Genomic DNA, 1153433 nt, shown 5'->3' with positions numbered 1-1153433 from the left:
CCATTTTGTTTGAAACAAATGCAAGTGTTGTCAGAGGTGGAACCTGATTGGTCAATAGGAGGGACATGGAAGGGACATAGCTCATGATGGCCACTGGTGTCGCTACGATCGAACCAAGAACTTTCGGCCTAGTTCGGCAAGGGTGGAAACCGGTCTTTTATAATCAGTTAACCCCTTGCCTCGGGAAGATGTACTTTTGATATTTCCTGAATATTCCCACAAAAGAATGAAAACAAGTACATATTTTTCTTTCTCAAACATATTCATTAGCCTCTCAAATATAGGTTTCGAGCGAATGTTCGAATCTCCAGAAATGATAAAACATTGTTTTATCGTGAAATAAACCATACCTCGTTCTTCATTGTTATTTGCGACTTATCGCGTAGCTTCGGAATTGTAGTAGAGGGCAATGACATAGGTACAAGATATAGACGTCTGCATAACAAGACACTAAGATAACAAAACTCTTTGTTTGAATGCCAAGTCTTATTGCTATCTAAGTTTGATGAACAGTTCAAGTGTATCTTAAGTTCTTGCTGTGTGGGCCTTCAACTTTTGTTCGACGGGCTACATGCAGTATCGAGGTGTGTCACATCTCAGACCCAACTGCTGTGTCTGTGTCCTTAACATACGTGACCAGCATATCTTACATGCAGGAACTGGTGCCAAGAAGGTGCCCCACCCTGTCATCTGGACACCAATGGCTGTAAAATATCGGTAGAGCAGCTGGGAGTGATCGTGCCAGCACACGGGGCTTTACCGCTTCGTCTGCAAAATTCAAAAATTCAAAATATAGAAACAGTTCCAAACTAATAAATTTGATTTTCATTATTTAATCCATGGCCATTTAAAGACGAAATATTAATGTCAGCGGAAAAGGGCGTCATATAGAAAGTCAGACTCATCAATCAATGAATTCGAACAATTTATCAAACCCAAGTTATTTTGAAATTACAATAATGACACCTGAAATTTACTATCATGATATATGATAACAAATGAACATTTGCTGTTTTATGAAATGCTTGCTTGTAATATTAACTTTATTTCCTTTTTCTTTTCAACACTTTACTTTCTCCTTACGACTCATCAATAAAACAGTCTCCTCTAATCGATGAGCGCGCTGTTTGCAGGTCTTTAAAGTATTAGGAAAACATATTTACGGCTCGTGTGACAGAAGAGTAGCTTTTAACATAGCTTTGTCGGCTCTGTTCCACTCCCTCATGGAACCACAATATGGTTATTCAATGGCGTGGGAAGAACACTTGGAACATTCCGTCTCTACATGACGTTTTCTCACTATTTATTTTCATTATTTTGCAATCACTATCCCGATGTGCTGAAAAATGTCCCAGGTTGAAAACGGTTTGATAAACTACACCTCAGTCTATTAACTGATGTGCACCGATCTTGCTTTTAAAATAGTGCAACGTTTCAAACATATCGTTCATCGTGAGACGCTGATCTACCCCTTGGCTCGTGGCACAATTGCTTACATCTATTAAAACTCATGTAATTTGGGATTAATTTGCGAGGGAGCTAATGATCATAACATGAGATATTTCCAATTTCCCTTTCTCGTACTTTCAAAGGATTCAGCATCCGTTTCTTTGTATTAAAACTGAAGATAACACAAAAATCATTGTGATACTTGTGGTGCAATCCGCTGCCAGACAAATGAAGATAAATGATAAGGCTTAGTGGAATGTCTTGACTGAGCAACAGCATGTGTTCAGTGTCCTTTATTATGTTCCGCACCATTTCGACGAACAGGATCGGTTGTATTTAATCAGACAGGAATTAAGACTCCATCCGTGACGCATCATAACAGTAGAATCAAAGGAACAAGTACCGTCTATTTGTTCATTATCGGGCATCAGTTCCGATTATAGCACACCAAGCTTCTTTTGGAGTGTTTTCCTCACACCTATTAACCAGCAGGCATTGGTGCAGGCATATGTCCCGTTGGAGCGGCGCTAGACTGACCTTCAGAACGTTATTATATTGCTCAATCAATTTCTCTGGTTAACCCCCTCGATGCCGAGTTATTTTTCTGACGCACATTTTCACATTAGTGCGAGAATAGCGCTCGCGCGGCACTTTATCTACCTCCGATTATAAACTTACGCCGAGATGTCGTATATTAAATTGCCTAGCTGATTGAGTAAATTTGCCTGCAAGTATTACACCAGTTTGAAAAAAAAACAAACACTGCTAAGTATTGTCCAATATTTTGTTATACGTTTAAAACAGCAAAATACGCAACTTCCTTTCGTACACATTTAAATGTAGTGTGTGACGATTTTTTTTATTTAACAACTTTACGGAAACTGTGCGCGAACACGATCTTGCCTGACATCTCAACGACATAAACATATAGCAAAGGGATTTGTGTTCATACTTTATACATTCGATAAGAAAGATAGCTTGCTTAAATGAAGAAAACCGCATTCACCTGTTTGTGAAAGTGTAATGTGTCTAATGTTTCACCATTATTAATCGAGTACAAACCTTATCATTAAATGTAATGAATTACTGAAATAAAGACATGTTCGTTTAATGTCATGGCTTTTTCTTCTGGCTTTGGCGATGTCGGAGGACGACAACATTCGTTTGTCTCGTTTCAGAATTGCACAATAAAAGATGCAGCAAAATTCCTTTTGAATGGAATTAAAATGTATCAGGATAATGGTGTAAGGTACCAACAACGAGATACATGGCACAGTTTTGTTATATATATGCGATTGTTTTGAAGTAAACACGAGGAGTAATTCGTAAATCGTTTGTGGCTTATGCGCACCTGCTGATCGTGCGACATCAACGTCCTATCAATCAACGACCTGACACATTTCTATGACCTAGACAATTCCTTCTACAAATAAATGTGTTTGTTAGATTAAATAGAAATATGATCCATTTCATGATAGTAATATTTCAGTTATAATTGTATAATAAAATGAAATAGTTATTCATTATATGAAATTACAATATTAAAGTTTTACAATCCAAAAGAAATACGGTAAATTTTGCAGTTATTTCATTTTCAAACATTTGTCTGAAAGGTAGTCAATATGGTATACGACTTTAAACATGTCAAGTTCGATTGTAAAATGTCTGTAAAGAAACAACGAAACAGAAAATGATTAATGGTTCATAAATTTGTAGCCGTGATCCACATGTACGTATGATATTATATTAAACATTATAACGGTAATGAAAATCTGTACCAGCCGGTGATGCTGTTAGAATGACACCCATTGTCTTCAGGTGGCAACCACAACGTTCACCACAAACAGATTGGCGTTGGAGGAGATTTCAGAAGTCCAGTCGGAATAACACTTAATCCTGCATTTCAAAGATTTCCACATCACGAGACCTTCAGGGAATAGGACATATAATTATTTAGGACATTCACCACACCACACTTTCCATCCCAAGCTACACCTCCTTCAGGTATCACATTAACTCATCAAGGCAAATGTTTCCTATGTTGAACAACAAGGAATGATTGATGTCAAACGTCTCCCTTGCGTGACACTAGTGGCAGTAGCATCGGTATTTAAACAAGAGTTAAATAATTATGCCCCTTGTCTAAAAGTATTGACCTAAAGGCCTGTCACCGAAACTCTGGTCCTCATTCGTCAGATATGTGCAATGTGTGATTACTATCTCTGACCACACGTTCACTGAAGGGAAGGCGTATGAGCTGATACATGCTTGTGTAGTATTAACTGATCAGAGAGTTGGTGTCACTTGTTTGTGAGTTTATGTCACTATAGATAGCAATAACAAGTTGGGTTAAACGTCCTCATCAATATTTCAGTTACATCCCTGCGTGAATGCCTCATGCGGAAGGACTCGAACTTATCCAGGTCTACGCGTGCTTCACTTTGTCGCAAACTACGAGCATGGGTATCATGCTGACAAACCAATAATAATATACAACCCGATCAGGGATTCGAACCAAAGATCGTATTGTACTTGGCCAAGGGACTTAACTATGCAGCTATGAGTTCCATGGCGGCACAAAATGAGTGTCCACTTGACAGTCCACATGTGTGTATATAGTCCAGTTAACAAGATTATTTGTCATCTGGATATTTGTGGCTCGGATATCATGACAAAGTTTTTAGAATCTGTATTTTGTTACTTCTTTTCAAGCTGCGGAGTTTTCTGCCAGGCCCTGTCGTCCGAGGTGCCGCAATTCCCTGTCCAGAGTTGTGTCCCTTCGGCGTGCCAGAATCCTATGATTCGAATACCAGATTCTCCCTGATTATAATACTTGTCAGGTGTCATACCTGTACATGTGCTGTACATGTGCAAACGCCTTCGTTGCGTTGACATGCCTCCCATGTCAATGAAAAACTGTTGAGGTATCATTCCAACCTTGAAATCTCATTTATCCACGAGGTAGATTTCAACCAAATATTCGTCATGATATAACTGAAACGCTGTACAAATCAGCGTTAACCCAAACTCATTTACTCACTCACTCCCGCGGGCAGGCTGAATGAACATCGCAATGCCTAACGGCTTACAAAACAAACCGGAAATACAGGTCAAATTTATCCATCAATTTGAATTTCTAAATGATTGCAATATTTACCTGTTGTTATTATACTACGTGCAACTAACCAGAGATAAACTTACAGTGTTTTCAATCGAAGGTCGAAACCTCCATGATGAAAACAGTCGGTTCATCTCCATTGGGCCATACCGCAATGACGAAACAAAAGCGAATTCTTAAGTTACAGCGGAACTGAGTAGTGATTAGGCATCGGGAGATACCCCAAACGAAAATAAAGCGACGTATGTAATGTTTCGTTATAGAAATAACACCACTATTATAAAGCCATGATCATGTTGTTCTGCAGATGGGAAGTCTGTGTTGATGTCACTGAATGTTACAATACACTCGCTAAGTAACTGATATATATATATATGTCACAATAGCTGTAAATAACGTATTAACCACAACGCGCTATTTAGCAGCGGTAATTAAGCGAGTGAGTGAGTGACTTGGGTGCTACGCCGCTTTGAACAGTATTCCAGTTATATCTCGGCGTGTCAGCTTAATGTGGGGGGGAAAGCCAAAGTTGTGCAGGTCTCACACGTTTACCACTTTGATGAAACTCACGAACACGGGAATGGTGCTGACAAACCAAGAAACACAATAGGGACAAAGTGGGATTCGAACACACGATCATAGATTTCTGGCTTACCTAAGGGATGCAACTCAGGACAGCGAATTCAGTCGCTTTAGTCGACTGGGCCACCGTGTCCCAATAATTCAGTATTCGAAATTGCCAAGAGAGCATGCAGGTTTGCGTAGGAACATTAAATACTTTCTCTAATACGATCATGAACAAAATCATGATCGAACGTGGATTCCATACCGCTGACGGACACATTAAGTACCAAAAGTAATTGTCAAGTATAATTTATTTTCAACATATTCTAAAGCTGTGTTTGGGAAGTATTCAGCCATTTTCAAAGTGTCACATACGTGTGTCGTCTGTTGTGGCGCAGCAGGATATATTTAGCACGAGTATTAGTGCTTAACTGAAGACATTCTTCTTTCTTAATCTTCGACAATTGGGCAATAATCCAGCTCAATCGTTCTAACCTACACTCCATCTAATGTACAATACAGACTGATGCCTCTCCTTAAGTCCAGTCCAATGTGGCTCCTTCGGGTTTATTAGAACACAGTCAATTACTTCTGGATATTGCCAAAAGTAACACAAAGGCCTCAATTTGTGTCAGTGTTCTCTCTCGTCCGTTCCTGCAAATCTCACTAAATCCAACTCTGAATTCCGCTTCGACTGTATTTCGTCTGTGTGTGCGACGGTGCATATACCATCACACGCATGGACGCTGCAGAGAGCCAGTGATTGTCCAACTCGAGTGACCTAGGTAAAGACTTCATCTGGATCCGTCTGGATTCTGTGATGGTCTGAGTGTGATTGCTTGAAGCCAGCACAGTTGCTTCATCTTATCTGTCTCCTGTACAAGACATGGTAATCCCTACAGATGGACACTTACTATGGCCAGCACGGATAAAGGGTTTGTTCCCACACTGTATCTGATTCATATTTATGTAACTGGATGAAGACATATGTTATAACTTCAATTTTTAATCAATTTCGGCATTAAAACTGTTCTTGTTGGTCGACATCAGAATGGATGAGATCCAGAAGGGGACAAGGAAATAAAGAAATACGATTTCTGAATGATTCGTTTTTCATTAATTTCATAATTGACCCTTTTAGTCCAAGAGTACTAGGTATTACATTTTAAAGCGAACAATTGAAAGGCAATTAAGTTTTGCCAATTAAGTGGTCACTAAATTGTTTTTAGGTTTCTAAAACCGCAGCATATTTATGTCAAACTTTTACTAGGTCTAAACTATTGCTCCCTGTGGTTAGTTAGTGCCTGGGGCTGTTGTCCCACCTCTAAGCTGTGCAGAGTTGCGTCCCTTGGGCACGCCAGAAACCTATGATTGTGGGTTCGAATCCCGGTTCACCCCGATTATGTTTCTAGATTTGTCAGCACCATACCCGTGCTCGTGGGTTTCACCGAAGTGGTAAACGTCTGAGACCTGCATCACTTCGGGCTTTCCTCCCACATTAAGCTGACACGCCGTGATATAACTGGAATAATTTTAAAAGCGGCGTTAAACCCAACTCACTCACTCACTCCACCTCTAAGGGGCCGAGCATTTGTTATACTGAAGGGATGGATTTGTTGTGTTTAAAAATCTCTATTCCTCACAATACTAGTACTGAAACGAAATGTTTGATTCTGGTTTAACATGCTGGATGTTCCGCATATGATGAGAACAAATAGCTACTTTTATCATATAATGGGTAGGTTTCTCGGCACGATAGAGCCAACGGATAAAACGATATCCGTTGAGGTCATATGCGGATAGAGATGCAAATATCAAAGGTCAAGTAGGGACTACTTTCAGTGTTTATAAACAAACATGGCGTCGCCCTTGTCATACGGCAATCGACATCAGAATTAACCATCGGGAATCTAGATGAATTACAGAGATGATTGCTATCATTATCAAAAGAACAGTCTTATAAACTTAAAATCAGTGTTTAACTGTGACGTCACTACGGCATTTTATAAGTTTTAGCAACTTTGGAGATATAAATTTCGAAACAATTTTGCGAGGGCACCAGGCCTAGACAAGCGGGATCAGTAGCCATATCTGTGCTTGTAGACATCTGCGGCTTGAAACCTTTTCCGAAAATTAAAATAGTTGGATGTTTTCGAAATATGTTTGAACTGTTACCTTGTTTCGTTTTGTCGCTGTGTGTACATCTGATTGCACTTCTTAACGCTATGACAGGATAGGCCGAGTGTCAACAACGTCTGAACGTGGCCGTGACGTCTCATAGACTAGGGTTAGAGTAGCTTCCCTTCGACAAAGGGCAGTTACTCAAGCAGACAGACCGATGGATTGCCACGAAATGCAAGTAAAAACAATTGTTGTTTTGCGTATATGTTGCTTCGCCACTGTATAAAAAACAGATTTCAGTTGGAACTATATTGGCTACTGTCACTTTCCGACTGACACATCACTTACCCTGTGACGTAATAAATATTAATGCGCGCATTCAAGGAAAACTCGCAATGTTTAGGCAATGTTTAGGCAATGTTTGTTTGTGAGAGAGGGTAAGCGATTTTGAAACACAGAATTAAAGAATGACATTATATGATAAAGAGGTTATCACGCTTGTGTGTTTGGGGATGGTAAATATCCTGTATTAGGAATAAACACTATGTATTTAGCTCGCCAAGGCTCACTAAATACAATGTTTATTCCTAATGCAGGATATTTACCATCCCAAAACACACTCGCATGATAACCTCTATGAATCAGAGAAACAATTGTAGTTCTTGACGCAGTGACCGAACATAATCATTAATTACTAGGTGCAGTCAAGGCACACCGGAGACCAACTGTTCTTGGTGCATACATACTGAGATTTACATTCCAGCATTTAACCAATATTTCACATTAGAAATTTTGGCGAATCATGCACCTCAATATCGTGTTTTATATGATATTGGCCGTTTATATATATAGAGTCTGGTATTGATACAGGAGCATTATTACAAACGCGCTTTGTGTTAAGTGAGATGCCAAGATTAGTTGTTAAGTAAGTTGAAGATTGATGAACGGTTTAAAGATTTTTTTCTGCTTGAGCTTTCTCGTTTTCTTGATGTTTTTTTAACAAACCACGTACACTATCGAGGTTTACATTGGCACTTCAGAGGCCAAACTGCTGTGTCTATATCCGTCAGATATGTGACCGGCCTATCTTACATGCAGGAACTGTTGCCAAGAAGGTGAACTCCCATGTCCTCTGAAAACTAATGACTGTGAAATATCGGTAGAGCAGCTGGGATTGGTGCCAACACATACGCATCATATTTATCTAACTGGCGACATTGTTGCTGCGTCTGCAAATTTTAAATTCCAAAACGTATAAAGACTTCATTACATTTTCCTTATTCCTTCCAATGAAAGACTTACTGTTTAATTAGCACGGGTATGGTGCTGACAAACCTAGAAACATAATCGGGGCGAACCGGGATTCGAACCCACAACCATAGGTTTCTGGCGTGCCCAAGGGACGAAACTCTGCACAGCGAATCGCGGCGCCTTAGACGACTGGGGCACTCGTGCCCCCGGCTTTATTAGAACACAGCAACTTACATCTGGACCGAAGCAACACAGGCCTCATGATCAATTTGCCCCAGTAGTCTCTCGTCCAATCCTACAAATCTCACAAACCCCTGCGCTAGATCCCGCTTTGAGTGCATTTATGCCTGACCTAGGTAAAGGCTCGCTCTGGATCCGTCTGGATTCTATGATGGCCTGAGTGTGATTGCGTGAAGCCAGCACACTTGCTTCGCCGTATATCAAGCTGCCATCATGTCTGTTGTACATTCCAAGATATGAAGGGTCTCTACAGTTGATGCCAAAACAATGATCTAGCTTGTTCCCTTACTGTATCAATATAATTTGGTATAAATCTGTTATATATATAGTGCCTACATCGTACTCTAGGACTAAAGGATCGATATATGAAAACACACTTAGCAATGTAAATCACAATCAACCCAGGTTCCATTTGTTTCTAATTTCCCACCAAGCAACTGACCGGATGTTTTTGAATTATAGTTAAATTGCAAAAATGGACAATAATATATACAATTATATATGTATACATATTCATGAATTGATACTTTAGTCCTGGAGTACAATGTACATGTGGATACCATAGTTTTAAGGTAAACCATGTTATATGAAAGTATTCAGTTGCTATAATTTCAAATTCGAAGCATGTTTATGCTTAATGATTACCTACTGTTACAAATACATGTACGCAGTATGGCTACTTAATGAGTACATACACATGTACATGTATTACATTATGGAGGGTGTGTGTGTAATTGTTCCACTTCTGAGAGAACGACCGTTATTTGGGCGTGTGATTTGTTTAAACGTCTGTCTGACAGTGACTGCCAAGTAAGCCATAGATTAATTATTTGTTAGAGCCAAAGGCCCACGGGGCCAACTGGTGTAGCTTCATTCTTACATGTACACAGTTTTATAAATTGAAGATATTTCCAATTAAAATTTGTGTGCAATCACGCATTCGTGATGTTTGTATGTAAAAGATAATCGACGAAGGGAGTTGTTTATCGTACAATAAAACACCGCAGGGGGCTTAACTACGAGGGGCGCAGCGGAGTGGTATATTCTCCCTGCTGTGTTTTATTGTTTGATAAACAACGACAAACAGTCGAATGTTTCTTATATTTTTAATGAGATACCCTCATTGTGTACAGACTCATAAAGGACGTTAATAAGATTTACAAGATGTAAACTTATTTACCCGTATTTAGATAAACAGTCCCTGAAAACAATCCGATCTCGACAATGCCAAACAACTTCCTTTCACGAACAGTGGTCTTACTTTTGGCATCTTACCGAGGCAAGGGAGTTTACTGACTGTAACAAGTCCAGTTCCCACCCTCGCCGAACTGGGCTGCAATTATGGAGTTTTGTTTTGACTGGACTAACGAGTCTATGCACAGTCCAATCAAAATCGCGTAACGAAATCAACATCCGTTACGTAAACTGACGTGCAAATGTCGGTCGACTTCAGGATTTCCAAAGCATGCGTACCGTCAACTTAGTGTCAACAGACAGTTTCCAAATCTGTTCATGTTTTTATTCAAGGCGCTCACGTGATTTGATATAAAGCTTGATTATCACTGGGCGCTGCCATTTTGTTATAAACAAAAGCAAGTGACGTCAGAGATGGAATCTGATTGGTCAATAGGGGGACATGGAAGGGACATAGCTCACAACGGCTACAGGCGGCGCTACGATCGAACCCAGAAATACCGGCCTAGTTCGGTCAGGGTGGAAACCGGTCTTTTATAGACAGTTAACCCCCTTGCCTTGGAAAAATGTACTTTTGATATTTCCTGAATATTCTCACAAAAGAATGAAAACAAGTATTACGAAGTCATCCGGTTTCGAGCGTATGTTCGAATCTCTAGAAATGATAAAACATTGTTTTATCGTGAAATAAACCATACCTAGTTCTTCATTGTTATTTGCGACTTATCGCGTAGCTTCGGAATTATAGTAGAGGGCAATGGCATAGGTACAAGATATAGACGTCTGCATAACAAGACACTAAGATAACAAAACTCTTTGTTTGAATGCCAAGTCTTTTTGCTATCTAAGTTTGATGAACAGTTCAAGTGTATCTTAAGTTCTTGCTGTGTGGGCCTTCAACTTTTGTTCGACGGGCTACATGCAGTATCGAGGTGTGTCACATCACAGACCGAACTGCTGTGTCTGTGTCCTTAACGTACGTGACCAGCATATCTTACATGCAGGAACTGGTGCCAAGGAGGTGCCCCACCCTGTCATCTGGACACAAATGGTTGTAAAATATCGGTATAGCAGCTGGGAGTGATCGCGCCACCGCACGGGACATCACTGCTTCGTCTGCAATATTTAAAAATTTAAAAATATAGAAACAGTTCCAAAATTATAAATTTGATTTTCATTATATTATTTAATCCATGGCCAGTTGAAGACAAAATATTAATGTTAGCGGAAAAGGGCGTCATATATAAAGTCAGACTCATCAATCAATGAATTCGAACAATTTATCAAACCCAAGTTATTTTAAAATTACAATAATGACACCTGAAATTTACTATCATGATATATGATAACAAATGAACATTTGCTGTTTTATGAAATGCTTGCTTGTAATATTAACTTTATTTCCTTTTTCTTTTCAACACTTTACTTTCTCCTTACGACTCATCAATAAAACAGTCTCCTCTAATCGATGAGCGCGCTGTTTGCAGGTCTTTAAAGTATTAGGAAAACATATTTACGGCTCGTGTGACAGAAGAGTAGCTTTTAACATAGCTTTGTCGGCTCTGTTCCACTCCCTCATGGAACCACAATATGGTTATTCAATGGCGTGGGAAGAACACTTGGAACATTCCGTCTCTACATGACGTTTTCTCACTATTTATTTTCATTATTTTGCAATCACCATCCCGATGTGCTGAAAAATGTCCCAGGTTGAAAACGGTTTGATAAACTACACCTCAGTCTATTAACTGATGTGCACCGATCTTGCTTTTAAAATAGTGCAACGTTTCAAACATATCGTTCATCGTGAGACGCTGATCTACCCCTTGGCTCGTGGCACAGATGCTTACATCTATTAAAACTCATGTAATTTGGGATTAATTTGCGAGGGAGCTAATGATCATAACATGAGATATTTCCAATTTCCCTTTCTCGTACTTTCAAAGAATTCAGCATCCGTTTCTTTGTATTAAAACTGAAGATAACACAAAAATCATTGTGATACTTGTGGTGCAATCCGCTGCCAGACAAATGAAGATAAATGATAAGGCTTAGTGGAATGTCTTGTCCGAGCAACAGCATGTGTTCAGTGTCCTTTATTATGTTCCGCACCATTTCGACGAATAGGATCGGTCGTATTTAATCAGACAGAAATTAAGACTCCATCCGTGACGCATCATAACAGTAGAATCAAAGGAACAAGAACCGTCTATTTGTTCATTATCGGGCATCAGTTCCGATTATAGCACACCAAGCTTCTTTTGGAGTGTTTTCCTCACACCTATTAACCAGCAGGCATTGGTGCAGGCATATGTCCCGTTGGAGCGGCGCTAGACTGACCTTCAGAACGTTATTATATTGCTCAATCAATTTCTCTGGTTAACCCCCTCGATGCCGAGTTATTTTTCTGACGCACATTTTCACATTAGTGCGAGAATAGCGCTCGCGCGGCACTTTATCTACCTCCGATTATAAACCTACGCCGAGAGGTCGTATTTTAAATTTCCTAGCTGATTGAGTAAATTTGCCTGCAAGTATTACACCAGTTTGAAAAAAACCCAAACACTGCTAAGTATTGTCCAATATTTTGTTATACGTTTAAAACAGCAAAATACGCAACTTCCTTTCGTACACATTTAAATGTAGTGTGTGACGATATTTTTATTTAACAACTTTACGGAAACTGTGCGCGAACACGATCCTGCCCTCACATCTCAACGACATAAACATATAGCAAAGGGATTTGTGTTCATACTTTATACATTCGATAAGAAAGATAGCTTGCTTAAATGAAGAAAAACGCACTCATCTGTTTGTGAAAGTTTAATGTGTCTAATGTTTCACCATTATTAATCGAGTACAAACCTTATCATCAAATGTAATGAATTACTGAAATAAAGACATGTTCGTTTAATGTCATGGCTTTTTCTTCTGGCTTTGGCGATGTCGGAGGACGACAACATTCGTATATCTCGTTTCAGAATTGTACAATAAAAGATCCATTTCATGATAATGATATTTCAGTTATAGTTGTATCATAAAATGAAATAGTTATTCATTATATTAAATTACAATATTAAAGTTTTACAATCCAGTTATTTCATTTTCAAACATTTGTCTGAAAGGTAGTCAATATGGTATACGACTTTAAACATGTCAAGTTCGATTGTAAAATGCCTGTAAAGAAACAACGAAACAGAAAATGATTAATGGTTCATAAATTTGTATCCGTGATCCACATGTACGTATGATATTATATTAAACATTATAACGGTAATGAAAATCTGTTAGAATGACACCCATTGTCTTCAGGTGGCAACCACAACGTTCTCCACAAACAGATTGGCGTTGGAGGACATTTCAGAAGTCCAGACGGAATAACTCTTAATCCTGCATTTCAAAGATTTCCACATAACGAGACCTTCAGGGAATAGGATACATAATTATTTAGGACATTCACCACACCACACTTTCCATCCCAAGCTACACCTCCTTCAGGTATCACATTAACTCATCAAGGCAAATGTTTCCTATGTTGAACAACAAGGAATGATTGATGTCAAACATCTCCCTTGCGTGACACTAGTGGCAGTAGCGTCGGTATTTAAACAAGAGTTAAATAATTATGTCCGTTGTCTTAAAGTATTGACCTAAAAGCCTGTCACCGAAACTCTGGTCCTCATTCGTCAGATATGTGCACACGCTGAAGTGAAGGTGTATGAGCTCATACCTGCTTGTGTAGTATTAACTGATCAGAGAGTTTGTGTCACTTGTTTGTGCTATAGATATATGCTTTAGATAGCAATAATAAGTTGGGTTAAACGTCCTCTTTATCAATATTTCAGTTACACCACTACGTGGATGCCTCATGCGGAAGGACTCGAACTTATCCAGGTCTACACGTGCCCTGAACAGAACCCAAGATCGTATTGTACTTGGCCAAGGGACTTAACTATGCAGCTATGTGTTCCCGGGCGGCACAAAATGAGTGTTCACTTGACAGTCCACATGTGTGTATATAGTTCAGTTAACAAGATTATTTGTCATCTTGATATTTGTGGCTCGGATATCATGACAATGTTTCTAGAATCAGTATTTTGTCACTTCTATTGAAGGTGCGGAGTTTTCTGCCAGGCCCTGTCGTCCGAGGTGCCGCAATTCTCTGTCCAGAGTTGTGTCCCTTCGGCGTGCCAGAATCCTATGATTCGAATACCAGATTTTCCCTGATTATAATACTTGTCGGGTGTCAAACCTGTACATGTGCAAACGCCTTCGTTAAGTTGTCATGCCTCCCATGTCAATGAAAAACTGTTGAGGTATCATTCCAACCTTGAAATCTCATTTATCCACGAGGTAGATATTAACCAAAAAATCATCATGATATAAATGAAATGCTGAAATCAGCGTTTACCCAAACTCATTTACTCACTCACTCCCGCGGGCAGGCTGAATGAACATCGCAATGCCAAACGGCTTACAAAACAAACCGGAAATACAGGTCAAATTTATCCATCAATTTGAATTTCTAAATGATTGCAATATTAACCTGTTGTTATTATACTACGTGCAACTAACCAGAGATAAACTAACTGTGTTTTCAATCGAAAGTCGAAACCTCCATGATTAAAACAGTTGGTTCATCTCCATTGGACCATACCGCAATGACAAAACAAACACGAATTTTTAAGTTACAGAGGAACTGAGTAGTGATTAGGCATCGGGAGATACCCCAAACGAAAATAAAGCGACGCATGTAATGTGTCGTTATAGGAATTACACCACTATTATGAAGCCATGATCATGTTGTTCTGCAGATGGGAAGTCTGTGTTGATGTCACTGGATGTTACAATACACTCTCTAAGTAACTGATATATATATTGTCACAATAGCTGTAAATAATGTATTAACCACAACGCGCTATTCAGCAGCGGTAATTAAGCGAGTGAGTGAGTGACTAGGGTGTTACGTCGCTTTGAACAGTATCCCAGTTATATCTCGGCGTGTCAGCTTAATCCGGAAGGAAAGCCAAAGTGGTGCAGGTTTCAGACGTTTACCACTTTGATGAAACTCACGAACACGGGAATGGTGCTGACAAACCAAGATACACAATAGGGACAAAGTGGGATTCGAACACACGATCATAGATTCCTGGCGTACCAAAGAGACGCAACTCTGAACAGCGAATTCAGTCGCCTTAGATCAGACGACTGGGCCGCCGTGTCCCAATAATTAAGTAAGATCAGAATTCGAAATTGCCAAAAGAGCAGGTTTGCGAAGGAACATTAAATAATGTCTCTGATGTAATAGATTCCATACCGCTGACGGACACATTAAGTACCTAAAGTAATTGTCAAGTATAATTTATTTTCAACATATTCTAAAGCTGTGTTTGGGAAGTATTCAGCCATTTTCAAAGTGTCACATACGTGTGTCGTCTGTTGTGGCGCAGCAGGATATATTTAGCATGAGTATTAGTGCTTAACTGAAGACATTCTTTTTTCTTAATCTTCGACAATTGGGCAATAATCCAGCTCAATCGTTCTAACCTACACTCCATCTAATGTACAATACAGACTGATGCCTCTCCTTAAGTCCAGTCCAACGTGGCTCCTTCGGGTTTATTAGAACACAGTAAATTACTTCTGGATATTTCCAAAAGTAACACAAAGGCCTCAATTTGTGTCAGTGTTCTCTCTCGTCCGTTCCTGCAAATCTCACTAAATCCAACTCTGAATTCCGCTTCGACTGTATTTCGTCTGTGTGTGCGACGGTGCATATACCATCACACGCATGGACGCTGCAGAGAGCCAGTGATTGTCCAAATCGAGTGACCTAGGTAAAGACTTCATCTGGATCCGTCTGGATACCGTGATGGTCTGAGTGTGATTGCTTGAAGCCAGCACAGTTGCTTCATCTTATCTGTCTCCTGTACAAGACATGGTAATCCCTACAGTTGGAAACTTACTATGGCCAGCACGGATAAAGGGTTTGTTCCCACACTGTATCTGATTCATATTTATGTAACTGGATGAAGACATATGTTATAACTTCAATTTTTAATCAATTTCGGCATTAAAACTATTCTTGTGGGTGGACCTCAGAATGGATGGATCCAGACGGTACAAGGAAATAGGAAATAAGATTTCTGAATGATTCGTTTTTCATGAATTTCATATTTGACCCTTTTAGTCCAAGATTACTAGGTATTACATTTTTAAGCAAACAATGGAAAGGCAATTAAGTGGTCACTAAATTGTTTTTAGTTTTCTAAAACCGCAGCATATTTATGTCAAACTTTTACTAGGTCTAAACTGTTTATCCCTGTGGTAACTTAGTGCCTGGGGCTGTTGTTTCACCTCTAAGCTGTGCAGAGTTGCGTCCCTTTGGGCACGCTAGAAACCTATGAGTGTGGGTTCGAATCCCGGTTCACCCCGATTATGTTTCTAGGTTTGTCAGCACCATACCCGTGCTCGTGGGTTTCACCGAAGTGGTTAACGTCTGAGACCTGCATCACTTCGGGCTTTCCTCCCACATTAAGCTGACACGCCGTAATATAACTGGAATAATGTTAAAAGCGGCGTTAAACCCAACTCACTCACTCACTCCACCTCTAAGGGGCCGAGCATTTGTTATACTGAATACTAGTACTGAAACGAAATGGTAGATTCTTGTTTAACCACATTAAAATGTTTCTTGCACATGCTGGATGTTCTCCATATGATGAGAACAAATAGCTACTTTTATCATATAATGGGTAGGTTTCTCGGCAGGATAGAGCCAACGGATAAAAACGATATCCGTTGAGGTCATATGCGGATAGAGATGCAAATATCAAAGGTCAAGTAGGGACTACTTTCAGTGTTTATAAACAAACATGGCGTCGCCCTTGTCATACGGCAATCGACGTCAGAATTAACCATCGTGAATCTGGATAAACTACAGAGATGATTGCTATCATTATCAAAAGAACAGTCTTATAAACTTAAAATCAGTGTTTAACTGTGACGCCGCTAAGGCATTTTATAAGTTTTAGCAACTTTGGAGATATAAATTTCGAAACAATTTTGCGAGGGCACCAGGCCTAGACAAGCGGGATCAGTAGCCATATCTGTGCTTGTTGACATCTGCGGCTTGAAACCTTTTCCACAAATTAAAATAGTTGGATTTTTCCGAATTATGTTTGAACTGTTACCTTGTTTCGTTTTGTCGCTGTGTGTACATCTGATTGCACTTCTTAACGTTATGACAGGATAAGACGAGTGTCAACAACGTCTGAACGTGGCCGTGACGTCTCATAGACTAGGGTTAGAGTAGCTTCCCTTTGACAAAGGGCAGTTACTCAAACGGACAGACCGATGGATTGCCACGAAATGCAAGTAAAAACAATTGTTGTTTTGCGTATATGTTGCTTCGCCACTGTATAAAAAACAGATTTCAGTTGGAACTATATTGGCTACTGTCACTGTCCGACTGACACATCACTTACCCTGTGACGTAATAAATATTAATGCGCGCATTCAAGGAAAACTTGCAATGTTTAGGTAATGTTTGTGAGAGAGGGAAAGCGATTTTGAAACACAGAATTAAAGAATGACATTATATGATAAAGAGGTTATCACGCTTGTGAGTTTTGGGATGGTAAATATCCTGTATTAGGAATAAACACTATGTATTTAGCTCGCCAAGGCTCGCTAAATACAATGTTTATTCCTAATGCAGGATATTTACCATCCCCAAACACACTCGCATGATAACCTCTATGAATCAGAGAAACAATTGTAGTTCTTGACGCAGTGACCGAACATAATCATTAATTACTAGGTGCAGCCAAGGCACACCGGGGACCAACTGTTCTTGGTGCATACATACTGAGATTTACATTCCAGCATTTAACCAATAATTTACATTAGAAATTTTGGTGCAATCATGCACCTCAATATCGTGTTTTATATGATATTGGCCGTTTATATATATAGAGTCTGGTATTGATACAGGAGCATTATTACAAACGCGCTTTGTGTTAAGTGAGATGCCAAGATTCGTTGTTAAGTAAGTTAAAGATTGATGAACGGTTTAAAGATTTTTTTCTACTTGAGCTTTCTCGTTTTCTTGATGTTTTTTTAACAAACCACGTACACTATCGAGGTTTACATTGGCACTTCAGAGGCCCAACTGCTGTGTCTATATCCGTCAGATATGTGACCGGCCTATCTTACATGCAGGAACTGTTGCCAAGAAGGTGAACTCCCATGTCCTCTGAAAACTTATGACTGTGAAATATCGGTAGAGCAGCTGGGATTGGTGCCAACACATACGCATCATATTTATCTAACTGGCGACATTGTTGCTGCGTCTGCAAATTTTAAATTTCAAAACGTATAATTATAAAGACTTAATTTCATTTTCCTTATTCCTTCCAACGAAAGACTTACTGTTTAATTAAGGTTTAATAAATTAGAGCTTCGTGGTTGTCTGTCGAAAAATGTAACTCTTATAAAATCAATAAGTTTTAAAATTGATAAAACTCTCAAATCATTTTAACTTTTAAACATAACACCGAGCGTGCTCGAAACTGATGAACATTACCTGTCTGATATGATGGCTACAAGATACATAATATGCATGAAATATGATGCTGAAGGGGCAGATGATGCGTCTTGCACATTTTAGGCGTCAAATATAACGTGTAAACGTTTCCACCATTACGTCAACATCATGGACAAAAATCTCGTGAAAAGGCATTTAGTTAATTCAAATCGTATTTCAGGGTTATGTATTCTTCAGTCACGTGTTCATGACATTTGAGTTGCAAAAGACAAAACGTTAACGGAAAACATAGATCATTATTTCGGTTGAGTCAAAAAGCTTCGGTCTTTCCTTGTTTCATCACCTTACATTCTCCTTACTTCTCGTCAATTAAATAACAGTCTGCTCTTATTGACAAGCGCGCTGTTTGCAGGTCTTTAAAGTATTAGGAAAACATATTTACGGCTCTTGTGTCAGAAGAGTAGCTATTAACATGGCTTCTTTGGTTTGCTCCACTCCCTCATGGAACCACAATATGGTTATTCAATGGCGTCGGGAGAACACCTCGCACATTTTGTCTCTACACAACTTCGATTATTATCACTATACATTTTCATGATTTTACAATCACAGTCGCGACATGCTCATAAAAATGTCCCAGGTCACATACGATTTGATTAACGACACCTCAGTGCACAACATGATAAGCACTGGCATAATGATTGTATAGTGTTTCAAATATATCGTTTACCGATTTAATTTTGAAGGGAGCTGGTGGTTTATAATTAATAATTCTTTTTCAGAATACATTTTACCATGATGACCAATCATAACATCAGATATTTCCAATTGTTGACAAATGAAGAGAAATAACAAGTCATGGAGGACTATCACGACCTTGTTTAATGTTCTGTATTATGGTCGAATTCCCAACCATTTCGACCATTATTATCGGTCATATGTAATCAGACAGACTACATCCGTGACGCATTATCACAGTGAAATCAAAGCGCAGGTAAGTATATCTTTTCAACTCTCCGCAAATGCCGCATGTTTGTTCACTATTTAGAAACAAGTAGCAGTATGGCATACCGCACTCTCATATGAGAGTTTCGCGCACACCTATTAACCAGCAGGCATTGGTGCAGGCTGACTTTCAGCACATATGTCCTGCTGGATCTACACTAGACAAACATTCTGCACATAACTCCCCCTTGAGGTACGTTTGACTTACATTCAGCACACAACTCCCGCAAGAGGTACGTTATTTACATTCAGCACACAACTCCCCTAGAGGTACGTTTGAATTACATTCAGCACACAACTCCCCCTAGAGGTACGCTTGACTAACATTCCGCACACAACTCCCCCTAGAGGTACGTTTGACTAACATTCAGCACACAACTCCTGCTAGAGGTACGTTTGACTTACATGCAGCACACAACTCCCCCTAGAGGTACGCTTGACTAACATTCCGCACACAACTCCCCCTAGAGGTACGTTTGACTTACATGCAGCACACAACTCCCGCTAGAGGTACGTTTGACTAACATTCAGCACACAACTCCCGCTAGAGGTACGTTTAACTAACATTCAGCACACAACTCCCGCTAGAGGTACGTTTAACTAACATTCAGCACACAACTCCCGCTAGAGGTACGTTTGACTAACATTCAGCACACAACTCCCGCTAGAGGTACGTTTGACTAACATTCAGCACACAACTCCCGCTAGAGGTACGTTTAACTAACATTCAGCACACAACTCCCGCTGGAGGTACGTTTAACTAACATTTAGCACACAACTCCCGCTAGAGGTACGTTTAACTAACATTCAGCACACAACTGCCGCTAGAGGTACGTTTGACTAACATTCAGCATACAAATCCCGCTAGAGGTACGTTTGACTAACAATTAGCACAGATGTCCCACTGGATCTTCGCTTTACTAACATTCACCACATATTTCCCGTCGGATTTACTCTTGACTAACTTTCAGCAGATATGTCCCGATTGACCACGCGAGGCTCACATTCCGCATATATTTCCCGCTGGACCAACGCTGGACGAACATTCAGCACATATGTCCCGATGGATCCACGCGAATATAACAGCCAGCGCATATGTCCCGATCGATCTATGCTTGACTGACATCCAGTACATATGACCCGCTGGATCTGCATTAGAGTGAGTGAGTTAATGCTTTACGTCACATCGGCAATATTTCAGCCATATCGTGATCTGCATTAGAACTAACTTTTGGTAATCTCTGTATACCTGTAGGTACTTCCGTACTAGTGGGTTGTGTTGATATCACGCTGTTAAAATGACATCCATTATCTTGTTTATTACAAACACGTTGGCGCTGAATACCATTTGAGAAGTCTAGACGAAAGTATACTTAATCATATATTTCAAAATATTGGTCTTCAGGGAATAGGATATATAAGTATTTAACAGCGTACTTTACCACAAATTCCTTTATGGATCCCATCAAAACTCCCTTTCACACGTGAAAGCATTCACGTAGGGTGTGAATGAGTGTTTCCGTCCTGCTTATTACATTAAGCACTGCAACCATCACTCACGCGTTAGACGTATGCTGATATAACCTACATCAACATATTAGCTAAGGTCCCAAGGCACGTGCCAGGCATGAGGCACAACAACCATCCTGAGAGACCTTTATAAATACATCACAGATTTTAACCATCAGGTTTGGAATCATCTTCTCCCATAAAGATTAGTAAAATGACTCCACAAGAGAGTACAAAGTATTATTATGATTGCTACGTTGGAATGACTCCCTTGTGAACTAGTGAGTGCCCATCTCGATACATCAGTGAATATACATATAAAGGTTATGTATTTGCAAATGGGACGTGATAATACTGACCAATATCAACTCCAGTGTTGCATTGCTGTGCAGTGGTTGATTGTTTTCTATGTTGTTTTCATCACCCTCACTTGACACTAGTGTCAATGATATCAGTATGTAACAATGATGTTTAAAAACTGGTGTCCGTTGTCTCGAAGTATTGACCCGAAGGTCTGTCACTGAAACGCTGACAGCCCTCATTCATCAGATATTTGCAATGTGTGATTACTATTTCTGACCATAAGTCTATAGTGAATTGGTGTAAGCTCATATATCAGCTGTAAGCAATACTTTGAGAATGTCGATGTCATTTATTTCAGTTGCCATGTGGTGTGGACTAAGTGAAAGCAAATCATATTTCAGTTATAAGTCTGCCTGATGTGAGATGAAACCCGGAATTGTGCAGGGGTTCCACGAGCAGCCCGTTTTTTAAAACTTGGCACGGGTGGGTGCTGAAAAAAGAATGATCGTATTCTGGGCAAATCTGAGATTCGAACCCACGACCATATGATCTTTGGATTCCCAAGTGACGGACACGTAAACAATGAATTCAAGCTCCAGGTGACTGTCCGTGTATTTACCGAGCCAGGAACAGACACTGTGATGTTTCCAGATGTAGCACATGGTCCACATCAAAGGTGATTGCTGGTCGTCTGAGGTATTACTACCTCTTCTGACAAGACAAGCAACCATAGACCTATTGTCATCGACATGTTGCCATATTACTACGTGCTCTATCACTAAAACCCTAGACTAACATATAGTCTCTGAAATGAACATATCGTACAGAAAAAAACAGTTGTTCAGTTATCTTAATAAAAATCTAATAAAAAAGGAGCCCAGTGATTCTCTTCATCCTGATACTGCAGTAATCTGGACTTGCCAAACATTATAGACTTGCATGGGCTGTAGTTGATATAAATGTATCAGGGTCTGTAAGACAGACTACTAAAACCCACTCATGATCACTTTGTCCCAATACAGAAAAAAACCCTTAATAGCTTCGTTATGATATACACGCAACTCCTGGAACAGTATGAATGTGTATACATTTATTATCTAACTAGATATGAACACAAAAGGGGTACGACATAACGTTTCAACAGGGTACGATGGATCCCAAAGATTATTACCTTATTCTGCTTCGTTACGGTAGAAATTCACTTGGTGAGGTGTGTGTATTTGTGTACAAGTGAGCCAGGACTGCTTCGTTGTGCGTGCTTCAGATTTGCGCAAAAACTGATGTTCTGATTGGAGAGAGAGAGAGAGAGGGAATCATTGTCAATGTTATACAAATAATTGTGCTTATATTTCCTACCATGGTATAAACTCGGACAGATATTTTATACAACAAGGTGTTGGCCAAAGCCCAATGGTCTCAAGATCCATGATTATGATCTTATTACGGCCCTAAAGACAAGCACTATGTGTCTTCCTTCCTGACGATACTGTCAGGGCTCGCTAATTGTAATGGCTATTGCCATCCCTCAAAACTCTCGCAGTGATAACCTATGTAGGTAACAGTCACAGTGGAAGTTAAAACAGTTAGTATTGATCTATAAAGTAGCCCTTACATAACGCTTTTGTTGTCATGAAGCACATGCCCTGTGTGAACGGGCAAATGTAACTAATTCTAACCGCTTCAGGGTCTAGGCTGGTTCCGTTCTGGGATCGATGCATTTACCGAAAGGGGCGATTATATCGTTCTCTTATTCATTATGTGGACGTGATGAGACTTAGAAATCCCTATTAACCAGCCAACTAGTTCCTGGTGTAGTTAAGCATCTGGAAGAGAAAGTGGATAAACTGACCCAATTGAACATAGAATTGGAATGACTGTGTCACACCAACGGCAAGCACGAGTAAATTGAATGAAGATGTGACACGGATATTGGAATTGTGTCAAAGATAGGATGATAATTGATGTCAGATACTTGCGAGTGTCGAGTTAGAACAGCTTGTTAGCGACCGACTGATATGTTTGTAATGGAATCGGAAGCAGTTTGTATAGACATATATTATAGGAGTTCTTGGTAGGATTAGCCCAAAGTGTATTGTACAGGAAAAGTAGATTTGGAATCAGTAGCAACGAATGTGGCATCCTGCATTTTGCCCATCTTCTATCATCCAGTGTATTATATCTCCATTCTATCATTATCATTAGAGTGGACCGATTCACAATCACAGCATCGTGTGGGCAGTGATGCATCCATCTCATTCTCTCGCTGTACCTGGCAAAGATGTTTTCCTGAGGACTTAGATGCCCCCAGACGTTTCAAGTTGATTTTCAGACGGTACGTAACAAGGCAAGTCGAGTGATGATGCCGCTGTTCTATCGCAGCTTGTTTCAATCATTGGTGAACAGTGTGGTTTAATTTGGTTATTTTGAGAGCCTTGTCCTTTAACCAGGACTCAAAAGGAAGTTATCGTGGCAAATGGCACCCACCATGATATGATGATACATAGGGGTATATTTTTATACACAATACACCACAATTGAGGATGGGTTTTGCGCTGCCCCGAACAGTATTTCATTTGTGTTAAACCGAATGATGTCAACTTAACGTTGGGACGCTTGACAGCGTAGTCTCATACTCTGGTTAAACACACAAACAGGAATGGACGAATCCGGGAATCGAAGCCATGATCAGCGTATCGTCATCCATCTATGATACGCAACTCTGGATAAATATGGATTAGGTTTCCTGGTCAGTACACAGAACAGAATTAGATATGATACCAAGTATGAGTGAGCAGCCACCAACGGCGTCAGGGTACAATCATAGAATCATCCAGATTAAACATTGTGACCATTCGATCCTCAGGAGGCATCCCTTACCACAAGCAAAGGGAACTGGGGAATCGTCGTCCCAAGATACACCATGAGGAATATAAGATACATTGAGATTAAGCAATTATCACATACGGGGAATCATTGATTTCCGGAAAGAAAACTTTATGCAGAATGAATTTATGCAGCAAATGTCGTGATTGGACTGGAACGTTGAGAAGCACGGGAGGGTCATGCCTGATTTACTTTCAGTCGTTCCGACCGTTCCTTGAATAACTTGTTGTTGGATGTCCACTCATTTCGTAAAGCCAATAGTTCGTGATAATGTTGGTTGCGGAAGACAAATATTGCACTGTGACATAACAGATGTGACGTTACAGGGTTAATTTTAGTAATGCTGTGTCGACGCAAAACCAGCACGTCCGTTTCTCTCAGGAAAGTGAGTGAGTGAGTGAGTGAGTGAGTGAGTGAGTGAGTGAGTGAGTGAGTGAGAGTAATGTATCGCACCCTTAGGGCCACAACACTGCCACACAGTTTCCCTACCTATTTGAAAACAACAAATCAAGATATATGCAGCTGTCACACTGTATACCAGCTTGTGACTTGCCCTCGCGCCATGGAGAGGTGTTCATGCTATCACTCACTGATTTGCCTAGTCCAGATTCAATCATTTACATGTCTCCGAAAATGAGTTTGCAAATAACCAACTGCGGCATTAAATAAAGCGGAAAAAAATCCAAATTCCACTTATTCACACACAATATCCCTATCAACGAGTTTATGCTGTTCATGATGCAATGTTCATCAACTTTCAGTTCGGTTGGCAACCAATGTTTCCTATTATTGTGTTAACAGTAATTTGTAATGCAGCGCTAACTGATGGTTCCCGGATTTTTTAGTGACGTAAGCAACGCACGTATCATACTTTTCATCTGTGAGATGTTATATTAAGAAAGACACTTTGACATGTAACATTCTATTTTTGTTGTTCAGCTATTATTGTGATTACATGGTTTATGGGTTTTCCAAATGTCATAAATAGTAATCGGTGATGCTGCTAGGATGTGGCGATAGGTGGCCTTGAAGAATGGATATTGATACACCTGGCTGTGTGGCAAATAATGTTTCCTTAACAACATGCGGGGAAAATACAGAAATTCCGAGACGAGATTTGAAAACCTAGTTCATACAAACATATATGTAAATGTTGTTTTTATTGTTTACATGTGTATATAATAAGATTGAAGCTGTATTGTAAAACTGCATTGTCAACACAGAATATCGTATCTAATAACCTGTTCGGGTCATAATTCGGGTTTAGACCTACGACTGTCTATGTTCAAATATGGTATTTATCGTTACGGGAGTCGTGGCACTAAGACTGTTTTGTCGGAACGGGCCCTGAATTAACAGTCTTTAGACAACGTCAGCAAAGATACACTGTGACTTGAAAACCATTAAGTCACTATTCGACTTTGCATTACATTGAAAATGCCGCATTATATTTAAATGACTGTATATATTTCGAATTCGTAACTATTTCTCTCAGGAAATATAGCACCTGAGGATCATTTTTCAATAAAACATCCATATATTTAAAATAAACTTAGTTCATATTTGGTCGACCGCCTCTGTGGCCCAGTTGATAGAGCGTCTGTCCGGAGAGCAGAAGGTCGTTGGGAAGACCGGAAAGCTTTAAGGTCGGTGGTTAGGCTCGCCATTAAACCCCATTTCACCTTAACATCCTGGTAGTATATTAGATAACAAGAAACTGTTTCTCTACTTGACCTTTTACATCTGAATAAGCTTTTACTGTAAGGAATAGGAAATGACAATAGTCTTGTAAATAAGTATGAAACTCGTTGTGAATGTGTCTCCGGTATGCAATGCTTGTTGAAGAGTCGAAATCAGAGAGCTGGGTATTTAGGCTGCATTACATAGCTGATAATGTTGCACCTGTGTGATAGATCCTGGCGTTTACAGACCGACGCATCTTTATTTAATTTTGCTGATTGTGGCCTTAACAATCATTCACTCACCCATTTTTAAGATATAACTATTTTATTGAATTGCCTCCATACAAATGTGTAGAGTGCTGGAATCTTTAAAGAAACATTTTATTAATAAACACGTACATTAACTTATAGTTGTGTTTTATATGAGACTGTTCATTCATCAGTCACAATGATAGTTTTACCTTTATGATGATGTTAATGTAATAAGATGTTTTAGATGATGTTAATGTAATGGTTTAAAGTGCTAAACACTCAGATGCCATACCAAAATGTAACATGGATACCTCTCTCAGACAACGTATATATAGACTCTGAACCGACCAGTCCTAGTTTTATTCCCTTAATGCCGAGTGCCAGGCAGGGTAAGAACAAGTACCATCATTTGGTACTGACCCCAGACATTCCGTTCTCCAGGCAGAGGCCATATCCACTTGACCACAGATGCGGTCTTGCAGTATGAAGTAAGACATGGATTATACCTTATATGTTTTTTTCAGTACGACGTTTCGGTACATATGCTAACTCCCCTGAAAGGTTGCATTGTAAGAATAAAGACGTTAAACCAGTGCGTCCCTACTGGAATGTTGTTTTGGGAACTGACTCATGATCAGACTGATAGCTCTATTGGTTATGGCATCTGGAACAAAGCGGAACTACGAGTGTACGAAAGGTCGGAAGCTGTTACTCGAGAATATGATGCTGACACAAAGATAACATTGTCAGTGCAAGGAACTCAATCATTGTCAGAAACATATTGTTTGGGCATAACGTCAATTCAGCTGAACAGAGAAGTTGAAAAATGGGTCACCGACAAATATATTACAGTTCGCATCTACTGGGAGGTCCACTCTCTGTAGACTCGAAACTAAGCCTACTCCGTTATCACAACATAGCCCTATCAGGTGTAATGTTGGTATTGGCAGGGACGGGTCTTTACTGGCGTTTGCTTTCTTGTAACCCATCTCACGCATACTGGTACCTGTTCCTCTAAGGCGATACAGTCGGCTCTTGTATATGTACAATCGCTGCCAAATCGTTGCTTTGGACTACTCCCTTTTACTATTCGCTGATCGTTGATATATTGCTACGATTCACGCCTTCATAACGTCGTAAAGTCTTATGCCGATTGTATACCGACCTTCACATGCTGGTTCAGAGAGAGCATCACAGAATATTGCGACAATTTATGTACCGATTGTTCCCAAACCAATCACAACCAAACAGCCAAACCACACCTATGGAAATGTTTATAATCTGACAACACAAATAAATCGTGTTCGTTCTTTCTCGGCCGCTGTCACTATTTTAGACACCCATGGCATCTGTGAAGACAGGTGCAAAATCAGCATTAGACTACAAAGCAGAAGATTATGAAGGCATGGATCATAGCTTTGTATCAGCGACCAGTGGATGTTGGCTAGTAAAAGCTGAACAATACAAAGCTACGACTTGGCAGCTCGAATGTCTGTTCAGACACTCGTCGTATGTTTATGCGTATACGAGGGATGACTGCGTTAACAGAGTTGGTTGCTAACTGGTTTTCAACATAATACCCTCCAAGGTTCACACATGCTGTCAACGATACTTGAGTGCCTGGATTCCACAGAAGTAGAAGCCTTCCTCCTGGTGTTCTACAAAGCCCACACGGCAAAAATGATCTTATAATCATTTGCGTTATGCTTGCCAGACAACAGTTCGACCATCAAGAGATGGAACTTTTGCGAGTCCACATCACAATGCGTTCAAAGACAAATTCAGGCACTGCAACCATGGCTGCATCAGACTTGTGCACAGGTACATTGTCCTGGCTGAATAACGCACCTGCAGTGAGTTTTCCGCGAGGTTTTAGCCTTGATATTCACGCGCGGAAGCATATAAACAGGTTAGTTTAATATTGGCAATTAATGGTATGACGTTTCGTGAGGTAGTCTAGGGGTAGGATTCCTTGGGGCATCCCAGAAAACGGAAGCCATTACCTTGTCAGCTGATGAACAGACTTTGCCGTCATCTGAGGGGATGTTAGATGCTTCCACTGCTGTGGCCAAGCGTGAGAACACAATGTGCTGAAACCCTTGTCATGCCTAGTTGATTCCTTGTCATGTTCTCTACTCTCTCGTGACAAATGCCTATTGTATTGGTTATGTAACGATTCGTCGATCATCCATAATCATATCATGAATTTTAGGCTCTCTATATTCGACTTGATCTCCGCTGCTCACCTCTTCACAATGGCAAAGGAAGGAGCATCTTCCCTTGAAGGTGACACCTTGTCCACGTTAACACTTTCAGTTGATGATACTTAATGACAGCGCAGTAGCCAAGGTAGCCATTTCAAACAGAAAGTACCCAGCAGATATATACTCCCAGGATGTATATTTGGTTTGATCGTACTGAGATACTGTAAACAACTGTACTTCATACCCTTCGTAGTTAGGCCAAGAACGTTTCTTCTACACGACAGACGTGCAGGTTGCATTTATGATCCAGTCCGGTGAGGTGAAATGGGGTTTAACGTCGCGTCGAAGATTATTGCACTTATATAGCGACCTGCATGTACGTGTGTGTGTTTGTGTGGCTGCTTGTACTAGTCCGGACTGATACCGATTTATAGTGCTAGTTCAATTAGATAACATACCTCAGTTTAACATGAATACCCCACTCAGACACAGTATACGGACTCCGAGGCGACCAGTCCTTGTTTTAGCCCCTTAATGCCGAGCGCCAGTCAGGGTATCAACAAGTACCATCTTTTAACTCCTTTTGGTATGACGCGGCCGGAGAATCATTCAGTCCGGGGTGTCGCTTGTGAAGCCGTTCCTCACATATTAAACACCGCGATAATATATGTACAGCGAGTCTACTTTACATTATGCATGACGACAGTTGTTAAATTAGACTGTCAACATCAATGAGTTAGTGTTTTACGCGAATGTGTGCACTATAAATGATCAATTCATATAGTTTGCACGTTGCCCCTCTCGAGAACCGAGCCGGGTATTGGACAGAATAAGCCAACGTTTTAACCACTACCTCACGTGATTATCATCTTTTATCAGTATGTATCAAGTTGAGAGAGTACTACTCAAAAGAAATTAGAGAATACCCGATCTGGCCGTGACATATTAATTATAGTCATATAAATGATCGGGTGTTCTTTGACCTTTTTTGAGTCGTATGTATATATCCTCATATCAGGCTCGCTCTGTAAAAAGCAAAATTTAAGTTACAAATAATTTCAGTTGTTGACGTAAGACACTAAATAGGTGATTTACTATGTGGTTCTGTCGTCGTCCTTTCTTGTTCAGACCGAGGTGACGTTATCTGTAAAACTGAGATATTGTCGCTGTGTAATTAGGGCAATAGTTAATTTCCTAATTGATACATCATACATTTTGAGATAAAGTAATTAGGAATTATCTGTCCTGATTGGGTGAATGCATGGTGTTAATCCCCAGTCTTCGGCGAGGGACTTGCAGCATTATTTCACGAGGGACACATAATTCGTTTTTTCGAGGAGTTTAATCTTTTGAAAAAAGCATATATCACGTATTGAAATTCAAAAGACAAAAGAAATACCTACACTGAAGATACCCTATCGTTCAGAGGACCTAGTAAAAAAGACAAATTCATAAGAAATCATCAGTTTGTGACGTCGCGCACAATGGATGAAGCCATATCGTATTTTCTCACTAATGAAGCATTTGACGTCATGTGGCTTCAATACTTGAGAAGAGCTATAATGTGCAAATATTGGTCAGTTATTTCACACGATCATACTACCTTTATGGGTACTATTTGGGGTGAAGAGATTTAGAATGGCGTGAAGTGAATAAAACGTGCTGAAACTGGTGCATACTCCCATATGCAAGGGGAATGCAAGACAGACAGAGTGATTAATGTCGTGACGTCTTATTTGATCACAGTGCAGCTTTACCTTATTACATAGGGATGTTTGCGATGAAGGACAATATTCAGTCTAGACAGTTTAGGCATAGCATTTCATATTACTGAACGAATATTGAATGTTGTTGACCCTTGTCAAACAGCTCACTCCCACACGAACCATCACGTTTCGCGTGGAATTTGATTTTTTGTACAATTGTGTGAACAAATCCAAGAAGAAGAAAACCCGTTAAATGCCAAGGGTACTGCGTAGCTTTAAAACTATATGTAGCTTTAATACTCTTCTCTGAGACGTAACAGTTTATTTACAGGTCGCCATCATATTGCAATACAACTAACGAGTGTGACGTTTGAGCAAGAAACAAAGCAACACAGAGCCTCATTTCCGTTTACTATTGCAGATTCGCAGCCAAATGGCCCACCTGCATGCGTAGCATTCGTCACCACTCGCCCCTTTCCGTAACCTGCAAGAAAACTCGTCCCGTTATCACTGAATGTTATGTGCGAAAATATGACAAACCAATCAGAATGCGCGTATGATTTCAAGTTCTTCGTCAAAGAATTCCTCAGAAATAATTTTTGATTTTTCATATGTCTTGCATCTAAAAATATACCAACGACACAGTTAAATGTGTTCAATCATACCGTATAATTTCGCATGTCCAGATGTGCTTTAAATTGCATCTGAAATATATATACTATATGGGGAAATATACGCGAACCATTACGCAACGAGTTGACAATTGTTTTAGGTATGCCTGTTTGCGCTTAGACGGAACGTGGTCGCAAAAATGGCCATGAGAGGAGCACGACTCGCTATTCGGCTTGTCCCGGAATAACACGAGTTGGTCCCGAATGCATGCGTATGTCCTCAGCTTATACGGTTTCATGCCGCAGTTAGCAATGTTCAGGCTCTGTCACGGCAGTATGTAAATAACCGACTCTGAGTCAAACGGGTCTTCTGTCTTGCTGTAATCCCATCCCATACCATAACGATGCCGCCCCCGAACCGATCTTCTTCCATGACACAATGATTGACGTAATGTTCACCTCGACGTCGGTACACTCGAATCCGTCCATCGCTGTGGCTGAGGTGAAAACGAGACTCGTCAGTGAATAGAACTTGTCCCCACTGCATGGCCGTCCAGCGTAGACTCTGTCTGCACCACTGTAGACGTGCTTGACGGTGGTTTCCTGTCAAAATGGGACGTCTGGCGGGTCTTCTGGCGACAATCCCTGCACATCTGAGGCGACGACGTACGGTTTGTGAAGATATTCGTCGAAGGCCAGGGATGCTTCTTGCAGTAACTGTTGCTGGCTGGAATCTATTTCGCAGGTGTGTTGTTCGAGGATGGTCTCTGACTGCATTCGTCTGTTGGTAACGTTGCCATAAACACCAAATGGTGTTTCTGTGGACGTTAAATTGTCTTGCAACATCATTTTGACTCGATCCTGCTTCAAGCATACCAATAGCTCGCAGACGCTCATTTTCGGACAGGCGTGGCATTTCGTAATGTTGAATAATTGTGTAATTTTGTTGTTTTTCTGAGTGGTTGTTGTCCCGTTAACGCACATGTTTTTATACCCATGCATGGGTAATAAAATGCATGGGGCTTGCATAAAAGTCAACTTTTGCATGGAATGCATGCTTTTCTGTAGCAGTTGCGTTTTTGTGACTTCATTCCATACATGTGCTAGAATATCGAAAACCAAACTTTACTTGTTTGAAAAATACATTAAAATATTGGTTTCACAGGAAATTTGCTGTTGAGAATAGATCTAAATATGAAACGGATTAGGCGGTCTCCTTAGTTCATAGTTCAGGAGCAGAAATTACAATACATATAGATAAAAAAACAGATGCGCAAGATGGGGAGCACAATTGGTGCCCATGGGGATGCCAACTTCTTGCCTAAATGTCTTACCCCCAAATTCTACATTGATGTTATCAAAAGAGGAAGTCCATCATTTTACATAGAGTTTCCTCACTTAACTCCAGATAGCATTTGCTTCCATTTTTGACAAATTCTCATGAAACTGGGGAGACAGATATGTAGCAACATCTATGGTCACCACGTTTGGTAATACATGTCCATGGAAAGAAGTGTTCTTTTGGAATAGTGGTGAACAAAGCTGAAAAATCGAAAGTGTAGACAGAATTGAACTTGGTACATTTCGGAGATAGCACAACTTAAAGCAAGTCCATTGAGAGTTTTAGGATCCGAAAGGTACGAATTCCATTTATCATACCTCCATGTCAGAATGATGAGATCTGATTGGTCCACATGACCTTGATAAAATTCTGTGTAACCCGCTTTGGATGGGAATAAATTTCTCAGTGGGAAAATAAATCTCTTATACCCCACCACGAGCAAATCTGGCTGTGCGTTGATTACCGAAAGACAGAATAAATCCCTTATACTCCGCTTCAAAGTGAAAAGCCGCACGCTTTTTCCAAGTCAGTGGAAGTCACCTTACTTAGCCCAAGCTAACCTCAGCTCAATCGAACAGCTGTTTTTTCTATCAATCTTGAATTTGTTTGAATTCTTTTACAATGTCATATTAAAACATGGCGGTAAAATAAAATCGTTGTAGCAGGATCACTCTTGATAAATGGGGTTTTATGCGGCTCTCGTTAGGTTTTATACAACTCGCCTCTGGTACATGTTATAAAACCTAACGCAGGACGTTTAAAACCCCATGTTCCCCTCGTAATCCTGCTACAACTTATATTGTATCAAAGTCAAAGTCAAGAGAAACAAATGCAGAACGAAGGTCGTTCAAACAATATATATTTTTCAAACCAGCTGACGCATATTCCCCTCGTGTTGATTGATCGTCTGTTTGTCATGTACGTTCACCGCGCCTTCTGAACTCATATTTATAACCGTCCTTATCGGTTGACTTCAAAAGGGCTGTATGAAGGATTATGGTAAAACTTTGAGACAGGAATTTGGTGGTACATTTGCTGGACGCAGCAAAATATCACTCTTTGTACAACTGTTTTTATGGAACTTTGGAATCCAGTATCAAAGAGGAATGGACATGTCTTCAGGTTTAAAAGTCAAGTCAAAAGCTGAGAGTACTGAAGGTTTTCAAAGATTTCGTCCTCAGTTAACAAACTAGCTAAATTATTTGATATGTCCCTTATACCAAGTTCTTTGAACAAAGAGACAAACAATTAATGTAGTGACGCTTACATATAATAGTTATGGTTATCTGAAACATTGTCAGTGGGAACAACTACAAACATAATATTTAGGGCTTAGTCTTTAGATGACAGCTAAATTAATCATACTATTTGCACATCGTCAGCTCTGGGACCTTGTCCCCTCAACACACACCCCGTACAGCGAATGCGATTTCTCACAGGAAGCGCTGCCTAGTCGAACGAACAAAGAACTTTGATGCGTCTGAAAATGTATTCGGGCCTGTTCCAAATATTGTTATACTTACATGTATTCTTTTCCATTACGATCTATTTATATTCTTGGTCGTTCCACGGAATGACTTCTGAGTCAAAACCACAAGCATGGCGAAGACGTAAATACCTTCCACGAAATGATCAATTATAATCATTATTATTATTATTATTATTATTATTATTATTATTATTATTATTATCATCATTGCTATTAAACATTCACTCTGTTCTAACAATACCATTTTCATATGTATTTGAATGACACCACAAATTGTATCATCATCATTGTAACTGGTATGTACTTGTTGCAATTATCTTTCTTCAAAGTCATGAGAAACAAATACAGAACGAAGGTCGTTCAAACAATATATATTTTTCAAACCAGCTGACGCATATTCCCCTCGTGTTGATTGATCGTCTGTTTGTCCTGTACGTTCACCGCGCCTTCTGAACTCATATTTATAACCGTCCTTATCGGTTGACTTCAAAAGTGGAAATGATGCGAAAACCGGAACCTGCAAGAGGAAACAGCTCGAAACGAAAACAAAGGCTCAGGGCAGTGTTGCATCGCCTCCACTTAGAGCACACACTCATTGCAAAAAAACGTATTAACATCTTAGCAAGGTCCACAGCATAGGAAATGGTGCATTACAGTATCTTTAAAGACGGTTAGGTTGTTAGCGTTGATGATTTAGTTGCAGTAGGTAAACATGATTTGTTTTCGTCATGTGTGCTGCTGAAAGAAAGGTGAGAGTCCAGGCGTCAGAATGGTACCGAGTCCCATTATTGGGTTCTGTAGAAAGGGATATTTTCGTTACATGTTCAAGATGTTTACCTTGTTAAACAACGGTAATGGCTCAAATTAGAAGCCTAACGAGTTTCACTGATGTTAATGTACTGTTGTGTAAAGAAATACACCACTGGTGAGGCTACTCACGCCCCTCAATATCAACGTAATAACCTTTAGCAAACAATGATCCACGAACGACACAATATCTACCTTACTTAACGTGTGGCCATAGCCTCGTTCATAAACTGGGCTACACAAAGTATGTTCAGGTGTAGTTTGTGCAGAGGAATGTGTAGCTCGTTGGAAGCAAGAAAACGTGATGGATAGCTTGCTTGTGCCCAATAGAAATAAATTACGTTCTCCAATCTTACTGAGGGCGGTCTGGTAGTCTCGTGGTTAAAGCGTCCGCTCGTCACGCCGAAGACATGAGTACAATGTGTGGAGCCGATTTCTGTTGTCCCAGGTCGTGATATTGCTTGAATATTGCAAAACGCGGCGTAAAACCATACTCACTCAGTCACTCCAATTTTACTGACATATGTTGTTTAAAACGTTTTAACGTCATTAACGTTCATGAAATGTAAAGGAGGCTATGCTGTTGTTCTCAACTTTTCAGATATGGAAATTAAAGATATTTCATTATAATATCAAAATAATAATGATTGTTAATCCGGTATGATTAGATAAAAAAAAAAGACTAGGTGCCCAGTAAATTCCAAATGACAGAGAATAATCAGTGCCAATTATCTGCCGATAGCCAAAATATTGATGAAACCACAAGTACTTGTCAAAGGGGATCATCTGAGGTGAATGGGGTGGTAACAGTGTCTTAACCTGGCTGATAATTCATTTGTTACATCATTTAAAGTTGTAGATCAATCCTTATACCATAGAACACTGGTTTGCTCGGATCAAACTTGATTATTGCAGACATCAATGACTGCAGTATTACTCGCTGCGATTTACAACAGTCACTCACTCATTCTCCCGTTTCCCTGAAATTGTTGTTAGATTATAAATACAAATCAATACGTGTTTCCTTGACTGAATTGTTTAGAATAGTTCTTAAAATCGAACATGGTTCATAATCAATATGCATTTAGAAACAAAACATGTTCAGAATATCTAGTCTCACAATTCGAATCTTGTCAGATTGGTATTATTGTTCTCAGAAGGACTAGGGGGCAAATAGCAATATAAATACAATGAAACCAAATGCTTCTCAACTAAAACATCAACGAAGTACTTCTCCTTAACCCTTTTCATAATCATAAGATATAGCTGCTAAAAGCAGTTTGCTGTATGATTTCGATTTTATAATAATGTGTGTTTAATGTGTGAAGTGATTTGAAATAGTGATAAAACCAAATGTTCGCGAAAAGGGAATGTATCCTTCCGAGGGCACCTGTCACAAACACAGGCAAAGTCAAGTCAATTGTTCACTAATGCGGCTAATTTGGAAATGTCCTTCAGAAACCTTCCATAAAATGTAATTTTAAGCTTTACAATGGCCTTGACTGTTGTAACCATTATCAAACAACTTTTGAGAAAGAGTCGCATGGTGGTGTTTGAAGTTTTCGTAGAAAGCTCCATTGTACTTCAAAGGTTGTTAAAAATAGACTGAGCTACGCGTACGGTTCACAGCTGCGGTAAACGAACTTACTCACAACCTTGTATCTGAGCACTAACAATATACATATGCTTGACTATTAATGATCCCCTTCAACCCGTTACCATCAACGAGAACTATTTGAATGCAATTTGCTCTTTTAGTGAAGTGATTGTGCAGTCAACCATCCTCCTAAGCTACCACCCTAAAGCCAAAACACGCATCAAAGTACCAATCAAAATATCAAGTGGCTGGACCGATGACGATATAAATGACAAAATTCCGTGTATCTTTATTATCAAGAAATACATCCTAAAAGCTTCGTAAACTAGAAGCCTTCATGCCAATTTCATGGGGGAATCATACGGTGAAATATAAATAACTTTTCCTATCTTTTGGTTCTCAGGTGTCTTATAATAATATTTCTTTGAAGCTTCATGTTACAAATAGAAATAGACGCATTACCTATGAGCGAAATAAGAGAAAAGCGGCGTTTGCCCTTATAATATGCCTGGTATCTTTAGTTATTTGAGTTGGGGGATTTGTATTTTAGTTCGTGAAACGTAGATGTGTTGGTGGATCATTATTTACTTCACTGCATATTGCTTTCAAAACACAATCATAATCATGATATATGTGTTGCAGCGATGTCTTGCAAACCGTTCGAGAAGTAGAATATTTCGCTCCAATAACTGATCTCATATTCGACATTATAAGAGTGCAAATATTGTGTGTCATAATTTACCGGAAATGTCTCAAATTAAATTGCTGCTTTTAACAAAAATATTAAAGTGAAATAAAATTGTTAAAAGTAAATTATTTAACAATTTTATTACAATTCAGACATTTTAAAACTATTCATGAAGGTATTTGTTATATTGATTATTCATTGAATGTTAAAATTCTTATATCATCATGTCGGAAAATATTTCTTCTCGACTTCTTAATTAGGAGACATAAATATGATTTTCGCATGCGTTACATAGTGATATAAGCAAATAACAATGAGGCATCCTATAGTATTAACGTAGAACACCTGATGCTCATCTCTGATAAAATGTTTTGTTGATGTGCCTGTCAATCGTGATTTGCATTATCATCTTCACTGTTCATAAAGTGAGTGAGTGGTGATTTTTTATGCCGCATTGAACATTATTGCATATATACCACGGCGTGTTAGCTTAATGTTTGGGGTCTAAGATGTTAAACCAATGGTACAATCATGATCATTATCAGATTTATGCCATCCACATGACCACTCCAATATATCGCCGAGCATCTGTACTTGTTTGGCGATTAGTTGTGATCTTGTCAGATGAATCGCTTATTTTGTTACTTCTTCAGTCACTGCATCCGCCATACGACCAGAGTGAGTGAGTTACGTTTTACGCCGCTCTTAGCAATACCCCAATGCTATCACAAAGAAACAGCTTCACACATGGTAACAGTGGGAGAATCATACCGGTTATTGAAATGATGATGACCATTGCATTCCGAAGTTTTACCTATGTTTCCAGCGCGGATAATGATTATGATGAGGAGGAGGAAGAAGAGGAGGAGGGAGGAGGAGGAGGAAGAGGAGGAGGGAGGAGGAGGAAGAGGAGGGAGGAGGAGGAAGAGTAGGGGGAGGGAGGAGGAGGAGGGAGGGAAGGAGGAAGAGGAGGAGGAAGAGTAGGGGAGGGAGGAGGAGGAAGAGGAGGAGGAGGGAGGGAGGAGGAGGATTATAGATGTCTAGTTGCAGATGTGACGTTACACTGATCGTAGTTCAAACCCTGACCCATTCACCAGGGAGTATATGCATCAGTAGATATGAAATCGAAACTATATCAACAGTATTCATCTCAATTAAATCAATAATAACGACAGGGTGGTTCTTCCCACACATGACATGAATTACCAGACGTTTGCACATGACACAAACGGGGAGGATCTGAGAGTCATTTACATGTGGAAAACGCTCACAACGTTGAATCACTGAGTAACGAATAGTATCTGTTTCTCCTACCATCAGTTTTTTAGTCTGAGATCGTCATACGTTTGGAATGAATGAAGACCTGTACTTAAACACTGTATGAATGGGCAATTTAGACATGTAAACTTCTTTTACTTCTAAAATTCAAAGAACGAGTGGACGCCATAATGACAATTCACGTTGAAAAAGGACAGTAATGTGTGATTTCTTGGGTACAATCAGGAACACAAGGCAGATGTTTTAGAATGAACAATTGACTTGCTTTAAAATGTATTTGTGACGCGTGCAACTGGTTGAGCAGGAAACGCTCACTTTTACCCCCGGTGTCATCACTATTTGATAGTGATTCATATACATGTCCCCATGATGTAGTCTAAATAGTACAATCGACTCTGTTGCAGTACATATTTCTAATGAATATATAAAGAGTTTTGTCGCCTTTATTGAACATGTATATGAGTTGTTAAAGTAGAGTTAAAAAGCACACACATATTTCACAAATTTGTTAGTCGTTAACGCTCCGGGACAAGTAAAAAAGAAAATGGGAAAATAATCTGGCTTGTGTGTTATTTTGAGCTTAACAGAGGCCAATAAAGACTTAGAACTGTGATTCCAAAGTGATTGAGACGTTGACCTATCCTCAATGTGATGTCAGAAGATGGCTTTCTTTTGAGAAAAAACCCCGATTTCTTGTCAAAACTAAATCGAGGGAAATCGCTTCTGCTGCCATGTAGCTACACCAGCTCAAAAACACAGTGTGATAGACGATGTAGTTTCATTATAAAGCTTGAATAAAACTTGAATCACATTTTCCGCTCGGCTACCTTGCCTGTGGACCCTCAGAAAGATCTTGGCAGTTAGAGTTGCAGTGGAGCTTTTGCACAGAGTGCGCGTAAAGGAGATTTATTTGCAGCAATGAGCTATCAGAGAGCTTGGAAAACTGACGAACAATTTATGGAGTCACGTCATGGTTAGTTGGGCATTAATTTGGAAATGCGTTTGGTGGGATATAGTAGTGTATTTCTGTCAATTATGGTTACGAGTTGGGCCTTATTTCTACAAAATTACAAACCTTTCTCAACACCAATAACTATTTTTGTTTGCACGATGAGCGCTGGGGATGTTTTTATGAGATTGTGATCAAGGGAATCACTTGAATCACGTGGATGTCACTCATTTGAGCCCCTGAAACTCTTAAAATTGGCCATGCAGACTCACAGAGACACTAAATTGAGTCCTTTTTTTAAAGAAAGGGGTAAGGGCGTTATGCTTTCGTATCTTTTATTACAATTTGCTAATCTTTGCGGGACTTTGTCATCCACGTTCGATTATTCCTGCATTAGTAAAAAACTTGGAAAAGGCATGAGTAGAATGGCTACAATAGAGTAGAGATTCTTGATGAATACGCCTACACCTGGTGAAGATGACAATAATAAAACATTGTGGCATTTTTATACATAATATCTGTAGATATGGGCATGGTGGTATATTGGTGTATATTTTCTGTAGATAGGCATGGTGGCATACTTGTATACAGTATCTGTAGATTTAGCCATGGTGGCATATTTATACATAATATCTGTTGATATGGGCATGGTGGTATATTTGTTTATATTATCTGTAGATTTAGCCATGGTGGCATATATATATATTTATATTTGGTTTCTGTATACAGAGCCATGTGGTGAGGTGAGGTGAAATGGGGTTTAACGTCGCGTCCAGGATTTTTTTCACTTATATAGCGACGTGTATAGAGTCATGGTTGCATATTTATACATATATGTAAGCATGGTGGCATATGTTTTTATAATTATAGCATCTGTACCTATAGCCATGGTGGCATATTTATATAATATTATAGTAACTGTGGACAATGCTGCCTATTCATACATGGTACCTGTATATGTAGGTATTGTGGCATATTTCAAAAGTTGCATCTTCATATAGGTATATGGGATATTTGTACAAAACATCACTCCGTGACTCACAGAAGATGATCACAGATAGGGATGTTATTTTAAGTTCCGTCTCCAGGTCGACGGTTTGGCGTTGCCGACCACAAATAACACTGTTTACCACCGTAGGGAACTGACCCTTAAGACAAAGGAAAGGAGCGTAGCTAAAATATGTACGCCCGTTTCACAAATTGCCCCGATCAGTGTGACTGTGATGGTCTTTCAGGCGTAGTGTTGGTCATTTGTCAACTGATTCTATGTTTGTGCTACAGGAGTTAAATGCAAATTAAAACGGAAAGCTATCTATTTCATTTTTTGTTCGACTGCACTTAAAACTCTTTCGGTACAATTTGTAGACGGGTAAATGAAGCTCCGTTGTCCCAAATGGCTTATTACGGGGCTTATTAGGATTGATGATCACAACGGCTTAGCTACGTCGTTCAGTTGACTCGAGTGAGTCAGTTTCACATCACAGTCAGCCATATCAAAGCTATAATCAGGCCAGCCGTTTTTAGAACTTGGTTAACGAATCTGCAAACTCCAAACAAATATAAACGTGAATAGTTTTTTAGTAAGAGAAAAGCGAACTTTTAAATTCTACCAATTTAGATACAAATTGGTATTCTTTATTGTTATTGTATATTTTCCAACCTACATAAAATATTGAGAAACATAGGTTATCTAAATTTTATTTTCGTACTACAGATCTTAATATTGAGCCAAATATCTCTTAAACAAAAAAGAAAAGAGTGGTCTCGCGGCTGTCAAGTCATCAAGTCTGGATTACGCAACAAGAGGTTGACAGCATGGACAGAGATATACGCCGTAGGGATGCTATGACACTGAATCGTATAGTGTCCACGTTATTTCCATTTGAATCAGTTTTACGACATGCATAGGGTACTTGGGATCTGTTCTGCCCTTCGGAGTTCAAAGATTTTTAAGGCTGCCCTGAACGGTGAACTCTTATACATCATCACCCCTTGAGTGAGCAGAGAGAGTGTCGCAGATAGCTTTAAAGTGTGGAGATTCTGAACGAATGCTTACCAGCAGGATTGTCCTCAGATAGTAGACGTCCCTTCAACTATGATAAGGCTTCACTACCCGTGTTCCAAGCTTTTCGACGGATCTAAATGCGATTTATCAAACTGTGGAACTTTTTTGTGATTTGCATCTTTTCAAACATCTGGTCTCAAAATATACAACGACCTTCAACTAGTTTAAACTAGCATGAACCTATTTTATGTAGTTTCCATCATTTTTATTCTTATACGACGACATTGCACTTGTTTAGAGAGGTAAAACATAATGCTCAAATTGAGTAAGGTTTTTTTGTATTTTGAATCTTGTTCAAATACACATGGTCAAATTAAATTTTACTTGCTTCGATCGGAAAAATAAGAAGAATATAAAAACGTTAATATTCGCTTTTACAGAAGTTTTACCATTAAAAACAAGGGATACGTATTGTTAGGTATTTGGTCGTTATTCCTCACCTCTTCAGTTTCGAATTGTATTTTGGGGTGGGGGTTGAGGAATTGGGTGCGGGCGGGTTTTCAACCATCACTTTTGGTTTGGTCTCCAGAAGCATCATGATGGTACACAATGAACGGGCCTCAAATAGTGCAAGTGAGACTTAACCACCAACGGTGTGGCGAGTGACCACTTTATCCTTGTAGTACCTGTCACCCACTATGCTATGATTGTGTTTGGTTATAAGTGGCGCTGAACAATATTACGGTTATATCACGTGATGACAGCTTTAGGTGGATGGAAGCCTGAAGTGATGTAGATGAAACACACAATCACAGGTTGGTGCTGCAAACATTATTAAAACGAATCGGGGATTCGACACAGACCAAGGTCAGAAACATCCATTAGTGACCTCTATTTTCATACATGACCATAGTGCCGATAGTTGCATTGAACTGAACGTTTAATGCCATATGTCATCGGACTCTGCTGCCATGATCAACAGAGAAACTATGACAAGTTTCACTACTTGCAGTAACTCTTAATATTTTGGTATTTTTTTATGTATTTAATATAATGTTTATTAAAGTTCAAATCAAAATTAACCCGCAGGCACAATATTAATTCAACGCAAATGTCATCATATCTTTTTTACTCATTACCAAACGACCACTCGTTATGAAAGTTATTAGGAGAACCAACTATTGACTACATGTGTCAATCTGACATCTGATTAATCTCATCACAATGATAATAGGATCGATGTTCGAGAGCTGCTGCTGTAGGCTGCTTGATGCTCAAAGTGTCAAGGTTATGTATGTCCAGAGCTGCAATAGTTCTTGTACAGACAAACCGGACAAATATCCGCCAACAGGGCCGACGACGGAACACTTGGTAGCTTAGCTTCCGACATGGACTCCGGTCATTATGTTAAAGCCACTCTGGAAATCGCAGGTGTCTGTCAACTTACACTAGACAGTTCCTGTCTTGAATAGAGTGCAGGAAACGTGAATCGTGGGATATGCTATATTACAGTAACTTATTAAAACATAAGTAATATCATTGTGATAAACTCACAGATGAAAGGCAATTCTCGCTGATCGTGTTCCTATACAGCCAACGGATGCAGAAAAAACCCATCATGTATATCAACTGGTCAAATGGCATTTATTATAGAAATGAGTTTTTGAATTTCATTTTGAATTGTTTTCTGTTGTAAATGGACTTTAAATTTAGTAAACACTTATACACACATTTGTATAATTTCCTTTTAGGATCAAATAATATCATCATTATAATTAGACGAAAGGGGTCTGCTAAGAACTAAACAGTATGTCAGTCACAATGACAGCGCGTCGTAATACATTTACATCAAGGACAAGAAGTCAAAATGGCACACACGCTAAACGTGACGGCAAGGATTTCCGAAGTTGTTGATGAACCTATGGCGATTACAAGTGTTAGTCATCATTGATCAAAAGGCCAAATAGTAAAGGTAAATTCATAAATTCCTGTAGACTGTTTCTGTCTATTTAGACACGCACCGGACCGGTACTACGATAGCTTTGATGTGCATTTCTTAGATTTGTTCATTAGCATTGGTCATAGGGATCACGTAGTCAAACTTTTTTCAATGTATACTAAAGCGCTGATTTCAAGATTAAAGAGTCTAAATAATCATGCACTTATGAACTTCAATTTCTCTGTAATGTGAAAATGGAAAAGCCGTATATCGTTTAAACTTCGCATTCAAATATTATATGTACATATATATTAAGATATACTCTCACACTGACAGCGAGTCATTGTCTGTATATAGTGAATCTGTTTAATAAAGGCATGTTCTCGAGTGGTTCACTCTCTCGACTCGTTAGGTTATTAAACCGTCTAAAACATGATCCTTAGGGAAATCACATCCTTATAGTTTCACGAAGGGCTCGTACACCGTTGTATCATAATACAGTAACCAATTCAAAAGAAAGGGAACATTCAAACATGCAAAGTGGAAAACATCGTGTCCATGTATCATCATGTCAAGGTTAGGATGAACAATTACTGCTAGTTTACATGACAGGCATCTCAGTTACATTCAAGAGGGGATAAGTAGGCTTGCTTGTGGTTAAAGACTTCGCGTGTCAAGACGAAAGTCATTTTCGCTTTCCGACATGGGGACACTGTATGGCGTAGACCTCTCTCCCTCCTCCCTTACTCATGATACCTCTCCAAACAAAGAAGGCAATTCATCGAAACATATTACAAATGACATTGTAATGAGCACTCTAACCGAGCATACTCTCATCAGACTGGTAAAAAGTCATCCCAGTACCATCTTCCCGAGGCAAGAGAGTAAACTGACTTTAAAAGTGGAAACTGGACTTTTTTAGTCAGTTAACTTTTTTGCCTCAGGTAGATGTCCCAGTACACGGTGTTCGTATAAATGTCCCTATATGCTTTGAAGACTAATTTTCTGTCCTTTATTGGTATGTTGATATTTGCTTCCCGTCTGCAATTTTGTCATAAGTTTTATCATAGTTACCACTTAGAATAATATATAAAAGCGACCATAAGCTTCATCTCGTTACATGAAAGGAACAGGCTTTCTTTGAGAAGCGGGCACCATGGAAACATCCCGTATGCTTTTATTACGTCGAATACTTCACATAAAACAACTGACAAACCTAAGGGAGGCAGCCCGTTATTATGCTCGGGTTGATATGTTGCATCTGATCACAATGCATACTATAAAAATTAAAGCGACAAGAAAACTAAGAATCTCTGGTGGAAAATAATGTTCTTGAACGAAATAGCACATTTTAATAGAAGGATGTTGAGCCAGTATTGATATTTTGCACAAAAGAGGTGTGCAACTCTGCATGCAACAGACTAATGACGCGCTTTGGGGATGTCTGATGGTGTGAGTTTGTGTTCAGTGCACAACTCCAACAGTCGTGTATCGAGAGTTCTTTCACATCAATCTATTGCTAAAAGTCAAAAGTCAAATCGTGAAAAATTGGCGTTATATATTGAACATAACGTGATAGTCATTTTCATTTTACGTCATGTCGCGTACTGCTTTCCGCACAAGTGAATAAGACTAGCGCCGAAACGTTCTTTGAAACAATGACATCACCGTAGTGTAAGTTCGTTTTGTGAGTTCATAACACTATCATTGATATGTAAAAATAAAAAAGAGTATTATGTTTTCTCATAGCTGAACATTCGATCTTTGTTGTGGTTGAAATATTAAGCACTGAGAAAAATTGAATAATATGTATTTTTCTTTTATAAAAATATTGTGAAGATGGCGAATGATTTCCCTGTGGGCCCCTACACTACAAAGGTGCGCGCTTGTTAATAAATGCACCTTGCTCCATAGAATGCAGACGAACTTCTTTCATTTTTCCATTAAAAAGTTACAAGATAACGTCATCTGGAGTTTTAAATATCTGTCTTAGGAAAAGATAAAAAATATTAATACAGATCAGTGGCTATCCTTTAACAGTAAGATATATTTGTAGCTAACCAAAGGTCTTACATTCCACATAAACACGTTTTTAATACCTTCAACAGAAAATAAATAACTTCAAATGTTAACTCCGGCGCAATGACCGAGGTGAAAACACCGTTAGTGATAGATAGTGATATGGAATAGGGCATATCTAGTTTGTCGTGAAATAAATAGTATTATAAATATAAATTGTATATTAATATTCAGAAAGCTGTTTCAACAACAAAAGTCAGATAAATCAAAACGCCTTACATAACAGTTGACAGCATAACAACTGTAAAAGATAAAAATTTAAATTGCATGACTGTCCTAATTGCTTGAAGAGGAAACTGGTTGTGTTTCAAACAACCTTAAGTGAGGCAACAAAAAAAGGCCAAAGATATTTTCCGGGTTTAACTTTGGTCAGATCGATTCAGTGTGGCACAATCATTCCCTGGCGTCCTTCCCCATCGACCCGTTGACTCCCTCTTCTACTTTAAGATAAAATCGAGATAGGTGAGCCAATGAAATATGCGATAAATTACTGAAAAAATCCCATTAGGGAAGAAATTGCCGCAATCATAAAACGACAATAAAACCACGGACATACTCTGACCATGTGGCCTGTTTCCTGCAGCGCTAAGCCGACAGGACACGTTCTGCTTTTCGGTGCTCATAAGAGAACATTTGCGATATCTAAAATATGTCGTTATGAGGGTTAAGAACTGGGGGAGAGAAATATTATATCACATCCTGGTTTCAGGAAGGACGCGTTCCTTCCTATCGGTATTAGCAACAGAAATGGGTCAGTGGGTCAGCGGCCCGGTCTGCTCATAAAACTAGTTATCAATTTACGATTGTTTATCTTGTAGTTTGTTTTATTACATTGGCGGGCATCATATATACTGTTTCGCAATCTTGTCATGTAAATCTTTCGTTTGAAAGAAGATTATAATTTTCATGCAATGTTCCATTTTTTGTCTTTAATCGTGGGTTCCAAACTGTTCCTGATTATGCTCCTTGTTCATGGTTTTTAACCAACATGACACTTACATGTTTTCTACTCGCGTCATGTTTGGCTTTATTCCAACATAAAGCTGGCACCCTGTGATATAACTGAAATACTGTTCAAAGCGACGTTACACCAAGTTACACCAAATTTCGCTCTGCTTACATTTACGTTTCTGGATTTGTCTGACAGGTAAACGTGTATAATATCTTCATCACTTGTCATTAGACAAGCATGTACTAGTACATAATAGTGATTATAGAAATACCAGACACATGGATATTCTGACGCTGATATTAACTACAGGGTGATTACCTGTTGGTAGTTACATTCGTATGAGGTTAGGCAGAACACCATTTGATACCAAAACAGTTTGCAACAGGCTGCGCTGTATACACGCAGGTATTTTGCATGTATTTCGGACCCATGACACATTACCTAGGTAATGCAAGCACACACACACACACACACACACACCTACACACACACACACACACACACACACACACACACACACACACACACACACACACACACACACGTCTACTATTGTTCTCTCGGATTCCATATCAATCAGACAAGCCGGGGCATATTTTACTTTTTTTCAACTTAGTCACTTATTATATGACAGAAGCCCTTCTATTTAACACACTTAAATAAATATTGTTCCCATACCTTCTTCATCAAAACTTTAACGATTTAACAGTTTGGGAGGATATGTTTCCTGGCAATATTTTCCGTGGGTATTTCGGGTAAGAAAAGGTAAACAGCTGCCAAATGGATCAGGTGGTCCTGTTCTCTGAGCCCGTCAACTGGTATGCAATGACAGACAGACAAACAGATAGACAGTTTATTTATGTGTTACACATTACATAAGCTGTGGAGAGAGCGAGAGAGAGAGGAGGAGAGAGACAGAGAGAGACAGGGACAGACACAAAGAAGGAGTTTATTTATGTGTCACACGCTATATAAGCTGTGTGTATATAATTTATAATTATAATATGGCGACAAAACCCTTTGCCATATCCAATAGATATATCTGCACAATTCCAAATATATCATGAGCATGTCTTTATGAATCACTAGCATATAGTGATGATACCAGGTGTTCGCGAAAAGGTGAGCGTATCCTGCCCCACCGGTGGCTTCCGTCACAAACACATGCAAAGGCAAGTCAATTGTTCACCTGAAAAAATACGTCACGGGAACATAAGGTACAAGTCAAAATTAGGAATTGCACTGGACATCATTGTTGACGTCAAATTTGGAAATATCCTTCACATGTCTACCATAAAAAGCCTTACAGGGGCCTTGAGTAACCTGGATCAAACAATTTCTGAGCAAGATTCGTATGACGCTCTTTGAAATCTTGGTAGAAAGAACATGCCTGATTGTATCATAAGTAACGCCGTGCCATAAGGTTAATAAGACACAAAATAGGCATATACGTAAAACTACTGTTCATATCCTGTACAAACCCATAGTGTTTAATGTTGATGAATTAAATAATTGTTTTCGTATATACATTATATAAAGCGTGCTTGCTATTAAGACTACTATTTACTTAATACATATTTGTATAAATCCGAGTTGTAAAGGTAATAACATGATAAAATATTTAAAAAGTGCATAAAAAAATGGATAATAATTCTGCTATTAAACTGTTTAAAACATTATGGACAACTCCTATCTAAAAGATAGGTAGATGATTTTGTTAAAAGTCCAGTTTCTTTTGGCAAGGGGTGAAGCTCTACATCTGACCACAGCCAAAAACCGACTGTTGTTTTGGACAAAAAACACAATAACATGACTCTGTGTTGCACATGTTATGAAAATAAAACAAATATGCAGAGTTTTTCTCTCAAATAAAAAAAAATCATTTGAATTGTGAAATATGTATAAGGTTTTACTCTGTTCAAAACGGCCGGGAATTTGGCACTTTGGTAGAACATGTAACACTTTAATTGGAGGGTGACAAAATCGAAACAAAATCGATTATATAAAACATTTACACCTGTCACAAGTTACAGAAACTGTACCGTTCCTTTGTAAAGAAAACATGAAAGAAACAATTTTGTAAAGTTATTGACACGAACCATTATGTTATGAATGCAATACACTTAAGGTAGGGTTTGATAAGATTTCAGATATTTGCCAACATTTTAGCATGGTTGACAACCTAGCCCTTATCGCTAATGCTCGAAGCATGGCCACACTTTCAATTTCCATAAACCCTGATATTACCTGGCAATCGCCAAGATCTAACATTCTCACGTCAACAGTCTCCGCTCGTGCCATCTTTATGTGCCTCCATTCTGAAATTGGATTTCGCATGGACCTGTTGTTATCTTTGTTGATATCGCAAAGCTTTAATCATTATTCCAGAGGAGATATATACCGTTTCTGAAATGCATTCCATGTTTCATGAGATTATCTGCGTTACCTGGGATTAAGTTGCCACTACGGAGATGCTGTCTGCAGAATTCGTTGTACAGTGCATATTTTCACATTAATTCTCGCAAAGATACCATCTGTGAGTCTCAGTGTTGTTGAAGTCAACTGGAGCGTACATGTAGCTTTTGTTAGGGATAAAGTGCACGTGTAAAATTAATGTTCATTTCAAAACATTGCAACAGACCAATGGTGTTGTATTACATTGCATCCCGTTATGGACATATTTACCCAATGGGGTTGAGCCAAATAGGTTTTACAGGTTATAGCTGTACGGAAAGATCAATTTACATTGAAGATGAAAAGCCTGTTTTTCTGACGGTTTAGGATCAGGGTTGAAGCAATGCAATCAATTTTGCGTCAATAGTGATTGTATTAATACTATCAACTGATTGAGTTAAAGGTTTTAAGGAGTGTGTGGCTACTAAGTGATGTATCCTTTGACAGCAGAGGTGTTCTCCATGGGTTGTGCTATATACGTTGGGCAGAAAGATGTATACACTTGAAAGCCAGATTTGACCAAAATGTCAAATGTTATCAGAGCTTTACAAGGCGGAAATCAGTCTCTGTAACACTGCACACCTAAGGCCCGAAACAACCACGGTGCCCGTATCACACTGGCCAACGAATAACCATTTCCTGTTCGTTCCATTTTAGCCACCATAAAACATGGGTGTTTACTTTTTTCGTCCGGACGTCTAGGTACTCCGAACGTGTCCATAGGACAGATGACATACTTCCCTGATTATATGAGTACTTACACATTGCGACCGCCTCCGTTGTCTAGTGGTAGAGTGTCCGCGGAAGGTCCGGGGTTCGATCCCCGGCCGCGTCATCCCGAAAGCCATTAAAAGATGGGACTTGTTGCTACCCTGTTTTTGGCTCTTGGCATTAAGGGGCTAAAACAACGACTGGTCGGCTCGGAGTCAGTGTACTGTGTCTGAGTGGGGCATTCATGTCAAACTGCGACATTGTATCCATGTGGGCAAGCACTTTAAAATCGGCATTAGTCCGGACTAGCTATAGTACAAGCACACACACACACACACGCACGCACGCACGCACACACACACATACACACACACACACCAAGCGCGCGCCACTATATAAATGCAATAATCTCGGACGGGACGTTAAACCCCATTGGACCTCACCTCACTTCACTTTCACCTTTTAAGTGTAACACCGATTGTTTTCTCGGGCTCCCATAACAGGTTGAAACGTCGTGATATTTCTGACATACTGTTACAAGCGGCGTTAAACCCCACTCACTCACTCACACACTCAATTAAGGCATCTAGGCATTACCAGCTGTTACAAGTAAATAAACTTTGAACGAAAAATAAACACAGCGAATATGCGAAAAACGCATGATTACTCTCTGTGTGTGAGTGTATATGTGTGTGTGTGAGTGTATATGTGTGTGTGTGAGTGTATATGTGTGTGTATGTATATATGTGTGTGTGTACTTTGTTTTAAAGGAAATTTACGATTCGTGTGCATAGTTCACAACAAGGTAATTTAATAATACTATGACTTCTACCGTGTGTGGCCTTTAACGTTCAATATAAAATCTCCTGGTCTCAACCTTACTCAGATAGATGCTACTTTTCTTTGCGGAAATATGGAATATGATACTGACTATCGGAATAATGTCAGTTATTTAGACAGACAGACATACAGGTTTATTTGCATTAAAGGCCTCGTGACCTAAAGTACAAAAGTTTTTACATCATAATTTGAGTTTCCCCATCAAGATATACAGACTCAAATTAACACAATTACTTATTAAGAGGAACCCGTTCATAAAAGATTTTCTAAGAACTTGGTAAATGGCAACATTACATTAATTTCTGACGAAGTACATAGGCTTAAGTGAATAATACTGCTTATTTGACAATTTAGGTAATAACAGTTTACGCTCATCTTCATAATGTTTACATACATATACAACATGAATTTCATCATCAATTGCGCGCGTTGCAATGTTCACACAGGACATTATCATCGGTCATTTGGTAGATAGGTTTTCATAATCTGTAGTCGTATAATAAATAGTACATGCAAGTCGTATAGTACGATATCTATAACGTATCTAAGGGAACATACGTTCATCGTTTGAGATACATAACGTTCACAACCTTACTCAGATAGATGCTGCTTTTTTTAGGATATATAGAATTTGAACTGACTATCGGAATAATGGCAGTAATTTAGAAGAGGTTTTGATATCCAGTAGTCGTATAGTACATTCTTTATAACTTATTGAAGTTCATCTTTTGAGATACACAACTGATTATATGAATCAATATCACGGTAAATTATTGAGACTGTGAAAAGATGCATATGGTTGTGAGAGACTTAAATGAGAGACAGCTATATTCAAGACGCAGTTTGGATGCTGATCCATCCTGGAGAATCCCCTTGAACGAAGGAATGTTTAACTTGCGATCAGCAACGATACGATGGGAATTGTCAAAGGTTACGTTGTATTTTTTATGTAGACTTTGCTTTAAGCACTCACTCACTCACTCACTCACTCAGCTATAGTCGACTTCGCATCAAAGCTAACTCTAACCTATTCCAATATAACTGAAAACATTATTACATAGAAACCTGATACGAGCTTCAGTTTCGACATTCAATCATTTAATCGAATGAACAATGTATCTAAATGTAGCAGACAGTGAAATGTTATACACTGCCTCATTGCTCTGAATGAGTGATGTCTGGCACATAGACACGGTGCCTGACCAGTAAGAAGTGTCCGGAGCTTAGTTGACAGCGAGCGCTTGAAACGTACTCTCTATTATTTCTAACAGGACAGAGAGGTGTCCAATGGAGAGTGAGGTGTACTGTAACTGTTTGATGTCACGGGAGAAAAGTGTGGTGAACCACACACCAGCTAGTATTATTTCATTTATTTGCAGAGACACTTGAAACTAGCCGTTGCTAATGACATCACTGTAATTAATAATAGATGTGATATTTAGAGAGAACCGTCTGTTCTACACGTACATGGCCAAAAATATACAGCAAAATGCACTCTTCTTGAGGATTCCGAAAGTGTTGGTGTAAATGTGTGTTTTTTCTCTCTCCTCAACCTATGGCACCGCGTAACTTATAAATTATGTTCCAATTGTATACATACATAGTTTATGTAACGAGTGACACATAAATAAACTCTCTCACTGACTCTGCCTCTGTTTGTGTCTCTCTGTGTCTCTCCACAGCTTATGTAACGTGTGACACAAAAATAAACTCTCTCACTGTCTCTGCCTCTGTTTGTGTCTCTCTGTGTCTCTCCACAGCTTATGTAACGAGTGACACATAAATAAACTCTCTCACTGACTCTGCCTCTGTATGTGTCTCTCTGTGTCTCTCCACAGCTTATGTAACGAGTGACACATAAATAAACTCTCTCACTGTCTCTGTATGTGTCTCTCCATAGCTTATGTAACGTGTGACACAAAAATAAACTCTCTGCCTGCCTGTCTTTTTCTCTCCTCTCTCTCTGTCTGTCTGTCTCTCTCTCTATCTTTCTCTCTATCTATCTATCTCTCTCCCTCTCTCTCCCTCTGTCTGTCTCTCTCTATCTATCTATCTCTCTCCCTCTCTCTCTCTCGCGCGCGCGCAACAACAGTAATACCCTGGTCGGATGATCAGTGTTCAGTCGAATGGGTTTCACTGCTCCCTCGGGAGTATATAAGCCAGGATGAATCTGTTCTGTGACTGCATCAGAGGAGTCAGGGGGAAGTTCAAAACAATTGATAAAATCTATTATGCTTTTCTTTTCGTAGAAAGTTTAAGTACTTGTTTAAGGAAGACACGCAAGAGGAGAGATTCAAGGCATTGCTAAATTGTGGTGTGCTTTTTTCTGTTTTATCCTCGAAGAGGCATACAAATCAACATTTACACAGACACGTCTGTAGCTAATGGCATCCTTTCTTGACATCAAACATCCCCTTGGCAGTTCCAGGGAGCCCCGGAGAGAGATGCATGCACTAACTGCCATACTTTGGTCATTACCTTGGTAAGGATACGAATGTCTAGTAGTAATAGATTTGACTCATTACCCTAGAAAGTGCCCATACCACATGGAAGTTAGCCTTTTGGCAGATATACGGTACATAGGGGGATTTTGTAGCCTACTTTATCAAGTCAATCAACCCCCGTAGTTCGTAACCCGCTTTGAAGTGAAAGTCGTAAATATTCCAAATAATGTTGATGGACGTATGGCTTTTTTAGAAGCGGAGCATTGAGTTGAACTGAGGTCAAGTCCCATAGTTTTGGATATGTGTTGTTTTAAGTGATAACTTTCTTATATCGAGGAATCACAGATTATCGGAATATTTTTGACATTAAGTATTAATTCCCAAAATACATATCAGAATGTCATAAGGGTTTATTAATTATACACCTTACTTCAAATGGTATAAGACCAATGTTTTGTAAGAACATTCACATTTATAGGAAATTTAACTGAAAAAGTCCTAAACCATTAATTTGAATTTCCTGTGCGTGACACCGGAACATAATACCATATGTCTACTTTGAAAATTGATCCGGAAGTGACTTTGCGACCCCGTAATGTTGGGGTGCCTTTCTGGTAAATGACGTGATACAAGACATCGCCAGGACGAGAGCCAGGATCAGAAGCATTCGTTTCATAAATGCTACAACGGTGAACGTTTCAATCTACACAACCCCACGACTCTTGCTAAAACAGTGACACAATGGTAGTTATGCTATGTTGTTATCTTTCACGCCATTTCCAAAGTCGAAATGTAATAATCCATAGCTTTAATTTGTATTTATCACATTATCAAGACACATGTGATTATGGCTCGATACATGTAACTCTCTATGGAGACACTAACTTCGTGGTCTAGAGGATGGAGCGTCTGCCCGGAGAGCGGAGGGTCAGTGGTTCTATTCAAGGTCTTGTCATACCAAAAGGGGGCGGTCGGGTAGCCTAGTGGTTGAAGCGTTCGATCGTCGCGCCGAAGACAAGAGTTCGATTCCCGACATGGGTACAATGTGTGAAGCCCATTTCTGGTGTCCCCCGCCGTGATATTGCTGGAATATTGCTGAAAGCGGCGTTAAGCCATACTCACTCACACCAAAAGAATTCATACCCAGTTCAGTCACAATGTACTAGAGACGACTGGTTTGATGCGTGCCTCTAGTCCATGGTAATTACCATGGTTGAAATACAAGCATTTAACACATTCATTCCTCATATCACTTAATACACATAATTTCATCAAAGAAATTCCACCTGACTCTCGATCAAACCTTAATCCCTAAAACAAATTCAATAAAAAGGTAACTTCCCGACTGAACATTAACGAGTATTAAGAACAAGGACTCCTGATCACAAACTGTTATATTTGAATCGCCTTGCGAAAGTCCAGTAGGGAAGACCCACATTACGCCGACCAACAATACCTCGCAAAGGCTTTGGCAAATGCAATTTTGTTTTGAAGTAGACGTCATCATTTCATCGTTGATCATAAACAATATGTGTAATCAGCTGGAAAAATCAATCATGATTTTCTCGAGATGAAAGGAGGAGGCATAATAATTCCTTTCACGATGTTATTTGGCTAATTCTATTTCTGATGGTATTCTGTCTTGAACAGATAACTTGACAGACCACGATTGTGTTAGAAACTTGCAGCTGTGAAATTAAGTGTTTATCAGTCTGCCATGAGTGATATATCCTGCATTTTCACACTGCTGTGTGTATGCTTTTATATCTTACAAAAACAGATAAATCTGAATCTTTGGATTGAAAACAAAGATTGTGTATATTCTGTTGGATTGATAAGATGCAGGTACATGATTTCTACATTTAAACATGTAACGCAAGGTCTACATGCTGTCTAAGGTAACCGGTAAGCGCCACTTGTAAATCCATGTTTCGTAATCACCCGTCAGTGGAGTTGTAATTACATGGACGAGATTTGACTGTAATGTTGTTGTAATGAGATGGCTCAAGAGTACTTATGTGTTAGCTGAGTCGTAATAAAGGTATGGCTATGTCGTAATTTCGAGATGGTTCAAGCCTAACAATGAGATTGCAAAGTCGTAATTACGAGATGACGTTATCGGAAAATATTGATTTTGTTTCACTAAACAGTTATACTTACATATCGACACAAATAGGAGGAACGATATAAAAGATAATATCTTTAAGGTGAATGAGTATGGTTTCAGGCCACATTTAGCAATATTCCAACAATATCACGGCGGTACACAAGAAATGGGCTTCACACATTGTACCCAATTCGGGGTTCAAACCCGCGTCTTCAGCGTGACGGGCGATCGCTTCAACCTCAAGGCACAAGGCTACTCCACATATTATTATGATTAATTTATATTAAAATACTTTCGCGTTCAAATGCTTTTTCTTTATGAAATAATTGTTATAAATAGATACAAATGAGGGCTGCTGACTTTTTCATTCACACGGATATTAGTGTGGAGCAACTGTTTTGGGAAATCATAACAACAACATCAACAATTTACACAAAACATAAATGTTAGAATCACTGTACTCGGGGATAAACAAAATTATAAATTTATAACCTTATCAAAGTGCTTCTGTCTTAAAAGGCATATCACAAAGTAGGGTTGCGTCCCTTATATTCGTATCTGAATCTGCTGGTCGTGTTTCTAAATTCGCCCTGGAAAATATATTTGGTCTGTCAGTATAAAACCCGCACGCAGATTCATTAGAATCTTCAAACTTCATTGACAACAACGCGCAATATTTTTTTAAAGTATAAAGTTTACATGATATACGCCTTTCCGTTTGGACGAGAGGTCGGTAACAAGATGAAACGGGGGGCACGGGTGGCCCAGTCGTTTACGTCGCCGCGATTCGTTGTGCAGAGTTGCATCACTTGGGCACGCCAGAATTCTAAAATTGTGGGTTCGAATCCCATTTAGCCCCGATTATGTTTCTAGGTTTTTCAGCACCATACCCGTGCTCGTAGGTTTCACAAAGTGGTAAACGTCTAAGACCTGCATCACTTCGGGCTTTCCTCCCACATTAAGCTGACACGCCGCGATATAACTGGAATACTGTTAAAAACGGCGTTAAACCCAACTCACTCACTCACAAGACGAAACTAACGTTCATGTGCGTATGACCGACATATTTTGACAGTTTTGTATGAGACGATACTGGAAACGAGGGAAATCTATGTGGTTCTCCATCACGAATAAAAACAGGAGCATTGTTTTCTGATCAGTGAGTCCATTTAATCTTGAACTCAAAGCGTTTTAGCATACTTCGGGATACGTCAGAAAGTTTGAATGCTTGTTCGTTCACGAATATCATTCCAGTAAACTAACGAAGAAATGCACATCCAAACTATCAAGACTGATAGTGTAATCTATGGCTTTCCTACAGTATCTATTTGAGAAATCTTATAAAAATTACAAAGTGTTTGTTTTAACCTGGATTCAAAATTGAATGGTATTTTTCGATAACTGCAGAAAAGACTTGCGATCCGGTACTACTTTCTCAAAGGGGATTCCTCGTGACCTCGCACCAGTCCACCACCTTGCAACATTTCAAACAATATCCCGAAATACTACCAGGACAGCCAAACGATTATGTCCGTCAGTTTCGTTTACCTTCGTTTCCATTTTCTTTTGTCACGGACTTACATTACGGTATTATTTATTTCCAAATACATTCGCCTTTGATGTTATAATTAACTAACGTTAAAGAAGGCACCTGAAACAGTACGAACGTTAAATATATCGTTACTGTGGAATGCAGACCAACGTTTACTGTGTTTACAAACAAAGTTGAACATTACCCCCCCGCTGATCCTCCGACTGGCTTCGTTTACAGGATATCGGATGTTAAGTGATTGTAATGTGGAACTCCTAGTTGATTTTTTTCAAAGTCATGGTTGTTCCAGACACCATTCCAACGTTGCTCTTTCTTCTTTGACACGTGAATCGTGAACGTACAAACTACACGATGAACTGAATGTTGATGGATCATAGCAAGCTCCTCTTAGCGATATATGAACTGATACTAACGTCTAACCAAAGTAATATGCGCTGAAGTGAGCTTAGCAGAGTAATTGACAAGGTCAAGATTCTTCAGCTGGGTCAACAGTTCACATTTTAAAATCTTTCTTAATTGTCTAGCTCTTTCCAAATGTATTTTGAAGCTAAGTAATTATAGTTAAATACGATCAATTGATTATTAATACGAACTGAATGTCATAAATTCCCGTGACATTTCAGTGAAAGGTATATCTGTATGAGGCGAAGTGAAACATATGTGTGACAGAGCGTAGACTTACAGTGGACATGTACATGTACAGTATATATTATTGCGCCTCCCATGTTCCTTACCCCAACACGCATTTGTTTACACTTTCAAAAGGACGACTAACTTGCAATTATTGGGATTATTTTCCATTTTGTGTGCATTTATCGATTGCGAACAGTCACAGTTTTATATAATTTTTTTCCGCTACGGTACACAGTGTTATACAATTTGAGGCTGTTATCTTTCGAAAAAAACACAAAAAAATGAAACATAATTCTTGAAGAATCACCTTTCAATTGGTCGATGATGACTTACAGCTGTAATCGCCACATGGTCTTAACAACTTCGGAAATCGCTCCCGTCACGTTTATCGTGACGTCCTGTACTTGATGTAAATGTATTCTTATTTGCTGTCACTGGGAGCGACTTACTGTGGTCGTTCTAACAGAACGTCCTCATCTAATGATGATATAATGTGAATCTATTTGTTGTAAACAGACACAAATTATGTTATTGTAGAGCAATTTGTGCTCGTCACCAATCATTATCAGAAACTATTTCGTTCCGCGATGCAGTTGGTTGTTGTGTTGCTGTCAGAAAGAACGTGAAGTGACAGGAACTAATTGAAATTGTGTATCTACATCCTTCGGAGTATAGGATAGTGATATAAAAAGTAAGAACTTTCATGGAGTAAGGACCAAACATTGCATGTCGCAAAATCCAACGTTGGCACAACATGGAAGCAAATTATTAACTGACCTGCACCTTCCTGGCCTTTCCTCTTTCACCAACCTGACATTTCCGGACATAGCAGACAAACAGCGTCCATTCATTCGCAGCACCTAATCCCTTTCTGGAACGTCGTGCGAAGTTTTCCAAAATCAGTCATGTAGGTGTCTTGCTTATTCCGGATTAAGAGCGGTGTAATTTTGCAAAGCAAAGAGTAAATAATTTAGGGTTCACCGAATTAGACGTGTTAGGCATAGGTGAGGTGAGGTGAGGTGAAATTGGGTTTAACGTCGCGTCCAAGGTTATTGCAATTTTATAGCGATGTGCATGCACGTGTGTGTGTGTGTGGCTGCTTGTACTAGTCCGGACTGATGCCAATATATAGTGCTAGCCCACTGAGATATGCCGGGCGGACGCTCTACCACTAGACCACGGAGGCGGTCCGTTAGTGCATAGCCTAAATGAGCAATGTACATGACAGTTCATTTTCTTTCTTTTTTTACAACATCCATACAAAAATATACTCTCACACTGGCAAGATGTATACATTTTGAATGTTGTAACCTTGATTAAACAACTGAGCAAGAATCGTTTGACGCTCTTTGAAATCTTCGTATGAAGCTCATGCTCGACTGAACCTCAAACTGAGATGTGAAATGTTGACACCAAAGGCTGGGGCTGCAGTAATATTGCTCCGCATAAAGGGAAGATTGACTACTGGAAAGGTGAAGTCATCCCTCTTGTCACAGACCTGTGGAGAGATTTTTAGGCATGCAACAAAATTGAGGGGCAGTTCGCATAGGACGAACCTTTTCACATGTAACCGAGAAGACATCACTGTCATATATAAATCGTAATTTAAAATCATGTTACTGCTACCTTATGAAACGGAATGTATTCCGAGCTGATTTGTGTTCCAGTCATTTCGTGCCCTACGCCCTGCGATGTCACCGGTATTGTTTGTATTGACAAACGAGAGCATATCGAATTTCTTGTGAATTTGCACTCTTTGAAATGTGGCATGTTTACAGCCTTACATATGTTATTACCATTCAAAAGTGGATAATAGCGGATAAACGCGAAACTTTGATTTATTTATTTCACAGGTTTTGTTCTTTCGGAATATATTTGAATATGACCAAAAACCTTCTGAATGTCACGAGTACCGACTGCCCTTTCCTGTTTTTTCATTGATATTGCGTATAACCATACAGACGTGACATGTTTACTCCATATATACAGTAGTGGAATTGATAGTTGAAACATAATCCTTGAATAGTCAACTTTCAATAAATGGCCAATTGTTCAATAGGTACATAATAATAATATTCCACCGATATAATAGGTGGAATCTGATTGGCCAATAGGAGAGACATAGAAGGGACATAACTCGTAAACACAACAATCAACCATTAATTAACCATCAATCAACCAATAATTAACCAACAATCAACCAACAATTATCCAACAAATCAATCAACCAATGATCAACCAAAAATCTGCTAATAATAAAACCCTAATCAAATTACACGATTCGGAGCAGGGGGCGCAGAAACCGAAGTTTCTTTAGAACGTATGGTTCGAGTCCCGACACTGGAACAGGTTTTAGGGACATGAAAGCTGAATATTACTGACTAAAACCAATGGGTGAAAAGGAAGTCCATAATTTATATCTTTAAAATAAATTATGTTAGTCAAATAATAAGACAATGGGTACTAAAATAAATACCTTCAATTTTGTTATCCCCACTTGTGTTTGTTGAATACTTTGAGGATATATTTTTGGGTTGGGTTTGTTTGTATTACTCTATAGGCACCAACATCGCAGCATCACCACAGCGTCCGATAATCAAACGACTCTGCGTCATGTACACCAAGGGTTGATATCATGATGAGCGATACATGCCGTCGGGTGAAGATGACAATAAATTAATCAGGTCACAGTGACACCTCACCTTTCAGTTGGCTCTTACGACTAGGATAAGCTGCAGGTGAACACTTATGGCCCGGGTTGCCATCACGGAGACTATTTACAAAGAGTGTTTGTTTGTTTGTTGTCTTACGCCGCACTCAGCAATTTTCCAGCTATATAACGGCGGTCTGTACAATCCAGTGATTGACATCATCAGCATCGATCCACGCAATTGGGACCGATGACATGCATTAACCAAGTCAGCGAACCTGACCACCCGATCCCGTTAGTCCCCCTTACGGCAAGCATGGGTTGCTGAAGACCTATTCTACCCCGGATCTTCACGGGTCTTACAAAGAGTGTAATGGGTTTCTATATAACACACGTATGGTCATGATCATGATCATGAACTAAGATTAAAGAAAATATCCTGTGATCAGTAATATTTCCAGTTTGCAGAGGTAGTGTGCACTGTCGTAAATGTATCGAATATTTCCAAATGAATTGATCATTAAAAAAACAATGCATCTGTACAATGCATCGTCAATCATTTTTATTCAGTCTTGACGAATCACCCTTGTAAAGGGTTGGATGGTGATTTTTCGAGGGGAGTAGTCCCGTAGAAGTGCTACTTGTCACGTTTTGGCAATTTGCAGAACGAATTATTCGTCCATTGGATGAGCATACGTGTGTTGCTTGACACGGTTCTTTCTAAGGCTCAACGTCTTTTTCCTTTTTCAGTTGTTATTTGCCAGTGAGCTGAATGTGTTTACAGAAATAAAGAACTCTTCTTGTCAAGTCAAATGTGTGATGTTGATTGCGAGGTTTTCCCTTTTCACCCAATCATGCCCTGGGTCGCATGTGGATTAATTCAAAGAGAACGGGAAGGATGTTATTTAGTGCGGCAATGTATCTCTCACGGCGTAGCTACTTCTCCGAACAGACGTAACGTTGTCCCAAGTCAGCAATCATTGAACTGACCATAAATTACTTTCACTGCTGGAGCTGTAAGCGCTAACCCTCTAATTAAGGGTCACCCTACTCGCGTGTTGTGAGAGCAGGGTCCCTGAACAGGGCAATAAGGGCGAGTAAATCATATTTATGTTCGTTTTAGGGGCTTGCGAATATGATTGTGACGCGAATATCTATTTTTTTATGACTTGGAGTCCGAGTATGTGACGATTTATTGTTGAAGTATTGCGTGCATATCTGTCGCTTCTTTGGCGCATCGTTCATACTGTTGGTATATATTTCCCTGATTTGATTCATAAATAATGTTTAATTGAATGAAAATCAATATAAATACCAAGTGATGTTGAGTTAAATGGTGAGAATACTATTTTTTTTCTTGAAATGTGGATGTAATTAGATGAGTTTTTTGGGTGTAAACACTGCACAATGTTTAAAGTTTCTTCAGGTTCAATCATTTGATCTATATCAACTTGATTTACAGATACTGTCGATCATTTCAGTCTATAAGAAACGTAGCCATTGTGCAACCTGTATGAAATACTCATAAATAAACATTTAATCGAAATCGTTTTTTCCCTTCTCAAGACTAGCAGATAAGCTCATGCAGTCCCAAAATATGATTATTAGGTACCTTTTAATACTCCCTCAAAACCGCATACTGATTTTGTAGCAGCAGCCTTAAAAAAGTGACCTATGTGCCCATAGAACAATCACAATAATCTATATGTCATATTGCAATATGCATGTTATAACAAAATATAGTTATTTAATGTGAAGTTTACAGGATATACAGCTTTTCCGTGGACGAGATGTCGGTTGACATGACCACGAAACAGACGTTCACAAGTGTATTTAATTACGTTCATATGTTTTCCAAGAGATTGTAATCTTGAAATAACGTAAACACAGAAGGACTACTTCCACTTACTGGGAAATCCCCTGGAAATTCCTGTCACATTTCCAAAGCAAAACTAAGGATATTCAGAATATCTTATTACAAATGAAAAAGAAAAACCCTTTAGGCTGATTATATTTATTACAGTTTGCAATATTTCACATAAGGTTAAATGGCATTACAATACAAATACAACAGATCAAATGGTATTGTGAGTACTTCATTGTTTCACAAGGTCAAGCAGTACACTGAGTACAGCCACTTGTCCTACAGGGTCAGATATCAGTGAACATAACATCGTTCCACACAAAAGTTGAAATCCTTCAGAATAGCATGCAGATGTCCTTTTGTATACATATTCCCCAATGCATGTTCAGAGAGGTGTCCCAACGAAAACCTGTGAGTTAGGAATCGCAAATAGGAAGGCAAAGCCCCGCCACACACCCCCTCCCCATCTACATGTAGGTTTTACAACAGTGAAGCTCATTCGTGTCTAAAAACCGTTATGGTATGGCTTTATATAATAAAGGCAGAGACAAAATGAATACTTTTCATATGTCAAAATGGCGTTCACGTATTAAGGATGACATCTAGCCCTTACAAAAATACATCCATAAAACATAATAAAAGAGCTCATGATGTGACAATTCCTCAGTATGAATAAATACAGAAACGTCGTTTCTGATCATTTAGACGCTTTACGCTTGAACTCAGCGTTTTAACATATATTGGGATATGTTAGAGACCATAACTGCATGTCCGTTCAAGAATATCCACGCTACGACCTATCCAAATGAACAAAACGAAGAAACACACATCGAAACCGTGTCAATTGACAAGTGACAATCTACAGCAAACTATAAATTCACCCTGGAATCTATTTGACATATCCTTCTAATCACATTTCAATGATCGGCCATTTGATTTCCAAAGACTTTACTGATGCACATGCATCGAAACTGTAACCTTTTAAAAGATGAGAATTTCAATACTGGATTAACGAAAATCAGTCATTGACACTCTGAATAAAACAGTGTATTTGTTACTGGAATAGTAATGCTAATTATGCAAAAGCAATGTTCAATTATGTTTCGTTTTAATGATTCAAGTTTATAATGATGTCAATTTGTTTCTCATTATTCTGCGTCCGTGGATTTGTAAATATTGCGTAATGCGCACTTTACATATTTGAATTTCATCACATGCTTCTCAGCAGAAAACGCTCTGTCCAATTACAATAAATTTTCTTCCATAACGAAGTCGTAAATTATTTAACTGAAACGAGGTCAGCCTCTTCTCATGAATATCAAATTTCGGATGAAATGAATTCATTTGGTATATCGAGCGTTGACTACTGAAATAGAATAATGAAACCTCGCTTGTGCGGACTCTATATACATGTAAGTCCGGGAACCTCGCCGGGAATCAGACCGATACCGTCCGGATTATTGAGGTTTCAATGTAGCTATTTCATAATCGCTGACTGTTATGTAGGATCACCATTCACCAAGAAACGTAAACGTGACAGAGGTTCCCAGTGCCCCATATGTTTACGAGCTGATGTAAATGTGTAACTTGGTGGAATATTGCTCGTGTCCATGCATAACATATAACATATGTAGCTTGATTGTTATTTGTAGACTTAAAGGCTATTTGTGATCATTTCCGCTCCCTGCAAGATAGAACTGTCCAGAATATACTGTTCAGAAAACAATTTGAAAAAACTAACAGCTTCTTGTCTTGCAAATGTCAATTCTGCAATAAAATTTCAAGATGCTTGTGATAGGTGTACTCTTTGAGACTCGCTGCACTGAGATAAACTGTGCAGAAAAATAAAGTATCGAGAATTGTGTTCAATGCATTAATTATTCGGAAAGTAACCGCCTTTTTGTCTTCTTATTAAGCATGGATTAATACCAGATCAATGTTGCTATTGTTATTACGTGACTACTCATGGCCCTGTTCCAATATTTACTTTGTACGAAAGGCTACATAGGATGCAGTCAATTGTGTGATCAAACACATGTCCTTGTCATTGATGAAGGACGTCTTGTAACAAACGCATCCAGATGAAATCCATAACCAATAGGTCATGGAAGGAAGCAGAATATGCTCGGTACGTTTTTATAGATACAAAAAATATAATCAACACAATCAGAAATAATAAAGCTATGAATTATTCAGGCATTGCATCCATAAAGTTGTACGTTTACTTTTATCCCAAATATCTTGTATGTTTAATCGTTGGCAAGAAAGGTTCTTTCCAGTATATAGACATTTCCATTGGTGATTGGTGTCTAATCAATGAGCGCAAGGCTTCTTATATTAACAAGGGTGTGTGTATCCTGACATTGATCAGAGAGGCGTCCGGACATGCCATTTAGAGGGCTGATCTTGGATAGATAATTTATAAGAGTAGTTGCAGGTTGACAACGTTCACTCTGACTTCCTTGTAATTGGATACCGTTGAAGCGCCGTGGAGGACATTTTGTTGTACCGTTGCTTGTCAGGGGTATATGTTTCTTCCTTTAATGACACTTTAGCTCTGTCATTTTTGTGCTTATACGCATTAACTGTCGGTTTGTTGGAATAAGTTCACAACCATTTGTCATTTTCCTAGAGCTACGCAGCATCGTATTTGTTTTGCATTTTGTACATGTTTACACGTATTATTAGGTTAAAAAAAGGTGTATGGTGGATTTGGAAGTTTATTGGATCTTATGCACCCGTGTCTGGTGTATCATCATAAATACTATACTGGCATTATAAGTATATATATATTTGAACCCATATACCCATTGAAAAATATATATACCGATATTTTAAACTTCCAAATAAAATATATTTAGCTTCCAGATCGGTAAACTTGGTCTGTGTGAAAGTATGGATGTTACAACTGTTAGAGTGTTTTGAGATATTCAGACTATGGGTTCCGACTGTGGTTTTAACCATAGACCTCAGGTCCTTGTGCATTTTGGAGACAACAAATACGGACCATATGTATCTTCCGATACACCTGTATATCCTGACGTACCCTTTTTTCGAACAGTTAAGATGGTTTGCTGATATTTCGAGGGATGAGGGAATCAAAACTTAAATTCTGCTTGACACCAGTTGGTGAAATCTTCAACAGAATTCAGCTCCATTCCGAAAGAAAAACAATCCTCGATAAACGGCGTGACCTCTTTTGCATGGTCTGTAAATTTCCGCTGCACTCAACTATTCTCGAAAACCTGATTGGTTTGGTACTTGAGCGGGGTTTCCATGAATGAACAGACGTGTTTTGGCCCAACATGTTTCTTGCAGGTTGGCATTCAAACTCAAACAGTAATTGAAAGTTTGAAACCTAGTCACAAAATATGAATACTTGTCAAACGATGATGTTCACACTATTCCACTCTTCCTTTTCATCATGGCAAGGACACCAAAAGTCTGAATGACGACGGACTGTTCTGACAGGTGTACACTACTTCACATGAACCCAATGTTGACAGCCCGAACGTGTGCACTCTCAAGATGACAGCCTTGTTAACCTTCCACATCTCGTTATAACGCCACAAAATCACTCTCTTTTAATATGGCTGTTCGAAATTAGGTGTCGTTCGAAAATAGGGCACTCGACGATATATATGCATGTGATTGTGGAGGATGCCACCGATTTGGCAGGATATGCTCACCTTTCCGCGAACACCTTCTTATCATCCTTATTTGATGGTGATTCCTAAACACTTTCTGCTGGTACGAGGGCTGGTTAAAACGTTCTAAGCCTAACTTCCAACTATGGACCATAACAAAGTGAACTAGTCAATGAAGTACATTGTTTGAGTAGTTCATTGTAAATGTATTTGGTCTGTTGAGACCTTGTGTATCTTCCGATACACCTGTATATATGTGCATAATAAGAATTACCTTATGGGAAACAAATCCATTTAAGTTTTGAAATCTGTGTCGCCTGAGACCGCTAGTGAATAAATGACTTCGAAATGTGGTCATGTTTGCATAATCAACCTCAAGTAAAGTACATGGTCCACTGGGGGCATTTTCTTATGAGAACCTTTTCCGTGCCTCCCTGAAAAACAACAGCTTCATAGTGCATTGAGAATTTTGTCTGTCTGGAACACGTACCGTAGCCTGTCAGATACCAAGTTGATGAATGATATGCAAACACTGGACATAGCTTGTCTGGGGAGCTACTTGGGAAATCCCACTCACGGAGAGATTGAATTTACTATACGACGTCCACGAAGGAATTTGTGTTCTGTTTTGCCCACACGGAGAGCAAACGAACTGCTCAACTGGGGGAGAAGCTAAATAATTTGATTTCGGCTTTTTAGCCTTAGGTATTTGGGTGTCTGATACCTGCGTTAAACCCAACTCGTACACAAACACTGTCTAATGCATAATTGATTATGTTGGTTTATTGTTGATGTTTCCAATTATGGAAGCAAATCAAACAGTGGAAATACCATGCAAACTCACGACAACAGAAGCAGTGTCAGCAGAATGTTGTGGCGGAAGTAGCGTTAGAATAGTTCTGTCCACGTTGAAACAGAAGTCTTTGAGGTGGCAGTAGAGGAAGTAATGGTAATGGTGCCTCACATTTACACATGAAATGCAATGCTTGCTGTGTCACAACCCTTTAAAATAAAAGTGACAAAACCTTATCCATGATCATGAGAAATCTCTACTGTGAGCATGGTCCATTACACTAATCCCACTATATCGTTTAGCATGTGTTTATGAATCACTATCAAATAGTGGTGATGCCAGGTGTTCCCAAAAATACCAAACTACCGTTCAAATAGCTGAAATAGTGTTCAAACCGGAGTTTTGAGACACATGTCTCACTCATTCATTTAACACTGCCTCATTGAATTGCATTTAATAACTATCAGGTGCCATGTCACTTTCGTCCGTTTGAAACCTGTAAATTGAAATTCATTCAGTTAACACTATAACTGAGTAGGATACGCTTCAATTGCAAGATCGCCGTTTTTTGTCACTTTGAATTTACAGCATGATGATATTGATCGTTAATGAACGGCACGTCAGGACACTGTCCCCTCAATAATCATTCTTTAAAGACATGGTTGAACCGCCATTTATCAACGGAGACACCTTCGAACCACCTTAAATGAAGCCTGTTATATTCTGCTGCCGGCAGACTCATTTTCCCATTAAGAATTATAACATATGAGATGTTTCAGCCGGGATGACACTCGTATAATTGTTTATAATGGCATACCTGATTTTTCAAATATTTTGGAGAGGTCTCATTCGAAAATCGCCCACTCATTAGGCCGAAGGGAAGGAGAAGGAATAATATGCTTTGGACCAGAAAACCTGAGCAATTAGGAAAGTGGAATCTGTTAAAGACAAAGCTTAATAGTATGAGATAGAGTTACTGCTGTGTTCCTGCGAACTGTTAAAGTATGGGTTTGAACGAGTATCCTTTCGTTCAGAAAGAGATAAAAAAAGTTTCGAATTTCATAATGTAAAATAAAATTGAAATTTTATAAATTTAAGTTCTAAAATTAAGAGTTTCTTGCCCCCATGGATACACAGAGCAAAGAGCATTATTATGTATTATTTCAGAGCCTCACATAAAGCAGCAGAAAGCCTTGCTCACTCATTCAAGCAAAACCTTTGTGATGGGATGAAATCATTTTTGTCATTGGTAGACTACAGGTAGCTGTTCACTTTTCCTCTAATTCTAAAGGGAGTCACACAAGTATGCATACATATATCTGTTCTGTATAATTATATTGATCCACACTGCAGCACTGAAAAGTTATTGCCATCATCTTTTCATCATCAGCTCTCATTATGAACGTTATTTTTTTACAACATTCCAGGAAACCCTACATGATTAAATATATAAGGGATATTTGACATTAAAAAACGCCAACGTCATACATAAAGTTTCGATTGTCTGCCGAAACAGACTCTATTGGGCGTAAAAGCCCAAATCGAGGTGAAAACTATGTGAACAACCCCTGATTATCTGTGATGACCTCAGTTGTTCTCGAAAAGGTAGGCAGCAGCCGCAACTCATGCATGTTTTCATAAAAAGTAAGTGTTTGTTACCGGAAGCCGCACAGTACTAATTTTGCCATGCGACGGTGTCCTGTAAGACACTTTGATTCATTTATTCACCCTCACAATCTTACGCCTTCATCAAATAATACTCCTACTAGGCTGCAACACATGACCACTAGATACGAAGTACACGAGACAAACAAAACACAACTTGAAGAAGCTTAAATACTCATCCTTCCCTACCAAAAGGATTGATCTTACAATTACGTATTTTATATCGAACATGGCCTCATGCAAGTCTCGACAAAAACAATCCCTCTTCTGAAGTCGTTAGATAATACCTACAGTCCGGTATCAATAGGCTATAGCAAGCTGACGTTGCTCACGAATCTGATAATGTGTCCGATGCATCGCTTGACTTTGTTCTTCCCCTCTATGAAGATTTACTGCAACAGCAATGTGCAGAGTGAACATGACACGAAACAGTCGGCTCCCGGAGAAACCTTTGTTCAGACATACGACTGTACAGAACACTGAGACTCTCACAGTTGAGCATAATGGAGAACTTTGGTAGTTTTTAAATATCGTTGTCCAAGTTATGGAATATTTCCCACAGCCTTCTATAACCTATTTATCAATCGGCAAATGAATATTTCCGCACAGTTGGGGTCAGTTTGACCCTCGAATTCAGTCAGTCTGTGTACGTCAACACTGTTTGCATCTAACGTTTTAGACAAGCAATCTGATGCATGTTCATCTTAACAGCATGGTTTCACAAGGTAACTGTTTCTTAACATGTTTTGGAATTACGAAAATGCTCCCTTCCACTGATTTACGAATCTGAACTGGAAATACGAGGTACAATCAAACACATTTTTACAGCAAACATTTCCAAGGGCGTCATGTGACTCTTCTTCAAAAGTTATTTAATCAGGTTGACAACATCCAATGCCTTAGAAAAGCTTTCAAAGGGTTTTACTGTAGACATGTGGAGGATAATTCCAAATGTGACTAATCAGTCATAAACTTATATTAGTATCCGATGTGGTTACTTGTTTTAATGTGCCTCACATTCCCGTGTTCCTTCATCACTTCCGTGTTCCTTCATTCGTTGATAGCATAAACAGTAATATCAACTCGTTTCATCATTTTTGTCTTACACAATTGTTTTCAAATTTATCCATTTGTGCAAGCTTTACTACTAAGTGCGAAATACTGGTAAGTTTTCTGAAATCGGTTCAGCTTTAACTTATATCACTTATTAAGTTTGTGTCATATTTTAATGCTCGTAGTGGTTTATTGAATAAAATGGTGTGTTTTTGGATGACATTTTGTTTTTGGAGTACCTGTTATCATCCTTATTTTATGGTTTTTCATAAGCACATGCTTATGTCGTGGACTTGACTCATGCTTTTGGTGAGACTTTCTGATTGTGGAAAGGGTTTTGTCGCTTTTATTCCAAATTATTTATAGAATTAGAACATTAACTATTTTTGGTTAAATGCTATAGAACCTTAATATTTTTTTTCCGTATCAGTGCATCATTATTTTAATATAAAAGTTTATGCCTTTTGCAATTTCTGGCGCGAATCACAAAAAAGAGTTCAAAATCAGTCAAAACTTCAGACCTGCATTACTAATAACTACATTTGTATCTACTTTTTATCATGTTCATAATAAGAACTCCAGGCAATGTCGTCATTTCTGAACTTCTGATAACATTATACATGTTATAATTTTATACTCGTCCCTCAGAAATATTCTACTCACAAGATTTTAAGGGCCACACGATTGTTTCATATTACTATAGTTAATCATGCCAGATATACTATAGTAATATGAAAGAATAGGGTGGTCCTGAACTTCGTTTGTGTAAAATGAACTTGGTATCTTTTCACATAATAACACAATATGTTTCAAATTCTTGCCAACTTTCGTAAAGTGAAAGTTTTGTTTACACACAAACCCCTTTAAGGAAGACTCATTAACAGAGGTCTCAACTATTTCGAAACAACAGACAACCAGGAACGATAGATTCAGCACTTAGTCATGCACTTATATGAAGGTAACCTCTGTAGGTGACGACATAATATCACCGTGATATGTTTATGTCATTGTGTAAGTTGTGATCTGTATGTACAGATTTAGAAATGTATAAATCAAATAAATGTAACGTAGCACTATACATGTAGTTTATGTAGAACTAGTTTTGTGAAACGGCTAAAATGTTCCTCCCAATGACAATACAAACCCTCCTAGACCATATGCCTGTCGACCACTACCCTATGCCTGTCGACACACTCGTATGGCGGCATGGATACTTGTTCCGGTACTCAACTATTGGTTTGACTTGCCCAGATTAAATTGATTAAAGATTATTGCACTCATATGCATGCATATGTGTGTTTGTGTATGTGTGGAAGCTTGTACTAGACCGGACTAATGCCGATTTATAGTGCCAGATACCATGCCGCAGTTTAACATGAATACCCCACTCCAGACAGGGTAACAACAAGTACGTCTTTTATTTGATGTCTTTTGCTATGACGCGGCCGGAGATTGAACCCCGGACCTTCCGCTCTCATCGGTTTTAGAAGCTCAAATAATGTCAACTGTTCCGTGAAACAACACTTCCGAACTCCTCCAAAACCATACAATTAATTGATTTAATATCCCTAGACATTCAACACTAATGTTCTTCAAAAAACAATTCAGACAAATGTACATTGTTCCTCTATTCATTTCTTAACGATGGAGTCATAGATTCAGATAAATGTTAAGTTTACTGAAATCGTAGACTGGTCATAATTGACATAAACTTTGCAATGCAATGTAAGAAAACAATAAGTTTGACTTATACATTAATAATTGGATAAAGCTATTTGAAACAGAAGCCACATTTGTGTCTTCATATTATGCACGGATTTATACCAGATCAATGTTGCTTTTGTTATTATGTGATCACTCATGGCCCTGTTCCAATATTTACGTTGTACGAAAGGCTACATAGGATGCAGTCAATTGTGTGATCAAACATATGTCCTTGTCATTGATGAAGGACGTCTTGTAACAAACGCATTCTTAATGAAACTGATACTACCTGGGTATTGAAAATCAGTTGGTGTTCATGGTAATTGGTTTCATTGATACGGAACTTCAAGTCAAACGAAATCATAAATTCATAATTAGCATAAGCGGTTCAGATATTTCAAATATGATGTATTCTTCATTTTTGGCAACTGAAGAGAAGAGACATTTATATTGAGGGCCTTTTTATTGGCGATATCACCTTATGTTCCTGTTCCTTCATTACAAGGGTGTGTTTATCTGGATGTTTAAAAGAATTGGTTATGTACCCAGGAACGTATTGGGATAAGCGCGCCCTCGAATAATGACCGATACAACGTATTGCTCATTAACGCACTCCATTGACATCTATCAATGTGACATTGTTTAAGCAATATTACATTTGATCTTCATGTTTTCAATTCTCTACTAATCGGTGGACAATGCATAATTGGGTAGCCAATAGTTAGTGGTTAAAGAATTCGCTCACAATACTTGGCTAAACAGGGGTAAAGTCCATTCCTGGACGGAAATGTGCTTAAACCTATCACACCTTGTTCTATTCATATATGTGTTTCTCGTCTCTGAACAGTTCTATATTTCCTGTTGTTGTATTTCACTTTCCGCTGACACCAACCCGACCCTACCCATACTGTTTGAGGTTTGGATTTGTTTTGTATGTGATGTGTGTTTCTGTGTGTGAGGGATGGACATATGTTTCAAATCGTAAGGAATGCTGGTCGACATTGAACCTTTGAACTGCAAAATAGGCATGCTTCAGATTGGCACAAATCAGCGTATCACAGTCTATACGCTTCCGTTACACATTTTGATCAGCAGAATGAGTTGACAGTGGACCCGATCAGGTCGCCCTATACCCAAAACACACGTCGAGAGCAACCTTCTCAGGACACCTCAAACGAGCCAATCAAATCGCCAAATTCCTACACACGCCAAATTCCTACACTCATCATACAACTTCTGAGCAGGCCATTTTAAATCGACTTCATGCAGCTTATGTGCGTGTTTGACGACAAGATGCAATCCCACGTTTGACTGACCGCTTATATGTAGCCCGAAGCCATAGGAACAGACAACGCAGACACTAGTTGACGATAGTCATATGCAATGTTCACAGACTTCTTTTACATGCATGGTCGTGTTTGATAACGTGCCAATAACGTAACGTCGCGGTCAGTGTTCGCAAGCATCACGAGTACCGCTATAATCTGGGATTGTATCATCATGAGGGCAGTTACACTTTGTCACATGAGCGCACTACAAGGACAGGAAACTGGCGCATATCGTACTCCCATTTGCACCACACCGTTTTGTCTTTCAAGATCACAATGCACATGTCCACCGAAGTCGCGTGAGTGAGTGACTTTACCGCCGCTTTCAACAATATTCAAGTCATATCACGGTCGAACTGTCAGCTACGTACCTTCAGCAGCAGGATATCGCCACGTTGCCATGGCCACCACTGGTACCACATCTTTTCCACGTATAAGCACGTTTGGGACATTTCACACATTGTAGCCACTGGATCCCCAGTATTAGGGTGTTCCGACACAAGAAGCTTCCCAAGAAACCACACAGGGGACCTGTGTTCGAGACGATATGGTTCATTGGACAATGATGCTATTTTTCGTAATGTCACACAATCAGGCAGGTCACACAAAGATGCTATCAGCTCAACTGGCTATTTTGTGGAATAATCTTACTCCTTCGCCAAGTGAGGAAAGAGAGTATTGGACAATGATGCTATTTTTCGTAATGTCACACGATTTGGCAGGTCACACAAAGATGCTATCAGTTCAAGTGGCTATTTTGTGGAATACTATTACTCCTTCGCCAAGTGAGGAAAGAGAGTATTGGACAATGATGCTTTTATTCGTAATGTCACACAATCAGGCAGGTCACACAAAGATGCTATCAGTTCAACTGGCTATTTTGTGGAATAATCTTACTCCTTCACCAAGTGAGGAAAGGGAGTATTGAACAATGATGCCATTTTTCGTAATGTCACACGGTCAGGCAGGTCACACAAAGATGATATCAGTTCAACTGGCTATTTTGTGGAATAATCTTACTCCTTCACCAAGTGAGGAAAGGGAGTATTGGACAATGATGCTATTTTTCGTAATGTCACACAATCAGGCAGGTCACACAAAGATGCTATCAGTTCAAATGGCTATTTTGTGGAATAATCTTACTCTTTCACCAAGTGAGGAAAGAGAGTATTACTATAATTAATCTTCGAAACATAATGAAAGTGTTTGACGTCTAAATCTGCTATCAAGTGCAGAGAGTCAGAAACACAGAATGTAAAAGCATCTTCATTTGCAATGTACTGTTAATATTGACCATCAGCAATTTGACAATTACTCATAGATAGTCAGCGCAGCCTCACGATAACAAAAGTTGATCGCCTAAGCACACTGCTTTTGCTACATGGTGTGAGAAACAATACAAACAAGACTGTATAAACTACGCTATTTCAGTCCGACGTCTCTACGCGCTGCTCTCTAACCCGATAATGTGTCTGATGCTTAGTTTGACTTTATTCCCCTCTGTGAAGTTTGATTAAAGATTTATTGCGAATCCGAGACCTATACTGTGCAGCGTGAACATATTATGAAGTAGTCGTCCCCCGGAGTGACATTTGTTCAGATATACGGCTTTACAGAACACCGAGGCTCTCATCTAAGAACATAGTTGAGGTAATCGATGGTTTTATAAAACATTGTCAAATTGTGGAATATATCTCATAGCCTCCTATAGCGTGTTTCCATCTATCATTTGGCAATCTTCTCTATAATGCTTAGATTGGGTCAATTTGACTCTTCAATTCAATCAGTATGTGTATGTCAACAATGTCTGAATGTCACATTTTAGACAAGTAATGAAAAGTAATTTACAATGAATGATCAAAGACTTCAAACTGTTAAAAGTTCTTAACGAGGAAAACTTGAAACGTCAGTTAATGTTAACAGTAGGGTTCCTCAAAGCAACTAATTTCAGTTTTTGGAAGGGGAACAATAAAAAAAAAAAAAATTTCCCATTTATATAACATGATTATCTCTTATTATTACTATAGCAAATATACGTAACTGATATCATAGGGAATATTTGTTAAACCAAAGGACACAATGTTGGAAATGAGTACAGTCGTTTTAACGTTCCTCAAATATTGACCATACGATAAATTGGTTTTTAGAAATTCTAAAACGATATTCTAGCAATCGAGCCAGTTTCATCGGCCAGATGCTTCAAGTTTTCCCCGATACAAGGTCATCCGAAACACTTGTATTTTTTTGTATTGTGTCCTAATCTGAAGACCTTGATATTGCTGGAATATTGCTAAAAGCGGCGTAAAACCATACTCACTCACTCACCTAATCTGAAGACAAGCAAATCATTGTTTTATTCGCAAATTGATTTATGACAAGTATAGTTCAATTCAGTACGAAAGACATCTATGAATAATTCGTCAAAAGATTATGGGCCTTCATATTCGGACATTTATCTACATTTCATAACAGGAACGAAATTAAATGCAAAGCAAACCAAAACATCAAGTACATAGAAATATGCACACACAAATTATTTCTAACTTGATGACACAGGACCATGCGGGTAACATCCATTGTGTGGAAGTTGAATACACCTGTACAGTCGAGATACCTAGCCTTATATATTGTGTTCGGTTTTAAGGATTGATCGACCTATTTGCGACACTGCGTTGTTTCTGATATATTTGTCCTTTGTGTAGTATTTCAATTATATTATGGTTAATTATCATAGGGCCCAAGTTACGCTGGTCGCATTAGGTAAGGTCAAACAGAAGATGACGCATAGAAACGTGACTTTGGATCAGAACCGTGATGTGGTTAAAAGTGTATTCTATGCAGTGAATTGTTAGATCTAAGACCTATGGATCACAAACATTGTTAAATATTTTCAAATTTGTCATTTGGAATTTTATTGTAGAGTGTTAATTTGACATTTTGGTTAATTGCAAGTACCATGTTGTTAATTTAGTATGCCACAGAGAAGGAAATGATATATACAATGAGGAACAAGAAACTTGACAAGCTGTCTTAACAGCGTTAGAGATTAAACATGTCTGACGTTGAAGTCACGATTAAAAAGTGTATCTTCTGTACAAATAAATACATTCTCAAGATTCAAAAATCACATTGTGACTTATTCAGTTAGATGTGTGCTTTGTAAATAAACATAGCTTTGATCGTGTCTTCATCAGCTGAACAACAAACATGATTATTAATTTCACGCACACATGTATTAAATACGAATCAATGTGTGCTGAAAGGAAATGTATACGCCGGCGTAAATGACTGCATGAAGGCACGTGCCATGAGATGTACGTGTGGGACGTCAGAAATAATCACTGCTGAAATATTTGTTCACATCCATAAAGTCACCTAGTCATAGAAAGGAGCTCAGATACGCAATGCTGAGACTGAGTCTCGTACATATAATTTATCCCTGGATTAATCAACAGCCTCGTGGAGGAGGAGTTTGATATCTCATCAAAACCTAAACTTCAAAATCCAGATGATTTGTCTTGCTCCTCTTCTGTCTGGTTTTCCAGGTTGAACAAAATCAGTATTTTGCTCATGCAATCTTCGTTGTTCATTTGCAAACATCCGTACCGACAACTTCTATCTACAAGATTAAGAGCAAGTGTGGTATATTGGAAATATGATAAATGCTTTCTGTTTGAGGCGATACCGTTAATAGTTTGCTTTTCGTGTCTGATTTCCCATTACTTTATGAAGGTCGGCAGGTGCCCCAGTCATTTTTCAAAGAAAACGATAGGCTAGTTCTTCACTGTGGACATTGAAGTGTGGCAACAATAAAATATCACTACAATATCATGATGTTCCATTTTAAACCAAAATTAGCCAGGCCATTTAAGGATTGTTATAATGAATGTCATATGCAATGGACAAACATTCAGTCATATAACCGTCTGGACATTGTCAATCAAAATCGAAGAATTCTTAGTGGATTGCATTGTATGTACTTAAACTCGAATATAAATGTTCAAAGCACCTCGACAGCCTCATTATATACATTGTGTATACACGTACTCATTTAGGGATACAGGGGAATAAACATGTCTACATTTAGAAATATTATCGATGATCAGGTATACCAAATCAGTAACAATACCATGACAAACGTATGATGTGAAAACAAATCCCAAATCGTAAAATGCATTCCTCCTAAAACCGAGGATTTGATTTGTCGTGGTCATGTCCCCTTTTAGTGCCTGGAGGCCGAAGCATATTAAATTGTGTGCTTTTCGGAGCGGGTCTTTGAGTTTTGTATTATGGTTTAGTGAACAGACTCGGTGAAATGTATTCTTCTGCATGTATAATTAAATATCCGTCAGGAACTATCAGATATTGAGGAAGGTCAAGTTTTATACTTCAGTATATAGATCAGAACACTATACAGTAATCTTGACCCTCCATGTAATATAGAACCCTTTCGGTCGATTTATGCACCAGATTGCTGTCATACATTGATGACTGTACTTTCGAAATAAGTCCCCATGATCGCAAAGTCAAACATGAAAAAATAGCAGTAAAGATATTTTGAAGCATATGTATGTTATTTCTGTCACGATGTAACTATTCATCTTGTACAATTATTCAACAGGGTACATTTAATGTGATATCTAAAGATCATTATCTGCAATTGAATGTGTAAGGTTCAGTTACAACGAGTCAGTCGACAATGTGTTATGCTACTCAGGGCCATGGAAATCATTGCGCAAATGAACGGCAACTGGAGGTTATGTAACACGCGGATGTAAATTACAGTTCTAGAGTTGTCACCGCAGCGTATATGCTTGCAAGTGAACATTTGCAGTGACCTAAAAATACCTAACATATGCCTTGGAGGAGAACACGTAAGAATCATTGTAATTTAGGAAAGTATATTGGAAACAGGGATCTCAGTTTGACGTCGTATTTAGAGAAACAAATGTCGTGGTTACATTGTCAGACAACACAAAAGGTCATCATGTCTCCAAGAAGCGGAGTGTCTTCATCGCCAAATAAGACAAACACGACCTTGAAAAGGAAACACTTGATTTAGGAGATAACATTATATTTGGAACTTATGTGATTGGTCTGAAGTTAAAACTTCTATTCAATGTCCGTGCGTATAATACTAAATAACAACCGCACATCTAAGAAGAATTGTCAAAATTAACAATGTATTACGCATGCTCAAACAGTCTGGAAAACTATAGTGTCACTAAACAATGGATGACGTCATATTCGCCCATGACAACTGAATCTGTCTTAATCTCAAGTAAATGTGTGTTGTTTTTTCTTATGAGTATCACTATCAAATAGTGATGATAGCATACCGACAAGGTGAGCGTATCCTGTTCCACGAGCAATACCAAGCAACTGTACTTGCACATAACAGCATCCACTCTTTTTGTGTACAGTTTGGTTGGTGTTGCAATCAACTCCTATTCAGACGCCTATTCCATGCAATTACATTCTTGCTGACATTCGGCCAGTATATGAGTTTTGAAATAAATATTAACGTCAATATCCGTGGCCCAGGTCTGAGATGAAGTACAGGTGTTGGAGAAGACAAAAATGGAAAATAATCATTATTGTCCTTCTGTAATCTTGTATATATACAAAAAAGACAGTTGCTAATGGCGAACAGATCCATTTAAGTTGCTAAATCAGTGAGTCAGAAAAATATTGACTTAATGAATCCGAAATGTTTTCTATAGTAGACTGTTTAGAATAAACAACTGAAAAAAATCAACCACAAGCAAAGTACAGGGTCCGCTGGGATATTTTTCTTACAGTAAATAAACTAGCCCGTGCCTCCCTTTAATACAACAGCTTTGAAAGTGCATCGGTAATGTCGACAATCTAGAACACGCTGTGTAGGCTGTGAAAAAACGAGTTGATGAACGAAAACACTGGAAATAGCTTCTCTGCTGAGGTACCGGAGAGATCCCCACTCAAGGATATAGTTAAATTACTATACAACGTTATAGGAGGAATTTGTGTACTGTTCTGCCCGCCAAGAGAGTAAAATACATATTCAGCTTCCCAAAGCTTAATGATGTGGTCTTCAGTAATTTTTATTCAAGAAATATTCGGAAGATCTTATCCGTTTTTTAGCCACTTTGTACACAAACCACGTCTGATGAATAATGGATTTTGTCGGTTTAAATTTAATATTTCTCTGATGCAAGAAAACCTTACCTTTTTATATAGAGCAGTAGCACAACAATAGTAACATATTCTGGAAGCTTAATATGTAGATGTTGGCGTAGCAATATACACACAGCCACGGTCGCTGTACGTTTACTTTGTAACAGTGCCACTAAACACTACACAAATGTTGATTGTGCCCTCATTTATATTTACTGGGATTAGAACGCAGATTGTTGGTTAAACTGGAGTTCGATAATAACTTTAAGGACGCACATCATAATTTCAGTTGAAAGGCCATTGTTCTCAGTGTCACAACGTCTTACATGTATGACTGTACTTCTGTTCTAACCACATTTAACCGCCTCACTCACTTAATTAACACTGCACCATTGGTTGGCAACTGGAAACCTGTAAATGAAAACTTTCATTTAACTCTATAACCGAGGGGGATGAATTTCAGTTGCTAGTTCCATGTTGTTTTGTCCAAATGAATTTACAGCGAGAGTCTATTGATCGCTCATGAACAGAACGTCAGGACACTGTCCCCTCAGTAATCATTCTTCAAAGACGTGGATTAACCTCCATTCATCATCGTATCACCTCCAAAATCCTTATATTAAACAGGCTTAAATTGGTTGCTGATGAACTCTTTTTGCCATAACGAATTGCAACATATTAGATCTTTTGGCGGCAATGACACTTGATTATTCTGTTATTTTGTTTTTGTTGTCTCACTCAAAGTTCTAATTTTCGAAAATTTTATTAAACCAGAGAAGAAGAGAAGGATTGATGTGCTACAGACCAGGTGAGCTGGCAATTAGCAAATTTGCATCTGTTCCAAAAATGGTTCAACCGAGTTAGATAGAGCTACTCCTGTGTTCGTGTGACCTCTTACAGGGGGTATTCAGCATTTGAAACCTTTATTTCGAAGTGAATAATTCAGTCATTGTGTTCAATATGACCGAACTATATCAATCAAACAGATATCTGACATACAGAAGGGGTCATGACTTGGTGTCCAATTACCAATGCACCGTCAACAACATGGACATGTTGCATGGAAAACTCTTTTGTACTGGGGACTTTCCAAATTCAAAAGAGAGTCTTGTGAGTTTTTTAATAGTTCAATGCACTATGTATAGCATATATAATTGTCACATTTGTATGTACTGGAACAGGTTCACAATTGCTTGTTTGTTTTCTGGCGTTGTTGTTAATGCATCAAATCCTCTGCTCTACTACGGTATTTACGTAATGACGCTGTTTCTATGCATTTTTCTTCTGAAAATCTCGTTAAGCATGTCATCTTTTTCACACATATTACTTTTGAGAGGTTAAGGGGTGTGTACGATGTACAATGTATGTAAATCGGAAAGGGGGCATTCTAAACTTAAGGAATTATCCAATGAGGTTTGTTTCTTTTACATTAAACTTTTGAACTGAAATAGGCATGCTTTAGATTTGTAGAAATCATGGTATCGTAGCCTATACAGTGTGTAACAGTCTGTATTTTGCAGATCTTTTAAGATATTCCACCCAACACGTTGACTTTCGATGTATATCTATAACTCAGGTTCTGTGGAATCGAGGACGAACAATCGCTTACAACCACCTACACAGTTTTACTGATGTCAGAGTTTCGTAAACATAATTCGAAATCAAATCCATGGAGCTCATATATGTGTTAGATGCCACATTGTGACTTATCATCCGAATGCAGGCCAAAGGAAATAGTGCCAACAACGAAGGCAGGGTGTATAAAGGGTCACTATGACGAACTGGACACGATCACAGTCACAGTCACATCTTCCTCTCCGTGATGGGACATCATCAACAAAATATCTACGTCAAGGTCAACAGTCCCTGCAAGGTATTTGTACTAGACCTCATGTGGCAAAATAGCATACACCGAAATGATCATTGTTTTTGCGAGTGAAGTAGCTACAGTGAATGCAGGAATATTGCTAAAAGCGGCGTAAAACCATACTCACTCTGGTGGTTGTAAGTGGCAGCAACTAAAATGAGGCGCTGTTTTCTGTTGGCCTATTGTGATATTTCCAGGGCAGCTCGTGGCATAGAGTGACCTCCCTTAGCATTTACAGTCCGAATTATGTATAAAGAACTCCGCTGTGCATTTGAATTGTTTACAGTTTTCAACTTCCTGTACAAACCACATTGTTTGAGAGGTTTAAGGCATCATGTTCTACTTATCTAATCTGCTTGCCTTAAGCTTGTTCAGACGTGATACATGTACCTGTTGGAAGGCACCTACTTCTATACCTGTTTCAAAGCACGTCCCTCATTCAATCAGATGAAGTCTGGACATTCGTGAGTGCACTGACTTTCGAAATATGCTACCACATATTTCTACCTATTGTATTGCCTATTATGAATGTAAACCTAATCCTATACATTTCAATATAATGTGTTAATTATTCACTGATCCTGTTTGGTAATTCACTGATTTTAACAGTATAGTTACGTACGAACCAATGTCTGGGTAAACCCCTTGTGTTTTAATTTGATCATTTACACGTAATAATATTGACCATCAGCGATTTGTCAATTAATTACTCCTAGATGTCTGGCGTTGCCTCGTGATAACAAAATCATGCTGTCCTTCAAACAAGGTTGACGACACAAAGAAGACTTTGTACATTACATTATTCAGTCCGACTTCTCTTATGGTTATCCTTAACCCGATAATGTGTCTGATGCATCGCTTGTTATTACTTCTGTGAAATTTTGATTAAAGATATCAAATCATGTCCAATTCAAAACTTACATTGTGCTACCCAGAGAGACACTTGTTCAGACATACGGCTTTAAAGAACGCCTCAGAACATAGTTGACAGGATTGATGGTTTAATGAAACATTATTAAGTTGTGGATCATAGCCTCCTACAACTTGGTTCCATCTATCGCTTGACAAAGTTCTCTGTATCCGCAGAGGTTGGGTCAGTTTGATAATCAGTATGTCCACATCCAATAACCAAAAGGAATCCAAACAAATCAAACAACAATACGTAAAACTCTGCAAATTAATGATCTACTGGTTGTACTCATGGAGGTAAGAAAAGCATTGAAAAGAACGACTTATATTACAAAGAATTAAGCAAACATTCTTTATTTAATATCATATCGAACATCAGTTAATAAAAAAGACGCGATATTTTGGACATGAGAAATACTGTTTATTTATTACATATTGTGCACCATGGCAAGTATCAGAATGTTTGTGATTTCTGTTCTCATTTGTCATGTAGTAGTTCATATAATCACAACATGTTTTAACACACTCGTCTTAAAAAAAGTTTGTTTATACAGGAACCCATTTAAGAAGTAGCAACAGCTTTACTCCTAAACAAACAGTCGTTCCTTTAAATCTGCTGAGTGAATCTAAATACCTGTCAATGCCTCCTGGGAACACCCTTGACATACCGTTCCTTCTACAATCACTATATCTTGAAGAAATAAACATAATATCCATGGCTTATGTCAGAGTAACAACTGATTTGATCTGCAGAATGACACAATCAGTATGTTCCTGTATTCTGAATGCAGTTTTTCACACAGTGCAATGACTTTTTCGTAAACCTTTATCTGTCAGCAACATCTGATTTGGCAAAATGTCTGAGTTTCTTATAACCGCCTCCGTGGTCTAGTGGTAGAGCGTCCGCCCGGAGAGCGGAAGGTCCGGGGTTCGATCCCCGGCCGCGTCATACCAAAAGACGTTAAAAGACGGTATTTGGACTAGTCGGCTCGGAGTCAGTATATTGTGTCTGAGTGGGGTATTCATGTTAAACTGCGGCATGGTATCTGAGTGAGTTAGCACTATAAATCGGGATCAGTCCGGCCTAGTACAAGCAGCCACACACACGTGCATGCACGTCGCTATATAAGTGCAATAATCTTGGACGTGACGTTAAACCCAATTTCACCTCACCTGAGTTCCTTATAAAAAAAGAAGTGCAGGTTAGGATTGTTGCAGTGAACACACTGCTCTTTAGTGAGTTATGTAAGTGTCCAGTTGATAGAAATATTAACATTAGCATTATTCCTAATAATTATGTATGATATATTAAATCAAATGCAATAATGATTCAAGGATATAGCGCCGAAATTTCATATAAACATGATCCAGTAGATTTGATAACTCGCGGATAACAGAGTAAAAAACATCTCAACCAGTCCACTGCATGTACAGACGACTAATACGTTTTGACACGTTGTGCATTGAAGAGACATGGCCGCTCTGTCCAACACCAACCTAACCTGAGAACCTGGGGAACAAGACCAATTGTATTTGAATAAAGGCGTGGTATTTAGGTTATGTTTTGTTTTGAGGCAGAATACTGTTTCAGTCGGTAACTGGTTCAGGCCATCCACAATATATCTCTCAGAGGAGGAGCCAAGAAGGACAACATACATTTTCAGGACCATTCCATCTTATAGGTAGAATCATAGGCCACATTATCTTTTTCAAGGAATTTCTGAACAAACTATACTTTAAAATCACACACACCCCAACACATCCTCCTGCACACCCATCCAGAACCCACTTATCTTCACTCCTTTCAAAGATAATGATTTGGTTTTCGAATGTGTGTCTGACTAGACACACACCACAACGGGTTTATCACTAAGGTTTCTGCAAACCTCTTTCTACAATATGGGTTCTCGTGCCATTAGTTCTATGTAATAGTTTTGATGATTTACACAATCGTCCTGATTGATATTCCCCTTCATGGGATTGTAGTGTACCTGAACACAGAAGAAGTCTTAATCTAGACCGCTCGTACCAATTCAACAACATAGTTTAAAAATATCTACAATCTTTCGCGAACAATCGACGTCATTGACTAAAGTGTACAGAATCAAATCTGACACTTCCTGGATCGATTGACAGACCATTTAATTTGGTTGATGTACGTAAACACAAAAGTGATTGTAATCTCATCGATTGTCGATAATTCACATTCATGTATCTTCTAACTTAGTACAACAAATGCGTTGTTAAGACACTCAAGAGTAATCGTTTTAGGTATCAGAATCTCAAATTTCCACCAACTGTAAATATATAAAAGGAAACACAAATTTCACAACCTCAGAACATCAAACCTCCTGGGAATTATTCCAAAGTCGAAACTGTTTGTGGAATATGACACGGAAGTATGTTTCAACTCGAATCTACGTATAAACCATTTTGTACATAACGTTCTAGTAGCTGCAAACGTTCATTTTCATATCTATAATTTGATTTGAAACTGTCTTTTGATGTGTCTGTTGTCATAAATCTTATTTAGTTTTCAATTTATGTTAATAATTGTTCCAAGTAAGAAAAGCTAATCGACGTATTTGTCCCGGCGTTTGAAGTTTAACGTGTTTTTTTTGTTACCTGTTATTATATGTTTGTCAGTTTTGAAAATATGTTACGGTTACAAGACAAAAATGTGTAGCATTTCTCCGGTGTTCTATAAGAGAAGTACTTTTGCTCGTTTCTTGTGCTAGAAGACTTGCTCTGGTGAATGTGAAAGATCTCAATTAACTGAAAATCGCAAAACTCTTTTAATAAACTTATAAATTCACAAACATACTTTGTGAAAATGCTCTTTGTTGACCTTTTGCGTACATATATAATATCATGGTGTTATCACATTTAATGTAGCAACTGTTCCAGTCGGGCTGGAGCACGGCCCCTGAATAGTGGATGAAACATTCGCTCTGCACCGAAGGACTGGGTTCAAATCACAGATGGATACAATTTGTGGAGCCGAAACCTTATCTGAAACTTGCTAAAAGCGGCACAAAGCAATATTATGAAGTACCCAAGTGGCTGAAATGTCCACATGAAACGCCGAAGACGTTTGATTATCCAATGGCTACAATGTATAAAGTCAGGTCTTGGTGTTTCCCCTATGTTTACGACTGGGATATTTGCCAGTAAAGAGCAGAAACTGTCCCTGTACAAGATCCTGGAACACACAAGTCAAACTAACAGTACCACATGGTGATGCGTGAAGGAGGTTTATAATAAAAGCGACAAAACCCTGTCTATATTCATAAGAAATATCTGCTAAATGTAAAGTCGTATATATGATTCCGACTATATCATGAGCATCAGTTTATGAATCACTGTCAAATAGTGATGGTACCAGGCGTTAGCGAAAAGAAGAACGTATCTTGCCCAACCGGTGGCACCCGTCAGATACAAAGTAACCCGGTGTTTTTGCAATGAGGCTTGAATATGCAAGATGGCTGTTGCAATCTCAAGCATTAGTTTTTGTAATGAAACAAAGTATGCGCAGACTGTTTCAATCGTGCCTTAAATGATTGGCATACACGTTGTCCGTGGCGACAGCCAAAAGTATCACTCCAGATGAATAGACCATATGACATAAAATGATCGCTGGAAAATGTTCCTCTATTGATTCTGGCAATAAATAAATGAGAGTAAGCAAACTATTTAACCGACCAATTTTCTAATGAATAAACCTTGTGTTTGTCTCTTTGGATTAGTGCATTAAGTAATCACCGCGTTTAAAACAATCATTTATACCAAAGTGAATGAAACACTAACCTTCTGGGACATTGCAAAACTGCTTATCTAGATGAAGCAGTAGGACGCTAATCCTTCGTCGACGTTGAAAGGATTGCTATTGCAGCACGAAGCCATTGTTACAACATTTCAAAGCATTTGAACCTTTTGACGCTTATTCAACCTTCACACAGCTGATTGACATTCTCACTGTATAGCGTTGACCATACGGTCATACGTTGACCAGCTCAATATCCTCAATCCATACCATTACAAAGAGAATTGTCTTTTTTTTTAAAAAAGGGTCTTCCACTTTAATCAATTAATTTCAAAAGTTTCTGATTTTCCGATTTTTGACAGGGATACGCTGTTCGGTGGAAATGACAGTTATGAAGAGAGAGGGAAGTTGGGGTAGCCTAGTTGGTCGTCACTCCAAAGGCACAGGTTCGATTCCCTATATTGGTGCAATGCGTGAATCCCATTTCTGATGTCCCCCGCAGTGATATTGCTGGAATATTGCTAAACGTGACATAATTCTCAACTCAATCGCCCTGTTAGTCAGAAGATGGTTCCATTATTTTGAATGGAAATGGCTTCCACAGAACCTTAAAATACCTTCACCTGCATTAATTAGTTGTAAGGATATGCACCGTCCTGGATGAGTAGGGCTGATTCGTGAATATCACCATCATTTATTGTTGGCTTTCACTCTTTTCTTTGATCATGGCGTGTTGTAGTAATTTGTTTGTAGTATCAATTTAGTTTAAGGTGAAACTACCCACGCAGTCGCTACCAAGAGGCATTTGATTCAAGTGAGTGAGTGAGGGAAGTGTTTTAATCGAATGAGTCTCTTCATTTTACGCTTAAGCCCTTGCTAAACATCTCAACACACAAAGTTCTCGACACATAAAGTTGTGTAGGCGTTGACGCAACGTGCTAATGCCTCCGCCGCATTGGGACAACACAGGGATGGGACTCACTGCACATATTACCAGGTTGAGCTTAGATGAGTATGGAAGCGGCATTGGAATGGTTAATCAATAAGTCAGTTGGAAAAATAAGCTTGTATATCACTATATACCGTAGCCTTTTCAATCACAAGGGATTCACATGATCAAAGTGTAAATCTACAAGATCTCTTTTCCCGTGTCAGCGGGCATCTCATCATAAAATACTTGAAAGAAATTGGTCTGTATAATAAATTTTAAATATGTATGTGAATAATTAAATGCTTGTTTTTAACTTTGGTGTGATGCTACTGTTAACAGGCATTATTGAAGGCTCCGTCCAGGAGGTTAAAGTACCGTAAAAACATTGCCCCCCCCCCCCCCCTGCGTGACACGTAATCCTATAATAATCAATGTAACTATCATCAACCAGTGTTTTTAAGCCAACTTATTGATGAGTATATTTTAATATTGACTAGCATTGTGCACAACCACCAGTGGCTAAAGTGATGACGTAAATCCTGCTGGGGTACCATGCAGGAAGCAGAGGTACTGTAGGTCCCAATGATCCCCAGCGAGGTTGCCTAGCTTTGGTTACTGGTGGCCTATAGCCCGTGTTTTAAAACTGTATGCATAATATTGTTATGCTCAAATATGTTTCATGAATTGTTTCTAAATAGTGTATGCTCAAATATGTTTTACAACTTGTTTTTAAACAAAACTTTGCATCAAAGACTAAATTGTAAATACATTAACTTGGTCTCGTCGCTATATGGTTCAGATAATGCCGATGCGACGTTAAATTTTAACTCACTCACTCACTCACTATATACCGTAACAGTTTTTCTTGATGTGTGAGCTAGTGTCGGTAATGATGAGATATACTGTTTTTACATTTAATTAAGTTAAACTTTACGACTGACTTTACTGATGAGTTATTCATAAAGGCGACTAATGGGTTATTGCTGAAATTTAAAATAAAACGCTTTTTTGGAAATTGCATGCAAACATTTTATGTAATTATTTTGTATCTTCATGTATTTCTATAGATAAGTTAGATTTTTAGAACTAGTTTGGATTTCTCAAAGAATAATTAATTTCACAGCATGTATCAAAGGATAACCCATACAAAGAGAGACAAATTGCTGGTTCCAGCAAATGTACTACCATTTTCTTGCCTCACAATATAATCCTTGATATAATCAAGGAAGGAATGTCTTTATATTTATATAAAGGATTTTAGTTGGATTGAATCTAAGAAAGGAACCAATTTCAAGCAGGTCAAAACATTCAGTTTGTCAACTTACGTCATCATATATTTGTCACTTGACATGGTAACCTAAAACATATTTACATTTTTATCTTCAAAGGTTTAGGTCTTTTTGTTAAAGATAAAAGCTAACCTGAGGTTTTACTGAGAAAACAAAGAAATGGCAAACTTCTTCACATATTTTGTCTCTATGCATATGGTCAGGATTCAGTTTACTAAAATAAAAAAATGAGACACTTGCCAAAGAATTGTAACAATCAGCTTCCGACATAACGACGATCAGATATGTTTCAATAAAGATCAAATCGCCAATTCTCTTTCACTGATTTGCCCGTCTCAACTATAGATAAATAAGACCAATAACGTCATCTGCTTCATATTTAGATATATTAATAAATATTCAGACTGACAACAAAAAACTAACCACAGGACCGTAAGACTAGAGGAATTCTCCTAAACAGCAGAGGGGCACAGGTGACCCAGACGTCTAAGGCGCCGTAATTCATGTGCAGATTGTGGGTTCGAATCGGTTCGCTAGCAACATAAACGTCTGAAACACGCCGTGATATAACTGGAATACTGTTCAAAGGGGTGTTAAGCCTCACGCACTCACTTACTGTACACAGCAGACGTAATTCAAAATTAACACTTCGTTTTTAGTTTCAACAAAATTAGGGAAAAACTGACTGACACGCAAAAAAAGCCCTAACAAATATTTTTGTTAAGGACAGGATGTCTTCATGCCTATTACAACTGATGTGGCTTTGGTTTCTAGACGATACGAGTTACCTCCCTTACCCGTTTCATTTTTCCTTATCTCGCCGTTTGATTGGTCGGTAAATGTTAATGAAATCAAGGACAGGTAGTTTAAGGTGATTTGAAATGGGGTTTAACGTACAATATTATTGCACTTATATGGCGACGTCCATGTACGTGTGTGTGTGTGTGTGTGTGTGTGTGTGTGTGTGTGTGTGTGTGTGTCTGCTTGTACTAGTCCGGACTGATGCCGATTTATAGTGCTAGCACACTGAGATACCATGCCGCAGTTTAACATGAATATCCCACTCAGACACAGTAAACTGACTCCGAGCCGACCAGTCCTTATTTTAGCCGCTTAATGCCGAGCGCCAGACAGGGTAACAACAAGTCCCATCTTTAAACGTCTTTTGGTATGAGGCGGCCGGGGATCGAACCCCGGACCTTCCGCTCTCCGGACGGACGCTCTACCACTGGACCACGAAGGCGGTCGACAGGTAATTTAAGATCGCGAAAACCTCCCAAATGGATCATGGGGTTAGTGTAGGGTTTCCAAAATGCGAGCCCTGGAGATATAGAGGATGGATTATCTGGTCAAGACTCGATTGTTTGTGGGCCGCCTTCGTGATACAGTCGTGCCGTTGTGCGGCGACAGGCCGCAAACACTTACTTTTCTATGCCCATTGTGTGATTTGGGAGCTTCCATGCTTGTCCTTTTCGCGAACACCTGGCGTGATCATGATTTTCAGCGATTCATTCATATAGTTTTCATTCCTATTTTGCCTTTTACGCTCAATGGAATCTGTTACGTCAGAAAATTGAGACTGATTATTCTCTAGCGTTGACGTTTAATATTTATCTTGATGTTTGTTCCGGTGGGTTAATGTGTCATTTTTGTTTGAAAACAAATACCATGTTGTTTACATATGAAGTCACAGCGATAGAAATTATACATACAACCAGGAACCAGAAACATGAGTAGCTGCAATAACAGCGTTACAGATTAAACATATCTAACCCTGAAGCCACGACTGGAAAGATTATCTTCCAGACAAATAAATACCTTCTCTAGAATCAATAATCAGATTGGCACATATTCCATTAGATGTGTGTTTTGTAAATAAACATTGGGTTCATCGTGTCTACATTGGGTAAACAACATATATATCCCTATGATGATAACTCATACATGTATTATACTACGATTCCATTTAGTGCAATGCATGCTGAAGGGCACGGGTCAGGAGAAGGTGCAGTGGAGATTATAATTATGAACCATCAGTGTTGAAATATATCCGGTGACATCACCTAGTCAAAGAAGGCGATAAGATACCTATTTTAGGTCATGCTGTGAATGAATTAAGTGCATATAATTTGTCGCTGGACTTATCTAGAGCCTTGTGTAGAAGGTGTTTGGCATATGATCTAAAATCTCGACTTTCAATATCATCGATGACTTGTCTCTCTGCTTGTCTATGTCGTTGAACAAGTTGGCAGGTTCAATGCAATCAATATATTGTCCGTGCAATCTTCGGTGTTTATTTGCAAACATTTGTACCGACAACGTCTATCTACGTACATGTAAATTACAAAAGCAAAAACAAGTGTATAATGTTTGTAATATCATAAGCGCCTTCTGTTTGAGGCGATAGCGTAAATAGTGTGCTGTTTGTGTTTGTTTTCTCATTAATGTATGAAGATCAGTAGGTGCCCCGGTCATAGGTACTTGAAAAAAACAGCTCTTCGCTGTGGAAATTGTAGTGTTCTGACTATGCAAGATGGTCTCAATGATAAAATATCAATACAAAGTCATGATCCACCATTTCCAACCAAATTAGCCTGACTAGATATGGATTGCTACAATGAATGTCATTTGCAGTGGAAAAAAGTTCAATCAATACTATCGGGTGGTCTTATCAATCAAACTCTAAATATTAACCTTTGCTCGTATTCAAATAGTCGAAGTATATCGAGAGCCTTTCTATATACACCAATTGGGGGATTGTGGATAGGGGACTTCATTTCACCGAAAGTGGGCTCGTATTTAAATAGTCATAGGGCATCGACTGCCTTATCATATATACATGTACCCACCGACGGATGCAGGCGTATAAAATCCTTTATCAAAAAGCTGTAACCGTGCTCTTTATTAATACGACATATTGCTCTGATATACACGAATACATACAATGAACGTACTATTTCTAATTAAAGAAAGGTTATGAATACTGATTTGTCGTGGTCATGTCTTCCTCCAGTGTCTGATGGCCGACGCATATACATTGTGTGCTATTCGAAGCGGTCTTTGACTCCACATAATGATTTAGTCAACGGAGACGGGACATTTTATTCTTCTGCGTGTATGATTAAAGGTTCGTCAGTACACTGAAAGGAACTATCAGACAGTGAGGAAGGGCAAGTTATATTGCAGACTGACAATATTATGACAACTTATCACAGATAGATATTGCAATAAATATAAAAGGAGCGAGAATCAGAACGAAGTAAAAGTTGTTGAGTTTACAGTTTCTATTTGGCGTATTCCACTGCAACATCTTAGGTAATAAACAACTATAGTCAATTCAAAACCATGACCCAAACCTATAATTAATAGAGGATAAAGCAGAACTGATTTCAGAAACCAATATTGGTATCAATATTCCGCACTATTGGTAAAGCTAGGGGAGGGGACTGTACTATTGGAATGAAACAAGTTGAGGTCACTGACTATGGTTCATCATTAAACATATGTTGAACCTGAACATTAATGGCTTGAACTGTGTTTAACGACACATATTAGTTTGTGATGAAATCGCACATTTAGAATATTACTCACGAGCATGGTTTACGTGATGTTTGGACAAGACCTTAATTATTTTTCATTGATGGTCATTGATGTCTCTATTCAATACTTTGTTCGTTTGCTTAACGCCGCGCTCAGCAATATTTCAGCTATATGACGGCGGTCTGTAAATAATCGAGTCTGGACCAGACAATCCAGTGATTGACAACATGACCATCGATCCACGAAATTTGGATACGATGACATGCATCAACCAAGTCAGCAAGCCTGACCACCCGATACCCGTTAGTGACTGCTTACGAAAAGCATGTGTTGCTTCAACAGTTTTACACTATTTTGTTTTGGTTTCATTTTGCATACGGGATAATGGGCCCACAAGACTAAAGCACCACAATTCGTTGGTCGTGGATTCAAATACCAGATTTGCCTCGATAAAGTTACCACTTTTTCAGAAATAGCTAATGGCTGAAACTCTCTGTGAAAAACGTCTTGACGATTATTCGACGTTGAGTACTTTGACATTGTGTGTGACATTTCCTCTATATAAACGAAAAACCTGTAATGTATATCAGGTGAGTAGGTTAATGAATTTGTTATAACGTCACTTTGGACATTATTTTACTTATATCGCATCGTGTCAGCTTCGTGTGTGAAGAAAGCTGAAGCAAGGTAGGTCTTAAATGCTTACAGCATTCAATTTGGTATACAGCTAGCGCTGACAAAACAGGAAACATTATCAGAACAAATGTGGGCTTCGAGTCCACTATCATGCGTGCCTTCATATATAAAGAGGCAAACATATAAAATATAAAATCTTTGAATTGGATTTAGAAGTGATATACATAAGGAAGATAATTTATGGATGTCAGCGTCTTTACTCCTTAGGAACACAACGTTTTGAAAACATATTACTAAGATATTGACATCCCTAAATTCTCTTCCTTATAATTTATGTTTTATAGATGAGAACGCAATGCAGTAAACGTGACCTTCATGTAATGTATAACTGTCTCTTTCGATTTATACCCCAGCATTGCTATCATACATCGATGACTCTACACATGTACTTTCAATAATGTGTAATATGTCAGTGGGAATATATTTTGGAGCAGATTCATGACATTTGCTTCACAATGTAACCATACTTCTTATAAATTCCACAATAGGCTTAAGTAAATGTAGGAATAAAAATAATTTTCTGAAATTACTGAAGGTCATCATGTCTCTATAATGCTGAGTGTGGTTATCGCAAAAGACACACATGACCTTGAAAAGAGAACACGGGAATTAGGAGATAACATTTTATTTAGAATTGGGATCTGCCTGATGTTTCAAGTTACACAATTTCCGAGCTTTGAATACTTAATAACACACGCACATCTAAAACAAAAAACAAAGTATATTGACAATGTTGTACTCAAACAGTCTGGAATACTATGGTATCATACACTTGATGACGTCATATACTCCCATGACAACTGAATCCGCCTTGTTTGCAGAAAGCAAAGAGAAATCAGCTAAATCGATTTTTTTTTTCTTATGAGTATTAATCACACATTGTATTGGAAAAAGGTATTCTTGTTTGCCACGTTGTGCAAATGATGCTTATCAAGAACAATTGTCGTGTTCATTGAATATGCTAGAAGATTTTGTGTTTTGGATCTTCGGGCTTCACAAATCCATTACAGAACGCTTTTAATCAATTAGATTTATAGCACACGCCGTCACAAATTTTACGATTTGTCTTATTAGTTTTAAAACTTCCACGTTAATTTGAAGCGACCAAGGCTTAAAATATCAATAGTTTTGACAAACATAAAAGCGACAAAACCCTTTTCATATTCATAAGAAATATCTGTTAAAGGCAGAATCAATTTGACGATTCCAACAACATCAGGAGCATGAGTATGCACCACTATCAAATTAGTGGTGATACCAGATGTTCGTGAAAAGGTGACCGTAATCTGCCACTCCGGTGGAGGTGCAGAGGCAAGTCAGTTGCTCATCTGACCAACCATATTAACGTATGGTACAAGTCAATACAGGGAATGTTGTGCCCTGATCAAACAAAAGCTAAAGTAGAATGACGCTCTTTGAAATCTCAATAGAGCATGATCGATTGTACCTCCAAACCTCTGAAATGTAGACACTAAAGGCTGGAGCTGCTGGAATCTTGCATGACATTAACGGAAACTTGATCATTATATAGTTGTACTCATTACTATTATGATAAAGAGTTCATGGATAGCTTTCACTGGTCACTTTTATTTCAAACTCAGGTTGATAAAGCACTGACGGGAATTGGCTATATGGACAAATAGTCATAATTAAACGATATCAGGTCATCGATATACATGATGCTTAAGTTAAACTACATGGCAAGTGAACCATTGTTTCACTTTGCTAGTTCGATTCGAAAGTATAAAGAGACAGATCGGCAAGGAGAGGAATACAATTGGTGCCCGTGGGGATGCCTATTTCATGGATAAATGTCCTATCCCCAAATTTCACATTGATGTTATCTACGATTAAGTCCAGCATTCAACATCTTATAGCATTTCATTCATGCAAGACTTCAGTTAAATACGATATAATCAACAAACAACAATCGATCATTTGTAATCACTGCACACATTTATAGGAACTAATGGAAAAAAGTAACTTTGCTTCATATAAAGTTCAATAAAAGTATATTTATTTTGAAATTGAATAATGCATCCTTCAATACATATTCATGAAGACATCTGTTTGAGTTTAATTCACAGTTTGCACTTGCATGTTAATGTTTAAACAAAACAGCACACAATAATTGTTTTAAATTAGCTATCAGGTGCTCATAACACTCTTATTGTTTAACCCTAAATACCGCTTACACAAGGTCACGACTTGCTGACAATCAAACATCTACGGGCCGTGAGTAGGCTGCAAACAGGAGTGGCACAACACGAAGTTGCCAGACATTTTAATGTTCATCGAAACACAATATTATTTGGGGACGTTATCTTCACTAAGGCAACACTCATAACTTGCCACAGAGCGGCTATCTATCCACTGCGTCGCGTTTTCAAGACAACCATATTCGGTTGGTGCATCTAACGAATCGATACCAAAATGCCACAATAACAGCTCGGACAATTCCTGGGTTGAATCAAGTTCGTGGCAGAACCGTACGCAACCGGTTGAAGGGGCACACCATCCGGCGATACGCCCAAATGTGCCTTTACGTCATGCTGTGCTGCCATGACCGGATATTTCCGCCTACGACATATCCCGAACCAGCCGGTAAGGCTAGCTTGGTTCGCTTGTATCAACGCAAATGGTTGTCACACCCGATATTGACATTAATACACCACCCCTCTTTTGGGGAGTGAAGCTGGTGTATGATAAAACTTTGATCAGATGAATGATCACGACATATTATGTTGTTATTGTCATTAATATTACATTTACACCGCAAACTGTCACCTTTTTCTGTTGATATACATAACATTAATATGTGACCGCACTGTAACACACTGTAGATGTATTTTCAGCTGGTAGGTGAGACGAATCTCAGTCGTAAGGCATGTAATATGAGTCCTTCGCTCAAAGCTTTATGATATCAAAACTTCCTCCAACAGATTGAGATTGAAATATCCCAGTTCACAATGACTGGGTAACCCCTATAGTACCCCAGTTTCATCATTAACGGACAGAGGCATGCAGGCATGGACACGATGTGTACGAGGTGCTTGAAAACATGTCTCAGGATGATGAATCGTGACAGAATAGCTGCACATCATTTATGAAAGAGCACAACAGCATTTGCGCCAAAAGATTGCAACATCTAAACGACGTATGCCCCGTCAGCGTCACAGAGACGTCACAGAAGTCGTCGGACGCCTGAATAATTAGGCAGATGCACAGATATGTTTGAAACGAGGTCGACACGTCACGTTGCAAACGTCTTTGGTGTCAGCAAAAGTGAGCACAGCTTGGCATGGATTCGATACCAGACGTTCGGATAAGCTTCCCAACGACAAACAGGTGGTCGAAAGCAAGAAGACGTCATCACCTCGTGACTGCCACCACACTCGGAAATGACCTTTTAAACTCCAGAGGCGTTAACGTTTCTACTCAGTGCTTACTCGTCTCCGTGAGGTGACCAAAGAGCATGCATTCGCATCACACTGACCCGCAGGCAGGCGCGTTTGGATTTGGCTGCCTATCAATCACGTCAATTGGACCGACCAGGACTTTTCACTGATGAATCGAGATAGTGTCTAGACTTCACAGATCGTCGTGATTTCAGGATACCAACGTAACCGAACGTGACCGCTATGAAGGGGGCTCAATCATGATTTTGGGTGGAATCAGTAGAATTGGAAGAACCGATTTCCATGTCCTCAGCCGGGACACGATGGCAAATGTGCGTTTCAGGAAAGACATTTTTTTATGTGAATGTGAGATGCACATAATCTGAGGTATTACCTTTAAAAGTCGGACCGGACTTCATCCTCATGGACGATAATACTGATGCCTATATCATTGTCCGCATGGTGTTGCCAGCCCGGTCGCGAGACCTCAACCCTATCGAACACCCTCTCACGACGCCCTGTCCTTCAGGCAACTCAACATGAACTAGGCAATACTCTTACTGAAGTGTGGGAAGATCTTCCCTTGGCAACCACCCAGACACTTATTGGGAGCATGAGGCGATGGTGTCAGGCTGTAACCTTTTGACGTTTCAGTTTTGGTCAGATACTCTCATTTTGACCGGTGATCTGACTGATTATTGATCACCTGTTGCTTGTTGGCATTGTGTGCATTGTACGGCATAAAACATGTTTTTACGCAATATTGTCTTTGGCTATTCCAAGAGATGCACACAATTTGAGGTATTACCTTTAAAAGTGTTGATCTTCAGCAAACCTCGAGAAGCCGAATTTAATGTTATAGTAACAAATACTGACTTCTTTAAAAAATCGTTTTTCTTAGGAAATTTAAGTCTTTCTTCATAGCCATATACAGTTCTGTAATTCTCCACATGTCTACACAAAATAGCCCTTCTGATAAATAGGAACCCCATAATACTATCTATGTTTTTATCATTACTAGTAAAATTGGATTTTTATACAGATGGGAATACGACAGATCGTGCTTGACAATATCTTAAATGAACATTATCACATGATTTTTGTGCAATTCTCACCAGAATATGTGACGGTCAGACGACAGACAATTGATGATAAAACATAATGAGGGGATAGCGGCAGATATGATATATTTGAAAAACGTTGTCGCTGAGTTAGTGACAAGATGCCTGTGAGTGAGAGGTGAAATATCCACATCCCTTCAGCGAAATTAAATGTCACGACACGTCATCTTATACCTTCGAAAATCTGAACATGTGAAGATTGAATATTCTCCAAGGAGATCCCATTCTTCCTTGTTATCATAGCCCATCATGTTCGATTACCCACCTTATTTCATGAATCATATCATCATTTCTTATGATTAATTCAATAGAACCGTCATCCTAACGGGTTCCCGGCTATGTTTAAATATGTATATTTTTATAAGTAATTCGTATGTAGAACTTCCGGGATTGTGTGCAGTTTATCAATTGTCGCTTCACACTAAGATACGCATCTTTCACGACTTTTCTCTTCTCTGTTTCAATTCTCCTTGTAACTCCATGTCTTCAATCATTTGAAGGATAAAACCGAACGAACGAATTTCCTATTTCTTTGTACAAACCTCATGCGTTTTTCTTGATGATACTTTGAGCTTTGGATCTGAAGACAAAGCAAGGGTCGCCAACATTCATGGTAAAGTGATTTTAGTGCCGGGGGCACCACGAAGCTAAGATGACGTTCTTGGTAGTGCTCAACGAACGTTGGGATCATGGAAGTAACTACATCTTACTGGTATATTAACGTGTTTGAGACCATTGCAGAATGGTGGCTTAGGACAGTAGGTGTTTAATATAACCAAAAGTTGTAAATGCGCAACATGTTATTGGCTTGATACAACTTGCCACTTGTGAGCTCGTCCATAATAATGTTGTGTGGGTTAGGATAAAGGGTTAGAGTATTTAAACAGGACTTACAACATATTGATGTCGCTTTGCCTTTTACAACCTTAACATTTCTCCGTTAGAAAAGTGTAAAGAGTCTTCACCGACATCCTTGGAGACGTCATGTGTCAGTCATCACATCACTTTATCAAGCATTCATAACCAATAGCTTGCATTTAATCTGTATTCTGCCATGATGTTTAGGATCCTGCGTTCTGATTGGTACGCCAGCTGGTTCCATGATTACGCTGATGACAGCATATTTTTCAAAAGCACTTCTTCCGTAAATCCGCCCGTTTGACAATTTCAACTGATCGTACATCATTAACGTTGTTTAAAGAATATTGTGGTTCGTACATTGGTTACAGTAAGTGTGGCAACATATTTCAGAAAAAAATATATGACACACAAATACTTAGTGCATTGTAAAATTCAGTTACATCAACAGAGCATTACTTTTAACGCTACTCTGGCATGTACTGTCACGCCATGTCTACCATGTTACAATGATGCAACTCCATCTATACAACTTATCGCATCATAATAATGGTGGGTATTTCAGAACCATTACAAAGGTCGCTTTATGGTGTCTAGTTTGTATAATGCTTACACAATATGTGCCTACGTGATTGTATTGTGATTTATTGGCGTGGTACATAGAGTAAACATATAAACGCATTTAAACCGAATTTCACTGATCCCAAAATTGCCCTGTCAAACTACTGAAACAGTAGACTGAACCGATGCCACGTCAGTATCTCCGGTAAGATAAGTTCGCCTTTGCTTTGTCATTGAGTCATCAGAGTATAATGGATTGAAACAAACTGGTTTCAATTTAGAGGTGTCAAACCGTAATTTGATACGTGTAATGTTTTCACATTCGAAATCTAACACTATCGGTTTTGGTTTCGAATGTCGAATCTTCGTTCGAAACCTGTACAATGAAAACACTATATTTATATCCTAATTACATTGAAACATTACTATTGCCGCGTGTCGATAGCTAAGGTTATAAAACAACTGTATATTTAGGAGTGAGTGAGTTGGGTTTAACGCCGCTTTTAACAGTTATATCATGGCTTGTCAGCTTAATGTGGGAGGAAAGCCACTTCGGTGAAACCAACGAACATGGGTATGGTGCTGACAAACCTAGAAACATAATCGGGGCGAACCGGGATTCGAATCAATAATCATACGTTTCTGGCGTGCCCAAGGGACGCAACTCTGCCCAGCGAATCGCGGCGCCTTAGACGACATGGCCACCCGTGCCCCGTATATATTCGGGAAGTGTACAGTGACATCATGTCTTCAAAGCATGCTAGAAACGGAAATCTGTCTTAGATTTCTTTTCCGTTCAGAATTACAATTAGTGACTTCAACTACAGTACGATTCCGGATTTTGGGATTGTCGTTCACTAACATTTACCTAAACTTAAACAGCTCGAGTATTAAGACATGTATGGATGTGAGCTCTGAAAAAGAAAACCAAATGTATTAAATCATGTCTGGGCATCTTATGACTGTAATAATAGGAGCAGTCTTCTGCATGATTGTCAATTGTCAATAATATATCACTGGTTCAACGCCCCTCCTCTATTACATTGACCTTATGTTTGAAGCAAATGTTAATGAAATATGTTGACAGTTTAGCTGTAATGAGATCAGAATCTTAACGTAATAGGTCTTAGTACAAACCCTAACTCTAACTACCAATATGCTATTTTATTGCAAAACACCACTGCAGCAACGTACTTTAAAATAATCGAGTTTTCAAATTCTGTACTATTGAAGATGATTTGTGATTTGGATAGCCAATAGTTGGTGGATAAGCATTCTCTCGTCAGGATGCATATATACAAGGCATATGACAAACAGACATAACCTATCTCTACTTAGTGTGCATGTTTTTTTTAATAGTTTTTGGAGTAGGATATGTTAGCCTCTTCTTCTACATTATTAAAGCTTAATATAAAGACCTTATGTATCCGTGTCTTGTTCATCATAACCTCTTAGCCTAATAACAGGCATAGGAATTATGAAACATTGACAACAAAACTCCATGTAGAAAAAGAATCATTTGTCTGACAGACAGAAGTATTTACATGTACGTATAGCTAATTTGATATGAGGACCACTTAAACGAACCAACTGCACTACACAACAGTTTGCGCATTTTTTCAAATACAATTTGGTTGGTTTTTTTTGCAATCAACCAGTATTCAGACGCGTAATGCATGCAAAGAAAGCGTGGATGGGACACGACCAGTATTTCGAGTGTCGACAAAGATATCAACGTCCAAATCCGATCTGAGATGAAGTACAGGTGTTGGAGAAGACAAAAAACCGAAAAGGATTGTCCTTCTTTAAACTTGTATATATACATAAAAAAGACAGTTCCTAATGCCAAACAGATCCATTTAAGTTGCTAAAGCGGTGAGTCACCCAAGAAACGTATTGAATAAATGAATCCGAAATGTTTTCTTAACTAGGATTTTTTTTACAAGCAACTGAAGATGATCAACCACAAGTAAAATACAGGTTCCGCTGGGGACATTTTCGAAACAGAAAATATCCCCTGCCTCACTTTAATACAACATATTTGAAAGTGCATCGGTAATGTCGCCCATCTAGAACACTTAACGTTGGCTGTAAAAAGCAAGAATTGATGAATGACATGAAAACACGGGAAATAGCATGTCTGCTAGGGTACTTGAGACATACCACTCATGGAGAGATTGAATTTACTGTACCACGCTCCGGAAGAATTTGGGTACTGTTCTGCCAGCAAAGAGTGAAAAAACAATGAAACTTTAATTGATTTGGTTTTGGTTATTTTTATCAAGGAGTAGTTCAGTGCCTTACCTGCTTGACCAGTTCGTACACAAACAGTGCTTGCTGCATCAATGATTGTGTGGGTTTACATTCAAGCGAGTTCGTGAGATGACAGGGGTAGAGGTGCTAAGGTCTGTGTCAGGGATTTCGGCCAAAATTCACATAACGGTAGCTGGTGTTGCCATGTGCCAACATGTGCAATATCTCGAATGTCCTCCCATCCTTGGCGAGGAAAATGGAAAACGATGATTATTCATGGCAAAATTGCCCGAATTCACTCTTTCGTGAACACGGATTTTGGTATGGGCTCATTACCTCATTTGAAATAGGATATCAACCAAACTTCACAGAACAGGTTTCACGCCTATCGAGGTACGTCTACACCGCAAACAGACCTCTCAGATATGGAACTGCCAAAACTCGCTGTGACGACGACTGATATTCAGGACCTTGTACCAAGTTCTTCCTGGGCGTTCATTAAGAAAAACATCCTCCATACTCCAGATAGGAAACATAAAATTAATTGGAATCCATTCAGAAGGACTTAGAAGAGTTCAATGAAAAACGACTTGTGATACAGAAAATACTCCATGTTAAATCATGAATATTGACATACGAGGCCATCAGATTCTGTATTCGGTATTGTTTTAATCAGTTTCACGCTGCTCAGTGTTTACAATTATCAGGAGTGGTTTCATGCATAGTTTGAGAAATTGGGTACGAAATTCGGTTCAGTAATTAGGTGAAACACATTCATGAAACACATTCATTGCACTGTGCACCCGTGAAGATTCCGGGGTAGAATAGGTCATCAGCAACCCATGCTTGCCGTAAAAGGTGACTATGTTTGTCGTAAAAGGCGACTGACGGGATCGGATTGGTCAGGCTCGCTGACTTGGTTGATGCATGTCATCGATCCCTATTGCGTGGATCGATGCTCATGATATTAATCACTGGATTGTCTGGTCCAGACTCGATTATTTACAGACCGCCGTCATATAGCTGGCATATTGCTGAGTGCGGCGTTAAACAACAAACCAACCAACCAACCCTTGCACTGTGTCGTAATGAGAATCATGGATTCAGAAGCATCTTGGAGGGAGTTTAAAGCGGCAGGATCTCGAGTTCACAGTTCTTACTGTACGAGGCCAACCGAGAAAGATAACGACGCATCGAAACAAAGATGCAAAAGATCCATCACAAGCGAGACAGTTCGACATCACTTTTGAATATACTCGTAATAAATTCCGTGTTCACCATCTAGTATATTGTTCATTCATCAATTGCTGATATAACTTTTCGTCTGAGATTACGGCGATGAAGTACATTTGCCACCATGTCACTTTTTTCCTCATCGTCCATTTCAGCACTTGGGATCGTTGTTCCCAGATTCAAACGGCCACATTTCTTCAGTGCATTGGTTCTGGTAATCCAGAATGGGTCCCCACAAACTGGCTTTGCAATAATGGATTGTGTCCTACTTTGGCATTCTCCAACCCATTCCACTCACTACGGTGGCGACGATATTTATGTATAATATTATGATCTGGACAAATCAGATTTAAGTCAACATTCTCATGCAAATGACCTGAAACATTGGTTGGAGGTTAATCAGGTCAGTTTGTTGATGATTATCATTAAATGACAGGGGACATTCTGCCATTTTCCTGTCAAACAATTGCGATTGGACCCCCAACTAATGAATCAGGGTTTGTCGTTATATTTTCACTCATGTCTGATTTTGCCAGATGATGCATGTATGTGATAATCAAAAGTCATCATTGTACAGTCATGATATACTTGATTTTGAAAACAAATATACTAAGCTAAAAGCCCTCAATACTCGAAGCAATCTGCCCAGGCCAATATCATTTTTTTCTTTTACGAGCATCAAATTCGCCGACCAATTTCATAAACGCATCAAACATAAAATGAATACTTCCAGAATAATTACCTAAGCCAACTGGTACCAGCTTATCCCATTCATTTCTGAATATTGTCATATTATCCATAGGTACCTCGTTCATGTTGAATTTCTCTGCCCTCAAAAGAACCAGCTGATTTTCTTCCAAAATGCTGCATTTTGAGAGATGAACACGCCGTAAATGAGACTAAATGTCCTTCTTACAGGACACCAGCGGCACTGTGGTACATTCCTTCTTATATGCTGGTTCCGTTCCACATTCTATCTTGTTATGAAACTCAAATGAGCATTTTGTAGACATTATTTTTGTGGGCGATTTTATTGCGAGAATCTCTCCCCTGATCTCATTTAAGGCTGGATACCAGGCAAATTTCTTCGTATGTTTAGTCGTAAAGGTACTGATGTTACAAGTCAACACGGAGCCGCTTGACGTAGCTTCGTCAAATGATCACAACTCTCAGAAATGGTGCAGATGTTCTTTAGATCGCCAACAACGAGTCGAGAAAAAAAGGATTTCGTCCCATTTTCGATCATCATCTGTCTGCAACGTGGTTGCGTTCCAGAAACGTTTGTTTATTAATCAGTAACTTTGGACATCGGACTGCAGAATTCTATCATGGAAGTCATCCATGTCCCTAAGAAGAAGGAGCTATAGCGAGTTAAATTTACCTATGCCATGAACCAGTCACTGCAGTATCATGATTAAATTCGTTGTGACTCACAGACTCTTATGCTTTCTCGACGGAGCTCAAATCTGGGTGAAAGGTCAGTTGCCATAGAACCTCATAGCCCATCAATTATTCTCCAATATATCTCTCATGGCCAGAAATAAAACGCTGAAATCGGAATAAAATATTCAGAAAACGGTCAAATTTTGGCCCCAAAATGCGGCACGCAGTTCCCCCACTTGCAGCAGCACCAGAGGGGAACCACTTTGTCATGTAAACCTCGACGACATGGGGAGACCATAGCACCAATCGCGTTGGAAAACTCTAATCATCCACCTGATGACTTTCCGGAAATTTGCCTGGTCTTCTCGCGGACGCACTCTTAATGTGTCTCTGATTGAAGAAAAGCAAACAGTTGTTATACAGCGCCATAGAGTGACTATAATACCACGATGTGGAAGAACAAAATGTAATTGTGGTCGTAGCACTTTGGCTATAAACACACCTGCCAGCCACGAGCATGATATTATACATATGACTGTGCCTCTTACCACTGCTAATATTTTGGCCGGGCTACATAATAATATTTAAATGGATCAGAACGAGATCTCCATATGTGTACCAACGTGTAGGTCACACAGGAGTTCGATGAACACTTTCATGATGCAAATGATAATTCGAATTGTAGCGTCTTAGATCGCCGTGTCTTGACGTAACATGAATTAACTTCCGTGAAAAGCAGCATTTAATCGCCTCACTCACTGAATTGTTTTTGTTTGTTTGTTTATTGTTTAACGCCGCACTCAGCAATATTCCAGCTTTATTACGGCGGTCTGTAAATAATCTATACATACAAAAAACTCAGTGTGAAACCCACAAATAACAAAGAAATGGTATACACTTAACTATTGTTATTGTATGAATGAACTACGTTTAAAAACCAATACAAACTACAGCAAAGTGGGTATAATTGCAGAACACAATAGAGTGAGGTTCAAAATTCAATGACAGTATAAAATATAAAAACAGTTGTAAAAGCAAAAAAGACAGGGATAATAATATTCACTTTGTGATAAAGCGTCCAAAATAGGCCAGGTCTGGATACTAGTATTCAGGATCTTCACATCAAAGCTGGTCTTAATGTAATAAGAGATGTAATGTGGGATGAGATATGGACGCTTGACCCACTTTTATTGTCAAAGTATCTTCCAGAAGTTTATACAGTGCTTTTTCGGAAGTTTCTGGATCACACTAGCATCGAAAAGCAACTTCCACACCACTGCTTACATTACATAGTAATACACTCCTGACAACTAACCATCGTCATAAAACAATGTCATGAAGTTCTGAATTTCAACAGTACCAATGTCATGCACATGAATAAAGCCCTCATCAGAGACATGCTTTTGGCAGATGACCCGGCTCTGGAAACCCACTCAGCAAAGACAAAACGAGACCAGATGGACGAAGGCGTCGAACATCCTACAGTGATCTCCATCGACTTGGATGGTGAGATCAACAAGTGGATGAGCAGACCGTCCACTGACTTCGACAGACTGACGAAGAGAGATTGGAAAACAGCAAGCTGTCAACCCACAGCAAGGATGCTGTCCACAGAGCCTTCGTCTCAAGCGCCTTTGCACGGCAGCGGCGGTTCTAGGACCCTCTCCTCTAGACAACAAAAGACCCTCATCGCCTTCCACATGCGCAGCCTGGGCCACATCCTCGGAATTAGCTGGAGTGACTGAGTCACAGAAACGCTGAAGTTTTTTCCCACGCCAATTCCCCGCCACTCTTTTTTCCCTGCTCCAAACATCATCGACTTCATTGGTTTTGCAACGTGACTAGCATGGAGGACGAGACACCCCAGAAGTACTTCCTGTGTGACGAGCTCCCCTCCAGCAAAAGCGTACCTTCAATATGTCGAGGTCACTGGACGTTGAGAGGAGAGATAAGCTGGTCGAAGAAAAGAAATTATATGAGTTTCTTAAGAATACAGTTTCATTTATTTTTCTTTATGTAAAAAAGAAATAGGTGAGCACATGTTTATGTGTAATCGTTTTTGTTGACCTTCCATTAACGTTACATCCCCGTTATCATGACAGATACCATGATTGTATTATGGATCACTATGACGAACAGAACGCAATGGCACACAGTCGCATGTCAGTACAAACAAGACAAGATACTATCACTTGTGTGCACTTCTGTACGCTGGTCGACGATGCATGATTTTGGGACATGATGTAGCACAATGCCCGTGGTCACACATTGTAGCCACTCGTTTCCAATTGTATGTGTCTTCAAAACACAACGCGAGTCCCCATAAATCTGTATATGTGCAAAAGAAGCAATGGTTTATTGACACAGAGAATTATTTTTTAAACTCACGGTTTTCAGGAATAATCATGTGATGAAAGAGAATAAATTATACTTCTGAGCCCCGACATATAGACACATAGTTTGGAGTGTTACACGCGTGGTTATAGAATGCTAAACTCACAACTGCAACAACGGCATGACCTGTGTAATATCTATAAAATACTGATGATGTTTACCATCAGTGACTTTGCAAGGGAGACACTTGTTTAGAAAAGTGGCATTATGTTGAGGATGATATGGTTTTCTTAGGTGAACAATTGACTTGCCTTTGCATGTGTATGTGACGGGTGCCACCGGTGGGGCAGGATACCTGGCATCATGACTATTTGACAGGTGATTCATAAACACTTGCTTATGATATAGTTTGAATCGTATAATCGACTCTGTTTTTAGCAGAGTTTTTTTAAGACTATGGAAAGGGGTTTGGCGCTTTCATTATAGAACACAGAGACGCTCAGATCAGAATTATAGTTGAGAGGATTGATGGTTTTACAAAACATTATAAAGTTGTGGAATATGTCTTATAGCTTCATATATCACTTTGCAAATTGAATGTTCTCTTTATCCCCAGAGGTTGGATCTATTTTACTCCCAAATACAATCAGTATGGGTAGTTCTAACACTTTAATCTCATATTTTAGAAAGAAAACTAATTACAGAAAACTAATTAACAATGATGATCAAAGACCTCAAACTGCTTACAGTTCTTGACAAGCAAAACTTGAAACATCGGTAAATGTTGGGTTCCTCAAAGCAACTAGTTTTAAATGTTGGAAGGGGAACCATAAGAAAAGGCATTGTCCATTTATAAGGGGAACATGAATAATCTCAAAACAACTAAACAAATGTAGATTAATGGTGCTATGTAGAGAATGCAAGTTTGATTAAACATCACTCTGCGTTTCAAATGAGTACAATTGTTTAAACTTTAAGCATTTTGGGTAAATTGGTTTTAGAAATTCCCAAGCGATATCACGGCAACCGAGCCAGGGTCGTCGGCGTGATGCTTCAAAGCTGTCAGCCACAATTTGCAAAAGTCATGCACGTGTCTATTGTGTAGTTTTGTATTGTGTCTAAAACTTAAGACAAGAACACAAGCTCTTTGTTTGCAAATTGCTTCACCGCATGGATATTTCGATTCAGTGCCAGTGGACAGTAAAACCGACAATGGCCTCTATAAACAAACAAGGAGCTCTGTCCGATAACCGAAACGAATCCAAACAAAACAAAACAACAAATACATAGAACTCTGCACCCAGGTTCATACTCTATATGTAGCACCCAGCGTTCACGGGCGAGATATTACGCTTCATGCGACAATGGGCATTGCTCAAGGATTTACCTATATTTGATGAAGCTTTGTTGCTGATATTATAATACTTGTCTTTTCGACAACTGTTTGTGGATTGAGAAACATACATATTAAAAGAACGAGTTAGGAAGAATTTATCAAGTATTTATTATACATCCATGTACGTGTGTAGAAATAAAGCCGCGATATTTTCGAAATGGAAAATTTTGTTTGATGATTACATATTCCGTACCATATCATATAGCAGCTTGATGGAGGTTTTTCCTCCATGGAAAAATTGGTATTTATGTAATTTCTATTCGTGTTCATGTACTTCTTCATATAATTACAACATGTTTTCACCATTTGTCGACACACGAACCCATTAAAGAAGCAGTAACAGATTGACACCTAAAACAAACAACCATTCCTTCAAATCTGTTGAGTTAATCTAAATGCCTGTCACTGCCTCGTGCGAACAACCGTGACATAACGCTCCATGTAAAATGATTGTATCTTGAAGAAATAAACATAATATTCGTGCTCTAGAATGATACAATCAGTATATGTCAGTATTCAGATTTGCACTTTTTCACATATCGCATGATTTTTGTAAAGTGTTGTCTTGAAAACAACATTTAACTTGGCAAATGTCTGATTTGCTTATAAATACAATGTGAAGGTTGGGAATGTTGAATTGTGCACATTGCTCTTTTGTAAGTTAAATACGTGTTCAGTTAGTGGAATGTATTATTAATAGTAACATTTATCATTATGATCGTGACCTGATAAAACCTTGAAAATATAGTCAAGACCACATACATACTGCATGTACAGGCGACTAACACGTTTCGACACATTTTGGGTTTAAGAGACGACAACATGGCCACTGTACGTAATAATAACTTAATACCAAAGCGTCCCGCGGAAAAAGAACTAAGGCAATGAGACCAGTAGGGCACCTGGCAACTTCATGCTCCAAATGTAGACGTTTCATTTGAAACACGTGCCTTTTGTTTAAAGACAGAATACTGTTTCGGTGACAGCCTCGGGACATACACAATATGTCTCTGGGCCCGCGGACAATTTTTTTTTGGAGACGGAAGGATTTTCTGAACAAACTATTTTTAGAAAACTTCCCGCAAGAAGAAAGAACCCTCCTCTGAACACAAGATGATTCTGTTTTCGATATACTGTGATTTGGCAAAAGAAGCAATTTTCCCACATAGGTTATTGCAATCCTTCTTATTTCTCCAATAATTGATGTTATCTGAACATTGATGTTAGGAATTTGTACTATTGTCTTATAACTGACAAATTGTCATGGGATTTCAGATTGTGGCATGATTTACACTTTGTTTGCGAAGAAGTGAGCGTACCATGACCAAACGGTGGCACACGTCACAAACACATGCAAAGTCAAGTCAACTGTTTACCTGAAAAACATGGAACATATGGCACATATACATGGGAACATGTACATAATTAACCGATGTGTTGCTATGAGTTTGAAATATCAGCACAACAGACGGCACAGAAAAGGCAATGATTTGTACTTTTTTGAAACAATGTATGCCCACACTGAGTCAGTCTTACCTCAATGCATATGCTGGACACACGTTCTTGATATTAACAGACACACGTATGACTGCAAATTGGCAGATCATATGCAAAACATGGTTACAGGAAAACGTTTCCATGGTTCCTCTAAACATGACGTGCTACAGTAATTCGTTTGTAATATCACTTCAGTCTGAATTTCCCATGTAATCGCAATATGACAGGAGTTAATGCAATGACGAAGGGATCTAAGGGATCTGCTTTATTGGAAAGTACTTTTGCAATTCTTCATTTTACGCAGATATTCCGTCTGAACACTTGGTACACACCGTTGAATAGGCGTTGAAGCAACGTTTTAACGTTCTTGCCACGTTGTAACAAAACAGGCTTTTGGAGTAATAGGATCAGTAATGGAGTGGTAAATCGTTGACCATGGAACCAGTAGGGACATCAAGAGGCCACCTAGAAAGGGTGGATACATAATTCATTTATTTAACTTTTACTTGTGACTCTGTCTTCATGCTATTTAAAACATTATACTTCAAACAGTTTATATAATAATCCACTATATCATTAAGCTCTGAAACATTCTGTAAGCGAATGTCAGTAATAATAAGCTGTTTTTGTTCACTAGTTTGAGGTCAACGGCAACTCTGACTATATTGAAGAGGGATTCACTTAGGCAACTAATGCATCATTCGTGTAAATTAGAATGAAAAGCTCTTTTTTCCATTGTACACTAAAAATATATTATAGATGATTATATTCTGTAGTTATTTGTATTCCCCAGGAATAACTTACACCAATTGCGGACGAGTTTAAAAATGATAGAAAAAGCTATACATGTACTTTTTGAAAATATATTTGTTACACACTGGTGGAGTGGAATACTTCACCTATGTCTATATTGATGAGCAACGTGCAAGTTATGGGTTAATAGTGTAAACAGTGTTGTCACACACACAAAGTATAGTAGTATGAATTGTTGAACCATTTGTATAATACACATGAGATCAAAAGGTCATAGGTCAGATGAACACAAAACGCCAAGGTCAGAGAACAACCAGCCTCGATTATCAGCCGAAACACGTTCCGTTGGCCGTAAAAGGCAAACAGCGGTGAAAAACACAGAATTGACCACCGAAAACAAAGGGACACCAGGCATGACCCGCCCTACCGGCAGTACCCGCACAACCCGCACTGAAAAGCAAGTGGTTGCCGCGGTACGCTGCACAGCAGGACTCCCGCCGGATACAAAGGTTATGATACAAAACGTATAACAGTATTTGAGCTCATTAAATGTCATAACCGTGAAGTATGGTTAAACTCTGGTTCGTTACCATATAAGTTAATTCAAACGCCTTACAGTATTACCTTGAAAATTAAAAGAATAAGGCAGGCATTTTTTATATTAATTTATGCCGAAACATATTGTATGGAGCAGACATATGGGGGTTGCAAAATATTTCATGAACCATACTTCGAAACTAAACAGATGTGGGAGATTGGGCGAAATTCGTCGCTGGATTTGTTAACGGTTAAGTTTAGAAGGAGTTCAATATTATTATCTAAATTCTCAATTTACAGCATTGCCGGAAGTTCATCTTCCTTCTACTCCGATGGTGGACCATATTTGCAAGGATCGAAATGATCAATATGTTGTCGATGTAGTGTTCGTTCCTTTAACTTTACAGTATCCGATACGACAACTTCATGTCCACGTGAGCAACAAGATCAAAAGAAATGTGTTGTGTTCGAAATATCTGAATGTATTTTGCGTTAGGGATAGCTTAAAGAGTATGCAGTTCGTGTTCCTTTTCTCAGTAGTCCAAGTATCCCTGCCATGTTTTTTTTAATAAAAAACAGGCGAGTTCCTTACATTGTAGAGTACTGATCCAGTAAGGGAGCAGTCCACGATAAAAGAATCATATCAAAACATATCTACATGTTCCTACCAAATTATCCAAGCTAGCTTTGGAGCTTTATGAGGGTTTCGTTTGCAATGGACAAATGCTTAATAGCCAGTACAGCAGTGTAGACTTCTTCAATCACATTTTAAATCTTACGAATAGAGGATTGCATTTCACAGTTGTATATACAAACTGTATATTCATAGCACCTCCACATCGTTACTATGTATATGTGTTGCTAGTTGGGGGAGCATTTATACAATATCATTCAGACTAAATGGATACTGATCATGCAGTTGTGGTCATGTTCAGGATCATTGTCTGAGGGTCGAGACACATACATTGTTTGCTTTTAGTTAGGGTCTTTGAACGCTACATAATGATTTAAGGAACAAAGACAGTGGTCTTTATTCTTCTGCGTGTATGGTTAAAGGTTCGCCAGTGCAGTGAAAGGAAATATCAGACAGTGAGGAAGTGTAAATAATACCACAGTCTGACAATATTATGACAGCCTATCATAGATAAGGAACAGTACTAAGAGGAACAAGCGTGAGAACAAAGTGAAGTGTTTGAAGGAGCCACTGTCTATGTTTGGAGAACACAGTTATGATCTAATATGACGGCTATCGGCAAAACCTACATTTGTTTAGTCAATAAATCACTATGAAAAATTACTTTAATCTCAATATTTATGCGTTGAGGCAGAATTGATTTAAGAATTTACCAGTATTCTGCACTATAAACAGTGCTAACACAAACGGAGAATTTGGAAAAGGTTTTATTCAGCACAATGATTCAGTTTAATAAAAGCGACAAATCCCTTTCCTTTTATAACTGTAACCTAGTGTTTATCCATGTCCTTGGCAGCTTATGACGGAAGCCATTCGGGAGAAATGTCTGACCACTTGTACACTTCACCCTGTGAGTATGGAAAGGGATGTGTCGCTTTTATTCAACCTACGAAAATGCCTTTTCGTGTCTTTGTAACTGATATCATGACTGGGGCAGGATACGCTCGAGTTTCCGCGTTCACCTGGTATTATCACTATTTGATAACTATTCATTAAGACATGATATAGTCGGAACGTACAATGAACGTACAACTGGAGCGTTCTTATTACTATGAAAGTATGAAGTTGCGTTTATTGTCGTGTAAACCGCATTCCACATTGTGAGACAATAGGGTTTAAAACCATCACCAAGATCTTGAGCACACGATCGTTCAAATGTTGAATACAATTCAGGAATACTTTAACATTTCGAAAAGAAAAATACAATGCAAAATGAAAAGTATTTAATGGTAAATGTTGTAACGAGATTGTGCAGAAACGCATAAATAATAAAGTCAACATAAAATAGTTGAACACGTTGAACGTGAAAGAGGCACACTAATCTAAAGTGCCACAATAGGCTGCTCTCGGGTACAAATATCAGAGTCGCCAAATTATGATCACTGGTTTGTCGGAAATTTTTGATGACTATAACTCAAAGCCAAAAACGCGGAGTTCTTTGATTGCGCAGTTTTAATGAAACTCACATTCTGAAATGTGATGCAATTGAATACATGGTAGCATATTTGGCGAAAGGAATACTGTGAGGGCCATTCTCGACATCTCGCATTCTCGCGATCTCGACCTTTGGAAACGAGCTAAATATGCCCAAAACACGAGAATGCGAGATCTCGCATTCTCGTGTTTTTGGTACATAGCACGTTTTGTCAAAAGTCGACAACGCGAGAATGCGACATTTGGACATGATGAAAAATCCCGCAGTCTCGCAATCTCGACTTGTCAAATAAGGCCACAAAAACACGAAATCGCGAAAACGCGGGATTGCGACATTTCATTTTCTCGCGATCTCGCGTTCTCGCGTTTTAGATGCTGTCCGTGCGCATGCGTAATATTTTAAGGTCAAGGCGCATGCGCACATTAGTAGTCCTTTGGTCATGCTTCTTTCATGCTCTTCATTTTCCAAGTAGTATTTAGCAAAATTATGACTTGAGCTTGAAAATGTTGTGTAATTTACAAACACAAAGTCCTATGTGGAGTAGAGTAGAGTCCTCTCTCCCGTTGTGAAAGTTTCCTATGTACTTTATATTAAAACCCTCAACATGCTCAATATAATTTAACAAAAGACATTGTGTAAAATGAATGTCCAATGATAGTGAAAACATAAATGTGTCCGAAAGCTGGAAACAAAACTATCACCGTATCCACCCTAGCCCACATTTCAATGGAACAACGACCGTCCCTGGATACAAAGCAACAAACCTGCGACCTACAGGACACTCACCGCGGATGTAATGTAAACTGCCACGATGGCAACGACAGTTACAACAATGAAAAATAAAAGTGTTCTAAATGCTAAATATGATAGCAGTGAAAATGTGATTAATCTCACCATAAATGTTTGTGGACTACGCAATAAACTCCTATGCACACAGTTCACAGAACTGATAAACAGTGGGGACATAAAATGTTTTCAAAAAATGAAGACTGATGATTTAGTTGATATTATCAATCGAGAACTGCAAGGTTTATTTCAAAAATAGAAAATGCTCTGGAAAGGTTTCCGGTAAACTCAATATTATGGTTAAGGAAAATTATGCTGACTTTGTATCTATTGCCCTCTCTGATAGTGATATCGTTATTTAGGCTAAGCTAGACACGTCTTTATGTCAGGCAGATAAAGACCTCCTCTTTGGATTTGTATGTTTTCCTCCAGACCATACAAAGTATGCCAGTGATGATCACTTTTACCAACTACATTATTAAATTTTACTCCCCAACAAACACTGTGATATTGATGGTAGACTGTAAGGCCCGTATTGCCACAGCAGACGACGTGTCGGAAATTGATCTCGTGACGAGGCCGCCATATTGGTTTACAAGAATCTGACCAGGTATTGACTCCAATATAATATTGCAGCATAGCATGTCTCGCTACAGGTCCTCCATGGACTTAACACGCCCTACTGAATATGGCCACCTCCATTAGATATGTGTAAGGGTACATCAATGTTCATACTTAACGCATAACAGGTAGTGACAGGGATATTCGAGATGCAAGTGTTGATGACTTTGCGCTGGCAAGTGTTAACGCTGCCTGTATTATATCATAACTTTATAACTTCATATCCATGATTTTAACGCTATGTGTAGTGATGTACTTTCACCTTTAATGCTTCAACTAAACTCACCAGGAACATGTATTCCGTTTGTTAATAATCCCTATATCCCAAACACAATTTGTGAAGAAGCCCGCTGCTAACGTGGTGTGACGTGTTCGTGTTAAATGTCAACCCAGACTTGTCAATGGTATCCGTGCAGCTGGTGTAGGTCACAGCGACCCATCAACGACCGTCGATAACTCAGTTTCGGAAATCAGTGACTCCTTCCACAACGTCTGCGTGTTGGCGTTTGTGTAAAATCTAGAGCAACAAAAAAAGAAACCCTATAGCCAGGCAATTATGTATAAATACATGTATGTATCCATGTACCACGGTGAGTGTTTTTTTAATAATCTTTGATTGATTAACTTCACAAAAAGAAAACTCTCGGAAGCCAAAGAAATCCGCCATCACTAACCTTTGGGTAATGGAGGTCAAGGGTATTATATTCTGTCCCGTCTCTCTGTAAAATTCCTCAACAGGCGATATTAAATGAAATAACAATGAAGATGCTCAATTGGAAATGATTGTGTAAAATTCAGTTACATCGAATCAGTAGACTTAGTTATATATTTTAATGTAGTATACGTTTTCTTGTGAAACTTTTGCGCGAATCACAGCATCGTCAAATTGAGGATATGCAACACTTGAGATGTGCAGTTAGAGTTGTCACCAGAGGTATATCCATTCATGTGTACATTTACTCTCGCCGGCAAGTAATCAGCAAATGCCTAGAAGGAGAAAACGAGAGAATGATTGTAATTTAGGAAGATACAGTGGAAACTAAGGTCTCTTTTGAATGTTATTAGGAGTAAATACAAGCGTAAAAACACTCCATTACGTTTTGTAATTTCACAGCATCATGAAACATATCATGTTGAAATGAAATTGTGCTAAAATTAAACTAAAAGTATAACAATCATGAGAAACTTCTGCTGAAACCACACTCCGCTGTACGATTAAAACTGTAACATCAGCATGTGTGTTTGGATCACTATCACATAGTGATGATATCAAGTGTTCGCGAAAAGGTGAGCGTATCATGCCCCACCGGTGGCACCCGTTACAAACACATGTACAGGCAAGGCAGCTGTTCAACACGGGAACACATGATACAAATCAAAAAAGGGAATTACATCGGACATCATTGCCGTCACTGATGGAAATTTGGAAATGGTCTCTACATGTCTACCATGTCTCTACATGTTTTGAAAGTTTTAATGAGGACTTGAATGTTGTTATCAACTTTTGAGCAAGAGTCGTTTTGCGCTTTTTGAAATCTTTGTAAGTAGAGCTTGCTCGATTCTACCTCACAAGTTCGAAAATGTAGCTACCAGAGGCTGCTGCTGCTGCTGCTGCTGACATATGACTCGACATAAAGAGAGAAGTTGACCATTGGAAGGTTGAAGTCATTCCACTTGTCATACAGTCTTGTGGATAGTTATTAGTCACTCTGAATCTTTATGCATAGATCTACATTGTACACATGAGACGGACATGGTGGTTTAACTGGACTCACTTCACTTCTCACTTCAAGCTCAGGTTGGCAAATCAGTTGATGGGAAGTGGCTTTTGGACCATTGTTGAACGATATTAGAACATCGATATACCTCAAGCTGAAGTTAAACTTCTTGGCCAGATATCATTGTTTTGATTTTACTTGTACGAGTAGACATTCTGATTCGCATGCATACGGAAACAGATCAGCAGAAAGAGGAGCACAATTCCGCCTGCTTCTTGACTAAATGACCTATCCCAAATATATATGTTTTAGTTTAGAAAGTCTAGCCTATCACATATCGTGTACGCAGTAAACTTCAGAGGACATTTGCTTTTTTTGTTTTTAAATTGTTCTGTACATATGTCCTATTTCAGCAGACATTGGTCATCATAGTCTATCTTAGTGATAGCCCATTTCTGGTGTCCATAACCCTCCCTCCCCCCCCCCCCCCCCCCCTGCTTCCCTCCGTGATATTGCTAGAATACTACTACAACATTACTACCGTGTTTAACATACAAACAACTTTATCGCCGTTAAGGCAAACACGACCTTAATATTCCAGGGGAATACCAGAACATCTTTTCAATCAGATTGTCATTCGTTTCATTACTTTTCCAACATCTACAATCAATGTGAAGCGACCATGGCTCACTATTAATTTTGACAAAACATTCCATGCATTTCATTTCATCACATTGTTCGATTCTCATCGTATATTGTAAAATTATGACAATTGCATTCTGAATAATTATATTCATTTGTATTACACAAATACCTAATGTTTTTATAAATTACATGAAACATACTGTCGTGTACTGTTTGCGATATGAATCCATGTGAACGATTACATAAGTAATGTGCATGTACCTTCGGTCATAATGCTATGGTGACAAGTTATCTTATCCGTACATGTTCACATGACATGACGTTTCAAGAATGAAATACATTCATGTACAATGGAAAAAAATACTGGTCAATAAAAGTAAAACAAACCCTGGAATATTATACAATAACAGAAAATGAATCATAAGTGCGGAGAACTGGACATCTGGATAAACTACTAATATTATATAGGGATGCATATTCAGAGACCTAAGGGAACTGGCTAACAATACACTAGCTAGTCTACATACTATCATGAGAACAGTTTAATGCTTGTGACCGCCCTTACACTTGCATTAATGGTATGTGATTTAGAATTTGTTGCCAAATGAAACATACGATGGCTTTCATCTTAGCTTTCAACTATTCTACATATTTTTATTTTGGTGGTTTTTTTCTTCAAAGATCGTCATTCTGATAAATAGGAACGCCACTCTACTGGATATACACATTATTGACAATCAAATATTTTCTCAAATAAAGACTGTGATTAAAATATGATTATAAATAATGAGAACGATGCCATATCGCGTCAAAATAAATACACATTATTACTATCAGCAAAACGTATCAATGTTACAGTAACTTTGATATTACATAAATACATATATGAAAATATATGGCATCATCTTGAAAGAACATGATCACATGTATTGTAATTCTCAAAGGAGTTGTACGGAAAGAAAACAGACTGATAAAAAACAATCAGCTTCATCAGAAAAAGTATTAACCTTTCGGGAAGTGTTCAAAGATAAAATGTGATGATAGCTTTCAGTCAAGACTAAATAATATGCTTGTTTTGTGCACTGGGTCCGCGGGGATAACAGCAAATATGATATAATTGTCACATTGTTATTGATGTGTCTGCGAGTGAGAGATGAAATGTGCACATCCACTTTGTTCTATTCTTACGTATATTTTATTCCATTCAAGGCCCGAGTAATATAAGGAGGAGGGCATTTCCAAATCGTTTTTGAAGAACAGTGGAACGCGCCTTTCATTTCATGGAAGACAGAGCATCAGAAGAAAGAAGTTTTCAAATAACCTTCTATTCCTTCAATGCGTCCGAGATTAAATGTCCATGAACATCATTTTATGGGGTCGACATGAACTTGTAAAGATTTTCCTCTTATGGGAGCTCCCATTCTTCCTTTTGACATGTAATAGTCCATCATGTTCAACTACCCACCGTATTTCCTGAATCATATAATCATTTAATGCATTTTACATCTAACCATTTAAGAGAACAATAGAATAACAATATTCGTGAACGTCCCTTAACGCCTTCAGTATGATAATGTTTAACTGTCATTTCTTCAGTAAATATATTTTCCACCAAAACAGATTTTGGGCATGAAAGGCTAAAAAGTGGTGAAAATTACATGAAATCAATGATAACACCAGGTGTCGGCATGGGTAAGCATGTACTGCCCTACTAGTAACATCCGCCAAACGTTCTTTGTTTGATGTAATTAAATTTATTGCGTTTCGGGAAATATAATTTCTTTCGCTTGAGGGACGAATTAGAACGAAATTATTTTCTCCTAACGTCGGGAAAGCACAACAAAGGGAGGTAATTTGTTCTTGTAACGGTATATAAGTAAAGGCTCGAAAACAAGCTTCATGAATCTTTACTTTTTATGTGCTTAGAAGCTGCAGCTATTCATATGAGTCCCAGGATGGTATGCGTTGTTTGCATGTTGTGCTGTCGAACCTTTCATATAGGTTGTGATATGGATCGGTATCCATAATTAAAATATTGAACACTCCATCTGTGAAAGTATGGTTTTGGGATATACTCTGATGAGTATGCGCTGACGAGCCATTAGAATATTTGATTAGGCGCCGATGCCTGTTTATATAAACGTTGCAAATGTGAATCAAGTAGTTTATGGTCATTTTAATGACGCTGTGTTGTTGATGGTCATGATGCTGCTGATGTTGGTGATACTGGCGATGATGATGTGGATGCATGTTCATTAATAAACTGCGGTCTGTCAGTACACCGTACAGTGTAACCCGGGTATGGTGTACATGTAGCTGTGTATTTGATTGTTTAGGGGAAAGGGGAGAACGATGATTGAATGTGTACGGGTTATCAAGTGTCGCTTCACACTAAGATGCACACCCATTACGACTTGTCTTCTCTACTTCACTTCACCATGTAACTATAGACTTCGGGGGAATGTTTTCTGTCAATATATCATGTACTTAGTTTTGATTTACTGGTGGTGAGAAGATACGTAGACTGAACCACAGACTGTATCATGACGTGTCTTCAATCATTTGAAAGATAAAACCAAACTAGCCTTGTTTCTAATTTCTTTATATAAACCATCATGCGTTTATATTGATGACGTCTTATCCTTTTGTTCTGAAGACAAAGCAATGTTCGCATGCATACATAGTAAATAAAACTGATTGCAGTGTCGATATGAATATGAAGTTGAGATAAAGATGCTGGTAGTGGCCCACGAACGTTGACAGTACTGGGACTACGTGTACCTTACTGGAATATTAATGTGCATTTAGACCATTACATGAGGTTGGCTGTGATGGCTCCCTGGTCTTGAGACGATGTGTATTTCACCGTAAGTAATGATAATACATTATATGACTGAATGCATATTGCATGTACTGCTCGCCTAAATATAGGATGCATAGGTCAAATAATTGGGTAAGAGTGTTTTAATATAACAATTACAGGTGTACACATATTGATGTTGCTCTGCATTCACGAACTCAGCATCTTTCACCGGCATCGAGAGGATCAGGTGGCATTCATAGCATCAAATTTTAATAAACAGCTTGCATCAATCTATGTTTACAGCAAACGTTTTTATTTAAATGTATCGATAGCTAAGTTTATATTATTATTTAAGTTTTTTATAACATCTTTAAGTTTAGGACATTGCATTGCTACGAACAATCATACAACAAAACTAGAAATGTTTGTTTTTATCCATTCCAATTGCAAGTTCAAGAACACGTAGCAGCTACTTCTTTGAATGATTCCGGATAGCATTCCACAATAATGGTTCCATTTCTTTGAAGATTCACGTTCATGAATACATATAAACGGGCAGCGTATTAAGCTTTGAAAGAAAAAAATAAATGGATGAAGCTATTTTTGAAAATATCAATAAATGCCTCAATAAAAGGAGTCATCTTTTCAATTTCAAATGTCAAGAATGTCTCTGGTTCAGTTCCCTTTGTCCATTTACGGAGAAGAGGGGAGGTGGGGTTGCATACAATGGTTTGCTTATTAGGCAAGATTAGTACCAAACAATAGTTACTGAAACATCAATTAAGGCTTTTGAGATGTTCTATTCATATATCTACTACACGACAAACAAGGAAACAGGAACGAGGAAACAAAGAATGAAGAACCTATAATTATCAATTCCTGTATAAGTTTCATTGATGACACAAGACAATATGGTCACAGTTGTTGCATCTTGTTTATATCCATATGTTTATATCTCACAACTAAACCTTGGTTGAATGAATAGCAGCGTGGGGGGATAGTTCGGAAGATGATTCCCGCATTGGTCACCAAACACCATTACCAGTGATGTCGTCCACAACCTTGTACTGTTGTGGACTTGAGTTAGATGGTATCACAGGCGTCTTTTGTTGGTCAGTAGAAACAATCCTTCATGAACATCTACATATGTCAAAAATGTGTGCAAGATAGTTTCCTAGAACGTTATAGGATGAAATTAAGGCTATGCGAGTCACCACATCTAATGCCTTGTTCACCAGATATAATCGCAATTAACCCATTTTATTTTTATCGTAGTCTTGTGACGGGTGATGAGCCCTTGATACACTGTACAAATGTTCATGCATTTTCCTGTACCTAAAAACTCTCCGAATGTTTACCATATTTTACTTAAACTATACTACTCAAAAGAAGTTAAGGATCACCTGATTCTTTCATGTTACTATAGTTAATCTCTCATGTCATGACAGATTAACTTACCATTATAAAATAATCGGGTGATCCTTAACTTAATTTGAGTAGTATAGTTTGAACTTTTTATTTCAAATGAGCCTCCCTCGGACCTAGCGGACAGACGTAAAAATACGTTAATTATCCACCTGGTCATTTCATCTACGGCCATTTTCTCACGTATATCCTTAACTATTCCGATACAACTTATCGCAAGCAATGTAACATGATCCAGGGGTATCTCAGGCAGCGATAAGCAATAAGGATAGGGACGCGATTTAAACACAGTCCCTCGTAAATATGCACAGAAATGGCTTCAGTAAAGAGCAAGGGAGATAAGCCACTCTGCTATGTATCGGTTGAACGCTAGTGAGGGATAACAGACCTCATCCATTTAGAATCCGGAGGATCTGGCGTTTGTTATAGCTATCACAAGTACTGCAAACCTTTTTCAGCATGACAGTGTATATTGAGTGGAGTTAATGGGATTCTAAATATGTTTTCCTGTAAAATCTATTAAAGGATTTATTTCATTTTGAAAGATTTACAGCGTTTTAGCCATCTATTTAGATGACACCTTTTCGAAAAATTCAATGTTTTTCTAAGAAATGAATGATGGATCGGCATATGCACTTGGTTACTTGTGCCACTGTATAATAATTTGATTTGCATTATCTAAAGTACATTAACTCACTTTGTAGTTGTCAAAACTTTAGTGTTCAGCCTTATTGTATCTCAGTTGGGTTGCATTACAAAAAAACGACATAACCCTGGACTATAACAAGGATCCACCCAAAGAAAGTAATTGAGCGAGTGAGTGAGTGAGGAGAGTTTAGCAATATTCAAACCTATCACGGTGGACCTTCACACATTGTAATCGATGAATGAAGCATCAGATATTTGGTATTTAGACTATGGAAGGAATCCCAACGCACATTTCATCATCTAGAAATTTCGAATTGTTAAGAAACAGTATGTTATATTCGAATTGTATATGAATTATTTTAACTTTATACATGTGGAGTAAGAATCGAGGAAAGAACCTATCTGCGTTACAACTGAGGTAGGATTAATTACAGAGTGGTGGAAGCACTGACCTTTCTTGAACAGTTTTGAAGGAATTCTTCTTCACTGTTTCACTCAGTACATTTTTCGGTGACAGTCTCACTGCCTGGCCGATTCATTAAAGTAGAGTAAAGAGATGTAAAAACGTCCTGTTAAGTTCAATGTGTTGGATAGTATCATGTTGACAAGCAACGAGTCATTAATACAATGCATTTACTGTATAACTGTGAGTCCACTTTTAGTGAACTTTTATGTTCTGTATACTAAAACTATCAACGCATACATACGGCAAAATAAAACGTAAACGCCAGTCTCGATAATCGACCGAAACAGATGACACCAGGTGTTCGCGGAAAAGGTAAATATGTCCTGACCCACAGGAAGCACCCGCCACTCCTTTTTTAAAATTTAAATTTAAATGTTTCTTTGTTGCCTGAAGCTACACAGCCAAACTCCTGCCAAGCTATGCGGCATGTAAACAAACCAGACAATGAAGTGAAGGACCCAATCCTGAAGTGACAGCTCATTTACGGATTGTGTTGAAATACGTCCTGTGTGTATCACCCTACTGTGAACCTCACAAATCTGAAAGCATATTCATGCATATAAATGGTAAAATAAAACAACAGTACAAGTCGTTGAGGATAATCATCCGCCAAAACAGCTTCCATTTGGCCTAAAGGGCAGAGAGCTGTGAAAAAAATGTGAATGGACCACTGAAATCAGACACCAGGTGACATCTATTACTTGCAGGAACACGAATCCCTTGGTCCGTAGTAGAATACCATTGCCATCGGTATTCCTATCATGTAAATTCTCCCTTCCAATACGTGACGACCACTGTTCATCATTCCACAATAATAATGCAAGAGAAGAAAGATGCTTCTTTTTCAGAAGACTTTGTTTTTTAAAAAGATAAACGCAAGGAAACAATTCACAGTAATGTAACAAAAAAACATTTGTTCTCCATGGAACGCGTACCGGTAAGACTACAGACAATTATCTGAAATAATCAGTTACAGGAGAACACGTAGGAGGCATTTAGGAAATGGCGAAGATATAATCGGAAAAGAGTTGTCGATAGGAGACAAAAACAACTTTCTTTCTGTTTTGCTTCTGGTCCACTGGGAAACAAGCAAACATTGTTCACATGATTCATTGTCATTTACTGGGCTGGTTAGGGGAGATCCACACTGAATGAATCTAACTGGATGAGGGGCGTTGGGATAGCCGATCGTCACGGGTTCGTTTCCGTACATCTGAAATCTATGCGAAGCCCATTTATTGATCTGGTATCCCCCTTCGTGATATTGCTTGCATATTGCTAAAAGAGGCGTAAAACCGTACTCGCTCACTAACTGGATTATTCTATATCATAAGCAGTATTCGGACACGAATCTGGAATATTTGAGAACATTAAAGTGCACACATACTGCTATTTTGTATGGAATACATTCCAGTATAAGAACATCCTTCAGAAGCCATTTTGTTTAGTTTTAAATGTCACTGGCTGTTGACTGGCTTGACGTTCCTAGCTTGAAGGTCACAGTTGATAAGTTACTTATGCTGTAATAAACGTCAATTCTGTTGTCTACTGATCATCTCACAAAGAAAGAATAAAATGACTACTCCGGGATACTTCTAATACGAACAATATGTCAAATATATCACATCGTGTCAACTTCATGTAGGGTAAAGGACAAATTGATGTAGATCTTAGATATTTACGATGTTGGTGAAACCTATAAGCACATGTAAGATATGAAATCTAGAGTTATAATCAGGGCGAATATGGGATAGGTTCCTGGTACACCTACAGAAGGAATCTATGCTCAGCGAAATATGGCACCGTAGACGACTGTGCCACTAAGGTCAATACCTGAAGATAAGAGGTTACGGCACAGTTAAGGGAAACAAGGAATCAGTAATCGGTTGGGCTACTCGTTTTGTGGGTAAATGCGTTCTCCGAAATTATTCTTTTACATTTTCAAACCTAAAACTAGTAACACACTCTCTCAAAACCTTTCTTTTAAAAGTTAGTCACATATTACATACTAACATCAGATGATTTTTAAAAAGGTGAGCATATGCAGCTATCTACATTTAAATGTACATGAGAATGTACTCCGAACCTGGTTTTATCCCTTCCACTCAAATATTCAAAGTTTTCTAGACATGGATGATAATGTCGGTATATAACAATATGTGGGAATATGTACCTTTTCCAATATATTCACATAACACCCGAAACACTATTGTTTTAATCAAAAGGATTGGTTCGACCGAAGTTGAATCCAACGGCTTGAGTTAAAGATATAATAATGCGGAAACTCACACATGTACCTCAAACATATTGTCTCGTGCATAATTAACTATAAGTTTCAAGTGATTCCATCATGGCACTTGGCCAACCAAACAAATTGTTTGTGTTTCCATGAACCGAAAATGCCAGGCCAGGCCATGCACACCATTAACTACTATATCCTGATTGGAGGAGCTTGTGTTGCATTGTTGCGGTAGATGGCATCATGATCACTTTGTGACGTATCCTTATCTACAGTTGTTTTCATTATGTTAATGATTAAATAAGCAGTCTGTGAAGTTGACGTATTTATTTATAAGAACTGAGGTCAATACGTTATAAACGTAAAAACCGATGTGTACGTCGATATGTGAAAAGTGTGCACATCGACTTCCCCCCTAATAACCCCACAATGGCAAATAATATTTAACTCAGTTCTTAAGTAAATAAGTAACAGCAAACGCAACACCTGGCTTTACGTGAATATTTGTGGGGAATAACCAGTCGTAATCCAGTGGTTGATATTATGGACAACAGTCCACGCTGACACAATCAATCAAGACACCGACCAGCCATACAGATACATTAAGTCTTACAGGCATAGTTTGCGAGGGAGTGTATGTCTCGATGACTGTCTTTTACCACGTGTTTATTAATTATAATAAACAACGATAACACCACACACGGACAACACAGGAACTATTTTCAGATCTCAACTGTGCTGCAGATGTATAACATTATTGACAACAATACAGATAAAGTTCAACATATGCCAGGTCGATACACTATTTTACGTATGGACAATAAACACGCACACCAAACTATCATGCATGTAAATGACTCGCATGATATTATATGAATGATCATTCAAACACTTAATTTTTGAGTCTTTTGTAGTTAAAGCTTAAGGTTTTGATCGTGCGGTCTACTTCATTGTGTGTTTCTAGCTAATATATAAAGTCATATAAAGTAGGTCATACTATTTTCTTTGTAATTGACGTGACTGACGTCTTTCTGTTGTAATGCTTAAGTGAAACAAAGTAGTATTCAATTGTTGTTTTCAGAATGTGATCAGGCAAGCAAATTAATTGGCGTCCAGCTCAAGCGGTTGATTGGTTTAAAGGACATTGAAATCGATATCTGGGTTATTCTTTACAGATGAGTTGTTTTTATTGATGATGCCCTTTTTAATTGAATTTAATCAAGAACGGTAAGCCTGAAGATAGGATATTCATTTTACAATTCAATGTGGTTTGGCTCAGATGATTTAGGAAACAACCAAAGAAATTGCAATCAGCTATAGCTATAATGATGTAGATCATTTTTTTCAAAATATTGTAAAGCCTGCATTGCGTTCTGTCTATCGCTATCTCACTCACGTCACTCAACGATGTTGCCACTACTTCATTCAAGGAAGCGTTAATTGTAATGTATTTTATCATATTAGAATTCAAAAAATGACAGTTGCAACTTTAGTATACGCTTTTAAAACGCCAGGTCGCACACTTCATACCTCACCCACTGGTTTCGAACTTACATACTTAACAAGTTCGGACTAGCACAAGCAGCCACGCACGCATGCACGCACACACACAGAGTATTGAACAAACTAGTACCATCTCGACAATGAGCCTTTTCAACTTGTCGCGTAGAAGAGTAGATTATTAGATGGCCTCGTCGAGAGTCAGTGGGCAATTTGTTGCAGACTATGCACCAACCAATGTGTCATCAACATAAGGTAGTTCAACAAAGGACACAAAAATGTGTCATCAACATAAGGTAGTTCAACAAAGGACACAAAATGTATCTGTACCGTCACACTTATAGGTACTTAACATTCAACAGATGCGTAAGATTGATTGTAATTTGACAGGTTGACGATGAAGAAACCCTTGTTAAACAACGATTTGGGAAAAGAATCTGGCTTGGTGATACATAAGAATTATAGTCACCTTGTTCGTCACGGTCATTCATGACCTTAAAATGTTGACTGTTTTACTAGAACCACATGGGTTGACAATTAGTGTTATATTTGCTCAAGCAAGGAAACACGTTTATCATTACGGGGACATATACGCTCTAGAAGTAAGTATGAACACATGTCATTTCCCTTTATCTCGTGAAATTAATAGGCTGGAAATCTGGACGTCCGGTGTGACAATCTGAAACATAATTAATATCTTTTACTTATATATCTACTGCAATTCTGTAGGTGTAATATCGAATGTTCTTTATTCTTTAGCCGATTATGTCAGACATATTCGTTTTAAGTTTGGTGTATGCATACTAATTGTTTTTAATCAACTTATATATGTTTACTGTACATTTGTTAATTATTACCTGTACATTTATTATTTTTTATCCAAACTAGGTTTCCCATTCGTTGATACCAGGTATTATATCAACACTTTTTAATCAAATGAACAACATTTTACTTGTACTTGTTTACTTGTTTGTATCTTCTGTTGCACACTAACATAATGTAAATATATACATTAATCTTAAAATACAAAATCAGAATATATGATCACAAAAATGTTCAACTATGTCTTGTAACAAGTCATTCTATATTAGTGTTTACCTATAACCATTACTATATACCAAACAGCTATGTATTTATTGCTTGAACATGCTACAGCTTCTACATAATATATGTCATGATGAATACAGTGAATAAATACTCCTGTTTTATTGAGCATGTTGTTTTTTAATATCATCAAACTGTGATCGTTATGAGCTATACATTGACTTTTTTCCCCCATTCTTATAAAGAAACCTCACTCAACTGAAAAGACAAATACACTATTTTATAAAGATTTAGTATTTTACATTTGCACACTCAGCAATATTCCAGCTGTATAAATAATCAAATCTGACCCAAACAATCCAGTGATTGACAGCATGAGCATCGATCCAGGCAATTTGGATGCGATGGCATGCATCAACCACCCGAACTCGTTAGTCGCCTCTTACGACAAGCATAGGTTGCTGAAGACCAATTCTAACCCGGAGCACAAATGATTGGTCCCGGCAAGAAACAAGTTAATTATTCCTTTTAGACAGATTCCCCCTTCAAAGAATGCGAAGAGCATTGTCCATCACTCCTCAATTATAATGCAAGTGGAAAAAATCTAATGTTCTTTGCAGAAGTCGTCAATTTGACTTTGATCTTTAAGATAAACGCAAGGAAACAATTCATTTTAGCTCAACCAACAAACATTTGTTCTCGATGGAATGCGTGCCGATGAAACTACAGACAAATATCTGAAATAATCAGTCACATGAGAACACAGAGGAGGGATGTAGGAAATTGGCAAAGATAAAATCGGATAAGAGTTGTCAATAGAAAACAAAAATAACTTCTTTCGTGCATTGCATTAGGTCCACCGGGAAACTAACAAACGTAGTTTAATTGTATCATTGTCATCTATGTGTCTAAAAGCGAGAGATGAAAAATGGACATGTTCCATATAAATGGATGTGATTCTGTCATGGATTGACTTTAGGCTGACATTTTTACAAGCATTTCGTTGATGTCAGGACATTAGAAAGCTTCCATCCTTCTGTACTTTCAGACTTTCGGTTAACGGTCCCAAAGAACTAAAGTATCAAGAAAAGAATAACAAGTTGGTTTCACATTTTTGCCATTGTGATCATCCTTACTTGCGTTAATTATGTATATGTATTCATAAACATTTTATACGTCACTCTTACCCATTTCGGAGAGGGCATCTCAAGGCCAAGTGTCCTCTTTTATTTGATTGTCAGTGATTTTCTACAGTACCTGTACACAACGTAACCTTTGCCGTGGACTGTCTTCATCCATTTGCGTGGCTGTCACGCTATCTTGAGATCCGGGGCTTTGTCGTGATCATAGTATCGTGTTTTCGTGCATGGAAAATTCTTCACATTTTTTGTAAGGACGAGAGACACTGCTTGTATTGCTGGTGGATTTGTTTCACCGAGGAATACATGGACTGAACGCCGCTGGGCCAGATACACAGGACGTAGGATACGATGAACACACCACAAAACCCATTTTCATAATCATATGAAGTCTCTAGTGAAAGCAGAGTCGGTTGTATGATTCCGACTTTTTCCTATGCATGTGTTTGTGAATCAGTTGGTGAGGATACAAGGTATTCGCGAAAATGTGAGAGTATCCTGCCCCAGGATGGCACCCGTCACCAACACATGCAAAGGCAAGTCAAGTTGTCACCTGAACCCAACACACCACAACAATCGAATGAATTTCGTTGAACGTCATATCATTTTATCAATTGTTACTCGTCTTTCGTGACGGGCAGCCAGTGGTGAAATACAGATGGACAAATAAAATGAAGTCTACCCTACCCTATCAAGACAATGTTCCATGTCCTCTCCATTAATTATTGGTACATAGTATTGCAACCTCTTGATTATCATGCGCGATCACTATAGATATACTAGTGGTGGCTGAAATGTTCCGAGCCTAACTACGTTGGACTGTGTTGATGGAGGTGGCTGCTAAATACAAGAGGCCGGTCATGTGATCGCGAAATTAACCTTCCTGAGCACGACACATTCTGACGTTCATACGTTTTTCACCCTTGAAATGACATAATCACTGACGGAATACATCAATAACTCTGTGGGAAACCCTGGGAATTTACTTATACGTATAAATACAGATGTGTTGTTTCTGATAATGTAGACCCGGTCATCATCAAATCACCGTATTAGCTTGCGTTGGGAAAAGTGAGAAGATTTGTGAGTGTGCAAGCATGCCTGTGCACGTACATCCTCGCTACGACCCACCCTGGTGAACAAGACGAAGAAATAGGATTGCGTATACATCCTTTGAGGTATAAACTTGTTATATCAAAGTATAAAACTTAACAAGCTCCTATATTATTTTTCACATAAACCCCTTCGAGGTCCACACACTTTTGCCAACGAGACAGGGGTGCCTGGAATCCACTGGTGAACAAGGTTTCGTCCTGGTGATGCAAAACGTCTTTCACAGCAGAATTGACTTCCTAATAATTTGCATAATGCTGACCAAACTGGTTTTTTCAAGTTTTGGAAAAGATGGGAATCTGGCGGTGGCAAATCCGGTGAATAAGAAGATGTTCAGTTAGCTCAAAGCCACGGCAATGTATTGCATGAGCATGGCAGACCTGTGCACGAGGCCTTGTGTAACGACACACTTATAGTGAGTTACCCCCGACGTGTAGCCTTGATGTTCTCAATCAGTTGCCTGAGCATAACGTTGGCCATTAAGGTCTATCTGATCTTTCTAGGGTAGTCCACAGTAGAATTCCTTTAAATTTGGAATCTCCGACAGCTGAACCTTTCACCTTGCCAGCTGATGGGACAGTGATTTCACTGTCTTTCACTCGTTTGTCTCTAATGGAGAAGCCATTGGTGCCTATCAATCAACAAAATCAGCTTTGTCTGTTTCACAACGACGTACATTATCACGAGAGATGAACCTGAAGCGTTTCCGATCAGGAGTCAGAAGACCTAGAAGCCAGCGTGCTGAAATCTTTGTCATGCCTAGTTCATTCCTCAGAATGTTCTCAAGTGCCTCATGAAATAGGCCTTCTCTATTGACTATGTGGTCTGTAGTGGGCCGGCGATTATCCATAATCATACCATCATTTTATCACCATTTTCGTTAACGGTGGCAGTTGAAGATCTTCCTGACAATGGCAAAAGGAAAAAGCGGCTTCACATTATGTTGATACCATGTCCGCGTGAATGGCTGTTGGAATAGCTCAGCAGCCAATTTTGACCAATTTCATCAACAGAGAATTATGCCTGCAGAAATATGCTACCTGGTTTTGTATTTGGTTTAAATTCAACCTCCTTTAAGGAAAGTACTTCACACAATACATGCAAACTGATAAGCCACCCCTCGACCACATGTTCTCTTAGTCACAATTGAAGATAATTGTTTGCTAGGGCAAACCACGAGCCTTTATCAAGTGAACTAAAAATCTTGAATCAGATTGAATTTCAAAAGAGAATTCGATCTCTTCGAAGCTAGAAATGATATCTGAGGCATCAATATTTGAGCTATCATGATTATTAAATATAAACTCGACACATTTATGAAAGGGTCATCCATCTGAAGAGGTGATATTTTATTGCAAATTCCAAAGAGATAGGAGATGGCCATGAATAGTTCACATAAATTAATGGTTTGCAACTGCGTTTGCGCTAACGTCGCTTTGAACAGAATTTCGGTAATGGCACAAGATGTCAGATTGATATGTGAGGAAACTTCGAATTGATGATGGTCTGAGAAGTTAACCACATTGATGAAACACATGTATAAAATCTACATTACTCCGGACTAATAGAAGCAGTCACAGACGTTATAGACGTCAAACCCCATTTCACCTGAGCTCGATAGCCAGGATGAGTAAATTTAGCTACTCAGATCAGTGTGACACAGGATTAAATAGTTGCGGTGTTTTCATGTTAAGTACACATAAACGTATGGACATTCATTTTTTATACATTATCACGGGGGGGGGGGGGGGGGGGGGGGTGGCCCGGTCGTCTAAGGCGCCGCGATTCGCTGGGCAGAGTTGCGTCCCTTGGGCACGCCAGAAACCTATGATTGTGGGTTCGATTCCCGGTACGCACCGATTATGTTTCTAGGTTTGTCAGCACCATACCCGTGCTCGTGGGTTTCACCGAAGTGGTAAACGTCTGAGACCTGCATCACTTCGGGTTTTCCTCCCATATTACGCCGCGATATAACTGGAATAATGTTAAAAGCGGCGTTAAGCCCAACTCACTCACTCACTTATACATAATTACAGAAAACTTTGTACACATGATTTATGATGACATCTTCATCTGTCCATCTTGATATATGATCTATTTCCATTACTACTAACTAAACTGTAGAATCTCGCTCACTCCCACACTATCCCTTTGAGACCCAAACCCAAGGGGAGTTTAGATAAGAAGGTCGGCCCCCAGCAACCTGTGCTGGATCTGGAGAGCAACTAAATGAATCGGGGGTTCGGTTCGGTAACATGGTTAATTACATGTCATCGTATCTCAATTGCGAGGATTGATGCTCATGATATCAACCACCATATTGTCTGGTCCATCAACATTTACAGACCGCCGTCGCATGGCTGTGACATTGCTAAGTCCATGTACGACCAAGCAGCTATGTTCTGGTAATCAAAGATAAAATGTGAATAATTCGCCAGTTTTCCTTATGAATGTGAGCATGTTGAGATGAGATTACCAGCCGTGTTCGTTCCCGAAAGTACAATCTGATTTTTACCCAGTTAGGCTGACATCACACTTATAATTAGTGACTCAAAGAAAATATTTCTCCAAGGAGTACTTTACTTGTCTTTGATCTCAATCAGAAATGTATGGAGACTATTTGCAGTATCTTGGAAGGACATTATTACATGTATCCAATATTCTCACCGGAATGTGCACCGGTAGGAAGACAGACAATTATCAAAAACAGTCAGCCATACGAAGACAAATAGGAACTTGGAAAGATACGATATTTAACGCTGTTTAATTCACTTTGTAAAAGTGCACTAGGATTTACTTGTCGGTCAGTTTGGAGTTGTTTGTCAGTCGTATTCGTATACTGGTGTTGCTTCACGTTATACAGTGTCACATTTATGACACTTAACATAATGGGATGAATTTGATATTTTTTTAAAATGGTAATCTGTTCACATAGGTCATATATATCGATCAATCATTCCAACAATATATGTACGTGTGATTCAAAGCTCCGCCTCCGTGGTCTAGTGGTAGAGCGTCCGTCCGGAGAGCGGAAGGGCGAGGGTTCGATCATCGGCCGCGTCATACCAAAAGACATCAAAAGACGGTACGTGTTGTTACCCTGCCTGGTGCTCGGCATTAAGGGGCTAAAACAGAAACTTGTCGGCTCCGAGTCTACTAGTATACTGTGTCTGAGCGGGGTATTCATGTTAAACTGCGACATGGTATCTCAGTGGGCGAGCACTATAAATCGGCATTAGTCCGGACTAGAACAAGCAACTACACACACACGTCGCATGAACGTCGCTATATAATTATTAGTGCAATAATCTTGAACGCGACGTTAAACCCCATTTCACCCCATCTCATTTCACATCTAAATACGCCTCCCACGCCAACGGACTACTTTCATCGCTTCTGTTGCATTATAGCGCCGAACGATATCATTGATATCGAACTGTTGTCTACATTTGTCTGTGTTTTAATGTCCAAATAATCAATCTGTGAAGTTATCTAATAGAACTTGAAGCAGACTGTTAGGGACGCATAAGCCATCAGAGACACTGCTCTGTACTACCAGATCCGGTTAGGCTTTTCAAACCATTTGCTTTGCAGAGTTGCGTCTTGATGCGTGGCGGGACCCCCGCTGATGCTGATTCTTGGTTTCGTAGTCCCATATAACTTACATGTTTTTAGGTTTAAACAAATCGAACTGCATCCTTCAACATTAAGCTGACACGCCTTAGGATTATTGAAATGATTATTATGTCAAAATAGCGATAGACCCAACACGCTCACTCTAAATCTACCTTTTCCTTTCTGGTTCTTCTTTTGCCAACGCTGAATAAGTGTTTCGTTAACAAGAAGAAAAAGAAGAAGTATGTGGTCTCAGACATATTTCACATCTATCCAATACAAGCCATGTTGGCTTGATGGTGATGAAGAGAAACACTCTGGATACCACATTTATTATCTGAAGGAAAACTCTTACAAATGCAATTTCCTCTGCTAAAAAGGATGAAGTTATAGATTCTCAAGGGATAAAAACGTAATCGACTTTAACATTCGACAATCGCCAGGAGTACCCTTCCAAAACCGATTTCTCTCTTTGATTTAATACATTTCCAGTAGATGGAATTTGTTTCCGGTTGTCTACAGTAAGCATTCCTTATGGTTATTTACTTCATACATGTATAGAAAGGGTGTTGAACTTTAAACTGATATTTGGACTCTAAAAGGGATGGAGCTTTTTATCGATAACATGCCCAGACATAACATGATCCAGTTGGTGTTTTTCTTTCAAAGTTCACGTACATGCATGTATGTTTTATATTCATCCGTTTCAGTAAGGGCATATGTGAATGTGAATAAGAAAACATAACCATCTTTGCACAGGACTGTCCGTGCACGTTTGAAACAAATTAATGCTAGTACTCGTAATTTGAAATTTGGTAAAAAAAACAAGCAATTTCATTTGAAGAAGTGATGTCAATGTACTTTTCGTAAGCCTACAGCTCACATTTCATGCATTTCTTTCGCTCGTCCATTTCTAGTTAGGCTACATGTTCTTGAAGGTTAATAACAAGGGATCAAGATGAATGATGATTGTTCGTATTCATCTAGATGAATAGTTACTATTTGTAAACTCGAGATGGAACAACAAACCACTAATTTTATGTAAGTAAATATCTTAAATAAAGTCCACTGATCTCTATAATTTTGAGTTGAGGTGAAGATTATTTCACTTATAATGCGACGTGCATATATATGTGTCTTTACCGGCGTGAAGCAATCTGCTCTTGTACCGGTTTTATAGTGACAAACCACCGAGTTACCATGCAGCGGTTTAAATGAAAACCCACTGTGAAACAATATACTAGCTCCGAGCCGGCCGCTTCCTGTTTTGTCTTGGTATTGCCAAACGCCCGGAAGGGCAGGAATATACAGCTTAACGTACATGTACGGTGATATTACACGGCTGCTGGATTGAGCCACCGACCTTCCCCTCTGCAAGCAGACGAGCTATCCACTGGACCACAGAGGCGGTTCCTATGTCATGGCCTGTTAGTCCGGCGCCCGTCGTTTCGTAAAATTCAGAAGCCACTGGACCAGTGTAGATGAGACAATGAAAGACACCCCAATTTGTTCAAGAGACCTGAATTCGATAATCAATATGACACTCATGTGTCACTGCATGAAATGACGGGGCGATTGAATAACTAACATTTGCATCCCGTAAAGTGAAAAATAAACTTGAAATATTGGTGTTGAATAGAAATTTAGTAAATAGAAATGTTGTTTAATTTGTTATAATCTGTTAAAATATATCGTATTCTGAGATTGTGTGAATATGCAGAAGCATGAACAAGATGGACAAATCTGAGATCTAATATTGCTATTTTTTGGTCAAATAAACATCTTTATCTCTAAAAGCTTTCAAAAGTATAGGGACGGATGTATTAGTCACATATCCCAATTATTACATTGTCATTGTGTGAGCGCATTTTTCTACGGCGATAAAATATACCTAGTTGTCTGGTAAACTAAATGAACTCCCTGACATCAAACGGGCAAACTTAATCTGATCCATGCATAATAACGCCTTTCAATGTTGCCAATCTCGTTTCGGCCGCACCAGTAAACCGCAGTTAGAACGCAAGCTCCCCAAATTACGCTCCTTTTAGCGCTTTCTCATTTCAAGTAAACACTACTCATTTTTAAGTGACACGAGTTGACAGATTTGTTTTTGAGCTGTAATTTCAATCGGGGTGTTGAAGTACTTAAATTTGACGATAACTTGATTGGATCTAAGTATTCCGAACATCCCATGAAAATGTACCATTGAGTTCTAAATTAAGTCTCATACTCCAGTCAAGATTATGATATTTATTACTGCATTTACCATCGCCAGTAAACAAACGTTTTTAAAAGAAATTTATTCCATCAAAAAGGAAATGACATAAATCAGAGAGTGCCAAGTGCCTCTCATGTGAAATGTTTTATGTAGGGTCACTTAATATTATTTTTACAAATGTACCAACATCTCTCTCTAAGAATTGATTTTAATACAACATGGACCACTTCTTGTAGCATCTCTGCCAAGGCTTAGACTCAGATTAGTGTACTTATATATAACTTTGGCGTTATCAATTGGAAAGCTCTTACTTTGTTCAAATGTTTGAAGGTGTAGGCTTGTTTACAAATGATTATTTCATTCCTACAAACTGATCAGGTGCCAAATCAATGTTTGTCTGTAAATTGACATAAGAGATTAAATGTAAAGTGAACTAGACACAGACTCTTACGAATGCAGCAGGATTCATTAAGAACTCTTCTCTGTTAAGGAAGCTTTCAGTTCATTTTGTCCGTGTAAAGTCTGCGTCCTTTTCTGACCCGTCGGTCGACAATGCTGATAATGTGTATGTTTGATAAGAGCCGACAAATTCCATAGGAAACAGTGTTTTCCGACAATTTCCAAGCGATCGGGTTCTCTTGCTTATTCTTCTAAGAATACCTCCGGCAGAAATGGAGTAGTGATATTGTATGAATTCCAAGTAAACCGACTGAGGCCAGTTCCCGCCGCATACATCTCGTATAACACTACGTCCGTGTGTGTAGACAGATTATCATGTGATAAGCAGACATTAGGCACGAACCGAGTGACACGAGTGAACCGATTGACACGAACCAAGTGAAATTCTAATTATACCAACATGTACCAATACGAGTCACTATGTCTTTAACAACCGTCATATATCTGGAACACTGCTGACTGAGGCATTAAACAACACACACACACACACACACACACACACACACACACACACACACACACACACACACACACACACACACACATCATTGCTAGTCACGTTTGATGAAAACATATTTTGTTTAAATAAACACTGGTTTAAACTTGAATATGTAAGGATTATTTTCATTTGTGTATAGCAAAGAAAAGCCCACAGACTTAAACATTCAACAAATCTATTCATTCTTCTGTCTATAACACCAGAAATTGTAATCCAAATACAACGGTTTAATTCGGATTGTACAGAGATAAATAATCTTCATGTTCTGCAACAGAACATAGCTTTATATTCCAACTTCACGCACGTCTTTCACTGAAAAATATATTATACAAGGTACAGTGCGGGTGAACTTTTATGATTAACAATTTGCAAAAGATCATAAAATTACTGGTATCAACATTGAAAATCTCCTCCGTGAAACAGTACCTCTTGGAACACCATTCACGTTTCCATGATAAGTTATAAATATACCATATATAAGGCAGAATCCTATTCGAAGCAAGTGTTGCCATGTTGAATTCGAAATAAATCAATGTATTTCACGGTGTTTTGAAATGATTAATGCATCTGAGATATTGTTTTCACATTTGGACTTGTGTTGTATTGCAAGATGAATATCCGATTATATTTGAGGAAAACCGTGATTATTCCAAGTTGTTTAGGCGAATCTGATACATCCTCAAACAAAAATACTTAACTGCAACTGTGATGGCTTTTTTAATCGACGGGAAATCAATCATCTCCACAGATTGTTCATCAGACGTAAAATAAAGTATTGCTTTTCCTTTGCTTAAAGTTAGTTTTGAGAGTGGTTCAAAATTTACACCTTCTAACGCGTTGAAGAAGAGAGTTCTCTTTGTCTCTTATAGCATGAAAACTATTATTAATTATAAAATTTAATTGCTGGTTATGGCCAGGATAATATGATCTTCTATCATGTTACTGGTATTTTCCATTGTTTAAACTAATGTACAGCTGACTGGTTTGCATGTAATTCAGATGACTACATGACCTTTAGGGATGTTAAACGTGCATGTAGTAGAGTTACAGGTCGGTGACTGATACTGGTGGTCAACTTGAAGTATCACTGGTCGTCGTATCCCACGTGTTTTGTGTCCGTTTCTCGGGTGTCCTTTTGCCTGACAAATAATTATCCGTAGTAAGCTGGCAACACTACCAATTCCGACGTGATATGTACATGGAATTGTAAGGTAAACGTGACGCACAAAGGGTTACCGGGTGTGATTGCAAATGTTGTCGTGTATTGCCGTTCTATGTACCCCATATACATACACAATACTCAGTTTCTTTGTGCTAAGTGTAGCAATCTTTGATTTGGAGTAATATTAAGTTTAAGAACGTTATTCAAAGAAAAGTCTGAATGATAAGTAGCTCATTTATAACGTTCAAATACATTTGCATATATCTACATGGATTTGTACCAAATATCATTGATTTTGCGCATTTCCCAGCTGGGGCACATGACACAGGCGCAGAACAAATGGATTATCCAGGGAGTTAGATTTGGTAAAGCACATGCTAAGATTAGCGCATCATTTGCTCGTACATGTCAGGAATTATATCATTAAAAGCGAAAAAACTATTTCCAGAATCACAAGATACCTTCCAGTGAATCCGACAAAACCCTGTCCATGTTCATAAGACATACATGTATCTGCCAAAAACGTCGATTGTACGATTCCGACTGCATCATAAGCATGTGTTCAAGAATCACCAACAAATAGTGACGACACCAGGTGTTCGCGTATCCTGCCCCACCAGTTGCATTCGTCACAAACACATGCAAAGACAAGTCAATTGCTCACCTGAAAAAAAACACAGGAACATATGGTACAAGTCAAAATAGGGAATTGCATCGGACATCATTTTTATCACGGACGAGTGAAATTTGGAAATGTCCTCCACGTGTTTACCGAAACTCTTTGAAAGCTTCACTGAGGCCTTGAATGCCGTAACCTTGATCAAACAACCTGTGACCAAGAGCTGTATGACGCTCTTTGAAGACAAGAACCATGTGGATTTCTTCTTCTTTATTCTTTCCGTGCGAATATTCCTTACAAGTGTCCTTACCCTGTCTGTTTGATACAGCAGCGTCTACACATAAATGCCACTGAAAAACACTGTTGTCTCTGGCTCACGTCACTGTGTACATTTCCCTACTGTAATCTAACATGTCTGCCGTGACACTGTCCTCAGTTGCATTAAACACACATCACTCGACACTGCCATCCTGGGTCGGGTGTAGTGTCTGAAACTCAGCAGAGTAAACTGAGAGCCTTAAGGACCAGCACATTTAAAACACTGTAGGCCCAGAGGGAAACTGAAGGCCCAAACATTTTAGCTGAAGCAGGGAGACATACTCTTGGAATATATATAATTAATTACAAACCACAACCAGAAGTTTTTAATGCTGTCACATCACCACCAAAAGACTCGGTGGTGATAAATGAATCCTACGTTTATTAGGAAATTATCAGCTTGTAAAACATCTTTATGACTACATGTTACACACCATTTGAAAGGTCATAAACATAAAAGTTATGTTTATCCGATTACTTAAATAATGCTAAATACACAATTACTTAAATAAACTGCAGGCCGTAAAGGCCTACTGAAAATTATAACTATCAGCTCTAGAAGAAGTCTGTCGACAGGCAGATGTCTATTTCGAAATAAATAGGTTTATATTTTATAATTAATTAAAAGTAAATAAAAGCGGCAGAACCCTAATCATAATCCTTAGAAATCCCTCAGAGTCCCTTGTACAATTCTGACTCGGTTTATGAATCACTATCAAAAGTGAGTGAGTGAGTATGGTTTTACGTTGCTTATAGCAATATTCCAGCAATATCACGACGGGGGACTCCGGAAATGGGCTTCACACATTGAACCCATCGCGGGAATCGAACCCAGGTATTCAGTGTGACGAGCCAACGCTTTAACCACTAGGCTACCCGACCGCCCCCACCATCAAAAGGTTTCTTGCATAACCATTATCATTGAATAACTTCAAAAACTCAATTTCATGTTACGCTAAGTATGTGTTATATCTTAAATGTCACTTTCAATGACATGCACAATCAATACCGATAGATCCTTGCTCGCCGCTGCTGTCAGATAAGACTGTTACATCAGTTGTGACCTGCCAATTACGTATCCTGTTGGCGTACTATACATACTCGGTAATGTACGGTTCAGCATACATGTTCGTAGGTTGGTTGGTTGTTGTATTTAACGCCACACTCATCAATATACCAGCATTATGACGGCGGTCTGTACATAATCGTCTGGACCAGACACTCCACTGATTGACATCATGAGTATCGATCCTAGCATTTGGGATCGATGACATGCATCAACCAAGTCACCAAGCCTGATCACCACCCGATTCATCATGGAACAGCCAGAAGCAGAATGTGCACTTTAATTATTTTTGTGCATGTATATAAACGCATATATCATGATCACAGTGAGAAAAATAATGACGACAATATGTCCGGTTTCTGTGTCAATAGTCATATATTCTTCGGATAATGATACAAATAAATGAATTAACGATCCGTAACACTTGAATAGCATGTCATTAAGTCACAATGTGAGACGGGTCTATACCTCATCTCTCGCTCTCAGACACGTTAGTCACAAAGATGCAATTAAATTGTGTTTGTCTCCAGTGAAAAGCACAAAAGATATTGTTTTCCAGAGATCGTGACTTTTATACCATTCTATCTTTACCAATTTCCTGAAATATTCCTCTGTTCATTTCGTCTGTCTTTATCTTCCGGTATATGACCTGTATGGCAGAACTCTGGATAATTAATGTTATTGGCGGATCTTTCTGTCATTAACAAAAAGTTTCCTGACGTTTATTCTCAGCATGAAGGAAAATTAACAACTTCTGTAAATTCGACTGTGGTATTACTTTCTGAGTTATCTACAATGCTCATCACACACTTTGAAGGGAGAATCCTTGAAGAGGAAATCGTGACTTATATTTGTCTAGGATTTGTGTTCCTATGAGTATGGCATATAATGCTATATCAACATTTTTAAATAGTTATTAAGTCTGGTCAGTTTCCCGTACGTCTCGAGGTGTAAACCTTAAGGGATTTGAGCTTTAAGGCCTAATAAACTGTGCGCGCTGATTAGACTAAACGGGATGCTGAAACAAAACTGGAAATATATCCACATAAACTATGATAAAATATATACTGTAAAAATAATGCATTTGTCTACACATAATTCATTTGTTAATTAGAGAATGTCGCACTTTACCGTTTTCACGGAATGTTTCATGAGTTAATGAAATTAAAGCATGACATTGAAGTATGTAACATGGCAGGTGTTCTTTATCAATCAATCAATCAATCAGTTTATTCTCAGAAACCACAAAAGGTGGTACAAGAGCATATTGCAATATATAATTATGCATCTGTACACAAAGCAGACAAGATGGCAATTAATAACAACATGGATATGTGGTTACCTAGCATTTTTAATACTAATGGACAGTTTTACAATAAATCTCGATAACTTTTTTAGATCCTGTGTGTTTTTTGTTGATAAGAGTTTTACAAATTTTATAATATTTGGCCATTCAGTATAATATGATGAGAGAAATGTTCCTCTCTCTTTTAAAATAATTACATCTGAATAAGAAGTGAAATTCATCAGCAATAGATGGGGAATTACATAATTTACAAGTTCTATTTTCCTTTGGAATATTTTTCCATCGGCCAGCTTCATCAGTTTATAGTAATGATCTACTTTTAACCAAGGCTCTGAAGCAAGGAAACACCAGATATTGGTAGACGGCGATAGCTTCAAAAATGTCAAAACGTAAACGCCTGAGAGTACTTATGCTGTTACTTATTGCATACCAGGCTGTGATCTTACCCTTAAAATAGAAGGGAGAAGTCCGTGAGTCAGTGATCAGTCAAAGAGATGATCCAGTATTTATTATGAGGTCCAGTGTGCTGTACAAAAATAAACACACAATTATCTATAATACACATCATATAAGGTAGGGGTTCAGCATTTCAACCTCACTCAACTGAAAAGACAAATACATTATTTTAGAAAGATTTAGTATTTTACATTTGCACACTCAGCAATATTCCAGCTGTATAAATAATCAGATCTGACCCAAACAATCCAGTGATTGACAGCATGAGCATCGATCCAGGCAATTTGGATGCGATGGCATGCATCAACCAAGTCAGCGAGCCTGACCACCCGAACTCGTTAGTCGCCTCTTACGACAAGCATAGGTTGCTGAAGACCAATTCTAACCCGGAGCACAAATGATTGGTCCTGGCAAGAAACAAGTTAATTATTCCTTTTAGACAGATTCCCCCTTCAAAGAATGCGAAGAGCATTGTCCATCACTCCTCAATTATAATGCAAGTGGAAAAAATCTAATGTTCTTTGCAGAAGTCGTCAATTTGACTTTGATCTTTAAGATAAACGCAAGGAAACAATTCATTTTAGCTCAACCAACAAACATTTGTTCTCGATGGAATGCGTGCCGATGAAACTACAGACAAATATCTGAAATAATCAGTCACATGAGAACACAGAGGAGGGATGTAGGAAATTGGCAAAGATAAAATCGGATAAGAGTTGTCAATAGAAAACAAAAATAACTTCTTTCGTGCATTGCATTAGGTCCACCGGGAAACTAACAAACGTAGTTTAATTGTATCATTGTCATCTATGTGTCTAAATGCGAGAGATGAAAAATGGACATGTTCCATATAAATGGATGTGATTCTGTCATGGATTGACTTTAGGCTGACATTTGTACAAGCATTTCGTTGATGTCAGGACATTAGAAAGCTTCCATCCTTCTGTACTTTCAGACTTTCGGTTAACGGTCCCAAAGAACCAAAGTATCAAGAAAAGAATAACAAGTTAGTTTCACATTTTTGCAATTTTGATCATCCTTACTTGCGTTAAATATGTATATGTATTCATAAACATTTTATACGTCACTCTTACCCATTTCGGAGAGGGCATCTCAAGGCCAAATGTCCTCTTTTATTTGATTGTCAGTGATTTTCTAAAGTACCTGTACACAACGTAACCTTTGCCGTGGACTGTCTTCATCCATTTGCGTGGCTGTCACGCTATCTTGAGATCCGGGGCTTTGTCGTGATCATAGTTATAACTATCGTGTTTTCGTGCATGGAAAATTCTTCACATTTTTTGTAAGGACGAGAGACACTGCTTGTATTGCTGGTGGATTTGTTTCACCGAGGAATACATGGACTGAACGCCGCTGGGCCAGATACACAGGACGTAGGATACGATGAACACACCACAAAACCCATTTTCATAATCATATGAAGTCTCTACAGAGTCGGTTGTATGATTCCGACTTTTTCATTTGCATGTGTTTGTGAATCAATTGGTGAGGATACAAGGTATTCGCGAAAATGTGAGAGTATCCTGCCCCAGGATGGCAACACATGCAAAGGCAAGTCATGTTGTCAACTGAACCCAACACACCACAACAATCGAATGAATTTCGTTGAACGTCATATCAATCTATCAATTGTTACTCGTCTATCGTGACGGGCAGCCAGTGGAGATATACAGATGGACAAATAAAATGAAGTCTACCCTACCCTATCAATACAATGTTCCATGTCCTCTCCATTAATCATAGGTACATAGTATTGCAACCTCTTGATTATCATGCGCGATCACTATAGATATACTAGTGGTGGCTGAAATGTTCCGAGCCTAACTATGTTGGACTGTGTTGATGGAGTTGGCTGCTTAATACAAGAGGCCGATCGCAAAATCAACCTTCCTGAGCACGACACATTCTGACGTTCATACGTTTTTCACCCTTAAAATGACGTAATCACTGACGGAAATTTACTTATACGTATAAATACAGATGTTTTGTTTCTGATAATGTAGACCCGGTCATCATCAAATCACCGTATTAGCTTGCGTTGGGAAAAGTGAGAAGATTTGTGAGTGTGCAAGCATGCCTGTGCACGTACATCCTCGCTACGACCCACCCTGGTGAACAAGACGAAGAAATAGGATTGCGTATACATCCTTTGAGGTATAAACTTGTTATATCAAAGTATAAAACTTAACAAGCTCCTATATTATTTTTCACATAAACCCCTTCGAGGTCCACACACTTTTGCCAACGAGACAGGGGTGCCTGGAATCCACTGGTGGACAAGGTTTCGTCCTGGTGATGCAAAACGTCTTTCACAGCAGAATTGACTTCCTTATAATTTGCATAATGCTGACCAAACTGGTTTTTTTCAAGTTTGGGAAAAGATGGAAATCTGGCGGTGGCAAATCCGGTGAATAAGAGGATGTTCAGTTAGCTCAAAGCCACGGCAATGTATTGCATGAGCATGGCAGACCTGTGCACGAGGCCTTGTGTAACGACACACTTATAGTGAGTTACCCCCGACGTGTAGCCTTGATATTCTCACTCAGTTGCCTGAGCATTACGTTGGCCATTAAAGTCTATCTGATTTTTCTAGGGTAGTCCACAGTAGAATTCCTTTAAATTTGGAATCTCCGACAGCTGAACCTTTCACCTTGCCAGCTGATGGAACAGTGATTTCACTGTCTTTCACTCTTTTGTCTCTAATGGAGAAGCCATTGGTGCCTATCAATCAACAAAATCAGCTTTGTCTGTTTCACAACGACGTACATTATCACGAGAGATGAACCTGAAGCGTTTCCGATCAGGAGTCAGAAGACCTAGAAGCCAGCGTGCTGAAATCTTTGTCATGCCTAGTTCATTCCTCAGAATGTTCTCAAGTGCCTCATGAAATAGGCCTTCTCTATTGACTATGTGGTCTGTAGTGGGCCGGCGATTATCCATAATCATACCATCATTTTATCACCATTTTCGTTAACGGTGGCAGTTAGAGATCTTCCTGACAATGGCAAAAGGAAAAAGCGGCTTCACATTATGTTGATACCATGTCCGCGTGAATGGCTGTTGGAATAGCTCAGCAGCCAATTTTGACCAATTTCATCAACAGAGAATTATGCCTGCAGAAATATGCTACCTGGTTTTGTATTTGGTTTAAATTCAACCTCCTTTAAGGAAAGTACTTCACACAATACATGCAAACTGATAAGCCACCCCTCGACCACATGTTCTCTTAGTCACAATTGAAGATAATTGTTTGCTAGGGCAAATCACGAGCCTTTATCAAGTGAACTAAAAATCTTGAATCAGATTGAATTTCAAAAGAGAATTCGATCTCTTCGAAGCTAGAAATGATATCTGAGGCATCAATATTTGAGCTATCATGATTATTAAATATAAACTCGACACATTTATGAAAGGGTCATCCATCTGAAGAGGTGATATTTTATTGCAAATTCCAAAGAGATAGGAGATGGCCATGAATAGTTCACATAAATTAATGGATTGCAGTTGCGTTTGCGCTAACGTCGCTTTGAACAGAATTTCGGTAATGGCACAAGATGTCAGATTGATATGTGAGGAAACTTCGAATTGATGATGGTCTGAGAAGTTAACCACATTGATGAAACACATGTATAAAATCTACATTACTCCGGACTAATAGAAGCAGTCACAGACGTTATAGACGTCAAACCCCATTCCACCTGAGCTCGATAGCCAGGATGAGTAAATTTAGCTACTCAGATCAGTGTGACACAGGATTAAGTAGTTGCGGTGTTTTCATGTTAAGTACACATAAACGTATGGACATTCAGTTTTCCTTTATACATTATCACGGGGGGGGGGGGGGGGGGGGGGGGATGGCCCGGTCGTCTAAGGCGCCGCGATTCGCTGGGCAGAGTTGCGTCCCTTGGGCACGCCAGAAACCTATGATTGTGGGTTCGATTCCCGGTACGCACCGATTATGTTTCTAGGTTTGTCAGCACCATACCCGTGCTCGTGGGTTTCACCGAAGTGGTAAACGTCTGAGACCTGCATCACTTCGGGTTTTCCTCCCATATTACGCCGCGATATAACTGGAATAATGTTAAAAGCGGCGTTAAGCCCAACTCACTCACTCACTTATACATAATTACAGAAAACTTTGTACACATGATTTATGATGACATCTTCATCTGTCCTTCTTGATATATGATCTATTTCCATTACTACTAACTAAACTGTAGAATCTCGCTCACTCCCACACTATCCCTTTGAGACCCAAACCCAAGGGGAGTTAGGTAAGAAGGTCGGCCCCCAGCAACCTGTGCTGGATCTGGAGAGCAACTAAATGAATCGGGGGTTCGGTTCGGTAACATGGTTAATTACATGTCATCGTATCTCAATTGCGAGGATTGATGCTCATGATATCAACCACCATATTGTCTGGTCCATCAACATTTACAGACCGCCGTCGCATGGCTGTGACATTGCTAAGTCCATGTACGACCAAGCAGCTATGTTCTGGTAATCAAAGATAAAATGTGAATAATTCGCCAGTTTTCCTTATGAATGTGAGCATGTTGAGATGAGATTACCAGCCGTGTTCGTTCCCGAAAGTACAATCTGATTTTTACCCAGTTAGGCTGACATCACACTTATAATTAGTGACTCAAAGAAAATATTTCTCCAAGGAGTACTTTACTTGTCTTTGATCTCAATCAGAAATGTATGGAGACTATTTGCAGTATCTTGGAAGGACATTATTACATGTATCCAATATTCGCACCGGAATGTGCACCGGTAGGAAGACAGACAATTATCAAAAACAGTCAGCCATACGAAGACAAATAGGAACTTGGAAAGATACGATATTTAACGCTGTTTAATTCACTTTGTAAAAGTGCACTAGGATTTACTTGTCGGTCAGTTTGGAGTTGTTTGTCAGTCGTATTCGTATACTGGTGTTGCTTCAGTCCTTGCTTTAACCCCTTAATGCCGAGCGCCAGACAGGGTAACAACAAGTACCATCTTTTAACGTCTTTTGGTATGACGCGGCCGGGGATCGAACCACGGACCTTCCGCTCCGGTCAGTTTGAAGTTGTTTGTCAGTCGTATTCGTATACTGGTGTTGCTTCACGTTATACATTGTCACATTTATGACACTTAACATAATGGGATGAATTTGATATTTTTTTAAAATGGTAATCTGTTCACATAGGTCATATATATCGTTCATCGATCATTCATTCCACCAATATATGTACGTGTGATTCAAAGCTCCGCCTCCGTGGTCTAGTGGTAGAGCGTCCGTCCGGAGAGCGGAAGGGCGAGGGTTCGATCATCGGCCGCGTCATACCAAAAGACATCAAAAGACGGTACGTGTTGTTACCCTGCCTGGTGCTCGGCATTAAGGGGCTAAAACAGAAACTTGTCGGCTCCGAGTCTACTAGTATACTGTGTCTGAGCGGGTTATTCATGTTAAACTGCGACATGGTATCTCAGTGGGCGAGCACTATAAATCGGCATTAGTCCGGACTATAACAAGCAACTACACACACACGTCGCATGAACGTCGCTATATAATTATTAGTGCAATAATCTTGAACGCGACGTTAAACCCCATTTCACCCCATCTCATTTCACATCTAAATACGCCTCCCACGCCAACGGACTACTTTCATCGCTTCTGTTGCATTATAGCGCCGAACGATATCATTGATATCGAACTGTTGTCTACATTTGTCTGTGTTTTAATGTCCAAATAATCAATCTGTGAAGTTATCTAATAGAACTTGAAGCAGACTGTTAGGGACGCATAAGCCATCAGAGACACTGCTCTGTACTACCAGATCCGGTTAGGCTTTTCAAACCATTTGCTTTGCAGAGTTGCGTCTTGATGCGTGGCGGGACCCCCGCTGATGCTGATTCTTGGTTTCGTAGTCCCATATAACTTACATGTTTTTAGGTTTAAACAAATCGAACTGCATCCTTCAACATTAAGCTGACACGCCTTAGGATTATTGAAATGATTATTATGTCAAAATAGCGATAGACCCAACACGCTCACTCTAAATCTACCTTTTCCTTTCTGGTTCTTCTTTTGCCAACGCTGAATAAGTGTTTCGTTAACAAGAAGAAAAAGAAGAAGTATGTGGTCTCAGACATATTTCACATCTATCCAATACAAGCCATGTTGGCTTGATGGTGATGAAGAGAAACACTCTGGATACCACATTTATTATCTGAAGGAAAACTCTTACAAATGCAATTTCCTCTGCTAAAAAGGATGAAGTTATAGATTCTCAAGGGATAAAAACGTAATCGACTTTAACATTCGACAATCGCCAGGAGTACCCTTTCAAAACCGATTTCTCTCTTTGATTTAATACATTTCCAGTAGATGGAATTTGTTTCCGGTTGTCTGCAGTAAGCATTCCTTATGGTTATTTACTTCATACATGTATAGAAAGGGTGTTGAACTTTAAACTGATATTTGGACTCTAAAAGGGATGGAGCTTTTTATCGATAACATGCCCAGACATAACATGATCCAGTTGGTGTTTTTCTTTCAAAGTTCACGTACATGCATGTATGTTTTATATTCATCCGTTTCAGTAAGGGCATATGTGAATGTGAATAAGAAAACATAACCATCTTTGCACAGGACTGTCCGTGCACGTTTGAAACAAATTAATGCTAGTACTCGTAATTTGAAATTTGGTAAAAAAACCAAGCAATTTCATTTGAAGAAGTGATGTCAATGTACTTTTCGTAAGCCTACAGCTCACATTTCATGCATTTCTTTCGCTCGTCCATTTCTAGTTAGGCTACATGTTCTTGAAGGTTAATAACAAGGGATCAAGATGAATGATGATTGTTCGTATTCATCTAGATGAATAGTTACTATTTGTAAACTCGAGATGGAACAACAAACCACTAATTTTATGTAAGTAAATATCTTAAATAAAGTCCACTGATCTCTATAATTTTGAGTTGAGGTGAAGATTATTTCACTTATAATGCGACGTGCATATATATGTGTCTTTAGCGGCGTGAAGCAATCTGCTCTTGTACCGGTTTTATAGTGACAAACCACCGAGTTACCATGCAGCGGTTTACATGAAAACCCACTGTGAAACAATATACTAGCTCCGAGCCGGCCGCTTCCTGTTTTGTCTTGGTATTGCCAAACGCCCGGAAGGGCAGGAATATACAGCTTAACGTACATGTACGGTGATATTACACGGCTGCTGGATTGAGCCACCGACCTTCCCCTCTGCAAGCAGACGAGCTATCCACTGGACCACAGAGGCGGTTCCTATGTCATGGCCTGTTAGTCCGGCGCCCGTCGTTTCGTACAATTCAGAAGCCACTGGACCAGTGTAGATGAGACAATGAAAGACACCCCAATTTGTTCAAGAGACCTGAATTCGATAATCAATATGACACTCATGTGTCACTGCATGAAATGACGGGGCGATTGAATAACTAACATTTGCATCTCGTAAAGTGAAAAATAAACTTGAAATATTGGTGTTGAATAGAAATTTAGTAAATAGAAATGTTGTTTAATTTGTTATAATCTGTTAAAATATATCGTATTCTGAGATTGTGTGAATATGCAGAAGCATGAACAAGATGGACAAATCTGAGATCTAATATTGCTATTGTTTGGTCAAATAAACATCTTTATCTATAAAAGCTTTCAAAAGTATAGGGACGGATGTATTAGTCACATATCCCAATTATTACATTGTCATTGTGTGAGCGCATTTTTCTACGGCGATAAAATATACCTAGTTGTCTGGTAAACTAAATGAACTCCCTGACATCAAACGGGCAAACTTAATCTGATCCATGCATAATAACGCCTTTCAATGTTGCCAATCTCGTTTCGGCCGCACCAGTAAACCGCAGTTAGAACGCAAGCTCCCCAAATTACGCTCCTTTTAGCGCTTTCTCATTTCAAGTAAACACTACTCATTTTTAAGTGACACGAGTTGACAGATTTGTTTTTGAGCTGTAATTTCAATCGGGGTGTTGAAGTACTTAAATTTGACGATAACTTGATTGGATCTAAGTATTCCGAACATCCCATGAAAATGTACCATTGAGTTCTAAATTAAGTCTCATACTCCAGTCAAGATTATGATATTTATTACTGCATTTACCATCGCCAGTAAACAAACGTTTTTAAAAGAAATTTATTCCATCAAAAAGGAAATGACATAAATCAGAGAGTGCCAAGTGCCTCTCATGTGAAATGTTTTATGTAGGGTCACTTAATATTATTTTTACAAATGTACCAACATCTCTCTCTAAGAATTGATTTTAATACAACATGGACCACTTCTTGTAGCATCTCTGCCAAGGCTTAGACTCAGATTAGTGTACTTATATATAACTTTGGCGATATCAATTGGAAAGCTCTTACTTTGTTCAAATGTTTGAAGGTGTAGGCTTGTTTACAAATGATTATTTCATTCCTACAAACTGATCAGGTGCCAAATCAATGTTTGTCTGTAAATTGACATAGGAGATTAAATGTAAAGTGAACTAGACACAGACTCTTACGAATGCAGCAGGATTCATTAAGAACTCTTCTCTGTTAAGGAAGCTTTCAGTTCATTTTGTCCGTGTAAAGTCTGCGTCCTTTTCTGACCCGTCGGTCGACAATGCTGATAATGTGTATGTTTGATAAGAGCCGACAAATTCCATAGGAAACAGTGTTTTCCGACAATTTCCAAGCGATCGGGTTCTCTTGCTTATTCTTCTAAGAATACCTCCGGCAGAAATGGAGTAGTGATATTGTATGAATTCCAAGTAAACCGACTGAGGCCAGTTCCCGCCGCATACATCTCGTATAACACTACGTCCGTGTGTGTAGACAGATTATCATGTGATAAGCAGACATTAGGCACGAACCGAGTGACACGAGTGAAGCGATTGACACGAACCAAGTGAAATTCTAATTATACCAATATGTACCAATACGAGTCACTATGTCTTTAACAACCGTCATATATCTAGAACACTGCTGAGTGAAATTCTAATACCAACATGTACCAATACGAGTCACTATGTCTTTAACAACCGTCATATATCTGGAACACTACTGAGTGAAATTCTAATACCAACATGTACCAATACGAGTCACTATGTCTTTAACAACCGTCATATATCTGGAACACTACTGAGTGAAATTTTAATACCAACATGTACCAATACGAGTCACTATGTCTTTAACAACCGTCATATATCTGGAACACTACTGAGTGAAATTTTAATACCAAAATGTACCAATACGAGTCACTATGTCTTTAACAACCGTCATATATCTGGAACACTGCTGAGTGAAATTCTGATACAAACATGTACCAATACGAGTCACTATGTCTTTAACAACCGTCATATATCTGGAACAGAGCTGACTGAGGCATTAAACAACACACACACACACACACACACACACACACACGCACGCACGCACGCACGCACGCACGCACGCACGCACACACACACTCATCATTGCTAGTCACGTTTGATGAAAACATATTTTGTTTAAATAAACACTGGTTTAAACTTGAATATGTAAGGATTATTTTCATTTGTGTATAGCAAAGAAAAGCCCACAGACTTAAACATTCAACAAATCTATTCATTCTTCTGTCTATAACACCAGAAATTGTAATCCAAATACAACGGTTTAATTCGGATTGTACAGAGATAAATAATCTTCATGTTCTGCAACAGAACATAGCTTTATATTCCAACTTCACGCACGTCTTTCACTGAAAAATATATTATACAAGGTACAGTGCGGGTGAATTTTTATGATTAACAATTTGCAAAAGATCATAAAATTACTGGTATCAACATTGAAAATCTCCTCCGTGAAACAGTACCTCTTGGAACACCATTCACGTTTCCATGATAAGTTATCAATATACAATATATAAGGCAGAATCCTATTCGAAGCAAGTGTTGCCATGTTGAATTCGAAATAAATCAATGTATTTCACGGTGTTTTGAAATGATTAATGCATCTGAGATATTGTTTTCACATTTGGACTTGTGTTGTATTGCAAGATGAATATCCGATTATATTTTAGGAAAACCGTGATTATTCCAAGTTTTTTAGTCGAATCTGATATACATCCTCAAACAAAAATACTTAACTGCAACTGTGATGGCTTTTTTAATCGACTGTTGTATTGCAAGATGAATATCCGATTATATTTTAGGAAAACCGTGATTATTCCAAGTTTTTTAGTCGAATCTGATATACATCCTCAAACAAAAATACTTAACTGCAACTGTGATGGCTTTTTTAATCGACGGGAAATCAATCATCTCCACAGATTGTTCATCAGACGTAAAATAAAGTATTGCTTTTCATTTGCTTAAAGTTTGTTTTGAGAGTGATTCAAAATTTACACCTTCTAACGCGTTGAAGAAGAGAGTTCTCTTTGTCTCTTATAGCATGAAAACTATTATTAATTATAGAATTTAATTGCTGGTTATGGCCAGGATAATATGATCTTCTATCATGTTACTGGTATTTTCCATTGTTTAAACTAATGTACAGCTGACTGGTTTGCATGTAATTCAGATGACTACATGACCTTTAGGGATGTTAAACGTGCATGTAGTAGAGTTACAGGTCGGTGACTGATACTGGTGGTCAACTTGAAGTATCACTGGTCGTCGTATCCCACGTGTTTTGTGTCCGTTTCTCGGGTGTCCTTTTGCCTGACAAATAATTATCCGTAGTAAGCTGGCACCACTACCAATTCCGACGTGATATGTACATGGAATTGTAAGGTAAACGTGACGCACAAAGGGTTACCGGGTGTGATTGCAAATGTTGTCGTGTATTGCCGTTGTATGTACCCCATATACATACACAATACTCAGTTTCTTTGTGCTAAGTGTAGCAATCTTTGATTTGGAGTTATATTAAGTTTAAGAACGTTATTCAAAGAAAAGTCTGAATGATAAGTAGCTCATTTATAACGTTCAAATACATTTGCATATATCTACATGGATTTGTACCAAATATCATTGATTTTGCGCATTACCCAGCTGGGGCACATGCCACAGGCGCAGAACAAATGGATTATCCAGGGAGTTAGATTTGGTAAAGCACATGCTAAGACTAGCGCATCATTTGCTCGTACATGTCAGGAATTATATCATTAAAAGCGAAAAAACTATTTCCAGAATCATAAGATACCTTCCAGTGAATCCGACAAAACTCTGTCCATGTTCATAAGACATATCTGCCAAAAACGTCGATTGTACGATTCCGACTGCATCATAAGCATGTGTTCAAGAATCACCAACAAATAGTGACGACACCAGGTGTTCGCGTCATCTGCCCCACCAGTTGCATTCGTCACAAACACATGCAAAGACAAGTCAATTGCTCACCTGAAAAAAAACACGGGAACATATGGTACAAGTCAAAATAGGGAATTGCATCGGACATAATTTTTATCTCGGACGTGTGAAATTTGGAAATGTCCTCCACGTGTTTACCAAAACTCTTTGAAAGCTTCACTGAGGCCTTGAATGCCGTAACCTTGATCAAACAACCTGTGACCAAGAGCTGTATGACGCTCTTTGAAGACAAGAACCATGTTGATTTCTTCTTCTTTATTTTTTCCGTGCGAATATTCGTAACAAGTGCCCTTACCCTGTCTGTTTGATACAGCAGCGTCTACACATAAATGCCACTGAAAAACACTGTTCTCTCTGGCTCACGTCACTGTGTACATTTCCCTACTGTAATCTAACATGTCTGCCTTTACACTGTCCTCAGTTGCATTAAACACACATCACTCGACACTGCCATCCTGGGGCGGGGGTAGTGTCTGAAACTCAGCAGGGTAAACTGAGAGCCTTAAGGGCCAGCACATTTAAAACACTGTAGGCCCAGAGGGAAACTGAAGGCCCAAACATTTTAGCTGAAGCAGGGAGACATACTCTTGGAATATATATTACAAACCAAAACCAGACAGCCAGAAGTTTTCAATGCTGTCTGGTTTTGTCTGTCTGTGTCACATCACCACCAAAAGACCGGTGATAAAAAGACCATGTACCGGTGATAAATGAGGCCTACATTTATTAGGAAAGTATCAGCTTGTAAAATATCTTTATGACTACATGTTACACACCATTTGAAAGGTCATAAACATAAAAGTTATGTTTATCAGATTGCTTAAATAATGCTAAATACACAATTACTTAAATAAACTGCAGGCCGTAAAGGCCTACTGAAAATTATAACTATCAGCCCTAGAAGAAATCTGTCGACAGGCAGATGTCTATTTCGAAATAAATAGGTTTATATTTTATAATTAATTAAAAGTAAATAAAAGCGCCAGAACCCTAATCATAATCCTTAGAAATCCCTCAGAGTCCATTGTACAATTCTGACTAGGTTTATGAATCACTATCAAAAGTGAGTGAGTGAGTGAGTATGGTTTTACGTTGCTTATAGCAATATTCCCGCATTATCAAGACAGGGGACATCGGAAATGGGCTTCACACATTGTACCCATCGCGGGAATCGAACCTGGGTATTCAGTGTGACGAGCCAACGCTTTAACCACTAGGCTACCCGACCGCCCCCACCATCAAAAGGTTTCTTGCATAACCAGTATCATTGAATAACTTCAAAAACTCAATTTCATACTACGTTAAGTATGTGTTATATCTTAAATGTCACTTTCAATGACATGCACAATCAATACCGATAGATCCTTGCTCGCCGCTGCTGTCAGATAAGACTGTTACATCAGTTGTGACCTGCCAATTACGTATCGTGTTGGCGTACTATACATACTCGGTAATGTACGGTTCAGCATACATGTTCGTAGGTTGGTTGGTTGTTGTTTAACGCCACACTCATCAATATACCAGCATTATGACGGCGGTCTAAACATAATCGTCTGGACCAGACACTCCACTGATTGACATCATGAGTATCGATCCTAGCATTTGGGACATGCATCAACCAAGTCACCAAGCCTGATCACCACCCGATTCATCATGGAACAGCCAGAAGCAGAATGTGCACTTTAATTATTTTTGTGCATGTATATAAACGCATATATCATGATCAGAGTGAGAAAAATAATGACGACAATATGTCCGGTTTCTGTGTCAATAGTCATATATTCTTCGGATAATGATACAAATAAATGAATTAACGATCCGTAACACTTGAATAGCATGTCATTAAGTCGCAATGTGAGACGGGTCTATACCTCATCTCTCGCTCTCAGACACGTTAGTCACAAAGATGCAATTAAATTGTGTTTGTCTCCGGTGAAAAGCACAAAAGATATTGTTTTCCAGAGATCGTGACTTTTATACCATTCTATCTTTACCAATTTCCTGAAATATTCCTCTGTTCATTTCGTCTGTCTTTATCTTCCGGTATATGACCTGTATGGCAGAACTCTGGATAATTAATGTTATTGGCGGATCTTTCTGTCATTAACAAAAAGTTTCCTGACGTTTATTCTCAGCATGAAGGAAAATTAACAACTTCTGTAAATTCGACTGTGGTATTACTTTCTGAGTTATCTACAATGCTCATCACACACTTTGAAGGGAGAATCCTTGAAGAGGAAATCGTGACTTATATTTGTCTAGGATTTGTGTTCCTATGAGTATGGCATATAATGCTATATCAACATTTTTAAATAGTTATTAAGTCTGGTCAGTTTCCCGTACGTCTCGAGGTGTAAACCTTAAGGGATTTGAGCTTTAAGGCCTAATAAACTGTGCGCGCTGATTAGACTAAACGGGATGCTGAAACAAAACTGGAAATATATCCACATAAACTATGATAAAATATATACTGTAAAAATAATGCATTTGTCTACACAATTCATTTGTTAATTAGAGAATGTTGCACTTTACCGTTTTCACGGAATGTTTCATGAGTTAATGAAATTAAAGCATGACATTGAAGTATGTAACATGGCAGGTGTTCTTTATCAATCAATCAATCAATCAGTTTATTCTCAGAAACCACAAAAGGTGGTACAAGAGCATATTACAATATATAATTATGCATCTGTACACAAAGCAGACAAGATGGCAATTAATAACAACATGGATATGTGGTTACCTAGCATTTTAATACTAATGGACAGTTTTACAATAAATCTCGATAACTTTTTTAGATCCTGTGTGTTTTTTGTTGATAAGAGTTTTACAAATTTTATAATATTTGGCCATTCAGTATAATATGATGAGAGAAATGTTCGTCTCTCTTTTAAAATAATTACATCTGAATAAGTAGTGAAATTCATCAGCAATAGATGGGGAATTACATAATTTACAAGTTCTATTTTCCTTTGGAATATTTTTTCATCGGCCAGCTTAATCAGTTAATAGTAATGATCTACTTTTAACCAAGGCTCTGAAGCAAGGAAACACCAGATATTGGTAGACGGACATGGCTTCAAAAATGTCAAAACGTAAACGCCTGAGAGTACTTATGCTGTTACTTATTGCATACCAGGCTGTGATCTTACCCTTAAAATAGAAGGGAGAAGTCCGTGAGTCAGTGATCAGTCAAAGAGATGTTCCAGTATTTATTATGAGGTCCAGTGTGCCGTAAAATAATAAACACACAGTAATCTATAATACACATTACATTAGGTTGGGGTTCAGCATTTCAACTGGAGCTTGTATACATAATAACAATTATAATATTTCATTCTTTCAACACAACATTTTGCATAATAATCATACAAATCATATAATTACTGAAATCACAATTATACCTCGAAGGTCTTCATATAAATCATCCATAAATGATGTTTGCCGTTGAACCATATGTTTGTATTAGTTCTTTATTATCATATACATGATGTGTAATATATTTCATGTGCTCATATACATGGGTGCAATAAATGCAAACTATTCATGACAATACATCTTATTCACATACATATTCAACAATGACGGATAGATTAAACATGACAATATCCATCTGATATTTTCCCTTAAATCAGAATAGACTAGTCCTGTCGTCAACAACTGTCTGACAACTAGTACAAAAGAAAAGAAAATTTATTCAAATCAGTATATATTCTTGATTTATTATTGGTTTATACTTTGGAATATATTGCTCGGTTAAAGGAGTTTTACAATATACATGTATACATGCTGTAAAACACATAACATATATATATATATATATATATATATATATATATATATATATATATATATATATATATATATTTATAACATATAATGATCATTAATCACAATGAATATAGTAATATTTACTTCCACATCAGTGTCAGAGGGGGTACGGGTGGCCCAGTTGTGTAAGGCGCCGCGATTCGCTGTGCAGAGTTGCGTCCCTTGGGCACGCCAGAAACCTATGATTGTGGGTTCGAATCCCGGTTCGCCCCAATTATGTTTCTAGGTTTGTCAGCACCATACCCGTGCTCGTTGGTTTCACTGTTCAAGAGGTAAACGTCTGAGACCTGCATCACTTCGGGCTTTCCTCCCACATTAAGCTCACACGCCGTGATATAACTGGGATACTGTCAAAAGCGGCGTTAAACCCAACTCACTCACTCACTCACTTGCAGTTGTTCCTTCAGGCAAAGGAGGCTCCACTCTCATTCAGTGCCGGTTCTCTAGATTCTTGGAGGTGCTGAACCGAAGTCAATCTGGATAAGCCTGGCTCTGTCTGCTTCTTCAATATTCTTCATGACTTCAATCAGAAGATAGATGTTGGGGTCTCGAGGAGGTAAAAGACTTGTTCAGCCGATAGTGGAACTCTTCCAGATTATTGTTGGTCCTGGGGCCTTCAGTTTCACGCAATGATGGTAATTGCGTTACTTACATAGCTTGGATATCTAAACAAAGGCCATTAAGTAACTTACAGGTAAGGAATAGATTGGATTTTAAGTGGACACTTCCAAAACATATGGTTGATGTTAATGCCTTTGCTAGGTTATCTTCAGCTTGGCCTTGACATGATTGATAATTAAAGAGACATTTCAATATTGTAAATGTATTTGGTGTCACGTGATTGTAAACGATGCTTATTGTGTTGATGACACCGTCTGGATGTCTGTAAATGGTCATTAAGTAATTTACAGGTAAAGAAAACTATACCGGTAGATTGGATTTAAGTGAACAATTGCGATAGCATATGGTTGATGTTAATTAGCTTTGGTGAGTGTGCTATGTCTGCTTGGTCTTGGCATGATGCCATTGGGTAATTTAAGTGATTTTGCAATGTTGTAAATGTATAGAATGAATTTACATTAAATATATGGCTAGTGATAATTAGCTTTCCTAAGTGAGCTACGTCTGCTTGGCCTTTGGCATGAAGGATAACTAAAGCGACATGTCAATACTAGTAACTGTTTAAAATGCATTGCATGATATATATGGCAAATGTATACACAATATATACATACAAATTAATATAGGTGTGAATTAATCATAAATTGTGCACTGTCACAGAACAATAGTCTTAAATATCTCACAACACAGATTACCTAGATCGTTGACGGCAAATCATTGATGCAAACTATGTGACTAGATCACTGATCATCAATCATGACACCTGCTCTACTCGTAGCATCGCCACTCAAGGAGCTGTGATAGTTCCATGCGAAGGTCGACCATTATTGGTACTTATAATAGTGTTTAATCGAAATTTTTAACTGTTCCTTAGATCTCGTTTTTTTCACAGACAGGTTTTAATTTATTTTTTTGTAAGCGGATTGCATTGCTAGACGCGTGAATTATTGTTCTTATCTCAGGCGATAAGCACCATTGTAATAAGTAGGGCAGAATTTTGATTGTCCAAATACATGCATGTCTACATTACGCGGTATACAATACTGTTATCATCATGAAACCATGCAATTTTGTTTGTTTGTTGTACTACACATTAATCAAGCGTTTTTCCCGGCTGCCTGTAAATACTTGAGTCTCAAACAAACAAAGTAGTGGTTGATGTGAAGAACAACCCATCCCTTCGGGGTACGTTGACATATTATCAAACAAGTCACCAAACTTGACCACACGATCCATTTTGACGCTCGTACGCCAAACATAGGTTGCCCATTTTAGCCCGTTATACCCACAAATAACGTGGTTACAACAAATTACAACTTTCTTACGCTTCTGCTCTCAAGTACAATTTACACATTTCTTGTGCAATAGTTACTATCCCCACGCTGGCAGAATCGTTGTGACGAGCTGTTATTTGTTCCTTGGTGTTGAATTACCGACATGTGATGATACACTGATTGGAACCAAGTATCCAGAAGCCCGCTTATAGACTCGAGAAAATGCCCTAATGACTCTCGGTAACTGAATGTCATACATCCAAGTCCATATAATCATCTTCACAACTACTTGCAATGTCGACTTCACGACACTTTGAGAAGAAGAATAGGCCCACTGAGAAGAAAATGACATCAGTTAGCTCCTTAATATCTTTTTACTGTGAGTAGTTTTGTGTTTGTGTTCACGTGGCCAATTGGACCTCCTTAATTTTCTCTTCCTTAACCGAAGTAGGTTAATGATTGGATGTCACACTGGGTTGGCTTCATGTGCTACGTCCCTGTTTTGTGATAGGTCAAACAATTTATCTTCCATAACATTGTAGGTTTTTAAAGGGAACACGCACTTTATCAAGTCAAAGCAGAGCTACAAACTTGGTTGTGCATGTACAGGTTTTAAATTGTTTGCGTTATTATAGAGTTTTGTCAGAGTGTGTGTGTAATGTCTGAACGATTATTAAATTAACATAATCGCACCTGACGTGTTTGCAAAACATATATCGTCACTAAACACCTTTGCATGTTATATTGTGTTACCATAATCTACAATGAAATGACAATTTAAGTCAGTTAGTAAGTGTTCAAAGTCGTTCAGGTTAAATTCTCAGTAATATCATAGCATGTCAGCTTTAAGTTGGATATTAATCAAAAGTGATGCTGGGCTGACATTTTTGCCTCTTTTGTAGCACCCAAGAACAAAGGCCAACACAATTGGGATACGATGACATGCATCGACCAAGTCAACGCGCCTGACCACCCGATCCCGTTAGTCGCCTCTAACGACAAGCATGGGCTCCTAAAGTCCTATTCTAACTTTTCACGTGTCTGCACGCCTAATGGATTTATGTGTCCACATGATATATCAGTTATTTTTTATTTATAAAACAAGTAGTTGTCAAGTTCAATGATATTTATCAAATGTACAGGTACATGTAATTTCTAAACGTTTTGCTACCTTCTTCATCAGAAGTACCGATAAAATAATACCTGTCCTGCGTAATCATTACACGATGTGAAATGCTAAGTCACGCAGCTCAGGCAAATCTGTAAATTTAAGGAGTGGCTAGACTGAGGATACATTTGCAGTGCTACCAAGTTTCAATAAAGTCATTTAAACAACACTTTGGCCGTCTGTATGCTCTCCGTTCATGATCTAGAGAAGTCTAGCATCGGCTGGTCATCCTAATTACATAGTGTGAATGTCTCAATTTCACACTAAAATACAGTGTCTAGACAAAGAAAGGAAGTTAGCACCAGGCCTCCTTACATCCTTGAATATCTTAATTAAGAAAAGGCATGTCGAAATTGCTTGCCATACAGAAACGCTATTTTCTCAAGAAAATTAAAGTAAAATGCAACGTATTTTCGTACCAGCCATAAATGTTCCAAATGTCAGTAGCGCAGCATAATGAGAATACATGGCAATTGTTTTGTGATCAGAAAGGATATACTAGTTAGTATCTGAATTTGTACTGGACTTAATAAAAAACACTAATGCTTACAAATGCTAATGTTAAGAAAAATGAAGGAGTTAAGACCTTACATCACACAGATCATCATTTGTTGTGACACAGGTAAGACAAGCGTATGAATATAAACGTCAGCACATTGCAAATGCTTCATTTTGGAAATCGAATTAAAATTTTCATACACACATATGTACAAATAGGAAATATATATGAATGGCATGCCCATGTAAAGGCTCCTATAATCTGCAGTCATGGTTGTGATCATGAAGTACATGTACACATCGCCAGAGAAACATGGTAACATGTAGGGAGTAATCTGTTCTATGATACCATGTATACTGAAGAACACAAGTTAAGCAAGTTCATATCTTTTTCGAATCCTCCCAATATTATTCATTTAATATTTAGGTTAAATAGAATGTCACTTAGTATGAATGATCAAGTGATTACTTTTAAATTTGGCTCTGCCAACTGAAGTCATCGGGTATTTTCCTTTGCTTGGCAGTGTAATGAAACAAGTGTAATTGGAGCTGTACAGCAGGGGTCTGTGTTATAAATACTACTGACACCGACAAGTCAGGAGCCATTAGTGATAACGAAGGAAATACATAACCAAGAGTACGTAAACATGACCAAAGGTCTGATGTATACCTGCCACTGGCTACGATATAGTCATCTGATCAACTAAATATGTCCTCCATTATTCAGTGTCTTATAACTTCCTACTATGATCTACGATACAACCCCTGGATTTCTTCCTTACCTTACCTTCGTCTTTGTCTCGATTAGAAAATAGCGAATTAAATAGCGAGATATATCCTCTGCTCAGTTCATGGACATGGAGATAGGGGTGAGATGGTGGCGTGACTTTCGCGAATACATGGTGCCATCACTAATTTTCAGTGATCAATTCCTATAGTTTTCACCGCTATTTTGCCTTTTACGCCCAATGGCATATGGTATTATAGGCAGATAATTGAGACTGAATATTCTCTGGCATTGGCGTTATATATTTACATGTTATGCTTGCACATTGCATGTCAACAGGGGCATACGTTACATGTAATTTTTCACATAGCACGTCAACAGGAACATTTATACTGATCCTGGGACGTTTGCAATGCGTGTGGAGAGATGGGAGACACCGGAGGCGTCCATTGGATGATTACATTTCCTGTGAGTAATAACCTAATTTGAATCTTCTACCAAACAAATTGTCTGTCTAGAAAACCTTTATTTATAGGATAGAATTCTTCTGAGAAAATCTAATTGCATAGGTATAATGAGAAACACAATTTCCTTCCAGCGGCTTTTTCTCCAAATTAATGTATTATCCTTTTTTGTGTAATAGGCAGTTACACGTACCTTGAATATAATATCAGTACTAATTTCTTCGTTGACGTATGTCTACATGTAACAAACGAAACTGGAGATAAAAAATATACCGATAAACGTTGATGCATTTATTGGTTACGTCGTTTCTCGTCCTCTATCAGATCGTGACTTGAAATATTGTTTTTATAGATTTCAGCAATTGAAATTGTAGACTTCAACCAAACTTATATCAAACTAAGCACTGTGTATATAGAGCGAGTAAATGCGTGAGTTTGGTTGCATTATTGTAGTGGTATATAAATCCGGTCCTTCGGTGCACGGGCGAACGCTTTAACCATAGTCTACCTCACTGCTACTTTATACATAGATACTGTCACTGTAACAGGCACGGATTTCTTAAATTAAAAATGAAGAGTAAGAGAATGTTGTTTAACTTCACAGTCAGAAGTACAAATACGCTTCATCACTGTGGCTTGTAAATCATCGAGTCTGGGCTAGCCAAACAAGTGATTGATATTATGATTAACGTTTCACGTCGTCGGGACATCGTGACAAACATGATGAGTGATGTGCTGCAGCAGATTTTTCTATGTTCATTCCTCATATATCTTCATGAAAACGTACTCCTATTCAACCCATTTGAAGGACAATAGTGTTCCTAACGTTATGACACGGCTTACCTTAACCATTATACATGACGTGTTAACTGTATTTGAGAAGGACAATCTAATTATAAACGCAACAGCATCATTTCTATGTTAATTTTGTCCTGAACTTTAAACCTCCACTAATTAATATGAAGGACCAGGTATGTGATTTAGCGTGAGTTAAAAGATGCTCGCTCAAACTATCCAAGAAACAGATGACTACATTTACAGAATCAATTTAGACTGTGGTATTCATACGATACTTATTACTACCAAGCATGTCATTCGTTCATAAGAAAGACATCATATTGCCCGGGAGTCATTCCCGAAATGCCACACAGAGGTGCAATCCGCTTGACATTAAGAGTAGAATTGTTTTACTTCTACCATGGTGTTGATATATCATTGAATTGATTCATACATATTAGCACTCTGTAAAATGACCTTCAAGACGGCAATACCATTTATGTAAGTGAAACCAAAGTACATAAATAGTTCATATGGCACATATGACTCATGTTACTGATCATTAGGCCATTTGATGAATGCTAACAGACATTGTCAGAGAACTATTAAACAATACGTAGAAGAAACAATAACAACAATAATAACAATATCATTTTGCCCTCAAAACAAGCATAGCGTGCACATGAAGTAGAATCATATTTATAAATTGCTGTTCATCCAATGTAGTGATTATGTTTAGTTGCTTCAGTGTCTTCGTCATGACAATACATTGCAACATTACTGTCCAGATCTTTTCAGAATAATTAATAAAATAAATAATCCTTCACATGATCATAAGAAATATCTGCTCAAAGTCTATTGTAAACACCATTTTAATTCTGGAAACCGATTTGTCCAGAAACTATCCATGCTGTGGCCAGTTTCGGTCAAAGGTATTTCCAAAACTCAACATGCTCTTTTTATGGGTACTAAGAAAGAAAGAAATGAAAATAAATGTTTCAAAATCTCAAAACTTAAACTATGTCGCCCATGAACCTGCATGAGCACGGGCAGGCCCATGGGCGAGAATTTTTTCTTTTGCTCAAAACTCATGTTTTTTGTTTGGGAAATTTCATAAAGGTGTTTCTGCGAAAAAGTATGGCCCTGTAGAAACACCTTTATATATGTCCAAAACAAAAACATGAGTTTCGAGCAAATGAAAATATTCTCGCTCATGGGCCAAATATTTTAATAACGCCATAAATTAGTTGAATTAAGTTCAAATGAATTGAATTATGTGTCATGATACTTGTAGAAACACCTTCATATATTTCCAAAACAAAAATGTGAGTTTTGAGCAAAGGAAAATAGTCTCGCCCGTGGGCAGGTCCGTAGGCGACATAGTTTAAATTTTGAGATTTCGAAACATTTTTTTTCATATTTTGTCCATAGTATGTACCCATGGAAACAGCATGTTGAATTTTGGAAATACCTTTGACCGAGACTGGCCACAGCATGGAGAGTTTCTTAACAATGGGTTTCGAGAATTGAAACGCGACGTGTTTGACTGATTCCTTCTGAATCAAAGCCATGCAGGAGCATTAATGTTTTAAACATATTTCCTCAAATAAACAAATAAATTTAAAACTGTATTGGCATACAAGCCGTAGCCTTTGTGAATGCCTCTCCGGAAAACATTATGAAATGATCAATAACGACATGGTGATTCGTGTGTGTAGAACAAAAAATATGGTCTCTTATCAACATTTTCTTCAGAAATCTAACCAATATCACCCATCATTGCGAGTCAAATGTTTAAACATTTAAACTAAACAATAGATTCAACAATACAGTTATTCGCGGATTTCCTTTTGCAGACTCTTAGAGTATTTTAGAGTATAAGTTATACCCCTTAACGAAATGCTAATTAGTGTTCTTTACCTAACCATAATTGGGACGTATAAGGGCATAGTGTGTGGTACCCTCATTAGGCACGAACGTAAGGCATCTTCTGAAATAAATTTATTCTTATTATGCGAGTTCAGGTCGCTACAACTTAACCTAATACGAGAATGCATAATTTGACCAAACCTACTCCCAAAATGGACATCTAATCCTAACGTATTTCCTAATTTTGGAGAGATGCGTTTTTCAAATTTAACTAATCACATTCGAAGATAAGTCTAATTTCTTCACATAATGCATACCACAAATTAGAGGAATCTAGAAAAAATGATCTTGGATAGAATGATGTTCTTTATTTTAATGACATTAATTCATTTGAATTTTGTGAATTATAAGATATACGGGAAGAGATATTGTCAGAAGCAAGGTTGTATGGATACTCATGTGTTTTTTCCATGTACCATTTTGAAAAACACTTTTAATTTTTGAAATGCCTTCTATCTTCAAGAGGTATAATATTCGTTTCACTGTCTACCTTTCTATGATTAGTGAGTGAGTGAGTGAGTGAGTATGGTTTTACGCCGCTTTTAGCAATATTCCAGCAATATCACGGCGGGGGACACCAGAAATGGGCTTCACACATTGTACCCATGTCGGGAATCGAACCCGGGTCTTCGGCGTGACGAGCGAACGCTTTAACCACTAGGCTACCCGTCCGCCCCTTCTATGATTAGTACCTCTTGGTGCACCACATATTGTCCGTAAGGCATCTATATAGCTAGCTGCAAATTTTCAAGTACAGTTTTCTTCTGATTAGTACAGTTGTCCCACACATGACTACAATAATCAATAAAGGGTAAAATGAAAGATTTGTTCGGCGTAACTTTGTCAGCAATTGTTTCTTTTTCAGTTGTCTAGCCAGCATCTTTTTGTAAAGTTAATCCTAAATGTTTATGAGTATCTACTTCAGTAAACAGAGTGCCTTGCATATATAATATAAGTGCCAGAAGGTTTCTTGAGAACTGCATACACATGGTTTTTCGGGATTAAGCTTTACTTGCCATTTTTCCGCAATTTTGATATTCATTCAAGATCTTTATTTATTTGAGCCGCTATTGTAAAGGGATCGTCAATAATAACGAACAAGGGTGTATCGTCTGCAAATAATCTAATATCGCAATCAATATCATCAACTAGATCATTTATATAGACTCAGAAAGTAATGGCCCTAAAATTGATGAGTGGAACGCCAGTCCACAGAGATCCTAGTTCAGACATAGTCTGGTACTTCCGTGTGTTACAAAATGCTACATAGAAAAACATCTGAATATCTATACAACCTTGTTCCTGACGAGATCTCTTGCGGTATATCTTATTTTCTGACGCCGCACATCCGTCACAAACCAGACAATCAAGTGATCGATGGACCAGAAAATCAAGTGACACGAAAGTGCATTTATTGAATTAAAATGATATGTTAAGCTTGAAGTGCGTCTGCTATGTAAAAGTGCGGAGGTTCTGATGCTGCTTACAAGTAAAGAAAAACGGTTATAAAATATATATTATCCGTTTTGCAACACAGTGCAGGTCAGTTATAATGTCCAGGCACAAACATTTATTTGGTAGATGATTAAGCATAGACAAATTCTACAGAGCTTATGATGAAACTCGAGAACTTCGGAAACGCAGTGACTGTTCAAGGTGGCGTTATCCCAAACCTTCTCACTTTATTACAAATGCTCTAGATTCATTAAAATATGATGGAGGTACTGATACGCGGGAGAGCCCCCGTGTTCTGTGAAAGGTAGCGTTCTATAAACAAACTGTGATCCGTAAAATTAATTTAAATCTCTTCAGGATATAGAGATATCATCTTGATGAAATCTTCTTTTATGACAATGCGAGAGTTGTGCATGTAGGCACAGCTGCTCCAGTCGTCAGATCAGTTGCATCTCGAATTGCATTCTGATTGTGATTTTTTGTTTGTAAGAACAGTCTCCGTGCTGGTGAGTTTAATTAAAGCAATAAACGTCCTGCATTTCGGGCTTCATACCATATTGTGAACATCAGTCGCCGTGTAGTGACTGACCACTCACTCACTTCAAGTCATTAGTGATTGTTTTTACCGTACTGATAATAAACATGTATGTTACCGGGTGAACTGGGCTATGAGACAATGTTCACATGATCGCTGTCTACTGTAACTGTTTTGTGGACATTTGATTTATGTCATGTTAGTTTCCACAGGTCAAAGCGTGGCTAGTAAATACATTTACCTGGATATAACGATTTGTTCTGACAAGCACTTATTTTGTGAAAACCATCATCGTTCATTACCGAAGATTTTCAAAGTAAATTTGTTAATATCCATGCGTTTACCAAACGTGAAAAAATATACACAATTTATGAAAGCACAAGTCGTTTCTACCTGTGGAAAAAAGATTGGTTATTTCATGACGCCCCGTTGGGATTCTAGGTAAGAATTTGTCCCCAGCAACGATTGTTGGCCGTATAGGAAGTGAGACGCAACTGAATACATATGCCGGTCAGGCTCGATGATTACCTGCATATAATCGTACCCCGACGACGTGGATCGACTTTCAGAATGTCAGTCTCTGGATTGTTAGGTTTAGATTCAATTATTGATACATCAACGTATAGACACTACGCAGTGTCCTACACTATACACCATACACCGTGTTACATCAACGTACAGACACTACGCAGTGTCCTACACTATACACCGTGATACATCAACGTATAGACACTACGCAGTGTCCGACAGTATACACCGTGATACATCAACGTACAGACACTACGCAGTGTCCTACACTTTACACCGTGATACATCAACGTATAGACACTACGCAGTGTCCGACAGTATACACCGTGATACATCAACGTACAGACACTACGCAGTGTCCTACACTTTACACCTTACACTGTGATACATCAACGTACAGACACTACGCAGTATCCTACACTATACACCGTGATACATCAACGTACAGACACTACGCAGTGTTCTACACTGTACACTATACACCGTGATACATCAACGTATAGACACTACGCAGTGTCCGACAGTATACACTGTGATACATCAACGTACAGACACTACGCAGTGTCCTACACTATACACTATATATATTATATATTCCTGGAAAGTGCCGCTTTAAACATCTAACAAACTAATGAAGCCTTTCCATTCTTGTATATACATGTACACGTATTCCAATATCGTGGAAACAAACTCGGCAATAAAGACTTAATTGAAGGCACTCATCAAATTGTTTTACTCATACTCAGTATATGTAAAATCATTATTATTATTTCAACCAAGGTCATTTATTGCACTATGAAATTATTGGCATACATTTCCCGTAGAGACATCGACGCAGGTGAAACTTTATAACACCTCACTGAGCATTAAAAGTTTGCTTCATGCTGACAGGCTAATTCACGCCAGTGCCTACGTTCTGTTCATTATTTGTGAAGTAAATAGCAACGTGGTGTGACATCAACGCATTGTCGTAAATACTTTAATTAAATAATCAATTTTTCATTGACGTCACATACGCTTTTAGTGATTTCGTTTCACAAAAGATTGACACAGCTGATGTTCCCACAGTTTTCTGGCCATTATCTGTAGAAGACATTTGATGACTTCGGATTATCTGGCCCTCTTGAAAGTTGACCTTCGTCGCGGCTCGGGAATTAAAACATTTCTTCATTGGGACAGATAACGTGTTATTCCTCGTAGCTTAAAGGTTAATCTCCAGGTGACAATTATCAGGCTGGTAATATCAATAATCCATTTTCAGTACGTTGTTGTTAACTATCCCCAAATGGATACTATGTGTGAAACCCATTTCAGGACAGACCTTCCCCCTATATACAGTTTGTTTGTTTGTTTGTTTGTTTAACGCCGCACTCAGCAATATTCCAGGTATATGGCGGCGGTCTGTAAATAATCGAGTCTGGACCAGACAGTCCAGTGATTGACATCATGAGCATTGATCCGCGTTGGGATACGATGACATGCATCAACCAAGTCAGCGAGCCTGACCACCGATCCCGTTAGTCGCATCTTACGACAATCATAGTCGCCATGTACGGCAAGCATGGGTTGCTGAAGACATAATCTACCCCGAATCTTCATGGGTCCCCCAAAATACAGACGCACTCACTTCAATATTAAGGCTGTGTGATAATAATCTGCTTGGCAACATCAATATTAAACGGCTACGTTAGAACTGTTTGTTTCTCTGTTGTTTAACGCCGCACTCAGCAATATTCTAGGTATATGACGACGGTCTGCACATAATCGAGTCTAGACCAGACAGCCCAGTGACTGACATCATGAGCATCGATCCACGCAAATGGGATACAATGACAAACATCAACCAAGTCAGCGAGCCTGACCACCCGATCCCGTTACTCGACCAGCTCAGTCGCCTTGTACAGCGAGATGATATACTTTTCTTCAGCTGCAATCGATTCGTGACCATCTGAAATTCACGGTTCACAGTGTAATAATGATTATAGAAGGTCTTTATCTTTATAGGCCATTGGATATACGAAATCATTCCACAATGTTCCCTTTGATGTGACAGAGTATTAATCGTATCTCCCATTCGTGTAGCTATCACCATGTTTCTAGTTACACTGTCACATTTATATTTAGTTCTAATCTTGTTCAATTTCACTGTATTTCTGAAGTATTAAATACTGTGGACAAAGAACTGAACGATATTTCAAGTTACTTTGTGAATTCATAATAGGCTGGTGAACACCATGCATAATTGCCCTTGAGCATGTACAAAGACGTGTTATTTGACAATAAACCTCGTGTGTTTCTTAAAGGCAAGGAGTATCAAATTAGCAGAACAATTTATAAACTAAGGTTCTTGATGTGCGACAGTAGCAACTCGTGAACAGCTGGATAATAAGATAATAACATGGTAGTAAGTACTCTCGTCAGCTTTTATAGAAATTCTAGACAACAATGATATTCAGATTCAACTTCATGGATAAGAAGTGTTGGTTCAAAGTTTCAAGAATTTATTGTCCAGAGCACATGGTAACAGAATGTTATAGAGACTGCCATCTTGTTTTCTACCAAAACTTGAACTTGTGAAAATTGGAAATGGTATGCGGAAAGTGAAAACTAAAAGCGGAATGGACATAATATTGTTATAGCAATGAATGCAAGGCAATCGACTTTTCTGGGCTGAGCATCGACGCAGTCATAAAGAAAAGTGATGTGTTTTAACATGAACACAAGCCAAATACTCCTCGAAATAGTTGTTATGTATTTTATATGTGTACAAATTAAACTTTGCTAATCAAGTCATGTTTGATTGTTGATGTCAATATAGCTTTGCTGAAATACTTGAGCAACATTCCATTTATCAGTTTTGTCCTGGTTTTAAATTTCTCAAAAAACATAGAAGTATACGAACTGGTTGATACTCAAAACCAGCCAAACATTCTGGTTATGCAAGATTACATATATATGTAATGCAAGATTACAAATGTATAGGCATGTTAAAATCATTTTTGCTGTTGAGTTATATCTAACTACACATCGATCAACATTATGAAGATGATACCGAAACTCTCCTACGGCAACACTAGTACTGAAACTGTTCTTCTCAACTTAAGATGTATTGTAAATACCATTTCTAGATAGGTTTGATTTCTGGGTTTGAATGCGAGTTTCGGCCAGTATATTTTCACAAATTGGCTGCCTATTATCGTGAATCGTGAAACAGTGATGTTGTAATCAAAAGAACAACAGAAGAGAACTGTTCCATTTCAATAACAACGTACCCGTGAAGATCCGGATTAGAAGAGGTCTTCAGCAACCAATGCTTGCTGTAAAAGGCGACTGACGGGATCGGGTGGTCAGGTTCGCTGACTTGGTTGATGTATGTCATCGTATCCCAGTTGCGTGGATCGATGCTCATGATGTCAATCACTGGACTGTCTGATCCAGACTGGATTATTTTCAGACCGTCGCCATGTAGCTGGAATATTGCTGAGTAGGGCGTTAAACAACAAACAAATAAACAGTATCAACGTGGACGTTTAATATTGATGGTGCCAAGAAGATTATTATCAGCAGCCATAATAATGAATTGAGTGCGTCTGTATGTTTGGGGAAGGTCTATCCTGAAGTGGGTTTCACACATTGTATCCATTTGGGGATGGTTAACAATAACTCACTGAAAGTGTATTATTGATATTACGAGACTGATAATTGTCACCTGGAGATTAACCTTTGAGCAACGAGGAGTTACACGTTATCTGTCCAAGTGAATTAATGTTTTAAATCCCGAGCCGTGACGAAGGTCAACACTATTTCACGAGGGACAGATAACCCGTGCAGGTGCATTCTACAGATAATGGTCAGAAAACTGTGGGCTTTCCGTTGACAAGTACACATATCAGCAGAGGCAAACTTTTGTGAAACGAAGTCACTTTAAGCGTATGTGACGTCATTGAACAATAGATGATTTAATTAAATTGTTAACGACAATGCGTTGATGTCACACCACGTTGCTATTTACAATAACACAAACTTTCTTATTAGAATTACCAATCTTATTAAATGACATGACGCCAGGAACGTGAAATGGTCGTGATATGAAACACATCAACATCTGTTTACCCTGGGGCGGTGGGGTAGCCTTGTGCTTAAAGCGTTCGCCCGTCACGCTGAAGGTCTGGGTTCGATTCCCAAAATCGGTACAATGTGCGAAGCCCATTTCTGGCGTTCTCTCGCCGTGATATTGCTGGAATATTGCTAAAAGCGGCGTAAAACCACACTCACTCACTCTGTTTACTCTAATCAATAAATGATATCCTGAAGAAATTGGTAGGTGGTACATGTACAAAATAAGAGCTGTTATTATTGCCAGCACCTAAGGTCATTTTGTAAATCGTGGTCGTTTGTCAATTACTACCGTTTAAGCAACTGGCACTCAGCAGATATACTTATCTGGAGCGCTACTGATCCACTGTGCTGAGTTACGAGAGTCTTACTGAGTCGTGGCTCTTTGCTCTCCTGGTTATCGCGCAGTGAGATATAGCTGGATCATGTTATATTGCCTCCGACAGGCTGTATAGGTTTCAATGTCTTCATTCCCAAAGATAAGGCTACATAAAGGCAAGACCGGTGAATGTGTGATGTTGTTTGATATAACTGAAGTAACATGTAACTTATATCTGCCACTCAAAGATCTAACTGCTGACGTACTAATTTGGGCTGTTTTTTTTTTAATTTGGACTTGGTCACACATGACTGTATACTCACCGCCAAAAGAAACGCGAACCATAGAAACACATTGAGATGTATGTACGTTAAGAAGAGCTTTTTCCAATGTGAACCAATTAATGATAAAACTAAAAGTCAGTCAAGTGTTACCACAGAGTGTTTTTATTTTTATCACGATACGATGCACATGATTTCCAAACTTCACACGCTAATCCTTTACGAGACAAATGGTGCATGCGAGTAATTGATCTATGACGTCACATGTGATGCCTTCATGTGCGTCAGTTCACACAGTATACCAGTATGTTCTTGTGTGCATAATACCATTCTCATAATTCTCTAATATAAGTAATTCTTCACATGGTAACCAACAAAATACAGTTTTCGCGTTTCCATTTTCGGTGAGTATATGTTTGTTCTTCAAACAGCCATATTCCAGCTATCTGGGGATCCCCGTATAATTATTGAGTCTGCGTGAGATAAAAACGTTGCTTCATATTATGTGCAACGTCCAACGTAGGAGTGGTTCGACCACACCCAATCAACCGACTGCATTTAATTGCCTCTTACGACCATTCTATGTTGCTTGGGAACCCCAACATTTGAAGACCGATTCTCGCTATTCTCGAGTGTTACATTATAGAGCCTTACAAGATTATTTGATTTCCTCCGTGGTCCAGTGGATGGAACATCTGCCCGGAGGGCGGAAAGTCGGTGGTTCGATCCAAGGCCGGGTCATATCGAAAGACCCCACTTCTTGTTGGCTTGACCTGGCGCTCGACATGAAGGGGAAGCAGGGACTGGTCGGATATGAGTGCCTGAGTGTGGTATCCATGTTAGATAGCTTCAAAGTTTCTTATGCTCAGAATTTCCATCTTTTCATTATTAGTTCTGAATATCACTCAAGGACGGGGTGCATTATTTTATTTTGATCTGTTTTTGTTGAAAAATGTATATTCCTGAAATAATCCTAAAGTACAGAGTTTTGAAATTTTGTCCACATGGACCCGCTGAGCGTGGGTTGGAATGCCCGATTCTATCAGTGCCATACCTGTTTTCTAAGACAGCCTCCGTGGTCTTGTGGATAGAGACTTCAAGAAGACATTAATTATAGATATATTTCTTGTCTTGGCATTAATGGGACTGGTCGGCATTGGGTCAGTATAACTGTGCCTGTGTAGGGTATCCAAGTTTAGCTGCGGTATTGTATCTCAGTGGGTCAGCACTACAAACTAGGTTTTGTTTGGACAAGTAATAGCAGCCACGCACACACCCACACGCGCGCGTATACATCGCTCTGTAATTGCAGTACTCTAAAATGCGACGTTAAAAATTGCCACTCAGACACAGTATACACCAGTTCTTATTTTATTCCCTGAATGCGGAGCACCAGGCAAGTCAGCAACAAGTACCGTTTTTAACGTTTGTTGGTATAACACAGTCGAGGGTGTAGTAGTCTTTGCTTATACGTAAAAGTTAATCAAGTTATCGATCATTGTTAATTTAACCATATTCACTGTCGGTATTTAATATGATCAGAAAGTAGTTATTGTAACTTGCTTGGTGTTTATAACATGTATCTCATTACATGTATGTGTCTGCACAAGTATGCTGTCGTTGGAGGTTAAAAAAGGAGTATGTGTCTGTTACCGTGAACATGTTTGAAAGAAAATAGATTGAATCATAACCAAGCTCTCCTTCGGTCCATTTCAATAGGTGTAAATATACAACCTCGTCAGCACACCCGAGGTATATCGATCTACCTGATAATCTTGGATCTATGAGGAACAACTACCTCGACAGGCGGCGCAAAAGCCTCGTTGGCAGTGCGATCATATTGTGTTTTGGAGAACGTATATTATCATTGTCATCCCCCAAAGGAACTTAAAGCAGATATTATTATAAAGTCATACTTATACAGTTTTCATTTGTTTGCAATGCGCAGTTGACAATAACGTTGCAACCTTGATTAATAACTTTTGAGTCGTATGACCCTCTTTGAAATCGTCTAAGAAAAAGCATGCTCGATTGTACCTCAAAAGTTGTAAAATGGCGACACGAAACACTGGAGCTGCATGTATATTGCTCGACATAAAGGGAAATTTGACGATTGGAAAGTTGATCATGAAGTCTTCCCTCTTGTTATACAGTCTTGTGGAGAGGCATTTTGGTCACTCTGCATGTCCAGATGAGATGGCGTCACCGGTCTCTTTTATTTCCAGTCCAAGTGGGAAAATCAGTGCAATGGTCTTGGCTAGTTGACCGTTATTGAACAATAGCATATCATCGATATGCATGTACCTGACACTTCAGTTAAACCTCTTGTCAAAATTCCCATGTATTGATTTGCCAATCTCAACAGAATGTTCGGTTTATTAGTATGAGAAACACATCAGGAAGAAATAGTGTACAATTACCCTCTGATATGATACGAGGCCGATGACAGTTGTACATGTTTTAGTTTATACAAGAACATCGATCTAAAGCATTTGGACGAATATGTGCTCTGCCCAAGCATCTAATATCTTAACAATTTTTACATAATTAAAAGTAAATTAAGGTGATGCTTTATTCAACAAAGATAGCACTGTTCCAGTTTTAAGGTTAAACAAACTGTTACTGACTTGACTACCTATACACCTGTATGTTTAATCTCCTGACATAACACACTTTGAAAATGTCATCGCTCGCCATGACGATCGATCAAACAACCACTTCTACTACCAACTCTATTGTGACGTACTGCTCCTCACACCCATGCATAATGAGACACTGGTATCGGCCGGTGTCCCGGTATAAACTCTCCCCCGTACAAATTCTCCCCCCGGAGATTTTATACCGGTACAGATTATCCCCCGGAGAATCTGTTCTGAAATAAAATCTCGCCCGGGCGGATATATTTCGCGCCCCCCCTCAGTATAAAGTCTCCCCCCTGATTATTCGGTTTGTTGCAATGTCTTAAAGTACAATAACAGTAACTATATTCTTTAAATAGTTATCTTTAATGTAAGGAGGGTTACTTTAAAAAATAGATAATGAAATATGGTCATAATGAATTGATATTTCAGCATATTTTATTTGGTAACTGTACCGTCCATCCTAAAATAGTTATAAGACATATAATTATCATACCAAACAAATTTGAATGAAATGACACTATTACTTTACATCGTTTCGATGGTGTGCTTCTTGAATGTGTATGTTCGGTTTTGTTTGTTCTCATGTTACTCATTTCTATTTTGATAGGAACGTGACCATCCGTTAGGTTTTGACGTGCTCACTGCAATCCTGGAGAGTGACCAGTGTGGATGTGAAGGGTTCATAGACAACTGGCCAGCTCCATCCCTGGTTAGATTAGCACAGGGTAAATAATGCAGCAGAGCAATATGTATATTCCGACCTTTCATTTTCTGAACATATACTTATACAAATACAAAACTCCCGACAACGGAGAACTAGCGTACAGTTTGTCTTCTTTGAGAGGCATTTAGATGTTGGTACATAACAGGCTTCTCAACTCCAGTATAACTACATATGAGATCTACTGTACTATAAAAACATTGACTCCTACCGGTATATATACTTGTCAACCATACTCAGTATACCACTTGCTTGATAACGGTGTTAGAACGTACACCGAAACGTCGCTTTTAATTGTAATAAAGAAGCTGTTCATCCATAAATCCTATCCTTCCTTACACTTTGTCTGTTGAGACAGTACCGTATCCCTGTATATGTCATGTAACTAATTATGTACATGAATTACTGTTCTAGACATTGCCGAACATACATGGTGGTGCAAGCGATGCAGACATCTAATCACCTTGAGACGTATTAATTCTTTACAATATAAACAACAAAGCAGTACCCCATCATTCCGGAAACAATTTGCCTGATTAAACCAGTTCCTATCTCGTCTAATTCTCGTGGATGAAGATACCATAACGAATTAATTGCAAATAGAAAATATATCTTTACCACCGTGAAGCGAACATTACCCCCTTGGGATCCTACACACATGTTTACCAGACGGGGCAGTTTGAAGTTACGCCTCGGAGGATACTGAAAGTTTTGCTAGGGACCTTTGCAGCATACAGTCATGTTTAAGATAGTATTTCAAAGCATGTCATACTCTGATTGTTGTTTGAATTTTTTCACAAATATCTCTGAATATCACTCAATAGGTAGTTACTTGTTTTCATCTGTATCTGTAGTTGCTGTAAAAAAATAATTTACTTTGTCCTTACGCTTGAACCTGATCTGACATTCAGCTACCATCAATTCAAGGATACATTCCTGACAAAAGTGGCCAAGAATACCAACCTAAAGTTGATCAATAAACCTACTGTACACAGTTAGGTACCTTTGTCCGTATGGATTCATGGGTTTGAATTCAGGATTCGCACTGAGTATGGTATAATGTCTATCAGTACCATATCTGTTTTCCTGAGACCGCCTCCGTGGCCTTTTTGACAGTGCATCTGCGGGGAGTTCAGTATACTGTGTCTGAGTGGGGCATCAATGTTAAAGTGCGGCATGGTACCTCATTGGACTAGCACTATAAAAAAGGCATGAGTCCGGGCTAGTACAACCACACCACACACACACACACACACACACACACACACACGCACGCACGCACGCACGCACGCACGCACGCACGCACAGGCACGCACACACACACACACGCACACACACACACCATTTCACCTCTTCTGTTTTCTATAAATGGATTTTGCCCTCGATTATACTGCAACGTGCGCTGCAAGTTCTACTAGTGATAAGTCAAAACACCTGTCCTACAAACATTGACCTCTGAACGTTGAATTCTATCCTTGCAAATAGACGACATTAAACCATCATCAATACCTTGTCTGTCAGTGCATTTAATTACAAGATTAAACTAACTGAGCTGGAGACGGTTAACCTTCGCTAAGAACACAGCTCCGAATAGAGAGATCTTGACCAGTTTCTGAGTTCTTTTTTTTTGTCCATCTTACAGATGCTTTCTTCTCTGGGCCATTATATCAGATGACTTTTCATCCGCATATTTCGATGTTTTACAATAGAAATGGTAGCGCTTTTAAAATGCTTTGTTAGTTATAAAAGCGCCCCCAATAATCGATTGAAACGAATTACTACTAAATCTATGTCTGACTGTATATTTGCGTAACAATGGTAACCGGATTCTAGTTGAACTATTAGCAGACCGTTTCTGGTGGAGCTGACTTCGTTGGAAACCCTTCCTTACAAAGGTGATCCAGTCAGGATTTCCAGTTCATTTTGTCTGTCAGATCCACTTTCCTCCCTGATCCGACCGTGGCTTGCGCTGATGAAGTGTTTCTTTGATAAAAGCCCAGATACTCTAAAACGGCAGTGCTCTCAGACAAATTCCATCCTGCACCAAGGTCACTTAGTCTTTATTGCTGTTAAGCAATTCACATTGGTCAAACAAATTATTATCTTAAGATAACCTCGGCGAATACAAATTCCTCTGTAAAAGTCGTTTAGGTTGTAGATTTAGGTAAGATAAAGATGTAATAGACTTCACAAACGATAGCAAATCTCATTCGGATCTGCTTTCACCATTTTATTCAGCGTCTGTCCACGGGTTAAATTTGTTTCCTGATTATCAATGAGTGATAAAGCTAAAGGAGTTTGTTTAAGATGTGTACTGACACATTCTGCTTTTGTCATATAGGTGAGTTTTCACAGCTTCTGTATATGTGTATCAGTTTGGGATTTGAAATACAAAGTGGTCTTTGTTCATGATCAGTACTTGATCAAAACGGAACTATTGAGAAATGCATTGAACCAAAGTATTAATTGTTTCAAATGACACAATTTGCACCAAATATGTCTGTATAAAGTTGATTCCTATAACTACCTTGGTGGTATCTTTAAAACAATTCGAAATTCACTTTAACAAAGAAAAAGCTAATAGAACAAGCAACGAAAGCTATGTTCTATGTTTTATGCCAAGGACAGAAGTCAATTTGTCACTTAAATGTCAACTGCGGCTTTTAGACAGTATGGTTGTACCAGTTCTTCTCTACGGATGCGAAGTATGGGGATTTGAAAACACCTCAGCTCTAGAAAGTTTACGTTTGCATTTCCTAAAATATCTTTTATCATTAAGAAAATGAACTCCAAATTTCATGGTACATGGGGAACTTGGAAAACTTCATCTATCAAACATCGTCAAAATGATAATGATAAGTTTTGGGGCAAAATTACTCTCCGGGAAATCATCTAAATTATCCTTTCTTGTACACAAGTTGTTATTTAATGATGACCTATTTGGAAAATGTAAACATAAATGGATTACATATATCAAACGAACTTTAGATGAACTTGGACTTAGCTACATTAGGTCTTCACAATGTTTCAAAAATCCCTCATACCTAAAACATCTAGTCCATGAAAAAATAAATGACCATAGCCTACAGTGTTGGACCAGTGCACGGGATAAGTCTTCAAAAGGCACAATGTACAGTATCATCAAAAATGATTGCCTAAATTTTGAATATTATTTAAAAGAACCGTAGGAAAACGCGTGGCGAGTCTTACTCAAGTTTAGAACTTGTAATCATGATCTACCTATTGAAACTGGAAGATGGAGAAAAATACCTTTAACCAAATGGAGATGCCCACTTTGCAAATTATCTGACATAGGTGATGAATTTAATTTTTGTTTATTTGTCCATCTTTAGAAAACGAAAGAAAACATTTTTTTACACAGATTCTACTAGATTAAACCCAATATGCAAAAAATGAATTTACTTTTCAATAATTCACGACTAGGAACATTGAGAAAACTGTCCAAATTCTGTAAAATCATCATTGTTTAAACCGATCAAGTAACTCTCCCTCTTTTTGAATTGCACATATATTGCTACCATAGTAAATCTATATAAATATGCATGCATGCTCGGCCAAGATGTTTTGTATATATTCTATATTTATATGTATATGTATTATGTTGTTGAAATAATTTTGTACCTCTGATCATCATGCCGCTGATAGCGGACAGAGCGTAAATAAAGTTCAGTTCAGTTCAGTCGGGAACGTTCGAAAACAAAATACTCCAACAGGGAAATCTATCAAAGATCAAGAGAGTTGTGAGCATGGTGCATATATGACGTCAACGCCAGAGATTAACCAGTCGTTAACGCAACATATTGTTTTAATGTGAAGTATTCAGGGTATATGGCACTTCCATTGGACGAGAGGCCGGTCTCATAATCACGAAACTGACGTTCATAAGTGTATGAACGATACATGTTGACGTTCATATCTTTTTTACAAGACTGTATCTTTGAAATGACGTAACCACTGACGGACTATTTCCAGATTCCTAGGGAAACCGCTGGGAATTCCCTGCACAAATAAATACAGTAGCGGTGTTCTTGATCATTTAGACGCTTTAATCTTGAACTTGGCGTTTTAGCATACATTGGGATAAGACAGAGAGTTTGAATGCATGCCGGTTCAAGAATATCCTCGCTACGACCCATCCCAGAGAACGAACCGAAGAAACGCATATCCAACCTATGGACTCGATCCGTGTCTAGACTGACATGTGACGGTCTACAGCAATCTATAAATTAACCTTAGTTTCTATTTTGCACATCTCTATAATCACCTTTCAATGATCGGCCAAATGATCAATGATGACTAACACTTCTAATCGCCACAGGTTCATGAACAGCTGCGGAAATCTCTCTCGTCACTTTCTTCGTCTCGGCCATTTTGACATCCCGTATTTGATGAAAATGTATTACGACGCGCTGTCACTGTGACTGACTGACGTAAGAGAACTTTGTAATCAAAGGACTATATTTGGATCTATTTGTTGTAACCAAACTACACAAAATGTTCCCGAAGAGCAAGTTGACATATGTATGCTCATGTAACCTTTCCTTTTAATGAACTATTCTATTCCGGATATCATAAACGTGCGTATCGTAACTCACACAGTGACATTGTCTTGTACAGTTGCCACCTTAGTTGGAAAATGCTTAAACAATCAATTATGTTAAATAAAGGGATTATTATTACTGTTATATATTATTTCAATGTTTGAGAGCATGTCGGCTGTGTTTTTTAGATACTGAGATCATTTCAAATTTTCAAACTGCTAAACAAAATACAAAATAAGTTCATTTAACAAAAATGCAGTATTATAGTTCTTCATATGTAACTGGCGAGTATTAGTTTGATATACTATTTATAGTTTGAGTGTTTCTCACTCATTCAGATTCACGCTTCCCCTCTTTAACCTAATTTCCGTATTTGAAAAATTATGAGTATCATCAGATTCGGGTAATTTCTCCGACTGAAACCATGTTATGGTTAATACATAATTTCGGTAAAATCTTGCATAATGATCTATAGTTGCGTCAGTTACACCTGCACAAAATGCTTGTTCAGAATGACCAGTGAATTCCTGGCTCAGAATCAACTGCAACATCAATACCATGCTGTCATCATGATAGTTTAATTTCAAAAGAAATAATTACTCCTCTAACGAAGAATTTGAAGAATTTTAAAACTTAATCGATTTTATAGTTTGGAGAACGTTTTGTAGTCTCCTCTATTTGTAACGGTTCTAAGAGGGAGCGGCGTGCGTCATTCTCCTCATGTTTAGGTTCGCGGATGTTAACCTCAACAAATATAATGGTTTTGACTGATTGGAGCCTTTAACATTACTTCTTAAATGGAAGGCGAAATTAGAAAATCCACCAATCAGAAAATTTTGAGTGGGTCAAAAATCACGTGACAAGTCTAGACTTGACCTGGTGCTAGTTTCTGATCAGTAGCCTCGACACATGTAAATAAAGAGATACTTTATTTAATGTTTAGATAATACCCCAATAAATACATGTCAAGGTTGAAAGTGAAACAATTCGGTCATAATACATAAAGCTAGAGCTCACCTAATAGTATCTATGAGGTCAGGAATATTTCGATTAACCCTAAAGGTAAAGGTCACCTGGTCTCTTCTCTAAAGGGGGAAGTGAGGATATACACTGAGGGTAACAGCCCTCTGGTCTCTTCTCTAAAGGGGGAAGTGAGGATATACACTGAGGGTAACAGCCCTCTGGTCTCTTCTCTAAAGGGGGAAGTGAGGATGTACAGCCCTCTGGTCTCTTCTCTATTGTGAGCAAGTGAGATTACACACCAAGGGTTGGAGTCATCTGTTCTCAACTCTGTTGTCAGTGAACAAGATTATATACTAAGTATACCAGTCATCTGTTGTATACCCTAACGTTAGTGAGTGCGTGTTCCTGAGGGTAACAGTCATCTGTTTTGTCGACTCCATTGTGAGTGAGATTACACACTAACAGCCCCTTGTTCTCTACTCAGTGAATCAGTTTACACACTAAGGGTAAGTCATCCATTCTCTCCTCCACTGTGAGTGAGATTACACACTAAGGGTAACAGCCCCCTGTTCTCTACTCTATTATGAATCAGTTTACACACTAAGGGTAAGTCATCTGTTCTCTACTCTATTGTGAATCAGTTTACAAACTAAGGGTAAGTCATCTCTCCTCTACTCTATTGTGAATGTGATTACACACTAAGGATAACAGTCATCTATTATCTACTTTATTGTGAGATTACACACTAAGGGTAAGTCATCTGTTCTCTACTCTATTGTGAGTGTTATTACACACTAAGGGTAAGTCATCTGTTCTCTACTCTATTATGAGATTACACACAAAGGGTAAGTCATCTGTTATCTACTCCATTGTGAGATTACACACTTAGGGTAAGTCATCTGTTCTCTACTCTATTATGAGTGTGATTACACACTAAGGATAACAGTCATCTATTCTCTACTCTATTGTGAGATTACACACGAAGGGTAAGTCATCTGTTCGCCACTCTATTGCGAGTGAGATCACACACGAAGTGTAACAGCCCCCTGTTCCCTTCTCTATTGTGAATGAGATTACGCACTAAGGATAACAGTCATCTATTATCTACTCTTTTGTGAGCTTACACACTAAGGGTAAGTCATCTGTTCTCTACTCTATAGTGGGTGGATAGGATTACACACTTAGGATACCAGTCATCTGTCTTCTACCCTAACGTTAGTGAGTGAGTGAGAATATACACTCAGGGTAACAGTCCCCTGTTCTCTCTACTCCATGCGTGTGAGTGAGCTTAAACACCGAGGATAGCAGCCCGCTGCTACTGCTACATTGTGAGTGAGTGAGCGTGAGATTAAACACTGAGGATAACAATTAGTGATTTTTTTGTTTTCATCCATTTCACCATGTCAGTGAGTTAATGACCGGTTAAGAACTGCAAAAATGCATTATTAGTTAGGAATCTTTCATTCAGTCTCATAAGCATTTTAAGACAATTGATGTGAAACTTAAAAGTGGTGTAAAATATTAGACGGTTCTATATTTATCTACGAATAAAAACGGCGTATACGGCCACAGATTTGATGTGGAAAAAACAGATACCAAATATTTTTTACATCTCTTTATCACAGTTTAGCACCACCTTAAACAATGACACAATGGCATGCTCTTTGATAGAATTTGATGTTGAATGCTACAATACTTGTGTGTCGTCTGGTAAAGTTAGACAAGGATTCATTCACTCAGCGGAAGGAACATCTGTTTCCTATTACCTCAAGATAATGCAGATGTATGTCGACAACCTAGGGAAGAACGTGATGTCGAGTCTGTAACAGAAACATATTGATAACATGCATTGAGTTGCTACAAAATAAGGGTTAAGGTAAGGTAAAATGGGTTTTAAGCGTCGCGTTCAAGATTGTTTCACTTACCTAGCGACGTCCTTGTGTACGTGCGTGCGTGCGTGCGTGCGTCCGTGCGTTCGTGCATGCGTGCGTGCGTGCGTGTGCGTGTGTGGCTGCTTGTACTTTGCCCGGTTTGATAGTTCTAACCCACTGAGATACCTTGACACAGTTGGATATGGCTACCCGGATCAGACAGGAGATGCTGTCCTCATGAATACACACAACCAAATGTTTTACCATAGACTTCTATAGTAACGTTATATATATTTTTTTAAATAACTAAGCATTCAACAGCTATTTATATATTACCTGTACGTGTGTGCACAGTTTGGCCTTAGAGCAGCAATAAAAACATAAAAAATGAGTACAGGAAGCTAAACACACCACCCCGAGTTTCGCACCAAATGTCACCTACTTGAAAATAGCTGTGGTCACATTCAGCATAAGTCATCATGTTGAAAAAGACAGAACTAAATATAGAAAAACATGTTCAGTTTTAAAAACTGGATGGATGTACATTTAAATGACATAAAAATCTTACAGAATATCCTCCAATACAGCCTGCAGATATCTCTCGATCTGCACTGAAGGCTCCCTACGAAAACCGCACTGTTCCAACTGGTTCTGATTTGGTGTAGTAGAACCTCAGCCGACCAGTCCCTGTCTACCGCTTACATGCCGAACGGCAGGTAGAATAACATGTACAAGTACCATCAGGAAGAGAATGCCTTTCAAAGACCTGATACAAGTACCGTATTTTGATTTATTACCCACGTGGTGAAGATACAGGTGGTAAGATACTAAATCCGCACGTCACACGTATGTCGTACAAGGTTTACCTCGTTTTATACGTTTTGATTGGATAACCGTGACCTCTGTCACACCGGGACAACGTTTTTCATTCATAAAAAGTCGCGAGACGTCATTCGTTTTGCAACTACAAGGCAGAACTGAAGCAATCTCATGAGAGCGGGAGATATTTACAAACACTTTATTAAACCAAACAAGATAGTCACACGCATCAAATTCGGTTTGCACTCTATACAGGTTGTGCATAGAACTTCTACAGACGTTATATAATCGAGCTAGATTCTATATCCATTTACAATGTACGACTACCGATCAATAGATCGAGGGCCCCCATGAGCGTAACGCAACCGACCCCTTTCGCAACTTTAATTTGATTTAAGGTAAAAGGATAAGCGTGGTAAAATGAAGTCAGTTTAAACTATCTGGAAATATATCTAGACTTACTTGAGATGATCCGGTTGTGCCATCAGCGTCTCCTTCGAAGCGTATATTGTGGCACTGTTTCGGGAGTTGTTTGTTCACGACTGCACTACCGGATCACCCAAAGTGAACATGTCCGATACTAATCATTCGAAAACTCCGTAGAAGTGTGTCTGATTTCTGACTATGTGGTCCAAATAAGGGCCCGAATGTGAACATAAGTCAATAACATTCCCTATCTCTAGCGTAAAACGCTGTGAGTAGATCACGGTTGTCTTTTCTTATTCCGTTAACCTTGCCCTTCGTTCGACGCTGTCACTGACATGCAAACAGACTTGAGTTTGTTGATTTCCACGTCTTCAGTATAGGGTGGTACAGTTAACATGAATGTCTTTGGCGAACACTCTAATTTCCCTCTTCAGAAAATGGTACGGACATGATATTAATTCAGCTGATAGATCGAGGAAACCGAACCATTTTGATTGCACAGCCGGGACACCAGCAGTGCGAGTGACCGACTGTTGGTCCGATATTCAAAGCGCTAATGTGACTTTCCAAATTGTCTTATTGGCGTCCTGCGTACTGACAACATGGCGCTTGACTTACCATAAGTTGAAGAAATTCTTCCAAAAGGATCTTGAGCGTCGGTGCTGTTATGTTTGCAAACACAACTGCAGGCGCATGTCATTGATGCGTATGCATAGAAATGTCAACAATGCCCATATTTGGGCAGAAATCAATATTCATGCGCAACCAGATTTTGCAACCGGTTTCAGTTTGGTCTGTCAACGAACGAAAGTTGTTATGTATTTACACTTAAATATATATTTAACATGGGTAATAAATAAACTACCACACTCATTCTCAGATACCATTTTTACGAAACTCGTGAACTTTCTGTCTGTCAGATACTATAGAAGGTCCACTCGTTTCGTAAAAATGGTATCTAACGAGAATGAGTGTAGTATGCTCTGTGTCTTTTGTTATGACAAGGTCTTGGAATCGAATAATAGACCTTGCTCTATCCGAAAGACGCCCTATGCACCACGGAGACGGTTAATAATAGAAGAAAAGAATATTTATGACATGTTGGACATCGTACACTAGTATCTGTTCAAAGCGCTGCAGTCATCACATCAGTCAACGGATTGGTGGACGATGACTTTGATTTTACATTTTGGGAAGTACATAACCGAAGCCAGATATTTTCGATAGAGCGTTCTGCGTTGGCATTTGAAGCCCATCCTGTAGCTGCATGGTACCGGTTCACTGCTTGGTGAACAGAGGCACATGTTGAAATAATAACGGAGTCACTCTTGTTTCATAACCTATTTTCACCTATCAACGTGTCACGTGTCATTATGGAAACAAGTCACGTTAAATGACACTAACAAAAATGTATGTAACATATCCCGGCAATACGTTAATAGATGCTACCAGCCCATCAATTAGCTGTCTAGACATGTATATCGCGAAAGCAATGTTGCAAAGACATTTTGAATTACCATACATTTACCTACCACGGATCTGGTACCAATAATGTATAATCGAATGCTAGCGAACGTTTTCCTCTCTGTATGGCATGAAACACAAGAAAGTTCACATTATCTAGTGTACATGCACTTCGAGTGAGTGAGTGAGTTGGGTTTTACGCCGCTTTTAACAGTATTCCAGTTATATCACGGCGTGTCAGCTTAATGTGGGAGGAAAGCCCGAAGTGATGCAGGTCTCAGACGTTTGCCACTTCGGTGAAACCCACGAGCACGGGCATGCTGCTGACAAACAAACAAATATAATGGGGGCGAACCGGGATCCGAACCCACAATCATAGGTTTCTGGCGTGCCCGAGGGACGCAACACAGCCAGCGAATCGCGACGCTTTAGACGACTGGGCCACTCGTGCCCCCACATGCACTTCGATTATTACGCTCCAATTACTATGTGTAAGTAATGTGTGATAGTGTTAGTGTTAGTGTTAGTGTGTTAGTGTGTTAGTGTTAGTGTTAGTGTTGATGTTAGTGTGTGTTAGTGTGTGTGTGTGCGTGCGTGCGTGCGTGCTCGCGTGCGTGCGTGCGTGTGTGTGTGTGTGTGTTTGAGCGTGTGTGTGTGCGTGCGTGCGTGCGTGTGTGTGTGTGTGTGCGTGTGTGTGTGTGTGCGTGCGTGCGTGTGTGTGTGCGTGTGTTTGAGCGTGCGTGTGTGTCTGTGTTTGAGCGCGTGTGTGTGTGTTTGTGCGTGTGTTTGAGCGTGTGTGTGTGTGTGCGCGTGTGTGTGTGCGTGTGTGTGTGTGTGTGTGTGCGTGTGTGTGAGCGTGTGTGTGTGTGTGTGTGTGTGTGTGTGTGTGTGTGTGTGTGTGTGTGTGCGTGTGTGTGTGAGCGTGTGTGTGTGTGTGTGTGTGTGTTTGCGTGTGTGTGAGCGTGTGTGTGTGGGGGAGCTAGTGGTAGTCGGGGCTGGTGCAGGTCTTAGACGTTTATCACTTTCTTAAAATCCACAGATTTTGGCATGGTGGTGCTAACCTAGAAACATAATCATTGCGAACCGGGATTCAATTTCTCGATCATAGGTCTGCCACGCACAAGGGGCGCAACTCTGCAAGGCGAATTGAGTCAACTTATTAACGGTATTAATGTTTCATGTGGTCTGAACGTATATGATTCGACAGAATAATTTGTTTGAAAAGAAAATATCCCTGCTGTGAAGATTTCGCGATCAAATTCAAGTTGACTAACTACATTGCGATATCGTATCTGAATAACGTATTTCGGGCAACTCATTTCACGTACCTGTCTCAACCGGGGCCTCAAAGTCTAGCCTAGTAATACTACTCGGGCTAAATGATGTTCATTCAAGTTGATGTACATGTGCGTCTGTAATGAATTGTGTCTTGGGGTGACTCAACATACAGGGAAAGGACGCTTTCCGCTTAAATGTTACATATGTATTTGCGTACACCTGAGTACGTCTAGACTAGGGCGTTAATGTTTCTGACATTCCGCACACTGACGGTATTTAAGAAGTATTGCAAACAAGCAGACTGGGGGATTGAGGTAGTGTCATACACAGCCTATTAAATGTTGTTCACTTGTATATACGATATTAAATGTGTGCTTGAGAGTCATGCCCTCTTTAGTATAATGTGCATCATTATTTAGTATGAATGTGAGTGAGTGAGTGAGTTGGGTTTAACGCCGCTTTTAACAGTATTCCAGTTATATCGCGGCGTTTCAGCTTAATGTGGGAGGAAAGCCCGAAGTGATGCAGGTCTTAGACGTTTACCACTTCGGTGAAACCCACGAACACGGGTATGGTGCTGACAAACCTAGAAACATAATCGGGGCGAACCTGGATTCGAACCCACAATCACAGGTTTCTGGCGTGCCCAAGGGACGCAACTCTGCACAGCGAATCGCGGCGCCTTAGTCGACTGGGCCACCCATGCCCCCAGTATGAATGTGAAAGGAAGTCGGTGCTTTAGTAGTGCATGAAGTAACCTGTACAGTGGGGTGCCCAATACCCGTCTCGGACATCGTTACTTACATGAAATAATATCAACAAATACATATTTAATATACACATGTTCTTGTAATGAAACACATTCTACAGTGACACTGGGGTGGATAAAAGACTAAGGGTTATGTCATACACAGTAGCTTAGTATTAACAACAAACAGTTTGTTTTCTTATTGTTAATGTTTTTCACAAAGAATCACGCAGGTGCTCGTTTGTGTAATAACTGAACAAAAGGTAGGCCTGTCGTGGGTCGAGATATCAGGGATAAGCGCGTATGCAGTTTTGTGGAAAGGGAGGGGTACAATTTGTATATTTTTCTGCTATGCTACACTACACATCATCACGTGAAAACTCCACACAATCACATGGTTGCGGCACTTCGTTACTTCATTATCCAAAGGTCTTCAAATCACAATGACATAGCAGATGCCACATTTAAAACCATAACTCATACCCGCTTTATCCAGTGTACATACGAGTACATATTACTGAGCCTAACTAAGAATAGTATATACATGTACTTAACAGTTTGCATGTATTATAATTAAGCCCAATACGTTCCATGCTTTAAGACTGCGTGTGAACCAAATACTCAAGGGGCGAAATATGTATCCACGCATGAAAGTTACTAGGCATTCTCTGTTGATGTAAATGGACAAAATTGGCTACTATCCTGTCATGGGTATGGGTTTAGGGTATGAAGGGTATGGTTAACGGGTTAACGGTGATTTCCCAAGGACAGGATGACCTTCAACTGTCACCAATAAGATAAATGTTGACAAAATACATGTTATGATTATGGTGAGGTGAGGTGAAATTGGGTTTAACGTCGCGTCCAAGATTATTAAACTTATTGTGTTTGTGTTTGTGTGGCTGCTTGTACTAGTCCGGACTGATGCCGATTTATAGTGCTAGCTCACTGAGATACCATGCCGCAGTTTAACATGAATACCCCACTCAGACACAGTATACTGACTCCGAGCCGACCAGTCCTTGTTTTAGCCCCTTAATGCCGAGCGCCAGACAGGGTTACAACAAGTACCATCTTTTAACGTGTTTTGGTATGACGCGGCCGGGGATCGAACCCCGGACCTTCCGCTCTCCGTCACAAGGCCAATACATCAGGCAATGACAGGCATCTCTTGCACGCACGAGAGAACATTGTGAGGATTGTGTTGAACAAAACTAATGTTTCACCACGTTTGGTTTCAAGAAACGCCCCATCTCGTGAGAATTTACGCCATTTTGAAGAAGCCCCACCTGATTTTGTCGAGTGATTTATAACCATGGAGGAGCTTTGGGTTCACCACTATCAGCCAGAGACTAAACAACAGTCAGATAAGTGGAAACATCTAAATTAAATGTATTTTACTCCGAAGAATGCAAAGTTTGTTACATCAGCTGGCAAAACGATGACTTCGGTTTTCGGGGATTACAAAGGAGTCCTACTGGTGGACTATCCCCCAATAGGCGAGACCTTTAATGGCCGATATTTTGCTTATCTGCTCAGACAAGTGCGTGAAAATATCGAGACTAAACATCGTGATTAACACACAAAATGTGTGTTCTTCCTTAAGGACAAATGCTTCTGCACCAGAAGTTTGTAGATCTTGGAGGCGATTACGTTGAAAATAACTGGTTACTAACTCCTTCAATGCAGTCCATCTTCACCGATCTCGAATTTACGCATGTCACGGTCTAGTGACAGCTCTGCTCCTCGGCTTTATTTCCGGCACCGTTCGGCAAAGTCCGGCGGTAGTCGTTATACAGTGGCATCACATTCTGTGTTCGGGAATTAGTGGCCCGAATATTTCATTCTCTTGTGATCTAGTGGCACTCTAAAACCATGACCATGACCTGATGTGGTAACCTCTTATAGGTTCCCTACCGTACTCGTGTAGTGAAAATGTTTTTGTAACTGTGAATTTCAAAATAAAGGGAATTTATATGTACACTCAGATATTTCACATGCATTTATGATCATTTTGCCTTAACAATAATTGTACATCGCTTGTTGTAAATCGTTAATGATACCGTTGGATAGCTTATGTTCAGCGCTTCATTCTGATACTTACATCGTCCGTATGGATATAGTTGTTAGTTTGCTATTCGTGTTTTCCCCGTGTTCAGAAACACAGTTTGGCAAAGTGCCCCAGTCTGTGATATTCCTCGGCTGTCCAGGAGAGATTGTCCAACCTGAAGTCCGCGCTGTATATTTAGACTTCTGTCAGATCTGGTGTCTTTACCAGCCAGGATTCGTCAGGCCGTTTGGGTCGGTGTGCTAAGGGGTGGAATCGTTCGAAACTCAGGTTTCGTTAGTAAGTGATTTCAGGACACTGTTCGATCTGAGTTCTGACTTAGTCTGGTTGTGCTAGTACTGTACTAAACTTCGTGGCTAGAGTTTGCAATAATCAGTTTTTCTAGTAAACCCTCGATAACTAACCTTCCGTGATTGTCTAGCTATTTGGGATTTTTTTTGCATTTCATTGTTCAGTCAAAGTGACAGAATCTTTAGTCGATCACACTTGTTTGATTTTCAGACGTACTCGTTTATTTTTTAGACAAAGCGACTTATTTTAGGGATAGGCCCACTGTGTTTATTCGCGTTATTTAACCCAGCCGAGGTTATATAGCTCATTGGAGTGTTGAGTTTATTCACTCATATGTTAATTGGTCGCACCCGTTGCTGTCTATGCATCTGGTCGGATCTTGTCAAAGTGTTGTTGTTTTTCTCATTTTTATTACAACTGTAATAAAGTTGCTTAGCTAAGCCGCTTGTATATTTGCTCTAATGTAGTTAATCAGTGATCTTTGTCAGCGCATTGGGTTTATGTTATCTTTATTGTCATCAATATTGATAAACCTATGAACCAGTTACCACGTTTTCACTGTAACTTTATTCTTGTTTAATGACACCTCTGATCATTGGAGCACAGCTCCGTGACAGTAGTAAGGCTCAGTACTTTCCAGTCACCCCTCGCACCATGTACCATCTTGTATGACAGAAATAAATTATATCAAATGAGGTTATGATGGAAATTATTGATTCTTTAAAAATACACAGGTTGTGTATGCAACTATTGGCGCCAGTAAGTTGTCTCATTACTATTGTCTAGTGACCCTTCCTTGGACACTCTCCAGTGGTGTTCTTGCAGTCATAGTGATCCCGCCAAAGATCATTACAGATCCACCCCTAAATCTGTCATGAACGAATGATGTTTATTCTCGTAAATCACGGCAGTGATACAGAGATGTAATTGGATACAGGAATTAGATACAATAGGAGAAAACATGTCAGTGGAACATTTCCATACATGATCTTATATAACTCGCCAGTTTTAATAGAATTGGCTTATAAGTAATGGACATCAAATGAGATAATTTTATAGCAGGATACATACAGTAGTATTGAGGCAAAAACTTGTTTCTAATTTCTGAAAGTTTTGGACATTCTTATAAAAAGTGCATTTCATCACATATCAAATTTTTACACAATGTACATTTTCTGTTCAATGGGTAATCTATGATTTGCTGTTCTAAAACGAGCAAGAGAGATGCGTAAGGTGATTGGTAGTTCTAGTAAATAAGGTTCTAGGGATGGTAACTCTTTAAACATGTTATAATAGTAACCTTTAGATGAATTTTTCTTTGATTCTCGCAATCTTTGCAGGAAATTATCAATGAGACATGTTTCACATTTTGTTTCAACCAAGCGACACTAATAAAGGTTTGAGACAACCAAATGTAATTAAAGCCTATATTTTGAAGAATACATTTTACTTCTTTTAATAGTGGGAAATGGTAATTTGGATTTGCAATGGACATTTGAAACATAAGTTTATATACTATACTAGAAAGTCTAGTTTGTGATGATGTTAGCTTGCACCAATATGAAATCATTCATATCTTGATGAAAATGCTGAGAGGATACCTCCCCAGTTCACCATATACCATGTAATCGGGTGTTGACTGTTTTAACTTGAGAATATAGTTACAAAATTTAAGATGTACACGTTCAACAGCATTTTCAAAACCCCACACCTCAGATCCATATAACAATACTGGCTATACAAGTTGATCAAATAATTTCAATTGACAGTCAATAGGAATTTCTAAATATTCTAATTTTACGAAATACAGCATACATTGCTCTAGATGCCTGATCTGTCAGTCTCTTTTTTGCCTTACGTTGACATTCGCATGACGTTCGTTATTGCGCCTCCCGACACATCCACGCCAATCAAGAAAGTCCAGATTGAATTTGAAATAATCTATAAACATTAAACGAGACCATCAGCGGTACAACACGTGGTCGCCGAGCATGCAGGTCGCTGCATGCAGTCTATTTCCGGTGGCCTGGCGCAAGTGAACTTTTGGGATCGATCTCTTAAAGCCCGGTTTCTGATTAATCGACCCAGGACTTATGTTGTTGACCAAGGGCGATCTGGGCTGGACCGATCATAATATTATGCAGCTGCAGAAACCTGTTCCTATGTCTTCAGAGGCCTCTCTGCAGTTTTACCAGTTGGAAGCATGACAATAGCCATTAGGACTGTGTCACGATGTATACGATGTTTCGCAATCTGGCTAAAATACTGCATCCCAGCAAGTGTAGAGAGCTAACTGTGGATAATGAGAATCAACAATACTAATGACTTAAGTTTGACGCCATTTCACTGACGTGTCAAAAACACGAATGACCCTCCACGGAGGAGTGAGTGAGTATGGTTTTAAACCACTTTTAGCAATATTCCAGCAATATCACGGCGGGGGACACCAGAAATGGGCTTCACACATTGTACCCATGTCGGGAATCGAACCCAGGTCTTCGGCGTGACGAGCGAACGCTTTAACCACCAGGCTACTTGACCGCCCCCCACGGAGGAATTGTACAGTGCACGTAAACTGTTTCGGCTGTATTGGGGAGTTATGTCTTGGTTCTGTCTTTTCCAAAGCCTTTGTTTCTTCTGACAATGTTTTTTTTTTACAATAGGAATGACTTGGTGACAGATTAGTTTAACGCCTTAATAGTTATATCAAATAACAAACTGTCATTTGATAAGGGAGGAAGCTCCAAGGTGATGCAAGTGTTTGAATTTTACCACTTTGTTGACACAAACGAGCACGTGTCAGGTGCCGGCACGAAGTCATTGCATGATCAATGTTTCTGGTGTGTTGAGCGTTAGGGTTTTAGTTTCAAAATTGTTTTCAAAGCTCCGCTTACTTCTGACGAGAGATCATAACATATTTATTTCATGATACCTTACTTTTTTGGAGAGTAGATATATATGGCAGACCTAATGATTTTATATAATTAAATTACTTTTGAATTTCTTTATGTTCACACTGCATATTGTTGATCTATCTGTATTATAACTTTAAATATAAAATATCAATTCAAGAGGATAACTAGTCCAGATTATCCAAGAGTTTTAAAATTTGTGAAATCACATACAAATTACGATTGGCATATACTCACTGACAATTGTATTAATGTACTGAAAGGAAGCAGAATTTGTACATGTATCATCTTGAAGTTGAGTTAGTTCAAATTTTACTCGTTGTTGGTGTCATACAAAGTTATACGTGTTTGATAACATACTTTGTAAGGGGAATTTTTTTTCAGTTACTTGGTTTATGGAATCATTGCTGAAAAAAGGTAGGCGAATTTAATTAAAAAATAGAATGTAAGGACAAGTTTTTGATGATTTCTTTGAGACATACTGCTTTTTAAAATTAAGACACAGTTTGTAGAAACTTTCTTTTTGAATAACATATCAAAGGGTTACGATTTATTCTAGCAATAACCCTTTTTATTCCCTTTCTTTACACAAATGAAACAGAGCGGGCAGAAATCTTTTGAAATGTTGTGTTTAGCTTTCTAATTTTATTCAATATTTGTGAACATTTGGGTCGTCGGAACTGTTTGTAAAAAGAATCTTGCCATGAAAACATGCTAATTTTTTAAACCAAATAAGTACTATTTCCAGTTGCTTATAAAATATTTATGTACGTTTCATTTATAAAAGTTTGCATTTTATTTTCTCACACATTATGAAGAAACGATTCGCTTTGTGTTAATAAGTTGAAGAACTTGAATGTTGAATGTTATTTATAGATGCACTTGAAAGGTGTACATGTACCCAGTACAAGTAAACAAGAAATGTGTGACAGTCCATTGACTTCTCCGTAGTTCAACAAATGATTGATTAAACTAATATGGGAGAGGTGTATCAAATAACCAATGTCATTTGCAAGACAATTTGGTTTGCAATGAAATCCAGTAAAACGATGCTAATTGCATATCGTGTTAAATATTCAATAGGTGTATATCGACGATTAATCATGAATGTGATCATGATACCTCAGAAACAGAATAAACATATTAAGAAAACAGTGTATCCATTACAGGACTTAATGACACCATCATGTATCATGTCATTTATAAGCATTCCGTTCAATCATTACAATTGTTACAAGTAAAAGCTATTTGGAAACGTCATCCACATGTCTGCCATAAAACCTTTTGGAAACTTTTCTAAGACCTTGAAGGTTGTAGTGTATGACGCAAACGATGCGAAATTTCCGAAGATGCTATTACTGATATGGAAAGTGTTTAGTTAATTATAATCCTATCTTAACTCGTGACCCTGGATCGCTCCTCATGCTGCCAGCCACTGGTTTACCTGCCCCAGACTTCGTACAAATTCTAGAGTGTTGTTGACTATCAGGGGTCATCTGAGAGAGAGAGAGAGAGAGAGAGAGAGAGAGGGAGAGAGAGAGAGAGAGAGAGAGAGAGAGAGAGAGAGAGAGAGAGAGAGAGAGAAAGAAAGAGAGAGAGAGATGAGAGAGGGATGTAAAGAGAGATATTTTGGTTTTGTATGAGTGAATATTTTCGGCACAATCTATACTGAACCGCAAAAGAAACGTCACCATGGATAGATATATGTGAAACCTTATTTGTTCAAACACTGTAAACATCCTTTGAGACATATTCAAAAGATGAAATTTGGCAAAACTGATCATCAAGGTTGAAATTAAAGTGTCAAATGTTCATAAAGTGAAACACAACACTAGTCTCTGAAACAATTGCATGACAAGCCAGTATCTCGTGTGTCCACCATATGCATTGATGACTACCGTGCAACGTCGATACATGGAATGTATGCGGCGATTGATGAAGGCCATAGGCACACACGCTGAGGAACGTCTGAAGCAGTTCAACTGCAGTTGTCGCCTTTGGTAGGACGTCATTCGGCCGTCTTTGAATCTCGTCCCACGGGTGCTCAATGGGATTTAAATCGAGACTGAGTGCAGGCCACTGCATGGTTCTGATGCCATTCTGCTGGCGGAACTCTCTTGTTGCTCTATCAGTGTGGGCACGGGTGTTATCATGCTGAAACTCGTGGTTGTGGCGACGTGTCAAATGAGGTATGGCGTGTGGTCTCAAGACTTGATCAATGTACCGAGCTGCTGAGACACCATTGCCTCTTCCTGGACCGATGTTCTGGAAGACCACACAAGACACCTCTCAACCACACAAGCACCCGAAGAACGTTTCCCACGGCGTCGCCAGACTCTCTCTCTCTCTCTCTCTCTGCTATCTGCTGTTGAGATACAGTAACGGCTCTCGTCTGAGAAGAGGACTCTTCTCTTTTGTCCAGCTTGCAATCGTCCGAGGGCTTGGTGTCGCAGATTTCTTGTCAATTTTGGCATGTGGTAGCAATTCAATAACGAATGAATGTCATCCGACCTGGGTGGATTTTATAGGGCACGAAATGGGGGAACGCATGTGCATTTCAATTTGCACGGAACTCACGTGCATCGGATTACGACGGCCGTAGACGTGATGCGTTTGGGCGATCGGTTTTATTGTCATCTGCTTTGTTTTTTATCATCAAATTTCATTTTTCTGGACAAGGTAATGTTAAATTTTAGAAACTTTGACAAAAATTATCCAGATATTTAAATAACAATTTTCCATGCAGTGTTACTTGGGGTGGCGTTTCATTTGCGGTTCAGTATACATTATGCACTTATGCCTTTTTTTATAATGTCATATGCAATTCCCTAGTTTGTTTCATGATATCCCCGCGTTTACTGTTGGATTCCAATTGTGATATAGTCGGAATCCTGCAATGGGCTTGTAGCAGAGAATTTCTGTGATTATGGAAAGGATTGTGTCGCTTTTAAGTATTTAATTAAATATATGGATGTTTTCTAAAAGCGTTTCATAATATTTACACAATAGTGATTACGAAGCATCTCATGTCAGTCCTAGAGCTACTCGCTTTTGCTGCGTATATGATTGTGCAAGTCAAATGTTTTGCAGACCCCCCGACCACCTGGCATCTTCAGAGTAGATGATAAAAGAAGGTGTCTTCATTGATTTGTGATGGGCCGATGTATACCATTAGCGGTTATGACGAGTTATTATGGAGTAACTGCGGAGAAACAGTAAGCCGGTACTTCGTCATTATTATCGTTGAGTGCTTTCCCAGACATAAAAGTACAGTTAGATTTGCGTGTGACGATTATTTGGAGGGCAAGAGTTAGCGGGTGTCTAAGGTGTACCGGGACATGGGTTTTAAGTTCTATTCAGCCTTACATCAATTTACTTGACATATGTCATCTTGAGCTGTATGTTGAATGTATATCAATGGCCATATGTGGATGACATGTTCGGGGTGTTCAGTGGTCTATTCAATTGATCTTTCGTTTCCGAACTTTTGTCCCCTTTTCGGCTATGTTACTATTTCAATCTAAGAAACTAAGTTCACGTTAATGGGATTTGTCAAAATTTCAAAAGAATCCCCGAAGGGAAAATAGCCGACCAGATGTTGTCAATTTGACTGACTTCCTTTCACGGACAACACAATGTCCTTCACGAAATGTCGACCTGAAATATTACGAAAATGATTTAATTCTAAGATTAATTCAATATATGTAATTTGTTTATGACCACGGAAATGTTGTATTTATCGACTAACTGCCACGCCATTGGTAATTTTAAAGCGGCAATGATTAATACAGGATTGGTTTCTTTAATAGGATCTTTTATCAGTCACAGATCAATACATATAATTTGCTTCGTGATTGACGTAACGTGATCTGCATATTGTAATTATTAAATATCACTTCCCCTGATTGATTGCAGAGGATGCAGATTTGTATGGAGGGGGACTAAACTAGCTGGATGCTCTGTAACATAATGTGTTGTGAGTCAGAACAAATCTCTGCCTCCTCTGTACAGAAGAAATTTTGTGTTTTGAAATGCTGACCGAAATACTATTCTGGTATCGTATACAAAGCAGTTAATGAAGAGTGGAACTATGGTGTTCGTCATGGTGTGTCATTTTCGTGCACAATAAGCGAGAGACCAAGCGCATTATGTGGTTCAGAACAAATCGTCAATCACCCACACACAATTCCATATGTTTCCTATAAGCACGGGGGCGGTCGGGTAGCCTAGTGGTTAAAGCGTTCGCTCGTCACGCCGAAGACCCGGGTTCGATTCCCGACATGGGTACAATGTGTGGAGCCCATTTCTGGTGTCCCCCGCCGTGATATTTCTGGAATATTGCTAAAAGCTGCGTAAAACCATACTCACTCACTCACTCACTCCTATAAGTACGAATGCAATCAACTTGTAAAGTACTCACGAATTTATTAATAGCACATTCAATTCGGAAGGTGCCTAAGCTACAGTGAGTGAGTGAGTGAGTTGGGTTTAACGACGCTTTTAACAGTATTCCAGTTATATCGTGGCGTGTCAGCTTAATGTGGGAGGAAAGCCCGAAGTGATGCAGGTCTCAGACGTTTACCACTTCGGTGGACCCACGAACACGGGTATGGTGCTGACAAACCTAGAAACATAATCGGGGCGAACCGGGATTCGAACCCACAATCATAGGTTTCTGGCGTGCCCAAGGGACGCAACTCTGCACAGCGAATCGCGGCGCCTTAGACGACTGGGTCACCCGTGCCCCCGCCTAAGCTACAGACATGTAAGGCAAAATATGACTGTGTCAGCAGACCCATCATTATGCCTGTATCGCATCTGTTGCCAAACCCTGTAGTTAAAATCACGAAAACGTTTACAGGACATACGTGTGAAATTAGTAAACACGCATTTGGCTTTGACAGTCACCTCATTACGATCAGTCGTGCGCACGGTTGTACAATTTCACATATGTCATATGAATACGGGAATGGTTTTGTCGCTTTTATTGACACCGCCTTTAGCAAGATGAAGGAGAGGACACGAGAAGTGGAGATGACATATTTTGTCCATGTGGCGAACCTTTGAAGTGACTGGCTGAGATGGATTACTAGAATTCCCAAGAGATACTTACATCTGGCTTCATATCTTACATTGCCACTCAACTGTTTCAAAATACATAATACTTTTCCTCCAAAGTACAAGACTAGGTGAAGGGGGGGGGGGGGGGGGGGGGGGGGGGTTACGTCGCTGTTATCATTTAATCAGTCATAACTTTATGAATATAATCTGGGCACCTTGCTGAAAAATCCTTGTTAAATACCAAGACACGACAAAGGGCATTTTATCCATTCATATTGCATCCAACAAATTGAATGATAGAAAATGAATGTTATTTCTTAACTTAATGGAACTTTTACGGTGACTTGCGTTTTAATCTTTACAAAGCCGCATTGCTACAGAATCCTTTTGTTTATCATTTTAAGGATGAAGATAAGTTTATTTTTCTCATGAAAGATGTTAAGCTTTAAAATTTTTGAGTTTCAAAACTGTTAAGATGTTTAAAAGACGGCAAACAATGTCATAACATATTTCATATTAACGCCGTAATGTTACTATTTTAGTGCGTCTTATATGTGTACGAATATTAGTGTCTCATAAGGCAATTAATGGCTGGAAGTACTGTATACCATATTTTATATGTACAAGTGCGTGTGACAACATTCTACTACTACTACTACTACTACTACTTCTACTACTACTACTACTATTACTACTACTACTGCGCTTTGTTTTGTTTGTTGTTTAACGCCACACTCAGCAATGTTCCATCTACATGACAGCGGCCTGTAAATAACCGAGTCTGGACAAGCAAATCAAGTGATTGATATTTGGACCAACACTCCACGCTATCGAGGTACCATATCACATATGTAAAGTCACCGAACATGGCCAACGATTCATTTGGTCATCCTTTACGTACACCATATGCACAGTTTGCCAGGGAACTATTCTGACCCGGAATCGCCATGAGAACATATGCCATTTATACGTTAATATCAAATACATCACAAGGATTGTAACTATATATCTGGAGTAACCGCTTCCTACCATCAATATATCACTTATTGAAGAATCATGTTTGATTCAAAATGAAATATCTTCTACTCATTCTTGTCCATAACATTCTTTCGCAACCCATGCTTGCCGTAAAAGGCGAATATGCTTGTCGCAAGAGACGACTGACGGGATCGGGTGGTCAGGCTCGCTGACTTGGTTGATGCATGTCATCGTATCTCAGTTGCGTGGATCGATGCTGATGATCATGATGTCAATCACTGGATTGTCTGGTCCTGACGAGATTATTTACAGACCGCCGTTATATAGCTGGAATATTGCTGAGTGTGGCGTTAAACAACAAACAAACAAACAAACAAACAAACAAAATCATATGTACCGATACCTATTTTACAACACCATACCTTTATTACGCAAGTTGTATCTAGACTTTCCTCTGCGTGTGGTATAGGCAAGGTATATCTATTGCCAACACAATTCTATCAATATCAAGGCAGAGAACACCAGGAATAGGCAATCCTCAATGTACCCATTTCCGGAATCGAACCCGGGCTTTCGGCGTGACGATCACAACCACAAGGCTAGTCGTCCGTCCAGAAATATGATAGGTGAGTGAGTGAGTGAGTATGGTTTTCGCCGCTTTTAGCAATATTCCAGCAATATCACGGCGGGGGACACCAGAAATGGGCTTCACACATTGTACCCATGTCGGGTATCGAACCTGGGTCTTCGGCGTGACGATCGAACGCTTTAACCACCGGGCTACCCGACCGCCCCAGAAATATGATAGGTATGTCAGTGAGGCGGTAGGTTCAAGAATGTTTGGTATATTGACCAGATCAATTAATCCATCATGGCTGGTGATTAAATCATTTCCTTCTTTGAGACTGGTACAAACAGACACTGATTTCATTTAAATTAAAGTCAAAGCAGAACGTTTCGGGGTTGATTGAATGATCTGAAAAACACGGAAAGGCATAGCCTTGGATCCACGTAGCTTTTCCCGCAATTTTGAGGTATTGTGAACAAATTGTGAAAACAAACACACACGCACGCACGCACGCACGCACGCACGCACGCACGCACGCACGCACAGTATGTGATCGAGAAAAGATGAACGTACCCTGCCCCTCTATATGTATAACATATATAGGAGGGGTCGATAGAATGATATAAAAACTGCATTGAAATAAGCGTGTGCTAGGAGTCAAAGAGTTACTTCCCTTCCGATCGGTGCCACTCTGTGTTTTTCACTGAAATATGTTCACAAACTCGACCATTCCTGTTTTGATTTAGATGTATTTAAATTTTTGTAAATAATGTGTTGGTAGATACATAAAATCAAATAAGTATTGTATTCTAATTTAAATTACCTCAATTCAAATATATGTGCCTCCTACATCATGATAAATAGGTTGGTTGGTTGGTTTGATGTTTAACGCCGCACTCATTAATATTCCAGCTATATGACGGCGGTCTGTAAATAATCGAATCTGGACCAGACAATCCAGTGATTAATATCATGAGCATCGATCCACGCAATTGGGATCGATGACATGCATCAACCAAGTCAGCGAGCCTGACCACCCGATCCCGTTATTCGCCTTTTACGACAAGCAGAGTCACCTTCTACGGTAAGCATGGGTTGCTGAAGACCTATTCTAACCCGGCAACACGATATTCAGTGTGAAAATAACATCATGTGACTCTCTGTACAATTATGAACCAGTATTATGATGAATACGGTAGGCCGAGTTGTTATGACAATGCAATGCGCATAGTTATTGTTAATATGATTATGAACGTTTTCGTTAAGGTTGATAAGCAAGGTGTATTGATTTTTGAAATTTGTAGAACATGTCAGTTTTGAAATTGTGAAAACTTATTTTAATGCTCGGCAATTGACATTTATGAAATTTATTACAAGATTTCATGTTGTCATTTTTAAAAAAGACAGGGGGCTTTTCAAATGATGTACAATCATGTAGTTGTTTTTAGATGAAATATTTTTTGGAGGCAGAAGAGTTCTGAGTTGCTGTATTTTCCTCACTTTTGTACTTTTTTAAACCCTTTACGAATATAGAAATGCGTGTGGGTAATGGGGGTGACATAGGGATGTTGTTTCATGTAAGCACAGAGGCTGGTTGATCTAGGTCTGGGTATTGGGTGTGACATAGGGATGTTGTTTCATGTAAGCACAGAGGCTGGTTGATCTAGGTCTGGGTATTGGGGGTGACATAGGGATGTTGTTTCATGTAAGCACAGAGGCTGGTTGATCTAGGTCTGGGTATTGGGGGTGACATAGGGATGTTGTTTCATGTAAGCACAGAGGCTGGTTGATCTAGGTCTGGGTATTGGGTGTGACATAGGGATGTTGTTTCATGTAAGCACAGAGGCTGGTTGATCTAGGTCTGGGTATTGGGTGTGACATAGGGATGTTGTTTCATGTAAGCACAGAGGCTGGTTGATCTAGTTCTGGGTATTGAGTGTGACATAGGGATGTTGTTTCATGTAAGCACAGAGGCTGGTTGATCTAGGTCTGGGTATTGGGTGGGACATAGGGATGTTGTTTCATGTAAGCACAGAGGCTGGTTGATCTAGGTCTGGGTATTGGGGGTGACATAGGGATGTTGTTTCATGTAAGCACAGAGGCTGGTTGATCTAGGTCTGGGTATTGGGGGTGACATAGGGATGTTGTTTCATGTAAGCACAGAGGCTGGTTGATCTAGAAAATTAGACTTAAGAGCCAGATAGTGAAATTGGCGCCAATCGATTTCCTTGTCCACGTCACCGTTTGAATAGGACGAGCTTTATACACACCAAAAGTAAACTCAACCGAATTGATATTTATTCGATGAGGGTTGCTGAGGGCTTCGGAATAAGCCGTTAAACGGATTTGATAACTGCTTGAAATAAACTTTGATTGCTTTCAAGGGGACCATCAAAGGGATGCACGTGTTTCTTCGTATGTTTGTTGATGAAATACATTGCGTCCTACAGAGAAATTGTGATGTAAGTTTGATCGATGAGACTGTCTCGGAACAAATTACGAGATGGAATGGACACAAAATATTTTGGCTGTCAAAGAGGGTCGGCCAGAGTTCCCCGGTCGACGGTTCATTGTTATCTTGTAATTTATTTCATGCATTATTGTCATGAATATTTTGGGGTCAACATACCAGTTCCTCTTTTCTGTATGGAATGTAAAGTACACGATTTCTATTTTGATGTGAAAAGGATTTTAGATCAAGTGGAAAAATTAATGTCATCAATATACACATAGATTATATGGGACACACTGCACTGCAGTGATCAATGACCTTGAGCGACCCTGGGTTGGTTCACTCACGTCAGCACCTCGTGTGTTCTTACACCAGCACCAGTTCTCGTGCTTCCGTTAGGGCAGGACAATGTGGTGTTTACATTACCGCGAACACCTTGTGTATTCACTGATTTTCATTTATCCATTCATATAACTTTCATATATTGCCTTTCACAATCAATGGAATCGGTTTCGGCGGATTATCGAGACTGGTTGTTAGCTGGTGTTCACGTTTTATATTTACATCTGCTCTCACGCCAGCACATAATGTCTCACAAGTACTTACACCACTACCGATTCTCCAACTCTTCGAGTGAATGGATAGACCAGTCGTCCACGTCACCCCTGTTTGCTGTTAAAACTTCTATCCCTCAGGCGTTAGGGGGCACGGGGGACCCAGTCGTCTGAGGCCCCGCGATTCGCTGTGCAGAGTTGCGTCCCTTGGGCAAGCCAGAACCCTATGATTGTGGGTTCGAATCCCGGTTCTCCCCGATTAGGTTTGCCAGCACCATACCCGTGCTCGTGGGTTCCACCGAAGTGGTAAACGTCTGAGACCTGTATGACTTCGGGCTTTCCTCCCACATTAAGCTGACGCGCCGTGATAAAACTTGAATACTGTTAAAAGACTTAAGCGTCGTTAAACCCAACTCACTCACTCACTCACTCACTCACTTAGGCGTTACAGAAACCTGTGATCGTTGGTTCCAGATCTGCTCTTGGTCCACTTGCACAAATTGACATTATAAATTTACCGCAACGATAATTTTGGCTCCTATGTTTTAATTAAGAAATAAACGACGTGTGAGAGTTGCTCATTGTACAATAAAACACTGCAGGGAGAATAAACTATGATGGCGTGGCAGTGTTTTATTGTACGATAAACAACGAGTCGATTGTTTCTTTTATGAGAGATCAATATTATGTACAACTTCTTTAAGACCCGTGAAGATCCGGGGTAGAATAGGTCTTCAGCAACCCATGCTTGCTTGGCGACTAACGGGATCGGATGGTCAGGCTCGCTGACTTAGTTGATGCATGTCGTGGATTCCAATTATGTGGATCGATGCTCATGCTATTAATCACTGGATTGTCTGGTCCAGAATCGATTATTTACAGACCACCGTCATATAGCTGGAATATTGCTGAGTGCGGCGTAAAACAACCAACCAAGTAACCAACAACCTCTTTGAGGATGTCAGTAAAATGTACGAACTTTAAAGATATATACCCGTATTTAAAAAAATGATGACTCCCAGAATAGAATCCGACCTCGGCAATGTTGGACAAGTCCAGTTTACGAACAGGAGGGTTATGTTTGGTATTTCCCTCATATTCTCACAATCCTCACGTCGATTATCTGTCCCTTTTTCTCCTTATACCTATTGTCATATCTCTCCCACTTTTGGATGCCATCGTTCGGCCATTGCGTTTATCTACGTTGCCCAGCTTCATTAAAGGGGAACAACTCACTAGAAACTTCCCTCTGAACAATAAGGACGTTCAATTTACGACGTCATCATGTTCGAATATTCAGGAATGACGTCATGATAGAACAATGTATTATCGTGAAACAAACAACGCTTCGTTCTTCATTGTTCTTTGTGATTTATCGCTTAGTTCTCTTATATCATACCATACGACTAACGATAGTTGTAGTGCCATAACTGCTTGTGCAAGAGGGCCCTGATTGTGTTCATGGGTTTTTCAGCACCCAGTCTTTTATGGGTTTCACCAAAGCGATAACATTTGTTTCAGTTCGGATTTTACTCCAGACGGACGCGCTCTGATATAATTGAAATGCTCACTCACTCACTCACTCACTCACTCACTCACTCACTCACTCACTCACTCACTCACTCACTCACTCACTCACTCACTCACTCACTCACTCACTCACTCACTCACTCATGACATTCCTTTACAACTAGTTCCCCATGCACATCAGCACCTTTCCTTTGGCATTTTCTGAAGACTGATACCTTAGAGTTAGAGTTCTTACACCCGAACTCATCTACAGGTCATTTTTTTAACATCCTCTGACACAACACCCATTCTCATGACGGTACTCATACCAGAATCCAATAATTAATTTAAACTCGTCCTGGCCGATTGTCGAGTATTTGCTTGCTAAACCAATTGCTTGCCTCATACCTCTTTTCTCACCAGGACCTGCTTAATAATATGTCACGTGTGTCAATACCTCCCCCCTTACTTAAATAGATTCATAACGTGTGGTGCACTTAATTGGCAGATCTTGAACTGAACTGATAATTGTTATATTTTCACTCAATTTTCCTTTTTGTCAAGCAACATTCAAGCAGCTCCAACATTGGGTGTCTACATTGTTTACGAATAATCGAGCATGCTCTTTCTAGAAGATTTCGAAGGGCGTCATGGGGTTCTTGCTTAAAAGTTGTTTGATCAAGGATTAACATCGCAATACCTGTACGGTAGACAGGACATTTCCATATTACAGCGTGTTTGCGTGCTTTTGCTAAGAGGTTGTTTGATCAAGGTTAGAACATTCAATGCCTCAGTAAAGCTTTCAAAAAGTTTTATGGTAGACATGTGGAGGACATTTCAAAATTTGACGCTTCAGTGACAAAAATGATGTCCGATGCAATCCCCTATTCTGACTTGTACCACATGTTCCCATGTTTTTGCAGATGAACAATTGACTGGCCTTTTCGTGTGTTTGTGACTGGTGCCGCCGGTTGGGAAGGATACGCTCACTTATATACGATATCCTGGTATCATCACCATTTGATAGTGATTCATTAACACATGCTGATGGCATAGTCGGAATCGTACAATCGACTCTGCTTTTTGCAGAGATGTCCTGTGGCTATGAAACTGGGTTTATTATCATGATTATGTTTAGATGTTTCAGTCAATGTAATCAATGTTTCAGAATGGAATGTTATAAACAAACAAGGGAGATAATAAGCTTCGACCAATCTTCCGACCAATCACATGGCCTGACAGTTGATGAACTGGAGAGATTCAATAGACAAGTCATACTAAATACTGCTTCAAAAAAGTGGTTCTGTAAGATTCAAACGAATAACCAAAAATGATGCATCTGAAGGAAAGTCGAAACGACGCGAGATGGAAATGATTATTCCCTTTTCTTCAAAGAAAGGAGATTTCATAAAATGTTCAAATATATTTAGCAAAGAAATCTGCATATAAGACAACGTGTAACACATGATTAGGATGGGGACACAGGTGGACTTTAACAAACAGGAACGATAAAATGAAATTGTGAAGTTGGCAATATATCTTGTTTCAAGTGAATAACGTGAATATGTTGGTAATGTCTCGTATATGTGAGTTGGCAAGTGTGAGTGTGTCAACACTTGGTACTTTGTATTTGCAAGTTGTCTGTCATAGCTAGTGTCTTACAGCTAGTTTAGTATTTCCATCTTTCTCACCAAGTAAGAGACATTTGTGACATTTGAATGGCAGGAGGAACAGAAGCGATTCTAATCAATTCAATTCAATTCAGACATTTTAAACCCAATGGGCATGACTTGTAAACCCTCGGGGTCAGAAACTACTCCTCTTTCAATGCAGCAAAGAGTTCGTCAAGATTACGAGGTCGTTGACGCACACGAATGTTCAAGGGCCCAGTGCAGTCATCCTTGGTGATGATAATGTTATAATTACCCGACAGTGTTCATGGTCAGCCTTCCACATCACTGATACCTTTTCCTTGAAATCCTGCCAAATGATTACTCTGATCATAAGAGTCAAGATTACGAGGCGCTACAGCTCGTTGACGCACACGAATGTTCCAGGGCCTAGTGCAGTCATCCTTGGTGATGATAATGTTATGATTACCTGACAGTGTTCATGGTCAGCCTTCCACATCACTGATACCTTTTCCTTGAAATCCTGCCAAATGATTACTCTGATGATAAGAGTCACGATTACGAGGCGCTACAGCTCGTTGACGCACACGAATGTTCCAGGGCCCAGTGCAGTCATCCTTGGTGATGATAATGTTATAATTACCCGTCAGTGTTCATGGTCTGCCTTCCACATCACTGATACCTTTTCCTTGAAATCCTGCCAAAGGATTACTCTGATCATAAGAGTCACGATTACAAGGCGCTACAGCTCGTTGACGCACACGAATGTTCCAGGGCCCAGTGCAGTCATCCTTGGTGATGATAATGTTATGATTACCTGACAGTGTTCATGGTCTGCCTTCCACATCACTGATACCTTTTCCTTGAAATCCTGCCAAAGGATTACTCTGATCATAAGAGTCAAGATTACGAGGCGCTACAGCTCGTTGACGCACACGAATGTTCCAGGGCCCAGTGCAGTCATCCTTGGTGATAATAATGTTATGATTACCTGACAGTGTTCATGGTCTGCCTTCCACATCACTGATACCATTTCCTTGAAATCAGGCCAAATGATTACTCTGATCATAAGAGTCGGACGCATGTCATAGTTGGTACCTCTGCCTGTTCGTGCTTAACCTTTTTTGTAGGCGACAAAATGTATCTGCATGCAAATTCCGAGAATAAATGGCATCTGGGTACATTCTTCCGGGATTAATTCCTTGTACCTGTGGGGCAGGACATGCTTACCCATCTAGCGAACACCTGGTGTCATCAGTAGTGATTTTCAGTAATCCAATCACTTTATTTTCATCTATTTTGCGTTTCACGTCCAATAGAAGGTTTCAGCAGATAATCGACACGCATTGTCCTCTGGCATTGATATTTTATAGCTGCGGGTATCACTGATTGAGACCACGATATAAACTGTTTCTAATCGATCTACAATGCCATCCCTTGTTTACCGTTTGGTACCATCGTGATACGTATCAACACTTAATACTGGAATATTGCTGAGTGTGGCGTTAAACAACAAACAAACAACAAAACAAATTCCTGTTATAATATATACTAAGTAACTCTTTACAAATAGACCAAAGGGCAATATTAATCATATATTAGATCGCCGTATTCAGTCGTCCGTCAATGGTATTGGTCAATAAGAAGACACCACAAATGCCAATAATAGCCTGTGCCAATTGCATTACGATGCCACTATTACCTTCGCCCCTTGCGCCTGACTGCAACAACACCACGATAGTAATCACCAATACAATCAGCTTTGTATAATTGTATCATTGGGGTTTCACTCTAGGTACTAAAGACCCGTGAAGATTCCGGAGAAGAATAGGTCTTCAGCAACCCATGCTTGCCGTAAAAGGTGACTATGCTTGTCGTAAAAGGCGACTAACGGGTTCGGCTCGCTGACTTGGTTGAAGCATGCCATCGATCCCAATTGCGTGGATCGATGCTCATGATATCAATCACTGGATTGTCTGGTCCAAACTCGATTATTTACAGACCGCCGTCATATAGCTGGATTATTGCTGAGTGCGGCGTTAAACAACAAACCAACCAGCCAAGGTGTTAAAGGCCTACAGCCTTCGTTATTCACCAATAAGCTTATACAGTGTGTTATACGGATATGGCGTTCGAACGAGCATTTAACTATCACCAATTGTGAGATATTAGCGAATATTTAAGGATTGTTATAATGAAGTAAATGAAATGATTATTATAAAAACAATCATACAACAGATCAGTCGGAATCTGTGTATCTCTTCCTGTCGTATCATAGGAATAAGATACATGTCAAACGGGTTGCATGTGAAAGAATTATGATCGATTATACAATTTTATATAAACCATGTTAAATGCTTATAATTTAAGACAGCTTGGCAACAGTTCATTGCAACAACTACACCTTATCCCAGTATCACCATATGAGATGCGGTTATGGTATGTAATATCACAACAGTTGAACAACAATCCAGTGTGTGTGACATTATGGGTGAAAAATCACATTTTGACTTCTTGTTATATTTCAAAAATACAGTAACATATGATCACAAAAAATGCAATTTATAACCTTCAATTCATATATATTACAGAGACACATGGCATCAAACATTTGGACTCATCTTCTGCAAAGTCTCATTTTCAGACTTATGACAGTTTATGTAATAATTGCAGTTTTTGGATAGTATTATAATGTATGAATAATTGAAAGTGGATACGTACACGGAAGTAAGTTGAGGTCAAACGTCTTTCTTTATGACGTCACAGCACAATTGTATCCTTGCACCCATAAGGTCCCTTTTCTCCTGGCGGTTCACAAATATTGTTTTGATCATATTGATCCCTAGATCATATTTGTCGATCTTTACTTGCGGACATTTTATGGTCATTTAGTCACGTCCATTACACCCTGACGGAGACACTTACTTAATCTAGAATACATTATTCACTGGAACATGCAGGCAACAGAAACATACAGAAGCCAAGCTACGAGCCCGTGCCATGGTAACGGATGGTGTTGTTTTATAGTAAATATGTTTATGTACTCTATTTTGACATTTTCATTAAACCTGTAGGTATCACCTGAATGTGTTGCGAAATATATTTCATATATAATAGTAATTGTTTTGTCATTTTGTCAGACAGCACGCATAACGCATTGCGATGATAAAGCGTCTTTATTAGATAAGTTGAGGGGGCGATTTATACCATTAGCGTTTATGACGAGTGTTTATTGAGTAACTGCGGAGAATCAATAAGCCAATACTTAGTGAGATTATTTTCACCGAGTGCTTTCCCAGATATAAAGGTCTAGTCAGATTTGCCTGTTACGAATATTAGGAGGGCAAGCGTTCTTGCACTAGGACAAGTGAGTTGATTTCGAAACAGCGTCATGTTCTGGAGTTTATTCCGCTTTGGATGCAGACCGATGACCATCTGTCTGTCTGTGGATGACATGTGGGGATCTGTAGAAGGCTTGTCCCATTGATCGTTCATTTCCCTCTCAGACGAGTGTTTATGAACCTTTTTTACCCTGTTTCTACTTTAATCGGAAAATGCAATTCCACGGAGAAGGGATTTGTCAAAACGGTCAAAAGAATCCCCGACTGATATTGTCACATTGACTGACTTCTTTTAGAGACGACACAATGTCATTCATACAATTTCTACCTAAAATATCACCAGAATGACTTTATATTTGATATAAAGTCTGATTCCATATATGTCTATATATGACCAATAACATGTATTTATCGACTACATGCCCCATCAATGTTACAGGATAAGTGTGTTGTCAATCACGAATGGCATCTTTAATCACTCACAGATCACAGCATTTCATTTGCTTCCTGACTGACATACCATATGGACAGAGTGTAATGGGAATCAATGCAAATGGTTTTGCTTTGTTACAATAATGTCATCCTCATAAAAACTCAAATATATTTCCAGATTTATGAGGTGAGGTGAAATGGGGTTTAATGTCGCGTCCAAGATTTTTGCACTTATATAGCGACGTGCATGTGTGTGTGTGGCTGCTTGTACTAGTCCGGACTGATGCCGATTTATATTGCTAGCTCACTGAGATACCATGCCGCAGTTTAACCTGAATACCTCACTCAGACACAGTATACTGACTCCGAGCCGAACAGTCCTTGTTTTAGCCCCTTAAACAGACAGGGTAACAGACTGGGTAACAACAAGTACCATCTTTTAACGTCTTTTGGTATGACGCGGCCGGGGATCGAACCCCGAACCTTCCGCTCTCCGGGCGGACGCTCTACCACTAGACCACGGATGAGGTCTTCCAGATTTATGACTCTGTTAACCATAGAATCAGTCTCGAATAGCTGCCGAAACATATTCCATTGGACGCAAAATAGAGGTGACAATAATTATTATGTGAATTAAGCATTTAATTAATCGCCAAACACTTCGTAGTATTTTCATCATAACCAGGCGAGTGAGTGAGTTCAGTTTGACGCCGCTTTGATCAGTATTTAAATTATAACATAGCAGCAGCATCGACTGTATTGGATATACATACCAAAAGGTCCATATATGGTCAAGTCTAAGTATATGTGTAGGTGATTGCATGGGTACGTAGCCTTGAGTAACTCATCTCTTGAAGACTCCTGAAATAATAAAACTAAAGTGATGTAAAATTATATAAAGAAATACATTTAAATTAGACGAAATTTCATTATATTTTTACTCGGTATTGGATAATGACCATTGTTAGCTGAATTGTAATACCATTTGCATTAATATGTATGTATTTCTGTTGATCGTCACGTTATTGGAGGGAGTACGATCATATGCAGCATGCAGATCGTTTAGCAGAGGTGTTAAGCGCTTCTTTTGATTAGCATGCGGAAACTATTAGGTACGTGGTCACAGTTCCAGGTGTTCGGCAGTTTGTGTTTCGATCGTAATTGAAAGTATTTAAAGTGAGAAGACATGGTATTGCGACTGTGGTCAATGGTGTTACAGTTTGTGAGCAACCAAATAAGTTAATTAACTTCGCAACTTTCGCAGCGTATTCAAGCATATTGTGTTGGAAATAATCAGTTTCAAATTGATAAGTGGTGACAGTTTATGATTTATTCATTTAATGATGAATATTGTTTCGTGTTACCTCCAAGCAAAAATTATGTTATTTATTTGCACATGCAGAAAGTCAGAAAGTGTTTATGACTTATCAGAAAAGTGGCAAAGACATTCACGAGTTTTCTTAAGTATATCTGAATGATTATTTAAAACCGACTAAAACCCTTTCCATAATCTTATTAAAGAATTTATTTTACAAATCTGGGGACAAACGAATCGCAGCATATTCTAATAAATAATAAAGACAAACCCTTTCCATATCCAATAGAAATCTCTGCATAAAGCAGAGTCGATTGTACAATTCGCATTTCGCATATTGTTTTCACAGTAAACTTCAGATGGCATTTGCTTTATTGCTCACAAATTGTCCTGAACCTCTGAATATAGATACGTAACTGTGTCTGTGTTCACCATATTTTGTACCAAACGCCCCATGGATCAAGGAATTATGTTTTTCCTTAAGTTTGTCATGTTGGATAGCTGATGAATCAAATGTTTTGACAGAATGGGACTTGGTTCTGTTCTGAGATGGCAAACAGTCATTTGAGTTTTTGAGCATCCACATGGTATTAATTCCACTTGTCTCAAATATGTTCTGTGAATATAAAGAACGTCCTTCCTTGATTGTATTAAGGATTATCGTTGAGACAGGGATTTGGTGGTACGTTTGCTGGACCAATCATGGGGTTTTGTGGAGCTTTGGAATCCAGTACAAAAGAGGAATGGACATGACTTCAGGTTTTTGAGTCAAGTCAAAAGTTGAAAAATACTGATTTATGGTTTGGGCAGTTTTCTTCCTCAGTTAACACACTGGCCTTATATGTGGCATTATTTGATATGTCATATGTACTAAGTCCTTCGATCAAACAATTATTTTTAGTGATGCTTACATATAATTGTGATGTTATTTGAGGCTTTGTCAGTGGGAACAACTACAAACTTTTCGTGTAGGGCAGCCAGACAAAATAGGTTTATTCAAATTCCGTTTCTTCTTGTGATTTGAGTTTTTAGGACAAAGTATTTTTACTTTTTAGTCATTGTTGGTGTTTTGACAAAGTGTTTTAAATTCTTAGTCATTGTTGGTGTTTCAATAGGATAGGATTAAGGTGAAACAAAGCTAAATGTGAATTACCTTGGTGATCATTGTTTCACAAGGAATAAGAAGTTTTACTCATAGATTAGTGTATTTTGTCGATCGGACATTAACAGTATAGCGCAATAAGCCTTTGCCAGTTGATGCCTTTTCGTGTGGTGATAATTTGAACTTTGCGACATTGAACTGGCAGGAGAATTAATCCGGTGAAATAACTAACTCACAACAGTAGTTTGATATAATGCTGTTTTTATTTATCAAATTATTCATTTGATGCATATTATTTATTTGATAGTAATTCATAAACACATGATTATATGATATTGTCGGAAACACACAATCGACTGTGCTTAATTTGAATGTAAAGCCCAAAGTGATGCAGGGCTTTAGGTTTACCACTTCACAAAGAACCCACGAGCACGGGTATGGTGATGCCAAAGAAAGGAACATGATCCAGGGGAATCGGGATTCGAACCCACAATAAAAGATTTCTGGCGTGACCAAGGGGCGCAACATTGCACATCGTATTGCGGCGCCTAATATAAGATGATAGGGCCATCTCTGACTCCATCCACATTTTTTATGTATTGGCCGGCGAATCAATAAAATGTACCTTACAACAAGTGTGCTTGCTTGGAAGTAAAGAAGAAAAAGTCTGCCCTTAGAAACTATAGTGATTCATGTTGTCATATATGATTCAGTTCCATATTTCAGACTGTGATTGTGGACAATCTAGGATAACCTGCTCCAAGTCCACTGTAGAGTTCCACGGCCAAATGTTGTGAGTAACATCCACAATTAGCATATTCTCTCTGTGATTGTCATTGGTGGTATCTTTGTTTTACTCTAAAATATGTAAGATTTGCTCTGACGTACAGTGTACGATGGACGCTTAACTGTCGACAAAAGAAGCTATAGATGAACAGAATGACGTCACAAATAACTATAATATGTGACATCTCTGATTCACGAACATCGAGTCTGATACACGCATGTAGACCGTTGCATTTTTAAGATCATTTAAATGCATATTTGTAAGTGACACTTTGTACTTTTCAGTAAGATTCTACGCCTTTTCACAGATCAATACGTACAGTTGTTGTTGAAGTATATATATAATCATAATTCTGATTTGAAGGGTTTTTTATTTTAAAATGATAAGGAAAGATATAATTAGTGAACTAAATAAAAACAAAACCTTTCTATATTAATACAAAATTTTAATCAACTACAGAAAACGCACAAATTGTTCGCGTAGAACCATCTAATTAACATTTATCAACTCAATTAACACATATTGAATACCTTTGTACACGATACCATTAATACTAGAAAACAGAAAAAAACGGTTTGTCAATTAGATAAAAAGGGACAAACGCATTCAATATTCATAAGAAATCTGTCCATTGTACGTTTCTGACTACATGTATATCATGAACATGTGTCATGAATTACTATCAAATAGGGATAATACAGTACCTGGTGTTAAAGAAAACCGGTGGCACCTGTCACAAACACACGCAAAGGCAAGTCAATTGTTCACCTAAAAAAACACGGGAACACACCTCACATAATTTTGGTCAATGATGCGTCAAATTGGAAAATTCCTTCCCATGTCTACCATTAAACGTTTTCAAAGCTTTACAGAGGCCTTTGGAAGTTTTAACCGTGATCAAACAACTTTTGAGCACGAGTCGTATAACGTTCTTTGAAATGTTGGTATTGCAAAGGTAATGCTCGATTGTGCCTCCAAAGTTGTGAAATGTAGACACCAAAGGCTGGAGCTGATGAAATATTACTCGGCATGAAGGGAAATTTGACTGTTCATCATCCCTCATGTCATACCGTCTTATGGCGAGTTATGTAGTCATTCTTTTGTGCATAGATCTAATTAAGCATATGAGGCGGTCTTACTAGCCTCGTGTATTTCTGGTTAAGGACCTTAAATCAGTGGAAGGGAAGTGGCTATTTGAGGGTTATTGAACGATATCCTGAGTAAATTTACGTTAAACTTCTTGGCCAAATTATGTATACCATGTTTTGACTTTGCCAATCCGACTAGAAAGTCCGATTCACATGCATAAAGAAACAGATCCGCAAGAAGAGGAGGGAAATTGGTGCCAGTTGGGATGCATACTTCTTGCCAAAATGTCTTACCCCCAAATGTTATACTGTATATGTTATCAATTGGGAAGGCCAACATTTCACATCCTGAACATCTGAAGATAAATAAGTTACTATATCTATGGTCACCATGTTTAGACAAATGCCCCTCGGATCAAGGAAATTGCTTCTGTTCCGAGATTGCAAAAATTCAAACAAATCTTTGGAGTATTTGAAAATCCACATGGTGTTAATTCCTCTTGTCTCAAATACTCTCTGTTAATATTACATAACAATATATACGACTTTCCTTGATAATATCAAGGGTTATTGTTAGTATATTTGTCACACTGATTTAGTGGTACATTTGTTGGACCAAGCAGTATTAGTTTTCTTTGTGCGGATTTTATGGAGCTTTGGAGTCCAGTATAAAACGGACACGTACACGTTTTCAGGATTTACAGTCAAGTCACATGTTGATAGCACTGATGCACGGTTTCGGCAGATTTTTTCTCTGTTTACATGAACATGTACAGACTGGTCTTATACGTGGCATTACCTTTTATGTTACTTATACCAACGTAGTTATGCTTACATATAATGTTTAACCGCCTCCGTGGTCTAGAGGTAGAGCGTCCGCCCGGAGAGCGGAAGGTCCGGGGTTCGATCCCCGACCGCGTCATACAAAAAGACGTTAAAAGGTGGTACTTGTTGTTACCCTGTCTGGCGCTCGGTATAGGGGCTAAAACAAGGACTGGTCGCCTCGGAGTCAGTATACTGTGTCTGAGTGAGGTATACATGTTAAACTGCGGCATGGTATCTCAGTGTGCTAGCACTATAAATCGGCATCAGACCGGACTAGTACAAGCAGACACACACACACACGTGCATGTACGTCGCTATATAAGTGCAATAATCTTGGACGCGACGTTAAACCCAATTTCACCTCACCTCACAAATAATATTTGTTATTTGACGTCTTGTCAATGGGAACAGTCAGCTAGTTGTATTCCAATTCTGTTTCCCCTTTTTTCAGTACGTGCATTCTATCAGTATCCATTCAGTAATGTTCATATTTATTTTAGTAAATTTTATGGTTACCTTATTTGCAACTAATCTTTGCAACTGAATTGTGAACAACGACAAAATAATAATGCACAAAAGGCCGGTCATTATGAGCTCTTTTCAATGCACACATTGCGTTAGTTTGAGTTACCCGTGAAGATCGATGTCCGGGGTAGAATAGGTCTTCAGCAACCTATACTTGCCGTAAAAAACGACTATGTTTGTCGTAAGAGGCGCCTAACGGGATCGGGTGGTCAGGCTCGCTGACTAGGTTGATGCATGTCATCGTATCCCAATTGCGTGTATTGATGCTCATGATGTCAATCACTGGATTGTCTGGTCCAGACTCGATTATTTACAGACCGTCGTCATTAAGCTGGAATGTTGCTGAGTGCGGCGTTAAACAACAGCCAAACAAACAAACGTTTGAGTGAAAACAAAATTCATATATACTTCCTTGTTATACATTTGTGGTTCTGTCAGTCAGGAACGTATACGTATGTTGAAAGAGGTATTTTATATTTATACGAACGACATTCATTTTGTTTATTTCATCTCGATCATTTATTAAAATCTGTTGCCTTTCAAGTAAGATGTTGCTGTGAGACGAAATGTTTCCAAGAAACGAGAAAGTGCCCAGCTTTGTATTTTCCTTAATATTGTCCTTTTTTAACTGCCGAGATTCGTCTGGATATTGGGTGTAGCATAGGGATTTTCTTTTAATGTGAGCACAGAGGTTTGTTTGATGTGGGAAAAAAGACATAAGAGCCAGATAGTGAAATGGACGCCAATCGATTTCCTTGTCCACGACACCTTTTGAAAAGGACGAGCATTTATACACACCAAAAGCAAACTCAACCGAAATTGATATTTATTCGATGAGAGAGATGTTAAGGGCTTCGGATTAATCGGTTAAGTGGATTTGACAACTGCTTGAAATAAACTTTGATTGCTTTCAAGGGTACCACCAAAAGGATGCACGTGTTTCTCCGTATGTTTGTCGATGAAATACTTCTCGTCCGACGATGTAATTTTGATCGATGAGACTGTCTCAGAACAAATTACAAGCTGGAATGGACACAAAATATGTTGGCTATCAAAGAGGGTCGGCTACTGTTGCCTGGTCGACAGCTCTTGTAATTTACTTCACGCATTGTTGTCTTAATTTTTTTGGGCAAAATACCAATTCCTCGTGTCTGTAGAGGAATACAATGTACAGGATTTCGATTTCGATTTGAAAAAGATTAGATCCAGCGGAAAGTTAACGTCATTAAAACCATCCAAATGAGATGTAAATACTTTTCTCTAAGTGACTTTCTTTGAAATGTATTTTAACGGCATATAATGAAAAAGTATTTCACTTTAGACTGTACATTATCACTGGAGAGCGTCGCCTGATCTGTGTACTCTATTCAACCAGAGACCAGTGTCCGACAGTATCTCACATCTATATATCAGAATATATCTCCCGCACCCGTATGGACCTGGGCCCACTTGCACAAAGTGATCTTAGCGCTAAGACTATCGTAAGCCTATGTTAAAGTATGGGAGTTAAGATCATCTTAGCGCTAAGATTGCTTTGTGCAAGTGGGCCCTGGTGATCAGGCTTGGTGACCTAGTTGGTGTATTGTCGTTTAATCCCAACAAATTTGGAAGGTGCTCATAATATTAAACACTGATTTGCCCTTCGCTTAGATCTCCTCTCCTCTCATATCAGTACCAATTTCCACATTGCGACCCGTTTTGTCATTTCGTTTCATGCCTGTATCTGTGCTTAAGCCTAGATCCTGGCTAGAATTGATCTTCAGCAACCAATGCTTGTCGTAAGAGGTGACTGCATATCATTGTATACCAATAGCGTAGATCGATGCTCACGATGTCAATCACTTGATTTCCTGGTCCATACTGCAGACCCCCGTCGTATAGCTGGAAAGAACTGAGTGCAGCGTTAAAGAACAAACAAGACATGTTCTGAAGGAACGATGCGTTTTCGATCAACCGTACACAAATATCTACCAGCACTAATGCAACCACACCAGATTTCCCCTGCTCCAACACTCAGGCAATGACCTACCCCGACCAATATGCTGACACTAGCGTTTGTTGTAGCAACTACATAGATACCAGTACAATCCTCAAAACACAACTCTTAAAGAAGTGACCTCACGAGCACTTTAACCTTTCTTATTCAACCTCAGCATTATTATAGCTTATGGACACACACTTCTTCTCAAACATATGGGATATAAGAATATCCACGGCGAGCACATTTAGAGGGTATGTGATTGTCAATTTGCATCTTTTTCACCCTAAACGTACACCTCCATATATAATAGATTTACGCTTGAATTGTTTTGCAATACAAATTACTTTGATGTCATTCATTAACACCATGTGCCGTAATTATGTTATGCAGAGTTGTGCCCCTTATGCATGTCAGAAACCCATCACGTTGGATACGGATCACAGGATCGCCCAGATAATGTATAAAGGTTTGTAAGCATCCTGTTCATGGGCGTTAAAAACGTCTAAGACCTGCCTTATTTCGGGCGTTTCTCCCACATCGAGCTGACACACCGTGATATGATTGAAACATTGTTCAAAGTGGCCTTTAATCATACTCATTTTTAGGCAGTGTTCCTCTATGTGAGCACATTGTTAAGTGAAGAATAAAATTATAAAATGTTGATATTGATATCGGATAATGTGACGATTAATGCATTTCGTGTTTGCCATATGATGGGCTTGAGAAAAATGTTGAAATAATTGTCTAGTACTAAAACAATTAATCTAGATTAATGTTTTACCTACTTCTGGGCTTATTCTGTATGCTAAAATATCCCATACATCTTCCTAAAAGTCGTCGAATCCAGCCATATTTCATTCTGTATACCCAATACCTCGCCCAAACATACTCCCAACGCCTTTATCATAAAAAACCCTTAAACTCTCCTAATGTCTGCTGATGACAAAAATGTCTTATTTAAATACTTCTTCCAAACCAACTCAGCGCTTTATAGAAGTTTGCCCAACTTTCATGCAAAAACACAAACAAATTACTCCCTAAGTTCGATGTCTCCACACTGTAGGCAGTTCAAATTGATCATATGTAGGTAACTTATTTTGAAAAATTCTGTGTGGCATGTCCAAGCAGAATAGAAACTGTTATCACACTATGTTCGTAAAAGAGCCCTTGCCAACTGATGATGAGGACATGAAATCAAGATACGCAGTAATTGGGCTTGTCGATGGGCACCGTGATGACAGCTGGCAGAAGCGCCTAGTTTAAATTGGCCAATATAAACTGCATTAAACAACCATGTTGTCCATCGTTTGAGAGATCAGATGCTCACAATTCCCTTTTTAAAGGGATTTCTTCTGTAACCACAGCCTTTTCCATACTAAAGATAATAGTTGTCTTGAAACAAGTCAATATGTTTCAATGTGTCATGGCTTAAGTGTCAATGGTATTGTGGTCCTTTTATGAGAGAACGATGTCTAACGAGGTGTTAATAGTCTCTTCATTCTCACACCTTGTTGTAAGATGTCCATGTACATTGAGTATGCTGTGAATTTATGAAAATAGCGTGAGATTGAACTGGGTTAATGAACATCAGTTGAAGGTAAAATATGCATCCGCTTGTGGCAATATTAATGCTGGATCCCCGTCAAGGGATAATCTACCTTCCAGACAAATCTGAACACAATGCACATCACTCTCAAACTGTGCGTCCTATAAGCTTGCATTTGCCCCATGTAGTTTATGTCAAATTTACATGTATGTTCAACAATACGATCTTTACACATCGTGGGTGTTCAAGAACAATGCCAAAAGTGAAACAAACATTGTTTGACTAATTTCAAATTTAACCCTGGCTAGCGCTCGACAAAATAAAGACGCATGCATGATTTTCGGAAAATGACTGTAGTCGCGTACATGTGCCATTTTCTGTTTCAAACAAGTAGTCTTGTAATTCCATGATGACATCTGCGTCCATTTTATATAGTTTGTGAACTGTTTTTTGTTTGTTGTCATAAAACTTAATGTACTTAAAGTATAAACCTGTTTTAACCAATGCACAGGACACCGTTTGGTAAAACAATATTAAAGTCGAGGCGCTACTGTCGTTTTAGATCTCAGTAGTAATTAATACGAATATGACAGCTATGACCTGTGTCTAGTGGAGCTGTTTCTGCAGATAATCGAGATTGCTTAATATCTGATGTTGATGCGTTACATTATATAATAAAAGGCTAAGTGAGTGGGTTTAAGTCACGGCTTGTCAGCTTAATGTGGGAGGAAAGCCCGAAGTCATGCAGGTCCCAGACGTTTACCACTTCGGTGAAACCCACGAGCACGGGTATGGTGCTGACAAACCTAGAAGCATAATCGGGACGAACCGGGATTCGAACCCACAATCATAGGTTTCTGGCTTGCCCAAGGGACACAACTCTGCACAGCGAATCGCGGCCCCTTAGACGACTTGGCAACTCGTAGCCCCCTATTATAAAAGGGACAATCATGGGTACAACACTTCACTTGCATGTAACGTCTGTAACTTGTAGTTTACTGTCGATTTGAGGGATTTGAGGAAGTCAGGGTCAGTGTACATATCTCCACGTCATCGTTTTGTCAAAACTTTTGACATCAATTTCACAGATATAATCCATTTAGGTTTCCATCCTTGTATCAGATCGACAAGTGTATCAGTGAACGAAATCAGGATAACTCTTATCTCTTCCCAATACATTATAACCTGATCCCCCCTATCCGAAATGAAATATGATCAAATAATTAAAACCACCACTAAAGCAGTGACCTCAATGTTAGCATATGGCTAATCTAATAACCATTGATAAAATCAATAAAGCAAATGACTTTTGAAATAGGTACTTGACATGTAGATAGACAGATGGCGAGTACAGATAAACAACACAATGTCTATTCCATCGGCCCAGTGAGACAGATTGTGATAGTTCACTGAAAGACTTTTCTAATATTCACATTAACACAAGTATTTCCTGTAAGATCCAATGTAATTCAAATTATTTGGATAACGATGCAGATAGTACCTCTTGATGTTGTTGATTAACCAGTTTTGACCGCAAGCTATTTTCATTAAAATAATAATCATCTCCTCTAAATCTGTATCTGAAGAATGAGGAAACTCGTTAAACCCTCGTGAGACACCGCCTTGAACGAAACAGGCTCAGTACATCTAATACTTAGTTTAAGCATGCAAAACGATGTTTCAATGAAAAAAGCATTTACTCCTCTTAAACGATGGTACCTCAGGAATATGATGCCATATGTTTTGGTCCATTACAGCATCTGCCTGCTATCATAGAACCAATCTAAACTAGTGCACATGTCCTGTCATCATTTCATGTCCTGTGTCGGCAATAGTTTCACTAGGAAAAAGAGACTGATAAAAGTTCCCCGTCTTCGTGAACATGTCACACGGTATTGCAGGAAAGACACTTTTTAAGGTAATGTTAAAACATGTACACAGTTTCGAACGTTGAACACTTGTTTGAAACACACGTTCCAATACCGACCTTGTCGATTACATTGTTTGCCCAATAGGTAAAGTTAAGCTTCGATTATTTAACATTTTGTCATAATTGACATAATCACGAATGATATTGTTTTATCGTTGAACTTGGCTTTTCAGATTGATGGTCACATGTCCATATACCCGACTATATGCCTGGTGTCTAAACACCACGATACCATCCCATCAGTAACGTCACCCATGACCGCACCAGTGGTTTACCATACCTGTGTATATAAAATAAATATTTATTTTTTGCAACTCATACGAAAGGTCGAGTATAAACTTAATTAATCGATATGTGCTGAGCTCGATTAGGTGCATTCCTCACAATAATTGTCAGCCTGGGAGGCTTCGTGTAACTACCAATGTTAAGACCGTCGTGTAATACCTAAATAACGTTTAAACATCACAACTCATGCAGAAAGTGATTCAGTTTGGTCCGTTAGATTATTGCCAACAACAATGTATTAAGTCGACTGCAAAAAAATTAATTTTAGCCCTGATTTCGAATTCCGTGTCATATTTCAACCTATGTTACTCGAAGCATTTACGTGTGTGTGTCACATATTGGTGTAAGTGAGTTGAAGTTTGCGTACGTTTTAGTGTTATTCAAGACATATCGTGTCGTTGCACACTGAAAGTCAATTTTCATGTGTGTGGAGAATGAAACTCATGAGAAGTATGAATAACAAAGTGATATGTGTTGTCATATACGATCTCATGTAAGTCCTGGCTGATGCGTTCATTCTTGTCTTCATTATTGTATCATATTTCATTTCTCAACCTAGGTCTGAACCATCTGATGCTTAAACTTAGGTTACCGCCTTATGTGTCGAAAATATTGTGATTCTGATAACCCAATCTTAAATGTCGACTACTAATACACTGTGATGGATATGTGATTGAGGTTTTATGATGTCTGAAAAAATGCCGAAATGTTTTCCATACGCTGAAGGGTAAATTAATTCATTAACCTACAGAAATATGACCTACAGCTTCTTAAATGAGTTATACGTATATCAGTGGGGAATTTGATTACATATATTTATGGTCTTGGCGATGTAAGATGGACTATTCTTGGCGTATTTCTGAAATACTGACACCTTGCTGTCTCTTTAGCTCTTGTGGGGAATGAAGGACGACATCGGCATCACTGTCCTTGAACATCTGATGCGCAACTAATAAACAATAACACAACAATATACTACGCGCGGAATACCTGCTTGACATCACAAGTACAATGTTGAGTATCTAGCTCTGACATATACGTGGTGAGGGGAGCTCCAGCTCAACATTCGAGCGGTTCCTCCTAAGGATAATCTGATATCGTTCACTAACGGTCAAATAGCCAAATCCATCCACCGATGTACCCACCTGAACTAGAATTAAAAGAGACTAGTGAAACTGTCTCATTTGTTTCATAAATATGTCTTTGCATAACGATGCCGAGTGAAAAGCGGGAAAACTTCAACTTTCCATTATTCAACTTTATCTTTACGTTGAGCAATAGTCAGGCAGCTCCACTCTTCAGTGACTTCGTTTACTTTTGAGGTAAATCTACCATGCACTTCCTTCGAAGATTTCAAAGAGCGCCACATGACTCGTGTTAAAAAGATTTTTGATCAAGGTTAAAATATTCAAGGACTCAGCAAAGATTTTAAACAAGGTTTATGGTAGACGTGTGGAGGACATGTTTCCAAATTTCCACATTTGATTAGTGACAAAAGGTATGTGTTTAACAATTCCTTATTTTGACTTGTACTGGAGAATGCGTTGCGACGGGATTGAAGGTAAATGAACAGGTAATGTTGGAAACTTCAGGTGCGAGGACATGTACAATGTTTCAGCACAGGTTAGACACTAGGCCTGTGAGTACAGGTGAGAGAAAAGGTAATGTGGGTAACTTCAGGTGCGAGGACATGTACAATGTTTCAGCACAGGTAAGAGACTAGGCCAGGGAGTACAAGTGAGAGAACAGGTAATGTGGATAACTTCAGGTGCTAGGACATGTACAATGTTTCAGCACAGGTTAGAGACTAGGCCAGGGAGTACAGGTGAGAGAACAGGTAATGTGGGTAACTTCAGGTGCGAGGACATGTACAATGTTTCAGCACAGGTTAGAGACTAGGCCAGGGAGTACAGGTGAGAGAACAGGTAATGTGGGTAACTTCAGGTGCGAGGACATGGACTTTGTTTAAGCACAGGTAAGAGACTAGGCCAGGGAGTACAGGTGAGAGAAAAGGTAATGTGGGTAACTTCAGGTGCGAGGACATGTACAATGTTTCAGCACAGGTAAGAGACTAGGCCAGGGAGTACAGGTGAGAGAACAGGTAATGTGGATAACTTCAGGTGCGAGGACATGTACAATGTTTCAGCACAGGTTAGAGACTAGGCCAGGGAGTACAGGTGAGAGAACAGGTAATGTGGGTAACTTCAGGTGCGAGGACATGGACAATGTTTCAGCACAGGTTAGAGACTAGGCCTGTGAGTACAGGTGAGAGAAAAGGTAATGTGGGTAACTTCAGGTGCGAGGACATGTACTATGTTTCAGCACAGGTAAGAGACTAGGCCAGGGAGTACAGGTGAGAGAAAAAGGTAATGTGGGTAACTTCAGGTGCTAGGACATGTACAATGTTTCAGCACAGGTTAGAGACTAGGCCAGGGAGTACAGGTGAGAGAAAAGGTATTGTGGGTAACTACAGGTGCGAGGACATGTACAATGTTTCAGCACAGGTTAGAGACTAGGCCTGTGAGTACAGGTGAGAGTTAAAGTAATTTGGGTAACTTCAGGTGCGAGGACATGTACTATGTTTCAGCACAGGTTAGAGACTAGGCCAGGGAGTACAGGTGAGAGAAAAGGTAATGTGGGTAACTTCAGGTGCGAGGACATGTACAATGTTTCAGCACAGGTTAGAGACTAGGCCAGGGAGTACAGGTGAGAGAAAAGGTAATGTGGGTAACTTCAGGTGCGAGGACATGTACTATGTTTCAGCACAGGTTAGAGACTAGGCCTGTGAGTACAGGTGAGAGTTAAGGTAATTTGGGTAACTTCAGGTGCGAGGACATGTACTATGTTTCAGCACAGGTTAGAGACTAGGCCTGTGAGTACAGGTGAGAGAAAAGGTAATGTGGGTAACTTCAGGTGCGAGGACATGTACTATGTTTCAGCACAGGTTAGATAGAGACTAGGCTGCGTGTACGGGCGTGAGAATATGTATTTATGTGAGCGAAGAAGACAGATAGGACCATGTGTGTAACCTCATCTGAACATTAAGGGATATTTAATTGACTGGGACTCAAAGACGACAAAGATCATTATTTTACCTTTAGCGTCCTATTGAATATGTTACATATAAGAGACTGATTATTCTCTTGCGTTGACATTTTGAATTGTAATGAAAAGACAAATCACGTACGGAATCTTCGCTAAAGGAAAGTTAAATAGGAATACTACCATAGATTTGGAAAATACTCGAGATTCTGATGGGTCACGGCGAGCGGTGTCACGTCATAATAACGATGTACGGTTTAGAACTGAACCTTACAAGACATGCTCCGTTTCCTTTAAGGGAGCCAGCTTTATGGTAGCTTTCGATACAGGAATGTTACCCAATGTTAAATGCCTGAAATATATGCGAGTAATATATAATGACCTTAATATGGTCACAGTGAACATAATATGATCACGGTGCTCATTTCTATATGTGCCTTTGGGTTTTGTTCAAGGTGCTACAGTGTGAACATACATTTTATGTAAAAAAAGGGTACGCTTAATCTGTACATGTGAGGGGAACTCGACAACATCTGCTACGGGAGTAATCCAGAGAAATTAGAAGTGTTTGAAGTTCGAAAGTGTATGTGTCCACAATGTCAGTGTCTTTTAAGCTGCTGAGGACATCATTCAACAAGACGGTATCTGTATTGGAGAATGGTCGTTGGCCAAAGGACTTCAGTTAATAAAGTGGCATAAGCAACAAGGAACCATACTTTGTTAATCGTCGGTGTTTTCTTATTTTATAACCAACATTGCAATGCTATCTAAACAAAGAGTTTGCTGAGTAAAACTGCTTCGGCATATGGTTGTGTGTTGTTTTGACATAAATGTTTACAGTGCATGTAACAGTTGATAAAGTATTATATTCTTTCTTTCTTCTAAGAGTATCATTATAATGGACAACCATGCGATGTTGATACTTTTCTTGTGGAGAGGTTGGATTTGTCAAGCAAGGCAATTGACGCCTGATGAATACATACGAAATGCAGACATTAAATAAACGCTCATGATGCAAGGCAGAGATATATGATACAATATGTTGCCATCCGTGCGCAACAGTTGTCCTGTGATGTTTGTAGATGGGTGTGACGTATACTGGACATCAGATTATCAGATTTAGTGTACTTTCCTTGAACAAAGATATGTTAATCCCACAATACGAATCATTGCTCATTGGTCTCATATACTATTTCACTCGTGCTTCTGTTTTCTACTACCTGTCCTCTGTTTACATTTTAAACGTTCATATTCCAAAAATAAATCTGCTTTCGGTACGTTTTGGAAGGAGCATTTTTTCGTCCCTTCCTCCAAATGCTTTTATTTTGCATTAGTTTCGTATGCAGCTTTTGTTGTCACAGATAAATAATTCTTTAAATCAATTTTGCATTGCAAATTCTTTTGATCTCCCATGAGATGAAGGGAATCACAGTTCCCATCCTGCGTTGTTCCGACCAGCATCCCTAGCTTTCATGCTTGAGATGCAGGTTTTTATTCGTTTTAATCTTACAGTCCCCGTTTTAGTATTCGTTTATGGACGACTTCTGTGAAACAGTGTTTAGTATGGGCAGTGAATCTCTCTAATCCATCAACATGGAAGAAGCACTGTCGGTGATTGGTGGAGTCAAGATCCTAGCTTATCATTGTGTGTCTCTGAAACTGTGGAACATGTCTCACATGGATTGAAATGGTACAGTACAATCGTTCAAGAACATGAACCAGAAACTGCACTCAAATATAATTGTTTAGTCTTGCGTAACCAGAACTATGATACAGTGTTAAAGCTTTTATGGGCAATATCTTATGCTCACATGCTTAGTTTGCTCCTGTCATCGTGCATGTTAATGTGGGTTTTGTTCGATAATATATAAGACTTTGTTGAATGCACTTGTGAAATTCTGCATCTGGAGCTTTCACACTTTTATAAAACCACCATACAATCGATGCTAGCGATGAGAAGGCCCATCACTATCACCTCTTAAATCGCACATAATATACAGTAAAAAGTAGAAATCAACATCACAGATACTTTATCAAAGACGTTATGAAACAGTTCGTACTTGTTTTAATACCTATCTTATTAAAGAATGAACAACGAAATGTGATTAAGGCAGAAATCAATTTTAAAGATATTTGCAAGTGTTTGTCCACTCAAGCTGTTTAATTCAGCGTTTAATGGCCAATTTAATCAAAACACTTTTGTACTGCCCCACTGCGGCCCATCCACAAGCAAATATTCTTGTCCTCGGGCGGTGGGAGTTCTTTAAACAATGTTATTATAGTTACTCTTCTTTAACATGTCACACTAAACTTTGGCTATGATGGACCTTTGGTTTTGCTTCCTCAGAGACACACAATCTACTTATGGAGGAGACAGGTCTTCAGCAGCCCATGCTTGCCGTAACAGGCGACTTTCGGGATCGGATGGTCAGGCTCGCTGACTAGGTTGATGCATGTCATCGTATCCAAATAGTGTTGATCGATGCTCATAATGTCAATCCCTGGATTGTCTGGTCCAGATTCGATTATTTACAGAACGCCGCCATATGGCTGGAATATTCCTGAGTGCGGTGCAATTGTTGTCATGACATTTTTTGTTTTTGTAATTTTTGTGTTTGTTGTGAGTTTTGGGTGGTTTTTATTAGGGATGGGAATTATGTGTATTGGATATACATATTATTGATATGTTTAAGTCATCAGCATCTTGCATGCTGATAAGTGTAAAAAACATCCATGCTCCACCAATGAGTGTCGCGGATAATGTAATAATTGAGGTATGCGATCTATTCCAGGTCAAACATATCTGAACACGTACTTTAACCTACAGTTTAAGTAGATGGCAAAGAAATGACTGAAATACTAAGGCAAGGATATATTCTTCTGTTTCAGGTGCTTGCTTTGACAGATATATGTTGGTAAGTCTAACATATCGGATTATATTTATCCAAGCCTTGGAGATTAAATAGATACACAGACATGAGTTGGAATGACACTGAACAGAATTATAGCTAAGTAAAAGCGACAAAACAGATTTTCATAACAAAAATATGCTAAAACAAGAGTCCATTCTAGACTTCCGATCGCATCATAAGCACATGTCGTACGCATTGTGTTGTAATATACGATATTGTATAGTGATAATACCATGGTCAGGCGTTCACGAAAATGTGAGTGTGGCTCACCTACCGTCACAAACACTCGCAAAGCCAAGTCAACTGTTCGCCTCAAGCTACTGTGGTGAAGTGGGGTTTAACGTCGCGTTCAAGATTGTGTGTGTGTGTGTGTGTGTGTGTGTATGTGTGTGTGTGTGTGTGTATGTGTTTGTGTTTGTGTGAGTGTGTGGTTGTCATTCCTTGTTTTAGCCCCCTAGTGCCGAGCGCCTGTCAGGGTAACGATTAATACTATCTTTTAACGTCCGAAGGTGGTAATACGCGACCGGGGATCGCACCATCCGCTCTCCGGGCAGACGCTCTACCACTAGACGCGGACTTGTTCATCTGACAATTACACGGTAATAAATACTATCACAAGTTAACACACTTCATCAGAAAAGTATTTGTAATCGTATTATTTTAATATTATATACACAAGTGGCCAGTGTGAGCGGGGGACTGTGACATGTCAATGTGTTGAAAATCTGATTGAAGACATTGAACAGTGACCTGAATCTGTGGCAATGAATTCTTGTTTATTGTATCTGTGTCATTTGACCCAGATGTTCAGGACTCAATTGGGACCATTCCAAAGTATCTAAGTATCCTTATGCTTCGTCTTAAAGAGAGAAGTCTGCAATTAATAGATGAGGCTACAGATGTCATAAACATGTAGGGTTGAAGTGTGATACTAGCAGGCCTGGATCAAACACTATCTTGTTTTGCCTCACATGTAAGAGTATGCTGCCGCACAATTGAATATAATGTATCATGAAATGAAGAAATTAAATGTATTTCTGGAATCTGTATACTCTTTTGGGGATTGGGATGGGGGTGCAGTCCATTGGTTAAAGTTTAGGTTCATCACGCAAGAAATCCGGGTTTGATTCCCCATTTGGGTACAATGAAAGCAATACCAAGCCAGTGTTCCGCAGGCGTGAAATAGATGGAATACTTCTTAAATCATCGTAAAACTATACTCACTCAGCCGAGTGCCCTTTACGACAATGTTTCGGCGTAATGTTTCATGCTGAAGCAAACACAGTGTCACTCTGAGTCTTTTTTGGATTGAGTCAGTAAACGTGCGTATCATTACTTTGTCCAAGTAACATCAGACTTCTGCGAAAGAATTCGAAAATGCTAAATCAATTAGCTACCAACATGTACGACAGACTACCAGTTCTGGTACTGAGGAGACGGTTGCGTTCTACTGATCATGAGTAAACTGAATGTTTGCACATTACTGGTCAGTCAAATAAATATGGGAAAGTATGTGATGGAGTAAGACAATACTGTTGTTGTTGTTGTTGGTTTGTTGTTTAACGCCGCACTCAGCAATATTCCAGCTATATGACGGCGGTCTGTACATAATCGAGTCTGGACCAGACCATCCAGTGATTAATATCATGAGCATCGATCCACGCAATTGGGATCGATGACATGCATCAACCAAGTCAGTGAGCCTGACCACCCGATCCCGTTAGTCGCCTTTTACGACAAGCATAGTCACCTTTTACGGCAAGCATGGGTTGCTGAAGACCTATTCTACCCCGGAATCTTCACGGGCCAATGACAATTCTGTACCAAACTAAGACACTTTGCATCAGTACAATTTCAGTCTGGGTCAGTCAGGAAGCACATGGTCATGACATGTAGTGTGCGTCATTCAAGATCTCATAAAAGTAACCAATCCTGTATTCATCATTGTCGCCCTGATATTAACACTGATTTAGCATGTAGTTAATAGAAACGAATAATATCTATTGAAATGTCTAATATTACATTATTCTGGTGATTGGAATTTGCAGATGGCCTTTGTGTCAACCGAGACAGGAAGCCAGTCAAACTGGCTCTTGTTTGTAAGAGCAGTTCGTCCATCCTTGGTTCCTTGGAAGGTTGTGGTAAATCTCATTTCTTTGAATTTACTTTTTCAGATTGAAGTAGCAACTTAACGGGATAAAGGAATAAAGGTTCGGAAAGGGGGAAATGAAAGATCAATAAACCGTGGAACCCCCAAATATGTCATTCACAGACAGCCATTGGGATACATTCAACATACAGTTCAAAATGACATATGTCCAGTATAGTAACATGAGGCTGATCAGAACTCAAATCACATGTCCCGGTCCATCTAAGGCACCTACTAACGCTTGTCCCACTGAGCACAGTCACACGCCAATCTGACTGGATATTTTGCCTGGGAAAGCTCTGATCCATAATAATCTCACCAAGTACTGGCGTACTGATTCTCTGCAGTTACTCAATAACACTCATAAACGCTAATGGTATATATCGGCCCAACAAAGATCATATAAAAACTCTTATTTATCATCTGCGCTTTATGTTGCCAGGGTTTAGAAGATGCCATATCGGCGTACAGTCTGCCAGAAAGTTGACTTACACATTGCGTTTCCGCTGCAGATTTAGATGTCTGATTTTCAGACGTTGAAATATGAAATATGTTGTGCTTAGATGCATTATCAGAGGAGTTACAGTACAAGAAACGTCGAGGTACATTATAAGCCCTGTGTAAATCTGTAGAACCACTTCGATCACTCAGTAAACTGCTGCAACTATATTTCCAAACAAACAGCTTGATACTTCCGACCAGAGAAACTATGCTCTTGTATAACAAATTTAGGTTTCAGATCATTAAAGCAGTCATGATTAAGGAGTATCGACTTTCAATACCAATACAAGCAAGTCTCCTTTATGATGCCAAGAACTGCTGCAATTCTACAATTTAATATCTTCACCAGAAGCATGCTCGTTGACAAGAATCACGAAATGTAAGTGCCTTTGTAAACATCGGCTGCATATTTCTTGTTAATATTAATAGATCAATACGGGTGGATCCACTTGGGACTCGGTACTGTCGTCCTTACTGATTAACTCACGTGAAGAGACTTGCTACTTAAGAGTTTTTCGATAAACGTGTCGGTGGCAATGACGCAGATGAATCAGATGCGTGATAAGCTATCCGTGAGTGAATGAGTGCTTATCGCCGCATTCAACAACAGTCCTGCTATATTACGAAAGCCTGTACTTAATCGAATCCGGACCAGGCAATCCAGTGACTAGCTGTAGCCGCGTGAACACCATTCTGGGTCTTGCATACCATGTCACACAATATGCAAAGTCACAGAGCTCGCTCATATGAGCTCAGTGGACAAGGATGTGGTTAGGTGGATTTATTACGACCTGGTATCTACACAGGGAGCAAAGGGGCGAGTTTCAATTCACGTCAAGGCAGCAATAAAGCTAAGCCCATCTGTTGCAGGTCACTTGTGAGATGACTGCTGACATTCCTTTAAGACTAAGTTGCATTAAAACGTTAGCAACTGGGATCAGTTGCAATTCTTGTAATGAGCTACTGCCTACCAGACTGATACATGTACATGTATGTACATGTAGTTGTGTAAAACGATAACTAAAGCAACGATACGTTTCGATCTTCAACAGTGTTATGTTTAATTATAACATGTATGTCAATTGCAATGAAAAAGAACATAATTGGGAGGAAAACAGGTTTTGTAGACTAACATTTAGTCTCTGAAATCTTATATTACACAATATCCTTCTTGACTCTTAAAATAAAAACAATTCCCTATGCTGATCTAGCTTGAGCTGGCTAGACTTGCTTTTGTATGCATTTCTAGATTATTATTTTTTCATAAAATAAATATATTCCACGGTCATGGTGCAGGACTACAGGTTTTGGTTTTGTTGGTGTTGTTTTTAATGCAGGTCGTTGATGTTGAATTATTTCTGACATGATTTGATGTGTGAGTTTTGTTTGAGTTGTTTGCTACGCAATTAGAAACTTGTGACCAATTAACGAATATATGGTAACTTCATTAACTATGTGGACGTGTGGCGTTGTCAGTCACCGATGTAATAATTCAAATCGCACGAGTGTAGGCTTCTCTGACGTCCTCTTTGTGCTTTTATATGGAGCTTTACATCCAACCACTGTATAAAATATTGAACACGATACTCAATTAGGACCCCTGTACTGGAATTGATTTCATCCTCAGTCTCCTATAAATGACATAGTTGTATTTAATACAGATTTCTTCATCAGCTGAAGATAATTGTGAACTTTTGTTGTATCCAAGGGCTCCGGATCACATACAAGAAATGATATACTTCATTTGAGGTCAACGAATCAAAAGTTTTTTCCCGCAATATTAGACAACGAAATTATGCATGGAATGTTTATAATTATGTTGAATAAGTGAATTATCGGACTGTAATTATCTCTCAAAACAGTACCCATGGTAAGTGTACAATAAATAACAGGAATGAATTTTACCTCACATAATTTACACACAAGTAGAATACAATATTCATCTTTACGGATACAAGGCTACACGCTGGTATTGTCGTCCATCTGTCCGACCACATGAGATTAGGGGTAACTTAATACGCCTATTGATCGGAAACACTGAACGAGTCTCTGAACTTGGATGCCCAGGAACCAACTGTGAACATTGAAACAGAGCTACATCTGTGTGTAACTGCAATCCTTCTATGTGTCTTTGTCAAGAGCAGGGGTCTGCAACTGAATCTGCAGAATTGTCTATTTCAGTCGGTCGTGGGAATTTTTGACAAAACAATGCCACAAGCCTCGTGGGTTTCACCAAAGTGGAACTATCTGCATCATATCTGTTGCTGCCACAAAAAGTAGCTCCATGTGTACGCATGGAACACCATGTTGCGTTTACCCTTTACACTCGCTTTTTAATATTGCTGTTGGGTTCTATATACACGTATCGCTAAAGCAGTCCCGTGATGCCACTAGTTTTATAGTTTGCAAAATAATATGTTACTGAATGTGGGTTGTCCAGGGATTTGTGATAATCGGTTTAACGTATTTCACAACCGCTGGAATTGGCTTTCAAGTGCAAATCTAAGAAAACTTTGAGAGCAAAATAACAGAAAAAGACAGACTTTATATGTGGCTATTACAGGGGGCCCTTGTCTGTTGTCTGGTAGACAGGCATTTTTAGACAGGTTTTCAAGAGGGTAGTGTAGTGTTGAAAATATTTATTTCGACTACATATTATATCCAGATCTTGTTAAACAATATTGTCTTTCATTGACTGGTGGCACTCGTGAAGAGAAACCTCCCCATGGTGAGTGCTGGGTAACGCTAATAGCTCTTCCCTCGTGTGGACCCGGGGTAGAATGTGTCCACGGCACCCCATTGCTTGTCGTAAGAGGCGACAAAATTGGGAAACCTGTTTGCCGTGGGTTGCACCCCTGTGTCGAAGGAGGAAGGTGGTCTGGTGGTTGAGGGTTCCAGGAATAGCGTTCCTTTGCTCAATACACCACTTCGACCCAAACCCAGACGGGTGGTAGAATGGGCCCGGTTCTATCAATCGGCTGGTCACGCCAAGCCCTGTGCATTAACATCGTATTGCACAAATTTGGAAAAAGTTTAAAATATGTAAACAGTTGCTATAAATCTCTTTTTATCTTTGACAAAATCATTGAATTTGAAATGTTTCATTTACAATGTAAAGGCTGTTTGTTTTGGACAAAGATGTTATATTCAATATTTTATATTTTGTATATTTTTGGGTCTTGGTCACTGAGTTACAGTATTGTCAGAGACAGGGAACGTTGTCTGTGTGATATGACAGAAACTGAAATTGAAGATTAGTTACATGAGCAAGGAGTTTTTAAATTTTCCAAAGCTAAGACCAATAGTATACATTTCTGTAGGAAATACAAGCATCATAAAGAGCCAGAGCTATTTTTACATGGCACTACTCCCAGAAGAGGCCAAGTTCCTGGGTCTCATTTTCGATCACCATTTGACTTTTAAACCACATATTAATTATCTTAAAACTACATGCCTGAAGGCTCTAGATTTGTTGAAAGTTGTTGCTAATACAAAGTGGGGAGGTGATCAGACAACCCTTCTCCACTTGTAAAGGTTTCTGATCCGCTCTATTCCAGTTATATCACGGCGTGTCAGCTTAATGTGGGAGGAAAGCCCGAAGTGAAACAGGTCTCAGACGTTTACCACTTCGGTGAAACCCACGAGCCAGGGTATGGTGCTGACAAACCTAGAAACATAATCGGGGCGAACCGGGATTCGAACCCACAATCATAGGTTCCTGGCGTGCCCAAGGGACGCAACTCTGCACGGCGAATCGCAGCGCCTTAGACGACTGGGCCACCCCTGCCCCCAGGTGCTAAACTGATGAATGAGCTTAAACATTACCACAGGTATGTGAGCGTGAGCATGGTTTTATGCCGCTTCAGCAATATTTCAGCAACATCACGGCTGGGTAGAACGAGAACTTGACTTCAAAAAGGGCTCACTTGTGGGGAATTAAACCAGAGCCTTCGGTGTGAAGAACGAACGCATTAAGCACCAGGGATACCGCAGCACCACTACAAATATGACAAAAAGCACCAAGAGTATCCTTTTATATTTAATCAAACCATTGATCTTAAAAGTAAGTAGTCAAATGGCCTACTGCTATCCATATAAATCATTTAAGAAGTTTTTAGGCCTTCGTACTAATGAAATCGTATTCACCAGATCAATCGTTTAATACTTCGACATCAATGTCCGGTTTAAATCAAATCGTTTTTCATCATCGACCAGTGTGAAAAGGAGCATAAAAAACTAGGTCATCAGAATCAAGCATTATTTGGCACAGTGAAAGAAAGCCTTATCTAAGACACTCGGTTTTATGTTCTCAAAGTATGAAATCTAACATGATTAAGAAGGCAATGAGAGAACTACTTTATCACGTAATATCATAATGACATAAAACACTAAATGGCCTTATTAGACTTGTAGAGAGGCAATATAAGTTCGAAATGTATTAAACGAGATAGGTAACATTTCAATCAATACCATACATCATCTCTCTTACTCTATGGAACAAAGAAATGTAATATATGGCGTAGGATGTGAGAGCAGATATATATAATTATAGAGATTAAGTGTTCATACATACAGAAGGCTACTTTATATTTTAAGTTTCATCGTTTCACGTGGTTGGTTTAATAATTCACTGACAGGAAGAGGCATTTTGTTTGCACAACATAAAAGAGATTTAAACGCAAGCTTCTTTTCACATCCATTACTTCTGTAAAGCGTCAGCGTTGACGTTTGCACATTTGACACAAAGCCCCTACACTGAATACAGCAAACACAACAGCAATTTTTTCTTCACCGCAGGGGATATTGTTATTCATAACAGACTTGCACCGCTGCCGTTGTTTATTTCATCATGACTTATTTGCTGCCTATTTATTGTGAAGTTTTGTATAGACATTACGCAAGTTCTTTAATTGAATCTTACTGTTAATGCATGTTCAAATTAGAGTAGAATTGCCTAAAAGTCAGATATGTGTCGAAACGACGCCTTCGGTATAATATATTTCTAATTTTGAAGGTTTGGATTTCAAAGGCAAAAATTGGAGCTCAACTAGTTTAAACCTTCACGTATTAAGAACAGGGCTAAATTACATTTAAACGTGAGTAGGTTTTGATTCAAGGGTATAGCTCTCAAAACATGTTCAACTGCCTTTGGAAGATTTGTACAATTAGTTGAGATTTTCAAGCTTACTTGCTTGTATGATTTGAATACATGTATGCATATTTGTGAATATGGACGCTTTGAAAATTTGTGCTTGAGCCAAACTTATAGTAGGTACATTATGTATCAAAAAAAGTTTTGGTTTTACTTATCTACTTTACCCCTTACAACTAGATGAAGAGGCATTTTCTTTTCATTCTCCCAAACCAACTGCTTTTTACATGTACCTGTTTTCATATTAACACGTGTATTAGAAAACAGGTCTCTTTTATTTGAATCAATTTAAATTTGAATTTTTTGTTTTATAATCATGAATCCAATTTCGTGCACATTTACACATATATCAACCCTAATCTATACATTACAAGAGTTAGGATGAAACTCTATCCCACAGTCAGAGTGATAACGTTTTTTATGACAACTAGAAATGACGGTGTGGCGGAAACTTAAATGCACGTTCTGATCTTTGGCACGCACGGCGGTTCTAAACATGCGTGTGTATTAACAATACTCCAGACTCGAAGGGATAGTATTAAGGATTCAGACCAACGACTGACCTTTCTATAAGCTGTTTCCCGTGTAACTAGATTAGTCTGTGGATTTGAACAAAAAGAGGAAAGTTCCGTTCAGATTTGTGTATGCTAATGAAATCACTGTCTGTCTGGACTGAGATATCTCAGACAAAAAATCTCTAAATGTTAACATTATAGAAGTTTGAAACATTTGATGTGTCTATTTTATCACTTAAAACAGAATCTACTTTGGTGAGTGCAGTGCATCAAGATACCCAATTGAACAACCTTACATGATTTACCACGGGACAGATCCGTAAAACATATTTCTTCAAAGTGAACAAAACACTGTGGTTTAAACGTTAACCTGATGCAACAGGCGTCTGATAAGTCACAAGAGCATGCGTGCCCCAACTGATTTACGGTTACATAATGAAAGGTGAGGGGATAATGCTATAATTAAAGTATGCGATCTTTTCAAGGTCAAACATACCTGTGCACTGTCATTTACCTACGGGGCGGTCGGGTAGCCGAGTGGTTAAAGCGTTCGCTCGTCACGCCGAAGACCCGGGTTCGATTCTCGACATGCATATGGGTACAATGTGTGAAGCCAATTTCTGGTATCCCCCACTGTGAAATTGCTGTTATTTGCTAAAAGCGGCGTAAAACCATACTCACCCACTCACTCATTAACCTACACCTACAGGGTTTAACGTCGCGTTCACTATTGCACTTATATAGCGACGTGCATGCACGTGTATGTATGGGTGTGGCTGCTTGTACTAGCACGGACTGATGCCGATTTATAGTGCTAGCTCACTGAGATACCATGCCGCAGTTTAACATGAATACCCCACTCAGACACAGTGTACTCACTCTGAGCCGACCAGCCCTTGTTTTAGCCCCTTAATGCCGAGCGCCAGACAGGGTAACAACAAGTGCCATCGTTTAACGTCTTTTGGTATGACGCGGTCGGGGATCGAACCCCGGACCTTCCGCTCCCCGGGCGGACGCTCTACCATTAGACCACGGAGGCGGTCCCTACACCTACAGTACACATGCTGACATACAAAGGCAAAAAGATATTCTTCTGTCTCAGGTACTTGTTCTAAATAGATATAGGTTGGTCAGTCAAACATCGCGCCAATTTGCAGTTCTAGGGACCAAACAAACATAACAACTTATCAAAGATTATATTTATCCAAACCTGGAGGATCAAATCGTGTCATGCTATTCACAGCTGCAAGAGTCGGTATAAACTAAACAAAAATAAGATAATGTGCAAAAACCGGAGTACACTGTATAATTCCAAACGTTTATTTTTACACAATATCGGATAGTGTTGATACAAGGTGTTTGCGAAAAGGCGAGCGAATCCTGCCTAAAAAAATGCTCTGCCTAAACACATGCAAAGGCAACTCAACTGTCTACCCGAAAAAAAGGAAAATGGGAATAAATACATTCACATGCTAACAAACTTCATAAAAAAGTATTCATAACTTGTGTTCAAATGTATTAAACTGCAACAAGTAGCAGTATGATCAGGAGACTGTCACATGCTAATGTATTGAAAATCTTATTCATTCCTATTTATTGTATCTGTGTCAATTGACCCAGAGGGGTGCGACCCAGATATTGAGGTCTCAGTCGGAACCATTCCAACGTATTTAAGTATCCTTGGGTTTCAACGAGCTACATGAGAGAGTTGTCTGCATATAGTTTGTTGAGACCAAATGTGTTTACAGATGTGATAAATATGTAGGGTCGAAGTGTGATAATGGTTCTCCTGGAACATACACTATTTTGTTTTGCCTCACATGTAAGAGTATGTAGCCGAACAATTGAATAAGATGTAGACATTTGAAATCATATTTAAAAAATTGAAATAAATTCATTGAATCAATTTGTTCTTTTTGGGATGGAGGTGCAGTCCAGTGAATCACGGGTGGGTTCATCACGCAAGAAACTTGGGCTTTGATTCCCCATATGGGTACAATGTCTAGCTGCAGTCACGTTGGCATGGACTGGTTGGAAGATTGCTGAAAGCATCGCAAAACCATATTCACTCTCTCTCAGTATTTTGGGGTTGAGTGTTCAGTTTTAATGAGCAAGTACACATGCGTATCATATCTTTTTCCCAGTAACATCGGAATTTCTCTAGATCTCGAATCACATAAATGAGTTACTTACATTATGACAGAGTACGCGTTCTGAACGCTAGTTCAATGCTAATTCAGACAGTCTAAATAACATCGGGTTTGTGTGATGAAGAATGACATTACTGCACCAAGCGAAGACACTTTGCATCTGTGCCATTTCATTCCACCCATCATGGCGTCAGTTTGGAAGCAGATGATCATGACATGTAGTGTTGAGTGCGCGATTTCAGACCTCGTTAAACAACCATGTATTTATGATTGTTGCTCGAGATTAACATTGATTCAACATGTGCGTAATAGTTCGTGAGCCATAAACAATTCATCTATGGACTTTGACTTAATATTTATAATTATTCTGGTGATATTTAAGGCAGGAATTTGCAGATGTTCTTTGTGTCAACAGAGACCAGAGACAAGAAGCCAGTCAAACTGACATTGTAAAACGCGATTTGTCTATCCTAGGTCCTTTTGAAAGTAGTGGCACATCTCATTTCTGTCAATTTACTTTTTTCCGATTGAAATAGCACCTAAACGGAAAAGAGGTCAAACTTTTAGAAAGGGGGAGGTGAAACTCAATGGAATAAACCGCGGAACACCCATGTATGTCATCCACAGACAGACATACGAGGGTATGGTCATTGGTATATATTCAACATACAGCTCCAGATGACATATGTCCAGTATGGTAACGTCAGGCTGATTAGAAATCAAAACACGCGTCCGTGTACATCTAAGACACCTACTAACGCTTGCCCTACAAAGAACCGTCACACGCAAATCTGGCTGGACTTTTATGTCTGGGAAAACTCACAATCTAAGAACTGGCTTACTGTTTTTTCGCAGTTACTCAATAAACACTCGTTAAAACGCTAAAGGTATTTATCGGCCCACCAAAAATGTAATAAAAAGACTTCCTTATCATCCTCGCTGTCTTCTCGGGGGTTTAGAAGATGCCAGGCTGGTGTTCAGTCTGCTAGAAAGTTGACTTACCTATATACGCCGTGAAAGCGAAATGTGTGTCTGATTTTCAGACGAGGAAATAAATCAAATGCCTTTGTGCTCAGATTGCTATTGATCAGATGAGTTACAGCACAAGAAACGTCGAGGTATATTGTAAGCCTGATGCTTGGAAGTATGTAGATCCACTATGACCACTCAGTAAAACTGCTGCAACACATTAATTATTACCACGGATATGCTTCTGTGAAGCAAAAGCTCTTGTAAAACAAATGTAGGTGGCAAGCGGAGTATCAACTTTCAATACCAATCAGACAAGCCCCCATCAAGATGTCAAAAACAACAGGAATTCTATTATGAAATAACTGCTTCAGATCAAGGACGTTAATAAGAATCACGAAACATAAGTGCATTTGTAAACATTGGCAACGTACTTGTTCATTTTTATAAGATTCCGGGTTAGAATAGGTCTTCAGCAACCCATGCTTGCGACTATCCTTGTCGTACGAAGCGACTAACGGGATCGGGTGGTCAGGCTCGCTGACTATATGCTAATGCATGTCGTCGATCCCAATTGTTAGTCAACAACATTCCCGCTGTACCAGCCTTTACATCATCGAGTCCGGAAAGGGCACACCAGTGACACGACGTAAACAACGATCCGCGCCCTGGATACCTAGTACCCTAACAGGCAAAGTCTCCGAGCCTGCTCATATGAGCTCAATCGACAAGGGTGAGGTTTGGTTGATTTATTCCGTATCGGTATCTCCTCAGGGAGATAACAGGCAGAGCAAAGGAGTAAGACTCAGTGACAGGAAAGAGCATGTGAGACATTCCGATTTTTTTGAGTGCCAGTTGCTGGACGGGTGTGTCTAGACATTCCTTCAAGACAAAGTTGAATGAGAACGTTGAACTCCTGGAATCGGTTGGAGCTCTTTGTGATGGACTGCTGCCGACCGATCTGAAAGGTGTACGTGTATGTTCCTGTCGATCTTCAACAGCGTGATGTCTGACATGTAACTTAATTGACATGGAAAGAGGATATTAAAGAGAGATGCGGTTTTTGTTTTGTTGGTTTTGTTTATATTCATTACAGCAAATCTTTTCATGTTTGATTATTTCTAACAATGATTTGACTGAGTGCAAATTTGCAAATTTTTGACAATTTTATTAATATATAATGGTAATTTAAGTAACTACGTGGCACGTATGGCTTTGACAATCACTCCAGTAGTTATTTAAATCCCACGAATATAAGATACTATGTCATCCTTGTGTTTAATACAGTGCTTCCCATCCCATCACTGTCTAACATGTTGAACACGATACACAGTAACTATAATTCCTTTCATTGAATACATTTTATCCTTATCAATTCAAGATAAATGTGATCAAGATCATTTTTTGCGCCCAAGGCCTCGAGTCCATACATAAGAAATGATGTACAAATATTATCAATTTGCGGTCAACCAAAGGTTTTCCCTCAATAGTAGATAAGGACAAATTGAACTTGGTGACTTTGTATTTATTTTGCGACAATAGTAATCTCACAAAACTGTACCTTTGGTTAGTGTAGAACAACTAACAGGGATGTATCTTTTCGCCAATAAGTATAGAAAGCAGAAATGAGAATACGATATTCATCTTAACAGATACACGGTCGCACCCTTGTGTTATTATACATCTGTCAGTCCACATAACATTTTGGGTAAAGGTATTACTCCTATTGATCATAAACCCTAAACGAATCCTTCCGTAACAAATATCTCTGACACCAACTGTGAACTTTGAAACATAACTACTACTGTGTGTAATTGCATCCATTCTGTATATTGGTGTCAAGGCCAGGAGTGTAAGATGCTGCAACTGAATCTGAAGTTGGTTGTGGGAGTTTATTTATAACCAAAACTGCAACATGCCGAAAGCAGTCACATGATTAAACCTTGATAGGTTTCAAGAGCACATCACATGAAATACAGAGTGCAAAATAACAGAAAAAAGGAGGTAATACATATATGGCTAATTGAGAAGGCCGTTTAGCCTCATCTATTTCATATTTGGATCGATGCATAAAGATTCAGAGTGACAAACGACTCTCCGCAAGACTGTATGACAGGAGGGATGACAACTTTCAAACAGTCAACTTTCCCTTTTATATCGGACAATAATCCCTGCATCCCCAGCCCTTGGTGTCTACATTTCACAACGTTTGAGGTACAATGAAGCACGTCTTTCTACGAAGATTTCTAAGAGCGTCATACGACTCTTGTTTTAACAAGGTTCCAGGATTCGAGGCCACAGTAAAGCTTTCCAAACTTTTTATGGTACACATGTGGAGGATATTTCCAAATTTGGCGCATCGGTGACAATTATGATGTTGGATGCAATTCCCTGTTTTGACTTGTACCATATGGCCCCGTGTTTTTTTCAGGTGATCATTTAACTTGCATTTGCATGTGTTTGTGACGGGTGCCACTGGGGACTTATGAACCCATTCTCGTGATATAGTCGGAATCGTACAACCGAATCTGCTTTTGGCAGAGATGGTTTTTTTATGAATATAGAAAGGGTTTTGTCGCTTTTATTCTTATGTCTGGTTGACAGGCAATTTTTCAACAGACGTCCAATTCTTTTCTAGCTCTCAAGAGTGTTATGTAATAATGAAAATGTTATTTCGCAGAAAATATCATAAATTATACAGAACGGGCAAAACATTATTGTCTCGTATGGACTGAATTACACTGTTTTACACAAGCAACTGTTGTCGAAAGAAAACGCCAATAACTGTTCTCTAACTACCACTCAAAACATATCTATTCTCCAACCTGCGTTGAAGACAGCCTTTATTCACCAAGCAACACTCAAACCATTGTCTACGCTCTAGCCTGCATTCTACCTGGTATCTATTCTCCAAGCTGCACGAAAACCAGTTTATTTTCTCAAACCTGCACTCAAAACTCTTATATGTTCTTTAACCTGCACTCAAATCAGCATCTCTTTTCCAAGCTGTATTCAAGCAAGTATTTTTTCTCCAAACTTCATTCTACCTTGAAGCTGTTCCAACACATGTGTAAGTACACGTTTACACATTGCTGAGACTGTAAATGTTATTGAATGGTTTATTGCATTGATTAGCCGGGATGACTGAGGGTAACAATTACCACAAGTATTAGTGACTGAGCATGGTTTTATGGCCGCTTTAGCAATATTTCAGCTGGGGAGAACGAAAAATTGCATTCTGATTGCTTAAGGAAAGTCCCGCCGAGTTGATGTGACGGTATAACAGCTTTGTTTGTTTTGTTTGTTGTTGAACACCGCACTCAGCAATATTCCACCTATATGACGGCGGTCTGTAAATAATCGAGTCTGGAACAGACAATCCAGTGATTGACATCATGCGCATCGATCTACACAATTGGGATACGATGACATGGGTCAACCAAGTTAACGAGCCTGACCACCCGATCCCGTTAGACGCCTCTTACGACAAGCATGGATTGCTGAAGACAAAATCCAAGCCCGAAAACTAACTCGCCAGCAGTACACGAGAACGGTGTCTTACGAGGCGCAGGGCAGTAACGGGAATCCTGGTGTTTGAATGAAACTTATGGCATAATATGAACAATGCTGTTGATTACATGGGTCTATATTTAACCTCACCCCGATTTCATTAATGTTCAACAAGCAATGAGGACTTCGTTATTTGAGTTGTAACCAAACAAACAGCAAATAATATCCCGTTAGCCTTTGTTAGATACAGTTTGAAACCACTGCAGAATTGAGTATAATGTGTGTGGTTATCGCCTTGGAATGCAAACGATAAACACCTGTTATTTGTCTCGGCTAACCAGGCAGTGTTGAAAACTTACGAAATATTAGGTTACAATGACCTCGCAGTATGTATGTGATGTTACTACCTGTAGTTAACATTGTTCTCATTTGTAGTTTCATCATGATTGCAGAAGGATGAAAGGCGTATTTGTCAAGTAAGGTTGTTCTATGGGAACGAATTGAGCACAATGTGTAAACAAGGCCAGACCGTGTATACCCTAACCACTCTTTCATGGACCTAACTTATTTATTTAGATATAACACGATGGAGAAGCTCCCAGTATCTCAATGATTAAGTTAAGCACATGCCTGTCATATTGTTAATTTAAGCCTGTTGATCACATATAGCGCGTGGAAAACGTTCTCAAGATAAGAAAGAGAGATGGTCACAAAGAAGTATTTATGAAATGGATGGGGTACCCTAAGAAACTTATACTTTATTCAATCTTCTTCAAACTAGTATAAATAGTGTGGCCAAGACAGCTGGCATTCAGTTTATATCCAACCACTGATGTGTCAACATGGATATTTGCTCCAAATGGGAGCCTCTTGAGCTCCTTTCCACGATGGGATCTTAAAAGGTCGATTTGAGGAGAAAGCAAGGACTTCAAAAGGTGAAAAAGGATTCAGACCACGCATGGAATTTTGAAAAAGCAAGAAAGGAGAAGGGTATTACTCAGTGCGTTAGACTGGATGATCATCCAATTTTGTTTGCGGGGCGGAAGAAGGTCAAGTGCGAAGATTCATTGAACATTGCTTGTCAGTATGGATAACTATGTGGTTTAAAAAACTCAGATTTAAACTCTGTTTAAAAAACACACTCTACTGCTTCCGTGTCAAGTTGTCACATCGTCTATTATTCGAATGTGTGTGGATGCTAAATTTAGGTTTGGTGAACCGGGTCTGACAAATATTAATAACCCTCATGTAGACATGTTGTGCAGTCTGTGTGGCAATATATGCTTTGGAGAAGAGTTTAAACCCTCACGAAAACGTGTCGCTTTAAGAGACGGATCCCATGACCAGTTTGAACGTTCGTGATTTATACCAGTAATATTAAAAGATACGTCTGAGGCTGAAATATACATAATCTGTACACATGATACGACGCATTCATTTCTCAACGACGACGTGAACGTGTCACTTCTCTTACGACAATATCGTTTTGTGCCAAGAGTGCGGAGCGTCGTCTGTATGTATTGATGTGTCTTTATCTCATATTTTGTGGTGCTATGTGAATTTTTAATGTGACTTAAAATAAAACTTTTAAATGACTTCAGCTTGTTTGTTGATTATATGAATGGTTTGAATGTTTGGTTAAGATATCTCGCATGGTTTTTTAGTTCTGTTCCGGAAACGAAACGCGACGGACGAACAGCACTCATTCCTGTATCCCCCTTCCACTTCGTGGCGGAGGATAATAAAGCAAGTATTATATAAAACAACGGCTTTTACTTTGCTCCACTAATGATATGATAATCTGTGTTTGGATCCATAGATCTCACTTTATCAAGAACATGTTTGAAGTGGGGACCATAGCAAAAATAGTTTACATAACTAAAAACTGGTACTAGCCTTGTAGCTGATTCATGCAATGGCTCTTATTCAATATGACACCAATATTGTTGAGTGTTATCAATCCATTCAAGAGTATGTTGTACACCAACACGGTCTTGCCACAACCACAGGGTCCGCTGAGATGTCATTGGAAGTGAAACTTAGTTTGAAATGCTACATAGCATGGTATATGTCGGTGGCCGCTCCTGGTGGGACATAGCTGCTGATCCTGCAATGGTGGAAGATGGCAGTTTACTTGCTGCTGCTGTGGTGGTGGAAGGTAGCGCTTTACTTGCTGCTGCTGAGGTGGTGGAAGGTAGCGCTTTACTTGCCGTGGCTGTGTCAGATAGCTGTTGGCTAGATGCTGCTGCTGCTGAGGTGGTGGAAGGTAGCGCGTTACTTGCTGTGGCTGTGTCAGATAGCTGTTGGCTAGGTGCTGCTGCTGCTGAGGTGGTGGAAGGTAGCGCTTTACTTGCTGTGGCTGTGTCAGATAGCTGTTGGTTACGGGCTGCTGCTGCTGTGGTGGTAGAAGATAGCGCTTTACTTGCTGTGGCTGTGTCAGATAGCTGTTGGTTACGTGCTGCTGCTGTTATGGTGGAAGATAGCGCTTTACTTGCTGTGGCTGTGTCAGATAGCTGTTGGTTACGTGCTGCTGCTGTTGTGGTGGTGGAAGGTAGCGCTTTACTTGCTGCTGTGGTAGATAGCTGTTGGTTACGTGCTGCTGCTGCTGCCGTTGTGGTAGACAATTGCTGGTTACTTGATTCAAACATGGGTTATTGAGAAAATGCTATTAATCTCACCAATGATCTTGAAAGAATGTAATCAAACTGCCTACTGTTATGCATATAATTGTTTGTGGGTCTTCAGTCCGATGAAATTATTTTCCAACATCAATTGTTTAAATGTATTAAACATCAATGTGTCCGGTTTTAAATCAAATCGCTTATCCTCATGGACCCTTGTGACAAGGAACATCAACAACTGGGTCATCAGAATCAAATATCATTTGGCACGGTAAAAGAAAGCCTGATCCCAGACACTCGGGTTCATGTTCTCAATATGATAAAATAATTAGGACTGCAATGAGAGAACTAGTTTATCACATAGCCCACATGAAACCATAATGACAAACAGAAAAAACTACATGACCTTATTCGCCTTATTATACTTGCAGCGAGGAAATGTGTTATAAGAGACAAGTAACATTTCAGTCAATACCATACATATGTTCCCCTCAATATAGAACAAAGACATATGATATATGGCGTAGAACTTGAGGGGAGATAAATGATAATAAAGGTTAGGTTTTATAAGCAAGCTTCTTCTTCACATATTTTACTTCTGAAAAGCAAAAGCATGAAGTCTTAAAACTGAGGGACATTAAACCTGTACACAGAATAAGTAAACATATAATAAATATAATATGATCATCAATTTTTTGTTCCATGCTTGAGATATTACCATTCATAACAAACATATCTCATCATGTTTTATTGGCTGCCTTTATATTGTTAAGCTTGCATACATATTACAAAAGTCCCGAAAGTGCACCTTTTGCTATATTTTTGTAACTGGTAGCGCTGGCATGTACGTTTAAGACGACGGACACATGAGCAAATAATTGAGGGTTATTTCCGGAGCATAGCCCTTAAGGTGTCCAGTGTATCTGTGAAATTGTGCATATAAATGAGATATGTGTTAAACCGGTTCATTTGGTATGGATGTTATTAATTTTGAAATTTTCCGTTTCGAGGACAAAAGTTGTAGCTCATGATCAGTTCGTTTATACCTTCACATTTTGAGACCTCGACTTACCTCAATACGTTATTGGTTTTGTTTAGGCGGTCTCTCATGAGGGTCGAGTAATAAACCTACTGAAGAGTGTAATTCAAATGGAAGGAAATTTTAGATATATTACCGTGTTCCAAACATGATTATACAGATGTTGCTAGCTCTGAAAGCTCTGCGTCACCATTTTCATGAATTTTAGTGATTTTTTAATATGATGGTATTGTTTGATGATATATTGTTAATATTGCCAGATTTAAAACTTCTTGCAGATGGCTTTCCTGCGACAAATGTCATACAGAAGTGGGATAATTGGGAACTAAAGAAGACGGTTATGCTGGAATGATCATATTACTTTTATGCATGTATGTTATGTCATGTTGGTATGCCAAACCCCATGCCATGAAGACCGCCTCCGTGGTCTTGTGGTAGAGCGTCCGCCCGGAGAGCGGAAGGTCCAGGGTTCGATCCCGGGCCGCGTCATACAAAAAGACGTTAAAAGATTGTACTTGTTGCTACCCTGTCTGGCGCTCGGCATTAAGGGGCTAAAACAAGGACTGGTCGGCTCGGAGTCAGTATACTGTGTCTGAGTGGGGTATTCATGTTAAACTGCGGCATGGTATCTCAGTGAGCTAGCACTATAAATCGGCATCAGTCCGGACTAGTACAAGCAGCCACACACACACATACACGTGCATGCACGTCGCTATATAAGTGCAATAATCCTGGACGCGACGTTAAACCCAATTTCACCTCACCCATGCCATGAATCAGCGAGGAGTGAGTGAGTGAGTTGCGTTAAACGCCACTTTGAACAGTATTCTAGTTATACCACGGCGTGTCAACTTAGTATGAGATACAGCGGGGCTTTTACCACTTTTGTGAAACCCAGGATCACGGGTATGGTGCGAACCGGGATCGAACCAACCATAATTCGGACACGAATAGGGGACCTGACTAAAAGAAAAGCATATGTTCGTTGATATCCGTTTCATACGCACAACAATACGTGAACAATAAAATAAACCAGGAGTCTATGTATTATGTCATTCCGTTCAGACTATCCATGTGTATCCCAGTAGCGACCCCATCACCTACCCATTCACCTTCAACATTGAGCCCTCCATCAGTGACAACCACATCTACATATTACGTTCTGAAAGCATACATCAACACCTGCACTTGCACAGTCCACACCCAACTCACACATAAACCACACCCACGCCAACGCCTAAACCTACCCAACTCGTCTAAACCCCGTGCCCACACTCACACCGAAACCCATCCCAATGTCAACAACCACACAAAACCCACATCTTTATCTACACCCACGGCCACAGTCGCACCCACACAGCCAAATCACACCCACACCCACACACCCGCAGACGCCTAAACCTCCATCCACACCCACACCAATACCAACGCCTACGACCACAGAAAACCCACATCTAAACCCACACCTACACCCACACCCACACCCACACCCACACCCACACCAACACCCACACCAACACCCACGCCTACGTCCACGGCAAAACCACACCTACACCAAAACCAACGCCCACACTAAACCAACACCTAAACCCACGTCCACACCGCATCGACTCCCATCCGCCCCCTACACACACACCACGTTCATGCCTACACATAAACCAACATCTAAACCCACACCCACAAACCTACAGCCATGCCTACACCCGCGCTCACACCCGCGCCCACACCTAAACCATCACGTTAACCAACACTTACACCCACACCCACACCAACACCCACACCAACAACCACACCAACACCCACACCCACGCCCAACTCCACGACTAGACCCTCACCAACCCCTAACTCAAGCCCACGGTCAGATACACAGCCTCACCAGCATCCTGAACCCAATCCAGATGTAGTTTCCAATATAAAAGTGACACGACCATCCCTGACCATAATTTCATTACCCTGTGTACATATCCCATTTGCCATCTTCTTATCCATATATCTCTTTGATAAACTTAGGTTTATCACAAATATAGTCCTGGGACAATCAAGACCACATCACAGAAGTCCAACTTTATGAAATGCCGATATATACAAAAACACCAATGTATTACTCCCTCATTTGATTATGGGTCCCCAGACGGCAGACAACTGAATCAAACCCAGAGTCATTTCATTACAAGGACTACCGTGTGGCATGTTCAAAGCGAAGAGTAACTTTTATTTCACTTTGTTCGTGAAAAACCCTTGCAAAGTGAGCAACGGAATTCAAAGGACAAAATAGAGGGACAACTTGATGAGGTGCGCAGGTGCGCCTCGTGTAAACAGGCCAATAAACAGTGAAAACCTCACTATATTGCTTCGTGGACCGAGTCTTATAAAAAAGTCCCACTAAAAAATATAAAAAATGGATTTATCATATACTTCAGTGTGAAAGACTGAGTTTTCTGAAGTTGAGAAAAGAGATATTTTCATTGCAGTGAACAAAACACTTGATATGTCACTGCAGTGAACATAACACTTTGACGGAACTATTTTCAAAGCAACCTCACCTGTTTGTGGGTTCGAATCCCGGTTCGCCTCGATTGTGTTTTTAGGTTTGTCAGTACCATACCCGTGCTCGTGGGTTTCACCGAAGTGGTAAACGTCTGAGACCTGCATGACCTCGGGCTTTCCTCCCACATTAAGCTGACACGCCGTGATATAACTAGAATACTGTTAAAAGCGGCGTTAAACCCAACTGACTCACTTACTCCTCTATCTATTTGGCGGTTGTCTCGCGCTGAACAAACCCTCCCCCGTCATTCTTTAAGACAGATTTTAAAAATAGATCATGATTTCAACTGTTTTAAAATTTATTGCAGTCATGTGGAGGTATTTCCAAATTTGACGTATCAATGACAACATCCTAATTTGACTTCGACCATAATGTTTCCGTGATTTTTTCAGGTGAACAATAGGCATTTGCATGTGCAGCCTTCAGCAGAGATGTCTTGTGATTTTGGGAATGGTTTTGTCACTTTCATTTACATCAACGTTCAACCGAATTGGGATAATGAAGTGATGTAAGCTTGAAATATCATATTCAATTTACCATTTATAGATTCAGCGCCGTCGCATGGAAGAGTCTGTCTGGACTGAGATATCTCAAATACAAAATCTCTAAATGTAAACATTATGGAAGTTTAAGTTTTGAAACTTTTGATGTTTAAATTTTATCTACAAAACATATTCTGCCTTGTTGAGTGCATGCAGTGCATCACAAATCAGGTTTGATAACCTGACACGATCCAGCACTTACAGAGTCTTCACGAGACGGATCCAGACAGGAGATTACTTCAACGTGATTTGAAATCAAACCCCATGGTTCGAACGTTAACCTGATGCAATTGGCGTCTGGTAAGTCTAAAGAGCATGCGTGCTCCACCAGAAACTGATTTACTGTTACATAATGAAAGCGAGAGTGGCTGATAATGTAATAGCTGAGGTATGCGATCTATTCAAGGTCAAACATATCTGTACACGCTCGTTGACCTTCAGTGTCAGTACACGAGACTCAATACTTCCTGGTATACTCGGGCAAAATGATATTCTTCAGGTACTTGTTCACCTAGCACATTAGCATTTCGAGGGGCCAAACAAAGTACCAACTTATCAAAGTTAATACTTATCCAACACGGGAAGATCAGATCTCGTCATGCTTTGATAGATACACAGGCGTGGGTCGGAATGAAACTGAACAGAAACCAAGGTGTTAGCGACCAGATGCTTACTTGTTCTGTCCCATCGGTGGCTCAGCCATAAACACGTACAAAGGCAAGTCAACAGTTCACCTGAAAAAAGACACCGGAATAAGAACATTCAGATGCTAAGAAACTACATAAAAAACTTCGAGGAACTTATTTTTAAATGTATTATTATTATATACAGCAAACAAGCAGCCAGTGTGAGCGGGAACTGTCACATGTCAATGTGTTAAAAATCTGATTGAAGTATTTGAATAGCGATTTGCATGCACGACAACGAATTCCTGTTATTATTATGGTATCTATGTCAACTGACCCTGGGCGACCCAGAAATTAAGGACTCGTTCAGGACCATTCCAACTCATCGGAGTATGACATTTAGTCAAGAAGTAGGCAACCCCATGGGCACCAAGTGCACTCCCCTTCTTGTGGATCTGTTTATTTATGCATATGAATTTCTGTTTATTTATGCATAGGAATTTCTGTTCGGATTGGCAAAGTCAAAAAAGGTAATTTGGCCAAGAAGTTTAACTTAAGCTTCAGGTATATCGAAGATCTGGTATCGTTCAATATAACAATCATATAGCCATTTCCCTTCCACTGATTTACCCACCTGAACTAGAAATAAAGTACCATTCTATATTCAGGTGAACAACTGACTTGCATTTGCATGTGTTTGTTACGGGTGCCAGCGGTAGGACAGTATAAGCTCACCTTTTTGCGAACACCTGGTATTTGGTAGTGATTCATAAACACATGCTTGTGTTATAGTCGGAATTGTAAAATCGACTCTGCTTTATGCAGAGATTTCTATTGGACATGGAAAGGGTTTTGTCGCCAGATGTTTTACAGATGTGATACATATGTCGGGTCGAAGTGTGATAATGGTCCTCCTGGAACAAACAATATCTTGTTTTGCCTCTAAACGTCTGTAGCCGCAAAATTGAATATAGTGTAGTCATGTAAACTGTAGCATCTAACAAACAAATGAAATGTTATAATGGAATGTGTGTGCTCTTAAGGGGGTGGGGGAAGGGTGCAGTCCAATGGTTAATGTGTTGGCTCATCGCGCAAGAAACCAGGTTTTGATTCCCGATATGGATAAAATGAAAGCAATTCAGGTGGTGATATCCCTGACCTTCGGTTCTCCGGGCGAACGCTTTACCACTGGACCACGGAGGCGGTCTGTGTCCAACAGGCGTGACATGGATGATCTACTGCTGAAAGCATCGTAAAACATTACTCACTCACTCACTCGAGTGGTGGCGTTCAAACACGAAAGGTTTGACAAAGCCATATAATTCTAGTTGGGGTACTGCAGGTTGAGCGAGACAATACTGAGGCCACAATAATTCAGCTTCGATCAGAGAGTCAACCAAGAAAAAGTATCGAAACCTAGGTCATTCCCTTGACCAGCTGCTGGACCTGTAGGATGTCACCGTTTATGATATACAAACAGGATATAAGTCATAAAAAGCTCTTTGCAGATTTAATTGTTATTTTAATTATTCACAATGTCAAGGTCAAAAGCCGTTTCACACGCTCAGCAAATGTAGGAGTAACAGAAAAAGCAACACTTTTAGATTGACCGGATCCTGACGTAGCCGTATCAGTGCGGAGCATCACAAGTGGAAATATCAGCCAATAACAAAATTTGCCAAGCACCGTAGCACACGCCGACAAAAAAAATTGTTTGGGAATCTGATTACGGAGTGTATGATTTCAGCACATTCAATTTGACAATAAAATACTTTGCAACAAAATCGAAATTTTATTTTTGACGTTACTTGCCCATTAATGTAAGGCTGATTGGAATTCAAAACACATGCCCCGGTACATCTTAGACGCCAACGAACGCTTGCCCTACAAAGAACCGTCACACGCAAATCTGACTGGACTGTTATGTCTGGGAAAGCACTCAACGATGATAACTGCACTAAGTACTGGCTTACTGATTCTCCGCAGTTACCCACTCCTCATCAACGCTAATGATATATATCAAATCAAAGATCTAATAAAGACACCTTCTTTATCATCTGTTCTGTCGTCTCAAGGGTTCAGAAAATGTCAGGTTGGTGCTCTGTCTGCCAGAGAGTTGACTTACTTAAATACGCAGCGGAAGAGAAATGTATCTGATTTTCAGATGCTGAAATAGATCAAATGCCGTTTGTGGTGTCTTCCCAATGTGCCTACAGTCCCATTGTGCCTACAGTAAAATCATAAAATGATACGGCCTGATGCTCAGAAAGTGATCCATGAGTGAACATGACTGTTACCTGTTTCACTTGTGATATGCAATAAACTTGTCCATACTGAGACAACTGTGTAGGCTCGATGGGAAACACCTGTGAAATATAATAAAACCGTAAGACATTATGAAACTCTGGTAAGGGTGATATTGTTTAACAGTGTGAAGGGCCGCACATAGGTTGCTCGTGTCCGGTTAGGCACCAGTGCAGAGACAACTGGGTACATCTTAGCATTCACCATACAGTGAAGCATATAACTGATTTTATTGATCAGAGGAGTTACAGTACATGAAACGTCGAGGTATATAAAACGCCTGATGCTTGTAACTGTGGACATCCACTATGATCACTCAGTAAAACGGCTGCAATACATTTAATCATTACCATAGACATGCCATAATAAACGTACTAGAGAGATCGCCTCCGTGGTCTAGTGGTAGTCCGTCCGTCCGGAGAGCGGAAGGTCCGGGGTTCGATCCCCGGACGCGTCATACCAAAAGACGTTAAAAGGTGGTACTTGTTGTTACCCTGTCTGGCGCTCGGCTATAACAAGGACTGGTCGGCTCGGAGTCAGTAAACTGTGTCTGAGTGGGGTATTCATGTTAAACTGCGGCATGGTATCTCAATGAGCTAGCACTATAAACCGGCATCAGTTCGGACTAGTACAAACAGCCACACACACACACACGAACGTGCATGCACGTTGCTGTATAAGTGAAAACCTAATTTCACCTCACCTCACCTCACCTCACCTACAGCAAGACTCCTTCAAAACGTCAAGAACTGCTATAATTTTACAATTAAATATCTGCATCAGGTCATAGATGATGATAAGAAACATGAAATATAAGTGCCTTTGCAAACATCGGCTACACATTGCTTGTAAACATTATTAGATCAGCACACATGGTTCCACTTTTTACCCGGCAGCATCGCCCACACAGTTCCTCACGTATGGACACTTGAGATTTTTTTCTGATAAATTCAACGGTCGCTATAATGCGTGACCCAGGTGTAGCTGATGCTTGATAAGCTATCTGTGAATGAATGATTGTAAGACAAACGCCCTCGTGGACATAATCCCCTTAGGGACAAAAGCTCATATTTGACAAATGGGTAAAAAAAACCTTCTTGAGCTATCAACTTTTATTTTGCCATTTATACAAGTACATGTCTTGCTAACAACATTAAATATGGTTGTGAAAACACCCACATGTTTAACCGACTTGTAAAATCAACCATTCAACAACATTCCAGCTATGTTATAAAAGCTGGACCAGGCACACCATGACACAGCGTGAGCAACGGTTCACGCCACACCATGGAACATAAAATGTAACAGAGCTTGCTCCCATGAGCTCAGTCGCCAAGGATAAGGTTCGGTGGATTTATTCTGTATCAGTATCTCCACAGAGAGCAAAGGGGCGAGATTTAGTGATAGTAAAGACAGCAAGTTAGATAAGTTAATTGGTTGAGTGCCAGTTGCTGGACGGATTTGTGATGACTGCTGACATTACTGCAAGACCAAGTTGCATGAGAACGTTGGACTTTTGATGTCAGTTATGGTTGTAATGCACTGCTGCCAACGAGCCTGATAGGTGTACATGTACAGTAACCCAACAGTACCAGGAAACCAACGATTTTGGTAATTCTTGTTCAGATGCTGTTGAAGATGAAAACCATTTCCTACTTATTTCTTATAATGATATCCGCCGTAGTGAACTCCCGACCTTTTCCAGTGATTGCTCTGCCACTAAATTGAACATATTGCTTAACGCTTACACCCTAGTCCCTACATTAGGTACAATGTGCTATAAAATGTTCACCCGCTGAAAAATATAATCTATCATTCCATTTTTTTTTTATATTTTATTTTTGAGTTGATTTCATTTTTTATGCATTTATTTATTTTATGTATTTTATTTCTTTACTTCCTCCTTCTCTATGGTGTTTACAACGCTAAGTTATGTATGTATACTGACATATTCTATACCTTATGTGTATGTTGTTTATTGTTTTTATCAAGAATTAGTCTTGATTTTACTGTCTCATGACCCGTTTTGGTGGCGTTTGTACATGTGTTGTAATGTATTATGCTCAGCTGACTTTTATCTTCTTGTACAAATGGTGAGACAAAAATTTAAAATATTTAAATGAACCACTTTTATATATACCTGGAGTTTTATGAAACCACAAAGCAGCGATACGTGTCTATCATCAACAGTGTTATATCAAACATGTATCATGTCAGTTGACATGACAAAGAGGATAATTGGGAGGAAATCCGGTTTTGATTTTGTTGGTATAATTGTTTTTATGAATGTCTTTAATGTTTTATTATTTCTAACGATGATTTGACTGCGTGAGTTATGTTTGCTACGTAATTAGTTACTTGTGACATTTTAATGAATATATGGTGATTCCATGAACGAAACTGCACAAGTGAAATTATCAATCACCCCGTTAATGATTCAATTAACAAGAATGGAGGATATTCTGACTTCCTCGTTGTTATGTTTAACATGGTGCTTCCCATCCCATCATTGTCTAAAATATTAAACACAATACCTAATTAGTATCCCTTTACTGGAATTCATTTCATTCTTTGTGTCCAATAAATGGTGGTTAATAAAGATTTCCTTGAAGATGAAGATTTCTGTGATCATATGTTGTATCCAAGAGCTCCATCCATATATAAGAAATGATATGCGTCACCCATTTTGCAAATATTTGCCCATTTGAGGTCAACAGGTTTTTCCCTATATAAGAAAGAAATTATCCATAGAAAGTTTATGTTGGATAAGTGAATTATCTGACCATAATAATCTTACAAAACAGTACCTATGGTAAGTGTATAACAAATAACAGGGATGTACTTTTCCTCACATAATTCACACGCGACTGGAATACAATATTCATCTTTACGGATAAAAAGGCTACACGTTGGATTGCTCCTAAAAAAAGTAATCCCATGTGACACACATGTAACACAGAGCAGCGTTTAACCCTTTAACTCTCTTTTCATAACAATGCCTTTGGTTGCAATATACACATATGTCATGAAAACAGTCCCATCGTGCTGTAAGAATATCTTATTAGTTAAACGTTTGAATTAAAGAGTGATTTCTTTCAAGAGCACATCGAAGGAGACATAGAGTGCAAAATAACAGAAAAAGACAGACAAAACATATGGCTATTAGAGGGGGCTGTTGTCCGTTGTAGACAGGCTTTCTTTAGACAAAATACCAATTCCTTATCAAGTTTTTAAGAGCGTAATGTAGTGTTGAAATTTGTTATTCCGAATCAATATTACATCCACATTTAGCGAAACAGTATTGTCTTCCATTGACTAAATTAACTGGTTGGGTTTTATACAAGCAACTGTCGAAGGAAAACAGCAATAACAGGTCTCACGTATGTAAAGCAGCATCTATTCTCCCACCACCACTAGAACCAGTAACTGTTCTCAAGTCTGCTCCCAGATAGTAAGTTCTCAAACCCGCACCCAAACACGTATTTGTTCTCCATCCTGCACATAAACTTGTATGTGTTATCTCACCTGCACTCAAATCGGTATGTTTTCCACGCTGTACTAAAACGAGTATTTGTTCTCCTCCAAACTTCTTTCTACCTGGAATCTGTTCTCACACATGCACTCACAGGTGCAGGTTTACACATTGCCGAGACTAATATTGTTGAATGGTTCATTGCATTGATTACTCGGGAGGTAGCCCCGAGAACTCGGGAACATCTGCTTCTTCGATGGCAGGTGCAAAACAGATTAATGAAGGTACGCGTTATAACAGGTTTGGGTGAATGAGGTTTTACGCCGCCTAAGCAATATTCTGGCAACAGAACTACGGTGGAAAAAACGTGGCTTCGCAACTTTAACCTTCGGCGTGACAAATGAACGCATTAACCAATCGGTTACACCAGCGCCACCACAAATACGACCCAAAGCACGAAAGGGTATCCCCTTCTTATTATTTGCAGCAATGGTCTTGAAAGTAAATAAACGCGACAAAACCCTTTCCCTATTCATATTCATATCAAACCTCTGCCAAAAGCAGATTCGGGTGCACGATTCCGATTACTTTCCCGAGTATGTGTTTATGAATCACTATCAAATAGTGATAATACCGCAATCAAATTACGTACAGTTATCCATATAAATCGTTTAAGAAGTGTGAGGTCGTTTCGCAAACAAAACTATTTCCAACATCATTTGGATATATATTTCGACATCAATGTGTCATGTTTAAATCAAACAGCTTTTCTTCACCGTCCAGTGCGAAATGGAAAAAACATTAACGATTGGGTCTTTACTCTTTACTTGACAGAGTAAAAGGAAGCCCCATCTAAAACAGTTTTATGTTATCGATATATGAAATGATAAATTGATTAAAGAACTGCTTTATCACATGGCCCACATGATATGACACTACATCAACAAACTGCACAAATTTCTTCACAAGTCTGTATGCTAGAGGGGTGACTTCAACTTTCCAATAGTCAACTTTCCCTGTATGTCGAGCAGTATTCCAGTAGGTCCTTTGATGTTCACACTTCACAAAGTTTGAGGTACAATGAAGCACGTGGCTTCAGTAATGTTTTATAGTAAGCTCCCTTGTTTTTTAGGTAAAAAATGAACTTCAGTTTGCATGTGTTTTGACATTCTCGCCAACACGTAATAACATTACTATTTGATAGTGATTCATTGTCATATGCTGCTGCTATCGTACAAAGGACTATGTTTGTAGTGGAGATTTTTTTTTCTACATGACCTCATTAGACTTGTGGTGAGGTAATCATATTTTAAGTTAGAAATGTGTTGAAGGAGATAACATTTCAATCAATACGACATATACCCCCTCCACACTAGGGAACACACAGATGTGAAACATGGCGTAGAATGTGAGTGTAGATTAAGGTTTAACAAAGATTAAGTCTCTACATGTGTATTAGTTCCACTTTATATTATAATCCAGGAAGAGGCATTTTGCATAACATAAAACATTCAACAGTTTTAAACGCAAGCTTCTGTTTCACATCTGTTACTTCTGTAAAGCTGAGCTTTTGATACTTCGAAAAATATGGGACACAAAACCTGGACACAAAATAAAGTAAACATGAAATAAATTTAATATGATCATCACCTTTTTCTTCCTTACTGGAAATATTAATTACCATTCCAAACCGACCATCTTCCCGAGGCAGGGAGTTAACTGACTTTAAAAGTGGCTATTGCGAGTTATGTCCTTTCTATGCCTCTCCTACTGACCAATCAGATTCAACCTCTCGTATCACTTGCATTTGCTTCAAACAAAACGGTGGCGCCCAGTCAAGACGATCTGATCGATAATCAAGATCTATATTGTGATAAAACGAGTCTTACACCGCGAAGTGCATCAAATCACGTGAGCACCTTGATTAAAAACATGAAAGATTTAGAAAATATTTGTTGACAACGAGTTAGCAGTGCACATGCTTTGCAAATGCTGCAGTCGCCCGAAATCTGCATGACACTTTACGAACCGGATTTCGATTTCGGTGCGCGATTTTGATTGGACTATGCATAGACTCGTTAGTCCAGCCAAAATGTAACTCAATAATACCAGCCTAGTTCGGCAAGGGTGGAAACTGGACTTTTAAAGTCAGTTAACTCTCTTGCCTCGGGAAGATTCAAACCGACATGCACTGTTGCCGTTGTTTAAATCATCATGTCTTATTTGCTGCCTGTTTAATGGGAAATTTTGTATTGACATTACGCATGTCCTGAAATTGCACGATTTGCTATATTTTTGTAACTGTTAATGTTGTGTTTAACGTCGAACACATGATCAAATAGCAGTAGGGACATTTAAGGAACTCAGCCCATAAGCTGTAGAGTATTACTGTGAAATTTTGATTAAACATTAGATATGTGTTGAACCAATGTCTTTGATATTCATATTTTAAATTTTGCAATTTTGTGTTTCCAAGACAAATATTAGAACGCAGTAAGTTAATACATTGACATTTTGATAACATGGCTTACGTTTAAACGCGAGTATGTTTTGTTTCAGTGGTACACATGTAGCTCTCTAATCAATGTTACTGCGTTAGGAGGATTTGTACAATTAGTTTTTACCTTCACATTTTGTAAACCGGGCTTAAGATTGAACCTGAGTAGGTTTCGGTTCAAGGTTATAGCTCTCATGTTTTGTGCAAATATCAAGCTCGGGGTTTCCTGATGATATGAAGGTTGATTTATAAACTTACTGAAGAAAAGAGTGTAATTCAAGAGGAAGGAAATCTTTTGATATTATTTTTTCCCTGTTCCTAGCATTATTATACTGATGCTGAAAGATCTGGATGTCCTGCATTACTGTTTTAAAGGGTTTTAATATAGTCGGAATATCTCGGTTTTGTTTGGTGAAATATTGTTAGAATTACCAGTTTAAAAACGTGATGACATTACTGACACTTACATAAAATGTGTTCGACAAAATTGGGACAATGAAGTGATGTAGACAGATGTTGATATACCAAAACCCATGTCATGAATCAGTGAGTGAGTGAATGATTGAATGAGTTGGGATTAACGCTGCTTTGAACAGTATTCCTGTTATGTCACGCAGTTAATAATGAATCTGTGTATTATGTGATTTTGTTCACATTATTAATGTTTTTGAAAGTCACTCCCCATCACCTACCCATTCAACTTCATTATTCAGTCCTCCATCAATGACACATCTACGTTCTGAAAGCATACCTGCACTTGAACGGGCACCTGCACCCACACCAAAATCTCACACATAACCCACACCCACACCCACACCCACACCCACGCCCACGCCCACACCCACAAACCTACACCCATGCCTACACGCACACCCACGAACCTACACCCACACCCACAAGCCTATACCCATGCCTACACCCAAACCCACACCCTCGCCTAAGCCCACTCCCTCGCCCACACCTAAACAAACACGTAAACTCTTACACCCACACCAACACCTACATTTACCCCCACATCCACATCGACCCCCACGCCCACGCCCACGCCCACGCCCACGCCAATCTCCAAGACCACACGCTCATCAACATCACACAATCACAGTCAAAAAGGTTAATCTTGAAAGGCCATTAGAACCAAATGAGTTTTCTTTAGACTTTAGACTTAATCAGACTTAAAGAGTGAAAAGCTTGGAGACTGTGTCAATTGCAGAGGGAGATTATTCCACTCTCTGGCGGCGACGAAAGGGAAAGACAGATGGCCACAGTAAACAGCTTTTGTTGACGGAAGAGTCAAAAAGAGTTTCAGATCTGAGAAATCTTTTTGGAGTGTATCTGATAAGCAGGTCGCACAAACATACATAGATACTGCATGAGAATATCCTAGCGGCTGTGTTTTGAACACTTTGAAGCTTCTTAGTAAATTTGGCGCACCAGTCAGAAGGCTGTTGCAATAATCTGTCATGGATATGACAAGAAAGAGAACAAGAATGATAGTAGATTCCAAGGTGATATATTTCCTGATATTTCCTATATTCCATAATTGGAAGGAATACACTTTTGCAATGTGTTGCTCATGTCTGTCCATCGGGAGCTCAGTGTCCAACCCACCCCTAAAACCTTTACAGAAGAAGATCAGAACCTAATCTGATCACAGTCCTATTACCCTGCGTACATATCCCATCTACTTCTCCAAAACTGTTTTTGATAAGCTTAAGTTTATCAACATATCTGGTCCTAAGCCAGTCAAGAGCACATCAGAGAGTCTAACTTCATGAAATACCGGTGAGTACAAAGCCACCAATATATTACTCCCTAATTTGATTTTAAGTTCCCAGACTGCACAACTGAATCAAAGCCAGTGTCATTTCATTACCAGGTCTTCTGAGTGACATGTTCAAAGCGAATAGTTACTTATATGTAACTTTGCCCGTGAAAGAACTCTTACAAACCGAGGAAGGGAATTCAAAGGACAAAGTATTTCGGCCTGTGGATGGAGAACTTGTTGACAACTGGCAGGTGCGCCTAGAGTAAATTGGCCAATAAACAGTGAAAGCCTCAGTATATTACTTAGTGAGACAGACACTTATAACTCCCCCAATAAATAAATTGATTTATTTGGCGAAAGCCTCACTCTAAACAAACTCTTTAGCATCATTATTTAAGAGACTTTAGAAATAGGTCCAGATTTTTCAAGGCCCCAGTAATGCTTTTAGAACGTTTTATGGATGGCATGTGGGGTCATTTTAAAATTTGAAACATAAGTGACAACTCCTTATTTTGACTTCTACCATATGTTTCTGTGTTTCCGGTGTTTTCAGGTGAACACTTGCCTTGCATATGCTTGTGACGGCTGCCATCGGTGGGGTGGGATACGCTCACAGTTTCGCGAACGCTATTTGACAGTGATTCAAAGCAGATGCTCATGATATAGTCGGAATCGTACCATCGAACATGCTTCTGGCAGAGATCTGTTGTGTGACTATGTTCATGACGGTTTTGTTGTTTTTATGTACTGATGATTTAATCCATATATTCAGTGCCTGCTGACACAACTTCACAAATTTCATTAAAAAAACAATACTAGGCTAGGACGGAGATATCACTTTGTGTGACAATGCTTCCTTCCTCCCACGAGTGGGCCAGTCGTCTAAGGCGCCGCGATTCGCTGGGCAGAGTTGCGTCCCTTAGGCACGCCAGAAACCTATGATTGTGGGTTCGAATCCCGGTTCGCCCCGATTATGTTTCTAGGTTTATCAGCACCATACCCGTGCTAGTGGGTTTCACCGAAGTGGTAAACGTCTGAGACCTGCATCACTTCGGGCTTTCCTCCCACATTAAGCTGACACGCCATGATATAACTGGAATACTGTTAAAAGCGGCGTTAAACCCAACTCACCCACTCACACACTTCCTCCCACGGGATACATGTTCACGGATTAGTGATATTCATTGCCCATACTAAACATAAACGAGTACTAAACCTAGGACTGTAAGATTAAAACGGTGGACAAAAACCTGCTTTGAAGTGTGCCGACTTAAGAGACAGTTCGGAACAACAATTATCATTCTTTTCTAGGAGTCACATCAAAAGACATTTGTCAGCATTTGCAGTGCATAAATAGTATATTGAGAACTATATAAGAAGTGACACAATGAATCGTTTCGTACTCGAACATTGTCAGTTGTGAGATTGAAAGTAGCTTTGTTAAAAGGTGATGTGAAATTGGGTTTAACGACGCGTCCAATATTATTACACTCGTATAGCGACGTGTATGCACGTGTGTGTGTGGTTGCTTGTACTAGTTCAGACTGATGCCGATTTTATAATGCCAGCCCACTGAAATACCATGCCGCAGTTTAACATGAACATCCCACAGTACACTGACTCCGAGCCGACCAGTCCTTGTTTTAGCCTCTTAGTGCCGAGAGCCAGACAGGTCACTTACTTGTCTCTTTAGATGCACTCACACAATTGGACCGCCTCCGTGGTCTAGTGGTAGTGCGTCCGCCCGGGGAGCGGAAGGTCCGGGGTTCGATCCCCGGACGCATCATACCAAAAGACGTTAAAATATGGTATTTGTTGTTACCCTGTCTGGCGCTTGACATTAAGGGGCTAAAACAAGGACTGGTCGGCTCGGAGTCAGTATACTGTGTCTGAGTGGGGTATTCATGTTAAACTGCGGCATGGTATCTCAGTGTTCCAGCACTATAAATCGGCATCAGTCCGGACTAGTACAAGCAGCGACACACACACACACACACACACACACACACACGTGCATGCACGTTGCTATATAAGGGCAATAATTTTGGACGCGACGTAAATCCCAGTTTCAGCTCACCCCACCACTCACAAAAGTACCATTCATCTAAGCTTACACAAGTACCCTTTGCCCTACCTGCACTTATATCAATAGCCATGCCCGCCCACCAGCAGCACAGAACTGTAAAGATGTACTACCTTATCTGTTGCAGAGAGTTACTCAATAGGCTGTCTCCTTGATCAAGCAAGATTTGTACTGAGAATACTGCTTGTACACACTGAACCCAAGTCCTCACTGATATACTCATCAATCTGTAGAAGGCATTTTGGGTCACGTTTGTGTTGTCAGGTTAATGAAATCAGATTCATGTCATCATTTGGTCAAACATGTCGACATCCATTTGGCAGATATAATTAAATCTCTAGGTTTTCATCATAGTATGCAATCAACCAGTTTATCAGTGATCGACATCTAAGATTGGGTCATCAAAATCTTGTTACTCTTGGCGCATGAGGAAGGAACATGATCTTGGACATCCGGGTTTCATTCGCGCGTTGAAGAAATATATATTTTATGATGAAATTTATATGATTTTGTTAGTCACCTTTTTCTCCATTGTCAGCAATGTTCAAGTTGTATCGAAATTATAGTAATCGGGTCACTAATAGTATAGTGCCTGATATTTTGAGTATCGACCCACGCCATCGGGGTATGATGTCACGCAATCAACCAAGTCGCCCCGGGCCTGAGCACTGATAATTTTACTGCCAAAAAGGTTAAAGACCACCAGATTTTTTCATACTGCTATAGTTAATCTGTCATGACATGATAGAAGCTGTACTGAGAGTGCAATATTATCCTATTTAACGCATAATGTCTATATTCGTATGAATAACATTTTGATAAAATTATTCACATGCTTGGCGTTGGAATCAAGGCAAAACGTTGTATTATGGCTATGATGTATCATTGTCAGGTTTTGATTTTAGGTAATAAAAGTGAGTGAGTATGGTTGTACGCCGCTTTTAGCAATATTCCAGCAATGTCACGGCGGGGGACACCATAAATGGGCTTCACCCATTGTACCCATGTCGGGAATCGAACCGAGTTCTTCGGCGTGACGAGCGAACACTTTAACCACTAGGCTCCCCGACCGCCCTGAGGTAATAAGACGACGTAAGAATTCAAATTCACATCTATGGTTTATTTCACGAAGCATCATGCCTTACTCTCTGCTTCAGCTGTTATGTTTCAATATTGTCTGAGCGTTTAGGGACCCGTGGAGATACGGGGTAAAATAGGTCTTCAGCAACCCATGCTTGCCGTAAAAGGCGACAATGCTTGTCGTAAGAGGCGACTAACGGGATCGGGTGATCAGGCTCGCTGACTTGGTTTGATGCATGTCATCGATCCCAATTGCGTGGATCGATGCTCATGATATCAATCACTGGATTGTCTGGTCCAGACTCGATTATTTACAGACCGCCGTCATATATCTGGAATATTGCTGAGTGCGGCGTTAAACAACAAACCAACAAACCAACCAACTGAGCGTTTTGGTAATGTCTTCAAATAGCTATAACGAAAACCCTGGCACCTTGGCAATAATACCGACACAACATCACATCGAGATCGCCATACGTTTTATAATGGAGTGGAGTACAATTTTCTGCTTGAATTGTAGTAAGACTCGTGAACAATCAATTATCATTTCAAATATGCCGTGATGGCCAACATACAAAGACGCATCTCATGAAATGGTTGTTTAAGGCAACGTTACTCGCGGAATAGCATCGATATCTAAAACAGCTTGTTCATCCTCACATGGCCGAGGAAACAATCTTTCATGCCATGTTCGTTACATTTGTTATATGACCGGAACGTGTGAGATTACACAGTGTTATTAATTGAATCCGTACAATATTTCAAGTAATTTTTTCTCAAAGACGTAACTTGATGAAAATGTAATATTAGATCCTAGCGACTTTGAAGCTGATGTTTTAGAGAATCATAATGTCCACGCCATATTAACTTACCCGGCATTATATGCCAGTAGATTGTCCATCTGAATACTTGTTTTACACCAAGGCAGAGGACATGACAATAATTCAGACAAAATTGTGTCCAACTTGATAACACGTGAGTGAGTATTGTTTTGCGGCGCGTTTATCAATATTCGAGCAATATCACGACGAGTGTCACCAGAAATAGGCTTCACACATTGTACCCATAGAACCCGGGACCACGGCGTGACAAGCGAACACTTTGACCCCTAGACTACCCCACCACCCCCTTAATAAAACGACGTTGCGCAGAGGTTACAATTGCGTCTACCGTAAACTACGTCTATAACGAACACGCTTATAACGAACTGACCGATATAACGAAATTATTTTTTAGTCCCGGCCATTTGTTGTATATATACTGTATATATGCTTATAACGAACTACGGTTATTACAAACTAAAATGAGTGGTCCCTTTGAGTTCGTTATAACCGTAGTTTATTGTAACTTGATCAATAACCCGTTTCATACCATGTCTCAATTATGTCGAACTTGACGAAAACCAAAGTCATATACCAAACACAATCCAATTGTTCAATAAATAAGGGTTTGATGTAAAGCTCTGGGCCTAACAACGAGGAATGTATAGCAAACGCTTAACAGTTTATACAATACTTGCTATGCTAACAGACTGCATTTGAACTTAATACATGAGCAGGCAGCAATTGTCCCTAGGCTTCCAGGTCACTATGTATTCTCTGTTGATTAAAAGAAAAAACTGACAACCTCGCTCCTTCGTTTGCTCCTGTTAAGAAGTTTACAGCGAAGTTCAAGTTGGGAGGGGATAGCCTCGTAGATGATCGGATGGCTTTCTTTCTGGGATTCCAAAGGAATCCAACGATGGACTACTTCCCGACAGGTCAGATTGTCCAATTGGACAATTCTGTTGTCAATATGGCCGCAATGCATGGCTGTGGCTTTGAACTCATTGAACGTCCTCCGTGTTCAACAGATGAGGCGCCGTTTCCACCTCTTCCCAGACTTCCCAGAAAGAACTGTCTGGCGAGCATTACGCAAATGATGAGGACGTCATTTCTGCTGTGGTTAACTGTGTACACAAAAAACAGGACGCCCTCTACACCAGTGAAGCCAAGCACTCCAACGTCTTTGGCCTCAGTGTGCGGGCTTCGAAGGTAATTAGGTTACAGTAGAAACAACAACCAACTCCAAAAACGCAGTCCGTCATAGGTAGGCTCAGAACTTTGCAGCCACTCCTCGTATTTTATGTCTAAGGATTGCAGACAGTATTTCTGAAACAAGGCAAAACCATATTTGCCTTGTGACAAGTTCAAGGGGAAGAGTAATGTTCATTACCTTGCAGAAGTTGTACCACATGACATTACGAATTTGTGAGTGCTGATTGGCAATATTATGTCAAATGACATGTGCGTCTCCTGTAATAAGACAAATACATATAAAATGAAAAACGAATGTGACTATGAGTCTGATGAATTTAAAAACGTTGTTAAATGGGACGCAAATTCCGGAATTGTATGGACTATTCAACTCGCATGAATTGATGTCATTAATTCTAAAATGACGTCATTTCATTACAGAGTGACATCATGTCTGTCTCAAAACATTCGTTCACGAAGAGTGCAAGTGCTTCAGAAAATGACTAATACTCTTGCATTTTACAATGTCGAAATATAAAGTGTCGGTTCCAAGTGAGGTGTCCGGGCATCGAGTACCTAATAAACCCTGCAAGTGTGAATACACATAATGTTTTTCTCCTCAATCATACACGTAAGACCTTCATATTTTGAGAATGGGCAAACGTCCCCAAATTGAATTGATTTAATTGGCCCTTTGCTGAAGCCATACACTTTCCTCCCTCCTTTGTTAAGAGAGATCTTGAAAAACAAGTCATAATTAATTCATTTGCCTTGGCTCAAATATAATTGATGTGGGTGTTTTCTCGCCACGGGAGGTCGATGTTCAACGAGGGTTTAATAATAGTCCCTTTGCTCTTGACGTGAATACATAGAGATAAGATGTACATTGTGCGGGGTGTTGTCTGTTTGTTGGGAATTGAACTGTCGAAAATAGCACGAGGTCAAAGTGGGTTAATCAATATCAACTGCTGTAATTTTTGCTTCCGTTTTGACTTTGACGAATGCAGGGTTTGTGTCACAACAACCGGATTGGATCAAACATGAAAGATCTGTGTGATGGTAAAGGCATATCTCCGTCCCTGTAATGCTTCGCGTCATGAACGGGCACGTGTTGTCCAGTTGTCTGGGGGCGATGAACTTCGCTGTTTACACATTTATTAACATGTTTATTCAAATATCCTAAGCCTGTCCCAGTGAATCACATTGCAAGCGTGATATATCTCCTTATAACTTTGTTACATTTTACAGAGGTTTCAGTGTTTGGAGGGATAAAAAATCTATAGAGGTTATCACGCGAGTGTGTTTGGGGATGGTAAATATCCTGTATTAGGAATAAACATTGTATTTAGCGAGCCTTGGCTAAATACAATGTTTATTCCTAATACAGGATATTTACCATCCCCAAACACACAAGCGTGATAACCTCTTTATCATATAATGTCATTCTTTAATTTTGTGTTTGAAAATCGCTTTCCCTCCCTCACAAACATTACCTAAACATTGCGAGTTCTCCTGGAATGCGCGCATTAATATTTATTACGTCACAGGGTAAGTGATGTGTCAGTCGGACAGTGACAGTAGCCAATATAGTTCCAACTGAAATCTGTTTACAGTGGCGAAGCAAAATATACGCATAACCAAAAAAAAATTTACTTGCATTTTGCGGCAATCCATCGGTCTGTCCGCTAGAGTAACTGCCCTTTGTCAAAGGGAAGCTACTTTAACCCTAGTCTATGAGACGTCATCGCCACGATCAGACGTTGTTGACGGTCGGCCTGTCCTGTCAACACGTTAGAAGTGCAATCAGATGTACACACAGCGACAAAACGAAAGAAGGTAACAATTCAAATATATTTCGGCCAAATCCAACTAAAGTATTTTAATTTGCTGAAAAGGTTTCAAGCCGCAGAGGTCTACACGCACAGATATGGCTACTGATCCCGCTTGGCAAGGGCTAGTGCCCTCGCAAAATTGTTTCGAAATTTATATGTCCAAAGTTGCCAAAACTTATAAAATGCCTTAGCGACGTCACAGTTAGACACTGATATTAAGTATATTAGACTGTTTTTTTGCTTATGATAGCAATCTCTGTAGTTTATCCAGATTCCCGATGGGTAATTCTGACTCGATTGCCATGTTTGTTTATAAACACAAAAAGTAGTCCCTACTTGACCTTTGATATTTGCATCTCTATCCGCATATGACCCCAACGGATATCGTTTTTATCCGTTGGCTTTATCCTGCCGAGAAACCTACCCATTATATGATAAAATTTAGTATGCGTTGTCAGCTCAACTAGCTCAACACTATGCCGAGTGTATTATGATTGTCAAGCAACATTTATTTTTTAAAATTGCAGTAAACATAAAATGTTAATCGCGGACATTTTTATTGTTATGGTTTATGTCACTGTATGGCTGACATAATGAGAAAGCGATGTTAAAGTGTAACTCACGGGATCATTTATAGTTTAAACTTGGCGGAATGTAAATGAAACATCTACACATGACTAAGTGTGTATTTACAAGTCAGCATCGTGACAAGGGCTGTTATTATTATTATGAGATTGACAATGCAAATAAAAGTTTCCCTCTCGCATTCTCAACATTAAATGTCTGTATAAACTGTAGGAAATGCATAAATACTCCATCGCAAAAATAAAACCACGAACGTTATTTAAAAATCATAAACATGGAATTCTGCAGTGCGCTCTGTCACACCATACAACCGTGTTAAAAAGACTCACACTGCTGCTACAGACAATTGATATAATGTTATTTTCTGGAAACATTAAGTTTCAAATTCGTGATGTACAGAAATGCGTTTCCATAATTGCTCTGAATTCGAAGTAGCCTGGCTGGTTGGTTGGTTGGTTTGTTGGTTGTTTAACGCCGCACTCAGCAATATTCCAACTATATGACGGCGGTCTTTAAATAATCGAGTCTGCACCAGACAATCCAGTGATTAATATCATGAGCATCGATCCACGCAATTGGGACCGATGACATGTATAAACCAAGTCAGCGAGCCTGACCACCCGATCCCGTTATTCGCCTTTTACGACAAGCATAGTCGCCTTTTACGGCAAGTATGGGTTGCTGAAGACCTATTCTACCCCGAAATCTTCACGGGTCCAAGAAATTTCTGCTTAGAGCAGAGTTCATTGTATGATTCTGACTATATCATGGGCATGTCTTTATGATTCATTATCAAATATTGATGCTACCAGCTGTTCGCGAAAAGTGAGCAGGTGGCACCCGTCACAAACACATGCAAAGACATGAGTCAAATCAAATGTGCACCAGAATAAAATCACGGCAACACGTGGTTCAAGTCAAAACAGGGAATTGCGTCAGACATCATTTTTGTCAGATTTGTTAATCACCTCCACATGTCGACCATTAAACTTTTGGAAGCTTGGCTGAAGCTTTGCGTGTTGTAAACTTTATCAAACAACTTTTCAACAATAGTCGTATGACGTTATTTGACACGAATAGATTCTCGACATTGTATTCTCAACAATGTTGTATTTTTATCAAATCCCTCACCGATGCAGAGAAACATATGGACAGTTAGTGTGAGATGAGATTGTATCTCTTGAGCACATAGGCTTGTTTGATGTAGGAAATTAGACTTAAGAGTCAGTGAAATGAAAGCGATCAATGCCCTTGTCATCGAAACCTTTTTGAAACAGACAAGCATTTATACAACCCAAAAGCAAACTCGTCTGAAATTGATATATTATTCGATGAGGGTTATTGAGGGCCTTGGATTAATCGCTTAAGCGGATGCTACAGAACCCTGAAATAAGCTTCGGCTGCTTTCAAGTGCACCATCAAAGGAAGGCATGTGTTTCTGCGTGTGGTTATTGATGGAATGTTTTGAAACCGACAGAGAAATGAGTGACGTAATTTACTTCATGCGTTGTTAGCTTACGTTTGTTTGGCAAACTATCAATTTCTCTTTTGTCTTCTGCAGCGGAATGCAATGTTCACAATTTCTATTTCGTCCAAACTAAATATCTAGATCTTGTGGAAAATGAATGTAATTCATACCAACCTGGTGGATTGGAAACATGCTTTAACTATGGCCAGACCACCTATTTAATATTACGGGGTAGCGTGGAGGCGGCTGGAATATTTGTTAGAGTGGATATGCAACAGGTGCGGTGAGGTTTTGTTGTCCTGGAACAAATTGGTTCGAGTTTCATAACCAAAAATAATCTTACTGAACACTTGGAATTCCATTGGCATTGGTGCTGTTGTGTTACAATCGCAGAGCAACAATGTTGGGTACAGCTATGTTGAAAACTGACAAACAATACAAACATAATGACATAAACATATACCACGATCTGCATTCTCACTAGTACCTATTCTCGCACCTTGACCCACATCAGCATCTGTTCTCGCATTTAGACCAACAACAGTATCTGTTCTCTCATCTAGACCCACATCAGCATCTGTTCTCTCATCTAGACCCACACAAGTAACCTGTTCTGTCATCTAGACCCACACCAGTATCTGTTCTCACATCTAGACCCACATCAACATCTGTTCTCTCATCTAGACCCACACCAGTATCTGTCCTCTCATCTAGACCCACATCAGCATCTGTTCTCTCATCTAGACCTACATCAGCATCTGTCTTCTCATCTAGGCCCACATCAGAATCTGTCCTCGCACCTAGACCCACATCAGCATCTCTTCTCTCAACTAGACCCACATCAATATCTGTTCTCTCATCTAGACCCACATCAATATCCGTTCTCTCATCTAGACCCACATCAGAATCTGTTCTCGCACCTAGACCTACATCAGCATCTGTTCTCTCATTTAGACCCACATCAGTAACCTGTTCTCTCATCTAGACCCACATCAGAATCTGTTCTCTCATCTAAACCCACATCAGAATCTGTTCTCTCATCTAGACCCACACAAGTATCTGTTCTCTTATCTAGACCCACATCAGAATCTGTTCTCTCATCTAGACCCATATCAGCATCTGTTCTCTCATCTAGACCTACATCAGCATCTGTTCTCTCATCTAGACCCACATCAGCATCGGTTCTCTCATCTAGACCTACATCAGCATCGGTTCTCTCATCTAGACCCACATCAGAATCTGTTCTCTCATCTAGACCCACACAAGTATCTGTTCTCTTATCTAGACCCACATCAGAATCTGTTCTCTCATCTAGACCCATATCAGCATCTGTTCTCTCATCTAGACCTACATCAGCATCTGTTATCTCATCTAGACCCACATCAGCATCTGTTCTCTCATCTAGACCCACATCAGCATCGGTTCTCTCATCTAGACCCACATCAGCATCTCTTCTCTCATCTAGACCCACATCAGAATCTGTTCTCGCATCTAGACCAACACAAGTATCTGTTCTCTCATCTAGACCCACATCAGCATCTCTTCTCTCATCTAGACCCACATCAGTATCTGTTCTCCCATCTAGACCCACATCAGTAACCTGTTCTCTCATCTAGACCCACATCAGAATCTGTTCTCTCATCTAGACCCACATCAGAATCTGTTCTCTCATCTAGACCCACACAAGTATCTGTTCTCTCATCTAGACCCACATCAGCATCTGTTCTCTCATCTAGACCCACATCAGCATCTGTTCTCTCATCTAAACCCACACCGGTATCTGTTCTCTCATCTAGACCCACGCCGGTATCTCTTCTCTCATCTAGACCCACATCATTAACCTGTTCTCTCATCTAGACCCATATCAGAATCTGTTCTCTCATCTAGACCCACTGAAGTATCTGTTCTCTCATCTAAACCCACATCAGCATCTGTTCTCTCATCTAAACCAACACCGGTATCTGTTCTCTAATCTAGACCCACATCAGCATCCGTTCACTCATCTAGACCCACATCAGCATCTGTTCTCTCATCTAGACCCACACCGGCATCTGTTCTCTCATCTGGACCCACATCAGCATCTGTTCTCTTATCTAGACCCACATCAGAATCTGTTCTCTCATCTAGACCCACATTAGCATCTCTCCTCTCATCTAGACCCACATCAGAATCTCTCCTCTCATCTAGACCCACATGAGTAACCTGTTCTCTCATCTAGACCCACATCAGAATCTGTTCTCTCATCTAGACCCACATCAGTATCTCTCCTCTCATCTAGACCCACATGAGTAACCTGTTCTCTCATCTAGACCCACATCAGAATCTGTTCTCTCATCTAGACCCACATCAGTAACCTGTTCTCTCATCTAGACCCACATCAGAATCTGTTCTCTCATCTAGACCCACACAAGTATCTGTTCTCTCATCTAGACCCACACAAGTATCTGTTCTCTCATCTAGACCCACATCAGCATTTGTTCTCGCATCTAGACCCACACCTGTATCTGTTCTCTCATCTAGACCCACATCAGTATCTGTTCTCTCATCTAGACCCACATCAGCATCTGTTCTCTCATCTAGACCCACATCAGCATCTGTTCTCGCATCTAGACCCACACCGGTATCTGTTCTCTCATCTAGACCCACATCAGTAACCTGTTCTCGCATCTAGACCCAAATTAGTTTCTGTTCTGGCATTTGGATCAACATCCGTATTCTTATGATAAGTGAATGATTTGTGGGCATTCAATTACTCCCGAGACAGACATGACAGTACGTAAGCCAATCAATCACCTACTGATATTCTTATGAATCAAAGAAGACATATGTGGGTCAACTTTGATTTGTAAGAATGGTCATTTTCATCGCTTATCAAATATTTCAAAATGAACATGTCCGATGTTATTACATCTTTCGGTTTCAGTCACAGTATGAGATGGAGCAATGTATCAAGGAACGGAATATATATAGACTGTATCCTTGTTTAAAGAACCCGAGTTTTATGTAGCGAAATATGAAATTTTATAAAATAATTAGGATTGCAATGGGCTAAACACAGGTCTGCATGATACAATAAGAACATAGAGATGCAGTTTCAGTTTGGAATATGAGATATAATAAATGTAGTGCTTGCTGGGTACACCTATAAGCATGTATTAATTACCAGTTTTTATATTGATGTATAGCTTTATTCCAGGAAGGTCAGAGACACATTGCAAGGATGTGTCGCAAAACCCTTAAAATACTGATGCATTTTAGAAGTTTTATAAGAGCAATCTTAAACATATCATTTATCATAACTCACACTTATATTGTGAAATGCGTTTCCGACTTACGAGCCAGTTGTGATATTGGCTTTTCACTTTAGCACACATTGAAACACTGTAATCAATATTCCGCGTGTTCATATATATGCTGTGTTGTTAATATACGCTGGTCCTGATGAGTACAACACCGGTAGGGGCTTACTGGTGAAGATGTTTTACAGCCGATGTATCTTACAGCTTGTCAACACTAACATCAATCTTGGACGCCGTATTTCATTTCATGTGCGAAATTGGATATACGATCGAAAAGTTCAAAGCTTACTCAAAACTCAAAACTGTTATTAATGGACCTATTTATGACATAATCTCGTTTTTCAGGCGGTACAAGTTTGACAAATGCTGAATTGATTTTCTATAAACTGTTAATCTGAACGTATGACATCATTAAACAAAGAGTAACATGGTGATCTGCCTTTTCCTCCTGCCCCCCCCCCCCCCCCCCCCCCACACACACACACACACTCACTCACTCACTCACACTCTCTCTCTCTCTCTCTCTCACACACACACACACACACACACACACACACACACACACACACACACACACACACACACACACACACACACAACGTCCACGCCAACACTAACTTCCATCACCATCCCTAACGCCGACAACCCACCAACACCTAAAAACTCACTTCCATCCCCATCAACGGCCCCACTTCCATGCCCGAGCACACCATCAACACCACCACTTCTACCACCATCCCACCGACATCAACACTCACACCTACGCTAACATCGACTTCCATCCTCATCACCGGCCCCACTTCCATGCCCGAGCACACCATCAACACCACCACTACTACCACCACCCCACCGACATTAACACCCATACCTACGCGAACATCCACGTCCATCCCCCAAACCACCATCAACACCACTGCCAACACATACCGACGCCCACAGCCACAGCCACAGCCACAGCCACACCAACACTCACTTCCATTCCTACCCCTTCCAACTCACCCACCCTACAACAACCACCACCCACACCGAACTAAATCAGGATCTAATATACCATTATGCCATGCACAGCCTGACTTCAACAACATAGGAAACCACACAGAAGTTTGCCTAAAGTAATGAAACAACGGTGAATATTGACTCAAGACAGTACACATAAATCAATGTACATTCCCCACACTTCCGTGTGGCACTCTTACTCCAGAGAGTCCTTTCTATTTTACACGTTGATCTTGAAGGAACACTTAGCACCGACACACCAAGTCAAATGAAATTCGTCTCGTAGATGGGCGGTTTGAAGACACCTGGCAGGTGCAACTGTGCAAATTGGCCAGTAAAGACCGGAATAAAAAGCTAATCTCCTATCTTTCGAGGAGGGCAGACATTAATGGTTTCTTTTTAAATTCACAGTTTAGCTCCTACCAAACTATCTTCCGCACAAAAAGGGAGAGAAAACAAGATATAATTGTATTTGTTTTAGTATATTTACCGGCGGTTCTTTTCAAGGGTTGTCATGTCTGAGCATGTGATAAGCCCTGCAGCCATACCAAAAGATTGTACGTACTGAGGCTCAGCATTAAAGGGATAAAAGAAAGACAGGTGGGCTCGGAGTCAGAGTGCGTCTGTGTGGGTATCAATATAAAACTGCGACTTGGTATCTCAGTGGGCTTGTGCTACAAAACAGGCACGCACGCACGCACGCACGCACGCACGCACGCACACACAAAGATAAAGATACACAGACACGCACACACGAAAACGTCGCTGTATAAGTGCAATAATCTTGAAGGTGACGTTTAACCTCATTTCACCTCACCTCACATAACCTACATATATAGCCTTCAGTAAGATGTAGCTTGTGTGTGTGGCAGGGGGTGGGTGGGGAGGTGGGTCTGTAATCAAAATGATGAAAACTGCTTGAGGTTAAAGGAGGTAAATGCTTGAGATAAACATCAGCAGCTGAAAGTAATATCAGTAACGTTTCACCAGTATAAGGATCTCCAGTCCAGATGGTGCCCATTAGGTACATAATATATATATATATCAAAATGATATATGATTTCTTTCAGAAGAATATAATATGATATATATTAAACGCCCTGTATATACAAACATTCAGGTTTTAGCATTATTCCAGCACTATGATGGCGGGGGACACCAGAAATGAACTTCACACAGTGTGGGAAATCGAACCCGGGCCTTATGTGTGACGAGCGAACTCATTAACCACTAGGCTACCCCACCGCTCTGTTTACAGAACTTATAGGCACTACACTTGTCTTCTGAAACAATGTTTATGGTGTTATTCCAGCAAGTGATATCACCTTCAGGATGAGGAGTTCAATACTGGAGCTCCAAAGGGCTCACGGGGTTTGGCATACTACTCAACTTTCTCCGTTTACGAGGATGAATTCGTGAGGAATATAAACAATTCAAATGTACCAGACCTTATCCTTGTTTTGTGGGTACAAATAGTGAAGGCGTTATGTTGATTATCTGGTTAATTTCTACACACATACAATAACCTGCCGTAACAACAGGTTTGATCGGGAAGTAATGTGGAGTAATTGATTTGGGGAGAGTTATCGGCCCTAACTACAAATAGTTTCGGTCATACAATCCTAAGTTCCTATTAGATAAAACAAATAAGAGAAATGTAATGCGAGCTCTCCAGAAGGCAGCGCAAGTGATCCACGTGCATTTAAATTTATCTAAGCCGTCATACAATTCGTCACACAATTTGGTACGTGACTTCAGGTATGACTTCCAATGACATCCCCAGTGCATGGCGCCACTGTAACCTCTCTTCCAACACCAATCAATACACAGACATAGATGAGACAATTCCCAGTGTTAGTTGCCCATTTGCCGTATAGATATGTCCCATGGTGCACAATAACAGGGAATTAATATAGGGAATGATAGAAGTCATCGCAAGATCAAATGGCTCCTATGTGATTGATGAGGGGGCACGGGTGGCCCAGTCGTCTAAGGCGCTGCGATTCGCTGTGCTGAGTTGCGTCCCTTGGGCACGCCAGAAACCTATGATTGTGGGTTCGAATCCCGGTTCGCCCCGATTATGTTTCTAGGTTTGTCAGCACCATACCCGTGACCACCATACCCGTGCTCGTGGGTTTCACCGAAGTGGTAAACGTCTGAGACCTGCATCACTTTGGGCTTTCCTCCCACATTAAGCTGACACGCCGCGATATAACTGGAATACTGTTAAAAGCGGCGTTAAACCCAACTCACTCACTCACTTATGTGATTGATGAAGCACGTACGTGCTTTTCTAGAGTTAGTAATTTCTGCATCAATGGGATAAAACGTTGGAGCGATAGCTGAGGGAAAATGTCATGAACAAATCTGCATCATGAAAACACTTCAGAAATGTGAATATCTATCACGTTACAACAATTCGTAAGGCAACAAGAATAAAGCATAGTTAATGTGTATATCATGCGTGCTAACACAGGCTACACGCTCTGGTCGAGAATGCACAGGTGAAGACACATCTGTCACTAAGACTGTGCGGGAAGAAGGCTGTCGACCGTCGTTTCTTCTCGAAGGTTTGCAATCCAAAGTATTACTGATGAGGAGTGTAATATATAGCACAAGTAGGACAGGGCATGCACACCCGTTTCACTAACACCTGGTGTTATCACTGATATTCAGTGATCCATTCATATATAGCATGTTGTTATAATAACAAATGTGTGTATATTTGGCACAGGAATCGTCCTTCTTGCCACCAATGCACGATTTCTGCTCTGGTCTTTTGTACTTATCAGTAAATGCTTGAGTTGTTTGTTCTCCCCCTCCCACAAGCGACCCTTATAAACAATGCGGCGACAATTTTTGTCATTTATATTCAACCAGTTGTGATTGCGTCGTTTTCATCATTTTGCATAATATACAAAAATTACATATTATAAATATTAATAGGTTTATAGGCAGTTTATAGGCACAGATAAAATTGAGAAACTCGCAACATCAATAGTAGAGACTAGGTATATATCACTTTGACCAAAAATTCATCTTTCATGTGAAGTTCATGCTCTTATAGCTTATGAACACCTAGTGTCACCTGGAGGGTCGACAATGTGATATTCGCGAGGTGTGGGGGTGGTTGGGGTGGGGTGGGTATGATGGTGAATAGCGCTCGGTTTTCTGTCCCTGCTTGAATACATACAATGTTTCTCTGCAAGTTGGAGTCGACCAATCGTGTGTTTTGCCAGGATATAAACTGACGTCCAAAAGAAACTTTACCACCTGAAAATATAAATTTCAGACAAAGTATAAAAATTTTGTCGATGCAGTCTATCTAAAACACATAACCTAAATACAACAATAGTGTATGCAGAAAATGTTAATCGTCTGTTACATGTTTGCGAGATAACACGCGAAAAAGTGAAAAACACGTGCACCACGGACAACTGCAAATGCACGTGCGGGTAAGGGTATAAAACGATTGAAACGGCAAGTCAGACATCCACAGTGATAAAAAAACACAAAAGAAATGCCACGACTCACAGTCGAACAACGTGAACGAGCCTTGGGTATGGTACAGATGGGAGCCACCCACGCCCATATTGCACGAACCTTCGGTTGCTCCCGTGTTGCCGTTACCAACTTGATGCAACGTTACAGACAGACAGGGCGGACCGCTGACAGGCCAAGAACAGGCAGACCCAGGGTGACTACGCCCCATGATGACCGGTACTTGCGTACCTTGCACCTCCGAAATCGCTTCCTGACAGTGACGTCATCGGCGACAAATGCCTCAGCTCACAGGGTTAGTCGACAGACAGTGGCCAGGAGACTCAGGGCTCATGGAATCAGGGTTTTTAGACCATACAGAGGACAGCTATTGACAGCGAAACATTGTCGTCTGCGATTGAGATGGGCCCGGACTGTATGACGTTGGCAACGACGTGACTGGCAGAGGGTTGTCTTCACTGACGAAAGTCGATTCTGTATGTTTAGGGCTGATGGAAGACAACGTGTTTACCGCCGAAGGGGTGAACGAACGGCGGCGTGTTGCGTGCAGGAGGTCGTACCATATGGTGTCATGGTGTGTGGAGGGATCTGTGGGCAGGAGAGGACACCGCTGGTCATCGTTGACGGAAACTTTACAGCTCAGCGTTACATGGATAACATTCTTCGTCCAGTTGTCCTATCATGTCTCCAACAGCAGCCACGTGGTGTCATTTATCAGCATGACAAAGCTAGGGCCCATACAGCCAGAATTGTCACTTACTTCCTCGCAGCCAACAACGTCAACGTGTTGCCGTGGCCTGCACGCTCACCCAACATGTCCCCCATAGAACACCTCTGGGACTTGATGGATCGTCGTGTTCGACAACGACCACACTCTCCAGCCAACCGGCAAGAACTGATCTTGGCCCTCCAAGAAGAATGGCGTCAAATCCCACGTGACCCCATCAGACGACTGACTTTTTCTGTGCGTCGAAGAGTTTTTGGGTGTACTGAGGCATTTGGTGGTCACACACGCTACTAATGACTTGTTATTGAACGTGAGCGATCGTTTATGTACTCTGCCTATTGTCCATGATTCTGAAAGCTCGAGTTTTGTACCACACCCAACTTTGGGGGGCTCTGACGTCATTCTCGGTCGCGGTATGATTGTCATTTTCAGTGTTGATTATGTTGATATATTGATCTTCTCAATACACTTTACTTCATGCATGTATGTTTTGTTGTTTTTGAGCAAGAGTGATTTCAAACTCTGGTAAAGTTTCTTTTGGACGTCAGTTTATATTCTGCATTTAAGCATGTCAAGCGAACAATATATTTCTTGGTAAGCCATTACCTGAGGTTATGTTATTTTTCCAGTGTTTTCTGGAACATGTTTTCTTTTCAAAAACCTCCAGGGGAAGTGTACTAATATTTCCACACAAAAAAAAATCTTATTTTTGGTTAATGTACATTGTTTTGCCTTAAATGTTCTAGAGTCAATCAAATTTGTAAAGTTCCTAAGACACACATTGCCGGTCGTGTCAGATACTAATGAAATATCCAGCTTTGTGGTTTCGTTATAATTAATTTTGTACTTTCTAGAATCCCTTTCTGCTGCGAAAAGAGGGTAGGGATATTGCGTGTGCCAGTGGGATTTTATGTCATCTGATCAGAGGCTTGTTTGATGATGGAAGACATAAAAGCGTATCGATTTGCTTGTCATCGACACCTTTTGAAATGGACAAGCATTTATACACACCAAAAGCAAACTTAAATTGATAGTTATTCGATGAGGGTTGTTCAAGAATTTCAATTAATTGGTTCAAGGGATTTGACAATTTCTTGATATTAACGTTGACTGTTTTAAGGGCCACCATCAAAACAACGCACGTGTGTCTGCAAATGTTTGTCGGGGAATGTTTTGCAACAGAAGAGTAATTTCATTGTGATTGAGTTGGCTGAAACAAATATATACAGATACGATGCACACACATGGTTTCGACCATCCAAGAGGATTGGCCGTCTGCTGCACCTAGTCGATGGAGCCATGTTTTCTTGTAGTTTCAGCATGTGCAGTGTTGTCTTTTTAACAGTTTTCTCCAGCAATATGTAATCTAGACGATTCCTATTTCGATCACAGAAGATTAATATTTGCCAGGAAACGAATGTCATTGACACATGCGTGGGTGAGTGAAATAATTTTTTTCTTTGAGGTAAAGCATATTTAATAAACCCACAATTCCACAAAGTATTGAACAACTCAAACTTGACATTTTGTGGTTAAATACTGCACACCAGACGAACAAGATCAGTGGGAGTTGAAAGTTCAGTTATCCAGATTTTTACTGCAATTCATTCAAACAAGAAAAGTGGTCACAGGCACAAAGTTTGTCACTTTAATACCGAATGTGGCAACTCCGTGCCTCCATACATGCAAAGACTCTGCGTCGGACGGAAAACTTCAAAAGTCTGATGAGGTCACGTGGCAAGCGTTTCCATTCATCTTATAGAGCTTGTGTAAACTTATTTGTCTGTTGGCGGGAGGGTGTGGTCTGACTCTAACTCGCCTGTACAAGACGTCCCAGAGGTGTTCTATGGGTGATAAGTCAGGAGAAAATGCCGGCCACGGTAAGACGTTGACGTTGTTATTGGCAAGGAAGCCCACTACGATACGAGCTGTGTGGGGCCTGGCGTTGTCGTGTTAGTACAGAACACCAAAAAGCCACCTCCACCGTAAGGAACGAATTCTTGAACGCAGCAAGCAGCTGCCCGTTCACCTCTGCGACGGTAAACACGCTGTCTGCCATCAACTGTAAACAAACAGAACCTGCTTTCGTCCCTAAAGACCACGCGTTGCCAACCCCGACGCTGCCACCGTCACACTGTATTGGCCCATCGTGTTCGTATGCGTCGATGTTCAGCGGCAAACATCTGTCCTCTGAGCGATCGGTAGGCCCTGATACCTTCTGCCCGAAATCTTCTGGTCACTGTGTATGTTCTCACCTGCCGACCCAAAGCATTCACTGCCGATGGCGTCACTGTGAGGAAGCGATTGCGGAGGTGCAACGTTCGCAGATACTGGTCTTCCTGTGGCGTAGTGACCCTTGGTCTCCCGGTCCTGGGCCTGTCCAATGTCCTTCCAGTCTGACTAAAACTCTGAAATAAGTTTCCAACGGCAACACGGGAAAAGCCAAAGGTTCTTGCAACGTTGGTGTGTGTGGTCCAAATCTGGACCACCCCGATTGCTCGCTCACGTTGTTCTGATGTTAGTCATGGCATTTCAAATGTGTTCTTTTTTTACAATGTTGATGTTTGACATAGCTACTGTGCTTTTTATACCCCTGTGGCACGAGCATTTCTACCAGCAATGGCATGACGTGATTTTACATTTTTTCGCATTTTCTCAAAAACACGAGCGCATTGCCGGTAAAAATTACAGGTACAATAACGATGCTGTATGGGTTTGAACCAGTGCAACTTATTTAAAATCGCATTATTTTCAAATGTGCAAAGTTACTGTTGCAGTTCAATTTAGTTTGTTTAAAAACGAAGACAAAGAAGATATATTTCTTGAACCATTTGATATTTTCCAACACATGTATGTTACACCCCTGCAACTAGCACATGGTGTCAAGTACACGAATGAAATAGACAAGTCATTGATAGAGTATCCGGTACATATGTGGCACAAACACACCTTGTACTCCCGCCATGGTAATGGATATAAGTAAGGTAATTTCGTATTGACATTCTGATAAATCATAGAAGACGTGTATAGGTCAGGATAGAGTTGCAAGGCTAATAAAATCATTTTCACAACATCGCATGGTCAAATATTTCGACATCAATTTGTCAAACATAACTAAATCTCCATGTTTCATCATCGCATGAGATCGATCAATGCATCAGTGAACGGCAGTCAAGAATGGGTTATCAGAGTTGGAATATACTTGGCATATGAAACACAACCATCATGATGACTTGTCGATCCGAGGTTGTGTGCAATATGAAATATGATAAAATAATTAAGACCTCAAGGTGAGGTGAGGTGAAATTGGGTTTAACGTCGCGTCCAAGATTATTGCACATATATAGCGACGTGCATGCACGTGTATGTGTGTGTGTGGCTGCTTGTACTAGTCCGGACTGATGCCGAGTTATAGTGCTAGCACACTGAGATACCATGCCGCAGTTTAACATGAATACCCCACTCAGACACAGTATACTGACTCCGAGCCGACCAGTCCTTGTTTTAGCCCCTTAATGCCGAGCGCCAGACAGGGTAACAAAAAGTACCATCTTTTAACGTCTTTTAGTATGACGCGTCCGGGGATCGAACCCCGGACCTTCCGCTCTCCGGGCGGACGCTCTACCACTAGACCACGGAGGCGGTCTCCGGGTTTAAAGGAGTAACTTTCTTTACGACGACAGACAGGCAGACCTTACAAGAATATTTACATTGATACATTACTTACAAGCGAGCCACCCGTTATAATATTTCACAGTATACACAACATAATATTAGTGTAAAAGGTGTATATAATATATGTTTTTCTTCGTTTGAGAACAAAAAGCAGGTTTTGGTAAAATATACCTATAAAAAGCAAAATAAGTATGTTACTCTAGGAAGCTGAGACAGCTAAAACTGGCCTTTTCGTATATTACACTTTCACGCAAATCATCTTCACAGGGGCAATCAAGCCATACACAACGTTCATCCTCAATACTTTCATAACACTGAAAACATTTCTTTCCTTCACGTTCATTATCGTATATTTGCCTGTTTCCAACTACAGAGGAGAAGTACCTGATCTTGATTTGGATCTTGATTTGGATCTTGATTTGGATCTTGATTTGATCTTGATTTGGATCTTGATTTGGATCTTGATTTGGATCTTGATTTGGATCTTGATTTGATCTTGATTTGGATCTTGATATGGATCTTAATTTGGCAATAGGGACACAACGACGACACAACGATGATGACAAGTGACAGCTGCGCTAATGAATCAATCGTTTGACAGCCTGGGTAGAACCATATATTAACTTATTGAACAGCAAACAGGCGTTAATGTATACATAAAAGAGCACCTGAAAGTCGTGATTGTTTTATATACTCGAATAGTGTATATACATGTATATGGTACAGTGGGTGTTCATTTTGCAGGCGATGGATGTTTAACGTAAGTTTACCAGACATTCATTCTTAACGAACATACCGTGAAGTAAGATGTACGTCATGTTGGGGTAGACCGTTTGTTGTGAAATAGCCAACGGCCAAACTAGAATAATCAACCTCTTTTATTGTTTGCATTCACAATTACTTGAATTGTATTAATTATAAAATCAATATATGATGAAAGGGTTATAGCATTCTATGAGATAAATATGAGTCTATGTCTTAGAATATTAGGTGCTGTCAGCTTGTAGTTTTTTAAGTAATTTGACCGCCGCCTTGGTGACCGATTCACGCATCTGCTGCTTCCACAAAAGATCTCAATGAAGCTTTAGCTTGTCAATATTATTACTGATGTTTTTATTACCAAAGTTTGTTGTTTGCAGTCTATTGTATGGAGACCTATACAAAATAAGATATTGTTTTATTTTAAACTATTGTCCTAAATATGTTTTTCTCATTGACAAAAACCTTATAACAACAATGTCATCTGTAGGCAGACAATTTATTCATTTTCAACTGTAAGAATTATAATTTTTTAAGCATTTCCGGGAACAATATACTTTTTTCGAAAAGTTACCAGGCCCACCAGAATATCAAATGGTCGGACCCTTAAGAACAGTGTTGCAGTATTATCAGTTGTGCAGCTTAATGTGGGTGCTAGGACGAAACTGATGAAGTTCATAGACTCTTTCCAAAATCAACGAGCACTGATATGGTGCTGACAAACCACGTATCACGATTGGTGCAAATCTGGAAATCTATCCACAATAAATTGATCCTTTGATAAAAGGACGCATCTCTGCACCGCGAATTGGGGCACCTGGAAACACTGTGCAATCTGTACTTCCACTTTTGATACATACGACGACGAATAAAAAACTCCTTATGATACTAATTACCCAAATGCGAAAATGCAAGACTTGTTCTTTTGTAAATATACTTTTGATGGTTGTGATATGTTGGTGGCTACGGTTGTAGAGCAAAAGCCATTTTCAGGAATGGTGAAACGAAACTACAGTCATTCCAGGCTTTCCCTGAAACAAAGCATAAATAGATGCCCATCGGGATGTGTCGAGTAAATGTTCCTTCTCTTCCTTGAATACATACATACATACATACATACATACATACATACATACAAACATACATACATACATACATACATACATACATACATTCATACATCCATACATACATACATACTACATACATACATACATACATACATACATACATACATACATACATACATACATACATACATACATACATTCATACATACATACATTCATTCATTCATTCATTCATACATACATACATACATTCATTCATTCATTCATTCATTCATTCATTCATACATACATACATACATACATGTACATACATACATACATACATACATACATACATACATACATACATACATTCATACATTCATACATACATTCATTCATTCATTCATTCATTCATTCATTCATACATACATACATACATACATACATACATGTACATACATACATGTACATACATACATACAAACATACATACATACATACATACATACATACATACATACATACATACATACATACATGTACATACATACATACAAACATACATACATACATACATACATACATACATACATATTGTGTGGATTTGCATCAACATATAGACTTGCAAGTACAGGCATGTGGTGGAATTAAACACTAACAGAAGATTGTGCGCAAGTCACAAACCTTACATTGAAGTCTCTATGTGAATCTATTAGTCACCGTCATTGTTATCATCTCAGGGACTTGTGCTATTAATCTAAATTTGATACTATTTCCTTGTTAAACATATATCAGACGTGGGGCAGCAGAAACTCTCATTATGTAACCAAGCTGAGTATGTGACTTGTATAACGACATTTCCTCACGAAGGATTACACATGGCACGAATCCACTGCTTCCGGTTTCTACGGAATGAATGAACATTCTGTGCGGAGTAACCGGAAGTAAGCCCACGCGGTTCGAGGCGTTCAGCTTCTTGGAAAGCCATGGCGTTTTGATGTCTCAATCAATGTAATCTATGGTCCACAATGTCCGTTGCTACATCTTGTTAAACAAACACAAACTATGGCCGAGTTTCCACCCACATTGCGTGACAGTGTTTCCTCCCGCGGGACACATGTGGACGGATAAAAGATATTCATTACCTATACTAAGCACTGGCTGACATCGACCGTCCCATAAACGAATACTAAAACTTGGACTGTATGATTAAAACGAATAAAAGCCTGAATCTGAAGCATGAAGACAAGAGAGGCGGGTAAGAAGAGCGCGGGATGGGAATGGTGATTCCATCCTCCTATGAGAGACCAAAAGAATTTGCTATGAAAGAATTGTCTGTGACAATCAAAGCTGCAAGTAATATTCAAAAGAACGACATAGGACGACTGGTATAAGTGCTCCGTTTGACGTGTTGAAAAAGCCGATTTCGTATTTAGATATACGGTAATGCTATATTTCAAACCAACGTCAGATCACTCCAACTCGACATAAATATAAGAAGCAAAACAAACATTTTTTCACGTTTTGTAACTTGCCAGGTAGGTTTATATTTTGTTCAAAAGAACAAAGGAATGGGTATAGGGGTTACATTCTGGCATCCGTCCCATTACCTAGTGTACATTACTTCTCAGAATCAGCACTCTTTACAGAATAGGAAGCAGTTTTGAAAAAAATTGCCCTCAACTACAACCTCGCTGTTTCTGCTTGTCATCGATGTCATGCAGCATTCTCATTCTAAAAAAGTGGTTGAAGCGTTGGCTTCAAGTTGAAGACCTGGGTTCAATTCCCTGTGTGTGCAAAATGTCTTAAGCCAATTTACGGCGTCCGCTGCCATGGTGATGCTTGCAGATCATCAATACAAGCTGTGCAAAAGGAAGTTCTCTTTCTCGAGTGTCTGTGACATACAAGCTGGTATCTACAGAGACAAAATGAGCTGCCTCACATTTCATCAACCTTGAGTGAGTCAGAGTAGAAGCTTAGCCTTAAGTAGAAGCTTACAATTGATAATAATGATTGGTAATGAATGAGTGAGAGAGTTAGGTTTTCGCCACGTTTAGTACGTATCAAACATTGTTAATGCGGACAGTGAGTGAGTGAGTGAGTTGGGTTTAACGCCGCTTTTAACAGTATTACAGTTATATCGCGGCGTGTCAACTTAATGTGGGAGGAAAGCCCGGAGTGATGCAGGTCTCAGACGTTTACCACTTCGGTCAAACCCACAAGCACGGGTGACAAACCTAGAAACATAATCGAGGCCAACCGGGGTTCGAACCCACAATCATAGGTTTCTGGCGTGCCCAAGGGACGCAACTCTGCACAGCGAATCGCGACGCCTAAGACGACTGGGCCACCCGTGCCCCCTAATGCGGACAGCAGAAATGGGCTTCACACATTGAACCCACAACATTCCGTAACTGTAAAGTGTCATGTTTACGTATGCCATCCATTCCCGAAATTATTTCTTATAATAAAATATATAATATTTTATATTTGGTATTTCTTTTCTAACTACCTTGGGTTTTGAATTATAGCAAATTCGTAGGAAGTATCCTTTTTGTTTATCAGAAGTGATCTACTGTTCGTTCTAAATGAATAGTAATGCATGAATTTAAAGGACTATTACCAAAAAAATTCTGAATCTATTTGTGACCCATCTGTTTGTGGCCCTTTTAAACCTACATTGTACATGTACTAGGTCCCTGCAGCTGAGGTCCCTTGGGCACGCCAGAAACCCCTCTCTCTCTTTCTCTCTCTCTCTCTGAGTCATATGTATTTGAGGTGTCAAACGTCAACGCTGGATGTCAGTTTACATCAGACGGGAACGACAAACACGTCTTCTAAGAATTCCGATTTTCCAACTTATCAACACATGATTTCATGATATAATGGATTTCGTGACAGCCGAGTACCCTGCTCATGTTGTAGTGTGTTTCAAATATTAAGTGTCTTAAGTGATATTAAGTTTGTATGATCGTCTTAATGGAAACAGTCAGTGCCGGGACATGGGTAGCTGTTTATACATGTGTCCCTTAGCAGTGCCAAAATACGATTATCGTCGGTTCAAATTCACCCTGATTGTTATCCTGGACTTGTCAGCAGCATGCCAACGTTACCAGTTCCTGTGTGTTTCATCTGACTGGCTAATGTGCAAGATATGCGCCGTTTTGTCTTTTGCTCCCAAGTTAATGTGACAAGCTGTGATATCACTGACACACTGTTCAAAGCGGTATTTAAAAAACACACTCAATATTTTCACTGAAACAATCAACAGAATATTGATTTAATGCCACTTTATCGTCAAAATTAATTTCGAAATTCGGTAAAATTGAAAACCTGTTATGCAATTCATTTTATCAAAATTGATCATTTGTCACCAAGTCAAATTCTAGCCTTACATTGAAAACAACATACAAAACTGAAGTGTCCGTTGATTGCATGACTGCATAATAAATAATGCTGTTATAGTTTTGCTCGTGTGTATTAATAAGACATTCCAAAAGGTGAGAAAGCAGTCCACCGTGTTTTTTGACGTTAAAGGTTAAGTCGAGTAGCATAGTGGTTAAAGTGTTTGTCCAATCCAGAGTTCAATTAAAAAAACGGCTACAACGTGTTAAGGCCACTTCTACTGTCCCCGGCCGTCCTTGAGTATTGTTTAGGGCGAGGTTGAATGGGGTTTAACGCCGACTTCAAGATTATTACACTTATCTAGCGACGTGCATGCACGTGTGAGGGTGTACGTGTGTGTGTTTGGTTGCTTGTACGAGTCCGGACTAATGGCTATCGTATAGTGCTAGCTTACTGAGATACCACGCGGCAGTTTAACCTGAATACCCAACTCAGACACAGTATACTGACACCTAGTCGACCAGTCCTTGTTTTAGCCCCATAATACCGAGCGCCAGATAGGGTAAGAACGAGTACAATCTTTTAACGTCTTTTCGTATGACGCGACTGGGGATCGAGTTCGCGACCTTCCGTTCTCCTGCAAACGCTCTCTCCACTTGACAACGGAATCGGTCGAGTATTGTTTAAAACCTTACTCGATCATGTATACAATAACCTGACACAGGTTATAAAAAACAAGCTCAAATTAAACGCCGAGAAAACTGAAGCTAACTTATTGCTTCTGACAAAGAAAAACAGGCGACGTGACTGTATGAAACTAATAATTCATAAAATACGTCATGTATATTATATCTATCTGTGATAACAACAGGCACTCGCTGATACCCAGTAAAGACACCAACTCAAAAAAATTCACACTTTTAGAGATCGTATTATCCTATTATGGCTGTTCAAAGTTGTTTTAATTATTTGAAAATGGCAAAAGCTCTTTCCATCATTTTGCTATTATTTGCTCTTTAGCGAAATCAAATGGGGTGGGTTGATTGGAATTGAAGGAGAACATCGTTGGGATATTATCAAGCCGTATCCTAATATAGCTTCTAAAGCCATGAAAAAGCTACTTGGGCGAGGGACCTGCAAATGAGTGGACTCCAAACGTCTAATTGCCAGCCGCAATTGAACTACCATATTTATTTTATTGTCAATATGATCTCGTTAGGAAAGCGGCCACCGGGCATTTAGCGAAATACGGCGCACCAGTTTAACGCCTGCTTTCTGTAAACAGGTCACTGATTTAATTAGAAACGTTAATGCCTGAAGAGTATTGGTATTTTTTCAAAAGAGAAAGAAACTGTCCAAAGAAAATGCGTCATGTGTTTGAGTGTGTTAATGTTACTGTTTGGTTTGGGTGAGTGAGTGAGTTTGGGTTGGCACCGCTTTGAACGAATCATTGGTTTAATGATTCTAAAGTATTAATGTACTGGGCCCACTTGCAGAAAGCGATCTTAGCGCTAAGACTATTGTAAGCCTTTGTTAAAGTGTAGGAGTTACGATCGCTTTGTGCAAGTGGAAGAGGAGAAGAGGGTGCTGAAATTAGACAATAGTACAGATAAGGTTCGGGACAATACAATTATTCGTCTTAAACGATATAGTGAGATAATGAAGTTCGAGTTGAGGAGATATCACTCGTGAACAACACTGTCTTTTGAATACAGACTCTTTTTTCACGTCCCTTAGGGATCTCGACTTAGAATACGACCGCAGGGTCTAGATGCACAAAACATCTTCACGCAACGAATAGCGCGAATAGATTCTTTTTTTAACGTTGAAACCCATAGTGCAACAATCACTGTGTGTGACGGGGCCCAGTACTTCGCTCTTGTCGCAACAGTCATCTCATATAGTGAGTGAGTATGGTTTTACGCCGCTTTTAGCAATATTCCAGCAATATCACGGCGGGGGACACCAGAAATGGGCTTCACACATTGTACCCATGTCGGGAATCGAACCCGGGTCTTCGGCGTGACGAGCGAACGCTTTAACCACTAGGCTACCCGACCGCCCCCATCTCATATAGGGATCGGGTGGTCAGGATCCGTGAACCAGTTGAGTTTGTGTCATTGTACCTAGATGGTGTTGGGCGTTGCTCATACCATCAACGAGGTGTTTTCCTGACTTAAAGGGGGGCACGGGAGGCCCAGTCGTCTAAGGCGATTCGCTGTGCAGGGTTGCGTCCCTTGGGCACGCCAGAAACCTATGATTGTGGGTTCGAATCCCGGTTCGCCCCGATCATGATTCTAGGTTTGTCAGTACCATACCTGTGCTCGTGGGTTTCACCGAAGTGGTAAACGTCTAAGACCTGCATCACGTCGGTCTATTCTCCCACATTAGGCTGCCACGCCGTGATATAACTTGAATACTGTTAAAAGCGGCGTTTAACCCAACTCACTCACTCACTCTGACCTTAAGTCGATTAGTCCAGCACGGGAGGTCATAACACTAAAAGTATGGGAATAGGCCCTACGGACGAGTTGAAGCTTGGAGAAGAAGTTGCTCTCGAGGTCAGGGCTGTACCTTTAGCGGCGATCACACTGGCTTCAGATTATGAGTCAATCTTGCATACATAATCCATTCGATTAATACTCACACTATTGTCCACTGGCTTGCCTGATCCAAACCCAATTATTCTGACACGGTTTTAAATAGGTATTATGCTGCAGGAAAGCATCTTCTTGAGGCAAGGGAGTTATCTGACTTTAATTTAGGCTGGAATTTCTAACTCATATTTTGGCTGGACTAATGGGTCTATGCATAGTCCAATCAAAATCCCCGCAAAGAAATCGACATCCGGTTGATAAATTACATGGCAACTGCCGTGCCAAATATGTTCGATAGTACCGTCAACCAGGCGTCGACAGATATTTTCCCAATCAAGGTGTTCAAATGATGTGACGCACTGCGAGAGGTAAACCCCGTTTAATTACAATAAAGATCTTCATTGTCGATGAGCACGTCTTGACTGGGCGCCGCCATTTTGTCTGAAGCAATGCAAGTGATACGAGATCTGGAATATGACTGTCAGTAGTGGGGACATAAAATAGACATAAATGGTAATAGCCATTGGTGGCGCTAAGATCGAGCTCAGAAATTCCAGCCTATTTCGGCAAGGGTGGACACTGGACTTTTAAAGTCAGTTTACTCTCTTGCCTCGGAAAGATGGCGGGGCTGTTAATCCCAATATTAATCTTTCATACTACGTGTCTAAAGGAATTGTTCTCACTTGTTAAATATAGACTTGTCAGAGGGGTACACAAAGTACGGATCTAGACTAACAGTTGTCGGACTTTCATTTTTGTGGAAGCCTCGGTGGCTGAGTGGGTAAGGTCGCTGACTTTGCTGGCGATTAGATGCCTAGCACTGGCAGTGTGGGTTCGAATCTCTGATGGGACTCAACCCCCAAAAGCACGAGAATCTGTACTTTACTAAGAACGTGTTATCCCAAATATAACATTTGTTACATTATCTGACAGGTGTGTACTTTATATTATGCAAATAAAACAATCAGATAGAAACACTTCCAACATTAACATCATGATATATCACGTGACAGTCATGTGACGGGAACTATTTTCAATATGATTTCTCACCGAGATAAATGTCTGGACTGATTATAAAGAGTGCCAAAAATACTTTTCTTCTATTTAACAAAACAATGGCGTCAAGGTGAGCGTTGATCATGTGTCATAAGTTCCATAATGAAATGAAATGATTAAAAACTTGTCTTCAACCGATTCAACAAAGCTTAATAAACAAGAGAAATAGCAATGCTATCTGCTCTGCTTAATGAGGAAACCAAAGATTTCAACCATCAACCTACAGCACCAATGGTGGCATTGCTGGTACGAAAAACAGGCGAGGTCTTGACGGCTGCCTTGGGTCTCAACTCTCTTCTTGTCCACAGCACATAGGCTGGCCACGTGGAGGATTGTTCCGGTTTCAAAGGTTTCTTGCAGGCAATATTTAAACACGGCACCAAATCGTATTTGTCCATGAATGCAAGCAGCTTGGGCGTTTCCAGTGAACCGGATATGTGTGTCCATTCCATTAGAACATACAGTACGTTTCCGAATTCAAAAAATTCATCCGCATTTAGAACAGCTGGGATGTCTTCTGGGGTCATGTCGATTCGCACAACAACAGATTCCACACTGAATCTGTCCAGCAATGCGTTCAACTCTACCGATGACACTGTACTAAACACATGACCCGACATGTCACCTCCAACCTTTGACCTTTGGCTCAAATGTTCTAGTTTAATTGGTGCCGACTGGTGTGCATGGGAGATGAAGTTATTCACTATAAATGCCTTATGTTGAAAATTACCAGCAATTATACCCCGGCAGAGTCTCTCGGCGAAGGAATACCTGTATTCGATAGCAGCCACCTTTCTGCCCAATTTCACTATAGGCAGCGAGTATAAACCAACGCCAGCATATATATCAAAGAAGTAGGCGTCATTGTGGTTCTCCATGATCTCTGACAACGTGTTCAGGTTCCTCCGCTCCCAAGTCCCGTTCTTGTTCATGTACCGCATGGTGGATCGGCGTTCCTTCTCGTCATGGAAGAACACGCTTACCTCCCCTGCCAGTGACTTGATTATTCCGGATGGGAAGACGATACCGTTAGAACAGACATCGGTGGCGGATGCCCAGTTGTGGTTGTCGATACGGAGTGCAATTCCTGCCAGTTTGTACATTGATTTGACTCTGCTTGCGTTGAGGTCAAACTGACTGGGTCTGTTTTGAGGTTCGCCAAGAAGGATGCTTTTCCATTGTGTCAATGTGGCGTGGTTGGTGTAAACAAAGTAACAGACGAGGGACGTCAGAGTAAGGCCACAGCAACATAGCCACATACACGTCTTGAATGCCCGTTGTTTCATCGTACACTGAAAAAGAGAATCTACTTTATTCAAAAATGTCTAATAATGCAGTCGGATTCGTACAATAGACTTTTTGTGATTTTGGAAGTTTTCTTGTTCTTGTTAACGGAAACTTTAAATAGATGAACTGACTGTTCAAAAAGCGTGTGAGAGCAGCGGCTGGGCTTATTGACGATTTGAATAATTATCCATTTATATCACAACGGCGTTCCACACAGATGATTTGATGATTTTTTGTTAAGGCCGCACTCCGCAATATACAAGCTATATGACGGCGGCCTGGAAATAATCGAGTCTGGACGAGACAATCTAGTGATTGATATTACGAGCGTCGATCCACTCCGTGGGGTACAATGTGGCACAATCAACCAGGCCTGACCACCCGACCGATTAAGTCGCCTTGTATCACCAGCACAGGATGCTCGGGACATAATCTAACCCTGAACCCACAGTGGTCGGTAGAGGGGAGGGTTGAGCGTTGTACACTGCTTTAAACAGCATTTCAATCGCACCTCTGGTTACACTGAAACCCCGTTAAACCGGACAATGCCGTTCCAAACGAAATCGTCCGGATTATCACATTTCTGGATTAACGAGTCCCGTTTACGTAGAAATCTCCCTTTAATAGTGCATAAGCGTTACTAGCAGGGTCCGGATTGCGGGGTGTAAAGTGTAACGGGTCCGGATTAACGAGGTTGCACTGTAGATCTATGTAAAACTAATTCTACTATTATTACTATTACAACTACTTCTAGACCGACTCCGCCTCTTCTGCCCGTTATACCAAACGACCTTAAAAGATGGTACTTGTTGTTACCCTGCCTGGCGCTGGGCATTAATGGCTTTAAAAAGACTGGTCGACTCTGAGTAGATTGTCTGCAGTGTGTCTGGCTGAGGTATTCGTAGTTTCTCAGGGGGCTAGCACTATAAATCGCCATTAGTCCGGACTAGTACAAGCAGCCATACAAACACAGACACACACGTGCATGCACGCCGCTTTATAAGTGCAATAATCTTGAACGCGACGTTAAACCATATTTCAACTCTACTACTAACACCACCACCACTACCACCATCACAACAACCACAAACAACAACTACCACCACCACCACCACACCTACTACTACCACTACTATTTCTACAACTAGCACCACCACACCTACTACTACCACCAACAACAACAACAACTACCAACACCACCACACCTACTACTACCACTACTATTACTACAACTACCACCACCACAACACCCACTACTACCACCACCAACAACAACTACCACCACCACCACCACACCTACTACTACCACCACTATTACTACAACTACCACCACCACACCTACTACTACCACCACCAACACCTACTACTACCACTACTATTACTACTACTACCACCACCAACAACAACTACTACCACCACCACTTAACCTACTACTACCACTACTATTACTACAACTACCACCACCACACCTACTACTACAACCACCACCAACAACAACAACTACTACCAACACCACCACACCTACTACTACCACTACTATTACTACAACTACCACCACCACAACACCCACTACTACCACCACCAACAACAACTACCACCACCACCACCACACCTACTACTACCACTACTATTACTACTACTACCACCACCAACAACAACTACTACCACCACCACTTAACCTACTACTACCACTACTATTACTACAACTACCACCACCACACCTACTACTACAACCACCACCAACAACAACTACTACCACCACCACCACACCTACTACTACCACTACTATAACTACTACTACCACCACCACCACACCTCCTACTACCACTACTATTACTACTACTACTACCACCACCAACACATCTACTACTACCACCACCAATAACAACTACTACCAACACCACCACCACACCTCCTACTACCACTATTATTACTACTACTACCACCACCAACAACAATTACTACCACCACCACAACACCTACTACTACCACTACTATTACTACTACTACCACCACCACCACACCTCCTACTACCACTACTATTACTACTACTACTACTACCACCACCAAAACATCTACTACTACCACCAACAACAACAACTACCAACACCACCACCACCACCACACCTCCTACTACCACTACTATTACTACTACTACCACCACCAACAACAACTACTACCACCACCACAACACCTACTACTACCACTACTATTACTACTACTACCACCACCACCACACCTACTACTACTATTACTACTTCCACCACCAACAACTACTACCACCGCCACCACACCTACTACTACCACTACTATTACTACTACTACCACCACCACCACACCTACTACTACTATTACTACTTCCACCACCAACAACTACTACCACCGCCACCACACCTACTACTACCACTACTATTACTACTACCACCAACAATCAATATAGACCCGTGAATATCCGGGGTAGAACCCAGGCTTGCTGTGAAAGGCGACTATGCTTGTCGTTAGAGGCGAATAACGGGATCGGGTGGTCAGGCTCGCTGACTTGGTTGATGCATGTCATCGATCCCAATTGCGTGGATCGATGCTCATGATATTAATCACTGAATTGCCTGGTCCGGACTCGATTATTTACAGATCCCTGCCATATAGCTGTAACATTGCTGAGTGCGGCGTTAAACAACAAACCGACCAACCAACCACATCAGTATAAATACGAAGTATATGAGGCTCAAATTAGACGATTACTTTAAACTACCAACACACATTTAAAGTTTTATCCTGTGCAGTTTAGAATTATCAGTTAAATTATACATACCGAGATTTGACTATCGCCAGTGTAGTAAACGGTCGTGTACTGTAGATCGTCAAACGTGCTGTGTATACATGTATGCAAGGTGAGCGTGGTGTACCCACGGCATTGTGTTTATACGTCTCTTCGTAGATCAGACCCCTCATTCGTATGATATTGTTGTTTGAGTATGAAACGAACTGTGACAGTTATTTGAAAAGGGACACAAAATGACTCTAAATGTCTCCAGCAAAGCCGATTCAGAAGTATCAATAGAACGTCGGAACGACCAGTCTAGGCCGTTATGTGTGTCGGTTAAGAAAAGCCGCTCTCTTTATACTGTGTGATCACTCAGCAAAGTGGGTGAGCTGTGGTGGGGTTTGACATCGCGTTCAATATTATTTCTCTTGTATACCGGCCTGAACGTGTGTGTGTGTGTGTGTGTGTGTGTGTGTGTGTGTGTGTGTGTGCGTGCGTGCGTGCGTGTGCGTGTGTGTGATAGTGGGGGGGGGGGGGGGGGGGGGGGGGGGGGGGGGCTGCATGTCTGCGGACTAACATCGGTTCATAGTTAACATGTTCAGACACTGTATACAGATTCCGAGCCGACCAGTCCTTCTTTTAGCCCCTTATACCAAGCGCCTAGCAGGGTAACAACAAGTGCCGTCTTTTAACGTCTTTGATATGTCGCGACCAGGGATCGAAATAACGACCATTGCTCTATCGGGGCAGACACTCTATCCTTTACACCACCAAGGTGGTTCCATCGCAAAACGGGCTGTTAACAGACATCAAGATATTCATGATATGTGGCAAATAGTGAGATTGCATTCGTTACAAGCATTGACACGACGGTTGTGTAGATACATTAACATGACGGTTATATAGATATATTGACATGACGGTTATATAGATACATTAACATGACGGTTATATAGATATATTGACGGTTTTATAGATACATTAACATGACGGTTATAAAGAAACATTAACATGACGGTTATATAGATACATTAACATGACGGTTATATAGATATATTGACGGTTATATAGATACATTAACATGACGGTTATAAAGATACATTAAAATGACGGTTATATAAATATATTGACATGACGGTTACATAGATACATTGACGGTTTTATAGATACATTAACATGACGGTTATATAGATACATTAACATGACGGTTATATAGATACATTAGCATGACGGTTATATAAATATATTGACATGACGGTTACATAGATACATTGACGGTTTTATAGATACATTAACATGACGGTTGTATAGATACATTAACATGACGGTTATATAGATACATTAACATGACGGTTGTATAGATACATTAACATGACGGTTATATAGATACATTAACATGACGGTTATATAGATATATTGACGGTTATATAGATACATTAACATGACGGTTATATACATACATTAACATGACGGTTATATAGATATATTAACATGATGGTTATATAGATATATTGACATGACGGTTATATAGATACATTAACATGACGGTTATATAGATACATTGACGGTTTTATAGATACATTAACATGACGGTTATAAAGATACATTAACATGACGGTTATATAGATATATTGACATGACGGTTATATAGATGCATTGACATGACGGTTATATAGATCATTAACATGACGGTTATATAGATACATTAGCATGACGGTTATATAAATATATTGACATGACGGTTACATAGATACATTGACGGTTTTATAGATACATTAACATGACGGTTATATAGATATATTAACGTGACGGTTATATAGATACATTAACATGACGGTTATTTACATACATTAACATGACGGTTATATAGATACATTAACGTGACGGTTATATAGATACATTAACGTGACGGTTATATAGATACATTAACGTGACGGTTATATAGATACATTAACATGACGGTTATAAAGATACATTTAACGTGACGGTTATATAGATATATTGGCATGCGAAAGTCATAGAATCCCTCTCACTGGACGATTTCGTTTCCTGGGAAACTGTTCGGATAATAAAATTTAATCCGGATTAACGTTTTAATGTTACGGTGTGTTATAACTCTATTTACAGGATAACAATCTTTCGTATATAGATAGACGTTCCAAGAGAACTTAGTCTGAACTAGAGCGGGTTGTTCGGATAAAAGGGAGTATATTAATTCGGTTAACCACCAACTACCGGATCTGGTGTGTTCTACGGCTGTAAAAATACTTTCTCGGGCACAATTATTCTCAAATTTGAGGAGGAAGGTAAGACTCTTTCGTTTGTGTTTTGAAAACAAAAGTGATGAACGAGGTAGGCCTTTCATTTTTTCCCACAACGAAGAACAACAACTCGGCTCTTATTAAATTTTATGCCAGTTGCCAAGCTTCATATGGCCGTGGAAATTTTAATAATAGTTTCGTATTGGCAATAAAAATGTCTGACTCGAAGGACTCCAAAGTGACGCGTGGATGCCCTTGAAACGTTTCCTTTTTTTATCCTAAGGGAAATCAGTATCTCATGTACAAGTTACAGTAAGTCTCATTAAAAATGCCAGACACCCAGGTTTCCTCCACCACATGTGTACAGTGTTCTAAACTATTGTCAGTATCCCTCTGGGGCCACATGGCTAACTCCGTGACCTACATTATGCAGCAGCTCTGGAGTGGTGATATGGAGGATGTTACTGTAGGCCACAAAACCACAAAACCATCTTCATGTTCTTCACAGTTGCATAGCTGTCTATAAATACAGAGGTACGCAAACGAATCATCACGATCTCCAATAATGAAACGAAAATATAGTCACAGATGCAACCGTAACTTCACTTTCTGTCTTTTAATGTTGCAGACTTCGCACAGTGTGCGCACAAAATGTTTACGTTTATAACTCCATAAACGCAAAAACATATCAAAGTCAATTCTCATAAACAAAGACCGCCTCCGTGGACTTATGCTAGAGCCTCCGTCAAAAGAGCGGAAGGTCCGGGGTTCGATCAACGGCCGCGTCATACTAAAAGATTGTAAAAGATGGTACTTGTTGTTACCCTGCCTGGCGTAAGCATTAAGGGGCTAAAACAAGGACTGGTCGGCTCGGAGTCAGTATCCTGTGTCTGAGTGGGGTATTCATGTTAAACTGCGGCATGGTATCTCAGTGGGCTTGCACTATAAAACCGGCATTAGTCCGGACTAGTACAAGCTGACACATACACGAGCAGCCACGTCGTTATACAAGTGCAACAATCTTCAACGCGACGTTATATTAAACCCCATTTCACCTCACCTCTTATAAATTTTGTTTGTTAGTTGTTAAGCGCCGCACTCAGCAATATTCCAGCTATATGACGGCGGTCTGTAAATAATTGAGTCTGGACAAGACAATACAGTGATTGACAACATGAGCATCGATCCACGCAATTGGGATCGATGACATGCACCAACCAAGTCAGCGAGCCTGACCACCCGATCCCGTTATTCGCCTTTTACGACAAGCATAGTCGCCTTTTACGGCAAGCATGGGTTGCTGGAGACCTATTCTACCCCGGATCTTCACGGGCTCTTATAAATAAATACGCCAACAATAATACCTTGCGAGACTGCTTAATTAATCATTAAAAGAACTGTAGACAAGACGAAATAAGTGACAGCGTTCAGAGCAAGAATGCAATCAGCCAATCAGAAAACGGTCGTCCTTTAAGGAAACATAAACGCTAAAGAAAGTGCTTGGTTCATCACGGAATCATTGCAATGTATTTATTCTTATATATAGTTATTTCTTAATGATGCTATTCAAAAGTCTTAACATATAAAAAAGATAAATAATGTTCGGTGTATATATGCGTTTTCCACAACCTATAAGAAATGTATTTGTTTGATACAATAAAGGATTGAATCCAATGTTGTAAATATACATCTTTCAGTCTTTGTATTAGTGAAATGATACATACAGTGAGAGAGTATGGTTTTACGCCGCTTAAGCAATATTGCACCAATATCACGGCGGGGGACACCAGAAATGGGCTCCACACATTGTACCCATGTCGGGAATCGCACCCGGGTCTTCGGCGTGACGAGGGCCCGCTTTTACAACTTGGCTACCCCAACGCCCTGATACATACAGAGTGGGATTAATGATGTACACAGTCTGATACACTTAACTGACATCCAGTGTTCAGACTCATCAGTCTTCAACCCACCCCTGACGATCCGGGTAAGAATAGGTCTTCAGCAACACATGCTTGTCGTAAGAGGCGACCAACGGGATCTGGTGGTCAGGCTCGCTTGCCTTGGTTGATGCATGTCTTCGTATCCCAGGTGCGTAGATCGATGATCATGATGTTAATCACAGGATTGTCTGGTCCAGACTTGATTATTTACAGACCACCGCCATTTTTCTGGAGTGTTACAGGGCGCGGCGTTCAATATAATCTCCTTTCACTTCATAACAATACAACGTTTGTTCAGCTCAATAGACTTCGGTCCCTCAAAAAGGCGTCACCTCACCGTTTCCGGTAAAAGCTCCAACAGACAGGTGTGATCTGAGAGCTGGGTAAAGATAAGACTCATTATCGGAGGGTACTAGTTCACATGACACAAACCAATACCAATGACGCGACGAATATTTGAGATAATTGCAGTCTGCGCGGTACATCTTAAATACCTGGCTGGAAACGCTACGCTTCCTCATGACCATAATGTACTAGATCTGGTATATCGTGTCTTAAACCGTAAATATCTGCATTAATACTTCATTTTTTACACATGGCATGAACATATAAAGAACAGTCAGGCTGCATGCAGTTCAAGCGATATTAATAAACAAAGAACTTGAATTTATAAACGTTTTTCACAATTATCATAATCAAAATTATTTCTGAACAAAACACATTTCTTCTGAAGCTGCCTTATAATTAGCCCCCTTGTAAGGCCCAGAATGAAGGAAAAGGCGTGTTTGCGCCCTCTAGTAATCTAATTCGTGGGCTGATTGTCAAACCCTCGCATCTACATCAATCACACCCTATCAACACACTGGTTCATACAGCATAACGATCCATTTTGTAAAAATTGTGTTTTAATTGATAATAGGCATTATGAGATATCGGGACATCTGTGAAGGAGGTCATGGCTACTGTATAATGGGATAGTCAATGAACTGGAGTATCTAGTGAATCCAGTTCTGCTGTGGCTTCCTCCCCTTGTTGGGGATTTGGATGCGCCGAGTAAGTTGATAATGTGCCGTATATTGCCGCGTTACTGATGCTTCACATAGCGGTATAAACCTCACTTGTTCTTGTGAGTGAGTTGGGTTTAACGCCGCTTTTAACAGCATTCCAGTTATATCACGGCGTTTCAGCTTAATGTGGAAGGAAATCCCGAGTGTTGCAGGTCGCAGACGTTTACCACTTCGGTGAAACCCACGAACACGGGTATGGGGCTGACAAACCTAGAAACATAATCGGGGCGAACCGGGATTCGAACCCACAATCATACGTTTCTAGCGTGCCCAAGGGACGCAACTCTGCACAGCGAATAAAGGCGCCTTAGACGACTGGGCCACACGTGCCCCCTCACGTGTTCTAAGTTCAGTATGATGGCTAACCTTAGTAATGTTATACCATGTAAGATGTAGCACAAATGTTACTCCACAGGACCTGAGTACTGCCAAACAAACTTCAGAACCATCACAGTCTGTCTCTTGTGCATCTGTATAGTCCGTACAGGTGATACCAATAGCAGGGGTGGAAGGTTTGCTCATTGGCACACTGCCTTATACACGCAGAGCATGAACTCCACTTCAGTCCCCTGCTCAAAGAAAATGGATTCTTCCGCTGCACGCAGACATCCTACTGTCGCAAAACGCTTTGTTCACGCCGTATTACTGAATTTAACATTAGTAATGTCGTAATACCGAATACCTGCAAATTATGAAATACATAATTCAGCAATGAACAAGTGTGCAACCACATTGTCGAGTTGAAACTTACGATGCGACGATTGTTTCGGGAAATTCAAAATCAACTTATTATGTCTCTCAGGGAAATGTGATCGGAAAAAGTGGCTCGTGGAAATATAATGGACGTGTATGATCTTTAATTAACAAATGGCAAATGAAGTACGAATATTTGCATGAATGTAAAAATATACATATGACAGTGGTTAGAGCTTTGTATTTACCTCAACATGTCCCCGAAACATCAAACGCTGCGTCAAATAATACAAATCATAAAATTACTCCAGTAAATTAGCAGTTTCTGTTTTTATTGAGTAAATGTCATATCAAATAATTGTCCCTGTTCCTGATTTAGGGAGTCGTAAAATGAAAATAAAATACAAATGTCATTTCAGTTAAGTCTATTGATAATGTGGTTGCAATAAACAAACATGTACTAGAAATTTATTAACTGGTTATTAACGACACGTGTGGTGTTATTGGTATCCAATACATTTACATGTTTTCTCGGAGTTTTAATATGACTTCTATCATCAAGCAAGTATAACGTTATGAGGTAACAATTAAATTTAACAAAAGGCTGAAATTGTTAATGCGCTTCTTCAAACATGAAGTACAACTGATATTATATAATCGAACTTCTTGCCATAACACCCCGCGTACTTCAAACGAAAATATGTTTGTTTCTTCCGATACAATTATAGATCACAACAAAACATGTTAAACCAATTACAACTTTATTGATTTATTACACTTTATTAACGACCCAATCATTGGCTTATACGCTCTTGGCCATTAGGAATTAGTGATTAATTACGATTATGGGCGAAACAAAAACATCAAAGAGAACCGCCGCCCGCGAGGAATCCTATAATGTTTGATACGCGATAGCTAACATTGTGTTGATTACTGCAGTTGCACGATAGAGTAAACATACTTGGCGACAGATATCCACTCAATCGTTTATCTTAGATTATAATGTTCAAGTCGACCGACCGATTTACAGGAAACGATAATACACCATGATTTATGACCTGAGTATTCTGTTAATGTCATGAAATAATACTGAAACTTCTTAATACGATTTTATATAACTTATGTGTAATCTTGTGTGAGGTGAGGTGAAATTGGGTTTGACGTCGCGTCGCGTCCAAAATTATTGCACTTATATGTGTGTACTTGTGCTTGTACTAGACTAATGACGATTATTATTGCTAGCTCACTGAGATACCATGCCGCAGTTTAACATGAATACCCCACCCAGACACAGTATACTGACTCCGAGCCGACCAGTTCTTGTGTTAGCCCCTTCATGCCGAGCGCTAGACAGTGCCATCTTTAAACGTCTGTTGGTATGTCGCGGCCGGGGATCGAACCCCGGACCTTCCGCTCTCCGGACGCTCTACCACTAGACCACGGAGGCGGTCGTAATCTTGTGTGAGACAAACTACTGAAAATACAGACTGAATCGTTGTAAGCCAGTGGAATCACTGGTTCATATGTTCTAGAGACTGGAACCTGCTCATGTGTTCTCCAACGCTGCAATAAAACTGGCGCGTGGTTAAAGATTAAGTTAAGAATTTTTGTGAACAACATTTGAATCAAATTAAAATTCCCCATTCTCAATCTGCCTGGCAATGGTTGTGTGCCCATTATTATTTTGGTTATGTTTCTGCCTTTTCTTATATTACAGTAACAAGGTACAGCAGTTTGAAGAAGAAGAACGCAATCTCATTCTGGCGACTATGCTTGTCGTAAGAGGCGGCTAACGGGATCGGGTGATCAGGCTCGCTGACTTCGTTGATGTATGTCATCGTATCCCAGTTGCGATTATTTGCAGACCGCCGTCATATAGCTAGAATATTGCTGAGTGCGGCGTTAAACAACAAACAAACAAACAAACACGTCAGTTCTTTTACAACGTGACGATCTGGCAAAGCCTCTATAGCGCGTCTGGTTGAATTTCTAATCAGCCAATTGGCTTCTGCGTTTACTACACGAGCGGAAAAGCATTCGGAGCAGTATAACTGATTTCTGCATCTCAGAACGGACATAATTACACGGGCAGTTAGGCTTGTAAATAATAAAGACCGCGCTGGTATATCGTTGATATTATATACACCCTGAGTACCATCGAAGGAATATTTGTGTTCTGTGGCGGTTTTCGTTTGTTAAAGGCAGACATTTCCCAATCGAGATGGCAGAGAAATGAAGCTTGATCCTTTGAGAAACCTGCCATCTGATCAGATCAAGAACCCATGCATCCTTCATTTAGACTGGGCGATCAAAGCTCGATTGTGTTCTTTTGACGCAACCTCCTATATGGAGATTGCGCCAGATGTTTATTCAGAGATGTATCGTGTTGGATTGTTTTAATAAGATTTGATGAGATTTCGAAAGAATGTGACTCCAAGGAACCCAAGTCTTTCCTTTCCAAATTGTACTGTTGTGCACACAATTGAAGGGTCCAGCTATTCCATATGATACTATGTACATGGAGCCACAAGACTCTGTAGCTGAACTGAATTATGAAGAAAGAATGTCGGCTGTGTTAAAGCCAGATAATATTATTCCGCATACCACATTCTTGCTGCATTTTCATATAATGATGCATTCTCAAATGCCCCGGTATTTAGAAAAATCATATTTTCAATATGGCCGTTTTTAAAGTCAGATCGGAATTCTGTGATCAAGTATTATAGAGCCATCGGTGGGAAAATTTATAGAAAGTTTTATTGTCATAGGCCGTGTAATTGGTTGGTTGGTTTGTTGTTTAACGCCGCACTCAGCATTATTCCAGATATATGACGGCGGTCTCTTAATAATCGAGTCTGGACCAGACAATCCAGTGATTGATTTCATGAGCATCGATCCACGCAATTGGGATCTATATATGACATGCGTCAACCAAGTCAGCGAGCTTGACCACCCGACCCCGTTAGTCGCCTTTTACAACAAGCATAGTCACCTTTTACGGCAAGCATGGGTTGTTCAAGACCTATTCTACCCCGGATCTTCAGGCCGTGTAGTTTCGGGGCAGATGACGAACATGTAGTAACACCAGAAACATAGCGGTACATCAAGGTCGTAGCTTGATCAAAATTCAAAACATGCCGTAAAAGGTATTACATTTTACATTGCATTCCACATAGTTGCTGCATATCAAATTGCATAATGCATCAATGCTTGAGACGAGGGCAAAAGTTACATTGTCAATATGGTCGTCTTGGCAGCCATGTTTAAAGTCTGATCTGAAATCGGTGAGCACTGCTTAGAGACTCCACAGCTGAGATCAACCATTCAAAGTTTCAACTTCTTAGGCCTTGTAGTTAGAAGGAGATGTCGACATGTAAAAGTGAACGACGGACGGACTACCGGGCGGGGGACAACGCGCCACGTCTGAAGCTATCCTGACTTTCAATCAGGTGAGCTAATTACTTATTAGTCTTTATTCTTCATATATTGGCACATCCATTATCCAGTGTATGGTATTTCCATGCTTCAATAAGGCGAGGAACTTTATTTTTAATTTTCCTCCTTGGCTCTGAACAATTTGAGAGCAAATAGCAGCATTGTCAGGTGAGCTAATTACTTATTAGTCTTTAATTATTCTTTATGTATTGGCACATCCATTATCCAGTGTATGGTATTTCCATGCTTCAATAAGCGAGGAACTTTATTTTTAAATTTCCTCCAAGGCCCTGAACAATTTGAGAGCAAATAGCAGTATTGTCATTTTTCCTGACTTCCAAATTGTAACAATGAGTTAACTCAGATATGTATACGCCAAAGTATCCAGTTTGAAACAAACAAATAACAAACAAATGTTATACCATTAACAATTGTGTAATGAAATTAACTGGGTTTACAAAATCAATACAAATTACTGCACAATAATTATAATGGCAGTAGAGTGGAGGTACAAAATTCAAAATTCAAATATAATAGCACTATTGATAGCAAAGAAGGGAAATAAGTGTGGTCTGAGGCCAGATGAGAGCCCTGGGTTGACGTCACTTCCGATAGGAAGCTATAGTGGTATTTATCATAGATAATTTATAATATAATCGAAACATAAGACACTGGATAACCGAGGATGGTATTGGCAAAACAATCAAAGAATTTCCTTTTTCTTAATAAAGTTATTTACATCTTCGAGAGAAAGAAACATACTTCATAAAAAATGAAATGAACTTTACGCCACCGTAAACCACGTCAGCGTCGTGATAGATTGCTACAAAAAGATGTGGAAACGTAATTGTGTTCCCATTTTATTTTAAAAATGCCAATATATTTTTCAGTGGTCCGACTGTTCAATGTGGTAAACAGTTCTGCCGCAACATATTCTTTTTCCCTTGGTTTAACTTTTGAAACAAAAGGATTGACAATGCTGCTATTTGCTGTCGAATATTTCATTGCCAAGAAGGTAAAAAATCAAGTTTCGCGCGTTAATTCAATCGACAGAGCAGCTGTTCATTACCTGTAACACGCCAGTTTGTGAAAAAAAATGTTTTACAGGAATATCATTCCGCTGTTGACGTTTTGCCGGACAGACTCGTGTTATTTTTACGTTGAAATAATTGCTATGTAAGATTCTTTGATCATGCTAATTTGATTTGTTGAGATAATTACGCAAAGAAAAAAACCCGTATTGCTCTGATTTTGGATACTACGTTGTCACTGTGGACTATGTTGCGTTGACTGACGTCGGCTGCTCTAATTGTACAATGTCGGAAATAGTTTAAACGAGGGGAAGTCCAAGGAGTCACTTCACGGCTGGTAAGTTGTTTAATAATTAGGCTTACGCCACCTGTCAATCAAACCGCATGGCTGACCATTCCGCCATTTAATCCGATAACTTCAACACGTGAAACTTTTATGCGAGCGGTTGATGGCATTCCGGTCAACTTTCCAGACAATGTGTTTTTTAATGATCTATTTTCTTTGCAAGGCACTTGCCATCAGCAAAGTCAAAACATTTCGAGCAATTCTTTTTCGGCGAACGGGCCCAATGTATCGATCATATAAGAATGGAGATCACTATACTGGATAATCGAGGATATATATATATATATATATATATATATATATATATATATATATATATATATATATATATTCCGTAAATATCAGTACGGAACCAGATCACTCCAGATACGTCGCCTTCTGGACGATTCTGTTCATATCAGTGTCGCCTTCATATCAAATCTTGTTCACATACGACTAGGAGGTAGGAAACTGGACTTTTAAAGTTAGTTAACCCCCTTGCCTCAGGGAGATGAACTACGGAATGGTCCACAGTGTTTTCCTTAAGGATACCCGATTCGGAACATATCACACTAACAACCCTGCCATAATGTAAATGAATCGTAATCCCACGAAAAGTTCACACGGTTCGCTTCCAAAAACACTTGCCTTAAAATAGGTTCACTTATATTTTTTATCATGCAACTTTCTATGTACTTTTCAGGATGGAATTATCGAGAGACTACGGATTTTGGGCCGCCATAACAGAGCGCAGTGGCTGATAAAGTGTCTTAGGAAGTGAATCATTTGTCGTTAAATCACGACGACTGCACTTTGCCGAAGCATATAAAGTGAGATGCAGATTTGGATCGGGGACGTATTAGGAAAACATTGAAAGGGCAACACGTAACTCTGTGTAGCTACTAAGTCAAAATTAAAATCGTTAATAGGGAGCTGCACGGGGATATCGTTGCCGCAGCTGCTTCTGTTCTATCAGTACATTCGCACAGAACTTCTCTCGCTCGTGAGTGTAATTTGAATGGACGGCTATTTTTAGCATCGCGTATATATCGAATCAGACTAAAAGGTGAGGTGAAATGGGGTTTAACGTCGCGTCCAAGATTATTGCACTTATATAGCGACGTGCATGTACGTGTGTGTGTTTGTGTGGCTGTTTGCACTAGTCCGGACTGATGCCGATTTATAGTGCTAGCTCACTGAGATACCATGCCGCAGTTTAACATGAATACCCCACTCAGACACAGTATACTGACTTCGAGCCGACCAGTCCTTGTTTTAGCCCCTAAATGCCGAGCGCCAGACAGGGTAACAACAAGTACCATCTTTAAACGTCTTTTGGTATGACGCGCCCGGGGATCGAACCGCGGACCTTCCGCTCTCCGGGCGGACGCTCTACCACTAGACCACGGAGGCGGTCTGGAATCAGACTGAAAACGATGGTCTGTGGTGAATAGGTCTTTGGTGATATATATGAAGATTATATAATGAAGATTATAAAATATTTTTTATTTCGCGAAGCCACAAGTCATTGCCCTTCCGTGGTTCCGTATCTTGACACAGTCATAACACAGTCACGAGAACAGGAAGAAAAAACACGTTTGAGCGAATATAGGAGGAATGTTGGAGTCTTAACCTGTCCGCTATAGGCAGCGGGATTGTTTGAGATTACGTTACATTTCTTTAACGGTTTTAATCAATCTCCAGCATCGCTTTTCAGAACGTCATAAGATTGTGAGCATCGCCTTTCAGCCTCTCCCCTACCTCCTGCGGCAAACCTCATCACTGATGCTAACAAACAGTTGTAAAACTGAAACTTCACTTCCATACCAAAAACACTTCACGTTTTTATCATTAACTTTGCAGATCATGCATGCTGGATAGTTCCTGCAACAAACGAACGTTTGCGTCAGGTGGCCTGTTTATTGCAAAGGTTATGTCTGCAAAGTGCATTCTACACTGTATGTTGGTGTACTGTTTCCTCTCCATTTAGAGAAACGTCCACAATAAACTCAACATGAGTCAATATTTTGAATTAAAATGGGGAAGATTTTGTGAAAGTGTACTTTCCTTGAGAACATGTACATATACACATCAGATGCACGAATTTTTTTTAAAACTTTGAGGTTTGTGTTTCTCTTTACACATTGGGGGAAGGGCTATCTGACGTCTTTAGACTTTTTTCGAAACTTGATATACCATCGACACAGAGACTCAAACTTCTTCTGTGTAGCTTATGAAGCAATATCATAAATTTAAACATTCTTTCTTTCATCAAGCACTCACACATACACCCCCCCCCCCAAAAAAAAAAACAACTTTTTTTTTTAAATTAAAAAAATAAATAAATAGTAAAAATAATAATTAAAAAATAAATAAACGCTATTAACAATATTCTTTATTATGAATATGACTGTATTCTAAAGTCGTGTATGAATCTAAAACCATCAATGAACGAAGCGAATGAATGATCAATAACTAGGTTTACAGTGATGCCTCGCGTCCACTATTTGCAACCTTTATTAGCAAGTTAATAATAGAAAATATTGAATTCTCATCCTAACGAACGAATTCTTGTCGTCAGTGTCATTAAAGATAATCTTTCAGATGTTACTACTCGTATTTCATTTGAATAATTGTTTTAAGGGGTAAAAAAAATGTAATGATGCTTATTTTTTATAATAAATACATGTATGTATGCGAGAATCTGAGATGCGATTATGTGATATCTAAGTGTCCATTTCGCTGTATGAAACGGGAGACTATAATATGAATACTTCACATTATAACTAATCACTGAATGCATGTCTGCCAATAAACATATCCTCATTGAAATGGGGGGAATAACATTATGAGAGGTCGTTCATCAATAGGCCGTCAAACAGAAGCTAGCGCGGACAAAGGCATTTGCCGATTCCAAACAGTGGTAAGATATAAATCAAAATGGTTGATCGTAGAAGTTGACACACAGCACGTGATACTGTTGTATGAACATGTAAATGACTTCCTGTAAGTTAATTCGATGTATATTTCACGTAAAGACGTAGTGATTTTGAGTTCTTTAGTTGTCAGGGAAGCACTCAATCAATTCCTGGTATCCAGTTCAATGAAATGACCCTGCAAGTTAAAGACAGTTACTCGTTCTGAGGATTTCATTTCTTAGTGGGTTTAGATTTGGTTCCATGGCAAGGAAGCAGGCACCTTTGTGGTGAAGAAATGGTGATCACTTCAGTACAACCAGGGAAACTAGTTGGTTGGTAGGTTTGTTGTTTAGCGCCGCACTCAGCAATATTCCAGCTATATGACGGCGGTCTGTAAATAATCGAATCTGGACCAGACAATCCGGTGATTGATATCATGAGCATCGCCCCACGCAATTGGGATCGATGACATTACAAACCAAGTCAGCGAGCCTGACCACCCGATCCCGTCAGTCGCCTTTCACGACAAGCATAGTCACTTTTTACGGCAAGCATGGGTTGCTGAAGACCTATTCTACCCCGGAATCTTCACAGGTCTCCAGGGAAACTAAGCCAAAGACGGCGGCATTGGTGAGTGAATTTGGTTTGACGCCCAGTCGGCAACATTCAGGCTATATCAGGGCAGCCTATAAATGACTGTGCCACTCGTCGGGGTGCACTGTTTGTTTGTTTGTTTAACGCCAACAATTTTTATTCCATCACATTAAGTTCTCCTGTATTGATTGTGAATGTAGGAGAACGCACGCCATGAAAAACAGTTGAAATAGTCATCCATACGATCTGCTGTTGATGGTTAATTAACGCTGGTTTTATTGTTTTTGTTTTTTTTAACGCCGCACTCAGCAATATTCCAGCTATGCGACTGCGGCCTGCAAACAATAAAGACTGGACAAGGACATCCAGTGATTGACATTATGAGCATCGATCAGCGCAATTGGGATCAGAAGGCATATGTCAACCAAGTCAGCGAACATGACCACCCGATCCCGTTAGTCGCCTCTTACCACAAGCATGGGTTGCTGAAGACCAATTCTAGCGCGGATCATCACGGGAGTGGAGGTACACGACGCCAGCCTGACAGTAATGTGTTGTTATCTGATCCCCGTCTATTGGCTCTCAGGACCTATCCTGACCCGGAACAATTAAGGGACCTTCTGTAAGCAACTAAATTGATCAAAAAATTTCAACTATATTAAGAATTTCCGTGCAACCGCCATGATTGTGCATCATCATACCCAAACATGCTTCGTTGTTAATGCTATCAACCACTGGTTTATCTGGCCAGTGAGTGAGTATGGTTTTACGCCGCTTTTAGCAATATTCCAGAATATCACAGCGGGGGAACCAGAAATGGACTTCACACACTGAGCCCCTGTGGGGAATCGAACCCGGGCCTTGAGCGTGACGAGCGAACGCTTTAACCACTAGGCTGCCCCACCGCCCCTTATCTGGCCAAGATACCGTTATTTACAAGACGTCGTGATGTTGCACACGGTGATGCAGTAGTGCCGTTTCTGGCTGCAGACATAAAACACAATCAGTGGTTCACACAAAAAATACAAGCAACGTAAATTATTCAGTCACATCACTCAACGACTCAGCTGAGTCGATGGGACATTCAAGTGTTTAGAAGCCCTTCAAATAAAATATCAACCGTTTTGTAAATGATATTAATTCAATACAATACCCGAGTGCTCATTCATACGACTAGTTGTTTGATGCTGGCTGGTTGAAACTTGGCATGATAGAGGAAGCTTCAGGGAACGTGATTGATTGAATGTGTTATCTTATCTTGTCGGTCAGGTCCGGAAAACTCCTCGGTGAGCCCCGTCAGTCAGTGTCGTCTTTGAGAGCGCCATGAGTGCCGCACATCACTCAGAGGCCATGGAATATATTACCACGCTTGACTAGCACTGCCAACTTGAGAACCATCCATATCGGTCAGCATTGATGACAATACACAGCACTGCAATATTGACACGGGTTGGTTATTCTAATGAAATGCCAAGGAAATGGCGCCTGGAATGAACATGTTCCTAGCTTTTTAGGATTAAAATTGCTTAGAATTTATAGTCTCTATAATTTCAACTTCAAGAGCATGCATTCTGTGTTCTTTAATATCCTGGAAATATTTGGTTTGGGAATTGCAGCATGATTATTTCCACGTAAAAACTGGTTTGACGAGTCTGACTTGACAACTGAGTTTTAATCTGCGATGTGTGACAACTGTAACTTATGAAATAGTTTCTGATATCAATATATCCGTTTAATCTGTTCCAAATGTCTTGTGCAACTTCGGTCGCCATAGGCAACTGATAATTTGACTTTTAGGGGTTCTTAAACTCGTGGTTCCACTCCCTGAAGAACGCGTGGGTGTCCCAGACGCTGTGTTTGTTGTAATGTTTTAGATCTCTTAAGAAATTCCACCTTTGTGGTACTGAGTACTGAGAGAACATCTCTTGTACCGTCACCTCATTCTGGTCACAGTGCCAGGAGGACAGTAGCATTGTCACCTCATTCTGGTCACAGTGCCAGGAGGACAGTAGTACCGTCACCTCATTCTGGTCACAGTGCGAGGAGGACAGTAGCGTTGTCACCTCATTCTGGTCACAGTGCCAGGAAGACAGTAGCATTGTCACCTCATTCTGGTCACAGTGCCAGGAGGACAGTAGTACCGTCACCTCATTCTGGTCACAGTGCCAGGAGGACAGTAACATTGTCACCTCATTCTGGTCACAGTGCCAGGAAGACAGTAGCATTGTCACCTCATTCTGGTCACAGTGCCAGGAGGACAGTAGTACCGTCACCTCATTCTGGTCACAGTGCCAGGACAGTAGTACCGTCACCTCATTCTGGTCACAGTGCCAGGAGGACAGTAGCATTGTCACCTCATTCTGGTCACAGTGCCAGGAAGACAGTAGCATTGTCACCTCATTCTGGTCACAGTGCCAGGACAGTAGTACCGTCACCTCATTCTGGTCACAGTGCAAGGAGGACAGTAGCATTGTCACCTCATTCTGGTCACAGTGCCAGGAGGACAGTAGCATTGTCACCTCATTCTGGTCACAGTGCCAGGAGGACAGTAGCATTGTCACCTCATTCTGGTCACAGTGCCAGGAGGACAGTAGTACCGTCACCTCATTCTGGTCACAGTGCCAGGAAGACAGTAGCATTGTCACCTCATTCTGGTCACAGTGCCAGGAGGACAGTAGCATTGTCACCTCATTCTGGTCACAGTGCCAGGAGGACAGTAGCATTGTCACCTCATTCTGGTCACAGTGCCAGGAGGACAGTAGCATTGTCACCTCATTCTTGTCACAGTGCCAGGAGAACAGTAGTATTGTCACCTCATTCTGGTCACAGTGCCAGGACAGTAGTACCGTCACCTCATTCTGGTCACAGTGCCAGGACAGTAGCATTGTCACCTCATTCTGGTCACAGTGCCAGGAGAACAGTAGTATTGTCACCTCATTCTGGTCACAGTGCCAGGAGGACAGTAGCATTGTCACCTCATTCTGGTCACAGTGCCAGGACAGTAGCATTGTCACCTCATTCTGGTCACAGTGCCAGGACAGTAGCATTGTCACCTCATTCTGGTCACAGTGCCAGGAGGACAGTAGCATTGTCACCTCATTCTGGTCATAGTGCCAGGAGGACAGTAGCATTGTCACCTCATTCTGGTCACAGTGCCAGGTGGACAGTAGCATTGTCACCTCATTCTGGTCACAGTGCCAGGAAAAACAGTAGCATTGTCACCTCATTCTGGTCACAGTGCCAGGACAGTAGTACCGTCACCTCATTCTGGTCACAGTGCCAGGAGGACAGTAGCATTGTCACCTCATTCTGGTCACAGTGCCAGGAGGACAGTAGCATTGTCACCTCATTCTGGTCACAGTGCTAGGAGAACAGTAGCATTGTCTGAATATAACAGTTTGGACAACTTTTTTATTACTGCAGAGAAACAGGGTTGGTATAAAAATATGTATATTTTGCCTTTTGTGTAGTGATGACATTGGTGTACCCATAATTCAGACAGTGGAGTTAGTGAGTGAGTTTTTGAGTGAGAGAGAGAGAGATACAGTTATCTCATTAAAATCAGATCTTAGTTTTCGCTACCGCTGAACAAAGATCTGAGGACATCCCATTACGGGTCACGTCTAAGGATGAGGTAAGATTAGAGTCATGTTGGTCCACTCAGAATGTCAAATATGACAGTTCCTGGAAACGTGACTTAAAGTTGTTAGACATGCTCGAAATTTATTCTGTTTTCTTTCATCCACTTTACCTGAAAATATTACAAGCAAGATGTTCTTTACCAAATACAAGCATTGAAATGAATTTGTTTTTGAGACATGAGATAACTTTCAAATGGATTTCTAAGAGTTTTGTCAATTTCAGAAGTTTCTTTTGACACAATGGCACAAAAAAGACCTTTACCACACCCCTTCCTATCAGCGTAAACATAGGACTCCATAAAGAGCCATTCATAAGGACGAACATATTTTGTTCCACTTGTGTGAAAAAAGACAAGGAACCATACAAGGAATTCAGAGGAGTGAGTGAGTGAGCATGGTTTTATGCTGCTTTTAGAAATATTCCAGCAATATCATGGCAGGGGACACCAGAAATCACACATTATACCCATGTGGGCAATCCAACCCTGGCCTTTGGCATGACGAGCGAAATCGAACAACTTGGCTTCCTGAAATCAGAGCAAGTCCCGTACAACAGCATACTTGTGTGCAAGAAAACAAGAAAAATGTACACATAATTCAGTTTATTCAATCAAAATGTTCACTATTCTGTGACATTTTGACATTATTCTGTAATGACTATACAAATACAAATATCAATTGCAACAATAAATATATAAATAGTATTCTTGTATTGAAACGTATATATTTATCATTAACAAATCTTCACCAGACCATAATAGGTTCTCAGCATGGTACTACCCAACCAGACAATTGCACAGATGTAAAGCGCATATTCAAACATTGGGTTTTTATGGTGTACTTTAATCAATGCACATTACAAAACAACCAAGGTTCTCACACCACAGCATACTGCGCATCACTTTATACAATACTTCATATCATATTCCTCATCCCTATTAGAAACTGTATCCTGTTGTTAATAGAACAACCCTAAACATTATTTGATAGGGTTTTCAAATAGCTGTGCTGTGTTAGCTGGTGCTTTTGCCGAAATCAATCAAAAAGTTTAGCAGGTGAGATGAGGTCAAATGGGATATATCCTCTGGTTCAAGATGATTTCACTCATAAAGGGATGTGCATGCACATGTTTGTGTGGCTGCTTGTACTAGTTCGGACTAATGCCAGTTTTAAAGTGCTAGCCCACTGAGATACCGACCAGTTTTTGTTTTTTCCCTGTAATGCTGAACGCCTGACAGGGTAACAGGAAGCCCTGTCTTTCAGATTGACGTCCATGAGTTTGACGTCTGCTCTCCAAGCAGATGTTCTATCCTCTGGACCACAGAGGCAGTCCAAAGTCTAGCACAGATACCAAACCCAAATGGAGGAAATAAGGAACAACTTGAATATTTGGGGTTTAAAATTAGTAATTTACCCCAAAAATGATTTGCAATCATAATTAGCAAGGACTATGGTGATCGTGAAAACAAATTATCATTTACATTGTATTTTATCCCCAAACTCCTCAATCTGCAAAACTATGTACCGACTGAGACAATCACGTATTAATTGGTAATTGGTTGTATTGACAATGCCTGTAACTAGGTCAATAATTAGCTTAATAAAAGGATGGTTGTTGGATAAAATCTGTAAAGTTTTACTTTTTCACATTGGCTGAATTTTGTAAGATATTGTATTGATTCTGCCCAAACTTTAATTTTGGCCATCTCTGGTTACGGCAAACACACTCCTATTCCAAAGGTTGTCAGCTTCTTGTGTAAATGTCTCAAAGTATGTGTAAAAATTAGGTCCTATACTCTAGAAATATTTTTATGAAGGAGTATATTTTTCTTAGAAATTTCAACATTTACTTCCTGTATTTATGTTCAACCAGTTCAGGATTTCAAACTCTGAATAAGCGGTTATGAAATTGTTATAAAAAATATCAGATGTGTTCATATGATGGAGTACTAGTCTTTGCTTATTTCATCAATAAATGCATAGGTGTTAAAAGACTAATTTAAGGGATTTTCAGGAAACGCTTATTTTATAACATTTGAACATTTTAGCCGTGTATTTTATCCCGTCAGAGGTCCAAAACTTGCAAGTGTCAGAAAGGAGAAAGACTGGTTGTCAGCTATGTGAACTCTCCTGATAATGTTTATAGCAATACTTTAAAATTTGACAATTCCAGTGGTTCCCAAAAGACCCTTATCCTAACCAGTCCTTTGTGATTTTCATTTCATACTGACAATATTAATGCCAAAGCAAGCATAACTAAAGTCGAAGTCATTGGTCAAATCACTTGACATTCAAAATTAAAAACAAGAAAAGAGTCCAGAATTGGATCCCTTTCCATCCATCACCTTTACTATGAAGGAATAACCTAATTACCTTTTTCACTTTTGACATATTTCTTACATATATGATTACACACTGACTTAAGTTTCATCCATCCATCCTCCCATCCATCCATCCATTCAAATCCGAGTCTCAAAATGTCTCAATCTTTCACACTCCCTCCAGCACTGGCAGTAGTAGCAGCAGGTGAGTACACTGACTTTCTCTACATCTTTTCTATGATGGAAACAAATTACATCACTGTGGACACACTTGTCCCACGGGCATGTCCTTCACAAACTGGTCACATTATCATATAGAACACCTTGAGGTGGAAAGGAGTGTGAACCTTTCTCATATCTGCACATGTGCAGCTTAATCTCACTGTTAATTGGTCATGTGAAGCCATGCGATGTCACACTGCTCTGTTGTTCATGCCATCACAAATTACATCACCAGAACAAACTTAATATTGGGTTGACATTTCATCTGAATTTGTCCATTTTCTTTCTTAGAAACGGCAATGAAACTCAATGATTCACGGACTATCTGTTGTGAATGAATGCCATGACACCCTCACAAAAGTCTCGAGAGTTACATCATTTATTCATTGGGACAGATAGTGAGTGAGTTGGGTTTAACGCCGCTTTTAACATTATTCCAGTTATATCACGGCATGTCAGCTTAATGTGGGAGGAAAGCCCGAAGTGCATTTGGACAGATAATCTGTGACAGTATCTTGTAACTTGGGAGTCATCTGTAAAACTTCCCACTGCGATAAGGCTATCTTGTGTTGAGACAAATCTGTCGTTTGTCTTTTCCTAAAGGTGGGAGGGAGCAAGGCTGGGTCTGTCTGGTGATCACTGCGAGAACAGGCTGAGCTGGATGAGAGGCACAGCCTGTAACGTCGTCAGATCTGCCAGCACCGCCTGAAATATAGACAAATATAGAAGAAATACTATATATCATTTACCATATCATTGTCTGCACAAGTCTGGCACCAACTCTGACCACCAAGCGAGGACTTGTTATTGATGAGGAGCTTTGAAGAAGAAGTTTGAAGTGGCTTATACTAAAGTTCCTAATGCTGTGTATCTTTTGATCAGATATATGAGATGGCCTTTGTAATTCTATTTTCAAACAACCCTAAACCTTGTCACATTTCACGATCAGCCTGCTCACAAATACCGTCCAAATCCTTCCTCTCTTCTCTACACAAATAAAACCTTGTAGCTCACCTGACACAACATCCATAGATTTTCAACACAGATTTGAGACTAATGAGGGCTGTAAGTGAGTGAGTAAATACTGCTTCAAGCAGCAATGACAATCTCATTAGGGTTGTCAGGTGGTGATAAGATACACAATACAATATGTACAAAACTGGCATTTGTCAAATTAAGGAATACATTAAGGGAATGAAAAGAGGCAGCTGTTAGCTCATCTGAACCAACAACCCTATTTTATACAATATTCTTTACACAGATTGGGAGATCAATCATGAAGGGTGTTTATGTCTGAGACCATACCCTTGTACAATGAGTATCTCCATAGTAGAGCCTTCACACACTCAGTATGATACTGACTTGATACTTGTGATGAGCATAGCATAGCATAGCACCTCCTCCCGAGGCAAGGGAGTTAACTGACTATAAAAGTCCAGTTTCGACCCTTGCCGAACTAGGTTACATTTTGGCTGGACTAACGAGTCTATGCATAGTCCAATCAAAATCGCGCACCGAAATCCAAATCCGGTTCGTAAACTGTCATGCAGATTTCGGTCGACTGCAGGATTTGCAAAGCATGTGCGCCGCTAACACGTTGCCACAGATATTTTCTAAATCTTTTCATGTTCTTAATCAAGGTGCTCACGTGATTAGATGTACTTCGCGATGTAAGACTCGTCTTGACTGGGCGCTGCTGTTTTGTTTGAAGCAAATGCAAATGATACGCGAGATGGAATCTGATTGGTCCATAGGAGAGGCATAGAAGCGACATAACTCGTAATAGCCACTGGTGGCGCTACGATGGAGCCCAGGAATTCCAGCCTAGTTCGTCAAGGGTGGAAACTGGACTTTTAAAGTCAGTTAACTCTCTTGCCTCGGGAAGATGAGCATAGCATAGCATAGCATAGCATAGCATAGCATAGCATAGCATAGCATAGCATAGCATAGCATAGCATAGCATAGCATAGCATAGCATAGCATAGCATAGCATAGCAGTTCATTAATACTGGACCCGTGGAGATCCGGGTTAGAATAGGTCTTCAGCAACCCATGCTTGCTGTAAAAGGTGACTGTGCTTGTCGTAAGAGCTGTAAAAGGCTTGTTGTAAGAGGCGACTAATGGGATCAGGTGGTCAGGCTGGCTGACTTTGATGATGCATGTCATCGTATCCCAGTTGCGTGGATCGATGCTCATGATGTCAATCACTGGATTGTCTGGTCCAGACTCGATTATTTACAGACTGCCATCACATAGCTGGAATATTGCTGAGTGCGGCGTTAAACAACAAACAAACAAACAAACAAACAAAAAATCCATTCAGTGGCCTGCAGTGAAGGAGAAAGTTCTTTGTCCATTACCAGAGAGTAGCAGTACACAGTTTCTGTAGTGTCGTGGTGAAGTATATAGGAGGAGCAAGCAGTCTCACAATATGTGTGTGCAGGCACCACCAACATTTCCAAAACATTGTCTCCCGTAACAGCGAAAATCTTCCTGTTTGCACATCATCGCAGCCAACAATTTCTCATTTGTTAATGTCTTCCTGCTATACAACTCATAAAATTCTTGTGGCTATACATTGTAATAAGTATCACAATACAGACCTCAGTATTTCATAATACTGCAATACAAGATTCCTTGGCATATACAACCTATAGTAGTGTTGGCAAGGTGAGCTAAACACCTCAACCATTCCCCATCTCAATCACTGTTGACAGAAGATCTACCAGACAGACATTCACACCTCAACAGGGCCTAAAACAAAATGTCGCAAGACTTACTTGGTAAATGGAAACGTCAGTGTCTAACACTGACAAAGGTCAAAGCAGATATCTTCAAGCGACACCTACCTCAGCAGCATTAAATGTCTGCACCTTCATCAGGTTCGTCTTACGGAATGAGAAGATGGCCACGGATAACACTGAAACACGCAAAGATGACCACTGGTCAGTGACTAGGTGCAAGGTCACTGGTCATCATCAGCAGACAGTATGAAAAGCTATTTTTATTCCATCACATTAAGTTCTCCCTGTATTGATTGTGAATGTAATGGAACGCACGCCATGAAAAAATTTAAATAGTCATCGATACAATCTACTGTTGATGGTTAATTAACGCTGGTTTGATTGTTATTTTGTTTAAAACTGTACTCAGCAATATTCCAGCTATATGATGGTATCCTGTAAATAAACAAATCTGAACCAAATAATCCAGTGATTCATATTGTGAACAATGATCCATGCTATTGTGGTATGATGACAGGTATGCCATCAACGGCGTCTGACCACCCAATCCATTTGGTCACCTCTTATGACCAGCATAGCCTTGTCGTGACTAATTCTAACCCAGAATCCCCACATGGATCAATTGTAACCCAGAATTCCCACAGGGATCAATTCTAACCAAGACTTCACAAAGGGATCACTTCTAACTCTGAATTCCCACATGGGTCAGTTCTAACCTAGAATTCCCATAGGCATCAATTCTAACCCAGAATTCTCACACGGATCAATTTTAATCCAGAATTCCCAAAGGGATCAGTTCTAACCTAGAATTCCCACAGGGATCAGTTCTAACCCAGAGTTCCCACAGCATTCGATTCTAACCAAGAATTCCCACAGGGATCAATTCTAACCCAGAATTCTCATACGGATCAGTTCTAACCTAGATTTCCCACAGAGATTAATTCTAACCTAGAATTCCCACAGGGACCAATTCTAAACTGGAATCCCCACAGGGATCAGTTGTAACCCAGAATTCCTGAGGGGATTAATTCTCACCTAGAGTCCCGAACAGGATCAATTCTAACCCAGAATCCCCAATGGGATCAATTCTCACCCAGAATCCCGAACAGGATCAATTCTAACCCAGAATCCCCAAGGGGAATTAACTGTAGTACAGAATAAAAAGTGATGAGCTGTGACAGTTGTGTGAATCAGGTCAGATTGAAAGATATACGCTGTGAAATTTATATTTATGTTGCTGGATCACTGGGCAAAAGTATATGTTCGGTGCAAATATTTGGATGATTTACGACTTTCCTTTGAATTTATTCTTTCCATGCCAATCATTCATTAAAAATATATTCATATGACTTTGACTAAAAGAATCTGATGTTTTGATTAAAGAAATGAAACGTGCCTTTTTTAACTTACAAAAACCTCCCTCTATATGAAATACTCACCAGGAATGATATAAACTCCTATCTATTGTGTTGTATTGCAACAATCAGTGCAATCAGCAGTTGGAGGTACAGCCTCAGGAAGAGTTTATTTTGCAGGCATAACTTTCAATCTACTCCATGTCATTTTACAGTAAATTCCTTCATGATACTCAAACATGTTTTGTTATATCCAACAATCCATGTGGAGACTACATAAATCATACAAACAACTCAAAAATCGAACCAATACAACCCAAATCTAACATATCACATAGTAAATTACTACATTTCATTACAGAACCACAGCTGACACAAAGCTGGAGCAGTTGTCTCCCTTGATACCAGTAAATTTTTACCACATTTGCTTCAAGACAACATGAGTGAGTGAGTTGAGTTAAACGCCACTTTTAACATTATTCCAGTTATATCGCGGCGTGTCAGCTTAATGTGGGAGGAAAGCCCGAAGTGATGCAGGTCTCAGACCTTTACCACGTCGGTGAAACCCACGAGCACGGGTATGGTGCTTACAAACCTAGAAACATAATCGTGGCGAACCAGTATTTGAACCCACAATCATAGGTTTGTGGCGTGCCCAAGGAAGTCAACTCGGCACAAATCCCAGCGCCTTAGACGACTGGGCCACCCGTGCCCCCTACAACATGAATGAACAATGAATGAGCGAGCAAAGGAGCAAACAGAAATATACTAAATGAAAGAAAGAAAGGATGAAAGAAAGAAAGACAAAATGTATTCCTTTGTATAAATGTGAGTCCCCTTTACCAGGCAGTATTTCCAGGGACCGGTATGCCAGGATCCTGTCCCACAACAGCAGCACCTGCTCACTGGCCAGGAAACCAGAGAAGGCTCTCATCATCCACTTGAATGATATTTTCAGTCTGAAAGTAGAACGCATTTATGAGCATTTTCTTATGCGTAAGTACTAGGGATGGGACGAGTACAAATTTACTACCCGAGTACCCTCCCCGCTATTACCCGACCCTACCTGGGTACCTGTGGAAGTCTAAAGATTAGGTACAAAATGTCCGATTGGGAATAGTTTGACGGTAGCCCTGGCAAAATGTATTTAGAAACATGTATAAAACGATCTGGTCATGTGTACACTGATGTTGACTGAAGATCTTTATTCAAACCTATAAAGGTCAGAAGGAATGCGTGCATAGTCAGGAAGAAATGGAAACATTGGTGACTTGTAGTGTAACCACAGAGCTCCAGATAATTTTTGTCATTAAACAAAATGTCACGTGACCAACGACGGGTCCTCCTCAGAACCCACCCGACCCAAATACCCGAGTTACCCGTCGCAGCCCTAGTATGTACAGTTGTTGGAGACATACATTGTATGTCCTGGTTTCCCCCGCTATACAATACAGACATGTCACAGAAGAAAAGATACAGATAACTGACTTGAATATTGTCCGAATATCTGAGAAAGACCAAATTTACCCCCCCTGTTCATAAAGTGGACTTTTCGAACATTGAGTACCGGACAAGATAGAGATCAGATAATGAAAGATATTGCATTGTGGTCCTGAAACATGTTTTGACACCTCCTTTCCGAGATATAAATTCTGTGTCTTAATTAAGAAATAAACGATGAATGGGAGTTGTTTAATCGTAGAATATAACACTGCAGGGAGAATAAACCACAAGAGTTTTATTGTACAATAAACAACTCCCACACAGAATTTATATCTCGGAAAGGAGGAGTCAAAACATGTTTCAGGTCCACAATGCAATATCTTCCATTGTCTCTATCTTGTCCAATACACAATTTTTTGTGTGTAAAAAACCTGACTGCAGATTATTGTTGCCAGCATTTTAAGCAACAGGATTTTGGCCACCATTATTTTCAGGCAGCCAAGAGACGAGTGGACAACGATGGCAGCTGTAGTGAACTCTGTGAAGTGCCTGTGTAGGTAACAGCATTCAACACGTTCTCCTAGCTGACACACTGACCTCTCTATATCCCCAACATCATGCCAGTCAGTTACTACAAGAATAGCATCCTTGCCACTTGGAGAATCTCTGCAAACAAGGCTGAAGAAGTTACCTCCCTTGATTGTGATGCACCAGTTCCTTCAGGCCGACATGTTAATACTGAGTGAGTTTATGATGTTCATGCCAAGTCTGCAATATTCCAGCTGTATCGAGTGGCCACTCTCCTACCCAGAGTTCCATGCGGCCGGCAGCCAGCTAGCATAGTACCTCTGCCACAGGCCAGCGCCATGTGACGATTCGTCACATCTTTCACAGTCCATTTAAGATATTGCATATGCTTTTCATCCGTTTCATGTTTGACAAGTCTACACATTTTCATAAACAAATGTCAAAGAATGGTTAACTTTCATTGAGAATGTATGCAAATACGTAAAAATCTACTTGTTTTTGTGTAGTTATCCTATGTTTACATTGGTTGTACGGCTCCACGTGCTGTCATCGAAGCCCAACGGAGAGCTAGCGACACGGTCACTTTGATGCATAAATATATATTGTCATGCAACTCACTGTCGCAGTTGTAGTAGCATATCTATATAGTTATGCAAAACAATATGTAAAGCGCCCCCAAATACTTGCATTAGTCCGTTCTATACTGATTTTTGAAAAAGCGAGTTTGTTTACAAACCAGTGAAAACTCCGGTCACGTGATATGCAAATTAGCCTGTGGCAGTGGTGTTATGCTGAGTCACCACTGCTACGGAGTGTATCGAGTGGCCTGATATCAGCGTGGCCATGAAACACTAACCACGACACAGTACAGCTGAACACCACAGCCAAGTCACAGAAGTGAGCACCATCAATTGTTGGCTGTGAGGACAGTCATGAGATGCAGGAGACATATTCTGCCCTGAATCCTCACTGGGTATCATGGAGAGAGACACTGATACACTTCAATGCGTCAGTGTAGGCAAGAAATAAAGCTGAAAACGGCTCTGTAGCTCAACTGAATTATGAACTACTTTTATGGCACTTCAATCTTATTTGCCTTCAATTTTTCATACTGAGTTAAAGAAAATTTGGTACAAATGTGTCGGTGTTGGGAAATGAAAGTGGGCAAATCAGTTCCTGAAGGATTCCCCAAGTCCATGAGAGGGTGAACCTAAAGAACTCTCAGGTATCCACTGATCGATTACCCTGGCAGAAATACTGCAGAATTTGCTCTTTTTGTGCAACCAATACAAGAACTTCCATTGAATGGTGATGAATGGTGATGTAATGCGCCAAAAGGAATCCAAACAATTGCACTGCAAAACAGGAATAATCTGCAGTCATGCTTGCTGTAACTACTGAATATTAGTGTATTCTTGTTAATGCAGTTCAGATATTTTGTAGCTTTTTGGATGGGAATTCACTGTGCAATTCACAAGCCTACTTTTGGAAATAAATGATGGATTTTGTAAAGTAATCAGCCACGGAATTTGAACAACACAGTGACAACAGGGACTGATGAAAGTCAGCTTCCACGTGGCTGTTCAGGTCCTGCCCCACACTGAAGCACACGTAGCACATGTGATGGATGTCTCCGTGGGCAAGTGACTCACCAAGCAGTTAAAAATGGGTACCCGGTAGGATGAAATGGTAATGTGATGGTAAAGCTTGGACTGAAAACTCCCCAGGGAGTCGAGAATGAAAATCGAGTGCACACTGATCAATTGACAGGGGTAATAATGGCAGCACTTTGTGTATGGAGGCTAGTGCAATATAAGTACACACGTAACATTAATGGGAGTTGTGCACTTTACCGGGCGCACTTTTTCAGATCCAATTAGCACTTAGGGGGCTCGAACATGCCTCGTCAGTTCATCGGCTAGGCTCATCACATGTAATCAGTGCTCGTTTAATGGGTCATTAGCAACCCCTTAACGTGCATGCGTAAGTATGTAAAGAATGAATTGCGCATGTGTGAGACGTCACTGTCCGCCCTCCCATTCATCTTTTCTTAAAGCCACACCCGCCATTGTTTATATCAACATGACGAACCAGTCGAGCAACGCTATGGTGTATGATGATGTGTTTCGTATCACGTTCGATGTGATCACTCTCGTGATTACTCTAATCGGATTACCAGGATTAACGCTTTGAAAAGGTAAGAATTTATGGCTAACCCTTGCCCTAAGCAGGCTAACCCAAGGGATTGAAAAGGGGTTTGGGATCATAAAGGCGTGTCAGTTTTCCTAAGACTGAAATTTGGTGTTGGATCGTAAAGGCGTGTCAGTTTCCCTAAGACTGAAAAGGGGTGTTGGATCATAAAGTGAGAACCACGGGAGCCACAGTATCGGTATAGCAAGACAGCTGTTGTGCTACAGCGCGGTAAATGAGCGGATGGTAGCGCTTGGGCTGCGCCCGGTTATTGCCTTATTAACATGCAATCTGAATACAACAACTGGTCATGAACATGCATCAGTATACACCAGGTTTGTACTCACGGCTGACACCCGACAGACTTGAGGTGGTAGAAGAGTTGAGGTTCCTGTTCCTGAAGCAGCTTCTCAAACAGCTGACTCAGCCCAACGATACCCTGTGGACAAAGTCACCTCCAGTTTTGTTGCTGTTGTTTTATGCCATTGTCAGTAATATTCCAGTTAAATCATCTGGGTATGATGACTCACAATCAATCTGGTAACCTAGACTGATCACTCAATCCTATTCAGCTTACTCTCGTGACAATAAATATTGTGCCAGTGACCAAAGCCCAGGTCACCACAGTGTTATAGACCTCTGTTTACAACAACATGTGTGTACACACTGAAATGAAATATGATAAATAGTACCTATTTCTTTTGTACAAAAGAGTAAATGCATTGTTGTTCTACATTGGGACTCATAATGCAAAGTCAGCGATGCTTAGGAAATTGGTGATGAGATATAAAGCTGAATTACATTGATTATTATGGTTAGATAACAAAGATAATATAGCCAAAAAATAGCAAAATATCCAGCCGGTCTTACCTCTGGATGAGAGGAGACGCTGTGCAGGCGGAAGAAGTACTGCATGTAGAGCTCCCGGTAGACATAATACAACTTGACTGGCTCCTTGTACAGGAAGCACAGAGGAGACACTGAAACACATGGAACAAGCTGAAACATCGGGAGGCACTGAAACAGATGAGATGCTGAAACACAGAGGAGATGCTGAAACAGAGGAGATGCTGAAACACAGGAGATGCTGAAACACAGGAGACACTGAAAGGCAAGGAAGTTGACAGAGGAGATGTTAACACAGAGGAGATACTGAAACAGAGGAGGCACTGAAACAGAGGAGATGCTGAAACACAGGAGATGCTGAAACACAGGAGATGCTGAAACACAGGAGACACTGAAAGGCAGAGAAGTTGACAGAGGAGATGTTGACACAGAGGAGATACTGAAACAGAGGAGGCACTGAAACAGAGGAGATGCTGAAACACAGAGGAGATGCTGACACAGAGGAGATACTGAAACACAGGAGACACTGAAAGGCAGAGAAGTTGACAGAGGAGATGTTGACACAGAGGAGATACTGAAACAGAGGAGGCACTGAAACAGAGGAGGCACTGAAACAGAGAAGGCACTGAAAGGCAGAGAAGTTGACAGAGGAGATGTTGACGCAGAGGACACACTGAAACACAGAGGAGATGCTGACAGAGGAGACACTGAAGCAGATGAGACACTGAAACAGAGGAGATACTGAAACAGAGGAGATGCTGAAACACAGGAGACAGGACCAAATGAAGTTTGAAGAGACAATGAAACATAGAAGAAAATCCAAGCATATCTGAAAAATATTCCTGACAAACAGCTTACCATACATGGCGAAGCCGTGGAAGGGGATGACCCCATTAGGAGGGTAGAAGACAGCAAATTCCTCAATCCCTAGCTTTCCCCTGATATACGACTTGGGGGGTGTGGCGCTGCTCTGCTGAAAGTGCTTCAGGATATGGGTATCTCGGGAAAATGGCAACAGCACCTGCAGGAAGAAAGTAGCAGCACCTGAGAGAGGAGAATCTTATAAGAACACATGGCAACAATTATTAAATAGAAGGCTTGTGAGTGAGTGAGTGAGTGAGTGAGTTGTGTTTAACGCTGCTTTGAACAGTATTCCAGTCATATCACGGCTTGTCGGCTTAATGTGGGAGGAAAGCCCAAAGTGATGCAGCTTTTAGACATTTACCACTTTGGTGATACCCACAAGCATGGGTATGGTGTTCACAAACCTAGAAACATAATCAGGGTCAAAAGAGAATCGAAAATATGATCATAGGTTCGTGGCGTGCCCAGGGGAGGCAACTCTGCACATCAGGTTGCAGCGCCTTAGGCGACCGGACCACCAATGCCCCCACCCCCAAACAATCAGTAAACCTTATGAAGAACTTCTCATAGTCACTGTTTCTTAAACCTACCTGAAACTTCTTGATAGACCTCCCTTATGAAATGAACCTTTATACTACCAACCTACCTCAAATGGTTCTCTGCTCATAATATGTTGTTGCAACAATCAAAAATAATGGAAACTAAACTTTGAGAAGCATTGATCTTCAAGTCTGTAGTTCTTCTTAAGAATCCATAACAGAGTGTTTATTTGTGGGGGGGGGGGGGGGGGGGGTATGACTGTGTTGAGTGTCGATTTTGTTTAGTGTGTAGCCTTTGACACTATGCATGTCAACATCAATGACAGAACAATACTGAAGTATACAGTCAAAGCAATGATTAACGGAATAAGCTTTTCGCTTCAAAAGTGTGAGTCGCTCCATGGCTGAAATAATGCTGATGTGACGCTAAATTTTAACACACTCACTCAAAAGTGTGCAATGTTTTAAAGTAACTTTGTTCTACATGCCTGGTACAGGAAATCCTCAAAAACAAAATACTGGTCATCATTTGTAGCTGTTAGTTTCACATCCTGAAACACAGAATGTGATATATCAGTACACAGTCAGATGATCACACACTGAAACACAGAATGTGATATATCAGTAAAGAGTCAGATGATCATGATGATCACACACTGAAACATTGAATGTGATATATCAGTACACAGTCAGATGATCACACACTGAAACACAGAATGTAATATATCAGTACAGAGTCAGATGAACACACACTGAAGATGGGTGGGTGAGTTGGGTTTAACACCGCTTTTTAACAGTATTCTAGTTATATCATGGCGTGTCAGCTTAATGTGGGAGGAAAGCCCGAAGTGATGCAGGTCTCAGAATGTTTATCATTTCAGTGAAACCCACGAGCACGGGTATGGTGCTGACAAACATAGCAACATAATCAGAGCGAACCGGGATTCGAACCCACAATCATAGGTTTCTGGTGTGCCCAAGGGACGCAATTCTGCACAGCGAATCGCGGCACCTTAGACGACTGGGCTACCCATGCCCCCCACACACTGAAGAACTTAGAGTACCTACAAAACTTGTAAAAATAGTAATGCCCAAAGGGTGAGGCAGAAAAAGTGCCCTTTCTCACCAGCTGTAAATTTCAAATCTTAACATTTTCAGAAAACTCAAATATGGGTCTCGAAATTATCAGGCATGTTCAAATGGCTGACAACTTACCTTATATAACAAGTTGTCCACCAACAGGTCATGCTGTAGTACGTTGGCCTTCAGTTGGTCGTAGTACAGCACATCCTACAAGGGGAACATGAAAACACAAACCACATGTGCACATCTCTTACATTTCTTTAATTGCTAATTAGTGCCCATTTCCTCTTTGAATAGTCTCCCTGGTATCACGTACATAAATATATATACCGTATTCGACGTAATAAGCGCCCCGCTCTAAAAAGAGCCCACGGCGATATTTGATGATATATTGGCTAGTGAATAAGCCCAGTTAGCATCCCTTCTGATTGATCAATGTAGGACTTATTTATTCGGGATAATACGCACTCGTGTGTTATATGCGTCCTTATTTATGGGCAATTAAATTCTGGAAAAATATATCCGTTGTACATAAACATTTCAGGCTGTCAGCATAAACCACGAAATTTATCATTCAACTATGGCTTTTTTCACCAAAATAATATTCTAATAAGAGCCCCATATTTCTAATTTTGAGAGTGCCCTGGGCGCTTATTACATCGAATACAGTACTCAAAACAAAAAGTAAACCACCTCCTGCATGTTTAATGATGGAACACGACTGGAGATGTCTTCCCAGAGATGTAACCAAAACAAAATGCCACGTGACAACGTCTCAGGCTCCGGATCAAACATGGAATAGTAAGCTGCCACATTTGATCTAAAGCAGCATCCAGTTCTGCCACAGTCTGGACTGGGGATCTCTACATCAGATTTGCCATGCAAGAATGTCCCACAGGTGCCTCATGGGATATAAGATCCAGGCTACAAGCAGGCCACGGCCGAATTGTAATGGCTTCCTGGCATAGAATCTCTATCACAGCTCGTGACCTGTGTGACCGGGCATCATCTTCCATGTACACAGGCCTCATCCACTATGGGTGGTTGTCATAATGAGGACCATGGCTGGATTCAGGACTTGATTCTCATACCTTCATCCATTTAGGGTACCATGCACAGTGACCAGATCTAATTTGCAGTCTATGAAATGGCAACCCACATTATAACAGATTCACCACTGAATGGATTTGTTTGTTTGCTGTTTAGCACCACACTCAGCAATATTCCAGCTATGTGACCGGGTCTGTAAATAAGAGTCCGGACCAGACAATCCAGATATGGACATCATGCACATCGATCAACGCAATTGGGATACGATGACCTGCATCAACCAAGTCAGCAAGCCTGACCACCTGATCCCGTTAGTCGCCTCTTACAACGAGCATAGTTGTCTTTTACGGCAAGCATGGGTTGCTCAAGACCTATTCTACCCCGGATCTTCACGGGTGACCACCGACCACCGAATGGAATTGTGTTTATAATGTTTGTGCCAGGAAGCCGGATTCCAGTGTCTCCATATCCCTGCTATTGACCAATCAGATTCCACCCTACATATTACATGTACTTGCATTTGCTTTAAACAAAATGGTGGCGACCAGTCAAGACAACCTGATAGATAATCTCAAATCTATATTGTCTTATTTCACAAAGTGCATCAAATCATGTAAGCACCTTGATTAAAAACATGAAAATATCTGTTGACGCCGAATGGACGGTACACATGCTTTGCAAATTCTGCAGTTGACCGAAACCTTTACAGCAGTTTACAAACCAGAAGTTGATTTCTATTATCTTGATTGGATTATGCATAGACTCGTTAGTCCAGCCAAAATATAACTCCATAATTCCAGCCTAGTTTGGCAAGGGTGGAAACTGGACTTTTACAGTCAGTTAACTCTCTTGCATCGGGAAGATGCACTCACCTTGACATTTAAGAACAGAAGATGCACAATTTTCCTTGCACTGTGTTTTACAATTGTTAACATTACAGTTGAGCAGTTGATAAGTAATAACTCACCACATCATCGACCTCCACCACCAACATCTGACACCAAAGATCGCCCCGCAAACTGACTGGGCAGCCTTTCTTTGCATACTCCTGTGCTAGAGGTCCGTGGTTGGCTTTGATAACTGTACACAGACATTCACATTATCATTCACTCAGTAACACAAAATCTGAATACCAAGCAAACTGTTTTCAGTTATTTATGCTAAAGGTAAGGTAAGAAAATAAGCCACTGAAAGAAGTGCCATAATGGGTTGGTGGGTGGGTGTTTGAATGAGTTAGTTTTTGAGTTAGTTTTTGAGTGAGTTTTTGAGTGAGTGAGTTTTTGAGTGAGTGAGATTTTGAGTGAGTGAGTGAGTGAGTGAGCGAATAGTGAGTGAGTTTTAGAGTGAGTGAATAGTGAGTGAATGAGTGAGTGAGTGAGTGAGTGAGTGAGTGAGTGAGTGAGTGAGTGAGTGAGTGAGTGAGAGAGGGGTTTAACTAGTAATATTTCCAGTTACATCATGGAATGTGGGCTTCATGTCGGAGGAAAAACCTAAGTGTCTGAAATTAACTACTTCACTGAAACCTACGAATACAGACATGGTGCCAACAAACCTAGAAATCTATTCGGGGTGAACCAGGATTCAAATACACAAACATATCTTTCTGGTATGCCCAAAGGAGCAACTCTGCACAGCGAATTCCAGCACCTTAAACGACAGGGTCACCTGTGCCCCAGACTTTCTAAAAGGACTAGTGACAATTCCTTGTGGATTATCACTTCACCAGAAGGGTACTGCAACTCGAACAGATCACTTCTTGCAGACAAGTGAAACCAAAATTAATTTCTAACCCTGAACGCTCGAATTCTAACCCAAAGTCAGCAGATACTGGCACATATAAGGGATACAACTCAAATTGCAATAATAGTAAAAATGTTCACAACAGTAACTCAAAATGGCACACAATCAGTTAGGTCATGCCACAACCACCAGTTCAGCTTAACACATAGATTGCTTACCATTTTTGCCCAATTTGACTCTGTCCAGTTCGAACAGTTCGGCGGGGATGTCGGTGTAGTCGTCCACTCCGGTCTGGCACTGGTTGATGGACATGTCGCTGTACTGCAGTCTCTGACAGAGGAAACAGTGAGTGGTGAGCCAAATATCAGCAGTAGAAATGTGGATAAATGTTCAAGACAAAAAAAGTATTCAGTTGCCAAATTCCCCCGCAAATCCGAAATGAAGTTTGGCTACTTATACCCCAATTTAGCTTCATTGCCATTGGATACTTTCAGTTCAGAGAAGAAAAAAATAATGCTGTTCAGAATTTTTCAATTTTCAATTTCTTCAATTTCTGGGCCTGATTGTAGCGCCACCAGTGGCGATTACGAGTTATGTCCCTTCTGTGTCTCTCTTATTGACTAATCAGATTCCACCTCTCATATCACTTGCATAGGCTTCAAACAAAATGGTGGCACCCAGTCAAGTCGATCTGATTGATAATGAAGATCCATACTGTGATAAAACTGATCCTACATCAGGACGTGCATCAAATCACCTTAGCACCTTGACAAAAAACATGAAAAGATTTGGAAAATATCAGCTGACGCCGAATCAGCAGTACACTTACTTCACAAATCCTCAATCGCCCCAATCTGCACAACAGTTAACGAACCGGATGTCGATTTCATTACGTATTTTGATGGGACTATGCATAGACTTGTTAGTTCAGCCAATATGTAACTCCGGAATTCCAGCCTAGTTCCGCAAGGGTGGAAACTGGACTTTTACAGTCAGTTAACTGCCTTGCCTCAGGAAGATGCACTCACTATTTCATTCAATGTTCAGGCAATGTGTTTTCCCAGTTTATTTAACAAAATAGGCATGGCATGATGGTCATATACCAGAAACAGTGAACTTGTATGACGTGTATCACATAATGTACTCTGGAATCAAGCAAAATGGAGTTTTTCATCCCCAAGATTAATGCCATGATCAGCAATATTACAGTGACATCAGTGGAAACTGTTAATCCTTCCTTTGCCTAAAACCACAGGTTCTATGGTTGAAAACTCAGAATGTAATATAAGCCGAAATATTCTGCAAGCTAAATGACTGAAGAAAGGCCTGAAGGTATTGACCCTGGATGAGCATCCACACAATGGATGCAGCCTTGTGGTGTGGTGATGTACAGTGACAAAAGTCACAACTAATACCGATATAATAAGTCTTTCTTCCTTGGAAACCTAGTGAGAGTTATTCAAGAAGTGATCTGTATTTAACATAGAAACAATTAGGGCTTTGTCAAACCTTCACTCACCAATTCATTTATTTCCTTGACTTTTAATGGAATTTGAATGATGCCCCAAAAGTTGTAGAAACTGAAACAAGAGAGAAACAGTGATAATTTAATTATTCTAGTATCAATGCATCCGATTGCTTTAATCTAAAGGAAAAATAATTGCAACAAAATATTTTTTTGATTGTCTAAGATAATATAAACTAAAGATGTTGTCAACATTGTTTGCAATATGCAAGACCCATATCTCTATTCAGTGGCCAGTTGTCTACTGGTTATTTTCTTTGCAAAAATGATGTGGTACAAGGGATGATATACCATATATGTCCGCAGATAAGCCGAATTTTGAGGACCAGAAAAAAGATTCTGTAGAAAGAGGTCGGTTTATCCACGGGATACACTTTCATGAAAGTATTTTTCAGATCGTGATCGGTCAGAAACATCGCCTGAATGACGGTCAGATAGATTACAACTTGTATTGCTACAGTTCAGTCATCCATCATACTTTGACACTTTGTTATTTCGCTCTTAAGCATCAGTTTTTCTTTAAGGGGTTAGGGTTGTATGTTTTTTGTTTAGTGCTGCAGAGCAATATTCCAGCTATATGACAGACGTATGTAAATAATCAAGCCTGGACCTGACAAACCAGTGATTGACAGTTTGAGCGACGATCCATGCTGTCAGAGTTCGATGATATGCCAACCATGACATGGACATGGGCGGATCCAGAGGGAGTTCAGGGGGTCACGACCTCCCCCCGTTTTGAAAACTAAATGTAGTATGTTGTAGGCATTAAAAGTGACAGGGAGGATTTTCATATTTTGGTCTCCTCCCTTGGGACAAGCATGGGTACCTGGGGCCCTACTCCAACCTGGACTCCCCAGGGCTTTAGTGCTTAGGAATATGATGTGTCCAAAATCTTCCTTCCTCATCATTCATTACATTTGTGACCCGTGAAGATCCGGGGTAGAATAGGTCTTCAGCAACCTATGCTTGCCATAAAAGGCAACTATGCTTGTTGTAAGAGGCGACTAAGGGGATCGGGTGGTCAGGCTCACTGACTTGGTTGATGATGCATGTCATAGCATCCCAATTGTGTGCGTCGATGCGCATGATGTCAATCACTGGATTGTCTGGTCCAAACTCGATTATTTACAGACCCCCATCATATAGCTGGAATATTGCTGAGTGCGGCATTAAACAACAAACAACGCACAACATAACATTTGTGGACAAGGGTTTCACAGAAACCAGGAGTCCTGCACATTTGACACCACTTTCATTCAAAATACTCTGAATATTTCAGATGAGTCATTACTGAGATACTTTTTATGAGTGAATGGAAATACACCAAGAGACTATGGCAAAAATGCAGGGTGTTCATTATGTGTAGATGCTATCCAAACCCTGCATGCATATAAAGAATGTGCATGTTGAAGTGAACTTATTTCTGCATATTATATCTCAGTCTGTTTCAGACAAGATTGTGCAATCCTGTAGGAAATGAATGACAGTGGATGTGGTCACAGTCAGACTTCCTTGGTGAAGATGCAGAAGCAAAACATCTGAAATGTCATCATCGCTGATGTGATGTGATGTGATCATCGTAATAGCTGAAATGCAGCAAAAAAATGTTCAACCAAACACCGCATATTAGGCCCCATATTTTTTATTAGTTGGTTTTCAAAACTATTGGCCTAAACTTCAATGTATGTGATCGAAAATATTTAAACATGGCAAGATACCCAAAAATACTGATTGGGTTTTTATTGCTTGAATAAAGATTTCTATTGTATTATTCACTATTTCTTGAGAACAGCGGCCATGAAATCTCCTGTATTTTTATTAATTTCACCTTATTGTAAACAGACTTTTGTAAAAAATCAATGTAGTTTTTCTTTTTCTATTTTCAAGGGTGTTTCAGTCAGTCGGTCTTGTAAACCAACTGAAAATATACATTGCCCCAGGTCGTGTTTTCCTTACATTTGCAATAACAAAAGCAGTCAAAAACGAAATTTGGTCTCGACTAAAGATCTTTACTGAAATTTCCTCTCTTTCTACTTTGTACAGTGAGGTCCTGTTACCTTGGCGCCGGAGTAGTCTGATAGTTGGTGTTCTGGAGACCGATGACCACCTCCAAGAAGTCTTTGGGTGCGTACACTGGACGGATCTGGCTGAGATCTGTGCAATGTCAAGCGGATCCTTAAACATCACAAATCTACAAAACACATTGTGACAAGTTTGTTAGGAACAAAACTAAGCTTTAGGGCTTACAATATTGACAAAAAGTAATTGGAGGAATGACTGTAATGCTCGATTAAATGCCCAGATGCATTTGACGCAATAAAGTAAAAGTAAGCATTGAAACCATGATCTGAACCAGTTCTTATTCACTGTCCTGTTAACACTGAAATACATGTCACCTATGCAAAGACTCACATTAGTCAGAACTACGACTTGGGAATATTTGAATTCCAATTTAGGAATTTGGACTGACGCTTTCTGCAGATTTAGGGCCGAATATCAGCTTCTGAGCAGGTCAAGATAAATAGATCCCTTTGTAATGTATTCAATTTGCACTCAAGACTGTCAAACACTCATAAAAAAAGTTTGACATTAGCTTGGGTCATGGCTGACAAAATGTCAGAGGTTGAAAATATCTTGGAGGTACACTGCAAATCTGTGATGAAATAGAATGGTGCAATTTTCAACAATTTGGTGCATGTCAGGGAATATCATTAACTTCCTTGCATTCAAATCATATCAGTGTACTTTGGTCACATATTTTAGAAGGAATTACTTCTAAGGCTAAAAAAAATAATAGTCTTGGTTCTCTAGCACTGCCCGCATCATCATAAAGTCTGCCGCACGTTTGGTTTTTATTTCAATTTAAAAAAAAATACTTAAAAACAATGAGATCCAATATAGCACACATTTCCTCCCCTTTACATGCGCACTGCTTTACTGCGCATCTTGTGTTACGGTCATGGCGGCAATAGGAGTTTGTATGCTTGTTTATGTAGGGAGGCCCTTTCCCAGGTTGATAGTACACAGCTGTTTATTTGGTTACATACTAGTTTGAACAAGCCAAAAAAATAGCCCACACTTTATTTTCAAAGGTCATTGCCTGAGAACCAATTCTTTTATTTTTTTAAGCCTAAACAAACGAAGACAAATCAGCATGGAAAACGCATTTTGAGACTGAATGGAAGAAACCATTTTGAAGAACAGGGTACTGAAGTGGAGCGTGACACAGTGCACATGGAGTTCACAGTCTACCTGTAAATGGCAGAGCACCCTCACGCAAACCCTCCACCCCTGCTGTTGATATGGACTGCACGGATTATGCAGATGCACAGAATGCTGTCAGGATGTGATGTTTCTCCAGTTTGTACCGCAGTATGTGCACAATTCAATCAAATCCACAGTGAATAAAACAAAGTGCACTACATCAAAAGACAGTTACACAACGAGTCCTGGCTCAGCATCTGCCCACTGTCCATAGCTTGACCACAGCAGTAGTTCTAGAACTGTCATGTGGTCACTGTACACGTAATGAGATTAGCTCAGTGGATGATCTGTCCCCAGTGAATCCAACAGAGCATTACAGATACTACAAAAATAAAACTTGTGCGTATCATCAAAATATTGTGAAGTAACCCTACGTATTCGATTAGCAAATGAGCAACTTATTTTGAAATTATAAGTTGGCATTCCATCAAGCTTGCCAAACTCCACGATGACAGTCAGATCATGATCATTTGCCATCACACTTTCTTGTGGAAGTATCGTGGTATTTTTGAGTCCTATAAAGCCCTCGAACCCACACGAAACCAGTTTGCAGGGACTAGATGAATAGTGTTTTTAAATATTTAACTTAAATACCCACATGTGTAAAAACCAGTGGGTAACAGAAATTTGAATACGCAGATAGAATTAATGATACCCAATGATTTTAAAATGCATGGGTAAAATACCCACAACACCAAAAGCTTATCTGGAGCTCTGATCCAATTTTATCAAATCAGATATTTTACTCTGATGCGATTCCTCTGTGCCTGAGATGTGAGGACAGCTTTATAAGGGGTCATGTGAACCCTGACGGAACACTGACTGTCCAGTTTAACAAAAGATGGGTGCATTCTTGGGCCAATCACATGCCAGCTATTTGGCTTCATTTCTTCACCATTCCAATTCTGATAATTCCAATTGAAGCAAAAGACAGGCACCACATAACACAAAGATGACCCCAGTAGTGAACCCTTTTGGGTGTAGATGCTATGGTGGTCAGAAACAACAGGATGTGTCATAGCGCAGAATATCATTTTGGTTTCGAAACTCCCCAGTCATATGAATGTTTGAGATACAGAAATCAGATATGCTTCTCTGAATGCTTTTCTCACTTGTATCAGGAATTAAGAATCCTCAACGCTGATTAGGAAGTTTATCTGATGTGACCTCCTTTGGAGGTGTTGTCAGATCTTCACTCCGAGCAGTATCCTATCAGAGTATAATATCTGATTGGAGTTAAACCAGAGACTGTAGCTACACTGCCCTTGGTCTAGACTTGCTTCACTATTAGCTACATTAAGAGCTACATCAACCATGCTCCAGTTGACTGTCTATCTGTAGCAACACTGTCCTAGCTCTACACTTGTTTCACATTTAGCTACATCAAGAGCTACATCAACCAAACTCTAGTTGACTGTCTATCTGTAGCTACACTGTCCTAGATCTAGACTTGCTTCATAACTAGCTACATCAACCAAACTCTAGTTGACTGTCTATCTGTAGCTACACTGTCCTAGATCTAGACTTGCTTCATAACTAGCTACATCAAGAGCTGCATCAACCAAACTCTAGTTGACTGTCTATCTGTAGCTACACTGTCCTAGGTCTACACTTGCTTCATAACTATAGCTACATCAAGGGCTACACCACCGAGCTCTAGTTCACTGTCTATCTGGAGCTACACTGCCCCAGGTCTACACTTGCTTCATAACTAGCTACATCAAGAGCTGCATCAACCAAACTCTAGTTGACTGTCTATCTGTAGCTACACTGTCCTAGGTCTACACTTGCTTTTTAACTATAGCTACATCAAGGGCTACACCACCGAGCTCTAGTTCACTGTCTATCTGGAGCTACACTGCCCCAGGTCTACACTTGCTTCACCGCAACCGGAGGCACACAGTCACTGCAACCAGCATGCTGAGAACCAAGATGTCTACTCACAATAATTACCTGGACCGTCAGTGCCCAGTTCGGTCCAGCGGGATGACATCTCACGCTGCTCTCGCTCTGGGCGCTGCCAAAATATACACACATCGACAGTCCAAGTTACAACTCTTCAAGTGATTCGTTAGACAAATTCATGATTTAATATTTGGTATCAGTTCATTTACAGCACCTACGCATCTAAGTTAAAAATACACACACACATACACACAGATTATTTTCAACAAATTCTCAAAACTATGTTTGGTGGATTGAAATTTGCCATTCTCTATCATTCAGTGGGTTATACTATTAACATCAGATGTTAGTGCTCACCCCCATGACACAAAGATCTGAGGACATCCCATTATATACCGCTATTCAGACCAACCAGAACATCGCTTAGGATGACAAAAGTGAAAGTCCAAATGTGTTTTCTAAAATGCAAACTCAAAAAGATTAACAAGTGGCATTCCAAAAGACAGTTACAGTTTGTAACAACTCAAAATCATCGTTTATCTCTCACTTCAATAGTATAAACATTTGACATGGAAGAAACTTTCCATAGCCAGTGGGAAGTACTGCCATACATTCTTCTACATCTATTAGAGGTGAGGTGAAATGGGGTTTAACGTCGCGTCCAAGATTATTGCACTTATATAGCGACTTGCATGCACGTGTATGTGTGTGTGTGGCTGTTTGTACTAGTCCGGACTGATGCCGATTTATAGTGCTAGTACACTGAGATACCATGCCGCAGTTTAACATGAATACCCCACTCAGACATAGTATACTGACTCCGAGCCGACCAGTCCTTGTTTTAACCCCTTAATGCCGAGCGCCAGACAGGGTAACAACAAGTACCATCTTTTAACGTCTTTTGGTATGACGCGGCCGGGGATCGAACTCCAGCCCTTCCGCTCTCCGGGCGGATGCTCTACCACTAAACCACGGAGGCGGTCTTCCATCTATTAGATATTTCAAAACTTTCTTTTGTTCAGTTGACAAATTTTGAATTGCGAACATCTGGACTGGAAGTCCAGTGCAGTATAGCTCGCGGAAGCTGCTTTCCGATTCATCATTTTGTCTTTTTTTGTTTGTTTGTTGTTTAACGCTGCACTCAGCAATATTCCAGCTATAGGACGACGATCTGTAAATAATAGAATCTGGACCAGACAATCCAGTGATTGACATCATGAGCATCGATCCACGCAATTAGGATACCATGACATGTATCAACCAAGTCAACAAACCTGACAAGCATAGTCGCCTTTTACGTCAAGCATGGGTTCCTGAAGATCTATTTTATCTCGGATCATCACGGTTTGCTTTCTGATTGGCTAATACCAACTTCCTGTTAGTCATTTCATTGGTCGGTCAAAGTTCACAACGGTCCCTCTGGGGCGACCAGGAATGGGATATCCTGATAACGGTTTCTAGTGGTAGGGAGCACAAAGACCTGATTTTAATGAGATTGGAGGGATATGTATCCAGTTTACTTTGAGAAATACCCTGACCCCTTCACCACCAATACACACAAATGTAGAGGGAGAGTGCATGGGCGCACATACCCCTTTTTGAAGCTTTTGAAGCATGCCACCAATATTGACATCTACAAAATAAATCATTGTTGATGTGGGGTTTTTTTAAAAAAGAGACCACTTAAACGACTTTTTGTTTGCTAACAAATGTAAATTGCTTCCCAAATTATGTTCCAAATTATTACGACTTCAAACTCCTGACTCTGACAGATCAATGCATTCACGGCACAGCTCCCCCTTATCTCCAAGATTTGATCTCAAGCAATAGCTGTCCGTGCACTTCTATGAAATGATCAACTCCTGCTCAACAACCAATCTTACAAAATGAAGTCTTTGGGTTCTTGAGCATTCAAATATGCCACTCCTACTCTGTCATCTTTAAAGTCAAGACTAAATACACAGCTCTTTCAATGTTGTAACTACTCATTCAAGTATTTTGTATATATTTTGTTTTTTTTATATCTTCTGAATGTGCCTTGAGCATGCCTCTTCGTGGTGTGGAGGTATGGCGCCATATAAATATCCTTATGATTATGATTATTATTATTATCATACTATACAGCAGCTATCCTCACCCTTCTAGCTAGTGGAATGTTCAGCTCTGTGCACATGCTGTTGAGGCTCTTCAGGATTTTCTTCTCCCATGCTTGCTGTCATGAAAACAATGACCACAATAATCTCTCTCCAATTATGACTACATTATCATACATTAGTACGGGTCAATATTTTGAGTATAAAATCAAAAACGTGCAGCCTCAGAGCAAAACATCGCTACAATACTCTTATAACATGCAATACATCATACTTGACTTGAAAATGATATTTTAATGCTTACTCTCTGGTGATACACTACCTGAAAGTAAAGATAGTAACACAAAATATGTTGATCAAATCCTTGTGAAGTCATAACAGTTTATTTTACTTTAGTAGAACATGATACAAATGTACAAGATTACCTGTGCCTTCCTGAGATGTGCCAGTGGTTCCTTGTTCTGTTCTGGTGGGGCGTGAGGCTGGGAGGTCTTGGGGTGGGTCTGCATGTACTTACACACAGCATTCCGAAGTCGCCGGTCCCAGCCTGTGAGAAATAAAAGCAACACAATAACTCAGATTATTTCTTCCCAACCTGAAAGTGATTGAAACATTGTTCGGAACTAAATGGAAATATGTTACATGTATCTTGAGGGGGAAGGGGTGGGTAGGCGTAGGGGGTGGGTGTGTGTTTGAGGGGCATATAAATATGTTACATGAAATGGAGGGGGGACAGCAAGATAGGATACAGTCTTAAGACTGATCTCACTTGCCCTTAAAATAAATGACCAGTCCCTAAAATTAATTAATGTCTCCAAATGACGGTGCTTCCAATGTGATATCACCAGATTTATTAGGTTAGCCAACATGGTCAATGTTCAAATACAATGTAAACATGGGAAATAGTGCTGGGACTGGTCGGGTGGGGCCTGAGTGGGACCCGGGTACCCACAGGACTACACGGACCTGTGGTTAGTCACATTATATATTGCTAAATTACAATAACAATACATGTCACTTCTTTCTGACTATGCACTTATTCTTTCTTGCTCTTATACGTTTGAGTAAAGATAAGACTTCAGTCAACTTAAGTGTATGCATGATCAGATTGTTTTATATATGTATCTAAATAGTTTTTGCCAGGGCTGAGGTAAAATAAGTCCCAATCGGACATCTTGTACGAAACTCTTGAGACCTACAGTGGGTACCCGGTTAGGCTCGGGAAATTGGGGGTCGCGTACACGGGTAGTACATTTGGGCTTGTCCCAGCTCTAATGTGAAGTCCTGACATGCATAAAGTGAGATTGGCTTCAATATTGCATCGAATCATTTGTTAATAGGGACAGCATGACAAATCAGTAGTCCCAGCAAGTTTGACTCAAGTTGTTCAAGGGCTTCACAAGTCTGTTAGCTCAGATTTGTATCCCCTAGCAGTTGCTTACTAGCCTAATGACCGAGAGACAATGGTCCCGATTGATTGGTCCAGTGGTTACGTGGGATGTGTCTAACTGTGGTGAGGTGAATGGGTTTAATATCACATTCAAGATTATTTCACTTATAATGAGCTATATAGTGACGTGCATGCATGTGTGTGTGTATACACAATATACTAACTCCAACTACGACAATCTTTGTCTATTCCCTCAATGCCGAGCGCCAGGCAGGGTAACAACAAGTTCCAACTTTTAACAGCTCTAGGTGTGTCACGATCAGGGAATCTAACTACAGACCTTTGTTGTCTGGGCAAACCGCTATCCACTACACCACCAAGGCAGTTCACGTCAAAATTCGAAAAGTATGGTCTTACCACACCAAACAGAACCCAACGACACACATAATCCCCCATGCAGTACAAGTCCGAGAGCCATCAGGTACAGAGTTGAGTACAACACTTCAAGTACAACACTTCAAGTACAACACTTCAAGTACAACACTTCAAGCACAACACTTCAAGTACAACACATCAAGTACCTGACTGTACAAGTCCAGCTTGTACACCCTTCTTCAAGTCCGAGATTCGTAGACTTGCCTTGGCTGCTTCAGTCTAAAAAAAAAAGAAACCCAAAGTTTTGAAATGAAAGGAAGCTTAGAATTGATGCTAAATAAAAGCAATATGTATCGAGACAATTTCAGCAAATGTAAATAAAATTTGCAAATTGGAATTAAAATATTTATCCCTTCAGGTTATCACATTTGTAAATATAATTAACGTGAGTGACTGAGTGATGATGGCATGTCAGCCTAATGTGGGAGGAAAGCCCGAAGTGAAGCAGGTCTCAGACATTTACCACTTTGGGGAAACTCAAGAGCATGGGTATGGCGCTGACAAATCTAGAAACATAATTGGGTCAAACCCATGTTGAAAGGATTACGGCACGCCCAAGGGACACAACCCTGCACAACAAATAGCGAAACCAAGACGACTGGGTCACCTGTGCCCACCTAATAACGTTAACACGTTGCAAGGGTGACATGTATTTTCCTGCCAACGGGGTTCGGCTAAAAAAAACAGTCTTGGTTCTCAGGCACCACCCGCATCATCATAAAATCTGCCCCGCGTTTCGCTTATAATTCCATTTTTAAAAAAACAACCACCTAATTCTTAAAAACAAAGCAATCCAATATAGCATGCAGTTACTTCCCTGTGTACTACTTAAACTGTGCGTCTCATGTTATGGTAACGGCGGCAATAGGAGTTTGTATGCTTGTTTATGAAGGGAGGCCCTTTCCCAGGTTGATAGTACACAACTGTTTATCTGGTTACATACTAGTTTGAACAAGCAAATAAAAAAAACACACCACTCGCCCGCACTATATTTTCAAAAGTTACTGCCTGAGAACCAATTCTTTTTTTTTAAGCCTCAATGAAAATAGGAAAATGCTCTTCTACATTTTGATAACAAAATGCCAATTTTGAACTGAATAAAGTTTTTATCCCAGTGTGTATACCACGGTCACTTTAGTTTGGATTCCCTCCTGCAAGAGGAATCAAAATGTGCTGAATCCAAACATTTCTGTTGGTGTAATTTGTGGACGTCTCTGTTAGGCCCACAGCAGAACCCAGGAAACTTTTGAATGACACTGTAGATCAGACTATTTGATCAGACAACATTCACAAGTATTAAGTGAGTGAGTGTGTATGGTTTTCCAGGCTTCAGCAATATTCCAGGAATATCACGGCGGGGGACACCAGACATGTGTTTCACACATTGTACCCATGTGGGGAATCTTCAGCCTAGTAAGCCTTTACCCACTAGGTCGCCGAGAGCCCGCGATGGGGTCCTACAATCAAGACATGACCCTACATCATATGCATTTGTCGACAGAGAAGTACAGTATTATATATCGAATATACAAATAAAGTTAAAATGCATCCTTCGTGCAAGCGTGTGAAACATGTTTTCCCCAAGCAGAGAACAGCTTGTAGAAAACCCATACAGAAACAGATTATAGAAATTCAGCGCATGCACACACCATGTCAACATGTCAGTTCGCTACTGTAAAAAAACATGAAGTGAACGGGTTACCGGTCTGTTATTACCTCGAGTTGTGGTAATAAAATATGACAAGTACGTGTATTGATAGGGAAAGTATCTGGGAGTACAGCGATATTAACTTATCAGTCACAACCCTCGCGTTAAATTTTAATTTTTTTTCTTATAAAAATATGAGTGTAATCGGCCACCTCTGTCTGAATAGGTTTTAGAAAGGTGGTGTTCTTGGACGTGATGTAGGGTCATGTCTTGGCCGTTGGCTCGGATCTCGGCTAACCACTGAGGCTACCCCACCGCCCCTACACAATCAGTCAATATTTTACAGCTATTGTTGACACAGTTAAGCATGCAAACCTGCGCTGCATTGTGGAGATCTGTGTAGAGTTTGGACGTCCTCAAGTCCTGAAGGAGATCCAGGACATATTGCTCTTGATACTGTTCGACCATGATGTGACTGTTGTGTCACGGCATTCTGCACACAGTCGCACAGGCACACACTGCCAGAAACAAAACAAGTCATATTTTTAAAAACAGAGCTAGGTCGTCATGATTCTTATTGTCCTGATTTTGCATTACAACATTCCTAACAACTTGAACCATCATAATTATATCCCTCTCGGGTAGGCCCCCTAAATATATCCCATTTTTCTCTTGTGAAATATCGTGTTTTGAGGCAGGGTCATAACTGGAGGTGTCATCGTATTCAAACTATTAATGCATCCACATTTTGGAATAAAACAAACAAATTGGCTCTATTAGCTAAATAAAACATCAAGCCATCCTACCGATGTACCGAGTCAAAAATGACAAGAAGATGCGTAGCTTGTGTACAATCTCCCTGGCAATGGATTACTTCCGGTAAGTGCGAGGGAGCATTCTCTCTCCACTCGCAGCAACTACCCATTCACTACAGAACTGTTAAATCAATACTTGTGCACATCACTGCATTTATATTTTAAAATAAATTTTAATGTCTGCATTGTTTTACTGATTTAATTCAAAGATGGAACTGTACGTACTAAAAAAAATAACATAATGACCGCTCCCTGAGAAACGCAGCACTTCGTCCAAATCAATTTGTTTCCGAGCAGTACGTCCGCTTTCAACAATGTTTTTGGCTTGGAACCGTTTTGGCACAGGACAGTTTTATCCCATTACCTATTTTAGAGACAGTCCTGAAAATAACATCTCATTTTAAAATTGAGACATATTCTAATTAAAAAAAATAACGAATCTAGAAACATATATGTTGATATCTATGAGCTTTACCTTTCCCTTGGGGACTGGTCATATCTTATAGGCGTTGGGACTGGTCTCAGGACTACCTGCCCCAAACAATTTATGTAACATTTGTTCATGCCCTGCCAAATACATGCAACACTTTTTCCATGAACACCCAACACTCTCCGAAAAATCGATGACCAATATGCTTAAATTCATAACTTTTATATTTAAAAAAATATAGATCTAACGATTATTTGTTTTCAAGCAGCAAACACACAAAATAATAATAATAATAATAATAATAATAATAATAATAATAATAATAATAATATCTATACTTTATTACACTACACGAGGGGGTAGAGCAAACTTGATTACTTTTCCAAAATACCGAATTTAAGATTTGTGGGTTTGTCTGTTGTTTTACGCCGCACTCAGTAAATAACCGAGTCTGGAGCAGACAATCCAGTGACTGACATCATGAGCATCGATCTACGCAATTGGGACATACATGACAGGCATCAACTAAGTCAGCGAGCCTGACCACCCGATCCCATTAGTCGCCTCTTACGACAATCATGGGTTGCTGAAGACCCCGAATTTAAGACTAACTTAATTTAAGACTATTGCAGATGGGTTTAAAGTCAGTCCATGGCCAGATAGCTAGTCGAAAACATTAGCTTATATTTGATTTATGATGAAACAAAATATAATTATGTATATTAAATAAGTCATGATCAAATCAACTGAAACATGTTGAAATTTGCATTTGATTTTAAATGTAAACACACAAAAACACACACTCCACCCAGTTGTAAGTAGTTTTCTCCTTTAAGTGTCCTTTTCATAATATAATCATGACGTATTCTTGCCAACCGGAAGCATCCGCGACAAAACCTCATTATTGTAAGGCTGACATTCATTTGCGGTGAAGGTAAAATCTACAGTTTCGACCATATTTCTTTGTCGCTGGCTTTGAGACAAGTACAAGCACGTCAACCGTTTCGATATAGTGAGTGAGTTAGTTTTAACGCCGCTTTTAACACTCTTCCAGTTATATCAAGGCATGTCAGCTTAATGTGGGAGGAAAGCCCGAAGTGATGCAGGTCTTAGACGTTTACCACTTCGGTGAAACCCGGCCCACTAGCACGGGTATGGTGCTGACAAACCTAGAAACATAATCGGGGCGAACCGGGATTCGAACCCATCGATATAGTGAGGTGAGGTGGAATAGGGTCTGACGTCGCGTTCAAGGTTATTTCTCTTGTAAAGAGACCTGCAAGCTTGTGTCTGTGTGTTGCTGCTTCTACTAGTTATGATTAATATAGCCGGGTTTATTTTTGGACTGGTGTATAGTGTGCGTGCGTGCGTGCGTGCGTGCGTGCGTGCATGCATGCTAATCCAAACATATGCCGGTTTTAGAGTGCTAGTCCACTGAGGTATGTCTTTAGGCTGCAGTTTAATATCATGGATACCCCACTCAGACACGCTATTCTGATTCCTAGCCGATGAGTCATTTAAATTTTGTCCATAATGCCGAGAGCCAGATAGGGTCAGAATAGGTACCTTCTTTTAACGTCGTTTGGTATGACGCGGTTGGGAGTCGAACCACTGGCCTTCCGCTTTCCGGGCGGGAGCTTTGTCAACTAGACCACGGGGGCGTATTATTTATACTACATTTCTACCTGTATTAACGTCATAGACAAATGTAATTTCATCTTAAACATTGCTCAGATTTTAGTATTCCAAGATATATTATGTCTTCAGCTTTTTTTTTAAATAAAGAATTAACAAATGTTTTAAATTGTGAATGAAAACAGGAACATTGTCTTGCCTGTACTATCCTAACCTCTGGGCATGACATTCTTAACCCTTGGGCCTCAGGTCATTACCGTCTTAGTACTAAGACATGCTTACCTTTACTTCGTTATTTTATGGATGAGGCTGTTGATACTGATAAACGAAAGGAAACCTATTAAAATTCTTAAAAAATGCGCCTGTTGGAGTCTTTAAAAAGATTTTGCCAAGTGGGTTTTGTGATACTGTGTTCTGATTTCCGTCATCCTCACTCAAAACATTTTAATTCACTTATGTTACCTAAAATGGTTGATCACAAAGGTTTTTACTGCCCGGTTTGTATATATGATTCTTGTGCTTGTGCCTAATTTACTGAATTCCTTTAATGTTAGTCATATCTTTGGGGAAGTTACGAGTGAATGAATTTGTCGCAATTTCACTTAAAACCCTTCACACTGCGCGGCAGTTTGATGTGGGAGGAAAGTGATCACAAACCAAGAAAGATAATCAATCAAATAGCCAATACCCTTCCACTGATTTACCCACCTGAACCAGAAATAAAGGAGACCAGTGACACCGAATCGCCTGTTTTATATTTATATTTATGCAGGGTGACAAAACAAGTTCCACAAGGCTGTATGACAAGTGGGATGACTTCCACTTACCAATTGTCAACTTTCCCTTCATGTCGAGCAATATCCCAGCAGCTCCAGTCTTTGGTTTCTACATTTCACAATTATTTAGGCATAATCGAGCATGGCCTTTGTATGTAGATTTCAAGGAGCGTCATATGACTCTTGCTCAAAAGTTGTTTGATCAAGGTTACATTTTAAGCCTCAGTAAAACGTTCAAAAAGTTTCATGGTCGGCACGAAGAGAACATATCCAACCTTGACGCATCAGTGACAAACATTATGTCCGCTTTAGACCTGCAGTATAATTATTTCCTGTGGGATTGTTTTCAGGTTAACAATTTACTATCCTCTGCATGTGTTTGTGACTGTCGTCACCGTGGGATCAGGGTACGCTCACCTTTTTGAGAACACCTGGCATCATCACTACCTGATACTGATTCATAAACACATGGTTACAATGCAGTCAGAATCTACTGTTGACGTTCATTTCTTTTGGCTATGGAGAGTTTTTTTGTCCATTTAACCCAATATGAAATTAAACGTACCTTACATAAAAAAACATCTTTGTTTCACCAACACACTAGTACTGCTGTAATATAACAGTTGGAGATGTTGTGGGAACTCGTGTATTCGTTTGGCGTTTTTTTGCCTCTGTGCATCATTGTCAATGTGCTTCCAACTGACTGCCTTTTGTAACCAATTATTAATACACAACGTTTAGAATTAGAAACATTTTAAATATTTTGGATAAAAATGCAGGAAAGTTTCTTAAAGAAGTGTTTCTAAATGCTGAATTTCCTTATTCTTATTCCACATGATGTATAGTAGTCAAGTCATGAAACAATCGTTGCAACATGTCTCTATCCAATCATTAATCTCATCACGTAGGTGACAAAAGCAGAAAACGGAGTTTCTGTGAATGTGTCAGTGCCGACCATCTTCACGCTTACTGAAGTAAAAGCCAAGACGACATTGAGGCATTGAGTACGTAATTTACAGACCACACTCATGTAGTGAGCAATACACGCATGACTTCAAGCATTTCTGAAAGGGATACATGACTTGGAATTATTAGTTAGTACTTGTCATCATCACCTGGTATATGTTGAGAAACAGTTCTAACTTGGAATATTCAATGCAGATTTATCTGTACAATATATTCAAAAACAGTAAAAGAGTTTTATATTTTATAAAGAGTACAAACTGAAGTGACTTGGAATTATTAGTTAGTACTTGTCATCATCACCTGGTATATGTTGAGAAACAGTTCTAACTTGGAATATTGAATGCAGATTTATCTGTACAATATGTACAAAAACAGTAAACGAGTTTTATATAATTAATATTTTATAAAGAGTACAAACTGAAGTGACTTGGAATTATTAGTTAGTACTTGTCATCATCACCTGGTATATGTAGAGAAACAGTTCTAACTTGGAATATTGAATGCAGATTTATCTGTACAATATATTCAAAAACAGTAAAAGAGTTTTATATTTTATAAAGAGTACAAACTGAAGTGACTTGGAATTATTAGTTAGTACGCTTCATCATCACCTGGTATATGTTGAGAAACAGTTCTAACTTGGAATATTCAATGCAGATTTATCTGTACAATATGTACAAAAACAGTAAACGAGTTTATATTTTATAAAGAGTACAAACTGAAGTGACTTGGAATTATACCCAGCTAAACTGGACAGTTTTCTACTCGTACAGATCAAGCGTGATTTGAAATAAAGTATGAATGAAATATATGGAAATAGCTACATTTGTAAATTAAGAATTTCATGTATGTTTGAAAAAATAAATAAATACTGAAACTTTTTCATTCTTGCATATTTTCTTAATAAAACACTAAAATTATTACAAAGTAACGCATAGCTGATATTAATATACAAGTCCCATTTCTCTATCTACCTTGATAATAACATTACAAGCATTTCGATTTAATAACATCAATTCCGGTTTGGAAAGCACATGACCAATGCGGAACTTTTAATGAGAAAGTCCTTTGCAGTGAGTTATCTTTAATAATGCCGTTATAAGTGCTTCCGGTTTACTAACGTCAGTTTGGGAAAATACATGCCAAATGCTGTGCAATTTGGAAACAGAAAGGCCCAAGCATCTTGCTCATTTACTCACAGTCGAAGAAGAAATACATCTTCAGTCTGCACAGTCTCAATACATAATTTCACTTTCACTATATATATATTTAGTATATCTGCATGCACTAGATGGAACGAATATTCCCGGAACCATATTTGCAATATCCCAGCTATTATTGGTGGTGGCCTGAGTCTTTGCCTGGAAACAGTGATTGATATTATGAGCAATGTTCCAAGCCGTTGAGGTACAACACTCGGAATATTGTTGCTTGGGCCACTTTTCAGATCAATATGACAACAGAAGGAAGTAACTGACAATTGATTTTCATGGTAATACATTCCTGTTGAGAGGATTCATGTTCAGTATCATACCAATGTATTGTGTCGAGCAAAATCATCTGATCGGACACTTTTGTCTGGTATCAGTGATAATATTTAGTTTGAGACGAAGCTGTTTTCAAATTATACGAATTGGAGCAATTGAATATTTCATTATTATATCAGATTCAGTGTTTCATTAGGTATGAATTAAGAAGTTGTACATCTTTAACAACATTTAATGTTATATTTCAGTGTGCACGGAGAAGTTCAAGGTGTGGAACTATAATTTTCCGTTTGGCATGAGCATAGTCTTAAGGCATTATTAGAACACAATACGCATAAGTGTGTACTTGTACTTAAATATTGCAGGTCTAACTTCACACAATTAGACTATTGCCTGCTTGGCATCTTATGAATATTCCAATTGTGTATGTCCATGCAATTGTCATCCGATGCCATTCCAGTAACTCAAGGCCAATAAAATGTTCTAGTTGATCATTGTACTATAACTGAATCATATGATTCTTTCATTAGACACTCATCCCGTCCATAACACGTAGGCCTTGGGTGTGATCTCATGTTACCTTAAACATGAGTACGGTACAGAGGTTTGTCATATCTACCTTACATGGCGTGATGCTCATTTTCGGCTGAATAGGTTTAATAATTCGATCTTAACACTGCGTCAGATATCGGTTACGTATAATAAATGACTAAACCTCAATGTCAACAGCTTGAATGTCGCAGATGATTAGTAACTGTTGATCATGACTGCCCATGCCAATCGCATGAGAGTATTGATTATTAAACAGCAATAGACATATTGATCATTCATCCAAGTGTCTTTGTCTTGTATGCTACAATATCTAAAATGTTGCCTCCCTCTTATACCGTGGGCATAAAATGAACAAAGCAAAATCAATGTTCATATTATTTAATCCTACCATCATGAGTCAAATGGAACCGATAGTTATCATCACAATGATGAAAGACATGACGATGGACCAAAAAAACAACTAACAAAGGGAGTTATGGTTAACAATCAATTTGTTGTGCATACCCAAGTAACATGATGTGTTAGACTTTTAAGGTGGTATATTGACCAGGGTGAAAATCGGTTGTTGTAATTCATATTCGAACAGTAACAGGTGATGGAAAAGTTGAATATGATTTGTCTGAAGATGGACCAGGATCCGTTAGGTTAGTTTAGCATAGTCTCCCTACTTGACTGTATGGACCCAAAATACCGACACACTTATGCATGTTGGGATAGATTAATTTTGCATATTCCTGCGAGGGATCCGTGTACATTGCTATATACATTGTGACACACTCAGTTTGGTACAGCTTCGATAATATACTTTTTTATTGTATCTAGGTAGATACAGGTACAGATTAGACATACTGGTGTTAATGCTCTGGGTGCCGTTCCACAAAGCGATCTTAGCGCTACGTACGCTGTCATAAGTCTACATTAAGGTATGGGAGTAACGATCATCTTATCGCTAAGATAGCTTTGTGGAACGGGACCCTGGAGCGCCATGCCTAACCCAAGCTGGGCTATAGGTGAGACCTTACACTCGTTTCGTCTCTGAGCCAGGGCTTCATTGGAAAAGAGGAAACAGACATATAAACATGTTCTGTCCAAGCCCGCTGTCATTCAAAGTCTGGCTGCCCTAAATGAAATGTTTGCAGTTGTCCTGAAAAGGCATCAGATAACATACTCCGTACATGTAAGCATCCGACGTGATATTGCTGAAATATTGCTAAAAGCAAGACTGGTTTGCGTTTCTTGTGGGATCCTGACGTTGCTAAGAAGTTGTTTAACTATTTACGTTTCTCGTCCCCTGACCGCATACAGTTACATATGTGTTTTATACTTCACTCAGTAGTGAGCGAGCATGGTTTTACGCCGCTTTTAGCAATATTCCAGCAATATCACGGCGGGGGACACCAGAAATGGGCTTCACACATTGTACCCATGTCGGGAATCGAACCCGGGTCTTCGGCGTGACGAGCAAACGCTTTAACCACTAGGCTATCCGACCGCCCCTACAACATTCAAGACCTCAGTAGAGCTTTCAAAACGTTTTGTGGCTGGCATATTTTCAACGTTGACATATCAGTGACAAACATGATTTCCGATGCAATCTCCTTATTTGACTTGTGTTACATATGGTCCCGGGGGGCACGGGTGGCCCAGTCGTCTAAGGCGCCGCGATTCGCCTTGCAGAGTTGCGTCCCTGGACACGCCAGAAACCTATGATTGTGGGTTCGAATCCCGGTTCGCCCCGATTATGTTTCTAGGTTTGTCAGCACCATACCCGTGCTCATGGGTTTCACCGAAGTGGTAAACGTCTGAGACCTGCATCACTTCGGGCTTTCCTCCCACATTAAGCTGACACGTCGCGATATAACTGGAATACTGTTAAAAGCGGCGTTAAACCCAACTCACTCACTCACTCACATATGGTCCCGTGCTATTACATGTGTCTTTGAATATGTTTCTGGCTGGTGTCACCGGTGTGGCAGGATACACCACACGGACACCTGGTATCACCAGATAGGTTCATAAACACATGCCCATTCAGTCGGAATCAATGGGGTCTGCTTTTGACTGAGATTCCTTATGAATATGGAAAGGTTTCTTTGAGAGGCATTTAGAAGTTGAGTGAGTGAGTGAGTTGGGTTTAACGCCCGCTTTTAACAGTATTCCAGTTATATTGCGGCGTGTCAGCTTAATGGGGAGGAAAGCCCGAAATAATGCAGGTCTCTGACGTTTACCACTTCGGTGAAACCCACGAGCACGGGTATGGTGCTGACAAACCTAGAAACATAATCGGGGATGAACCGGGATTCGAACCCACAATCATAGGTTTCTGGCGTGCCCAAGGGACGCAGCGAATAGCGGCGCCTTAGACGACTGGGCCACCCGTGCCCCCTTAGAAGTTGAAGTACTAAGTAAGTATAAGATATACCTACACCGAAACGTCGCTCCTAATTGTAATAAAGAAGTTCTTCATCCATATATCTTATCCTTATTTAATATGGAAAGGGTGTTGTCGCTTTTATTTACTTAATTGTTTTTTTTTCGGAAAACTGTTGTGATCATTTGCTCACGCAGGTACCGGTGAGTGCCAGTTACATCTTATACTATTCCGATATCGAACGTATACTGATCCAATGGGTCCTGGTTATCGGGAGAAATTAATAGATGAATCGATATTTAGCTTAATCATAGATCGATTCATATGAGGTATCAAATGGAATTAGATTTTTACAAATCAGGATCAACCATTCGTTTGTGTCATGATATAATTGTTTGTTTTATCATTATTATTACGTTTTCATATTATTGTAATGTACGTATTGCCCGTGTATAAAGTACTGCCATATGATTCATCTATCAAGTTTGTTATATATGTGCGGCCTCACATACACCATTGTCACAGTTTAGGCAGTGTTATATTAATATCGTATTAAATTTATATCGAATTTGTGGATTAATATATTGTATGACAGAGGTACGTTTGTCAACTCGAGAATATGGTCCTTAGTTCAGCTACACCAAGACAGATACTACGGCCGCCGGTCAAATATAAAACATATCATTACACAGCAACGCATTTTTCTATCGTATGCTGAAGAAAAATAAATAATAACCCGCATAAATATTCAGTATATAATCCGCTTATGAATTTCGAATAATTCGCGGGTATATAGTCAAAGGCAAAATGAATATTCTTAAATTAAACATTTAGTCAAAAGCTACATGTGGTAAGACCCGTGAAGATTCCGGGGTAGAATAAGTCTTCAGCAACCCAACCCAGCAAGCTTGCCGTAAAAGGTGACTACGCTTGTTGTAAAAGGCGACTAACGGGATCGGGTGGTCAGGCTCGCTGACTTGGTTGATGCACGTGTTCGATCCCAATTGCGTGGATCGATGCTCATCATATCGATCACTGGATTGTCTGGTCAAGACTCGAATGTTTACAGACCGCCGTCATATAGCTGGAATATTGCTGAGTGCGGCGTTAAACAACAAACCATCAACAAACAACAACATGTAGTAAGGCACATACTGCGCCACAAGATCACAACATTTCACTCTCTTAAACCAACTTGGCTGTCTCAATGAGCACGAATCACCAGGGACATATTTTGCCCTGCAAGACTCACATTGTCTAGGAGGAAATACTACCAAAGCCTGTAACATTTGAAAGTGTACTGAAGTTAAGCGTCCACCATTATTGTTGGAAATCTGCAGCTCAATGTCATATGTTGAATCCGGCCTCCTAAATGTCAATCAGGTTGTGTGAAATTCGCAAATCGTCCTGTGGTACGTCAGTCATGATACAGAATAGGACAAGAGGCGTTGAAATGACGGTTGTTGGATATGTATTGTATGTTGATTAGTCAATATCGCCCACCTGATTATAATGAGCCAACGGGACATATATATTACATTTGATTCTAACACGTTTTCAGTCTGCCAGATATGGGAAATACGCTCTAGTGCTGCATCGATTGGTACTCCCCAACGAGGCATTCTCATAGCCAAGAGTGGTGTGAAGTATAGTCAAGGCGTAACTCGCTCAGCTGTCCGTCACATGGCTTCTGTCAAGGTAAGGAGATATCTTATCATTGTGGGAACACATGGCGAATTCCTTCACATTGTGCAGTAGGTAATAGATTACTTGTTTGGAAATGTCAATAGGCACAGCGTTTTATTAAATGCTTGATTGAGAAATGTGACTTTTGTCTTTGACTAAATGTTTGATTGAAGAACATGAATTTTGTATTTGATAAAATGTTTAGATTGAAGAATATGAGGTTTGTCTTTGACTATATGTTTAGTTGAAGAATATGCATTTTGGCCGTGTCGCCTTTAAGATCTGTGTGAGCTTGTATCTGTAAACTCTATTAGAACACGGAATATTTTATTAATTTGTGTAATATTCTTCATGATATGTAAATAACTGAACAAAGTAGAATATCTTTACAAGTAACAATTCACGAAATTGTTTACTTTGAATAACGTTATTACGTCAGATTACCATTGTGTGTAACGTCCGTCTGTGATAATAATCAACATATTCTAATAATTAAGGCAAAAATCAAATTACTCCAAGACCCGATTCGTTTTGTGATTGATGTAAACCTTTATAGAATATTTTGACTGCATTTCTTAACACACATTATCCTATTCTCATTGTTAAATCCATCACCATGTTTGGGTCAAAACTAAATTTACGTACCGAGGATAATTGGCAGGGAATACGTTTGCTTCCATACTTGCGATACATTACGAATTTGTTTCCTCTGAAAATGTATCTAAAAAAGGAACAAAACATGCTTTTAAATATTTTTACAAGTCCGAACGTCGCCCATTTATATATATATGACACTGACCAGACGGCTGCATCCAGGGTATGACCAACTGAAGGGCTTAACAATTTCACAATTAATATGATCTTTTTGACTTGCATAAGACTCTGTGAAAGTATGTGACGTAGACCAGTTGCTACAAATGATAATAATATGTTGAACCAAACTCTGGTTAGGGCAAGAAACCTACGAATATAAATATCTCCCCTCCTCAATGTGAAATTAGACAAAGAATTCATCATCAATTTTTCATCTTTCAGATGAGGTCACTCTTGTTGGTTCTCCTGCTATGTGCAGGTAAGTTATTGTTTCCTTTTCTGATAAATGGACAGCACATATATCAGATCCTTATACATAGAGATTATTGTACGTGCATGTGTGTCAAACTGATTTTACAAAATCCCTGTCAGAATTCTCGTATTTCCCGATTGAGAGCGAAAGTAATACATGAATTCTTACACGAGTTTCGTAAAATCAGGATATCACACATGCGAGTGTTTAAATTCCTTATTACCAATTATATCTTAATTATTTTTAGTTCTCCTTTAGAAAAATGCACTGATCACGACCGCTGTCTTCCACAACTTTTGAATGACGCCCACAAACTTCAGCTATGACATGGTTTCTGGTATGACGTCTTTCCGACCTTACGTCACAACAAGATTGGAATGACGTCAACAATACACTCGGATTGACGTAAACAATAAACTGACGCGCAGTCATGTGATATTTCTCAAGTTCAAATAGTATTTTTATGATTTCGATTATTTCTAAGCCAAGGCTCGCTAAAAACAATGCTTATTCCTAATACAGGATATTCACCATCGCGTGATTACCTCTTTATCATATAAAGCTATTCTTAAATCTGTCGTAAAAAGCTGTCCTCATCTCTCACAAACATTACGTACACATTTGCAAGTTTTCCTGGAATGTGTGCATTAATATATAAAAGATCAGTGATGTGTCAGTCGGACATTGACAACAGTCCATACAGTTCCAACTGAAATCTGTTTCCTAGACAATGGCGTAACAACACATAGGCAAAAAACAATTGCCTGCGCATACTCTTTCTACTTGCCTTTCCAGGCAATCCATCGGTCTGCCCGTAAGGGTAACCGTCCTTTATGAAAGGGAAGCTACACTAACCCTAATCGATCTAATAGTCTGATGGACACACAGCGACAAATTGAAACAATGTAACAATTCGGACATATTTCAAGTGTTTAATATTGTGGGTAAAGCTTATGCAAAGCCGTAGAGGTGGTTCAAATATGGAAACCGATTACGCCAACCTAGTGTCCTCGCTAATCTGTTTCTCAATTTATATCCCCAAAGTTGTCAAAACTTGTAAAATGCCCGTGCTTCATCCCATTTTGAAACTGATTTTCAGTATCATTGAGTTTTGTTCAGATACTGATGACAATTATCCCAGACGTTTGTCCAACTTCCCGATGGCTAATTCTGACTCGCTCGCCGACTGACAAGGGCTGCATCATGTTTGTTAGTAAACACTGAAGTTAGCCCATGGAGATACTCTGCCGCAGTTTAGTATGGCTAGCCTGCTCAAGCTCAGTTAACAGCCTCGAGGCCACAAGTTGTATCCCTTAATGCCGAGCGCCTGGCAGAGTAACAACAAGTACCATCTTTTAACGTCTTTTGGTATGACGGGGTCTGGTGTTTTGGTAGAAATTAGGAGACTCAGTGTAATAACAATAGACAAAATAGGTAAGGTATGTTTCGTTAATGCTGGGGTAATGCAAGTTCACTCGTCTAAAGCGCCGCTATTCGCACTTCAGAGTTGCGTCCAATGGGCACACAAGAAATCTATGAATGCAGGTTCGAATCCAAGTTATGTTGTTAGCTTTGTCATCACTCTATCCATGCAGGCTTGGTTCACCAAATTAGTAAATGTCTGAGACCTGCATCACTTCGGACTTTCCTCCTACATTAAGCTGAGTTGCCGTGATATACTGGTAACTGGAGTACTGTTATGAGTGGCGGAAAACCAAACTCACTCACCTACTCATTATCAACCATTTACGCTTTTGTCAAGATCAGGCATGTAACCGAGACTGACTTTCTGATCCTTCTCATCAGCTCTTACAACAGGGATGTTACACTAGCTGGCTATTCTCCATCCCCGAGTGGTCAGACAACATCACGTTATGTGTCACAATGACAGTCATAAAAGTTTTTAAAAATTCAATGGCTCCTGGTTTCCGCAATGTTGTAAATATGAACGTTATGATGTTTGGACAGCTAGACGTGAGAAACAGTAGCGTATATGTGTACCGCCTAGTCACATGACATGTTCATCTCGACAAGTGACCTGATAGCGTTGATAGTTCACGAGTAGCACAGCACGACTATTTCATCACCAAATACATAATAATGGATTTTATTCACGAAATAAGATAGGGAGAGGTGATATGGGGTTTCACGTCGTGTTATACTTTGACACACTATACCTACTCTGAGCCGGTCGGACTTTGTTTCATATCCGTAAAACCGCCGTACAAAAGTGCCGTACAAAATTATATTTTATCTTTTGGTATGACGCGGCCTTCATGTGTTATCGTAGTATATCATATGGTTGCTTTTCTGCATTCGGATGACTGCCCGTGAATGTGTTTTTGTTCATTGCTATAAACATAAACGAATACACTCTTTAGACAACATTTACATATTTATGAAGTCACTGTGTATAATATTATTCATGATACATAAATAGGTTGTCGACCGGTTCATCTTGCATTTAGCTAATCCAGCTGTTCCTTTCCAAATTCGATAACATCTGGCTCGTCCGCCCGCTAATCATCCAATCAATTAACCAACCCACTCTCAAACCCACCTATGTATCAAATGTTGACGTGCTGTTTTCGTTGCTCCAACCATGACACTTGTAAGAATATTTCCCAATATTTAACCGGTTTTTCTCGTTTGTCTTCAGGTGCTTCAGCGATGCCAAAGGGACGACGATTCGTTGCAGCGTTCTTTGAACAACCATACCAAGCTTCAAGCCTGCCAAACATGTTCTTTGTCATTCTGTCTGAGTTCAATGCCACTGTTCACGTTGAGAGTGGATTCGGTATTTCAGAAGATTTACACATCCAAGGCATGGTGGACTACAAGTACAAAGTTGATGAAAGTTTTTATTACCAAGCCAACCTACAGGTGACTGACATGTCATTCTACTTTACATCCACTGAGGAAATAACCTTGTTCTGTTATCACGTACTTGCTAATCAAGGAGAAGGATACCTTGCCTTGCCGATTGAGACTTTATCCACGGAATACATTGTAGTGACACACATTGATAATCACACAGCTTCTTACCCTGAACTTCCCTACACAAAGGCCACACAGACTGCTTTCCTCATCATCGCTACGGAGAACAATACCCAGGTGGACATCAGTCTTAAGATACAAGGACCCCTCATGGCAGGTGGGTGTGGCAATGGGACATTCTTCAATGGGGAGAGTAGAACATTTACACTCAACAAGTATCAGACAGTTGGCGCCTACTGTGCCGAGGACATTACTGGAACACTGGTAACCAGTGACAAACCCGTGGCTGTGATTAGTGGGCATAACATGAAGTTTACTCCTGGCATTAAAGATGGCATGCAAGAAATGTTGCTGCCTGTGAAATCATTTGGAAGAAGCTTTTACTTTCCAGTACCACCACCTAGTACTGGTGGTGCTATATACAGAGTTGTTGGATCAACAGCGTCGACCTCCGTACGCTCCCCGTCCGTCAGTGGTATATCTTTCTCCGTGGGTGCACGGGAGTCGCATGACATAACTGTTGATTCTACCACAGGTCCAGTGTACATTGAAGCCGATAAACCAGTCCTGGTTGTGCAGATGACTATAGACACCCCGTCACTGGCAGTAGTTCCACCGACTAGTTTATACTCGAGCTCTTATGACATTGGAAAACCCGTTCTTCATGCTACATATGACCTGAAAAAGGTTTATATAACAGTCATTGTTCCCACTGACAAGGTTCTCGGGATACGACCACAGATATTTCCCCAATTCAAAGTTATTAAAGGCAGCTGTTTCTCTGAGGCATCAGTGGAGTTGACATCACCAGGATTCTACCGCCTGACCCACGTAGATGATGTTCCATTTGGAGCTATGATGTACATGTTTCCGTTTGTGGACAGTCGGTGTGTATATACCCATCCGGCCGGAATGAATCTGACAAATGATGTTGGTAGGTACAGTATCAACGTTCACAATAGCTACCTGTCCATTATCAAGTTATCATTTTAACCTGTCAGTTAACGTTGAAAACTAGTAACAGCAAACACTGCTTGAACGTTGGGGGTATTGAGAAATATACTTTTTCACATTAGGATCATAAGATGTCGTACCCATACATCACAAAGCTTGTTTTGAGTTAGTGTCTGTTTGTTCTTTTTGTTTGTTGACGTCGCACTCAGCAATATTCAAACTATATGACTGGGGTCTGTGGTTACATGGGTCTGAACCAGACATTCGAGTGATTGACATCATGAGCATGGGTCATAATGAACATTGAAGCCAGAATTCAATATAGCTTGTGAATGTGGATAAGTCTTAATTAGACCATAGCCTTCGGGTCACATTACAAGTAACAAGGATTCCAATTTAGAAACCTCTAGTGCGGGATCAATCGTTTTCATTGGACAGATTGAAATATAGAATAGGTTCACATTGACATCGTTTTTAAAGCGATTATGACATAACATATAGAACTCGGATGTTCATTTCAAGCTAACATTGTAAAAGGACATATAACTTGCTACCGATCTAGCCTCTTTAAATTCTATGTTTTTATTGCATCTTTAGACGCTTTAATTTAATATCAGGTCTATGCCCTGAGTGAAAAAAATTTCAATTTGCCCGACGTTCATATTGATATTAAATCCGTTTTATATGAAGCAAGTGTAATATTCTATTTACAACAACATATTTAATTTGAAAAGGGAACAACGAAAACAAGCAATTTCATTAACGTGTATATTGCATCTAGAAAGGTCAAGTCTATAACGCTTGTTGACCTTACCCTAACGGTTTTTTCAGTTATGTCATATGGCGCTGTAAAACATAGTTTGTAGTTTACGTTTGTTGCAGTAAGGGTACACGACAAAACCAGTGCCCCCCCCCCCCCCCCCCCCCCCCCCCCCCCCAACCCTGACTCCGAGCTGACCTATCCTTGGGTTAGCGCGAGGCAGGGATACATATACCATTATTCAACTCATTTTGATATGGCACGGCCGAGTATTTAACCACCGACCTCCGCACAGACTCTCTGTCCACTACACCACGGAGGCCGCCGCTGTCTTTCCTTCTGCATGGAGGGGGCGGTCGGGTAGCCTAGTGGTTAAAGCGTTCGCTCGTCACGCCGAAGACCCGGGTTCGAGTCCCGAGATGGGTACAAATGTGTGAAGCCCATTTCTGGTGTCCCCCGCCGTGATATTGCTGGAATATTCCTAAAAGTGGCGTAAAACCATACTCACTCACTCCTTCTGCATGGCTGGCGATGATGCTAGTTGAAAACTAATAACTAAACTGTAAGTTCACACCAAGCGAAATTGTGAATACTCACCGTCTTAGATCAAGTACAGTAAATCGCCCCAGTCCGGTTATTGTTCGTTTCACGTCGTTAGACTTGAAAATCAGGGCGATTGCGCTCCGTCCAAAGCTTAAAGAGAATGGTTACGGAATCGCAAATGACTTGACTATAGCTCAACGGAAGACGCTACAGGAGCTACGACGTAACAATAAGCGCGGATATTACAAGAAAGGGGTTCTTGTGGTTGAACATATGCAGACTACAGATAGACGTCATGAGTCTCCACCAGGCCACCCAGACACAGACCAGGCGACTTCAAAGACTCCGCCCAGGGCGGGTGTGCCAGCTAGTGTCCGAAACCCACAGAATGAAGATGATTTTCGCAGATAGGGGTGTGGCCAAGGCCGTAACTGTAACTCTAATACCAGACTAACCACTTCTTTTGTATTCTGGAACATTGCTGGACTACAATCGAAGCTCCACGATACTGACTTTATCTCATTCATACACCAATTTGATGTCATCAGTTTATGTGAAACATGGTTTTCCCATAGTGATAGTCAACTATGTTTCCCCGGATATATTACTCACTCCATCCCAGCTGAGCAAATATCATTTTTTGGGCGACTGTCAGGTGGTCTGGTTGTTTTGATAAAACAACACCTAGTCCAATATGTGAAAGGTTGTGTGACCGGTCCCAACGGAATTTTCATCGTACTGGACAAGCGCTTATTTTGTTTGGGAAAGGACACCATTGTAGCTTGTGTATATGTCCATCCTGAGGGCTCAACCTGGTATAAATCGGCTACAACGAAGTGTGGTATAAGTTTATTCTTTGAATCACTACTTGACGTGTTACAAAGATTTGGAGACTGTAGTATTTTGATTGGTGGCGACCTTAACTCTAGAACTGGCACAGATCCCGACGGAATTGAATGTGACATTGCCGAAAGGCTTGGGATTGATGATTTTTCGGACATTTATGATAATATTGATATTAAGAGACATTCGTGTGATTCAAAAGTTAATAATTTTGGTAAAGTGCTATTGAATGTTTGTAGTGCTTTAAATCTATATATTTGTAATGGCCGATGTGGTTCGGACGCTGGGAAAGGAGACTTTACATTTATAAGTCATATTGGACAGAGTGTTGTTGATTATATCATAACAGGCCCTGACTTGTCTACATCATGTGACCGCTTCGATGTCCTATCTAGGTCAGATTCAGATCATCTGCCTGTTGTGTGTTCATTTGTGTCACGTGATATGGCTTCTGTGGGTGCTAGCTTATGTAATGCACGAGATGTGCGTGACAACTCCCGTTATGTGTGGAATGAAGATAAAGTGTCAACATTTAGAGATGTATTACTTTCTGACAAGTCAGCTTCAGTGTTTGATCAGTGTAATGAACATATTTTATCTGGAAAATTTGATGATGCTGTAACTTATTCTCAGATTTATTAGGTAATGCAGCAGAATGTATGCGTAAGTTTTGCCCATCTGCTTGGTTAGTCGATAAGCAACCTTGGTTTGATAAAGAGTGTGAATTTCTTAGATTTGAAAAGCAAAGACTGCTTAAAGTTTATAGACTACTTGGGGATCATTTGGCACTTTCAAACTATCTACATGCAAGAAATAAATATACAAATATACTCCATAACAAAAGAAAAGCCTACCAAGATAAAATTCTTAGTAATATGGTGACAGGCATACACAACAGCAAAATATTTTGGTCACAATTGAAGCTACTCTCTGGTGAGGGAAGGAGACGCTCTCCTAATATAGAACTAGGAGATTGGTATCAGCACTTTAAGAACTTATTTGGTGAATACTCTTCTTCAGAGGTTGAGGAGAATTTAGTTTTTGACGATGTTAATTTTGACGAAACAACTCAGAGTATTCTTGATTCCCCTATTTCACAGGATGAAGTGCTTGATGCGATTACAGGATTGAAAAATAATAAAGCTGCGGGAGATGATGGACTGATAGCAGAAATGTTTAAGTCTTCTCCTGATGTTCTGGTTCCTTTTTTGACATTCTTCTTTAATGCTATATTTGATTCTGCATATTTTCCCTCATCTTGGGCTGTTGGCCACATTGTTCCTATATATAAGAAAGGCGATGCCAATTCTCCCACTAATTATAGGGGTATCACTATCTTAAGTGTATTCAGTAAACTTTATATTTCTATTTTAAACAGAAGACTTCAGTTTTGGTCGGAATCCTATGATAGACTAGTAGAGTCTCAGGCTGGTTTTAGGAGTGGATATTCCACAACTGATAATATTTTTGTTTTATATTCAGTAATAGAGAAATATTTGGCTAAGAAACGAGGTGTGATTTATGCCTTGTTTGTTGATTTTGCCAAAGCCTTTGATTCCATAGATAGATCCAAATTGCGTATGGTACTATACAAAAATGGTATTTCTCCGAAAATGTTCTGTTGTATACAGTCAATTTATAAACAAGTTTTGGCATTGGTCAAATACAATAACTCATTTTCTGATATGTTTAGCTGCAGTAAGGGAGTTCGTCAAGGATGTGTCCTTAGTCCCATTTTGTTTGCCTTGTTCATAAATGATCTTGCCATAGATATTGAATCCAGTTGCGCACATGGTATCCAATTTCATCCAGATGTAGTTCAATTGTTTTTATTACTTTTCGCAGATGATGTCATTCTCATAGCAGATACTGTTTATGGTCTCCAGAAAAGAATCAATGTGTTAGAATGTTATTGTAAAGATTATTCATTAACAGTCAATATTGATAAAACTAAAGTAGTAGTTTTTAAAAATGGGAGTGTTCTTTCAAAATATGAAAAATGGGTTTACGATGGAAAATTGTTGGAATGTGTAACTACATATAAATACCTTGGTGTATTATTTTTTCGAAATCTATCTTGGAGTGCACATATATCTAATGTTGTTAATCAAGCTAAAAAGGTTTTGTTTAAGCTTTTGAAGTCCCTACAGCTAATTAAACCTACTCCTATGAATATTTTCTTTAAAATTTTTGATGCTAAAGTTGTGCCAGTACTTCTTTATGGTGCAGAAGTTTGGGGTTTATCTTTATCGTTTTGCGAGGAGATTGAAGTTGTTCATACACTTGCTTGTAAACGTATTTTAGGAGTTAAGTCAGCAACTTCCAATCATGTTGTGCGTGGAGAGTGTGGGAGATACCCTTTGTATATCTATGCTTTCAAAAGATGCTTGAATTATTGGTGTAAGATTTTAAAGATGCCCGATTCGCGTTATCCACGAAAAAGTTACAATATGCTTGTGCAGCAGGCCATAGCAGGTAAGACTAATTGGGCCTCTAGAGTTAAATTACTTTTGTACGCCTATGGCTTTGGCTACGTATGGGAAAAACAGCATCTTGTTATTTCTATTTCATTTATTGATGAGTTCATACAAAGATTAAAATGCTCTTATGAACAAGATTGGCATTTTGCTTTGACCAATAGCCCCAAGTATTCATCATATCTTTGTTATAAATTTAGGTTTAGCAGGGAATTTTATTTATCGGCTATTACAATCAATAAGTTTCGCGTTGCACTGGCACGTTTTAGAGCTAGCTCCCACTCGCTCCACATAGAAACCGGGAGATATTTTGGTATCCCAAGACAGCGAAGGTTATGTATGGTTTGTAAAACAGGCTATGTTGAGTCTGAATACCATTTTGTATTGGTTTGTGAAAAATATTATGCTCTCCGAGTGACATATATTCCTCAAAAATATTATGTAAATCCATCAATAGAACAATTTTACATACTTATGTCGTCTCTGCATCAGTCAACAATTAGAAGTCTGGCTTGTTATATTTACCACGCTTTTAAGTTAAGGAATTCATTTTTGCAGAAGTAATATTCTTTATCTATGAATGCCTTGCTGTTGTGTATTTAGGTGTACTCAGTTGTATTTTTATACATGTCTGGTGAACCGAATTGTACTATGGGCCGCTGGCCCACTCATGTACTGAATAAACAGATTAGGAAAACTAATATGTACCATGGACCGGGCGATGTACTGGTAAGCCAGGATAAGTTGAGTTGTGACCTGGAAATTAACCCCGTATGTGTATGTATGAGGTCCGCCAACCGGCGCTAACTATTGTGAAGAAAGGGGTAGCGGGTGGTCCGCGACAAGTAGTACGATGGATATGTGTGTGTCCTGTCTCGGCTTACATCGAGTTCTAGTGGCAAGTTCAATAGCGCATTATAGTACGTGCTGAAACCGGGACTGCTTCTTGACATGAAGGACAGACGCAGGTGTTGTTCGAATTATAGCCAAGTTTATTACTGATAAATGTTTTGAACCCTGAAACAATTGTAAAACATTCATTACACAAAATATAAACATATGCTGACATCAAATATTTCATTACATTTGATGATATATACAAAATGCTATAACTACTAATTGATAAACTTACATCTCATCAAAAACTTAATTAATCTTATATTATAAACCTACTTAACCCGCATATATACTTATATATGTGTATCATATAAATAGAGTAAGATAGACGTGACATGATACATTTACTATGTGTACATACAATATGCAATACATGAGAATATATATAAAACCTAGTAAACCCACCAAGTGTGTGGACCTGGGTTCATCAGTCCAGACACAGACCTCTGCACAAGTATTACAGCTACATCTGCACGACAAATAAATGAATATATATACACACTGTGCAGACCAATCTGATAGCAGCAATATTACTACAAACCGAAACATAGTGTTATTGCAGAGTAACTTAAAACAATTCTAAAATATAATAGTAAAACCCTGATTCATTCATACATTATACATTCATACATTACACATTCATTTATACCAATATGTTACCTAGCAACATATATGTTTCACATTCTTACTTTCATACTTCATACTTTCATACATCAGCTTCACAGTGATTGAAGATTTAGTTAAATAGTATTTTAAGCCTAAACTTAGCACTTACTGAATTATTTACCTTACGTAAATAATAACACTTGTAATGCATACAGAAATACAACTAATTACTATGATCTGGCGAATATTTACAACATGACCAAAACAGCCAAATTATCAAGAGCATAAACACAATATACCTACAAATCCTAGGAATACGCACAAACAATAAAATATCATCAAAAGACCAACCTTTAGAAGTGAATTCCAAAATGTCCAATAGATCAAACACCACAATTAGTCCAAATTGTCCAAATTGTGAATTCCAATGATATACGTGTGTTTGACAGTAACATCAAATGTGCTCTAAACTGTAGTAAAACTAAACCCTTTAAAACTGGAGACAGTAAGCTAGAACCTGAAACACAAAGGGGCTTTGAGGGGCGCGCTTGGGCAGGCTATTGTGTGATAGTGCACTAGGTGATTGAGGCTGTGGCAAAGTACTCATGCAGTAAGCTGAAACAGAGAATTAGGAGAGCTGAAGTGTGAAGTATATCATGTTTAAAACATATTTGACTGAATATTTAATTCAGTAAAAATCTAAACTAATAAAACTCTGAAAATATATACAATTATCGGATCCTGTCACATACTTCTCTCCCTTGAATAATGGCGTCCTCGTCATTCCGGTTCTTCGTCAACAAGGGAAAGCAATGCCTTGGAGATGCTGGTGCTGATGTGTCCTAAAATGCCGGTCGCTGCCAGTTGTTCCAGGCGTCGACTCCTCTGCTGCCAATCTGGGTCAGAAGTCTGGCACATCACATAATCTCCGGAGGTTTGCCAGGCAGGCTTCCTTGTTAGTCTACCAGTTCTTCTTGGTGCAGGTATGGGTTGGGGATTAGTATCAGGTGGTACAGGAGGAGGTAGCTCTTCTCTGACTGAGTCTTCCGGCTCCTCTTCAGTGTTTTCTGGTGGTTGCACTGCTTCAGGATCTGCTTCTGTGCTGCTGTCTTCTTCAGGTATGTGGTCGTCACCACCAGAAGCATCACCTGCTACTCCAAGAGACTGTAGATCGTCACCTGTTGTCTCTGAAGTAGCCGCACTCTCTTCCACAGTGTCTTCACTGATGATGGTAGCATCCTCAGCAACTGCTGGAAAATAGAATGGAGCATCATAGTCAGACTCTTTATCCTCCTGGATATCCTCTTCTATAGTCTTCTTCACTGTCTTTCTTGGTCTTGGAGTTGGCTTCTTGGCTGCTGGTACTCTGTTATCCATGATCGCTGGTACTGATCCAATGGGCAGGAGATGGTTTCTGTGCAACGTCCTCTTCCTCCCTTCACCAGATTCTTTCTGCACTACAAACACAGGGATATCCTGGTTTGGTTGCAAGAGAACAACATAAGGATCTTCCTCCCAGCGATCTGCCAACTTGTGCTTACCATCAAAGGCTAAGGCTTTCACCAGAACTCGATCACCTGTCTGTACAGTGGCCCCTCTAGTCTTCAAGTCGTAGCTGGCTTTCTGTTTGACTTGGGCAGTCTTTGATGCCTTTGACGCCAGGTCATAGGCTTCTTGGAGCTTCTTCTTCAGAGACTTTGCATAAGCTGTCAGAGACTGATGATTCTTGTTGGTCTCGATCCCAAAAGCAAGATCTACAGGCAGACGAGGTTCACGACCAAACATAAGGAAGAATGGAGACTGATTTGTTGATTCATGCCGGATGCTGTTATAGGCGTGGACAAGGGGAGCTACATAGGTCTTCCAATCTGCTTTCTGGTCTGGTTGGAGTGTTCCCAACATATTAAGCAGTGTCCGGTTGAAGCGTTCAACCATACCATTGCCCATAGGGTGATAGGATGTTGTCCGGCTTTTCTCCATTCCCAAGAGGCTGCACAATTCCTTCATAAGGCGGCTCTCAAAGTTGGTGCCTTGATCACTATGGATGCGCTTTGGAATCCCATAGTGCATTATAAAGTTCTTGTAGAAGGCTTCTGCTGTTGTTTTTGCAGTCTGATTCCTTGTTGGGATTGCTTGTGCATACCTCGTAAAGTGGTCTGTGATGACTAGAATATTCTGGTGACCTCCCTTTGATGCTTCCAAGGTTAGAAAATCCAGACAGACGAGCTCTAAGGGCTGTGTGGTGATGATGTTGACCAGAGGAGCACGTGCATTGGCGGGGGATTTCCTTCTCAAACATCTGTCACATCTTTGGATCCAATCTTCCACGTCGTTGGTCATGCCTGGCCAAAAGAACCGATCTCTTAGGAGTGACAGTGTCCTCTCTCTTCCAGGATGTCCCACTTCATCATGAAGTCCTCTGAGCATATCCTCAATCAAGGCTGATGGTAAAACACGCTGATGTCGTTCTTGGCCGTTAATATTAACTTTCCTGTAAAGGATTCCTTCTTGAAGAAACATGCTGTCAAAGTTCCTATGCATGGAGGTATTGGCTTGACAAGGGGGATAATCCTGTCGTCTTGGCTTCCTGTTACTTCTCACCAAGTTAATCCATGGCCTAAGAATGACATCTGCAGCTTGTGCCTTTCTCCAGTCCCTGTCTGTCATCACTTTAAGGTTCTCTCCATGATCTTCTAGGCTTTCTAAATCTGGTGCTGCTGAACAACAGAGGCTGTGTACCAAAGGATGTTCCTGCAAAGTGTGACAAACAGCTCTTATTGACTCTGATGTTATCTGTTGTCTTTCAGCTTCTATTCCAGGCAGCCTGGAGAGTCCATCAGCGTCTGCGTTGTTGAGCCCTGGCCTGTAGATTATATCAAAGTTGTATGCTGACAAGGCCGCTAGCCAGCGGTGACCTGTAGCATCCAACTTTGCAGAACTGAGTACATAGGTCAGAGGGTTATTATCTGTATATACACTGAAAGTATTGCCATACAGATAATCCTTGAACTTTTCAGTCACCGCCCATTTCAAAGCTAGAAATTCGAGACGGTGAGCTGAATAGTTGCTCTCTGCCTTGCTCAGTCCACGGCTTGCATAACTGATGACCTTCTTCAATCCATTCTGTTCTTGGTACAAGACAGCTCCCAGTCCTTGGCTACTTGCATCAGTGTGGACTTCGAATGGCTTGGTGTAATCCGCATACCCAAGAACTGGCTGTGTTGATAAACATGTCTTGATTGTCTTGAACGCAGTTTCCTGTTGTGGTCCCCATTGCCATGGCTTGTCTGGCTTGTTAGCTGGATGGTTCCTTCCTCGTGTCTTGGTCTTTGTGGCTGGCATCAAAGCTGATAGAGGCTTGGAAATCTTGGCGAAGTCCTTGACAAATTTCCTGTAATAACCTGCAAATCCAAGAAACTTCCGTATCTCATCTGGGTTTGCAGGTGTAGGCCAGTCCAAAATCCTCTGTATCTTGTCCGGATCTGTCTCGATACCATCTTCAGACACAATGTGTCCAAGAAACTTGATCTTGTTCTTGAAGAAAGAACACTTGTCGGCACTGAGCTTCATTCCTGTCTCTCTGGATCGTTGCAGTACTTGGGTAAGCCGTTCTAAATGTTCTTCAAATGAGCTGGAAAAGACGATGATATCATCCATGTAAATAAGGCAAATCTTGAGGTGGAGTCCTTCGAAGCATTCGTTCATCACCCGTTGATACGTTGCAGGGCTGTTGCAGAGACCGAACGGCATACGGTTGTATTCGAAGAACCCCAAAGGACCTACGGTGAAAGCTGTCCTTTCCTTGTGCAATTCCTCAATTTCGACTTGATGATATCCTGACTTCATGTCCAGTGTACTAAAGAATCTTGATCCTGCAAGTGCGTCGAACATCTCGTCTATCCGTGGCAGAGAGTAAGAGTCTTTGATAGTCCGATGATTCAGCTGTCTAAAGTCGACACACATACGTAGTTTCCCATTCTTTTTTCTGACTAAAACCACATTAGATGACCATGGGGAGTATGAGTGACGGATGACTCCACATGCAAGCAGTTGTTGAAGGTGTTCCTTAACTTCTTGGTACATTGATGGTGCAATCCTTCTATGTCTCTGCTTGAAAGGTCGTTCATCCTCAAGGTCAATCCGATGCTTAACATTAGGGACATGTCCTAAGTCTGTCTCGCCATTGGAAAATACATCCAAGTACTGTGAGATAACCTGCTTGCCAATCTTCAACTGTTCAGGTGTGACTGCTGCTTCCTTGAAGTCCATGAGGTTGATAACATCCTGACCTTCACCTTGACTTTCACCCTCAGGAACATCCTCAACATTAACGACCTGGAGTTCACACAGTACAGAACGGGATGGAATAGCCACAGTCCTAGTTGTTACATTGGCAACATGTACCTGTACCATAAACTTGTCATCATGATGGTAGTTGATGATAGTTGGTGCTATATCGAGGTCAGATGGTATGGCAGATCCTGTAGTTGGTTGCACCATGGCACATGTATCCCTATAGACAAGAGGCTTAAAAATATAACCTTCAATAACTCTTTCAGTGTTGGGTGGTATTATAACTCGTTCCGTCTCAGCGCTTCTAATCCTTCCAAGTGAGAAGTTGTTTCTTGCCAGTTGTTTCTCCTGCAGCATCATATTCCTGAAAGCCATGTACCAGGCTGTATGAATATCTGCCTCTTGGAGAAAACGAATTCCATACTGCTGTTTGCAGGTGTCCATACAAGTTGACAAGATGTTTGTACCTAATAACACAGGAACTGTTGAGTGGTAGGGTGTATCTGGAACGACTAGTAAGATACATGGCAGTGAAGATATGGCTCCTGTATCTTGCAACTCAACCTCGATGTGGCCATAATACGGAAGATGCTGTCCATCTGCACAATCAATTTGTAAAAATACATCCAAAGGCTTAATGGGAAGTTCTGAGAGAAACTTTGTATAAAAGCTGTGGGAAACAGTTGACACAGTAGAACCTGTATCAAAAAGAGCTGTGGCTTTAACTCCATTAATGTAAACTGTGCCTTCATTTGGTTGACCTACTAGCTTGGCAACTTGCTGGTTATTGATGGGGCGCCTCCTCCTATAGCCTATGGCTTGCCCCGTCCCATAGGCTTCTTCCTGTTTAAAGTGCGCCTGTGGTCAAGAATTACACGGCAGCCGTACTGTAGATGTCCTGGCTGGTTGCACCTGAAACAAATGGGCTCTCCAGTAATGGAATCCTTAGAGGGTCGCTGATTCCTGGAATCCCCTCTCTCGCCCTGGTGGTGTTCCTGGCGGAGGTGGCCAATAGTGTTCAGGTGGAGGCTGCAGATTCGGTGATGGTCCTATAGGTCCTGGGTTTCTATTCATCCAAGGGACAGAGGGAACAGGGAGTGTAGTAATCTGTTGCTTCTTCAGATCTGCAACCTCGCTTGACAGCTGTCTCAACATTCCCTTTATCTCCTTCATCTCAGTGTCCTGTGTGCTTACAACAGCCATATTAGGAGTTGAAATCTTCTTCTTGGCTCCAGCTCCTCTCAGCTGCAAATCTACTTCAGCTCTCCGCAGGGCTCTGAGAAGATCATCAACGGTGCTTCCCTGGTCATAGATATGAGCTGTATGATCCCGAAGTTCTGGCCTTGACCCTGACCATAACTGTGTGCGAAGCATCTCATTCCTGGTTGCCTGGGGAACTGGTCCTTGTGCTTCTGCTTGGAGGAGTGAATGCTCCAACCTGCATGCCCATAAAGCAACTTCTTCTGTGGCCTCTTGACGTGAGCTATAAAAGTTAGCTAGTAGTGATTGACCCCTATCTACACTTCCAAACGTAGCCTCTAGCTTTGAAATGAGCTGCTTGATATCAGCCTCAGGCCCAAGGCACATGGCAACCGTTGCTGCCTTACCACGTAGGGATTGTTGGACTATGTTAACAACAGCCTGTGGTGAAAGAGACTTGTTTTGAAACAAACACTCAACATGATATTTCCAAACATCAAAAGATGTTTCGCCCTTCTTGTCACCAGAAAATGATGGAACCTTTGGTGCCTGTGATAATGTAACAGGTGCTAGAGTACCTTGGATAGAAGGCGGGATGGACGAACCACCCTCAGCCTTGACCTTGGTCTGAGTGTATGCTCGCATCCACTGTACCAGGTCTTCTGGATTATCAACAGTAGGCCAGGTACCAAGAGCCTGAAAAGAAGAAATAAGTTTCTCGAACTCTTCAGGTAGTGGTTTACTCATGATGCAATAACATGAGCAAGTGGTAAGGAAATTATAGGGGATAACATAAATGTTGTGTCAACAACCATACGCAGGATACCCTTGTGTAAGCAAGTGATACTACAAATATATGATTGTATGTTCAGGATAACCTGAACAACAAAAACATTATGCAAATGTGTGTGTGCTCATGGCATAATGACCAACAAGCTGAGATGTATGAGAAATACCTGAAAGAAAATGGCCAAAAAAAGCTAAAACGTGAAGATAAAGAACATCATATTACTTCACATGTGTAGAAGATACCGAGGGAAAAAAAAGTTGAAAGTTGTGCAAACAGCTGTGTTCATGTGCACATACAGTGTATATCTACGCGCGCGGGGACAATATAATGGGACTGGGGGGAATGCTTATATACCAAAGTTAACTATAAACCCAGCAAAACGCAAAAAAAACAACAACCCGAATACAATCCATATTGACACACATGAAGACATAACTGCAGCTGAATAAACAAGAAGGTATTGATCTACCACAAGACAAGTAACAACAGTAATACAAATACCACTGAACTTGGAACACAACACCAGCCCTACATGATGAAATTTGAAAGGTGTATTAAGGCCTAGTTATTCATTTGCTAAAGTTTAAATGTAAGATTAGCTATCTCACTTTATTCACACACACATCATACCAACATGGTACTCTCAGCCATTGTACTTGCAATCACAGGGTAACACAAAAAACATATGATCTAAACTAACTAAATATCAAATGTGTGAGCGCTCACTAAAAGAAACAACACATTTAAATAATATGTGCACGCAGGCACAGGAATATCCCAAGCATATGTACAATAAAGCTCTATAAAGCCAGAAAATAAACTTGTAACTATAATGTTAGTGATATCACTTGACAAAGATTACAACATGGTAAATGGTCTATGTGCATACGTGCACAACACAACCCGGGTACGTGTAACACAAGGTTACATTGCTAGATCCAGTATGCATAATGAATAGATCGGAAACGTCTCTGTAATGTCATATTACTGAACGCTGAAATATCGTCCGATCGCATAACCACTGACAGAGTTCAGATGAAATAGAGGATTGAGGCACATTATAAGCTGTTGATATTGAGTCTATATAATTCAAAATCACAAAAAATGTCTCACACGCGTGTAACGGCATGTTACGATGTTTCCCAGAATGACGTCATAGCACATGTAGTGGACAAGGGACGATGAAGTCAATAGGTAGCTGTCTGTGTCTTTTCTAGGCTAAGGTCCTCACTGGGGGCTCCATTGAAACCGGGACTGCTTCTTGACATGAAGGACAGACGCAGGTGTTGTTCGAATTATAGCCAAGTTTATTACTGATAAATGTTTTGAACCCTGAAACAATTGTAAAACATTCATTACACAAAATATAAACATATGCTGACATCAAATATTTCATTACATTTGATGATATATACAAAATGCTATAACTACTAATTGATAAACTTACATCTCATCAAAAACTTAATTAATCTTATATTATAAACCTACTTAACCCGCATATATACTTATATATGTGTATCATATAAATAGAGTAAGATAGACGTGACATGATACATTTACTATGTGTACATACAATATGCAATACATGAGAATATATATAAAACCTAGTAAACCCACCAAGTGTGTGGACCTGGGTTCATCAGTCCAGACACAGACCTCTGCACAAGTATTACAGCTACATCTGCACGACAAATAAATGAATATATATACACACTGTGCAGACCAATCTGATAGCAGCAATATTACTACAAACCGAAACATAGTGTTATTGCAGAGTAACTTAAAACAATTCTAAAATATAATAGTAAAACCCTGATTCATTCATACATTATACATTCATACATTACACATTCATTTATACCAATATGTTACCTAGCAACATATATGTTTCACATTCTTACTTTCATACTTCATACTTTCATACATCAGCTTCACAGTGATTGAAGATTTAGTTAAATAGTATTTTAAGCCTAAACTTAGCACTTACTGAATTATTTACCTTACGTAAATAATAACACTTGTAATGCATACAGAAATACAACTAATTACTATGATCTGGCGAATATTTACAACATGACCAAAACAGCCAAATTATCAAGAGCATAAACACAATATACCTACAAATCCTAGGAATACGCACAAACAATAAAATATCATCAAAAGACCAACCTTTAGAAGTGAATTCCAAAATGTCCAATAGATCAAACACCACAATTAGTCCAAATTGTCCAAATTGTGAATTCCAATGATATACGTGTGTTTGACAGTAACATCAAATGTGCTCTAAACTGTAGTAAAACTAAACCCTTTAAAACTGGAGACAGTAAGCTAGAACCTGAAACACAAAGGGGCTTTGAGGGGCGCGCTTGGGCAGGCTATTGTGTGATAGTGCACTAGGTGATTGAGGCTGTGGCAAAGTACTCATGCAGTAAGCTGAAACAGAGAATTAGGAGAGCTGAAGTGTGAAGTATATCATGTTTAAAACATATTTGACTGAATATTTAATTCAGTAAAAATCTAAACTAATAAAACTCTGAAAATATATACAATTATCGGATCCTGTCACATGATGTGAGGTGCAAACGGTAACAGCAAATGTCGAGACATTGAAGGGAATTCATTTGCTGTAAAAATCGAATACTCCGGTTTACCCTAGAAAGCAATAATGAATAGTGTCATGTCATTAATCAAATGATTGTGAAGGATGAGACAATAACGTGGTGATAGTTGACATACTCCTGAATGAATCCCGTTGATTGTTTTTTTTTATGATTTCACCATACTCATATGCTAGCTGGATTTATGCTAATATAACAGTTACTGGTTAATGATAGCTTTGACATGTTTATTTGTTTGTAATTAACTTCTTTATATTTCTAGAGAATATTTTTATAATTTTCAGAGAATTCTTTTATCGACTTGTCACACCGACCTCTTAATAATCTTATGAGCAACACATGTGTCCATGGGAGCTTAGTCTAGTTCAGCGTCATGACCTGCACGTGCACTACATGCGCACACCCTCTCTACCTGTAACAAACTAAATATGTTTGCCCAAACTCTGTACACCGCCTACTTGTCTCAAACGCGTTTTGTGAGTTGGTTCAACTTATCCTGGATTACAGTAGTTTAGTGTAAAGGTAACTTGCTGCCCAGAATATGTGTTTAGTTTTCATAAATGACCATGCCCACCAAAGCAAATCTGTAGGGAACTTGAAGCCGCAGTTATAGGCAACCGACCCAGTACGACAGTATCAGAAACGATAGCGTAAATCAGCACGTGTTGCTCTTTGGTTATCTTCGGAACAATTTAGGGAATAACTTAGTGATTAGTAATGTCAGTTATGTTCTATTTTTTTAATATTATAATTTCTGTACTGCACTTATCCAGGCACTAGTATTTGCCCAAATGCCGTTTTATATGTCCCTCGGCCAATGGATCCGTTTTCATTCAAGTTGTCATTCTCAACTCCCTGGGGAGTATACAACCTAATATAAGCTGCCTACTGGCGCTAGAGGGTTTTTACATCCAGTGTGACACCTCACGTTTTGACACTTGTGTGTCGGGTATATGAACGTATTCGTGTTTCCACCATCTGGTCATCTACCGGCAAGTGGGTTCTTTTGAGTACACAGGGTGAATGTACTGTACACCAGGGGCCAATAATCCTACTGTGTAGCCTCATCCCAAATTCTTCGGCCATTCTAAACTGGCAAACGTTCATTCAGTGAAATAAAAATCAGAATCATATGCTGCTCAATAAGATAATATTATTGGTTTTCTTCTAAAGGGTAACACCCATCTCACTCAATGACTCTAAAATACTTCAACATTTTATTGTGAAAATTATTCAGTTTGTATTACTTTGTTTGGTTGCATATCTGGCGTCAACAAAACAGTGTTCGTGTGATCGAAATATGAACAAATGAATGTCCATGTAGCGAAAGCAGTTCCGAAAAGCCCAGGGTTCACGATCAGCCAGTCAAAAGCGGATAATGACTGAAATGTGATATGTGAACATATTGTAATACTATGTGATATAGGCCGCTGGCTTACACACGTTTGTAAATAAAGCCGATTGATAGTGCACACTGGGCAAATATCAGAAATATGTGCAACGACATGACTTACCGCTGGGGTAATAATATGTTATTACCTATCCTGCTTAATGTTGTTAATGAATGATACAGTCAAAGTCGACATAATTCTGCATTCAAAGTTCTAATATTACACAGCTAATACAAAGGATTATTCAGCACCTGTTGGTTTATTTATTTCAGATAAAACCGCGTGTCCCGCCTCGGCAGTGTGTTCGGATGGGACTCCGTATCCTTGCTCGTGTACTTCAGGATATTTTGAATACCAATGTAGTAACAGTAAGTGTATTCACATTGTCACTGAATATATCTTTTCGTGATCAAATATTTACAGGTTTTATCACAACAAATTGTGAATTAACATCACTATCAAGAAGACAAAAACCTTTGAATGCCAGATTAAACTAAAACGTCTTGACAGTCACTTATCAATTATTTTTTGCTGAACACAACACACAATGTGAGACACGCATGCCTTACTACGTCAGGTACTGTGTAATGTGTTCATGGTGAATGGGGTCGTGGTTTTTGCTTCTTAGTGTGATATCATATTTGTTTGTCATTGTCAATTGGATGAAATATATCACCTCTAAATATCACTATCTCATTTTCGTCATGCATACTTTGAATACCAATGAAGTGACAGTACGTGTTTGCACCTTGACGCTGTGTACATTTCCTTTTCAAATATATGGAGATATTCTTACAACATAAGGTGGCACTACTGTAGACGATTCCCTTTGAATTTTAGATCGAATCACGTTTTCATAGATATTTATTGTTAACTTATAATTATTACTCACGAAACTCCACACCAAATATGTGAGCCGCACATATGAAACTACATCATCTGCTGTGTAATGTGTTCAAGATGCCAAAGATCGTTGTTTGTGCTTCTTGGTGTGATGTCATATTGTGTTTGTCATTGTTAATTGAGCGAACTATATCCCTTATGTCCTCTTGATATCACCATTATTTTCCTTTTCGTGATTTTGTATGCTTTCCTTCACTTGTGTAATGCTTTCTTTTGTTCAAGCTTCAGGCGGCTGCGCCGTGGACCCATGCCAGTACTCCATTGGCTGTACTGATCTGAAGACCCTCTACCAATGTGGATGTGTCAATGGAACGGGAGGAGCCCATTGTGAGACCGGTAAGAAGCTGGTGTCTATGATTTGTTTTGTATAACGCCGCACTCAGCAATATTCCAGCTATATGACGGCGGTCTGTCAATAATCGAGTCTGGACCAGACAATCCTGTGATTGACATCATGAGCATCGATCTACGCAATTGGGATACGATGACATGCATCAAGCAAGTCAGCGAGCCTGATTACCCGATGCCGTCAGACGTCTCTTGCGACAAGCATTGAAGACCTATACTCTACCCGGATCTTCACGGGTCCGGTATCTATGATGTAGGTCATTAATTAAGGATGCCCGCTGGTCTCTATTTAACTTTTTCTAAGACGAGTATTTATATTTAATAATTATGTTATCTGACTGTCCAATGACAAATGAGGGGGGATAAATCTACATTCTTTTGCAGTAGGTGCTCTTGCCGACTACCACGCCGTATGCACACTTTATCATACAACCATATATAAAGTTATATATGATTAATGATATGTTACTTTTTAAAATGCTCTAACTGGGGCCGGGGATCGAACCCCTGATCTCCCGCTCTCCGGGCGGACGCGTTGCCACTAGACCACGGAGGCGGTCACATCATGTTGGGAGATGAAAATGCAGTGACGTCAGACATTTCATGTCATAGGATCCTGTGCAGCTGCATTATAGATAAGGTCCCCTTATGATGTGTGTCACCGCCACGCCTGTGTTCCGTGTGTTGGCAAAATGGCAATGATAGCGATGATGGTGTTCACATTACAATAAAAGCAATGGGTTAGAATTCAACCAGCAACCAACCTATTCTTGCAACTAGGATGTGCGTACTCAGCTAAGCAATATGTATTCATATGTGCCGAAATATTCCCTTTTGAAACTATTATTTACTCCACGACATTGTCTGACTATTATTCGTCGATATAGTCAACGTATCAAATCAGTGTCCTACCACATTGAAAGTAAGTGAACAAATTCCTTCACTTACGGTGCCAAGAAACGTGTGATAAAGATCAAATACAATATAGTCTGTTATCATTTCATTAAACAATAAGTTTCCTTATAAGGACACAGATCGAGATGTTGTTGCCGACTCCGGTTGTAGAGGGTGTGTATGTGGCACAAGAAGGTCGTCGTGAGTGAGTGAGTTGGGTTTAACGCTGCGTTTAACAGTATTCCAGTTATATCACGGCGTGTCAGCGTAATAGGAGGGGGGGGGGGGGGTGGGGGGGGGGGTGGGGGTAGGGAGCCCTATGTGAGGTCTAAGACGTTTACCACTTCAGGTGAATCCCAAGAGCACGGGTATGGTGCTGACAAACCTAGAAACATGATCGGGGGGAACCGGGATTCGAACCAACAATCATAGGTTTCTGGCGTGCCCAAGGGACGCAACTCTGCACAGCGAATCGCGGCGCCTTGAACGACCGGGCCACCCGTGAACCCTCAAGAAGGTCTGAAGAGTCGAAACAAATCCAAATATGTATGGATTTACCAATGCCTACCTCGGATGTGTAAACTAAGTCAAATGTTCGGTTTTACCAGGGAGACTATACAAAGGTATAGGCTGCCTTGTAATTCATTCAATATTCAGAACAAAAGAATTCTTCTTAACATAGTTTTAATAATAAAAAATTTCATCACTTAAAGTTGATTGAGTTACTATTGATAAATTGTTCGTAATTCAAGATGGTGTCCATGAATTGCGCTGAATAAGCGGCGTTGTCAGTCCATGAAGTCATACGTAGTCTATGAACCATACTCCCTGAGGTTGCTTCGAGGTTATAAAATAAATATTATATATTATTATATATTAATGCTGTTGCCTAGTTCTTGTGCTGTCCGGAGAAGAAGAAAGGCTTGATGAATGTTATTGGCTATATTCATTGATGGCTGTGCATTCGACAGCCAGTCAAACTGACGAATTGTTATCACAACAAACGTGTTTACAGCGAACGACCACATACTTTGATTGTCCTCTAATAAAACACGTTAAATAGCCTCTGAGGTTGTTTCATACACAGGCCGTAGTTTATCTTAAAACTCTGTTTGGGTGTGTCTTGACGTGGGTGTGTCGTGACATGGATGTGTGGGTGTGTGAGCATGTCGTGTCGTGGGTGTTTGGGTCTGTCGAATCATGTGTGTGTGTGTGGGTGTGTCGTGACGTGGGTGTGTGGATGTGTCGTGACATGGGTGTGAGGGCGTGTCGTGACGTGGATGTGTCGTGACATGGTCGTGTGGGCGTGTCGTGACGTTGGTGTGTGAATGTGTCGTGACGTTGGTGTGTGGATATGTCGTGACATGGGTGTGTGGGCGTGTCGTGACGTGGGTGTCTGGGTCCATCATGACATGGTGATGTGGGCGTGTCGTGACGTGGGTGCTAGGGTCTGTCGTGACGTGGATCTGTGGATGTGTCGTGACATGGGTGTGTGGGCGTGTCGTGATATGGGTGTTTGGGTCCATCATGACATGATGATGTGGGCGTGTCGTGACGTGGGTTTTAGGGTCTCTCGTGACGTGGGTGTGTGAATGTGTCGTGACGTGGATCTGTGGATGTGTCGTGACATGGGTGTGTGGGCGTGTCGTGACGTGGGTGTTTGGGTCCATCATGACATGATGATGTGGGCGTGTCGTGACGTGGGTGTTAGGGTCTCTCGTGACGTGGGTGTGTGAATCTGTCGTGACGTTGATGTGTGGATGTGTCGTGACATGGGTGTGTTGATGTATCATGACGTGGGAGTGTGTTTGTCTGATGACGTGAGTGTGCGAGTGTGCCGTGACGTGGGTGTGTGGGCGTGTCGTGACGTGGGTGTTAGGGTCTGTCGTGACATGGTGATGTTGGCGTGTCGTGACGTTGATGTGTTGATGTGTGATGAAGTGGGTGTGGATTTGTCGTGACATGAATGCGTGGTTGTTTAAGTTATAAAGGGTCAGATTGACCGGCGTCTTAAATGAATATTTTGACAAAATAGAAAATATAATAAACAAAGGGATGGTACAATACATATGCCTTATCTCAGATGTAGTCAGGTTTACAAGTTACTTTAAAACATCCTTTTCATTTTGCCAGACATGAATAGTTTGCAGTTGTTCCCACTGACAAGACGTAGCATCTGTTTGGTTTCGAATAGTATCTACAGATATCGAGCCTGATACCCTGAAACCCCACCATTCATATACATGTATTATACTGTGCTACGGATTGAGAAATATGGTGAGATTAGTAAAGTGGTTACCCCTTCTCGGCCTTTTCCTGTCATGAACTTCAGCAACAAACGGCCAATTCGGATTATGCATTCATGTCAAATACACGTGAATGTTTCGGTATCAGGCCGCCCATGTCAAATGTGAAGTTATTCGGGCAAGACAATTTTTATTTAGTCTGCAAAGAAAGTGGGTTTGTCAAGTATTGCCGATTGTTTTTACCGACTCTTTGTAATGGCGTAATAACTTTGGGCTTGAGACGAAACGACTGTGTAGATTGCCATTCTCTTTCTGATGATGATTAACAAATTTAAACATATTTAAATCAAAGATATGGAAAGACAGATTTGATCGTAAATATTAATGTCATGATTTAGACGTAAACATTGAAATTACCAACTCCGAAAATATCGCCAGAGCGTTATCACATCATAGGTGGGCCCGATTAGTCCGTACACCATTAGTGCGGACACAATAAGTCCCTACCCCATTAGTTCAAACCCCGATAGTCCGGGCCTGATTAGTGCGGACACAATAAGTCCCTACCCCATTAGTTCAAACCCCGATAGCCCGGGCCCGATTAGTGCGGACACAATAAGTCCCTACCCCATTTGTTCAAACCCCATTAGTTCAAACCCTGATAGCCAGGGCCCGATTAGTGCGGACACAATAAGTCCCTGCCCCATTAGTTCAAACCCCGATAGTCCGGGCCCGATTAGTGCGGACACAATAAGTCCCTACCCCATTAGTTCAAACCCCGATAGTCAGGGCCCGATTAGTGCGGACACACTAAGTCCCTACCCCATTAGTTCAAACCCCGATAGTCCGGGCCCGATTAGTGCGGACACAATAAGTCCCTACCCCATTAGTTCAAACCCCGATAGCCCGGGTCCGATTAGTGCGGAGACAATAAGTCCCTATCCCATTAGTTCAAGCCCCGATAGTCCGGGCCCGATTATTGCGGACACAATAAGTCCCTACCCCATTAGTTCAAACCCTGATAGCCCGGGCCCGATTAGTGCGGACACAATAAGTCCCTACCCCATTGGTTCAAACCCCGATAGCCCGGGTCCGATTAGCGCGGACACAATAAGTCCCTACCCCATTAGTTCAAACCCCGATAGTCCGGGCCCGATTAGTGCGGACACAATAAGTCCCTACCCCATTAGTTCAAACCCCGATAGCCCGGGCCCGATAGTCCGGGCCCGATTAGTCCGTACACCATTAGTTCGGACACCATTTGTTCGTACCCAATTTGTTCCTTCCAAATTACTCCAGAACCCATGATTCTCCGGCGATCAATGTTTGGAGCGTCTTAATCTGTGTAAGGGAAGCATTCTTTGTTGGTCGGGAGATGTATGCATCTGGAATGACGGGTTCCACTGTTACGACCTTTCAGCATCATCTTGCCCCTCAAATGTCGTTACAAACAATAAAGAGGATGTTATCCATAAAACACATCATGCCTTCATGTTCTTCCAACTTTTATATGGTTATCAAAGACTTAAGATGTTTATTTTCGTTTGGATAAATGCCCTAATCAATGGTTTCAATCCAAAATCTTTGAAAATGAAATTAGATTATTCTAAATCTTAACCAACGTGCTCTTGTTATGTGTTTGAACGAATTACTAGGGGTTGTATTGAATAAGGTACTTATTTATCCAAATATCTCATTCAAAATACATTTGACAATCATTGTTCAGTATAACTATGAAAATATGTCATACAAATTATTTAACTGTCACCTTTTAATAATTTCACATAATTTCAATAGTTAAAGATAATCGTTTTCACCACAGATGAGTATCAGGAGCACAAAAGACGTCGAATAAGCTTTAATTATTTGCATTCTATTACCATGTCAAGCAGACAAATATACAGGCGTAATATATATAGTGTATGACCACAAATACAATGTGGAAGAAATGTACAAGTATTGATCACACGAATCACACGAATTAGATTTTGGAACGCGAAAGAATGCCTTTTTTTTAAATAAGAAGGTTTGCTTTCATTTGGTGCCGTTTATAATTATCTCCTTAATTCACCCTAACTGTATGTTTGCCCAGAAATCTATACGTAAAATATTTAGTGTGAAACCAACAAACAACCAAAACATGGTAGCCAATCAACAATTGCATTACAAAATTAACTAGGTTTACCAATCAATACAAACTACTACACAGCAACTACAATGGCAGTACAATAATAGAGTGGTAGTACAATATTCAATGGCAGTATCAAATACAAAATATGGTGCCAGTAGTGATTACCCGTATATGTATTGAAAATATAATATATATCTAAATCCAATCTCAATGTACAAACGTCCTGTATTTCGGTGGTTATTAATGTGACAGAAAAAAGGCTATTGGATTTAATGTTAAGTTCTTAGCCACATCGTCGATTGTGGCAATAATTATAATATTAGCTGAGATATATAAAGATATCATTACGACCGTGAAAGCACATAACACATGACACATTCATAATCAAACAAGCATAATTAGTTCTTGTTAATTCATAATGTAACTGTTTGTAGATATTGACGAGTGTGCAACAAACTCATGTGTGCACGGTACATGTGTCGACCACGTCAATAACTACACCTGTGACTGTGAACCTGGGTATACAGGCAGGAACTGCAGCACAGGTGAGAAGGCCTTCCCTATCTCACACAGGTTTTATTTATTTCAGTATTATAACCTCATTAGCGCGAACCCCATTAGGTCGGACACCATGCTTTCCAGGCGATTACGACTATTTGCGACCGGACATATACAAGGAAATGTATTCATTAACTATTATTCGTTTGTTCAGATAGTTATGTATTTGGGCCGTTTTGGTTAATTCTTCATGTAACTGTTTGTAGATATTGACGACTGTGCAACAAACCCATGTGTGCACGGTACATGTGTCGACCACGTCAATAACTACACCTGTGACTGTGAACCTGGGTATACAGACAGGAACTGCAGTACAGGTGAGAAGGCCTTCCCTGTCTCACACAGGTTTTATTTTCAGTATTATAACCCCATCAGTTCGGACACCATGCTTCCAGGCGATTACGACTATCTGCGACCGAGGACACTAGAGTTCACGAGTAACACAGCACGAGTATTTCATCACCAAATATATGATAATGGATTTTATTCACGAAACAAGATAGGGTGAGGTGATATGGGGTTTCACGTCGTGTTATACTTGGACACACTATACTTACTCTGAGCCGGTCGGACTTTGTTTCATATCCGTAAAACCGCCGTACACAAGTTCCGTGCAAAATTATACTTTATCTTTTGGTATGACGGGGCCTTCACGTGTTATCGTTGTATATCATATGGTTGCTTTTCTGCTTTCGGATGAATGCCAGCTGTGAATGTGTTTTTGTTCATTTCTATAAGCAAACGAATACACCCTTTGGACAACGTTTACATATTTATGAAGTCACTGTGTATAATATTATTCATGATAAATAAATAGGTTGTCGACCGGTTCATCTTGCATTTAGCTAACCCAGCTGTTCCTATCCAAATTCGATAACATCTGGCCCGTCCGCCCGCTAACCATCCAATCACTTAACCAACCCACTCCCAAACCCACCTATGTACCAAATGTTAACTTTCTGTTTTCGTTGCTCCAACCATGACACTTGCAAGAATATTTCCCAATATTTAACCGGTTTTTCTCGTTTGTCTTCAGGTGCTTCAACGATGCCAAAGGGGCAACGATTCGTTGCAGCGTTCTTTGAACAACCTTACCAAGCTTCAAGCTTTCCAAACATGTTCTTTGTGATTCTATCTGAGTTCAATGCCACTGTTCACGTTGAGAGTGGATTCGGTATTTCAGAAGATTTGTACATCCAAGGCATGGTAGACTACAAGTACAAAGTTGATGAAAGTTTTTATTACCAAGCCAACCTACAGGTGACTGACATGTCATTCTACTTTACATCCACTGAGGAAATAACCTTGTTCTGTTACCACGTACTTGTTAATCAAGGAGAAGGATACCTTGCTTTGCCGATTGAGACTTTATCCACGGAATACATTGTAGTGACACACATTGATAATCACACAGCTCCTGTCCCTGAACTTCCCTACACAAAGACCACACAGACTGCTTTCCTCATTATCGCTACGGAGAACAATACCCAGGTGGACATCAGTCTTAAGATGCAAGGACCCCTCATGGCAGGTGGGTGTGGCAATGGGACATTCTTCAATGGGGAGAACAGAACATTTACACTCAACAAGTATCAGACAGTTGGCGCCTACTGTGCAGAGGATATTACTGGAACACTGGTAACCAGTGACAAACCAGTGGCTGTGATTAGTGGGCATAACATGAAGTATAGGCCTCCCCCAGGAATTAGAGATGGCATGCAAGAAATGTTGCTGCCTGTGAAGTCATTTGGGAGAAGCTTTTACTTGCCTGAACCGCCACCAAGTACTGGTGGTGCTATATACAGAGTTGTTGGATCAACAGCGTTGACCTCCGTACGCTCCCCGTCCGTCAGTGGTATATCTTTCTCCGTGGGTGCACGGGAGTCGCATGACATAACTGTTGATTCTACCACAGGTCCAGTGTACATTGAAGCCGATAAACCTGTCCTGGTTGTGCAGATGACTATAGACACACCGTCACTCGCAATAGTTCCCCCAACATGTTTATACTCCAGCTCCTATAACATTGGAAAACCCGTTCTTCATGAGAGATTTGACCTGAAGAAAATGTATATAACAGTCATTGTTCCCACTGACAAGGTTCTAGGAATACGACCACAGATATTTCCCCAATTCAAAGTAATTAAAGGAAGCTGTTTCTCTGAGGCATCAGTGGAGTTGACATCACCAGGATTCTACCGCCTGACCCACGTAGATGATGTTCCATTTGGAGCTATGATGTACGTGTTTCCGTTTGTGGATAGTCAGTGTGTATATACCCATCCGGCCGGAATGAATCTGACAAATGATGTTGGTAAGTACAGTATCAACGTTCACAATAGCTACCTGTCCATTATCAAGTTATCATTTTAACCTGTCAGTTAACGTTGAAAACTAGTAACAGCAAACACTGCTTGAACGTTAGGGATTTTGAGAAATATACGTTTTCACATTAGGATCATAAGTTGTCGTACCCATACATCACAAAGCTTGTTTTGAGTTAGTGTTTGTTTGTTGTTTTGTTTGTTGACGTCGCACTCAGCAATATTCAAACTATATGACTGGGGTCTGTGGTTACATGGGTCTGAACCAGACATTTGAGTGATTGACATCATGAGCATGGGTCATAATGAACATTGAAGCCAGAACTCAATATAGCTTGTGAATGTGGATAAGTCTTAATTAGACCATAGCCTTCGGGTCACATTACAAGTAACGGGGATTCCAATTTAGATACCTCTAGTGTGTGATCAATCGGTTTCTTGGACAGATTGAAATATAGAATAGGTTCACATTGGCATCGTTTTTAAAACGATTATAACATAACATGTAGAACTCGGATGTTCATTTCAAACTAACATTGTAGAGGGACATATACCTTGCTACCGATCTAGCCTCTTTAAATTCTATGTTTTTATTGCATCTTTACACGCTTTAATTTAATATCAGGTCTATGCCCTGAGTGAAAAAATGTTCAATTTGCCCAACGTTTATATTGATATTAAATCCGTTTTATATGAAGCAAGTGTAATATTCTATTTACAACAACATATCTAATTTGAAAAGGGAACAACGAAAACAAGCAGTTTCATTAACGTGTATATCGCATCTAGAAAGGTCAAGGCTATAACGCTTGTGGACCTTACCCTAACGGTTATATCAGTATGTCATATGGCGCTGTAAAACATGGTTTGTAGTCTATGTTTGTTACAGTAAAGGTACACGACAAAACCAGTGCGTACCCGGCAGTGCCCCCCCCCCCCCCCCCTGGATTTTTTTTATAGAAAACGTTTTATTTGAATCATGAAAATACAAGTTGGGGACACAAGTGATACTTCTACAAATATTTGCCTACACCCCCTGTCAAACAAAGTTAAGTACGGCCTTGAAAACTGTACGTGGTTTGCAAATTTTAAAGCCAAACTCGTGTCTTAACAGTGTAGTAACAATTATCATAATCGAGAAAACGCTAAGTTTACAGCAAAAATAATCGTGATCTCTCGTTACTTTCGCCTTAGAGCTTCTAGCCTGTCTAAACACACACGAAACGTTCCATTGAGAGGTCACCGAGTGCATCAACTGACAACACAGTCAAGACTAACGACAAAACCGTGATTCAAGCGCGAAACACTACGACGAAGTGCACTGTTTGAAATGTTTCACGTACAGTTCACTGAATGTTTCAGTAGATGTTTCACTGGATGTTTCACTGGATGTTTCCTATGGCTCGTTCCTTCGTTTTATTTAGTTCGAGTTGAAACCAAGGCGTTCAAAATGTCTAACGCTGCCAACCTTTCCGGTAAGCTGAGGTGGCGTGAGATTTAATGTCGCGTTAGTGCGCCTATATACGTTAAGATTGTGCATGTATGTGCGTATGTGCGTGGCATCTTGCATTAGTCGAGACTAATGTCAGTTTTATAATGCTTACCCACTGAGATACAATGCCACAGTTTAACATGGATACCTAACTCAGACAGTATACTGATTCCGAGCTGACCTATCCTTGTGTTAGCGCGAGGCAGGGATACATATACCATTATTCAACTCATTTTGATATGGCACGGCCGAGTATTTACCACCGACCTCCGCGCAGACTCTCTGTCCACTACACCACGGAGGCCGCCACTGTCTTTCCTTCTGCATGGCTGGCGATGATGCTAGTTGAAAACTAATATGTACCATGGACCGGGCGATGTACTGGTAAGCCAGGATAAGTTGAGTTGTGACCTGGAAATTAACCCCGCATGTGTATGTATGAGGTCCGCCAACCGGCGCTAACTATTGTGAAGAAAGGGGAAGCGGGTGGTCCGCGTCAAGTAGTACGGTGGATATGTGTGTGTACTGTCTCAAATAACATCGAGGTCTAGTGGCAAGTTCAATAGCGCATAATAGTACGTGCTGATGTGAGGTACCCGATGACGATGCAAACGGTGACAGCAAATTTGCGTAGATAACGTTTGTTTGTTTCCTGTTTAACGCCGCACTCAGCAATATTCCAGCTATATAAGGGCAATAATCGAGTCTGGACAAGACAATCCAGTGGTTCACATCATGAGCAGCGATTTATTGGGATACGATGAAATGCATCAACCAAGTCAGCGAACCTGACCACCCGATCCCGTTAGTCGCCTCTTACGACAAACATGGGTTGCTGAAGACCAATTCTAACAGGGAAATGGGGGGCATGGGTGGCCCAGTCGTCTAAGGCGCCGCGATTCGCTGTGCAGAGTTGCGTCCCTTGGGCACGCCAGAAACTTATGATTGTGGGTTCGAATTCCGGTTCGCCCGATTATGTTTCTAGGTTTGTCAGCACCAAACCCGTGTTCGTGGGTTTCACCAAAGTGGTAAACGTCTGAGACCTGCATCACTTCGGGCTTTCCTCCCACATTAAGCTGACACGCCGTGATATAACTGGAATAATGTTAAACTCAACTCACTCACTCACTCTAACCCGGAATCTTCACGGGACAGATAACAATTGAGAAGTATCGTGACAATGAAGGGAATTCCTTTGCTGTAAAAATTGAATACTTCTGTTTACCCCAGAAAGCAATAATGAATAGTGTCATGTCATTCATCAAATGATTGTTAAGGATGAGACATTAACATAGTGATAGTTGACATACTCCTGAATTAATCCTGTGTGATTGTTTTGGGGGTTTCAGCATACTGTAAACGTAATATTGCTAGCTAGATTTCTATTGATATAACTGGTTAATGATAGCTTTGACATGTTTATTTGTTTGTAATTAACTTCTTTATATCAAACAATTTTTAGAGAATTCTTGTATCGACTTGTCACACCGACCTCTTAGTAATCTTATGAGCAACACGTGTGCCACGGGAGCGTACTTCAGCGTCATGACCTGCACGTGCACTACATGCGCACACCATCTCTACCTGTAACAAACTGAATATGTTTGCCCAAATTCTGTACACCGCCTACTTGTCTCAAACGCGTTTTGTGAGTTGGTTCAAGTTATCCTAGATACCAGTAGTTTAGTGTAAAGGTAACTTGCTGCCCAGACTATGTGTTTAGTGTTCATAAATGATCATGCCCACCAAAGCAAATCTGTAGGGAACCTGAAGCCGCAGTTATAGGCGACCGACCCAGTACGGCAGTATCAGAAACGATAGCGTAAAACAGCACGTGTTGCTCTTTGGTTCTCTGCAGAACAATTTAGGGAATAACTTAGTGATTAGTAATGACAGTTATGTTCTATATTTTTAATATTATAATTTCTGTACTGCACTTATCCAGGCACTAGTACTGTCGTTTTATATGTCCCTCGGCCAGTGGATCCGTTTTCATTCAAGTTATCTTTCTCAACTCCCTTGCGAGTATACAACCTAAGCTGCCTACTGGCGCTAGAGGGTTTTTACATACAGCTCATATGGTACCCATTCCCTGCTGGGTGAACAGAGGCACATTTGAACTAAGTCACTTGTCCAGGGTGACACCTCACGTTTTGACACTTGTGTGTCGGGTGTATGAACGTATTCGTGTTTCCACCATCTGGTCATCTACCGGCAAGGTGGTTCTTTTGATGCACAGGGCAAATGTACTGTACACCAGGGGCCAATAATCCTACTGTGTAGCCTCATCCCAAATTCTTCGGCCATTCTAAACTGGCAAACGTTCATTCAGTGAAATAGACAATCAGAAGAATATGCTACTCAATAAGATAATATTATTGATTTTCTTCTAAAGGGTAACACCCATCTCACTCACTGAGTCTAAAATACTTCAACATGTTATTGTGAAAATTATTCAGTTTGAATTACTTTGTTTGGTTGCATGTCTGGCGTCAACAAAACAGTGTTCGTGTGATCGAAATATGAACAAATGAATGTCCATGTAGCGAAAGCAATTCCTTAAAGCTCAGGGATCACGATCAGCCAGTCAAAAGCGTAGAATGACTGAAATGTGATATGTGAACATATTGTAATACTATGTGATATAGGCCGCTGGCTTACACACGTTTGTAAATAAAGCCGATTGATAGTGCACACTGGGCAAATATCAGAAATATGTGCAACGACATGACTTACCCCTTGGATAATAATAATTATTTATGTTATTACATATCCTGCTTAATGTTGTTAAACCCTTAACGAATGATACAGTCAAAGTCGACATAATTCTGCATTCAAAGTTCTAATATTACACAGCTAATACAAAGGATTATTCTGCACCCTTTGGTTTATTTATTTCAGATAAAACGGCGTGTCCCGCCTCGACAGTGTGTTCGGATGGGACTCCGTATCCTTGCTCGTGTTCTAAAGGATACTTTGAATACCAATGTAGTGACAGTAAGTGTATTCACATTGTCGCTGAATATATTTTTTCGTGATCCAATATTTACAGGTTTTATCACAACAAATTGTGAATTAACATCACTATCAAGAAGACAATAACCTTTGAATGCCAGATTAAACTAAAACGTCTTGACAGTCACTTATCAATTATTTCTTGCTGAACTCAACACACAATGTGAGACACGCATGTGATACTACGTCAGGTACTGTGTAATGTGTTCATGGTGAATGGGGTCGTGGTTTGTGCTTCTTAGTGTGATATCATATTTGTTTGTCATTGTCAATTGGATGAAATATATCACCTCTAAATATCACTTTCTCATTTTCGTCATGCATACTTTGAATACCAATGAAGTGACAGTACGTGTTTGCACCTTGACGCTGTGTACATTTCCTTTTCAAATATATGGAGATATTCTTACAACATAAGGTGGCACTACTGTAGACGATTCCCTTTGAATTTTAGATCGAATCACGTTTTCATAGATATGTTAACTTATAATTATTACTCACGAAACTCCACACCAAATATGTGAGCCGCACATATGAAACTACATCATCTGCTGTGTAATGTGTTCAAGATGCCAGAGATCGTTGTTTGTGCTTCTTGATGTGATGTCATATTGTGTTTGTCATTGTTAATTGAGCGAACTATATCCCTTATGTCCTCTTGATATCACCATTATTTTCCTTTTCGTGATTTTGTATGCTTTCCTTCACTTGTGTAATGCTTTCCTTTGTTCAAGCTTCAGGCGGCTGCGCCCCGGACCCATGCCAGTACTCCATTGGCTGTACTGATCTGAAGACCCTCTACCAATGTGGATGTGTCAATGGAACGGGAGGAGCCCATTGTGAGACCGGTAAGTAGCTGGTGTCTATGATTTGTTTTGTATAACGCCGCACTCAGCAATATTCCAGCTATATGACGGCGGTCTGTCAATAATCGAGTTTGGACCAGACAATCCTGTGATTGACATCATGAGCATCGATCTACGCAATTGGGATACGATGACATGCATCAAGCAAGTCAGCGAGCCTGATTTACGATGCCGTCAGTCGTCTCTTACGACAAGCATTGGTTCCTGAAGACCTATTCTCTACCCGGATCTTCACGGGTCCGGTATCTATGATGTAGGTCATTAATTAAGGATGCCTGCTGGTCTCTATTTAACTTTTTCTAAGACGAGTATTTATATTTAATAATTATTTTATCTGACTGTCTAATGACAAATGAGGGGGATAAATCTACAATCTTTTGCAGTAGGTGCTCTTGCCGACTACCACTCCGTATGCACATTTTATCATACAAGCATATATAAGGCTCTATATGATTCATGATATGTTACTTTTTAAAATGCTCTAACTGGGGCCGGGGATCGAACCCCGGACCTCCCGCTCTCCGGGAGGACGCTTTGCCACTAGACCACGGAGGCGGTCATATCATGTAGCGAGATGAAAATGCAGTGACGTCAGACATTTCATGTCATAGCATCCTGTGCAGCTGCATTATTGATAAGGTCCCCTTATTATGTGTGTCACCGCCACGCCTGTGTTCCGTGTGTTGGCAAAATGGCAATGATAGCGATGATGGTGTTCACATTACAATAAAAGCAATGGGTTAGAATTCAACCAGCAACCAACCTATTCTTGCAACTAGGATGCGCGTACTCAGCTAAGCAATATGTATTCATATGTGCCGAAATATTCCATTTTGAAACTATTATTTACTCCACGACATTGTCTGACTATTATTCGTCGATATAGTCAACGTATTAAATCAGTGTCCTACCACATTGAAAGTAGGTGAACAAACCCCTTCACTTACGGTGCCAAGAAACGTGTGATAAAGATCAAATACAATATAGTCTGTTATCATTAAACAATAAGTTTCCTTATAAGGACACAGATCGAGATGTTGCTGCCGACACCGGATGTAGAGGGTGTGTATGTGGCACAAGAAGGTCGAAATGAGTGAGTGAGTTGGGTTTAACGCTGCGTTTAACAGTATTCCATTTATATCACGGCGTGTCAGCTTAATAGGGGGGGGGGAAAGCCCTAAGTGAGGTCTAAGACGTTTACCACTTCAGATGAAACCCAAGAGCACGGGTATGGTGCTGACAAACCTAGAAACATAATCGGGGGGAACCGGGATTCGAACCAACAATCATAGGTTTCTGGTGTGCCCAAGGGACGCAACTCTGCAAGGCGAATCGCGGCGCCTTAAACGACCGGGCCACCCGTGAACCCTCAAGAAGGTCTGAAGAGTCGAAACAAATCCAAATATGTATGGATTTACCAATGCCTACCTCGGATGTGTAAACTAAGTCAAATGTTCGGTTTTACCAGGGAGACTATACAAAGGTATAGGCTGCCTTGTAATTCATTCAATATTCAGAACAAAAGAATTCTTCTTAACACAGTTTTGATAATTACAATTTTCATCACTTAAAGTTGATTGAGTTACTATTGATAAATTGTTCGTAATTCAAGATGGTGTCCATGAATTGCGCTGAATAAGCGGCGTTGTCAGTCCATGAAGTCATACGTAGTCTATGAACCATACTCCCTGAGGTTGCTTCGAGGTTATAAAATAAATATTATATATTATTATATATTAATGCTGTTGCCTAGTTCTTGTGCTGTCCGGAGAAGAAGAAAGGCTTGTTGAATGTTATTGGCTATATTCATTGATGGCTGTGCATTCGACAGCCAGTCAAACTGACGAATTGTTATCACAACAAACGTGTTTACAGCGAACGACCACATACTTTGATTGTCCTCTAATAAAACACGTTAAATAGCCTCTGAGGTTGTTTCATACACAGGCCGTGGTTTATCTTAAAACTCTGTTTGGGTGTGTCTTGACGTGGGTGTGTCGTGACGTGGATGTGTGGGTGTGTGAGCGTGTCGTGTCGTGGGTGTTTGGGTCTGTCGAATCATGTGTGTGTGTGTGGGTGTGTCGTGACGTGGGTGTGTGGATGTGTCGTGACATGGGTGTGAGGGCGTGTCGTGACGTGGATGTGTCGTGACATGGGCGTGTGGGCGTGTCATGACTTGGGTGTTTGGGTCTGTCGTGACTTGGGTGTTGGGGTCTGTCGTGACATGGTCGTGTGGGCGTGTCGTGACGTTGGTGTGTGAATGTGTCGTGACGTTGGTGTGTGGATATGTCGTGACATTGGTGTGTTGGCGTGTCGTGACGTGGGTGTTTGGGTCCATCATGACATGGTGATGTGGGCGTGTCGTGACGTGGGTGCTAGGGTCTGTCGTGACGTGGATCTGTGGATGTGTCGTGACATGGGTGTGTGGGCGTGTCGTGACTTGGGTGTTTGGGTCCATCATGACATGGTGATGTGGGCGTGTCGTGACGTGGGTGTTAGGGTCTCTCCTGACGTGGGTGTGTGAATCTGTCGTGACGTTGATGTGTGGATGTGTCGTGACATGGGTATGTTGATGTATCATGACGTGGGAATGTGTTTTTCTGATGACGTGAGTGTGCGAGTGTGCCGTGACGTGGGTGTGTGGGCGTGTCGTGACGTGGGTGTTAGGGTCTGTCGTGACATGGTGATGTTGGCGTGTCGTGACGTTGGTGTGTTGATGTGTGATGAAGTGGGTGTGGATTTGTCGTGACATGAATGCGTGGTTGTTTAAGTTATAAAGGGTCAGATTGACCGGCGTCTTAAATAAATATTTTGACAAAATAGAAAATATAATAAACAAAGGGATGGTACAATACATATGCCTTATCTCAGATGTAGTCAGGTTTACAAGTTACTTTAAAACATCCTTTTCATTTTGCCAGACATGAATAGTTTGCAGTTGTTCCCACTGACAAGACATAGCATCTGTTTGGTTTCGAATAAAATCTACAGATATCGAGCCTGCTACCCTGAAACCCCACCATTCATATACATGTATTATACTGTGCTACGGATTGAGAAATATGGTGAGATTAGTAAAGTGGTTACCCCTTCTCGGCCTTTTCCTGTCATGAACTTTAGCAACAAACGGCCAATTCGGATTATGCATTCATGTCAAATACACGTGAATGTTTCAGTATCAGGCCGCCCATGTCAAATGTGAAGTTATTCGGGCAAGACAATTTTTATTTAGTCTGCAAAGAAAGTGGGTTTGTCAAGTATTGCCGATTGTTTTTACCGACTCTTTGTAATGGCGTAATAACTTGGGGCTTGAGACGAAACGACTGTGTAGATTGCCATTCTCTTTCTGGTGATGATTAACAAATTTAAACATATTTAAATCAAAGATATGGAAAGACAGATTTGATCGTAAATATTAATGTCATGATTGAGACGTAAACATTGAAATTACCAACTCCGAAAATATCGCCAGAGCGTTATCCAGCATAGGTGGGCCCGATTAGTCCGTACACCATTAGTGCGGACACAATAAGTCCCTACCCCATTAGTTCAAACCCCGATAGTCAGGGCCCGATTAGTGCGGACACAATAAGTCCCTACCCCATTAGCTCAAACCCCGATAGCCAGGGCCTGATTAGTGCGGACACAATAAGTCCCTACCCCATTAGTTCAAACCCCGATAGCCCGGGCCCGATTAGTGCGGACACAATAAGTCCCTACCCGATTAGTTCAAACCCCGATAGCCCGAGCCCGATTAGTGCGGACACAATAAGTCCCTACCCCATTAGTTCAAACCCCGATAGTCCGGGCCCGATTAGTCCGGACACAATAAGTCCCTACCCCATTTGTTCAAACCCCGATAGTCCGGGGCCGATTAGTGAGGACACAATAAGTCCCTACCCCATTAGTTCAAACCCCGATAGCCAGGGCCCGATAAGTGCGGACACAATAAGTCCCTACCCCATTTGTTCAAACCCCGATAGCCCGGGCCCGATTAGTGCGGACACAATAAGTCCCTACCCCATTAGTTCAAACCCCGATAGCCCGGGCCCGATTAGTGCGGACACAAAAAGTCCCTACCCCATTAGTTCAAACCCTGATAGCCCGGGTCCGATTAGTGCGGACACAATAAGTCCCTACCCCATTAGTTCAAACCCCGATAGCCCGAGCTCGATTAGTGCGGACACAATAAGTCCCTACCCCATTAGTTCAAACCCCGATAGCCCGAGCCCGATTAGTGCGGACACAATAAGTCCCTACCCCATTAGTTCAAACCCCGATAGTCCGGGCCCGATTATTACGGACACAATAAGTCCCTACCCCATTTGTTCAAACCCCGATAGTCCGGGGCCGATTAGTGCGGACACAATAAGTCCCTACCCCATTAGTTCAAACCCCGATAGCCAGGGCCCGATTATTACGGACACAATAAGTCCCTACCCCATTAGTTCAAACCCCGATAGCCCGGGCCCGATTAGTGCGGACACAATAAGTCCCTACCCCATTAGTTCAAACCCCGATAGCCCGAGCTCGATTAGTGCGGACACAATAAGTCCCTACCCCATTAGTTCAAACCCCGATAGCCCGAGCCCGATTAGTGCGGACACAATAAGTCCCTACCCCATTAGTTCAAACCCCGATAGCCCGAGCCCGATTATTACGGACACAATAAGTCCCTACCCCATTAGTTCAAACCCCGATAGCCCGAGCCCGATTAGTGCGGACACAATAAGTCCCTACCCCATTCGTTCAAACCCCGATAGCCCGAGCCCGATTAGTGCGGACACAATAAGTCCCTACCCCATTAGTTCAAACCCCGATAGCCCGAGCCCGATTATTACGGACACAATAAGTCCCTACCCCATTAGTTCAAACCCCGATAGCCCGTGCCCGATTAGTGCGGACACAAAAAGTCCCTACCCCATTAGTTCAAACCCTGATAGCCCGGGCCCGATTAGTGCGGACACAATAAGTCCCTACCCCATTAGTTCAAACCCCGATAGCCCGAGCCCGATTAGTGCGGACACAATAAGTCCCTACCCCATTAGTTCAAACCCCGATAGCCCGAGCCTGATTATTACGGACACAATAAGTCCCTACCCCATTAGTTCAAACCCCGATAGCCCGTGCCCGATTAGTGCGGACACAAAAAGTCCCTACCCCATTAGTTCAAACCCTGATAGCCCGGGCCCGATTAGTGCGGACACAATAAGTCCCTACCCCATTAGTTCAAACCCCGATAGCCCGAGTCCGATTAGTGCGGACACAATAAGTCCCTACCCCATTAGTTCAAACCCCGATAGCCCGAGCTCGATTAGTGCGGACACAATAAGTCCCTACCCCATTAGTTCAAACCCCGATAGCCCGAGCCCGATTAGTGCGGACACAATAAGTCCCTACCCCATTAGTTCAAACCCCGATAGCCCGAGCTCGATTAGTGCGGACACAATAAGTCCCTACCCCATTAGTTCAAACCCCGATAGCCCGAGCCCGATTATTACGGACACAATAAGTCCCTACCCCATTAGTTCAAACCCCGATAGCCCGAGCCCGATTATTACGGACACAATAAGTCCCTACCCCATTAGTTCAAACCCCGATAGCCCGAGCCCGATAGTCCGGGCCCGATTAGTCCGTACACCATTAATTCGGACACTATTTGTTCGTACCCAATTTGTTCCTTCCAAATTACTCCAGAACCCATGATTCTCCGGCGATCAATGTTTGGAGCGACTTAATCTGTTTAAGGGAAGCATTCTTTGTTGGTCGGGAGATGTATGTATCTGGAATGACGGGGTTCCACTGTTACGACCTTTCAGCATCATCTTGCCCCTCAAATGTCGATACAAACAACAAAGAGGATGTTATCCATAAAACACATCATGCCTTCATCTTCTTCCAACTTTTATATGGTTATCAAAGACTTAAGATGTTTATTTTCGCTTGGATAAATGCCCTAATCAATGGTTTAAATCCAAAATCTTTGAAAATGAAATTAGATTATTCTAAATCTTAACCAACGTGCTCTTGTTATGTGTTTGAACGAATTACTAGGGGTTGTATTGAATAAGGTACTTATTTATCCAAATATCTCATTCAAAATACATTTGACAATCATTGTTCAGTATAACTATGAAAATATGTCATACAAATTATTTAACTGTCACCTTTTAATAATTTCACATAATTTCAATAGTTAAAGATAATCGTTTTCACCACAGATGAGTATCAGGAGCACAAAAGACATCGAATAAGCTTTAATTATTTGCATTCTATTACCATGTCAAGCAGACAAATATACAGGCGTAATATATACAGTGTATGACCACAAATACAATGTGGAAGAAATGTACAAGTATTGATCACACGAATCACACGAATTAGATTTTGGAACGCGAAAGAATGCCTTTTTTTCAATAAGAAGGTTTGCTTTCGTTTGGTGCCGTTTATCTCCTTAATTCACCCTAACTGTATGTTTGCCCAGAAATCTATACGTAAAATATTTAGTGTGAAACCAACAAACAACCAAAACATGGTAGCCAATCAACAATTGCATTACAAAATTAACTAGGTTTACCAATCAATACAAACTACTACACAGCAATTACAATGGCAGTACAATAATAGAGTGGTCGTACACTATTCAATGGCAGTATCAAATACAAAATATAGTTTATGTATTGAAAATATAATATATATCTAAATCCAATCTCAATGTACAAACGTCCTGTATTTCGGTGCTTATTATTTGGACAGAAAAAAGGCTATTGGATTTTATGTTTAGTTCTTAGCCACATCGTCGATTGTGGCAATAATTATAATATTAGCTGAGATATATAAAGATATCATTACGACCGTGAAAGCACATAACACATGACACATTCATAATCAAACAAGCATAATTAGTTCTTGTTAATTCTTCATGTAAATGTTTGTACATATTTGACGAGTGTGCAACAAACCCATGTGTGCACGGTACATGTGTCGACCACGTCAATAACTACACCTGTGACTGTGAACCTGGGTATACAGACAGGAACTGCAGCACAGGTGAGAAGGCCTTCCCTGTCTCACACAGGTTTTATTTTCAGTATTATAACCTCATTAGCCCGGACCCAATTAGGTCGGACACCATGCTTTCCAGGCGATTAAGACTATCTGCGACCGAACATATACAAGGAAATGTATTCATTAACTATTATTCGTTTGTTCAGATAATTATGTATTTGGGCCGTTTTGGTTAATTCTTTATGTAACTGTTTGTAGATATTGACGAGTGTGCAACAAACCCATGTGTGCACGGTACATGTGTCGACCACGTCAATAACTACACCTGTGACTGTGAACCTGGGTATACAGACAGGAACTGCAGCACAGGTGAGAAGGCCTTCCCTGTCTCACACAGGTTTTATTTTCAGTATTATAACCTCATTAGCCCGGACCCAATTAGGTCGGACACCATGCTTTCCAGGCGATTAAGACTATCTGCGAACGAACATATACAAGGAAATGTATTCATTAACTATTATTCGTTTGTTCAGATAATTATGTATTTGGGCCGTTTTGGTTAATTCTTTATGTAACTGTTTGTAGATATTGACGAGTGTGCAACAAACCCATGTGTGCACGGTACATGTGTCGACCACGTCAACAACTACACCTGTGACTGTGAACCCGGGTATACAGACAGGAACTGCAGCACAGGTGAGAAGGCCTTCCCTGTCTCACACAGGTTTTATTTTCAGTATTATAACCCCATCAGTTCGGACACCATGCTTCCAGGCGATTACGACTATCTGCGACCGAGGACACTAGAGTTCACGAGTAGCACAGCACGAGTATTTCATCACCAAATACATAATAATGGATTTTATTCACGAAATAAGATAGGGTGAGGTGATATGGGGTTTCACGTCGTGTTATACTAGGACACACTATACTTACTCTGAGCCGGTCGGACTTTGTTTCACATCCGTAAAACCGCCGTACACAAGTTCCGTGCAAAATTATACTTTATCTTTTGGTATGACGCGGCCTTCACGTGTTATCGTTGTATATCATATGGTTGCTTTTCTGCATTCGGATGACTGCCAGTGAATGTGTTTTTGTTCATTTCTATAAGCAAACGAATACACCCTTTGGACAACGTTTACATATTTATGAAGTCACTGTGTATAATATTATTCATGATAAATAAATAGGTTGTCGACCGGTTCATCTTGCATTTAGCTAACCCAGCTGTTCCTATCAGAATTCGATAACATCTGGCTCGTCCGCCCGCTAACCATCCAATCACTTAACCAACTCACCCCCAAACCCACCTATGTATCAAATGTTTACGTTCTGTTTTCGTTGCTCCAACCATGACACTTGCAAGAATATTTCCCAATATTTAACCGTTTTTTCTCGTTTATCTTTAGGTGCTTCAGCGATGCCAAAGGGACGACGCTTCGTTGCAGCGTTCTTTGAACAACCATACCAAGCTTCAAGCTTTCCAAACATGTTCTTTGTGATTCTGTCTGAATTCAATGCCACTGTTCACGTTGAGAGTGGATTCGGTATTTCAGAAGATTTACACATCCAAGGCATGGTCGACTACAAGTACAAAGTTGATGAAAGTTTTTATTACCAAGCCAACCTACAGGTGACTGACATGTCATTCTACTTTACATCCACTGAGGAAATAACCTTGTTCTGTTATCACGTACTTGTTACTGCAGGAGAAGGATATCTTGCTTTGCCGATTGAGACTTTATCCACGGAATACATTGTAGTGACACACATTGATAATCACAGAGCTCCTGTCCCTGAACTTCCCTACACAAAGACCACACAGACTGCTTTCCTCATCATCGCTACGGAGAACAATACCCAGGTGAACACCAGTCTTAAGATACAAGGACCCCTCATGGCAGGTGGGTGTGGCAATGGGACATTCTTCAATGGGGAGAACAGAACATTTACACTCAACAAGTATCAGACAGTTGGCGCCTACTGTGCAGAGGACATTACTGGAACACTGATCACCAGTGACAAACCCGTGGCTGTGATTAGTGGGCATAACATGAAGTTTACTCCTTACGTTAAAGACGGCATGCAAGAAATGTTGCTGCCTGTGAAATCATTTGGAAGAAGCTTTTACTTGCCAGTACCACCACCTAGTACTGGTGGTGCTATATACAGAGTTGTTGGATCAACAGCGTCGACCTCCGTACGCTCCCCGTCCGTCAGTGGTATATCTTTCTCCGTGGGTGCACGGGAGTCTCATGACATAACTGTTGACTCTACCACAGGTCCAGTGTACATTGAAGCCGATAAACCTGTCCTGGTTGTGCAGATGACTATAGACATCCCGTCACTCGCAATAGTTCCACCAACAAGTTTATACTCCAGGTCCTATAACATTGGAAAACCCGTTCTTCATCCGACATTTGACCTGAAGAAGGTGTATATAACAGTCATTGTTCCCACTGACAAGGTTCTAGGAATACGACCACATATATTTCCCCAATTCAAAGTAATTAAAGGGAGCTGTTTCTCTGAGGCATCAGTGGAATTGACATCACCAGGATTCTACCGCCTGACCCACGTGGATGATGTTCCATTTGGCGCTATGATGTACGTGTTTCCGTTTGTGGATAGTCAGTGTGTATATACCCATCCAGCCGGAATGAATCTGACAAATGATGTTGGTAAGTACAGTATCAACGTTCACAATAGCTACCTGCCCTTTATCAAGTTACCATTTTAACCTGTCAGTTAACGTTGAAAACTAGTAACAGCAAACACTGCTTGAACTTTGGGGGTATTGAGAAATATACGTTTTCACATTAGGATCATAAGTTGTCGTACCCATACATCACAAAGCTTGTTTTGAGTTAGTGTTTGTTTGTTGTTTTGTTTGTTGACGTCGCACTCAGCAATATTCAAACTATATGACTGGGGTCTGTGGTTTCATGGGTCTGAACCAGGCGTTCGAGTGATTGACATCATGAGCATGGGTCATAATGAACATTGAAGCAAGAACTCAATATAGCTTGTGAATGTGGATAAGTCTTAATTAGACCATAGCCTTCGGGTCACATTACAAGTAACGGGGATTCCAATTTAGAAACCTCTAGTGTGTGATCAATCGGTTTCATTGGACAGATTGAAATATAGAATAGGTTCACATTGACATCGTTTTTAAAGCGATTATGACATAACATGTAGAACTCGGATGTTCATTTCAAGCTAACATTGTAGAGGGACATATACCTTGCTACCGATCTAGCCTCTTTAAATTCTATGTTTTTATTGCATCTTTACACGCTTTAATTTAATATCAGGTCTATGCCCTGAGTTAAAAAATGTTCAATTTGCCCGACGTTTATATTGATATTAAATCCGTTTTATATGAAGCAAGTGTAATATTCTATTTACAACAACATAGTTAATTTGAAAAGGGAACAACGAAAACAAACAGTTTCATTAACGTGTATATCGCATCTAAAAAGGTCAAGGCTATAACGCTTGTTGACCTTACCCTAACGGTTATATCAGTTATGTCATATGGCGCCCCCCTGCCCCCCCCCCCCCCCCCCCCCCCCCCCGGATTTTTTATAGAAAAAGTTTTATTTGAATCATGAAAATACAAGTTGGGGACAAGTGATACTTGTTCAAATATTTGCCTACCCCCCCAACCCACACCCCCCACCCCCGTCAAACAAAGTAAACTACGGCCTTGAAAACTGTACGTGGTTTGCAAATTTTAAAGCCAAACTCGTGTCTTAACAGTGTAGTAACAATTATCATAATCGAGAAAACGCTAAGTTCGCCTTATAGCTTCTAGTCTGTCTAAACACACACGAAACGTTCCATTGAGAGGTCACCGAGTGCATCAACTGACAACACTGTCAAGACTAACGACAAAACCGTGATTCAAGCCCGAAACACTACGACGAAGTGCACTGTTGGAAATGTTTCACGTACAGTTCACTGGATGTTTCACACGATGTTTGCTATGGCTCGTTCCTTCGTTTTATTTAGTTCGAGTTGAAACCAAGGCGTTCAAAATGTCTAACGCTGCCAACCTTTCCGGTAAGCTGAGGTGGCGTGAGATTTAATGTCGCGTTAGTGCGCCTATATACGTTAAGATTGTGTATGTATGTGCGTATGTGCGTGTCAGCGAGCCTGACCACCCGATCCCGTTAGTCGCCTCTTACGACAAGCATGGGTTGCTGAAGACCAATTCTAACAGGGAAATGAGGGGCACGGGTGGCCAGTCGTCTAAGGCGCAGCGATTCGCTGTGCAGAGTTGCGTCCCTTGGGCACGCCAGAAACCTATGATTGTGGGTTCGAATTCCGGTTCGCCCCGATTATGTTTCTAGGTTTGTCAGCACCATACCCGTGTTCGTGGGTTTCACCAAAGTGGTAAACGTCTGAGACCTGCATCACTTCGGGCTTTCCTCCCACATTAAGCAGACACGCCGTGATATAACTGGAATAATGTTAAAAGCGGCGTTAAACTCAACTCACTCACTCACTCTTACCCGGAATCTTCACGGGACAGATAACAATTGAGAAGTATCGTGACAATGAAGGGAATTCCTTTGCTGTAAAAATTTAATACTTCTGTTTACCCAGAAAGCAATAATGAATAGTGACACTGTCATGTCATTCATCAAATGATTGTTAAGGATGAGACATTAACATAGTGATAGTTGACATACTCCTGAATTAATCCTGTGTGATTGTTTTTGGGGTTTCAGCATACTGTAAACGTAATATTGCTAGCTAGATTTCTATTGATATAACTGGTTAATGATAGCTTTGACATGTTTATTTGTTTGTAATTAACTTCTTTATATCAAACAATTTTTAGAGAATTCTTGTATCTTGTACCGACCTCTGAATAATCTTATGAGCAACACGTGTGTCCACGGGAGCAAATCTAGTTCATCGGCATGACCTGCACGTGCACTACATGCGCACACCATCTCTACCTGTAACAAACTAAATATGTTTGCCCAAATTCTGTACACCGCCTACTTGTCTCAAACGCGTTTTGTCAGTTGGTTCAACTTATCCTGGATTACACGTACAGTAGTTTAGTGTAAAGGTAACTTGCTGCCCAGACTATGTGTTTAGTGTTCATAAATGATCATGCCCACCAAAGCAAATCTGTAGGGAACCTGAAGCCGCAGTTATAGGCACCGACCCAGTACGGCAGTATCAGAAACGATAGCGTAAAACAGCACGTCTTGCTCTTTGGTTATCTTCAGAACAATTTAGGGAATAACTTGGTGATTAGTAATGTCCGTTATGTTCTATTTTCTTTATATTATAATTTATGTACTGCACTTATCCAGGCACTAGTACTGTCGTTTTATATGTCCCTCGGCCAGTGGATCCGTTTTCATTCAAGTTATCATTCTCAACTCCCTTGGGAGTATACAACCTAAGCTGCCTACTGGCGCTAGAGGGTTTTTACATCCAGCTCATATGGTACCCATTCCCTGCTGGGTGAACAGAGTCACATTTGAACTAAGTCACTTGTCCAGTGTGACACCTCACGTTTTGACACTTGTGTGTCGGGTGTATGAACGTATTCCTGTTTCCACCATCTAGTCATCTACCGGCGAGTGGGTTCTTTTGAGTACACAGGGTGAATGTATTGTACACCAGGGGCAAATAATCCTACTGTGTAGCCTCATCCCAAATTCTTCGGCCATTCTAAACTGGCAAACGTTCATTCAGTGAAAAAGACAATCAGAATAATATGCTACTCAATTAAATTCTACTATTGTGTTTTTTTTTTATTCTAAAGAACATAGTTCCAAGTGGCGTTACACCCATCCCACTCACTGACTCTAAAATACTTCAACATTTGATAGTGAAAATAGAAAATTATTCCGTTTGAATTACTTTGTTTGCTTGCATATCTGGTGTCAACAAAACTGTGTTTGTGTGATCGAAATATGAACAAATGAATGTCCATGTAGCGAAAGCAATTCCTTAAAGCTCAGGGATCACGATCAGCCAGTCAAAAGCGTAGAATGACTGAAATGTGATATGTGCACATATTGTAATACTATGTGATATAGGCCCCTGGCTTACACACGTTTGTAAATAAAGCCTGTTGATAGTGCACGCTGTACCAATACCAGAAATATGTGCAACGATATGACTTACCGCTGGGGTAATAATATATGTTATTACATATCCTGTTTAATGTTGTTAAATGCTTAACGAATGATACAGTCAAAGTCAACATAATTCTGCATTCAAATTTCTCAAAGTCCTCACACAGCTAATACAAAGGATTATTCTGCACCTTTTGGTTTATTTATTTCAGATAAAACCACGTGTCCCGCCTCGACAGTGTGTTCGGATGGGACTCCGTATCCTTGCTCGTGTTCTAAAGGATACTTTGAATACCAATGTAGTGACAGTAAGTGTATTCACATTGTCACTGAATATATTTTTTCGTGATCAAATATTTACAGGTTTTATCACAACAAATCGTGAATTAACATCACTATCAAGAAGATAATAACCTTTGAATGCCAGATTATGCTAAGATGTCTTGGCAGTTATCTATCATTTATTACTTGCTTAACCCAACACACAATGTGAGACACGCATGTGATACTACGTCAGGTACTGTGTAATGTGTTCATGGTGAATGGGGTCGTGGTTTGTGCTTCTTAGTGTGATATCATATTTGTTTGTCATTGTCAATTGGATGAAATATATCACCTCTAAATATCACTATCTCATTTTTGTCATGCATACTTTGAATACCAATGAAGTGACAGTACGTGTTTGCACCTTGACGCTGTGTACATTTCCTTTTCAAATATATGGAGATATTCTTACAACATAAGGTGGCACTACTGTAGACGATTCCCTTTGAATTTTAGATCGAATCACGTTTTCATAGATATTTATTGTTAACTTATAATTATTACTCACGAAACTCCACACCAAATATGTGAGCCGCACATATGAAACTACATCATCTGCTGTGTAATATGTTCAGGATGCCAGAGATCGTTGTGTGTGCTTCTTGATGTGATGTCATATTGTGTTTGTCATTGTTAATTGAGCGAACTATATCCCTTATGTCCTCTTGATATCACCATTATTTTCCTTTTCGTGATTTTGTATGCTGTGAAGCTTTCCTTCACTTGTGTAATGCTTTCGTTTGTTCAAGCTTCAGGCGGCTGCGCCGCGGACCCCTGCCAGTACTCCAGTGGCTGTACTGATCTGAAGACCCTCTACCAATGTGGATGTGTCAATGGAACGGGAGGAGCCCATTGTGAGACCGGTAAGTAGCTGGTGTCTATGATTTGTTTTGTATAACGCCGCACTCAGCAATATTCCAGCTATATGACGGCGGTCTGTCAATAATCGAGTCTGGACCAGACAATCCTGTGATTGACATCATGAGCATCGATCTACGCAATTGGGATACGATGACATGCATCAAGCAAGTCAGCGAGCCTGATTACCCGATGCCGTCAGACGTCTCTTGCGACAAGCATTGAAGACCTATACTCTACCCGGATCTTCACGGGTCCGGTATCTATGATGTAGGTCATTAATTAAGGATGCCTGCTGGTCTCAATTTAACTTTTTCTAAGACGAGTATTTATATTTAATAATTATTTTATCTGACTGTCCAATGACAAATAAGGGGGGATAAATCTACATTCTTTTGCAGTAGGTGCTCTTGCCGACTACCACACCGAATGCACACTTTATCATACAAGCATATATAAAGCTCTATGTGATTCATGATATGTTACTTTTTAAAATGCTCTAACTGGGGCCGGGGATCGAACCCCGGACCTTCCGCTCTCCGGGCGGACGCGTTGCCACTAGACCACGGAGGCGGTCACATCATGTAGCGAGATGAAAATGCAGTGACGTCAGACATTTCATGTCATAGCATTCTGTGCAGCTGCTTTATAGATAAGGTCCCCTTATGATGTGTGTCACCGCCACGCCTGTGTTCCTTGGTTGGCAAAATGGCAATGATAGCGATGATGGTGTTCACATTACAATAAAAGCAATGGGTCAGAATTCAACCAGCAACCAACCTATTCTTGCAACTAGGATGCGCGTACTCAGCTCAGCAATATATATTCATATATGTCGACGAATTCCCTTTTGAAACTATTATTTACTCCACGACATTGTCTGACTATTATTCGTCGATATAGTCAACGTACCAAATCAGTGTCCTACCACATTGAAAGAAGGTGAACAAACCCCTTCACTTACGGTGCCAAGAAACGTGTGATAAAGATCAAATACAATATAGTCTGTTATCATAAAACAATAAGTTTCCTTATAAGGACACAGATCGAGATGTTGTTGCCGAAACCGGATGTAGAGGGTGTGTATGTGGCACAAGAAGGTGAGTGAGTGAGTTGGGTTTAACGCTGCGTTTAACAGTATTCCAGTTATATCACGGCGTGTCAGCTTAATATGGGAAGAAAGCCCGAAGTGATGCAGGTCTTACCACTTCGGTGAAACCCACGAGCACGGGTATGGTGCTGACAAACCTAGAAACATAATCGGGGCGAACAGGGATTCGAACCAACAATCATAGGTTTCTGGCGTGCCCAAGGGACACAACTCTGCACAGCGAATCGCTGAAGAGTCAAAACAAATCCAAATGAGTAAGGATTTACCAATGCCTACCTCGGATGTGTAAACTAAGTGAAATGTTCGGTTATACCAGGGAGACTATAAAAAAGGTATAGACTGCCTTGTAATAAATTCAATATTCAGAACAAAAGAATTCTTCTTACCACGGTTTTAATAATTAAAATTTTCATCACTTAAAGTTGATTGAGTTACTATTCATAAATTGTTCGTAATTCAAGATGGTGTATATGAATTGCGCTGAATAAGCGGCGTTGTCAATCCATGAAGTTATACGTAGTCTATGAACCATACTCACAGAGGTTGATTCGAGGTTATAAAATATATATTATATATTATTATATAATATTTTTTTTAATTTGAAGTTTACACGATATACGGCTTTTCCATTGGACAAGAGGACGGTCACATGACCGCGAAATTGACCTTCATAAGTGTATGAACGACACAATTTGACGTTCATACGTTTTTCAAGAGACTGTGTTCTTGAAATGACGTAAACACTGACAGACTACTTCCACATTCCCGCGGAAAGCCCTGGGAATTCCCTAGCACGAAAACATACATAAGCGGTCTTTCTGATCTTTTGGAACCTACAATCTTGGTCTCAGCGTTTCAGTATGCATTGAGAAAAGTCAGAGTGCATGACTGCATGATTGTTCACGCTACGGCCCATCCTAATGAGCAAACGAAGAAATGCACATCCAAACTATCGTAGTATCGACTCGATCCGTGTCTAGGCTGACAGTGGCCGTCTTAATTTACCTATGAATTTACCTTTGTGTCTGTTTGACGCATCTTTAATCACCTTTCAATGATCGGCCAGTTGATCAATGATGACTAACACATGTAACCGCCACAGGTTCATTAACAACTTCGGACGTGGGTGTGTTGATGTGTCGTGACATGGGTGTGTGGGCGTGTCGTGACGTGGATGTGTCGTGACATGGGTGTGTGGGCGTGTCGTGACATGGATGTTTGGGTCTGTCGTAACATGTGTGTGTGTGGGTGTGTCGTGACGTGGGTGTGTGGATGTGTCATGACATGGATGTGTGGGCGTGTCGTGACGTGGATGTGTCGTGAAATGGGCGTGTGGGCGTGTCGTGACTTGGATGTTTGGGTGTGTCGTAACATGTGTGTGTGGGTGTGTCGTGACGTGGGTGTGTGGATGTGTCGTGACATGGATGTGTGGGCGTGTTGTGACTTGGATGTGTCGTGACATGGGTGTGTGGGCGTGTCGTGACGTGGATGTGTCGTGACATGGGTGTGTGGGCGTGTCGTTACGTGGATGTTTGGGTGTGTCGTAACATGTGTGTGTGTAGGTGTGTCGTGACGTGGGTGTGTGGATTTGTCGTGACATGGGTGTATGGGCGTGTCGTGACGTGGATGTGTCGTGATATGGGCGTGTGGGCGTGTCGTGACGTAGATGTTTGGGTGTGTCGTAACATGTGTGTGTGTGGGTGTGTCGTGACGTGGGTGTGTGTGTGGGTGTGTCGTGACGTGGGTGTGTGTGTGGGTGTGTCGTGACATGGGTGTGTGGATGTGTCGTGACGTTGGTGTGTGGATGGGCGTGACATGGGTGTGTGGGCGTGTCGTGACATGGATGTTTGGGTGTGTCGTAACATGTGTGTATGTGGTGTGTCGTGACGTCGGTGTGTGGATGTGTCGTGACGTTGGTGTGTGGATGGACGTGACATTGGTGTGTGGGCGTGTCGTGACATGGATGTTTGGGTCTGTCGTAACATGTGTGTGTGTGGGTGTGACGTGGTTGTGTGGATCTGTCATGACATGGATGTATGGGCGTGTCGTGACGTGGATGTGTCGTGAAATGGGTGTGTGGGCGTGTCGTGACGTGGATGTTTGGGTGTGTCGTAACGTGTGTGTGTGTGGGTGTGTCGTGACGTGGGTGTGTGAATTTGTCGTGACATGGGTGTGTGGGCGTGTCGTGACGTGGATGTGTCGTGATATGGGTGTTGGGCGTGTCGAGACGTGGAAGTTTGGGTCTGTCGTAACATGTGTGTGTGTGGGTGTGTCGTGACGTGGTAGTGTGGATGTGTCGTGACATGGGTGTGTGGGCGTGTCGTGACGTGGATGTTTGGGTCTGTCGTAACATGTGTGTGTGTGGGCGTGTCGTGACATGGGTGTGTGGATGTGTCGTGACATGGGTGTGAGGGCGTGTCGTGACGTGGATTTGTCGTGACATGGGTGTTAGGGCGTGTCGTGACGTGGGTGTTAGGGTCCGTCGTGACATGGTGGTGTGGGCGTGTCGAGACGCCATAGTTTTTTCGCCATAGTTCGCTATATTTTTTCATAGTGTCGTGACGTGGGTGTGTGGATGTGTCGTGACATGGGTGTGAGGGCGTGTCGTGACGTGGATGTGTCGTGACATGGGTGTTAGGGCGTATCGTGACGTGGGTGTTAGGGTGTGTCGTGACATGTGTGTGTGTGGGTGTGTCGTGACGTGGGTGTGTGGCTGTGTCGTGACGTTGGTGTGTGGATGGGCGTGACATAGGTGTGTGGGCGTGTCGTGACATGGATGTTTGGGTCTGTCGTAACATGTGTGTGTGTGGGTGTGTCGTGACGTGGGTGTGTGGATGTGTCGTGACATGGGTGTGTGGGCGTGTCGTGACGTGGATGTGTCGTGACATGGGTGTTGGGCGTGTCGTGACGTGGAAGTTTGGGTCTGTCGTAACATGTGTGCGTGTGGGTGTGTCGTGACGTGGGTGTGTGGATGTGTCGTGACATGGGTGTGAGGGCGTGTCGTGACGTGGATGTGTCGTGACATGGGTGTTAGGGCGTATCGTGACGTGGGTGTTAGGGTGTGTCGTGACATGTGTGTGTGTGGGTGTGTCGTGACGTGGGTGTGTGGCTGTGTCGTGACGTTGGTGTGTGGATGGGCGTGACATAGGTGTGTGGGCGTGTCGTGACATGGATGTTTGGGTCTGTCGTAACATGTGTGTGTGTGGGTGTGTCGTGACGTGGGTGTGTGGATGTGTCGTGACATGGGTGTGTGGGCGTGTCGTGACGTGGATGTGTCGTGACATGGGTGTCGGGCGTGTCGTGACGTGGAAGTTTGGGTCTGTCGTAACATGTGTGCGTGTGGGTGTGTCGTGACGTGGGTGTGTGGATGTGCCGTGACATGGATGTGTGGGCGTGTCGTGACGTGGATGTTTGGGTCTGTCGTAACATGTGTGTGTGTGGATGTGTCGTGATGCTGGGTGTGTGGATGTGTCGTGACATGGGTGTGAGGGCGTGTCCTAACGTGGATGTGTCGTGACATGGGTGTGTGGGCGTGTCGTGACGTGGGTGTTAGGGTCTGTCGTGACATGGTGGTGTGGGCGTGTCGAGACTCAATAGTTTTTCTGAAAAATCCGTGTGGGTGTGTCTTGACATGGGCGGTGGATGTGTCGTGACATGGGTGTGTGGCTGTGTCGTGACGTGGATGTGAGGGTGTGTCGTGACATGGGTGTGTGGGCGTGTCGTGACGTGGGTGTTTGGGTCTGTCGTTACATGTGTGTGTGGGTGTGTCGTGACATTGCTGTGTGGGCGTGCCGTGACGTGGATGTGTTGGGACATGGGTGTGTGGGCGTGTCGTGACATTTGTGTTTGGGTCTGTCGTGACGTGGGTGTGTGAATGTGTCGTGACGTTAGTGCGTGGATGTGTAGTGACATGGGTGTGTTGATGTATCATGACGAGGGAGTATGTTTGTGTGATGACCTGAGTGTGTGAGTGTGCCGTGACGTGGGTGTGTGGATGTGTCGTGACGTGGGTGTGTTGATGTATCATGACGTGGGAGTGTGTTTGTGTGATGACGTGAGTGTGTGAGTGTGCCGTGACGTGGGTGTGTGGATGTGTCGTGACGTGGGTGTGTGAGTGTGCCGTGACTTGGGTGTGTGGATGTGCCGTGACGTGGGTGTGATGATGTATCATGACGTGGGAGTGTGTTTGTGTGATGACGTGAGTGTGTGAGTGTGCCGTGACGTGGGTGTGTGGATGTGTCATGACGTGGGTGTGTGAATGTGTCGTGATGTGAGCGTGTGAGTGTGTCGTGACATGGGTGTGTGGATGTGTGATGACATGAGTGTGGAAGTGTGCCGTGACGTGGGTGTGTGGATGTGTCGTGACGTGGGTGTGAATGTGTCGTGACGTTGGTGTGTGGATGTGTGCATCTGTTTGGTTTCGAATAAAATCTACAGATATCGAGCCTGCTACACTGAAACCCCAACATTCATATATTATTCTGTGCTACGGATTGAGAAATATGGTGAATTAGTAAAGTGGTTACCGTTTCTCGGGCTTTTCCTGTCATGAACTTCAACAACAAACGGCAAATTCGGATTATGCATCCATGTCAAATACACGTGAATGTTTCAGTATCAGGCCGCCCATGTCAAATGTGTAGTTTTTCGTGCAAGACAATTTATATTTAGTCTGCAAAAAAGTGTGTTTTGTCAAGTATTGCCGACTGTTTTTACCGACTCCTTGTCATTGCGAATTCACTTGGGGCTTGAGACGAAACGACTGTGCAGATTACCATTCTCTTTTTGATGATGATTCACAAATTTAAACATATTTAAATCCAAGATATGGAAAGACAGCTTTGATTGTAAATATTAATGTGGTCATGATTTAGACGTAAACATTGAAATTACCAACTGTGCCTAATTTCTTGCTTACACGTTGTCTTATAACTGTTGCATTCTTTATATGAAATGACCAAGAGCCATTCAAAAGTGTGACTACGTCATCTAAGCGTAAGTCGACGCCATATTGTAAACAAGTTGTGTCAAGGTCGGTGTCTCGGCCCCCGGATCTGTTGATTACACACGCAGTAAAATAATACATCTCCTGAAAACATCAACTTCGCTCCTAAAATGACAACTACTACCTTTTTATATTTGAGTTAAACGCTTTGGGATACCATGTGCTGCGAACAATGACATGCAAAAGAGAGAAACAAAGGAAAAGCGAATAGAGAATTGTTGTCTATTTGGATTTACTATGTAAGTGAAGAAATACGTACACATTTTCAAACGTTTATTTTCAAAATCATGATGAAAATTATGTTCATGCATTTCAGCATTTTTCAAGACACCAATGGTGTAGAAAGCAATACGTCGCTTATTTCAACTCAACTGTCTATTTGCAATGTGATTTTCTTCATCTTCTGGTTCTCCTCTTCATTTGCTATAATTCTTTCCTCATTTAACTGAAACTGATAATGATATTATTCATATGAAAATATGAAAATGTATTACACATTTTAAATTTCCATGAAGACAATGGAATATCGTTAGGGTGCGTATTGTCAATATTCTGCAGCGGATCTTAATACGAAATTGATGTAGAGTATACTCACATCACGGTAGGAAAGATCCTCACGTTGACCGTGGTTCGTCTAAGGTTCAGGGGCGGTCGGGTAACCTAGTGGTTAAAGCATTCGCTCGTCACGCCGAAGACCCGGGTTCGATTCCCGACATGGGTACAATGTGTGAAGCCCATTTCTGGTGTCCCCCGCCGTGATATTGCTGGAATACCGCCAAAAGTGGCGTAAAACCATACTCACTCACTCGTCTAAGGTTCTAATCCTGGTTCGCCCCGATTATGATTCTAGGTTTGTCAGCACCATACCCGTGCTCTTGGGTTTCACCGAGGTGGTAAACGTCTGAGACCTGCACCACTTCGGGCTTTCCTCCCACATCAAGCTGACACACCGCGATGTGACTGGAATACTGTTAAAAGCGGCGTAAAACCCAACTCAGAGTATGTTTATGGCTTGACCAACATTGAACGAATTTGTCACAGTTTTATAATTTTAGTATGCTGACAACAATGTGCACAGTTGAGTTTGGAATGGAATGTTTCACAATTTCTCGAATACCTGGTGTCATCACTGTTTGGGAGTGATTCAGAAACACATGCTTATGATGTAGACGGAATCGTACATTAGACAGAGCAGAGATTTCTTATGATTATGGAAATGTTTTTGTCACGTCCCTAGGTCCTATAACTGGTTGTAGGCCTCTCAACGTCAAATGTTCCAGTGTTTGATGTTGTTAAAGCAGGACATTATTAGGCTCTCACATTCATGAGTGTCACCTTTAATTCATACATTGGACAGGTAACTACACCACAACGGGACGGACGCCCGGGCTTTAGTGTGAGGACAATGCCCCTAAGATAGCATGATAATATCGCGGGTTTTTTCGCATTAGTGTTGAGACATTTCTTGAAAATCTAGGGAAAGTTACTATCGAAATGTAGTGTAGTTGTACTTTGAGATTACAGTTATTAGGACAAACGTTCAGACCTCAGGAATCACGTAAATATAGAGATATGAAATTTACAGCAGTTCATGTAAACGCAGTATCCGTTCTGTCTCATCAGATCTCGTAAGATTGATTTTACATGCCATGTCTGAAGTTTTAAAAGGGGAATGTGACTTTTTATTATTGAAGAATCATTTTCGTAGACCTGGAGGTTGTGTATTTCCAGATGTCATAGATAGTTGCGCCAACAACAGCTGTGCAAACGGCATCTGCGTCGATCAGCTGGAGTCGTACAGCTGTAACTGTACAGCTGGATACAGTGGCAGCCTCTGTGAGATAGGTGAGTATCGCTGCATTGCTGTCAGCCTGCATGTGCTCGAGCCCAATTAGTTCGGACCCCGATAGTCCGTACCCTATTGTTCGAACACTCTATTAGTTCGGATCCCGATTGTCCGTACCTCATTAGTCCGGGTCCCGTTAGGTCGGACACTATTAGTCCGAGCCCCATTAGTTTAGGCCCCGATAGTCCGTACCCCAATAGTGCGGACACCATTAGTTCGGACAACATTAGCTCGGATCCCGATAGTCCGTACCTCATTAGTCCGGGCCCCGTTAGTTCGGACACCATTAGTCCGGACACCATAAGTTTAGGCCCCGATAGTCCGTACCCCATTAGTGCGTACCCCATTAGTTCGGACACCATTAGTGCGGACACAATAAGTCCCTACCCCATTAGTTCAAACCCCGATAGTCCGGGCCTGTTTAGTCCGTACACCATTAGTCCGTGGACCATTAGTTCGGACACCATTAGTTCGGACAACATTAGTTCGTACCCAATTGCTTCTCCAGCGATCAATGTTTGGAGCGACTTAATCTGTTTAAGGGAAACATTCTTTGTTGGTCGGGAGATGTATGCATCTGGAATGACGGGGTTTCACTGTAACGACCTTTCAGTATCATCTTGCCCCTCAAATGTCGTTACAAACAATAAAGAGGATATTATCCATAAAACACATCATGCCTTCATGATATAAATGCTCTAATTGATGGTTTACATCCAAAATCTTTGAAATTGAAATTATATTATTCTAAATCTTAATTAACGTGCTCTTGTTATGTGTTTGAACGAATTACTAGGGGTTGTATTGAATAAGGTACTTATTTATCGAAATATATCATTCAAAATACATTTGACAATCATTGTTCAGTATAACTATGAAAATATGTCATACAAATTATTGAACTAAATAATTTCTATTGGAGGCTATTGGATTTTATGTTTAGTTATCAGCCGGGACGTCGATTCTGGCAATTATTATAATATATTTCGGCGGTTATAAATGTGACAGAAGAAAGGCTATTGAATTTAATGTTTAGTTATCAGCCACGACGATAATTGTGACAATAATTATAATATTAGCTGGGATATATAAAGGTATCATTACGACCGTGAAAGCACATAACACATAACACATACATAATCAAACAAGCATAATTAGTTCCTGTTAATTCATAAATAAATGTAACTGTTTGTAGATATCGACGAGTGTGCAACAAACCCATGTGTGCACGGTACATGTGTCGACCACGTCAACAACTACACATGTGACTGTGAACCTGGGTATACAGACAGGAACTGCAGCACAGGTGAGAAGGCCTTCCCTGTCTCACACAGGTTTTATTTTCAGTATTATAACCTCATTAGTCCGGACCCTGTTAGGTCGGACACCATGCTTTCCGGGCGATTAAGACTATCTGCGAACGAAGATACTAGTATACAAGGAAAAATATTCAGTAACGATAATTCGTTTGTTCGGATAATTATGTATTTGGACAGTTTGGTTAATTCTTTATGTTACTGTTTGTAGATGTTGACGAGTGTGCAACAAACCCATGTGTGAACGGTACATGTGTCGACCACGTCAACAACTACACATGTGACTGTGAACCTGGGTATACAGACAGGAACTGCAGCACAGGTGAGAAGGCCTTCCCTGTCTCACACAGGTTTTATTTTCAGTATTATAACCTCATTAGCCCGAACCCCATTAGGTCGGACACCATGTTATCCAGGCGATTACGACTATTTGCGACCGAACATATACAAGGAAATGTACTCATTAACGATTATTCGTTTGTTCAGATAATTATGTATTGGGGCAGTGTTAGTTAACTACATGTAACTGTTTGTAGATATCGACGAGTGTGCAACTAAACCATGAGTTCGGACAACATTAGCGCGGATCCCGATAGTCCGTACCTCATTAGTCCGGGCCCCGTTAGTTCGGACACCATTAGTCCGGACACCATAAGTTTAGGCCCCGATAGTCCGTACCCCATTAGTGCGGACCCCATTAGTTCGGACACCATTAGTGCGGACAACAATAAGTCCCTACCCCATTAGTTCAAACCCCGATAGTCCGGGCCTGTTTAGTCCGTACACCATTAGTCCGTACACCATTAGTTCGGACACCATTAGTTCGGACATCATTAGTTCGTACCCAATTACTCCAGACCCAATGCTTCTCCAGCGATCAATGTTTGGAGCGACTTAATCTGTTTAAGGGAAACATTCTTTGTTGGTCGGGAGATGTATGCATCAGGAATGACGGGGTTTCACTGTAACGACCTTTCAGTATCATCTTGCCCCTCAAATGTCGTTACAAACAATAAAGAGGATATTATCCATAAAACACATCATGCCTTCATGATATAAATGCTCTAATCGATGGTTTACATCCAAAATCTTTGAAATTGAAATTATATTATTCTAAATCTTAATTAACGTACTCTTGTTATGTGTTTGAACGAATTACTAGGGGTTGTATTGAATAAGGTACTTATTTATCGAAATATATCATTCAAAATACATTTGACAATCATTGTTCAGTATAACTATGAAAATATGTCATACAAATTATTGAACTAAATAATTTCTATTGGAGGCTATTGGATTTTATGTTTAGTTATCAGCCGGGACGTCGATTGTGGCAATTATTATAATATTAGCTTGGATATATAAAGGTATCATTACGACCGCGAAAGCACATAACACATAACACATTCATAATCAAACAAGCATAATAAGTTCCTGTTCATTCATAATGTAACTGTTTGTGGATATCGACGAGTGTGCAACAAACTCATGTGTGCACGGTACATGTGTCGACCACGTCAACAACTACACCTGTGACTGTGAACCTGGGTATACAGGCAGGAACTGCAGCACAGGTGAGAAGGCCTTCCCTATCTCACACAGGTTTTATTTTCAGTATTATCACCTCATTAGCCCGAACCCCATTAGGTCGGACACCATGCTTTCCGGGCGATTACGACACAAGGAAAAATACTTAGTAACGATAATTCGTTTGTTCAGATAAATATGTATTTGGGCAGTTTGGGTTATTTTTTTAAGTAACTGTTTGTCTGTGCAACAAACCCATGTGTGCACGGTACATGTGTCGACCACGGCAACAACTAAACCTGTGACTGTGAACCTGGGTATACAGACAGGAACTGCAGCAGAGGTGAGAAGTCATATCTGGGTCGATATGAATTCCATTGCTGTATAAAGAAGGCATGTTCGTTTTGTGGATACAGGAACTTGAGCAATGGGTTGGCTGATTCCCATCACACAATTGATAGTCATGGGACAAGGGTGACTGACATGTTTTAAAATGCATCTCACCTGATATTAACTATCTGTTGTCGACGGAAAGAAATGTACACATGACGTCGACATAAGCACATATACATTCCCAACATCACCCCCATCCTATATCTGCATATGCTTAAACGTGCCCCTTACCCGTTTATGTATTGAACATATAAATATGTTTAAATCCAATCTCCCTCCATATAATGTGTTTAAATCCAATCTCCCTCCATATAATATGTTTAAATCCAATCTCCCTCCATAAAATATGTTTAAATCCAATCTCCCTCCATATAATATGTTTTAATCCAATCTCCCTCCATATAATATGTATAAATCCAATCTCCATGTACAAATGTCCTGTATTTCGGCGGTTATAAATGTGACAGAAAAAAGGCTATTGAATTTAATGTTTAGTTATCAGCCACGACGATAATTGTGACAATAATTATAATATTAGCTGGGATATATAAAGGTATCATTACGACCGTGAAAGCACATAACACATAACACATACATAATCAAACAAGCATAATTAGTTCCTGTTAATTCATAAATAAATGTAACTGTTTGTAGATATCGACGAGTGTGCAACAAACCCATGTGTGCACGGTACATGTGTCGACCACGTCAACAACTACACATGTGACTGTGAACCTGGGTATACAGACAGGAACTGCAGCACAGGTGAGAAGGCCTTCCCTGTCTCACACAGGTTTTATTTTCAGTATTATAACCTCATTAGCCCGGACCCTATTAGGTCGGACACCATGCTTTCCGGGCGATTAAGACTATCTGCGAACGAAGATACTAGTATACAAGGAAAAATATTCAGTAACGATAATTCGTTTGCTCGGATAATTATGTATTTGGACAGTTTGGTTAATTCTTTATGTTACTGTTTGTAGATATTGACGAGTGTGCAACAAACCCATGTGTGAACGGTACATGTGTCGACCACGTCAACAACTACACATGTGACTGTGAACCTGGGTATACAGACAGGAACTGCAGCACAGGTGAGAAGGCCTTCCCTGTCTCACACAGGTTTTATTTTCAGTATTATAACCTCATTAGTCCGGACCCTGTTAGGTCGGACACCATGCTTTCCGGGCGATTAAGACTATCTGCGAACGAAGATACTAGTATACAAGGAAAAATATTCAGTAACGATAATTCGTTTGTTCGGATAATTATGTATTTGGACAGTTTGGTTAATTCTTTATGTTACTGTTTGTAGATGTTGACGAGTGTGCAACAAACCCATGTGTGAACGGTACATGTGTCGACCACGTCAACAACTACACATGTGACTGTGAACCTGGGTATACAGACAGGAACTGCAGCACAGGTGAGAAGGCCTTCCCTGTCTCACACAGGTTTTATTTTCAGTATTATAACCTCATTAGCCCGAACCCCATTAGGTCGGACACCATGTTATCCAGGCGATTACGACTATTTGCGACCGAACATATACAAGGAAATGTACTCATTAACTATTATTCGTTTGTTCAGATAATTATGTATTGGGGCAGTGTTAGTTAACTTCATGTAACTGTTTGTAGATATCGACGAGTGTGCAACTAACCCATGAGTTCGGACAACATTAGCTCGGATCCCGATAGTCCGTACCTCATTAGTCCGGGCCCCGTTAGTTCGGACACCATTAGTCCGGACACCATAAGTTTAGGCCCCGATAGTCCGCACCCCATTAGTGCGGACCCCATTAGTTCGGACACCATTAGTGCGGACAACAATAAGTCCCTACCCCATTAGTTCAAACCCCGATAGTCCGGGCCTGTTTAGTCCGTACACCATTAGTCCGTACACCATTAGTTCGGACACCATTAGTTCGGACAACATTAGTTCGTACCCAATTACTCCAGACCCAATGCTTCTCCAGCGATCAATGTTTGGAGCGACTTAATCTGTTTAAGGGAAACATTCTTTGTTGGTCGGGAGATGTATGCATCTGGAATGACGGGGTTTCACTGTAACGACCTTTCAGTATCATCTTGCCCCTCAAATGTCGTTACAAACAATAAAGAGGATATTATCCATAAAACACATCATGCCTTCATGATATAAATGCTCTAATTGATGGTTTACATCCAAAATCTTTGAAATTGAAATTATATTATTCTAAATCTTAATTAACGTGCTCTTGTTATGTGTTTGAACGAATTACTAGGGGTTGTATTGAATAAGGTACTTATTTATCGAAATATATCATTCAAAAAACATTTGACAATCATTGTTCAGTATAACTATGAAAATATGTCATACAAATTATTGAACTAAATAATTTCTATTGGAGGCTATTGGATTTTATGTTTAGTTATCAGCCGGGACGTCGATTGTGGCAATTATTATAATATTAGCTGGGATATATAAAGGTATCATTACGACCGCGAAAGCACATAACACATAACACATTCATAATCAAACAAGCATAATAAGTTCCTGTTCATTCATAATATAACTGTTTGTGGATATCGACGAGTGTGCAACAAACTCATGTGTGCACGGTACATGTGTCGACCACGTCAACAACTACACCTGTGACTGTGAACCTGGGTATACAGGCAGGAACTGCAGCACAGGTGAGAAGGCCTTCCCTATCTCACACAGGTTTTATTTTCAGTATTATCACCTCATTAGCCCGAACCCCATTAGGTCGGACACCATGCTTTCCGGGCGATTACGACACAAGGAAAAATACTTAGTAACGATAATTCGTTTGTTCAGATAAATATGTATTTGGGCAGTTTGGGTTATTTTTTTAAGTAACTGTTTGTCTGTGCAACAAACCCATGTGTGCACGGTACATGTGTCGACCACGGCAACAACTAAACCTGTGACTGTGAACCTGGGTATACAGACAGGAACTGCAGCAGAGGTGAGAAGTCATATCTGGGTCGATATGAATTCCATTGCTGTATAAAGAAGGCATGTTCGTTTTGTGGATACAGGAACTTGAGCAATGGGTTGGCTGATTCCCATCACACAATTGATAGTCATGGGACAAGGGTGACTGACATGTTTTAAAATGCATCTCACCTGATATTAACTATCTGTTGTCGACGGAAAGAAATGTACACATGACGTCGACATAAGCACATATACATTCCCAACATCACCCCCATCCTATATCTGCATATGCTTAAACGTGCCCCTTACCCGTTTATGTATTGAACATATAAATATGTTTAAATCCAATCTCCCTCCATATAATGTGTTTAAATCCAATCTCCCTCCATATAATATGTTTAAATCCAATCTCCCTCCATAAAATATGTTTAAATCCAATCTCCCTCCATATAATATGTTTTAATCCAATCTCCCTCCATATAATATGTATAAATCCAATCTCCATGTACAAATGTCCTGTATTTCGGCGGTTATAAATGTGACAGAAAAAAGGCTATTGAATTTAATGTTTAGTTATCAGCCACGACGATAATTGTGACAATAATTATAATATTAGCTGGGATATATAAAGGTATCATTACGACCGTGAAAGCACATAACACATAACACATACATAATCAAACAAGCATAATTAGTTCCTGTTAATTCATAAATAAATGTAACTGTTTGTAGATATCGACGAGTGTGCAACAAACCCATGTGTGCACGGTACATGTGTCGACCACGTCAACAACTACACATGTGACTGTGAACCTGGGTATACAGACAGGAACTGCAGCACAGGTGAGAAGGCCTTCCCTGTCTCACACAGGTTTTATTTTCAGTATTATAACCTCATTAGCCCGGACCCTATTAGGTCGGACACCATGCTTTCCGGGCGATTAAGACTATCTGCGAACGAAGATACTAGTATACAAGGAAAAATATTCAGTAACGATAATTCGTTTGCTCGGATAATTATGTATTTGGACAGTTTGGTTAATTCTTTATGTTACTGTTTGTAGATATTGACGAGTGTGCAACAAACCCATGTGTGAACGGTACATGTGTCGACCACGTCAACAACTACACATGTGACTGTGAACCTGGGTATACAGACAGGAACTGCAGCACAGGTGAGAAGGCCTTCCCTGTCTCACACAGGTTTTATTTTCAGTATTATAACCTCATTAGTCCGGACCCTGTTAGGTCGGACACCATGCTTTCCGGGCGATTAAGACTATCTGCGAACGAAGATACTAGTATACAAGGAAAAATATTCAGTAACGATAATTCGTTTGTTCGGATAATTATGTATTTGGACAGTTTGGTTAATTCTTTATGTTACTGTTTGTAGATGTTGACGAGTGTGCAACAAACCCATGTGTGAACGGTACATGTGTCGACCACGTCAACAACTACACATGTGACTGTGAACCTGGGTATACAGACAGGAACTGCAGCACAGGTGAGAAGGCCTTCCCTGTCTCACACAGGTTTTATTTTCAGTATTATAACCTCATTAGCCCGAACCCCATTAGGTCGGACACCATGTTATCCAGGCGATTACGACTATTTGCGACCGAACATATACAAGGAAATGTACTCATTAACTATTATTCGTTTGTTCAGATAATTATGTATTGGGGCAGTGTTAGTTAACTTCATGTAACTGTTTGTAGATATCGACGAGTGTGCAACTAACCCATGAGTTCGGACAACATTAGCTCGGATCCCGATAGTCCGTACCTCATTAGTCCGGGCCCCGTTAGTTCGGACACCATTAGTCCGGACACCATAAGTTTAGGCCCCGATAGTCCGCACCCCATTAGTGCGGACCCCATTAGTTCGGACACCATTAGTGCGGACAACAATAAGTCCCTACCCCATTAGTTCAAACCCCGATAGTCCGGGCCTGTTTAGTCCGTACACCATTAGTCCGTACACCATTAGTTCGGACACCATTAGTTCGGACAACATTAGTTCGTACCCAATTACTCCAGACCCAATGCTTCTCCAGCGATCAATGTTTGGAGCGACTTAATCTGTTTAAGGGAAACATTCTTTGTTGGTCGGGAGATGTATGCATCTGGAATGACGGGGTTTCACTGTAACGACCTTTCAGTATCATCTTGCCCCTCAAATGTCGTTACAAACAATAAAGAGGATATTATCCATAAAACACATCATGCCTTCATGATATAAATGCTCTAATTGATGGTTTACATCCAAAATCTTTGAAATTGAAATTATATTATTCTAAATCTTAATTAACGTGCTCTTGTTATGTGTTTGAACGAATTACTAGGGGTTGTATTGAATAAGGTACTTATTTATCGAAATATATCATTCAAAAAACATTTGACAATCATTGTTCAGTATAACTATGAAAATATGTCATACAAATTATTGAACTAAATAATTTCTATTGGAGGCTATTGGATTTTATGTTTAGTTATCAGCCGGGACGTCGATTGTGGCAATTATTATAATATTAGCTGGGATATATAAAGGTATCATTACGACCGCGAAAGCACATAACACATAACACATTCATAATCAAACAAGCATAATAAGTTCCTGTTCATTCATAATATAACTGTTTGTGGATATCGACGAGTGTGCAACAAACTCATGTGTGCACGGTACATGTGTCGACCACGTCAACAACTACACCTGTGACTGTGAACCTGGGTATACAGGCAGGAACTGCAGCACAGGTGAGAAGGCCTTCCCTATCTCACACAGGTTTTATTTTCAGTATTATCACCTCATTAGCCCGAACCCCATTAGGTCGGACACCATGCTTTCCGGGCGATTACGACACAAGGAAAAATATTCAGTAACGATAATTCGTTTGTTCAGATAAATATGTATTTGGGCAGTTTGGGTTATTTTTTTAAGTAACTGTTTGTCTGTGCAACAAACCCATGTGTGCACGTACATGTGTCGACCACGGCAACAACTACACCTGTGACTGTGAACCTGGGTATACAGACAGGAACTGCAGCAGAGGTGAGAAGTCATATCTGGGTCGATATGAATTCCATTGCTGTATAAAGAAGGCATGTTCGTTTTGTGGATACGGGAACTTGAGCAATGGGTTGGCTGATTCCCATCACACAATTGATAGTCATGGGACAAGGGTAACTGACATGTTTTAAAATGCATCTCACCTGTATTAACTATCTATTGTCGACGGAAAGAAATGTACACATGACGTCGACATAAGCACATATACATTCCCAACATCACCCCCATCCTATATCTGCATATGCTTAAACGTGCCCCTTACCCGTTTATGTATTGAACATATAAATATGTTTCAATTCAATCTCCCTCCATATAATGTGTTTAAATCCAATCTCCCTCCATATAATATGTTTAAATCCAATCTCCCTCCATATAATATGTTTAAATCCAATCTCCCTCCATATAATATGTTTTAATCCAATCTCCCTCCATATAATATGTATAAATCCAATCTCCATGTACAAATGTCCTGTATTTCGGCGGTTATAAATGTGACAGAAAAAAGGCTATTGAATTTAATGTTTAGTTATCAGCCACGACGATAATTGTGACAATAATTATAATATTAGCTGGGATATATAAAGGTATCATTACGACCGTGAAAGCACATAACACATAACACATACATAATCAAACAAGCATAATTAGTTCCTGTTAATTCATAAATAAATGTAACTGTTTGTAGATATCGACGAGTGTGCAACAAACCCATGTGTGCACGGTACATGTGTCGACCACGTCAACAACTACACATGTGACTGTGAACCTGGGTATACAGACAGGAACTGCAGCACAGGTGAGAAGGCCTTCCCTGTCTCACACAGGTTTTATTTTCAGTATTATAACCTCATTAGCCCGGACCCTATTAGGTCGGACACCATGCTTTCCGGGCGATTAAGACTATCTGCGAACGAAGATACTAGTATACAAGGAAAAATATTCAGTAACGATAATTCGTTTGCTCGGATAATTATGTATTTGGACAGTTTGGTTAATTCTTTATGTTACTGTTTGTAGATATTGACGAGTGTGCAACAAACCCATGTGTGAACGGTACATGTGTCGACCACGTCAACAACTACACATGTGACTGTGAACCTGGGTATACAGACAGGAACTGCAGCACAGGTGAGAAGGCCTTCCCTGTCTCACACAGGTTTTATTTTCAGTATTATAACCTCATTAGTCCGGACCCTGTTAGGTCGGACACCATGCTTTCCGGGCGATTAAGACTATCTGCGAACGAAGATACTAGTATACAAGGAAAAATATTCAGTAACGATAATTCGTTTGTTCGGATAATTATGTATTTGGACAGTTTGGTTAATTCTTTATGTTACTGTTTGTAGATGTTGACGAGTGTGCAACAAACCCATGTGTGAACGGTACATGTGTCGACCACGTCAACAACTACACATGTGACTGTGAACCTGGGTATACAGACAGGAACTGCAGCACAGGTGAGAAGGCCTTCCCTGTCTCACACAGGTTTTATTTTCAGTATTATAACCTCATTAGCCCGAACCCCATTAGGTCGGACACCATGTTATCCAGGCGATTACGACTATTTGCGACCGAACATATACAAGGAAATGTACTCATTAACTATTATTCGTTTGTTCAGATAATTATGTATTGGGGCAGTGTTAGTTAACTTCATGTAACTGTTTGTAGATATCGACGAGTGTGCAACTAACCCATGAGTTCGGACAACATTAGCTCGGATCCCGATAGTCCGTACCTCATTAGTCCGGGCCCCGTTAGTTCGGACACCATTAGTCCGGACACCATAAGTTTAGGCCCCGATAGTCCGCACCCCATTAGTGCGGACCCCATTAGTTCGGACACCATTAGTGCGGACAACAATAAGTCCCTACCCCATTAGTTCAAACCCCGATAGTCCGGGCCTGTTTAGTCCGTACACCATTAGTCCGTACACCATTAGTTCGGACACCATTAGTTCGGACAACATTAGTTCGTACCCAATTACTCCAGACCCAATGCTTCTCCAGCGATCAATGTTTGGAGCGACTTAATCTGTTTAAGGGAAACATTCTTTGTTGGTCGGGAGATGTATGCATCTGGAATGACGGGGTTTCACTGTAACGACCTTTCAGTATCATCTTGCCCCTCAAATGTCGTTACAAACAATAAAGAGGATATTATCCATAAAACACATCATGCCTTCATGATATAAATGCTCTAATTGATGGTTTACATCCAAAATCTTTGAAATTGAAATTATATTATTCTAAATCTTAATTAACGTGCTCTTGTTATGTGTTTGAACGAATTACTAGGGGTTGTATTGAATAAGGTACTTATTTATCGAAATATATCATTCAAAAAACATTTGACAATCATTGTTCAGTATAACTATGAAAATATGTCATACAAATTATTGAACTAAATAATTTCTATTGGAGGCTATTGGATTTTATGTTTAGTTATCAGCCGGGACGTCGATTGTGGCAATTATTATAATATTAGCTGGGATATATAAAGGTATCATTACGACCGCGAAAGCACATAACACATAACACATTCATAATCAAACAAGCATAATAAGTTCCTGTTCATTCATAATATAACTGTTTGTGGATATCGACGAGTGTGCAACAAACTCATGTGTGCACGGTACATGTGTCGACCACGTCAACAACTACACCTGTGACTGTGAACCTGGGTATACAGGCAGGAACTGCAGCACAGGTGAGAAGGCCTTCCCTATCTCACACAGGTTTTATTTTCAGTATTATCACCTCATTAGCCCGAACCCCATTAGGTCGGACACCATGCTTTCCGGGCGATTACGACACAAGGAAAAATATTCAGTAACGATAATTCGTTTGTTCAGATAAATATGTATTTGGGCAGTTTGGGTTATTTTTTTAAGTAACTGTTTGTCTGTGCAACAAACCCATGTGTGCACGTACATGTGTCGACCACGGCAACAACTACACCTGTGACTGTGAACCTGGGTATACAGACAGGAACTGCAGCAGAGGTGAGAAGTCATATCTGGGTCGATATGAATTCCATTGCTGTATAAAGAAGGCATGTTCGTTTTGTGGATACGGGAACTTGAGCAATGGGTTGGCTGATTCCCATCACACAATTGATAGTCATGGGACAAGGGTAACTGACATGTTTTAAAATGCATCTCACCTGTATTAACTATCTATTGTCGACGGAAAGAAATGTACACATGACGTCGACATAAGCACATATACATTCCCAACATCACCCCCATCCTATATCTGCATATGCTTAAACGTGCCCCTTACCCGTTTATGTATTGAACATATAAATATGTTTCAATTCAATCTCCCTCCATATAATGTGTTTAAATCCAATCTCCCTCCATATAATATGTTTAAATCCAATCTCCCTCCATATAATATGTTTAAATCCAATCTCCCTCCATATAATATGTTTTAATCCAATCTCCCTCCATATAATATGTATAAATCCAATCTCCATGTACAAATGTCCTGTATTTCGGCGGTTATAAATGTGACAGAAAAAAGGCTATTGAATTTAATGTTTAGTTATCAGCCACGACGATAATTGTGACAATAATTATAATATTAGCTGGGATATATAAAGGTATCATTACGACCGTGAAAGCACATAACACATAACACATACATAATCAAACAAGCATAATTAGTTCCTGTTAATTCATAAATAAATGTAACTGTTTGTAGATATCGACGAGTGTGCAACAAACCCATGTGTGCACGGTACATGTGTCGACCACGTCAACAACTACACATGTGACTGTGAACCTGGGTATACAGACAGGAACTGCAGCACAGGTCAGAAGGCCTTCCCTGTCTCACACAGGTTTTATTTTCAGTATTATAACCTCATTAGCCCGGACCCTATTAGGTCGGACACCATGCTTTCCGGGCGATTAAGACTATCTGCGAACGAAGATACTAGTATACAAGGAAAAATATTCAGTAACGATAATTCGTTTGCTCGGATAATTATGTATTTGGACAGTTTGGTTAATTCTTTATGTTACTGTTTGTAGATATTGACGAGTGTGCAACAAACCCATGTGTGAACGGTACATGTGTCGACCACGTCAACAACTACACATGTGACTGTGAACCTGGGTATACAGACAGGAACTGCAGCACAGGTGAGAAGGCCTTCCCTGTCTCACACAGGTTTTATTTTCAGTATTATAACCTCATTAGTCCGGACCCTGTTAGGTCGGACACCATGCTTTCCGGGCGATTAAGACTATCTGCGAACGAAGATACTAGTATACAAGGAAAAATATTCAGTAACGATAATTCGTTTGTTCGGATAATTATGTATTTGGACAGTTTGGTTAATTCTTTATGTTACTGTTTGTAGATGTTGACGAGTGTGCAACAAACCCATGTGTGAACGGTACATGTGTCGACCACGTCAACAACTACACATGTGACTGTGAACCTGGGTATACAGACAGGAACTGCAGCACAGGTGAGAAGGCCTTCCCTGTCTCACACAGGTTTTATTTTCAGTATTATAACCTCATTAGCCCGAACCCCATTAGGTCGGACACCATGTTATCCAGGCGATTACGACTATTTGCGACCGAACATATACAAGGAAATGTACTCATTAACTATTATTCGTTTGTTCAGATAATTATGTATTGGGGCAGTGTTAGTTAACTTCATGTAACTGTTTGTAGATATCGACGAGTGTGCAACTAACCCATGAGTTCGGACAACATTAGCTCGGATCCCGATAGTCCGTACCTCATTAGTCCGGGCCCCGTTAGTTCGGACACCATTAGTCCGGACACCATAAGTTTAGGCCCCGATAGTCCGCACCCCATTAGTGCGGACCCCATTAGTTCGGACACCATTAGTGTGGACAACAATAAGTCCCTACCCCATTAGTTCAAACCCCGATAGTCCGGGCCTGTTTAGTCCGTACACCATTAGTCCGTACACCATTAGTTCGGACACCATTAGTTCGGACAACATTAGTTCGTACCCAATTACTCCAGACCCAATGCTTCTCCAGCGATCAATGTTTGGAGCGACTTAATCTGTTTAAGGGAAACATTCTTTGTTGGTCGGGAGATGTATGCATCTGGAATGACGGGGTTTCACTGTAACGACCTTTCAGTATCATCTTGCCCCTCAAATGTCGTTACAAACAATAAAGAGGATATTATCCATAAAACACATCATGCCTTCATGATATAAATGCTCTAATTGATGGTTTACATCCAAAATCTTTGAAATTGAAATTATATTATTCTAAATCTTAATTAACGTGCTCTTGTTATGTGTTTGAACGAATTACTAGGGGTTGTATTGAATAAGGTACTTATTTATCGAAATATATCATTCAAAAAACATTTGACAATCATTGTTCAGTATAACTATGAAAATATGTCATACAAATTATTGAACTAAATAATTTCTATTGGAGGCTATTGGATTTTATGTTTAGTTATCAGCCGGGACGTCGATTGTGGCAATTATTATAATATTAGCTGGGATATATAAAGGTATCATTACGACCGCGAAAGCACATAACACATAACACATTCATAATCAAACAAGCATAATAAGTTCCTGTTCATTCATAATATAACTGTTTGTGGATATCGACGAGTGTGCAACAAACTCATGTGTGCACGGTACATGTGTCGACCACGTCAACAACTACACCTGTGACTGTGAACCTGGGTATACAGGCAGGAACTGCAGCACAGGTGAGAAGGCCTTCCCTATCTCACACAGGTTTTATTTTCAGTATTATCACCTCATTAGCCCGAACCCCATTAGGTCGGACACCATGCTTTCCGGGCGATTACGACACAAGGAAAAATATTCAGTAACGATAATTCGTTTGTTCAGATAAATATGTATTTGGGCAGTTTGGGTTATTTTTTTAAGTAACTGTTTGTCTGTGCAACAAACCCATGTGTGCACGTACATGTGTCGACCACGGCAACAACTACACCTGTGACTGTGAACCTGGGTATACAGACAGGAACTGCAGCAGAGGTGAGAAGTCATATCTGGGTCGATATGAATTCCATTGCTGTATAAAGAAGGCATGTTCGTTTTGTGGATACGGGAACTTGAGCAATGGGTTGGCTGATTCCCATCACACAATTGATAGTCATGGGACAAGGGTAACTGACATGTTTTAAAATGCATCTCACCTGTATTAACTATCTATTGTCGACGGAAAGAAATGTACACATGACGTCGACATAAGCACATATACATTCCCAACATCACCCCCATCCTATATCTGCATATGCTTAAACGTGCCCCTTACCCGTTTATGTATTGAACATATAAATATGTTTCAATTCAATCTCCCTCCATATAATGTGTTTAAATCCAATCTCCCTCCATATAATATGTTTAAATCCAATCTCCCTCCATATAATATGTTTAAATCCAATCTCCCTCCATATAATATGTTTTAATCCAATCTCCCTCCATATAATATGTATAAATCCAATCTCCATGTACAAATGTCCTGTATTTCGGCGGTTATAAATGTGACAGAAAAAAGGCTATTGAATTTAATGTTTAGTTATCAGCCACGACGATAATTGTGACAATAATTATAATATTAGCTGGGATATATAAAGGTATCATTACGACCGTGAAAGCACATAACACATAACACATACATAATCAAACAAGCATAATTAGTTCCTGTTAATTCATAAATAAATGTAACTGTTTGTAGATATCGACGAGTGTGCAACAAACCCATGTGTGCACGGTACATGTGTCGACCACGTCAACAACTACACATGTGACTGTGAACCTGGGTATACAGACAGGAACTGCAGCACAGGTGAGAAGACCTTCCCTGTCTCACACAGGTTTTATTTTCAGTATTATAACCTCATTAGTCCGGACCCTGTTAGGTCGGACACCATGCTTTCCGGGCGATTAAGACTATCTGCGAACGAAGATACTAGTATACAAGGAAAAATATTCAGTAACGATAATTCGTTTGTTCGGATAATTATGTATTTGGACAGTTTTGGTTAATTCTTTATGTTACTGTTTGTAGATATTGACGAGTGTGGAACAAACCCATGTGTGAACGGTACATGTGTCGACCACGTCAACAACTACACCTGTGACTGTGAACCTGGGTATACAGACAGGAACTGCAGCACAGGTGAGAAGGCCTTCCCTGTCTCACACAGGTTTTATTTTTAGTAGTATAACCTCATTAGCCCGAACCCCATTAGGTCGGACACCATGTTATCCAGGCGATTACGACTATTTGCGACCGAACATATACAAGGAAATGTACTCATTAACTATTATTCGTTTGTTCAGATAATCATGTATTGGGGCAGTGTTAGTTAACCACATGTAACTGTTTGTAGATATCGACGAGTGTGCAACAAACCCATGTGTGAATGGTGCATGTGTCGACCACGTCAACAACTACACCTGTGACTGTGAACCTGGGTACACAGACAGGAACTGCAGCACGGGTGAGAAGTCATATCTGGGTCGATACGAATGCCATTGCTTTATAAAGAAGACATGCTGTTGCAGGAACTTGTGCAATGAGATGACTGACGCCCATCACACAATTTATAGTCATGGGTCAAGGTTTACGAAAATGTTTTGAAATGCATCTCTCCTTTATTAATGTACACATAATATAAACACAGGTACACATCCAACATCACCTCATTCTGTATATTCATGTGGGCCGTCTGTTTATTGAACATAAAACATGCATAAGTCCAATCTACATGTACAAACGCCCTGTATTTCGTTTATACATGTGACTTGTAGATATCAACGACTGTGCAACAAACACATGTGTGCACGGTACATGTGTCGACCACGTCAACAACTACACATGTGACTGTGAACCTGGGTATACAGACAGGAACTGCAGCACAGGTGAGAAGTCATATCTGGGTCGATAAGAATACCATTGCTGTATAAAGAGGGCATATTTGTTTTGCTGATACAGGATTTGTGCAATGTATTGGCTGATTCCTATACAGACGGATACTGCAGCACAGGTGAGAATTCCTTTTCGCTCTCATCACGTAACGGGAACGGGTATACGCTGGTCATGTTCAATATGTCCATTGACATCCATCACATACTTGTCACCAAGTGTCACAAATGCATTGTGAGACAAATAGTGCAATATTTCAGACGTAATTGAATGTTGCCATAATCCGTGTGTGAATGCTGCAAAAATAATTTTTGAAAAAATAATCTGTTCCTCTCTAATGGCTTAAGCGTTGTTTAAAAAATGAGGTCACAGCTCCCATCTCTTCATCTGTACCTATTTCAGATATTGACGACTGTATCAGCAAGCCATGTGTCAACAACGGCACCTGCGTCGACATAATCGATGGCTACACCTGTATTTGTCCTGAAGGTATCAATGGCACAGACTGTGAAATAGGTAGCCTCTATTTTCAAAATATTTTTACAGTTTTGATCCGGCAATGAGAATATGTTTTATGCAAATGTTTATGGTGTTTGTAATAAAAAGATTGTACAATTGAAAAAGAGAAAACGATGATCGAATATTCAGACTGAAAATCACTGAATTTAAGAATGTCGAGGATGCAAGAAATGTATGACCGGCCTTTCATTAAATCCATATCTGTGATATCGTCTATATCAATACTATTTTCTGTTGTAGGCGGTGATCCTTGTGTGAGAAATCCCTGCCGGAACAACGGGACTTGTATTGCTAGAGCGAGTGGTTTCAACTGCTCCTGCCTGGCTGGGTTTGAAGGAGACATCTGTCAGACAGGTACAGTGATGTTACAATGTCATCAGTTTCCAACTGATTGTCGAGGGGGTCACCTTGTTATAAGGCCCAGACGGTTGGAATGTGTTACCGTTATGGTTGTGTCATCGTTCCCGTGTCCATACTGTCAACTAGAGGTCTTCCAGGACCAGATTCGATTATTCAAATGTCGCCGTGTCAGACAGGTACAGTGTTGTTACAATGTCCTCAGTTGATTGTCGTGGAGTCACCTTGTTATAAGGCCCAGGTGGTTGGAATGTGTGACCGTTATGGTTGCGTCATCGTTCCCGTGTCCATACTGTCAACTAGAGCTCTTCCAGGACCAGATTCGATTATTCAAATGTCGCCGTGTTAAAAGTAGAGCATTGCTGATTGATGCGGAAATACCATTCACCCCTCCTTAATATACCATAAGATCTTCTTGACCCTTTTTTCAATATTTCAACATAATCATAATATACTCGCACACATAATTCATTGGAATGGCAGACGGGAAAATGTACCAAATGTAGTTGTTCTGTATCTGTAACAACACATATATTTGTCTGTGAAATTAGGTGAATTCAGTTTAATTAATTCTGATGAAGGAGTAAGCATAAACTCCGAAACGTTGTGTTCCTCATAATAAAGAAGTTGACATCCACAAAGTCTCTTCCTTTACGAATCAAATTCACACTTAAGTTAAGTTGCTGTATAACATGTTAATTATGTGACGTGAGCACATATTAATGAGCTATCATTCATATGGCTGAGTAAACGATAACAAGATAAACGTATCTGTTCTCACCATGTAGTTGAGAAAACATGTTTTTCATTCATTGTCTGAAACATACTGTAAAATCGAGAATTACCAACATCTTGTTAGACAACAGAACGCCCACACGGAAATCAGAGACAGTTGTGTTTTCAAAGCTCGAGCAGTCATTTGAATAAATAATGACACCGTGAGGAGGTCTATGAACATGTTCAACAATTATATTAACCTGTATTTGTGTCTCTTCTCTGCACAATTCCTGACACCAAGAAAAGGATCCGATAAAATGTTTTCTATACCGCATATCTCTTGAGCATAAGAAGAACACAAAATCCACGGCTGTTGAGGGATGGTATGTTCTTATGTTGATTAATGCATGACATGTTATTTTGCAAGACGTATCACTAAGCCCCTGGGGTAATATTAGGCATAACATGCAGTCATTATCGTTAGATACTCAATAGATAACATTGCCTGGAGATTCTCAGATATCGCCAGTTTATTCATAGTTATTATCACTGAAATATTACAGATTCATTTATGCTTTTGAAAATAAACAAAAGCGCAGAACTATTATCTCAGGGAGACGCGGGCAACATGATTATTGTAAAAAGGGATTCATTGTTGGTGTGACTACGTTAAACTTTGAAAAAAATGATACATTTGGATACACAAGTCTATTCAATATGAGTTGTTATAGTTACGTCCTTAGTGACTATTCACACAAGAGCCACTTACCGCCTCCGTGATCTGGAGGATCGGATAGGGCTTCTGCTTTGAGAGCGGAAGTTCGGTGGTTCGATTCCCGGCCGCGTCATACCTTAAGACGTTAAAAGATGTTACTTGCTATTAATTGCCTTGCGCTCGACATAAAGGGGATGGTCGTACGGGGTCAGTTTACTGTGTCTGAGTGAGGTAACCATGTTAAACTGAGGCAAAGTGTATTAGTGGGCTAGCACTATAAAACCGTCGTTAGTCCGGACTAACACAAGCAAACACACTCATGCACGCACGCACGCACGCACGCGCCGCTAGATAAGTGCAATCCTTTTGTACCAGACATGAAACACCATTCACCTCACCTCTGCTTAAATAGGGGTGTGGGTAGCCTAGTGTTAAGACATAAGTTCGTTACACCGAATTCATGAACTCCATACCACGAATTATGGTACAGTGCGTGAAGCAAATTTTGACACGCATCTAAGGTTAACATACATACAATGTACCACAACGGCTATTTATTCAAATGATTCCTAATCCTAATCCCTGCACCCTAAGATCTTATTGTAGACATTAATATGGGCGTATTGCCACGTATAAACACTGATGTGTATGCTGTCCGTTATCAACAAGGAAAAAATAACTTACCTGTACATAGCAAAAGAACCAGCAAGAGATCATGTATAAACATCTGATGTATGTGCTGTCCGTTATCAAACAAGGAAAAAATAACTTACCTGTACATAGCAAAAGAACCAGCAAGAAATCAGGTATACACACCCGATGTATGTGCTGTATAAGTCACTATAGAACTGCAATAATATTAATCGCGACGTTAAACCCAGTTCTAATTGACATTAACTTTCTGTAGGGAGTAAATAATTGAAACCATTCGAAATCATTTGGAGTTGCATAAGCATTCATAGAAATGATAAACACTTTCTTTTATCATTAAAAATCTCTAAAAGTAGAGTCCGTAGCACCTAACAATATCATGAGCATGATTCTATGAATCACCATCAAATAGCGATAATACCAGTTGTTTGCGAAATAGTGTGCGTATATGCAACGGCAAGTCAATTGTTCACCTGAAAAAGCAGGGAACATATGGCTCAAGTCAAAGTAGGCATCATTATTGTCACGGATGCGTTGGAAAATTCTCCACATTTTTTACAGCTTTATTATGTCCTTGAAAGTTGTTATGCTGATGGGACAACTTTTCAGCAAGACTTGTATGACGCCCTCTGAAATAAACACTTGTTTATTAATGGATAGCCTCTTATGTTACCTGAATTTCCCGGTTCTCTCGAATTATTCATCACAAAGCAGCTGCAAACTCATAAATCGTCACTCAATTTGGAATTAGTCATAGGTGTGCTGTCTCCTCACAGTAATGGAGAAGTCGGCAGCAAGATTAATGTGGGAATACATTACATTGATGGTTGACCATACGAAGCATTCTAACACGTCTTTTGAAATAGTTTGCTTTTGTTAATTCCCTGGTGAATAGTCCCACCACAAAAGCCAAATGTTTCAATTGGAACGTTTCTGTATATTGATTTAATTAATTCAATGGTAAAATGTGGTCAATAACACAAAGGTTTCAAATTTCAGGCATTTATATTACGCGGTCATGATCACCTTGAGCGATTAAAGTTGATAATGATAATTATAATGAGCATAATAGGTGAGCATGGTATCATGCGAATGTATGATGCTTACAAGGATACAATCATCAAGTCTTCAACAAAGCTCCTTATGTCTAAAGAGAAATTCATCTTTTACTAAACTGTGAACACATGTCAGAGCATCACGATGACTTGTGTTTGAATAATATGAATCTGTGTTTTAACCATTGGTACAACGTCTTTACCCACCCTTTACCCAACTCAATAGTTGATAATACCCTCAGTCGTGGCATGTTTTCGCTGTTCACTTGCTGTAAGATTGTAATGGCATGCAAATTGAAGCCCAACAATGTATGCCGCACATGCATGTTATGTTGGTGTGTTTTAGCGCCAGGCTCTCACGTGTTTATGTTTTTGCAATTTTTCCATCTTTTCACCAAATTTTTGCAGAACCTCATTCTTTCCACACAATTCAATCCCAATCCATGCAGAAATGATCATTCAGTTTTTGGTATTAATTTTGTATGGATGTTGGCATAATTTACGATTTTACTACGTTTGCCTTTCTTTTTTGGCAGAGTATAGATTAATTTGTTTCGCTTTTTTAAAGAAGAATTCGAACCTACAAAATCAGCACTGTAGGCGACAGAGGGAGTTGTTTATAAACAATGAAATATTTTCATCAAGACTGTCAATGTTATTACTATGTAAGTTGATATCATAAGTACAACTACAATACTGCGACACTCAGTGTTATTTGCTCGAACAAACGCATTGTTTATCAAGTTGATGTTATTGCCAAGGAGGTTATTCCAGTTATTATTTTAAATTTGATGGCCAACATTTCGGTTTACCCAAGGAAGTATGTTAAACGAATGCATATTTCGCGATATTTAAAATCATTACTATGGCGTCACAATAACTTAGCAGAGGTCGATACTGAGCCAGATATCCTCTTGCTTTTCTGTACGTGCATGTCATCCAACGTCATAATTGGCGTGTGCATGAAATAAGTATTATTACCCATATGGGCTCAAATATGCAGTGTAATAACTTTTTGATATTTGCACAGTGTGCAATTAGTGATTCTCGAAGCTGATTGGTCAGTGGAACGAAGATCAATTTTCATTGGACAACGGAACTATTTTTTTCTCTTCCCATTCATTCACAAATCCACGCCTTTCCCTTCAGATGTTTTACGTGCTACAATCTCACTGATTCGAGATTTTTAAGACAAGACACATAATTTCATATTAACAACATGATTTCACATTATCATTTTTTTCATTTATTTCACATGATTTTCATTTTACAGTAAAAACCAAAACTACGTCCCCGTTTGTAAACAAACATGGCTGGCCATTTGAGACCTGTCAAAGTAAATGACCTCGTTAAAGAGGACGGAGATCTGACTGACATGAAAAGTTATTCGTATAATTCAACCTCTGAACACATTTAATGTCTTTGTTGTCAAAACTGCATATGGCCAGACTGAAGTTCCAAGATTCAGATTGTGATGTTGCCAGAAACTGTTTCTAGGGCGCCAAGATCATCACCACCAAGTCCTTGTTTGCGTCTGTGTTAGAGAGCTTGCTGTTTCATGAATTTTTCGACCACCCGGATCCAAAAACCGGACTTTGTATAGACAGGTTTGCCTTTGTGAACGATGATGACATCGATAACTGCCAATGAAAATGAAAACACAATGAAAAAGTCTAAACTTGACAAGTTGACATGAATTTGGTTCACAAATGTATAAAGGTAAGAAAAGCACGAAAAATATGACTACTCACACTTTCAACGATGGCATCAGAATACAAATTCATTTTGCAACGACATTTAGACTTTCCGAAAGACATCATAAAGATACACTATTTCGTACAATTTTGTAACGTTGTGTGAAGAAATAAGGACGTGACACTTGTTTATACAACGTATACGTTTTTCGTAACCGCGACGTCTGCAAAATAGATTCTACGGCGCTGAGCGGTATGCAGGCTGACTGACGTCCGCTGACCATATGACTATGAGGGTTAATGACACAGGAAAGGTGCAACTAAACATTATTATTTGCAAATTTATCATTTCGACATGCACATCAGACAGTTCAGAATTCGAACTGTCTACTTTGAAGGAGATCAAGGGTAGCATATAGTGTTACCTTAGCGACATGATTACCAGCATCTGGTTGCGAAATCGATGCAGTTTGCTGAACTCGGAGGTTTTGAAATCAAAACAAAAATAATTAAAAATACAAGGAAAAGAAAACTTACCCCAGCGAGCTGATCCTGTGTCCGATATTGAACTAAATGAACTCCGTGAATGCGGACAGCTTAGCACCAAGTCTCCAGATACCGTGTTTGTCTATCAACAGGTATTCGACCATTATGAATCACATCAAAATATCAACAAACTCCCGTCATCTGACTGTGTCCACTCCGCGTTTGACAAATCCTCCTGAAATCCCACATGCACATGTTTCCCATCAGTGACACTTGTCTCAAATCACACACGATGTTCATTAAACTTGTTGTCCGGATTAAACTGTAACCGGTTCGCTTGTCATTCCTGGTTTCGGCTGTCTCATATCTGGGTCAAGTCGGGTCATTCATTCCGACACTGAGACAGCAATCGTACTTTTCAAAGTTTACCTTCTTTTCGTAACTTTTCTCTAACAAACAAGACTTCTGTACATTCCGTCTATGTTGTTGTTATAGATTTTGGCATTTTTGTCAAATGACACATAAAAAAATTGACAGGTTTTCCGTGTTTCCTCTTCTCAATGTGAAATGCATGTATCTGCCGATGCACGACGGGGGCTGTCTGTCAGTGACGAGATCTTGTCAAAACAAGCTTTGATTAAAAAACCTGATGAACCTTTTTGGAAACCTGTCTCCTTTATCAATGCTAGATAGTGTACGCTGTGTAAATCGGACAGAAATATAACTGCAATAATTTGATCTTTTAATTACAATTTTTAACAAAACTATTTTTTTTCACGCGTAACAACATGTTAATTGAGAAATGCGGTTGGAATGAGTGGACGGTATTTTTTCACACGCGGATTGATACAAAACAGCTGATTCTTGATCGGCGACAGTTGATTGTTTTTTTCTTGAAACATGTTTTTAATATGAATATGGGTAATAAATAGAATCACCCACTCGGTACGAGTGATTACGGAAAATATGTCACTCGTGAAATTAATGTTTTAAGTTCCTCGCTAAAGCTCGGAACTTAAAACATTAATTTCACTCGTGACATATTTTCCGTAATCACTCGTACCTCGTGGGTTATTCTATAATTAACCTCCGCTCTGATAGTCCGCTGCTGGATAGTCCGCCACCAGACACCTGGGCAGATACCAAGCCTTTTTAGACCCAGGTATCCGTCCACTTAAATTCAATGATCATCCCAAACTGTCTCCAACGTTAACAGTAGATATCGCTTGGGTGAGATATAGAGAATACAACACTCATTCTCGTTAGATACCATTTTTACCATACGAAACGAGTGGGCTTTCGCTCGGACAGATACCATAGAAAGTTCACGAGTTTCTTAACAATGGTATCTAACGAGAATGAGTGTGGTGTATTTTATTTATTACTTACGTTAAATATATATTTAAGTGTCAATACATAACAACTTTCGTTCGTTGACAGACCAAACTGAAACCGGTTGCAAAATCTGGTTTCGCATGAATATTGATATATGCCCAAATATGGGCATTGTTGACATTTCTATGCATACGCATTAACAACAGGCGCCTGAAGTTGTCTTTGCAAACATAACGGCACCGACGCTCAAAATCCTTTTTGAAGAATTTCTTCAACTTATGGTAATTCAAACCTCATGTTGTTAGTGCGCAGGATACCTATAAGAAAATTTTAAAAGTCACATTAGCGCCGCGCTTTTAATATCGGACCAACAGTCGGTCACTCGCACTGCCGTGGGTCCCGCCTGTGCAAGCAAAATGGTTCGGTTTCCTTGGTCTATCAGTTGAATATATATCATGTCCGTACCATTTTGGAAGAGGGAATCACAGTGTTCGCCAAGGACATTCATGTTAACTGTACCAACCTGTACTGAAGACGTGAAAATCAACAAACTCAAGTCTGCTTGCATGTCAGTGACAGCTTCGAACGAAGGGCAAGGTCACCACCGGAATAAGAAAAGACAACCTTGATCTTCTCACAGTGTGTTACGCTAAAGATAGGGAATGTTATTGTAAACATTTGGGATATTTTGGGCCACATAATCAGAAATCGGTCTTTTCTACTGCCCTCCGTCGTCTGGCAGTTTATGGAAGACCTCGGGCTTCTGCAAATGATAATGCCCTGAAAAATAGCGTTACCCTTATAATAGAAAATGCCTAAACAAACTAAATTCTTTTCCAGAGAACTTTATCCGACCAACCACCATCAACACTGTTCTGCCGACCAACGTTAAAGCATTTCATAAGAAGGCTGAAAAGGGTCGTAAGTATTTGTATTCGAATTTATCAAATGACTTTCAAAGTGGAAACCACGTTCCCTTTTTGTCAGTAAATGTTCATTGTTATCTAGATCCTATACATTGTATGTGTACTTTGTGCCGTTTTTTATAGTCATCAACAGCAATATTAATGGTTTCTTGATGCAAGTTTATGTTGAGTAAATGTGTTTTTTTTTGTAAAACATCTTTATTCCAAGCGTTTATAGAGCAATCCTCCCAATGAGCTTTGTTCATTTCCAGTCCAGATGTGGAATTAATGTTCATCTTTTTTTTATATGTGAGTGAGTGAGTATGGTTTTACGCCGCTTTTAGCAATATTCCAACAATATCAATCAATCAGTTTATTCAGTACTTAAAAGGCCACGGGCCTATAATACGATGCGTATTTACATGTAGGTGACATGGTTTTTAACTAACAATTCTGTTTCTTTGTAACATAGTGTGAAAAACATATGTTGACAGGTTACATAACATAGTATCATTAGATGAAGTTAAAAGATCTACAAACTTATGGACATTCGGGTGTACAGAGTAGAAAGATGGCACATATTTATCACGTAAATGTTTTAAAGCTTGACATACCAGGAGAAAGTGAAACTCATCTTCAATTGAATTTGTGTTACACAATGTGCATATTCTGTCTCTTCTATCAGTGTGATTGAATCTACCAGTCTCTATATACAGGTTGTGAGAGGAACATCTAAATCGTGCTAGTGCAACTCTTTTTTTTTTAAACTCAAGCTTACAGAGGTACGCCTCAATTTCAATATTACTTTTCATGATTCTATAATATAAACATTTATTTGATTTGGATATTAATTCTAACCATTTCTGTAAATACATATCTTTTAGTCTCTGGGTGAAGGACATTAAAAAGAGCGGTTCTGATTCTACACACTGATTATACCACACATAATTAAAACCCGTAATAAATAATAATTCTTTTACGTTTGTTACCCAATTTCGTTTTCCAGTACTGTCGCAGACTTTTAACGTATCATAGCACTTCCTAGGGTTTCTATCATTAGTCATGTTTATCAAGCGAAGCCAGTATTTAATAACTTTTAAGTAGGATTGAATATACAGCGGATATGGTCCCGTTTCTCCATATACCATTATGCTGGACGTACTATTTTTAACTCCTAAATATTTCTTGCAAACAAAGAAATGTACTTTTTCAATTTGATCATGATTTTTTATACCCCAGATTTCAGCACCATAGTGTGGTATTAGAATTGTCTTTGTATCAAAATTTTAAAAATATGATCTAAATGAGATGTCTCTTAGAAATGGAGACTGTCTAAATATACCAGTCCAAACCTCTTTAGCTTGTATAGCAACTTGATTGACGTGAAAATGCTATGAAAGTTGATTTATGAAATAAACACCAAGATTTTTATAGGAAGATGTGGTTTCCAAACTTTCTCCATTATGAAACCATTTGTCAGTTGATGCTAGTTTTCCCCCATTTTTAAAGACTTTGTTTTTGCTCTATTTACAACTAAGTTTGATTCTTTACAGAATTTTTCAAGTTCATTAATTTGCCTTTCACTTTGTCAGAAATATATGACATCATCTGCGAACAGCCACAGAAATAATTCCGTAAGATCTGAATGTAACTGTATACCATGGGAGCAATTTTCTTGTATTTGAGTAGCTAATTCATTAATGAAAAAGGAAAATGGAAACGGACTCATTATACACCCTTGTCTAACACCTAAATCAATTGTAAAACTTTCTGACATTTCGTTATTATTTCTCACATTGGTATATATACTGCTCAAAAGATTACTCATTTTCAAGCTAATTCCGTGCGATTCTAACAGTGTCCATAGTTTTGTTAAATCTACTCTGTCAAACGCCTTTGAAAAATCAACGAAAAGTGCATAAAATTTTCCACCTCTTTTTCTGAGACATTTCTCTATTAGACTCTGTAGTGTAAAAAATATTATCGATGGTAGAATATCCCTGTCGAGAACCAGCTTGTGCTTCACTAATTTTCCCCATTATATCTGCCCAATTCTGTAATCTTTTATTTATAATGTATATGAACAATTTACTAAAAAAACGCTTAAAAGTGTTATACCTCGGTAGTTATTGGTATTGTTAATATCACTTGCACCATGTTTATGGATGGGGACAATTATGCCAACCGTCCATAATTCGGGGAAATTCCCACTCTGTAGAATATGATTAAATGTTAGTTATAAATATGGTATTATGATATCTGCACAGTGTTTGAAGAATTCCGAAAGCATTTTGTCAATTCCTGGCGATTTATTGTTTTTCAAATTATCTATGCTATTCATTATTTCCTGAAACGAAATTGGAGAACCTAAAATGTCAGTTACGACATGATCGGTTTCACGAACTCGGTCACACTCTGTAGTATGTACATGGTCTATATCCATATCATTACTATTTGATTCGAAAAGAGATTTAAAGTGAGAAACCCATTCTCCTGTGCTGATATCATTGCCTTGGGAATATTTTCCTCTAAGTTTTCTTATTGACCAGAACTGGGTTGGGTCATCTATACTGTTTGCTAAGAGTATCCTTTGTTTTTGGAAGTAGTTATTTCGTTTCTGTCTACAAATGGCATTGTACTTATTTCTTGCCGATTATCAAGTTGTAATGAATCCAACCGTCCATGATTCTTTAAGTTGTCTGAACCTATTTAGGTACTTACACCTCTGTCGTTTCAATTCTTCAATATTTCAGCAATATCACGGCGGGGGACACCAGAAATGGGCTTCACACATTGTACCCATGTCGGGAATCGAACCCGGGTCTTCGGCGTGACGAGCGAATGCTTAAACCACTAGGCTACCCGACCGCCCCTTTTATATGTGTATATATATATATTGTTTTATTGAACTGAACTGATAGGCATAAAAAACTTCTCACTGATCATGAGTTTGAATGTTAGAACAAGTGAAAGCAAAGACGAATATCGCTGTCATCACGAATGTAATCAATTAGGTCATCTGATTCTTATCACATTGAAACAATAAATCGTTACGGCAAAATGAATCACAGTAAAATGTTTCCGGGTGTCTCGTAATGAAATCGACAAAACCCTTTCCATTTTCATAAGAAATTTCACGATATAAAGTCGGCAATGTTTTCAGCGTGTTTGCCTTTGGGAGACGTATTATGATTTCAATCGAAAAACGAGTTTTCAGTGAGACGTTTCTTTTGTCCGTCAGTTTAGATATTGATTACATTGTGTATACCACCAAGTTTCCTGACAAATAGTATTTGATTAAATCCAATAAGATAATCAAACGTGTTTCTTCTTCATCAGACCAGCGTATGGCGTCGACATCACTTCAGTACTTTAGTGGGGCGGTCGGGTAGCCAAGTGATTAAAGCGTTCGCTCGTCACGCCGAAGACCGGGTTCGATTCCCGACATGGGTACAATGTGTGAAGGCCATTGCTGGTGTCCCCCGCCGTGATATTGCTGGAATATTGCAAAAAAGCGGCGTAAAACCATACTCACTCACTCACTTCATGTAACAACATGTATAGAAACAATCTGGAATCTATGTGTATGTGATGTGTATGTGTATACTCACTCACTCAGGACTTTAGTGCGTGTACATTTAGTTTACAATTCATAATAAGATATATATTCTCACAACAAAGGGTTTCAGTCAATGTTTTCATCATGAAAGGCCTGTTTACGTCATTCCAGAAACGTTATCGTTGACATTCAAAGGAAGATGCTAAATATAACACATCTTTTGTCAATATGATACGATGTGACCTTTCCATTCAGTGTTCACACCACCAAAATTTCACCAAAATAGTCATCACAAAATGTAAATGCCAGTGGGTGACGTTTTGAATTGACAATAATGCTTTGTGACTACTCGTTAATCCGGTAAGATCGACACAATAAAGTGAGCATGTACTTTTATTTCAGCTAATGGGGAAACTCAGTTTTCACGAGGCACTGTCGCAGCTTGGCCGTACACGTTCGAGGATATGGACATTCTGGAAGACTGTGTTATCGTATGCAACCAGGATGCGAAGTGTGTATCTGTTATCTACATGGACAATGTATCCAACTCACGGCGCTGTATCCGCCTTCAAGATACTCCAACACGTTAATACAAATGCGGGGCATGCATTTTTTGCCAGACAGAATGTCCAACTTATTCACATTGTCCCTGTTTATTGAACTAGGAGCAAATTATTACTGTTCTGATATAACCTTATGTGATCACTTGACTCTAAAAGCATACCGTGTAAAGACATCCCCCTGGTGACATCAAGACAGTTCTAATTATATAAAAGAAAAGTAAAGTTCTAAACCATGGTACATGTAGATATGTCTTATGAGAAAATACATGCTCATTTGAATCAACATGCAAAGTTCACGAGAACAATGCTTTCTTGAGAACGTTTTAAATGTTATTTTCTTTAAAAACATAGCTCTGGTCCTAAATAATACTTCATTTATTTTCAAAGACGTTCAGTGATAAACTGTGTGGCCTTAATTTGCATATGGTCGTTTAGTGAATATTAATTCGTTTCAGTTTACAAGTGTAAGGTTATTTGCCCTTTCTAAAATGACTACTTATAAATTATGATACTAATGTACATCTTCAGATAATGGATGTAATAATCGATCTCGAGGTATCTAACTAATTGTTGTACATTTATTCATAAGAAAAGATAACGTGTATGTAATCAATGTCATTTTATACTTTGATTTTTAGGTCAATAACAGATAATCAGACAGTATATAGAGAATCCAACTGAATGAGATTTTATCATCCAAAATCTACTGAAATCTAACTTTTTTAGTTTATTAACAGTCATGAGCAGTAAAATGATTACAAAGAGAACCGCTAACCAGCTTCAATAGCAGAGAGAAAAATCATGTCATTTGATTGTGACGTCATGGTAACCGAAGACATCACAATGATCTGTAGGGCATTGCAATGCAGTCTCATTGCAGAGATATCTTCTCTTCTCTTCTCACCAGAGTGATATCTCCTGTAGAGGCGAGTTTGGGATGATAGACCTTCAAATCACAAGTTCCGGTGAATGCCATTAAAACTTACCAATGCATATTTACATGAATCCGACTAACTCACCGCGAGTACATGAATATTACAAAAACGTTTGATGTTGATTATACTTGAATACTGTTTAATTTTACCTATCAGAACGTTGTATGAATATTCTAAATATATACAGAAATATCAATCACTTGGCTAGCAATAGATGGTTAATTCACATTGGAGAAAAGGAAATATAACCTGATTTGTTGTATACCGTATTCTCTATAGTGTATAACCAATATGTCTCTTACCCGTATCTCCATAGTGTAATGCCCATCTCTTACACAGCTATCGATAATGCTTTACCCACCTATGCCTCTAACCAGCATCTCCATAGTGTAAAACCCATCTGTGTCTCTCACACAGCTATTGATAGTGCTTTACCCACCTATACATATCTCTTACACGGGTCTCCATAGTGTAATGCCCATCTCTTACACAGCTATCGATAGTGCAACACCCATACATATCTCTTACACGGGTCTCCATAGTGTAATGCCCATCTCTTACACAGCTATCGATAATGCTTTACCCACCTATGCCTCTTACCAGCATCTCCATAGTGTGAAACCCATCTGTGTCTCTTACACAGTTGTCGATAATGCTTTACCCACCTATGCCTCTAACCAGCATCTTCATAGTGTAAAATCCATCTGTGTCTCTTACACAGCTATCGATAGTGCAACACCCATACATATCTCTTACACGGGTCTCCATAGCGTTATACCCTTCTATATCTCTTACAAGGGTATCGATAGTCCATTTCTAATCTATGTCTCTTATGCTGATCTTATCAATGTATTACCCATCTATGTCTCTTATCCCGGTCTCGATAGTGTATTACCCATATACATATGTACATTGTATGTCTCGTTCTCGGGCCACGGCAGTGTATTACAAATCTGTCTTTCACTCGACCTCGTGAGTGTATTGTTCATCTCAGTCTCGCACCCAGGTATTGAGAGTGTATCACCTAACCATCTTACTCGGGTCCCCATACGGTGTTACCCAAGTCTTTTACCTAGATCTCGATAGTGTATTACCCATCAGTGTTTCTTACCCGGGTCTCGATTGAGCATCACAAATCTGTTGTGTCTTTTAACCTTGGTTCCGATAGTGTATTACCCATAACTGTCTCTTTCCGGGTCTTGATAGTGGATTACCCATCTAAGTCTTTTACCCAGGCCCCATAGTGTAACACCCAACAGTGCCTCTTACCTGAGCCGCCATCGTCTATTATCAATCAATGTCTCTTATCAGAGGTCATTGAGTTCCGGATAAGACTGGTAATAAAGGTAATAATGGGTTATAGTCCTAAATTGATGTGTTTTTGTGTTGTATTAGAATCAGTTATGGATTATCAGTAATAAAGAAGTAAGGAAAAACTGATAAACATAAACATATATTTAGTAATGAATCCACACATAATGAAGTGATTTATCATTGATTTCGTATTTTGTACCACAATACTTTTTGTTCATGTATCCATATTATTGAATGGAGTCTTCAATGGGATAAACGTTTCCTGGTCAATTAACTGCAAAGATAAAGGCAGACAAACACAATTCTGAAAATGACAATTAAAATTGACATATTTAGTGTTTAGCTGGTCAATGTGGATGTAATAGAGTGTGAATATTTGCATATCCTCATTCGATATTATTGCATGTTGTTATATTGTTAATGTTTGTATTCTTTACATAATCTATAAACAAAGTAATACAAGAACTTTAACATCAGTCTGCCCTTTGTACGCATATTTGCAAAACAGACAGTCTTTATATTGTTTGCATTGAACGAATATATTTTTACAACTGAAGTCTCATTTGACTTTAAAAGAATCTTCAAGGGATAAGTGTATTGGCGGATTTGTTCTTGTGGACGCTGTAAGAATGAGATGAGGGAACAAAAAAATAGATAATTAAAAATACCTGTACGTATTGATTCGTAAGTGTGACTTGTCTGCTGGTAATAATGACGAGTCCAATGTAGTATTTCAAATTGATGTGTCATATATAATGAAGTACCTTGTAATATGATGAAACTAACTATTCCTATAGGCAGCATGACTATTATCACTGGGAGTATCCATTTGGAATATGAGGAGTGTACTGAGCATTGTTTACACTAGATTATTGAATTCAGAAAATATATATGACACCTCAAAATGAAACAGTAATATATACAAGTGAACCAATCGTTTTGAAAACATGTATACGTTATCAAATATGTATCGATAGCCAATGGTAAACATATGTTTGTTTATGAAATTATTCTTAAGCTCTTGTCTCTATACATATCACCAGGTTTATTTATTCATCGCATTTATAGAGTGATTGACAGCACACGCTTAATTACTACTTTGTTAAAGTTGTGTTGTTGACACCTGATGTCATCACTGATTTTCAGTGATCCTCTCATATAATTTTCCCACCTATTTTGCCTTTTACGCCCAATGGAACATGTTCCGTTGGAAATCGAGACTAGTTATTTTCTAGCATGGACTTTGTATATTTGCATAATATTGGTAAAATATTCATGTACGTATACATATATCTAAATATTAACAGTATGAATAGAAATCAGAAATCTTTTGACGCCTTGACATTGTTGCAAAATATGCAGACGTGATCGTATAACATGATATATATCATGCGCCTGATCAAGTTGGATTCTCAAAGAGTATCACTTTGATACAAAGTGTACACGTCCAAAAGAACATAATAATAATGTAAATGTAATGATTTTCGACAAGAACAGAAAGGACATCAAATGTGATTTAATGTTGCAGTGGTAACATCAAGCAAGGTCGTTCCTAGATGAACATGCCAACAGTTCTATCATGCTTGACTTGTGTTCACAATGGCATATTCAGCTGAAGAGCTCAGTAATTCAAAGAGTCATTTACTGTCTACTTGGAGATCACGTCTGTTGACAAATGATGTAAATGAAGACATTTATAGATAATTGTCACCCGACCACTTGCCTTTGGAATACATTTCATATGAGCATTAATCACAAAAATGACTGTGCTTTTACTTTGTATATGACATTGCTTTCTTTACCATATCCATTTGTAGTAGGCCATTTGTTCATATTATACATGTTTATTATATATTTTATATACGCGTTGTCATTTTCCTTACATAGCTGTTGTCAGTATGGATGTATAGTCAGAACAGTTGTTTGCCAGCTTCGTGAAGAATGCGCTATGTTGTCATAAAAAGTGTCCATTTACATACATTTTGATAGATGTGTTTATATTATCACTGTTATTAATGTTAATTAATGCATTTTAATTCTGTAATTACAAGGTTTTATATTTAAACATAATATGTTTTGGTTACGTGTGTTGGTTACGTGTGCAGTGCCCTAACATATGCCATGTTGAATATTTATGGAACGCTTCTACCAATTTGAGATGTTCAAGCCAATACAAATTGAAAAGACAAAAATATATTATCTAAAACAGAATATAAATTACACATATTGTGTCCATCTTGTTTTCATCAAATGTGTTCTTTGTGAAATATTTGGCGTCATAACCATACATGTGTTTTTTAAAAGAAATTGAATAGGCTGTGTCGTCTATTGATTGATAGATAGTTTTTTATTCTTTTTTACATTTAGAATATAATCCCGTATATAGAAATTATCACCCTACTTTGTCTCGTGTATATTTCTATATAATGCCTGTTGTTCTGATGCACAGTTTTATAGATGTGCTTGTAAATTATGAACATTATTTATTGCTATAAAACATTGTACATTAGGCTAAATAAGCTATAATCTAATAACGATCATTTCGTAAGGCTACTGCGCACGTTATGTATGTGTGTACAAAGATGTATTCGTCAGAATCACAATCATGAGTACGACTAGAAAGATTAGCATGTAAAGATAAACAAATAACACCTAAAGTATTCACATGTCTTTTGAGTGTAAAGGAATAAAACCAGAAAATTACAAGGACGTTGATGACATAGATTCAATTTGGTAAGCATTTTTACGTTCCTTTAGTCACTGTTGTAATGACCTCAGCTTCTTCAGCGCACCTTTGCATTTGATTCTGATAATATGTTGTTGTTTTTATTGCCTACAATGATGATATGACTATTCATAAAATATTGAATTTAATTACATGTGGTGTCTTTAAGTTTATTTCAATATGGTTTTGTTGTCCTTATTGCATTGTAAACCATGACAAATATGATATTCAATTATCATTGTCCATTTTATCAATTTCGTTAATGTTTTAATTGGCATATCCTCTCGTTAGTCAGTATAACAACATTCAGGTAAAATTGTTTACAGTCAGGTCCCGTTTATCCGACATGGTTGGTTGCATATGATAAAGTCGGATTAACGAGAATGAACGAAATTAAGTGGTATCAACGTTCGTATTCGAAAATCGGAAAACTACATGATAGATAACGATACAAACACGTTTTGATAAAAAAATGAAATGTTCGTATTGGTTTGATACATTCGTAGCGGAATATGTTTTCTAACCATGCAACCTATAAAGCTTAACACAAAACTACGATTACGGGCTGTATGGCTGTATTTAAACACTTTTAAAAGCATAGTTTGGAATTGAAGTCGCCAGTTTGAAATTAGTGCTGCAAAGCTGAAGAAAGCTGCTCTTCAGTGGCTAATGTCGGCTTCCTGTTTGTCATTTTATTGTTCGGTCTAAGTTCGCTGAAGGTCGTTCTGACATTACCTGTCATGGGATATCCGCAGCGGTAGCGACAACTTGTATCTGATGTTAATGAGATTGAGGTAATCTAAACATGTGATTAATCCTGTTTTGTTTATTCAAAATATACATATCAGTTTCATAGAAACCGCTTTCAAACTCTGTATGATACATTTGGTATGTTAATTTTCAAAGCATTCCAAGAACACCATCAATGTTTGTGTTTCTTAAATATAAACAATATACACGAATTAAGAGTTCTTTACAAAAAGAATAGATTAAATAAACTTAAATATGTTCCAAATCTAAACCAAATTATATCGAAGCCATGAATCAGCTGTCTTCACATATGTTAAAAGTTGTTTTTGTTGCCTTAAAATAATCGAAAGACGGATTTGTATGGTCACATAGATATACACGAGCTAGGTCTCTTCAGACAAAAGTGTCGATGGGAATAGTGCTGTGTCCTAATGGTCTTTCGAGATAGCTGACTACTTCAACAGGTTGTTTCAACACTGGATAAATCATATCATGATAACCCACTTTTCCCGACACCACATGAGAGGGAAGATTATCGCTAGTAGTTGTTGATAACATTCACCAGGATATATTTCCACTGGTCTTTTTGACACCTTCGGTATTGAATCTTCTAAATCGGTAATAAGCCCAGAATTATCATCCATATTCCATTGGCAATAGCTATCGTGGTATATTGGTCGGTTAGTTTGTTGTTTAACGCCGCACTCAGCAATATTCCAGCTATATGACGTCTGTAAATAATCGAGTCAGGACCAGACAATCCAGTGATTAATATTATGAGCATCCATCCACGCAATTGGGACCGATGGCATGTATATACCAAGTCAGCGAGCCTGACCACCCGATCCCGTTAGTCGCCTTTTACGACAAGCATGGGTTGCTGAAGACCTTTTCTACCCCGGATCTTCACGGGTCCTATCGTGGTATATCATTATTGGAGATGTCGAACACAACTGATTAGTTTTCGGTTCCCCCAAACCATGATGTAACTTGTGACAATAGATCATAACGTTACTTTAGGGACCGACCATATGATATTCGGGAGAGGGGCGGTGGGGTAGCCTAGTGGCTAAAGCGTTCGCACATCACGCCTAAGACGCAGGTTCGATTCCGCACATGGGTACACTATGTAAAGCCAATTTCTGGTATCACCCACCTAGATATTGATGGAATATTGCTAAAACATGTTTAAAACTATATTCACTCACTCACTATTCTGGGAGATATTTTATCGAAAAAGACACAAAGTGCGTGAAACAAATATTTATGCTTCAGACTGTAGAAAAAATGTCTGTCACAATAAACCCATTGTAGAAACTTTCTTATAAAGGCTCACAGTTTTAATTTAGAAATATCCGGTGTTGCAGTGGTCGGTCCCTTAGGACGAACTTTATTCTAGTCGCCAATTATCAGAACTGCGCAAATTCAATTTTCGCTTTTAATTATCTTGTTTGTACGATAATTATATGTCTAATTGTTTATGGCGTAATAAAATTTATATTATTCAAATTAACCACGTTTTTATTTTATGTAACTTGACAAGAAATGTGTGTATATAAGACAAGAAGATAATACAAAACAGGAAGCTAAATCGAGGATGTGGCACCAAAAGTGCACATACATCAATTCAAAATGTCAACGTCCTAGATTATCTTCAGAAACAAATTCCATTGGGAGTAAATGGCAAAATAGATGCTTTCGTAAAATCATTTTCAATCAGTGATGACACCAGATGTGTGCAAAAAGGGTAATTAAACTTGTCAATGTTCATGTTTTAAACACTAGGGATCTAATTAATGCATAATGATCATTCTACCCTGAGACCATTATGGCATAAGTATGATTTTACAAAAGCATCTATTTTGCCTTTCACTCCCAATGGAACTTGTTTCCGTAGATAATCTATGACGTTGACATTTTGAGTTTGATAGTTGCACTTGGTAGTGTCTTCATTTGCTATACCAAGTTCTCAATGTAGCTGCTTGTGATCAATTCGTATGATATTCACCGCTGTTTTGCTTTTTACGCCAATTGCAATTTCTTTCGTCGGAGGGGCGGTCGGGGAGTCTGGTGGTTGAAGCGTTCGCTCGTCACGCCGAAAACCCGGGTTCGATTCCCTATACGATGTGTGAAGCCTATTTCTGGTGTCCCCCGCCGTGATATTGCTGGAATATTGCAAAAAGTGGTGTAAAACCAAACCCATTCTCTCTTTCGTTGGATAATTCTCTGGCGTTGATGTTTTATATTCACAAGCGAATGAATGCTGGGGATAAAAGAAATTAATTTCGGTTACACGAACATTGTAAATATACACATTGATTGGGCTATTATTCCGTCATCAGCGTGAAATGCAGAGCTCACATACACTAACCTCAAACACACTCACACATACATACATACAAAGCACAAACACATCTAGGAAGGACTCAGTTTCAATAACGATATACATGTATTCAGCTGATCTGTTAGCAAGCAACTTCTTTGAGAAGTTGAGTAGAGTTGAGAAGAGTACAAAGTAAGCATAAGATATATGGATGAACAACTTCTTTATTACAATTAGGAGGGACGTTACGGTGTAGACACGCAAGTTAATACCTGCACCGAAACGTCGCTTTTATTTGTTATATAGAAGTTGTTCATCGATGTATCTTATCCTTACTTATTAGCAAGCAGTCGAGTAGCCGAGGAAAACACTGGTCTTAACGTTGTCAGTGCTATACTTTATTCGTGTGAAACACCATACAATCATCACATTACCAATGATAAATATATGAAATATAAGATATGGTAATCGTAGATAATAACATTTTCCTTGGACATGTAAACATTGTGTAAGTTACTCAGCATGACATTTTCTATCTGAAGAACATATAACATACACGACTTCTGTGAAGTCAAACCTAACACCAATACATAATCAATATATGAATAGTAATTGGGAAGACAACTATTAATGTCAGGATCACCCATGCACATGATTCACGTAATCGATGCAGTAGTATATTAGAATATCCTAAGAATAGTCTCTCGAAACAAAAGGTTCTTACATTGAAATTACGCCCTTATCGCTTCAAGACTGTATATTACCTTTACATCAGTATGTCCTTGACATCACAAGGCACGGTTCTTATTAGTTCTAAGTAATTGCGATTATGTATCTTGTGTTAGAACAGCGGGAGGTTTTTATTCAGAATTCTTTGGTCATACAATCGGTCTTAGACAAGGAGACAACTCATCTCCAATTCTATTTTCTTTGTTCATGAATGATTTTGCTGATAATCTGCTTCCGACAGAGGACCTAGGTATTATAGTGTGTCATATTAGGATTCTACAGTAACTTCTTTTGTTTGCGAATGACCTTGCAAAATAATCTACATGCTTACTGTGACGAGTGGGGTCCAACCATTAATACGGATAAAACAAATATTGTTATATTCCGGAAGGGTAGTAGGCAAGCTAAGAGTACCATGACGGACAAGCTATATAGCGACGTTAATCAGTTGATATCTATAACAAGTATTCCCTTCTTCGGGGAGTTTTGGACAAGCCCAAAAGACATGATCATGAAGATCAGTCGCCTCTATATATCGCATACTCAGTAGGAATCCCTGTATTTCTGTTGATGTACAGCTACAGTTGTATAATAGTTAAGATTGTTCCTATGCTATGTTATGGTTGTGAGGTTTGGGGATTTAGAGAAGCTAAAGCCGTAGAGCGTGTCTGTTTAGGGTTCATAATATTTCACATGTTAAGTTATCCACACTGCGTTTGTATGCAGGCAATTGGGGGTATACCCGTTAATAGTAATTGCACTTGTGAGAATCTTAAATTATTGGTTTAAAATATGAAATTGTAGCGCAGACAGATGCATAAATGTTATTTACAGAGGCCGAATGAACTACGTCTACTATGTCAGAAAGAGAAACCTGGGTATCTCTATTCAGAGATACGTAATACACGTTATATATATATATGGTTCTGGATACATATGGATGGACAAAAGGGAGACATTGTTTTGAATCTTAATAGTTTTCTATCTCCTCTACCTTGCAACGGTTCAAATGAAGAATGTTGCATTTGTCGAGTCCAAAGTACATGCCAATATCATTAGAAAAGGACTCGACGAGGAGAATCTGTTTTTTTCACTGTGGGTTCTCCTTTTGCAAGGTCGTCCATGTAAAGGAGGTGCGTAAGGGGTGTTGGGTCTCTGAGCTGATGTGATCTATGATAAACTTCCTCGTTACTAAGCAAACAGCTTAAAGGATTTAGTGAAAAAGAGAACAGCAAAGGGCTGAAAGAATCGCCTGGCGATATTCCTCTTCCAATAGAAATGGGTTCCGAAGTCACCACCTGTCCTTGCGAATTCTCAAGTTGAGTTGACCAGCCACTCATTAAAGACTTGGGTAAAACAAGCAGCCGCTCGGGGGTCAATACATTCCAATGACTTCAAATTCATTTGTTCGTACAGAATCATAAGCTTTTCTGTAGTCAGTTTTAGCCTCTTCATGATCAAGGACCATTTTCTGAACCAACAATTGATCATTACAACCCCAACATCTCTTTCTGGCTCCTTTCTGCTCCATGTAAGAATGTCATTAGAACATGATGACACAAGATCTGTAAGACACCCCGTAAATATTTCGTACTGTGTATTCAGACAAAAAAGGGCGGAGGTTTTTAGGGTCAGTCAAATCACCTTTCTTTGGGAGAAGTATTGTTCGACCTTTGCACAACCAAGGCGGACCAACGGTGAAGTAACCGTGTGTGGACACAGGGAATACCTGTTTCGAATACCACCAGGCCCTGGCGAAGTACAAGATTTGGACTTTTTAATTACTTTTTCTTTCAGTAAATCAGGTGTAATGAAACACAACAATGGTTACCTTATTTTGTCATGTACATTATTATTGTAATTCTCCACCCATAGTTCCTCGAGGTTGCAGTTGCCGGGTACAGACCACAACTGTTTCCATAACCTTTCACTGGAATCCATGGTGGTTCTTTTCTCATCAATCTCATTGGTTGTATTTAACTACATGTAAAACTGTTTTTCATCAGTTTTGAACAGCTTATTTTATTTTATGATATTAAATTTCTTGTCCCACTTTCTTTCCTTGTTATTATAAGCACAGCGTCCTGACGGCAACACATGGCCGGAAATGTTTGTACACAAGTGAGTACAAATAACAGCCATTACCGACAGGAGCGCAGTGCAGCAAACAACGTTTTATTTATTAAGACATGTCATGATTATACAAAACAGGATTACAATCACGATTTAGGTTCATATCTGCAAAGTGTGTTGTTAATATAGCCGGGCGAGGTTATAGACTGCTTACATGGTGTGTGTAAGCTTTTAGGAATACCTTTACTGCTTGCGTCACAAAGCCCTTGACCTAGGTGTTTACTGGTGGTGAACGTCCCAGCTATCACACGCACTTGGCGTACCCATGTTTGTATTGACAACCGTCTCGGGAAATGCATACACTGCAAAATGCCTCACGGTGAAAATATAATATCTATCATAAAGCTTTTCTAACATAATGACTTTATAAAGTACAATGACCAGGATACTTGTACTAAACATCATTAGCATAAAGGCTGACTATAGTTGTTTCATAGTTATGGCAGGTACATTCAGATACAAGAGGAAAATAACCCCCCACCTCATTGTCGAGTGACAAAAAAGTGCTTGAAACTCCAGTGTAGACTGTTTGCCTGACAGTGAGTTGTGGTTTGCTGTATTGGACCGACCTTTACATAGTCTGTTTCTGCGTCTCTGTGTGTGAGCATGTGTGTTTGTGTGTGTCTGTAGGTCTGTCTGTGGGTACATGTATGTGTGTCTGTGTGTAAGTATGTGTGCGTGTTTGTGTGAGTGTGTCTGTTTTTTTTCTGGCTGGCTGTGTGTGAGTATGTTTGTCGGTGTCTGTCTCTGTGTGTCTATCTGTCTGTGCGCGCCTGCGGTTGTGTTTGTTTGCTTGTATATATCTCATTGAATGTGTATGTGTCTGTCCGCGTGGCTGTCTGTGTGTGACTGTCTGTGTGTCTATCTGTGGCTGTTTCAGTCTCTGTGTGTATGTGTGTTGTTTTGTTTAACTCCATATTCTATACGATAACATTACCATTCAATATGCTTCAGCGTAAATATGAGTTGCTGACAGGTCTGTGAGGTGCAACAAATATGTCTGTGCGTATATATGTCAGTGTGTCTGTCTGAGTATCTGTCTCATTGCGTGAATGTGTCTGTGTCTGTCGGCATTGCATTGAGGTAAATTTTGGAAAAAGAGCGTTTTCGTCATCCTGGAAACCATTCCACTATCATGCCACTTAAAAGCATTAACTATGTATACATTTTACACACAATACAATGTACGTAAGCTTTGCTTGTATTATCTGTAGTTGAACTATATCGACGAAGTGCTCTGTAGTCACTTCATACGTTCGTCAGGATTTACTTCGTATATCGATCAACTTCCAAATGCATACTAAAATGTAACAGTTTCAATGTGTGTTCATTCGTCAGTTTGTTCCCTTGAAAGCAGGTAATGATGCACGAATAAATACTGTAACTATCAGCACGGACTCTTTTAGCTATGTTGTTCTATCAGGTTTTGTGTTTGAGGTGTATCATGTACGGAAATACTGCCTGTATTAATTCAGAATAAAGAATGGTTATAAAAGTTAATAAAAGTTAAAGTTTTTTACAAGTGCCCCAATTGCAAAGAACGTCCTTATACAGTAGGTAGTCATAACGCTATAGACTGAGACTCAGAACAGCGCAATAACCAAATTTATTCCAATTGAAATGTAAATGTGTTGCTAATTGACGTTTCATGTACGTTTTTGTTAAATCTTTCATAATAATCACCTTTTATTTGTGTACGTATTACTACTTTTCTTCAGGTTTTAAGTCTCAACCCTTAGCCATTGATTTACATAAATGAAACTTGCTGAATCTGGGAAAATGTCCCGTTAGTTTTCCGACACGTGCCTGAATTCATTGGAAAATACATATAAACATAAGGAGGAAGTAACTGATATGGAAATGTTTTTCTTCATTTTTCAGTTGTTGCATTACTGTAAAGGCATCTTCCGGGCTTACATTCATTTTCCTCATTAATTAATGGCATATGCCTGGCTTAAGAAGGCAAATTAAGGTGAGGTGACACCAATGAATATTTGTTTAAATATTTCATACATATTGATTTAACATTTTGTATCCTTATTAAAAACTAAAATAGTCTGAATATATACTCTGCACAAAAAAGAAACGCAAAAGTACTAAAATCGTAAATATCTGATAGGGTGTTGCCGACATCCATGCCAAAGTAATACTTACATTGAATTGGTCATTTCTGTATGGATTGAGATTGATTTGTGAGGGAAGAATGGGGTACTGCGAAAATGTGGTGAAAAAATTAAAAATTTAAAAAAACACAACCCCTTGAGAGCCCGGCGTCGAAACACACCAAGATGACATGCACGTGCAACATCATTTGTTGGGCAATAAAAACGTTGGGTTTTCATTTGTATGCCATCACAATCGTACAGCAAGTGAACAGGGAAAACATGCCATGAATGACGGAAGCCCAACCCAACAATTCTATATCGTGAATGTAATCGTTGCGAAGCGAATGATTGAGTGAATTTGTATGGGACGTTTAGTGATATTCAAGCCATATCAGGGTGGGGATAACGTGCATGTTACTTTCAAACATCGTGATCACACCCACGTCTTCAGGTGGCGAGGGTGGCCCAGTCGTCCAATTCTTCTGTGGGGGTTTACATCCGTTGGGCACGCGAGAAGTCTAGTATGGTCGTGGGTTCGACCCGATAATGTGTTCAGATTTGTCAGCACCATAATTGTTCCCTTGGGTTTCGCCAAAGTGGTAAACGGCTGAGAACTGCATTTCTTAACTAAACATCTTCCGGCTGTCCTCCCACATTTAACTGATACGTCGTGAAAAAAACAGGAATCAAGTGGCGTCAAACCTTACTCACTCACTCACTGACTCAAGCGACGAACCAATGCGTTAACCGGTAGGCTTACTTCATGATCAGTCGTTAAGAATATTTGTCTGAGGTTTATATATGATATTTAAATGAAAGGTACACTGATCTGCATTTCTTTGCTACTTTGATTCACTTTTGATAAACACATGCTTATGATATAATTGGAATTGTACAATGGATTCTGCTTTTAGTAAAGAATGGTGTTGTTAATGACAAACAAATGTTCAAAAATGATGTCTAAGTACCAATTTTAGGCACCAACCTTCCTCGGAACCATTAATTCTTATTTTATTCTGTTATTTTTACAGGGCAATGTAGCCGTTTACCTAACTCGTTTGGTTGTTGGGCTGGTGGTGGGTGCTTGGTTATTTATGATAACATCAGTTCGTGTACATGATTATCTTTGTGTGATGAAACACATGTGGGTGATAGTAAACAATACTTGTAGGTTTTCTCCCTCCTCTCTCTCTCCCTCTTTATGCACGCGTACGTGTGCATGTAATTCAGAGAGAGAGCGAGAGAGAGAGAGAGAGAGAGAGAGAGAGATATTGTAGATACTACTAAAATGAATCAAGACTTAGTCAACAGCTAACGTATACTGGCAAACAGTGGCTGATATTATGTGACTTCCCTTGCAACATCAAATCGTGACCCAATGAGGTTAAACTGTAAGGTTATACACACGTAGGGCGAATATTCTATAAAAGATAAGTGGTTGTGTTTTCATTAACGCTGCGTTGTCATGTTGTATGAAAGCCAGAAGTGAACTTTACCCCGGAGCTGAGCGCGGGTATGGACAAACGTAGAAACATAACCAGGTCGAAACGGGATTCAAAACACGATTGATTCTCTTTGGTGGCCCGATTCAAGGTGAAATAAAGATTGATTTTGGAATTCCCCGGCCCATGTTACGAGTTATATGAATGTAGTGACTCCACGTCAATGTCTTAGAAACAACATAATACAACCAGGATACTTATGTGTACCAACAGATGGCATTGAAAAAAGAAGGCAATCTACAAGTTTTAATTCCTTAATTAAGCAACATTAACATTGTTAAAACTGACACAGCATCGTCACTATATAAAACACTGTCGTAAAACCTTGTCACATCGTATATGTGAGTGAGTTGGGTTTAACGCCGCTTTTAACAATATTCCAGTTATATCACGGCATGTCAGTATATATGGGAGGAAAGCCCGAAGTGACGCAGGTCTCAGACGTTTACCATTTCGGTGAAACCCACGAGCACGGGTATGGTGCTGACAAACCTAGAAACATAATCGGGGAGAACCGGGATTCGCACCCACAATCATAGGTTTCTGGCGTGCCCAAGGGACGAACCTCTGCACAGCGAATCGCGGCGCCTTAGACGACTGGCCCACCCGTGCCCCCACACCGTGTAAGATAATAATTGAGGCAATAGTAGGAGAAGTCATATGCATTGTTTGCAATCAAGTTTTGCCATATGTCGTTATTATATCATGTCTGAGAACGCTTCTACCTGTTAAGTACTGAACATGTAACACTGGTCTCAGGCAAATAGAATTCTAAAACTACTAAAGAAACACACACTAAACAAACACTAAACACAGTTTCGAAAAATGTTTTTGGTGACAATTTAGTCATTCATATATTTACAGTTATGATTTTTTCTAACGTCAGAGTATGACAAAACACATACTAAACAAATACTAAACACAGTTTCGAAAAAAAATTTTGGTGACAATTTAGACATTCATATATTTACAGTTATGATGTTGTCTAACGTCAGAGTATAAATACATCATCACCCAGTTGGTTACCAAACGCTACTATTACTAATCAGACTTGCTGCAGTGTGGAAAGATTAAGGTTCAGTTATGTAAATGTAGGAATAACAAGATAATTATTTTCCCAAACGTTCATGCAACACCATCAAAGTTTTAATAGGTATGATATATCAACACGAGTCGATGTGGTCCAGGGCCATGAACTAGATGCCATGTCCTTTTCCATTAATCGTTGATTTATCCTGGTTACTATAAACCTACGGGCTATCGGCTTTAATCTCATGACTCTATATGAGCCAATGAGATGGACTTGATGTATGTCCGGATTTTCAAAACATGTTTGATAAGGTAATATGCCTTACGGAAATAATTGAAATCTTATGGTCGACAGAATATGTTTAAGATATATACAACACATGGAAGTGAAAGGTGATGAAAAAGGAGCCCGCCAGTAATCCTCCCCTTGGTTGAAGTGGTTCAAGTCTCATCAGAAAGGTCGCGTAAATCCCGAAATCGTTGAAATGTTTATGGATTATTTCAACGGAGACACAATCCTTGGCCTTCAACGTATGACACATTATGATTAGACCTCTTGATCAAATTGTGTGAGTTTCCATGGAAATTTCTATGACAAAGCAACCGACTGCATGACGAATGACACACGATGAATCCACTATTTTCCACTACCACATCCACTAGGCTACTAAACCGCCTCTTGTGTAGGTTACATGGAGCCTCACAACATACAGAGTTGAAAACATATATATTCTTAGCCTTTAGTCACAACAACGGTCAAAGCACTGGTATGCCCAAATGTGAAAATTGGTTTCAGCAGCAGGAACGTTTTCTCAAGGCAGGTTCAGCGGGACTGGCGTCAGATATTTGTACTTCTCCCCATCTTCTTTACTCTGGGTGAGGTCAGGAGGGGCAACTCCTTGCAACTGATCCGGACGCACACTTTCAACATATGTGTTACCAACATCTTCGTACTCTCTACCCGGAGTTGACTGAGTTGTAACCTCTGATATGAATTTTCGGTCATCCTCTTCCTCCATTGCAGGCCCGTGCCCAGATTCCCCTGACATGGCAAGTCTTTCAATGGCAAGTGGTCTGTAATGAAAATGTTTTCTCATAACGCAAACATTTCTGATATCTTTCACGTTTTACATAATAGACTAGTATTAACTCCCCATTCTTCATGACAGTAAAACATTATGCACTGAAGCTCAACATTGAAGAGCGTTGGTATCAATGTGAGTGAGTGATGTCGGCTTAATGACCCTTTGAATTATTGTTTCAGTAATTACACTGAGTATTTCAGTGACAAATGACATGTAAGACACACTGTTTGATCATTTTGTTTTATTTCATTTTGTCCCATATTCATATATATTCTGGTTAACAGCAAATCGACTCTGAGATCACGGTAGATCCTTATATCTAAAGGAGAAACACTCTCAGTGTGAATTCCGATGTTGAACAGCAACCAAAATGCCGAGCTCTGACCTCAACGTGGCATGTGGTCGCGTGTTCGTTGAAATTAATACTTGTGAGTACATGTGTTTCGCATTCAGACAAAAAAGAGGGTACATCTCGAGCTAATTCTTTGTTCGTTTAGAGGCAATGAATTACCGGAAGCGAGCACGCTCAATTAACGTTCAATTAAATTTCACATATAACACCGGGAAGAAAGGGATACAAAAGTTAACTTCAGGACATGTTTCACCAATGAGGTGCATACTTTACCTGTTGAGACGTCCGAGTGCTCGCCTCCTCTTGTAACAAAGCCCCGCAGCAACAGCCAGAAGAAGAATGACAGCAAACACAGGGCCTATTACAAGCCATTGATGTTCTGTGGAAACAGTAAAGATATATACAGGATCTTACATTTATCCCAAGCCCTAATCGTATTCACGTTATTGTCAGACGCGATGTCATTTTGTCAATAAAAGATACAGTTGGTTACTACTTGGACTATTTGGATATATACTTCAATTGAACTGGGTATTTGTAGCTTGCACATGGGTTATGTTATACATAGAAGGGTTCGACAATTTTAACTCTGTGTGTGTGTGCGTGCGTGTGTGTATGCGTGTCTGCCCCTGAGTGTGCGTGTGCCTGTTTGCGTGTATGTGTGTCATCCTCTGTGTGTCATCCTTTTGTGTGTGTGTGTGTGTGTTAGTGTGTGAGTGTGTGTTAGTGTGTTTGTTTGTGTGTTAGTGTGTTTGTTTGTGTGTTAGTGTTAGTGTGTGTGTGTGTGTGTGTGTGTGTGTGTGTGTGTGTGTGTGTGTGTGTGTGTGTGTGTGTGTGTGTGTGTGTGTGTGTGTGTGAGGCAACCGCCGAGATCGTAGAAGGTAACGAAATAAATCAACCTGATGCGTTTCTGTCAAACAGCCATAGAGCTGAATGTATAGCGAACATAATATGAATGTTATCATTGAGAATAATTGTTGTTTACCAAGGCATGTAAATATTGCCCAATCAGTACAAGGAATATGACACTATGGTTTCACGCAAGACACATCAGATCCGGTAGAGTAACATGGAATAGTGAATAAGTGATGGCCTAGGTTCGTGTTGTTCCAGAAACAATATTGTGAAGCCCATTTTGCTCTGACATTAATGCAATATTGAAAAAAACGTAAAACAATACTTAATCATCCTGATTATGGCACAGACTATTAAAAAAATTATCATAACAATTAGATTAAGCTTTGACCAGAACTATTTGAAACATGTACCAGAATATGCGGCACCTGTTCTTTTAGGACTCCCAATTACTTCTTTGCACTCCGATGTAAACTGATCACAGCTTTGGCAGTCAGGTGGACAAAACTCTTGACAAGATATCCCTGCTCGCCCATCTTGGCATCCCTCAGAGCATATGAGCTGTCCTCGCTGATACTCGCATGTTTGGTGAAGGCACCCCGGACTGCACACAAACTCACAGGGGTCGGTACAGTTAACGGGACACCTAAAGCAGGCGTGTGTATTTGATGTGCAGATGGCACTGCATTGGTAGCAATGCACAGTTGTGTCACTGATCGAGCAGAAGGATATTGCTGCAATGAAATAAATGATACTCATGTCACAATCTACCCGAGACTGCTGATTCCAGGACGATGCAATAATACACAATTAGTTTCTCCCTGGTAATCGTTGATGTTTGTAATATAACATTTTTTTACTGCTTTCAGTGTACATCTATGTTACCCGTAAATCTGACGACACTAAATTGAATTCGGGTCCAAATCGAGTGTTTTTCATTGTCTTTGGAGATTTTGTTTCAAATCAAGATAATTTGTTTAACAGCACTATGATTGGTAGTTTTATGGGATCGGTGTGTCGATGTTGGTTTTCTGGGTAAAGAAACGCATTTTTATGGATGTATTCATCATTTTAACACACATCATGATCACATGAGTAATGTATGGTCTACATCTGGGTTCTGTGTGTGAGTGAGGGAGTATGGTTTTATGCCGCTTTTAGCAATATTCCAGCAATATCACAACGGGGACACCAGTAATGGGCTTTACATTTTGTACCCATGTGGGGAATCGAACCCGGCTCTTTGGCGTGACAAGCGAACGCTTTAACCACTTCACTTTTAACTACTCCACCGTCCCTCTGGGTTCCGATGTTAAAACGTGTCTCAACCATGGATCTGTGTGTTACTCATGTTATCTTCACCATCCATGCAAAAGGTTTAGATTCAGCTCCTAAATGTTATGTCAAACATGTAAACATAAATAACAACGTCAACGCCAGCGAATAACCAGTCTCGATTATCTGACGAAACAGATTCCATTGGGCGTAAAAAGCAAAATCACTGGGAAAGAAATTCGCCATCATAAACGTTTTCGTTTTCATCTTAGACTAGGACTTCATCCGTTATTGTCGTGTGAGTCTCAATTTACACTATGGAGGTAGTTAATGTTAGGCCAGCTGCCTGTCTTTCAAGACTATGGAGAATAACGGCACATATATACCTTCTCTGAGGTCTATCTAACTAAAGCATTGACACTTACCTTTTCAAAACAGTTTCTGAGTTTTGGCAATAAGGTTTATCATCCAAAACTGGCTCCCACAGGAGATATCGCTTGGATGAGATCAAGCGATAACTACACTGTAGATATCGCTGCAATGAAATTACATCACAATGGTTTGCAGGCTATTGTGATGTCACTGGTTACCATGACGTCACAATCAAATGACATCACTAATGGCTCTGCTACTGAAGCTGTTTGCAGTACTTTTTACACTGAAGACACTGCTAATTACTCTACAAATTGAAAAAGTTGAAAGAATGATGTTGGATAATAAATAAAATCTCACCCTCGTGTCTTTTGATATCAAATATATCAACACTCGTTGATAAAAGTGGAAAAAGTCCTCGGCAAGTCTCGGAATTTTGCCACTTTTATCAACTCGTGTTGATATATTTGATATCAAAAGACACTCGGGTGAAATTCTCTATGTACCTTGTGTCCTGGAGAAGACAGCCGCAATGGTAATGAGGATACGCTCCATATTGTTCCAGAACGTCTACGGGTATATGTGTATGGCATGAACAAAAAGGTAAGCGCTAAGACGCCCGTACAGGAAATCAATTGTATCTTATTCAAGTTTATCATTCCGTGTTGTTTTGTCGTAATTGTAACGAAATACTTCCTTCCGACATGGCTATTTATTTAGTATGTTGATCCTATCGGGAAATTGGAAATCATGTATCACCACAATCGTTCATTGTGTATGATTTATCGGGAAATGGGTAATCAAGTGTCATTAATATATTTTATTCTGTATATCCTATCGGGAAACGATACAGTTTTGAAACTTCTCATTTCAGTTAGTAGTTTGTTTTGGTTTTTTTTTGTCTTGTGATCATGAATAATAATAAATAAATGTCCACATGCAGTGAGATCAACACACGTAATGCTTGGAATGCAGTAAAATGTATTCCGGGGAATGTGCAGTTTACAATATCCTTTTGAATAATGTAAATAAGAACGACTATACCCTTGTTCCATAATCATAACGGATTTAATAAAATTCCATTAAATACGATTTCCTAACTATCACAACCATCTGTCACAGCCACATGCAAAGGCATATCAGTTGTTAACCTAAAGAAAACACACGGGAACTCATGCCAACGGGAAATGCATTGGACATTCTTTTTGTCATGCGTCAAATTTGGAATGATTTCCACATGTCCACCATAAAACTGTTTGATTTTTGGTTTGGTTTGTTGTTTAACGCGGCACTAAGCAATATTCCAGCTATATGACGGCGGTCTGTAAACAATCGAGTCTGGACCAGACAATCCAGCTGGGATCGATGACATGCATCAACCAAGTCAGTGAGCCTGACCACCCGATCCCGTTAGTCGCCTCTTAGTCCCGTTACTCGCCTCTTACGACAAGCATAGTCGTCTTTTACAGCAGCATTACATAAAACTGTTTGAAAACATAACTGAGGCATTGTATTCATGAGAAAACAACTTTGAGCAAGAGGCATATTGCGCTGTTTGACATCTTGGTAGAAAGTTCGTACTCGATTGTGCCCTAAAAGCTTGTCGTACAGTCTTGTCATACAGTCTGGTCATACAGTCTTGTCATACAGTCTTGTCGTACAGTCTTGTCATACAGTCTTGTCATACAGTCTTGTCTTAAAGTCTTGTAATACAATCTTGTCATATAGTCTTGTCATACAGTCTTGTCGTACAGTCTTGTCATACAATCTTGTCATACAATCTTGCCATACAGTCTTGCCATAAATCTTGTCATACAGTCTTGTCATACAGTCTTGTTATACAGTTTTGTGGATAGATGTTTGCCTCTCTGAATGTATATGCATAGATCAGAATATGACACAGATAAGGCAGTTTCATTGGTCTCTGTTATGTCCATCCCATGAGGAACTTAAACGACTGGTATTTCAGTTATCTTATATCGTTTAATATTGGTCAAATAGCCTATTCCGTTCAAATGATTTACCTCAAATTCCGTTGTTTTAATTTTACCAATACATGCAGAAATTCTGGCATAAGAAACACATCAGCAAGAAGGGGGCACAATTGGTGATCAATCTCAAATTGATCGTTAATACAAACGTAATTCATTACGACTCTCAGTCTCATTAATATAACCTCTTTAGGAATACATTTGATCCGTTTTAGTCGGCTCTGTTGACAACCATGCAGTGCTCGGACATATAGCAAGCCAATGGGACATATAGCAAGCCACTCTGACATATAGCAAGCCACTTGGGCATATAGCAAGCCAGTGGGGCATATAGCAAGTCACTGGGGCATATAGCAAGCCACTGGGACATATAGCAAGCCACTGGGGCATATAGCAAGTCACTGGGGCATGTAGCAGTCCACTGGGGCATATAGTAAGTAACTAGGACATATAGCAAGTCACTAAGCATATAGCAAGCCACTGGGACATAAAGCAAGCCACTGGGACATAAAGCAAGCCACTGGGGCATATAGCAAGTCACTGGGGCATATAGCAAGCCACTGTGACATATAGCAAGCCACTGGGGCATATAGCAAGTCACTGGGGCATATAGCAATCAATAAGCATATAGCAAGCCACCTTGACATATAGCAAGTCACTAAGCAAATAGCAAGCCACTGTGACATATAGCAAGTCACTAAGCATATAGCAAGTCACTAAGCATATAGCAAGCCACTGTGACATATAGCAAGTCACTAAGCATATAGCAAGCCACTGTGACATATAGCAAGTCACTGGGGCATATAGCAAGTCACTGGGACATATAGCAAGCCACTGGGACATATAGCAAGCCACTGGGACCTTTAGCAAGCCACTGGGACATGTAGCAGTCCACTGGGGCATATAGTAAGTAACTTGGACATATAGCAAGTCACTAAGCATAAAGCAAGCCACTGGGACATAAAGCAAGCCACTGTGACATATAGCAAGTCACTAAGCATATAGCAAGCCACTGTGACATATAGCAAGTCACTAAGCATATAGCAAGCCACTGTGACATATAGCAAGTCACTAAGCATATAGCAAGCCACTGTGACATATAGCAAGTCACTGGGGCATATAGCAAGTCACTGGGACATATAGCAAGCCACTGGGACATATAGCAAGCCACTGGGACCTATAGCAAGCCACTGGGACATGTAGCAGTCCACTGGGGCATATAGTAAGTAACTAGGACATATAGCAAGTCACTAAGCATATAGCAAGCCACTGGGACATAAAGCAAGCCAATGGGACATATAGCAAGTCACTAAGCATATAGCAAGCCACTGTGACATATAGCAAGTCACTAAGCATATAGCAAGCCACTGAGAAATAAAGTAAGTAGCTGGGACAAATAGCAAGCCACTGTGACATAAAGCAAACCACTGGGGCATATAGCATGTCACTGGGACATATAGCAAGTCACTAAGCATATAGCAAGTCACTAAGCATATAGCAAGCCACTGTGACATATAGCAAGTCACTAAGCATATAGCAAGCCACTGTGACATATAGCAAGTCACTGGGGCATATAGCAAGTCACTGGGACATATAGCAATCCACTGGGACATATAGCAAGCCACTGGGACCTATAGCAAGCCACTGGGACATGTAGCAGTCCACTGGGGCATATAGTAAGTAACTAGGACATATAGCAAGTCACTAAGCATATAGCAAGCCACTGGGACATAAAGCAAGCCACTGTGACATATAGCAAGTCACTAAGCATATAGCAAGCCACTGTGGCATATAGCAAGTCACTAAGCATATAGCAAGCCACTGGGAAATAAAGTAAGTAGCTGGGACAAATAGCAAGCCATTGGGACATAAAACAAGTCACTGGGACATATAGCAAGCCACTGGGACATATAGCAAGTCACTGAGGCGAATAACAAGTCACTAAGCATATAGCAAGCCACTGGGGCATATAGCAAGTCACTAAGCATATAGCAAGCCACTGGGACATATAGCAAGTCACTAAGACATATAGCAAGCCCCTGGGACATATAGCAAGTCACTAAGTATATAGCATGCCACTGGGGCATATAGCAAGTCACTAAGCATATAGCAAGCCACTGGGACATATAGCAAGTCACTGAGACAAATAGCTAATCACCAAGTCACTGGGACATATAGCAAGTCACTGAGACAAACAGCTAATCACCAAGTCACTGGGACAAATAGCAAGTCACCGGGCATATATCAAGCCACTAGGACATATAGTTAGTGACTGGGCATAAAGCAAGTCACTGGGACATATAACAAGTCACTGAGACAAATAGCAAATCAACAAGTCACTGGGACATATAGCAAGTCACTGGGACATACAGCAAGTCACTGAGACATATAGCTAATCACCAAGTCACTGAGACATACAGCAAGTCACTGAGACATATAGCTAATCACCAAGTCACTGGGACATACAGCAAGTCACTGACACATATAGCTAATCACCAAGTCACTGGGACATATAGCAAGTCACTGAGACAAATGGTTAAACACCAAGTCACTGGGACATACAGCAAGTCACGGAGACATATAGCTAATCACCAAGTTACTGGGACATACAGCAAGTCACTGAGACATATAGCTTATCACCAAGTTACTGGGACATACAGCAAGTCACTGAGACAAATAGCTTATCACCAAGTTACTGGGACATACAGCAAGTCACTGAGACATATAGCGTATCACCAAGTCACTGGGACATACAGCAAGCCACTGGGACATATAGCTTATCACCAAGTCACTGGGACATAAAACAAGCCACTGGGACATACAGCAAGTCACTTGGACATATAGCTTATCACCAAGTCACTGGGACATACAGCAAGTCACTGGGACATATAGCTTATCACCAAGTCACTGGGACATAAAGCAAGCCACTGGGACATACAGCAAGCCACTGGGAGATATAGCTTATCACCAAGTCACTGGGACATAAAGCAAGCCACTGGGACATACACCAAGTCACTGGGACATACAGCAAGTCACCGGGGATATAGTTCGTAACTAGGCATAAAGAAAGTCACTGGGACATATAACAAGTCACTGAGACAAATAGCTAATCACCAAGTCACTGGGGCACATATAGCAAGACACCGAATCACATGGAGTAATATGTCGACTTGACATATCATTATCAGAATAGATAGACAATCATGCATATGTGTTCAGAAGGTCTTACGACTGCTATCAATCGCTTATCTGTGTCATGATTCATGTTCATGTGTAGGCATAGACCTAGTATGTGTAAAACCCATAAGCACCTTCGAGGGGGTGATCTTGTGCCCTCTCTGATATCAGTAGGTCTTTCTGAAGAGGGATCAGACGGGACCGGGCTGTTATCGGGGAAGACCGGTGATACATTTCAATCCATGCGAGTCACAATGTAACAATGAAGCGCGTTATTCCCGTCTTATGCCGTGTACCTTATACACATAAACTGGGTCACTTAATGTTGCTTGCAATGTAAAGCTTCGAAAGCAATTAAAGCGATTCAGCGTGGCTCAGTAACGTACTGTGATCCCAGTATAGACTGGACTGTTTTATGCACCGTTGATATATCTATGAGATCCAATAGACTGTATTGATTATGTTACAGTATCGTTTTCTTGTTTTATTTCTACATTTGTGACCGGTAAATGGTGAGTGTGTGTCAAGACAAGTTCTACTTGATAGTAACAACAAGTGCATAATTTATCTGTGGGAACCCGAATCTCTGTCATGAATATAGGCTGCATCAAATGCTATTAAGTATATTATTGAGCGAGTGAGTTGGGTTCAACGCCGGTTTGAACAATATTCCAGTTATATCACGGCGTGTCAGCTTAATGTGGGAAGAAAGTCCGCAGTGATGCAGGTCTGAGACGTTTACCACTTCGGTGAAACCCACGAGCACGGGTCTGGTGCTGACAAACCTGGAAACATAATCGGGGCGAACCGGGATTCGAACCCACAATCATAGGTTTCCCGTGCCCAAGGGACGCATTTCTGCAGAGCGAATCGCGGCGCCTTAGACGAGTGGGCCACCCGTGCCCCCAAGTATTTTATTGACGTTGCACACATTGTGAATGCAAAGGTTTTACCGACGCACTAGCGCGCAAACAACAGCTGACACCAACTCGCACACATTCATGGATACGTGTACTGTCACTGTTTACAGCATCCCTTCTCGACTGTTTGCCGTTCAGACCAACATACGCAACGCTTTTAACTAATATCTAAACGGCAGGTGTTTTCGTATGATATATCAATCAGGAGAATGAATTAATTTCGCCGTGATTTGCACATTCTTCTTGTTGACATAAACTTTTTGTTTACCTCACGCCACATGCCAGTCAGTGAGTCATTTACGACGCTGAACTATTTAAGGCTTCGTGTGTCTGACGCGATCAGCTGGCGTAAACTTCGGAAAAGACAAAACAACAGAATAGAGGGTGAAGGCCCGGTACTGAAATGGGTTGGCAGCCTCACACATGCACGTATGTTGTCTATGTGGCACCCACGTACTCTAGTGTATATTAGCTACCTTTATGAAGGCGTGCATGATAACGTCCCATTTATTACATCGTTTTAACGCCTATGTATAACAATGTCAGATAACATTACTTTTACAAACATTGTTTCGCGTCGTTGATTCTTTTTTTGTAGATGTGAAATGGAAAACATGAGATGAGGTGAGGCGAAATGGGGTTGAACGTCGCGTCCAAGATTATTGCACTTATGTAGCGACGTGCATGCACGCCTGTTTGTGTGGCTGCTTGTAGTAGTCCGGACTGATGCCAATTTATAGTGCTAGCCCACTGAGATACCATGCCGCAGTTTAACATGAATACCCTACTCAGACACAGTATACTGACACCGAGCCGACCAGTCGTTGTTTTAGCCCCTTAATGCCAAGCGCCAGACACGGTAACAACAAGTACCATCTTTTAACGTCTATTGGTAGGACGCGGTCGGGGATCGAACACCGGATCCCTGACTGTGGTGTCCATGTTAAACTACTATGTCGGCTCTATCACTATACCACGGAGGCGGTCTTCAAGTGGAGGATATGTTATGGTAAAGCGTAAGTTGCCACACAATAGCTTTCTGATTTGAAATAATATGAGCACAGATACTCTACATTTTCGCTTCAGATTGTCCTCTCGCGAACGCAGGGTAGTGTAAACATATCGAGAACAAAGTGAGGGAGTAGGGGCAACGTACGTGTGTAGCGACCAGAACTGGGATACGACCAGAACTGGGATAAACACCGTAGAGAATTATATCTGTGGCATGCAACTATGTGTTTAATTGACAAACATTTAATAAGAGCAAAATCATCTGTACTTCTTGTGTTTTGTATTTTTACTCCGTTCTGCAAAGTGCGCCAATGGCAATGCTACTGACTCGATGTCCGACATTTGCAGCTAAATATAGCAGCGTATAAAAGTGGTAATGCGGAACTAAAGCGGAATACAATATCGCTCATGACAAAATGCAATTCCTATAAATATGGTCGTGTTGCTTATTATCTGTAATTACTGCCCATTGCCATGTTTAATTTCTAACCATGATATCACTCCCAAATGTATTATTTAATTGTCTATCATATCATAACCTTTGTGAGGTGGTGACATGTTTAATAACAGAGTAAATTTTCTGTTAAATAGCTATCTTGGCCACTTCTGAACACAGTGTTTCCTACAAAAATGCAAAAGCCAAATGAAAATAAAATTATTCTCTAATTTATGTATTTTAAAGTTGTAATGCCACTCATTGTTGGGGATACAAGCGTAATAATTCAAGTTCCTAGGATGTTTGTGTTATGCAATTTTGCAAGAGTTATGAGAGTTCGACATATTTCTTCTCATACACAGTAAAACAGCAGGTAAATGTCTAGGAATAAATACTCATGACATTGTACAATAGGCCATGATGTTCACAAAATATATGTGGGAGGGTATGTACATCAATATAATAATATTAATTATTTTGAATATAACTAAGTGTGTCATTTAACATCAAACAATGAATACTCAACATGTCAGAGTTGAAAGGGGTACAGTTAAATTTGTACTGTTCAAGGGATTTCTAAGCCCCATCACCTCACAGCCCTCTGGCAACTGATGTGTGTATTTTTGTTTGTATTCTCAAGTCCCAAAGTCATTTTTTGTAAATATTACTATCATTATCATGTTAGATTTTAGTGGTAACAATTATTCAAAATCACTCCATTTGATTATTGTGTACATGATGATAAAAGCAACTATTTTCTTATATTAATGGTGGAGGTACATGTAAGTTACATGATGTAACTGCTTCCAGGCATAGCAGATGCAGGATGTGAGAAAGTTTGTGCTTCATCTTAGAAGTCTAACTTAAAAAATAAAAGAAACTAATTACATATAGAATTAAAGCTGCAAGCAGCAATGGCGGGCTCCAAGTTACACTGTGCACAAACGTCCATGTTCGAATCCTTAAAGGGTTTCCTTGTACCAAATCCGTCACATGTAGGCACAACTTGCAGGGTATTGCTGCTACGAAATTGGCGTGTGCTAAGTCTGTTTTAAACCCATTTCCGACATCAAACATGTTCGAATCCTCAAAGGGTTTGTTTGTACCAACTCTGTCAAAAGATAGTCAGCGTTTGCAGGACATTGGCGTGTTCCAGGGGTGTCCCAAATTCTAATCAAATATTACCACCAAGTGTTGTTACTTTTTCCATGCACCCAAGAACAGAAAATAAGATGCATATGATACACTAACTTCATGTAAACTTGCAATAGTTTCTGTCAACACGCTAACAAGATATGATCGTTAAAGTAAAATTTCGGTAATTTTTTTTATCAAAATCAAAATCCAATACAACCGCAACTAAAACAGATATCCCAAAACGGCTATGAGAGTTTGCTGTGTTGTGTGTGGAGACAATTCTCAGAAAATTTGGAAGCATTTTATGCAGTGGATTCAGAGGAGATAGTATTTGAAGACAGGTACCCAAAAGACACTGTGAAAACCTTGAATCCAATATGGCTGCCAAACCATGTGACCAATGACCAAAGTCAAAGAACAAAAAATGTCAAGCAGCTCAAGCAGCAGATACATGCAAGTTTTCAAAGTAATCGGATAAGCGGTTGCAGAGCAATAGGGCGAAATACATCTTCAAAAAAATTATTGTCTTTTAGTTATCTGCCCTTGGCCTTTGGGCCTACGGCCTTGGGTTTTTGGCGGGCACTAGTACCCAACGGTCTTCATACACATACAAAATTTGAACAAAATCAAGCCAGTGGTTTTTTTGCTAGCTCTGGTACAAAAATCGGCGGAATAATAATAATATTAAATCAAATGCTAACACTGGGACTCTTCAGCCTTTTGGCTTGGGGACTCTTTAACAGGCTGTAACTTCTTTGTCAGTTGGGCTCCAGTCAAACGGATTAGCGTTCTGCGTTCGTCCGGGCCCCGGGTTCCTGTCGCATTGCTGAGATAAAGTGCTAAACTTGTTTCCGACCTCGTTCATATTCGAATCCTCAAAGGGTTTACCTGTACCAACGCCGTCAAATGTAAGGAACCTCTTGTGAGACATCACCACTACTAAATTGACATGTGCTTGGGTGTCCCAGGATGTTTCAACCATTTTCCAACTTCGACCATGTTCGAATCCGCATATGGTTTGCTTGTACCAACGCAATCAAATGTAATAAACCGCTTGTGAGACATCACCACACGTGTCTCAGGGTGTTCTTAACCCATGTTTGACTTCGACCATGTTCGAATCCGCATATGGTTTGCTTGTACCAACGCCATCAAATGTAATGCACCGCTTGTGAGACATCACCACACGTATCCCAGTGTGTTCTAAACCCACGTTTGACTTCGACCATGTTCGAATCCCCAAATGGTTTGGTTGTACCAACGCCATCACATGTAATGAACCGATTGTGAGACATCACCACACGTGTCCCAGTGTGTTCTTAACCCATGTTTGACTTCGACCATGTTCGAATCCGCATATGGTTTGCTTGTACCAACGCCATCAAATGTAATGAACCGCTTGTGAGACATCACCACACGTGTCCCAGTGTGTTCTTAACCCATGTTTGACTTCGACCATGTTCGAATCCGCATATAGTTTGCTTGTACAAACTCTGTCAAAAGATAGTCACCGTTTGCAGGACATTACCGCTACCAAATTGGCGTGTGCCACAGTTTCCCAGAGTGTACTAAACAATTTCCGACCTCGACCATATTCTAATCCGCAAATGGTTTGCTTTAAACAACGCCGTCAAAAATAAGGTACCGTAGCAATTGGCAATTGAGAAATGAAGAATCAAGCCAGCGAGTCTGACCACCCAATCCGATTAGTCGCCTCCTGTGACAAGCATAGTTGCCTCTTGAGACAAGCATCGGTTGAAAAAGGCCAATTCTAATCCTGGTCGTCAAGGGTAGTACACATAATACCGAACAAGACTGTGGAGAACGCTTGGATATCTGCAAAGCCAGTGAATGGGGGTGTATGGTAGATTTATGAGACGCTTCCTTCAATATTTGTACTCAAGTCTGATTTTTTTTCTTAAATCAAATAATACCACACCAAGCAGTGGTGCTTTCAGTATGTAACCCAGGACAAAATGAGCTACACATAGTCTCAAAGCTTCATGCAAACTTTCAATAGTTTCTGTTAAGAACCTTACAAGCTATGATCTTAAAAGTAAATTTTCGGTAAAAAGAAATGATCAAAATCAAAATCCAATATGACCGCAACTAAAAAAGATATCCAAAAACGGCTATGCTTATTTGTTGTGTTCTGTATGGAGACAATCCTCAGAAAGTTTGAAAGCATTTCATGCAGTGGATTCAGAGGAGATAGTATTTCAAGACAGGTACCCCAAAAAACCTGTCAAAAACCTTGAATCCAATATGGCTGCCAAACCACGTGATCAATGACCAAAGTCAAAGAACAAAAAATATCAAAGAACTGAAGCAGCAGATACATGCAAGGTTTGAAAGTAAACGGACAAACGGTTGTGGAGCAGCAGGGCAAAATATATCGTCAAAAAATACTTGTTATTCAGTTATCTGCCCTTGGCCTTTAGGCCTACGGCCTTGGGTTTTTGGCGGGCACTAGTACCCAACGGTCTACAAACCCACACAAAATTTGAACAAAATCGAGTCAGTGGTTATTTTGCTAGGGCAGGTACAAAAATCGGCGGAATAATAAATAATAATAAATAATAATAATAATAATAATTAAAGCTGCAAGCAGCAATGGCGGGCTCCAAGTTACACTGTGCACAAACGTCCATGTTCGAATCCTTAAAGGGTTTCCTTGTACCAAATCCGTCACAAGTAGGCACAACTTGCAGGGTATTGCCGCTACGAAATTGGCGTGTGCTAAGTCTGTTTTAAACCCATTTCCGACATCAAACATGTTCAAATCCTCAAAGGGTTTGTTTGTACCAACTCTGTCAAAAGATAGTCACCGTTTGCAGGACATTGGCATGTTCCAGGGGTGTCCCAAATTCTAATCAAATTTTACCACCAAGTGTTGTTACTTTTTCCATGCACCCAAGAACAGAAAATAAGATGCATATGATACACTAATTCATGTAAACTTGCAATAGTTTCTGTCAACACGCTAACAAGATATGATCGTTAAAGTAAAATTTCGGTAATTTTTTTTATCAAAATCAAAATCCAATACAACCGCAACTAAAACAGATATCCCAAAACGGCTATGAGAGTTTGCTGTGTTGTGTGTGGAGACAATTCTCAGAAAATTTGGAAGCATTTCATGCAGTGGACTCAGAGTTGTTTGCGTTTGAAGACAGGTACCCAAAAGACACTGTGAAAACCTTGAATCCAATATGGCTGCCAAACCATGTGACCAATGACCAAAGTCAAAGAACAAAATATGTCAAGCAGCTCAAGCAGCAGATACATGCAAGTTTTCAAAGTAATCGGATAAGCGGTTGCGGAGCAATAGGGCGAAATACATCTTTAAAAACGTCTTCATTTTTAGTTATCTGCCCTTGGCTTTTAGGTCTACGACCTTGGGTTTTTGGCGGGCACTAGTACCCGACAGTCCACATACACACACAAAATGTGAACAAAATCGAGCCAGTGGTTATTTTTCTAGCTCTGGTACAAAAATCAGCGGAATAATAATAATATTAAATCAAACGATAACACTGGGACTCTTCAGCCTTTCGGCTTGGGGACTCTTTAACAGGCTGTAACTTCTTTGTCAGTTGGGCTCCAGTCAAACGGATTAGCGTTCTGCGTTCGTTCGGGCCCCAGGTTCCTGTCGCATTGCTGAGATAAAATGCTAAACTTGTTTCCGACCTCGTTCATATTCGAATCCTCAAAGAGTTTACCTGTACCAACGCTGTCAAATGTAAGGAACCTCTTGTGAGACATCACCACTACTAAATTGACATGTGCCTGGGTGTCCCAGGATGTTTTAACCAATTTCCAACTTCGACCATGTTCGAATCCTCAAATAGTTTGCTTGTACCAACGCCATCATATGTAAGGAACCGCTTGCGAGACATCACCACACGTGTCCTAGTGTGTTCTTAACCCATGTTTGACTTCGACCATGTTCGAATCCGTATATGGTTTGCTTGTACCAACGCAATCAAATGTAATGAACCGCTGGTGAGACATCACCACACGTGTCCCAGTGTGTTCTTAACCCACGTTTGACTTCGACCATGTTCGAATCCCGAAATGGTTTGCTTGTACCAACGCCGTTAAATGTAATAAACCGCTGGTGAGACATCATGACATGTGTCCCAGTGTATTCTTAACCCATGTTTGACTTCGACCATGTTCGAATCCCGAAATGGTTTGCTTGTACCAACGCCGTTAAATGTAATAAACCGCTTGTGAGACATCATGACATGTGTCCCAGTGTATTCTTAACCCATGTTTGACTTCGACCATGTTCGAATCCCGAAATGGTTTGCTTGTACCAACGCCGTTAAATGTAATAAACCGCTTGTGAGACATAATGACATGTGTCCCAGTGGATTCTTAACCAATGTTTGACTTCGACCATGTTCGAATCCGCACATGGTTTGCTTGTACCAACTCCATCAAAAGATAGTCCACGTTTGCAGGACATTGCCGCTACCAAATTGGCGTGTGCCACAGTTTCCCAGAGTGGACTAAATGCCGACCTCAATATTCTAATCCGCAAATGGTTTGCAAATGGTTTGCTTTTAACAACGCTGTCAAAAATAAGGTACCGTAGCAATTGGCAATTGAGAAATGAAGAATCAAGTCAGCGAGTCTGATCACCCAATCCGATCAGTCGCCTCCTGTGACAAGCATAGTTGCCTCTTGAGACAAGCATCGTTTGAAAAAGGCCAATTCTAACTCTGGTCGTCAAGGGTAGTACACATAATATTGAACAAGGCTGTGGAGAACGCTAGGGTATCTGCAAAGCCAGTGAATGGGGGTTTATAGTAGATTTATGAGGCGCTTCCATCAGTATTTGTACTTGGGTGAAAATTTTTATCAAAATCAAAATCCAATATGACCGCAACTACAAAAGATATAAAAAAACGGCTATGCTAATTTGTTGTGTTCTATATGGAGACAATTCTCAGAAAGTTTGAAATCATTTCATGCAGGGGATTCAGAGAAGATAGTATTTGAAGACAGGTGCCCAAAAAACCCTGTCTAAACCTTGAATTCAATATGGCTGCCAAACCACGTGATCAATGACCAAAGTCAAAGAACAAAAATTATCAAGCACCTGAAGCAGTAGATACATGCAAGGTTTGAAAGTAAACGGGCAAACGGTTGTAGAGCAACAGGGCAAAATATATCGTCAAAAAATACTTGTTTTTCAGTTATCTGCCCTTGGCCTTTGGGCCTACGGCCTTGGCTTTCTGGCGGGCACTAGTACCCAACGGTCTACAAACACACACAAAATTTGAACAAAATCGAGGTAGTGGTTATTTTGCTAGGGCAGGTACAAAAATCGGCGGAATAATAAATAATAATAATAAATAATAATAATAATAATAATAATAATAATAAATCGAACGATTACAATAGGGCTCTTCAGCCTTTCGGCTTGGAGCCCTAATAATAAATCGAACGATTACAATAGGGCTCTACAGCCTTTCGGCTTGGAGCCCTAAATATTAGAGTAGAAATTGTTGAAAAAGATTTCTCTTGTTAAAAAAAGATTTCTTTAATGTTCCTTTGATTCACCCACCACCCTATTCTTTTTCTCATTGTTTTAAAGGAAAAAATACATATGTAATAACCGGTATGATAAAATCTCCTTCCTGGTCAGTATTAAAATAACTGGGAAACTCATTGAACCATTCCTGGTAGCTTATTGACATATATACGTTGAAGCTTTCAAAACCGTTTTGCCAGCAAAATGCCCTCATATTTCTGGGGAGACCATATGGAATCTAAATGATATTATTTAATATGATTGAAATATTTAGAAAGGTTTCAAAATTACCAACTTAAGACAGATAACATATATTTAATAAACCCATTACTAATAGAGAACTGAACTTGTTATCTCATGCTCTGTCATCATTGACATTAAAATTTGCAAGACAAAGCAACAGTAAGAGTTATCCTCCCTTTACAACTTGATCAAAATGGTCGTCTGGTCCTTGCTGTTGAAGGCCAAGTGGCTGAAGTTTCTAAGATAATATTTCTTTGAAAGACGAGAATGTGTAGGTAAGTCATTATACCATTACTTTTTACCTTTTTTCTGTGGTTTCTATCAAGGCAGATACAGACCTAGCACAATGTCATACATTGTGCAGTCAGTCCCTCCATGATGATCAGTTAGCCTATTACAGCTGTGAAGGGGACGAAGCTTTTTTTAAAACTATGTAGTTTCATATTCAAAGCTTATTGTCAAAGTACATGTTTCTCAAAGGTTGTAAATGTGAATGACAATGTTCAGAAAACAAAACTCTCAAGATTCCTTTCATTCTTGAAAGCATAACATTTATGCCACTTCTGGTTGAGGGGATGTGAGTAATAATATAGTCAACAATCTCTTAACATTAGCAATATTGACCCATAGCATTCAGATTCTGCTCACAGGTTTGAAATGTTATTTACTATCATCAGCCAAGAAGAAATCTTAATATTCCATTAATTGTAGATTTTAAAGGTGTTATCCCATTTCTGGTCAAGGTGATATGAGTATTAATATAGTCAAAAATCTCTTAAAATTAGAAATATTGTCCTATTACATTAAGATTCAGTCCACAAGTGTGAAATATTATTTACTATCATCAACCGACAAGAAATCTTTAGATTCCATTAATTGTAGATTTTAAAGGCATTATCCCACTTCTGGTCAAGGTTATATGAATAGTAATATAGTAAAAAAATCTCTTAAAATTAGAAACCTTGACTTAAAGTGTTCAGGCTTTGCTCACAGGTTTGAAATGTTATTTACTGTCATCAGCCTAGAAGAAATCTTAAGATTTCATTAATTGTAGATTTTAAAGGTGTTATCCCATTTCTGGTCAAGGGCAGATGAGTGATGATATAGTTAAAAATCTCTTAAAATTAGAGGGGGCACAGGTGGCCGTGTCTGTGCAGAGTTGCGTCCCTTGGATCCGCCAGCAACCTATGATGGTTGGTTCGAATCCCGGTTCACCCCAATAATGCTTCTAGGTTTGTCAGCACCATCACTTTGGGCTTTCCTCCCACATTAAGCTGACACACCGTGATATAACTGGAATAATGTTAAAAGTGGTGTTAAACCCAACTCACTTAAAAATTAGAAATATTGACCCATTGCATTCAGATTCTGCTCACAAACTAGAAATGTGCTTTGCTATCAGCAGCCAAGAGAAAATCTTAAGATTCCATTAATTGTAGATTTTAAAGGCGTTATCCCATTTCTGGTCAAGGTTATATGAGTAATGATATTGTAGAAAATCTCTTAGAATTAGAAATATTGACCCATTGCATTCAGATTCTGCTCACAAGTTTCAAATGTTATTTACTATCAGTAGTCATGAAGAAATCTTCAGATTCCGTTAACTGAAGATTTTATAGGTGTTATCTCATTTCTGGTCTAGGGGATATGAGTAATAAAATAGCAAAAAATCTGTTAAAATTAAAAATATTGGTCAATAGCATTCAGGTTCTGCTCACAAGTTAGAAATGTGATTTACTATCATCAGCCAAGAAGAAATCTTAAGATTCCATTAAGTGTAGATTTTAAAGGTGTTATCCCATTTCTGGTCAAGGTGATATGAGTATTAATATAGTCAAAAATCTCTTAAAATTAGAAATATTGTCCTATTACATTAAGATTCAGTCCACAAGTGTGAAATATTATTTACTATCATCAACCGACAAGAAATCTTTAGATTCCATTAATTGTAGATTTTAAAGGCATTATCCCACTTCTGGTCAAGGTTATATGAATAGTAATATAGTAAAAAAATCTCTTAAAATTAGAAATACTGACCCATTACATTTAGACCTTTGTTCATAGGTTTGAAATGTTATTTACTATCATCAACCGACAAGAAATTAGAAATCTTGACTCAAAGTATTCAGGCTTTGCTCACGGGCTAGAAATGTTATTTACTATCATCAGCCAAGAAGAAATCTTAAGATTCCATTAATTGTCGAGTTTATATACTTTATCCCATTTCTGGCTGAGGGGAGATGAGTAATGATATTGTAAAAAATCTCTTAAACTTAGAAATATTAACCCATAGCATTCAGAATCTGCTCACAAGCTAGAATGTGATTTACTATCCGCAGCCAAAAGAAAATCTTCAGATTCCGTTAACTGTAGATTTTATAGGTGTTATCCCATTTCTGGTCGAGGGGATATGAGTAATAAAATAGCAAAAAATCTCTTAAAATTAGAAATATTGACCCATAACACTCAGGTTCTGCTCACAAGTTTGAAATGTGATTTACTATCATCAGCCAAGAAGAAATCTTAACATTCCATTAAGTGTAGATTGTATGATGATATTGTGTATAAAATGTCATAGGTTGATTATGACCTGTGAACATCTGTATAGATTGATGTATTACCACCTTCCATGGATATGTGTATTTGTCTATTTCTAGACTTGCTAAAGCCAAACTGGGGAAAGTGGAAATTGATAGTTTATACTGAAGGGTTCATTGGTCTGTTGAGGGCTCAAACAACTGAATACAGGCAAGCTACTGCTAGCACTGACCTGACACACTAGCCATAAACATGTCACAAGATGATTCCCTAATTACTACTGAGTAGTTGTCTGTTCAGATCTCTTACTGCTCAGGAGATTGTTGATACTTGAATTCCAAGGAGGAACTATCTCTATGAAGGGTGTGAGAACTTCAGTGTAAATTTAAGCAAGGTCATAAGCTCATATTGTTAATGTTGTAGCAGAAAAAAATAATTTTACTTTACTGGAATTATTTGAATTATACCTTGCTTCAAACCATCCATTCTGTCATTAGCCTTAGATATGTACGAACCCATGTAATCCTGTGACACATTAAAAGCTGCTTCTTCAGCTCTCATTCTGTTTGATAAGATATTGATATGTTGTCGTATTATGTTCACGTCGCTGTCAGGGCGGCACCAAATAAATTGCGTGAGAATGCACCAATAAAAGGTAGCAATGCTCTCTTGGAGCAAGTTTGAGAACCAACAATTTGACCTTGAAGAATAATGTTTCTGATCAAAGTAAGCCCTCCTAACATGTCTTTGAAAGTGTCGTCATGTACGCGATAAGTAAAATTCAATATAGCCCTCATATTTTCATCACAGGACATATTAGCCTGAAGACTAATTCTTACTAATACTTTGTACACCATGTCTGAACTCCTGAAGCAAAGACAAAAAGAAACTATTCTGCCTGACATAGATTATCAATATGTACATTTTACCTCAACATTCAAGTAGATCTCTACATTAACTATGGTAATAAGCAGTACTTCTTTGTTCTCGTTTCATTTGCCAGGTACTATACTCAACAACAAAAGTTCCTGTGACACAAATATTTTAGTGTATTTTTCAAACAAGTAAAGTTTGGTTTTCAATATTGTAGTACATGTATGGAATCTAGTCACAAAAACGCAACTGCTACAGAAAAGCATGCATTCGATGCAAAAGTTGACTTTTATGCAAGCCCCATGCATTTCACTACCCAAGAATGGGTATAAAAACATGTGCGTTAACTGGATTCCATGTGCATTGTTTAGCATCATGCTGACAACAACTACTCAGAAAAACAACAAAATTACGCAATTATTCCACATTACGAAATGCCACGCTTGTCCGAAAATGAGTGCCTGTGAGCAATTTGGTGTTTATGGCAACATTGGCAACAGACGAATGCAGTCAGACACAATCCTCAGAGTGGCAGGCCATGCGTAACCAGTAATCGACAAGACAACTTGATTTGAACAATACACCTACGAAATCGATTCCAGCCAGCAACAGTGACTGCAAGAAGCATCCCTGGCCTTTGATGAATATCTTCACAAACCGTACCTCACCACCTCAGATGTGCAGGGATTGTCGCCAGAAGACCCGCCAGACGTCCCATTTTGACAGGAAACCACCGTCAAGCATGTCTACACTGGTGTAGACAGCGTCTACGCTGGACGGCCATGCAGTGGGGACAAGTTCTATTCACTGACGAGTCTCGTTTTCACCTCAGCCAAAGCGATCGACGGATTTGTGTGTACCTACATCAAGGTGAATGTTACTTCAATCGTTGTGTTATGGAAGAAGATTGGTTCGGGGGCGGCAGCATTATGGTATGGGGTGGGATTGCAGCAAGACAGAGGACCTGTTTGATAGTGGTAGAGGGAAATCTCAATGGACAGCGCTACCGCGACGAGATCCCTGGCCCTGTTGTTCTACCGTTTTGTCGTCATCATGGCCCAGGCATTACCTTTCAACATGACAATGCTCGGTCTCATATTGTTCGACTTGTTCAGGATTCTCTTCAATCAACCAACGTAATTGTCATCCCCTGGCCGGCTCACTCCCCAGATCTCTCACCAATCGAGCACATATGGGATGAGATGGATCGGCGCCTTCGACGTCAACCACGTGTTCCACAGACACAGCAGGAACTTCAAACATGCTCCAGCAGATATGGACAGATATCCCACAGGACTTTGTGCGACGCCTGGTCTATTCCATGAGACAAAGACATGTTGCTTGCATTGCAGCCAGAGATGGACACACACCCTATTGATTTGTAAATTGACATTTTGGCATGTTCATGTTTTTTATGAAATCACACATTTTCTGAAGTCAATCAATCAATCTTTATTGTATGAAAGGCCATTGGCCCATATACACATACAGATAAACAATATCATTTACAGCTGTACAGCGCATTATATAATTATTGGATAACTAATATGATGCTTGACATGTAATAGAGGTATTGTAATAACAGTGGTAATAACCACAGTGGCAGCAGTAGTAGTATAAAATACAAAAGGAATGGAATGGAAATATGAAGTTTTACGTCGCAAAGGCTTTCAGCCATAGCACGACGTTCAATACAAAAGGATCTATCAGTAATATACTCATCATGTCATGACAATTTGACAATTTAAATGTATATGCATTTCTAGTAGAAACAAACAGACAAAAATGAAATGTAGATACTCCTGATCTAGATGCGAAAGTTTCAAAACAACTAATTATTTCTGGACATATCGGATTTACTAAGTAATTTACTATGCACTCGTAGACTTTGATAGATGTATTGTGATATCTTAGTTAATTTTTTACTAGGGATACCATTAAAAGATAATATTTTGTTCATGGAATAGTGGTTCTTAGTGATATCAGGCATATATTTCAATCTTAGGTTGTCGTAAATTGGACATATAAACAAAAAGTGTAATTCGTTTTCAATATGGTTTTCGCAGAATGGACAAAAACGCATATCCTTAGGAATAGAGGAGAAGCGACCCCTGTTGCACATCAAATCATTTAACCCTAGCCTGAGTTTAATAAATGTGTCTCTAATTTTTATCTCTGTTATAGTATGCAGGTAAACCTCTGGTGTTAGACAATATTTAAAGGTTTTATAGACGTCGTAGCGTGTACTGTTATCTAGTGACGACCTCCAGTTTTGAGTAAACATATCAATTGCTACCTGCTTAAAAGAGCTAAGAAAATACATTTTGTCTCCAACGCTTTGATTTAGCCAAACATATCCAAATCCGAGAGAGAAGAGTAAATGCTTAATGTTTGATGCCCAGGTTACGTAACCAACACTTTCACGATAGACAATCATTTCGTAGCATTTTCTTGGGATTCGTTCCAGCGACATCCCTGTTATTTTGAGCCAGTATCTGAGTAAACGTAAATATGAACAAATATATAACGGGTATCTACCACATTCGCCATAGACCATATGACTTGGAGCTGATTCAGAAACATTTAGTATGACAAATTAAACCATTTGAACATTTACAGGAGTCTTTTGTTCTGTTGCAAACAGAAATTGTTTCAGATTTGGTAAAAAACATAACTTTGCATTAAATCTTATTTAATGTCACAGGAACTTTTGTTGTTCAGTATATATTATTACTTATATGGCCTTGACCAGAAAAAGGGAGAACACCTGTAAAATCTACAGTTAATGGAATCTTAAGATTTTCTTTCAGCTGATGATAGTAAAAAACATTTCAAACTTGTGGACAGAATCTGAATGTAATGGGTCAATATTTCTAATTTTATGAGATTTTATACTGTATTATCATATAATGGGTAGGTTTCTCAGCAGAATAAAGCCAATGGATAAAAACGATATCCGTTGGGGTCATATGCGGATAGAGATGCAATTGTCAAAGGTCAAGTTGGGACTACTTTCACTGTTTATAAACAAACATGGCATCGCCCTTGTCATTCGGGGATCAAGTCAGAATTAACCATCGGGAATCTGGAGAAATATCAATTACTATGTATTTAACAAGCCAAGGCTCACTAAATACAATGTTTATTCCTAATACAGGATATTTACCATCCCAAAACACACTCGCGTGATAACCTCTATTTATCACTTATATCACCTCAACCATAAGTGGGGGCGGTCGGGTAGCCTAGTGGTTAAAACATTGGCTCGTGACGCCGAAGACCTGGGTTGATTCCCAATATGGGTACAATGAGTGAAGCCCATTTCTGGTGTCCCCCAGTGATATTGCTTGAATATTGCTAAAAGCAGCATAAAACCATAGTCACTTACTCGCTCAACCATAAATGGAATAACACCTTTAAAATCTACAGTTAATGGAATCTTAAGATTTGTTCTCGGCTGATGATAATAAATAACATTTCGCACTTGTGAGTAGAATGTGAATGCAATGGGTTAATACTGTTAATTTTACAAGATTTTTGACTATATTAAGACTCATATTGCCTCGACCATAAATGGAATAATGCCTTTAAAATCCACAATTAATGGAATCTTAAGATTTCTTGTCGGTTGATGATAGTAAATAATATTTCGCACTTGTGGACAGAATCTTTATGTAATGGGTCAATATTTCTAATTTTAAGAGATTTTTGACTATATTATGACTCATATCAGCTTGACCAGAAGTGGGATAATGCCTTTAAAATCTACATTTAATGGAATTTTAAGATTTCTTGTCGGTTGATGATAGTAAATAATATTTCGCACTTGTGAGCAGAATCTTTATGTAATGGGTCAATATTTCTAATTTTAAGAGATTTTTGACTATATTATGACTCGTATCACCTTGACCAAAAGTGGAATAATGCCTTTCAAAATCTACAATTAATGGAATCTTAAGATTTCTTGTCGGTTGATGATAGTAAATAACATTTCAAACCTATGAACAAAGGTCTGAATGTAATGGGTCAATATTTCTAATTTTAAGAGATTTTTGACTATATTATGACTCATATCAGCTTGACCAGAAGTGGGATAATGCCTTTAAAATCTACAATTAATGGAATCTTAAGATTTCTTCTCGGTTGATGATAGTAAATAATATTTCGCACTTGTGGACAGAATCTGAATGTAATGGGTGAATATTTCTAATTTTAAGAGATTTTTGACTATATTATGACCCATATCAGCTTGACCAGAAGTGGGATAATGCCTTTAAAATCTACATTTAATGGAATTTTAAGATTTCTTGTCAGTTGGTGATAGTGAATAATATTTCACACTTGTGGACAGAATCTTTATGTAATGGGTCAATATTTCTAATTTTAAGAGATTTTTGACTATATTATGACTCATATCAGCTTGACCAGAAGTGGGATAATGCCTTTAAAATCTACATTTAATGGAATTTTAAGATTTCTTGTCGGTTGGTGATAGTAAATAATATTTCACACTTGTGGACAGAATCTTTATGTAATGGGTCAATATTTCTAATTTTAAGAGATTTTTGACTATATTATGACTCATATCAGCTTGACCAGAAGTGGGATAATGCCTTTAAAATCCACAATTAATGGAATCTTAAGATTTCTTGTCGGTTGATGATAGTAAATAATATTTCGCACTTGTGGACAGAATCTTTATGTAATGGATCAATATTTCTAATTTTAAGAGATTTTTGACTATATTATGACTCATATCAGCTTGACCAGAAGTGGGATAATGCCTTTAAAATCTACATTTAATGGAATTTTAAGATTTCTTGTCGGTTGATGATAGTAAATAATATTTCACACTTGTGGACAGAATCTTTATGTAATGGGTCAATATTTCTAATTTTAAGAGATTTTTTACTATATTATGACTCATATCAGCTTGACCAGAAGTGGGATAATGCCTTTAAAATCTACATTTAATGGAATTTTAAGATTTCTTGTCGGTTGATGATAGTAAATAATATTTCGCACTTGTGAGCAGAATCTTTATGTAATGGGTCAATATTTCTAATTTTAAGAGATTTTTGACTATATTATGACTCGTATCACCTTGACCAAAAGTGGAATAATGCCTTTCAAAATCTACAATTAATGGAATCTTAAGATTTCTTGTCGGTTGATGATAGTAAATAACATTTCAAACCTATGAACAAAGGTCTGAATGTAATGGGTCAATATTTCTAATTTTAAGAGATTTTTGACTATATTATGACTCATATCAGCTTGACCAGAAGTGGGATAATGCCTTTAAAATCTACAATTAATGGAATCTTAAGATTTCTTCTCGGTTGATGATAGTAAATAATATTTCGCACTTGTGGACAGAATCTGAATGTAATGGGTGAATATTTCTAATTTTAAGAGATTTTTGACTATATTATGACCCATATCAGCTTGACCAGAAGTGGGATAATGCCTTTAAAATCTACATTTAATGGAATTTTAAGATTTCTTGTCAGTTGGTGATAGTGAATAATATTTCACACTTGTGGACAGAATCTTTATGTAATGGGTCAATATTTCTAATTTTAAGAGATTTTTGACTATATTATGACTCATATCAGCTTGACCAGAAGTGGGATAATGCCTTTAAAATCTACATTTAATGGAATTTTAAGATTTCTTGTCGGTTGGTGATAGTAAATAATATTTCACACTTGTGGACAGAATCTTTATGTAATGGGTCAATATTTCTAATTTTAAGAGATTTTTGACTATATTATGACTCATATCAGCTTGACCAGAAGTGGGATAATGCCTTTAAAATCCACAATTAATGGAATCTTAAGATTTCTTGTCGGTTGATGATAGTAAATAATATTTCGCACTTGTGGACAGAATCTTTATGTAATGGATCAATATTTCTAATTTTAAGAGATTTTTGACTATATTATGACTCATATCAGCTTGACCAGAAGTGGGATAATGCCTTTAAAATCTACATTTAATGGAATTTTAAGATTTCTTGTCGGTTGATGATAGTAAATAATATTTCACACTTGTGGACAGAATCTTTATGTAATGGGTCAATATTTCTAATTTTAAGAGATTTTTTACTATATTATGACTCATATCAGCTTGACCAGAAGTGGGATAATGCCTTTAAAATCTACATTTAATGGAATTTTAAGATTTCTTGTCGGTTGATGATAGTAAATAATATTTCGCACTTGTGAGCAGAATCTTTATGTAATGGGTCAATATTTCTAATTTTAAGAGATTTTTGACTATATTATGACTCGTATCACCTTGACCAAAAGTGGAATAATGCCTTTCAAAATCTACAATTAATGGAATCTTAAGATTTCTTGTCGGTTGATGATAGTAAATAACATTTCAAACCTATGAACAAAGGTCTGAATGTAATGGGTCAATATTTCTAATTTTAAGAGATTTTTGACTATATTATGACTCATATCAGCTTGACCAGAAGTGGGATAATGCCTTTAAAATCTACAATTAATGGAATCTTAAGATTTCTTCTCGGTTGATGATAGTAAATAATATTTCGCACTTGTGGACAGAATCTGAATGTAATGGGTGAATATTTCTAATTTTAAGAGATTTTTGACTATATTATGACCCATATCAGCTTGACCAGAAGTGGGATAATGCCTTTAAAATCTACAATTAATGGAATCTTAAGATTTCTTGTCGGTTGATGATAGTAAATAATATTTCACACTTGTGGACAGAATCTGACTGTAATGGATCAATATTTCTAATTTTAAGAGATTTTTGACTATATTATGACTCATATCACCTTGACCAGAAGTGGGATAATGCCTTTAAAATCTACATTTAATGGAATTTTAAGATTTCTTGTCGGTTGGTGATAGTGAATAATATTTCACACTTGTGGACAGAATCTTTATGTAATGGGTCAATATTTCTAATTTTAAGAGATTTTTGACTATATTATGACTCATATCAGCTTGACCAGAAGTGGGATAATGCCTTTAAAATCTACATTTAATGGAATTTTAAGATTTCTTGTCGGTTGGTGATAGTAAATAATATTTCACACTTGTGGACAGAATCTTTATGTAATGGGTCAATATTTCTAATTTTAAGAGATTTTTGACTATATTATGACTCATATCAGCTTGACCAGAAGTGGGATAATGCCTTTAAAATCCACAATTAATGGAATCTTAAGATTTCTTGTCGGTTGATGATAGTAAATAATATTTCGCACTTGTGGACAGAATCTTTATGTAATGGGTCAATATTTCTAATTTTAAGAGATTTTTGACTATATTATGACTCATATCAGCTTGACCAGAAGTTGGATAATGCCTTTAAAATCTACATTTAATGGAATTTTAAGATTTCTTGTCGGTTGATGATAGTAAATAATATTTCACACTTGTGGACAGAATCTTTATGTAATGGGTCAATATTTCTAATTTTAAGAGATTTTTGACTATATTATGACTCGTATCACCTTGACCAAAAGTGGAATAATGCCTTTCAAAATCTACAATTAATGGAATCTTAAGATTTCTTGTCGGTTGATGATAGTAAATAACATTTCAAACCTATGAACAAAGGTCTGAATGTAATGGGTCAATATTTCTAATTTTAAGAGATTTTTGACTATATTATGACTCATATCAGCTTGACCAGAAGTGGGATAATGCCTTTAAAATCTACAATTAATGGAATCTTAAGATTTCTTCTCGGTTGATGATAGTAAATAATATTTCGCACTTGTGGACAGAATCTGAATGTAATGGGTCAATAATACTAATTTTAGGAGATTTTTGACTATATTATGACTCATATCACCTTGACCAAAAGTGGAATAATGCCTTTCAAAATCTACAATTAATGGAATCTTAAGATTTCTTGTCGGTTGATGATAGTAAATAACATTTCAAACCTATGAACAAAGGTCTGAATGTAATGGGTCAATATTTCTAATTTTAAGAGATTTTTGACTATATTATGACTCATATCAGCTTGACCAGAAGTGGGATAATGCCTTTAAAATCTACAATTAATGGAATCTTAAGATTTCTTGTCGGTTGATGATAGTAAATAATATTTCACACTTGTGGACAGAATCTGACTGTAATGGATCAATATTTCTAATTTTAAGAGATTTTTGACTATATTATGACTCATATCACCTTGACCAGAAGTGGGATAATGCCTTTAAAATCTACATTTAATGGAATTTTAAGATTTCTTGTCAGTTGGTGATAGTGAATAATATTTCACACTTGTGGACAGAATCTTTATGTAATGGGTCAATATTTCTAATTTTAAGAGATTTTTGACTATATTATGACTCATATCAGCTTGACCAGAAGTGGGATAATGCCTTTAAAATCTACATTTAATGGAATTTTAAGATTTCTTGTCGGTTGGTGATAGTAAATAATATTTCACACTTGTGGACAGAATCTTTATGTAATGGATCAATATTTCTAATTTTAAGAGATTTTTGACTATATTATGACTCATATCAGCTTGACCAGAAGTGGGATAATGCCTTTAAAATCCACAATTAATGGAATCTTAAGATTTCTTGTCGGTTGATGATAGTAAATAATATTTCGCACTTGTGGACAGAATCTTTATGTAATGGGTCAATATTTCTAATTTTAAGAGATTTTTTACTATATTATGACTCATATCAGCTTGACCAGAAGTGGGATAATGCCTTTAAAATCTACATTTAATGGAATTTTAAGATTTCTTGTCAGTTGATGAGAGTAAATAATATTTCACACTTGTGGACAGAATCTTTATGTAATGGGTCAATATTTCTAATTTTAAGAGATTTTTGACTATATTATGACTCGTATCACCTTGACCAAAAGTGGAATAATGCCTTTCAAAATCTACAATTAATGGAATCTTAAGATTTCTTGTCGGTTGATGATAGTAAATAACATTTCAAACCTATGAACAAAGGTCTGAATGTAATGGGTCAATATTTCTAATTTTAAGAGATTTTTGACTATATTATGACTCATATCAGCTTGACCAGAAGTGGGATAATGCCTTTAAAATCTACAATTAATGGAATCTTAAGATTTCTTCTCGGTTGATGATAGTAAATAATATTTCGCACTTGTGGACAGAATCTGAATGTAATGGGTCAACAATACTAATTTTAAGAGATTTTTGACTATATTATGACTCATATCACCTTGACCAGAAGTGGGATAATGCCTTTAAAATCTACATTTAATGAAATTTTAAGATTTCTTGTCGGTTGATGATAGTAAATAATATTTCGCACTTGTGAGCAGAATCTTTATGTAATGGGTCAATATTTCTAATTTTAAGAGATTTTTGACTATATTATGACTCGTATCACCTTGACCAAAAGTGGAATAATGCCTTTCAAAATCTACAATTAATGGAATCTTAAGATTTCTTGTCGGTTGATGATAGTAAATAACATTTCAAACCTATGAACAAAGGTCTGAATGTAATGGGTCAATATTTCTAATTTTAAGAGATTTTTGACTATATTATGACTCATATCAGCTTGACCAGAAGTGGGATAATGCCTTTAAAATCTACAATTAATGGAATCTTAAGATTTCTTGTCGGTTGATGATAGTAAATAATATTTCACACTTGTGGACAGAATCTGACTGTAATGGATCAATATTTCTAATTTTAAGAGATTTTTGACTATATTATGACTCATATCACCTTGACCAGAAGTGGGATAATGCCTTTAAAATCTACATTTAATGGAATTTTAAGATTTCTTGTCAGTTGGTGATAGTGAATAATATTTCACACTTGTGGACAGAATCTTTATGTAATGGGTCAATATTTCTAATTTTAAGAGATTTTTGACTATATTATGACTCATATCAGCTTGACCAGAAGTGGGATAATGCCTTTAAAATCTACATTTAATGGAATTTTAAGATTTCTTGTCGGTTGGTGATAGTAAATAATATTTCACACTTGTGGACAGAATCTTTATGTAATGGGTCAATATTTCTAATTTTAAGAGATTTTTGACTATATTATGACTCATATCAGCTTGACCAGAAGTGGGATAATGCCTTTAAAATCCACAATTAATGGAATCTTAAGATTTCTTCTCGGTTGATGATAGTAAATAATATTTCGCACTTGTGGACAGAATCTTTATGTAATGGGTCAATATTTCTAATTTTAAGAGATTTTTGACTATATTATGACTCATATCAGCTTGACCAGAAGTGGGATAATGCCTTTAAAATCTACATTTAATGGAATTTTAAGATTTCTTGTCGGTTGATGATAGTAAATAATATTTCACACTTGTGGACAGAATCTTTATGTAATGGGTCAATATTTCTAATTTTAAGAGATTTTTGACTATATTATGACTCGTATCACCTTGACCAAAAGTGGAATAATGCCTTTCAAAATCTACAATTAATGGAATCTTAAGATTTCTTGTCGGTTGATGATAGTAAATAACATTTCAAACCTATGAACAAAGGTCTGAATGTAATGGGTCAATAATACTAATTTTAAGAGATTTTTTACTATATTATGACTCATATCAGCATGGCCAGAAGTGGGATAATGCCTTTAAAATCTACATTTAATGGAATTTTAAGATTTCTTGTCGGTTGATGATAGTAAATAATATTTCGCACTTATGAGCAGAATCTTAATGTAATGGGTCAATACTGCTATTTATAAGAGACCTTTTACTATATAATCACTCATGTCCCTTTGACCAGAAATGGGATAGCCCTTTCACATGTACAAATAATGGAATGCTTGTAGCTGATTTTTATTAATTATCGATTAGATATTTACCCTTGTATTACTGTAATCAAACCATGCAGAAGCGGCATAACACCTTTAAAATTTATTAACTGTTGAATATTTATAATTAATTTTAGCTTTTGAAAGTGATTAGGACCACAAACTTAGCAAATATTGAGGGAGGTCATGAGTGGTACTTTTATAGGGAGTGTTATACCAGTAAGTATGTTACACAAGGAGTGTCAGAATTCAGAAATTCTTGTATTTACCGAGTGAGGGTGAAGGTAATACATGGATTCTTACATGAGTTTTGTAAAACAGAATATGTACTGTGTTTATCCACGTTTATCCACGTAAAGCCAATCGCCAAGCACGGGTACTATCTTATTCCGTGTATTTTACCTTACCTTCCGCTGTCAGGGGTGCGATTGGTTAGCCTATTGGTGAAAGCGTTCGCTCGTCACGTCGAAGGCCCGGGTTCGATTCCCATCATGTGTTCAATGAGTAAACCCTATTTCTGGTGTCCCGTGCCATGATACTCCAGGAATGCTGCTAAAAGCAGTGTAAATACATATTCACCCACTTACTCACTCCTTATGCAGACGTCTATCCACTAGACCACTCAGGCAGTTGATTTCGTGTAGAAGTGGTCCCCAGCAACACATGCTTAATTTTAATTGTCTTACTAGGTGACTTCATGGATCGGAGGTTCAACGTCCTCCGACGTGCTGGATGTTTTTGCTTATAATATCAATCACTATTTTGCTCTCTGCCCATGTGGACCAACATTTTACTGCAAGAACCAGTAACAGCAAAGCTGACCATGCAGGTAATATTCCCATGATCGGATGGGGAGTCCGGCTTAGAATCGTATAATAAGAGGCAACTAACGAGCCTCGGGTAGTCAGGTTCGTTATTTGGTTGATTGCGAGACATCGTACATGTCGGCGTGGGACGTTGTTCATACTTAAACCAATCGTTTATTTACATGTATTTATATCGGGGTACATGACACACAATTAACGAAGTCACTATACAAGCATGCCCACCCGGTCCATCGATTGTGGTGCCCGTGAAGACCCGGGGTAGAATAGGTCTTTTCAGCAATCCATGCTTGCCCTAAAAGGCGACTATGCTTCTCGTAAAAGGCAACTAACGGGATCGGGTGTTCTGGCTCACTGACTTGGTTGATGCATGTCATCGTATCCCAAATGCATGGATCGATGCTCATGATGTCTATCACTGGATTGTCCGTGTTGTCTGGTCCAGACTCGATTATTTACAGACCGCCGTCATATAGCTGGAATATTGCTCAGTGCGGCGTTAAACAACCAACCAACCAACCAACCATCGATTGTCGCCTAACATGACAAGCGAAGCGGTGGGTATATTTTAAGCAATGCCCAACATAGACATACACAATGCACTGTCCATGGATCATCGTGATTTTAGGCTAGATATATAAATATATTATTTCGACTTGCTTCAATATATCTTTCCTTTATTTCAAATTGAAGCTGCCTGGTTCCTAAAACACTATGGAGTAACTATATACTCCTTTCTGTTAGGTCTGGATTACCGGTGCATGCATGCATGAGGAGTCATATCCGTCTTACCGCTTATATCTGTTAGTTATACATTTATATTTATACATTTATTATAAATTTGCACACCAAACTTCTGAGCTCGCATTACCTGCATCATGTATATGTGATAAGGTTAAGTTAAGGAGGTATTTGAGGTTACCACTAACTTGTATATGTGGGTAGAATGCCATTCTGAAACAATCGTCAATATCCAGCTTGCATACTTCTTAGCATGTTTCAAAGCTTACATTGGTCTGCATCTACAGCTTTCTGAAGTATGTATAATATAATACATCCGATACAAACCCTCTATCGTTATCTATCGTTCTGAGTGATGTATAGTTTATATCCGATATACAAACTCCCCCGCGTCTTTCATTTATAATGATGTATATAACATGTCTGACACCCCGCGTTTCATTCTGAGTAATGTATATTTTATGTCCGATGTACCTGTGTACTTTCCCGTAACTTTGTAAAGAGGAATGATAAAACACTTTCATCTTGTGTAATTTTCGCCTCAATCTTCTGGCAAACCATAATATACAATTAACCCATCGAACTAATTAAAAGAAGTGGAAAGAGCTTGTCTAAATGCAGAGGCAAGTGAAATAATTGTTTTGAAATTATATAAATATGATTTCTCACATCTACTCATGTGTGAATTACAAGGATTCCCTTCAGCACAGTTACATTAAATAAATTAATGAGGATACATGTTTTGCATTTCTATTCACATCGTGGGATTGGAGGAGAACGCACGTTAATTTGGGCCACAAACAACAGAATTACGGAAAATTGTTTACAGTTACAAACAAAACAAAATCTAAATGGAATGCATAATGTGTCGAGGCTCTTTTATTTAACGGCCACAATCCGAAATATTTCAGAAACCCCTCAAGCACCGCCTTTACTTTTTTAATATGGACGATTCCATTCCATTCTATATACTATTGTGACCACAATGTGATGTAGAAACACATCCTTGATTTCAATTATTTATCTAATTATAACATAATTTGTTAAAAGAAATATCGCACAGACACTGACATTTGTGCATAAATGTGAATTGCCGCACAGAAAGGCGTGTGAATATTTGTCAAGTACAAAATAACAAAATAATAATAATACCTGAAGATGTTTCCAATTTATAGTGAAGAATGTAATGTGCGTTATTTATTTGGAATGGGACATGGAAATATACAGAAGATCATATTCAGTACGGTCCCACCCAAAATATAAACTAAATCATATTCCGCATATATATCGCCATGTGTTTTAGAGCTAACCGAAAGCATTACCGCAGTAAATGGGGTTTTGCAAAATTGTGGACTGTTTATCCCAGTTCTGGTCGTATCCCAGTTCTGGTCGCTACAAACGTGAGCCCAGTCGTCTGAGGCGCCGCAATTCGCCGTCCAGAGTTGCGTCCCATGGGCACGCCTGAAACCTTTTGTAGTGAATGAGTATGGATTTACGCCGCTTTTAGCAATATTCCAGCAATATCACGGCGGGGGACATCAGAAATGGGCTTCACACATTGTACCCATGTCAGGAATCGAACCCGGGTCTTCGGCGTGACGAGCGAACGCTTTAACCACTTGGCTACCTGGCCGCCTGAATCCTTTTGTAAGAATTTCTAGGTCTGTCAGCACCGTACCCGTGCCAAAGTGGTAATCGTCTTGAGACCAGCACCACTTCCGGCTTTCCTTTCACATTAAGCTGACACGCTGTGATGTATCTGGAAATCTGTTCAAAGCGGTGTTAAACTCACCAATTCACTCAACTCTATATAGCAGTGATGATACCTTTAATCGAACACTTCCTGGTGAAAACCCCAACATTACGACTGAAAAAAACCCATACAAAACCAATATTGTTCAGCTAGATATGGAATACTGTAAGGGGCATTATCGCGATCTTTTGAAACGAGGTAAATTGCCCAAAATGTGAGAATGCGAGATTTGACTTGCATTCTCGTGTTTCTTTTGTTCTTAGCAGAATGCTACATTTGGAATGATGTAAAATCTCGCAATCTTGACTTGTCAAATCAGGCCACAAACACATCATTTAACACACATGCGAGAATGCTACATTTCATTTTCTCGCGTTCACCCGTTCTCGCATCCTCGTGCCTTCCACGAGCATGCGCCTTGACCTTATGATATTACGCATGCGCACTTTATAAGTCAAGTGGTCATGCTCCTTTCATGCTGTTCAATTTCCAAGTAGCATTTAGAAAAACGATTACCTAGCTTGAAAATAGGCAATTTACAGAAAAGCACGAGAACGCGAGATAGCAACATTAATCAAGTGTCACGATCTCGCATTCTCGCTTTTATTAAAATATTTACAAATAACTGTATGGACGATTGGCACAAAAGACATCGCGACATTGGTTCGTGATCTGGCGTTCTCGCGGCCTCATGCTTTTGTGTCAATCGCCTATACAGTTATAGGCATATAAATTTTTATTTTTTTTAAAACACGAGAATACGAGACACAGCTTATCATTTTGTGTAAATATGTAACTCAGCCTCCATCTGCTTGAAGGTAGTTTCAGTTTGAACAGAAACGATTCACGTTTCAAGATGATCTACAGTAAACTACGGTTATAACCAACTGAAAGGGACCACTAATTTTAGTTCGTTATAAGCATATATACAGCATATATACAACAAATGGCCGGGACTAAAAAAAAGTTCGTTATATCGGTCAGTTCGTTATAAGCGTGTTCGTTATAACCGTAGTTTTCTATACTACCTTGTGAATTAAATGGTTTTTATTTGTAAGTTGAGTGTCTGCGCTCTGCCCTTCATAATGCATGTATCAGCGGGTGCCACTTGGGGCTCTGTCGTTTAAGGCGCAGTTATCCGCTGTGCATGGATCACTCCCTGAATTAAGCGTGCCAGAAAACATACGATCTTGGATATACCAACAATTCCAGATTGTTAACTTAAATTTTGCTGTCTGTGGTAAAGGTATGTAACCTCCATCCTATAAGTATACCACATGACGTATTACTCTGTAACATCATATACTGAATTGAATAAAAACATAATTCCAGATTCGCTCTATGTGTTTCTATGTAGTTCATCATTCTCGTGTTAATAGGACGTTTACCACTTCGGTGAAACCCACGAGCACGGGTATGGTGCTGACAAAACCTAGAAACATTTTCCGGTCCCAAGGGACGCAACTCTGCAACTCCCCTCCCAGGCTCGGAGCGCTCTATCACGTTGGCCACTATGAATAACCTTCTTCAAAACAGCTTGCAATTTTCCGATAAGCTGAATACATGTTTTATATAACTGAATGACAGGAGCTTGCCTGGTACATTAATATTATTCGAGTGGTCATAAAGAAAGTGATTCACTGTGCTCTTTGCATGAATGCATTTAGATTTACGAGACATGGTCAAAGTTCACGCGTAGGAGGTGAAGACATATCCCCTTTACAACATTACGTGCACATACCAACCCTGCACTCACCGCAGTTGGCAGGAGACTCGTTAGGGTGAGTACTGTTAATTGATCTTATGTTTGACAATGTGTAACACGTGACAGTGTCTGTCAGTACGATGGTGGTAATCTTGTTAACCCATCATTTTAATTCACTTTTGTCAACAAAGTGCCTTACTGACAGATTACGTCAGTTTTTTCTATGACACACACCTCAAGCAGACTATATATAACGCCAACATATTTGAACTTCCTCATTCGTTCCATGTATGTGAATCCGCATATCCACACATGAGCACACTGCCATTTTTGCAATACAGTAAACTACGGTTATAACGAACACGGATATAACGAACTATTTTTGGGGTCCCGTCTATTTGCTGTATATATTCCGTACATTTGCTTATAACGAACTACGGTTATAACGAATTAAAATAAGTGGTCCCTTTGAGTTCGTTATAACCGTAGTTTACTGTAATTGAATCAAAACGACTTAAAGCCATGACGTTTTTTTGGACATGCATGGTAATGTTCATAGATGTTACTCAACCACGTGTTACGACACATTTGAAACGGCTCACAAGTGCAGACCTGCGGACTGTGCTCCGTGTTTATTGTGAAGGTCTTCTTGTGTGATACACTTCGTTTCACAATTAGGCTCAATTGTGTGGTTGCGTGAGTAGTGACAGAAATCTTGTCAATAAGAATTCATCTACAGGTAAGGGAAATGTCATATATGTACTTAGCGAGAATTGCTTTACAAAGTGCGCTGATTTCAACGCCACGATCTATGCTGGAAATGTACACCAGGGCCCCGTTTCACAAAACGATCTTAGCGCTAAGATGATCGAAACTCCCATACTTTAACATTGACTTACTACAATCATAGCAGTGAGATCGCTTTGTGGATCGGGGCCCTGCACGTAAAGCATTGTGTGGGGCACAGTGACAAGTTTTGTCACGCAAATATAGAAGTTATTGTATCACTCAGTATCACCTTCAAATGGTTACGGCAGTATATCTATGTGATAAGATAGGTCATGTTGACCTGAAACTACATGCAGGTGGATGGATGATAATAGTCTGATCACAATAGTAATTTGTTGGTTGTTGAGTTTGTGGGGCGTCTGCCCGGAGAGCGGAAGGTCGGTGGTTCGATCCACTGGCCGCGTCATACCGAAAGAGTGCATGTGTGTGTGGCTGTTTGTAGTATTTCGGACTAGCTCACTGAGATACCATGCCGCAGTTTAACATGAATACCCCACTCAGACACAGTATACGGACTCCGATCAGTCCTTGTTTTAGCCCTTTACTGCCGAGCGCCCGACAGGGTAACAACAAGTACCATCTTTTAACGTCTTTTGGTATGACGCGGCCGGGAATCGAACCCCGGACTTTCCGCTCTCCGGGAGGCGATCTCGGCATTAGGGGAATAAAATAAAACAAAGACTAGTCGGCTGGGAGTCAGTTTACTGTGTCTGAGTGGGGTATTCATGTTAAACTACAATGTTAGTGGGCTGGCACAATAAACCGACTTAAGTCTAGACTTGACCCAGCAAGCGCTTAGCATGTGTGCATGCACGTTGCTATATCCTGAACCGGAAGAAAAAACACAAGGCCGTTTCACCTCACCTGTTAAGAGTGTGTTTGTGATCAGTATTAGTTACTTTGAACAGCATGTCAGCTCCGCCAAAGAGGGAACGTGATATTGCAATCTCAAATTACCGCCTTGTTCATGAGTTGAACAGATAGGGTCAGGTGGAACGGGTTATTCCTGTTTGTGACTTGTTCTGTTTGTAAGTATTTGTACTCAGGCAGGAAGGATTGACACTCATGCTGTTATCAATGTATGAAAGCTCTTTAGTCTGCTCTACCCGGACGCGAGTGTATAGGCCTGTGCATTATGCAGTTGGGAAATTGCTGAGTGCAGTGTAAATTGTATTGAAATGTGCCTTTGCTCGACATGCGTAGCTTATTTTTGACAGCGGATGTCTAATCTAGGAAAATAGATAAAGTTCCTGTAGGCATCATTTGAACATGATTTTGTGGAATCCAGTATTCCAATAGGTCCGGAGTACCATAGTCCATCATTGTTGATTACCGCATCACTGTGTACAGCGAATGTTGCGCCTATTGTTTATGTAAACAAATCATCAGTCATGGATTCTGACATCGACAACGTTACTAATTTTGATTTGCAAATGTACAATAATTTCAGGGTAGTCCTAACGATCGCCTTATCGCCGCCCACACAAATCTTTCCAACAAAGTCAAACAATTTATGGACAGTACTGTGGTAAGGAACAAAGCGTTCCGCCAGAACAGCGACGAGTTCCTCGTTCAGGGGGAAGGCCGAGGTCATCGAGAATAAACTAATCCTTTTATCAGTTGTGTTGTGAGTGAGTGAGTGGGTTTGGTGTAACGTCCCTTTGAACAGTATTTCAGTTACATTAACGTGCGAACAGGGATTCCAACCCACCATCATAGGTTTCTGGCAAGCCTATGGGACGCGACTCTGCACAACTAATTACAGCGCCTTAGACGATTTCTTTAAAGCTATGCATTTTCGTTAAAGCACTGCATTATCAAGCATTTGTTAAAATTAGGATTATTTATTAAAAGGTTTATATAGTCTTATTTTTCAACAGTATATTTGATTTGCCGTTTACTGTGCCATTATTTCCAACTTGTTTTGTCCAGCTGGAGTGAGTGAATGAGTATGGTTTTACGCCGCTTTTAGCAATATTCCAGCAATATCACGACGGGGGACACCAGAAATGGGCTTCAAACATTGTACCTATGTCGGGAATCGAACTTGGGTCTTCGGCGTGACGTTGTCCAGCTATAACACAATTACCTTGAATAACTGAATTGGCATGACACTGGTATGCTCTATGAAGCTAGACTTAAAGGTGTACATCTGACGAACGAGCAAGTATGCGTCCGTTGTTTATATGTTACCGTTGACCGAGCCGTGAGCTCTGATGTACGTCTTGACTCTTCCACTTCCTCCATTGCAGGCCCGTGTACAGATTCACCAGAGGTCACGAATCTTTCAATGGTAAGTGGCCTTTAAAGAAACATTCTCATAACACAAATATTTAACGTCTTACATAACATAGTAGTCTTACCTCCCCAGGCTTCATGATAGCACAACATGATGCACTGAAGCTCAACATTGGTAAGCATCGTGAGTATATCGGTTTAATGCAACTTTGAATTATTATGTCAGTCATATCGGGGCCTGACAGTTTTATGTTAGCTGGAGTGGGCTTGGAGTGGGCTTGGGGTGGGCTTGGAGTGGGCTTGGAGCGGGCTTGGGGTGGGCTTGGGGTGGGCTTGGAGCGGGCTTGGGGTGGGCTTGGAGTGGGCTTGGGGTGGGCTTGGAGTGGGCTTGGAGTGGGCTTGGGGTGGGCTTGGGGTGGGCTTGGAGCGGGCTTGGGGTGGGGTTGGGCTGGCATGTGTGGAAGCCAGGGGTGGTGCAGGAATTAGACGTTTAGCAGCATTACTTAGGTGAATCCCACGAGCACCGGCAAGGCGCTGATAAGAAACATTATCGCGGAGAATCTGGGATTCAAACCCAGTATCTATGCAGCTATATGAGCATTGAAATCGTCATGATCAGAACATCAAACTATTTTATATGGGTGATACACTGTTAAATATATTGGACTAATGTTATTTATGCCGTTGCGTTATCATGATGTTCCTTGATTAGACTGGAGCGATGGATACAATGCGTGAAGCCCATTTCTTGTGTCCCCCGCCATGATATTGTTAGAATATTAAAACCACACTAACTCATTTTGGAGTTATACTAGCTGTATGGTTACATGTAACAGAGTGCCATCTGAGAAGGGCTTCAGCAATTCGCCGAGCCTATAACTTCCTCTTCCTCCAGAAACAGTAAGGCTTCTACAATAACAGTTTCTCAGCTATGGTATTCATACTTCATCACATTTGCATGATTAACATGGCATATCAGTCGTATCATTCACATGCTAAAAAAATAACAACTTCGACCGATATTTCATTATCAGTAAAACATGACAACTTCGACCGATTTATCATTATCAATAAAACATAACTTCGATCAATTTATCATTATCAGTGAAACATACAACTTCGACCGATTTATCATTATCAATAAAACATACAACTTCGACCGATTTATCATTTTCAATGAAGCATAACAACGTCGACCGATTTATCATTGTCAGTAAAACATAACAACTTCGATAGATTTATCAGTATCAATGAAACATAACTTCAATCGATTTATCATTATCAATAAAACATAACAACTTCGATCAATTTAGCATTATCAATGAAGCATAACAACGTCGACCGATTTATCATATCAGTAAAATATAACAACTTCGATCGATTTATCATTGTCATTAAAACATAACAACTTCGATCGATTAATCATTATCAATAAAACATAACAACTTCGACCGATTTATCATTATCAGTAAAACATAACAAGTTCGATCGATTTATCATTATCAAAAAAACATAACAACTTCGATCAATTTATCATAATTAATGAAACATAACAACTTCAATCGTTTGATCGAAGCCAGAGAATACCAAGTTTCGTTTGTCACATAAAACCGAATCCATTGGGTGTAGAAGGCAAAATAGCGGTGAAAATTGTATTCATGGATCACTGAAAATCAATGACGACACCAGGTGTTGCTGAAAAGAGTAAACATGTCATTATAACACGCCTATTTCACATGTATATCGCATACATTTGCCAATGTTTATTATTGATCTCTTGACACACCGGTCTGTTTGACGTACGTTATGAAATGAATATTTGTCAACCATTCAACCATGGTTCGAAACGAAGGATGGTGTGGCTACCTTTTATTCCATGTGTTTTTCTTTCAAAGCTTAAGAACATTCCTTTGTTTGCTATAACCGTAAGTTGTCTTCAGTCCTGATGGTGCAAACCTTTTTTCAGGTTTTTTGTTGTTGTATCCATCTAATCTATTATATAATACAACAAGCTATACCTTTTGTACGTCTGAAACTACATACATGTAGCTATGTTGTATGACAGAAAACACCACACATTTTCTATCTCATTTCATCACGCTTGGAATATGTGTAAATATTCCTGTCATTTGTTATTGAAGCAGTTCCAATATGGTCATGTTTCACATTAATTTCGACCCATGAAGATCCGGGTTAGAATAGGTCTTCAGCAACCATGCTTGCCGTAAAAAGGCAACTATACTTGTCGTAAGAGGCGACTAATGGGATCGGGTTATCAGTGCCGCTGACTCGGTTGATGCATGTTATTGTATCCCGATAGCGTGGAGATCGATGCTCATGATGTAAATTACTTGATTGTCTGGCCCAGAATGGATTATTTCCAAACAGTCGTCATGTAGCATTGCCGAGTGTGTCGATAAACAACAAACAAACAAACCTGTATGAAACTAATTGCATGCAATATCTATATTCCTTTAATAACAATAGGAATACACGGAAATAACATTATGCATTTTATGGCAACCCTAATATTTGGCATAGAAAGACGTTGTTGCACATGCCCAATAGTTTTCAATAGGTGATGCCAATTCCCAATCACTCCTCAACACGAAGGATTAAATAAACATGAACTAGTTCATTCATTGTAGGAATCGGTTATCGTCTTTTGACTTTGTAAGTTATCAACAAGGATCAACTTTGCAACCCAGAATACAGTGGTCATAACTTTCTTCACTGATCTGACTTGAATTTCTTTGGTGCCGGAGAAATAGAATGGTGCAATTCCATGGGTTGACGTTCTGACCCGGAGTCATTGTTGTAGACCCATGTTTCATCACCAGTTACTATTCTTTGTTGTTATTCGTGGGTTTAAATCACAGGTTGCCATGATTATATATGACCCTTGGTTTGAAGCAACACTCGGTTATCGTGAGTAACGTGGACAATCTTCACCACTTCAGGCTTTCCGCCAGATTTGAAGCGGTCATGTTGTGTTATCACTGTTAAAAACGGCATTACACACAAATACAAGCAACAAAAACATTTTCATAATCGTGAGAAAAACCCACTTAAAGATTCCATTGCATGATTACCGCTATAGCATAAACATGGTATTACACACACACACACACACACACACACACACACACACACAAACACACACACACATACACACACACACACACACACAGAGTTCGATGTGCTAGCACAATTTCTGAGCAACATGACATTTTTAAGGATGTGTCAAAGATAAATGGTGTTTATTACTTTTAATTTTCAGGATTTGAAAGGAAGGTGGCTATGGTTCATGTTGACTTTGGTGAAAGTGATAAGTAAGTATATTATCTTTTTTTCTGAGTGCGTTATTGCTAAGACACAAGAATCTCGCTCGAGGTTCTTATAATAATATTTTTAACATTGATCTGGTTACATCGTAGCTGCCATCGTGAAGACGTCTTCATTGCTATCAAACATTTATGTCCATGTTCCCAAATAGCATTTGAAACGCATGAATCTTTAGAGAAAACTTAAGCAAACATGCGTTGTGACTTCATTAACTATTTTGATATTAAATGTTTTAAGTACCTCTAACCGTTTCAGTATGTTGCTTCACTGTATTCCAGTCATCCGAGGTTCCGCAATATGCTGAGCAGAATTGCGTCCCTTGGGCGTGTAAGGAAATTATGATTTTGGGTTCGAATCCCTGTACGCGCGGATTATGTTTCTAGGCTTGTCAGAACCATACTCGTGCTCGTAGGTTTTTATTGATATTTAATGACATCGCATACAAATAATTGATTCTTTAAGATGAAATACGGGAAAGATACTTATCACATATACGACTTATCTCCACCAATATGGTAAACGCATAAGACATGCGCCCAATTCTACACTCACTCACTCATTGTGTACCTCTTCATGACAGATGATAAGCCCACATTATGATAGTCCCATATTATATGTTACGGCTAATGTTAATGCAGCTTTAGTGCCACGTTTTCCGAGTTGTTTTATTTGAAAAATGACATGTTTTACTATAACATTGCCAGGTTCTCAACAACTCTGCCCACACCACTGTCTACAATGTGACCTGAACATGAGATGCTTGAAATGCGTTGATGGATATTACGGAGAGCTTTGCAACATGCCGTGCGATCCAGTGTGTAGAAACGGGAAATGCAGAATCGATGGTTCTTGTCATGATATAATTGAAAGAGGTTTGTATACATTACATTAAAATGTTCTATTTCTTTAGTGCCAGCTGGATGATAGCATGCACCGGTAAGTGACCGACCATGCCGTAACAAATAGTTCAGCTGTCGCCATTGTATGCTTATCTCAATAATCTACTCCTTTATACTCGCAAATAATGGGCTCATTCAGAAGTATATAGTCAATCATTGTACATTTTCACACATTAACCATGCTTCCGAAATTGTTTTAGCATGTGTTTGATCACTAACTGCCATCGTCTTTCAATGTTGACCCCCATGTAGTTTGAATGTTTAGTTCCTCAGTTTCATCATACAAATAACACATGGAACATGTATGAAATATTGCTACAAGCAGCATTAAACCCATCTCGCCTGTTATCCACTATTCTAATCAGTTACCTCCCCCTTCACGCGCAGCGGCAGCCCTATCTCAAGGGTACATACAAGTAAGTCACTGTGTCCGGCGATGTTTTAGGTCATTTCCAAGGTGGTCCTATCTCAAGGGTCCATACAAGTAAGTCACTGTGTCCGGCGATGTTTTAGGTCATTTCCAAGGTGGCCCTATCTCAATGGTACATACAAGTAAGTCACTGTGTCCGGCGATGTTTTATGTTATTTCCAAGGTGGTCCTATCTCAAGGGTACATACAAGTAAGTCACTGTGTCCGGCGATGTTTTAGGTCATTTCCAAGGTGGTCCTATCTCAAGGGTACATACAAGTAAGTCACTGTGTCCGGCGATGTTTTAGGTCATTTCCAAGGTGGCCCTATCTCAAGGGTACATACAAGTAAGTCACTGTGTCCGGCGATGTTTTAGGTCATTTCCAAGGTGGCCCTATCTCAATGGTACATACAAGTAAGTCACTGTGTCCGGCGATGTTTTAGGTCATTTCCAAGGTGGTCCTATCTCAAGGGTACATACAAGTAAGTCACTGTATCCGGCGATGTTTTAGGTCATTTCCTAGGTGGTCCTATCTCAAGGGTATATACAAGTAAGTCACTGTGTCCGGCGAAGTTTTAGGTCATTTCCAAGGTGGTCCTATCTCAAGGGTACATACAAGTAAGTCACTGTGTCCGGCGATGTTTTAGGTCATTTCCAAGGTGGTCCTATCTCAAGGGTATATACAAGTAAGTCACTGTGTCCGGTGATGTTTTAGGTCATTTCCAAGGTGGCCCTATCTCAATGGTACATACAAGTAAGTCACTGTGTCCGGCGTTGTTTGAGGTCATTTCCAAGGTGGCCCTATCTCAAGGGTACATACAAGTAAGTCACTGTGTCCGGCGATGTTTTAGGTCATTTCCAAGGTGGCCCTATCTCAATGGTACATACAAGTAAGTCACTGTGTCCGGCGAAGTTTTAGGTCATTTCCAAGGTGGCCCTATCTCAAGGGTACATACAAGTAAGTCACTGTGTCCGGCGATGTTTTATGTTATTTCCAAGGTGGTCCTATCTCAAGGGTACATACAAGTAAGTCACTGTGTCCGGCGATGTTTTAGGTCATTTCCAAGGTGGTCCTATCTCAAGGGTACATACAAGTAAGTCACTGTGTCCGGCGATGTTTTAGGTCATTTCCAAGGTGGCCCTATCTCAATGGTACATACAAGTAAGTCACTGTGTCCGGCGATGTTTTAGGTCATTTCCAAGGTGGTCCTATCTCAAGGGTACATACAAGTAAGTCACTGTGTCCGGCGATGTTTTAGGTCATTTCCAAGGTGGTCCTATCTCAAGGGTACATACAAGTAAGTCACTGTGTCCGGCGTTGTTTTAGGTCATTTCCAAGGTGGCCCTATCTCAAGGGTACATACAAGTAAGTCACTGTGTCCGGCGATGTTTTAGGTCATTTCCAAGGTGGTCCTATCTCAAGGGTACATACAAGTAAGTCACTGTGTCCGGCGATGTTTTAGGTCATTTCCAAGGTGGTCCTATCTCAAGGGTACATACAAGTAAATCACTGTGTCCGGCGATGTTTTAGGTCATTTCCAAGGTGGTCCTATCTCAAGGGTACATACAAGTAAATCACTGTGTCCGGCGATGTTTTAGGTCATTTCCAAGGTGTACTACACACCTTCCTCCGGGCTACATCATTTCTTGACAATGTCTTGAAGTCACAATTAACTTCCGTTTCCATCTAAACAATGTCCCAAGTGATCAGTGACTGCAACCATGCTTCTTAATTCGATGCTAGGGGGAAGGTCACGTACATAATCCGATGTAAACATTTCGGTGTGCATTATGCTTCACGTTTTGTTTGTGTCAAATAACATTTAACACATTAACATATTATTATAATCACATTGCATCATATCTTATAAAGAAGACGGATATTACCGACACTAAATAAACTAAAAGTAAGAGCCACTGGCCTTTCACATTAAGCTGACACTCGTCATAACATTTAATGTCATATAATTTCCGTTATAAGACAATACAAGCGTAAATAGAAAAGATATGTATATCCACCATCTGTTGTAGATCAGATCATGGTTAGGCACAGAACTGTGATAACGTTAGCTATTATGTATGGAATACTGTAAGTGACATTCTCGCGATCCCGCATTCTCGCGATCTCGACTTTTGAAATATGCCCAAACACGAGAATGCGAGATCTCGGGGAAATGAAATGCCGCATTCTCGCGATTTTGTGCTTTTGTTGCCTATTTTGACAACCGAAGACGAAATTGCTTGAATGCGATAATTTGCATCATGTCAAAAGTCGCTTTCTCGCGTTGACAACTTTTGACAAAAAGTGCTATGTAGCAAAAACACGACAGTGCGAGATCACGAGAACGCGAGATTTTGGCGATTTGCGCGATCTCGCATTCTCTTGTTTTGAACATATTTAGCTCGTTTCCAAAAGTCGAGATCGCGAGAATACGAGATCGCGAGAATGTCCCTTACAGCATTCCATAATTATGACTTTCGCAGATTATGCCTGGACGTATGAAGAATGCAACTGTCTGCAAGTACTAGTCAATTATAAGAAATATTTTAGTTTTTGATGTCTACCTCGGACAATGACGTCATATTTATTGAGTCACAATACCTTTCGATGGTTTTAACGTCCGTCATAATAGTCGTGTCTGGAATAATTTGTGGAAGACTGACAGCAGAGACACCCCCTAATGTTTGCTTGCAGAGTAACCGTGCTACACATATGTAAATAAAAGGACAAAAGCCTTTCCATATCCAATAGTAATCTCGATTGTACGATTCCGACTATATCATGAGCATGAGTTTGTGAATCAACATCAAGTAGTCATGATGCCAGGTGATCGCGAAAAGATGAGCGTATCCTGCAACACCGGTGGCACCCGTCACTTACACACGTAAAGGCAAGTCAATTGTTCACCTAAAAAAAACACCGGAACAAATGGTACAAGTCAAAATAGGGATTTGCAATAAAACATTTTAAAAGCTTCACAGAGGCAGTATATGTTGTAACGTTGATCAACAACTTCTGAGCATACGTCGTATGACGCTTTTCGAAATCTTGGCACAAACAGTATGCTCGATTGTATCTCAACATTTGCGAAAGGTAAACACCAAACGTTGGAGCTGCTGGAATATTGCTCGACATGAAGGGAAAATTGACAATCGGAAAGTTGAATTCATCCCTCTTTTCATACTGTCTTGTCACTCTTTATGTATAAATCTAAGTATGAAACAGATGAGGCGGTGCCACTGGTCTCCTTTATTTCTAGTTCCGATGGGCAAATCAGTGGAAGGGAATTGTCTATTTGATTGTTATTGGACTATATCAGATCCTCTATATTCCTGAAGCTTAAGTTAAACTTCTTGGCCAAGTTACTGTGTTTGGACTTTGCCAATCCGAGCAGAAATTCCTATTCATATGCATAAAGAAACTGATCCACAAGAAGGGGAGCACAATTGGTGCCCATGGGGATGCCTATTTCCTGCCTTAATGCCTTACCTCAACTTTTACGTAGATGTTATCAATGAGGAAGTCCAGCATTTCACATTTTGTTTTTCTGAGCAAACTCTCTTGAATTCTCACATAGTACAAAAACTGCCCGGAGAAAGAAAGTACATGCAAACATTTGAACATTTGATTTGACGCACAAACATCAGAACGTCACAAGACTGAAAACAGTCGCAGAAACTCTGCAAATCTAAGGTCTAAAACACTACTATGGTACCCATATGAACTATATCACCATCGAATAACCATTTCCTGTTTGTTTCCTATATTCTTCCCCCACCTGCGTGGATATTTTGTGATATTCCAAATGTATATTCTTTCTAAACAGGATGACATATTAATAATCATAGTTTTCTTCAGCTGTTTGGAAGCTCAGACGTATGCGAAGAAACACTGGAGTGAACTGCCACGACGCGGGGTGCACATGTTGTAAGCCGAACTACAGGGGATCAAACTGCCAGGTGCACTGCCCCAACTGTAGGACGTGGTACAAGTCAGGAGTGTGCAACAGGTACTGCGAAGCTGGTTTCTATGGTGATACTTGTGAAGAGAACTGTCCAGGAAACTGTGCACCGGGTAACGCGGGCAAACCTTTGTGTAAACAAGACACGGGTGAATGCTCCAACAACTGCAAACCAGGTTCTTGGGGGGGAATTTGCAACAAAACCTGTCCCACAGGCTGTAAGGAGAAGATTTGCCTTCCCAGAAGCGGCTCTTGTGTCGATTGCAGTGGTAAATACTATGGCTCCACGTGTAAACAGAAGTGTCATGGCTGTAACGAAAGTTGTCACAAAAATGGGACATGCGTGCAAGGATGTGCAGATGGTTATCATGGTACACTGTGTGATCGCAGATGTGGAACTGATTGTAAAGACGACAAGTGCCGTCTGTATACAACAACCAAACAGGGGATATGTTCGACCGAATGTCAGTACGTGCCAGCGTCAGTTGACGTCACCGAAGACTGTGTAGCTGTTACATCGCCAGTCCCAAATACTTCCAATGATGGTGAGTATATTAAGTTAATCTTCAGTTTGGTATTTACAACAGTGACACATGTAGCAAGACGTACAGTCAAGCAAAATATTAAAAGATCATTGATGTGAGCATCTCGTGAGCATCCGATAAACAGGGGACTGCAGTTGAGTTCTTGATCTATGCGTGTTCATCAATATTTGAAGTGTAACCGACGAGCAAACGTTCCATCACTGCTTTTTAACTGCACGGATTATGCAGATCAATTGTCAGGATTTGACTATTATTGAATTAGTTTAGCAGTAACAATGCCCTTTGGGTGTATAGATAAATACATGCAAATATGTGACATGGACCTCCGTTTTCTAAGTGTGTACGACTCCCTATTTTTGTGTGCACAGGATCGATTGTAGTTAAAGTTGGGGTACCAGTCATCGTTATCCTCGTCGTCGTCATCATCATCATCGCCGCCGTGGTGATAATATTGTAAGTACTGTTTTGTCATCATGGATGTACACGTAATTGTATTATAAGTTAAATATAGAGGTAAAATTCACCAGTTTACAGTGGCACAAATACAATGAATTTCACAAATTAACCACATAACACGAATTGCGCTCCTACCATTTGAGAGACGTATTAATTATTTTATAATGTGTGGTAATTCTGGCTCAACTTGGTAGTTTGTCACACTGTATTTAATGTATATTGTATCTTCAGGTAAGAGTCATACTTAGTATATTAATTTTGGTTGATCACGTAAGTAATTAATTGGTGATGTGTTTTGGGAAGCATGACGTCTATCTCTCCGTTGTATATTTAACCTGCATAGAGTGCGGGAAACGCTAGGTCTCCGGGGATCCGCACCTGACCTGTTACGGTAGCGTAGCGTCACTCTCTGTTAACTGGAGACGAGATGTCGACATGTACAGGCGGATATGTAGGCGTTGTTTGACAAGCACCTGTTCACAAATTATAGAGGAACTTGAAGCAATTTAGCAACAACGCATCCTGGCCCTGAAGCATCCACTTCCCAAAAGGAAAGAAGGCTACGGGGCCTACTGGTAAGGATGCCATAGAAGAAATCATGTCCATGAATGTATTGTGGTGCAATACGGTGGGGGTCGGTAGACCTCTGACCCTCGGTTCCAGGAAAGATATGGACACCGTGCCATTCGTCTAGGGGTGCTGCACAGCCGGGTCGGTAGAAGATATTTATTATGGATACCACTGTATTACGGGATCCGTACAACGGTCCCTTGAAGATTTGGACATCACGGGATTGAGCTTGGCCGGCGGTCACCTCAGGACCATGGATTACACCAGCCAAGCCATCATCCGGATGACAATGATAATAGATCGGATTATGAATCAGTCCTCGGGAATGAAAGAAGGTTAGAATTTGTGTCATTCCTGTGCTGGGTTGATTGAACATATTTATCATAAAAAAATATCATGCCCGGTTTGAAACCCCGTTTGAGCTGCTTAAAGGGTTCATCCGTAGCACAGCCCCGATCATCAGGTGTGTGCATATACATCTAGTCAGGTTTCGTGGATAAAAAGACAACTTCCTATCAGCAGAAATCAATTTCAGCAGAACACGAATTTTGTTGTTGCAACTGGGGTTCCTGGTTCACCCAGCTACTTTTTAAGAGCCTTGGCAGACTCGATCAGCTGCAGAATGGAGGTTAACATGTTGGCAGAAAATCTTTCCAGAAGGACATGATTGAGGCAACGGAATTCTCCCTCCATTCGGTAGTGTTAAAGTGGATAACATCGATTTGGGGCACCCTATATCTGGATTTCTTTGCCACTTGCCCAAGCAACAAACTCCCAGTTTTCGTCAGTTCACTTAGAGCCCTTCAAGTGGACCCATTATCCATGACCTGGAAACGGCGGTTTGCCTAAGCGCTATTTTTCCATGGTCACTTCCAGATAGAGTCTTTAGGAATTTGGATGACACGTTTTGCGGCATCATCCTTTTTGACCAAGCAGTCTGTGGTTTTCCAAGCTGTTCCCGCTACGCATGGAAGAACAACTCAAACTGCCAGAGTGCTATGATGTTCTATAACAGCCCATATTAGACACTACTGTGGCAGCCTCACGGATAGGATGCAGGCTTCCAGCTTATGCATGCATATCTACATCAGAAGCTATGGCGAGATCTTGGAGACCTTTTTCATCCGCCATTTCAGACAAGAAATGGGATCAGCAAGTGGCAGAGAAGAGGAAGTGAGTGAGTGAGTATGGTTTTACACTGCTTTTAGCAATATTCCAGCAATATCACGGCGAGGGGCACCAGAAATGAGAAGAGGAAGACTTGGAAATGACAATGTAACTATACATATCGAATTCTTTTGCAGGACAATAAGGTTTGTCATAGTACTATGCAGAGATGTGTATGTCATGCTGTTTTTTACAAACGAGTGTATTCTTGTATTTTCCGAGCGACTGCGGGAGCAAGGGTAATAAATGAATTGTATACGAGTTTTGTAAAATCAATATGACACTCGTGCGTGTGTCATAATTTATTTATTACCCATTATTTCTTAGGGGGCACCAGTGGCCCAGGTGTATGAGGCGCCACAAATCGTGTCCCTTGGGCACGCCAGAAAACTATTCTTGTGGATTCGAATACCGGTATTAGGTTTGACAGCACTATATTCGTGCTCGTGGGTTTCACCAAATAGCTAAATGTCAAAGAACTGCAATACATATTTTCCTCCCACAAGTTCTTGCCCACACATTCTGGGAGAGATTTGATACATATAAAACTCCAATGAAGTTTAGAAAGGTCTAGTGCATTTATCTCCCATATTCTAGCAGCTGAAGACATATACAAAAGTAGGAATATATATATATATATGACGAAAAGAAACCCATGCTAATGGTTCATATGGTTCCTCGATCAACACAGACAATACCACAGACAAATTATAGTTCAGAAATTCAACCATATGTACTCAACAACAAACGTTCCGGTGACACCAATATTTTGTTGTATTTTTCAAACAAGTAAAGTTTGGTTTTCAATATTGTAGTACATGTATGGAATCAAGGCACAAAAACGCAACTGCTACAGAAAAGCATGCATTCCATGCAAAGGTTGACTTTTATGGAAGCCCCATGCATTTCACTACCAAAGAATGGGTATGAAAGCATGTGCGTTAACGGGATTCCATATGCATTGTTTAGCATCGTGCTGACAACAACCACTCAGAAAAACAACAATATTACGCAATTATTCAACCTTACGAAATGCCACGCCTGTCCGAAATGAGCGTATGCTTGAAGCAGGATCGAACCAACGTGATGTTGCAAGACAATTTAACGTCCACAGAAACACCATTTGGTGTTTGTGGCAACGTTGGCAACAGACGAATGCAGTCAGAGACCATCCTCGGAGTGGCAGGCCACGCGTAACCAATAATCGACAAGACAACTGGATTCGAACAACACACCTACGAAATCGATTCCAGCCAGCAACAGTGACTGCAAGAAGCATCCCTGGCCTTCGACGATCTTCACAAATTGTACGTCGCCGCCTCAGATGTGCAGGGATTATCGCCAGAAGACCCGGCAGACGTCTCATTTTGACAGGAAACCACCGTCAAGCACGTCTACAATGGTGCAGACAGCGTCTACGCTGAACAGCCATGCAGTGGGGACAAGTTCTATTCACTGACGAGTCTCGTTTTCACCTCAGCCACAGCGATGGACGGATTCGAGTGTACCGACGTCGAGGTGAACGTTACGTCAATCATTGTGTCATGGAAGAAGATCGGGTCGGGGGCGGCATCGTTATGGTATGGGGTGCGATTCCAGCAAGACCCGTTTGATAGTGGTAGAGGGAAATCTCAATGGACAGCGCTACCGCGACGAGATCATCGGTCCTATTGTTCTACCGTTTTTGCGTCGTCATGGCCCAGGCATTACCTTCAACATGACAACGCCCGGCCACATATTGCTCGACTTGTTCAGGATTCTCTTCAACAAACAACGTGAATGTCATCCCCTGGCCGGCTCGCTCCCCTGATCTCTCACCAATCGAGCACATGTGGGTAGAGATGGATCGGCGCCTTCGACGTCAACCACGTGTTCCACAGACACTCCAGTAACTTCGAAACATGCTACAGCAAATATGGACAGATATCCCACAGGACTTTGTGCGACGCCTGGTCCATTCCATGAGACGAAGATGTGTTGCTTGCATCGCAACCAGAGGTGGACACACACACTATTGATTTGTAAATTTACATTTTGGCATGTTCATGTTTTTGTATGCATTCACGCATTTTCTGAAGTCAGTATGGCAAATTAAACCATTTGAACACTTACAGGAATCTTTTATCTGTTGCAAACCGAAATTGTTTCAGATTTGGTAAAAAACATAACTTTGCATTAAATCTTATTCAATGTCACAGGAACTTTTGTTGTTCAGTATATCTTCTGGTAAAAAGGATCTCATCTCAGTAAGTACTGGGTGGATTCAGGGTGTGACAGTTTGATGTATGGAGACAATTCGTAGAAATGTTTGAAGTATTTCATCATGCAGATTCAGAAGAGAAGGATTTTGAAGACATCTACCCCAAAATGTAAATGCACTGTGGCAATTTTGAATCCGATATGGCTGCCAAACCATGTGCATTAAATGTCAAGCACCCAACTTAGCAGACACATGTAAAGTGTCACAGTAATTGGACCAGTGGTTGCGAAAATTACTTTATTTAATTATCTGCAATTAATCATTATGCTTATAGCCTTGGCATTAATTTGTATCTGGAACTCAACTGTCATACGCATACAAAAACAGAATCTGGAAACTGGTTATTTTGCTATCGCTGGAACCATCAGTGAAATAATAAAATAATAATTTATATAATTTATAATACATATATAATACATATAGGAGGAACACCACTGCGAGACTACCGCCTGAACCGTCTCTAAGGGATTTGGAACCAGCCTTTTGATCATTATTGTCTGCTGGGAGTAGGGAAGATCAGAGGTTAACGACTAGTATTATAAGATCTGCAATTGATATACGACTCACCGGAAGTGATGAAATAACCGTAGCGGAAACATACCGGAAGTATAATCTTCAGAACAGGAAGGCAAACGAAATGGCATTGTAGGAACCGGAAGTGAGGTCACAGGTGTGCGAATATACCGGTAGTTCAGTTTATTTCCATGGATTGTGCACATTCCTAACGTCTTCTGATTAACACCATGTAAGGTGAAAACCATATAAGGTGTTTGCAGACTAGGTCACTTTCTGTTATCCAAAGATGACTAGATGTCAGAGCCCGCCAGTCCCTCTTGTGTATTCTGGCAGTTATGAAATGTAGGTAAGTTAATAATTCTAAGAACACTACCTCTGATTACTTAGGCGTTATATCACTCAACCTCTTTAATTATCTGCATCTTGGTAGAAATACTCAGATTTTGTGCTAGAGCACTGGGCAATGGAAGAGTATTATTCAAATGACTGAGTGTAAATAAGCGGACAGTGAAGACGACTTTTGTTGACAGAAAAAATACAGAACTATTGGCAATAGTGTAATAGAAGTAGTATTCTTAGCATGATTAACAATGATAACTAGTGTATATTTATTGATCTATTGACCAAGGTATTCCTGCATTCAACCTGTGGGTAGTGTTCAATGTACTTATATGTATAACCTAATATTGTCAGTCGCGTTGGTTTACTTCAAGTGTGATGAATGCAGAAATTAAACGTGTCTTGGTAGGCATTTCTGACGAGATTGTTCAAGTTACTATATTGAATGGAATTAGATTCTATGGAACCTTGGCGCTGTCATTACCCTCACTTAAAAAATACAAATAAGCCAAAGAAGGGATCTCAATCCTTGCTTGAGAGGGAGAAAATGATAGTCTATATTGAGTTATCACAAGTGATATCAGAAATGTGTTCAATCATCCTAACGCAGAATTATCATATCAAGATTTTTGGATGGGTATGCGTGATGACATTGTGTGTTTGTCCATTTAGGTGAATACGTGTATATGCCATCATTTGATATTCAAACTATTGTTTTCTCATGTATAAACATGATAATATGATAAATTATTTTCTCATGGAACCTACCAACACATTTGTACCTTTCAGGCTCTGGAGGAGAAAGCGCTGTTGTTGGAGGTAAATCAGTTAAAATTTATTGTTCTGATTGAGCGAATAAGATATAAGCATATGGTGTTTTCAATGTAGAGCTCTGTCATTTGAACATGAATCAGAAGTTGTTGTTATGTGAACGTACTTACCTAGATTTGTTTATCTAATGAAGGTTTGTAAATTTCGGCTTCCGTCTACCCTACAAATATTGTCTGACTTAGCTGAACAATATGCAATACCCTAAAAATGTATCACATATCCCAGTGGTGCGTAGGTAACTCTGTAATGGTATGTCAATTATTTTGCAGCGAGGACGACGAATTGGATCCTAAGAGGTAACGTGTTCTGATGATAGCTATGACTTTGGTTGGCTGGTTTGTTGTTTAACACCGCACTCAGCAATATATCAGCTATATGACGGCGGTCTGTAAATAATCGAGTCTGGACCAGACAATCCAGTGATTAATATCATGAGCATCGATCCATGCAATTGGGATGCATCAATCAAGTCTGCGACCCTGACCACCCGGTCCCGTTAGTCGGCTATTATGACATGCATAGCTATGGCAAGCACAAGTGTTTAGCTATACTATATATAACAATATCTGAAATAGCCTGTGATTTTAAGCCATCTCAATCAGCTAGATGAATGCACAATTATAGCTCTGTAATGGTATGTGTCAAATTCTCTTGTCAGGTCAACCACAGAGAAAGGCAGTTCTATCAGCAAGAACGACGAAATGGTCCCTTTGAGGTAACGCGTTCAATGTTATCATTACCAAAGCACGTGTATTTAGCTATACTCTCTTTTCACACTTCCGCGCAGTGATGACTTACGCCATTCCCACATCATAATCACGACTTTCCCCTTGTGTGTAAACAAACACGTTTATTGTGAGAACTGAGCAGAGGGACCTAATCGAAACATTTCAGTACAGATTGTTCTGTTATTAATACCCATACCCATACGCTAATAAAACGGCGACAGTGAGGACGATGACAATATACCTTTACACATTAAGTGACGGAATCTCGATGTCTGCCTGTGGAGTAATAAAACCACTGTAAACAAAGAAATAAATACAGAACCGAAAACCGTTTTCCCTCTTTTCCCCCTATTTACTCATTAAAAGTTAACCATTTTGTAACATATATTTATCTGAATGTGTCGGCTTTTAAAACTGTAGAAGGTGACAAACAAATGTAATTTGTTAAATGGACCGTGTAAAATGTGAGGAAGCATCACACCTCGCTGGCTTGTGACAGAGGTACTAGCTATAGGCTGGCTGCAGGGACCTCTGGGTAAGTTCTCTGTTGTCTCCAAAACTATAGAATAATACGATGTGATCAATGTTCCACAAAACTTGAATATATATTCTTGCCCCAATATATTTGTCACCAGGTCGAAAAACCAGTCTTGTCACGGTCTAGTGACAGCACCGCTCCCCTCTCCTTTAATTGTTCGGCTTCCGTCACCATTCAGCAAAGTCCGGCAGTCGTCGTTGTCCAGTGTCTTTGCATTCCTTGTTAAAGAATGAGTGATCCGTAAATTTTGTTCTCTAGCTATTAATGGCATCACCGTTTTATGTGATATATGTTATCTCATATGTGTTTGCTACCTTATTCATGTGTTGTAAATGTTTTTTGTGACTAGGATTTGCACACGGAAGCGGGATTAGCAAGTACTTGTAGATATTTCTCCTGTATTTATGGTCATTTTTGCCACCTCCATAATTGTACACACCTGTCTGTAAATCGTTAGTGGTACCGTTGGGTAGCTTATGTTCAGCGCTTTATTTTGGTTCTTACATCTTCCGCATTGGTTCAGTAGTTTGCTATTCGGGTTTTCCCTATGTAAGAAACACACTTTGTTAAGCTCGGCTGTTGCATTTCCGGCTGAACAGGAAAGGTTGTCCCCTCCAACGTCAGCGCACTCGTATAAAAACCCTTGTCAAATTCATTTGTCTTTACCTCCAGGCGTTGTTAGACTGTTTACGGGTCGTCTTGCAACTGGGTGGTCATTCGAAACTCAGGTTTCGTTCGTAAGTGATTACGGGGCATTGTTAATCTAGTACTGACTCTGGTTATTAGCTAGGGTTTTTTCATACATCGTTTTTCTAGTAATCCGTGGATAACCAACCTTCCCGCAGTTGTCTAGTTTAGATCAAGTACCTCTTTACTATTGAGAGTCAAAGTATTCTTTTGGTCAAGTACCCTTTTTATTGATAGTGAGTCTAGATACTCCTTAGGTCAAGTACTTAACATTTTTTGGAAAGTTTAGAATTTCCTTGCCAGGCCAATGTGACTTTAGTCTATGAGACTAGTTTGATATTATATTTTATTGTAGTGAGGTTATTCACTTATTAGGGTTTTGAGTTTATTACCTTCCAGGTGTTAATTGCTCGCTATAGTCTTAATTGGTTGTCTATGCATCTTGTCAATATGTTGTCAAAGTGTTGTTTTAGCTACTCTCATTTTATTACTGCTACGCAGTTGCTTAGCTCATCAGCTTGTGTATTTGCAATGATTTAATTTAATTGATCAGTAATCATTGTCGGTGTAAATTGGGAGTTTGTTCTTTCATATTGTCACCTATTGATTCAATTAGCCGCTAATGATATACGTGTGAACCTATTACCACGTTTTCATTATTACTTTTTTCTTGTTTAATGGCACCCTGATCTCTGGAGCACAGCTCCGTGACTATCCGTTCTGATGTCTGGTGGTCTTTATGTATGGATTATATACTCACACGCAAAAGAAACGCAAGTCGAGTATGCAGTATACATGTTATTTATTTTCAACAGTAAAGACAAGAAATACTTATAGGGCAAGATTGACAAAAATTTGACTGGAGACAGTCATAGACAGATAAAAAGGCAGATGACATAATTGGTGGGTTTTTTTAGATGTTAAGGACTTACACAGTTTCGGGTCAATACCCAAAATGTCAGTCAATACCTGGTGTGACCACCATTAGCATTGATCACTGCCACACATCTCCTGTACATTGAGTGGATCAGACGATTTGTGAAGTCCCTAGGGATCCTCCTGCACACATCCAGAGCAGCTGTGCGTAGTTCATCGGCAGTTGTAGAGATTGGGCGCACATTCTGCAGACGCCTTTGAATATTCATCCCACAAGTGTTCGATGGGGTTCAGATCAGGGCTGAGGGCTGGCCACGGTAGAACACGGATGCTGTGTTGTTGCAGAAAGGCCATGGTAGCTTTGGCAACATGGGGACGAGCGTTGTCCTGCTGGAAAATGTGTTGTTGATGTTGTGCAAAACATGGAACAACGTGGGGTCTGATCACTTGACGCCGTGTCCCCGACCATGACCAACATTCAGAAAGCACATGGGTCCAAGTCTCGCATTAAGTCCAATCCTTGCCCATATCATGACGCTAGGTCCACCCCATGGATCCCTTTCCACAACGTTTCTGTCAGCGAAACGATCACCTCGACGCCGCCAAATTCTGACTCTTCCGTCTGCATGGGAGACACAAAAGCGACTTTCATCAGAGAGGAGAACACGCCTCCACGCACGATGACGCCAATTGTGATGACCCTGTGCCCACTGAAGTCGTACTTGTCGATGCCGTGGTTGGAGAACATGAGGACGTGTTGGTCGGCGACATCTAGATCTGAGGTTGTTGAAACGGAGACGTCGGATCACAGTGTCCCGGCTAATGTGTCGATTATGTGTTCCTATGGTCTGTCGAGCACTTTCACTTGCAGTTAGAAACGGATGTCGCTGGTGTTAACGGGTAATCTGCCGATGTTGTCGAGGAAGGTCATCTGTGGTCTGTGTAGCATTGTATCGATGCAGGAGACGGTAAATTGTGGTTATGTTAACGTTGAAATGACGGGCAACCTCTTGGACAGACTCTCCAGCTTCCAAACGTCCGATAGCCTGGTTTCTCTGAATTTGAGTTAGGCGTGGCATTGTTGACCAAGGAGTGGTAGGTCCACAGTTTTATACCCACTACAGTTCGTGACAGTCCGTGCATTTTCGATTTCGCGAGAAATGGTTGCATGATACCCACATATTCATTGAAATGGTGTGTTTTGGCGATTCGTTTTTTATGTTGCGTTTCTACTCGGGGCTTACAAAATGCGACCAAAAATATTGATAACACCATCAGGCTTCACTACATGCTAACACTCGTATCAATTTATGGTTCCGTGTTTGTTACCTATTTGCTTAAAACCACTTGCGTTTCTTTTGCGTGTGAGTATATATTGTTGACATCTGAAGTCATTTGAACATATAATATCAACGTAGATATCCGGATTTGTGTATCTAATGAAGGTTTGTCTTGGCATGACAGTTTAAGGATAGTAATTCGAAAACATCGGGTGTTCTTCAACTCCAGCGTCTGTTGTGTGGTATTTTCTAAAATGTTGTATATCCGTTTTATGGGGCCGTCACACCATGGCGTTCTGGTCAGCGTTCTATGACGTTTGAGGAAAGGTTGGTAGTCGCCCATGGTCGCTGGGATAGCGCCAGAAGAGCGTTGTGTGAACGCTATTGAACGTCGGTGATCGCCGGGAATCGGCGGAGAACGCTGGTCCGGAAAAAAAGTTTTGAACATGCACAAAAGTTTTCACTGAGACCAGCGTTCTTCAACGTTTAATTTTAAACGCTGAAGAACGTTTAAGAACGTTCGTGGAACGTTTTACTAACGTTCGCCGAGCGTTGCACGCGTTCGGCTATCGTTAGTCAGTCGTTACTCTAGCGTTACTTTGTTGTTACTAATCGTTTGCTTTGCATTGAACGACTCACTGGCGACCTGTCAACGACCGCTGAACGGTCCCCTAGCGCACCGTAAAAATAACACGCCAGCAAGTCGCTATTCTGTCGTTATTCACACGTTAGTCACACGCTCAACACGCTCGTCTAACGTTGACAAATCGTTCGTCGCGCGCCAGTGGCACGTTAGCACACGCTAATGGTTTTCAGGGGTATCTTACTTGGTCGCTGTTACACGCTTCTCGTGCGTTAGACACACGCTAGTCATGCGTTAGGCACACGTTAATCACACGCCAGATGTGTCATCCTCATTCTAGAACGCTCAAAAATTGAACGATTGAAATGTTCAGAGAACGTTGACCAGAACGTCATGGTGTGACGACCCCTTTACATAGGAGGGCCTCAAGTTCCACGTGTCGCTGTGGTCCATTACAAGAGACAAAACCTGTATTTTTCTATTGCCTTTATTTTACCTCCGTACAGGCGTGCCTTAATTTAAATTTAATGACATCCCCTTGACAGTTTAAATGTCACGCTCCGTCATTTTGCTTATGAACACCTCAAACCTCAAACAGAATGATGTCAGTTAAGTCGTTGTTAAACGTGTTACCAAATGATCAAGAGTGTGCCTGATCATTCACCTCTGCCTATCTATCCTACTGGACACGTGAAAGAAAAGTAACTGTTGATTTAATGATATAAACAAACACTTAAGTAGTAACGTAATGATATTGGTCATATGGGTTTTTAAGGGTACAAATGTTGTTAAGTATAATATTAATTGAAATTTTGAGTGGTTGAGTATAATTGTATGCTGCTTTATCCATCTTCCAACAATATCACAGTGGGAGATAAAACTTGTATCTGCTCAGATAAATGGTGTAAAGCCGGTTCGTAATGATCTATTATTATATACATTAAATTGATTATGTAGTTAAGGAAGTAATATATTTTATTCGTCACAACACTTTTAGATTTCATCAAATAAACCAACATTTGTATACATCTGTTATATGATATCTCCATTCTGTGTCATGTGCCAGACTAATCTGTCTTTTTTTCTTGTTGCAGTGAAACGGTAACAGACAGATCAGTGAGTTAATATTTAACACTTTAAAAAAACAATAATACATGGAGATGAGGATAAGATAATACAGTTAACCACCAACATATCCTACAAATTGGGACAGAGAGGAGCAAGAGATCTAGACGTATTTTCTGTGGTTCCTTGTGTTATCGCAAAGGAAATGATAAAAAAGGGTGTTCTTTCTGACACTCGTCACTATCTGCAATGTAGACATTATTGTAATGTAGTTATATAGCAGAAGGCCATGAACACCTGGGAAACAGTGCCCATGCTCCCTAAGCAGTAGTAGGATCGATAGTAACTGACATAGAAAGTGTTTTGTTGGGAATGTTACAAATGTTCTTCCATCAAGTGAATGGGATCTCAAAAGTGCCTGACACATATGCATACAGCATAACACGCAACTACTTGCACTTGACTATCAGTCCATGACGCAGGATTGAAGAACGGGACATTTCCTACAAAAAATACTACAACAGAATATAATACATTCTCAGAAAAGTAGGGCAAATTGTTATTGTTATTGTTACAAATGTGAAAATTAATCCGATGGGTTATAAGCAATTGATAATCAACTGCTCGAATCCTGTCCAGCACCTGCATGTTTCCCTTTGTCAAAGACTGACTGTTTATTAATTTTCGCCAGACCGGACAATAATATAGACGCGCATATTGTACCAGATTATTGCCAAATGTACAGGTTTGTTTGTTGTTATATACCATATGCAGCAATATTCCCGCTGTCTGACAGCGGCCTGTAAGTCATCGACCCTGGATAAAGGCAGTGATTGATATTGTGACAACCGAGACATCCGATCTATTAGGAAGGTATTTATTATTAAATATTCTTTAATGATTTATTGTTAAGACAATACCAATTTACTCGTTTATTTTGCAGGAGATACCTGTTGGAATAGTTGCAGAAAGACGGATTGCACTAGAGAATTCAACAGAATAAGAAAGAGCTAGTGATGTTAACGTAGATAATTTTGGAAATGACGATATGCCAGGCCAATACTGAACAATACAGACCCGTGAAGGTCCGAGTTAGAATTGATCTTCAGCAACCCATGCTTGTCGTAGTTGCGACTAACGGGATCAAGTGATCAGGCTTGGTGACTCGGTTGATACATGTATGATTACTCGGGACCAAGTCTAACCCGGAAAGTTTGGAAGGGTCCCGATTGTCAAACGCCCCACCTGCCAGACCAGTGACCAGTATCACTGCCTAGTCTTACCTACTTAATTAATCCAACTGCGAACAAAGGAAGTCATGTGATAAAGATTTCAAGATTGTGAGCGTGTATAAGTTGTGTTTGGTCTTTGCCCGGTTGTTTCAATGATATAGACCATGGGACTCAGTGTATGCTAATGAAATCCTATGACCTTAGAGTTTACTTTGCATTCTTATCAAGTTAATTAAATAATAGAAAGATTAGAACTCATAAACAGATTAACTTCTCCATAACATGAACAGAACAGAAGTTTATTCAAACAGAAAACTTGGGCTACAAGTCCCTCGTCATACAATTTACAGATACATGGCAGAGGGAGTGCGAAATACGCTGCAGTCGGAAAGCGCACGTTAAATCTTCTATATCAGAGGGAGTCAGTTATTAATAGAAGCATGATTTGATATATTTTGCGATGTAAATTATAAGCGTTTTACTGTTAATTTTAACAACTGTTTAATTTTAACTTCACTTGGATTTTGCCAGTAATATTCAATAATATATTTAGCTCTATAATTGTGAAACTTTAGACATATTTATAAGAAATGGCTCTTTGACATTTACAAACCAATTTTCCCCATTACGTCAGATACCTCTTTTACGAAAAAACATTACTTTATAAGTATAATCCCACATGTAGTATGCCTTTGATGCTGCTCTCCCACCCAGGAAGAAGGTGTACTGAGAGGAGACTGCTGCGTCCTAGAATTTTTGGATGCAGTTGGACATTTGCTGAAGCTGGGGTTGAGCAATAATAGTTTTGTTCTCTGTCATTTGTGTAGGGCTGATCTACTTTACATTAAGGCAAACAGGTAACAATTACCAGTGCACTCAAATTTCCTTACCCGGTACAGGCCGTCTGATGGTTGGGTCATCTGACAATTGGGAGGTTACCTTTGGAAGTGTCCTCCTTCAGACGTGGGGCCGACAAGTATTTTATTCATCCTTTTGATGTTTTCCTTTCTCTCAGTGTACTTTACACAGAATGTCAATTAGAGTGTATGTTTTTTACACATGTAAATAGTTTTCGCTATCTGCCTTGATTGCGTGACATTGCATTAGTAACGTCTAGCGCATTGTAGCATTGCATAATGTACAAATTCAATTTTGGATGTGTTTTGACATGTTCTGGCTTGTACGTAGTCTGTGTGTGTGATTCATATACCATTATGACCCGTCATGAGAAAGGGTATTTTTCTAAATAAATCTTATTTGAAGTGTGTGCTGATTTTCAGTGTTGTTCTCTATATTTGACGGAAATGATACGAGACATTTTTAAATGATTAATTAAGCTGGACTGGGAAATAAAAGATGTATCGATGGCCAATATCCGTGTCAGTATGCGGAAATGGAGTGTGTTTTTCCCGACTATGGTCTCTTGTACTCGTTGGTTTTACTGTGGACGTCTACAAACGCACAGTCAGACAGACAGACAGACAAATTGTTTATTTGAGTTTCACTTCACAATATATATAGCATAAATATATTAGTGTAAAAGGGGTACCGGTCACTAGCCATATAAAATATATTTTCTTCGTTGGAGAATTAAAAAGCAGGTTATAGCTGTAAAATATGCATAATTTTTAAAAGTAAAATAAGTTTATCAGTTTTACATAACTCCAGGAAGTTGGGATAGCTAAAACTGACTTTTCACGCAAATCATCGTACAGAGAGCAATACATGACATTCATCCTCAATACTTTCCTTACACTAACCTCACACACAATCATATGGCTAAATATTGTTCTAACATTTTAGAGCAGAACAAGTAACACCAAGTCGGATTAATCAATTCAAAGTCTTTGCCCTACACGTTTTGTTTTCATTAATGCGGCCTCTGCAGTGAAACGACTGACGAGAAATGTTGTAAATGGAAATTACGGGAATAAATTCAATTAACCAGTCCTCATATTTCAAGCATTGAAGTCCACACAAGCTTAAAAACTGCGAAAAAAGATCGAGATCCTTGTAAGAAGTGAGTCGTACCGTAAGCACGAGATTTGTGGTATTTGTGTAATAAAAGTCCATTAAGGTTTAGGTGATAACTCTGCGTCACGATAACCGTTGGTATGTATCTGATGTAAAGTATCTACAGTTACTTTGCCATTTGAAAAAGGTTATTCTGAACACAAGCAAAGGATTGACAGATAAGTAGTAAATAATTGTCACACTGAAGATTGATTGATTGAGTTAAATCTGTTTCGTTTTATGTATCTTTTACTGAATATCAAATACTTGTCAAAACCTAATTTTGGATTCGGGAAACTTTAATTAAGAAATATTCCTACTGTGTTTTCAAATGAGATAACGGAGTTAGAACCTACGCCGAAACGTCGCTCTTAATTGTAATAAAGAAGTTGTTCATCCATAAATTCTTATCCTTACTTAGTACTCCAACTTCTAAATGCCTATCAAAGAAGTTCAAATGAGAGGTTTACAACGTACATTTTAGATTTGATAATTGGAAATTTCGAAACCAAACCCCATTTAAATTGAAAACAAAGTAGGTTTGTTGCTTTCCTACCATAACAAAGTGAGAAAATATGTGATGAGTGTGGCACTCAGGTAGAGAATATATAGGAGATAACAAACATCAAGTCAATACAAGGTATGAGCGTGCCATTAAATCACAAGAGAATGACATAGTCTAGCCACTAAATCTCTGACTTTGAATGCAATGACAATGTACAACGACCGCCGGACTTTGCCGAAGCGGTGTCGGAAATAAAGCGAGGGACCTAACTGGACACTAGACCGTGCCAAGGGTAAATCCACACAGGAGTACAACCTAGTATCTAAGGACAATATGTGCTTATGGGAGCAGAGAACTTTCGAAATATGCAGCTGCATGTTCTATTGACTTATTTCCTTATTGGATCGGAATTAACAGTTGTTCAGAAGCCGTAACTCCACTGGTAGATATGTTCGTTCCCTGTGTCTAATAGGTTAAACAGATCTCTTCGCAATTGAACAAAATCTAATTTAGAACGCTACACATTAATATCCCATACATGTGCCCTGAGTTTCGATGCCTGTGTTTGAAGAAGGGTATAGATATAATGTTTTCACCGTTTCAAATAGTGGGAGTTACCTCCCGTTCCTTAAGCAGCGGACGTTTCGAAATTGTAAATTACATAATAACATGTCATTATCTAAAGCAATTACAGTTGACTACGGTTAAAACGAACACGCTTATAACGAACTGACGGATATAACGAACTTTTTTTTTGGTCCCGACTCTTTGCTGTAGTTATGCTGTATATATGCTTATAACGAACAACTGTTATAACGAACTACAATTAGTAGTACAATTGAGTTCGTTATAACCGTAGGTTACTGTATATGTGAAACACTTGCAGCTGGCACACGTGTTTGTGTCATAAGGACGCTTTGTTCAGACAGTAATTCTACAATTAATTTCGGAAATACTCAATGCTGATTGTCAATTAGAGGTATTAAATCACAATAACCACATCGGATTGAAACGGTCGTTTCCGGACCGCATTAACGTTTACATAAGGGTGTCTAGTACACAGTGGAACTACCTCAAATATAAAATATATACATGTATGTTGTATCATTTAAAACCTTTGTGCGTATTTGGAATCTTTTGTGATAACAAGGAACTATAATTTCATTGTACACGACAGTGTATGTAAACCATTCACATGTCACCTAGTATGCATGTCCTTTTGAATTCTCTTATTTCCGTGTACTGATATCCTGGAAGTTATTTCGCATTTCCCATTCATACATTCACTGACCTGTATTAATCGTGTTTCGATCTATAACGTAGCATTTAGTTAAACTTCAGTCACGGGGCAATATTTCGAGCAAAGTGAGACTTACCTTTTATGTAAAATACTTGAATTGTTTTGGTTAATGCCATTTTGATATTGTTTTATGTAATCTGCTTAGCTCTGTGCAACCTTGAAAAAATATATACCCTGCCGTCGCGGCAACAAAAATGTTACCTGTATCTTTAATCTCTGCAATGCAAGCTCCTCAGAGCGAGAGGGGCGGTCGGGTTGCCTAATGGTTAAAGCTTTCGCTCGTCACGCCGAAGACCCGGATTCGATTCGCGACATGGGTACAATGTGTGAAGCTCATTTCTGGTGTCCCCCGCCGTGATGTTGCTGGAATATTGTTAAAAGCGGAGTTAAACCATACTCACTCACCCCTTACAGCGAGAGAGCGTAGCGTGATGTACATGTATATATGTTATAGTCGATGTGTAATGTCAGTCAGTTGTAAAATGACTGAAATATTTTCCCGTTTATGAATACTGGGTTTGTAGTGAGTGAGTGAGTTGATTATTTTAACCCGCTTTGCAAGTATTCCAGTTATATCACGGCGTGTCAGCTAAATGTGGAAGGCCCGAAGCGATGCTCTCTCTGACGTTCACCGAGGGGCGGTCGGGTAGCCTAGTGGTTAAAGCGTTCGCTCGTCACGCCGAAGACCCGGGTTCGAATCCCGACATGGGTACAATGTGTGAAGCCCATTTCCGGTGTCCCCCGCCGTGATATTGCTGGAATATTGCTAAAAGCGGAGTAAAACCATACTCACTCACCCACTCACTCTGACGTTTACTTCTTGGGTGATACCCACGAGCATGGGTATGGTGCCGACATACCAGGAAACAATCGGGGCAAAACCGAGATTCAAACCCACGACCATAGTTGTTCGGCGTGCCCAAGGGGCAGAACAATGCGGTGTAATGCGGTGCCTGAGAGGACTGGGCCACACGTGCCCCCACTGGGTCTGTAAGTGTAACTAAAACACATGTACATCGACCTACATTTTCATAGTGGACATATGTTATATTGATGTAATATATTTCATACATTTACGCATGTATGGCTTCTGATAAGGGAATACCAGTGATTGACATCATGAACATCGATCTTTATAGGCATGGGATACTGAAGATTATCTCATCCGGATAACGAGTAAGTGAGTGAGTATGGTTTTACGCCGCTTTTAGCAATATTCCAGCAATATCACGGCGGGGGACACCAGAAATGGGCTTCACACATTGTACCCATGTCGGAACTCGAACCCGGGTCTTCGGCGTGACGTCCGGATAACGAGGGATAGATTACTTGTAAGAGGATAACTGAAGTTGTGTTCGTTGTTCAGTGATTGACTTAAACAGTGACAAACGAAGATTCAAAGCATTTATTCAGTACATGTACGTCCCAAAAACGGCTTCACCAAATACGCACATAAGTAAGAAATTAACCTGCAAAGATTCTGTAATGATAAAGTGACACACCATTGTAATATACATGAGGGCACATATAGAAATATATAAGTTCCAAGTAGCACGCCTTGGAGAAAACTAAACGAGTCATTACAAACAAAAGCATATCTACAGTGAATAGACAGTGAATGTTGCGAAACAACAACAGCAACAACAACAACAACAGCAGCAACAACATCAGCTTTTTGACGAATACTTTGCCGGACGATCGAATATTCATACATTGTTGATTTTGAATCTACCTTACTCGATATTTTATTGGGAAAGTCGCTGTCTTGGGGCAAATAACACTCTCTGGTAACACCATATGTCTCAAAACATATATTCAGTACAATATCAATCTTAGGATATCTTTCACACAGCATGGTTCCAGATCAACCGAAAAGCTGTATACATGTTTTCTCGCTTGCATTCAGGCAATGTTTGAAGATGGTTGGTATTCCAGACCTTGTTTCATACAAATATGCAAGTAGCAGCAGGCTGAGGTTGACCTAAACTGTGCATGTTACATAGAATACTATTACATATGTACAAAGTGTTAGTCAGGTTACGATACATCGTAACGTTTCACGCACAGGAAGGTAAGGCGAAGTGTCCTCATTTGCAAACTTTGTTTCAGTGAGGAAATTTTATATAAACGTGTCACTGTTTCTGTTTCGCATGTTATAATGATGTCGTCTCCGGTTAATGTATTGACAAAATTGTCATAACAAATACTAGTACATGTAGGTTGCCATCCTGGGTTATAATACGTCTTTAAGAGTTGATAAACAGAGAATATAGCTTCAAGTATATCGCGGCTTATCAGTTTAATGTTGAAGACACGCTGAAAGTGATGCAAATGAAAGAGACGAAAACAAACTATAGTAACAAGGAAAGAAAAAATGATAATAAAACAATAAATTGAAATCCTTCCTTCTCAACAGATTATATGTAACACACGCAACACGTCATTCTAGTTTGTTAGTTGTATAACACCAGACAATGCAGCGATTGACATCATGGGTAACAATCTCCGCCGTCGGGTTACTGTGTGAAGAACCTGTCCTCTCGATCCATTAGGTCGCCTCGTCCAGCAGAGGTAGCGTGCACCTGTTCTAATGCAACATCCCCACCGAATACACCAGACTGGACAGGAGCTTCAGGGATACATCCTTATAGACCGATAGGATCCGTGAAAATCCGGGAAAGAATAGGTCTTCAGCAACCACGCTTGTCGTAAAAGGCGACTATGCTTGCGATTAACGGTGTTGTGTGGTCAGGCTCGCTGGCTTTGTTGATACATGTCATCGTATCCCAATTGCGTGGATCGATGCTCATGATGTCAATCACTGGATTGTCTGGTCCAGACTCGGTTATTTACAGACCGCCGTCATATAGCTTGAATATAGCTGAGTGCGGCGTTAAACAACAAACAAATATAGACGTTTTGACTGAAGGGTGTCAGTTTGTTGAAGGTTGCAAACCAAATCATCCATTGTACTTGATTTTAATGAGACACCTTGCGACCAGGACGTCGAAACAGGTTGGTTGAAGAGATGCATGTATTTCAAGGAAATGGACAAGTGTATTCATATTCAGAGTGTCTGGATTTCATTGAGTTGACAGGTACTTTCCACGAGAATGAATCAACGCTTCATACAAACTGCTTTGGGGATTACCACATCTCTGAACACCAGCTGAAATATGGTTTGGTTGATGATGAACGTTGATTTCTGGAATGTCCACGTACGAGTGAGTCGTTGAGTCCCTTGCTTCGTTGTCTGTGTCGGAGGAACACGGTGGGTCACGCAGCTCAACTGCGCAGGTACTTTCTCTGTAACAAATACAAGATCGTAAGTATTTATAGCAGTTACAGTGAGACCCCAATAATCCAGACCGTATACTACACAGTAAAATCGCCAAGATCATGATATTCTGGATTAACGAATATTGGGTGTACAGTAATGTCTGTAGGTATATATACTATGCAAAAACAGTAGGTTATTTGTGTTGTTTTGTGGTGAAACTGCAGGAACATACATCACTGTCTGGCAATGAAAGTAAGTGATTTATATGTCAAGAACATTTCCGAACAAGCTCCCTAACACAACATTGTGGCAGTCATGAAGCACGTGACCTCGGACAGCACGTGCAAGGGGTGGTATGCCAGATTTACCATTGCCACTCAGACTCGGTTTTTCACACGTTTATTGTTTTCTTGGAACCAGCGTTCAAATACACGAAACACATTTAATCATTAAGGAAGCAGCATAATTAATCATGCGACGTTTGCAATGTCCTGACCGTTTACATACTGTAGCTATGTTTCATGTGGGCGCACGTCAGAATATTGTTGCACAAACGCTGCATGATTTTCAATCTGTCATCAGCAGATTCATCTTACCGAGGCAAGGAAGTTTACTGACTATATAAGTCCAGTTTCCACCCTTGCCGGACTAGGCTCGTAGACCCAATAGTTGAAACTGGACTTTTCATATTCAGTTAACTCTCTTGCCTCGGTGGAAACTGGACTCAATATAGTCATGCAACTCCCTTGCCTCGATGGAAACTAGACTTTATATAGTCATGTAACTCCCTTGCCTCGGTGGAAACTAGACTTTATACAGTCAGTTAACTCCCTTGCCTCGGTGGAAACTGGACTTCATATAGGCAGGTAACTCCCTTGCCTCGGGAAGATGCAGCAGATTGTGGGCTAGATACCAACAAACGCATAACGCCGAGTATCGACGCCGCTATGGACGCCAAAGGTTAACCACTCCAGCCCAAGGCAGTTTCATAAAAACGATAGCGTTACGAAATCGTGGCACTTGGTGTAAGGTACCTGCCTAGACGGTTCGAAAGCAAGACGTCCACGTGTCACCCACAACTTACTGCACGTCATTTGAACCAGAGGCGCCAGTTGTCTATGGACGTCAGCATAGAGAATATTGCTAAAGGCGGCGTAAAATCAGGCTCACTAACTCCATGACTGAAGAAATCTTGTTCGGGGGCGTCGTAATGAGCGTTTTATGGACATACAGCGTGGTTGTTTTGGGGGTGGGTCCATAATGGTATGGGATGGTATCACAATGACTGATCGAACTGCGCTCCATATTGTCCATGGCAGAGTCACACATATAGAGAATCTCACCAGAGTGTCTTTTGATATCAAATATATCTACACAAGTTGATAAAAGTGGAAACACACCGAGGCTTGCCGAGGAGGTTTTCCACTTTTATCAACGAGTGGTGAGTGTTTTATCAACGAGTGTTGATACCAAAGTGGTAAACGTCCTGGTCCTGTATCACAGTGAGTTGGTAACTGGAATACTGTTCAGAGCGTCGTTAAATAACACTCACTTACTGTGTGGACCAGTGGACGTGGAAGTCACTGTATGTATCAATATCTATTAAGCGTCGACACATGCGGGCGTTTAAAAGTAAACAATTATATTTAGTTCCATCAGCGAAGATTTCTTACGATTATAGAAATGGTTTTGTCGTTTTTATTAACAAATTATGCACATGTTAAAAATGTGGTTACTAAAGGTGTTAATTTCGAAATCATCAACATCAACGCTCACTTCATCATAATATAATTCAATGACATAATGACTGAATCACGACCAGTGAGCACAGTGGGCACAATGAGCTATGGCTGTTTCATTTCCGATCTATTGCATTAAGGTCTTACGTTATTACCTTTTCTGGGGGGCACGGGGGGCCCAGTCGTCTAAGGCGCCGCGATTCGCTGTGCAGAGAAACCTATGATTGTGGATTCGAATCCAGGTTCGCCCCGATTATGTTTCTAGGTTTGTCAGCACCATACTCGTGCTCGTGGGTTTCACCGAAATGGTAAACGTCTGAGACCTGCATCACTTCGGGCTTTCCTCCCACATTAAGCTGACACACCGTGATATAACTGGAATACTGTTAAAAGCGGCGTTAAACCCAACTCACTCACTCACTCACTCACTCACTCACTATTACCTTTTCTTACGTCCATACTTCACTCCTGCCCGATAAGCAATCCCAATAACACACAGGATGACAAGAACTGCAGCAGCCACACCGACACCTATCCCCCACCACAGCAAGGTGTTCTGCCCTGAAGGATTCTCCTCCTCGTCATCTGTGAAAACATCTGATTCATTTAATAGCGTACATGTGTATTCACAGCCAGGCTCCTCCAGCAGATGTTTGCAGGAGAAGCACCTTTTCGCTGATAAGGTAATTTATACAGTAAACTACGGTTATAACAAACTCAAAGGGACCACTAATTTTGGTTCGTTGTAACAGTAGTTCGTTTTAAGCATATATACAGCATATATACAAGAATTGGCCGGGACTAAAAATTAAGTTCGTTATATCGGTCAGTTCGTTATAAACGTGTTTGTTATTACCGTAGTTTACTGTACTGACGTGCAAAATATACGCTGGCCAATGATGGTCGTGCTTAAACGGACATTACTTTGTTTTCTTTCCAATAAGTCACAGCATTCTGTAGCATTTCAATAAAACATGGAATGTTGCAACCTGCAAATTTTAATTGTAAATTGTTCATAATTTATTAGCTTGCTGGGAACAAAACATCCAGATAAACTAGAGGTAGGTCCTACAACGGGATGTTGGGTACATTACTGGTCAAACAATATGTCACTCCGAATGAGGTCAAGACCAAACAATTCGTATGACGTTGGGAAGATGTGTACCTGCCTCAGGTGCAGTAGAGGGGACGTGTATTTTGACTAGAAGTGTTTAATATCCTGTTACCTTCATTTGTGCGATTTGGGCCGCCGTTGCAGATGTTCGCCTGGTGTTCCATGATATATTCGAGCGTACAATTTTCAGTCATTGGGTCACACGCCTTGTTCAAAGGACCAATGCTACAGTCTCCTGACTTCATCAATTGACAGCCCTTTGCTGCATGAGGGTCACATCGTAAGCAGGTTCCATTTCGAGAGCAAGACGACTTCATATGTTCGCAAATTTCTCTGTGTTCTTTGTCACCACAATGATCACATTGATACTGTGCTACTGTCTCTGTGCATTCTTGGCACATCAGAAAACACACAAGAACAGGGCGACGTGTGGCAATGTTACTGGTACCGATAGGGCTGGAATAACTGCTGAGCGATGACAAATCCGTTTCTACTGGAGGTATTGGCGAAGATGTTACACAGTCTTCACCATTACCCCTATCCCTACATGAAGTACATTCAGATGTGAGCTGGTCACAGGAGCCGGATTTGCAGTGTTGTGGACAAAATTCTTGGCAAGACATCCCCGTAAATCCATTCATACATCCTTTAGAGCACTTGAGTTGGCTATTAAGGTACTCGCAAATTCCGTCTTTACACCTTTTACTACAAACAGATTCACATGTCTCTGCTTGCATTCCCCTGCCACATTGTTCAGGACATCTGAAGCATGGATCTCTGCCAAAGTTGCAGGTTAAACCACATGGCTGACAGTGTACCTGGACGTCATCTATGGAACAATATTGTCCTGAAAAGTGAATAAAATTACATCAATGTCAAAACGAGACCCTTTTGTGTATGTGTGTGTGTGTGTGTGTGTGTATGTGTGTGTGTGTGTGTGTGTGTGTGTGTGTGTGTGTGTGTGTGTGTGTGTGTGTGTGTGTGTGTGTGTGTGTGTGTACGTGTGTGTGAGTGTGCGTGCGTTTGTGTGTGTATGTGTACGTGTGTGCATGTGTGTGCCACTCAGACACATTATAATGACACCTTGACCTTGTCCTTGTTTTATTCCCTCAGTGCTACAGAGCGAGAGGCAGGACAACAACAAGTTCCATAATCATTTAACGCCCTATAGTATGACGCGGCAGGGAATCTAAAAACCGACCTCCCACTTTCCGTGTATACGATCTATCCACGAGGCAACGAAGGCGGTCTTAGGTTTCAGTTAAAGGTATTCATCGTGACAATGGGGTTACGAATGGCCCAATTGTAACCTATATTTGTTGCACTGCCCTACCTGAAATTTACTTTCCATGACCCCTTTCACAAAGCAATCATGGCTTTACAAATGTCTATGTGTGGCAGATACATATTATTGTATTATATAGTTATATAAATATTAGTTTTAAGTCATTTTATCATTGCATTGATATTTGTATACTGACAATTGCTTTAGGAATTGCAGGTATATCATTTCCTATTGTAACTCATGAATGTATTTTTGTCTATCAACAGGATTTGGTCATTTTGATACAGACTATAGTTATAAGGACACAGAAGGTTTCAGAGTTGGGTCTATTATTAGCTCTATAGTAAATTTCATTCTAATATAATTGAGGGTAGATAGGTAGGGCTACCACATTATTAGGTGACCTGATTTAATCAACACCGATTGGATCATTCAAACTCTTGCCCTCTTTCTTAATTCAAATATGCACTTCACATTCACTCTTTGCACCAGCAGGATTGTAATACCATGGAGTCATAAACAGATGCAAATACCTCACAGATTTTGCACCAGCAGGATTGTAATACCATGGAGTCATAAACAGATGCAAATACCTTACAGATTTTGCACCAGCAGGATTGTAATACCATGGAGTCATAAACAGATGCAAATACCTCACATAATTTGCACCAGCAGGATTGTAATACCATGGAGTCATAAACAGATGCAAATACCTCACAGATTTTAGGTACGCCTGATATTTGGCTTGGCAGAGCTAAGTGAACGTGGTGTGCACCCTAGTGCCATACACAGGGGGTGTTAATTGACAACGGAATGATACGTTTTCACCCCGTAACCAGTGTCTTGAACCTTTGATTTTGCCTCCACACTAAAACCGGTTACAGTAGGGAGTTACGTTAGCCGTAGCGTCACGATCGCCTTACAAAACGAGGTTAACCTCCGGTCCAAATTTCACTGTGGGCGGGTGCTCACATTTACCTGATACTCAGTAAAACAGTTTAAATTTTGTTTGAAGCTGCCCACTTATTTACTCATTTACTTGATGAAAATGTATATCTATTCGTCTCGATCCAAACGTCGCAGTCATCGCAGTTCGCTATGCAGAGTTGCGTCCCTTAGCGGTGCCAGGAACCTGTTTTCGAGGGTTCAAGTTCCAGAATGATTATGTTTCTATGTTTGTTGGCACCATAACCATCCTCGTGGGTTTCACCAAAGTGGAAATTACGCCTAAGATATGTATAACTCAGAGCTTTATTCCCACATCAAACTGACTCGCCATGATATAACTACAATACTGTTAAAGGCGGAGTAAAACATACGACTGTAGCACACGGTATTAAGGTTAGACTTACCGGTTACCCACTGCAAGAACTGCATCGCAACCAGCGCCTTAGATAGCACCATTCTTGATCCAAAGGACCGCCTCCGTGGTCTAATGGTACAGCGTCCGCCCGGAGAGCGGAAGGTCCGCGGTTCGATCCCCAGCCGCGTCATACCAAAAGACGTTACAAGATGGTACTTGTTGTTACCCTGTCTGGCGCTCGGCGTTAAGGGGCTAAAACAAGGACTGGTCGGCTCGGAGTCAGAACACTGTGTCTGAGTGGGGTATTCATGTTAAACTGCGGCATGGTATCTCAGTGAGCTAACATTATAAATCGGCATCAGTCCGGACTAGTACAAGCAGCCACACACATACACGTGCATGCACGTCGCTATATAAGTGCAATAATCTTGGACGCGACGTTAAACCCCACTTCACATCATCTTGATCCGAAGATTTCCAATGACTGCGAAATCACTCACAACCGGTATGGAAAACTGACCGGTTACAATTTCCTGTTTGACAATAGAATAAATGCATCAACGATAACTGTTTGTTTAATATAATGCAAATAATAGACAACGATACGAAATCAGTGACATCGCTTCAGCGCAATAGCGCAACACAAGCCCCGCACATTCTTTTATCCACCAATCAGAAAACAGTAGTCCGTTAGTGGGCGTGGCCTACTGTATTAATATATTGTTTGGTTAGCCAATCAGATGCAATTGAATAACTGTCAATCTATTTATTGAAATACAAATATTCATTTCGCGATATTTTTCATCCGACTAGGGTGTTATTTGATTTACAGCTGAGATATTGAAAACCAATGTCATGTGTATTTTTGCAAGAAAATTCCATGTCTATTCTTATCTTGACCTTACCATAGAGTTTTTTTTATTATTAGGATTCTGTTATGTTACTTACAAATCACAACATGATGTCGTTTTAGGTGATTGTATCAATAGAGATTATTACGCCAGTGTTTTGGGATGGTACATATGCTGCATTATGAATACGAAGTGTATTTAGTGGGCCACACATGCGCGGTAACCTTTTATATAAGGATACAATATAATATGATATATAATGACATTCTTAACTTCTATCGCCTTGAAACGTATTCTCATCTCTTACAAACGATACCTAAACGTTGTAAGTTTTCCAGGAATGTAAGCATTAATATATGACGTCCCAAAGCCAATGATAAGTCAGTCGGATTTGACAACAGGCAATGTGGCTTCAACTGAAATTAGACAGTGACGTAACTACGATGTAGACAAAAAGACAATATTGTCCAGTTCATTGTTTTTCAATGCCAGTGATCGCCTTTCGCGTCAATCCGTTTGTCGGTCCGGTTGAGTAAAAGGGAATATTAGCTACTCTTGTCTATGAGACATAAAGACCGCCTCCGTGGTCCAGTGGTAGAGCGTCCGCCCGGAGAGCGGAATGTCCGCGGTTCGATCCCCGACCGCGTCATACCAAAAGACGTTAAAAGATGGTACTTGTTGTTACCCTGTCTGGCGCTCGGCATTAAGGGGCTAAAACAAGGAGTGGTCGGCTCGGAGTCAGTATACTGTGTCTGAGTGGGGTTTTTATGTTAAACTGCGGCATGGTATCTCAGTGAGCTAGCACTATAAATCGGCATCAGTCCTGACAAGCAGCCACACAAACACACACACGTGCATGCACGTCGCTATATAAGTGCAATAATCTTGGACGCGACGTTAAACCCCATTTCACCTCACCTATGAGACATAACGTTTGTCGAGGTTGTCTGGCCTGTCATGACATCACGAAATACAGTCAGATGTCCCACACAGCAACAAAATAAAACAGGGTAAAGACTTGCGGCAAAATGCAACTGTCTAATTCTGGAGTGAGTGAGTATGGTTTTACGCCGCTTTTAGCAATATTCCAGCAATATCACGACGGGGAACACCAGATCTAATTTTGGTAAAAAACTCAAGCCGCAGAGGTCGACAAGACCTTATCAAGATACTGGACAATTTATGTTTCCAAGGTTGACAACATTTGTAGAAGGCCTTACCTACGCCTTGTTGGACACTGATTTCATTACCATATGTTACGTAGTGTTTGGATTTCTCTCCTTTCCTTGTACTGATCTCCTGGACGTTGTTTCCCATTCCCGTTCATACATTCACTGACCTGTATTATTCATGTTTTGATCGAAAACCTAACAGGAATTTCCTGTAAGGGGTCCATACAGATGAGTGTGTTAACATTTCTCCATTCTCCAATATATATACGGATACTGGGTTAAATGCTTTACCCGTTTATATACCTGGTGAGGTGAAATGGGGTTTAACATCGCGTCCAAAATTATTGCACTTATATAGCGACGTGCATGCACGTGTATGTGTGTGTGTGGCTGCTTGTACTAGTCCGGACTGATGCCGTTTTATAGTGCTAGCTCACTGAGATACCATGTCGCAGTTTAACATGAATACCCCACTCAGACACAGTATTCTGACTCCGAGCCGACCAGTCGTTGTTTTAGCCCCTTAATGCCAAACGCCAGACAGGGTAATAACAAGTACCATCTTTTAACGTCTTTTGGTATGACGCGGTCGGGGATATAACCTCGGACCTTCCGCTCTCCGGGGGGACGCTCAACCATTAGACCACGGAGGCGGTCGTTTATATACCTAGACATAATGTTTGCCATGTGCAGCTCAAGCAACACAAAGAATGACACCAACTGCTGTAGCCACAATCTTCTGATCTGAAGGATGCGCATGTTCATCTGTGAAAGCGGGTTAAGACATGCTAATTTCAATACGCTGTACACAGATTTATAGCTGCACTCATTTAACAATTAATTTAATATTTGCGTGATGAAATATCACAAGCACATTTTGGAATAAAAACCTGTCGAAGCGAAATAGTGCAGGCATTTGCATATCGAACTTTGTCACCTACCAACATGTCCAACTAATAGTTCGCGTCTCAAAGTGAGGTATGGTAGAAGTGACAGGCAACTCTCTGGGTGTAAATATACAGTTACTCAAACACAACTTATAAAGCATGTTGTTGGTTGTTGGTTTGTTGTTTAACGCCGCACTCAGCAATAGTCCAGCTATATGACGGCGGTCTGTAAATAATCGAGTCTGGACCAGACAATCCAGTGATTGATATCATGAGCATCGATCCACGCATTTGGGATCGATGACATGCATCAACCAAGTCAGCGAGCCTGACCACCCGATCCCGTTAGTCGCCTTTTACGACAAGCATAGTCGCCTTTTATGGCAAGCATGGGTTGCTGAAGACCTATTATATCCCGAATCTTCACGACTCCACAAAAGTGAAACGTGCCTTGATCTGTGTGTATTATCATATGTGTATCAATAGTATCACAAGGTCAAAGCTATTTAAAGGACAATATGATTGATTGAATAACAGGTCATATTTATTTTCAAATCAGAATAATACAAGAATACCCGCAAACACCATATGAAGTGGTAGGTTTTCTTTGTGTAATATCCGTTTCACATTACTCGAGGTATTCGAATCCCATATAGATCGGGTCATTCGGGAGAATAGTTATTCTTCAATATTTAAGTATGTTTCATCAAAGAGCACACATATTTTTAGGTACAGTAAACTACGTTTATAACGAACACGTACATTTGATTTATGTTTGGAACTGACTATTTCGTCAGTTAGTGCTTCGATACATTCTATCGTTTTCTTTTTAAAGCCTGAGGATAAGTTATTTTACAGCATTTTTGTCAATGCAACTGATGGAGAAATGAGATGATGTAATTATCATCTGTAGCAAGTACTTTAATAGCAGGAGCTTCAGCTATTGATTATGGGACGGTGGGGTAGCCGAGCGGGCAAAGCGTTCGCTCGCCACGCCGAAGGCCCGGGTTTGATTCCTGACATGGGTACAAGGTGTGAAGCCCATTTCTGGTGTCCCCCGCCGTGATATTGCCGGAATATTGTTAATAGCTTCACAAAATCATACTCACTTACCGAGCCATTGATTAAAGTCGTGTTTTACTTTTTACCCCGTTTCTTTTATGTAACATCTGTGATGTTGAGAAGAATGGTTTAACGTTCTAAAACGTGTTATAATGCTGAAATACTGCCGATATGGTGTAAAATGCGAACTCGCGCACTCAAACATCGATTTTAAGCTTCATAAGAGGGGGCAGGGGTGGTCCAGTCGTCTAAAGCGCCGCGATTCGCTGTGCAGAGTTGCGTCCCTTGGTCAGGCCAGAAACCTATGATTGTGGTTTCAAATCCCAGTTCGCCCCGATAATGTTTCTAGGTTTGTCAGCACCATACCCGTGCTCGTGGGTTTCACCGAAGTGGTAAACGTCTGAGACCTGCATCACTTCGGGCTTTCCTCCCACATTAAGCTGACACGCCGTGATACTGGAATACTGTTAAAACACAACTCACTCACTCACAAGAATTTTTTTCAGAGATACATGTAAGCGTGGCAAAGGTCGACCGACAGTAAACCAGTGAAGAGTGACACGGTCATACATACAGGACAACGCAGTGAAGCATTTCAATCGGTAATCGGATATAGGGAGTACCAAGGCATTACTGCCCTTTATACAATTATTTGATCTGATATTTTGATGGTATACTCACTCGAGTGTTCATTGTCATAAATCGTTGCACATACACGTCAATACATATAAAACGTGAACGCAAGGGAATTATCAGTCTCTATTACCTGTAGAAACAGATTCCATTGGGTGTTAAAGGCAAAACGGTTGTGACACGTTAAAAGCACGTTAGGACAGCGATACAATAAGTTTAAACGTCCGTGTGAAACCTTAAGCTATTTCAGCTGATATTCAAACCTAGTTTGCCTGTACAGAATCACAGATTATTCAGTTTCTTAACGAACAAAACGGTGTCAAGAACGAGTTCATAACCTTGGCTACAAAACCGATGATACCAGGTGTTCGTGATAATGGATCACATGGTCTAAAGTGCTTTCATTATTCGAGGGAATTATTTCCTACACTATAAATATTTAACATATACACTTGCCATGTGTCCGAATGAATAAATAGTGTCATCGTAATGGAAGAAATGTGACCAATTAATCATTTAGATATAATACGAATATATAAGAAATGTCAAAGAAAATATTTAAGAGATATTTTCCAAATGAATGACATGATCAATTTCAAGGTATAATGTTAAGCTATTGTGGGGAAAATATGACATTATATCAGTTGAACGTCTTAGCATCACTATCACGCTGACTGTGGCATACATGTAGGCTCGGTCTTTTCTAGGGTGAGTGAGTTGGGTTTAACGCCGCTTTTAACAGTATTCCAGTTATATCACGGCGTTTCAGCTTAATGTGGGAGGAAAGCCCGAAGTCATACAGGTCTTAGACGTTTAACACTTCGGGGAAACCACGAGCTCGAGTATGGTGCTGACAAACCTAGAAACATAATCGGTTCGAATCCCGGTTCACCCTGATTATGTTTCTAGGTTTCGAACACACAATCATGTTTCTGGCGTGCCCAAGGGACGCAACTCTACACAGCGAATCGCGGCACCTTAGAAGACTGGGCCACCCGTGCCCCTTTTTTCAGATATATAGATGACTATGTCAAGATAAATTAGTAATTTCAACTCATCTACCCACAATAGAAGGGTTTGTATTTGTTTTGTTTGTTGTTTAACACTGCACTCAGCAATATTCCAGCTATATGAAGGCTGTCTGTAAATAATCGTGTCTGGACCAGACAATCAAGTGATTGACAACATGAGCATTAATCCACGCAGATAGGATACGGTGACATGCATAAACCAAATGAGCGAGCCTGACCACCAGACCCGTTAGTCGCCTCGTACGACAAGCATAGTCACCTTTTAAGGCAAACGTGGGTTGCTGAAGACCTATTCTATTCCGGATCTTCACGACTCCACAGAGAAGGAAAGCAAACACACAACTAAGAAGTCTTCCTGGTGTCATGTCTGCATCTGGGCATAGAACTTCAAAAAAGATATTCGATAAGAGGAGGATTTTTATCTTGTTGTTTCCTTTCATGTTGATAACATTTATATACCATCAGGTCCAGCTCGTGGCGTTTACATTTCTCAACTGCTCATGGACTTTTACGTGTACATTTTATTCAACTATCATGGAAGTACACAGCTTGCCTACGGACAAGATTCTACCGCCTAAGTTCGGTTACTCTATTCAAGGACTTGTATGTTAGACATTCGGATGAAATTACTAAATATGACATGTCACTTGTCAACGTGAGCTGCGCTGCTATACCACAATATATCATGGATCCTATATCCTATAAATGTAAATATGACTTTGAACAACTCCTTACTGGCACTTACGTTTCTTTTTAATATTGTATGTGTCGGGTTTTACATTTTTTCAATACACCCAACCTCATGACTGTAAACAAGTGTTTGGTGGCATAACCTCACTCCGTTGGGGTACCATGACATTATGACCAACCGATCCTCACTAGACTGGGGGTACTGAGATCTGTTCTGCCCAGGAATCAGTATTTCAGTGTTTTTATTTTGTTTATATGTGTACCTATTTTTTAATTAATAACATTATAGAATAAACTTGTATGGCACCTTTTGATCTGTAGATTTACATAATTTGAGAGAAAAAATGTTTTGTTGCTTCATAATATACCAATCCATTGCATAGGTTAGTTTTCATATTTGAAATGGTTTCTCAATTGTCTTTTTAGTGTAATCCGACCGATAGCATTGAAGTCAACCCATGCTGCGTCACTCAACACCTTCGCTAACACCACAGAGTTTTCACCAAATTGTCCAGTTTTCTCCTAAGCCTTGGATTTCCAACAAAGCAAGAAACACCACCACAAATTTTCATGCATTTGCATTTATATGACATCCTTGCAGCTACAGACATCTTCACATTTTATGTACATATAATACAAAACAGAATACTTAACAAAAAAATGACATAATCAAGTGAAACACATTACAATCAATATCCTTGTCGATATCTACAAATAATTTCCTTAACCTGGAGATTTGGAGTCATTCAGACTAATTATTTTCATTACAAAAAGCCTTGTGCAATCCAATGAAATATATATTCATGATAAGTATTTCATACAATATTGAATAATTTAGGAAAAAACAATGTTTTATTTCTTGATTTATTTACCTATCACAAACAGCTAACATCAATGCAATTGATGGAATTCTAAGTCACAGAAATTATATAATGCTGTAAAAAAAGTAAAACTTCTCAATTTAAAACTTCAATAGAATCCTCATCCCTGCATTCCAGATGCAAGTTTAACAAAGAGTATCACAGCTACTTGGTCAAAGTGTTGAGGTTTCTTCATGTCTTGGCCGAACTCTTCCTCCTGTTCGACGTTCTTTTCTGTTTTGCCTGTAACTCCGCCTCCAACCTTCTCTGTTCTTCCTCTGCTTGCTTCCTCTGAATGTCCGAAACTTGCTCCAGAAACTGCAAAATATAGAATTAAGATGATGGTTATATGAAAGGCAAACCTTTGTTATTTTGTTTGTTTCCAGATCAACCAACCAGATGGATGGATTAAAAGATGAAACATTTATTCACCAAAATCACACTGCTGTCTCAGCATGCTCAACTACAAATTTGTATTTAGGCTGCATAAAAAAATGTATGTCAGGGATATTGTTCTCAAAATTGAGGAGGTAGGTATCCTTTTTCATTTTTTATTCAACTCAAAAGTGATGAGGGATTAGAAATTGTCTACATGAAGCTTATCTCCATGCTAGGCAGCCACATGTTGTGTCAACCTTTACAAATCATCTTACAGCCAGCAGACATAAATGGTATGCACAATGTTGAAACTGGGGTAATCGTTGCTTGTCACGTGTCATGTTTTCATAGGAGTCCAGATTCACTTTGACATTTCGCACTCCGCGGATAGGCGTGGTCGTGTCTGGCGACGTCGAAATGAATGTGAAGCCAATGTCAACCTGAGACCTCATGACAGATTCGACGGTGGATCTGTTCTGGTGTGGGGTGGCATCACTTATGATGACTGAGCGAAACCCCACTCCATATCGTGCAAGAAAGGGTCACTGGAAAGTACTATCTGAACAACACACTGACACCCTTTGTTGTCCCATTTGCAAGGCGTTTTGGTTGACGTTCAGGACGACAATGCCCATGCGTACCGTGCACAAATTTTCTATGCTCACCTCCAGCAGCACAACATCAATAGAATGCCCTGGCCAGCAATGAGCCCAGACCTTTACCCCATTGACCATGTCTTGGCCACGACAGGGAGACGTGCGTTAACGTCATAGGCCATGGACGACATTGACTGAACTTGGTCAGGCGCTGCAGCGGAGTGGGACAGACTCCCTCAAATCACCATTGGGAGACTCATAAGCAGTATGCCTCACCAAGTGAATGAATGTTCTACAAATCGTGGCAGTATTAAGCACTACTGATCTGAAAACGTCAACTTTGAAATTTTCCATCTTACCCTTATTGTCCTTCAAGATCTGTGGTCATCTACTGTCAAACTTCACTACAGGTTGTAATGTATTCCCAATTCGTTCATTATTATCATACGACTATTTCTAAAAAACTAATATCTCTTACCATTTTGGTTTTTGCAGTTATTTCGGAGTATCCCCAATTTTTTTTTAAGAGTAAATACAGTCAAGTCTCGTCTCCAACAATCGGCTTTATCCGACACAAACGATGGGAACTGATTAAATCAGTGCTATTTAGACCTGTTAATCCGACAGTCTCACACTCCAACTCCGACACACCTAATTTGCAACGAATTGCTGAAATCACTCATTAATCAGTGTCGTTAATCCGACATAGTGGTCATCTGCCCGCGAATACACAGCCCCGTGTTTTGATGCGAGACGAGTCGGCAAGTAGCTGCATATTTCAACAGCTGCAGAGATAAACTAGCTTAACAATATAACATGCCTAGATTACCTCAATCTCATTAAAATTGGATGCAAGTTCTCGCTGCCGCTGAGGACATCCCATTACCATGATTACAGGTCACGTCAGAACGACCTTTCGCGAACTTGGACCGACCAATGAAATTACTAGCAGGAAGTCGACATTAGCCACTAAGAAAGCAGCTTTACTAATTTCAAATTAGCGACTTCCATTCTAGACTTTGCTTAAAAAAGTATTTTGAATCAGTCATACAGTCCGTAATAGTAGTTTTGTTGATACTACCTAATTTCGTTTATACTACATACTCATTACTCCGACATAAATATATGCAACCAACAATGTCGGATTAACGGGACTTGCCTATATACAGTATAATATATTTTCTGTATTAAGTTCCCTGCTCCAATAAGTACTGCTCCAATAATGCACAACTTCTTGACAAATCTTTAAGAAATCTGTATTGCCACGGTACTGACTGAAAATTTACATGACAGACAATATTTTCTCCTCACACAATACAGCAGCACAGGAGTATATATTTGCCTGTTAACTATTGTCAGAAAGGTGTTAGTTTCATCATGGTTTGAACTATTGTTGTTCACTACCGTTTGTTTGATCTCCGAAAACAAATTTGACTCATTGTGCATGGTTTAAACACGCACCCACTCTGTCAATTTTTGTTTTGTTTTGTGTTTGTTTGTGTGTTGTCGCCGCATTCAGGAATATTCAAGCTGTATGACAGTGATCTGTAAATAATCCAGTCTGGACCAAACAATCCAGTGACTGACATCATGAGCATCAATTACACAATTGGGATATGATGACATACATCAACTAAGTCATCGAGCCTGACCACCCGATCCCGTCAGCCACCTCTTACAGCAAGCATGGGTTGCTGAAGAAACTATTCTCTACCCGGATATTCACGGGTCTCAATTGGTCAATTCCAAAGGCGCTTACTATGGTGAATACGGTATATAGACATACAAGTACCAACCCCACACCCTAACACACACAGACACACCACGCCATAATATCGATATTGTCTTACCTCAGGTTTCCTTGTACTTTTCTTGTCTATGAATTCCATGAAAGCATTGGAGCCATGCATCTGGGATAACTCCAGGTTCTGGGGAGACACAAAACATAATCATCATAAACATCTGATGCCAGACAGGGGGCACGGGTGGCCCAGTCGCCTAAGGCGCCGCGATTCGCTGTGCAGAGTTGCATCCCTTGGGCACGCCAGAAACCTATGATTGTGGGTTCACCCCGATTATGTTTTAGGTTTGTCAGCACCATACCCGTGCTCATGGGTTTCACCAAAGTGGTAAATGTCTGAGACCTGCATCACTTTAGGCTTTCCTCCCACATTAAGTTGACACGCCGCGATATAACTAGAATAATGTTAAAAGCGGCATTAAACCCAACTCACTCATTCTGATACCAGACCCAGGTCACATGTTCTGCAGAACAACTAGGGTTTTCAGGGTAATACATCCACATTGCTAGAATAAAGAATGTATTGTGACTCAATGTATGTGGTGGAATTTCGTTAGTAAGACATTTGTTTGCAAGGAGATGAAATATATAATCAGTATCATAATCATAATCATAACGCGTAACCATATCACAGTCACATTCTTTTACTAACTTCAGTCAAAGATGACAATAATTGGTCTTTGCAAATACAATTTGCTCTAAACTAGCCTTAACATTATGATCTGATATCATTGTACACAGACGTTACAGTTTAACACTTGACCATCAACGCATAGCTGGATCAGTCCAGCAGGATATTTGCAGGGATGGAGCTTCAGACCAAACATGCAGTGTGATAAATCTAACATTTTTGTCTGTGTGACAGTTTCGTGTATGACATACCAAATCATGGCTTTTCTTCTTGGCCTCAGACATCTCCTGGTTCTTCAGTTCCTTGGGGTCAATGAGCGGGTCGTCCCACTGCCGCCTCTGCCATGATTTGGGGTTTAGGTACCACGCCCCGTATTTGAATTTCACCCAGCTGGGCTCATACATTCCCGAGTACAACTGTCGACAAAACACAAAACATCAAAACTGACCAAGATTTTCAATTTGTTCAGTTCAGTGGGGGGAGGAGGGGGTGGCAGCATTTGGAGAGATAAAAAAAACATGAACATCCCCAACTGTAGATCCACCATATTATTTTAGAGAAAAAATTCTTCTATATGTCACAAAATCTCAGATCTTCAGTTCTTTAACTCAAATACGATACCTTTCTCCTGATGATCTGATTACAAGGAGTTTGCATCAAGTGAGCTTTCTAATCAGCCAATCAGTGTTTAGGCTTCTAAATTTTCAGTACGGGCCAGTGAAGCATTCAAACCATCACACCTGATTTTCGTATCTCAAAAACAAATTTAATTGGGGAGTTCCAAATGTAAAAAATAAAGCTGTGATATTATAACGTTGTGGATATTTTATACATTCTGTTGTTTCATGTACACCTACACCCAAAATGGAGTACTATCAAGGATATACTTTTTTTTGCAAAGATCAAAATTTCAGAATTGAGGTGGCAAAGAAATGAAACGAATTCATTTTAGAAAACTGACATTTGATAGGTCCAAGAACCTTCACATCATTTATTATAATTAAGTGGTCAAAGCTGATGTATGATGCAACCTTGAATGGAGGTGTCCTCAGATCTCTAAGCAGCAAGGTATTGCATCAGAGACAAAGATTTGAGCTAAATAAAATTGTATATCCCACACACTCATATACATGATATAGAACTCCATCCATGCCATAAAGACATTGAAGGACATAGGTCAATGCAAGAGATTATTTGTTTTATACCATGGCCTTTTTTTTCAAATTTGAAATGTTTTGGATATTGGTCAGAAGTGTTGAAGATATAAAGTATTTCATTGATTAAGCAGCCTTTGTAGAACAAACAAGCAGTCTCCGGGAACCCACCCATTTCTTCTCATTCTCCTCAGACTGAGGCAAGTTCTTGTTGGTCTGCTGCTGTGCAGGAGCTGCAGCTGACATTCTCAGCTCCTGTGGTACGTTGGTCAGCTCCACGACATGTATGGGAACAGACAGAGCTGGCTTGGTCTCATAGCCGCTGGCGAACAGGCTTGTGATTGTGGACTCCTCGATGTTGTTGGATTCCCCGCCCAGACTCGCCACCCAATTGCAGAAGTCTGTCGTCACATTGGTGATGTGCTCTTCCTGGTGACACAAGGGAGATAATCAAATAAAACCATTCTCCAGCTATTTGCATCTAAGGGCAACCCTAAACAACACGCACAGTCAAGGAGACAGAAAATATCTGGCACAGACTTTACCTAAAAACTGAAATTGTGTTTTGGCAACAGAAGACTCTGTTGTTATACCGTATTTACCATAATAAGTGCTAGAAGTTGGTCCAGATGAGCTTTAACTAGAAACAAACACATCAAAGGCAGATCCAGGTGTACGGTGCAGCAAGTCAAGAGGTGAACAAACACACAGGACAGAGAGACAGGAAAGTAGAATTTCATAATTAGTTTGTTTGTTTGTTGTTTAACACCGCACACAGCAATATTCCAGCCATATGACAGCAGTCTGTATATAATCGAGTCTGGACCAGACAATCCAGTGAATCACATGATCCAGTGATTGACATGATGAGCATCGATCCACGCAAGTGGGATACAATGACATGCATCAACCAAGTCAGCGAGCCTGACCACCTGATCCCATTAGTCACCTCTTAGCATACATGTGTGTTTATATCTTTAAGTATTCTACCAACTCTACAAGCCAGTGAGACAGACAACCTACTTGAGAGGGTGAGCTGGACCTCTTCTCGTTGGTTTTCCTCTTGTCTTTCTTCTCTTCCTTACGAGGCAGCCAACGGTAGGGGTTCCGCACAGCCCCCTCCTCCAGCCTGAACAGACAACACACTCATCTCAAATACCAGTGTTCCCGTTTACCAGTAATTACCAGTTTTTTTACCAGTAAAATTAGGCTTCGACCGGTAATTCATGTGACTGCCAGTCCCTGTGGACCGGCAAATAAAGTACCTCATAAATCTGTATAATTCATATAAGCATATTTTTCAAATGAAGTCACCTGTCTGTTACCATCATGGTTCCCCTTGTCGAGTTTTGGTGCAAGGAAACAACATTTCACTTTGCTTCAAAGTTTAAAATATGTGCAGTGACTTCATCTTGAAATCTTACCAAAAAAAGAAGAGAAAATTGTGTGTGAATGATGTGTAGATCTAACTAAGTTACTTCAGAGATGAAGTCATTGCATTGAACATGATGTTGAAAGAATTATAACCAGGTAATTTTCATATGTTTTTTTATTTGTTGAAAGTTGGGACTGACAAAAATTAGGGGGGACTGGTAATTTTTAGAGTTCCCAGTCCACCAGGACTGGCAGTTTCAGGAGCCAGCGGGAACACTGAATACCAACCTGATTTCCAACCAACAGCAAAAAGATACAGACTAATAATGAAGAAACATATTCACCAGCTCCTGATTAGAGTCAGTGAATGTTTAACGTTAGTTCTAGCAATATTCCACCCATATATCATATCATGCTGACACATGAAGCAGAAAAGTAATAACACTCATCGAGATGTGTCCACAGGGCTTTGAACAGAATCTCAGTTCTGTCACAATCTCAGCTTAATGTGGAAGGAAAGTAAAAAATGAGTCAGTTTGTAAATTAGAAATTGTTACCTCACTGGTGAAATCACAGACCACTGTAAGTTAGCCAGGGATCAAGCACCATATGATTTATGCGTATATTGTAAAGGCATGGTTCTCAAAAGTGACCCTTGACTTCACGAAATCTACAGAATTCTGTGGACAATTCTCATCCCTGAAGCCATGAGCACAGGTGCTGACAGACCAAGGAATGCAAATTGTGCAAATCTGAGACTTAAACCCATGACCATGGTCTGTGTCAAAACTGAATCTACTAGCATCAAATTGGCCTTTAGCACCATTTTCAGACAATTATATGTTACTATACAGATTATTATTAGCTAATGGCTAATGGCTAAACTCGCAGACTGTGTCCATTAAACTTGGCAGCTGAAGGTGATGTTAAATGTGTATGAAGAGGCCGTGGATCAAACCACTGACCTTCCACTCTCCGGAAAGACGCTCTATCCTCTTGCGTTCAGAAACTTTCTGTCTAAAGTGACCATGGCTCTCATATTTTTCAGAACAAACTTTCTCTCAACAGTGATCCTGGTGTGAACTTCACATCCTGATCACAATCTAGGGGACATTTGCAGAAAAGTAGTGAAGGCTTGTGAGAATTCACTGCATCAGTCAAGCTAATTGTGTCTAGCTTTGAGTTTTCCCTTCAAATATGGAGGCCATCTGGCAGCTAAGGGAAGCAACTCTGTGGTCCTTTCATGACAATTCCCTGCAGACTACAGTACAACACATTCCATGACTCACTCTGTGTCCACTCTTTCAGGTGTAGCTGGCTCTGCAGACCTCGGATGCTCTTCCTCTGGTAAACTCTGAGTAGACACTGACCCCTCCGTGACCAGTGACCCTTCCTCCGACCCCATGTTCATTTCAGGGTCAAGGATGTCAACAATGTCTTCAAACAGCTGTTGATGTAAAGATGGTAGGAAACATTTCAACCTTGATATTTTTCAGAACATTCAGATTGGTATGTAATTACCGTTCCAAAGTAGTAAGGGTGCTGCTAATCCCACCCAAGTGTAGCAGTGAACTGACTATATGATCATGATGACTGGAATTGAAATCATGAACATCACAATTATTTACAAAATGACATACCGGGATATATGTGCTATAGTATAATTATTATTATATTTCCGTATCCCTGGAATAATAAACTACTAACAAAATATATGGGAACTAATTATTTGAATGTAGCTTATATATATATGTGTACATTTACAATACTGTAAATGGCTGTGCATCTGATTGCAACATCTAATCACAATGAAATTTCACATCATGCATGAACACCATGTGATGCATGTGCACACAGAAACCAAAGTGTGTGTGTAAGCAAGGATTATATCCTACCTAAATATTATCCTGTGGTAGTTTTACTCTAGAGTATAATATCCTACCTTAGTGCCACACTGGTATGGGTTTAAATTCACTTGGGAGAATCATTCTGACACTAGAGAATTTCATCCCCGGGATAAAAAATAAGGTAGGATAATATTCACTCTTACATGTGCACCTATAGGGGAACTCACAATCACTAATGCAACTGAGCTAAGCACACGCTTAAAAATCCCTCAGAGACAGTATCTCAAAGATCAGACAAATTGGCGGACTGAGTGAGGACATCAATATCCCAAGTTGCCCGAGTGTTTGGCAAATCAAAAAGTGTAAAGGATGGGGTTGGGATGAGACCAGGACCCTGTCATACCTGTCAACTCTCACGCATCTCGCGTGAGTCTCACGCATTTATCACCTATGTCACGCTCACACGCAAGGTTGGGAAATTCTCACGCATTCATATAAAATGTAGATAAAAATATAATTTTTCAGAATACATGCTCTCTAAGGCCATTAAAATGGTCTTAAAATCATTCAAAACCAGTCACTCATTTAGACATCCAGGGGTTGACAGCTATGCCCTGTTCCACAAAGCGATCTGACTGTCATAAACCCATGTTAAACTATGGGAGTTACAGTTGTCTTAGTGCTAAGATTGCTTTGGGAATGGGACTGTGGGCATGGCAAGACTGAAAAATTGACAACTAGACAAGATCATCTGATTATAAAAATTCCACAAAGTGAAAGATTCAAATCTGCTTCTGTTATCAAAGGCAAGGCGTCCTGTGAAGGGTGTGACCCGGGTACCCACCCCCCTATTACCCGACCCTACTCGGGTACCCGCTGTAGGTATCAAGAGATAGGTACAAAATGTCCGATTGGGAAACGTTTGACCATACTCCTGTCAAAATGTATTTAGATACAGGTATAAAATTATCTTGTCATGCATACACTGAAGTTGACTGAAGTTTTATCTTTATGCAAACATATAAAGTCAGGAGGAATGTGTGCATAGTCAGAAAGAAATGTGAACATTTATCACTTATAGTGGAACCAGAGAGTTCTAGATAATTTTTGCCATTAAACAATATAATCACATGACTAACCACGGGTCTGGGTAGTTCTGTGGGTACCCGGGTCCTACTCAGTACCCATCCGACCCGAGTACCCGAGTTACCCGTCCCAGCCCTAGTGTGACCCTAACAAGTTACCATATTAAAAAGATAGGGTTCGGCTTGATAACACCAGGGATTGGCTGTACGCCAATTAGCTTTACAGCCTGTTTACAGATGGATCAATGTTTTGCTTCCGCCACAGATGGCAGAAAACACTGTTGGCCACATAGCGGCAAGCGGTATGGCAGGGCAACCATTCTTGACCATGATTGTTATGGGGGCAGTGAACATGACAGGTGAACTGATTTGGTTATTGTGAATTAAGATTTGACTGGCCAGTGACATGCTGACGAGATTGTGTGTCCTGTCATTGTTCCATTTGCTCAAATTATCGGCCAAAATTTTGAACAGGAAGATAAATGCTCAGCATCGTGCCCAGGTTGTCACTGATTATTTCCGACTAAAAGCCATATGGTCATTGGGCTGACCGCTAAGTCCCCTGACATAGCTGATAAAGCTGAGACTCATGTACCAATGGTACTAAAAGTCAAATATTCAAAGATGGGACATTAAATAGCATTTGAAATGTGAATCAGTTTCCATTTTACAACAGGTAGCCTTTTGCTTATGTCAAAGGTAAATGAGTGTAGCGATCACACAAAAGGAACAATAATATTAAAACCTAATAATATTATTGTCATAATAAAATCTTCTTTTGAAAAACGAGATATGGATATTTTTCATTTCTACAATAAAACAAAGAGGCATATAGGTAAAGAATAATTTTCATGTGTAACCATGGTAAAAGTTACAACTATGGGACAGGAGCGTCATATATTGTAAAAGAGGTCACTAACCTCTGGTGGTACACTCTCCTCCAGATGAGGATAGAGAGCAAGTGGATGCTGCAGCAGGCCATACTCTATCTCCTCGATGTGTTCTCTCCTCTGCTGCTGTTGGGGGGTGATCTGAGAGTAACACACTTGGTACTTGTCGAAGCGGTTCCGCATGGCTGGCTGCTTGACCTGAGAGACATTCTCGCTGCTGCCCGTCACATTCGGACCAGGCCCCTTCTCAGCCTGGTTAGAACGTAGTTCAGGGTTAGGAATCAGTTTGGAATTTACCTTTGGTCATTGTGTTAGCGACAAGTACTTATTGTCAAAGGGAGATCACTCTAGATACCAGAAGTGATAACGAAGGTAAACACTTGTCAGGAAGTTGGGGAAATTCTAATGCTGCTATGTAACTGGTAAGTGATGGGAAGTGATCGGATATTTGGTACATGTTGTCCTTAACCAAATCCTTTCGTCAATCTTAAGAGTTCTTTATTTAACATGTTTAAGGCAACCTCATATAAGTGTCCATAGATTACAACATATACACAATATCTATTAGGCTAAAATAAATAAAAGTCTTGGTTCTCAGGCACCACCCGCATCATCATAAAGTCTGCCGCACATTTCATTTGTATTTCCATTTTCAAAAAAAATTAAAAAATCCTAATACTTAAAAACAAAGCAATCCAATAAAATATGCAGTTACTCCCATTTACATGCACACTGCTTTACTGTGCATTTCGTGTTATGGTCATGGTGGCAGTAGGAGTGTGTGTGCTTGTTTATGTAGGGAGGCCCTTTCCAAGGTTGATAGTTAGATACAAGTTTGAACAAGTTATAACTCCCCCCCCAAAAAAACACCCTCCCGCACTACATTTTCAAAAGTCATTGCCTGAGAAACAGTTCTTATATTTTTTTAAGCCTTAGAACATATCATGCACGAGCCTAAGTGTTAGATAACCTTTGGCAAAGATGAAATTTCCTATTTTGATAAACTGCCTATACGTTATCTGCATGATCTGAATGAGAGCTGGGACAACAGGATGTTTCCCTGCTATGGTGATCATGGTAATACCTTTATAAAAACCTCTCCTTCAACTGCAGGAGGAAGTCCATCTCTGAAATCATCAAGGCCGTCTTTGAGAAACACCCAGTTCCTTCCCACAAGGCTCTTGGATGTGTCATTTGGCTTCAGTGACTTTATAAACTTGGTTCTTAGTCTCTCCTTGTACCTATTTTATAAAACAGAAGTTATAAAATCAGTACCACAAACAAGAACAATACATGAGAATGAAAGTCGGGTTTAACAATAGTCCAATTATTTCCCGGCGTGTCAGTTTGATGTGGGGGGAAAGCTCAAAGTGATGCTGGTATGAGACATCTACCACTTCGGTGAAACCAACAGGCACGGGTGTGGTGCTGACTAACCTAGAAACATAATTGGGATGAGGCGGGATTTGAACCCATAATCATTGTTTTTTGTGTGCCCAAAGGACGCAACTCTGCACAGTGAATTGCGGCACCTTAGACGACTGGACCACCCATACACAATAGGATACATGACAACTTAACACTCGACATGCTGAGGAAACATTTCAATCATATCTTGGAGGCGGAGTGGGCAAGCAGTCACAAGCGCAAGGCTAGCAAGCACCAGGTGCTGAGCTCGTATCCCACTAATGTTATTAAGCCATGCGACCATTAATGTTTACAGGTCTTTACAGTGTTGTCAATACTCCTAGTGTACAGTACATTCAACAAAGAGCAATATGTACAACATAAAATTAATTTATTTGTTTTGGCATAATTATAAATTAATCATAAATACATCATAAAAACGCATTTTTTGTATGTTGATTCTGCTTCTAATTTTGGATATTATTAGTTCAAAGTTCATTTTGCTCTAAATACATTTTTTAATCTATTTCATATAATACAAAACACTTCAGAAATATGTACAATATAAAATGAATTTATTTGTTTTGACGTAATGTATTGTAACCTACGTATACACAGCACGATATTAATTTATAAAAGAATGTTAAGAACATAAGAAATCAACATCAAATGTCAAAACTACATACATCTATAAAGTTAGAATTAATCTCAGAAAAAGGTTCTGCTGTAAGTTGCAGTCTGGCTATTTGAAGTTTGCCAAAAATGAGCTTGAATATATATACTCAATACCAAATGGCACATCATGGCAAATATGTTACACATTTTATATTCTACATCATTAAGTGTTTTGTTTAACATAAAATAGATAAAAAAAATGTGTTTAAAGCAAAATTAACTTTGAACAAATAAAATCCAAAATTGTAAAAGGGCAAAATAGCTGTGAAAGCTCAATTTGTGATGGAAGCATGTCTCAATAATGCCACTTCTTTTAGAATCATCCAGTCTGGTTCTTGCTATAGAGGTGCTGTTGCTGCGATGTAACAAAGTCAACTTTCTGCAAACTTGCCATGTTTGCGACAAATTCAGATATCTCTGACAATATATGCAGAATTTGGTAAAAACATGTAAATTGAGAAAGCTCACTATTATGGTAAGAAGCTGAGATAGAACATACACATTTGAGATGTCTTCATCATCAAATGGTTCATTAGTAAAATATTTACGGGTAGAACACAAAACAATATAGGATCCTATTGTTTGAGTAGATTAATTATCTTACCAATTAATGTCATTATTTATTTAATCTTAAGTATACTCGGACCCCATGGTACCGCGGCATTCATCGTATCGCGGCATTTGTGATTTCCGATAGTTCACGCGGGACACGCCTCTTAGCGGCTGTCTATTAATGCAAATCGGTAACCAGGAAGTGTTCACTTCGTAAACAATTTCTATTTCCTCGGAATGTTCCGTCTGCTGTAAGTAAGGAGTTATTAATCCGTTGATACATATTTCTGGCATCTGTTGTAATATTGCCTTACCCCCATCTATCAATGGCCAACGATATAACCCGCAGTTCCCCAAGTAAACTTTCTCTATCGACCTGAACTAGATCATATGCATATTCATGGAGACTAATGAGGTAACGGAAGTTATGTAGTCCGTACATTTTTTCCCGCTCTGTGCCCAGAATCTATTGGAAGATCATAAGGGCCATAATGCCAAACTTAGAAATACGTTCTTCACTAGTAACCAAAAGATAAATACATACATTGGGCATACTAGGAGTGCTTTTTATATATTTATTGTTGACTTTTAACATTTTTCCATTTTGTGACAAATTATTGTCATCCAATTTTTTTTATAAACGATCTTAGAATATCATTTCTGATATTTTGTTTTTGATTTTTAAAATACTTTTCTCTGACTTTTCTGTAAACATGCATTGAATACCTATTACAGATAACAAATTTTGAATTTTACTTGTGCTGTCTTTGCACTTGTCAGGACAAATCACTGATGTCTGGCATGATCATACCAAGTGGTTGGTAGAATTATGTCCTCTTTTTGTCCAATTCGGACCTCCATACACAAGTTTTCTCTGTACCGCGATACGATGGAGTTCCCTCCCTTGTCAAAATGAGCGCGAGGCCCGGCTTTTACTCGGAGCTACTGATGTAAATAATGAATTTTTATCAGTAAAATATGCATTGTTTGATCAAATAAATGACATCTGATATAGAGAACACGAATAATCATAAAGGTTAGTGAGTGCATTTTGTTCCGTTCAGCGTACATGACAAGTACCGCGATACCCTGAGGTTGCAGGCTATACAGATTTAAGTGTATTAAGCCATCTCTACTCCACTGTCGAACTGGGATTTTTTTACAAATGGGCAATGGCTATTTGTTTCATGTTTCTAAAATAGGGGCATGTGACAGTGTGTCTATTTGAAAAAACTGGGACATAAAGCCCAAGCTGCAGAAATGCAGATAAATGACCCTTCATGCATTTGTATTGTTTAATTTGATTTAGCCAGGAAATTAGATATCAAAGCAATAATTACATAATTAAATTATCCATCTATATATAACATACATGCAAGCTCTAAAACGACAAGGTTGAAAGGAATCTTGTATAATTTAATAAATAAAACAAGAAAATAATTTACACTCAAGCATCATGAGGCTGACAACCAGAGATGCTGAAGCACTCGTGAATACGTCGGATCCAAGTCAAGCCCACAAGCAAAAATAATGATTTACCCAAACATGTCATATGCTCACAATGAAAATGTTTTACCATGTCTGATGTTGTATCTTTTTATCTTTTTGGGTATCGACAAGGGCTAGGTCATATTTCAGTTCAGCCATCGTCAGTTGTGTACTCCATCAGCCATTTGTTTACTGCCTGTTCACTGAAAACCGGAACTTGGCAAAGTTGAAATGTAGTCCTTACGGTTTTTAAGCACTTCGTTGGTATTCTATGCATACAATAAATATTTTTAATGTCCGCCCGCTATTAAACAATGTAATTTTATATCCTCATTCATATTTATATCATAATAGACGTTTCTTCTTTCAAAAATACGATGCAAGTAATGTGTTTCCATAACAACAATTCATCCACCACTACTTCCGGTTAACTTTTCAACCAGAGTCTTGTTAATGCGCAAAACAAATTATACGCGCACCATTTGCATCGTAGACGGAGCCAAGTCTAGTATTATCGTATCGTGACCATGCACTTCCGTATTTTCGATCACTCGCTCAACATGGTGTAAACAGCTAGTAATGTAAGTCACACGCACCTGCCAGGTGTTTTGTTATTTGTAGTGCTGTTGTATTTTCACTCTTTTAGATGCGGAGGTCCGATGCGATAAATCTGACTCATGGATTTATTTGATTCTCAACTCAGTGCCCTTGGGAGGCAAACTGAGTATTACTAATACTACATTACGTCCTCTCTCCTTTATTGCTCCTGTTATTAGTGATATACAAGTTACCTCTTTAAAGCCATAGCATAAGTTATAACTAAATATTGTATATTATCATGATGATGTTACACTACACATGATGCCTGATTATTAGGAACACATAATTCCGGGATTTTTTTTAACTGTTAATACTTAGCACCTTGAAGCCCTACCTGTGAGAAGCTCAATCTTCAGTAGCTGTTTACGCTCCCATGGCAATTGTATTTAGAATTAAGCTGCATGTATTACTTCAATTATGTCTTCTTTAGTCAAATAGATAATTTTTCACCTATTAAATATTAATAGTCCATAAAAAAAAATAAAAAAATAATAAAAGTCCAGTTTCCACCCTTGCCGAACTAGGCTGGAATTAATCCGGTTTGTAAACTGTCGTGCAGATCTCGGTTGATTGCAGGATTTACAAAGCATGTGCACCGCCAACTCACTGTCAACAGATATTTTCCAAACCTTTTCATGTTTTTAATCAAGGTGCTCGCATGATTTAATGCACTTCGCATTGTAAGACCCGTTTTATCACAATATAGATCTTGATTATCGATCAGATTGTCTTGACTTGGCTCCGCCATTTTAATTGAAACAAATGCAAGTGATGGAATCGGATTGGTCCATAGGCATGATAGGAGAGGCTCAGAAGGGACAGAACTCATAATAACCACTGGTGGCACTACGATCGAGCCCAGGAATTCCAGCCTATTTCAGCAAGTGTGGAAACTGGACTTTTAAAGTCAGTTAACTCTCTTGCCTCGGGAGGATGATTAAAGAGGGATTGATCGCAATCTTATTTCGGAATACACATTTATTCTCAGAAACTATGAATTTGAACAAATAGAGTTGGAGCTTCATTGAATATGATAAAAGGCATCTTCTCCAGGCAAGCGTGTCCACCAGCCTATATCAAATCCTAATTTTTACCTTGATACCACATCAAGGCCACTTTTCTAGACTCGACCCTCGCGTAGAGTTGTCCCCCTTGTAATGAAAACGCAAAATATCCAATCAGATTGCTATTCTTAACTCGCATAGCTTCACAAAGATTGCGATTACCATAGGCGACCACCTAGTCGATCAGATAACGAAGACATTTATGTTTCATCCTTGACACAAATATGTAGGCAATCGTTGAAGTGTTTTACAGATCAAAAAGGCGAGTCAACAAAGACAGGCAGTGGTAAATCGCTTTCATACGAAGGTGCACCAGACGTGGATGTTGATTTTGTGAAACTTTCTCTGATTGGACTATCGATATGTGTGATAGTCCTATCATATTTAGCACAGGAAAGTGGGCTTGATCATGTTGATGTGACAAGCTTGTTCAGCAGAGAAAACATATTATTTTTACAAACAATTGTTTCGATCATGATAAATTATTATTAGATTTTTATCTCCACCCTCCACTCTATCATGTGTTTACCAAACACCCCACCTCATAGCCTTTTATTGACTTTAACATGTTCACACACGTGAAGATTCAAGTTAGAATTGGTCTTCAGCAGGTTGATCCATGTCATAAGAGGTGAATATGCTTGTCGTAGGAGGCGACTAACAGGATTGGGCATTCAGGCTCGCTAACTTGGTTGATGCATGTCATCGTATCCCAATTGCATAAGTTGATGCTCATGATGTCAATCACTGGATTGTTAGGTCCCAACTTGATTATTTACAGACGGCCGTCATATAGCTGAAATATTGCTGAGTGCAGCGTTCAGCATGTTCAGCAACAAACAAACATGTACAGGTACCTAGAGGCGAAGAAAACATCTTTTGACGTGCTTTGTGTCTTTTGTCAAACATTTTGTACCTGTTCTTGTTCACAGAAATATGTAAGTTCTTATGCTGATAATCTTCACAACATACCTACAATTTGAGCATGGCGCATCCGTCCAGTGAGTTTAATGATGCGGAAGTTCTTCGGACATGTCTACAAATGCTAGGTGATGAAGGTTCCAAACAGGAAGTGAGGGTCGCCGTGGAGACGCTTCTCAAGTTGAGCAGGTGATTGTTATAAGGCTGGGACAAGTCCAAATTTACTACCCGGGTACCCACCCCCCTATTACCCGACCCTACCCGGGTACCCACTGTAGTCCTGGCAAAACATATTTAGATATATGTATTAAACACGTTGTGCATACACTAAAGTTGACTTAAAGTTACATCTTTATTCAACCATATGAAAAGTCAGAAGGAATGGGTGCATAGTCGGAAAGAAATGCGAACATTAGTGACTTGTAGTGTAACCATAGAATTCTCTATAATTTTTGTGATTAAACATCCCATTGCGGGTCATGTCAGAACGACCTTTCACGAACTTTCACCGAGATTGGACTAAACAATATATCACGTGACTAACCACGGGTCCGGGTATCCTGTGGGTGCCTGGGACCTACTCAGTACCCACCCGTATCTGGTACTAGAGTTACCCGTCCCAACCCTAGGTTGTTACATACCATGAAGAGTAACCCTGTCTCTTGAGAATAGGTTTTCAGTAACCCATGCTTGCCGTAAAAAGCGACTGTGCTTATTATAAGAGGTGACTAACGGGATCGGGTGGTTAGGCTCACTGACTTGGTTGATGAATGTCATCGTATCCCAATTGCATGGATCAATGCTCATGATCATGATGATGTCAATCACAGGATTGTCTGGTCCAGACACGATTATTTACAGACCGCCGTCATATAGCTTGAATATTGCTGAGTGCGGCGTTAAACAACAAACAAACAAACAAACAAAAAACTGTCTCTTGAGGGTCAATTACAGATTTGTGTTGGATGATTTCTTATCCAGGAATCTGAGCAACAACCCCGGAGATGAGAAGTACCGCAAGATTCGTAAGGAGAACAAGGCGATACATGACAAGCTACTTCGGTTTGACGGCGCCAAGGAGTTCCTGCTGGCCATGGGTTGGACAGAGGTGAGAACTTCCTGGATGATGCTTGAGAAATGTGGTTACCGTGTCTTCTTGTGTACATAGCACACTTATATAGTATAATGCGCACCCAACAATTTTGGGTACAAGTTTTGGGAAAAATTGCTATTTTGTATATAATACGCAATCAAACACTGCATCATTGTTCCCGCTCGCTTTTGAAACTAAAAATTACCATTTCCCCCTAATTTTTGTCAATCCCATACTTTCAACAAATATATAAACATATGAAAATTTCCTGCCTTAATTCTTTCAATATCATGTTCGGTTGCAATGATTTTATCTCTGAAGTAACTTAGATCTAGTCATCATTCACACAAAGTTCAGTCACAATTTACCCTTCTTTTTTTTTAATATTTCAAAACTATGTCACTACAGATATATAGTTAACATCAAAACAAAGCGAAATGTTATTTCCTTGCACTCAAAATGGACAACAGGAAACCCAGACAAGCTGACTTTGTTAAAAAAATATACTTTTTTGAATATTGCCAGTGTTTCGTTCAACAACAAATATTTATAAAGTACTTTATTTGCTGGTCCACAGGGACTGGCAGTCACATGAATTACATTTCCAATTACTTGGTTTGGCGACTGGTCAGGCTCACTGAATTGGTTGATGCATGTCATCGGATCCCAATTGTGTGGATCAATGCTCATGATGTCAGTCACTGGATTGTCTGGTCCAGAGTCGGTTCTTTCAGACCGCTGGAATATTGCTGAGTGCGGCGTTAAACAAAAAACAAAAAACTTGGTTTGGCTTGACGACTTTCCTTCTCTTTTAACTTACTTTGAAGCATCAATGAACATAGTTAACATATAGGGCGGTGAGAAAAAGAGACTCTTTTCAGTATGTTTAAAACCTCTTTGCTGGGGTACCTGTAACCATGGTGACCATCTAAGCTGAAATCCTTTGAGATGTCTGAAATACTGTTAAAAGTAACTTTCTCACTAGGAGATGATAGACATAGTTTGGTATCTTTGCCAAGAGATTTGTGTCTTTTCCTGACTGACGATATTGGGTAACTGTGCACGTCCATTAGCATAGTTCTCATGGTTATGGGTTGATGGGATGTTGAAGTATATTGTTACAGGTTGATGACTTGCTGATGTACCTGGAGGATCATGATCTCTCCATCACAACAAGTATCCTCGAGGAACACCTACAGTGAGTCATCTGACGCCAACCTTTCCGTATTTCTTCGATCATGTGTTGGCATAGACAGGATACAGTATCATAGCGATATGAATTTAGAATTTATTTCTTTTCTCTTGTTTGTTCTGAATGCATGAATATCACTTGAACAAATCTAATTGTTGCATTTTGTTTGTTTGCTTGTTTAAGGTTTTCTTATACATTATTTATATCATAGTTAATAGAAATGAGACTGCTTTAGTCTAGTATTGGTTCCAATTGTCCTGTGGTTAAAACTGGAAACAAAGTAAAATTATTTGGATTTCATCTTCCAATGACCATGGGACTCTGATGTTGGTAAGCTATAAGTGAACAGGAATGCATGGACCTGCACTGTGTTGAGCTTTCTAGAGATGATTTGTGTATCATGTTCTGTACTGATGGTGCTAGCTCCACCCCAGCTCGTGTATGAGCAGGGTGTTGAACACTGCTGCATTAGTACCCAACAATTTAAGAAACACAATTAAAAAAATATGTTGAAATATCAGCATGATCAGGTTATTGTCACTCCCTGTTTGAGATATACAGCTGATTTATGGACAATGAGGACAATTTGAGGTCTGTCTTTCTTGTCTACAACTGTACGTATTAGATTTTAGAAGACAAGCTTGTCCATGTGACCAAAACATATTCAAAACAAATCATTTTATTGACTTTAACATGTTCATACCCATGAAGATCCAGGTTAGAATTGGTCTTCAGCAACGCATGCTTGTCGTAAGAGGCAATTATACATGTCATAAGAGGCAACTAACGGGATCGGGTGGTCAGGCTCGCTGACTCGGTTTGAAGCATGTCATCATATCCAAGTTGCGTAGATCAATGCTCATGATGTCAGTCACTGGATTGTCTGGTCCAGACTTGATTATTTACAGACCACCATCATACAGCTGGAATATTGCTGAGTGTGGCGTTAAACAACCAACAAACTTTGGCATTTGATACAAGATCCAGGAATTGTATACTATACATGCTACAGATCAGGACTGGCATGAACAGTACATTGCAATGGCTACATTAGATTTTACAAACCATGGACTAGCATGTTCCCAGTGCTTCCTTTCCAGTTGTTGTCTGTGCTGTATTGTTGAAACACTTACATGAATACAGTGATATATATGCTGCATTGTTTCAGCACACTGCCACCACCCCCACAGAACACAGCAACAGCAGCGACAGCAGCGACCCCCGCCCCTCCCAGTGAGACCGCAGCATGGACACAGGCAGAGGTAGGGGACAATGTCTTACCAGCAGTCTCTTAGCCCTAATACATCCAAATGTCTCCTGGCTCGGAGAACTTTACCCCAACTTGATCCTCAGTCACTGAATTACTTTCCATATCAGTAAGAAACAACATGTCGCTTTTTCTCCCTTTTCACCGAGTGTTTTTGCATATGTTGAAAAATATGTTTTTGACTTCATATTTTATTATATGATATCTTTGTTGTTGCTATTGTTGTGAACAAAAAAAAGAAACTGAACTGAAAAAATTTGTTTCTTTGTTTGTTGTTTAACGCCACACTCAGCAATATTCCAGCTAGGTATATGGCGGCGGTTGGGCAGCCTAGTGGTTAAAGCGTTCATTCATCATGCCAAACACCAGGGTTCGATTCCCGACATGGGTACAATGTGTGAAGCTCATTTCTGGTGCCCCCCCCCCCCCCTCCTTGATGTTGCTGGAATATTGCTGTAGTAAGAACTTTAATAGCAGTAGCTTCAGCTATTGGTTATGGGACGGTGGGGTAGCCTGGCGGACAAAGTGTTCGCTCGCAACGACAAAGGCCCGGGTTTGATTCCCGACATGGGTACAATGTTTGAAGCCCATTGCTGGTGTCCGCCGCCGTGATATTGCTGGAATATTGCTTAAAGCGGCTTAAAACCATACTCACTCACTCACTGCACCCTTATGGAAAGAGGGGGTGGTCAAGGTATTACTGTTATCTCTACTGTCAATGATTTGTTCTCCCTCGTGTTTGCTGATCATGTCTCAGCAGTGTCCAACATCTGTTCACAATTGCAGAGAAAGATAACAGTACTGGAATTATTTTGTAAACATACTGGCATGAAAGTAAATTGTAATAAAACTAAGATGATTGTGTTTAGAAATGGTGGTCCCTTAAGGTTGTATGAAAAGTGGTTTTATAATTGTACACCTATAGAAACAGTATCTTTATATAAATACCTGGGACTTGTATCCCCCCTCAGTTAATCTGGAGCAAAGCTCAGACTTGTCAAGTATCCCAAGCAAATAAGGGATTATTTTCAGTTGTCCAGATCTGTTTGAGATATTTGATTGTATGATAGCACCTATTCTATGTTATGGTTCTGAAATATGGGGCGCCTCATATTGTGATCTATTGAATCTGTACATATTGAATTTTGTAAAACTAGTTTAAAGGTTGGTAATTCAACCTGTAATAATATGGTTCTAGGCGAATGTGGAAGAGTGCCTTTGCAGTTTGTATACTGACCCACAAAAGAAACATGACTTCATGAAAATACTTCATGAAAGTTTACCATTGAAATATCAATGTGTTTGGTTTGGTGTCTTTTTTTTACATTAGTCTTGTGTCCACGTTTAATGTTAACGGCCAATAGTGCCAGAAATAAGGATATAATGGGTCGCAAAAACGCACCTTAACAAACGACCATGGTACCAAGTCCCATATGCTGCCCATGAAAATGCACTTTTCTGATAAACAACACCTCAATATTGGGATCCAACATTCTTGTATCGATACTAGCACTATGCCAAGACTTATGAAGAATCAGAGAAATGTCCCTTTTTCACGCCAGAAACCTATGACTGTGAGTTTGAATCCTGGTTCGACTCGATTATGTTTCTCGGCTTGTCAGCACCATACCATGGGTGTGGAACAGTGTTTCTTTAAAGGTCCATACTCTAGTGTTCATACAGTCCTTCTTTCATGGTTGATACTCCAACGTTCATACAGTCCTTCTTTCATGGTTCATACTCCAACATTCATACAGTCCTCCTATCATGGTTCGTAGTCCAACATTCATACAGTCCCTCTTTCATGGTTGATACTCCAACGTTCATACAGTCCTTCTTTCATGGTTCATACTCCAACATTCATACAGTCCTTCTATCATGGTTCGTAGTCCAACATTCATACAGTCCCTCTTTCATGGTTGATACTCCAACGTTCATACAGTCCTTCTTTCATGGTTCATAGTCCAACATTCATACAGTCCTTCTTTCATGGTTCATACTCCAACGTTGTCCAATGAACACACACAAAATTCAAAGGAAATTGTCGTATAATCATTTCACAAGGCCTATACTCACGTTTGTTTGTACTCACATTGTTTTTCCCTGTCATAATTATGTTTTATGGATGTTGATGGTCTTTTTTTAAAAAGATAGATAGAAATTAGTTAAGCTCATAAATAATATCCCATCTGTGTATTATTACAGCTTAAAGAACGAGATGAAAAACTAGAAAAAGAGAAGAAAAGAAGAATGGAAGAACATCAGAGGATGAAAAAAGAAAGGGAAGCTATTAAGAAACAGGTAATATATATTAGATAGGTATAGACAGGCATAACCAGAACATTGTTGCTCTCAAAGCTTCATTTTTATACCAAATTGTATGACACAACACTAAACATAGTTGCCAATAAAATTACACTCACATCCAAGAGGATGTTACTAATAGGAGAGGTGGAGATGGCTGTCACTTCCAACGTGACGCTTTTTCAGCAAATGGGTCCTGGTAATCAAGCATAAAATACTGGACAAGCAATGATAAAAGCTGGCAAATTCAGAAGGGATTTCTGTGGGTGACTTTAGATCATAATACATGCGATACTACAATTTTCCTGTTTATATATATTTATGGATATGCACAATGACTATAAATCTGAATCCTCTTACAGATTAACGAAGACAGAAAAGATACCAAGACAAGGGAAGTTAAAGAATCGGTAAGTAAAGTTGTGCAGTCCATGTTGTTCATACCTGATCCATTGTTAGAGTGTTGAACTGGTGTTGGCAGTTATGGAAAGAAAATGTTCATTTATTCATCCGTTTTATCTTCATATTCTGTGGCAAATAATTGACAGTAATTAATCAATCAAAGAATGTAGACACATACATATGTACTATACAATATCATCGAAAATAATTGTTCTCTCGGTATCTGTCTCTCACAATATTGTCATGTTTTTCTTCATAGCGTGCAAGGCAGCTTAATTTTGGTGCCAATGTGAAGAAATTTGAAAACAAGGTAAGATTAAAAAATGAATGAAAAACATATTGATGTTTTGTTACAATGTTATTGACAAATATTGATGCATTTGATACCAACAGACAAGGAAGTGGCAGATTTAGCTAATACATATGACATTAGTTCAAGGCCTGAGTGTAGTAAAATTCTGTTCCACCTACTTAACACGCCATCCTCTATAACTTGCATTTCGGTAAACCTGCACTAACCATGTGCGAGGTTTTTGCAATCTTAAATTACCTGCCCTTGATTTTCATTAACTTTTTACCGACCAATCAAACTTCAAAATAAGGAATATGAACATGGATAAGGGCGGTAACTGACATTGATACGGGAAACCAAAGCCACCGTCAATTTTATTGGACATGAGGACCATCGTAACATCTCCAAGATTTTCTAGGGCTTTCCTTTGCACGTGGCTCATTTTTTCAATGTTGGATATCTCACAAACTCTATCGTAATCAAAGGGTCAGGCTGTCATGGTGTTCATATCGCCAACCCAACTTGGAGCCTGGTTTGTAACTCACATTCTGATTGGTACGTTGGACCTAGTACTGTAGCCAGTCAAATTGGCTAACAGACATCATGAAAATCCGGGTTAGAATTGGTCTTCAGCAACCCATGCTTGTTGTAAGAGGCAACTAACGGAATCGGGTGGTCAGCTAACTGACTGGCTGATGCATGTCATCGTATCCCAGTTGCGTATCAGTTGTGTAGATCCATGCACAATTGTGTGGTCCAGACTTGATAACTTTACAGACCGTGCAGAGTGGTTATGTTTATGTTTATGTTATGTTGACAGGGAGGTGGATGAGGGTAATCTGACTTCTGCAGCTGACTGCCAACACTCGTCCCCAGTGTCATCTTGTCAAACTCAAAACATGACTTTTAAATCTTAGCAAAGCAGCAACATTGTTCGCTTCAGTTATCCAGTGCATTATATGTCCATTCTGTTGAGATAAATACCCTCAATCAATTTGCCAAAGAAAGTGATGTCTCGAATATTCCAGCTGAGCACGGAATGTCTCTCACTGTAAGTAATTTGATTGGTCAGTTCTTTTGAGTGTCATGTCTCTTCTAACAATACCCAAAGAATATTTGTCTAATAAGTAGATTAACAGTACCTTGTTAAAGGGAGATAACCCACTGTATTAAGAACAGAAATGTTATAATACCTACTATCAGAGAATTACTTTTTTTCATTTATTTCTTTTTTTCAAGTCAGTTGTTTATCTTTTAAATTTGAGACAGTTATTGATGGATGGCCCCCAGTTCTATGCTAATGACGACACTTGTCACAAGCCAAGCTGATTGGCCGACAGTTGTCTGATCCTCGGAACTGGGGATTTGGGGAAAATGTGTGTATGGTCAGTTATGGGAGTCTTAAGTTTTCATTTATTATTGTATATATGCAATCAGGGTCATTTGTATGGTGTTCCATTGTTGGTGTGAAGTAGACATGTAGGTTGTTGCTGTATAGTCACACTGAAGGGATGTGAATGTGTCAGTAGACTGACACATACAGCACAATGCTACATACACTTGGGTTACACATACAGCAAAATGCTACATACACGTGGGTTACAAATACAGCACAATGCTCCATACACTTGGGTTACACATACAGCAAAATGCTACATACACTTGGGTTACAAATACAGCACAATGCTCCATACACTTGGGTTACACATACAGCACAATGCTACATACACTTGGGTTACACATACAGCAAAATGCTACATACACTTGGGTTACACATGCAGCACAATGCTACATACACTTGGGTTACACATGCAGCACAATGCTACATACACTTGGGTTACACATACAGCACAATGCTCCATACACTTGGGTTACACATACAGCACAATGCTACATACACTTGGGTTACACATACAGCACAATGCTACATACACTTGGGTTACACATGCAGCACAATGCTACATACACTTGGGTTACACATACAGCACAATGCTACATACACTTGGGTTACACATACAGCACAATGCTCCATACACTTGGGTTACACATACAGCAAAATGCTACATACACTTGGGTTACACATACAGCACAATGCTACATACACTTGGGTTACACATACAGCAAAATGCTACATACACTTGGGTTACACATACAGCACAATGCTCCATACACTTGGGTTACACATACAGCACAATGCTACATACACTTGGGTTACACATACAGCAAAATGCTACATACACTTGGGTTACACATACAGCACAATGCTACATACACTTGGGTTACACATACAGCACAATGCTACATACACTTGGGTTACACATGCAGCACAATGCTCCATACACTTGGGTTACACATACAGCACAATGCTACATACACTTGGGTTACACATACAGCACAATGCTACATACACTTGGGTTACACATACAGCACAATGCTACATACACTTGGGTTACACATGCAGCACAATGCTCCATACACTTGGGTTACACATACAGCACAATGCTCCATACACTTGGGTTACACATACAGCACAATGCTCCATACACTTGGGTTACACATACAGCAAAATGCTACATACACTTGGGTTACACATGCAGCACAATGCTCCATACACTTGGGTTACACATACAGCACAATGCTCCATACACTTGGGTTACACATACAGCACAATGCTACATACACTTGGGTTACACATACAGCACAATGCTCCATACACTTGGGTTACACATACAGCTCTAATGTTGAGTGATTGTAGAGAGATTTAATTGTCACAATTATATAGTTTAACTTTTTGCCAAAATGACCCCCAAAAATTAATTTTGTTACTCCTGATTAAAGGAGATCTGTATGTACTTGAAGGTGTGTTGTGTGAATGCATTGTATTACAGACGAGATTCTCATTTGTGTATGACATTGTTCACTTGTTTTATGGAGTTGCTACATGATCATGTTAGGGAAATTCCTTTTTAATGCATTTCAACAATTACACAGAGTACAAGGGGTGTTTGTGACACATGTTTTAACTCAGATCTATTACTGTCGCAAATTTTGGATGTTGTTTCTGATGAGTTTTTTAATAAACATGGCATTGTATGAACATCTAAGGAACTGAATTCATTTGGGTTTTTTATCATCAAACAAATAAACAACACTTTTAAAGATATTCCTGGTTTCTTTTATTATTGTGTGGAATTAGACAGACTGGCACACACTGAGGTGGCAGACACACCCACTGAGGTGGCACACACACACACGGGCACCCATCTGCAATTTTACTTAGGTGCAATCATCTTTAAGCCATTTCATCTGACCTCATAATATCAATCACTGGTTTGTCTGGACTAGATTCAATTACTTACAGGCAGTGGACCTGTGAAGATCCGGGTTAGAATAGGTCTCCAGCAACCCATGATTGCCATAAATGGCGACTATGCTTGTTGTAAGAGGCGACAAACGGGATTGGGTAGTTAGGCTCGCTGATTTGGTCGATGCATGTCATCATATCCAAATTGCGTAGATTGATGCTCATGGTGTCAATCACTGAATTGTTTGGTCCAGATTGGATTATTTACAGACCGCCTTCATATAGCTGGAATATTGCTGAGTGCGTCGTGAAGCAACAAACAAACAATACGTGCAGTGGTACTGGAGCTAGAATTTTGGACTGCAGTGTAAAACAACATGGAAGATGTTCTTCCCATTTATAACACATTTTAATTCAATGTGACCACACAATCTGTTTGTAGGTGTTCTGGTATTGGTTCTTTGAAATGCCTGTGCTTTAAGTCTTAAAGCAAATTCCTCAAAATGTTACTGATGTATTGTTATACTTCTATTAACAAGCTTTGGAAACTATGATCGGTCAAATTATTAACTTGCTTATCTAAGGGTTGTCACTGGTTATGCGTAATTGCAAATATGGCACTGGCTTGAAAATAGAAACCGTGCTACGTTGTCCGAGATATTGTTTTAATTTTTTTTTGCCATTTTGCCACTTATCGCCCTTATCGGGCGGTCACGAAGCTTCGCAGGGTTATTTGATCGTGACTTTGTCTGGATTGTTTTGATTTCAACTGGAAGGTTCTCTTTGAAATTAGGTACGAATGTGACACTTTAAGGTTACAGTAAACTACGGTTATAACGAACACGCTTATAACGAACTGACGGATATAACGAACTTACTTTTTGGTCCCGACTACTTGCTGTAGTCATGCTGTATATGTTCTTATAACGAACTACGGTTATAACGAACTAAAATGAGTAGTCCCTTTGAGTTCGTTATAACCGTAGTTTAGTGTATGTCGGTTGGAGTTCTTGCCATTTGTATCGCCATAGGACATAATCTGCTGGAATTGTATAAGTTTCCGTCAATGATAGAGTAAAAGATAGCTACGCGATAAATCCCAAAGCGGGAGAGATATGACAATCGGTATAGGGAGAAAAGCTACAGGTAATCGAAGTGAGGATTGTGAAAATATGCGGTAAATACACACATGTGCTTAAAATTGACTTGTCCGACATCGCCGAGGTCGGATACTATTGAGGGAGTCATCCTTATTTAAATGCGGGTAAATATTTTTAAAAACGTGTATAATCTATCGTCATCCTTAAAGAGGCTTACATAATGTTGATATCTCATGTAAGAAATAAACGACTCGTGGTCGTTGTTTATCGTACGATAAAACACTGCAGGGAGAATAAACAATGAGAGGCGCAGCAGCGTTTTATTTTACGATAAACAACGACCACAAGTCGTTTATTTCTTAAATAATGTACACGGTTTTAAAAAGCTAGGTTAATAAGTATGTAAGCGTCAATCCTCATATTTAATCGAATACTATAACCGGCCTATAGGTCTGCGACTTTTCTTGAGTTGGTACAGAATGACATTGGATGGCGAGCTTGTATGTATCTGACAACAAACCTGACACACACGTATCTTAATATGCAGGGGATCTACATATATTGCTTTTTAATGGAGGGATGTCCTTATTTCATTGAATTTGTAGCCTGTGCCTCATCATAAAAATATAGGGGGCACGGGTGGCCCAGTCGTCTAAGGCGCTGCGATTCGCTGTGCAGAGTTGCGTCCCTTGGGCACGCTAGAAACCTATGATTGTGGGTTCGAATCCCGATCGGTTCGCCCCGATAATGTTTCTAGGTTTGTCAGCACCATACCCGTGCTCGTGGGTTTCACCGAAATGGTAAACGTCTGAGACCTGCTTCACTTCGGGCTTTCCTCCCACATTAAGCTGACACGCCATGATATAACTGGAATACTGTTGAAAGCGGCGTTAAACCCAACTCACTCACTCACTCACTCATAAGAATATAACGCGTGTTGTTTCAATATGTTCTTCTAAATCACAATTAGCAGCATGCAATAGTCTTTCCCGATTCACTTATAAATATTAAACGTCATCGCCAGAGAATAACCAGTCTCGATTATCTCACCCCTGTACAACTGAGGGTCGTATTCAAAGAAAGTATGTGCATGTATTTAGTCCTGTTGACTATGAGACATAGCCAAAGAAGCGTCCGGGGCGGTCGGGTAGCCTAGTGGTTAAAGCGTTCGCTCGTCACGCCGACGACCCGGGTTCGATTCCCGACATGGGTACAATGTGTGAAGCCCATTTCCGGTGTCCCCCGCCGTGATATTGCTTGAATATTGCTCAAAGCGGCGTAAAACTATACTCTCACTCACTCACGAAGCGTCCATTAGTCATCTTATATGATTTCTACCTTTATATTGTTAGTGGGCTCTGCCCAACCCCATCATCAAACCATCTACTTTGTTTATATTGCTATACAATAGGTCAACATTAACACAAAGGGCTAAACGTGTCAGTTCAAATAAGTACGTTTCTATAATCCTTGCTTGACTTTTGCGTGCTGCTGTATTTATCAAAGCAAAGTACAGTAAACTACGGTTATAACGAACACGCTTATAACGAACTGACGGATATAACGAACTTACTATTTGGTCCCGACTACTTGCTGTAGTCATGCTGTATATGTTCTTATAACGAACTACGGTTATAACGAACTAAAATTAGTAGTCCCTTTGAGTTCGTTATAACCGTAGTTTACTGTAATGCAGTATTCAGATAATCAAGTATGTAATAGCCTAAAGGTGTTTTGATAGACCGATATGAAGATATAGAGATAGATGGTATATCACAAAGATCGACATTTCTCTTCTATTTCTTGATTTCATTGCTCTGTGAATAAATTTCTCAAGTCTCTTCTACGACAGTAGATTTATGTCCGCGAACCTCTAATAGGTACGCGAAAGGGAGGGGGTAACTGATGCGAGGTGAGTTAACGTTGGAATGGGTTTAACGTCGCGTCCAAGAGCGTTGCGCTTATATATATATATATATGTGTGTGTGTGTGTGTGTGTGTCTGTGGCTGCTTGTACTAGTCCGGACTGATGCCGATTTATAGTGCTAGCTCACTGAGATACCATGCCGCAGTTTAACATGAATACCCCACTCAGACACAGTGTACTGACTCCGAACCGACCAGACCCATCCTCCCGAGGCAAGAGAGTTAACTGACTTTAAAAGTCCAGTTTCCACCCTTGCCGAACTAGGCTGGAATTACTGTGCACGATCGTAACGCCGCGACCAGTGGCTATTACCAGTTATGTCCCTTGTAAGCCTCTCCTATGGACCAATCAGATTCCACGTCTCTCATCACTTGCGTTTGCTTCACACAAAATGGTGGCGCCGAGTCAGGACGATCTGATCGATAATCAAGACCTATATTGTGATAAAACGGGTCTTACATCGCGAAATGCATCAAATCACGTGAGCAACTTGAAAAGATTTGGAAAATATCTGCTGACAAAGAGTTGAGATTGTGGAATGTTGAGCTCCTGACGTGTGTTACACAAACAAAGACCTAAACTATTATTACTATCATTATAATACAAAATCGCCAAATGATGAATGTATTTGGTATTTCTAAATGAAATGTATTTTTACCAACATGGTTATTCTTTACAAACAGTGCTATGCGGAAATTCGGATTTGAGTAAGAAAGAGCAAATGCTAATATTAGATTCTATTAAAAAATGGCAGATTTTCAGTTAAATGATTGTTTAAAATAAACTGCAAATAGATTTATTATATATACACATCTAGCTTGGCATGTACAATATATTTGTTACATCTAACCTTCATTTATGTATTCATTGTAATATGTCCTATGTGTAATGGAGCGGTATTAACATAAGCGCTTCGTTCGCTTGTTTACCAATCCATTTTCACACTTTTGTGAAAATAAGTATGCTTAAACCATTTGGTATCTCTACACTTATAATTTTCTCTGTAGCCGTAAAGGCCAACAAAGGCTTGAAGGTATAGTTGTTATAGCCACCTTTACTGTTGCTAGTTCCACCAAACCGTCCACCTTTGTCATTCATCGAAGATTTACGCCAGCGCGTGAGAACAACCAGTATCGATTATCCGCTGATAGAGATTCCGATGGGCGCAAAAGGCAGATCAGCAATGAAAAATATATGAATGGATCAATGAAATTAGAATTTGTTTGTTGCCTTTGCGCAACACGGCAGTATTTCTGCCATGCGACCGCGGTCTGTATACAAACCAGACATGCAACCTAATGACAGACAATCCAGTGACACTACAGCCCCTTTACTGACTTTGTTGAAACTGAAAAACTAAAGATTAATTTTTAAGTACGTATGTGCAAATAAATGCAAATGTGTCTGGCTCGCAACATGGGTACATAGCCACAGTTCTCTTTCATTCCATGAGTAGGGCGGTCGGGTAGCTTAGTGGTTAAAGCGTTCGCTCGTCACGCCGAAACCCCGGGTTCGATTCCCGACATGGGTACAATGTGTGAAGCCCATTTCTGGTGTCCCCCGCCGTGTTATTCCTGGAGTATTGCTAAAACCGGCGTAAAACCATACTCACTATTCCATGAGTAATTATATTTCTCGGTTATCCATGTGACTATCACTTTACCGTTTACCTCGAGACATAGTAATCTGTTGGTTTTGATCACTATTATACCGTCTGGTCATTTTATGGTTTAAGTTATGGACATTATTTTTGTGAATAAATACAGCATTGAACAAGTCATACTTTATGCACATTATGCATATGTGTTGATCTTTGTCGGGGCTAATTACCTAGCTGGCTTCAATTTGCCCTTGCTACGTCCATTCTTTCACCTATCAGTGCTTATTACCCCCGGCCTCCCGTTTGCCCAGCGTCCATTACCCATTACTTACCTATGATAACTGGCTGAAGTACTGGCTTCCATACCATCAGCGCTTATTACTGTATTTGTTGGCTTCCATTGTCTATGCTAATCACCTATCACCTATTTGTTGTCCTCACACGTACATACATGCTCTCTGCCTCATTGCATTCACTCACCTGATGAAGGAGTAAGCATATACTCCGAAACGTTGTGTTCCTCATAATAAGTGAGTGAGTATGGTTTTACGCCGCTTTTGGCAATATTCCAGCAATATCACGGCGGGGGACACCAGATCCTCATAATAAAGAAGTTGACATCCATATATTCTCTTCCTTATGTGTATCGCTTCCAAATGCCTTATACCTTATGCATACAGAGTTGGTTGGTTCGTTGATTTGTTGTTTAACGCCGTACTCAGCAATATTCCAGCTATATGACGGCGGTCTGTAAATAATCGAGCCTGGACCAGACAATCCAGTGATTAATATCATGAGCATCGATCCACGCAATTGGGATCGATGAAATGCATCAACAAAGTCAGCGAGCCTGACCACTCGATCCCGTTAGTCGCCTTTTACGACAAGCATAGTCGCCTTTTACGGCAAGCATGGGTTGCTGAAGACCTATTCTAACCCGGATCTTCACGGGTCGCATACAAATCTATTTGTCGCAAGGGGAATTGCGGCAATGCAAATCCAGGCAAACGACAAATGGTTAAGCTTTTGCAACTGTAGCGGCCATAAAATTTCCGAGTCCCTTGATGGGATTCGAAACACGGACTTTCTGATCCGAGGTCGGACGCCTTGTCCACATGACAAGGTAAGGATGTCATCTGTGGGATGACTCCACGCCCTGCTACATACTCCCCCGTCAACAGAAGGCACGTCCCGGGCCGCATAGTAAGGTACTGAGGCTTATTTTGCTCAAATTAATATGAACGTGCTCAGCCCCACGTTGGGCGCCAATTTAACGGCCATAAAATTTCCGAGTCCCGTAATGGGATTCGAACCACGGACCTTCTGATCCGAGGTCGGACGCTTTGTCCACATGACCTAAGAGGTTAACCCCGTCAGCAAGCTGACAAGGTAAGGATATCGATGTCATCTGTGGGATGACTCCACGCCCTGCTACATGACCATGATTGCACTTTCATACAGTAGCGATACTGGGTGTGCGTGAAACTTGATATATTTCACATTTTCAAGATGGGATGCATTCGATCTGTAGCTATTGAAACTGTCACTATTGTTTAAAAAAGAAATGTGTCAGAAACGCAACTTACCTATTCTACTAAATACTCATTCATAATATATGTCTTAGTTAAACATGCCACGTTTTCCCTTATTCTAGATATACGAGTATTCTTTGAATATGGAAAGGGTTTTGTCGCTTGTTCTTGCTGTTGTTATTCCCAGACTCTTAGAGTCATACTGAACTACATGTATAATCGTTTTGTGGTTTACGATAGGAACATTAAAATGTGTGAATAAAGAGTGTACACTACTCTAATTCGGCGTGGAACATAGTATTACCGAATTATACATATACGGTAGCTTGTCATATTTCTTCCCAAATAAAGTTGGTTGGTTGGTTGTTTAACGCCGCACTCAGCAATATTCCAGCTATATGATGGCGATCTGTAAATAATCGAGTCTGGACCAGATAATCCACCGATTCATATCATGAGCATTTATCCACACAATTGGGATCGATGACATGCATCAACCAAGTCAGCGAGCCTGACCACCCAATCCCGTTCGTCACCTCTTACGACAAGCATATAGTCGCCTTTTACGGCAAGCATGGGTTGCTGAAGATCTATTCTACCCCGGATCTTCAATGGTCTCCCCAATAAAGGGGAACTGACGTTTTCATATGTTTAGAAAGCAAACACATACCAGACATGTTTAGACCTTAACATGTTTAAGAATGAGTTTAAATAGTATACGGAATACACATTAGGTGTGTTCCATTTAAACACATTTAGGGTCTGAACACATGAAATGAGCTATCGTCTCACAGCCTAAACACCACCTAAACAGAACATCCACATAATCTAAACATGTTTATAATTTTAAAAAACGTTTAATATATTTTGAAATTAGATGTGCAAATCAGATTCACAGGCACTTGCAAAACACATATACCACCACATCTTCCCGAAACAAGCGAGTTAACTGACTATAAAAGTCCAGTTTCCACCCTTGCCAAACTAGGCTGGTATTATGGAGTTACATTTTGGCTGGACTAACGAGTCTATGCATAGTCCAATCAAAATCTCGCAACGAAATCGAAATCCGGTCAGTAAACTGTCGTGCAAATTACGGTCGATTGCAGGATTTGTAAAACATGTGCACTGCCAACTCATTGTCAACAGATATTTTCCAAACCTTTTCATGTTTTTAATCAATGTGCTCACGTGATTTGATGCTCTTCGTGATGTAAGACCCATTTTATGACAATATAGATCTTGGTTATCAATCAGATCGTCTTGACTGGGCGCCGCCATTTTGAAACAAATGCAAGTGATGGAATCGGAATGGTCCATAGGAGAGGCTTAGAAGGGACATAATCCGTAATAACCACTGGTGGCGCTACTATCGAGCCCAGGAATTCCAGCCTTGTTAGGCAAGGGTGGAAACTGGACTTTTAAAGTCAGTTAACTATCTTGCCTCAGGAAGATGATACCACCAGGACTTAAAACGAACTTGGTACAATATCAACATAAAAATGTACATATAAACCAGGACCGGAGAATGGTAACTAGGAACAGTGACAGTTGTGTGGGAAACAGTCTCCGTGGCTCAATTGATAACGTGAATACCTGCAAATCCGAGGTGTGAAATTCTAAGTGTTCTTAAATGTGTTGTTGCTATATTACTAATGGTATTTCTCTCAAACAGGAAGGCTACAGTGAAAGTATACCTGATTACTACGATAGACCTAAACATGTCAAACTTTTTGGGCAAGGAACGTGTTTAGATTTGTGTTAGGGACATAAACACAGCTTGAGTGTACTTACAGTGGCGACACCAGGTGTTGATATAGTACAAACTATCAATTTGTCACAAGTGTTTTCATGAGGCTATACCTGTAGCTTGTGAATAAGTGCATACGTGATTGAGTGGAAAAACACTTTTGCATGATTAGCACTTTATTTTTAGATGTATGTAGAACGACTCATACAAGTGGAAGTATATATTTTTCCCATCAGCTTATTTACAAAGATGTTTCAGAACAGGGATGGGTAAATACATATATACTCTGCAAAAAAAGAAACGCAAAAGTGACTTTAGATGTATATTTTATATATCAGAATAATAATCAACAGCTGATATCGATTGTTCAAAATTGGCACACATAAGCTTCAGGTATATCGATGATTTGATATCGTTCAATATCAATCAAATGTCCAATTCCCTTCCACTGATTTACCCACCTGAACTAGAAACAAAGGAGACCAGTGCCACCACCCCATCTGTTTCATATTTAAACACTCTCCACAAGACTGTGTGACAAGAGGGACAAGAGGGATGTTTCTTACATGTGTTTGTTTAGATGTTTTTGGAATATTCCCTCATGTAATATTGGTTCCTAACAGGTGCGCGTCTTGCTTAACCTATCTGTATCAGTTCAAGACATAACGTTCATAATAATAATATTAATTCAACGAAGAAAGAGATGCCCCTCAAGCATCATGTAAATGACGATGACATAATCTCTGCTGTGGAGGACGTTTCACACCACCAGGAGGAAGCCAGTGGGATCCAGGCACTCACATCTTCCCGAGGCAAGAGAGTTAACTGACTATAAAAGTAAGTAAGTAAGTTAAAGTCAGTTAACTCTCTTGCCTCGGGAAGATGAGGCACTAGTTGACAGGAGTGTGTGGACTTCGGAGGGGATAAAGTTTAATATTTATTAGCGACCAACTCAATCAACGCATCTAGGCTCAGACGTTTTCAGCCGTCACTCCTATATACATTTTACTTTTTATATATACTCTAGTGGTTTTTTAAGGGGAGAGTGCCCTTTGTATGTGTCACGCAAATGTATTACACAAACTATGAATAGGGTTGTGAGTGAGTTGAGTTTAACGCCGCATTTAACAGTATTACAGTTATATCACAGCGTGTCAGCTTAATGTGGCAGGAAAGCCCGAAGTGAGGCAGGTCTCAGACGTTTACCACTTGAAACCCACGAGCACGGGTATGGTACTGACAAACTTAGAAACATAATCGGGGCGAACCGGGATTCGAACCCACAATCATAAGTTTCTGGCGTGCCCAAGGGACGCAACTCTGTACAGCGAATCGCAGCGCCTAAGACGACTGGGCCACCCGTGCCCCCTGAATAGGGTTGACATGGAAATCGAAATAGTTAAACATTAACACTCCATACCTTCAGATGTAAACGCCTGCTAGTTTAATTGTTTTTGCTTTTACGCATCAGAAAATATGTCGACACCCACTGAGAAATACTATGATTATTCAAGAGTATGACTCATCTTTAACCAAAGTCTCAAGAGAGATGGCGTGGATAGCACATGTGTTTACATCTAATTTGTAAATAAACAATCGTCCCTACACGTCCATAAAACATGCACTATCTCCCTATAGTGCCTCTTTTGTTGTACTCACGGTAAAAGCCGTATAATTTCAAACCTTTCAGGGATCTCCTCACTTTGCCACCACCTATTGTTCCCAGTATGAAAATCAGGCAGGTATGCTAATTGGTTAAACAATAGAAGGCACCAGGGGTCATCCCAAATTTTGATATATGAGTTAGATATTAAGTTAAATAAGGCAATAATTTTTAAGACACAAATACACATTACAAGTGTTTGAAATCTTTGAAATATTTAGTAAATAAAACTATGGACATTATAATAAGAGGTAAGCTCAACTCATGCATACCATTTAACTCTGAGAGGTAAATTGAAGGAATGGATCTGCTGTCCTTCTTAACCATGTTCTTCACTGAGGCGACAAACTTATCAACAGCAATTTTGGTATGGTTTGCGTCATGGTTGTGGATAATGTTGACTGTGGTGATGTAGTCGTTCGATGTGTTGATGGTAGCTGGGCATGTTGATAAGCAACATTTCCAGTGGATGCTGGTACCTTTGGTCCTCTTCACACTTACTTACTTACTTACTTGGGAGATTTAACGTGCGCTGTCCGACTGATGCGTATTTCGCACACGGGCCCGGCCAGGCCATTTAATGTGTTTCCGAAAGGGGCGAAAGTGGTGTGCGCAACCCAAGAGGGGGCTTTAGGGGCTGCTTATATAGAATTTGGGAATTTTGAGATTTGGAATAGTGCCGATGGGGTTGGGGAGGAGAACTAAGGGAGCTGGGTATGGTGGATGTTTGTTTGTTTATGTAATTTTGATTTGGTAGATTATAGTGTTTTTATATGCGTTTTATTAGTTCCGTTTTGATTAAGAATACGCCTAAGGCCTTGAAGTTTTCTAGTTTATTTTGTGGGTTTAGTATTGCTTCTAGAGTGAGAGCCTTGTTTAGATTGAGGGTGGTTTGTAATGCGGTTCGATGTGTTAGGTAGTGTGTGCAGTGGGTGAGTGCGTGTTCCGGGGTTTCTAGTTGTTTGCAGTGTGGGCAGTTACCTGTGGTATGTTTTTTTTTTAAATTTAGGTGGTTATTTAGGTTGGTGTGTCCTGTTTGGAGTTTAGTGATTACTCTGTCGATTTTTTTTTATGGACGGAGAATTTTTGGTTTGGTTAGTGGTTTGCTGAGTACTTTTTTGATTTGGCTATTTGAGTTTAGATATAGGTTATGCCATTTTTTGGTGATTTTTTGCTTGTTTACGCTTTTAATTTCTGATTTTGAGATGGGTAAGTTTAAGCTTATATCTGGGATTTTGAGGGATAGTTTAGCTGCCTTATCGGCGTTTTCATTACCGTATATTCCTACGTGGGCGGGTATCCACAAGAAGGTTATTTGTTTGCCTGCCTTAGTTAGGTCGTTGGAGCTTTTAAGTATTTGATTTATTAATTTAGGTCGGTTTTTGGTATTTTTGTTTTGGAGGGCTTCCAGTCCACTTAGGGAGTCGGTAAGTATTAGGATTTTTTGTGTGGATTTTGGATTCTTGATTATGGAGGGCTGAGGCCATGCCCATTAGTTCTGCTGTGAATATTGATTGGTTGTTTGAGAGTCGGAAGGATTGTGTGGTTTTAGTTGGTTGTGTGGTATGGACTCCGAAACCTGTGTGTTTGGAGGTCGGATCTGAAGATCCGTCCGTGTAAATTGACACCAATTTGGCCAATTTTCGTGTATGTATGCTAGTGTGGTGGTTTTAGCTATGTTTAGGTTTGTTTATTTATTTTGGTAGCTAGTGTTGTGTCTATTTTGGGTATTTTAAGTTTAGGGGGGAAGATATTTGATTGTTTGCAGTTTTGTTTAAGATTTTTAATTTGGTGTTCATTTAGGTAGTTTGTTATTCTTTGGGATATTGGGGTAAGTAAGGGGTGTTTACGAGCTAGAGCTTGGTTTTTGGGGCTGATATTTTGGTTTATTAAGTTTTGGATGAGAGGGTTTGATTGGGACGCGGCCCAGAAATTTAAGCTTAGCTGTTCCCTGCGTAGACTTAGTGGCATTTCTCCTGTTAAGGCCTGAAGTGAAGTGTAGGAGGTGCCATGTTGGGTGCGTGTAATTAGTTTGAGAGCCTGATATTGTATTGTATAACCTTGATATACAAGGCTTCTGCCACCACGACTGTTGGGAACGTTGATCGTTAATCAGTAATTAATCAACAAATAAGAAATTCGCTCACCAATATTGCCAGTGAACACTTTTGACATTAATTGAGGGGGTGAACTCAGTTCAGTATTTGGTGACTTTGATATGGCCCCCATACTTGTATGAACATCGCTACTGTTAATCCCTGGTGGCCTGGTGGCAAAGTGAGGATAAACCTAATTTCAGCAGCAGGAAAGTGATTTCTATACTACAAGATGGTATTTCGCTGAATGATGTCGATGATTCATTTACAATTAAGGAGTGTTTTGTCTGTCTGTTTCTGCGTGAATAGTTGAGGAGTTAGAACAATTCCCGAGCAGCTTGCGTGTAACTGCTTTGAATGTATTTGCCTACTGGTTACCCGTGATGGGAGAAGAAAGGGTGTATTGCGACATCGCCCTGTGCGGACCTGATTGGAACAGCGTTGCCTAAAGCGGCCCCTGACGTGACGCTGTCGCGAGAACGGTGTTTTACGAGGTGTAGCTCGATACATACAAATACGTCAGCTAGCATGGATAAGAGACGTGTGCGAAATACGCATCAGTCGGAAAGCGCACGTTAAATCTCCAAAGTAAGTAAGTAAGGATAAGAGACTAGCTTTGCAGACAAGTGCTGTGTATGGTGGTCTGGAGGGGATATCGCTTTATCGACTTCAATTGCGGCCGCTAGAAAGTCACAAGGCGATACTCCGTATGCACGAAAACGCCTTTTCATGAATATTATTTACACTCTTCCATTTAAAGAGGATATATTGCATATAGTGCGTGTCACTGTATCCTGTGTAGTATGGGCAAGGTTGTTAACTCAACTTATCATTATGACTGGGAAACAGTTGCTGACTGATGTGAAATGCTCATTAAGCATCATTTACCCTTACTTTGAAAAATACATAGAAAATAGATAAAAAATAATGTATTGCACTGATGTGTAAACTTCTCACGCTAAGATAAAGTGATCAATGAGACCTAGAGCATCCAAACATATAACTCACATATAAACAAAACCTTCAACAATGTATGTGATGAGAGTCTAGCAACTATTACGTCTTTAGGGGTATAATCTACAAGCCATCTACCTTGGATTGTGCATATTAAACAAGCATCTTTTTAAGATCATAAGGGGTTAATAGGTATATATTTAGGAATATTCATACTCTCGAAGATTTGGCATACACTTCTATTCTCCAGTATTTGATGGTACGATACGTTCTATATTGGTTTTAATACGGTTAAGTGTCTTAATCCATTTTAATGCAAAAGAAAAAATACACGTATATGCCTGTAAGAAATATCGTGGTGTAAGTATACCCAGAGTGTTTTGCTCTATGGAGAATGTGGTGGATTCTTTTTGCATATATGTATTCATGATCATATATAGTCGATTCTTAAATTGAAACAATATGCTAGCCCAGAAATCTGTACGTAAACGAATTTAGTATGAAATCAATAAACAAACAACAAGTGAAATACAATCAACAATTGTATTACAAAATTAATTAGGTTTACCATTTAATACAAATTACTGCACAGCAATTGTAATGGCAGTACACAATATAGTGGTAGAACAATATTCAATGGCAGTATAAAATGTGAGCAGTGGAAATGACAATGACAAGAATAATAATCACCTCAGCGCAACTGTGGTGAAATGTCCGAGGTGGGTGAAAAGTGATCTTTACACGAAAGCTAGTCTTGATGTAATGTCAGATGAAATGTGAGATGAGACAGGGACGCACCAGCTTCCAGCACTATCTACACAATGCCATTAGCTATATGGTTAAAATAATGCCTATGGGACGTTTAATAAGATCCGGGGTAGAATAGGTCTTCAGCAAACAATGCTTGCCGTAAAAGGTGACTATGAGTGAGTGAGTGAGTGAGTGAGTGAGTGAGTATGGTTTTACGCCGCTTTTAGCAATATTCCAGCAATATCAGGGCTGGGGACACCAGAAATGGGCTTCACACATTGTACCCATGCCATGTCGGGAATCGAACCCGGGTCTTCGGCGTGACGTAAAGGCGACTCTGCTTGTCGTAAGAGGCGACTAATGGGAAGGGGTGGTCAGGCTCGCTGACTTGGTTTATGAATGTCATCGTATCCCAATTGCGTGGATCGATGTTCATGACATCAATCACTGGATTGTCTTGTCCAGACTCGATTCTTTACAGACCACCTTCATATAGCTGGAATATTGCTGAGTGCGGCGTTTAACAACAAACATCACTCACTCACTCACTCAAACACTCAAACACCTACTCACTCACTCAAACACCCAGTCACTCACTAAGACTAGTCCAGTGTCACGGAATACTCCACATGTTTCTTTAACGTTTGACATCCATCCATTTTAATCCGGAAGTTTACAGATAATTCGAGCATCTAAATATAATAACTTCCTCGCCACTGCTTTCATTAATTGGTACTACATTCCCGACAACTAATCATTGTCCAACTATAATGCAATGGACTTGAATCTCAATAGAAACAATGTAATACAGTTACAAGCATTGTTTAACAATAAATTACGCTGCCATATATCAATACACTATCGTTATCAAATAAATGTTTGCCTCAAAAGTCTTCCTTAGGTATCAAGTGACGGTCATTCGGGTGTGCTTGAGGAACAATAGCCGACAGAAAAAGCTTGGATCCTTTCAATTCTGTCCTTTGTAACCTTTGTAATCAATTAATTGTCTGCCAATGCCATGCCGTATCAACGTGGGCTTTTAAGAACAATATGATTTGAATCTTTATTATTCTTTATCTTTATTTATTATCAATGTGCTTATTCCCAAAGTGCCAAACACAATTTATGTGATTTGCAAGGTAAGCTTCACAGTTGGAGCACTACAGAGGCAAGTCACCTTCGAGGAACATGGACGTCAAGTCCACTGCTGTAATCACAGGCTGGTTCCTGTTAAGTATATTTCAAGTATGTATTTGCGGAAGAACGTTTTATCACAGGGTGGAAAATCTGGACAACAGGGAAGTTACAGAATCAGCATCTAACACCCACACCAGGATCCCCAGCGTTGGCCAGTGTGCATGTCTTTGTCGCCAACACGACCGTGTGTATCTGAGACATAATGGCGACGTCTGCAGTCTGTATGACGTTCTTGTCACCGCCAGTTCATCACCCGCCCCTGGCGCAGTCTACTATCGAAACAGTGAGTTCCTGCGGTTTGTTTTAACTCAGAAAAAGCAATACATTTCTATCGATGAATGAAGGTAATAGTTAGGGATCATGAATAGGTAAGGATATTGTTGTATGAAGTTGAGTGCTTAGTCATCAGTATTAAATATGTTCTTTGAATAATTTGTCATGGGTCATTGAAATAAGAAAACTCACAAACTCCGTATCATTATCTCTTCGTCCCAGTTTTGAATTAAGTGTATATTCGCATGCTAATCCACATACAATTAAATAATAAAACATGTTCACCTACATGTATATATTGAGGATCATTCCTCGGGCAAAATCTGAATAAGCCATAATTCAAAACATTTGCTGAGGAAATGAAATTTTCAGATGCCATTTGAGTAACAGGGAAATGTTATAATACGTTGACACTTTGGGAAATCGGAAGAGCGTCTTCGTTGCTGTTGTGTATTGAACCACATTCTAAATATTTGGTTCGTGTTTGTGGTAAGAACTTTAGTCATAAAAGAAGATTACAACGTATTACACTAAACAAGCACAACTACCGGTATACTTCTGTATCAATTCCAGAAGGTCTCTTGGTGCTCTTGTGCATTACCCTCAAATAATAAGCAGATATATTCAACACTGAGTAACATTTTTTTCGTGTGTCGCGCTCTGAGATCTTCGTACAAAGAGCATGTTCAATAGTACCTCAACTGTGAAATGTAGACATCAAAGACTGGAACTTACAGAATATTGCTCGTCATTAAGGGAAAGTTGTCTGTTGGCAAGTTGAAGAAATCCGCTTGACATACAGGCTTGTGGAGAATATTTACTTACTTATATATACTTACTCGTATACACTCCAGGTTTTGGAGTCACGTTAAAACGTCAATAGTTCGGATGCATGGTCTTGGTACGGCCTGTAAGTAATCGAGTCTGGACAATCGAGTCAACAACAGTGAAAGCAACGATCCACGGCTTCAGGTTACGATGACATGCAACCAACCGAGCCTCAACACCCGATCCACAAGATCGCCTTTGAAGACCAACATGGGTTTCTGGTGTCCTGTTCTAACCCAGAATCCCCACGGTACGACCAGCATGGGTTTCTGGTGTCCTGTTCTAACCCAGAATTCCCACGGTACGACCAACATGGGTTGCTGGTGTCCTGTTCTAACCCAGAATTCCCACGGTACGACCAACATGGGTTGCTGGTGTCCTGTTCTAACCGAGAATCCCCACGGTATGACCAACATGGGTTGCTGGTGTCCTGTTCTAACCCAGAATCCCCACGGTACGACCAACATAGGTTGCTGGTGTCCTGTTCTAACCCAGAATCCCCACGGTACGACCAGCATGGGTTGCTGGTGTCCTGTTCTAACCGAGAATCCCCACGGTACGACCAACATGGGTTGCTGGTGTCCTGTTCTAACCGAGAATCCCCACGGTATGAGCGACATAGGTTGCTGGTGTCCCATTCTAACCCAGAATCCCCAAAGTGTAACCAGCATAGGTTGCTGGTGTCCTGTTCTAACGGAGAATCCCCACTGTACGACCAGCATGGGTTGCTGGTGTCCATTTCTAAGCGAGAATCCCCACGGTATGAACGAGATAGGTTGCTGGTGTCCTGTTCTAAGCGAGAATGCCCACGGTGTGACCAGTATGGGTTGCTGGTGTCCTGTTCTAAGCCGGAATCCCCACGGTATGACCAGCATAGGTTGCTGGTGTCCTGTCCTAACCAAGAATTCTCATGATACGTCCCACATGGGTTGCTCTTGTCTTGTTCTAAGCCAGAGTCCCCACGGTATGACCAGCATGGGTTGCTGGTGTCCTGTTCTAACCCAGAATCTCCACGGTATGACAAACATAGGTTGCTGGTGTCCTGTTCTAAGCCAGAAACCCCACGGTATGACAAACCTTGGTTGCTGGTGTCCTATTCTAACCCAGAATACCCACGGTATCACAAACATAGGTTCCTGGTGTCCTGTTCTAACCGAGAATCCCCACGGTGTGACCATGATCGGTTGCTGGTGTCCTGTTCTAATCCAGAATTCCCACTGTATGACCCACATGGGTTGCTGGTGTCCTGTTCTAACCCAGAATTCCCACGGTATGACCAGCATAGGTTGCTGGTGTCCTGTTCTAACACAGAATTCCCACTGTGCGAACAACATAGGTTGCTGGTGTCCTGTTCTAAGCCAGAATCCCCACGGTATGAGCAGCATAGGTTGCTGGTGTCCTGTTCTAACACAGAATTCCCACTGTGCGACCGACATAGGTTGCTGGTGTTCTGTTCTAAACCAGAATTCCCACTGAGCGACAAACATAGGTTGCTGGTGTCCTGTTCTAACCCAGAATCCCAACGGTATTACAAACATAGGTTGCCGGTGTCCTGTTCTAACCAAGAATCCCCACGGTATGACAAACATAAGTTGCTGGTGTCCTGTTCTAACCAAGAATCCCCACGGTATGACCAGCATAGGTTGCTGGTGTCCTGTTCTAACACAGAATTCCCACTGTGCGACCAACATAGGTTGCTGGTGTCCTGTTCTAAGCTAGAATTCCCACTGAGCGACCAACATAGGTTGCTGGTGTCCTGTTCTTACCCTGAATCGCCACTGTGCGACCAACATAGGTTGCTGGTGTCCTGTTCTAACCCAGAATTCCCACTGAGCGACCAACATAGGTTGCTGGTGTCCTGTTCTAACCCAGAATCCCCACGGTACGACCAGCATAGGTTCCTGGTGTCCTGTTCTAACACAGAATCCAAACGATATTACAAACATAGGTTGCCGGTGTCCTGTTCTAACCAATAATCCCCACGGTGTGACCAGCATGGGTTGCTAGTGTCCTGTTCTAAGCCAGAATCCCCATGGTATGACCAGCATAGGTTGCTGGTGTCCTTTTCTAACACAGAATTCACACGGTACGACCAACATGGGTTGCTGGTGTCCTGTTCTTACCCAGAATCCCCACGGTATGACCAGCATAGGTTGCTGGTGTCCTGTTCTAACCGGGAATCCCCACGGAATGACCAACATGGGTTGCTGGTGTCCTGTTTTAACCGAGAATCCTCACGTTGTGACCAGCATAGGTTGCTGGTGTCCTGTTCTAAGCCAAAATCCCCACGGTATGACCAACAAGGTTGCTGGTGTCCAGAATCCCAAGGTGGAACTTTTATGATGGCAGCCAGACTGGATGAGATAAGTTAATCAATTCTTGAATTTATATTTAAGAGAAAGTGGCATGCGTCACTGTCTTTGTAAATCTATATTGATCATGTACATGTACATGAAAGTGACACTTTCCATAAATATGAGATATCTGAGTGATATGTCATTCCTGGGTCAACTTTATACACGTTCATTATGATACAACAGTTTGAAGATGTTTTGTTTGTGTGTTTTTTTGACGATGTACTCGTCAATATTCCCGCTATGTGTGAGCGGTCCGTAAATAATAGAGTCTGCACCAGACAATCTAGTGATTGAGCATCCACTGGGATACGATGACATTCATCAACCAAGTCAGCGAACATGACCACCCGTTATTACTTGCAGCTTGTCCTACTGGATTGGGCTACGTCTTTGCTGAGTCGACGAACCTCTGCTTCAAACTCACCCCTGCATCTGAACCTAAGAAATGGGGGGACTGCCGGGATACATGCAATGCTGAAGGTGGTCGTCTAGTGGTACTAGACACCGACATCAGGCACAACTACATAAGAGATCGTTCTTCCATAAGATACAAGTCGAATGAAGTTCGTGGCACGAATAACTGAATAGAGGGGGAAATGTCCTGTATATAGACTAATGTAGCGTTGCTGGGATCCTGATGAACAAAGAGAAATAATGCGTGGAACATTCACACAATTAACATTAAGAGGATTCCTCTTGAGAACATGAAACGAGCATTGATTGTTTTGGACATTTTCAAATTTGACGCATCAGTGACCAAAATGACGTCAGATGCAATTACTTGTGTTGGTACTATATGTTGCTGTGTTTGTTTAGGTGAACATTTGACTTGTCGTTGCATGTGTTTGCTACGTTCACACAGCTCACCTTTCTTTAACACCTGGTTTCATCAATGTTTGATAGTGATTCACAAACACATTTTATAATTGTACAACGGACCCTACTTTTATCAGCGACTTTTTATGATTATGGATTATAGGAGGGTTTTGTCGCTTTTATTCATTCTTCTCGTGGCCTTAGCATTTTGTCGCAATATATGCGAGGGCTCATTGATAAATTCTGAGCCTCCAGGAGGGGAATCGTGTAATAGTGACATGTTTTGTTACATAAGATGATGTCATAAGGGCATAGTCAAAAACACCTTGAGTCATTTGAGCAGATAAAGTACTTGCAGAAAAAGATTTAACACCAAAGGCTATCTGTGAAGATGAGACACCATGGAAAAGCCAACATAACAACTTTAAACGTTGCAAGGAGAGCCCTGAAGACGACAATCGTCCTGGAAGGCTTGTGACGTCAGTAACACCAAAATATGGTCCCGAACATCCACGATGTGGTGTGGACCGAGCAGCGAATTTTAGTAGCAGGAAAGTTTGGCAATGAAGAACGTATCAGCTCGTTGGGTTCCAAAGCTTCTGACCTCTGATAAAAAAAACGTACATGTCTTGTGATAATCCGTTTGAAGCTGACCCAGAAAGATTCTTGTAAATATGTTTCACTTTCAGCCTGAGTCGAACCACAACCTATCCTCAGAACAACACACCGGTGTTAACTACAAAATATTATCCACGTCAAAGCTGAGTAAGCATGGCCAAATCATACATTCTCAGGCTCGACAATTGGCCTTTAATGTCATAAATCAAATGGGTTTAATTAAGGAGAATGTCACTGAGTCAACTTTCACTGCGTTAAAGGTCTCAACCTTCACAATCATTTGATGAATGACATAACACAATTCATTTATTGCTCTCTGAATGTTATTTTAAGAACGCTTCACGTGATAATGGATATTGGGTAGGTGTCAGTTGCTTCCACTTCTTGTGATAACAATGGATTCAGTTTGGTGTTTTTGCAGTATATTTTAAATTTTACAAATATCGCTCATTATTTTCATGAATACATCAAAGGTTAATTTTTGTTGGTTTAATACTTAAGAAATAAGTTAATTGGAGTAATAATTATGAACTGGCATAAAATATTTGTTCCTTAAAGATATGTTAAATCAAATAAATATTATTTGCGGAAAACGTATCCTGATTCTAGGGGCGTAAGGGAAATCTACCTACATGTTTTGTTTGTGTTGTGCTTTTTAGCATTGTTGTGCAATATAACAAACTTGAATAAATTATTTAAAAAAGATCTGTACTTTGTTGTGAAAAAAATAATTAAAAAATTACGAAAAACGCAGATATGTTTGTACTATGTTTCTGAATCATTTTTTTATTTAATTAAGGGGCTTGATGTGAACCTAGCTACATGTTGATGTATTGTGCATGGTATCACTGTTATAACAACACCCACACTGTTGCAGATTAAATCTTCCCGAGTCAAAGGAGTCAACTGACTGTAAAAGTCCATGCAGTTTCCACCCTTGCTGTACTAACTTGGAATTATGGAGTTACATTTTGGCTGGACTAGCGAGTCTCTGCATAGTCCATAGTCGCGTAAGGATATCGACATCCGGTTCATAAACAACATGGCAACTGCCATGCAGAATTCGGTCGACTGCAGGATTTGTGAGCATGTGTGCCGTCAACTGGGCATCGATAGATATTTTCCAAATATTTTCATGTTTTTAATCAAGGTGCTCAATTGATTTGATGCACTTCGCAAGATAAGACCCGTTTTATTATGATACGATCTTGATTATTGATCAGATCGTCTTGATTGGGCGCCGCCATTTCGTTTAAAGGACATTGAAGTGATATTAGAGGTGGAATCTGATTATTCAATAGGTATGACATAGATAGTCCCGGCAAATTAAGGTTTCTCTTGGAATAAATTGCAACAGAACATTTCACCACAATACATTCCCAAGAACAACATACTAAAATTCCCAAGCAATTTTAGTTTGGGAAATATGTCTTATTTGCATAATCAAATATGGCCACCAATTATCAATATATCTTCGATATTTCGTGATTCATGAACATTATTACGTGAAGAATAGTGGCAAAGATGTCATGGTGAATGCTGTAGCGAGATGTTGCAGCACACAACACTTAAATGAGACCATATTTCCGGCAAGGGCATCTTCGTGTGTTACAGTCTTTTTTGAAATTACGAATGTCATTTTTGTTAGGTGTTTCAGTTTCATTATTTCTTCCATGCCAAAATTGAAACTATTCGTAACAAGAAATAGCGACAAATACATGTTTTCTCATGTTGCAAAACAATAGATGTTTGTTAAAACGTTTATCAATGTATCGTGAAGAATAGAAAAAATCTGCAAGGGTTACATGAACGAAGTGAGTGAGTGAGTTGGCTTTCAACAGTATTCCAGTTATATCACGGCGTGTCAGCTTAATGTGGGAGGAAAGCCCGAAGTGATGCAGGTCTCAGACGTTTACTACTTCAGGGAAACCCACGAGCACGGGTATGGTGCTGACAAACCTAGAGACATAATCGGGGCGAACCGGGATTCGAACCCACAATCAAAGGTTTCTGGCGAGCTCAATGTACGCAACTCTGCACAGCGAATGTGACTTGACTATTATAATGTGGAAGGAACAAATATGCCAATATATCAACAAATAATCAACATCAAATCAATGTTGGTCCAAATGTGTGAGTGTGTGAGTGTGTGTGTGAGTGTGTGTGTGTGTGTGTGTGTGTGTGTGTGTGTGTGTGTGTGCGTGCGCGCGCGCGCGTGCGTGAGTGTGTGTGCGTGAGTGTGTGTGTGTGTGTGTGTGTGTGTGTGTGTGTGTGTGTGTGTGTGTGTGTGTGTGTGTGTGTGTGTGTGTGTGTGTGTGTGTGTGTGTGTGTGTGTGTGTGTGTGAGCGAGCGAGCGAGCGAGCGCGTGAGCGCGCGTATGTATGGGTATCTATTGGGAAAGGATTGCACTATTTTAGGGCACACGTACAGTTTTGTTTGTTGTTTACCGCCGCACTCAGCAATGTTCTAGCTATATGACGGCGGTCTTTGAATAATCATGCCTGAACCACTTGTCTACGCACTGAGCACTCATGATCTACAGCAGCCAAGTCAGCGAGCCTGATCCCATAAGTCACCTCTTACAAGAAGCACTAGCTGTGGCCTCTTACGACAGGCATGTGCACAAAATCTATAAAATAATTAACACTGTTTGCGCGGCTCACAGGCTGTACTGCCACAAGAACGGTGCGTTGATACAGATAGAAGAAACTACACAAACATAACTTGGCATTACCATAGACTGCACATGGATGTAGTAGAATACTTCGGTGAAACCAACGAGCACGGGTATGGTGCTGACAAACCTAGAAACATAATCGGGGCGAACCGGGATTCGAACCCACAATGAAAGGTTTCTGGCGAGCCCAATGGAAGCAACTCTGCACAGCGAATCGCTGCGCGTTCGGTTCCAAATTCAATTTAGCGGGGTTAAATCTACAGGTAACCTAGCTCTACATTGAAAACACAGTATGTTTATCTCCTAATTAACAAAGCTATCATCAAAACGCAATTATGGAGGTATTTTCATTATGAAATAACTTTATAAATGTTATGAGAAATTGCCCTAGAGCATGCCCTAAAGAATTAATGAATGTTCGTATAAGAAGAGCAAAGAATTATTAAAATATACCAAATTTGATGTGAAACTATCAAATTAACACTGAAAACATTTACTTTGTATTTTATTAATACATATATACACAGTTGCGTATATTTTATCATGTTCAGCAAAGCATGAATGTTATTTTCCCGCACCTGTTGACACGTCTGATAGCATTACGACATGGGATTTGGATTTTTGTAAATCGGTAATATTCAACCATAGCACTTGAAATTAGGATTGAAAAATTAAGCTTTTACAGTTTAAATGTATTTATTATGCATAATAAAGTCACGATGTGGCTGACATACTGCCGATGTGAATTTATATTTTAACTCCAATCAATTACTATAACACTAGGTTCATGAATATTCATAGGGCTACTTCTACAGAAGGAGTGTTGCTTATTAAAGACATCTTCTCTTGACTATGATTAATGGACTGCTTCCGTGGTCTATGTGGTCTCTCTCTCAGAGTTAACTGACTTTAAAAGTCCAGTTTCCACCTTGGCCGAACTTGGCTGGAATTACTGGGCTCGATCGTAGCGCCACCTCTGGCTATTACGAGCTATGTCCGATCTATGCCTCTCCTATGGACCAATCAGATTCCACCTCTAGTATCACTTGCATTTGCTTCAAACAAAATGGCGGCGCCCAGTCAAGACGATCTGATTGATGATCAAGATCTATATTGTGACAAAATCACGAAGTGCATCAAATTACGTGAGCACCTTGATTAAAAACATGAAAAGCTTCAGAAAATATCCGTTGACAACGAGTTGGCAGTGCACATGTTTTGCAAATCCTTCAATCGATCGAAATCTGCATGACAGTTTACGAACCGGATTTCTATTTCGTTGCGCGATTTTGATTGGACTATGCATAGACTCGTTTGTCCAGCCAAACTCTAACTCCATAATACCAGTCTAGTTCGGCAAGGGTGGAAACTGGACTTTTATAGTCAGTTAACTCACTTGCCTCGGGAAGATGCGGTGTTATAATCCGGTAGTCATGGTGCTGCAATTTGCTGTGTAGAGTTACTTCCCTAAGCCCTGCCAGGATATGTTGATCACGGGTTGAATCTAGGAGTTTGAACGTTCCTGGGTGTCACCAAAGTGGTAAATGTATACCAGCTGTGGGCTGCCATCTCACATTAAGATGATATTACCAAAATACTGTTCACAGCGAGGTAAACCATCATTTAGCCGTTCTGAATTGTTAGCCCCGTGGTCATCCGGGTTAGAATTGGTGATCAGGCTCGCTGACTTAGTTAATATATGTCATCGTATCCCAATTGCGTAGATCGATGCACATGATGTCCATTAATGGATGAGCGGCGATAAATAACAAACAAATTAATGTCTACTGCTTGTAAATAGATTTGATAGGTTATATATTGTTCCACTTTTTGCTAGGTTAGAATACGTCTTCAGCACTGGATTATTTGGTGAAAGAGACAACTAAAATGGATCATGTGATCGTGTATGGTGTCCAAGTTGACTGACGGTGTGCTTCATCGTGCCTCCATGTTATGAGTGTTGCTCATGACAGTAATCAGAGAGCGGAAGGTCGGTGGTTGTCGTAGTCAGTATAATGTGTCTGCGTGGTGTGTTCAAGTTAAAACCTGTGACTTGGTATCTCAGTGGGCTAGCACCATATAAATGTCATTCGTCCAGACTAGCTCGTGTGGGCACTGATACAATGTGTCATATAACTTGCAATTCAATTCAAAGTGTCACATTTGCACAATATGTACGTAGGTGTTCTGCTATTGACTTTTTTAATTGTCTTGAATCTTAGAGCAGATTCTTCAATCTATTAATGATGTATTGTAACACGTCTATTAATTTTTTTTTTAAAATGTGGTAAGTTCATCCATATCACGTGCCGAAGCAATGTATTACCTAGCAACAGAAAACTGACCAGACAAGGTTAGGTCTAATCATGTGATTGACGCTGACCTTGAATATTCAGTCGAGCTTGACGGAATTAACCCCGTGGAGGCCATGTTAATTTTCTGACGCGACGTTTCTATATGATGCCGACCCATGAATAGTATACTCTGGACCAGACAATCCAGTGATTGATATTATCAGCAAAGATCCACACTGTAGGGGTACGATGGCATCCCTTCACCCAAGTCACCTATCCTTACCACCCGATTCATTGACCGCTTCTTGCCACCAGTATAGTTTGCTGGTGACCAATTCCAGTCTGGAATCCCCTAAACGTTAGAGACTAAATAAGATTCAGGAAATTAAGTACTTGTTTGTCCTGTAACAATCCAGGTATGCATAAATGATGAGATAATTAACATATGTAGTTTGACTATAAATATCACATGGATCTTTGTCTGATGGAATGAGTTGGGAGGTTCAGTGTATACACCTGTAAAACTTGTGTCATATTGCAGACCTGACACCGAACCCCTAGCTATTCAGGATCAACCAAGAGGGCAGGGGTTTTAACGAAAGAAAATGTCCCAGATTCTGCCTTAGGCTGTGGATGGAATGTATTGATACAAACTATGAAAAGGGTTGAAATAATAATAATGATGATGATGATGATGATGATGATGATGATGATGATGATGATAATAATAATAATAATAATAACAATAATAATAATAATAATAATAATAATAATATATATAATATTAATAATAATAATAATAATAATAATAATAATAATAATAATAATAATAATAGGTTGGCAATTAATACACTACCTATATGTATAAAAAAAAAATTGATATTATTATCAGCTTTAAGTATAATAAAATTGATGCCTTGTCATTCTGTGAAAGATTAAGATTCTCCAAGAGTATGGCTCATCTTAGAATAAAGTCACTTGACTGTCCTCAAGAGAGGGGACTTGAAGTTCGGTAAGTACAATGTATTTACTATTGGTTTCAAAACAAGTGACCATCCCCACATGTCACTACAACACGTAGTGTCTCCCTTCAGACACCTTCTTTGTTTTACTCTCGGCAACAGCGATATCATCCCTCAGGGAAAGCTGCAATTATGCTGAATTAGACGTGAAACAACAAACAGATTGACATAAGGACTGGTATTTGCATGTGTGAACACTGATGCCATGTCCAAAGAAGTCACACATGAAGGTGCTCACATAACACAGGTTAAACTAACTTAAAGGTAAACAGCAAGTTTTCCACATAGAGTGTGTGTATTAAATTTTAATACTTGGTCTCTGGCTAGTGACTATGAGTGTACATCTTGGGAATATGAATAATAGATGTTTCCTTGTGCTTTTGTTAAAAATCAAATATTGGTTATCGGATATGCATGATGAAACAACGGGCGAAACGAGACCATTGGCTTCAATGCAGGAGCTATAGAAATATTGTCAGTCACACTACGGGAGGACACAGAAGCAAGTCACCTTCGAGGAACATGGATGTCAAGTCCACTGCTGTAATCACAGGCTGGTTCCTGTTGAGTATATTTCAAGTATGTATTTGCGGAAGAACTTTTTATCACAGGGTGGAAAGTCTGGACAACAGGGAAGTAATGGAATCAGCATCTAGCTACCAGACCAGCGTCCCCAGCGTTGGCAAGTGTGCACGTCTTTGTCGCCAACAAGACTGTGTGTATCTGAGACATAATGGCGACGTTTGCAGTCTGTATGACGTTCTCGTCAACGCCAGTTCATCACCCGCCCAAGGAGCAGTCTACTATCGAAACAGTGAGTTCCTGCGGTTTGTTTTAACTTAACTCAGAAAAAGCAATACAGTGAGCAATCAATGAACAAGGACATAACCTATCGAAGTAGAACATATACTGAACAAAAATAGTTAGGGGTCATAAATAGGTAAGGATATTGTTTTATGAAATTGAGTGAAAAAAAATCACAAACACTGTATCATTATCTCTTTGTCCAAGTTTTTAATTAAGTGTATATTCGCATGCTTATCCACATACAATTAAATAATAAAACATGTTCACCTCCATGTATATATTGAGGATCATTCCTCGGGCAAAATCTGAATAAGCCATTATTCAAAATACTTGCTGAGGAAATGAAATTTTCTGATGCCATTTGAGTAACAGGGAAATGTTATAGTACGTTGACACTTTGGGAAATCGGAAGGGCGTCTTCGTTGTTGCGGTGTATTGCACCACATTCTAAATATTTAGTTCGTGTTTGTGTTAAAAACTTTGGTCATAAAAGGAGATTACGATGTATCACACTAAACAAGCACAATTAACGGTAAACTTCTATACCCATTAAAGCAAGTCTCTTGGACAGTGCATCCTGTACATAATCATCAAATAATTAGCAGATATATTCAACACTGAGTACATATGCACATGCAACTACAGTCTCAACCTGATGCTATCACAATTGGATAGTCATTCATGAACACATGCTCATGATTTAGTCGGAATCGTACACTCGACTCTGCTTTTGGCAGAGATTTCTTTAGCATATGCAAAGGGTTTTGTCGCTTTGATTTTCATATATGTCTGTCAATATCACATATGTGTTTCTTTTATTAGAAGTATATTAATGGTGTTCTTATACACATCACATACTCAAAGTATGTTCTTATCCGGCTGTCTGCAGATGTATAAAACACGGGAATGTTTAGTAAAAGACAAAATAGGAAGCTGCATCATGCATCATTTTGGTCATTGATGAATCAAATTTGGAAATGTTATGTCTACCATAACAGTTTTCTAGGGTTTGAAAGTTGTAACATTGTTTTCGTGTGTCGGGCTCTGAGATCTTCATTTAACGATATCAGATGATCGATATATCAAAAGCTGAAGTTAAACTTAATTCGCCAAAATTTTAATTACCTTGTTTTAATTTTGCCAATCCGAGCAAACATTCTGATGTATATGTATAAAGAAACAGATCAAAAAGAAAGGGAGCACACGTGGAGCCCAAGAGGATACTTACTTTTTGCCTAAATGTCCTATACCCAACTTTTACAGAGCCGGTATCTTTGAGGAGGTCCAGCATTTCACGTACTGCTTTCTCAGTAAAGTTCAGATAGCGTTTACGTTTTTACTAGTTTTTACAAAGTGTACCGAACCTGTAAAGATAAAAGTGTAAACATACCTATGGTCACCATGATAAGTGACAAATGTCTCATGCATTGTCACGGAGCTGTTCTCCAATGATGTCCAGGGCTGTCATAAAATAGTAAATGAAGTAATAAAGAAAAGGTGGTAATAAGTTCACAGGTTTATTAATAACGGCTAGTTGTACAAAGAGATGACAATTAAATATCAGACAAATCCAATCTGCGCTGACACTGATTACTAAGCAACTGTATTACAGTAATAAAATGAATAGCTAAAACAACACTTTCACAAGATATCGGCCAGATGCGTAGACAGTCAATAAAGTCGGCTGCGACCATTTAACACCTGAGTCAATTAATTCAACATTCAAATGAGTGAATAACCTCGGCTGGGTAAAATAACGCGACATAAACACGGAGGGCCTATCCCTGAAATAAGTCACTTCAAAATAGACGAACACGTCTGAATATTAACTAGTCTTAATCGACTTAAGTATCCGTTACTTTGACTGAACAAGGTAATACTAAAATTCCCAAATAACCAGTCAATCACTATAAGGTTGGTTATCCACGGATTACTGGGAAAACGGAGAATTGCAAACACTAGTTACTAAGTGCCTGGACTATCACGGGAAGGTTGGTTATAATTATCCACGGATTACATGCGAAATCCCATCCATGTACACAGAGTGCTAATCTGCCCTAAACTAGAATGTGGCACTAGCAGCTGCAGATGAGGCCCGTAAAAGTAATTTAGACATATCAATCTGTTTTCATCACCAAGGAGCCTTGAAGACTGGAGTTTGTTCTTGGAGTTTCATAATCCAACACTAACACGAGCTCTGTTAATTACAACTCTTAAATACACAAATAATCAGTCTCATAAATACTAGATAATCTATCATGTCACATGTCCACGGTACTGGCCAATATAACAATTTATTATATACATCAGTGTGAATGAGTGAGATTACTGAAGTTGAGAAAAGTCATATTTCACTGCAGTGAACATTGACGTCATACAAGAGTTACATCCCCGCCAATTATCTCCTTTTATCGTAAGTGTCTAGTCCGAACACAAACTGTTGACTTCCTTTTACGTTAGTTCCACATGTGTTCGTTCCACATTGGCAAGGCAAAATAATGATAGAAGGTCATTTATAGAGTTAATATCGCTTCTTGTCTATGTGTTCATTAACTTAGTGTAAATACATTTTATTTTCATATTCAGTTTGTAAAAAACATAAATGATTACTTCGTAACTCATTAAATGCAAGTCAGCTAAACAGAAAATGTAGTTCATCAAATTTACAAAAACTAGTATGAAATGATTCAATAGATTGATACATATGGAAACCCCATATTACCGCACCATATACTATTATCGGTTTTATTTTAATATCAAATAACTTAAAAAGAATATTAGAGGGTATATTTCGAAATTTATAATATAACTTTTTCAAGCAACGCCTTATTTCCCTTAGCAACCAACGTTTCCACTCCTTTAGTCCAAAATAATCTACTTGAAAATATGACTCCAAGGTAATAACTTGTTGTTTTCATAACCTTCCCATTAAAGTACGGCTTCTCTGTCTTTTGTAAATAACCTCCTCTTCTAAAAACTATTATTTCTGTTTTATCCACATTTACTTCCAAACCCCAGGATTTGCAATAACCCTCGAGGACAGCAATTTTACGTTTAAGTCCTATTACAGTATCATCCAATATGTACAGATCATCAGCATATGGTAAAAGTCGAATTTCCAAATATTCATGACCGACATTTATATCCCTGAGATTAGATTGTTCGAGATCATTCTGTGGTTCTAAAACAAACATAGTAAAAAGAAAGGGGCTAACCATACACCCTTGTCTTACCCCACAACTAAAATATTCTGTAACTGACCTCCTAGAAACCTTTACGGCACACTTTATTTTTGTATACATATATTGTAGCACTGTCAAAAGCTTTCCATGGATAGTCTTCTTCATAATAGAATACCATAATAATTTACAATTTTATAGAGTCAAAAGCTTTCCGAAAGTCTACAAAAAGGCAGTAGAAACGTCTTCCGCGCTTTGAAAGATATTTTTCAATTAAACATTGTAAGGTAAATATATTGTCCATTTTACTGTACCCGCCCCTGAATCCTGCTATTGCTGATATGATACGTAATCGGTGATAAATAACTGACATAAACAATTTACCAAACACATCCATTAAACTTATTCCTTTATAATTATTTACTTCATTGATGGAGCCTTTCTTGTGTAATGGTTGAATAATGCCCATTGCCCACTCATCTGGATAACAGCCAGTGTTCATAACTAGTTAAATATGACATTCGTCAGTCAAATATGGAATAATATGAGTCTTACAGGATATCAACATTTCCGGCAAAATTCCATCAGGACCAGCAGCTTTACCTTTTTTTAAACAATTAATGGCAAATTCTACTTCTTCACCGCTAATGTCAGCATTTAGAATTTCTATATATCGATCGTTCATACATTTGTCACAAGCATCTTCAGAATGGTTTGAAATAAAAGTATCAGCTGCATCCATTAAATCGTCATTAACTGGTATGTCAGTTAAGTTCAACACGTGTTGGAAATATTCAGTCCATTGTGAGGAAGATATTGACGATGTCGTCATATTACTACATTTCGTTAAATTTTTAACCTCCTTCCAAAAACGCTTATTATCCTGTAAACTAAATAGACTGTCAATCTGATTTCCTTCGTATTCTTCCTTCTTTCTTCTGCACATACACTCATGTCGTTTTCTTAATGTATGACAAGTTCTATGGTCCTCTAAATAACCAGTCTAAATGAAATGTTTGCTTACTCTTCACATTCAAATTTCTGACAGAAGCACAATCTTGAAATATTCCAGCCATATTAACATCTTGATAAATGTCCTGCATACATTCCCCAATAGTACATGTATTAAGGGAATCGGCAACATGGTTAACAAACTCATCTGCTACTACTTCTTTCCAATAGATCTTTTTATGATATGTATACCATCAACGTCAGCTATATTTTCACTAACAGATATCTTGGGTAAAGCTTCGTTCTTCAGCGAGAATACCATGGGAAAATGGTCCGATTCACAGCGGGGAAACTATACTTAAATCAATATTAGGGCGAAAATTTCGGATGAACAAAGACAATAATCAACAATACTGGCGCCACCTGTCTTAAAACATGTAAATGAACCATCGATGTCTCCTGGACACCGTCCATTTAACATATGTATATCATAGCTGCAACAAACATCAACCAGATCTCTTCCGTAGCTATTACACTCACTATCTCTACTTTCCCTAGGCATATCAAACTCATTTGAAACTAATTCCATTTCTTGGATACATGTCATAAACCTGTTATCATCGTTACGTAAATAATCGTGCATCTGCCCACGTCGACCATTGAAATCCCCCAGGGTAACTATCTTACATCCATCATTCATACACTGTAACTAAAATAAACTTTGTTAAAAATAATCAATACCTTGTAATGTTTTTGTATCTGTCGCTACAGAAGAGTTGATAGGTAGAACATAAACAAAACCTAAAATAGTATCCCATTCCCAATTAAACATTTTTTGTCGATAACTAAATAAATAATGTCCGTAAAATCCATAAAGACATTCTTAACAAAATGTTTAATACACGATTTTATGCACACCAACTCACCACCACGTGAATTATAATCTCGATGGTTGACATGAGCATCACAATCACTAAATAAAGTTCTTAATTAACCTATCTTCATTAAAGATGCTCCAAATTTCGTCGAGGCCGAAGATCTGGACAGAACTTGATGACTTTTTAAATCAAAATTACAAGGGGTTGTGAAACGTCCCAGCTGGTTAGATAGGGAGAATTTACGTTTCAGAATTTACATTTCTAATGAGAAAACAGATTCCCGTAGACAACTAAACAAAATGTGTATCATAATAAGGATATGCTATGTGTCTCGTGACGGGGAAAAGGATATATTTTGATTCCTGGCTTCGCAACTCGTGAAAATTTCTCCTTTACCCCGTCACTCGATGAGAGAAACATATTTCACTCGACACATCAAATATCCTCTATATAACAAAATAATATATACAATACATGACATGACAATAGTTACTCTGTCGTGGCTGGTGGGTATTGCATCACACAGCCTACCAATAGTGGATGTTCATTAATTTCTTTTGAGTAGTATATATTGCATGAAATTAAACTTTCTATTTCACCTACATTTTGCGGCGATGTCGTTTTGACTACACAGGATATGCCCATGAATATTTATTTATTGAAAGGTGGGCGTCGTCATAACATGATGGGTATCCCTTGTGAGTTAATTACAGTGAAACATCTGAAGCTAGACTTTGTTGAGTTATCCGTGACAATAGAATGATCGATATTTTCGCGAACCCCGTGTCTCATCACTGATTTCCAGGAATGCTGTCCGTATACTTTTCACTGCTAGTTTGCCTTTCACGCCCAATGGAATCTGTTTGGGTGGATAATCGAGACTGGTTATTCTCTGGCTTTGACGTTATATATTTATTTGAAGTGGGTTGATGTTTATGCTGGTGGACTGATGTCCCCGATTTTAACATAAGCTCAGAAATATTGTTTGGGCCGAGACAATAAAACAGGCTAATCTTCCATGAATTCGTCAGCAACTGAAGGTAAGTGCTGGGGAACTGTCCAGGCAGCAGAGGTACTGCAAGTCACCACGGTTCCTAGTATGGTGACTTTGATTGTGTGTGTGTGTGTGTGTGTGTGTGTGTGTGTGTGTGTGTGTGTGTGTGTGTGTGTGTGTGTGTGTGTGTGTGTGTGTGTGTGTGTGTGTGTGTGTGTGTAAAATTTAACTCACTCGTTTACACTCCAGGTTTTGGAGTCAAGTTTAAACGTCAATAGTTCGGATGCATGGTCTTGGCACGGCCTGTAAGTAATTGAGTCTGGACCAGACACTCGACTTAACAACAGTGAAAGCAACGATCCACGGCTTCGGGTTACGATGACTTGCAACCAACCGAGCCTGAACACCCGATCCACAAGATCGCCTTTTAGGGACCAGCAAAGGTTGCTGGTGTCCTTATCTAACCCAGAATCCCCACGGTGTGACCAGCATAGGTTGCCGGTGTCCTGTTCTAACCCAGAATCCCCACGGTGTGACCAGCATAGGTTGCAGGTGTCCTGTTCTAACCCAGATATGATATAACAGTTTGAAGACGTTTTGTTTGTGTTTGTTTGTTGTTTGACGATGCACTCGGCAATATTCCAGCTATATGAGAGCGGTCTGTAAACAATCAAATCTTGACCAGACAATCCAATGATTTAGTATCCATTGGGATACGATAACGTTCAACAACCAAGTCAGCGAGCCCAGAATCCCCTTAACCACGAATCCCAATGGTACGACCAGTAGGGTTGCTGGTGTCCTGTTCTAACCCAGAATCCTCACGGTAGACCAAAATGGGTTTCTGGTGTCCTGTTCTAACCAGGAATCCCTGTGGTATGACCAGCATAGGCTGCTGGTGTCCTGTTCAAACCAGGAATCCCCGTGGTACGACCAGCATAGGTTGCTGGTGTCTGTTCTAACCCAGAATTCCTACGGTACGACCTGCATAGGTTGCTCATGTCCTGGTCTAGCCCAGAATTCTCAAGGTACGACCAGCATAGGCTGCTGGTGTCCTGTTCAAACCAGGAATCCCCGTGGTACGACCTGCATAGGTTGCTCATGTCCTGTTCTAACCCAGAATTTTCACGGTACGACCAATAAAGATTGCTGGTGTCCTGTACTTACCCATAATCCCAACGGTACGACCAACATGGGTTGCTGGTATCCTGTTCTAACCCAAAATCCACCCGGTACGACCAACATGGGTTCACAGTGTCCTGTTCTAACCAAGAATCCCCACGGTACGACCAACATGGGTTCATAGTGTCCAGTTCTAACCAAGAATCCCCATGGTACGACCAACATGGGTTCATAGTGTCCTGTCCTAACCCATAATCCCCACGGTACGACCAACATGGGTTGCTGGTGTCCTGTTCTAACCCAGAATCCCCACGGTACGACCAACATGGGTTCCTTCTGACCTCTGATAAAAAAAAACGTACCACATGTCTTGTGATAATCCCTTTGAAGCTGACCCAGAAAGATTCTTGTAAATATGCTTCACTTTCAGCAATACACCGGTGTTAACTACAAACAATTAAGCTGAGTAAGTATGGCCAAATCATACATTCTCAGGCTCGACAATAGGCCTTTAATGTCATAAATCACATGGGTTTAATTAAGGAGAATGTCACCGAGTGAACTTTCACTGCGTTAAGGTCTCAACCTTCACCGGGGGCACGGGCGGCCCAGTCGTCTAAGGCGCCGCGATTCGCTGTGCAGAATTGCGTCCCTTGGGCACGCCAGAAACCTATGATTATGGGTTCGAATCCCGGTTCGCCCCAATTATGTTTCTAGGTTTGTCAGTACCATACCCGTTCTCGTGGGTTTCACCGAAGTGGTAAACGTCTGAGACCTGCATCACTTTGGGCTTTCCTACCTGATTAAGTCGACACGCCGTGATATAGCTGGAATGCTGTTAAAAGCGGCGTTAAACCAAACGCACTCACTCACTCACTCACTCACTCACTCAATCAATCAATCAATCAATCACTCAATCATTTGATGAATGACATAATACTATTCATTTATTGCTCTATGAATGTTATTTTAAGAACGCTTCACGTGATTAAGGATATTGGGCAGGTGTCAGTTGCTTCCACTTCTTATGATAACAATGGATTCAGTTTGATGTTTTTGCAGTATGTTTTTCAATTCTACAAATATCACTCATGTATCTTCATGAATACATCAAAGATTAATTTTTGTTGGTTTTGTACTTTAGAAATAAGTTAATTGGAGTAATAATTATGAACTGGCATAACATATTGGTTCTTAAAAGATATGTTAAATCAAATAAATATTTTGTGCGGAAAACGTATCCTGATTCTAGGGGCGTAAGGGAAATCTACCTACATTTTTTGTATTGTGCTTTTCAGCGTTGTTATGCAATATCACATACTTGATTAAATTATTTAAAACAGATCTGTCGTTTGTTGTGAAAAAATAATTTAAATAATCGAAAATCGCAAATATGTTTTAAATATGTTTCTGAATCGTGTTTAATTTAATTAAGGGGCTTGATGTGAACCTAGCTACATGTTTATGTGTTTGGTATCCCTGTTTAAATCTTCCCGAGGCAAAGGAGTTAACTGACTGTAAAAGTCCATGCAGTTTCCATCCTTGGCGAACTTACTTGGAATTATGGAGTGTCAGTTTTGCTGGACTTACAAGTCTCTGCATAGTCCAATCAAAGTCGCGTAAAGAAATCGACATCCGGTTCATTACTACATAGAGGCTGCCATGCAGAATTCGGTCGACTGCAGGATTTGCAAAGCATGTGTGCCGTCAACGTGGCGTTGACAGATATTTTCCAAATATGTTCATGTTTTTTAATCAAGGTGCTTAATTGATTTGATGCACTTCGCGAGATAAGACCCGTTTTATTTTGATAAGATCTTGATTATAGATCAGATCGTCTTGATTGGGCGCCGCCATTTTGTTGTGAGCACATGGAAGTGCTACCAGAGGTGGAATCTGATTATTCAATAGGAGTGACATTGATAGTCCCGGCAAAATAAGGTTTCTCTTGGAAACAATTGCAACAGAAATATTTCACCATAATGCATTTCTACAAGGTCCCAAATACAACATACTAAAATTCCCAAGCAATCCTAGTTTGGGAAATATGTCTTATTTGCATATCCAATATGGCCACCAATTATCAATATATCTTCGATATTTCATGATTCATGAACATTATTACGTGAAGAATAGTGGCAAAGATGTCATGATGAATGCTGTAGCGAGATGTCATTATACCTCGAAAGTCTCAACAGGTTTGTCATGATCAACTTGTACCATGGCATTCCCCGCCCACAACACTTAAATGAACTTAAATGATGCCACCATTCTCTGCAGCGACAAGATACCACAGACCCCGCGTCTACTACCAGATAATGGAGTAGAAAGGGTTCAGTATGAATCCATAGGAGTGGGGATGGCACATGATAGATGGACGGTGCTTACCAATACAGACAGATCTGCCTGCAGCACCTTCAGCACTCCTTGACGTCTGTAATTTCCCCAAAAGACTGTAACACACGAAGATGCACTTGCCGGAAATAGGGTCCCATTTGCAGTGCCGTGTGCGGGGAATGGCATGGTACAAGCTGTACCAATAAACACTTACCAAACTTCTAAGAGGATGACAAAGCTGTTGCAACTTTCGAGGTGCATGTATATAAGAGTCTGCAACCTCAAGCTTAAGCGATCTTGAAGATGCTGTCGCACAATCTGACGATCCTGACGTCGGGTAGTGACCTTTGGTCTTCCACTACGTGGTCGGTCATCTGTAGTGTTGGTGGTCTGGTACCGTTGCTGGAGCCTGTACATGGACCTTACATGGACTTGAAATGCATTGGCTTCTTGCAGGGCGGTTTGTCCAGCTTGCAATAGTCCAAAGGCTTGGTGTCGCTGATTTCTTGTCAATCTTGGCATGTGGTAGCAATTCAATAATGAATGTTATCTTACTTACTTACTTACTTACTTTGGAGATTTAACGTGCGCTTTCCGACTGATGCGTATTTCGCACACGGGCCCGGCCAGGCCATTTAATGTGTTTCCGAAAGGGGCGAAAGTGGTCTGTGCAACCCAAGAGGAGGCTTTAGGGGTTGCTTATATAGAATTTGGGAATTTTGAGATTTGGAATAGATGCCGATGGGGTTGGGGAGGAGAACTAAGGGAGCTGGGTATGGTGGATGTTTGTTTGTTTATGTGATTTTGATTTGGTAGATTATTGTGTTTTTAGATGCGTTTTATAATTATTAGTTCCGTTTTGATTAAGAATACGCCTAAGGCCTTGAAGTTTTCTAGTTTATTTTGTGGGTTAAGTATAGCTTCTAGAGTGAGAGACTTGTTTAGATTGAGGGTGGTTTGTAATGCGGTTCGATGTGTTAGGTAGTGTGTGCAGTTGGTGAGTGCGTGTTCTGGGGTTTCTAGTTGTTTGCAGTGTGGGCAGTTACCTGTAGTGTGTTTTTTTTTTTTTTTTTAGGTGGTTATTTAGGTTCGTGTGTCCTGTTTGGAGTTGAGTGATTACTCTGTCGATGTTTTTTGAAGGATGGAGAATTTTTGGTTTGGTTAGTGGTTTCCTGAGTACTTTTTTGATTTGGCTATTTGAGTTTAGATATAGGTTATGCCATTTTTTGTGATTTTTTGCTTGTTTACACTTTTAATTTCTGATTTTGAGATGGGTAAGTTTAAGCTTATTTCTGGGATTTTGAGAGATAGTTTAGCTGCTTTATCGAATGTTATCCGATCTGGGTGGACTTTTATAGGGCAAGGAATGGGGGAATGCATGGGCATTTCAATTTGCACGGAACTCACGTGCATCGGGTTACCATGGCCGTTGCCGTGATGTGCTTGGGCGATCGGTTTTATTGTCATCTGCATTGTCTTTTATCATCAAATTTCATTTTTCTGAACAAGGTAATGTTAAATTTTAGAAACTTTGAAAAAAATTACCCAGATATTTAAATGACAACTTTTCATTCAATGTTACTTCGGGTGACGTTTCTTTTGCGGTTCAGTATATGTCATCGTATCCCAATTGCGTAGATCGATGCACATGATGTCCATTAGTGAATGAGCGACGATAAACAACAAACAAATCTAATGTCTACTGTTTGTAAATAGATTTGATAGGTTATATATTGTTCCACTTTTTGCTAGGTTAGAATACGTCTTCAGCACTGGATTGTTTGGTGAAAGAGACAACTAAAATGGATCGTTAAAACCTGTGACTTGGTATCTCAGTGGGCTAGCACTATATAAATGTCATTAGTCCAGACTAGCTCGTGTGGGCACACATACAATATGTTATATAACTTGCAATTCCATTCAAAGTGTCATATTTGCACAATCTATACGTAGGTGTTCTGCTATTGACTTTTTTAATTGTCTTGAATCCTAGAGCAGATTCTTCGATCTATTACTGATGTATTGTTATACGTCTATTAAAAGTATTAAAGAAATTTGGTTACTTAATCTATATCACGTGGCGAAACAATGTATTATCATTGCTTGCCTAGCAACAGAAAACTGACCAGACAAAGTTTGGTCTAATCATGTGACTTACGCTGACCTTGAATATTTAGTCGCGATTGACGGAATTAACCCCGTGGAGGCCATGTTAATTTTCTGACGCGAGTTTCTATATGATGCCGGCACATAAATAGTATACTCTGGACCAGACAATCCAGTGATTGGTATTATGAGCAAAGATCCACAGTGTAGGGGTACGATGGCATCCCTTCGCCCTTACCACCCGATTCATTGACCGCTTCCAACGACCAGTATAGGTTGCTGGTGACCAGTTCCTGTCTGGAATCACCTAAGCTTTAGGTCAAATTATGGTGGGTGGTGGGTGGTGGTGGTGGTGGGGGGGAGTGTGCATTGCTAGAGGCTAAATAAAATTCAGGTAATTAAGTACGTGTTTGTCCTGTAACAATCCAGGGCATAAAAGATGAGATAATTAACATATATAGTTTGACTACAAATATCACATGGATCTTTGTCTTATGGATTGAGTTGAGAGGTTCAGTGTATTAACCTGTCAACCTTGTGTCATACTGCAGACCTGATACCGAACCCCTAGCTATTCAGGATCAACCAAGAGGGCAGGGCTTTTGACGAAAGAAAATGTCCCAGATTGTGCCTTTGGCTGTGGATGGAATGTATTGATACAAACTATGAAAAGGGTTGAAATAATAATGATAATAATAATAATAATAATAATAATAATAATAATAATAATAATAATAATAAATAGGTTGGCAATTAATACACTACCTATATGTATAAAAACCTTTTGATATTATTATCAGCTTTAAGTATCATAAAATTGATGCCTTGGCATTCTGTGAAAGATTAAGATTCTCCAAGAGTATTGCTCATCTTAGAATAAAGTCACTTTACTGTACTCAAGAGAGGGGACTTGAAGTTGGTAAGTACAATGTATTTACTATTGATTTCAAAACAAGTGACCATCCCCACACGTCACTACAACACGTAGTGTCTCCCTTCAGACACCTTCTTTGTTTTACTCTCGGCAACAGCGATATCATCCTTCAGGGTAATTGATTTTAATACAAAAAGCTGGTTTATCAGTGAATGATGTCGATCACTCATTAACAATTAAAGAGTGTTTTCTTTGTATGTTAATACGTGAATAGTTCAGGAATTAGAACAATTCCCAAGCATGTTGATCGAATTATCGACGTTGACTTTCATTACAAGCAAATTATTGTTTGCCCATGAATCACCCGGAGACTACGTCTTCCGTTATTTCTCTTGGGACGAATAAACTGAGATGTCTTGTGTGACAAGAGTAATGCGTCTGTCATTATAGTATTATATGGACCCGAGAACCCGACACCTGTGGTGATCTCATTGGACCCGAGGACCCGACCCCTGTGATGGTCCGACTGGACCCCAGGACCCGACCCCTATGGTGATCTGACTGGACCCGAGGACCCGACCCCTGTGATGGTCCGACTGGACCCCAGGACCCGACCCCTATGGTGATCTCACTGGACCCGAGGACCCGACCCCTGTGGTGATCTGACTGGACCCGAGGACCCGACCCCTGTGGTGATCTGATTCGGCCCGAGGACCCGACCCCTGTGGTGATCCGACTGGACCGGAGGACCCGACCCCTATGGTGATCTCACTGGACCCAAGGACCCAACCCCTGTGATGGTCCGACTGGACCACAGGACCCGACCCCTATGGTGATCTGACTGGACCCGAGGACCCGACCCATGTGGTGATCTGACTGGACCCGAGGACCCGACCCCTGTGGTGATCTGATTGGGCCCGAGGACCCGACCCCTGTGGTGATCCGACTGGACCCGAGGACCCGACCCCTGTGGTGATCTGACTGGACCCGAGGACCCGACCCCTGTGGTGATCCGACTGGACCGGAGGACCCGACCCCTGTGGTGATCTGACTGGACCGGAGGACCCGACCCCTTGTTGTGATCTGACTGGACCCGAGGACCCGACCCCTGTGGTGATCTGACTGGAACAGAGGACCCGACCCCTCTGGTGATCTGATTGGGCCCGAGGACCCTAGTTTTCGCGAAATGAACTCGCCACGAGTTACCAATGGTTTTGTTGAACCAAAATTCCTTTGTTAAGAGTTTACTTTCTCCGTTAGCATTACTGCTGTCCTTTTGTAAAATATTTCGCCAAGAACGTCTTCAGATAAGAAAGATTGGCGTACCTATTTCCAAGTTGTTTTCTTGCAGACAAATATAAAAACATCAACGCCAAAGTCTAAACAGTCTCGATTTTCTGAAGAAATAGAATCTATTGGGCGTAAAAGGTAATTCAGCGATGGAAATCATATGAAGGGATCAGTGAAAATACGTGATGACACTGGTGTTCGCGAAAAGTCAATATCGACGAGTCAGTCTTCGAGGTCAGCATCAGTCACGTGATTTGACCAAACATTTTTCGGGTCAGTTTTTTATCCTTAGGTCTGCACTGAAATTTATTGTGTGAACACTGATGCCATGTCGAAAGAAGTCACACATGAATGTGCTCACATAACACAGGTTAAACTAACTTGAAGGTAAACAGCAAGTTTTCCACATAGAGTGTGTGTATTAAATATTAATACTTGGTCTCTGGCTAGTGACCATGAGTGTACATCTTGGGAATATGATTAGACGTTTCCTTGTGCTTTTGTTAAGTATCAAGTGGTGGTTATTGGATATGCGTGATGAAACAACGGGCGAAACGAGACCCTTGGACTCAATTATGCTTTCTCTGAACGCGCGGTCATGTCAGTGAATACCCTGTCCTATCCATTGTTCAGGATTACTAAAGAAAACATCACGTCGTTTGATTGATTTGTATCTGTGTTTGCTAATACATATTGTTAATGTGGTTATTCCCAAATTGCCAAAGACAATTTACGTACTTTGTTTCCTTTAAGACTGTGCCTTTCAGATGAGTGGCGTGTTTAACTCACCTGTATAACTGGTCCGTTACATATTGACCATGTTTCCAACAGGCGTTCTTAAAAGTGATGTTATTAACTTCCTCCTCAACTCGACATTCATCACCATATTAAAATCACAGAGAATCTTCGAGATAAAATGCTTGTAATATTTTAATGTATACATTCGTGATTTGCAAGGTAAGCTTCAATCACAGGAGTCCGTATCTAAAAATCGACGCCCTCATGCATATTCATGACCATCTCCGCACGCGAGCCCTTCGTGTGGAGATGATCATGAATATGCATGAGGGCGTCGATTTTTAGATACGGACTCCTGTGCTTCAATGCAGGAGCAATAAAATTAGTGTAAGTCCCACTAGGGGAGGGCACAGAAGCAAGTCACCTGTCTCCGCCCTAGTTAATTGTTATCCGAATGTCAAGACACGTCTGCCAATACCACGCCCTATCAACTTGGGCTTTTAAGAAAAATATATAGTGTGGTTTGACTGATTTGATTCTTTGTTTGCGCAAACATTATTAATGTGCTTATTCCCACATTGCGAAATACAATTTAGGTGATTTGCAAGTTAAGCTTCACAATTTGAGCTATAGACATATTGTCAGTCGCACTACAGGAGGACACAGAAGCAAGTCACCTTCGAGGAACATGGATGTCAAGTCCACTGCTGTAATCACAGGCTGGTTCCTGTTGAGTATATTTCAAGTATGTATTTGCGGAAGAACTTTTTATCACAGGGTGGAAAGTCTGGACAACAGAGAAGTTACAGAATCAGCATCTAACACCCACACCAAGATCCCCAGCGTTGGTCAGTGTGCATGTCTTTGTCGCCAACAAGACTGTGTGTATCTGAGACAGGGCGGCGGACTTCATTTTCCCATACTTCTATACACAAAGAAAAATGTTAAGCAAACCCCTATTTCTGAACGATATTGGTGAGTTGTGATTGAAATTTACTGACAAAAACATCATGGTAACACAGGTACTGTTTTTGACCTTAGACAAAACCTAAAAAGGTATGGAGCTTTATCCTTAAAGGCTCTACTTGACATGACACGTGACACAGATCAGTAGCGGGTATAACAGCCACGTGCCCGGATGACGCATTCAACCCTACATAATCATGCCTCAAGCCAGACGTTGGACCTGTTGATGGATCAACAACAACCACTCCTGGTCCAATGCTGCTTCCAATTAGCATAAATCTTGTACAGGAGGATCTCGTGCCTGTATGCGCCGTCCCAGAATATTCCAAAAATGTTCAAGCGGGTTCAAATCTGGGCTCATTGCTGGCCAGGGTAGAGTCGGTATTGCATTGGCCCTCATGTAATCCACGACTGCATGCGAGCGATGAGGCCTGGTATTGTCATCCATGTACTGAGGTCGAGTAGCAAGAGGGTGGTTGTCAAAATGAGGAACGACGACTGGCCTCAAAACGTCGCGGATGTACTGAGCCTTTGTTAAGTTGCCCCTTATGGTGACCAAATCCAACCTGCAATCATGAGATATACACCCCCAAGCCATCGCCGAGCCCCCGCCGTATGCAACAGTCGGTTTAATGTTCCTTGGGGTGTAGGCCGTGATCCGGTGCTTCCAAACTCTCGTTCTTCCATCAGTGACGTGGAGCAGAAAGCGACTTTCGTCTGACCAATGGATCCGTCTCCAAGTTCTCAGATTCTAGTTCTGTCGTACAATACACCATGCCAAACGAGTAACTTTGGGTTGATCTCTTAACAAGGGACGCTTTATGACTCGTCTAGCCCTGGCAGTTCTGGTGCTGAAACGACAGCTGTTTCAGACGAGTACTTGTTAAAAAGGGTTCTCGGCGTATGAGACGAAGAAGGTACCTGTCTTCGCGATGTGTCGTCACAGGAGGTCTCCCGGATCTTGGACGCTCCTGTACCTCCCCGGTGTACCTCCCCGGTCTGAGCATGTGTCTTGACTCAACGACTTACGACAGTGTGATGATACCCCAAATTCCGATAAATGGCATTACAAGACAACCCTGCGTTATGCATGCCGATTATTTGCCATCTTGTGGCGTTTGATAATCGTCTTCGTGCCATTGTCACACAATGTCATGGAAAAACCGTTTACAACCGAGCTTAAGAAAGCAATTTTAACGTTTGGATATACTGCTTTTAGAGATACTCGAGGGTAGCATGCTGCACGGGCATACCATGCTGCACGGGCACACCATGCATGGCACATGAGCTTTCGTCACGAATGAATGATTACATCATTCGAGAAAACATAATTCTTCCCGTAATTATATCTTTCATGACTCTCACAAATATTGGGACCAAACAATGAAATATATTAGGGTGTGCTTACCTTGTTTCTTTGTGTATATTAATCTACGACACCACTGACAATTGTTTTCTTACAAAGCGCGCTCTATCTGCATTGATCGATGCCTACACTCACATTTTCCATTATATATGTCTGGTTCAAGCTCGATTAAAGTTTACCATGATGTAGCTAATGCCGTATGACATTCCCCCATAGGTTCAGATTGGTGACAAACAGTGCATTGCCAAATACAAAAAACAGTAAAAATTGAAAATGTGGATTTCGTTTTCACCTATCAACGGTAAAAAAAAGTAGGAAAACATAAAATATGTTTTTTTTATGATCAGGCGTCAGAAGAAAGATCAGCTTTGTAAAATCAAGGCCAGAGGCAGAACAGTTTCGGAACCAAAACTTCACGCTCTAATGTACACGAAACATTGCAGTGGACCATGCAATTCTTTCGTGGACGTGGGTACGGGGCCATTCATGGTTTTGACACCTCAGATCGGCAATGCGTCGTCTACAACGCGTTAAACGCCTATGGGCTATTGGTATACCTCAACGAGAGATACGTCAATATTTTCAGTGTGTCTCAGTCTGTGATTTGCGGACTTTGGAACACATTTCTGCAGAGACCAAATGTTTATGATCGGCTCAGTACACGGCGACCAGGATCAACAAAACAAGTCCAGGATAGATTAATCAGAAACTAAACAGTCAATCAAATCGCTGTTCACATGAGTTCAAGTTGATTTAAACATATTTTATTCAGATTGAAATGGATTGGGAACAAGTTATCCAACTTAGGACTCCCTCTCCATGGTATTTACAAAGCTTGTACAGTAAATCATGTACAAGGAGTACTAACTGAGTTGATAATTCTATATTACACCCATCCCACACTTCACACGCATATTCGAAATGGGGTCTTATGAAGATTGTATATACTTTATTTAATGTATTTCTGTTCAATATGAATTTTAATTTTCTCATTGAATTTATCATTTTTGATGTTGATTTAATTATGTTATCTACGTGACAGGACCGTTTGATGCGAACGTTATACCCAAATGTTTATGATTTTGAACATTCTTTACTTTACATTCATCAAAGTACAAGGTAATAAGGTCTGATTCATCTTTTAAGGAAAATCTAACCTCTTCTGTTTTTTCTGGGTTGTAATTAATTAACCAGCGTTTTGCCCAGTTACACAGCTTGCTCAGATTTAAATTTAGAGTTGATTCAACAAGTTGATTGTCTGGTGAAGAAAAGCCGAGTGCTGTATCGTCAGCAAAGAGTCTTGTTATGCAATCTAATTCATCAGCAATGTCGTTTACAAATACAATGAATAAAAAGGGACCTAACACCGACCCCTGTGGAACGCCAGCCTTCAAAATCCTTGGCTTGGATAGAGCCCCGCTTACAAACACTGATTGAGTACGATTGCTTATATAACTAGACAGCCATTCTAGAGTTCAAGTTACTGACCAAGCGATTAGAAATCGTTTGTATGCAGGTAATTGTGTTGTGTTCTACCACCTTTTAACAAATTGGCACAGTCTAGTCAGACGCCAATGATGTTTCGAGCATAGAAAATAAGGGTATCGCCGATGGCCTCGACTAATATTTTCAGTTGAGTCCAGAGATGGACTTTCTGGACAGGCATGGGTGTATCTGGAGGCGTCCTGATAAACGTCATCTCAACGTAAAGGAACATGACAGATTCGGTGGCAGGTCCACTACTGCATCTTGTATACAGTGAGGTGTGGTGAAATGGAGTTCTGTTTCTTTAAGCATATGAATCGGAATTTCTGTTTGGATTGGCAAAGTCAAAACAAGGACATTTGGCCAAGAAGTTAAACTTAAGCTTCAGGTATATCGATGATCTGATATCGTCCAATAACAATCAAATAGCCAATTCCCTTCCACTGATTTACCCACCTGAACTAGAAATAAAGTAGCCCAGTGAGACCGCCTTATCTGTTTCATATTTAGATCTATGAATAAAGATTCAGAGTGACAAAACACTCTCCACAAGACTGTATGACAAGAGGGGTGACTTTCCAATAGTCTACTTTCACTTCATGTCGAGCAATAAAACCAGCAGTTCAATCCTTTTACTCTTTTTACCACGATTTCAAAGAGCGTCATATGACTCTTTCACGGGAGTTGTTTCATCAAGGCTACAAGATTCAAGGCCTCGGGAAAGCTTTTAAAAAGTTTTATGGTACCCATGTGAGGACATTTCCAAATCAATGACAGAAATTATGTACGATGCAATTCCCTATTTTGACTTGTACCATATGTTCCCGTGTTTTTTCAGGTGAACAATTGACTTGCCTTTGCATGTATTTGTGACGTGTGCTACCAGTGGTATCATTACTATTTGATAGTGATTCATAAACACATGCTAATGATGTAGTCGGAATTGTACAATCAACTCTGCTTTGTGCAGAGTTTCTATTGGATATGGAAAGGCTTTTGTCGCGTTATTTTAACGTCCCGTTCAAGATTATTGCACTTATATAGTGACGTGCGTGTTTGTGTGGGTGTGTGCATGCGCGCACACGCTTTACTAGTCCGGACTTATGTTGATTTTACAGTGCTAGCCCAATGAGATTCCATGTCGCAGTTTAGCATGAATACCCAACTCAGACACGGTATACTGAATCTGAGCCGACCAGTCCATGTTAAGAGCAAGTACCATCTTAAACCGTCTTTTGGATTTGACGCAGTTGGGGATCGAACCCCTGACCTTCCGCTGTCTGGGGAGTTGCTCTACCACTAGAGAGGCGGTCGCAGAGGCGGTCTATTGTCCATGGAAGGTCAATGGACAGTTCAACCGAGACAACATACTGACAGTGCCGTGTCGTTTGTGCTCCATGTTGATCCACATTTTGTCTTTTAAAAGATAACATTCCTCACTTTTCCCCAAAATTGCACGTCAGGGACCTGATAGGGAGATGCTTCGCCGACGTCAAAGTCAAAAGGGGTGGACAAGACTGCCTCAAATTGTCATTTGGAGATTTCCGAACACCATGCCACGCCGTATCAACGAACGTTTATACCCTGGCGTCTTCCTTGGTCACTTCCGCCCGGAGAGCGGAAGGTTCGGGGTTCGATCCCCGACCGCGTCATACCAAAAGACGTTAAAAGATGGTACTTGTTGTTACCCTGTCTGGCGCTCGGCATAAAAGGGCTAAAACAAGGACTGGTCGGCTCGGATGCATGCAAGTCGCTATATTAGTGCAATAATCTTGGACGCGACGTTAAACCCCATTTCACCTCCTTGGTCACTTCCAATACACAGCCAACATGTTCTGTTTGTATTTCTGTTATCATCTATTATTTTCGAATATCTCTGCATTTTCCGAGAGTATATATGCACCACATGTTCTAGTCACAACATGCCGAACTGCTGCCGATGTGGTGTACAATGACACGCAATCAACCAAGTCACCGAGCCTTTCCATCCGATCGACAAGGTTTCCTCGTACGACCAGCATACGTTACTGGAGACCTATTCTTGCCCAGAAACCCAACCATCAATGACTTGTGTTGATGAAGTCATACTAGTGAAACTATCTATGTTGATCATGTAATAGACATGTACTTAACAGCAGCAGAACCATTTCCATAATCATAAGAAATTTCTGCAAATTGATATGTCATTCTTGGGTCAACTTTATTGACGTTCATTAGACACAACAGTTAAAAGATGTACACCTACTGCATAACTGTATTGAGTATTTATTACTTGCAGCTTGTCCTACTGGATTGGGCTACGTCTTTGCCGAGTCGATAAACATTTGCTTCAAAGTCAGCCCTGCCTCTGAACTGAAAGATTGGGAAGCGAGCTTGAATGCATGTCATGCTGAAGATGGTCGTCTCGTGGCCCTTGACACTGACGCTAGACACAACTACATCAAAAACTACATCATCGAAGGTAAAACCAAATAATTATGTTATTTCAGCTTTTTCGGGAACAGATTATTTTTTACATAACCTGCCTCACGCTATGCATTTTGTCTCTTTTCTTAACAAAAAGTGGAAATCTTTGCTCGTCAATTTGCAACTTGAAACACGCAGCCCGTACATGACTCAGGAGTGCCAAGGCTTTATTCTTGTCACTTTCACTGCGTTCCCAAGACATGAAATTGTGCTTTTGCCAATGTGGATTGGTGCCATAGTGTAATCCTTGGATAGGTCTTTTGCAGGACTTAGTGAGTGAGTGAGTTGGGTTTAACGCCGCTTTTAACAGTATTCCAGTTATATCACGGCGTGTCAGCTTAATGTGGGAGGAAAGCCCGAAGTGACGCAGGTCTAACACGTTTACCACTTCAGTGAAACCCACGAGCACGGGTATGGTGCTGACAAACCTAGAAACATAATCGGGGCGAACCGGGATTCGAACCCACAATCATAGGATTCTGGCGTGCCCAAGGGACGCAACTCTGCACAGCGGCAGGACTCCCTTCAGGCGCCCACATGCCAATGTCATGCTCTCCCAGTCCGCTGTGGTCTTTGTGAAGGTTCCACAAATAGATGAGTAAGAGATCTACCTTTTTACCCGTGGATGACAGTGATCTGTTCTCTATACGCTTGGGGGCGGTCGGGTAGCCTAGTGGTTAAAGCGTTGGCTCGTCACGCCGAAGACCCGGGTTCGATTCCCGACATGGGTACAATGTGTTAAGCCCATTTCTGGTGTCCCCCGCCGTGATATTTCTGGAATATTGCTAAAAGCGGCGTAAAACCATAATCACTCACTCACTATACGTTGGTCGCTCTTGCCTCTCTCCCTCACCATTTCGCGAATCTGGCATTACGTGCAGCTCTTGATCACCCCACAACGTTGTGTGACGCGTGGTTTACTTTGAACTTTCAGCAAAAACAACCCTCGAACTCCGGTCGTTATTTGGCGCATGATTGAGGTACATGCACCTTACTAAGGGCCGAGGAGTACACATAACAACTCTTGAAGCAGCCATGGTTAGCTCATCTGCGTTTCAATCACATCATTCATAATATACAGAAGGAAGACAATGATGAGATACAGCGGCCTGTAAATGGTCAGATTGACCATCCAATACGATCTGTTCATCACACTCGTCTTGATGGAGGGGTGTTGACTGTCCCTAATGGAACAGTACATCTGATATAGGCGACTAACGGGATCGGATGGTCAGGCTCGCTGACTTGGTTGATGCATGTCATCGAATCCCAATTGCGTGGATCGATGGTCATGATGTCAATTACTGGATTGTCTGGTCCAGACTCGACTATTTACAGACCGCCGTCATATAGCTGGAATATTGTCGCGTGCGGCATTAATCAACAAACAAACAAACAAACGAATCAGGGCCGACTCGTCTAACTGTACTCCAGCTTAAGATGACAAGAAAGAAGGCTTGGGCTCCGTGCATCACTGACGGGCTGCGTTAGGGTGAGGTGTTTCAAGGTTGCAAACGGTTGCAACTTTCCTCTTTTTGATCGGAAAAAGAGACACAATGCATAGCGCGGGACAGAACAAGTATTAAATATTTAATTTAATGTAGCATTAACCCCAAATCCATCTTTCTAGCTTTCATGGCGGCGTTCATCAACATTGTCATGCAATTGAACTTTGATTTTGTTTCATTTCATTTATTTTGAGATTTTGTATTCACTTTTAAAATTTCTGTTTTTAACACCTGTAATTTGTCTTGAAACTACACCTGTGAAGAGATACAATCACTGTTACCCACTTAGCCCACATAGTGCATGTGCAATCCGTTATATATTATCTGGTCCATCACTTGATTATCTGGTTTGGTAACATGCCGCCCGTGGCACTGCGGCGTCAGGCAACAAGGAGACACTGATTTAGTTATTCAAATTGTGTGCGCAGAGGGTGCTACTGGTAGGGCAGGACGTGCTCCCCCTTTTCGCAAACCTCTGGTGTTTTTGTGATGCTGGTTGGTTTGGTTTGTTGTTTAACGCCGCACTCAGCAATATTCCAGCTATATGACGGCGGTCTGTAAATAATCGAGTCTGGACCAGACAATCCAGTGATTGATATCATGAGCATCGATTCACGCAATTGGGATTGATGACATGAATGAACCAAGTCAGCGAGCTTGACCCGTTTTTGGGATGCATTCCTATTATATTTGCACCGGTATTTTGCCTTTTGGGTGCAATGGAATCATTTTCATCTGATAATCGAGACTGGTTATTCTCTATCGTTTATATATTATATATTTACTGATATCTCGATGAATTGTAAATACAAGCAATTTTTTTTATTTCTCCAATATTTATACAATCCAATCCAAAGTATGAATTGTTTGTATGTATCTATTGAAAAGTTGCAGGGATTGGTACCTCCCCGGTGTGGGTCGGTTTGAACAAGACAACTACCACTGGCCCCTTCAGATGGTTATCCGGATCAAATCACACCACTAAATGGGATTACGCGGAGCCTGACTACTTATCCTTTCAGAATTGCGTGTATCTGTATTACAAAGACCTTGTCGACACGGAATGCGATAGCCGGAAACGATATGTGTGCGAGCTTGTTCTTCAATAAACGACAATATGCACAATTAAGTTCAGGGCGCAACTGTATAAAGAGGTTGGAAACTCCTGCACATAGTTCGCCACTCATTATGGGGTTGACCACTCAGTAAGGCCTTGCAAGGGCAGTTTTTATGTTTCAATCAATCTTTATTCATGGTACTGATGAGGCCAAAGGCTTATAGTGCATTGTCTGGGGCATGTTACAAATTTATACATTTTCTTAATTTCATAGCATGATAAATGAATATTGACACATTTCTAATAGTTTCTGTACAATCACATGTCATTAATTTACAAAATGTGTTACCATTTGGGTAAGCCAGGTGCTTGTGCTCTAGAACATGACCATATCATCAGCGAAAAGAAGCAGGGATAATTAATAGTTTCGGGATGTAGTTGTATTCCACCAGTGCAATTATTTTGGATTTTATCTGCTTATTCATTTATGAAAAAGGAAAATAGAAAGGGACTTAATAATACATCCTTGTCAGGTGCCATTTTTTTCCGGACACACACCTTTACATTTCTATATTGAGGACACAATAACTTTTCAATTCTGCTACTTAGCCCATGTCTTTGAAAGAGGGCCACCAGTTAACCCTTTTCACAGAGTCAAAAGCTTTTGCAAAGTAAATAAATACAGCATATAGCTTCCCTCCTTTTACTTATGGATATCTCTGTATTTTAGAATTTTGGGATAAAGCATTGTCAGTGGTGGAGTATCCCTTTCTAAATCCTGCTTGTGACTCACTTATTTTATCATAAGAATCCGCCCAGAATTATTGATAATTGAAGTAAATATTTTACTGATTGTACTGAGGAGAGTTATGCCTCTTAGTATCAACATCGCTGGCTTCGCCCTGTTTGTGAAGGGGAACAATAATGTCAACTGTCCAATTCTCTAGAAAATATGATCTCTCCAATAGGATATTAAAAATAAGTTCCAAATATGGTTTTATAATATCTGAGTAATGTTTAAAAACTCTGCTATCATGTTATCATTTCCAGATGCCTTATTATCTTTAAGGTGGAAATACTGACAATAATTGGGACATTCAAGAATATCAGCTGTTACACTGTCTACTTTATCTTCGTTGAATTCAATGTCAAATAAATCGTGATCGCCATGGATAATGTTCATGTTTATATTTTATAAGTAGAGGTCAGTAGCCGAGAGTGTTTCAATATTTCAGTGATCATGTATTATCAGTAAAGCGTGTACTATGTGAGCCTTTGAATTACCCTTTCCTAATGTATGCTATTTATGATAAGGAACACACAAGGGTAATAGCATCTTCCCGGGGCAAGGGAGTTACCTGACTATAAAGGCCAGTTTCCATCCTTGTCGAACTAGGCTGTAATCATGGAGTTACATTTTGCCTGGACTAACGAGTCTGTGCATAGTCCAATCAAAATCGCGTAACGAACTAAACATCCGGTTCGTTAACAACAGGAATTTCAACGTGCAGATTTCGGTCGACTGCAGGATTTGCGAAGCATGTGTATCGCCAATTTGACGTCGACAGATATTTTGTAATTTTTTTCATGCTTTTAATCAATTGCTCACTCGATTTGATGCACTTCGCGGGGTAAGACCCGTTGTATTACAATATAGATCTTGATTATCGAACAGATCGTCTTGACTGGGCGCCGCCCGTTTGTAATATGAGAGGTGGAATCTGATTGGTTAATAGGAGGAACATAGAAGGGACGTAACTCGTAATAGCCACTGGTGGCGCTACAATCGAGCTTGGAAATTCCAGCCTAGTTCGGCAAGGGTGGAAACTGGACTCTTATAGTCAGTTAACTCCCTTGCCTCGGGAAGATGGGGTAATAGTATCTTTGTCGCACAGTGTCATTCTTTAAAACATCTACGATTAAGACGTTAGTTCACGCATTGAAGTCGCTTTAAAACCCACGTGTGAATACACTGTTTGAGTGAACCGCACAATTTATTATTTAGTGCCAAGTGTTTCGTAGCAATATTTGTTTACAGGATCAACACCCACAGGGAAAACACTTTCTAATTTTTTTGGAAACAGTTAGTCAAAGTGTTTAGAGCAAGAAGTCATCGCTTCGATGTACGGAGCGTGAAGTAGGTCCTGCTAAGTGATCACATTTGTACATTGATCGAATGGTGCTACGAAGTTCATCAGAATGATTCATTACAAGGATAACACAACCCATAATGTGATAAGGCTGTATAAACACTAAATGTTTCTCCGGTAATTATATTTTAAAAGTCAGGACGGAGGAGGGACTTTTTTCGTATTGCAAACAAAACTGATGCAAGATACTTTTCCCTACCAAGAATACAACTGAACAAACTGAACTTTAATACCACGTCAGATGTCAAGCATGCCATTTCATAGATAAAAAAGCCTGTTTCATATGACACAGGAAAGTTGAAATATTTACAAATTATGCATGGCCCAAAATGGTTCTTACCTTATCATACTTCATTCTTTTTGTAAATACTTACTCTTTAATCGATTTTGGTCGTGTTTAGTAGATCTGCTCGGCATTTGTTGCAAACAAGCTTGAATATTTGGGAATAGCAACTTATTTTGTGAAAGGCCTGTGTTATTTCTTAAGTTTCAGAAACACATAACTACGATTGACTGAAACTTGACATAATATGTTTTAATATATGTTGCTCCAATTTAATGAACATGTCATCAAATATATAAGTGGGCAAATACGTTTACATTCAAGGTAGAGGACGTTTGCTTAAACTAATGAGGGAAGGCTTGTATAGAACCTTTGAAGTTGACAGTAACTAGATTTATACACAGCACATAAACTATTTTAAGAACGTTTCACATGTCTATGGGCAGGGTGGAAGTCAGCTGTTTCCACTTCTTGTGATAAAAATGGATTCTGGCATGGGTCTTTTGTTTGCAATATATTTTTCAGTTTTACAAATATTACTCATTATTTTGATGTATACATCAAAGGTCAGTTTGTGTTGTTAAATACTTGAAAAATATAAAGATTTGAGTAGTATTTAGGAATAGGCATTAAGCATGTTAAGTTTAAAACATTACTTCTTAATGCAAAATGTAAACCCATGTAATATTTTGTGCGTGAACATATCCTGATTTCTATATATACACACACAAAATAAAAATAATAAAACCTATACGGAGCAAGAAACAATGCTTAATTTCAGAGCTGTGGCAATCTAGACCCCTCCCCCCAATCATTCCAGACTTAATTTATTCTCTAGGATCTAGGAGACAGACAAGGGCGTAGGGATACCTAACCATTGACCGCCTCCGTGGTCTTGTGGTAGAGCGTCCGCCCGGAGAGCGGAAGGTCCGGGGTTCGATCCCCGTGTCGCGTCATACAAAAAGACGTTAAAAGATGGTACTTGTTGTTACCCTGTCTGGCATTAAGGGGCTAAAACAAGGACTGGTCGGCTCAGAGTCAGTATACTGTGTCTAAGTGGGGTATTCATGTTAAACTGCGGCATGGTATCTCAGTGAGCTAGCACTATAAATCGGCATCAGTCCGGACTAGCAGAAGCAGCCACACATACACGTGCATGCACGTCGCTATATAAGTGCAATAATCTTGGACGCGACGTTAAACCCAATTTCACCTCACCTCACCTCACCTCGCCTAACCATTGTTGTTGTGCTTTGTAACACTGTTGTGTAATATTACATGTTTGACTATATTGACCTTTTCTTTGTGAAAACTTTTTTTAAATAAAAAAACGCAAACGTTTCATACTTTGTCTCCGAAACATTGTTTTAATTAAGGAGCTTGATGTGAACTTATCTACATGTTTATGTATTGTGTTTTGTATCACTGTATTACAACGTTACGCAGTCAATTGTTGCAGATTAAATCACATTGTGGTAATTTGAATTAATTTATTGGAATCTATTTCGCCAGATGATCGAAACTGATCTCTGTGTATCTTCCAAAGTTCACAAAAGACAGGACCTGTGAAAATCCGGGGTAGAAAAGGTCTTCAGCAACCAATGCTTGCTGTAAACGGCTACTATGCTTGTCGTAAGAGGCGACTAACGGGATCGGGTGGTCAGGCTCGCTGACTTGGTTCATGCATGTCATCGTTTCCCAATTGCTTGAATCGATGCTCATGATATCAATCACTGGATTGTCTGGTCCAGACTCGATTATTTACATACCACCATCATATAGCTGGAATATTGCCGAGTGCGGCGTTAAACAAACATACAAACAAACACAAAAGATAGTGTACAATGGTTATTCACAGCTGCTGGCCAAAAAATACACCAGAATCAGTATTCGCGTCAAAGCCGGATCAGAAACAAGCCAGAATCAGAGTTGAAACAAAACCAAGCTATTTTGAATACCGGTGTGCTGCACACAGATTTGCCAGCATACACACAAACAATATATGTGAAGATTAACTAATTGGGAAATGTTTGCACCGTTTTAGGGCACACGTGCAGTTTTGTTTGTTTGTTTGTTTAACCCCACTAAGCAATTTTCCAGCTATATGACGGCGGTCTTTAAATCATCATGTCTGAACCAGATTACCAAGGAATTGAAATCATGAGCATTGATCTACGCAATTGGGATACCATGACATGCATCAGCCAAGTCAGCCAGTCTGAACAACGGGTCGCCATGTCCCCTTGTAAAAGCACAGTTGCCTCTTATGACAAGCATGTGTTGCAGCAGTACACAACCCATAAAATAACTAACTCTGTCTGCGCGGATCACACAGGCTGTACTGCCACAAGAATGGTGCGTTGATACAGATAGAAGAAACTACACAAGCATAACTTGGCACAGAATGCACCTGAATGAAGATTACACTTAGTCATATCATTTTCGAAATTGCACTCAGGCTTGACCTGTTATAGTTATGTGTTGTCCTAGAAGGCTAAAAAAGTATTATGTTTCTGGTCCCCGACTGTGAGTTGGGCTTAACGCCGCTTGGAACTGTGTTCCAGTTATATCACAGCTTGCCAGATTAATGTGGGGGAACATAGGAAACGAGATGTTTCTGTACGGCAATTTCAAAGCCAGACTGAAATGGAGCCTAGTCTATGTAGTCGCCATGCCACAAACTCATTGAAATCCTCCTGATAACACTGAGACAAAGAACCCATGCTTTCGTGATTGTTTTACGTTGCACACTGCAGTATTGGTGCTATATGGCAGCGGTCTGTGAATAATTGAGTTTAAACCATACAATCAAGTGGTTGACAGGAGCATGGATCTACGAAAATGGGACACAATGACTTGCATTAACCCTGGTTTGTCAAGAGCTGACCTGTAACATAATTCAATATTGCCTTTATCTGCTATAAGACAACATGGCATCTGCGAGTGACAGTTAAAAAAATGCTTCAAATGAAACTTGGCAAAGCAAAATAATCGATTACACTCAGCTTTACCATTACCTCAAAACAAGGACCCTCGGATTGTACACCTTCTGTAGTCAGACTGGGCCTTGATCTGCAGTACAAGGGTTCTTTTTATCGATATATGACCTCACCAATATATAAAGCAGTATTTCCCCAAATAAGCACAAGGTAGGTGGTTCAATTCTGTACAATATTTTATTTCACTTCTGAAAACATATCACAGAAATGTTGCATATTTTGCAATGTTCATGATGCAAGGAAACAAACAATCATAGTCCAATACATGAACATATTGACAGAAGCAGCTAATGTCATCATAAAGATTGTCCAGTTACTTATTTGTGAGAAATAGTTTACCGTTTTTTCATGACCAAACTTTCCAAGACTTTATATGTTAAGACTATTTGGATCCGCTGTTGTTCCAGCCATGATTGTTACTCCTCTTCAAGAACTTGAACCGACAAAATATTAATGTCTTACTTTGGAACAGGTGTTTGCAGAAACAGCTTCACTGATGTGACCTGAACTGAACATTATGGACGGAATATACAGTAGTAAAATAACATTGTTCAGTCAACAAGTGGTCGCAAACTGTAGCTTCATGGAATGTAAGAAAGTAGTAAACGGTAACAACATTATCCAATCTCATAAAAATCAGATCTTACACTCCATTACGATACCTCTATGCATGATCATCATCAGCAGATACCTCTGTACATCAGGTACCCTTAATAATCAGCCAGTCAGCTTTGACACTTCAAAACTTTGGGAGAGTGAGCATTCAGATCAGCATATCTCTATCTCGAACTAAAATGACAAATTCCAAATGTAGATAAATAAGGCTAGGCCATTATATTATTGAGGACATGTTACACACCCAAATTTTCTCAAAACCTGGGCATCTACACCCAGAAGGGAGTACAATCGAAGGGATATTTGTGTTCTGCCTGAATTTTCATTATATTCATTTATATGTTGGATAAAGTACAGCAAAATACCATATTGTCATGAACCAAGTGCAGCATATAGTCAAGTAAAGCGCATTGTTAGAAAGAAACCCTTAGCTGTCAATTCAAGCAGAGACTAAATAGCCAGATATTTTGATGTCACTGCCTTTTCACACGAGCCAAAAAGTAAAAAGAATTATAATGATGTATTGGTCAAAACACACATTAATATTTGGGAATCAGACTTGCATACATCCCCTATATATACACAGTAAAAAAAGTGTTGCACCCCCACATTAATACGTTTGATACATCACAACATTTAAAACGCCCGACTCTGGTTTTAATGGTAGGTATTCCTTGGGGATTTGATGTTAAATGTGTAATGTTTTCGGAGGGAAGATGATCACCAAAACGTAGCAATCAGCACGTGAATTGCATGGTGCATGACATTTGCAGATTGCAGTATCTTCTTAAGCTCAACATCGCCTATAAAAGATGTTCTCTGACAGCCCAGTTTATTGTAACCCACAATGCCGGGTAGACGATTGTCAGAAGCAGTCAAGTGGCAGATTATTGGCCTTCATGGAGCAGGTCTTTCGTTCAAGGAGATTGGCAGAAGAACCGGACATCACTACTCAACAATAAGCCGTTTGGTCAGAAAACACGCACAAACTAATGATGTAAGGAATCGCAGACCCTCTGGCAGACCACGTAAGACCACAGTTAGAGATGACAGAGCGTTGTTGAGGGTGGTAAGGCGTCATCCATTTGCTACAAGCACAACCTTGAAACGTCTTTGGCTTCCTCGTCAACAGTTCAGTAACCAGACCGTGAGAAATCGTCTTAAAGCTGCAGGGTTGAAGTCCAGAAGGGTTATCAAGCGACCTAAACTCACAGACAACCACAAACGACTTCGTCTAGCCTGGTGTAGACTGAGACAGAACTGGAACTTGAGGTCCTGGAGAAGAGTCCACTGGTCGGACGAAAGCAGGTTCCTTCTGCATGTTGTGGATGGCAGAGTGAGAGTATGGAGGCGTCCTGGAACAGCTTATACTGCAAGAAACATCATGCCAACTGTACCATATGGAGGTGGATCTGTTATGGTCTGGGGATGCTTCTCATTTGATTGTAAGCTTGATTTAGTGACCATACGAGGCAACTTGACAGGGGAGCGCTACATCCAAGGGGTGCTGAATCCAGTTGTGGTGCCCCATTTTGACAATCATCCACTGGCCACCAGACCGATATTCATGGATGACAATGCCAGACCACATCGTTCACGAGCTGTGACCCAGGTTATCCACAACAATGCTCTGATGCAGATTCCATGGCCAGCAATGAGTCCAGATCTGAATCCTCTGGAACATGTATGGGACATTTTGGGACGCCTGATTTATCGTCGGGACCCTCCTCCACAGAACTTGCGTGAATTGGAAGCAGCATTACACGAGGAGTGGCAGCAGCTGCCCATGGAGCGATTCCAACGTCTGGTGAGGAGTATGAGACGAAGACTTCAAGCTGTGATCCAAGTGCTTGGTGGAAGTTCTTGATAATGACTTACTGTGTTCGTCAAATCTCCATATGACATTCTTACCCTATTGGATGAATTTGGTCACTAAAAATTATTGAGATGTCACCATACTTAATGCGTCTTCGTTATTCGTTCATTTTTCGTAAAAGTTCAGCATGAGATTCTTACATGCCATAAGGTCATGGAATACCCCATTTAAGTTCATTGTATAGACAATACACTGGTTTGTTGGTATACACGAAATCCTGGTTATAATATTAATTCGGTTATCTTTACACCCTTTCAAAACACCCCTCCATGAAAAAGTATAGGGGGTGCAACACTTTTTTTACTGTGTATATGAAGTTTAGACATAAAGAAATCATATTTTACCATAGAAGCTATAGTCAGCTCAGTTAATATGGTCAAACTAGGTACAGCTCTTGCACCTGCTGCTGCAATGCATTAGAGGTCTTGAGATGATCGTCTTGCAGGATTACAATATTTGCATATTTCCTAATATGTATTTCTGGGTCAGAGAACTTGATGTGTATATACGGGCAGGTATATTTTCTTCATTTTGCGACAAGTAACAAGAGTTTAGAGAATTGAAGAGAAGTCAGTTCAAGCTGTGAGACTATAATAAATAACCCGGTGATGTCACTCCGTCACTCCCTCTTCAGGGAACATATACTTCTTGGTGTCGGTGATCTTCTGTAAGTTTTCTCGTATCACTTTCTCTGCACACATGGGACACGACTCTTCACTCTCCAGAAGCCTGAAGTCACAAGAGGTCAAGTTGGATACTCGCAAAGAAAGGCAGGAGTCTCACAACATGTTCATGGTAATAATACAATCACATGATAGTGCAACTGATCCTGCTGCCTCTTTAAACTATTCGTTTGTCCAAATAACAGGTACTTTTTGAAATTTAAACATTGTTTCATTACTTAGAAATATATATTGAGCTACATAATTACTGGACAAAGAAACGATGCATACCAAACTTCTAAAATAGTAAAATTCTCATCACAATGGTGATAGTGGATAGTATGTTATTTTGTTTGTTTGTTGTTTTACGCCGCACTCAGCAATATTCCAGCTATATGACGGCGGTCTGTAAAAAATCAAGTCTGGACCAGACAATCCAGTTATTTACATCATGAACATCGATCTACGCAATTGGGATCGATGACATGCATCAACCAATCCCGATAGTCGCCTTTTACGACAAGCACAGTCGCCTTTTACGGCAAGCATGGGTTGCTGAAGACCTATTTTACCCCGGATCTTAGTAAGAAAAAGAGGCAATCATTAATCGGGTGAAATAACGACTTGTTTGTTCTATCCTATTTATACTCAAGAGGTATTTGTCATTAAACTGAACACAATGGCATGAAGGGATCAAGGCAGACTTGTTTTTGTCACCTCCCACAACAAGCATAGGTCACTGTCCCCTTGGGCCCCGTTCCACAAAGCGACCATAGCGCTAAGGCGATCGTAATTCCCGTACTTTTAACATAGACTTACGTCATTCTTAGCGCTAAGATCGCTTTTGGAACGGGGCCCTGAATCCCCACTGGGGTTCTTGGTGTAAAATGTTCCAATATTTACAGAGGGGGAAGATGGAACAGAATCTGCCACATATCTGTCTGGTACCACATGTTTAGTTCACTTACTTGATAAACTCAGGGAAGATGGCAGGGAAGTCACATGTGTGACATGCAGTCAGATCCTCCGACACCACGTGACGACCCTGGAGTCATACAGGTCAAAATACAGATGTCATGTACAGTTAACCTAACAGTACACACCAACAGTCTACTGTAGAGTGTAGTGAGATTCTATTGTCAACTTATCCAATAAAATGTATGTAATCATTTGGCCTGTCACAAGTACTCTGATAACAGTTACATCTTTATAAGTTCATTTTCCTGACTAGACTAAAAAATGAGCAAACTGGTATTTGTTACCAAAGCTTAATAATTTTAATAATCAATTGTAATAATGTGAATGAAGCTATGAATATAAATATTGCCAAAATGTGATCTTTTCATTATAAAATAGTTGTAAAAAGACACTGAATCCACAGTGTGCATGAACTTTCATTATCAAACCTCTTGGTTATAAAAATCAATTACTAAACAAAATAAAGAAATAATAACTACATGACCAATCTTCTTGGGTTCACAGTCGACCAATTAAATGCAAGTGAGGCAGCATTCAATCCATAAATGTTGTATACAACAGTAATACTTAAAAAAGGCACACATTCCCTAGAATCAGAATGTCAAGCATTGTCGTTGTTTGCACACGTCTTTCAAATGCATTTCTCTCATTCCAAAAAAGTCCATGCAAACAAGAAGAGAGCACAATGAATGTTAGTCAGAAATTCTTGTGGAGTATTGTTTTGTTTGGACAGTTGTACCTTGAATGGTGGAGGTTTTGAATATTTTGATATCATGAAAATAGTTTATCAGATAGAAAATGGTTTCACTAGGCTTTATCAAACCATGACATATTTAGGAATCATGTGAGTTAGGATACATGTGTTTTAGTTTTCTACCATTATATTTCAATTTCTGGTTAGATTCACCTCGGCACATATGTCTGCCTGTACAGAAATGGAAAACAGGACACAATGGTGTTTTGCTTGTTTGTTGTGTTACTCCACACTCCAGCAATATTCCAGCTTTATGAATCAAGTCTGGACCAATCAAACCAGTGATTGATATTATGAGCAAACATCAACACTTTCAGGGTATAATAATAATAGGCTCTTTATATTGCGTATATTTCCACGCAACTCAGGGGCATGCTCAAAGCGCTATTATTACCCTGGAGAAGTGTGCACTCAAGATTTCTCAGCTTCCTGGGGAGTATACAACCCAAGCAGAAGGTTTACAACCACATTGCCATCTCATCCTATCGGGCACCCATTCACTGCTGGGTGAACAGAGGCTCATTTCGAACAAAGCACTTGCCCAAGGTTTTGGTTTTGGTTTGGTTTGTTGTTTAACGCCGCACTCAGCACTATTCCAGCTATATGACGGCGGTCTGCAAATAATCGAGTCTGGAACAGACAATCCAGTGATTAATATCATGAGCATCGATCCACGCAATTGGGATCGATGACATGCATCAACCAAGTCAGCGAGCCTGACCACCCGATGCCGTTAGTTGCCTTTTACGACAAGCATAGTCACCTTTTGCGGCAAGCATGGGTTGCTGAAGACCTATTCAACCCCGAAATCTTCACGGGTCACTTGCCCAAGGAGATGCCACATGTGTTACATGTGCTTCAGTGTTGGGCAGGACACACAATCAACCACGTCAGCGATCCTGACTCCACAATCCATTTATTCACCTCTTACAACAAACAGACTGAGGTAGGTGGGGAATTGTTATCCTAACCCAGAATACCCAGGGGGTAGTGTGCATAACACTGTATAACTGTCTCCACTTACAGTGATGATGCAGTAAGGCAGGTTGTTCTTGCACTCTGGACACATGAGCTCCGTCTCCGGAAGCTGGAAGCCACACACTGGGCATGGGCTAAGGGGTTCATCTTCCTCCGTCTTGTCTGGTTTCCGGACAATCATCTCGATCTTCTTCTTGTACTTGAGATCAATTTGGTTGCGGTACTCTGGCCTCATTAACATGGCAGCATAGCTGAAGGCTGAGTTCTTTAACCCTGACCTCTGACATTCTATCACAGTTGATGTCAGCAGGGGAACGATGTCTGGAAAGAAAACATGCATCTTATGCTACTTTCATCAACAATCATGTTCTTTTCATCATGCATTTTTACCTGAACATGGACTGAATAAAACAATGTCATTCCAAGCTGACAGTAGACAACAGAAAATAAACAAGGGGAGGTAACTGTACATTGTTTGTTTGTTGTTTAAAGCCGCACTCAGCAATATTACCGCTATATGACAGCTGTCTGTAAAAAATTAGTCAGGACCAGACAATCCAGTGATTGACATCATGAGCATCGATCCATGCAATTGGGATACCATGACATGCATCATCAACCAAGTCAGCGAGCATGTCCACCCGATCCCATTAGTCCCCTCTTACGACAAGCATAGTCACCTTTTACAGCAAACATGGGTCGCTGAAGACCTGTTCTAACCCGGCTCTTCACAGATCTAACTGTCTACAATAGATACTGCAGTTAGAGCAGTTAAAATGAAGTCTTATTTCATTGAAATCTCACTGAAATCAAATCTTGTACTCCGATACAATACCTCTGTATGTGAAGATCTGGGGAATTCCAAATACAAAAATATGCAGTAACACTATCATCCTGCAGTGGATATTTTATACAACCTTTGGTTCTGAAACAATTGCATCTACACCCAAAAGGGTGTACTGTTGAAGGTATATTTGTGATCTGTAGCGTTTTCTTTTGCCTCGATCAGAATTTCTGAAGAGGTGATAAATATATGAAGCTGAATGGTACTAGAAAGCTGACATCTGACTGGCTCAAAACCGGAGGTCAAAGTTCACTCAGGCTTCACCTGGCATGACCTTCTGTGGACATGGTGGAGTTGACCTCAAATCTTCATGCAGAGAAGTATCATAGAGGAGTATATAATCAGAGTTTAATGGGAATGTATTTCCATGAAAACTTCTGTCTTTTCATATATTGTATTACAGTGACACCATGTTAGTCTGGATCCGGAAGCTGCAATTTGTAAATTATTTCTGTCAGGAACACCTATTTAAGTTCAGTGCTAAGTTACAGATGTACAGACGATGTACACATGACATTAGCTCAATTTGATGTCAAGACGAGAAGAAAAATAATTTATTAGTCTTAAGCTGGCAGCAGTCATACAACATTGTGTAAGTTCAGTGCAATACTTACGAGAGGGGAACTTGCTGATGTTGTTGGCAACTCGGATCAACATCCGGGCTCCTTTCAGGTGATCTCCTCTCTTGATGTGGATCTAGCAGACAGAGATACATACATTATATGTGGTGCCATCATATCTGTCCTTGTGTGTGTCTATATACTTTTTCAATATAATTACAATGTTTTTCATCTTATACTTTTTAATATCTGCGAGTACCGGCACATGTCTTGCAGTCCGACTTCGCAGTGTTTTTTGCCTTTCACTTCCTGGTTCGGCTTATCTGCGGGTCATATCATTTTCTTTCGTATTTCAATGGTCAAGTTAACACCTCGGCTTATCTGCGGGGTCGGCTTATCCGCGGTCATATACGGTACTGTAAATCATGCAAGCATGCAAATAAATGCGAAAGCATGATAACAAAATGACACATTTTTACCTGGACATATTGGGAGTACATGTCAGGTTCACTGCACATGGGCGGAAACAATGACATGATAACAAAGATCCCAATACACAAGAGTCATCAGGAGATGACATACACCCTGGTCTGGTGCAATTCGGAAATATGGAGTTTGGCTACTTTACCCCACTTTTGGTTCATTGCCATTGGATACCTTCAGTTCAGTGAAGAAAACAATAATCCTGTTCAGTATTTTTCAAAATCCAAAATCATCAAAATGCACCAGTTCACCACTAGACAGATCTATATTGTAAGTTTCAACAAGAAATATTTAACTGTTTTGGAGTTCTGCTCCGGAAACGGAAAATGGATGGCTGATTGATGGGCAGACAGTCATGGTGATCGCTATATCCCCCTGTTTGAACAATGTAACTGAGCACTAGATTTAGACTGTGCTCTTCACCAAGTTCCGCATTAAGTGTGGTGAGATTGTGAGGTCACATGTTGATCAAGCAGTTATAACAAACGCCAACTGTGTATGACAGTGTCTTTGCGCTTGGGAACATAGTCAAATAATCTTATAATTGCAACCAGAACACTGCTCACCCATGTTGTGAAATTGTCCAGTACAGTAACACCAGACATGGTTAATACATGACACTGCTCATCCGTGTTCAGAGGATTGAACTAACTTGTCTCACCATACTTCGCCGGTTATCCTACCTATCTCATTTGAATATCTGTTATTTGAAATTTCTTTTTAAAGTTCAGAGGCAGGGCTACTCACATTAATTTCATGATACATTTTAGGCCAGGTGTGTCGACACTTGCATTAATTGGGTGATGCATTAATTTCAAGATTTCCAGTATATATTTGATGGCAAACCCACTCCATTGTGGACATACACACAGTGGTTTAGCACCCCCACCATATATTTCCATACACCATTTGAAATTGTATCCTATATTAATTTTCAGACAAAACAAATTATTTTAGTTTACTTTACATGACAAAATCATATTCAAATACAGAAACCTGTATCTTTGTTTGTTATTGATATTCATAATCATAATCATAATAATATTATTTTTATTTACATAGTAAAATAGAAATTGCACCTAAGAGGGTTTGGGTGATCCTGGCACAGTCAGGCTCATCAGCTCAGGGCCCTTGGCCCCTCTAACACACAGCCCAAACAGCGGAGAATGTGAAGACTCTCAACACTGCAGCCTTCTGCATTACCAAGATTGTCAGAAGGGCCGTATTCCTATTATTATTGTTGTTGTTGTTGTTGTAACTGTCCTATGGCAATTAGTTGTTTTCCAACCCTTTCAACTGGCTCCTCAACTGTTTTGAATCACGACATGGCCTAGTTAGTAGTTGCAACAAACACAATGTGCTTGTACCCACTGTTCAGCAGGTAATGGTGCTCTCTTTGACATTCATGCCCCCTAGTGTATCGGTTACCTTAGCGAGGATGTAGCTGTGTAGGATCATGAGGTTGGTGGCCATCTCGGCTGGGATCTTGATCTTGTTGTCCTTCAACTCCTGGTACATACTGAACAGCACGTCATGGGCGTTGCGGTAGTTCCCTACAACAAGTCACACTGGTGGTGTATGTTCTTACATATATACTGAACAGCACGTCATGGGCATTGCGGTAGTTCCCTACAACAAGTCACACAGGTGGTGTATGTTCTTACATATGTAATGAACAGCACGTCAAGGGCATTGCGGTAGTTCCCTACAACAAGTCACACAGGTGGTGTATGTTCTTACATACATACTGAACAGCACGTCATGGGCATTGCGGTAGTTCCCTACAACAAGTCACACAGGTGGTGTATGTTCTTACATATATATGGAACAGCACGTCATGGGCGTTGCGGTAGTTCCCTACAACAAGTCACACAGGTGGTGTATGTTCTTACATATATTTGGAACAGCACGTCATGGGCATTGCGGTAGTTCCCTACAACAAGTCACACAGGTGGTGTATGTTCTTACATATATATGGAACAGCACGTCATGGGCGTTGCGGTAGTTCCCTACAACAAGTCACACAGGTGGTGTATGTTCTTACATATATATGGAACAGCACGTCATGGGCGTTGCGGTAGTTCCCTACAACAAGTCACACTGGTGGTGTATGTTCTTACATATATATGGAATAGCACGTCATGGGCATTGCGGTAGTTCCCTACAACAAGTCACACAGGTGGTGTATGTTCTTACATATATATGGAACAGCACGTCATGGGCGTTGCGGTAGTTCCCTACAACAAGTCACACAGGTGGTGTATGTTCTTACATATATATGGAACAGCACGTCATGGGCATTGCGGTAGTTCCCTACAACAAGTCACACAGGTGGTGTATGTTCTTACATATATATGGAACAGCACGTCATGGGCGTTGCGGTAGTTCCCTACAACAAGTCACACTGGTGGTGTATGTTCTTACATATATATGGAATAGCACGTCATGGGCATTGCGGTAGTTCCTTACAACAAGTCACACAGGTGGTGTATGTTCTTACATATATATGGAACAGCACTTCATGGGAGTGATGTATCTCTGCATGTGTGATGAATCTCTCTGTGTGATGGATCTCTGTGTGATGGATCTCTGCGTGTGATGGATCTCTGTGTGATGGATCTCTGTGTGTGATGGATCTCTGCGTGTGATGGATCTGTGTGATGGATCTCTGTGTGATGGATCTCTGTGTGTGATGGATCTCTGTGTGTGATGGATCTCTGTGTGATGGATCTCTGTGTGTGATGGATCTCTGCGTGTGATGGATCTCTGTGTGTGATGGATCTCTGCGTGTATGATGGATCTCTGCATGTATGATGAATCTCTGTGTGTGATGGATCTCTGCGTGTGTGATGGATCTCTGCGTGTGTGATGGATCTCTGCGAGTGTGATGGATCTCTGCGTGTGTGATGAATCTCTGTGTGTGATGGATGTCTGCATGTGTGATGGATCTCTATGTGTGTGATGGATCTCTGCGTGTGTGATGGATCTCTGCGTGTGTGATGGATCTCTGTGTGTGTGATGAATCTCTGTGTGTGATGGATGTCTGCATGTGTGATGGATCTCTATGTGTGTGATTTATCTCTGCATGTGTGATGCATTTCTGTAATGGACCTGTATGTGTGTGATGGATCTGCGTGTGTGATGAATCTCTCTGTGTGTGATGGATCTCTGTGTGATGATCTCTGCATGTGTGATGGATCTGTGTGTGTGTGATGGATCTCTGTGTGTGTTATGGATCTGTGTGTGTGTGATGTGTGACGTACCTGCACTCTGCTCCTCCCGTGCTATGATGATGGCTGTCCGGGCTGCCTCCCTGTACTGCTTCAAGGCCATGTACAGCCGGAACAGGTACTTGGCATCCTGAGAGAGTAAAGTAAGACATTGCAAAATATATTCTGGGTAACTACTGACACAAACTTGTTTTGTTTAAGCGTGCAAAACCCTCATAATCCAGACACCACAGATTCCAGTGAAATCCCAACTTTAACAAATCCTGGATTAACAAGTCAAGTTGATGGAGTAAAGTCTCGTAATGATATATCCCAGTGTTATGGGTTTTTGGACACTTAAGAAACACACACAGTTTTCTCTCTAATCAAATGAACAACTGTAAAACAGCTCATTCACTTTTGAAAGACAATCCTTTTTAAAAAAAAGCCATCATCTGAGTACTTATAATGTCTGTGTGATGCTACACCCCCAGTTATAGAGTGAGTAATCGCAATAAACAGGGCCGTCCGAAAACGTATGACGTCCCAAAACCTAGGATCCGCAGTATACATTTTCCGAACAGTGACTGTCTTGAAGCAATACAAACATTCATGTTTTAACGTTTCATGTGCTTACTTTGCCTACCACAAAAACAACAGCATAAACAATCTGGAGGAATCATCCTACTCAACTTTGTGACAGCTGGTCTCACCACAACATAATTCCTCATTTACATCAGCAAATCCTCATAACCCTGACATTTAGGTTAGGAGACATTTGTCCAAGTCCCTGAACTTACTCCCTGTGACACCTACATCATGGACACATACACACATGCTACACGACTACACATACTGATCGATAAGGCATAAGCTGCAACCTGACTGTTATGCACCCACTGACCACAAAACACTCATATTAACTCACCTTGGGCATGCCGTCAGTTTCTCCCATGAGGAAGTCAATGAGCTGATGGGTAAGCTGGTCATCATTGGCTCGTCCCACCGTCTCGATCGCCAGCTCTATTGCCTGACTGTCCTCTCCATTACATCTCAAGAAGTGCTTCATGGCCTGACAACAACACACGTACCCTATTACTGAGATGCAAACACAGCTAGTTGTGTTTGTATCAGTTCTACAGAGATTGACCCACGATCTGTTATTTGTTTATAGCTGTACACAGCAATATTCCAGCTATATGACAGGTCTATAGATAGTTAAGACCAGACTAGACAATCCATTGATTCACGTTGTCTGTTCAAAATCTCTTTGTTGAATACAGTAGGTTTACATCCAAAATCAGTGATTTTGGTCAACGCCACTTTGCAGAATCTTGTACAGAATTTCAGTTACATCATTTCATGTCAACGGGAGGAGAGCCCGATGTGATGCAAATCTCACACGTTTATTACATTGGTGAAACCCAAAAGCATGTGTATGGTGCTGACAAACCTAGAATCATAGCCTGGGCAAATCCAGGATTCAAAACCACAATTAAGTCTAGCATGCAAAAGGGACGCAACTCTGCACAGTGAATTGCGGCGCCTTAGATGACTGCACCATCTGTGCCTCCTTTCACCTAAATCAATGATACCCGAGAATTCCAACACATGGATTAAGCATGTCGTCTGCTAGACTCACCCTGGAGTATTGTCCGCTGAGGAGGAAGAACTTCCCAGACAGGTAGTGGTTCTTCTCATTCTCAAAGTGCACTGCTATACTCTGGTAGTCCTCGGGAGTGGCATCGGAACCTGCAACAGGATTCAGACTTGCAACAAACATAACTAACACTTGAGTGAGTGAGTGAGTTTGGTTTAATGCTGCTTTAAACAGTATTCCAGTTATATCACGGCATGTCAGCTTAATGTGGGAGGCAAGGCTGAAGCGATGCAGGTCTTAGACGTTTACCACTTCGGTGAAACCCACAAGCACGGGTATGGTGCTGACAAACCAAGAAACATAATTGGGGCGAACCGGGATTCGAAAACACAATCATAGGTTTCTGGCGTGCCCAAGGGATGCAACCCTGCACAGCGAATTATGGCGCTTTAGACGACAAGGCCACCCGTGGCCCCTGACTTGAAACAAAAACACAATAAATATATTTGCATTTAAGTAATAATCTACTTCCACAAATCATGGTACATGTGTATATGAATCCCTCAACTAAAACCACATATGATGCTTTGATGCCTGAAGGCAATAAAATGTCCACCTGAAACTACTCCATGAAAGAATATGTCTGGCTAGATCAATGTGACCGCCCACCTATGATGTCAGCGTAGATCTCCATCTGGTTGTGACTCTGGGCCAGCTGGAAGGCCTCATCATTACACTTGGACATCACCAGGAACTGGATGGCCGAGGCGTAGTCATTCAGCCGCTGGAAAAACCTGCATCACAGACATGGCAGAACTACAGCATGTGCAGGGGCTTTCTTTATGCAGCATTTTTTTCACCAAAACCTTTGGATGGTGGAAATATAAACAACAATAAAATCAAACCCTTGGTTATATTTTTTTGGCTGTTGTAAATATAAGGGTGGTAGGAAGAGAAAAATAAAGTCAAATGCTCTCTTTTTCTTTTGACATTTTGGGAATGTTCAATATTGCACAGAGTTTACATTAGAACAGAGCTGCACACAGTTTACATTAGAACAGAGCTGCACGGAGTTTACATAAGAACAGAGCTGCACACAGTTTACATTAGGACAACGCTGCACAGAGTTTACATTAGAACAGAGCTGCACAGAGTTTACATTAGAACAGAGCTGCACGGAGTTTACATAAGAACAGAGCTGCACACAGTTTACATTAGGACAACGCTGCACAGAGTTTACATTAGAACAGAGCTGCACGGAGTTTACATTAGGACAACGCTGCACAGATTTTACATTAGAACAGAGCTGCACAGAGTTTACATTAGAACAGAGCTGCACAGAGTTTACATTAGAACAGAGCTGCACAGAGTTTACATTAGAACAGAGCTGCACAGAGTTTACATTAGAACAGAGCTGCACAGAGTTTACATTACAACAGAGCTGCACAGAGTTTACATTACACCAGAGCCATGCACTGTGTGGGAATCGATGTGGCTATGACAAGTGAGCCTGTCATTGTGAGTGTTTCACTTGTCTCAGGCAGGAAACAGGTTCTAACGTAACATAAATAAGCATGAGTCAGATTGAAGCTAGAACATCAACAAATTGATGTGAAAATTCCCTGACTCCTCCACGGAATGAAGGAACACTGTATAAGGGTTACTCACTTGGCCACCATCTTTGCACCCTCTACTGACTGGGTTTCCTGCACAATCTTAACAGCTTCTTCTGGGTTTTGTAGAAATTCAAGGTTAATCCTGCAAAAGTTAAAAGGTTTAAGTAAAATCGTTATGCTTAAACAGAATTTTTCTCATTTTGAATTCAGGTTATAAATTAATAGTGATGACTAATATGGTCAAAGGGGAGATAATTACATCTATACATTTGAGATTATCTCCACTTGACAACCAGTGTCGAACCATGTTCACACAGAATATACATCACAGTTGCTAAAGTTTGATGGATAAAATCAGAGAACGCGAGCTTACGGGGAAATTTAGCTTTCTTTGCTAAATTCCTTATCAGGAGAGTAATGAACCCTGTACAATCATAGACGTGTCTAACAAGCATATATTTTATATTTAACTGTCTGATCTTATATGATCTTATTAAGCATAAGTGCACATATATTTGAAGATAGTATGTCCACAAAATACTTTACAGTTCTTTGAATTTGTAAGTTAATGTTGTCTTACACTGCAATGTCCTTTTAATTATAGAGTCTTGATTGGTTGGATGGTTTGTTGTTTAACGTCGCACTCAGCAATATTCCAGCTATATGATGACTGTCTGTAAATAATCGAGTCTGGACCAGACAATCCAGTGATTGACATCATGAGCATCAATCCACGCAATTGGGAGCGATGACATGCATCAACCACGTCAGCGAGCCTGACCACCCGATCCCATTAGTCGCCTCTTACGAAAAGCATAGTTGCCTTTTACGGCAAGCATGGGTTGCTGAAGACCTATTCTACCCCGGAATCTTCACGGGTCTTAATCAGCTAACAATATGGTCAAGTTTATCACTGTCCTTATCTTCAGTAGAGAAGATGTGCTATGGATTTATGCAAACCTTCATTTACTGTTAGTGGAATAGGAACAGCTGGAAATAAGCAATCAATGCTTGCTGTACAGTTTCAAGTTAATTCATAAGTCCTTATGAACATTTTTAACTAAATTCATACGTCGTGGGTATTAAAAGAACTCTGATCTTCACAGGTCTATAGAGTCTTGTTCAGACAAACAAATAGTAGACAAATACTGATCCACACCATTGGACACACTTTCAGCTATCACATCCTATAGTCAGCTGTTACAACAAGCATCCACATATCCCCATGGAGTCACAGTGACAGGAAAGCTATCGTTTACCAGTACGATAATGTATCACCGTAGCGAGGGTTCATGACATGGCCAGCTGGACGTACCTGATGACATGGTCCCACTCTTTAGCCATCTTGTATGCCTCTGCAGCCTCCTTGTATCGGCCATCAGCCTCCTTGGCCTTCGCGTACTGTGCGTGAATCTTCGGGGAGGTGATGTGTTGCAACAGTTCTCCCACCTTGTTCCTGAGGGAAAATACAATGGTAATGGTTTGTAAATATCTAACATGTCAGAAAATGGTCAAGAAGTAATGGTGCAGCATAGGCAGGTTGGATTGTATACACCCCAGGGAGCTAAGAATGAAAAGCAAGTGTATACTGATCTATTGACCAGGGTCCCACTTGCACAAAGCGATCTTAGCGCTAAGATTATTGTAAGCCTATGTTAAAGTATGGGAGTTACGATCATCTTAGTGCTAAGATCGCTTTGTGCAAGTGGGTCCTGGGTATTAATGTAGTGCTTTGAGCATGCTTTAGGGTATGGATTTGGTTCATCATCATCATCATCATCATCATCATCATCATCATGTTGTTGTTGTTGTTATTATTATTATCATTATTGAAAACACTTTCTCCCTAATTATCTTAACCGAACTATATTTTAGAGGCCTATATTTGTACATAAGTAATGTAATTCGTTAGTAGTTACCAAACATTTTCAAAGACTCATACCAGTTTTTGCCTCTGATGTAGACAGAAGCCGCCTTGTCGTAGTAGTGGCCTTGTTCATATAGAGTAGCTGCCTCTGTCCATTGCTGCAACATGGAGAAACTTGTAGAGGACATTCTGGTTCATGGTGATAGGACACTACAGAGTGTTACATGGACCTTGTTAACACTGATGCTGATGGTTTAGGTGGGATTATTGTATTAGTTCATATTTTAGTAATTTAAGTTATTCTCAGTCAAACATGTTTAAGGATACTTGGGAGTCCAAAATGAGTTTAAGACAACCGGGAATTTGACAGATCCGAGTGTAAATAGAAGGAATTCGCTGGGAATTCAAGGTCTGACTGCATTTGTCATCATTAGTTCTACACTGGAATTTTTAGGGTTTCTGAGAAACCATTTGACTTCAATATCTTTTGCGTTTATGGATATATATATGTTTATCTCATTAAAATCAGTTCTTAGTTCTCGCTATCGCTGAACAAAGATCTGAGGACATCCCATTACGGGTCACATCAGAACGACCTTTCATCCAACCAATCAGAGCATCGCTTACCAGATCATGAAAGTGACAGACGGAATGTGTTTTCTAATCATGCAACCACGAAATATTTAACACGGGGTATTCCTAACGACAGTTACAGGTTTTATGATTATATCCATACAATCTAGGCCATCTATATGCAATTTCAGAATGTTCTTCTTATCAGTTTTAAATTTTTAAAGGAGAATACGTCAAAATATGTTTCGAAGCGTAACCGCCAGTTTGAAACTAGTGTCGTAATGCTTGAGAAAGCTGTCTTCTGATTGGCTAATGTCGATTTCTTGTCAGTCATTTCATTGGTCGGTCAAAATTCGTGAAAGGTCGATCTGACGTGACCCGTAATGGGATGTCCTCAGATCTTTGTTTAGCGGCAGCGAAAACTAAGATCTGATTTTAATGAGATTGTATATACGGAAAACACACTGTGCACACTGTCACAGTTTGTTTTATGTTTAGAACTCTATACAACGTGCACACCGTTTCTTATGTTTTGAACTCCCCAAAAAAGTATTGAAGTCAATTCTTATAAATAAAAACGTCAAAGTAATAACTCCCCAGACTTCTTATTGTACCATTAAGACAAAAACACTGTAGACAACAACTTGAGTCAAATGCCACGGATTCACGCTTAATTTAGTTATATTTACATAACTACAGTTGTTGGGTAGCTGTCATCACAATTACCACAAGTATATACCTCAGGAACATACTTGTATATAAATATGTCCCCAACAAAAGTTTTTACATATTTGGGAATTGGAGGAAAGTATTTGCATAAAACCATTATTTGAATACAAATATGAACCCAAGGTATATTTTAGTAGCACCTGTGCCGACTCCAACAGTGTAACAACACAACATCCCACCTTCATACTCTCCAAGATGCCTGCACATTCCTTCTTCAGGCTCTTGCTGGACATCTTCATCGCCATGGCAACACCCCTGAAATAAAAGCAGTGAGCTATAATGACACATAATACATTAATATCTGAAGAGTAATCCCAATATAAACTGTAAGAGATTCAATGCTAGCAATCTTGAATGTGAGTGAGTGTGTGAGTAGTTTCATGCTATTCCAGGAAGATAGCAGGAACACCGGAGATCCATTACACAAAGTGACTGTAGCACTAAAGTGATCGTAACAGAATTATGACAAACGCTTCGTGGAACAGATCCCAGGCTTCATAGATTGTACCAATGTGGGCATTGAACCCAGGGCCTCGTTCCTCAAAGCGATCTTAGCACTACAGTGATCGTAAGCCTATGTTAAAGTATGGGACTTACAATCACCTTACCGTTACGATTGCTTTGAGGAACGGGGCCCTGGCCTCTAGCATGACGAGTGACTACTTCAACCACCAAGCTACCCTCCTGCCTCCAGTGCTCCATGTGATCTACGTACATAAACTATGACGAAAGTGAAGACTTTGTTATTCTGATTCTCCAAAACATTCTAACATTGTTTCTATAAGCTTCAGATCATGAGACCTTCTTTGACTTAATCATGAATACAGTTGTATCGCTTGTTATCATGAAATGATTCAAACTGTATCCTACATACTGTGCCAGTACTCAGAGAATAACTTCCCTTACAAGTCTTAGCCATATACTACCCATCATCCTTTTTCGAAGAAAATCATAAATAAGTGGACTTCCCAATCTCAAGAGGAGACACCATCTGAGTCAATCTGTCATGGGAAAGACATGACATAAATTGTCTATGACACCATGAACAACAGATAACTTAATCTCAAATATTTGTGACAATGCATTGATATGATACACGTCACGTCACAAACAAGACAAACAATTGTACATATAACAGCAGACTGTCAACATTATGATGATCAGTGAGAGTTACTGAAAATAATTGTTCACATCTAAATCAGTATGCCTATAGGTAAAACCAGGTCCTAACCTGCGTATGTCTCCAGTCCTGATAGACATGCGAGCAATGCCTGCAGCACAGATTTCAGTATACCTGTAGGTAAAACCAAGTCCTAACCTGCGTATGTCTCCAGTCCTGATAGACATGCGAGCAATGCCTGCAGCACAGATTTCAGTACACCTGTAGGTAAAACCAAGTCCTAACCTGCGTATGTCTCCAGTCCTGATAGACATGCGAGCAATGCCTGCAGCACAGATTTCAGTATACCTGTAGGTAAAACCAAGTCCTAACCTGCGTATGTCTCCAGTCCTGATAGACATGCGAGCAATGCCTGCAGCACAGAATTCAGTATGCCTATAGGTAAAACCAAGTCCTAACCTGCGTATGTCTCCAATCCTGATAGACATGCGAGCGATGCCTGCAGCACAGATTTCAGTATACCTGTAGGTAAAACCAAGTCCTAACCTGCGTATGTCTCCAGTCCTGATAGACATGTGACCGATGCCTGCAGCACAGATTTCAGTATGCCTATAGGTAAAACCAAGTCCTAACCTGCGTATGTCTCCAGTCCTGATAGACATGTGACCGATGCCTGCAGCACAGATTTCAGTATGCCTATAGGTAAAACCAAGTCCTAACCTGCGTATGTCTCCAGTCCTGATAGACATGCGAGCGATGCCTGCAGCACAGATTTCATCATGATCCCTTGCCTTCTCGTCCTTGGTGATCCCCTTCTCATAGTGAGACAGAGAGTTCATGTAGTCCCCGGTGAACTCCAGCTGCTGGGCATACTCTCGCGAGATGTAGGAGATCTGCTCCGGAGCCAGAGCCTTAGCAAGCTGCAGGGCACTATCCCAGTGAAGCAGGTCTCTGCGCATCTACAAGGAGAATAAGTTACCGTATATGACCGCAGATAAGCCCTCGTAGATAAGCTGAGGAATTAATTTGACCATTGAAATATGAAAGAAAATTATATGACCTGCAGATAAGCCGAATCAGGAAGTAAAAGGCAAAAAACACTGCGAAGTCAGACTGCAAGACATGTGCCAGTACTCGCAGATATATTCAATAATATAAGATGAAAGACGTTGTAATTATATTGAAAATGTCATTATTATTTCTAATAAAGATTTAACAAACCAGCCATCCACTCTCATAATGTGGGGGTACTGATGTTTGGACATTAGTAAATTGATGTGACAATTGTGTCCAAAATAAACTCACTCAGGAACTGCCAAATCACCTAACTGACTTACTACTTACTCACATTAAAAATAATGTCAGGTGAAAATAAACTCTCTGCTAGGTTAAGTAATAGTGAGTGAGTGAGTATGGTTTTACGCCGCTTTTAGCAATATTCCAGCAATATCACGGCGGGGGACACCAGAAATGGGCTTCACACATTGTACCCATGTCGGGAATCGAACCCGGGTCTTCGGCGTGACGAGCGAACGCTTTAACCACTAGGCTACCCGACCGCCCCTTGGGTTAAGTAATAAGACGAAAAGACCTAACATTCTCAATCTGCAATACATGACACATCCTTATCATCATTCCATCAGCTGAGAAGATATTAACATCCAACAAAGCGACTGAGTGAGTGATTTTGCATGGTTTCAGGACGTCAGCTGGACTGTACATGGGAGTATTCAACCTTTCTATGATGGATTAAACAACAAAGATTTTAGAAAAACTAAATTCCAAATAAAGAAACAAGGTGCTTAGTGCGCATGTTATTGCACAAGGGGCACACGTTAACAAATGCATATAATGGTAGCCAGGGGGCAGTTTGTAATGACACTGAGAAAGCAGAGCACATACCTCGAGGTCAGCCAGGGGGCAGCTTGTATAGACACAGAAAGCTGAGCACATACCTCGAGGGCAGCCAGGGGGCAGTTTGTATAGACACAGAAAGCTGAGCACATACCTCGAGGGCAGCCAGGGGGCAGTTTGTATAGACACAGAAAGCTGAGCACATACCTCGAGGGCAGCCAAGGAGCAGCTTGTATAGACACAGAAAGCTGAGCACATACTTCGAGGGCAGCCAGGGGGAAGTTTGTATAGACACAGAAAGCTGAGCACATACCTCGAGGTCAGCCAGGGAGCAGCTTGTATAGACACAGAAAGCTGAGCACATACCTCGAGGTCAGCCAAGGGGCAGTTTGTATAGACACAGAAAGCTGAGCACATACCTCGAGGGCAGCCAGGGGGCAGTTTGTAATGACACTAGGAAAGCAGAGCACATACCTCGAGGGCAGCCAGGGGGTAGCTTGATGCCAGGAAGAGATCCTGGGAAGGGTTGAATTCTCCAAGGAACATGGCAATGTAGCCAGACAGCAGGTTCTTGTCCTCAATCGACTGGAAACAGAACAGCAATACAAGTACAGTTATAGCCAAAGAGATCTAGTTCTTCCTGGATAACTTACATGGACAGTACATTGATGTTTCTGTGTGTTTTTAAATCATGCATGAAATATTACGAGTGTGACATCACACGCCGGATTCAATTCTCAAAACCAAAACAATAGAGCTCCACACAGTGAAGCGCAAGCACTGCGCAGAGTAAAGTGGCTTCAGTCTTCTTTTTTAAATCAGCCAAATCAAAGAGAAAGCTAAACACTAATTGCCAGATTAGAAGCCAGTGTTTATCAAAGTCTGGAATACAACATAAATATGCCAATCTCTCTCCTACTCAGGGTTCCTTGGAGCCATCCGAGTACTACAGTTTTTCCTGTTTCATTTTGGACGTGTCTACACATTTACATAAACATACGTCATGAAATGTTTAACTTTCATTGAGAAAATATCCTAAAACATGAAAAACTATTTCCATTTGCGTACTTATCATCCATGTCCTGTCATCGAAGCCCTACAGAGAGCTAGCAATACGGTCACTTTGATAAAGTGTAAAACTATATTGTCATGCACCTCACTGTCACAGTTGTAGTAGCATATCTATATAATTAAGCAAAACAATATGTGAAGCGCACTGAAAGGGTTACATTTCGCCTGTCTATTCTTATTTCAGAATAAGTGCGCTTGTTGACAAACAAGAGAAAAGTCTGGCCTACACCCGCGGTGTGGTCACCTGAGCAGAATCGAAATAAGGTCAGCAGAGCAGAGTAAGCTGAAGGATAATCGGCAATTGTTTTCAAACAAAGTTTCAGAATGCTCGACGTCCTGTTACTCTAAAAAATAGCACTGATTAGAAAAATCTGTGAGACAGCATACAGTAGGAAGTAGTGAAAAGTAAGAAAAGGAGTCTTCCGACTTATTCCATTAACCAACATGCCTCATTAAGCACCCAACTCCATAGTGCCCTTGTTAAACTTCGAGACCAATCAGAAGATAATTTTTACAGGTTCCCAAACTAAACCTGAAACTTTACATCACAGTTAATATTATTTTGAGAATATTACTACTTTCTACAGAAAACATAGCTCCCTAGAAAGGGTATATGATTTCTTAGTTTGAACTAATTCCGTTCTATTCCACTCGATCTCTTTGACTTGTGTATGATCTTAATAAATTCCCTGCCCTTGTCAAGTTTCCAAGCACCTGGGGCACTTATTACAGCAAATACAGTATCTAAAAGTCCTTGCCTATCCACCTAGGTTGGTTAATTACAAAATGACGACCTTTGTACTCACCTTGACCTTCTGCAAGGAGGTGACCATGCCAACATCACCGATGTTCCTGTACACTCTGATAGCTGGAAGAAAATAAGAACAAATCATTGGATGATTCCATCATGCTGAATGTTGTCTAGGTACTTGAGATGCCTTGTGGAAGGGAAGGATTTGTGACTCACCGAAGTCAAGGTCAAGGCTATGCAGCGCTGCCCTCCCCAACTCCACCCAGACCTCTTTCCTGTTGACATAGTGACAGAAGATCCAAGCATCCCGGAATCTGCAGGAAACAAACACCAGGTTACAGGGGCTCCTCAACAATCAAAATATGACATCATCACTTGTCAATCACAACATAGCTTTATCACAGTCTCGGGTGAACTTTCTTATCAGCCAATCAGCGCCTAGCCTTCTAAATTCTCTGTGAGATCAGGTGAAGCAGTCAGATCAGCATATCTAATTTCTGTATCATGCAAAACGTTCATAATTGGGGAGTTCCAAATATAAAAACATAAAATTGTTGGGACATTTCATAAATCCTGGACAAGGACATGCAATAGAAACATCACACGTTGTAACCACTTTGTACTTTGAGGTGAGGTGAAATGAGGTTTATTGTCGCGTCCAAGATTATTGCACTTATATAGCACCGTGCATGCACGTGTGTGTGTGGCTGCTTTTACTAGTCCGGACTGATGCCGATTTATAGTGCTCGCCCTCTGAGATACCATGCCGCAGTTTAACATGAATACCCCACTCAGACACAGTATACTGACTCCAAGCGGACCAGTCCTTGTTTTAGCCCCCTAATGCCAAGCACAGACAGGGTAACACCAAGTACCATCTTTAAACGTCTTTTGGCATGATGCGGCCAGGGATTGAACCCCAGACCTTCAGCTCTCCAGGCATACACTGTACCACTCAACCACAGAGGCGGTCCCAACTACTTGCCTGGGTTAGACAAGGGGTATCTAGTCTGTCCTCTAATCCAGGTGCAGGTGGTTTTTTGTTAGTTGTTAAACGCCGCACTCAGCAGTGATCAGTAAATAATTGAGCCTGGACGAGACAATCCAGTGACAGACATCGTGAGCATTGATCTACAAAATTGGGATATGATGACAACCATCAACCAAGTCAGCTAACCTGACCACCCGATCCCGTTAGTCGCCTGTTATGACAAGTATGGGTTGCTGAAGAACAATTCTACCCCGGACCTTCACAGTGTCCAGGTTCTGGTGCCTACCTTCTTAGCTTGATACACTGCTGGGCAGCAATTGAAAGCTGTAAAGTACAAATTTTATTGTCATTTTAACATATTGGTTTGTTGGGAATTATATAGCTAAATATTCTCCTTAAAGATATCCAACAATTTGTGTTCATATTGAAAAAAATATTTTATTATCAAATATTATACCACAGGGTCGAAAATGGCAGTAGTTTTAGAAAATATGAGTGAGTATGTTTTTATGGCGCTTTTAGCAATATTTTAGCAATATCACTGCAGGGACACCAGGAATGGGCTTCACACATATTGCCAATGAGGGACATCTAACCTGGATCTTTGGCATGGCAAGCGAATGCTTTAACCACTAGGCGACCCCATCACCCCGAGAGAAAATAGGAAGAAAAGGTTTGAATATATGATCAAGATGATACACAAGCAGAGATAATCTCCAGACACAGTGTTGGATAAAACTTACCTCAGCAGGTTTCAGATCCTGGGGATTCTCATGGAACACATGAGAGTGGGTGTTCAGCTGCAGGTTGCCAAGCTTTCCACTCTGTGTCTGCAGAGTTATCTCCCCATTGTGGAGCATGATCGGTATCTGGCCATAGGGCAGGCGTGTCTCTCCCACATACAGGACTTGTGAGCCTGGATGAAAACACAGAAATGTGAAATAACCATCGTCCATTAGTTGGATTCCATTGCGAAAACAGACATGTTTTATTATTATACGAAGACATTCATAAAGTTAGAAAATGTGAAATTCAAAATCAACATTATATTTTCAACATATTGTGGAATGAGGTACCTCCTTCTGGTTATCATTGATAATGCTTTAAATCATTGATTCAATGTATCAGGCAGCCCAGTATTAAAGAAAGTGGCCAATATGGTAGCTTATTTTACAGTTTCTTTTCATGTTCTTATCTCCTCCAAAATGACAGTAATGCATGAACAATGATCTAGTAGGTACAGTACATTGACACACTATCAGACAGTTCACTCATAATAAATCACCCAGTCCTTATTTCATTGACGTCTATCAACAGGATGGTGTACTGGAGACTTATTCTATATTCTGCACTTGAGGAATAGGGAGTAAGTGAGAGAATGGTTTAATGCCATTTGATTTAACATTTTTTTAGGTGTGTGTTGCAGTGTCTTATGTGGGAGAGCCTTAGCATTAAATGTTTATCACTTAAGTGAAAAATCACGAGAATGGGTATGTTGCAAACCTAGAAACATAATCAGGGAATATTCGGGATTTGGTCCAAGGATCCTAGGTTACTGGCATGAAAGATCACAACTCTGTACACTGAACTATGGTGCCTTACATGACTGGGGCATGCCTGCAGAGAAGAATAGAGTAATAAAAAGGACCTTATATATCCTTGGGTGCCTGCCTCACACTGCTTGTTAGTGTCAACACTGTGGTTCATGCACATACACTGTTAGTAAACATTGTATTGTTAATAAGTGCTACCAATGCATACAGGATATCCTATTGGTTTATACAACCCTTCAACAATATGTATATGATCTGAATGGGTCATACATTGACATACTAAGTGTATTTCTTTGTTTTATCAATAATTAAATAAATTTAAATTTTCCAAAAGTACGGCTGTATCCGACCAATTATATTTCTAGTTTGCACTGCCATGTGTCACTGTGTGACTTCTTTGAAAATATTACAAATGGCGATCAAATTCGTTCCCAACAATGCTATGGTCCTAAGGAAATCATGGGCAGTTGAAAGTGGAGTGAGTGAGTGAGTGTGTAGGGTTTTACACCGCTTTTAGCAATATTCCAGCAATATCACGGCAGGGGACACCAGAAATGGGCTTCACACATTGTACCCATGTCGGGAATCGAACCCGGGTCTTCAGCGTGACGAGTGAACGCTTTAACCACTAGGCTACCCAACCGCCCCTGTTGAAAGTGGAAGAAAACACAACAATCTCACAATACACATGCGAAGGCAAACAATACTTTCGCCCACACGGTGATTGTTTCCAGTAACAGAGGACCAAAATGTCATTATTTGCAGCCAGCAATATCTCATTTGTTTGCATGCAAGCAATATATTGCAGTACATACTTCTTGGCAATACACAGCCCCCCTACTTACTAAATTATTCTTATTAAAGTTATGTGTGCTGAAACTAATGGCAAGTACTTGTTTGAAAATCATTTGTAAAAATATTAAGCACTGCATCAAATGTGGTGAAAAAAATGTCATTTTTCCTGTAAACAGATGAAAATAAGCTTGACATCATCAGTTCAAGAGTGATGTAAACACAAAACCTGCAGTTGAGCAAACCAGACAAATCACCATCTCCTGCAGCCACACCTTGTGCCAATGTAACAAACTCAGTTAGTTGAACCAGCATCCCCGAACGTGTGCCCCACTCCGTGTGTAGAACTCCGTGGTGCCCTGCCCCCCTACTTACAGACTGACACCCCCATCCCGGGGGGCTCCATGAAGCCCCCGGAGTACATGGGAGTCATGATGTCAGGTGTACCTGTCACTGACTCTCGGCAGTACACGTACGTGTACAACTTCTCGCTGTCATACGCCACAAACACGCTCTGAAAAACAACCAGGGGATGTGTTGCTATTGACTGTACAACAGAGAACATTGTTCAATCTATAAAATATGATATATGTATCCAAAGTCTCTGACAATGAAGGTCAGAAAATTGTACAAGATATGTTAATGAAACTTTAAATGTATAGGCAATCATTATTATCACCTGTCACTGCTCAATAATGCACAGTATTTATCTTGAATGTGTGCAACTCTCTAGTATTCATGATTATGAGGTACTGTATAGTAGTACACAGGCTGAAGGCTTGAAAAACGAAACGAACAGGATTTGATTTGATTTGACAACTAAGGTTAATTTCAAGGTGTTTGTAGCCTTAATCTGATTGTGGTTGACGTAAATGATGTTCATATCAGCTAAGAGAGTGAATTATTAATCTGGGCTCATTCTGATATATTCCATGCGCGTAATACACATATATTTATGTATATACTTCATAAAACAGTACAGCATCTCTTTGCCTACCTTGTCCAACTGCCAGTTCTCCCACAGAACTCCCTTGATAGATGCTGAGAAGTTGGGGATGTCGATCACTGTGTCATTCACCTGGATCACATTAACACTGGATCAAAATACAGCTCATGTCACATGTATACAGTTCCCTCCCCATCAACCACAAACAGGTGTGCAAGTGTGTGCTGGTGTGTGAGAGTGGGTGTGAGTGTGTATGTGTGAGGGTTTGTGAGTGTGGGTGTGAGTGTGTATGTGTAAGGGTGTGTGAGTGTGGGTGTGAGTGTGTATGTGTAAGGGTGTGTAAATGTGAGTGTGTATGTGTAAGGGTGTGTGAGTGTGTATGTGTAAGGGTGTGTGAGTGTGGGTGTGAGTGTGTATGTGTAAGGGTGTGTAAATGTGAGTGTGTATGTGTAAGGGTGTGTGAGTGTGTATGTGTAAGGGTGTGTGAGTGTGGGTGTGAGTGTGTATGTGTAAGGGTGTGTAAATGTGAGTGTGTATGTGTAAGGGTGTGTGAGTGTGTATGTGTAAGGGTGTGTGAGTGTGGGTGTGAGTGTGTATGTGTAAGGGTGTGTAAATGTGAGTGTGTATGTGTAAGGGTGTGTGAGTGTGTATGTGTAAGGGTGTGTGAGTGTGGGCATGAGTGTGTATGTGTGAGTGTGGGCGTGAGTGTGGGCATGAGTGTGTATGTGTGATTATGTGTGAGTGTTGGCATGTGTGTGTTTGTGTGAGCATGTGGGCATGAGTGTGTTTGTGTGAGGGTGTGGGAGGGTGTGTGAGTGTGAGTATGCTTGTGTGAGGGTGTGTGAGTGTGGGTGTGAGTGTGTTTGTGCGCTGGTGTGGGCATGAGAGACAGCGGGTCTGTATTACGGTGAATGTTCAGTGTGAGAATGGGTACCAGTGTTTGTGTGAGTGTGAGCATGAGTGTGTATGTGTGAGTGTGTATGTGTGAGTGTGGGCATGAGTGTGTATGTGTGAGGGTGTGTGAGTGTGAGCATGTGTGTGTTTGTGTGAGGGTGTGTGAGTGTAGGTGTGAGTGTGCTTGTGGGGGGGTGTGGGGGGGGTGTGAGTGTGGGCATGAGAGTTGATTTGTGTGACGGTGCATGTTCAATGTGAGTATGGGTGCCAGTGTTTGTGGGAGGGTGTGGGTGTGTGGGAGGGTGTGGGTGTGTGTGAGGGTGTGAGTGTGGGTGTTGGTGTGAGTGAAAGTTGGTTTGTGTGACGGTGCATGTTCAATGTGAGTATGGGTGCCAGTGTTTGTGGGAGGGTATGGGTGTGTGTGAGGGTGTGAGTGTTGGTGTGGGCGTTGGCTATGACCTTTGCATGGACATGGGTGTGTGAAAGCATGTGTGTGGTCACATGTCTGGATGTGTGGGTAAGAGTATGGGTGTGGGTCAGGTTGATGTGTGCAGTCACGTGTCTGGATGTGTGGGTAAGAGTATGGGTGTGGGTCAGGTGGATGTGTGCATGTGTGTGTTATTTCAACTGTGATTTCCTAATCCTTAAATGTATGAGCAGGAGAATGTAGCTCATCACCACAGTCAGCAACATAATAGCAATGCAAAAGTGAAACCAGGGATTGATAGCCTGAGCACCAATCCATGCTCTCATGGTGTAAGGACCATCTATCCCCTACGCCATGCAGCTCACACAACGAGCACGGGTCTTGGGGGCTCATTCTTCCCTGGAATCCCAACAGGACTAACAGACTAAGATTGCAGTCTGCAACTTAAGCCACTAGTCCAAAGCTAGTGAAATACTGTTCAATTTGATGAGCTCAGCTAACAATAGTCCACATTACCCTAAATGTTACAGAAAAAGATGCTAAGAGCCAAGTTTAGCAAGTAGTCTCAAACGTGTTTGGCACAGGCTGAGAAAATAAAGACCTGACGTCAATGATCTTACTGCATTATAGACATAGCCATCTGTCTTCTCATCCACAAACACTAGCCGGGTGCCGCTGGCGTCGGGGAAGAGCTTCCTGATGCCTGCCACGTGACGGTACTCCACAACAAACTGCCAGTCCTCAATGAAGAAATAGCGGACATCTCCTCTCTAAGTCAACAGACAAAAATAAATAAAGCAGCTGTGTCACAGAGAGTCTGTTCATGCACATTTGTCATCAAACATTGCATCTGATTCATTTTCAATTTAAAACTGGTAATAGTCCCGAGGTTTCAAGCCAAGGATAACTATCTTCTTTGCTATTTGTTAGTAATAAGCAAAAGTACAGAAAATGGAAAATATCCTTTTTGATTCAAGTTTGAAAAGGAACAAATAATACATTGCTTTTAGATGATTTTTTGCAAAATGAATATGGATGAAGAAAAACTCCTCTGGCCTGGACTAACAAACAAATCATTTTCAAAGTCAAAGTCTTTTATTTTCTGCAAACTTGGATATCATCAAGATATTACACAGATTTGTAATACAATTATGTAATACATTATCATGCCTCATGGAAAAACAGAAAACTGATACTGAAAATGACCATTGTATCATGCAAGCTTCTATGAAATGGTTCAGCTGTCTTGCTGTATGATACATACATCGGTGCCATAGATGAGGAACTCTGGCGTCATGTCATGGCATGTGATGCGAACATCTCGGTCATCCTTGCCGGGGAACAGTCGGGTCTCCCGCTCATCAGTAGCAGCAGTTGTCTCCCCTTCAATCTGCACACACATCAGGATAAAAACAATCACCTTTATATATACAGTTAAGCTCATATCTGACCTCTGAAAATCTTTTGGTCTCAGTCATAATAATCATGCTCTAAATTTCGTATTGCTGACTACCATCCCATCCCTACATACCTTACCCTCACCTAAACATCCATTACCCTACGCTACCCGACTGACCTAACACTCTACCCTACCTGACACACACAACACCCTACCCTGCCTACTCACCATGCATGCAGCATCTATACCCAACCCCAAAAGCACAAGCACTACACTAGCTACCCTTCCCTGCCATACCCATCTCATCCAATCCCTATGCTATCTTACCCATCTCAACCTTACGCAATCCATCACAACCCTCCCCAACCCATCCCTACCTCACTACCGCCATTCCTACCCAAACCAGCCACTACCCTACCCTACCCTACTCTACCCACTCACCATGCCACCCCACCAAACGCATCAAATCCTGTCCCTACCCTATGTTTCCTACTCACCAAGCTAGCCTACTCTACCCTACCCAACCACCACACTACCAAACCAATCCCCTCCCTACTCATCCTACCTACCTACCAACCTACTCTACCCAGCCTGACCATAAACTCCCATCCACTACCATCACCCTATGCTACCCACCCACAACCTAGCCCTACCATAAACCCCCACCCACTACCATCACCCTACGCTACCCACCCACAACCTAGCCCTACCATAAACCCCCACCCACTACCATCAACCTACCCTACCAACCCACAACCTAGCCCTACCCTAAACAACCAACCACTAACATCACCCTACGCTACCCACCCAAAACCTAGCCCTACCATAAACCCCCACCCACTACCATCACCCTACGCTACCCACCCACAACCTAGCCCTACCATAAACCCCCACCCACTCCCATCACCCTACGCTACCCATCCACAACCTAGCCCTACCATAAACCCCCACCCACTACCATCACCCTACGCTACCCACCCACAACCTAGCCCTACCCTAAACACCCACCCACTACCATCACCCTATGCTACCCACCCACAACCTAGCCCTACCATAAACCCCCACCCCCTACCATAAACCCCCACCCACTACCATCACCCTACCCTACCCAACGACAACCTAGCCCTACCCTAAACACCCACCGACCACCAGAAACCATCACCCTTCGCTACCCACCCACAACTTAGCCCTACCCTAAACACCCACCCACTACCATCACCCTACCCTACCCAACGACAACCTAGCCCTACCATAAACCCCCACCGACCACCCAATACAATCACCCTACCCTACCCACCCACAACCCAGACCGACCCTAAACACCCAGCGACCACTCAATACCATCACCCTACCCACCCACAACCCTGACCTACCCTACACACCCACCGACCACCAATTACAATGACCCTACCCTACCCACCCAAAACCCTGCCCTACCCTACACACCCACCGACCAGCCACTACAATCACCCTACCCTACCCTACCCACCCACCACCCACTACCCGTCACTCTACCCTACCCATCACTCTACCTTACCCATCCACCACCCACTAGTCTTCCCTGACCATCCACCACCCGCTACTCTACCCTACCCATCCACCACCCACTACCCGTCACTCTACCCTAACCATGACTCTACCCTACCTATCCACCATCCATCACTCTACCCTACCTATCCACCACCCAGCACTCTACCTTACACATCACTCTACCCTACCAACTACCCATCACTCTACCCTACCCATCCCTCTACCCGACTTATAACTCTACCCTACCCATCCACCACCCACTACTCATCACTCTACCCTACCCATCCACCACCCACTACCCATCACTCTACCCAACCCATCCACCACCCACTACCCATCACTCTACCCTACCCATCCACCACCCACTACCCATCACTCAACCGTACACATCACTCTACCCTACCCATCCCTCTACCCTACTTATAACTCTACCATACCCATCCACCACCCAGTACTCATCACTCTATCCTACCCATCCACCACCCACTACCCATCACTCAACCGTACACATCACTCTACCCTACCCATCCACCACCCACTACCCATCACTCTACCCTACCGATCCACCACCCACTACCCATCACTCAACCGTACACATCACTCTACCCTACCCATCCACCAACCACTACCCATCACTCTACCCTACCCATCCACCACCCACTACCCATCACTCTACCCTATCCATCCACCAACCACTACCCACCACCCTACCCATCACTCTACCCTAGCCTTCCACCACCCACTACCCATCACTCTTCCCTACATATCCACCACCAAACTCTACCCTACCCATCACTCTACCCTACCCATCCACCACCCACTACCCATCACTCTACCCTACCAATCCACCACCAACTACCCATCACTCTACCCTACCCACCCACAACTCACCACTCTACCCAACTCATCCACTACCCATCACCCTACCTACCCACCATCAATCACCCTACACTACCCACCCACTACCCATCCACCACCCACTACCCTTCACTCTACCCACCCACAACTCACCACTCTACCCAACTCACCACTCTACCTAACTCATCCACCATCCACTACCTATCACCCTACTTACCCACCATCAATCACCCTACCCTACCCATCACGTAACCATCACAAACACCTACAACCCACCATATGGAGCTGCACTTTGCCTTCAAAGCTCACTGCAGCGTAGTCGCCATTCAGACTGATGGACTGCACTGTTCCCAGGTACTCCCGGTCCTTCAATCTCTGGGGACCTGACACAGAGAACCACAAGATACAAATAGTCAGAACCAACATCAATCTATCCAGGGCATACACATGTTATTCAATGAACTTGCCTACAGATAAAAACAGACTAGATCCTAACAAAATGTTTTAAAAATTGGTGCATACACACTGGTTTCTGCATATGTTTTAGAAATGGAGATAAAAATGTTTCATGTTTGGAAACAAATGAAAGCAAAACATAAGATTTTTCTGAAAGATGCTCTTTCTGACAGCATAAGAACAATCAGTTTTTATGTTGCTTAATTGTTAACAGCTAACAATACGGTCAAGTTTATCACTGTCCTTATCTTCAGAAGAGGAGATGTTATGGATTTATGCAAACCTTCATTTACTGTTAGTGGAATGGGAACAGCTGGAAATAAGCAATCAACTCTTGCTGTACAGTTTCAAGTGAATTCATAAGTCCTTATGAACATTTTTAACTAAATTCATACGTCGTGAGTATTAAGAGAACACTGACTTACCATCATCTCCAAGCAGATAGAACCAGGCTCTGTTGTTCATCCCCACGGCAACATGGTACTGCCCAATTCCAAGAAAGGACGGTTCCACCTCAATGGCTATTGTAATGGGTGGCTCCTGAAAGAACACATTTGGTTACAGATGTTGTTGACAAGTTGCAGTCAAGTCTCCCTAGATTTAAGTTGCTACGTAGAGGGCTGCATACATACTTTGGTGACTAGGTCGTCGATAGTAACCTCCAGCAGTGATGTGAGATGGGCGATACGTGTCTGAGTGACCGCGGCCAGCATGGGCAGCCGAGCCAGGTACACATGCAGGTTACCCCTCTGAGTGGACACAGCTAACAGTTGACCATCGTCCGTCCAGCCAATCTTGTCCAGCCCCCTCTCATCGTCAAGTGTGATGATAGCGTACATCTCCTTCAAGTCCGACAGATCATGGACCTTGATGCTAGAAACACGACAATCATAGAAAATCAATTGGTGGACATGGTCAGTAGATTAACATTGTTGCAAGGGAGATCAAATGAATTTAAATGCAGATGTACGTATGACTGGATCAGAGAACTTGAAAACATGTGGTCGATGGTGTAAGCATTTCCCACTAACATTATGACATCACAAATATTATGCTATATTATATATACCGCACTTATCCAGGTACTAGTACCTGCTCAAATGCGGTTTTATTTGTTCCCTGACCATTCTGACCATCTGATCATCTACCATCGGACGAGTGGGTTCTTTTGAGAGCACAGGGTGAATGTACTATACACTTGGGATAGTGAAAGCACTGTTAGGACCTGTAAACATTGTTGGTCACAAGGATGAATAACAACCCAGTCACTTGTGTGATATGACCTCAGCACCTGGGACTTGCTTCCCTGGCATTTTTGACCGCTTGCCCACTCCGCCCCCTTTATATCAAAGTAAACTTGAATAAAAACCATTTCTTATGGCTTCTAACAGTTAATGCCTATAAGTATTCAGACTGTCAAAACTAGTACAGAACATCTCTTTGTTTTCTAGACCACCTCCGTGGTGTAGCGGATAAAGCATCTATTTTCTGGAGAACAGAAGTTCATTGATTTGATCCCCACCACATCATACCACTAGACATAAGAAGATACATGTTGCTGCCCTGCCTGGCACTCGCCTTTAAGGAGATAAAAGAAGGACTGGTCGGCTTGGTGTCAGTATACTGTGTCTGGGTGGTTAAGCTGCAGCCTGATATCTCATTGGGCTAGCACTATAGTCTCGACTGAGACAAGCAGACACATGCATGTAGCTGGATAAGTAAAATAATCTTGAACATGACGTTAACCCCATTTCACCTCATCTTGGTTTCTCTGGCAGAAATATGATAAGAAATAAACGACCTACCAGTTGTCTCCACATGAAGCTGCCTTGTTGAGGGACGTGGAGATGGCGATACTTGCAAGGCTGTCCTTGTGGTTCCGAGCCTGGAACAGCTCCTACAAAACACAGCCAGGAAATAATGAATTAGTCACAATTCAAAAACACATTCATTATTTTGATTTCAGGTGGTTTTCATCACTGGAGGATTAACTGACCATCACATTTCATAAAACCAAACATAGCATAAGATACACAATTGTTCTATTTCATTCTATATAGAGACTAATTTGATAATTTTCAATTGACATAAACCATGATAACCGATTATTATAACCTCAATGAATTATATGCAAAATAATAAACCAAATTCACCGTAATATGCACCCAGCATGCCTAGAAAACTGACTAAGGGGAGCGCTTGTTCAAACCTTTTTCAGAGATTGAGTGGTAGTGAACAATCGTATTTTAAATGTTGATGAAACAAAAACGTTTTCGATTATTTATAGTAACAAAGCAATTATATGCCCTTCTGCTGTTTCTGTAAAACACATATGAAATGTACACAAGGAAATATAAACTTTTTGGTCTTAGTTGGGGGCACTTATTACAAGTACTTGACAAGTGGTGAGTGAGTGAGTTGGGCTCAATGCCTCTTTTAACAGTTTTCCAGTTATGTCAAAGCGTGCAAGCTTGATGTGGGAGGAAAGCCCGATGTGATGCATGTCTTGGACATGTACATCTTTGGGGAAACCAACAAGCAGGGGTATGGTGCTGACAAACCTAGAAACATAATCGGGGCGAAAAAGGATTTGAACCCACGATCATAGGTTTCTGACATGCCCAAGGGACAAAATCTCTGCACAGTGAATTGTGGCGCCTTACATGACGAGGCAGCCAACGCCCTTACAAGTACATCAGGGTGCTTAAAACGGTGAATATACACTCTTTAACATTTCAAAAAATAAGATGCTCATTTTGAAACACCACAAACACAGTAAACTGAGTCTAAAATCTGAACACTTTTGCAGGTTGTAAATATTTCATTTGGGTGACATACATCATGACAGAAGTATATAGACGTTCACTGAAAGAGAATATCCTCAATACCATAGCAAAACAACAAAGAACCTAAACCACTTTGTGCAGATACTCAAGTTGACATAAAGCAAGTCAGGAAATACAGTGGATTATCAATAAATGCATCACTCGAGTGACCAAGAGTGGACAAAAACTATGCAGTCTGTGATGAACGTAAAGTATCCGTTCACTGTTGAACATCACCAAACTACATGTGACTTCGTGATCATGTCCCCTACTAAAGTGTGTGAGTACCTTTACCAGGGATTCATATTTTATTGTGGCCATATTTTAGCTATTTGTATGAAATATCGGCCATATTTCAGCTATTCATGTTATTTTCACCATAATTTGGCTATTCATATGCTATTTCAGCCGTATTTTAGCTATTCATGTTATTTTCGCCATAATTTGGCTAATCATATGCTATTTCAGCCATATTATAGCTATTCATGTCATATCAGCCATATTTCACTTATTCATATGCAACAAATTCTCAAACATAAACATTCATACAAATAAATTATAATTCAGAAACAATCAAACCAATTTGAAACACTTAATTGAACTTGAAGTCATAACCTTCAAAGTATGAAAGAACACAAAATGACAATCACTTGAAATCTTATTTTGATTATAAACTGATCATTTCATAAAAAGTTACTCAGTCAACCTGCTCAACCACATGTCAGTCATAATGGTTACCATGGTAACTCCAAAGCAAGCCACCAAAGCATCTCTATATGGCAGCCAGCCTCTATATCTCCAGGGCTTGCATTTTGACGAACCTACACTAACCCATGGATCTTTTCCCATGGTCCTCACAATCTCCAATTGCCTGCACTTGATTTTCATTAGGTAATTTGATTTACTCTGCTTCTCAGTGAAACAGACCAATCAGAATGTGAGTTACCAAACAGCCTCAACATTGGCCTGGCAATTTTAACACCATGGCATCCAGTCCCATTGATTACGATACAGTTCGCGACAAAATCAACATTGAAAAACTGACTGACACACAAAAGAAATCGCTCAAAATTCTTTTTGCTGGAAAAGATGTCTTCATGTCCATTACAACTGGCAAAGGAAGGTCCTCCCTTACCCATTTCACTTTACCTTATTTTGAGGTTTGATTGCTTGGTTTAAAATGTTAAGGAAAATCAGAGGTGGGTAATTTGAGATCACAAGAACCACATGAATGGGTGAGTGAGTGAGTGAGTTGGGTTTAACACCGCTTTTAACAGTATTCCAGTTATATCACGGCATGTCAGCTTAATGTGGGAGGAAAGCCCGAAGTGATGCAGGTCTCAAACGTTTACCACTTCGGTGAAACCCACGAGCACGGGTATGGTGCTGACAAACCTAGAAACATAGTCGGGGCGAACCGGGATCATAGGTTTCTGGCGTGTCCAAGGGACGCAACTCTGCGCAGCGAATCGCGGCGCCTTAGACGACTGGGCCACCTGTGCCCCAACCACAAGAATGGATCCAAGGGTAAGTGTAGCTTCACTGAAATGCGAGCTCTAGAGATATAGAGGATGTATGGCAACAAAATATACAAATAATTTGTCTGTTGCATCATATTGAATAATTCATTTCTATTTTGAACAAACATGCTCTTTTACAAAGTGCAAAGCAATTTGTGTATGTCACATGTCTCTGTTATCTGTGAATAACTATGTAACATGCACCAAATTCAAACCTTGAATTCCACAACATAGATATCAACATACATACCTCGGAGACAACATGTAATTTGCCTCTTTTGTCAACAACCTGTGGTTACAAGTGATTATTCATCGTCTTTAGGTCAGCATTTATTTGTTAGTCAATAACTTTACAAAATATCAGGATTCCAACAGAATTCATGCAATAAATACATGTGTATCAACCCCTATCATGTTTATTTGCGACTCTTTTACTTTTTTATGTTTCATTTCATTCGAATATGAATATGTTTGTAAAAAGATTTTAATATACCCGGGTACACAATTTGTCTGTCATGGATGCAGATATTATAGATTATCACATTGCCTGACAGCATGCAAGATAGAACACAAACAAGTGTTCCCCAGAAAAATTAAAGACATATCATTACAGGAATTTTAAATCAAATTCCTGAACAGAAACTGATAATGTTTGACAAACAATTGTGATGCTGATATTCTCTACTGATCCTGAACAGATTCAACTGTATACCACCTTGCTGCTAACATACAGCTAAGGCCATCTGTATTGGTGGGTGTTTTCCTCCTCTCCCATTGCTCTAAATTAGTCTCTCATGCTAAATAATTTATCTTTTATATCAAACCATTTAAGTGCTAGAATATTTTTTTAGCTCTACCTTGAAACAATTAACAAATTCCCGGTTCATAGTAAAAGTGTAATGTATTCACAAGCTCCCCACAGCAATTGTCTGTTTGTGGAGCTCTCTCTATCAATCTTCCCGAGGCAAGGGAGATAACCGACCATAAAAGTCCAGTTTCTATCCTGCCGAAATAGACTGAAGTTACAGAGTCATAGTTTCGCTGGATTAATGAGCCTATGCATAGGAGGGCTGTTACGAACTGTATCCATTCATGAATTGAATTCGTTATTTGTGGCCACTTGAATCAAATATTTATGTATGCAAGCATGTGCATTTACATCAAAATATCCATAAGAACATATTATGTGCATAGATTTCTTCAAAAGACAACACTCTTATGCTTTTTAATTTGACAGTATTGTGGTCACTGGTCATTGTTGCATTTGAGCAGATACTACTACCTAGATAAGTACAGTATACAGCTGTAAAATATATTAAGAATTAACAAACCATGTCAAATAATTTATGTTGTTATTGCTTCACTGAATATAACAAATAATACATCAGCTGCTGACTTGTTATTGTATTCGTGAATCAATATTTGTATTCGTTACCCTATATTCGTGAGAAGAATCATATTTGCCTCATAGTGTATTCGTTGCAGCCCTCATGCATAGTCCAATCAAAATCGCGTAACCGTGCAGATTTCGGGCGCTTACCGGATTTGCAAAGTACGTGAACCGCCAACGTGGCATCAACTGATATTTTCCAAATCTTTTCAAGTTTTTAATCATGGTGTTCACGTGATTTGATGCACTTCGCAAGTAATCATCGTTTAATCACAATATAGATTTTGATTATCGATCAGATCGTACTGACTGGGCACCGCCATTTGGTATGAAGCAAATGCAAGTGATATGGGAGGTGGAATCTGATTGGTCAAAAGGAGTGACATAGAAGGGACATAACTCGTAATAGGCACTGGTGGCGCTACGATCGAGCCCAGAATTTCTAGCCCTGTTCGGCAAGGGTGGAAACTGGACTTTTACAGTCAGTTAACTCCCTTGCCTCGGGAAGATGTATTATCCCTCTCACCAGTCACAACTGCCCACTGTGCATGCAGTTAAAATTGATGCCATGTAGAAATTCACTGTTTAAATACCTCTGGACTTTAGAAAATATGAACTTAAAAAACAATAATTTAACAAAATAAAGACAGTTTCCCAATTTGTATCATAAGGACACTTAGTTTGGAATCCAAGATAAATCTCTGGCAGCATACAATTAGATAAACAAAGCATGTCATATTATGAGGTATAGGACTACTTTGAACACAACACTACCACGCAGACAATATGATCAATATCTAAAGTACTCATAGTCATGAAGAAGTACCTGGTATTGCCATGGTTTGGACTTTCTGATCAATCATGCTTAATATCTGGAGACAGGCCCAAATCAGGTGTATTTCCAAATTATTGTCTCTCGGGGAACACTTAGGACAACTCATGCACATTCAAAGTTGACATGATTACATATGCGTACACACATTGACAATATGGATTTAAAATTAAGACACCCCCCCCTTCTTATGCATATCGAAAATATTTGTTTTGACGTTTACTGAACGATTGAATTAATGTCAGCTTGGATAATCTAAAGGCATCTGTTTGGGTTGTTGTTTTTTCAGTTATAATCAAGCTGTGTTGGCTGCCTGTAAATAATCAAGTCTGAACCAGGCCAACCAGTGGTTGATATTGTGAGCAACTCGTCACACTGTTGAGGTATTATGACACACACATGAACCAGGTCACCAAGACTGACCCACCTGATCCATTTAGAATGTGGAGCAAAGGTTGCTTGGAACATATTCTCAACTACTTGTAACAAACTCTAATAGAGTCCTCTACTACGGGAATGGGTGGTCAGGCTTGATGACTTGGTTGATGCATGTCATGGTATCCCAATTGCGTAGTTCAATGCTCATGATGTCAAGCACTTGACTGTCTGGTCCAGTCTCGATTATTTACAGACCAACGTCATATAGCTGGCATATTGCGGAGTGTGGTGTTTAACAACAAACAAACAAATGCTGGGGAGGGAGGTTCATTGACAGGACCAACATAAAATGATTCTAAAATAACAGGTCTGACTGATAACTGCCTTATAGAACCTGAAAAGGGCATAATGTCTGAACTTTTTGTTTTATTATATCTTTCCTTTGTTAGAACTTGAGACCAACTTTACTGTAACATAGCTTTCATATAATATATGACATAAGTGAGTGAGTATGGTTTTACGCCGCTTTTAGCAATATTCCAGCAATATCACGGCGGGGGACACCAGATATGGGCTTTACACATTGTACCCACGTCGGGAATTGAACCCGGGTCTTCGGCGTGACAAGCTAACGCTTTAACCACTAGGCTACCCGACCGCCCCCATATATGACATAAACAGAACACAGTCCCCCTTAAGCATGGTAAGGAATTAGCTTTTAGGTAATGCCACCTTGAGGGCATATTACCTTCGGAAATCAATATGTTTGTTTGTTGTTTTATGCCGCACACAGTAACATTCCAGCTATATGACGGCGGTCTGTAAATAATCGAATCTAGACCAGACAATCTAGTGATAGACATCATGAGCATCGATCCACGCAATTAGGATTCGATGACATGCATCAACCAAATCAGCGAGCCTGACCACCCAATCCCATTAGCATGGGTTGCTTTAGACCTATTCTACCCCTGATCTTCACGGGTCTGGAAATCAATAGAATTAACACAGGAATGATACAAAGGTAGCTGTATCATGTATCAGATCACAACATGTACATTCGCAATACATTGATAAAGCCATGAAACGGGATACCCTTTCTTCACATTATCACAGCTCTTTATGTCCCCAAGATAAACCATTCACAGCGTTAGAAATGAAGTTTATTTTCACCAGTCAGGAAAAAAACACTTGCCGTCCACCTAATTGTAACCATGGTAACAGTCCACGAGGAATGTCCCTAGACTTCCTGAAATTTAGTCTCAGAGTTGTGGACCAATGTTAATTTGACTGTCATTCTCAAATTCCCATCCAAATGAACACATCTACCAGCAGTTTCATGACCACACAGTACTCACCTGCCCAATCTCCTTCAAGTGGGTGGAAATCACAACAAAGTAGCCATGAGAAAACCCAATCAAGATGTAACCATCTCCATACCTGAATAACAGAAGAATTGGGCATATTTGTGTCACTCAGCTGCAGACACTGTTTTCATATACCATTTGAACTCTATCCAAATTACTGCATAAATGAAACTGTGAGAATGAGGGTTCTGTAACCTGGGCCTACAGGCTAAACACATTTGATATTTACAGATGAAAATAAAAATGCAGCAAAGAGGGTTTGGGTGATCCTGGTTAGGCTCATCATCAGCTCAGGGCCCTTGTCCTCTCTACAGGCAGCCCAGACAGCCAATGGGACTTCTCCACGGAAGTGCTCCCTAGTCATATTATCATTATCATTATCATTATCATATTATCATTTTCATTACTGCATAGCAGAAACTGTCAGAATGAACTGAATAAGTCTTCTTCAACTTCAAAATTTGATATCCATAAAAAGAATTGTAAACAGTTTTGGTACAAAAAAAACACCCTAATAATCTGTAATTTGGAATTATAGGGACAAATGATTTTGTTAAATCCCATGTGAATGCAGTGTCCAGCAACTGACCACTTGTATGAAATGATGCTCCCATATCTCTGTTGGAAGGCCAGCTCGATGGGGTTCTCGGGGTCATTGATGTTGTACAGGAACAGAGTCTTCTTGCCCACAACTACACTGACCTGGAACAACAGACACAACCTTCAACACAGGAACAACATTGTAGTACCGAGCAGGAGAGACTAGAGCTGGAGTGGGCAACAACTCGCCTACACACATGCACTGTCAGTTTAAGGTTGAACCGACCCGTTCTGCATATCTAGCGGGTTAGTAAATCGCAGATAACTTGAAAACATTTCCCACTGCCACTAATGCCACAACACAAGGTTTCACTATTAAGGGTGTGCAGTATTATCGGTATATCAGTAAATTAAGGTTAAAGCGATCTTAGCGCTAAGGTGATCATAACTCCCATATCTTATCATATATTTATGACAGTCGTAGCGCTAAGGTTGCATTGTACGACACCCAGGAGTAGGTAACTATATATAGGTAATTTATCACCTGCCTTAAACTCATGCAATTTAAAGAGTCTACTCTCATGACATCAAGCTCAAATAATCAGCTAATATCTAACTAACCCTAGATAGGAGACAAACACATGGCAACAGAAAACATCAAATCTCACACAAGCACATGGACAGGCGTTATAAAGATTATGATGTGTTGGTAAATATTCACTCATATAAACCGTACAGTGTTTTGCCCAATGGCGCTTCTCTCATCCCCCTTCATCTCGGAGAAGTCTATCTCAGCAGGGTCAGCCCTGAGAGTGGCCTGTCTGAGGGTGTCACCATCAGCGTTGCTGATGGAGATGGTCTTGTCCTCGCTGCCCAGGGCCAGCAGGTTCTCGGCACTCCATGCACCACAGGTGATCTTCTTGATGTGCTTCCCAATAATAGGAATTTTACTGAAAAAATGGCAGCAAAGAACTGAAAAAATTCAATCAGATCCTCAATCTTATTAAATCAAATCTTTTGTCCGAAACAATACTTTGAATACAGATCTGTGGTCAGAAGACACTTCCAGAAGAGGTTGCATCAGAGTTGAGACGTCTAAATTCTCAAGTTTTCTCCAGCCTGTATATCTAACAAAGTCTGGACCAGACATTCAAGTGGCCACCCGATCAATTAAGTAGCCTCTTACAACAACTTCCTGGGGAAAAATGCTAACCCAGAGTCTCCACGGGGGAAACAGATACTGGGAGTCACTCTTAGATTCCACTAGTCGAGGACCAGTGTCTACAAGTGATAAGATACAACTTTACAAGGGCTGTACCGTGATGTCTGATGATTGTAGATCATGAGATTCCCCTTCAGTGTACCGACAGCCAGTTGGGGGCCGGTGTTCGACCACTTCAGGAAGGTCATGGTGTCTCTGGAAACAGCACACAATTTGAGCATTAAGATGATTTCTCACAGCTGGTATCATTGTCAAAGGCTGATATTCTCCCTATCATGTCTCCTCATCAGTCTCCATGACATAGATGTTGATACTATATGAGGAAACTCTTGCAGAAAAAAAATCAATTCTCTACCACTCTAACACGTCTCCACATACTGGCGATGAGAAAGAGAATGATGTGGCATAGGGTGTCAGGTGATCAAACCACTTAGGTCAGGACACACTTCAGGTCGCACGTGATTGCAGTGCATAACCCATTTGTTTGGGTGGTGACTATGGTGATGCGAGGGTTGTTAGGGTGAAATATTTTTAGAAGCTGAAAACTTTGTTTGGGGGTGTTTCCACATCAGTATCAAAAGAAGAAACGCAATGAATTTAAAATGAATTATACTTTTGTTTCTGAAATGTACAGATAAGTAGCAACAATTGAACCCCAATATACAAAAGTAGAGAAACATCAAGATTTTGATGATGAAAATGGTAAAAAAAGGGCCATTTCTTGCTGCTTAGATATGTCACTAATTCAACAATGTACGCGAACAGTATATGTATAACAGCCAAGAATCACAAGATAGCGGAAAACATATCAGCCACTGAAAACAGTTGTTACTGCTGCGCAGGTAGCTTTAGGCCACGCACCCAAATAGGTTTGTTTTGGAAGCCGAATACCGATAATGTAATTTCAGCACTTAAACTTGGACATTTATATATATTCTACGAATGTTATGAATTTTTCTCTCTCGGAAATTGATTAAATATGTCTAGGAATACTGATATTTGCAAAAAAATAATCAATAATTTTTTTCACTTTACTTGCCCCTTAATGCTTAAGATAACATTACTAAACTGAATACATTACTGAGATAGAATGTTAAAGTTCCTCTGAAAGGCAAAAAACAAGAATTCTGAAAACATACCAATCTTAAAAATTTTAAATACTATTTTTTCCAATTTGACAAGCATGGGTACTTGGCATTCAATCACATTATCAAAAACATGCTTAGGAAGCTATCAAATTAAAAGACGTCTCACTGCACAACCAATACAGTTTGACAACAGTGGCACATTTGCTGCTACCATGGTCACTATAGTTACAAAGGTATCAGACTCACTTGAGCCCACTGTCGATCTGCGTTGTGCGGTGCGAGTTGGCGTCCCACAGTATGATGGCTGTGGACTTCTCACAAACAATTCCAAGGATGTCGCCATCGCTGTCCCACCCCAGGCCAGTGCACATCCTGAAACATTGCAGTCTCTATCATACATGGAAGCACATACACATTAGCATCACTCAGTTTTACCTTACACACAGCAAGTAAACATCACTTCATGTTAGTCATAATTGACAATTCTACCATCTTAGATATTCAGCCAACAAACATTATTCTGTTTCATACATCATCATGTGCTCAACAATACGAACAAGAAATAGTCATCAATCATTGCCCATTCCAATATATAACATAGCTGCGCGATAAATCGCAAAGAACAATGAAGAACGAAGTGTGGTTTATTTCACGATAAAACATTGTTCTGTCATGACGTTATTTCTAGAGATTCAAACAGGCGTCATATATTGGACGACGTTATTTTTAGAGGGCGGTGTCTAGCGAGTTGTTCCCCAGAGATGAAATTGACTGACAATACTGTTGATACGCGGCAGTGATACTTCTCTCACATTGTTATCTCCCTTGTATCCATGACTACAAAATCAGTGTTCCCCCTGGCCTTTGAAACTGCCAGTCTTTGTGGACTGGTAACTCTAAAAATTGCCAGTCCCCCCCTAATTTTTGCCAGTCTCAACTTTCAACAAATAAAAACACGTATAAATATTGTTTGGTTTTAATTCTTTCAACTTCAAGTTCAGTGCAAAGTGTCATCTCTGAAGTAACTTAGTTAGATCTATACGTCATTCACACAAACTTCAGTCACAATTTTCACTTTGTTTTTTAATATTTCGAGATAGAAGTCACTACAAATGGATATTTAAACTAGATATAGACAAGGGGAAACCCTGATGGTAACAGACAAGCTGACTTTGTTCGAAAAATGTACTTATATGAATACCACCGATGTTTTGTTCAACAACAACGATTTATAAGGTACTCTATTTGCCGGTCCACAGGGACTGGCAGTCACATGAATTACCGGTCCAAGCCTAATTTTACCGGTAAAAAACTGGTAATTACCGGTAAACGGGAACACTGAAAATGGTGTCAACTTTGACATTGTGATATTTATCATAGAATGTAGGAATTAGGATCTGCATGTACAACCAGTGTCATTAGCTCCAAATATACCGCAAAACATATCACAATAGTTTATTTGCCTATACACAGCCTTATGTACAACACATCAAAGTACCACAGCAGATTGCCATGATGTGAAACTGTGAAACATTCAATGCCGACACAGCTCGTATGAACCCTTTACACACTAGTGTACTCACCCTGGCAGGTTGATCTCCTCCTTGAGTTCTCCATGCCGGTCATATATCCTCACTGCATGGTCGAACCTGAGACAGACAGTCACATTGCAACAGACCCATCACTAACTCAGACAGAAGGATGTGTGGAGAGGCATGCACTTGATTCACAAGCAATAACATGTGTTTTGTCACGCAGGCCAGCTGCACTGCGAACCCAAATGGATGTTTAAAAGATTGAAGCTAATCGATATGAAGTATGTATGTAAAATGTATCTGACATTTCGGTTCTGATACATTTCTACAGAAATACAATCAATGTCAGGACAGTCCATGTAAAAGCTTATCACATTAATCACCAAGTTTTGATTTAAACAAGGAAACCCCCATCCATACGAAACAAAAGATGTCTTACCCGATACTTAATTTGTATTTTATTGCCGTTGATACAGCGGTCACCTTGAGACCCCCATATTAATGCATTGTGGACTGCCTAGACGTATTACCTAGGACTCAATATAGCAAGGTACAGTCCTTCTATATTTTCATTAGACTTGGGACTATCAGACTACATTGAGAAGTGTGGCAGTGTCTGACCCTAGATAATGAGGTTGCAGTGTATGTAATATGTTGACATGAACTGTACCCTGTTGTTGCCAGGTAGTTGCCATGTGCTCTCTGCCAACTGTAGAAGATGCCACCTTGTCCATGGGACTTATCAGCTAGACTGAAAACTCTCTGAAACAGACAAAAAAAAGTTTTATCGATCTTATATACTGTTCAAAGGATGCATTGTTTACTTGCAAATTATTTTCGATTTTACCTTTCATGAAAAATATTAGTCACCCAAGGTCACCATTTCCATATTAGACCTCGGACAAGCAGAAACATTATTAGTTTTGATAGTTTGGCTCAGCGCATTTTAAAACTATGATAAAATGTAGTGAGAAACTTCAGCTCTTTGTCTCTTTTGTAAGGAGTTATTATGTGATCAATATCACAAGTTTAGCAGCAAAATGAAGTTTATCATTCTGCATTGTGTGTCAATTTGCCAGGATGGCAAGGTTATAAACAATTGGTTGGTATATTTCTGATATTTTGATCATCATTCTCATGATTCTTAAAGTAACAGTTCTTTTGATTAGCATGAGTTTTGAGCCATAAGTGTTCCTGTTTGTTAGTCGCAATAATTAAGCATAGGTTAATGGGAGCCTATACCATGTATACTAACCAATTCCAATAACTGTTCCAGCCCAAATGATTGCATTATCAGTAAGATGTCAGGAAAAAACAGAGCTCTACAATTCAAACCTACACCAATTTCATTACGAATGACACCAATGAATGACACATTGCAATACATCAAAGATCCTAGAGGTGCTCTTGGGGTCATTGTCAGCACAGTTACTACACAGATGTACCCCAAGTACATTTCTGTACACACAAATGTAGCAACATGTAAGGCATTGGGATGATCAGAATCAATTTATTTAATTTTTCAGTTCACAAAACCATTTTCAATGTGGTTGTCATGTCAACTCTATTGAGTGTTCTGTAACCTCAATCGGTATATGTAGTTTGATTTTGGTTAGCGTACAACTTTGAACACAGGAAGGTCCCTGGGTGTACCGACTACGACCCCAGCAACCCTAGTTGTGACATATGACAACATGCTACCTAGGTCCCTAGCTCCATTTTTTAATACATGTCACTACTAACAGCTCTGATATATAGCCTATTCATACTGTTTTTCATTTAGGCCTTAACGACTTAAAATAAGATCAGCGTTTTGTCGATTTCAAATGAACAGTAGGCCTAGATTTGATAAATGTCATGCAGCTGGCTAATAGTCACATGCTCTTTCTAATGTTGATATCATAACTAAATCTTTAGCAAATAGAAGATTGAAACCAGATAACAGTATTAACACTGACAAACCATTTAGCATTCATAAATATCGTAATACCCAAAATAGTTCTGTGATCTACCCCTATCACTAGCAGACGCTAAATATCATGCCCAGAAATAAATCGCATCGCTGTGAGACATTGAAACTCTGTTTACTACTTTCAATAAAATAATGTCTGAACATACGATTTTCTAACATGCATTAATTAATTTACACAGACACAAGAAATACCTTCATCGTTTCATAGAAACATCAAAACAAACCCGGTGCTCGCGATGGAATTTTACGCATGCGCACTTGTTCGTTAACGCTGAAGACTTCTTAATGGGAGGTAACTCTGTGATAGGCAAACCACAAATAAAAGAATTTAACGCGAGAAAATATCACCGAGTAACAAGTGCCAATCGTACAACCTTGTTGAGACCACTGGATCCCATGATTCTTTCCTGTTTTCGGTATTCCTTCCGTCTTCTATTTAATATTTCGGCCTGCATGGCGGCTTTGTATTGGATGGCAGTCATGGTGGCTGAAATGAAAACGCATTTACAAACGGGTATGAATATTTAGAACTGATCGAGTATGAAGTGATTATGGCGTACCTAGTTATTTATCCATGCAACTTAATATTTTCAATACATTTATGTAAAAATAAGGTTTTACGGTCAAGGGTATGACGGTTTAAAATAATCAGAAATAAGTTTACAAACTGAACTAGTTTCTTTCACATAAGCCCAGAGCATATAATTAATAAAACAATCACTCCATTCCATTCTCACCCCATTCTCATCTCTAGCAGGCTATACTCATCCAATTTCTACTAAAATTAAGAGACTTAGACATCCAGGGTTTCATTACATAATTATTTCTTTTTAACTTAATGCATAAGTTTAGTTCAGGGACAATATGTGTTAGTGTCATTGTCCCGAGGAAAGAGTTTGTTTGTTTGTTTGTTTAAAGCCGCACTCAGCAATATTCCAGCTATATGACGGCGGTCTGTCAATTATCGAGTCTGGACCAGACAATCCAGTGATTAACATCATGAGCATCGATCTACGTAATTGGGGTACGATGCCATGCATCAACCAAGTCAGCTAGCAGTTTCGGTGCTGCCCCTTATTGACACATGTTACACGTGGTGTCTTCTAAGGCAAGCGACTTTATTCGAAATATGCCTCGCTTGGTGGGTGGAATTTGGCGCATTGTAAATGGAATTAGTAGTAGTAGTAGTAGTAATAGTAGTAGTGATATTTCGCACATCAATGAGAACATTGTCCGATTATCCCATTGTAAATTGAAGTAGTAGCAGTAGTAGTATAGTAGTAGTGATGGTGGTGGTGGTGGTGGTGGTAGTAGTTGTAGTGCTAGTATAGTAGTAGTGAGGTGAGGTGAAATTGGGTTTAACGTCGCGTCCAAGATTATTGCACTTATATAGCGACGTGCATGCACGTGTGCGTGTGTGTGTGTGTGTGTGTGTGTGTGTGTGTGTTTTTGTGTGTGTGTGTGTCTGCTTGTACTAGTCCGGACTAATGCCGATTTATAGAGCTAGCCCACTGAGATACCATGCCGCAGTTTAACATGAATACCCCACTCAGACACAGTATACTGACTCCGAGCCGACCAGTCCTTGTTTTAGCCCCTTAAGGCCGAGCGCCAGACACGGTAACAACAAGTACCATCTTTTAACGTCTTTTGGTATGACGCGGTCGGGGATCGAACCCCGCACCTTCCTCTCTCCGGGCGGACGCTCTACCACAAGACCACGGAGGCGGTCTAGTATAGTAGTAGTAGTAGTGGTAGTGCTAGTAATAGTAGAAGTAGCAGTTGTAGTAGTAGTAGTAGTAGTAGTAGTAGTAGTAGTAGTAGTAGTGGTAGTACTAGCTGTAGTAGTAGTAGTAGTAGTAGAAGTAGTAGTAGTGATAGTGGTAGTGGTAATGGTAGTGCTAGTAGTAGTAGTAGTAGTGGTGGTGGTGGTGGTGGTGGTAGTAGTAGTAGTAGTAGTAATAATAATAATAGTAGTAGTAGTAGTAGTAGTAGTAGTAGTAGTGATAGCAGTAGTAGTGATATTTCACACATTAATGAGAACACTGTCCGATTATCCCATTGTAAATGGAATTAGTTGTAGTAAATTAAATTTTCATGAGGTAAAACACTAAGCGTTTGCACTAGTGCATTTATAGAAATACGTGAATCAGTGGAATAAAACTTTATATTTTGCCATAATGGATCCGCTTTGTTAAAGTAAATACAATAATCGTCCGAATTGTTCTCCACGATACCAGGAATAATTACCGACGTGTATTTGCACAGGTGTGATTGACCGTGCTCAGTGCAGACACACAATTCTCGTCCTCTTTCATATTGATCGTCCACAGCGTTGACAGTGCTAGTTCAGAGTTGGCTGATAATATCTCGTGTAAATAATTGATTTGTGTTATGTAGGCTTTGCATCGTTGCAATGCACAGCACAGATGCTTGGCAGATGCGGACTCAATCATGCTTTTGAAATGATTGTGTGCATCATCATCATCATCATCATCATCATCATCATCATCATATACAAGTATGTCTAATGGCAAGTATAAAGTTTTTTATCCGTGGAATTATGTGCTCGAGAATAGTGGCTTTCTAGAACGTCTTGCGATGTTAGACGAAATGTAAGGCTAATTATATGTGGTATTATGACAAAACTCCATAACAAAGTAATCCTAGGAAGATTCCTCTTTGAATGAGTGAGTGAGTGGGTTGGGTTAAAGGGCCTCTTTGAACAGTCCAGTTGTGTCAGGGCATGTCAGCTTAATATGGGAGGAAAGACCGAAGTGTTTCAGGTTTCAGACTTTTGCCACTTTAGTGACACCCCCGAGAACTATGGTGCTGACAATTCTATAAACATAATCGGGGCAAACCGGGTTTCGCAACAACGATCATAGGTTTCTGGTGTGCCCAAGGGACGCAACTCTGTACAGCGAATTGCAGCGCCTTCGTATTCCTCTTTGAAGTGATCCTAGCTTTGATACATCACATTTCTGGAAATAACTTATCAATTTAGTTTAATTCAGTTATAATGCCCTAACCATGCGGGTATTTTTTATCTCCCCGTTGTACATTCAACAGAGCTGGCTAACTGCTGTTTATGACCCGTGAAGAATCCGGGGTAGAATAGGTCTTCAGCGACCCACGCTTGCTGTAAAATGTGTCTCTGCTCGTCGTAAGAGACGACTAACGGGATCGGGTGACTCGCTGACTTGGTTGATGCATGTCATTGATCCCAATTGCGTGGATCGATGCTCATGGCAATCGTTGGCTTGTCTGGTCCAGACTCGACTATTTACAGACCCCCGTCATATAGCTGGAATATTGCTGAGTGCGGCGTTAAACAACAAACAAAACAAACAAACAAACAAGTGCTGTATATACTAGCAAACAGGTACGATAGGCGTACATAAAATCCCAGTCTGTATCTTAAGCCCTCAGAGAGAGAGAGAGAGAGAGAGAGAGAATTACTTCTAACATGGATATTTAATCGTGATTAGCAAACTAGGCGCATAAGTTTCCACGAAATGAGTATACATGTGAAATGACACCATTTAGTTCAACGCCGCTTTCAACAAGTACCATATTTTAACGTTTTTGGATATGACGCGGCGGGGGATCGCACCCCCGACCTGACACTCTCCGGGCAGACGCTCGATCCACTAGATCACGGAGGCGGTCACAAGTAATTGTGACGGCAAACTATTAGCCGCACCAAGGTATCAGTATAATTATAACGTTGATAAATGTTTAGCACACAGCACACATATTGGTGAAAAGTGACTTCAAGGTGAAGTGATTTTGATTAAAACCACCTTAATAGTAATAAATCTGCTTCAGTAAGGATTGACGTATAAGTCCTGAGCCTCACATAGACGGAATTGCGTAATAGTGGAATCTTTTGCAGAGGACTCTATATGGTAACATAGAGGTATATCAACTAAACATTGAGTCAATTGAGAAAATCGTGCGCTGTGATAGTACGTGATCTAAGACAAATTTGAGGAGCGTGCCGTGATCAACACTAAACAATACTACAAAATGCCAGATGACATAACCACACACGTATTACTGAAGACAGAAATGCCCGATTATACGTTCCAGGATAGTTTACTAGCCTATATGTCTTCAATAGTCACTGAGACCCGTGAAGATCCGGGGTAGAATAGGTCTTCAGCAACCCATGCTTGCTGTAAAAAGTGTCTCTGCTTGTCGTAAGAGACGACTAACGGGATCGGGTGGTCAGGCTCGCTGACTTGGTTGATGCATGTCATCGATCCTAATTGCGTGGATCGATGCTCATGATATTCATCACTGCATTGTCTGGTCCAGACTAGATTATTTACAGACCCCCGCCATATAGCTGGAATATTGCTGAGTGCGGCGTTAAACAACAAACCAACCAACCAACCAACCAACCAATAGTCACTGAAACGTAAACAAAGGTTCTGGCAAGAATTGGATGCAAGACCACAATATCTGCCTCTTATGGTTGTGGCGAAGTGTCTTCATATATTTACTGCAAGTCGTCATATATAAATGTACCTGTATGTTTCCTTAAATATTATCCATATATACAACGCATTTCACATGCAGCAAAGTATGAAAACACACTTTGAACAAACTGACAATGTGTGCATTTCCTTTTCAATTACCCATAAGTCCTATAAACCAGAATCATCATCGCCAAAGAAGATTAATGAGGAGATTCGAACCTAGGACCAGCGGATCCTGGCACGGCTAATGGACACAACTCACACATAAGAGAAACGTACTGACGACAATACCGATGTGGTATATAATTATATATGCCACATGTATTCCATACACATACCTTATAAGGGTGTCTTGTACAGCAACTGAGATCCCAGTATGATATATACCTGTCTACAACTGTATATCACATGAAAGAAACACCTGTCCGCTGCCGACTCGCTGCATGCACCATGCACGCTTCTCACCTGTACGCAGCCGGCAAGCTACCTGAAACATGCACACTATTTTTACAAACTGCACGGAGGTCAATCAATATTGATCTCAGATAACGGTTCTGCGAGATAGCGAGGCCGACATCCACAGATTTGTGAATTGTTTCAGCATTCATCATCGTTGATGAGGCAGGAAGCATCAATCATCGTTCACCCGTGTCAGTGTTAGATGATAAATGTTCCCATATAGGGAGGGAGTGCTGTGTATCGACCGGCGTGTTCTCTGATTTCATGATCAGCTATTATATGCTGTGATATTGACATAGTGTGTGGTCCTGATCGGCAACTGTTATCGAGACATAATAATTTGTGTTGGTGAATGTAACGATGGTGACAGTTATATCATCTTATATCATCTTATATCATCTTATATTCATTGTCATGTGAGTTCTAGGGTGTGGCTTAAATTTATACGCCATTAACGAACGAACGAACGAACGTCTGAACGAACGAGGGGCGGTCGGGTAGCCTAGTGGTTAAAGCGTTCGCTCCTTACGCCGAAGACCCGGGTTCGATTCCCGACATGGGTACAATGTGTGAAGCCCATTTCTGGTGTCCCCCGCCGTGATATTGCTGGAATATTGCTAAAAGCGGCGTAAAACCATACTCACTCACTCACTCACTCTGAACGAACGAGGGAAAAAACGGACAAGTGAGTGAGTGAGAATAGCTAAATCGATTAATAAATCACAAATTGATGGCACGATTCTTCTTTGAGAAAATTTAAAATTATGTAATTCACTAGCTAGTACAGACAGGGATCAGATGCTAAGTACAGTAACGTTAATAACGAACACGCTTATAACGAACTGACGGATATAACGAACTATTTTTGGTCCTGTCCATTTGCTGTATATATTCCGTATACTTGCTTATTACGAACTACGGTTATAACGAATTACAATTTGTGGTCCCTTTGAGTCCGTTATAACCGTAGTTTACTGTATATTCTCACCGAGCACCACCGTACATCCGGATTGAGTCTCTCTCCCCAGACCTGAGATTAACCATACGAGCCGGAGCCACTCCTTCTGCAGAGCAGCGAAGAGTTGATCCAGATTCGGAGGCACCACAGGACGTGGAATGACTGCTTTCCGCCTGCGTGGTCTAGCGGATAGAGCGTCTGTCCGGAAGTAGGACGTATCGTAGCTCGATCCCCGGGTCGAGTGATAAGATGGTACTTGTTGTTACCCTACTTGGCGCATGGCAGTATGAGGATAAAACAAGGAATGCTTGGCTCGGAGTCATTCACGTCGCTATATAAGTGCAATAATCTTGAACGCAACGTTAAACACCATTTCATCTCACCTCACCTCACCTCACCTCACCTCACCTCACCTCACCTCACCTCAGATAACTCACTGTGGCATGTTAGGCTAATTAATCAGACCATGCTGAAGCTAAGGTATCCTGGAGTAGTCATACACTTGGCCATGGCGTACACAATTACTTACAACTGTATATACATACATATATAATTATATATATATTATATTTGCCTTTATGCCGCTATTAGTTCTATTCCAATCATATCACAGGCGGGGCCCACAGCGATTAAACACCATGTACCGAGGTGGGGAATAGAACCCGCGCGTCCGGTGTGACGAGCGACAGCTTGGACTACCAGGCTACCCTACATGCATAATTTAAGTTTGCAACGACACCCTAAACCCTCGAACGCAGGGAGGTGGAGGTGAAAGGGGGTTTAACGTTGCTTTCAATATTATATAGCAATTATACTCAACAACAAAAGTTCCCGTGACACCAATATTTTAGTGTATTTTTCAAACAAGTAAAGTTTGGTTTTCAATATTGTAGTACATGTATGGAATCAAGTCACAAAAATGCAACTGCTACAGAAAAGCATGCATTCCATGCAAGAGTTGACTTTTATGCAAGCCCCATGCATTTCACTACCCAAGAATGGGTAAAGAAACATGTGCGTTAACGGGATTCCATATGCATTGTTTAGCATCGTGCTGATAACCACTCAGAAAAACACCAAAATTACGCAATTATTCAACATTACGAAATGCCACGCCTGTCCGAAAATGAGCGTCTGCGAGCCATTGGTATGCTTGAAGAAGGATCGAGTCAACGTGATGTTGCAAGATAATTTAACGTCCACAGAAACACCATTTGGTGCTCCAGCAGATATGGACAGATGTCCCACAGGACTTTGTGCGACTCCTGGTACATTCCATGAGACGAAGATGTGTTTCTTGCATCGCAACCAGAGGTGGACACACACGCTGTTGATTTGTAAAATGACATTTTAGCATGTTCATAATGTTTGTGTTTTTTTATGAAATCACGCATTTTCTGAACTCGGTATGGCAAATTAAATCATTTGAACACTTACAGGTGTCTTTTATCTGTTGCAAACCGAAATTGTTTTAGATTTGGTAAAAAACATAACTTTGCATTAAATCTTATTCAAAGTCACAGGAACTTTGGTTGTTCAGTATATATAGCGATTTGCATACGCTCCCCGGGCAAACGCTCCATCCACAAGACCACGGAGGCGATCGAACGCAGGTAGGTGTTTTAGAGATTCCAAACGACGATATACCATAATGTTAAGTTAAACTTAAGTGTGACTTCAATTTTGACCCCATTACGCTTTAAAACCACTTCAAGTGTCTGGTCTGTCTTGACAAATTTATGTGTGTGTGTGGGGGTGGGGTGGGGTGGGGTGGGTGGTGGGTGGTGGGTGGTGGGGGGGGGGGGAGGGGGGGGGGGTGCACGGGCGAGTCGCTGTGCAGAGTTGCGTCCCTTGGGCACGCCAGAAACCTATGATTGTGGGTTCGAATCCCGGTTCACCCCGATTATGTTTCTAGGTTTGTCAGCACTATACCCGTGCTCGTGGGTTTCACCGAAGTGGTAGACGTCTGAGTCCTGCATCACTTCGGGCTTTCCCCCCACATCAAGCTGACACGCTGTGATATAACTGGAACACTGTTAAAAGCGGCGTTAAACCCAACTCACTCACTCACTTGACAAGTGTGTAGTTTGTTGACACAGGCGACTGGTTAACCTGAAAGTCTACATCATCATAATCATTATTGCATTTCAGAAATAAATATTTTACTATCATCAAAGATTATATTTCTCTTTGTTTAAATATGTATGTGCCTGCATTGAGCACAATAAACAACGTAGACATTTCTTACACGGAGTTATTTCTGTCAACATCACACCACACATGTCCATTCGTCACCGCTCGCCCCTTTCCGTAACCTGACCCGTGTTCTAAATATAGAAACAGTCATACGCGTCGACGTGGAACGTATACATGTGTTGTTATGCAAATAAAACATAAGACGATACATTCAGAATGACTACCTATATACAGGCATGACTCAAATATTATTTACTTTTACTTTCGGTGAAATAAGGTCCACTGCTAAACTTAGAACTTACTTAGTAGACCCGATCGATAAAACTCAATGAAGTGATTGGTACAATATGGGGCAATTACAGGTAAAAGCAGGTTAAGGGGACCGGTCATTATTCATGCTCGAATAAAATTAATTTTGTAGTTCATAGATGTATATGTTATATATTAACACCGTTTGAATATGCAGTCTTCAGTTTTTCTTGCATATCGTCTAAGACGCTGCACTTCAGTGTGCAGAGTTGCGTACCTTGGGCGTGCCAGAATCCTATGATCGTGGTCTCAAATCCTAGATTCGTCTTGCTAATGTTTCTTGGTTTGTCAGTACTCGTGGGTTGCACCACTTCGGGTATGAGTGTGTGTATATGTGTGTATATGTGTGTGCTGTGTATGTGTGTGTTATGTGTATGTGTGTATGTATGCGTGTATGTCAGCGTGTGTGTGTCTAGGTGTGTGTATTTGTGTGTGCGCATGTATATGTGTGTGTGCGTGCGTGTGTGCGCATGTATGTGTGTGTGTGTGCGTGCGTGCGTGCGTGTGTGCGTGCGTGCGTGCGTGCGTGCGTGTGCTTGAACACAGTATACTGACCTCGAGCCGACCAGTTCTTGTTTAAGCCCCTTAATGCCGTTGGTCGACCAAAAAACGGCGTATGGCATGACACGGAGTAATACCATTTTGCATATTATCGGTACTGTTACAATCCAGTGATTGACATCACTTACATCGATCCACGCAGTTGGGATTGGGATGACAAGCAGCAACCAAGTCAGCGAGCCAGTACGGTAGGAACTGAAGAGTTTCACTAACGTACATTACAAATTGTTTTGTCGGAATGAATTTTCCAACAAATTTAGATTAACGTCGCGAAAGCCCTTTTTTTGTATTGAGTGAGTGAGGTTTTACGCCGCATTTAGCATTATTCCAGCAATATCACGGCGGGGGACGCCAGAAATGGGCTTCACACATTGTACCCATGTCGGGAATCGAACCCGGGTCTTCAGCGTGACGAGCGAACGCTTTAACCCGACCGCCCCTTGTATTGAGTATTATATATATATATATGTAATTCTTCATATATATATATATATATATATATATATATATATATATATATATATATATATATATACATATATATATATATATATATGTGTGTGTGTGTGTGTCATTCTTCATCGCGATACATATACAACCCAATCATACAATACAACCCAGTGTCACGACTGTTTCAATATCTTTTGTCTGCGTCAAAACTGTATCAAAATAATAATAATGATAATACACATCAGGACACGTGTAAAAATTACCTACAGCAGGCACAACTGAGTTCCCCGTATGAATGCCGCTTACTTTATACCATATATGGGAGGCATACAGCGGGGAACAACACCAGTCCGTGCACGTCATGGTGTGAGTGTATGCTGACAGAGTGTTGATTGTACACATACTATTGTATGAAGACACCATCTGGTGCAAGGAGCGAGAGCGTCAGCCTTTAACCGGTGTAATGACGCAACCACTATTAATATTTACACCTTGACGTGTGTGCTATTTTTAACCTGGGAATTATCGTACTTTCGGGTATTTACTGTGAACTGAGGAAAAACCCCACCACTAAATAAAGAATTAACATATAATCTTCGTATTTCGCTCTTGTTGTCAATTCCTTCCGAGACTTGTTCACGCAAGGTAGGTTCTTCCTTCGTGTGGATATAGTACTGATTTGATGATTCAATCATTCTTATTGTGTGAAATGTTTCCTTTTATTATTGCAAAGTTTAAGTGTATTTAGGTTGGCTCTGTAGCGAAGAAAACAGATTGTCTTACATAAGGTATACGTAGAACCGTGCTTTGTTTGTTTGTTGTTTAACGCCACACTAATCAATATTCCAGCTATATGGCGGCGGTCTGTAAAATAATCGAGACTGGACCAGACAATCCAGTAATTGAGCATCGATCCACGCAATTGAGACCGATAACATGCATCAACCAGTCAGCAAACCTGACCACCCGATCCCGTTAGTCGCCTTACACAACAAGCGTAGTCGCCTTTTACGGCAAGCATGAGTTGCTGAAGATCTATTCTACCCCGGATCTTAGATCCATGCATTAGCTACAGCTGTATAACCAAAAACGTGTTATCGCCGTGAGTAGCTTATTCCCCGTCCTGTTTTATTTTTGCGGATGATTTAAAGCAATATAAAAATGTTATGTAAAGGCGGCACTGTCACCCAGTCGTCTCAATCGCCGTAATTCATTGTGCAGAGTTGCGTCCCCTAGACGAGCAAGAAATATAGGATCGTTGGTTTGAAAAACAAATACGCCCTGACTATCTGTTTGTAGATTTGTTGACACAATACCACTGATTTGGGCTTTCCTCAAAATTGAAAACGAATAAGACCTGCGTCACGGTCTTTCCTCCCACATCAAGGTGACACGCCGTGATGTAACTAAAGTATTGTACAGCGTGGCGTAAACCAAAACCTTTACTGGTATATTTCATTAACTGATCTTTTAGTTTATTTATTGATATTTTATCATTTATATCATTATATTTTAGTGTTATGTTTATAGAGTGTACATCATTCTGTTTGTGCTTTCAGGAATTTTTCAAGATGAGCGATCATATGTCTGAACTCGAGACCCTTGTTACCGCCTGGGCATGGGGAAATCACATCAAGCCGTATTACGAAACAAAATACAGCTTCGGAGATTTTGAGTTCCAGGTAGATTTAGAAAAGGTGGACTTTCTCTGCGAGAAACCCACATTTAAGTACAGGAAGAGTCCAATGTTAGACCCAAAGGTAGTGTTTAAGTCTCGGTACAAAAACGACACTGACGAAGCTCAAGAAATGACCATCCGCGTCCAGCGTACGACATCGGCAACGGCAAGAATCAGAGTTAAGAATGGCTTCACAGCCGACAACGGAGTTGGCATCAAGCTCCGCGCACCCCCGGAAGTAGACAGTGCGTTCGGCGGATACCTGCCTATCAAGACGGAGGAGACGAGTGACCTCTGTCACAGCATGACCTGGAAGTACAATTCCAAGATCACAGCCGCTCCTCGGAAGACAACAGTGGCCAAGTTCGAGGTCAACGAGGAGAGATTGGTCTGTGACTTCTCCACGTACGTAAGCCTGAAGGGGAAGGCCAAGGTGACGGTTGTTCACAAGAGCTCAGGCACAACAATTGAAACCATCAAGGAAAGCATCAGAACAATCATCGATGAATATCTACCGAGAGCAACTCAGTATTCCCGACAAGAGAACCTAATTTTCATTGGCGCTCAGGAAGCAAGATGGCCGTTTCGAGGTGACATAACCTTCAACTATGGAATATCCCAAAACGAGGTTGTTGAGTGAATTTCTTGGTTAACAGACTCACCTGCATACTTTGGCTGTACAGCATTTTGTGTTTAATGTAACATTCCATAATAAAAAAAACCTCGGATTTTAAAATGGTATCCTGAACCGAGGATAACAAGGCTTGAACTTAATTCAAAGCAGGCTGCAAGATTACGTGGAACTGAATTGTTTGATAGACATTACACAGAAGTTGACGGATGACGAAGTAGAAACAAATTATGGATGACAACTTCAAGGACTGTTTACACACTTTGTTAATGACTGTGATGTTTATTGCGTCTGTTTATTTATTTTACTAAATACGGTATTCTTGTGTTAACTCCTTACTCGTGTTGTATGTTATCATGTATATAAATGAGGTTAAAAGGTATGTTATTTCTGAGATGTTTTGATTGGACGTTAGTGTTGTACCTACCTATGGGATTATACTACAGTTAATACGGTAGTTATGTTTCTTGTTGACGAATTTCAGGAGTCTATTTAATTACGTGTCTTAACATATAAAGGATAATTTGTTTCTAAATGTTGACTCTCCTTTTCTTACAAAATCATAGTTGGACCTGATTCTGAGGCCTTTTGGTTTCATGTTTTGTTTGTTTGCAGTTTAACAGTAAAGACAAGATATGTTATGGATCACAACTTCTTTATTCTAATATGATTCGACCTTTGGATATAGATCTTTATACCTTTGTCAAGCAAGCGTGACTCTTGCGCACTTTTCCGGCTGTGTGTAAATAATCGACTTTGGACTTGATAATTGATATTGTGAGCATGCACCCACGCCATCGGGGTACGATGCTACGCAAACAACCGCAAGTCACCGAGTCTTACCACCCAACCCATTTGGTCGCTTTTCAAGACCAGGATAGATTTGCATCTTCCAGAGACAAGGGAGGTAACTGACCACAATAGCGTAGATTTCAGTCTTTTACAGTCAGTTACCTCCCTTGCCTCGGGACGATGAATAGGTTGCTGAGGATCTATTCTAACCGGGAATCCCCACGTTGTTTTGTTTCTATGTTGTTTGTTGTTTAACGTCGCACTCAATAATATTCGAGTCTGGACCAGTCAATCCACTTAGTGATATCATGAGCACCGACCCACACAATTGGGATACAATCACATGCACCAACCAAGTCAGCGAGCCTGACCACCCGATACCGTTAGTCTCCTTTTACGACAAGCAAGGGTTACTGAAGACCAATTCTAACCCGGATCTTCACGGGTCGGTTTCCATGTACTTATTGAAAATAAACAATGATTATGACTTGAATGTCAGTGAATGTTTATCCTGATTTTGACCCATGTGGAGCCTCACAAAGACTTAACAAAGTGTTAATTCAGATAAGGATACCTCCGTGGTGTAGTGGACAGAGCGTCTGCCCGGAGATCGGAAAGTCGGTGGTTCGATTCCCTGGCCGTGCCATACCAAAAGACGTTAGAAGATGAAAACTGTCCCAGCCTGGCGTTCGGCATTACAGGAATAAAAGAAGGACTGATCGACTCTTAGTCAGCGGGTTATTCATGTTAAACTGCGGCAAGGCATCTAAGTGGGATAGCACTATAAAACCGGCTTAAGTCCAGACTAGTACAAGCAGCCACACGCATAAACAACACCATATAAGTGCAATAATCTTGAACGCGACGCTAAACACAGTAAATATTATAAAAAAGTTTAACGTATTTAGAGCCAACGACATAAAGATGTGGAATATAAACTATCTTAATCGTATTTTGAAAGTTTGGTCAGAACTTTTTCAGCTACGTCTTTCAATATTCCAGTCTTATCATGATGGGGGATAGCAAGGGTGAGTTACACACACTGTTCTCAGTATCAAGCCTAGGTTTTGGGCGCGGCGAGCGAACACTTACACAACACCCATACGTACCCCACCGCTCCGTTACCAGTAGTGTGGAGTGAGTGAGTTGGGTTTAACGCCGCTGTTAACAGTATTACAGTTATATATCGCGGCGTGTCAGCTTGATGTGGGAGGAAAGTCCAAAGTGATGCAGGTCAGAGACGTTTACCACTTCCGTGAAATCCACGAGCACGGGTATGGTGCTGACAAACCTAGAAACATAATTGGGGTGACCCGGGATTCGAACCCACAACCATAGGCTTCTGACGTGCCCAAGGGACGCAACTCTGCAAGGCGAATCGCGGCGCATTAGACGAGTGAGCCACCCATGCCCCCAGTAGTGTGGAAGTAAAAACATTGCAACAAAACACATTCATGCACTTGCCAAACTTTAAATGCTACACAGGTCTCAAATGTTGTTAAAAGCCTAAAAGTCTAAAGTGCTCAGCAACCCTTCCGAGCAGAGTCGTCGATAATAACGCCTAAAGAAACAACATTAGGACTAGTGGGTCGGTGGTATACTTTATTGGCACTTTGACCTCCTTTGGCTTTGTTGACACCAGCCCTCTCAAGAGAAGTAAACTTCAGTGTGCCCTTGTGTCTAGCAGACCCGAGACTGTCCCTTGAGGCGCTGAGGTCGGTCTTGCTGGTTTGTTTGTTTGTCTGTTTTGTGGTTTAACGCCGCACTCAGCAATATCCCACCTATTTGACGGTGGTCTGTAAATAATCGAGTCTGGATCAGACAATCCAGTGATTGACATCATGAGCATCGATCCACGCAATTGGGATACGGTGACATGCATCAATCAAGTCAGCAAGCCCGACGAGCCGATCCCGTTAGTCGCCTCTTAAATGGTGTTGATTGAGATGGTTTCTTGGACCTTCCGGTGTACGGTGTCTGGTCCTTGTTTAGCAGGTTTGGAGGAAAATGGTGGTGAGACCTGTCCGATTCTTGTCTGGAGTCTGACAGGTCAGTGGAACAGTCTGTGGCCGGAGGGCTGCTTGTTCACTGACAACATGCTGATGAGAGGATCTTAGCTGTTTCAGCTCTTCCTCTGTTTCTCCGCCTCCCAGCTACTGGTGCCCTCCTCCGGCGTCTCTTTCAGCTCTTCCTCTGTTTCTCCGCCTCCCAGCTACTGGTGCCCTCCTCCAGTGTCTCATTCAGCTCTTCCTCTGTTTCTCCGTCTCCCAGCTACTGGTGCCCTCCTCCGGCGTCTCTTTCAGCTCTTCCTATGTCTCCCCGCCTTCCAGCTACTGGTGAACTCCTCCAGTGTCTCTTTCAGCTCTTCCTCTGTTTCTCCGCCTCCCAGCTACTGGTGCCCTCCTCCAGTGTCTCTTTCAGCTCTTCGTCTGTTTCTCCGTCTCCCAGCTACTGGTGACCTCCTCCAGTGTCTCATTCAGCTCTTCCTCTGTCTCTCCGCCTCCCAGCTACTTGTGACCTCCTCCGGCGTCTCTTTCAGCTCTTCCTCTGTCTCTCCGCCTCCCAGCTACTGATGACCTCCTCCGGCGTCTCTTTCAGCTCTTCCTCTGTCTCTCCGCCTCCCAGCTACTGGTGCCCTCCTCCAGTGTCTCTTTCAGCTCTTCCTCTGTCTCTCCGCCTCCCAGCTACTGGTGACCTCCTCCAGTGTCTCTTTCAGCTCTTCCTCTGTCTCTCCGCCTCCCAGCTACTTGTGACCTCCTCCGGCGTCTCTTTCAGCTCTTCCTCTGTCTCTCCGCCTCCCAGCTACTGATGACCTCCTCCGGCGTCTCTTTCAGCTCTTCCTCTGTCTCTCCGCCTCCCAGCTCTTGTTCATGGCTTTGTTGTTGGCCATGTTTATTCTCCTCTAGCTTCCGGTTCTCGTTGGGATGATCAAGGAGGCCGCGGTAGTGATTATGCAGTCATGTACATACTATATAATTATTATCAAATAATACATTCAGAAATATAAAACATCAACGCCAGTGAACAACCAGTCTCGACATATATGATCCACAGGGCGTAAAACTGGTGAAACCTATTTGTGTAGAACACTGAAAATCGCGAAAAGTTCAAGCACGTCCTGCCCTAGAGGTAGCAGCCGTCAGTCACACAATTTGCATAAAAGTGTAATTGTTTGTTGCCATCGGACAAAAGTACTCCAGCTATGCGACGACGGCAAGTAAATAAACCAGACAATAAAGTGATGGACCAAAACTCAAGTACCACGACAGCGCATTTATTGATATTGTTGAAACTAAAAACGATAATTATGTATACTTTGAATTACGTCTACTGTGTGAGACTCTGCAGCCTTCATGTAAAGAAAAAAATCGTTTTGGAAGATTTGATCACGTGGTTACATGCCCATAGACTGGGTTACAGCCTGAAGGACAGTGAGTGAGTGAGTGAGTTAGGTTTAACGCCGCTTTTTAACAGTATTCCATTTATATCACGGCGTGTCATCTTAATGTTGGAGGAATGCCCGAAGTGATGCAGGTCTCAGACGTTTACAACTTCGGTGAAACCCACGAGCACGGGTATGGTGCTGACAAACCTAGGAACATAATCGGGGCGAACAGGGATTCGAACCAACAATCATAGGTTTTGGAGGGCCCCCTGAAGGACAGTGTAAGAAAACATTTAAAACGAGCATTAATGAGTGTTTGATATAGCTTAATATAGACAAGAGCTGAGACTCCACCACACTGCGGTGACCGTACGGCGGTGACAATAATTACGGTTAACTTGTCCATTACCGTTACATCAATCCGACTCTCTGCCATAGAACTGCCATATACAATTTTCAATCTGTCAATCAATCATGCACCATTACAGAACAAAACGTGTTTCTGTCCTATTTCCGACTTAACGTGTTTTGTCCAGGTATCGACCTGCTTAATATACCATACAAATTTAATCATATCACTAAGTTTGTTCGTGAAGCAACTGGACAAGGCTGCCAGGAAATATATTCTTAATATGATCTAATAAATCTTAGTTTGTCTCAGGAGGGTGGAGGTAGCCTAGTGGTTAACGTGTTCGTTCCTCACGCCCAAGTCATAGGTTCGATTCCCCACAAGGGAACACTGTGTGAAGCCCATTTCTGGTGTCCCCGACGTGATATTGCAGGAATATTGCTAAAAGCAGCGCAAAAACCATAATTACTCACTAACTTGTTTCAACAATTGAGTGAGTGAGTTAAAGTTTAACGTCACATCAGCAATATTTTAGCCATATCGTTACGAATGTTTCAACAATACAAAGTACATCAGTACATCAGAATTTCAGTATTAGTGTCAGTATAGTTCCTACAAACCAGTGAAGATCCGGGATAGACCAGGTCTTCAGCAACCAATGCTGGCCGTAAAGGCGACTATGCTTGTAACGGGATCGGGTGGTCAATTTTTGCTGACTTGGTTGATGCATGTCATCGTATCCAAATTTCGTGGATCGATGCTCATGCTGTCAATCACTGGATTATGTGGCCCAGACTCGATTATTTACAGACCGTCGTCAGTTATCTGGAATATTGGTGAGTGCAGCGTTAAAAACAAACAGATAAACAAACAAATCCCTACACAGTGCCTGACTTGGGCATTCCCCCTTAGTGGCCATACAATAACAACGGTTTTATTTACCAGCGGCAAACATGTCCCTCAGCAAGGAACATTTGTAAAGTCATGATTCTGTCCTAAATGCTATGACATTAAACCATGTCCTTCTGAGTGTTTGTCTGCTGACGCAAATTACATGATCATACTCATGTATTTTGTCAACCTGACAAATGAATATTTTCCTTATTTCGCAGTTACAATTACGGCATTATATTAACTCATGACAATCTCTCGACCTCGCCTCTCTGGACTTACTTTTACATAAACAAATCAGATATGATGTGTTGCATTTATCACGCAGGTGTTCGCCAGCATTGTCACGTGATGCAAAGGTGACGTGTTCCACCAATCGGAGCTCACTTCCGTTGCAGGAGTTCTTCATGCGCGTTAATTCCAGACTCCATAGTGAATAGGAGCAGAAGAGGCGGATATTCAAAAGCTGCTCAGATGAATGGTAGACATATCCAAACAAATCGGTGTGAATTCATATGTTGTATCGAGATGGACACCTATTTTTGATGTATCTAATATTTTCGCGCTGGAGTGAACATTCTTTTGATATTCGTGAAGTGCAATAGGAAGGATAAACACAAAGAGCGTTTTTGAACGAGATTTTTTACCGTGCTAGATTTTTTTTTATGGAACGTTGAACATATAAACGATAAGGTAAGTAAATAAGATGTTCTAAGATATGATTTATAACGCATTCATAAATTCCCCAATTGTTAATTTACAGGAAAATATGTTTGTTTGTTTGTTGTTTAACGCCGCACACAGCACTATTCAAGCTATCTGACGGCGGTCTGTAAATAATCGACTCTGGACCAGACAATTCAGTGATTGACATCATGAGCATCGATACACAATTGATATTGTGAGCATGCACCCACGCCATCGGGGTACGATGCTACGCAAACAACCGCAGGTCACCGAGTCTGACCACCCAACCCATTTGGTAACCTTTCAATACCAGGATAGATTTGCATCTTCAAGAGAGAAGGGAGTTAACTGACTACAAAAGTCCAGTTTCCACGGTTTTTTTCAGTCAGTTACCTCCCTTGCCTCGGGACGATGCATAGGATGCTGGGGACTATTCTTACCGGGAATCCCCACGTTGTTTTGTTTCCATGTTGTTTGTTGTTTAACGCCGCACTCAATAATATTCGAGTCTGGACCAGTCAATCCACTTATTGATATCATGAGCATCGACCCTCCAATTGGGATACGATGACATGCATCGTCAACCAAGTCAGCGAGCCTGACCAAACGATCCCGTTAGTCGCCTCTTACTTCAACAGAAAGTTTAATGGTGTATTGCCACTGTTCCACGTTGCGAGTGTTGAATAGTAATGTTACAATCGGTAATAAACGGTATGCATGTGGAGAACATATTTGTATTTTCGCCATGTACAAGGGTGTCAGAGCAGTTGTTAGTTCAATTGACTTTAATGGGCTATGGCCTCGACTTGATGTATAACTATCCCGAACCGTGTGTGCGTGTTCGCGTGAATGTGATAATCACTACAGCCGCTATAGAAGCTAACGATGCATAATAAACTGTATCGCTAATTAGGCACTTTCATAACGATGGCCTATCATCCTAGAAACTGATAAATAGTATAAAGACTTGTTGATACGAATGAATTTTAGAAAAATACAAACGACAAACACAACCTTCCAAATGCACAAGAAATATCTGCCAAAGAAAAGGTAATTGACATATTTGTTTTCTGAGGAAACACTTCTGAAAGTTATATGTAGGATCTAAACATCAATGGAACCTCAGGCTAGTAAGGTGAAGATTATTTACAGACCAAGTCATACACCTGGAATACTGCTGAGAGCGGCGTTAAACAACAAACCAACAAAATTTGGTGAAACCTCGTTATATCGATGTTCATTAGTTCGGTGATATATATCATTTTAGACGGCATATAGTCTAACAGCTTTATTATCCCAGCAGAATCGGCACGGGTCTAATATCGCCACAACCTATTGGATAGATAAGAAAAAGATATCTATAAGGATGAACATCTTCTTCATTACAATACTGAGCGACTTGCTTGATAACGGTGCAAGAACCTACGCCGAAAAGTCTATATTGTAAAAAAGAAGTTGTTAATCTATATATCTTATCCTTAATTAGTACTCCAACTTCTAAATGCCTCTTAAAGAAGTTAACCTATTTAATAGTCACGGAAAAGCGGCGTTAAACCCAACTCACTCACTCACTCACTAATAGTCACGGTGAGGACCAAGGTGCCTGGATATTGGTTACACATTACAACTGCCCGTCTGGAAGAAATCTAATCATAATAGCGAAATATCGATGACCCGGTTAGATGAAATCATGGGCAGGTATATCATTACAAAAATTGAACAATATCTTCAGGACATTTAGGATGACACAAGGTCAATGTTTTGCACACAGTGTACAAGCAGCAAACTTGAATTCCTTCAAAACCGATGTGCGCACTGTGCGAAATTCTGCTATGCGTATTGACAAAATGTGTAAGCCGGTTTTTACATTATATCTCCATAACCGCAAAACCTGATTGAAGTCAACGCTTAAACAAACCATGTAAAATCGTACGGTTATACAGTAAACATGTGTCGTCATTAAAATATGAGAAATATCAAGCAACCGTCGTCTCATGTTCGAAGGGCGCTAATTCCCTCATAAACATCCCATGTGGCGTTTAGTCCCGCCAACGCCCCGATCATAATTATAACGAGCCACACACATATAGTTAACGTACACACTTGGGCCAGCGTGTCCACCGTGTTGGGCGGTACATGCACGATATCATGATGGATGCTGAAGGATATGTTGCGTATGGTTGTTCTTGCTATTGGCCGCCATTCCGCCTGAAGAGCCTCCCCAAGCTGGGTCACGTTGGTGGAGCTAGGTCTCTGTCGTACTCTCCCCGCGAGAACATCCCAAGGAGGGTACTTTTCCAATGTTCGTATGCCTTCTCGTCGGAGATAATCGTTGACGACCTGGGTACGATGTGGTCTTACATTGTCATCTTTCAATTCAAAATTTCTGCCGATAATTCAAGCGATAGGAACAACGTAACGACAGGACGAAACATTTCGTCAACATGTCACTGGCCAGTCAAATGTGCATTCACATTAACTAAATCAGTTCGCCTGTCACGTTTGACACCGTCCCACACCATGACACTACGGTACGACACAGACCTGTTGTCTTTGCATACCGTTAGCCGCTACGTCGCCAACAACGTTTTCTACCATCTGTAAATCGGAAGCAAAAGCTTGATTCATTGGCGCACAGCCCGTCCCTGATGTTGCCTAGCCCACCCCGATCTTTGCTGCCCATGGTATGCTGTGTGCACATCTTTCGCAGGACGCCTTGCTTTCAGGAGGGCAGCATAGAGCCGGTTTTTAACGGTAAATGTTGACATTCGCCTTCCTGTTATTGTACGGAATTATCAGTCTATAACAGGAGCAGATATAAATCTGTTGCGTTATGCAGTTAATGAAATGAGACGATTGTGTCTAGGTGTCGTTTTTCGGTCAGGCCTAGGTATCATTGCAACCCCGCCAGGATGACGGTACTCGTCCCATAGTCGAAACATTACACTTTTTGATGTGCCAAACATTCATACAACTTGAGATACTGACACATCCTCTTTCTTAGTACAATTCTTCATTTTGTCTGCTAATTGAGATACTGGCTCAGGCATATTTATACGTGTGCTTAGCTGCATTTGTGTTGGTGAGTTCCCCTACAGGCGCAATAACTTTGGCTTCTGTGTGCACGTGCACGCTGTTCATGTGTGATTGGAAATTTCATTGTGATATATAAGATGCTGCGTTCAGATACAACACCTGTAAATGTACACCTCAACGCCAGCTATATTCAAATCATTAGTTCCCTTATTTTTGTCGGTAGTATATATCATGTCAACAACAACCCAAACACTGTTTTAATAAATCTTTTATATATTATATATTATCTCATGTTGTTCAATCATGTAGTATTTCACCTTCGGTTATACGCGGCATGAAACGCAATACACTTCTGTTCTATTCTGATCAGTATTGATTTAGTCGCCTCCTATGACCAGCCTAGATAATTGGGGACCTATACTAATCCCGACCCGAAAGGGTCAGTTTCAGCTTCAGATAGAGGGAATTTATTTCTTTTGCACTGGGAACTCCCCGATTATATTCGTTTTCGAGACACAGAAATCAGATGTATATACTTGTCTGAATGCTTCGGTCCCTCAACAGTATCGGTCACAATTAGTCAAATGCTAATAGTAGTCCCGTTTCACTTAAATGACACTAATAACAAAGAACGGGCGATAAGGAGTGAGCTTTGTTAGTGTACAACCATACTCGCTGGCTATTTCTTTTGCACTGGGAACTCCCCGATTATATTCGTTTTCGAGACACAGAAATCAGATGTATATACTTGTCTGAATGCTTCGGTCCCTCAACAGTATCGGTCACAATGAGTCAAATGCTAATAGTAGTCCCGTTTCACTTAAATGACACTAATAACAAAGGACGGGCGATAAGGAGTGAGCTTTGTTAGTGTACAACCATACTCGCTGGCTATATACAGATAGATAGAAAACCCAGACAAAGCCAGGCTAGATTCAATGTCACCTTACAGGTAAGATCTATTAATAACTTGGGTTTTACTTGAGTTGTGTAACAACAACGAAACCCTCGGAGTTGCCCAATCAAGTCATGGTTATTTATATTCCAAACTGAAAGTGAATCGCTCTTGTCTTATGCAGGCGCTTCGCATAACAGGTGAGGCATACCAGCTCTCCTATTTAGACTGGTTATTTTTTATACTTTGGAACATAGACGTAACAAAGACGGATTTAAAGATTCTTTCAAATATCTAAATATTTATTTGGTGAAATGATAGCTGCCCTTTTGATCACAATTATGTTACTGTTACATTTATATTAGATTATTATTTTAATGTCTTTTTGTGCATTATTGTGTATTTTGATGTTTGATTAAAACACATAACGTGTATTATTGTGATCTACAATTGGATGATCCATATCTTGTAAATGATATAGCATTATAACCATATCTGGTTGCTGTTTCAGCCGTCCAGCAAAATGTCTGATAACATATCTGACCTGGAAGCTGATGTAAGGAAATGGTCCTGGAGATACCGGATCGAGCCCCACTACATGTTCAATAAGAGCGATTTGGAATTCAAGGTCGATATAGATCAAGTTGCGATAAGCTACAAAAACCCAACCTTCAGTAATTACAGAAAGAGTCCTCTGACAGATCCAAAGATTGTTTTTACAACAAATTACAACAATGGCACTAATGACCCCCAAGAAGTGGCCGTCCGCGTCCAGCGTACGACATCGGCTACGGCAAGAATCAAGATGAAGTACGGCGTAACCGCTGACAACGGAATTGGCATAAAACTGCGCGCACCACCGGAAGTAGACAGTGCGTTCGGCGGATACCTGCCCATCAAGACGGAGGAGACGAGTGACCTCTGTCACAGCATGACCTGGAAGTACAACTCCAAGATCACAGCCGCTCCTCGGAAGACAACAGTGGCCAAGTTCGAGGTCAACGAGGAGAGATTGGTCTGTGACTTCTCAACGTATCAGCGTCTGAAAGGGAAGGCCACTGTGACTGTCATTCACAAAGTTTCAAGAAGAACTCTTGAGACGATCACGGAGGATATCAAGACGATTTTGGATGAACTCCTGCCAGATGCTGACGAAACTACTCCCCCTGAAAATATTATCCACATCAGGAACGATGCTGTTCAGTGGCCATGTCGGGGCGAGATCGACTTTACCTATGGCCTTTCACAGAATGAGGTGGTGGAATGAGAGCTTCGTAATTTTAACTTTTAAGTTTCGTAGTTAAAAACGGCGCAAGTCTCTTTTTAGTCCTAATGTTATTTTCAAATTTATCCCATTTATTGAAATTACGTCGGTGCATGTACTCTAAAACTGCTTTGCAATTCAGGAATGTTCAAATGAATATAAATTGATCATAAATAAATGTTATCAATGTTATTAATAGTTTTTGTAGTTTCTACTTTTCTACCATCGCCTTCACATATACCATAATAATGTGTACACAACTACAGAGGGTATAATTATGAAACGTGTAACTACCGCTTTACCCACAGTACGGGTTTAGTGAAGGTATTTCAGCACAGTGTGTTAATTATTTCAAAGAAAACTGAATAACCGTTTTCTGTTGTGATTTACTCTCACCTAACAATTAAAAACATGAATATTCTTCATTATATAACGGATAGTCTTATCGATGAGATAAACCAATCCAATAAACTTGGTATCACGATTCTATAAATATGCAAACGATGTCACCTCGCAGGAAATACGTTTATTATTTAGTAGTTAACTGTTCCAGTTTGTTTCTGACGTGAGGTGAAATGGGGTTTAACGTCGCGTCCAAGATTATTGGACCTATATAGCGACGTGCATGCACGAGTGTGTGTGTGGCTGCTTGTACTAGTCCGGACTGATGCCGATTTATAGTGCTGGTACACTAAGATACCAGTGTTTAACATGAATACCCCACTCAGCCACAATATACTGACTCCGAGCCGACCAGTCCTTGTTTTAGCCCCTTAATACTGAGCGCCAGACAGGATAACAACAAGAACCATATTTTAACATTTTTTGGTATGAGGCGACCGGGGATCGAAACCCGGGCCTTTCACTCTCCGGGCGGACGCTCTACCACTAGACCGCGGAGATGGTCGTATTTGTAATGAATAGGAAGTGGTTTCCCGATGTGTAAGCACCAATGTAAACAAACATGGATGCAAATCATTTGGAACTATATCATAAATAGGGCGGTTCGTTTGTACATTGTGTTCCAACGCAGTTTCTAAAGCCTATATTTCTTAATTATGTTAAGATTATTTTAAGAATGACATGATAAAGATATCATTACCATCATGTTTCCCTATCTTACATTATCATATATTTGGAATAAAACAATTATATGACGCTCGCATAATGAAATTTGCATTCCTGATATATTTACCATACGAAAGACCCGTGAAGATACGGTTTGGAATAGGTCTTCAGCAACCTATACCTGGCGTAAAAGGCGACTATGCTTGTCGTAAGAGGCGGCTAATGGGATGGGCTGGTCAGGTTGGCTGAACTGGTTGATGCCTGTCATCGTATCCCAGTTGCGTGGATCGATGCTCATGATGTCAATCACTGGACTGACCTATTCTACCCCGGATCTTCACGGGTTTTATGCATGGTATACGTACTTGGTATGCTCGTGGATAGAATAAGCGATCGTAAAAGACCCTCCTGCTGTGGGACATAGAATGATGTTTGGCAACATCAAGATATCTTCATAACATGCCATGCAGAGTTATATCCCTTGGCTACATGTATTATTTTTATCTAATTCTCTATTGACAACGAACTAACTTCGCTGAATATTATCATAAGCGCTAGTAAAATCACCATTTAGTTTGTTGTCGATAATCCACAATAATCAATAAGTGCAGTGCGTTGTGTTGTTGGTTAACGCCGCAGTCGGCAAAGTTCCAGCGTTTTGAATGCATGGGCTTTTATATATTCGTAAATGCATGTTACATGAATGCGATAGCTGCGGGACAAGCAGGAAATGTCACGTGCACCCCCCGCGTCACAGATCAAGCCTGGACACGCGTACTCGTCTCTTTCTCATGGTTAACGAATCATCACGAGTAGACCTAAATGGAAATGAAAACAGATGAGGTGACTATTCACCTGATGAAGGAGTAAGCATACACTCCGAAACGTTGTGTTCCTCATAGAAGAGAAGTTGACATCCATAAATTCTCTTCCTTATGTTGATAACTTCTAAATGCCTTGCAAAGAAAACAGATATGTGTAGATGTATGTAGCTAATTTTCTGACATAAAGGTTAGTTAAGTAATAAAAATAATAAAAATAACTGTATCTGGTCAATGAAAGTGATGTTTGCTTGTTTCACGATAACATTCACGATGTACCTTATTTTGTCAGAGGCAGCCTTGTTCAAATTAGGAGGTGTTTTTTGTGGTCAAAGATATATATGCTGCACATATTCAGTTATGAATTTAAACCGCCACGGTTACCATTTCTGTGTTTTATGTATGCATATACTTTTTATTTTCGAATCCCTGGTTAAAGTAAAGTGAACAATTGGGCTCACTTTGGAAAAAATGACATTGCAGTCTCCCTTCTTCTCTCGAAATGCTCTTTATTAGCCTACATACAGGTAAACTACGACAAATCGTGAGGGATTGCATACACTTGTAAACACAATTTCAAAACCAACAAGGTGTCAAAATACGACAGAACCATATCGCTCCACAATAAAAGGGGTCGGGTAATCCGAAGTAATACGGATTAACGGTAGCGTGTTTTGTTGTTTGTTGTTTGTTGTTTAACGCCAATATTCCAGCTATATGACGGCAGTCTGTAAATAATCGAGTCTGGACCAGACAATCCAGTGATTAACATCATGAGCATCTATCCACGCAATTGGGACACGATGAGATGCATCAAACCAAGTCAGCAAGCCTGACCACCCGATCCCGTTAGTCGCCTCTTACGACAAGAACAGTAGCCTTTTACGGCAAGCATGGGTTGCTGAAGACCTATTCTACCCCGGATCTTCACGGGTCCGGTAGCGTATGGGTAGCGTTGGGTTTAACTCCGCTTTGAACAGTATAACAGTTATATCGCGGCGTGTCAGCTGAATGTGGGAGGAAAGCCCGAAGTGATGCAGGTCTCAGACGTTTACCACTTCGGTGAAACCCACGAGCACGGGTATGGTGTTGACAAACCTAGAATTATAATCGGGGCGAACCGGGATTCGAACCCACAATCATAGGTTTCTGCCTTTGTTTTCAATTTGAATAAGGATATAAAAAAATTTCCATCCAAATATCACCCGTAGTATGATATTGATCTGTTTTACAAATTGCTAAAAGTATTCATTTCTTGATATGAGCTGAAAAATATACTCTGGCTTACATACATTTTCTTATTTCACACCCTTTGATACCGGTTCCAAAAATTACCCGCTTTTCTTTATCTAATGCCTAGGGGGGCACGGGCGGCCCAGTCGTCTAAGGCGCCGCGATTCGTTGTGCAGAGTTGCGTCCCTTGGGCACGCCAGAACCCTATGATTGTGGGTTCGAATCCCGGTTCGCCCCGATTATGCTTCTAGGTTTGTCAGCGCCATACCCGTGCTCGTGGGTTTCACCGAAGTGGTAAACGTCTGAGACCTGCATCTCTTCGGGCTTTCCTCCCACATTAAGCTGACACGCCGCGATATAACTGTTATACTGTTAAAAGCGGCGTTAAACCCAACTCACTCACTCACTCACTCATTTCTCCATTACGCTGTAGTTGTTCAAAAGAGCAATCCAACTCTGACCGTTGGCCATAAATTCACGATCATCTGTAGAGATCGCAAAATAATCCTTCGCTAAGAATAACAAGAACCGGTCTCTGTATAGCTGATTTGTAACAGTGCGTGGCACAATTGTTATATATAATTAGTGAACTGAATATCGCTTTAGAAATAAGCATAACAATTTCAAAACTGTAATGTGATCAGTGGCGTGCTTTAATGAACGAGGTGTGAAGTGTTTGTCGATAGAATTACAATGACAATTTCAAATAACAAAACAAATAACTCTACTCTTGAAATCTGAAGCAACACCAATCGCGCATTGTTAATTGTTCACACACGAGTTACAAAACTGATCCAGCCGGAATAATCTGTTTGACAATCAACGCCGTATCAGTTAAAGTTAAAAGGCGACTATGCTTGTCGTAAAAGGCGATCGGGTGGGCAGACTCGCTGACTTGGTTGATGCATGCCATCGTATCCCAATTGCGTGGATCCATGCTCATAACGTCAATCACTGGATTATTTACACAGACCGCCGTCATATAGCTGAAATATTGCTGAGTCCGGCGTTTAACGACAAACAAACAAACAAAAGTTAAAGTTAAAGTTAAAGACATTGATGCATGTAAACAGGCCTGGGCGGTACAGCATGTGAGCAGGTAAAAACATGCCATTTTATTGCATAACTAATCTAGTATTTTCGCAAGGATATCGATTTTCCACCTACAGGGATTCCAGTTGTACATGACTGGAATATCTATTCACCGGAACTGTCTATAGTACATAAATAAGACATCCATATTTTATGACAGCAATTCAATTCAACTTTGGGCGAACGTCATACATCTATATTTGATGTTCTGAGGCGCCCCTTAGCTGCAGGTGCCATTACCATCCGCGCTTTTGCATAATTTAATGCTTCTGGGATGGGCGAGAATATAAGAAGGGTTAAAACCAATTATATACATTTACATAACATTCGAGCTGATTGAAACTGCTTTGAATCACTTCCAAAATAACGGACATTTCTGAGCTATTGAGCTATGATGACGCAGTGCAAACAGGCGGATGCCCCCTTCCTACTATAGGCGACATTTTCAGATTATTCCGTTTCAGTTCGATCGCCCGAGCTAAACAAGTCTAATCAGAAAATGAAATGGAAACAGTATAAATTAAATTGTTAGTTGCTCGAAAGCTCTATCTTTGACGAGTTGAAAAATTAAACAAATACAGGCAAAATCATCGAACAAAATGTAATTAACCTTGTGAATTTTATCTTATCAAATAAAGACATCTTCTGTGGCCACTGTTGCCTTATAGACAAGAGAACAGAGTCCTGTCTGACAGCATTAAATACTGGAATCTGTTTCTGTGAAAATCGTAAACATCGAACACTTGATGTTTGTTTCTTTATTTATTTGTTTGCTTGCTTGCATGTTGTCTAATTCCACACTCAGCAATTTTCCGGCTGTATGTAAACAATCAAGTTTGGACGGGCAATCTCGTGATTTACATCATGAGCATCGATCTACGCAGTTGGGATACGATGACTTGCATCCAACCCGATCCCGTTAGTCGCCTCTTACGACGCGCATGGGTTGCTGAAGACCAATTCTAACACGTACTTCCACGGGGTTCCTGCATTTGAAACAGATTCAGCATTTACTCTTCTCCACATAACCAACCAATGCAATAAACTATATGACAAATAACATGAAAAGTGTTGAGTTAAGCCCCACCTGTGGCACTGGTCACAAACACACACAAAGGCAAATCAATTGTTCACTGTACAAAAATAACACTGGATTATACATGTATGGTACAAGTCATAGATCTTGGTGTATAGATCTAAATATGAAACCGATGAGGCGGTTTCAGTGGCCTATACTGAGTCAAATTAAAAACTTCACATTTTAAAAAGTAATCCCATATATGATAAACAACGGACAAATGTGTTAGAGAAGGTCATTTTTAATCATTAATGTCCAAAGAAGGATTTTAATTAACGGTGGTAACCATAAATTGTTCCAAGCACCTACGGTATTCGGTAATAAAATCAACAGTTTAAATCATAAGTCCCAAGCACGAGAATCTGATGGCACACAAGTTCAGTAGCGTGTATGGCCACCATGTGCGTTGACAACTGCCACACAGCGCCTCCGCATGGACCTTGTGATGCATGTGAAGATATGATTGGGAAGACGACGCCATTGTTGCTGCAAAATGGTGCCAAGATCTTGCAAATTCTGTGGTTGGTTCTGGAGAGTGCGCAGACTTCTGCCAAGAGCATCCCAGACGTGTTCGATGGGATTGAGGTCGGGAGACCTTGGCGGCCAGTCCATGACGTTGACTCCCACATTCTAAAGGAAATTCCTTGTCAAAATGGCTGTGTGGGGTCTGGCATTGTTGTGTTGGACGATCAAACCGGGTCCATGTGCTTCCATAAAAGGCAGACGTTCTGGTGCCAGAACCTGGTCGCGGTAAGCAGCAGCGTTGAGGTTGCCACGGATGACAAGAAGCCTGGAACGTGCCTTGCCACAGAAAGCACCCCACACTATGACACTTCCGCCGCGAAATCTGTCAACTTCCTGTACACAACACTGGGCGTAACGTTCATGACGGCGCCTCCACACCCTCGCTCTACCATCAGCAAATCGAAGATTAAATCGGGATTCATCACTGAAGACGACTTGAGTCCATCGTAAGTGACGTCACAGGTGGTCGACCTGGCCGAGGGCGATCAGCGGTGGTACCCGTTTGCTGTAGACGCGTCTGTAAATCATAAACAGTCCGTCGACTACAACCCATCGTCCTTGCGACTTTAGCTACGGACGTTCCCGTCTGTAACATGCCGATGGCACGTTCACGTTGCACATTTGAAAGGCGTGGCATGACAAATGGCCGTAAAGACTTTTGTTTTCTTGTGTTTTTCTTTTTTTGTTAATGACTGCTAACAAGTATGGCTAAAAAAACACGTGCGGTATTATGGTCACGTGACCAGTTGCACGTGAAAACCACTATTGCCACTATAGTGCTGTGCACATGATTTTGATCGATTCACCTGCACAAAAACGGGTGTTATCAGCTGAAGACAATACGTGGTCATTACTGTTTAAATACACAATAAGGGCCCAGGATGATAACTGATCAAAATGTTAAAATTTAAGGATTGTGAAGTTTTTAATTTGGTTCAGTATATTTTAATTCTAGTTATTGTTTAGTAACCAATGCCGTATGGATCAAGGAATAAAATTTTCCCTAAAATGTGTCGTGTGGAAAAGTGGTGTACAAAGTTGAAAAGTCAAATGTTATGATAGAATTGAACTTTGTTCTTTTCTGAGATTTTCTTAGATTGCAAAATTTCAAGCAAACGATTGGACTTTTTGAGAATCCACATAGTATAAATTCCACTTGTCTCAAATACATTCTGCGAATATAAAGACAGCCCGTACTTAATTGTATTAAGGATTATGGTTAATCTTGAGACAGAAGATACCTTGACCATGAAATAAATGAAAGCGTTGGGGATTCGAACCTCAGATTCGCTGGGTGTGTCTCGCGAAAGTTGTGGACGTTCAGCTCAGGCTTCTCACTCAGACATAGCTGACACCTTGTGATGTTTACTGTTCCCCACTGTTCACGAAGGGCCTTGGTAACAGTAATTAACTGAAGAGCTTAGAGCCAAAAGGGTACAATTTGCTTTGTCCCTTTTTTCATAAAATGGCATAAATAACCTCTATGAGTCCTTGCTTACTTGTAGAAAACATATTGTATGTTTTCATTGATAAGCTTTTGAAATATAGCTCCTTAAAATTCTGTAAAAGGGCCAAAGTCAAGTCACTTTGATAGATTTTGGCCCTTTTAGCTCTCATTTTCGTGTGTGGTTGAGACTGATTGTTCAAGAGACACTGAAACTTTGGAAACATTATTAGTATGTTTCAACTATTTCAACAAAGTTGGCATTAGTTTATATCATTAAAAAGAGCTTCAATAGTATGTGTTTATACATTCAGGAGTTATTCTATCAATCTCACATGTTAAATCCCATGCAAATGCCTGAAGGTAAAAAGGGCCAAATTACAGACATTTGTTTTGAATGTTTTATAGCAACATTTATATGTCTGCTGTCACAATGTGTTAAAGTTTAGGAATTTATCTAAGTTCATTAGCAGGCATAAGGTTATGTTTTTTATTACTTTTTTTTCACATGACATGGCCCTTATGGCTCTAAGCTCTTCAATTTTACCCTTTTTGAGACGAATAAGACACGGGGTGATAACGTGAACAGACATGCACAGCTACATTACAGCGTGAGTCCGCGCATGTGAAAGACAAATCAATTATTGTTTAATCTATTAGCAGCTATCAATATTGACAAGGAAATGCGGAAATGTTGGCGCGAAATTGCGGAAATGTCGGCGCGAAATTGCGGAAATGTTGGAGCCAAATCAATAAAATGAAGACATATGAACCCACAATGATTATCAGCTGTATAACCGCAATGCATATGCCTGTATATCCAACAAGTCTCAATATCAACATGTCTCTAAAAATAACACGTGGCCATGGGTGAACGATGGCAGGGACAGAAACAGGAACACTATTCATGTGATCAGCAAAAAGAGCTCGAGCATTTAGTTCCAAATCAATGTCCGGAAATGAATGCGGGAAACTTCAGACAATGTACGTTGTTCTGCGCATCAGTATTGAGTTATGTTATGACGCACGTGATACACGCCCTCATTATGTATTTTGTGGATCATGGATTATGTATAAGGTATCAAACATGCCCGTCATTCTTCAGTCTGTTCAAACAACTAGCAAAAAATCCATATGAATAATGCCAAAAAGTATGTTCTCGTGTTGGAATTGCATTCGTGACCAACTCGAGATAACCGGGACAAGCCGAATAGCGACTCGTGCCCCTCTCATGGCCATTTTTGCGACCGGGTTCCGTCTTAGCGCAAACGGGCATACCTAAAACAATTGTCCACTCGTTGCGTAGTGGTTCACATACATTTCCCCACATACTATATATATTTCAGATGCAATTTAAATCTCATCTAGACATGCGGAATTATACAGTATGATTGAACACATTTAACTGTGTCTTGTGTATATTTTTAAATGCAAGACATGTGTAAAATCAAAAATTATTTCTGAGGGATTCTTTGACGAAGAACTTGAAATCATAAGCGCATTCTGATTGGTTTGTCGTATTTTCGCACATGACAGTCATCGATAGGGGGACGAGTCTTCTTGCGGGTTACGAAAAGGGGCGAGTGGTGACGAATGGTTGGAATTGGTATAGGCGCGGAAGGATACACATGGCAGATGCGGTGGTATAGGAGGGGTAAAAAAACTAAAAGAAGCAAGTAGGATATATATTATCTGTTGAAACAGCTAGAAAAACAACAAAGAGTATGTACTTGTGCAGGTATCAGCGCGATAGGATATAAAATAGGCTCGGTAGGATAAATTGGTTGATTGGTTGGTTTGTTGATTAACGCCGCACTCAGCAATATTCCAGCTATATGACGGCGGTCTGTAAATAATCCAGTCTGGACCAGACAATCCAGTGATTAATATGAGCATCGATCCACGCAATTTGGATCGATGACATGTATCAACCAAGTCAGCGAGCCTGACCACCCGATCCCGTTAATCGCCTCTTACAACAAGCATATAGGATAAATAGTAGGCGCGGTAGAACTATATTAAGCGTGGCAGGATATATGATAGGCGCGGTAGAATATAGAGAAGGCGCGGTAGGATATATTGTTGTTGTTGTTTAACGCCGAACATAGCAAGATTCCAGTTAAATGACGTTAGTTTGTAAATAATGGAGTTTGGACCAGACAATCTAGTCATTGACATCATGAGCATCGATCCACGCAGTTGGGATACGATGACAGGCATCAACCAATTCAGGCAGCCTGACCAGCCCATCCTGTTAGTCGCCTCTTACGACAAGCATACTCGCCTTTTACAGCAAGTAGGGGTTGCTGAAGACCTATTCTACGCCGGATCTTCACGGGTCAAAATGTATTTGTAAAATTATTATGTCAAATGTAGTTTGTAAACGATCTTTTATTAAATTGACTAATTACAAATACTCAGTTTCATTGATATATGAAATGATACATCATATTATAGTCTCGTTCGTTTACATATGTTTAATAATATATATTATTAAGTATATATACTGCCTGAATCTAGTAGAACATAAAACCAAACAGACAGGTCACTGCGAAGTGATTACTTAAACATGCTAAACGTTACATGACATCACGTCAATGCAGAGGCTAAAGATAAATAGAAACAAGATTTGACGACTAGTCCTTCCATTCCTGACTCTATAATAGCCACAGAACGATGATTTGCCAAGGATACGATAAAGTGTTGTCTTTCTATGTTAGTTTGGGAGATCACAGCTTATCAGCCTATATTATCTGTTTAGACACGACAATTACCCTGTCTTAGCATCCGACACATCAGCATGGTTATCAAGCGAACTATTAAACGCAGTTAGTATTAACTAATGCAGGAATGCCCCTTGTCCCCGTCGTTGTAATCAACATGGTTATCTAGCGAACTATTAAATGTAGTTAGAAATAACTGATGCAGCAATGCCCCTTGTCCCCGTCCTTGGAATCAGCATACACAGTGTGGCATTAAAAGGCAAATAACTGATAGCACGATTACAAAATGTAGAATGCCAATACAATGAATACTTGATGAGGTTCCCTTCCTGATTTCTTTAAGAATGAAAGAATAATGGATTTCCATTGATATTGATGTTTCATTTATGGGGGGTTTGTTTTCATGTGACAAGAATACATTGATTCCGAAACTATTGGGAAATGTAAATACTGCATGTTGATGTCTTCGTTTCCTTTTTATTTTGACTAATTTGATCCTTGTTTAAAGATCAATACTGTATGACAGGAAAATGTTCCTCTTTATATTCCGGACACAAGTTGATATGTCGAATGCATGTAGACTTGCTGAACGACTTCAATATTGACAGCTCAAATTAAACATCAATGATATTAATGATTGGAGTTAATGGTATTAATGATTGGTGTTAATTGTATTAATGAAGCTCCTTTATTCTTTCATTTTTCACGAATATCAGGAAGGGAACCTAATCAAGTATGCATTGCCTGCAGCAAATCTACCTCTATCGTATCCCAATTGCGTTGATCGATGCTCATGATATCAATCACTGGATTGTCTGGTAAACACTGGGTTATTTACAGACCGCCGTCATACAGCTGGAATATTGCTGAGTGTGGCGTCAAACAACAAACAAAGATACAAATATACAAACCACAAGCCTCGGCCTTCAAGAAACCTCTCTCTTTCCGCCAACAACGAACCCCTCCCTATCGGCCTACAAGAAACCTCTCTCTATTAGCCAACAACAACCCTCCCCCTATCGGCCTACAAGAAACCCCTCTCTCCGCCTCCAGGAACAAAACTCGCTATCGTCCGACACGAAACCTCTTTCTATTAGCCAACAACAAACCTCCCTATCGGCCTACAAGAAACCTCTCTCTATTAGCCAACAACAACCCTCCCCCTATCGGCCTACAAGAAACCCCTCTCTCCGCCTCCAGGAACAAAACTCGCTATCGTCCTACACGAAACCTCTTTCTATTAGCCAACAACAAACCTCCCTCTTTTGGCCTACAACAAACCTCTCTCTATTAGCCAACAACAACCCTCCCCCTATCGGCCTACAAGAAACCCCTCTCGCCGCCTCCAGGAACAAACCTACCTATCAGCCTACAAAAACCTTTCTCTATTAGCCAACAACAAACCTCCCTCTTTCGGCCTACAAGAAACCTCTCTATCCGCCATCAACAAGCCTCCATCGGTCTATAAAAAACCTCTCTCTATCGGCCAACGAGAAACCTCTCTCTAAAGGCCATGAACAAACCTCCGTCTATCGGCCTACAAGAAAACTCATAGTATCCGTTTACAGCAAAACTATCCCTCATGCAACGAACATCCCTCTCTTGGCCTACACTTTCGCCTTCCCCCTACAACAAACCTCACTGTGTTCGCCTACAAGAAACCTCTCAGTATCCAGCAAAAAGAAAGCGCTATAAGTTTCTCCATCCGCCTACAACAAACCTCACTGTATCTGCTTTTTAGAAAACCTCTGTTGTTATAACTCTGTTATAGTTGCTTTTATCAAGGTTGAGTCCGGGAGTGGATATAGCGTGACAGTTAAACCTTTATAACCTTGTGAGAGCCTCAATCGTTTTTTACACTAGTTGATAATGCCAAGCTGGTTACATCAAATGTATCCATTGATTTCATTGGTTGCCATTGGTTAAACTCTTTTGATTGGGTTTTCGATAATTGGTAATGTTGGGGATGAAAGCCTTATATTAAACTTGTTCTGAAAGGATATTGTCCAAGGGCAGACAGCAAGGTGGCTATCAGGTAAATATTTTCAGTATTTTATGGTTCAATTTTGAAAATGGTACAAAACAAAGTGTATTAACTGGAGAAGTTCTTCAATGATTCATAGTAGTGTTGATATATTTGATGTCAACTTTTTCAGTTTGTAGACAGTAACAAGCAGCGTCTTAAGCGTAAAAAGTGCTGCTAACAGCATCAGTAGCAGAGCCATTAGTGATGTCTGCAAAGCGTTGTGATGCAATGTCATTGCAGCGATATCTGCAGTGTAGATATCGCTTGATCTCACCCAAGCGATATCTCCTATGGGAGCCAGTTTTAGATGATAAAGTTGTCATTCCACAAATCATCGAGGGATGAAGAACAAGGTGCCTCATACTGCTAAAGAAATACAATCTAATGTGCGTGCACTAAGAGCTGACCTCTCACAGTTCAGTGACAGCAATGGCATTCCGACATACACTATCCCACCAGGTACTGAGATAGATTGTGTTATTCTCATACAAGAATGTGTTATTCTCATACAAGAATGTGTTACAACCAGGATAGTCATTCGTACACCGATCTGCCTTGGATTTGCCTAACATTGCATGGATTTAAGTAATTCCACTGAATGAAACTGAATTGAAATTTGAAAGGAGTTCACCTGCATGAGTTGTTAACCTGTGGTAAATCCTTGGTGATTTGTGCAGGCGTATATTATACGTATTGGTTAAAGTTAACAAGAATGCACGAAGGTGGATTCCCAAGAAAACATGTTGATGTATTTCGACAACATTGGTCATAATACTTGGGTAGCATCTGTTCGTAACATTTTATTTTCGCATGGTTTGGGATTTGTATGGTTAAACCAGTCTCTTGGGTACAATATAGCTTTCATTGGGGTATTTAAAACGTGTCTTGTAGATAAATTTCGTCAAAACTGGATGTCAACTCTCAACAATAGTACCCGATATGTAATGTATAAAGAATATAAACACTGTTTGAACCTGAAAGATATTTGAGTATTTACAATAGTAAACATGAACGCAGTGTTTTTTATTAAATTAAGATGTAAATAAAATGTTTTACATTTACGACAGAACGAGGGTAGATGGCAATCGATTGAATCATGTTTACGTATGTGTCCTGTTTTCAATATGCCTGTTGAAGATGAAGATCATTTCGTATTGATCTGTAAACATTATATTGAACTACGTAAAGTTTTATTTGCCAGAATTGTATTGGGAATTTCCAACTATATATAACTTAAAAAAATTATTGTGTACAACTCAGTTTGTTTGTACTGTTTTATTAAAACGTCTACAATATTATGTTTATTATGCACACAAAAAAGGACATGACGTCGTAAAATCCATGTATTGTGTTTCACATTGTACTTTTCGCATTGCATTTCTTGTATATGGGCCAAACAAGGCCTACACACAAAACTAATATTGACTATTGACGTTGTCAACCGATCTCGAGGGGTATATCTTATGATGTACCCTGTATGTGAGTCTATGTCTACAAAGGCGAAATAAACCCAGGGTACATCACACTTTATGCCCCGAAGGCCTGATAAGTTGCAGACATTCAAGTACAAACGCACGCACGCACGCACGCACACAGACACACACACACACAAGCATACACGCGCCCTGTTCAAGCATCAAGGGTCCATTCTTCACTTGCAATACAAAATGCCAACGTAACACAGAGACAATTTAATTCAGATACCGAAACATTCAAAGCAAATCCATAATATGAGTGTCGTACTTAAAATCAGAACTAAATATTTAACAAAGCTACCAAACAAAGTGTGTTCAGTAGATTTGATAATACATTTCAGTTAGCTGTCAGTTACATTTGCCATTGTTTGGGTTCTTCAAACAATAATTTCTTCAGCGAACCTTAACAAAGTTGCATGAGAGTTTGTTTCGTTTGGTTGCTGATAAAATATATACCGCTGCTGATGGTAACAAAGGCATCCCTTTAATATTTGTTTCCTTAAGCACATATTTACCTACATACCATCTCCTTTGCAGCCATGTTAGTGTCAGAATACCAACACGTATACATTCGAGCATCGGCGGTTTCATCAACACGTCAGTTATTCGTCTAGCATAACAGCCACCCAGTCTATGTCAATAAGGTAAGAACATGTTTATTGTTTGTTTTAACAGGAAGACATTTGTAGTCTTATGCGCTTATGTTTATTCTGTAGCATTAGTCACATAAATACAAATATTTATGGCTCCGAAAGTTTGAATAAAAAAGAGTGTTAAGCGAACTGTCATATAAATATTTGTCTCAATCGTCCCTGTGTTATATTATAGATATTTGACATTGTTTTGGGCAATAAAATTAAATTAAACAATTAAATTTAAGATGTAAGTTGGTGTGAGGTATTTATTAACTTTCACTTTTTGGTGTCACTTTTCAAACATCACATCTATTTCTTGTAGACGCGTCTTGCAATGTCAGTTTTGTCATCAAGGTGCCTGCTATCCATCATACGTTGTGAATTTGGCTTAAACTTGCTTCTGTTCAACCATCCCAATATGGTTACGATGTTGCAGCCCTTCTCTGATGAAAGACACAGTATGTCTGTATTTGACTATTAATATCAAGGTAGCCTGAACAACATATTTGTCCCGCTATTTGAACACTTACATCCGGAATGCCGGAAGGGCATATACATACAAGTCACTGCATTCCAACATCAGCACCCTGAGTGCAAGAAGGACATATATATTACTGCAACTGAACACCCACATCCTGTGCAACGAAAGAGCAGCGCATTTAACATAGATACAGTAGCTCTAATCCTGGGAATATGGCATAAATGAAGTTTTTGTTTCAAGACTTAGTACATGTCCACACAGTTATTTTACACAACGGCAACGGCAACGGCAACAACAAAAAGTTATATATTGTGAGGCGTTCCGTTTTTACAGGAATCCTTATTATCAAAACGGTATAATAAGTTTAACAGTAAACAAATGTAAATTATACAATCACTTACTTTATATGTAGACTTTCACAACAGTAAGCATCCATTAGTTTCACTGTGTATCCAAATATACTCTTAGTGCTGGTGTGGCACTAGTTGGAGATTCCTGGTAAGAATATAGGTTCCCACCCAACTTTGCTGGTTGTAAGAGACCGCTAAGAGAATCGTGTGGTAAGGCTCTGTGAATAGGTTTATACAATCAAACACTCAAACAGACCTGAAACAGACATATCCGAAAAATGCAAAGGAAGTTTATATCAGCAAGTGTCATTTGCTGTTGGTGGCACGGGTGGCCCAGTCGTCTTAAGCGCCGCGATTCGCTGTGCAGAGTTGCGTCTCTTGGGCACGCCAGAAACCTATGATTGTGGGTTCGAATCCCGGTTCGCCCCGATTATGTTTCTAGGTTTGTCAGCACCAACCCGTGTTCGTGGGTTTCGCCGAAGTAGTAAACGTGTGAGACCTGCATCAATTCGGGCTTTCCTCCCACATTGAGCTGACACGCCGCGATGTAACTGGAAACCTGTTAAAAGCGGCGTTAAACCCAACTCACTCACTCACTCATTTGCTGTTGTTTCGAACATTTCCACTGATTGATTAACTTTCTTTTCTTATATTATTTCCTTATTTGTAATATCTCTGTGTTGACGAAACGAGCGGTAACGTGAATGAGTGGGTGAGTGTGGTTTCGTGCCGCCTTCACTCGTTGTACTCATGTGGAGATTCGAACCCGGGCCTTCGGCATGACTAGCACACGCCTTACCAACAAGACTACCCCACCAACGCTCTCTGATTGATGTTTCTTTGATGTTAAATATGGACTGCTTTGTAGTCCAGTAGTTACCTCATTTGCTCGTCTGGCCGTAAACCCATTTCTGGTGTCCTCCGCCGTAATATTGCTGGAATATTGCTAAAAGAGGCATAAAACCACACCCACTGTTATTTAACGTCACACTCAGCATTAGTCTAGTTACATGACGACGGCCTCTATGTAGCCGAGTCTGGACCAGACAATCCGGTGATTCGTATGACGGGCAACGCCCGAGGTAGTCGCTCGCTTCCCTCCCTCCCTCCCTCCCTCCCTCCCTCACTCACTCACTCACTCACTCACTCACTAATCCTACACAGAAGAACTGGATGTCATACTATGTTTTAAAAGGTGTCTAAGAACTCTGATCGCAGGATCATATCCGATTAATTATTCACTGACTGGAATATACAAGTAAAGATTCTCAACATGTGGCAATAATGAACTCATTTTGATGTCATGCATGTACGACCAAACATGGACGCCGGCGGACGTTGTCATGCCAACAAACCATGCCACCAACGTAAGATGCGACAGCTAGTAGATAACAGCTGCTCATAGAATCCCTTGTGTCATCGAAGTATCATCTATCTATTTCAAGTGTCACAATCATGTCCTGAGTATGAATAATACATTGACGATAGACAATATATAATATTGTCAGACGAAAAAAGAGCAGATTTGCTCTCTCCAATAGTACAGAACTTGGATGATATTCATGTCTATCGGATAGTGTAGGTGGACCGACATATACCAGAAGAAGAAATATAACACGTCAACAGATAATAAATAACCAATTTGTCAATTATCCACCGAAACAGAATCCAAAAGAAGCTAAATGACGATACAAAATTAAACGAATGGATCACTGAAAATCAGTGATCACTCCAGGTGGTCAGGTGAAGTGTGAGCGTATCCTGCCGTACCGGTAGAACCGCCACTCACACAATTTGCATGAATAAGTAAGTGTTTGTCTGACGCCGCACAGTAGTAATCCTGCCATGCGACAGCATCTTCCCGAGGCAAGGGAGTTATCTGACTATAAAACTCCATTTTCCACCCTTGCCAAACCAGGCTGGATTCCTTCAAGTTGGCTCGGCCGTACCGCCACCAGTGGCTATTACGAGTTATGTCCCTTCCATGTCCCTCCTATTGACCAAACAAATTCCTCCTCACATTTCAGAATATTGGAAAACCATTAATATAAATAATTTTGGTTCAAAATATAATGAAATTTTGTATATGTTTAGTTCGTCATGAGACTTATTCTGTGCGTTTTAACAAATTGAAAGCTCTTAAATTGTCTCAAACGGCATACTAATTAAGCTCTGTAACAAGATTCTTTTTTGAAATGCCAGACAGTGGAAGCTGAACTTTGGCATGTATTAATTTATGACATCATATGTTGTTCAAAATAATCATTATGATTTTAGTGTTGGTTTTTATTCCTCAGAGTGTATGAAAATATTGGGATATAAATGCTGATAGCAACTTTGTTTTAGTATCTGTCTCAGTTGACATTTTAATCTGTTGACGTCATATCCAGGTGCGCTACAATGTCGTGGCACTACTTTTTTTCAATATGACTGGCGTATTGAAAATAAGATAGAACCACTTGTTACATATTTGGGTGCCATCATTGGTAAGGACACTCATGTTAATATACAACTTAACCGCCTCCGTGGTCTTGTGGTAGAGCGTCCGCCCGGAGAGCGGATGGTCCGGGGTTCGATCCCCGGCCGCGTCATACCAAAAGACGTTAAAAGACGGTACTTGCTGTTACCCTGTATGGCGGTCTGCATTAAGGAGATAAAACAAGGCCTGGTCGGCTCGGAGTCAGTATGCTGTGTGTGTCTGAGTGGGGTATTCATCTTAAACTGCGGCATGGTGTCTCAGTGGGCTAGCACTATAAAACAGCATCACTGCGGGCTAGTACAAGCAGCCACACAGACGTGCATGCACGTCAGTATATAAGAACAATAATCTTGGACGCGACGTTAAACCCAATTCCACCTTACCTGTGCGTATCGCAATCCTGGCGAGACAAGGCCAGTGTCACTGCTCCAGGCACAATTTAAGTAAACGACAGGGAAGAACTCGACTCTATCGCGTGTTCCAGTTCGTAATTCTAATGATTTATGTTCAACATATTTGAAAATTTAAATCATTTTGACGTTTTGGGGCACTATAATGCCTTTAAAACTATTTCCTTAGTCAATCCATAATATGATTTATATCTCCTCTCAAGGGCTGATAACCTGCAGACATTAAGTACAAACACGCAATGAGACCACCTTGTCCACATCCTGTTCAAATATCCCGAATCTATTCACGATCTGCAATACAAAATACTCACGCAACTAAGGGAAAATCAACATCAGATACTGAAAAATTCAAAGGATGCCATAATACGTGTGCCGTACATAAAATGCGCATTAAATCATTAACCAAGCTTACAAACACAGTGTCACTCTCATGGGTTCGGTAGATTTGATAATGCATTTCAGTTAGCTGTCAGTTACATTTGCCATTGTTCAGTTCCTTCAAACTTCAGCAAGCCCAAACAAAGAATAGCCTGGTGCATGAGAGTTGTTTTCTTGGTGTCTGATCAAGTATCTGTGTTCATGGTAACAAAGGTATCAATGTAATATTTGATTGTTTCCTTTATTAAGCCTACCATGCATGCATACTCCATATCTACATTGTCGGTAGCTTTACGTCAGAATACGTAGGTGTTAACATTCAAGCACTCCGTTGCGAGTCGCCAATACGTCAGTTGGTCGTCCGGCATACCTGTAGCCACACAGGCTGTGTCAACATCGCTGAGGTAAGAACAATATACTGTTTATAGGGAAAAAATGTGTTCGGTTATCCAATTAGTCACATAAATACAAATATATGGAAGGGACAGTTTTACTTTTCATATGGAGATTATATGGTTCTATCTCTGTTTAATGCCTTATAGCACTGTGACAGATGACCTTCAGTCTGTCCGCAGCAATATGCCATCGACGAATCAAAATCTTGGAAAAAAACGATCTTATAATTAGTTGTTAAACGTCTCTATATATGTTTCTATGTTATATGATAGTTTCTTTGACATTTTGTGTGTGTCATGTCCAATATTCAAAATGAGGATGCGAGTTGGTGTGGGGCCCTTCTTATTAACTTTTCCGGTGTCACTTTTCAAACATCACTTCTACTGTCGGTTGAACGTGATGATGGATAGGTGCCATTTTGCTGCAAACGGACTATAGACACCTCAAGGTTTTGAGATCAGAAAGTCTGCCGTCCATCGTCCGTTGTGAATTCAGTCTTAACTGGCTGGGACGTTCCCTTCATCCAAATATATACTGAACCGCAATAGAAACGTCACCATGGATAGATGTATGAGAAACCGTATTTGTCCAAACACTGTAAACATACTTTGAGACATATTAAAAAGATGCAACTTGGCAAAACTGATGATCGAGGTTGAAATTAAAGTGTCCAATGTCTTGAAGTGAAACACAACACTAGTCTTTGAGAAAATGGCTTCAAAAGTCAGTATCTCGTGTGTCCGCCATGGGTATTGATGACTGCCGTGCAACGTCGATACATGGAATGGGTGAGGCGGTTGATGAAGGTCATAGGCACTTGAGCCCACACTCTGAGGAACGCCTGACGCAGTTCAGCTGCAGTTGTCGGCCTTGGTCGGACGTCATTTCAGCCGTCTTTGAATCTCGTCCCACAGGTGCTCAATGGGATTTAAATCGGGACTGAGGGCAGGCCACTGCATGGTTCTGATGCCATTCTGTCTCTTGTTGCTCTCTCGCAGTTTGGGCACGGGCGTTATCATGCTGAAACTCGTGGTTGCGGCGACGTGCCAAATGAGGTATGGCGTGTGGTTACATGACTTGTGACACCATTGCCTCTCCCTGGACCGATGTTCTGGAAGACCACAGGGCCGACCCTCTGTGCAAGAACAATTCCACCCCACACCATGATGCTCGGACCACACCAGGAGTCTCTCTCAATAACACAAGCATCCGAATAACGTTCCCCTAGGCGTCGACAGACTCTCTCTCTCTATCTCTGCCATCTATAGTTGAAATACAGTAACGGCTCTCGTCTGAGAAGAGGACTCTTCTCCACTGCTGGTGGCGCCAATGCTTGTGCTGTGGTGCCCACTGAAGACGGTCCCGGCTATGACATGGCGTCAGAATTGCTCGGTCTGGCCTGTGACAGTAGAGGTGTCTGCTAGCCAATCGTCGACGCACGGTGTCCTCACTAATGTGTCGCTGGTGTGTCACCATGGTCTGTCGAGCAGTTTCCGCAGCAGTAACAAAGCGATCTTGAAGATGCTGTCGCACAATCGGGTGGTGGTGACCCTTGGTCTTGGACTTGAAATGCATCGACTACTTGCCTGGCGGTTTTTCCAACTTGCAATCATCCAAGGGCTTGATGTCGCTGATTTCTTGTCAGTCTTGGTAGCAATTCAATAACGAATGAATGTTATCCGATCTGGGTGGATTTTTATAGGGCAAGAAATGGGGGAACGCATGTGCATTTCAATTTGCACGGAACTCACGTGCATCGGGTTACCATGGCCGTCGCCGTGATGCGTTTGGGCGATCGGGCAAGGTAAGGTTAAATTTATGAAACGTTGACAAAAATGACCCAGATATTTAAATGACAACTTTTCATGCGATGTTACTTGGGGTGACGTTTCTTTTGCGGTTCAGTATAGTTAAGACGTATGCAGTCCTTTTCTGGCGAAGGACGAAATACGGCTCTGTATTAAACTCTAACATCCTGAGTGTGAGAAATATCTCCGGAGAAGACTTTACTCTTTATGGTGAACCATGTACACATTTATTGATAATTTGTTTGGCAACCAAAGAGCGCTGCATTGGATAATCTAGCCTTATTGGGGAAAATATTCTTTCACTAGTTTGTTCAAATTCATGTACACAACGACAAAGCTTTCCGTTTAAATTTATACAGTTATACTGAATCACATTATAATACAAACAGTAATTTGCAAAGTGAAACAGTAAATAAAGGTAAGTTATATAATCACTTCAATTATATGTAGACGTTCAGCAAGCTTCCACTAGTTTCACTGTATATACAGTTATATACTTAATGTTGGTCCAACACCCGTGGGGCCGCCTCCGCTGAAAGGTGGAATACGATTGGTCAATAGGAGGGACATAAAATGGAAATAACTCGTAATAGTCATTGGTTGCGCTACAATCGAGTCTGGAAGTTCCGGCCAAGTTCGGCAAGGGTGGAAACTGGACTTGCCTCGGGAAGATGTCACGTGAATCGAACATGCAACCTCACATATCGTGTTAAGTTGTGTTTCCCACTGAGCTACCGCCAGGACTCCAGCTTGTGCATGCTGCACGTGTTTTTTCTCTCGAACGCTTTTAGCGAATTCCTTTTATACCGCGATACATTGTATTGTTTCACTATAAGGTATGTCGATGTTTTCTTATTTTTTCTGGTATTTCTTGCATTTAGAAGGTTCATAAGTTTGATAAAACACGCCTCCTCTGTTATTTAGCGTCACACTCAGCAATAGTCTACTCACATGACGGCCTGTAAGTGACCGAGTCTGGACCAGACAATCCAGAGATTCGCGTGTGACCAGCAAAGCCCGAGGCAGTCAGGGTACGACGACAAGCAAACCAAATGTCATATGAATTTCCCGCCCACTCACGTAACTAAATACCATCACAGTAGTTACTGAATACCATCACAGTAGTAACTGGATACCATAGCAAACTAATTGTGCACTTAAAGAAGCCACATAGTGGATGGAAAATAGCACCTTAGAAATGAGCTGTTGATTAAAGAGGTGTCTGTACAGAACTATGATCAAAGGATCCTGTCCGATTAATTATTCACTGACTGGAATATACAAATTAAGATTCAACCCAGGTAGCAATGATTTATCCATGATGTTATGCATGCACAAAACAAACGTGGACACCGCCGGACGTTGCCACGGCAACAAAACATCAACGTAAGATGCGACAGCTAGTAATTAACAGCTGCTCACAGAATCCTTTGTGTCATTAAATTATCATCTATCCATTTCAAGTGTCACATTCAAATACTGAGTGATACATTTACGATAGTTGGTCAGCGATAAAAGAGCATCTCTCTCCAGTGGTACATGATTTGAATGATATTCCTGTCTAGTGGACATTGTAGGCTGATAGTAACCGAGCCTGGACCAGACAATCCAGAGATTCGCGTGTGACGAGCAACGTCCGAGGCAGTCGGGGTACGACGACAAGCAAACCAAATGTCATAGGAAAAGAACACACCCACCCAAAATCCCTACCCACTCACTCACTCACTCACCCACTCACTCAGGGGGCACGGGTGGCCGAGTCGTCTAAGGCGCCACAATTCGCTGTGCAGAGTTTCGTCCCTTGGGCACGCCAGAAACCTATGATTGTGGGTTCGAATCCCGGTTCGCCCCGATTATGTTTCTAGGTTTGTCAGCACCATACCCGTGCTCTGTAACTGTAAATTAAAGTGAGTGAGTTAAAAGAGATACCGTGGCATCCTTACTGAAAATCGCGTTCCGACGTCATGAACAAATACGGGCGTCATCAACGGAACAAATGGGGCGGTCGGGTAGCCTAGTGGTTAAAGCGTTCGCTCGTCATGCCGAAGACCCGGGTTCGATTCCCGACATGGGTACAATGTGTGAAACCCATTTCTGGTGTCCCCCGCCGTGATATTGCTGGAATATTGCTAAAAGCGGCGTAAAACCATACTCACTCACTCACTCATAGGAACAAAACTATTTATGGCCATTACTCCGTGAATTCCGTTCAACGAACTTTGTACATGCTTAGTTAGTAGTGGATATACAAATGGTCTGTTACTCGCGATATTTAATATTCCACCTTGATGACATTTCCGCCTGAACCACGCTCTACAATTTTCATCAAAGGCATTTCTTTGAACAGAGCACATCAAGTCCTCAACAACCACATGACCCGTTGGGGTGAAAGTACATATTCTTGTTCTTTTGGCATCCATATTGAAAAACCTATTGATGGCCATTACTAAATCATTTTGGTTCAAAACGTAATGACATTTGGTAAATGTATAGTTGGGTAGTGGGACGCAACCAATACCTTCCGTGTCGGCACAATGTTGACCTTATTTTGACAAATTGATCGAATGCTCTTGATTACTCGGTAATGCCAGACTGTGGGAGCTGAACGTTGGTATGAATAGTTTTAATGATGACATCATATTTTTTTCAAAAATAATCATATTATTTTAGAGTTACTTTTTATTCCTCAGTATTTATGAAGAAAGTATTTGGATATAAATACTGATAGCAATGCTGATATAGGGTTTTTTCGATAAGGTGTGGACGCCGGACGCCGGACGCCGGGCGCCGGACAAACAGGCCATGACATACGATCACTTAACTTGACTCCTCAACTGAAATTACATCTCGACTTCGTAGTACGGCACGCTGTAGATTCTAACATCACAATTACAATGTCGCTGTAGCTGTAACACAAAAACTGACCATCAACACTAGACCGCCTCCGTGGTCAGTGGTAAACATCCAACTTGTAAATGCCATCCACAGACCAAGTTATAAATCAACAAGCGTAATACAAATTATATATTTATGCACAAATATTTTACCCTGGCCTCTCGTTTTTTTCACCTTTTGTTAAATATGCTATAGTTCAAGGTTCCAGATTTGTTTGAAAGTCGCATCATTAAAAATAATATAATAATAATGCTTCGATGACACATGATCATTCTATGAAAAAAGAGTGTAAGGGTTTTAGTATTCTTGAGTGTAATATGCCAGTAACATGGCATATATCCATGGCATATATCCATGGCATATATCCATAAAGGAGTCAATGTTATAGGATACGAGTTTCAAGTGACCGACAAGTTCTTTAAAAACAATAAGTAACGTCTAAACAGAACGACAACAATGTTTCAGTGAAGGAACGTAGCAGCTTTTCCCAAAAGAGTATCTGTGTTAACGGAAGCGACTGGCAATTTCTATTGATGAGCTTTTGGACGAGCCATTTAAAGTTATACATTCGACACTAGTATATTCATTTCATCGCGCCAAGCTGTTAAACTCATGGAAATCGAAATTGATAGTTTGGTGCTGTACAAGCCATTCCAGGAAGTGGAATTTTAATGTAGGTCTAGGCTACCCGACCGCCCCAATATTTGTAAGAAAGACCTCCATTGGATAACTTAGGTTTATGCAAGTGGGCGAGGCTAGATGGCTCCGCTATTAGTAAAGGAATTTTATACTCGACCAGTGAATGTTTGTAAGGAAGGCCACTAATGACAATTTAAAATCAAGCAAGTGGGTGCAGCGTGTTGGCTTCGTGATAAGGGCAGGAGTTATGGGTGTTATACAAACGCCCTAAGCCTTTTAGTTAGACAGGTAGTTAGATCATTTTGATATTGTTATCAATAAAATGGTTTCTTAGCAGTGACACACAAGAGATGTGAGTGGATGAGTATGTGTATGTTCAACGAGTGTTTTATACGTATTTCAGTTATATCACGGCGATAAGGTCGTATATGTTTACCAATTTCTCATTCCAGATGAAGTCGCTCTGGCTGTTTTTTTTGTTATGGGCAGGTAAGTACACAAAATGTCTTTTCCAGTTTATACACTATCACATGTAAATCAACAAAATATATACAATACTGTACGGTCGCGGTACTCGTGCTTTTCGTGCCTAGTTCTTCATTTCGAAAGGCGGTAATGTGGAATTTCGACACGCTGTAAGATCTCGAGCTCAGACAACAAAACCACCTGGCTTCATTATCCGTTGCTTCATTACCTGTGTGCTATTTGCTATTCTCACTGTACCTTTGGCTCCATCTAGACTTCTGTATGCTACTTACCGGTATCTATTACCTGTTGTTTTCAATGTTAATCAATGCTGCCTATTCCAACATTGTCATGCATGTATACCTCTCATCACTTGGTTGTTGTCACTTCAGCTTGGTAACGGTGTAGGAATCTACATCGCAACATCACTGTATGCAATAAACCATAAGTTGTTATTCATAAAGTTGAACGTTGCCGTTACATTCCCAGAACTTGCACCAATTCGGTTCTAGCAGTGAAGGAGATGGCTGCCCACATCATCACACTTCCACCACCAAATCTGCCTACTTCCTGTTCGCAGTTTCGTGCATAACGTTCCCCACGATGCCTGTAAACACGTCGCCTACCATCCGCAAGGCGAAAGATAAAACGTGACTCGTCACTAAACCAAACTTGTCTCCATCGCAGTTTTGGCCATATTCTGTGACCTTGACACCATTGACGTCGCAGCCGACGATGCAGGTCCGTCTAAATGACACCGCAAACTGGTCGTCTAGCGCGAATGCCTTCAACGCGAATACCTTCCTCACAGTCTGGGCTGATATCCTACGCAATCCTGGTATTGCCGTAGTTGTAGGAGTGGCCGTGGTGGTTCATTCACGTAAGTGACGTAGCCGTATGAATCTGTCCTGTGCTCTAGTAGTGATACGCGGTCGACTGGATCTGGGAAGGTCATGATCACATGTTGTCCCGTGTGTCTTATAACGGTGCAACAGTCTTATAACGGTGCTTTGTTACGTGGCAAAACCTGGCTCCAGGCAAAGATGATTTCCTGTTTGCAGTCGGTCGATGGCGTTGTTGCGTTGGGCTTCCGTCAGTCATGGCATGTTTTCGCAGTTCAATTGTTGTAAGATTGTGATTGCATGCAAATGAAAACCCAGCGTTTTTTATAGCCCAACAAGTGATGTCGCACGTGCATGTCATGTTGGTGTGTTTCGGCGCCAGGCTCTCACTCTGTTGTGTTTCTGAGATATTTCCATCTTTTCACCAAATTTCTGCAGTACATCATTCTTTCCACACAAATGCCGGATAATTCTGGATTATGATAGTCCGAATAACCAGCTGCAACTTGAGAATAAATATTTCACATCCATCCATACATGTTCCAGTTGCCTTTGAATGAGTGTACCTGTATACTAAATTCGAATGGTAGTAGCGAGCTATTTAAGAAAGAGAATAAGCTGCTCGAAACTCGGAGTCACGGATTATATGTTTGTAAGTGAATGCTTCAAACTGTACATCGGGGGAACCAGAACATATTCTCTCAGGACATGTCCATTGAACTTATATATATTCTTATGAAACCAGAAGGGAAAGGGGTGGGGACGGAGGGGCAGGGGGAAGGGGAGATGCGAAATGGGAGAGGGGAAAAGAGAGGACAGAGGGGAAATAGGGAGGGGATGCGGGGAGAGGGCAGAGGGGAGAGGGCAGAGGGAAAGGTGAGAGACGGTAGGGCAGAGGAGAGAGGGGTGATGAGGTCAGAGGAGAGAGGGATAAGGTCAGAGGAGAGAGGGGGAGGTCAGAGGAGAGGGGGTGATGAGGTCAGAGGAGAGAGGGATGAGGTCAAAGGAGAGAGGGGTGAGGTCAGAGGAGAGAGGGGGAGGTCAGAGGAGAGAGGGGTGATGAGGTCAGAGGAGAGAGGGATGATGAGGTCAGAGGAGAGAGGGGTGAGGTCAGAGGAGTGAGGGGTGAGGTCAGAGGAGATAGGAGTGAGGTCAGAGGAGAGAGGGGGAGGTCAGAGGAGAGAGGGGTGATGAGGTCAGAGGAGAGAGGGATGATGAGGTCAAAGGAGAGAGGGGTGAGGTCAGAGGAGAGAGGGGGAGGTCAGAGGAGAGAGGGGGAGGTCAGAGGAGAGAGGGGTGATGAGGTCAGAGGAGTAGGGTGATGAGGTCAGAGGAGAGAGGGGTGATGAGGTCAGAGAAGAATGGGGTGAGGTCAGAGGAGAGAGGGGTGAGGTCAGAGGAGAGAGGGGTGAGGTCAGAGGAGAGAGGGGAGGTCAGAGGAGAGAGGGGTGATGAGGTCAGAGGAGAGAAGGATGACGAGGTCAAAGGAGAGAGGGGTGAGGTCAGAGGAGAGAGTGGTGAGGTCAGAGGAGAGAGGGGTGATGAGGTCAGAGGAGAGAGGGGTGAGGTCAGAGGAGAGAGGGGTGAGGTCAGAGGAGAGAGGGGTGAGGTCAGAGGAGAGAGGGGAGGTCAGAGGAGAGAGGGGTGATGAGGTCAGAGGAGAGAGGGATGATGAGGTCAAAGGAGAGAGGGGTGAGGTCAGAGGAGAGAGTGGTGAGGTCAGAGGAGAGAGGGGTGATGAGGTCAGAGGAGAGAGGGGTGATGAGGTCAGAGGAGAGAGGGTTTGAGGTCAGAGGAGATAGGGGTGAGGTCAGAGGAGAGAGGGGAGGTCAGAGGAGAGAGGGATGATGAGGTCAGAGGAGAGAGGGATGATGAGGTCAGAGGAGAGAGGGGAGGTCAGAGGAGAGAGGGATGATGAGGTCAGAGGAGAGAGGGATGATGAGGTCAAAGGAGAGAGGGGTGAGGTCAGAGGAGAGAGGGTTGAGGTCAGAGGAGAGAGGGGAGGTCAGAGGAGAGAAGGGTGATGAGGTCAGAGGAGAGAGGGATGATGAGGTCAGAGGAGAGAGGGGTGAGGTCAGAGGAGAGAGGGGTGAGGTCAGAGGAGAGAGGGGTGATGAGGTCAGAGGAGAGAGGGGTGATGAGGTCAGAGGAGAGAGGGGGGAGGTCAGAGGAGAGAGGGGTGAGGTCAGAGGAGAGAGGGGTGAGGTCAGAGGAGAGAGGGGAGGTCAGAGGAGAGAGGGATGATGAGGTCAGAGGAGAGAGGGATGATGAGGTCAAAGGAGAGAGGGGTGAGGTCAGAGGAGAGAGGGTTGAGGTCAGAGGAGAGAGGGTTGAGGTCAGAGGAGAGATGGGAGGTCAGAGGAGAGAAGGGTGATGAGGTCAGAGGAGAGAGGGATGATGAGGTCAGAGGAGAGAGGGGTGAGGTCAGAGGAGAGAGGGGTGAGGTCAGAGGAGAGAGGGGTGAGGTCAGAGGAGAGAGGGGTGATGAGGTCAGAGGAGAGAGGGGTGATGAGGTCAGAGGAGAGAGGGGGGAGGTCAGAGGAGAGAGGGGTGAGGTCAGAGGAGAGAGGAAGGGGGAAGGCGAAATGGCAGAGAGGAAAGTGGATATTGAGGAGAAAGACGAGGGGTCAGAGGGGATATGCCAGAAATAATACAATCTTGAAAATCATATTTTTTATAACAAAACCCTAAGTAATGCAGGATGCATAGGGTAAAATGAACCCGCGTATTGCCAATGTATGGCGATGATAAATGCGACCTCGATTGTTTAGAATCTCCACTGGCGCATGATTTGTACATACATACATTTGTCTATCGCCAAGAGAAGCATAAGCTATATTCTGCTCCTGATATGGGGTCATCAGCTTTAACAATGTAAATTGCAGCCATTTTACCGGTTAACAGGCTTTTTGGAGGATGTTGTTTTTAATATTGAACATGACGTGGAATGACAGGAATGGTTTCCTTGCACAAGTGTAGCGTTTTATCTGTAGAGATTCGGCATTCATGAACAGACACTGAATTCATGCGTTTCCACCACAAGAATAGACCAACAACAATTGATTTATGTGACATGGTGAGTGAGTGAGTATGGTTTTACGCCGCTTTTAGAAATATTCCAGCAATATCACGGCGGGGGGACACCAGAATTAAAAAGACCTCGGTTTGAAGTGGTTGAATTGGTTGATGCATGCCATCATGTCCCTGTTGCGTGGATCGATGCTCATGATGTCAATCACTGGACTGACCTATTCTACCCCGGATCTTCACGGGTTTAATGCATGGTGTACGTACTTGGTATGCTCGTGGATAGAATAAGCGACCGTAAAAGACCCAACTGTTTGATGCATGTCATCGTATTCCATTTGCTTGATCGATACTTATGATGTCAAACACTGGATTGTCTGGACAAGGCTCGATTATTTACAGACCACCGTCATATACATGTAGCTGGAATATTGCTGAGTGCGGAGTTAAACAACAAACGCACAACACAAACAGACTCAATATGTATACTCCTTCACTCTGTCTTCATTCACATTTGTCTTCAGGTGCTTCAGCGATGCCCAAGGGACGACGATTCGTTGCAGCGTTCTTTGAACAACCATACTCAGATAAAAGCTTTCCAAACATGTTCTTTGTGATTCTGTCTGAATTCAATGCCACTGTTCACGTTGAGAGTGGATTCGGTATTTCGGAAGATTTACACATCCAAAGCATGGTAGACTACAAGTACAAAGTTAATGAAAGTTTTTATTACCAAGCCAACCTTCAGGTGACTGACATGTCATTCTACTTTACATCCACTGAGGAAATAACCTTGTTCTGTTACCACGTACTTGCTAATCAAGGAGAAGGATACCTTGCCTTGCCGATTGAGACTTTATCCACGGAATACATTGTAGTGACACACATTGATAATCACACAGATACTGTCCCTGAACTTCCCTACACAAAGACCACACAGACTGCTTTCCTCATCATCGCTACGGAGAACAATACCCAGGTGAACACCAGTCTTAAGATACAAGGACCCCTCATGGCAGGTAGGTGTGGCAATGGGACATTCTTCAATGGGGAGAGTAGAACATTTACACTCAACGAGTATCAGACAGTTGGCGCCTACTGTGCAGAGGACATTACTGGAACACTGATCACCAGTGACAAACCCGTGGCTGTGATTAGTGGGCATAACATGAAGTTTAGGCCTTACCCAGGATTTAAAGACGGCATGCAAGAAATGTTGCTGCCTGTGAAGTCATTTGGGAGAAGCTTTTACTTGCCAGTACCACCACCAAGTACTGGTGGTGCTATATACAGAGTTGTTGGATCAAAAGCGTCGACCTCCGTACGCTCCCCGTCCGTCAGTGGTATATCTTTCTCTGTGGGTGCACGGGAGTCTCATGACATAACTGTTGATTCTACCACAGGTCCAGTGTACATTGAAGCCGACAAACCAGTTCTTGTTGTGCAGATGACTATAGACACACCGTCACTGGCAATCGTTCCACCGACTAGTTTATATTCCAGCTCTTATGACATTGGAAAACCCGTTCTTAATCCGACAGTTGACCTGCAGAAAATGTATATAACAGTCATTGTTCCCACTGACAAGGTTCTCGGAATACGACCACAGATATTTCCGCAATTCAAAGTTATTAAAGGCAGCTGTTTCTCAGAGGCATCAGTGGAGTTGACATTACCAGGATTCTACCACTTGACCCACCTAGATGAGGTTCCATTTGGCGCTATGATGTACATGTTTCCGTATAGTGACAGCCAGTGTGTATATACCCATCCGGCCGGAATGAATCTGACAAATGATGTTGGTAAGTACAGTATCAACGTTCACAATAGCTACCTGTCCATTATCAAGTTATCATTTTAACCTGTCAGTTAACGTTGAAAACTAGTAACAGCAAACACTGCTTGAACGTTGGGGGTATTGAGAAATATACGTTTTCACATTAGGATCATAAGTTGTATGAACCATACTGTAGTATGCAAAAAACAATAAACATCAGATTCTGCATTTTCTCACACATACACTGCTTTATTCTGTGATGTATCCGAACAGTCAATGTTCAACGTTTACCATACAATGCAGGTTCAAGCTGAAACCATACAAACAACAAACTTACTTGCATGTCCTCATGTCCGAAACACACCTCGCTTGTCACAATACAAACTCACTCCGTAATAATCCAAAATTTACGGTTAATACGGTAATAACATGCACACGTCACAACACGGTGGTAACTCTCAAATAATTCTGGCTTTAAACGAACAATATATTAAATTACACCCCTTTCATAAATAAATTTATCATGCATGCATATGCAATGTATTACTTACACATTTCGTGGCAAAATCATAGCGTTAACAACAGCCGTACATCAGGTTATCACTCACAGCGATGCACACTTTCAAATTTCACGCCTCCCCGCATGCTTTTTCTCTCATACCATCCACCCGCAGTTATCACCCCTGTCCAAGCCAAGCCATTCAACCGCATACCGCTAAATAAAGAACAGTGACTTTCTGTCATCTTCACATACATCACAATGATTGTGAAGTAGTATTTGTTTTTGTGTTTGTTGTTTGCGCCGAACTCCGCAGTACTCCAGTAATATGACTGTGGTATGGACATAATCGAGGGGGGCACGGGTGGCCCAGTCGTCTAAGGCGCCGCGATTCGCTGTGCAGAGTTGCGTCCCTTGGGCACGCCAGAAACCTTTGATTGTGGGTTCGAATCCCGGTTCGCCCCGATTATGTTTCTAGGTTTGTCAGCACCATACCCGTGCTCGTGGGTTTCACCGAAGTGGTAAACGTCTGAGACCTGCATCACTTCGGGCTTTCCTCCCACATTAAGCTGACACGCCGCGATATAACTGGAATACTGTTAAAAGCGGCGTTAAACCTAACTCATTCACTCAATCACATAATCGAGTCTGGACCACACAATCCAGTGACTGACATCATGAACATTGGTTAACGCATATGGGATACGATGACATCCAATCAATCAAGTCACCGAGCCTGACCACCCGATCCATTTAGTAGCAAACATTTTGTTGCAAACACGTGGGGTTAACCATCTTGGTTCCTCATTCTGCAGCCCCTTCAATGCCAAGGGAACATATTGGTTTCGATAAAACTTCCTTTTCAACTGTGAATATTGAGATGTCAAACACTCAGTTTAAATTCAGCATCAAAACTATGATCACCCCAATCATCTCAGCTTTAACATCTTGCGTTTCATATGTTATACAGTGCTACGGATTGCGAAATATGGTGATATTCGTAAAGTGGTCACCGTCACTGGTGCTTCTCGATCTATTTCTGCCTAGTTTAACTTGAAACAACAGTGCAGATTTTCATTCTATTAGAGACACTGACTGATATAAAATATTCAAATCTAAAATATGGAAAGACAGCTATGATAGTTCATATTAATGTGGCACACGTTTTACGTTCATAGGCAGGAAGTTCGTGATCAACACGTGAGCCAAAAGTAATCGGCAGCATGGGCGGATCAAGAATTTCTGAAAGGGAGGGGTCCAAAATATCAAAATGTACTACATTTGGCTTTCAAAAGAGAAGGAGGGGGGGCGTCTCTGGATCGAGCATGTACACACCTGAAATGTATAAGCTGCCTGCCTGCGTGATTGTACAACGAAGCGATACTTGTATTACATGGCGCCAGAGTTACGGGTGATCGAAAAATAGGATCATTGAATACATTTAGTGCCGATGACAACGTTGATTGAAATAACGTGTACTTAGTCTTGGGTGTTAACAAGTCAGTATAATTTTGTTAATTATTAAGAAATAATAATGATGTCCAGTATCGAGCAATGTCACTTTGTGTAAGATTGTGTAGACTATTTTATTTCATATCGATATATTCCTAACTGTCATTCTTATTATAACATAATCTATGAAACAGTCTGCGAATGAACTAATCACGACCACTTCCGTCAATTTTGTTTGGACTTAGAAGAACACTGACAATTTCAGCGGGATTTTGTATCAGTGCATACATACATTCACGGGCAATTCTCAATGAATGCATAATTTGATAGAAATGTCATAATCTCTCATCGGGTATCTGTATTTCAAACAAAAGGGCTTACTCGACTTTACTTGAAACATTCGAGTGCTTCCACATTGCGAGTTATGTAAAATAATAGCAAACTTACAATACCAGCATTTTTACCTATGGCTGAATAACGCAGATCCCTCTTTGATTTGCTGAATATAAATACTGCTGGAAAGACAATCAACTCAAGTTAACTGTTATACAATTTGGTTACACTGTGTTAAGAAATATAAACGTTTTAACAGTTTTTATACAAAGTATACGTTTTTGAAAACGCTAAGTCAGCACCGCCAGGAGATATATATATACAAGCCGTCTTACAACCCGTAATCATAAGGATTTATTATGTAGACGGTATCGGCCCGATACAGCGAAATCTTAATTAAAATTTTGTAAAATACGGATACCGCTAAAGGGAAAATGGCTTAAGTGGCGAGGTTGGGACGGTAGCACGAAAGGGAAAATGGGTTAATAGACGTGGTTGGGACCAATCGGTCGAAAATGATCACTAGACTATATATGAATTGTAAACAGAGAGAAAGAAGTAAAACAGATAAAGGAAAGCAAGTGAAAAAGATAATCTCTTTTAGTATGTATTGAGTGTGTATTTGTTATAATCTGATTATTTATCAAATATTTATAAGAACATATTTGCGTTAATATTAGTTGTATTTAGTGAGTGAGTGAGATGTGTTTAACGCCGCTTTTAACAGTATTCCAGTTATATGGCGGCGTGTCAGCTTAATTTGGGAGGAAAGCCCGAAGTGATGCAGGTCTCAGGCGTTTAGCACTTCGGTGAAACCCACGAGCACGGGTATGGTACTGACAAACCTAGCAACATAATCGGGGCGGATCGGGATTCGAACCCACAATCATAGGTTTCTGGCGTGGCCAAGGGACGCAACTCTGCACAGCGAATCGCGGCGCCTTAGACGACTGGGCCATCCGTAGTTGTATTTATACTTTGTTATGACATAGTTGTAATTAACAGGCACAGATACGGAGAAAACACGTGGTGTATCAAGTGTAACCACTTACACCTTGGGACCACTTGTGCGAAAGACTTTCTCAGTAGTTTGGGAAACATTTCCTCTGGACCATGTAGACGATAATATTGACTGTTGAATTTACGTAAGAAGGGGTTAATGCTGTACGTCCATTAAACACAGAAAATAATTTGGACTTAAATTTTGCTCCACCCAGTTTTGTACAAACGCAGTCAAGAGTCACCGAGTCTGATGATTAAGATTAAGTCGCCTCGTATGACAAGCTTGGGCTACTGGGGACCTTTCTGTTGTATCCCTTTCTGTTGTGTCCACGTGAATCCTGACTGATACATAAAGTACATGTCTTCACCACTATAATGATACGGACGAATACAGCTTATCCTGCATACCAAGGATCTTTTTTAATCGTGAGGAAACTGTTACAAACCCGTGATCAGATATAATAAAACGTACATAATCAAGACTGGACCAGACAATCCATGCAGTTATTGATAAAAGCACACATACGGGAAATAACTGCTTAAGAAAGTAACGAATTGATTGCATACCGATACGTGTGCCTATACAGTCCACTGTATACCTAAACCTATTTTTTAGGCCTTTTTCTATTGATTATCATAATCTTTGTTGAGTTAAGATAACGAATAAGGTCACGATCATGATCTGTATATCTAAGGTTTGTCGTCATATACAAACAAGGTTATTGAAAGTAAGTTTTATGTTCTTGGAAAGTGAGGACTTGATATTGTGTGTTGCGTTCCATGGTTTTCTTGGTTATGTTCCAGACAAGACAGCATGTTCTGCATCAACGGTGTGTTCAGACGGGACTCCGTATCCATGCACGTGCACATCGGGATACTTTGAATACCAGTGTCATAACAGTAAGTAAGAGAGTGAGGGGTGAGTATTGATTGACGCCCCATCAACAATCTTGTAGCCAGGGTTTTCAAAGTAGCGCCCAGCACCATCACACGGCTATGGAATCGGTTTGAACAGCATGGGTCAACGCGTGATCGGCCAAAACTAATTCCCCCCCCACCCCCCCCCCCCACCCCCCCCCCCCACCCCCCCCCCCCACCCCCACCCAACATCGCTACATCCGACTGCGCCACCTACGTGAAAGGACGACCGCAGCCACCTCGACAACATCGTCAACAGCGACTGCATTGGTGTCGTCAACACAGGGTATGGCCTCAACTGCGATGGAGAGATATCTGATTCAGCGACGATTCAAGATTTCTCCACCGTCGAGGGGATGGAAGAGCATGGGTCTACAGACATTGGGAAGAACGTTATGCCTGAAACTAAGTACAGGATGTGGACAGGTTTGGAGGGGGTAGCGTTTATGTTGTTGGCGTCTATCTCTCATCATGGCATGACAGGTTTGGGCCATATCCAGGGCAATCGTACGGCTCAATGATACATCAACGAAATTCTACCACACGTCCTCCAAATTGCAGCCAACGGCAACGGTGTATTCCAGCAGGACAACGCTCGACCGCATATAGCACGGATCACAAGAGCCCGTCTACACACCAACAATGTTGATGTTCGCCCCTGGCGTCCAGATCTCCCCGGATTTGAACCCGATAGAACACCTGTGGGATGAATTGAATAGACGGCTAAGCCGACGTCAACCACAACCCCAGACGTTGCAGCAGTTGGCTTTTGCGTTGCAGTCCGAGTGGGCTACCATTCCCCAGGATGTGATTCGCATACTCATCTCTTCCATGGGCAGGAGATGTCAGGCCCCTTTCGATTCCAACGGGGGACATACGCGTTATTGATGGTCGCTGACCTTCGCCTTGTACTTTTCCTATGTACCGATAACTGAGATGACTACAATCACCTAGTGTTCTCTCCACAACATTTCGGCTCAATACCTTGTACGGTTCCTCGTATAAATGTATTTTCCTACCTCACACAAATTTGGCTTATTTTTTTTGCGTTTCTTTTTCTTGAAGAGTAAATTACGTCACAACTTCAATGCCAACAGGCAATATAGTTCCAACTGAAACGTGTTTTGAGATGGTATGAAGTAAAAGTATGCTTAACTGACTCGTTCGCCGGTAGACAAGGGCTTCGGGCAGAATGTGGATTTCATAGAAAAGAGAAAAGAGAAAATATATCTGTCAGATCGGATATCCAAGTAACTTGGCTCAGATGAGATGGGACACTAAAACCTGCGGAAGTGCATCCTTCAGGATGCTTTATTTGTACATACAAACTAGTATACATATTACATCGTCGGTATTGCAATTAAACATGAAACGTCAACGCCAGAAACTGAGTGGTGCATTGACGTTGAGAATAAAAGAACTTGCATGTGTAATTGATTTGTGTCTATTTAAGCTTCAGGCGGCTGCGCCGCGGACCCCTGCCAGTACTCCAGTAACTGTACTCATCTGAAGACCCTCTACCAATGTGGCTGTGTCAATGGAACGGGGGGAGCTTTCTGTGAGACCGGTAAAGTTTCAGATAACATGGCATGATCGTGTCTGAGATGACAATTACCACGGGATGACTTGGTCTGGGATAACAGTTATCATGGGATATCTTCGTCTGAGATAACACTTATCATGGGCTATCTTCGTCTGAGATAACACTTATCATGGGATATCTTCGTCTGAGATAACACTTATCATGGGATATAATCGTCTGAGATAACACTTATCATGGGATATCTTCGTCTGAGATTACAGTTATCACGATGACTTGGACATTTATGTAACTATGATATATATGTCCGATGGGTAAATACGTAACGATTAGTACAATATATATATATATCCGACAGGTAACGGCTTGCACAATGTAAATATGATATACATGTCCGATGGGTTACGACGTAACGACTTGTACAATATATACGAGGGGCTTTCAATAGGTTTTGCAACTTCAATATAAGACCAAGTCGCAGAATATATTTTGCACTCTTATGTTTCAATATAATCTCCATTCACCTCAATCCACTTATTCCATTTGTCCTTCAATCTTTTAATACCACTTTTATAGAAATCGCAGATTGGCCCTCTAACCACGCCTCTGTGGCAGCCTTTATGTCCTCGTCATCCTGGAAGCGTCTTCCACGTAGGGCAGATTTCATTTGCCGGAACAGGAAATAGTCACTGGGGGCTAAGTCTGGGCTGTAGGGTTGGTGACTTAACTGTGCAAAAGATATTCTGCGACTTGGTCTAATATTGAAGTTGCAAAACTTAAATCTAAATGACCTGATGAAGTGACTAAAGGAATCGATGCGAGTTTCGATCGTCTTGGCATTTAAGAAAACGGGTCCTGGGAATGAGATGATCAGCTTCTGCTGGTGAACAGAATAGAATGTATGCAATTGCTATAACATAAACTCGATACAAGGATTCATTTTGAGCATCTGCTCTGATTGGCTGGCTGACTGTAGGTTTTAAAGAAAGCCCTGCTTCAGTGTGTGCCGGCCTATAATGCGCTGTCGAGATGAACCTGTAGACATTCGCTGATTTAGAGATTACAATATGGGAGCTGGCACCAAGAATCCAGTTAACCCCCTCTTACACCAGCATACAGCCACTATCGCCTGTTTTATGAGTTTGTTTTCAGTCATCAATGACTTGATAGTTTCCTGCAATAGTCGATCTGTGGACACCTAACAGCTTCGGTCTTATCACATTATTTGAGAGTCGCCTGTCACTGGTATAACTGGTAGCTTCAGAAAACGACTCTTATATACAGAAGCAAGAATGTTTTGATCCAGTAATATTCACTTTTTTCTTCGACTTCATACACGTACATGTATATCATGATGAACAACACGAAAATACCGAATACAATGTTTTTAGATATAATGATGTTTGCTTTCTTGCAGACATCATAGATAGTTGCGCCAACAACAGCTGTGCAAACGGCAGCTGCGTCGATCAGCTGGAGTCGTACAGCTGCAACTGTACTGCTGGATACAATGGCAGCCTCTGCGAGATAGGTAAGTGTTGTTGCAATACATTCATCCTGCAAGTGATTGATGAAGTAAAAGATGTCTGGCCTCTGACATTGCCTCCTCAAGAGCACCCGCACTGTCTTTGTACACAAAATGTACTGACATCCCTCAAAGGTGGTTAATGTAACGTAACATAATTGTCCCCACCCCCCTAAAAAGGTATGTAATTTCTTCTTTTACCTGATTCAATGACTTTGTCTCTGTGTCTCTCTCTGTGTGTATGTGTCAGTCTTTCTTTGTGTCAGTCTCTCTCTGTCTGTCCCTCTCGCTTTGTAGCTCTCTGTCTCTGTGTGTATCTCTGTGTATCTCTCTGTCTGTCTCTGTGTGGATCTCTGTGTGTCTCTCTCTCTCTGTCTGTCTCTGTGTGTATCTCTGTGTGTCTCTCTGTCTGTCTCTGTGTGTATCTCTGTGTGCCTCTCTCTGTCTCTGTGTGGATCTCTGTGTGTCTCTCTGTCTGTCTCTGTGTGTATCTCTGTGTGCCTCTCTCTGTCTCTGTGTGGATCTCTGTGTGTCTCTCTGTCTGTCTCTGTGTGTATCTCTGTGTGCCTCTCTGTCTGTCTCTGTGTGTATCTCTGTGTGTCTCTCTGTCTGTCTCTGTGTGTATCTCTGTGTGTCTCTCTGTCTGTCTCTGTGTGTATCTCTGTGTGTCTCTCTGTCTGTCTCTGTGTGTATCTCTGTGTGCCTCTCTCTGTCTCTGTGTGTATCTCTGTGTGTCTCTCCGTCTGTCTTTGTGTGTATCTCTGTGTGTCTCTCTGTCTGTCTCTGTGTGTATCTCTGTGTGTCTCTCTCTGTCTCTGTGTGTCGCTCCGTCTGTCTCTGTGTTTATTACCCACGTGGTGAAGATACAGGTGGTAAGATACTAAATCCGTACGTCACACGTGTGTCGTACAAGGTTGACCTCGTTTTATTCGTTTTGATTGGACAATCGTGACCTCGGTCACACCGGAACTACTTTTTTCATTCATAAACAATCACGAGACGTCATTCGCTTTCACAACTCTTTACTACTACGAAGCAGAACTGTAGGATTCTCGTGAAAACGAGAGACATTTACAAACAATCACAAGCAATTTTAATACATGTCATGACAATAAATGGTATTTTGTTTGGCTAACTTGAAACATTTTGCATTTGTAACAAATATACTACAAAAAAACAACATCTCCCGCACGATCGTCTGCTAAAATATTAGCGCAGATCGAAAGATGGCTACCACTATTCGTGTTAACGATTGTGTCAAAATTGACGGAGAAGTTAGAGGACGGGTGCTTTCTATTGTTCAACCACTTGGAACATTCAATGCCTACAATATCAAAACTCTAAATGGTGAAATGAGGCAAGTAGGACGGCATAGACTTACTGTTGTTCCTGAGACTGTATCATAGGCCCCTATATCCGTTTTGAACCCATTTGACACTGTTCCAGAATGTGTCTATGAGGAACTATTTAAGGATGACTTTTTTGATGATATACCAGGTGACAATGTGAATCAGTATGACTGTTCAAACATTGACAATTTCATACATCAAAATCGAAATCAGAACACCTGGAGAAAGACCCAATATGACATAAGTATTTTGGAGAAACGCCAACGCTGATTCTAGGCCGGTTGAAACCATACCCCCAAATGAACTATGCGATGTATTGTGTAGCTTTTTCATCTTGACAAAGAAATCTAACGGCCAGGACTATGAACCAAGATCTTTGACATCAAAGCTATCAAGTATTGACAGATTTCTAAAATCAAGGGGATATGAAAAGTCCTTGTTGCAGGATCGTGAGTTTTCAAAACTTCGCGAAGTCCTGTCAACCAAACAAAAAGTTCTAAAAAGAGAAGGGCGAGGAAACTTACCTAATAGGGCCGAAAGTCTGTCCAATGATGAAATCAACATGATGTTTGATGCAAACGAATTGGGTCCTAATAATCCAGAATCCATTCTCAACACACTATGGTGGAATAAGACAAGACACTTTGGTCTCCGAAGTGTAAACCCCCTCACTTGATGAGGTGGGGAGATGTAGTTCTAAAACTCGACTCTGATGGTAGAGAGTTCATTGAGTACAATGAACGTCAAACAAAGACACGCACTGGCAATGACACGTAATGTCCGTGACGTGCCTCCCCGTGCATGGTCCACTAACGACCCACGATGTCCAGTTGCACTGTACAAACTGTATGTCAGTTTGCGCCCGGTAGATTTTTGTTCACCAGACACTCCGTTCTATTTGGCCACGAATACGAAATTAGCACCTGCCCCTAACCATCCTTGGTTTAAACGTGGACCAGTTGGAAAAAATAAACTTGGCTCAATTATGAAAAGAATATCCAATTCAGCGGGAATCACTGGAAAACGTGTCACAAATCACTAGGCCAGGAAAACCATGATTCAATCACTCCGTGAGATTGGTGTACCGGGCACAGAAATCATGCAAATTTCCGGTCACAAAAACATCCAACGTGTGATCATGAACAACTACAGCAGTATTTCCAGCGTTCAACATCGTGACATTAGTAACATGATCTCTTCCAACACTCGCGGTGACCTTGCCCTTCCCGAAAGCACATCTCGTTCCGTCAATGTTGTGACCTCCGCACAATCCAAGCAAACTCGGTGCGACTTTGTCAATTCCATTTTCTCTGCTCCTATATATGGAGGAACGATAAACATTAACTTCCTTGGTGACCACAGTGATTTCTATGCTCCGAAACGTCAAAAGCTGGAAACTAGGTCCACTGACGACAGTAATGTTGAGTAGGCTACCTGTTGAATGTACTAGCGGCGTGAGTGAACGTCTCCGCGGCATGGCCGAGATTCAAACGGGAGGCGACGTTTGACTTTTTACATGTTCTTGTTCAGTGTGTACACATCATACACATTCCAGTTAGTTTACTCTCTCCAAATTAAAACTGTTATTTCCTGGCATGAGCTGTATTGTCAATTATTCATACACAAACAACAGGAACTATTTACCAATGCGTAAATAAGTTAGCATGTCTATATTTGGGCATTTTACTATTCATGCGCAACCAGAGTTCGAGCCATTTTGCGTTTGGTGTATAAAGTAACGAAAACGCTATTTTCGTCTTTAGAAATGTGGGTAATAAATAAAATACTACACTCGTTCTCGTAAGATACTATTTTTACGAAACTCGTGAACTTTCTATGGTATCTGACCTCGCTTTCGCTCGGTCAAATACCATAGAAAGTTCACGAGTTTACAGAGATACATATAGAATACTACACTCGTTCTCGTAAGATACTATTTTTACGAAACGAGTGAACTTTCTATCGTATCTGACCGAGCGAAAGCGAGGTCAGATACCATAGAAAGTTCACGAGTTTCTCTCTCTGTCTGTCTCTGTGTGTATCTCTGTGTGTCTCTCTCTGTCTCTGTGTGTCGCTCCGTCTGTCTCTGTGTGTATCTCTGTGTGTGTCTCTCTCTCTGTCTGTGTGTATCTCTGTGTCTCTCTCTCTGTCTGTCTCCGTGTGTATCTGTGTCTCTCTCTGTCTGTCCTTGTGTGTATCTCTGTGTGTGTCTCTCACTGTCTGTGTGTCTCTCTGTGTGTGTCTCTCTCTCTGTCTGTGTGTATCTCTGTGTCTCTCTCTCTGTCTGTCTCCGTGTGTATCTGTGTCTCTCTCTGTCTGCCCCTGTGTGTATCTATGTGTCTCTCTATGTCTGTCTCTGTGTGTGTCTGTCTCTCTCTGTCCCACTCTCTGTGTATCTCTCTGTCTCTGTGTGTATCTCTGTGTTTCCGTGTGTCTCTGTCTCTCTCTCTCTCTCTCTCTCTCTCTCTCTCTCTCTCTCTCTGTCTGTCTCTCATTCATACTATTGCTGGTAACCAATTACGTCTAATTAGCAAGTTAAAACTAAAATGAATTATACAAAACATTTGGTATTTTTTTCTGGAAATGATTAATCCAGGGGGTAATAACCAAGAGCAAATGGCTCACACTGTCTGGTTACAATGAAAAGCAATCATCAATGCCACCGATTCCGACTGACTTATTCAAGGGAAGTACAAATGACTATTAAAACTTTAGACCATCTCACACTTATGCACTGGTGTTTTGTTGACTTCTTTGGCAACAGTGAAAGTAAATAATCATTTAAAATTGCTTCCTTTACCATACCCATTTTCTACAATGTCTATCAAACAATTACCAGTACGTATGATAATGATAACCACTGTTTTATAACAGAAATAATGGTGAAAGTGACGTTCTTCCCTTGCTCCATTTCACCAGATATAGGGATGCTATTGGAAGATGTCCATTTCACCAGATATAGGGATGCTATTGGAAGATGTCCATTTAATCAGATATAGGGATGCTGTTGGAAGATGTCCATTTAATCAGATATAGGGAAGCTATTGGAAGATGTCCATTTCACCAGATATAGGGATGCTAGTGGAAGATGTCCATTTAATCAGATATAGGGAAGCTATTGGAAAATGTCCATTTAATCAGATATAGGCATGCTGTTGGAAGATGTCCATTTGATCAGATATAGGGATGCTGTTGGAAGATGTCCATTTAATCAGATTATAGGGATGCTATGGGAAGATGTCCATTTAATCAGATTATAGGGATCCTATTGGAAGATGTTCATTTAATCAGATTATAGGGATGCTATTGGAAGATGTCCATTTAATCACATATAGGGATGCTATTGGAAGATGTCCATTTAATCACATATAGGGATGCTGTTGGAAGATGTCCATTTAATCAGATATAGGGATGCTATTGGAAGATGTCCATTTCACCAGATATAGGGATGCTAGTGGAAGATGTCCATTTAATCAGATATAGGGATGCTATGCGAAGATGTCCATTTAATCAGATATAGGGATGCCAGTGGAAGATGTCCATTTAATCAGATATAGGGATGCTATTGGACGATGTCCATTTAATCAGATATAGGGATGCTATTGGAAGATGTCCATTTTATCAGATATAGGGATGCTATTGGAAGATGTCCATTTCATCAGATATAGGGATGCTGTTGGAAGATGTCCATTTAATCAGAAATAGGGATGCTGTTGGAAGCTGTCCATTTAATCAGATATAGGGATGTTATTGGAAGATGTCCATTTAATCAGATATAGGGATGCTATTGGAAGATGTCCATTTAATCAGATATAGGGTAGCTATTGGAAGATGTCCATTTAATCAGATATAGGGATGCTATTGGAAGATGGCCATTTAATCAGATATAGGGAAGCTATTGGAAGATGTCCATTTAATCAGATATAGGGATGCTATTGGAAGATGTCCATTTAATCAGATATAGGGATGCTATTGGAAGATGTCCATTTAATCAGATCTAGGGATGCTGTTGGAAGCTGTCCATTTAATCAGATATAGGGATGCTATTGGAAGATGTCCATTTAATCAGATCTAGGGATGCTGTTGGAAGATGTCCATTTAATCAGATATAGGGATGCTATTGGAAAATGTCCATTTAATCAGATATAGGGATGCTATTGGAAGATGTCCATTTAATCAGATATAGGGAAGCTATTGGAAAATGTCCATTTAATCAGATATAGGGAAGCTATTGGAAGATGTCCATTTCATCAGATATAGGGATGCTGTTGGAAGCTGTCCATTTAATCAGATATAGGTATGCTATTGGAAGATGTCCATTTATCAGATTATAGGGATGCTATTGGAAGATGTCCATTTCATCAGATATAGGCATGCTGTTGGAAGATGTCCATTTGATCAGATATAGGGATGCTGTTGGAAGATGTCCATTTAATCAGATTATAGGGATGCTATTGGAAGATGTCCATTTAATCAGATTATAGGGATGCTATTGGAAGATGTCCATTTAATCAGATAAAGGGATGCTATTGGAAGATGTCCATTTAATCAGAAATAGGGATGCTATGCGAAGATGTCCATTTAATCAGATATAGGGATGCCAGTGGAAGATGTCCATTTAATCAGATATAGGGATGCTATTGGACGATGTCCATTTAATCAGATATAGGGATGCTATTGGAAGATGTCCATTTTATCAGATATAGGGATGCTATTGGAAGATGTCCATTTAATCAGATATAGGGATGCTGTTGGAAGATGTCCATTTAATCAGAAATAGGGATGCTGTTGAAAGCTGTCCATTTAATCAGATATAGGGATCTTATTGGAAGATGTCCATTTAATCAGATATAGGGATGCTATTGGAAGATGTCCATTTAATCAGATATAGGGTAGCTATTGGAAGATGTCCATTTAATCAGATATAGGGATGTTATTGGAAGATGTCCATTTAATCAGATATAGGGAAGCTATTGGAAGATGTCCATTTAATCAGATATAGGGATGCTATTGGAAGATGTCCATTTAATCAGATATAGGGATGCTATTGGAAGATGTCCATTTAATCAGATCTAGGGATGCTGTTGGAAGCTGTCCATTTAATCAGATATAGGGATGCTATTGGAAGATGTCCATTTAATCAGATATAGGGATGCTATTGGAAGATGTCCATTTAATCAGATATAGGGATGCTATTGGAAGATGTCCATTTAATCAGATATAGGGATGCTATTGGAAGATGTCCATTTAATCAGATATAGGGAAGCTATTGGAAAATGTCCATTTAATCAGATATAGGGAAGCTATTGGAAGATGTCCATTTCATCAGATATAGGGATGCTGTTGGAAGCTGTCCATTTAATCAGATATAGGTATGCTATTGGAAGATGTCCATTTATCAGATTATAGGGATGCTATTGGAAGATGTCCATTTCATCAGATATAGGCATGCTGTTGGAAGATGTCCATTTGATCAGATATAGGGATGCTGTTGGAAGATGTCCATTTAATCAGATTATAGGGATGCTATGGGAAGATGTCCATTTAATCAGATTATAGGGATGCTATTGGAAGATGTTCATTTAATCAGATTATAGGGATGCTATTGGACGATGTCCATTTAATCACATATAGGGATGCTATTGGAAGATGTCCATTTAATCACATATAGGGATGCTGTTGGAAGATGTCCATTTAATCAGATATAGGGATGCTATTGGAAGATGTCCATTTCACCAGATATAGGGATGCTAGTGGAAGATGTCCATTTAATCAGATATAGGGATGCTATGCGAAGATGTCCATTTAATCAGATATAGGGATGCCAGTGGAAGATGTCCATTTAATCAGATATAGGGATGCTATTGGACGATGTCCATTTAATCAGATATAGGGATGCTATTGGAAGATGTCCATTTTATCAGATATAGGAATGCTATTGGAAGGTGTCCATTTAATCAGATATAGGGATGCTGTTGGAAGATGTCCATTTAATCAGATATAGGGATGCTGTTGGAAGCTGTCCATTTAATCAGATATAGGGATGTTATTGGAAGATGTCCATTTAATCAGATATAGGGATGCTATTGGAAGATGTCCATTTAATCAGATATAGGGTAGCTATTGGAAGATGTCCATTTAATCAGATATAGGGATGTTATTGGAAGATGTCCATTTAATCAGATATAGGGATGCTATTGGAAGATGTCCATTTAATCAAAAATAGGGATGCTATTGGAAGATGTCCATTTAATCAGATCTAGGGATGTTGTTGGAAGCTGTCCATTTAATCAGATATAGGGATGCTATTGGAAGATGTCCATTTAATCAGATCTAGGGATGCTGTTGGAAGATGTCCATTTAATCAGATATAGGGATGCTATTGGAAGATGTCCATTTAATCAGATATAGGGATGCTATTGGAAGATGTCCATTTAATCAGATATAGGGAAGCTATTGGAAGATGTCCATTTCATCAGATATAGGGATGCTATTGGAAGATGTCCATTTAATCAGATATAGGGAAGCTATTGGAAAATGTCCATTTAATCAGATATAGGGAAGCTATTGGAAGATGTCCATTTCATCAGATATAGGGATGCTGTTGGAAGCTGTCCATTTAATCAGATATAGGTATGCTATTGGAAGATGTCCATTTATCAGATTATAGGGATGCTATTGGAAGATGTCCATTTCATCAGATATAGGCATGCTGTTGGAAGATGTCCATTTGATCAGATATAGGGATGCTGTTGGAAGATGTCCATTTAATCAGATTATAGGGATGCTATGGGAAGATGTCCATTTAATCAGATTATAGGGATGCTATTGGAAGATGTTCATTTAATCAGATTATAGGGATCCTATTGGAAGATGTCCATTTAATCAGATATAGGGATGCTATTGGAAGATGTCCATTTAATCACATATAGGGATGCTATTGGAAGAAGTCCATTTCATCAGATATGGGGATGCTATTGGAAGATGTCCATTTAATCACATATAGGGATGCTGTTGGAAGATGTCCATTTAATCAGATATAGGGATGCTATTGGAAGATGTCCATTTCACCAGATATAGGTATGCTAGTGGAAGATGTCCATTTAATCAGATATAGGGATGCTATGCGAAGATGTCCATTTAATCAGATATAGCGATGCCAGTGGAAGATGTCCATTTAATCAGATATAGGGATGCTATTGGAAGATGTCCATTTAATCAGATATAGAGATGCTATTGGAAGATGTCCATTTTATCAGATATAGGAATGCTATTGGAAGGTGTCCATTTAATCAGATATAGGGATGCTGTTGGAAGATGTCCATTTAATCAGATATAGGGATGCTGTTGGAAGCTGTCCATTTAATCAGATATAGGGATGTTATTGGAAGATGTCCATTTAATCAGATATAGGGATGCTATTGGAAGATGTCCATTTAATCAGATATAGGGTAGCTATTGGAAGATGTCCATTTAATCAGATATAGGGATGGTATTGGAAGATGTCCATTTAATCAGATATAGGGATGCTATTGGAAGATGTCCATTTAATCAGATATAGGGATGCTATTGGAAGATGTCCATGTAATCAGATCTAGGGATGTTGTTGGAAGCTGTCCATTTAATCAGATATAGGGATGCTATTGGAAGATGTCCATTTAATCAGATCTAGGGATGCTGTTGGAAGATGTCCATTTAATCAGATATAGGGATGCTATTGGAAGATGTCCATTTCATCAGATATAGGGAAGCTATTGGAAGATGTCCATTTCATCAGATATAGGGATGCTATTGGAAGATGTCCATTTAATCAGATATAGGGAAGCTATTGGAAAATGTCCATTTAATCAGATATAGGGAAGCTATTGGAAGATGTCCATTTCATCAGATATAGGGATGCTGTTGGAAGCTGTCCATTTAATCAGATATAGGTATGCTATTGGAAGATGTCCATTTATCAGATTATAGGGATGCTATTGGAAGATGTCCATTTCATCAGATATAGGCATGCTGTTGGAAGATGTCCATTTGATCAGATATAGGGATGCTGTTGGAAGATGTCCATTTAATCAGATTATAGGGATGCTATGGGAAGATGTCCATTTAATCAGATTATAGGGATGCTATTGGAAAATGTTCATTTAATCAGATTATAGGGATCCTATTGGAAGATGTCCATTTAATCAGATATAGGGATGCTATTGGAAGATGTCCATTTAATCACATATAGGGATGCTATTGGAAGAAGTCCATTTCATCAGATATGGGGATGCTATTGGAAGATGTTCGTTTCAGAATAGACACATATAACTGCTACAAATGTTCAGTTCGGTTTTAAAAAGCCCAGATGTACATCCTATTATTAATGTTAGAGATGATTTTGGTCGCGAAGTATGACCGTGCCTCGCTGTGGGGTAATGATCGGTTTATTTCAGATGTCAGGTGTTCATGTAGTCATGGCCCTGAAACAATTATAACAGTGTAGTAACAGCCATAAATCATATGTATCAATATCACAAGTAGTTATCACATCACAAAAAATGTATGGGATTTATGACATTGTAAAATAACTATACATAACAATTGTCCGACAAATATCTAAATTTGTCACATCAAGGGAGGTAATAAACACTCATGACATAAGCTGTGAGATAATATCACGCCAAGGGAGGTAATTCACCACCAAATAACATGTTTTGCCCACATAATCACAATGAAAACAGTATTTACACATATACTTAACACCGGCATCACCCAACAAGTAACGTAACATACATGTTGTAACATAAAGATCAAATATATTTATCCATGATAATAAACCTTACGTATTTGTGGAATTGAGCCATATGAAAACACATGATGACTTACAATAAAGGCAGACCATGGATTGCCTGCAATTCACAAACACCATCATAGAACATTGTGACAGTGCACTCATCATGACGTAGGATATTCACTCACACAATTCAAACAAAGCCATTGCATATATATGCACATAGCCAACTGACAAAAGCTTACGTTAATAATTATTTAACTCTGTCTTTAATCAGAACCTTTATTGCAATTGCCTACATTACCAAATGAACTTTAGCTTTAACGTAATCGATCAACATTAATTTAGATACTTTTTCAACATTACCATATGTAACAAGTTACCGAAGAACATTATTGTTTAAGAAACAACCGATTTTGTGATCATACAAAAGAACTAAAAAACATGAACATAATTTAGTGTTGAAGTATTTAACTGACCTGTTTTATCGTGCTGTCACATAACGTGTTGTTGCCTGCTGTGCTGTGCTGTGCTGTGCTGTGATTTAGGTGGTTAGATTTGATGCAGGGGGACTATCTTAGTTTTAAAACTAGCCATGAGTAGATAGTAAATATGGTCAGGTGATAAACAAGTTTTATCCTAGTTTCAGAATGAGACAATACTCTTGATCAAGAATCACACTTTACGACGGTATCCCCTTTCAGATAAATGAAATTCATATGAAATAATAGACAAATATAACCAACTACCAATATAATTCATTTTGACATGTGCTAAATACCACAAACCTTAGAATACTGCCACCGACCTTCAATATTTAAGGAGCCTTTTTATGACCTATATTTACAATAAACGTAAAGTAAATATAAACAAACAAACCAAACTAAGATATAAAAATGACATGAAGAAGTCGCTGCTACTCTGAAAGAACTCAACTTCTAAAGCTACTGAGTGTAATGTTTGGGTCTCTGCCGCTAGTTGCTGTGAAACAAAAAGCATTAATTGTTATGTTATGTTTTGGTTAATTGTTCATGTAACTGTTTGTAGACATAGACGACTGTGCAACAAACCCATGTGCGAACGGTACATGTGTCGACCACGTCAACAACTACACCTGTGACTGTGAACCTGGGTATACAAACAGGAACTGCGGCATAGGTGAGAAGGCCTTACCTATCTCACACAGGTTTAATTTATTTCAGTATTATAACCTCATTAGCCCGAACCCTATTAGGTTGGACACAATACTTTTCAGGCGATTACGACTTTTTGCGACTGAAGATCCACAATGAAAAATACTTAGTAACGGTAATTCGTTTGTTCGGATAATTATGTATTTGGACAGTTTTGGTTAATTCTTTATGTAACTGTTTGTAGATATTGACGAGTGTGCAACAAACCCATGTGCGAACGGTACATGTGTCGACCACGTCAACAACTACACCTGTGACTGTGAACCTGGGTATACAGACAAGAACTGCAGCACAGGTGAGAAGGCCCTCCCTATCTCACACAAGTTTAATTAATTCAGTATTATAACCTCATTAGCCCGAACCCCATTAGGTTGGACACCATGCTTTTCAGGCGATTACGATTATAGGGATGCTATTGGAAGATGTCCATTTAATCAGATATAGGGATGCTATTGGAAGATGTCCATTTCATCAGATATAGGAATGCTGTTGGAAGATGTCCATTTAATCAGATATAGGGATGCTATTGGAAGATGTCCATTTATCAGATTATAGCGATGCTGTTGGAAGATGTCCATGTAATCAGATTATAGGGATGCTATTGGAAGATGTCCATTTAATCAGATTTTAAGGAAGCTATTGAAAGATTTCCATTTAATCAGATATAGGGATGCTATTGGAAGATGTCCATTTAATCACATTATAGGGATGCTATTGGAAGATGTCCATTTAATCAGATATAGGGATGCTATTGGAAGATATCCATTTCATCAGATAAAGGGATGCTGTTGGAAGATGTCCATTTAATCAGATATAGAGATGCTATTGGAAGATGTCCATTTATCAGATTATAGGGATGCTATTGGAAGATATCTATTTATCAGATTATAGGGATGCTATTGGAAGATGTCCATTTCATCAGATATGGGGATGCTGTTGGAAGATGTCCATTTAAACCGATATAGGGATGCTATTGGAAGATGTCCATGTAATCAGATTATAGGGATGCTATTGGAAGATGTCCATTTAATCAGATTTTGGGGAAGCTATTGGAAGATGTCCATTCAATCAGATTATAAGGACGCTATTGAAAGATTTCCATTTAATCAGATATAGGAATGGTGTTGGAAGATGTCCATTTAATCAGATTATAGGGATGCTATTGGAAGATGTCCATTTAATCAGATATAGGGAAACTATTGGAAGATGTCCATTTAATCAGATATAGGGATGCTATTGGAAGATGTCCATTTAATCAGATATGGGGATGCTGTTGGAAGATATCCATTTCATCAGATATAGGGATGCTGTTGGAAGATGTCCATTTAATCAGATATAGAGATGCTATTGGAAGATGTCCATTTATCAGATTATAGGGATGCTATTGGAAGATATCTATTGATCACATTATAGGGATGCTATTGGAAGATGTCCATTTCATCAGATATGGGGATGCTGTTGGAAGATGTCCATTTAAACCGATATAGGGATGCTATTGGAAGATGTCCATTTAATCAGATTATAGGGATACTGTTGGAAGATGTCCATTTAATCAGATATAGGGATGCTATTGGAAGATGTCCATTTCATCAGATCATAGGAATGCTATTGGAAGATGTCCATTTCATCAGAAAAAGGGATGCTGTTGAAAGATGTCCATTTCATCAGAAAAAGGGATGCTGTTGAAAGATGTCCATTCAATCAGATTATAGGGATGCTGTTGGAAAATGTCCATTTAATCAGATATAGGGATGCTATTGGAAGATGTCCATTTAATCAGATATAGGGATGCTATTGGAAGATGTCCATTTATCAGATTATAGGAATGCTATTGGAAGATGTCCATTTCATCAGATATAGGGATGCTGTTGAAAGATGTCCATTTCATCAGATATGGGGATGCTGTTGGAAGATGTCCATTTAATCCGATATAGGGATGCTATTGGAAGATGTCCATTTAATCAGATTATAGGGATGCTGTTGGAAGATGTCCATTTAATCAGATATAGGATGCTATTGGAAGATGTCCATTTATCAGATTATAGGAATGCTATTGGAAGATGTTCATTTCATCAGATATAGGGATGCTGTTGAAAGATGTCCATTTATCAGATTATAGGAATGCTATTGGAAGATGTTCATTTCATCAGATATAGGGATGCTGTTGAAAGATGTCCATTTCATCAGATATGGGGATGCTGTTTGAAGATGTCCATTTAATCAGGTTATAGAGATGCTATTGGAAGATGTCCATTTAATTAGATATAGGGAAGCTATTGAAAGATGTCCATTTCATCAGATATAGGGATGCTATTGAAAGATGTCCATTTCATCAGATATAGGGATGCTATTGGAAGATGTCCATTTAATTAGATATAGGGAAGCTATTGAAAGATGTCCATTTCATCAGATATAGGGATGCTATTGAAATATGTCCATTGATCAGATTAAAGGAATGCTATTGGAAGATGTCCATTTCATCAGATATAGGGATGCTATTGGAAGATGTCCATTTCATCAGATATAGGGATGCTGTTGGAAGATGTCCATTTAATCAGATATAGGGAAGCTATTGGAAGATGTCCATTTATCAGATTATAGGGATGCTATTGGAAGATGTCCATTTCATCAGATATAGGAATACTGTTGGAAGATGTCCATTTAATCAGATTATAGGGATGCTATTGGAAGATGTCCATTTAATCAGATATAGGGAAACTATTGGAAGATGTCCATTTAATCAGATATAGGGATGCTATTGGAAGATGTCCATTTAATCAGATATAGGGATTCTATTGGAAGATATCCATTTCATGAGGTATAGGAATGGTGTTGGAAGATGTCCATTTAATCAGATATAGGGATGCTATTGGAAGATATCCATTTATCAGATTATAGGGATGCTATTGGAAGATACCCATTTCATCAGATATCGGGATGCTGTTGGAAGATGTCCACTTAAACCGATAGAGGGATGTTATTGGAAGATGTCCATTTAATCAGATTATAGGGATACTGTTGGAAGATGTCCATTTAATCAGATATAGCGATGCTATTGGAAGATGTCCATTGATCAGATTATAGGAATGCTATTGGAAGATGTCCATTTCATCAGATATAGGGAAACTATTGGAAGATGTCCATTTAATCAGATATAGGAATTCTATTGGAAGATATCCATTTCATCAGATATAGGGAAACTATTGGAAGATGTCCATTTATCAGATTATAGGGATGCTATTGGAAGATGTCCCTTTCATCAGATATAGTAATACTGTTGGAAGATGTCCATTTAATCAGATTATAGGGATGCTATTGAAAGATGTCCATTTCATCAGATATAGGGATGCTATTGGAAGATGTCCATTTAATTAGATATAGGGAAGCTATTGAAAGATGTCCATTTCATCAGATATAGGGATGCTATTGAAATATGTCCATTGATCAGATTAAAGGAATGCTATTGGAAGATGTCCATTTCATCAGATATAGGGATGCTATTGGAAGATGTCCATTTCATCAGATATAGGGATGCTGTTGGAAGATGTCCATTTAATCAGATATAGGGAAGCTATTGGAAGATGTCCATTTATCAGATTATAGGGATGCTATTGGAAGATGTCCATTTCATCAGATATAGGAATACTGTTGGAAGATGTCCATTTAATCAGATTATAGGGATGCTATTGGAAGATGTCCATTTAATCAGATATAGGGAAACTATTGGAAGATGTCCATTTAATCAGATATAGGGATGCTATTGGAAGATGTCCATTTAATCAGATATAGGGATTCTATTGGAAGATATCCATTTCATGAGGTATAGGAATGGTGTTGGAAGATGTCCATTTAATCAGATATAGGGATGCTATTGGAAGATATCCATTTATCAGATTATAGGGATGCTATTGGAAGATACCCATTTCATCAGATATCGGGATGCTGTTGGAAGATGTCCATTTAAACCGATAGAGGGATGTTATTGGAAGATGTCCATTTAATCAGATTATAGGGATACTGTTGGAAGATGTCCATTTAATCAGATATAGCGATGCTATTGGAAGATGTCCATTGATCAGATTATAGGAATGCTATTGGAAGATGTCCATTTCATCAGATATAGGGAAACTATTGGAAGATGTCCATTTAATCAGATATAGGAATTCTATTGGAAGATATCCATTTCATCAGATATAGGGAAACTATTGGAAGATGTCCATTTATCAGATTATAGGGATGCTATTGGAAGATGTCCCTTTCATCAGATATAGTAATACTGTTGGAAGATGTCCATTTAATCAGATTATAGGGATGCTATTGGAAGATGTCCATTTAATCAGATATAGGGAAACTATTGGAAGATGTCCATTTAATCAGATATAGGGATGCTATTGGAAGATGTCCATTTAATCAGATATAGGGATTCTATTGGAAGATATCCATTTCATGAGATATAGGAATGGTGTTGGAAGATGTCCATTTAATCAGATATAGGGATGCTATTGGAAGATATCCATTTATCAGATTATAGGGATGCTATTGGAAGATGCCCATTTCATCAGATATGGGTATGCTGTTGGAAGATGTCCATTTAAACCGATATAGGGATGTTATTGGAAGATGTCCATTTAATCAGATTATAGGGATACTGTTGGAAGATGTCCATTTAATCAGATATAGGGATGCTATTGGAAGATGTCCATTTATCAGATTATAGGAATGCTATTGGAATATGTCCATTTCATCAGATATAGGGAAACTATTGGAAGATGTCCATTTAATCAGATATAGGGATGCTATTGGAAGATGTCCATTTAATCAGATATAGGAATTCTATTGGAAGATATCCATTTCATGAGATCTAGGAATGGTGTTGGAAGATGTCCATTTAATCAGATATAGGGATGCTATTGGAAGATATCCATTGATCAGATTATAGGGATGCTATTGGAAGATGTCCATTTCTTCAGATATGGGGATGCTGTTGGAAGATGTCCATTTAAACCGATATAGGGATGTTATTGGAAGATGTCCATTTAATCAGATTATAGGGATGCTATTGGAAGATGTCCATTTATCAGATTATAGGAATGCTGTTGGAAGATGTCCATTTCATCAGATATAGGGATGCTGTTGAAAGATGTCCATTTGATCAGATATAGGGATGCTGTTGAAAGATGTCCATTTCATCAGATATGGGGATGCTGTTGGAAGATGTCCATTTAATCCGATATAGGGATGCTATTGGAAGATGTCCATTTAATCAGATTATAGGGATGCTGTTGGAAGATGTCCATTTAATCAGATATAGGATGCTATTGGAAGATGTCCATTTATCAGATTATAGGAATGCTATTGGAAGATGTTCATTTCATCAGATATAGGGATGCTGTTGAAAGATGTCCATTTATCAGATTATAGGAATGCTATTGGAAGATGTTCATTTCATCAGATATAGGGATGCTGTTGAAAGATGTCCATTTAATCAGATTATAGGGATGCTATTGGAAGATGTCCATTTATCATATTATAGGAATGCTGTTGGAAGATGTCCTTTTCATCAGATATAGGGATGCTGTTGAAAGATGTCCATTTCATCAGATATGGGGATGCTGTTGGAAGATGTCCATTTAATCCGATATAGGGATGCTATTGGAAGATGTCCATTTAATCAGATTATAGGGATGCTGTTGGAAGATGTCCATTTAATCAGATATAGGATGCTATTGGAAGATGTCCATTTATCAGATTATAGGAATGCTATTGGAAGATGTTCATTTCATCAGATATAGGGATGCTGTTGAAAGATGTCCATTTATCAGATTATAGGAATGCTATTGGAAGATGTTCATTTCATCAGATATAGGGATGCTGTTGAAAGATGTCCATTTCATCAGATATAGGGATGCTGTTGGAAGTTGTCCATTTAATCAGATTATAGGGATGCTATTGGAAGATGTCCATTTATCAGATTATAGGAATGCTGTTGGAAGATGTCCATTTCATCAGATATAGGGATGCTGTTGAAAGATGTCCATTTGATCAGATATAGGGATGCTGTTGAAAGATGTCCATTTCATCAGATATGGGGATGCTGTTGGAAGATGTCCATTTATCAGATTATAGGAATGCTATTGGAAGATGTTCATTTCATCAGATATAGGGATGCTGTTGAAAGATGTCCATTTATCAGATTATAGGAATGCTATTGGAAGATGTTCATTTCATCAGATATAGGGATGCTGTTGAAAGATGTCCATTTAATCAGATTAAAGGGATGCTATTGGAAGATGTCCATTTATCATATTATAGGAATGCTGTTCGAAGATGTCCTTTTCATCAGATATAGGGATGCTGTTGAAAGATGTCCATTTCATCAGATATGGGGATGGTGTTGAAAGATGACCATTTCATCAGATATGGGGATGCTGTTGGAAGATGTCCATTTAATCCGATATAGGGATGCTATTGGAAGATGTCCATTTAATCAGATTATAGGGATGCTGTTGGAAGATGTCCATTTAATCAGATATAGGATGCTATTGGAAGATGTCCATTTATCAGATTATAGGAATGCTATTGGAAGATGTTCATTTCATCAGATATAGGGATGCTGTTGAAAGATGTCCATTTATCAGATTATAGGAATGCTATTGGAAGATGTTCATTTCATCAGATATAGGGATGCTGTTGAAAGATGTCCATTTCATCAGATATAGGGATGCTGTTGGAAGTTGTCCATTTAATCAGGTTATAGAGATGCTATTGGAAGATGTCCATTTAATTAGATATAGGGAAGCTATTGAAAGATGTCCATTTCATCAGTTATAGGGATGCTATTGAAAGATGTCCATTTCATCAGATATAGGGATGCTATTGGAAGATGTCCATTTAATTAGATATAGGGAAGCTATTGAAAGATGTCTATTTCATCAGATATAGGGATGTTATTGAAATATGTCCATTTATCAGATTAAAGGAATGCTATTGGAAGATGTCCATTTCACCAGATATAGGGATGCTATTGGAAGATGTCCATTTCATCAGATAAAGGGATGCTGTTGGAAGATGTCCATTTAATCAGATATAGGGAAGCTATTGGAAGATGTCCATTTATCAGATTATAGGGATGCTATTGGAAGATGTCCATTTAATCAGATATAGGAATACTGTTGGAAGATGTCCATTTAATCAGATTATAGGGATGCTATTGGAAGATGTCCATTTAATCAGATATAGGGAAACTATTGGAAGATGTCCATTTAATCAGATATAGGGATGCTATTGGAAGATGTCCATTTAATCAGATATAGGGATTCTATTGGAAGATATGCATTTCATGAGATATAGGAATGCATTTGGAAGATGTCCATTTAATCAGATATAGGGATGTTATTGGAAGATGTCCATTTAATCAGATTATAGGGATACTGTTGGAAGATGTCCATTTAATCAGATATAGGGATGCTATTGGAAGATGTCCATTTATCAGATTATAGGGATGCTATTGGAAGATGTCCATTTCATCAGATATAGGGATGCTGTTGAAAGATGTCCATTTCATCAGATATGGGAAACTATTGGAAGATGTCCATTTAATCAGATATAGGGATGCTATTGGAAGATGTCCATTTAATCAGATATAGGAATTCTATTGGAAGATATCCATTTCATGAGATCTAGGAATGGTGTTGGAAGATGTCCATTTAATCAGATATAGGGATGCTATTGGAAGATATCCATTTATCAGATTATAGGGATGCTATTGGAAGATGTCCATTTCATCAGATATGGGGATGCTGTTGGAAGATGTCCATTTAAACCGATATAGGGATGTTATTGGAAGATGTCCATTTAATCAGATTATAGGGATACTGTTGGAAGATGTCCATTTAATCAGATATAGGGATGCTATTGGAAGATGTCCATTTATCAGATTATAGGGATGCTGTTGGAAGATGTCCATTTAATCAGATATAGGGATGCTATTGGAAGATGTCCATTGATCAGATTATAGGAATACTATTGGAAGATGTCCATTTCATCAGATATAGGGATGGTGTTGAAAGATGACCATTTCATCAGATATGGGGATGCTGTTGGAAGATGTCCATTTAATCCGATATAGGGATGCTATTGGAAGATGTCCATTTAATCAGATTATAGGGATGCTGTTGGAAGATGTCCATTTAATCAGATATAGGGATGCTATTGGAAGATGTCCATTTATCAGATTATAAGAATGCTATTGGAAGATGTTCATTTCATCAGATATAGGGATGCTGTTGAAAGATGTCCATTTAATCAGATATAGGGATGCTATTGGAAGATGTCCATTTCATCAGATTATAAGAATGCTATTGGAAGATGTCCATTTAATCAGATATAGGGATGCTATTGGAAGATGTCCATTTAATCAGATATAGGAATTCTATTGGAAGATATCCATTTCATGAGATCTAGGAATGGTGTTGGAAGATGTCCATTTAATCAGATATAGGGATGCTATTGGAAGATATCCATTTATCAGATTATGGGGATGCTATTGGAAGATGTCCATTTCTTCAGATATGGGGATGCTGTTGGAAGATGTCCATTTAAACCGATATAGGGATGTTATTGGAAGATGTCCATTTAATCAGATTATAGGGATACTGTTGGAAGATGTCCATTTAATCAGATATAGGGATGCTATTGGAAGATGTCCATTTATCAGATTATAGGGATGCTGTTGGAAGATGTCCATTTAATCAGATATAGGGATGCTATTGGAAGATGTCCATTGATCAGATTATAGGAATACTATTGGAAGATGTCCATTTCATCAGATATAGGGATGGTGTTGAAAGATGACCATTTCATCAGATATGGGGATGCTGTTGGAAGATGTCCATTTAATCCGATATAGGGATGCTATTGGAAGATGTCCATTTAATCAGATTATAGGGATGCTGTTGGAAGATGTCCATTTAATCAGATATAGGGATGCTATTGGAAGATGTCCATTTATCAGATTATAAGAATGCTATTGGAAGATGTTCATTTCATCAGATATAGGGATGCTGTTGAAAGATGTCCATTTCATCAGATATGGGGATGCTGTTGGAAGATGTCCATTTAATCAGATATAGGGATGCTATTGGAAGATGTCCATTTAATCAGATTAGAGGGATGCTATTGGAAGATGTCCATTTAATCAGGTTATAGAGATGCTATTGGAAGATGTCCATTTAACTAGATATAGGGAAGCTATTGAAAGATGTCCATTTCATCAGATATAGGGATGCTATTGAAAGATGTCCATTTCATCAGAAAAAGGGATGCTGTTGAAAGATGTCCATTTCATCAGATATAGGGATGCTGTTAGAAGATGTCCATTTAATCCGATATAGGGATGCTATTGGAAGATGTCCATTTAATCAGATTATGGGGATGCTATTGGAAGATGTCCATTTAATCAGATATAGGGAAGCTATTGGAAGATGTCCATTTAATCACATAAAGGGATACTATTGGAAGATGTCCATTTCATCAGATATAGGGATGTTGTTGAAGATGTTCGCTTCAGAATACACACATATAACTGCTACAAATGGTAAGTTCGGTTTTAAAAAGACCAGATGTACATCCTATTATTAATGTTAGAGATGCCCTTGGTCGCGAAATATGACCGTGCCTCGCTGTCAGATAATGATCGGTTTAATTCAGATGTCAGTTATTCATGTAGTCATGGCCCTGAAACAATTATAACAGTGTAGTAACAGCCATAAATCATATGTATCAATATCACAAGTAGTTTTCACATCACAAAAAATGTATGGGATTTATGGCATCGTAAAATAAATATACATAACAATTGTCCGACAAATATCTAAATTTGTCACATCAAGGGAGGTAATAAACACTCATGACATAAGCTGTGAGATAATATCACGCCAAGGGAGGTAATTCACCACCAAATACCATGTTTTGCCCACATAATCACAATGAAAACAGTATTTACACATATACTTAACACCGGCATCACCCAACAAGTAACGTACCATACATGTTGTAACATAAAGATCAAATATATTTATCCATGATAATAAACCTTACGTATTTGTGGAATTGAGCCATATGAAAACACATGATGACTTACAATAAAGGCAGACCATGGATTGCCTGCAATTCACAAACACCATCATAGAACATTGTGACAGTGCACTCATCATGACGTAGGGTATTCACTCACACAATTCAAACAAAACCATTGCATATATATGCACATAGCCAACTGACAAAAGCTTACGTTAATAATTATTTAACTCTGACTTTAATCAGAAACTTTTATTGCAATTGTCTACATTACCAAATGAACTTTAGCTTTAACGTAATTGATCAACATTAATTTAGATACTTTTTCAACATTACCATATGTAACAAGTTACCGAAGAACATTATTGTTTAAGAAACAACCGATTTTGTGATCATACAAAAGAACTAAAAAACATGAACATAATTTAGTGTTGAAGTATTTAACTGACCTGTTTTATCGTGCTGTCACATAACGTGTTGTTGCCTGCTGTGCTGTGCTGTGATTTAGGTGATTAGATTTGATGCAGGGGAACTATCTTAGTTTTAAAACTAGCCATGAGTAGATAGTAAATATGGTCAGGTGATAAACAAGTTTTATCCTAGTTTCAGAATGAGACAATACTCTTGATCAAGAATCACACTTTACGACGGCATCCCCTTTCAGATAAATGAAATTCATATGAAATAATAGACAAATATAACCAACTACCAATATAATTCATTTTGACATGTGCTAAATACCACAAACCTTAGAATACTGCCACCGACCTTCAATAACTAAGGATCCTTTTTATGACCTATATTTACAATAAATGTAAAGTAGATATAAACAAACAAACCAAACTAAGATATAAAAATGTCATGAAGAAGTCGCTTCTACTCTGAAAGAACTCAACTTCTAAAGCTACGGAGTTTAATGTTTGGGTCTCTGCCGCTAGTTGCTGTGAAACAAAAGCATTAATTGTTATGTTATGTTTTGGTTAATTGTTCATGTAACTGTTTGCAGATATTGACGAGTGTGCAACAAACCCATGTGCGAACGGTACATGTGTCGACCACGTCAACAACTACACCTGTGACTGTGAACCTGGGTATACAGACAAGAACTGCAGCACAGGTGAGAAGGCCTTCCCTATCTCACACAGGTTTAATTTATTTCAGTATTATAACCTCATTAGCCCGAACCCCATTAGGTTGGACACCATGCTTTTCAGGCGATTACGATTATAGGGATGCTATTGGAAGATGTCCATTTAATCAGATATAGGGATGCTATTGGAAGATGTCCATTTCATCAGATATAGGGATGCTGTTGGATGATGTCCATTTAATCAGATATAGGGATGCTATTTGAAGATGTCCATTTATGAGATTATAGGGATGCTATTGGAAGATGTCCATTTCATCAGATATAGGGAAGCTATTGGAAGATGTCCATGTAATCAGATTATAGGGATGCTATTGGAAGATGTCCATTTAATCAGATATTAGGGAAGCTATTGGAAGATGTCCATTCAATCAGATTATAAGGACGCTATTGAAAGATTTGCATTTAATCAGATAGAGGGAAGCTATTGGAAGATGTCCATTTAATCAGATTATGGGGATGCTATTGGAAGATGTCCATTTAATCAGATATAGGGATGCTATTGTAAGATGTTCATTTAATCACATAAAGGGATACTATTGGAAGAAGTCCATTTCATCAGATATAGGGATGCTGTTGAAGATGTTCGCTTCAGAATAGAGACATATTACTGCTACAAATGTTCAGTTCGGTTTTAAAAAGCCCAGATGTACAGCCTATTATTAATGTTAGAGATGCCTTTGGTCGCGAAATATGACCGTGCCTCGCTGTGGGATAATGATCGGTTTAATTCAGATGTCAGTTATTCATGTAGTCATGGCCCTGAAACAATTATAACAGTGTAGTAACAGCCATAAATCATATGTATCAATATCACAAGTAGTTTTCACATCACAAAAAATGTATGGGATTTATGGCATCGTAAAATAACTATACATAACAATTGTCCGACAAATATCTAAATTTGTCACATCAAGGGAGGTAATAAACACTCATGACATAAGCTGTGAGATAATATCACGCCAAGGGAGGTAATTCACCACCAAATACCATGTTTTGCCCACATAATCACAATAAAACAGTATTTACACATATACTTAACACCGGCATCACCCAACAAGTAACGTAACATACATGTTGTAACATAAAGATCAAATATATTTATCCATGATAATAAACCTTACGTATTTGTGGAATTGAGCCATATGAAAACACATGATGACTTACAATAAAGGCAGACCATGGATTGCCTGCAATTCACAAACACCATCATAGAACATTGTGACAGTGCACTCATCATGACGTAGGGTATTCACTCACACAATTCAAACAAAACCATTGCATATATATGCACATAGCCAACTGACAAAAGCTTACGTTAATAATTATTTAACTCTGACTTTAATCAGAACTTTTATTGCAATTGTCTACATTACCAAATGAACTTTAGCTTTAACGTAATCGATCAACATTAATTTAGATACTTTTTCAACATTACCATATGTAACAAGTTACCGAAGAACATTATTGTTTAAGAAACAACCGATTTTGTGATCATACAAAAGAACTAAAAAACATGAACATAATTTAGTGTTGAAGTATTTTACTGACCTGTTTTATCGTGCTGTCACATAACGTGTTGTTGCCTGCTGTGCTGTGCTGTGATTTAGGTGGTTAGATTTGATGCAGGGGGACTATCTTATTTTTAAAACTAGCCATGAGTAGATAGTAAATATGGTCAGGTGATAAACAAGTTTTATCCTAGTTTCAGAATGAGACAATACTCTTGATCAAGAATCACACTTTACGACGGCATCCCCTTTCAGATAAATGAAATTCATATGAAATAATAGACAAATATAACCAACTACCAATATAATTCATTTTGACATGTGCTAAATACCACAAACCTTAGAATACTGCCACCGACCTTCAATATTTAAGGAGCTTTTTTATGACCTATATTTACAATAAATGTAAAGTAGATATAAACAAACAAACCAAACTAAGATATAAAAATGCCATGAAGAAGTCGCTTCTACTCTGAAAGAACTCAACTTCTAAAGCTACGGAGTTTAATGTTTGGGTCTCTGCCGCTAGTTGCTGTGAAACAAAAGCATTAATTGTTATGTTATGTTTTGGTTAATTGTTCATGTATCTGTTTGTAGACATAAACGACTGTGCAACAAACCCATGTCTGAACGGTACATGTGTCGACCACGTCAACAACTACACCTGTGACTGTGAACCTGGGTATACAAACAGGAACTGCAGCACAGGTGAGAAGGCCTTCCCTATCTCACACAGGTTTTATTTATTTCAGTATTATAACCTCATTAGCCCGAACCCCATTAGGTTGGACACCATCCTTTTCAGGTGATTACGACTTTTTGCGACTGAAGATACACAAGGAAAAATACTTAGTAACGATAATTCGTTTGTTCGGATAATAATGTATTTTGACAGTTGTGGTTAATTCTTCATGTAACTGTTTGTAGATATTGACGAGTGTGCAACAAACCCATGTGTGAACGGCAGGTGTGTCGACCACGTCAACAACTACACCTGTGACTGTGAACCTGGGTATACAGACAAGAACTGCAGCACAGGTGAGAAGGCCTTCCCTATCTCACACAGGTTTTATTTATTTCAGTATTATAACCTCATTAGCCCGAACCCCATTAGGTTGGACACAATGCTTTTCAGGCGATTACGACTTTTTGCGACTGAAGATACACAAGGAAAAATACTTAGTAACGGTAATTCGTTTGTTCGGATAATTATGTATTTGGACAGTTGTGGTTAATTCTTCATGTCACTGTTTGTAGATATTGACGAGTGTGCAACAAACCCATGTGTGAACGGCAGGTGTGTCGACCACGTCAACAACTACACCTGTGACTGTGAACCTGGGTATACAGACAAGAACTGCAGCACAGGTGAGAAGGCCTTCCCTATCTCACACAGGTTTTATTTATTTCAGTATTATAACCTCATTAGCCCGAACCCCATTAGGTTGGACACCATGCTTTTCAGGCGATTACGACTTTTTGCGACTGAAGATACACAAGGAAAAATACTAAGTAACCATAATTGGTTTGTTCGGATAATATGTATTTGGACAGTTATCGTTAATTCTTCATGTAACTGTTTGTAGATATTGACGAGTGTGCATCAAACCCATGTGTGAACGGCAGGTGTGTCGACCACGTCAATAACTACACCTGTGACTGTGAACCTGGGTATACAGACAAGAACTGCAGCACAGGTGAGAAGGCCTTCCCTATCTCACACAGGTTTTATTTATTTCAGTATTATAACCTCATTAGCCCGAACCCTATTAGGTCGGAACTGCAACACAGGTGAGAAATCTGTCCCTATATCTCACACATGTTTTGTATTCATAATCAGTGTAACGCCGATATGTAGTATCAAGTTTGGAAACCAGGAAAGTACATGTACATATCATTGTGCTCATTATGATAGCATATCATTGTTTAATATTCCTGAAGCTTACCTCTTCATATCTGTTCAGATGAGACAAACCCTGCAATAAGTTCAGTGTTAATATAACGTCAGTTCATATAAAAGACCGCAGAGTAACCCGTCTCGATTATCCGCCGGAACAGATTCCATTTGGCGTTAAATTCAATATATAGCTGTGAAAATTATATGAATGGATCGCTAAAAAATCAGTGCTGACACCAGGTGATCGCGAAAAGGATAAGCATACCCTGCCCTACCCAAAGCACACGTCACTCACACAATTTGCATAAAAAGTACGCGTTTCTTGCCTGAAGCCACACCCATTGCAGTGCGACGGCGGTCTGTAAACAACCCAAAACATCAATTGATGGACCAGAACATTAAGTGACACGTTATAATTAGCGCATTTACTTAAACCTCCATTATCTGCACTTGACCTATGTCAGTACAACCATCATTAAGTGTCACATGTCTTAATTAATAATTTAAAAAAATATTTATAACTCACTTGTAAATATTTCTATGCTTTAATAGTAGGACCTGTGTCTTGTGTTGCTAATAATAGCTGCTTAATGTGCTAACCATCAATATTTAAATTGTAAGCATTTGGGGGGGGGGGGGGGGGGGGGGGGGCAAAATAAAGCTTCCACTTGTTGCATACCCGTAAACGGTTTAAGAATTGTAACAATAATCGTTTCTCATTTTTCTATTTCAGACATCGACGACTGTGCCTCCAGTCCATGTAAAAACAACGGGACTTGCACTGATCGTGTCAACGCGTTTGAATGCCTCTGTCCGGCTGAGTACAGTGGCTTGCTTTGTCAGTTTGTACTTGCTTGTGGTTGTCCTTGCCTTTTCAAGGGTAACATGACAGATGAAGAACTGGCTGCAAAAGTTGCATGGCTGCGGTCGAGTTTACTCCTCGACAAGTCGATTCTGACCAGCACAATACGAAAAAAGACAAGTGCACCGGATACACGCAAATCTTCAACAGGGATTGGATTAATCGGCATAGTTTGCATTGGTGCAGCATTTGGGTTTTTCCTATTCGTTGATTGTTTTAACTTTGTTAAGTATATTTCAACAAAAAAGGACCCGAAACGCAAAATAATACAGATGACGGAAATAATCAGGAAGAAAGATTGGTAACACCATGGTAATTTAAGTTCTCAAACCAGGGCATTTTACCACCTACTTCACTACCTATTCCCTTCCATGCCCCTTCCTTCGCCAATTTTGCTTTGTATATTTGCTACTTCTCCTCCTCAACACTTTATCCACTGGCCGTGGCTTTACTTTATATAACACAGTCGGAAACCAAACATGGACTCTGCTTATGGACTCTAAGATTATGAAATGGCTTTGTCGCTTTTCTATAGACTAGTAGTCCCAATGATTACTTTTATGTAAACTGAAGCTTCCTCTCACCATTTAGAATTGGCTTGGAATGAACATTGACATATCCTGCCTCAGATTACAAATAATTAGGCTGTGGTGATAGGAAAAAAAGGTGAGACACAGTGGTGACTAATGCATATATATTACATCAAGTCTTAGTGTTATATATGGGACTTTCTTTTTCCGTTTCCCCGAACCGGTAGTCAGTAATGTTAATTAAAAGGGAGGGGTTATTAAGGTAGCTATAGGCCTGGAACTTTCTGTTTTAAAGTTGTAATACTTAGGGCATATGTTTTTCCAAACTGGAAGTATGTTTAAATTTGTTTTTAAGATAGTTAAAGGGATATGAATATCTCTAATAATTTCAAAGTTATACTGCATTGGGCATGCTTTCTAAAACCAATGGATGCAACTTTGATATTAAGGTAGGCGAGATGAACTTTCCCTGCAAAGAAGTGCTGCATTAGGCATGCTTTCTAAAACCAATGGATGCAACTTTGATATTAAGGTAGGCGAGATGAACTTTCCCTGCAAAGAAGTGATGCATTAGGCATGCTTTCTAAAACCAATGGATGCAACTTTGATATTAAGGTAGGCCAGATGAACTTTCCCTGCAAAGAAGTGCTGCACTGGGCCTGTGTGTTCCCATACCGAAAGAGGTGTCATTAAATCTTTCACTCAGGGTAGCTAGAGGCATAGGCTTTATATTAGTCTTCAGCATCCAAAGCTTGTCGTAAGAGGCGACTAACGAGATCGGGTAGTCAGGCTCGCTAGCTTGGTTGATACATGTCAGTGTATGCTGTAGATCGATGCTCATGATGTCAATCACTCGATGGTCTGGAGCAGTCTCGATTATTTACAGACCACCGACATATATCTGGAATATTGCTGAGTGTGGCGTTAAACAATACACAAACAACAAACAGCATAAAAATGAGTTTTACTGACTGATACATATGGGATGAACAATTAATATATTTGATATACATGTAGATAGTATCGGAGAGGTCTGTTAGAATCTGATATAGTTAGGCAAGTATGGTTAGTCGTGCATGTTTCTAGGGGAAACAGCTTGTTTATCAGGTGTTGACCATTAACGTTTTCAGTGCATGCAGAAATAGAGAGAAAATGGTATGAATCGTGTAGGCATGTCCGACAGTAACTGGGCAACAGAGGGATTCAGAAGTTGGACATGTGAACAAACTTGTTTGCCATCACTTTTGATCATGAACGAATGAGTACTGTTTATCATGCTTCATTATGTAATTTGTCACTTTAAGATTTGCTTATTTGAAATGATAGTGAACTGATATACATCAGAATAACAACATGTGATTACACGTGAAGCTGCTGATGTTGCTGACACTGAAAGCCGATGACGTAATTGAACTATTCTATAACATGGAATACTACGTTGGGACAGAATTATGTTTTATATTCATGTTGTGCATTATGTATTACTGATGCGAGATTTATTGTTTTATTGTTTTCATTATATTATATATGTTTATATAATTATAACCAAGACTGAATGACTGAGTATGGTTTTACGCCGCTTTTAGCAATATTCCAGCAATATCACGGCGGGGGACACCAGAAATGGGCTTCACACATTGTACCCATGTCGGGAATCGAACCCGGGTCTTCGGCGTGACGAGCGAACGCTTTAACCACTAGGCTACCTGACCGCCCTTATAACCAAGAAAGGAGCAAGTTATTGACCTCGTACGTTTCATATCAATTTTATATGTGCACCTAGCTTATGACATGAAATGCACGTTGGTTAAAAGCGATCCTACAAATATGTGTTATTTAGTGTTTACATACTCAAAATTGAAGATTGTTATATATTCAGAAATGTTGTCCTTCATTGACTCTTACCATGTTGTGTGAAATATATCTACCTTTAATTATTTATGTGCAATAATTATTGATTTGATCTAACGTTTAAACCACAATGACATATGAAAAGAAAAACTCTTTCTAGTTATTTGACGTTGGGCATAACTGTTTTGCTCTGATATAAAATCAATTAATTTTTGTTTTCCTTTTACACGTTTTGTAAATCAAAAGAATGGAGAAATGGGTTGAAATTATTCGTCAGTATAATTTACAAGTTAATTAACTTATTATATTAATCAAAATGGAACAAAATGGCTGGTGTGCAGGTAAAAACAAAAAATCAATACTTAATTGTATTATATATACTTCAGATGTCAGATAATTCAATCCGTTTCACTTTTCATTTTATAAAGTCATGTCACCGACCATTACCATAGAGATCGCTATGTTGTGATACCCGATGATGGCAAGTATCTCTTAATTATTCGTCTCTCTTTAACATGCATTTATCATAGTATTTTCAAATGATGTGTATTGTATTGTGTGTCATGTTTTTATATGTTTTCATCATAAATATGAACCAAACATTTCTTTCTAAGCTTAATTCAATGTAAAAAATAATTAACCTACAAACTCGACATGTGGCCTTTAATATAATATGTTGTTGTTTTTAAATTACTCAGCGGCTTTGCTCACGTTATTTATATACAGGACATATGTCAATTAAAGTTGTGCTTCAAAGGATTGTTTGTTTGTTTGTTGTTAAACGCCGCACTCAGCAATAGTCCAGCTATATGACGGCGGTCTGTATATAATCGAATCTGAACCAAACAATCCAGTGACTGACATCATGAGCATCGATCCACACAACTGGGGTCAATGACATGCATCAACCAAGTCAGCGAGTCTGACCACCCGATTCCGTTCTGTTCTATTCTGATCAGTATTGATTTAGTCGCCTCCTACGACCAGCCTAGATAATTGGGGACCTATACTAATCCCGATCCGAAAGGGGCAGTTTCAGCTTCAGATAGAGGGAATTTATTTCTTTTGCACTGGGAACTCCCCGATAATATTCGTTTTCGCGACACAGAAATCTGATGTATATGCTTGTCTGAATGCTTCGGTCCCTCAACAGTATCGGTCACAATTAGTCAAATGCTAATAGTAGTCCCGTTTCACTTAAATGACACTAATAACAAAGGACGGGCGATAAGGAGTGAGCTTTGTTAGTGTACAACCATACTCGCTGGCTATATACAGATAGATAGAAAACCCAGACAAAGTCAGGCTAGATTCAATGTCACCTTACAGGTAAGATCTATTAATAACTTGGGTTTTACTTGAGTTGTGTAACAACAACGAAACCCTTTGGAGTTGCCCAATCAAGTCATGGTTATTTATATTCCAAACTGAAAGTGAATCGCTCTTGTCTTATGCAGGCGCTTCGCATAACAGGTGAGGCATACCAGCTCTCCTATTTAGACTGGTTATTTTTTATACTTTGGAACATAGACGTAACAAAGACGGATTTAAAGATTCTTTCAAATATCTAAATATTTATTTTGTGAAATGATAGATGCCCTTTTTATCACAATTATGTTACTGTTACATTTATATTAGATTATTATTTTAATGTCTTTTTGTGCGTTATTGTGTATTTTGATGTTTAAAACACATAACGTGTATTATTGTGATCTACAATTGGATGATCCACATCTTGTAAATGAGGGGGGTATAATACTGTTTAATGCCGCAATCAGCGATATTCCAGGTGTACCACGACTGAAACAGATACATCAGTGTCAAGCTTCCTGTGCCATCGAGGTGGGAGCTTGGTCCTACCGGGGTCCCCAATGGATTTCGATCATATATGTGTCCACATAATATAGCATTATAACCATATCTGGTTGCTGTTTCAGCCGTCCAGCAAAATGTCTGATAACATATCTGACCTGGAAGCTGATGTAAGGAAATGGTCCTGGAGATACCGGATCGAGCCCCACTACACGTTCAATGAGAGCGATTTGGAATTCAAGGTCGATATAGATCAAGTTGCGATAAGCTACAAAAACCCAACCTTCAGTAACTACAGAAAGAGTCCTCTGACAGATCCAAAGATTGTTTTTACAACAAATTACAACAATGGCACTAATGACCCCCAAGAAGTGGCCGTCCGCGTCCAGCGTACGACATCGGCTACGGCAAGAATCAAGATGAAGTACGGCGTAACCGCTGACAACGGAATTGGCATAAAACTGCGCGCACCACCGGAAATAGACAGTGTGTTCGGAGGATACCTGCCCATCAAGACGGAGGAGACGAGTGACCTCTGTCACAGCATGACCTGGAAGTACAACTCCAAGATCACAGCCGCTCCTCGGAAGACAACAGTGGCCAAGTTCGAGGTCAACGAGGAGAGATTGGTCTGTGACTTCTCAACGTATCAGCGTCTGAAAGGGAAGGCCACTGTGACTGTAATTCACAAAGTTTCAAGAAGAACTCTTGAGACGATCACGGAGGATATCAAGACGATTTTGGATGAACTCCTGCCAGATGCTGACGAAACTACTCCCCCTGAAAATATTATCCACATCAGGAACGATGCTGTTCAGTGGCCATGTCGGGGCGAGATCGACTTTACCTATGGCCTTTCACAGAATGAGGTGGTGGAATGAGAGCTTCGTAATTTTAACTTTTAAGTTTCGTAGTTAAAAACGGCGCAAGTCTGTTTTTAGTCCTAATGTTATTTTCAAATTTATCCCATTTATTGAAATTACGTCGGTGCATGTACTCTAAAACTGCTTTGCAATTCAGGAATGTTCAAATGCATATAAACTGATCATGAATAAATGTTATATTATTAATAGTTTTTGTAGTTTCTACTTTTCTACCATCGCCTTCACATATACCGTAATAATGTGTACACAACTACAGAGGGTATAATTATGAAACGTGTAACTACCCACAGTACGGGTTTAGTGAAGGTATTTCAGCACAGTCTGTTAATTATTTCAAAGAAAACTGAATAACCGTTTTCTGTTGTGATTTACTCTCACCTAACAATTAAAAACATGAATATTCTTCATTATATAACGGATAGTCTTATCGATGAGATAAACCAATCCAATAAACTTGGTATCACGATTCGATAAATATGCAAACGATGTCACCTCGCAGGAAATACGTTTATTATTTAGTAGTTAACTGTTCCAGTTATTATGACGTGAGGTGAAATGGGGTTTAACGTCGCGTCCAAGATTATTGGACCTATATAGCGACGTGCATGCACGTGTGTGTGTGTGGCTGCTTGTACTAGTCCGGACTGATGCCGATTTATAGTGCTGGTACACTAAGATACCAGTGTTTAACATGAATACCCCACTCAGACACAGTATACTGACTCCGAGCCGACCAGTCCTTGTTTTAGCCCCTTAATACTGAGCGCCAGACAGGGTAACAACAAGTACCATGTTTTAACATTTTTTGGTATGACGCGACCGGGGATCGAATCCCGGGCCTTTCACTCTCCGGGCGGACGCTCTACCACTAGACCACGGAGATGGTCGTATTTGTAATAAATAGGAAGTGGTTTCCCGATGTGTAAGCACTAATGTAAACAAACATGGATGCAAATCATTTGGAACTATATCATAAATAGGGCGGTTCGTTTGTACATTGTGTTCCAACGCAGCCTATATTTCTTAATTATTTTAAGATTATTTTAAGAATTACATGATAAAGATATCATTACCATCATGTTTCCCTATCTTACATTATCATATATTTGGAATAAAACAATTATATGACGCTCGCATAATGAAATTTGCATTCCTGATATATTTACCATACGAAAGACCCGTGAAGATACGGTTTGGAATAGGTCTTCAGCAACCTATACCTGGCGTAAAAGGCGACTATGCTTGTCGTAAGAGGCGGCTAATGGGATGGGCTGGTCAGGTTGGCTGAACTGGTTGATGCCTGTCATCGTATCCCAGTTGCGTGGATCGATGCTCATGATGTCAATCACTGGACTGACCTATTCTACCCCGGATCTTCACGGGTTTTATGCATGGTATACGTACTTGGTATGCTCGTGGATAGAATAAGCGATCGTAAAAGACCCTCCTGCTGTGGGACATAGAATGATGTTTGGCAACATCAAGATATCTTCATAACATGCCATGCAGAGTTATATCCCTTGGCTACATGTATTATTTTTATCTAATTCTCTATTGACAACGAACTAACTTCGCTGAATATTATCATAAGCGCTAGTAAAATCACCATTTAGTTTGTTGTCGATAATCCACAATAATCAATAAGTGCAGTGCGTTGTGTTGTTGGTTAACGCCGCACTCGGTTCCAGCGTTTTGAATGCATGGGCTTTTATATATTCGTAAATGCATGTTACATGAATGCGATAGCTGCGGGACAAGCAGGAAATGTCACGTGCACCCCCCGCGTCACAGATCAAGCCTGGACACGCGTACTCGTCTCTATCTCATGGTTAACGAATCATCACGAGTAGACCTAAATGGAAATGAAAACAGATAAGGTGAATATTCACCTGATGAAGGAGTAAGCATACACTCCGAAACGTTGTGTTCCTCATAAAAGAGAAGTTGACATCCATAAATTCTCTTCCTTATGTTGATAACTTCTAAATGCCTTGCAAATACTTGAAAAAATGTAAAATGTATGTAAACCAGAGTATATTTTTCAGCTCATATCACGAAATGAATACTTTTAGCAATTTGTAAAACAGATCAATATCATACTACGGGTGATATTTGGATGGAAATTTTTTTTATATCCTTATTCAAATTGAAAACAAAGGCAGAAACCTATGATTGTTGGTTCGAATCCCGGTTCGCCCCGATTATGCTTCTAGGTTTGTCAGCGCCATACCCGTGCTCGTGGGTTTCACCGAAGTGGTAAACGTCTGAGACCTGCATCTCTTCGGGCTTTCCTCCCACGTTAAGCTGACACGCCGCGATATAACTGTTATACTGTTAAAAGCGGCGTTAAACCCAACTCACTCACTCACTCACTCATTTCTCCATTACGTTGTAGTTGTTCAAAAGAGCAATCCTACTCTGACCGTTGGCCATAAATTCACGATCATCTGTAGAGATCGCAAAATAATCCTTCGCTAGAAATAACAAGAACCGGTCTCTGTATACCTGATTTGTAACAGTGCGTGGCACAATTGTTATATATAATTAGTGAACTGAATATCGCTTTACTGACATTGTGTAGAAATAAGCATAACAATTTCAAAACTGTAATGTGATCAGTGGCGTGCTTTAATGAACGAGGTGTGAAGTGTTTGTCGATAGAATTACAATGACAATTTCAAATAACAAAACAAATAACTCTACTCTTGAAATCTGAAGCAACACCAATCGCGCATTGTTAATTGTTCACACACGAGTTACAAAACTGATCCAGCCGGAATAATCTGTTTGACAATCAACGCCGTATCAGTTAAAGTTAAAAGGCGACTATGCTTGTCGTAAAAGGCGATCGGGTGGGCAGACTCGCTGACTTGGTTGATGCATGCCATCGTATCCAAATTGCGTGGATCGATGCTCGTAACGTCAATCACTGGATTGTGTGGTCGAGACTCGATTATTTACACAGACCGCCGTCATATAGCTGAAATATTGCTGAGTGTGGCGTTTAACGACAAACAAACAAACAAAAGTTAAAGTTAAAGACATTGATGCATGTAAACAGGCCTGGGCTGTACAGCGTGTGAGCAGGTAAAAAACATGCCATTTTATTGCATAACTAAACTAGTATTTTCGCAAGGATATCGATTATCCACCTACAGTGATTCCAGTCGTACATGACTGGAATATCTATTCACCGGAACTGTCGATAGTACATAAATAATACATCCATATTTTATGACGGCAATTCAATTCAACTTTGGGCGAACGTCATACATCTATATTTGATGTTCTGAGGCGCCCCTTAGCTGCAGGTGCCATTACCATCCGCGCTTTTGCATAATTTAATGCTTCTGGGATGGGCGAGAATATAAGAAGGGTTAAAACCAGTTATATACATTTACATAACATTCGAGCTGATTGAAACTGCTTTGAATCACTTCCAAAATAACGGACATTTCTGAGCTATTGAGCTATGATGACGCAGTGCAAACAGGCGGATGCCCCCTTCCTACTATAGGCGACATTTTCAGATTATCCCGTTTCGGTTCGATCGCCCGAGCCAAAAAAGTCTAATCAGAAAATGAAATGGAAACAGTATAAATTAAATTGTTACTTGCTCGAAAGCTCTATCTTTGACGAGTTAAAAAATGAAACAAATACAGGCAAAATCATCGAACAAAATGTATCCAACTTTGTTAATTTTATCTAATCAAATAAAGACATCTTCTGTGGCCACTGTTGCCTTATAGACAAGAGAACAGAGTCCTCTCTGACAGCAGTGAAAACTGGAATCTGTTTCTGTGAAAATCGTAAACATCGTACACTTGATGTTTGTTTCTTTATTTGTTTGTTTGCTTGCATGCATGTTGTCTAATTCAACACATAGCAATATTCCGGCTGTATGTAAACAATCAAGTCTGGACGGACAATCTCGTGATTTACATCATGAGCTTCGATCTACGCAGTTGGGATACGATGACTTGCATCCAACCCGATCCCGTTAGTCGCCTCTTAGGACACGCATGGGTTGCTGAAGACCAATTCTAACACGTATTTCCACGGGGTTCCTGCATTTGAAACAGATTCAGCATTTACTCTTCTCCACATAACCAACCAATGCAATAAACTATTATATATGACAAATAACATGAAAAGTGTTGAGTTAAGCCCCACCTGTGGCACTGGTCACAAACACACACAAAGGCAAATCAATTGTTCACTGTACAAAAATAACACTGGATTATACATGTATGGTACAAGTCATAGATCTTGGTGCATATATCTAAATATGAAACCGATGAGGCGGTTTCAGTGGCCTATACTGAGTCAAATTAAAAACTTCACATTTTTAAAAGTAATCCCATAAATGATAAACAACGGACAAATGTATCAGAGAGGGTCATTTTTAATCATTAATGTCCAAAGAAGGATTTTAATCAACGGTGGTAACCATAAATTGTTCCAAGCACCTACGGTATTCGGTAATAACATCAACAGTTTAAATCATAAGTCCCAAGCACGAGAATCTGATGGCACACAAGTTCAGTAGCGTGTATGGCCACCATGTGCGTTGACAACTGCCACACAGCGCCTCCGCATGGACCTTGTGATGCATGTGAACATATGATTGGGAAGACGACGCCATTGTTGCTGCAAAATGGTGCCAAGATCTTGCAAATTCTGTGGTTGGTTCTGGAGAGTGCGCAGACTTCTGCCAAGAGCATCCCAGACGTGTTCGATTGCATTGAGGTCGGGAGACCTTGGCGGCCGGTCCATGACGTTGACTCCCACATTCTAAAGGAAATTCCTTGTCAAAATGGCTGTGTGGGGTCTGGCATTGTCGTGTTGGACGATCAAACCGGGTCTATGTGCTGCCATAAAAGGCAGACGTTCTGGTGCCAGTACCTGGTCGCGGTAAGGAGCAGCGTTGAGGTTGCCACGTATGACAAGAAGCCTGGAACGTGCATGCCACAGAAAGCACTCCACACCATGACACTTTCGCCGCGAAATCTGTCAACTTCCTGTACAACGTTCATGACGGCGCCTCCACACCCTCGCTCTACCATCAGCAAATCGAAGATTTAATCGGGATTCATCACTGAAGACGACTTGAGTCCATCGTAAGTGTCGCTGTGCCCACAATTGACGTTGACGTCTGTGTAATTGAGTCAGAATCGGTCCGCAGTATGGCCGTCGTGCCTGAAGGTGAGCAGTTCTCAGACGGTTTCGAACAGTTTGCGCACTCAGTCTACCCCTAAACAGTTCATTTCTGGTTGATGTAGCCGTCAGAAATCGGTGACGGAGGTGACGTAAGACAATCTGACGATCCTCTGCTTGTGACGTCACAGGTGGTCGACCTGGCCGAGGGCGATCAGCGGCGGTACCCGTTTGCTGTAGACGCGTCTGTAAATCATAAACAGTCCGTCGACTACAACCCATCGTCCTTGCGACTTTAGCTACGGACGTTCCCGTCTGTAACAGGCCGATGGCACGTTCACGTTGCACATTTGAAAGGCGTGGCATGACAAATGGCCGTAATGACTTTTGTTTTCTTGTGTTTTTCTTTTTTTGTTAATCACTGCTAACAAGTATGGCTGAAAACACGTGCGGTATTATGGTCACGTGACCAGTTTCACGTGAAAACCACTTTTGCCACTATAGTGCTGTGCACATGATTTGATCGATTCACCGGCACAAAAACAGGTGTTATCAGCTGAAGACAATACGTGGTCATTACTGTTTAAATACACAATAAGGGCCAAGGATGATAACTGGTCAAAATGTTAAAATTTTAGGATTGTGAAGTTTTTAATTTGGTTCAGTATATTTTAATTCTAGTTATTGTTTAGTAACTAATGCCGTATGGATCAAGGAATAAAATTTTCCCTAAAATGTGTCGTGTGGAAAAGTGGTGTACAGAGTTGAAAAGTCAAATGTTATGATAGAATTGAACTTTGTTCTTTTCTGAGATTTTCTGAGATTGCAAAATTTCAAGCAAACGATTGGACTTTTTGAGAATCCACATAGTATAAATTCCACTGGTCTCAAATACATTGTGCGAATATAAAGACAGCCCGTACTTAATTGTATTAAGGATTATGGTTTATCTTGAGACAGAAGATACCTTGACCATGAAATAAATAAAAGCGTTGGGGATTCGAACCTCAGATTCGCTGGCTGTGTCTCGCGAAAGTTGTGGACGTTCAGCTCAGGCTTCTCACTCAGACACAGCTGACACCTTGAATGTGATGTTTACTGTTCCATTCTGTTCACGAAGGGCCTTGGTAACAGTAATTAACCGAAGAGCTTAGAGCCAAAAGGGTACAATTTGCTTTGTCCCTTTTTTCATAAAATGGCATGAATAACCTCTATGAGTCCTTGCTTACTTGTAGAAAACATATTGTATGTTTTCATTGATAAGCTTTTGAAATAGAGTTCCTTAAAATTCTGTAAAAGGGCCAAAGTCAAGTCACTTTGATAGATTTTGGCCCTTTTAGCTCTCATTTTCGTGTGTGGTTGAGACTGATTGTTCAAGAGACACTGAAACTTTGGAAACATTATTAGTATGTTTCAACTATTTCAACAAAGTTGGCATTAGTTTATATCATTAAAAAGAGCTTCAATAGTATGTGTTTATACATTCAGGAGTTATTCTATCAATCTCACATGTTAAATCCCATGCAAATGCCTGAAGGTAAAAAGGGCCAAATTACAGACATTTGTTTTGAATGTTTTATAGCAACATTTATATGTCTGCTGTCACAATGTGTTTAAGTTTAGGAATTTATTTAAGTTCATTAGCAGGCATAAGGTTATGTTTTTTATTACTTTTTTTTCACATGACATGGCCCTTATGGCTCTAAGCTCTTAAATTTTACCCTTTTTGAGACGAATAAGACACGGGGTGATAACGTGAACAGACATGCACAGCTACATTACAGCGTGAGTCCGCGCATGTGAAAGACAAATCAATTATTGTTTAATCTATTAGCAGCTATCAATATTGACAAGGAAATGCGGAAATGTTGGCGCGAAATTGCGGAAATGTTGGCGCGAAATTGCGGAAATGTTGGAGCCAAATCAATAAAATGAAGACATATGAACCCACAATGATTATCAGCTGTATAACCGCAATGCATATGCCTGTATATCCAACAAGTCTCAATATCAACATGTCTCTAAAAATAACACGTGGGAGAACGATGGCAGGGACAGAAACGGGAACACTATTCATGTGATCAGCAAAAAGAGCTCGAGCATTTAGTTCCAAATCAATGTCCGGAAATGAATGCGGGAAACTTCAGACAATGTACGTTGTTCTGCGCATCAGTATTGAGTTATGTTATGACGCACGTGATACACGCCCTCATTATGTATTTTGTGGATCATGGATTATGTATAAGGTATCAAACATGCCCGTCATTCTTCAGTCTGTTCAAACAACTAGCAAAAAATCCATATGAATAATGCCAAAAAGTATGTTCTCGTGTTGGAATTGCATTCGTGACCAACTCGAGATAACCGGGACAAGCCGAATAGCGACTCGTGCCCCTCTCATGGCCAGTTTTGCGACCGGGTTCCGTCTTAGCGCAAACGGGCATACCTAAAACAATTGTCAACTCGTTGCGTAGTGGTTCACATACATTTCCCCACATACTATATATATTTCAGATGCAATTTAAATCTCATCTAGACATGCGGAATTATACAGTATGATTGAACACATTTAACTGTGTCTTGTGTATATTTTTAAATGCAAGACATGTGTAAAATCAAAAATTATTTCTGAGGGATTCTTTGACGAAGAACTTGAAATCATAAGCGCATTCTGATTGGTTTGTCGTATTTTCGCACATGACAGTCATCGATAGGGGGACGAGTCTTCTTGCGGGTTACGAAAAGGGGCGAGTGGTGACGAATGGTTGGAATTGGTATAGGCGCGGAAGGATACACATGGCAGATGCGGTGGTATAGGAGGGGTAAAAAAACTAAAAGAAGCAAGTAGGATATATATTATCTGTTGAAACAGCTAGAAAAACAACAAAGAGTATGTACTTGTGCAGGTATCAGCGCGATAGGATATAAAATAGGCTCGGTAGGATAAATTGGTTGATTGGTTGGTTTGTTGATTAACGCCGCACTCAGCAATATTCCAGCTATATGACGGCGGTCTGTAAATAATCCAGTCTGGACCAGACAATCCAGTGATTAATATGAGCATCGATCCACGCAATTTGGATCGATGACATGTATCAACCAAGTCAGCGAGCCTGACCACCCGATCCCGTTAATCGCCTCTTACAACAAGCATATAGGATAAATAGTAGGCGCGGTAGAACTATATTAAGCGTGGCAGGATATATGATAGGCGCGGTAGAATATAGAGAAGGCGCGGTAGGATATATTGTTGTTGTTGTTTAACGCCGAACATAGCAAGATTCCAGTTAAATGACGTTAGTTTGTAAATAATGGAGTTTGGACCAGACAATCTAGTCATTGACATCATGAGCATCGATCCACGCAGTTGGGATACGATGACAGGCATCAACCAATTCAGGCAGCCTGACCAGCCCATCCTGTTAGTCGCCTCTTACGACAAGCATAGTCGCCTTTTACAGCAAGTAGGGGTTGCTGAAGACCTATTCTACGCCGGATCTTCACGGGTCAAAATGTATTTGTAAAATTATTATGTCAAATGTAGTTTGTAAACGATCTTTTATTAAATTGACTAATTACAAATACTCAGTTTCATTGATATATGAAATGATACATCATATTATAGTCTCGTTCGTTTACATATGTTTAATAATATATATTATTAAGTATATATACTGCCTGAATCTAGTAGAACATAAAACCAAACAGACAGGTCACTGCGAAGTGATTACTTAAACATGCTAAACGTTACATGACATCACGTCAATGCAGAGGCTAAAGATAAATAGAAACAAGATTTGACGACTAGTCCTTCCATTCCTGACTCTATAATAGCCACAGAACGATGATTTGCCAAGGATACGATAAAGTGTTGTCTTTCTATGTTAGTTTGGGAGATCACAGCTTATCAGCCTATATTATCTGTTTAGACACGACAATTACCCTGTCTTAGCATCCGACACATCAGCATGGTTATCAAGCGAACTATTAAACGCAGTTAGTATTAACTAATGCAGGAATGCCCCTTGTCCCCGTCGTTGTAATCAACATGGTTATCTAGCGAACTATTAAATGTAGTTAGAAATAACTGATGCAGCAATGCCCCTTGTCCCCGTCCTTGGAATCAGCATACACAGTGTGGCATTAAAAGGCAAATAACTGATAGCACGATTACAAAATGTAGAATGCCAATACAATGAATACTTGATGAGGTTCCCTTCCTGATTTCTTTAAGAATGAAAGAATAATGGATTTCCATTGATATTGATGTTTCATTTATGGGGGGTTTGTTTTCATGTGACAAGAATACATTGATTCCGAAACTATTGGGAAATGTAAATACTGCATGTTGATGTCTTCGTTTCCTTTTTATTTTGACTAATTTGATCCTTGTTTAAAGATCAATACTGTATGACAGGAAAATGTTCCTCTTTATATTCCGGACACAAGTTGATATGTCGAATGCATGTAGACTTGCTGAACGACTTCAATATTGACAGCTCAAATTAAACATCAATGATATTAATGATTGGAGTTAATGGTATTAATGATTGGTGTTAATTGTATTAATGAAGCTCCTTTATTCTTTCATTTTTCACGAATATCAGGAAGGGAACCTAATCAAGTATGCATTGCCTGCAGCAAATCTACCTCTATCGTATCCCAATTGCGTTGATCGATGCTCATGATATCAATCACTGGATTGTCTGGTAACGATGGGGTAATTTACAGACCGCCGTCATACAGCTGGAATATTGCTGAGTGTGGCGTCAAACAACAAACAAAGATACAAATATACAAACCACAAGCCTCGGCCTTCAAGAAACCTCTCTCTTTCCGCCAACAACCAACCCCTCCCTATCGGCCTACAAGAAACCTCTCTCTATTAGCCAACAACAACCCTCCCCCTATCGGCCTACAAGAAACCCCTCTCTCCGCCTCCAGGAACAAAACTCGCTATCGTCCGACACGAAACCTCTTTCTATTAGCCAACAACAAACCTCCCTATCGGCCTACAAGAAACCTCTCTCTATTAGCCAACAACAACCCTCCCCCTATCGGCCTACAAGAAACCCCTCTCTCCGCCTCCAGGAACAAAACTCGCTATCGTCCTACACGAAACCTCTTTCTATTAGCCAACAACAAACCTCCCTCTTTTGGCCTACAACAAACCTCTCTCTATTAGCCAACAACAACCCTCCCCCTATCGGCCTACAAGAAACCCCTCTCGCCGCCTCCAGGAACAAACCTACCTATCGGCCTACAAAAAACCTCTCTCTATTAGCCAACAACAAACCTCCCTCTTTCGGCCTACAAGAAACCTCTCTATCCGCCATCAACAAGCCTCCATCGGTCTATAAAAAACCTCTCTCTATCGGCCAACGAGAAACCTCTCTCTAAAGGCCATGAACAAACATCCGTCTATCGGCCTACAAGAAAACTCATAGTATCCGTTTACAGCAAAACTATCCCTCATGCAAAGAACATCCCTCTCTTGGCCTACACTTTCGCCTTCCCCCTACAACAAACCTCACTGTGTTCGCCTACAAGAAACCTCTCAGTATCCAGCAAAAAGAAAGCGCTATAAGTTTCTCCATCCGCCTACAACAAACCTCACTGTATCTGCTTTTTAGAAAACCTCTGTTGTTATAACTCTTTTATAGTTGCTTTTATCAAGGTTGAGTCCGGGAGTGGATATAGCGTGACAGTTAAACCTTTATAACCTTGTGAGAGCCTCAATCGTTTTTTACACTAGTTGATAATGCCAAGCTGGTTACATCAAATGTATCCATTGATTTCATTGGTTGCCATTGGTTAAACTCTTTTGATTGGGTTTTCGATAATTGGTAATGTTGGGGATGAAAGCCTTATATTACACTTGTTCTGAAAGGATATTGTCCAAGGGCAGACAGCAAGGTGGCTATCAGGTAAATATTTTCAGTATTTTATGGTTCAATTTTGAAAATGGTACAAAACAAAGTGTATTAACTGGAGAAGTTCTTCAATGATTCATAGTAGTGTTGATATATTTGATGTCAACTTTTTCAGTTTGTAGACAGTAACAAGCAGCGTCTTAAGCGTAAAAAGTGCTGCTAACAGCATCAGTAGCAGAGCCATTAGTGATGTCTGCAAAGCGTTGTGATGCAATGTCATTGCAGCGATATCTGCAGTGTAGATATCGCTTGATCTCACCCAAGCGATATCTCCTATGGGAGCCAGTTTTAGATGATAAAGTTGTCATTCCACAAATCATCGAGGGATGAAGAACAAGGTGCCTCATACTGCTAAAGAAATACAATCTAATGTGCGTGCACTAAGAGCTGACCTCTCACAGTTCAGTGACAGCAATGGCATTCCGACATACACTATCCCACCAGGTACTGAGATAGATTGTGTTATTCTCATACAAGAATGTGTTATTCTCATACAAGAATGTGTTACAACCAGGATAGTCATTCGTACACCGATCTGCCTTGGATTTGCCTAACATTGCATGGATTTAAGTAATTCCACTGAATGAAACTGAATTGAAATTTGAAAGGAGTTCACCTGCATGAGTTGTTAACCTGTGGTAAATCCTTGGTGATTTGTGCAGGCGTATATTATACGTATTGGTTAAAGTTAACAAGAATGCACGAAGGTGGATTCCCAAGAAAACATGTTGATGTATTTCGACAACATTGGTCATAATACTTGGGTAGCATCTGTTCGTAACATTTTTTTTTCGCATGGTTTGGGATTTGTATGGTTAAACCAGTCTCTTGGGTACAATATAGCTTTCATTGGGGTATTTAAAACGTGTCTTGTAGATAAATTTTGTCAAAACTGGATGTCAACTCTCAACAATAGTACCCGATATGTAATGTATAAAGAATATAAACACTGTTTGAACCTGAAAGATATTTGAGTATTTACAATAGTAAACATGAACGCAGTGTTTTTTTATTAAATTAAGATGTAAATAAAATGTTTTACATTTACGACAGAACGAGGGTAGATGGCAATCGATTGAATCATGTTTACGTATGTGTCCTGTTTGCAATATGCCTGTTGAAGATGAAGATCATTTCGTATTGATCTGTAAACATTATATTGAACTACGTAAAGTTTTATTTGCCAGAATTGTATTGGGAATTTCCAACTATATATAACTTAAAAAATTTGTTGTGTACAACTCAGGATGTTTTATTAAAACGTCTGCAATATTATGTTTATTATGCACACAAAAAAAGGAATGACGTCGTAAAATCCATGTAATGTGTTTCACATTGTACTATTGGCATTACATTTCTTGTATATGGGCCAAACAAGGCCTACACACAAAACTAATATTGACTATTGACGTTGTCAACCGATCTCGAGGGGTATATATTATGATGTACCCTGTATGTGAGTCTATGTCTACAAAGGCGAAATAAACCCAGGGTACATCACACTTTATGCCCCGAGGGCCTGATAAGTTGCAGACATTCAAGTACAAACGCACGCACGCACGCAAGCACGCACGCACGCACGCACGCACGCACACAGACACACACACACACACAAGCATACACGCGCCCTGTTCAAGCATCGAGGGTCCATTCTTCACTTGCAATACAAAATGCCAACGTAACACAGAGACAATTAAATTCAGATACCGAAACATTCAAAGCAAACCCATAATATGAGTGTAGTACTTAAAATCAGAACTAAATATTTCAGTTAGCTGTCAGTTACATTTGCCATTGTTTGGGTTCTTCAAACAATAATTTCTTCAGCGAGCCTGAACAAAGTTGCATGAGAAATGTTTTGCTGATAAAATATTTACCGGTGCTGATGGTAACAAAGGCATCCCTTTAATATTTGTTTCCTTAAGCACAGATTTACCTACATACCATCTCCTTTGCAGCCATGTTAGCGTCAGAATACCAACACGTATACATTCGAGCATCGGCGGTTTCATCAACACGTCAGTTATTCGTCTAGCATAACAGCCACCAAGTCTATGTCAATAAGGTAAGAACATGTTTATTGTTTGTTTTAACAGGAAGACATTTGTAGTCTTATGCGCTTATGTTTATTCTGTAGCATTAGTCACAAAAATACAAATATTTATGGCTCCGAAAGTTTGAATAAAAAAGAGTGTTAAGCGAACTGTCATATAAATATTTGTCTCAATCGTCCCTGTGTTATATTATAGATATTTGACATATTATTTTGGGCAATAAAATTAAATTAAACAATTAAATTTAAGATGTAAGTTAGTGTGAGGTATTTATTAACTTTCACTTTTTGGTGTCACTTTTCAAACATCACATCTATTTCTTGTAGACGCGTCTTGCAATGTCAGTTTTGTCATCAAGGTGCCTGCTATCCATCATACGTTGTGAATTTGGCTTAAACTTGCTTCTGTTCAACCATCCCAATATGGTTACGATGTTGCAGCCCTTCTCTGATGAAAGACACAGTATGTCTGTATTTGACTATTAATATCAAGGTAGCCTGAACAACATATTTGTCCCGCTATTTGAACACTTACATCCGGAATGCCGGAAGGGCATATACCTATAAGTCACTGCATTCCAACATCAGCACCCTGAGTGCAAGAAGGACATATATATTACAGCAACTGAACACCCACATCCTGTGCAACGAAAGAGCAGCGCATTTAACATAGATACAGTAGCTCTAATCCTGGGAATATGGCATAAATGAAGTTTTTGTTTCAAGACTTAGTACATGTCCACACAGTTATTTTACACAACGGCAACGGCAACGGCAACGGCAACAACAAAAAGTTATATATTGTGAGGCGTTCCGTTTTTACAGGAATCCTTATTATCAAAACGGTATAATAAGTTTAACAGTAAACAAATGTAAATTATACAATCACTTACTTTATATGTAGACTTTCACAACAGTAAGCATCCATTAGTTTCACTGTGTATCCAAATATACTCTTAGTGCTGGTGTGGCACTAGTTGGAGATTCCTGGTAAGAATATAGGTTCCCACCCAACTTTGCTGGTTGTAAGAGACCGCTAAGAGAATCGTGTGGTAAGGCTCTGTGAATAGGTTTATACAATCAAACACTCAAACAGACCTGAAACAGACATATCCGAAAAATGCAAAGGAAGTTTATATCAGCAAGTGTCATTTGCTGTTGGTGGCACGGGTGGCCCAGTCGTCTTAAGCGCCGCGATTCGCTGTGCAGAGTTGCGTCTCTTGGGCACGCCAGAAACCTATGATTGTGGGTTCGAATCCCGGTTCGCCCCGATTATGTTTCTAGGTTTGTCAGCACCAACCCGTGTTCGTGGGTTTCGCCGAAGTAGTAAACGTGTGAGACCTGCATCAATTCGGGCTTTCCTCCCACATTGAGCTGACACGCCGCGATGTAACTGGAAACCTGTTAAAAGCGGCGTTAAACCCAACTCACTCACTCACTCATTTGCTGTTGTTTCGAACATTTCCACTGATTGATTAATTTTCTTTTCTTATATTATTTCCTTATTTGTAATATCTCTGTGTTGACGAAACGAGCGGTAACGTGTATGAGTGGGTGAGTGTGGTTTCATGCCGCCTTCACTCGTTGTACTCATGTGGAGATTCGAACCCGGGCCTTCGGCATGACTAGCACACGCCTTACCAACAAGACTACCCCACCAACGCTCTCTGATTGATGTTTCTTTGATGTTAAATATGGACTGCTTTGTAGTCCAGTAGTTACCTCATTTGCTCGTCTGGCCGTAAACCTGTGTTCGATTCACCACATGGATGCAATGTGTGAAGCCCATTTCTGGTGTCCTCCGCCGTAATATCGCTGGAATATTGCTAAAAGAGGCAAAAAACCACACCCACTGTTATTTAACGTCACACTCAGCATTAGTCTAGTTATAATTACATGACGACGGCCTCTATGTAGCCGAGTCTGGACCAGACAATCCAGTGATTCATATGACGGGCAACGCCCGAGGTAGTCGCTCGCTTCCCTCCCTCCCTCCCTCCCTCCCTCCCTCACTCATTCACTCATTCACTCACTCACTCACTAATCCTACACAGAAGAACTGGATGTCATACTATGATTTAAAAGGTGTCTAAGAACTCTGATCGCAGGATCATATCCGATTAATTATTCACTGACTGGAATATACAAGTAAAGATTCTCAACATGTGGCAATAATGAACTCATTTTGATGTCATGCATGTACGACCAAACATGGACGCCGGCGGACGTTGTCATGCCAACAAACCATGCCACCAACGTAAGATGCGACAGCTAGTAGATAACAGCTGCTCATAGAATCCCTTGTGTCGTCGAAGTATCATCTATCTATTTCAAGTTTCACAATCATGTCCTGAGTATGAATAATACATTGACGATAGTCAATATATAATATTATCAGGCGAAAAAAGAGCAGATTTGCTCTCTCCAATAGTACAGAACTTGGATGATATTCATGTCTATCGGATAGTGTAGGTGGACCGACATTTATCAGAAGAAGAAATATAACACGTCAACAGATAATAAATAACCAATTTGTCAATTATCCACCGAAACAGAATCCAAAAGAAGCTAAATGACGATACAAAATTAAACGAATGGATCACTGAAAATCAGTGATGACTCCAGGTGTTCAGGTGAAGTGTGAGCGTATCCTGCCGTACCGGTAGAACCGCCACTCACACAATTTGCATGAAAAAGTAAGTGTTTGTCTGACGCCGCACAGTAGTAATCCTGCCATGCGACAGCATCTTCCCATGGCAAGGGAGTTATCTGACTATAAAACTCCATTTTCCACCCTTGCCAAACCAGGCTGGATTCCTTCAAGTTGGCTCGACCGTACAACCACCAGTGGCTATTACGAGTTATGTCCCTTCCATGTCCCTCCTATTGACCAAACAAATTCCTCCTCTCATTTCAGAATATTGGAAAACTATTAATAAACAATTTTGGTTCAAAATATAATGAAATTTGGTATATGTTTAGTTAGTCATGAGACTTATTCTGTGCGTTTTAACAAATTGAAAGCTCTTAAATTGTCTCAAACGGAATACTAATTAAGCTCTGTAACAAGATTCTTTTTTGAAATGCCAGACAGTGGAAGCTGAACTTTGGCATGTATTAATTTATGACATCATATGTTGTTCAAAATAATCATTATGATTTTAGAGTTGGTTTTTATTCCTCAGAGTGTATGAACATATTGGGATATAAATGCTGATAGCAACTTTGTTTTAGTGTCTGTCTCAGTTGACATTTTAATCTGTTGACGTCATACCCAGGTTCGCTACAATGTCGTGGCACTACTTTTTTTCAATATGACTGGCGTATTGAAAATATGATAGAACCACTTGTTACATATTTGGGTGCCATCATTGGTAAGGACACTCATGTTAATATACAACTTAACCGCCTCCGTGGTCTTGTGGTAGAGCGTCCGCCCGGAGAGCGGATGGTCCGGGGTTCGAGCCCCGGCCGCGTCATACCAAAAGACGTTAAAAGACGGTACTTGCTGTTACCCTGTCTAGCGCTCGGCATTAAGGGGCTAAAACAAGGACTGGTCGGCTCGGAGTCAGTATACTGTGTCTGATTGGGGTATTCATCTTAAACTGCGGCATGGTGTCTCAGTGGGCTAGCACTATAAATCGGCATCACTGCGGGCTAGTACAAGCAGCCACACACACGTGTATGCACGTCAGTATATAAGTACAATAATCTTGGACGCGACGTTAAACCCAATTCCACCTTACCTGTGCGTATCGCTATCTTGGCGAGACAAGGCCAGTGTCACTGCTCCAGGCACAATCTAAGTAAACGACAGGGAAGATCTCGACTCTATCGCGTGTTCCAGTTCGTAATTCTAATGATTTATGTTCAATATATTTGAAAATTTAAATCATTTTGACGTTTTGGGGCACTCTAATGCTTTTAAAACTATTTCCTTAGTCGATCCATAATATGATTTATATCTCCTCTCAAGGGCTGATAACTTGCAGACATTAAGTACAAACACGCAAAGAGACCACCCTCTCCACATCCTATTCAAATATCCCGGATCTATTCACGATCTGCAATACAAAATACTCACGCAACTAAGGGAAAATCAACATCAGATACTGAAAAATTCAAAGGATGCCATAATACGTGTGCCGTACATAAAATGCGCATTAAATCATTAACCAAGCTTACAAACATAGTGTCACTCTCATGGGTTCGGTAGATTTGATAATGCATTTCAGTTAGCTGTCAGTTACATTTGCTATTGTTCAGTTCCTTCAAACTTCAGCAAGCCCAAACAAAGAAAAGCCTGGTGCATGAGAGTTGTTTTCTTGGTGTCTGATCAAGTATCTGTGTTCATGGTAACAAAGGTATCAATGTAATATTTGATTGTTTCCTTTATTAAGACTACCATGCATGCATACTCCATATCTCCTTTGTCGGTAGCTTTACGTCAGAATACGTAGGTGTTAACATTCAAGCACTCCGTCGCGAGTCGCCAATACATCAGTTGGTCATCTGGCATACCTGTAGCCACACAGGCTGTGTCAACATCGCTGAGGTAAGAACAATATACTGTTTATAGGGAAAAATGTGTTCACTTATCCAATTTTGTGTTTATAAAGAAGAATTAGTCACATAAATACAAATATATGGAAGGGACAGTTTTACTTTTTATATGGAGAATATGGTTCTGTCTCTGTTTAATGCCTTATAGCACTGTGACAGATGACCTTCAGTCTGTTCGTGGCAATATGCCATCGACGAATCAAAATGTTGGAAAAATAACGATCTTATAATTAGTTGTTAAACGTCTCTATATATGTTTCTATGTTATATGATAGTTTCTTTGACATTTTGTGTGTGTCATGTCCAATATTCAAAATGAGGATGCGAGTTGGTGTGGGGCCCTTCTTATTAACTTTTCCGGTGTCACTTTTCAAACATCACTTCTACTGTCGGTGGAACGTGATGATACATAGGTGCCATTTTGCTGCAAACGGACTATAGACACCTCAAGGTTTTGAGATCAGAAAGTCTGCCGTCCATCGTCCGTTGTGAATTCAGTCTTAACTGGCTGGGACGTTCCCTTCATCCAAATATATACTGAACCGCAATAGAAACGTCACCATGGATAGATGTATGAGAAACCGTATTTGTCCAAACACTGTAAACATACTTTGAGACATATTAAAAAGATGCAACTTGGCAAAACTGATGATCGAGGTTGAAATTAAAGTGTCCAATGTCTTAAAGTGAAACACAACACTAGTCTCTGAGAAAATGGCATCACAAGTCAGTATCTCGTGTGTCCGCCATGGGAATTGATGACTGCCGTGCAACGTCGATACATGGAATGGGTGAGGCGGTTGATGAAGGTCATAGGCACTTGAGCCCACACTCTGAGGAACGCCTGACGCAGTTCAGCTGCAGTTGTCGGCCTTGGTCGGACGTCATTTCAGCCGTCTTTGAATCTCGTCCCACAGGTGCTCAATGGGATTTAAATCGGGACTGAGGGCAGGCCACTGCATGGTTCTGATGCCATTCTGTCTCTTGTTGCTCTCTCGCAGTGTGGGCACGGGCGTTATCATGCTGAAACTCGTGGTTGCGGCGACGTGCCAAATGAGGTATGGCGTGTGGTTACATGACTTGATCAATGTACCGAGCTGCTGTGACACCATTGCCTCTCCCTGGACCGATGTTCTGGAAGACCACAGGGCCGATCCTCTGTGCAAGAACAATTCCACCCCACACCATGATGCTCGGACCACCCCAGGAGTCTCTCTTAATAACACAAGCATCCGAATAACGTTCCCCACGGCGTCGCCAGACTCTTGCGCTATCTCTGCCATCTATAGTTGAGATACAGTAACGGCTCTCGTCTGAGAAGAGGACTCTTCTCCACTGCTGGTGGCGCCAATGCTGGTGCTGTGGTGCCCACTGAAGACGGTTCCGGCTATGACATGGCGTCAGAATTGCTCCTCGGTGTGGCCTGTGACAGTAGAGGTGTCTGCTAGCCAATCGTCGACGCACGGTGTCCTCACTAATGTGTCGCTGGTGTGTCACCATGGTCTGTCGAGCAGTTTCCGCAGCAGTAACAAAGCGATCTTGAAGATGCTGTCGCACAATCGGGTGGTGGTGACCCTTGGTCTCGGAGTTGAAATGCATCGACTACTTGCCTGGCGGTTTTTCCAACTTGCAATCATCCAAGGGCCTGATGTCGCTGATTTCTTGTCAGTCTTGGTAGCAATTCAATAACGAATGAATGTTATCCGATCTGGGTGGATTTTTATAGGGCAAGAAATGGGGGAACGCATGTGCATTTCAATTTGCACGGAACTCACGTGCATCGGGTTACCATGGTCGTTGCCGTGATGCGTTTGGGCGATCGGGCAAGGTAAGGTTAAATTTATGAAACTTTGACAAAAATTACCCAGATATTTAAATGACAACTTTTCATGCGATGTTACTTGGGGTGACGTTTCTTTTGCGGTTCAGTATAGTGAAGACGTATGCAGTCCTTTTCTGGCGAAGGACGAAATACGGCTCTGTATTAAACTCTAACATCCTGAGTGTGAGAAATATCTCCGGAGAAGACTTTACTCTTTATGGTGAACCATGTACACATTTATTGATAATTTGTTTGGCAACCAAAGGGCGCTGCACTGGATAATCTAGCCTTATTGGGGAAAATATTCTTTCACTAGTTTGTTCAAGTTCATGTACACAACGACAAAGCTTTCCGTTTAAATTTATACAGTTATACTGAATCACATTATAATACAAACAGTAATTTGCAAAGTGAAACAGTAAATAAAGGTAAGTTATATAATCACTTCAATTATATGTAGACGTTCAGCAAGCTTCCACTAGTTTCACTGTATATGCAGTTATATACTTAATGTTGGTCCAACACCCGTGGGGCCGCCTCCGCTGAAAGGTGGAATACGATTGGTCAATAGGAGGGACATAAAATGGAAATAACGCGTAATAGCCATTGGTTGCGCTACAATCGAGCCTGGAAGTTCCGGCCAAGTTCGGCAAGGGTGGAAACTGGACTTTTATGGTCAGTTAACTCCCTTGCCTCGGGAAGATGTCACGTGAATCGAACATGCAACCTCACATATCGTGTTAAGTTGTGTTTCCCACTGAGCTACCGTCAGGACTCCAGCTTGTACATGCTGCACGTGTTTTTTCTCTCGCACGCTTTTAGCGAATTCCTTTTATACCCCCATACATTGTATTGTTTCACTATAAGGTATATCGATGTTTTCTTATTTTTTCTGGTATTTCTTGCATTTAGACGGTTCATAAGTTTGATAAAACACGCCTCCTCTGTTATTTAGCGTCGCACTCAGCATTTGTCTACTCCCATGACGACGGCCTGTAAGTGACCGAGTCTGGACCAGACAATCCAGAGATTCGCGTGTGATAAGCAAAGCCCGAGGCAGTCAGGGTACGACGACAAACAAACCAAATGTCATAGGAATTTCCCGCCCACTCACGTAACTAAATACCATCACAGTAGTTACTGAATACCATCACAGTAGTAACTGGATACCATAGCAAACTAATTGTGCACTTAAAGAAGCCACATAGTGGATGGAAAATAGCACCTTAGAAATGAGCTGTTGATTAAAGAGGTGTCTGTACAGAACTATGATCAAAGGATCCTGTACGATTAATTATTCACTGACTGGAATATACAAATTAAGATTCAACCCAGGTAGCAATGATTTATCCATGATGTTATGCATGCACAAAACAAACGTGGACACCGCCGGACGTTGCCACGGCAACAAAACATCAACGGAAGATGCGACAGCTAGTAATTAACAGCTGCTCACAGAATCCTTTGTGTCATTAAATTATCATCTATCCATTTCAAGTGTCACATTCAAATACTGAGTAATACATTTACGATAGTTGATCATATTTTCCAGCGATAAAAGAGCATCTCTCTCCAGTGGTACATGATTTGAATGATATTCATGTCTACTGGACATTGTAGGCTGATAGTAACCGAGCCTGGACCAGACAATCCAGAAATTCGCGTGTGACGAGCAACGTCCGAGGCAGTCGGGGTACGACGACAAGCAAACCAAATGTCATCAGAATAGAACACACACACCCAAAATCCCTACCCACTCACTCACTCACTCACCCACTCACTCAGGGGGCACGGGTGGCCCAGTCGTCTAAGGCGCCACAATTCGCTGTGCAGAGTTTCGTCCCTTTGGCACGCCAGAAACCTATGATTGTGGGTTCGAATCCCGGTTCGCCCCGATTATGTTTCTAGGTTTGCTCTGTAACTGTAAATTAAAGTTAGTGAGTTAAAAGAGATACCGTGGCATCCTTACTGAAAATCGCGTTCCGACGTCTTGAACAAATACGGGCGTCATCATAGGAACAAATGGGGCGGTCGGGTAGCCTAGTGGTTAAAGCGTTCGCTCGTCACGCCGAAGACCCGGGTTCGATTCCCGACATGGGTACAATGTTTGAAGCCCATTTCTGGTGTCCCCCGCCGTGATATTGCTGGAATATTGCTAAAAGCGGCGTAAAACCATACTCACTCACTCACTCACTCACTCACTCAGGAACAAAACTATTTATGGCCATTACTCCGTGAATTCCGTTCAACGAACTTTGTACATGCTTAGTAAGTAGTGGATATACAAATGGTCTGTTACTCGCGATATTTAATATTCCACCTTGATATGACATTTCCGCCTGAACCACGCTCTACAATTTCATTAAAGGCATTTCTTTGAACAGAACACACCAATTCCTCAGAAACCACATGACCAGTTGGGGTGAAAGTACATATTCTTGTTCTTTTGGCATCCATATTGAAAAACCTATTGATGGCCATTACTAAATCATTTTGGTTCAAAACGTAATGACATTTGGTAAATGTATAGTTGGGTAGTGGGATGCAACCAATACCTTCCGTGTCGGCACAATGTTGACCTTATTTTGACAAATTGATCGAATGCTCTTGATTACTCGGTAATGCCAGACTGTGGGAGCTGAACGTTGGTATGAATAATTTTAATGATGACATCATATGTTTTTCAAAAATAATCATATTATTTTAGAGTTACTTTTTATTCCTCAGTATTTATGAAGAATGTATTTGGATATAAATACTGATAGCAATGCTGATATAGTTTTTTTTCGATAAGGTGTGGACGCCGGACGCCGGACGCCGGACGCCGGGCGCCGGAAAAACAGGCCATGACATACGATCACTTAACTTGACTCCTCAACTGAAATTACATCTCGACTTCGTAGTACGGCACGCTGTAGATTCTAACATCACAATTACAATGTCGCTGTAGCTGTAACACAAAAATTGACCATCCACACTAGACCGCCTCCGTGGTCAGTGGTAGACATCCAACTTGTTAATGCCACCCACAGACCAAGTTATAAATCAACAAGCGTAATACAAATTATATATTTATGCACAAATATTTTACCCTGGCCTCTCGTTTTTTAACCTTTTGTTAAATATGCTGTAGTTCAAGGCTCCAGATTTGTTTGAAAGTCGCATCATTAAAAATAATATAATAATAATGCTTCGATGACACATGATCATTCTATGAAAAAAGAGTGTAAGGGTTTTAGTATTCTTGAGTGTTATATGCCAGTAACATGGCATATATCCATGGCATATATCCATAAACGAGTCAATATTATAGGATACGAGTTTCAAGTGACCGACAAGTTCTTTAAAAACAATAAGTAACGTCTAAACAGAACGACAACAGTGTTTCAGTGAAGGAACGTAGCAGCTTTTCCCAAAAGAGTATCTGTGTTAACGGAAGCGACTGGCAATTTCTATTGATGAGCTTTTGGACGAGCCATTTAAAGTTATACATTCGACACTAGTATATTCATTTCATCGCGCCAAGCTGTTAGACTCCTGGAAATCGAAATGCCATTGATAGTTTGGTGCTGTACAAGCCATTCCAGGAAGTGGAATTTTAATGTAGGTCTGTGCATATTTGTAAGAAAGACCTCCATTTGATAACTTAGGTTTATGCAAGTGGGCGAGGCTAGATGGCTCCGCTATTAGTAAAGGAATTTTATACTCGACCAGTGAATGTTTGTAAGGAAGGCCACTAATGACAATTTAAAATCATGCAAGTGGGTGCAGCGTGTTGGCTTCGTGATAAGGGCAGGAGTTATCGGTGTTATACAAACGCCCTAAGCCTTTTAGTTAGACAGGTAGTTAGATCATTTTGATATTGTTATCAATAAAATGGTTTCTTAGCAGTGACACACAAGACATGTGAGTGGATGAGTATGTGTATGTTCAACGAGTGTTTTATCCGTATTTCAGTTATATCACGGCGATAAGGTCGTATATGTTTACCAATTTCTCATTCCAGATGAAGTCGCTCTGGCTGTTTTTTTTGTTATGGGCAGGTAAGTACACAAAATGTCTTTTCCAGCTTATACACTAGCACATGTAAATCAACAAAATATATACAATACTGTACGGCCGCGGTACTCGTGCTTTTCGTGCCTAGTTCTTCTTTTCGAAAGTTGGGAATGTGGAATTTTGACATGCTGTAAGATCTCGAGCTCAGACAACAAAACCACCTGGCCATGGCTTCATTATCCGTTGCTTCATTACCTGTGTGCTATTTGTTATTCTCACTGTACCTTTGGCTCCATCTAGACTTCTGTATGCTACTTACCGGTATCTATTACCTGTTGTTTTCAATGTTAATCAATGCTGCCTATTCCAACATTGTCATGCATGTATACCTCTCATCACTTGGTTGTTGTCACTTCAGCTTGGTAACGGTGTAGGAATCTACATCGCAACATCACTGTATGCAATAAACCATAAGTTGTTATTCATAAAGTTGAACGTTGCCGTTACATTCCCCAGAACTTGCACCAATTCGGTTCTAGCAGTGAAGGAGATGGCTGCCCACATCATCACACTTCCACCACCAAATCTGCCTACTTCCTGTTCGCAGTTTCGTGCATAACGTTCCCCACGATGTCTGTAAACACGATGCCTACCATCCGCAAGGCGAAAGATAAAACGTGACTCGTCACTAAACCAAACTTGTCTCCATCGCAGTTTTGGCCATATTCTGTGACCTTGACACCATTGACGTCGCAGCCGACGATGCAGGTCCGTCTAAATGACACTACTAACTGGTCGTCTAGCGCTAATACCTTCAACGCGAATACCTTCCTCACTGTCTGGGCTGATATCCTACGCAATCCTGGTATTGCCGTAGTTGTAGAGGTGGCCGTGGTGGTTCCTTAACGTAAGTGACGTAGCCGTATGAATCTGTCCTGTGCTCTAGTAGTGATACGCGGTCGACTGGATCTGGGAAGGTCATGCTCACATGTTTTCCCTTGTGTCTTATAACGGTGCAAGACCGCCTCCGTGGTCTAGTGGAAGAGCGTCCGCCCGGAGAGCGGAAGGTCCGGGGTTCGATCCCCGACCGCGTCATACTAAAAGACGTTAAAAGATGGAACTTGCTGTTACCCTGTCTGGCGCTCGGCATTAAGGGGCTAAAACAAGGACTGGTCGGCTCGGAGTCAGTACACTGTGTCAGAGTGGGGTATTTATGTTAAACTGCGGCATGGTATTTCAGTGAGCTAGCACTATAAATCGGCATCGGTCCGGACTAGTACAAGCAGCCACACAAACACACACACACATACATGCACGTCGCTATATAAGTGCAATAATCTTGGCCGCGACGTTAAACCCAATTGCACCTCACCTCGCCTATGACGGTGCAACAGTCTTATAATGGTGCAACAGTCTTATAACGGTGCTTTGTTACGTGGCAAAAGTTGATTCTGCTGTTTGCAGGCGGTCCATTGACCGGCGGGCTTCCGTCAGTCATGGCATGTTTTCGCACTTCACATGTTGTAAGATTGTGATGGCATGCAAATGAAAACCAAGCGTTTTTTTATAGCTCAACAAGTGATGTCGCACGTGCATGTCATGTTGGTGTGTTTCGGCGCCAGGCTCTCACTTTGTTGTGTTTCTGCGATATTTCCATCGTTTCACCAAATTTCTGCAGTACATCATTCTTTCCACACAAATGCCGGATAATTCTGGATTATGATAGTCCGAATAACCAGCTGCAACTTGAGAATAAATATTTCACATCCATCCATACATGTTCCAGTTGCCTTTGAATAAGTGTAACTGTATACTAAATTCGAATGGTAGTAGCGAGCTATTTAACACAATCGGAAGTGTGGAGAATCGTTCCCTTTTAAGTGTTGCATAGGGATATATTTCCTTTGGATTACAGACAGTGGAAATTTGGAAGGTTGTTGTTTTGATCAGATCTGGACACGTTTGTACTAAGTTGATTATGGGTAAGAAAGAGAATAACCCATTTATCTTTCCCTCGGGTATTAATTCCAATGATAATAGCTAGCTATTTTACGCAATGCGATGTGCCATGAAAAGGTCCCTTGTTTACAAACTGGTCCTACTGTTGGTGCGCGCCACAAGCCTAGCGCTGTTATCACAAATGTCGGTGGACAGGAGCCCAGTCAAACGTAAAACTATGAGCCTGATTTTTTATAAAGAAAAAACAACTTGCAACATGTAGTTTTTGTGGCAGACACATTCTTTTTTCAACAGTCTGAAGCATAATTATAAGTTTGAAGAATTTTCGGGGACAATTCAATTTTTTCGATAAAATCCCAACCACCAACCCAGAATATCAAATTTCGAACGTGGTTAGGAATAAGATCTAGAGACGATTTTACTAAAATTGATTGTGGGTAAGAAAGAGAATAAGCTGCTCGAAACTCGGAGTCACACGGATTTTATTTTTGTAAGTGAATGTTTCAAACTGTACATCGGGGGAGCCAGAACATATTCTCTCAGGACATGTCCATTGAACTTATGTGTTCTTATGAAACCAGAGGGGAAAGGGGTGGGGACGGAGGGGCAAGGGGAAGGGGAGATGCGAAATGGGAGAGGGGAAAAGAGAGGACAGAGGGGAAATAGGGAGGGGATTCGGGGAGAGGGCAGAGGGGAGAGGGCAGAGGGAAAGGTGAGAGACGGTAGGGCAGAGGAGAGAGGGGTGATGAGGTCAGAGGAGAGAGGGGTGAGGTCAGAGGAGAGAGGGGTGAGGTCAGAGGAGAGAGGGTGAGGTCAGAGGAGAGAGGGGTGATGAGGTCAGAGAAGAGAGGGATGATGAGGTCAAAGGAGAGTGGGGTGAGGTCAGAGGAGAGAGGGGTGAGGTCAGGAGAGAGGGGGAGGTCAGAGGAGAGAGGGGTGATGAGGTCAGAGGAGAGAGGGCGGAGGTCAGAGGAGAGAGGGGGGAGGTCAGAGGAGAGAGGAAGGGGGAAGGCGAAATGGCAGAGAGGAAAGTGGGTATTGAGGAGAAAGACGAGGGGTCAGGGGGGTATGCCAGAAATAATACAATCTTGAAGATCATATTTTTTAGAACAAAACCCTAAGTAATGCAGGATGCATAGGGTAACATGAACCCGCGTACTGCCAATGTATGGCGACGATAAATGCGACCTCGATTGTTTAGAATCCCCACTGGCGCATGATTTGTACATACATACATTTGTCTATCGCCAAGAGAAGCATAAGCTATATTCTGCTCCTGATATGGGGTCATCAGCTTTAATAATGTAAATTGCAGCCATTTTACCGGTTAACAGGCTTTTTGGAGGATGTTGTTTTTAATATTGAACATGACGTGGAATGACAGGAATGGTTTCCTTGCACAAGTGTAGCGTTTTATCTGTAGAGATTCGGCATTCATGAACAGACACTGAATCCATGTGTTTCCACCACAAGAATAGACCAACAACAATTGTTTTATGTGACATGGTGAGTGAGTGAGTATGGTTTTACGCCGCTTTTAGAAATATTTCAGCAATATCACAGCGGGGGACACCAGAATTAAAAAGAGCTCGGTTTGAAGTGGTTGAATTGGTTGATGCATGCCATCATGTCCCTGTTGCGTGGATCGATGCTCATGGTGTCAATCACTGGATTGACCTATTCTACCCCGGATCTTCACGGGTTTAATGCATGGTGTACGTACTTGGTGTGGTCGTGGATAGAATAAGCGATCGTAAAAGACCCAACTGTTTGATGCATGTCATCATATTCCAATTGCTTGATCGATACTTATATTATGATGTGGGGCGGTTGGGTAGCCTAGTGGTTAAAGCGTTCGCTCGTCACGCCGAAGACCCGGGTTCGATTCCCGACATGGGTACAATGTGTGAAGCCCATTTCTGGTGTCCCCCGCGCCGTTATATTGCTGGAATATTGCTAAAAGCGGCGTAAAACCAAACTCACTCACTCACTCACTATATTATGATGACAAACACTGGGTTGTCTGGACAAGGCTCGATTAATTACAGACCACCGTCATATAGCTGGAATATTGCTGAGTGCGGAGTTAAACAACAAACAAACGCACAACACAAACAGACTCAATATGTATACTCCTTCACTCTGTCTTCATTCACATTTGTCTTCAGGTGCTTCAGCGATGCCCAAGGGACGACGATTCGTTGCAGCGTTCTTTGAACAACCATACTCACCTGCAAGCCATCCAAACATGTTCTTTGTGATTCTATCTGAGTTCAATGCCACTGTTCACGTTGAGAGTGGATTTGGTATTTCGGAAGATTTACACATCCAAGGCATGGTAGACTACAAGTACAAAGTTGATGAAAGTTTTTATTACCAAGCCAACCTACAGGTGACTGACATGGCATTCTACTTTACATCCACTGAGGAAATAACCTTGTTCTGTTACCATGTACTTGCTTATAAAGGAGAAGGATACCTTGCCTTGCCGATTGAGACTTTATCCACGGAATACATTGTAGTGACACACATTGATAATCACACAGATGCTGACCCTGAACTTCCCTACACAAATACCACACAGACTGCTTTCCTCATCATCGCTACGGAGAACAATACCCAGGTGAACATCAGTCTTAAGATACAAGGACCCCTCATGGCAGGTGGGTGTGGCAATGGGACATTCTTCAATGGGGAGAGCAGAACATTTACACTCAACAAGTATCAGACAGTTGGCGCCTACTGTGCAGAGGATATTACTGGAACACTGATCACCAGTGACAAACCCGTGGCTGTGATTAGTGGGAATAACTTGAAGTATACTCCTAACATTAAAGATGGCATGCAAGAAATGTTGCTGCCTGTGAAATCATTTGGAAGAAACTTTTACTTGCCAGTACCACCACCAAGTACTGGTGGTGCTATATACAGAGTTGTTGGATCAACAGCGTCGACCTCCGTACGCTCCCCGTCCGTCAGTGGTATATCTTTCTCCGTGGGTTCGCGGGAGTCTCATGACATAACTGTTAGTTCTACCACAGGTCCAGTGTACATTGAAGCCGACAAACCAGTTCTTGTTGTGCAGATGACTATAACCACACCGTCACTCGCAATAGTTCCACCGACTAGTTTATACTCCAGCTCCTATGACATTGGAAAACCTGTTCTTCATGCGACATATGACCTGAAGAAAATAAATATAACAGTCATTGTTCCCACTGACAAGGTTCTCGGGATTCGACCACAGATATTTCCCCAATTCAAAGTAATTAAAGGCAGCTGTTTCTCTGAGGCATCAGTGGAGTTGACATCACCAGGATTCTACCGCCTGACTCACGTAGATGATGTTCCATTTGGAGCCATGATGTACGTGTTTCCGTTTGTGGACAGTCAGTCTGTATATACCCATCCAGTCGGAATGAATCTGACAAATGATGTTGGTAAGTACATATCAACGTTCACAATAGCTACCTGTCCATTATCAAGTTATCATTTTAACCTGTCAGTTAACGTTGAAAACTAGTAACAGCAAACACTGCTTGAACGTTGGGGGTATTGAGAAATATACGTTTTCACATTAGGATCATAAGTTGTATGAACCATGCATCACCATGATTGTGAAGTAGTGTTAAACTTTGTTTTTATGTTTGTTGTTTGCGCACTCAGCAATACACCAGTAATATGACTGTGGTATGGACATAATCGAGTCTGGACCACACAACCCAGTGACATTATGAGCATTGGTTAACGCATATGGGATACGATTACATCCTATCAATCAAGTCACCAAGCCTGACCACCCGATCCATTTTGTGGCAAACTTTTTGTGGCAAACACGTGAGGTAAACCATCTTGGTTCCTCACTCTGCAGCCCCTTCAATTCCAAGGGACCATATTGGTTTCGATAAAACTTCCTTTTCAACTGTGAATATTGAGATTTCAAACACTCAGTTTAAATTCAGCATCATAACTATCATCACCCCAATCATCTCAGCTTTAACATCTTGCGTTTCATATGTTATACAGTGCTACGGATTGCGAAATATGGTGATATTCGTAAAGTGGTCACCGTCACCGGTGCTTCTCGATCTATTTCTGCCTAGTTTAACTTGAAACAACAGTGCAGATTTTCATTCTATTTGAGACACTGACTGATATAAAAAAATTAAATCTGAAATATGGAAAGACAGCTATGATAGTTCATATTAATGTGGCACACGTTTCACGTTCATAGGCAGGAAGTTCATGATCAACACGTGATCCCAAAGTAACCGGCAGCAAGGTCGGATACAGAATTTCTGAAAGGGAGGGGTCCAAAATATCAAAATGTACTACATTTTGCTTTCAAAAGAGTGAGTGAGTTGGGTTTAACGTCGCTTGTAACAGTATTCCAGTTATATCACGGCGTGTCAGCTTAATGTGGGAGGAAAGCCCGAAGTGAGGCAGGTCTCAGACGTTTACCACTTCGGCGGATCGGGATTCGAACCCACAATCATAGGTTTCTGCACAGCGAATTGCGGCGCCTTAGACGACTGGGCCACCCGTAGTTGTATTTATACTATGTTATGACATAGTTGTAATTAACAGGCACAGATACGGAGAAAACACGTGGTGTATCAAGTGTAACCACTTACACCTTGGGACCACTTGTGCGAAAGACTTTCTCAGTAGTTTGGGAAACATTTCCTCTGGATCATGTAGACGATAATATTGACTGTTGAATTTACGTAAGAAGGGGTTAATGCTGTACGTCCATAAAACACGAAAATCATCTGGACTTAAATTTTGCTCCACCCAGTTTTGTACAAGAAGGTCACCGTGTCTGATGATTAAGATTAAGTCGCCTCGTATGACAAGCTTGGGCTACTGGGGACCTTTCTGTTGTATCCCTTTATGTTGTGTCCACGTGAATCCTGACTGATACATAAAGTACATGTCTTCACCACTATAATGATACGGACGGGTACAGCTTATCATACCAAGGATCGTTTTTAATCGTGAGGAAACTGTTACAAACCCGTGATCAGATATAATAAAACGTACATAATCAAGACTGGACCATACAATCCATGCAGTTATTGATAAAAGCACACATACGGTACTGCGGGAAATAACTGCTTAAGAAAGTAACGAACTGATTGCATACCGATACCTGTGCCTATACAGTCCACTGTATACCTATACCTATTTTTTAGGCCTTTTTCTATTGATTATCATAATCTTTGTTGAGTTAAGATAACGAATAAGGTCACGATCATGATCTGTATATCTAAGGTTTGTCGTCATATACAAACAAGGTAATTCAAAGTAAGTTTTATGTTCTTGGAAAGTGTGGACTTGATATTGTGTGTTGCGTTTCATGGTTTTCTTGGTTATGTTCCAGATAAGACAGCATGTCCTGCATCAACGGTGTGTTCAGACGGGACTCCGTATCCATGCTCGTGCACATCGGGATACTTTGAATACCAGTGTCATAACAGTAAGTAAGAGAGTTAGGCGGTGATTATTGATTAACATTAGCAGTCTTGTAGCCAGGGTTTCCAATGTAGCGCCCAGCACCATCACACGGCTACGGGATCGGTTTCAACAGCATGGGTCAACACGTGATCGGCCAAGGTCGGGACGACCAAGTGTAATACCCCCCCACCCCCCCCACCCACCCCCCCCCCCCCCCCCCCACCCACCCCACCCCCGTCATATTGAGTCTACAACATCGTCAACAGCGACTGCATTGGTGTCGTAAACACAGGGTATGGCCTCAACTGCGAACATTTCAGCTCAATACCTTGTACGGTTCCTCGTATAAATGTATTTTCCTACCTCACATAAATCTGGCTTTGCGTTTCTTTTTCTTGAAGAGTATATTACGTCACAACTTCAATGCCAACAGGCAATATAGTTCCTACTGAAACGTGTTTTGAGATGGTATGATGTAATAGTATGCTTAACTGACTCGTTCGCCGGTAGACAAGGGCTTCGGGCAGAATGTGGATTTCATAGAAAAGAGAAAAGAGAAAATATATATGTCAGATCGGATATCCAAGTAACCTCGCTCAGATGAGATGGGACACTAAAACCTGCGGAAGTGCATCCTTCAGGATGCTTTATTTGTACATACATACTAGTATACATATTACATCGTCGGTATTGCAATTAAACATGAAACGTCAACGCCAGAAACTGAGTGGTGCATTGACGTTGAGAATAAAAGAACTTGCATGTGTAATTGATTTGTGTCTATTTAAGCTTCAGGCGGCTGCGCCGCGGACCCCTGCCAGTACTCCAGTAACTGTACTCATCTGAAGACCCTCTACCAATGTGGCTGTGTCAATGGAACGGGGGGAGCTTTCTGTGAGACCGGTAAAGTTTCAGATAACATGGCATGATCGTGTCTGAGATGACAATTATCACGGGATGACTTGGTCTGGGATAACAGTTATCATGGGATATCTTCGTCTGAGATAACACTTATCATGGGATATAATCGTCTGAGATAACACTTATCATGGGATATCTTCGTCTGAGATAACACTTATCATGGGATATCTTCGTCTGAGATAACACTTATCATGGGATATCTTCGTCTGAGATAACACTTATCATGGGATATCTTCGTCTGAGATAACACTTATCATGGGATATCTTCGTCTGAGATTACAGTTATCACGATGACTTGGACATTTGTGTAACTATGATATATATGTCCGATGGGTAAATACGTAACGATTTGTACAATATATATATATATCCGACAGGTAACGGCTTGCAGAATGTAAATATGATATACATGTCCGATGGGTTACGACGTAACGACTTGTACAATATATACGAGGGGCTTTCAATAGGTTTTGCAACTTCAATATAAGACCAAGTCGCAGAATATATTTTGCACTTTTATGTTTCAATATAATCTCCATTCACCTCAATCCACTTATTCCATTTGTCCTTCAATCTTTTGATACCACTTTTATAGAAATCGCAGATTGGCCCTCTAACCACGCCTCTGTGGCAGCCTTTATGTCCTCGTCATCCTGGAAGCGTCTTCCACGTAGGGCAGATTTCATTTGCCGGAACAGGAAATAGTCACTGGGGGCTAAGTCTGGGCTGTAGGGTTGGTGACTTAACTGTGCAAAAGATATTCTGCGACTTGGTCTAATTTGAAGTTGCAAAACTTAAATCTAAATGACCTGATGACGTGACTAAAGGAATCGATGCGAGTTCCGATCGTCTTCGCATTTTAGAAAAAAACAGGTCCTGGGAATGAGATGATCAGCTTCTGCTGGTGAACAGAATAGAATGTATGCAATTGCTATAACATAAACTCAATACAAGGATTCATTTTGAGCATCTGCTCTGATTGGCTGGCTGAATGTAGGTTTTAAAGAAAGCCCTGCTTCAGTGTGTGCCGGCCTATAATGCGCTGTCGAGATGAACCTGTAGACATTCGCTGATTTAGAGATTACAATATGGGAGCTGGCACCAAGAATCCAGTTAACCCCCTCTTACACCAGCATACAGCCACTATCGCCTGTTTTATGAGTTTGTTTTCAGTCATCAATGACTTGATAGTTTCCTGCAATAGTCGATCTGTGGACACCTAACAGCTTCGGTCTTATCACATAATTTGAGAGTCGCCTGTCACTGGTATAACTGGTAGCTTCAGAAAACGACTCTTATATACATAAGCAAGAATGTTTTGATCCAGTAATATTCACTTTTTCTATTCGACTTCATACACGTACATGTATATCATGAACAACACGAAAATACCGAATACAAGGTTCAGATGTAATGATGTTTGCTTTCTTGCAGACATCATAGATAGTTGCGCCAACAACAGCTGTGCAAACGGCAGCTGCGTCGATCAGCTGGAGTCGTACAGCTGCGACTGTACTGCTGGATACAGTGGCAGCCTCTGCGAGATAGGTAAGTGTTGTTGCAATACGTTCATCCTGCAAGTGATTGATGAAGTAAAAGATGTCTGGCCTCTGACATTGCCTCCTCAAGAGCACCCACACTGTCTTTATACACAAAACTTCCCTCGAAGGTGGTTGATGTAACGTAACATAATTGTCCCCCTAAAAAGGTATGTATTTTCTTCTTTTACCTCATTCAATGACTTTCTCTCTATGTCTCTCTCTCTGTGTCTGTGTCAGTCTTTCTTTGTGTCAGTCTCTCTCTCTGTCTTTCCCTCTCGCTGTATAGCACTCTGTCTCTGTGTGTATCTCTGTGTGTCGCTCTGTATGTCTCTGCGTGTATCTCTGTGTGTCTCTCTCTGTGTCTGTGTGTATCTCTGTGTCTCTCTCTCTGTCTGTCTCCATGTGTATCTGTCTGTCTCTCTGTCTGTCTCTGTGTGTATCTCTGTGTGTCGCTCTGTCTGTTTCTGTATGTATCTCTGATTGTCTCTCTCTGTCTGTGTGTATCTCTGTGTCTCTCTCTGTCTGTCTCCGTGTGTATCTGTGTCTTCCTCTGTCTGTCTCCGTGTGTATCTCTGTGACTCTCTCTGTCTGTCTCCGTGTGTATCTCTGTGTCTCTCTCTGTCTGTCTCCATGTGTATCTGTGTCTGTCTCTGTCTGTCTCCGTGTGTATCTCTGTGTCTCTCTCTGTCTGTCTCCATGTGTATCTGTGTCTGTCTCTGTCTGTCTCAATGTGTATCTCTGTGTCTCTCTCTGTCTGTCTCCGTGTGTATCTGTCTCTGTCTGTCCCACTCTCTGTGTCTGTCTCTGTCTGTCTCCGTGTGTATCTGTGTCTGTCTCTGTCTGTCTCCGTGTATATCTCTGTGTCTCTCTCCGTCTGTCTCCCTGTGTCTCTGTCTCTGTCTGTCCCACTCTCTGTGTCTCTCTCTGTCTGTCTCCGTGTGTATCTGTGTCTGTCCCTGTCTGTCTCCGTGTGTATCTCTGTGTGTCTCTCTCTGTCTGTCTCCCTGTGTCTCTGTCTCTGTCTGTCCCGCTCTCTGTGTCTCTCTCTGTCTGTCTCTCTGTGTGTCTGTCTCTATCTGTGTCTCTCTCTGTCTGTCTCCATGTGTATCTGTGTCTGTCTCTGTGTGTTTCTCTGTGTCACTCTCTGTCTGTCTCCATGTGTATCTGTGTGTCTCTCTGTGTCTGTCTCTGTCTGTCCCACTCTCTGTGTCTCTCTGTGTCATTCTCTTTGTCTGTCTGTCTCTATGTGTATCTCTGTGTCTCTCCCTGTCTGTCTCCGTGTGCATCTGTGTCTCTCTCTGTCTGTCTCTCTGTGTGTCTGTCTCTGTCTGTCCCACTCTCTGTGTCTCTCTCTCTGTGTCTCCATGTGTATCTGTGTCTGTCTGCCTCCGTGTGTATCTCTGTGTCTCTCTCTGTCTGTCTCCGTGTGTATCTGTGTCTCTCTCTCTCTCTGTCTCCGTGTGTATCTCTGTGTGTCTCTCTCTCTCTGTGTCTCCGTGTGTATCTGTCTCTCTCTCTGTCTGTCTCTCTGTGTGTCTGTCTCTGTCTGTCCCACTCTCTGTGTCTCTCTCTGTCTGTCTCCATGTGTATCTGTGTCTGTCTGTCTCTGTGTGTATCTCAGTGTCTCTCTCTCTCTGTGTCTCCTTGTGTATCTGTGTCTCTCTCTCTCTGTCTCCATGTGTATCTATGTGTCTCTCTCTCTCTGTCTCCGTGTGTATCTCTCTCTCTCTCTCTCTCTCTCTGTGTCTATCTCTCTGTGTGTCTGTCTCTGTCTGTCCCACTCTCTGTGTCTCTCTCTGTGTTTCTCTCCATGTGTATCTGTGTCTCTCTCTGTCTGTCTCCGTGTGTATCTGAGTCTGTCTCTGTCTGTCTATTTGTGTGTCTGTCTCTGTCTGTCCCACTCTCTGTTTCACTCTCTGTCTGTCTCCATGTGTATCTGTGTCTGTCTCTGTCTGTCTCCGTGTGTATTTCTGTGTCTCTCTCTGTCTGTCTCCGTGTATATCTGTGTCCCTCTCTCTCTGTCTCCGTGTGTATCTGTGTCTGTCTCTGTCTGTCCGACTCTTTTTTTCTCTCTCTGTGTCTCCATGTGTATCTGTGTCTCTCTCTCTCTGTCTCCATGTGTATCTATGTGTCTCTCTCTCTCTGTCTCCGTGTGTATCTCTCTCTCTCTCTGTGTCTATCTCTCTGTGTGTCTGTCTCTGTCTGTCCCACTCTCTGTGTCTCTCTCTGTGTTTCTCTCCATGTGTATCTGTGTCTCTCTCTGTCTGTCTCCGTGTGTATCTGAGTCTGTCTCTGTCTGTCTATTTGTGTGTCTGTCTCTGTCTGTCCCACTCTCTGTTTCACTCTCTGTCTGTCTCCATGTGTATCTGTGTCTGTCTCTGTCTGTCTCCGTGTGTATTTCTGTGTCTCTCTCTGTCTGTCTCCGTGTATATCTGTGTCCCTCTCTCTGTGTCTCCGTGTGTATCTGTGTCTGTCTCTGTCTGTCCGACTCTTTTTTTCTCTCTCTGTGTCTCCATGTGTATCTGTGTCTCTCTCTCTCTGTCTCTGTGTGTATTTCTGTGTCTGTCTCTGTCTGTCTCTGTGTCTATCTGTGTCTCTCTCTGTCTGTCTCTGTGTGTATTTCCGTGTCTCTCTCTGTCTATCTCCGTGTGTATCTGTGTCTCTCTCTGTCTGTCTCCAAATGTATCTCTGTGTCTCTCTCTGTCTGTCTCCATGTGTATCTGTGTATCTCTCTCTGTCTCCTTGTGTATTTCTGTCTCTCTGTGTCTGTGTCCATGTGTATCTCTGTCTCTCTCTGTCTGTATCCGTGTGTATCTCTGTGTCTCTCTATGTCTGTCTCCGTGTGTATCTGTGTCTGTCTCTGTCTGTCTCCGTGTATATCTGTGTCTCTCTCTGTCTATCTCTCTGTGTGTATGTCTCTGTCTGTCCCACTCTCTATGTATCTCTCTCTGTGTCTCCGTGTGTATCTGTGTCTCTCTCTGTCTGTCTCCATGTGTATCTGTGTCTGTCTCTGTCTGTCTCCGTGTGTATCTCTGTGTCTCTCTCTGTCTGTCTACGTGTGTATCTGTGTGTGTCTTTCTCTCTGTCTATGTGTGTATCTGTGTCTCTCTCTGTCTGTCTCTGTGTGTGTCTGTCTCTGTCTGGCCCGCTCTCTGTGTCTCTCTCTGTCTGTCTCCGTGTGTATCTGTGTCTCTCTGTGTCTGTCTCTGTGTGTCTGTCTCTGTCTGTCCCACTCTCTGTGTCTCTCTCTCTGTGACTCCAAGTGTATCTGTGTCTGTCTGTCTCCGTGTGTATCTCTGTGTCTCTCCCTGTCTGTCTCCGTGTGTATCTGTGTCTCTCTCTCTCTCTCTGTCTCCGTGTGTATCTCTGTGTGTCTCTCTCTGTGTGTCTCCGTGTGTATCTGTCTCTCTCTCTGTCTGTCTCTCTGTGTGTCTGTCTCTGTCTGTCCCACTCTCTGTGTCTCTCTCTGTCTGTCTCCATGTGTATCTGTGTCTGTTGGTCTCTGTGTGTATCTCTGTGTCTCTCTCTGTCTGTCTCCGTGTGTATCTGTGTCTCTCTCTCTATGTCTCCATGTGTATCTATGTGGCTCTCTCTCTCTGTCTCCGTGTGTATCTCTCTCTCTGTGTCTATCTCTCTGTGTGTCTGTCTCTGTCTGTCCCACTCTCTGTGTCTCTCTCTGTGTCTATCTCCGTGTGTATCTGAGTCTGTCTCTGTCTGTCTATTTGTGTGTCTGTCTCTGTCTGTCCCACTCTCTGTTTCACTCTCTGTCTGTCTCCGTGTGTATCTGTGTCTGTCTCTGTCTGTCTCCGTGTGTATTTCTGTGTCTCTCTCTGTCTGTCTCCGTGTATATCTGTGTCCCTCTCTCTGTGTCTCCGTGTGTATCTGTGTCTGTCTCTGTCTGTCCGACTCTTTTTTTCTCTCTCTGTGTCTCGTGTGTATCTGTGTCTCTCTCTCTCTCTCTGTCTCTGTGTGTATTTCTGTGTCTGTCTCTGTCTGTCTCTGTGTCTATCTGTGTCTCTCTCTGTCTGTCTCTGTGTGTATTTCTGTGTCTCTCTCTGTCTGTCTCCGTGTGTATCTGTGTATCTCTCTCTGTCTCCTTGTGTATTTCTGTCTCTCTGTGTCTGTGTCCATGTGTATCTCTGTCTCTCTCTGTCTGTATCCGTGTGTATCTCTGTGTCTCTCTATGTCTGTCTCCGTGTGTATCTGTGTCTATCTCTGTCTGTCTCCGTGTGTATCTGTGTCTCTCTCTGTCTATCTCTCTGTGTGTATGTCTCTGTCTGTCCCACTCTCTATGTATCTCTCTCTGTGTCTCCGTGTGTATCTGTGTCTCTCTCTGTCTGTCTCTCTGTGTGTCTGTCTCTGTCTGCCCCACTCTCTGTGTCTCTCTGTGTTTGTCTCCATGTGTATCTGTGTCTCTCTCTGTCTGTCTCCGTGTGTATCTCTGTGTCTCTCTCTGTGTCTACGTGTGTATCTGTGTGTGTCTTTCTCTCTGTCTATGTGTGTATCTGTGTCTCTCTCTGTCTGTCTCTGTGTGTGTCTGTCTCTGTCTGGCCCGCTCTCTGTGTCTCTCTCTGTCTGTCTCCGTGTGTATCTGTGTCTCTGTGTGTCTGTCTCTGTGTGTCTGTCTCTGTGTGTCTCTCTGTGTGTCTATCTCTGTCTGTCCTACTCTCTGTGTCTCTCTGTGTCTGTCTCCGTGTGTATCTGTGTCTCTCTCTGTCTGTCTATCTTTGTGTCTGTCTCTGTCTCTTCCACTCTCAGTGTCTCTCTCCCTCTGTCTCCGTGTGTATCTGTGTCTCTCTCTGTCTGTCTCTGTGTGTATCTCTGTGTCTCTTTCTGTCTGTCTCTGTGGGTGTCTGTCTCTGTCTGTCCCACTCTCTGTGTATCTCTCTGTCTGTCTCCGTGTGTATCTGTGTCTCTCTCTGTCTGTCTCTGTGTGTATCTCTGTGTCTCTCTCTGTCTGTCTCTGTGTGTGTCTGTCTCTGCCTTTCCCACTCTCTGTGTCTCCGTCTGTCTGTCTCAGTGTGTATCTGTGTCTGTCTCTGTCTGTCCCACTCTCTGTGTCTCTCTCTGTCTGTCTCCGTGTGTATCTGTGTCTCTCTCTGTCTGTCTCCGTGTGTATCTGTGTCTGTCTCTGTCTGTCCCACTCTCTGTGTCTCTCTCTCTGTCTCCGTGTGTATCTGTGTCTCTCTCTGTCTGTCTCTGTGTGTATTTCTGTGTCTGACTCTGTCTGTCTCCGTGTGTATCTGTGTCTCTCTGTGTCTTTCTCTGTGTGTATTTCTGTGTCTCTCTCTGTCTGTCTCCGTGTGTATCTGTGTCTCTCTCTCTCTGTCTCCGTGTGTATCTGTGTCTCTCTCTGTCTGTCTCTGTGTGTATCTCTGTGTCTCTCTCTCTCTGTGTCCGTGTGTATCTGTGTCTGTCTCTGTCTATGTCTGTATGTATCTCTGTTTGTATGTCTCTGTCTGTCCTACTCTGTGTCTCTCTATGTCTGTCTCCATGTGTATCTGTGTCTCTCTCTCTCTGTCTCCGTGTGTATATGTGTCTGTCTCTGTCTATCTCTGTGTGTATCTCTGTGTCTCTCTCTGTCTGTCTCCGTGTGTATCTGTGTCTCTCTCTGTCTGTCTCTCTGTGTGTATGTCTCTGCCTGTCCCACTCTCTGTGTCTCTCTCTTTCTGTCTCCGTGTGTATCTGTGTCTCTCTCTGTGTCTCCGTGTGTATCTCTGTGTGTCTCTCTCTCTCTGTCTCCGTGTGTATCTGTCTCTCTCTGTGTCTGTCCCACTATCTGTGTCTCTCTCTCTGTCTGTCTCTCTGTGTGTCTGTCTCTGTCTGTCTCTGTGTGTGTCTGTCTCTGCCTGTCCCACTCTCTGTGTCTCCGTCTGTCTGTCTCCGTGTGTATCTGTGTCTGTCTCTGTCTGTCCCCGTGTATATTTCTGTGTCTCTCTCTGTCTGTCTCTCTGTGTGTATGTCTCTGTCTGTCCCACTCTCTCTGTCTCTCTGTGTGTCTGTCTCTGTATGTATCTGTGTCTCTCTCTGTCTGTCTCCGTGTGTATCTCTGTCTCTCTCTCTGTGTCTCCGTGTGTATCTGTGTCTGTCTCTGTCTATCTCTCTGTGTATCTCTGTGTGTATGTCTCTGTCTGTCCTACGCTGTGTCTCTCTGTGTCTGTCTCCGTGTGTATCTGTGTCTCTCTCTCTCTGTCTCCGTGTGTATCTGTGTCTGTCTCTGTCTATCTCTGTGTGTATCTCTGTGTCTCTCTCTGTCTGTTTCCGTGTGTATCTGTGTCTCTCTCTGTCTGTCTCCGTGTGTATCTGTGTCTGTCTCTGTCTGTCCCACTCTCTGTGTCTCTCTCTCTGTCTCCGTGTGTATCTGTGTCTCTCTCTGTCTGTCTCTGTGTGTATTTATGTGTCTGACTCTGTCTGTCTCCGTGTGTATCTGTCTCTCTCTGTGTGTCTCTGTGTGTATCTCTGTGTCTCTCTCTCTCTGTGTCCGTGTGTATCTGTGTCTGTCTCTGTCTATGTCTGTGTGTATCTCTGTGTGTATGTCTCTGTCTGTCCTACTCTGTGTCTCTCTGTGTCTGTCTCCATGTGTATCTGTGTCTCTCTCTCTCTCTGTCTCCGTGTGTATCTGTGTCTGTCTCTGTCTATCTCTGTGTGTATCTCTGTGTCTCTCTCTGTCTGTTTCCATGTGTATCTGTGTCTCTCTCTGTCTGTCTCTCTGTGTGTATGTCTCTGCCTGTCCCACTCTCTGTGTCTCTCTCTTTCTGTCTCCGTGTGTATCTGTGTCTCTCTCTCTGTTTCCGTGTGTATCTCTGTGTCTCTCTCTCTCTCTCTCTGTCTCCGTGTGTATCTGTCTCTCTCTGTGTCTGTCCAACTCTCTGTGTCTCTCTCTGTGTCTGTCTCTCTGTGTGTCTGTCTCTGTCTGTCTCTGTGTGTGTCTGTCTCTGCCTGTCCCACTCTCTGTGTCTCCGTCTGTCTGTCTCCGTGTGTATCTGTGTCTCTCTCTGTCTGTCCCCGTGTGTATTTCTGTGTCTCTCTCTGTCTGTCTCCGTCTATATCTGTGTCTCTCTCTCTGTGTCTCCGTGTGTATCTGTGTCTGTCTCTGTCTGTCTCCATGTGTATCTGTGTCTGTCTCTGTCTGTCTCAATGTGTATCTCTGTGTCTCTCTCTGTCTGTCTCCGTGTGTATCTGTCTCTGTCTATCCCACTCTCTGTGTCTCTCTCTCTGTCTCCGTGTGTATCTGTGTCTCTCTCTGTCTGTCTCTGTGTGTATTTCTGTGTCTCTCTGTGTCTTTCTCTGTGTGTATTTCTGTGTCTCTCTCTGTCTGTCTCCGTGTGTATCTGTGTCTCTCTCTCTCTGTCTCCATGTGTATCTCTGTGTCTCTCCCTTCGTCTGTCTCCGTGTGTATCTGTGTCTCTCTCTGTCTGTCTCCATGTGTATCTCTGTGTCTCTCTGTGTCTGTCTCCGTGTGTATCTCTGTCTGTCTCTGTCTGTCTCCGTGTGTATCTGTGTATTTCTGTGTCTATCTCTCTGTGTGTATGACTCTGCCTGTCCCACTCTCTGTGTCTCTCTCTGTCTGTCTCCGTATGTATCTGTGTCTCTCTCTGTCTGTCTCTCTGTGTGTCTGTCTCTGTCTGTCCCACTCTCTGTGTCTCTCTCTGTCTGTCTCCATGTGTATCTGTGTCTGTCTCTGTCTGTCTCCATGTGTATCTCTGTGTCTCTCTCTCTGTGTCTCCGTGTGTATCTGTGTCTCTCTCTGTCTATCTCCGTGTGTATCTGTGTCTCTTTCTGTCTGTCTCTGTGTGTATCTCTGTGTCTCTCTCTGTCTGCCTCTCTGTGTGTATGTCTCTGTCTGTCCCACTCTCTGTGTATCTCTCTGTCTGTCTCCGTGTGTATCTGTGTCTCTCATTGTCTGTCTCTGTGTGTATCTCTGTGTCTCTCTCTGTCTGCCTCTCTGTGTGTATGTCTCTGTCTACCCCACTCTCTGTGTCTCTCTCTGTCTGTCTCCATGTGTATCTGTGTCTCTCTCTGTCTGTCTCCGTGTGTATCTGTGTCTCTCTCTGTCTGTCTCCGTGTGTATCTGTGTCTGTCCCTCTATGTCTCCATGTGTATCTCTGTGTCTGTCTCCGTGTGTATCTGTGTCTGTCTCTGTCTCTCTCCGTCTGTATCTGTGTCTCTCTCTGGCTGTCTCTCTGTGTGTATTTCTCTGTCTGTCCCACTCTCTGTGTCTCTCTCTGTCTGTCTCCGTGTGTATCTGTGTCTCTCTCTGTCTGTCTCTGGGTGTGTCTCTCTCTGTCTGTCCCACTCTCTGTGTCTCTCTCTGTCTGTCTCCATGTGTATCTGTGTCTGTCTCTGTGTGTATCTCTGTGTCTCTCTCTGTCTGTCTCTCTGTGTGTCTGTCTCTGTCTTTCCCGCTCTCTGTGTCTCTCTCTGTCTGTCTCTGTGTTTATCTGTGTCTCTCTCTGTCTGTCTCTGTGTGTATCTCTGTGTGTCTCTCTCTCTCTGTCTCTGTTTGTGTCTGTCTCTGTCTGTCCTACTCTCTGTGTCTCTCTGTGTCTGTCTCCGTGTGTATCTGTGTCTCTCTCTGTCTGTCTCTGTGTATGTCTTTGTCTCTCTCTCTGTGTCTCCGTGTGTATCTGTGTCTCTCTCTGTCTATCTCCGTGTGTATCTGTGTCTCTTTCTGTCTGTCTCTGTGTGTATCTCTGTGTCTCTCTCTGTCTGCCTCTCTGTGTGTATGTCTCTGTCTGTCCCACTCTCTGTGTATCTCTCTGTCTGTCTCCGTGTGTATCTGTGTCTCTCTCTGTCTGTCTCCGTGTGTATCTGTGTCTCTCTCTGTCTGTCTCCGTGTGTATCTGTCTCTGTCTCTCTATGTCTCCATGTGTGTCTCTGTGTCTGTCTCCGTGTGTATCTGTGTCTGTCTCTGTCTCTCTCCGTCTGTATCTGTGTCTCTCTCTGGCTGTCTCTCTGTGTGTATTTCTCTGTCTGTCCCACTCTCTGTGTCTCTTTCTGTCTGTCTCCGTGTGTATCTGTGTCTCTCTCTGTCTGTCTCTCTGTGTGTCTGTCTCTGTCTGCCCCACTCTATGTGTCTCTCTCTCTCTGTGTCCGTGTGTATCTGTGTCTCTCTCTGTGTCTGTCTCTGGGTGTATCTCTGTGTCTCTTTCTGTCTGTCTCTCTGTGTGTCTGTCTCTGTCTGTCCTACTCCCTGTGTATGTCTCTGTCTGTCTCCGTGTGTATCTGTGTCTCTCTCTGTCCGTCTTTGTGTGTATCTCTGTGTCTCTTTCTGCCTGTCTCTCTGTGTGTCTGTCTCTGTCTGTCCCTCTCTCTGTGTATCTCTCTGTCTCTATGTGTATCTCTGTGTTTCCGTGTTTCTCTGCCTCTCTCTTTCTCTCTCTCTCTCGCTATGTGTCTGTCTCTCATTCATACTATTGCTGGTAACCTATTACGTGTAATTAGCAAATTAAAACTAAAATGGATTATACAAAACATTTGGAATTTTTTTCTGGACATGATTAATCCAGGGGGTAATAACCAATAGCAAATGTCACACGCTGTCTGGTTACAATGAAAGGCAATCATCAATGCCACCGATTCCGACTGACTTATTCAAGGGAAGTACAAATGACTATTAAAACTTTAGACCATCTCACACTTATGCACTGGTGTTTTGTTGACTTCTTTGGCAAGAGTGAAAGTAAATAATCCATTAAAATTGCTTCCTTTACCTGACCCATCTTCTACAATGTCTATCAAACAATTACCTTTACCTCTGATAATGATAACCACTGTTTCATAACAGAAATAATGGTGAAAGTCGCGTTCTTTCCTTGCTCCATTAAATCAGATATAATGAAGCTATTGGAAGATGTCCATTAAATCAGATATAGGGATGCTTTTGGAAGATGTCCATTAAATCATATATAGGGAAGCTATTGGAAGATGTCCATTTAATCATATTATAGGGATGCTATTGGAAGATCTCCATTTAATCAGATATAGGGAAGCTATTGGAAGATGTCCATTTAATCAGATTATAGGGATGCTATTGGAAGATGTCCATTTAATCAGATATAGGGATGCTATTGGAAGATGTCCATTTCATTAGATATAGGGATGCTGTTGGAAGATGTCCATTTAATCAGATATAGGGAAGCTATTGGAAGATGTCCATTTATCAGATTATAGGGATGCTATTGGAAGATGTCCATTTCATCAGATATAGGGATGCTGTTGGAAGATGTACATTTAATCAGATTATAGGGATGCTATTGGAAGATGTCCATTTAATCAAATATACGGAAACTATTGGAAGATGTCCATTTAATCAGATATTGGGATGCTTTTGGAAGATGTCATTTTAATCAGATATAGCGATGCTATTGGAAGATATCCATTTCATCAGATATAGGGATGCTGTTGGAAGATGTCCATTTAATCAGATATAGAGATGATATTGGAAGATGTCCATTTATCAGATATAGGGATGCTATTGGAAGATATCCATTTCATCAGATATAGGGATCCTTTTAGAAGATGTCCATTTAATCCGATATAGGGATGCTATTGGAAGATGTCCATTTAATCAGATTATAGGGATGCTATTGGAAGATGTCCATTTAATCAGATATAGGGATGCTATTGGAAGATCTCCATTTATCAGATTATAGGAATGCTATTGGAAGATGTCCATTTCATCAGATATAGGGATGCTGTTGAAAGATGTCCATTTCATCAGATATGGGGATGCTGTTGGAAGATGTCCATTTAATCCAAAATAGGGATGCTATTTGAAGATGTCCATTTAATCAGATTATAGGGATGCTATTGGAAGATGTCCATTTAATCAGATTATAGAGATGCTGTTGGAAGATGTCCATTTAATTAGATATAAGGAAGCTATTGAAAGATGTCCATTTCATCAGATATAGGGATGCTATTGAAAGATGTCCATTTCATCAGATATAGGGATGCTATTGAAAGATGTCCATTTAATCAGATTATAGGGATGCTATTGGAAGATGTCTATTTAATCAAATTTTAGGGAAGTTATTGGAAGATGTCCATTCAATCAGATTATAAGGATGCTATTGAAAGATGTCCATTTAATCAGATATAGGGAAGTTATTGGAAGTTGTCCATTTCATCCGATATAGGGATGCTATTGGCAGATATCCATTTAATCAGATATAGGGATGCTATTGGAAGATGTCCATTTCATCAGATATAGGGATGCTGTTGGAAGATGTCCATTTAATCAGATATAGGGAAGCTATTGGAAGATGTCCATTTAATCAGATATAGGGAAACTATTGGAAGATGTCCATTTAATCAGATATAGGGATGCTTTTGGAAGATGTCCATTTAATCAGATATAGGGATGCTATTGGACGATATCCATTTCATCAGATATAGGGATGCTGTTGGAAGATGTCCATTTAATCAGATATAGGGATGCTATTGGAAGATGTCCATTTATCAGATTATAGGGATGCTGTTGGAAGATGTCCATTTTATTAGATATAGGGATGCTTTTAGAAGATGTCCATTTAATCCGATATAGGGATGCTATTGGAAGATGTCCATTTAATCAGATATAGAGATGCTATTGGAAGATGTCCATTTATCAGATATAGGGATGCTATTGGAAGATATCCATTTCATCAGATATAGGGATCCTTTTAGAAGATGTCCATTTAATCCGATATAGGGATGCTATTGGAAGATGTCCATTTAATCAGATTATAGGGATGCTATTGGAAGATGTCCATTTAATCAGATATAGGGATGCTATTGGAAGATCTCCATTTATCAGATTATAGGAATGCTATTGGAAGATGTCCATTTCATCAGATATAGGGATGCTGTTGAAAGATGTCCATTTCATCAGATATGGGGATGCTGTTGGAAGATGTCCATTTAATCCAAAATAGGGATGCTATTTGAAGATGTCCATTTAATCAGATTATAGGGATGCTATTGGAAGATGTCCATTTAATCAGATTATAGAGATGCTGTTGGAAGATGTCCATTTAATTAGATATAAGGAAGCTATTGAAAGATGTCCATTTCATCAGATATAGGGATGCTATTGAAAGATGTCCATTTCATCAGATATAGGGATGCTATTGAAAGATGTCCATTTAATCAGATTATAGGGATGCTATTGGAAGATGTCTATTTAATCAAATTTTAGGGAAGTTATTGGAAGATGTCCATTCAATCAGATTATAAGGATGCTATTGAAAGATGTCCATTTAATCAGATATAGGGAAGTTATTGGAAGTTGTCCATTTAATCCGATATAGGGATGCTATTGGCAGATATCCATTTAATCAGATATAGGGATGCTATTGGAAGATGTCCATTTCATCAGATATAGGGATGCTGTTGGAAGATGTCCATTTAATCAGATATAGGGAAGCTATTGGAAGATGTCCATTTAATCAGATATAGGGAAACTATTGGAAGATGTCCATTTAATCAGATATAGGGATGCTTTTGGAAGATGTTCATTTAATCAGATATAGGGATGCTATTGGACGATATCCATTTCATCAGATATAGGGATGCTGTTGGAAGATGTCCATTTAATCAGATATAGGGATGCTATTGGAAGATGTCCATTTATCAGATTATAGGGATGCTGTTGGAAGATGTCCATTTCATTAGATATAGGGATGCTTTTAGAAGATGTCCATTTAATCCGATATAGGGATGCTATTGGAAGATGTCCATTTAATCAGATTATAGGGATGCTGTTGGAAGATGTCCATTTAATCAGATATAGGGATGCTATTGGAAGATCTCCATTTATCAGATTATAGGAATGCTATTGGAAGATGTCCATTTCTTCAGCTATAGGGATGCTGTTGAAAGATGTCCATTTCATCAGATATGGGGATGCTGTTGGAAGATGTCCATTTAATCCAAAATAGGGATGCTATTGGAAGATGTCCATTTAATCAGATTATAGGGATGCTATTGGAAGATGTCCATTTAATCAGATTTTAGAGATGCTATTGGAAGATGTCCATTTAATTAGATATAGGAAAGCTATTGAAAGATGTCCATTTCATCAGATATAGGGATGCTATTGAAAGATGTCCATTTCATCAGATATAGGGATGCTATTGGAAGATGTCCATTTCATCAGATATAGGGATGCTATTGAAAGATGTCCATTTCATCAGATATAGGGATGCTGTTGGAAGATGTCCATTTAATCAGATATAGGGATGCTATTGGAAGATGTCCATTTAATCAGATTATGGGTTGGCTATTGGAAGATGTCCATTTAATCAGATATAGGGAAGCTATTGGAAGATGTCCATTTAATCACATAAAGGGATACTATTGGAAGAAGTCCATTTCATCAGATATAGGGATGCTGTTGAAGATGTTCGCTTCAGAATAGACACATATAACTGCTACAAATGGTCAGTTCGGTTTTAAAAACCCAGATGTACAGCCTATTATTAATGTTAGAGATGCCTTTGGTCGCCAAGTATGAACGTGCCTCGCTGTGGGATAATGATCGGTTTAATTCAGATGTCAGTTATTCATGTAGTCATGGCCCTGAAACAATTATAACAGTGTAGTAACAGCCATAAATCATATGTATCAATATCACAAGTAGTTATCGCATCACAAAAAATGTATGGGATTTATGGCATCGTAAAATAACTATACATAACAATTGTCCGACAAATATCTAAATTTGTCACATCAAGGGAGGTAATAAACACTCATGACAATGGCTGTGAGATAATATCACGTCAAGGGAGTTAATTCACCACCAAATACCATGTTTTGCCCACATAATCACAATGAAAACAGTATTTACACATAAACTTAACACCGGCATCACCCAACAAGTAACGTAACATACATGTTGTAACATAAAGATCAAATATATTTATCCATGATAATAAACCTTACGTATTTGTGGAATTGAGCCATATGAAAACACATGATGACTTACAATAAAGGCAGACCATGGATTGCCTGCAATTCACAAACACCATCATAGAACATTGTGACAGTGCACTCATCATGACGTAGGATATTCACTCACACAATTCAAAGAAAACCTATATATATATATGCACATAGCCAACTAACAAAAGCTTACGTTAATAATTATTTAACTCTGACTTTAATCAGAACTTTTATTGCAATTGCCTACATTACCAAATGAACTTTAGCTTTAACGTAATCGATCAACATTAATTTAGATACTTTTTCAACATTACCATATGTAACAAGTTACCGAAGAACATTATTGTTTAAGAAACAACCGATTTTGTGATCATACAAAAGAACTAAAAAATATGAACATAATTTAGTGTTGAAGTATTTTACTGACCTGTTTTATCGTGCTGTCACATAACGTGTTGTTGCCTGCTGTGCGGTGCTGTGCTGTGACTTAGGTGGTTAGATTTGATGCAGGGGGACTATCTTAGTTTTGAAACTAGCCATGAGTAGATAGTAAATATGGTCAGGTGATAAACAAGTTTTATCCTAGTTTCAGAATGAGACAATACTCTTGATCAAGCATCACACTTTACGACGGCATCCCCTTTCAGATAAATGCAATTCATATGAAATAATAGACAAATATAACCAACTACCAATATAATTCATTTTGACATGTGCTAAATACCACAAACCTTAGAATACTGCCACCGACCTTCAATATTTAAGGAGCCTTTTTATGACCTATATTTACAATAAATGTAAAGTAGATATAAACAAACAAACCAAACTAAGATATAAAAATGCCATGAAGAAGTCGCTGCTACTCTGAAAGAACTCAACTTCTAAAGCTATGGAGTTTAATGTTTGGGTCTCTGCCGTTAGTTGCTGTGAAACAAAAGCATTAATTGTTATGTTATGTTTTGGTTAATTGTTCATGTATCTGTTTGTAGACATAAACGACTGTGAAACAAACCCATGTCTGAACGGTACATGTGTCGACCACGTCAACAACTACACCTGTGACTGTGAACCTGGGTATACAGACAGGAACTGCAACACAGGTGAGAAGGCCTTCCCTATCTTACACAGGTTTAATTTATTTCCGTATTATAACCTCATTAGCCCGAACCCCATTAGGTTGGACACCATGCTTTTCAGGCGATTACGACTTTTTGCGACTGAAGATCCACAAGGAAAAATACTTAGTAACGATAATTCGTTTGTTCGGATAATTATGTATTTGGACAGTTTTGGTTAATTCTTTATGTAACTGTTTGTAGATATTGACGAGTGTGCAACAAACCCATGTGCGAACGGTACATGTGTCGACCACGTCAACAACTACACCTGTGACTGTGAACCTGGGTATACAGACAGGAACTGGAGCACAGGTGAGAAGGCCTTCCCTATCTCACACAGGTTTAATTTATTTCAGTATTATAACCTCATTAGCCGGAACCCCATTAGGTTGGACACCATGCTTTTCAGGCGATTACCATTATAGGGATGCTATTGGAAGATGTCCATTTAATCAGATATAGGGATGCTATTGGAAGATGTCCATTTCATCAGATATAGGGATGCTGTTGGAAGATGTCCATTTAATCAGATATAGGGATGCTTTTGGAAGATGTCCATTTATCAGATTATAGGGATGCTATTGGAAGATGTCCATTTAATCAGATATAGGGATGCTATTGGAAGATGTCCATGTAATCAGATTATAGGGATCCTATTGGAAGATGTCCATTTAATCAGATTATAGGGATGCTATTGGAAGATGTCCATTTAATAAGATTTTAGGGAAGGTATTGGAAGATGTCCATTCAATCATATTATAAGGACGCTATTCAAAGATTTTCATTTAATCAGATATAGGGAAGCTATTGGAAGATGTCCATTTAATTAGATTATAGGGATGCTATTGGAAGATGTCCATTTAATCAGATATAGGGATGCTATTGGAAGATGTCCATTTCATCAGATATAGGGATGCTGTTGGAAGATGTCCATTTAATCAGATATAGGGATGCTATTGGAAGATGTCCATTTAATCAGGTATAGGGAAACTTTTGAAAGATGTCCATTTAATCAGATATAGGGATGCTATTGGAAGATGTCCATTTAATCAGATATAGGGATGCTATTGGAAGATATCCATTTCATCAGCTATAGGGATGCTGTTGGAAGATGTCCATTTATCAGATTATAGGGATGCTATTGGAAGATGTCCATTTCATCAGTTATGGGGATGCTGTTGGAAGATGTCCATTTAATCAGATATAGGGATGCTATTGGAAGATGTCCATTTAATCAGATATAGGGATGCTATTGGAAGATATCCATTTCATCAGATATAGGGATGCTGTTGGAAGATGTCCATTTAATCAGATATAGGGATGCTATTGGAAGATGTCCATTTATCAGATTATAGGGATGCTATTGGCAGATGTCCATTTCATCAGTTATGGGGATGCTGTTGGAAGATGTCCATTTAATCAGATATAGGGATGCTATTGGAAGATATCCATTTACCAGATTATAGGAATGCTATTGGCAGATGTCCATTTCATCAGATATAGGGATGCTGTTGAAAGATGTCCATTTCATCAGATATGAGGATGCTGTTGGAAGATGTCCACTTAATCACATATAGGGATGCTATTGGAAGATGTCCATTTAATCAGATTATAGGGATGCTATTGGAAGATGTCCATTTAATCAGATATAAGGAAACTATTGGAAGATGTCCATTTAATCAGATATAGGGATGCTATTGGAAGATGTCCATTTAATCAGATATAGGGATGCTATTGGAAGATATCCATTTCATCAGAGATAGGGATGCTGTTGGAAGATGTCCATTTAATCAGATATAGGGATGCTATTGGAAGATGTCCATTTATCAGATTATAGGGATGCTATTGGAAGATGTCCATTTCATCAGATATGGGGATGCTGTTGGAAGATGTCCATTTAATCCGATATAGGGATGCTATTGGAAGAAGTCCATTTCATCAGATATAGGGATGCTATTGGAAGATGTTCGTTTCAGAATAGACACATATTACTGCTACAAATGTTCAGTTCGGTTTTAAAAAGCCCAGATGTACAGCCTATTATTAATGTTAGAGATGCCTTTGGTCGCCAAGTATGACCGTGCCTCGCTGTTGGATAATGATCGGTTTAATTCAGATGTCAGTTATTCATGTAGTCATGGCCCTGAAACAATCATAACAGTGTAGTAACAGCCATAAATCATATGTATCAATATCACAAGTAGTTATCACATCACAAAAAATGTATGGGATTTATGGCATCGTAAAATAACTATACATAACAATTGTCCGACAAATATCTAAATTTGTCACATCAAGGGAGGTAATTCACCACCAAATACCATGTTTTGCCCACATAATCACAATGAAAACAGTATTTACACATAAACTTAACACCGGCATCACCCAACAAGTAACGTAACATACATGTTGTAACATAAAGATCAAATATATTTATCCATGATAATAAACCTTACGTATTTGTGGAATTGAGCCATATGAAAACACATGATGACTTACAATAAAGGCAGACCATGGATTGCCTGCAATTCACAAACACCATCATAGAACATTGTGACAGTGCACTCATCATGACGTAGGATATTCACTCACACAATTCAAAGAAAACCTATATATATATATGCACATAGCCAACTAACAAAAGCTTACGTTAATAATTATTTAACTCTGACTTTAATCAGAACTTTTATTGCAATTGCCTACATTACCAAATGAACTTTAGCTTTAACGTAATCGATCAACATTAATTTAGATACTTTTTCAACATTACCATATGTAACAAGTTACCGAAGAACATTATTGTTTAAGAAACAACCGATTTTGTGATCATACAAAAGAACTAAAAAATATGAACATAATTTAGTGTTGAAGTATTTTACTGACCTGTTTTATCGTGCTGTCACATAACGTGTTGTTGCCTGCTGTGCGGTGCTGTGCTGTGACTTAGGTGGTTAGATTTGATGCAGGGGGACTATCTTAGTTTTGAAACTAGCCATGAGTAGATAGTAAATATGGTCAGGTGATAAACAAGTTTTATCCTAGTTTCAGAATGAGACAATACTCTTGATCAAGCATCACACTTTACGACGGCATCCCCTTTCAGATAAATGCAATTCATATGAAATAATAGACAAATATAACCAACTACCAATATAATTCATTTTGACATGTGATAAATACCACAAACCTTAGAATACTGCCACCGACTTTCAATATTTAAGGAGCCTTTTTATGACCTATATTTACAATAAATGTAAAGTAGATATAAACAAACAAACCAAACTAAGATATAAAAATGCCATGAAGAAGTCGCTGCTACTCTGAAAGAACTCAACTTCTAAAGCTATGGAGTTTAATGTTTGGGTCTCTGCCGCCAGTTGCTGTGAAACAAAAGCATTAATTGTTATGTTATGTTTTGGTTAATTGTTCATGTATCTGTTTGTAGACATAAACGACTGTGCAACAAACCCATGTCTGAACGGTACATGTGTCGACCACGTCAACAACTACACCTGTGACTGTGAACCTGGGTATACAGACAGGAACTGCAACACAGGTGAGAAGGCCTTCCCTATCTTACACAGGTTTAATTTATTTCCGTATTATAACCTCATTAGCCCGAACCCCATTAGGTTGGACACCATGCTTTTCAGGCGATTACGACTTTTTGCGACTGAAGATCCACAAGGAAAAATACTTAGTAACGATAATTCGTTTGTTCGGATAATTATGTATTTGGACAGTTTTGGTTAATTCTTTATGTAACTGTTTGTAGATATTGACGAGTGTGCAACAAACCCATGTGCGAACGGTACATGTGTCGACCACGTCAACAACTACACCTGTGACTGTGAACCTGGGTATACAGACAGGAACTGCAGCACAGGTGAGAAGGCCTTCCCTATCTCACACAGGTTTAATTTATTTCAGTATTATAACCTCATTAGCCCGAACCCCATTAGGTTGGACACCATGCTTTTCAGGCGATTACGATTATAGGGATGCTATTGGAAGATGTCCATTTAATCAGATATAGGGATGCAATTGGAAGATGTCCATTTCATCAGATATAGGGATGCTGTTGGAAGATGTCCATTTAATCAGATATAGGGATGCTTTTGGAAGACGTCCATTTATCAGATTATAGGGATGCTATTGGAAGATGTCCATTTAATCAGATATAGGGATGCTATTGGAAGATGTCCATGTAATCAGATTATAGGGATGCTATTGGAAGATGTCCATTTAATCAGATTATAGGGATGCTACTGGAAGATGTCCATTTAATAAGATTTTAGGGAAGCTATTGGAAGATGTCCATTCAATCATATTATAAGGACGCTATTGAAAGATTTTCATTTAATCAGATATAGGGAAGCTATTGGAAGATGTCCATTTAATTAGATTATAGGGATGCTATTGCAAGATGTCCATTTAATCAGATATAGGGATGCTATTGGAAGATGTCCATTTCATCAGATAAGGGAATGCTGTTGGAAGATGTCCATTTAATCAGATATAGGGATGCTGTTGGAAGATGTCCATTTAATCAGATATAGGGATGCTATTGGAAGATGTCCATTTATCAGATTATAGGGATGCTATTGGAAGATGTCCATTTCATCAGATATGGGGATGCTGTTGGAAGATGTCCATTTAATCCTATATAGGGATGTTATTGGAAGATGTCCATTTAATCAGATTATAGGGATGCTGTTTGAAGATGTCCATTTAATCAGATATAGGGATGCTATTGGAAGATGTCCATTTAATCAGGTATAGGGAAACTATTGGAAGATATCCATTTAATCAGATATAGGGATGCTATTGGAAGATGTCCATTTAATCCGATATAGGGATGCTATTGGAAGATATCCATTTAATCAGATATGAGGATGCTGTTGGAAGATGTCCATTTAATCAGATATAGGGATGCTATTGGAAGATGTCCATTTATCAGATTATAGGGATGCTATTGGAAGATGTCCATTTCATCAGTTATGGGGATGCTGTTGGAAGATGTCCATTTAATCAGATATAGGGATGCTATTGGAAGATGTCCATTTACCAGATTATAGGAATGCTATTGGAAGATGTCCATTTCATCAGATATAGGGATGCTGTTGAAAGATGTCCATTTAATCAGATATGAGGATGCTGTTGGAAGATGTCCATTTAATCACATATAGGGATGCTATTGGAAGATGTCCATTTAATCAGATTATAGGGATGCTATTGGAAGATGTCCATTTAATCAGATATAAGGAAACTATTGGAAGATGTCCATTTAATCAGATATAGGGATGCTATTGGAAGATGTCCATTTAATCAGATATAGGGATGCTATTGGAAGATATCCATTTCATCAGATATAGGGATGCTATTGGAAGATGTCCATTTCATCAGATATGGGGATGCTGTTGGAAGATGTCCATTTAATCCGATATAGGGATGCTATTGGAAGATGTCCATTTAATCAGATTATAGGGATGCTGTTGGAAGATGTCCATTTAATTCGATATAGGGATGCTATTGGAAGATGTCCATTTAATCAGATTATAGGGATGCTATTGGAAGATGTCCATTTAATCACATATAGGGATGCTACTGGAAGAAATCCATTTCATCAGATATAGGGATGCTATTGGAAGATGTTCGTTTCAGAATAGACACATATAACTGCTACAAATGTTCAGTTCGGTTTTAAAAACCCAGATGTACAGCCTATTATTAATGTTAGAGATGCCTTTGGTCGCCAAGTATGACCGTGCCTCGCTGTGGGATAATGATCGGTTTAATTCAGATGTCAGTTATTCATGTAGTCATGGCCCTGAAACAATCATAACAGTGTAGTAACAGCCATAAATCATATGTATCAATATCACAAGTAGTTATCACATCACAAAAAATGTATGGGATTTATGGCATCGTAAAATAACTATACATAACAATTGTCCGACAAATATCTAAATTTGTCACATCAAGGGAGGTAATTCACCACCAAATACCATGTTTTGCCCACATAATCACAATGAAAACAGTATTTACACATAAACTTAACACCGGCATCACCCAACAAGTAACGTAACATACATGTTGTAACATAAAGATCAAATATATTTATCCATGATAATAAACCTTACGTATTTGTGGAATTGAGCCATATGAAAACACATGATGACTTACAATAAAGGCAGACCATGGATTGCCTGCAATTCACAAACACCATCATAGAACATTGTGACAGTGCACTCATCATGACGTAGGATATTCACTCACACAATTCAAAGAAAACCTATATATATATATGCACATAGCCAACTAACAAAAGCTTACGTTAATAATTATTTAACTCTGACTTTAATCAGAACTTTTATTGCAATTGCCTACATTACCAAATGAACTTTAGCTTTAACGTAATCGATCAACATTAATTTAGATACTTTTTCAACATTACCATATGTAACAAGTTACCGAAGAACATTATTGTTTAAGAAACAACCGATTTTGTGATCATACAAAAGAACTAAAAAACATGAACATAATTTAGTGTTGAAGTATTTTACTGACCTGTTTTATCGTGCTGTCACATAACGTGTTGTTGCCTGCTGTGCGGTGCTGTGCTGTGACTTAGGTGGTGAGATTTGATGCAGGGGGACTATCTTAGTTTTGAAACTAGCCATGAGTAGATAGTAAATATGGTCAGGTGATAAACAAGTTTTATCCTAGTTTCAGAATGAGACAATACTCTTGATCAAGCATCACACTTTACGACGGCATCCCCTTTCAGATAAATGCAATTCATATGAAATAATAGACAAATATAACCAACTACCAATATAATTCATTTTGACATGTGATAAATACCACAAACCTTAGAATACTGCCACCGACTTTCAATATTTAAGGAGCCTTTTTATGACCTATATTTACAATAAATGTAAAGTAGATATAAACAAACAAACCAAACTAAGATATAAAAATGCCATGAAGAAGTCGCTGCTACTCTGAAAGAACTCAACTTCTAAAGCTATGGAGTTTAATGTTTGGGTCTCTGCCGCTAGTTGCTGTGAAACAAAAGCATTAATTGTTATGTTATGTTTTGGTTAATTGTTCATGTATCTGTTTGTAGACATAAACGACTGTGAAACAAACCCATGTCTGAACGGTACATGTGTCGACCACGTCAACAACTACACCTGTGACTGTGAACCTGGGTATACAGACAGGAACTGCAACACAGGTGAGAAGGCCTTCCCTATCTTACACAGGTTTAATTTATTTCCGTATTATAACCTCATTAGCCCGAACCCCATTAGGTTGGACACCATGCTTTTCAGGCGATTACGACTTTTTGCGACTGAAGATCCACAAGGAAAAATACTTAGTAACGATAATTCGTTTGTTCGGATAATTATGTATTTGGACAGTTTTGGTTAATTCTTTATGTAACTGTTTGTAGATATTGACGAGTGTGCAACAAACCCATGTGCGAACGGTACATGTGTCGACCACGTCAACAACTACACCTGTGACTGTGAACCTGGGTATACAGACAGGAACTGCAGCACAGGTGAGAAGGCCTTCCCTATCTCACACAGGTTTAATTTATTTCAGTATTATAACCTCATTAGCCCGAGCCCCATTAGGTCGGAACTGCAACACAGGTGAGACATCTGTCCCTATATCTCACACATGTTTTGTATTCATAATCAGTGTAACGCCGATATGTAGTATCAAGTTTGGAAACCAGGAAAGTACATGTACATATCATTGTGCTCATTATGATAGTATATCATTGTTTAATATTCCTGAAGCTTACTTCTTCATATCTGTTCAGATGAGACAAACCCTGCAATAAGTTCAGTGTTAATATAACGTCAGTTCATATAAACGCCGCAGAGTAACCGATTATCCGCCGGAACAGATTCCATTTGGCGTTAATTTCAATATATAGCTGTGAAAATTATATGAATGGATCGCTGGAAATCAGTGCTGACACCAGGTGATCGCGAAAAGGATGAGCATACCCTGCCCTACCCACTCACACAATTTCCATAAAAAGTACGCGTTTCTTGCCTGAAGCCACACCCATTGCAGTGCGACGGCGGTCTGTAAACAACCCAAAACATTAATTGATGGACCAGAACATCCAGTGAAACGTTAGCGCATTTACTTAAACCTCCATAATATGTACTTGACCTATGTCAGTATATATAACCATCACTAAGTGTCACATGTCTTAATTAATAATTAAAAAAATTATTTATAACTCACTTGTAAATATTTCTATGCTTTAATAGTAGGTCAGCGACATTTAAGACCTGTGTCTTGTGTTGCTCATAATAGCTGCTTAATGTGCTAACCATCAATATTTAAATTGTAAGAATTTTTAGACCTTGTGGATTAAATTAGACAAGGTGACCAAGAGGAAATTGAAAGTCGTCCCGAGTTCTGGCTCTTTTTCTGCTGCAGTGCAAAGGTCGAACATCTACGACTATGTATATTGAACACCATACTTATACTTGAACACATATAAAATCTCTATCTGAACGTCCTCTCTTTATCATTATTTTCATTTTCATTGATGTCAACAACTCAACTTTCATCTCAAGTCGACCATGAAACTTCTTTGACATAGGCATACATTAGCACATTCACGTCACTTGATTGTGGGTTCGAATCCCGGTTCTTCCCGATTATGTTTCTAGATTTGCCAGCACAAGACAATTGGCTTTCACCAAAGTTGTGAACGTCTAAGACCTATATCACTGACACGCTGTGATATAACCCCCCGTAACCTCTCTGTTATCCAGTTCTTGACCCCTGCGCGACTAATCCCTGTCAGAACAACGGGACCTGTACTCAGACACAAACTGCTTTTACCTGCTCTTGTCCGGCTGGTATTAAAGGGGACACCTGTGAGATAGGTAAGTGACGTTAAGGTGTACAGGTGCCGAAAAAAAAAAAACGATGGCGATTCAGAGGAACTGAAAGTCAGGCCGTTTTGGTGACATCTGGAAGCATGTTTTGGGTATTAGAATTGTAACAATAATCGTTCCTCATTTTTCTATTTCAGACATCGACGACTGTGCCTCCAGTCCATGTAAAAACAACGGGACTTGCGCTGATCGTGTCAACGCCTTTGAATGCCTCTGTCCGGCCAGCTACAGTGGCTTGCTTTGTCAGTTTGTACTTGCTTGTGGGTGCCCTTGCCTTTTCAAGGGTAACATGACAGATGAAGAACTGGCAGCAAAAGTTGCATGGCTGCGGTCGAGTTTACTCCTCGACAAGTCGATTCTGACCAGCACAATACGAAAAAAGACAAGTGCACCGGATACACGCAAATCTTCAACAGGGATTGGATTAATCGGCATAGTTTGCACTGGTGCAGCATTTGGGTTTTTCCTATTCGTTGATTGTTTTAACTTTGTTAAGTATATTTCAACAAAAAAGGACCCGAAACGCAAAATAATACAGATGACGGAAATAATCAGGAAGAAAGATTGGTAACACCATGGTAATTTAAGTTCTCAAACCAGGGCATCTGTATATTACCACCTACTTCACTACCTATTCTCTTCCATGCCCCTTCCCTCGCCAATTTTGCTTTGTATATTTGCTACTTCTCCTCCTCAACACTTTATCCACTGGCCGTGGCTTTACTTTATATAACACAGTCGGAAACCAAACATGGACTCTGCTTATGGACTCTAAGATTATGAAATGGCTTTGTCGCTTTTCTAGAGACTAGTAGTCCCAATGATTACTTTTATGTAAACTGTAGCTTCCTCTCACCATTTAGAATTGGCTTGGAATGAACATTGAAATTACCTGCCTCAGATAACAAATAATTATGCTGTGGTGATAGGAAAAAAAGGTGAGACACAGAGGTGACTAATGCATATATATCACATCAAGTCTTAGTGTTATATATGGGACTTTCTTTTTCCGTTTCCCCGAACCGGTAGTCAGTAATGTTAATTAAAAGGGAGGGGTTATTAAGGAAGCTATAGGCCTGGAACTTTCTGTTTTAAAGTTGTAATACTTAGGGCATATGTTTTTCCAAACTGGAAGTATGTTTAAATTTGTTCTTAAGATAGTTAAAGGGATATGAATATCTCTAATAATTTCAAAGTTATACTGCATTGGGCATGCTTTCTAAAACCAATGGATGCAACTTTGATATTAAGGTAGGCGAGATGAACTTTCCCTGCAAAGAAGTGCTGCATTAGGCATGCTTTCTAAAACCAATGGATGCAACTTTGATATTAAGGTAGGCGAGATGAACTTTCCCTGCAAAGAAGTGCTGCAATGGACCTGTGTGTTCTCATACCGAAAGAGGTGTCATTAAATCTTTCACTCAGGGTAGCTAGAGGCATAGGCTTTATATTAGTCTTCAGCATCCAAAGCTTGTCCTAAGAGGCGACTAACGAGATCGGGTAGTCAGGCTCGCTAGCTTGGTTGATACATGTCATTGTATGCTGTAGATCGATGCTCATGATGTCAATCACTCGATGGTCTGGAGCAGTCTCGATTATTTACAGACCACCGACATATATCTGGAATATTGCTGAGTGTGGCGTTAAACAATAAACAAACAACAAACAGCATAAAAATGAGTTTTACTGACTGATACATATGGGATGAACAATTAATATATTTGATATACATGTAGATAGTATCGGAGAGGTCTGTTAGAATCTGATATAGTTGGACAAGTATGGTTAGTCGTGCATGTTTCTAGGGGAAACAGCTAGTTTATCAGGTGTTGACCATTAACGTTTTCAGTGTATGCAGAAATAGAGAGAAAATGGTATGAATCGTGTAGGCATGTCCGACAGTAACTGGGCAACAGAGGGATTCAGAAGTTGGATTTGTGAACAAACTTGTTTGCCATCACTTTTGATCATGGACGAATGAGTACTGTTTATCATGCTTCATTATGTAATTTGTCACTTTAAGATTTGCTCATTTGAAATGATAGTGAACTGATATACATCAGAATAACAACATGTGATTACACGTGAAGCTGCTGATGTTGCTGACACTGAAAGCCGATGACGTAATTGAACTATTCTATAACATGGGGGGCGGTCGGGTAGCCCAGTGGTTAAAGCGTTCGCTCGTCACGCCGAAGACCCAGGTTCGATTCCCGACATGGGTACAATGTGTGAAGCCCGTTTCTGGTGTCCCCCGCCGTGATATTGCTGGAATATTGCTAAAAGCGGCGTTAAACTATACTCACTCACTCACTATAACATGGAATACTACGTTGGGACAGAATTATGTTTTATATTCATGTTGTGCATTATGTATTACTGATGAGAGATTTATTGTTTTATTTTTTTCATTATATTATATATGTTTATATAAGTATAAACAAGAAAGGAGCAAGTTATTGACCTCGTACTTTTCATATCAATTTTATATGTGCACCTAGCTTATGACATGAAATGCACGTTGGTTAAAAGCGATCCTACAAATATGTGTTTAATTAGTGTTTACATACTCAAAATTGAAGATTGTTATATATTCAGAAATGTTGTCCTTCATTGACTCTTACCATGTTGTGTGAAATATATCTACCTTGAATTATTTATGTGCAATAATTATTGATTTGATCTAACGTTTAAACCACAATGACATATGAAAAGAAAAACTCTTTCTAGTTATTTGACGTGGGGCATAACTGTTTTGCTCTGATAATTTTGTTTCCCTTTTCCCCTTTTTGTAAATCAAAAGAATGGAGAAATGGGTTGAAATTATTCGTCAGTATAATTTACGAGTTAATTAACTTATTATATTAATCAAAATGGAACAAAATGGCTGGTGTGCAGGTAAAAACAAAAAAACAATACTTAATTGTATTATATAATTATATATACTTCAGATGTCAGATAATTCAATCCGTTTCACTTTTCATTTTATAAAGTCATGTCACCGACCATTACCATAGAGATCGCTATGTTGTGATACCCGATGATGGCAAGTATCTCTTAATTATTCGTCTCTCTTTAACATGCATTTATCAAAGTATTTTCAAATGATGTGTATTGTATTGTGTGTCATGTTTTTATATGTTTTCATCATAAATATGAACCAAACATTTCTTTCTAAGCTTAATTCAATGTAAAAAATAATTAACCTACAAACTCGACATGTGGCCTTTAATATAATATGTTGTTTTTTTTAAATTACTCAGTGGCTTTGCTCACGTTATTTATATACAGGACATATGTCAATTAAAGTTGTGCTTCAAAGGATTGTTTGTTTGTTTGTTGTTAAACGCCGCACTCAGCAATAGTCCAGCTATATGACGGCGGTCTGTATATAATCGAGTATGAACCAGACAATCCAGTGACTGACATCATGAGCATCGATCCACACAACTGGGATCAGTGACATGCATCAACCAAGTCAGCGAGTCTGACCACCCGTTTCCGTTAGTCGCCTCTTATGACAAGCATAGTCGCCTTTTACGGCAAGCATGGGTTGCTGAAGACCTATTCTACCCGGGAGGACCTTTTTGCTTTTCGTTGACGTCTGTACATGTTCGGCATTAACACGGTGCAAACAGTTAGAACAACGCATGTACATTAAGTTGTACGATCTGAAGTTCTCACTGTGGCGAATTGCATGCAGCTCGGATCTCGCGATATCTCTGACTTTAGCTGGGCGAAATTGGGAAAACTGCGATTCAGTTCTTCATTACCGCCGGAACATCGGCTGCTGGTTTAATTTTCTGATACACATATTTTTGTTAATTGTGCGACAATTGTGGTCGTGCAGCTATGGGCCTACATGTACCTCTTATTTTGCATTTTAACGAAAATGTTTCGTATTGAAATGTGGGCCTGATGTGAGAAAGTGATTACCGATTTAAGACTGGTTTGTAATAGAAGTTGTGCAAGAATCTGTTTTGTTGAAATGACTAACACAAAAATGCAACATGACACAGTACGTATACAACGGAAGATAACCAAGTAATATTGATGCTGGTTACAATCACTATCTTATACAATTAAATCCATTTGTTAACATCTCTACATTGACTTATAACATGCATACTGCAACCGCAAGTTTTCCCTGTTTCACAGTATAGAAAAAGTAAAAAAGGTTTAAAAAAATAAATGTTACGTTATTTCGATACAACAAAATATCCTTTCTTTTAATAATAATAATAATAAGAAGAAGAAGAAGAATAATAACCCAAACCCTGTTTGCTGCATTATTTATTTTAATCTGTAAATAATAATAATGAAAATTATAGATCCCACAACCCTCGCTCTTCCCTCAATCGCCTATATTCACCAACTTTATGGGAGGGCGTGGTTTGATTTACGTTGGGGCTCTTCATGATAGAATTATTTTGTGCACTTTTGCACACATTTATTTGTCTGTTGAAGCTCTCTTGTGAAGCATGTCAAGACTCATGATGAAAACAAGTTTTCCGAAACGCGCCAAGGATGTGGGACATAATCTCAATGTCAGTGTTGATTTTGTTGATGGTTCTGTACTGATGGACGTCAGAGAAATGAGTGTCAACCAAGCGAAGTGCCATATCAAGTCGGCCCAGACTCAGTTTTTCAAGGCATCTCCGAAAATTTCTGAGTGGCTTTGTCTGGGCAGCGCTTCCTAAAAGAGGTCCCATTCGCTGTCTGGGCTGCGTGTAGAGGGGACGTGGACCCTGATGTGATAATGAGCCTAACCAGGCTGACTGTCAACCAAACCCTCTTTGATGCATTTTTAAATTTTAATCTGAACATTTAACATTGTTTCATTTCACTTGATTGCCCGTAACATGTTATTTAAAAGTCCCAATCTAGTACGGCGCCAGGGTTTTATCTGCATTAATAAAGTGGATGCGCATTGCGCTACACTATTATTACCCCAGTCAATGGATCAGTGTGCACTCGTTTTTAATTCTCAGCTCCCTGAGGAGTATACAAGCCAAGCTGCCTGTGAGGCGCTAAAAGGTTAACAACCACATTACATCTCATCCTACCGGGTACCCATTTACTGCTGGGTGAGCAGGGGCCCATGCCAAACAAATTGCACATACATAATTCTACCGCATCAACGTGAAATACTTTTGATTGGACAATCAATAAAATTAGCCGCCGTCATATAGCTGGAATAAACAACAAACCAAACCAATAAAATTTGACTGGGTCTGATTTTATGAACGCTTCACAGCGCATTTGTGCAACATGTTCGCACAACTTACGTTTGACCACCAACATGGCTAATGTCAACACAAGAGACGTGATGGATTTCGGAATTTTTGAAATAGACAGATTTCGCCGATGTATATGATCCGGACTTGGCAGAATTCAGTGATGATGAGTTTAACACACTCATCGCCAACTATAACAGTTCAGGTGAATTTGGCCCAGAAACTTCAGCATAATTAACATCGTGAAAATAAATACCATGGTACGCTGTATTATCGCGGTATTAAAAAATGTATCTTTTTCTTTGTTTCTTTTTGACATATCAATTAGGATTGATCGATGCTGTTTTTCTTTACCGAGCTGGGTAAACACGTGCACAGTACCTGTCATTAGCGACTCAAGGGTATGGCTATGCTATTTTGTGGTATGACACGTGTGAATGTGTGCTTTACATCATTTCCTGTATTGGACTATGCATAATTAGTGGTCATACGACCCGGGTTGGGTCAAGGGACTTCGTCCAAACAAATGGGTTCTGTTCTACTCAATTTCGAATTGAGGTTGGGGTAATTCAACTGCATTCCAGAAATAAACTATCACAAAAAACGTTAACGAGTTGCCGTGACATACCCCAACGATTCCTGTATTCGATTAAGCGGTGAAATATCGTGCTTAGATTTGCATTAGTAAACAGTCACAGGGTGTGTGGATAACGAGATTTACCGATACCGCGATAACAGAGAGCCTTACCATAAATCGAACGAAAATGTCGTCAGCTTAAATGCGTAGGCCTATGTTATGAACACATCTCTTTTTCAAATATATTTGTAATATTTCATTACAAGGTAACCAACGTACATAATCATTTTTCACCTCATTCATTACCCGAAATGGGGGCGGTCGCGTAGCCTCGTGGTTAGAGCGTTCGCTCGTCACGCGAAGACCCGGGTTCGATTTCCGACATGGGTACAATGTGTGAAGCCCATTTCTGGTGTCCCCGCCTGGATATTGCTGGAATATTGCTAAAAGCGCCGTAAAACCATACTCAATCGCTATTATCCGAAATTACAGAAAGTTCCATCCCAGAGTATGAACAACCTATATCTGCACCAACAATGTCGATGAAGGAAGAAGCAACATTAATCGGCGTTGATAAAAATTAAAAAAATAAACTTGGTTAGGGCATCTGCAATAATTGATAAAAAAAGATAAACGTCTAGAATTACTGAAAAAACGAAAACAACTGATTACCATGATCATCAAATTTCTTTTTACAATTTCGCAATGAGGCCAGGCATTAACCAGCTGAATAAATATCCTACGGTCTAAATATATAATATTTTTTAATTTATCTCGTGAAACAAAATTTTCTCCAAATTAAAATAATAACTTATTCCCACAGACACAAGAGATACAAAACAAACTACTTCTGGGGGAAGTCGGGACCGTATCGCAACAGTAGACGAGGCTGACCTCGAATCTATTTTCCTGGATGGCCGACCCAAATCAACCCAACTGACAACACACAGGGGAATTATTAGAAAACAAAACACTTGATCAAATCTTTGTTTCGAAAAATCAATTGTATGAATTTTCCCACCACGTTTATCCGCAAATCTCCCTATCATATAAGCTTCTATTTCTTGAATACCTATTTTTAACCTAGACAAAACAGCCTTGTAAAAATGCATCCCTATTTATACCTAATTAATAGCGAAATTAAATATGATATTTAACAACCTGGTAAACGGTATGTTTGTTTTCGTTTAGCATGGCTGACACAACATGAGATATTCAATAAGTTTAAAACACTTCCTATAGAAGATTTGGTGTCACTCCTTCCACACTGTTGTGCGTAACTTCGCGTAACTTCGTGTTGTGCGTAACTTCTACATCCAACCCCACAGTACTCCTCTACATCCAACCTCACAGTATCCCTCTACATCCAACCCCACAGTACCCCTCTACATCCAACCCCACAGTAATCACCTACAACCAACCCCACAGTACCCCTCTACATCCAACCTCACAGTAATCACCTACATCCAACCTCACAGTGCCCCTCTACATCCAACCTCACAGTAATCACCTACATCCAACCCCACAGTACTCCTCTACATCCAACCTCACAGTAATCACCTACATCCAACCCCACAGTACTCCTCTACATCCAACCTCACAGTAATCACCTACATCCAACCCCACAGTACCCCTCTACATCCAACATCACAAGGCCCCTCTACATCCAACATCACAGTGCCCATCTACATCCAACCCCACAGTAATCACCTACATCCAACCCCACAGTACCCCTCTACATCCAACCTCACAGTACCCATCTACATCCAACCCCACAGTAATCACCTACATCCAACATCACAGTACCCCTCTACATCCAACCTCACAGTACCCTTCTACATCCAACCCCACAGTACTCCTCTACATCCAACCTCACAGTACCCCTCTACATCCAACATCACAGTACCCTCTACATCCAACCCCACAGTACCCCTCTACATCCAACCTCACAGTACCCCTCTACATCCAACCTCACAGTACCCCTCTACATCCAACATCACAGTACCCCTCTACATCCAACCCCACAGTACCCCTCTACATCCAACCTCACAGTACCCCTCTACATCCAACCCCACAGTACCCCTCTACATCCAACATCACAGTACCCCTCTACATCCAACCCCACAGTACTCCTCTACATCCAACCTCACAGTACCCCTCTACATCCAACCCCACAGTACCCTTCTACATCCAACCCCACAGTACCCCTCTACATCCAACATCACAGTACCCCTCTACATCCAACCTCACAGTGCCCCTCTACATCCAACCTCACAGTGCCCCTCAACATCCAACCTCACAGTACCCCTCTACATCCAACCCCACAGTACCCTTCTACATCCAACCCCACAGTACTCCTCTACATCCAACCCCACAGTACCCCTCTACATCCAACCTCACAGTACCCTTCTACATCCAAACTCACAGTGCCCCTCAACATCCAACCTCACAGCACCCCTCTACATCCAACCGAACAGTAATCACCTACATCCAACCCCACAGTACCCCTCTACATCCAACCTCACAGTACCCTTCTACATCCAACCTCACAGTACCCCTCTACATCCAACCCCACAGTAATCACCTACATCCAACCCCACAGCACCCCCCTACATCCAACCCCACAGTAATCACCTACATCCAACCCCACAGTAATCACCTACATCCAACTTCACAGCACCCTCCTACATCCAACCTCACAGCACACCCCTACATCAAAACCTACAGTAATCACCTTAATGAAACCTCACTGTATCCACCCACATCGATCTTCACGGTACCAGCCTGCATTGATCCTCACATTACCAGCCTGCATTGATCCTCACATTGCCAGCCTACATTGATCCTCACAATACAAACCTACATCAACCCTTACAGTACCCGCTTACATCAGACCTCACAGTACCGACCTATATCAAATTTCACAGTACGTCAATCCTCACAGTACCTGCCTACATCAAACCTCACAGTATCCGTCTACATCAAATCTCACTGTACCCACATAGATCAAACATCACATTGCCCGCCTACGTCAGTCCCCACAGTACCCATCCACATAAAACCCTCAACGAACCAGTCTTTATCAAACCCATCCACTTGAAACCTCACATTACCTGCCTCAATCAGAGCTGACCTTACCCGCGTACCTGACCACCAAATCTCATGAAAACTTACAGTTACCGCCTACATCAAACCTCACAGTACTCGCCTACATCAAACCTCACAGTACCCACCTACATCAAACCTCCGAGTACCCGCCTACATTAAACCGTACAATACCTATCATCTTCAAACCTCACAGTACCCGCTTACATCAAACCTCACAGTACCCGCCTACATCAAACCTCACAGTACCCGCCTACATCAAACCTCACAGTACTCGCCTACATCAAGCCTAACACTACACGCCTACATCAAACCTCACAGTACCCGCCTACATCAAACCTCACAGTACTCGCCTACATCAAACTTCACAGTACCCGCCTACATCAAACCTCACAGTACCCGCCTACATAAAACCGTACATTACCCAACCACATAAAACCTCACAATACTCGCCTACATCAAACATCACAGTACCCGCCTACATCAAATCCCACAGTACCCGCCTACATCAAATCCCAGAGTACCCGCCTACATAAAACCGTACATTACCCATCCACATCAAACCTCACAGTACCCGCCTACATCAAGCCTAACACTACCCGCCTACGTCAAACCTCACAGTACCCGCCTACATCAAACCTCACAGTACCCGCCTACATTAAACCGTTCATTACCCATCAACATCAAACCTCACAGTACCCGCCTACATCAAACCTCACAGTACCCGCCTACATTAAACCTCACAGTACCCGCCTACATCAAACCTCACAGTACCCGCCTACATAAAACCGTACATTACCCAACCACATCAAACCTCACAGGACTCGCCTACATCAAACATCACAGTACCCGCCTACATCAAATCCCACAGTACCCGCCTACATCAAATCCCAGAGTACCCGCCTACATAAAACCGTACATTACCCATCCACATCAAACCTCACAGTACCCGCCTACATCAAACCTCACAGTACCCGCCTACATTAAACCTCACAGTACCCGCCTACATCAAACCTCACAGTACCCGCCTACATTAAACTGTACAATACCTATCCACATCAAACCTCACAGTACCCGCCTACATCAAACCTCACAGTACCCGCCTACATCAAACCTCACAGTACCGCCTACATTAAACCGTACATTACCCATCCACATCAAACCTCACACTACCCGCCTACATCAAACCTCACAGTACTCGCCTACATTAAACTGTACAATACCTATCCACATCAAACCTCACAGTACCCGCTTACATCAAACATCACAGTACCCGCCTACATCAAACCTCACATTACCCGCCTACATCAAACCTCACAGTACCCGCCTACATCAAACATCACAGTACTCGCCAACATCAAACCTCACAGTACCCGCCTACATCAAACCTCACAGTACCCGCCTACATCAAACATCACAGTACTCGCCTACATCAAACCTCACAGTACTCGCCTACATTAAACCCGACAATACCTATCCACATCACACCTCACAGTACTCGCCTACATCAAACCTCACAGTACTCGCCTACATTAAACCGTACAATACCTATCCACATCAAACCTCACAGTACCCGCCTGCATCAAACCTCACAGTACCCGCCTACATCAAACCTCACAGTACCCGCCTACATCAAACCTCACAGTACCCGCCTACATCAAACATCACAGTACTCGCCTACATTAAACTGTACAATACCTATCCACATCAAACCTCACAGTACCCGCCTACATCAAACCTCACAGTACCCGCCTACATCAAACATCACAGTACTCGCCTACATTAAACCGTACAATACCTATCCACATCAAACCTCACAGTTCCCGCCTACATCAAACCTCACAGTACCCGCCTACATTAAACCTCACAGTACCCGCCTACATCAAACCTCACAGTACCCGCCTACATCAAACCTCACAGTACTCGCCTACATTAAACCTCACAGTACCCGCCTACATTAAACCTCACAGTACCCGCCTACATCAAACCTCACAGTACCCGCCTACATTAAACCTCACAGTACCCGCCTACATCAAACCTCACAGTACCCGCCTACATCAAACCTCACAGTACTCGCCTACATCAAACCTCACAGTACCCGCCAACATTAAACCTCACAGTACCCGCCTACATCAAACCTCACAGTACCCGCCTACATCAAACCTCACAGTACCCGCCTACATTATACCATACATTATCCATCCACATCAAACCTCACAGTACTCGCCTTCAGCGAACCTCACAATGCCCGCCTACACCAAAACTCATATCATCGGTCTAAATCAAGCCTCAATCTAATCTCATAGAACCCGCCTGCATCAAATCTCACAGTGATCACCTGTGACAAACCTAAAAAAGATTGCTGACTCATGCATATGCATTGTCACTCACGACACAGCATCTGGATTCAAGATCGACATACGATCAAAAGATCATAATCTGGATTTTGCGAACGATTGACGGCTTCATCAATCACGAAGTCTTAGTTGTATTTACTTCATACCGTTTTCATACTTCAGGCGACATTGGTTCCGGATGTCAGTGTACGCCTTGGACAAACAGTCATTCCCAGATATATGTTGAAACAACCAACCATTCCATTATAGAACGGTTCACCTGAAACACATTCCTTTATAACGGCCCAGTGCATTAACAAGACACTGCATTTGATATCTGTGACTACAGTGTCAGTAGATGGTATTATGATATTCTGTTACTAGTGTTATACAATAGCTGATGTAAACGTTTTCACAGATACTATCGATGGTATCAAAACACTGCCTTCAGTTATATAGCATACACAAACTGTCACACTCACACTCACACTCACACACAAACCGTCACACACTCACACTCACTCACAAACCGTCAGACAATCACAAACCGTCACACACTCACACACAAACTGTCACACACTCACACTTACTCACAAACCGTCAAACAATCAAAAGCCGTCACACTCACACACAAACCCTCACACACTCACACTCACTCACAAACCGTCACAGACACAATCACAAACCGTCACAGACACAATCACAAACCGTCAAACACTCACACTCACTCACAAACCGTCAAACAAACACAAACCGTCACACACTCACACACACACCGTCACACTCACTCACAAACCGTCACAGACACACTCACTTACCGTCACACTCACTCACAAACCGTCACACTTACACACAAACCGTCACACACTCACACCCATTCAAATATCCCTGATCCATTTTGACTTGCAATCAAAAAAAATCAACGTAACACCGAGACATTCAGTCAGATACTAAAACATTCAAAGGAAACCGTAATTTCCTGTCGTACCTAAAATGAGCGTTGAATAATTAATTAACAAAGACTCCAAACAAAGTGTCACTCTCATGGGTTCAGCCCATTTGATAGTACATTTCAGATCGCTGCTCGTTTACATTTCCTTTGAGTGACTCCTTTGAGCTGCAATGTCTTCAGCAAGCCTAAACAAAGAGCCAGTTCTTTTCTTTGTTGCTGATAAAATATTCACCTGCGTTGATGGTAGCAAAGGCATCAATTATATATTTGATTTGTTTCTTAAGCAGCAGAGCTACCTGATCCCTTGTGTAGCCATGTTTGCGTCAGAAGACCTTCGCGTAAACACTCGAGTAAACACCATCGGCACTTTCGCCAAGACGTCAGTTCGCCGTCTGCCACTCAGCTCGTGTCAACATGGCAATGGTAAGTACATCTATTATTGTTTATAGGAACATATTTGTGCAATTGTCTTTTATGTAACAGTTACCGACAGTTTGACTTAACATGTATAGATTATTTTCAGTTCCAATTTGATAGATCACCTGACTTACATTTAGGCAGCAAAATGACATCGATGCATAAAAAAGTTGTTAATATTTGTGTCAGTAGTCTCTTTACTATGTAATAGTTTCTCATACACCCTTTTTAAGCGGACAATCAAATGTAACATGTGAGATGGTGGGGGTATTTATCAACTTTAACGATATTACTTTTCAAATATCACTTTTACGACCCGTGAAGATTCCGGGGAAGAATAGGTCTACAGCAACCCATGCGTGCCGTAAAAGGCTACGATGCTTGTCGTAAGAGGCGACTAACGGGATCGGATGGTCAGGCTCGCTGACTTAGTTGATGCATGTCATCAATCCCAATTGAAGAAGAAGAAGAAGTCTTTATTTGTACTAAGGCCACTGGCCCATATACAATACATACATTTGATATAGTGTGGTACATGAAAAAAAGGTATGGTCGGGTACAAATTTACAAATTTACAGGCTTTTCATAATTACGTCTTCTTTCATAGCTGTAATACAGGTATTTACATAGTTTTCCAAGTAATTGTTTACATGAAGATGACAGGAGCGTTTTAAATTTATGCATATTTGGATTATGGCAAAAAGTTGTTGGTAAATACGGTTGTCTAATATCGTTGTAATATTCACATTCTAAAGTAAAATGATATTCATTCTCTATACTTGTTTCACATATGGGGTCGTAAACGTAAATCAATACCAGCCCATCTACCTTCGTTTACCTTAAGTCTTAGTAGCCCGGCTCTAAGCCTTATCATAACATTTCGATACTGTATTTCTGTAATAATGGAAAGGTATTTTTCTGGTTCCAGGAGACTTTTAAACTCTTTATACATAATGTACCTAGAACTAGCCTTGATAGTACTATTCCATGATTGGTAGAACATATTTATCAAAACGTTTTTAAAACTATTCATGAATGATGGTTTGTCGCCAACAGTTTGACTGAGCCAAACTACTCCAAATCCGTGAGAAAATAATATGGAACGAATAGAAGAAGCATAGTTATGATGACCACACTTGTCGTTAGATACAAGCATATTATAAGATTTTCTTGGTATCCTATCTTCGTCCATTTCAATCACTTTTAGCCAATACTTTACAGAACGACACATAGCATTTACATGTAGTGGGTACCGACCACATTCCCCATACACAATAGCATTTGGAGTTTGCTAACCAACGTTAAGTAACTTCTTACAAGACATAATATGCACTTGTTCTATTTTTTCAAATCTGTCTACACCCCATATTTCCGCACCATATAAAAGAATAGGTTGAATCTGAGTATCAAATATTTTAAAGAAAACTGAAGTGTCAACAAAACCAATCTTCCGTAGATTGCGAAATATTTCCATTACAGCTCGTTTACCCCTTGATGCTAGATCTGAAACACATTGGTTCATCTTTGATGTATATGAGAATAAAAACCCAAGATATCTATAGGAGTTGGCGGTTGAAACACGTTTGCCTTTATAGAACCATTTCTCATGAACAGATAACCGCCCTCCTCGTCTAAATACAACAACACTCGTTTTATCTATATTTACCGTTAATCCATGTGAATCTGCAAACTTTTCAAGAATATTAAGTTGGTTCTGTAAACCAGTTACTGTGTAAGAGACAAGAATAACATCATCGGCAAACAATAATAATAATATTTCAAACAAGTCTGGAAATAATTGAACGCCGTGTTTCCCATGTGATGAAACATCGTTTGACAGTTCATTGATGAAAAAGGAAAATAATAGAGGGCTTAATATACAGCCTTGTTTAACTCCGTTAGGACAATCAAAATATTCTGTATAAATGTTATCACTACATCTCACAAACGCTTTCACGGAGGCATAGATTCCCTTAAGTGCTCTCATCATCTTTCCACCCAAGCCTACATCGTGCAGACACTCCCATAGTTTAAGATGATTAACTGAATCAAACGCTTTTTTAAAATCCACAAAAGCAACGTATAATTTCCCTTTTCTTTTCTATAAACATTTGTTAACAATTGCATTCAACGTGAATATGTGATCAGCAGGAGAATATCCCTGTCTAAAGCCTGCTTGTGTCTCGGGTAGTTTACTTCTTATATTAGCCCAGTTTGTAAGTCTAGAGTTTAAGACACTTGTGTAAACCTTACTAATTGTACACAAAAGAGATATCCCTCTAAAGTTATCTGGATTATTTTTGTTGCCTTTCTTATGTAGTGGAAGGATGATAGCTTTTGTCCAGTTCTCGGGAAATAATATAATCCAGAGTCGAATAACTTATTGAACAAATTTCGTAGGAAAGGAGTTGTTACATTTTCACAACATTTTAACATTTCAATGACCACGTCATCAACACCAGGGGATTTGCCATTCTTTAAACGATTTATAGCCTTGTGGATTTCATGAGTCGGTAATCGGCGACTCCAAAATACACTGGTCAATCTCATCAAGTATAAAATCTTCATGATATTAACATTCGACTTCAGCATGTAATACATCTGTACACTGAAAAACGTTTGTAAAATGATCAAACCAGCACTCTTTACTTCTGTTATTCTTTGTTTCCCTATGACCTGATATACTCCGTAACTCTTTCCAAAATGTGGTTGAATCAGATAGAGATAGCTTTAGTTTTGTTCGTGTCATAAATTGATAGTTTGATTTTGCTGTTCTGCAAACATGTTTATACTTGTTTCTCATTTTACAAAAGATTATCTTATTTTCGTTAGATTTCTTCTCTTTGGATTTCCTCATGTATCGCCTTGCTTCCCGTTTTGCTCGTCTGCATTCACTGTTATAAAACCCCGTATTTCGAGGTGAACTTTTAACACAAGGTACCTTCATACAGTCAGCGGCACAAAGAACAACATTAACAAATGTTTCGAGGGCAAGATTGAAATAAAAAGTTAAAAGTTTGATAAGCTCGTTGAAGGATGGACATACATTTGTTATACTTCCTATAAACACATCACGCTTACGAGGGTTCCATTTATATTTGTGTGTTTTTGGTGGAAAGATAATCATCACTTGTAGATACTTTAGGGAGAAATATGTCCAAATGTAGACATACAGGCATATGTTTTGACTCAACTCTTGTATCCACAAACATGGATTGACAACAATTGTAAACATTAACTGAACCTATGAAATAATCGATTACGCGACATCCTTGATCTGCTATGTAAGTGAAACTACCCTCTTTGTCTCCAGTTGTCGTGCCGTTGAAGATATATAAATCGTGAGTGAAACACAGTTCCAGTAGCTTACGACCAAAAGCGTTTACAAAACTATCACATGACTGTCTCTTTTCTACTGGAACGGGTGGTTCATCGGGGAATGCTGCATTGTTGAGGCCACGTTGAGTTAGTGTCTCTGGTGGGTTGTTTCCCCCGCCTACACGGGCATTCAGGTCCCCACAGATGACCTCACAGTCTAAGTCACTATGCTCAATCAACCACTGGTCAACCAATTCAATGGCGGTTGCCTGTTCAGCTGCAACGTAGAATGTTTAGCCGATGGGTGGAACATACATTCCGAATAATAACAGGTTTTTGCCAAGAGTTGAGAAATTATCAAATTTAATGCATACGACATTGTGAATATCTAATTCAATCCGTTGGCAGCGCGGGTCTATACAGGTCTTAATCAACAACGTTACACCGCCTGATAATCTACCAGCCCTAGCTAGCCTAGGATCGATGCTCATGTTGTCAACCACAGGATTGTCTAGTTCAGACTCGATTATTTATAGACCGCCGTCATATAACTGGAATATTGCTGAGTGCGGCGTTAAATAAACAAACAAAAACTTTTACTTCCTGTGGACACTTATGATATATCGGTGTCATTTTGCTGCATCAAAAACTATAACTTGCTAAGATGTTCCCTTCTTCCCTCCAGCCACCCCAATAATGGTATCATGTGTGCAGCCCATTTCTGGAAGGAACATAGATGTCCTTGTATTTGAATATTAATATTCAGAATGCCAGAACGTCCCTTATGTCACTGTATTGAATACTGACATCTTGAGTGCCAGAAGGACACAATGTAAGTTGGTGATAGTTTCGCGCATTCTGTTAAGCGATTTGTCATGTGGAATACATTTTCCCCTGAATGCGTTCTATAAACTTTCTGAAATGTCTGAACCAGGCCTTTGATGGGGAAAGAAAAAACTAATTGTCTTTCCGTGAAATTTGAATTAAATATGATGACATAAAGCACCTTAGCAATTGAGAAATGTGGACGCCATGAACTGGAGCTGATGATGTATATAGCTCGACTTGAAGTTCAAAACTGGAAAATCAAAATCAACCCCCATGTCGTTCAGCTTGGTACAAAGGTTGCAAACATTTTGAATTTCTATACACAGGACCAGACTGGACATTGACTGTGGCTTCTTAGTTGTTTCCTTGATTTCTCAGTCTGGTGGATGGATGAGGTGAAGATGAGATAACACCTGTTGTGGGTGAACGCAAAACGGACGACACTGATCATGACTGCAGTCTGATACATGATGGACGGCGCTTTCGATCAAGTAGTAGAGGGGCGGTCGGGTAGCCCAGTGGTTTAAGCGTTCGCTCGTTACGGCGTAGACTCGGGTTCCATTCCCGACATGGGTACAATGTGTAAAGCCCATTTCTGGTGTCCCCCGCCGTGATATTGCTGGAATATTGCTAAAATTATTGTGGATCGATACTGATGATGTCCATCTGGTCCAGACTCGATTATTTACAAACCGCCATCATATAGCTGAAATATTGCTGAGTGCGGCGTTAAACAACAAACAAACAAACATGTCAGTCGCGTATGATTTAGCCTGTAAATAACGCCCGTTAGAATGATTGCTTCCACCTCGTCGGAACGCAAAACACTCTACACGATGAGGGTTGGCCATTGTTACAGATCAATGTGCGCACATTGTGGACAAAGCACTCATATACCTCAGTTGTTGTAACCCATCTTCCCACAATGACTGTAGTTGAACTGACTGTGTACGAACTGAACTGTGGTCGAAGAGAAGGCTCCACCCATGAATAACGCTTAATCACGCTTGGTGTGGCAGACTGAAGTTCGGATAATACCTGACAATGAATACTTAACTAAGGAGGGTTCTTGGTGTTTAACGACCGTTTCAGACGCAATAGCTTTGGAAAGTTAATATGAGTCAACAGGGTAACAACATCTGATCCCATAAACTGTGGTGAGTGAGTGAGTTGGGTTTAACGCCGCATTTAACAGTATTCCAGTTATATCACGGCGTGTCAGCTTAATGTGGGAGGAAAGCTCGAAGTGATGCAGGTCTCAGACGTTTACCACTTCGGTGCCTAAGGGACGCAACTCTGCAGAGCGAATCGCGGCGCCTTAGACGACTGGGCCCCCCATGCCCCCCTGTGGCTGGTTGAACTGTAAATTAAGACACCACCCGGGAAGAAGGTAAAGAAAAGAGAAGGAAAACCTTCCTCCCCTCCTCACGTGGACGACTCCACCCAGACTCTAGGGTCGCGTACCCTAACATCCATACTGATATCCCATCTCATCACAGACATCCATAGACCGCCTCCGTAGTCTAGTGGTAGAGCGTCCGCCCGGAGAGCGGAAGGTCCGGGGTTCGATCCCCGGCCGCGTCATACCAAAAGACGTTCAAAGATGGTACTTCTTGTTACCCTGTCTGACGCTCGACATTAAGGGGCTAAAACAAGGACTGGCCGGCTCGGAGTCAGTATACTGTGTCTGAGTGGGATATTCATGTTAAACTGCGACATGGTAGCTCAGTGAGCTGGCACTTAGATCGGCATCAGCCCGGACTAGTACAAACAGCAACACACACGTACACGTGCATGCACGTCGCTATATTAGTGCAATAATCTTGGACGCGACATTAAACCCAATATCACCTCACCTCACACTGCCTAAGATGATACTATGTCAGAAAGTAATATACCATCCATGAACTGGGGTGCTAGTGACCTTGATAGGGTGTGGAGAAGATTCAAACAACACTGTCAATTTACCTTCAAGGGTCCTTTATCCGGGAAGAGTGAATTAAAGAAGGTTAATTATCTCAAGACCTACATTGGAGATAAGGACAGAGAAGTCTATAAGACTTCCCCATGGCCTCCTGCTACTGAGGCCAACCAAGCTGCAGAAAACGAAACTCAAATATGACGTCTATCTTGCTCCAAAGAAAAATCAGTCATATTCAATCGCCGTTGCACCCGTGAAGATCCGCGGTAGAATAGGTCTTCAGCAACCCAATGCATGCTTGCCGTTAAAGGCGACTATGCTTGTCGTAAAAGGCGACTAACGGGATCGGGTGGTCAGGCTCGCTGACCTGGTTGGTGTATGTCATCGTGTCCCAATTGCGTAGATCGATGCTCGTGATGTCAATCACTGGATTATTTGGTCCATACTCGATTATTTACAGAGCGCCGCCATACAGGAGTATTGCTGAGTGCTTCGTTAAACAACAAACAAACCAATGATAATAGTACTGTAATCTATACGTCGCTACAATTGTAATACAGTAGTTACTCATTACTATTAAAAGTTACATTCAAATTTTAAATGCCACTCAAACAAGTTTGATATCAACAAGTGTAAAAGTAACATTGCATTTATGCACAAACATTTAACGCTGGACTTTTAAGCATTTAGTGTTCTTTGAACATTTGGAATATGTTATGGAGCAAGGCTGCATGTCTGTTCCAACATCGCATCATTCAAAGACAATCAAAGGGTTACTTGCATTTAATAATAATGCAATGTTGACACGTAATCATTTTGTGAAAAAAGAGTGAATAAGAATCAATATTACCGAGTCTAATAATTATTATTCATGTCAAGACGAGTAAAAGTAGGATGCGAGTGTACAATACCCGGTGAGTTATTTCTAAATAATAACGATGTTTCAATGTAGCAAAGTAGCAGCTTTTCCCAACGGAGTATCTCTGTTGATCGAAGCGACTGATTTGGAATTTGTATTTACAGTGGATTGTTTTGGAAGATTCGTTAGCCATCCCTACATTTCATTCACTGATTCGTGCAACACGCTCCCCAGTGATAACACGCTATCCAGTGCTACGCGTCCATGAACAGCAATAGACAGGCACGCACAGACACTTTTCATAGTCCCTACCAGGGGACCTTGTCTCCATTGTGGAGACACTACTTGACTATCGTGTGGATCATAACGTCCTAGACGCCCAACTTAGTCAAGACTTCAAGCCTATTCACACATCTTTCGACCTTAACAACAGAAAGAAAGCTTGGGGACAAAATCTACCAGAGTCATGAAACAAAGCACCCTCTAGAGACAAACCTAACACCAGGGGGCAGAACCAGAAACTATTAAATTCAGAGAAATGGCATTTTACACACTGATGTAGCGGTTATGATCTCGAATGAGTTCAAAGTTATGACCCTTGCTTCATGCTTTTCAACTTGATTCATACTGCGTGAAATGGGGACACGTTTTCTCAGAAACTACTGAAGTTACATGAATGAAATTTTATATGATTATCTAAGAGATACTTGTCAAGACTTGGAAAATTGGTCCCGTCAATAACTGTTTACAACCCTTGATCCATGTTATTATACTAAGTGCATAGTGTGTGCAATTGGAACAGGTTTTCTCAGCAACTACTGAAGTTACATGAATGAAAATTTGCATGCTGATCTAAGAGATACTTGTCAGGACTATGTTCGAAAATAGGTCAGGTAAATTATTTTTGTATAGAGTTACGGCCCTTGATCCATGAAATTTTATTTAGTGCGTAGTGTCTAGTTTGTGTGTTCGTATTAATATGTGTGTATATGGCTTTGGTAGGGGGCTTGTTTGTGAACATTTTAGTGTTGCTGGTTTTCTGTTTTGGAATTGTTGTGTGATTAATTTGTAGACTGGGTTTTGTTGTGGACCAGCCCACTAGTTAAAACTAATGTGGTCACGCCTGAGTGGGGATAAGGTATTGCCTGAAAGTAACAGTAGATTGTTAAGGGACGTGCCCGTTCTTGTACGAAGGGCTATCGGTGGGACGAAAGCACAAAGCATGCCGGACAAACAGGTCATGCTATAACTTAATCTACAAACACACACCTTGACTTCTTAATACAATCGCAGCGATGATTCGTTGTAGGTTCTGACACCGCAACATTTGCTTGATAATTGTATTGGTGAAGATTCTAGGTTAGAATTGTGTAATAGTTGACTATGTTTGTCGTAAGAGGCGACTAACGGGATCGGGTGGTCAGGATTGTTGACCTTGTTGATGCATGTCATTGAATCACAATTGCTTAGATCGATGCTCGTGATGTCAATCACTGGTTTGTCTGGCCAGACTCGAGTGTGGCGTTAAACAACATACAAAACAATGATAATGGTATTGGAATCTACATGTCACTATAATTGTTGAACAGTTGTTACTCATTAATCTTGTTAATTACACACTCACATTGTTAATGCCACTAAAACAAGTTATATATCAAAAAGTGTAACAGTAGTATTGTATTTATCCACACACATTTAACGCTGGTCTTTCAACATTTAGTGTTCTTTGAAATTTTGGAATATGGTGCAAGGCTGCATGTCTGTGCGAAAATGGCATCATTCAAAGACAATCCTATTATAATGCAACGTTGACAAGTAATCATTTTATGAAAAGAGAGTGAATAAGAATTCAATATTACCAAGTCCAATAATTATGTTACATGTCAAGACGAGTAACAGTGGGATGCGAGGGTACAATAGCCGTCGAGTTATTTCTAAATGATAACGATGTTTCAATGTATCAAAGTAGCAGCTTTTCCCAAAGGAGTATCTGTGTTGATCGAAGCGAGTGATTGTTTCTATTAATACACCCTTGCAAGAACTATTTGAAATTAACACAATCAACACCAGTTATTCATTTCATCGCGCCAAGCTGTTCGTCTCGTGGAAATCGGAATGCCATAGTTAGGTGCTGGAGAAACCTTTCCCGGGAGTAGTATTTTAAAGTAGGTCTGTGCATTTTTGTAAGAAAGACCACTTATTGGATAACTTAGGTTTATGATCATGCCAGTTGGTGCAGCGCCTTGGTTTCTGAATTAGTACAGTTCTCCATTGTATACGTACACTCTACGCCTTCATTAGATAGGTAAATACTTCACTCTCATTTCTGAGGGAGGGATGCCCAATGTGAAGCAGGTCTCGATATTTACCACTTTGGTGAAACCCACGGAAAGCACAAAGTGATGCAGGTCTTTGGTGAAACCCACGGAAAGCACAAAGTGATGCAGGTCTTTGATGACACCCACGGAAAGCACAAATTGATGCAGGTCTTTGATGAAACCCACGGAAAGCACAAAGTGATGCAGGTCTTTGGTGAAACCCACGGAAAGCACAAAGTGATGCAGGGCTTTGGTGAAACCCACGGAAAGCACAAAGTGATGCAGGTCTTTGATGAAACCCACGGAAAGCACAAAGTGATGCAGGTCTTTGGTGAAACCCACGGAAAGCACAAAGTGATGCAGGGCTTTGGTGAAACCCACGGAAAGCACAAAGTGATGCAGGTCTTTGATGAAACCCACGGAAAGCACAAAGTGATGCAGGTCCTTGGTGAAACCCACTGAAACCACAAAAGTGACATAAGCCTTAGATGTTTAACACTTTGTTGAAACCCACGGAAAGCACAAAGCAACAGAGGTCTTAGATGTTTACCACTTTGGTGAAACCCATGAGAAGTAACAAAGTGATGCAGGTCGTGAGTGTTTACTAATTTGGGGAAACCACGGAAGCCACATAGGGCTACAGGTTTTAGATGTTTACCTCTTTGGTAAAATCCGCGGAAAGCACAAAGGGTCATACTAGCTTATAGGATGCAGCATATGGGCGTCGAGTAACGTGACTGGGCTACCATCTTCTGCCAAACTTATGCTTTTGGTTCCGTCATTGTTTAACTAGCGCTTTATATGCATATGCAGCCATCATTCTTTCATCATTGTTTTTTTCTTCATACGTCATATGAATTATGATCACAGATCAGGTTAAGGATTATGTTATCGATATTCATATTCCTAGGACTGATAGTTACCGATTTTATATTCGTCTTCCAGATGACGTCGTTCTGGCTGGTTCTTCTGCTATGTGCAGGTGAGTACACAGTTAACAGGTCCTGTAATACCAAGTGTTAATTAAACGTAACACTACAATATAAAAACATATTCGATAAGATAATACTACTGTGCATTTAAGCAAACACTGAATACATATACAGTAAACTACGGTTATAACGAACACGCTTATAACGAACTGACGGATATAACGAACCTACTTTTTGGTCCCGACTATTTGCTTTAGTTATGCTATATATTTGCTTATAACGAACTAAAATTAGTAGTCCCTTTGAGTTCGTTATAACATACTTTACTGTATAAGGAATACTTCAATGGATATTCTCGTGTTCTCGCCGTATATATCGTCCTTTGCAAACAAGCCAATTAATGCGAAACCGTGCGAGATTTGCTTACTTCGCGCTTTCTAATGTTTTTCGTGCATAACTCTTAAGAAAAGGCTAAATATTGACATGATGTAGAATGTCGCATGAGCTATTTATTACTGCAGTGCTGGTGCTTTTTTCCTGATTTTCTTCTCCAGACAAAAACAGTATTCACTGTGGTTTAAACTTAAGCATTTGCAAGCTTAGTCTTCACTATGGGGAAAGAAGGTCGTTCAAGAAGTATTCTGAAAGGACAAATGCTCATGAGCCTTGACCTTATGATACTGCACATGCGTGTGGCCCAAAACGCGAAAATGATCGCGATTGTTTGTTTTTAATAAATAAATCTCGAAAGTCATTCGAACTTTTCACTTCGTGGGAATAGTTTCCATGAGGCACATCTGTTTGTCTCAATCCCATATTTGCAAAATATAGTTACTATTCGGCTGGCCGAAATGGATACCACGTGGATTATAATGTTAGACCAATAGCTATCAGAGCAACCTTGACTTGCTTTTTGCGTCGTCACTTATCACGTAAGCATGTGACGTCATCAGTTGTATCATGACGTAATGACATTTCAAAGTGATGTCATACCGGTCTCACAACTGTGAGAGTTGACGGAGGGAGAGAGTGCTATGGAAATGTACTGCCAAATATTGTAATTTACAATGTCGATAGAAGGGGGTTGAAGTAGCTTAAATAGTCCCCCTAAGAGGGTATCATAAGTCAACATCTTCAAAGCTTGTTATTCTTACCGTAGTATTTAATCGTAGAATATTTGTGAATTTTAATTGGTGGCTAAAATTGACAACAATCGCCAGCGGCTGAAGCGATGGTGTAAATCCTGCTGGGGAACCGTGCAGGTAGCAGAGGTGTCCTCCCATTAGTCATACGGCCCATTAGTCATACGGGTTAAAACAACATATGGTATGGTTGACTGCACCAACAATTACCTTTGTAATACCCACAAATAAAGTGGAATGATCCAAGAAACACAAAATTACAACATTTAATAATCTTTTAATAATCTTTTAATGCTCCTCGGCATAGCATATATATTCAATATAGCACATATCATCATCAATGACCTATAATCTTATATGACATATATACATAAATAATCACATTAAGTAATCACTGTAAGTTAAATGATCATTAATGCAGGATCACATATTAACATTTTGAGTTTGCAGTTTCACATTGAGTGGTCAGTTGGATACAGATAATCAGCAGCATCCAGAAACTGAACACAGTTTTTCTGACCTTCTTGGTGTTGGTCCCACAATCTGATGAGTCGGTTTTCCTTCTCGCGATACACTCGCTTTCTGCCTTGGGGAGCAGCACCAAAGTCAATTTGACGCATCTTGGCAGATTCAGACTTCTCAATCTGCTTGATAAGTTCAACAAAACGATAAATGTCTGGATGTTGATGTGGCAGAGACTTATTTAGTCGGTAGTGGAAGCCTTCCAGATTATTGTTCGTGCGAGGTCCAGTGTTTCGGTGGTGATTCCATAGAGGGATGGGGAATCTAGCATCATCATCAATCCAAGTTGTTACACTATAATCATTAACTCTCTGAGCGTTGTCTAGTTCTGGCGTATCGTGCATGGCGTCGACCCAGGCATCTTGGACGTCAGCTTCCGGTAACAGAGCCAGGGATGATGCTGTACATCGCCTAGAAGTAACATATTCCACTTCAATCAATCCTGCCATGATAACAAGAGTGATATGCTAGAGTCTAAAACATAGGCACTTTTATGTACTAGTTTGTGTTTTTTTAACTCAGTTAAGAACAGTAAATAGTTTGAGATGAATCCTGTACTTGTTCCTAAAATATCATAGGTATTTATTTAAACTAATCCCAAGCTTTCTAATTAGTGGACTGATCCATTTTGACCAAAGGGTATATGCCTATTGTTATTTTAACTAATCCCTCATTTGCTGTATAACTATTGGGAGTATGACAAATGGGCGTATGACTAATGGGACATGACCGGTAGCAGAAGTATCTTAAGTCCCCACGGTCCCTAGCTAGCATACTGGCCTAATTGTGGTTGATGGCGATCTACAGCCCGTTTTTATAATGTGTCGTATGTGTCGTCTGATCATTTCATTGTTCTTAAACTAGTTTTACAATTATGATATGTGATATATTTCTGGTTGTTGTACTGTCCTCCGAGGACAGATTTTTTCATATAATATAAATGCATAACTTGTTCAAGTGACGATATGGTGAGTGAGTGAGTGAGTTAAGATTTAACGTCACATCGGCAGTATTTCAGCCATATCGTGACGAAGTGACGATATGGCTGAAATATTGCCGGTGTGACTTTAAATATTAACTCACTCACTCACAACAATGTCGATAAATATCTGTTATATGGAATACAAATGATATCACATAAATGTATTGAAGGGCTGTTGTATCTATCTATAGAAAAGGCTACAGCTATATTTGTAAACCTAGCTAATAATGATAATAATAATAATAATAATAATAATCATGATAATGGTAACCTGTGTGTAATAACGTGGGTGTACTTATATTACGCTGGCCTCAATACACAATGTGTACGAAAGCGTAGTAGGTCCACTTATTGTCGTCTACGTAGGATTTAGTATCTTCTACGTAGGACTTAGTATCTCCTACGTAGGACTAACTATCTCCTACGTAGGACTCAGTATGGCCTAGAATTACTATCTCCTACGTAGGACTTAGTATGGCCTAGAATTACTATCTCCTACGTAGGACTTAGTATGGCCTAGAATTACTATCTCCTTCGTAGGACTTAGTATCTCCTACGTAGGACTAACTATCTCCTACGTAGGACTTAGTATGGCCTAGAATTACTATCTCCTACGTAGGACTTAGTATCTCCTACGTAGGACTTATTATCTCCTACGTAGGAATCAGTATGGCCTAGAATTACTGAAATGTTTTTTGTCTAAGTATCTCCTACATAGGACTTATTATCTCCTACGTAGGAGACAGGAAGTCCTATGTAGGAGATAGTAAGTCCTACGCATGAGTTAGTAAGTCCTACGTAGTAGATAATAAGTCCTATGTAGGAGATACTTAGACAAAAAACATTTCACCGTGGCCCTACTACGCTTCCGTACAATGTGTATGCTCAAAGCGCTAACATTATTACCTTGGTCAGTGCACTCGGTATTCATTCTCAGCTCTCCGTGAGGCGCCAGAAGGTTAACTGTTTATATTTACCATACCATTTATTCTCATACCACTGAGCACCCATCTGCTGCTGGGTGAACAGAGGCACATTACGAACAAGGTCCTTGTCTAAGGTAACACCATACGTGTTACATGTGCTTGAGAGACCGCCTCCGTGGTCTAGTGGTAGAGCGCCCGCCCGCAGAGCGGAAGGTCCGGGGTTCGATCCCCAGCCGCGTCTTACCAAAAGACGTTAAAAGATGGTACTTCTTGTTACCCTGTCTGGCGCTCGGCATTAAGGGGCTAAAACAAGGACTGATCGGCTCGGAGTCAGTAAACTGTGTCTGAGTGGGGTATTCATGTTAAACTGCGGCATGGTATCTCAGTGTGCTAGCACTAAATCGGCATCAGTCCGGACTAGTACAAGCAGCCACACACACACATACACGTGCATGCACGTCGCTATATAAGTGCAATAATCTTTGACGCGACGTTAAACCCCATTTCACCCCACCTCACCTCACATGTGCTTGAGTGTGGGGAAAGACCGGAGCTCCAGAAACTCAGGCGTCACGCTGCCAAACACGGCCACCCATCCAAGGAGTCTTCGCGACCAACTTTACTAACTTCACCTCAACTCATTTATACGTATACACACGCATCGTTGAACATCGTGTAGACGTCCGTTTTCATGTCTGTAGGTGACCTATTTCCATTTGGGCCAACTTTACCGTCCAATCATAATGAAAGTAATAAACAACACGCTTCTTTTTCCCAAAGGCATTGCCTGGGATATTATAATAATTAAAAATACATGAAAGCGTATTGCTTCATTGAATGGTTCCTGTCCATTAAACCGTGTCTTGTGTTCTTCTGGGTGATACTCCATCATTGTAGTTTTATGCTTATTCGATAATCTGTACCGGACACTAGGATTGTTACCATGGTTCGTTTCCTATCGTTTCATGGTAGAGCGGAAGGTCCGGGGTTCGATCCCCGGCCGCGTTATACCAAAAGACGTTAAAAGATGGTACTTGTTGTTACCCTGTCTGGCGCTCGGCTGTCAGGGGCTAAAACAAGGACTGGTCGGCTCGGAATCAGTATACTGTGTCTGAGTGGGGTATTCATGTTAGCCTGCGGCATGGTATCTTAATGGGCTGGCACTGTAAAATCTGGCATTCGTCCGGACTAGTACAAGCAGACACACAAACACACACGTACATGCACGACGATATATAAGTGCTATAATCTTGGACGCGACGTTAAACTTTATTTCACTACTCTTCCTATCGTTGCAATCGTGTGAATGAGTGAGGGTTTTATTTAACGCCGCTCTCATCCATAATTCAGCTTTATCACGATTGTCCTTAAATAATCAAATATTAACCGGATAATTCAGTGATTGATATTATGAGCATCGAACAACTCAATTTGTACACACAAACATGCATCAACCAAGTCAGCGAGTGTGTCCACCCTTTCCCGTAAGTTGCCTCTCACGACAAGCTTTTGTTCCTGAAGACCAATTCCAACCCGAATCCCCGCGGGACAGTTGGCATTGATGACAGCCGCTGATCAAGCTCACATATCGATCTGAGCCATGCATCCGATGCTGATTTTAGTCGGCTTTTACATACGCTTTTTATCGCGGATTCCCAACAGGGGGCTTGAATCGATCATATGTGTTTTGCATTTTTAACATCTGTTGTGTTCAACTGACACTTGAGTGAGTGAGTGCGTGAGTGAGTATGGTTTTACGCCGCTTTTAGCAATATTCCAGCAATATCACGGCGGGGGACACCAGAAATGGGCTTCACACATTGTACCCATGTCGGGAATCGAACCCGGGTCTTCGGCGTGACGAACGAACGCTTTAACCACTAGGCTACCCGACCGCCCCACTGACACTTGAAGGATGCATTACTGTATGTTAATGCATCGAACCAGGAGTTCCTCAACATACAGCCGTACGAATAGAAGAGTGACCCTATTCCACATTGGTGAAAATAAAAGCAACGAAACCCTTTCCCTATTCATAAGTCATCTCTGCTAATAGCAGAGTCCATTTTATGATGAGAGCATGTGTTTAGTTATCACTATCAAATAGTGATAACACCATGTGTTCGTGAAAAAGTCAGCGTATCCTGCCCCATTTCTGCGTATGTTGCCCTTTGACAAACACATGCAAAGACAAGTTAATGGTTCATCTGAAACAACACACTGAAACATATGGTACAAATCAAAATTGGGGATTGCACTGGCCATAAGCTAAGTCACTTGTGGTCCAAATTTGGAAACGTCATCCATATGTCTACCATACATCGTGTTGAAATCTTCGTAGAAAGAGCAAGATCGATCATTTGTAGAATTAACCTATCCCTTCTTCATTACGTAATAGCGATCACGGGCAAATTTTGAGACACGAATTTGGTGGTGCATTTGCTGACCCAGCAATACATCTCTTTGTAAGGTTATATATATTTGGAAGCAGTATGAAAGAGCAACATACATTTGTGTCAACTTCACTGCATGTATTCAGAAAGCCAGTCGACATTGTTATTGCCAATTCTAATTGCGATTGTCCCATACTATTGTTGTGACCCGACCCACAACACATTTCCGTCATTGTAAATAAGTATGTCTTGTTGATACACCTAGCAACCATAGCGTGATTATTCCATCGATCCCCTCAATGTTGGGAGAAAGCTACTGTTCATCATACCTAACAGTGGCATCACGCTCATGTATTGGCTGAAAGGTTCAGACAGCAGGACGTGGCTTAAATATTACATGTGCTTCACAGATCGATTATGACGGGCTGCCTGATAACGATTGTGATTATCATTGGACATAAGTGATCGATGCCATTGATAGCCATATTCAGATGTAAATAAACACTCAATGACAGTTGTATTGTCTTACCTATTAAAATATGTAAGATACAATATATGTAAAAATAGTCTTAATAACAAAATCATGAGCGTAAAACGAACAAGGTTGTACATGAAATTTGAAGCTTCAAAGAATCTGTTTCTGAACGGTTGGTATTGATTAGTGTTTTAGTGTTGTCATGAAATAAATTACTGTGCTCCAGGGATAGTGAAAGCATAATAAATTATCATAATTCAATATTTTCATAACGCATGAGTGTCAGCCAGGTCACTCTCGATATGGGATGTTCTTTTAGCCATCTTTTCGACACCTAACTCGATGAAAGGGATCCATATTTCATCACAGCAGTATTTTCTATTCTCAATAACTAAGTAATTAATTATGTGTTCGATATTCTTTTTGTCACATGTGTACGATTTCCTTAAGTTTCATACACTGGTCATGATCAAGCACAAATTACAATTATATAATTATATACCCAGCTAATAAGTCTGGCAGAGATGGACCCATCGTCCAAGGAGCCAAAGTTCACTTTTTAGAGTTGCGTCCCTTAGTCGTGCTAGAATCCGATGATCGTTGTTTCGAATCCCCGATTTGCCATGATTGTGATTCTTGGTATGTCAACATCATACCTGTTCTCTAGGGTATACATTGTAACATCAGTAGCCTGCTTCAATTAAGTATCACTAATTCAGCGTCCTGTGAAGGCTGTGGTCGTACACTACACAAGCATAACTGAGTTATAGTTCCATGGGGTGTTAACACATAACATAAGACGACGTAACATGTAGCATCTTCCCGAGGCAAGGGAGTTAACTGACTATAAAAGTCCAGTTTCCACCCTTGTCGAACAAGGCTGGAATTTCCAGGCTCGATCGTAGCGCCACCAGTGGCTATTACCAGTTATGTCCCTTCTATGTTCCTTCTATTAACCAATCAGATTCCACCTCTCATATCACAATCGGGCGACGCCCAGTCAAGACGATCTGCTCGATAATCTAGATCTATATTGTAATACAACGGGTCTTACCCCGCGAAGTGCATCAAATCGAGTTAGCACCTTGATTAAATGCATAAAGAATTAACAAAATATCTGTCGACGCCGATTTTGCGGTACACATGCTTCGCAAATCCTGCAGTCGACCGAAATATGCACGTTGAAATTCCTGTTGTTAACGAACCGGATGTCTAGTTCGTGGACAATGCACAGATTCGTTCGCCCAGCCAAACTGTAACTCCATAAATACCAGCCTAGTTCGGCAAGGGTGGAAACTGGACTTTTATAGTCAGTTAACTCCCTTGCCTCGGGAAAATGAAGATATAGATGGAATGCTCCTGACTGCAGCATTGTACAACAGCCACAAAAATATTATACAATAGCTTATAATAACGAATAAAGGGTTTTAGTAAAGGAAAAATGACAAGTATTGTCAACATTCTTTCACAGTACACACCACATGCATCCGCTAAAATTGCTATATTAAATATGAATGTAGGTAAATATACGTACAAAACATAAACGACAAAGATCGATTAATATGATTTGCATTCATAAATAAAATGGATGATGTTGTTTATTGATAATTTCACATGTAGACATACATCATTAGTCGGCGTCAATAAATCTATAAATATGTTAAATTGTTTACCTGGAATGATATACAAAATATAAAACACGAATGACTTGGTGTAAGACAGTGTGAGAGTGAGTGAGTTGGGTTTAACGCCGCTTTTAACAGTATTCCAGTTATATCACGGCGTGTCAGCTTAATGTGGGAGGAAAGCCCAAAGTGATGCAGATCTCAGATGTTTACCACTTCAGTGAAATCCACGAGCACGGGTATGGTGCTGACAAACCTAGAAACATAATCGGAGCGAACCGGGATTCGAACCCACAAAGGGAAGGGACGCAACTCTGCACAACGAATCGCGGCGCCTCAGACGACTGTGCCACCCGTGCCCCGACTTTGATGGAACTATTTTCTTACAATATAACTATGATCCAGCGGATCAACACGGCGCAAAGACATTTTGTAGCATGCGTGACAGTGATGCAAGTACCTGTACTGTCATTAAGCGCACGTGTAACTCAGAAGGTAAAACAAATTGTAATTTGCAAGCGGTCCTTCAGAATCAGGAACAAGAGTACAGTAAACCACGGTTATAACGAACACGCTTATAACGAACTGACTGATATAACGAACTTACTTTTTAGTCCCGGACATTTGTTTATATATGCTGTATATATGCTTATAACGAACAACGGTTATAACGAACTAAAATGAATGGTCCCTTTGAGTTCGTTATAACCGTAGTTTACTGTATATGGAGTATGATATAAAAGTTGAAAATAAAACATATTATGTAAACAAAACTAGTAATATGTTTTCACTGCAATGACCTCCTGAAACATTTGTTTGTTACAGATGGGCGGTATTTCCTATTTAAACTACTGACCACTTTACCATCTTGTACCAAAGAAAGATAACGCACAATACAGGATTATGTTACATCCTTGTGAAATTATTAGCAATTCATTCTTAAAATGTCGTTTCTGATTGGGAAGGGCAGGGGAGAGAACAGAGTGAGGAAGGGGATGGAAGGGTAAATGTTTAATGTGGTGGTGTGACAGCGCTGTCAAAAACAACCATCTTCATAAAAAGCTTTTTAACGCCGTTAACATGAATACCCCTCTCAGACACAATTTACTGACTCCTAGCCGACCAGTTCTTGTTTTAGCCACATATTGCCGAGTGCTAGGCAGGGTAACAACAAGTGCCATCTTTTAACGACTTTTGGTATGAGGCGGTCGAGGATCGAACCATCCGTTCTCCGGGCAGACGATCTGTCTCATGACAAATATAATGCACCATTGAAAATCTGGGGTAGAATAGGTGTTAAGAAACCCATATGCATGCTTGCCGGAAAAGGCGACCATGCTTGTCGTAAGAGGCAACTAACGGGATCGGGTGGTCAGGCTCCCTGACTAGGTTGATACATGTCATCGTATCCCAATTGCGTGAATCGATGCGCATGATTTCAATCACTGGATCGGCTGGTCCTGACTCGATTATTTAAAGATAAAGAGCACCGTCATATAGCTCGAATATTGCCGAGTGCGGCGTTAAACAACAAACAAACAAATAAAATGGGGGTAATTTTATGGCGTTTGTTGCTAGAAATAACACAATCTTGAAGATATATGTTAATCCCCTTATTGCCAAGGTGTAGCACATTTGTCTTCAGGTGCTTCAGCCATGACAAAGGGACGACAATTTGTTGCCTCGTTATTTGAACAACCGTACAATTCTGGATTGTACATTTTATATATTTCAACCATAACACTAACACATATGGATACACAACTGTATGTGCTGTTCTCGTATTAAATGTTAATGTTTTGTTTTAGTTAATCCAGTTGTATTTAAGACGATAGCCCCATATTCAACTCATTTTGCTCGTTTGTCTTCAGGTGCTTCAGCGATGCCCAAGGGACGACAATTCGTTGCAGCGTTCTTTGAACAACCATTCCAAAGTTCAAGCTTTCCAAACATGTTCTTTGTGATTCTATCTGAGTTCAATACCACCGTTCACGTTGAGAGTGGATTCGGTATTTCAGAAGATTTACACATCCAAGCTATGGTGGACTACAAGTACAAAGTTGATGAAAGTTTTTATTACAAAGCCAACCTACAGGTGACTGACATGTCATTCTACTTTACATCCACTGAGGAAATAACCTTGTTCTGTTATTACGTACTTGCTAATCAAGGAGAAGGATACCTTGCCTTGCCGATTGAGACTTTATCCACGGAATACCTTGTAGTGACACACATTGATAATCACTCGGTTGCAACTGATGAGACTTCACTTCCCTACACAAAGAGCACACAGACTGCTTTCCTCATCATCGCTACGAAGGACAATACCCAGGTGGTCATCAGTCTTAAGATACAAGGACCCCTCATGGCAGGTGGGTGTGGCAATGGGGCATTCTTCAATGGGGAGAGCAGAACATTTACACTCAACAAGTATCAGACAGTTGGTGCCTACTGTGCAGAGGACATTACTGGAACACTGGTCACCAGTGACAAACCCGTGGCTGTGATTAGTGGGCATAACATGAAGTTTACTCCTAGCATTAAAGATGGCATGCAAGAAATGTTGCTGCCTGTGAAGTCATTTGGGAGAAGCTTTTACTTGCCAGTACCGCCACCTAGTACTGGTGGTGCTATATACAGAGTTGTTGGATCAACAGCGTCGACCTCCGTACGCTCCCCGTCCGTCAGTGGTATATCTTTCTCCCTTGGTGCGCGGGAGTCTCATGACATAACTGTTGATTCTACCACAGGTCCAGTGTACATTGAAGCAGACAAACCAGTTCTCGTTGTGCAGATGACTATAACCACACCGTCACTGGCAGTAGTTCCACCGACTAGTTTATACTCCAGCTCTTATGACATTGGAAAACCCGTTCTTCATGCTACATTTGACCTGAAGAAAATGTATATAACAGTCATTGTTCCCACTGACAAGGTTCTCGGAATACGACCACAGATATTTCCCCAATTCAAAGTAATTAAAGGCAGCTGTTTCTCTGAGGCATCAGTGGAGCTGACATCACCAGGATTCTACCACTTGACCCACGTAGATGATGTTCCATTTGGAGCTATGATGTACGTGTTTCCGTTTATTGACAGTAAAAGTGTATATACCCATCCAGCCGGACTGAATCTGACAAATGATGTTGGTAAGTACATATCAACGTTTATGCCTATTCATTATCAAGTTATCATTTTATCCTGCCTGTTAAGTTGACAACATGTAACTGCAAAAGTTAACACTGCTTGAACGTTCCGGGCATTTAACGTTTTCACATTGCGATCATAATTTGCGGTTGCCACACAGTGATTGTGAAAAAGTGTTTTGCTTGTTGTCACGCACCACTACTCAGCACTACTCCAGCAATGTAACTGCGTTATGTAGAAAATCGGATCTGGACCAGGCAAACAAGTGATTGACATCATCAGCAGCATGGCATCCAACCACCCAAGTCACCGAGCATGACCACCCGATCTATATACCTCTAAATTGCTTAATCACGACATGGGATTAACGATTTAGACGATAATATTGTTGAATTCATGTTAATGTAACACGTCCAGATTATCAGCCGAACTATTAGGCGCAAAAGGCAAAAATACCTCGGAAGTTTATACGAATAGATCACTGAAATAAGTGATGACAAGGGTGTTAGCGAAATGTGGAAGCAAAAAACAAGAGGGGTAGGGTAAGGAAGGAGTGGCGCTGTACATCCTTAACTCACGAAAGTCATTTTCACTTTTACGCTGCTCTACACAGTTTTGTACACACGCAATCTGCCCGTGGAGATCCGGGTTGGAATTGGTTTTCAGCGACCCATGCTTGGCGTAAGAGGCAACTAACGGGATCGGGTGGTCAGGCTCACTGACTTGGTTGATACATATCTTCCTATCCCAATTGCGTGGGGGCACGGGTGGCGCAGACGTCTAATTATAAGGCGCCGCGATTCGCTATGCAGAGTTGCGTCCCTTGGGCACGCCAGGAACCTATGATTGTGGGTTCGAATCCCGGTTCGCCTCGATTATGTTTCTAGGTATGTCAGCACCATACCCGTGCTCGTGGGTTTCACCGATGTTGTTAACGTCTGAGACCCGCATCACTTCGGGCTTTCCTCCCACATTAAGCTGACACGCCGTGATATAACTGGAATACTGTTAAAAGCGGCGTTAAACTCACTCACTCACCATCCCAATTGCGTAAATCGATGCTCACGATGTCAATCACTGGATTGTCATTTCATTATGACCAGTGACTTAGAATTTTCAGGAAAACAGATTGCATACCACTACCTATTCTGTTTCATTGTACACTACAACAGACAATTCAAAATCAAGAAACAAAATGTTTAGTATCTTTTTTCTATTGCTGAACATTTCATAAGCAATGTTAAGTTAAGATAACGAAAATTGTTTTGTCGTAAGATGTCATATTTGTCTTAAGTTGGTATATACAAAATGGTTTTGTATATGGTTAAGTTGTAAGATGTCATATTTGTCTTAAGTTGGTATATACAAAATGGTTTTGTATATGGTTAAGTTGTAAGATGTCATATTTGTCTTAAGTTGGTATATACAAAATGGTTTTGTATATGGTTAAGTTGTAAGATGTCATATTTGTCTTAAGTTGGTATATACAAAATGGTTTTGTATATGGTTAAGTTGTAAGATGTCATATTTGTCTTAAGTTGGTATATACAAAATGGTTTTGTATATGGTTAAGTTGTAAGATGTCATATTTGTCTTAAGTTGGTATATACAAAATGGTTTTGTATATGGTTAAGTTGTAAGATGTCATATTTGTCTTAAGTTGGTATATACAAAATGGTTTTGTATATGGTTAAGTTGTAAGATGTCATATTTGTCCTTTTGTTGGTATATATAACCACGACCTGTATGTGGCAGTTTTTTCAAGGTAATTCAAAGTTAGTTTTAGTTTTTTTGGATAATGTGCATTCCTGACTTCATTTTGTGTGTTGTGTTCTATGGTTTTCTTGGTTATGTTCCAGACAAGACCGCATGTCCTGCATCAACGGTGTGTTCAGACGGGACTCCGTATCCATGCTCGTGCACATCGGGATACTTTGAATACCAGTGTCATAACAGTAAGTAAGGGAGTGAGGGGTGATTATTGATTGACGTCCCATCAACAATCTTGTTGTTATTCGCTACGAGGACAAGCAAGTTCTTCGCCTGATTTGTTGTATAAAACGAATCTCGAACATACCTCGACTTTGACGAATATGGGGGGACGGATGTGCCTGTTGTTCAAGACGCGGCAGATCACCGTGCCAAGTTGCCTCCCCTAGGCGTAACAGGCGCCTATGATCGTGGGTTCGAACCTCGGATTCACCTTGACTCTTTCTAGGTTTTCAAATACCATACCTCGTTGGTTGTAAGACCAGAATTACATTGGGCCTCTCAACCACATCAGGCTGACTTCCCAAGCCATAACTGAAATGCCTTACAAAAACTCACTCATTTGAAGTATATATTTGAGCCACGATCCACAGCAGTAAGGCTCAATGACACGAAATCAGTCAAGTGACCGAGCCCGACCATCATCGGCCGGCCTGGGATACTGGTGTCTGTTCCCTGCTATTACCACCATCATCTGGTGATGGCCTGTCACTTAGCGGTTAACATATAATATTTCTATATCTCACACCCTATCAACCCGAGGGTCGAACGAGCCGAGGGTTGAGATGAAAACTGCCATATAATAACGTAACTTCAAATTGTGAAATATATCTATCTATAAAACACCCAAGAAGTCCGTGTATGTCCGACGAACATTGTCACGGGAAAGCTATAGCCGACATTTATCAGACGAGCAAACGACGCACTAAGGGAAGTAACTCTAATTTCTCACCAACCTGGCCGTTAACGATCGCCCATTCTGAATGGACTGATAGGTGAGGTGAAATGGGGTTTAACGTTGCGTCCAAGATTATTGCACTTATATAGCGACGTGCATGTACGTGTGTGTGTTTTTGTGGCTGCTTGTGACTGATGCCGATTTATAGTGCTAGCTCACTGAGATACCATGCCGCAGTTTAACATGAATACCCCACTCAGACACAGTATACTGACTCCGAGCCGACCAGTCCTTGTTTTAGCCCCTTAATGCCGAGCGCCAGACAGGGTAACAACAAGTACCATTTTTTAACGTCTTATGGTACGACGCGGTCGGGGATCGAACCCCGGACCTTCCGCTCTCCGGGCGGACGCTCTTCCACGGAGGCGGTCTGAATGGACTGATAAGCGGTTTCAGCAAGGCACACATGAACTCGATGACAGTGTGCAGAGCGTAATATATTCGTATAGAAAAAATCACACCCCCTCTATCTATATATAGATAGAGGGGTGTGGTAATTTTCTGTACGAATATATTACGCTATACACGCTGTCTTCGAGTTCCACTGGTTCGGCAGGGGGTGCAATACGGTTATGGATTTTGCACCTCCTGTGCAAGCTTACTACCCAATGAAAATTGTGTACAGATACCTCCTCTATGCAATAGAAAAGGTTTAGGGTATACAGGAAAATGTGGGAACGAAAATCTTGTTTTGCACCCCTGGCCAACTGACGAATATGACCGTCTCTATATATGTTTACTCTGTCGCACACGCAAATTGTCCTATCTTTGATAGGTTTATAATGATATGATTTAAGTTACCATGAACACGTTAATTATAACCTTATCGGTAAATATGACGTTGCACAGTGATATATTTAAATAATTAACGAGTCCTACATCTTAAGAGTGTGTTTGGATGGTAAATGTCTTCTATAAGGCTTAAACATTGTTTTTAACTAATACATAGTGTTTACATATCACTTACCGTACGTAAGCATTGCACGTTTTGCAAGAATCTACGATTTTGATATATGTATCACAAGCTCAACGCCAACAGTAGAATTACAAATAAAACGTGTTTTGAGACACCAAGACATGTATGACGTAATAGTATGCTTAACAAAACTATGGAGAATTCTGACTCGATCGCCGATAGACAAGGGCGAGGAGACAACTGGGGTTTTATTTATGCAAAAAAGCACACTGACTCTAAATGTCAAGTGTGTGGTCATTGTTGCACATAAAATTGAACGACCGTAATTGTTCTTGCTTAATCATGTATCGCATCTCTGTTTTATTTCATAGCCTGAGTGAGTGAGTGAGTGAGTTGGGTTTAACGCCGCTTTTAACAGTATTCCAGTTATATCACGGCGTGTCAGCTTAATGTTGGAGGGAAGCCCGAAGTGATGCAGGTCTCAGACGTTTACCACTTCGGTGAAACCCACGAGCACGGGCATGGTGCTGACAAACCTAGAAACATAATCGGGGCGAACCGGGATTCGAACCCACAATCATAGGTTCCTGGCGTGCCCAAGGGACGCAACTCTGGACAGCGAATCGCGGCGCCACCCGTAGACGACTGGGCCACCCGTGCCCCCTCATAGCCTTAAGAGGACTTCGTTGGTAGTGTTGAAAACTTGAAAACGTCACGAAACTATATAAACTTTTAATGACACGTCAGGTATCAAAGTAACTTGGTTCAAATGAGATGAGCTCCCAACGCCTACACATACTTGCCGGAAGTGCATCCTTCAGTTTGCCTTATTTGGATATGTGTATGCCACCATCGGTACTTCTATAAACAACACGTGAACATCCGGGGTAGAATAGGTCTTCAGCAACCCATGCTTGCCGTAAAAAGCGACTATGCTTGTCGTAAGAGGCGACTAACATGATCGGGTGGTCAGGCTGGCTGACTTGGTTTATCCATGTCATCGTATCCCAATTGCGTGGATCGATGCTCATGATGTCAATCACTGGATTGTCTGGTCCTGACCCGTTTATTTACAGACCGTCGTCATATTGCTGGAATATTGCTGAGTGCGGCGTTAAATAACAAAGAAACAAACAAAACTGTCAATAAACACGCCACTGTTGTTGGCAATAAAAGAACTTGCATGTGTTATTGAGTTGTATCTATTTAAGCTTCAGGCGGCTGCAGCGTGGGCCCATGCGAGTTCTCCAGCGCCTGTACAAACCTGACAAACCTCTACCAATGTGACTGTGCCAATGGATCGGGAGGAGCTCACTGTGACACAGGTAAGGGCTAAGAATATCATTGAGGGCTGGTCAAAGGTCTAAGCCTGACCAACTTTCAACTGTAGGCCATTCTGTTAGTCGTTCATTGCAAGTGTATATGATCTGTTGTGGCCGTTAGTATATTACTGAAAGTTGAACGTGGCAGGAGTTCAAATGGAAAAGAACGATTATCAAGCAGTCATCAAGTTTATGACTTCAGAGAAATGTACTCCACAAGAAATTCATGCGCTTGCTATTTCATACACGTTCATGTATATCATGAAAAGCACGAAAATACCGAACGCAAGATTATCAGATATAATAACTTTGCTTTCTTGCAGACATCATAGATAATTGCGCCAACAACAGCTGTGCAAACGGCAGCTGCGTCGATCAGCTGGAGTCGTACAGCTGTAACTGTACTGCTGGATACAGTGGCAGCCTCTGCGAGATAGGTAAGTTGGTTGGTTGTTGGGTTGGCTTGTTGTTTAACGCCGCACTCAGCAATATTCAAGCTATATGACGGCGGTCTGTAAATAATCGAGTCTGGACCAGACAATCAGGTGATTAATCTAATTAGCATCGATCCACGCAAATGGGATCGATGACATGCATCAACCATTAGTCGCCTCTTACGACAAGCATAGTCGCCTTTTACGGCAAGCATGGGTTTCTGAAGACCTGTTCTACCCCAGATCTTCACGGGTCAGGCCGTAGTTAACTTTGTTTGACAGGGGGGCAAGTATTTGTACAAGTATCACTCGTCCCCAACTTGATTCAAATAAAACTGTTTTTCTATATATAAAAAAAATCAACACAAAAGATCAAATTTAGTACATATATAATATACGTGGTCTCCTAATGTCCATGAAAGCATATGAACATTATGTAACACCAAATCAAGACAACTTGGGGGAAAAGTAGAACGTTTGAATGACAGTTTAATAGGTTTTTTTATTGATGTAACTACTATTACTACGAATGGTAATCAGTACTGCCCTCGAATGCCGTGAACTCAATCTGCAAGTCAAATAAGAAAAATCATTGGAAAATCTGTAGTGAAATTAATTAATTAATGTTTAGAAATAGTAAATGCATAATTCCACTGTTACCTGGAAAAGAACATAATTGCTTTATCATTTAGATATTAAAAAAACATTAAAATTAAATTCTTAACAAAAACGAATTGGAAAAGGTTATTTTCATAATTTGAAAACTATACTACGTAGCAAGAAATGAAACTTTAAAAGCGAAAAAATATTTCTTTCCCTTCCTGAGTTATCTCCCCTGGAGTGATACACATGTTTTTCCTGTTACTTTTAAATCATACTAAACTCTTTAATGTCTCAAAGGCATGATACATAAGAATCCAAAAATAAATATTGACCATGGAGTGTGATCTCGCCTGTGCACCTTCGCATCAAAATCCGAATGCAGAGAGCCATGCATTCTGCCTCGAGTGGGTATTTTGGAGATCCTTCTTAAGATACCATCCTCAGCTAGCCCTCGTACACAACTACAGAATGACATGCAATATTGAAGATTCCAAGGGAGTCAAGGGAGCATACCAGAGTTATGAGGAAACATGTTGCATATTTGATACATTGCGAGGCTCTAGGTGGCGAAACAGGAACTGACTAAACCCTATTCCATTCTCCACACAACCGTAATTAAGTATCATGTGTCCTCCTTCATAGTGTATTGCTCACATGTAACTATTCTTTGTGTTGATGTTTACCTTATGGGCCAACCATCAACATTTAAACATAATTCGGACTGCTGGTCCTTGTGCTGCTCCAGTGCAAGGGTCGAACGTGTGTATGTATATTGAACAACAATGTAGATTATGTATACTTGTACATATATGCAATCTCTATGTCTTTATCATTAGCTTTATTTTCATTTTGTCAGCAATCCAACACACTGTTCCATTTTCTGGTGTAACTGTTTGTAGATATCGACGAGTGTGCAACAAACCCATGTGTGAACGGTACATGTGTCGACCACGTCAACAACTACTCCTGTGACTGTGAACCCGGGTTTACAGACAGGAACTGCAGCACAGGTGAGAAGAAGACCTTCACTGTCTCACACAGGTTTTCTATTCAGTATGGCCCCGATAGCCCGGACCCCATCACTTCGTAGACCATGATTTCCGGGCAATCACCGTTGTGTCCGGAGTGTATTTACAGGGCGATTTCTATAGGATTAACGTGGATTGACGGAGTTTCAATGTTCACGTACATCGACCCAACACAGAGTCGTTTTGAATACTGTTGAAATTGTAGGCTCGCGTTATTCAGAATTCAATTGTTTATCGTAATAGATTCACTTATTGATGAAAGATACCTTTATGGAGAGACATCAAACGTTTATGGATATCAACTTTCGTAGTGTCTGCAACGACATTTACGTCCAACATCGTACCCCTTCATATGCATCATGTGAATGATGAAGGCGAGGGTAGTAGTAGTGCTGAAACTTCGTTCCAAACAAACAAGAATTTTGAAACATTCCATCTCTTCTTGTTCTACATGCTCCCAATGCCAACTTGAGACGTTTTTCTTCCTTTGGTTTAAGATGAAGTTCCGTAATCATCCTCAAGAGGCATCTCTCATCAATGTTTTACATAGTTTTGTTTTGTACCAGGTACTGTTGGAAAAGGGTACTGATATATGGACATATCTCATTTTAAATACATTTAAGAATATTTATCAAAGGTTAACTGTGAAAATATATCGTGCAAATTGTTGAAGAGCGTCAACTTTCAAATTTCTGAACGACCACTGTATCGAGTTCATGTGCAGCGTGTTGAGAAGATCAGCAACCCCGCAGAGTCCTTCGCTTGGACGAAATCGGTTGGCCTGGAAGTGAACAGAAGGTTTTCTGTTTGCTGCTCAGGACCAGCCACGTCCCACTCATCAATGTGTGGGAGAGGCTTTTTGAACGACCACTGCATCATGTTTATGTGCAGTGTGTTGAGAACAGAAACCTCGCAGAGTCCTTCAATTGGATGAAGCGGGCTGGCCTGAGAGTGAAATAGAAGGCTTTCTGTTTGCTGCTCAGGACCAGTCATCTCCAATTCGAAATCGTCAATGTGTGATTTTGCATTAACGTGTAAATATGAAATGTAGATAATGCAATGACGTTAATGAGAACTGTCCAACACATTGTTAGTAGATGCCTAGCTTTGGCACAAACACAGTATCTTAAGCCACATGATAGTGTGGCTCGATAATTTTATTACCGTCTTCGCAATGCTTGTGGTTTTGACACAGAGGTCCATCCATGGTATAACCAAGAATATGTATAGGGCGTCATGGAAAATGATGAATATAAAATTCTTTGGAAGAGGCCCGTATACAGCCTCAGACGTTTCCAGGCTAACAACCCTGATCTTGTCCTTTTTGATAAGGGGCGGTCGGGTAGCCTAGTGGTTAAAGCGTTCGCTCGTCACGCCTAAGACCCGGGTTCGATTCCCGACATGGGTACAATGTGTGAAGCCCATTTATGGTGTCCCCCGCCGTGATATTGCTGGAATATTGCTAAAAGCGGCCAAAAAACCATACTCACTCCTTTTTGATAAATCCATTGTAATAATGTATGTTTTTAAATTTTTTGTTCCTTTTGACACTTTTGTGATTGATAAGATTCAGGAAAAACATGGCAAATATGCGGACCTCGTTTTCGAAATGTCACGCTTGCATCCCAAGTACCAAGTTGTCCAACTCCCCATTGTTCTCGTTGCCTTATGTTTGGTACCTCCAAATCTGTTGACTGACATATTGGAAGAGTACCCAGGTTTGCTGCCACAGCATGTGTAATGCAGAAGGCTGTAGTGTTTGGGAGTCATAACATTCACCAAAACGTCCTGTGTTGGGTTCGACTCGGCAGCGCTTCCTGTGAGAAGTCCCATTAGCTGTCTGGGCTGCATGTAGAGGGGGCAAAGGCCCTGAGCTGATGATGAACCTAACGTGCCAAATTGTGCCAGGATCCCCCAAACCCTCTTTGCATTATTTATTTTCATCAGTACACAAATATAGATTTATGTTTGTAGTAATCAACGAGTGTGCACCAAACCCATGTATGAACGGTACATGTGTCGACCACGTCAACAACTATACCTGTGACTGTGAACCCGGGTATACAGACAGGAACTGCAGCACAGGTGAAGAGTCCAACTGACCAAGTGTTTGAAACTAGAATAGACAAAACCAAATCAAGACAACGTGGGGAAAAGTAGAAACTTTGAATGACATTTAAATATTTTTTATTAATGCTACTACTTTTACAATTAATGGCATTCAGTACTGCCCTCTATGTCGTGAACTCATTCTGCAAGTCAAATAAGAAAAATCCTTGGAAAATCTGTTGGAAAATATATTTACTGTTTAGAAATAGTACATTTATGTAAAATTCTACTGTTAACTGGGAAAAGAACATACTTGCTTTATCATTTACATGTTCAAAAACATTAAAATTAAATTCTAAACAAAAAAGAATTGACAAAGATTGCTTTCTTACTTTGAAAACTAATCTACGTAGGAAGAAATATAACCTTAAAAGGGACAAACTATTTGTTTCTGAGTCGTATTTTCCGGTAGGATACACATGTATTGCCTGTTACTTTTAAATGGTAGACTCATCAAAGTCTCTAAAGCATGATACAAAAGAATCCAAAAACAAACATTGACTATGGAGTGTCATTTCGTCTGTAACACTGCATATCTTCGCATCAGCCATGCATTCTGCATCGAGTGCCTATTTTGGACGATCATTCTGAGCTAGCCCTCGAATAACAACTACATAACGATATGCAATATTGAATATTCCAAGGGAGTCTAAGGGCGACCCCTCTTACATCGTGAGAGAGCATACCAGAGTCATGAGGAAACATTTTCTATATTTGATACAGGGTGGTGCTGTAGGTGACGAAACAGGAACTGACTATTCCCCATTCTATTATCTATTCTTAATTTAAGTCCATACAACCGTAATAAAGTGTCATGTGTCTTCCTGGAACAACCATCAATATTTAAATAGAAATGGTGAACAAGAGGAGTTCGACACTGAGCAATTCGTACTACTGGTCCTTGTGCTGCTCCAGTGCAAGGGTCCAACGTCTGTATGTTTATTTAACAAAGTAAAGCTACTATATACTTGAATATATATACATCTCTATCATTATCTTTATTTTCATTATGTCAGCAAATCCAACGGTCAACACATTTATTACTGATGAAACTGTTTGTAGATATTGACGAGTGTGCAACAAACCAGTGTGTGAATGGTACATGTGTCGACCTCGTCAACAGCTACACCTGTGACTGTGAACCTGGGTATATAGGCTGGAACTGCAGCACAGGTGAGAATTCTTTCCCTGTCTCACACAGGTTTTGTATTCAATATGGCTCCGATTGTCTGGACCCCATCAGTTCGAACACAGTGCTATCCAGGTGTTCGCCGTTGTGTCCGGAGTGTATTTACCGGGGGATTGTGTCGGACCAATCTTAATTGATGGAGTTTCACTGTTGTACAAGGGTCGAATGCCTGTATGTATATTGAAGAGATTGTATACTGGAATATATACTCTCCAAAAAAAAGAAACTATACATGCATAAATTTGATGACACTGAACCCGATAGTTTTTGTATGGTGGAAATATAATTTTATCATTAAATTTCATTAAATTTTCGAGTAAACATGCAGATTGTCTGAAACGTAATGCTGTGACGTCGCGACGGAGCAATTCGCCCAAACGCAGCAGCAACGCTATATGCGTGCAGCATGCAATTTCCTGAACTGTCGTAACAATTCCTCTGTCAGCAAGGTTTAAAAGGCCATGACAATTACTGCTGACACACACACCAGAAAATCAGAAAATGAGCCGTTAAAATGCCACGTCTATCAGAAGCAAGACTCAACAACTCCATTGGACGACTTCAAGCGGGTGAAACCCAACAGCATGTGGCGCAGGTGATGGGTGAGACCAGATTGACCATCTCTAACTTGTGGAGACGTTACAACACCACCGGCAACGTTCGTGGCAGGCCAAGGTCAGGACGACGACCTCGCGTTACAACGCCTGGCCAAGATCACTACATCCGGGTACAACACCTGCGGGGCCGTTTCATCTCGGCGATGTCAACAGCCACACAAATACCGGGACTGCGTCGAATATCGGATCAGACTGTTCGAAATCGTCTGAGAGCAGCCGGTGTTCTAGCCAGGAGACCCATGCGGCGTAACATCCTGACGCCGCATCACCTCCGGGAAAGTCTGCAGTGGTGTCGTCAGAGTCACATGGACTCAAGCAAGATGGAGACGTGTTCTGTTCATCGACGAGTCACATTTTCTGCTGAGTCGTGCAGATTGACGTGCCCTTATGTACCGACGTCGTAACGAACGTTACGCTGAAAATTGCGTTCCGCAAATTGGTCGTTTTGGAGAGGGGAGCGTTATGGTGTGGGGAGGCATTCATCACGGAGGCCGGACAGCATTTGTGAGAGTGGATGGTACCCTGAATGGTCTACACAAGCGAGAAGGAATCCTGGAGCGCAACGTTTTTCCCTTCATCAAGGTCAATGGCGGCATCTGTCAGCAGGACGACGCCAGACCCCACATCGCACTTGTTTGCATAGAGTTACTGCGTCAGAACACCGTGCATACGCTACCCTGGCCTGCTCGCTCGCTAGACTTGTCCCCTATTGAACATCTGCTGGACCTTCTTGATCGTCGTGTCCGTCAACGTCAACCAGCGTCACGAACACTGCAGGAACTTTCTGTGGCGCTAGAGAAGGAGTTACAGAACATCCCCCGGGCTGTTATTCGGACTTTCGCGTCTATGGGCAGTCGCTGCCATGAGGTGATAGCAGCTCAAGGAGGCCGGGATCGTTACTGACATTAAACCTACCCCGGACGTCTTTGCACCTGTTTTTTGTTAAATGCATATGGTACCGCAATAATTGACCTATACATTCCACTATTTATAATACATATAAGATCTAAACTCGACACATAAACCCAGTTGCAATCATGAAGTATAGTTTCTTCTTTTGAAGAGTATGTGTACATCTCTATCATTATATTTATTTTCATTATGTCAGCAATCCAACGGTCAATACAAGTAATCTACTTTGACATTAATTCCTGATGTAACTGTTTGTAGATATTGACGACTGTGCAACAAACCCATGTGTGCAGGGTACGTGTGTCGACCACGTCAATAACTACACTTGTGACTGTGATCCTGGGTATACAGGCTGGAACTGCAGCACAGGTGAGAATTCTTTCCTTGTCTCAAACAGGTTTTATATTCAATATGGCGGGACCCCATCAGTTCGCTTCCCGGGAGATCACCGTTGTTTCCGGAGAGTATTTACAAGGCGATTTCTTCATATCTACTTGTACATCTCTACAATTATCCTTATTTCCATTATGTCAGCAAGCCAACGGTCAACACAAGTAATCTACTATGAAATCTTCATGTAACTGTTTGTAGATATTGACGAGTGTGCAACAGACCCATGTGTGAATGGTACATGTGTCGACCACGTCAACAACTACACCTGTGACTGTGAACCTGGGTATACAGACAGGAACTGCAGCACAGGTAAGAAGTCCTTCCCCATCTCACACACGTTGTATATTCTGTATGTCTCCGGCAGTCCGGACCCCATCAGTTCGGACACCGTGACAAAGACAATATCAAAGACAAACTTAGGGCAGAATACAAAATGTAGACCCAAGAAAATCTGGAGTTCAGAGCTGAATGCTCGCAAAAAGGTTAAGCACACAAATACTTATGCTGCACCCGTCCTTTCCTATTCTTTTGGTGGTGTTGATAAGATAAAACAAGAAATTCGGGATATTAACAAATTCACACGAAAATCATGTCTGACAATAGATTAAACCACCCACGCTCTTCCCTCGATCAATTATATTTACATATTTTAATGGGAGGGCGTGGTATGATAAAGTGGAGGCTCATCGTGATGGAGTGATCTTGTGTACTTTTGCACATATTTATTTGTCTGATTATCCTCTTGTAAAACATGTCAAGATTCATGATGAAAACAAGGCATTCCACAGTTTTCGTTAAACGGGCTGAGGACGTGGGACTAATCTCAATGTCAATGTTGATTTTATTGATGGTTCTGTACTGCTGGACGGTACAGATATGAGCGTCAACCAAGCGAAGAGCCACATCAAATCGGCTCACACGGGAGAGGCTTTTTGAACGACGACTGCATCAGGTTTATGTGCAGTGTGTTGAGAACAGAAACCCCGCAGAGTCCTTCAATTGGATGAAGTGGGCTGGCCTGGAAACTGAAACAGAAGGCTTTCTGTTTTCTGCTCAGGATCAGTGATCTCCCACTCGAAATCGTCAATGTGTGATTTTGCATCAAAAAGTAAATATGAAATGTAGATTATGCAATGAAGTTAATGAGACTGTCCAACACATTGTTAGTGGATTCCCAGCTTTGGTGGGGGCACGGGTGGCCCAGTCGTCTAAGGCGCCGCGATTCGCCGTGCAGAGTTGCGTCCCTTGGGCACTCAAGAAAACTATGATTGTGGGTTCGAATCCCGGTTCGCCCCGATTATCTTTCTAGGTTTGTCAGCACCACGACACGTCGTGATATAACTGGAATAATGCTAAAAGCGGCCTTAAACCCAACTCACTCACTCACTCACTCACACCCAGCTTTGGCACAAACACAGTATCTTAGGCGACATAATGGAGTGGCTCGATCCTTTTTTGTTACCGTCTTAGCCATGCATGTGGTATTGACACAGTGGTCCATCCATGGTGGACCTAGAATAATTTGAGGGCGTCAAGGTAAATGATATATACAAAATTCTTTGGAATAGGCCCGCATACAGCCTCAGACCTATCCAGACCAACAACCCATATCTTGTCCTTTTTGATATATCCCATGAAATCATTCATATCATTGAATTTCCTGTCCCTTTTGACACTAATATGATTGACAAAGTTCAGGGAAAATATGGCAAATAAGCGGACCTCGCTTACAAAATGTCACGCTTTCAACCCAAGTACCAAATTGTCCGATTCTCCTTTGTTCTCAGTGCCTTACGTTTGGTACCTCATAATCTGTTGACTGACTGAGTGAGTGAGTAAGTATTGTTTTACGCCGCTTTTAGCAATATTCAAGCATAATCACGGCGGGGGACACCAGATATTGGCTTAACACATTGTACCCATGTAGGGAATCGAACCCGTGTCTTCGGCGTTACGAGCGAACGCTTTAACCACTAGGCTACCCGACCGCCCCCTGTTGACTGAGTTTGCGAGAGTACCAGTGTTTGCTGCCAGGAATACAGCACTTCTGACAATCTGGGTAATACAGAAAGCTGCAGTGTTTGGGAGTCTTCACATTCTCCGAAAGGTTCTGGCTTCGACTCGGCAGCGCTTCCTTAGAGAACTCCCATTGGCTGTCTGGGCTGCATGTAGAGGGGACAAGGGCCCTGAGCTGATGATGAGCCTAACCAGCCTGACTGTGCCAGGATCATCCAAACCCTCTTTGTTGCATTTAAAATCTGTAAATAATAAGAAGAAGATGAAGAAAAGGAAGAAGAAAAGGAATAAGCCATTTATATACATGTTTGTAGATATCGACGAGTGTGCAACAAACCCATGTGTGCACGGTACATGCATCGTCCACTTCAACAACTACACCTGTGACTGTGAACCCGGGTATACAGACTCGAACTGCAGCACAGGTGAGGAGTCTTCCTGACCAACTTTTATTAACTGGAACAGACAACACCAAATCAAGTCAACTTAGGGAAAATTAGAAAATTTGAATGACATTTAAATATTTTTGTTTTCAATGCTGCGACTATTGCTACTGATGCTATTCCATACTGCCCTTCTACGTCATGAACACATTCTGCATGTCAAATAGAAAAATCTTTGTAAAATCTGTAGTTAAATTTATTTACTGTTTAGAAATAGTTAATGTATAATTCTACTGTTACCTGGGAAAAGAACATACTTGCTTTATCATTTAGATGTTCAAAAACATTTAAATTAATTTTTAACAAAAACGAATTGGAGAAGGTTGTTTTCCTACTTTGTAAACTAACCTACGTAGCAAGAATTGAAACTTTTAAAGGGTCAAAATATTTTTTCCTTTGTTAGTTATCTCCCCTGGTGATTCACGTATTTTCCGGTGTGATTAACATGTATTTCCTGTTACTTTTACATGATACTAAACTTATTCATTTCTCAAAAGCATGATGCAAAAGAATATTCAAAAACCCTTTGACTATGGAGTGTCATTTCGTCTGTCACACTGTATACCTTCGCATCAGTCATGCATTCTCCATCGAGTGCCTATTCTGGACGATCATTCAGAAGATTCAGTCCTAAACTAGCCCTCGTACGCAACAAAAGAATGACATGCAATATTGAAGATTCCAAGGGAGTCTAAGGGCGACCCCTCTTACATCGTTAGAGAGCATACCAGAGTCATGGGGAAACATGTTGCATATTTGATACATGGCGGGGTTCTAGGTGGCGACACAGGAACCGACTAATCCCCATTCTATTATCTATACTTAATTTAAGTCCACACAACCGTAATTAAGTGTCATGTGTCTTCCTTCATAGGTTATTGCTCACATTTATTTATTCTATATGTGTTCATGTTTACGTTATGGGCCAACCATCAATATTTGAATAGAAAACTAGAAGGAACTAGAGTACTTTGACACTGAGCAATTCGTACTGCTGGTCCTTGTGCTGCTCCAGTGCAAGGGTCGAACGTCTAGATCTGCATGTATATTGAACAGTGTAGAAACTGTATACTGGAACATGTATATAATCTGTATCCCTTCAGCATTATCTTTATTTTCATTATGTCAGCGAGCCAACGACCAACACATGTAACCTACTTTGACAGGAATATACATAACTCAATAAAAACCAAACCAACATGTGCAGATACATTTTGTTTAATTCTTGATGTGACTCTTTGTAGATATCAACGAGTGTGCAACAAACCCATGTGTGAACGGTACATGTGTCGACCACGTCAACAACTACACCTGTGACTGTGAACCTGGGTATACAGACAGGAACTGCAGCACAGGTGAGAAAAGGTCCTCCACTGTCTCACACAGGTTTTATATTCAGTATGGCTCCGACAGTCCTGACCCCATCATTTCGTACACCATGCTTTCCGGGCGATCACCGATGTGTCCGGTGATTATTTAAAGGGCGACTTCACTGCACACGTACACCGAGCCAATACATTATCGTTTTAAATATTGTTGAAATAATTATTGTAGGCTCGTATTATTCGGAATTCAACAGCTTCTCGAAATAGTTTCACTTATCAATGAAAGATGGAGACATGAAACGTTTATGGATAACAACTTTCTTAGTGTCTGCAACGGCGTTTACGTCCAACATCGTACCCCTTCATATGCACCATGTGAATGATGAAGGCGAGAGTAGTAGTGCTGAAACGTCGTTCCAAACAATAAAGAATTTTGAAACATTCCATCTCTTCTTGTTCTGCATACTCCTTATGCTCCCTTATACCCCTTCTTCCCCAAGAGGCATCTCTTATCAATGCTTTACATAGTTATGTTTTGTATGAGGTGACGTTGACGAAGGTACTGACAGATGGATTTATCTCATTCATCTCATTCATGTAGTTTCATGTAGTACGTGAAAAAAGACACCACATACCCTTTGTGTATTTGCTTCCTGGGAGAAGTCCCATTCGCTGTTTAGGGTGCGCGTTGAGGGTCCAAGTGCCCTGAGCTGATGATCAGCCTAACCAACTTGATGACTGTGCCAGGATCACCCAAACCCTTTTAACTTATTCAACCCATATACTTATATAATCTGTAAATAAATAAATAAATAAATAAATAATAATAACCGATTTATATACCTGTTTGTAGATATCGACGAGTGTGCAACAAACCCATGTGTGAACGGTACATGCGTCGACCACGTCAACAACTACACCTGTGACTGTGTACCCGGATATACAGACAGGAACTGTAGCACAGGTGAGGAGTTTTCCCCTGTCTCACACAGGTTTAATATTCAATATAACCCTGATAGATAGGACGGCGTCAGTTCGGACACCATGGAAGTGCATCACATTACACAATGCACCAGGACATCATTGTTAAATATTCTTGAATGTTTGTTTGTTTGTTGTTTAACGCCGCATTCACCAATATTCAAGTTATAAAGCGGAGGGATGTAAATAATCGAGTCGGAACCAGACAATCCAGTGCTTAATATCATGAGCATCGATCCACACAATTAGGATCGATGACATACATCAACCAAGTCAACAAGCCGATCGCCTCTTACAACAAGCATAGTCGCCTTTTACGGAAGCATGGGTTGCCGAAGACCTATTCCACCCCGGATCTTCACGGGTCAAATATTCTTGAAAGTTAGAATTGAATTATCATAACTGCTCAGGAAATACTACATGTGTGAAGTCCTGCAATAACGATGTTATGTAAAACGTCAACCCCAGTCTCGATTATCCGCCGAAACATGGCAAGAAAATTCTATTTAAGGATCACTGACAATCAGTGATGGCGTCAGGGGATCGCAAAAAGGCATGTATGTCCTGCCCTACAGGTAGCACCCGCCACTCAAACAAATTGCATGAAAATTTAAGTGTTTGTTTCCTGACGTCGCATGGCAGTACTCGAGCTAAGCTATGCGACGTCAGCTTGTTAACAAACGAGACCAACAAGTGATTGAGCAGAACATTAAGTGGCACGTTGGCGCATTTACTGATACCTCTACTGTGTGCTAAATTCCCCTGCTATCCCCTTTCAATCAGAAACTGACTATCTCCATTCTATATCCATACATAATGTCTTCCTTAATTGTTTACTTCTAACTATTTTCCATGTAACAATATTTACCTCGCCAATGGCGTTTAGGAACAAGATCTTATGGGCTAGCATTCAATATTATAACTGTAAGAGCTTTTTAAGTTTGTGGCTTAAAACGAAAATGGTGACCAAGCGGATTTTGACACAGTGCAGTCCTCACTGCTTGTCTAGGTGTTGCTCCAGTGCAAGGGTCGAACCTCTGCTATTATATATTTTTACATCATGTTTACAGTTTAAACTTGACCATACAATCTGTATCTGAACGTCATCTCTTCATTTTCAACAACCCAGCGGTCAACACACGCTGACCATATAACCTACATTGGTCTACATTCAAAATATACATATACATGTACGTTTGGGTTAATTCATAATAACCGATTTATTTACATGTTTGTAGATATCGACGAGTGTGCAACAAACCCATGTGTGAACGGTACATGTGTCGAACACGTCAACAACTACACCTGTGATTGTGTAGCTGGGTATACAGACTGGAACTGCAGCACAGGTAAGATGTACTCCGTCTTATACAGTTTTCAGGAATAACTTCACATGTGGCTTCCTCATGAACCACTGAAATAGTTTCGATAATCCCCTGTTCATGATCAGTTTCAGCAGATAGCAATGATTTTTTATGCAGTTGATGTTAGAATAATGGCTACCTCATGCAAAAATGAATTCAAGAGACAGGTTCGTGATACAGTTATACATCTTTGCGTAACGTGATGCACAAAGTTGTCAAGGATCCTTCAGAATCAACACCCATTAGGTGCAATTCCCTCAGGCATGTGGATTCCTCGTTGTAACAAGAAGAAAGACACGCGAGGCAAGCTGCAACATCTTTATTTATTTTTTTATTATATAAATGGAGGAAAGTGTTCAATATACTACCGACACAAAATGACGTGATGGGTTGATAGTGAATGTGCAATAAATGTAAGCGTCTGGAAGTTATTTCGGGCGTGTTGACCAATGTTTGGTGTGTCGACCTTGGCATATTATTGATCAACTTGCGTATGGTTGCCCTCGGAATTGTCCGCCATTCCGCCTGAGGAGCTACCAAAAGTTGGGCCACGTTAGTGTGTGCTGGGTCTCTCTCCACACCAAAACATCCAACAGATGCTCTTTTGGGGACGACGTGTTAGGGACTTAGCGGGCCAGTCCAATCGCTGACGGCCTGGTTTTGCAGTTAACAAATAAACAAATCAGTTCGCCTGTCACTTGTGATACCGCCCGACACAATGACACTACTGCCCCCATATCATGGTCAAGAATTGTTGCCCTGCCATACAGCTCGCCGCTACGTCGCTAACAACGTTTCCTGGCATCTGTAAATCGGAGGCAACACCGTCCGTGAACAAGGTGTAAAGCAAGTGGCGCAGAGCTCGTCCCTTGTGTTGCCCAGCCCGCCCAAATCTTTGCCACCTTGGTAAAGTGCTGAGGTAACTCCCTTCAAAGGACGCCTGGCGAGCTGCATAGTGTTAGTACTTCACGATGGACATTGAAATTAACCTTCCTGTTATTGTACGGAATTCTCCATTGAGAATATGAGCAGATCTGAATCTATTGCTTGGTACAATCAATGTGACGAGACGATCTTGCCTAGGTGTCGTTCTTTTAGGCATACCACGCCAAGGTCTCATTGCAACCTCAACCGTTTGACGGTACAGTTGAGACATTACACTTTTGTATTTGCCAAACTTTCGGGCAACTTAGAATATTGATGCCCTCGCTCTATCGTACCCACAATTCGCCATTTCGTCTGTTCACTGAGACATTTATAAGCGTGTGCTTAGCTCAATTGCACAAGTTAATATGAGTTCTTATACCGCATTACTTGTCGATTCCCAAATTGAAACAATATGTTAACCAAGAAATCTGTATCTGAACTTAGTGTGAAACGAACAAATGGTATACAATAAAAAAAATTCGATTACTAGGTTTACAAATCAATACAAAATGCTGCACAGCAATGGCAGTACACAATAGAGTGGTAGTGCAATATTCGATGGTAATATATATTATTACTCATCCGTGAAGAGATCACCCGTTTAATAAACATACAGCGGTATTACACATTGTTTAATAACATCACGTGCACGCGGAACTATTTTTGGCCGGCCACATGATACATCACATGACCAAACAAAATGGCTACTGTCAAAATGTACCGATTCTCACCAGGGCGTGACTACAAATACTTTTTCTTCAGATGAATTATCATGAAATCGAAAAAATAATATGTTCTAAATATATGGATGAGAAAATATTCATAACTTAGAAATAATAAACGACATGAAAATTAAAGTACATATAGCAGACGATGAATCTATCGCCAAGTGAATAATCCTATCACAATGGCAACCGAAGCTATAAAAGTAAACGATTGTGTCAAAATTGATGGTCAGCTGAAGGGACGGGTGCTATCGGTTGTTCAACCTTTAGGGACATACAGCATGTTCAACGTTAAACTGGATGATGGTTCCATGAAACAGGTACCTCGCTATCGAACGCAACGAATTCCGGAGACAGTTTCGGCCATGTTACCCCCACCCACCTTTGTTGATAATGACAACAGTTTGTTCGATCTTAATGATCTATTCAAAGATGACTTTTTTTATATTGTGCCTGTGCCTCTAAAGGGGAATGAAATACCTGTTCCGCCAACCTACTGTGACGATTCCGAAATTGCGAATTTCATTGCAACAAATCAGAATGTCAACACTTCCAGGAAGACCGCGTATGACATGAAAATCATCACTAGATTCATGCACGAGCAGAATGACTTCAGACAACTAGAAGCCATTCCTCCCCATGAACTTTGTAAACTTTTATGCAAATTCTTTATGAACGTCAAAAAGGGAGACGGGTCCGATTATGAGCCCACAAGTTTGAGGGGGATGATTGCCAGTATAGACAGGCACCTCAAAACAAAATTTTACGGGAAATCAATTATGCACGATTTAGAGTTTACACACGTCAGGGAGGTACTGAAAATCAAACAAAAAATTCTAAAACAAGAAGGTCTCGGAAACTTACCTATGCGTGCGCAGTCATTAAGTCAGAACGACATTGACACATTATGGAAATCCGGGGAATTAGGTCTCGAAACTCCCGAGTCCATTTTGAATACACTTTGGTGGCACAACACGACACATTTTGGACTACGTAGCGTTACTCCCCATAGAAATATGCACTGGGGAGACGTGATGTTGAATCAAGATGGAAATGGAATGGAGTACCTGCAGTTTGCTGAGCGGCAAACCAAAACACGCACTGGTGTAAACATCCGGGATGTTCGGACTGTCACGCCGAAAGCTTGGGCGACAGGTGACAATCGCTGCCCCGTCCTTGCGTATAAGCGCTATGCTAACCTCAGACCAACTGGTTTCAGTGGCCATGACGCGCCTTTCTACTTGGCAACAAATTCTAAAACTGCTCCCGCTCCGACACATCCTTGGTTTAAGCGACAACCTGTTGGCATCAACAAGCTTGGGTCCATAATGAAACGCATGGCAGCGAATGCAAAACTTGAATCTACCAAACGGTTGACGAATCATTCCGCCCGAAAGTATCTGGTCCAAACTCTTTCTGAGAAAAATGTTCCACCTGCTCAGATAATGCAAATCAGTGGCCATAGAAATGTGCAGAGTGTCAATAACTATTCACAAATTTCTGAAGAGCAGCACAAACACATCAGTACATTGATTGACAGGCCTAGTGATTCTTGCACTTCACAATCACTGCTCTGTGTTCCGACTTGCCAACCGTCGACCGTCTCTGCTCCATCCCAAACTTTCAATGTGACAGCTAGCCAGTCTCGCACACTCAGCTCTATCTTTGCCGGTACAATCACCAATTCTGTGATAAATGTAAATTTTCTAAACCATAGCAGTGACATGTCATCAGACATGAATCGCCAGTGATAGAAAGTTTGAAAACAGACTGTCATCGGGGGAATCCCTCTGCCTGCGGTCATGTGACGTTGTGACCTTGGCCTTGTCAACGAACGAATAAACTTGTTTTGTTATTGTTTTCGAAACATTACCGCAGTTTCGAAGTTTCGCAGGAAGTTCATTAAAGTAGATTTATTGTGGAAAAAAAGAGCGTTCGGGTGTTTTCTCCATTGGAATTGCTAAAATTTTGATATTATAGATGCACTTGACGATGACTATTTACATGACTTTGTATTCATACGCATGACCTGATTTGAACTCCGGATGCGACGTACGGAGTCAATCAGCTGATTTTTACGTAGGTACAAATGACGAGTAATAAATAAAATACTAAACTCGCTCCCGTGTAGTACCAATTTTATGAAACTCGTGAATAGTTCTGGTATCTGACGAGCGAAAGCGAGTCAGATACCAGAACTATTCACTCGTTTCATAAAATTGGTACTACACGGGAGCTCGTTTAGTATTCTATAAATATGATGGCAGTGGTCAGTATCAAATACAAATACAGTGGTGATAATCAGTGATAATAACATATTCATGCAGTAGCGACAGTCGTCAAACATCCGAGAAAGGCTTAAGCAAGGAGTCAGGGATGATAAGTGATCTTCACATGAAAGCTGGTCTTGATATAATGAAATGTGAGAGATTATTTAGTCACGCCTTCGATATGGTTGAAATATTGCCGATGTGACGTTAAATATTGACTCACTCACTCACTAGTCACGCCTTCGCCCTCTTATATAGCCCCAAAACCTTACAGAACTGTCAACTCAGTGCCATCCTATCAGAGAATCTTCCATTTTTGTGTTGCCCTCCATCCCAGTCCACGCTGTTCTGGAAGTTTACACATCTAGTATCTACTACACTAGTATCTAAATATAGTAACTTCCTCTCCACTGCTTACATTAAATAGTACTACATTCCTGACGACTAATCATTGTTTGACAATAAAAATCACTGCCATATAACAATAGGCGCAAACACTTGGCTTCTGTGTGCGCGTACATGCATGATGAGAAGTTTCCTTGTGCTTAGATGAAATGCCACGGTATTGTAAATGCACCTCAACAATAGTTACATTGAAATCATCAGGGTCTTTTTTTCGTCAGCAGTATATATTACAGATATAAACGAATGTTCCCCCAACTTATGCAATGACATGCCCAACAGGTTCATGCCATGACCTACTCGTGTCGCTGAATGTACCTGTTAGGTTGGAATCACGGAACCCTGTATGAACATAGTAAGAATAAATCTATGTAAACCTTAACTGCATTATGTACTGCTGGAGTCTTTAAAGTACCTTTATAGCAACTTTTAGTGTATGCATGACATTACATTTGGGCCAATGCTATGTGTTTGTTTGTTTGTTTAATAGGGTTGTTGGTTATTCTTGGGGATAATGTCAGTATACCTTCATGTTTTAAGATAAGGTGGGAAAATTAGACAATAATATGATACATTCGCAGTGTAAATTTATTTGCATTGTCATCATCGCAGACATTGACGAATGCGCCACCAAACCATGCCTCAATGGCGGAAGCTGTACAGACATGATAGATGGATACAACTGTACCTGTAGTCATGGCACCAACGGCACCAATTGTGAAACAGGTATTTCATCTTCCATTGAACCCCGTTGGAACTACAGGTCATAACTGATCACAGTAACCTGGGCTCAACGTAAGGAGCGAGTTAATGGATCGGATGGCCAGGTTCGGTGATCATTACTCATAACATAAATGACTTGGATGTTAAGATTCGGTTATTTCCAGCCAACAAGTTTGGATGCTGGGTGAGAACTGATCTCCAGCAACTGATGCTGGTCGTTAGAATGTAGAAATAGACCGTAATAAATTTACAAAAATGCCGATGGTTACAAACAAAAACTAATTGAGTGTAGCAAAAGTTGAGTTTTGTTTGTTTGTTGTTTCATGCCGCACCCAGCGATATTCAAGCTATATGACGGCGGGCTGTAAATAATCGAGTCTGGACCAGACAATCCAGTGATTGATATCATTACCATCGATCCGGACAATTGGGATTCGATGACATGCATCAACCAAGTCAGCGAGTCTGAACACCCGATCCCGTTGGTCGCCTCTTACGACAAGCATAGTCGCTTTTTACGGCAAGCATGGGTTGCTGAAGACCTGTTCTGGCCCGGAACTTCACGGGTCCAAACGTTAAGTTATAAATAGTGAGGTATCAGCCTCGTGGTTTATTTGTATGAATGACAAGGATCCTGGCAACTACGTTTGATACATACAAGATTATTGGAGATAATATATGGCGATAATACACTTTAAATATAATAATACATACACTGTACAACATGTCAATGGTCATACATATGGTAGGTTGATGATCAACCTAATTAAATTTCTATGTTATCCAGTTCTCGACCCCTGCGCGTCGAACCCCTGTCATAACAAAGGGATCTGTAGTGAGACAGGTGCTGGCGTTACCTGCTCCTGTCCGGCTGGAATTACAGGGGTCATGTGCGAGACAGGTAAGTAAGGTATACAGATACGATGGCGATTCAGAGTAATTGAAGGTCAGTCTGTGTTGGTCAGTCTATTTCGTAAAACAGTCTTTCATTTACTTTAATCCCGTAAACGATGATACGTTTTGTATTGTATTCGTCATTTTTCTATTTCAGACATCGACGACTGTGCCTCCAGTCCTTGTAAAAACAACGGGACTTGCACTGATCGTGTCAACGCCTTTGAATGCCTCTGTCCGGCTGACTACAGTGGACTCCTTTGTCAGTTTGTACTTGCTTGTGGGTGTCCTTGCATTTTCAGTGGCAACAAGACAGAACTGGCTGCAAAAGTGGCATTGCTGCGATCGATTTTACTTGTCGACAAGTCGATTCTGTCCAGCACAATACGGAAAAAGACAAGTGCACCGGATGAACGCAAATCTTCAACAGGGATTGGATTAGGTGGCATCGCTTGCTTTATTGCCGCATTTGGGTTTTTCCTGTTCGTTGATTGTTTAAACTTCATTCAGTTTATCTCAACAAAAAAACAACCGAAAAGCAAAATAATAGACAAGACGGAAATAATCAGAAAGAATAATTGCTAACATCAGACCGCTAACACAGAAATTTAAAATTTCCGTTCTTACTCATGCATTGAATATATCAATATACCTTTCACATAACACCTTACATGTTCATAGCTATGGACAAATTAAACTTTTCATTTGAAAAGAAATATAATGATACCGCGCTGTACTTAGGAAAGACATATACCTTAATGTTAGGTGAACATTCTGACATATCATGGCTTGACTGTGGAGGTCTAATAGTCGGTTGTACGATTCCGACTACATGTACAGGGACTTGGCATTGCTAGTATATCTAATCCAACGTACAAAGCCAGTCATCTGTCTAAATAGGAAAGGTGTGTGAATCATGATTTTTTTTATTGTGCTGGAATTTCTTAGGCGCCGCGATTCGCTGTGCAGAGTTGCGTCCCTTCGGCACGCCAGAAACCAATGATCGTGGGTTCGAATCCCTGTTCGCCCCGATTATGTTTCTAGGTTTGTCAGCACCATACCCCGTGCTCATGGGTTTCACCAAAGTGGTAAACGCCTGAGACCTGCATCACTCCGGGCTTTCCTCACACATTAAGCTGACACGCCGCGATATAACTAAAATACTGTTAACACTCACTCACCCATTTCAGCCATACGCTGGATTCCTAAGGTTCATACGAATTGCAGGCTCCAGCAAATGTATCACCAAAACGACTTTCAAAACTACTTACTAGACAAGTAATTAATATCCCAATGGGTACTAGTTGTGCTCCTCTCCCTGTTGATCTGTTTCTCGTTGCATACAAATGAGATATGTTTATATGATATGACTACTTCGTTAAATCAAACAATACACAAGACGTTATACGCGAGACTCCGATATATAGATGACCACACCTTCTTCAATACTACCAACATATATGAATATCTTCACCTCATCTATCCTCCATAGAAATCTTATAGTGGACATTCAGAGGAATTTACTGACTATGCTGCTTGTCAATATGATGTGCCTACAATGACCTTCCCAGGGACATTTCATACTTACTCACTTACTTATTTTTGGGGATCAGGTGGTCATGTTTGGTGACTTGGTTGACAACTTTGATCATTACTTATAATAATTACTGGATTGTCTGGTCAAGACTCAATTGGTTACGAGAAGGTCGTCAGAAGTATTGCTTGGTGCCGCGTTATGTTTCAAAAACAAAAACTTATTTTTTTGTGAAAAAATTGTTAGTGATGGCTGCTACCGGTAGAGCAGAACCCTTTTCACGAACAACTTTCATCACTATTTGATCGATACGGATATTTCTTTGGCATTGACGTTTTGAACTTATTAATCACTATCAGTTGGTGATGATATCATGTGTTGGCGAAAAGGTCAGCGTATCTAGCCTCACCGGTTGCATGCTTCTCAAACACATGCAAAGGCACATCAAGTGCTCACTCGAATAAACATGTTTTCAACATGTCAACCACAAAACCTCTTGAAAGCCTTACTGAGTCATCAAATGCTCAATCCCTGATCAAACAATATTTGAACAAGATTCACGTGAAGCTCTTTGAAATCTTTGTAGAAAGATCATGTTCGATTGTATCACAAAGGTTTGGAAATGTACATGCAATGCGCTGGAGCTGCTGGAATATTGCTCGACGTACAGGGACAGTTGAAACAATACAGTCGAGTGGACAATGATTTTTTTATCACTCTGAATCTTTATGCACAGATCTAAATATAAAACAGATCAGACGGCTTCTCTGGTCTCTTATATTTTAGTTGTGAACAGTAAGTTAGTGGAAAGTGACAAAATTTAAACCTTATCGGATCAGCGGCATACCTGAAGCTCAAGGTAAACTTCATGACCAAATTCCTGTTTTGATTTTAACAATGCGAGCATGTGCAGAAACAGATCACCATGGTGTGGGTGTGGGCGTGTGTGTGTGTGTGTGTGGGGGGGGGGGGGGGGGGGGACACTTGGTGCCCACTGGAATGTCATGGTTCATGTGAGGTTCCTGATTTTGCTATAAGCCGTTCATCAATGTAACAATGAATACTAAAATGGGACGGAATTGTTTTATTTATGGGAGATGCATTATTCTTTATTTGTGGGAGATGCATCATGTTGGATTTAAGAGAGATGCATAATGTTTGTGTTATAGGAGATGCATTGTTTTACATAATGGAAGAAGCATTTTGTTTTATTTGTTGGAGATGTTTTATGTTTTATGGGAGATGCATCATGTTTTCTTCATGGGAGATTCAATAGTTATGTTTTATTTTTGGAGATGCAATAGTTTTTATGTGTTTACATAATTATTTGTTACGAGCTCTGGGGAAAGTATTATTGATTTTTTAAATAGATGTGATGTACACTTAGCTTATGAATTTAGACGTGGGTCAAAAGAGAAGCTACACGTATATACTCCCCAAAGAAAGTAGGGGAAATTAAAACATAACGATGTCCCAGGCGTGCTCTATATGAAAAGGGCAGGACTGGCCCTTGTTGCATTCTGGTGATGTAGTGCTGTTGGTGGTAGTCAGGTACGATACGCGCACGGTGGGCAAGGATGTTATCGTCTTGAAGGACAAGACGTAGACCAACATGGTGCGCAACCTGTTCCAACGTCTACAAATGAGACACATTGAACAATTTGGCTACCTGTCGCTGACTTCTACCATTTTGAAGCATGCCAACAGCCCTTAGGCATTCATCACGTTGTAGACGAAGCATTCCTGCCCTGATCATGAATAAAAGCATTGAAGCAAGAACAGAGACATCACGTGCTACTGTGGATAATAAAATCGGCAATACTCATGTCTCAGGCCTTCCTTTGAAGTGTCAAAATCATGAGTGACCCTTTACCCACGTGCCCGGAGGAACTGCATGTTCCACGTGGTATGTTTAGGATGTGTTGGGGCGTTTTGGTTCCGAAACCGTTCTATCCCTTGGGGTCATCTTTCAAAGCTGATCTTTCTTCTGACGACCGATAAAAAACATTGATATTTCATGTTCCTCTACTTTTTTTGGGAGAGTATTTGTTTAAGCACCGCTATTTAAACATAAATATATACTCAGTTGCTGCTTGTATGTGTACATAGAACCATCTTGGCGACCATTGTCACGTCGTGTGAATAACATGACTTTTATGTAGATGTTTAATTATATGTCCGCCTATAATTATTTATGCATTTGTATTTATTCGATCTAACCTTTAGACCCCGATGGTCAATGAATACAACAACTTTTTACGTGTAATAACAAACTAGATAGATATAATTCGTCAGGATAATTTAAAAGATAATCAACATATTGATAAATTAGCAGTTAGTGTGCAGATGTAACAAAATACAGCTATACTTGATTGCGTTGTACGCATTAGATCACTTCATCGGTTTCCAAATCTTAATTCACGTTACTGACCATCACTATCAAGATACCCGTTATTAGCAAGCTTCTTAATTGTCTTTCTTTAACATGCGTTTATCATCGTATTTGCAATTATTGTGTATTGTGTATCATGTACATATAATGGGTTTCGTATTATTGTTTTTTAAATCTATTTTACATCACAAATATTTCTGATGGAAACGAAAAACGGAACAATGGGAAATGTAACCTTGCTAATTCGACGTTCACACGACAACCCGGATCTCGCGGGATACCTGCTTATAGCAGGGGAACTGGTGATTCAGTCCTCCAGTACTGCTGGAACACAAGCTGCCGCTCATTAATGTGTCTGACACTTATGTTTTGTATGTTCATTGTGCGAAAAGTGCGAAAAGTGCTGTCATTTGCCACGACCTACCTGTGTTTAAGAGGTTTCACGTAAATGTTACCTATTGAATTGTCAACCTCGTGGTGTATCAATTGTAAATATATGACTTGTTTGAAAAGCAGACAGTGCTAAATGTGTCCAAGACTCGATTTTTACTGCAAAAAATAAATGAACAGTGGCGACATTTAATTGAACAGTGGCGACCGATTAGTGCACTTGACAGCTTTTTCTTTTGTAAACTGAGAGCATTCGTTGTTGTTTGTTGTTTAACGCCGCGCTTGGCTATGTTCAAGATATATGACGGCGGTCTGTAAATGATCTGGACCAGACAATCCAGTGATGGGCATCATAAGCATCAATTCACGCGTCGTCAAACAACAAATATACAAAATAAAGAAATAGTCTGGCGTTTGCTTCTGTTGTGAATATATGGAGCTTTAACCTTGAAGATACTGTTCTCGATGCAATGACAGTAGTACTAGCAATAGTGCCACCATCCTTGGATCCATCTGTAAATATGTGTTTCTTAATTGATTGTATTCTTATTATAATGTTGGTGCCTTTTACGGCAAGCAATGGGATGCTCGGGGTACATTCTACCCAAAGGGGCTAGACGGTTTGGTCAAGGCTCAAGCTCGTTTATTTTTTACAGCCAGCCGTCTAATAGCTGGAATATTGAGTGTGTAAATCCATTCAAGCCATAGTTTCATACATGTGTCTGCCAAGAGTAGTCATCCCTAGAAAGAAACGATAAATAGTAAATATAATACAAATTGGACCTCCTAACTCATACCTCCTGCCCTTGGTTAAAAATCCAGAAAATAGCAATGCCCGACGCGGGGGTATAACACGTTGCGGGCGGGGACCAGAAACATAATACATAGATCCGGGTAGATCCGGGTAGAACAGGTCTTCAGCAACCAGTTGCAATGCTTGCCGTAAAAGGTGACTATGCTGGAATATTGCTGAGTGCGACGTTAAACAACAAACCAAAGCAACCAACCAACCAACTCAATGGTATTGATTAAATGCTTGAATCAATACACATACTAAAATTATGGGTCCCGTGATGGTTCCGGGTTAGAGAATTGGTCTTCAGCAGCCCATGCTTGTCGTAAGAAGTGACTAACGGGATCGGGTGGTCAGGCTCGCTGACTTGGTCGATGCATGTCATCGTATCCCAGATAATCATGATGTCAATCACTGGATTGTATGGTCCAGACTCGATGTTTTACAGACCGTCGTCATATAGCTGGAATATTGCTGAGTGCGGCGTTTAACAACAAACAAACTAAAATTATGGTCACGGTTTTATGAATATAATATTTCCGTTACAGTTGAAATGGGTTTAACGTCGCGTTCAAAATTATTGCGCTCATATATCCACACGATACGAATGTGTGTTTGTATGTGTGTGTGTGTGAGAGAGAGAGAGAGAGAGAGAGAGAGAGAGAGAGAGAGAGAGAGAGATGACGCAGCCAGGGATTGAACCAGGCCTTTAAATAGCTGTGGTAAATAAAGATTCACCTACCCGGAAGGTACACGTTACATAAATGCATCGGTGTACCGGCCAAGACAGTATTCGGAGTTCAAACTATCAAAACGTAGGTGGATCAATCTCCATAATCCTTCGAAGCCCAATGATGAATCTGTAGGTGTATGAACCTCTACAATCCCCCGAGGCCCCACAATGAAACTGCAGGTGTATCAACTTCTACAATCCTCCGAGGCCCTACAATGAAACTGAAGGTGTATCAACCTCTACAATCCTCCGAGGCCCTACAATGAAAATGTAGGTGTATCAACCTCTACAATCCTCCGAGGCCCTACAATGAAAATGTAGGTGTGTCAACCTCTACAATCCTCCGAGGCCCTACAATGAAACTGTAGGTGTATCAACCTCTACAATCCTCCGAGGCCCTACAATGAAACTGAAGGTGTATCAACCTCTACAATCCTCCGAGGCCCTACAATGAAACTGTAGGTGTATCAACTCCTACAATCCTCCGAGGCCCCATGATGAAACTGTAGGTGTATCAACCTCTACAATCCTCCGAGGCCCTACAATGAAACTGTAGGTGTATCAACTCCTACAATCCTCCGAGGCCCCACAATGAAACTGTAGGTGTATCAACCTCTACAATCCTCCGAGGCCCAGCAATGAAACTGTAGGTGTATCAACCTCTACAATCCTTCGAGGCCCCACAATGAAACTGTAGGTGTATCAACTCCTACAATCCTCCGAGGCCCCACAATGAAACTGTAGGTGTATCAACCTCTACAATCCTTCGAGGCCCCACAATGAAACTGTAGGTGAATCAACCTCTACAATCCTCCGAGGCCCTACAATAAAAATGAAGGTGTATAAACCTCTACAATCCTCCGAGGCCCTACAATGAAAATGTAGGTGTGTCAACCTCTACAATCCTCCGAGGACCAATGATGAAACTGTAGGTGTATCAACCTCTACAATCCTCCGAGGCCCAATGGTGAAACTGAAGGTGTATCAACCTCTACGATCCTTCGAGGCCGGATGATGAAACTAAGGTGTATCAACCTCTACAATCCTCAGAGGCCCCAATGATAAAACTGTAGGTGTATCAACCTCTACAATCCTCCGAGGCCCTACAATGAAATTTAGGTGTCTCAACCTCTACAATCCTCCGAGGCCCTACAATGAAACTGTAGGTGTCTCAACCTCAAAATCCTCCGAGGCCCGATGATAAAACTGTAGGTGTATCAACCTCTACAATCCTCCGAGGCCCGATGATAAAACTGTAGGTGTATCAACCTCTACGATCCTCCGAGGCCCCATGATGAAACTGTAGGTGTATCAACCTCTACGATCCTCCGAGGCCCCATGGTGAAACTGTAGGTGTATCAACCTCTACGATCCTCCGAGGCCCTATGGTGAAACTGTAGGTGTATCAACCTCTACATTCCTCCGAGGCCCCCCGATGAAACTGAAGCTGTATCAACCTCTACAATCCCCCGAAGCCCCACAATGAAACTGTAGGTGTATCAACCTCTACGATCCTCCGAGGCCCCATGATGAAATTGTAGGTGTATCAACTTCTACAATCCTCGGAGGCCCGATGATAAAACTGTAGGTGTATCAACCTCTACAATCCTCCGAGGCCCCACGATGAAACTGTAGGTGTATCAACCTCTACGATCCTCCGAGGCCCCATGGTGAAACTGTAGGTGAATCAACTTCTACATTCATCCGAGGCCCCACGATGAAACTGAAGCTGTATCAACCCCTACAATCCCCCGAAGCCCCACAATGAAACTGTAGGTGTATCAACCTCTACGATCCTCCGAGGCCCCATGATGAAATTGTAGGTATATCAACTTCTACAATCCTCCGAGGCCCGATGATAAAACTGTAGGTGTATCAACCTCTACGATCCTCCGAGGCCCCATGGTGAAACTCTAGGTGTATCAACCTCTACATTCCTCCGAGGCCCCATGGTGAAACTGTAGGTGTATCAACCTCTACAATCCTCCGAGGCCCTATGGTGAAACTGTAGGTGTATCAACCTCTACATTCCTCCGAGGCCCCACAATGAAACTGAAGCTGTATCAACCCCTACAATCCTCCGAAGCCCCACAATGAAACTGTAGGTGTATCAACCTCTACGATCCTCCGAGGCCCCATGATGAAACTGTAGGTTTATCAACCTCTACAATCCTCCGAGGCCCGATGATGAAACTGTAGGTGTATTAACCTCTACAATCCTTCGAGGCCCCACGATGAAACTGTAGGTGTATCAACCTCTACAATCCTCCGAGGCCCTACAATGAAACTGTAGGTGTATCAACTCCTACAATCCTCCGAGGCCCCACAATGAAACTGTAGGTGTATCAACCTCTACAATCCTCCGAGGCCCAGCAATGAAACTGTAGGTGTATCAACCTCTACAATCCTTCGAGGCCCCACAATGAAACTGTAGGTGTATCAACTCCTACAATCCTCCGAGGCCCCACAATGAAACTGTAGGTGTATCAACCTCTACAATCCTTCGAGGCCCCACAATGAAACTGTAGGTGAATCAACCTCTACAATCCTCCGAGGCCCTACAATAAAAATGAAGGTGTATAAACCTCTACAATCCTCCGAGGCCCTACAATGAAAATGTAGGTGTGTCAACCTCTACAATCCCCCGAGGACCAATGATGAAACTGTAGGTGTATCAACCTCTACAATCCTCCGAGGCCCAATGGTGAAACTGAAGGTGTATCAACCTCTACGATCCTTCGAGGCCGGATGATGAAACTAAGGTGTATCAACCTCTACAATCCTCAGAGGCCCCAATGATAAAACTGTAGGTGTATCAACCTCTACAATCCTCCGAGGCCCTACAATGAAATTTAGGTGTCTCAACCTCTACAATCCTCCGAGGCCCTACAATGAAACTGTAGGTGTCTCAACCTCAAAATCCTCCGAGGCCCGATGATAAAACTGTAGGTGTATCAACCTCTACAATCCTCCGAGGCCCGATGATAAAACTGTAGGTGTATCAACCTCTACGATCCTCCGAGGCCCCATGATGAAACTGTAGGTGTATCAACCTCTACGATCCTCCGAGGCCCCATGGTGAAACTGTAGGTGTATCAACCTCTACGATCCTCCGAGGCCCTATGGTGAAACTGTAGGTGTATCAACCTCTACATTCCTCCGAGGCCCCCCGATGAAACTGAAGCTGTATCAACCTCTACAATCCCCCGAAGCCCCACAATGAAACTGTAGGTGTATCAACCTCTACGATCCTCCGAGGCCCCATGATGAAATTGTAGGTGTATCAACTTCTACAATCCTCGGAGGCCCGATGATAAAACTGTAGGTGTATCAACCTCTACAATCCTCCGAGGCCCCACGATGAAACTGTAGGTGTATCAACCTCTACGATCCTCCGAGGCCCCATGGTGAAACTGTAGGTGAATCAACTCCTACATTCATCCGAGGCCCCACGATGAAACTGAAGCTGTATCAACCCCTACAATCCCCCGAAGCCCCACAATGAAACTGTAGGTGTATCAACCTCTACGATCCTCCGAGGCCCCATGATGAAATTGTAGGTATATCAACTTCTACAATCCTCCGAGGCCCGATGATAAAACTGTAGGTGTATCAACCTCTACGATCCTCCGAGGCCCCATGGTGAAACTGTAGGTGTATCAACCTCTACATTCCTCCGAGGCCCCATGGTGAAACTGTAGGTGTATCAACCTCTACAATCCTCCGAGGCCCTATGGTGAAACTGTAGGTGTATCAACCTCTACATTCCTCCGAGGCCCCACAATGAAACTGAAGCTGTATCAACCCCTACAATCCTCCGAAGCCCCACAATGAAACTGTAGGTGTATCAACCTCTACGATCCTCCGAGGCCCCATGATGAAACTGTAGGTTTATCAACCTCTACAATCCTCCGAGGCCCGATGATGAAACTGTAGGTGTATTAACCTCTACAATCCTTCGAGGCCCCACGATGAAACTGTAGGTGTATCAACCTCTACAGTCCTCTAAAAGTCTTACATGAGCAGAGAAGGGTCCCATCATCTGACAATACAATATAGGTCTGCTCGGTGTTTTCTTGTTGCATCAAGAAGATGGAAACTATATGATATCGTCATGTTACAGAGAACTTTTGAAATCCACGGATTTAGAAGACGATTTATTTTTCTACAGATAATCGATTCAATGTAAACTAGTATTAAGTATAGAGTAAGTGAGCGAATGTTGTTTTACGCCGCTTTTAGCAATATTCCCGCAATATCAAGGCAGGGGACACCAGAAATTCGGCTTCACACATTGTACCCATGTCGGGAATCTAACCCGGACTTCGGCGTGACGAGCGAACGCTTTAACCATTAAGCCACCCGACCTCCCCATTAATTTAGAGAATATTGTTTATCGTTGTATGTTCCACTTCACTATAAGACAAGTTTGTAACATCAAAGTCGTACATAAGGTAATTAAGCTATAAAACATTTAATATCTTATCATTTCAATTTCATGCAAAATGATTTAATTAATGATTTGTTGTAATTACTCAACATGGAAATTTTAAAAATCCTCCAATGAATGTGTCCGTAACTGGAAAACTTCCAACACCCTATGGTTGTCGTAACAGCCGATCAACTTAATTACGGGTGTTCGTTTTTAGTGACCTTGCTGATTGTGTCATACGTGTAATTCAATAACATTCAGCTTTGATAAAAGCAGCATTAATTTATGACTTAATTTATAACGTTGGTATAAATAGTGTAGTATTCGGAAAATAAAACGTGAATCGTATAGAAAGTGTTTATAGTATCCCCTTTGAATGTTTCCTCATGGAAACTAGTTTCAACAGGACATTAACGATAAGTCGAAAAGTTAAGAACAAATACTAGCGTCGCAGCAAGAGACAGAAATAGTATCTGGCTAATGTAAACTGTGTGATGTTTTTATGGGTTTCAGCCCATTGGTTTAAAGCGCCGTCCGCGGCTCATGAGTTCAATTCTCTGGATGCTGCCATTATTATCCTTGACCTGTAATCATCATTTTTCGGCCCGTGAAGATCCGGGGTAGAATAGGTCTTAAGCAACCCATACTTGTCGTAGTGAGTGAGTGAGTTTGGTTTTACGCCGCTTTTAGCAATATTCTAGCAATATCACGGTGGGGGACACAAGAAATGGGCTTCACACATTGTACCCATGTCGGGATTCGAACCCGGGTCGAACACTGGGCTACCCGACCGCCCTCAAGCTTGGCGTAAGAGGCGACAAACGAGATCCGGTCAGGCCCACTGACTTTGTTGATGCATGTCATGGTATCCCAATTGTGTGGATCAATGCTCATGGTGTCAATTACTGAAATGTCTGGTCCAGACTTGATTATTTATAGTCTGCCGTCGAATAGCTGGAATATTGCTGAGTGTGGCGTTAAACAACAAACAAGCAAACAATCATCATTTACCGAGCTCGTGGTTAAAAATCTATCTTCATTTTAAGATTTTCTCCGCGCTAACAACTCACTCACTCAGTCAGTGAGACTTTATTGTTAATTACACTGTACGTGTCAAATTTGTGAATTTTACAAGTACTGTCCCAAGAACGTTGAATATCCCAGGTCAACCTAGCCCTATTGTCAAAGGCGCCGCAATTAGCTGTATAGAGTTGCGTCCCTTTGGCCTCCTCGTACGATCGTGGGTTCGAATCCCAGTTTGCCGAGATCGGGGGATCAGTCTCGGTCATTTGGTTGATTGCGTGTCATCGATCTTACCCTGACGGCGTGCCCCGTTGCTTGATATATCTCCTTGTCTGGTCCAGATTCGATTGTTTACAGGTCGGCATCATACGCCTGGTGTATTGCTGTGTGCAGCATTACACCGGAAACAAATATAAATATACGAGGGCTGGTTCTAAGCCCAACAAACAAAGCAACAATTGTGAAAGCGTTTTTATTTTTATTTTTCAACATAATCCTCCTGCTTTTCAATACAATTATCATATCGTTTTTCAATTCCAGTCAGGAAAAAGATTTCTGAAAGCACCCTGAAAAACACATTCACAGCAGCTTGGGGTCATCGTTGTCGTCATAGCACTTTCCATGAAGATGTTCTTTCATTTTAGGAAACAGGCGGAAATCACTTGGTGCCGGGTCTGGCGAATATGGAGCGTGAGGAACCTCTTCGAACCCACATTGTCTCACAGCAACCATTACAAGTCGTGAGGTGCGAGAAGAGGCATTGTCATGAATAATTGGAACTCCAACAGTCAGCATTCCTCGCCGCTTTTCTTTGATAGAATCTCTCATCCGATGAAGCAATTCAGCATAGTAGGCACCGGTAATCGTCTTTTGACTTTCTAAGTAATCAACAAGGATCACACCATTTGCATCCCAGACTACAGTGGCCACAACTTTCTTAATTTATCTTGAAGACTTGAACTTCTTTGGTGCTGAAGAAGTGGAATGGTGCCGGCCTTAAACACAGCTGCCCAACGTTAAACAGTGAAATAGCTAGGGCACTTAATCCCATACACTTGTGACATGCGGTCATGAATGTTTGGGGAGTACTTTTCTCTGAAGTAAAAAAACTTGATGACTGTTCGATAATCGTTCTTTTCCATTTCCATGTCCATTTGGACCCCTTTCACATTAAACTGGCTGTCACTATTATACAAACGGCCTAAACAGACCAAATACTCTTGCAATAAACTACGCAAACAATGTACTACATTGACTAGTTCACTTTGTTATGGCCCACAGTTAAAAGTTAGTCAGGCTTAGAACTTTTTTACCAGCCCTCGCACTGTTCTCCCTGAAGTTGATTATGTGCTTGCCTTTAGCCAGCAGGGTCCTTGATGAGTTTACTCGCTTCTATACAATAAACTATGTTTATCAAGCACATGCTTATAACGACATAATTAGTCTGGACGGTTTACCCCCACTGTGCCCACTTTTGAATTTGGATCTTATAACAACAAAGGATTAAGGGATTAGGCCGTATCACCATCAGGGTTGCAGTGCCCACTATGCCACAGTGGATGTATAGACCCATGAATATACGAGTTCGGTCAAGTCTCGTTAATCCGACATCGTTGGTTTCACATGATTGTGTCGGATTAACGAGTATGTCGGATTAACGAAATTAAGTGATTTGTGATCGAAAATCGGACGTCTTCACGACAGATAATAACCGTGTGTACCTTGTAATAAAATCATTAAAAACGAAATATTTATATTGTTATGTTGTTTATGCATTCATTCCTTAATTTATAATTAATGACATTGCAAAAATAATAATAATTTTCCCATTTATACATAACAATAGAGACATTACTCACTGAATTTATCACATTAACGACACGCGTTTCCTCGTGTAAATGCAAGTACTACTGTCTTAACAACTTGCTTCATCTACTTAAAGTAGTCTGTCAGTGTTTTCTGTTTCTCACATTTTGAAGGCACATTTGTCAAAGTCCACTGCTCGCTTGACGTCTAGGGCTTGTGGTTCTTCGGCATCAACAGTGTCGAGGTGTATATTGAAAAAAGCATACACAAGAATGTAAATAATGATTTATTATTGGCAAAATAAAAACAATGCCACCGGGGCGTAAAACCAAGCTCGTCACGTTCCAGTGATAGTAGCGCCTCCCTACTCGCCCCTCTCCGTCTTTGTGGTCCTCAGGCTTTCGCTAACGAATTTGTTGTCTGTGTATTTTATTATCTGTCATTTTAATTTTATGTTCTTTTCATGTGTCAGTTTGATATCAGTTCGTGAAAAGATAGGTACTCCCACCTCTTTCCTGTATCAGCCAAAAATTACAATAAAAAAATAATCAATGTAAAAATATGTTGAGTTTGGTAAAGACACAACCGTTTATGTTTTTTTTACCAAACTGTCACCCTCGAAGACATTTTTGATAACTTAAAACACGTTCACCGGACGTTTTGAACCAGCACAATTAGGACCTGTTTCGACAAGGTCCGGTCAAAATCGATACGAAACTGAAAGACGAGGCTTGTGGCATATGGGGAAATGGAAGTTTACAACCAGGTCATGCTGCGAGCGTTGACAACTACGTGTGCGTGGTCTGTCATGCTTTGACTTATTGTTACATAGAAATATCTAAGTAGAACAAGGCGCTATTTCCGAACAAATATTTATTTCCGTTTAGATTTGCCAAATCGCCTATCGTAACATCTATTGTTATGAGAATTAACACTGAACGTACTCTTCCGGTAGGTATATCGCCTGATTCGCAGATAGCCGATGCAAATACAAAGAATGAAGGAAATAAACGGAGGTAGACAACGGACATCACGCTCATGTACGTGATTCGTACATTGACAACGAAAGTACTAAGATAATAAGTACAGTCAAATCAAAACTGGGACATCCTTTTCTATACTCAACATCCAATCTATTTTCGTATCTTGTTGCGTTCAAGTACATGAGGTAATCTTTCCATAGTGAAATAGAAAATACAATTTGTTCACTACAATCTTCACATCGTGTTTTTGGCTGTTTTCAAACAAAGTCCCTTCAGCGCAAGACCGACTATAGTTTGTATCATACGACATTTCGTTTACCTGCTCACAATAAATAAACTGATTTAAAGATTCAGTCCCGATACATTGTTTTACTGGGTTATTATCAGGTTCCCGGGTGTTATAGAACTAGGCCATGTATTTATGGTGTTTAAATTAAAATAGATACGCCGTAATATACTAGTTCGGATAACGTGTAGTGCAGGCTCCGTGAGAATCACCGGTATTTTCATACATTATCCTATAAAGTACTTCTATGAGGTGAGGTGAAATGGGGTTTAACGTCGCGTCCAAGATAATTGCACTTACATAGCGACGTGCATGTACGTGTGTGTGTTTTTGTGGCTGCTTGTACTAGTTGGGACTGATGCCGATTTATTAGTGCTAGCACACTGAGATACCATGCCGCAGTTGAACCTGAACGCCCCACTCAGCACAGTATGCTGGCACCGAGACGACCAGTCCTTGTTTTAGCCCCTGAATGCAGAGCGCCAGGCAGGGTAACAAGAAGTACCTTTTTAACACCTTTTAGTATGCCGCAACCGGGAATCGAACCCCGACCTTCGTCTCTGGGCGGACGCTCTACCACTAGACCACGGACGCGGGTCAAATATACTTTGATATGTACTTACTTAAGATACATCATCATAAAACGTTTTTGGTTTTTTTATTTTGGGGGAAGAGTGCAGGGGGGGGGGGGGGGGGGGTCGTGGGTGAGGTCGTATAGGGTTGAGATGTGAGACTAATGTACCAGTACGTTGTGGCTGAAGACCGACTCTAGATACCTACTTGACGATTTCGGGCCAGAGAAACGTTTGCTTATCGTATAAGGCAACTGAATTGATCAGGCTGCCAGGCTCAGTGATGTGGTTGATTTAAGTCACTGTAACACAGACAAGGACACACACACTCAAATTGATAGACAGAAACACACACATCAACACCCACACTCATACACACGCTTTACAAACACAGACACAGACAAAGACACACACTCACATAAATAGACAGAAACACACACATCAACACCCACGCTCATACACACACTTTACACACACACAGACAAAGACACACACACTCACATAGATAGACAGAAACACACACATCAACACCCACGCTCATACACACACTTTACACACACACACACACAGACAAAGACACACACACTCACATAGATAGACAGAAACACACACATCAACACCCACGCCCATACACACACTTTACACACACACATAGACAAAGACACACACACTCACATGGATAGACAGAAACATCCACATCAACACCCACGCCCATACACACACTTTACACACACACAGACAAAGACACACACACTCACATAGATAGACAGAAACACACACTTTAACACCCACGCTCATACACACACTTTACACACACACACAGACAAAGACACACACACGATCACATAGATAGACAGAAACACACACATCAACACCCACGCTCATACACACACTTTACACACACATAGACAAAGACATACACACTCACATAGATAGACATAAACTACCACTATAACACCCACGCTCATACACACACTTTACACACACACAGACAAAGACACACACTCACATAGATAGACAGAAACACACACTATAACACCCACGCTCATACACACACTTTACACACACACAGACACAGACAAAGCGGAAGCGAACGCACACGCACGCACACAAACGTACACACACGCACAGAGAAGTTATTGAATGACCCGCTTATCATGGACTGAGACTGGACTGCAGGCATGTTGATCCTCAAGTTATGATCTCGGTGAGAGGAAATATTTCCGGGTGTGAGTTATCAGTTTCAAATAAAATTTGCAGCACAAAGGCAACACATAGTCGGGTTGTTAGAAATAGTTCCGCGTGTTCCGGAAGCAATAGCATCTGAATGCATTCACAATACTCAGCATGTCACCCTGTCACATTTGAGTAGTGTTTGAGCAATAGACACGGTAATCGCCATCAAGGAAATTGTCCGGTAAACACTGTTATGAGATCACAAACAAATGGGTGTTTTATTCATTTCCACATAGCATTAGTTTCTACTTGTTCTATAGTGAGCTGCTGTGCATTTCAGAATGGCGCCTGAGAGGATACTACTACTACCCATCTATACATTGGTCTTCACCCAGATTAACTCGGCTACAGCAGGTAATAAGTATGTCATTTAATGTTTTAAAAATGCCAAAGAATGTTGGATCATTCTACTGTGTATATAAATGTTTATTGGGGGTCAGTGTCGAGCATGGGACGTGTAATTACTGATTTTAGTTTCCCCATAACGGGTGGATCGTTAAAATCCTGGGTTGTTTTTTTCAAAAGTTAAAAGTATCTTTATATCTAATCTGGTTTGTCTTGTCCAGACTTGACGTTGTACAGGCCGTCGTAATAAAGCAGAGATAGTTCCGACTGTGGCGTTGAACAACCTTTGTCCCAACTGAATACTGGTGGTACCCGGTAATGTTTGTGTTGGAATTATGGGTTCAGCTGTCTTTATTTGTACGTTTTATACATTCGGGTTCCGATGGCGTAACTGAAATAAGGAACATACAGTTTTGTTTAAACATATTTTATTGACATATATGGTCAACGGGATTGGACAAACGTTATCCAACTAAGGTGCCCTTTCCCTACTTTTTGTACAGACATGCAGTGATTTAACTATGCAAACAACGACCCGTGATACGCTGTATGTAGCTGCATGCATTGGTGCAAGTGTTCTTTCAAACGGTTAGCCTCTGCTGCATGCATGCATTGGTGCAAGTGTTCCATCAAACGGTTAGCCTCTGCTGCTGCATGCATTGGTGCAAGTGTTCCTTCAAACGGTTAGCCTCTGCTGCATGCATGCATTGGTGTAAGTGTTCCTTCAAACGGTTAGCCTCTGCTGCTGCATGCATTGGTGCAAGTGTTCCTTCAAACGGTTAGCCTCTGCTGCTGCATGCATTGGTGCAAGTGTTCCTTCAAACGGTTAGCCTCTGCTCTACTCAAAAGTCGGTAATCACATATTTACCAACAAGGTTTAATGAATTTCGGTCTGAGTAATGTTTGATGTGCACTCTGAAACGTCATTGACCCAATATAACCAATATACACCATAACCTGGTATTTGCAGTTATAGGACTTTACAAACATTGTATTTCATGAAAGATAGTTCTTTTGTTGGTTAACGTTACCATCCTCAAACAATTCTTAGAATAATTGTTTGTAGTGCACTGTGAAACGTCATGGTCGTCTAAGGCGTCGCAAGTCGCTGTGACTTGATCGTGGGTTCAATCCCAGCGTCGCTCTGATTATGTTTCTAAGCTTGTCGTGCAGCACCATACACGGGCGCGTGGGTTTCACCAACATTGTAAATTTAAACGTGACGTAATTATAACTGAAATACAGCATATTTGCAAAGCGGCGTTCAACAGAACCCAGTCACTCATGTTATGTCTTCGGAGGCTCATATATTCGAATGGGGATCTCTAATCTGTATTACCGGTTTAACTTTGGTCGTCGCCTCTGATATTTTTTCATTAACTTGACAATATATTGTACATCCGATTCTGCTGATGCGGGTGTTGACAAACGTTATCATAACCTTACATCCGCTGATACAGGTCTTTGCAAATATTGTAATAACCTGTTTCTTCTCGTGTATTAACCTGTAATACCGTGTGCACCGAGATGCATTTCGTTCTTGATTCTTAGCTCGCTACCAATTTGGCCAATGAGGTCTCAATATAAAGAAGTCATGTTTTGGAAAAAAAGGTTATTTGGAGAATGTAATGCATGTTATTTTACGCAGCAATATTCCAGCTATATGACGGTGGTCTGTAATCGAGTCTGGACCAGACAATCCAGTGATTAATTTCATGAGCATCGATCCACGCAATTGGGATCGATGACATGCATCAACCAAGTCAGATTACGACAAGCATAGTCACCTTTTACGGCAAGCTAGGTTGCTGAAGACCTACATACGCTACCCCGGAATCTTCACGGGTCGATAATACACTGAAATTTACAGTCGCACCTAAACATTGTTCTGGCGCCGTGTTGAAGTCCTCCTTTTGTTCATGAGACGTTCCCCGACCGCGTCATGCCAAAAGACGTTAAAAAATTGTACTTGTTGTTACCCTGTCTGGCGCTCGGCATTTAGGGGCTAAAACAAGGACTGGTTGGCTCGGAGTCAGTATACTGTGTCTGAGTGGGGTATTCATGTTAACCTGCGGCATGGTATCTCAGTGAGCTAGCACTATAAATCGGCATCAGTCTGGACGAGTACAAGCAGCCACACATACACACACATACACGTACATGCAAGTCGCTATATAAGTGCAATAATCTTGGACGCGACGTTAAACCCCATTTCACCTCACCTCACCTCATGAGGCGTGTAACTGTATTAAAGCTTTCTTTTTGTAATTTGAGAAGAACATGGTAGTCTTCGTCTTGTCTGGGATGACAGGAATGCCAGATTGAGTAATAAACGTCGATATTTATCAAATATATGGTTGTGTCCATCTGAACTGGGAAGACGTGAAAAGCATTAAATAAAGTCAGAAATCGATGCATTATATTGCCATTCTGGATACATCGATGAAACGTTAGACTCCTTTCTGAACACCCCCTCCCATCACAACCACCATCCTGTGTAATAAACAATGGTTTCATTTCAATATCTTGTACTTCCGTGTTTACTCATTTATATTCCGAAAGTCGTTTCGTTCTAAATTCTGATATCGCTTCCAATTCGGCCGCTGGTGCTTCAGTATAATAGGACACATTCTAAGAAATGTTTTCAAATGTTAAAAGTCATTATGTTGGAGAAAGTAATACGTTTCCTTTCTTAAAAAATGATAATTCACTCAAACATGTAGTCGCATCTGATTGAGGTCAAACTACATTTATACCTTGTTTTCCGAAAGACATTTCGTTATTTATTCTGAGCCCGCTACCAGTTCGGCCACAGGAATAGCGATTAGCAGATTGAGTAAATAACGTCAGAAATCGATGCATCCTGTTTAAATCGATGAAATGTCAGACTCTTCCCTGAATACCCCCACCCCCACCCATCATCCCCACTTCCACCCCTACCCCTACCCCTACCCCTACCCCCAACCCCAAACCCACCCCCTACCCCCAACCCGGCCTCACCTCTACCCCTATCCCTGCCCCCAACACCACCCACACCCACACCCATCATCACCTGCCCCATCTCTTCCCGCACCCATCATCACCACCATGCTGTGTAACACAATGTGCTTTCATTTCAGCCTGTTTTGAAAAACCAGAAGGTACGTTTGTTACTATTATTTTGTCTCTGTTATATGTATATAACACCAAATTCCAAATGCGTCTAATTTAAGTGTGCATATCTTGTGTTTCAAGTTCTCATTTCACGTATACAAAAAGAATGAACACTGTAAGATCCATTCTGTGGGTTTTTCAAACACAATTGTAAGATTCAATACAGTCAAATGACAAAGGAAATATACTGAATGTAACTCTGTGATCATGGTCTTGTTTTAGAATATTGAGTGAGTGAGTATGGTTCTACGCCGCTTTTAGCAATATTCCAGCAATATCAAGGCGGGGGACACCAGAAATGGGCTTCACACATTGTACCCATGTCGGGAATCGAACCGGGTCTTCGGCGTGACGAGCGAACGCTTTACCACCAGGCTACCCGACTGCCCCTTTTGAATATTGTGATTTTCAAGAAGTTATCATTTTGTAGAAGCTTTAAAGTGTGTTGTTTATTAATTCGGATGAAGATTGTAATTCTTATTTATCAAGTTTCTAAATCACATTTCTACTGCTGTTTTTACCCATTGCGTTTACCCATTTGTACACCGAAAGGCATTTCGTTTCGGACTCTGATCTCGCTACCAATTCGGGTACTCAGTATTAAAGGACACTGGAAATGCTTTCAAACGTTACAAGTTATTATTTAGAGATCGTAATATGTTTTTATACTTGTAAAATGATAATTCATTCAATGATAAATGTACTGTCGAATCTGATCCCATTCATAATGCATCATCTTTACGACATACATGTACGACATTGTTTTGGCGCTGTGTTGAATTCTTCTTTTTGATAGTGGGACGTATACTGAACTATATTGATGCTTTCCTTTTTAATTCGATAAAACTACGGTTTTCTCCATCTGGTATTGAAACCAAATGCGACCCCGTTTTTTTTCTAGCATTACTTTATTCTGATTAAATGACACCCTGGTCTCAGGAGCACAGTTCCGTGGCAGGCATCGGAAGACGAGATAAAGTGAGAAGTAAAGAGATTTGACGAAGTGGGGATTGTGAGGAACTGGTGACGTCACGAGCTCTTGGTTTGTTTGGGAGTTAGATCGTAAAATTAGAAATGGCAGAAAAAAATATAATAATCATAAGTAGGAGAATTTGTGTTGACGTGTCAATAACGGCATTTAGTTGTTTAGCTAAATATAATTATACACATAAGTTGTTGGTTTTCAGTAAGGTATGCTCTTCTCGGCGAAGCAGGAATCTTTGTTGTCATCATCGTCATCTACTTTTTGGTCAAGCGGTGAGAAATTTATTTACTCAACACTGATACCCAAGGCAGTCTGTTTTATTTGTTTGTCACGCCCTGTCTACCTAAATTGCAGTCATGCTACAAAAATAAGTTTCTTTATTCATCCATTTGCCCGCTCTTATGTACATCATCCGGTTGTAGAAATAACGCAATATTGTGCGTCAATGTGCCATACCTCGCTTATTGTGCGTCATTGTGCCATACCTCGCTTATTGTGCGTCATTGTGCCCTACCTCGCTCAATGTGCGTCATTGTACGTTACCTCGCTTATTGTGCGTCATTGTGCCATACCTCGCTTATTGTGCGTCGTTTCGCCATACCTCGCTTATTGTGCGCCAGTGTGCCATGCCTCGCTTATTGTGCGTCATTGTGCCATACCTCACTTATTGTGCGTCATTGTGCCATTACTCGCTTATTGTGCGTCATTGTGCCATTACTCGCTTATTGTGCGTCATTGTGCCATACCTCGCTTATTGTGCGTCATTGTGCCCTACCTCACTTATTGTGCGTCATTGTGCCATTACTCGCTTATTGTGCATCATTGTGCCATACCTCGCTTATTGTGCGTCATTGTGCCTTACCTCGCTTATTGTGCGTCATTGTGCCATACCTCGCTTATTGTGCGTCATTGTGCCATTACTCGCTTATTGTGCGTCATTGTGCCCCACCTCGCCTATCATGGGCCATTGTGCCCCAACTCGCTTTTTGTGCATCATTGTGCCCCAACTCGCTTATTGTGCCCTACTTCGCTTATTGTGCATCATTGTGCCCAACCTCGCTTATTATGCGCCATTCTGTCCCAACTCGCTTATTGTGCGCCACTGTGCCACACCTAGCTTATTGAACGTAATTGTGTCCAACCTCGCTTATTGTGCGTCATTGTGCCCCAACTCGCTTATTGTGCGTCATTGTCCCCCACTTCGCTTATTGTACATAATTGAATCTAACCAACCTCGCTTCTTCTGCGTCATTGTGCCCCACCTCACTTATTGTGCGCCATTGTGCCCTACCTCGCTTATTGTGTGCCATTGTGCCCCACCTCACTTTTTGTGTGCCATTGTGCCCCAACTCGCTTAATGTGAGTCGATGTGCCCCACCTCGCTTATTGTGCGTCATTGTGCCCCACCTCGCCTATTGTGCACCATTGTGCCCCAACTCGCTTATTGTGCATCATTGTGCCCCATCTCGCTTATTGTGCATCATTGTTCCACACCTTGCTTTATGTGCACCATTGTGCCCCAACTCGCTCTTTGTGCGTCAATATGCCCCCACCTATCTTATTGTGCATCATTGTGTCCGAACTCGCTTATTGTGAATCATTGTGACCAACCTCGCTTATTGTGCGCCATTATGCCCCACCTCGCTTATTGTGCATCATTATTCCACACCTTGCTTTATGTGCACCATTGTGCCCCAACTCGCTTATTGTGCGTCACTGTGCCCCCATCTCGCTTATTGTGCATCATTGTGCCCCAACTTGCTTATTGGGCGTCATTGTGCCCCACCTCGCTTATTGTTCGCCGTTGTGCCCCACCTCACTTATTGTGCGTCATTGTTCCACACCTTGCTTATTGTGCGCCACTGTGCCCCAACTCGCTTATTGTGCGCCATTGTGCCCCAACTCGCTTATTGTGCCCACCTCGTTTATTGTGTATCATTGTGCCCCACCTCACTTATCGTGCATCGATCATTGTTCCACACCTTGCTTTATGTGCACCATTGTGCCCAAACTCCTTTATTGTACGTCAGTGGCCGCCACCTCGCTTATTGTGCATCATTGTGCCCAAACTCGCTTATTGTGCATCATTGTTCCACACCTTGCTTATTATGCCCCACCTCACTTATTGTGCGCCATTGTGCCCCACCTCGCTTATTGTGCATCATTGTGCCCAAACTCGCTTATTGTGCATCATTGTTCCACATCTTGCTTTATGTGCACCATTGTTCCACACTTTGCTTTATGTGCATCATTTTTCCCCAACACGCTTATTGTGCCCCACCTCGTTTATTGTACGTCAGTTGGCGCAACCTCGCTTATTGTGCCGTACCTCGCTTATTGTGCATCATTGTGCCCAAACTCGCTTATTGTGCATCATTGTTCCACAACTTGCATTATGTGCACCATTGTTCCACACCTTGCTTTATGTGCACCATTGTTCTCCATCACGCTTATTGTGCCCCATTGTGCCCCAACTCACTTATTGTGCCCTACTTCGCTTATTGTGCATCATTGTGCCCAACCTCGCTTATTATGCGCCATTCTGTCCCAACTCGCTTATTGTGCGCCACTGTGCCACACCTAGCTTATTGAACGTAATTGTGTCCAACCTCGCTTATTGTGCGTCATTGTGCCCCAACTCGCTTATTGTGCGTCATTGTCCCCCACTTCGCTTATTGTACATAATTGAATCTAACCAACCTCGCTTATTCTGCGTCATTGTGCCCCACCTCACTTATTGTGCGCCATTGTGCCCTACAACGCTTATTGTGTGCCTTTGTGCCCCACCTCACTTTTTGTGCATCATTGTGCCCCAACTCGCTTATTGTGCATCATTGTGCCCCATCTCGCTTATTGTGAATCATTGTGACCAACCTCGCTTATTGTGCGCCATTATGCCCCACCTCGCTTATTGTGCATCATTGTGCCCCACCTCGCTTATTGTGCATCATTATTCCACACCTTGCTTTATGTGCACCATTGTGCCCCAACTCGCTTATTGTGCGTCACTGTGCCCCAATCTCGCTTATTGTGCATCATTGTGCCCCAACTTGCTTATTGGGCGTCATTGTGCCCCACCTCGCTTATTGTTCGCCGTTGTGCCCCACCTCACTTATTGTGCGTCATTGTTCCACACCTTGCTTATTGTGCGCCACTGTGCCCCAACTCGCTTATTGTGCGCCATTGTGCCCCAACTCGCTTATTGTGCCCACCTCGTTTATTGTGTATCATTGTGCCCCACCTCACTTATCGTGCATCGATCATTGTTCCACACCTTGCTTTATGTGCACCATTGTGCCCAAACTCCTTTATTGTACGTCAGTGGCCGCCACCTCGCTTATTGTGCATCATTGTGCCCAAACTCGCTTATTGTGCATCATTGTTCCACACCTTGCTTATTATGCCCCACCTCACTTATTGTGCGCCATTGTGCCCCACCTCGCTTATTGTGCATCATTGTGCCCAAACTCGCTTATTGTGCATCATTGTTCCACAACTTGCATTATGTGCACCATTGTTCCACACCTTGCTTTATGTGCACCATTGTTCTCCATCACGCTTATTGTGCCCCATTGTGCCCCAACTCACTTATTGTGCCCTACTTCGCTTATTGTGCATCATTGTGCCCAACCTCGCTTATTATGCGCCATTCTGTCCCAACTCGCTTATTGTGCGCCACTGTGCCACACCTAGCTTATTGAACGTAATTGTGTCCAACCTCGCTTATTGTGCGTCATTGTGCCCCAACTCGCTTATTGTGCGTCATTGTCCCCCACTTCGCTTATTGTACATAATTGAATCTAACCAACCTCGCTTCTTCTGCGTCATTGTGCCCCACCTCACTTATTGTGCGCCATTGTGCCCTACCTCGCTTATTGTGTGCCATTGTGCCCCACCTCACTTTTTGTGTGCCATTGTGCCCCAACTCGCTTAATGTGAGTCGATGTGCCCCACCTCGCTTATTGTGCGTCATTGTGCCCCACCTCGCTTATTGTGCATCATTGTGCCCCAACTCGCTTATTGTGCATCATTGTGCCCCATCTCGCTTATTGTGCATCACTGTTCCACACCTTGCTTTATGTGCACCATTGTGCCCCAACTCGCTTTTTGTGCGTCAATATGCCCCCACCTCTCTTATTGTGCATCATTGTGTCCGAACTCGCTTATTGTGAATCATTGTGACCAACCTCGCTTATTGTGCGCCATTATGCCCCACCTCGCTTATTGTGCATCATTGTGCCCCACCTCGCTTATTGTGCATCATTATTCCACACCTTGCTTTATGTGCACCATTGTGCCCCAACTCGCTTATTGTGCGTCACTGTGCCCCCATCTCGCTTATTGTGCATCATTGTGCCCCAACTTGCTTATTGGGCGTCATTGTGCCCCACCTCGCTTATTGTTCGCCGTTGTGCCCCACCTCACTTATTGTGCGTCATTGTTCCACACCTTGCTTATTGTGCGCCACTGTGCGCCAACTCGCTTATTGTGTGCCATTGTGCCCCAACTCGCTTATTGTGCCCACCTCGTTTATTGTGTATCATTGTGCCCCACCTCACTTATCGTGCATCGATCATTGTTCCACACCTTGCTTTATGTGCACCATTGTGCCCCACCTCCTTTATTGTACGTCAGTGGCCGCCACCTCGCTTATTGTGCATCATTGTGCCCAAACTCGCTTATTGTGCATCATTGTTCCACACCTTGCTTATTGTGCCCCACCTCACTTATTGTGCGCCATTGTGCCCCACCTCGCTTATTGTGCATCATTGTGCCAAAACTCGCTTATTGTGCATCATTGTTCCACAACTTGCTTTATGTGCACCATTGTTCCACACTTTGCTTTATGTGCATCATTTTTCCCCAACACGCTTATTGTGCCCCACCTCGTTTATTGTACGTCAGTTGGCGCCACCTCGCTTATTGTGCCGTACCTCGCTTATTGTGCATCATTGTGCCCAAACTCGCTTATTGTGCATCATTGTTCCACAACTTGCTTTATGTGCACCATTGTTCCACACCTTGCTTTATGTGCACCATTGTTCTCCATCACGCTTATGGTGCCCCATTGTGCCCCAACTCACTTATTGTGCCCCACCTCGTTTATTGTACGTCAGTGGGCGCCACCTCGCTTATTGGGCATCATTGTGCCCCATCTCGCTTATTGTGCATGACTGTGCCCCACCTCGCTTATTGTGCGTCATTGTGCCCCAGCTCGCTTATTGTGCAGCATCGTGCCCCACCTCGCTTATTGTGCATCATTGTGCCCCACCTCGCTTACTGTGCATCGATCATTGTTCCACATCTTGCTTTATGTGCACCAGTGTGCCCCCACCTCGTTTATTGTGCATCATTGTGCCCCACCTCGCTTATTGTGCATCGATCATTGTTCCACACCTTGCTTTATTGTGCACCAGTGTGCCCCACCTCGTTTATTGTACGTCGGTGGGCGCCACCTCGCTTATTGTGCCGTACCTCGCTTATTGTACATCATTGTGCCAAAACTCGCTTATTGTGCATCATTGTTCCACAACTTGCTTTATGTGCACCAATGTTCCACACCTTGCTTTATGTGCACCATTGTTCCCCAACACGCTTATTGTGCTCCACCCCGTTTATTGTACGTCAGTTGTCGCCACCTCGCTTATTCTGTCATACCTCGCTTATTGTGCATCATTGTGCCCCACCTCGCTTATTGTGCATCATTGTTCCACACCTTGCTTTATGTGCACCATTGTGCCCCAACCCGTTTATTGTACGTCAGTGGGCGCCACCTCGCCATACCTCGCTTATTGTGCATCATTGTGCCCCATCTCGCTTATTGTTCGCCATTGTGCCCCACCTCGCTTATTGTGCGCCATTGTGCCAAACCTTGCTTATTGTGCGTCATTGAGGCCCGACGGCTTTCATTATTCTTCATGTAGTGGGATAAAAAAGTGGGGTTTCGGACGTGAAAAGTTCAATTTCAAGCGGAAATGTGACACATTTAAGTTTTGCTAGAACACTGCGATGGTACCGTACATATGCTGAAACATCTAAACAAATGTAAGTTCAAAACACTCTTATCTTTTAAGTTTATTTCCATTCATTTGACCAGTATCTCTCCAAAGACCACACCACAGGTCCACCTTTAGTGATCAGCAACAATCTATCTATTTTAATACCGTAGAATAGGTATTCAGCAACCCATGCTGGCCGTAAAAGGCGACTATGCTCGTCGTAAGAGGCGACTAAAGGGATCGGGTGGTCAGGTTCGCTGACTTGGTTGACGCATGTCATCGTATCCCAATTGCGCAGATCGATACGCATGATGTCAGTCACTGGATTGTCTGGTCCCGACTCAATTTTCACAGAAGGCGTCATTTAGCTGGAATAGTGCTGAGTGCGGCGTTAAACAACAAACAAACAAACAAAAGATTCCTATTCGGCATTAAGTTGAGATATACATGTATCTGGAAGAATAGCCACCTAAGCTTATCCATATCCGTTTTAGTAACAGTTTGCCAGACTGTGTTAATTAGTACAGAGATTTGAAGGTCAATTTCATTCAACCCAATTCAACGATTCAGATGACGTCGATTCATTCAACTGGATTCAACGATTACTGCCGCTACTCTGAGACGGAAATTCATCCAATTTAAGTCAGAATCGAGCAGTGTTCCCTTTTCCAGTTTAAAACAAAGGATTGAAACGTCTTTTTCATAGACCCTGCGTCTCCGTTATGCAGAGCCTTCAAGAAAATATCTTAAATGACAATCGATCATAGTTTATATATATTTACTTATTTATTGATCATCTTTAAATTTAAAAAAAACCCTTTGATTTCAATACAAGCAATTGGTTTAATTGTGTTTATTTTCAGTTGCAAAAAGAAGAAAGCAAAGAGAGCTTCACCGAAAGAAAGGGTTGCCATATATCGCCCAATGCCCCCGAAGCTTGAGGGCACCAAGAACGGTTATTCAGCTGCTGACGTTGAATTTGTAAATAGAGATCGTCAAACAAATGTCAAACAACCCCAGCATGGTGATGGCGTTAATGAAGGTGATTATGACGTGTTGTGGAAGTGGAATCCAAAGCGGTTTAAGGTGGCGGAGACCCAAGGCGTGTACAGTCATCTGGTGATGACAAGCGGGATGAATGAGTGCCCGGACCCAGACCAGTATGACACGACGAGGCGGGTGTTGGCGGAACGACGGGCCAGGCCTGAGGAAGACTTGTATAACAAGATGGCCATACCTAATGTGTAGATACCAGCTATGAAAGCTCACCTGGTCATCATCCATCGTCAGTAATCCCCGTGTTTGAATACGTGCGGTTGCTTTGCTATTCTTAAGTAACGATTCCAGCGACGGGGAAACCTGCAGGTTCTGATGACATGGGCAGCACTTCTCGTGAACCATGTGCCGCAGCACCCATTACATCCCATTACGGGTCAGCCATTGTTCAGTTTCAGACAAAGCTCGAACTCGCACAAGCTTCACGCACGGCTAAAATGACTTCCGTGAGTTATACATAGAACACGTCCCATTTTAATTCTGGAAACCCAAAAGTCCAGAAACTCTACGGTCTTTGCCCAGTCTCGGTTAAAGGTATTTACAAAATTAAACATACCGTTTTCATGGGAACATACCAAGGAAGAAAAAATGAAAAAAAAAATTGTTCAAAAACTCAATATTTAGACTATGTCGCCCATGGGCGAAGTCTTGCCCATGGGTAGGCCCATGGGCAGGCCCATGGGCGAGAATATATTCCTTTACTTAAAACTCATGTTTTTGTTTCGCAAATACATTTAATGTATTCATTCAAGTATCATGACACAAAATTTAACTCATTTTAACTTAATTCAACGATTTTATAGCGATATTGAAATATTTCGCCCATGGGCGAGAAAAAGGTTTGGCCCATGGGCGAGAATATGTTCCTGTACTTAAAACTCATGATTTTGTTTCGCAAATACATTAAATGTATTCATTGAAGTATCATGACACAAAATTTAACTCATTTTAACTTATTTCAACGATTTTATAGCGATATTGAAATATTTCGCCCATGGGCGAGAAAAAGGTTTGGCCCATGGGCAGGCCCATGGGCGAGAACATGTTCCTTTGCTCAAAACTCATGTTTTTGTTTCGCAAATACATTAAATGTTTTTATTCAAGTATCATGACACAAAATTTAACTAATTTTTACTTAATTCAACTATTTTACGGCGTTGTTAAAATATTTCGCCTATGTTTTCGTTAGTCCCTTTCAAGCATCAACTAACTGTTTGCAAAGTATATTGTATCATGTGAAATATACTTTATATTATATCATTACATTACTATTTAAAAAGGGCATTTGGTTGGATGTTTCCTTTAGTTCTACAAATTTCACCTGTTTTACATATTGTAGCGATCTTTAATGAACCCGGACTTACCTCTCAAAACGTTTTGACAGTTTATCATACGAATTCATGTGCGTGTACTCCAATTCATTGGAGTTATTTTCCACAACATTAAATTTTAGTTAGTTTCTATTTCATTTCCCATTTTATGTCCCGTTGATACATCACACTGGGCAATTACGTGACACTAGGTATGCAATATTCAGGTACGCGTGAGCGTATTTTAATGAAAAAAACTATTCGTCTTTTATTGCATAACGTTTGGCTGAATATCTTACATTCTAACGAAATCTCGAAATAATTATTTAATTACAAGCAGTGTCGAACTGACCAGTAGGAATTATGTTTCAATGCGATTGAGGAAAACGTGAGTGAATATTGTGACACTAAAGCAACTTTTAACTGCATTGTCACTTTTGGTATGAAAATGGTAATAGTTAAGAAAAACGTAACAGGCTTCTTATGATAATTCTCATATTCTCATTAGTACGTTGTGTCTAATTACAGTGTCGGCCTTATTTACAGGTGATTCTACAATACTTGTTGTCGGTCAATTACAATCTGCCGCACCACGCGTGAATAAACAGTTATGCAGGTGTTGCTGTGTCCAAATACCTAGCCTGAAAATGTTTATTTTTTTTAGGATACATGTTTTACAAATGTTCGTTGATATGTGGATATATTAAGCACAAAGACAAAAAAATGTTTATGAAAGATACATTAGTGCCTTGATATATTCATCGAGATGTGTATCATCGTTTAATGGGGTCATTCAATAAACGTATGTTTGGAGGAGATATCAAAGGAGCCGCCCAATATACACAGTGTCGTCCGGTGAACTACCACCCGACCCTGTCCATTAGAGTTATGTAATCGGTACAGAAATATATTTGATGCGGTGTCAGTGCGGAAGGAGTTTGAATTACGTCCGCCACTTGCCACAGAAATCCTCAAAGTATAGAAACAATAAACAAGGTCAATCCGTACCAATTACCTAGTGACGCACGTAACAACGACTGTCAATAGGGAAAATGGTGAAAACAAATTGAAATAGATTTTAATAAAACATTATTGTACTAAATAACTCGCAAAAGCGGTGCCTAAAATTGTTTGACCGTGTTATGTGTGTTGTAAAGTGACGAATAGCAAGTAATTGTCATGCTGTACGAATGGTTCCATATACAAATTCAGTTATACAACCGGTATGAAACTGAGAACTGAGATACCAAGTACAACCTGCATTCACACACGGAAGCAATATACTTGTGTGTATGCCCTCTCCTCTAAAAAATGTGTCACTAAAGTATTTGCATTGTAATAAATATAGTAATGATAAAACTTGGTAATTTGGTAGGTCTCCGACAGATATGATTTTCAGTTTTTTTACACCTTTGATTGATACGGATTACGTACCTGTAGTCGAATCACTGTCTCTAATGTATCTGCTTGTTAGAAATTTCAAATGTCTTGTTATAGCACTGTTCCTAAAATACGGCAGTTTCTTTTATCGGGTATAAATAGTTGATTCGTCTTGTCACGCAGTCATTTTTACTTGATCGAATGATTTCCACAAAAAATTACGGCAGAGAGTTTTGTATTTTATTATATTTTTAGAAGATTTTAGAAGATGCTTACATCACTGTATCTCAGAACGTAAAACTGATAACATTCAAACATGTAATTAGTACACAGTTAATTGTTACATATAATTTCCTGCATATTCCTTTTTGAACAAAAAGCCTACATGTATACTGATATCGGTGTCCACTGTTAAAAGGGTATTAGTGCAGTCAGCCATGGTAAATGGAGAGACAATAATAAGGTGATTAATTATAGTCTGTTGCAGAATATGCGGTATAAGTGTAGTCATTGATACATATACACATTACACATATACAGATGGAATACACGATATGATGCAGTGCAAGAACAAATTAAGATACGGTTTCTATTAAAAATAATTATACGATTTTGGATTTAATTAGCATGTTTAAATTTTCAGGCCAACACGGCTGAGATACAGCATCGGCATACTCAACTGGAGTTGTTTTCTGCCGGTCGTAAGTTCATTGTTTGACTGAGCACACTCGTGTCGGGGTTGCGATATTTTCTTCTCTTTGTTGGCAGCCTGCCACCGGTCTGAATTTTGAGAAAGGTCTCAGCATGGGACTGTTAATTACTTCTTAATGATGTCTACAAGCTTACAAACTTGTAGATGTTGGGTGCGGTTAGGACCAAACTTTTTCAGCTCAGAGTGTTAGTGGTCCTGGAACCCATAGTGTCAAACAGGTTCTGCACAAAACGTCCATCAGATTCTACTGTTCAGCAACATTGACACTGAATTTCAGAACTCTGGCATGATATAATAATCAAGGATTTCGAAGGCAAAACCTTTTCTCGCCCATGGGCGAAATATTTCAATAAATCTGTAAAATAGCTGAATTGAGTAAAATTGAGTTACATTATGTGCCATGAAAATAGTAAGAACACCTGCATGTATTTGCGAAACAAAAACATAAGTTTTAAGTAAAGGAAAATATTCTCGCCCATGGGCGAAATATTTCAATATCGCTATAAAATCGTTGAATTAAGTTAAAATGAGTTAAATTTTGTGTCATGATACTTAAATAAATACATTTAATGTATTTGCGAAACAAAAACATGAGTTTTGAGTAAAGGAACATATTCTCGCCCATGGGCCTACCCATGGGCCAGACTTCGCCCATGGGCAGGCCCATGGGCGACATAGTCTAAATATTGAGTTTTTGAACATTTTGTTTTTCATTTTTTCATTAAATTTTGTGTCATGATACTTCAATGAATACATTTAATGTATTTGCGAAACAAAATCATGAGTTTTAAGTAAAGGAACATGTTCTCGCCCATGGGCCTGCCCATGGGTCAAACCTTTTTCTCGCCCATGGGCGAAATATTTCAATATCGCTATAAAATCGTTGAATTAAGTTAAAATGAGTTAAATTTTGTGTCATGATACTTGAATGAATACATTAAATGTATTTGCGAAACAAAAACATGAGTTTTAAGTAAAGGAACATATTTTCGACCATGGGCCTTCATTTTTTCTTCCTTGGTATGTTCCCATGAAAACGGCATGTTTAATTTTGTAAATACCTTTAACCGAGACTGGGCAAAGACCGTAGAGTTTCTGGACTTTTGGGTTTCCAGAATTAAAATGGGACATGTTATAGGCTTAATATACACAGGTTCATTAACTCTAAAAAAAAAAAACACCCGTCACGATTACACCCCATATCGCCCACTGGATTCACATATACATCTCACAAACACTTACATGAAGTACTGACGATGCTGGTGACATACCTGCACCATAGTCATGGCGCATTTTCCGTAAGGCCCTACGACGTCGTATGTTTCCAGTAATTATGTAAACAGAGGCGATGACGTGATTTTGTTGTCAAGCATGTCAATAGTGGCTCAAATAGAACAGTACATGTGTATCTCTTAAACAACATTCTGATTTTCCAACATTTTTATGTCAGTGGTACAATCTGTGAACCTTCACGCCTTATTTTAGTGAAATGATCATATACGGCTCAGCACCCTTTGTAAATGTATGTTCCACATATACCAAAAGCATGCAAACTACGGAGAACAACTCCCAAATAGGGAGTTCTAACACAACGATCACCATACGTCGTCATGGTAGACATGAGGGCGACAATTCCATGGTTGACGCTCCAGTGACTAAAATGTTATCCGATGCAATTCCTTACTTATATTTCTGCTACCTTGAATGTTCAGGTGAACACTTTTATTTGTGACGGGTGCCAAAGGTGGTGCAGTATACGCACACTTTTGCTCGAACCCCATCATTACTATTTGATTGTGATTCGTAAACACATGATTATGATACAGTCGGAATCGTACAATTGACGATTTCTTATGAATATGAAAAGGGATTCTAAAATGACCAATCTTATGAGAACCTTCTGGGGTTCCTCACATTATTTTCCAGGGTAGGTGACAATCTAATTAAAATCCGATCTTAGTTCTTGCTTCCGCTAAACAAAGATCTGACGACATCCCATTACGGGTCACGTAAGAACGACCTTTCATCCGATCTATCAAGCGTCGCTTACCAGATCATGAAAGTGACAGTCGGAATGCGTTTTCTAATCATGCAACCTCGAAAACGTTAACACGGGGTATTCCGAACGACAGTTACGGCCCGTGCGACTGATGCCGTCAAAATCATCGCCTATCTCTCGCTTCCGTGGGTTAAACATTTGAACAGAAGATACGTTGCATAGTACGTGGGAAGCACTGCCATACAATGTCAACCATATATAAACGATGTTTTTTGTTCAGTATCCAAAATTTTAATCGAGAACTGTGTTAACATATTTTTCAAGCGTAGTCTGAAATGGAAGTCGCCAGGTTGAAACGAGTGTCGTTAGGCTCGAGAAAGCTGCTTTCTAATTGGCTGATGTCGACTTCTTCTTCGCGAAAGGTCGTTCTGACGTGACCTGCAATTGGATGTCCTCAGATCTTTGTTTAGCGGCACCGAGAACTTAGATCCGATTTTAATGAGATTGTGGTATGTGAGGAACTATTTGAACATGTTCGTATTTTCAGGATGATCTTACATGCATTCTACATGCATTATAGATGCTTGTAATATCATTCTGGACATAGTCAGGTGATTATTATGTACTAGAAGCTAAATGCATCATACTTTTATTGTATTTGTGGCATCACGAACTATGCAAATTATGTACATTAATGCTTCGTATCAATATCGCTGTTCTAATATGACTGCCTTTATATATCTCTTGTAAATGTTTTGTTTGTTTTATACCATCTCTGTCATGCTATTTACTTTGGCAATACCCTTAAATTATGTAGCTTTACTTCTGGATTATGGTATACAGATTTGTTTTAAACAATTAAATTGATAACAAACGTATACACGATATGATGTGAATAAATCATTATACATTTAGAGAATTTATAATCACTTACTTTTGTTTCTGTTAAAAGGCAAGGAAAGATAGAAAAAAAGATTGCAATTTTGTTGGGAATATCAATTTTCCCGGAAACATGTAGTCAAATTCCGAGGGAGAAAAATTAATAATATTCGTAGAAAGTATTTAAATGTCCACCTGAAAGTCCCGAAATCACACTCTCCGTAATCGGCTTGCAAAACAAACCAATTTGCGGGCGTGGCCTAAAGCCATCTTGCCCAGAGGTGACAACTGGTTTCATTGGCTGAGATGTTTGCCGCGTTTATCTATCTTGTGATTCTAATCCGTTACACATGTACGTTTCTATTTCTATTAACCCTACAAAAATACAAACATTGCATGTATTGATGAATGTGTTAAACGATCTTTGATCTTGACAATGTGAACAGTTAAAATATTAAAGAACAATCGGTAACTAGCGATTTATTACTAACATTCCGTTTGGGTAATAAAACACCAGCTGCCCTCGGCCCTATGTCACACAACCAATGCTTGTCAGGGATAATCCTCTGAGCAAGTATTGGACAAGGTAATCAAATGATCAGACAGAAAAAAGAATTAATACATCCAGGGTAGAAGCAGGCAGACTGGGCTTTGGCCCGATCGTCATGTTCGTTGATATTGCGCAGCGCGTCAAACACGGGTGAACCCGTTTTAACCCCAGTAAGGGGAGTGCCCTCAGCGGCGTTTTATCGTCTGTTTCACGATACTTTCAACTTTAATTTTGGTCAGGCATTTCTGATTAAGTATGCCCTTAACTATTAAATCTATTAAGTTGCTATGTTGACTTTACTTGCCCTTGTATTGACACAGTAACATATACGTTTTGGAAGTTTTATAAAGTATTTCAGTTATATCACGGAGTTTCCGCTTGCTGTGAAGGAAAGCCCGATGTGATACAGTTCCTAGATGTCTACCACATGGCATCATACCCTTGCTTCTTGGCTTCGCCTGACACACCTAGAATTAAGATCAGGGAGAATATGGAATTCGAACCTGCGATCATGGGTTTCCCGCACGCCTGACGGACGCAGCTCTGCAAAGTGATCTTCCGTGCCTTTGACGACTTTGCTGCCCGTAAGTGTGCCCCCGGTACAGAAGGACCAATTGTACTGATAAGGTATCGCCAGTCGGTGTGTGCAACCCTTTACGGTCATATATTTCTTTTAAATCTGTACACAGAAGATGACTGGTATGATTCGACAGAAAGAATATAGTGTTCAACGATTTGTGTTTGCTTGGACCTTTGGAACATTTTACTCAGGCTTCAAACAAATGTTGGCTGACGCACATGTCCTCGACGTCTTACCTGCAGATTGTCATAAAGTTCTGGCCTAAGGACAGTATGGCTTTCTTATGATTATGGGGTGTACATGTATTCTCTTCATTTTACAACAGAGTGGTTGGGAAATGGGCTTGGACATACTTGAAAAAATCATTTGTTTTAGGAGTTCGATCCCCGACCGCGTCATACCAAAATAAGTTAAAAGATGGTACTTACTGTTTCTCTCCCTGACGTTCGGCATTAAGGGGGATAAAACAAGGACTAGTCGTCTCGGAGTTGACATACTATGTTTGTGGAGTATTCATGTTAGACTGTGGCATGGTATCTCATGATCAGCTCGCACTGTAAAACCGGCTTTACCCCGGACCAGTAAAAGCAGACACACACGCACACGCACACGCACACGCACACGCACACGCACACGCACACGCACACTCAAACGCACGCACACCTCATCTCACCTCATCTCTACTCACCTACAGAAAGTAACTGGTGGCAACACGAACCTACAGGAAGTCTAAACAGGAAATGCCTAGTAACCACACGTGTAAATACAGGAAGTACAAAGAAGTCGATATAGAACATGTCTACCAAAGAGGTCATTTACGCCAACCACCCAAAAGGCCACGACCCCTAAATATTTTGAAAAGAAACTTATTCATTTGGGTAGCATTGATCTTAACTTAGATTGAGTTGATATGTTGAATTTTATTGTATACTGTTAACAGACCGAAACTGATCGCAACAGAGCCTTGTTGATGACTTCACCTTGATGGAGTCGTTATCTCAAGCCTTGAATAATGTAAGGAGACTGGAGCAGCCAAGATACTTGGTTACATTGATTAGGAACTCATGCAATGTGTAAATGGTGATGACCAAGGTGTAGGTGACCAGACGCTGGTATCATCCCAGGACACGAGTAGTCATCTCCATGGTGACACCATTCCCTTTGTATGTCCATGTCAGACAAGACATGCAGACGTTGCCTGGTTTTCAACGTCCTTTTCACATAATATTGTTCCGAATTTAACTAACATAAAACAGTGAAATTCAAGCGGTGTTCAAGTTTTAACAGCGAAAGTTGTTAATGTTACATTTACAATATATTGTGCGCAAATTCAATAATGTTGTCTAATGTTACGTGTTGACTTCCAAATTGAAACGATAAGTTCACAGAAATCTATACGTAACAGAATTTAGTGTGAAACCAACAAAGAACAAAGAAATGGTATACAATTTACAGTTGTATTTAAAATCAACTAGGTTTACAAATCAATACAAATACACAGCAATTACAATAGCAGTTCACAATAGTGTGGTTGGTTGGTTGTTTTGTTGTTTAACGCCGCACTCAGCAATATTCCAGCTATATGACGGCCGTCTGTAAATAATCGAGTCTGGACCAGACCATCAAGTGGTTGACTTCATGAGCATCGATCTACGCAATTGGGATCGATGACATGAATCAACCAATTCTCGCTACTGGAGTGGTCACGTTCGAAACTCAGGTTTCGTCAGTGAGTGGTTTCAGGACACTTATAGATCTAGTATTGACCTAGCCTGGTTGTACTGAACTAAGCTTAGTAGCTAGGGTTTGTAATACTCAGCTTTTCTTGCAATCCGTTGATAAGCAGCTTTCCCGTGATTTTCAAGTAGCTAGTTAGTAACTCGTGTTTCAATGACTCCTTTTTTCTAGTAATCTGTGGATATCCAAGTTGAACCTTCATGTGATTGTCTAGACACCTAGTGTTTGAAATATTCTGTTACACCATATGGCATCTTCTAAGTCCTGCCCTGTGAGGCAACATGAACTAAAGATCATGACAATCGACTGAACATAATCTCTCCTACCATGAAGCTAAGAACAGGGTTGTAACTTCTACTGCAACCACTTGCACTATATCTTACGCTGCTGCTATATCTCGCCCTCCTGTTACCACTGCCACTGCCAGAATCAACTGACATGGGTTTAAGTCTGTCCAGCCTCTCCCTACTGCTTCACTCCCAACTCCATCACCAAATGACATAATAGGAGTACCACATAGTCTTCCTGACGTTCGTGTGACATTTCACCTGTTGAAGCACCACCACCATGAATACACAAAACATATTACAATGGAATTGCAGGGGTCTTAAGAAGAATTTTAATGAAATACAACTTTTAATTCAATATTTTAAACCGTCAGCTTTGTGTCTCCAAGAAACATACCTAAAAAAACACAGATTTTTTTTTATATCCGTCATTACAATTCTTACCACTCGTTTTCCCCTCCTGGTGATAAAGCTGCATAATCCATAGCCCTGTTCCAACCTAACACTACTCTTCAAGCTGTTGCCGTCCGTGTTATAATTACTTTGAACGTGTTTACATTATGGTCACGGTATCTTCCACCTTCCTCAACTCTCCGCCAATCAGATCTTCAGACTTTGTACGATCAACTCACGAAACCCTGTGTCATCATGGGCGATTTAAATATTTATAATCCCCTATGGGGGAGTACTGATACAAATAATATGGGAAAAGTCCTTGAAGATTGTATCTCAAACAATGATTTATGCATCTTCACCTATCACCATCCTGCCACTGGCACATACCCTGCCCTTGATCTTTCACTGACAGATTCAAATATTTTAAACGAATTTGAATGGCCGGTCCATGATGACCTTTGTGGAAGTGACCATTTTCCAACAATACTGACGAACCACCTTCAAACAGGTGGAACAAAGGCCAACTGGTATTCATTCTAAACATTGTGTACAGAAAAACGAAAGCATTCGTAAGTCATCTGCGAATCCTCACCTTCTTAAACCAGTGTTCGATAATAATAATTATTGTAAACAAGCTACAAAAATAGGAAGCAAAATAAACGCCAATCCCCCAGGAACTATGTATCAAAGATAAATTCTCAAGGTATGCTCAAGGTGTGGAACATGATTCAAAAGATTAAGGCATTAAGGATCCAAATCTGGAGTTCACCATCTCAAAGATGGTATTACACTTTTAACAACTAAATCTGGCAAACTTTGGCAAAATATTCATCATCTTCCAACTATAACGGGAACGGTCGGGTAGCCTAGTGGTTCAAGCGTTCGCTCGTCACGCCGAAGACCCGGGTTCGATTCCCGACATGGGTACAATGTGTGAAGCCCATTTCTGGTGTCCCCGGCCGTGATATTGCTGGAATAATGCTTAAAGCGGCGATAAACCATACTCACTCACTCACTCCAACTATGAAACCCTCAATTTCAGAGGTTTCAAAAACAGCAGGAAAAGAAAAAGGTAAAATTTAACTCTGATAATGATGAGAACTACAACGAAACGTTTCACTCCATGAATTGCACACTGCCCTAGGGCAAGCTCATGGCACTGCAACAGGAGCCGACAACATACATTATCAGCTCCTGAAACACTTGCCCGATTCATGTTTAGAAACGCTGAGTAATATATTTGATGAAATATGGACAACCGGAAATTTTCCTCCTTCGTGGCACAATGCTATTATCATTCCTGTACTAAAGCCTGGACGGGATCATACAGATCAATCCAACGACCGTCCAACATCATTAACTAGTTGTGTTTGTAAAACCATGGAGCGCATGGTCAACAATCAGTTAGTCTCGTACTTGGAGAACAATAATCTCCCAGCGACGTCCAGAAAACAGAAGTACCATTGGCCATTTGGTGCGTTTAGAATCATTTATTAAAATTTCCATTGTCAACAAACAACATGCTGTATCAATCTTTTTCGACCTAGAAAAGGCGGATGATACAACGTGGAAACATGGTATTTTAAAAGATTTGGCATTTGGATTGAGGGGCAGATTACCTCAGTTTATATCTGATTTTTTAACAACAGACAATTTCATGTACGATTGAGCTCAACTCTGTCTGATCATTTCGATCAAGACAAGGGCGTCCCTCAAGGCGGCATACTATCGGGTCACACTTTTCAGCATCAAAATTAATTATTTCACAAAAGTATTCTTGTCGTGGTAACAATGTGCATACAACAGCAAGACAGCTACAGCTCAACCACACATCACTGCATCTAAAATAGATCTAAATATTATATCACCCTACCGACTTCTGTCTTCTCCTCCCTGGAAGATTCACCAGCCAGGGCAAGACCTCTCTCTAACCCAGCTAAAAAAGTCTGAAACAAATATTTTGGTACATCAACAAGCATAACACCAATTACGATCAAAATATAATTCTGACAGATCCTTTTTTACAGAGGGATCGAGGAATGGTGGCAGAGTTGCTAGTGCCACCATCATTGGATCCAGAACTGTCTTCTCAAGAATCCAAGATAATAGTTCAATCTTCACTGCTGAGGCCAAAGCTATATTAACAGCTTTGACCTATATTAAACATAAACGATAATCTAAACATTTCATCATCTTCTCTGATTCGCTGACTTGCCTTCAGGCACTTAAAAGTGTCTCGTCATTGTCCCAGACATTTTAGAACTATATAACGATCTTTCCACTAGCCAGTGTGACATCGTCCTTTGCTGGTTTCCAAGTCATGTAGGCATAACAGGTAACTCAAAAGCCGAAGCTACAGCCAAAGCAGCTCTTGACAAATCGTTATCCAAACCATCAAGAGTTATACTCGGGATCTTATGCGAAAGAGGTTGGACACCCAGGTAGGAATCAATAAACTTCACGAATTTAAATAAAGCGACACAACCCTTTCCATATCCAAAAGAAATCTCTGCAAAAAGCTGAGTCGATTGTACGATTCCGACTCAGTCTCAGATGTCATGCTGTATGACAGGAGATCTGTATTGTGGGCTGGTCAGGGACACTGTCAGATATCATGCTATATGACAAAAGATCTGTCATGTAGGCTGGTCAGGGACACTCTCAGATGTCATGCTGTATGACAGGAGATCTGCCATGTAGGCTGGTCAGGGACACTGTCAGATGTCATTCTGTATGACAGGAGATCTGCCATGTAGGCTGGTCAGGGACACTGTCAGATGTCATGCTGTATGACAGGAGATCTGTATTGTGGGCTGGTCAGGGACACTGTCAGATGTCATGCTGTATGACAGGAGATCTGTCATATGGGCTGGTCAGGGACACTATCAGATGTCATGCTGAATGACAGGAGATCTGTCATGTGGGCTGGTCAGGGACACTGTCAGATGTCATGCTGTATGACAGGAGATCTGTATTGTAGGCTGATCAGGGACACTGTCAGATGTCATGCTGTATGACAGGAGATCTGTCATATGGGCTGGTCAGGGACACTGTCAGATGTCATGCTGTATGGCAGGAGATCTGCCATGTAGGCTTGTAAGGGGCACTATCAGATGTCATGCTGTATGGCAGGGGATCTGCCATGTAGGCTAGTAAGGGGCACTATCAGATGTCATTCTGTATGACAGGAGATCTGCCATGTAGGCTGGTCAGGGACACTATCAGATGTCATGCTGAATGACAGGAGATCTGTATTGTAGGCTGATCAGGGACACTGTCAGATGTCATGCTGTATGACAGGAGATCTGTCATATGGGCTGGTCAGGGAGTCTGTCAGATGTCATGCTGTATGACAGGAGATCTGCCATGTAGGCTAGTAAGGGGCACTATCAGATGTCATGCTGTATGGCAGGGGATCTGCCATGTAGGCTAGTAAGGGGCACTATCAGATGTCATTCTGTATGACAGGAGATCTGCCATGTGGGCTAGTCAGCGACACTGTCAGAGTACTAGAGAACGTTTACATTTACAAATGTTCATGTAACATTTCATTTACAGTTTCATACATGATCCAGTTGAATTATCAACTCACTGACAGCCTCCCTCATATCTCCTCGCACTATAGTGGGACTAGCATCCATGTGTAGGTCTACATATTGTATAGAATGCTGTGTATATAAGTAACACCTACGTATTTTTTTCCTACACGTACTTAGACTGGTGCATCCCGTAAAGATTGAGTTTTAATTTGTCTTCTGCAACCCATGCTTGGCTACTGGACGGATCGAGGAGTGAGACTGGGTGACTTGCTTTATTGTGCGGCATCTTACCCAAGGGGTAGCCTAGTGTTTAAAGCGTTCGCTCGTCACGCCGAAGATCCGGTTTCGATTCCCGACATGGGTACATTGTGTGAAGCCCATTATTGGTTTCCCCCGCCGTGATATTGCTGGAATATTGCTAAAAGCGTAAAAGCGGCGTAAAACCATACTCACTCACTCACTGACTCACTAGGTGCGTGGGTCGATGCTCGTGATGTCAATCACTGGATTGTCGGGTCCAATCTAGATTATTGACAGATGTTAATTTACGCCATCATACAGCTGGAATATGGAATGAGACGCTAAACAACAAATACTCTCTGGATGTTTTCTTTGGTACAAAGTGTTACACTAGGGCACTGTATCTGGGTGCTTAGAGTGTTGATTAACTGCTTAAATCAATAGACATAATATTATTGGGTTATTATCAAACGAACAAAGTACATCAAATTTGCCAGGACTGCCATTTAGCCGATGTCGTCTTTAGGTGATGTATTTATGAACATTTTATGTCCGTTTCAGTTACGTTTGTATCCGGTTGAGGTGAAATGATGTTCAACGTTGCGTTCAAGATTGCTGTACTCATATAGTGACGTGCACGCGTGTGTGTGTGTGGCTGCTTGTACAGAGTCCCTCGAAGACGTCCCACGGCCAGGAACAAAATTCCTGAAATTACCCTGCTGTGAAAAAGAGTATTATAACTGATAGACGGGTAATGGTAGCATACGAAAGTTATGAGAAATGGGTTCACCATTTGTGCACTTATAGAGAGACGAACATCCTTGTTTTATCCCCGAGCGACAGCAATGGTGACAACAAGTACCATCTTTTAACGTATTTAGGTTTGACGCGGCCAGGGTATCGAACCACCAACCTTACGCTCTGCTGAAACATCACATTAAATAGCAGTGGTAACAAAAGATTCACTAACCCGGAAGGTACACGTTACATTACTCGGTGTGTCGGCCTAGACAGTCATCCGAGGTCCGACGATGAAACTGTTCATGTATGTGTATCGGCCTAGACAGTCCTCCCAGGTCCCTCTTTGAATCTGTACATGTAGGTGTACCGGCCTAGACAGCCCACCGAGGTCCCTCGATGAAACTGTACATGTAGGCGTATCGGTCTAGACAGCCCACCGAGGTCTCTCGATGAAACTGTACATGTAGGTGTATCGATCTAGATAGTCCTCCGAGGTCCCTCGATGAAACTTACATGTAGGTGTATTGGCCTAGACAGTCCTCCGAGGTCCCTCGTTGAAACTGTACATGTAAGTGCATCGATCTAGACAGTCCTCCGAGGTCCCTCGATGAAACTGTAGGTGTTCCGGCCTAGACAGTCCTCCGAGGTCTCTCGATGAAACTGTACTTGTAGGTGTATCGGCCTAGACAGTCCTCCCAGGTCACTCGATGAAATTGTAGGTGTATCGGCCTAGACAGTCCTCCGAGGTCCCTCTTTAAATCTCTACATGTAAGTGTACCGGCCTAGACAGTCCTCCTAGGTCCTTACAGTGAAACTGTACATGTAGGTGTATCGGCCTAGACAGTCCTCCGAGGTCCCTCAGTCAATATGTACATGTATGTGTATCGGCCTAGACAGTCCTCCCAGGTCCCTCGATGAAACTGTAGGTGTATCGGCCTAGACAGTCCTCCGAGGTCCCTCTTTGAATCTGTACATGTAGGTGTACCGGCCTAGACAGCCCACCGAGGTCCCTCGATGAAACTGTACATGTAGGCGTATCGGTCTAGACAGCCCACCGAGGTCTCTCGATGAAACTGTACCTGTAGGTGTATCGATCTAGATAGTCCTCCGAGGTCCCTCGATGAAACTTACATGTAGGTGTATTGGCCTAGACAGTCCTCCGAGGTCCCTCGTTGAAACTGTACATGTAAGTGCATCGATCTAGACAGTCCTCCGAGGTCCCTCGATGAAACTGTAGGTGTTCCGGCCTAGACAGTCCTCCGAGGTCCCTCGATGAAACTGTACTTGTAGGTGTATCGGCCTAGACAGTCCTCCCAGGTCACTCGATGAAACTGTAGGTGTATCGGCCTAGACAGTCCTCCGAGGTCCCTCTTTAAATCTCTACATGTAAGTGTACCGGCCTAGACAGTCCTCCTAGGTCCTTACAGTGAAACTGTACATGTAGGTGTATCGGCCTAGACAGTCCTCCGAGGTCCCTCAGTCAATATGTACATGTATGTGTATCGGCCTAGACAGTCCTCCCAGGTCCCTCGATGAAACTGTAGGTGTATCGGCCTAGACAGTCCTCCGAGGTCCCTCTTTGAATCTGTACATGTAGATGTACCGGCCTAGACAGCCCACCGAGGTCCCTCGATGAAACTGTACATGTAGGCGTATCGGTCTAGACAGCCCACCGAGGTCTCTCGATGAAACTGTACATGTAGGTGTATCGATCTAGATAGTCCTCCGAGGTCCCTCGATGAAACTTACATGTAGCTGTATTGGTCTAGACAGCCCACCGAGGTCTCTCGATGAAACTGTACATGTAGGTGTATCGATCTAGATAGTCCTCCGAGGTCCCTCGATGAAACTTACATGTAGGTGTATCGGCCTAGACAGTCCTCCGAGGTCCCTCAGTCAATATGTACATGTATGTGTATCGGCCTAGACAGTCCTCCCAGGTCCCTCGATGAAACTGTAGGTGTATCGGCCTAGACAGTCCTCCGAGGTCCCTCTTTGAATCTGTACATGTAGGTGTACCGGCCTAGACAGCCCACCGAGGTCCCTCGATGAAACTGTACATGTAGGCGTATCGGTCTAGACAGCCCACCGAGGTCTCTCGATGAAACTGTACATGTAGGTGTATCGATCTAGATAGTCCTCCGAGGTCCCTCGATGAAACTTACATGTAGGTGTATTGGCCTAGACAGTCCTCCGAGGTCCCTCGTTGAAACTGTACATGTAAGTGCATCGATCTAGACAGTCCTCCGAGGTCCCTCGATGAAACTGTAGGTGTTCCGGCCTAGACAGTCCTCCGAGGTCTCTCGATGAAACTGTACTTGTAGGTGTATCGGCCTAGACAGTCCTCCCAGGTCACTCGATGAAACTGTAGGTGTATCGGCCTAGACAGTCCTCCGAGGTCCCTCTTTAAATCTCTACATGCAAGTGTACCGGCCTAGACAGTCCTCCTAGGTCCCACAGTGAAACTGTACATGTAGGTGTATCGGCCTAGACAGTCCTCCGAGGTCCCTCAGTCAATATGTACATGTAGGTGTATCGGCCTAGGCAGTCCTCCTAGGTCCCTCGTTGAAACTGTACATGTAGGTGTATTGGCCTAGACAGTCCTCCGAGGTCCCTCGTTGAAACTGTACATGTAAGTGTATCGATCTAGACAGTCCTCTGAGGTCACTCGATGAAACTGTAGGTGTTCCGGCCTAGACAGTCCTCCGAGGTCTCTCGATGAAACTGTACATATAGGTGTATCGGCCTAGACAGTCCTCCCAGGTCCCTTTGATGAAACTGTAGGTGTATCGGCCTAGAGAGTCCTCCGAGGTCCCTCTTTGAATCTTGACATGTAGGTGTACTGGCCTAGACAGTCCTCCTAGGTCCCTCGTTAAAACTGTACATGTAGGTGTATTGACCTAGACAGTCCTCCGAGGTCCCTCGTTGAAACTGTACATGTCAGTGTATCGATGTAGACAGTCCGCCGAGGTCACTCGATGAAACTGTAGGTGTATCGGCCTAGACAGTCCTCCGAGGTCCCTCGTTGAAACTGTACATGTTGGTGTATCGGCCTAGACAGTCCTCCGAGGTCCCTCGATGAAAGTGTAGGTGTATCGGTCTAGACAGTCCTCCGAGGTCCCTCGATGAAACTGTACATGTAGGTGTATCGGCCTAGACAGTCCTCCGAGGTCCCTCGATGAAACTAAACATGTTGGTGTTTCGGCCTAGACAGTCCTCCCAGGTCCCTCGATGAAACTGTACATGTTGGTGTATCGGCCTAGACAGTCCTCCGAGGTCCCTCGATGAAAGTGTAGGTGTATCGGTCTAGACAGTCCTCCGAGGTCCCTCGATGAAAGTGTAGGTGTATCGGTCTAGACAGTCCTCCGAGGTCCCTCGATAAAAGTGTAGGTGTATCGGTCTAGACAGTCCTCCGAGGTCCCTCGATGAAACTGAACATGTTGGTGTATCGGCCTAGACAGTCCTCCGAGGTCCCTCGATGAAACTAAACATGTTGGTGTTTCGGCCTAGACAGTCCTCCCAGGTCCCTCGATGAAACTGTACATGTTGGTGTACCGGCCTAGACAGTCCTCCCAGGTCCCTCGATGAAAGTGTAGGTGTATCGGTCTAGACAGTCCTCCGAGGTCCCTCGATGAAAGTGTAGGTGTATCGGTCTAGACAGTCCTCCGAGGTTCCTCGATAAAAGTGTAGGTGTATCGGTCTAGACAGTCCTCCGAGGTCCCTCGATGAAACTGAACATGTTGGTGTATCGGCCTAGACAGTCCTCCCAGGTCCCTCGATGAAACTGTACATGTTGGTGTATCGGCCTAGACATTCCTCCCAGGTCCCTCGATGAAAGTGTAGGTGTATCGGTCTAGACAGTCCTCCGAGGTTCCTCGATGAAAGTGTAGGTGTATCGGTCTAGACAGTCCTCCGATGTCCCTCGATGAAACTGTACATGTAGGTGTATCGGCCTAGACTGTCCTCCGATGTCCTTCGATGAAACTGTACATGTTGGTGTATCGGCCTAGACAGTCCTCCCAGGTCCCTCGATGAAACTGTACATGTTGGTGTATCGGCCTAGACATTCCTCCCAGGTCCCTCGATGAAAGTGTAGGTGTATCGGTCTAGACAGTCCTCCGAGGTTCCTCGATGAAAGTGTAGGTGTATCGGTCTAGACAGTCCTCCGATGTCCCTCGATGAAACTGTACATGTAGGTGTATCGGCCTAGACAGTCCTCCGATGTCCTTCGATGAAAGTGTACATGTTGGTGTATCGGCCTAGGCAGTCCTCCGATGTCCCTCGATGAAACTGTACATGTAGGTGTATCGGCCTAGACAGTCCTCCGATGTCCTTCGATGAAAGTGTACATGTTGGTGTATCGGCCTAGGCAGTCCTCCGATGTCCCTCGATGAAACTGTACATGTAGGTGTATCGGCCTAGACAGCCCTAGGCTAGCCCTATGGACACAATAGGCTGTATTCATTATAAAGGTTACAATTCAAATCCACTGTCCAATATTCCCAGACTACAAGTATTTGATGATATATATAATCTAGAGTTATTATATATATTTTTTTTGTTAAACACAGCATAAAAGTTCACCTTGCTAAGTTAGTTTTCTTACATCCCGGTCGAAAATGAGGTTATTAAGGAGATGGGACAGGTATTATCTGACTCTGTCAACACTGAGGTTCCAAAATACCATGCGAAAGTTATTATCGAGGACGAATTTTTTCATAAATACTCAACATAAAAACATAAAATGCTTCCATTGAATGTCCCTATTATTGAATAATTTCTTTAACACCATGTCGTAACAACCGACCAACTTGATTACCGGGGGTTCGTGATCTGTGACTTGGCTCATCATGTGTTCTCATCGTACCGCGATGGCGCTGGCCGTTGCTCATGTTAACAATCACTCGCGTATATGCTTCACAGGCCGCAGTAATTAATATGGCTGACCTAGTGCTAACGACAGCATAAAACAACATTCAATCACTATCACTAACCGTTTGACATCACAGTCACCATGACCTCAATTGCAATTTTCAAGTAGTTCAATATCAACCAACCGTGATACAAGCAGCATTATTCTATGACTCATCAAACACACTGACTGTTCAAACGTCGGGAGAAATAGTCCGATATGAAATGTTTAATGTTTAGAATATGTTAATATTATTCTCTATGAATATTTCCTCATGGAAACAAGTTTCAATGGGACCATAACGAAAAGTTTCGTCCATACGTTAATGAGAAACACCAGCGTCGCATTATCGGACGGAAATTGAAGCTGGCAAGTGTAAATCGTGGGATGTAATACGAGATCGTGGGTGGGTCGTTTTCTGTGGCCCAGTGGCCAAGCTCTCTTAATGCTGAGTTATTCTATCACTAATTGTGACGTAACTATTTAAATACTGAAACGATACCTTTCGACTTGGTATGCAGATTATTCATAATGTAGTGTGTGTGTGTGTGTGTGTGTGTGTGTGTGTGTGTGTGTGTGTGTGTGTGTGTGTGTGTGTGTGTGTGTGTGTGTGTGTGTGTGTGTGTGTGTGTGTGTGTGTGTGTGTGTACATCACGCACACACACACACGAATATATATATATATGAATACACAGGGGTAATGAGAAGGATGAACAGGGATAGTGAGAAGGATGGACAGGGATAGTGAGAAGGATGAACAGGGATAGTATGATGATGAACGGTGATAGTGAAAAGGATGAACAGGGATAGTGAGAAGGATGAACAGGGATAGTATGATGATGAACAGGGATAGTGAGAAGGATGAACAGTGATAGTGAGAAGGATGAACAGGGATAGTGAGAAGATTAAGTGGGATAGTGAGAAGGATGGACAGGGATAGTGAGAAGGGTGAACAGTGATATTGAGAAGGATGAACAGGGACGGTGAGAAGGATGGACAGGGATAGTGAGAAGGATGAACAGTGATATTGAGAAGGATGAACAGGGATAGTGAGAAGGGTGAACAGCGATAGTGAAAAGGGTTGGACAGGTATAGTGAGAAGGATGGACAGGGATAGTAAGAAGATTAAGTGGGATAGTGAGAAGGAAGAACAGGGTTAGTGAGAAGGGTGAACAGTGATATTGAGAAGGATGAACAGGGATAGTGAGAAGGATGAACAGGGATAGTGAGAAGGGTGAACAGTGATATTGAGAAGGATGAACAGGGATAGTGAGAAGGATGAACAGGGATAGTGAGAAGGATGAACAGTGATATTGAGAAGGATGAACAGGGATAGTGAGAAGGATGAACAGGGATAGTGAGAAGGATGAACAGTGATATTGAGAAGGATATACAGGGATAGTGAGGAGGATGAACAGGGATAGTGAAAAGGGTTGGACAGGTATAGTGAGAAGGATGGACAGGGATAGTGAGAAGATTAAGTGGGATAGTGAGATGGACGAACAGTGATAGTAAGAAGATGAACAGGGATAGTGAGATGATGAACAGGGACGGTGAGAAGGATGGACAGGGATAGTGAGAAGGATGAACAGGGATAGTGAGAAGGATGACCAGGGATAGTAAGATGATGAAGTGGGATAGTGAGAAGGATGGACAGGGATAGTAAGAAGATGAAGTGGGATAGTGAGAATATATATATATATAATTTTAAGACTGCCTGTGGTATTACACTCTTCTAAATCTAAATATATTTTGGAAATATAAGTAACAAATTTGGTCGGAAAGTTTTCGGTTTCTTTCTCTTTCGATTGAACTCGTGGACTATGCTTAAAACAAACAATATCATGATATTGTTGCCCATGAGTGTTGTTGGGAATAGGCCGACACAGGTGTTCGGCAGAGGCGTCAAGGACTAGAAGAAAAGTATCTATCTAGAAGTAAAATATCTACCCGTAACAAGTGTTACGAACACCAGAAATTTGTCTTTGCAAGTGAATAATAATCACACTGAAGGGGTCTATGAGTGTATTTTTTTAATTATTTGTTCATGTAATGAGAACACAGCAGAAATCATGTGAGATATTCTTGGATGTTCGACGATACCCAGCATGCACTCTATATTCATATCGGCATTCCTTCTGCAATTGGCAGTTGTGCTGAATTGTGTCCCTTGGTGTGCCAAAACCCAATCAACGTGCTCCGAAAACAAGATTCGACCCAATTAAGTTTCTTGGTTTGTCAACACACAAGTGCACGTTGTTATCATCGACATGGTAAACGTCTAAGCCCTGCATCACTTTATGCTTTCGTCTCACATCAAGCTTTTCTCTTTCTCGCCTCAAGCTTTTCTCTTTCTCACATCAAGGTTTTCTCTTTCTCACCTCAAGCTTTTCTCTTTCCCACCTCAAGCTTTTCTCTTTCCCACATCAAACTTTTCTCTTTCTCACATCAAGCTTTTCTCTTTCTCACATCAAGCTTTTCTCTTTCTCACCTCAAGCTTTTCTCTTTCTCACCTCAAGCTTTTCTCTTTCTCACATCAAGCTTTTCTCTTTCTCACATCAAACTTTTCTCTTTCTCACATCAAGCTTTTCTCTTTCTCACCTCAAGCTTTTCTCTTTCTCACATCAAACTTTTCTCTTTCTCACCTCAAGCTTTTCTCTTTCTCACATCAAGCTTTTCTCTTTCTCACATCAAGCTTTTCTCTTTCTCACATCAAACCTTTCTCTTTCTCACATCAAGCTTTTCTCTTTCTCACCTCAAGCTTTTCTCTTTCTCACATCAAGCTTTTCTCTTTCTCACCTCAAGCTTTTCTCTTTCTCACCTCAAGCTTTTCTCTTTCTCACATCAAACTTTTCTCTTTCTCACCTCAAGCTTTTCTCTTTCTCACATCAAACTTTTCTCTTTCTCACATCAAGCATTCCTCTTTCTCACATCAAGCTCACACATACATTGAGATTCTCCTTATTTGAGTGAGGCAGATTTTTGGTGAAGATCCAAACATGATTCTAAGCTGAGTGAATATATATGATTTTTCCGATTTAACCACAATGATTACATGATTCTAAAGACATACCTGTTTCAGATAAATCATGATTAAAGTATTTGGATTCTTTTGGGATGGATATAATAAATACAGACTTTGGGTTTGAGTTGTATTTTCAATTCTCAAGATCATTTCTTTTACGCGCTCATCCATGAGTTGAGCAGAGAGATGAGAATAACATGATATGGTTGGCCGAAATACTACAGACAAGAACAAATTCAAGTATACGTAGTTGATGTTGACCAACTCTACATATTCCCCCGTGACGATGTCGGGTTTAAGTCGGTCCAAAAAAACTCTATTGTTATTGTAAGAGGCGACTGACTCAATGGATTGGGTTGTCACTCTTGTTCAATTTAGTCATCGGCGTGCAATGTTGCTCAATATACCAATCACTGGTGTGTCTGTTGACACGATCAAACATACACACACATTCCCCCCCCCCCCCCCCCCCCCCCCCCCCCCCCCCCCCTTTCTGTCAATGTGTGTCAGTACTTTGAGGAAACGAGCCATGGAAGAAGCAACACCTATCCAGGCTACCTACAAAGCTGAAGAAGGCTCCAGAAAACGTTCCACATCTTCCTTCGTTCCCCAGCTTGAAGAGTTCCCTCTATCGACATCGCCGAACAACAATACCTGTCCTGCCACAGACCAGAGCTGATGTTCACCTTGAGGGGATGTGGACCACTACCAGGGATGGAAGAATATCCCCCCTCTGCGCAGACGGTGACGAAGACAAGATCCTGATCTTTTCCACTGATGAGCAGCTGAGGTGTCTTGCGGAAGTTTATACGGTCTACATGGATGGTACGTTTTCCTGCTGTCCTCACCTCAAAGTGCATAATAAATCTATCCTGTAAATTCCTCAAACTGTGTGTTTTCTGGTCTGTTCCACTGTAATAAAAGGTAAACAGGTAGCTATTGCTTGACTAACCAACCTTGATTAATCCTGGTATAAGCTGTCTGACAAATGGGATGTCTGACAATTGGGAGGTTACCTATACAGACAGAGGGGTGTCTTGCGGAAGTTTATACGGTCTACATGGATGGTACGTTTTCCTGCTGTCCTCACCTCAAAGTGCATAATAAATCTATCCTGTAAATTCCTCAAACTGTGTGTTTTCTGGTCTGTTCCACTGTAATAAAAGGTAAACAGGTAGCTATTGCTTGACTAACCAACCTTGATTAATCCTGGTATAAGCTGTCTGACAAATGGGATGTCTGACAATTGGGAGGTTACCTATACAGACAGAGGGAGTATTGCCCGGCCCTCGGTATCATTAAGCCATCAAGCCTGACACAGGACTGAAGGTATGATAATATTCAAGTTATGATCTCGATGAAATATTTCCGGGTGTGAAATTAGCACTACAATGGCAGCACATAGTCGGGTTGTTAGAAATAGTTCCGTGTGTTCCGGAAGCAATAGCAGCTGAATGCATTCACAATACGCAACGTGTCACCCTGATGACTTGTGTTTGAGCGATTCATACGGTAATCGCTATCAAGGAAATTAACCTGTCCACACTGAGTTGTATGGATAATTTATTCATTTCCACACCAAATCAAGTAGCATTAGTTTCTACATGTTCTGTTGTGAGCTGCTGTGCATTTCAGAATGGCGCAGAAGTGAATACTACTACCCATTTATACAACTGGCTTGGCCAAGATGCGTAAGTTGTAAATATGTTATATACTGTTTACGAAATGTCCAAAGAATGTTTGGTAATTGAACTCTGTGTGTAGGGGTTTATATTTGGGTGGTGTCATGGGGAGAGTTTAGTTTCGTTATAACCGGTTCTTCGGTTGGCTCGCTTTTTTGCGATATATTTATGTTATCTATGTATATAGGTTCGTTATTTACATGCCGCCGTCATATAGCTAAAATATTGCTGGCTACGACGTTGAACAACAAACAAACATTCTTTGTCCTATCTAAATACAGGTGGTTCCCGGTATTATCTGTGACACTGAGAAAATTGGAATTATGGTTCCTTGTTGAAAAAGTCTTTACGTCTTTGTTATTTACTTACGTAATATGTACAACAAGTACTTAATTCGGGTTTCGACATTGTGACCGAAATAAACAGCATGCAGTGACCTGATTATGCCAACTAAGACCAGTGACAAGCTACAAGAAGCTGCATACCATTTCTAAAGTGCTACCTCTAAAGGTTAACCTCTTCTACACGCAAAATGTCAGTAATCATATTTTCATAAAACACATGTAATGGTTTTTTTAAATGTTTTTCGTAAGTTCCGGTAAAAGTATTTTTTGTTCTGCTCCTGAAACCGTCGTGGTCTTTTAAGGCTGTGCTGAGTTGCATCCCTTACGCGTGCCGTAAACCTATGTCCGCGGGTTTGAATCCCAGATTAGTCTCAGTATGTTTTTAGGTTTATCAGCACCAAACCTCAGCTCGTGGGTTTCCCCAAAGATGTAAACGACAAAACTGAAATACTGCACAAAGCGGCGTTAAACCGAGATCACTCACTCCTCTATTGTTTTCGGAGGCTCATATATTCGTTTGGTGACCGCTGATAATCCGTATTGCTTGTCGCCTCTTATGGTTTTTTTCAAAAACATGAAAATGAACTGTACCTCCGAATCTGATGAAGCACGTGTTGAAACATGTTATAATAACATGATCATGACACCCACTGACATGGGGCTGTACAGACATTGTAATAACGTGTTTCTTCTCTTGTAAGTATTTGCACAACCCAACTTCATACATGGTAATCTGTAATACCTTGTTTTTCCGAAAGGCATTTCGTTATTTATTCTGAGCCCGCTACCAGTTCGGCCACAGGAATAGCGAGTAGCAGATTGAGTAAATAACGTCAGAAATCGATGCATCCTGTTTAAATCGATGAAATGTCAGACTCTTCCCTAAACACCCCAAACCCCAACCATCATCCCCACCCCTACCCCTACCCCTACCCCTACCCCTACCCCTACCCCCACCCCGACCTCGACCCTACCCCTATGCCTACCCCCAACCCCACCCCCACCCATCATCACCTGCCCCATCTCCTCCCGCACCCATCATCACCACCATGCTGTGTAAAACAATGTGCTTTCATTTCAGCCTGTTTTCCAGAACATCAAGGTACGTTTGTTACTATTATTTTGTCTCTGTTATATGTATATAACACCAAATGCCAAATGTGTCTAATTTAAGTGTGCATATCTTGTGTTTCAAGTTCTTATTTCACGTATACAAAAAGAATGAACACTGTTAGATCCATTCTGTGTTTTTTTCAAACACAATTGTAAGATTCATTACAGTCAAATGACAAAGGAGATATACTGAATGTAACTCTGTGATCATGGTCTTGTTTTAGAATATTGAGTGAGTGAGTATGGTTCTACGCCGCTTTTAGCAATATTCCAGCAATATCACGGCGGGGGACACCAGAAATGGGCTTCACATTGTACCCATGTCGAGAATCGAACCGGGTCCCCCACCCCCACCTATCATCACCTGCCCCATCTCCTCCCGCACTCATCATCACCACCATGCTGTGTAACAATGTGCTTTCATTTCAGCCTTTGAAAAAACAGAAGGTACGTTTGTTATTATCATTTTGTCTCTGTTATATTTATCTATAGACACCAAATGCGTCTAATTTAAGTGTGCATATCTTGTGTTTCAAGTTCTTATTTCACGTATACAAAAAGAATGAACACTGTTAGATCCATTCTACACAATTGTAAGATTCATTACAGTCAAATGACAAAGGAAATATACTGAATGTAACTCTGTGATCATGGTCTTGTTTTAGAATATTGAGTGAGTGAGTATGGTTCTACGCCGCTTTTAGCAATATTCCAGCAATATTACGGCGGGGGACACCAGAAATGGGCTTCACACATTGTACCCATGTCGGGAATCGAACCGGGTCTTCGGCGTGACGAGCGAACGCTTTACCACCAGGCTACCCGACTGCCCCTTTTGAATATTGTGATTTTCAAGAAGTTATCATTTTGTAGAAGCTTTAAAGTGTGTTGTTGATTAATTCGGATGAAGATTGTAATTCTTATTTATCAAGTTTCTAAATCACATTTCTACTGCTGTTTTTACCCATTGCGTTTACCCATTTGTACACCGAAAGGCATTTCGTTTCGGACTCTGATCTCGCTACCAATTCGGGTACTCAGTATTAAAGGACACGTGGAAATGCTTTCAAACGTTTCAAGTTATTATTTAGAGATCGTAATATGTTTTTATACTTGTAAAATGATAATTCATTCAATGATAAATGTACTGTCGAACCTGATCCCATTCATAATGTATCATCTTTACGACATTGTTTTGGCGCTGTGTTCAATTCTTCTTCTTGATAGTGGGATGTATACTGAACTATATTGATGCTTTCCTTTTTTAATTCGATAAAACTACGGTTGTCTCCATCTGGTATTGAAACCAAATGCGACCCCGTTTGTTTTCTATCATCACTTTATTCTGATTAAATGACACCCTGGTCTCAGGAGCACAGTTCCGTGGCAGACAGCGGAAGACAAGATAAAGTGAGAAGTAAAGAGATTTGACGAAGTGGGGATTGTGAGGAACTGGTGACGTCACGAGCTCTTGGTTTGTTTGGGAGTTAGATCGTAAAATTAGAAATGGCAGAAAAAAATATAATAATCATAAGTAGGAGAATTTGTGTTGGCGTGTCAATAACGGCATTTAGTTGTTTAGCTAAATATAATTATACACATAAGTTGTTGTTTTTCAGAATGGGGTGCTCTTGTCGGCGAAGCAGGAATCTTTGTTGTCATCATCGTCATCTACTTTTTGGTCAAGCGGTGAGAAATTTATTTCCTCAACACTGATACCCAAGGCAGTCTGTTTTTGTTGTTGTCACGTCCTGTCTACCTAAATTGCAGTCATGCTACAAAAATAAGTTTCTTTATTCATCCATTTGCCCGCTCTTATGTACATCATCCGGTTGTAGAAATAACGCAATATTGTGCGTCATTGTGCCATACCTCGCTTATTGTGCGTCATTGTGCCCTACCTCACTTATTGTGCGTCATTGTACCCTACCTCGCTTATTGTGCGTCTTGTGCCATACCTCGCTTATTGTGCGTCATTGTGCCATACCTCGCTTATTGTGCGTCATTGTGCCTTACCTCGCTTATTGTGCGTCATTGTGCCATATCTCGCTTATTGTGCGTCATTGTGCCTTACCTCGCTTATTGTGTGTCATTGTGCCCTACCTCGCTTATTGTGCGTCATTGTGCCTTACCTCGCTTATTGTGCGTCATTGTGCCTTACCTCGCTTATTGTGCGTCATTGTGCCATTACTCGCTCATTGTGCGTCGATGTGCCTTACCTCGCTTATTGTGTGTCATTGTGCCATACCTCGCTTATTGTGCGTCATTGTGCCCTACCTCACTTATTGTGCGTCATTGTGCCATTACTCGCTTATTGTGCATCATTGTGCCATACCTCGCTTATTGTGCGTCATTGTGCCTTACCTCGCTTATTGTGCGTCATTGTGCCATACCTCGCTTATTGTGCGTCATTGTGCCATTACACGCTTATTGTGCATAATTGTGCCCCACCTCGCCTATTATGGGCCATTGTGCCCCAACTCGCTTTTTGTGCCCTACTTCGCTTATTGTGCACCATTGTGCCCAGCCTCCCTTATTGTGTCCCACCTCGCCTATAGTGCGTAACTACCCCACCTCGCTAATGTGCGCCATTGTGCCTCACCTCGATTTTTGTGCGTCATTGTGACCACTTTGCTTCTTGTGCGTCATTGTGCCCCACCTCGCTTATTATGCGCCATTCTGTCCCAATTAGCTTATTGTGCGCCACTGTGCCACACGTAGCTTATTGAACGTCATTGTGTCCAACCTCGCTTATTGTGCATCATTGTGCCTCACCTCACTTATTGTGCGCCATTGTGCCTCAACTCACTTATTGTGCGCCACTGTGCCACACCCAGCTTATTGAACGTCATTGTGTCCAACCTCGCTTATTGTGCACCATTGTGCCCCACCTCTCTTATTGTGCGCCATTCTGTCCAACCTCGCGTATTGTGCGTCATTGTGCCACAACTCGCTTATTGTGCGTTATTGTGCGCCACCTCAGTTATTGTGCGTCATTGTGCCACACCTCTCTTATTGTGCGTAACTGTGCCCATCCTCGCTTATTGTGCCCCATTGTGCCCCATTTCGCTTATTGTTCATAATTGAATCTAACCAACCTCGCTTATTGTGCGCCATTGTGCCCCAACTCGCTTATTGTGCGTCATTGTGCGCCACCTCACTTATTGTGCGTCATTGTGCCACACCTCGCTTATTGTGCGTAACTGTGCCCATCCTCGCTTATTGTGCCCCGTTGTGCCTCACTTCGCTTATTCTTCATAATTGAATCTAACCAACCTCGCTTATTGTGCGTCATTGTGCCACACCTCGCTTATTGTGCGTCATTGTGCGCCACCTCACTTATTGTGCGTCATTGTGCCACACCTCGCTTATTGTGCGTAACTGTGCCACACCTCGCTTATTGTGCGTCATTGTGCGCCACCTCACTTATGGTGCGTCATTGTGCCACACCTCGCTTATTGTGCGTAACTGTGACCATCCTCGCTTATTGTGCCCCATTGTGCCCCACTTAGCTTATTGTTCATAATTGAATCTAACCAACCTCGCTTATTGTGCCTCATTGTGCCCCAACTCACTTATTGTGTGTCATTGTTCCACACCTTGCTTTATGTGCACCATTGTGCCCGGACTCGCTTATTGTGCCCCACCTCGTTTATTGTACGTCAGTGGGCGCCACCTTGCTTATTGTGCCATACCTCGCTTATTGTGCATCATTGTGTTCCTCCTCGCTTATTCTGCATCATTGTTCCACAACTTGCTTTATGTGCATCATTGTGCCCCACCTCGTTTATTGTGTGCCATTGTGCCCCACCTCACTTATTGTGTGCCATTGTGCCTCAACTCGCTTAATGTGCGTCGCTGTGCCCCACCTCGCTTATTGTGCGTCATTGTGCCCCACCTCGCTTATTGTGAATCATTGTGCCCTACCTCGCTTATTGTGCATCATTGTGCCTCATCTCGCTTATTGTGCATCATTGTGCCTCACCTCGCTTATTGTGCATCATTGTGCCCCACCTCGCTTATTCTGCATCATTGTTCCACACCTTGCTTTATGTGCACCATTGTGCCCCAACTCGCTTATTGTGCGTCACTGTGCCCCAACCTCGCTTATTGTGCATCATTGTGCCCCAACTCGCTTATTGTGCCCCATTGTGCCCCCCTTTCTCATTGTTCGCCATTGTGTCCAACCTCGCTTATTGTGCGCCATTGTGCCCCACCTCGCTTATTGTGCGCCATTGTGCCCCACTTCACTTATTGTGCATCATTGTTCCACACCTTGCTTTATGTGCACCAGTGTGCCCCAACTCGTTTATTGTGACCCACCTCGTTTATTGTGCATCATTGTGGCCCACCTCACTTATTGTGCATCATTGTCCACACCTTCCTTTATGTGCACCATTGTGCCCCACCTCACTTATTGTGCATCATTGTCCACACCATGCTTTATGTGCACCAGTGTGCCCCAACTCGTTTATTGTGACCCACCTCGTTTATTGTGCATCATTGTGCCCCACCTCACTTATTGTGCATCATTGTCCCCACCTTGCTTTATGTGCACCATTGTGCCCCACCTCACTTATTGTGCATCATTGTCCACACCTTGCTTTATGTGCACCATTGTACCCCACCTCACTTATTGTGCATCATTGTTCCACACCTTGCTTTATGTGCACCATTGTGCCCCAACTCGCTTATTGTGCCCCACCTCGTTTATTGTACGTCAGTGGGCGCCACCTCGCTTATTGTGCCCAACCTCGCTTATTGTGCATCATTGTGCCCCACCTCGCTTACTGTGCATCATTGTGCCAAAACTCGCTTACTGTGCCATACCTCGCTTATTGTGCGCCATTGTGCCCCACCTCACTTATTGTGTGTCATTGTTCCACACCTTGCTTTATGTGCACCATTGTGCCCCAACTCGCTTATTGTGCCCCACCTCGTTTATTGTACGTCAGTGGGCGCCACCTCGCTTATTGTGCATCATTGTGCCCCACCTCGCTTATTGTGCATCATTGTTCCACAACTTGCTTTATGTGCACCATTGTTCCACACCTTGCTTTATGTGCACCATTGTGCCCCAACTCGCTTATTGTGCCCCACCTCGTTTATTGTACATGTACGTCAGTGGGCGCCACCTCGCTTATTGTGTCATACCTCGCTTATTGTGCATCATTGTGCTCCACCTCGCTTACTGTGCATCATTGTTCCACACCTTGCTTTATGTGCACCATTGTGCCCCACCTCGTTTATTGTGTGCCATTGTGCCCCACCTCACTTATTGTGTGCCATTGTGCCCCAACTCGCTTAATGTGCGTCGCTGTGCCCCACCTCGCTTATTGTCCGTCATTGTGCCCCACCTCGCTTATTGTGAATCATTGTGACCCACCTCGCTTATTGTGCATCATTGTGCCCCACCTCGCTTATTGTGCATCATTGTGCCTCACCTCGCTTATTGTGCATCATTGTGCCCCACCTCGCTTATTGTGCATCACTGTTCCACACCTTGCTTTATGTGCACCATTGTGCCCCAACTCGCTTATTGTGGGTCAATGTGCCCCCACCTCGCTTATTGTGCATCATTGTGCCCCAACTCGCTTATTGTGCGTCATTGTGCCCCACCTCGCTCATTGTTCGCCATTGTGTCCAACTTCGCTTATTGTGCGCCATTGTGCCCCACCTCGCTTATTCTGCGTCATTGTTCCACACCTTGCTTTATGTGCACCAGTGTGCCCCAACTCGTTTATTGTGCCATACCTCGCTTATTGTGCATCATTGTGCCCCACCTCACTTGTTGTGCATCATTGTGCCTCACCTCGCTTATTGTGCATCATTGTGCCTCATCTCGCTTATTGTGCATCATTGTGCCCACCTCGCTTATTCTGCATCATTGTTCCACACCTTGCTTTATGTGCACCATTGTGCCCCAACTCGCTTATTGTGGGTCACTGTGCCCCACCTCGCTTATTGTGCATCATTGTGCCAAAACTCGCTTATTGTGCATCATTGTGCCCCACCTCGCTCATTGTTCGCCATTGTGTCCAACCTCGCTTATTCTGCGCCATTGTGCCCCACCTCGCTTATTGTGTGCCATTGTGCCCCACCTCACTTATTGTGCGTCATTGTTCCACACCTTGCTTTATGTGCACCAGTGTGCCTCAACTCGCTTATTGTGCCATACCTCGCTTATTGTGCATCATTGTGCCCCACCTCGCTTACTGTGCATCATTGTGCCAAAACTCGCTTACTGTGCCATACCTCGCTTATTGTGCGCCATTGTGCCCTACCTCACTTATTGTGTGTCATTGTTCCACACCTTGCTTTATGTGCACCATTGTGCCCCAACTCGCTTATTGTGCCCCACCTCGTTTATTGTACGTCAGTGGGCGCCACCTCGCTTATTGTGCATCATTGTTCCACAACTTGCTTTATGTGCACCATTGTTCCACACCTTGCTTTATGTGCACCATTGTGCCCCAACTCGCTTATTGTGGGTCACTATGCCCCCACCTCGCTTATTGTGCATCATTGTGCCCCAACTCGCTTATTGTGCGTCATTGTGCCCCACCTCGCTTACTGTGCATCATTGTGCCAAAAACTCGCTTACTGTGCCATACCTCGCTTATTGTGCGCCATTGTGCCCCACCTCGCTTATTTTGTGTCATTGTTCCACACCTTGCTTTATGTGCACCATTGTGCCCCACCTCGCTTATTGTGCCCCACCTCCTTTATTGTACGTCAGTGGGCGCCACCTCGGTTATTGTGCATCATTGTGCCCCACCTCGCTTATTGTGCCTCATTGTGCCCCACCTCCCTTATTGTGCCCCATTGTTCCACAACTTGCTTTATGTGCACCATTGTTCCACACCTTGCTTTATGTGCACCATTGTGCCCCAACTCGCTTATTGTGCCCCACCTCGTTTATTGTACGTCAGAGGGCGCCATCTCGCTTATTGTGCCATACCTCGCTTATTGTGCCTCATTGTGCTCCACCTCGCTTACTGTGCATCATTGTTCCACACCTTGCTTTATGTGCATCATTGTGCCCCACCTCGTTTATTGTGTGCCATTGTGCCCCACCTCACTTATTGTGTGCCATTGTGCCCCAACTCGCTTAATGTGCGTCGCTGTGCCCCACCTCCCTTATTGTGCGTCATTGTGCCCCACCTCGCTTATTGTGAATCATTGTGACCCACCTCGCTTATTGTGCATCATTGTGCCCCACCTCGCTTATTGTGCATCATTGTGCCTCACCTCGCTTATTGTGCATCATTGTGCCCCACCTCGCTTATTGTGCATCACTGTTCCACACCTTGCTTTATGTGCACCATTGTGCCCCAACTCGCTTATTGTGCGTCACTGTGCCCCCACCTCGCTTATTGTGCATCATTGTGCCCCAACTCGCTTATTGTGCGTCATTGTGCCCCACCTCGCTCATTGTTCGCCATTGTGTCCAACCTCGCTTATTGTGCGCCATTGTGCACCACCTCGCTTATTGTGCGTCATTGTTCCACACCTTGCTTTATGTGCACCAGTGTGCCCCAACTCGCTTATTGTGCCATACCTCGCTTATTGTGCATAATTGTGCCCCACCTCACTTATTGTGCATCATTGTGCCTCACCTCGCTTATTGTGCATCATTGTGCCTCACCTCGCTTATTGTGCATCATTGTGCCCCACCTCGCTTATTCTGCATCATTGTTCCACACCTTGCTTTATGTGCACCATTGTGCCCCAACTCGCTTATTGTGGGTCACTGTGCCCCCACCTCGCTTATTGTGCATCATTGTGCCCCAACTCGCTTATTGTGCGTCATTGTGCCCCACCTCGCTCATTGTTCGCCATTGTGTCCAACCTCGCTTATTGTGCATCATTGTGCCCCACCTCACTTATTGTGCATCATTGTGCCTCACCTCGCTTATTGTGCGCCATTGTGCCCCACCTCGCTTATTGTGTGCCATTGTGCCCCACCTCACTTATTGTGCGTCATTGTTCCACACCTTGCTTTATGTGCACCATTGTGCCCCAACTCGCTTATTGTGGGTCACTGTGCCCCCACCTCGCTTATTGTGCATCATTGTGCCCCAACTCGCTTATTGTGCATCATTGTGCCCCACCTCGCTTATTCTGCGCCATTGTGCCCCACCTCGCTTTTTGTGTGCCATTGTGCCCCACCTCACTTATTGTGCGTCATTGTTCCACACCTTGCTTTATGTGCACCATTGTGCCCCAACTCGCTTATTGTTGGTCACTGTGCCCCCACCTCGCTTATTGTGCATCATTGTGCCCCAACTCGCTTATTGTGCATCATTGTGCCCCACCTCGCTCATTGTTCGCCATTGTGTCCAACCTCGCTTATTCTGCGCCATTGTGCCCCACCTCGCTTTTTGTGTGCCATTGTGCCCCACCTCACTTATTGTGCGTCATTGTTCCATACCTTGCTTTATGTGCACCAGTGTGCCCCAACTCGCTTATTGTGCCATACCTCGCTTATTGTGCATCATTGTGCCCAAACTCGCTTATTGTGCACCATTGTTCCACACCTTGCTTTATGTGCACCATTGTGCCCCACCACGTTTATTGTACGTCGGTGGGCGCCAACTCGCTTATTGTGCCATACCTCGCTTATTGTGCATCATTGTTCCACAACTTGCTTTATGTGCACCATTGTTCCACACCTTGCTTTATGTGCACCATTGTTCCCCAACACGCTTATTGTGCCCCACCCTCCTTTATTGTACGTCAGTGGGCGCCACCTCGCTTATTGTGCCATACCTCGCTTATTGTGCATCATTGTGCCCAAACTCGCTTACTGTGCATCATTGTTCCACAACTTGCTTTATGTGCACCATTGTTCCACACCTTGCTTTATGTGCACCAATTTGCCCCAACATACTTTTTGTGCCCCACCTCGCTTATTGTGCATCATTGTGCCCAAACTCGCTTACTGTGCATCATTGTTCCACATCTTGCTTTATGTGCACCATTGTTCCACACCTTGCTTTATGTGCACCAATTTGCCCCAACACACTTATTGTGCCCCACCTCGCTTATTGTGCATCATTGTGCCACACCTTGCTTATTGTGCGCCATTGAGGCCCGACGGCTCTGATTATTGTTCATGTAGTGGGATAATATAAGCGGGGTTTCGGACGTGAAAAGTTCAATTTCAAGCGGAAATGTGCCACATCTAAGTTTTGCTAGAACACTGCGATGGTACCGTACATATGCTGAAACATCTAAACAAATTTAAGTTCAAAACACTCTTATCTTTTAAGTTTATTTCCATTCATTTGACCAGTATCTCTCCAAAGACCACAGGTCTACCTTTAGTGATAAGCAACAATCTATCTATTTTAATACCTCTGAAGACCCGTGAAGATCCGGGGTAGAATAGGTCTTCAGCAACCCTTGCTGGCCGTAAAAGGCGACTATGCTTGTCGACTAAGAGGCGACTAAAGGGATCGGGTGGTCAGGTTCGCTGACTTGGTTGACGCATGTCATCGTATCCCAATTGTCCAGATCGATACTCATGATGTCAATCACTGGATTGTCTGGTCCAGACTCGATTATTCACAGAAGGCGTCATATAGCTGGAATAGTGCTGAGTGCGGCGTTAAACAACAAACAGACCAAAAAAAGATTCCTATTCGGCATTAAGTTGAGATATATCTGGAAGAATAGCCATCTAAGCTTATCCATATCCGTTTTAGTAACAGTTTGCCAGACTGTGTTAATTAGTACAGAGATATGAAGGTAAATTTCATTCAACCCAATTCAATGATTCAGATGACGTCGATTCATTCAACTGGATTCAACGATTACTGCCGCTACTCTGAGACGGAAATTCATCTAATTTAAGTCAGAATCGAGCAGTGTTCCCTTTTCCAGTTTAAAACAAAGGATCGAAAAGTCTTCTTCATAGTCCATGTGTCTCCGTTATGCAGAGCCTTCAAGAAAATATCTTAAATGGCAATCGATACATAGTTTATATATATATTATTTTCTTATTGTTGATCATCTTTAAATTTTTAAAAACACACTTTGATTTCAATACAAGCAATTGGTTAAATTGTGTTTATTTTCAGTTACAAAAAGAAGAAAGCAAAGAGAGCTTCACCGAAAGAAAGGGTTGCCATATATCGCCCAATGCCCCCGAAGCCTGAGGGCACCAAGAACGATTATTCAACTGCTGGCGTCGAATTTGTAAATAGAGATCGTCAAACAAATGTCAAACAACCCCAGCATGGTGATGACGTTAATGAAGGTGATTATGACGTGTTGTGGAAGTGGAATCCAATGCGGTTTAAGGTGGCGGAGACCCAAGGCGTGTACAGTCATCTGGTGATGACAAGCGGGATGAATGAGTGCCCGGACCCAGACCAGTATGACACGACGAGGCGGGTGTTGGCGGAACGACGGGCCAGGCCTGAGGAAGACTTGTATAACAAGATGGCCATACCTAATGTGTAGATACCAGCTATGAAAGCTCACCTGGTCATCATCCATCGTCAGTAATCCCCGTGTTTGAATACGTGCGGTTGCTTTGCTATTCTTAAGAAACGATTCCAGCGATGGGGAAACCTGCAAGTTCTCAGATGACATGGGCAGCACTTCTCGTGAAACATGTGCCGCAGCACCCATTACATCCCATTACGGGTCAGCCATTGTTCAGTTTCAGACAAGGGTCGAACTCGCACAAGCTTCACGCACGGCTCATTTGACTTCCGTGAGTTATACACTGGCTTATTATACACAGGTTCATTAACTGTAAAAAAACCAGACACCCGTCACGATTACACCCCATGTCGCCCACTGGATTCACATATACATCTCACAAACACTTACATGAAGTACTGACGATGCTGGTGACATACTTGCACCATATAGTCATGGCGCATTTTCCGTAAGGCCCTACAAAGTCGTATGTTTCCAGTAATTATGTAAACAGAGGCGATGACGTGATTTTGTTGTCAAGCATGTCAATAGTGGCTCAAATAGAACAGTACATGTGTATCTCTTAAACAACATTCTGATTTTCCAACAGTTTTATGTCAGTGGTACAATCTGTGAACCTTCACGCCTTATTTTAGTGAACTGATCATATACGGCTCAGCACCCTTTGTAAATGTATGTTCCACATATACCAAAAGCATGCAAACTACGGAGAACAACTCCCAAATAGGAAGTTCTAACACAACGATCACCACACTTCGTCATGGTAGACATGAGGGCGACAATTCGATGGTTGACGCTCCAGTGACTAAAATGTTATCCGATGCAATTCCTTACTTATATTTCTGCTCCCTTGAATGTTCAGGTGAAAACTTTTATTTGTGACGGGTGCCAAAGGTGGTGCAGTATACGCACTCTTTAGTTCGAACCCCATCATCACTATTTGATTGTGATTCGTAAACACATGATTATGATATAGTCGGAATCGTACAATGGACGATTTCTTATGAATATGAAAAGGGATTCTAAAATGACCAATCTTATGAGAACCTTCTGGGGTTCCTCACATTATTTTCCAGGGTAGGTGACAATCTAATTAAAATCAGATCTTAGTTCTTGCTTCCGCTAAACAAAGATCTGGGGACATCCTATTACGGGTCACGTCAGAACGACCTTTCATCCGACCAATTAAAGCGTCGCTTACAAGATCATGGAAGTGACAGTCGGAATGCGTTTTCTAATCATGCAACCTCGAAAACGTTAACATGGGGTATTCCGAACGACAGTTACGGCCCGTACGACTGATTCCGTCCAAATCATCGTCTATCTCTCGCTTCCGTGGGTTAAACATTTGAACAGAAGATACGTTGCATAGTACGTGGGAAGCACTGCCATACAATGTCAACCATATATAAACGATGTTTGTTTGTTCAGTATCCAAAATTTTAATCGAGAACTGTGTTAACATATTTTTCAAGCGTAGTCTGAAATGGAAGTCGCCAGGTTGAAACGAGTGTCGTTAGGCTCGAGAAAGCTGCTTTCTAATTGGCTGATGACTTCTTCTTCGCGAAAGGTCGTTCTGACGTGACCTGCAATTGGATGTCCTCAGATCTTTGTTTAGCGGCACCGAGAACTTAGATCCGATTTTAATGAGATTGGGGTATGTGAGATGATCTTACATGCATTCTACATGCATTATAGATGCATGTTATATCATTCTGGACATAGTCAGGTGATTATTATGTACTAGAAGCTATATGCATCATACTTTTATTGTATTTGTGGCATCACGAACTATGCAAATTATGTACATTAATGCTTTGTATCAATATCGCTGTTCTATTATGACTGCCTTTATATATCTCTTGTAAATGTTTTGTTTGTTGTATACCATCTCTGTCATGCTATTTAATACCCTTGGCAATACCCTTAAATTATGTAGCTTTACTTCTGGATTATGGTATACAGATTTGTTTTAAACAATTAAATTGATAACAAACGTATACACAATATGTGAATAAATCATTATACATTTAGAGAATTTATAATCACTTACTTTTGTTTCTGTTAAAAGGCAAGGAAAGTTAGAAAAAAGATTGCAATTTTGTTAGGAATATCAATTTTCCTGGAATAATTTAGACAAATTCTGAGGGAGAAAAATTAATAATATTCGTAGAAAGTATTTAAATGTCCACCTGAAAGTCCTGAAATCACACTCTCCGTAATCGGCTTGCAAAACAAACCAATTTGGGGGCGTGGCCTAAAGCTACATGTACCTTGCGCAGAGGTGACAACTGGTTTCACTGGCTGAGATGTTTGCCGTGATTATCTATCTTGTGATTCTAATCCGTTACACATGTACGTTTCTATTTCTATTAACCCTACAAAAATACCAACATTGCATGTATTGATGAATGTGTTAAACGATCTTTGATCTTGACAATGTGAACAGTTAAAATATTAAAGAACAATCAGTAACTAGCGATTTATTACTAACATTCCGTTTGGGTAATAAAACACCAGCTGCCCTCGGCCCTATGCCACACAACCAATGCTTGTCAGGGATAATCCTCTGAGCAAGTATTGGGCAAGGTAATCAAATGATCAGACAGAAAAAAGAATTAATATATCCAGGGCAGAAGCAGGCAGACTGGGCGTTGGCCCGATCGTCATGTTCGTTGATATTGCGCAGCGCGTCAAACACGGGTGAACCCGTTTTAACCTCAGTAAGGGGAATGCCCTCAGTGGCCGCATTTTTGTTTGGGGGACGATGTCGTCTGTCGTTTTTTATCTTCTGTTTTACAACATTTTCAACTTTAATTTTGGTCAAGCATTTCTGATTAGGTATGCCCTTAACTATTAAATCTGCGATGTCGCTATGTTGACTTTACTTGCCCTGGTATTGACACAGTAACATACGTTTTGGAAGTTTTATAAAGTATTTCAGTTATATCACGGAGTTTCCGCTTCTGGTGAAGGAAAGCCCGATGTGATGCAGTTCCTAGATGTCTACCACATATCCGTGCTTCTTGGCTTCGCCTGACACACCTAGAATTAAGATCAGGGAGAATATGGAATTCGAACCTGCGATCCTGGGTTTCCCGCACGCCTGACGGACGCAGCTCTGCAAAGTGATCTTCCGTGCCTTTGACGACTTTGCTGCCCGTAAGTGTGCCCCCGGTACAGAAGGACCAATTGTACTGATAATGTATCGCCAGTCGGTGTGTGCAACCCTTTACGGTCATATATTTCTTTTATATCTGTACACAGAAGATGACTGGTATGATTCGACAGAAAGAATATAGTGTTCAACGATTTGTGTTTGTTTGGATCCTTGGAACATTTTACTCAGACTTCAAACAAAATGTTGGCTGACGCACATGTCCTCGACGTCTTACCTGCAGATTGTCATAAAGTTCTGGCCTAAGGACAGTATGGCTTTCTTATGATTATGGGGTGTACATGTATTCTCTTCATTTTACAACAGAGGGGTTGGGAAATGGGCTTGGACATACTTGAAAAAATCATTTGTTTTAGGAGTTCGATCCCCGACCGCGTCATACCAAAATAAGTTAAAAGATGGTACTTACTGTTTCCCTCCCTGGCGTTCGGCATTAAGGGGGATAAAACAAGGACTAGTCGTCTCGGAGTTGACATACTATGTTTGTGGAGTATTCATGTTAGACTGTGGCATGGTATCTCATGATCAGCTCGCACTGTAAAACCGGCTTTACCCCGGACCAGTAAAAGCAGACACACACGCACACGCACACGCACACGCACACGCACACGCACACGCACACGCACACTCAAACACACGCACACCTCATCTCACCTCATCTCTACTCACCTACAGAAAGTAACTGGTGGCAACACGAACCTACAGGAAGTCTAAACAGGAAATGCCTAGTAACCACACGTGTAAATACAGGAAGTACAAAGAAGTCGATATAGAACATGTCTACCAAAGAGGTCATTTACGCCAACCACCCAAAAGGCCACGACCCCTAAATATTTTGAAAAGAAACTTATTCATTTGGGTAGCATTGATCTTAACTTAGATTGAGTTGATATGTAGAATTTTATTGTATACTGTTAACAGACCAAAACTGATCGCAATAGAGCCTTGTTGATGACTTCACCTTGATGGAGTCGTTATCTCTAGCCTTGAATAATGTAAGGAGACTGGAGCAGCCAAGATACTTGGTTACATTGATGAGGAACTCATGCAATGTGTAAATGGTGATGACCAAGGTGTAGGTGACCAGACGCTGGTATCATCCCAGGACACGAGTAGTCATCTCCATGGTGACACCATTCCCTTTGTATGTCCATGTCAGACAAGACATGCAGACGTTGCCTGGTTTTCAACGTCCTTTTCACATAATATTGTTCCGAATTTAACTAACATAAAACAGTGAAATTCAAGCGGTGTTCAAGTTTTAACAGCGAAAGTTGTTAATGTTACATTTACAATATATTGTGCGCAAATTCAATAATGTTGTCTAATGTTACGTGTTGACTTCCAAATTGAAACGATAAGTTCACAGAAATCTATACGTAACAGAATTTAGTGTGAAACCAACAAAAAACAAAGAAATGGTATACAATTTACAGTTGTATTTAAAATCAACTAGGTTTACAAATCAATACAAATACACAGCAATTACAATAGCAGTTCACAATAGTGTGGTTGGTTGGTTGTTTTGTTGTTTAACGCCGCACTCAGCAATATTCCAGCTATATGACGGCGGTCTGTAAATAATCGAGTCTGGACCAGACCATCAAGTGGTTGACGTCATGAGCATCGATCTACGCAATTGGGATCGATGACATGAATCAACCAATTCTCGCTACTGGAGTGGTCACGTTCGAAACTCAGGTTTCGTCAGTGAGTGGTTTCAGGACACTTATAGATCTAGTATTGACCTAGCCTGGTTGTACTGAACTAAGCTTAGTAGCTAGGGTTTGTAATACTCAGCTTTTCTTGCAATCCGTTGATAAGCAGCTTTCCCGTGATTTTCAAGTAGCTAGTTAGTAACTCGTGTTTCAATGACTCCTTTTTTCTAGTAATCTGTGGATATCCAACCTTCCTGTGATTGTCTAGACACCTAGTGTTTGAAATATTCTGTTACACCATATGGCATCTTCTAAGTCCTGCCCTGTGAGGCAACATGAACTACAGATCATGAAAATCGACTGAACATAATCTCTCCTACCATGAAGCTAAGAACAGGGTTGTAACTTCTACTGCAACCACTTCCACTACATCTTACGCTGCTGCTATATCTCGCCCTCCTGTTACCACTGCCACTGCCAGAATCAACTGACATGGGTTTTAGTCTGTCCAGCCTCTCCCTACTGCTTCACTCCCAACTCCATCACCAAATGACATAATAGGAGTACCACAAAGTCTTCCTCACGTTCGTGTGACATTTCACCTGTGGAAGCACCACCACCATGAATACACAAAACATATTACAATGGAATTGCAGAGGTCTTAAGAAGAATTTTAATGAAATACAACTTTTAATTCAATATTTTATACCGACAGCTTTGTGTCAGAAACATACCTAAAAACTCAGATTTTTTTTTATATCCGTCAGTACAATTCTTACCACTCGTTTTCCCCTCCTGGTGATAAAGCTGCATAATCCATAGCCCTGTTCCAACCTAACACTACTCTTCAAGCTGTTGCTGTCCGTGTTACTTTGAACGTGTTTACATTATGTTCACGGTATCTTCCACCTTCCTCAACTCTCCGCCAATCAGATCTTCAGACTTTGTACGATCAACTCACGAAACCCTGTGTCATCATGGGCGATTTAAATATTCATAATCCCCTATGGGGGAGTACTGATACAAATAATATGGGAAAAGTCCTTGAAGATTGTATCTCAAACAATGATTTATGCATCTTCACCTATCACCATCCTGCCACTGGCACATACCCTGCCCTTGATCTTTCACTGACAGATTCAAATATTTTAAACGAATTTGAATGGCCGGTCCATGATGACCTTTGTGGAAGTGACCATTTTCCAACAATACTGACGAACCACCTTCAAACAGGTGGAACAAAGGCCAACTGGTATTTATTCTAAACATTGTGTACAGAAAAACGAAAGCATTCGTAAGTCATCCGCGAATCCTCACCTACTTAAACCATTGTTCGATAATAATTGTAAACAAGCTACAAAAAATAGGAAACAAAATAAACGCCAATCCTTGAAGAGGAACTATGTATCAAAAATCAATTCTCAAGGTATGTCCAAGGTGTGGAACATGATTCAAAAGATTAAGGCATTAAGGATCCAAATCTTGAGTTCACCATCTTAAAGATGGTATTACACTTTTAACAACTAAATCTGAAATTGCCAACAACATTTGGGAAACTTTGGCAAATCATTCCTCATCTTCCAACTATAACGGGGACGGTCGGGTAGCCTAGTGGTTAAAGCGTTCGCTCGTCACGCCGAAGACCCGGGTTCGATTCCCGACATGGGTACAATGTGTGAAGCCCATTTCTGGTGTCGCCCGCCGTGATATTGCTGGAATAATGCTAAAACCGGCGTAAAACCATACTCACTCACTCACTCACTCCAACTATAACCCTCAATTTCAGAGGTTTCAAAAACAGCAGGAAAAGAAAAAGGTCAAATTTAACTCTGATAATGATGAGAACTACAACGAAACTTTTCACTCCATGAATTGCACACTGCCCTAGGGCAAGCTCATGGCACTGCAACAGGAGCCGACAACATACATTATCAGCTCCTGAAACACTTGCCCGATTCATGTTTGGAAACGCTGTGTAATATATTTGATGAAATATGGACAACCGGAAAATTTCCTCCATCGTGGCCCAATGCTATTATCATTCCTATACTAAAGCCTGGACGGGATCATACAGATCAATCCAACTACCGCCCAACATCATTAACTAGTTGTGTTTGTAAAACCATGGAGCGCATGGTCAACAATCAGTTAGTCTGGTACTTGGAGAACAATAACCTCCCAGCGACGTCCAGAAAACAGAAGTACCATTGGCCATTTGGTGCGTTTAGAATCATTTATTAAAATTTCCATTGTCAACAAACAACATGCTGTATCAATCTTTTTCGACCTAAAAAAGGCGCATGATACAACATGGAAACATGGTATTTTAAAAGATTTGGCATTTGGATTCCGGGGCAGATTACCTCAGTTCATATCTAAATTTTTAAACAACAGACAATTTCATGTACGAGTGAGCTCAACTCTGTCTGATCATTTCGATCAAGACCAGGGCGTCCCTCAAGGCGGCATACTATCAGTCACACTTTTCAGCATCAAAATTATTATTTCACAAAAGTATTCTTGTCGTGGTAACAATGTGCATACAACAGCAAGACAGCTACCGCTCTGTCTTAACAAAATTATAAAAATGGGCCGATAAGAATGGCTTCAAATTTTCTAAATACAGAACAAACTACATTCATTTTTGTCGTAAATACAAACCGCATATGGATCCAGATTTATTTTTAGAAGGTACTCCTATCAAGGTAGTAGAAATGACGTACAATTCCTGGGCCTCATCTCGCATTCTTACCACACATCAAATATCCAAAGACAAAGTGCCGCAAGGCTCTCGACTTGTTAAAAGTCGTTTCAAATGACGAGTGGGTAGGGGATCAGACAACTCTCCTTCAGTTGTACAGATCGTTAATACGCTCCAAACTAGACTATGGTTCCATTGTCTGTGGTGGAGCCTGCAAAAGCAATAAAGAAACATAAGACACAATAGGCTCCTTCTTGGAGCTTTTAGGACCTCACCCGTGGACAGTTTGTGTATGGAGGCTGATGAACCTTCCCTCGAACAAACTTTCAATACAATACCACACTAAAGGCATTCAAATAAATCAAATCCAGCATACAATTGCGTTTTTCCACCCTCAATATGAAAACCTGTTTCGAAATTTGTCCAACCACTTGGAATTAGAGTTCAACCACACATCACTGCATCTAAAATAGATCTAAATATTATATCACCCTACCGACTTCTGTCTTCTCCTCCCTGGAAGATTCACCAGCCAGGGCAAGACCTCTCTCTAACCCAGCTTAAAAAGTCTGAAACAAATATTTTGGTATATCAACAAGCATATAACCAATTACGATCAAAATATAATTCTGACATATCCTTTTTTACAGACGGATCGACGAATGGTGGCAGAGTTGCTAGTGCCACCATCATTGGATCCAGAACTGTCTTCTCAAGAATCCCAGATAATAGTTCAATCTTCACTGCTGAGGCCAAAGCTATATTAACAGCTTTGACCTATATTAAACATAAACGATAATCTAAACATTTCATCATCTTCTCTGATTCGTTGACTTGCCTTCAGGCACTTAAAAGTGTCTCGTCATTGTCCCAGACATTTTAGAACTATATAACGATCTTTCCACTAGCCAATGTGACATCGTCCTTTGCTGGTTACCAAGTCAAGTAGGCATAACAGGTAACTCAAAAGCCGAAGCTACAGCCAAAGCAGCTCTTGACAAATCGTTATCCACACTACGTATCCTGTATAGTGATTTCAAACAAACCATCAAGAGTTATACTCGGGATCTTATGCGAAAGAGGTTGGACACCCAGGTAGGAATCAATAAACTTCTCGAATTTAAATAAAGCGACACAACCCTTTCCATATCCAAAAGAAATCTCTGCAAAAAGCTGAGTCGATTGTACGATTCCGACTCAGTCTCAGATGTCATGCTGTATGACAGGAAATCTGTCTTGTGGGCTGGTCAGGGACACTGTCAGATATCATGCTGTATGACAAGAGATCTGTCGTGTAGGCTGGTCAGGGACACTGTCAGATGTCATGCTGTATGACAGGAGATCTGTCATATGGGCTGGTCAGGGATACTATCAGATGTCATGCTGTATGACAGGAGATCTGTATTGTGGGCTGGTCAGGGACACTATCAGATGTCATGCTGTATGACAGGAGATCTGCCATGTGGGCTGGTCAGGGACACTATCAGATGTCATGCTGTATGACAGGAGATCTGCCATGTGGGCTATTCAGGGACACTGTCAGATGTCATGCTGTATGACAGGTGATCTGCCACGAGGGCTAGATTAACTGATTGATTAACTGCTTAAATCAATAAACATAATATTATTGGGTTATTATCAAACGAACAAAGTACATCAAACTTGCCAGGACTGCCGTTTAGCCGAGATCGTCTTTAGATGATGTATTTATGAACATTTTATGTCCGTTTCAGTTACGTTTGCATCCGGTTGAGGTGAAATGATGTTCAACGTTGCGTTCAAGATTGCTGTACTCATATTGTGACGTGCATGCACGTGTGTGTGGCTGCTTGTACAGAGTCCCTCGAAGACGTCCCACGGCCAGGAACAAAATTCCTGAAATTACCCTGCTATGAAGAGTGAAGAGTATTATAACTGATAGACGGGTAATGGTAGCATACGAAAGTTATGAGAAATGGGTTCACCATTTGTGCATTTATAGAGCGACGAACATCCTTGTTTTATCCCCGAGCGACAGCAATGGTGACAACAAGTACCATCTTTTAACGTATTTAGGTTTGACGCGGCCAGGGTATCGAACCACCAACCTTACGCTCTGCTGAAACATCACATTAAATAGCAGTGGTTAAAAAAGATTCACTAACCCGGAAGGTACACGTTACATTACTCGGTGTGTCGGCCTAGACAGTCATCCGAGGTCCGACGATGAAACTGTTCATGTAGGTGTATCGGCCTAGACAGTCCTCCCAGGTCCCTCGATGAAACTGTATGTGTATCGGCCTAGACAGTCCTCCCAGGTCCCTCGATGAAACTGTAGGTGTATCGGCCCAGACAGTCCTCCGAGGTCCCTCTTTGAATCTGTACATGTAGGTGTACCGGCCAAGACAGTCCTCCGAGGTCCCTCGATGCAACTATATATGTAGGTATATCGGTCTAGACAGTCCTCCCAGGTCCCTCGATGAAACTGTAGGTGTATCGGCCTAGACAGTCCTCCCAGGTCCCTCTTTGGATCTGTACATGTAGGTGTATCGGCCTAGACAGTCCTCCGAGGTCCTTCGATGAAAGTGTACATGTAGGTGTATCGGCCTAGACAGTCCTTCCAGGTCCCTCGATGAAAGTGTACATGTAGGTGTATCGGCCTAGACAGTCCTCCCAGGTCCCTCGATGAAAGTGTAGGTGTATCGGTCTAGACAGTCCTCCTAGGTCCCTCGATGAAAGTGTAGGTGTATCGGTCTAGACAGTCCTCCGATGTCCCTCGATGAAAGTGTACATGTAGGTGTATCGGCCTAGACAGTCCTTCCAGGTCCCTCGATGAAAGTGTACATGTAGGTGTATCGGCCTAGACAGTCCTCCCAGGTCCCTCGATGAAAGTGTAGGTGTATCGGTCTAGACAGTCCTCCGATGTCCCTCGATGAAAGTGTACATGTAGGTGTATCGGCCTAGACAGTCCTCCCAGGTCCCTCGATGAAAGTGTAGGTGTATCGGTCTAGACAGTCCTCCTAGGTCCCTCGATGAAAGTGTAGGTGTATCGGTCTAGACAGTCCTCCGATGTCCCTCGATGAAAGTGTACATGTAGGTGTATCGGCCTAGACAGTCCTTCCAGGTCCCTCGATGAAAGTGTACATGTAGGTGTATCGGCCTAGACAGTCCTCCGAGGTCCCTCGATGAAACTGTACATGTTGGTGTATCGGCCTAGACAGTCCTCCGATGTCCCTCGATGAAAGTGTACATGTAGGTGTATCGGCCCTCGATGAAACTGTACATGTTGATGTATCGGCCTAGACAGTCCTCCGATGTCCCTCGATGAAACTGTACATGTTGGTGTATCGGCCTAGACAGCGATCCGATGTCCCTTGATGAAACTGTACATGTAGGTGTATCGGCCTAGACAGTCCTAGGCTAGCCCTATGGTCACAATAGGCTGTATTCATTATAAAGGGTACATTTCAAATCCACTGTCCAAAATTCCCAGACTACAATTATTTGATGATATATATACTAGAGTTATTATATATAAAAAAATTGTTAAACGCAGCATAAAAGTTCACCTTGCTAAGTTAGTTTTCTTACATCCAGTCGAAAATGAGGTTATTAAGGAGATGGGACAGGTATTATCTGACTCTGTCAACACTGAGGTTCCAAAATACCATGCGAAAGTTATTATCGAGGACGAATATTTTCATAAATACTCAACATAAAAACATGAAAAGCTTCCATTGAATGTCCCTATTATTGAATAATTTCTTTAACACCATGTCGTAACAACCGACCAACTTGATTACCGGGGGTTCGTGATCTGTGACTTGGCTCATCATGTGTTATCGTACCGCGATGGCGCTGGTCGTTGCTCATGTTAACAATCACTCGCGTATATGCTTCACAGGCCGCAGTAATTAATATGGCTGACCTAGTGCTAACGACAGCATAAAACAACATTCAATCACTATCACTAACCGTTTGACATCACAGTCACCATGACCTCAATTGCAATTTTCAAGTAGTTCAATATCAACCAACCGTGATACAAGCAGCATTATTCTATGACTCATCAAACACACTGACTGTTCAAACGTCGGGAGAAATAGTCCGATATGAAATGTTTAATGTTTAGAATATGTTAATATTATTCTCTATGAATATTTCCTCATGGAAACAAGTTTCAATGGGACCATAACGAAAAGTTTCGTCCATACGTTAATGAGAAACACCAGCGTCGCATTATCGGACGGAAATTGAAGCTGGCAAGTGTAAATCGTGGGATGTAATACGAGATCGTGGGTGGGTCGTTTTCTGTGGCCCAGTGGCCAAGCTCTCTTGATGCTGAGTTATTCTATCACTAATTGTGACGTAACTATTTAAATCCTGAAACGATACCTTTCGACTTGGTATGCAGATTATTAATAATGTAGTGTGTGTGTGTGTGTGTGTGTGTGTGTGTGTGTGTGTGTGTGTGTGTGTGTGTGTGTGTGTGTGTGTGTGTGTGTGTGTGTGTGTGTGTGTGTGTGTGTGTAAGTGTGTGTGTAAGTGTGTGTGAGTGTGAGAGAACGTGTGTGTGTGTGTGTGAACGTGTGAAAGTGAACGTGTGAACGTGTGAAAGTGTGTGTGTGTATATACATCACGCACACGCACACGCAAACACACACACACACACACACACACACACACACACATATATATATATATATATATATATGAATAAACACGGGTAAGGAGAAGGATGAACAGGGATAGTGAGAAGGATGGACAGGGATAGTATGATGATGAAATGGGATAGTGAGAAGGATGAACAGTGATAGTGAGAAGGATGAACAGTGATAGTGAGAAGGATGAACAGGGATAGTGAGAAGGATGAACAGTGATAGTGAGAAGGATGAACAGGGATAGTGAGAATGGTGAACAGGGATAGTGAAAAGGGTTGGACAGGTATAGTGAGAAGGATGAACAGGGAAAGTAAGAAGATGAAGTGTGATTGTGAGATGGATGAACAGGGACGGTGAGAAGGATGGACAGGGATAGTGAGATGGATGAACAGGGACGTTGAGAAGGATGGACAGGGATAGTAAGAATGGTGAACAGGGATAGTGAAAAGGGTTGGACAGGTATAGTGAGAAGGATGAACAGGGATAGTGAGAAGGATGGACAGGGATAGTAAGAAGATGAAGTGTGATAGTGAGATGGATGAACAGGGACGGTGAGAAGGATGGACAGGGATAGTGAGATGGATGAACAGGGACGGTGAGAAGGATGAACAGGGAAAGTAAGAAGATGAAGTGGGATAGTGAGATGGATGAACAGGGACGGTGAGAAGGATGGACAGGGATAGTAATAAGATTAAGTGGGATAGTGAGAAGGATGGACAGGGATAGTAAGAAGATGAAGTGGGATAGTGAGAATATATATATATATATATATATATATATATATATATATATATATATATATATATATATATATATATATATATATATATATATATATAATTTTAAGACTGCCTGTGGTATTACACTCTTCTAAATCTAAATATATTTTGGAAATATAAGTAACAAATTTGGTCGGAAAGTTTTCGGTTACTCTCTCTTTCGATTGAACTCGTGGACCATGCTTAAAACAAACAATATCATGATATAGTTGCCCATGAGTGTTGTTTGGATTGGCCGACACAGGTGTTCGGCAGAGGCGTCAAGGACAAGAAGAAAAGTATCTATCTAGAAGTAAAATTGGCAGTTGTGCTGAATTGTGTCCCTTGGTGTGCCAGAACCCTATCAACGTGCTCCGAAAACAAGATTCGACCCAATTAAGTTTCTTGGTTTGTCAACACGCAAGTGCGCGTTGTTATCATCGACATGGTAAACGTCTAAGCCCTGCATCACTTTATGCTTTCGTCTCACATCAAGCTTTTCTCTTTCTCACATCAAGCTTTTCTCTTTCTCACATCAAGCTTTTCTCTTTCTCACCTCAAGCTTTTCTCTTTCTCACCTCAAGCTTTTCTCTTTATCACCTCAAGCTTTTCTCTTTCTCACATCAAGCTTTTCTCTTTCTCACCTCAAGCTTTTCTCTTTCTCAAATCAAACTTTTCTCTTTCTCACCTCAAGCTTTTCTCTTTCTCACCTCAAGCTTTTCTCTTTCTCACAACAAACTTTTCTCTTTCCCACCTCAAGCTTTTCTCTTTCTCACCTCAAGCTTTTCTCTTTCTCACATAAAGCATTTCTCTTTCTCACATCAAGCATTTCTCTTTCTCACATCAAGCTCACACATACATTGAGATTCTCCTTATTTGAGTGTGGCAGATTTTTGGTGAAGATCCAAACATGATTCTAAGCTGAGTGAATATATATGATTTTTCCGATTTAACCACAATGATTACATGATTCTAAAGACATACCTGTTTCAGATAAAACATGATTAAAGTATTTGGATTCTTTTGGGATGGATATTATAACTACAGACTTTGGGTTTGAGTTGTATTTTCAATTCTCAAGATCATTTTCTTTTACGCGCTCATCCATGATTTGAGCAGAGAGATGAGAATAACATGATATAGTTGGCCGAATTACTAAAGACAAGAACACGTATACGTAGTTGATGTTGACCAACTCTACATATTCCCCCGTGACGATGTCGGGTTTAGGTCGGTCCACAAAAACTCTATTGTTATTGTAAGAGGCGACTGACTCAATGGATTGGTTTGTCAGTCTTGGTGAATTTAGTCATCGGCGTGCAATGTTGCTCAATATACCAATTACTGGTGTGTCTGTTGACACGATCAAACATCCCCCCCCCTAAAAAAAAAAATCTGTCAATGTGTGTCAGTACTTTGAGGAAACGAGCCATGGAAGAAGCAACACCTATCCAGGCTACCTACAAAACAGAAGAAGGCCGCCAGACTCCAGAAAACGTTCCACATCTTCCTTCGTTCCCCAGCTTAAAGAGTTCCCTCTATCGACATCGCCGAACAACACTACCTGTCCTGCCACAGACCAGAGCTGATTTTCACCTTGAGGGGCTGTGGACCACTACCAGGGATGGAAGAATATCCCCCCTCTGCGCAGACGGTGACGAAGACAAGATCCTGATCTTTTCCACTGATGAGCAGCTGAGGTGTCTTGCGGAAGTTTATACGGTCTACATGGATGGTACGTTTTCCTGCTGTCTTCATCTCAAAGTGCATAAAACATCTATCCTGTAAATTCCTCACAATGTGTGTTTTCTGGTCTGTTCCACTCAATGAAAGGTAAACAGGTAACTATTGCTTGACTAACCAACCTTGACTAATCCTGGTATAAGCTGTCTGACAAATGGGATGTCTGACAATTGGGAGGTTACCTATACAGACAGAGGGAGTATCATTGCCCGGCCCTCGGTATCATTAAGCCATCAAGCCTGACACAGGACAGAAGGTATGATAATATTCAAGTTATGATCTCGATGAAATATTTCCGGGTGTGAAATTAGCACCACAATGGCAGCACATAATCGGGTTGTTAGAAATAGTTCCGTGTGTTCCGGAAGCAATAGCAGCTGAATGCATTCACAATACGCAACGTGTCACCCTGATGACTTGTGTTTGAGCGATTCATACGGTAATCGCTATCAAGGAAATTAACCTGTCCACACTGAGTTGTATGGATAATTTATTCATTTCCACACCAAATCAAGTAGCATTAGTTTCTACATGTCCTGTAGTGAGCTGCTGTGCATTTCAGAATGGCGTATGAGTGAATACTACTACCCATTTATACAATTCTCTTGGCCATGTCAACTACACAAGGTAGTAAGTATGTTATTTACTGTTTAAGAAATGCCAAGGAATGTTTGGTCATTGAACTCTGTGTGTAGGGCTGTATATTTGGGTGGTGTCATGGGGAGAGTTTAGTTTCCTCATAACCGGTTCGTCGGTTGGCTCGCTTTTTGTGATAAATTAAAAGTATCTATATATCTAGGTTCGTTATATAGCTAAAATATTGCTGGCTACGACGTTGAACAACAAACAAACATTCTTTGTCCTATCTGAATACTATGGTGGCCGAGAGGGGACATCGCTTTCTCGCTCTATCGCTTTATCGCTTTATCGCTTTATCGCTCTATCGCTTTATCGCTTTCTCGCGGTTAAGCAGTATCCCCTCTTGACCACTACAGGGGCCGCATGTGATATCTGCTGCAATTGGGAGGAAATGTTGAACTTTTCTCACTATTTACTTAAAACATAATTTAACTGTACAGACGTAGGTGATTTTAAAACAATCCACCGATTTTTGCGTAAAATGTAATTGATTTATTTATGGCCCTATTCAGTTGTATGTGACCATCACGCCGAAAGCGCGTGGCAGATTATGGCAATACGCTCTAAATAAATCAGGTTAAAATCTAAATATATACTTTTCAAAAGAAGTTAAGAAGACTATGGTTAATTAGTCATGGCTGATTGTTTTGCAAAAATACAATCTTATAATTGTGGGTGTTCTATAACTTGTTTTCGGTAGTATATGATTTACAGTGTGTCATAAGGTTGTCCGTAAATGTTCTTTTTGACATTTGATGTATGTTTAACTTGAATTGTGTAAATCTACAAATATATGTACTTGCATACAGTAATTTGATAAACACCGCTGTGAGTGAGTGAGAATGGTTTCACGTCGCTTTTAACAATAATCCAGTTATATCACGGGTAACACCAGAAATGGGCTTCACACATTGTACCCATGTGGGGAATCGAACTGGGTCTTCGGCTTGACGATCGAACGCTGTAACCACTAGGCTATCCAACCGCCCCCATCGCTGTGGCGGTACCACAGTTGATATGTGTACTTGTGTAAACTACACATATGGAGAGACATAATTAGTATGGCCACATAGTTAAGGTTGATAACAATATGAAATGAATTACTATGATTATCTATAACATATATTAAATCAGCTATCATTGTGATATGTTATGTATATCTTAAGTATAGTTTTGTCAAAATTATCTATGTGTGTGTGTGTGTGTGTGTGTGTGTGTGTGTGTGTGTGTGTGTGTGTGTGTGTGTGTGTGTGTGTGTGTGTGTGTGTGTTTCCGACTCATTGTCTGTGTAAAAAGGTAGTAGATAACAACAGAACTCATATCAGAACGCACAATTGTTAACCATACATTTTAAATTGATAGAGAATTGCTACATGAATATGTATATTCCTGCCTGAGCCTATACTATAATTGGATATCTAGTCTCTCCTTGCGGGAAAGTTCAACTTTATTTTACGAGCACTTTAGCATTAAATTTAATTCCCGAAGACAGTTTGATCGAAAGTCATTATAAGAAATGAGTTGTTTAAAAAAAATATTTACAACGCATTTCATTTCTATTGTCCAAGGAATGGGGTTACGGGTTAATGACGCTCTCGAAAGTCGTATATGTGACTTAAGGCAGACACATATATCTAATTCATCTGTATTTTGTAAGGGAAACATAACTGTGTACATGTATGCATAATGTACACGCAACTTAATGAATATAATTGTGATCCCGAAATCGGACGAGCACATATTCGGCTTCAATTCCAAATCTAATTACCGAACAAAATAATTCTTTGGACGTTGCAAACAATACAAACTGGCTAATAAAACTGACATATATGATCTCCTTTTTATCAGTTTTAAGTTTGATGGAGAAATGGGGGGGATACTATGAACAAAATGAAAATATGAACAGTGACTATCTGTATTCTTTGAATCTTGCTTATTTATTACACTACAAGAAAATATGCAAGCTAAACGAGAAAGGAATACGTGTGTATTTTGTAACATATTTATCTACTACAAGATGTTTAAAAAATATAATCATAAGAGGCAAAATAGCGGTGAGAATTACAGGATCACTAAATATCAGCAAAAACCGTTTTCATGTACGGCATTATGGGAAATATCGCTTTCTCGCTCTATCGCTTTCTCGATTTATCGCTTTCTCGCTCTATCGCTTTCTCGCTCTATCGCTTTCTCGCTCTATCGCCCTATCGCTTTATCGCTTTCTCGCTCTATTGCTTTCTCGCTCTATCGCTTTCTAGCTTTCTCGCTTTCTCGCTCTATCGCTTTATCGCTTTCTCGCTCTATCGCTTTCTCGCGGTATAGCAATATTCCCTCTTTGGGTTTTAAACATAAAAGAGAGCTGAGATTTTTCCAGTCGCATTTCAAATTATTCATATGGACGGAATGTTGAAATTTTCTCACTATCTACTGAAATATAATTTAACAGTACAGACATATGTGCTTTTATAACAATCCACGTATTTCTGCGTAAAAAAGAATTTGATTGATTTATGACCCTATTTAGCTATTTGATCCCCCGCCCCCAGGCCAAGTTATCAAAACAAATAGCAAATAACACCGCTCAATAGCGCTGAGTAGTACGTACTTCCTAAAAAGCAATAGTGTTTTCCTAAAAACAACGCTTATATCAACGTTTATTCTGTTTGCGGAGTAGATATCATCAAAGTGGAAGTCCTCACCCAAGGAATGGTAATACTACCGGATGTCCTTTATGTAATTTCTAGTTTTTGGATGACATATTGTTCTCAGTAACCGTAATGTGGAAATAGATAGTTGATTGGTTTTATATTCAAGTTGGTATTTCCGCTATTCAAAGTGTTCAGTGAGGCCGTCTTATCAACAGTCATTTCTGAGACATAAATGCAAAGTATAATTACCTTATTCGAAAGTAATAAGCGCCCCGCTCTAATCAACGCCCACGGCGATATTTGCTAAAATATTGGCTAGTGAACAATCCCAATTAGCACCCCTTGCGATTGATGATGTACACCAGACTTATTTATTCGCGTATAATACGCACTCGTGCGTTATATGCACCCTTAATTATGGGCAATTAAATTCGGGAAAAATATATCTGTCGTACATAAACATTTCAGGCTGTCAGCATAAACCACGAAATTTATCTTTCAACTCAACTTTTTTTTTCCGCCAAAATATTTTTCTTGAGAGCGCCCTGTGCACTTATTACGTCGAATACGGTAATTATGTCTACGCTAATTTTTTGGCATTGATAATTAACGTTAATTTCAAGATTTACAGCACATACTATTCAAAAGAAGTTAAAGAACACCCGATTCCTTCATGTGACTATGGTTAGTCATTAGAAGAAGCAATAGGGTGAGAAAGCGATAGAGCGATAAAGCGAGAAAGCGATAGAGCGAGAAAGCAATAGAGCGATAAAGCGATAAAGCGAGAAAGCGATAGAGCGATAGAGCGATAAAGCGAGAAAGCGATAGAGCGAGAAAGCGATAGAGCGAGAAAGCGATAAAGCGAGAAAGCGATAGAGCGATAAAGCGAGAAAGCGATAAAGCAAGAAAGCGATAGAGCGAGAAAGCGATAGAGCAAGAAAGCGATAGAGCGATAAAGCGATAGAGCGAGAAAGCGAGAAAGCGATGTCCCCTGTCGGCCACCATAGAATACAGGTGGTTCCCGGTATCATTTGTGACACTAAGAAAATTGGAATTATGGTTCCCTGTTGAAATAGTCTTTACCTCTTTGTTATTTACTTACTTAATATGGACATTGTAACCGAAATAATAAATATGCAATGACCTGATTATGCCAACTAAGACCAGCTGCATACCATTGCTAAAGTGCTACCTCTAAAGGTTAACCTCTTCTACACGCAAAATGTCGGTAATCATATTTTCATAAAACACATGTTATGGTTTTTTTAATGTTTTTCGTAAGTTCCGGTAAAAGTATTTTTTGTTCTGCTCCTGAAACCGTCATGGTCTTTTAAGGCTGTGCTGAGTTGCCTCCCTTAGGCGTACCGGAAACCTATGTCCGCGGGTTTGAATCCCAGATTAGTATGTTTTTAGGTTAATCAGCACCAAACCTCAGCACGTGGGTTTCACCAAAAACGTAAACGACAAAACTGAAATACTGCACAAAGCGGCGTTAAACCGAGCTCACTCACTTATCTATTGTTTTCGGAGGCTCATGTATTCGTTTGGTGACCGCTGATAATCCGTATTGCTTCTCGCCTCTTATGGTTTTTTTCAAAAACATGAAAATGAACTGTACCTCCGAATCTGATGAAGCAGGTGTTTAAACATGTTATAATAACCTGATCATGACACCCACTGACATGGGGCTGTACAGACATTGTAATAACGTGTTTCTTCTCTTTCAAGTATTTGCACAACCCAACTTCATACATGGTAATCTGTAATACCTTGTTTTCCGAAAGGCATTTCGTTATTTATTCTGAGCCCGCTACCAGTTCGGCCACAGGAATAGCGAGTAGCAGATTGAGTAAATAACGTCAGAAATCGATGCATCCTGTTTAAATCGATGAAATGTCGGACTCCTCCCTGAACACCCCCACCCCCACCCATCATCACCACCCCTACCCCTACCCCTACCCCTGCCCCAACCCCCTACCCCCTACCCCCACCCCGGCTTCACCCCTACCCCTATCCCTACCCCCAACCCCACCCCCACCCCCACCTATCATCACCTGCCCCATCTCCTCCCGCACTCATCATCACCACCATGCTGTGTAACAATGTGCTTTCATTTCAGCCTTTGAAAAACCAGAAGGTACGTTTGTTATTATCATTTTGTCTCTGTTATATTTATCTATAGACACCAAATGCGTCTAATATAAGTGTGCATATCTTGTGTTTCAAGTTCTTATTTCACGTATACAAAAAGAATGAACACTGTTAGATCCATTCTACACAATTGTAAGATTCATTACAGTCAAATGACAAAGGAAATATACTGAATGTAACTCTGTGATCATGGTCTTGTTTTAGAATATTGAGTGAGTGAGTATGGTTCTACGCCGCTTTTAGCAATATTCCAGCAATATTACGGCGGGGGACACCAGAAATGGGCTTCACACATTGTACCCATGTCGGGAATCGAACCGGGTCTTCGGCGTGACGAGCGAACGCTTTACCACCAGGCTACCCGACTGCCCCTTTTGAATATTGTGATTTTCAAGAAGTTATCATTTTGTAGAAGCTTTAAAGTGTGTTGTTGATTAATTCGGATGAAGATTGTAATTCTTATTTATCAAGTTTCTAAATCACATTTCTACTGCTGTTTTTACCCATTGCGTTTACCCATTTGTACACCGAAAGGCATTTCGTTTCGGACTCTGATCTCGCTACCAATTCGGGTACTCAGTATTAAAGGACACGTGGGAATGCTTTCAAACGTTACAAGTTATTATTTAGAGATCGTAATATGTTTTTATACTTGTAAAATGATAATTCATTCAATGATAAATGTACTGTCGAATCTGATCCCATTCATAATGCATCATCTTTACGACATACATGTACGACATTGTTTTGGCGCTGTGTTGAATTCTTCTTTTTGATAGTGGGACGTATACTGAACTATATTGATGCTTTCCTTTTTAATTCGATAAAACTACGGTTGTCTCCATCTGGTATTGAAACCAAATACGACCCCGTTTGTTTCTATCATTACTTTATTCTGATTAAATGACACCCTGGTCTCAGGAGCACAGTTCCGTGGCAGACAGCGGAAGACGAGATAAAGTGAGAAGTAAACAGATTTGACGAAGTGGGGATAACCTGATCATGACACCCACTGATATGGGGCTGTACAGACATTGTAATAACGTGTTTCTTCTCTTTCAAGTATTTGCACAACCCAACTTCATACATGGTAATCTGTAATACCTTGTTTTCCGAAAGGCATTTCGTTATTTATTCTGAGCCCGCTACCATTTCGGCCACAGGAATAGCGAGTAGCAGATTGAGTAAATAACGTCAGAAATCGATGCATCCTGTTTAAATCGATGAAATGTCAGACTCCTCCCTGAACACCCCCACCCCCACCCATCATCACCACCCCTACCCCTACCCCTACCCCTGCCCCAACCCCCTACCCCCTACCCCCACCCCGGCTTCACCCCTACCCCTATCCCTACCCCCCACCCCCACCCCCACCCCCACCCCCACCCCCACCCCCACCTATCATCACCTGCCCCATCTCCTCCCGCACTCATCATCACCACCATGCTGTGTAACAATGTGCTTTCATTTCAGCCTTTGAAAAAACAGAAGGTACGTTTGTTATTATCATTTTGTCTCTGTTATATTTATCTATAGACACCAAATGCGTCTAATTTAAGTGTGCATATCTTGTGTTTCAAGTTCTTATTTCACGTATACAAAAAGAATGAACACTGTTAGATCCATTCTACACAATTGTAAGATTCATTACAGTCAAATGACAAAGGAAATATACTGAATGTAACTCTGTGATCATGGTCTTGTTTTAGAATATTGAGTGAGTGAGTATGGTTCTACGCCGCTTTTAGCAATATTCCAGCAATATTACGGCGGGGGACACCAGAAATGGGCTTCACACATTGTACCCATGTCGGGAATCGAACCGGGTCTTCGGCGTGACGAGCGAACGCTTTACCACCAGGCTACCCGACTGCCCCTTTTGAATATTGTGATTTTCAAGAAGTTATCATTTTGTAGAAGCTTTAAAGTGTGTTGTTGATTAATTCGGATGAAGATTGTAATTCTTATTTATCAAGTTTCTAAATCACATTTCTACTGCTGTTTTTACCCATTGCGTTTACCCATTTGTACACCGAAAGGCATTTCGTTTCGGACTCTGATCTCGCTACCAATTCGGGTACTCAGTATTAAAGGACACGTGGGAATGCTTTCAAACGTTACAAGTTATTATTTAGAGATCGTAATATGTTTTTATACTTGTAAAATGATAATTCATTCAATGATAAATGTACTGTCGAATCTGATCCCATTCATAATGCATCATCTTTACGACATACATGTACGACATTGTTTTGGCGCTGTGTTGAATTCTTCTTTTTGATAGTGGGACGTATACTGAACTATATTGATGCTTTCCTTTTTAATTCGATAAAACTACGGTTGTCTCCATCTGGTATTGAAACCAAATACGACCCCGTTTGTTTCTATCATTACTTTATTCTGATTAAATGACACCCTGGTCTCAGGAGCACAGTTCCGTGGCAGACAGCGGAAGACGAGATAAAGTGAGAAGTAAACAGATTTGACGAAGTGGGGATAACCTGATCATGACACCCACTGACATGGGGCTGTACAGACATTGTAATAACGTGTTTCTTCTCTTTCAAGTATTTGCACAACCCAACTTCATACATGGTAATCTGTAATACCTTGTTTTCCGAAAGGCATTTCGTTATTTATTCTGAGCCCGCTACCATTTCGGCCACAGGAATAGCGAGTAGCAGATTGAGTAAATAACGTCAGAAATCGATGCATCCTGTTTAAATCGATGAAATGTCAGACTCCTCCCTGAACACCCCCACCCCCACCCATCATCACCACCCCTACCCCTACCCCTACCCCTGCCCCAACCCCCTACCCCCTACCCCCACCCCGGCTTCACCCCTACCCCTATCCCTACCCCCACCCCCACCCCCACCCCCACCCCCACCCCCACCCCCACCCCCACCTATCATCACCTGCCCCATCTCCTCCCGCACTCATCATCACCACCATGCTGTGTAACAATGTGCTTTCATTTCAGCCTTTGAAAAAACAGAAGGTACGTTTGTTATTATCATTTTGTCTCTGTTATATTTATCTATAGACACCAAATGCGTCTAATTTAAGTGTGCATATCTTGTGTTTCAAGTTCTTATTTCACGTATACAAAAAGAATGAACACTGTTAGATCCATTCTACACAATTGTAAGATTCATTACAGTCAAATGACAAAGGAAATATACTGAATGTAACTCTGTGATCATGGTCTTGTTTTAGAATATTGAGTGAGTGAGTATGGTTCTACGCCGCTTTTAGCAATATTCCAGCAATATTACGGCGGGGGACACCAGAAATGGGCTTCACACATTGTACCCATGTCGGGAATCGAACCGGGTCTTCGGCGTGACGAGCGAACGCTTTACCACCAGGCTACCCGACTGCCCCTTTTGAATATTGTGATTTTCAAGAAGTTATCATTTTGTAGAAGCTTTAAAGTGTGTTGTTGATTAATTCGGATGAAGATTGTAATTCTTATTTATCAAGTTTCTAAATCACATTTCTACTGCTATTTTTACCCATTGCGTTTACCCATTTGTACACCGAAAGGCATTTCGTTTCGGACTCTGATCTCGCTACCAATTTGGGTACTCAGTATTAAAGGACAGTGGAAATGCTTTCAAACGTTACAAGTTATTATTTAGAGATCGTAATATGTTTTTATACTTGTAAAATGATAATTCATTCAATGATAAATGTACTGTCGAATCTGATCCCATTCATAATGCATCATCTTTACGACATACATGTACGACATTGTTTTGGCGCTGTGTTGAATTCTTCTTTTTGATAGTGGGACGTATACTGAACTATATTGATGCTTTCCTTTTTAATTCGATAAAACTACGGTTTTCTCCATCTGGTATTGAAACCAAATGCGACCCCGTTTTTTTCTATCATTACTTTATTCTGATTAAATGACACCCTGGTCTCAGGAGCACAGTTCCGTGGCAGACAGCGGAAGACGAGATAAAGTGAGAAGTAAAGAGATTTGACGAAGTGGGGATTGTGAGGAACTGGTGACGTCACGAGCTCTTGGTTTGTTTTGGAGTTAGATCGTAAAATTAGAAATGGCAGAAAAAATATAATAATCATAAGTAGGAGAATTTGTGTTGGCGTGTCAATAACGGCATTTAGTTGTTTAGCTAAATATAATTATACACATAAGTTGTTGGTTTTCAGTAAGGTATGCTCTTCTCGGCGAAGCAGGAATCTTTGTTGTCATCATCGTCATCTACTTTTTGGTCAAGCGGTGAGAAATTTATTTACTCAACACTGATACCCAAGGCAGTCTGTTTTATTTGTTTGTCACGTCCTGTCTACCTAAATTGCAGTCATGCTACAAAAATAAGTTTCTTTATTCATCCATTTGCCCGCTCTTATGTACATCATCCGGTTGTAGAAATAACGCAATATTGTGCGTCAATGTGCCATACCTCGCTTATTGTGCGTCATTGTGCCATACCTCGCTTATTGTGCGTCATTGTGCCCTACCTCGCTCAATGTGCGTCATTGTACGTTACCTCGCTTATTGTGCGTCGTTTCGCCATACCTCGCTTATTGTGCGCCAGTGTGCCATGCCTCGTTTATTGTGCGTCATTGTGCCATACCTCGCTTATTGTGCGTCATTGTGCCATTACTCGCTTATTGTGCGTCATTGTGCCATTACTCGCTTATTGTGCGTCATTGTGCCATACCTCGCTTATTGTGCGTCATTGTGCCCTACCTCACTTATTGTGCGTCATTGTGCCATTACTCGCTTATTGTGCATCATTGTGCCATACCTCGCTTATTGTGCGTCATTGTGCCTTACCTCGCTTATTGTGCGTCATTGTGCCATACCTCGCTTATTGTGCGTCATTGTGCCATTACTCGCTTATTGTGCGTCATTGTGCCCCACCTCGCCTATCATGGGCCATTGTGCCCCAACTCGCTTTTTGTGCATCATTGTGCCCCAACTCGCTTATTGTGCCCTACTTCGCTTATTGTGCATCATTGTGCCCAACCTCGCTTATTATGCGCCATTCTGTCCCAACTCGCTTATTGTGCGCCACTGTGCCACACCTAGCTTATTGAACGTAATTGTGTCCAACCTCGCTTATTGTGCGTCATTGTGCCCCAACTCGCTTATTGTGCGTCATTGTCCCCCACTTCGCTTATTGTACATAATTGAATCTAACCAACCTCGCTTCTTCTGCGTCATTGTGCCCCACCTCACTTATTGTGCGCCATTGTGCCCTACCTCGCTTATTGTGTGCCATTGTGCCCCACCTCACTTTTTGTGTGCCATTGTGCCCCAACTCGCTTAATGTGAGTCGATGTGCCCCACCTCGCTTATTGTGCGTCATTGTGCCCCACCTCGCCTATTGTGCACCATTGTGCCCCAACTCGCTTATTGTGCATCATTGTGCCCCATCTCGCTTATTGTGCATCATTGTTCCACACCTTGCTTTATGTGCACCATTGTGCCCCAACTCGCTCTTTGTGCGTCAATATGCCCCCACCTCTCTTATTGTGCATCATTGTGTCCGAACTCGCTTATTGTGAATCATTGTGACCAACCTCGCTTATTGTGCGCCATTATGCCCCACCTCGCTTATTGTGCATCATTGTGCCCCACCTCGCTTATTGTGCATCATTATTCCACACCTTGCTTTATGTGCACCATTGTGCCCCAACTCGCTTATTGTGCGTCACTGTGCCCCCATCTCGCTTATTGTGCATCATTGTGCCCCAACTTGCTTATTGGGCGTCATTGTGCCCCACCTCGCTTATTGTTCGCCGTTGTGCCCCACCTCACTTATTGTGCGTCATTGTTCCACACCTTGCTTATTGTGCGCCACTGTGCCCCAACTCGCTTATTGTGCGCCATTGTGCCCCAACTCGCTTATTGTGCCCACCTCGTTTATTGTGTATCATTGTGCCCCACCTCACTTATCGTGCATCGATCATTGTTCCACACCTTGCTTTATGTGCACCATTGTGCCCAAACTCCTTTATTGTACGTCAGTGGCCGCCACCTCGCTTATTGTGCATCATTGTGCCCAAACTCGCTTATTGTGCATCATTGTTCCACACCTTGCTTATTATGCCCCACCTCACTTATTGTGCGCCATTGTGCCCCAACTCGCTTATTGTGCATCATTGTGCCCAAACTCGCTTATTGTGCATCATTGTTCCACATCTTGCTTTATGTGCACCATTGTTCCACACTTTGCTTTATGTGCATCATTTTTCCCCAACACGCTTATTGTGCCCCACCTCGTTTATTGTACGTCAGTTGGCGCAACCTCGCTTATTGTGCCGTACCTCGCTTATTGTGCATCATTGTGCCAAAACTCGCTTATTGTGCATCATTGTTCCACAACTTGCATTATGTGCACCATTGTTCCACACCTTGCTTTATGTGCACCATTGTTCTCCATCACGCTTATTGTGCCCCATTGTGCCCCAACTCACTTATTGTGCCCTACTTCGCTTATTGTGCATCATTGTGCCCAACCTCGCTTATTATGCGCCATTCTGTCCCAACTCGCTTATTGTGCGCCACTGTGCCACACCTAGCTTATTGAACGTAATTGTGTCCAACCTCGCTTATTGTGCGTCATTGTGCCCCAACTCGCTTATTGTGCGTCATTGTCCCCCACTTCGCTTATTGTACATAATTGAATCTAACCAACCTCGCTTATTCTGCGTCATTGTGCCCCACCTCACTTATTGTGCGCCATTGTGCCCCACCTCGCTTATTGTGTGCCATTGTGCCCCACCTCACTTTTTGTGTGCCATTGTGCCCCAACTCGCTTAATGTGAGTCGATGTGCCCCACCTCGCTTATTGTGCGTCATTGTGCCCCACCTCGCTTATTGTGCATCATTGTGCCCCAACTCGCTTATTGTGCATCATTGTGCCCCATCTCGCTTATTGTGCATCACTGTTCCACACCTTGCTTTATGTGCACCATTGTGCCCCAACTCGCTTTTTGTGCGTCAATATGCCCCCACCTCTCTTATTGTGCATCATTGTGTCCGAACTCGCTTATTGTGAATCATTGTGACCAACCTCGCTTATTGTGCGCCATTATGCCCCACCTCGCTTATTGTGCATCATTGTGCCCCACCTCGCTTATTGAGCATCATTATTCCACACCTTGCTTTATGTGCACCATTGTGCCCCAACTCGCTTATTGTGCGTCACTGTGCCCCCATCTCGCTTATTGTGCATCATTGTGCCCCAACTTGCTTATTGGGCGTCATTGTGCCCCACCTCGCTTATTGTTCGCCGTTGTGCCCCACCTCACTTATTGTGCGTCATTGTTCCACACCTTGCTTATTGTGCGCCACTGTGCGCCAACTCGCTTATTGTGTGCCATTGTGCCCCAACTCGCTTATTGTGCCCACCTCGTTTATTGTGTATCATTGTGCCCCACCTCACTTATCGTGCATCGATCATTGTTCCACACCTTGCTTTATGTGCACCATTGTGCCCCACCTCCTTTATTGTACGTCAGTGGCCGCCACCTCGCTTATTGTGCATCATTGTGCCCAAACTCGCTTATTGTGCATCATTGTTCCACACCTTACTTATTGTGCCCCACCTCACTTATTGTGCGCCATTGTGCCCCACCTCGCTTATTGTGCATCATTGTGCCCAAACTCGCTTATTGTGCATCATTTTTCCACAACTTGCTTTATGTGCACCATTGTTCCACACCTTGCTTTATGTGCACCATTGTTCTCCATCACGCTTATTGTGCCCCATTGTGCCTCAACTCACTTATTGTGCCCCACCTCGTTTATTGTACGTCAGTGGGCGCCACCTCGCTTATTGGGCATCATTGTGCCCCATCTCGCTTATTGTGCATGACTGTGCCCCACCTCGCTTATTGTGCGTCATTGTGCCCCAGCTCGCTTATTGTGCAGCATCGTGCCCCACCTCGCTTATTGTGCATCATTGTGCCCCACCTCGCTTACTGTGCATCGATCATTGTTCCACACCTTGCTTTATGTGCACCAGTGTGCCCCCACCTCGTTTATTGTGCATCATTGTGCCCCACCTCGCTTATTGTGCATCGATCATTGTTCAACACCTTGCTTTATGTGCACCAGTGTGCCCCACCTCGTTTATTGTACGTCGGTGGGCGCCACCTCGCTTATTGTGCCGTACCTCGCTTATTGTACATCATTGTGCCAAAACTCGCTTATTGTGCATCATTGTTCCACAACTTGCTTTATGTGCACCATTGTTCCACACCTTGCTTTATGTGCACCATTGTTCCCCAACACGCTTATTGTGCTCCACCCCGTTTATTGTACGTCAGTTGTCGCCACCTCGCTTATTCTGTCATACCTCGCTTATTGTGCATCATTGTGCCCCACCTCGCTTATTGTGCATCATTGTTCCACACCTTGCTTTATGTGCACCATTGTGCCCCAACCCGTTTATTGTACGTCAGTGGGCGCCACCTCGCCATACCTCGCTTATTGTGCATCATTGTGCCCCATCTCGCTTATTGTTCGCCATTGTGCCCCACCTCGCTTATTGTGCGCCATTGTGCCAAACCTTGCTTATTGTGCGTCATTGAGGCCCGACGGCTTTCATTATTCTTCATGTAGTGGGATAAAAAAGTGGGGTTTCGGACGTGAAAAGTTCAATTTCAAGCGGAAATGTGACACATTTAAGTTTTGCTAGAACACTGCGATGGTACCGTACATATGCTGAAACATCTAAACAAATGTAAGTTCAAAACACTCTTATCTTTTAAGTTTATTTCCATTCATTTGACCAGTATCTCTCCAAAGACCACACCACAGGTCCACCTTTAGTGATCAGCAACAATCTATCTATTTTAATACCGTAGAATAGGTATTCAGCAACCCATGCTGGCCGTAAAAGGCGACTATGCTCGTCGTAAGAGGCGACTAAAGGGATCGGGTGGTCAGGTTCGCTGACTTGGTTGACGCATGTCATCGTATCCCAATTGCGCAGATCGATACGCATGATGTCAGTCACTGGATTGTCTGGTCCCGACTCAATTTTCACAGAAGGCGTCATTTAGCTGGAATAGTGCTGAGTGCGGCGTTAAACAACAAACAAACAAACAAAAGATTCCTATTCGGCATTAAGTTGAGATATACATGTATCTGGAAGAATAGCCACCTAAGCTTATCCATATCCGTTTTAGTAACAGTTTGCCAGACTGTGTTAATTAGTACAGAGATTTGAAGGTCAATTTCATTCAACCCAATTCAACGATTCAGATGACGTCGATTCATTCAACTGGATTCAACGATTACTGCCGCTACTCTGAGACGGAAATTCATCTAATTTAAGTCAGAATCGAGCAGTGTTCCCTTTTCCAGTTTAAAACAAAGGATTGAAACGTCTTTTTCATAGACCTTGCGTCTCCGTTATGCAGAGCCTTCAAGAAAATATCTTAAATGACAATCGATCATAATTTATATATATTTACTTATTTATTGATCATCTTTAAATTTAAAAAAAACCCTTTGATTTCAATACAAGCAATTGGTTTAATTGTGTTTATTTTCAGTTGCAAAAAGAAGAAAGCAAAGAGAGCTTCACCGAAAGAAAGGGTTGCCATATATCGCCCAATGCCCCCGAAGCTTGAGGGCACCAAGAACGGTTATTCAGCTGCTGACGTTGAATTTGTAAATAGAGATCGTCAAACAAATGTCAAACAACCCCAGCATGGTGATGGCGTTAATGAAGGTGATTATGACGTGTTGTGGAAGTGGAATCCAAAGCGGTTTAAGGTGGCGGAGACCCAAGGCGTGTACAGTCATCTGGTGATGACAAGCGGGATGAATGAGTGCCCGGACCCAGACCAGTATGACACGACGAGGCGGGTGTTGGCGGAACGACGGGCCAGGCCTGAGGAAGACTTGTATAACAAGATGGCCATACCTAATGTGTAGATACCAGCTATGAAAGCTCACCTGGTCATCATCCATCGTCAGTAATCCCCGTGTTTGAATACGTGCGGTTGCTTTGCTATTCTTAAGTAACGATTCCAGCGACGGGGAAACCTGCAGGTTCTGATGACATGGGCAGCACTTCTCGTGAACCATGTGCCGCAGCACCCATTACATCCCATTACGGGTCAGCCATTGTTCAGTTTCAGACAAAGCTCGAACTCGCACAAGCTTCACGCACGGCTAAAATGACTTCCGTGAGTTATACATAGAACACGTCCCATTTTAATTCTGGAAACCCAAAAGTCCAGAAACTCTACGGTCTTTGCCCAGTCTCGGTTAAAGGTATTTACAAAATTAAACATACCGTTTTCATGGGAACATACCAAGGAAGAAAAAATGAAAAAAAAAATTGTTCAAAAACTCAATATTTAGACTATGTCGCCCATGGGCGAAGTCTTGCCCATGGGTAGGCCCATGGGCAGGCCCATGGGCGAGAATATATTCCTTTACTTAAAACTCATGTTTTTGTTTCGCAAATACATTTAATGTATTCATTCAAGTATCATGACACAAAATTTAACTCATTTTAACTTAATTCAACGATTTTATAGCGATATTGAAATATTTCGCCCATGGGCGAGAAAAAGGTTTGGCCCATGGGCGAGAATATGTTCCTGTACTTAAAACTCATGATTTTGTTTCGCAAATACATTAAATGTATTCATTGAAGTATCATGACACAAAATTTAACTCATTTTAACTTATTTCAACGATTTTATAGCGATATTGAAATATTTCGCCCATGGGCGAGAAAAAGGTTTGGCCCATGGGCGAGAATATGTTCCTGTACTTAAAACTCATGTTTTTGTTTCGCAAATACATTAAATGTATTTATTCAAGTATCATGACACAAAATTTAACTAATTTTTACTTAATTCAACTATTTTACGGCGTTGTTAAAATATTTCGCCTATGTTTTCGTCAGTCCCTTTCAAGCATCAACTAACTGTTTGCAAAGTATATTGTATCATGTGAAATATACTTTATATTATATCATTACATTACTATTTAAAAAGGGCATTTGGTTGGATGTTTCCTTTAGTTCTACAAATTTCACCTGTTTTACATATTGTAGCGATCTTTAATGAACCCGGACTTACCTCTCAAAACGTTTTGACAGTTTATCATACGAATTCATGTGCGTGTACTCCAATTCATTGGAGTTATTTTCCACAACATTAAATTTTAGTTAGTTTCTATTTCATTTCCCATTTTATGTCCCGTTGATACATCACACTGGGCAATTACGTGACACTAGGTATGCAATATTCAGGTACGCGTGAGCGTATTTTAATGAAAAAAACTATTCGTCTTTTATTGCATAACGTTTGGCTGAATATCTTACATTCTAACGAAATCTCGAAATAATTATTTAATTACAAGCAGTGTCGAACTGACCAGTAGGAATTATGTTTCAATGCGATTGAGGAAAACGTGAGTGAATATTGTGACACTAAAGCAACTTTTAACTGCATTGTCACTTTTGGTATGAAAATGGTAATAGTTAAGAAAAACGTAACAGGCTTCTTATGATAATTCTCATATTCTCATTAGTACGTTGTGTCTAATTACAGTGTCGGCCTTATTTACAGGTGATTCTACAATACTTGTTGTCGGTCAATTACAATCTGCCGCACCACGCGTGAATAAACAGTTATGCAGGTGTTGCTGTGTGCAAATACCTAGCCTGAAAATGTTTATTTTTTTTAGGATACATGTTTTACAAATGTTCGTTGATATGTGGATATATTAAGCACAAAGACAAAAAAATGTTTATGAAAGATACATTAGTGCCTTGATATATTCATCGAGATGTGTATCATCGTTTAATGGGGTCATTCAATAAACGTATGTTTGGAGGAGATATCAAAGGAGCCGCCCAATATACACAGTGTCGTCCGGTGAACTACCACCCGACCCTGTCCATTAGAGTTATGTAATTGGTACAGAAATATATTTGATGCGGTGTCAGTGCGGAAGGAGTTTGAATTACGTCCGCCACTTGCCACAGAAATCCTCAAAGTATAGAAACAATAAACAAGGTCAATCCGTACCAATTACCTAGTGACGCACGTAACAACGACTGTCAATAGGGAAAATGGTGAAAACAAATTGAAATAGATTTTAATAAAACATTATTGTACTAAATAACTCGCAAAAGCGGTGCCTAAAATTGTTTGACCGTGTTATGTGTGTTGTAAAGTGACGAATAGCAAGTAATTGTCATGCTGTACGAATGGTTCCATATACAAATTCAGTTATACAACCGGTATGAAACTGAGAACTGAGATACCAAGTACAACCTGCATTCACACACGGAAGCAATATACTTGTGTGTATGCCCTCTCCTCTAAAAAATGTGTCACTAAAGTATTTGCATTGTAATAAATATAGTAATGATAAAACTTGGTAATTTGGTAGGTCTCCGACAGATATGATTTTCAGTTTTTTTACACCTTTGATTGATACGGATTACGTACCTGTAGTCTAATCACTGTCTCTAATGTATCTGCTTGTTAGAAATTTCAAATGTCTTGTTATAGCACTGTTCCTAAAATACGGCAGTTTCTTTTATCGGGTATAAATAGTTGATTCGTCTTGTCACGCAGTCATTTTTACTTGATCGAATGATTTCCACAAAAAATTACGGCAGAGAGTTTTGTATTTTATTATATTTTTAGAAGATTTTAGAAGATGCTTACATCACTGTATCTCAGAACGTAAAACTGATAACATTCAAACATGTAATTAGTACACAGTTAATTGTTACATATAATTTCCTGCATATTCCTTTTTGAACAAAAAGCCTACATGTATACTGATATCGGTGTCCACTGTTAAAAGGGTATTAGTGCAGTCAGCCATGGTAAATGGAGAGACAATAATAAGGTGATTAATTATAGTCTGTTGCAGAATATGCGGTATAAGTGTAGTCATTGATACATATACACATTACACATATACAGATGGAATACACGATATGATGCAGTGCAAGAACAAATTAAGATACGGTTTCTATTAAAAATAATTATACGATTTTGGATTTAATTAGCATGTTTAAATTTTCAGGCCAACACGGCTGAGATACAGCATCGGCATACTCAACTGGAGTTGTTTTCTGCCGGTCGTAAGTTCATTGTTTGACTGAGCACACTCGTGTCGGGGTTGCGATATTTTCTTCTCTTTGTTGGCAGCCTGCCACCGGTCTGAATTTTGAGAAAGGTCTCAGCATGGGACTGTTAATTACTTCTTAATGATGTCTACAAGCTTACAAACTTGTAGATGTTGGGTGCGGTTAGGACCAAACTTTTTCAGCTCAGAGTGTTAGTGGTCCTGGAACCCATAGTGTCAAACAGGTTCTGCACAAAACGTCCATCAGATTCTACTGTTCAGCAACATTGACACTGAATTTCAGAACTCTGGCATGATATAATAATCAAGGATTTCGAAGGCAAAACCTTTTCTCGCCCATGGGCGAAATATTTCAATAAATCTGTAAAATAGCTGAATTGAGTAAAATTGAGTTACATTATGTGCCATGAAAATAGTAAGAACACCTGCATGTATTTGCGAAACAAAAACATAAGTTTTAAGTAAAGGAAAATATTCTCGCCCATGGGCGAAATATTTCAATATCGCTATAAAATCGTTGAATTAAGTTAAAATGAGTTAAATTTTGTGTCATGATACTTAAATAAATACATTTAATGTATTTGCGAAACAAAAACATGAGTTTTGAGTAAAGGAACATATTCTCGCCCATGGGCCTACCCATGGGCCAGACTTCGCCCATGGGCAGGCCCATGGGCGACATAGTCTAAATATTGAGTTTTGAACATTTTTTTTTTCATTTTTTCATTAAATTTTGTGTCATGATACTTCAATGAATACATTTAATGTATTTGCGAAACAAAATCATGAGTTTTAAGTAAAGGAACATGTTCTCGCCCATGGGCCTGCCCATGGGCCAAACCTTTTTCTCGCCCATGGGCGAAATATTTCAATATCGCTATAAAATCGTTGAATTAAGTTAAAATGAGTTAAATTTTGTGTCATGATACTTGAATGAATACATTTAATGTATTTGCGAAACAAAAACATGAGTTTTAAGTAAAGGAACATATTTTCGACCATGGGCCTTCATTTTTTCTTCCTTGGTATGTTCCCATGAAAACGGCATGTTTAATTTTGTAAATACCTTTAACCGAGACTGGGCAAAGACCGTAGAGTTTCTGGACTTTTGGGTTTCCAGAATTAAAATGGGACATGTTATAGGCTTAATATACACAGGTTCATTAACTCTAAAAAAAAAAAACACCCGTCACGATTACACCCCATATCGCCCACTGGATTCACATATACATCTCACAAACACTTACATGAAGTACTGACGATGCTGGTGACATACCTGCACCATAGTCATGGCGCATTTTCCGTAAGGCCCTACGACGTCGTATGTTTCCAGTAATTATGTAAACAGAGGCGATGACGTGATTTTGTTGTCAAGCATGTCAATAGTGGCTCAAATAGAACAGTACATGTGTATCTCTTAAACAACATTCTGATTTTCCAACATTTTTATGTCAGTGGTACAATCTGTGAACCTTCACGCCTTATTTTAGTGAAATGATCATATACGGCTCAGCACCCTTTGTAAATGTATGTTCCACATATACCAAAAGCATGCAAACTACGGAGAACAACTCCCAAATAGGGAGTTCTAACACAACGATCACCATACGTCGTCATGGTAGACATGAGGGCGACAATTCCATGGTTGACGCTCCAGTGACTAAAATGTTATCCGATGCAATTCCTTACTTATATTTCTGCTACCTTGAATGTTCAGGTGAACACTTTTATTTGTGACGGGTGCCAAAGGTGGTGCAGTATACGCACACTTTTGCTCGAACCCCATCATTACTATTTGATTGTGATTCGTAAACACATGATTATGATACAGTCGGAATCGTACAATTGACGATTTCTTATGAATATGAAAAGGGATTCTAAAATGACCAATCTTATGAGAACCTTCTGGGGTTCCTCACATTATTTTCCAGGGTAGGTGACAATCTAATTAAAATCCGATCTTAGTTCTTGCTTCCGCTAAACAAAGATCTGAGGACATCCCATTACGGGTCACGTAAGAACGACCTTTCATCCGATCTATCAAGCGTCGCTTACCAGATCATGAAAGTGACAGTCGGAATGCGTTTTCTAATCATGCAACCTCGAAAACGTTAACACGGGGTATTCCGAACGACAGTTACGGCCCGTGCGACTGATGCCGTCAAAATCATCGTCTATCTCTCGCTTCCGTGGGTTAAACATTTGAACAGAAGATACGTTGCATAGTACGTGGGAAGCACTGCCATACAATGTCAACCATATATAAACGATGTTTTTTGTTCAGTATCCAAAATTTTAATCGAGAACTGTGTTAACATATTTTTCAAGCGTAGTCTGAAATGGAAGTCGCCAGGTTGAAACGAGTGTCGTTAGGCTCGAGAAAGCTGCTTTCTAATTGGCTGATGTCGACTTCTTCTTCGCGAAAGGTCGTTCTGACGTGACCTGCAATTGGATGTCCTCAGATCTTTGTAAAGCGGCAGCGAGAACTTAGATCCGATTTTAATGAGATTGTGGTATGCGAGGAACTATTTGAACATGTACGTCTTTTCAGGATGATCTTACATGCATTTTACATGCATTATAGATGCATGTAATATCATTCTGGACATAGTCAGGTGATTATTATGTACTAGAAGCTAAATGCATCATACTTTTATTGTATTTGTGGCATCACGAACTATGCAAATTATGTACATTAATGCTTCGTATCAATATCGCTGTTCTAATATGACTGCCTTTATATATCTCTTGTAAATGTTTTGTTTGTTTTATACCATCTCTGTCATGCTATTTACTTTGGCAATACCCTTAAATTATGTAGCTTTACTTCTGGATTATGGTATACAGATTTGTTTTAAACAATTAAATTTATAACAAACGTATACACAATATGATGTGAATAAATCATTATACATTTAGAGAATTTATAATCACTTACTTTTGTTTCTGTTAAAAGGCAAGGAAAGATAGAAAAAAAGATTGCAATTTTGTTGGGAATATCAATTTTCCCGGAAACATGTAGTCAAATTCCGAGGGAGAAAAATTAATAATATTCGTAGAAAGTATTTAAATGTCCACCTGAAAGTCCCGAAATCACACTCTCCGTAATCGGCTTGCAAAACAAACCAAATTGCGGGCGTGGCCTAAAGCCACCTTGCCCAGAGGTGACAACTGGTTTCATTGGCTGAGATGGTTGCCGCGTTTATCTATCTTGTGATTCTAATGCGTTACACATGTACGTTTCTATTTCTATTAACCCTACAAAAATACAAACATTGCATGCATTGATGAATGTGTTAAACGATCTTTGACCTTGACAATGTGAACAGTTACAATATTAAAGAACAATCGGTAACTAGCGATTTATTACTAACATTCCGTTTGGGTAATAAAACACCAGCTGCCCTCGGCCCTATGCCACACAACCAATGCTTGTCAGGGATAATCCCCTGAGCAAGTATTGGACAAGGTAATCAAATGATCAGACAGAAAAAAAGAATTAATATCCAGGGCAGAAGCTGGCAGACTGGGCGTTGGCCCGATCGTCATGTTCGTTGATATTGCGCAGCGCGTCAAACACGGGTGAACCCGTTTTAACCCCAGTAAGGGGAAAGCCCTCAGTGGCGGTATTTTTGTTTGGGGGACGATGTCGTCTGTCGTTTTTTATCGTCTGTTTTACAACATTTTCAACTTTAATTTTGGTCAAGTATTTCTGATTAGGTATGCCCTTAACTATTAAATCTGCGATGTTGCTATGTTGACTTTACTTGCCCTGGTATTGACACAGTAACATATACGTTTTGGAAGTTTTATAAAGTATTTCAGTTATATCACGGAGTTTCCGCTTGCTGTGAAGGAAAGCCCGATGTGATACAGTTCCTAGATGTCTACCACATGGCATCATACCCTTGCTTCTTGGCTTCGCCTGACACACCTAGAATTAAGATCAGGGAGAATATGGAATTCGAACCTGCGATCCTGGGTTTCCCGCACGCCTGACGGACGCAGCTCTGCAAAGTGATCTTCCGTGCCTTTGACGACTTTGCTGCCCGTAAGTGTGCCCCCGGTACAGAAGGACCAATTGTACTGATAAGGTATCGCCAGTCGGTGTGTGCAACCCTTTACGGTCATATGTTTCTTTTAAATCTGTACACAGAAGATGACTGGTATGATTCGACAGAATGAATATAGTGTTCAACGATTTGTGTTTGTTTGGACCTTTGGAACATTTTACTCAGACTTCAAACAAATGTTGGCTGACGCACATGTCCTCGACGTCTTACCTGCAGATTGTCATAAAGTTCTGGCCTAAGGACAGTATGGCTTTCTTATGATTATGGGATGTACATGTATTCTCTTCATTTTACAACAGAGGGGTTGGGAAATGGGCTTGGACATACTTGAAAAAATCATTTGTTTTAGGAGTTCGATCCCCGACGGCGTCATACCAAAATAAGTAAAAAGATGGTATTTACTGTTTCCCTCCCTGGCGTTCGGCATTAAGGGGGATAAAACAAGGACTAGTCGTCTCGGAGTTGACATATTATGTTTGTGGAGTATCCATGTTAGACTGTGGCATGGTATCTCATGATCAGTGAGCGCGCACTGTAAAACCGGCTTTACCCCCGGACCAGTAAAAGCAGACACACACGCACACGCACACGCACACGCACACGCACACTCAAACACACGCACACCTCATCTCACCTCATCTCTACTCACCTACAGAAAGTAACTGGTGGCAACACGAACCTACAGGAAGTCTAAACAGGAAATGCCTAGTAACCACACGTGTAAATACAGGAAGTACAAAGAAGTCGATACAGAACATGTCAACCAAAGAGGTCATTCACGCCAACCACCCCTAAATATTTTGAAAAGAAACTTATTTATTTGGGTAGCATTGATCTTAACTTAGATTGAGTAGATATGTTGAAATTTTATTGTATACTGTTAACAGGCCCAAACTGATCGCAATAGAGCCTTGTTGATGACTTCACCTTGATGGAGTCGTTATCTCAAGCCTTGAATCATGTAAGGAGACTGGAGCAGCCAAAATACTTAGTTACACTGATGAGGAACTTATGCAATGTGTAAATGGTGATGACCAAGGTGTAGGTGACCAGACGCTGGTATCATCCCAGGACACCAGTTGTCATCTCCACGGTGACACCATATCCTTTGTATGTCCATGTCAGACAAGACATGTAGATGTTGCCCGGTTTTCAACGTCCTTTTCACATAATATTGTTCCGAATTTAACTAACATAAAACAGTGAAATTCAAGCGTTGTTCAAGTTTTAACAGCGAAAGTTGTTCATGTTACATTTACAATATATTGTGCGCAAATTCAATAATGTTGTCTAATGTTACGTGTTGACTTCCAAATTGAAACGATAAGTTCACAGAAATCTATACGTAACAGAATTTAGTGTGAAACCAACAAAGAACAAAGAAATGGTATACAATTTACAGTTGTATTTAAAATCAACTAGGTTTACAAATCAATACAAATACACAGCAATTACAATAGCAGTTCACAATAGTGTGGTTGGTTGGTTGTTTTGTTGTTTAACGCCGCACTCAGCAATATTCCAGCTATATGACGGCGGTCTGTAAATAATCGAGTCTGGACCAGACCATCAAGTGGTTGACTTCATGAGCATCGATCTACGCAATTGGGATCGATGACATGAATCAACCAATTCTCGCTACTGGAGTGGTCACGTTCGAAACTCAGGTTTCGTCAGTGAGTGGTTTCAGGACACATATAGATCTAGTATTGACCTAGCCTGGTTGTACTGAACTAAGCTTAGTAGCTAGGGTTTGTAATACTCAGCTTTTCTTGCAATCCGTTGATAAGCAGCTTTCCCGTGATTTTCAAGTAGCTAGTTAGTAACTCGTGTTTCAATGACTCCTTTTTTCTAGTAATCTGTGGATATCCAAGTTGAACCTTCCTGTGATTGTCTAGACACCTAGTGTTTGAAATATTCTGTTACACCATATGGCATCTTCTAAGTCCTGCCCTGTGAGGCAACATGAACTAAAGATCATGACAATCGACTGAACATAATCTCTCCTACCATGAAGCTAAGAACAGGGTTGTAACTTCTACTGCAACCACTTGCACTATATCTTACGCTGCTGCTATATCTCGCCCTCCTGTTACCACTGCCACTGCCAGAATCAACTGACATGGGTTTAAGTCTGTCCAGCCTCTCCCTACTGCTTCACTCCCAACTCCATCACCAAATGACATAATAGGAGTACCACATAGTCTTCCTCACGTTCGTGTGACATTTCACCTGTGGAAGCACCACCACCATGAATACACAAAACATATTACAATGGAATTGCAGGGGTCTTAAGAAGAATTTTAATGAAATACAACTTTTAATTCAATATTTTAAACCGTCAGCTTTGTGTCTCCAAGAAACATACCTAAAAAAACACAGATTTTAATTTTATATCCGTCATTACAATTCTTACCACTCGTTTTCCCCTCCTGGTGATAAAGCTGCATAATCCATAGCCCTGTTCCAACCTAACACTACTCTTCAAGCTGTTGCCGTCCGTGTTACTTTGAACGTGTTTACATTATGGTCACGGTATCTTCCACCTTCCTCAACTCTCCGCCAATCAGATCTTCAGACTTTGAACGATCAACTCACGAAACCCTGTATCATCATGGGCGATTTAAATATTCATAATCCCCTATGGGGGAGTACTGATACAAATAATATGGGAAAAGTCCTTGAAGATTGTATCTCAAACAATGATTTATGCATCTTCACCTATCACCATCCTGCCATTGGCACATACCCTGCCCTTGATCTTTCACTGAAAGATTCAAATATTTTAAACGAATTTGAATGGCCGGTCCATGATGACCTTTGTGGAAGTGACCATTTTCCAACAATACTGACGAACCACCTTCAAAAAGGTGGAACAAAGGCCAACTGGTATTCATTCTAAACATTGTGTACAGAAAAACGAAAGCATTCGTAAGTCATCTGCGAATCCTCACCTTCTTAAACCATTGTTCGATAATAATAATTATTGTAAACAAGCTACAAAAAATAGGAAGCAAAATAAACGCCAATCCCCCAGGAACTATGTATCAAAGATAAATTCTCAAGGTATGCTCAAGGTGTGGAACATGATTCAAAAGATTAAGGCATTAAGGATCCAAATCTGGAGTTCACCATCTCAAAGATGGTATTACACTTTTAACAACTAAATCTGGCAAACTTTGGCAAAATATTCATCATCTTCCAACTATAACGGGAACGGTCGGGTAGCCTAGTGGTTAAAGCGTTCGCTCGTCACGCCGAAGAACCGGGTTCGATTCCCGACATGGGTACAAATTGTGAAGCCCATTTCTGGTGTCCCCGGCCGTGATATTGCTGGAATAATGCTAAAAGCGGCGATAAACCTTACTCACTCACTCACTCCAACTATAAAACCCTCAATTTCAGAGGTTTCAAAAACAGCAGGAAAAGAAAAAGGTAAAATTTAACTCTGATAATGATGAGAACTACAACGAAACGTTTCACTCCATGAATTGCACACTGCCCTAGGGCAAGCTCATGGCACTGCAACAGGAGCCGACAACATACATTATCAGCTCCTGAAACACTTGCCCGATTCATGTTTGGAAACGCTGAGTAATATATTTGATGAAATATGGACAACCGGAAATTTTCCTCCTTCGTGGCACAATGCTATTATCATTCCTATACTAAAGCCTGGACGGGATCATACAGATCAATCCAACTACCGTCCAACATCATTAACTAGTTGTGTTTGTAAAACCATGGAGCGCATGGTCAACAATCAGTTAGTCTGGTACTTGGAGAACAATAACCTCCCAGCGACATCCAGAAAACAGAAGTACCATTGGCCATTTGGTGCGTTTAGAATCATTTATTAAAATTTCCATTGTCAACAAACAACATGCTGTATCAATCTTTTTCGACCTAGAAAAGGCGGATGATACAACGTGGAAACATGGTATTTTAAAAGATTTGGCATTTGGATTGAGGGGCAGATTACCTCAGTTTATATCTGATTTTTTAACAACTGACAATTTCATGTACGATTGAGCTCAACTCTGTCTGATCATTTCTATCAAGACCAGGGCGTCCCTCAAGGCGGCATACTATCGGGTCACACTTTTCGGCATCAAAATTAATTATTTCACAAAAGTATTCTTGTCGTGGTAACAATGTGCATACAACAGCAAGACAGCTACAGCTCTGTCTTTACAAAATTAAAAAAATGGGCCGATAAGAATGGCTTCAAATTTTTTAAATCCAGAACAAACTGCATTCATTTTTGTCGTAAATACAAACCGCATATGGGTCCAGATTTATTTTTAGAAGGTACTCCTATCAAGGTAGTAGAAATGACGTACAATTCCTGGGCCTCATATCTGACCGTCATCTCGCATTCTTACCACACATCAAATATCCAAAGACAAAGTGCCGCAAGGCTCTCGACTTGTTAAAAGTCGTTTCAAATGACGAGTGGGTAGGGGATCAGACAACTCTCCTTCAGTTGTACAGATCGTTAATACGCTCCAAACTAGACTATGGTTCCATTGTCTGTGGTGGAGCCTGCAAAAGCAATTAAGAAACATAAGACACAATAGGCTCTGTCTTGGAGCTTTTAGGACCTCTCCCGTGGACAATTTGTGTGTGGAGGCTGATGAACCTTCCCTCGAACAAACTTTCAATGCAATACATCACTAAAGGCATTCAAATAAATCAAATCCAGTATACCATTGCGTTTTCCACCCTCAATATGAAAACCTGTTTCGAAATTTGTCCAACCACTTGGAATTAGAGTTCAACCACACATCACTGCATCTAAAATAGATCTAAATATTATATCACCCTCCCGACTTCTGTCTTCTCCTCCCTGGAAGATTCACCAGCCAGGGCAAGACCTCTCTCTAACCCAGCTAAAAAAGTCTGAAACAAATATTTTGGTACATCAACAAGCGTAACACCAATTACGATCAAAATATAATTCTGACAGATCCTTTTTTACAGACGGATCGAGGAATGGTGGCAGAGTTGCTAGTGCCACCATCATTGGATCCAGAACTGTCTTCTCAAGAATCCCAGATAATAGTTCAATCTTCACTGCTGAGGCCAAAGCTATATTAACAGCTTTGACCTATATTAAACATAAACGATAATCTAAACATTTCATCATCTTCTCTGATTCGTTGACTTGCCTTCAGGCACTTAAAAGTGTCTCGTCATTGTCCCAGACATTTTAGAACTATATAACGATCTTTCCACTAGCCAATGTGACATCGTCCTTTGCTGGTTACCAAGTCATGTAGGCATAACAGGTAACTCAAAAGCCGAAGCTACAGCCAAAGCAGCTCTTGACAAATCGTTATCCAAACCATCAAGAGTTATACTCGGGATCTTATGCGAAAGAGGTTGGACACCCAGGTAGGAATCAATAAACTTCACGAATTTAAATAAAGCGACACAACCCTTTCCATATCCAAAAGAAATCTCTGCAAAAAGCTGAGTCGATTGTACGATTCCGACTCAGTCTCAGATGTCATGCTGTATGACAGGAGATCTGTCTTGTGGGCTGGTCAGGGACACTGTCAGATGTCATGCTGTATGACAAGAGATCTGTCATGTAGGCTGGTCAGGGACACTGTCAGATGTCATGCTGTATGACAGGAGATCTGCCATGTACGCTGGTCAGGGACACTGTCAGATGTCATGCTGTATGACAGGAGATCTGTCATGTGGGCTGGTCAGGGACACTGTCAGATGTCATGCTGTATGACAGGAGATCTGCCATGTAGGCTAGTAAGGGGCACTATCAGATGTCATGCTGTATGACAGGGGATCTGCCATGTAGGCTAGTAAGGGGCACTATCAGATGTCATTCTGTATGACAGGAGATCTGCCATGTTGGCTAGTCAGCGACACTGTCAGATGTCATGCTGTATGACAGGAGATCTGCCATGTAGGCTAGTAAGGGGCACTATCAGATGTCATGCTGTATGACAGGGGATCTGTCATGTAGGTTGGTCAGATACACTCTCAGATGGCATGCTGTATGACAGGAGATCTGCCATGTAGGCTGGTCAGGGACACTATCAGATGTCATGCTATAGATATACTATGTTGTCTGATCAGGATCATTGCTAGGCCAGAACAGTGCATGCAACAGCTAGAACAGATGTAACCTCCAAACGTATTGGAACAACAAATAACAATGCAATAAACGCAGTGACAAGAAATACTTCGAGCAACTCACATCCACGCAATGTATATAGCGTATATACTCAAAAACACAACTTGTTCTCAAAAACTGAGAAGTAAAACTTTACAAGGACGATGATTTCATTTGATTTAAAAGATGACATCATTAAACATTTTAAAAACGTCTTTACGGTGCTGCCTTTGAGTAGGCACCGACATAGCCAACAAAAGATTTCCTTCGTCGAGAGTACTAGAGAACGTTTACATTTACAAATGTTCATGTAACATTTCATTTACAGTTTCATACATGATCCAGTTGAAATATCAACTCACTGACAGCCTCCCTCATATCTCCGCGCACTATAGTGGGACTAGCATCCATGTGTAGGTCTACCTATTGTATAGAATGCTGTGTATATAAGTAACACCTACGTATTTTTTTCCTACACGTCCTTAGACTGGTGCATCCCGTAAAGATTGAGTTTTTAATTTGTCTTCTGCAACCCATGCTTGGCTACTGGACGGATCGAGGAGTGAGACTGGGTGACTTGCTTTATTGTGCGGCATCTTACCCAAGGGGCGTCGGGGGCGGTCGGGTAGCCTAGTGGTTAAAGCGTTCGCTCGTCACGCTGAAGACCCGGTTTCGATTCCCGACATGGGTACATTGTGTGAAGCCCATTATTGGTTTCCCCCGCCGTGATATTGCTGGAATATTGCTAAAAGCGGCGTAAAACCATACTCACTCACTCACTCACTAGGTGCGTGGGTCGATGCTCGTGATGTCAATCACTGGATTGTCTGGTCCAATCTAGATTATTGACAGATGTAAATTTTCGCCATCATACAGCTGGAATATGGAATGAGACGCTAAACAACAAATACTCTCTGGATGTTGTCTTTGGTACAAAGTGTTACACTAGGGTACTGTATCTGAGTGCTTAGAGTGTTGATTAACTGCTTAAATCAATAGACATAATATTATTGGGTTATTATCAAACGAACAAAGTACATCAAACTTGCCAGGACTGCCATTTAGCCGAGGTCGTCTTTAGGTGACGTTTTATGAACATTTTATGTCCGTTTCAGTTACGTTTGCATCCGGTTGAGGTGAAATGATGTTCAACGTTGCGTTCAAGATTGCTGTACTCATATTGTGACGTGCATGCATGTGTGTATGGCTGCTTGTACAGAGTCCCTCGAAGACGTCCCACGGCCAGGAACAAAATTCCTGAAATTACCCTGCTGTGAAAAAGAGTATTATAACTGATAGACGGGTAATGGTAGCATACGAAAGTTATGAGAAATGGGTTCACCATTTGTGCACTTATATAGCGACGAACATCCTTGTTTTATCCCCGAGCGACAGCAATGGTGACAACAAGTACAATCTTTTAACGTATTTAGGTTTGACGGGGCCAGGGTATCGAACCACCAACCTTACGCTCTGCTGAAACATCACATTAAATAGCAGTGGTAACAAAAGATTCACTAACCCGGAAGGTACACGTTACATTACTCGGTGTGTCGGCCGAGACAGTCATCCGAGGTCCGACGATGAAACTGTTCATGTAGGTGTATCGGCCTAGACAGTCCTCCCAGGTCCCTCGATGAAACTGTACATGTAGGTGTATCGGCCTAGACAGTCCTCCCAGGTCCCTCTTTGAATCTGTACATGTAGGTGTAACGGCCTAGACAGCCCACCGAAGTCCCTCAGTGAATCTGTACATGTAGGTGTATCGGCCTAGACAGTCCTCCGAGGTCCCTCAGTGAATCTGTACATGTAGATGTATCGGCCTAGACAGTCCTCCTAGGTCCCTCAGTGAATCTGTACATGTAGGTATATCGGCCTAGACAGTCCTCCTAGGTCCCTCGTTGAAACTGTACATGTAAGTGTATCGATCTAGACAGTCCTCCGAGGTCCCTCGATGAAACTGTAGGTGTTCCGGCCTAGACAGTCCTCCTAGGTCCCTCGATGAAACTGTACATGTACTTGCAGGTTTATCGGCCTAGATAGTCCTCCGAGGTCCCTCAGTGAAACTGTACATGTTGGTGTATCCGCCTAGAAAGTCCTCCAAAGGTCCTACGATGTAACTGTAGGTGTACCGGCCTAGACAGTCCTCCCAGGTCCCTCGATGAAAGTGTACATGTAGGTGTATCGGCCTAGACAGTCATCCGAGGTCTCTCGATGAAACTATATATGTAGGTATATCGGTCTAGACAGTCCTCCCAGGTCCCTCGATGAAACTGTATGTGTATCGATCTAGACAGTCCTCCGAGGTCCCTCGATGAAACTGTAGGTGTATCGGCCTAGACAGTCCTCCCAGGTCCCTCTTTGAATCTGTACATGTAGATGTATCGGCCTAGACAGTCCTCCGAGGTCCCTCGATGAAAGTGTACATGTAGGTGTATCGGTCTAGACAGTCCTCCCAGGTCCCTCGATGAAACTGTAGGTGTATCGGCCTAGACAGTCCTCCCAGGTCCCTCTTTGAATCTGTACATGTAGGTGTATCGGCCTAGGCAGTCCTCCGAGGTCCCTCGATGAAAGTGTACATGTAGGTGTATCGGCCTAGACAGTCCTCCCAGGTCCCTCGATGAAACTGAACATGTAGGTGTATCGGCCTAGACAGTCCTCCGATGTCCCTCGATGAAACTGTACATGTAGGTGTATCGGCCTAGACAGCCCTAGGCTAGCCCTATGGACACAATAGGCTGTATTCATTATAAAGGGTACATTTCAAATCCACTGTCCAAAATTCCCAGACTACAAGTATTTGATGATGTATATAATCTAGAGTTATTATATATTATTTTTTTTGTTAAACTCAGCATAAAAGTTCACCTTGCTAAGTTAGTTTTCTTACATCCAGGTCGAAAATGAGGTTATTAAGGAGATGGGACAGGTATTATCTGACTTTGACAACATTGAGGTTCCAAAATACCATGCGAAAGTTATTATCGAGGACGAATATTTTCATAAATACTCAACATAAAAACATAAAAAGCTTCCATTGAATGTCCCTATTATTGAATAATTTCTTTAACACCATGTCGTAACAACCGACCAACTTGATTACCGGGTGTTCGTGATCTGTGACTTGGCTCATCATGTGTTCTCATCGTACCGCGATGGCGCTGGTCGTTGCTCATGTTAACAATCACTCGCGTATATGCTTCACAGGCCGCAGTAATTAATATGGCTGACCTAGTGCTAACGACAGCATAAAACACCATTCAATCACTATTACTAACCGTTTGACATCACAGTCACCATGACCTCAATTGCAATTTTCAAGTAGTTCAATATCAACCAACCGTGATACAAGCAGCACTGTTCTATGACTCATCAAACACACGGACTGTTCAAACGTCGGGAGAAATAGTTCGATATACGGAAAATGAAATGTTTAATGTTTAGAATATGTTAATATTATTCTCTATGAATATTTCCTCATGGAAACCAGTTTCAATGGGACCATAGCGAAAAGTTTCGTCCTTACGTTAATAAGAAACATCAGTGTCGCATTATCGGACGGAAATTGAAGCTGGCAAGTGTAAATAAGGGATGTAATACGAGATCGTGGGTGGGTTGTTTTCTGTGGCCCAGTGGCCAAGCTCTCTTGATGCTGAGTTATTCTATCACTTATTGTGACGTAACTATTTAAATCCTGGAACGATACCTTTCGACATTGTATGCAGGTTATTAATTATGTGTGTGTGTGTGTGTGTGTGTGTGTGTGTGTGTGTGTGTGTGTGTGTGTGTGTGTGTGTGTGTGTGTGTGTGTGTGTGTGTGTGTGTGTGTACATATATAAATCACGTACACACACACTCTCACACAGGATGAACACGGATAGTGAGAAGAATGAAAGAGTATATTGAGAAGGATGAACAGGGACTGTTAGAAGGATGGACAAGGATAGTAAGATGATGAACAGGGATAGTGAGAAGGATGAACAGGGATAGTAAGATGATGAAATGGGATAGTGAGAAGGATGGACAGGGATAGTTAGATGATAAAGTGGGATAGTGAGAAGGATGAACAGGGACTGTGAGAAGGATGGACAGGGATATTAAGATGAAGTGGGATAGTGAGAAGGATGAACAGGGACTGTGAGAAGGATGAACAGGGATAGTGAGATGATGAAGTGGGATAGTGAGAAGGATGAACAGGGACGGTGAGAAGGATAGGCAGGGATAGTAAGATGATGAAGTGGGATAGTGAGAAGGATGAACAGGGATAGTGAGAAGGATGAACAGGGATAGTAAGAAGATGAAGTGGGATAGTGAGAAGGATGAACAGGGATAGTGAGATGGATGAACAGGGAAAGTAAGAAGATGAAGTGGGATAGTGAGAAGGATGAACAGGGATAGTGAGAAAGATGAATAGGGAAAGTAAGAAGATGAAGTGGGATAGTGAGAAGGATGAACAGGGATAGTGAGAAGGATGAACAGGGATAGTAAGAAGATGAAGTGAGTTAGTGAGAAGGATGAACAGGGATAGTGAGAAGGATGAACAGGGATAGTAAGAAGATGAAGTAGGATAGTGAGAAGGATGAACAGGGATAGTGAGAAGGATGAAGTGGGATAGTAAGAAGATGAAGTGGGATAGTAAGATGATGCAGTGGGATAGTGAGATGATGAAGTGGGATAGTGAGAAGGATGAACAGGGACGGTGAGAAGGATGAACAGGGATAGTGAGATAATGAAGTGGGAAAGTGAGAAGGATGGACAGGGTTAGTAAGATGATGAAGTGGGATAGTGAGAAGGATGAACAGGGACGATGAGAAGGATGGACAGGGATAGTAAGAAGATGAAGTGGGATAGTGAGAAGGATGAACAGGGACGGTGAGAAGGATGGACAGGGATAGTAAGATGAAGTGGGATAGTGAGAAGGATGAACAGGGCTAGTGCGAAGGATGAACAGGGACTGTGAGAAGGATGGACAGGGATAGTAAGATGATGAAGTGGGATAGTGAGAAGGATGAACAGGGACGGTGAGAAGGATGGACATGGATAGTAAGATGATGAAGTGGGATAGTGAGAAGGATGAACAGGGATAGTGAGAAGGATGAACAGGGATAGTAAGATGATGAAGTGGGATAGTGAGAAGGATGAACAGTGACTGTGAGAAGGATGGACAGGAATAGTTAGATGAAGTGGGATAGTGAGAAGGATGAACAGGGCTAGTGAGAAGGATGAACAGGGACTGTTAGAAGGATGGACAGGGATAGTAAGAAGATGAAGTGGGATAGTGAGAAGGATGAACAGGGACTGTGAGAAGGATGGACAGGGATAGTAAGAAGATTAAGTGGGATAGTGAGAAGGATGGACAGGGATAGTAAGAAGATGAAGTGAGATCTTGAAAGGGATGGACAGGGATAGTAAGAAGATGAAGTGGGATAGTGAGAAGGTTGAACAAGGACTGTTAGAAGGATGGACAGGGATAGTAAGAAGATGAAGTGGGATAGTGAGAAGGATGAACAGGGACTGTGAGAAGGATGGACAGGGATAGTAAGAAGATTAAGTGGGATAGTGAGAAGGATGAACAGGGATAGTAAGAAGATGAAGTGAGATCGTGAAAGGGATGGACAGGGAAAGTAAGAAGATGAAGTGGGATAGTGAGAAGGATGAACAAGGACTGTTAGAAGGATGGACAGGGATAGTAAGAAGATGAAGTGGGATAGTGAGAAGGATGAACAGGGACTGTGAGAAGGATGGACAGGGATAGTAAGAAGATTAAGTTGGATAGTGAGAAGGATGAACAGGGATAGTAAGAAGATGAAGTGAGATCGTGAAAGGGATGGACAGGGATAGTAAGAAGATGAAGTGGGATAGTGAGAATATACATATTATTTCCAGATTGCCTGTGGTATTACACTCTTGTAACTAAATATATTTTGTAAATGTAAGTAACAAATTTGGTCGGAAAGTTTTCGGTTACTATCTCTTTCGATTTGACTCGTGCATCATGCTATAAACCCACAGTATCATGATATAGTTGCCAATTAGTGTTGTTGGGAATAGGCCGACATAGGTGTTCGGCAGAGGCTTCAAGGACAAGAAGAAAAGTATCTATCTAGAAGTAAAATAACTACCCATCAAGCACATCAACCTTGTCTCTTTCTCACCTCAAGCTTGTCTCTTTCTCACCTCAATCCTTTCTCTTTCTCACCTCAAGCTTTTCTCTTTCTCACCTCAAGCTTTTCTCTTTCTCACATCAAGCTTTTCTCTTTCTCACCTCAAGCTTTTCTCTTTCTCACCTCAAGCTTTTCTCTTTCTCACATCAAGCTTTTCTCTTTCTCACATCAAGCGTTTCTCTTTCTCACATCAAGCATTTCTCCTTTCTCACATCAAGCTAACACATAAGGAGGTTCTCCTTATTTGAGTGAGGCAGATATTTGGTGAAGATCCAAACATGATTCTAAGCTGAGTGAATCTATATGGTTTTTCCGATTTAACCACAATGATTACATGATTCTAAAGACATACCTGTTTCAGATGAATCATGATTAAGGTATTTGGATTCTTTTGGGCTGGATATAATAACTACAGACTTTGAGTTTGAGTTCTATCTTCAATTCTTAAGATCATTTCTTTTACGCGCTCATCCATGATTTGAGCAGAGAGATGAGAATCACATGATATAGTTGTCCGAATTACTACAGACAAGAACAAATTCAAGTATACGTAGTTGATGTTGACCAACTCTACGTATTCACCCGTGACGATGTCGGGTTTAAGTCGGTCCACAAAAACACTATGGTTATTGTAAGAGGCGACTGACTCAATGGATTGGGTTGTCAGTCTTGGTGTATTAAGTCTTCGGCGTGCAATGTTGCTCAATATACCAATCAGTGGTGTGTCCACATCTTCCTTCGTTCCCCAGCTTGAAGAGTTCCCTCTGTCGACATCGCCGAACAACAATACCTGTCCTGCTACAGACAAGAGCTGATGTTCACCTTGAGGGGCTGTGGACCAATTACAGGGATGGAAGAATATCCCCCCTCTGCGCAGACGGTGACGAAGACAAGATCCTGATCTTTTCCACTGATGAGCAGCTGAGGTGTCTTGCAATTATCCAGCCAATCTCGTCGACAAAGTGATCGCCTCTGTACTCTATCCCACACCCAGACCTGCGACCCTCAAACCCGAATCACCGCCCTTCCGCATCGCCCTCCCGTTCATAGGAAAAGCCTCCAACATCATTAGCCGCCTCCTCAAACAGCAAGCCAACATCGACACCCACTTCACCAGCTCCAACTCCCTCAACACCCTGCTAAGAGCCAACGGCAGGAACACATCTAAACCCCAAGAGCCTAAAGGTGTAGTCTACAAAATTGACTGCAACTGTGGACAATCTTACGTAGGTGAAACATCCCGCCCAATCAACACCAGAATCAAAGAGCATAAAACCTCCACCATCAAATCCGACAGCAAATCAGCCACCTCGGACCATATAAGCAAAGGTCCCAATCACATCTTCAACTGGGACAACGTCCAAATCCTCGCCAACAACCTCCATGATTTCACTAAAAGAAAACTAACAGAAGCAGTCCACATTCTCCCCCACAAGCCATCAATCAACAGAGATCAAGGCTATTTCATCCCACCCGCCTACTATGAATTCATCAAACAATAATCACTTATCCTGTTTATTGGCTTCATGACCCTATTGGCTTCCAGCTATGTGTTTTCTGTCCATCGTGTTTTGACAGCACCATCCCTTTGTTGTCACACCTACCAATGTTATCCGACTCATGTATACTATTGTTGTTACTGTTAATCCTCCACCTACTATATATATTCTGCACTATGTCCCTTAATCAAAACGGAACTAATAAAACGCATCTAAAAACACAATAACTCACCAAATCAAAATCACATAAACAAACAAACATCCACCATACCCAGCTCCCTTAGTTCTCCTCCCCAATCCCATCGGCATCTATTCCAAATCTCAAAATTCCCAAATTCTATATAAGCAACCCCTAAAACCCCCCTCTTGGGTTGCACAGACCACCTTCGCCCCTTTCGGAAACACATTAAATGGCCTGGCCGGGCCCGTGTGCGAAATACGCATCAGTCGGAAAGCGCACGTTAAATCTCCAAAGTAAGTAAGTAAGTAAGTACTCATTCAGTCTTGCACGACAACGGTATAAGGATCTATACCGAAACGTCGCTTTTCACAGTATTAAAGAAGTTGTTATCCAAAAAAATTGTGTCTATCTTGTCTTGCAGACGTTTATCAGTCTACATGGATGGTACGTTTTCCTGCTATCCTCATCTCAGAGTGCGCAATAAATCTATCCTGTAAATTCCTCAAATTTTTGTTTTCTGGTCTGTTCCACTTAAATGAAAGGTAAACAGGCAACTATTGCTTGGCTAACCAACCTTGATTAATCCTGGTATAAGCTGTCTGACAAATGGGATGTCTGACAATTGGGAGGTTACCTATACAGACAGAGGGAGTATCATTGCCCGGCCCTCGGTATCATTAAGCCATCAAGCCTGACACAGGACTGAAGGTATGATAATATTCAAGTTATGATCTCGATGAAATATTTCCGGGTGTGAAATTAGCACTACAATGGCAGCACATAGTCGGGTTGTTAGAAATAGTTCCGTGTGTTCCGGAAGCAATAGCAGCTGAATGCATTCACAATACGCAACGTGTCACCCTGATGACTTGTGTTTGAGCGATTCATACGGTAATCGCTATCAAGGAAATTAACCTGTCCACACTGAGTTGTATGGATAATTTATTCATTTCCACACCAAATCAAGTAGCATTAGTTTCTACATGTTCTGTTGTGAGCTGCTGTGCATTTCAGAATGGCGCAGAAGTGAATACTACTACCCATTTATACAACTGGCTTGGCCAAGATGCGTAAGTTGTAAATATGTTATATACTGTTTACGAAATGTCCAAAGAATGTTTGGTAATTGAACTCTGTGTGTAGGGGTTTATATTTGGGTGGTGTCATGGGGAGAGTTTAGTTTCGTTATAACCGGTTCTTCGGTTGGCTCGCTTTTTTGCGATATATTTATGTTATCTATGTATATAGGTTCGTTATTTACATGCCGCCGTCATATAGCTAAAATATTGCTGGCTACGACGTTGAACAACAAACAAACATTCTTTGTCCTATCTAAATACAGGTGGTTCCCGGTATTATCTGTGACACTGAGAAAATTGGAATTATGGTTCCTTGTTGAAAAAGTCTTTACGTCTTTGTTATTTACTTACGTAATATGTACAACAAGTACTTAATTCGGGTTTCGACATTGTGACCGAAATAAACAGCATGCAGTGACCTGATTATGCCAACTAAGACCAGTGACAAGCTACAAGAAGCTGCATACCATTTCTAAAGTGCTACCTCTAAAGGTTAACCTCTTCTACACGCAAAATGTCAGTAATCATATTTTCATAAAACACATGTAATGGTTTTTTTAAATGTTTTTCGTAAGTTCCGGTAAAAGTATTTTTTGTTCTGCTCCTGAAACCGTCGTGGTCTTTTAAGGCTGTGCTGAGTTGCATCCCTTACGCGTACCGTAAACCTATGTCCGCGGGTTTGAATCCCAGATTAGTCTCAGTATGTTTTTAGGTTTATCAGCACCAAACCTCAGCTCGTGGGTTTCCCCAAAGATGTAAACGACAAAACTGAAATACTGCACAAAGCGGCGTTAAACCGAGATCACTCACTCCTCTATTGTTTTCGGAGGCTCATATATTCGTTTGGTGACCGCTGATAATCCGTATTGCTTGTCGCCTCTTATGGTTTTTTTCAAAAACATGAAAATGAACTGTACCTCCGAATCTGATGAAGCAGGTGTTGAAACATGTTATAATAACATGATCATGACACCCACTGACATGGGGCTGTACAGACATTGTAATAACGTGTTTCTTCTCTTGTAAGTATTTGCACAACCCAACTTCATACATGGTAATCTGTAATACCTTGTTTTTCCGAAAGGCATTTCGTTATTTATTCTGAGCCCGCTACCAGTTCGGCCACAGGAATAGCGAGTAGCAGATTGAGTAAATAACGTCAGAAATCGATGCATCCTGTTTAAATCGATGAAATGTCAGACTCTTCCCTAAACACCCCAAACCCCAACCATCATCCCCACCCCTACCCCTACCCCTACCCCTACCCCTACCCCTACCCCCACCCCGACCTCGACCCTACCCCTATGCCTACCCCCAACCCCACCCCCACCCATCATCACCTGCCCCATCTCCTCCCGCACCCATCATCACCACCATGCTGTGTAAAACAATGTGCTTTCATTTCAGCCTGTTTTCCAGAACTTCAAGGTACGTTTGTTACTATTATTTTGTCTCTGTTATATGTATATAACACCAAATGCCAAATGTGTCTAATTTAAGTGTGCATATCTTGTGTTTCAAGTTCTTATTTCACGTATACAAAAAGAATGAACACTGTTAGATCCATTCTGTGTTTTTTTCAAACACAATTGTAAGATTCATTACAGTCAAATGACAAAGGAGATATACTGAATGTAACTCTGTGATCATGGTCTTGTTTTAGAATATTGAGTGAGTGAGTATGGTTCTACGCCGCTTTTAGCAATATTCCAGCAATATCACGGCGGGGGACACCAGAAATGGGCTTCACATTGTACCCATGTCGAGAATCGAACCGGGTCTTCGGCGTGACGAGCGAACGCTTTACCACCAGGCTACCCGACTGCCCCTTTTGAATATTGTGATTTTCAAGAAGTTATCATTTTGTAGAAGCTTTAAAGTGTGTTGTTGATTAATTCGGATGAAGATTGTAATTCTTATTTATCAAGTTTCTAAATCACATTTCTACTGCTGTTTTTACCCATTGCGTTTACCCATTTGTACACCGAAAGGCATTTCGTTTCGGACTCTGATCTCGCTACCAATTCGGGTACTCAGTATTAAAGGACACGTGGAAATGCTTTCAAACGTTTCAAGTTATTATTTAGAGATCGTAATATGTTTTTATACTTGTAAAATGATAATTCATTCAATGATAAATGTACTGTCGAACCTGATCCCATTCATAATGTATCATCTTTACGACATTGTTTTGGCGCTGTGTTCAATTCTTCTTCTTGATAGTGGCATGTATACTGAACTATATTGATGCTTTCCTTTTTTAATTCGATAAAACTACGGTTGTCTCCATCTGGTATTGAAACCAAATGCGACCCCGTTTGTTTTCTATCATCACTTTATTCTGATTAAATGACACCCTGGTCTCAGGAGCACAGTTCCGTGGCAGACAGCGGAAGACGAGATAAAGTGAGAAGTAAAGAGATTTGACGAAGTGGGGATTGTGAGGAACTGGTGACGTCACGAGCTCTTGGTTTGTTTGGGAGTTAGATCGTAAAATTAGAAATGGCAGAAAAAAATATAATAATCATAAGTAGGAGAATTTGTGTTGGCGTGTCAATAACGGCATTTAGTTGTTTAGCTAAATATAATTATACACATAAGTTGTTGTTTTTCAGAATCGGGTGCTCTTGTCGGCGAAGCAGGAATCTTTGTTGTCATCATCGTCATCTACTTTTTGGTCAAGCGGTGAGAAATTTATTTCCTCAACACTGATACCCAAGGCAGTCTGTTTTTGTTGTTGTCACGTCCTGTCTACCTAAATTGCAGTCATGCTACAAAAATAAGTTTCTTTATTCATCCATTTGCCCGCTCTTATGTACATCATCCGGTTGTAGAAATAACGCAATATTGTGCGTCATTGTGCCATACCTCGCTTATTGTGCGTCATTGTGCCCTACCTCACTTATTGTGCGTCATTGTACCCTACCTCGCTTATTGTGCGTCTTGTGCCATACCTCGCTTATTGTGCGTCATTGTGCCATACCTCGCTTATTGTGCGTCATTGTGCCTTACCTCGCTTATTGTGCGTCATTGTGCCATATCTCGCTTATTGTGCGTCATTGTGCCTTACCTCGCTTATTGTGTGTCATTGTGCCCTACCTCGCTTATTGTGCGTCATTGTGCCTTACCTCGCTTATTGTGCGTCATTGTGCCTTACCTCGCTTATTGTGCGTCATTGTGCCATTACTCGCTCATTGTGCGTCGATGTGCCTTACCTCGCTTATTGTGTGTCATTGTGCCATACCTCGCTTATTGTGCGTCATTGTGCCCTACCTCACTTATTGTGCGTCATTGTGCCATTACTCGCTTATTGTGCATCATTGTGCCATACCTCGCTTATTGTGCGTCATTGTGCCTTACCTCGCTTATTGTGCGTCATTGTGCCATACCTCGCTTATTGTGCGTCATTGTGCCATTACACGCTTATTGTGCATAATTGTGCCCCACCTCGCCTATTATGGGCCATTGTGCCCCAACTCGCTTTTTGTGCCCTACTTCGCTTATTGTGCACCATTGTGCCCAGCCTCCCTTATTGTGTCCCACCTCGCCTATAGTGCGTAACTACCCCACCTCGCTAATGTGCGCCATTGTGCCCCACCTCGCTTATTATGCGCCATTCTGTCCCAATTAGCTTATTGTGCGCCACTGTGCCACACGTAGCTTATTGAACGTCATTGTGTCCAACCTCGCTTATTGTGCATCATTGTGCCTCACCTCACTTATTGTGCGCCATTGTGCCTCAACTCACTTATTGTGCGCCACTGTGCCACACCCAGCTTATTGAACGTCATTGTGTCCAACCTCGCTTATTGTGCACCATTGTGCCCCACCTCTCTTATTGTGCGCCATTCTGTCCAACCTCGCGTATTGTGCGTCATTGTGCCACAACTCGCTTATTGTGCGTTATTGTGCGCCACCTCAGTTATTGTGCGTCATTGTGCCACACCTCTCTTATTGTGCGTAACTGTGCCCATCCTCGCTTATTGTGCCCCATTGTGCCCCATTTCGCTTATTGTTCATAATTGAATCTAACCAACCTCGCTTATTGTGCGCCATTGTGCCCCAACTCGCTTATTGTGCGTCATTGTGCGCCACCTCACTTATTGTGCGTCATTGTGCCACACCTCGCTTATTGTGCGTAACTGTGCCCATCCTCGCTTATTGTGCCCCGTTGTGCCTCACTTCGCTTATTCTTCATAATTGAATCTAACCAACCTCGCTTATTGTGCGTCATTGTGCCACACCTCGCTTATTGTGCGTCATTGTGCGCCACCTCACTTATTGTGCGTCATTGTGCCACACCTCGCTTATTGTGCGTAACTGTGCCACACCTCGCTTATTGTGCGTCATTGTGCGCCACCTCACTTATGGTGCGTCATTGTGCCACACCTCGCTTATTGTGCGTAACTGTGACCATCCTCGCTTATTGTGCCCCATTGTGCCCCACTTAGCTTATTGTTCATAATTGAATCTAACCAACCTCGCTTATTGTGCCTCATTGTGCCCCACCTCGCTTATTGTGCGCCATTGTGCCCCAACTCACTTATTGTGTGTCATTGTTCCACACCTTGCTTTATGTGCACCATTGTGCCCCAACTCGCTTATTGTGCCCCACCTCGTTTATTGTACGTCAGTGGGCGCCACCTCGCTTATTGTGCCATACCTCGCTTATTGTGCATCATTGTGTTCCTCCTCGCTTATTCTGCATCATTGTTCCACAACTTGCTTTATGTGCACCATTGTGCCCCACCTCGTTTATTGTGTGCCATTGTGCCCCACCTCACTTATTGTGTGCCATTGTGCCTCAACTCGCTTAATGTGCGTCGCTGTGCCCCACCTCGCTTATTGTGCGTCATTGTGCCCCACCTCGCTTATTGTGAATCATTGTGCCCTACCTCGCTTATTGTGCATCATTGTGCCTCATCTCGCTTATTGTGCATCATTGTGCCTCACCTCGCTTATTGTGCATCATTGTGCCCCACCTCGCTTATTCTGCATCATTGTTCCACACCTTGCTTTATGTGCACCATTGTGCCCCAACTCGCTTATTGTGCGTCACTGTGCCCCAACCTCGCTTATTGTGCATCATTGTGCCCCAACTCGCTTATTGTGCCCCATTGTGCCCCCCTTTCTCATTGTTCGCCATTGTGTCCAACCTCGCTTATTGTGCGCCATTGTGCCCCACCTCGCTTATTGTGCGCCATTGTGCCCCACTTCACTTATTGTGCATCATTGTTCCACACCTTGCTTTATGTGCACCAGTGTGCCCCAACTCGTTTATTGTGACCCACCTCGTTTATTGTGCATCATTGTGCCCCACCTCACTTATTCTGCATCATTGTCCACACCTTCCTTTATGTGCACCATTGTGCCCCACCTCACTTATTGTGCATCATTGTCCACACCATGCTTTATGTGCACCAGTGTGCCCCAACTCGTTTATTGTGACCCACCTCGTTTATTGTGCATCATTGTGCCCCACCTCACTTATTGTGCATCATTGTCCCCACCTTGCTTTATGTGCACCATTGTGCCCCACCTCACTTATTGTGCATCATTGTCCACACCTTGCTTTATGTGCACCATTGTACCCCACCTCACTTATTGTGCATCATTGTTCCACACCTTGCTTTATGTGCACCATTGTGCCCCAACTCGCTTATTGTGCCCCACCTCGTTTATTGTACGTCAGTGGGCGCCACCTCGCTTATTGTGCCCAACCTCGCTTATTGTGCATCATTGTGCCCCACCTCGCTTACTGTGCATCATTGTGCCAAAACTCGCTTACTGTGCCATACCTCGCTTATTGTGCGCCATTGTGCCCCACCTCACTTATTGTGTGTCATTGTTCCACACCTTGCTTTATGTGCACCATTGTGCCACAACTCGCTTATTGTGCCCCACCTCGTTTATTGTACGTCAGTGGGCGCCACCTCGCTTATTGTGCATCATTGTGCCCCACCTCGCTTATTGTGCATCATTGTTCCACAACTTGCTTTATGTGCACCATTGTTCCACACCTTGCTTTATGTGCACCATTGTGCCCCAACTCGCTTATTGTGCCCCACCTCGTTTATTGTACATGTACGTCAGTGGGCGCCACCTCGCTTATTGTGTCATACCTCGCTTATTGTGCATCATTGTGCTCCACCTCGCTTACTGTGCATCATTGTTCCACACCTTGCTTTATGTGCACCATTGTGCCCCACCTCGTTTATTGTGTGCCATTGTGCCCCACCTCACTTATTGTGTGCCATTGTGCCCCAACTCGCTTAATGTGCGTCGCTGTGCCCCACCTCGCTTATTGTGCATCATTGTGCCCCACCTCGCTTATTGTGAATCATTGTGCCCTACCTCGCTTATTGTGCATCATTGTGCCTCATCTCGCTTATTGTGCATCATTGTGCCTCACCTCGCTTATTGTGCATCATTGTGCCCCACCTCGCTTATTCTGCATCATTGTTCCACACCTTGCTTTATGTGCACCATTGTGCCCCAACTCGCTTATTGTGCGTCACTGTGCCCCAACCTCGCTTATTGTGCATCATTGTGCCCCAACTCGCTTATTGTGCCCCATTGTGCCCCCCTTTCTCATTGTTCGCCATTGTGTCCAACCTCGCTTATTGTGCGCCATTGTGCCCCACCTCGCTTATTGTGCGCCATTGTGCCCCACTTCACTTATTGTGCATCATTGTTCCACACCTTGCTTTATGTGCACCAGTGTGCCCCAACTCGTTTATTGTGACCCACCTCGTTTATTGTGCATCATTGTGCCCCACCTCACTTATTCTGCATCATTGTCCACACCTTCCTTTATGTGCACCATTGTGCCCCACCTCACTTATTGTGCATCATTGTCCACACCATGCTTTATGTGCACCAGTGTGCCCCAACTCGTTTATTGTGACCCACCTCGTTTATTGTGCATCATTGTGCCCCACCTCACTTATTGTGCATCATTGTCCCCACCTTGCTTTATGTGCACCATTGTGCCCCACCTCACTTATTGTGCATCATTGTCCACACCTTGCTTTATGTGCACCATTGTACCCCACCTCACTTATTGTGCATCATTGTTCCACACCTTGCTTTATGTGCACCATTGTGCCCCAACTCGCTTATTGTGCCCCACCTCGTTTATTGTACGTCAGTGGGCGCCACCTCGCTTATTGTGCCCAACCTCGCTTATTGTGCATCATTGTGCCCCACCTCGCTTACTGTGCATCATTGTGCCAAAACTCGCTTACTGTGCCATACCTCGCTTATTGTGCGCCATTGTGCCCCACCTCACTTATTGTGTGTCATTGTTCCACACCTTGCTTTATGTGCACCATTGTGCCACAACTCGCTTATTGTGCCCCACCTCGTTTATTGTACGTCAGTGGGCGCCACCTCGCTTATTGTGCATCATTGTGCCCCACCTCGCTTATTGTGCATCATTGTTCCACAACTTGCTTTATGTGCACCATTGTTCCACACCTTGCTTTATGTGCACCATTGTGCCCCAACTCGCTTATTGTGCCCCACCTCGTTTATTGTACATGTACGTCAGTGGACGCCACCTCGCTTATTGTGTCATACCTCGCTTATTGTGCATCATTGTGCTCCACCTCGCTTACTGTGCATCATTGTTCCACACCTTGCTTTATGTGCACCATTGTGCCCCACCTCGTTTATTGTGTGCCATTGTGCCCCACCTCACTTATTGTGTGCCATTGTGCCCCAACTCGCTTAATGTGCGTCGCTGTGCCCCACCTCGCTTATTGTGCATCATTGTGCCCCACCTCGCTTATTGTGAATCATTGTGCCCTACCTCGCTTATTGTGCATCATTGTGCCTCATCTCGCTTATTGTGCATCATTGTGCCTCACCTCGCTTATTGTGCATCATTGTGCCCCACCTCGCTTATTCTGCATCATTGTTCCACACCTTGCTTTATGTGCACCATTGTGCCCCAACTCGCTTATTGTGCGTCACTGTGCCCCAACCTCGCTTATTGTGCATCATTGTGCCCCAACTCGCTTATTGTGCCCCATTGTGCCCCCCTTTCTCATTGTTCGCCATTGTGTCCAACCTCGCTTATTGTGCGCCATTGTGCCCCAACTCGCTTATTGTGCGTCATTGTGCCCCACCTCGCTCATTGTTCGCCATTGTGTCCAACTTCGCTTATTGTGCGCCATTGTGCCCCACCTCGCTTATTCTGCGTCATTGTTCCACACCTTGCTTTATGTGCACCAGTGTGCCCCAACTCGCTTATTGTGCCATACCTCGCTTATTGTGCATCATTGTGCCCCACCTCACTTGTTGTGCATCATTGTGCCTCACCTCGCTTATTGTGCATCATTGTGCCTCATCTCGCTTATTGTGCATCATTGTGCCCACCTCGCTTATTCTGCATCATTGTTCCACACCTTGCTTTATGTGCACCATTGTGCCCCAACTCGCTTATTGTGGGTCACTGTGCCCCACCTCGCTTATTGTGCATCATTGTGCCAAAACTCGCTTATTGTGCATCATTGTGCCCCACCTCGCTCATTGTTCGCCATTGTGTCCAACCTCGCTTATTCTGCGCCATTGTGCCCCACCTCGCTTATTGTGTGCCATTGTGCCCCACCTCACTTATTGTGCGTCATTGTTCCACACCTTGCTTTATGTGCACCAGTGTGCCTCAACTCGCTTATTGTGCCATACCTCGCTTATTGTGCATCATTGTGCCCCACCTCGCTTACTGTGCATCATTGTGCCAAAACTCGCTTACTGTGCCATACCTCGCTTATTGTGCGCCATTGTGCCCTACCTCACTTATTGTGTGTCATTGTTCCACAGCTTGCTTTATGTGCACCATTGTGCCCCAACTCGCTTATTGTGCCCCACCTCGTTTATTGTACGTCAGTGGGCGCCACCTCGCTTATTGTGCCATACCTCGCTTATTGTGCATCATTGTGTTCCTCCTCGCTTATTCTGCATCATTGTTCCACAACTTGCTTTATGTGCACCATTGTGCCCCACCTCGTTTATTGTGTGCCATTGTGCCCCACCTCACTTATTGTGTGCCATTGTGCCTCAACTCGCTTAATGTGCGTCGCTGTGCCCCACCTCGCTTATTGTGCGTCATTGTGCCCCACCTCGCTTATTGTGAATCATTGTGCCCTACCTCGCTTATTGTGCATCATTGTGCCTCATCTCGCTTATTGTGCATCATTGTGCCTCACCTCGCTTATTGTGCATCATTGTGCCCCACCTCGCTTATTCTGCATCATTGTTCCACACCTTGCTTTATGTGCACCATTGTGCCCCAACTCGCTTATTGTGCGTCACTGTGCCCCAACCTCGCTTATTGTGCATCATTGTGCCCCAACTCGCTTATTGTGCCCCATTGTGCCCCCCTTTCTCATTGTTCGCCATTGTGTCCAACCTCGCTTATTGTGCGCCATTGTGCCCCACCTCGCTTATTGTGCGCCATTGTGCCCCACTTCACTTATTGTGCATCATTGTTCCACACCTTGCTTTATGTGCACCAGTGTGCCCCAACTCGTTTATTGTGACCCACCTCGTTTATTGTGCATCATTGTGCCCCACCTCACTTATTCTGCATCATTGTCCACACCTTCCTTTATGTGCACCATTGTGCCCCACCTCACTTATTGTGCATCATTGTCCACACCATGCTTTATGTGCACCAGTGTGCCCCAACTCGTTTATTGTGACCCACCTCGTTTATTGTGCATCATTGTGCCCCACCTCACTTATTGTGCATCATTGTCCCCACCTTGCTTTATGTGCACCATTGTGCCCCACCTCACTTATTGTGCATCATTGTCCACACCTTGCTTTATGTGCACCATTGTACCCCACCTCACTTATTGTGCATCATTGTTCCACACCTTGCTTTATGTGCACCATTGTGCCCCAACTCGCTTATTGTGCCCCACCTCGTTTATTGTACGTCAGTGGGCGCCACCTCGCTTATTGTGCCCAACCTCGCTTATTGTGCATCATTGTGCCCCACCTCGCTTACTGTGCATCATTGTGCCAAAACTCGCTTACTGTGCCATACCTCGCTTATTGTGCGCCATTGTGCCCCACCTCACTTATTGTGTGTCATTGTTCCACACCTTGCTTTATGTGCACCATTGTGCCACAACTCGCTTATTGTGCCCCACCTCGTTTATTGTACGTCAGTGGGCGCCACCTCGCTTATTGTGCATCATTGTGCCCCACCTCGCTTATTGTGCATCATTGTTCCACAACTTGCTTTATGTGCACCATTGTTCCACACCTTGCTTTATGTGCACCATTGTGCCCCAACTCGCTTATTGTGCCCCACCTCGTTTATTGTACATGTACGTCAGTGGGCGCCACCTCGCTTATTGTGTCATACCTCGCTTATTGTGCATCATTGTGCTCCACCTCGCTTACTGTGCATCATTGTTCCACACCTTGCTTTATGTGCACCATTGTGCCCCACCTCGTTTATTGTGTGCCATTGTGCCCCACCTCACTTATTGTGTGCCATTGTGCCCCAACTCGCTTAATGTGCGTCGCTGTGCCCCACCTCGCTTATTGTCCGTCATTGTGCCCCACCTCGCTTATTGTGAATCATTGTGACCCAACTCGCTTATTGTGCATCATTGTGCCCCACCTCGCTTATTGTGCATCATTGTGCCTCACCTCGCTTATTGTGCATCATTGTGCCCCACCTCGCTTATTGTGCATCACTGTTCCACACCTTGCTTTATGTGCACCATTGTGCCCAAACTCGCTTATTGTGGATCAATGTGCCCCCACCTCGCTTATTGTGCATCATTGTGCCCCAACTCGCTTATTGTGCGTCATTGTGCCCCACCTCGCTCATTGTTCGCCATTGTGTCCAACTTCGCTTATTGTGCGCCATTGTGCCCCACCTCGCTTATTCTGCGTCATTGTTCCACACCTTGCTTTATGTGCACCAGTGTGCCCCAACTCGCTTATTGTGCCATACCTCGCTTATTGTGCATCATTGTGCCCCACCTCACTTGTTGTGCATCATTGTGCCTCACCTCGCTTATTGTGCATCATTGTGCCTCATCTCGCTTATTGTGCATCATTGTGCCCACCTCGCTTATTCTGCATCATTGTTCCACACCTTGCTTTATGTGCACCATTGTGCCCCAACTCGCTTATTGTGGGTCACTGTGCCCCACCTCGCTTATTGTGCATCATTGTGCCAAAACTCGCTTATTGTGCATCATTGTGCCCCACCTCGCTCATTGTTCGCCATTCTGTCCAACCTCGCTTATTCTGCGCCATTGTGCCCCACCTCGCTTATTGTGTGCCATTGTGCCCCACCTCACTTATTGTGCGTCATTGTTCCACACCTTGCTTTATGTGCACCAGTGTGCCTCAACTCGCTTATTGTGCCCAACCTCGCTTATTGTGCATCATTGTGCCCCACCTCGCTTACTGTGCATCATTGTGCCAAAACTCGCTTACTGTGCCATACCTCGCTTATTGTGCGCCATTGTGCCCTACCTCACTTATTGTGTGTCATTGTTCCACACCTTGCTTTATGTGCACCATTGTGCCCCAACTCGCTTATTGTGCCCCACCTCGTTTATTGTACGTCAGTGGGCGCCACCTCGCTTATTGTGCATCATTGTGCCCCACCTCGCTTATTGTGCCTCATTGTGCCCCACCTCGCTTATTGTGCATCATTGTTCCACAACTTGCTTTATGTGCACCATTGTTCCACACCTTGCTTTATGTGCACCATTGTGCCCCAACTCGCTTATTGTGGGTCACTATGCCCCCACCTCGCTTATTGTGCATCATTGTGCCCCAACTCGCTTATTGTGCGTCATTGTGCCCCACCTCGCTTACTGTGCATCATTGTGCCAAAAACTCGCTTACTGTGCCATACCTCGCTTATTGTGCGCCATTGTGCCCCACCTCGCTTATTTTGTGTCATTGTTCCACACCTTGCTTTATGTGCACCATTGTGCCCCACCTCGCTTATTGTGCCCCACCTCCTTTATTGTACGTCAGTGGGCGCCACCTCGGTTATTGTGCATCATTGTGCCCCACCTCGCTTATTGTGCCTCATTGTGCCCCACCTCCCTTATTGTGCCCCATTGTTCCACAACTTGCTTTATGTGCACCATTGTTCCACACCTTGCTTTATGTGCACCATTGTGCCCCAACTCGCTTATTGTGCCCCACCTCGTTTATTGTACGTCAGAGGGCGCCACCTCGCTTATTGTGTCATACCTCGCTTATTGTGCATCATTGTGCTCCACCTCGCTTACTGTGCATCATTGTTCCACACCTTGCTTTATGTGCACCATTGTGCCCCACCTCGTTTATTGTGTGCCATTGTGCCCCACCTCACTTATTGTGTGCCATTGTGCCCCAACTCGCTTAATGTGCGTCGCTGTGCCCCACCTCGCTTATTGTGCGTCATTGTGCCCCACCTCGCTTATTGTGAATCATTGTGACCCACCTCGCTTATTGTGCATCATTGTGCCCCACCTCGCTTATTGTGCATCATTGTGCCTCACCTCGCTTATTGTGCATCATTGTGCCCCACCTCGCTTATTGTGCATCACTGTTCCACACCTTGCTTTATGTGCACCATTGTGCCCCAACTCGCTTATTGTGCGTCACTGTGCCCCCACCTCGCTTATTGTGCATCATTGTGCCCCAACTCGCTTATTTTGCGTCATTGTGCCCCACCTCGCTCATTGTTCGCCATTGTGTCCAACCTCGCTTATTGTGCGCCATTGTGCCCCACCTCGCTTATTGTGCGTCATTGTTCCACACCTTGCTTTATGTGCACCAGTGTGCCCCAACTCGCTTATTGTGCCATACCTCGCTTATTGTGCATAATTGTGCCCCACCTCACTTATTGTGCATCATTGTGCCTCACCTCGCTTATTGTGCATCATTGTGCCTCACCTCGCTTATTGTGCCTCATTGTGCCCCACCTCGCTTATTCTGCATCATTGTTCCACACCTTGCTTTATGTGCACCATTGTGCCCCAACTCGCTTATTGTGGGTCACTGTGCCCCCACCTCGCTTATTGTGCATCATTGTGCCCCAACTCGCTTATTGTGCGTCATTGTGCCCCACCTCGCTCATTGTTCGCCATTGTGTCCAACCTCGCTTATTGTGCATCATTGTGCCCCACCTCACTTATTGTGCATCATTGTGCCTCACCTCGCTTATTGTGCGCCATTGTGCCCCACCTCGCTTATTGTGTGCCATTGTGCCCCACCTCACTTATTGTGCGTCATTGTTCCACACCTTGCTTTATGTGCACCATTGTTTCCCAACTCGCTTATTGTGGGTCACTGTGCCCCCACCTCGCTTATTGTGCATCATTGTGCCCCAACTCGCTTATTGTGCATCATTGTGCCCCACCTCGCTTATTCTGCGCCATTGTGCCCCACCTCGCTTTTTGTGTGCCATTGTGCCCCACCTCACTTATTGTGCGTCATTGTTCCACACCTTGCTTTATGTGCAGCATTGTGCCCCAACTCGCTTATTGTTGGTCACTGTGCCCCCACCTCGCTTATTGTGCATCATTGTGCCAAAACTCGCTTATTGTGCATCATTGTGCCCCACCTCGCTCATTGTTCGCCATTGTGTCCAACCTCGCTTATTCTGCGCCATTGTGCCCCACCTCGCTTTTTGTGTGCCATTGTGCCCCACTTCACTTATTGTGCGTCATTGTTCCATACCTTGCTTTATGTGCACCAGTGTGCCCCAACTCGCTTATTGTGCCATACCTCGCTTATTGTGCATCATTGTGCCCAAACTCGCTTATTGTGCACCATTGTTCCACACCTTGCTTTATGTGCACCATTGTGCCCCACCACGTTTATTGTACGTCGGTGGGCGCCAACTCGCTTATTGTGCCATACCTCGCTTATTGTGCATCATTGTTCCACAACTTGCTTTATGTGCACCATTGTTCCACACCTTGCTTTATGTGCACCATTGTTCCCCAACACGCTTATTGTGCCCCACCCTCCTTTATTGTACGTCAGTGGGCGCCACCTCGCTTATTGTGCCATACCTCGCTTATTGTGCATCATTGTGCCCAAACTCGCTTACTGTGCATCATTGTTCCACAACTTGCTTTATGTGCACCATTGTTCCACACCTTGCTTTATGTGCACCAATTTGCCCCAACATACTTTTTGTGCCCCACCTCGCTTATTGTGCATCATTGTGCCCAAACTCGCTTACTGTGCATCATTGTTCCACAACTTGCTTTATGTGCACCATTGTTCCACACCTTGCTTTATGTGCACCAATTTGCCCCAACACACTTATTGTGCCCCACCTCGCTTATTGTGCATCATTGTGCCACACCTTGCTTATTGTGCGCCATTGAGGCCCGACGGCTCTGATTATTGTTCATGTAGTGGGATAATATAAGCGGGGTTTCGGACGTGAAAAGTTCAATTTCAAGCGGAAATGTGCCACATCTAAGTTTTGCTAGAACACTGCGATGGTACCGTACATATGCTGAAACATCTAAACAAATTTAAGTTCAAAACACTCTTATCTTTTAAGTTTATTTCCATTCATTTGACCAGTATCTCTCCAAAGACCACAGGTCTACCTTTAGTGATAAGCAACAATCTATCTATTTTAATACCTCTGAAGACCCGTGAAGATCCGGGGTAGAATAGGTCTTCAGCAACCCTTGCTGGCCGTAAAAGGCGACTATGCTTGTCGACTAAGAGGCGACTAAAGGGATCGGGTGGTCAGGTTCGCTGACTTGGTTGACGCATGTCATCGTATCCCAATTGTCCAGATCGATACTCATGATGTCAATCACTGGATTGTCTGGTCCAGACTCGATTATTCACAGAAGGCGTCATATAGCTGGAATAGTGCTGAGTGCGGCGTTAAACAACAAACAGACCAAAAAAAGATTCCTATTCGGCATTAAGTTGAGATATATCTGGAAGAATAGCCATCTAAGCTTATCCATATCCGTTTTAGTAACAGTTTGCCAGACTGTGTTAATTAGTACAGAGATATGAAGGTAAATTTCATTCAACCCAATTCAATGATTCAGATGACGTCGATTCATTCAACTGGATTCAACGATTACTGCCGCTACTCTGAGACGGAAATTCATCTAATTTAAGTCAGAATCGAGCAGTGTTCCCTTTTCCAGTTTAAAACAAAGGATCGAAAAGTCTTCTTCATAGTCCATGTGTCTCCGTTATGCAGAGCCTTCAAGAAAATATCTTAAATGACAATCGATACATAGTTTATATATATATTATTTTCTTATTGTTGATCATCTTTAAATTTTTAAAAACACACTTTGATTTCAATACAAGCAATTGGTTAAATTGTGTTTATTTTCAGTTACAAAAAGAAGAAAGCAAAGAGAGCTTCACCGAAAGAAAGGGTTGCCATATATCGCCCAATGCCCCCGAAGCCTGAGGGCACCAAGAACGATTATTCAACTGCTGGCGTCGAATTTGTAAATAGAGATCGTCAAACAAATGTCAAACAACCCCAGCATGGTGATGACGTTAATGAAGGTGATTATGACGTGTTGTGGAAGTGGAATCCAATGCGGTTTAAGGTGGCGGAGACCCAAGGCGTGTACAGTCATCTGGTGATGACAAGCGGGATGAATGAGTGCCCGGACCCAGACCAGTATGACACGACGAGGCGGGTGTTGGCGGAACGACGGGCCAGGCCTGAGGAAGACTTGTATAACAAGATGGCCATACCTAATGTGTAGATACCAGCTATGAAAGCTCACCTGGTCATCATCCATCGTCAGTAATCCCCGTGTTTGAATACGTGCGGTTGCTTTGCTATTCTTAAGAAACGATTCCAGCGATGGGGAAACCTGCAAGTTCTCAGATGACATGGGCAGCACTTCTCGTGAAACATGTGCCGCAGCACCCATTACATCCCATTACGGGTCAGCCATTGTTCAGTTTCAGACAAGGGTCGAACTCGCACAAGCTTCACGCACGGCTCATTTGACTTCCGTGAGTTATACACTGGCGTATTATACACAGGTTCATTAACTGTAAAAAAACCAGACACCCGTCACGATTACACCCCATGTCGCCCACTGGATTCACATATACATCTCACAAACACTTACATGAAGTACTGACGATGCTGGTGACATACTTGCACCATATAGTCATGGCGCATTTTCCGTAAGGCCCTACAAAGTCGTATGTTTCCAGTAATTATGTAAACAGAGGCGATGACGTGATTTTGTTGTCAAGCATGTCAATAGTGGCTCAAATAGAACAGTACATGTGTATCTCTTAAACAACATTCTGATTTTCCAACAGTTTTATGTCAGTGGTACAATCTGTGAACCTTCACGCCTTATTTTAGTGAACTGATCATATACGGCTCAGCACCCTTTGTAAATGTATGTTCCACATATACCAAAAGCATGCAAACTACGGAGAACAACTCCCAAATAGGAAGTTCTAACACAACGATCACCACACTTCGTCATGGTAGACATGAGGGCGACAATTCGATGGTTGACGCTCCAGTGACTAAAATGTTATCCGATGCAATTCCTTACTTATATTTCTGCTCCCTTGAATGTTCAGGTGAAAACTTTTATTTGTGACGGGTGCCAAAGGTGGTGCAGTATACGCACTCTTTAGTTCGAACCCCATCATCACTATTTGATTGTGATTCGTAAACACATGATTATGATATAGTCGGAATCGTACAATGGACGATTTCTTATGAATATGAAAAGGGATTCTAAAATGACCAATCTTATGAGAACCTTCTGGGGTTCCTCACATTATTTTCCAGGGTAGGTGACAATCTAATTAAAATCAGATCTTAGTTCTTGCTTCCGCTAAACAAAGATCTGGGGACATCCTATTACGGGTCACGTCAGAACGACCTTTCATCCGACCAATTAAAGCGTCGCTTACAAGATCATGGAAGTGACAGTCGGAATGCGTTTTCTAATCATGCAACCTCGAAAACGTTAACATGGGGTATTCCGAACGACAGTTACGGCCCGTACGACTGATTCCGTCCAAATCATCGTCTATCTCTCGCTTCCGTGGGTTAAACATTTGAACAGAAGATACGTTGCATAGTACGTGGGAAGCACTGCCATACAATGTCAACCATATATAAACGATGTTTGTTTGTTCAGTATCCAAAATTTTAATCGAGAACTGTGTTAACATATTTTTCAAGCGTAGTCTGAAATGGAAGTCGCCAGGTTGAAACGAGTGTCGTTAGGCTCGAGAAAGCTGCTTTCTAATTGGCTGATGACTTCTTCTTCGCGAAAGGTCGTTCTGACGTGACCTGCAATTGGATGTCCTCAGATCTTTGTTTAGCGGCACCGAGAACTTAGATCCGATTTTAATGAGATTGGGGTATGTGAGATGATCTTACATGCATTCTACATGCATTATAGATGCATGTTATATCATTCTGGACATAGTCAGGTGATTATTATGTACTAGAAGCTATATGCATCATACTTTTATTGTATTTGTGGCATCACGAACTATGCAAATTATGTACATTAATGCTTTGTATCAATATCGCTGTTCTATTATGACTGCCTTTATATATCTCTTGTAAATGTTTTGTTTGTTGTATACCATCTCTGTCATGCTATTTAATACCCTTGGCAATACCCTTAAATTATGTAGCTTTACTTCTGGATTATGGTATACAGATTTGTTTTAAACAATTAAATTGATAACAAACGTATACACAATATGTGAATAAATCATTATACATTTAGAGAATTTATAATCACTTACTTTTGTTTCTGTTAAAAGGCAAGGAAAGTTAGAAAAAAGATTGCAATTTTGTTAGGAATATCAATTTTCCTGGAATAATTTAGACAAATTCTGAGGGAGAAAAATTAATAATATTCGTAGAAAGTATTTAAATGTCCACCTGAAAGTCCTGAAATCACACTCTCCGTAATCGGCTTGCAAAACAAACCAATTTGGGGGCGTGGCCTAAAGCTACATGTACCTTGCGCAGAGGTGACAACTGGTTTCACTGGCTGAGATGTTTGCCGTGATTATCTATCTTGTGATTCTAATCCGTTACACATGTACGTTTCTATTTCTATTAACCCTACAAAAATACCAACATTGCATGTATTGATGAATGTGTTAAACGATCTTTGATCTTGACAATGTGAACAGTTAAAATATTAAAGAACAATCAGTAACTAGCGATTTATTACTAACATTCCGTTTGGGTAATAAAACACCAGCTGCCCTCGGCCCTATGCCACACAACCAATGCTTGTCAGGGATAATCCTCTGAGCAAGTATTGGACAAGGTAATCAAATGATCAGACAGAAAAAAGAATTAATATATCCAGGGCAGAAGCAGGCAGACTGGGCGTTGGCCCGATCGTCATGTTCGTTGATATTGCGCAGCGCGTCAAACACGCGTGAACCCGTTTTAACCCCAGTAAGGGGAATGCCCTCAGTGGCCGCATTTTTGTTTGGGGGACGATGTCGTCTGTCGTTTTTTATCTTCTGTTTTACAACATTTTCAACTTTAATTTTGGTCAAGCATTTCTGATTAGGTATGCCCTTAACTATTAAATCTGCGATGTTGCTATGTTGACTTTACTTGCCCTGGTATTGACACAGTAACATACGTTTTGGAAGTTTTATAAAGTATTTCAGTTATATCACGGAGTTTCCGCTTCTGGTGAAGGAAAGCCCGATGTGATGCAGTTCCTAGATGTCTACCACATATCCGTGCTTCTTGGCTTCGCCTGACACACCTAGAATTAAGATCAGGGAGAATATAGAATTCGAACCTGCGATCCTGGGTTTCCCGCACGCCTGACGGACGCAGCTCTGCAAAGTGATCTTCCGTGCCTTTGACGACTTTGCTGCCCGTAAGTGTGCCCCCGGTACAGAAGGACCAATTGTACTGATAATGTACCGCCAGTCGGTGTGTGCAACCCTTTACGGTCATATGTTTCTTTTAAATCTGTACACAGAAGATGACTGGTATGATTCGACAGAAAGAATATAGTGTTCAACGATTTGTGTTTGTTTGGACCTTTGGAACATTTTACTCAGACTTCAAACAAATGTTGGCTGACGCACATGTCCTCGACGTCTTACCTGCAGATTGTCATAAAGTTCTGGCCTAAGGACAGTATGGCTTTCTTATGATTATCGGGTGTACATGTATTCTCTTCATTTTACAACAGAGTGGTTGGGAAATGGGCTTGGACATACTTGAAAAAATCATTTGTTTTAGGAGTTCGATCCCCGACCGCGTCATACCAAAATAAGTTAAAAGATGGTACTTACTGTTTCCCTCCCTGGCGTTCGGCATTAATGGGGGATAAAACAAGGACTCGTCGTCTCGGAGTTGACATATTATGTTTGTGGAGTATCCATGTTAGACTGTGGCATGGTATCTCATGATCAGCTCGCACTGTAAAACCGGCTTTACCCCCGGACCAGTAAAAGCACACGCGCACGCACACGCACACGCACACTCAAACACACGCACACCTCATCTCACCTCATCTCTACTCACCTACAGAAAGAAACTGGTGGCAACACGAACCTACAGGAAGTCTAAACAGGAAATGCCTAGTAACCACACGTGTAAATACAGGAAGTACAAAGAAGTCGATACAGAACATGTCAACCAAAGAGGTCATTCACGCCAACCACCCAAAAGGCCACGACCCCTAAATAATTTTAAAAGAAACTTATTTGTTTGGGTAGCATTGATCTTAACTTAGATTGAGTAGATATGTTGAAATTTTATTGTATACTGTTAACAGACCCAAACTGATCGCAATAGAGCATTGTTGATGACTTCACCTTGATGGAGTCGTTATCTCAAGCCTTGAATCATGTAAGGAGACTGGAGCAGCCAAGATACTTGGTTACACTGATGAGGAACTCATGCAATGTGTAAATGGTGATGACCAAGGTGTAGGTGACCAGACGCTGGTATCATCCCAGGACACGAGTAGTCATCTCCATGGTGACACCATTCCCTTTGTATGTCCATGTCAGACAAGACATGCAGACGTTGCCTGGTTTTCAACGTCCTTTTCACATAATATTGTTCCGAATTTAACTAACATAAAACAGTGAAATTCAAGCGGTGTTCAAGTTTTAACAGCGAAAGTTGTTAATGTTACATTTACAATATATTGTGCGCAAATTCAATAATGTTGTCTAATGTTACGTGTTGACTTCCAAATTGAAACGATAAGTTCACAGAAATCTATACGTAACAGAATTTAGTGTGAAACCAACAAAGAACAAAGAAATGGTATACAGTTTACAGTTGTATTTAAAATCAACTAGGTTTACAAATCAATACAAATACACAGCAATTACAATAGCAGTTCACAATAGTGTGGTTGGTTGGTTGTTTTGTTGTTTAACGCCGCACTCAGCAATATTCCAGCTATATGACGGCCGTCTGTAAATAATCGAGTCTGGACCAGACCATCAAGTGGTTGACTTCATGAGCATCGATCTACGCAATTGGGATCGATGACATGAATCAACCAATTCTCGCTACTGGAGTGGTCACGTTCGAAACTCAGGTTTCGTCAGTGAGTGGTTTCAGGACACTTATAGATCTAGTATTGACCTAGCCTGGTTGTACTGAACTAAGCTTAGTAGCTAGGGTTTGTAATACTCAGCTTTTCTTGCAATCCGTTGATAAGCAGCTTTCCCGTGATTTTCAAGTAGCTAGTTAGTAACTCGTGTTTCAATGACTCCTTTTTTCTAGTAATCTGTGGATATCCAAGTTGAACCTTCATGTGATTGTCTAGACACCTAGTGTTTGAAATATTCTGTTACACCATATGGCATCTTCTAAGTCCTGCCCTGTGAGGCAACATGAACTAAAGATCATGACAATCGACTGAACATAATCTCTTCTACCATGAAGCTAAGAACAGGGTTGTAACTTCTACTGCAACCACTTGCACTATATCTTACGCTGCTGCTATATCTCGCCCTCCTGTTACCACTGACACTGCCAGAATCAAATGACATGGGTTTAAGTCTGTCCAGCCTCTCCCTACTGCTTCACTCCCAACTCCATCACCAAATGACATAATAGGAGTACCACAAAGTCTTCCTCACGTTCGTGTGACATTTCACCTGTTGAAGCACCACCACCATGAATACACAAAACATATTACAATGGAATTGCAGAGGTCTTAAGAAGAATTTTAATGAAATACAACTTTTAATTCAAGATTTTAAACCGTCAGCTTTGAGTCTCCAAGAAACATACCTAAAAAACACAGATTTTTTTTATATCCGTCAGTACAATTCTTACCACTCTTTTTCCCCTCCTGGTGATAAAGCTGCATAATCCATAGCCCTGTTCCAACCTAACACTACTCTTCAAGCTGTTGCTGTCCGTGTTACTTTGAACGTGTTTACATTATGTTCACAGTAGCTTCCACCTTCCTCAACTCTCCGCCAATCAGATCTTCAGACTTTGTACGATCAACTCACGAAACCCTGTGTCATCATGGGCGATTTAAATATTCATAATCCCCTATGGGGGAGTACTGATACAAATAATATGGGAAAAGTCCTTGAAGATTGTATCTCAAACAATGATTTATGCATCTTCACCTATCACCATCCTGCCACTGGCACATACCCTGCCCTTGATCTTTCACTGACAGATTCAAATATTTTAAACGAATTTGAATGGCCGGTCCATGATGACCTTTGTGGAAGTGACCATTTTCCAACAATACTGACGAACCACCTTCAAACAAGTGGAACAAAGGCCAACTGGTATTTATTCTAAACATTGTGTACAGAAAAACGAAGTCATCCGCGAATCCTCACCTTCTTAAACCATTGTTCGATAATAATTGTAAACAAGCTACAAAAAATAGGAAACAAAAAAAAGCCAATCCCCCAGGAACTATGTATCAAAGATAAATTATCAAGGTATGCTCAAGGTGTGGAACATGATTCAAAAGATTAAGGCAAAGGATCCAAATCTGGAGTTCACCTTCTCAAAGATGGTATTACACTTTTAACAACTAAATCTGAAATTGCCAACAAACTTTGGGTAACTTTGGCAAACAATTCATCATCTTCCAACTATAACGGGGACGGTCGGGTAGCCTAGTGGTTAAAGCGTTAGCTCGTCACGCCGAAGACCCGGGTTCGATTCCCGACATGGGTACAATGTGTGAAGCCCATTTCTGGTGTCCCCGGCCGTGATATTGCTGGAATAATGCTAAAAGCGGCGATAAACCATATTCACTCACTCACTCACTCCAACTATAAAACCCTCAATTTCAGAGGTTTCAAAAACAGCAGGAAAAAAAAAGGTAAAATTGAACTCTGATAATGGTGAGGACTACAACGAAACTTTTCACTCCATGAATTGCACACTGCCCTAGGGCAAGCTCATGGCACTGCAACAGGAGCCGACAACATACATTATCAGCTCCTGAAACACTTGCCCGATTCATGTTTGGAAACGCTGTGTAATATATTTGATGAAATATGGACAACCGGAAAATTTCCTCCTTCGTGGCACAATGCTATTATCATTCTTATACTAAAGCCTGGACGGGATCATACAGATCAATCCAACTACCGTCCAACTACTTGTGTTTGTAAAACCATGGAGCGCATGGTCAACAATCAGTTATAATTAGTCTGGTACTTGGAGAACAATAATCTCCCAGCGACATCCAGAAAACAGAAGTACCATTGGCCATTTGGTGCGTTTAGAATCATTTATTAAAATTTCCATTGTCAACAAACAACATGCTGTATCAATCTTTTTCGACCTAGAAAAGGCGCATGATACAACGTGGAAACATGGTATTTTAAAAGATTTGGCATTTGGATTGAGGGGCAGATTACCTCATGATCAGTTCATATCTGAATTTTTAAACAACAGACAATTTCATGTACGAGTGAGCTCAACTCTGTCTGATCATTTCGATCAAGACCAGGGCGTCCCTCAAGGCGGCATACTATCAGTCACACATTTCAGGATCAAAATTATTATTTCACAAAAGTATTCTTGTCGTGGTAACAATGTGCATACAACAGCAAGACAGCTACCGCTCTGTCTTAACAAAATTATAAAAATGGGCCGATAAGAATGGCTTCAAATTTTCTAAATCCAGAACAAACTGCATTCATTTTTGTCGTAAATACAAACCGCATATGGATCCAGATTTATTTTTAGAAGGTACTCCTATCATTGTAGTAGAAATGACGTACAATTCCTGGGCCTCATCTCGCATTCTTACCACACATCAAATATCCAAAGACAAAGTGCCGCCAAGCTCTCGACTTGTTAAAAGTCGTTTCAAATGACGAGTGGGTAGGGGATCAGACAACTCTCCTTCAGTTGTACAGATCGTTAATACGCTCCAAACTAGACTATGGTTCCTGTGGTGGAGCCTGCAAAAGCAATTAAGAAACATAAGACACAATAGGCTCTGTCTTTGAGCTTTTAGGACCTCTCCCGTGGACAGTTTGTGTGTGGAGGCTGATGAACCTTCCCTCGAACAAACTTTCAATGCAATACATCACTAAAGGCATTCGAATAAATCAAATCCAGTATACAATTGCGTTTTCCACCCTCAATATGAAAACCTGTTTCGAAATTTGTCCAACCACTTGGAATTAGAGTTCAACCACACATCACTGCAGCTAAAATAGATCTAAATATTATATCACCCTCCCGACTTCTGTCTTCTCCTCCCTGGAAGATTCACCAGCCAGGGCAAGACCTCTCTCTAACCCAGCTAAAAAAGTCTGAAACAAATATTTTGGTACATCAACAAGCATATCACCAATTACGATCAAAATATAATTCTGACAGATCCTTTTTTACAGACGGATCGAGGAATGGTGGCAGAGTTGCTAGTGCCACCATCATTGGATCCAGAACTGTCTTCTCAAGAATCCCAGATAATAGTTCAATCTTCACTGCTGAGGCCAAAGCTATATTAACAGCTTTGACCTATATTAAACATAAACGATAATCTAAACATTTCATCATCTTCTCTGATTCGTTGACTTGCCTTCAGGCACTTAAAAGTGTCTCGTCATTGTCCCAGACATTTTAGAACTACATAACGATCTTTCCACTAGCCAATGTGACATCGTCCTTTGCTGGTTTCCAAGTCATGTAGGCATAACAGGTAACTCAAAAGCCGAAGCTACAGCCAAAGCAGCTCTTGACAAATCGTTATCCACACTACGTATCCTGTATAGTGATTTCAAACAAACCATCAAGAGTTATACTCGGGATCTTATGCGAAAGAGGTTGGACACCCAGGTAGGAATCAATAAACTTCACGAATTTAAATAAAGCGACACAACCCTTTCCATATCCAAAAGAAATCTCTCCAAAAAGCTGAGTCGATTGTACGATTCCGACTCAGTCTCAGATGTCATGCTGTATGACAGGAGATCTGTCTTGTGGGCTGGTCAGGGACACTGTCAGATATCATGCTGTATGACAAGAGATCTGTCATGTAGGCTGGTCAGGGACAGTGTCAGATGTCATGCTGTATGACAGGAGATCTGCCATGTAGGCTTGTCAGGGACACTGTCAGATGTCATGCTGTATGACAGGAGGGCTGTCATATGGGCTGGTCAGGGATACTGTCAGATGTCATGCTGTATGACAGGAGATCTGCCATGTAGGCTGGTGGGACACTGTCAGATGTCATGCTGTATGACAGGAGATCTGTATTGTGGGCTGGTCAGGGACACTGTCAGATGTCATGCTGTATGACAGGAGGGCTGTCATATGGGCTGGTCAGGGATACTGTCAGATGTCATGCTGTATGACAGGAGATCTGCCATGTAGGCTGGTGGGACACTGTCAGATGTCATGCTGTATGACAGGAGATCTGTATTGTGGGCTGGTCAGGGACACTGTCAGATGTCATGCTGTATGAAAGGAGGGCTGTCATATGGGCTGGTCAGGGATACTGACAGATGTCATGCTGTATGACAGGAGATCTGTATTGTGGGCTGGTCAGGGACACTATCAGATGTCATGCTGTATGACAGGAGATCTGTCATGTGGGCTGGTCAGGGACACTGTCAGATGTCATGCTGTATGACAGGAGATCTGCCATGTAGGCTAGTAAGGGGAACTATCAGATGTCATACTGTATGACAGGGGATCTGCCATGTAGGCTAGTAAGGTTCACTATCAGATGTCATTCTGTATGACAGAAGATTTGCCATGTGGGCTAGTCAGCGACACTGTCAGATGTCATGATGTATGACAGGAGATCTGCCATGTAGGCTAGTAAGGGGCACTATCAGATGTCATGTTGTATGACAGGGGATCTGCCATGTGGGCTATTCAGGGACACTGTCAGATGGCATGCTGTATGACAGGAGATCTGTCATGTAGGTTGGTCAGATACACTCTCAGATGTCATGCTGTATGACAGGAGATCTGCCACGTAGGCTGGTCAGGGACACTATCAGATGTCATGCTATAGATATACTATGTTGTCTGATCAGGATCATTGCTAGGCCAGAACAGTGCATGCAACAGCTAGAACAGATGTAACCTCCAAACGTATTGGAACAACAAATAACAATGCAATAAACGCAGTGACAAGAAATACTCCGAGCAACTCACATCCACGCAATGTATATAGCGTATATACTCAAAAACACAACTTGTTCTCAAAAACTGAGAAGTAAAACTTTACAAGGACGATGATTTCATTTGATTTAAAAGATGACATCATTAAACATTTTAAAAACGTCTTTACGGTGCTGCCTTTGAGTAGGCACCGACATGGCCAACAAAAGATTTCCTTCGTCGAGAGTACTAGAGAACGTTTACATTTACAAATGTTCACGTAACATTTCATTTACAGTTTCATACATGATCCAGTTGAAATATCAACTCACTGACAGCCTCCCTCATATCTCCGCGCACTATAGTGGGACTAGCATCCATGTGTAGGTCTACCTATTGTATAGAATGCTGTGTATATAAGTAACACCTACGTATTTTTTCCCTACACGTACTTAGACTGGTGCATCCCGTAAAGATTGAGTTTTTAATTTGTCTTCTGCAACCCATGCTTGGCTACTGGACGGATCGAGGAGTGAGACTGGGTGACTTGCTTTATTGTACGGCATCTTACCCAAGGGGCGTCGGGGGCGGTCGGGTAGCCTAGTGGTTAAAGCGTTCGCTCGTCACGCCGAAGACCCGGGTTCGATTCCCGACATGGGTACATTGTGTGAAGCCCATTATTGGTTTCCCCCGCCGTGATATTGCTGGAATATTGCTAAAAGCGGCGTAAAACCATACTCACTCACTCACTCACTCACTAGGTGCGTGGGTCGATGCTCGTGATGTCAATCACTGGATTGTCGGGTCCAATCTAGATTATTGACAGATGTAAATTTACGCCATCATACAGCTGGAATATGGAATGAGACGCTAAACAACAAATACTCTCTGGATGTTGTCTTTGGTACAAAGTGTTACACTAGAGCACTGTATCTGTGTGCTTAGAGTGTTGATTAACTGCTTAAATCAATAGACATAATATTATTTGGTTATTATCAAACGAACAAAGTACATCAAACTTCCCAGGACTTCCATTTAGCCGAGGTCGTCTTTAGGTGATGTATTTATGAACATTTTATGTCCGTTTCAGTTACGTTTGTATCCGGTTGAGGTGAAATGATGTTCATCGTTGCGTTCAAGATTGCAGTACTCATATTGTGACGTGCATGCATGTGTGTGTGGCTGCTTGTACAGAGTCCCTCGAAGACGTCCCACGGCCAGGAACAAAATTCCTGAAATTACCCTGCTGTGAAAAAGAGTATTATAACTGATAGACGGGTAATGGTAGCATACGAAAGTTATGAGAAATCGGTTCACCATTTGTGCACTTATATAGCGACGAACATCCTTGTTTTATCCCCGAGCGATAGCAATGGTGACAACAAGTACCATCTTTTAACGTATTTAGGTTTGACGGGGCCAGGGTATCGAACCACCAACCTGACGCTCTACTGAAACATCACATTAAATAGCAGTGGTAACAAAAGATTCACTAACCCGGAAGGTACACGTTACATTACTCGGTGTGTCGGCCTAGACAGTCCTCCGAGGTCCGACGATGAAACTGTTCATGTAGGTGTATCGGCCTAGACAGTCCTCCCAGGTCCCTCGATGAAATTGTACATGTAGGTGTATCGGCCTAGACAGTCCTCCCAGGTCCCTCGATGAAAGTGTAGGTGTATCGGTCTAGACAGTCCTCCGAGGTCCCTCGATGAAACTGTACATGTAGGTGTATCGGCCTAGACAGTCCTCCCAGGTACCTCGATGAAAGTGTACATGTAGGTGTATCGGCCCAGACAGTCCTCCCAGGTCCCTCGATGAAAGTGTAGGTGTATCGGTCTAGACAGTCCTCCGAGGTCCCTCGTTGAAACTGTACATGTAGGTGTATCGGCCTAGACAGTCCTCCGAGGTCCCTCGATGAAAGTGTACATGTAAGTGTATCGATCTAGACAGTCCTCCGAGGTCACTCTTTGAATCTGTACATGTAGGTGTACCGGCCTAGACAGTCCTCCGAGGTCTCTCGATGAAACTGTTTATGTAGGTGTATCGATCTAGATAGTACTCCGAGGTCCCTCAGAGAATCTGTACATGTAGGTGTATCGGCCTAGACAGTCCTCCTAGGTCGCTCAGTGAATCTGTACATGTAGGTATATCGGCCTAGACAGTCCTCCTAGGTCCCTCGTTGAAACTGTACATGTAGGTGTATTGGCCTAGACAGTCCTCCGAGGTCCCTCGTTGAAACTGTACATGTAAGTGTATCGATCTAGACAGTCCTCCGAGGTCCCTCGATGAAACTGAAGGTGTTCCGGCCTAGACAGTCCTCCGAGGTCTCTCGATGAAACTGTACATGTAGGTGTATTGGCATAGACAGTCCTCCGAGGTCCCTCGTTGAAACTGTACATGTAAGTGTATCGATCTAGACAGTCCTCCGAGGTCACTCGATGAAACTGTACATGTAGGTGTATCGGCCCAGACACCGCTCCGAGGTCCCTCGTTGAAACTGTACATGCAGGTGTATCGGCCTAGACAGTCCTCCGAGGTTTCTCGATGAAACTGTACATGTTGGTGTATCGGCCTAGACAGTCCTCCGAGGTTTCTCGATGAAACTGTACATGTAGGTGTATCGGTCTGGACAGTCCTCCGAGGTCCCACGTTGAAACTGTAAATGTAGGTGTATCGGCCTAGACAGTCCTCCGAGGTCCCTCGATGAAAGTGTACATGTTGGTGTATCGGCCTAGACAGTCCTCCCAGGTCCCTCGATGAAAGGACCGAGGGACCTCGGAGGACTGTCTAGACCGATACACCTACACTTTCATCGAGGGACCTGGGAGGACTGTCTAGGCCGATACACCAACATGTACAGTTTCATCGAGGGACATCGGAGGACTGGCTAGACCGATACACCTACACTTTCATCGAGGGACCTGGGAGGACTGTCTAGGCCGATACACCAACATGTACAGTTAAATCGAGGGAACTCGGAGGACTGTCTAGGCCAATACACCTACACTTTCATCGAGGGACCTGGGAGGACTGTCTAGGCCGATACACATACAGTTTCATCGAAGGACCTCGGAGGACTGTCTAGGCCGGTACACCTACAGTTACATCGTAGGACTTTTGGAGGACTGTCTAGGCCGATACACCTACAGTTTCATCGAGGGACCTCGGAGGACTGTCTAGGCCGGTACACCTACAGTTACATCGTAGGACCTGGGAGGACTCTCTAGGCCGATACACCTACAGTTTCATCGGAGGACCTCGGAGGACTGTCTAGGCCGATACACCTACATGTACAGTTTCAACAAGGGACCTCGGAGGAATATCTAGACAGATACACGTACATTTTCATCGAGGGACCTCGGAGGACTGTATAGACCGATACACCTACACTTTCATCGAGGGACCTGGGAGGACTGTCTAGACCGATACACCTACACTTTCATCGAGGGACCTGGGAGGACTGTCTAGACCGATACACCTACATATATATTTTCATCGAGGGACCTGGGAGGACTGTCTAGGCCGATACACCTACATGTACACTTTCATCGAGGGACCTCGGAGGACTGTCTAGGCCGATACACCTACATGTACAGATTCAAAGAGGGACCTGGGAGGACTGTCTAGGCCGATACACCTACAGTTTCATCGAGGGACCTCGAAGGACTGTCTAGACCGATACACATACAGTTTCATCGAGGGACCTGGGAGGACTGTCTAGACCGATATACCTACACACATAGTTTCATCGAGGGACCTCGGAGGACTGTCTAGGCCGATACACCTACATGTACACTTTCATCGAGGGACATCGGGGGACTGTCTCGACCGATACACCAACATATACAGTTTCATCGAGGGACCTCGGAGGACTGTCTAGACCGATACACCTACAATTTCATCGAGGGACCTGGTAGGACTGTCTAGGCCGATACACTTACATGTACACTTTCATCGAGGGACCTGGGAGGACTGTCTAGGCCGATACACCAACATGTACAGTTTCATCGAGGGACCTCGGAGGACTGTCTAGACCGATACACCTACACTTTCATCGAGGGACCTGGGAGGACTGTCTAGGCCGATACACCAACATGTTCAGTTTCATCGAGGGACATCGGAGGACTGTCTAGACCGATACACCTACACATTCATCGAGGGACCTCGGAGGACTGTCTAGGCCGATACACCAACATGTACAGTTTCATCGAGGGACATCGGAGGACTGTCTAGACCGATACACCTACACTTTCATCGAGGGACCTGGGAGGACTGTCTAGACCGATACACCTACACTTTCATCGAGGGACCTGGGAGGACTGTCTAGGCCGATACACCTACAGTTTCATCGAGGGACCTGGGTGGACTGTCTCGTTGAAACTGTACATGTAGGTGTATCGGCCTAGACAGTCCACCCAGGTCCCACGATGAAAGTGTAGGTGTATCGGTCTAGACAGTCCTCCGAGGTCCCTCGATGAAACTGTACATGTTGATGTATCGGCCTAGACAGTCCTCCGAGGACCCTCGATGAAAGTGTACATGTACGGGTATCGGCCTAGACAGTCCTACCAGGTCCCTCGATGAAAGTGTAGGTGTATCGGTCTAGACAGTCCTCCGAGGTCCCTCGATGAAACTGTACATGTAGGTGTATCGGCCTAGACAGTCCTCCGAGGTCCCTCGATAAAAGTGTAGGTGTATCGGTCTAGACAGTCCTCCGAGGTCCCTCGATGAAACTGTACATGTAGGTGTATCGGCCTAGACTGTCCTCCCCAGGTCCCTCGATGAAAGTGTAGGTGTATAGGTCTAGACAGTCCTCCCAGGTCCCTCGATGAAAGTGTAGGTGTATCGGTCTAGACAGTCCTCCCAGGTCCCTCGATGAAAGTGTAGGTGTATCGGCCTAGACAGTCCTCCGAGGTCCCTCGATAAAAGTGTAGGTGAATCGGTCTAGACAGTCCTCCGAGGTCCCTCGATGAAACTGAACATGTTGGTGTATCGGCCTAGACAGTCCTCCCAGGTCCCTCGATGAAACTGTACATGTAGGTGTATCGGCCTAGACAGTCCTCCGAAGTCCCTCGATGAAACTGAACATGTTGGTGTATCGGCCTAGACAGTCCTCCGAGGTTCCTCGATGAAACTGTACATGTTGGTGTATCGGCCGAGACAGTCCTCCCAGGTCCCTCGATAAAAGTGTAGGTGTATCGGTCTAGACAGTCCTCCGAGGTCCCTCGATGAAAGTGTAGGTGTATCGGTCTAGACAGTCCTCCGATGTCCCTCGATGAAACTGTACATGTAGGTGTATCGGCCTAGACAGTCCTCCGATGTCCTTCAATGAAAGTGTACATGTTGGTGTATCGGCCTAGGCAGTCCTCCGATGTCCCTCGATGAAACTGTACATGTAGGTGTATCGGCCTAGACAGTCCTAGGCTAGCCCTATGGACACAATAGGCTGTATTCATTATAAAGGGTACATTTCAAATCCACTGTCCAAAATTCCCAGACTACAAGTATTTGATGATGTATATAATCTAGAGTTATTATATATTATTTTTTTTGTTAAACTCAGCATAAAAGTTCACCTTGCTAAGCTAGTTTTCTTACAACCAGGTCGAAAATGAGGTTATAAAGGAGATGGGACAGGTATTATCTGACTCTGTCAACACTGAGGTTCCAGAATACCATGCGAAAGTTATTATCGAGGACGAATTTTTTCATAAATACTCAACATAAAAACATAAAATGCTTCCATTGAATGTCCCTATTATTGAATAATTTCTTTAACACCATGTCGTAACAACCGACCAACTTGATTACCGGGGGTTCGTGATCTGTGACTTGGCTCATCATGTGTTCTCATCGTACCGCGATGGCGCTGGCCGTTGCTCATGTTAACAATCACTCGCGTATATGCTTCACAGGCCGCAGTAATTAATATGGCTGACCTAGTGCTAACGACAGCATAAAACAACATTCAATCACTATCACTAACCGTTTGACATCACAGTCACCATGACCTCAATTGCAATTTTCAAGTAGTTCAATATCAACCAACCGTGATACACGCAGCATTATTCTATGACTCATCAAACACACTGACTGTTCAAACGTTGGGAGAAATAGTCCGATATGAAATGTTTAATGTTTAGAATATGTTAATATTATTCTCTATGAATATTTCCTCATGGAAACAAGTTTCAATGGGACCATAACGAAAAGTTTCGTCCATACGTTAATGAGAAACACCAGCGTCGCATTATCGGACGGAAATTGAAGCTGGCAAGTGTAAATCGTGGGATGTAATACGAGATTGTGGGTGGGTCGTTTTCTGTGGCCCAGTGGCCAAGCTCTCTTAATGCTGAGTTATTCTATCACTAATTGTGACGTAACTATTTAAATCCTGAAACGATACCTTTCGACTTGGTATGCAGATTATTCATAATGTAGTGTGTGTGTGTGTGTGTGTGTGTGTGTGTGTGTGTGTGTGTGTGTGTGTGTGTGTGTGTGTGTGTGTGTGTGTGTGTGTGTGTGTGTGTGTGTGTACATCACGCACACACACACACGAATATATATATATATGAATACACAGGGGTAATGAGAAGGATGAACAGGGATAGTGAGAAGGATGGACAGGGATAGTGAGAAGGATGAACAGGGATAGTATGATGATGAACGGTGATAGTGAAAAGGATGAACAGTGATAGTGAGAAGGATGAACAGGGATAGTATGATGATGAACAGGGATAGTGAGAAGGATGAACAGTGATAGTGAGAAGGATGAACAGGGATAGTGAGAAGATTAAGTGGGATAGTGAGAAGGATGGACAGGGATAGTGAGAAGGGTGAACAGTGATATTGAGAAGGATGAACAGGGACGGTGAGAAGGATGGACAGGGATAGTGAGAAGGATGAACAGTGATATTGAGAAGGATGAACAGGGATAGTGAGAAGGGTGAACAGCGATAGTGAAAAGGGTTGGACAGGTATAGTGAGAAGGATGGACAGGGATAGTAAGAAGATTAAGTGGGATAGTGAGAAGGAAGAACAGGGTTAGTGAGAAGGGTGAACAGTGATATTGAGAAGGATGAACAGGGATAGTGAGAAGGATGAACAGGGATAGTGAGAAGGGTGAACAGTGATATTGAGAAGGATGAACAGGGATAGTGAGAAGGATGAACAGGGATAGTGAGAAGGATGAACAGTGATATTGAGAAGGATGAACAGGGATAGTGAGAAGGATGAACAGGGATAGTGAGAAGGATGAACAGTGATATTGAGAAGGATATACAGGGATAGTGAGGAGGATGAACAGGGATAGTGAAAAGGGTTGGACAGGTATAGTGAGAAGGATGGACAGGGATAGTGAGAAGATTAAGTGGGATAGTGAGATGGACGAACAGTGATAGTAAGAAGATGAACAGGGATAGTGAGATGATGAACAGGGACGGTGAGAAGGATGGACAGGGATAGTGAGAAGGATGAACAGGGATAGTGAGAAGGATGACCAGGGATAGTAAGATGATGAAGTGGGATAGTGAGAAGGATGGACAGGGATAGTAAGAAGATGAAGTGGGATAGTGAGAATATATATATATATAATTTTAAGACTGCCTGTGGTATTACACTCTTCTAAATCTAAATATATTTTGGAAATATAAGTAACAAATTTGGTCGGAAAGTTTTCGGTTTCTTTCTCTTTCGATTGAACTCGTGGACTATGCTTAAAACAAACAATATCATGATATAGTTGCCCATGAGTGTTGTTGGGAATAGGCCGACACAGGTGTTCGGCAGAGGCGTCAAGGACTAGAAGAAAAGTATCTATCTAGAAGTAAAATATCTACCCGTAACAAGTGTTACGAACACCAGAAATTTGTCTTTGCAAGTGAATAATAATCACACTGAAGGGGTCTATGAGTGTATTTTTTTAATTATTTGTTCATGTAATGAGAACACAGCAGAAATCATGTGAGATATTCTTGGATGTTCGACGATACCCAGCATGCACTCTATATTCATATCGGCATTCCTTCTGCAATTGGCAGTTGTGCTGAATTGTGTCCCTTGGTGTGCCAAAACCCAATCAACGTGCTCCGAAAACAAGATTCGACCCAATTAAGTTTCTTGGTTTGTCAACACACAAGTGCACGTTGTTATCATCGACATGGTAAACGTCTAAGCCCTGCATCACTTTATGCTTTCGTCTCACATCAAGCTTTTCTCTTTCTCGCCTCAAGCTTTTCTCTTTCCCACCTCAAGCTTTTCTCTTTCTCACATCAAACTTTTCTCTTTCTCACATCAAGCTTTTCTCTTTCTCACCTCAAGCTTTTCTCTTTCTCACCTCAAGCTTTTCTCTTTCTCACCTCAAGCTTTTCTCTTTCTCACATCAAGCTTTTCTCTTTCTCACATCAAACTTTTCTCTTTCTCACATCAAGCTTTTCTCTTTCTCACCTCAAGCTTTTCTCTTTCTCACATCAAACTTTTCTCTTTCTCACCTCAAGCTTTTCTCTTTCTCACATCAAGCTTTTCTCTTTCTCACATCAAGCTTTTCTCTTTCTCACATCAAACCTTTCTCTTTCTCACATCAAGCTTTTCTCTTTCTCACCTCAAGCTTTTCTCTTTCTCACATCAAGCTTTTCTCTTTCTCACATCAAGCTTTTCTCTTTCTCACCTCAAGCTTTTCTCTTTCTCACATCAAACTTTTCTCTTTCTCACCTCAAGCTTTTCTCTTTCTCACATCAAACTTTTCTCTTTCTCACCTCAAGCTTTTCTCTTTCTCACATCAAGCATTTCTCTTTTTCACATCAAGCATTCCTCTTTCTCACATCAAGCTCACACATACATTGAGATTCTCCTTATTTGAGTGAGGCAGATTTTTGGTGAAGATCCAAACATGATTCTAAGCTGAGTGAATATATATGATTTTTCCGATTTAACCACAATGATTACATGATTCTAAAGACATACCTGTTTCAGATAAATCATGATTAAAGTATTTGGATTCTTTTGGGATGGATATAATAAATACAGACTTTGGGTTTGAGTTGTATTTTCAATTCTCAAGATCATTTCTTTTACGCGCTCATCCATGAGTTGAGCAGAGAGATGAGAATAACATGATATGGTTGGCCGAAATACTACAGACAAGAACAAATTCAAGTATACGTAGTTGATGTTGACCAACTCTACATATTCCCCCGTGACGATGTCGGGTTTAAGTCGGTCCAAAAAAACTCTATTGTTATTGTAAGAGGCGACTGACTCAATGGATTGGGTTGTCACTCTTGTTCAATTTAGTCATCGGCGTGCAATGTTGCTCAATATACCAATCACTGGTGTGTCTGTTGACACGATCAAACATACACACACATTCCCCCCCCCCCCCCCCCCCCCTTTCTGTCAATGTGTGTCAGTACTTTGAGGAAACGAGCCATGGAAAGGCAACACCTATCCAGGCTACCTACAAAGCTGAAGAAGGCTCCAGAAAACGTTCCACATCTTCCTTCGTTCCCCAGCTTGAAGAGTTCCCTCTATCGACATCGCCGAACAACAATACCTGTCCTGCCACAGACCAGAGCTGATGTTCACCTTGAGGGGATGTGGACCACTACCAGGGATGGAAGAATATCCCCCCTCTGCGCAGACGGTGACGAAGACAAGATCCTGATCTTTTCCACTGATGAGCAGCTGAGGTGTCTTGCGGAAGTTTATACGGTCTACATGGATGGTACGTTTTCCTGCTGTCCTCACCTCAAAGTGCATAATAAATCTATCCTGTACATGTAAATTCCTCAAACTGTGTGTTTTCTGGTCTGTTCCACTGTAATAAAAGGTAAACAGGTAGCTATTGCTTGACTAACCAACCTTGATTAATCCTGGTATAAGCTGTCTGACAAATGGGATGTCTGACAATTGGGAGGTTACCTATACAGACAGAGGGAGTATTGCCCGGCCCTCGGTATCATTAAGCCATCAAGCCTGACACAGGACTGAAGGTATGATAATATTCAAGTTATGATCTCGATGAAATATTTCCGGGTGTGAAATTAGCACTACAATGGCAGCACATAGTCGGGTTGTTAGAAATAGTTCCGTGTGTTCCGGAAGCAATAGCAGCTGAATGCATTCACAATACGCAACGTGTCACCCTGATGACTTGTGTTTGAGCAATTCATACGGTAATCGCTATCAAGGAAATTAACCTGTCCACACTGAGTTGTATGGATAATTTATTCATTTCCACATCAAATCAAGTAGCATTAGTTTCTACATGTTCTGTTGTGAGCTGCTGTGCATTTCAGAATGGCGCAGAAGTGAATACTACTACCCATTTATACAACTGGCTTGGCCAAGATGCGTAAGTTGTAAATATGTTATATACTGTTTACGAAATGTCCAAAGAATGTTTGGTAATTGAACTCTGTGTGTAGGGGTTTATATTTGGGTGGTGTCATGGGGAGAGTTTAGTTTCGTTATAACCGGTTCTTCGGTTGGCTCGCTTTTTTGCGATATATTTATGTTATCTATGTATATAGGTTCGTTATTTACATGCCGCCGTCATATAGCTAAAATATTGCTGGCTACGACGTTGAACAACAAACAAACATTCTTTGTCCTATCTAAATACAGGTGGTTCCCGGTATTATCTGTGACACTGAGAAAATTGGAATTATGGTTCCTTGTTGAAAAAGTCTTTACGTCTTTGTTATTTACTTACGTAATATGTACAACAAGTACTTAATTCGGGTTTCGACATTGTGACCGAAATAAACAGCATGCAGTGACCTGATTATGCCAACTAAGACCAGTGACAAGCTACAAGAAGCTGCATACCATTTCTAAAGTGCTACCTCTAAAGGTTAACCTCTTCTACACGCAAAATGTCAGTAATCATATTTTCATAAAACACATGTAATGGTTTTTTTAAATGTTTTTCGTAAGTTCCGGTAAAAGTATTTTTTGTTCTGCTCCTGAAACCGTCGTGGTCTTTTAAGGCTGTGCTGAGTTGCATCCCTTACGCGTACCGTAAACCTATGTCCGCGGGTTTGAATCCCAGATTAGTCTCAGTATGTTTTTAGGTTTATCAGCACCAAACCTCAGCTCGTGGGTTTCCCCAAAGATGTAAACGACAAAACTGAAATACTGCACAAAGCGGCGTTAAACCGAGATCACTCACTCCTCTATTGTTTTCGGAGGCTCATATATTCGTTTGGTGACCGCTGATAATCCGTATTGCTTGTCGCCTCTTATGGTTTTTTTCAAAAACATGAAAATGAACTGTACCTCCGAATCTGATGAAGCAGGTGTTGAAACATGTTATAATAACATGATCATGACACCCACTGACATGGGGCTGTACAGACATTGTAATAACGTGTTTCTTCTCTTGTAAGTATTTGCACAACCCAACTTCATACATGGTAATCTGTAATACCTTGTTTTTCCGAAAGGCATTTCGTTATTTATTCTGAGCCCGCTACCAGTTCGGCCACAGGAATAGCGAGTAGCAGATTGAGTAAATAACGTCAGAAATCGATGCATCCTGTTTAAATCGATGAAATGTCAGACTCCTCCCTGAACACCCCCACCCCCACCCATCATCACCACCCCTACCCCTACCCCTACCCCTCCCCCAACCCCCTACCCCCTACCCCCACCCCGGCTTCACCCCTACCCCTATCCCTACCCCCACCCCCACCCCCACCCCCACCCCCACCCCCACCTATCATCACCTGCCCCATCTCCTCCCGCACTCATCATCACCACCATGCTGTGTAACAATGTGCTTTCATTTCAGCCTTTGAAAAACCAGAAGGTACGTTTGTTATTATCATTTTGTCTCTGTTATATTTATCTATAGACACCAAATGCGTCTAATTTAAGTGTGCATATCTTGTGTTTCAAGTTCTTATTTCACGTATACAAAAAGAATGAACACTGTTAGATCCATTCTACACAATTGTAAGATTCATTACAGTCAAATGACAAAGGAAATATACTGAATGTAACTCTGTGATCATGGTCTTGTTTTAGAATATTGAGTGAGTGAGTATGGTTCTACGCCGCTTTTAGCAATATTCCAGCAATATTACGGCGGGGGACACCAGAAATGGGCTTCACACATTGTACCCATGTCGGGAATCGAACCGGGTCTTCGGCGTGACGAGCGAACGCTTTACCACCAGGCTACCCGACTGCCCCTTTTGAATATTGTGATTTTCAAGAAGTTATCATTTTGTAGAAGCTTTAAAGTGTGTTGTTGATTAATTCGGATGAAGATTGTAATTCTTATTTATCAAGTTTCTAAATCACATTTCTACTGCTATTTTTACCCATTGCGTTTACCCATTTGTACACCGAAAGGCATTTCGTTTCGGACTCTGATCTCGCTACCAATTTGGGTACTCAGTATTAAAGGACAGTGGAAATGCTTTCAAACGTTACAAGTTAATATTTAGAGATCGTAATATGTTTTTATACTTGTAAAATGATAATTCATTCAATGATAAATGTACTGTCGAATCTGATCCCATTCATAATGCATCATCTTTACGACATACATGTACGACATTGTTTTGGCGCTGTGTTGAATTCTTCTTTTTGATAGTGGGACGTATACTGAACTATATTGATGCTTTCCTTTTTAATTCGATAAAACTACGGTTTTCTCCATCTGGTATTGAAACCAAATGCGACCCCGTTTTTTTCTATCATTACTTTATTCTGATTAAATGACACCCTGGTCTCAGGAGCACAGTTCCGTGGCAGACAGCGGAAGACGAGATAAAGTGAGAAGTAAAGAGATTTGACGAAGTGGGGATTGTGAGGAACTGGTGACGTCACGAGCTCTTGGTTTGTTTTGGAGTTAGATCGTAAAATTAGAAATGGCAGAAAAAATATAATAATCATAAGTAGGAGAATTTGTGTTGGCGTGTCAATAACGGCATTTAGTTGTTTAGCTAAATATAATTATACACATAAGTTGTTGGTTTTCAGTATGGTATGCTCTTGTCGGCGAAGCAGGAATCTTTGTTGTCATCATCGTCATCTACTTTTTGGTCAAGCGGTGAGAAATTAATTTCCTCAACACTGATACCCAAGGCAGTCTGTTTTATTTGTTTGTCACGTCCTGTCTACCTAAATTGCAGTAATGCTAAAAAAATGAGTTTCTTTATTCATCCATTTTCCCGCTTTTATGTACATCATCCGGTTGTAGAAATAACGCAATATTGTGCGTCATTGTGCCCTACCTCGCTTATTGTGCGTCATTGTGCCCCACCTCGCTTATTGTGCGTCATTTTGCCCTACCTCGCTTATTGTGCGTAGGTGTGCCTTACCTCGCTTATTGTGCGTCATTGTGCCCTACCTCGCTTACTGTGCGTCATTGTGCCCTACCTCGCTTATTGTGCGTCATTGTGCCCTACCTCGCTTATTGTGCGTCATTGTGCCATGCCTCGCTTATTGTGCGTCATTGTGCCATAATTCTCTTATTGTGCGTCATTGTGCCATGCCTCGCTTATTGTGCGTCATTGTGCCATAATTCTCTTATTGTGCGTCATTGTGCCTTACCTCGCTTATTGTGCGTCATTGTGCCCTACCTCGCTTATTTTGCGTCATTGTGCCATTACTCGCTTATTGTGCGTCATTGTGCCTTACCTCGCTTATTGTGCATCTTTGTGCCATACCTCGCTTATTGTGCGTCATTGTGCCCTACCTCGCTTATTGTGCGTCATTGTGCCATTACTCACTTATTGTGCGTCATTGTGCCTCACCTCGCCTATTATGGGCCATTGTGCCCCAACTCGCTTTTTGTGCCCTACTTCGCTTATTGTGCACCATTGTGCCCAGCCTCCCTTATTGTGTCCCACCTCGCCTATAGTGCGTAACTGCCCCACCTCGCTTATTGTGCGCCATTGTGCCCCACCTCGCTTTTTGTGCGTCATTGTGACCACTTTGCTTCTTGTGCGTCATTGTGCCCCACCTCGCTTATTATACGCTATTCTGTCCCAACTCGCTTATTGTGCGCCACTGTGCCACACCTAGCTTATTGAACGTCATTGTGTCCAACCTTGCTTATTGTGCGTCATTGCGCCCCACCTCACTTATCGTGCGCCATTGTGCCTCAACTCGCTTATTGTGCGCCACTATGCCACACCTAGCTTATTGAACGTCATTGTGTCCAGCCTCGCTTATTGTGCGTCATTGTGCCCCACCTCACTTATCGTGCGCCATTGTGCCTCAACTCGCTTATTGTGCGCCACTGTGCCACACCTAGCTTATTGAACGTCATTGTGTCCAACCTCGCTTATTGTGCGCCATTCTGTCTAACCTCGCTTATTGTGCGTCATTGTAAGACACCTCACTTATTGTGCGCAATTGTGCCTCACCTTGCTTTATGTGCGCCATTGTGCCCCACCTCGCTTTTTGTGCGTCATTGTGACCACTTTGCTTCTTGTGCGTCATTGTGCCCCACCTCGCTTATTATGCGCTATTCTGTCCCAACTCGCTTATTGTGCGCCACTGTGCCACACCTAGCTTATTGAACGTCATTGTGTCCAACCTCGCTTATTGTGCGTCATTGTGCCCCACCTCACTTATCGTGCGCCATTGTGCCTCAACTCGCTTATTGTGCGCCACTATGCCACACCTACCTTATTGAACGTCATTGTGTCCAACCTCGCTTATTGTGCGCCATTCTGTCTAACCTCGCTTATTGTGCGTCATTGTAAGACACCTCACTTATTGTGCGCCATTGTGCCTCACCTTGCTTTTTGTGCGTCATTGTGACCACTTTGCTTCTTGTGCGTCATTCTGCCCCACCTCTCTCATTGTGCGCCATTCTGTCCAACCACGCTTATTGTGCGCCATTGTGCCCCAACTCGCTTATTGTGCGTCATTGTGCACCACCTCACTTATTGTGCGTCATTGTGCCACACCTCGCTTATTGTGCGTAACTGTGCCCATCCTCGCTTATTGTGCCCCACTGTGCTCCACTTCGCTTATTGTTCATAATTGAATCTAACCAACCTCGCTTATTGTGCGTCATTGCGCCACACCTCGCTTATTGTGCATCATTGTTCCACACCTTGCTTTATGTGCACCATTGTTCCCAAACACGCTTATTGTACGTCAGTGGGCGCCACCTCGCTTATTGTGACATACCTCGCTTATTGTGCATTATTGTGCTCCACCTCGTTTATTGTGCATAATTGTTCCACAACTTGCTTTATGTGCATCATTGTGCCCCACCTCGTTTATTGTGTGCCATTGTGCCCCACCTCACTTAGTGTGTGCCGTTGCGCCCCAACTCGCTTAATGTGAATCATTGTGCCCCACCTCGCTAATTGTGCGCCATTGTGCCCCACCTCGCTTATTGTGCATCATTGTTCCACAACTTGCTTTATGTGCACCATTGTGCCCCAACTCGCTTATTGTGCGTCACTGTGTCCAACCTCGCTTATTGTGCGCCATTGTGCCCCACCTCGCTTATTGTGCGCCATTGTGCCCCACCTCACTTATTGTGCGTCATTGTTCCACACATTGCTATATGTGCACCAGTGTGCCCCAACTCGCTTATTGCGCCCCTCCTCGCTTATTGAACATCATTGTGCCCCACCTCCCTTTTTGTGCATCATTGTACCCCACCTCGCTTATTGTGCATCATTGTTCCACACCTCGCTTTATGTACACCATTGTGCCCCAACTCGCTTATTGTGCCCCACCTCGCTTATTGAGAATCATTGTGCCCCACTTCGCTTAGTGTGCATCATTGTACCCCACCTCGCTTATTGTGCGCCATTGTGCCCCACCTCACTTATTGTGTGCCATTGTGCCCCACCTCACTTATTGTGCGTCATTGTTCCACACCTTGCTTTATGTGCACCAGTGTGCCCCAACTCGCTTATTGTGCCCCACCTCGCTTATTGTGAATCATTGTGCCCCACTTCGCTTATTGTGCGCCATTGTGCCATACCTCGCTTATTGTGCATCATTGTGCCCCACCTCGCTTATTGTGCATCATTGTGCCCCACCTCGCTTATTGTGCATCATTGTTCCACACCTTGCTTTATGTGCACCATTGTGCCCCAACTCGCTTATTGTGCGTCACTGTGTCCAACCTCGCTTATTGTGCGCCATTGTGCCCCACCTTGCTTATTGTGCGCCATTGTGCCCCACCTCACTTATTTTGCGTCATTGTTCCACACCTTGCTATATGTGCACCAGTGTGTCCCAACTTGCTTATTGCGCCCCTCCTCGCTTATTGTGCATCATTGTGCCCCACCTCCCTTTTTGTGCATCATTGTGCCCCACCTCGCTTATTGTGCCCCACCTCGTTTATTGTACGTCAGTGGGCGCCACCTCGCTTATTGTGCATCATTGTGCCCCACCTCGCTTATTGTGCATCATTGTGCCCCACCTCGCTTATTGTGCATCATTGTTCCACACCTTGCTTTATGTGCACCATTGTGCCTCACCTCGCTTATTGTGCATCACTGTGCCTCACCTATCTTATTGTGCATCATTGTGCCTCACCTATCTTATTGTGCATCATTGTGCCCCACCTCGCTTATTGTGCATCATTGTGCCTCACCTCGCTTATTGTGCATCATTGTGCCTCACCTATATTATTGTGCATCATTGTGCCCCACCTCGCTTATTGTGCATCATTGTGCCCCACCTCGCTTATTGTGCATCATTGTGCCTCACCTATCTTATTGTGCATCATTGTGCCTCACCTATCTTATTGTGCATCAGGGTGCCCCACCTCGCTTATTGTGCATCATTGTGCCCCACCTCGCTTATTGTGCTTCATTGTTCCTCACCTATATTATTGTGCATCATTGTGCCTCACCTATCTTATTGTGCATCATTGTGCCTCACCTATCTTATTGTGCATCATTGTGCCCCACCTCGCTTATTGTGCATCATTGTGCCTCACCTATCTTATTGTGCATCATTGTGCCACACCTATCTTATTATGCATCATTGTCCACACCTTGCTTTATGTGCAACATTGTGCCCGACCTCGTTTATTGTACGTCAGTGGGCGCCACCTCGCTTATTGTGCCATACCTCGCTTATTGTGCATCATTGTGCCCAAACTCGCTTATTGTGCATATTGTTCCTCAACTTGCTTTATGTGCACCATTGTTCCACACCTTGCTTTATGTGCACCATTGTTCCCCACCTCGTTTATTGTACGTCAGTGGGCGCCACCTCGCTTATTGTGCATCATTGTGCCCCACCTCGCTTATTGTGCGTCATTGTGCGCCACCTCGCTTATTGTGCATCATTGTGCCTCACCTATCTTTTTGTGCATCATTGTGCCCCACCTCGCTTATTGTGCATCATTGTGCCTCACCTATATTATTGTGCATCATTGTGCCTCACCTATATTATTGTGCATCATTGTGCCCCACCTCGCTTATTGTGCATCATTGTGCCCCACCTCGCTTATTGTGCATCATTGTGCCTCACCCATCTTATTGTGCATCATTGTGCCTCACCTATCTTATTGTGCATCATTGTGCCCCACCTCGCTTATTGTGCATCATTGTGCCCCACCTCGCTTATTGTGAATCATTGTGCCTCACCTATCTTATTGTGCATCATTGTGCCTCACCTATCTTATTGTGCATCATTGTGCCTCACCTATCTTATTGAGCATCATTGTGCCCCACCTCGCTTATTGTGCATCATTGTGCCTCACCTATCTTAATGTGCATCATTGTGCCACACCTATCTTATTATGCATCATTGTCCACACCTTGCTTTATGTGCAACATTGTGCCCGACCTCGTTTATTGTACGTCAGTGGGCGCCACCTCGCTTATTGTGCCATACCTCGCTTATTGTGCATCATTGTGCCCAAACTCGCTTATTGTGCATATTGTTCCTCAACTTGCTTTATGTGCACCATTGTTCCACACCTTGCTTTATGTGCCCCATTGTGCCCCACCTCGTTTATTGTACGTCAGTGGGCGCCACCTCGCTTATTGTGCGTCATTGTGCCCCACCTCGCTTATTGTGCGTCATTGTGCGCCACCTCACTTATTGTGCGTCATTGTGCCACACCTCGCTTATTGTGCGTAACTGTGCCCATCCTCTCTTATTGTGCCCAATTGTGCCCCACTTCGCTTTTTTGTTCAAAATTGAATCTAACCAACCTCGCTTATTGTGCGTTATTGCGCCCAACCTCGCTTATTGTGCCTCATTATGCCCCACCTCACTTATTGTGCGCCATTGTGCCCCTCCTCGCTTATTGTGCGTCATTGTTCCACAACTCGCTTATTGTGCATCATTGTGCCCCACCTCGCTTATTGTGCATCATTGTGCCCCACCTCACTTATTGTGCGCCATTGTGCCCCACCTCGCTTATTGTGCATCATTGTTCCAGAACTCGCTTATTGTGCGCCATTGTACCCAACCTCGCTTTTTGTGCCCCACCTCGCTTATTGTTCGCCATTGTGCCCCACCTAGCTTATTGTGCATCATTGTGTCCCACATCGCTTTATGTGCACCATTGTGCCCCACCTCGCTTATTGTGCACCATTGTTCGACACCTTGCTTTATGTGCACCATTGTTCCCCAACACGCTTATTGTGCCCCACCTCGTTTTTTGTACGTCAGTGGGCGCCACCTCGCTTATTGTGCCACACCTCGCTTATTGTGCATCATTGTGTCCCACCTCGCTTATTGTGCATCATTGTTCCACACCTCGCTTTATGTGCACCAATTTGCCCCAACACACTTATTGTGCCCCACCTCGCTTATTGTGCATCATTGTTCTACACCTTGCTTTATGTGCATCATTGTTCCCCAACACGCATTATGTGCCCCACCCCGTTTATTGTACGTCAGTGGGCGCCACCTCGCTTATTGTGCCATACCTCGCTTATTGTGCATTATTGTGCTCCACCTCGCTTATTGTGCGTCATTGTGCCCCATCTCGCTTATTGTGCCCCATTGTGCCACACCTTGCTTATTGTGCGTCATTGAGGCCCGACGGCTTTGATTATTGTTCATTGTTTTAAGTTGTTAAGTTGTTATAAGTTTTGCTAGAACACTGCGATGGTACCGTACATATGCTGAAACATCTAAACAAATGTAAGTTCAAAACACTCTTATCTTTTAAGTTTATTTCCATTCATTTGACCAGTAACTCTCCAAAGACCACACCACAGGTCCACCTTTAGTGATCAGTAACAATCTATCTATTTTCTTCAGCAACCCATGCTGGCCGTAAAAGGCGACTATGCTCGTCGTAAGAGGCGACTAAAGGGATCGGGTGGTCAGGTTTGCTGACTTGGTTGACGCATGTCATCGATCCCAATTGCGCAGATCGATACTCATGATGTCAGTCACTGGATTGTCTGGTCCAGACTCGATTATTCACAGAAGGCGTCATATAGCTGGAATAGTGCTGAGTGCGGCGTTAAACAACAAACAAACAAACCAAAGATTCCTATTCGGCATTAAGTTGAGATATATCTGGAAGAATAGCCATCTAAGCTTATCCATATCCGTTTAAGTAACAGTTTACCAGACTGTGTTAATTAGTACAAAGATATGAAGGTCAATTTCATTCAACCCAATTCAACGACTCAGATGACGTCGATTCATTCAACTGGATTCAACGATTACTGCCGCTACTCTGAGACGGAAATTCATCTAATTTAAGTCAGAATCGAGCAGTGTTCCCTTTTCCAGTTTAAAACAAAGGATCGAAAAGTCTTCTTCATAGTCCCTGCGTCTCCGTTGTGCAGAACCTTCAAGAAAATATCTTAAATGACAATCGATACATAATTTATATAATATATTTTCTTATTGTTGATCATCTTTAAATTTAAAAACACACTTTGATTTCAATACAAGCAATTGGTTTAATTGTGTTTATTTTCAGTTTCAAAAAGAAGAAAGCAAAGAGAGCTTCACCGAAAGAAAGGGTTGCCATATATCGCCCAATGCCCCCGAAGCCCGAGGGCACCAAGAACGATTATTCAACTGCTGACGTCGAATTTGTAAATAGAGATCGTCAAACAAATGTCAAACAACCCCAGCATGGTGACGAAGTTAATGAAGGTGATTATGACGTGTTGTGGAAGTGGAATCCAATGCGGTTTAAGGTGGCGGAGACCCAAGGCGTGTACAGTCATCTGGTGATGACAAGCAGGATGAATGAGTGCCCGGACCCAGACCAGTATGACACGACGAGGCGGGTGTTGGCGGAACGACGGGCCAGGCCTGAGGAAGACTTGTATAACAAGATGGCCATACCTAATGTGTAGATACCAGCTATGAAAGCTCACCTGGTCATCATCCATCGTCAGTAATCCCCGTGTTTGAATACGTGCGATTGCTTTGCTATTCTTATGAAACGATTCCAGCGATGGGGAAACCTGCAGGTTCTGATGACATGGGCAGTACTTCTCGTGAACCATGTGCCGCAGCACCCATTACATCCCATTACGGGTCAGCCATTGCTCAGTTTCCGACAAGGGTCGAGTTCGCACAAACTTCACGCACGGCTCATTTGACTTCCGTGAGTTATACATAGGCTTATTATACACAGGTTCATTATCTGTAAAAAAAAACAGACACCCGCCACGATTACACCCCATATCGCCCACTGTATTCACATATACTATGATAGCTCACCTGCTTTGAATACATTCAGCTGCTTATCGGTGTCGTCGCTAATCTTAAGTGAGTGAGTGCAGCGAGGCAAAGACGAGTGCTCACATGACACTGGACGTATCTCTCGTGCAACACGTGCCGCAGCATTTCTACATGTGAAGTATTGGTACAAACGTCAAGCACGGTTCAGGTTTCATTTGACGTTCGTGAGTTAAAGACTCATTACCTTAACTGGCTGAAAAACAGACACGCGCCACTATTAGGCCGCATACCGGCCATTGGATTCACGTTTGACATGACCCGTGAAGCTCTGACGATACTGGTAGCCTCTAATTGCACTATTGTCATGGCGCATTTGTCGTAAGACCCCACAAAAGTCTACGTTTCTGGTATTTTGGTTTGCCCTAAACTGATGCGGCCACGCAAGTTTTGTCAATGGTGGCTTAAATAGCTAAAAGGCTCATCAGAACGCAATACAAGGCTACGTGCAGATTGTATTGCAAATCAATACTATTATAATAAAAGTTTCCGCGTAGGCCAGTTAGAGTTACCTGCCCTTGGTTTAAGTCTTGAAAATGCCGTTGAGAAAAAACGCAGGGGAGACCAGAAACGAGATTGTTTGGGAGGGACTTAAAGTTTGCTACTTCTTCACTTTCACATATGGATCACATCAATGGCGCTTTGTAATTTGTTTATGGCGCTGGATATTGTGTTCGCTTGTGTTCCCATATTTGTGATGCTTTTGAGTCACAGCAACTTGATACATGGAGTCAACGTTTAAACAACTTTGCACAACTCGTTCTTCAACGATACACGATGTGCATATTAGACTCTATAAAGTCAAGGTATTCAATGAAGTGTTTCAGTCTGCTGGTTTATAGCTGAAACGTATGTGGTAAATTGTATTCGAAGACGTATGGTAAAGAACATTTGCTCTGTATCTCTAAAACAACAACAGTCTGCTTTTTCCAACCGTTTATTGTGTCGTTCATATACAGTAAACTACGGTTATAACGAACTCAAAGGGACTTTAGTTCGTTATAACCGTAATTCGTTATAAGCATATATACAGCATAACTACAGCATATATTCGGGACTAAAAAGTCAGTTCGTTATACCCGTTAGTTCGTTATAACCGTGTTCGTTATAAACGTAGTTTACTGTACAGTACTTATGCACGTCACAACGTGTCGTTCATATACAGTACTTATGAACATCAATTTCGCTGCCATGTGACCGAACTCGTATATGGTGTAAACTTCACATTTAAAAAATATACATATTTGTTTTAAACACAATAAAACAAACGTATTCACAATACATCATGAATATATAAGTACTTTGTTAACTGACACTTAACATATAAGTTATGTAAGCTTTGGTAAGTTTATTCAGTGGCATCATGATGTTTCAGCATGATGTGATGCAGTTTTTATATCTCTCCCACATAGCACCATACCCGTGCTTCTTGGTTCCGCTTTACACACCAAGAATTAAGATCAGGCGAATATTGGATTCGAACTACGATCATGGGTTGCCCGCATCCCTAAGGTACGCAGCTCCGCATAGCGGATTCCGACACCAAAGACGCCTTGGCCATCTGTACCTGTGCTCCAGTTCCAGAAGTACCTACTTGTATTGACAATGTATCGCCAGTCGATATGTGCAACCCCTTTCGGTCATATGTTATACACAGCCGTACATTTTATTTACCATTGTGTTTTGACAGAATGAATATTGTGTTTAAAGTTTTGTGTTACACTTAGTTTGGACCTATGGAACATTTTACTCGGGCTCCAAACAAAACTGATTTGCAAACAGATGCATATGAACGGAAGCCTTTTGGGGCCATTTATTTTATACTTACTTGAAATTTCAAGATGTTATGTTGAAAGTTCAATATACTCTGTTGAAATTTCAAGATATAAAACTTCAACTTAGTATCTTGAAATTTCGAGAGAAAAAAAACAAAAAAACAAACGGCCCTAAAAGGCTTCCGTAGAAATGAGATGGGGGGTGGGGGTGGGGGGAGGAACTGTTCTCGTGTTTTACAAACAACAAATTGTTCACTGGGCATGCTGGTAGTGCCGTGTATACTGGGTATTACTCACATATAACTTACAAGGGATGGTCCAGTCGTCCTAGGCGCCGCAATTCTCTGTGTGCAGAGTTCCTTCCCTTGGATGTGCAAGGAATCTACGGTCGTGGGTTCGAGTCCCAGATTCGCTCTGGTTATGTCAATAGGTTTGTCAGCACCATTTCCATGTGTGTGGGTTTCATCATCGTGATGACGACTAGAAGACCCGCATCACGTCGGGCTTTACTCCCTCATCATTCAGCTGGTATAATAACTGAAATACTGCTGGAAGCGGAGCTACCCGTGAAGATGCGGATTAGAACTTATCTTCAGCAACTCATGCTTCACAGCCGAAAAAAATGCACTTTCCGTTTTACGGATCCTTTGCGGACACCTCCGGACACGTCGCGTGGTCAGGCTCGCTGACTTGGTTGATGCACGTCATTGTATCCCAATTGTGTATATAGATGTTAGTGATGTCAATCACTGGATTTTCTGGTCCAGTGATTGCGGCTAGGTAATATGTGCATGTATATTTGACGTGACATGTATCACTTCCTCAAAAGCTGAATTTTTCACTATTCCGCTGTGATTTCATGAAGATTTATAAGTGAAAAATATATATATATGAATTATTTGTTTGTATTTATTTTAAAACAACAGGAAAAAACATTAACACAGAAAAGGAGATAAAAAAACAACTCACTACTGCTGTGGACGCGTTTTATAAGCAATGGTAGCGCAAGGAGGTGGGGAGGGGTGGGTGAGGTGAAATGGGGTTTGACGTCGCTTTCAAGATTATTGCACTTATATGGTGACGTGCATGCACGTGTGTATGTGCGTGCGTGTGTATGTGGCTGCTTGTACTAGACCGGACTAATGCCGATTTAATAGTGCTAGCCCACTGAGATACCATGCCGCAGTTTAACATGGATACCCCACTCAGACACAGTAAACTGACTCCGAGCTGATAGTCCTGGTTTCATCCCCTAAAGAACATGTACCATCTTTTAAAGTCCTTTGTATATTCCTAACTAGTCCTATTAACTGCCGCCGTGTCTTTGAACCGTTTCATCATAAATTGGAGTAACACTGCCTGTTGCTAATCCGGGTACCCAGGATCATTTTTCTATAGTATCCAGTCCGCCATCTTGGAATAAGGCTATTCTTTTCACAGATTTGTTTTGAACCAGCATCTCAGGCACAACTAGAATATCAGATGATCTGTACCTACTCGGCACCGTCCACACACCTACAATGCTTGAACATAGCTTCTTTTGTCAGATGATCTGTACCTACTCGGCACCGTCCACACACCTACATTGCTTGAATATAGCTTCTTTTGTCAGATGATCTGTACCTACTCGGCACCGTCCACACACCTACATTGCTTGAATATAGCTTCTTTTGTCAGATGATCTGTACCTACTCGGCACCGTCCACACACCTACATTGCTTGAATAGAGCTTCTTTTGTCAGATGAACTGTACCTACTCGGCACCGTCCACACACCTTCAATGCTTGAATATAGCTTCTTTTGTCAGATGATCTGTACCTACTCGGCACCGTCCACACACCTACTTTGCTTAAATATAACTTCTTTTGTCAGATGATCTGTACCTACTCGGCACCGTCTACACACCTACATTGCTTGAATATAGCTTCTTTTGTCAGATGATCTGTACCTACTCGGCACCGTCCACAAACCTTCATTGCTTGAATATAGCTTCTTTTGTCAGATGATCTGTACCTACTCGGCACCGTCCACACACCTACATTGCTTGAATATAGCTTCTTTTGTCAGATGATCTGTACCTACTCGGCACCGTCCACACACCTACAATGCTTGAATATAGCTTCTTTTGTCAGATGATCTGTACCTACTCGGCACCGTCCACACACCTACATTGCTTGAATAGAGCTTCTTTTGTCAGATGATCTGTACCTACTCGGCACCGTCCACACACCTACATTGCTTGAATATAGCTTCTTTTGTCAGATGATCTGTACCTACTCGGCACCGTCCACACACCTACATTGCTTGAATAGATCTTCTTTTGTCAGATGATCTGTACCTACTCGGCACCGTCCACACACCTACATTGCTTGAATATAGCTTCTTTTGTCAGATGATCTGTACCTACTCGGCACCGTCCACACACCTTCATTGCTTGAATATAGCTTCTTTTGTCAGATGATCTGTACCTACTCGGCACCGTCCACACACCTACATTGCTTGAATATAGCTTCTTTTGTCAGATGATCTGTACCTACTCGGCACCGTCCACACACCTACATTGCTTGAATATAGCTTCTTTTGTCAGATGATCTGTACCTACTCGGCACCGTCTACATACGTACATAGCTTCACTATCGGTTGAAGGTCCCCTCTACGAAATCATCGATACATTGAACCAACCTCTGGTCGACATCCTTTTTTATATTCAGTCTGGGGTCACCGATAATGCTGCTTCTTGTTGAACTAGCAGCGGATGAGTCTGATAAGTAATAGTGAAACACATCGCCAGTGTCGAATTTATGTAAAATCGGTAAATCTCTCTGTTGTGGAGACAATTCTTCTGACGCTTCACAGGGACGAGGCAGATCGGGATGAAGCCCTTTTCCTGCGATCCCGTCATCAAGTGTCAATCCTGAAGTTTTAGACTTGAGTCTCGTACCACCCTCGCTTTCGGTATTGGAACATGAAATGTCATTGAATATGACGTGAGACCTTGACCTTGACTGACCTCTATTCCATGACCTCTGACCTGATGACCTTGACTTCGGAGTGGTGTAAGACGTCATATTCTGGTACGTGTCACCAGAGGTGGCTTGTGGCCGATCGTTGAAAGCCACGTGTGCAGACTGACGGTTGGTCGACTGACCATTGGAGGTGTCCGACTGTCTTGGAGCAGAGGAAGTTGGTGGATGGTATGCTTTCACAAACGACACATCCGATTCACCGACTTTCTGTACATACTGGTCAGATACAGACGGCAGCTGACGTTTGGTGACATCTGCGATAACTGTATCAGGTTGTATTGCCTGGCCACTTGCATCTTCAACAGCTTTTACTTCAATGGCTCCAGAGATAGCGTCTTCTACTGAGAGGATCCTGTCTGCAGCAGCGTTTGTCAAACCCGGTTCACCCAAGCGGTCTCCTAGCCATTCTCTTAACGATGACAAAGCGGGGTTTATATACTCAACCATGATATGAGCTTCTGGTGGAACTGTCGCGTTAGTTTTACATGACTGGCAGAGGTAAGTGCACGTGCGGCACTTCCCCCGCAAATAACAAAACAAAATGATAACAGTGAACAAGACAAAACAAGAAGCAAGAATATAGAAGTTGTCCTTGTATGAAGTCAGCATTTCCTTCAGTCCGTTTATCAAACCAGGCGAAGTGTTATCTGAAAACAAAGAGAAATTATATTTGCGACACAATGTACACTCCTACATGTTTCCAGTTTATCGCCGCTTTAAACACTGTTTCCGTTACAGCGTGGTGCGGTCCTTTGACTTTTACACTTTGGTTAAACCCACTAGCACAAAAGAAATATTTATAATCAGACCGAATTTGGCATTCCAACCAACAATCACATGATCTCCACGTACGTCGTAGGCATGGCGGGGGCACGGGTGGCCCAGTCGTCTAAGGCGCCGCGATTCGCTGTGCAGAGTTGCGTCCCTTGGGTACGCCAGAAACCTATGAGTGTGTTCGAATCCCGGTTCGCCACGATTATGGTTCTAGGTTTGTCAGCACCATACCCGTGCTTGTGGGTTTCACCTGAAGTGGTAAACGTCTGAGACCTGCATCACTTCGGGCGTTCCTCCCGGATTAAGCTGACGCGCCACGATATTACTTAATACTGTTAAAAGCGGCTTTAAACCCAACTCACTCAGTCACTTAGGCATGGCAAATGTGGCATTTGGAACGTGTGGGACGGCCACACGTGCCCTCGATTGAAAATGTACTTTGCAATCTAGTCTTGTCGAACACCGTGTGTTCACCGTATTTCCCTCAACAAAATACACTGTCGAAACACATTTGTCAGTTTTATTTGGAAGGAAAGCACGAATTGAGGCAGGCATTAATCACATTGTTATTTTGCAATCTATTGTTTCAACCCCGTGCCATTTTTTCATTATACAAATCGGGTGTATTATTATTATTATTATTATTATTATTATTATTATTATTATTATAATAATAACCTGCTCCATGACGTTCTTGACAACCAGGATAAAGACTCAGGCGTGTGACATTTGAAGACGGGCAGAAGGCACACTGGGTGTCCATTTCGGCCGAGCACGGTGTTGAAATGTACATGGAGGGTGGGCATATCCTAGCGCACGGGCTGCACGTGCTTCCGTCTCGTAAAAACTCTTCATGGGGGCAGTCTCGTGAAGGTTTGTCTGCAGAGGACGTTGGACTTGAAGAGTTGTCAGAGCGGTGTGCATCTGCTGGCTGAAGATCAGTCGGTATTTTCGTTTGGTTTTGTTCAGAAATGGCGGTTACTGTCGGTATCTGGAACAAAAAGAGAGTTTGGAAAATTCAAGCCATCGATTTTAAAGAAAAAAATCATATGAAATTATTTACAGTAATTTGTAATTGGTTTGGTTGGTTTGTTGTTTAACGCCGCACTCAGCAATATTCCAGCTGTATGACGGCGGTCTGTAAATAATTGAGTCTGGGCCAGACAATCCAGTGATTAATATCATGAGCATCGACCCACGCATTTGGGATCGATGACATGCATCAACCAAGTCAGCGAGCCTGACCACCCGATCCCGTTAGTCGCCTTCTACGACAAGCATAGTCACCTTTTACGGCAAGCATGGGTTGCTGAGGCCTATTCTACCCCGGAATCTTCACGGGTCCAGTAATTTGTAGTTACAGAAATAGAGTATATAGTAAATACAGAAATTTCAAAGATAATCTGATATAAATAAAATCATCATCATAAAAATTTGAATCATAATTCAGTATCAGACTTTCTTTTCATCGTCTAAATCCTATCAAGATGTACACATATATGAGAGGCATATGAGAGGATTTTCCATCGCACTTTATCGTTCCTAATTATACATAACCCTTAGACATAAGTAAAATATGTGAAGAGGTCATTCAAATGATCTGGATACTCTGTTAGTGTCATTGCAGTGACAAGTGTAAGGAATAAAACAAACGAATGACTTGATAGGGCGCCAACTTGTTGGATATACAGTAAGGATAGATTGGCGTCAACTTGTTGGATAGATAGACAGACAGATATATACGACATGTAGATAGCCTTAGCTGGTGTTTGAATACCAGCGGGCAACTGTGTTTAAAGGGTGTGTACTGTTATGAAATTTAATTCAATTGACACATATATATTATGAGAGCTTTAACGGCTATTGAATACAGCACATACATGATTAGAGTTATGTCCCTTTGGAATTGCACAACACACCGAGATGTTTATGCAATGTACGTGACACGTATCTCAATTTCAAAGGTCATCCAATGAACGTGCAACAAGTATACTCAATCTAAAATTAGCTCTCCGGAAAAACCACACACAGCTGATACATTACGGGTACGGCGTTAAACAGCAAAAGAACAAAACAAACAAATCATTGCACTAAAACTAATGCTTTTAGGTCATTTTTTACACAACATTCCAAAATACCTGATATGTGAGAATAAATGAGTATTTGAATTCGATAATAGAAATCACGTGTACGACAAAGATGAGCATATATTATTTCATAGATTGCATTATTTAAGAAAATGGACAAAAACGGTATTGGTGTTGTTTTTTTATTTTAAAAAATAAAACATTGAAACCCAAATGAAAAATACAGAATGCATGTAAATTGAAATGTCTTTGACTGTCGACCAGATATAAACAATCAACAAATATAACGCAAGATGAATCAACTCACCTGCATTTGACAAAATAGCAGCAACATTATCGCGGCAGAGAGCAGCGTTGTTGCACTTCCAGAGTGTGGCAGAGGTCCCATCCTGAACCGTGCTTGAAGTTACATGTAGAAGACGTGGCGGAATCACAGCATTTCTCTTCACCGAGCTCCCGTACTGACCCATTAATCGAAAACAGATCGATCAAACTCGGCCTGAGTTGGAGGGTTTGTTTACAAAGTGACGTGATCGTTGCAGTGCGAATGACTGCGCTCCTGACTGATTGCGTTAACACTTTCAGCAGGGTATTCCCCATTTTCTTCATTTTCCCGCGTTTTAATGGCCTCGCTTTGAGAATGCGAAATGTGATATCTAAAACTGGCCCCTAAGAGAGATGAGCACTCTCTTCGATGACGTCTAGTTCAACCGCCCCAGGAAGGCAGAGAGTAACACACAAACATGGTGTCCTGCTATGTCTGCAGTAATATTTGTGTTAGTACATTCGTCAAAGAATAACACAAAACAATATACTTCAGTATCTTTTAAATGTTATTATCACAGATAGAATCAAACTGTTATGTAAGTGACTGATTGCCAGGAAAATCATAATGTTTATGTTACGTTTGTTAATTATGCTCAAAAATACACAAGGATACTATGTATTAACAACAATATGATACAACTTTTACAAACTGTCAACATCACAGATATTGTTTTCATGCATTTACAAAGATGTTATTACGTTACAGTTCCATTAATTTCAACAGGCATGAATTATGTGATTAAAGGGGAAATATAGGTTATTAACTGAGGATCATGATCATGTTGATGAGTTTGCCATATCATGATTAAAAAATCATGATAGTGTTGAGCCCCATATTTAATTTAAGTCATGTGTATCTGTTAAAAGAATACATGTTATATATTTAGTTGTGTCAGCAAGATAGTCCAACCATGCACGAACATCCACCAGGGCAAAATTTCCATCATTGTTATCAAAATTCCTCTCCACTATCGCTGGACAATAGTTGGTACTCTTCATTAGGAATATTTAAGTAGTCTCCATCAAAATATGTGTTAAAATCATTCCATTCATAGTCTAATGTCGTGTCAGTACCTTTTGAAACTATACTTTCTGTATCTGCACATGTATAGATATTATGCCACATTTGGAAGACAGGGAGTACAATGCAAACTGTATATACAGATGATTATTTCATATCTGTATGTTTACAAATATATCACTTTCTTAATCCAATCAAGAAACAATAAAAAGAAGTATCTCCCTGGCATTACCTTGCAATAAAAGTCTAAAAATGTATGGCAATTTGGAGCAGACGACAGTTTTCCATTTCCAACCAATCCGGCGTCTTGGTTTGGTCACGTGACCTAAACACGTCATTATGGGGGCAGAATCAACTAGTGGCTTCTGAATTTTTTTCTTCATTTGCACAGGATACAAGTGCCAATACAATTTAATAAATTGTTTACTTAATTATCCCACAAGACTGTAGTAATGACAGTTTGTTTTTAGCACTTGTGGGATAGAAAGATCCTGGACAAGAAGTATGTGACCCTCCAGTCACATCGTTTACCCCTAATGAAGAACTGTCCATTTGAATAGATGATATCATTATATTTACACAAAACAAAGACGATATATTTGACCTCGGGTGACAGGTCTTTCACCACGATCACAGATATCAGCGATAAAGTGTAAACTGTTGACACAAAGTGAATTCCAGAACCAGCTATTTCTGAATGAAATGTTTCAGAAAGGGTGATGCTCTTTAACCAACCAGATTGCTACACTATACTAAAGCTCCACCTTTTTCTGTGATTGACTCTTTTCCAAATACACCAACAACCAATACAAAATGTAGAATAATGCTTTATATGGCTTGAGATAAAAAGATCCTGATATTGAAGTTGAACTACAGGGAAAAACTGTACAACCGGAAGTGTGAACATATTACTTTTGGACCGTTTACTGGAGCCAGGCTGTATCATTATATCATGATAATTACTTATAATTGGAGGTGGACCTATGATGAATTCATATGTGAAAAAGTAAGGGCTTCTTTTATTTTAACTTCTAAGTAAATAAGATATTTCTAATGACACCACTTTCTTGTTGATCAGTGGTGTTTCAACCTGGTATCAAATTACATTCTCCATAGGCGCTGTAGAACCAGAACGAGGCGGGATCCCCCTGCTATAAGCAGGCTTTACTAATAAAAGTGTAAGCTTATGAGTGATTTTTCTTGGTTTTCACTCCTGAGCTTAGTGGGTCTTGGAGTAGCCTCCCTTTGCCCACGAGGCGCCAATAACATTGCAAAGGTAACGAAGCGTATATAAAATCCTTTGTCTAGTTTCAAGTACTGATGATATGGTCCTGATTTGTTTCTTTGATGTTTAACGACACACTCGGCAATATTCCAGCTCTATGACGAAGTCATGTAAATAATTGAGTCCGGAACAGATAAATCAGTGATTGATATCATGAGCAACGGTCTACGTCGTCGGGGTACGATGACACGCACTCAACCACGTAGCCGAGCCTGACCACCGATTCATTTGGTCGCCTCTTACAACCAGCCTACCTTTAACGTGCCCAGTTCTATCCCGGAATCCCCCCTGAGGCCTTATGATTGTAGTTTGGTTGGAATAGGTTTGTCATTGTTTGTCTATGCATAGCAAGAATCTTAGCTGCCGATAAAGCATAAATATGAGGTGTTTGTTTTTTTCCTGATATCTCTAATCGCCCGACATGGGTACAATATGTGAAGCCCATTTCTGGTGACCCCCGCCGTGATATTGCTGGAATATTGCTAAAAGCGGCGTAAAACCATACGCACTCACTCACTCTAATCGCCATCTTCTCACACACTACATTCGCAAATGTTCAAACATTTCTTATCTCCTGTAACCAGTGATTATGTTGAAAAAGCCGAGGAGAGACTTACTGAGGATCGAGTTGTTATATTGTTATCATGACCATCTTTGCTCATGTTATCAACCACTCGATTAGATTTTTACAGGTATGTGGTGACGCTGGGATAGTGCTGACTCAGGTGTATAAAACATTCACCTATTTCACTTCTAGTTGACGACGACCTGTCATATTCTAATCTGGGTCAGACAAACCATTGATTGATATTATGAGCAACGTCTCTAACCGTCGGCGAGCCTGACCACCCGATCCATTAGATCGCTCTTACAACCGGCATATATGGCTGGAGATTAACTCTAACACTGAACAAGCACTTTTGACTCTCACGAATTGCAGATGACTATCACATCGTGAGACCGCCGTCAAAACAATGCTGCCGACATTGATCGATGTTCATGCTATCACCCACAGGTTTTCTGTTACTCAGTATTAACCGGTCGGCTTGATGTAGCTGGAATATTGTTGGCTGCTGCATGAAACAACACATTCACTCTAACACTGTGGGGGGCACGGGTGGCCCAGCCGTCTCAGGCGCCGCAATTCGCTGGGCACTCCAGAAACCTGTGATTGTGGCTTAATCAATCACGCACTGCCAAGCATTATTATGTGATGACCAACCCTTCGCTTGCTATTACCTTATAATGTACTGCCAGTTCTACTGATCAGAAAGGGGACACGGGTGGCCCAGTCGTCTAAGGCGCCGCGATTCGCTGTGCAGAGTTGCGTCCCTTGGGCACGCCAGAAATCTATGATTGTAGGTTCAAATCCCGTTTCACCCCGATTATGTTTCTAGGTTTGTCAGCACCATACCCGTGCTCGTTGGTTTCACCGAAGTGGTAAACGTCTGAGACCTGCATCACTTCAGGCTTTCCTCCCACATTAAGCTGACACGCCGTGATAAAACTGGAATACTGTTAAAAGCGGCGTTAAACCCAGCTCACTCACTCACTCTAATATGATGTAACACCCAATTCAGATGCTGAGGCTGTAAGTTTCAGGCGTAGAAGTCGAACAGATTTCCCTTAAAAACGACTTAGCATTGGTTCGCGCATTTTCGCCCTTGATGTGTTTTAGCGACCGAATTCCTCCCCAGGCTGTTTACGCAAATGCCATTCATAATGTTAGAGTGAGCTAATTAAAGTGAGATAATGCTTATCAAAATATATTTTCATTCAGAGTTAGACACGAGACACCTGTTCAACTGAATATCTGTACAAACACAATCTGCCCTTGCCCGGGGAAACCTAATTATGTTAGAGTAAATAATTAGATTTAAACATGAAAAACGTATATCGTGCCCGAATTTAAGTGACATTTGTAAATCTGGTTGTTTTGATGTAAGTGTTTGTAACCTGAACAGACAGGCCAGCCAGAAACATGGGTTATACCCAATTATTTTACGTGGTTATCTCCCTTTACCCGTAAAGTGAACATGATATTAAAGTGCACAACGACATTAAAACTGATTGCAACAATGTGAAGATGAAGACTGTTTAACAGCAATGGGAGCCCAGAGACTGGACCCCCGTACACTGTAGGTCGGTCAAGTGGACACTCGTGTTCCCTATCACTCATTAAGGAAAAGAATGTGGGAAAGACAGGTGTTTGTTTTGTCAAAAAACAGACATAAGTTTTAATTTGAAATCGATTTGGCCGTATTTGCAAGGAATTCAGTGGTGACTTCTTTTGCCTCTGGGCTTTCCCCCTTATGGCTTCGGGGTTCAGTTCCCTGTGAATAATTTTTTTATGCTCGTGCTTCGCGGCTCTGTTCCCTGTGGCTATGCTCCTTCTCCGGGGCTCTGTTCCCTGTGGCTATGCTCTTTCCCTGGGATTCTGTTCCCTGTGGCTATGCTCTTTCCCTGGGATTCTGTTCCCTGTGGCTATGCTCTTGCTTCGGGGCTCTGTTCCCTGTGGCTATGCTCTTTCCCTGGGATTCTGTTCCCTGTGGCTATGCTCTTGCTTCGGGGTTCTGTTCCCTGTGGCTATGCTCTTGCTTCGGGGTTCAGTTCCCTGTGGCTATGCTCTTGCTTCGGGGTTCTGTTCCCTGTGGCTATGCTCTTTCTCTGGGATTCTGTTCCCTGTGGCTATGCTCTTGCTTCGGGGCTCTGTTCCTTGTGGCTATGCTCTTTCCCTGGGATTCTGTTCCCTGTGGCTATGCTCTTGCTTCGGGGTTCTGTTCCCTGTGGCTATGCTCTTGCTTCGGGGTTCAGTTCCCTGTGGCTATGCTCTTGCTTCGGGGTTCTGTTCGCTGTGGCTATGCTCTTTCTCCGGGATTCTTTTCCCTGTGGCTATGCTCTTGCTTCGGGGTTCTGTTCCCTGTGGCTATGCTCTTGCTTCGGGGTTCTGTGTCCTGTGGATATGCCCTTCTGGTCTTCTGTTCCCTGTAGCTATGCCCTTTCTCTGGGATTCTGTTCCCTGTGGCTATGCTCTTGCTTCGGGGCTCTGTTCCCTGTGGCTATGCTCTTTCTCTGGGGTTCTGTGTCCTTTAGCTATGCTCTTTCTCCGGGGTTCTGTGTCCTGTGGCTATGCTCTTCTGGGGTTCTTTGTCCTGTGGCTATGCTCTTTCTTCGGGGCTCTGTTCCCTGTGGCTATGCTCTTTCTCTGGAATTCTGTTCCCTGAGGCTATGCTCTTTCATCGGGGCCCTGTGGCTATGCTCTTTTCCTGGGATTCTGTTCCCTGTGGCTATGCTCTTGCTTCGGGGCTCTGTTCCCTGTGGTTATGCTCTTTCCCTGGGATCCTGTTCCTTGTGGCTATGCTCTTGATTCGGGGTTCTGTTCCCTGTAGCTATGCTCTTTCTCCGGGGTTCTGTGTCCTGTGGCTATGCTCCTTCTCCGGGGTTCTGTTCCCTGTGGCTATGCTCTTTCTCCGGGGTTCTGTGTCCTGTGGCTATGCTCCTTCTCCGGGGTTCTGTTCCCTGTGGCTATGCTCTTTCTCCGGGGTTCTGTGTCCTGTGGCTATGCTCCTTCTCCGGGGTTCTGTTCCCTGTGGCTATGCTCTTTCTCCGGGGTTCTGTGTCCTTTAGCTATGCTCTTTCTCCGGGGTTCTGTTCCATGTTGCTATGCTCTTCTGGGGTTCTTTGTCCTGTGGCTATGCTCTTTCTTCGGGGCTCTGTTCCCTGTGGCTATGCTCTTTCTCTGGAATTCTGTTCCCTGTGGCTATGCTCTTTCATCGGGGCTCTGTTCCCCGTGGCTATACTCTTTCTCTGGGATTCTGTTCCCTGTGGCTATGCTCTTCTCTTTCTCTGGGATTCTGTTCCCTGATGCTCTTGCTTCGGGGCTTTGTTCCCTGCGGCTATGCTCTTTCCCTGGGATTCTGTTCCCCCGTGGCTATGCTCTTTCCCTGGGATCCTGTTCCCTGTGGCTATGCTCTTTCTCCGGGGTTCTGTGTCCTGTGGCTATGCACTTTCTCCGGGGTTCTGTTCCATGTGGCTATGCTCTTTCTTCGGGGTTCTGTTCCCTGTGGCTATGCTCTTTCTCCGGGGTTCTGTTCCATGTGGCTATGCTCTCCTGGGGTTCTGTGTCCTGTGGCTATGCTCTTTCTCCGGGGTTCCGTTCCATGTGGCTATGCTCTCCTGGGGTTCTGTGTCCTGTGGCTATGCTCTTTCTCCGGGGCTTTGTTCCCTGTGGCTATGCTTTTGCTTCGGGGTTCGGTGTCCTGTGGCTATGCTCTTTCTCCGGGGTTCTGTTCCCTGTAGCTATGCTTTTGCTTCGGGGTTCTGTTCCCTGTGGCTATGCTCTTTCTCCGGGGTTCTGTGTCCTGTGGCTATGCTCTTCTGGGGTTCTGTGTCCTGTGGCTATGCTCTTTCTCCGGGGTTCTGTTCCCTGTGGCTATGCTCTTTCTTCGGGATTCTGTTTTCTGTGGCTATGCTCTTTCTTCGGGGCTCTGTTCCCTGTGGCTGTGCTCTTTCTCCGAGGCTTTGTTCCCTGTCTCTATGGTTCTGTATCTTGCGTGACTCTTCAACTTGACCCTGTACACTTAAGACTGGATTCCCACATATACAAATTCATGACGTTACTAAAGTGGGAAGCATAATGAACCACGATATCCCGAGGACACTATATGCGAACACACGTGAGTGAGTGAGTGAGTGTGGTTCATCGCCACTTTGAACAGTATTTCACTTATATCACGGCGTGTCAGCTTGGTGTGGGAGGAAAACCCAAAGTAGCACACATTTTAGACGTTAACCAGTTTGGTGAATCCACGAGCACAGGTTTGGTACTGACAAACCAAGAAACGGGGATTCGAACATACGACTATAGGTTTCTGGAATGTTTGTTTGTTTGTTGTTTAACGTCGCACTCAGCAATATTCCAGCTATATGACGGCGGTCTATAAATACTCAAGTTTGGATCAGACAATCCAGTGATTGACACCATGAGCTTCGATCCACGCAATTGGGATACGATGACATGCATCAACCAAGTCAGCGAGCCTGACCATCCGATCCCGGATCTTCACGGGTAGGTTTCTGAAATGAAGTGACACAGCTCTACACATCGCACATATGAAGGGAACTTTTTTAATGGTATATATTTAAACCCTATATTTATAAAAAAAATAACATTAACTTATTGCCATCAACTAGGTTTAAAACTAGGAATCACTCACTTCCTGTTGAGAGAGGTCGATGGCTAGATCTACCCCATGTTGATGGGATGTCCACTTTGTAATACTTCTGTCGGTGACGGTTTCAAGACTTGCTTGAGTGTACACACCACAGGAAACTGATCGTCAGCGCTTTCTTTAAACTTATTGTGTCAAGCTTGATTACCATAAACTACATCAACTATTTTTACTCCGAAAGAAACCTCAGCAGATCTGTCTCCCGTATACTTAAAAAAGTTCTAATGTATACTCTCATACGCATGCGAATGTCTCTGCTGTTCAAATGACCCTCTTGCATTTATGTCCATGTACCACTGGGAGTGGTTATTTATGAAAAAAACAATGTCAATGTCAATTAAAACATGAGCAATTCCCGCCATCAGGCACGATATCACGCAATCAGCCTTAAAGTCTTTTTAGTCTTTTTTTACGACAAGCATAAGATGGCGACCCTTTGATAATCTGAGGTGAGGGCTTGGGATTTATTTTTCTCAAATATATTGTCCCTGAAAATTCTTGAAAAAAATAATGATGCTTTATATTGTTGGGGGGTTAAAGAAATTGTCTGGCACAAAAATGACATTGTTACAATGTGCCAAAATATTTTGGCTCATAGTTTTAATTTTAAATGTTTAAATGTTTTTGTAGCACGGGTGGCCTAGGCTTTGTGCAGAGTTGCGTCCCTTGGGCACGCCAGGAACCTATGTTTGTGGGTTCGAATGCCGTTTCGACCCAATTATGTTTCTAGATAGTGGGCTTCACCAAGGTGGTATATGTCTGAGATCTGCATCATTTCGGGCTTTCCTCCCACAATAAACTAACACGCCATGATATAACTGGAATAATTATTGATTATTGTTTGAAAGTTATTAAACCCCACTAACTCACTGCGACATCCATGGGATATTGGGGACACATGGGGACCTAGTCATGTTATAGGAAAGCGGGGTTCGGCAGAGCCTTCAATGTCCATCTTGACTGAGTTTACCACAAGGGCAGCACGACCATGCTCGCTCAAGGAGTGTTTCCTGAAATGCAGTCTGGAATCTGGTGTTCACATTTAGATGTGGTAATAAGTGTTATTTCCTGTTTTCAATGTTTATCTCATCGGTACACATGCAGTAACACACATAATCTAGTGATGGCGTTACAGCCAGGCACGTGATCAGTCGATGTCGCCATGTCTGATACAGTCATGGCAACGCCTTTGATCAGCTCTCGACAGTTTCCGCCACTCTACGGAAAACTCAAAAGAAACAAAACGCGTGGCGTTATATTTTTTGTCATGTAATTCTACCGTAATGTGAACAGCATTGCACTTTTAGAACATATTTTTTACACAATAAAGGTCCAAGTGGTTATTTAGTTACCGCCTGAAAGGTGACTAAAAACCCAAGGAAATTAAACCTTTAACATACAAGAGCCATTAAAATAAAAGAGGGTGGTCCCTCAATCGAAACCTCGTCACAGAGCTATATCCACAAAAGCTTGAGTTAACTGAGCAACAATCAAGGCAAGAAGTCAGTAAAATAAGAAGGGTAATGTGACCTTTGGACAATCGACAACAATTGCAAGGGCTCAACATTAAAAGCCATCCATGATGATACCAGCACAACACTAGGGAAGGATGCCTCTTCCTATACCACTGTAAACAGGTATGAGTCTAATCGTGACAGTGAGAACCTTGAAGACGACCCCATCCTGGAAGGCCTGTGCATCGGCAACGTAAGAAATGATCCAAAGAATCCACGACATGGAGATGACGACTGGCGAATGAGTGAGTGTCCTATTGCTAGCTCAGTAGGCATTTCCCAGGAGAGGTGAGGTGAGGTGAAATGGGGTTTAACGTCGCGTCCAAGATTATTGCACTTATATAGCGACGTGCATGTACGTGTGTGTGTTTGTGTGGCTGCTTGTACTAGTCCGGACCGATGCCGATTTATAGTGCTAGTTCACTGAGATACAATGCCGCAGTTTAACATGAATACCCCACTCAGACACAGTATACTGACTCCGAGCAGACCAGTCCTTGTTTAGCCCCTTAATGCAAAGCGCCAGACAGGGTAACAACAAGTACCATCTTTTAACGTCTGTTGGTATGACGCGGTCGGGGATCGAACCCTGGACCTTCCGCTCTCCGGGCGGACGCTCTACCACTAGACTACGGAGGCGGTCTCCAAGGAGTGAGTACCTTCCATTATCACATAAACGTTGGCAATTAAGCTGTTTGGGTTCCAAAGCTTCTGACTTTTGATAAAAATGGCACTAACCCTTCACAAGCCACAACCCGTCCCCACCACTAGCCCTTCCTCACCACCAACCTTCCCTACACCGACCTTGCTCACCAACAACCCTTCTCCACCAACAACCCTTCCCCACCACCAACCTTTACCACCACCAACCCTTCCCCACCACCAACCCTCCCCACCACCAACCTCCGCCACCAACCCTCCCCCACCAACAACCCTTCTCCACCAACAACCCTTCCCCACCACCAACCTTCACAACCACCAACCCTCCCCACCACCAACCCTTCTCCACCAACAACCCTTCCCCACCACCAACCTTCACCACCACCAACCCTTCCCACCACCAACCCTTCCCCACCAACAACCCTTCTCCACCAACAACCCTTCCCCACCACCAACCTTCACCGCCACCAACCCTTCCCACCACCAACCCTTCCCAACCAACAACCCTTCTCCACCAACAACCCTTCCCCACCACCAACCTTCACCGCCACCAACCCTTCCCACCACCAACCCTTCCCAACCAACAACCCTTCTCCACCAACAACCCTTCCCCACCATCAACCTTCACCACCACCAACCCTTCTCCACCACCAACCTTCCCAAAAACCAACTCTTCCCCACCACCAACCCTTCCCCACCAACAACCCTTCCCCACCACCAACCCTTTCCCACCACCAACCTTCCCCATCACCAACTCTTCCCCACCACCAACCCTTCCCCACCAACAACCCTTCCCCACCACCAACCCTTTCCCACCACCAACCCTTCTCCACCACCAACCTTCCCCAAAACCAACCCTTCCCCTCCACCAACCTTCCCCACCACCCACCCTTCTCAACCACCAACCCTTCCCCACCACCAACCCTTCCCCACCACCAACCTTCCCCACCACCAACTCTTCCCCACCACCAACTCTTCCCCACCACCAACTCTTCCCCACCACCAACCTTCCCAACCACCAACCCTCCCCACCACCAACCCTTCTCCACCACCAACTCTTCCCCACCACCAACCCTTCCCCACCACCAACTCTTCCCCACCACCAACCTTCCCCACCACCAACTCTTCCCCACCACCAACTCTTCCCCACCACCAACTCTTCCCCACCACCAACCTTCCCAACCACCAACCCTCCCCACCACCAACCCTTCCCCACCACCAACCCTTCTCAACCACCAACCCTTCCCCACCACCAACCCTTCCCCACCACCAACCTTCCCCACCACCAACTCTTCCCCACCACCAACTCTTCCCCACCACCAACTCTTCCCCACCACCAACCTTCCCAACCACCAACCCTCCCCACCACCAACCCTTCTCCACCACCAACTCTTCCCCACCACCAACTCTTCCCCACCACCAACTCTTCCCCACCACCAACCTTCCCCACCACCAACCCTCCCCACCACCAACCTTCCGCAACCAACCCTCCCCACCACCAACCCTTCCCAGCCACCAACCCTTCCCCAACACCAACCCTTCCCCAAAACCAACCTTCTCTACCACCAACTCTTCCCCACCAACAACCCTTTCCCCACCACTAACCCTCCCCGTCACCAACCTTCCGCAACCAACCCTCCCCACCACCAAACCTCCACCACCAACCCTTCCCCACACAAACCCGTTCCCACCACCAACCCTCCCCATCACCAGCCTTTCATAACCAACCCTTCCCCATCACCAACCCCTCCCCACCACCAACCCTTCCCCACCATCAACCTTTCCCCACCACCAACCGTTCCCCACCACCCACCCTTCCCCACCACCAACCTTCCCTACCACCAACTCTTCCCCACCACCAACCCTTTCCCCACCACTAACCCTCCCCGTCACCAACTTTCCGCAACCAACCCTCCCACCACCAAACCTCCACCACCAACCCTTCCCCACACAAACCCGTTCCAACCACCAACCCTCCCCATCACCAGCCTTTCACCACCAACCCTTCCCCATCACCAACCCCTCCCCACCACTAACCCTTCCCCACCATCAACCTTTCCCCACCACCAACCGTTCCCCACCACCCACCCTTCCCAAACAACCAACCCTTCCCCACCACCGACAACCCTTCCCCACCACCAACCCTTTCCCACCACCGACAACCCTTCCCCACCACCAACCCTTCCCCACCACCAATCTTCCGCCACCAAACTTCTCCACCACAAACCCTTCACTAGAACCAACTTTCCCCACAACCAACCCTTCCCCACCACCAACCCACCTCACCACCAACCCTTCCCCACCACCAACCCTTCCCCATCACCAACCTTCCACCACCAACCCTTTCCCACCAACAATACTTCCCCACCACCAACCTTCCCCACCACCAACCCTTTCCCACCAACAATACTTCCCCACCATCAACCCTTCCCCACCACCAACCTTAACCACCACCAACCCTCCCCCACCACCAACCTTCCCCACCACCAACCCTTCCCCGCAACCAAACCTTCCCCAAAACCAACCCTTTCCAACACCAACCTTTCCCACAACCAACCTTTCCCAACGACCACTACTCGACACAAGAATCTCAAGAATATTTAATGGCGAGTGTCTTAGTACAAATAAAACCGTAGTTAAACCTGGTGTGTTAAAGAGATATCTCACAGTGTCACATCGGTTCAAGACATTACTCTCCTTTTTGTGCTTTTAGCAAGTTATTTCAGTGGAGATATATCAAGCTAATGGGATACTTGTTGTCAAGAGTCAACCGAAGTAGAAGACAATTAGACAATCTATACAAATAACGGTATTGTTCGTAGAAGGATCGATCAATCACTGCATCTCAAGCAGCATTCTTCATCTTATCACCAAAGAAAAAAGTCTTATTTGCGATTCTAATTTAAATGCATCTAATGCATTTTTTCCTGGGTGAAACATGGGTCCTTAGGGAATTTATTTTCAGGACAATGCGAAATGTAGGCTACATATGAAGTTTGTACTGAAACTCCAGATACATGTACATGGACACCACGACATCAGCTGGGATGCAGAATTCGAAGCCGATCCAGAGGTTATTCATTGGGTTAAACCTCCCCCTTTTTAAATAACGTGAACCTACACATCCACACGCGCGCACATTGAGTTCGTGAATACCCTCCCCATTTATAAAATCGTTAATGTGGTAGTAGTAGTAGTAGTGGTGAGGTGAGGTGAAATGGGGTTTAACGTCGCGTCTAAGATTATTGCACTTATATAGCGACATGCATGCACGTGTATGTGTGTGTGGCTGCTTGTACTAGTCCGGACTGATGCCGATTTATAGTGCTAGCTCACTGAGATACCATGCCGTAGTTTAACATGGATACCCCACTCAGACACAATATTCTGAATCCGAGCCGACCAGGCCTTGTTTTAGCCCCTTAATGCCGAGCTCCAGACAGGGTAACAACAAGTTTCTTTTCAACGTCTTTTGGTATGACGCGGCTGGGGATCAAACCCCGGACCTTCCGCTCTTTGGGCGGGCGCTCTACCATTAGACCACGGAGGCGATTAGTAGTAGTAGTAGTAGTAGTAGTAGTAGTAGCAGCAGCAGCAGCAGTAGTAGTAGTAGTAGTAGTGAATGTGTGAATAAGATTTAACGCCGCTTTGAACAGTATTCCAGTTATATCATGGCGTGTCAGATTATTGTCGGAGGAAAGCTTGAAGTGATGCAGGTCTCAGACATTTGCCATTTTGGTGAAACCTACGAGCACGAGTATATAATCGCACCAACTCACCGCACCCACTCACTCTCACACACTCACTCACTCACTCACTCTGGTGATGATAATGGGGTCGGCTGCAGCCCGGCATACAGTAATTATTTATAAAAATCGCATCTTGTAATAAACTACGGACAGGAAACAGTTGTCGTGGTTTACGATATGGCCATCGCGTACTCATACTCGTACTCATCATCCAGGCTGATGTAACATAGCGTGAAGTGGTAGGTGACGGGGTAATGGTAGGTGATGGAGTGATGGTAGGTGATGGAGTGATGGTAGGTGATGGAGTGATGGTAGGTTATAGAGTGATGGTAGGTGATGGAGTGATGGTAGGTGATTGAGTGATGGTAGGTGATGGAGTGATGGTAGGTGATGGGGTGATGGTAGGTTATAGAGTGATGGTAGGTGATGGAGTGATGGTAGGTGATGGAGTGATGGTAGGTGATGGAGTGATGGTAGATGATGGGGTGATGGTAGGCTATAGAGTGATGGTAGGTGATGGAGTGATGGTAGGTGATGGGGTGATGGTAGGTGATGGAGTGATGGTAGGTGATGGAGTGATGGTAGGTGATGGAGTGATGGTAGGTGATGGGGTGATGGTAGGTTATAGAGTGATGGTAGGTGATGGAGTGATGGTAGGTGATGGGGTGATGGTAGGTTATAGAGTGATGGTAGGTGATGGAGTGATGGTAGGTGATGGGGTGATGGTAGGTTATAGAGTGATGGTAGGTGATGGAGTGATGGTAGGTTATAGAGTGATGGTAGGTGATGGAGTGATGGTAGGTGATGGGGTGATGGTAGGTTATAGAGTGATGGTAAGTGATGGAGTGATGGTAGGTGATGGGATGATGGTAGGTTATAGAGTGATGGTAGGTGATGGAGTGATGGTAGGTGATGGAGTGATGGTAGGTGATGGAGTGATGGTAGGTGATTGAGTGATGGTAGTTTATGGAGTGATGGTGGGTTATCGGGTGATGGTGGGCGATGGAGTGATGGTATGTGATGAAGTGATGGTAGGTGATGGAGTGATGGTAGTTGATGAAGTGATGGTAGGTGATGGAGTGATGGTATGTGATGAAGTGATGGTAGGTGATGGAGTGATGGTATGTGATGAAGTGATGGTAGGTGATGGAGTGATGGTAGGTTATGGAGTGATGGTATGTGATGAAGTGATGGTATGTGATGGAGTGATGGTAGGTTATGGAATGATGGTAGTTTATGGAGTGATGGTCGGTTATCGGGTGATGGTAGGTTATGGGGTGATGGAAGGTTATAGAGTGATGATAGGTTAAAGAGTGATGGTAGGTGATGCAGTGATGGTGGGTGATGAAGTGATTGTTGGTGATGGAGTGATGGTAGGTTATGGGCTGGTGTGTGATGGAGGTGAAGGAATGAGGTGGCCGATGGTAGATTCCGCGTCGTTCCGGGTTTGAAATTGTCCCAAGCAACCTATATGGTCAGGATACTCAAAATATCAATCACGGGTTTGTCTGGGCCGCGGTCATATAGCTCGCATATTGCCGAGTGCAACGTTAAACACAAAACAAAATATTGACAGGTTTTATGTACTGATTAGCATGTTGTCATAACTATGTGGATCTATATAGATGACAGATTGCAGATGCAACGTAAACTATTAACTCACTCACACGTGTCTCGTAAGAAGACCCACTTGTCAGAAGCTAATACGTCACGAATGACGATTGACTGAATTAGGTAATACGTTTTTGCCCTGTTTATTGACTATCTGAGAGATATTCTATCTGACAAGTTGTCTGTGGGAATAAACAATTTTACACAACCATTTCATAAATACGATGGCCCATAAGGGACATGTAGTCTGTTTTTCATTTTTTTGATATTTCACTTACTGTTATCGTAACCTTTTGCAAATTAACACGATTTGTCATACAAACATGTGATAAATCATGTATAAAGAAGATTTTGAATCGCTGAAAAGAGAAGCGAAAATGTTAAAAAATAAAATGAAAATGTCAATTGGAAATATTATCACCGCGGTGTTTTGACATTTTCGCTCTTGTTTTTGACATTTTCATTTTAGTTATTGACCTTTTCGTTTTTGTTTTGGACATTTCCATTTTAGTTTTTGACGATTCAATAGAAAGTACATTTTCCATGTTTTCGGTTGTTTTTTACATGATTTATCACATATTTGTATGACAAATTGTGTTAATTTGCAAAAGGTTACGATAAAAGTAAGTGAAATATCAAAATATTGAAAAGCAGACTCCATGTCCCTTATGGCCCACCGTACATGAAGGCGAACAACGGGTAACATGAAACTCATTATCTAAATTCATATTTGGTTTAAATCAGTTAAAGCTTAGTCAAATACGTTTGCTACAATTTTAACTTTCATGTTATCATTTTTTTGGACCTTCGGCTCCTTTTATATCTGGGGCGGTGGAGTAGCCTAGTTGTTAAAGCGTTCGCTCGTCACGCTGAAGACCCGGGTTCGATTCCCCCTCATGGGCACAATGTGTGAAGCCCATTTCTGGTGTCCCCCGCCGTGATATTGCTGGAATATTGCTAAAAGCGACATCAAACCATACTCACTCACTAATTCACTCACTCCTTTTCTATCTCTTCTCATTATACATAGTTCAAGTTACTGTAAAATGAGGCAGGTCATACTATTTATAACCAACGTAAATCGAAATGATGAAAACAAAGCAATTTCCTTATTGAACAACGCGTGAAAGAGTGTGCCTCGTGGTCTAAACGAGACTTATGACGTGCACCTACAGTAGACCGTGTACATCAGACAACGTGTATGTGGCCGTACAACGTGCCGGCCTTATATACATGCTGATAGAAGTAAGGCTGCAGCATCGAGCACGTTGGCAGCCACGCAGACTTAAACATTGATGTACGCGAGGAGGCTCCCCTGCTGTACGATCATTATAGATATCGGTAGTAAGGATAAAATGTTTCGAGGTGATCGATTCCTTGCTCATCGGCGTGAATGTCAAGTAGAATTAATGTGCTAACTGAGACAAATTCATGTGTTTGTGTTCACAAATGTAATTGATCGGACGAGATTAACCGTGCATCACACGTTGGTGTATTACCACGTGGTTGCTGCGTGTGGCCAATGTCCAGATTGCCGGCGTGGATGGAACACGTTGTTTCCAATGCTCTGACTTGATATCTATTTTCATCATTCATATCCACATGGGTTAAGACAACGTGCAAAATTAATCAGTTCACATCGGGAAGCAAATGCGGTAGAACGTGTATGCCAGGCAGCTTATTAATAATCTATTTATAATAAACAGCGTCTAAATGTGATTTCATTCAGCCGCTGTCACGTCACCATGGGAATTTCACCCGACACCACTGCTGTGATTATAGGTTATTTGTAGCTTTGACAATGACATATATTTCTATTAAAATGAGTTAATGTTGTGTATCTGTATCATACTACTGAAAGATATTTTGAAACTACATTTTCCTTATATGTACAAATACAGTAAAGTTCGCTCAACTGCATTTTATTGGTGTTCCGTTTCGTTTGTTTGTTTGTTTGTTTTTAACGCCGCAATATTTCAGCTATATAACGGCGGTCTGTAAATAATCGAGTCTTGACCAGACAATCCAATGATTGACATCATGAGCATCAATCCACGCAATTGGGATACGATGCGTGCATCAACCAAGTCAGCGAGCCTGACCACCCGATCCTACATAGTCGCCATTCACGGCAAGCATAGGTTGCTGAAGACCTATTCTACCCCGGTGTATTAACGATATTCTTTAGCTTGAAAGGGCGGTCGGGTAACCTAGTGGTTAAAGCGTAAGCTCGTTACGCCGAAGACCCGGGTTCGATTCCCGACATGGGTACAATGTGTGAAGCCCATTTCTGGTGTCCCCCGCCGTGATATTGCTGGAATATTGCTAAAAGGGGCGTAAAACCATACTCACTCGATCACTCACTATAGCTTGAATTTCGTGAACTATCAAACTAAATATGGCCAAATTAAAACGTTCCCATTAAAACTGTGTGATTATGGCTTTATTAATCACGCACTGCCAACCCTGTGATGACCAACCCTTTGCTTGCTATAACCTTATAATGTACTGTCAGTTCTACGGATCAGACAGTATCTAGTCAAGTCGAACACAGCGCTATGGGGATTTCGGGTAGGAACGGTTTTACCAGCAACCTATACTTGTCATAAAAGGCCACTTAATGGAGGCACCGCGTGGTCATATTTGGTGATTATATTGCGTGTCATCGTTCTTCCGATGGAGGGGGTCGATGCTCACATTATCAATCACTGTTTTTTTCTGGTCCAGATTGGATTAATTACAGGCCGTCGTCGTAGGACTGGAATACTGGTGAGTGTTGAGATAAACAGCAACAAATAAATAAACACCGAGACAAATAAAGATGCCTTTGTTGTTTTCCTTCAAATTTCTCTAACAAAAGCAATAAAGTAACACCTGCTTCACGATAAGCACGGATGTATTTTGTGCACATGGCATCGCTTTGTGCCATGACATCTGTATGCATGACGTCACGATTAGGGCTAGCAGTTTATAGCTTTGTTAGTCGGAAACGCCAGAGTTCTCCTCGCACAACAACCGACAATAAAAGGTTGTGCAAATAAACCCTCTTGACTCTGCCTGCGTGCTACAGATATGTTGTGAACGAGAAGATTTCTATCTCCAACCTTGGAATCAAAACATTGACATAGGTCTCACCGCGTCAGGCTGTGCGAATACAAAACCTCGAGATTATAGCGATTTCTTACACCTGTGCGGTTCTCCATGACAAGGAGATGAGAGATTAGAGTATCTATCTCTTCATGAAACACGGGCGGTGGGGTAGCCTGGTGGTTAAAGCGTTCTCACGTCACGCCGACGACCCGAGTTTGATTCCCCACATACATGTGTGAAATGTGCGAAGCTGATTCCTGATGACCACCGCCCTGATGTTACTGGACTTTTTCTAAAAGCGACGTAAAAAAACAACTCACTCACTCAGTTCATGAAACAATTCATGTGAATGTGTACATCAAAAACCATGAAAGTTAACGCTGAATGTTTATTGGTAACACATCATACGTGCTGATTGAGAGTATGATCGAAATGTCATTGTTTATCACTCCTGTATGATGTTTTAATACAACATGTAACTGAGTTTTTGAAAAAACATAATTGCCAGGCCCACTGACATAGGAAGCAGCAGCCCTGACTAAACTCTTCGGGCCCTCATTTAAAACCCTGCAGCTTATTGTGACAAATAAATTGACAAGTAAATTTACTGCGGGCTATATGGGCCCATACACATTTGACGTACTGCCACCTGCTCTACCTGCCAGGGCCTACGGCGCTTATCTCGAACCGTTAAATATAATGATAACTCCTTATTTTATCTACGTCGTGAAGATTCTGTTGGCAATATGGGTTTGGGCTTTACCTTTCCTCTCTGACACCTTCCGACAAACCGTACTTTTAATATCTTTTGAAAATTTTCGAAAAAGAATGCGCTTTACCGCCCCAAAATTAAGGAGTAGTATGAACAGACGCAACATTTCTGGTTTAAGATATGCTTCATACTGTTGAAAAGAATTGTCTGCTACCCAAATTGCCTTTTGACAATTGAAGGTGTTAAAAATATTTCGGCTTATGGTTTGAATTTCAAAAAAATTTGCAGTTGCAGCTGGAACAAAAATGTCGAACCTCCAAACAAAATACCTGCCGGTTTCTCAATACAGTACTTTTTCACACGCGACAAAAGACCCACCAAAACAAGCGACCTCTGGCGGTTGGAGATGACATTCAGTTGTCAGTTGATTGACGGCCGGTCCACGATAAGTGCTCCATCGAAGTTGCGTAGGCGCTGACGTTGCCGGACTCACGCGGAGTAGGCACAGGTCAGGGAATAGGCAGGTAATCACAAATGTAATCATAATTAATTCTCCATGTTCGTAAATCAGTCATACAGGTGTACATTAATGGGACACATGTATCATGGATGTGCGGTGAAGATCGTGCTTCCTGTAACCCCTGTCCTAATTCACACACCAGGAAGTGTGTGGGGGTGGGATGAGAGTATCAGTTCGAGTGTAGACGTGGGAGGGTGTAGACAGAGAGACACTGGGGGACTGAGAATCTTGTGTGTGAGATGGAGATAATCTATAAGGGACAAAACCGTTTCCATAGCTACACGGAGTCTCTGCTGAAGTGGAGAGTGGGCAAATAAAAACTCGGAGTGTGTTAAAACATTGAGTCGAAGGTAACAAAGAGAAATATAAAGAACACAACTTTGAGGTTAGTTTACCCAGTTATATCATTTCAGACTTATTTCAACTTTTCAGCATTACACTTATAACACTGGGAAGATCAGAGCACATTGTCTACATTACACATATAACACTGGGAAGATCAGAGCACATTGTCTACATTACACATATAACACTGGGGAGATCAGAGCACATTGTCTACATTACACATATAACACTGGGAAGATAAGTGCACATTGTCAGTATTACACATATCAGATTGGGAAGATCAGAGACCATGGCTAGCATTACACATATAACACTGGGAAGATCAGAGCACATAGTTAACATTACACTTATAACACTGGGAAGATAAGAGCCCATGGTTAACATTACACATATAACACTGGGATGATAAGAGCCCATAGTTAACATTACACATATAACACTGGGAAGAACAGAACCCATAGTTAACACTACACCTTTAACACTGGGGAGATCAGAGCCCATGGTTAGCATTACACGTATAACACTGGGAAGATCAGAGCACATTGTCTGCATTACACTTATAACACTGGGAAGATAAGTGCACATCGTCAGTATTACACATATCAGATTGGGAAGATCAGAGACCATGGCTAGCATTACACGTATAACACTGGGAAGATCAGAGCACATAGTTAACATTACACTTATAACACTGGGAAGATAAGAGCCTATTGTCAGCATTGCACATGTAACATTTGGAAGATCAGAGCCCATGGTTAACATTACACATATAACACTGGGAAGATCAGAGCACATTGTCTGCATTACACTTATAACACTGGGAAGATAAGTGCACATCGTCAGTATTACACATATCAGATTGGGAAGATCAGAGACCATGGCTAGCATTACACGTATAACACTGGGAAGATCAGAGCACATAGTTAACATTACACTTATAACACTGGGAAGATAAGAGCCTATTGTCAGCATTGCACATATAACACTGGGAAGATCAGAGCCCATGGTTAACATTACACATATAACACTGGGAAGATCAGAGCACATTGTCTGCATTACACTTATAACACTGGGAAGATAAGTGCACATCGTCAGTATTACACATATCAGATTGGGAAGATCAGAGACCATGGCTAGCATTACACGTATAACACTGGGAAGATCAGAGCACATAGTTAACATTACACTTATAACACTGGGAAGATAAGAGCCTATTGTCAGCATTGCACATATAACACTGGGAAGATCAGAGCCCATGGTTAACATTACACATATAACACTGGGAAGATCAGAGCACATTGTCTGCATTACACTTATAACACTGGGAAGATAAGTGCACATCGTCAGTATTACACATATCAGATTGGGAAGATCAGAGACCATGGCTAGCATTACACGTATAACACTGGGAAGATCAGAGCACATAGTTAACATTACACTTATAACACTGGGAAGATAAGAGCCTATTGTCAGCATTGCACATATAACACTGGGAAGATCAGAGCCCATGGTTAACATTACACATATAACACTGGGAAGATCAGAGCACATTGTCTGCATTACACTTATAACACTGGGAAGATCAGAGCCCATAGTTAACATTACACATATAACACTAGGAAGATCAGAGCCCATAGTTAACACTACACCTTTAACACTGGGAAGATCATAGCACATGGGTAACATTACACTTATAACACTGGGAAGATCAGAGCCCATGGTTAAAATTTTCACATGAAAAGCGTATGACATGTTGACCAGAACTTGTAAACTTTATCAATATTGTTCGCCATAGCAGCTGCACAATTTGTCACGATATAGTATTCTGACAGTAAATAACTATAACTATTATATTTAAAGGGTCATTATTTCTATGCGGGAAACCAAGAAGTTTATTCTCCTTGTTTTCTACGATTTTCTAATTTGTTTTCACAAGAATCCAACTTTCCAAGTATGTTCAAAGTGGACGAATTTTTCTACGTTCCCAAAACACATGTAGTATACTTTCTAATTCTAATTTACAAATACGGAAATGTTGTTTCTAACCATTCCGACTCAGCGTTGTTGCATACGCTGGAAACATTCAGAGTGTTTGACATAGGCCCGTGATCGAATATCCTCTCTACAACCCACTCGAGTAAACGTAGAAATGCACACACCCAATCTATCAACTCCTTCCGATCATAGACTGTCATAGACAATGAACATCATTATACAGCAATCTCATTTACTTCGACATATCTTATAATCACTTTTGAATCATCGGCCATTTGATCAATGATGACCAACACTTATTATCGCAACAGGTTCATTGACATTTGCGGAAAACGTCCCCAACGACATGCTCGCATCGTAGGTCACCTTGATGTCACTAGCTTTAGGTAAATGTGTCACGACTCACTGTCACTGTCACAAAGCTAGTGATGATAGTGAGGATATTCCTAACAGACATTTCTCATCGGATGATATCAATGAGATCTATTAGCTACCAAACAACACAAGATGTTACAGTTAAGCAATTTGAACTACTGCTTCCGCGATACAGTTGGTTGTTTAAGTGAACATATCGTGTTTGTGATGTTCGGGGTAGGCTTTTGGGTGGACTCCTACCCCCCCACTCCACCCTAATATCAGCAACAACCACAGTGTCGGGCAACCACTGTAGACTATAACAGCAACACTGATCTCTCACGCACCTCAACTATGATGTTCTTTAGTTCGTTGCTCAGAGTGAGTGGGTCAGTATTTCATCATGTTGTCCAAATATTTCAGCTGTTTTACCATTACATTGAAACCCAGGATGCATATGTTGCTGTTTTAACAGGGAGGGGGGGGGGGGGGGGGGGGGGGGGGGGGGGTCTGGGACTTGAACCCAGGACCATGGGCTCCTTCTTCTCAGCGCCATTGACCACTCGATCACTCGTACCCTTTGGTATCTGTCCTGACCTGCAATCGTTGCACCACTGCAACAAGGGCCGTCGAGAAGACCTCGAGACCATACATTGGGCAACTCATATCACTACCATCATGTACATATCACGGCCCCTCCTTCCGATGTAAATCGAAAACGGAACATTTTTGCTGTGCAGAGTTGTGCCCCTTAGGCGAGTCAAGATCCTACGGTCGTGGGTTCCAATACCATGTTCTTCCTTGTCCTTCGTCCTGATGTACTAGCAACGTAGCTTCACCACAGTGGTTCACTCACTCACACAATATGGAAATGAAGATATATAGGCTTGAAGGATGAACGAGAGGGACGATGCTGTGTTGCCAAGTTGATAAGATGATGCCAAGAAGTTTAACCTACAATTACGCTGTTATCTATAATGTATTTCAAAACATCGCTCCATAAATATCACTCCCACGTTGCGAGCATTCATACCTGAAGTATCGATCGACAAAAAGACGAAACGGTCTGATCCCTTACACAGACATAAAATACTCTATACATCATATACGTATGAGGCATGTTATTAAATTTGTCGGATTTCATGGGATCAGAATACTAGAACTGAATTTTAGATAAATAGATTCAGCAACAGTTTTAGACAGGTGAAATATTAAATGTCGGAGACAACTTGACTAGATTTGCCCTGACGTGGAGCTGTTTTCGAAGTTCTGATAGGATCTGAATCTGACAAATGAGGTGCCACGCAGATGATAATATTTTCAACATCCATGAGTGCGGTTCAGTTGCATCTGGAATGAACCATTTTCTACCCACATTGACTGTTACTTGCCATGTATTGCACGTGCATGGGCTAAACCAACCGTTGTGTCCAGGCGTGTTTTTTTATTTGTTTATTCCCTCACTCTCAATCTTGCAATTTCCATTGCTTTTAAAAGTCGTTGTTCAATTTTCCAGTTTCAAAATAAATCAAGTCAGTGTGACATATTGTTCGCATCTGTTCAAGCTAGACCCCCTTAACACCAAGGCGACCCTACAATAATGACGCTCTGTATACTAGGTGTCTCAATGTACATTTAAAAATTAAATATTGTAGGCAAACAGAGTAAGTGAGTGGGTGAGTGAGTTAAATTTTAAAGTTTGCAGTATTCCAGCCATGTCGTGATTATTAAAAGTTATGCAAAAATAATAAATACATATAAACTTCTTAAAAGCCTGTCAACAAAGGACAGTAAAAATAACAAAACTATCATAGAATTAACTTAAAACTTGTAACTATAAAAAGATATAATTAAACATAACAATGTATTAAATATAACGGGCAATAGATCGCCAGCAACTGAAGGTAGATCACCATGCTAGGCATCATGGGGAGTAACAGCACCTTTGCTACCACTATGGACCCCAGCAGGATTGACATAGTCCCAACAGGTGTTAGCGATTAGTGACATTTAGCCTCACATTTAAATAACACATATTCTTCGATCAGAAACGTAGGAATCAGAAACTACTTTGAATGACATTGTTTTACCCATTCAAACATCGTAAGATTATTGTCAGGAAAGTGTTTCGTGAGGTTAATCCAGACAGTTTTAGCGGTACGTTCGCATAAATGAGATCACACTGAACGTGCACACGTGTGCTTTAAAATAAGAAATATTTTTTTATGCATAACTTACAAAGATTTCTAATATGCACTCAATTCTCCTGCCATCTTAATTGCTAATCATCAGTTCCTTAAATTGGGTATTCCTAAACACGAAATATATATTTTTAACTTCAGTGTAAACGAAGGAAGGTAAAAATAGATTTGGTTCACACGTAGTTCTGACGTAGCTCCTCCGTGAATGCACTTATCGTCAAGAGATGCGCCCTCATCTTCACTGCGATGTTTACGTTCGACAACACCGTCACACCCGAGCAGCAGAGCCGTCGATCCGCCTCTGCAAATCCCCCTCTCCACCTCCCTGTTAATCCACACAGCTTATCTCCAAGCAGTGAGGCAAGTTTGCTGATGTGTGTAGGAAGTTGCTATGTATGTGTGTTATGTTTGATTGACAAGTCATTGGCAAGTCAGTGCCACTCATATGGCCTGGTCCCTGGGTTGGAGTACATAGGCGTGGTACAAAGAGGCTCTCTTGTCACGTCGTGACGGTGTTGTCACGTCGTCACGAGGAATGAGTTATAAACTGCCGGGCAAAAGAAAGTATACACCCATGTTTGATGGTGGCTAAAAATGAAACAAACAAGAAATAGTTCTTCGATGGTGATGTATTTGACACTGGTATCATAGTTATGTCTTGGACCTTAAGGTTTTAGTGTTTCAGCGACTGTTTTAAGCCTAGTAACGTTTTGATAACTTTGTAATTTATAGGGCCAAATCCAATTTCCAAGTGTATTCTTTCCTTGCTGCGCAGTTCATGTGCTTTGCTATATTTATATTTTGGGAGGCCTTGTTTATATTGTTCACTTTTTTAGGTACTGAGTCATAAGTATGCGTCATCGTAAATTATTAATCACAAGTGCATCGTTGTATCAGTTATATATATTTGTGAACTTCCAAAGTTCCTACAAATGTAATTTTATAATGGTTAATTATTAGCTGCATATGGTATCTGTTCGCTTTGTTAACGAAAATTGTTGCAGCTGAGAAATTAGATGTGGCATTGTTGATAATTCAAGAAGTGCAGTATGCAATTTTATAACAATAATAGTCATAATAATATTGGAAGGGCGTGGTTTGATTAACGGTTTGATTGTTTTGTGCAGTTTTGCACACATCTATTTGTCTTATGATCCTCTTGTGAAGCATTTTAAGTCTCATGATAAAAACAAGGCATTCCACAGTTTTCTTAAACGAGCCAAGGATGTGGGACATAATCTCAATGTCAATGTTGATTTTGTTGATGGTTCTGTACTGCTGGACGGTACAGAAATGACTGTCAGTCAAACAAAGTGCCATATCAAATCGGCCCACACTCAAGGAGAGGCTATCTGAACGACCACTGCATAGAGTTTATATGCAGTGTGCTGAGAGGATCAGCAACCAAGCAGAGTCCTTCAGAAGGCTTTCTGTTTGCTGCTTAGGACCAGTCACTTCCCAATCGAAACCGTCAATGTGTGATTTTGCATCAAAATATAAATATAAAATGTAGATCATGCAATGAGTTGAATGAGAATGTCGAACACAGTGTCAGTGGATGTCTAGCGTTGGCACAAAAAACAGTATCTTAAGCGACATGATGGAGTGGTTCGATCATTTTATTACCGTCTTCGCCATGCTTGTGGTTTTGACACAGAGGTCCATCCATGCAACGAACCAGAATATGTTGAGGGCGTCATGGAAAATGATAAACATAAAATTCTTTGGACTAGGCATGTATACAGCCTCAGACGTATCCAGGCCAACAAAACTGATCTTGTCCTTTTTGATAGCTCCGATGAATGATTATATCATCGAATTTTCTGTCTGTTTTGACACATATGTGGTTGACAAGATTCGGGGAAAACAGTTTGAAAGTAAATATGTGGACCTCGCTTACAAAATGTAAGCTTGCAACCCAAGTAACAAGTTGTCCAACTCCCCATTGTTCTCGGTGCCTTATGTTTGGTACCTCCTAATCTTTTGACTGAGTATGGTTTTACGCCGCTTTTAGCAATATTTAAGCACTATCACTGCGGAGGACACCAGAAATGGGCTTCACACATTGTACTCACTTACGAAATGTTATGATGCCTCCAGAGAACGAAGTCGTTAGGCAGCCCATTGTTCTCGGTGCCTTAGGTTTGGTACCTCCCAATCTGCTGACTGGCATTGGGAGAGCACCCGGTTTTGCTGTCAGGAATACAGCCCTTCTTAGTAATGCAGGCGTCTGCAGTGTTGAGGAGTCGAAAAGTTCTGGGTGGGTTCGACTAGGCAGCGCTTCCTGGGAGAAGTCCAATCTACTGTCTGGGCTGCGTGTAGAGGGGACAAGGACCCTGAGCTGATGGTGAGCAATGATAATAATAATAATAATAATAATAATAATAAAAGCGCATCTTCTACACATTGCGTCCTCAACGCACTTCAATATTTTGCGGATAAGCATCAAACATAAAGAGCAGAAACCCTCCTAAACATTACTAACAGTCTTTTTTAACTTGTGATTACCTTTGATTAGTATAAACAACTGAAAAAATTTTTGTTTTATCTAAATCCATACGATACTAATCACAAACAAACCCGAATACGTGTGTATCTTTCTTTTGAGTTAGGGTAAAAGTTTATTTCTCAAAGTTGTTTTTTAATATTTCTTTCATGTATAGCGTGTAAGCATAAAGTGCTGCCCAAAAGCGGAGCTCTTTTGAAGAAAATACAACAAAAATATTCTTAAATTCAATATTTACTCACAACGCCGAGAGAAAATGTTCATGTGCAGAAGACGTGTTAAAAAAACTTTTTTCAAAGATTATCTTCGCTATGTTCTTCTTTTCAAGTAAAATATCTTTATTTTATGGGAGTTGAGTGGAACGTGTCGCCGAAAACATGGGGCAACTCCCATCCTTTTAAAACAGTGCAACGGGTCTGTTGCCTTTGACGTGTCAAACCATTTGATGAAACCATCGCTTAAAGGGATTGATAAATTCAGAAAATGTTTCAGGTTAAATCTGGAAACATGTCAAGCTTGATAAGCGAATGCAAATACAGCGTTCTATTCTGTGACTTCGACATACGTGTCTGGCGCCTGTCGCTACTCGATCCCCTCTTAAACAGCTTGTCAACATCAACAACTCACGCCAATCAATTGAAGTCACAACAAGGAAGAAAGAAGCAACATATGATAGTTTCCCCTGTTTACTACCGACAGGGCGGCGGTTGTACATTGTCTGCACATAAATACAAAAATACAAGACTTGTACTCTGAAAAGGAAAATTTCTTTATCCCTTAAAATGTTGTCGCCTGTTGAAGACAAAACTCCTATCGTAAATAGCGCACTTCCTTGTGGTGATCATTTCAGTGTGGGCTTTTTTATAACGAGTCATAAACACGGAAGTGGGTGACTTTGAAATGCACAGTTGCGTACTTACAAAAGACAAAAAGGAAAACCCTTGGTTAAAAAACAATTGAAATCCATTAAGTAACATTTTGAAGATGAAAATAGAAACACTATTTGCATTTAAAATATCTATTCAGTTTTTGTTAATGGTTTTCTTGTTTTGGTTGCATTTATTTCTATTGCAATGGCTGCGTGTGTTTATTCCCAAATCTGTGTACTCATTCTGTTTTTGAGCTGCTAAATGGATTTACTGATGTGAAACAAAACACAAAGAGTGAGAGAGAGAGAGAGAGAGAGAGAGAGAGAGAGAGAGAGAGAGGGAGAGAGAATCCACGTGTCACGCGTTACTGTTGGTTAATATAACGATAGGTTGGTCACATATAATACTAACGCCCAACCACAATAAGAATTATGAGACATGGTAAAAACATACAAAATAAGATGGTATATATATAATAAGTTCAACTTAGTCATATTAATGAATGAAATACTGTTACATATTTTATTTCAGAAATAAAGACGATTTGGAGTTGTTTATCGTACAATAAAACACTGCCGGGGGAACATACCATCACTGGCGTGTGTTTAAACACATTCCGGATACATATATGAAAGGGGAACAATGCTATTTTGCATTAATTGGGAATTTGACTTGTAGTTTTGTTTTCATCGGCATCGCATTAAGGAGTTTCCCAGAGAACATTCAGTTGAGCAATTCCCCTGGAACGAGGATGTTAACAGTTTCACTTACATCCCTATCAGGGTGACGTCACCATTAATATCAGGGTGAAATCTGAATTAAATAGCTTCCATGTATTTCTAAATATGAACAGTATTTACTTTTCGTCACACAATTATCGGACAACCCGAACAGAAAATGTACGTTGAAACCACACAGGCTTTAATATTGATAATTCTCAGGTCCTGTGTGGATTCCTGTGCTTGTCGTCGTGGCAACGTGGTGGATCTGGTGGTCAATCTCGGTGACCTGCTTGATATCGTGTCATCTTACCTCGACGGCATGGAGACCCATGAAGATCCGGGGTAGAATAGGTCTTCAGCAACCCATGCTTGCCGTATAAGGCGACAATGCTTTTCGTAAAAGTCGACTAACGGGATCGGGTAGTCAGGCTCGCTGACTTGGTTGAAGCATGTCATCGATCCCATTTGCGTGAATCGATGATCATGAAATCAATCACTGGATTGTCTGGTCCAGACTCGATTATTTACAGACCGCCGACATGTAGCTGGAATATTGCTGTGTGCGGCGTAAAACAACAAACAACCGACGGCATGAATCGTCCTCGAAATGTCAATCACTGGTTTGTCTGGTCCAGATTAAATTTTTCACTGGCAGCCGTCATATAGCTGGACGATTGCTGAGTGTGTCGTTAAACGACCAAAAACAAGGCAAAAGGTAGCCAGGACTCACTAATAACCCCGACTTCAACTACAGCTAAAAGCATGAAAAGGGCCATTTTTTATCTGAAAATCCACTTATCGAAATCAAACTTTGCACTGCACCTCTCCTATTGGTATTGAAACTGTACCCCCAATTGGAAATGCATCCATTAATCATACTAACAGAGGTTATCACAATCAGCCACATGTGTTAATATTCATCAGCATGTTTAATAGTAAAATAAGTGTGTTAAAGCTGTATCAAAGTTTTGTTCAACACCAATACAAAAATATAAGTCCTGGTATATAATATATGCACTGTATTGTACAGTATCCGTCCAGCTCCCATGTAACTTAAGTATATTTATGTATGATCAATATTTGTATTCCAGAGTCTGTGGCCAGAAATGCAAACAAGGTTATGCCATGTTAAGTTAGATCCCTCAGCCTGCTGACCTCTCGTTGTGTTGCTTTGTCCCAATGTACAGGTCAGACCAGTGGTCCTTGCCCTCTCTGACCAGTTGACTGCCAGCTGTTAGGTCGTGTGTGACAACAGGCCATCTTGTGTTGTAACACAGACTGACTAATAACGACGTATGACATGGCAGATACTATGTACTGCTCTTGACCCCAGGTCACAAGGATAACAGACCCTTGGTCAACAATTTGTGTCGGCGTGAATGTAATGAGGGCACAGTGGAATTTTAGAACCGTGCCACTCCGAGATTTAAGTGGATCGATGCTGCACGTGACTACGTGATGGTGACAGATACAGTCATAAAGTGGAGCATGTACAAGATGGCCATCACTATCATCATCATCATCATCATCAACCATTATCATCATCATCATCAAGTACAACTGTATTGTTTGATGGGAATTTCTTAGACGTTGATGTATGCGAAAGTAGACTAAACAATATGGATAACAACTTCTTTATTCTACTGTAATTTTATTCTACTGTAAAAGCGACGTATTGTAACTGCGCACAATCCCATGTAGATGAAACACTCTGCCTCATCAACACCAGAATCAAAGGGTAAAAAACTTCAGCCATCACATCAGACAGTAAATCAGCCATCTCGGACCATGTCTGTTTGTTTGTTTGTTGTTTAACGTCGCACTCAGCAATATTCAAGCTATATGACGGCGGTCTGTAAATAATCCGTGTGGACCAGACAATCCAGTGATTGACATAATGAGCATCCATCCACACAATTGGGATACGATAGTTTTCCTGAAATTGTTTGTTTCTTTGTTGTTTAACGCCGCACTCAGCAATATCCTAGCTAGAGCTAGCGGTCTGTAAAAAAATCAAGTCTGGACTAGACAATCCAGTGATTGACATCATGAGCATCGATCCACGCAATTAGGATACGATATCATTCATCAACCACGTCAGCGAGCCTGACCACCCGATCCCATTAGTCGTCTCTTACGACAAGCATAGTTGCTTTTGCGGCAAGTTTGGGATGCTGAAGACCTATTCTAACCCTGTGGACCATATTAGGAACTGCCCTTATCACAACATTACATCCTCCCCAACAACCACCACGACTTCCCTAAATGAAAATTAGCAGAAGCAGTCCAGATTCGCCGCACAAGCCCTCCATCAACAGAGATCAAGGTTACTTCATTCCCTCCCATAGTTTCTCCAATCATTCCACCGGATAATATAATCCGGTTTAATTGGCTTCCTGTTTAATTAGCTTCCCCATCGTGTGTTCTCTGTCCACCATGTTATTACAAGATTATCCTTCTGTTGTTATTAGTTAAATAACCCCTATTTACACTATTTAAAAACAAAATTAAAAAGATATCGTTAATGTCTTTTTTCGTGTGTAGGTAAATAGTTCACCCATATAAAAACTCCCCCTCCTCGTGATTACAGACTTTGTCTGTGAATGACTCGCGCTCCTATTTCCTTGCGATGACGCCATGTCCTAATGTTTACACTTGGAATAACAGTTGAGTCTTGCATTTGTATATCGACCGTAAATTATCAAATAATTTCAAATTTAATAAATGCCTTAGTGTCAATGTGTGAACAAACTAAACGGGTTGAAAACACTTTTTCTAAGAGTCAACTCGATATAATCAGAGTGGGAATTTTGTCAGAACAAGGCCACGTTCCAGAAAGCGTTCCTCGACTGAAGTCACCCTACTTTATCGTCGACCTAGTCGTCGTAGCCCTAAGATTGCTGTGTAAAAGGACGTCCAGACCACGTTATTAATAAGGCAGGACTATATTCAACTGGCCTTATTGTTAGGAGGATGATTCACAGGCAGTTGTTCACTGCTCAAAGACTTTACACTTTATTCTCTGAAACGGGGAGGGGGCACGGGTGGCCCAGTCGTCTAAGGCGCCGCAATTCGCTGTGCAGAATTGCGTCCCTTGGGCACGCCAGAAACCTATGATTGTGGGTTCGAATCCCGGTTCGCCCCGATTATGTTTCTAGGTTTGTCAGCACCATACCCGTGCTCGTGGGTTTCACCGAAGTGGTAAACGTCTAAGACCTGCATCACTTCGAGCTTTACTCCTACATTAAGCTGACATGCCGTGATATAACTGGAACACTGTTAAAAGCGGCGTTAAACCAAACTCACTCACTCACTCACTCACTGAAACGGGGAGCCGAAGAATCTATTTTCCTCCATGGAAATCCAGCATGTGAAGCGATAAATTGACTTTTGTTTAAAAACCTGTCAAAATTATTTTACAATAAAATCTTATCTTAAATTCTGTTGGTTCAATTTATACACACGCGGTTAACTCCGCTATTTTTTCAGTAAATAAATATTGAATGTAAAACTGTGTAATGCCAAGAGAAATATATCACAAAAGACCATTATTTGAGAGATTACGGTTCATATATTACTATCAGTTACTAACAGGCCTCTGAAGCACAGACAATTAAAGGTATTTCCCATGTTGTTGCACTATGGAGCCTAGCCAAGCCCGACCAGCTAGTGGCATGTATTTCCTTTAGATATGTACAAGGCCGTGTCAGTTTCAGATTGACTGGAAACATGACATTTCCGGGTAACGTTAAATGCACTGGTCTCGGGGAATGTTTGGATGGATTTATGATCGTTTGAGTATAAATAAATGTTAACACAGAGATGTCTTTTTATAACTTTGGTTGAAATATTTCCAGTATAATATTTCAGAAAACTGATTAATCTTTCATGCCGTTCAACATCCGGTATGTCTCTTACATATTAATTAAATCATCTCATCTAGCTCTTGTGTCCCATTAGCGCTGTTTAAACTTAAAAGATAAGTGACCATATTCTCTTTTCAAAAGATAGTTGTTTTTATAAAAGACCTTTCTAAACAAATATCAGCCAGATCGGTAAGAAATTCGGAAAAGAATTGTTTTTAAATTATAAAACCTGAACAACAAAATATTTTATTTTGAAAATAAACAATAAAATTCCTCTTTTATCGTGACCCAGACAGTATCATGTGATCGTTAAGTGCAAGTGACCAGGACTCAATACAGACAACCCAGCTGACGTGAAAAAAACGCCATTCCTCGTGATTGTATCTTCTTCCACCAGAATTTCAACCTCATATGAAAATGTTGTATTTCGGCAATAAATTGACAAGTCCTCTTTCAAAAGGGGAGTTTCTTCTGTTTCGCTGTTGGATTTTCGCGCCTCATTGAATAGCTGGAAAAACCGACATATTTCTCAAACTCGCAAGCGGCTGGAAACACGGAAGTGCTGTTTACATATCCAATATGGCGCCGCAGGAAGTGAGGCCAGACATGCTTTTGATTCCGAATTATTGAGATATTGGATTAATTTGTTATGTTTGGGGGGAAAGTGAAAGGCGTTTGAGCAAATGCTGAGGGAAATATCAAAGGATGATACCGGTGCAATTATTCTAAAGGAAATACGCTCACATTTAACAAGGGTCCGCGGGATTAAGAACCTGAAAACAAAACGTAATTTTAAAATAAACCGCCTGCGCAGAATAGGAATGAATAAAGGCTAATGTATTTGGGTTTGTATTAATTGACAGAACATAATCTTTATAAGGTTCGAATATATTTGGAAAGAAACCGAAAAAGTTTGGTCTACAAAATATATATTGGGTTGATTTTCACGATGATGTGACTTAAAGCGCAACGTGTGCTGGTTTATTATCTTCCGTGAACAATATTGATTGAAACTGCGAGATTTAAAACTGCTAAAACTATATTCTAGATATCGTGATAACTAATACATGTGAAATTGACAGTTTGTAATGCGTATAATTTCGCAAGCGTAAAATCAATTTTCAACTATAAAGATATTGCTACATATATTATATATGCCAAAGCAACAATGATTGTTGGGGATTCGATGATGTGTAATGTTTAATTATGTATGGTAAGATGTTAGGTTATTTAATACCCTTATGTTGGTCTCTCATACTACGGAAGCGTATTAGGGCCACGGTGATTTTTTTTGTCCAAGTATCTCCTACGTAGGACTTATTATCTCCTACGTAGGACTTAGTATCTTCTACGTTGGACTTACTATCTCCCACGTAGGCGATACTAAGTCGTATGTAGGAGATAGTAATTCTAGGCCATACTAAGTCCTACGTAGGAGATAGTAAGTCCTACGTAGGAGATAATAAGTCCTACGTTGGAGATAGTAAGTCCTACGTAGGAGATAGTAAGTCTTACGTAGGAGATAGTGATTCTAGGCCATACTAAGTCCTACGTAGGAGATAGTAAGTCCTACGTAGGAGATAGTAAGTCCTACGTAGGAGATAGTAAGTCCTACATAGAAGATACTAAGTCCTGGGGTGCTGGGGGCCGTTGTACAAAACAACTTTAAGCTATGGGAGTTACGATCACCTTAGCGCTAAGATCGCTTTGTACAACGGTACCCTGATCGGTATGGCGTCAGTATACTGTGTCTACATGGAATATTATAAAACCGGCATAATAACCTATATCTTCCCAAAAGTACAAATATGTAGCCTTTTTTCTCGGAGGGGGGAGCAGGAAGCGGATTGATACCTGTTTCCGAAATGGCATGTTTCTCCATCTCGATAATATCTAAATTGGGCTCATTAAAATCAAAATGTTAATTCCATCTTGCAAAATAACTAATGGTAATAACAGACTTGTACTTTTACTTAAACGAAATTGGAATAATCACATAATTAATCTCACGAGCACATGTATATCAATGTGTGTTACGATTTGAAATGTACATGGATGGAGTGACAGGAACATATGACGGATATGTGTGGTATTACCCAAACGCTGCGTGTGGGAGATAGATATACCTGAAGCTCATTAGGGAGACTCGTTGATTCATTACCTGCCTCATGAGTTGTATGTGTGTATGTAGCGAATGTACCGGCTTTGCTGTGTGCATGTATAGACATGCTGGAGTATATTTAGCATTTATGGAGTAGTCGAGGTAGAGATGAGTGAGTGAGTTGGGTTTAACGCCACTTTTAACATTATTCCAGTTATATCGCGGCGGGTCGGCTTAATGTGGGAGGAAAGCCCAAAGTGATGCAGGTCTCTGACGTTTACTACTTCGGTGAAACCCACGAGCACGGGTATGGTGCTGACAAACCTAGAAACGTAATCGGGGCGAACAGGGATTCGAACCCACAATCATAGGTTTCTGGCGTGCCCAAGGGACGTAACTCTGCACAGCGAATCGCGGCGCCTTTAGACGAGTAGGCCACCTGTGCCCCCCGAGATAGAGATGAAGAGGTTTCTAGTCTGTGTCATGATATCTTACAGTATCTTAAAATGCGGGAGGGCCAAGCGTTTGAAGCGTTCTCTCGTCACTCAAAGGCCCAGGTTCGATTTCCTAAATGAGTACAATGTTTGAAGCAATTTCTGGTAAACAAAGCCATTCTCTTTCAAGTGACCCCACGTAATTGTTTATTTTCAGATTTATACAAAGCTTCGCACAACCATCATTCTTCCCAGACTATGTGGATTTTTTGTTTGAGGATCTTTATTTAATGTTTAAGAGCTCAGTTATGTTTTCCAACTTAAACAGGTGCTCAATTTGATTCAATAAAACAGTAGTTAAATTATTGTTTTAGAAAAGGTGACAGCTAACATACTTTGAAACGAATTTTGCAATACACAAGCAGGTTCTTTGTGAAAGTATTTAAATTGAGCATATTCAACGTGTACATTCACTTTGTACCACTAAACTATTAACTGTTTGCCAGGTGAGGTCTTTGTCCACTTCAAGATAAAAAACAGTAGATATGACCACTCATTAAGACGAGACCCTTGAAGATCCGGAGTATTAAATATAAGTAGTATTCTAGAAAATACACCAACTGATCTTAACCTGATATTTAATGGAAAAAGGGATTAACCGGAATAAGATAAAAAAAAAATTAAAACAACAAGTATGTGCAGAGTTATATGCGTAATACAAAGATATTGTGACCCGTGAAGATGAGAATAGGTCTTCAGCAACCCATGCTTTCCGTAAGAAGCGACTATGCTTGTCGTAAGAGACGACTAACGGGATCGGGTGGTCAGGCGGGTGGTTTGATACATTCGGATTGGTAGACCGCCTCCGTGGCCAAATGGTGGAGCGTCCGCCCGAAGAGCGCAAGGTTCGAGGTTCGATTCCCGGCCGCGTCATACCAAAAGACGTTAAAAATTGGTACTTATTGTTAGCTACCTGGCGATCGGCCTTAAGGGGCTAAAACAAGGACTGGTCGGCTCGGAGTCAGTATACTGTGTTTGAGTGGGGTATTCGTGTTAAACTGCGGCATGGAATCTGGCACTGAAACATCGGCATCAGCCCGGACACACAGACGTGCATGCACGTCGCTATATAAGTGCAATAATTTTATAACGCAAAGTTTAACCCTTTTTCACCTTACTTCCGGATTCGGATTATCATTAAAAAGATACGGGACCGCTTTGTTATTTATCATTAGATTACCCGAGTTCGCTTTATTTTGAAGACACTGGTTTGTTTTCCCACCTGGCTATTCCATGCTATGATAGGACTATAGAATATTACTGAGCCCAGTGCAAAACAACGCTCGTTTACCTTCTCATTCAGGTAAATGCAATTTATATATGCATTAGTAAGTCAGAGCTGAAAGATTAGTTAGAACAGACGTATTTTTGGCGCACCCCGATGAGTGAGGGAGTATGGTTTTACGCCACTTTTAGCAATATTCCTGCAATATCACGGCGGGGGACACCAGAAGTCGGCTTCTCATATTATACCCATGTCGGGAATCGAACCCGGGTCTTCGGCGTGACGCGCGAACGCTTTAACCACTTGGCTACCCGACCGCCCCCGCATCCCGACGAAAGAGAGGGTGTTAGCGTGTAACCCCAGATAACCCCTGCCTCTCTTTTCTCTGTTTCCACTTGCCATTATGAAATAGCACTCTATGAAACGTATACATGCCTGATATATCTGAAATCTATACGCGGAAATATCAAGCACATGTCTGGCACGTGCAAGTGATCCAAAGACCCAAAGGGCTCACTTACATTTACAAGGAACATATTGCTCCTCAGGCCCATTCCGGTTTAATTTCACCGTTACTGACAGGGTTTGCACCGGGCATAATGTGACATCATGTTTGCCACATCCGGGTTACGCCATTTGTGTCAAGTGTTAAACCGCAGGTCTTTCTGACTGGAATTTCGATTTTTAAACAGAAAGCAAGAAATATCCACGAATCATCCACATATGGTCCATGCATATTCAGTACGTACACGTTATATGTACACGTGATCCATGCAGGGATGTGAAGTAGCCTACTGGTTAGAGTGAGTGAGTTGTGTTTAACTGCGCTTTTAACCTTATTCCAGTTATATCACGGCGTGTCAGCTTAATGTGGGAGGAAAGCCCGAAGTGATGCAGGCCTCAGATGTTTACCACTTCGGTGAAACCCACGAGTACGGGTATGGTGCAGACAAACCTAGAAACATGATCGGGGCAAACCGGGATTCACGACCATAGGTTTCTGGCGCGCCCAAGGCACTCTGCAACTCTGCACAGCGAATCGCGGCGCCTCAGACGACTGGGACACCCGTTGACGACTGGGCCTGGTGCCGGTCGAATAGTGCTAGCAAACCGGGATACCATGCCACAGATTAACATGGATACCCCACCCAGAAACAGTAAACTGACTCCGAGCCGACAAATCCTTGATTTATCTCTTTAATGCCAAGCGCCAGCAGCGTAACAACAAGTACCTTCTTTTAAAGTCATTTTGGTATGACGTGGCTAGGGGATCGAAACACCGAATTTCTTCAGACGGACGCTTGTCCACTAGACCACAGAGTCGGTCAGATGCGAATGTACAAGAACAGGACTATTCACGGAGTTTGTTATAAGGTAAAAATGCATCTCAAACGTTCCCGTTTACCAGTTGTTTACTGGTAAAACTACACTTGGACCGGAAAAAAACATGTGACTGCCAGTCCCTGTGGACCGGCAAATAAAGTACCTTATAAATCTTTGGTGTTGAACAAAACATCAGTGATATTCATATAAGTACATTTTTCGAACAAAGTCAGTTTAACTATTACCATCAGGGATTCCCCTCGTCTATTTCTAGGCTATTTCTTGGTTAAATATCAATTTGTTGCGACTTCGTCTCGAAATATTGAAAAAAAGAAGAGACAATTGTGACTGAAGTTTGTATGAATGACGTATAGAATTATAGAATTAAAACCAAATAATTTTGATACGTTTTTGCATTTGTTGACAGTTGGGACTGGCAAAAAATAGGGGGCATTAGCTATTTTTAGAGTTGCCAGTCCATAAGGACTGGCAGTTGCAAAAGCCAGCGGGAACACTCCTCAAAGACATAAGATAATTGTGACAAATTAAACCTTGGATGGCTTCAAGGATATAGTTGTATTGTACATAAAGTTCGTGACAAGAAACTTTGGGTTTATAAGGGAATCGATAGAGAAAGGACCTTTCATATTTATCATCGTAATGTTTCCACATTGTCGTCGATTGATCATTGAGTCAGCAGAGAGGTATAACACTTTTTCATCTGTCGAATCCTGAGTGAGTCAGAAAATCAATAGAGATGCTCAATTGGTCACGTAAGCTCCGGTATTTATTCAGATTACGACACACGATTTCATGGTCAGAATTAACGAATTACATTGAGGTATTATTACATGTGACAAAGGAAGGTCAAGGCTCGATTACCTTAAAAATACGTTTAGCACTAACTGAGCATTTTCCCGAGGCAAGGGAGTTAACTGATTGTAAAAGTCCAGTTTCCAGCCTTGCCGAACTAGGCTGGAATTCCGGAGTTACATTTTGGCTGGACTAACGAGTCTTACATAGTCCAATCAAAATCGCGTAACGAACTAGACATGATGTTCGTAAACAACATGGATTTCAACATGCAGATTTCGGTCGACTGCAGGATTTGCAAAGCATGTGTACCGCCAACTGGGCGTCGTCAGATATTTTGCAAATCTTTTCAGGTTTTTAATCAAGGTGCACAAGTGATTTGATGCACTTCGTGGAGTAAGACCAGTTGTTTTACAATATAGATCTTAATTATAGATCAGATCGTCTTGACAGGTCGCTGCCATTTCGTTTGAAGCAAATGCAAGTGATATGAGTGATGGAATCTGATTGTTAAATACGAGAGACATAGAGGGGAAATAACTCGTAATAGCCAATCGTTGCGCTACGATCGAGCCTGGAAATTCCAGCGTAGTTCGGCAAGGGTGGGAACTGTCTTTTTACAGTCAGTTAACGCCCTTTCCTCGGGAAGACGTAACTGAGTGAAGCGGGCTTTATCAGCAACTGAAGCAAATCGATACTACCCCGTTTTCCCACTATGTGGCAAGTCTAACCTGTCTTGTTCAGATTGGTGTAATTTGTTTGTTGTTTTACGCCGCACTCAGCAATATTCCTGCTCAACGACGGAGGTCTGTAAATAATCGAGTCTAGACCAGACAATCCAATGATTGATACCATGAGCATCGATCCACGCATTTGAACACCCGATCCCGTTAGTCGCCTTTTACGGCAAGAATGGATTGCTAAAGACCTATTCTACCCCAGATCTTCACAGGTCGTCTTGTTTAGAAGTTGTATTGGATATAAGCGTTATTAAAAAGATAGTGAGTGAGTGATAGGGTTTAACGCCGCTTTTAACAGTAATACAGTTATATCGCGGCGTGTCAGCTTAATGTTGGAGGAAAGCCCGAAGAGAAGCAGGTCTCAGGCGTTTACCACTTCGATGAAACCAACGAGCACGGGTATGGTGCTGACAAACCTAGAAACATAATTGGGGCGAACCGGGATTCGAACCAACAGTCATAGGTTTCTGGCGTGCCGAAGGGACGTAGCTCTTCACAGCAAATCGCGGCGCCTTAGACGACTGGGCCACCCGTGTCCCTTCAAAAGATAGATGTGACTATAACCCTTGTGTTGTGTTGATCAATGAGAGTAGGGACCAGTAACTGAATGCTGATGGAGACAATTCGGCGTGAGGGCCGACAGACCAATCATTCCGTGACTTCCATGACCCTTGGCTGACCAGGCGAGTCGTTGAGTCATGGCTTACCTTGACCATATATATATATAAGCTTTAGAACTTGCATAAAACACAACAGGGTGATGTAGGTCCCCAGGACGACATCTTTGTCGTGATGCGGATTAAAATGGAGATGGGCTGGTTACGGCATTGAATGTTGCTCATGCTGTCAACCATTGATCTGATCCAACCCCTTACTAACAGGTACTCGTGCAATATGTACCGTTACGTCATTTCTGACAGGTGTGCAAACAACATTTTTTTACAGTAAACTCTTGTTTTCACACAGCGTACCTAGTATTTTTCTGGTATACTCTCAAACTGAAACATGACCCACCTGAACAGTTTAGATGTACGAAATTTCCTGAAAACGAAATAAATATAATCTTAGTCAATCGAATCGAAAATGCAATTACCATAACAAAACGGTTCAATGTTAATTTTGGAATGTGTGTCGTTCTTTTGCCTTATTCTGTGGCCGACAAAGTGCTGCTGTCTTCATCAATCTCAATCGTCGTCTAAAACAGAATCCACGTTCCATGAAGAGTGTGCGGCCAAGTGTCCGATTAAGTCCGACGTAAAAACCGAGTCGTTTTCGTTCGTGGTAAGGCCGTTTCCCAAGAAAAGTAACATACCTCATGCTGATATAACTATAGTTAGAAAGACAAGATCATTTCTCAAACAAAACTGGGTAAAAAAAAAGCAATGTGTATGTATCCGGTGAGGATGGTTCTGCAGCTTTGATGATTATGGGTTAATTGGCGTGTGGGGTGAAATGCAAAGCTCCACCTTGTGGTCCTGCAGTGTTGTTAACTGAACGGTAATTAAGCTATGACATCGATCGTTATTTCTAAATCTAATGTTAACCCATCAGTTGCTGACAAAGAAAGGAGAATAAGCTAAGACTGAGGTTAATCAGTTAAATTATGATTTATGTACAATAGGAAATAAAGACAAAGCAGAATTTTCGTGTGGCAGTAAATGTGAAAATGCATATAATTCTTTTTTCTTTGATTGTAACTTGTTAAAAGAAGTAGACATTATACATAGAAATATAAGTAGTATTCTCGAAAATACACCAACTGATCTTAACCTGATATTTAATGGAAATGGGGATGAACCGGAATAAGATAAAAAAATAATTTTAAAACAACAAGTATGTGCAGAGTTATATGCGTAATACAAAGATATTGTGACCCGTGAAGATCCGGGTTAGAATAGGTCTTCAGCAACCCATGCTTGCCGTAAAAGGCGACTATGCTTGTCGTAAGAGGCGACTAACGGGATCGGGTGGTCAGGCTCGCTGACTTTGTTAATGCATGTCATCGATCCCAATTGCGTGGATCGATGCTCATGATATCGATCACTGGATTGTATGGTCCACACTCGATTATTTACAGACCGCCTTCATATGGCTGGAATATTGCTGAGTGCGGCGTTACACAACAAACAAACAAACAAACAAACCTTAAAGAACGCCTCGAGCGGATCTGAACACATTTAAGCCAACTTAAAAATTATAGTAATACGTATCTCACATTGATATGAAACAGACCCAACGTCTAAGGTGTTGTTTATCTTTTTCTCATTTCTCATTTTCCACGCCGTGTGTACATCGCGCAGATGGTTTCCACGTGCAGTTCGTGCTTTTGGCAAAGTGACAAAATCTTGCAGCCCTGACAACCGCGAGTGGAGACGATTTTGAAGATGCGCAGTTTGAGGAGACTCATATCAAAGGTCAACGCGGACATAGTTCTAAGGTCAGGGCAATTTGGCAGTGGTTTCTGTTATTGTTGAAAACACGTTTTGCATATTTCCCACGGTTTGTTGATATTGTTTTCTTGTTTATACTCGCAAACAATGAAGACATTCATATCGTATACGTGAAGACGAGTCGGCTGGGAGGTAGACAGTTGATAATTAATTCGGTTAATTTAATAATCGAAAGCCATGATGTTAAATTACTGTTAACATGCTTATTAACATACACTTGTAGAGGCTTGACACTGACAACCATATACCAACGCAAATTGAAACAATGCGCGGTATGTCGGCGTTCTTGACGAGGAATTAAAATAAATGGGGTTAATATGGATGATATACATTCCTCCAACAAGAGCGTCCTGGAGAGGTATTTGTGCTTCGATTCAATATGTTATGGCATCTGTTGAAAGGAGAGTCACGCGCATAAACTGTGACTTTCTCGCGCGCTGGCATGCGCACACTCGGAAACTAGAAATCACTCCTCCCAACCACCCGACTCCGTTTTAGTCGAAGGTCACAACTGGGGTGAGTGAGTGAGTCGGGTTTAACGCCGCTTTTAACAGTATTCCAGTCATATCACGGCGTGTCAGCTAAATGCGGGAGGAAAGCTTGAAGTGATGCAGGTCTCAGATGTTTACCACTTTGGTGAAACCCACGAGCACGGGTATGGTGCTGACAAACCTAGAAACATAATCGGGCGAACCGGGATTCGAACCCACAATCATAGGTTTCTGGATTGCCCAAAGGACTCAACTCAGCACAGCGAATCGCGGTGTCTTAGACGACTGGGCCACCCGTGCCCCCACACAACTGGGATTCATTTCTGGGGATATATTCTGTTTATGTTCTTGTGTTATGTCATAATTATAATAAGACAAACATTGTATACATGTGTTTATATTACATATAATTACAAAAGAAACGGGAACCATATAAACATATAGAGAAGTATGTACGTTAAGAAGAGATGTTTCCAATGTGTACCACTTAATGACAAAACTAATTATCAGTGTAATCACGGTGATTTATTCTTATCACGATAAGCTGCACGTAATTTCCAAACTTTACACGCTAATCCTGCACAAGACAAAAGGTGCATCTCGAGTCATGGATCTGTGGCGTCACATGTGATGCGTTTATGAGCGTCGGTTCCAAAAACATACCAGGATGGTCGTTTGTGCATCAAACCACTCTATTATCTCTTGAATCGCTTAAACCACTAGGCTATCCCACCGCCCCCAACACACATTATGAAACAGACCCCAATCGAAGTTGAATAAAGTACGCGAGACTGTATTTATATATATATATATATATATATATATATATATATATATATATATATATATATATATATATATATATGTGAGTGAGTGAGTGAATATGGTTTTACGCCGCTTTTAGCAATATTCCAGCAATATCACGGCGGGGGACACCAGAAATGGGCTTCACACATTGTACCCATGTCGGGAATCGAACCCGGGTCTTCGGCGTGACGAGCGAACGCTTTAACCACTAGGCTACCCGACCGCCCCTATATATATATGTATATATGTATATGTATATGTATATATATATATATATATGCGTGTGTGTATGTATGTATGTATGTATGTATGTATGTATGTATGTATGTATGTATGTATGTATGTACATACATACATACATACATACACACACTGGTGGATTAACGATGAGATTATATCAAGCAGCTGAAACGCGATGGCTGTCATTCGTTGAAAAGCGGAAACAGCCGAATGACAACGCTTGTTTCCACGAAGATATGCATACTGGGGTTTACGCCGGAACTATCTAACAATACCATATAAGGACATAGTATACTATCGACCACGAGTCTCTGCTGATGTGTGAGTGACTGTTGTCATCTTCTCCAGCTCTTCCACAATAACTTGAAGATGACAGTCTGGTCATGTTGACACCTGTCTGCCCATGTGACAATCACGGGGACCTTTGGACCTATTCTGACCTGGAATCCCGACCGGAATATCAGTGAATGTGCTCCACAGCTTAATCACGTGTCTCGGTGGTGGAGGCGAACGCCCGAAGCAGTGTAGCACGTGCAGCACACATTCTTGTGACCTTTCGCGATACCTGTACACCTCGTATGAAATTATTGTTGGTGATCCACACTGCTTCTACGACTACTTCTACAACTGCTACCACTACCACTACCACTATCACCATCACTTTACACTTCAACCATTGCAACTAATGACGCGTGAAGATCCGGAGTAGAATAGGTCTTCAGCAACCCATGCTTGCCGTAAAAGTCGACTCTGCTTGTCGTAAGAAGCGACTAAGGGGTCATTTTATCCCAATTGCGTAAATCAATGCTTATGATGCCAATCACTAGATTATCTGGTCCGTCAACATAAAAACGGGCTATAGATCGCCAGCAACTAAAGTTTAGCCACCATATTTGGGATCGATGGGATAATATTTCTCATCTCATCCTACCGGGTACCCATTCACTGCGAAGATCGGTGCTCATGGTATCAATTGCTGGATTGTGTGGTCCAGACTCAATGATATAGCCACTATAAAGCTGGATTATTGCTGAATGCGGCGTTAAAAACAAACAAACAAACAAAATTATATTGATTCTGTCTTGGTTTTTCGTTTACTTCGTATTACTCGATATTCCGAGATGAATAAGTTTGAATTAAAACTGTTTCACAGGCTAATTTTAAGTGTAAGCAAAAGCGATGTTTCGACAGCGTTTATTTGTAACAAATATTGGTAATATATATATATATATATATATATATATATATATATATATATATATTCAAGAAACGTCTCTGAAATTTAAACATTCAAACGAATCTTTAAAATTCCGATTTTCATGTCAGACAATAAATATCTTGTTCAACCGTGTAGAGTTTGAATTATTAAATTACTGTATAGTTGGTAAATTGAGGTTTACTTATGAAACAAAACTGTGTTTTTTTAGTGTAAAAAAGTGTGGGTTTTTTCTTAGGTGTAAGCAATTGTTTTTTCTGCTACAATGGTAGTTCGCCCCGGCTGCCAGGGATATATATTTAATGTATTAAAGATTAAAATGTGTTATCTACTTGAAACATCTCTTCCTGGTGCTCAAATGAACAACACTTTGACGTCCCCAACGATACTGAACGTGCCATTAAAACCGCGTAAAGTCAGAACTCGCTGTCAACCTATTTCACAAGCTATTTGGGGACTAGAATGTACATCTAGATATTCTGAGTCATTCCAGTTACGTAAAGGTCACTTGACCTGAAACTACAGGTCTCGAGTTGAACAGGTCATGCGTCTGTGGCCACGTGCTAAATATAGCATGATTACTTTCGAGCTTTGACTTTCAAAATAATTGACTTTTGTTAAGCCATTGTCGTTGGCGAATAGCACTCCGCCACTCGAGGGAGTATTAATAAACGTGTTGACATGTCACGTGTTTCTCGAGGCATTCTGCTGTCCCTCGGGGCACGTGCTGACGTGCGCTTCGTCAGCTGATCAACAGGGGTGATTTCAGCACATTTCACGTTTTATCCTTCTATCTCCAAACGGGGGTGTTTGTGAATGTATGTTTCTCTATTGTGCGTTGGCTATTTGTTGTTTTGAAATGTCATACATGTCGAAAGATGTAACACGATTAGCTTAAATTGTTAGTCATATAACTACATATTCTCGCCTAAATTAATTTCAACAAGGAGGCTTGATATATACATTAATGGTGACTCGTGCTTTAATAATTCACATCAGAAAACTGTTTTACAGCCATTTATTAGAATTTGATGGATGACAAAGCAGACACAATGAAAATATATCAACCATGCGACTATATAATGCTTGTCCATTGTTTGTTTGTTTGTTGTTTAACGCCGCACTCAGCAATATTCCAGCTATATGACGGCGGTCTGTAAATAATCGAGTCTGGACCAGACAATCCACTGATTAACATCATGAGCATCGATCCGCGCAATTGGGATCGATTACATGTATCAACCAAGTCAGCGAGCCTGACCACCCAAACCCGTTAGTCGCCTTTTACGACAAGCATAGTCGCCTTTTACGGCAAGTATGGGTTGCTGAAGACCTATTCTAACCCGGAATCTTCACGGGTCGCCTGTCCATTGAGTACACCTGAACCAGAAGTAAAGGAGACCAGAGAGACCGCCTCATCTGTTTCATATTTAGATGTGTGCATAAAGATTCAGTATGACAAAAGAGTCTCCACAAGACTGTATGACAAGAGGGATGACTTCAACTTTCCAATAGTCAACCTTCCCTTCATGTCGAGCAATATTCCAGCAGCTCCAGCCTTTGGTGTTTACGTTTTGAGATGCAATCGAGCATGCTCTTTCTACCAAGACTTGAAGTGCGTACGACTCTTGCTCAGAAGTTGTTTGATCAAGGTTATAACATTGAAAGCCTCAGTAAAGCCTCAGTAAAGCCTCAGTAAAGTTGTATGGTAGACATGTGGAGATCATTTCCAAATTTGACGCATCAGTGACAAAAATGACGTCCGATGCAATTCCCTATTTTGACTTGTACCATACGTTTCCTATTGTTGTTTTTTCAGGTGGACAATTGACTTGCCTTTGCATGTGTTTGTGATGGGTGCCACCGGTGGGTCAGGATACGCTCACCTTTTCGCGGACACCTGGTATCATTACTATTTGAAAGTAATTCATAAACTGTCTCAGTATATAAACTGTTTAGCCAACAAGTACTTGTTTTATCCCCTTAATGCCGAGCGCCAGGCAGAGTAAAGCAAGTGCCATCTTCTAACGTATTTTGGGTCCCGCCGCCAGGATTCGAAACACCGACCTTCCGCTCTCCAGGCAGAAGCTCTATCCACTACACCAAAGATCGTGAAATAAGAAAGAAATCACAAAATATTATACGTATTGAATTTGCAACAATTTGCTTCCCTGTCAGTGGTTTTATTCCATTTGCTTGTTTGTTTTATTATAATTTTGTATTAAAGGAAGCAAGCCATCAGTTTTTTTCTCATACTTGAAATATGTTTTATTATCCTAAAGCATTAATTTTCTTGAAATTATAATTTGATTAAATGTCCAAATTAATCGATACTTATAATTGCGACTTCAGACAATCTATAAGATTTTATCAATGTTCAGCCACTAAGCTTGAAATATTATTTCATTAAGTCCCAATCATGCATACCTGCTTGATTAGCATTCTAGAAGTTAGTAAGTAAGTAAGAAAACATGCAAATGTATGGATAACAACTTCTGATTCATTGCGTTTAGCGACGTTTTATATGTATGGAGTATGGAGTATGGAGGATGGTCTCCTGGGGCCTTTTTGAATGATTTGCGACCCGTGAAGATCCGGTTGAGAATTGGTCTGTCGTCAGAGGTGACTATGCTTGTCGTAACGGGATCGGGTGGTCAAGCTTGCTGACTTGGTTGATTCATGTCATGCCATCCCAATTGCGTGGATCGATGCTCATGCCATCAATCACTGGGTTGTCTTGTCCAGACACGATTATTTACAGATTGCCGTCTTAATACTGGAATATAGATGAGTGCGGCGTTAAACAACAAACAAACGAACAACATCAGTCACTTCTGACTTTGCTGAAGAAGCTGCCATGCCTTCATATAGATCATCATACGTAAGCGGGAATATGTAAGCATGCATATATAGGTAGGTACATGTAAGCATGCATATGTAAGCAAGTATATGTAAGCATGCGTATATAAACAGGGACATGTAAGCATGCATATGTAAGCAAGTATATGTAAGCATGCATACATAAGTAGGTACATGTAAGCATGCACATGTAAGCAGGGACATGTACACATGCATATGTAAGCAAGTATATGTAAGCATGCATATATAAGTAGCTACATGTAAGCATGCATATATAGGTAGGTACATGTACTCATGCATATGTAAGCAGGTATATGTAAGCATGCATATATAAGCAGGGACATGTAAGCATGCATATGTAAGCAGGTACATGTAAGCATGCATATGTAAGCGGGTATATCTAAGCATGCATATGTAAGCGGGTATATGTAAGCATGCATATATAAGCGGGTATATGTAAGCATGCATATGTAAGCAGGTAGATGTAAGCATGCATATGTAAGCAGGTAGATGTAAGCATGCATATGTAAGAGGGTATATGTAAGCATGCATATGTAAGCACCTCTATATATCGCCTTTTGTTAACCGACATTAATGAAGCATCGAGTTTCAAAACAATTGGATTCGAATGACTCAAAGGGACCAATTCTACGTTGCTGAAAATATTGAAACAGTTTAATTCTTGACGGGAATATACTTTTAGAAAGCAGTGGTAATTACTTTTTTCTTCCTTGATCTTTTATTATGAATAATCTTTATATTACCTCGAGTATGTTTTGGGTGTAATTGTCCCATGGTGCACCCTTTTTCAGGGACTTCTCCTCAAACGAAATGCTGATGTAATTATGTAATATACCCTTGTCATGATTGTAATCTTGACACGTTGTAATAGTGGTCATTACATGTGTCGTGGATATTAGTTTGATTTTATCAGGATCTGTCCGATAAATTAACACCAATTCCCCAAATCACGAATTCAATTATGTTAACACTTTGGTTGTCATATCAGACTGACCTCGCAACAGGTCACGTGTCTTCTGAACACCTCGGGTCATGACCCTGTGATTGTATCGGGACCTTCTATGGATCGTAATTATATATGCGTTACGGCGTTAATTGTGTGTATTTCCACCTGTTAAGGTCCGATGTCTATCTGGTGGTTCTTTGTGAGGAACCCCGTTCTCAAACAGGGCAGGGCAGGGGTCATTTGGTTAAACAGGTGACAGGTCAGTCTACGGTCAGGCATGGCAGGATATGGGGTATACATGTACTTTACACCTTGGAATGCCTCGGTCATATTTGCAACTTAAATACACGATATAGGGTGATAAATTGACGTTTATATTTATTGCTAAGTTTAAAACTACACTATACGTAGGGATTTGATTCATCTCGTGGATCAAGAAGCTAAGTGGTCGAGCATTTCATTCTGAGATTGAGGAGTGTTTGTGGAGACCCTAGTGTGTTTGGGATATGATTCAGGCAGTGTTTCTTCTGAAAGGAGAAGATAATAAAATTGTTGTTTGATGTTTAACGCCGCACTCAGCAATGTACAAGCTATATGACGGAGATAATAAAAGATTGAGGCCCGCAACGTAATATTTTCTTCAAGGCATATTTTGAGAATGGGTGAGAAAGGATTGAGGACACACAACACAATATTTTCAGAACGTCAAGTATGTCCAGTGGCCGATATTTTTGTGAGGTGAGGTGAAATTGGGTTTAACGTCGCGTCCAAGATTATTGCATTTATATAGCGACGTGCATGCACGTGTGTGTGTGTGTGTGTGTGTGTGTGGCTGCTTGTACTAGGCAATTGTACTAGTCCGGACTGATGCCGATTTATAGTGCTAGCCCACTGAGATACCATGCCGCAGTTTAACATGAATACCCCACTCAGACACAGTATACTGACTCCGAGCCGACCAGTCCTTATTCGCCGGTTCGCCCCGATTATATTTCTAGGTTTGTCAGCACCATACCCGTGCTCGTGGGTTTCACCGAAGTGGTAAACGTCTGGGACCTGCATCACTTCGGGCTTTCTTCCCACATTAAGCTGACACGTCGTGATATAACTGGAATACTGTTAAAAGCGGCGTTAAACCCAACTCACTCACTCACTCAAAGAAGCGATTGTGTGGTGGGCCTAGTAGTTAAAGACTTCGCTTGTGACACCGACGTCCCGGGTTCTATCCCAAACATGAGCCTCATCTGAAGCCATACATTGTCTGCCCTGTTGAAACCGGCGTAAAAACATACTCATTCACTTAACCACAACACAAATAAACCCCACATCTAACCTTATGTGGCTTTCATAAAACCTTTACACCAGAACGTATACTTAAGATAATAATAATAATAATACAATTTTATATCTGATTTAGTCAAAGACATCAGATAAACCGTATGCCAGTCAATCACTGATGTTCACTGTTCAATGTTGTTTCGTTTCACGAGAAGGGGCGGTGGGGTAGCCTAGTGGTTAAAGCGTTAGCCCGTAACGCCGGGTTCGATTCCCGACATGGGTACAATGTGTAAAGCCCATTTCTGGTGTCCCCCGCCGTGATATTGTTGGAATATTGCTAAAAGCGGCGTAAAACCATACTCACTCACTCACTCGTTTCACGAGAGCGGCTTGTGCAAAGTATGCAAGTTTCGTACCTACAAACAACAACAACACGACACACGAAATAAATGATGTGAAGATCATCTTAGGGTTATCTCAACAAAACGTAAGTAAAGTAGTCCCAGTGAACCCTGTAACCTTGTGAAATATACAAGATATATCGCGCCCAGATGGCCGCCAGTCAGGCGTGTTTATACACGCTTATACATTTCATCGTGAAATCTACAACTTGCTAGAAGATGAAGACGCGCGAATCAACCCTGCGGACAATGATGGATAGCGTTATAGACCTGTCTTTGATGTTTCTTACGAAAATGGGATCTTGTTAAAACGTTAAACTGACTGACTTGAACCATAACGCCAAAGTGTGTTTGTTTCACCAATCAATGTGGGGGAGTGAGTGAGAATGGTTTTATGCCGATTTTAGCAATATTCCAGCAATATCACTGCGGGGGACACCAGAGGTGATCATGAGGTGAAATTGGGTTTAACGTCGCGTCCAAGTTTATTGCACTTATATAGCGACGTGCATGCACGTGTGTGTGTGGCTGCTTGTGCTAGTCCGGACTGATGCCGATTGATAGTGCTAGCCCACTGAGATACCATGCCGCAGCTTAACATGAATACCCCACTCACACACATTATACTGACTCCGAGTCGACCAGTCCTTGTTTTAGCACCTTAATGCCGAGCGCCAGACAGGGTAACAACAAGTACCATCTTTTAACGTCTTTTGGTATGACGCGTCCGGGGATCGAACCCCTGACCTTCCTCTCTCCGGGCGGACGCTCTACCTCTAGACCACGGAGGCGGTTTGGGGAACACCAGAAATCGGCTTCATGCATTGCACCCATATGGGGAATCGAACCTCACTGCCACTTCACTAATTAAAAATAAATGACATGGACAATAAGGAGAGAATCTCACCCAACTTTTTTTTGATATCAAATATATCAACACGGGTTGATAATAAGTTTAAAACTCCGAGGCTTGCTTTTATCGAATAGGGTTGATTATATTTGAAAGACTCGAGGTCGAAAATATATTTATCATACAAAATCACTCTCCCAACGTTTTCAGTTTGTAAACAGTACCAATCAGTGTCTTGTAAAAAAGTACCGCTAACTAGCCCTTGTAGTAGAGATGGCATCTTATTGTGACATCATGGTATTCGATGACATCATAATGGTCTGCAAAGCATTGTGATGCAGTGATACCAAAGCAATATCTCCCGTGGAAGCTAGTTTTGGATGATAAATGACTCTGATATGTCTGCATTATGCCTCCTTTGAATGTTCCAAGTGATGAGGCAATATTTTCATGTCAGTAGTCCTTTTTATTTCCTATTTGCTGCTATCTTGTCTCCGGGCATTGTCACTGATCGTAAAGCCATACATATAAACATTGATCAATAACCGATCTATAAATACAAGTGACAAGCGAAAGCGCGCCATTGCGCTGAGTAACCTTCGCTCGTACTACGTACTGCTATCATTTAGCCGACCATATGTATAAACAGTAATGTTGTGCTTTGAATAGTGTGTTGCAAACAGACACAGTACAGCACCACGTGAACCTCGTGGTTATGGAGTTGTGCGGTAACTCGCTGCCATTAGTAGCCCGCGTGCGTCAAAACTGTCTTGCGAAATCTGCGTTGTGACGTAGATTGAAAGTTGTTTAAATCTCCGTGTTTTGTAAACCATTATTACTGCGGATTTTCGTGATAGCGTGGATGATTGAATAAATATTGGCCCAAATGAAAACAAATGTTTTAAGCAATGTTTGTAGATTGTATCAAGGATTGCGCTATTCCAGGGAACTGATTTGAAGGGTTTAAGTGTATTACATTGGGTGGCGATTCGGATAAAGATCTGTGTTAATATCGTGGTGTAATAGCAGGGTTGCTTGTGGGCGTGACTGTGGATCGGGTTCAGTGGAGTTCCATTTCTCGGGGGTGACACTTCTTATGTAACGATTTAATAAATCTTTGTTGAAATTTCTTAACCGTCAGGATTCGGGATTGGAGATAGACTCTCGGTGACCATACTCGTCACTCCGTGGGGACACCGCGTTAGAAGAGACCCCAGCAACCGAGACGACTTAATGGTGGTCTGGTCGGTGACTTGGATGATAGAGTGTTATCGTACCACGAGGGTGTGGATTGTTGCTCATAATATCAATCACTGGTTTGTCTGGTTTATCTGGTCCAGGCTCGACTGCCCTCGTGTGGGTGGAATATTGCTGATATTAAACAACAAACAATCCATGCCCGTTACACCCGACTCTAGGGGATCGGGTGTTGACAAGGAATAATAGAGAGTCATCATACCCCAACAGCGTGGATCATTTCTCGTGTTCATTCTATCGACCACTGGTTGCCGTGGTGTAGGGAGAATATTGCTGCCAGAACTATTCGCATGACAATATGGTGAGCAAAGTGGGGCACGTGGTCTGGCTAAGGGTCAGAGGATATTTGCAGGATAGGCACTTGTGACAACCACGCTCAAAATATGTCGCATACATGTATGCATCGATGAGATAGTAGTATAACCCAATTCAACAATTATGTAAGGCCATATAGACAGCGTGTATTTATCCTTGAGGCCTGATCTGCTTAAATATACATGTAGGCGAACATATGTGTTCAGGATGAGGTTGGTTGAGGTGAAATGGGGTTTAACGTCGCGTCCAAGATAAAAACACTTATATAGCGACGTGCCTGCACATGTGTGTGTGTGTGGCTGCTCTGGACGCCGCTTTATAGTGCTAGCACACTCGGATACCATGCCGCAGTTTAACACGAATACCCACTCAGACACAGTATACTGACTCCGAGCCGACCAGTCCCATAACGCCGAGCGCCAGACAGGGTAACAACAAGTACCATCTTTTTAAAGTCTTTTGGTTGGACGCGGCCGGGGATCGAACCCCGGAACTTCCGCTCTCCAGGCGGACGCTCTACCACTAGACCACGGAGGCGGTCTACGTGTTCAGGGAACTGTTTATGATTCATGACAAGAATATAAGTCCATAGTACCACCTGCTTTTCATTGTGGAGCCGACAAATGAGTGTCAGGTGGCGACTACCATGTTTGGCTAATGCTGCCTGTGGCATAAAACAATATTCACTCACCCAGGAGGGTAGATGAAGCCGTAGCAACTAATTTCCGTGTTGACCTTTGAGCAGCGACGCCAGTGTGTAAACATGACAACAAATATGCATAACATTACATTACCACATACAAGTGCTTGTACACAACTTTTTTTTGCTATGCTGTCACCAATTGCTGCCAACTAGATGTCTGGGCATCGGAACGCGGAAAAGTTGTCGTTTGTGTAATTTGACATTTTTTTAACACAATAAATAAACACAATTCAATGCAGCCTGAACTATCTTGACGCCAAACTGCACTGTCGTCCCCGACTCGCGTCTATCCGCTGACCCTGGTCTCCCACGTACTACCGTACTATCGTACTACCAACCCCCTCCGCACCCAACCCGTCCATCTGTTTCGTACTACTAACCCCCCCCCCCCCCCCAACCACCCCAGCAATCTGCCCCGTACTACCAATCCCCCCTACCCTGCCATCTGTACCGTACTACCAATCCCCCACACCCCACCCTACCATCTGTATCGTACTCTCAACCACCCACGCACCCCACCCTACCATCTGTGCCGCACTACCAATCCCCCACAGCCCACCCTGCCATCTGTACCGTACTACCACCACCACCACCACCCTGCCATCTGTACCGTACTACCACCACCACCCCCATCCTGCCATCTGTACCGTACTACCACCACCACCCTGCCATCTGTACCGTACTACCACCACCACCCCCACCCTGCCATCTGTACCGTACTACCACCCCCACCCTGCCATCGGTACCGTACTACCACCACCACCCTGCCATCTGTACCGTACTACCACCACCACCCCCACCCTGCCATCTGTACCGTACTACCACCCCCACCCTGCCATCTGTACCGTACTACCACCACCACCCCCACCCTGCCATCTGTACCGTACTACCACCCCCACCCTGCCATCGGTACCGTACTACCACCACCACCCTGCCATCTGTATCGTACTACCACCACCACCCCCACCCTGCCATCTGTACCGTACTACCACCCCCACCCTGCCATCGGTACCGTACTACCACCACCACCCTGCCATCTGTACCGTACTACCACCACCACCCCCACCCTGCCATCTGTACCGTACTACCACCCCCACCCTGCCATCTGTACCGTACTACCACCACCCTGCCATCTGTACCGTAATACCACCACCACCACCCTGCCATCTGTACCGTACTACCAGTACGGTACAGATGGCAGGGTGGGGGTGGTGGTGGTACTACGGTACAGATGGCAGGGTGGGGGTGGTGGTAGTACGGTACAGATGGCAGGGTGGTGGTGGTGGTAGTACGGTACAGATGGCAGGGTGGGGGCGGTAGTACGGTACAGATGGCAGGGTGGTGGTGGTGGTATTACGGTACAGATGGCAGGGTGGTGGTGGTAGTACGGTACAGATGGCAGGGTGGGGGTGGTAGTACGGTACAGATGGCAGGGTGGTGGTGGTGGTATTACGGTACAGATGGCAGGGTGGTGGTGGTAGTACGGTACAGATGGCAGGGTGGGGGTGGTAGTACGGTACAGATGGCAGGGTGGTGGTGGTGGTATTACGGTACAGATGACAGGGTGGGGGCGGTGGTGGTAGTACGGTACAGATGGCAGGGTGGGGGTGGTGATAGTACGGTACAGATGGCAGGGTGGGGGTGGTGGTGGTAGTACGGTACAGATCGCAGGGTAGGGGTGGTGGTAGTACTGTACAGATGGCAGGGTGGGGGTGGTGGTGGTAGTACGGTACAGATGACAGGGTGGGGGTGGTGGTGGTAGTACGGTACAGATGGCAGGGTGGGGGTGGTGATAGTACGGTACAGATGGCAGGTTGGTATAACCACACTATCGATCGCCACACCCCACCTCACTCCATCAAATCCCTCTCCCTGTCCATGACGCACTACTTAATTGTTCCCATTTCCACTCCACGACCCCGACCCCCGACCCCCACCCTTGCCCCTAGCCTACGGCTATCACACACGCCTGGTCCTACTCCGTATCTTGTATAGATAACCACACCTACAACGAAACCCCAATAATTGTTTTATCTGTTCGGTGTGTCAGACGGTTAGTACATCTCGACCCACTGACTCTTTTCCTTCTCCATACTTTGCTGCTCCAACTGTGGCCGTGGATGTTCATGTCATGGTGGACCCGTGAAGATCCGGGGTAGAATAGGTCTTCAGCACCCCATGCTTGCCGTAAAAGGCGACTATGCTTGTCGTAACGGGATCAGGTGGTCAGGCTCGCTGACTTGGTTAATAATCGATGCTCATGATATCAATCACTGGATTGTCTGGTTCAGATTGGATTATTTACAGACCGCCGTCACGTGTGTGTGTGTGTGTGTGTGTGTGTGTGTGTGTGTGTGTGTGTGTGTGTGTGTGTGTGTGTGTGTGTGTGTGTGTGTGTGTGTGTGTGTGTATTATTTCGTTGTCGCTAGTCCATTTTGCAGTTGTTCACGTTGTTGTTGCTGTTTACGTTGTTGTTGCTGTTTACGTTGTTGTTAACTTTGAAGTTATTCACTTTACCTTTAGCTGATATACATGTTGTCGTAGTTCAGGTTGATGTACACCTTGTAGTTAGTTTAGTTGTCATTGTTGTTGTTTACGATGTGTTTATTGTGACTAGTTCACTAGTTAACATTCATGTGGGACGTCTGTGCACGTGTACGCATTTGTCATAACACGTGACCTACATGTCATCTGCAGGTAACATACACGTGACCAAGCCGTCAGCGACATCAGTTGCAGACGCAAGACAGAATTACCCCCAGGTTCAGACACACACGCACACACACACGCACACACATATGACCCCAGGTTCAGATATAGGACAGAATGACCCTAGGTTCAGATACTGTACCGCATGGCCCCAGGTTCAGATATAGGACAGCATGACCCCAGGTTCAGATATTGTACCGCATGGCCCCAGGTTCAGATGCAAGGCAGCATGGCCCAAGATTCAGATTTACGACCGCATGGCCCCAGGTTCAGGTGTAGGACAGCATGACCCCGGGTTCAGATATAGAACAGCATGACCCCAGGTTCGGATATTGTACAGCATGACCCAAGGTTCAGATATTGTACAGCATGACCCAAGGTTCGGATATTGTACAGCATGACCCCAGGTTCAGATATTGTACAGCATGACCCCAGGTTCGGATATTGTACAGCATGACCCAAGGTTCAGATATTGTACAGCATGACCCAAGGTTCGGATATTGTACAGCATGACCCCAGGTTCGGATGTAGGACAGAATTACCCCAGGTTCGGATTTTGTACAGCATGACCCAAGGTTCAGATATTGTACAGCATGACCCAAGGTTCGGATATTGTACAGCGTGGCCCAAGGTTCAGATATTGTACAGCATGACCCAAGGTTCAGATATTGTACAGCATGACCCAAGGTTCGGATATTGTACAGCATGACCCCAGGTTCGGATGTAGGACAGAATTACCCCAGGTTCGGATTTTGTACAGCATGACCCAAGGTTCAGATATTGTACAGCATGACCCAAGGTTCAGATATTGTACAGCATGACCCCAGGTTCAGATTTTGTACAGCGTGGCCCAGGTTCAGATGTAGGACAGCGTGACCCCAGGTTAAGATGCAGTACAGTATGACTCCAGATTCAGATGTAGTATAGCATGGCCCAGGTTCACATGTAGGACAGCATGGCCCCAGGTTCGGATGTAGTGCAGCATGACCCCAGATTCAGATGTAGTATAGCATGGCCCAGGTTCAGATATAGGACAGCATGACTCCAGGTTAAGATGCAGTACAGTATGACACCAGATTCAGATGTAGTATAGCATGGCCCAGGTTCAGATGTAGGACAGCATGGCCCCAGTTTCGGATGTTGTGCAGCATGACCCCAGGTTCGGATATTGTACAGCATGACCCCAGGTTCAGATATTGTACAGCATGACTCCAGGTTAAGATGCAGTACAGTATGACCCCAGGTTCAGATATTTTACAGTATGTCCCTAGGTTCAGATGATGGGCAGCATAGCCCCAGATTCAGATATTATACGGCATGATCCCAGGTTAAGATGCAGCACAGTATGATCCCAGATTCAGATATAGGACAGCATGACCCGTGGTTCAGATATTGTACAGAATAACCCCCGATTCAGATGTAGGACAACATGGCCCAGGTTCAGATATAGGACAGCAAGGCCCCAGGGTCATATAAAGGGCAGCATGGCCCCAGAGTCAGATGTAGGACAGCAATGCCCCAGGGTCATATAAAGGGCAGCATGGCCCCAGAGTCAGATATAGAACAGCAATGCCCCGGGGTCATATAAAGGGCAGCATGGCCCCAGAGTCAGATATAGGACAGCAATGCCCCGGGGTCATATAAAGGGCAGCATGGCCCCAGAGTCAGATGTAGGACAGCAATGCCCCGGGGTCATATAAAGGGCAGCATGGCCCCAGAGTCAGATATAGGACAGCAAGGCCCCAGGGTCATATAAAGGGCAGCATGGCCCCAGAGTCAGATGTAGGACAGCATGACCCGTGGTTCAGATATAGGACAGCAAGGGCCCAGGGTCATATGTAGGGCAGCATTGCCCCAGATTCAGGAGTAGGCTAGCATGGCCTAGTTAAGTTTTGAGTTTGACACCAACCACCGATAGATTTTATTAACACATATCTCATTTCTACAAGGAAAAGACGTCAGAAATCAAGCAATCAAACCGGTGTTTGTTGGTACGTTACAAACATGGTTAGTCTTACAGGTGGTTGCCAGGCTACAGGACCACGTGAAACAAAATCGAAATACATGTGACAAAATCAACAGCAGTTATTGTGTTCATTAAATATTTCTCTATGTTGAATATCCGGTTGTGGCGAAAATTTCTGTGCTGATGTTGGCTTCAATGTCGTGATGGCAATCCTGAGTTTCCGGGTTTAACCTCTTGCACCTCATGCTCTTCGTTAGACCCGACTACCTGGGGTGGTCACGATGTTTGACCCGACTACCTGGGGTGGTCACGATGTTTGACCCGACTACCTGGGGTGGTCACGATGTTTGACCCGACTACCTAGGGTGGTCACGATGTTTGACCCGACTGGTTCTGTGTCACAGTGACCCAATAGCGTAATCACAATCAACCACTTATACCACCTATCACGTATACTATAATTTATTTAAAATATATTCATCGATAGTTTTCTGAAATCCATTTCACTTTTACAGTAATCATGTTGTATCATGTACTGTATTCAATAAAAAATTCTCAAAATCAACATCTATGAGGAGCCTTTACATTGATCAGAACCCTGAGCAGAAATCCATAGCATTTCCTTCTATCAAGCTCAATTTACGACACGAACATTCTTTCTAAAAATACACATCCACAAATGATCTGCATATGCGCACTGCTTCACACGCACTGTTGTACATTTCACGTGCATTGCTATAGAACTGTGTTAATTTCATTACTACCCGCGTGGTTCAAGGCCAAACGCATTCGCACTCCGTGAGCGGGTCGTGCTGCATTACTCGTGTTGGGTTGTACATTACATCTGTAGCACGCTATGTACATACACACTGACCTCGGATCGGTGCGTTGGGTTCACGCTGTCCGAAGCAGGATATTACGATGGAAGGCTGCGGAAGGTATCATTCTTTTCAGAGACAGGTTATATATTATGGCATAACATTCTTATGATAACAGATCTTATCCATCCTCGCAATTCGAAATATAAGTTAAAGTACCTGAAAATCTGGAGATACATGTACGTGTCATAAATTATATTATATGAAGGACACACCAGTTCGTAATCTCAGAGTAAGAGGGACTGGGAGGTGTTATGATTTCTGCTGGAATTTTTTTTCTGGCATTGCTTCAAAATACGCATGTTTTCTGTGGAAGTCGCCGAATAATTGTTTTTTCAAAAAATGTATGCATGTATTCAGCATACCGAACATTTTTAAAACAAACATCAAAACCAATCCAAGCAGAAATGGTTAAATGGACTCAAATTAATGATACTGAAACGGTGTAAACTCGAAAGCCTCGGGACCACAAAATATATAGAGATAGTAGTTTAAGACACCCAGTGTCGGGTATTTGATCACTGTGTCAATAAAGGTTCTGCTATCAAGTTACATCTTTTGGAACTACATGTCCAGTAAAGGTGTTCGAATTATCACTGGTTCGTCTTAACGCAGGTCATTGTTACGTAACAGTGTAATTTGATCAAAAAGTTCCGAAAAGGAATAGCCAGAAAAGCTGGGTAAGTATCTGGATTTAAGAGGCCCGGACTACGCTAGGTGAATTGTTTCTGGAATTTCCAATTAAACGTCAAAGATGAACACTACAAAATTTGAAACTGCTATTAAACTACTTGTAACATATGTTACCGTGTTTTAAGGTGAATAATTGACTTGCTTTTGCATGTGTTTGTGTCGGGTACCACCGGTAGGACAGGATAAGCTCACGTTTTCGCTAACATCTGGTAAATACATGCGTGTGGTATAGTCGGGATCGTACAGTGGACAATGGATATTCCAAATAATTATGGAAATGGTTCTCTTTTTTATCTGAATGATCCGTCATTTCAAATGTAGTGAGAATATATCCCTAACACCGCATCAGCAATCTTGCACGTATATTGCGATGTAAATGGATTATACGCTCTACAATTGACCTCAATTTCTAATCTGAGCGACAGCCGACAGGGTATTGTGGCGACATTTCATAATTTGTCCTTTTTCTTTTCTTAAAAGCATACACTGTGTGACCTTCTAGACGGCGCGCTAGCAAGTCGATATTTTCTTCCGGTATATTGCCACCACAAGTGGACGTTGTGTACCGGCCATCGGATATGTTCGTACTTGACTGACATATTTTGGATTGAAAATATCTGGATATTAATAAAAATCGACGGAGAAAAGACGTCACCTTTTTGCCATGTGATATGTTTTTATTCTCTATCACGTGGCCATGCGCATGATGAATCATTGTGTCAAACTATTATATGACTTGAATATTACAAGGCAGTGTGGAACTGTGTGGAACGCTGCCCTTTGCAATATTCCACCTATTGCCTGGTCCAGACAACCAAGTGATTGATAACTTGAACAACGACCCACACCGTTGGGATGCGTTTACAGACCATCAACCAAACCATCGTGTCTGTCCATCCAATTCATTAAGTCGGTTAATTACCAGAGACAACTTGTCACACAGAAACCTCACGAGTCCCCAATGGAGCCTGCTCGTATGACACGCAGTGGGGTGCTGGGGACACTGTGTGCCCCGGGTACCCCCGAGGGCGTGATGCATGTGATATAAATCTGCTTATCTTTCAAGTATGATTAAACAACCGCCTCTTAGCATCCTACTTGGTACCCACCTACAACCATGCAGACCCGTGAAGATCCGGGGTAGAATAGGTCTTCAGCAGCCCATGCTTGCCGTAAAAGGCGACAACGCTTGTCGTAATAGGCGACTCACGGGATCGGGTGGTCAGGCTCGCGGACTTGGTTGATGGATGTCATCGATCCCAACTGCGTGGATCGATGCTCATGATATTAATCACTGGATTGTTTGGTCCAGACTCGATTATTTACAGACCGCCTTCATATAGCTGGAATATTGCTGAGTGCGGCGTTAAACAACAAACCAACCAACCAACCACCTACAACCATGCATATACTCATTCTATTGACACCGTGTATACAGCGACCTCTCGAAATGATGTACATGAACTATATACATCGTTATGTCTCTCAATTTCTGCCGTGCCATGCTGACGAGCAGGAAAACTATTCTCATATTTGTATGCAGAAGTCACGGGGGCAGTTTATGTCCGTGTTGGGGTTGTTTCCGTGTAGCGGTCAAGGAAAAACGCCCCGTATATAGTTCATTCAAGAATCTGGACTGGTCAAGGTAATGCGGATATGACCTTCGCGGTGATCGGTCAAAACTTTTAGTCTCAGTATGTTCTTTCCGTTTCCTTGTTTGATCTCAAAAGACACTGTCATATTTATCATCCAAAATAATGTTTTCAACTTTTTTAGTAACTAGAGAGAATATTGACGTCATTTGACTGTGACGTCATGGTAATACAATGTATAATTACCGCAATACATAATCTATGCCATAAATACAAATCCCACTCCGCACTACTCCTCTCCTCTCCTCTCCTCTCCTCTCCTCTCAACTCCACTGCAACCCGTGAAGATCCGGGGTAGAATAGGTCTTCAGCAACCCATGTTTGCCGTAAAGGGCGACTGTGCTCGTCGTAAGAGGTGACTAACGGGATCGGATGGTCAGGCTCGCTGACTTGGTTGATGCATGTCATCGATCCCAATTGCGTGGATCGATGCTCATGATATTTATCACTGGATTGTCTGGTCCTGACTCGATTATTTACAGCCCGCCTTCATATAGCTGGAATGTTGCTGAGTGCGGCGTTAAACAACAAACCACTCCACTCCACTCCACTCCACTCCACTCCACTCCACTCCACTCCACTCCACTCTACTCCTGGTGTTATCTCCGGCACCCCACTATCCACCCTGACTGTAAGTCTGTCTCTGTTTACAACGTGAATTACGCCATTCCGGATTTGTAACCAAGGCACATGCTATCTAATCACCGACCACACTGTGGCTTCGGGACTCACATGAGGAGAATTACCTGGCCGTATCTGTTTCAAATATCTCCGTAATGAAAATTCCTTGACAAGCAGAGAACGCGAGAACGCTATGACCTTCAGGAAACGTTGTTTTGACTGGGAATTATCCCCTACCAACCATGTTATCTGTCGCGGACCAATGATGCACACATCTCAGACGTTCTCGTGGCCACTATATCGAGTTATAGCATCTACCGACCATAATATTTCGCTGATATGGTCCATCATCTGTTGGTAGAGGTGTATATTTTGCCACACGCTGGATCCACGTCCCGACTGTTAAAATTAAAGTGATGCTGGTAATAAACACAAAGGCTCTTGTTTAAGGAAATTTATATGACATGTAAAACACGTGTAAGAAAGGAGGTGTATAATACACAAAATATTAACAAACGTTCCATTTCGCCCCATATACAAGAGTTTTGACGTGTTGTCTGTCTATTGGGTTAAGTACCTGTCATCGTTGACCTACGGCGTTGAACGTTGTTCATAATATCAACCACTCGTTTGTCTCTACGAGTCGTTGACTATAACCACTGAAGTCAGATTTATTCGCTCTTGCCTTCATCAACATCTCAATCAATCACAATATCTATCGCAACAAGCAAGAATACATATCAGGTCGTTACATGTGCACTGAATAAACGGATTTGCACACTGGAAAGCAATGTACACACATATATGAAGATTTGTGTCGCATATCTGTGGGTGAGGTGAGGTTAAATGGGGTTTAACGTTGTGTTCGAGATTATTGCCCTTATATAGCAACGTCCATGTGTGGGAGTAAATATGTTCACCATAACATTTGTGCTGTAAATATTTTATAAATCATTTAATTTGTATCCTAAAATGAAATTGTTTTAATAAAACATACGTACATCAGAGTAACTCGTTATGTCATAACTATTATTTAAGCAGATGCACATTTGAAAGAAATTGTATATACATGTAGATCACATGGTTAATATGTTCAACTAATACCTCATTTGAAAATCTAAGTGGGGGAAATTGATAAATCCAAACCGGATGCCTATATTTCTGTACTGCGGGTTTTTCTAAAGCATCAGTGCGTTAATAACGGCTTCATAGGCGACAGCAAATCGGGCCATGTCTCTCTGACAGGAGATACATATTTTGGGATGTCACGCTATCATTACGTGTATTGTGAAGTCGTGTGTACGTTGCGAGTGGATTATATTACAAACAAATATTCTACATATATCTGTGTGCTTGTGTTCGTAATAGATATCAGATTAGCCGGGGACACGTGACACGTGACGAATTTAGGCTGATGCAATTCACTTCCCGTCATAATGTTTGTTGTGCACATGTTTGTCTTCCGATGTTATTACAAGTATTGTTTCAGTATTGGAATCGTAACATCATGGTGATGACCCAGTCAATTGGGTGTATCTTTTTTCTTTTAAAAAAAAAAGAATTCTGCTTGACGTCTTATTTTCTTCTGTTTATGTTCTAGTGGGCACGGGTGGCCCAGTCGTCTAAGGCGCCGCGATTCGCGACAGAAACCTATGATTGTTGGTTCGAATCCCGGTTCGCCCCGATTATGTTTCTAGGTTTGTCAGCACCATACCATTGGTAAACGTCTGAGACCTGCATCACTTCGGGCTTTCCTCCCACGTTTATCTGACACGCCGTGATATAACTGGAATAATGTTAAAAGCGGCGTCAAACCCAACTCACTCACTCACTGTTTATGTTCTGTCCCAGGCCTTACCGGTGTCGCTCACAACTGCGGTACATGTGTCACTTGCAATAAGCGAGACGTAGCACCTATGCATAATTCACTGCAGTGGAGTTTATAGTTTATGATGCCTGCATTGTATAAAGCCATTCAGGTACCTTTGGTACCATTACGCAATGTGTTACACTATTCATGATTGGGATTTTGATTTCTTTCATGTGTACTTGTACGCAAGCAGCCCAGAGTAACTTGGGTTTTGGGGATTTATTTAGCGTATTTTACGCAACGCCGTGGCATATCTGGAGTTTTGAATGCTGACGTGCTCCGTACATCTGTCATTTCACGAAGGGACCCGTGAAGATCTGGTTAGAATAGGTCTTCAGCAACCTATGCTTGTCGTAAAATGCGACTATGCTTGTTTTAAGAGGCGACTAACGGGTCATTTTATTGCGTAAATCAATGCTTATGATGTCAATCACTAGATTGTCTGGTCAAGACTAGATTATTTACAGATCGCTTTAGATCAGGTTGTCAGGCTCCCTGACTTGGTTGATGCATGTCATCGTTTCCCAGTTGTGTGGATCGATGCTCTAGATGTTAATTACTGGATTGTCTGGCCCAGACTCGATTATTTACAGACCGCCGTCATAAAGCTGGAATACTGCTGAGTGCGGCGTCAAACAACAAACAAACAAACAAGCATATCACGAAGGTCGACAAAACACAACATGTCCTGTTGACCGCGAGTCCATGTCATCGGGTACGACAGCACACAAGCTCGACAAGATATCCTCATCCAAGAATTGGTCATCCAAGTTGGCACTGAAGGTAAGTATTGCAACAATGAGACTGAAATTGGCCTTCAGCAGCCCATGGATGTCGTAAGAGGCGAATAACGCGATAGGGTAGTCAGGATCGCTGACTTAGATGATGCTAGATCGATGCTCAAAATGTCCATCATTGGATTGTTAGGTCCAGATATCATCTAGCTGGAATATTGATCAGTGTCGCGTCCGTCCCAGTATGTCAATCATTGAGTAAGTTTTTTTTACCCTCGACTGTAATAGGCTTATTCAAGTTCAAAGAAGGACACTTACATAACATGGCTTTAGCATCTTGCGTTTGCATGTACGCACGAAGGGCCCCGGAGTGAAGACACACATATATCGCATTTGGATAATTACGTGTTATTTAACTGTCACGAAGGTTTTAGTAAGTCATGCGATAGTTGGGCTATTACATTGATCTAAAGTAGGGTCAGGGTCAGGTGCAGTGGCTGACAACGTGGTGATGCGCGGCGACGTCGGTGTCAATGTCACACAAATCAGCAAGGCCACAGATCACAATCACATCCTCATAAGTCGGCGCAAGGACACTTAATGCCCTGGAAGACCTATGGGAGAACAAATGTATTGATAACTTTTCCATAACCTTGATTAAATTTTCGTTTTTAAAAATAGTTCTTAAAGTGTATCTACCCCATCCTGTAACACACAAATAACACACACTAGAGGCACACGTCAGTAACACACTAGCATCAGGACCCGTGAAGATCCGGCGTAGAATAGGTCTTCAGCAACCCATGATTGCCGTAAAAAGCGACTAGGCGGAGTGGGCAAGCGGTCAAAAGCGCCAGGTGCTGAGGTCGTATTCCGCTAGTGACCGGGTTGTTATTCAGCCTTGGGACCAACAATGTCTACAGGTCCATAAAGTGTTGTCACTACCTCTAGTGTATAGTACATTCACCCTGTGCACTCAAAAGAACCCACTCGTCCGATGGTAGATGACCAGATGGTGGAAACACGACGACGTACATACATCCGAAACACAAGTGTAAACACGTGTAAACACCCTGGGCAAGTGACTCAGTTCAAATGTGCCTCTGTTCACCCAGCAGGGAATGGGTACCCGATATGTGAGGTGGGTGTAAAAACCTTCTAGCGCCTCTGGGCAGCTTGTATACTTCCCAGGGAGTTGAGAATGATAACTGGAATGCAAACGGATCCACTGGTCGGGGAACAAATAAAAACCACATGCTTGTCGTAACAGGCGACTAACGGGATCGGGTGGTCAGGCTCGCTGAGTTGGTTGATGCATGTCATCGTATCCCAGTTGCGTGGATCGATGCTCGTAAACGTCAATCACTGGATTGTGTTGTCCAGACTCGATTTTTTACAGACCGCCGTCATATAGCTGGAATATTGCTGAGTGAAGCGTTAAACAACAAACAAACACTTGCAACATACACTACTAACACATCAGAAAACATGTGCTAGTAACACACTAGTAACATATCAGTAACATACACTAGTGACACACTGTAGCAACACACATCACTAACACCAGCAACAAACTAGTAACGCACACTAGCGACAAACATCAGTATCACACTATCAACACACACACATAAACATGCACTAATAACACTCACTACCGACACACTTCAGTAACACACTAGCAACACATATCAGTCACACTACTGGCAACACACACTAGTAACATGCACTAATAACACATACTACTAAACACCAGTAACACACATCAGTAACACACTAGCAACAAACATCAGTAACACACTACTGGCAACACACACTAGTAACATGCACTAATAACACATACTACTAAACATCAGTTACACACATCAGTAACACACTAGCAACACATATCAGTATCACACTACTGGCAACACACACTAGTAACATGCACTAATAACACATACAACACACATCAGTAACACACTACTGGCAACACACACTAGTAACATGCACTAATAACACATACTACTAAACATCAGTAACACACATCAGTAACACACTCGCAACGCATATCAGTATCACACTACTGGCAACACACACTAGTAACATGCACTAATAACACATACTACTAAACATCAGTAACACACATCAGTAACACACTCGCAACGCATATCAGTATCACACTACTGGCAACACACACTAGTAACATGCACTAATAACACATACTACTAAACATCAGTAACACACATCAGTAACACACTCGCAACGCATATCAGTATCACACTACTGGCAACACACACTAGTAACATGCACTAATAACACATACTACTTAACATCAGTAACACACATCAGTAACACACTCGCAACGCATATCAGTATCACTTATTGGCAACACACACTAGTAACATGCACTAATAACACATACTACTAAACATCAGTAACACACATCAGTAACACACTAGCAACACATATCAGTATCACACTACTGGCAACACACACTAGTAACATGTACTAATAACACATACTACTAAACATCAGTAACACACATCAGTAACACACTAGCAACACATATCAGTATCACACTACTGGCAACACACACTAGTAACATGCACTAATAACACATACTACTTAACATCAGTAACACACATCAGTAACACACTCGCAACGCATATCAGTATCACTTATTGGCAACACACACTAGTAACATGCACTAATAACACATACTACTAAACATCAGTAACACACATCAGTAACACACTCGCAACGCATATCAGTATCACACTACTGGCAACACACACTAGTAACATGCACTAATAACACATACTACTTAACATCAGTAACACACATCAGTAACACACTCGCAACGCATATCAGTATCACTTATTGGCAACACACACTAGTAACATGCACTAATAACACATACTACTAAACATCAGTAACACACATCAGTAACACACTAGCAACACATATCAGTATCACACTACTGGCAACACACACTAGTAACATGTACTAATAACACATACTACTAAACATCAGTAACACACATCAGTAACACACTAGCAACACATATCAGTATCACACTACTGGCAACACACACTAGTAACATGTACTAATAACACATACTACTAAACATCAGTAACGCATATCAGTAACACAGTAGCAACACACATCGGTAACACATATCAGTATCACACTACTGGCAACACACACTAGTAACATGTACTAATAACACATACTACTAACTATCAGTAACGCATATCAGTAACACAGTAGCAACACACATCGGTAACACACTACTGGCAACACACACTAGTAACATGCACTAATAACACATACTACCAAACATCAGTAACACACATCAGTTACACACTAGCAACACATATCAGTATCACACTACTGGCAACACACACTAGTAACATGCACTAATAACACATACTACTAAACATCAGTAACATGCACTAGCAACAAACTATAGCATCACATACATGTACTTATAACACACACTGGTAACACAAACGTAACACACACTAGTAACACACAAGCAACACACACAAGAAACTCACTAATGACAGATACTAGTAATATACACTACCAACACACACACTAGCAACACGCATCAGTAGCACGCACAAGAGTGAGTGAGTATGGTATTACACCGCTTTTAGCAATATTCCAGCAATATCGCGGCGGGGGACACCATGGGCTTCACATATTGTCCCATGTGACGAGCGAAAGATTTACCCACTAGGCTACCCCACCGCCCCAACACACACAAGAACACACATCAGTACACACTAGTAACACATATCAGTAACACACTAGTAACATGCACGAGTAACACACAGGCAACACACACTAGCACATTCATCAGTAACACACACTAATGACAGATACTAGCAACACCTTAATTAATAACACATCAGAAACACTATAGTAACACACAGGCAACACACACCAGAAACACACTAATGACAGATATCAGCTTACACAATGCACACAACACACACGAGCAACATACGCTGTACACACACACACACACACACACACACACACACACACACACACACACACACACACACACACACACACACGATAACTGACATTATACACGCTAGCAAGACACAAAAGAACACCACTAAACGCTAGCAACTGACACTTACAACACACGCACCACACGCTAGCATCTCACATTACACGCTAGCAACAGAGGTTTTCAACACACACACACACACTACACGCTAACACGCTTGTCTACAGATGTTCATTTACAGCTAAAACTGAACATGGTCAGATAATGTGACTGAAGAAAATGAAACGGCATAATTGACAAACTATACCACGTGATAGTTTTGTTTACCCAGCTATTGCTGCAACGTGATATAACATGCAGGTTGGAAATTTGCAGACCTCCGTTTCCGTGTGGCGATGATGTCACATGTATTTAAGAACTGCTGATGACGCTCGCTGATATCTACATTGTATCTGCTTCATACACACGAACCACGCCCCGAACAGTGTCCGATACTATTTTGGTTTGAGATCAGCATTTTGTATAATGTTAAGAAGCTCAATTATTCTTTTCCAACATAAACAAGTGCTCAATCGTTTTATTTTTCAAATAATTAATAACTATATTTTAAGGACACTTTCATATAATATGCAAAAACAAGGCATGTTGCTTTCGAAGGAATATGTAAAAACAAAATTTGTCATACAGAGGCGTGATTAATTTTTTTTAGAAACGATCCCGCCTCTCCGTCCCTGAAAATCAAATGGTGGCTCCCTAAACAATCATTTGTGGGATTCCAAGTTTTACTAATTTGTTTCTGAGAAGAAAGGTCATAGCATTGAAGTGGGTCACCGAACGTGTGATACACTTCCATCACGTTGAGCACCTTCCCCACCTGGAACGTGCATCACGTGCGTTATATTAAGTGTGTCACGATTGCACACCATGTCTTTCAATAGTTGAATGGAAGGTGGCCAGTCGTTCCAATATTAGCGTGTTGAGGTGAGGTGAGGTGAAATTGGGTTTAACGTCGCGTCCAAGATTATTGCACTTATATAGCGACGTGCATGTACCTGTGTGTGTGTGTGGCTGCTTGTACTAGTCCGGACTGATGCCGATTTATAGTGCTAGCCCACTGAGATACCATGCCGCAGTTTAACATGAATACCCCACTCAGACACAGTATACTGACTCCGAGCCGACCAGTCCTTGTTTTAGCTCCTTAATGCCGAGCGCCAGACAGGGTAACAACAAGTACCATCTTTTAACGTCTTTTGGAATGACGCGGCCGGGGATCGAACCCCGAACCTTCCGCTCTCCGGGCGGACGCTCTACCTCTAGACCACGGAGGCGGTCAGCGTGTTGAGAGATGGGTGTATTGTGTCAGTTGCTTGCGTATTTCACCTAAATCTTGAAACAGCATCATACTATAACCTGGTTGCAATGTTGGTATTCTCTACAAGCACAAAAATAGGAACAAATGGTTATATTGTGTGACCTGGCTGATTGTAATTCATCACAAACCGATCAGGTTCGAGGCTGAACCTGACAACCAGTAACTGACATCATGAGCATCTATCTACGTCATTGAGATACGATAACATGCATCAACCAAGTTAGCGAGCCTGACCACCCGATCCTGTTAGTCGTCTGGGTTTACCTGCTATTGTGCTTTTCCATCACAATCATGCATGTCATCGATCCCAATTGCGTACATCAATGCTCATGATGTCAATCACTGAATTGTCCGGTCCAGATTCGATTATTTACAGACTGACGTCATATTCATAGCCGAGTGCTGAGTGCGGCGTTAAACAACAAACAAACTTTAAGAAAATAAATAAATCAGGGCAACTATCAGATTCGAACACCTCAGCGAGTAGCGGATCCTTGCAGCTGACTCTCCTCGTTGTGTCGAGGTTGTTTTATTGTCAGTTAAACCTACACGACAAGTGAAATTGACGAAAGTCGGATTTGAAAAGTGCGGCCGCACACTAGATCCTTGTTTATGTGAGACGCGGCAGAAGCATCAAGCACGTATGTAGCGACCAGAACTGGGATAAACATCATAGAGAATATGTGGGAACGGAACATAAAAACATATACAAAAGATCATATTCAATATGGTCCCCCAAAATAACAAACTAAATCATATTCCGCATATATAGCGCCATACGTTTTAGAGCTAACCGAAAGCATTACCACAGTAAATGGGGTTTTACGAAATTGTGGACTGTTTATCCCAGTTCTGGTCGCCACACACGTCCTAGTCCTGCACCATGACCGTGGAATATATTTATTTTATGAAAAAATAATAATCTAGAAATGCATACAAAAGCAAGTCTAGCCAGCTCAAGCTAGCTCTATTCCACATCAGCATAGGGAAAAAAAAAATAATTTAGAGTCAAGAAGGATATTGTGTAATATAAGATTTCAGAGACTAAATGTTAGTCTACACACGTCCCTGCCTTCGATTACGCCGCTCACAAGTCAGACTCTCCCAGTTATCGTGGTCACGCAACATTCGGATCCCTCGGTACGCGTGCACTGTTTACAATGTGTATGTAGTCAGTCCTGGTGGGAATTATATAAGAACCTGCCGGCGTGGATGTATTTAACTCTGGGACACATTTGTTGATCAAACGTGTTGTGTGCACTCGCTTACTCTCACGCAACCAAATCATTTTGTTTAAAACGCAGTCAACAGTACGACTTTCTCATTTTAGAGCCGGCTGCTTAAATTGATTTGGTGGAAGGCATTGCTTTTAATGTGAATTGCATTGCTTTCTCTTTGGAATAGATGTACCTTCACTTTTTTCAATTGAAGAAGAACATTTTAAAATGTCAAATAAATACACTTCGGGGGTTGAGAGTTCTTCTTAATGTCTTCTCTCCAATAGTGAGCGAGTTAACGCCGATTTGAACAGTATTCCAGTTATATCACGGCATGTCGGCTTAATGTGGGAGGAAAGCCCGAAATGATGCAGGTCTCTGACGTTTACCACTTTGATTATACCCACTGTTATTGTGCTGACAAACTTTAAAAAATAACCAGGGGAAGAAACCCCGAATTGTGCTGACCTCATACGTTTAAATTCACCGCATTGGTGGAACCAACAAGCACGGATATGGTGCTGACAAACCTAGAAGCATAATCTGGTCGAACCTGGGATTCGAACTGGTTTTTGACTCGCAAAGTCGGTGCAACGAATTGTGGCGTTTAAGACGACTAGGCCACCCACCCCCTGCTCCAGTAGCTAAGGAAGCAAAGGAAAACAAAACTTGAGATAATGTTAACATGTTTTAATATGTCGAACTTCAAAACATCGCACCATACTTAAATATCACTCTCATTCGTACAGGTCATGATGGGCTACATCCTCAAAACAATTGCCATTTAGATATCATTCAGTTCACGTGTACAAACCTACACATTCCAGCCAACACGATATAAAATTATAAAACAGACGAGTTCAAATGTCGGATTTCGTGGGATGGAACAATTGAGTTAAATTGTAAACTGAAATATATATAACATTTCAGAAACATATGTAAGTTATAAAATGATGAGATTTCAAATGCTTCTGACTGCTCATGTGAAGGTTGGCAACAGCCTGATTTTGCAAAATATGGAAACAAGACAGATTTCCGCCATAGAATTAACTTCCCTTATTGGGTTTCACTGTTTAAATCTGATTCACTGAGTCAGCCTTTAAATTTGAAGTCATGCATCACTAACGAACTCCCCACTGACTCACACCATCACAACATGATCACAGACTATGGTGTCCTGTTCAGTTTTTGTATGTTCTTTCCTGTAAACAGGATGTCAGAGTTCGAAATCATTGTCTGTACGAGATTGCCACATTCGTCGGTTCAGACCACAGGCACATTGCTTATGTAATACCAATTTCAAGATCACAGATCAGCTGAGATTCAAATCCCTCGGTTACCCGTACAGCGACATGTCGTCTGCTGAACACTAGCAGACGACATTCAACAGTTCAGTCTTTAGCCAACCACCTGCTGACAGTACAGGAGCCTCGCCAGCTACACGTTCTCTTGTCCACTGGCTCAGTGTCACCACCTTCTCACACCCGCTGGGTGTATTCCCTCCGATGGCTCCCCCGTTGTTCGTCTCTCGGGGCTGAGATCACACCTGCAAATATGGTGAGCATGGCGGCAAAAATGTTACGTGCCGACAAGTCTTTTGATGAAACCAAACGAATTTATCGATTGTCTCATTCTTCTTCAATCGCTTCTTCTAATGTCGGCAAGACCGGAGATCGCGGTATAACGGGGGACAGGTTTGGGGATATGCACTGGGTGGGGGAACTGGAATAGTCACTGTCTTCAAAAGCACACTTCCAGGGCGAAACTGTAGCTTTATCTTGAGTGTCAAAAACAATGACCGTGCCTTCAAAGTTGTGTGGTACAACCCTCAGTTGCGTCTTACAGTTCTCGTTACACATCACGATACAGTTTTTCAAGTTGATAAACGTGGACAGATTACTGTACTTCTGATCTTTGTACACAACTGCATAATGTTCAAAACAACTTCTGTAAACTTTCACAAACACAGGTATGCGAATCGTCCTCTGTTTCACAACTTGCAACAACAGTAAATGTCCTGACATTATTTCCGAGGAGGTTTGGATATCTGTCCCCATCTTTCTGTCCTTGCACAGACGTAACTTCTTGATTCCAAGAATCTGTTTCATCTTGTGAAGTTCAGGACAACTATTTCGACAGCTGACTCCCGCCTTAGAAGCCAGCACGTTAAACAGTAAGCCCTCCAGTTCAAAGGCTTTAACTCACAACACAACTAAAGTTCCCAAACAACTTGTTATTCTCGTTGTAATTGACACGCCGTGCCTCTGAGAACCCGACAAGTTTGATATCTTACCGCGGGCAATCCGTTCTCCAAATGTCAGAAAACTGTCTGCTGATGATACAGTGAGCAGACGATATTGTCTTCTGCGCCGCTCCTCAAGCAGACGATAATTCGTGGAGGTCACACTATGAGTCACTCTCAGGTGATGCGATACCGCTAAATCCTTCGTCAGAACTTCTCGGCGGAGAACAGCGATGTCAGGCTCACTGTATATCTGTCGGGCTTTTTCCGTTGAAGGATGTCAGTATATGACAGTCAGTCAGAAAGCGTGGAAAGTCGCAAACATGTGCTCAACTCGCGCTTCTGAGTCGCCACACGGAGCAGTGTTTATCGTGTGATACTCACGAGGTTTCCGCTATAAATATTCACCTGTAGGCTTTATAGGAAATGAGTCTCGACGCTCATTGGCTGCGCGATGTATGACCGTGACGTCACAGGTAAGTCCAGTATTTGGACCAATCGCTGCGAAGCAGTGAGTCCCTTTGATAAAATCAGTGTATTGCTTGAGTAATTTGCACTTGTCCGTTTCTATTTCATGAATGGAGGGCCTAGAGGTGTTGTGACAGGGGCTGAGTGGGCGTGAGGGATACGTTGTCCCTGTTCACGTTTTGTGTACGGCCGTCGCTAATTAATCTGTATTGCTAAGTAATTTATGGTCATTGTCAAGCGTCGGCTTTTCCCCAGTGTTTGAACACGCGGAAGAGATTTGCTCATCGATATAAGGAAGAGTCCGAGACACGTGGCAGATGAGTATGTCCTGAATTGAACCATTCTAACCGCAAATAAACTCAAAGTGAGCTTAAATCAAATGACACGATGACATGCGTTTGTGTTTCATGAAAATACCTTTCTTTTAGAATTAACTGACTTTTCCCAAAGAGTAATGCAAGCAATCACTCGACGGTGTGAAACGTGAAGTAGAATTAACCTTTAACTGAAACCAGAACACATTGGGGAAATCATATTACAGGATTCGTGTGACAAATGGAAATTCCGCTCACCATATAATAAAAAACCCATGTTCTAATTTGAAATCGAATTTTAAAAATAATAAATATTCTGGTATTTAAGAGTTGCGGGTTTGTTTTTTTAATTTGGTGTACTATTTAGTGACCATGCATAATCGTTTTGCAATGTTAATACTATTTCCATCATCGATCCTGACCTATGTTTTTGAGAAAACAATCCGCAAAAAATGAAATAACAGGCATAAACACCTACGTGCACCACGGTTGCCTCTCTCTCTCTCTCTCTCTCTCTCTCTCTCTCTCTCTCTTTCTCTCTCTCTCAAAAAGTTGTGCACCTCCGGTATTAAGAAATCTGAGAGGTGGTATGTGAACACTGCTCCGTGTATGAACAAATCATACCAACCAAAAATACATCAACCAAAACATACATCACTGTACCGAAGCGTGAATCGACACATGATAAAAGAAGTGATTTTTCGGTTCCTCGATATGGCGGTTCTAGTATATGTGAATAGCAAAAACGTTTAAAAGACAAGTCGTAAGTGAATGTTGTTTTACGATACAAACAATACTACACCCCAGGCGATGGTTTAAAAACCCCGGAACTAGCCAAGACATCCTGGGGTGGATTACCACACTGTCGGTGTCCACAAACACACCATCAGCGGCGCGATTACAATTGTCTCTCTTACCGTCATATAGCTGGACATTCGTGACTGATCGGCAACACAAAATAAACGCTGTTTGAAAAAGAGAGAGCTTTAACCACCAGGACACCCCGCTTTAGTTTATATATAGTTGTCAATATCTTCTTGACTGCAGTATAAGTCTCGACATGTGTACGCATGTTTACGTGTCGTCTTGTCTGATGCACAAACAATTTGTTCACAGTCTCACTGGACTACGTCATCGCCCTCAACTGTATGCAAATATTTAAAAATTCTGAAGAGATAAATATTTAAAAATTAGGAATAATGTATAAGAAACTGTTGTTAAACAATTGTGTGTGTGACATGGTGTTTGCAAAGTTGTCATCGACTTGTCAGTGTTACGGCCGTTGTTGAAAAATATGGCTACTCGAGTTGTGTGTGCTTCCTTCCACACCTCCATTGTTGAGTATTTTCAATCCCGAATGTCCAGCCACTGACTGAAAGCCTCAAGTTGCCGATCTACTATTTCAGAAGTTGGAAACTTATCCATGCCAAATTACTGTAAACAGTTTTCCGATTTCGATCTGAACAAGCATGATCCTGTCGATTAATGTTTATTGCATATTTGTTTATTTCATAGAGAGGACACCCGTGAAGATCCGGGTAGAATAGCTCTTCAGCAACCCATGCTTGTTGTAAGAGGCGACCATGCTTGTAGTAAGGGGAGACTAACGGGATCGGGTGGTCAGGCTCGCTACCTTGGTTGATGGATATGTAAATTGAGTGGATCGATGCTCATGATGTGAATCACTGGATTGTCGGTTCCAGACTCGATTATTTACAGACCGGCGTCATAAGGCTGGAATATAGCTGAGTGCGGCGTAAAATAACAAACAAACAGACAGGAGACGCGGTTGGCACTAATGAACATTCGCTAATGTTCGCGCTACAGAGTTGCGTCCCTTGGGCTGGCAAGGATTCTATGATCGGGTTCGTATCTCAGACTCGCTCTGATTACCATTCTGGTTTGTCAGCGCCCAAGACATGCATATTTTCAAGCTTTTCTGCCACAAAGAGGTAAAAATAAAATACGTTACTGTGGTCTTTCCATTCGATGTGAACTAACTGCACACACTATGTATGATATTGAAATGTAAAATATGATGGAAAAAATGGAATAAAAAAATCTCTTAAAAAAAACAAAACAAAAAAACAACACACATACTGTTCAAAGTGGCAGTAAAGCCAATTTACCACCATTCAGTTGTTCACCTCACCAAGAACAACAATACCACCACGCATGACAACACACAAAAACATAGCAAGCAAGTAACAACAACCATAATCTATCACCCTATCACAAACACCACATGCTTCGCTTAACTCAATGAGGAAAGTTGACTCGCTTGCAGTCACAAGTGGTTGTTTACAGGAAAATAACACTTGTTTGATTGACCTTCGGCTTATTACACGCAGTTCAAAAATATGCTGTGAGTCAGAGGCCAACAAACACAATCACGGAGCCTGCTTTCTTCATTGAGTATGCAGTATAGGACAATTGACTTCGGAGGGACGTTATTGTGGTGATGGGGCTTTGGCGTGGCTACATTTGAGCTTTGAAGGAGTTGGAAACAATGTAACTTGATATATGTCGCGTTACCAGGATTTCCGAGATTTGACCATCATGTCTGGTCAGATGGGGCCTTGAAGATAATTCGCCTTATATGTTCTGTGGAGAATGTGGAGTGAGTGAGAGTGTGGTTTAACGCCGCTTTGAACAGTATTCCCGTTCTGTCACGCTCGGTGTGAAATTTGGTGAAACCAATGAGCACAGGTATGGAGCTGACACACCGGGGCGAACCGGGATTCGAACCCAAGTTCATAGATTTCTGGCGTTTTCTTGTTGAATTCATGTTGTAGAAGTTTGTCACGAACCCAAGACATGAGGTGAGGTGAAATGGGATTTTTATGTGGCATTAAAGATTATTGCACTTGTATAGCGATGTATGTGTGTGCGCTTTAACTTTGAGGCCTCGCCGCTGATTGGCTGATTAGACGCGATGCCCCGTGGAGGTGTCATCAAATCTTCATGCACGCAAGGTGATATCGGAGTAAAAGATGTTATTTCGATGAGATTGTGGGTATTTTACAACAGCATTTCACATTCGGAAACGTGTTTCTTAACCTCAAGGTAGTTGTCTTGTTCCTGTTTCATCTTTGAAATTTGCACTCGAGTCCCAGCGCTTCTTATCTTTTTCTTTGGGTTTTTTTAACGCCGCACTCAGACATATTCCAGCAACATGACGGTGATCTGTAAATAATCGAGTCTGGACCAGGCAATCCAGTAATTATTCTACCTATTCTACCCCGGATCTTCATGGATCCTTACTATTTTGTTACCTCCTCTGTCAATAAATTATGTACAGTGTTTGTTTGTTTGTTGTTTAACGTCGCACTCTGCAATATTCCAACTATATGACGGCGGTCTGTAAATAATCGAATCTCGACAAGACAATCTAGTGATTAACATCGTGCTCATCGATCAACGTAGTTGGGATACGATGACATATATCAACCAAGTCAGCGAGCCTGACCACCCGGTATAGTCGCCGCTTACGACAAGCATGGGTCGCTAAAGACGGATCTTCACGGGTCATGTGCGATGAAGCATCACTACACGTAGCGCGTAGAGTGATTACGCCAGTGGACTATGGACTAGACTCATGGATGTATTATAAGCACGGATGGTAGATATTATTGATCGAAGTGTGAGTGTGTGTCCGACTTGACTCATCTCTCTCGTGGCGTGCTACGTGAGGCTGAACACGAATAAATAAAAACTGTTGGCCCCTAAAACAATGCCTACGCAACGCCTACACAAGGCCTTAAACACGTCTATTTTATGATGATTTAAGATACAACTTAGCTAAAGAAGCAACTTCAGAAGATAAAGCATTTCATTATATGAGTAGTTTAGAAAAGTTTCTTTTGATTATGAACGAAGACTCGCTCCAATTTTTTTTAGCCAAATCAATTTACAACATGGTTAAAAGAAGGCAATTTCACTTTTAAGCAAAGTATGTATGTATGACTTGTATGACTGTTATGTATGTATGTATGTATGTATGTATGTATGTATGTATGTATATATGTATGTATGTATGTGTGTGTGTGTGTGTGTGTGTGTGTGTGTGTGTGTGTGTGTGTGTGTGTGTGTGTGTGTGTGTGTGTGAGTGTGTGTGAGTGTGTGTGTGCTCGGGGAGCGGGGGCGGCGCAACGCGGTGGGGGGAGTCAAGGGGGAGCGCACTTTTTAACTTAGGACTTTCGAAGTCAGTTGCCCTGTATCCTGGCATACTGGCCGTGCAAAACCGCTCACGGCCGTGCTCCGCGCCTGCATCACGAGGTATGTATTTATGTAAATGTGTCTATGGAAGTATGTATATGTGCGGTGTATGTTAAGTATGAGTACGCGCCTCCGTGTGGCTGAAAAGTAGCTTCTCGTAGGTATGTGTCCGTGTGCTACATTTTTTTATTCTGTTTCAATAGTTTTATGATTGATACGTTTTACAGTGTCTCGTAGGTCATATTTGGCCGGATGTTATATTTTACTGTTTTGTACACTTTAATAAACAATATTCTCTCTCTCTCTCTCTCTCTCTCTCTCTCTCTCTCTCTCTCTCTCTCTCTCTCTCTAAAGGTTAAAACACAGGATCAACACAAGATCATGATAAGACCTCAGTACATGTATTAGGCGCATGGTCTGCTACACGGCATTCACAAGACTTAAGACATGGTTTAAACGCAGGACCTATCCAGGTACAAAGACGTTTTGTTCCTCTTGCGTTTAAAACTGAAATTATAATACACGGGCAGTTTTAACAAATTATGCAGTTTAAAAAAAATATCTAATAGTCTCAAAATAATTGTTAGAGCGGGCACCTAAAATAGGTTAAGAAAGACAGCCCATATCTCACTTTGAACTGTGAAAACTGTTTTCCCGTACGGCCACGCCCTTTCTACACAGTTTTGAATCCACAAGCTCTGCCCTCGTTTGATAAACTGTGTCGATTTTAAACAACTATTTAATGGCAGCCTTGGGCAACACAAATGTCAACCATATTTTGGCAAAAGATGTTATAAATCTCCTTGTTTTAACATGCTGCGCCTCGTTCATAAATCCGATCTTTTCCATGTCGTTGAGACCGCCTCCGTGGTCTAGCACTATAAATCGGCATCAGTCCGGACTAGTACAAGCAGCCACACAAACACACACACACGTACATGCACGTCGCTATATAAGTGCAATAATCTTGGACGCAACGTTAAAGCCAATATCACCTCACCTCACCATGTTTTCGATTACACGGCTAATTGTAATGTTTCTGGTAAATGTAATTTGACTCGTCTTGTGAATGAAAACATAAGAAATGTTGCTATTTAATGCTTGTGAGACAAATGTGCGACCAACAGGACCTGTTAAAATATATTAGTATCAGATAAGAAGGTCAACACAGGGTTTGGCACAATGCTTTAATCTTTCCTTCAAAATTTTACTTTCTGCCTAATATGGTCAAAATAGGATGCTCTAAGATAGAATCGCAAGAATGTCATTGCGGAACTGTAGCAGGAAAACAATTAAATTTTCAAAAATATTTTTGATTTTACAGATACGAATTGCTTTGTTGACCTTTGGTCAAATGATGAGGATGTTATCATATCCTTCCTCTTAGGCGGACTGCCTGATTGCATGAAAAACCTTGAGCTTGATATATGGGGCTATACTTGTCCATGTTTATGTGAACAAGTGGCATCATTTGTTCATATCCCCTTCACTATGACATGTAACTACATTGTTTAGTGTTAATCTATATTCATGTATCTATGTCATATAATGTGGGACGGTCGGGTAGCCTAGTGGTTAAAGCGTTCGCTCGTCACGCCGAAGACCCGGGTTTGATACCCGACATGGGTATAATGTGTGAAGCCCATTTCTGGTGTCCCCCGCCGTGATATTGCTGGAATATTGCTAAAAGCGGCGTAACACCATACTCACTCACTCATATAATGTATCTTCAATACTGGAGGAAATAAATACACCCTATCTATCTATACACAGGGACATTGTGTTTCTGTCAGCCACACCCTATTCCCACCCAAAGTACATATGCACGGTCTGTATACAACGGCTACGCCCACAAGTAAATACCCTTACCCAGGTATTCGATAACGCTTAATAATCAACACAGCCACCCGTATGAATGAAAACATGAATACCTTATCGCCCTGACCGCGACCTCTAACTATGACGTCATAGGTCATGGGTGTGGCGCCAGTCAACACATCGGGGTGACGGAGTTCAAGGAGGGGTAGGTTATACGGGTGGAGGGAATGTTGTGCGGATTAGATATATAACGTCTGGTGATTTTGTTCGTTTATATTACGGGCATACCCGTTTATCCGAGATAATAAACACGTTTAAATTCTTTGAACCTGGTTTGGTGTTATCGAAACAGGATATCTCCGGTGATGGCATTCCATTTTACCCGGAAGGTGGACCCAATCTCACCAGAAAACAATCACATACATGGTGGGGTGGGGTGAGGTCTTGTGGTGTGGGGTGGATGTGAGCTAGGATAGGCGGAGGTCATTTCGGGCGGGGTGGGGTGGGGAGGGGTCTTGGTGTGTGGGGTGTGTGTGAGGTCTTGTGGGGTGGTATGGATGTTGGCTAGGATTGGTTGAGGTCATGCCGGGCGGGGTGGGGTGGGGACTTGGTGGGTGGGGGGGGGGGGGGGGGGGGGGGTGAGGTCTTGTGGGGCGGGGTTGGGTGGGGTAGGGTTGGACGGGGTAATGAAGTCCTTTTTTGGTGGGGTGTTGTTGGGTAAGGTACTGTGGGGGTGGGTTGAGGTCTTGAGGGGTGGATGTCGGCTAGGGTGGGTTGAGGTCTTGTGGGATGGGGTTGGGTGAGGGATTGTGGGGTGCAGTGGTGCGCACTCCCATTTTTTAAACATCCTGAACATTTATATATTCAAAAGGTGTACATAACGGTGATCATGTATGATAAGACTAAACCCATGACAACACCATAACAGACTCAACTTGGGAGATATGTTCAACAAAATTACACAATTACAAAAAGAGGATTGCCAAATTACGAAATGCGTCCTCCTGTTATACAACCTACAAAATGTATATCCTTGTTTGGGTCGGTGCATGTCACCCGACACTTCGCACACGCAGATAATGAGGACACAGATATGTTTATGGCGATCCTGGGACGTACCCATACAACAATACACCTTGACAGTGTACACCTGAATGTGGTCTACAGAAAGCATTGCTTCACATGTTGCGGTGTGCAATACATTTACATAAGTGAGCCATGCAACATTTGACAGCCGTCTTTCACAGCTGTGTCACAGACGCATACCAGGTCATCCCAGGAATTTCCGGCTAGTCGGGAACTCTTCTGGCTCTTTTATCCGTTACTGGAGTTATAAGGTATATTAGCCATTTATCAAAGGGATGCGGGTTTTTTCTCTGAGCACTTAACCCGGAAATTGAAATTGCGGTCGCTTATATGAAGTGAATGTCTTTGATGTTGAAGAGAGTAATAGGTTTGACGCCATTGACGCCATGGTGCCGCACGTCGTGTTAAATAGTGCTGATACTATGATGAAAAGTATAGGCTGTGTGGGGGGTGGGGCAAGGTCAGGGGTAAGGGGGTGGGGGGTGGGGGTGGGGGCAGCATGGTGTATGTTATTCCCTATTGTTGAAATGCACTAACCACAAAAACATATTTGAAAATGCCCGTAGTTTGTTTTTCTCTTGCGTAACGATATATACAGCGATTTATTTTTCACCTTTAGGCTTTAAAGGCTATTTGTGAAATTAACCTTGAATACAGTTCGTGTTATCCCATTCCATGGGGCTCCATTTGGATTATCCCATAGTCTGGGCTTCATTTGGATTATATATATATAAAGTTATATCTTAGTGATATCATATCCAAAAGATGAACTATACTGACGCTTAGTCTGCACTCAAAGAATTCTTCAACTTGGTGTTATTTTTTTAAATATAATTCAATTTAAAACTTTTAAATCAATAACATCTTTGAAAATAAATAAATTTGCTTTTACAACATTTTATACATGTTTGGGGTAATTTTTTACATCAGTCTTCATTGAACTAATTCATTTTACACCAAATTACCCAGTCACAGATTACATTTCACAAACTGTTGTAAAAAAAGTGCGACGGTTAAATAGACACCACGTTACAGCAGTATTTTTCAATTATCAGTTACATAAAAACAAACTCGGTGTACCTTGTTTTGTCTCTCTGTTTGTAAGGGTTCATATACATGTTAGTGCTGAAGCACCACTGTTTGTTTGGGTGTTCGAGAATAAATGATGGATGGATAAATGGCGCGTGCGCCATTCGTCAAATGTCTGATACTTCAAAGCAGACGACTATATATTCCGATAGGAATAATTGAACTAAACCCATTTATTCCAGCGAGTCATTGTCGTCGTCACAATACAGCTGTATGCTGATAAGTATACAATCTGTGGCTGGAGATTCATTCATTCATTCATTCATTCATTCATTCATTCATTCATTCATTCATTCCGTCATGTGCGCGATACTTTTGTTTTGACGTACATGGAAACGTACAGGTCGCCCCTCTAAGGGCAGGGACACATTAACAAATATTTACTACCTGTATTACTAAAACACGTGGCCGTTCCACCATATTAAGGAAACAGATACGACTCACTGCACCAGTTACACATTCGCTCATCATTTCCCAACTTACAAATTAACACATCAAATAATGCTAATTACCCAACACGCTCCGTGGATCTAATGCTGAAAGAATGCTTTGGGAGCGTTGCGTAAGATCACCAGTCTACAAACCGGATGTGTAGGCTGAATCAAAGCGAGGCTGTTTGCCAGAAAGTGCTGAGTCATTATTATTCCTGCACCCTCTGATGTAGATTTCAGTGCTAATTACGGACACCTGTCAGTCACGTAGGTGTGAAACAGACAGTGATTAGGAGGATGTTGTGAAAGAGATTATATATCGAGTGATATGGATTGCAGTTTGCGGCTACTGGACTGCGGGGGAAACGATAATAACACATTCACATGTAATTGACACGTTGAGGTGTCGGGAAAACTACGTCATTGGTTCAATATTGTAGGACACGACACACTTAGGTCAGCAACGTGTGCAGTGTTGTTTAAAAGGACAAAAGTTAAAATTATCAAAATCATATGTATTGTTAATGCTTTCGAAATGAAAAAATTATCCATATTTTTCAATTGCATGCAGGTGTGTGGCTGCTTGTACTAGTGCGGACTGATGCCGATTTATAGTGCTAGCACACTGAGATACCATGCCGCAGTGTAACGTAAATACCCCACTCAGACACAGTATACTGGCTCCGACCAGTCCTTGTTTTAGCCTCTTAATGCCGAGCGCCAGACAGGGTAACAACAAGTACCATCTTTTAACGTTTTTTGGTATGACGCTGCTGGGGATCGAACCCCGGACCTTCCGCTCCCCGGGAGGACGCTCTACCACTAGACCACGGAGGAGGTCGCAATTGGTTCAAAAATTGTAATAGTATGGATATATAGTCTTTGTGCCCCAAATTTAATTATCAGTATAGGAATGACACTTTCACACGTGTATACCATTTCAAATAAGTATATTTAAGTATTGAATATATTGTCTATATTACAATGAAATTCGATCGGTTGATATTTCTTGAGCTAAAGCAATATCTTTAGATCTTCATAATACTTGAGAACTGCATGAAGCTAACACGGCGTAATACAACTTGAATACTGTTCAAAGCAGCGTCAAACTCAACTCACTCACTCTTAGATCTATTATGCGATATGCGTACAACGGTATAACGATCTACGCCGAAACGGCGCATCATAACAGAACAAAGTAGTTATCATCCATAACATATGTTGTCTTTACTATCACACACAGAGAAAAAGCATCTAGATATCTTTTAATCAATTCGCTTTTACTAATTTGTCAGCCAAAGTTTTTTAAGAGAGTTCGCTGGAACAAGGTAAGTGTGATGCATGTTAGTCATATAGCCACATCACCTATAGGATGTAACAATCCTTAACAGTGGATGACTCGTTCAGCCTCCCCGTACATGCGTGAGTCAAACCCATGCATGCTTTCAGTTAGACTCGGGATTGTTAAACACTTAGCTGTGAATATACTTACGTTACAGACTTGGCTAATATCCTAATTATACTCAGTGATACATGCTATGCTATTTTTAAAGAAAAGCGGAAGTAAAACATATGAATTGAGTAAAAAAGGACCACAGACTAAACACACATGCGTATGTACATGACTCGTGAAAGTATTCAAACAGCATTTGGTGTCATTTATATATATACAGTATACAGTGAATAGTATTATAATGTGTATAACCGGTACCAATGAGGATTGGTTGGGCAGGTTCTGTGACCTGGCTTGATTGTACGTCATCGCTTACTTACAGTTAGAATATAGTTGACCGCGGCGCTAAAACACAGACCCGTCAAACACGTGAAGATCCGGGTAGAGAATATGTCTTCAGCAACCCATGCTTGTCGTGAGAGGCGACTAACGGGATCGCGCGGTCAGACTCGCTGACTTGGTTGATGCTTGTGTAAATTGGTAGATAGATGCTTGTGATGCCAATCACTGGATTGTCTTGTCCGGATTCGATTATTTACAGACCGCCGTCATATAGTTTGAATAGTGCTGAGTGCGGCGTTAAGCAACAAACAAACAAACATTCCCATCACTTTAATAGTGTAGTATTTGTGTCTTCTGAATCCCATATTTACACCGTTGTGAACCTTGGGTTTGTCTGCACCGCACACGTTTTCTTATATTTCATCGCGGAGACACGTCTGTGAACAGCACCACATTAAAGATTGGGTTTACCCCCAACACTGAACTGCGATGTGATAGTTTTATAATACAGCGATAAATCCATCATACTCGCTTACTCTTCCCCCCCCCCCACCCCCCCTCCCCCCACCCCACCCCCCCCACCCCCCACCCCCACCCCCACTCCCATGCCCCCATCCCCCAAGTCACAGCTCCCTTCCCCCACCCCCACTCCCATTACAAAGCAACACACACAACACACCCGCCCCCTCCGGGGTCACGGACACCTCACCCGTCTGTCCCCATTTAACCCCACCCACCCCACACAGTCACACTTGTAGATAACCTGTACCCAATATAAAGTCACACACACAGCAGTCGCTCCCTCTCAGGGGATCACAGACACACCCAACCTTCCCCCATGTAATCACCCACAACGTCACCCACCTCTGTTCCAGTGTGTGCTTTGCTTTCATCCAACTATTGTCTTTATTCATGAAGTCCACAACTCAAACATCCATTTCTAAAACCATGAATCCATTAAACACCCATCGATCCTTCCAATCGACTGGCAATATGAACGTGTGTCATTTACACAAACCGTTCACGACCATCATCCATCGACTCCCGGGGTATCGCACACATCATCAACATGGAGCTGTGAAACAACCGTCCCGCAATGCAATATATACATTCCTCGCAATCATTGTACAACTCAACATCCGCCATCAATAGTCACACCCATGATTCATATACTGCTTTCTAAATCAAACTACTGGATATACACCAAACAGCCCGTCCATGCATGCATCCATTCATTCATCCATGCTAACTCGTACTGGAAATATTACATTCATCTTCTATCCAACATCATCACCAGAGGGTCTGTTCATCAGACCGTCCACTTATTATCCATTTATTTTTTCTTTCTTTCTTTCTTTCTTTCTTTCTTTCTTTCTTTCTTCTTCCTTTCTTTCTTTCTTTGGGGCGGTCGGGTAGCCCAGTGGTCAAAGTGTTCGCTCGTCACGCCGAAGACCCGGGATCGATTCCCGACATGGGTACAGTGTATGAAGTCCATTTCTGGTGCACTCACTCACTCACTCACTCACTCACTCACTCACTCACCCGGGATCGATTCCCGACATGGGTACAATGTATGAAGTCCATTTCTGGTGCACTCACTCACTCACTCACACACTCGCTCGCTCGCTCGCTCGCTCGCACGCACGCACGCAGGTTCTACCTGTCATCCATACACAAAACATTTCTTTTCGTTATCACACTGTTCTATCGATCTAACTATTTGTGACATATTTCGAGTATTGTTCTAGTGCCACAGCATAGACTCAGGCCGCGAACTACGGGCTCCGCTCTCGAGCTCCGCGGAAGACCGAGCCGTACTCATTGCTCAGACATGTAGGCGTGTGGCATCACTAGAGCCAGGAATATGTAGACTGATTGCATGTGTTGAAATTTGCAAGATATAACGAGCGCAGGGGTTGGTATACACCGGCATTATCAGAGTCATACTATCTATCACAGGCTCACAACAAACGCCAGATTTGGTATCAGATATCAATTTTACTATGTCCCGAAAACCTATCTATTAAAAGTCTACGGTTATATAACGTCCGCATATGCACCTGGAAAAATGTTAAGAATTATTCTTCCTTATTTTCATATATTTCGATCTTCTGTGTGTCATATGGACATATCTACATACGGCGTTGACGGCAAAAATATGATACAGTCCAAAGACCAATCACATATGCACTGCACTGCACTGCACTGCACGCACGCACGCACGCACACCACAATAACTTACCAGTCCCTGTATGTGTGTTCCTCCAATGGAGACTGGGTCATATCATTTGATGTAATAAAAGAAGAAGAGCCAACTGTGGAAAGGGCAGTCGTTGCTATGAACAACGAAACAGTTACAAAATATGTCATTACATAATCGATTCGGTTTCTGGATTTCAATATGAGTATGTCTCTTTGTAACCAAAAACAAATGTGCTTCGTCAGCAAATATATGCAGAATACGATTTTAAAAGTAATTTATATGGAAATACATGAATTGTTAGCGACGTTTTATTACGTTCCAGGATTTTGCATCATGATCGGACGACAACTTAACTTTAAAAAATTAACTTAAAAATGTGTCTTTACGCCATGTTAAAACGAGAAGAAAGCTCGTCTTTTAGTATTCATCGGTATTTTCATCGGAATAAGCAACATTTTTAAATAGTAAACCCCATAAACAGCTATGCCATGATATATGTGAAAGTTGACAACACCTCATGTCCTGCTGTCAATCAGTGTCAATAGCTCACCGTCCCCAATGTCTGTACAAGGAAATCCTATCTCGTTGCGTGTCAATGGCACCAGATAAAACCCACACATACCATAGAATATAGATCAATAGCAAAACTCTGATTAATCATGTATTGACGCAAGTTGACACAAACGACGAATTGTTAAAGGAGCTATCCACATCACTTTAAGTGTTCATTTCACTAATATTTAGACAGTTCGCATTGTGAAACAAACATTGTTTACCTGCATTCCCAGTAAATATGCGTCAACGTAATACGTCTTGTCCTTCAGATATTGAAACAGTTTGTTCATAGCAAGTAAAACAATTACATCAATGTCGGCACATCAAACAAAAGTGTTGTCTATTGCTTCTGTGTTCATTATCGGGTTCAAGGTCGTATGTGTATATCTAAATTTGTCGCCGTTAGAACATTTAGATAATTTTCAGTGATTGTGGATTACGGTCCTGTGTTATTATCGTCTCAATCAGTGTACTAATGTATGTTGCAGTGGCAATCTATCCGTGGCCTAAATACTAACGTGGTATTATTGGGCAACAGCGAACAGTTGATAGCCCTTGATAGGCATTTATAAAAGTAGGAGGAACGGGAAGATATGACATGTTTTGAGGACAACAGCTTCTTTATTATTTGTGATGTCGTTTCGTGGCGGATTCTTAAATCCCCCATTCATCTGGTGAATACTTAGTTTAGGTTGAGTTAATACATACATGTTACAGTCAATATATAAAATCAGTCAGTGTGTAAAATAACTGAAATTTTCACTTTAGCAATTTACAAAACGTCATTTTAGTAACAGTAAACTAAGGTTATAACGAACTCAAAGGGACCACTAATATTAGTTCGTTATAACTGTAGTTCGTTATAAGCACTTATACAGCACTAATACAGCAAATTAAATGGATGGGACAAAAAAACAGTTCGTTAAATCCGTCAGTTCGTTATAAACGTAGTTTACACATTGACTGAAAAGTAATCGATTAATTTATTATGATAACATTTTGATGATTAATTTCATCACCAAGTAACTGAAAATGATATCATTAAAAGAAAACGAAAGTCGATATATATTTTCGTATTTTCTTTTGGCATCTAATCCTAGCATAATGAATCAATTGTGAGGTTTGTAAGCTCTTTGAACTTCTTAATAAGTCAATCTGTTAAATAAAAGGACAGATTGTTAAGCCAATTTGTAAATATATTTAGGCATTGTATAAATTGCCAAACTGAATCATATTTCACACATTGACTGTAACATCCATGCGCATGTCTAAAGATAACACTACAACGGAGAAGTCAATGGGAGTATCGACAGAGAAGTCACAGAACACACAGTGAAACAATAAATAAGGTGTTTCAATAAAATGAGTCATGTATTAATATACAATTTATTCAACTATTTGTTGCAAAGTTCTTTTTGACGAAATAAACCAAGCTACTGAATCAATGCTGACCTACTGACAGATTTGTCGGTTCGACTGAATAACCTTACATGTTTGCGACGTTTTAATAAACCCAAAATTGTTGCGCTATTTAGCAATACTTAACTAATGTAACTTATGTTTGTATGTCACCACACACACCCCTTGCTTGTCACAAAATATAATAACATATCGGTTTAACTAAAAATGATATAGGGGCGGTCGGGTAGCCTAGTGGTTAAAGCGTTCGCTCGTCACGCCGAAGACCCGGGTTCGATTCCCGACATGGGTACAATGTGTGAAGCCCATTTCTGGTGTCCCCCGCCGTGATATTGCTGGAATATTGCTAAAAGCGGCGTAAAACCATACTCACTCACTAAAAATGACATATCTTCTTCGTCAATGATAAAGTGAGACCCTGTTAAAGCAGCTCTGCCTTAGATACCAGGCAACTAAGATGCCAACGCACTACCTGGATGCCATGGGTCATCCCCATACGCTTAGTTGAGCGAGGCAATAATTTTGTCACTGTATATTCATGTTAAAGATAATGGTGAATTAGTGATGAGTTAGTACACTTAAAGATGCTCTAAAGAAGCTCGTGTTTACTGGTGTTGTCGACCCGTGAAGATCCAGGGAAGAATAGGTCTTCAGCAACCCATGCTTGCCGTAAAAGGCGACTATGCTTGTCGTAAGAGGAGACTAACGGGATCGGGTGGTCAGGCTCGCTGACTTGGTTGATGCATGTCATTGATCCCAATTGCGCGGATCGATGCTCATGATATCAAGTACTGGATTGTCTGGTCCAGACTCGATTATTTACAGGCCGCTGTCATATAGCTGGAATATTGAATGAGGCGTTAAACAACAAATAAACAAACAAAACAAAACATTCTACTCTAACAGTAAAATCGACTACATCTGTACAAGGGACAATACTCTGTAACACTGTTTGTAACACTGTCACTTGTAACAGCACTGTCCGTAACGAGGTATAATGTTAACACTATAGATATCATCAGCTTTCATGTGTCCTTGCCCTTATATAAAGATGGCCACGATGAATGAAATCTATCCAAACTTTGACATTCTTTCAGTGAATTCTTTCAGTCTTATTAGTTGTAGACTTTACAAGGAACCGATATATATGTCCCGAATGCATAAACACCTGCAAACATGTTTGGAACAATTTATGGAACAATGTTTTTTGTTTGTTTATTTGTTCAAGCCAATGTAAGACATTGATGGAAAAGACCCGTAAAGATCCAGGGTAGAATAGGTCTTCTGTAACCACGATTGCTGTAAAAGGCGACTATGCTTGTCGTAAGAGGCGACTAACCGGGTCGGGTCGCAAGTCGCTGACTTGGTTGATGCATGTCATGGCATCCCAATTGCGTGGATCGATGTTCATGATGTCAATCACTGGATTGTCTGGTCCAGACTCGATTATCTACCGCCGTCATATAGCTGGAATATTGCTGGGTGCGGCGTTAAACAACAAAGAAGCAATCAAATATAATTGATGGAAAATCATTATGATAACAAATAAACTCTAGCAGTTTTAAACTGTGAAAATTGTGCTAAGATTGTTAACACATACAAGACAGGTTTATTTAGGTCTCATCACGTCTATAAAATGTGTTTATAACGTAAATGGAATACACATTTGGTGTGTTCAATCTGAACACGTTAACGGTCTAAACACATATCACTAGTCATCTTCCCCCAACCTAAACACCACCTAAACACAACATCACCATAATCTAAACATGTTTAGAATTTAAACTTGTTTAAGACAAGGTACATGTCACTGTGCATTATCCAAATAATCATAACATATTTAGAATGTAAACATACTTATATAAAGTACATTTCATTGAGAATTAAGTCAAATATGAATAACATGTTGAAATAAGATATGTAATCAGATTCGCGGGCACGTGCTTAACACATGCAACCGCCGGGTCTTACAACGAACATGGTGAAATATTAGTTTTGGTTTGTTGTTTAACGCCGCTCTCAGCAATATTCCAGCTATATGACGGCGGTCTGTAAATAATCGAGTCTGGACCAGACAATCCAGTGATTAATATCGTGAGCATCGATCCACGCATTTGGGATCGATGACATGTATCAACCAAATCAGCAAGCCTGACCACCTGATCCCGTTAGTCGCCTTTACGACAAACATAGTCGCCTTTTACGGCAAGTATGGGTTGCTGAAGACCTATTCCACCCCAGAATCTGGGGAAATCTTAACATAATAATGTATTTACATAATGACGGTGGCTACGGGTCTTTCTCAGATTTAGAACCGAATCACGTTAAGTTGTTAAACACAACCCTGAATATGTTTAGACCCTAAACGCGTCAAACTTATGAGACAAGGAACGCGCTTTGATTTGTGTTTAGGATCTAAACACATTTTTAGAGTGTAGTTTTATCAGTTTTAGTGATAAATAAAAAAACTTTCTCAATAGAAACTTCAAAGTTTATCTCCATGTACCGGATACGTCATTTTTTACTTAAAGAAAAATACAACAAATAAACTCCGTCAATCTGGATTATTTGTTGGTATGAAATATATATTAATAGTAACACTATCCCAGAAAGGGCATTAGGATGTCAAACGATCTGGATGCCAAATAACGTCTTGAGGCTTTGAATGAATACTCGATTTGAAAAGAAATAACAAACAAAATGTAAAAAGCACCACTCTCTTTAATGTTCTATTTCCAGAAATTGTAAACTGTTCGTGTATCCCGAGAACTGCGAAAAAAGTTTTCTGTTTCTTGGCATCACCAACATGCTATACGCAAGTACGTAGTATCCCAAGACACGTCTGTTTATCAAAGATTATGAAAAACAATACTCAAGAAAAACTCCAACAATGCCAATATTACCTTGTATGCAAGGTATACACTTATTCTGTATCAAATTCAATAGCATCCGCTCAGGTTCAAGACGAACGTCCAGTGCACTTGCTATACGGCGGGTTTAATCTTGAAGTAAACTTTCGATAATCCCAGAGACCACAGCTAATGATTTTTGGATGCCATCTCCCACTAATCCAGCGACCATCCACAGCGGTTTCCGTTCAAAGGCGACCTCTAGAACACTTGACATAGCTTCGTAAGCCTTCCTGTTTGAAAGTCGCGTGGTTTCACCAATTCGCCAACACAAAAACAAACTTAACAACACCAAGCTACACATAACGTGTATGAGCCGGGGCTGGTGGGAGGGCAAAGGTCAGTCCTCGGACCTTCCGTTGTCGACTTAGAGCTGGGTCGGCTTTCCTTAGATTCAATTATGGATTAAACTTTTCATGAAAAACACGCACTTCCTGGCGAGACTGTCACACTGGCTTTGAGAATGTCATCGTGGCGATATATGTTGTGTTTGGTCGATGGTTCCAACGAGTTTGTGATTTCAGTGCAAGGGAGTTTAAAAATAGTAAACTATGAAATATCTGAAATATTTTAAGGCGTAAAATCATAAAAATGTTTTGAAAGATGGTTTTTATCATGAAGTGAAAACAACGCTTGTGTTCTTTTTTTTTTAGGAAACTTTAAAAAAATGAAAATTATCCCCAAAGAAAAGATTACGAGTTATTTCTCGAACATTATTTGTAACAATTATCTTAAGGGTTGATAAATTCATTAGATATGAGTATATACGAGCATTTATATTCCAAAGCTAAATTTCTGTCACGTTGCTGGTTATGCGACTGTATCCGATATATGGATGTGTACACTGAGCCGGTTCTCCGTAAACCATTAAATGTTGCAGACGGCGGGGTAGCGTAGTGGTTAAAACGTTAGCTTGTCACGCCGAAAACCCGGGCTCGATTCCCCACAAGGGTATAATGCGTGAAGCATATTTCTGGTGTTCCCCGCCGTGATATTGCTGGGTTATTGCAAAAGCCGACAAAGACCATACTCCCTTGCTCATACAATATTGCTGACGTGACGTAGTTGTTAAGTTTCTCACTCACTCACTCACTCACTCACTCACTCTGTGTAAATTACCTTTGGACCTCCACGTATTTCCTGGCACTAACGGGATCGGGTGGTCAGGCTCGCTGTCTTGGTTGATACATGTCACCGTATCCCATTTGCGTGGATCGATGCTCATGATGTCAATCACTGGATTGTCTGGTCCAGACTCGATTATTTAGACCGCCGTCATATAATAAAATATTGCTAAGTGCGGCGTTAAACAACAAACATCACCATCATCATCTTGGCATTTCACCAAACTTCCAAAACAGCATGTTAGACTCAATTACATGAGGCATAATCACAAACAAAATAATTATTTATACCTCTATAAAGATAAAAATATATTAGGATCGGCAATTGTCAAGCTGATTATAGCCCATTACAAACCTTAGCTTCAAAATATGCATATATATTTCTACCGAACACACGTTATGGGTACATGGTAATTAAAATGAGAGGCTAATGCAGGCTACTCAAGCTGACACTAACGACCGTAATATGTCCCAGGTAGATGGCCCTGATTGCAAGATGCTTCCAAACAGCTTCTGTCGAAGAGGATTGGAAGCAGGAATGCGGAACGTTGACCCAAAAACTCTTGAGTATCACGTCAGAAGTTAAGAGCTTAATGTTTTTGTCGTATAAACTTACCTTGGAACTCGAAAAATGTTTATTTGTTTGGAAAGAGGCGCGGCAATGAGCCATTGAGATACCATCATTTTTCGTATCTACCACTTCTTCGTGTTATTTGAACCTTGAACATTAATGGGTTTGTGTGTCAGTGGAAACTTACACACGAGTCTGTTGTATTTGGATGTGATGGTATATATACTTACATGCTGGTGGCTAGACGTTAATAGATGCAAAAATAAACAGGTTTGATGGACGAATAGATGGGTGGATGGATTGTTGGTTGGTTAGGCAGATACCATCAAATGGGTCATTTGATGGGTAAATATACCAGACACTCAAATGGGCGTCTATACAATGGAACCCCGTTTGAACGAACCTTGTTTATCAGGAAACCCGAGCTTCTGAACTATTACGACCACAATGTGTCATCTCACTGGAACGGTTTTACTGTAGAGTGTTCGACGGATTTATTAATACGTGGGTTGATGGAAAGTTTGATGAACACATGGATATAGAATACATTATTAAAATATTACTTAAAAGTTCATAATTTTACTCAAACACACTTCCTGTGCTTACCAAAGCGTTAATGTCAATATTCAGACCACCACGTGGAATGGAAAACTTACCCTTCTCGCGAACACCTGGTGTCATTACTGATTTTCAGTGAGCCATTCGTATGATTGTCCTCACTATTTTGCTTTTACGCCCAATGAAATCAATTTAGGCAGAGGCCGGGAAGGTCCGGGGTAGAATAGGTCTTCAGCAACCCATGCATGCTGTAAAAGGCGGTTATGCTTGTTGTAAGAGGCGACTAACGGGATCGGGTAGTCAGGCTCGCTGACTTGGTTGATGCATGTCATCGATCCCAATTACGTGGAATATTGCCGAGTGCGGCGTTAAAAAAACCAAAACAAACAAACAAATCAATTTAGGCAGATACTGGAGACTGATTGTTCTTTTGTGTTGACGTTATATACGTTGTACACTTTTATTTTTACTCTGTTAAAGTTATCATACTAACCTCTCCGCAACAGCTCCGTACTTAGCAATTGTCTATTCTGAACTCTCCCATGGCCCTAAATTGTAGGTTATGTTTACCTCACCTTCATACTGTCCACGGGAAGGCCCAAACATGAGAATTACCCTAGACTAGAACCAGTCCGTGTTTCCACTTTGAATTTAAAAAAATATTAATGATATTTTCCCTCGTATTTGGGAATTTCCGAATGCCCCAAAACCAGCGGTAGCAGATACAGATTATACACTTTTTCAAAATAATAATCTTTCAATTTTTTGTTGTATTTTGTTATTTTCTTCTTTAAGGTAATTTAAGATAATAGTTTCTTGTTATTGTAATAAAATGGAGACTTCAGTTCACATTTGGTCTGTTTAACCCCAGACTGGGCTCACCACACATTTCATATGGAAATAGAACCCGAGTCCGAGGCGTGAGAGGCGAACTCTTGAACCATTAGGCTACCCAAGCGCCCTTGAAACCCAACAAATGACAATATTATTTATTATTATTGTCTTTTGATATCATAAAAGTAATATATAAATATGTATAAATCGTAATATATAATTCGAGAAAATATAAAAGTTTCTTATGTTGTCAAAAATGATATCATAATATGTCATTTAAATACTGTTTTTCAATGCTGATCACAAGGTCACGCACACCATCCAAGGTCATATTCGGCATGTTCATTCTTTTGAAACCTTCAAAACATCTAAGAAAAAAATGTTATTTTAATACCTTATCGTGTACGTGTTTGTTAAATCACAAGTGTGTAAATTTAACTTTCATTTAAAATATTTGTTAATGTTGGTTACATCGCTTCCGTCACGAAAGACTATATCATTCGTTTACATTCATGTGAGCTAATTTAATCAATATTGAAACTTGTGTATGTCAGAGGCAAATACAACGACAGGGGCTGAGCAGCTGTAAACGCTTACACATAGGCAATGTGTGGCTTGTGTAAGGTCGTAGAAGAAATATTAACAAACGCTAAACTGAGACATCAATGATGAAGTTATTTTTTATTCAAACCTTGAACATGAACTTTAACATTGAGTTATTTTTTGCATCAGATTAACATAATTGTTTATTGTGAATGTCTTGACATTTTTATTGCACGTCTGTGTGAATAGAGCGTTTAATGCCTTTCTTGTATTTCGAAGTCTGTTATATTATAAACCAATTTGGGTGTTATCGAGTCTCTTTCAAAATGCCGAGAAACACAGTTCCTTCTCTGTAACACACAACAGGGATTCCTTTAATTTGTTTGTTTGTTGTATAACGCCGCACTCAGCAATACTCCAGCTAAATGGCAGCGGTGTGTAAATAAACGAATCTGGACCAGACAATCTAGTGATTGACATCATGAACATCGAGCCATGTAATAGGGATTCGATGACATGCATCAACCAAGTCCGCGAGCCTAACCACCCGATCCCGTTATTCGCCTGTTACGGCAAGCCTGGGTTGCTGTATTCCTTTAATGCTGAAAACAATGTATTAATAGATCAAAGAGGGAGAGTGCTACAGTATTCACTAACATCAGTGGCTATTAATTGTTTCAAGCCTTGATATCACTTGATACTAAACGTAATAATGTTGTCTTGTCCGCTAAATAACGATATCAGTCTCTGTCAGTTAACTTGTTGTCATATCTCTGCCAGTTAAATTGTTGTAATATACCCGTGAAGACTCCGGGGTAGAATAGGTCTTCAGCAACCCATGCTTGCCATAAAAGGTGACTATGCTTGTCGTAAGAGGCGACTAACGGGATCGTGTGGTCAGACTCGCTGACTTGGTTGATGCTTGTCATCGATCCCAATTGCGTGGATCGATGCTCATTATTTCAATCACTGGATTACAATCTTGTTGTCATAAGGCTAGGTTACTACTCCTAACGAAATCAAGATAAACTGACAATATAAAACGTCTGCGCCAGGCTTTGAAGCACATCAAGGTACTCAATACCGTTTCACCTTCCAATATGAAGTTATTATTCATCAATACATTCAATATTGTAATAACCTAAATTTCACACCTGGTAGTTTACTCGTTGTCCTGCCATTCTAGCTGTATCCACACAACAGATACACCTGGCAACCTTCTGTCATAAACTCTAAATATTGATGACTGCCATTCCAATTCATGCCAGTCATTCACAAGCATGTATGACATTACGAGGCATAAGTAAACGCCTTTGTAGCTGCGAAGGTTGCTCTCTGTTATACAAACAACACTTCAGCTCAGACGTGCCCAGATAGAACATCTCGCTGGCGGCCCATATTGCTCGGGCTACACGTACCGTGTGTATGGATGCTGGAGACTTTGAAGGTGATGGGAAGGGGCACGCTCACTGCCCCATCCTGTACTGGCTCAACCAGCAGATTTAGCAACTTTCTGAAGGAATCTTCTTTGTTCCGCTGGACACTCCTTGTTTATTTGTGGCGAGTGTCAAGAGCAGTGAGTTGCACTTCATGGAAATGTTCGTATATCTTTAGTATCCCCCGCCCAACAAAGTTGGCGGGGGATATAGAAACGGGCTCCGTCCGTCCGTCCGTCACGTTTCGTTTCCGGTGCATAACTCAGAAACCGTTCAATATTTTTTCATGAAACTTTGCAGGTCTCTCAAGCACATGCTGAACTGGTGCCTTTTGCTATTAGAATTTTTCATTTTTTACGTTTCAATGGCAACAAGTTGGACTTAGGTTCTGTGAGGGTAGGGTTCGTTTCCGGAGCATAACTCATAAACCTTTCAATATGTTTTCATCAAACTTTGCAGGTCTGTCAGGTACATGCTGAACTGGTGCCTTTTGCTATTTAGAAATTTAAGAAATTTTTATTTTTTACGTTTCCATGGCAAACTCTCTTTTTTACAATTTCCATGACAAGTTCCACCTCGGTTAAAAAAGGTTAGGGTTTGTTTAGATTTAATTATGTCATAAATTCTGCAACAGGGGTGGGGGATATAGCCACGTTAGTGGCAAACCCTTGTTTATGTTCTGAACGTTTTGTTGTTTTGGTTTGATCTGTCTGAATGCCTACTTAACTTCAGCTATGTCATTTAAAGTCCGTGTAGTGTAATGTTCATGTACACTTCCGGGCAAAAGAAAGTATACACTTCAAAAGTGAATTTGACCAAAAAATTACAAATGTTATCAAACGTTAAGAACCTGAAAACACTCGCCAAAATACTATAAACTTGAGGTTCAAAACTCAACTATGATACCCGTATCAAAAACATCACCATCGAATAACCATTTCGGTCTTTGTTTTATTTTAGCAACCACCAAACACGGGTGTATACGTCCTTTTGCCCGGCAGTTTATTTCAGAAAGTTTTGTTTGTTTGTTGTTTTACGCCACACTCAGCAATATTCCAGCTGTATGACGGCGGTCTGTAAATAATCGAGTCTGGAGCAGACATTCCAGTGATTGACATCATGAGAATCGATCAACGCAATTGGGATGCGATGACATGCATTAACCAAGTCAGCGAACCTGACCACCCGATCGCGTTAGTCGCCTTTTCCGACAAGCATAGTCGCCTTTCACGACAAGCACAGCCATCCCTTACTACAAGCATAGTCGCCTATTACGGCAAGCATGGGTTGCCGAAGACCATTCTACCCCGAATCTTCACGGCTTTTTCAGAAAGTAAAAAGGTCGTAAAAAGGTAGAGATAATGAAAATGTTTTCTCGTTGCTTTTGACAATATTCCAGCCACTTACAGCGGGATACCAAGAACATAATTCAGTTTGTACCCATGAGGAGAATCAAACCCAGAGCTTCTAAATACAAAAACAAAACATGATAGTTGGATATGCTGCGCTCGGCGTTAAACAACAACAAAAGTCAAAATATGGAATAAAGGCAAAATATATAAATGTTAAATTAATAATGTTCATCTTCAGACAAGACGTCATACATTCCCGTTTTGATTTATTTTTAAGAATTTTGAAGAACTACTTAATGCTGATGATAGGCATCAACGGTATTTGATGGACCACTTGTGATGAAGATGCTAATTGATGTTGAAGGACTCTGCGAGTGAATGACCTAAAGCAATTAACCGCGTTATCATTTTGAAGTATACCATCTGTATGGTAACATTCTGTTCTAAATTAATCGTCGAACGCTCATCCAAATGACTGTGTTTCATTTATCAATATGTTCAGCATGCTCCGCGTGCATGTAGCACATCCCATAATTCGTCCCATTTACAGAGGAATTCTCAGAGTAATTGACTACAACTATTTGTCCCATCGTTATTGCTTAGAAATACCTCACAAACATTAAATTTGGAAACATCCGATACCATCCTTTTAAAAGTGAAAGTATGTTACAGAAATGTCTCTTTTATCTACATTCTCCTTGGCACTTAAACTACTTTCGTTTCGAATCTCTTGCTATCGTCTTTGGGTGAATATTATTTAATACCGCAAACAGTAATATTCTTTTCTTTTGTTTTGGTTGTTTTTTTTGTTTAACGCCGCACTCAGCAATATTCCAGCTATATGACGGCGGTCTGTAAAATAATCGAGTCTGGACCAGACAATCCAGTGATTGACATCATGAACATCGATCCACGCAATTGGGATCGATGACATGTATCAACCAAGTCAGTGAGCCTGACCACCCGATCCCGTTAGTCGACATTTACGACAAGCATAGTCGCCTTTAAGGACAAGTATGGGTTGCTGAAGACCTATTCTACCCCGGAATCTTCACGGGTTAACAGTAATATTCAAGCTTTAGGGTCAGTACTATTGAGTTAAAACTAGACAAACTAGAGACTGTACGGAATGACGTGCAATCAACCAGGTCACAGAGCCAGACCACCTGACCCTCTTCCAGTCGGCTCTGATGACCCTTGGACCCGTAAAGATCCGGGGTAGAATAGGTCTTCAGCAACCCATGCGTGCCGTAAAAGACGACTATGCCTATCGTAAGAGGAGACTAACGGGATCGGGTGGTCAGACTCGCTGACTTGGTTGATGCATGTCATCGATCCCAATTGTGTGGATCGATGCTCATGACATCAATCACTGGATTGTCTGGTCCAGACTCCATTATTTACAGACCGCCGTCATATAGCTGGAATATTGTGGAGTGCGACGTTAAACAACAAACCAACTGTGATAAAGTGCATTAATGTTCTACATCAGTTCATTCTGAAGGAAACAATTTAAGGGTGTATGAACCCATGATTTGCTAATCCTGACATTCGTTTTTTCCGAAATATCCACAAGGAACGGCACCGTCGGGATTTAGAGGGTTTGACTGCGATACAATCACTTCAGAGCAGCAAGGGGCGGTCGGGTAGCCTAGTGGTTAAAGCGTTCGCTCGTCACGCCGAAGACCCGGGTTCGAATCCCAACATGGGCACAATGTGTGAAGCCCATTTCTGGTGTTCCCCGCCGTGATATTGCTGGAATATTGCTAAAAGCGGCGTAAAACCAAACTCACTCACTCACTCACTCAGAGCAGCAAACAATGTCACAGACTGGTTCTACACACAACGTTCACAAGTAGGAACTTTGGAGATCGAACTGATACATACGTGAAACCAACACAGAGTTCTTCAACTGAACCCCCTTGTACGGGGGATACGCGTCATGTTCAGACACACACAAGAAAGCGTATTTCCCTCTACTAGTTTCCATCGTGAGTTCGCTTGTTTACACATATCTTGTTTGTTTATTTGTTTCTTGTTTAACGCCGCACTCGGCAATATTCCAGCTATAAGACTGTGGTCTGTAAATTGTCGAGTCTGGACCAGACAATCCAGTAAATGTCATCATGAGCTTCGACCAACGCATAAACCTCGTCAGCGAGCTTAATCACCCGATTCAGGTTGTAGCCTCTTATAATTACGACAAGCAGAATCGCCTTTTACGACAAGCATGGCTTGCTGAAGATCTATTCTTACCCGGATCTTCACGGGTTAGGTTTTACATAAGAGAGACGATCTATCAATAGTGTTCAAGCATAATGGCGTAGTCCAGTGGTTAAAGCGCTCACCCATCACACGCAGAAGTCCCGGGCTCTGTTCCCCACATGAAGCCAGTGTGATATTGCCGGAATAGTGGAAAACACTCACTCACACACTCACTCACTCCCTCACTCACTCACTCAACCACCCACTAACTCACTCACTCACTCACTCATTGACCCACCCACTCACTCACTCACTCACTCACTCACTCACTCAACCGTCTCGTCCAACTCTATCACGAGCCACAAAGTCAAACTGAGGAGAGCGACATGCACGAATAATCACTTTGATTTGTATCTCGTCGGGCCACAGAACCCCTACCCCTCACACCACAAATGATTAATTATAGATAAGATAGCCCAAACAGGTACTCTTTTCATCAAACGGGCCATCGTCCAGTTTGTTACTCCCAAACAACTGCCTGTGAGAATACACGCCAACATACAGCTGGCTATTCAACTAATTATCGCCAGTCAAGTCTGTGCATTCTTGTGCCATATTTGGAGATATCACATCCGACCAGCCTTGAAATAGTTCCGGTAAGTTGACAGTCGCCAGTTCTGATTGGCTGTTGGACACAACAGTTACATCCGGCAGAAGGGGATACAATGCAGTAATTCGGAGAAACGGTGATTTGTGAGGTTGCGGACACTGAAACTGTTGTTGTCGGTGAGACATGCTGCGAATGTTTATGTAGGTCAAGGTTTAAGTGAGGTTTGGTGACAGATTATTGCGGTTACACAGCGACGTATATATTTCTGAGTGTGTGTGTGTGTGTGTGTGGGTGTGGGTGTGGGTGTGTGTGACGGCTGTATTGAATGACATTCTCGCGATTCTATCTTAGAGCATCCTATTTTGACCATTTTAGACACAAAATAAAACTTTGAAGGAAAGCGAAAAGAATTGTGCCAAGTCCCGTGTTGACCTTCTTATCTGATACTAATATATTTTAACAGGTCCTGTCGGTCGCCTATTTGTCTCACAATCATTAAAGAATCAACATTTCTTATATTTTCATTCACAAGACAAGTCCATCTACATTTACTGGGAACAATTAGCCGTGTAATCAAAGACATGGTGAGGTGAGGTGAAATTGGGTTTAACGTCGCTTCCAAGATTATGTCACTTATAAAGCGACGTGCATGTGTGTGTGTGTGTGTGTGTGTGCGCGACGTGCATGTGTGTGTGCATATGTACGTGTGTGTGCATATGTACGTGTGTGTGTGTGTGCGACGGCTGTATTGAAACGAGATATGGAGACCCTTGTCAAATGTGCGTCCACACAATTCTATTCTTAATGACCTAAGGCGATGTGATATGTTGCGTACGTGTCACCGAGACATATCGGCTAGGCCAAGGTTATATCCAGCTTGGATGACGTGCAACAGAGAGTACAATAGAGTACTATTGCAATCGATATCAGGGCACTTTTACATAATAAAGTGAAAACTATATATCGACTGGGAGAACAAGAGGTTATGGATAACAATTTCTTTATCATCTGCAACGACGTTTCATCGTGTACATACTACTCAAAAGAAGTTAGACCCGTGAAGATCTGGGTTAGAATAGGTCTTCATCAACACATGCTTGCCATAAAGGGCGCATATGCTTTTCGTAAGAGGCGTTTGTTTGTTGTTTAACGCCGCACTCAGCAATATTCCGGCTATATGACGGCGGTCTGTAAATAATCGAGTCTAGACCAGACAATCCAGTGATTAATATCATGAGCATCGATCAACGCAATTGGGATAGATGACATGCATCAACCAAGTCAGCGGGCCTGACCACCCGAACCCGTTAGTCGCCTTTTACGACAAGCATAGTCACCTTTTACGGCAAGCATGGGTTGCTGAAGACCTATTCTACCCCGGATCGTCACGGGTCGCTTTGATATCGCTATCATAATGTTCAAAACGGCCCAACTCACAATTACTGGTAAGTGAGTGAGTGAGTTTGGGCTGTTGTCGCTTGTAACAGTATCTTCTAACGTATCACGGCGCGTCAGCGTTATGTGGGAGAAAAACCCGAAGTGATGTTGGTCTCAGATGATTTCCACCTTCGTGAAGGGATGGTGCTGACAAAACTAGAAACATAGCCAAGGCTGATCTGCTACGATCATATGTTCTGAGACCGCTATGGGACTTAAATATTACTAAAATATTACTTAATAGATGGACTAACATTAATATAATATATTTTGAAAGAAACATCGCTTCGCATGAACGGGAAGATGAATCAGTCTCAAATATTTCATACTTTTCAAATATTGCTGTATAAAAAAAGAAAGTACAGGATGAAGTAAACCATATCGCCATGAGTGAGTGAGTGAATTGGGTTTAGTGCCGCTTTTAACAGCATTCCAGTTATATCACGGTGTGTCAGCTTAATGTGGGAGGAAAGCCCGAAGTGATGCAGGTCTCAGACGTTTACGACTGCGGTGAAACCCACGAGCGACGGGTATGGTGCTGACAAACCTAGAAAGATAAGGTTTCTGGCGTGTCTAAGGGACGCAACTCTGCACGGCGAATCGCGGCGCCTTAGACGACTGGGCCACCCGTGCCCCCCATTTCGCCATGAAGATGAAATGAGAATTCATGAAGGTGAGACATAGGGTAAAACATTAACTTCCGAAAATAGCAATGACTCTTCTGAGCTTGGCAGTTGCTTACAATAATATGATGCGTCCAATATTTAGAGGACAGTCAGAAAATGACAAATTAGATTTACAAAAATATAATATCGATGTTTTAGTTATGAATATCAAACAATAGAAACCTATCTTAAAGGGAGAACGACTCGAATCATCGGTTTTGCGAAAAATCAGAAGATGACACCATCGATGTGAACTATTACACATGTATCCCTTTCTGTTGCTTGGCAACACTACAGGTCATGTATCAGAAGGGATGAGTGGGATAAAGAAAGGATAATGCACGGATTTCTCAATATTTTATTATTATTAACTTTATTAGATTGAATAACAAAACACGCCCACACACCCCAGTAAACCGCGACCTTGAGGTTACGATTGGTTTTGATGATGAGGGCAGGAAGGTGAAGCTTGAAGTGGGAGGAAAGGCCGATGCAGATCTCAGACAAAGGAAGTAAGCTGAAGCAAATATTGTCTCCCACGTCACGTATACACTTTAGAAGATACACAATGCATTAAATTAGAAATAGAAAAATAATCTTTGGTTAATTGCCGGCAAGGGTATATAATGTTACACACCTGTCAGTCTGCATTTACTAATAATGGTGCTGTGTTACATGATATGTTATTTATTAAAGGACGCGACAATCCCGAGGTGAAATGAGTCTACATCGTTTGTTTGTTTATTTGTTATTTAACGCCGCACTCAGCAATATTCCAGCTATATGACGACGGTCCGTAAATAATCGAGTCTGAAGCAGACAATCCAATGATTGACATCATGAGCACCGATCTACGCATCAAACTCGTCAGCGAGCCTGACCACCCGCTCCCGTGGTCGCTTCATACAAGCATAGTCGCCTTTTTCGGCAAGCATGGGTTGCTGAAGACCTATTCTACATCGACGTATATCTAGTGAAGATAGTGCATGCTGACTATACACTGGTATTTAAAAGTTTTTTGCACTGAAATAATTGATATTTTTATTGAAAAAATATAATTTGGTGTCCTGTTCGCAACGAAGAATTTAATACCCAGGAAATGATTTGAAACATAGACACTCATGTCGATGACAACTTGACCGGACAGTCATCGCATATCATGTGGAAGACATATTCGACTATGAGCAGTATTTCAAATAATTTAATCAATTAAACAAATTCTGAAACCTACATACTTCATAAGATTGTTTCTTTGTTGTAACGCCGGTTTCAACAATAACACATCTACATTACGGCGTCCTTTTTGTAAAGGCTGGACAAAGCGAACCAGTGACTGAATAAAATAGACAAAACCCTTTCCATAGTCATAAGAAATCTCTGCCAAAAGTAGAATCGGTTGTACAATTCCGAGTATATCATGAGCATGTGTGAAACACTACCAGGTGTTCGCAAAAAGGTGAGCGTATCCTGCCCCAACGGTGCATCCGTCACGAAACACATGCAGAGGCAAGTCAACTGTTCACCTGAAAAAAACACGGGAACATACGAAACAAGTAAAAATGTCTTCCATGAAACATTTTGAAAGCTTTACCGAGGCCTTGAATGTTGTATCCTTGATCAAACAACGTCTGAGCAAGAGTCGCCATGGCGCTCGTTGAAATCTTGGTGGAAAGAGTATGCTCGATTGTACCTCAAAAGGTTGTGAAATGTAAACACCAAGGGCTGGAGCAGTTGGAATATTGCTCGACATGAAGGGAAAGTTGACAATTGGTTCGTTGAAGTCATCCCTCTTGTCATACAGTCTTGTGGAGAGTGTTTTGTCACTCTGAATCTTTATGGACAGATCTAAATATGAAACAGATGAAACAGTCTCACTTGTGGTCTCCGATATTTCTAGTTCCGATGGGAAAGCGGGTTACGGTGACACTCAAGCAGCAGGTCAAAGCCACCCAATACCCACTTTAGTCAGCAAGACAAGCAGGAAATACTGGGGTCCTACATTTTCCCGGAATCCCCGCTTTGTCGTAAAAGTACATTTTGTTTGTTTGTTATTATTTCGGCTATGTAGAGGTGTGTAAATAGTCGAGTCTGGACCACACAATCCACTGACTGATATCATGAGCATCGATCCACGCAATTGGGATACGATGACATGCATCAACCAAGTCAACGAGCCTTACAACCAGATCCCGTTAGTCGCTTCTTACGACAAGCACAGTCGCCTTTTACGGAAAGCATGGCTTGCTGAAGACCTATTCTACCCTGGATCTTCACGGGTCAAATACAGCAAGTCAGTGAGTTGGGTTCAACCCTGCTTTGAACTGTATTTCAGTTATATCACAGCATGTCAGCATTATGTGGGAGGAAAGCACAAAGTGTTGCAGGTCTTATGATGTTTCCACTTTGGTGAAACCCATAGGTTCACGGGTCGCACATTTGGTTTTTCAGAAGGGACAATTATCCCAGCACGCGGCCGACGTGGGGATGTTGTTTCTCATCAGTCAGGTCGATTCAGCTCAACGAAAACCATGATGCCGGTTAACCGGATAGCTAAATGAGTTCCCTGTCTCAACCGTACACAACAAACACATATATACATCGCATGGGACATCCAGTGTAGATAGCTTTTCTCTCAGGCAGGAAGGCAAATGTTATGTTGAAACCGAACAGTCCGATATGCCCAAGGTGGAAGATATTTTTGCACTTACATGTATTTCTTGAGTGAGTGAGTTTAAGCTATGTAAGTTTCAATGTTTGTTTGTTTGTTGTTTAACGCCGCACTCAGCAATATTCCAGCTATATGACGGCGGTCTGTAAATAATCGAGTCAGGGCCAGACAATCCAGTGATTGACATCGTGAGCATCGATCCACGCAAAGGGGATACGATGACATGCATCAACAAACTCATCGAGCCTGACCACCGATGGGTGCCTGAAGACCTATTCTACCCAGAAATTCCAGTGGTTGGAATATAAGGTGGAAAAAACATACTCTCTCATCCATTGCAGGCGATCCTTTTTTTTCTTCCGTCAGTATATAAATAATGGAAAACCTCTGTGTTGTCGCTTTCCTACTGCGCACAAGACTTCGGTTACCAGACGAAAGGTGAGTTGAAATTGGGTTTAACGTCGCGTCCAAGATTATTGCACTTATATAAGTGATAAGCGACGTGCATGCACGTGTATGTATGTGTAGGTGCTTGTACTAGTCCGGACTGATGTCGAGTTTAGTGCTAGCTTACTGAGATACCATGCCGCTGTTTAACGTGAATACCCCACTCAGACACAGTATACTGACTCCGAGCCGACCAGTCCTTGTTTTAGAGTGAGTGAGTGAGTGATTATGGTTTTACGCCGCTTTTAGCAATATTCCAGCAATATCACGGCGGGGGACACCACAAATGGTCTTCACACATTGTACCCATGTCGGGAATCGAACCCGGGTCTTCGGCATGACGAGCTAACGCTTTAACCACTAGGCTACCCGACCGCCCCCCTTGTTTTAGACCTTTAATGGTGAGCGCCAGACAGGGTAACAACAAGTACCATCTTTTAACGTCTTTTGGAATGACGCGGTCGGGGATCGAACCCAGGACCTTCCGCTCTTCGGGCGGACGCTCCACCACTAGACCACGGAGGCGGTCTTTAAATAGCAACCAAGACGATTCAAATCTTGAACGTGGTAATTAGGCATTTGGATCATTTGTGTTTCGTTAATGTTATGGATATTCTTGATACCGGATATCCAAAACGTCACAGAAATAGCATATTGTGCATAAACATCCTTTAAATAAGCTTGTTTTGAAATCTTAGACCAACTAAATTAACTCGACACACTATCTTGTAATTTATCACATCGTGTGATGTAAATATTCATCAGTTTCATGTAGCAGGCTCGAGGCAACGGATCGTAGATATCATATAATGTAAATATATTTCATCGCCTAATGTAAACTCGGTGGTGTTTTTCATCTGTTTTGCTGTTAACAGTGGATTTACATGGGCTGAGGTTAGGCTTGGTCATTAGTGATAAGTCTGCGTGAGACGTTCCCTTGTGTGACTATTTTGATTACAATCATGTGAAGACATTTTGGGTAATCTTTGTCAAAATCATATTTTGAATCTCGGTGATGTTCGGACTTCAACAACAACTGGTAAAACACGTGTGGCACTTCTATATTATTTTTAGATTGTTGACTTTCGTTGAGAGCCATGAAAATAGTGTTTACGAGGTATTAATGGTAGAATTACGTGTTTGGTTAACGCCGCACTCGGCAATATTCCAGCTATATGACGGCGGTCTGTAAATAATCGAGTCTGGACCAGACAATCCAGTGATTGACATTACGTTGGTTGGTTGGTTGGTTGGGTTGTTGTTTTTAATGCCGCACTCAGCAGTATTCCAGCTATATGACGGCGGTCTGTAAATAATCGAGTCTGGACCAGACAATCCAGTGATTAATGTCATGAGCATCGATCCACGCAATTGGGATCGATGACATGCATCAACCAAGTCAGCGAGCCTGACCACCCGATCCCGTTAGTCGCCTTTTACGACAAGCTATTACGGCAAGCAAGGCTTGCTGGAGGCCTATTCTACCCCGTATCTTCACGGGTCTTATGGTAGGACGGACAGCCGCAGGAGAACTGAGAGATGGATCACTATTTACTGTTAGTAGTATAACTACAGAACAAATACATAATAACATCTAAAGTGCTTATTTATATTATACTAATATTCATGTTTAATGTGCATTGTTGACCATCTGCTTTTGAATTATTTCATCTGCACACTCACTTGTAAAGAACATTTACGGACACTAACAAATCATTATGCTTAATTGAACGCTTATAACATTATATTTATATATATTTATTATATATTTAGTCCTGACGTATTGCACAATTTGAAAGTTCCTTTCAGCAATGTCTCCAACAATTTCAAATATCACGCGCAGCTATGACACTCTACGACGATAGACTGGTTCTTAGTTGTAACTGTGTAGCGTCATCTTCTCAATGTGTCGCGATGGAAAACATTTAGCGGCCTATTCGGATGAATCAACTTTGTTTTGTTTTCTTTGCTTGTGGTTTTGAACGCCTCGTTCATTATTATTCCAGTAAGATGACGGCGGCATAAAAATGACCGAGTCTGGACCAGACAATCCAGTTACCGATGTCACAAGCAACGTTCCTGGCCGTCGTGGACGATGACACGTGATCAACCACACCCCGAACCTGAATTCAGTTACTACTTACGGCAAGCATGGTGAGGTGAGGTGAAATTGGGTTTAACGTCGCGTCCAAGATTATTGCACTTATATAGCGACGTGCATGCACGTGTATGTGTGTGGCTGCTTGTACTAGTCCGGACTGATGCCGATTTATAGTGCTAGCTCACTGAGATACCATGCCGCAGTTTAACATGGATACCCCACTCAGACACAGTATACTGACTCCGAGCCGACCAGTCCTTGTTTTAGCCCCTTAATGCCGAGCGCCAGACAGGGTAACAACAAGTACAATCTTTTAACGTCTTTTTGTATGACGCGGCCCGGGATCGAACCCTGGACCTTCCGCTCTCCGGGCGGACGCTCTACCACTAGACCACGGAGGCGGTCCGGCAAGCATGGATTGCTGGGGACCAATTCAAACACGGAATTTGTTTTTTTGTTTGTTGTTTAACGCCGCACTCAGCAATATTCCAGCTATATGACGGCGGTCTGTAAATAATCGATTCTGGACCAGACAATCCAGTGATTGACATAATGAGCATCGATTCGCGGATCTTCTCGGGTCAAACACGGAATTCCCACGGGGACCCAGAATAATAGTTACATGTTTAGTGAGTGCAAGGACGGACCGATCATTTCAAAAGGGGGTGGGTCCAAAATATCAAAATTCTCTCTCAGTCATTAAACTATCCTTTGTTTTTATATACACATTGATTATTTATACATTAAAATTGAAACTAAAAGCATTCCGTCAAACACATTTAACAACCGTCATTATCAATGAATTTAAGGAGGTAATGAAAACATCGGCACGCATCTTATTGCTCACAAGTTTCACGTGCCGCACATTTTATTTTAACTGGTGGCAAGCAAATTTAATCATAAACACAAACAGATTCCCACACTAGCCATGGACATCCATGTAAACACTTACGATGGAAATTCCTTAAACTACCTGCATTCCAGTCACCACATTTCCCAATCTGTTGTTGCTCAACAAACACTCGTAAAACAACTTGAGTTTTCTTATTAACCGTCGTCGTGGATCCTTGCGTTTTGAGACTCATCGTCTTTTTGTTCACCTTGTACGGATTTCACGTGCCATATCTTAACTACATGTGTTTTTTGCGTGAAAGTAATGACACGCCAGACATTCATTACCTTATCAAGATTGCGATATGTGCTTCACTCGGTGCATTACGAATTCTTACACATTAAGTAGGTCCCTGTGGTCTCGAGTGGGAACTAAACAACCCCGTTACTTACTGACAGCCACACAAGAAACGTCCTGACTGATTGGATGTTGTTATTGTCTGCGATGTGTTTACTGCAGAGTGGTGGTAAGTGAGAATGATAGAATCACACATGAAGTCGCTGCGAGAATTTACTAAGCAGAATACCCGTGAAGATCCGGGGTAGATCGCTTCAGCAACCCATACTTTTCGTAAGAGGCGACTAACAAGGTCGGGTGCTCAGGTTCGCTGACTTGGTTTATATATGTCATCGTATCCTAATTGCGTAGATCGATGCTCATGATGACAATCACTGGATTGTCTGACCCAGCTTCGATTATTTACAGACCGCTGTCATATAGCTGCAGAATGACTGAGTGTGGAATTAAATAGCAAATAAACAAACAACTACTTGGCTGAATAGGTCCCGTTTGAAATTAACCGTCTTACGGGGACTGAAAGATAAACATATGTGTTGGTAACTCACAATTTAAGTAGTGAATTAACCTAAAGTTTTGTTTTGTATATTTTCTTCATTTAAGTGAGATATTGTCATCTTCAAAAGCCTTTTGTTTGTTTGTTGTTTAACGCTACACTCCGTTCGATTCCCCGCATGGGTACAATGTGCGTGAAGCTCATTTCTTGTGTCCCCCGCCGTGATATTGCTGGAATATAAGCGGCATAAAACCATATTCACTCACTGTGTAGGTCCGTAGTATAACCATTAACACAAAATAAGAATGATAGCAAAATGTAACAAATGAAACACTATAAGAGAGTAACCATCTACGTTTCTGAAGCGGTGGGGATGGCTTGAGATCAGCATTTTCTTTGTAAATGTTAAGGAGATCAATTATGTTTAAAAATGTGAGGGGGCGCTCAATTACTTTTTTTTTTTAAAATGAACAGTTATTTTGGGACACTTGTCTGCTACAAAGAACACATTATTGTTTTTCCTACAATATGTCTCTTTGTGTGTTTGTTTGTTGTTTAACGCCGCACTCAGCAATATTCAAGCTATATGACGGCGGTCTGTAAATAATCAATTCTGGCCCAGACAGTCCAGTGATTTACATCATGAGCATCGATCCACGCAATTGGGATCGATGACATGCATCAACCAAGTCAGCGAGCCTGACCACCCGATCCCGTTAGTCGCCTTTTACGGCAAGCATGGGTTGCTGAAGACCTATATTCTACCCCGGATCTCTTTCATAACACACACAACCTTAGTGATAGGGCATGACTGACATATAACTGTCAAAAGCGTTTTTATGTCATGCGCTGATTAAGAAAACATCATTCATATATCTCCTAATTCAATTAAATAGTGAATGCACCCCTCACAACAAAATACCATAGTTGAAAACAAACAGATGGTCGTTTCGTCTAAACATCTGTTGGCTCTGCGGTAAAGAGGAAGATCTGCTCAGTGCATGGGATTATCATGTCTAGCTTTAAACTAGGCTATCCCCGCGAAGCTGGAGAATCACAGGTGGAATTTACACCACCCATCAAGTATGAAAACAAACACTAGGCGTGATTTTACTGAGGTGTTGATGCTGTTTTGGTTTGCAACATTACCTGTTCATATTTGCGTAACGGTTATCACAATGCACGTTAAGATCTTGCAAAATGCACTGTTTCGTTTGTTTTATTTAGGGGAAAACATTTCGCAGCTAAATCGACTCGGAAAAGGTGATATTTTGTTATCGAAGTTCATCTTTTGCTTGGAGCGTTTGTAGATTGTACAATTGTTTTTTATATGTTAACACAGTAGGCAGCTGATAGGGACATCGCTTGGGGCAATAACTGTCGAATAAGTAAGTACAAGGCCGTAGTTAATTTGTTTTTGACAAGGAGGGCAAATGTTTGTACAAGTATCACTTGTCCCCAACTTGATTCAAATAAAACTGTTTTCTATAAAACATCCAGGGGGTGGCCCTGCCCCCACCACCACCCATGGGCGGATACAGAGTGAGGGGTGCGGGGGTGCGCACCCCCGCTTTTTATTTCGAAAAAAATCTTTATTTCTGTATAAATTACCACCAAAGACAAAAAATAGATCTTAATTGTGTACCCCCCTTTTCAAAAAAGCTGTATCCGCCAATGCCACCCCTAGAAAAAACATCCAGGCCCCCACCCCCGTATTGTTTTACGTCGTCACCAGCAATGTTCCAGCAATATCACGGCGTGGGGACTACCAATGTCGGGAATCGAACCTGGTCCTTCGGGAGACGGGCGACGGGCGACGGGCGACATTTCCGATTGAAAAGTAATCTTATTTTCTAACTTTATTGAATTTAAAGGATGTATTAATTTGATAAAATAAAAAAATATTGGACTATAGATTTTTGTTTCGTTTCTGAGGTGTTCTCTGTTGCTTTGCGCCGCAATCAGGAATAATCCAGCTACATCGCTGTTGTTTAACGCCGCACTCAGCAATATTTCAGCTACTAGTATATGACGGCGAATCCTCACGGGTTCCTGGTATGTACGGTGGTGATTGTGCTGTCACAGGTGCCACAAACTGTTAGAATGTTGCCTCGCGTCTCAGAACACTTGGTAAATGTTGAAGGACGAGGTGGGATCAGGGCCCGTTTGTGCCCGCTAGAGAATTTTAAAGTTTTGAAATCTTGATCTGCACATTATCCGACCTATTTAAATGGCTGAAATTTCGCTTTGCCATTTTTGGTCTTTTGGCATGATCAAATGCATAAGTATCGCTAAAATGAGTAAATCCAGGTACTATCACAGTCCTTTAACTCTGTGTTTGTACTGTTCTTATCTCCATCTCTTACGAAAATTCAGCTTGTACCAAAGACTTTTTCAAATCATTTTCAAATATTAGAAGAAGAAGATTTTATTATAGTGTTCATATAAAATGACAAGGCGAGAGTGTAAAAACTCAGCGGCAGGCCAAAATGGCATACGAGACACTAAAAGACTCATAAAAACAATATTTTATATTTATACAAACCAAATTTAATAATATTTATATATATTTAATTATATCCTATATATACATAACCACATCCATTCCCACATCCAGGCCTTCACTCACAGAGGCTTACTCAAACCGCTCAAACACACCCGCTCATTCAAGCACATCCAAGCCCTTTATTGACAACTGCTCAGTCACATTAGAAACACTTCCTGAAAATGTATATCAACCTTTTGGATACATCTTATCCATGACATTTACAGTTGTTAAAACATAGAAGTATTTAAATGAACCAAGGCCCATTCATTGAACACATCTGATGACTTTCATAGCGATTTGAAAAATATTTTAATATAATATTAATATTATATACAAATATATTAAAAAGGAGTCCAGAGACGCTCTTTTCAGATACTGATACTGCAGTAATCTAGACTTGCCAAACATTATAGACTTGCATGGGCCATATTGTATATATTTATTTCAGGGTCTGTATGACAGACTAGGTTTCCTCATTACTTAAATTCTGCACATCATGTCGGCCAAAAAGAGCCCTTATCATATATGTCCTTCGGTCATTAGGAAGTACAACATTTAGACAACCCGAAGCAGATTTAAACTAACCTGAATGCTTTAAACACACGGACAGATATGTAGACGCTCGTCAGTAACCGTTCAGCTCTTTTTACGAAACATCTGCGCATCACGGCCTCATTCCTCGGCCAGACAGTGACAGAAATGGCTTAAATATAATTGTACCTGTCTGAAAATATCTTTCGTTATCGTTTGCAGTGAAATTTGGGATATTTGGAGAGGAAAGATTTGAAATGGCTGTACCAGTATCTGATCGAATAAACCAAAATGATGCTTTCGGGTATCGCCATTCCCATTCCAGACACACACATGATGCTGAAGCAAGAGCATCATTGGGATGTGTAAACAACGTCTGCGTAAATATTTCAAGACAGAATTTCGAAGTTTTTTCCCCTTTCACGTTTTGTTTAAATTCAGAGATCTTGTTTTGATATTCGGGTAAGCTAGTGATCTAAGTGGAGTCAGGATTCGCTTGTAGTGGGTTTGAATCCCGTTGCTTGCTCATTTTTTAATCCTTTGTTGGTCTGTCAACATCAAACTCGTGCTCGTATGTGTCACCGAAGGGTAAAACACCTCGCACCTTCGTCCTTTGGTATTTTGTTATGAGGGGTGCATTCACTATTTAATTGAATTCAGGAGATATATGAATGATGTTGTCTGAATCAGCGCATGACATAATAATGCTTTTGACAGTAATATGTCAGTAATGCCCTATCACTAAGGTTGTCTCTGTTATGAAAGAGATCCGTGAAGATCCGGGGTAGAATAGGTCTTCAGCAACCCATGCTTGCTGTAAAAGGCCACTATGCTTGTCGCAAGGGGCGACTAACGGGATCGGGTGATCAGGCTCGCTGACTTGGTTGATGCATGTCATCATATCCCAATTGTGTGGATCCATGCTCATGATGCCAATCACTTAATTGTCTGGTCCAGACTCGAGTATTTACAGACCACCGTCATATAGCTGGAATGTTGCTGAGTGCGGCGTTAAACAACAATAGAAGTCCTAATATGCTTAGGACAGGACACGTTTTCATGATTTGAAACATGTGATTTGTATGCGAACTGTTTCCGAAACAGAGACCCAGGTAAGCATAATATGTTTATTAATGTTTATATGAACCACATTATGTCATGATTTTTTAAAACTATTGTCTGTTTCCTTATAAAATAAACTGATTCATTCCTTTATATCAGAAATGGTAAACTGCAGATTCTCGTACGCTTCATCAGCGTTGTCAATCTTGAAATGAAAGACCCGGAATTTACTGACCTTTGGAAGACAATTTTGATTGTGCTTATGGCACTGCAGACGGAAAACTTGTTTTGTGCGACATGCCTTTGACTGGAATAACACTGCCGCAATCCAGAACTGGGACCCGTTTGTTGCCTGCCCTGTTATTCCAAATGACAAATGACGCAGTCTTCCCGTCTCGCAATGTCTCGCGGACTTACGTCACACGACTGACTCAATGAAAACACATCAAAGATGCGAGCGGTCTGCGAAATACCACCAAAGTCACTCCTCGTTGTGGAGTATTTATACAGGGAATTTCCTGTCCTGCTTGAAGTTGTTTTCACAAAGATTCCCTTCGTGTGACATTGAAACAATGCAGTGTCTTACAGCATGGATCAGCTGTTGTTCTGTTGTTAACGTTTGTCTCGAATTTAAATGTATGTGTACACTTCCTTGTGCGATTAAACCCAATACATTGACTGGGCGGTTTGAAGTTTTGACTTTGATTTGACATTCGGTTTTACATGTAGCACGGTCATATACAGGAACATCATCACTTTGAGGAGGTTTGAAAGACCACATTAATCAAAGTAATTTAAATCTTTCACAGTTCTAATCTAATCCGAGTGCGAAATCTGCACCCCCAGAGCGCTCGTTAAATCTCCATCATCATCATCATCATCATCATCATCATCATCATC

At 40.8% G+C, this 1153433-nt stretch overlaps 21 protein-coding genes across 31 annotated transcripts; 13 read left to right on the top strand and 8 right to left on the bottom strand.

Annotated features, from left to right (window-relative positions):
• Positions 1-239216: 239216 nt before the first annotated feature.
• LOC125376193 (antifreeze protein Maxi-like) lies at positions 239217-239825 on the bottom strand. The gene has a single exon (XM_048388144.1). The coding sequence runs from the start codon at positions 239823-239825 to the stop codon at positions 239217-239219; it is 609 nt and encodes a 202-aa protein (XP_048244101.1).
• Positions 239826-284544: 44719 nt separating this feature from the next.
• LOC124146957 lies at positions 284545-288858 on the bottom strand. The gene is made up of 2 exons (XM_046517538.2): positions 288761-288858; positions 284545-285953 (listed from the first exon to the last, which is right to left on the bottom strand). Exon 2 carries the CDS (start codon positions 285945-285947, stop codon positions 284877-284879), a length of 1071 nt encoding a protein of 356 aa, XP_046373494.2. The 5' UTR covers positions 285948-285953; positions 288761-288858; the 3' UTR covers positions 284545-284876.
• An 18349-nt stretch (positions 288859-307207) lies between these two features.
• LOC124146962 (TBC1 domain family member 19-like) lies at positions 307208-336684 on the bottom strand. Of its 2 annotated transcripts, none has more exons than XM_048387633.1 (18): positions 336612-336684; positions 336181-336323; positions 334304-334376; positions 332758-332879; positions 332377-332451; positions 330279-330351; positions 327128-327224; positions 325065-325125; positions 323764-323875; positions 322773-322885; positions 320888-320962; positions 320161-320223; positions 319128-319290; positions 318294-318403; positions 317771-317862; positions 314106-314221; positions 312013-312083; positions 307208-309868 (listed from the first exon to the last, which is right to left on the bottom strand). In XM_048387633.1, the coding sequence occupies exons 2-18, from the start codon at positions 336271-336273 to the stop codon at positions 309800-309802; spliced, it is 1578 nt and encodes a 525-aa protein (XP_048243590.1). In that variant the 5' UTR covers positions 336274-336323; positions 336612-336684; the 3' UTR covers positions 307208-309799. The 2 variants fall into 2 exon arrangements, with proteins under 2 accessions (XP_048243590.1, XP_048243591.1); XM_048387634.1 differs by having other exon boundaries at positions 330288-330351.
• A 9730-nt stretch (positions 336685-346414) lies between these two features.
• On the top strand, positions 346415-375546 carry LOC124146950. The gene is made up of 7 exons (XM_048388143.1): positions 346415-346535; positions 347559-347595; positions 350249-351520; positions 368231-368326; positions 369084-369197; positions 374915-375025; positions 375245-375546. The coding sequence occupies exons 1-7, from the start codon at positions 346521-346523 to the stop codon at positions 375544-375546; spliced, it is 1947 nt and encodes a 648-aa protein (XP_048244100.1). The 5' UTR covers positions 346415-346520.
• Positions 375547-376080: 534 nt separating this feature from the next.
• On the top strand, positions 376081-869907 carry LOC124137513. Its single transcript, XM_048387755.1, has 59 exons — positions 376081-377352; positions 381756-381851; positions 382604-382717; positions 390002-390112; positions 390329-390439; positions 391156-392427; positions 396072-396167; positions 396933-397046; positions 404889-405002; positions 406199-406309; positions 406531-406641; positions 407783-407893; positions 408894-409004; positions 409226-409336; positions 409558-409668; positions 410810-410920; positions 411921-412031; positions 412253-412363; positions 412585-412695; positions 413837-413947; positions 414946-415056; positions 415278-415388; positions 415610-415720; positions 416862-416972; positions 417971-418081; positions 418303-418413; positions 418635-418745; positions 419887-419997; positions 420996-421106; positions 421329-421439; positions 421654-421764; positions 422075-422185; positions 732807-732917; positions 743706-743816; positions 745955-746065; positions 746285-746395; positions 746615-746725; positions 746944-747054; positions 801844-801954; positions 805088-805198; positions 805418-805528; positions 808775-808885; positions 809105-809215; positions 843321-844598; positions 846456-846551; positions 849452-849565; positions 849886-849999; positions 851499-851609; positions 853602-853712; positions 854799-854909; positions 856713-856823; positions 857046-857156; positions 859178-859288; positions 860551-860661; positions 861485-861595; positions 862851-862961; positions 867913-868026; positions 868811-868924; positions 869075-869907. The coding sequence occupies exons 1-59, from the start codon at positions 376086-376088 to the stop codon at positions 869500-869502; spliced, it is 10326 nt and encodes a 3441-aa protein (XP_048243712.1). The 5' UTR covers positions 376081-376085; the 3' UTR covers positions 869503-869907.
• Positions 449854-453513, bottom strand: LOC124120928. 2 transcript variants are annotated; one of them, XM_046483835.2, is made up of 3 exons: positions 452996-453513; positions 452001-452106; positions 449854-451364 (listed from the first exon to the last, which is right to left on the bottom strand). In XM_046483835.2, the coding sequence occupies exons 1-3, from the start codon at positions 453339-453341 to the stop codon at positions 451103-451105; spliced, it is 714 nt and encodes a 237-aa protein (XP_046339791.2). In that variant the 5' UTR covers positions 453342-453513; the 3' UTR covers positions 449854-451102. The 2 variants fall into 2 exon arrangements, with proteins under 2 accessions (XP_046339791.2, XP_048243720.1); XM_048387763.1 differs by having other exon boundaries at positions 453011-453513.
• On the top strand, positions 487807-514503 carry LOC124120919 (multiple epidermal growth factor-like domains protein 10). 2 transcript variants are annotated; one of them, XM_046483826.2, is made up of 11 exons: positions 487807-487996; positions 490962-491002; positions 494228-494279; positions 494997-495164; positions 499461-500108; positions 500477-500561; positions 506206-506235; positions 506517-506543; positions 506906-506962; positions 512034-512055; positions 512948-514503. In XM_046483826.2, exons 2-11 carry the CDS (start codon positions 491000-491002, stop codon positions 513005-513007), a joined length of 1152 nt encoding a protein of 383 aa, XP_046339782.2. In that variant the 5' UTR covers positions 487807-487996; positions 490962-490999; the 3' UTR covers positions 513008-514503. The 2 variants fall into 2 exon arrangements, with proteins under 2 accessions (XP_046339782.2, XP_046339781.2); XM_046483825.2 differs by lacking the exon at positions 487807-487996 and adding an exon at positions 488500-488659.
• Positions 519856-525949, bottom strand: LOC124120931 (multiple epidermal growth factor-like domains protein 10). The gene is made up of 4 exons (XM_046483839.2): positions 525825-525949; positions 523300-524034; positions 522517-522658; positions 519856-520360 (listed from the first exon to the last, which is right to left on the bottom strand). Exons 1-4 carry the CDS (start codon positions 525874-525876, stop codon positions 520138-520140), a joined length of 1152 nt encoding a protein of 383 aa, XP_046339795.2. The 5' UTR covers positions 525877-525949; the 3' UTR covers positions 519856-520137.
• LOC124120929 (protein FAM47E-like) lies at positions 532664-547220 on the bottom strand. Its single transcript, XM_046483836.2, has 9 exons — positions 546928-547220; positions 543802-543958; positions 542748-542969; positions 540185-540342; positions 538545-538650; positions 537693-537950; positions 536619-536783; positions 535786-535863; positions 532664-533279 (listed from the first exon to the last, which is right to left on the bottom strand). The coding sequence occupies exons 1-9, from the start codon at positions 546996-546998 to the stop codon at positions 533154-533156; spliced, it is 1341 nt and encodes a 446-aa protein (XP_046339792.1). The 5' UTR covers positions 546999-547220; the 3' UTR covers positions 532664-533153.
• On the top strand, positions 547312-558781 carry LOC124120921. Its single transcript, XM_046483827.2, has 9 exons — positions 547312-547420; positions 549436-549613; positions 550406-550532; positions 551642-551715; positions 552878-552971; positions 555182-555277; positions 555643-555690; positions 555942-555992; positions 556795-558781. The coding sequence occupies exons 2-9, from the start codon at positions 549489-549491 to the stop codon at positions 556804-556806; spliced, it is 627 nt and encodes a 208-aa protein (XP_046339783.2). The 5' UTR covers positions 547312-547420; positions 549436-549488; the 3' UTR covers positions 556807-558781.
• LOC125376117 lies at positions 557590-558781 on the top strand. 3 transcript variants are annotated; one of them, XM_048387761.1, is made up of 2 exons: positions 557590-558531; positions 558702-558781. In XM_048387761.1, the coding sequence occupies exons 1-2, from the start codon at positions 557590-557592 to the stop codon at positions 558711-558713; spliced, it is 954 nt and encodes a 317-aa protein (XP_048243718.1). In that variant the 3' UTR covers positions 558714-558781. The 3 variants fall into 3 exon arrangements, with proteins under 3 accessions (XP_048243718.1, XP_048243717.1, XP_048243716.1); XM_048387760.1 differs by having other exon boundaries at positions 557590-558633; XM_048387759.1 differs by having other exon boundaries at positions 557590-558633; positions 558668-558781.
• Positions 585191-610494, top strand: LOC124120932 (C-type lectin lectoxin-Phi1-like). 2 transcript variants are annotated; one of them, XM_048387764.1, is made up of 3 exons: positions 585191-585546; positions 606104-606286; positions 608694-610494. In XM_048387764.1, the coding sequence occupies exons 1-3, from the start codon at positions 585255-585257 to the stop codon at positions 608906-608908; spliced, it is 690 nt and encodes a 229-aa protein (XP_048243721.1). In that variant the 5' UTR covers positions 585191-585254; the 3' UTR covers positions 608909-610494. The 2 variants fall into 2 exon arrangements, with proteins under 2 accessions (XP_048243721.1, XP_046339796.1); XM_046483840.2 differs by having other exon boundaries at positions 608688-610494.
• Positions 616584-665917, bottom strand: LOC124120933 (WD repeat-containing protein 19-like). 4 transcript variants are annotated; one of them, XM_046483842.2, is made up of 37 exons: positions 665769-665917; positions 661318-661430; positions 659642-659733; positions 659020-659085; positions 657683-657808; positions 656445-656543; positions 655863-656076; positions 655176-655288; positions 654578-654659; positions 650870-650908; positions 648080-648171; positions 646907-647147; positions 646700-646814; positions 646095-646201; positions 643296-643421; positions 642652-642801; positions 640762-640842; positions 640212-640278; positions 638163-638335; positions 637706-637743; positions 636645-636742; positions 636484-636545; positions 635081-635191; positions 633473-633711; positions 631812-631887; positions 630406-630488; positions 629779-629919; positions 628516-628605; positions 627517-627641; positions 626890-626999; positions 626176-626319; positions 625302-625398; positions 623467-623591; positions 621610-621691; positions 620198-620472; positions 618410-618486; positions 616584-617508 (listed from the first exon to the last, which is right to left on the bottom strand). In XM_046483842.2, exons 2-37 carry the CDS (start codon positions 661423-661425, stop codon positions 617391-617393), a joined length of 4182 nt encoding a protein of 1393 aa, XP_046339798.1. In that variant the 5' UTR covers positions 661426-661430; positions 665769-665917; the 3' UTR covers positions 616584-617390. The 4 variants fall into 4 exon arrangements, with proteins under 4 accessions (XP_046339798.1, XP_046339799.1, XP_048243713.1 ...); XM_046483843.2 differs by lacking the exon at positions 650870-650908; XM_048387756.1 differs by lacking the exons at positions 661318-661430; positions 665769-665917 and adding an exon at positions 661136-661225.
• On the top strand, positions 670894-673050 carry LOC124120930. Its single transcript, XM_046483838.2, has 2 exons — positions 670894-671008; positions 671923-673050. Exon 2 carries the CDS (start codon positions 671935-671937, stop codon positions 672679-672681), a length of 747 nt encoding a protein of 248 aa, XP_046339794.2. The 5' UTR covers positions 670894-671008; positions 671923-671934; the 3' UTR covers positions 672682-673050.
• On the top strand, positions 682801-684163 carry LOC124120924. Its single transcript, XM_046483831.2, has 2 exons — positions 682801-682907; positions 683219-684163. The coding sequence occupies exon 2, from the start codon at positions 683231-683233 to the stop codon at positions 683972-683974; it is 744 nt and encodes a 247-aa protein (XP_046339787.1). The 5' UTR covers positions 682801-682907; positions 683219-683230; the 3' UTR covers positions 683975-684163.
• On the top strand, positions 695956-714180 carry LOC125376116. Its single transcript, XM_048387758.1, has 4 exons — positions 695956-695990; positions 697994-698100; positions 708380-708416; positions 712786-714180. Exons 3-4 carry the CDS (start codon positions 708380-708382, stop codon positions 714120-714122), a joined length of 1374 nt encoding a protein of 457 aa, XP_048243715.1. The 5' UTR covers positions 695956-695990; positions 697994-698100; the 3' UTR covers positions 714123-714180.
• LOC125376118 lies at positions 751874-753379 on the top strand. The gene is made up of 2 exons (XM_048387762.1): positions 751874-751970; positions 752435-753379. Exon 2 carries the CDS (start codon positions 752447-752449, stop codon positions 753188-753190), a length of 744 nt encoding a protein of 247 aa, XP_048243719.1. The 5' UTR covers positions 751874-751970; positions 752435-752446; the 3' UTR covers positions 753191-753379.
• Positions 869908-885202: 15295 nt separating the features above from the next.
• On the top strand, positions 885203-897178 carry LOC124137499. 2 transcript variants are annotated; one of them, XM_046503833.2, is made up of 5 exons: positions 885203-885278; positions 885378-885451; positions 888562-888582; positions 889783-889852; positions 896443-897178. In XM_046503833.2, the coding sequence occupies exons 2-5, from the start codon at positions 885379-885381 to the stop codon at positions 896825-896827; spliced, it is 549 nt and encodes a 182-aa protein (XP_046359789.2). In that variant the 5' UTR covers positions 885203-885278; position 885378; the 3' UTR covers positions 896828-897178. The 2 variants fall into 2 exon arrangements, with proteins under 2 accessions (XP_046359789.2, XP_046359788.2); XM_046503832.2 differs by having other exon boundaries at positions 885243-885451.
• A 49704-nt stretch (positions 897179-946882) lies between these two features.
• LOC125376192 lies at positions 946883-962917 on the top strand. Its single transcript, XM_048388142.1, has 4 exons — positions 946883-947186; positions 952601-952618; positions 956815-956884; positions 962182-962917. The coding sequence occupies exons 1-4, from the start codon at positions 946883-946885 to the stop codon at positions 962564-962566; spliced, it is 777 nt and encodes a 258-aa protein (XP_048244099.1). The 3' UTR covers positions 962567-962917.
• Positions 962918-1034483: 71566 nt separating this feature from the next.
• LOC124137498 lies at positions 1034484-1039513 on the bottom strand. The gene is made up of 3 exons (XM_046503831.2): positions 1039148-1039513; positions 1037432-1037744; positions 1034484-1036626 (listed from the first exon to the last, which is right to left on the bottom strand). The coding sequence occupies exons 1-3, from the start codon at positions 1039226-1039228 to the stop codon at positions 1035587-1035589; spliced, it is 1434 nt and encodes a 477-aa protein (XP_046359787.2). The 5' UTR covers positions 1039229-1039513; the 3' UTR covers positions 1034484-1035586.
• Positions 1039514-1043579: 4066 nt separating this feature from the next.
• Positions 1043580-1051482, top strand: LOC124137512 (mucin-2-like). Its single transcript, XM_048388141.1, has 4 exons — positions 1043580-1043611; positions 1048342-1048411; positions 1048990-1049424; positions 1050391-1051482. Exons 1-4 carry the CDS (start codon positions 1043580-1043582, stop codon positions 1051480-1051482), a joined length of 1629 nt encoding a protein of 542 aa, XP_048244098.1.
• Positions 1051483-1153433: the final 101951 nt, after the last annotated feature.

The sequence above is a fragment of the Haliotis rufescens genome, unplaced genomic scaffold (genome assembly GCF_023055435.1).
Source record: "Haliotis rufescens isolate VD_foot unplaced genomic scaffold, xgHalRufe1.0.p SCAF_7, whole genome shotgun sequence".
Lineage (NCBI taxonomy): Eukaryota > Metazoa > Mollusca > Gastropoda > Lepetellida > Haliotidae > Haliotis > Haliotis rufescens.
This window is presented reverse-complemented; position numbering and strand designations above follow the sequence as displayed.

Excerpts from the sequence above, each read along its gene's own strand:
- LOC124137512 (XM_048388141.1), top strand. The coding sequence starts at position 1,043,580 with ATGGGAGCCCAGAGACTGGACCCCCGTACACT. Across the intron at positions 1,043,612-1,048,341 it reads AGACTGGACCCCCGTACACT|GTATGAGTCTAATCGTGACA; the intron begins GTAGGTCGGTCA and ends CACTGTAAACAG. Across the intron at positions 1,049,425-1,050,390 it reads CCCCACCACCAACCTTCACC|CCACCAACCCTTCCCCAACA; the intron begins GCCACCAACCCT and ends AACCCTTCCCAG.
- LOC124120931 (XM_046483839.2), bottom strand. The coding sequence starts at position 525,876 with ATGGTGCTATCTAAGGCGCTGGTTGCGATGCAGTTCTTGCAGTGGGTA. Across the intron at positions 524,035-525,824 it reads GTTCTTGCAGTGGGTAACCG|GACAATATTGTTCCATAGAT; the intron begins GTAAGTCTAACC and ends TTCACTTTTCAG. Across the intron at positions 522,659-523,299 it reads CCCAAATCGCACAAATGAAG|ATGACGAGGAGGAGAATCCT; the intron begins GTAACAGGATAT and ends ATGTTTTCACAG.
- LOC124146957 (XM_046517538.2), bottom strand. The coding sequence starts at position 285,947 with ATGAAACAACGGGCATTCAAGACGTGTATGTGGCTATGTTGCTGTGGC.
- LOC125376117 (XM_048387759.1), top strand. The coding sequence starts at position 557,590 with ATGCTCCATACACTTGGGTTACACATACAGCAAAATGCTACATACACT. Across the intron at positions 558,634-558,667 it reads TCCATACACTTGGGTTACAC|ATACAGCACAATGCTCCATA; the intron begins ATACAGCACAAT and ends CTTGGGTTACAC.
- LOC125376118 (XM_048387762.1), top strand. The coding sequence starts at position 752,447 with ATGTCTGATAACATATCTGACCTGGAAGCTGATGTAAGGAAATGGTCC.
- LOC124120929 (XM_046483836.2), bottom strand. The coding sequence starts at position 546,998 with ATGGCTGAACTGAAATATGACCTAGCCCTTGTCGATACCCAAAAAGAT. Across the intron at positions 538,651-540,184 it reads CCTGAAAGAGTGGACACAGA|GCTGGAGGAGGGGGCTGTGC; the intron begins GTGAGTCATGGA and ends TTGTCTGTTCAG. Across the intron at positions 533,280-535,785 it reads AAAGTACAAGGAAACCTGAG|TTTCTGGAGCAAGTTTCGGA; the intron begins GTAAGACAATAT and ends TATATTTTGCAG.
- LOC125376193 (XM_048388144.1), bottom strand. The coding sequence starts at position 239,825 with ATGTTTGAATCAAGTAACCAGCAATTGTCTACCACAACGGCAGCAGCA.
- LOC125376192 (XM_048388142.1), top strand. The coding sequence starts at position 946,883 with ATGGAAGAAGCAACACCTATCCAGGCTACCTACAAAACAGAAGAAGGC. Across the intron at positions 956,885-962,181 it reads ATCTACTTTTTGGTCAAGCG|TTGCAAAAAGAAGAAAGCAA; the intron begins GTGAGAAATTTA and ends GTTTATTTTCAG.
- LOC124120930 (XM_046483838.2), top strand. The coding sequence starts at position 671,935 with ATGAGCGATCATATGTCTGAACTCGAGACCCTTGTTACCGCCTGGGCA.
- LOC124137513 (XM_048387755.1), top strand. The coding sequence starts at position 376,086 with ATGCCAAAGGGGCAACGATTCGTTGCAGCGTTCTTTGAACAACCTTAC. Across the intron at positions 415,389-415,609 it reads AGACAGGAACTGCAGCACAG|ATGTTGACGAGTGTGCAACA; the intron begins GTGAGAAGGCCT and ends TACTGTTTGTAG. Across the intron at positions 861,596-862,850 it reads AGACAGGAACTGTAGCACAG|ATATCGACGAGTGTGCAACA; the intron begins GTGAGGAGTTTT and ends ACATGTTTGTAG.
- LOC124120932 (XM_046483840.2), top strand. The coding sequence starts at position 585,255 with ATGGATGTCAAGTCCACTGCTGTAATCACAGGCTGGTTCCTGTTGAGT. Across the intron at positions 585,547-606,103 it reads AGCAGTCTACTATCGAAACA|CTTGTCCTACTGGATTGGGC; the intron begins GTGAGTTCCTGC and ends TATTACTTGCAG. Across the intron at positions 606,287-608,687 it reads CAAAAACTACATCATCGAAG|TTGCAGGGATTGGTACCTCC; the intron begins GTAAAACCAAAT and ends TCTATTGAAAAG.
- LOC124137499 (XM_046503833.2), top strand. The coding sequence starts at position 885,379 with ATGGCGCCTGAGAGGATACTACTACTACCCATCTATACATTGGTCTTC. Across the intron at positions 888,583-889,782 it reads CTGTTTTGAAAAACCAGAAG|TAAGGTATGCTCTTCTCGGC; the intron begins GTACGTTTGTTA and ends GTTGGTTTTCAG. Across the intron at positions 889,853-896,442 it reads ATCTACTTTTTGGTCAAGCG|TTGCAAAAAGAAGAAAGCAA; the intron begins GTGAGAAATTTA and ends GTTTATTTTCAG.
- LOC125376116 (XM_048387758.1), top strand. The coding sequence starts at position 708,380 with ATGAAGTCGCTCTGGCTGTTTTTTTTGTTATGGGCAG. Across the intron at positions 708,417-712,785 it reads GTTTTTTTTGTTATGGGCAG|GTGCTTCAGCGATGCCCAAG; the intron begins GTAAGTACACAA and ends ATTTGTCTTCAG.
- LOC124120919 (XM_046483826.2), top strand. Across the intron at positions 494,280-494,996 it reads GACTTTGGTGAAAGTGATAA|GTTCTCAACAACTCTGCCCA; the intron begins GTAAGTATATTA and ends TAACATTGCCAG. Across the intron at positions 506,963-512,033 it reads GACGAAATGGTCCCTTTGAG|TGAAACGGTAACAGACAGAT; the intron begins GTAACGCGTTCA and ends TTCTTGTTGCAG.
- LOC124120924 (XM_046483831.2), top strand. The coding sequence starts at position 683,231 with ATGTCTGATAACATATCTGACCTGGAAGCTGATGTAAGGAAATGGTCC.
- LOC124146962 (XM_048387633.1), bottom strand. The coding sequence starts at position 336,273 with ATGGTCGAACAGTATCAAGAGCAATATGTCCTGGATCTCCTTCAGGAC. Across the intron at positions 332,880-334,303 it reads AGCTGGACTTGTACAGTCAG|GCTGGGACCGGCGACTTCGG; the intron begins GTACTTGATGTG and ends TATTTCTCACAG. Across the intron at positions 323,876-325,064 it reads TCAAGGAAATAAATGAATTG|AGACTGCAGTACAGCGACAT; the intron begins GTGAGTGAAGGT and ends TTCCTCTGTCAG.
- LOC124137498 (XM_046503831.2), bottom strand. The coding sequence starts at position 1,039,228 with ATGGGACCTCTGCCACACTCTGGAAGTGCAACAACGCTGCTCTCTGCC. Across the intron at positions 1,037,745-1,039,147 it reads TGCTATTTTGTCAAATGCAG|ATACCGACAGTAACCGCCAT; the intron begins GTGAGTTGATTC and ends TTTTTGTTCCAG. Across the intron at positions 1,036,627-1,037,431 it reads TCAAGAACGTCATGGAGCAG|ATAACACTTCGCCTGGTTTG; the intron begins GTTATTATTATA and ends CTTTGTTTTCAG.
- LOC124120928 (XM_046483835.2), bottom strand. The coding sequence starts at position 453,341 with ATGAGTATCATTTATTTCATTGCAGCAATATCCTTCTGCTCGATCAGT. Across the intron at positions 452,107-452,995 it reads AACAGGTGCCGCATATTCTG|AACATCAATGGCTTGTAATA; the intron begins GTACATGTTTCA and ends CTGTTTCCACAG. Across the intron at positions 451,365-452,000 it reads GCACTCGGACGTCTCAACAG|ACCACTTGCCATTGAAAGAC; the intron begins GTAAAGTATGCA and ends TTTTCATTACAG.
- LOC124120933 (XM_046483842.2), bottom strand. The coding sequence starts at position 661,425 with ATGACTGCCATCCAATACAAAGCCGCCATGCAGGCCGAAATATTAAAT. Across the intron at positions 655,289-655,862 it reads GCGCCATTGGGCAAAACACT|GTCAGTGTAGTTGTGGGCAA; the intron begins GTACGGTTTATA and ends CTGTTGTTCCAG. Across the intron at positions 626,320-626,889 it reads TCAGCGGACAATACTCCAGG|GCCATGAAGCACTTCTTGAG; the intron begins GTGAGTCTAGCA and ends TGTTGTTGTCAG.
- LOC124120921 (XM_046483827.2), top strand. The coding sequence starts at position 549,489 with ATGGCGCATCCGTCCAGTGAGTTTAATGATGCGGAAGTTCTTCGGACA. Across the intron at positions 555,278-555,642 it reads GGGAAGCTATTAAGAAACAG|ATTAACGAAGACAGAAAAGA; the intron begins GTAATATATATT and ends ATCCTCTTACAG. Across the intron at positions 555,691-555,941 it reads CAAGGGAAGTTAAAGAATCG|CGTGCAAGGCAGCTTAATTT; the intron begins GTAAGTAAAGTT and ends TTTTCTTCATAG.
- LOC124146950 (XM_048388143.1), top strand. Across the intron at positions 347,596-350,248 it reads GGTTCTCCTGCTATGTGCAG|GTGCTTCAGCGATGCCAAAG; the intron begins GTAAGTTATTGT and ends GTTTGTCTTCAG. Across the intron at positions 368,327-369,083 it reads TGAATACCAATGTAGTAACA|CTTCAGGCGGCTGCGCCGTG; the intron begins GTAAGTGTATTC and ends CTTTTGTTCAAG.